The 909,598-nt window shown below is 40.3% G+C and overlaps 6 protein-coding genes across 8 annotated transcripts in view; 4 read left to right on the plus strand and 2 right to left on the minus strand.

Moving 5' to 3' along the window:
• Nucleotides 1-15,159: 15,159 nt before the first annotated feature.
• Nucleotides 15,160-19,778, plus strand: fezf2 (FEZ family zinc finger 2). Its single transcript, XM_033625923.2, has 5 exons — nucleotides 15,160-15,318; nucleotides 15,609-16,488; nucleotides 16,835-16,969; nucleotides 17,084-17,216; nucleotides 19,011-19,778. The coding sequence occupies exons 2-5, from the start codon at nucleotides 15,724-15,726 to the stop codon at nucleotides 19,259-19,261; spliced, it is 1,284 nt and encodes a 427-aa protein (XP_033481814.1). The 5' UTR covers nucleotides 15,160-15,318; nucleotides 15,609-15,723; the 3' UTR covers nucleotides 19,262-19,778.
• A 15,897-nt stretch (nucleotides 19,779-35,675) lies between these two features.
• On the minus strand, nucleotides 35,676-42,487 carry cep15 (centrosomal protein 15). The gene is made up of 4 exons (XM_033626008.2): nucleotides 42,394-42,487; nucleotides 39,739-39,862; nucleotides 39,465-39,533; nucleotides 35,676-37,368 (listed from the first exon to the last, which is right to left on the minus strand). The coding sequence occupies exons 1-4, from the start codon at nucleotides 42,444-42,446 to the stop codon at nucleotides 37,192-37,194; spliced, it is 423 nt and encodes a 140-aa protein (XP_033481899.1). The 5' UTR covers nucleotides 42,447-42,487; the 3' UTR covers nucleotides 35,676-37,191.
• Nucleotides 42,488-48,231: 5,744 nt separating this feature from the next.
• Nucleotides 48,232-669,662, minus strand: LOC117256754 (receptor-type tyrosine-protein phosphatase gamma-like). Its single transcript, XM_033626372.2, has 29 exons — nucleotides 669,090-669,662; nucleotides 540,807-540,923; nucleotides 294,558-294,740; nucleotides 282,622-282,770; nucleotides 239,289-239,384; nucleotides 217,356-217,422; nucleotides 196,499-196,656; nucleotides 171,108-171,300; nucleotides 157,713-157,897; nucleotides 138,766-138,874; nucleotides 138,169-138,218; nucleotides 135,741-136,509; nucleotides 123,645-123,798; nucleotides 106,601-106,692; nucleotides 95,115-95,206; nucleotides 88,524-88,620; nucleotides 85,855-85,937; nucleotides 85,507-85,641; nucleotides 83,035-83,169; nucleotides 80,464-80,639; nucleotides 74,480-74,615; nucleotides 72,075-72,221; nucleotides 65,463-65,556; nucleotides 63,803-63,879; nucleotides 61,568-61,696; nucleotides 58,963-59,109; nucleotides 57,907-58,049; nucleotides 53,126-53,261; nucleotides 48,232-51,744 (listed from the first exon to the last, which is right to left on the minus strand). The coding sequence occupies exons 1-29, from the start codon at nucleotides 669,181-669,183 to the stop codon at nucleotides 51,601-51,603; spliced, it is 4,287 nt and encodes a 1,428-aa protein (XP_033482263.2). The 5' UTR covers nucleotides 669,184-669,662; the 3' UTR covers nucleotides 48,232-51,600.
• Nucleotides 70,068-72,273, plus strand: LOC144464692 (uncharacterized). Of its 2 annotated transcripts, none has more exons than XR_013492359.1 (2): nucleotides 70,068-70,303; nucleotides 72,093-72,273. XR_013492359.1 is itself a non-coding variant. In XM_078172531.1 (2 exons), the coding sequence occupies exons 1-2, from the start codon at nucleotides 70,947-70,949 to the stop codon at nucleotides 72,122-72,124; spliced, it is 387 nt and encodes a 128-aa protein (XP_078028657.1). In that variant the 5' UTR covers nucleotides 70,778-70,946; the 3' UTR covers nucleotides 72,125-72,175. The 2 variants fall into 2 exon arrangements, 1 of the variants encoding a protein (XP_078028657.1); XM_078172531.1 differs by lacking the exon at nucleotides 70,068-70,303 and adding an exon at nucleotides 70,778-71,301 and having other exon boundaries at nucleotides 72,093-72,175.
• LOC144464682 (zinc finger MYM-type protein 1-like) lies at nucleotides 342,371-346,282 on the plus strand. The gene is made up of 3 exons (XM_078172474.1): nucleotides 342,371-342,437; nucleotides 343,168-343,314; nucleotides 343,653-346,282. Exon 3 carries the CDS (start codon nucleotides 343,952-343,954, stop codon nucleotides 345,812-345,814), a length of 1,863 nt encoding a protein of 620 aa, XP_078028600.1. The 5' UTR covers nucleotides 342,371-342,437; nucleotides 343,168-343,314; nucleotides 343,653-343,951; the 3' UTR covers nucleotides 345,815-346,282.
• Nucleotides 669,663-702,474: 32,812 nt separating the features above from the next.
• The window catches only part of fhit (fragile histidine triad diadenosine triphosphatase), a 552,438-nt gene continuing 345,314 nt past the window's right edge, over nucleotides 702,475-909,598 (plus strand). Inside the window, exons 1-5 of one of the 2 annotated variants that reach the window (XM_033627621.2) lie at nucleotides 702,475-702,526; nucleotides 716,244-716,329; nucleotides 751,722-751,807; nucleotides 861,363-861,562; nucleotides 905,854-905,978. In XM_033627621.2, coding sequence (XP_033483512.2) covers nucleotides 905,873-905,978 — 106 coding nt within the window. In that variant the 5' untranslated portion in view covers nucleotides 702,475-702,526; nucleotides 716,244-716,329; nucleotides 751,722-751,807; nucleotides 861,363-861,562; nucleotides 905,854-905,872. The remainder of the gene's footprint in view (nucleotides 702,527-716,243; nucleotides 716,330-751,721; nucleotides 751,808-861,362; nucleotides 861,563-905,853; nucleotides 905,979-909,598) is intronic. The other variant, XM_033627620.2, reaches the window with a different exon arrangement.

The following is a 909,598-nucleotide window of genomic DNA, read 5'->3' on the forward strand; positions in this document are numbered from 1 at the left end:
GTCAAATGTGGTATTTCTGCTTTCTAGATGACTGATCTTTGCTTTAGTTTCCTATAGATTGAATCACTGTTGCATCTCTGAAAATGGTTAAACTAAATATTGAGCCAACTCATTCATTTGACAGGCAGATGTAGAGTTTGTGGAACTGTACTTAAAACCACCACAGAGGCTCCAAAAGACCCACAAAACTGACACACAATTTTAGCGGAGCTAAAAGAGGCAGCTGAAGGCATTGGCACTGATGTCATGTTCTTATCCCACCTAATTTTTTCAAAATACATATTATTGTTAGATGCATACAGTCTTTTTCAAAATAAACCTACAACATTGGAAAACACCTAGTATTTACATTTATTTCCTTGTGCAAAAAAAAAGGACACGGTTGGGTTTAGAAGCATGGTTTTGTTCAACACTCAAAAAAGTGGGCTCCCAATTAAGTCCCAGGTTTGTTGGACCCATCTACTTCCCCTCTCACTGATAAGCTCTTCATAAAAAACGCCTCCACCTGAATTCGCAGCTCCTCCTCTTCATTCAGCATAGAACACGTCCTGTATCCATAATCTTATTATGAGAGTAAAAGTTGATAATAGACCTTTCTGGAACAGGAACCCCCATACTCCCACTCGGTCATGGAGTGCACTCTGTTTGTAGTCACACTCACAGCTGAAAGAAGCACCTTTGATAAAGTTTACAACAGCAAGCATGATAATGACCTGATAATGACCCAAAACACACCTAGTAGATGACAACTGCCTTGCTGAGGAAGCTGAAGGTGAAGGTGATGGACTGGCCAAGTATGTATCCAGCCCTAAACTCACCTGTGCATCTGTGGGTCATCCTCAAGCTGAAGGTGGAGGAGCTCAAGGTGTCTTCACATCCATCTGCTCCATGATGTCATCATGGAGGAGTGGGAGAGGATTCCTGAAGCAACCTGTGAGCTCTGGTGAATTCCATACCCAAAAGGGTTAAGGCAGTGCTAGATAATAATGGTTGGCACACAAAATATTGACACTTCAGGCACAATTTGGACATGTTCACTGTGGGGTTATTTAACTTATGTTGCCAGCTGTTTAGATGTTGATGGCTGTGTTTTGAGTAATTTTCAGAGGAAGGTAAATCTATACTACTATACAAGCTGTACACTGACTACTTTAAGTTATATCAAAGTGTCATTTCTATAGTGTTGTCCCATGACAAGATATAATGAAATATTTACAAAAATGGGAGGGGTGTACTCACTTATGTGAGATACTGTATTTGAGTTGTATGCACTGCTATTGTTAACCTAAATTTGATCCTTCTGTCAAAAATAATAATATTAATAATGAAATAAATAAGTAAAATTGTCCTACAAAAATTCAAGAAGAACTTACTCCCAAGCTTTTTGGGTGGCATTTCTTTTTTGTGAACATCTTCTTGTTTTTCACACTGATGTTTAAAAGCTTGCAACAGTCCCTGTAAATATATAGCACATACAACTGAATTAACATTGTAAAGCTTTTTAGACTACATATGGGTATATTTGATCTTTAATATAATGTGACCTTTATGTTGTCAGTGTCAGAGTAACAATATTAAATGTCTAACTTAGTTTTAGCAGTTTGTGTTTTTACCCACAGTTGCGCAGAAATTGCATTTTTACGAAACATCTTTCACAATGAACACAACATGGTGTTGCACAAGGTCAGTAAGTCAACAGTGATGCAGACTTGCTGTTGAACAGTTTTATTACTATCCTCCACTCACTGCTAATCGGTTTGGGATGGCACTTTAAGTGGCAGCCCTCCATGCGAACATGGATACAGAGTGCAAGTAGATAGGAAAAGGGTGTATTGGGTAGTCTGGGAAAGGCCCAACATGACATCCTGCCTTGTAAGGGTTCATTTACGCTCAATAGACATGTATACAGACACAGGGAGCCTTCTGTTGTCATTTCCTCCATATTTGTCCATGTTTTCTGAAAGTAAACTTTTGACTCTGCCCTCTAGCGCCATCTATTGGCTGTATCTATGCCATCATAAAAGATGCGTGGAAGTATGAGGGCAGTGATAGCTACAACTTTTGCCAAACTGCTGTACCTCTGAGCCACTGCCACCCATTACAGGACCAAGCACAGATGCACAACAACAAAAAACATATTCTCAGAACATTCAAATATATTTTATGAAAGACAACATGTGAAGGAAAGTCCTAGACCTTTGTATCAATTTAAAATTCAGCATTAAAGTCTTGGAGGAAGCACTTGAGAATTGTCTCAGCCCACTCATACAGGTGGAGAAAGATCAATCAGTCAACAGTTAGATAATAATGTGACTCATCGACTCTCCAAAGGGAACCTTGTTAAAGACCTTTGCATCAGTGTAATATGGAGCATGACCCAGCAGCTGCCTGGCTTGTTTCGCACCTCTGACTTATTCAAACATTACACTGGTGGAGATTTTTAGAGAAACAGACAAATTGAGAAAGGCTGCTATGATTTGCGGGTTTGAAAATCTGAAGTAAAACTGATTACAGCTCAGTCTGTGGTGCCTCCAATCAGCCAGGTGTAGAAAGGGTTGTACAGCCTGCTTGAAATTATGAATGTCTTCAGCTGATTTAACCATAGTCATGGTTAATACGACATAACCTTATATGCAACACCAATGCTGACCACACAATTAAAAGGCCCATAACTTAGTGGAACATTTAGTGGAAAAACATCCGGTCTGGTTTTCTTCAGCAATCACAGAATGTATCCTGATGTTATCCAGAACATTCTGGTACAGCAAGCTGGACAGTCACTGCTGCAGTCATCTCCAGTTCACTGTCAATGATCGTCCCAAAGCTAGGGTGGCTAACAAGGGCGAACACACAACAACCGCCAAAAACATTTCCATTAGAGAAATGTGCTGCAGTTTCAGAAACTATGCCAATTCAACAATACATCTGAAAAACAAGAAAAAATACCAGAGAAATGTGCTCCAAATGAAAAACAAAAACAAACAAATGCTTCAGAAAGCCAAAACATAGACCAGCAAACATGCTGCAAAGACAGAAATGATGCAAAGTCAAAAACACACAAACTCTGAAAACAAATGCATTTTTCAGTACAGAAAAATACTGCATCCCAGTCAACACAATGTAAGTTCTCCAGGCCTCTAAGGGGAGCACGAAGTGGAACAGCTGGATTTTCGAGAGAAAGACCAGACAAGGTGTGTGTTTGTTTTTGAAGCGGGAAGAAAAGTGGAGTAAAAAGGCGATATTAAAACGTACGTATCCTTTTTTACATTCTGCCTCAGTCTTTTACAGTATCATAAAAGACAACAGATTTGGATATTCAGTAGGAGAGACTGGGGATGACAAAGAGATGGTGCGATACGTTTTCAATACATTAAAAAAGACAAAATGGCAGACAAAGTTCCTTGATTTTTAATTTTTTTCTTTTCTTTTTTGTTTTACATTTTGTGTTATTTTAATTAATCTAGGCTATTTATTCAAACTAACACCATGAAGTATGATCTTTTTTGACTTGGAACAATGATGAAACTATACTTGAGTAATCCATCTTTTGGGGTGTCTTCTTACCAGCACATAAAACAAAAACAGCTCATTATAAAAAATAAGTTGCATTACACAACCAAATTTAATCATACACATTTATCAAACAACCTTTGATATATTTACTTGTAACTCTGTGGTTTGAATGTTATGTGTTGTTTGTAACTAAGCTGCCGTGACATTTTTTAATTTCCTGTAAAGGATTATTAAAGTTCTATCTATCTATCTATCTATCTATCTATCTATCTAACCTTTCATAAGCCTTTTTACTACATATATTACATATCATAATTCCTTCTCCAATATCTATTTTATGTTGCTGTGAAAACATCAATAAATTTCTCCTTCAAACAGCTGTATTTATGTAAGTTTCACACCCAAGAAATACATTTAATAAGACTGTCTTGAACACCTCATGAGAACGTTATGATTTATCCTCACCCAATACTTAATTTTACTTTATTTTGTTTTCCAAATGAAGGTTAGGCTAGTAGCATGAGTTCAACGACTGTGTACCAAGCCAAAACTGAACGGTTCAATACGAATGCGTGTATTGTGACGCCCCTACAAAACACTGGTTTTCAGCATAGACTGTAAACCAGTGTTTTGTAGGGGCGTCACAAAACACTGTTTTTCAGCATAGACTGTAAAAACAATGGTGGCCGCCATCGTGATGTCACCCATTGGCTTGTGGACTGCCATTCTGAAGCCTTGAGTTCGGCATTTTGGCCGTCGCCATCTTGGATATTTGGAGCCAGACATGCAAATTTTTGGACGAGAGGGTGGAGCTGTGGAGGAGCAAGGTGGAGCCAGAGGCTTGAAGTGCTAAGTTGCCGCTAACAAAGCTAGCTTCCATAATTTGAGGTAAACTTTAGAGGTAAGTATTAAAGTAATGTTAGTGATGTTAGCTAATTGCATACATGCCCACATTTGGCAAATATTACATATAAGAGGAGTAACATTAACCTTGTAACATTATAGTAGCGTTAGCTTAAGTTAGTGTTACCATGTATAAGTTAATATTTAAATGTGTGGTTAGTATAACTGCAGTAATGCGGTGGTTAGCACGTTAGACGTATTGGTGTGCTGATAGCTCAAAAGCTAGCAGATAAAATAAGCTTATTTAGAAAAGGCTAAAGCTTTATTTTAGAAAAAGGTAACAATACTGAGTGCTGCATCACTTCATGTTCACCCACACAAAGCCACAGAAGTGAGTAAAAGTTACTTTTCTGTTGCTTTTTAATGTAAAACAATACAATTTTTACATCTAAACTAAAGGAATAGATTTCAGATAACAGTGTGGAGCTCATCTAATACATGCTGTTTCTTTTGTTGTTTTTCTCTGTAGCCTACAATATGATACGTTCCTCACAATAACAATGTTGTTGTTTTTTCCCATACAGCCACTGTCTGGATCACTGCAGACAGCTACGTCCGGCGTGGTGCTGAGAGAGCTACAGAGAGCCTTGGTGTTGATGATATCTACATCCATTGGAACCTTCTCCCCTTCTTTATCCAATCTCCATGAGCCAAAACAGTTCCAGATGTCCTCCTCATCCTCTGTGGTGGGAATGACCTGGGAGATATCACAAGTGTCAACCACAGCAAAATAGGAGGACCTGCACCACCTTCACCTACATCATCCAGACATGATAACCTCCTCTTGCACCACCCAGAGTCGCAGGTGGAAGGCTGCTGCCAGTCTGGCGAAGATTGACAAGACCCACAGGTTTGTGAACAGTGTTATGGCTACTATGTTCATTATTTAAGTGGCAGCTTTGTGTGAGGGTGATGTACAGTTTATTTAACCACAAGGGGAAACAACTTTATTTTAGCTTGTTGGTGGTCATCACAGTCCTCATATTCTATCTGTTGCATTTACACTTAGTTTTCATATGTAACACTCAAATACATAGTTTTGTCATACCACATTCACTTATGTAACACACAATTAAGTTCAGTAAGTGTGTAAGATTATGTAAAAAAACACTGAATGCAGTAGACAAGCTGCAAACGTTACATGTCGATGTTTCATCCAACAGCCAACCACTGTTTTAGCAATAATAATAATCCCCCCGGGGATTAATAAAGTATTCTGAATCTGAATCTGAATCTGAATATTAATCTAAATAACAGTTTGGGTTTGTGGACTGTCAAATTTGATGTTAACTTGCAGCAAAAGCCCGAATAACCAACTCTAGCTTAACCAAAAAAAAAAAAACAACATCTAGCTAGAATAAGGTTATTTCTTCAACCACGCTAAACTTGACATTAATATTTCTAAGTTACACAAATACACCTTAATGTAACTGTACACAGTCTGCAACATTTTAACCTAACATAACTGTACCTAGGAAAGTCTAGCATTAACGTTACCTCAATTTTACATTGTCCATATGGCAAGACTATCACTTACTTGCATAGCATAACTTTAGCTGACTAATGTCAAAGTGTGGAGCTTTATATGCTAACCGCACACAGATGCCTTTTGTTGAAAAGTATTATCACCCTAAATTCCAACATTTATGTATGACGTTTGGACTGCGGTGCAAGCTGGTTAGCAGCGATATAGCGAGATAACAAGCTAAGCTAACAAGCCAGAAAAACAATGATACGTGCTAATTAGCACTATCATTTAAATAATATAATAATAAAATGTCACTTGCCGAAAAACTGGAGCACTGGTGTCTTTGACAGTCAGCTGGTACAATGATCTGCACAGCAAGCCTTATTATTTGTCTGATATTTATACAAAGAAAATCACTGACCAGCCAGCTCCAGCACTTCAAAACACGGCAAGGAGGTCAAGTTGAGTGGCCAGTCAAAATGGCCGCGCCACGTCTTAATAATAACATTTAAATGGGATCATAATACAAAAATTCACCCTTTGTACAGTTGAATGATGAAATAAGACATAGTGATCAAAACCATTTTTTGTACCAGGCTGTAAACGTGTTTATTTTAGCTGTAAAGTTGGGCATTTTAACATGGGAGTCTGTGGGGATTTGCTCTGTTTTGAAGCCAGCCTCAAGCGGCCAGTCGATGAATTGTAGTTTTCGGCACTTCCACATTGCGTTCACTTCAGCCCTGGAGGTTGCTGCTTGTTTTTAAGACATGAAGGTAATTTTTTTGGACCAAGTCTATATTTACATTAGTAATAATACTGTTGATGTTAGAATTATGTAAGTTATAGACTACAGAGTGGTGTCTCAAGCAAAACATAATGCATTTCTTCTATGATTATTTCAAACCATCACGCTGTTAGAGCTAGCTGAACACTGGCTGACAAGGGTTGTAACCAGGGTTGGTTGTAACACCTTTTTTTAAAAAGTGTTACAACTAACCCCAAATAAACACATTTCATCTATCTATCTATCCTACTCCTTTTTTCAGCATGGCAGAAGAGTGAGGAAAAACTCATAGAGGTGTGTCTGCACAGCACAAGTGTAAAATCTGCATCAGATGAGGTGAGGCAGAGAAAGACAGGAAGGTCTGTCACTGAAGAATACTCTATCTGCCATGTGACAGCGAGTGGATACTGAAAAAACATTACAAAACCTCAGAGAAAAAGGATTAACATAGCTGCCCTGTGTGGGTGATCACAGCAGTCAGAAAGTCTTCAGTACGCAGCAAGAGGATGTCTTTACTGGTTACTTGACTGAGGGAGCAGATTTTGGACTTTCTCCATGTTCAACATGGTGTCACAGAAATACCTGAAATGGTTACAACCACTTAAGAGCACATAACATGGCAGTGGGCACAAAATGTGTCGAAAACAATGCCAGTGCAAAGTCTAGTATGAACGGTTGCAGGATGTAGATTCAAACATGTCATTAACATGGTCAACATTGTAAAACAGTCTCATCCAACCTACATTACCGCCTCAATCTTTATACTTAATTTGTGTGCCCACCATGACAAACAACCTGGTCTCATTCCCAACTCGTCAAATACTGATGATGCCCTTGGCATCAGATACAGACACACCAAGGCACCCTTTAGCTGCAGTGAAAGACGCACAAGTCAGCAACGTCCTTTGATGCTATATGCAGCTGCCTAAGTGTGAAGAGCAAGACAGTTCACGCAGGGCAGTGGGGAATGGAGATGGATGGGTCAAACAAACTCTGAGCTTTCACTCAGGGGACTGAGATGAAATGTACTCATTTTTAGCCGAATTGTTTTTTTGTGTCTAAACCTTACCACGTGCTTTTATTGCCTAAACTTAAGGAAGTAAACAAAGTTGTTGTTGTTGTTTGTTTTTTAAATGAGACTGTGTGTATTTAATGAGTGGAAACTGTACATTTCCTGTGAAAGCAAAAGTTTATTTTAAAAAGTCCCAATGCATGTAACGAACATGAATTGACATACTGTCCTTAGCATCCAAACTGAAGCTGGAGGGCAACCTAGAGCGTCATAGTTTGACATGTAGGGCCACTGACCATGTGTCAGTATCAAGTTGGGAATGAGAATGTGTTGAAAAAAGACCCTTCTTGACTTTGCATTGATGTTGTTTTCACATTGCCAGCACATCATTTTTACACATTTTGTGCCCACTACCACATAGCCTAATGTGTTGTTAAGAGTTTGTGTCCCTTTATTTCTATGAGACTGAGCTGTGACATGAGGTAAGAGGCACCTGACAGGTACAGGGTAGTGACTTTGACCTCAGTAGGAATTGGCTGTTTGGCTATATTTTTTTATGTGATTTTTTTTATTTTTTTATTTCTTCACTCCTATTGTTACAACTTACCCTTGTTTAACAGCTTACCACTAGTAGGGCCGGTTGTAATAATGGAACTCCTCATGTCTGACATCAGTTAATCAATTCGTTGATATAGCTGTTAAAGTTAAAAACATTGCTGTTTGTAGTAGATAAATACAGATGCTTTGTGACATTATTTGAGAGCTCTACCACAAAAATTCAGCAAGCTATGGGTGCTGAGACAAAAAGTGTTACAATCATCCCCGTTCTATAGCATAAAGCAGATGCAGTATAACATCTAACTTTACAATTTATCACTACAATTTTCCTCACAAGCACTCTGTGCGTGGATGTTTAAGTGAAATCATCTGCAACACTGGCAAGAAGAAATGAGCACTTTCCGTGGGAGAATTCCTTCTCTAGTCACACGTCCCGTCTCATTTCCTCAGGTTTAACGTCAGTGAAAGTTGTCACCACGGTTGGAAAGTGTGAGGACAACTGTCTGTGATTTCCTGTGCTGAAATGTGTGAGGTTACAGTTGGGCACATTATCAGCATGTTATGTCATCAGCAGTAGGTTGACATGGAGGCCTGTTGTACTTATTGAGGGATATATAGAGAGGTTCGATGTTTTCGAGGTGATTGTGACACTGGAGATGGGGGTTTGCATTCAGCTACTCCAAACACTGTGACATCAAAACATCAGGGTAGACTACGGCTGGACATCATTTTTCAAGGTACTTCAAACTGATACCAAAACTATCATTCTATTAAATACCCATACTTTCTGATATTTAACATGTTTTCAGTAGTACACAGGCAGCCACACAAGTACTTGGCCTGAATAAAATACAGTAAAATCTAGATTGCAAAAAGGTATTACGTTAACATGCCCACGTCTAGTAGAGTGTAAACTTGGCAGCGCAGTGGACAGAAAAAATTGTTGGCATTGTACATTTCTACAAACCTCGGATACGTTACATTTGTACATTTCATACTTATCAACATTTCTAAAATGGTGTAGTATATGAGCTGACTTTGTAATTGGGAGGTGGAGGGAATTGAGGATACTGTGACACCTTAGTGAGAAACCTGCGAAGCTGGGACCATTTTTCAAGATTAACAAACAGCAAAAACAGTTGTTTTTTTAGCAAGCCATCGTTGTGTTCCCAGTGGCTTTTTTTAGCCACTCTTTGCTACATTTTCTGCTGGGATACTGCCACAAAATAGGTATTTTAAGCTAATACATTATCTTTTTCTAACCATAACAGAGTGTTTTTTGTGCCTAAACCTTACCAAACATTGACCACAGCTTTGTTGAAATGTAAAGAAATATTAAGTTTCAACATATCCACGACATAATAACGTACAAATGTAATGTAGCCATGGTTTGCAGAAATGTACAATACCAGCATTTTGTCTGGTGATTGGGTTGAAACTTGTGATTCCTAACCAGGGGTATGTGTCCAGGGCATACTACAGGGCATGTAGAGTAGCTCTGCCAGTTCAAAAAAAAGAAACTATGATTTGTGTAAAGAACATTATCCACATATTTATATTCAGGAGAAAAGTAAACACAGAAATAGTTATGCATTAAAATTCAGTTGAGTTGATTTTAAGGACATTAAGTCACGGCCATGTCAAGGATAACATTATTAAGTCATGTGGAGAGAAGATGCAGGAGTCAGGCTACAGAATACCTTTTAACAAACCAGCAGGGTTTTTTCACAGCAAACAGTCTGACCCTGAAAGCAAAGCAGCTAAATAGAATGCAGCCGTCAGTGTGTTATGTACACCTTTGCTTTTCCTACTGTGATGGGTTAAAATGACCCGGGATGGAGGGATGTTCATATAGTGCAGTGAAAAGTGAAACCTTGTCTGAAAATCCTTCCTCTTTGCTATCCAGCAGAATGTATCTACTTTGAGTGATTTTAGTATTTGCTGTCCAAAAACGTTTATGCGCTATTGTGCAATAAAAAAGACACAGTAAAACAAAAAAGAATCCCATAATGCAATGCAACATCTAGGATAGATTTAGCTTTGTTTAATTCAGCAGCGTTCATTAATGACCTTGTAAATGACATCTTGAGAAAAACCGGAACAGAGACAGGGAGACTGATCCCATTACCATACAACCTGTTATCACATGCAAAAAAATCCCAAACTCGGGTCAATGATGACAAATAAGCCATTTCCATGACAACTGAGGGACTGCAGGACGAATAAGCCCATACAGAAATGAAATATATAACATGTCCCTATTTCAAGAGTGATACTGCCATATATGTAACCTATAGGATGTTATATTATTATCATATACATACATTCTCTGGATATATGAAGATATACATTTATAACATGTATGAAATGCCTATCGTAAATTTTGCATATGTATATAAAAAACAAGATGAATCCTTATATGGTATTATATGTTGCTGCCATATGTTATATTTATTTTATATATGCAAATTTGTGAAGTAAAACATACATACAAAAATTTGATTTGCTTACATATATTTTTCATATTAATTTTTTACATACATATCAACAGATATTAATGGGCTTTGGGTTTGGGGGTGGATATATGTCTACATTGTAAGCATATATTATAGATGCAAATATATTTATATGATGAATTCTTATATGGTATTATATGTTGTGACCACATATGTTATTGATATATATTTAATTTAAATATGGAAGTTCATGTAGAGTAGAGTTTATTTGTACATTACACATATTCATTACTTATATAAATATATATATGTATAGTTACAAATGTGACATATATAGTAAAAAATGTATTATACATACATAAACAGATATTGGTATGGGCTAGACATAAATGTGAATATATGAAATTATTTCATGTATAGTTTGCACACACACACACACACACACACACACGTATATATACACAGTATGTATGTGTTCAGGTTTTCTTTCTTTTTCAAAATGTGCCCAAACTCCCAATTTAGAGTTCATTATTTATATTAACTCTTGTTAATTATGTAGCTATTGTGAATGAGTGTGCGAGAGTGTGGAATGACTTAAACTGACTTCACTGTTTAGGTAAATTGAAGGATTTTAACAATAAGACCAACTTTTTCTTTCTTTCCCCAAACCCTCTGTGTATTTAGATTAATTTCTTAAAAAGAATTACAAAAAAATTACATTTTATAAACTGGTCAAAATCACAAATGTTAATAGGTATACCTTTCATTTCTGTGCTGACTGAACCGTCCTGAAACCCTGAAAAGGACAAGAATTGATGTATATAAAAGGCCTGACACAAAGTAGAAGAAACCCCCACTCCCCTCAGACACTGTGGGTCCACTGTAGATAGATCAATTAAGACTGTTGATAAAGGGTTTTTTTTGGGGAGTTTTTCCTTATCCGCTGTGAGGGTCATAAGGACAGAGGGATGTCGTATGCTGTAAAGCCCTGTGAGGCAAATTGTGATTTGTGATATTGGGCTTTATAAATAACATTGATTGATTGATTGATTAAAACTATACACTTGTAAAAAAAAATCTGTCATTGGCTCCAAATTTGGTATCTAAAATTGTACAATTGTTTGGAAAAAAGAACAGAGAGCACTGAAAATAACAACAACAAATAAATAAATATATAAAAGACACGAGGAAGAGGTTTGCCACATCCAGCCAGTATGTGTGACCCTTGCATGCCTGCAGGCAAGAAGCAAAAGTCCCTTAAATCAATGCTTGAGCTAATTGCTGTTAGAGCTGAATAGAGGGGCCTGGGTGACAGCAATGGGATCAATGTTTATTGTGTGGATGAGCCGGCAATTGTGCCTGAATAAACTCAAATTAGAGTATTTTTGCCCTATTTCCATATGACTAGCACCAAGACAACAGGCATTAATCCCTCCATGCTGAGCTGCAGGTGTAAAACAAAACAGACTAGGGATGTTTCTTAAGGTTATTAACAGGAAAACTAGTGTTACAGGACAGTGACATGCTGGGTAAGTCTACAGGGCTGAAGGTAAATCATCACCTTCCTCCAGCTACAGTAAAACATGGACCATCAGTGATTACAAATAGAGGACGATTAGTTCAGTTGAGCAGGGCTGGTTTTTTCAGACAAATACAAGACCTGAGTATACCCAGAACAGGTCGCTAGTCATTCTGTGGTTATAAAAGTGTTATTTTGGTCCAGATGCTTTACAACACTGTCAGTGGTCAAACAGTCCATTGGAAAGGTCTCCCTAATGTTTTAAAGGGCTTGCTAAAAAGACAAATCAAGTGACCTGCTGGAGCAGGTCGCAAGCAACCTGGTATCCCCTCAGTAGTTCCTCCTAATGCACGCACATGACTGGTGTGTTAAACACAGGTAAATGCTTTATTACTCGTTAATTAAACCATTAGTTACCACTTATAAATCCTTTAATGCGCCTCATAGAGCCCGTTGGCAAGACTTTATGTTGGGTTGTGTTTCGGCTGGGCCGTATTTCAGTACTGTTGGTGAGTGTTGGGAAAGTTACTTTTGAAATATGATAGCTTACAGATCACTAGTTATCCTGTTAAAATGTAAAAAGGAATGTAACTATTTTCATATCAAAGTAATGTCACTTATTACATTTGATTAGTTTTTGATTAATTTTCTGAGAAATGTTTCAAACTGAAGAAGCGGAGAAGTCCTAACAGATTTAAACCAGGCAGTGTAGCCCGCACAACAGCCCCCAACACTGATTACTGTCAAACTTTTATTAGAAGTTCTTCAATATAATGAAAAATGTTAGTTACTCTAATGGATTACAATGACATTTATTTTGTCATTTCATTTGGTACTTTGGTACTCTATAACTAGTTCCCCAACTCACCTCCCCTCACATCTTTAAAAAATTATTTTACCTATAGCCTTTAACATGGGATGCCTCAAATACTAAAGAACACAATCATCAATCATATTTTTTCTCATATCTTCAGACTCAGTAATATTAATAATATAAATTAAACCTTTTACCATGTGAAATGAAATATGGCAGATCATAACAGATCCAGGGTGGAGTCAGGTAATCTGGGACACTGTTTGGTAGGTTACCACAAAACAACTAAAACTCTGAATACTACTTTAAATGTTGATTTTAAAACTTGTTATGGCTCTCTGCTATATTTCTATGAAGAAAATATGTTGCTTAGTAAAACAATTCAGAAACTGTGGACCTCAACAGTGTTTTTTTCTGGACTTTTTTGGCTGACATGGACTCACTCCATCATCTTTAAAAAAAAATTAAGCGACAAAAAAACTAAAAATGTCTACAATATCATAACTCATGACTCTATGGCACCTGGTAATCTAAAAACATTTACTTCAGAAAAATGTGCCATTTTAACATTGTCCCATTTTACCTGAATGCATTAAGTGCTCACTCAAAACCTTTTCCTGTAAAAACTAAAGTGTATTGTGAAAGTATTTTGATTATAAATCAAACATTTAATAAAACGCAACATCCTACAGCCATTTTTGCTGTTATGCCTGTATTGTTTTACCTGCAGTACTCTTGTTACCAATAAGAGATATCAACATGTTTGCACTCTAAAAAAGAACACACTGGTTAAACTTAAAATTAAATAAGGTACAAATTTGCAACTACCTTTGTAAGTAGTTACAGCCCTGGTGTTACTGAGTAAATGCAGTCTGACAAACTCAATTAGGTTAGTACAACCAGCATGATTTGCTTTGACCTTAAAAAGCTTAGGTTCAACCAACTTAATATTAATCCAAACAATATGCTGATATTTAGTGGTCAAGTTGTTTTATTAACATTCTTCTAACCAATTTATTTTAATGCAATCCTAGTCAAAAATGACCATGCAAATTGTTAACTTTAAGTAATTTCACTTCAGTCAGAATAAATAACACATTTCAGTTCCAGTATTTATGATTTGACTCTTAAACGTATTATCTCCAAACAATAAAAAATGGTTGTTTCATTTAAAGGACATTTGTAACAACAACTCAATAACATGTTTGGTCAAGACATAAAACCTTATTTGTCATCTGATGTCTCAAATTACCTGACTTCACCCTACATGGAGGTAAGGCTGTGCTAATTATAATAATATTCATTTTCTTCATTAGGCCCATTCACTCCCCACCCTCCCTCGTCCTCAGCAGACGTGTTGCATGAACTCTGTCCCCTCCCTCTGTCTTGATGGGAGTCCCTCAGGTAAAATGGCCTGCAAACACATGAATCCAACACGGCCCTTGTGGCGAAAAGAAGAGAGGCTGCTGCTCGTTGTAACTCCCACAACACTGCGGATTCCAGCAAACTTCTTGTGTGCCCCTTTAGAGAGGAAAAAAAAGCCTCTCTTTTCATTTGTCCTTTCTGCCCGAGCTAAGTCTTTTCTTTTTCCTCTCTCCCTCTTTAATCCGTCCCTCTATTTCAGGAAGAAAAAAAAACACAAAACCAGGTTCACGCAGTGCTTTAGTGGCTAAAAGTGAAAGAGCTTGTGTTTTTTCTTTCTTTTTTCCCCTCCCTGCGCTGAGTTGAGCCTTGAATCGCTCTGGAAAATTGCTTCTTTTGAATGGAGGGAAGGAGGAACAACGTTTAATAGGATCCAAAGGGAGTCTCTGCTCTTAAACAGGTGGAAATTGGACGTCCTCGAATTTATACAAATAGTAAGTAAGTATATAAGCCGGCGTGGAAAAGGAGGGATCCCATCTCCGAGGATTAGCAGCTTTCTCCTGGAAAACATTTCCCAAAGTGAAAAAGAAAAAGATTACTGTGTTGTTAACCAAATGAAAGCTGGAGACTGATACAACTTTTCCAACGCGTGTTTAACGACCAGTTATGATGATGATATTTTCACCTGTTCTAGTGAGGGACATGGTTTTATATTTGATATGTCATATAGAGTAACCTGTGCCACCCCCTCTACAGATTTGTTTGTGAGGGCGCGCAGGTTGATGAAGGCGTCTCCCTGTCACCCAGTAGAGTTTGGGTGCCCGCTGATGTCAGGAGACAGTGATCCGCGCTGAGGAGGGGCGGGCGCTGCCAACATGTGACAGAGAGCAGTCGGCTGGTTTCTCCACACCCATCTGACCATTAAAGAGGTAACCTCCAACACCGACTCAACTTCATGCTCTCTCATTCTCCAGGAGCTCCGACTACAACATTTTTTGTCTTTTCTCCCTCCTCTGCCCTCTCCTTCCTCTTCTGCTTCCTAACGAGCTCTGTAATGTCCTGTTAATTTTGTGTGCACTAGTTAATGAGCATTAATCCATCACCCCTGGATGCTATTGTTGCAGGGGGGATGGCCATTTGAATGCAAATGCGTGACACTGTGACAGCAAGGTGCTTATTAAACTGATGTGTCCTCCTGTCTTTTCTGCTGGGAGCTCAGGAGAGTGAAAAGACGCGGGGCAGCTGGAGGAGCGGGTCGGACTATAACCGGGAGTTGCTCACACCAAGTTCTGCTCTGCTGCAAACAAAACAAAAACAACAACATCAACAACAAAATGGCAAGTTCTGCTTCCTTGGAGACGATGATGTCCTGCGGTAGGACCGGACCGTCCGCGGCTCCTAAGACCCTTGCCTTCTCCATAGATCGGATCATGTCCAAGAGCTCGGAGCCGAAGGGGAGCGCGGAGGAGCGCTCAGAGGGGAAGAAGCTGCTGGGGCTGTGCTCCCCGATCCCCTGCATGATCCCGCTGCAGCCTTTCAGCTACGACCTCCAAGCCAAGGCGCTCATGAACTACTCGGAGCTGTGGAGAGCCAGTTTCAGGGGGACTTTTTGCGGCTCGGCAGCCGCTCCGTGCAAAGGGAACTGCGGTATGTGCGGCAAAGCGGAGCCGGGCTTGAAACAGCCGCTGTTGACGTCGGGGAGCAGGGTGGTGAAACCGCAGGTCATCCACCAGGCCGTGGCCGTGCCCAGCGGCGGCTCGCTTTACTATCTCAACTACCTGGACTCTGCGTACCAGCAGTCGGAGCTGTTGGCCGGACACTGGTTCTCCAACCCGCAGGCCCAGGCCTCTCTGTCGGCGCACCACAGACTGTTGCTGCTGGAGAACGCCAAACTTGCCGGGGTGGGGGGCGACAAGCTGCCCACACCTCAGTACCCGCACAAGGAGCATCTGCCGGGGCAGCTGGACCAGATAGTGAAGGAGAACCACGGCCTGAGCGCAGAAAAGAACGGCGTCAAGACGCACAGCAAACTCAGCAGCAGCAGCAGCAGCGCTGCAGACGGAAAACCCAAAAACTTTACGTGTGAAGTGTGTGGAAAGGTACGCACTTTTGCATACTAATGTATATAGGCTATATATTTATATTTATTTATTTATCAATTATAAATAAAAGAGTTAAAATTTGGAGTCAACATTTTATCAAATATTGTCAGTGAAAATAAAAGAATCTGCAAATGTTTTCCATTAAAACGAAAATTTCTCCTCAGAGTTAAAAAAATAATAATTCTTTGGCAGCAATCAGATAAATATTTATATTCATATATATTTAGCTACATGTATTTGATCTAAATTCGATGTATTAACGCAGGCAGATTTCTGAGCCACTCTATAATCGCTGGTGGTGTTGTCTAAAATAACATCCTCGGTGTTTTTGTATCCTCCGCAGGTTTTCAACGCACATTACAATCTGACCAGACACATGCCGGTGCACACCGGAGCTCGGCCCTTCGTGTGTAAAGTGTGCGGGAAAGGATTCCGACAGGCCAGCACGCTGTGCAGACACAAGATCATCCACACACAGGTGAGACGCAGCGCATGAAGATTTATTTTCTTTATCTGTTTCTGGCTTTTAAAAATTCCACATTTTATTTTCGTTGTAACTGAATTTTCTTCTCTTTCATTCCGCCGTGTTCAGGAAAAGCCTCACAAATGTAATCAGTGTGGGAAAGCGTTCAACAGAAGCTCCACACTCAACACTCACGTACGGATCCACGCCGGGTACAAACCTTTTGTTTGTGAGTTCTGCGGGAAAGGTTTCCACCAGAAAGGTAAATGGCATCTTTAAAACACTCATGTGCCGAGTTACAATGAGCATTAATATTCCAAACACTTTTGGCAGCTTTTCCTAGTTGTCTTTTTTATTTTGTATTTGTTTATTTTTGGCTCTTATTGTTGCCCCTAACATGGTTTAAATATTCCTATAATATGTCGATAGTTAGTGTGCAAGAGTGTGTATACAAAGCCAAAAAAAAAATCGTTATTTTGCCTGTTGTTGCGTCCTAAAATATATTCTCAAACCTAGAAAAAAAAACCTCCGCGCATGGTGAAATTATCAAATCTTTTTCCACTGATGAACTTGTTAAGATTTTCAGGACTGAGAAACTAAATGCTCCGTGATTTTAGGAATTCCTACACTGTACCTCTGGTGATGTTTTTCCCGTCTCCTAATGTTACACTCTATTGATACAGTATTTTCTCGTTGTGATAGTATTCAGTGTTTCTCCTGCATGGTTTGATTTATTTTTGAAATAGATTAGATCACTGCGTTTAATTCGGCATGAAGAAATATGAGTTCTCCCCAAGCAATGAGAGTTTAGTATTGGTGTTTGTTCTCAGTGAAGGAATCCTGGGATTTATGGGATTTGTTCGCTGCTGAAACTAATATCAGGAGCAGTAAAAGCAGCTGCCCTGAGTGATCTGTGAGAGGGAATGAAAGGGTAAATAATTGCAGGCCCACTGATGAGCATGACGCGATCAGTGGAAATAAGACATGTCACTTTACACAGACTAATTCTCCCTTCAAGACGGCAGCATTTGCTCTGGGTCAGCTGCTAGACCTCGGCCACGTTGGGAATCGGGGCCTGTGTTTTTTTGTTAACTTGTCGCCGCGCTTGATTTTGACAAAGTTTGACAACTTCTTGACTCCGACGTACAAAACCTTGATTAACGAAGGCTCGGCGGAGCGGAGGGACAGAGGAGGCTCTAACTTCACAGTGAACTGCTGACCTTGGCGGGGAGGAAAGAAAAGAGGAGAAAAAGAGGGCCTCTTCCATCCTCAGTTTCTGAGGAGATTCCCAGTAAACAGCAGTGTCTCACTGTCCCCTCCTGCTCCTCCTCATCCCTTCTTAAATAATGATCCGTCTTTAGTTATTTCAACTGTGAGCTCACAGGGGAAACATCTGCAGTGGGGGTGATTATTCTGTTCACATTTACTGCTGCTTCATTTGTGTTTCCACATGAAGACGGACTTCTTACAATGCATATTGGCTTTATAATTCTACAGATAATATTTTTTAATCATGTTTTGGTGGTGGAGTGAAGCTGCTGTTCTGTTTATATGCAGTGATTATTTTTATTGATTCCATGCATTATTTTGCAGAGAAAAGAAATTGAATCTGTCAAACATCTTAATTTTGGGCTGGAAAATGTTTATGTAATGGAATGTCATTTTCACTTGAAGTTACAGGAAGTCTGATGTGATGTGAAACTGCTGAAAGGATGACTTACCGTTTTGATAAGTGCTTGTAAAAAAAAAAAAAAAAAACAGCAGCTGGTTTGAACTTCTTCAGTCTGAGAATTTGCTGCTTTTTACCATTTAATCCTTTTGGGGATTTTTTAACTGCCGGTCAGAATAAATTTGAAGACATAAATTTTGACTCTGGTGACTGAGATAAAATTGTATCTTCTTTTACATTTTAAAGATGAAACCATCAGTAATCAATCGGTAATGAAAATCATAGATGTAGGTTTCAACTTGTTGAGTTCAGTGACATTTCCTCATGTTTCTGTTCATCTAATCCTCACTCTCTCATGCATCCATTGTTCCTTTTTCAATTTCCCAGGAAACTACAAGAACCACAAGCTGACGCACAGCGGGGAGAAGCAGTACAAGTGCTCCATCTGCAACAAGGCCTTCCACCAGATCTACAACCTGACCTTCCACATGCACACACACAACGACAAGAAGCCCTTCACCTGCGCCACCTGCGGCAAGGGCTTCTGTCGCAACTTTGACCTGAAGAAACACATCAGGAAGCTGCATGACAACGTCTTCACCGCGGCCACGGAAGCCTCCAGAGAGCTGCAGAGCTGAGGCCGCAACACATTCTGATATTCCACCTCAGACTGTTAGGCCTCAAAGAGACTGGCTTAGTTCCTCCACGTTGAACAGTTTTTGAAAGTCCAGAGAGAAGGTGGAGGGGTCCAATGAAATTGGACATAGGATCCTGCCCAAGTGTGCCAACAGTGACACTGTAGGGAACAGACCAGAAGGTACAAAGACACCTCATACTCACACTGGGTCCCATACTGTAGGATTATTATAGGGATGTTTTTCTGCCCAGATAGAATTTCTTCCTGTGTTGCCAGTTACAAGCATCAAACATGGGAGAAATCGTCTGCCTCCATCATGGAACTGTAAATAATAGGTTATGGAAATTTAAAAAATGATATTTAAAATGTGAATCATTGCCATGTTGTGTATTTCACAGGAAAAAAATGTTAATGTGAATAAATAAGTTATAACTTATAATGAAAAATGAATGTTTGAGCCATGTTGTTTGCATTTTTTGAAGGCATTTGAAAATAAAACAATGAATGATGAAAGCGACTAAGTTCAGAAACTTTGTTTTTTAATGTACGAGTTACAGATTTCAGAAAACACACAAACAAATAGAGAAACATATCCAAAACTAAGAGCATGTCAGAGCTTAAAACGAGTAAATACACAATGACGATTAACAAGCAGAACCAAACAGGAAACAGCAACATTTCAAAAACAGCTGCAGAACTTTGAAATTTTATGATTTGTTTAAATTTGTGAGCCGTTGTTTTTTTGTGAATTAACTTTTAATTGTTTGATTTGTGTGTAATTGTATTTTGTTGAGGGTGTGTTATTATTATTTTTATATTGTTGCTGTGTTTTAACCCTCAGGACCAGTCATCTGAAACACACTATGAGATGACACCTTCAAGATGACAGCTTTGTTTAAATACATAGATTTCATAAATCATATTTTTAAGCCAAATAACAGCATCAGTAACTGTATTTACATTAAATACATAGGCTATTAGATGATGCTTATATTTACAGTGACTTACAATAAGTGACTTTAACTGGTTTGCAACAACAAAAATTGCAAGAATCATGCATCAGCGTCATCAAATGTGCTGATCAAGTGCTACATTTAGCATTTTGAACAGATGAATCTTCAGTCTGCCTTGATGTCAGTGTTTGTGGCATCATTGTGGAGCCTGAACAACAAACAGTCGTGACCGGTTTAAATATGATGCCCAGTGTGGTTCAATGACAACATCACAGCATACGTCACTGTATATTACTGCACAGGCATCTGTCCGCTAAACTTTGTGGGTGTTTTATTTTGAAGTGTTGTTAAACCACATATAGACTCAGCCTGGCTCTACTGTATGCTCTGCAGCCACTTTGTTTCCCCATTTATTGACAGACACGATCTTAATAATGGAGCATTTACACTTGACTCCGGCGTAATAGCGCAAATGATCAGAGATAACATGGGCCCTTGAAAGCGAATTACATTAACCAGCTAAACGGCTGGGGGACGCTTGATTGGGGAGGAGGGAGGGATGAGGGGGGGTGCACTGTCGCATCCGGAGCCGCTCATCAGAACGGGAGATAATGGAGCACTCAGGCCGCAGCTCCTCATCTGGGCCTCCGCGTTAATAGACCGCGAGTTATTCTCCTCACGGCTCCTGGAACAATATTATCCCTGCACACATTCTGTCGAGAGGCAGATCCGTGCTCCCAAATGGCGCTCTTTCTATTAACAGCCAATTAGCGCTCAGCCGGGCCGGCCAGGCCTGCAGAAGCCTGGCAGGGCTAATATTGCCAGATGAATGCCCTGCTCACCTATTTCCATCAGTCTGCAGTCAGCCGGCTGAAATGAAGAAAATATGTTGGGGAGGGCGTGAAAACGGACTTTTTCCTGGCGGTATCAGCGCGTTATTGTAGCTCCAAATTACCCGTAAAATCGAATCAGTAATGTAACTATTTTAATTATTTCATCAAAGTAATTGAAGTCATTACTTTGGATTACTTTTTTCTATAACTTTTAAAACAAATGCTTTAAACGGGGCAATAAAGCTGAGAAAAATGTCCAAGAGTAGGCTGAGCCAAAACAAGACATTCCTGCGCATAGAAACTTTTTACAATTTATTTTAAGGGTGGGAGAAAAAAATCTATACATGATCCTATAGTGATATTTTTGTATGGCAATATTGTATTGGCACACGGATGCCAAGTATGGATTTTCTAATTATATCATTTGTTTATATTACAAATACAAATACTTTTGTAGTCAACAAGAATAACGTAATAATGTAGACAAATGTTTTTTCAGCCTGCTAGATACATTTTGCTGCAATAAAAAACAATAAAGTGAGATAAACAGACTTAAAAACTTCCTTATGAGATGAGGCAGGTGCTGACAAAGTTTTCCTTTGGGGACAAAATTTGCAATTCAAAAAAGGTATAAATCACAATATATTTATCCCAATATTGAGCATATTGCAATATGTTTAAAATCGCAATAATATCGTATTGGGACTCAAGTATCGTGATGATATTGTATAGTGGGGCTATACATACATACATATACACACACACACACACACACACACACACACACATATATATATATATATATATGGCACACGACTGACCTTCAATGTTGAAATGTGGTTGAAATTATGTCAGTCGTGTTTCAACATTAAAACAACATTGAAACGTTTAATTCTGATAGTTGTTAATAGGTAAACAAAATTCCCATAAATCAACATTGAAACTTCAGAAAGATCTGTTTCAACGTTGAAAGAATTTTGAAACAATGTTTATATGATACATAATTCAGATGTAACTCCTTTGTAATCACCAACATTTTGAGTAGTAACTATTTTTTTCTCAGTAAGTGTCACTGATTACAGTTACATTTATTTTGTAATTTAATTACATTTAACTAGTTACATGCCAACACTGGCAACAAAGCTGTTAAATTTCAATACTATAGTTTTCACTGGATGGGAGTGGTAAGGAGCTATGGATGGAGGATGAGATGCATTTGTTGGAGTTCTTCTTTGTTTTTCCAGCGTTTCATCAAGTCTAAAATAAGTCTTTGGGGTCATGAGTTGCAACTCCCATCATTAAAAAGTCGATTCAGGGTTGAAAAATTAGCACCAACCACCAGCCAAATGCTGGTAAAATATGCAAGTGGCTCTTAGATTTGCTTTGCTCACCAGTCAATAACAGGCAATAATGTATTGCGTGGATAGTCGATTTTTTCCAAAAAACGAAATGCAAAATGGCAAAACACAATCTAAAAAAATATATAGCCTTAGCAATAATTTTGTCAGTGTTTATCTCCTCGTGCAAATGGTTTCAAACGTAAATAATTATAGTGAAGAAATACATCTGGCATAGGTGAAGAGAGCCTAAAAATATTCACTCGATCTTTCTTTCTTTATTTGAAAGATGCATGTCAATCATTGCAGAATGAAATAAAAAAGAAAAACAAGTCCAAAGACATGTCCTTGGTGTAGCTACGCCCCTGTCCATCTTGACATATTCCTCTGGGGCCGATAATCTATAAAACTGCAGTTTCTGTGCGTATAAATACAAATAAATAACATGTATGCCGTTTTCAGCACTAACCACGATACAATATGATCTATTTGTAAAATCCATGTTTAATCCAAAGCATGATGTGTGTGGTGAGAAACACACAGACACTCACACACACACACAGCAGCCGTGTGTGCACATGAGTCCAAAGCCTGCAGGCTGCGGGACATGGACAACAATGTCGGAGCAGTAAACAACCTAAAGGCAAACAGGTTGCCCTTTTCTCTGCACTTCTTTCCCTCTCGCACCTCTTCAACATCTGAGCAACCGCCTCAGTATCCACAAACACGTTAACTGACGAACGGGAGCTTTAATTAAGGCGCGCCCACGCGGAGCGAGATTAGAGACGGGGGCCGGGAGGGGGAGGTTAGCGCGAGAGCGGCCGGGAGCGCGCGCTAATCGGCTGTCAACAACATGAGGACATCTTTCTTTTGCTCTCTCCGCCACCGGGGGGATCACCGGGGATTCAGGCAATTTACGGGCCACAAAGGAGCTCGTTTGAGACAAGAAGAGAAGAAAGGAGAGAGGCGGACTTTTTGTCTGGACGATTGAATTGATTGTAAATGGGAGATTAGCGGGAAGCTTCAGCAGCGGCCTGTAAGTGCCCGATCGAGGAGGAGGGAGAGAAAGGGACCAATTAAGTCTACCAAATGTTAACTTACATCAGTTTCCCCTCAGTTTAGCCCACATGAAATTCCAATTAAAACGTCCCCGCACTAGCAGCTTTTTTTCCTTTACAAGAGGATGGAGGGGTGACAGTTGTGTCACCACAGCCAGCAGACAAAGTTCCCACAACATCTGATACCCAGTAGGCTCTGCCATGTGCCATTCTGATAGCACTGTAGAATATGTAACAGTAGGCTAATATATTATTATATTGATAAATTTAATTGATATCCTACAGATCAATTTGAATCTAAAACAAACAAATCACATTACACAAGATGATGAATGCAACCTTATTCGAGAACTGTTAGCCTATCAATAAAAATCAGTTGTAACGCCAACATAATAATACATTTTAAAGTTTCATGCTGAAAACATGCAATAAAGTATAGGGAATAAAATAAACTAAAAATGGGAAAAGCTTTCCGCTGAGTTCCTGAATCTGGAATCAGCACACCAACATTGAGCTGTTAAGGCGCAGAGGAGCATGTCATGTCTGTGCACCGTTAACCCCTTTCCACTAAAATTATTGCTTATATGCAGGTTTTTTTAAACATGAGAAACTCTGCTAAAGTAGGCAAAAGATACGTATGCCTTTCTGGTTTTTTTTGTTTGTTTTGTTTTTTTTTTAATTACTTTTTTGCTGCTGTGTTACATTTGACGTCACCGACGCACTGAAAAATAGCAGTTGCGGGCATCGTGGAGGTCAGTAAAAATGTCACGGTGTTACTTCCTTTTTATGTTTTTTATATGTTTTAAATTCCAAGCTGACTTATTGGGAACAATTTTCGAGTGCTGCTCAGATGAAGACGGATGGAAGATGCAACTGGAACATACCCATGACTACTGCAGAGCTGTTCCGGGAGTGAATGCCGATTATAAACTTTCCCACTAGACAAAAGCTGGATGTTAGTTGGTCTTAATCAGTTTTTGTCCTGTGGAAAAGCAGCTATACAGTTGCATAAAATAAAAATGAATAAAAAAGGTGTCAGACTGTTCCCATGCACTGTTTGTATGTTTTCCTACGAAAAGTAACGCATCAAAATCCGCACACATCCCATGTAATGATGAGTCAGTAATTCATCCGTAACCCAAATATTTGGAAGGCAGCAATCACGTGACCACTGCGCTGACAGGAATAAAGAAGGAAGTGGTCCTATTTTGAGGCAGGTTGGGATGGTAGATGGGTCACAAAACACAGGACTTTCCACTGGGACTTTTCCCAGGAGACCAGTATTTGGAACTGTGTAAACTTTGATTGAACTTTGAGTAATCTTAAGGTACATCCCCACCATGTTTCTTTTCCTGTACCGAACCACAGTAACTTTACTTGCCTATACCTAACTTGCCTAAGCTTATGTAATCTTAAGTAACTTTAATTACGTAACTTTACGGACTTAAGGACTTAATGTCATTCATGGGCTGCAAGTCAAAGGATATCGTTCGAACTGTTGTATGAGAAGGGCGGCACGGTGATGCAGTGGTTAGCATTGTCACCTTATACTAGTCTTCCCCCACCCCAGGAACCCTTCTGTGCGGAGTTTGCATGTTCTCCACGTCCAGGTACTCCAGCTTCCTCCCACCATCCAAAGACAAGCAGGTTAAATGGTGACTTTAAATTGCCCATAGGTTGAACTTTAAGTGAACCTTGAGTCACTTTAAGGTATGCTGTCACCATGTTTCTTTTCCTAAACCTAAGCACAGTAACTTTACGTTAATTATGTAACTGTGCATTAAGGACATAACGTTATTCGTGGAGCGCAAATTCGCAGGATATCATACAAACTGTTCCATGAGAATACGTTGAAATGTTTTTGTGGTTATTCAGTCTCTATTTCAAACCTGATGCCAACTTACATGAAATGACTTTTGACTTGCTTGGGTGAAGATGGATGGAAGTTGTGGCAGCGCATCATTCCATCACACTGCAAAAGGGGTGAAAATTAGCGCATCCAACCATGTTTCCATTACTGCCAATAGGAGCTGATGAGAGCTGGAGCCATGTGATACCCTGAACCACTGCAGCATCATTTGTTCTGCGAATGAATTTGTAACCTTTCCCATCAAAGACAAAAGCCAGATGTTTGTGGGTGTTAGTATCCATGGAAGTGAGTAATAGTAAGGCATAATGTCTCTGATTTATTTGCCTGAAAATATTCAGTGTATTCTCATAGAACCGTTTGTATGATATCCAGTGGAAAAGTTACAGAGGTTAGGTTAAGGCAATAAAAGTAATAGTGCTTAGGTTTAGGAAAAGAAACATGGTGAGGACGTACCTTAAAATGACTCAGAGTTCACTTTAGGTTCACACAGATCCAAACACATGACTCAAAGAAGCAGATTGCAAACTTAATATTGAGATACAATTCTGCTTAGGCACCTAAAAGACTTAGAATGGGCCCTGATGCTAAAGAAGCCCCCCCACCCTCCCACCCAGCCCTCGTTAGGGAAGCACTGGCCCTTTGGCACAATGAGCCTCCAGGATTCATTGTAAAGTGCTGAGGGGTTAATGAGCAGTGGCTTCTCTTCACTCTTTGGCTCTATTCCTGCTTTAAATGAGAGGCAGTTGAAAGGATGGAGGATGGAACGGGCCACAATGGAATTTGGACACGTTGAGATGTTGTGTTTAAAAACATATTTATGTTACATTTCTGATAAGCACATTTGACATGATCTTTACTGTAGAAAACGCTGGCATTGACCCTGATTTGGCTTAAAAACATAACCAGAAAGCCCTGAATGTGTTGGGGCTCAGCTCTGAGGAATCCAGGGTGTGATGCATGGAAATGAGCCACTCAAGAAGCAGCCGAACACACAGATTAAAATGGAACAGCCGCGGCATTCACTCGCACCTCATTTAGATTCTTTTACAGAGTCAACCCCGAGCCTTTCTCCACCAAAACCTCATCAGAATGTCTTAAAGACAGCAGCGAGCAGCTTGTCCCTGGGATGTGCCTACCCGCCTGCCTTGGCATGTCAAGGGCACGGCGGGCCAGGAGTGCTTGTGGCTGTGAGGGGAAGAGGTTGGGCTGCTGGGAACTGAGCAGGGAGGGAGCTCTCATCACTGATCTGCTGTCAAACTCCACTCCCTGACCTCCATCCATCCCTTCATCTGGCTGGTCTGTAGCTCCAGGGTGAGGAGCTGAGGGAGAACTTCCAACTGCCTTAGGTGGAGGAGAAGGAGGGAGAGGAGGAGGAGGGTGATGCAGGACTGACCCCACCAGGTTCTGCCATTTTTTCAATAAATTCAAGCAAGAATGCTGACAATAAAAGATTATGTTTTTATTTTGAATTATGTTGAATTATGACCATGACCAAAAAACATCCCAACATTCACTGCTTTACTGTCACATTTACTCTTGTCATGGGGTATGATCCTCTAACACAGTACTTTGACCATGATGCACTGATGCATGGATTTAGGCCTACACTGCATGCTAAAAGAGAGATTGAAATGAAATAATTTACCAACAATTTTAACAATCGATTACCTGTTTCACTTATTGATTAAGCACAAATGCTAAACATTCACTAGTTCTCTCTTGAATATCTTTGGGTTTTGGGTCAGTTGAACAAAACAACTTTGGGAAATTCGTCATCAGTGTTTTTCACTTTTTTAAACATTTTATTGATAATAATTATGAATCATAAATAACTGACAGGTTAAAGAATAATGCAAACCGTGACACGTGACAGAAATTTGATTTGTAATCATTCACCTTTAGGCCCACTAAACATATGCGGCAAAAGAGGAATCTTTCATAAACACTTCGAAAACTGACAGTGAAACTTGACATTTATGATAAAATTCTCCCACGTGGAGAAAAACTTTGGCCAACATGGCCAAACTTAGAAGTTTTGCAGCATTCTGCATATCGAGGGACCCCACAGGTTAAGATATATGAACAAAGTCTCTGCAGATGAACACAGAGAGGGCTTTTATGGCTAAGAGCATGTGTAAAACAAATCTCTTAATTTGCTCCTGAGCAATAAATTTGCACATTTCATAGCTACCAGCCCTGTGTTACTGTCTGATTTTTATTACTGACTCTATTGGCCCATTTTAATTTGTTTTTATTTGTTGCACACAGGCAGCAAGCCATGGATTTAAAGATGAAAAAAGTTATTAAGCTCATAAACAGTTATTGTAAAGGCCTATTTTGATGCAAATCATATAAAAAAGTAAACTAATTATATGGTGGTTACAACTCTATGAACTGAACTAACAAAGCAATTTAAGTCAGCAAATGATTGATAATTTTCCCCAGTCCAGGCTGGCACTGCCTAAAACACAATGTGAGTGTATTAGATATACAATCATACAGGGAGGTGATATTGGGTGTATGGGGTGATGAACAGATTCAGTTGGGTGTGCACAGAGCAAAAGCAAAAACTAATATTGTCCCATTTATTGGTAAAAAAAAACAACTGTTGTTTAAAAACAAACAAACAAAAAAGCCTCTAAAATTATGCCCATGTAGTCACAGACAAGACAAATCAACACACACATAACATAGTCTATTCAAATATGCATCTCTTTGTCCAGCTAATTATAAGCAAATTAATTTGATCATCTGCTGCTGCAAACCAGCAAGCCATTTTCACCATCACGCTCCGGCTGCACTCAGCTCTTTTCTAGTGGCATTAAAGCTGTGTGTCATTGTTAGGGAGGATCAGTTGATTTGGGGATGTCCGGTGCCACGGCTAATCCTTTTGACCTGACCTGGCCCTGCTGGGAAACGGCCTCTTCTCCTTCACTTTAGGCCACCGTGTTAATGATGAACCACTCTGCCAGTTCACACAATTAAAATACCCCCTCAGACTAAATGAAACTCTACATGATGCTAGACAAGCCGAGAACACTACAGGATGAGCATTCACTGTAAATAAATACATACAAAATAAAAGCAAGAACATGTTTTCATGCTTTTGCTTAAAACTGCACATCTAAATAATGCTGAATACTAAGACAACCTGAGGAAAGTGACTGAATTCATTAAACTAATTTGAAAGACTTAAGATAATTAAACCTGTGGGCTTGTGGTTTAATTTAAGAATAGATTTGACTGCTGTACATCCATTCTGCATATCTCATTTTTATGTTTTGCTTGTGCAGGGCTCAACAGTTCCTTTATCTTTTAATAAATTACCTCTATCTGGATTGATACATTTTATATGTAATTGGTGGTTTGTTACAAACACCATCTTTTTAATGAGCACATACTCTTGTTTGTCTTGTCAGGGATTAACCATCTTTGTGGGACAGATTATCCAGGATCACTGATGTTAGGTTTTGTTTAGCCAGGTTAAGTCAACAAAAGCCCGACTAATATGAACTCACTTAGCAAACAACCCACTGTAAATCTATGTCACATAAAGGTTGGCTGCACTCATTGATTTCAACTCTCGATATAAGAAATAAGAGAGAGTCACACTAATCATGTCTGGACAGTGTCAACACAGTCTCACAGGAATGCATGAAATGGACACGACTTCTTATCAACGCATTAAATGATGATGGGAATGAAATGTGTTAGAATTACGTCCTGGCAACATGAAAATAATGCCAATGCAAAGTCTGTTATGAATGGTCACAATTTTGTTGTGAAAATGTCACAGTTTGGTTAGGTTCAGGGAAAGAAAAACACTTGGTTAGGTTTAGAAAACAAAAAATTTGATTAGGAAAAGGTTGTTGTTTTGATTTAAATAACTACATACAGGATGGAAGTGACAAAAAAATTACATACTACGCATAGTTACGTAAATTACCTACATAAAGTACTTTGCGTAGTTAAGTAAAGTACCTACGTGAAGTTCTTTGTGTCACATCACTACGTTGACCTTTGGTTTCATATGGGACACGAACAGACAGCCCGTTCTCATTCCCAACTTGTCAAATACTGCCACTTTGTAACTGATGAGGGTGTTAGATACCAAAAAAACACCCTTTGTGGCATGCTGAAACGCAGATTGCAACATCACTGGCAACTACTGTACTATAAAAGAGCAAGACAGTCCCTACAGGGTGGGCGTCTCCCATGTGAAGCCAAAAGTTAATGGAGTTATTTCACTATCAACGTAATGTGCTAGTATATGTGGCATGCAACGGTAGTGATGTATGTCACGTGACTTGTAGCACGTGAAATACATCACATACAAAATGTAGCATCACGTGACTTTTGTCTTTTGCTCTTTCATCGAAATGAGCTCAGAAGAACTGTTGTTGATTTTAAATGGATGAGGGTCATGTTGTTTCACAGCAGCTAATCAAAGCACAGAAGCTCCAGTTTATTACAGTTCATTTCAAATCCAGCGTCTGACCCATTCATTCACACATAGTGGTTCCCACTTAGTATTAAAATCCACTGCTTATATCAACAACAGCGTGATGATGTAGAACAGATAAATAGCCCCAGTCCATTTTAAATAAATGAATAGCATTGGACACAGTGAGGGTCAGGCAGAGGATCAAAGTCTGATAACCATAACATAGATCAATATTTGTGAGCCTATGATATGAGGTACAATAAACAAATGTTGAGGCTAGCACAACAAATGGAATGGCATGCCATTAAGTCACTACGACAAGGGCAAATGAATACCCCAGAGCTGGAAGACCCACCTGCTAGTTTCCAGTGTGCTGGTCAGCTACAGCAGCACAGGAGGAGGAGTTATGCATGCGAACAGGACTGTGTGCAAGTGTTTCTCTGCAGTTGTAGGGGATGTGAATGAAAACATATCCAACATATACTAACATCACCCAGATGTGAGATGAGGAAAAAAACAAACTGAAGGCCAGCTCCTTATTCCTGCTGCTTTCGAGCAGTTGTAGGACACAAAAGCAAAATGGGATGTTGCAGGTGTATATACACCACTGAACATGGTAGTACCCCCTTCTATAATGCAGCCATGATGGTTTTTTTTTCCAGAACTAACCATGTGCTTTTGTTACCTAAAGTTAAGGTAATAAACGTAAAAACAAGGTGTTGTAATTGTATTTTGAAAAACACTCAATGCATGTAACAAGCTTAAACTGATATGCCATCCCAGAAAGTAAAGAACAGATGCAGAAGGGTACCTGGCGAATCAAATTTTGCTGTTTCGCTTCACCGACAAGGTGGTATTTGACAAGTTGGGATGAGAACGTGATGCAACAACAGCATTCAACCTGGTTGAATGTCCATGTTTGTTTGACCCACCCACCCTGCGCTGAGTTTTTTGCTCTTGTGTGTGTCCACCACTACAAAAGATCCTCAGTGACTGTATTAGCATTGTTTCAGTGCTTTCTGTAATCTGTGTTTTTCGTAACTTTTAATGCATTTCGTATCCATCACAATGTAATGCGATGTTAAGAATCTGTGCCCATTTCAGTTAAGTTCTGTGAGACCCACAATACACACACATTGTATCTTCTATAATTTATTGTGGGACCGAAGTCAGGGTGATGTATTAGGCCAACCAGGCACAAGTGTGATAAGATGTTCCTCTCTGCCTTACATTTCTTTTCTTTTTTTTCTTGTTTTTTTACAGTGAAACCCAATCAGACAGAGTGAGATTACCCATGTGCTTTTTCTTAAGTAAACCAATTTAAGTGTTTGCTTTGACTGGCGTGTGAGATAGTAAACTGATTAGGGTGTGATAAAGGCCTTCATTAAGAATCAAACACAACACGCTGGTGCCATGCGTGGATCCATGCCAAGGCAGAATCAATATCAACAAAAGGCGCAAGTACACAAACACAAAATTCATACGTGTCCTTTCAGCTGCCCACTTAATCCGTCAGTCGATATGAATAGCACCGCACATTCGGACTTCACCAGGCGACATCCGTGGAAGCACAATCGATAAAGTGACTGAAGTGGAATTCACCAAGCACAGTCAACCCCCCCGTACTGCTCTAAGAGCAATAATACAGCTCAAGTATATTCAAGACCAGCCAGGGAAGGATTCTCACATTAACTCCAGAAAGCCTTTTCTGTTGGAAGGGGCTACAGGAGAGCCAAGAGGTATGCGATTACAGTGACACGAGTGAAGTGAGGGGCTGTTAGAGAGGGAATGTTACACTCATGCCTGTGCAGTCCACAGGGAGCCAAGCCAGGCTACCTTAAGGCCACTGTTGCTTCCTCTTAGTGTACAACATGAAGCCTTCTATTTAATGTACAGCAACATGACAACAGTCAAGGCCTCTGTGACGGAAAAGACAAAGAGCTGGCAGCCCGGGCTCTTAAGTAGAGGTGACATACCATGATCAAGGGACAGACTCTGGACTTATGAGCTTGCACAGGGTCAGAGGAAAGCCTCAAACAGCACCACCAGGCATAACATTCAGCAGCCGTTCTGATCAGTGGCATCTGAATTCGGAAACTGAGAGAGAAAATAAAAATGTGTAACTCTTCAACAATAAATTTCAACAATCATTTGCAATTTAAATTGCATCAGTAGTTGATACAAATCTGTGATCTCTCCGAGCTTGAGATCCAAACAAATGCAACAGACTCAAAGTGTGAAATAACAGGCTGCAAAAACGCAGCACGCCAAAATATTTTCCCTCCTCCATTCTTTCCCTCCCCTTCACTTGCCCCTGCTACACCCGCAGCATATCACTGAATGAAATGCAGCGTGCAATTACCCATTATCCAATCAACTGGAGTCGACACTTAACCATTTGCACGGCTTTGGGCTCAGCCAATTATCTGTCAGGGCTCTCAGTGGGCTCTCAATAGCCGAACCACATTGCATAATCATATGGCTCCAGTTTATGCCACGCCACCAGAGACGGAGGAGGGCTGGAGGAGAGCTGGGCTGCTGTCTGAGGGGTCATTGTCAGCGTCGGTGGCTGGCAGGATGAAACAAGGTCTGGTAACTGACAACAGCGTCGACTGGGCTCTAGCACCCCGAGGCCTCGGCCATTAGAATACATAATGCAGGGCTAGTCATTTGGAAGGGCTCCAGATCGTGCTCTTCAAAACCCTTTTAGATAATTTGCTACATTGCATCTTCATCACCCCCCCACCCCCCACACTCCCACTGACCAAACCTGTCACCCGTGATTGGACACACGGCCCTGATACCTCCCCCACCCCCTACGTTCCTTGATCCTGGCCTTGACCTCATAGCACTTGCCCCCTCTTCACTAAACCAGCACCCCACCACCCAGCCCCTACCAGTCCAGACTGGTCCAGTCAGTCAGTAGTGGCCGGTGGCTAGTTGACCCCTGAAGGCCTGCTGCACTGGGGCCCCAGCTGAGGAGCCAGGGCAGCTGCCAACCACCAGCCACTTCAACCCCGGCTGTCCGGATGATTGCATTTGTCAAGCCGCCACTCCGCGTCAGCCCAGCGCAGGTCTGATCACGGACAATTAGGGGTTAAAGAGAGAGAAAGAGAAATGGGGGGGTTGTAGAGAGGGGGGGTAAAAGTGAAGGGGTGGGTGGGTCTTCATCCACCCTGGCAATGAAGAAGCAGGTGCCCTGGCTCTTTTTGCATTGGTGACAAATGGGTGGGACGTTCCTCTCATTACTCCTGTCGTTGCGGCCCGTGTCTCTTTTCTGTACATCCACACACAACTTCAGTTCTATCAGCTGCATATAATGTGGGATGTGTTGTTATTTGACTCCCATGGAAGCAGTCATACTGCATAGGATCATTCTGAAAATAGCTGACAAAGCCAAGACCTCCAGAACACTTTAGAAGGCAGCTCATAAAGCTGGAGGGCCACAGATCCTGAAGAATTTACCAGTGCAATACCTGAGCGTGATCTTGATATCAACATATTTATTTCAAAACCCTATTTATTTTGAATGTTAATAATAGTTCACAGATTAAAAAAAAAATTTCAACCAAATCAGCAGACCTTCATCAGTGCATCACTGTTTAATGTCTCCAGTACTAAATGTATCTTAACAACGTAACACGTTTACAAAAAAACAGTCTTGAGAATAGACTCAAAGTCCAACTCCCACCCCCCTGCAGATATGGACTGCAGCCTGACGAGCAAAGTCAGAATGCCTCACTAAAAATCAGGAGCTTCTAAAAACAGAGAAGCAAGGGTACAGAGAGAACAAGACAATGAAAGGTGCAGAGAGACAATGGACAAATGTCTGGCAAAAAATTGTGAGGAAGCAGCAGGTATGACAGGTGGAGCTGAAGGTGAGAAGTGAGGCAGACTAATATTAGTGAATAAAACCTGCTGCATCGGGCTCAGTTTCAAAGCTACAGTGATTACACTGGTATCATATCAAACTAGAGGACTGAAGGCATTCACTGGTACCAGCCATTTTAAACTATCTTGTTGGAAAGGGGGAAAAATAATGCACCAAAGCTGCATCAAATTTTCCAAGGCACTCTTCTGTCAAAACCTTGAAAAGCCTTTAATCAGATGGCTATGTCATAGCAAAATACTAGAAACACAGAAAACACATCACACCCCCTGCATAACAGCACAAACGGCCTTCTCCCCCACCTTTTTTGGACTTTAGATAAAGATAATCCTTCGTTATACTTGTTAGAACTCACAAGCACTTTAGAATTTTTACTTCTTTTCCGTACAATAAATGCTAGTTGAGTCCTGGCTGTCCAACAACATAAAAGGAATTTTAGCAGTTATCTGTTGACAGATGAAATCAGCAGTGATAATGTGATGAAAAGCCTCCTTTGACAAATGGATTAGGTGACCCAGTTTCAAATGCTATAATTATAAGGTTATTTCAGTGTTGTTAAAGTAGTTTCAGAAGGATGATAAACTGAACTGAACATGATACTGTCAGTCATAATGAGAGACAAAGGGAGCGTGTGTTCTGTAAATATGAGTTTAAATCATGTATTGTTGCAAACAAGCTGTGAGGTAATTTCCTCAGCAAGGATTTATCTTTACTCATAGAAAGCTTTTTTTCTTTGACACTGGCTCCCTCTAGTGGTTCTGAAACAACACTACAAACACTGACAGATATTTTCAGTCAAGCAACAGCACGTTCATCTTCTACTGTCAGAATGGACACAGTTACTGCTCCCACAACATTAGCGTCACAGAATCATCATTTTGGTCTCAATACAAACAAAATATGAACAGGGATAAAATGAGTGACATAAATAAATGCAAAGAATTAGCTATGATGATCATTTTGGAATAAAGAACAATAACTGAAATAAATGAAAACAGGTGCATGTGAGTGCAAAACTACAATCAGTAGGCAATTTGAGGAGGGGCGAGGGGGCACCATCCCTCAGAGTCATCTCATGTGATGCTACTCAGCCAATCAAATCAGTGCATTCTGACAAGTGATTCAACTGGGATGATACCGCCTACTCTACAGGGACTTTCTCCCTCTGTATAGTACGGTAGTTGCCAGTTGCAAGATTTGCAAGAGAGAAAAGTGGACAGTAAAAACAGGGCTTTTAATCAAGAATGGACAGACTCTTACATGTTCATTCTTCTCAAAACTCATACTATGTTCTGATTCCGAACAAAGCACAGGGCATCTTTGAGCAAACGTACCCACTCTCATCCCAGCTGAGGCCAAAGATATTAAAATATTTTATATTATCAATCTGGGGCCGTCCCCATTAGAAATAAACAGATCCCCTACTGTTATGATCATTACAAGCAGCAACATGTTCTGTTTTAAAACTCTATTGGTGAATTAAACTGTTAATAGTTGCAAGCATGTGGGTCATCGCTCCTCTGTGAGCAGTGAAATGTAGATTGGCCATCAGCAGTGTGTGCAGTAGTGTCACTACAAGTAGCGACATTACTAATTTAACTGCATTTCTCAGTAGTGTGGTGGTAACGTCACTACTTTCTGAGTCAAGTAACTTTTTAGCAGCAAAGCTGATTAATTGACCAAGGAGATGCAGTAGTGTCTACAAAAGTTACAAGCTCTTCTTCCCAGGAAAAGCTCTGAAGTGCAGCAGACTTTTTTTCTGCAGAGGTCTGGATAAAAGTAAGGATAATAAAAATGAGGATAAGTAATGTGACTGTTGCCAGAGCCACACTGAGAGATGTTGACGAGGGAAGCACTTCCACATCATATGCTAATCCTTCAGTTATTTCTGCTCGCTAATTGGCTTTTCTTGGCAAGAACTGCCAGACACTGTCTCTGATTGGCTGCACTGCACTTCTTAATGCGTCGCTCACTTGTCTTGCCCATAGACTGTATATATTAAGTGGACAAAGAAAAAGTTTAGGTCTGTTATTTTTATTGTTTATATAACTGTCTTTTATTTATTATGGTTTTATTGAGTGAAAAATATATTGTGGAATTCTGTTTTTGAATTATTGACATAGCCAGATAGCCTACTGAGGCAGGCCAAGACAGAGACATGCATTAAATAGGAAGAGGAGAGAGAAAGAGAGAGAGAGCAACAGGCCAACTGATGATGTCATGTTTTTGGAGGACATGTTCAAATGTCACAAAGTCTTCCAAAGAAAATACAAAAAGAAGACAGCTTTCATTTAAGTCTGTTATTTTATAAAAAAAAAAGTAACTTTGCAAGTAGTGAGCTACTTTTGACATTTTCTTGTAGTTTCTCTGGAGATAGCTTCAATGTAGTGAAACATACTTTCGTTGGTCGTCAATGTAGTCCACTATGTACACTACGTACCCTTCTGTTGCACTAATTTCAAAAGGGCACTGCTGTTTAAAATCGCGTGCTGCCGTTTTGCACTTACTGGATGTGAAGGCGGCTTTTTTTTTTTTTGATCACCTCTTTTTCTTCGTCTTCCTTTTAAATGGTGAATTGCAAACAGACAGTGGAGTATTATTGCCAACATTTGACCACTAATCTCCGCCCAACATAAACCAAACTTACACCACAATGTCAATGCTGATTAAAATGTACCACCATAGCTAGTAGCAAATTGGCTAGCTGGCAAGGCAAAAAACATGTAGAACATGTATAGCCTCTGCTACGTTACAAAGACAGCTACCGTTGAGGGACCGTTTCGAGTGTGCCAGTAGTACAGTGCATTTTCCCGTACTATGCAGCGTGAACACATGTAGCACACTTGTGCACCCAAAATATTAAGTGTTTAGTACTTGAGTACGCAATCTGAGACACACTATGTATTCTGATGTAGAGTAGCTGGTTGCTTAGCTCAGTATATTTCTTAAGTAGCCTGCCCGAAACCATCAGCAGGTATTGGCTGTAAAAATATTAGATGGAAGTGGATTTAGTGGACTGCATAGATATGTGTTTCTGATACCCCTCTCATTCAGGGGACAAATTTGATCCATTTCTATGAGACAGTCTGGACTTCACTGCTAGCAGAGTTGCCAGCCTGGAGTGCAGTTCATACACTTTACTGATAACCCACAGCATTACACTGAATTACATCAAATAATAATACAAATAATATGTTAATTATAAATAGTTAAATTTCACCTCTCAGTCAGTCCATATGCACTTTACATCTCTCTGATTCCCCCCAGCACTTACACTTTTTACTTCTCGCTCCCTTTCTCTGTCTTCCTTTTTTCCCCTCCTCCCTCCCTCCTTCCCTCTTTGATGAGCCAGTTCAAGAACATTAAATGTCTGTGTCCCTGAAACAATTTCATTTCCAGTTGGAAACGCTTGTTCACCGAAAGTCTCCAACCCTGGTCATGAAGGAGGGTCTAAATTAGAGAATCAACAGGCCTTTGATCATCTGTATCATGTGACCATCAAAGCTGTCTTTCAAGCTACAGTGGCACTGTCAGCATCACCGCCCACCTATCGAGCAGTCCGGGCTTTTGGGCGAGGAGGCAGGCCCTGGTCCTTAGCTGTGCTGGGTTTCTGTTTGGCTCTCCTGGGTGGCTGTCCTGGACCATGGGTAGGGGGTGGGCCTTTACCCAGGAGGAAGTGCTCCCAGGCTGGGATAGACTCTTCCACAGACGTCCAATATCTTGTCTAGAACAGAGAAACAACATAAATCTCAGCGTTAGGGCCCACAACTCTGCATCACCACACCTGACTCAATCAGGTCTGACTCAAGTGCAAGTCAAGTGAGGATTTCGAAGATCTACCAAGAGGAATGGTATATTCAAGTGTCATCCTCTAGATTGGAAAACAACTTCCCTGTATGTAAGTTAGCAGGTCTAAATGACTACTTTAATCTGCAAAGCTGGGGCAGTACAGTGGTGCAGTGATTTGCACTGTCGCCTCGGCTTGGGTCCCTCTGTCTCTGTGACAGTCTTTGTAACCTCTGAAGGGAGTATGCCGCCACCTTCCCAATGTCAGGTGGGACCGGCGCCAACCCTGATGGGATAAGTGGTTGTGGACTGCATGGATGTGCAAACCTATAAAAGAAGTTCTTTTTCAGGAATATCTATTCACTTATTGTTACCTCTGCCAGGTATAAACCTGGAGGGGAGCATGCATCTGGTAGTTTGGTTGTTTGCTTGCTTACCGGTGTATCTGTCCACAGCCAATTTCGCATACTTCTGGACCCATCAGCCCAATACTTTTGTGAACATTTATAAATATGTTCAAGGACCTCTTGTGGTTGTATTTGAATTTGTCAGTTTTCAACTGTATCATCACAGAACGATAACATAACTTGACAAAATGAAATTGAGAACCTGCATACACTGTGTCCTAACTGGATTTGACGTGACTAAATCAGTGTGACTGCATTGTTTTCTATTGGACAGTCCAATAGAAAAGTAATGGCAATAAAAGATAAAGATAAAAACAATACGTAAATAATAAGTGCAACAAATTTTACTTTAAACTGACTCCACTAACACACATACAACAGCACATGGCATAAGTTAACCTTCAGGGCTTTCTGCCAGAGAGCCCTTTCTGGAAGAAATATTTTCATTTGAACCCAAACCATCATCTTTTTCCTAAAACTTCAGGGTTATCAGGCTTAAAGCCCTGAAGGAAAACTTCTACCAACAGCCATACAACATATAATAACAACTAGATCATTTGACAGAAGTGTAAAATTAAACTAACTAATAACCGTCAAGTTTAAAAGTCAAAACTGTTGTTTTTTGCCAGTCATTTATTATTAGCTATTAGCTATTGCATGTTCACCTTGCATAAATTAAACGGCTAGTGGACTTTTCCCCCTCTACTCATACCTTAATGAATTACATGTAACCTTATTATTTTTCTTGCTCACCTTTGGTTAAAGTCAGTGCGTCTCCCGACAGAACATCAAAGTTGACTTTCAGTCTGCATGCATGTTTTTTTCAGCCCAACATCGTTAAAACAGAGCAGCTAATGTTGCTGTAGAGGAGTTAGCTGAATGAGATGCCATCCAAGCAGCTAACGTTATGTCATGTTTTATCTTATAACGGCATTGTTTACGTAGGGCATGTGCTCTGTCTGTTGACCCGTACTTTCTCAGAAATTATAACATTTCCTCACTGCTGATTTATTCCAGAATAAATAAACGTTATCCTCATTGTCTTTCTCTTGGCTGCTTGCCGTCCGCCTTTGATGGTGACACAGACTTTCAAAATAAAAGCATATCCTAAAGAAGACGATATGGATCAATGTTTTCACTTTGCATTGATGATATTGGATTGCTGATCATTGAATCGATATATCGATCCAGATCGATGTATCATTACACCCCTACTTCCTACTACTTCAAGATCAGTTACATGTTGGCTTTAAAAACAGGCAAAAGCAGCATTGTTCTGTAAAATTGATCTCTTAAGAGGATAATATATCTATACATGGAACTTTATTTTGAAAAGAAAACATTTTCCAAACCCTGCCATGAGCTTTCACATTCATTATTGCCATGAGTGGAAAATTAATGAGTCAAATGAACAATCTTAATATAAAGGAGGGCAATTTAAGAGGACAGTCCTATAAGGTAAGTTACATTTAGAACCTTCTCCTTCCTTGCCATATCAATATTGCTTATCTAAATCACTGGGGGCTACTGTATCAACAGTTTACAGATTAGCAGCAAGATTGACCTGAAATGTGAACTTGTGATGCAAGACACTGTCAGAAACATCACACTATTGCACACTTGTTACCTCCAGAGCCAGGAGATTAGGGCTCGGCAGCTGTCTTCCTCTGAGACGATCCTCTACCTTCCGTAAATCCTGCAGTAACAGAAAGCAGACACAGTTCTCTACACACTCTTTAATCTTTATGCTTTAATCGCTTGGTCCTACGATTTAGTTAATACGTCATTCAAACACACTCTGTACATGCCCACACAGGACAGTTTTATCAAACTAAGTGACAACAGCTGTGCAGGTGGATATTATGGCTCCTTCGGAGTATGTACTGTACAGCCCTTCCTACCTGCAGCAGTGTGGCGTTCCTGTGGTGAGCGGCCTCAGAATCTTTCACCTGCTGCTTCCTTTGCATCTTCAGCTGCTCTCTGCAACTCTCCATCTGCTCCAGCAGCTCTGCTCTCCTTCCTAAACTGATGTCATAGTGTGAAAGTAACTGTCAGAGGGATAACTCTGAATATGAACACAGGTTCAGTTTACACTGACTGCTCGGTGTTTCTATTACAAGCACCTCTGCCAGTGTTAAGATTAAACACGGTGCTTTAATTTAATTCAAAATGAAATGAGCACATTAAACAATAATATCAAATTAAATGACAAAGTTATATTCATCGTTTATGCCAAAAAAGAAATCTGAACTGAAGAATTGGTAGTGAGAGAAAATCTAAGGATTGCCAAAGGGGACATGAGAAACAGTATTTTTCCAAATTCAGCTATCTGATGCACAGACAGTAAATCCTTTTAGTCTGAAGAAGCACCAAATGGATGAAAAGTTTTTGTTTGTGTCCCCCTCCGGGACCCTCATGCTGTAACAGTCTAAACTTACTTTCATACAATCCTGTATACCTTAGTGCAGTGAAGCTGAAGCAGTTCAGTTGATCAATTTGGTAACAACTGATCAGAAATACTTTTAATAACTGAGTAGTCATTTATATTTTCAAGCAAACCTGCCATTCCCTGATTCCAGCTTCTCAGTTCAGAATGTTTTTTTGATCAAGACAATAAGTGGCAAAATTATTGCTATTGAAAGTCTTTCTTGCAGTCTCATTAATAATTCACTTGCCAAGCAGAGGTGAACTTTTACCGAGGAGCATGTTTTGCTTTACTAAGCAAAAACCCAAACAAAGTGAAAATATAAAATCACGAAGAGGAAACAAAAGCCAAACTAATAAAATGATAAAAGCAACCAGCTACCGTAAATTGTCTCATCTCAGCAAATGATCAAGTAGATAATTGGCGCTGGATAAAATCAACATACAGTTTTTATAGTTAAAGGAGCAATAAGCAAAATTCATCATTTCTAGATTGAAGGGATTAAAAAATTGCTATGTGAAGAACTAGAGGTGTAATTTCATCTGGAGTATAGCATGACCTCACACACCCTCTCTCTGTGTTGATCTCCAGCCCATTGTTTACAAGCCGGTCCGGCTGCGCGTTCATGTACGTTCATGTGAAACAATCTGACTTGGAGCTAGCTCTTCTTCTCTTGGACAGGTACAACATAAAGTCAAATGTCTGTTTTAATTAGTGTTACAGTAACGTTAGGCACATGTCGCTATGTCGATTCAATTAAATTTAATGTTACAATCGTAGCATGGGTTAATGTCTGGAGCTTGAGTTATTAGCGGCTCGGTCCCAGCAATGGGTCAGGCGTTTCGGTTGTGTTAGGTGAGTAGCCTGGCAGCCCAGCTAACATTTGCAATTAGCATTGTAAAATGTAGCCCGGCGGGCAGCCTGGCGGCTGTGTTTAGCTATTCCCCTGCCTACTCCAATGATGATGGTCCCTGTAATAAATGCAATATATTTGCTGAAATGGAGACGGGGCTCAGTGACTAGAAAAGCTGGTAGAAGCGCTCCATAGCTGCAAGCTACTCCAGTAGCTAGTTGGAGAGCAGAGGTGGAGGGACGAGTGGCTCATGACACACTTTGTTTTGCTCTACAGGCAGTGCACAACAGCAAACCTAGTGGTGAAACGATTTTGCTTATTGCCCCTTTAAGGTAGAATAAACATAATTTTCCTATAGATTACTGACTGATGTACAAAAAAAAAAAAAAATCAACAAGAACATGATGGCGACACGGTTGCAACGGTATGAGATTTTCACAGAAAAATAATGGTCTCAGAAAATATCGCAGTTTAACGGTATCATGGTATTACAGAATTGTTATTATCAGTCAGAATTACCCTTAAAGGAATTCAACAAACAAATGTAAATAAATGTTTTATTACTGTATGTGAAACTTGAAACCATTTTAATGAAGTATGTGTAAAAAGTCTCCCCTTTGAAAATAACTAAAACAAAGTCGAGATTTTCTGCCCAGTTGCATTTTTTCCACCCAATATCATAGATAAGCACATGTGTATGGTATGATAACCGTCTATTTTATTATCATGGTATATCTTGAAACCAGTATACCATTGCAACCCTAGATGGAGATTGGTTTGCCTTTTTGAAGGCGTATATAGCAGATGGCACAATTTTAGAGTTCTTCTTTGAACATGGGCATATTTCTGAGATGGCAGTCTGAATCACTCACCAAGGGCCCACTCTTTGCCTGTCACCTTATTGGAGGGCTCTCTCTCCCTAAGGCCCCCCCTGTCCACCCTATGGGCCAGCCGCGCTGCCTGTACTATCTATATTTACACTCCTGCTGGTCATGAATGTCTTTCATGGTCTGATTTCAATAAACCCACGACACGTCTTTTGCGGGAATACAACCGTATATCTGTTTACATCTGTCGGAGCTCACAGCGAAACATGGAATGCATCCCCTGACAGTAACAAAACACGGAGCAAAATTAAAAATGAACTTCTAGTCTCTGAGCTAGCTAACTGGGTGGACAGGAGAGTCGCACTCGTCATGGAGGAACCACAGACCCTACTGACAATGTTATCGATCAAACCGGATCAGTACTAGTTTATATTAGAGATAACAGACTCACATTTCTTCGTGTTTCTCAAGTAATTCCGTTTCTCCAATAAGAGAAGCAGACATTGCTGACAACAGCAGCACTTCCTCTGATCCTCCGGAGTGTAGCATCAAGCTAACAACAATTTGCCATATAACCGGAAGTACATCGTACTTCAGAATAAAAGCGCAATTTGTTTAAGAGAAAAAAAGATCACCTTTTTTATTGTTTTTACTGAACACGTTTGACTGCTGCCGCTGAAACGTTGTGTAAATTATTCTAAAACACTGATTATTATATAAGAATGTAATTAAAGGTTTATTACCGTGTATTAAGCTTTCCGTTGAATTACCTGAAAACATATAGTGTGTTAATATGAAACTTCTGTTCGGAAGTTCTTCTTCTTATTTTGGAAAACTGAACAGCTATCCATAATGTTGCGGCGCTCAGTAACCATAGCAATCAAGACACGAGGGTGGCTACCTGCTGCCCTCTGCTGGCTCTATTTTAGAAAGCATTTGATGAATTCAAAGCAAATACGTTTTCCTTTTTGTCTGTTATATACGTTGAAGTCAACCATTTTCTTATTGAGCAGGCTGAATCACCATAGGTGTTAACCTTAATATTCTGCCCCCCCCCCCCCCCCCCCAAACAGATGCTTTCTTTATGAAAGCAAGCATTCTACAGCATATCAGCCACCATCAGCATATCCAAAAGTTCTGTCAGGCCGAATGCACCCAAGAGGGCTAAAATAGCGCACCCAAAAGAGCACCTGAGCGGACACTATCCCTTACATTGTGCTTGTGTCATACCCCATAGCTCCCATGAGGTCAAAGAGCGTGTCCCAGCCTTTTTAAAATAGCCTTGCAAGTCCCCAGGAACAGCGCCGGGCTATGAAGCCAATTTTACATAGTGGCCAAAGTGACATTACAACGGGGTCCATCGAGTGCTACCATGGGAACTCAAAAGACTTTTTTCCATAGACTTACTTTGGGAAGGAGACATCAATAGATATATTTTCTGAGTGTCACAGCCCCTGAAAAATGATTCCTTTAACTATTTCATCCATTCATTCTGATAACATTTTTTAAAGACTTGAAGAGCTGCTAGATTAAATCAGTTTATACCCATTCAAGTTAGGGAGGAGCCAAACCGGAAGTCAGCATTAAGTTAGCTGCTCTGCCATGCTTGGTGGCAGTAAATCTCTAGTGCACTTGCTCTATGGGCCCCACAATGCAGAAGATCCAACTTTATATCGTAGGGATGCACAATATTGGATTTTTCCAATATGCCAATATATAACAACTTTTTTGGTTGATAACCTATACCAATATTGATATAACCACTTTTTTCCCTACCTAATTTTAGTGATCATCAAGTCTCTTCTGTAGTGGAATTAACATCATATTATGCATGCATACTCTTATCGTGATGGCCCACCAGCAGATGGAGACATGAAATAAGATGATTTTCAATGTATGAAATATTCATTCATTGTGCTAAATAAGAAAAAGCATGTTAACCGATTCTGAAAGTTCATTTTAAAGCTGATATTGGCCGATACCGATATTTTATTTCAAAGCCAATATCGGCTGATATTGATGAAGTTCTGATATTACCGTGCAACCCCATTGTATGGCTTATCTGTTGTTCAAAGTTTATTAAGGAGAATATTTCACGCTTCTCCGTCAAACCTTTAAAGTTTTACTGACGTATTTTTCCTGAATGCTTACACAGTTGTCCTACAAGAGAGCAGCATCAAGGAGTGCAGCCAGCTGAAACAGGAAGACCAGTGCCTGTGTGTGCCCATGATCACACAAACACCCAAAGCTTACTCTTTCTTTTTAATTAATGATATCATATTATTTTTAAGGATGAATGAAATGACACATTATTAGATCTGGGACTTTTTAAAATTATCAAGCCTATCCTCATTTTTGAAAATATATATCTATACAGCCTATTTGAAACCGCAGCTATTGACAAAACAATGAGGGCTGAAGCCTCAGACACCCAGGCCTGACAACGCCACTGGTAGCAGACCCTGTAAAGAAAACCTAAAGCACACAAAGCACAAATATTATCACAAAAATTATTTCAGAAAATTACATCAAAACCCATATTTTATTTTATGTATAGCAATACCATTTACATATTAAATAACACTATAATAGAATGCTTTGATATAGCTTTCAACGAAACAAAAAAAGAAATCCATCTTCTTGTCTTATTTCATGTTACAAAAGAGGAAGGAACAGCCACCTTTTCAAAACGGATCAATGGTGTGGACATTATCCAGTGACTTACAAGAGAGAGAGCTATTCTATTGTTCACGCCTGGCAACAGAATCATAGCCTCCGGAGGACAAAAACCAAAAGCAAAAGAATCAAAAGAGGGGATAACATTGTAATATCATAATCACTGCCTGAACATTAATGGAGGGCGTGAAGCTGGAAACTGGAATGCGATGATGACCACAAACTGGACGCACAGACACCTGGCTTCCACACGATCCACCACAAACAGCAACGCAATGAGTGAATTCCAATGGAGGAAACAGACTGAACATTTTTGTGATTACAGACCAGACAGGTGTCCGATTAGAAACCTTGAGAGAGCTTTGTGGTACATGTTCCATCAAGAAATTGTAAAAGAATTAATTGTGGATAACAAAATCATCGACAAAAAAGAAATATGAAAAATGTGACATTTCCTCTGACACAGTCAATACATACATAGTTTCCAGAGAAGGGCTGGGTTACAGAGGCAACAAAATATTATGTACATTTCTTATTGACAGTACAGCTCTGTGTGCGCTTGTGGCAACACAAAACACTTTTCATTCAGAATGATCACTGATCAGAATAGCTTAATTATGGAGACAGGAAAGATGATAGAGTGAGCATCTTAAGGGCCCGATCACACCAGAAATATAAAAGCAACGTTTCAGACATCAGTACATTTGACCTGATCAGTGAATTTGACATACAAAGCCATGTCATTAAGCATCCGTTGACAGTGCTAAGCTTTGAGGAAATGGAGATTCGGAGTTCAAAATTGAGGCAGCTATCATATTAGCTGTGACACACCATCCAATTTGATATCAACCTGCTTTGTGAGAGTAAACTGTTCCTCAACAGAGATGCAGCAGATTCCTTAAATTAACTGCTTTATTGTATTATCCTGTTAGCGACTGATAGCAAGCTAAGTACTCCGACTGACTACAGATATGGATGTATGAAGAGAACTGCATACAGCGTTAGAGGCAGCACCCCACTCATCCCTATGAAAGTTAAGCAGTGGCACATGAAACCCAAAAAGGTATAAAGTTATCCGGATCTTCCACATCATTGGGGCCATACAGCGAGTGCACCAGAGACTTCCACCAGCCGATCTGGCTACTTTCAGTTGAGCCCTTCACTAACTTGAATGGAGACAAAATGATTTAATTGTGCAGCTCTTGTAGACTTTAGAAATATTATTGAATTCTCGATAGTGAAATAAGTAATTTTGTAGGGGTTCCACTAGTTTACCAATGTCTTTTCCTAACACAATCTCATCCCAGCTCGTCAAACATTGCTGCTTTGACAGTGGACTTTCACATCTACTTATGATGCGCTAGCTATCCTCCTGCGTCTATTGTTGACATTCAAGGATGGCGTGTCAATTTAAGTTTGTAACATGCATTGTGTCTTCTGAAAATGCACTTCCGTTTTCACAGGAAATGTACATTTTCTGCTCCTTCGATCCATAACAGTCTTTTTCAAAATAAACTAACAATGTTGGTAAAACACCTTGTATTTATGTTTATTTTCTTGTGCAACAAAAGCACATGGTTAAGTTTAGAAAAAAACAATATCGTTTGGCTCAACATTCACACGGGAGGCAAACAGTGGACTCCTGGGTGAAAGTCCTGAGTTTGTTGGACCTATACACCTCCCCTACCCTGCCCTCCCCTCCCCCCCAGCCATAGGGACTTCCCAGCTCTTTATATAATGTTGTTACTGTTAATACCGTTGCTGTCAAGCAAGTATCACACCTTTTTGCGTTGGTGTCTGATGCTGAAATCACAAAGTGGTGGTATTTGAGAATGGACTGCTCTTTCCCAATGTAAGTCAATGGGAAAAAGTGTTATTGGGCACAATGGCATCAAGTGATGGACCAAGATGTTGCACTTACAAAGTTTGGCCACCATGTAAAATTGGGTCCAAAGTCTGGTGCACTTCCTTGGTGCACTTCCACAACTAGCATTAGCAGGTTATTGGCTAGCTATTAAAACTTAGCTCAGTAGTGGCAGAAGCTCGCTAATTTTTTTAAGGACGCGAAAATGAATTTCGATGCGCCACGTTCTGGTGTGACCTGGCACTTAGGCAAAGTGTGTATGTTAAAAAGAAATAAAAAAAACAAGACAAGAAAAGTCCCAGAAACAGAAAATGTTTTGTAGAGTTCAGCTCATATGGTTGCATTTTAAAAGAAGATAACATTGCAATATAGCCAGAAATAGAGATCCTTAATGCTCCTCTGTCTGCTCAGTTTATCTCTTGATGCATCTCTTTATCCCAAATGATGGTGTATAACAATAACTGCAAGTAAGGACTTTAATGCTGAAGTCAAAGCAAACAGATACTAAAGTGAGACTTTGAAGCAAACTTTTGTAAGGACACTGATACAAATACAGATATAGTGTGAGGGTGAGAAAGGAGGGTGAGAAAGGAGGGTTGGGCACCCAGTCAGAGAGAGAAATCGGACAAAAGAGAGAGAAAAAGCTTACCCAGCATGTTTTTCTGCACGGGAAGGATTCAAGTCTTTGGTAAAAGTTTTTAAAAAATCAAAATACATTTGCCCCCCCTCGCATTCCACACACTATCTGTTTTGTGCTGTGTGAAAAAAAAGAAACACTTTCACAGTTTCATTCAAAATGCAAAGCCACAAGTGTTCATCTCACGCCATCAACATTACAGAATATCATCAAAATCAGCGGGTAAAGTAGAACATCCTCATGTCAAAGAAAGGTGTAAGTGTGGAAATATGTGTGTGTTTAGGAGGTTACTGCAGCTGAAGCAGGAAACATTTCAGACTCTGCTCTTTGCTTGTAGGCCACAAAACCACTAAAAAATACATCTCTGGAGAAAAGGGAGTGAGGAACAGAAACTATATACACAAGGCCTTGAGAGGTTGGAGCGAGTGATCACACCTCTGTCAGCGAGCACGGATCTGGAACAGACCTCCACCTGTTCTGTTTTCTCCAAAATGCAGTTGTTTTTTTGTTTTTGTTTTTTTTTTTGCTTTAAATCACTTTAATATTTCACACTGGACACAAATTGTTAAAGAAAATGATCGCTCTCCAGGATGTGACATATTAGAAACTAGCCTCTAAGGTCTGTGTACTATGGCAGATAAATCAGATCTGGTCAGCGTCCTGGGTTTTAATGACATGTGGATGCTTTTGTCAAGACACTGATGATAAAAACACCTACATAAGTAAGACTGCTTAAGCGTATGTTTCTGTGAGTTTATGGCTGGTTTAATGAGAAGAGCAACAGTTTGTCAGTCCACATGGTCAATGAGTAGTGTGTAAGTTGGCAATGGCTGCCAGATAGTTAGAATTCCAAGGGTAAGGCTGTCGGTACTATTGTCAACTAAGGAAAGACCAAAACCAAAACCAACAATGAATTGATTAGTGGCCCTGCATGTCATACTAAAACACTCTAGGTACCCCTGTAGCATCACTTTTGGACCAGCCCAGTCGGCAGAAGAAATGGTGGCATTGTAGGCCAACGTTTCTGCAAATTATGTTACATTTGAGCATTTTATGTCAACATTTCTTAAGTGACATAGTGACATAGATGACTTTGTCATCGGGAGGTGGAGGGGATGGTGGATGGTGTGACATCAGTCGAGATGCAGACCACTGCAGATCACTGTTAGAGACCAACAAGCAACACAACTGGCTGTGATTTAATGAGTAACAACCAGACGCTGTTTTTTCAGCAGCTATTTAGGCATGAAAAGAGACATTGCTGCTTTTCCTGCTGGGATTGTGCCCCCAAACCGGCTATTTTTGGCCAAACCATGATTGTTTCCTTACCATAACCAAGTGTTTTGTGCCTAAACCTAACCATGCGTTAAGCATGGCATTTTGGATACATAACATTTTAACTTATCTGCTACATAGTAACATGCAAATGTATTCGTGGTTTGCAGAGATGTACAATGCCAACAGTCTGGTGATTGTAGTATTTGGACACTTAGGAATAGCATGTCAATTTTTGCTTGTTACATGCATAAATCCTTTCAAAATATACTTGTTTTTACAGGAACTGTACAGTTTCCACTTGTTAAATGCATACAGTCTTGTTTCAAAGTAAACTTCCAGCATAGGTTTAGTTTTTAGTTTTATTTCCTTAAGTTTAGGCAATAAAAGTAAGTGGTCATGTGACACAGGACGCTACATTCTCAAAATAACCCGTCATTGATTTCCAATTTCACATGGGACACAAACAGCCGTCTTCTAGATAGAAGTCCTGTGTTTGTTTGACCCTTCCGTCCCTCCCTATGTGGACTTTCTCACCCTTCACACTATGGCTGTTGTTTAGAGCATCAAATAATGAAGTGACCCAGTGCGTCTCTTACAGATGCCATAGGGTGCCTTGGGGCATCACTGTCTCCATTAACCACTGACCAACCATTGGTATTTGATGAATTGGGAGTGAGAACAGGTTGCTAAAAATTACAGCGCCCAGCTGTTTTAGGAAATTACTGAGTATGGTTATTTAACACAACACATTTTTTAAAAGATTAATGTTGTGTAGAAATAAGTGTGCCACAGACAGAGTAGGGAAACTGTTTTGTAGTATTGAGAGATGGAGATGAACATCTTCTTGGTTGTTGTTGTTTTTTTCTCCACAAAATGTGTCAACAAATAGACAATATAGAAAAATGCCAGACTTATCCTTCAAGTTTGACAGAGGAGTTGGATTAGGTACTGCTGGATGCTGAATAATCCACTTACCGATTACATTTCTTATGACATCCCTTTTCAGATTATTGTCATGTTATGGAATTCAAAGCAAAATATGCTGAAAGCAAAAACACCTTTACTTTCAACACATTTAAGCAGCCAGTTACAATAATGTATCATGAATGATGGTATTGTGTGGTTCTCTTTCATTAAACTGAATTGGTAATGTTTTTCTTTATGTTGAATATGAATGTTGAATATTGACTATTTTCTACTTTTACTAGCTTGGGTTGAGACACAGATGCATTTGCTGATTCTTAACATTATGACATTACCAATGCTACTCCATGCTACAGGAAATGCTTTGTCACGTTAGACATATAACTGTAGCACGACTGTGTTTTGTGAAATTTAGCCACACCTGAGTACTATCATCCGCCATTTTGTAAACACTGTACATGGGAGTTGGTGCAAGCAGTGCAGATGGAAGATAGAAGTTCCAAATTTCAGTGAAGTCAGGAATAGAAAGAAGAATCAAAAGGCATGTTTCTGAACAAACTCTAGCTCTTCATAACCAACCTCACAGACATCACAGACCAATGGGAAATGTAGCGACTTGTAATTAATCAGAAAATCAATTATAAATACAGTTTTGGTGGTCAAAGCACTGGCTTTAGGCTTCTAAGATGTACTATACAGTATATCATGAGATCCTTGAGAACCTAAAGAGCTTTTAAAGCAGGAGAATATGATCATTTAGCAGTTTTTAATCTGTCCAGATGACACAAATAAAATCAAAAGATGCAAAATGCAAAAATTATAAAATAAATCTAAACCCACTGCAGTGAGACTGGTCAAATCTGGACTAGACTAACACTGAGAACCCAAAGACTGTTTTAAACCCTGTTTTGGATTTCTAAAACAAAATCAACTTGTTGCATAGAGCTTGTTTTTGAGTCTGCTGTTCCCCTGCACATTATACTGATTCCACCCTGTAATGACACACAGGTGCATGTGAGTTATTGAGGGCTTCACATACAGGCCTCTGTGTTCTTAATCCGTGCTTGTCTGTCAGAATGAATTTATGACCTAAAATAAATCCTTTCAAAACATGATTTTCAGAGAGATGGGCAATGTCACATTGTTGCATCATCTGTTGTAGTTGGTCAAACGTTTCAAATGTAAAATCACTACTGGTGACATTTGTATGTGTGTATGTGTGTGAGTTCAGATGATGTAGCAGCATACAGAAAGGTAGAGGACCGAGAAGATCCGCTTCCAGATGGCTGTGGATCAGCTGTGAGTAGTGGGGTGGTAAACTATCGGACGCAGTGGAAATTAACCGGCCTGAGGCGGGAGGCCACAAAGGACATGTACAAAAATCACAAAGTTATTATGATAAGGATATATTTATATATGTATACATACAGTATTTCCATATATTAAAAAGCATAATATGAATTATACAAAGAAATAATAAAATTTCACAGTAGCAGTTGTTACACCACCTTATGTATTCTAACATGGGTGTGACTCGCTAATAAGAGGGAGAGTGAAGAAAACAAATTAAAAAAAACGGTGAGGAGGAAACTACTTTTAGAAAACAAGTGCTACTTGTCTGTGGCAACAGGTTCCAAGATCTTGATTCTTGTGATAAATGAGTGATAATATGAGTACTATAGATGAGCAGGGCAGAGGAGGTCACGTTGAGCTGAAGTCGAACAGCATTTTTGTTACTGAGGCGGAAAGTTCGTGCCTTCCTCCGTCCACTGTCTTAAATCAACTGGTAGGTGGCAGGCAGAACAATGTCCTTCACAGAAGCAGTTGATTTAATTAGGGCCAAAGCCATGGAATGTCAAAAAAAAAAAAAAGTCAGAGCTTGAGTGGAGAAAAGCCAAGTGAGTCAGCTTTAGTATAGGCAGTAACACTGACATTACATAGTGCAAACAAGAAAAGACAGAAAAGTGTTTCTCGTTGCCTACCGACGCCGTCGTGAAACTTAAAAACGCAGGTGCAAACCCTTCAGTAGGAGAACATTAAGACATAAAATGGCGAAAAAAATAAATATCAAAAACTTTTTATCAGTGTAAAAAAGTAATCAGGTTATTCATTTTAACCAAGAGTCTGGCAAAAAGGCCTCAAAAAGTCTTGTTCACAATAGTTCCTTGATGTTTTACAAAGTTAAGTGCCTCCTTGGTGGGCTCAGGGACCTCACAGGGTGTTTGGACCCACAGGACACCCTCAGCTCATCTCAGCTCCGGGCCCTTGAAGGGCCGCTCTCAGACCAGCGACTCCATGCTCTCTGCTTGGTCAGACTGGTCGGACATGGACGCCATGGTCCCGTTAATGTCCCTGGCCAGAAGACCCGAGCCGTTGGTGCTGACGAGGCTGAGCAGGGCTTTGTATAGGTACTGGTACTGGTCCTGTGGACCAGTCAGTGACAGAGACAAGAAAGACAGAGAAGAGAAAAGATGAGAACAATATACTGTGTGACAACCATTCTTTTACCTCCTTGAGCCCTATCCTGTATCATACTGTAGCTTAGTAGGTAGTAAGATGTTGCCAAATTCCTGTCAAGTTCACTGAACTGATAATATACTTACACTCCTTTTGAACAAGAAGCATTAGCATCTAGGGATTGTTAGGGAATAGAGTGTACATCTAGCATTTCTGGGTAATGTTAGGGTTGCAGTTAAGTCCCACTGACTTGAAATCTTTAATTGTTGCATGGGAGCATGGTCTATAACCAGCCTAGTTGCCAGAAGGAAATGTTGGCATTGCATGTTTCTGCAAACCAGGGATATGTCACAATTGTACATTTTATACCTATCATTTCAACATTTCCAAAGTGACGTAATACATAAACAGACTTTTTTCTTTGGGAGTTGGAGGGGATGGTGGGTGTTTAAAGCCAATTAGCCATTGTCTTTTTCCAATCATTTCCAAGTGTTTTTTGTGTCTAAACCAAACCACAGCTTCACCACAGCATTGCTGAAAAACATTAAGTTTCAGTTTACCTGCTACATATTAATGTACAAAACTATGTAACATGGTTACAAAACTTACAACATGAACATTCCTCTTCTGGCGATGGGTTGCTTTTACAGTAGCTCATAATTCAAGTTCCTGACTCAGAGACATCTGGCAGTATGTACTGAACTTAACACACTAAGTTTCAACTAGTGTGTGTAATTAAAGATGCATGAAGGCGTGGCCTATAATATATTGGTTCATAACTTAAGTTGTACTTCTGAAACTTTTCCAGAGTGCACTAACTTTTCTTTAGACAGACTCTGGTATTAAATCCAGCAGAGAGGAGCTGGATTGGATGCTCCAGAGATGACTGTTCTTTCATCATTGACTGTAGCCAACATAAGCTATTCTTATTAGTTTTTCATTATATTGATATTTTTGATTATTTTTATTTGTTTGAATGATAAACATATTTTGACTATTTTAAAAATAAACAATTACTGCTCTCTTAAGTATCCTTTAACAAATTACATTGAGATTTAACAAATAAGTTACAAAACACTAAAAAGTAATTGCAATTCGTACTTAGAATACACGTAAGAGAAATACTGTGACAAATATGTGATTGGTCTTACTGCCTCTTTAAACCGAATTAAACTAGCTAAGGTGACTTTGTGAAGCTTTGTGACAACTGAAACCTGCTCAGGGCTCATGGTTTCTTTCAGCTTTAATTTTGGATGGTAAGAACTACTTGCTTCTGTTACCTATGAAAGCTTTGAACCCTGAATCTTGGCTTGCGGCTGTATTTTTAGTTGCAGTTGTCAGACTCACAATGTCTGTGAAGACTCCTGGCCTCATGAGGTTGATCATCTTGGCCACTTGATAGACATCAACGGCACCTTCACTCTCCAGCTGCTGAGACAGTGTGGTGAGGGCACACAGCATGCCAGCTGACACGGATCCCAACCTGAGGGACACAAACACACAGCCAGCGTCTGGGGTTAGCATGCATTTCCACAATGACTGCATTGAAATATCCACCCTCTAGACTTGCGGACAGAGCCCTCGTGGACTTTAGTCATACATGCTGTAACAAGTTCACCATCATCACGTAAAGTCTGCGAGGGCAGAGACCGCAAGCTGCTGATAGACAGCCCTCAAGACTGTTTTACTTGTTCCCATGGAAACATTCAAGTGACTATTACAATCATTGTAACTGCTGTCATATTCTGCAGATAACAGGATATAAATCTCATGAATAGGGTTGTTTTGTGAGTGAACACCGAGCTATGACCAAATAAACTGGGCAGGCCTATTAGTTACATAAGAAGATCTTCTTGAGTTGTTTTTTAGCCACTTTTCTAGCCTTCATATTTGGCATTATACTGTGCAACCTATAGGCTGCAATAATACAATGCATTTTAATTACCATCTATAGCTTACTGTATATTTCTACATATTTCTGGATCATGATGTTGTTGAATATTATTTCTGGCATACACTATTCAAGTATTGTTTTAATAGGCTACAGTAACTGTTTTACACACACATAAGTTTTTTTTTCAGTTAGCTATTGCAAAAAACAAAAGAAGAAAAAAGAAAGAAAAAAACCTATGTCCCATCAGTGTTGCAATAAATTGTGGGTTATTAAATCAGTGAAGTCTGCTGATGTCTGCATCCCAAGCTCCCTGGATGTCTGCAGCAAGTCCTTGTGAACTGAAAGAATCGTGGATTTGGACAGCCCTAGGCACTCCCAGACTTCCTGGGAATGGACCCGTAAAATCCATGAGTCTGTAAGTGCAGATGTGGATCCAGCCCATAATATCATAAAAGCTCATAGTATGTTTCTCCTCTACTACTGTAGTTTGACAACATACCATCGATCTTGCTGTTTTTACAGGTATAGTAGTAATGGCACTCACAGTGCACTCTTAGTAACTTGGTAACACATCATCTATTGCCATTATAAACTATGGAGCTCCTCAAAGTTCTGTCCTAGGCCCTCTTCTATTCTGTATTTATTACATGCCTCCTCTTGGTAGATTAATACCTAATTATAAAATCTCTTTCCAATGACACTCAACTCTGTGTGTTTATAAAATCAGAATCCCCACCAGAATTAATTAATAAAAAAAAAATGTTTAAAGGATATCAAGTGCTGGATGTACCTAAAGTTCCTCTTACTCAATGAGGAAAAAATACAAATAATATTATTTGGGTCACTGAACGCCATCATGTCAATAAGGTAGTTCAGTACTGCTTTAATCAACACATGTACAGATGGATTATTTTTTTTATTATTATTATCACTATTAATGGGGCTGAAAACATGTTTGTCAAGAAGATGGCACAAGAGAGAGGTCCTGAGATTATCTGAATTAAATCTATCTTCTGTGTGGAGCTGACATTTTGGCTTGAGGGTGTCATTACAGGAAAACATCATGGAAGAGTGCAAGAAACAGCATGTGGTGCCTGTAAAATATGGTTTTGCCTCCCACTCACCATGGGCTATAAAACACTTAATGTTGTAGTACTAAAACAACAGAAGACTACATTTTGAAAAGCTTGTAATGGCCGAAATGATTCACATTTCTACAAATACCAAACTCATGGAAGATAATTATCATTGTCATCTACTGATTTATAACTCCTCATTATGAAATTGAAGTGCAAAATAAAACAATCATGCACCAGTTTTGCAAAGTAACAAACACTTCATTTTCGCCCATTTCAGTTTTCATTTGTTTGCACTGTTTAACTTCACAGACACTGTGCTCATGGTGTGCCTCAGCTTTGTTGGAACACAAACTCATGAGTTCTATTTAAGAGCAGCAATATGCCAGAAACAACCTCCCACCTGTCATCAGATGTTTGGACTGCAGCTTGATGTACACGCCATTTTTATGTGTATCATCATCCCAACACTGCTTATAAAGCTTCTAGCATAGGTTTAAGGAGAAAGACAGTGTTGTCATCATGGTGGGTCTCTGTCTCTCAGTTACTAGCCAATGAACTCACTTGGATATGTTCACAGAAAAGTGAGCTGAAAGATGCTTTATGTCTATTTGTCTTCACTGCAACATTGACCCTTTGACCCACCAACTACCCTGCACTGCCCAGGTCATGGCCCTATTTATTACTTTGCAGCTAGTTATGCTGTCCTTGCACCACATGACTTTTTGAGCGATTTTAATCTCATAGACAAATTTCCAATGTAGGGATATAAGTGAGTTTTACCTCAGTTGGTACGCGCTCTCTAGATCTCAATTATTTGGTGTAAGCTGGCCATAACACTCGATCTAAGCTATCTTAAGTCAGTCTTTTTTCTAATCTGAACATTCTGACAAAATCAAACGTGTTTAATACTACTGAAAGCTTTGAGCTCATGCAAGTACTGAAGATCGTGAACATTGATATGAACATTGTCAACAACTAATTGCTGCGCTCTCTCCAGCACCAGACAGAAAAAAGTAAACCAATAGACAGTTAACATGGAGGGGACTCTGGAAGGGAGCAAAAGCGTGAACAAGTCTTTGTTGTCTTGTACTCTGGAAAACGAGGAGAAACTGGTGGAGCTGTGGAGTGAATAAGAGCTGATTTTTAAGTCACCGTGTATCTGATCCACCAACCTGCACTTACAGTAGTAAGAAATTTTCATTTTTGAAAGAGTTCAACTCTCATTCTCACAGCCTCCTCCACTAAAGTAGTGCAGCTTACCAAAGGAGGCTGGTAGTGATTTGAGGAGAAAAAATCCAAAATGTAAAGTTTGTATACAAATACAATTTATTTCTATACATTATATTGATGCCAAATCGACAAGATTACTGTTGACATATGACGCCTTTTATTTTGTGTTTCTAGATTTATGTGTTTTTGCGGACATGCAAGGAATTATTAATATGTCATATTTCTTAAAGGGAGTTTGGCATAATGTTTTCCACCAGGAGCAGCATGGGAAATCATCTCAAAAGGAAGCAAGTTGTAGGCTTGCAAATCGTGACTCTGGAAGATCCCCAGTCTTTGCAAAATCTTATAATCTGTGACTGACACTCACATTGTCTTTAGATGTGAGAGGATGTCAGACTTTAGTCTTTTCAAGGTCATCTAGGGTAGATTTATTGTATGGCTGCCATTTGTAGAATTTTACCTCTTATAAATGGTCTCTCACCAAAGAAATGGTCTTTCAGTTTTCTCTGATTGAAATCTGCTTTAGATTAAATCCACTGGCAATGGGAAAATCTCTCGGTGGACTCTTAAAATTCCTGATTTGAGGTGCTATGAAGACCTTTACAACTTAGCATTAGAGATGTCCTTGACAGCTGCTCAGCCAGGGAGTGAAGACCCTCACAGATCAGGAATGTCACCTCTGAGATTAAAGATTTATTAGCAAGTGAATCCACCTGAGGACGACAGCTCGGCCCGGCATAAGGCTCCCTGGAGAACGCCGGGTCGCCTTCACAATGTGAAGAGTCTCCTCTTCCATTAGCAGCCCTGTCAGGAGCGCAGCAGAAACCGCTGCTAACAACCCATGCCTGGCTGAATAATGAGTGTGCAGACAATTAGGACGAGCCTCTAACTGACAATCTCTTAGGTGCTGCAAGCCGCCTGCGCCATAGCAACCGCATGAAGTGCTCAATTAGTCACTTTTCTTCTTGAGGATGCGACAAGCAGTCTTCATTATTCTAATGAATAAACATGAGCAGAGCTGCTGGATTAGAGTGTCGTTCAAGAGCACTAATGTGTGTCAATACTAAAGACACTTTCATTATGTTTAATTGGGCAGTTTCCTGGGGTACCTGCGGGGAAGTCGGGGTTGGAGGGACTGTCACTGGTTGTTTAGAAGTAAAACAATATGTGTCTTTCCTCACTATACTTGCAGGATAGTTGGGCTGCCAGTGTCTCTGTGTGCCTGTTGGAGCAATTAGGTTTTTTGTTCACATCATTCTGCGTTCACAGACACAGACATATATTAACCTGGGAGTGGACACGATGGAGCTAATTAATATTGGGGATAACAACCACAGTGTTCTCTGAGATCAATGTGATTTGAGATTTAATAATATGGGAGAAGTAATTAAATCCTGCAGTGATTTAACTTTCAGCAAAGACTAAAGTCAACATCCTTTGTCAACTTTTTTTAGTACCAGCCAAAGTGTATATAATGTAATGTATCAGAGGTTGACACTTAAATGCTGGGTCAGACTTTTAACTTCATGTTTTGCAGATACATATTCTCTTTTTTATGTTTTTTGTTTGTCCCAAGTTGCTGAGCTGTCTCTGGAGTTTAAGGCTGAATTTACATGAAGGGGTTTGTGGGTAAATGGAAATTAAAATCTGGCAGGTGTGTAGCTCTTGTGTTAAATTTAATAAAGACAATAGCAATGGCACTTTGATTGTAAAGACAAGACTAGTGCTGTAGTTCCCCTCATCCTATCATACCCAATGTAATACGCAAATGGACCCAATGACGTAGAGTGGTATCAACTGCAATTTTCCGTTTTTACTTTAGCTTTTCTAATTTGACACATCATAATTTTCGGCACCTACTTAGAAATGTACCCATCCACTGATGTGCTGACAGAATATAAGAGTAAATGAAATGTATAACTGACTCATCGTGGATGATGGTTGGTCCATCGCGGCTGGCTGCCTCCTCCTTAATGACGTTGATGAGCTCGAAGGTGCTGCTGATGGGTGCGTCGGGCTTCGGCCACTTAGGGCACTGAAAGTGACGAACCTCTAAAACATAGTCATCCTGGTGGACAGACAGAGGATGAGACAGGCAGAAAAACAGCAAGAAAGAGAGAGTGAGAGAGAAAAAGGTTAGATGACGGACATTTGGTTTAGAACAGCTATAGTTAACTTGTCAATGTAACTTGAGCTTTGATTAAAATAATGGTACTGAGATTGCCCATGCTTCTGACAGGGCTGCAATTAGTACTGGTTCATTTCAAAACCAATGCTTTCATAAATAATCTTTGCCTTTTTTTCTATTAACCTTTAAATTCCCAATTTGACATAAACACCATCAATTTACTTCCACTAAAAGATCTTCAAATTTTGTGAATCAACAGATGTTGGGCACTGGAAAATGATAAAAGGCATGTATCATTTCTGTCTGTCTGTCAGCTAGGCTTGCTTCAATTGAAGTCTGATGGAAAACACTGGGATATAGCCCCATGTTTCTTACAAGGTGTTACATTCAGGTCAGATCTGAGGGAGTTTGTTTTGCTCTCAAGTGAAATTTCAACACAAGAGATACAAGATCTGAGCGCTAGCAGCTTTGAAGATAGTGAGAAGGCAAAGTCCTGTTTTTGTTCAAATCTGCAGACCCAATTCCTCTGGAGGCTCAAAACATCGATTGTACTCAGCATTCTGTCATAAACCACTCTAAAAACTCAAGACATTTATAAACCTCTACCTGCATGCTTGCTCTCAAATCTGGAGTTGCAGACTTATCATTATTTCAATTCGCTTTGCTCTTTGTTGTCAATCCACTAACCCAAACGTAATTGTCACTGTGTTTTAGAAAGTGGAGGGAGAGGAGGTTAAGTATGTTATCCTTCCTGTTCTTTAAACTGACCACAGTTTTTAAAGGTTCTATGTGTGGTACTTCTGTCTGTGCACACAGTATTACATTCACATTAATACAACAGTTGTGTAGTTACCTGTGTAGCTTCCAGGATGAAGTCATGGATGCTGATCTGCTCCTCATTGGACAGACAGAGTCGGTCTTGACTGATGAGGGTGACAGTGAATGCCTCGCAGTTCATTGCCTCCTCCCGACTGGGCCAGTACACAAACTCATCCTCTGCCTGCAGAAAAGCACAGGGACAGTTTCATTCCCTTCATGTAACAGTGAGTCACATGATACATTATTACTGTAGTATAATATTATATTATATTATTAAAAATATATACTAGTGGGAGGAGAAAGGTTCACTCAACACAACATTTGAACTGAAATTGCCACTATGATTGAGTAAGTAACAATAAAGTAATGAGTAAAGAGGAAAATAACATATTTGAACATTATAAACAGCTGTATTGCACTCCCTGTTTTATTAAACCTGCTGCTTAACACCTCTGGTGCATAAAACCAAAGAGTCACTGAATCTGGTAGTTTGACCAGTCCTGCAGAATGTTTGTCCCCTGATGCTGCAATCAAGGGAATCCCATTTTCAAGATTCCCTGAATGCTGAAAATGTCGAGCTTAGCTGTGACCCAAGCTTTCAATTAAAGGCATGTTAAAGGTGACCCAATTAGGCAATGTTCCAGTTAGTTAAAGCGCACCAACTGACCTACCATATAACTGCAATTTGCAAAGCCTCATTGCACAGCCTGAAGTGCTGGTCTAAAACTAATGATAGCTTCTTGTAAAAGTCTTTTTACTACAGTTTTAAACAGTTCCACAGGTTATATTATTACCAGATATGTACTTATTTGAGCCTTACATGATTGTATGTTTGTGTATGTGTGTACAAAACAAATTGTTGCAGAGTAAAACAGGTGCCCTGATTTATTTCTTTTCATTCCAGCCTGGTCCTGGGACTTCCATGGTTGCAATTCCTGTCTGGTCCTAATCATGTCAATCTTATTTCTACCCCTCTTGTCTGACTCAGGTTGGACAGTTTAAAAAACAGATTAAAATTAATGCAGCAAAACCAAGAGTATTATCTGCAAAATACAACTTGACCGCTGACAATATGGTCTGAGATCCAGGAGCCGTATTTTTAAGGCTTCCTGAAATAAAGAGTTACTCCTGGAGATGAAACCCTCAGAAAATTCTGAAAATTGTGACGTTTTCGTAGAATTTTTATCACTTAAGACTAGGTCCAAGCAAAGATAAAAGTTATTCACAGAGCATCTTAGACCTTTAAAGAGCTCCTAAGGTGAAAAACTGTTATGAGTAGCAATGAAGACTTCTAAGGTGCTTAAGGGTTTCTTAAGCAGAGGAGAAAATGGTGGAAAGACAAATAGGTAGGAGAAATACTCTCCAAATGCTAAATGACTAAGTGAGTTCATGAAATGCAGCTTTTAAAGTATGGCTTACAGTTTATTTCACAGAGAATTCTGTGGTTAGGCCTTTTCAAAGAATGTGTCATACCTAGCAATGGAGTCAACCACATGTCCTCACTGAGGTTAAGTTTCTGTCCCTTCCCTGCTCAGAGTTGCTCTGAGGAATAGGAACATTGGGGGGACTCCAAGTGATAAGAAGGGATCCTTTGTAAATACAGCCCCAGATTTCATATACAGTAGCTCCATCTGGAACCACCCGTGGCTTTAACTACTTTGTTAACATATGCAGTGATCCTCCCCAACTCCTGTGAACACGTTGTGTTTTGTGGAATCAGTGCAGTTCCCCTTACAGGGCTAGATAGGAGTTGTTTCTGCATCCCCTCAGATCTGATCTTGCAATTTGAGTAAATCGGCTTATGTATGCATTTTCTGAATTCATATTGCGGCAAACCCATCATTGTCCCATGCTTAAATAGCTGTGGCACATAAAACCACTGTGGGAAGGCAGATTTGCAGTACACTTCTGCCAACTCTTCCCCACTTCACAGGCTTTAAAAATCCTTACAGCACAATGTAACAGTCCTGCTGTCCCATGGAGATCCTGCAGAAGCCACAGGACACAGGATCAATGAGCAGATGTCTGCCAATAGTGTGTGCATATGAACATGGATGCATATGTGTAAGGGCTGATATGTGATGTGTCACATAGGTGGGCCAGAGTGGGGTTTTGTACCTGCTACACAGACTCTGTCTTTGCAGTGGGTGGTTGCTACCAGTTATGGTGTTGAGGTCATTATTATGATACAATGAAGATGACCTTTGACCTTTTAGATATAAAATGTCATCACTTCATCATTTTGTTCTATTAGATATTTGTGTGGAATCTTGTCATACTTAGCATATGAAGTCTTGAGTTATGGCCAAAAACATGTTTTATGAGGTTACAGTGACTTATAACAATGCAGGTATGGCTTCATCACCTCGGGAGTGTCATATGACAACGGTACTGCGTTTATTGTCACAGCCCTATGACTGCCGTTGACCATAATTACACAAAATGATGTATAACGCTGGCTCATGAAAATGTGTGTGTGATTCATGATACCTTAAACACAGGTTTAGGAGAAAATAAAGAGGTGTGCATGTGTTTGTCAAAGTGGTAGGTGGCACTTATAACCCTCCAGTGTAAGTGTATGTGTGTGTGTGTGTGTGTGTGTGTGTGTGTGTGTGTGCGCGCGCGTGTGTGTCTCCTACCAGTCCATGGTTGGCAGGCAGCATAACAATAATTTGTGCATTGTGGTCCCAGATCATTCTCCAAAAGTCTTTTGTGGTGTGGGGCAGAGGATGCTGGGTAATGATGAACTCATTACTCCGGTAGTAACCCTGTGAAAAACAAACCAAAAAATAGAATTACTGCCTTGCAGTTGTATGCTTCAGAGAACGCATCAAGCCGCAGTTACAGTTTACATCCATGTGAAAACACGGATGCTTCACACACATCTTCCCCCTGCAGCACAGAAGATTTATACAATCAACACAGCTTCAAGGTGGACACTCAAGATGACCAAATGTCTCCCCTTCTGTTCCTGAGTTATGATGCTGAGCAATGGCCTGAAAAGTGTTTTGTAGAACATTATGATGTCACAGTGAATTTGACCTTTGACCTTTTGAATATAAAATGTCACCACTTCCTTATTTCATCCTGTTTGACATTTCTGTCAAATTTAGTCATGATTAGTGTATGAATTCTTGAGTAATGGCCAAAAACATGTTTTGTGAGGTCACTGTGACCTTTGACCACCACATTCTGACCAGTTCATTCTTCAGTCCAAATGGATTTATGCCAAATTTGAGGTTTCCCTCATGGCGCTCTTGAGATATCACATTAACGGATGGACAACACGAAAACATAATGCCTCCAGCCATGGCTATGGCCAGCACGGAGGCATAACAAACAGGTCATTGTGAGGGTTACACTACATTAATTTAGATTTTGGTTCCGCTCTAAACAGTGTAAACACATACCATTTACATTACTGAGTAAATCACCAGCTAATCGTCAGACATCCACCTGCACAGTTGGGATTTGGTTTCATTTAAGGGACTAAACAGAGCTTTGATGGTTAAATCTAATTTGTGTGAAACCTGAAATCTGCTGGTGAAAGGAAAATACTGAGCTGCTGTTAGCTGAGCTTTGATTTCACGCTCCAGAGGAAGAAGTGTCCTCACTGAACAGAAAGACCAGCCAAGAGCACATGAAAACTTAACCACCTGCTTTTCACAATTCTTTGGGTTAAGGGTTGCTTTCAACTTCTTAGTCATGCCTTTAAGGGCCATTCCACAATTACAAATCAAGGTCAGTTTTCTAGCCTTGGAGAATCCTTCTCAGCCTGCTGCATAATGCCTTTTGAGGTTCTGGAGGAGATCATCTTTAACTTTGACAAAATGTCATAATGAAATCATTAGGGTTATCTCGGCCGAGCGCAACACCTCAAAGTTTTCTTGGAAAGCTTGTATTACAAACTGGGTCATGCAAAAGATGTCTCCATTGTTACAAGAAACAAGTTACAGTGTCAGGTCTGTATATCAATATACCCAAGTGCTTCTCACAGTATTCACGACTAAAAGTCAGCATATCTGGGTCTCTGCTGCTTTGATTTTGACCATTCTCTTCTAAATCTCACTTTTGGAAATGCAAGTGCAACACTAAATTGCTGGAAAACCCTGTAAAAGCTACAGTCCCTGATTTTGTCACAGCATCCCTGATTCACCACATTCCTCACACCTGATGTCCAGAAATGTACTTTGTCATAGACTGAATCACAATGTTTATTAACAATAGCCTGGTAGAGAGCCCCTGTGTTAGTCGATACGTTACATTTAGACATTTTTCACAGCTTTACCTTGAAGCTTTTCAAACGGGGAACTGAAGCTGTTATATCAAAGCCACCAGACTCTGTTGACAATAACAGTAATTTTACGTAGCAGAACAGAGAATTGCTGGTCTACCACAGCCTCGACTGGTTAAGGTTCAGTTGAGCAAATGTACAAATGTAGTGTACACTTACAATGATAGATTTTTTTTAAGGTGGCTAAAATACGTTTTGCTGCAACCTCATCCACAGCAGTATATTTTTTTATCTTTTGTGCCAGTAGATTTGATTTATCAAAGATGATAGCAAAGCAAGAAAGTACAGAAAATAAGCACAGCAGAAATGTCAGATCAGTCAGGCCACAGTGTTGAACTATAGATCTTTAAATGTTACAGCTACAACTGAAAATGACAACAACTCTTACATATCTACACAAGTGAAATCAATTGCTAGTTGTTAGGTTGACGTCACTGTGATTCAGTCTGTAACACAATCAGGGGGTGTATATTAAAACATGCAGCCAGTGATGCTGACTGAGTGTAACCTGCTCTGAGTCAAAACATCAAGGAGAGAGTGGAGAGATCAATGATTTGATAGAAGAAGTGGAAGTGCTGACCATGATGTAAGAGGCGTTGATGTAATCTGTGCCTTTGATGCCGGGCAAAGGTGCTAGGCCGACTCTCGCTCGCTCCGCTGCTCGCACAGAAAAAGAGATAGAGAGAAAGTGGGGAGAGGAGTGGGAGGGGTGGGGACAGAGAAAGAATGGGCATTTACAAGATTATTCGAACAAACCAATCACACCGAAAGGCCGCTCTGTGTGTGCGTTCATTCATCCTTTTGCTGTTATTGGTTGAGTGTAAACAGTTCTTGGTAATGCCTGACTGGTGATTCATGGAACTGTGGAACAGCCAGTGACTGTCTACAGATTGTGTAACAGCTGCAGATAACAGAGAGAAGCTGAATATTAATAATAAGATAAACAACAGAGTAGTCCATATTAAAGCTACAGTTGGTAACTTAAATCAAATAACTTATACATCCACACAGCAGTCCACTGGACACATCTATAAAAAAATTCATATTCCACTGCCTCTGCTTTTAACGGTTCAGTGGTAGATCATATAAAACACCATTAAAGCACTACAAGGAGGATGCACTTGACTTTTCAAAAAAAAAAATAGCTAGAATCCATCACACATGAGCAAAAACAACCAATAAGAGCAGAGGAGTCTCTACCGCAGCTGTCAATCATGCTCATGAGCTGCCATCAAATTGTCAAACTAGGCAGTGCTGATCAAATATAAACTGATAAATACATTCTGTTAATGCATTGCCTATTTTTCATCTCAGATGTTTACAGAATCATATTTTAGTATACTGTTTAGCTGTAAAATGATAATGTTTGTGACAAGGCCGCCATGTTGAAAGCAGTCAAGCTAAAACCAAGCACCACCCACCAGCCAGAGCAAAGTTTCTCATTTTACAGCTAACCAGTACACTAAACTATGTTTGCAGACTCTTGATTCCTATTTTATCATTCATTTGCCTAGTTTGACTGTTTGAGGAGCAGTGATTGACAGCTGTGTTAAACCCAGTTCGACCAACAGACAAGACAGTGTATCATCTTCATAGCAACAACTCTCTGTACTTCTGTTGTGATTTCCAATTTTTCGGGCGTATTTTGTAGCTGAATATAATTTGCAAACACAGGGTTGTTCTTCACATTTGCATTTTTTAAACTGATGGCAAAAAAAAAGCTTTCATTTTGTGTACCAGTGTTACATTTTGTAAGTTTAACATTACAGCAAATCACACAAATGTATAGTGACATGGCCATTTAATCAGGAAATACAAAACTCTTTAAATAAGTATCATGGCTGTCTGGAGGTCATGTTTGCCATATCCGAAGATGACCTGATTCCTAAGAGGAATTTCTAAGAGGATTTAGCAAAAATGTACGTTTTCATAAAAATTCCAAATGGCAGGACAAGCAAATCATAGAAAGCAACACACAGAAAGCTGACAGAACTTGACATGCATGATGATAAAAAGCATGAACCTTTCATTTAGGAGTGAAGCAGCACAGAAATATGACTCAGAATTAAGATTCTCTGTGTAACATTCTTCTATAATGCAGAAGCTGTAAATTCAAAAACCAGAGGTTTCAAATTGCAGCTGCTTTTACTGGGAGTTATTACTTTCTGCTGTGTGGTTATGACTGCTGGAGGCAGTTTCATTTCAAATTTAATATGTTTTTACATGAGTGTAACACTTACATGGCACCACGGAGGAATTTCGATTTTTCTCTTTGTTGCACTCCTTCTGAGCGTTGAAGCATTCCATGAATCTGGCATTACACTGTGTTACCAACTAAAAGACAAAAGGAGCAGAAAAGGAGGGTGTTACACTTTGTCAGACAAGTGGCGGACCAACTTCTAATGACCAGGTAGTTATTCAAATGTACACTCAACACTCATTTTAGGAAACATTTATTGTACTGTACCTTGAATTCAGCATGCATTTTGTACTACAATCTATCAAAATCTACTTTGCAACTTTTCTTGTGATCAAAATGTATGTCCTTTTTCACAAAGGCCTATTATGTGGGGGAAAAAAACAGTACCCGGGTGAGAATGTGAGAATTAAGTGCACTGTGTTTGTGGAATAAAGCTTTTGTTGTGCACATACTCTCTATCTGGTCAAAACCTTGGTCTCCATTGTTTATAACAAGAATTATCTTAATGTTGTCAGCACTTCCAACCAACCCCTATCATACCCACAATCAACCAGAGCTGGATGATGAAATATCTGAGATATTGCCCAGGTGAATGTCCATTTCAGGGCTAAAGGAAGAGGAGTGTAAGAATTACGAAATGCATGTAAAGCTGTGTTAAGGTTCATTTTTATAACTTATTGATTTGAGGAGAAACCTACAGTTGTGTCTTTGCTGGTGGAGTTAAGGTGGCACTAGATGGCACTAATCTACAACTCTGTCTCTTAGACATTAAGTTTGTATATTACTAAATTGCATTCATAATTATGTTGCGGTGATAACATAAATGCTGCCTGGATAATACTTTTTTGGTGCATGGTGAAGAAGAGGGTAGAAGAGAATTTGGAAATATCTGGTATTTGCAGTTTTCTTAGCAGTTTTATGTTTCTCACTCTGCATGTGTGATTCCACTGCCTTGATTACCATCGTAAGTTCGAGAAAATGATTGCAGAAAATACAGAGAGCCTTGTTTGCAGTGCCCTGTACAAGTTTCAGCCATGCCGGGAAGTCTTAGTTAAATACCAAATTTTCACTTCATTTGCACTGGTCCCACTATTTTGATCTGTGACACATTATGTGAGAGGCATTCAGTAAAATGTTGAAGAAAATTAGATGTTACCAATTATTTTTTAATAATGCAACGTCAAGGAAAAAAAAAAAAAAAAAAAAGATTATGAAAATCCTACTGACATGTCTTAGACTTTTTAACACTTTTGAAAGATCAGTATAAGACAGTCTGATACCAATCAAGGCCTTATTTTTAGATTAACAAATTCAGTGCCTTTTAAGACTTTTTAAGGATCTACAGGAACCCCGTACATTTATGTACCCTGCACCCTGGAATTGTTTTGGAGGTAGCTGGAGTGGATGGTGGCCTTTCAGAGCGCAGGACTGTGACACCCTAGAAAGCGGGGTTCACATCCAGACTGCTGTCTGTGGTTGGTGAAGGCAACTTAAGCATTTTGGTTAGAATTAGGGAAAGATTGTGATTTTGGTAAAATGTTAATAAAAAGGTAACAATGACGACAAAAAAAAAAAAAAGCTGTATAGTGTAATGCAACATTACTTATTATGGCGAAAATACGTGAAACACATCAGTGAACAATTTGTTGAAATGTTCAGTATCAATGTTTTTGGGACTTGCCAGATATGTTAGCACTGGCATTGACATTGGCAACCTTTTCTCATTATGTTAATAGAAGACATATTTGACTCAGCATTATGTTTCCATCAAAAATGTATTTGCTGTTTCAAATTAGCTGAATATAAACTTTGTTTCTAGGAGACAGGTGTCATGGCCACGGCCATGTCACTTGTTTTTTTGCTGTTTGTCTTCTTTTTCCCCTTGTCTCCAGGGGGGTAATTCCATCAACGTAGCCAAGAATATCCAGACTAAGGTGTAATCTTGAAGTTTGACTAAACGCCAACTCCCAATCTAGTTCTGACCCGTTCCATCAAGTGAAATCAGCTGGCTCCAATTGACGCTAATCCAAGCCTCACCTGTTAAGCCTCAACTCGTGCACGCTCCCAGGGAAAATAAAAAGCCCAAACTAGTTGAGTGTCGAAAATGTTGCAAAATGTCAAAAAGCAAAGGAAAGGAGCGAGTGGAAGCTTTTTCTGCAGCGGAGCAAACGCTCCTTATGGAAGCGTATGAGGACTATAAGGACATAATTAAGAAAAAGGCAATACTGCAGCAATTAATAAAGCAAGGGAGGTGGCGTGACGGAATATTGCTGACAGGCTAAATGTGTAGGCTAAGTGACAAAGAAAATTCAGCATTTCAGCATAATATCACGTTATATAAATCCTGCATCAAAGGGACAAAATATATGTAGACAAGGACACCTATTAAATCTAACAATTCAAGTCTGCCTAATGAAATTCACCAAATGTATAAATCAATATTAGTGAAAGACTATTTATCACATTTATCTACTGATTCCTATGTAAATTTCAGATGATGCATTTAATCAAACTATTTTATGTGAATCATCACATTTATCATGTAACTGATTGTAGATTATGACATTTCCGAAATGATCAGTTTATAGGAAATAATCACATTACATTTATCTATTGATTGTAGAAAATGACATTTAGCAAATCCATCAATTCAGTGGAGATGAGGAAAACTATTAAGTGAATGCAGGTGATAGTGAATCAATTATCTATTTCTCATCAATTGTAAGCTCTATCCCTTATTATATCAAAATAAGGAAAATTCCCTTAAATGTATGGAATGTGCTATAGGATGAGGAACAGACAGACCACAATGGTGTGTGTCCCATTTTAATGTGGTTGCTTTGTGTCATGGTTAATTCACAAATATAAAAGATAACCATATGTTAATGTGAACAAATCAAGCCCTATGCATGATGTATGGTGATGCTAGAAATAATCAAAATGAATAGAAAATACACCCTTTTTACCTCTCTGCAAACAGTTGTCTTACTTCTCTGCCTCTCAGCATCACCAACACTATACAGGAATGTACCGCTAGCAAAGAACCTCAGTGCAATACAGACTGACTGCACAGTGGTCAGAGACAGGCTGCGGCGTGTGACCTTTATAATGTGTGGTTCCAGCAAACTGCATAGATACACTATGCTTTGCCTGCTGAACCGGTACCTCTCCCACAGATAGGAGTCTGTCTGTATCAGTGGGTTGGTCCTGTCCTGGAAGACCCTTGGGGCTGGTGGTGGTTGGAAGGCCCTCTGAACAATGTGGGCCTCCTCATCAACAGGATCCTTGATGAAGGGGCATGCCATTATTTCCTAATTTACTCTCTCTTGCTCTGTCTCTGTGTCTCTCTCTGGGTGTGTCCCTCCCCTTCTCCGTTGTCAGTTGACCTTAATTGGCTGTGAATTTGCTAGCCAATTGGAAACAGAGTGGGGTGGGGATGGGAGGGCAATCACATATTCATGTACAATCTTTTTTTTAATGCCTCAGTTTCATTTTATTATAGTTTTGTTTTTATGAAATTGATTTTGGCTTTACTGTTGTGTTTTTTTTTTTTTAATTATCTTATTTTTATTACATTTTAATTAGTTTTTTAGTAGTTAATTTTTTTTATTAATTATGTTATATATTTTATGATCTACATATTATTTTATCATTACATGACAGTTGTGAGTGTGTAAAAGCACTGGCAGAACTGTCTTTTAGGTGTCTGTTCTTGTCTATTGAACATTTTTTGATCATAGATGGAGATAATCCTCACCTTAATACTGCTACAGACCAGGATTGCCCGGCAGCATAAGTTACCATGGTTACTAGGCTGGGATTCAGGTTAACCACTTTGATGGAACGGAGTTGTGGCTCAGTTTGATGGAACGGAAACCGGAGTTTAGCGCGATATATCAGGCTTAGCCAGAACCACGGTTTCCATGGTTACCGATGTGAAGCTAATCTTAGCCACTTTGATGGAACAGAACTCTGGCTCACATTAGCCAGACTTGGCCACTTCAGCCTGGATTTGCCTTTAGCCTGCTTGATGGAATACCCCCCTGTTTCCCTCTCCCTGTTTGTCTGTGTCTGTTGTGGGTGTGGCTCTCACTCTGTTGTTTGCTGATTGCACTCATTCAACCCACCTGTTCCCTGCTGCTCACCTGCAATCCATCTAGTAATCAACCTAAACAGTTCAAGACACCGGCTCCTCATCGCCAGATCGTTGTTTCTGTCTACCTGGTGGAACACTAGTCTAGGCTCCTGTTGAAATCTTTGTTGAACTTTTGCTCCAGTGATTTTTTTGCTCTGTGAATTAACTCAGTTTTCCATCTGCCTAGATCCACTGCCTGCCACCCTGCCTGCCTATCTTCCTGCCATCTGCCTGCCCACTAACTCACCCCTGCAAACATTCTCACCTGCCATTGTCTGAAAAATAAACTCCCTTTGTTCACCTCAATCCCCTGTAGTCTGTCCTGCATTTAGGTTCATCTGTTGCACACAACAACAGGGCTGCAATCTGAGACTAATATGAATATGAATCATCCTTTGACCCCATTTCTGTTACAATTTTAATCTAAATTTAAATAACATTATTAAGTATTTTGATACTTTAGTGTAATGTATTTAAAGCAGCTGTGCGGAACTTTTTACCATTAATAAAACTGTCCCTAGTTCGTATCACCCCCCCTTGAAGATCCACATATTTATTTGAACCCAACAGCGACAAAAAAGCCTTTCTCTATATGGCTATTTAGTGTAGCCTCACTCGGGTTGGACACACAGCGGAAGTCAGCAAACCAGAATACGGCACCCAAGGCAGAAGTGATTCTGCTCGCCCGCAGCGGCCCGCAGCGATTAAACCATAGAAGAAGGAGCCGTGTTTACAGTGTTCTTCGAGTAAGCAGTACGCAACGGGCATTGCTGAACACATAACACCTAACAGTTTTACCAGAGATGTATCTATGAGGACTTGGTTGTACTTTTGATGTCATGGCGGATAAGGAAGGAGCATCATCTAAAATTATCTGTGACTGTGACCATGAACACAAATATACAGCAGGCAGTTGTCCTCAGTTTATAAGAAATTCAGAGCTACACCAGAACATTTATGAACAGGTCTTACTTTACTACTAGCTTGTGTGTAACGTTAGCATGTTAGCATGTTTCCACTAATTACTTGGACTGACCTAACGTTAGTAGCGTTAGCTTTGCAAGCGAAGGCTGCAGGTAACAGCTTTGCTTTGTTAGGATTATGTTATGTCTTCACTGTATATCTTCACATAAAAGAATACTCAGATGATATGGGAGTCATGCCCTTTCTCTATCATTTTCATATTGAGACAACATGATTGATATCTTTTTTGTGTCTGTACATCCAGTGGCTGGGTCTCAGCGGTTAGCATTGCGCTTATAGGGGGTCAGTACGTCCTGCGCTGTGATCCGCGGAGGGATACACCGGTGAGCAGGCACAGGTGTAGCTTGTAAACAAAACTCAGCTGTTTATTTAGCCTAGCGATATCTCAGGACTAGAGTAGCTGCAATGGACGACTTTGAACGCGATTTTGAAGAGTTTCTTGTAGCGGACATAGATCCAGAGCCATACCTGTTTGAGCCGGAGTACACAGATGAGGAACTCCATGTGTTGAATGCTGAGCGGGTGAGAAGAGAGGCTGAATCCTCCGCTCCCATTTTGCTGCACAGAATGGGATTCGGTGCTACTATCGTTGGAGAGATATATCATCAGGAGGAAAACCGCCGCAGAGAGTGCATCACAAGGAGTGAAAACTTTGCAGCAATCACCAATCCTGGCGTGATTGAAACTTTTTTTCATGTTCCTAAGATGAACTGGAAAAAACGGCCAGGCCTGCAGGAGCTGATGGACAGCTTTCAGTCGGGTGAATAATATCGTCCGTGTCGTCTCTTTGTTTGCTTTTACCAAGTGACCTAGCGTACCTGTCCCAGAGCCAGCTGCAGCTGTTGCTCACCGGTGTATCCCTCCGCGCAAGATGTACTGACTCCCTACAAGCGCCAAGATATCCATCATGTTGTCTCAATATGAAAATGATAGAGAAAGGACATAACTCCCAAATCGTCGGAGTATTCTTTTCACATAATAATGCGGACTCAGCAGATGAGTTGTTAACTGTTTATTCCTCCTTACACCGAACGTACACGGCTGCTTCTCACTGTTTCCAGTAGCACAACAACGTTTACTACATTACCCAGAATAACTTGAGGCTCACGCTACTACGGTAGCCTTAGTAGCTCAAAATACACAACAGATTAGATTAGATCAGAACAGAAACACGACAGGAGAATTTACTGAGTAATTTTGCTGTTTCCACTAATTACTTGGAATGACCTGACGTTAGTTAATCCTCTCGCTCTCCAGAACAAATGCATGCGGTAATTGCCGGCTGCAGTCGGAATTTTACGACACCAGGCTGCGGGTGTCATACCGCTTCGACCAAAGGGGCGCTATAATCTGCTTTAAAGAAATGCATTAGCTAGTGAACTGGCACAATATGCTAGTAATAAAAAGCTAATAAAACAACTAAACTAATAATTAGCTGGTAATGAAACCTGGTTTATGATGACAACTGTTGTTGTTTTCTGTGACAGTGTAAATTGTTTACATTAAATGTTCTAATGTGGAATGACTAATAACCTTGAACTGTTTCTCCAGATGTGTCCGGCCGCTGTGTCCTGGTGTCATAATGCTGCTGAAGTAGCAGTGAAACTGGCTGGCTGCCACTTCTGTCTCTTTCCCCAAAATGGCTTCCATCAAGGCATCGTGGATGAAGATGTACTGCTCCTGGATCAGCCAAATGGTGACAAAAGACAAAAAGGATGCTGAGCAGCTGGTATGGCAGATGGTGTTTGGCATGCCCAAAGCATTGATTTGCTACTGCTATTCTGTAATAAAATTAAGTATTAGTTGTAACCACATTTTGGGTTTATTTGAAGACGTAAAACATGGAGTGCAACACAGGAGAAACTGCCTCTCCTTCCTGCGCAAAGGGTTTAAAAGTAAAGTGATGTATCAGTCTAACCACACACACAAACACACATACGTTCCAGACCATACGTTCAGTACACATGCTGACCACAGATAAACTCAACAGAAGCTGCCAGAGCAGACAGAGATTTCACAGTTAAAACAGATATTGAAGTTATCCTACAATACTTTGTTTTTTCTTCCACAATGAAACTGTTCTGGCAAACACAGAGAAATACAGCCTTAACCTCTAAGTGACATAATGTTCTACCATATGGCAACAGTGTTCTTATTAAGCAAGTATGTGAAGCTTGCTTGAGGCACATCAGCAAGGACAGTACTATATCAGAGATGGAGCTGCAGACTGTCTGTTAAGAAATGACAAGAATGTATTAATGGATCCTGGGAGAAGAAGTTTCTCTCAGCCTCAAACTCTGTTGAAGGATGTTTGTGCCTGCTTGCAAGTGTGACAATGAACTTAGACACTCTTTGTCTGTGAAATTTCCACAGACTAAAATTAGTCATGTGTCTCAGGTAGATTGTTTGATTTGGTTCTCTGTGCTAGCTTTAGCATTCACTATGTTGAGCCACACAACTTTTATTTGTAGAAAAATTATTCAGACATTTGATGAGTCTTTTCAAGACTTTGTACAGAGCAAGGTACTGTATATCCACAACTAGTGACTGTGGATATTTGTGGTCCCTAGAGGATGATTCCTAATGACTTTTCAGACTTCCTTAAGCAACACTATTAGGCTGCTGTTTCACTTTTACACTGCTGTTAATAACAAGATACCTAGAAACTGGATTTCTGCTGGAAATTCATGCTTCATCCGAGTGGATATTCATGGATGACTTTTTGGTGACCCCCTGACCTTTACTCAATTGAACCTTCCTAAGTCCTGCCCCCTTCTGTTACTGTTGCTAGGTTGGACAAGTTTGACAAAAAGGAGAGATGGCCACACCAGCTCTGTTGAGTGGGGTGCTGCAGTGCTTATTAAATAATTTCTGGGTGTCAGGTTTCAAGAAACCGACAGCAAGGACTACAGTATGTGATGAGAAGGACATATTCATTATGGTAACTAATGTGAACAAGGCAAAACAACTTGAATTGAGGTTTTTGGTCTCAAAGAAAAGGGGGAGGTAAAGACAGAGGATGACAAGACTAGTCAGTCAACACTGCTACTACACTGCTGGGTATGTGTCCCCTTTTCCCCATCTAAGGGATCAGTATTTATTACTGAATACAGATCACAGTGCTGACCAAATTTCAGTGACATTGGGGTGGCACGTAGCACTAAAGAGATAATATAAACAAAGGAACATAAACATTTGATCATTTTTGGATGATGATAATTCATGTAATTTTAAAATGATTTTAGCAACCAGCCTACTGGCCTTTTCAAAATCTCTTTAACCTTACCACAGAAATAAGGAGGGAGCAAACATGGCTGACATTGGTGATCTGACATTAAGCCAACTCCTCTTGATGTAGATATACAGTAGTTAGCCACTTCCATATCTTTTAACCACCTTCAAAATTTTCTTTTCTTTTCAACATAGACAAGCCAAGCACATGGCATATCTAAGTGTAATAAGGAAGGGGAAAATTGACCGAGGTTCAAAGCTAACTGTTGCTGGAGCACAAAACTAAAAGGGGCGGGACTTAGGAAGGGCTAATTGCAATCAAAGCTACTCTTTAACAAAAGACACTGCATTACAAGCTGCGCCAATATTATGAAATGGTATATACTTATGGTCTCCTAAGTGGGCACGATCATCTCTACCTCACATACCCCCAACTTGTTTGGAAGTGTAATAAATGTCATGTGGATGGATGAAATCAGATTCAAACACAATTTACAGTACAAATTTAATGCTTGTTTTTTTGCTTATTTTGCCGCTTGTCCCTGTTTGTCTAAATAGGGCACCAGGTAGCAGAAACATTATTTGTACTAAACCCACAAGAGGAAGTAATGAGGCACATGAATGTGTTCGATGTCCATGCTTTCATAACTTAAGAGCTACATTTCCAAATAAGAGTCTCACAAACATACAGATACAGATATACAAACCTCAGTCTGGACTAGGTAGTTGCGCTGGGTGCGTATGTGTTTGAGGAAGCCGAGTACATTAACTGTGCTCTTGTCTTTGATCTGCTGCAGCATGCTGTCTATGACGATGTACGTCCCCGTCCGTCCCACTCCAGCACTGCAACACATGAGATTACAGATAAGAGGAAAGGTTTATGGATGGAAAATTAGCATTCAAGTGGACATAAAAATACTTTTAAATGCCTTTATTACATAGCATAGGTGACAGTAGACAGCTGTCAGGAAATGAGGTATTAAGACTTAATGTCAGTGGTAGTTTTGTGCCCTGGATGGATTATAAAATAAAATCCCTTAAACTTTTATTTGTTGTTTCTTGTACAGTAGTTGGAGACCTCCATATCTGACAGCACAACATTTGAGGTCTCCATATGTATGAATCTATCTACAACACAATCACCATGAAAAAAGTTGGCATCGTACATTTCTGCAAACCACAGACACTTTATATTTGCACAATTTTATGTTGCAGATACAGTACAGGCCAAAAGTTTGGACACACCTTCTCATTCAATGCGTTTTCTTTATTTTCATGACTATTTACATTATAGATTCTCACTGAAGGCATCAAAACTATGAATGAACACATGTGGAGTCATGTACTTAAAAAAAGGTGAAATAACTGAAAACATGTTTTATATTCTAGTTTCTTCAAAATAGCCACCCTTTGCTCTGATTACTGCTTTGCACACTCTTGGCATTCTCTCCATGAGCTTCAAGAGGTAGTCACCTGAAATGGTTTCCACTTCACAGGTGTGCCTTATCAGGGTTAATTAGTGGAATTTCTTGCTTTATCAATGGGGTTGGGACCATCAGTTGTGTTGTGCAGAAGTCAGGTTAATACACAGCCGACAGCCCTATTGGACAACTGTTAAAATTCATATTATGGCAAGAACCAATCAGCTAACTAAAGAAAAACGAGTGGCCATCATTACTTTAAGAAATGAAGGTCAGTCAGTCCGGAAAATTGCAAAAACTTTAAATGTGTCCCCAAGTGGAGTCGCAAAAACCATCAAGCGCTACAACGAAACTGGCACACATGAGGACCGACCCAGGAAAGGAAGACCAAGAGTCACCTCTGCTTCTCAGGATAAGTTCATCCGAGTCACCAGCCTCAGAAATGGCAAGTTAACAGCAGCTCAGATCAGAGACCAGATGAATGCCACACAGAGTTCTAGCAGCAGACCCATCTCTAGAACAACTGTTAAGAGGAGACTGCGCGAATCAGGCCTTCATGGTCAAATAGCTGCTAGGAAACCACTGCTAAGGAGAGGCAACAAGCAGAAGAGATTTGTTTGGGCCAAGAAACACAAGGAATGGACATTAGACCAGTGGAAATCTGTGCTTTGGTCTGATGAGTCCAAATTTGAGATCTTTGGTTCCAACCGCCGTGTCTTTGTGAGACGCAGAAAAGGTGAACGGATGGATTCCACATGCCTGGTTCCCACTGTGAAGCATGGAGGAGGAGGTGTGATGGTGTGGGGGTGTTTTGCTGGTGACACTGTTGGGGATTTATTCAAAATTGAAGGCACACTGAACCAGCATGGCTACCACAGCATCCTGCAGCGACATGCCATCCCATCCGGTTTGCGTTTAGTTGGACCATCATTTATTTTTCAACAGGACAATGACCCCAAACACACCTCCAGGCTGTGTAAGGGCTATTTGACCAAGAAGGAGAGTGATGGAGTGCTGCGGCAGATGACCTGGCCTCCACAGTCACCGGACCTGAACCCAATCCAGATGGTTTGGGGTGAGCTGGACCGCAGAGTGAAGGCAAAGGGGCCAACAAGTGCTAAACACCTCTGGGAACTCCTTCAAGGCTGTTGGAAAACCATTTCAGGTGACTACCTCTTGAAGCTCATCGAGAGAATGCCAAGACTGTGCAAAGCAGTAATCAGAGCAAAGGGTGGCTATTTTGAAGAAACTAGAATATAAAACATGTTTCAGTTATTTCACCTTTTTTTGTTAAGTACATAACTTCAGATGTGTTCATTCATAGTTTTGATGCCTTCAGTGAGAATCTACAATGTAAATAGTCATGAAAATAAAGAAAACACATTGAATGAGAAGGTGTGTCCAAACTTTTGGCCTGTACTGTACATTGAAACTTTATGTTTCAACAACGCTGCGGTTAATATATGATTAGGCACAAAAACCACTTGGTTATGTTTAGGAAAAGATCATGTTTTGCCTTAAAATACCCAGTTTTGGTGGAACAATCCTTGCTGAAAAACAGCGATGGGTTGCTAAAAGACACCCAATTTTTGTGGGCTGAAAAGCAGCTAGAAACACAGGAATGACTTGATACAACTGGTTTCTAACAGTGGTCTGCAACTGAGTATCTGACCAAATATCTCCCCTTCTGTTCCTAAATTGTGATGTTGAGTAATGGCCACAAAAGTGTTTTTGCAGAACATTATGATGTCACAGTGAAGTTGACCTTGTAAATGGCCTTTGATTTTGTCATAATGAGTGCCTGAATTTTTGAGTTGAGGCCAATAACATGTTTTATGAGGTCACAGTGACCTTGACCTTTGACCACCAAACTGTAATCATTCATTCTTGAGTCCAGGTGGACGTTTGTGCCAAATTTAAAGAAATTACTTTAAGTGTTCTAGAGATATCGCTTTTATGACAATGAGACAGATGTAATGTCACAGTGACCTTTGACAACCAACATCTAATAAGTTCACTGTTAAGTCCAAGTGAATGTTTGTGCAAAATTTGACAAAAAATTCCCTCAAGGTGTTCTTGGGAAATTGCACTCTCAAGAATAGGACATATGGATGGATAAACAAATGGACGGATGGACAGACATAAAACAAGAAAACACAATGCCTCCTGCCATGTCTATCACCGGCTCAGAGTAATAAAAAATAAAGAAATCACTTCCAAATAAAAAATGTCATTCACAAATTGCAAACTCATTATCTGCGCAACTATTTAGCGAAAACAAAACACCAATCAATCACTGTGCGTGTCCAGATTGAAGAATGCACAGTAGCAGATTCATAAGTACTCAACTTTTGACAGCAGGTTAGGACAGAATTGTCAAATTGATGTTTTACTGACATTCTCTTTAAAGTTGCAAGCCTCAGTTTTGGCAGATTCTACCACTTTGCATGTAATTATCCTGTCTCATGAGACTGTGACTGTGTTCCAAAGTGTTGTCATTTCTCCACAGACCTAATTGTGAATTAAATTTGACCATTAAAAAGTAAAAGAATTGACATGCCCTTCACAGGCCATGTAAGCATGTGTTCTCTAACACTGACCAGGAACTGTATTTCATATCTGGAGGCTGTCCCTATTGGTGATGGATTTTTTTTTACTGTTCAGAACTGAGAGTCAAAACTAGAAAAAAAAAGATTATAAAATTAAAACAACAGTGGAGAAGTGTTGTTGACCAGTGTCTGCATTTCTACAAGTTGACAGCATGGCCACAGATACAATTCACATCTGTACTGTACTTACAAATTCAGGAGTTTAAGTTTCATGTTGCTTTAAAGCAGCAAGGCAGCAGAGTGAATGTGAGTGTGTCTCTGTGTGCTGTTTCTTGCATAAACGAGTGGGAGGATGTCTGTGTGTGTATGTGCTGGGACAAAATGGTAGTAATGAGTGGTGTGTCTGCAGCCACAGCTGCGAGGCAGTGTGACAAGTTATTATCGACGATCACAGTGCAGATGATAGCAGAGAGCTTCATACTCATTCCCCCCGGGGCCACAGTCAGCGGACAATTACCAGTAATTTCCCTGCCTGCCTTACTGTAAAATGCCCTTAAATACAAGCTGGCAACTGTGACTGCAGGTTCAGTGATGCTGTTTAGATATGCAGCTTTGGTAAAAGCAGCTGTGAGTGTAGAAAAGCACAAAGGCAGAGGTGTATAGGCAATTTGTAATATGTCTAAAAGGGAACTGAATAAGACTGTAGCATTTGTTGGGGCAGTATAAAGAGTGTATTCTTCACAAACATACGAAGGATGAAATTGATGCCTTAGTTTATATAAAAGGTCTTTTTGGATTATTTCAAAACTAAGTGTACAAAAATGAGCAAAATAAAATAGACACAGAATGACCACACTCACTATAAACAGGAATTTAAAGGACCGTTCATCCCAAAATCAACAATTGGTATTTCTCTTACCTGCAGTGATATTTATCAGTCTAGATTGTTTTGGTGTGAGCTGCTGTGAGCTGAGTGTTGGAGATATCAGCTGTAGAGATGTCTGCTTTCTCACCAAAATAATGGAACTAGATGTCACTCAGCTTGTGGTGCACAAAGCGTCAAAAAATTGATTTGAAAAACTAAGCAGCAATGTCTTTCTACCAAACTACACCACCGCCAACTGTATCACTGTGCAAAGGGAAGAGTGCATCTACTCATCGAGATGCTTGTGCTCTTGACAGTAGACTCACAAGTCAGTCTTTAGACGCTTTGCTTAACTAAAGACTGATGACTTTCTCCCTGATTTTGTGTTTAGATGGGCAGATACAATTTCAGAGTTTAAAAAAACTCCCTACGTTGCAGAACCAATAGTAAATCCACAGGGCGGTCCTTTGGTGGCTCGCTGAACTCTTGTGCTTGTAAACATAGTCCAACTAGAAACACGTGTAGCGGTGCAAAATGGCTCAGTCGCGCTCGCAGAAAACGCCGTCAAAGTTAGTGGATGTTTGCGTTTGCGGTGACACATTCTCGCCAACTAAAAGAAACAAACATAATCTTTTACAAGGTCATGACTCATCCGTCCGGCCAGACTATAGAGGGAATCGCCTTGTTGTTTACAAATATTTCTGGGTAGAAACCCAGCAGAGCTTTTAGCTATATATATATACACACACATTTTTCACATCACTGTATCACCATTTAGACTAATCTGATGTTTGTAAAGTCTATAAACACAATGATTGAACAAACATTACTATTTCTTAGCCGTTAGCGGTGTGTGTAATAACTCATTAAACGGTCTGTGAAAAAAATATTTTTTCCAGCGGATATTTTAGTTACAACATGATTGAGCTAGCAAAGCAGTTTTGTGTTGCTATGTGTGGTATTTATTCAGTTTTGGGAAATCATGATGTCTAGAAAGCATCAGTGGCTGCAGCTGACAGGGACAGCTAACACTAGCAGCAAAGCTAACATCAGGACGACATCTGTTAAAAGCCTCCCGTTGTCGGATACGACATAAAACTACTCCAGTTAGCTCAATCATGTTGTAACTAAGACATCCGCTGGAAAAAATATTTTCTTCACGGATGAGCACACGTTTGATAAAACGGAGTTTAATCTCTCGGCATCCATTTTCAAGCTCTCTTGTGTGTTTGTTTCCTTGCGGACGAGAAAAGGGGGAGCGCACATTTCCGAGAAGGCGTGTCCTTTTCAAAAATGCAAGAGGCGTTGCTTTGTTGCCGGCCGTTTTCGCCGGTGTGTTAAACACACTTTAGAAAGGAGTGTCCCCAGACTATCAGAAGGCGGAGATCTCTGATTGTCTGGTGGCGAGACTATCTTGACAGTGACAGATGTTAACATTAATGCTGTCCTCCTCAGCTGAGCTATGACGTTAGCTAGCTCAGTGGTGCTATGTGAGCTAGCAGTAAATGCACGCTTCCCTCTGAGCAGTGACATGGTTGACGGGCATAGTTGGGTATTTTTATTTTGGTGCTTTGAGCACCACAAGCTGAGTGCAATCTAGTTCCTTTATACGGAAGAGACGGCAGAGAGCTCTACGGCCTATATCTCCAACACTCAGCAACTCACACCAATATGATCTAGACTGATTAATAATACTACGGGTAAGGGGAAAAATGTGTATTCTTGATTTTTGGGTGAACTGTCCCTTTAACATGTGTATAATGACAGTACAAACACAGTAATGTAGCTGAAGGATGGATGGGGAACAGATTAATGACAGAAGTTAAAGTCAAGTGAAAGCAGTGTAGAGACTTTACCTGCAGTGTACAAGCATGGGTCCCATGTCAGGCATCTGGGCAGCTGAGGACCTGCGGACAAAGGTGAGGACGGGCAGGGTGTACTCAGGGACACCCATGTCTGGCCACTGGGTGTAATGATATTGGAGCACTGTCCGTTCACCCTGGGCCCGTGCCTTAGGGTTCCCCTTCCCCCCCTGGATGGAAGAGAAGAGGAAAAAGAGAGGAGAAGATGTTTATCAGATTGGAGAAAAATAAAAAGACAAGCTGATTTTGAAAGAGGGGGGACCTCTACATTAAGGTACAGTCCTTGTATTTACCCACAACCCTTTAAAATTAACTTATATGTGAAACTAAAAAAAAAGTTGAGTTATAAGTCATAGCAGAGGAGATATTTTAATCTGGTCAATGAAATCATGTATTGTTATCAGTGCATTGCGTTAATCTGAAACTAATACAAAACCCAGATTGGTCTGCTTGCACTAAGCTGTGCCAAGCCAAGCTGTAAGGACACGTGTTTCCACAACAGCCTCACAGCAGGGGATAGCTGCACCACCCTGCTGTGGTCCTGCTAAGTAGAGGGGCTGACCATAGTCAAACTGTGGTGGCCTCTGCCCAGTCTGTACAGCTTTGTGGCTGTGCCACTGAGTAGAGCAACCTTTGTTCCTGGCCCGAACACAGAATTCAAGGCCAGCCCCATATACGCCAGTCTGTCTGTGTGTGAGCGTTTTTTGTGTTTCCTCATTGGCCGTTGCTCTCAATAAATAGACGCTGACAGAGCTGTGGTGACGCAGACCTCTTGTTTATGTTTGTAAACTGAAATCCACTTTCCTTAGTGGACACAAAGGTTTTATTATTTCACAATAAAGCAAGATTTATGGATCCTACGCACTTCGCCTACATTGTTGTCAGCATTTATACTTAATGCGGTGGTGTGTCTGTGTCACTCTGCAGTTACACCTCCAAAACACTAGTCGGCAGCAGAGGTTTTTGTGAAGTGCTGTTAAGTTTAGTTGATTCAAAACACACCCAAAACACACATTTAATATGGCTTAATAGAGATAATTTCAAACACAAGTACACAAATTGGCTTCACTATAACTCGCAACATTCACAGACAACACTTGTCTTTATCTGGACACATTTTCCCCACAAATACAACATGCTTACGTTATTAGTACAAGTCTATGGCATTTTACATTGTATAGATAGCCTAGTGGCCAGTGATCTTTCCCTCTTCTCATATAAAGCCAGGGACAACAGCAACATTTAACAAAGGTAACGTTACAAAATTCGACTCTATTACAGCTCACAAGGTTCACCAACAAAACAACTGTCATACTAAACACGTATCCAAAGAAATACAAAATGCTAATGTTATTAGCACAAGCCTGTGGCATTTTACATCGTACAAATTAGCCTAGCGACTAGCGGAGATTTTCTCTTCTCACATGAAACCTGTATAAATCCCTGAAGGATAACACACAAAACTTAAAATGCTATCTGTGAACTAAAAGTAAATAAAAGCTTTGTTTCCGCTGAGGGAAATGGTGTCAGTATACAGAAACAGACAGGAGGTCTGCGTCACCGCAACCCGTAGTTACAATAATGGGGAGGTGCACGTCAGGCTACGGCATAGGTTACAGCGTAGGCGCTACGTTGACGTGGAGCCTACGCCATACAGTGTTGATTCAACGCAGAAGTATTAAATGATCTTTAAGGAACAATAAATTGTGAAGACAATGAAGCCCCAATGAAAGCATGGAAGCATTTGAAGTCTTACGTGTGGTTTATCCTCGCTTCATATGAGTGGGGGAAAAGTCCGGTAGCTGCTAGGCTTAGGCAATGGAAACCGTCACAGGCTTATGCTAATAATATTAGCATGTTGTCAGTGAACTTTGTGAGTTCTAATGGAGCCAAATTTGTAACGTCACCTTTGTTAAATGTTGCTGTTGTTCCTGACTTCATCAACTAGAGGAAAAATAAAAGAACTAGGTGCTAGGCTAATCTATGCAATATAAAATGTCATAGGCATATGGTAATAATGTTGCCATGTTGTTTATGTAAACTACTATATATTATTTATTTGTCTAGCAAAAAACAAGTGTTAGTGAACCATGTGAGTTACAATTGAGCAGAATTCTGTAACCTTAGCTTTGTTAAATGTTGCTGTTGTTTTTAGCTTCATATGAGTAGAAGAAACCTCTGCTAGCTGCTAGGCTAATTTATGTAATGTAAAATGCCACAGGCTTATGCCAATAGTGTTACCATGTTAATTATACAGGGAAAATTTGTCTAACAAAAGACAAGTGTTTTTTTGCTTTTATTGTGAATAAACTTTCTGGAAATGCAACGTGTTTGTCACCAGTTATGGGAGCTTCATTATATGTGTTGTTCTTCAACAAAAATTGATCTAATCAGATACAGTGATACTGCTCTGTCTGGTCAGCAGATCAGTTTTAGACATTGCAAAGAGTAAAAGCACAAACAGAAACAGCCACAGTGAGCTGAAAAGAGTTGCAGGTGACAGGCTCTTGTCATTGAGGTAAACAGCTTTACCCTGTTACACCACTTCTTTCCTCTCATTCTCACCTTTTTGACTTTAGTGTTGCGCAATGTGAAGCGGCGAACAGTGTAGCAGGCATGAACTTTCGTGCTCTTCAGTGTGACTACCATGTTGCCGTACTCTTCGCTGTTCTCTGTTGGCCAGTACTGGTCACATTTTCTCTGTAGCACAAACACACACATATAAATCTGATTAAATTGCTGTCAACAAATTGTGCAGGGTGTCAGGTGTGTGTATCAGCTTTACAAGTAGGTGTTGAACCAGGAAATGTCAGTCACTGTATTACTTTTCGCATGAAACAGATCAAATATCTGTATTGTTTTTGTGGTGAGGTATTTTCTCCAGGGCTTAACTCATTCAAAGGGTAGTTTTAGTAAATTAAATAAATTTGGGAGTTACACAGTAGCATATGCGGTAGCATGTTAGCGCAAATAGCTTTCTATGGAGTGGTGCAGGGATGATGTTGTTTTGTACTAGGCCAAACTAGAAGTAAACATCCAGCTGGTTCCCTCAACAAAAAGCCTCTGGGATTTTTCCATTGGATTTTGGATTACTGCAGAAAATAAGCTCTGTGGCAAACAGAAGTTTATGACAGGGCTATTTCATTACAAAATCAACTGGGACAGATTTTAAAACCAGGATATGTAGAAGGACCATACATTTTCAGCAGCCTATTCAGACATTTAAGCTTTTGGTTATGACAAATTTGAACAAATGCAAATGAATGCAATAAAAAATGGCAAAGTTTACTGTTTGACTTTTGAAATAAAAAAGTGACAGTCATACCTGACCCATGCACATCACAAAGTGCAGAAACAGAATAAAAAAGATCTGTCAATGCACAGAGCCATAACAAGTGGCAATAACACTATCTCTAACAGTATGTCCGTCCCTCTCTCTCTGTTAAGTCTGGCCCGCTGGTGACATAAGCTCTGTTGCTGTTGTTGTTGTTGTTAATACAGGGGCTGTTGAGTGAGAGCAATGTTTCCTGTGAGACAAAGCTACACGTCTTTGAGTTTTCTCTGCACTGTTTTGAGTCGAACTTTACTGAGAGAACTTTACTCTTGTCTCCAAGCCACAGTGGAACATTATAGTAAGCATGTGAATAAACAAGTATGAATAAACGGATTGTCCAATCCAAAGTTGTAAACTGTGTCCAAAACAAGTTCATCCATTCATCCTTCAATGGCTTGTCTAGATATTTTCATTTTGTTGAAAGTTACTTCACTACAGATATGACTTACTTATTTTGACCATGTGTGCAAATGTGAATGTTGTATGAGAATGTGTGTATGTGTTTTTGTGTGTGGCTGGCTGTGTGTGATGTATTTGGCCTTCTGCATGATTCCTCTGTAAATATGAGCTACTGTGGGAGAGCTGCGATGACGATTGTGTAAACTGGTGACTGTTTTTTTAAATGCATGCCATAGGCTGATCAGTTTTATGGTGGTGCTGAATCAGTAAGATTTGTGCACCAAAAACAAACAAAAAGGAATCAGTCTCACTCTCTTGCTCACTCGCTGAGTAGAGTACGTGTGGGCGCACATGGTAAACTACATACAAGCAGACAGGCAGATCTTGTGCGTACTATGAAACAAATTCCTGCTGCTGCCACTGAGTGGTGTCCATGGATATATTAAGAGACCTAGATACAGTGTTCCTGCTCATTCCTATGAAAGTTGTCCAGTTGTGCATGAAGCCAAAAAAGCTCTGTTTCTGCAGTATGAAATTACCCGGATGATCAGCGCTGCCTCATCATTGGGCCCATAGAGCAGGTGCAATAAAGACTTCAGCTGGCTAAACCCGCTTCTTCTGCAACCGTGTTTTTTAAGACACACAAAAGCTTCAAAATTCACGAGTGGGGAATTTACTGACGTATTTTATGCTGTAGAGCACAACGTGAACATCTCTTTAGCTTGTGTTAATCACAGACTTAATTTCAGGCATCTAACGAAAAACCCCATTCGTAACTAATACAAATATTGTTTGACTTTTGAGCCAACATACCAGGGACCTTTTGGCTCATCAAAATAAATTCAGCCATTATTTTATTATTAAATTTTGCATGTTTGACAAGACAAAATGTCTGCTGTGAGAAATGGCTACTGATTAAGTCCCTGCCACCACATGTTGCAAGTTATGAAACATTTTCAAGCCTCTGAAGAAAGACTATCGGAACTCAGCTTCCATACAAGTACACCCCTCCCATCAGTGCTCCTTCAGAAGCTCCAGTAATATCTTGTATCCAGTAATATGTTGTTATGTACGTTTCATAGTTATCACAGCATTGCTCTGTTCCTCGTGGAAGAGGGAGCTTAGCCGGAATAGAGATCTGTAGCTCAGGTTTTGAGCCACTTTGTTGGTTTCCCATTTACAGAGTCAGAGTTGTGTATGAACAACAGATTTTTTTTTTTACTGAAAATGACAAAAAAGTGTATTGGAATAGAATCCCAGACTGCACCTTTAGACATCGATTTTGTGGTAGTGTCATAACATACCCGGCCTTTCTCCACTAGGTTGGTGATCATGACGATGATGCAGGTATTCTGCTCCCACACCATCCGCCAAAAGTCCTCAAAGGTGGACTTGAGAGGTCCCTGGGCTGCGATGTAAGCTTTAGGCTTATTATAACCCTGATGGGTGAATTATGAAGGGAAAGATGATTAGTTTGGCAACATGTGGCAAACAGAAATGACAAAACTAAACTATTACAATACTATTACATATCTAATATATTTTTACAGTTTTGTATTTCATCCTGCAGTCACCACCTTCACAATGATTCCTCCTGTCATAAAAACACACAGACATATCAGTATTTAAGCTATCCCAGTGGAAGCGCTTACATCCACATAGTTGGCATTGATGTAGTCGGTGTGTTTGGAGTCCTTCCCAGCCAGCGGCCTCAGCTTCACCCTGCTGTGGTCATCTGAGGAGGAAACACAGAGCAGCAAAACAGTGAGTGTGTTTGAGTGACTGAAACCACGGCGAGAGCTAACCTTAACTCTAACCCTAACACAGTGCTGTCCATGTAATGTTGTTAGCTTGGTGCCCTGCCAAGGCACCTGCTCCCAACCAGGAAGCACATTAACCTTTGTGGTTGAAACGATGGTCAAACTGGGTTGTGTAGCTTTTAACAGACAGCTAAACAACAGGGTACCTGCCCTTTGCTTCTAGCATGCACTCTAATAAATACAAGACTCGGCTGCTTTCAGACATAGCCAACGGTTGTATGAGACATGGGAAATATTTATTACAGATTGATGTAGTCAAGCACCAAGCCTGTATGTGGTGCTTTAATACTAGAGGGTTTGTGGTATGTCTTTGCTCTACTAGTGATGAAGCCCATGAGTGGTGATGTTAGCTGATTGGTGTGCTTAACCATTTACACATACACTTTGGCTCAGAGAGAGATCTGTGATTTGTGCTTGAAAACATTCAGAAAAAAAACCCTCTCTGAGCCCCAGTTCAGCCGATTTCCTGAAAACACAGAAGAAATCACTGTACAATTTTTGGTCTCTGCACCTGGACTAAAAATACGTGCATGTATTTTTGCTGCAAAGTTGAGTATTTGATCTACACTTAATATTTTATTGACACCATGACCTTTAGTATGGACCAAGCTTGAACAATCTTAACATCTAATGGGTACGTGACATTTAGGGAACTCCCAGGAAATCTTAATGTATTTTTTGCCACTATTTGGAAAAATCATCAACAAGGTAATCAATGAATAGATGACCAATTTGCTTTTTGTATTTGTGATCCCACAGGAGGAACCCCACTGATTTAGGTGATCCAGCTGCCTTTCCTCTAGAGTCACATCTCACACCAATATTTTCACTTGCACTCAGGATTCTGTACAGCTTAGTACCAGATCAGGGTATATTAACACTATCCAGAGGTGGCACTCACTTTTAATATTATCAAATCATTAAATGGCTGTTATCAGTGGTCATGAGGAACATAGATCTGAAGTAGTACGGCCCTACTCTGCCTCCTATATTTACATTTATTTGGCTAGCTCTTGTGGTCGTAGTAGTTAAGACAGCAGCAAAGGAAGATCTCAGGTGATGTCGTACAAAGGGCATCAAAGTCTGCGTATGGAGTGGGTCGAGGTGGATGGATGGGTCAAACAAACAGTCTCTGTGTGAAAGCATTTTACATTTTAATTGATGTAATGTATTTATGTTATATACAGAACATACTTAACTTCCTTCATACAGGTAATGCAAGTTAAGTTACATGCAAAACTCAAGTCGCGTAACAAACACATTTATTTTACCCTAAACTAAGATCTTTTCCTAAACCTAACAAAGTGGTTTGGTCTCCTAACCCTAATGAAACGGAAACCTAATGAAATTGCTATCATTTCTCAGTGTTTGATATGTACCCTCTGGCTTACTGGTCAGTGCAGTTTGCCCAATCTGAAGCATGATAATAGTAGAGATAACAACTGATAATGGTCTTTTGATGTGCTTATAATGTTGGAAAGGGGTGGAAGAAGAACACTTTGGAATTTGGTGATTCATTGACTTGTGTGTTTTTTCCCTCCACTTTTCTCATAACATTCACCTCTTGAAAGCTTTTTCCAGTCCCTCCAGAATGTCGCGATCGCAACAGTTAATGCAAATTCAGCCAATGCCCATGAATTCTGTGTGATCTTGCAATTTTGTCCATTCATTGCAATTTGACCACAAATCTGATCATAGTGATTAGCTGTCGCTGAAGAGGAATGCTGAAGAGAATTCACAGCTTTGAACACAAAAATCAGTTTAAACCAATCTGCTCAAATCAAGTTCAGAGAAAAACAGTGTCCACACAGCAGGTGAATAGAAATCGGGCAATAAAATGCTTTTTTAGTAACTGAACTAAATTTGCTTAGAAAACCTTCACACAGATTATATAGTATGGAATTAGCATTGGTTGCAACATGAGCGACAGCTTGGATGAAATCGCTGTGAATATAATTTCAGTGCTGAATATAGTAATATTCATTTCTGAGGTTGAGGGAAGACAGGCGGACATTTGGGAAGGAACAGTGAGAGAAGAGTCCCTGTCAGAGCTGTGACAAGTTTGAAATGAAGAGATTTGTGGACTAGCTGAACTAAACTGTAATTTTGGAGCAATTTGTCACATGAATATAGGGTCTGCTAAAGAGGTACAGACACTTTCATTCTGAAAATAACTTACTATAAAGTGTTCGACAGCAAAAATACATACAGTATATTCATTATGTTTTAAAAAAAGCTACCAACCATCCACCAAATGACCTGGGGTCGACTAAAATTTAGAGAAGAATTTGTCTATAGAAAATATTAACATGTAAACAGACTTGAATATGAAATATTGTATGTCTCTTTACATGTCTTAATACATACAAAACATGTCTGGCCCCCACATTGATGCAGTAGTTTAAATTACATAAGGGATAAATGATAACATAAGAGTGTGTACTGTAGAAAGGACATAGGACAGAGTATGCATAACACTGTGCTATGAAGTGTGTACTCACAGGCAACTATATTGATGTATCTGTTCTTGTGCTTGTTGTCAGGGTGGTTGGAGTGCTCTGACGTGATCTTCATATCTGCAGTGCACCGTTGAACCTCCTGGGAAAGGACACACACACACACACACAGGCACAGCTCTACATCATTCTGACATGTTTGCACACTTTGGTGTATGGCAAGGTATCTTGAAAATTACTGTTTGTATTCCCAAGAAATTTACTGTGGATGTCCCCAGAGGTTGAATCCTATTGCTTTTTTGGCAAGGTATCTTCAAACAAGCTATATGCTATATCTAACAAATTAGCGCCCAACAAAATAGCACCCCTACCAATTAGGTTAGGTTACGTTGTGGAAAAGAATCATGGTTGTGCATTGCCATGTTACTTACTTTAAATTAAGTTATGTAGGTTAGGTCTACTAAACTAATGATACGTAGGTTAGGACAACAAAAATGGTTGGACATCATTGCATTATGTTCTTTACATACAGTTTCATACTAAGAACACATTCTCACTCTGACCTCATCACATATCAACATTTGCTCATGGACTTTCCTTGTCAAGATATGATGTACAAGGTACCCTGGGTGCGTTGGTTGTCACATGGTTGGGTTTAGGAAAAAAAAAAAACATGGTTTGGCTTCACAATTACAGTTTTGCATGGGACTCAAATACTAGTCTCCTGGGGGAAAGTCCAGTGTTTGTTTGACCCATCCACCACCCCAACTTGCCTCCTTACCTGGACTTTCCCTCTATATACTAGTTCCTTCTATATAGTGTACAGTGAATGACAACAGCCTGTTTTTGATGACCCCTCACCTTTTGTCAGGTAACCATCACAGCAAAATTTGAACTTGAATGCAAAAAATACCAAAATCTATCGGATTATGTGTACTTGATATCTCAATCTAAAGCCAGACTACCATGAAGTTTACTGAACACATTCACGATCCACTGAGGAGTAACCCCACCCTTTTGTTTTTTACAACACCATGACCTTTCCTTTAGGGATACATTTGTATTGTGTGGTGCAGCAAACAATGCAGCCTGTAGGTGCTGCTACCTGTGCTTTAGACTTCAAGCCTTGTCTTTCAGTCAATTGCTCATCATTGTTTTGATGAAGCATGAATGCAGCATTTGAAAAGTCATTTACAGAAACGGAAAAAGCAGATAAGAAGTGTATAATAGGGCTTGTGATGAAAACAAGATTTCATTTGTTTCATCTGTTGTTGGTTTTTATTTGTTTTCCTATATTCATTTTTTGCACTCCAGGAAATATGACAAATTGCTGTTGGGTTGTTCTGACAAGATATATATATATATATATATATATATATATATATATATATATATATATATATATATATATGCAATAATTTTTTTTATAATAATAAAAAATAAGATTGGCTTTAATCTGTTTTTGCAAAATGAACAAAATAACTACTGAGGTTATTCATTTTTGAATATATCTTGCCTTGCTTTCCATCTTGAAGTACATGATTACTTGTCATAATTCACCCTAAAGTGTTTTTTTTTTTGTTGTCCTTGCTGATGCTTACTGGGCTTTTTGTGTCTTACATCCACCATATTCGTCTGTCTACACCTCTTGCACAAAAGCTGCTCTCCTAGTTCTACCTGTCAGAGCTGATTTCAACTTCCTCAACCCCACATTCTCTCTCTTTCCCTCTTTCAGTCTTCCTATTTGGCTCTAGTAAACATTCCACCTTTTATAGCCTGTGCTGAAATAAGCTACATCCTTTGCTTGGCATAATCATTTATTTTCTTGGCCTGAGGGCATGGTACAACATGTTGGAAAGTACCAGCAACAGTAAAATGACTAGTGCTTGAGTTATGGGCAAATTTAGACTGAAAATCAATTACAGGATTCACCCTGGAGATTTTTTCTTGTTTACTTCATATATTTTTTCCTAATTATTCTCTTCTGTGGATACTGCCTCATGGCTGTTGCTTACAGTCCTAAAAATGACAGAGAGCAATTCCAGGCTTAGCAGCCTGTGAATATATGTCAGTGTTTAATGTTGAGTTCCTGCCAAGCAAACAGCTGTTGGCTGCTAGCTCAGCATGGCCAACAGGGAAGGGAGGCGCTGGATTTGGCTCTGACCTCTCGGCCTCATTTCCTCTGGAGCTTTACAGGCTGACCGCCTTGTTTTAGCACTATTAAACATTGATTCATCATACTAATTGGGAAGGGGATTTAATCTGGGCGTAGTGAGCTTCATGGTGAGTATGTGTGAGCAGATCAGGTTGCAGGTATGATGGGAAAAGACAGGATTTGACTGGAGATGATGTCACAGAAACATATGATGGGATCAGCAGATGGTACATGAACTGGCACATATGCACTCATATGTGCAGACACATAAACTGAATGACATGCAACACACTCAGTGCTATTTGCAATGCACCCACATGCATTCAGATACATTATCACATCCCATTTCGAGCCCAGTTGCCAGAAGAAAATGTTGGCATTGTTTCTACAAACCATAAATACCTTACATTTGTACTTTTCATATGATTCATATCAACACTTCTAAAGTGATGTAGTATATGAGCTGACTATGACATTGGGAGGTAGAGGGAATGGTGGAAGATGCGCTGTGATTGCAGTGGCTTTTTAGCCACCAAATGTGGATGTTTTAAGTGACCCGTGGCTGTTTCTTCAGCAAGGATAGTGACATGAAGTGTTTTGGTTTTTTTTACCAAGACATTGCTGCTTTTCCAGTGGGCACTGTGTCCACTTTACCAGATATTTTAAGCCAAAACATGATCTTTTCTAAACCATAACCAAGTGGTTTTTGTGACTAAGCTTAACAACAGCTTAACCACAGTTCTGTTGAAACATTATGATTTATTAAGGAGCCCCTACATAATAACGTGCAAATGCAACATATCTGCTGTTTCCAGCCAGTGCCAACTTCCTATTGTGATACTGGATTAATGTACTGGTAACTTTACTACCTTCCATATTGACGATAGTTTCATTATTGTGTTCTTGGGTTGGACTGCATTGTCGTAAAATATATGTGCTTTTGAAAAATGCTGCTGTGGAGACAGCCTAATTGCTATAGAAAATGTTGGCATTGTACGTTTCTACAAACCACAAATATGTTCTCTTTGCAGGTGTCATACGTATCATTTCTTTGTTTCTAAAGTGATGAATTATATAAGATGAGTTTGTCATCAGGAGGTGGAGGGGATGGTGGATGACGTGATACCTGGGCAAGATACCTGCCAAGCTGCAGACCACTGTTTGAGCCCAACAAACAACAAAATGGGTTGTTTTTTAGTGAGTCATTGCTGTGATTCCAGTTGCTTTCTGACACTAAATGTGGGTGCTTTTAAATGACCCATTGCTGTTTTTTCAGTGGGGATAGTGCCATGAAAGGCGGTTGTTATTTTACTGACATCGCTGCCTTTCCAGCAGGGATTGTGCCCCCGAATCCGGGTAATTTAAGCCAAAACATGATCTTTTTCTCACTATAACCTCACATAAACCACAGTGTTGTATGTAAAGTTTCAATTTATCAGTTCAATAATGTGCAAGTGTAAGGTATCCATGGTTGTCAGAAACATACAATATCAACATTTTTTCTGGCGACTGGGCCAGTGTAGAAGCCAACAGAAAGGTAACGTGCATGTCATGCTGTGTACTGGACGCCTCCTGTGTAGACTTCATTTCATTTCACCCATCTTTATCCATGATAACTGCAGGATGGGGACATTCAAACCGAGCATGTTTGAATTATATCATTAATTTAGTGGAGCATTCACTGATACTTTTATTTATTTGGCTACATGACAACACTGCCATTACAATGTCAATGTCGGCTGATTAGTAATGATTGATGCCGTCAGCCTCCCTGACTCCACTCTGTTAAAGGAGAAGAAACTGGGACAGCAGGGATAGCGAGAATGGTTTCATTTGAGAAGGGGCTCCCTTCTGAAAGCACTTTTCCTGTGTCCATCAAGCCTAAACCATAGGGGAGAGGGGGAGGGGCGACACTGGAAGTGTTACTCTTTCAGGGGGTCCAGTCTAACCACTTTCTGGGAGTGGCATGGACCAGGAATGCAGAGAGATTGGAGAAAAAGCAGGAAACAAAGCGACAAGCGAGGATGGAAAAAAGAGAAAAGAGCAAGATATTTTCACAGACCACAATTGCAGAGGGAGCTTTGGCTGGTGTGATGGAGCATACAAGGGTTATAACTAAACTAAATTGCCCATCACTGAAACTTCCTTCTCGTTTTCTCTGCGAAAACCAGAGTCGTTGAGTATGCAGCTTTTTGGCCTGCATTATCTCTCTGCTTTCAATATTTATTTGGTGTGGGAGTGTATTTAGACAGTAGAGAGAGCATATTTTATTCCCCCTTAAGATTAAATAGGGGAACACTTCTGATTAATGATGCAATATCTCTCAGTGATCTGCTACATCTGAATGTTCTAGGTACATACTGATCTACTGTGAATAATACACTACTTAGAGCTTTACAAACACAGTTGAACAAAGATAATGGCCACTTGTGTTTTGACATAGTGGACTGTGCCAGGATCTGTGGTAGTAACCTGCTCTTGCACATTCTTTCATAAGTTTATCACAGCCTGGCCCTCAGAATCTGATAACGAGCGTGTTCATGTGCAGGTGTGTTTCCAAACTGTACTGAAGGACTGGTGTAGTCTGAAACAGCAAAGATCAGGTGACGAAGAGCTTAGGAAATACAGATCTAAGAACTGCAGCATGATTGCATTGTTGTGTTTGGTTTGCAATAGGGTTGGTGGGAAAAATAGATTCTCAGATGCATCGTAATTTTCTCTTAAAAGATTATGTCTCAGTGCAGAAGAGTCAATATTTTTAATTTTAGAGCCCAGTTCTCGTCATTATGATCACCTGAAACAATGTGTACAGTCCAGGCTGTACGCTCCTTACAGCTGTAATCTCACAGATCCAAAGTCCCACCCCACTTACTGTTGCTAGTTTGCACGAGTTTGATAAAAAAGAAACTTGGTAAAACCTGTTCTGTTTATCTGCATACATTTTAATCCTCACTTGGAGGAAAAAAAAGCTTGACAGAGCATTGTTCCTGTGTGCTCCAGCAACACTAAGCCCCTGTGCTTGCCTGAGAAGGACTAACTGGACTGCACTAAATCACTATTTTTAAATATCCCATCGAGAGAGACTCTCACTTCAATGTTGTGTGTTACTACTATTGTATTAATAAAAGGTAATGCGAATGAATTCATCTGTTTATTTAAATTATGGATCACTACAAGTATGTTATGTTTTAGAAGTAGCAAATAGTCACACCGTGAGAAAAAATGAAGATAGTGTCTATATGCACATTAGTGAGAATAGTCACACCGCAGATATTTGGCTATTTACACCCAATGCGTTATTAAGGATCCCAATCCATGCTGTGATTGGCTAGTACTTGTCACTATGACACATCGAGGTCAGAAGCGATTAGAATTAGGAGCCCTGGTTAGGGCTAGTACTTGCCAATCTCGGATATCCTCTGAGATTAAAATGGTAAATTACTGCAAATATTTCCACTCCCGACTCAATACATATCGCTGCATGGTCAGTGGACTTCTGATGTCTCCATATGTTACACTAGGTATCCTGGATGTGCCTTTTGTTGACATACTGGGATGCCATATCATGTACAATATCCATACAGTCTTTTTCAAAACAAATATACAATGTCAGTAAAACATTGTATTTACATTTTGTGCGACAAATGCAAAAGTGGCAACACAAGACAACAACAACAAAAAAAACCCCATCATGGTGTGGCTCAACATTTTTATGGGAAGCAAACACTGCACTCCTGGGTGAAGGTCCGGAGTTTGTTGGACCCATCCACCTTCCCTTGGTCCCGCCCTATGGGGATTTTCTGGCTCCTTAAGTTATGTTGTTGTCTAGTGGCGTTTCTAACTGACACGCTCCAGTGGTGTTATGGTCTGACGCCACTTGCAGCATATCATACCACCACAAAAGGTTGGCTTTAATTTCTCAATGTCTGACACAGAAATCACTGACCAAGCAGCGGTATTTGATGACTTTGGAATGAGAGTGGGTGGATTATTGAGAAAAAACACAAATGTACTGCAATAAAGTCAGGTGACTTAACAAAAGGGTGACACAGTCTATGGAGAAAGCGATATGTGGTGGGTGACTGTGGCAAGCTCAAGAATTTCAAATAGGAGACTGGGGTTTGTGTCCTGTGTGAGTTAATATCAGTAGTTAACCCATTACGATTATTATTTTTTTCTGATTTTAGAATTTATAAAGCTGCTGAATGCACAAACAAAGACCCATTCGTGTTGTCATATTTTGAAGTTGCTAGGACGTCCTGAATATACACCTGGGTATAAATAGCTACATTGGCTATTCCACACTGGGTGCAAACAGCATCTGCCAAAAATTGTTCATACATAAAAATCAAAATCCATTGCATCAAGAAGCATCAATAATTGAATTAAAATCACACTGTAGCCCTCTGAAATGGAATGGAATCATGAGGTGCCTAGAGATTCCCACCCATAGCTTCCACATAAAAGACTTCACTTCTTACCTCAAAATCTTCAGAAAATCCACGTTGGTTATTTGAGTAGAGTTCAGAGACATGTTTGATGAACTGCTTGACTGGAATGGCTTCCATATCATCTGCAGAGAAAAGACAACGCCGGGGTTAAAGTGGCACCACTGGACACAACTTGGAAATTTGACAGTGCACTGCAGAAACAGAGCAACCTGCCTTTGACAAATAAAGGTAAAGTACACACGTATTATGTGAGGCTTGCCAGACCATAGCCATTGTTTTCTCAAATCCATTCATCCTTTACATAACAGTCTAGGGTTACTGCAATATAAGAATTAGAAGTGACCTTGGCAAGCCAGGCTACTACTACAACTCACAGGCTCAGTTTCACGACAACATTCTAGATGCTGAGAAGTGACTCACCACGACATGGCTGGCAGAGCAATCTGTGATGATGTGACTCAACTCTTCAAACATCTAAACCTTGTAAGCAAGTATTTATACTAAGTGTAACAGATATCAGCAACTCAATGGCCTATTTCTCACCTCAAATTAATTGAGAAACTGATTTTGGCAGCCTTGGAGAAATCTGACATTTCCAGAGCAACACCATGTTTTACCAGTTTGATGATTTAATGTAAAGCCCATTGATTGCTCAGCACGTATGTGAGATGTAAGAAGAGTTGAGATTGTGATATCTGACTGAGGGAGAAAACAGTCAATTATGTTGAGCAAACAGTCTCAACTAAGGTTCATTTATTGGCATTTGTATTGATCATTTTCCTCAGCAAATGGAGTTCCCCAGTTACCATGAAATTATACTGAAAATGCTCAAATGTCCATTTTTCTGAGCTGAAAGTCTATTCGTGACCTTCGAAACAGCAGCTAAGAAAAAATTGTTGTAGTGTAGTGTAGAAGCTGTTTGTGTCCTTCGTTTTTTTTTTTTTTTGAGCCAACATGAGCAACTGCAAAATCAACATGATCTCACAGAAATATGTAAAATAGCCACAGCCTCTTAACATTGCATTATTTGAAGGTGGCATGTTTTGTGTCAAAATCATGTGCATGCAACGGCAATGGAAAATCAATAAGGATCCTTTGTCATGGTGGACGCACTAATTTCCTGGTTAGCAATGAGCAGTGTTTTTGTGCCAGCTTTGGGCCACACATGCCGCGTCTTGCCTTAAAAACACGAGGTCAGGCACTGGGTGCTACTTTTGTGCCTTTTTTGAGAAACCTTAACAAGCACCATAGCACAGCCCATACACCTGAAATCCTGAGTGCAGAGCTGATCTTCTTCCAAGTGCTGTTTATAAGTGTGTGGGTATATTATCCCTGGGACAGATGTAAAGCTCTGGTAGCTCTACACCAAAATGATCAACTTTTCCATATTTATCACAGACTGTTTTTTACAGAAGAAGGGAAAGATATCTGTCTGCCGTGATTGGTTATTCCTTGTAACATGACTGCATTGCCCTGGAATTGGAGTGCACCTGCTGTGTGTCTACATTGAAAACAAAGAATTTGAGGGCGCAAAAAACACATGTATGTGTGTGTATGTACTACCCCTTAATGTACTTACGTCCGTGTACGTACGTACGTTACTACACATTACATGACGTAGTTATGTCAATTAAGTTACTTACATTCCATACAGAACAATACTACCATGTTAGAATTTCACTGGACATCAGTGTGAATGAAGTGAATGTTTTAAAGGATGTCTATACAAGTCATTTCCGGGGCGTCGGTAGCGTAGTGGATAGTGCTGGCGCCCCATGTACAGAGGCACTGCCTTGCTGCAGCAGCCGTGGGTTCGATTCCGGCTCACGGCCCCTTGCTGCATGTCAGCATGTCACCTGGTTGTGAATACTGAATGTTATAATGACATGCTTAAAAAAAAAGTGTTATTTAATGTTCACTGAATTTTTTGTCAACCACTGTTTTAAAGGTCAAGACTCAACTTTTTCTCTTCTCATCATGTTCAAATAAACACAAGAAGTTTGTGCTCTAGAGAAAGGATCAACACTCAAGTGAAAAACCTAAGTCCTATGATAAGCTAATATGGAAAGACTTAACTATACAAACCAATGAGCAGTGATAACTAGCATGTCTTTGGGGTCATTGGGTGGGAACCTCCTTTCACCACTGTTTCGTCTAGTTGGTCCCACAACACCTCCAGGAGGCTAGACAGTGATCTCCAGCGTCCCAGAGACACTTCCCTAATGCCAGGTCTCACTGCTCCCCTCCCTGCACCAACCCAATAACTTCCTTTACCTTACTTACACATGGCTTTCTCAGCCCAAACAGCACTGCCACCTTCAACAAACCAGGCTCCGTTTATGTGAGCTCCAGGTAGTGACAGTGCCGATACTACCTTTCCTAGCTCACCATACATTTCACACGCTACATAGCATAACTCAGATATAAGCTAAAGTTAAAGGAGCTAAATAAACTTACAGGATCAGCAAACACACTCACCTTGCCGCATGGCCTCAAACAAAATGGATTCAAATAGGCCACTCCCACACTTAAATAACCTTCCTCTTCCTGGACTTCCTCCTTACTTACGCATGGCTTTCTCAGCCCAAACAGCACTGCCATCTTCAACCAAACCCAGGCTCCGTACATGCGAGCTCCAGGTAGAAACAGGGCTGATACTACCTTTCCTAGCACATTCACCATACTCTATTTCACACGCTACATAGCATAACTACAATATAAGCTAAAGTTAAAGGAGCTAAATGAACTTACAGGATCAGCAAGCACACTCACCTTGCCGCATGGCCTCAAACAAAATGGATTCAAATAGGCCACTCCCACACTTAAATAACCTTCCTCTTCCTGGACTTCCTCCTTACTTACACATGGCTTTCTCAGCCCAAACAGCACTGCCATCTTCAACCAAACCCAGGCTCCGTACATGCGAGCTCCAGGTAGAAACAGGGCTGATACTACCTTTCCTAGCACATTCACCATACTCTGTTTCACACGCTACATAGCATAACTACAATATAAGCTAAAGTTAAAGGAGCTAAATGAACTTACAGGATCAGCAAGCACACTCACCTTGCTGCATGGCCTCAAACAAAATGGATTCAAATAGGCCACTCCCACACTTAAATACTTCCTCTTCCTAGATTTCCTCCTGAGAGGAAGTGGATCTCTCCACCTGATTTCAAGGAGTTATGTGCCCTGTTTAGTAGTTCCCCCTGCTGGCCCCCAACTGACATTACTTCTTCTCTTATAGATAAACTGGCTACATTTAATTGCTTCATCTGACATTTCCCTCACTGTCTTCCTCAAACTCTGTCTCTGCACTCCAAGTTCCCCCAGGAGCGAGACAGCTGATCTTGCTATGAATCCCCTACACCCCACTTCCACTGGACAAATCCTAGTCTTCCATCCTCGCTGCTCAGCTTCTGCTCCTAAGTCTGCATATCTAAGCTTTTTTCTTTCATAGGCTTCTTCCACTGAGTCTTCCCAAGGAACTGTCAGCTCAATGAAATAAACTATCCATTGACTCACTGACCACAACACTAAGTCAGGCCTCTGCCTGGTACAAACTATTTCCTGGGGAACAACAAGCTTTCCCCCTAAATCTACTTGCATTTCCCAATCACAAGCACCTTCTAGGCAGCCACACCCTTGCCTCTTCACTAACTTATCTCTTCTGTGTTTCTCTCCCTCACGGACAAACTGAATTACTAAACTCCTATCCTTAACACCTTCTGAATTCACCTGTCTTCGTTTCCCTTCGATGCCTGCAGCTAAACATTTCAACACCTGATTATGTCGCCATGTATATCGGCCTTGTGACAAGCTAACTTTACAGCCAGACAAAATATGCTTTAAGGTTGCGGTACGTGAACACAATGGGCATGATGGGTCTTCATTTACCCACAGTTTTAGGTTTTGGGGGGTTGGTAACACATCGTATGTAGCCCCTACCAGGACTCTAATACGATTCTCCTCCATACTCCACAGGTCCCTCCAACTAAGCTTCCTCTTCTCTACACTTTCCCAATTCAACCACTGTCCCTGTTTAGCCTGGGCCACTACCTTTGCACCCCTTAGCATCTCTTCCTGTCTACGTATCTGTTCTACAACCAGCTTTCTTTTATCTTTGAGACCTGCTTTATTCCATACCGGTTTGCCTGAGCCAAGCCCCAGGCCTCCCCGGCCAAACTGAACATTACCTACAATCTCTGCATGCCTAAGAGCTGCCTCTGCCTCCTGAACTGCCGATCTTGGGTTCCATTTCCTCCCCTTGGTTGGATTTGGAACCACACTCCTAACTACCACGTCCTTACTCCCAGAAAACAAGAGCTCTGTCCTGACCTTGGTACATTTAAATTCCTCTGTTAAACTAGATACTGGCAGCTGAAGTATCCCTTTTCCATACAATGCAACACTACTTAGGCACCTAGGAGCACCCAACCACTTCCTAATATAGGAGCTAACCGACCTTTCAATTCTCTCCACTACGGATATTGGAATTTCATAAATTGACAATGGCTACATTAACCTAGGATATAGCCCAAATTGCAAACACCACAACTTCAACTTTCTTGGAAGTTTGGATTTATCTATTCTATCCAGTCCTTCTGCCACATCTTTCCTAAATTTCACCACCTGTTCCTCATCATTCAACTCCACATTGTACCACCTACCTAAGCTCTTTACTGACTTTTCCCTAATTGTTGGGATTTCCTCATCATCTATGACAAACTTCCTATCACTTAACTTCCCTCTACGTATCGAGATGCTTCTAGATTTACTAGGCTTGATCTTCATGCTGGCCCACTTGAGGTTCTTATTTACCTTCTCTAATAGCCTCTTTGTACATGGCATTGTTGTGGTCACCAGTGTCATGTCATCCATGTAAACCCTAACTGGTGGAAAATGCAACCCATTCTGCCGTCTCTCTCCACCTACCACCCACCTAGAAGCCCTGATGATTACTTCCATTGCCATAGTAAATGCTAATGGAGAAATTGTACACCCTGCCATGATGCCTATTTCAAGCCTCTGCCAACCTGTTGTGAGACCTGCTGTACTTAGACACAGCCTAATATCCTGAAAATATGCTTTCACTAAGTTAACAACTACCTGTGGCACTCTGAAGTGGTCAAACGCACTCCAAATGATGATTAATTTATTGTTTTGCAAATGATGCATTCATTCATTAATTCACTTCCTCTAACCGCTTATCCTGTTGGGGGTTGCAGGGGTGCTGGAGCCTATCCCAGCTGACATTGGGTGAGAGGCGGGGTGCACCTTGGACAGGTCGCCAGACTGTCACAGGGCTGACACATAGAGACAGACAACCATTCACACTCACATTCACACCCATGGACAATTTAGAGTCACCAGTTAACCTAGTCCCCAATCTGCATGTCTTTGGACTGTGGGAGGAAGCCTGAGTACCCGGAGAAAACCCACGCTGACACGGGGAGAACATGCAAACTCCACACAGAAGGGCTCCCTCACCCTAGGTTCAAGCCCTGCACCCTGGGTTAGAACCAGGAACTCTCTTGCTGTGAGGCGACAGTGTTAACAGTATAGATACATTTTAGAATTTAGACTGATGGATATTGTTGAATCAAAATGCTAGTGTTAAGGGCATCTGCTAATATATGCACTCATGGTACTACAGTAAATGGTGTTTTGAGTAAATCCATTCCCTACATCCATCTCCACCAAGAATAATGCAAGATCAGCAGTGTTTCAGTTCCACTGCTTCACCACAGAGGAGCAAGCAATTAAAAACATACAAGGAAGCTTGCATGGGTAATTTTCTGTTGTTGTGATGTTGTGTTGCTTGTGGGAGCTTTTAGCAGGATGGCACAAGACTGGAGTGCATGTTTCATCAGCTGGCAAACACTTGCATACAAACGGTTGCAAAGTGGTAGTCATTCTTCAGACACCGACAGCATAAAAAGCTGAACTCGACCCAGATGATTGGAGGCCGTTCAGTGAAAAGGATGTAAAAACATTATACAACAGCTAAAACTCTCTCACAGCACCCCTCAGTTTAGTCTTCATCAAATATTAACAAGAGCATACACGCACTCGCTCTCACTTTGTGTCTTGCGAGACGCTCATTTAGGTATGCAAATATGTCAAAATGATTTGTGTGTCAGTAAACACAGCAGGCTGCTGAGTGTAAGCGGTCTGGAAAAGCCAATTAGCTACATGGAGAAGTGATGCAATCTCATTGTATTGCTTTGACATATTTTACATAGCAGAGTACAATCACTTACACCAAAGAATGTATTGAAATATTTGTTATTTTGCCCCAGAATACATAAAGTATTCATTAGTAAAGCAGCAGAAAACAACCTGGTTTCCTCAAAAACTAGAATTACTGCCTTGCGGTTGTATCCCCCAGCCAATCAGTCAAGTTACAGTCTCCATCCATGTTTGTCAGGATTCATATGAAGCCATGGCAGTAAACAATGCTTCAAATATGGATGTTGTTGCGAAGAAGCTACAACTTTTAAAACATGGATGCTCCACACACATCTTCGAACCAGCAGCACAGACGAGCTATACAATCAGCACAGTTTCAAAGTGGACACCCAAGATTAGTGTCACCAATTCAGTATTCGACTTCAGATATGGTGTTCGATAATGGCCAGAAAGAACTTTATGATGTCACAGTGAAGCTAACCTTTGCGATATAAAATTCTATCACTTCATCATTTTATCTTATTAGACATTTGTGTATTATTTTGGCATAATTAGCGAATTAATTCTTGAGTAATGTCAAAAACATGTGTTTTATGAGGTCACGCTGACCTTTGACCACCAAAATCTAATCAGTTTATCCTTGAGTCCTGGGGGATGTGTGTGCCAAATCTGACAAAATTCTCTGAAGTTCATGAGAATCAGACGGATGCAAGCTCACAGTGATCTTGACTTTTGACCACTAAAATCTAATCAGCTTATCCTTGAGTCCAAGTGAATGTTTGTGTCAAATTTTAAGAAATTCCGTCAAGGTGTTCCTGAGATATCACGTTCATGAAAATGGGACGAACGGAAGCACAACCCAAAAACTTCACTGTGGTCGTGGCTGTCACTGGTGCGGAGGCATAATAATCATCAGCAAACCAAATACCTACAATAAAGTGCACCACATGACTTCTTTATGTATCAGTTTGAGTACAAAACTTGCAAGAATAATTAGGGCTGCCACTAATAGTTATTTCCATTATCACTTAATTCACGTTTCAAGTTTATTTGTCATATACACAATTATACAAGTACAATGTGCAGGGAAATGCATATGTGTTCCAGGCTGATCACAAGTTAAAAACAAAAAAACAATAACTTAATAACAATAAACCTAACCATAAAATTTTATAGTGTAATTGTGACCGTTTGATAACGTAAGAATGTGTTTAATACTATGACTGTTAGGACAGTAAGGACATGTCATTTTGGAGATGATCATATAAGTCATTTTGGAGGTCAGTAAAATTTGACCTATTCTGTTGTTTAGGTGTGAGAGTGTTGATTTTGGAGAATATTAGCCAAGACACTTCCTCTTTATCAGGACATTCTTTTTTTGTTCTTCCATTGTGTTTCTGGCAGATCACCGATCTGCAAACAAGCTCCGACGTAATAGAAAAAAACGTTGTCAGACTCACCAATTGATGACGCAGAACCATGTCTGTTTGTTCTATGCATTGTTTTATCTTGTCAAAAATGGATCCATCCTACATTACCCATGATGCGGCTCTAATGGCTGACCCTTCATACAGTACTGATTAGCAGTGCTCGGGAGTAATGTCTACGTGTAATTAAACTAGGAGTTTAACTAAAATTTGTAGTTGTTGACATTTTGTCGTTATTCTGTAACCATGCCAGGCAGTGGCAAGCGGAAACGCAGCCAGACAACGTCGTAAGTTAAGGGGGCAAAAGTCAGAGTAGGGCGGGTGGGAAGGGTGATGCATGGGTCCAACAACCACCGACTTTCACCCGGGAGGCCGGTGTTCGCTTCCCGAAAGATGGTAAAGCCAAATCCTGTTTTTTATCCTGAACCCAGCCATGTGCTTTCATTGCTTAAACCCAATCAAGTGCGTGTGTTGGCTAAATGGAACCATGCGCATTTGATGCTGAAGGAAAAAAGACATCAAATTACAGTGTTGTACTGACATAGTGTGTTTATTACGACTGAACGCAAACTGTACATTTCCTGTGAAAACAAAAGAGTATTTTGAAAAGACACAATGCATGGCACAGGCAGAAGTTGACATGGCGGCCCAGAACTTCAACCAATGCACCCAGGATTCTATGCACATCAGATGTCTACATGAAAAGTCCATTACCAAATGTTAATATGTGACGAGGTCAGAGTGAGAATGTTTTAGCAGCAGAGATGAGCTGTCAGCCACACAGTTCTGGTATAAGCTCACTTCTTTCAGATTTTTTTTCATTGCCAAACTTGTCTCCAGCCCAAAACAACTATGACTCAAATGACATCACTTGAGGACATTTATCAGACTTCACGCAGCTCCCTCTGTAGTCTACAGGCTTCATCCTATAACGTTTTTATTATATTTATGAGTTAGAATTGCTCAAACACACTTTTAATGCTTTACAATTGGTGGAATTTCCCCTTAATAACATGACTATGTCATCACTACTTCATTATCATCAATCTCATGGTTGTTTTAAACTAACTGTAATAAGTGTGACTTTTTATAGGTATGCATACCAAATAAGCAGTGTTTGATTATCAGATATCGATCTACCCATCCTAATGTAACACATCTGTAATGTTTGTGTGTGTGCGTGTGTGTGTGTGTGTTTTGACAGGAAGGTTCCGCAGTATAAGTGGCTGCTGCCTGCAGGTTTTAAATCCAGCAGAAGGTCTTAAAGAGGATTATGGGATGTGCGAGGCTCTAGGTCTGAGCTTATTGAGACAATTAACACAACTAACATATGGTCACACACCACCCTGTCTGCACCAGTGGACTCTGATGACAGTGTTTTCTGATATTTAGCCTCTGAAAGTCTGTAAAGCTACATGACACCTCCAGTGGTTATAAAAAAACCAAACAAACATATCATCACCACAGTGATGTGAAATCAATGGTACGCAGAGAGCCTGTGTTCCTGCTGCTGGGGGATGGGGCATAAGCTCAATGGTAGACCCTCTTTTTGTCTGTGCTGGACTCTGCCATGTTGGGCACACTGGCCCTGGTGTGAATGGAGGCCTCTGGACTCAGCCAAGGCTCATTGTAAAGAGGCCCCACAAGCTTTTAATCGATTTGACGGGTTTGGATCCAAATCCTGGACCTGAGGACTGGAGCTGGAGCAGCCAGAGAGCAGTTTTCAAGCCCTGTAGAGGTTTTATGTGTGTGTGTGTGTGTGTGTGTGTGTACGAGAGAGAGAGGCTATGACCAATTACAGTGAACACACACAGACACACACAGACACACACACACACACACACACACACACACACACACACACACAGACACAACACAGGTTGTAATGTGGCTACAGATCATATTTTTTGACTGAAGTCACCAGTAGTTTAAAGTCTGAGCTGTGTAATCCAATAATCTCATTGCTAACACTCGGTTTTCCAGGGTGTCTTCCAGAAGTGTGGACTTGAGTCACATGACTTGGACTTGAATCACACTCCAGTCACGAATCTGATGACTTAAGACTCGACTTGACAAAATTAAACAAGACATCTAACTCCAATGGACGTTACCAGCAATGACTCGTGACTTCACTTGGACTTGAGCCTTTGACTTGAGAATACTCGATACCTTCCTGCTAAGATTAAAATATATGTTATTTAAAACTGTGCCATGAATTACCTAATGTCACTTTATTTACTGAATCAACTAATGTTAACACTATGTATTTCCACAAGGCGGCATCAGCTTGTTTAACTTTATTCACACAAACCAGTCACTCATCTCAGGGAAAAGGTTTGAGCAACGGTCCTGTGCTTAATGTGGCGTTAAAAGTTAATGGTTTGTTAGTCAAGGGTCATCAAGTTTTACTGACAAAAGGCCGATAGGACAAGTTTTACTGCTGAGCATATGGTCAGCAAACAGAGATGAACACCACCTGTAACACTGATGGTGACTACAGGGTGACTGAGACCGTTTAAAAGAACCAGGCTGAGGGAAAAGTTTCCTCAGCTGAGCAGATGTCCAACAGGAGTTATCATAGGAAGAAAGAGTGGACATAGCGTGGATCATTTTAGCCAAAAACAGGTGCTCCAGCCAGTTGATAATGCTTACAAAAGACAATGCTCTGCATACTTTATGCATCCGTGTGTTTTCTTTTAGAGTTCCAAAGCAAGGTGTGTAAAGCAATGTGATTAGGGTCAAATACATTGTATTCAATTAATGCCAGCCTCACACAAAAATGACTTTTCAAGCGATTTCACTGTCACAGACATATTCCTCATGTTGGAATAAAATCATGAGAGTTATATTTCAGTTGCAGCGTGCTTCCATGGTCTTGATTGTTTGGTGTTAAGTGGTCATCAACTCAAGTCTGAAACTAAAATCTTATCTTAAGTTTTCAGTCTTGGCTTATTCAAATACTGAAGTTCAGTGACGTGAACATTGTTGACAACCAGTAGCTGCGCCTTCTCCAGCACCAAACAGGAAGCGTCACCAGATAGATAGTAAACATGGAGGGGGCTCTGGGGAGGCGCCAGAGTGTGAACAAGTATTGGTTCTGTTTTGTGAACAAGGGAGTGAAACTGGTGGAGTTGTGGTGTGAACAAGAGTCAGTTCAGTGTGTATGTGATCCACCAACCTGCACTTATTTTAGTGAGATTTTTTTTAAATTTTGGAAACAGATCACCTCTCATTCCCATGGTTTCCTCCCTCTAAAATAGTGCAGCTAATCAACGGGGGCTAGTAGCAAGATCCAAAATGTAAAGTTTGTACACATATACAGTTTATCTTTATGGAACATACTGATGCCCAACTGTCCAATACTGTGGACATATTACACATTTTATCTTGTGTGTCTAGAGTTATGTGTTTTTGCAGACACACAATGACTTGTTAATTTGTCATATTACTTAAAGGGAGTTTTTATCAACATTTTCCACCAGAGGCAGCATGGGAAATAATCTCAAAAGGAATCTAGTTGTAGTCTTGCAAATAGCAACTGTAAGATCCCCAGTCTTTACTAAATCTAGTATGACTAAAGACGCATGTTGTCTTTAGATGTGAGAGAGGGTCAGAATTTAGTCTTTTAAAAGTCTTTCCAAAGTCTTCTAGTGTATGGAAGCATTACTCTGAGCTTGCACACATGCAGGCTGCATTATATTCAACACATCAAAAGTGAAATAGACCAACTCATATAATGCCAAACAACATATCTTATATCTACTTACAACAGCAGACGAACAATACCAACAAACAAATCGTCTGAAATCTTTTGTTATGGCAAGGTATACCAGCACATGAGGCCAGCAGTTTTGCATGTGGGTTTTAAGTGTGAGCAGTGGTGTGGTTGGTTGTTACCTGGAATGGGTATGACTGGGATCGTCTCATTGGGTACCACCCTAGGTGAATTGCTGTCTTCCACGTAGAAGTGGGCTGTCTGGAAACAGCGCCTGATGGGAAGGGAGAGAGAGGTTATAGTTTAACAATGCTTTTTTTCCCCCAGAAGGTGGGAGTTTAACAAAGTCCTGACTCATTCATGCTCTCGCTTTGCTCATGCAGTGCTTTCGCTTATGAGACACAGTCAACTTGGTAAACTAGTTTTTTTTGACCATGTCAGCCATATTTCCCGAACCTTAAAGGAAATGGCCACTTTAGAATGAAAATACAGACAGTACTTACTCACCCTCTTTCCGACAAGAAGTCCAGTGTAGTTTTTTAATCCACAAAACTCGTTTGGGGTATTGGAGGATAACAGCTCACCGGTATAACAGCTACACTTGAAGTGCATGGAACCCACATTTTGAAATGTAATAAAACATTTCAGAAACTTCAGAACGGTTTGTCCGTTGTAATCCAAGTGCCCTGAAGCCGCAGCATGCAAAATTGACTTGAAAAAACGTAATTTACTCCACTTTTATAGCATCATTTCTCACCGTGGTCAGTTAGACTAGCTGATGGCTAGTGGTGGTGCTAGTTTTCGAGTCTCGCGCAAGTTGCCTTGTAAACACAGCACGCCTGCAGGGCAGGCTAACTGACCACGGTGAGAAATGATGCTATAAAAGTGGAGTAAATTATGTCTTTTCAAGTCAATTTTGCATGCTGCGGCTTCAGGGCACTTGGATTACAAGTTTTATTACATTTTCAAAATGTGGGTTCCATGCACTTATGTTATTCCGGCTAGCTGTTATCCTCCGATACCCCTAACAAGTTTTGTGGATTAAAAAACTACACTGGACTTCATGTTGGCATGAGGGTCAGTAAGTACTGTCTGTATTTTCATTCTAAACTGGCCATTTCCTTTAAGCAAGGTTGTATTTGCTAAAATTGACCGAATGTTAACCAGAGAAATGGCAGACCAGAAAATTATCTTATTTAATCATTTTTGTAACTGCTTTTGAAGGACTGATGATAGTGATTGCTAATTAGAAAACACTAATTTTGGTCATTTTGAAAAGCAACGCTATTAGAACTATTTTGTTGTTCAGGCTGGAAGACTTTTTGCACTAAACAAAACTTTTTTTTAAATGTTATTTTAGGGAGCAGGAGCAGGTTCAGTCCTCTCTCGTAGGCCAGCTCTGTGTAGTGAAATCTTGAGAGGGACCTCAGCTACACACTACAATGATATTTTATCCACTCCGTGTACAGTTAATCTCTGAGCGAGAGAGGTGTGTTTGTGTGTGGAAAAAGAGAAAGAGAGAATACAGATTTCATCATCGCAGTCAGTAGTCCTCCTCCCTTCAAAGTACATAAAAATGGCACAAATGGACTTTGAACGTCACACAAATGGTGCGTAAACACACACACATACACACACTTATGCGTCCACACACACACACACACACACAAGAGTCTTTTAAGGTTGTCAGAGCTGCCACTTTGCCACTTTTCTCATGAACAACGCCACAGCGTCCTACTGGTTTTATACCAAAATGACTTGTCTAATTTCAAAGCATTATGTACTGTAGCTGACACAAACACAAACACACTCACACACAGACACAGAACGTGCCTCGCTGAAAGTGTGTTTGAAGTCACATAGATGTAGAAGCTGTCGCACAGAGAAGCTTTTAGGAGTGGATACATCAGAAGGACTCCGAGCGTGTTTCTAGTCTGTGACAGTGACTGTGACAATTCACAAATGTGATGTTTTGACAATCAGACTGCTTTGAAATGAAGATCTGCATCAGGCATTTAGACACAAGTTGGAGTTTAAATACAGAGGTATCACATGTCTTCTCTCTCAGAAAACACTCAAAGATGTAAAAAACCAATCCACAGACAGAGAGCATGAAAAAGAAGTAGACGAACTATGTTTACATCCAGCTGTCAGGCTGCTTTGAGAAAACTTAAAAAGGCTCTATGTGAAATTCAGAAAGTATGAGTTATTTGGTTTTCAATATGGAGGTGGCTAGCAGCTAACGGTACTAACAGTGCTTAACAGTGCTGAAAGAGCTAATGGTGTTACTCAGACAGGAAGTGGAGGATGGGTGCTATGCTTTTGCAACAATGCTATTAAGAAAAGCTGTACAATCTTGTGGTCATGTAAATAATGACTGCTGCCTGCTGAGAACACAGGCGGAAGTAGCATGATGTTGTTATAGTGCTACAGGAGAAGGGGTTTGATGTTTAGGTGCACAAAGTAATCTAATAGCCCATGGGTTCTGAAATTGCTAATCAGACTGCAAACAATGACCTGTGCATGGAGGTTAGGTTAGGTTATTGTAGTTGGGTTTAGGAAAAGAAACATGGTTCGGTGTCTTTAGGTTTAGGCAAGTTAAGTTTTTTGGTTAGGTTTAGGAAAAGAAACACGGTGAGGATGTACTTTAAAATCCCGAAACACCCCAACCTGCTCAGGACTGCTTCCTTGTTAACTGCCATCAGTGCATTACTCACTTTATCGCAGCCTTTCAAAATACCTGGGATGTGTACACATTGCTTTGTGTAGGAAAACATACAAAAAAATGCTGAGAACAGACTGAAATATGTCACTTGAGCAAAGTTAGTACGTGACAGACAAACATTAGCTACATAATGTTATGTCAAAACAGCACTCACTTTTGGTTTCACGTGGGACACAAACAGCTATCTCTTGTTTGAAAGGTTGGGGCATGACAAAGCTTCTGAAGACCTTGGAATGAGAACAGGCTAGCTCGCTACATCCGAATCCCTGACACATTGGTTCCCACAGCTAAATCTCCATCAGACTGATAGCAGATGGGCTCCAAGGTTGTGCACAAAGTGTCTGACTTTGACATGAGACTGCTATTGCCGTCCTGTCTCATTCAACAGTCATTGTTGGTTTCTTTCAACCATGACTACAGTCTTCCCTTAACCTTAACCAAGTAGTTTTAGTGCCTAATATTAAACAAACTTTAACCATACAGGTGGAGGATCAGAACATGTTCACGTGAATTGATTTTGACAACAATCACGTGGCTTGGTTTAGAAAGCACTACTACATGACCTTTATTGCTATTCAGGTATGGGCATGTTGCACTGCCCCTACCCCTAACCCAAAACCAAATGTTTTGTCATTTGGATGCAAAGATTTGTTGGATGAGGATTGATGGTAACCGGATTTTCAAATAAATACAACACTGTAAATCTCTCCACCAAAAAGATACACAGAACCCCCCCAAAAACACAGTATCAAAAAAGCTGCTGAGGCGAAAATGTTACTAATTTCATTTAAGTAGTGAAACAGCACTGATTTCACTCTGAACCAGAAATACACTAACGTTAAGTTATGTCATCCTGTGCCTTCTTGACACCAAACTAATTTGTATTTTTGTATGCACACTTGAAATAAAAACACACCTACTACACCTACCCCTACCAATTCTTATACACTTCATTCCTGATACAATGTGTTAAAATGAAGGACAGCCACATGCCTTGTTTTAGAGTCAACAGTTCAACTAAACTTACTGACCGTGTGTGCTATCATCTATCCTTTATGGTGCTCTTATCTGCTACTACAACTTCCACTGTCAACAACAGTTACCCAACACCCACTGGCTCTATTTGTGTGTGTGTGTGTGTGTGTGTGTGTGTGTGTGTGTGTGTGTGCGCGCGCGTGTGTCCAGACCCTCCCTACCTGTATTTGATACAGAGCAGAGAGCAGAACGTGTTCATCCTGGTGAACAAGCAGAGGTGGGAGGCTGCCGCATGCTGTAGCTGACATGTACTGAGAGCGAGTGTAGAGGGACGGAGAGACAGAAGGAGGGAAGGCAGAGGGAGGGAGGACGGGCTTTCCTAACAAGGCATGAAGGGGGTTGTTCCCTCTCTGTGACACCAACACACACACACACACACATACACACACACACAAACCACAGGTCAATCCCAAGCCACTTCCTGGTGTGAGACAGCTGGTGTCGTGATGCGTTCAAGTCACACGGGACATAGTTGACCGAATTATGTTGTGGTTCAAAGAAATTATCTACAAACTGAGCGGAGGTCACAGTAAAGAAAGTAAGATAAATCACCACTGTGAGCAAGAACTAAAAGCCAACCTTTGATACTTGGTAGTTTTCTGTCCTCAAAAAGAAGTTCCTGTTCCCTGCTCCATGTTAAAGTACTGCAGTCAGTGTGCTGGTTATTAGGTATGAAGGGTTTCATCTGGTTCTGAGCGGAAAACAGATGTTAAGAAATCACTCTGTACCTATAAATGCGTTAAAAGATAAAGTCAGAATATTTTCTTAAGATATGACTTTAGGAGATTTTGGGTTAAATAGAAGTCTTTCACACCATTTTACAAGTGTGTAAAAAAAAAATCACAAGTGACATTTATGTAAAGTAAAAATGTGAATACTACCAAATTTTAAAAAATAAAATATCATCCCACTGTCCTGCATCCCTAGATATGACTTGAGCACTGCATAATGTTCCCAGATGTTCTTTATCAGGTAAGGTCCAATACAGGGTTTACAGTAAATATTGCAATATAAAGTAAGGTAAACTTTTTGTTGTTAGGAAGCTCATGTTTACCTCTTTCCCATACGACCTGAATGCAGCAGAGCAACAGTTTGGATAAAGAGGGCGCAGCAACTGCTATTGGAGGGCCAATGGGACGGCAGCAGGGGTGGAGTCTATGCGGAACACGGGGTTGTGACCTGAGCTTTGCTCCACAATAGGATTAAATACCCCACACTCCCCCCAGCACCTGGCCTCTGGGCGTGTGTGTGTGTGTGTGTGTGTGTGTGTGTGTGTGTGTGTGTGTGTGTGTGAGTGAGAGAGAGAGGGTTACATACAATTTCTCCACACTTGTGGACCAGCCAGTGCATACCAGTCTTTTCAATAAGAACTCGGAAAGCAAGACTGGACTTTGGTCCAGAGATTCAGATCCAGATCAACTTTACTATCCTGCACAGGGGAATTTGTTTGGTCCATTGCTCCAGACATAGAAACACCATAAAATCCACAAAGGCAACAACAGAACAGCATCCACAATATGACAACAACACTGAATAAAACAAATCATGGAGACAAATAAATAGAATAAAAAGAACGTCACTCCAAAACCAGTAAAATCCAGCTTGATATAAAAGTGAAAAAGTGCAAGTGACCAGGTAAGAGACCTTTTGATAACGCTGTATGTTATACAGGCTGGAGAAATAAGAGAGTTCTTGTATGTACTATACTTGTACTTGTCTTTTTCCCTGGGTCAGGTTGCTGGTGCGATTGTATTTGAAGTGAAGGGGATGGGTACTGTCATGTTAATTTTTTCTAATTTTTCAACGGAGTTTGATATACAGGCTGGTGTCTGTTTCTTGGTCAATGCATACGATTTCCCGCGCTATCCCGATTTGTCATTGCAGCCTCGCTTGGTCCTGTTTGTGCATGTTACCAAGCACACAGATGGGACCAAAAGACAAAACACCCTGAAGTACCAATGTAGGAAGCATATAGACTCAAGAGAATAATGGATGTAGTCACCATGATGTCACCCATGGGTTTGTAGATTCCCATTTTGAAGCTTAGTTTAGCATTTTGGCCAACGCCATCTTCCATTTTTGGAGGCAGAAGTGACTATATTTGGATGAGAGGGCTGAGCTTACCCTAACATTAGCTGCTAGCTTGGTTAGCAAGGTGCATTTACAGCTATTGTTAACCATAATATTGATGCTAATGCTAATTTTTGCTACCGAAAAGTTAATCTTTTAGTAAAACCAAGTGTTACTTTTTGAGGTGACCAAAATGTTATAATTAACTTTCATGAAATGAAAACACAATGAAAAATAGTGACAGCTTCAGCTACGCTTATACATTGTGAATTTGGGGTGGTGCCATTATCATATTTTCTAACCAACATTGTCACCATAGTAGCGACTTGTCACTCAAAGTGGCCACATCCTTAAGTATGCATAGGTTTAGCCTAGTAAGTGTGAGTAGGAAATTAGCTTTAGAGATGAAAAAGTTTCTATGAGGATTGACCTGCTTATGGAGCCCACCTCTAGTGGCCATTAGAGGAACTGCAGTTTTTGGCATTTCTGCATTGCCTTCGTTTTTTCAGGCTGTACATATCCCACATATTTTGAAAGGCTGAGATCACGTGACCAATGTGCTTTTGTAAGGAGGTGGGTTGGGGTGGTGGATGGATCACAAAAAAACAGACTTTTGCCTCGAACTTTCCTCTGGAGTCACATGTTCAGATCCGTGTGAACACTGAGATAATTTAAGGTACATCCTCACCATGTTTCTTTTCCTAAACCTAACCACAGTAACTTTTATTGCTTAGACCTAACCCTGTAACTTTATGTTAATTATATAACTGTATTTTAATTATGTAACGTCATTCATGGGACATCAATTTGTAGGATATCATACTAATTATTGTGCATGCCTTTTTTGTAGAATATCATGAACCATTCTATGAGAATATGTTGGGGGTTTTTTAAACCCCAGAGATTGAATAAAACATTTGTAAAAATTATTTGTAAAATCCAACATTTTATATCAAAATGGTTAAGCATTTCATGATTTTGAAGTGGCAGTGGTCCCAAAGGTTAAATTTATTGTCTAGTTCAATTTTGAGATATTTGTATGTTGTGAGCACTTCCATCATTGGTTTTGTCTGTTGATTTCTTTAGCAGGCAGAGTGGTTTTGGTCTTCTTTTTTAAAAATCAAATACCATCTCTTTTGTTTCCTTTGTTTAAAGAGAGGACCACTGTGCAAAAGCTGTCACCTCTTCCTCAAAAGCACCAAGAGAAGAAAAACAAATCACAACACCCCTACTGACAGCCCAAACTATTTTCAAGAAAACTATTCTCAAAAACCTCACCATAACACAGTTGTTAAATCTTTTAACAGAACAGGTAACACTGGAACTATACTCAGCCCAAAACAATTTAAACACTTGAATGAAAGGTATTCAAAACATCCTAAATCTTTGAGTTGCCGCTGAGCTAATTTCACAACAAACTCAAACAAACGGCACCCATGTACAATAATATAAAACACAAACACATATAGACCATACACATGCACACACTATTGCAAATACATACACACTCTGTAGAGGCAGGAATACAGGTGGAGACACACAAATGCATTCATTTAATTTTTAAATGTATTTACTCATTTATCATCTTTATTGTTGTTATAATTCTAATAATAACGACAATCATCATCATCGTCATTATTTTTACCATCCTTTTGTTTGCTTCTGTTATTACTGCTGCCACAAATATAATTGATTTCTCAAATACTTTTATGAACAAACTGACTCCACACTGCTGCTTCCCTACAACAGTCATTCACCACACCACTTCATCTCATCTATTTCAATATTCTATAAACCATTATTCATCCCGACCTTCCTATCTGTATGTCATCCCTGTGTCTTTGTTGTTGCAATTAAAACTAAAATAAAAAAGCACCAACAGAAGCCTGATCAGGTGCAGGAGGCCCAGTATCACAGCATCATCCACATACATGTACTTGTAAAATGCACATGATGGGTTATAATATGCCAGTCAGTGTTGGGTAAGGGTTACTTTAAAAGTAATCAAAGTGCGTTACTGCGTTACTTTTTAAAAAAAGTTACCAGTTAATTTACTGCGTTACTCCCTGAGTAAAGTAACTCAATTACTTTAAAAGTACTTCCAACGTTACTCCCTGAGAAAAGTAACTTAAGCACTTTTAAAGTGCTTTTGATTATTCTACATTTCCTATTGGGCAATGGACCACAGGGCGCTAAGCCTACATTTTTTGTCTCCAAAATTAAAGTTATGGACCACTTGCCCTTCACTGAGATCCAATTCTCCCATCACAGCCATCACTTTGACCAGTAGAAACACAGAACGATCTGCTGCCATAGACAACTGTATGACAACAGCACCCCAGCATTTTTAATATTTCCTCTAGGGATGTTACCACACAGAGTAAAAGGGGGAAATGATGGTGTGAAACAGCAGAGGCACTTTGTCAACCCGCTGAGTTAACGTTACTGACATTAGCATCAAGCTAGCAAACAATGGTACATCCTCACGGTCGGACATAAAGTAATAACATTAACAAATAGCGGCGGGGCTTTTACTCACCACAACTGCAGAGGCTCCCAGCTTCATTTGAAACAAACTACATTATAGACGGTGCGTTATTTATTAATCCCTCTGTGTGTTTATATATTTACTTTTTATCTGCTCCATTGTCTTTGTAAAGTTAACATATCGCACCGTCATTTCAAACTCAACACCTGTTTCTAATTAAAAGCCATTTATAACCTCGGCTGAGAGAATCCCTCCATTTTCTAAATAGGCTTTTATTCTGAAACATTTGTCAAACTTCCTGTGGAAGATACAGTAGTTTGACAGTTTACTTATGGTGCTTCAAATGTAGCTCCTGCCATCTGCTGACGCTTTTAGGTGACTACAACAACATGTCGGCTGGCACATGAACAGACAAAATAATAGTGAAAGTAATAAAAATAGGACAAGAATAACCCGATGACATCACACACGCCGTGAAAGACGACCGGGGATAGTTGGTGAGTACCAGCGTGTAGTGCGTACCAGGCATAATGCAAGTCCTGAGTCTGAAATATGTCTGTCAGCAGTCCTACTCCACCTATTTAGACTCCATCGTAGACAACGGCAGCATTTTTCCGACCACGTAGCGAGCCACAAGCTCCGTGGCTTCTTTCAGACTGATAGGTTTAATGTTATGTCTGTTATTAGAATCAAACGACAGCCATTGCTGTTTCAGAGCTGAAGGACCAGCATTCTAAAAGTAAGGGAAGTAACTGATATCTTGTTTGAAAATGTACTCAAGTATTTGATTACTCAAACAGCAAACTAACGCGTTAGGTTACTCGTTACTGCAAAAAGTAATCAAAGTACTCTAATGCGTTACTTTGTTGGGTATAACGCGTTACTTTGTAACGCGTTATACCCAACTCTGATGCCAGTACATCGGACTGTAACTTGAAAATTATATCTCCAACCTGAAAGTTTGTGTCAAACTAGGAAAGAATAGTAAACAGCCTTGCTTCTTCATAAAGGTTATCCTGTGTTCATTTCTTTGTTCATATGACCACTGGTTAAAAGAAACCAATGGTGACTGTCAGTAGGAGACACAATGCAAACAGCAGTCTGCAGTGTCAAAGCCCCTTTTACACAGAGATTGCGCTAAAGGATGGCAAGGAAGTCCCTTCTTTATGCTGCCTTCACATTTTTACACAGAACCAAACAACGGCGCCATCATGACAAGGCCCCTAGAAAGAGATCTTTTTATCCCATTCAATTTAGCAGAGCACTAAACCAGAAGTAGCCAGCCTGGCCGGCAGAAGTCTCTAGTGTGCCTGCTCTATAGGCCCAGTGACGTGGAAGCAGCACCAATCATCTGGGTAAGTTCATACCGCAGAAATAGAGCTTTTTTGGCTTCATCCACCACTGAGCAACTGTCATTGAAATAAATGGGGTCCCACTGCCCATGCTGTATCCAAGTCTCTTAATACATCCATGGGCGTGACATGTATGACATACAGTATAACAGATGCGTCAGCAGCACTTTCTAAACAATAACAATGACAAAAGGTGACAATCATTTAACGTCTCTGTTAAATGGCAGCTTCTCTTGTCCTTTGCTAAGAGGGTAAGCAGCTCCCTGACCTCATTGTTTTTCCAATTTGCGGATATTTTCGGCCACAGTTCTTCTTCTTTGAGTTAGCTTCTATCAGCTACATTTTTAATCTCATATGGTGGGTCAGACGCATAACACGTCATTAAAACATCACACCCATAACTTATGATACCATCCTGCCAGCTGTCCTGTTTATACATCATTTTTGCGCTGTTACTACCTTTGATGCTGGCTTAAAGGTGAGACAAATCTGTCCCCCCATGCCTTAATTGTACCTTTTTATATAGAATGGTGAAGCAGCAAAAAATTCCCGCCTTGACCAGGCAGTCTAAAAAGGGTAAAAGTCAGACACTTTGTACACTCTACCTTCGGTTGTGCATCATTATAATAATGTCATGCTACTTCTGCCTTTGCTTCTCCAATGATTATTTGCACAGCTACAGTCAAAATCAGAATCAGAAATATTTTATTGATCCCTAATGGGAAATTGTGATGTACTAGAAGCTGTATATTAGAGAAATACACAGCTGTTGTTTTTCTGGTGAGGCAAGTCTAATATAGCATGCTGAGTTTTTAGCATAATCAAGGATGCCTCTAATGGTTTTGGTGCATGTCAGACATCAGATGTCATGTTGCAGCATCTCCATCTGGAGCTGATGGAAGCCTCAGGATTTCATGTCAAAAAAGTTGCATGTGATGTTGTGACGCCAGGAGCTGGATTATAATTGGCTTTTTTGTTTGAAATGATCTCCTAAAAACAGCACCACTGCTCTATTAACAAATGAAAACATTAACTCTATGCTCAGGTATATAATGTCATGATCTTTCATTACAACATGGCAGTCGACTACTGTCTTTGTACTTGCCATGACTGAGTGACTCACAGGCAGAGTGGTGACAAAATTAACTTAATGTATCAGATGTTGCTAAATGTGTAATTCCTCACTGGTTTCATTGCCAGAAGATATCAATCAATCCTGAGAACCATATCTGGACTGGCTTTGTCTCTGCCTGAAATGGAAGTTATTTCTGAAAAGATAAATTTAGTTAATTCTTGGATGTGATTTGAATACTTAAAAAGCTTATTAACTGTGCTAAATATTATCTTGAAAACTTGTTTTCTCCCCATAATAGGCCACCCTGGAGGTTTCAGGTAATACTCTTTGTATTTTTTTATCATTTCACTGAGTTTTAATTAACACAACAAAAGATTTGGCATCCCTCGACACCATCACTCAGAGGACAAATTCACACTAAACGACTCCCAGTGACTCTCTCTGTAATGAAGCTGTGCATTAATTGTATACAGTGCTGAACAAATGAAGAATGGAATTAATCAGTGTATTTAAGGGATGAGGCCCCAGCTGATGCATAGCTCTTAACATCCCCAGGTTACATGTTGCTAACTCAGAGTTTGGCGATATACCCTGATATCCCCACTGAGATAGTTTTAAACTATTAGCACTAAGCTCATGCTTCAAAAACAAAGAAAAAAAAAAAGAAATTGCAAAACATGAGGGTATACTTTGTGCACTATTTCTCGATAAATGTTTTACACCCTACTAACCCATTTTACTGCTAAACAATGTTGAAATCTACAGATCTTTAATATAGATTTTAGTGGACATGCCAGAAAACAAAATGTTCAATTTGGGAAATTAACATAATTTTTTTAGTTTAATGCACCTTTTGTAAGGGGCAATTGATAAAAAACAAACAAACAAAAAAACACCAACCAACAAACAAACAGAAAAAAACACAACTAAAATTCCCACCTCACAATTGACCCTTCGCTAAGCCCCGTCCCCCTTAGTTACTGTTGCCACGTCCGTCAAGCTTTCGCTCCTAGCATAAGAAATATGGAGTTCTTCAATATTCATGTGAGAGCTACATTCACAATATCATCTGCTGGCAGAGTATAAATCACGAGAACATTAAAATAGAAGGAAAAGCTCACCAGTTACAATGCAAGCGTTTAGCACCCCACGTCTTGACACTTCACGTTAAGGACAAAGAATGTTCTTGTACAGCAGTGTAAGTCAATATATGGTTTAAATTTAAGTGAATGTTGAGTTATGTTCCCTCCTTGGGGCAGACAAAGGGAGAGCAGCTAGCACACAAAGCTAGCATTAGCTAACGTTAGTTAGCATCTCAACTTGGAACAAACGTAGGTGTTTTTATTGATCTTTGCTGGATTCAGCTGTTCGTGTGGTCTTCCACAGTGTTTTAGCCATATCTTCCTTGGGTCTTGGGCTTGGGGAAGGGGAAAAATTCAACACCACCTTCGACACTTTTTGGGTATCAGGTGTCGGACTTGAAGGTAACGTTACCGTATGCACGCTGCTTTGACATATTAGCTTCTGCTGAAAGCTTGACGGACCTCTCGGTTGCTATACACGGTTGTTAACGTAGGATTGGACAGTGACTGATTAAGGGAGAGGCTTAGCGAAGGGTCAATTGTATGCCTCTGCCAACCAGTCAGGTTGCAGTTTACATCCATGTCTGTCCAGAGTCATATACTGAAGACTTAGATGGAATTAAAAGATACTGAATCATGTCCAAAAACATTATGATGTTACAGTGAAGTTGACTTTTGATGTTTTGGATATAAAATGTCATCACTTTATAATTTTATCCTATTGCCACTTTTATTATGATTGGAATTCTTTAAAGTTGAGTTCAAGTGGCCACTTGTGCCAAATTTGAAGGACCCCCTTAAAGTGCAACTTGCAGGTTAAATTCTTTTAAAAATATATACATAACCTTGTCTGAAAATTACCATATGAGAAGTTAATTCAGAATTTATTATGGTTTACATGACATAAGGGCACAAATTCAGAGGAAAAAGTGGCTCTTTTTAGCTCCTCTTCTAAAAATGCTTTTTTTTTCAACATCGCCTGATACTACGTCATGAGAGGGACTCTGCGTCCTTGACCCTGCCTCTGTCCAATGTGCAGTAGTAGGTGGTAGTGAGTCTGAGCGGTAGTAAACTTGTGAGTATTTTTTCGGTTGTTAACAGTGCATTTCACCATTTGTGATTATGCCGAATTATTGTGCTTGTGCGGGTTGCACAAACTGGAGTCTGTCAGGACATCGAGTCCACCGTTTTCCGGACAGAAAAAGGAGTGGAGGTAGTTTTCGTGCCTGGGTGCGCTTTGTGCAGGTGAAGAGGCGCGATTTCACGGCTTCATCTGTGACCAAAAACACGGTCGTGTGCAGCGCTCATTTTAGACAGGAGGATTATGTTCCTGGCGGAGCCCGCCCACCCTCGCACATACCCCCGAGGCTCGCAGCCCTGCACATACCCCTGTGCGGGGCCCCGAGCCTCAGGGGTATGTGCGAGGGCATGCGGGCTCAGCGGAGAGGGAGGCCTCCGTGTTTGAGACGGGAGCGGGCGGCGTGAGGGTTGATGGGCAGTGTGAGGCATGTTATGTCTGGTATGGGGGTCAGATTCTCCACCAGAGCCCAGAAGGCATCCACCTCCCTGCAGCACATACTCTCACAGTTGAGGACATGGGCTGGCAGTTCCCACACAAGCACCTATCATACAAAAAATTATCAGGAAATCTTTGTATCTCTCTCTCTCTCTCTCTCTCTCTCTCTCTCTCTCTCTCTCCCCTGCGGACGTCAATACACCGTAATGCGGAGTTATAACACGCATAGCAAGATACGTCTGATACAAGCTGATATTTGCGCATTAGTTTCTGTTATGGGTAAGTAGCATTAGATATCTAATACTGGCAGAACTATTGGTAGCTTTGTTATAACCTAATATGTGATGGCAAACTTAATGTTGTGATGTGAACACAGCGTTAGACATCGTTGGCTGTCGTTAGCTGACGCTGGTTGCTCACCAAGACACCTGCCCAGTTCTCCACTGGTTCTCCTCACACCACAGCTCTATTTCTGTGCCTGGTCTCTTGGACGCCTAGCAGGCTCATAATTATAAGCATGTGGGCCGTCATATGCATATGAATGTACATTTTCAACATCTTCAGTCTCAAAACTAGTACTGGGATCCATGTTTATTAATGTTACACTCAATCGAACTCGGCCGGACTCCCTTATGCTACGTCACTTCCGGTTCGTGGGTTTTTAGATGCCGAAGCAAAATTCTCTCACAAAAATGACCCAAAAGTCACTGTAGTGTGTATATGTTTTTGTTTTTTGTTTTAATCGAGTTTCTACATCATTTTCCTACACATTTATTCACCATGGTCTCCAACCTGCAAGTTGGGCTTTAAGGCATTCCTTGAATACACATTTATGATAATGGCATAGACGGGCGAACGGACAGGTAGACATAATGTCTCCAGCCACAGCTATCGCCTGCGTGGAGGCATATAAACATTTTTCCGAACGCCAAGTAATATGACAGAAAAGTTGGGAGAAGCACAGGATGTCCATCATGTGTGGACAACCTTCAGTTGACAGCATGATGTAAAATGAAAATGGCTTCAACACAGTCAACGAGCCCACCTCCACATTTGATACCCTGATAACATAAGACAGTCCTGCCCTCTCTTCAAGCTGGCCTCTGCTCCACAAGCTTCTGCATCTGCATGGGTTTTCTCATTTAACATTAATTCTTGCATTGCTCCTTTTGAGAAGTTGAAACATACCTATGGTAGTTTAAGTTTAATAGATAGGCTATCTACTTCTGTCAGTAGAGTAACATTTGAACAATTTGCTATTTTAGCAGCACTTTTACTGTAGCATCTATTATTTTGCTATCATTTATCAGATGTTGTAGCTGTTCTGTTGACTGAGAACACAAACAGAAAAATATGTGAACAACACCAAGTCTATTGTGAATTCAGCTGCATTACAAAACAGTGTCACTGATGCCAGCAAGCAGGAGGGGACAGAGCAGAGGTTTAACAAGCAGTCTCTCTCCCTTGTTTTTCTCCTTCTCTTTCTCTCTCACTAGCTCCAAAGGATAGTTTTGCTGTGTGGACACAAGGTCAGAAACAAATTAAACGCTGGATGTTCATATTAAACATGGCCAAAGATTCAAACAATGAGGTAAATGTATGTAGAAGCAATTTCTGTGAGCAAAAACTTCAGGGAGACTGTTCTAAATACTCAATTTACAATGTTTTTTTCCTACTTTCAAGACAAGCTGACCTCAGCTCACGACAGATTTCTTTATATGGCCATCTACTCCAGGCACACTACAGAAAGTCTCTACATTACACATACATGTAGCTACATGCTAACAGTAGGGAAACATGTAATCTTGATTGCCAGTGTTCTTAGTTTCTCCCAGATTTCTGATCACATTCCTGCTAGAACAAGCTTTTCTTGCCATCTTTTTTACAGTAGAAAGTAAGGCTATACTGTATTACAGTCATTCCCCTGGCTGCAATGAAAATGCAGAGCCGCAGAGAGTGCAGATTTTTCGAGAGTGGAGCTTAAATAAAGTGTTTTTTTTAACACATAATCACATAAACATGTTCTACTAGAAATCCAAAATACAAGTATGAACCTGAAAATAAGCATAACTGGTCCCCTTTCAGTGAATTGCCAACAAATACAGAAATTTACAGAATATACATTCACACATGAATTTCATGCTTCGGGGACGTGAACTGCTTTGGCAAAAATATACCAGGCACTTAAAGATAGTGGAATGGGGAACATTGCTAGGCATGACATGTTCTGTGTAAACACACATATCAGCTATAATGGCAATGGAAACTGTGACAGAGCTGGAACACGATGCAACCCAATCCTGTGAACATCAAGCATTTACCTCTCTATCCACCTTATTTTCAAACACGGAAGTAAATAGTGATCAATTTCTGTTTTTTTGTGTGTGACTTCCGGTCAGCCGCTTTCCCTCATGCTTTCCCTTACCGGAGCTAACGATGCAAGCTAATTTTTTTTTTCAATTTTCAGTTGTTTATGTTAGTCAATCAGTTAGTTAGTTAGTCTGTGTGTTTTGTATAACGTTAGATAACTGTGCCCACGTTTCCGTTATAACGGAAATTTATTCCCTCTAAACGCGAATAAATCGCACGTCAATCATAAACTATGAACCAAAAAAGCACAATCTATCCCGAGTGAGACAAACTGCTTGATCCCCGTCTCCAGTGTACCAGCAGAGAACCTGCAGAACCGAATCAGCGAAAAAACACACCGGGCTACACAGCCTCTCTACCTGAGCAGCTGAAGCTGCGGCTCGCACCCTCGACACACAGACACACAGGCGGTGCTTCTGCATGCCAGCCACACGTGTGTGCACTTGTGAGAAATAAATATGTGAGGTGTACGCTGCTTTTCTATCTTTTTTTCCCTTTTCTTTCTTTCTTTCTGTCAGCGACATACACTCCTAACACAGGACGGGTTGTTTTAATTGACTGAGTTGATCAGCCATAGTGATGCGTGGATCGGCTCTGATAGCACCCGAATCAGCATATACGCATCAACCATCCAGCTGTTACAACATGATTGAGCTAGCAAAGCAGTTTTGTGTTGCTATGTGTGGTATTTATTCAGTTTTGGGAAATCACAATGTCTAGAAAGCATCAGTGGCTGCAGCTGACAGGGACAGCTAACGTTAACACTAGCAGCAAAGCTAACATCAGGATCGTCATCCGTTAAAAGCCTCCCGTTGTTGGATACGACATGAAACTACTCCAATTAGCTCAGTCATGTTGTAACTAAGACATCCGCTGGAGAAAATATTTTTTTCACGGGCCACTTTGTGAGTTTAGTGAGTTATTACAGACATGGCTAACGGCTAACGGCTAACAGCTAACAGTTAGCCCAGCTAATCTACGATAACCATGTTATTAATTACACACAGAGAAAATACTAATGTTTGTTCAGTCATTGTGTTTATAGACTTTACAAACATCAGATTGGTCTAAATGGTGATATAGTGACGTGAAAAATGTGATATATACATATATAGCTAAACTCAGCAAGGTAAACAACAAGGCGATTCCCATTTACACAGTGGTCAAGAGTGCTGGACCGGAAGTGTCGCACAAAAAAACGGAAGCTGGCTGCGTTCTGTTTTGCCTCCGTGTTTCCGTGAAAAATAAGGTGGATATGATAAAAGCATTACAATGAAACTGTGGTACTTGTGAGCAGTCAAACCCTCGCTCACTGTACTGCTGGTGTCCATGTTTTTCCTTTCTCAGTATCTTTAATGTACCAAGCTTGGCAATGATGAGTTTTCTCCTTACCATCCTCAACCATAAATGGATGCATCATCAGATTTGCATCCCTCCAGTTATCTATCCACCCTCCAATCTCAAGATCAACAACTCAAAAGTGGTTGAAAAGTGACTGTGTTGTTGTACCCACCTCCAGTAGACGAGCACAGCCAGCAGGAGAACGAGGCAGAGGAAAGTCAGAGCTGAAACCACCACCAAAGGTACCAGCCACTCCACACGGCCCAGCCCCGCCCCAGACCCAGGCCTTGCCTGGTGGGTCAGGTTGGTCACAGCACTGGGACGGTCTGGAAGAAAAAGATGGAGAAACTAGTGAGGATAATGAATGTCCACAGGGGGAGAGGCAGAAGGAAGATATGACTGAGAATTAAGTGGAAGAGATGGACACTTATGGAGGGAGAAATAGTAAAATTGAGTAGGAGGACCAATTCTTAAAATGTTATCTGCTTCTACTTTTAATATGTGTAAATCAGGACTGGATTGAAGTGAAATTAATAAAGTAGTAGCAAGAAAGGAAAAGAGGGAAGAAAGCAGCAGGAATGATAGAGTTACTGTAAATAATAGCAACTGGGTCTTGGCCACTGTAGATGCACGTGCTCCATTGTTGTTTCAATTATTTGTATTGGCATGACAATGGATGTATAAAAAGAGGAAGGGGGCCAACTGAGACTGCATATGTATGAGACTCAGAATTTTGGGCTACACCACCTTAGGAGTAAGTTAATTTTCACATGTTGATTGTAGAACTATGTCAAGCTAAAAGTTAGTTGTGTGAATTGACTGTCCAGCTGTGCCGATCTCTTTATAGCTTGTTGACAATTTAATGGCCATTTTTCTGTCACTGTTTTTCATGGATGTAGCTAGCTAGCTATGTAGGAAGAGTACATCCTGGCAGGGTGTCAGTAGCGTAGTGGATAGTGCTGGTGCCCCATGTACAGAGGCACTGCCTTGCTTCAGCGGTCGCAGGTTCAAGTCCGGCCTGTGACTCTTTGCTGCATGTCTGTCCCCGCTGTCTCTCTGTCTCCCCATTTCACACACTGTCATATCCATTAAAGGCAAAAAGCCCACAAAAATAATCTTAAAAAAGAGTACATCCTGGCTACAAGGCATTGATTGGTCCATTGTTTCACAAACCAGCAGATATAGCTGACCTATGTTAATCCAGCTCTAACAGAAATACATGAAATGGACAAAAAGTGTTAACAACACATTACATGGTGGTAGGCACAAAATGTCACATGTTGGCAACATGGAAACAATGCCCATGAAAAGTCAATCAGGATCCTTTGTCATGACTGACCCATGATTTAACACTTTAAACTCTGCAATAGAAATGATCTGCCAGTGCACACATTGGTATATTTGCTTATTGTGGTGTCATTTCCTGGAGTATCTTCAAATGTTTCATATCCCTAATATCTGTACAACCTAAGCTAAAAGGTTATGTAAGTCAATAGACCATAATAATTGATACAAGTATTGAAATTGTGTCACAAAAAAATACTAAATTTGACCTTTTTTGTTTAGATTTTACAAAATAAAACAGAAAACACTGATCCATAAGATAGTATAATGTAGTAACATAAAGAAAATGTATCTTAGTACTCCGTAAGTTGTTTGAACTATGTACATTATTTAGTTTTTGAGATACTCTCATTTTTATGAGCAGAGTGCAGAGGTGTTGTGATAGATTTATCGTTCATTCCTCTGGCATCACTGCGCATGTACTGTAGAGCAGTGACATCATTGTGATCATATAGTGTGATGACACAGAAGACAGAAGCCTTAGCTTTCTGCTGCAAAAAATGTTCTAGCTATTATGTTTTTTCTTTTAGATCAATATATACAGGAGTGTGCAAACTATGATCTTCCGTGGCCATTGCGGGGAAATTCCTGGGAAAATTCCAGTGTAATTACTGCGTTTATTCTGCATGGAAGGTAGGGTAATGATGTGATGATGGGGGAGACAGAAGCCTTTGTTTTGTGCTGCAAAAAGAATGAATGGTCAAGATATTATGGTTTTTACTTAAGATCTATTTAAACAGAATCATGCAAACAATGATCTCCTGCAGCCGTCAGGCATGAGGTCTGTCTTTAAAGGGTTAACATATTAAGAGCGAGAAAGTCTGCATGGGGTTGTTGGAAGGGGTGGTGGATGGGTCAAACCAACATGGACTTTCAACCAGGAGATTGCTGTTGGTGTCTTGTGTGAAACCAAAAGTAATGTAATTATCACAACACAAGTACTTGATGTAGATATGTAATGTAAACAACAAAAAGTACACAAGTTTATGTCACTTATGTTTCATGCATAGTGATTTTAAACAAAACCAAGAGTTTTTCCTTCACTTAGCCAAGTATGTTTTTGTTCTGGAAACAACAAAACTGCGACCATTCGTAATACACTTTGGAATGACACTTCACATGTAATTTTAACACATTTCGTGTCCACATCCACATAATTCATTGTTAAAAGGTCTCGTGCAATTCATCCATTTCTGTGAGACTGTGCTGGTGATCCACTAAGCAAACCATGGAATCAGGCTGTTCACATAGTCACTCTGTAAAACTGACAAAATGAAATCTACTCAAAAATGTCCGTATGCATACTTAATTCACTTGCTGTTGCTGCATAATACTGTCCAACAATACAATTCACGAAGGAAATAAGGGGCTAACTGACAGCTAACAGCTGAGGAAACAACAAAAAAAAATTGTGGATAGTGACGAGACAGGCCCCAAAAAAGTATGAAATCTGTGGAAAAACATGTTGCTTTCTCCATATAAGAGTTCCAAAGTTTGACTGGCATCTTTTGAAACATATCTTGTTTAATTTCCTGTTTATATTGCAATGCAGTACATAAGATCTGCTATACTTTATTAGAATTTACATATTGTGTGAAATTGGGATACAGCTTATTTGCTAAACTAGGCTAAACACATCCTGGACTTTGTATCTCTGTATGGGACACAGAAATTAAATGGATCAATGTCTCATACTGGGTAAGACAGCAAACAACAGGCATATCTACCAGAACATCTTGTTGTTCCTTTAACTTCATTGAACTGAAAAAACTGGAGGGGCTGCAGCAAATACAAACCATCAAATACAACAAGATGAATACAGGTCACAACAGACTGATACGCCAGTTCCCAGCTGACATCCTCCCTGCCCTCAGCCCTGCACACTCTCTGAGGAGGTGCAGTCAGATAACTGCATCAAAACAACACACAGCTCTGGAACATTTTGAGTCATTTGTAAAATCCAATTTCCTTTTAGGTCCCTTAATCTACACCACAACCATCACCACTACCACCTACCCACTTCAGCGGCTGCAGCCGTGACGTTGCTGGAGCTGACGCCGGCCCCCATGGCCTTCAATCTGCAGCTTTGCCTGGAGCCGAACGCTACATCAGGCTGGGCCCCTGCACTGCACCACAGCTGGCTCGCATCGGCACCCACTCTGCATCTCCTTCCTTACATACACACACACACACGCACGGACATGCACAGTGCACACAGAGAAACCCAGAGATGCTGCCTGCCTCTGTTCCCTTCTCTTTTCCTTCTGCTTTTCTCTTACGATTACGGCGGTCTGCCAAAAATAAATAAATAAATAAATAAACCCTCGCCAGCAGCACGCAAACAAACACACACACACACGGCAGTCACTAATGTGCAGCGAGATACATACTGTACGGCCACTAACACAGCCAACACACACCATACACACACATGTAACTATAAATGAAGCAGAGGCTTTTTTTCCCCCTCCCCTGCAGCTGAGTCTAGCCTACAAGCCTCATCTCCTCTCGCCATGTCTGAAAGTAGGCCAGCACTCAGATCAGAGCGAGAAGAGAGGGAGAGGCAGAGAGAGGATGAGGGGGCGCTGGAGGAGTGAGAGGAAGGGAGGGGGGCAGTGGGCAGAGAAAAAGAGGAGAAGGACTAAAAGAAGAGATGGAGAGAGAGAGTAAAGAAAACAAAATGAAAAGTATGGAGAAAGTATAGCAAAGTTTGCTCAGCAGAGAAAGGGGAGGATGAAGGAGCAGGAGGGAAAGGAGGACAGATAGAGAAATAGTGATAGAACGAGAGTGAGGAAATCTGGGCGTGAAAAGAAAATAAGTTTGGCTTCATTTGCAGATTTTTTTTACTGTATGACTGTAACTTTAACATCCCAGTTCCACAGGCTGCTGAATCAGGGTCTCTACAGCGTGGTACCCAGTACAGGTCTTCTCTCTATACTTTTCAATATCACACCACTTCTACAATGTTATTAAAGCAAACTGAAGATTATGAACAAGCTCACAGTTTAACAGAGGTACAAAAAGTATTTACTGAAGTAAAAGTACAGTGGTATAATTAGCAAGATGCATTTAAGAATCCAAAGTAAAACACTGAATGGCCCCTTTTTAGACTGTTATGTTTTCTATATATGTTAAATTATCAAAATATGATGCATTCATGTAATCAGCATTTTAAAAGTTCTTTATGCGACATTCAGAGCATGTATAAAGCAGCAAATCACTATTTGCTATGTAAGGATATAGAGGAGTAATGGCATCCTGAGCAGAGAATGAAGTCACACTCCCTCTGTGTGTTGTAATGTGAGCTTCTCTGTGGTTTGTTGTGGTAAGCTGGTCCGGCTGCGAGTGCATGTGTGTGTCCCACTGGCAAGCTCATCGCTGCCGCTTTACACTGTGCTCATACGGCAGTTACCGCTGATACAGTACTGGGACAACGTCATTGCAGAAGTGTAGCGCCCACCCTCCAGTTTCCCCCTGGCTAACACCATTAGCTGTGTCAGCACTGTCGCTGACAACTCATACAATCTGAATTTTGCATAGAGCCCCTGTAATACTTTTTTTTTCTGGTCTAAGTGAGCTTATTTTGTCGACTTTGTGGGGCTAGTCTGGTCTTGTGTTCCATTTATAAACTATATTATTTTGTATCTAAACCTCAATCTGCAAAGAAACTGCTAACTCCAATCTGATGAATGCAGTGGAATGAGTTACAAGCACCAGAAAACTAACTACTTAATGTCTTGTAACTGTATGGCCCCATTTCCACCAAGCAGTCCGTATGGTTCAGTTCAGTTTGGTACGCATTTTTTCCATGTCCACTGTGAAAAGTTGTGGATGGTACAAATCGAACCATTCCTAACGGTCCCCATTTTTGGTCACCCTTCTATTGGTGTACCTAGCACACTGATCCGGTACTTAAAGGTGGAGCTGTGAACACTGCAGTCCGTTGATTGGTCAACAGCAAACGGTCACTCTTGCTCAGTGCTGAGTTGTGGCTGATTTTAAAGCTTATGTAACCACTGTTTATACTGTGGCAAGTCTTACATACATTAGTAAGCTACGTATAACTATAAAATGAAAGGATGTTTTGCTGCCTCTAGCAGTAGCTGTGGCCTGTGAAAAAAATTAATTCACCGTTCCGACTGCTGGCGACTTTTAAGATGGAACATTTATTTGTAATGCATATCAACTCATGCAATGTGAATCCATCAGCACACCTTAAATTTCAATATGACAACTTTAACTAATGTGTGGATCTTCAAATATTTAAGAATAAATATTAATTTCAACGGGATTATGTGAACTGCATATATTCTAATCCTCACTTGGAGAAAAAAAACCTTGTGGAGTGACATTCCTGTGGGCTACAGCAACACCAAACACCTGCGCTTGCCTGAAAAGGACTAAATGCACAAACCCGCTATTTGAGACTCTCACTCCATTTCGTCCTGAAAATGTTGTCGTGCAACCTTGTTTTGTGGACAGTAAACAAGGTGCAGACCTCCATGTGTGTCATCAATGACGAGGAAATACGGCGAGTGCTGGAGGGAACAATGAGTGGTAACAACCCCGTCCACATCTAAGAGTACTGTTTGCGGTGTAGGTAGCATAGCTAAAGGGTACTTTTGGTTCCAAAGATACCATATCAAAAGTGTTTAGTGGAAATGGGGCTTATGTACTACATCCTGTACTCCTTGCTTAGCATAGTTTTCAAGGTGTGGAGTTAAATTATACAGTCATTAAATTAACACAACATGGACTGGGCTATATACTGTAAAATTCACACAGTGGGTACAGTGTGTTGAGAAAAAAAAAAAAGATTTTTTTTCATGGGCTATATATAGTTATTATCACACTCAGATAGACTTCCACAGAATACATGTCAAAAATGGAGTCAGACACGTTTGTTAGATTAGTTAATGCTTCTCTACCTTAAAAACTGGGATTTGTAGTTGTTTGTAGCTCACAGGCTGAAGATTAATGCTTTCTGAAGTACTGAAAGCATGCACTCATCATAAAAACACCTCCCACAACAGAGGTTCTGAGCAGAAATGTATATAGTTACCACTTTTATAAAGTTGTGCAACAACTTTTAAGCTTTTACCCTTGAGTCTCTCCAGCTCAAACTGAATAAAATTTGTTAAATGTGCTTTGACAAAGAGATTGAGAAAGCCATTTCCGGGGAATATCAGAAGATTGCTTTTGTTCATAATAATGTCTGGTCTTGCGCTTAGACTGTGTTTCAAAGCACTTGAAATTGAATTGATGTCCCATGGTGTTTGCTTGGCTAATGCAGTGCCCTGCTGAAAGTCTTGGCTGGCGGGGAGGAGGAGGGGGAGCAGGGAGAGGAAAAGCATTAGGTCTGCTCTCAGCTCCTGCTGCAATTCTGTTAACACTTTACTTTGCTTTACATCAGTGCAATTCATCCACTCTAAATTACCGCAATTCATCACCACTTATTACTTTAAGACCTTTGCATGAAGACAGGCCTTCATACAAGAGCCCAGCTCCACCTCTTGCACTATATACAACACACTCAGCTCTCTATAATCCAGTTCTATTTTGCTTATGCCCCTGCTTCAATATCCTACATCAACCTCTCTTTACGATAACTCTAATCAAAAACATAGACCATATGCTGTTTACCTTTGTTTGATAAAGTTGTCTCCCATGGTCATCTCACTTAAAACTGTGCGAGGGGTGGAAACAACAAATTACATAACAAATCTATCCCATCTATCCTTTTTTTTATGTACTTGTATTTGCACTTTGTATTTGTAAAAATAGGTACACAGGTACAGTAAATAAGGTAAGGTAGATAAGGATATAAGGTAAATCAGCAGTTGCTTCAAGAGAAGACGCTGCAGGTGTGTGTTTTGACCACAGGAGGGCAGAGGTCCAGAGAGGACATACTGCACTTGAACACTCTGGAAAACATATATGTTCTAAATGTAGGATGACAGAATTATTGATCAAAGTTAGCATCATTGTACCTCAGCATAGGTAAAAATGATTGCATCTATCTTAATCACTGATTTAATGCACCACCCTGGGGGGCTTCATAATGGGGCAGGCTATGGGACAGTGGTGTCCGGTAGCCCTCCATGCTGCCCCCCGGCCCATCCTTATCTGTTCTCCAATTTTAAAGCACCTCCTGGGCTGAGGGTTGGAGCCAGGGAGCCCATTTACATCATGGTGGTTTGGCTGGGTTCCCGGTGTCTGGGGGGTCCTGTGGCCCTGTGGCGGGTGGGCCGGGTGGCGCCCTGGGGGCTCTGTGGGTTCCTGCCGGGGTTCTGCCTCCTGACCGGCTGTGGTTTATGGGCCCTCTGCTATGGGGTCCCGATGGGGGATTGACTGCTCGTGGCAGTCCGCTCTCTCCTGTGTATTGGTGGGGGCCCGTCCTGGGGGGTTCGGGCGGGTGGCCCTTCGCGGTCCCCTGGTTCCTGATGCGCCGGGGACATATGCCTTGCAGTATCACCGCCTCCTTGCCTCCCTCGTCCGCCCGGGCCTGGGTGGGCTCTCATTACTGTCCGGTCCGGCGTCTGCTGGTGGCTGGCGCCTGGTGCGGGCCCGTCCGGTGCGGTGCTGGTTCTCTCCCCGGGGGCGGTGCCGGGCCCCCGCACCTGGCTCCTTGGGTCGGGGCGGTCCCTGGGTGCGTCCGTGGGTGGGGGATGGGGGTGGGGGCGGGCGGGTGTTCGGGGGCGGGTGGTGGTTGGGGGGGGGGGGTGGGGGCGGTCCGCGTCGGGCGGTGGGTGGGCGGGCCCTCCTGCCCCGCCTGTCTGGGGTGTGTCTCTGGCTCTCTGGGGGTGCCGGCCTCCGCCACCCTGGGTCCTTGGGCCTGCGTGGTGTCCTGCGGCCTCTGCGGCTCCCTGGTCTTGGGGTCTGGGCGCTCCCGCGGTCTTGGGGTGCCATACCGCCCCCCTTCCCCCGCAGGGCTGGCCCTGGACCCTGGTGATGGTTTTCATAAACACATTGGGAGGGTTCAAATACACACATGCATGTTCGATACTTCAGCTCCGTGACGCATTGCAAAGAACCGATGGGATCACTCCAAAGGGGCCCACTTGCTTCTCAAACCTACCACACTGCGCTGGCAACTCTTCTCTGCAATTGGGCTTTCCCCCTCCACCAACACTCTCACATTTTTGGTGTTCAGTATAGACTTCTCTTTTGTTTTTGTTTTTCAGTACAGTATAGTAGACATGTATATGTTTATTTTCGATAATCTGCATGGAGCACAACCACCTCAAGGCCACAATACATCAGCTACACTGCCTGTTTCTCCCCTGTTTTTTTTTTCGTTTGTTTGTTTATTTGTTTGTTTTTCCTCCTTCTTCTCCGCATGCACTGTCACTATATAACTCAGGACTTAAGCACCTGCCCCCTCCCCCTTGCTTGTTTCCTTACTTTCCCCCTGACACACTTTGGTGTATCACGGCCCTCTCTGACTCATATTAGGAAGTTTTTCCAATAAAGGCTGATAGGCTAGTCTCCAGGGAGGGTGGGTGACGGTCACAACCACGCATTATGGGTATTAAATACTTGACTGCAAGATTAACAGTGCATCAATCTTCACAAGAAGCTTACACCCTTTAGTGGCGCTAAGCTATGAAGACCAATGCAGACAAGTATAAAAAAAAAAAAAAAAAAATGCACCACCCTGGCAAACATGCTAATTGACTCATATGCACCAACAATGTTGAGTGATCGGCACGTGCCTGCTGTGTCTGGCTTCTATGCTAAATGCTATCGTGCTCATGGTGGATCCAGCAGTGATTTCTGCTTTCACTAAGAAACTTCTACGTTCAGTTATGTGTGTGAGGTATTTCTGCCATTTGTGACTGTTCATATCTTTCACAGTTGAGACTGCAGAGACTCAGTCAGCTCTAAGTATTAAAAACACACTTTGTGGAGCATGGTGGGATACAACAGCTGAGTAGACTTGTTACAGTGGGAGGTTGAGTTGACTGAAGTCATCAAATACAGCCCCTTTGTCACTGATTTTGGCATCAGACATTGACATCAAAAGCCACCTTTGATACAGTATGCTGTGGGGTGGCATCAGTTTGTAATGCAGCCCGGACAGAACCTTTTGTAGTGCTATGATACTCCACTGGTCGGCTGGATGGCACCAGTCATGGCAGTATGATATGCCCCAGGATTGGCATCACTTTGAAACACTACCGGCATATACACTACCGGCATATATTATGACGTTACCGGCAGTACACTGCCGGTAACGTCATAATATAAGGAGCTGGAAAGTCCCTATTGGGTGGGCAGTAGGGGTGGTGAATGGATCCGACAAACCCCGGACAAGCCTGATGTTCCCTTCCCGCATGAATGTAGAGCCAAACCATAATGTTTTTTTATAAAGCTAACCATGTGCTTTTGTTGCCTTAACCTAACCATGGGTCTTTTTTTGGATATCATGGCGTTGGTACTGGTATCACGTAACATCAACAGCAGATGCAAGAGTACCTAGCGTGTAATATGTAGACGTGAAAGTCCACTGACAAAGTGCCAATATGCGATGAATTGGGATGAGAACATGTTGGGACCTGTTATGGTGGGACAGAGACGCTGAGTGGACTGGTTATATTGTGTTTTGTGCATTAACAAGCAAAAATGTTCAACCTAGAGCAGAATTTGTAGCCTATATATCTAAAGTCTCAGTACTTTTACTTGCACATAATTCTAATACTTTTTCCATCCCCTGGTTATAAGCCAATTTCCTAAATTTATTATGTTTATGTAGACAAACTCGTAAAGCTGAGCTGTAACTGGATAAAGACAATATTTAGTCAAAGTGTTGGTCCTTAGGTGTGGCTTAGATATTAATCTTTATTCTTAGTTTTAATGAAAGAAACTATGAGATTAAATTTGGACTCACACATCATTTGCTGAGTGCCACAGACATTGCCTGAACCAGCTGATGTATTGGATTTTCTTTCCACATCCCTCTTTATCTTAATCTAAAAAGAATTGCATAACCATTGATCTCGCACCTCCAGGAGATAACGGTGGAGAAAATGAAATTGTGATCAAAGCAGCCACCCCTCTACATCATCCTGTTACTTTCCACTGAAACATGATAGCAGCAATAATGACATTTGAACATTATCTTACTGTTGGGAATATTTGAAAACATTGCTTTGTGAAGAAAAAGAGTTTGTCTGTTAAATCAGTGGTATTATACTTTACTTATTTGCACAAAAATACCCCATGTATCACTGCCTTACCACATTGAGATGGATAAAATCTGTATGGACATAAACAATATCAATTCATTCAACACTTCAAAAATATGATGGTTTTGTCAGTGTAACCTCATATTAAGAGGTTCTTCCAGGGGACTTTGGGAGCCACAGATATCACACATTTGGATGAATTATGTTATTTTTGAAGGATTTCTTCAAATTGGACCCTTGACTGGAGAGTGCTTGATAAAGGAACAGCCTTTTACAAAGACAAGTACTTCTGAGGACTTTCCAAATGCTCAACGTTGACCTTATCTAGTTGTTTTATTTAATGTTCACGTAAGAAGATTGGGATTCATCAGATTGCAGATATTTGGAAGCAACTAAAATTACAGCCCTATGATTGTATGCTTCCTCCAACCAGTCAAGTTGTAGTTAACATCCACGTCTGTCCAGACTCATATGTAGCCATGACAGTACACACGCTTCACATGTCATTTCATCATTTTATCTTATGGGATATTTGTGTAAAATTTTGTAATGATTAGCTTATGAATTCTTGAGTTTTGGCCAAAAATGTATTTGTGAGGTCACAGTGACCTCTGACCCTTGGCTACCAAATTCTAATCAATTCATCCTTGAGTCCAAGTGGACGTTTGAAAAAATACCCTTAAGGAGTTCCTGAGATATTTTGTTCACAACAATGAGAGGGACATGAGGTCACAGTGACCTATGACCACCAAAATCAAATCAGTTTGTCCTTGAGCTCAAGTGGCAACTGCGCCAAATTTAAAGAAACTCCATCAAGGCATTCTTGAAATATTGTGGACGCAAGGTCAGAGTGACCATCAGGGTTTCCCACACATTCATATATATTTGTGGTGGCCCGCCATGATTAAAACATCTGAAGCTGCAAAAAGATTTTCTATTTTTAGAGTTGGGCCATTCATAAGGAGAGCTTTTGGAATATTTAAACCGTTCGGTTATTTATAGCACCATATTGTCGGAGTGCAGAGTGTACTCGGGGCAGAGATGGAGGGGCAGAATGTCAGACACATTGAAAGTGAAACTTAACCTTTCATTCTGGTGCATCTAAAAGTTTGCATTCACTTGCAGCAGCTGCTCCTCTCATCAGCTCTGAACAGATTGACAAATCAATGATCCACCCGGCAAGTCACAAACTGCTGGTGACTCATGGAGAGCTCCACCTGCACTGCATTCACAGACTCAACAAAACCTCCCAGTATAGAGACGGAAAACAGAATGATGCAAAGGGACACACAGGCATATAAAAAGAAACAAAAAACAGAAGTTTGCTGTCCCACCCCCGTCATCGGCGCTGCCACACGTACACTCTAATTCTGTGGGAAACACTGACTTTTGACACCAACATCTAATCAGTTCATCCATGAATCCATGTGGACATTTGTAACAAATTTGAGGAAGCTCCCTCAAGGTGTTCTTCAAATATCGCAATCACAAGAAAGGGATGGAAAGATGTACAGACAACCCAAAAACATAATGCCTCTAGCCACAGCTGTCCCGGGGAGGAAGCATAAAACTGCAGACTGGGTCACCAAACGAGATGAAACACAGCTGAAAAATAATTACATTTGTACAAGTAAAGCAAGGGTGATTATTCTGCAGTTCTGCAAATTCACTACATTTCTCTACAAATGATCAAAGCTAATTGTTTACATGAGGCTTTTGCGCATTAGTTGACTTACCGGTATGAATGGAGAAAGGCCAGTGCTTCCTGTCCCTCCCTGAGCTGGGTCTGAGTGTTGCTGCTGGGTCCTTGGGGGCAGGAAATTTGACCATTTCAGTGGCAGCCTCTGTGGTGGTAGTGGGGTTAGAGTGAAGTGGATTGCGAGTGTACACTTCCAATTGGTCTTCTACATCAGGTGGCACATCAGTTGGATCTGGTTCAGTCTGTTCTTTCTCCTTCGCAGTAGCATCTGGTGTCTCTCTGAGCGGCTCATTCACCGCTGTGCTGTTGTCCTTCCTCCTTGCCTTGCCAACACCTCCAGATCCTTTCCTCTCCTTCTTCTCATCTTTATCTTCTTCTTCCTCCTCTTCATCCTTATCCTCTCCTTCCCTCTCACTGTCTTCTCCTTGACCCTTGCTATTCTCTCTGTCCTCACCCCCAGTGTCACTGTTATCTTTGGCTGCAGCTGTCGTGACAGCAGAGGCAGAGGTGGTGGCCTCTTTGGTGGGCTCGGTGGGTTCAGTGGTCTGGCGTGTGGGATTATGGGATGGTGCTCTGCTTGGCCAAACTGAGCTGGGGAAGGAGGAGATAACACCGCCGCTGAAGCCCAAGCCGGCCAGTAAAGTACTGGTCACCACGGACGCCACTGTTGCTTGACTTCCACTGGAGGATGGGCCGATTCCTGTCGCCATGGAGACGAAGGAGAAAGGGATACCTGAGGAGGTCCAAGTAGATGAGCCAGAGGAGATGGGAGCCATATCAGCTGAAGAGGCTGGAGACACTGTCGGCTGAGAAAAAGAACAATTCACTGATTAGAATTTGGAATAATTTGTTTTTTTTTCCTCTTCACTCAACTTTCACATTTCAACTAAAGCTCACGCTATACTTTCTGCGTATCTGCGAGGGTCCGCTTTGGTCCTTGTGATGTAAATGTCAGCATCTGCCATGTCTGTGCAGACCCCTATGTGGAGGTTGTATGCATGGCAAATGTTGAAAAGTTACAACATGTAATCTCTTGTCCCACACTCCATTTGGTGGTGTATGCACCTCTAGCTGGTTTGCCAAGAAGAAAAAGTAAAAGAAGAAGCAGAGGAGGAAGAAGAGGAAAGTAAAAGGAGATTTAAAAGAATATTTTTTTCTAGTTGTACAACCAAAATCAACAAACATTAGCTGTTCTTGCTGTCAACAGGTCGCCATTTCTATCCTAACAAACATGCCATTCTTCTTCTTCTTCTTCTTCTTCTTCTTTTTATGGCATTTAGCAGACAACATTAGGGTGCATTTCACCCACCCTGAAAACTGCTCCTATGGCAACTAGTACAAGTCAGCTGTCAGCCAGCTGTCTATGGATGTTCAATGTAGAAAGTACGCCCGAGCCTTACTGAGTTTAACCCCTTAAGGTATATTTTAGGGTTCAGTCCTCTAAGTTTGGATCTGGGTCAGGAACCCCTCTCAGTTTGAACTTTTCCCTTTAGCGTTCAGTTTTCATTCTTCTCACAACAACTTCTGTCACCTCTCTTGTGTAAGCACGCAACAGCTTGAATTCCTTTGAGGTGAGACTGCCCGAAAGTGTGCTCTATCATCCCTATCTGAAAGTTTATGACAGCAGGCTTTTTGCCCCACCTTTGAGTCTGGCCTTTCAGAACACCTATGAACACTTTTGGTTTTAGGTGTGGTCATACGACATGTTAAACTACTTCCTTTTTGGCATAATAAGGGCTGAAGGGGTCACATGGAATCCTGTAACGTCAAACCTTAAAACCACTTTTTAATTTAAAGCCTTTCGTGAAATGTGTACCAAAGGCAAGTCTTGAGGATAGTCTACGAACTGTTTCTTTGGAGCATACTGAGGCCTTCAGGGTGTCACAGGTTAACATGGTTGGGAACCACTGTTGTTGGGAACAAAATATCTTAATTTCAAACATTCAAACCACTTTATAATCTTTAGATTCACATGAAATGTTTTAGAAATAAGTAAGAAAAATAGATTTTATCCATCATCAGTCATCATCAGTGCTTATGTAGTGCAGTTACTTCATTTTAAGTATATTTATGCAACATTTTGTCAAAGTAAAGGGAGATTAAGACATACAATCATCAAAACAAACAGCTTGAGCATACCGTACTTATGTCTAAATTTGCACACACAACTTGAAGTAAATTCTGGGTCTTGTGTTTTGCTTAATTTTATATTTGTCCCATAGTGTCGGAAAAGTACAAAAGGATTTTTGTTTTAATGTATTATTTCTACAGAACAAAACACTATTCTATTGTATCATAAATCCCTTTATTCTGCTACATGTGAACCACTGCTTTCTAATCCTGACTATAATTCCCCTTGAGACATTCCTGTCCACACAGGGAAGAACAATGCTAATATAGACACTGCTCTCTGCTGGATGAAACGTAAAAAGACAATATTGGTGATTCACCTCTGCTTCCCTTACCATTCCAGTTTTCACGATCCTTGTCCCCTCAAATATCCTTGTGGTGTTTGCTGAAACACAGAAGAAAAAAAGGGATAATTCACAGTTAAACACAGGAGAGACAACCAAGCAACACTTCACTTGAAGGGGTGTCTAATAGACATCCGTGAGTGCATTGCAAGCCCATTAATCACAACATGACAGAATGTGAATGCAAGGCACTGAATACTTAATGGGGGCAGCCAGTACACTAAATGTAGTTAGATGAAATTAATTCATGTGGCTGCATTTCATCTGCTTACTGTTAGTTCATTTCTTTCTTTCCCTCTTTCATTTTTCCCTTTAGCCTGCAGCTGTTGATATGAGCTCATATAAATAACCTGAATATGAGAGATTTTGTGATATTATGATCAAAGGTATCCTGACTGTCAGAAAACACTGTTTGCACAAATGTAAGACAATATGCAGAGCATGTTGAGAGAGGCCTGTGTACATGAAAGAGATATGCACTGAAGCCCATACTGATGGTTATGATGACATTAGAGATAATGCAGCTGCAATTCATGGACACTTAAGGTTTAAGTGGTCTGTGTGTGTGAGTGTGTGTGTGTTTGTTACCTCTGAAGAGCATGCTCTGGCTGAAGTCACTGCGCATGTCATTCATGCAGACGGCCTGGACTCGAAACAGGTACAGCACATCGGGGGAGACGGGAGAAATGACAGCCTCCTGGACAACACACACAAACATACCACAAACAAAATTAGTAAAGTCATCTAAGTTTGTATCATATTAATTCTGATAATAAGACTAATAAGACAAATAAGCATATATATATACATATACTGTATATATTTGATTTTGGGATGAACCGCCCCTTTTAAACTAATATCTACCTTTTAAATTAGGCAACTAAATTTGATTTTTAACTCTTACTGTGGATGCAAAGGTGTGCTAAAAATAAGATATTTCTTTTGCAACAGAAATTTTTTACCTTTTCATGTTCCAGGTTTCCCTCAAAAATGTTTTTGATGCTCTCAAATTCATATTGTATCTGTTCACCATTTTCCTTTTTAAGGGAAACAGTTTTTTGTAATATTTCCCCAACTTTCTATAGGTGGGTCAAACATAACCCACATGTACAATGTTCTTATATCCCTATTAGATATCTACCTGGTGTAGACTCCAAACAGTTACATTAAAATCCAGGAAGACTGGAAAACAGACACACACACACACACACACACACACACACACACACACACACACACGGTACACACATAAACAGAAATAGTAAACTTAACAGGGGCTGACCCAGGCCCGAATTTAAGGAATAGGTGGACTTATTGGTTGTCTGGAGGAACACCAGGAGAAGGGAGAAAATAATGGCTTAGAATTCATTTATCCATCAACTTTTAAATGTCCTTAAACATGGCGTCCAAAATTTCCCACCTCTATTACAGATCAAAATGTATGCACAACTGAATCAGTTTTAAATAAAAAATAAAAGTGGAAAAAGAAAAAAAAAAGTAGAGATCCGCCTTGAGACCAAATCAGACTGCAGTGTTACAGCTTGTTATGCAGGTAGGGCATTGCGTTCTCCTAATGAAGCCACAGCGAAGGTCAACCAGGAAGGCCACTCATCCCCATACACACCATTATTTCTCTACAGCCTTTAATATAGTCAGTTTACTTCACATTCTTACTGGAGGTATCCTAACCCAGGCAATGCACCTCTCTTTCTGTGGTTCATCCATATCATTACATCCAGGCTGTATGTTTCCTTATACTCCCATGGTCACTCCCACATCATTATCTCCCTGTCAAATACAAAAGTTAATATGAGCTGAAAAGTCCACTCTTTAGCACATGCCCGAATGTGGCTCTTCAGTCATGTAAAAACAAGGTGGTTGTGTGTATGTGGTGAGCTGGTAACCCCTATCTCTGTTGAAAGCTCAGAGCGCTTAAAAGTTATTAGACATTTGAGCTAAGATTCTCATATACTGTTCCCAAAGGTTGAGAATGATTGTTCATGCTCAAATCAGCTCACCCCCTCATATTGTTAAAGCCCCCTGTCAAGCTTTCCAAACCAGTTAATAAAAAGAACTCATGCTGCTTTGGATCAGCACAATGATAAAGTTATCATGTACAAGCAGTCCCCTCTGTTATCCATCTCTCTCACATAAGGGGGTGAGAATATAGGACTAATCTTAAAACCGGATGACGTCCAGCAGAGCAATGTTTTAATGGTATAACAGGCTCTCACACATTATTCTTCCACTGCTTTATTCTCTTTAGACGATGTCATTATATCACTAAAGTCTCGTTTTTTAATCAAGTTTGACGAATTTATCAGCCAGCCATTTTCATAAGCTGTTTTATCACTGCAGATAATCAGAGTCACACTGAGTTACAAAGTGCAAAGATACAGCAGGTCCATTGGAAAATAGCTTCTCTGTTTTATGGTAAAATGTTTAATTCAACAAATCAAGGGGACATTTTTAATAATCCTTTACAGTCCGTCCTGTTAACTTACCCACTCATGTAGAAAAATACATGACGGAACAGCCCAGGCTTCAGCGGAAAATGTTGGCATTGAACATTTCTGCAAACAACAAATTCTTATATTTGTACTGTATGTGTCCTATGTATCATATGTGTGTTTCTAAAGTGACATGGTATATGAACTGACTTTGACTGCAGACCACTGTTCGAAACCCCCAAACAACAAAAGCAGTTATTTTTTAGTGGATTGCTTTTAAAGTGGGTGTTTTTAGCGACCCATCCCTGTGTTTCCATGGAAAATAGTGCCATGAAATGCGATTGTTTTTTACTGAGACATCACTGCATTTCCAGCCAGGATTGTGCCACCAAAGCTTGTATTTCAAACAATCTTTTCTGAACCATAACCAAGTGGTTTTTGTGTCCAAACCTAACCACATTTTAACCACAGCATTGTTGAAACACAGAGTACAATGGGTTGGTGAAAAATGTCTTATTTATTAAAGCTGTGGCTCAGGAGGTAGAGCAGGTCACCCACCAACTAGAGGGTTGGTGGTTCAATCCCTGCTCTCTGAGTTTGCATGTTGAAATGTCCTTGGACAAGACACTGAACCACAAATTGCTCACAATAGCTGTGATTGTGCATGAATATGTACAAAACTGAGCAACAGCTGGCACCTTATACAGCAACATCGGCCACCACTGTATGAATGTGTGTGTGAATAGGTAAAGGCCTGAATTAGGATAATGTAAAGTTAGACACAAGCTGAAAGCTGACAATTTTCTCAGTGGCAGTGCCATTTGGTTAAATTATTTACACAGCCATTGACACTGATGTGGCAATGATATACTATACTATACATCTTCAATAAAGACAAGCACACATTTTCTTTCTGAAAGTTGAACTGGGTTAAGTTTTTACATTTGTGTTGTGATTTGCCACATAACACCTTTAATCTCTGTCATGCATTCAGAGAGAACTAGATATCATCACCACAAATGCACCATAGGACTGCGCAGAAAATCTGACGTACAACTGATAGCTTTCATGAGAAGGCAGCGCTCTGTCAGACGTGGGTGTTGCTGTTTACACTAACGCTGTGGAGAATTCAAGCTTCCAGCTGACTCCTGCTCTCACACAGTTGGGTGGCAAAGATTGAGTAAATCAAAAGGTTTCATGTAAACATCTCAAGGCTTCAATGTACAGTGGCATCAACGGCAGCTGATAAACAAACAGGATGTCTGAAGAGTGTGGAATCACATCACTCTGCTCTACAGAACAGATCTGCACCGTTGCTCTATTTATACACTCATACAATGTGTAGTTTTGTATATTAATAAACAAACACCATACGCCTACATTATTACTGCTGCAATAAGACCACAGACAGTAGTAGTCTGTAGAGAGACAGGGTATTCTGTAAGTTCAGAATGAGCAAATGTTAAATGTCAGGACTAATGAATCTTGGTGTTTAATGAGGTAGTGATGATGCATGAACAACCACCAACTTTCATCCGGGAGGCCAGTGTTTGCTTTTCGAGAGACTGGAATGCCTGGTTCACACTACACGATATCAGCCCGGTTATAGCGCGTCGTACACGATAATTCATTGTTTCATCTCGTGTAGTGTGTCATAGTAGACAACAACCGACGCCAAGCCTGGGACGCCTCACAACGTTCCAACAGAAAGTCTAGCATTTTTGATTTTCTTTTTGTCATTCATGACTGCTCCCATCACAGCCGTCACTTTGATCAATAGGAACACAGAGCGATCTGCTGTCATAGACAAGGCAACAACACCCCAGCCTTTTTGATATTTCCTGTAGGGATGTTGCTACAACAGTAAGTAAGAGTAACAAGGGAAAAATATTACTGCCAGTAGTAGTAATAGTACTGCAATTAGCATCAAGCTAGCAAACAATGTAATGCCTGGTTCACACTACATGGGTGCGGTTACATGACGGCTTCTCATTCAGAATGAAATAAATCTGAATGAAATAGTTTACATGAGAAATATTCATTCTGAATAAGGTTTTAGATGGGAGATCAGTTTAATCGCCTTTATTCGGGTCTGCGCAAGGTTTGGGGCAGGGAAGGTTTCTGATTGGGTAGGGGGCGGGGTGGATGTTACGTGTTTACGTTTACCGGAGGAAAACACTGTAGTCCTCGCTCCGGATAACAAGATGCTTGATGACGCCATTCTTAGTGCCTTTCTTGGGCTTGTTTTGCTTATATTCTTGAAGCAGCAGTACGACAACAACCTTGTTCTGCTAATGCTTCGTCTGTTGAGGAGGAGAAGGGAGGTAGAAGGTCGAAGAAGGGAGATAGAAGACCGTGCTTTGGCGAATGGAAACCGGTTAGTGTAGCCATAGACATATGCCTGTTAGTGCAACAAGTCGCACAAGCTATATACGTCATCGCGCCAGAAGGGCAAGGAAACGAGCATGCGCAGAAAGGCCGGAATGGACTTAAAGAGGAATGAACGTTTACATGCACACAAATTTCTTTCATTTGGAATGACAAACGGAATAAACCACCTCCTTTAATTGGATTTAATTTTCATTCGGAATGACCATTTACATGACCACTTTTAATTGGAATGGCCTTTCATTTCGAATGAAAGTGGAATTCAACTGTCCATGTAAACGTACTGCATGACATTTCTGTCCATTCTGACAGTCACTATGTCACATTATGCGACTGTGGAGTCATAAAATCGTGCCGTGACTTGGCCGATAGACATGACCAAATGTCGATATGTGACAAGGTCAAAGTGAGAATGTGTTGCATTATTACATGAATGAGGACAGACTAAATATTAGAAACACCACCAGGGGTGTTTTAGCATGGGGAAAAGTGGCATTGATTACCCAGGGCTCCAATGGGTGGAGGGCTCTTGAAAAGTCTTGAATGAAAAGTTTGGTTTTGTTTACAAGTTTTTTATTGTAAGTATTAAGTGCCATACATAAATTAGAATTTGAAAGACTTAGTATAGAAAAAAAAAATAGTTGAAGCTCTCTGAGGTGCCTCTCACCCCTTAAAGGTGCAAAGTAGTTTAGTCCATCCTTGCACCAGGATTCGTCTCTAGACACAGCAAGAGCCGAGTGACTGCTTATGATGCTGGAGCCCCAATGTGCATTGTCATGGGCCCCCTGTCCTTCCTCTCTTGATCCATGTTCTGTACCTTTTGAATTTTTTATTTATTTTTTACAAAGTCAGTTTGCTTTCTTTCCCTTTCCTTAGTTTTCTCTTTCTTGTGGAAAAGACATGAAAGAGAGCACTTATGTATAGGGCCCAGGTGGTTCTCTGCCCCTGAACACCACTCATTATAACCTAATACAATTGAGCAGTGCCACAAACTACATGCTCTAAAATGATTGTACATTTGAATCAAGACCTCTTTAAAACAGTTTCAACAAAAACTGAACATAAATTTTATGAATGAGAATTTATTGCATGACTGTTATTTTAGATGACCTTCACTTTAACTATGTATTCCTAATAAAACCGCAAGTAAGTGTATGTTGTATGTAAGAACTTTCGATATGAACACCTTGAAGTTCAAAGGGAAAGGAGGTTTGTTGTCAACACAATATAGTCTGAACTTTAAAAGAACATTCCAACAGTTTGGTATATTCCCTTATTCTTCATATTGGCTAGACAGAAGAGGAGATTAATAACACACTCAGAATGATGTAGGGTGACAAGCAAAGTTATAACTGGTATTTTTTTGACCATCAAGTAAACAGACAGTTTTTAACCGTACCATCAGGACAGAACTTTTGAGATGCTGCATTCAGTCACTGCTCCCAGATTATGATCTATTTCTACATGTGTTAGTACACAAGATACACTCACTTGCCTTCTACAGGTTGTGTTAGAGATAAGCCTCTTCCCTTTTCTACAGATCCTCTGATCCTCTGGCTCCCCCCCCTCCCCCTCCTCACAAGTGGTACGGGCCATTAAATAGTCCAGTCCAGAGTGTTTTATTACATGGGGATTCTCCACTGATTGTGACAAGGGGGGCATGTGTGGGATTTTGGGGTCCTAAAGCCATGTAAGTCCCTGTTGTGACCTAGATAGAGGCGTCAAGGGAGGATATGAGGAATAAGAGCAGAATCAAAGGGCTGACAGAAAGAGGGAATGAAAAATAGCATGTGGGAAGGGGGCGTTGGAGGGGGAGAAGGCAAGGAGAGGAAGAGCAGGAGGGGTGAGGGAGAGTGAAGTAGATTTCAGAGGGAGGGATAGTCTCTTGAGTTAATGATGGGTGGATAAAACACTTCCCACCTCTCTCCCTCCATCTCTCATCATGGCAGAATCCCAGTTCTGAAAGCCGATGCTGCTTCTACAGCCAGGGGGCACTCTGATCCCTTTTTTTTGCAGCCGTTCCTGGTTTGTCTTTTTTTTTTTTTTTTTCCCACAGAGCCACTGGCCCAAGGTCATGCTTTTTGCACAGGCTGGCAGCCCTGCATCCCCTCCAGCTTAGCATTAGTATTCTGCTAGCCGATCGGCAGACCACAATGTAAGGGAATGAAACCTCCTGTCTGCTCCACAGCCTTCTCTCATAGCTCATTTTGGCTCCTGATGAGACCATTTGTAATGGAAGTGATGGAGGATGTTACTTGGTTTGTGTGTGTGTGTTGGCATGTGTGTGTATGCGTGTTTGTGATCAAAAGCTTTTGTCCCCAGACAAATTAATAACTACTTTATTAAAACCTCTGCTGAGATATTTTCTCATTATGACTTTTATTTTGCCCGCACTCTGTGTATGTGCCTTTGTTAAACAAAAAAAAGCATATTTTTAATGATGCAATCAGTGCTGATTTTGTACGTGTCAAAACAGTTTGGTTCAAAAACAAGTTATTAGATTTTGCAAGGCCCTCGCAGTCATAGTTTTGATGATGTAAAATCCTCTGTATTTTTGAAATAACACACACACACACACACACACCCGTGTTCCTCCTAGTGCAGCTGCATTTGACTATTATTTAACTCTGTTAGTCCAAAATTTTCTTGTCATTATTTACAATAAATTTGACTGCGGCTCTGTTCAAAGTTCAGTTTCACTGTCTAATGAGAAGTTAATGTGGACAGTGATGTCTCTAAACATGGCAATGTGCTGGATGATTAAAATGTGTTCAAAAGTGCAGTGTATCACAGTGATAAGGTTAAATCATAGTCCATTAATCAAGTTAACCAAATAACATATGGCTGAAGATCGGGGCAGTGGGTGGTGTGATTTCAGCTTGCAATGCATCAGCAGGGAGGGGATGAAGAAGGAAGAACGGAAAGTGGGGGGCATAAAAAACAAAAGAAAGGAAAGGAGAGGGCAGTAAAGGACAAAAGAAAGTAAAGAAGCAAAGAGGACAAGAAGGTCAAAGAGGAAGTAGTAAATAGCAGATACAGTAAGAAATATGGAGCACTTTGTCATGTGAGTGGGTGCGTAGTTGGTGCTCAGGTAAATCATCTGATTATTTTCTGATGATCAGTTTATGGTTGGCTGATCTGGAATCTGGACTTTGATGTGAGCCATTTGGGTTTTTCAAGACCTGTGCTTTTGTATTACATTTTTTATAACAGAGGTGGAGCTGTGGGGGGGCTTCCGGGGCTCCAGCCCCTGTCTTCTCAAAAGCCCTGAACCTTTTAGGTTTTTAAAAACCTTCAACTTTGAGTCATTCAGATAATAATGTATCCCATGTTGGCATACCAGCAGCCTTATAAGTGTACCTTCTCCTCTGTTACAGTAACACAAGGCCCCTTTCAGCTTCTGTATGAGATGTACTGGGCTTTAAGCTTACTCCCATGTTATCCAGTCCCAAGCAATAATGTAGTAGAAAGAGCGAAAAAGTCTGAGTATGCCGGGACAGAGTGGTGGTGGATGGGTCAAACACGTACCAAACTTTCACCCTGGAAACCAGAAGTCAACTTGAGATTTTTAATCTTGTAACATAGTTACCTGTGTATGTTTCATAACATAGTCATCACCTGACATAGTCGTCAAGTGACATACTTGTTTAGTTACTGTAACAAAAGTACTTATTATACCGTAACTGTTTTTTAAACCTAACCAAGCAGTTTTGTTGCCTAAACCTGAAGTAGTTTTGGTGACGAAACCTACATTTCCTGTGAAGCCGATACAGAAACTGACACATCTTAAATATGTACCATCCACACACAATGGACCATTAAATAAACTTACATGCAAATGACATCCTACAGAACCCAACTCTCGTTACAAGAAATCATGACCTTATTAAAAAAATTCTCTAAAATTTCAAAGCACTTAATTAACTAGTCAAAACCATCACTATTAGAGAGGTATCATAGTTTGAAGCATAGGGCCACTGACCAAGCTACCGTACTTGGCGAGCTGGGAGTGAGAATGTGTTTTTTCCTACTCTGCTACTCCCTAAAAAATCTAATATAGTTGAGTAAATGTCCTTCTGTTGGCCTAATATTCACAGTAGTGAAGACCACAGTTACTTGGCATTGTCGGAGATCCTTGTTTGCAATTAGAGTAGCCCAGATTATTATGGCAGGATTTAAATGCAGTAGATCTGTCAAATAAACATTCATTCTATGAACTCTACTCCAGCATAGTATAACAAAAATAGGTTTTAAGATTAATAACGCTGATTATGCCAAATTTCTTCCCGACCTATATTATGTAACTTAGGGATCTAGTGTGTAGGATTTAGTGGCATCTAGTAGTGATGTTGCAGTAGCTCAGTCCATAGGGACTTGGCTTGGGAACTGGAGGGTAGCTGGTTCAAGTCTCTGTCCGGACCAAATATGGAATGTGGACTGGTGGCTGGAGAGGTGCCAGTTCATCTCTTGGGCACTGCCGAGACATGCCCTTGAGCAAGGCACCGAACCCCCAACTGCTCGGTGCGCCTGACCAAGGCAGCCCCCTCACTCTGACATCTCACCACTTTGTGCATGAATAGGTCCTGTTTGTGCATGTGTGTGTCTTTCGGACCTGTGTGTAATTGACAAAAAGAGTGCAAAAATTGGATTTCCCCTCAAGAGGATTACTAAAGTATATATAGAAATAGTAACAACAGGCAATTATTGCCTCTTTTTAAGTGACAGGAGTGAAAATCAGTTGACCTAAACATTTGTTGTGTCATGGTTTCAGAATGATGAAGACAGTTTGAGAATAATTAGTTAAAAAGGGCATGTAGGCTCCACAGGGTGATGTTTGACTTTGCAATTATCATGTTTTTCCTAAATTATTTACAGATTTTTAGGCATTTTATTATCTCAAATGGCAAATGCAGTAAATAGGAAAAAATCTCCCTGGGGGAGCATGTCCCAAGACCCCTCTAAGGTTGGGGCTGAGCCCCAAATGTTTATGTCTAGATTTGCCCCTGATGCATAGATTAGGAGGCCCCATTACAGCACAACAGTTTAAGCCCTAAAATCCCTAAAGCCCAAAATATCATCATAAATTATCATTCATACAACATTATAAGCAAGAGGCTGTTCTTATCTCAACAGATGGCAGAACCACATCTCTCATGGAGCCAGGCTATAATACAGACACATCTTTATTTCTAATTTCTCATTTTTTAAGCATATTTTATCATACTTCTGCATGAAGCCACACTGATCATTTCTGATCTGTCTGGAGCTGCAAAACATTTTAAAGCCTTATAATTAAAGTAACGAATGACATGGCTGTTTAGGTCTAAGGTGGCCTAGCAACATTACTATTCGGTCTAAATTAGCATTCATGCCACAAGGTGGCTACTTTACAGTGGGTATTTAGGGTTATTTAGCACTGTAACTTGGAGGTGAAAGCAAACAAATCTGTCCATGCCCTACTAAATTCTCATTTTCCTGCGGCACTTTTCCTATTTTCGATTTGGACTAGCTACGGAGACTCAAGACTAGCCAATATTGAGGGTCTGCAAAATTTAGAGGAAAAAGCACCAGTCCATAAACATATAATGAACATTTTATGTTGCCAAAATGTTAAAGGTTACAACGGTAGAAAAAAGAATTTCTTTCGGCCTACAACAATAATAAATTAAAATCAAAATGTAAAAAAAACAAAAACAAAAAAGATATGATTGATTTTTTTCTGTCAAAGCCACAGGGAGCCACTGGAGAGAGGATAAAGAGCTGCGTCCCAGCCATCATTTGTATGTGGGTAGCAAATGACCTGAAAAATGGGCCCTACAGGGATTGTTCAAGGGTGCCGTAATGGCCCCATGCCAGTTGCCCACGTAGGGGGTTTTACTCAAGATAAAATACCCCATTTTGGGCTCATACCCACTTGGTACCCGGGTAACTGTAGCATAACCTATGTGGGACCCACTTGGGTGAAACCACCCATGTAGGCCCATTTTAAACTCATTCATTCCTCATCCAAATGGGCTCCACATACAAATGTTGACTGGGAGGTTTCCTCCTTCTGACATAGGCCTCCAGGAAAAGTTGAGTTTTAAAGAATAGGTTTAGAATTACTTCAAGTCTACCTTCATACAACACAAACATGTGGTATGTATACCTAGAGAATTATTGGGTTCTGTCTCCTCATGCTTATATCATAATGTCCGTCAAGCAATTAGTTTATAGAGAGACAACACTGTAAGAAATGAGGGACAAAATCCACACTCCTTGTTCTGTGCAAATATATATTCCAAAATGTATCCCAAGATGAAGTCAGATTTTAGTGGTCTGACTCAGTCATACTGAGTGGGTATTTTTGTCTTGGCAGTCCATGCAGGTTTATTTCTATTGTTTTGTCCCACTAACTAACCTACATGGGACTACAAGGGTGTATCTCTCCATCGGGGCTCAGCAAGAAACGCTGCCTGAAGAATAACAAAGAGGGAATGTTGTGATAGAAAACTGTCAGTTTGGAAGATACACATTTGATGTGTCAAACTCAGACTGCTGAAGCCTCACGAGCCTCTATCAAACTACAGAATGTATTTTTTGCACAGAATAAAGACTGTTAATTTATCACAGTTCTATAAAGATATCTCTGCATAGCCAGTATGTATAGGAGGGTCGGTACATACTGTGAGACTTTAACCATCGGCAACACTATTTAACATTTCTGGGCATGAGTTGCTGTTTTGTGGTCTGGATGAGACCATAAACATTCTCTGTCAAGTTACATTATTATATCTCTTGTTTTAAATAATTCATCCTCATAAATCAGCAATATTGCAATGTAAAATTACATATCTAATGATGTATGATTTTATCCATATTACCCACCTCTGTTTAGAGTGACCAATATTGTTTTCTTTCAACATATATGGCATGCGAGTGTCACATTAACATAGACTTAAAAAAAAAAGAATCCATCTCATCTAAAATCTAATAGCCGGCCCAGTCACCAGAGGAAACTGTTGGCATTTCTGCAAACCATGGCTACGTTTTATTTGTAAATTTCATACATATCATATCAACATTAATAAAGTGTCATCTTACTATATAATGACAAAAACTCTGTCTGTGTGTCTGTTCCACGTTTTTCTCCTCACTGACTTGGTCAATCCATGTGAAATTTGGCACAGTGGTAGAGGGTCATGGGAGGATGCGAATGAAGCAATATTACATCAATTGGCCAAAAGGGGGGCGCTATAGCAACCGATTGAAATTGCAATCTTTGAATGGGCATATCTCATGCCCCGTATGTCGTAGAGATATGAAACTTTGCACAGAGATGCCTCTCCTCATGAGGAACAAGTTTGCCTCAAGAACCCATAACTTCCGGTCATATAGATTTTCCGCCATTTTGAATTTTTTGACACACACTTAAAATCGATCTCTTCCTAAGAGATTTGACCGATCTGCATGAAACTGGGTGAACATAATCTAGGGACCAATATCAAAAGTTCCCTCTTGGCAAAAGTTGGAAAACTTACTAAAACTGAGCTTCTATAAGGCAATGAATATTGCAGAGGGCGTGGCTCGTCACATAAAGGTGTATAACATCTCAAGGGTTTCACCGATCACCACACAACTTTGTAGGCATATAACCACACATAATCTGAGGGGACCCCTCCATTATTGACCCCATCAAACAGAATGGGGGCGCTAGAGAGCTAATTTCTTATCTAGGCCTAACCGCCATATCGATTTTTACTAAACTTGGTAGATAAGTAGAACAGGAAGCCTCAGGGTGACTGGAGAAATTTAACTCTAATTGGCAACTGGGTGGCGCTATAACAACAGAAAAATGCTTAAAAATGGCTAAAATGCGACCGATTGCTGTGGCTCCCCCTGTGGCCCAATGTTGTTGTTTTTTTTCTCAAATTTTTTTTATGATTAAGTCATGGTATGGTATGCTGTACATAATCACGGAAACTGTCAGTGTGTCATTCTGTCAGTCAGTTATTCTGTCTGTCCCACGTTTTTCAAAAACTCTGTCTGAATACATTGCTCTTCTTAATGGGTTCAGTTGACTATTTAATCTGCAGTTTCCTATGACCTGTATCCCAAACACACACCATGTTAAACTGTACGTGGGCAACTGTGCACTCAATGGATATGGACTAGTAGTATATGAACTGACTTTGTCATCGGGGGGTGGAGGGGAAGGTGGGTTGCATGACACTTAAGTGAGATGCCTACCAAGGTGCAGACCACCGTTTGAGACCAACAAACAAAAGAAACTGATTGTTTCTTAGTGACCTATTGCCATTTTTCCAGCAGGAATAGTCTCACAAAAAGCGGTTGTTTATTACTGAGACATTTTTGCATTTCCTGCTGAAATTGAGCCATAAAATCTGGGTTAGCCAAAACATGATCTTTTCCTAACCATAACCAAGTGTCTATTTGTGTTAACCATAGCGTTGTTTAAATGTACAGAGATATAAAGTTTCAACATATCTGCTACATAATAATGTACAAATGTAACATATCCATGGTTTGCAGAAACCTCTAATGTTAATATTTTTTCTTGTGATTTGGTTGCAATAGCAGCGATGACTGTGGGGGCTGTAATATTATTATTATTATTTTTTTTTTTTTAATTTTTATACTTTTATATACTTTCTGTTGTCAATTACACACAGGTCCGAACACACACATGCACAAACAGGACCTATACATGCACGTCAGAGTGGGCTGCCCATGACAGGCGCTCCGAGCGGTTGGGGGGTTCTGTGCCTTGCTCAGGGGCACCTCGGCAGTGGCCCAGGAGGTGAACTGGCACCTCTCCAGCTACCAGTCCACGCTCCATATTTTGGGCCGGACGGGGACTTGAACCGGCGACCCTCCGGTTCCCAACCAAAGTCCGTATGGACTGAGCTACTGCCGCCCCATATTGAAATGCATCTGCTGCTGCCATTAGTAACCACATATATCACCAAATCAACTAGGACTAAAATCTCCAGAATTTGAAACAAGCCACATCCAGTGGTTGTTACAGGAACTGCAGTAAGAAACCCAACAGCACTTCAATATTCATCATACATAGTTCATTCATTATTCAGCTGTAGCGGCTGCTGCTTGATATCAGTGTTATGAAGGTCATGGACTGGCAGAGTTCAAACAAATAGGTCCGCACACCAAGTAGCTCCTGTTAGAGGGATTTTAATGCTGTATAACATTTGGAGCACCAGGCTCTTCCTCAGACTTCTCCATGGACTACCATGGCTGGAAGTTGAAATAAACTCCACTGAAACTAACTTCACAAGTGGAATTCCTCACAAAGCCTAAAACACAGTGGTGTGATGAAGCACACTGAGCTATGGACATGAAATCTGAGCTGTGTGTGAGGAAGTACTGAAAGGATTCATTGTTCTTCTGTATCTCTGCGGAATATATGGCAGTACAAACATGGCTATCGACAGCTAAGAGTCAGAAAAGTCTGAACAGAGCTTCTTCCTTTTATTTTTTCCTCACACAAACCAGGCCAAGAAAGCACATCAGAGAAAGACTGCAAATGTGTGTGTATCTGTGTGTGTGTGTGAAGAGAGGAGTGTGTGTTAAAAGCTCATTCAAAGACAATTTTAAGCACTGCGTTCATTATATATGCACACATATTTGATGTTTAACAAATCTGGTCCATGCTGGTGATTTCTGAACATGTTACACTACAGAACACTGTTATACTGGAAATGTCATGAGTGTGCATGTGCTTTTAAATGCATTGTTTTTTCTTTTTGACATACTTAAGCACTTCTTTTGATTGGCATGTTATTGTCTCTCCATATATATTGATATATTTTACTAATGTTAATGCAGACACTTATTGGATTGCACTGTTTTATAGCAAAGATAAAGTTTTATGAATCTGGGTTATTGGATTGCTGTGGATACAGACATATTTGGCTTATTGGCATCTTTGCTTGGCCGAAAGGGATTCAGGCTCTGCATTTCTATGTGAAAACTATCATTATTCACAAATACTCTTTTTTTTCTCTTTTTTTAAATTGTTGCCTTGGTTTGAAGTCTGGTAATGATTTTGTTTTTATCATTTAAGAATCATGATCTTATCTGCACATAAACTATGGGGAGGAAGTCAAGGAATATGGCTGAACAGCAGGGTCCCATGTATTGGTTTAGGCCTCTAATTACAGATGTTGCACCAGGACAGCATGCTGTATTCACCAGACCAATGTTATAGCTCACCATATATAGTAAATATACAAAATAAAACAAATACATATTTTAAAATACTCTATTCCATCACAAAATACTTCTGGATAAACCTGACTCATTTCTACAACCTAGTCTCACTCAGAAGTCATTGAATATCGGTGCTTGGGCAGTGACTTTCAGCATGAGACACCAACAAAAAACGCGGCCCTTCCATGTCGGTATGATAGTGGCCATTAACTGTTATTGTGTAACAGCGGTATAACAACATAAGTTAAGGGGGCAAAAAGTCCAAGTCGGGTGGGCGGGAGCATCAGTGAACTTTTTGTGTTCACTTCCTGTATGACTTCTTTCCCAAACCTAGTCTCACCCCCAGACAATCAGAGATCTCCGCCTTCTGATAGTCTGGGGACACTCCTTTCTAAAGTGTGATTAACACACCGGCGAAAACGGCCGGCAACAAAGCAACACCTCTTGCGTTTTTGAAAAGGACACGCCCTCCCGGAAATGTGCACTCCTCCTTTTCTCATCTGCAAGGACACAAACACACAGAGAGCTTGAAAATGGATGCCGAGAGATTAAACTCCGTTTTATCAAACGTGTGCTCAGTCCACAAGTTTGTGTAAATGAAGGACTTACAGTGACTTGAGCCATTTTGTACCGCTACACATGTTTCTAGTCAGACTATGTTTATGAGCACAAGAGTTCAGCGAGCCACCGAAGGACCGCCCTGCAGATTTACTATTGGTTCTGCAAAGTAGGGAGTTTTTTTAAACTCTGAAATTGTATCCGCCCATCTAAACACAAAATCAGGGAGAAAGTCATCAGTCTTTAGTTAAGCAAAGCGTCTACAGACTGACTTGTGAGTCTATCCCAAACCCAACCATGTGCGTGTGTTGGCTAAACCTTATCATGTGCATTGGTTGTTTAAGGAAAAAAACATTAATTTGTGGTGTTGTACCAATGTCTGTATGCAAACTATACATATCCTGTGAAAACAGAAGTGTATTTTGAAAACAGACAATGCATATAACAGTTGACACAGCATCCGAGAATGTCATCAACCAACGCACCTAGGGTACCTTGCATGTCATATATCGACGTTGAAAGTCCATGACCAAAAGACGATATGTGGCGAGGTCAGAGTGAGAATGTGTTAATTTCTAGGGCAATATCCAGTTAACCTTAAAACATCCATCATTAACTTAAGTTTCCTTACTATTTAAAACGCTTCCACATAAGCAGTGCGACTAGACACATGAGTTGAAATCTACTCGTGCGTTCCATTGAGCTGAATACAAACATACACGCCTGCTCAGGCACACTATTTGTCTGTGCGTGAGACTGTTTATGAGGAAACGATTTAAATAGCAAGGTTTAGCAAAAAATGCATGTGTTTAGTAGTGATGAGCAGACGGATTCTTTTCGGTTGCTATGAGTTGATACCTGTAAATGTATCAAAATGTATTGTAAAATGTATTTTGATACTTTTTGCAAATACGGTGTAGTTTCTCCGTGTCACTCCATAGTTCATGCATGTTGGACAGCTAGTGTCTAAAGTACCCCACAAAACATTACTTCAATGCTTTACCAGTATATGTATATGTTTACATTGATAAAGTTCAAATATTCATTTTACAAAACACTGATTTAGCATCCCACCTGTATGTAGGTAGGCTATGTAAGCTCAATACGATGTTCGAGAAATATCACCGACCAACAATCTGTCATTCTTTGAGGGGCAAATCAAAGAACTCTCACTTACCTCTGCAGTGTTGTGCTGCTTTCATGTGGTACTGGAATAATCTGAAAAAATGAGTTTCTGATCCAATTTTATGGCTCAGCTGATCCATTTCATTTGTTCTTTGTTATCAATGTGCTACCTGAGCACTCTGAACAAGAAAACACATCTTCTTTGTAGCGCCCATGTCCAGGAACAACCAGCCAAGGACCACATAAACACACCATTGGCCTTGGCTGGTAGAGGTCAGGACTTGAGTGCGAATCAATTGCCTCTTGTTCATTTCCCCTAGCAGGCAGTGTGAACAGTACCCTATATTAACAGCGAGTGGGTAATAGTTGGGGATTCATGAGCACTCAGGCGTTTGTCAGACTGATCCGTTACATACCAGAAACAATGTTGTCTGTACGAATTCAATGTAATACTGGGTGGGTTATAGATATACAAATAGTCATTTTGTGGGTGAAATGCTCCTGTGGGCAAAGATGGTGGTTTTGATTAAAATTAATAACGCAACACACCCTGTCTCCTACTTCAAGTCACCATTTTTTAAAATACAATAAAGACCATTATCTTTCACTGACCTTATATAACTATAAAACATTCATGAGGCTTGAGCTGTGTTGAATGATTTTGTTGGACAATTAATAAAATATGTTGTCAGTGAACATTTTATGGGGGACAGGATGAGGTACTGACGCATTTAGGTCACTGTTCATCAATCAGCTACTATAGTAATGTGGTGTAATAAGTAGTATTTTAATCTGTGTATCACATGCACAGTGTTCCTGTTATTTTCCACAACAGAGTGCACTGACACAAAACTGTTCAGCAGTTAACTTTTACATATACATCATATACAGTACAGGCCAAAAGTTTGGACACACCTTCTCATTCAATGAGTTTTCTTTATTTTCATGACTATTTACATTGTAGATTCTCACTGAAGGCATCAAAACTATGAATGAACACATGTGGAGTTATGTACTTAACAAAAAAAGGTGAAATAACTGAAAACATGTTTTATATTCTAGTTTCTTCAAAATAGCCACCCTTTGCTCTGATTACTGCTTTGCACACTCTTGGCATTCTCTCCATGAGCTTCAAGAGGTAGTCACCTGAAATGGTTTCCACTTCACAGGTGTGCCTTATCAGGGTTAATTAGTGGAATTTCTTGCTTTATCAATGGGGTTGGGACCATCAGTTGTGTTGTGCAGAAGTCAGGTTAATACACAGCCGACAGCCCTATTGGACAACTGTTAAAATTCATATTATGGCAAGAACCAATCAGCTAACTAAAGAAAAACGAGTGGCCATCATTACTTTAAGAAATGAAGGTCAGTCAGTCCGGAAAATTGCAAAAACTTTAAATGTGTCCCCAAGTGGAGTCGCAAAAACCATCAAGCGCTACAACGAAATTGGCACACATGAGGACCGACCCAGGAAAGGAAGACCAAGAGTCACCTCTGCTTCTGAGGATAAGTTCATCCGAGTCACCAGCCTCAGAAATGGCAAGTTAACAGCAGCTCAGATCAGAGACCAGATGAATGCCACACAGAGTTCTAGCAGCAGACCCATCTCTAGAACAACTGTTAAGAGGAGACTGTGCGAATCAGGCCTTCATGGTCAAATAGCTGCTAGGAAACCGCTGCTAAGGAGAGGCAACAAGCAGAAGAGATTTGTTTGGGCCAAGAAACACAAGGAATGGACATTAGACCAGTGGAAATCTGTGCTTTGGTCTGATGAGTCCAAATTTGAGATCTTTGGTTCCAACCGCCGTGTCTTTGCGAGACGCAGAAAAGGTGAACGGATGGATTCCACATGCCTGGTTCCCACTGTGAAGCATGGAGGAGGAGGTGTGATGGTGTGGGGGTGTTTTGCTGGTGACACTGTTGGGGATTTATTCAAAATTGAAGGCACACTGAACCAGCATGGCTACCACAGCATCCTGCAGCGACATGCCATCCCATCCGGTTTGCGTTTAGTTGGACGATCATTTATTTTTCAACAGGACAATGACCCCAAACACACCTCCAGGCTATGTAAGGGCTATTTGACCAAGAAGGAGAGTGATGGAGTGCTGCAGCAGATGACCTGGCCTCCACAGTCACCGGACCTGAACCCAATCGAGATGGTTTGGGGTGAGCTGGACCGCAGAGTGAAGGCAAAGGGGCCAACAAGTGCTAAACACCTCTGGGAACTCCTTCAAGACTGTTGGAAAACCATTTCAGGTGACTACCTCTTGAAGCTCATGGAGAGAATGCCAAGAGTGTGCAAAGCAGTAATCAGAGCAAAGGGTGGCTATTTTGAAGAAACTAGAATATAAAACATGTTTTCAGTTATTTCACCTTTTTTTTGTTAAGTACATAACTCCACATGTGTTCATCCATAGTTTTGATGCCTTCAGTGAGAATCTACAATGTAAATAGTCATGAAAATAAAGAAAACGCATTGAATGAGAAGGTGTGTCCAAACTTTTGGCCTGTACTGTATCTGAGCCTTTCAGTACCTGAATGCAACACAAGTCAGTGTTGGCCTTTTCAAACGAGCCTGCACTTTTCAGCTGCTTTGCCATGTAACAATAAGGTTAACTCACAAATACTTAACAAGACATATTCATACACTTATTACTGTTGTCACTGCAGTCCAGCATGTGGGCAGCATCTCAACTCAAATCCACATCCAACCCACTCTGTCCCACGTGCTGGGACGTACTGTATGTTATAGGTTTGGTTCCAGTCCCCTCCCAATCTCACCAGTTTGTGTTTGGCGTCAGTGAGGTGTGTCTCCTCATAGCTGTCATCATGGGTCGTCCAGCTGTAGGACACCAGGAAGTGGAGGATGGGCGGGTGGTAGGTGACCTCCGGGCGGGCCCAGCGCACCACCAGAGCACTGCTGTTGACATGCTGCACCTTCATGTTGATGGGAGCGCTGCTGCACACTGGGAGGAGGATGGAGGCAGGAAGGAGAGACAGAAAGGAGGGATGGAGGGGGGAAGTGTACAGAGAAAGGAGAGAGGGGAGAGAAAGGTTAGTTGGAGAGAATAAAAAGGGGAGGTAAAAATTTACAATTGGGGGATGGAAGAGGAAAATGAGTGTGAGATGGGTCAGATGCAAAAAGGAGGGATGTGGAAGAGAAAAATGGGGAGTCAAAGGAAGGGCAGAGGAAAGGAAGGAGGAGAGAAAAGATAAGGATAGAGGATTAAGAGGTGAAGGCAGAAGAAGAAAGTATATCGAGAGGGAAAGCAGTGAGGAAGAAATATAAAAGCAAAGAATGGAGGAGGAAAAAAATGTAAGGGAGGAATTAAAGAAACCAATAAAGTGAAGGAAAGTGAGACATGAGGAAAGGAGAGACGAGAAGGGCATGAATAAAATGATGGTCAGGAAAGGAAGGAAAATGGAAGGAAGGATTGGTGTGAATATAGAATGAAGGAAGCAATGACAATTAAAGGGAAAACACAAGAGAATGCATCAGCTCAGCTTATCTTACAAATACACCCAGAGAAAGAGAGAAAGTGTGTGTGTGTGTGTGTGTGTGTGTGTTATGTGAGCGTGAGTTGTATTCATGATGTGTTATTAATATTGCTGTGAGACACTGAGTCATCCAGACACACACACACACACACACACACACACACACACACACACACACACACACACACACACACCGCATAATCCAGTTCACACAAGTCTATGTATGAATGGCTGGATTCTCCACACACAGAGTGTCACACACACGTTTTGTCTAAAGGGTCCAATAACACCAGAGTTCATATATAGTCTCCTTCAGGCAAAATGCAGCCAACCTCCTCTGCCTTCAAATATCTGGCAGTGGGAGATATGAAGGAAAACACATAAACATTGTATGTTTTATTATGAATTTAACAATACAAACATGCATTCTAACGCCCCATTCATTCTAATGGGACCAACCCTGCACTGGCTGCTACTGACCACTAGATGTCTCTGTTTGACCAGTGAGGTTTTCTGCTCAGCTGGGACTTAACATAAGAGTGTATTTGATTTCAGATATTAAATATTTTCTAATGATTACTGCAAATTCTCAAGTACTGAATGAGGACCAGGGCTCTGTCTGAAACAGGTTTACATAGGACATAGAGCTTTTCTAATTTCCCCTGCATGTGTCATACATGCCTTCTCTTTTAGTGATCTGCTCCCGTTTGAATATGCTATAGATGTTCATGCAAACTCAATGCAAACTTCCTCCGTGTTTATCTGATTCATAAAATTCAGTATTATATACATTTCCACAAACTAATTTCATCATTATGACAACAATCACCCCAACAAAACTTCCCTCCTCACGAGCGCCCAGATCTCCCTGCTCATTTGCCTGCAAAAAAATCCAACGGATGATCCAAAACTTTTGCTTGAACTACAGATTGTACGTCTTCATTTTCGCACACCTGCCGCCACTGTAGACACAAAGAGTATAGAGTTGGATTGAGGGAGGGACCTGCTCCCCTTTCTATCTGTCTCAAACTCAGATAAAAGAGAACTAGAATTATTGCCCCGTGGTTGTATGCCTCTGCACACCAGTCAAGTTTTTCTTAAAGTTTACATCCATGTCAGTGAAAACATGAATGCTTCACACACATCCTCACCATACGTGAATTCTTGAGTTTTGGCCAAAAACCTTACAAAAAACTTACTCAAGCAGTTCGTGAAATATTGCATTTACAGGAATGAGACAGACAAGGTCATAATGACCTTGACCTTTGACCTATGACCAGAAAATCTAATCAATTCATTATTGAGTCCAAGGGGACGTTTGTGCCAAAGAAATTCCTCCGAGGCATTGTTGAGATATTGTGTTCATCAGAATGGGATGGACGTACGATCAGACAGACAACCCAAACTCATAAGGCCTGTGGCTACAGCTATCATCAGCGGGGAGCCATAAAAACTGGGCAGTGCTCATCAAATATAATCAACATTTGGTGACTGCGTTGCCTATTTATCACCTAAATGTCTCCAGAAACATAATTTAGTGCACTGTTCAGCTGTAATACGAGAACTTACAGTATGAACACAAAGTGGGCACCATACTGTTTTCTGTATTGTGAAAAATGTTTCCAGAAACATATTCAAGGTTATTGTTAATCTTTAATGCAAGACCAAATTCTTGCCATATCGGGGTTTTTTGGAAAGGTAACTCATTACAGCACCCACCAGCAGTGCACTGTGTTCTGGAAGTTGTAGGTTTTTACACCTCTTAAATAAAAGAGAATGCCACAGCCTTTTTCATCCGTTTTCTCTGGTCATGAAGTTCCAATTTCAAATGTGCATGCATCTTTCGACTGCATGGACAGCCCAGTATTATAAGTATTATACTTTTTCTCAAGCTATCACCACTGACATTGGGCACATTTTGTGCAGATGTTTCACATTAAAAGCCATCTAGCAACTCAAAGGGTATTATCCATGGTGAGCTTTTAATGCGACACATCTGCAAGAGGTATTAAGATTTACTGATAGTGACCTAAAAATAATCCAATCTAATAATAGTAATCCAGGTGGTGAAAATGACATGACTCCATTGAACTAATGGAATAAGGGCTGTAGGAAAATATACTAAATATCGTAATATATACTGAATTTACTTTGTTAGCTAGTATCAGGTAATTCCACTGCTGGCATCTTTTTAATGCTGGCCACACACTTATTTCGTTATTTATTTAAAAATCAGTTTTCATATGAAAATATACAGTATTATTCTTATTCTTATGTGGACGTTCTTTTAAGGTACTTTTGGTCTGGGACTGGTTTTCATGGTTTAGACTGGGCCCCTTTGTTCCACTGAAGAGAACCCTTAATGCTACTTTATGCAGTGATAGGTCAGACAATACTGTTCTTCGAACTTTGTGACAGCAAATTAGAGGAGGCCCTTTTCCTGTGTCAACCTGCACAAAGACAGCTTCATTCATAAAGATAGCAGTTAGCTTTGGAGGAACGTCACTGGCCTGGACAGAGCCCTGACCTCGACCCCATGTGACACTTTTGGGATGAACTGGAACACCGACAGTGAGCCAGACCTTATTACCCTACATCAATGTTTAAACTCATGGATGCCCTCGTGGCTGAATTGGAGCAAATCCCTGCATGTTCCAAAATCTGGTGGAAAGCTTTCAAACAAGAGTGAAGGTGGTCACAGCAGCCGATTAATGATGGAATGAAAAGTTTAAACATCACATATTGTTGAAATAGCTGAGAGTCCACATACTTTGGTCAGTGTATATGTAATGTGACCATATGTTATACAAATTCATTACACTACTCACTGTTGTAAAAGAAGGAGTAGCGTAAACCATCGAACAATTCACATAATGATTATTCCAAACACTGTATCATATTATGCAAATGCATACACTAACTCGATGATGAACATGGGTTGATTGAGAATAGGGCTCACGTGCCTGGTGGAACCAAATTGATTAGGTTGCTCATAAAGAGCTGCAGTGGAGTTTTTCTATTTATAACCTGCAGTCGAGCCCCATGTGGCTTAGCATTACTAAAGCCATTAGTCACACACACACAACAGCACACACGCTCACAAAGTGGAACACACACATGCACATACACAGACATCATTTGGAAGTCAAACAATGAATGACCTCTATGCAGGAAAAACGTATCTAACAGATAATATCAACCTGGGCCAAGTCAACCAAGCCCTGTGTGTGTGTGTGTGTGTGTGTGTGTGTGTATTGTCACAAGTTAGAACAAGGTATTACTGTAGCATGTATGTTCACACTGTGACTTTTAGTTTAAAAATAAGATAAAATAAGACAAACTGACACGCCATCCTGGAACATCACCAACAGACGCACCCAGGATATCTACCGCGTCATATGTAGAAAATCCAAGTGTAGAAAGTTGAAGTCCAAACAGTGAAATGTGATGACACACTCACTAAACTTACACGATGTACTGAACTAGGCCTGATGCTGTATTCACACTGTGAGCGACATAGCAACAGGCTAGAAGTCATTTTGAATTCAATATAAGGCTACAAACAAACCGTGAAGCGTCAGCCAATCATATATTTTTTTATCTAGCTGTGTCACTGTGCTAGTTAGCTTAGTTAGCTGACACGATGCTAGCTTTCTGTGCATTGCAGTGCACACAGGATGCAATGGGGTGGTAAACTGTAATGTTAAAATGGGTCTCAAGCATTGATCATAAGCATAGATATCTTATGATAAAATACAAACTTTAGATGCCGTTCAGTCGAGGTGCTTTGCGGCTGGTAGCAGACACACCCAAGCTTGTGACAATGTAACAACATAAACAAGCATTTGAGCAGCACTTGCAACTCTGCAATAATATAGCTGGTCACACTGATGCTGTGTCGCTCGTAGTGTGAGCACAGCATTAAAGGAGCTACGCTACTCTCATATCATATCCTATAGTATCAAACTGTGTCGACACCCTACATATATATGATTTAAACATCATGTTTGCAACACATACAGGCCTACAGGACAATATAAATTTTATAAAGAGAAAAAAAAACATTTTAGAGCTACATGCTAATTTGGAATTAGGCTTTATTCAGTGGAATTTTTCATTCATCCACACCATTTCACCTCCGCTAGTGCACCACTAGAAAAAACATCCCTCATAGGGTGCCGGTGATCGGCACATCTCGGTGATGCTGTAATGTATGTCATCATATTCAACATGTTTCTTTTAATATACCTGCAACTTCTACAACGTATCCTGTTCTGCTTTTGCATCCTAAGGCTGCTAGAAAGCAGCAGGGATAAGGGGCTGGTCTCCAGTTTGTTTGTTTTTTATCTCGTCCTAGTGATCGGCACATCTGGGTGATGCCATCAAATGTTTGTTTGTATGTTGAGTACGTTTCCATTCACATCCCCTACAACTGCAGAGAAACTCTGGCACACAGTTCCGTTCTTATGCATAACTCTTTCTCTCTGGTGCTGCTGTGGCTGACCGGCACACCAGGAACTAGTGGGTTCTTCCCCTCTGGTGTATTAATTTGAACTCATCATAGTGACTGACTCTCACAGCATTCCGTTTGTTGTGCTAACCTCAGCATTTATTTGCTGTGTTTCATATCATAGGCCCACAAATATTTATCTATATCACATAATTATCAGACTTTGATCCTCTGCCTGACCCTCCCTGTGTCCAAGGCTATTCATTTATTTAAGAGGGTCTAGGCTATTTAATTGTTCTATATCATCACACTATTAGTATTAATATAAGCACAGGATTTTAATACAAAGTGGTAAAAGCTGTATATGAATGCATTTATAGGTCAAACCCGCACAGCACTGGATTTGGAATGAACTGTAATAACCTGGAGCTTCTGTGCTTTGATCACCTGCTATTCAACATCAGCCTCATCCATTTAAAATGCCTAGTTGTTCTTCTGAGATAATTTTGGTGAAAGTAATGAAAAAATAGTGTAATCAGTAACTTATTACTCTACACAGAGTAATGTGGTAAAGTAACTAATTACTTTCAAATGAAGATAACTAGTAATATGTAATGTATTTCATTTTGAGAATAACTTGTCCAACACATGTTGTCGTTGGTAATTTGCCAATATAAGTGGCCCCTTTTCCAAAACATTTTTAGGGGGCCCCATATATTTGCCTGGCTTGCTTCTCCTGACGGTGCACCCCTACAGTATGTGCGTGTGAACCTAGTCCTTGAAGTAGTTTGATAAAAACATCCCTGAAGTTGTTACTTCTGCTTCTCCTATTTTTATGCAAGTAGTGTTCCCTTGTTTTTTGCGCTAAGCTATTAAAGAAACCCTGGACCTCCTTTTAGTGAATTTAGTTATTTATTGGTGTATTACTGAATTTGCCAAAAGGCCATTTTTCATCTGATGTCCCTGGACAGACGTTACAAAGTCATTTTATAAGATAATATAACACGATGCACAGAGATGAAGTTGATATCTTAATCAGGGTAGGATATCAAAGATGGATATTTGCAGATATATCTGAGGGTTCATTTGAGATCATAGTATCAATAATCTGCCAGAAAGCTTAATTGTGCTAATCTGAGATAAATTTCTGGAGTCTTCATCAGCGTAACTGTGGGGTGAGTCATGATATTTTCCTCAATCTGGATCAAATTATTGGATAAAACTGTTACTCACATTGGCCTTTCACCTCTGTCTGAGGGGTGTGCTATAATATGTATGAGTGTGTTTGTTTGTGTGTGTGTCTATCTGCATGTACTCCTGCTTTGCAGAATAGTCACAACTCATATTCCCTGTGTGTAACACAACTGAAGGGGTTTTGCAGCCCTGTGTGTTTGGCAGGGTGATGAAGTGACCCTCTTACGGCTTTCATCAAAGATAAGCGGGCCATCACACACACACACACACACACACACTCATAGGGGAGAGGTCTGGATGGCAGTGAGTGATGGAGACTATATGGCCCAATCACATAGAACAGGACATGGGTAGAGGGGATGTCTAACACAGGTGAAATCCACAGAAGACATCTCTCTCTCTCTCTCTCTCTCTCTCTCTCTCTCTCTCTCTCGTTCATAAGTCTCTGAGAGGCTATTTGGAGGAGGAAAGGAAATCTTTGGCCCTGCAGCATGTTGACCGCAGTTGATCGATGACCGCGTCTTGATTGTAGCTCTGTCTGCGGGGCTTTGCACTTGCAGGGATTGGGTGGGTCTCACTGCTGTTAGACATGCACCAATAGGATCTGTTGTAGAGCGGCTGCTGCCAAAGCCTGCTTTACATTGTAATTCGATGTCTACAGTTAAAGGTTTATGGAGTCCATGAGCAGCCTGTAGTGTTAAAGCACAGTTGGGAGGGACTCGTTTGACACTTTTTTCCCATTCTTCAGTACACACTGAGGTGCCCTTAACCAGGACACAAAAACTTTTACTGCTAATATTAAGCATCATGCAGGGCAGTGATCCAGGGAGGAAGATGAGAAGGACGTGAAAAAGGGAAGGATAGTTCACACTGCTGACCATAAGTGAGGGTTGGGACGTACTGTAGACGGACCAGTAAATTGAAAGCTTGGGCCATGACATTATAGTGTGCTGCATTTCTTCATATGGTCATCTACTCCAGGTACACCACTGCAGTGTTTACATTACACACGTATGGTTGTGTTTAGAAGCTTTAACTGGTGATTCTTCATGGTATGAAATGTTGCTATCTCCATTACAGTCATTTCCCCAGCTGCAAGTACACTACTAACGTATATGTAGCTACATGCTAACATCAGGTTAACATGTAATCTTGGTTGCTAATGTTGTTGACATTAAAATTAACGAACATAAACCTTAACAAAGCCCAGGGCAGAAACTGTGGAGCATGCACAGGGTGCCTTGGTCAGCTTTAGTCAGATGGACTGTATACATGCATGAGTAATTCAACTCCCAATTGCATTATCTGGGTGTGTTAGTCCAACTTTGAGAAATTTGTTTCAGTACGATTTCAGTTGGGCTACCATGTTTACATGTATTTTAAAAGTCCAGTTTTAGTCAGACTAACACAATGAATTGATTTTCTCTAATGTCAGGTAAATGTACTGACTGAGCAGTCAGAGCAGACTGGGCTATTTTTGGGAGGCGGGCTTAAATAGACAGGTGCTAAACGTAGCCCTCTCAGGCAGAGGGTGAATACAGGTGTTCCTGTACAGACAGTATAAAGAAAATAAAGTGTGTTTTGAAGATTAAAGCATGTAAACATGTTGTAGTAGAAACCTTCAATACAAGTATGAACCTGGAAATAAGCATAATAGGTCCTCTTTAACAGTGAGTTTTATCCAGGGAAACTTCAGTCAGCAATAATGGCTGAACAAATGAAACAACACATTTACAGCACATCACTGATGACATGTCAACCAACATGTCAACTTTCCTGAATATAAACGTAATCAAAACTGTCAATTTATGTGGCGGGAAAATGTCTTGATGCAAAACATGTAAATGCTGCTGTATGTGAAGTTTATATCTATCCAACTCTCTGCAGTACAACTCATCTGTGTGTTGTGCATCAATCACACACAGTGTGTGATTGTTTCATAACAGGAAACCACTCGATGGCGTGAAGGGGTCTAAATTGAGTAGCACTCAGACTGGCACTTGCATTGCTCACTTACTACTTAATATGGTACTTGTATCTTTTTGTTAAACTGTTATTGGTGCACCTCTAGATATTATGCAGGGACATAATTCAGCTCTTGGACATCTTAACCTTGACCTCAAACAAAATAGACACAAAAAGTGTGCAGAGAGGTGAAGAATAAGTACATTCAGGTTGCAAGCTAGTGTCATTTTGTGTTTTAGAAAAGGTAAAGGTCATTAATGTGCAGAGTAGATTTTTTCTGAATAGCCTAAAAGATCAAATAATTTTGCAAAGAATGTGCACTGTTGATTTGCCCCTATAGTGCTTTTCAAATGTGGTAGCTAATAATAGATTTTATGTCTTGATTTCTTCTTGCTCATGGCCTGTACTGGAAAACTTTTCTGATCTGGCCAGACAGTCAGTAATTTAGGAACTTGTGAGGAGGCAGAGGTCATTGTTACTTGATGCTCCTCTCTCTGCTGAAAGGTTTCTTCACGTGTGAGAGAATCTTTTTCAAGAGGAAGCAAAGACACTCTGTAAGTGTGTTCAGAACAAACGCAAAGCAACTTTTTTGTATGGCACAATTACATGCGAAGTCAGTACAAAGATGAGAATAGATGCAAATTTGTGCAGGTGACTCAAATAGACACAAATACAAAAACAATTGTCATGACGCTCTGTTGTGAAAGCCTATTAGCGTTAAAATTCTCTTGATGTCATAGATGAATCAAAAATGAACAAACTTATTGTCACTGTCTGTGGGCACCCTCAGCTCTGTGACTCAAAGTAAGTACTGTAGACAAAACAAAAAAGTGAGGACTTGAAGAAAAGTGAGCGAAGCCAAAGGACAGGATTGTGAGTTCTGAAAATAGCCGCTAGCCACCTTCTCCAGTTATTAGCACAACAGTTAGTGCAGCTGGCAATCCAGCAGCCATGCAAATGAGGTCCAAAAATTTGCTTCACATTTGGTCTGAACACATTTCAAGACTTTCAAGACAAAGGTTGACACCCTGGACAAAATGCCTTTACTCTCTTTGGTCAGCAGAGGAGTTTGACTTTGTTTTGATTTGAAGTTGTTGTTGTTTTTTTAAATCACAGCTGAATCCTATCATTGCTCCTTTCATCTTTTGACCTTAACTTTGACTCAACCCTATACCCTATTTTAAAAACAACTAAAGACTAAAGATTCAGACTCAGAGCCAGATTAAAAGATCAATATTGATTCAGTCTTGGCCCAGACCATTTACAGGTCCAGGATGTGTTTTGATGTCTGCTTTGCACAAATAGTGCAAACAGGGGAAAACCACAAGCCTAATTTAAGAGAAAAAAAAATCCTAAACCTGTCTTATTTACAGAGACTGGCACTTCTGGGCTCGGACCAAACCTTGAAATCAGAATGAAAAAATCTGAATCATGCAAATTACTTCAAATTTAGCCATGAAACATAGCATTGCTCAATAGTATGCTGCTCACATCATGTTTCTAGATAAGTATTGATTAATATTGTTGTTTGTTTCATATGATGAGGCTTTAAAAACCATGGTGGGTTTAAAGAGTTTAAAGCTAGTCCAGATCTGGCTGCACAACAGAAGGGCAGGGAGGGGCTATCAGAATTTTGGACAATTTTAAAACAAATAAAAACAGCAGAGATTTGCAGTTAAAAATTTGGGAAAACTAGGGCACCTGGTGTCTAGTGGGTAAAGCAGGTGTCCCATATACGAAGGCAATGTCCTTGCCACAGCAGCCGTGGACCCGATTCCAGCCTGCTGCCCCTTGATGCATGTCATCCCCTCTCTCTTCCCCCTTCACACTTAAACTGTCCTATCTAATATCTAAAAGCACAAAAAATAATCTTGAAAAAAACTGGGAAAACCATGGACAACAGTCATGAGATGTACTTTGCACACTGCATTGAAAAATTGAAAAAGAAAAAATAAATAAATAAATAAATCACGGGAGCTGTAGACATGTGTTTGCTATTATACAAATTGTTAAGTTAAGTTAAAAGAAGCAGTGTAGTAGATAATCACTTATGTAACAATACAAGTAGTTATCCAGAAGCACCTTTCATTTTTTCAGGTTAGTAAACTGTAAAAAGCAGCTTGGAGGCCAATGACAATGTTACGGTGGTTACTTATTTTTGTATATCTCTTACTTCTGTCTCCCTTGAAAACTATGTGACCATCTGTAATAATGTTTGAATGATGGATGGTATTTTGTGGTGGTGTGTCATTGTATCTCGCCAGTAAAGTGGCTAAAATTAGTGCATTCACCCGGGTGTTGTAATTCCATCACTGTCAAGCGGAGCCTGAGCCGATAAATACCCGTGACTCCTGGGGTGTGAATGCCAATTGTAACTTTTCCCAATACATACCAAAGCCAGATGTTAGCGTGCGTTTGTGGGTTTTTGTGCAGTGGGAAGAGTAAGCTAGCAGTTTCCCCTGACTCCAGTCAGTGTGTTGAGCTAGGTTTTTCTTCGAAACACAAGACATGTATATTTCTCAAAATGTTGGGATGTAGTTCGAACACCAAAACACCATTATCTGTCATTCTGCCTCACTAAATGTGAGGCTGCCAGTCATTCAGGGACACAAAAGTAAATGAACCATCATTGCTGATGGGAAACAATCACCAGCAGCAGGATGGTGTTTGGGCTGAGCCTCAGTAAAATGGAATAAATTAGCATAGGGAGGGGGGACAGGAAAGAAAATGACTCATGCAATTCAGCTGCTGCTGTATAGGTTTTGTGCAGGTTTTCATTTTACAGCACCACCTGTGTGTTTGAATGTTGTGAGGTGAGGAGGGCTTACAGACCAGGTGAACATGCACATACATGGACAGATTTCTAGCCCACTCAGCTGTAGCTATGTTTTTACTGCTCCAATTCTTCTCTTTGCTATTTTCCCCAGCTGTCCTTCCTCCTCCTCCTCCTCATCTGCCTCTTCTGCATTTCCTCTGCCAGCCATATAGATCTGCTTACAGCAAACATGTCCCACTGCAGCGCTCAAGGACATACTACACGAGTATGCAGCACACTGTGCCAGGACAACACATACACATATACAGTACTTGCCTGAGAGTGGGTTTGTGTATCTAGGTGATGCACCTCTCCCCTAGTCGACCATATGGAAGTGTGTATGAAGGAAGGGAGGGGACAAATCCTGCTAGGACGGTTGACACAGCACAGATGCTGGGCCACGCGCAAACACTTACAAATACACAGAGAAACACGTGCACACTCACACACATGCATTCATACACACACACATACACAGACTGTGCACACTGTGTGGTGTTGTTTGAGTGGTAATGAGGCAGGAGTGGGAGGACGGCTGGTGTGCCTCCCACTGCCTTATGCTAGGGGAGTTACCCAGCCCGCTGATGAAATGACAGAGAGCTAGCACAGACCACACACACACACACACACACACACAGAAGACAATCAGCTTCCTCTGGGCATATGAGCAATACTGAATATCCCTCATTTATTAACATTAGGAAATGTCACTATCCAGGAATAATATGAGAATATTGGACCAGTTCAGAGAGAAAAGAGGGGAAACTTAAACAATGCTATCAGTGGGTAGAATAAAGAGATAGCACAGTGCACTGAGAGAGTGTCTTAGTGATAAAGTTGGACATTTTTTCACGTGCAGATATAATAGGAATAAAGTGAACAATCTGTAGTCTTAAAACAAGCAATGTAGTCTGAGTAATATGTAGGAGCACATCAGACTCTTGATGCATGTGTTCCTCCTTTTAGAACCTAAAATATCAAATACATTTATATTTCAGATTAAAGATATAATTTGTAACTTTGTAACTATGTATTAACTTGATGAAGGATTTGGTCATTGGACATTTGGATCATAAGTTATCAGAGACACATGCTGAGCAAACGTTAGCATCAACCCCTGCCATGCTGAACAGCAGGAAACACTGATATTTAATGTAAAACTGCTTTATTCAGTGTTTTTACTGCTTCAAATCAGTGGCTCTGGTTTTTTTGGAGAGGAGGAGGAGACCTCTGCGAATAATATAGCTCACATTAAAAACCTCCTGAATGTCTGCATTTTAAGTTAAAAGATATATAAAAGTGAGCGCACATAAGCACGTGCTGGGCCAGCAGCCCCTCTGAACAGCATCGCAGAAACACTGATTTTTAATGCAAAACTGCTTTATTCATTATTTTTACTCATGTAAATCACTGGGTCTGTTTGTTTTAGAGAGGTAGAGACCTCTGTGGATAATTCAGCTCCTGGTAGAAGCCTCCAGAACGTCTGGATTAGAAGTTATCAGTGACAAAAAGGTAAGCAACAGGAGCCGGGCTAGAAGCCCCTTCATGATGAGGTGAATAAGTGTTTGAGAGGCCCTGAATTTTAATGTGAAACTGCTTTATTCAGTGTTTTACCGGTGTGTTGGACAGTAATAAAATGACTTTTTCCAGTAACGAGTAGTGTAACTACTTATTGATAAAATTTGAGAATCAATATTACAGTTACCCCAAAACCAAACAAGTTGTTATAACGTTACTTTTGTTATTACCTGTACTGACATTCATTTTCGTAACTGCCATGCTGCACACGCAGGTCTCAAAGCAAAAAGCTAGTTTGGAAAATGGAAATTTTTTTACAGTGGGTGATGGGGAATACTCTAAATATTTTGATTTCACTGTAAGAAAGAAGACAAGAACATTGCTCCAAGTAGTGATACTAAGACTCTTTGTACTGTGAAACACATGACCTCAGACCTCAATCTGAAACACCTACGACAAGGCTGAGTGTTACCTCATTCTATGTCAGCTAGTGGCATCGGTGTACAGTTTGAAGAGTTAAAACTTTAAAAATATAAGATAAATATAGATTGACAAGCACAACAACTACCAAAATACACTGCTGAATATTTTGATATGTATAATAAAAACTATCTTTATCATAGTGTTGGGTAAAAAGAGGCTCTGTATAGTTTCCAGATTCTTTTAAGGACATTTATGGCAATAGGGAAGAAGTCAAAAAGTACATTTGAAACTTCTCCTGTCTCAGCAGTCCTACCTTTGGAAGCCTCTGTGCCGTATGGCCCGCTACTGCTGTCAGTCAGGTCGGGCAGCCAGGCATCTTTGACTGCTGACTTAAAGACGTGGCGGTTGTCCAAGCTCTGGATGGGCCTGAAGTTGCTGCGCAGATATTCCACAGACTTAACATGGTCCTGCTGCTCTGTGGTGAAGATGGAGTAGAAGGCCTCCAACTGGTGCCAGTGGGAAGAGAGAGCACAGCAGAGACAGGAGTGGAGAGAGAAGAGTAAACACAAGAGGAGTTAGTGTCAAGCAGGAATCAAATCCTGTGGTGATTTTGAGTTGGTGGTGATTTTTGCATCTATCATACAGCAGTAAGGAACACTTTAACTCACTCCACAAAATACACAGTATGAGAATGGAGCTCAGACATCTAATTGAAATCCAAGATGAGAAAAGATTAAATTTTAATGATCCCCATGAGGAAACTGGGTCACTGCTACAGCAAAGCAAAGGCTCTACATAAAAACATAGAATTCAGAGGAGAATATTCAAAACATATGACCGATAATCCTAACATATGAGAAACATCTTTAATAATATATCCATGCGTCAATGAAAAATATGAATAAATACAAAATACAGTGAAGAACATCACCGGGACCCTTTTCAAATAGTATAGCATATAGTATAACATTATTCCAACAAAATAATATTTCTCCAGAAGCACTGATAATTCAAAATGTTGATAAAGTAGTTTATTTTTTTTTCTTTGAGTAATAATTTGATATTTCTGGAAATTCTCTTTCTTTCTGGATTTTAAATGAGATGATGGTTACTTCTTGGATCTTATATCTGTAGATTGAATGTGGAACCAGAGCCAGTAGCTGATTAACTTAGCTAAGCATGAAGACAGGAAGCAGGTAATCCTTAAACAAACAGGAATGTAAAAAGCACAATGTGTGGTTATTGGGGGAAATATGTAGTGTAAATATTTCTTGATGAGCAACTGCAGGGAGTGACTGCTCCCTGCTTTGATTTCAAGGAAATAATTTTTACATTTCTGTTTTTGTATGGATTGAACTGATTAGATAGGCGGACGCTTCCAGTCAGCTCTGCTATTTGTGCTATGTTTGTGCTAAATTTAGGCTGGTAGAATCTATTTAATCTATTTTGCAAGTCTTGGTGGTGCTTTTTGTATTTGCCTTTGGTGTTTGCATGTAGTTGAGAGTCACTCATCAGGATGGGGACATCAACTCACCAGCCTGTAAACTCTCCTCCTGCTGACCTCTACTTTGCTGCCAGATAACCAGGTTTAGGTTTTCAAATGTAAACATCAGTAAACATTGCGGAAAAGATGGAGAAGATGGCATCAGCTGAACTAGCATCCTGCTAATCATTGTACGGGTGGAAAATAAACTGACAGTCTCCGCGCCATTCAACCAGGAGGCTTTTTTTCTAAATGCCGAGAGGAGGCATGTGCTTAATGCTGAATAAGGACTGGTGTGATGGGGGGATTGTGAGGTGCTGTCCTGTTCCTGCTGTGGATCACTGCTGTACACCATTCAGAGCATAATTCCATGTGGCAAACTAGTGATTGATTGATTTAGTGATCTTTAGTAGTACTGGTAGGTGTATTTTTTAATTCTGAACTGGCCTAGTTCCTTTTAAAACTTAATTCTTTACAAACATTTTAAAATGAAAACAATCTGTGTACACACTAAGGTTCTGGCACTGTTTCAGAAATAATCTCTGTCCATACTGATACGCTTGAAAATACATCTCGCATTCACATACACTGGGCATACACGTGCTGATATAAACAGAATGCAGATTGTCTACAATTAGTTGCTGAGTGATAGAAAATAGAAAATACTATGGAGATAGCAAAAAGGAAGACCAGAGATTTTTTTCCCATAAACGACGATGAGGTGGAACTGTTACTTATTAAAGTAACAGATACAAGGCATCAGAAAACAGATTGGGAGTGCAAAGCAAATATGGCTGGGAGCATTATACATTGCCAGAGGAAGCCATGGCAATGGGAGAGGAGTATCCACACAAGAAGGATGAACTCATAAAATGTATGTAGACATATCTATGATGTTTTGACTTGGAACATGACTCACAAGACCCGATCAGGAGGTGGGTGTCTGCATCATTGTTTGCAAAAAGTCTTAAAATGCAGTCCCAGAGTTATCAAACTAAAACTGGGTCATTAACATTTTCAAAGGTCTCTGTTTTAAGGGCTCCAAAATGCCTGAGTAGTGTGGAAGCTACATAAATGTAGCAATATCAATGCGTTTTAAAATGAAAACATATAAGTGTGAATGTAGCCTAATGATTGTAATATTCCTTGAAAAGAAAATGCATCTGTCAAGTTCAGAATGTAACATAATTTAAATCAGCTTGTAAAGGCAGAAGATAAGAAGATAAAAAGAGAGATGTGAAAAGCCATTCATCAGGATGCCCAAAGCCAATGCATCTCCCATGACCAGACTCCCAAAACATAACAGGAATACAGTATGTCATTGCAGGGAGGTCAGTACAAGCATAATTAAATCACATATGGATATAACAAAGAGGCAGTCATATTGAACTGGCCAGGAAACACAATAAAAATACTAAAATCTATCAATCCAAGAGATGGATTTTTGTGTATTCACATGATTCAAAAATTTCTCATTCTAAAACTAATCACATTTCCAGGCTTTAAAACAGACAATTACATCACAGGAAAGAGGAAAAGCCACCTTCCTGATCTAGGCCTGAGGGAGAAGTGGCCCTGAGGGTTTTGATCCAAAAGGTCTCACACCATACGAGATGTTTGAATCTGTCAACTGCCAACCCTCCATCCACCTCCCATCCCCAGACCTGTTACTTCAAAAACATGAACTTTCAGTGAGTGTGGGTCCTTGTGGCCTGCATCTCTGAAGTGCTGTCCCAGGGGATAATTGCGGTTTTGGAGTTCTGATTACATATTCATGTTCTGCCAGTCAGTCTTTCAGGCTGTGTTTTTTGTGGCCGGCATAAAGCAACCACAGACTCACTCCAAACGGCACTACAAATAGTGCTGGAGTTGGCCAAGTCCTTCAGAGAGTCAGTGTTTTGATGAACAAATTTAAATAAAGAGTTGTCACGAGTGATGTTGTCACAGTATTTGCATGAACTGCATCTGATAAAGCTGATCAGCAGTCTAGATCCAAATCTAGCTGCCAAACTCATGCCAGATGCGTGATGAATGGTGAATCAGAAATACCTAAAGTAGACTTGTGCAATTCTGGGAGCAAACTGCAGTTTAAGTGCTGCTAAAAGGGGCTGATTCTCTGCCACAACTGGCACAACCCCCAAAACCTGGCCAAATCTTACAAAGATGTATGGGCCAAAGCTGTCTTACAATTGTGTTACACTTGGCTGGAATTGGCTGAATACTTGGCTAGGGTTGGGAAACTAGTTAGTACCTCTGGAATGACAGATATTTCGGAACGTTTATGAGCAGATAACCCCTTGAGATGACCTATCTCATTTTCAAGGGGGTCCAAAACAAAACATACTATACACTACATTAGAATGGACACACACACAACATACAGCATACATACATACAGCATTTACCAATCCACCCCCACATCATTCCCGTAAGGCCACAATACATGACTCCAACAAGAAAGAATTTGTATACTGTACTTGCTGTAATTGGTGAAACTTAGTATTTGAAACAATAAAACAGTTCCCAAAGCTGTTTTAATCTGAATTTAGCTGCCATGTTATCAAGCTGTGAACATTTTGTACTGCTTGGGGTTGATGTTGAAGTTGGCCTCTTCCTGCATGTTGCCATTTGTCAAGCACGTGCTGGGTGGCAAGACGTGCGACCAGACATGGATTTGCACTGTGTGACTGAAGTGTCATCTTTCTGTCTGTGCTGGCAGATGGATACTCTGTACAATGTGTTTGGAAGCAATGCACACAGACAAACAGCTTGTGTGCAAGGGAGTGTTGGAAGGGGGAGGGGTTGCTTAGAGGCAGATTTAGTTTCATGAAGGTAAATGTGTCAGTGGGGAGAGGCCAGCAAATTCTTTCAGTAATGTCTTTGTGCTCTAGAACAATCAGGTGCTCTGTGAAAAAAAAATACTGAAACTAAACTACAGCAAAATAAGGTGTCTATCTTTGGCTTGGGTGGTATTTTTCATACCTTTATACCTTTCTGAAATTTCACAGGGACATAGGATATGTGAAGGTATTTGTATACAGCACTGATGGCCCCCCCTGAAATGGTCAGTTTGCTTCGTTACGCAACCTCTCTTGGCTTTTTCAGTCTAATAAATAAACAATATAAACTTACAAAATATCAAGGAAGGTAATATTCTTGTACCTTTATTTCTTGATAAACAGAGAAATACAACTGTACACCTTCCGAATCCCAGTTTTTACTAAGACTAACGTTAGCTTAGTTGCCTTGTTAACTCATGAACTTTATTCAAACTTGACACAAATAAAATAAAACTCAAAACTGTCTCAGTAAGTCTTGTCAGTTGTCTACACAGTTAGTCCACTGTTCCAACAATCACCACCTCTGGTTTGGTCTAAATCAACCCTTGAAGGTCTAGTGGAAAGGAATTAGTGGCATCTAGTGGTGAGGTTGCAACATTGCAACCAACTGAAACCTCCCGTTTGCCAAGCGAGTTGAAGAACTATGGTGGCCCACACATGGTGGCCCACACAAAATGCAAATGCTCCCTATCTAAAGTCAGTGTTTGGTTTGTCTGTTCTGAGCTACTGTAGACTCAGTACATTCCTGTTCAACCAATCGTGAGCAGTGCAAGCTCGCTGATTGGCACACACAGCTGTCAGTCATGTCATCAAACCCCATTTTATGGCATCAAATAACTAAAAACAAACTTATCAGAAAAACAAACATTTGAACACACATGAGAATAATAAAAGCTACCTTTACTAGGATTAACATGTACCTTGAGTTTTTAGTTTGGCCCATGTTGCATCCTATAGAATTGAGGGGGTGGGGTTTATGACCTATACTGTGACCAGTCATCAGGGGGCAAACGAGATGTTTTGGCCTCACTTTTTGGGCACTGTTGTGTATACAGTCTATGCTTTCATCATTGGAGTCTGACCTCTGGTGGCCAGTGGTGTGCATTACATACAATACATCCACGATACAGCATCTCCATATGAGACAGGAAATAGAGGGTGGAGTGCCTGTATTTTATAAAATCATACTTGATTTCTAAATACCTTATACTGCCATACCGTGAAACCACCCAAGCCTTGTCTATCTCTAGCCAGAGTGTGCATTTTGAATGAATTGGATTTAAGAGGTGATTCTGTGTCCTCTCCTCCAACCTACTGTAGCCATTCTCATGGAAAAAGCTCCTCCGCCAGTTTGCCAAACAACCTCCCAAGAAAGAATGAACCACAGACCAAACCAGAGAATGAAAAACAAATTAAGAACATTAACTGAAGTAAAAATACTGTTAATAGCCTTTCAAGAAAATGCTCATTAAACCTTATAATTTAAAAGTGTTGAATAAAAAAAGAGCAAATCTAATTTTAGATTGAAATGACAGTTTTAATCCATTAATCCTTTCCCTCAACAGCAGTGGTTTAGTGTCGTGGAAGCCCTTTTTTTCTGATTCAAACACTGCTGGAATTCTCGGGGGACCATGAATATCCATACCAAGTGGACAGTAGGTGCTGGGCTATCTCACTTTTGAACAAAACATGATTCCTGGATAAGCCAACATTCGTCCCCATTCTTAGGCCCCACCTTTTGCAAGGAAAAAATAACAGCAGATGAGGAAGTCAGCCAGTGTTTTTTTTTTCATGAGCAGAATGTGATTGCAGCAAATCCAAATCCCAAACCCCCCAAGCTGCTGCAAAACAAATGTAAAACGCCCATAAAACATCAGCCTGCCAGCTTTGGTGACCAGCTTTAGGGGTGACTTTCTGAGATGATGAAAGTCAAATCTGAGCGTCAAAGCAAAGGATTAATAAGAAAAAGCTCTAGTCTGATTCTACTGTTTACCGAGCCGTAGTAAACCCTGAGGGTTTAGGCTGGACAAAGACTGAGGATGGAGGTAACACTGCAAGACTGCAGGAATAAACACAGATCCATGCACAGCTGTTTAGCCCACTCCTTTGTGTTAGGTTTTCAATGCTTTCTTTGAGTAGCTTTGTTGTTAACTGCTGATTTATCTTTTGGTTTAGCCAATTTTCCCTTCTTCAGGTAGAAGGTTACATTTCCCATGCTTTGTAAAGCTTTGGAAACAGTTGTTTGTTGTTGCTACTAATTGATTTAATGGTTCCTGGGCTCTGTGGTTCCAGTAAGTGACATATGTGTATGGGGATTGGTCAAACACATGCGCTAATGCAGCACTGGCAACTGCCATTTTAAAAAACCCATTAGTGGTGTAAACAACAGACAACACAAAACACAAACAACAGTAACAACAAAAAAGAAAAAAAAGAAAAGAAATGGAAGTTCTCGGGGAAGCTTTCCAGTGGGAAGCTCCTCACAGTAATTCCCTGTTTGGTCTGAAAACGCATGCAGCTATAGCACTGATGTATCAAGAGAACTAGATACTGAGTTGCAAGATGGAGACACAACCTTTCCAATGTTAGCAGCTCATCTAGTGCATGCACCACTGATGTTTTCCAGGTCTATTTAGGGCCTTTTCCACATAGTGTTTTTTTCTCAGTGCTGGCATCTTTCTCACCTGTTTCCAATGAGGGGAGAGCATATGTGACTGCATGTGGCCACCTGGAGAAAAAAACACTTTGCCCAGTGTCTTTTTTCAGAGACACTGTTTTTTTTTGTGCGGCCTCTCCAACTGCTTCTAGTTCAAGTTTCCCAGAGAGGTGCTTGCATCATCACTGCCACTTCTTAAGCTACTGTCTACACCAAACTGTATGAAACTATCACAACAAAGACAGAAAAGCCCATTTGTTGGAGCAGATTTGCCGGCCATGTCATGTTGCTGGTGAGTGTTGTGCTTTCATCGCCATACCACTGTCAGCTTATTAGCAAATGTGTATTCAACCCTCAGCTTTACAGTGGCTAGCTAATGTTAATGTCAAGATGTTGTTGTCACAGAAACAAAACCCATGTAAAGCGCATCATACAAAAAAAATTCACATATTGACACACGCCCTTAGGCTTCTGCTTTCTAAGCCCATGGAGCATGCACATTAAAGTCCTTCCCTGTTGGCGTCACAAGTCCAACTGTGCCTGCTATGCCAAAACTGCTTTATAGCATAGTGCTGTTGACTTGACATCAAGTTCTTGACTTACTAAAATATTTTCTGTTTGTCTGCATCCTGTATTCTTAAGTAACTCTAGTCGAAATGGCGAAAGGTTGTCATGAGCAGAGTTGGGTATAACGCATTACAAAGTAACGCATTAGAGTACTTTGATTAGTTTTTGCAGTAACGAGTAACCTAACGCGTTAGTTTGCTGTTTGAGTAATCAAATACTAAAGTAAATTTTCAAACAAGACATCAGTTACTTCCGTTACTTTTAGAACGCTGGTCCTTCAACTCCGAAACAGCAACGGCTGTCGTTTGGTTCTAATAACGGAGATAACGTTAAACCTATCAGTCTGAAAGAAGCCACGGAGCTTGTGGCTCGCTACGTGGTCGGAGAAATGCTGCCTTTGTCTATGGTGGAGTCTAAATAGGTGGAGCAGGACTGCTGACAGACAGGTCAGACTCAGGACTTGCATTATGCCTGGTACACGCTACACGCTGGTACTCACCAATTATCCCTGGCCATCTTTCACGGCGTGTGTGATGTCATCGGGTTATTCTTGTCCTATTTTTATTACTTTCACTATTATTTGAGTCACTGCCAGAACTGTGTCTGTTCACGTGCCAGCCGACATGTTGTTGTAGTCACCTAAAAGCGTCAGCAGATGGCAGGAGCTACATTTGAAGCGCCATATGTAAACTATCAAGCTACTGTATCCTCCACAGGAAGTTTTGACAAATGTTTCAGAATAAAAACCTATTTAGAAAATCGAGGGATTCTCTAGCCGAGGTTATAAGGGGCTTTTAATTTGAAACAAGTGTTGAGTTTGAAATGACGGTGCGATATGTTAACTTTACAAAGACAACGGAACGGATAAAAAGTAAATATATAAACACACAGAGGGATTAATAAATAACGGACCGTCTATAATGTAGTTTGTTTCAAATGAAGCTGGGAGCCTCTGCAGTTGTGGTGAGTAAAAGCCCCGCCACTATTTGTTAATGTTATTACTTTATGTCCGACCGTGAGGATGTACCATTGTTTGCTAGCTTGATGCTAATGACAGTAACGTTAACTCAGCAGGTTGACAAAGTGCCTCTGCTGTTTCACACCATCATTTCCCCCTTTTACTCTGTGTGGTAACATCCCTAGAGGAAATATTAAAAACGCTGGGGTGTTGTTGTCATACAGTTGTCTACGGCAGCAGATCGTTCTGTGTTTCTACTGGTCAAAGTGACGGCTGTGATGGGAGAATTGGATCTCAGTGAAGGGCAAGTGGTCCATAACTTTAATTTTGGAGACAAAAAATGTAGGCTTAGCGCCCTGTGGTCCATTGCCCAATAGGAAATGTAGAATACTCAAAAGTACTTTAAAGTGTTTGAGTTACTTTTCTCAGGGAGTAACGTTGGAAGTACTTTTAAAGTAATTGAGTTACTTTACTCAGGGAGTAACGCAGTAAAGTAACTGGTTACTTTTTTAAAAAAGTAACGCAGTAATGTACTTTGATTACTTTTAAAGTAACCCTTACCCAACACTGGTCATGAGTTCTCAATCAGTAATAAAAAATAATTACAGTTGTAGTAGATAGTACTACCTAAACAACTCATTGAACATTATTTTATAGGACACAACATAATTAGTTATTAACCAGGCTGTTCTCATCCCACCAAAAATGCTTTGTCACGCCCCTCTGCATGTGACATCAGCAAGACTTGACACTGAGATAAGCTGTTGTAGTGCAAAGACCAAGCAAGTCCATGTAGGGCAGGAGGGAGGGGAGGTGGATGGGTCAAACAAAACAAGAATTTTACCCAGAAGGCCGCAGTCCATGTCCGGTTTAAAACCAAAATCAGTGTAGTTTTAATGTAACGTTAGGTAATTATACAATTGTTGGGCACTGACAGACCACTGTTGTATGAGCCTTAAACACATTTCATTAACCAAATATCCTTAAAACTGCAATACAATATCATATTGATGAAAGCAGAAAGGCTTAACCAGTAACATGTGAGCCAGAAAATCCAAAACAATAGGATGAAAGACACTAAACACTCTGCAGAGCTGAGGTGAACTGCAGAGTTGGACGATAGTTTTCTATGTTCCCCACCACAGCGACACCTTTAACATTACACATAGTCATTGGATCCATTGTTTTCATAAATGCATTAATTAGTGCAGCCTGAAGGTTGGAGAAAGTCAGACTGTGATAACTGTAAGGGACTGTGAGTAACACCTGTGCAATGTCCTAAAAAGTTGACTAAACTAAACTCTCTTCTTAAAGTGTGAAATCATCAGTGCCTCTAACTGTATGTGTGTGTGAGATTAAGAGCATATTTTCTGAGAATGCTCATAACTGTATGGCTTTACTGTGTGCACTGAACTGTGTTTGTCGACTTACGCTGCAGACATCAAAAGTGTGTGTGTGTGTGTGTGTGTGTGTGTATGTGTGTGAATGATTACTATTTATGGCCTGCCTCCAATCTGTGTTTCTCCTCACACAGTGGACTGCAGTAGTGAGAGCCTTCAGCCCTTCCTCCACCTCTGGATCAAATGCAAACAGTTCTGGCATACACACCACAGTGCAGACTCACACCAGGCCATGTTTTTACTCCGACCTCTACATCACCCTCCAATCTGAGTTGAAATCACTACACCATCAGAGCATAAAGCCTTGGTCACAGCAGAAATTAGCAGAGTGAGATTCCTCTGACAGTATAGGCAGATTATAGGCAGCTTGTATTTGTTGCTGTGGGGAACAACATAATCTATCAGAGAAATGGGGACACAGTGTTTTTCTCTGCATTGAGTTACCACCGCCTGGAGCTAAAGCTGTTTTTTACTTTTCAAGGCAATAAATAAGGCTTGTTTTCATGTCTCTAAAGCCAGAAATTAGTAACTATATTTGCATTTCTGTAGATAAAAAATTATCCAACAGCCCTACATACATATGCGTTGATGTCCCTATGGCTTGGGGCAGACAGATTTGAAAGATTTATGAATCTGTGTTGTGGGCAGGGATCAGAATCACTGTGAGAATCACTTCCAGCAGATTTTTAGGCAACAAACATGAGTGTTTTGTATAGACCCTTGCTGTTTTTCCAGTAACTTTTTAGGTTACTAAAAATGGGTGTTTTTTAGCCAAACATTGCTGTGTGTCCAGCCACTTTTTGGCACCAAACGTGGGACTTTTGTGGTAAACTGTTGCTGTCTTTCCAAAAGCTTTATAGGCACCAAAAATTGGTGTTTTGTAGGCCCCTGTCACTGTATTTCTAGCAGATTTTTAGGCACCAAATGTGGGTGTTTTGTAGTAAATTGTAGCTGTGTTTCCAGCAACATTTAAAGTACCAAATGTGGTGTTTTATTTTTGCAGTAAACCATCACTGTGTTTCCAAGAGCTTTCAGGCATCACATGTGGGTGTTTTGTAGTAAATTGTAGTTTCATTTCCAGCAGCTTTGTAGGCACCAAACGTGTCTTTTGTAGCGAACTGTCGCTGTGTTTCCAGCGGCTTTTTAGGCACCAGACATGGGTGTTTTGTAGCGACCTGTCACTGTGTTTCCAGCAGCTTTTTAGCCAGTCTCTGATTTCATTTAGAGCTGCCATTAGGGTGCCATCATGATTTCCGAGTTACTTACTGTGACAATAGACAAATAGCGATGGATTGGAATGGAACTGTATGTACACACTGTACAACCAAAGATGGGTATGTCTCTGAAAATACAAACTTTCAAGCACACTGAACTGTCATCTGTATGTGTCTATTACAGGGTAGCCTCACTAACGACATCTGCATCAGTCAATCTGTTGTGTTTGTCCTCATAAACAGGCCCAAGCTGCAGTTGTGCAAGAATGATTCCTGAAAGTGGACTTCCAGTAGTGCAGAGCTACTCTACTGTGAAAAAGGAGTTCGACTGAATGCTGTATAAACACAAGCTGAGGAACTGAATGTGAAAAAAAGTACTGCACTGCTGGGTCTCATGGTTAATTTAAGTTCATTTGAAATATAGTGAATTACAAGGGTAGGGGGCAATGGACAGTTTTTTCATTTTTTTATTTCCTTTTAAATTCCTGCAGGTTAGATCATCGCTGGCTATATGTCAGCATTTGAGTACTCTAATCATTACAATAAGAATATGGCTTTGTAATGCTCACATGTTTCAAAGAAAATCACAAAAATACAGAGGTATGTACAATACTGAATGATGTTTTTGTGTACAGCTACACCCCTATTAGGTAAATGATATCTAGTGTTTTAACAACATTTTTATGATTAAATCAATGTGTAATTAGGACCTGCCTCACACTGAAATATAATGATTAAGATGCTCTTGAACAACCAACATGTCCTCATACTTACACAACAGAATAGGTTGTTTGCCAGTGACTTCAGAAACAACATGAATGTTGGAGAGTATCAGCCACAGGCACACATACTAACAGTCACAGTTCTTACACATGTGGTTACCATTGTGAAACGGCTGCAGTCAGGCACAGAAAGTACTTAATAGGTCGTTTCTTTTGCCCAAAATCAAGATAGAATAAATATGAAATGACACACAATTTGTTCGAATGAATTTAAATGTATTTTGAGATTGTATCATAACTTGGAATTTGATATATTGTGGCTCTAATTCCATCATGAGATCCTAAACCCCTCTTCAGAAACAATACCAACGGGCAACATTCTTCCATACAAATCTTACTATCTTGGCTGTGATGGTATATTTACGAGAAGCTGACTTTGCTGAATAGTATGCAGTCAGATGAGGTTGTACACTTGCCGGTGCTCTGCTTGTCTGTGGTGCCTCCGCTTCCTCACTTGGTTAGCAAGCTAATGTTACCAGGTGAGTCTGTAGATTTGTTATCATAGCTTTTCTATCTAAAGTGAAGAACCCAAAATACTTTAATACACTGCTTCTGAGATGCTTTGGTGTTGTGATTTTCCACTCAGGATGGCCCTGCTCGCCAGTGTCCTCCATTTTCATAGCAAACATCAACATTACCAGTTGAAGCATAGTTTACTGAGAGGTCAAGTGGGCAAGTGAAATTTTAGAGTGCCCTGAGCTGGATCACAAGGCAAACTACTTCAAATAGCCTGCTGGCTTACAGACTGTACATTTTGAATTCAAACAGGTCATTATTATTGTAAAATGACCTGCATTTGAAAAAAAAACATCAAATGCTGAATAACAGTTACAGCCCTCCTACTTGGTTAAGTTTAGAAAAAAGATCATGGTTTGGGTTAAAATAAGTGCATTTGTTTTTTAACTTCAGTTATATGTGTAAGTTACCTTATATTATGTATGTAATGTAAGTTAAGTACTTTCTGTACAACCGGGTCTCACTCCGAAGTCTTTGAATACCAGCGCTTGGTCAGTGACATCCTGCGTCAGACACTGCAAACGGTTAAATGTATCCTAGATGTCTAAAAACATTTTATATTTACAGTTCTTATCCCAGATTTAATCTAGATGTGTAAATTTATATGAACATGCAAATCATGAAATCAGTGCTCACAGAGGAGGTATTTTACTATCTAAGAGTTATAAATCTTCTGAAAGACATCACGGAGAAAAAGAAACCTATATGGCTGCATCTTAGCTGCTTTCTGGAAATTCTGGCACACTTGCTCACAATGCCAGATGGGAAATTATAAAAAAATTCCCACATGTCCCACTTGGAAATGCTACTAGGAGGCTGATCTCAACGGTACTTCCCATTTGGCAGCTCATATTTAGGGTGAATGTGATGTGAGACCAGCGTGGCATAAGCCATCTTAGGTTGGTAACATCTGAGACACAGTTTACCTCTCTCCCACACTCGCACTCACACACACACACAACCACGTCAGGCACACAAATACAAGTGTGGCAAGTCCACGTCTGTCTGAAAGGAAGGCATTTTGGGTGAGTTGTTGTGTAAGAGCCTGAGCATCGATCCACTCTAAAAGCAGGCCCAAAGCAACGGCTGTCACTCCCGCTGACCTACTTCAACTATCATCCAAGACAAAAGACTAGCAGAAAAAGTGGAGAGAAACAAAATTTGAAGGAGCAGAGAGAGACAATAACTAGAGTCACCATCTGTGTTAATTCTCTTTCCAGCCTCCTCCTTTTATCTTTCTTTATAATGTTTTCTCTGGAGAGTCGCACAACAAAAAAAAAAAAAAGAGAGAGAGAGGGGAAACAAAAAGACTTCAAAAGAGGCTTTTAAACATGTTGAGAAAGACTGGCTAATGGTCAGGAATCATCAGCCAGAGAGCAGGAAGGATGAATGATGCCCCCATCGTTCGCCTCTTTGTTGATTAATTTCTCAGTTTCATATTCCGCTGGTCTTTGCATCATATCCTATGTGTTTTTTATCCTTTGCTTTTTATAAAAGTTAAGTGAAGTACACTGACAGAATTAACCAAAGTTGGATTAAAATTACTATCAAAAGGGATCACACAGAAGCCTCTGTATCACAAAGAATTATTCATCATGGCTCTAATCTGCTGAGCCAAAATTAATCCTCTGAAACAATAAGTGTAGTGCTGTCATAGACTGTATAAAATAATGGGCGTAGCCACCATGACATCAGTCATTGGTTTGAGGAGTCCCATTCTGAAGCTTCAAATTTGGCATTTTGGCCGGCGCCATCTTGGTGTTTTTGAGCCAGAAGTGACCATATTTGGATGAAAGGGTGGAGCTATGGAAGAGCAAGGAGTAGATCTGACTGAGGCGGTGCCAGGCAGAAAGCACTCAAAGCGCTATGACCTCAAGTATACGTAACTTTAAGCCTTGATCAAATTCAGATAGGTGTGTCATATAAAATTAATCTCTTGTGCAGTTGTCATGTACTGGGAAATTGGCAATGGGGATCAAAACTGTTTTTAGTACCAGGCTGTAAACATGTTAATTGCTGTTGTAAAGTTGGGCATTTTAACATGGGGGTCTATGGGGATTGACTTGCTCTTGAAACCAGCCTCAAGTGGCCATTAGAGGAACTGCAGTTTTTGGCAGGTTTGGCCTCATTATTCAGCCCTGGAGGTTGCAGCTTTGAGTACTGTATGGCAGAATTTTCACGTCATGTATGGTGTTTACTGCAGACATTAGACTTTAGTTCTGAGAATTTAGCCTTTAAGGTAGTGCCCCCTTTCCAGGCAACAGGTGTACAACAATAAAAAAACAGAGGCTGTTGTCTCAAGGTTTAACTCTGTGAACAACCCGATCTCTGAAGTCGTCGAAAACTGGCGCTTGGTCAGTGACTTCCAGTCTCAGACACTGACGATTAAAGCTGTCCTTTCACATCAGCATGATATGCAGCCTGTCGCCATTATTGTTTATGTGGCATCAGGGGTAAATGCTTCGCGACAACAACAAAAGTAAAGGTGGCGGGAGCCTGAATAGGGTGGGAGGGAGAGGTGGTGGATGGGTCTAACAACCATCAACTTTCACCTAGGAGGCAGGCGTTCACTTCCTTTAAGATTCTAAGGCCAAACCCTGTTCTGTTTTCCTGAACCCAACCACGTGCATGTGTTGGCTACATGTAACCATGTGCATTTGTCACTGAAGGAAAATAAATTGTTAATTCACTGTTTAGTACTGTTGTAGTGCATTTATTTTGAAAGATCATTTTCTGTGAAAACAGAAGTGTATATGTTCTGTAAAGCTGGATTTTTCCTCAGATGTGTAACAACTTTGTACTACGGCAGCTATGGAGATACTAAACTGTGATTGGCCAGCTTGGGCTGCATGTGTTTTCTCATGTTGTTGTAACTGTTGATAGTGACAACATTATGCAAAGTAACAAATAATCAGCTTCTTATCAGTAATAATCAGAAATACTTTATTGATCCCAGAGGGGAAATTATGAATGATGAAGATATTTCTACTAGAAGCCTTCTGTTGGAAGCAGTGAGCTTGAGTACAAGTAGGTACTGATGAAGTGCAGTTCAGGGGAGTTGCAGCATGCAGTCTTCACCTCTGTCTTTCTTTTTGTTTTTTTTGTAATTCACCACCGGCTAGCCCAGAACACCTGACTTTTACAGCTTTGATGTCATGATGAGTCTCAACAGTACATAACTCAACAAACCTTAGCTCTGTCATAATTCAGGCTCTGCTTCCTCTGTAGGACCTGGTCCATCAGGGGACTGATAGTTCAGCTGAACCTGCACCTCCTTGGAGGCCGTCTATCCACACAGACTGCATCCAGGTTCTTCTCGTTAAGTCAAAAGTTTCAAAGTTTATTGGCAGAAACTTGTCCTCACGTGGTCAAAATGTCTCTGAATGAAAAAGCCTTGATGACTAGTTCCAACATTTTTAATGTAAACAGCTTTATAAAGCCTGCTAGCGTAGGCTACCTGGTCTGACCTTCACTGCTGTCAACAAAATCTGGTCCAATGTTTAGCCATGTTTAATTACTTCAAATGAACACAAAAGGCCTCAGGCTGTCTTGATGAATAACCATTGTAAAATTTGCTAAATTCATTTATGTTAAGTAAAGGCACAACAGGAAAATAAATAATACACAGCAGAGGTGTGGATTCCACTTACATGACTTGGACTTGAGTCACAAATTTGATGACTTGAGTCTCGACATGACAAAATCAAAAAACATGTTCAACTTGAATTACACTTTAACACCAATGACTCGTGACTTCACTTGGACTTTAGCCATTTGACTTGAAAATACTTGATACCTTCCCCAAAACCCACAGATTAAAAAGTGTTGTTTAAAAAATGTGCTATGAATCAAGCTATTCCCTTTATTTCCTGAATCAACTAACATTAACACTATTCATTCCCTGCAAGTTGATACTTAATTCTCAACCTGGTCTCACTCCAAAGTCATCGAAAAAAAGGCCTCCTTAAAGGCCTCCTTAAACCTCCTCCTTGGCATGATACGCAGCAGGTCGCCACGATAATTTATCAGTGTCAAGCAGTGTCAGGGGAAACATGTCCAACTGGGGTGGGTGAGGGGTGTGGTGTGTAGGTCCAACAAACAGCGACTTTCACCCGGGAGAGTGGTGTTTGTGTCCCATAAGATTATGAAACCAAACCGTGGTCTTTTTTACTAAACCCAACCACTTGCTTTTGTTTCTCAAACCCAACCATGTGCATTAGTTGAGTACAAGAAAACGTTGAAAGAGACTGTATGTAAACAGTAAACTTCCTGTGACAATGGAAGTGCATTTTGGAAGAGGTCATTGCATGTAACAGGCAGAACTTGACACAACATCCCATGACATCAACAACCAACGCACCTAGGGTAACTTGCACGTCATATGTTGACGTGGAAACTATATGACCAAACGTCAATTTGTGACGAGGTTGGAATGAGAATGTGTTGTAATCCAGATCCACTTTGTCTGAACCAATCTAACAGTATCCAATCAAGTTGCAAGAGAGAACCATGACAAGCTAATTTTATGCTAGTGAGCACCAATTGGAACAAACACTTGAGTTCAAAGAACTTGTGACTTGCAACACAATGGCTTGGTCCCATCTCTGTTGCACAGTTCCGTGATGTGTCCCTAACAGTACTGTTTGTGAGTAGTTCTTCCTGAGATGCTGACGATTTATGAAACTTCAGTTAAGGAGCAGAACTTTGATTAAAAAGACTGACTCTTATTGAATAAATAACTCACAGGTAATGATGTACCTCTTACCTAATTGACCTATCTCTTAAAAATTAAAACACAGTTGCTGAAAGAATAAATACAAGTTTCAAACCTAAATGAAAACCTCTCTTGGACACATAACTGAAAGAATGGCTACACTGTGTGAGATAGCACCAAACCGAGTTTAGGGGCATTCTGTTTGTCTGATTATCCTTGAGATGACTATTAATCTTGAATACAGTCTGAGAATGAGGAATAGGATGTTTTTGTTAAGGTCAGACAAAAATTCTGGTCCCTCAAAGGAACAGTGTGCAGCAGAGGGTTTGTGTCGATGCTTGTGTGGGCACAGTATTGATGTAAGCAATTCTGTTATTGTTGCAAGAGCTCTGGTGCTTAAGCTGCGAGCAGACCTTAAGATCATTAAAACCTAAAAGTCTAGACACACCAAACATAATGACTTTTTCCCCTTAAATACGTAGACCTTTTTAGTGTTTGCAACCATTAAGTTGCACACACTGAACAACTGTGGACAACACACTGGATGGGAGGAAGACTTTGATAAGAGCTGATTGTAGATAACCTCCAGTATTGTGCAACAAGTTACAACACAAACTTGGAGTTAGGCGAGCGGCTGAGGAAGGGGGCGGGGTGAAGATTGTCCCTCGCTGCGGGGAGAGGAGAGAGGGCTTCCCTGGAGGTCAGGCCTCTTTACCCGGTCCCTCTCCTCCACAATTTGGCTTATTTTCGCCCAGCCCAGCACTGGTACCTTGGAGAACAGTCCCTCGCTGCGGGGAGAGGGGAGAGGGCTTCCCCGGAGGTCAGCCTCTTTACCCGGTCCCTCTCCTCCACACTTAGACTTATTTTCATTGTGCCGATGGTGGCTTGGAAAACCCCCCACTAACTGTGTCACATGAGCAGAAGGGAAGGCGGGCGGAGCTCAGCCGGTCCCCTTCTCCACACTTTGACTTATTTTATCCTACTTGGTTCTATTTCTCCCTCTCTGGGAGCCTGAGCTCTCCCTCCCCACGCAGCAGCCCACCGCATCCATCCACCCGTCCCTCCCTCGCGGCCCTGCACGTATATCCCTGAGGCTCGGCTCTCTCTCACCGCGCAGTGGCCCTCCACATCCCTCCCTCGCCGTCCCGCACATATACTCCTGAGACTCGGCTCTCTCTCACCACGCAGCGGCCCTCCACATCCCTCCCGAGGCTCGGCTCTCTCTCACCACGCAGTGACCCTCCACATCCCTTCCTCGCCGCCCTGCACATATACTCCCGAGCCTTGGCGCCACTCCTTGACCAACTAACCTAAATACTATAAACACACTACTAACTGTAAAGCTACACTAAAATCCACTATGCTAACAATACAATTCAACAAATTACTAGCTATTCTCTCTGCTCTACTACTCTCTCTGCTCTGATCCAACCTACTCGCTATCAGTTTGATAACTGCGGACAGAATGGTTTTATAGTCAGGGGAGGAGGAGTAAAGGGAGGAGGGCAGGTTTAGTGTGGACGGTTAGTGACGTCATTCGCCCGAAAAAGAGTCATTCGCCTCCCATGTAATGTATGCATTTGCACTTTTCCGGAGTTAAAGTTTAGATGCTTTCTCTGATTCCTACAGGTCCTCTATGCATGAAACTATTGTTCCCTGTGATATGACTGGTCACAACATGCAAACCTGAGGACGTCCCCTAGACCGGAGTCTTCCACAATGTTGACTGGTCTGAAGTCAGTTGCCACCTATTTAGCAAGCACAGTAGATGATTCCTTCAATTTAGTTTAATCCACAGGTCTGTGGCGATTCAGTCACTCCAAAATAGTGCTTTGCTGGCTTTGGCAATGTGGTTGCCTGCTGACAGCAGTCTATTTAGCTGCACCTATTTGCTCAGCTCATAGTAGCTCAAACTCAAAGTACTTTTGGTGATATTTTAATTCTGTTTCACACAAGGTACTTTTGACGTGTAAACTGAACCTACTGGGAGTTTTTTTAAGTGAAATGAACCGTTTGGATCATTTATATTGCGGGTTTCTACTCATGGCAACCCAATATTCTCCCAAACTGTAGGCATTGTGTCAAAACTCACATCTACAGCATTATTTCTTCATTTGCTCCACCCACCCGCATCAGCATTGTAAGAAAATAACAGATATGGAAGGTCGTTATGGCCTTGTATGGTTGTGTGACATCACTATGGCTTTAAGGAGACTCGCGACCCTTGAGGATACGTCAAGCATATAATCCAGCATCATTCTCCCCTCATTCACTCAGGACATCCCACCCCTCCACTGTACCATGATTGGTTCGTAGTGGCCTGGAAAAACGACAAAACAGATATCTCGGTTCTGATTGGCCGAATGACCGCCAGAATGCATGACTGTTTTGGCCACTGTTGGAAGAAGTTTGCCTTCACGGCTTTCTGCCAGAAAGGGACTTCTTAGTTAAGGCTGGAAAAAAAGAATCATGGTTTGGGTTATAATGAATAGATTTCTGCCAGGAAACCCTTTCTGGCAGAGAGGCAAACTTCTCCCATGTGCATTCCAGCCATGCTCTGACACAATTTCAACCTTGGCAATTTTGTTGGCAGTAAAAAGCGACTGGCTGGCAGATACGATAACTTCATCATGTTGAAAAACTAAACATTAATTGGTTCTTTCCTCTCTGATGTGAAGATTTTCAACATCTCTCTTTCATATTAGCTGTAATTTAAATCTCTTTGGGCTTTTGGACTGTTGTTAAGACTAAATATGCAATTGAAAGACATCCTGGTGGGAATGTGTGGGCATTTATTAGGGTCTTGTTTGACATTTAAACATAAAATCGAAAGATTAATTAATATTTAAACTAATTGTTGGTTGCTACCCTAACTGTGTGTGGTTTATATGTGCGTGTGTGTGCGTGTGTGTAAAATTGTGTGGGAGTCAGTCAGTTTTTGCTGTGCTTTAATTCAGCAATATTACACTTGAGGGTGCGCTTTATCATCATCTGTGGCATGACAGTGATGCGGTCAGGACCGAGGTGCTGCTACAAATGACTTTAAAGCGCACCCTCATGTGTAATATTGTGATTACACAACTACTACCAACAAAAAAAAAAAATAAATTAATATATATATATATATATATATATATATATATATATATATATATATATATATATATATATATATACAGTACAGGCCAAAAGTTTGGACACACCTTCTCATTCAGTGCGTTTTCTTTATTTTCATGACTATTTACATTGTAGATTCTCACTGAAGGCATCAAAACTATGAATGAACACATGTGGAGTTATGTACTTAACAAAAAAAGGTGAAATAACTGAAAACATGTTTTATATTCTAGTTTCTTCAAAATAGCCACCCTTTGCTCTGATTACTGCTTTGCACACTCTTGGCATTCTCTCCATGAGCTTCAAGAGGTAGTCACCTGAAATGGTTTCCACTTCACAGGTGTGCCTTATCAGGATTAATTAGTGGAATTTCTTGCTTTATCAATGGGGTTGGGACCATCAGTTGTGTTGTGCAGAAGTCAGGTTAATACACAGCCGACAGCCCTATTGGACAACTGTTAAAATTCATATTATGGCAAGAACCAATCAGTTAACTAAAGAAAAACGAGTGGCCATCATTACTTTAAGAAATGAAGGTCAGTCAGTCCGGAAAATTGCAAAAACTTTAAATGTGTCCCCAAGTGGAGTCGCAAAAACCATCAAGCGCTACAACGAAACTGGCACACATGAGGACCGACCCAGGAAAGGAAGACCAAGAGTCACCTCTGCTTCTGAGGATAAGTTCATCCGAGTCACCAGCCTCAGAAATCGCAAGTTAACGGCAGCTCAGATCAGAGACCAGATGAATGCCACACAGAGTTCTAGCAGCAGACCCATCTCTAGAACAACTGTTAAGAGGAGACTGCGCGAATCAGGCCTTCATGGTCAAATAGCTGCTAGGAAACCACTGCTAAGGAGAGGCAACAAGCAGAAGAGATTTGTTTGGGCCAAGAAACACAAGGAATGGACATTAGACCAGTGGAAATCTGTGCTTTGGTCTGATGAGTCCAAATTTGAGATCTTTGGTTCCAACTGCCGTGTCTTTGTGTGACGCAGAAAAGGTGAACGGATGGATTCCACATGCCTGGTTCCCACTGTGAAGCATGGAGGAGGAGGTGTGATGGTGTGGGGGTGTTTTGCTGGTGACACTGTTGGGGATTTATTCAAAATTGAAGGCACACTGAACCAGCATGGCTACCACAGCATCCTGCAGCGACATGCCATCCCATCCGGTTTGCGTTTAGTTGGACCATCATTTATTTTTCAACAGGACAATGACCCCAAACACACCTCCAGGCTGTGTAAGGGCTATTTGACCAAGAAGGAGAGTGATGGAGTGCTGCGGCAGATGACCTGGCCTCCACAGTCACCGGACCTGAACCCAATCGAGATGGTTTGGGGTGAGCTGGACCGCAGAGTGAAGGCAAAGGGGCCAACAAGTGCTAAACACCTCTGGGAACTCCTTCAAGACTGTTGGAAAACCATTTCAGGTGACTACCTCTTGAAGCTCATGGAGAGAATGCCAAGAGTGTGCAAAGCAGTAATCAGAGCAAAGGGTGGCTATTTTGAAGAAACTAGAATATAAAACATGTTTTCAGTTATTTCACCTTTTTTTGTTAAGTACATAACTCCACATGTGTTCATTCATAGTTTTGATGCCTTCAGTGAGAATCTACAATGTAAATAGTCATGAAAACAAAGAAAACGCATTGAATGAGAAGGTGTGTCCAAACTTTTGGCCTGTACTGTATATATATATATACATAATCAAAATGTATTCATGTTGAGGAGCAATGAGCTCTCAAAACAAAAAACTTTTTGCAACTGTTATCTCTGTTTCCACAGAAATACATAGTGTCTGACTAATAACTGGCAAAGCATCAGTCACGTCAGTAAACTCCTATATGTACTGAAATCTAGTTTACTACTCCGGCAGGTAGGTTGAACCTTAGTAACAACCTAGCAATGGACCTGTTTTCTAGTCCCTGGTGAGTCTGCCAGCCAACCTAAGCTTAATAATTAGAGATCGCCAGGTTTCCCAAACTAAATGAATACCCTATATATAAACACAAAACTGCTTCACATGAACTTTTAAACTAGTAGTGCCGTGTCACCGGCACAGCTGATGGTGGATGCCAGACATTTCCAATCACTCATGAGCATTCTAAAGTCTAAAAGTCAAAATGATTTAAAAAAAAAGATGTAATCATTTCCAGTGTTTTTATCTAATGAAATATTCTGCTTCAATCCATATTTGATGGTTTTCAGCCTTTCAGAAACACCTTTTTCACTGCGGTCACATGCATTGCATTGAGGGGGTGGTTGAGCAGCAAAGAGCACCATAAATTGAATGAATTAAAGAAAGTTGAATCAATACAAAATAAGAGTAAATCTTTTAATCCGATGAATCACTTAGCCTTTATAAGTATGTTGGGGAATTTCTGCCAATGCAGTGGTTAAGTTCAAGTTCTGAAATTGTTTTAATTAAGTTAATTATTCTATGAATGTTACTATAACAGCTGCATGAAACATAGGAAGTAAAGGACAAAAAATGTTTCAGATATGTTATTTTAATACATGCTGACTTCCTTCTGGTGTTTGCTCTGGCAGTAACAACGTTGCCATGGAACTGGCGGAGTAATATTTTTAGTGATGAGCCAGGTGTGCTGTTATGCTGATCTGAGCACATTCTTGTTGACCAATCAGATTGCTTGGTTGGAACTACTTGTTGTATAATTTATACTGTTTGCTGGTTGTGAGGGGTTTGGTTAATAATTATCCCCTCACTCTCTGGGTTTCTGTCGCCCTGTCTGTGCGGCGTTCTTCACCATTCTTCCTCCATCTCATCAGTCTTTTTAACATCTCCTCACTGCCTGCTTTGCAGTGACCTGCTCTTCTCACTTCAAGGCGGAGAAGCTTCATCTCTCTCCACTGCTGCTCTTAAGCAAACTCATTTGGTCTTATTAGGGGACGAGTCTGCCAAGTGTTCTTAAGACTGGCTGAGGAAGATGAGGGCTTAGTTTTTTTCTCGATATTTTTGCTGCAATAAGATAATTCACTTGTGGAGCTCAGCAAAATTTTGTAGTGCTTTCATGCAATGTCCAACTCTGGTGGACTTGACACACTAACCTTTTCGCAACTGACCAACAGCAAACTGTCTTGACAGTGCTGACCGTTAACTAAAATGGAGGAAGCTATTATTTAAGCATTTAAAAACTTCATGGAAATTTACAGTGCAGAAGCTGTTGAATTTAACATGATCTTAAATAGGTGCTGTGATGGACAGCTTTGTCAACAGTGATTTAAAAAACATGGGGAGGAAAAAAGCCTGAAGTCAGCAGGCAGTGTGTGTGTACAAACCTGCCAATGCAGCCCGATCATCACTCAAAAAACAAACAGGAACAGCTCTCACATCTATTTAGACTGTAGTAAACTGACAGAGGAGTAAAGGGAATGGATGCTGATGAGTTTACACTTGTCCTATATGTATATGAATTTATGCATGACAGAAGTCTTGTAATGAAAAAAAAAAACAACTATGATATTTTCATGTGATTATGTTTGTGCATAATGTGTAATTAGATGGGTCTGCTGCCCTATTGGACAGGCTAACCCATACCTTAACCGTCCTGAAAAAAAACTTGGTTAAATAAAAAGAAAATTAAATAATAGTAATAGACCTTCAGAGGCCTGTACTATGAAGCCTGTTCAACTTACCCAGTATATTTTCGTTATCTGGTTTGACTAACCCTAACACTGGCAGTCTGGATAACCAGCACTACAAAGCTGGTTATCAACTAGTTCAGTCAACTTCGGGTTGAAGGTGTTAATTACGAGCAACATCATCAGAACCATGACTGAAGAAGGCTGCTTCATATCATGTGAGATGAAACTGTAGCAAAAGTGTCTGGGACTATGAGACAGGAAAATGTCAGTGTCATTAATCTTGTGTAATCTTATGATGGAAAATGTAGAAAATTGAAAATACTATCAAAAAAACCCCCACAATTTATTGCACCATTGGCCGAGACTTAAATTACACGTGTGTATCACTAGGCTATATGTGACATTAGCGTGTAGAGTATTTTTTGCGATTTATTTGGTTGATGATGAATGTCACATAAAACACTTTAAAGTAATGCCCACTACTGAAGCAAAGGGTGGAAAAGTAGCCTAGTTAATGAATGATGAGGTCTATCTGACCCAAATGTTGCATTTATAATAACACAAGCCAATCAACAGTGTGTGGATTATTTTACCAATAACATATCTTTTTTTTTCCATTTTTTCTTTCTCTTTGGGGGCACCTATGGTGATAAACACTAATTGCAGTGTGTATGTTGGCAGATTTGAAACCAGGCTGGTGAATTTATTTTTTATCAGACATCCAGTTTCTAATACTACAAATACAAGGGCTTCCATCAGTGAGCCATAGGCCCAGTTACCATTGTGTTTCCTCATTTGGTGATAGATAGTGACGTAACAGGCATTCATTTAAAATAAAATCATCAAGATGATGACTTGAAATTTTGACTTTAATTTATCACTTTATATTAAAGTAGTTACTAACAGTTGTACCCCTAATGTTGTTTTCTATCTCTTTGAATAGAGCACTTAAAGTGACCCCACAGTGGATTAGCTGATGCTGGACCAGTGGCATAAGGAAGTTACAACGGGCCCTAGTGCATGCTATCGTGCATGTATTGTTTTGACACAAATAGGGACTTGACATTGGACAACATCAACATATATATTACCCAGCAATCATCATTGCATATCTGATGAAAATATCAAAGAAAATTAATCATTAAATTGAATGGTTCTCATAGTTTAATTATAGATTTTATAACTTAGGTAGAAAAAGCATATCATTTTGTTTCAGATAACTACTGACTATATGAAAAGATAAAAACGTAAACCATGACGTAGATGGGTTTGCCTTTTTGAGGACATATTAAGCAAATTATAAACATTCTTTTGTCATTCCTCTTTGAACACAGGAACATAATCGAGGGTGGTGATCTGAATCACCCCAGGCCCCAGTGCAACCGCACTGCCTGCACTGTATATATATTCACGCCCCTGTCCTTGACAGCAAAACATGGGTTTTGATCTGATCCGGATAACATTTTTTTAACACTGGACCCTAGAGATAACAAACTATGTTTCTGGGACACAGAGGAATCTATTGCCCTGGCAGGAGCCACTTCTCCTTATCAATGAGTTACCGAATCCTGTTACTCTGAAATGATAACACATAAGCCCCGATCACAAGATTACAAACTATTATATCAGGATAATAGACTTTAAATCTCGAGATTATGATAATGGCTTTATATTTCAGGTAACTAGATGATTCAGTTATGATCTTGAGATAGCAGGTCTAAGTATGGCTGCACTGAGGCTCCACTCTTTCCTACCTAAACAATACCCTAAATGTAACCTTATCCTTGATCAAATCATTTCAAACAATAAGTGCAATATTCTCCACCAATTTTTGTGTGATGTGTTTCTCACCTGTTTGTAGGAGACATAGATAGGTCTGCTGAAGATGATCCACTCCACCACCTTACTGCAGGGAGGCGTGGTCAGAGAGCCGGTGTAGCGATAGTAACTTCCCAAGGCAGACGGCAGCAGGTCCTTCAGGACGAACGGCTCCAGGACTGTCTCTTTTTCTATATGAGAGGTCAGGACAAAGTGTTTGGATCAATACAACATGATCTACACAACACTCTTTGTCTCACTGCAAAATACAGTGACCAGGCTTTCTGGAGCAGATCCAAGTGCTACTGTTTCACAGCCTTTAGGTTTATGCTATCGATTTCATTTGCATTGTGCCTGCCTTGTTCAATGCCCCCCTACTGACAGACATATTGCACTGAACACCTACAATTATACCTCTCTTGGAGTTGGATGGCATACACAATACAATCAACGCTATAACATCACATCTCTAAGCCCAAATGTTGACACAGTGGAATTATTCACTGACTAACAGTGTGTGCCCCAAACAAAAATCATGACTGGTATGAGGCACACTGTGGTCTGTGGAGAGGAAGGAAATAAGACTGTTCATGAAATGATAAAGGAAGCTTCAAGCAAGAAAATCTGTTTTCCTTTTATATTACACTTTCAGTGAGAGTGTAATAATCCAGATCCCCTAGAAATGGGCTTTTCAAACAAAACAATTAAGTAATCTGTAAACACATTTACAGTATACCTTCTGTCAATTTCTTTTCTCCAAGTGGCCGGCCTCAAGCTACCACTGACCTCAGAGGAGATGTTAATTTTACAGTGAATGTAAAGTAAAAACACAACAACCTAGAATTGCCACCTTGAGGATGTATGCGTCTACCAACCAGTCTGTCTATAATATATGTAATTAACTTTTAAGGAATTTAATGAAAGGTAGTAAATGTATTTTTTGGTGAAACATGATAGCTTCACACACACAGCACAGAAGATCTATACAATCAGCACAGTTTCAAGGTGGGCACCCAAGATTACTGTCGCCAATTCGGCAAAACCAGACCAAATGTCTCCTCTTCTGTTCCTGAGGTATGATGTGAATAATGGCCTGAAAAGTGTTTTTGCAAAATATTATTACCCCTTTTTGACAGTCATGGGCTGCTTTGGTTTGGTTTGGGCTGTCGGCCCACCGTGGTAGGGATTTGCATTTCTGTTACAACAGGGTTACCTTCTTGAAGGTGTGTCTTTAACTGATGACGGCTTGTCTTGAGTGATGATGTTTAAAAGCAGTGGGCTGATCCACGGCTAAAGTCCCTGGTTAGTGTTGCTGCATGTGTTTTTCCACAGTAGGGCAGGTAAAAGAAGTTTACCTGTTGGAGGTGAGCTGTTTGCAGAGGTGCAGTAAGAGCCTGTTGTCTGCAGCTCTTTCTCTAACATCTCACTGTGGCTGTTTTTGCTTTTACTTTCCTCCCTGCCATATTATTAGACTTGCCTTTATTGAAGAAAAGCTGCTGACAAAGTTCTGCTAATTCAGTTATAAACACATTTCATTTTATATGGATTCTTCACAATAAAAGTCCCCCATTATTTTGTTATGTAAAAACTATTACTGTGAGGCAGCAAAATAATGAAATGTTGAGTTTTAGAGCAGCAACTTTACACAACTTCTAATACGGCTGATAGCAAACATGAAACAGTAAAATAAAGCAGATATCTAAAGTCCAAACAGGATGCAGGAGAGAAACTAAACTCCAAATCACAGAGATTCAGTTAGAAGCTACAAAAGTACTGAGATCTGAACACACAATGCCTTTCTCTGTGGTCTCCTGCAGACAGTGGTGAGTAAAGTCTTGCAACACATACGCTTGTTTGAGGGGGAGAAGCGGGGTCATAGGGTGTTGGCTGTGGTCAGTGAGCCCTCACCACTACCTGCTTGAGGGCAGGTGGCTAGCTTTTGGACTTTCTTTGGAGAAGGTCCATCTTTGGCACAGCATGGCATGGTGTGGCGTGTCTAAAGTGATAATGGAAACACAACTTGGTGCGGAATAGCTCGACTCAGCATGGCCAAAAGTAACAGTGGAAAACGGCCAAAATATGTCACACTGAAATTGAAATTTGATCTTTTGGATATAAATTGTCATCCCCTCATCATTATCGCTATTAGACATAGAGTGAAATTTTGACGTTTGATTACGAAATTAGAATCAGTTTATCCTTTCGGCCAAATTTGAAGAAATTCCCTCATAATTTTCTTGAGATAGAAAATAGTCGGAGGATGGGGTGTACATATGTGCGCGAACGTAGAGACGCATGTACAGACGAACCTTGAGGCATTAAAACATGTACGTATACATATATATACACACACACGCACATATATATATATATATATATATATATATATATATATATATATATATATATATATATACATGTATGTGTATATATATATAAGCAAATATATTACCCAATAATTTCCTATGCACACATTCAGAGGACACAAGGCAATTTAAGCATCAATATGGAGTCATGTCTCTGTCCAGCTGATGACTTAAGTCCAATATATACTCTCGTTTTAGTGTTGTTGTTTTTTTTTTTCCTGAGAAAAAAATGTCTGGCTGGCTAAATGTTCCACTGTGTTACCCAGCTGCTAACTTTGTCCTCATGCTGTTTGGTGCTGAGTGACCCCTTTCACATTACACAGTCATTTGATCCACTGATAATATATAAGACATTGAAAAGGGCAGCTTTAACTGATGAATTACCCTCAAAGTAACTTAAAACGTTTTATATGGTGGTCCCTCAAGACAGAATATCCGCTACCGGCATTTTTCAGCATACATAGTGCAGTAATTCTACAAAATCCTTAATAACTAAAAATGAATAAAAGTACTTTAACAATTTTCACCAACACGTCATCATTCATCTCCCTCTGAACAGTTATGAATACAAAAAAAAGCTTTGTTGAAAAGGAGAGGAGGAAAAGGAGAGGAAGGAGAGAGCTTGACAGGAGGAGGGAGGAGTTGTCATCACAGGAGAGAAGGAGGAAGAGGAGGAAGTGAGTTGTGAAGCAAAGGGAAAGGTGGGGAAAGAGAGGATGAAAAAAGAAGAATAAAAAAAACAGCAACAAAAGGAGAGAAATTACGATAGGAGATGAAGGGGGGGAGGAGAATGCATTTGATCCACAGCTCCAATAAAAACATATGAGGATGAAGGGTGACAGGAATGGAAATAAAAGGCGAGGAGGTGTGTTTGAGTGTCTCGAGTGCGGGGTGATGCATGCAGCGGGGCGGGTCACTTGACAGGGCCCGGGACGGGGCGAAGGGGGAGATGCACTGTCTTTATCGGCGACAGATAGAACCGCAGGCCCCCTCCTCCCCTACCCCTGCATCTTCCTCTAACTCCCCCTTCCTCCTCTTCTTTTTCACCCTCCTGCTGACAAGCCTTGTCTCCCGCTGCCTCCCCGAAGCCGAGTTCAGAGATGTATTTTCAGCTCCGTCGAATCCGTGCGACGGAGCGAGCCGGGGAAGGAGAAAGAGTCGGGTAGGGGAGGGGAGGGGTTGTTGATAGCAATGCGGTGGAGGTTGGTGGGGTGTACTTGGGGAACAGAGGATGACGGGACAGGCCTTCTTCAAGAGTTATGCATCTGAATTAGTACTCTCAAGAACCAAACACAGGCTTTGGCATGTCTTGCTTCAAACACAAAATTCAGGAATTGTCTAAACACATGAGACACAAACTTTTTCGCTCTTGTATACGCTCTGTGCCACATGCAAGCATACGGCACTTGAAAGAGGAAAAGGATGAAGATTTAGTGAGGCGAGGCAGCTCGTACAGTGACGGCCTGTGGGCCTTTTTTCTCTCACCAGCACCAGCAGAGACAGCAGAGAGGGGCCCAGGAAAATCTAACATTAGTCAGAGCAGAGTGAGGCTTCAATCAAACAGCAAGTATTTTAAGCTCTGAGCCTCCTGCAAGGCATCAGAAAAGCTGTCCACTCATCTAATCATCCATTAGCTTCCTTAGTTAGTCAGTCAAGTCTTAATATTTTATCGCACAGCAAGGGGAAAGGCCACACATTTAGCACAAAGTCACACATGGGTGGCACTCAAGAACTCTGAATGTGTGTGAATGATATTTTGTATTGATACTGATCTGCATTTGTTACTAGTCTGTAATCATGTGGTTTCTGCAAACGACTCTTCATTATGTTGTGTATGAATGGTTATTGCAGTTTTGGTCATTCAAGATCACTTTTGGATTGACTGCAGTGCAATAAGTCTGCAATAAGTCTTCCAACCTAAAAGACAAATCAGGTATCAAAATGACCTATATGAGAGTTTTCTGATGTAGCTGCCCTATCAGGACGACAGCATTATATGTCACTACCTCCCAAAACACAAGCAGCATTAATTCAAAGTCCATTTGCCAGCCTTTTCTAGAGTTTTCATCCACATCTGACTTTGACACTTGAGATCAGTCTGCTTCCAAGAGTTGATGTTGGGCTCTTCAACCATGACTACCATGTGTTCCTAAACTTAACCGAGAAGGGTGTAATGCCGGGTTCAGACTACACAACATTTTTGTCCATTCTGACAGTCACTTTGTCATTAGGCAATTGTGGAGTCATGAAATGGACAGACATGACAGACCGCATGTTGGTCCACGATCAATGATCTCAGGACGTCTGTCGTGATGTGCATATCAGTGAATTACTCTTGTCCTATTTTTTATTATTACTGCTATTATTATTTCAGTCACTATGGCTGTTCATGCCCCAGCTGAACTGTTATTGTAGTAATGTAAAAAGTACCACCAGATGGCAGGAGGTATATTTGAAGTGCCGTATGAAAACTATGCAAGTCACTGAATCCTCCACCTGCAAGGTTTAACAATAAAAGAAAGTGAAGGGATTCTCTCAAGTTAAATTATAAGAGGTTTTAAATTTTAAACTGATACAGGAAGTGTAGAGTTTGACACAACAATGTGGCGTATTAAATTTAACAGGGCAAATGGGAGCGGATTAAAAATAATAATAAAATACCGAGTGAATGAGAAATAAAGAGCCATTTCTAATGTAGTCTGTGTCAAATGAAGCTGGTACCCTCTGCAGTTGTGGTATGTAAAAGCCCTAACACTACTTTTTAATTTTATCCCTTTACGTCCTCCATTAAGAGGAAACAACATTCTTTGCTAGTTTGATGCTAATGGCAGTACTCAATGGGTTGCTAAAGTGCCTCTGCTGTTTCACGCCCTCATTCTTCCATTTTTACTCTGTCGTGGTAACATCCCCAGCGGAAATGTCAATGAAACTTGGGTGTTGTTGCCATACAGTTGCCCATGGCAGCAGATCACTTTGTGTTTCTACTGGTCAAAGGGACAGCTGTGATGGGAGAAGTTGTGGAGGACAAAAAGAAAATCAAACATACTAGACTTTCTGTCGGGATGTCATGAGGCATCCCTGGATTATTGCGTACAACACTCATTGACATTCACAATCTAAACTGACACTGTACGATGCCACATTGGGCTGTAAATGGGCTGATATGGTGTAGTCTGAACCCAGCAGTAGGGTTCATTCTTGACCTCATCCAAGTTCTGTACATCCCACATAGCCTAATGGTAACTGACTAAATTCCATTTCCTTAAAAAGACCATAAGATACAACTGACTGATTTTAAGCCCCAGCCCCTCTAAGCTACTGTTGCTATGTCAGACAAGTTTGACAAAAAGAAGCATGAATATGCCTGTTCAGCTTAGCTGAATGCTGTACTGTTCTGGGAGTCAGACAATATGTGATGAATGGATATATTCACAATGTTAACTTTTATGAGTGAGGCAAAATGATGCAAATTGAGGCTTCCAGACTCAATGAAAAGGAAGAAGTAATGTTGGAGACCAAGAATGAAACGACTATTGATCCAGTTTGTGCCAGAGTGTGCTCCAGCATTCGGAGCTAGAATTTCTGAATGCATCCCTGAATTGCCAGGAAAGGGAAACTGGGCAATAGGCATGCACAACTGTTAGTGGAAGACAGAGTGAAAAAAGGGGCGGGGCATATGAAAGGCTTAATGAAAACTCTGGAACAAGCTAGCATCAGCACCTTGGGTTGATATTGTTGTCTACTGTTTCCAAAAGTGAACATGGTCAATATTACCAATGCAATGGTTTTCTGGTGAGGACAGTGTCCCAAACGAGTCTGTCAAACTCGCAGCAACTACTTAAAACAATTGTTTTAGGTAGGCTACACTCACATTGGCCACAATAACTCATCCTGGACCAATGACATGATGTCACCTTTTGGATGGGTGTCACAAACTAAAGAGTGTGCAAAAGCAATGCTATGCTATGTAGTCTGGTAGTGAAATGCATGGGAGATAGTATGAACCTTAAGGTGCCAACACATTAGACTTCAGTCATGTGAATAATAACTCCAAGAGACTGACTGGGTGAGTTTGGACTGGTCTTTAATCAGCAATGCCATCTGTGGTGAAAGTGAATGAAAAGGTTCAGATTTGGTGGGTTTTCAAGCAGGAAAGAGACAGATGGAGTTTTGTGATATCCAGAGAGTGTAATTGAAATAAATGAAGAGTGCAACAAAAAAGCCAGATCTGTTGTGTGGGATAAATTTCAGGTTGTTCAGTACGATCTTGTAAAATGTAGCACTTGTAAGCAGCATCTGTCCCACTGCAATAACATCTCATCAGTGATGATCAGTGTTCGCTTGTGTGCTGAGAAATGTTCTTTAAAAATGAAACCCTTTGAATTCCAAAACACAAGCAATTTTCTTTCCTTGACAACGAATCCCAGTAACACTATTTAGTCCAATCTTTTAACCACAGAAGCACTGCTTGTCATTTCGACATTTATAAATGCATGTATTCTGAAACAAGTTGATAACGCGTTACAGCTGGTTTACAGGACAAGGTGGAGACTGGACTGTGCAGTACATCAGAGTATTGTAGTCTATCTGAAGTGGAGTAAGTTCATACGCAGAATGGGAAAATGACAGTGCATATGTTGTTGATAATGTTGTGTTCTTCCTTAAGAAGCTTAAGGACATGGCAGTTTAAAGATTACAACGTGCTTCCAAAGCTCCTGTAATACAAGGGAAGGAAATTGAATTGGCAGTCAGCTGAAGAAGCGCAGATTGTTTTTTGAAGACAAATACAGATGCAGCCAGTAAGTAGCCAACCTGAGGCTTTGCTTTTTCCTGCAGAAAATAAACGTCATTTAACATGTCTGGTAACACCGGGACTTTTTTTTTATCACAGTTTTATTGAATCCATTTTTAATTTTTGTGCCCATGCATGATTTGACAGCTTGAGATGAAGGAAAATAACAGGGCTTATCCTGAAAGACTGAAAAAACTCCAACCAGCATTAGACATTGAATTTTGACCATTTTAAAATGTTTGATAAGACCAATATATTCCTCATCTGAGAACCATTTACGCAAATATCCTGTTCATACTGTTCAATTCTGCAGGTCACAATTTCTGTCTAATGCCAAGATCCAATGCCGGTGCAAGAAGTAGTGATACCTCATGCAGAGACTCAGAAAGTAAAGTGGGTGGCAGTCAGGTGGTGGTTGGTTATGTAGTTTAGTATCTGGTCACCATTTTGGTCTAGATGTTTGTAGTTTATACAGACATGCATGGTCCCCAGAGAATGAATCCTACTGATTTTAGTGTTTCCAACAGACTGAGAATGTACTGTATTGTGTGGCAGTAGCTGACGATGGAGGGAGATGAGTTTCATGAGTCTTCGTAAGTTCCAATTTTTCTCAGTGGCAGTTAGTGGAGGTTTGAGTCGTGGGGTGGATAATTGATCAGTAAATCCAATCAGAGCTGATCAGATCAGATTGATGGATGGAGCAGCTGTTTGTGTGTGAAAGCAAACTTTTAGGCCCAGAGCAATGAACAGTTAAGTTTCCCTTTCACTGCGCCATGTGCTCTGCTGCTCTGTCTGTGCCCAGAGTAGACTCTACACTCTGAGGGCCGAATTCACAAAGAATGAACTGCGGCCGCTGATAGCACCTTGAATTGCACTTCATTTGCACCCGCAGTTTGCTCCGTCTTAACATCCTATTCACAAAGGATATTGCGCTAATGATATACCAGCGCAAACACGCCCACGTTTGGCAGATGAGTGCAGTTTGCCCCTGATTTGCCCCTGATTGCAATTAGCCACATGGCAAAGTATAAATGCTGGCCTTGCGCCAAGAACACCGTGGCAGAACAATGGCAGACTTTGTTTGGCAAAGTACTGAATACTGTATACCCTCATGTAGTGATGTCTGCTGGTGAGTCAGTCTAACAGTGTCGGATGGGTTGAGGCTGTGGATTTGACCAAGTTTGACCACTTTATCACTATTCCCTCTCACTTGTAGCTGTTTTTTCGTTATCTTTTGAATTTAATATGAATTATGGAACCGTTTTTGTTCACGTTTGTTTCCCCCATTTCGTAAAATAAATTATTGAAAGTTGCTTTTGAAGTGCGTGACAGAAGTGCGTTTTGAGAATGACCGCAGACTGTCACCTGTTCAACGCATCAGTATCTTCGGATGCCATTGAAGTAATAATGATTATAATAATAATGTCAAAATATTATTTACAGACTGATTTAACAGACGATCACTGCTGTCACGATCACTGGAAAGTCTGGGCGAGAGGCTTCCACAGAGGAGCGCCCAGTTTGCACCAGCTTTCTAAAGACGTTATTTACTTCACTCAAACTGCGTGTGGCTATTAGCGCTGGTGTTAGTGAATTAGACGTTGTTTATCAATGAGGCTCATTTGCATAGAAATGGGCCAGTTTTCCACCAAATATATGCATATTACCCCATTTAAATACATGCAAATAACACCGGAGCACCGAGACACAATCTGCTTGGCAGCGCAGTTAGCGGCCGCAAAAGCCACGCAATCCTTTTGTGAATTCGGCCCTGAGAGTGTGAAGCAATGAAAAACTGAACGGTATAGGCTATGTGTATATTTGTATATTGTATTCCAATGCAACACCTAATTAAAGGTCCAGCTCAAAAAATAGAAAAACCAAAACATGGCAGCAGATTTTTTAATCATCACAAATAATCAATGTGTGGAAAACCCTGGACTTGGTGATACCCTGTATTTTAATCTAGTGTCAGCAGGCCAAAGTTTGCACTTATTCAGTTAAATAACCCAGCATCTACTTGATGAAGTGGCAATACATTTGATAGACATTCATGGTTTAAATCGACACTGTTGTGTTACAAGTAACGCCTGTCACACCTCTTTTTCTGTTGCGATGTCAGCATGCTGTCTAAAATCACACACAGCTTTGCCACATGCAAAGGTGGGATAAAGATGGGACTTTGTAGCGGCCCCATAGCGTGATCTCTGTGTAAAATGGGCTACTGTGAGTATGTCAGCATATTGACAAAAGCATTTAGCTCAAAGCACGTCTAACCTCAAAGTGCTTCTAGCATGGCTGTAGACTCTAGGTCAGTGTTTCCCAAATGGTGGTATGGGTACCCCTGGGGTTTTTTGTGAATGTTTTTTTAAATAATTGCAGTCATGCATGTTTCAACGATACAAGTTAAATAAAAAAATGTAAATGACAGTTCAATAAACAACAGTGTTTAGTCAATATTCAACTTCCTAATGCAACTGTTAACTGCTGTAAAAATGTCAAGTATTGCCATACAGCAATGACACTTTTTTTTTTTTTTTTTAAAGTTTGACTTTGTAGATGATTGAGAGGAAGGACAGAGTTTCACACAGGACTGGAAGGAGTTTCAATACTGTAAAATGACTTTAAAATATTTCCTGGTAAACCACTGAATGTCATGGTTGTGAAGAGCTGTTGAGACACAAAGATCTGATGACCCAAAAATCCCACATATGGTCTCTCTAAGTGTGTGGCCATTGTAATTTCATATTCTTATTTTCAGTGCAATCATGAGTTTATGTTAATTGTCAACTGTTGAAACAAATCTAATCAAGTTTATGTTTGTTCATTGTGTGTTTCTACCAAAAATGTTTGCACTGGTCAGGGGTTCTTGGTTAAAAATATATATTTCAAAGGGGTTACGTGACTGAAAAAAGCTTGAGAATCACAGCTCCTGATAACTGTGACGGCAATCTTTCCCCAACCTTTACCAAGTGTTTTGGTTTGCACTTAAAATGTTTTGCAGACTCATGTTGAGATTGTTGTTCTTGTGTGGTGATAGATTTGAACTGTCTCAGTTTTGACGGTCATCAACTTCCTGTGCTGGGGAGAATCACATCTCCTCACAGCTTGCTTCTTTTTCCCAATACAAGTTTCTCTTGTCTGAGCTATGATGTTGAAAAAATGATCAGAATAATGATGGGCTGTGGCGATCATCCTTACAAGGAAAGAAGGGAATGTGAGCCCTTTTCAATAAACATGTAATTAATGATTAGAATAATTACAATTACCATTCTACATGAAGGAGCAGTAAACAAATCAGGCCCTGCTTACATAACAAAAAACAGTGTGAAAATGATTAATGAAACAACATGTAGTTTTTTCTGTTTGACCTTTTTTGAGAGGGCATTATGTTTCATGCATGGCTGGAAATAATTAATATTCCATATCACACTGCCCCTGTTAGCGGCCTAAAATAAGTGCTGGTGTCAGAATGAATTAGTTGTTTGTTTGCCTCTGGGTTACCATGAGCACACAAACATTAAGCATCTATGATGAAAGAGTGTAAATACAATAGAGTCTTAACTTACTTCTCCTTGATTTTTGAACTCCTGAACAGAGCTGCTTTGTGGAGAAAGTGGGTCTTGGAAAAGTCATACAGGGACAGTGACGCATGTTTTTAAAAAAGCTGAGATATTTCAGTTTCAAATCCCGAAGTGTTCGAGGGCAGTTTAAAGAATAAAAGAACCAGGGACTCATTTATCTGCTCCGCAGTTAGATTGCTTCATTTGCACATGAAATGAGGTGGCATTTTATGCCTGGATGAGAACTTTGTATTTTGCAGTGATAAGTGGATTTTTACTGCAAAACACTGAGCTAGTGACTTCCTATCCAGTCTTATCAACAGATGGGAAATGTTGGGATTTATTGTGTGGATTTATTAGGATTTTATGGCGTGTTTTTATTTTATTGTGTGATCCTATTGTAAAACCTTGAACAATAATGTTTGAATTAATTTGAGGGCTTTATGGTCATGAATGATACGTCTCTCAGCATTAGCAAATTAACCAAGGCATTTGTTTTACATAAATTAGTTGTTTTCTTTCATGAGATTTCCCTGTTTAACCTTCTTACGTAATGAAACAAGTAAGTGAGAGCATTTTGATGTAAGAACTAGTTATCTCAGTATGAGTGCAGAGGGTTAGTGCAAATATTCAGATATCTCTAATGTCTTTTCTCGAGTGTGTGTGTGTGTGTGCATGTAGTATTATAATGCACTCCAAAAACAATGTCTATCCTGATGCAGTGTACAGACAGTAGAGCTGCTAACCTGGTGTGTGCCTAGGGGCTAATATGTTGTTAGTCATCACAGCTGCCACCTAATAATACTGAGTTGTGGGGACAAAATGCCAAAATGTTTCCATTACTGCATCTATTTCTACACTCTTTGGGGTGTATTTCTTTATTTTGCAGTGTTTTTCAAGCTTAACTTAAAGGACTAACTTGACATTGTGAAATATGCTTATTTACTTCGTTTTTTCCCCAAGGAGATAAGGCCTTTGCATACCAAATCTGCATTTAAATTTGAAATTGTGCATGTTTGATAATAAATATGACCTCACATTGTGTCAATCTGTTTACAAACCAACTCCAAAACCTTCAAATGTCATTAAAGTTTTTGGAGCAGGCTTGATTATCCAAGATTTTACAGATCCGTCAAGACCCCTTAGAGAATTCTTTAACCAGTAAGCAGTGAAAAAAAAAATGTGGCATCATCAAACATCCGCAACAAGAGAGAGGAACAGGGCAGAGGTGGACAAGGGGCCAGCAAGGAAAAGAAGTTCAAATATATGGAAGCAATGTGCCTCTTGAAATTTTCCTCGACGAACAGAAGGTAGCCCATTCAGAGAAATGAGCACGTGAGCAATGATGATGCTTACAGCTGAGTACAATTTAATTGTCCAAAACTTAAGTAGCCGCAATACCAGATGTGACATGCAGACAAAATGTGGTGTCAGACAGAGAGGTAACTCTGCTGGAGAAAGGCAAAGGAGCAATTTGTTTATTAATTTTGTCTTGTTGTCTGTTTTACACAGTGAAACAACAATAAGACAAACAATTAACAACAAAAGCATTAAAATGACTCAGACTTCTTGTGCAAGGTTTCTGTGCATAACTTTTATCTGATGACGGATTAAAAAAAAAAAAAAGCATACGGAAAAAAACTGTGCAAAGGCCTTGAGATAACAAATCACAATCTCATGTCTATATTTTAGGTATGGAGCTGGTGCTGGAAGGCAATAATATTAACTTAGCATTAAGTTAGAAGCAGGGGAACACAGTTAGCTGTTCTGTCCACAGTTAAAAAAAAACCCACACCTATGAAAACTTTTAAATCTCACTAATCAACACATGTCTTATTTGTGTAATCCCCTGCAGCACAGTAGTACTGGGCAGAAACTGTTTGTAGAACAAGAAATTGTCACAAATGTGTGTCCCTTCTTCTAAAAGTCGTAATTGTCATTTTTAAATTTCTGTTTGTGCGCTGATTAAACCAAAGGTGTTGGCAGCTGTATTGTTTGATGGAGTCAGGCTAGCAGTTTCCCCCTGTTTCCTGTCTTAATGCTAAGCTAAGGTAAGCTTAGCTACAATAATAACCTCCTGACTTATAAAAACGTTTACGCTCATTTCTCAAGAATAGCAGTTTTCTCTTTTGGTCTACAGTGTTATGTTTGTTGTACCTCAGAGGAACAAGTACTCTGTTGTAACTACCCCAAACAGTGATGTCCTGTGTAATGACAAACTTCCCCTCTGTGATGGCTCTTTTCTCTGGTTGGACACAGACAAATGGGCACAAAATTGACAACAACAACTCTTAAATGAACATAATCTCTTTAAACTACGTTGTGCCCCTTGCTGGCCAATTTCAAAAAAGTTTTGCACAAGTGGTTCAGCATTGTTTTGAAACATATCCTGTGATAATGTAATGACAGGAGAAACAATATCTGATTTTTCGTCAGATTTGTGTTATGCCACGGCCATTTTTTTCATTTGTAGCGCCCCCTAGTGGTCACATTAAAATAAACTTCCAGGGTATGTTTCAGGTCCCCATGTGGACATATCCTGCAAGTTTTTACCCTGCAGCAGTTGATTGGACAGTATCTTAAAAACGCAATGTGATATCGACAAGCATTATGCAATGTTTGATAAGCTTGGTCCATCCAATAATGAGCCACAGAAAATTTGGTAGCAATCTGGGTTAAGGAGGAGATGTCAAAAATGTGTTGATTTTTTAATTAAAGTGGCAGAAAAACTGCTCAGGCAGATTTAGGTAGTCTTTTAGTTGGATGTCAAGTTTCCTGTAAATGAGACTTACAACACTGGATGTATGACTTTTCAAAGTTGACCTCTAATTTCAGTGCCCCCATCAGGCTGATTGGTGTCACATTTCTTGAGGAGCATATGGTCACAAGTTCCAATCACTGGTGAAGATTTCACGTGACAACGATGTACCATCTCAGATGTATTAGCAGAAACATTTCTGAAGAAAATTAATAAACCAGCACAAGAACAATAGGGTTTCAGCCTTTTGAGCTTGAACCCCTTATAATGCAGTGGAAAAAAAATTGTGTACACACTAAGTTTTAGCCATATTTTCAGGGGTGTCTGTGTTCATGTCAAGCCCTGCTGGGCAATGATTGGCCGATGGCTATGTCAGAGGTTGTGCTTTAAATCTAGTAGTTACTGTGTTCTCCTTTCTAAAGACTAAACCATGGATTCCTTGATATAAATAAAACAAAATATCTGATCTCTGTCACTTGAAGCTCCTTCAATCTTTGATCTGAGACAGGAACTGAATGACATCCCAGACTGTATCTGTCTTCGTAAGAAAGTGCATGTCTGCAGTTCTGCAAAGTGTCTGACACCCAGTCCAGTGAGCTGGAGAAGAGGGACATGAGCAAGCAAAGTACAACACTACATGTCGACAGATTTCAGAGGATTATGTTTGAAGAAGTCTGTGTGTAGAGCATGTCCAGTACATTACAGTGCATGGAGGGACAGAGAGTGAGGCTTTTGGTGTGTTGCCATTGCTAAGGTGCTGCATATAACTGTACATTTACACACCCCTCTGTGTCAGCACAGTGTCATTTTCTCTGTTTATCTACTCAAGCGTCTGTGTTCCCGCTGCTCTCATGTCACAGTGCTGAAATGAAGCCATTCCTCCTCGCCGGCACAAATTACAAGTCCATTAATTCACTATCTCACTCACTGCACGGAGTCTCCACTGACTTGGCACTCTGCGACCCTGATTGGCAATTAATTTTTAAAGGGTGTACAAAGCTTATGGAGGTTTCCCCTGATTTGAGGTACTGTGTCGACCCTGTGGCACTTCTATAGGAATGCGTAAAGAGAACTTCTGTGTTTCTCTCTTTTTCTCTCCGTCTGTACTACTGCACCAGTATGTCTACCATTCCTTTGCTGATGGGGGTTTAATCCCAAAGCGCTCTCTTTCACATCAGATCTGATGTGGCTCCACTGCACAGTGCTCGCATGTTAAGCTTCCTTTTCATCCTCTCCTCAATAGGATTTCCAGAAATTTGGGGCAGACACGTCTATTTATCTGTCCTCCTTTCTTTCTTGTGGTGTATTTTTGAGGATTTTATTCACAGTCTCTATCTTGATTTTATTGGATAGTTGAGCAGTTTTGGCATGATGGTAGTTAATTATGCCAATATTTTTTTAGACCATCATTTTGGAATAGCAGCCAGGCTTTTAAAGTTATTATTTATTTATGGTTTTTGGTTTGGTCAGCACACCTTTCCTTCAGACTTTCTGGTGCACTGCGGTGCATCTTAAAAACTTCTCATCTCCAGCTGCACTGTGCATTATGTCAATGTGAGGATAACTCTTAAAAGGCCTGCTGTTTTGGAAGAGCTTGGATGAGATGTGAAAACTCTCTGTGCTCCTGAGAATAAATCTCATGTGCCCTCACACTGAACAGACTCCTCATCCTCCAATTCAAGAACAAGATGAACTAACTTTATTTCCCTTGTGTACTGTATTCCTTTCTCTATTTCTCAACAACTACTTTCCAGATTGCTGTATATTTTAGTATTGATATTAATATTCATCAGTGAATAAATGCTCTGCATTTGGACACTCTATCACCTCTATCACCTATCACCCTCCAATGGATAAGTTGCCATGCAATATGCTAAGGATTTACTGTGGATGATCGGGATAGCAATAGCAAGTAAATGAAGATGCCAATGATAGTGATGATGTAAATGACACTATACATGATGCAAAAGCCCAGTCTCATTTCTTATTTTTGCCCCTACCCTTCATTTTCGAATGCCCCTTTGCACTCTGGAACAGAGTTACAAATCTTCCCGTAACATGATGCAAACATTCATGATCCTGATACATCAGTATTGTCATTGTCATTCATGGTGTTTACTTAAACAGACTTGACTATGGCAATACTGTTATGTTCACAGTGACAATTGCCATTTATTTATTCACCGAAAGCTGAATCCACAAAGGTCCCTTCCTCTCTAAACAAACAGACCAGATGATAAAACCGCTAGAAACACAATATTAAACAGTTTCACATTACGACTCAGTGGAACTCTGATGCTACACATTGCAGTTAGGCTTCTCACTATGGTGGCCGACATGAAAATGCGAAAAGGTGAATGGCCTTATCTAGAGCTGGTGTTTGGTTTGTCGGTTCTGGGCTACTAGAAACATGGTGATGCAACATGGCGATCTCTGTAAACAAAGACCTGTTCCCCATGGATATAAACGGCTCATTCTAAGGTGAGGAGAACACACAGCAATTTGTATTTTCAGGTTATTATACACTAAAGAAAACATACTCATTACATTATATTATATTATATTATATTCAATTTCTGCTTATATATCCCCCCAAATCCTACACACTGGGCCTTTAAAGTGTATTGATATTGAAAATATATGATGTACTTTGTATATTCTGTCAATGCTGTTGACCAGTTGCCTAAAGACATACTGTTATTCATTTAATAGTGTTTTCCAGTCAACACCTATAGTGTTAATGATTGATTCACTTTGACAGTCTTAGTGCGAGGAATTGTATCTACTCTTTCTTTTCCAACAACTGTGAGTATTCTTGATGTTTGAACTTTCTCATTGTAAACATGATCTCTGCAAATAGTGACGATAAAATCTCTAGATGATATACAAAATTCACTACAACCAACATTAAAATGAAAAGCACGAGAGCATGAGAGACCTATCACCGTGCTCCTCCTCCTCCCCCTCCTCCTCACCGCCGCTTCTCATCTTTCCCATCATCCCACCACATCATTATCAGTCTTTGCATCTGCCTCCAAAGTCCCTGCAAACCCTGTGTAGACAATGGGCTCCTCTCTTCGCTGCCGAAGCCTTTCATGAGTCCGCTATGTAAATCAGACTCAGCCTTTTTACCGGGCTGATTTCACAGGAATGGTGCAGAGCTGCTCACTGGCTAACTAGTCAGAGGGCATTTGTTCCAGCGAGGTTTCATGTAAAATGCAACAAGGCATGAGGTACAAAGACAGAGGAGTCAGACCTGCGGTGCATGTCTGCCAGACAAGCCCGGCAACAAGAAGAGAGAGCGCTGTGAAAAATTTAACCACCCGCTGCTCCATAGAGTAGCACTGGTGAAGACAGAGCAAATTAGCCAACCACCTTCCCTGTGGGAGAGATGGGAGCGTGGCCTTGATTGAACTTGAGTGGTCTTTGTGTTAGATGAATTATGGAGGCGGAGTAGTTTTTCCAAGACAGCTGAGCAGCAGATAAAGTGCAAGTATCATGCGGTGGGGTTTTATCAAAGTTTTATTTGTGTATGCCGAAGCTCTAAAATTCACTCTGCTGTTGCAAGGCGAGCGGGGCCCTTTGGGGGGGACAAGACAGAACATTGCTTTAGGATAAATGTTTTGATCATGACAGGGATGCACTACGGGGCTGCGTGCAGGAGACAACTGTTTTTGACTGAGGGCATACAGTGCTAACAAAACACAATGTAAAATCTTCTCATTTGTTATGTGAGGAAAAATAAAACACCAGATCATCCCAGAAGTCCTAATTTATTGTGTGAATATACTGTTTGTGAGGCACTAAATGATGCAAAAGGCTACGGCTTTTTGATTAGGAGTATAATCAAAGCCAGAGCACCCTGCAGTTACAGTTTGATCAAACATAATGCATCAGATATTTAAGATCCCACCTACACTGAGTTTTCTTTGCATCTTTCTCTAAATTGCAGAGCACAACATGTTATGGCCTCAACTAGTGACCTTGTCAGTTAAAGTAACACCTGAATCTTTGCTCTCCACATATATCCTATACTGTGCAGTTCCACTTCCTCAAATGCCCTGCCTATGTTGTGGGCCAGGCACTCACTTTGTCTCCTGTAATTGATGGTCAGCTGTCCAGATGGGCAGATTGATGTTCTATATAAAGGTGCTCAGACTGTCATTCATGTCAGCTGTGCTTGGAAGTGAAAAGCTATAGTCTCTGGTTTCTTACTAACTGCTGCTTCTGAAGACCAAAAGGCTTTGTTTGTCAAACCAAGACTATTTAAAGGAGCACTTCACCCACTAAATGATAATTTGTGTATCAATTTCTCACTCAGTGTTACCTTGAATTCGTGAAAAAATGTTGTTTTTCTTTCATGCCTGCACAGTGAACAAAGAATCCAAAAAAGGCAAACCTTCTTCATGAATTAAAATCATTGGGGGCCACATTTAACAAGCAAAACTATATCAAAAATCCCCTCACAAACACTTATACAACTCGACCCTCGACTCAACACAGTATCATCCAAGTCTCATTTACCCAGTCATATACCCAGTGCTTCCCAAATACATGTATTTTTCACTAAAACATTACAATTTAAAACTCGTCAGTCACATTTATATATATATATATATATATATATATACACACACACACATGCATGTACATATATATCATAAATATGTATTGGGCATATATATATATATATATAGTTTGCATCTTTTCATTCAGTTTCAATATTTATATTGGATCACATTAAGCTGTTGAAAATGTTAATGTTTAACCCTAACTAATTTTTTTTTTACTACAATTTCCCATACCTTAAAGTTACCTTTCCTTGCCTTTCAAGTTTTGGGTCGCAGCAGTCAATAATAATAATAATAATAGTAGTAATACTAAAAAAAAAAAAAAAAAAAAAAAACATGAACATTTTCCCTATAATGCCACCATTGCTCAGAGTGATAAGGCCTTTGTTAGCAGAGCTAATTTACCATGCTAATTCCACACCCCTCCTGAGTACAGTGAGAAAATTAGCAAAGCAAATTTACAGTTCAGATACTCAGCCCCATCAGTGCATAAAGCTGCTCTGGACTTGTTCAGTTTTCAAATATATTATGACTTGGGACAGGAATATTGTTATGCTGTAGTAGTCTGATAAATGCAGCTGCAAATTGAATTGAATCGGTCAAACTCAATGAATCACACAATACTGGAATCTGATTGGCTGAAAGCAGCATTTCACCAGATGTTCAGTCAATAGGGTAAACCAGTTTAACTGCTGCAAACTGGCCTGACAATATCATTGTGTGTGTCCCTGCGACTACCATGAACTCAGCCACCAGCCTTGAGTAGATTGTCCATGTAAACCTATTACACATTCTGTGCTGAAGGCTGATGATAGGACCTTTAGTTTAGCATATATGTATATATATATATATATATATATATATATACATATATGTATATTCTGGCCACTAGCAGAACTGTTACTGATATTAATGACATCTTTCCATCATCATTTTCCATCTTTATTGCAGATAGATTACTGTACAGGCCTCACTGAGCACAGGTCAAGCTGCCCCCTTGACCTTCACCTTTAAAAATCACACTCAAAGAGACAATGTACCGACACCTGAAAGAGACTCAAACTGACTACAGAGAGTTACAGAACAGCTGCAAAGAGACACAAAATGACTACAAAGAGATGCAAAGCAACCACAAATATTAAGAATTACTACAAAAAAAAAAAGATGTTAATAATACAATGACACTCAAAAAGACTACAAACAGACACAAAGCAACTACAGAGAGACCCAAAACCACAGAGGTGTGAAACAACTACGAAAAGACATTATAAAATCATAAAGTCTGTGGGCTCTAGTTTCCCGGCACAGCGCAGGGTGGCACAGGGTGGCAAACCCCGCACAGAGCTAGTTTCGGGCAGCGCAACCTGAGGCACGCTCAGTTTGGTAGTTTGGCAGACCGAGGTGCGCTGAGATGGGTGTGGCGGTGCAGCAGGGGGAGGTGTCGACAGATGCAGCTTGGCGCAGTGACAGTTTCGTGCCAAAACACTTCGCCGAAGGTGCGCTAAAAGCTCGCCAACTGAAACCACGTGTACTGTCAGCGCAGGCGGAGCGCAGCTGGTGTAAGCCGAAGTTTGGCTGACCGGCGGACAGTGCGCACATGTCACCAAAACCTCACAGGCAGGTTTCCAGAATATCAGGCACATTAACAATGCAAAAAATAGCCACAAAATCACTATTCAATCCAACTATCTCCAATCAGCACATAAATGTATCTCTATATCGACTGTCCCGTCACATCTGATGTCAGATCAAAGGGGACTGGCACTGTTTGGCAAGTTTGGCACGGGTAATGGAAACCCAACCTGATTTGATTAACACAGCTGCAAACTAATGAGTTCACATCCCTCTCAGCCAACCACAAACAGCCACAGCATCAGATAGGGAGTATATATTCAGCATCTGTCATCTTAGAAAAGTCAAAAGAAAAGAAACAGAGTGAGACTGCGAGAGAGAAAGAGAGAGCGCACGAGCACACGAGAGAAACGCAACATTGATTTACAATTGTGGTGACCTCCTCCCAGGCTACCTTTGCATCATCAGCCCGTGGAGGTCTGCTCGCAGTTCCGTATATTCGGACACTGCGAGCAGACCTCCCGGACCAAAACATCAGTTTCCTCCTGGGAGAAGTTTGGCCGTCTGACGCTGCTGCTCTCTTCTGCCATGGCGAATTGAGTAAACTCTCATTACACCTTCGCGCGGCGCATTTAAGGGCGAGGAGAGGGGCTCATTTGATTGGTGTGATGTGTGTAAAACCCACTCCACGCCTTCTCTCCTCCCTCTTTCCAACTTGCGCAGGTAGGAGGGACGGAGGTGGGACAGACGAGTAGCTGCGCCAGCGCGCACGGTGTGCCAAACTTGCAAAATCCGCCTGGCCACACCGTGTTGGCGAAGCGCAGGTGCGCTGCGTCCCCGCCTCGCCCGGTCTGCGAAACTAGAGCCCTGTGTCTTTCTCCTGTGTAGGAGAGGTGGTGGGTCCCTCTGCATGTCTGTGCCAAGGGGCTCATTGTCTCATAATCTGTCCATTATTCTTATTAGTTGATTTAAAAAAGTTGCCTACCATCCAGCGAGTTTCACTTTTCTCAGTGTAGTTCCTGGCACAGATTTTACAAGCAGTGCTGTGACTGAAGTGCCATCGTTATTCCAGTATGATGATCATGGACCAGGGCTGGATTTAACAAACTGATTTATGTTTGGGCTGGAGAAACCAAAACAATGAGCTAGAAGAGCCTAAAATCTTGATAAATAAATTGTGATAATAATAAGATTAATGTTTTGCATTCAGAAAACCATAACTTCTACAGTCCCGGCTTTCTTATGAGTCAACTGGGACTGCCACTCACCATGATGGACCACACCCTTCAGGCCGTGGATTATAGGGTCGACAGCAGGATTGTCCTTCCCTCCCACCTGAGGAACACAAAGAGATACAGCGATCATCACATGGCATTATTTTTCATATAAAACATCACAGCACACATTCAAGGTTAGGGACATAAAATTGTTTTGTGTATTTATGTAATGCTAATGTGTGAATGTATGTGGGTGCACACACTGCTTATATAATCTGTAATATGTAAATCCCACATGATACATTCTTGTTGATTTTTTGTTGTTAAAATGAATCATTTCATTTCATGGTAAGGTTAATAACTGTATCATTTAACTTTATTTATTTTTTATCTTTGTGTTTGTTATATTTCATCCTCTGCTGCTGCAGTGATTCAATTCCCTGCAGGCATGAAGTGTCCATTAATCTAAGCTTACATGATGCACACGTATACAAGTGTCTGCAAATATGACCGTTTAACTGAAATGACACATGAAAGGATAAATACTTGTGGTTAAAAAAGCTTGTTTGGTGACTCATGGTTAGTTATAACAATGCCATACATTTGTGCTAAATCAGGGGATAGAAAAGGGCAATAAAAGTCACAAAGGTGGAAAAAGTCAAAAAGCTCAAAGAAAAGGGCGGTAAAACACGTTCAGTTTAATAATAAGGACCAAGCAGCAGCAATCAGCAAGCTCTTGAAGGCACTCTTAATCTGAACTCAAAGAGTGTGTTATGTCATAGTGACACATGCGTTTTCATTGCCTTCATTGTTGTCATGGAGCCAGGAAATCATTAAAGCATAAAAAAAACACACAAGTGCCTTCAAAAATGCCACATATGACCACTCAAAAATGATTCATATGAGATGCATATGGTTAAAGGCGCAGTCAGAGCATATCTATGATTCAGAGTCTGTGGCAGGATAGACTGCACACAGCTCTCAACTAGCCGCACCGGTAGCTGAAGCTATTGGTGCTAACTCACTAAAGGTTAACAACGGAAACAGTGCAGACAGGGCTAACGTTGTTCCTTGGGGGGAAACTGGAGGGTGGGTGCTACAATTCTGTGACAACGCTGTCCCCATATCAGCAGTAAGTGTCTGGCGTCAGCTAGCCAGTGGGACAGGGACTCACATGCGCTAAAATGCAAGCCTGGATGACACAGCTCAACAGAAAAGCTCACATTACAACACACATAGAGGGAGCATGGCTTCATTCTCTGCTAAGGACACCAGTACTCTACTATATCTTTACACAGAAAAAAGTGGTTTGCTGCTTTATTAATGCTCTGAATGTCTCATACAAATTCCTTTAAGTGTCTGCTAAAATGCACAGAAAAGCAACCTGTTTTGTTGAATAGGTATGAGCATGTGTCACTCTGATTCAAGTCTCACTGACTTGTTCTGTAGAAAAAAATGTTTTAGACTACAAAAAGTGGATTTGTTTCACGGACACACATGTACATATGAGAAAATGTTGTGTTTAAATGCATGTACATTTGGTATGGTTAGGTAATGGGCACAAAAACCACTTGGTTATGGTTAGGAAACACTCATATTTTTGCCTAAAACATTCACATTTTGAGGCTAGGAAAGCGAGGACGGGTCAGTGAAAACAAACACCAAGGTTTAGTGGCTCAAACAGCACTGAGAAATGCCAAGCTGTACCGCATAAAACACTCAGGCCTTGTAAAAACACCCAAGTTTGGTGCCACAAACAGAAATGTTACAAGGGGTTACCAAATAATAACCCGCTATTGTTTGTTGGTCTCGAACACTGCAGCTTGGCAGCTGACTCCCCTGGGTGTCTTGCAAGCTGCTGTTCTCACACACTGTTTGTTTTCCTACGAAAATTGATGCACCAGAATTCCTACATATCCTATTTAATCATGAGCCAGTAATTTGTGTGTAACCCATGTATTTGAGATTTGCAATGATGTGACCAATACGCTGATGGGAGTAAAAAGAAAGGGAAGCAGTCCATAAAGGTGGCAAGTTGGGTTGGTGGATGGGACACCAAAAAATTGGACTTTCCCTAAGAGACCAGTGTTCTCAACCGTGTAAACTTTGACTAAACTTTGACTGAATTTTGAGTCATATTTAAGGTACGTCCTCACCATTTCTCTTTTTCTAAACCGAACTTCATGTTAAGTACGTGACACCATTTGTGTGGCACTAATTTGTAGAACATCACATGAACCACTATGTGAGGATGAGGTAGTGTTACGTGGTCCACCACCTCTTCACCACCTGATGACAAAATCAGCTCATATACTACGGCACTTTAGAAATGTTGATATGATATGTATGAAACATACAAATATAATATTTCTGTGGTTTGCAGAAATGAATGCAATAGAGTCCTAAATATCTGGATGTCCCACAATTTCCTCCAGCTTAACAGTGACAAAATAGAAATCCTTGTAATTGGCGCTCAGCCTCTGCAGCAGAAAATATGTTCTTCTAAGAGGACTGTGGGCACACAGCTAATCCAAAATGCTGCTTCCAGAATCCTTACTAGAAAGAAACAAACTGGATCACATCACACCTGTTCTCAGATCTGTATATTGGCTCCTCATTAGTTCCAGAATTGATTATGCATTTTTACTCCTTGTCTATAAAACCCAAGCAGCCTTGCTTGCCTTTACTTCTCTGACCTACTTTTCATTATGAACCAATGAATCAGGACTCTTAGGTCCACTGGCCCAGGCCTTCTGCTTGTTCTGAAGGGTCAAAGTGTATCAGATTGTTCTAGTTGTTTGTTTATGCACAAGTTTGTTTTGCATGTGTCTAGGTATATGTTGTAGGATACAAACACATGTTTTTATGTGATGCACAATGAATCTCCCCTGGAATGAAATGCACCATATAAAACTAGAATTATAGCCTCACACTTGTATACCTCTGTGAACCAGTCAAGTTGCAGTTACCCAGAGTCATATGTAACCAATACTTTGAACCAATACTTGAATAGGCTCTGCTCCTTAGGTGCTGAATGGCAGCAGAGCAAACAGCCATCGGCTGCCTGTCTTTACAGCCGATGCCCACAGGATTTCACTCAGAGCCGGACTGTCTCAAGAAGGTTTTTGGTTGACTGCTTTTTCTTTGATTAAGTTATTTTTCTGCTTCTTAACAGTGAGATGGATAAGTCACAGTTTACAATAAACCTAGGTACACATCCTAGTCGTCTCAGATTACTTATTTGTGGTGTCATTGTTTTTGGGAGCATAAATAGAGAGATGTTGAGCTTTTCAAATGATGATCAGCAAGTGTGTGCTTGTAAATCAGCCTTTAAATCTGTCAAAAACTGCTGGAGAAATGACAGTTTGTAAGTGTGTATAAATTATTTGTAGTTGTAGAAAAAATGAATAAATGAAGTTTTTTTACAACCTGTCACCTTGATTCTAATTTCTGATACATGAATTAACGTCACAAGATTAGTTTAAAAATAAAAAAACAAACAAAAAACAAAACAAAAACAAACATAAAACTAACTAAAATGTTTGGCTTTTTGTTGACTAAATCATTTTGAATTTTGGTCGACAAAAACTCAACCAAAACTATCAAGGATAAAAATGATTAAAATATGACTAAAACTAATTGGCATTTTTGTCTCAAGACTAAGACTAAATCTACAATAGCTGTCAAAATTAACATCGGGTCACAGTGACCTCGACCCTTGACCTTTGACCACCAATTTTTATCAGTTCCTCCTTGAGTCCACATGGACATTTATGCCAAATTTGAAGACATTCCCTCAGAAGCTGCATACACCTATGACCACAATTACACCAAAAATCCTTATTATCACCATAATAAAATATTGTTGTACACACTTTAAATGACAAACATACTTCATCAAAATGCAGCGTATCTTACACCAGTTACAAAATGTCCAGAGCACTCCATGTTTCTCGTTAGTCATCGATGTAGAGGTGTTATGTCTTAAACAGTGAGAAACAGCTTGGTTGTGTATAATCCAAACTAACCCAAACTACTGCAAAGCCACTGCCAGCATCCATATCCAACATGTTGCATGAACAAATGAGAGACTGCCAAGATTGCTGTCACATCTCCCTTCCTTCCCTAGACTCTTCTCAACCGCTCCTCTCCTGGATTTCAAAGCACAAACTTGTTGGCTACCTGGATTTAATTGATTGTGGAAGCAGCTACATCCTCTCCCAAATTCTAACTGTCCTCGCTGCTCATCTCCAACTTCTGTTTGGCCGTTTGCCCAGGAGAACTGCACTGCTTCTTTTACTGGGTAACGGCTCTTCTTGGACAAGAGCAACATATGTTAACCTAATGTATTATCTCTTTCACAGCAGCTTTAATTTAATCTCCTGTTGGTGGCTTTTTGAAGGTGCTGCCCATTTACTCGTGGTGACTTTGCAGTTCATACATGAGGATATCAGCCTCTTCTTGGGCGGAGGTTTTGTAAGCCTGCTCCAGATTATTCTTGACATCACCAAGAAGTGTGTTGTGGCTGCTTTTAAATGTAGTACTGGCCTGATTATACTAAACAAAAGCACAGGGCTGGACTCAGCACATTCAGCACCCTATGCAAGAGTCAAGCCAATGTTCGATTTTTTGAATGTTAAAACGAGCACTTGCTAAAAGTAAAATGATCACAGTGGTTTTGGCTATGTGCAATCGTCCTGCATGGTAGATTCCTCCAGACCCACACAAGCTGGAGGCTCTGGATGCAAAACAGATGAGTCTCCATTTGTAAGAAATGGCGCTGTACACACAGGTATAAATGGTAAATGCCTTGTTCTAACATTTAATCTGTATCTGGATACCTTACCCGAATGATCTGATTACTGGCCTTTGTCATTTGCACATAAACCAATAAGGGTTTTTGTTATCTTAAATCTGCCAACAATGTGATTGAATGCAAAAGTGTAAATTAGGTCATCAGAACTGGCAGGCTTGTAAACAAACATGATGTACCCCTAGTCAAAGGAAGTGATGGGAGATACTCTCATGAGAGAGCAACAAAGTGTGAGGGGAGAAACAGCAACAGGCATCCAGTAACTTTCTGAATCATTTGAACGTTATGTGATAAGTTGTCAGATACATTGGAGAAGCTCACTAGTGCTAGTTAGCTAACCAATGACAAAGTTACCCTAATAGTTTAGGTTATAGCAGGCCCCTGCAAGTTTTGGATTTTCTTATTTTTCCTTTGCAGTTAAAGGGCTCCTCTCCACCTCCAGGTGCAGTCTGTCCATCTCTTGGCATCCTGATTGCAATGTTAAGTGCAAATATTAATACAAGGTGGAAATGAGGTCTTTGTCAGAGGCTGACTGACTGTGACACTGAAGAGCGTTTTGACGCACTGACTCCAAAAAACTTCTAGCCCTAGGAGACTATACGGCAAATGAGGACTGCATTCTAGGTGGTCCTCCATCGGAAAAGAATTCTCTCTCATGATCTCCCCCTTATGGACATCATGGGTTTGTGCAGCTGATACAGACGGTAAAACACTGAACAAGAAAGTAACCTGAGGGAAGTAGAAAAAGTTTAACTGTGGCAATGTTAGACACAGTTTCTAACTTACGCCCACCCACACAAACACACACACACGCACATTGTGTAATCATTTCAAATAGCATAAGAAGTTAATAACTGGAACTGCAATAAAGAGCTTGTTTTTGGTACAAGGCGAGACAGAAAGTGGGTGAGGAAAAAAGTGTGTGCGTAAAGGAAAGAAGATTAAGAGAAATAAAAGCGGCCATGGAGACACAGAGAGAAAATGACATACAGAGAGACAGTGAGTAGGAGAGAAAGAAAGGAGGACAGAGGGAATTAGCGTTTCATTATTAATGTTTGTCTCTGAAAGCCCACAGGCTCGTCCCCTGAGATCCTCAGCCACCGGGCCTCACATCACAATGTCCTACTCTCTCTCTCTCTCTCTCTCTCTCTCTCTCTATCTACCCCTTTATCCCTCTTCAAATCCTGCGTCTCTCGCTCTTTCTCTTCAGTCCTCCCAGCTCCATCTCTCTCCTCTCCAGGGACAGGCCACTGCAGTGACAAATCAGGAAAAAAAGAAACTGTGGTACAATGTGACATGTCCTCATATTTCTCTCCTCCGCCACTTTTCTCTCTCATCGCCTGTCCCTTCCTCCCACTGTCATCCATCCAAGATCCCTCACTATGTATTCTCTTTCTCTTGACTTCCTTCACCTCCTTCTGTGTCTTACAGAGAGTCATCTCTCCCCCCCCTTGCCTTTGGCAGCACTAACTGCTGATAAATCAATGGCGTAATTGATGTAATGGTTGGACTTCTTTCAAAGAAGACACATTGGAGTGCAGAGTTACTAATTACATCAATGACCAATTCGTCAGTAGGAGGTGGAAGACAGGGAGAAAGGCGGACAAGAAACTCTGGCATTATTTTGCTGTTCTTTACTTGTTAGTTTTAGAACTGGCAAAAGGGAGCCTGGCCTTCATGTCTTTATCAGATCTAGGCAAAAGGATAATATGGACCTCTGATTATTGTCAGAGCAAGATTACAGTAGACCAGTCTAATGGTCATTTTATGTATATGTGTATACTATAGGAATTGTGGCCTGTACGATCATTTTTAGTCCTACTTTAATACATACTGAACTTTGAGATTTTTAGATTTAGACAAAGGCATTGTGGGTCTTTTGCGTATTTCTGTAGTGCATACAGGCTAAACGATATTGGGCCTTTCAGGTCCAGATTAAAGGACACTGGTCTTCTTGTCATTCTAGACTAAAGGGTTCTGTCATTTCTTGCCATTCTTAAGGCTAATTTATACTCCCTTCATGTATTAAAACAGATGCATTTATTTCAAACGTTGTAAACGTCACTGCCCTCATACTTCCACCCGTCCTTTATGATGGTATAGATACAGCCAATAGATGGCGCCAGAGGGTGGAATCAAAACTTTGACACAACAAAAACTGAGGCCACAGTGGAGGAGATCGTAATGTTGTACCTTTAAACGGAGGCAGCATTGTAGATGGTGGAGGTCTGTACAACCATTTAAATACATCCTGACACGAGGACGGGATCAGTCATTTAACTATGTGTTACTATGCATCATTATATATTACCAATGTGTTTCGTTCTGCTATTAATTAAATTTCTTTGTCGTTTCCTATGGTCATATCTCTATTGAACTATGCTACACTTCCTTCCTCAATGTTCTCCGATAGTACTGCTCTGTTTTGTTCCTTTCCGAAAGCTTTCCAGAAACACACAAATACGGATGAGTACAAACATCCATCTAACATCTGACATCTAACATCTATTGTAAATAACGTTGAGCATAAATGAGCCATTAGACCTATCCTACAGGAAACCAGGCCTTCTGGTCATTGTTTGATCTGGAGATTGGGTCACAGATCATTGCTGGGGTTTGCAGTTATTCTTAGAATTACACTATGCTGAAAGTTTCTGAATCTGAAACATAAATGTAAAGTTATGTGTCAAGCAGTAAAGTGAGTTCAGTTCAGTTCAATACAGTGATGTCTAGGTAAAAACACAGCTGTTTTTCATGGCAACATCCTAGCAGGAAAAGCAGCTCTGTAAATAAAATGTCTCAGTAACAAAAGACAGCAGCCTTTTGTGGCACTGTTCTGACAAGAAAGGCAATGATGGCTCTGTAAAAAACAAGAAAGGATGGCAAAGGAGATACCCACACACCAATGTAACTGGGCTAGAAAGTCACAAAGAGGTCCACAGGCTGAGATGAATACAAAACTAGCCTATTTATTTAAGACATATGTGCACAAAAAATGCTTAGAATGCAAAAAATTGATAAAAAAGTGAGTAACAACCACAGCAAAAATTTCTGTCTTTGACTATGATCAGTGCTTTTAAAAAGGAATGAAATATTTGCTGCTGTTTTTACTCACTCTATCATTTTTTTTGCGCTTTGATCACTTTTTTGTGCACAGATGTCTTAAATAAATTTACTGTTTTTGCGTTGATCTCAGCCCGTGGACCTGTTTGTGGCTTTCTATTCCAGTTATATTGGTGCGCAGGTATCTTCTCTGCTGTCCTTTCTTGTTTGTCTATTGTACCGACGCACCCAAGACAAACTCTTTTGTTGCCCCATGTAGACACAGTTTCACAGCAGCCCTAAGACTCTGTAAGAAACAAATGGCACTATCCCGGGTCCACGTCATTGGTCCGACATCCCGTTGTTCCGATATGTGATTAGGCTATACTGTATTTGTGTACCATAGAGGATCAGCAAACACAACAAAAGTAGGCTACTGGTGGAGATACAATTGTATTGGGGGGAGAGAATGAAACACCATAACCTCCTGTTATTAACTCTGGGGCCCGGGTTGTGTGGGGAGCTTTCCGCGGTGCTGAACGGCTCCCAGCGGGCGTATTTCTGCCTTGATGGTGCGCTGTGACCGGCTCTGGGTCAGCTGGGAAAGGCTTGAGGCGAAGCAGGCTCACAGCTTATGTGTTTGCCACTTTCTTTTTCATTTTAACCCACACCATGATCTTTTCCTAACCCTAACCAAGTGGTTTTTGTGCCTAAACCTAACCAGACCTTAACCACAGGGCATCATGATGATTTCGGGAAACGGGACTTCGGAACAATGGGTTTAATATGGTCGGAACAATGGGATGTCGGACCAATGGGCTGTCGGACCAATGGGCAGTTCCCACTATCCCAGCATAAACGCAGTGGCAGATGGCTAGAGAACAGTTAAAAAGCTAAAAGCCAGACGGTGGTCTGCAGAAGTCCAGAGCTTGGCAGGCATCTTGCCTAGGAGTCACGTCATCCACTGTCCCCTACACTAAATCACTTTAGAATTATTGATATGATATGATATGATATGATATGATATGATATGATATGTATGAAATGTACAAAAGTAATGTATTCAAGGTTTGCAGAACCTAACAATGCCAACATTTTATTCTGTTGACTGAGCTGAGTCATTAATACAGTGAGTTTAGACTACTCAGTAGTTGAAGACTAAGTGAAATTGAGCCCTCTGTCATTGCTGGAGTAGATTGAAAGAAGATGAGTTCAGGCCTATTCTTAGATCTAGGATAACGGGGGCTGTGCCATCTGGTGATTGTTAGAATTAGACTTAAGACTAACACCAATATCTTGTGTAACATCACCAAGTCAACCACTAAATCATATCGCACTCCCATTAAACAGCATGTGTGTTCACATGAGCAACTTTCATCTGTGACTCTGATAAGTAAGTTGATGACTCGATTATTATGTGAGAAAGAATTGTTCCTTTGAAAGTTGTTGGTTTTGATAGTTCTACAGATGAAAAGTATATGCAGCTTGACAGAAAATGTAATGTGATGCATTAAATCTGAATGGGATGTAAAACAGTCACGGCTGTTTCTGTCAGTGCATTCACTTTTCATAATGTGCGCCCTGGAGACATCAGGGTTTTGAACCACTTCTCAAGATATGTGTTTCTACAGACACACTATAATGAAACAATGTTGCATTTTGTCTTATTCGACTGGGTTTGTTGGTGTAATCATACCCACACCACACCATTTAACCCAGTTGGTGTTCATAGTTTTAGCTACAGTCCTTTGCCTCTTAACACCACTTTCTCCTCTGATTTTCAAGCACATAGGGTTGGACGTCACTACAGGTCATTAAAAACAACCTTTGTTTCTCGCCTAAAGCATGATAAAGTTGCAGACATGGTCATAATTATGATATAGTGCCCTTTCTGTCAAGCATGGCAAAATGATCAGAATATGATCAAAATATAAAGGGATCTTTTTGTTTGGTGAGATGGAGGAGAGCGATGACAGTGGCTGACGATTCGTCAGTCTGAGCAATGGTGTGTAATAAGTAGGGCAGCGGTCATGCAGGGAAGAGACGGCCAAGACAAAGCACACTGGGACATTAGCTTTCATCACCTCATCACAGTGAAGAACAAAAACTTCATCGATTGAAACATCAGTAATGATGAAAATTCCTGACAAATTGCTTAAAAAAAAGACTGATGGCAAATGACATGTAATGAATTCTGTTTCGCTGCATAACTGCTGAGGCTAATGTTTCCTCAAGTGGTGTGCACTGTGCTGAATTGGAAGCAGCTCAGTGGTGGTTTAGCAGTGTCGGCATATACTGCCTAATTACCGTCATTGGGGGGTATTGGATTTTGAGCAGAATGAAGTGGTACGAGGTCTCCTATCTTCAAACCAAAGTTTTCATCAAGCTGTTCTTACTCCTGCTGAGCACCTCCACTTTGACACTGCTACCTTTAATGTGAGGAAAAGCCCCCCCGGAATGGAAAACCAATTCAAATGAACCTCAAGGTTGTCTGGGAATGAATAGATCCAGGAGTGAATGTACTGAGAATGTCTTCATACTATCCATCTTTTTTTATATACAGTACAGGCCAAAAGTTTGGACACACCTTCTCATTCAATGCGTTTTCTTTATTTTCATGACTATTTACATTGTAGATTCTCACTGAAGGCATCAAAACTATGAATGAACACATGTGGAGTTATGTACTTAACAAAAAAAGGTGAAATAACTGAAAACATGTTTTATATTCTAGTTTCTTCAAAATAGCCACCCTTTGCTCTGATTACTGCTTTGCACACTCTTGGCATTCTCTCCATGAGCTTCAAGAGGTAGTCACCTGAAATGGTTTTCCGACAGTCTTGAAGGAGTTCCCAGAGGTGTTTAGCACTTGTTGGCCCCTTTGCCTTCACTCTGCGGTCCAGCTCACCCCAAACCATCTCGATTGGGTTCAGGTCCGGTGACTGTGGAGGCCAGGTCATCTGCCGCAGCACTCCATCACTCTCCTTCTTGGTCAAATAGCCCTTACACAGCCTGGAGGTGTGTTTGGGGTCATTGTCCTGTTGAAAAATAAATGATCGTCCAACTAAACGCAAACCGGATGGGATGGCATGTCGCTGCAGGATGCTGTGGTAGCCATGCTGGTTCAGTGTGCCTTCAATTTTGAATAAATCCCCAACAGTGTCACCAGCAAAACACCCCCACACCATCACACCTCCTCCTCCATGCTTCACAGTGGGAACCAGGCATGTGGAATCCATCCGTTCACCTTTTCTGCGTCTCACAAAGACACGGCGGTTGGAACCAAAGATCTCAAATTTGGACTCATCAGACCAAAGCACAGATTTCCACTGGTCTAATGTCCATTCCTTGTGTTTCTTGGCCCAAACAAATCTCTTCTGCTTGTTGCCTCTCCTTAGCAGTGGTTTCCTAGCAGCTATTTGACCATGAAGGCCTGATTGGCGCAGTCTCCTCTTAACAGTTGTTCTAGAGATGGGTCTGCTGCTAGAACTCTGTGTGGCATTCATCTGGTCTCTGATCTGAGCTGCTGTTAACTTGCGATTTCTGAGGCTGGTGACTCGGATGAACTTATCCTCAGAAGCAGAGGTGACTCTTGGTCTTCCTTTCCTGGGTCGGTCCTCATGTGTGCCAGTTTCGTTGTAGCGCTTGATGGTTTTTGCGACTCCACTTGGGGACACATTTAAAGTTTTTGCAGTTTTCCGGACTGACTGACCTTCATTTCTTAAAGTAATGATGGCCACTCGTTTTTCTTTAGTTTGCTGATTGGTTCTTGCCATAATATGAATTTTAACAGTTGTCCAATAGGGCTGTTGGCTGTGTATTAACCTGACCTCTGCACAACACAACTGATGGTCCCAACCCCATTGATAAAGCAAGAAATTCCACTAATTAACCCTGATAAGGCACACCTGTGAAGTGGAAACCATTTCAGGTGACTACCTCTTGAAGCTCATGGAGAGAATGCCAAGAGTGTGCAAAGCAGTAATCAGAGCAAAGGGTAGCTATTTTGAAGAAACTAGAATATAAAACATGTTTTCAGTTATTTCACCTTTTTTTGTTAAGTACATAACTCCACATGTGTTCATTCATAGTTTTGATGCCTTCAGTGAGAATCTACAATGTAAATAGTCATGAAAATAAAGAAAACGCATTGAATGAGAAGGTGTGTCCAAACTTTTGGCCTGTACTGTACATATACAGTACAGGCCAAAAGTTTGGACACACCTTCTCATTCAATGCGTAAATTAATTAAACTAAAAATAATTTCAGATTTAAAGAGGCATTTTAAATTTAACCTTTGTTACATATATGGTACTATGGTGGTATCAGTAAATGGCTTTTGTCTCTTCAGTGTCATATTGTCACTTTATCTGTATATGCTTTTACCTATGGCTTTACCAGGCAAGGCGCCAGGATGAAGGGACCGAGGGAGCTGTTAAAAATTGCGAGGGGGCATTTTTCTTCCCCCATTAAAGAAAGCTAATCAACCGTTAACCATGAAACAGCTACGGAAAGGCTAAATAACAGCGTAAAGCTATTGTTTCAAAATCAAATAATACATTTATTATTCAGAGAAGATATTATATGAACTTATAAACAGTTCCATAGAAACGGCTGTTTGCAGCTTGCAGGTCTCTCTCTCCTTCTCTCTTTTTTTCTGACTTCTTCCGAATCTACAATGTAAATAGTCATGAAAATAAAGAAAACGCATTGAATGAGAAGGTGTGTCCAAACTTTTGGCCTGTACTGTACATATACAGTACAGGCCAAAAGTTTGGACACACCTTCTCATTCAATGCGTTTTCTTTATTTTCATGACTATTTACATTGTAGATTCTCACTGAAGGCATCAAAACTATGAATGAACACATGTGGAGTTATGTACTTAACAAAAAAAGGTGAAATAACTGAAAACATGTTTTATATTCTAGTTTCTTCAAAATAGCCACCCTTTGCTCTGATTACTGCTTTGCACACTCTTGGCATTCTCTCCATGAGCTTCAAGAGGTAGTCACCTGAAATGGTTTCCACTTCACAGGTGTGCCTTATCAGGGTTAATTAGTGGAATTTCTTGCTTTATCAATGGGGTTGGGACCATCAGTTGTGTTGTGCAGAAGTCAGGTTAATACACAGCCGACAGCCCTATTGGACAACTGTTAAAATTCATATTATGGCAAGAACCAATCAGCAAACTAAAGAAAAACGAGTGGCCATCATTACTTTAAGAAATGAAGGTCAGTCAGTCCGGAAAATTGCAAAAACTTTAAATGTGTCCCCAAGTGGAGTCGCAAAAACCATCAAGCGCTACAACGAAACTGGCACACATGAGGACCGACCCAGGAAAGGAAGACCAAGAGTCACCTCTGCTTCTGAGGATAAGTTCATCCGAGTCACCAGCCTCAGAAATGGCAAGTTAACAGCAGCTCAGATCAGAGACCAGATGAATGCCACACAGAGTTCCAGCAGCAGACCCATCTCTAGAACAACTGTTAAGAGGAGACTGCGCCAATCAGGCCTTCATGGTCAAATAGCTGCTAGGAAACCACTGCTAAGGAGAGGCAACAAGCAGAAGAGATTTGTTTGGGCCAAGAAACACAAGGAATGGACATTAGACCAGTGGAAATCTGTGCTTTGGTCTGATGAGTCCAAATTTGAGATCTTTGGTTCCAACTGCCGTGTCTTTGTGAGACGCAGAAAAGGTGAACGGATTCCACATGCCTGGTTCCCACTGTGAAGCATGGAGGAGGAGGTGTGATGGTGTGGGGGTGTTTTGCTGGTGACACTGTTGGGGATTTATTCAAAATTGAAGGCACACTGAACCAGCATGGCTACCACAGCATCCTGCAGCGACATGCCATCCCATCCGGTTTGCGTTTAGTTGGACGATCATTTATTTTTCAACAGGACAATGACCCCAAACACACCTCCAGGCTGTGTAAGGGCTATTTGACCAAGAAGGAGAGTGATGGAGTGCTGCGGCAGATGACCTGGCCTCCACAGTCACCGGATCTGAACCCAATCGAGATGGTTTGGGGTGAGCTGGACCGCAGAGTGAAGGCAAAGGGGCCAACAAGTGCTAAACACCTCTGGGAACTCCTTCAAGACTGTTGGAAAACCATTTCAGGTGACTACCTCTTGAAGCTCATGGAGAGAATGCCAAGAGTGTGCAAAGCAGTAATCAGAGCAAAGGGTGGCTATTTTGAAGAAACTAGAATATAAAACATGTTTTCAGTTATTTCACCTTTTTTTGTTAAGTACATAACTCCACATGTGTTCATTCATAGTTTTGATGCCTTCAGTGAGAATCTACAATGTAAATAGTCATGAAAATAAAGAAAACGCATTGAATGAGAAGGTGTGTCCAAACTTTTGGCCTGTACTGTATATATATGGGTTTCTCTTATGTTTATGGGAGTTTTTCAATGGGTCATAAGTATCCACCTGAAAAAGAACCCTTCAGCTCTGTAACTTACAAAAAAGGTGGAGTTAATTTGAAGCGATACACCAATTTTGCAAATATGACACTGTTAACAACCTCTGCTCACATACACAATACAGTATGATACAACTGTGCATTTACAAAGAACCACAGGGAAATCTAAGGTGTGTGTTAACAAAAAAAACCTAACATCAGCTACTAATTTTAGCCACTTTGCTGGTACGATGCAATGATGGGGCGCTAGAAAATACCATCAGTCTCTGACCAAGCAGTACTTGAACATTGTTCCAAATTAGTCTACACAGAGTTTGAAAGAGAGACTGAATAAATAAGAGATATAAAAAATTAGTAACCACCATGACATTTTGACTGGCCACCAATTGTCTGCTACAGAGTCATGTACGCAGCTCTTTTCTAGTCTATTGTCTTCTTTTATATCCACCTCAGGAATGGCCCAGGGGCATTGGTGGCAGATAATTTGAGACCTATTGGCGAAGCAACATCATTTCCCATAGCCAGGTCTTACTAGGCTATGAACACAGTCCTGTGGGTTACAAGGTGGGGTACCAGTACGTCGCCAAATATGCTCGATCAGACTGGGATCTTGGGAATTTGGAGGCCAGGTGGATACCTTGAGCTCTTTGTCAGGTGCAGTGGGGCATGGTACATTGTCCTCCTGGGTGGGGGCACTGCTATCTGGGAGTGGCATCACCATGAAAGGGGGTACTTGGTCTGCAATCGTGTTTGGGTGGTATGTGTCAGCAGGCATCAGCATGAATGCCAGGACACGATGTTTCCCAATAGAGCATTGCAAGATGACCAATGTTCTCCTCACCAGTCAGTGGTTTTAATGTTTGACTGATTGGTGGAGGATTTTTGGGGGGCACTTGCCGAAGTGACTGATGCTGTTGCTCTTTTTGAGAGGACAGTCTCTGTTAAACAAAATGAGAAATCCCCGCCCACTCTCACTTTTTGGGTGCAACATAATAAAAGCCCAAAGTCTGCACTGTTGTCCCCAGTTGTACAATTCATTGTATCCCACATTCTTTATGATCATGTGTGTCTTGTGACTCCTGCATGGATAGTGTTGTGAACAATAGAATTGCTTAAGAAAATCACTGCTTCACATGTACCATCACCTTTTTCATGATATCAATCAATGCCATGTGGAATTAGGCTGTTTTGAAATGTGCTTTCAGATTTATTTTCCTCCTTCCTACTCCTTGTCCTTGTCTAAATAAGCTCTTTTGTCAGTATGCAGCAGAGTGTGTATGACTCACAATGTGGAGTTTAAGTCAAGTCCAAGAAAGCTTTTTCTTTATTCTCTTTGTTCCGTGCCTTACTTCTTCTCCCTCCTCTGCCTCTCTCTCTCTTCTCTGTAATATTAAAGGAGGTACAGATGCCCCAAAATCATGTGAGATGAGACTCAGTGGGATTTTCATGTTAACTTAAGGAACAAAAAGTAAAAAGTAGAGTGGATGCTCCATGTGATTTGCATCCCAGCTGGGCCTCTATAAAAAAGTGGAGGCATGCAGCGCTGTAAATAAGCAAATAAAAGGGCAATGATAGCTGTTTACAACGGCCATCTATTTCAATCAGAGGCTGCGGTGCAATGCAATGCTGGGTCATAAAAGCGCGATTCCCAAGCTCAGCCTACTTGATGGGCCCAATTTGTCCTGTAACACGAGCGTGATGATTTAATTAATACATGACACAGGAGCAACAATGTAGTTGCTGCAGAAACACACTGATGGAAGGGGAGGGAGAAGATTACATATGAATGGAGACACAGTCGGGAGGAAAAGAAAACAAGACAGCCCTGACCATGTTGACACAGAATAAAGATGGAATGATAATTTGATTTAAACAATTATATGAAAAAGGCAAGACCCATGCAAGCAGAATTAAATGACTTCCTCCCAAAATTTAAGGCATACTGCTTTGTTCAAACTATTAACAGTTGTAAAAGAGCTGTTTTTTGACTTTGGTTGGACTTCATCACACTGTACAGTATGAGGGTTTCTATTCTTATGTTCACTGTGGGTTTTTCTATTAGTGAAAGCAGACCAGCTCCAACAAGTGTGATCAAGTGTCCCATTGAACATGGCAACGCTCTTTTTTTGTTTCTCAGCTGATTATAATTGAAACAGGGGGTTCTATCACCACTGTTTTTATAAACGTTAGTGATCTGACCAAACCATCAGCCGCTTGAGTAAATACATGTAGAGAGAGTGGGGCACAACCTTACACATTTTAGCTAAACGTCACCATGAATGTTTGAGATATTTTTTTGTTTAATTCTAACAACATGTTAAAGTTAAAGTCCCACTGATTGTCACACACCTGAGTGTGTGAAATTTGTTCTGCACATTTGACCCATCCCCGGAGGGAGCGGTGAGCAGCAGCAGTGTTGCGCTTGGGAATTATGTGGTGATCTAACCCCCCAATTCCAACCCCTGGTGCTAAGTGCCAAGCAGGGAGGCAATGGGTCCCATTTTTATAGTCTTTGGTATGACCCAGCCAGGGATCGAACCCACGACCTCCCAGTCTCAGGGCGGACACTCTACCGCTAGGCCACTGAGCTAAAAATGAACAGCTTTCTAGAACTGCGGAATATGCAGGTCACTCTTTGGCGGTATTGTGGTCAACTGGCCAGAAGCATGAAAGGACTGAGCCTGTGTAACCACTTAAAAAGTCCATGTTACAATTTACCCTACGTTAGGAGGTTGCCCGTGCTCCCCTAGACGTGTTGCTGTGATCACTAACACAATGGGATGAGATTGTTTGGGTTAGATTTTACAGTGATGCTCCAAGAAATTATTATCTGTTATTGTTATTATTTGTTAGTTTAAAAATCCAAATTCAACTGTATTTTTGAGTTAGTGTAGTAATAAGAAGACGACTATTTGTCCCCATATTGTCAGCAGTTAATTTTGCATATGAAACAGTCAAACTGATTTGTATTAAACTAAAAATAATTTCAGATTTAAAGAGGCATTTTAAATTTAACCTTTGTTACATATATGGTACTATGGTGGTATCAGTAAATGGCTTTTGTCTCTTCAGTGTCATATTGTCACTTTATCTGTATATGCTTTTACCTATGGCTTTACCAGGCAAGGCGCCAGGATGAAGGGACCGAGGGAGCTGTTAAAAATTGCGAGGGGGCATTTTTCTTCCCCCATTAAAGAAAGCTAATCAACCGTTAACCATGAAACAGCTACGGAAAGGCTAAATAACAGCGTAAAGCTATTGTTTCAAAATCAAATAATACATTTATTATTCAGAGAAGATATTATATGAACTTATAAACAGTTCCATAGAAACGGCTGTTTGCAGCTTGCAGGTCTCTCTCTCCTTCTCTCTTTTTTTCTGACTTCTTCCGTCTTTCTATCGATCCATCAGTTTCAGTACCATAGACAGCGTGGCCCCAACATACAACTATGCAAATACAAAAGCCTAAATTTATTCTGGCAAAGTGATTCTCTGACATGCCAAACTACCCCATCATGTATGCATGTGTGCCACAGGTGCGCCAGATGAGCCCACCCACAACATTACCAAAAATGTGCTTGGCACGCCCCCGGCACACTGAGCAGGGCACAGTTGACTGCAATCTGTGCTGCGCTGCCGAGTTAACAAAAATAGAGCCCTACTCAGCAGTGTGAAGGTAAACCAGCTTGAAATTTTTGGATAAGAAAAGTGTATCTGCTGACATCAAAATGCAGTTAAATGTTTGTTTATTGTAAAGGAAAAACAACAACAACAAAAAAAGATTATTTTCATCACTTTTTAAAAAAAAAATTCCAATTCTGCCATTTTATTTGGAAAAAGGATGAAAAAAACAAACCCTTAAGCTTAAATGTCTTAGCTCACACACACTGAAGTTTTAAGTCTTTACTGTCCCTGAGGAGTGCTGTGTGGGAGGCTGCTGTAGTATAGTACAGCCTGGCAGAGGACACATTTAAGCTCATCAGTCCAGAAGAACTTCTCTCTGAACAGGACTCATCAGCGTCAACACAAGCGGGCTCAGGAGACTGTCCCTCTCTCTCTTTCTCTTTCTCTCTCTCTCTCTCTCTCTCTCTCACACACACACACACACACACAGCAATAGTAGCTCACAAAGTTAAAATGTACAGTTGTTTTTTTCTTACACGACAAAAGCTATTCGAGTGATGAAAATCTGCAACAGAGAAACACACTTTATCCACACGCGGTGACAAACTCACATAGATGCTGTGTTTGAACCAACAGAGCATATAATAAAAATGCATCAATGCAAACACCTGATCTACACAGATCCTCTGAGAGGTGTTTGAATATGTTGGTGCTGAGTTTCAGTTTGACATGCATCATACAATATGTGCGTTTTCTGTAAAAACAATAAAACTATTGGCCTCCTGTATACACACTCACAATCACACACAGATAGAGCCTGCCTTCTCAGGTCACCCAAGAAAAACTGAAGCATGTGTGCGGAGTGGGAGAACAAGTAGCATCTGGATGAATAAAGAAAAATGCACTTTTGAGGCTGGCGCCCACACACACTTCTCTTTGCATAGGAACAAACACACGAGCACAACCTGTCGAGATCTATCTGCGAGAGCCAAGTTATTGAGGGCACCGGGTTCAAATCAATCTTTGAGTTGCGAGCTGCAACTGCACAATATCATCACCAGGTTCAGAGGAAATGTGTGCGTACTGCTATATCATAAATCAGAAGGGTGGTGGAGGGAAAGAGAACCAAAAAAACAGATAGAATGTCTCCCATACCAGAGGATAACTGGAGTTATCTGTTAGGGAAAGTAGCACTTTTGGCTTCTTTTCAAAATAAAGCAGACTTTTTCTGCCATTTCTTCCGGCAGCTTCGACACTCTGTCTACTCATCTCCCCCGTCTCGTTATAACTGCAGATCTATCCATACCAATTGCTTACTTATTATTTTGTCAACATATTGTCCTCTAGAGAATTATAGAAGATCCCACTGACCTTTCCTCAGGACAAGAGCTCTCAAAAAAAAAAAAAAAACCCTTAAAAAACTGCGAAAGAAAAAATCTTATTGTTCACATTAATCTCTTGCTTTGGGCTTACTTTATAGTATCTATTTATTCAAATTCTTATCTTTCATCTTCTTGTAATGTAAACATATTTTACTTCCCATCATTTGTTCTGGGATAGATAGAGAAACAGAGAGATGTCTTTATGATTTAGTTGTACAAGCGTGAGCATATGTTTGTCCGCACAAGACATATGAGTCTGAGAGGAGGGGAGTGAAAGAGAGACTACAGACAGACAGAGAGAGAGAGACTGAAGTGAGAGAGGGAAATATTAACTGGGGGTTAATGGTCCGAGTAAAAGCCCACTTAGGTAATCGATGGCCTCAAATGAACTTTTTATTCCTGCCAATTGAGAGTGATAGAGCTGACAATGATCCCAGTCCACCCACAGCTCCACTCAACAGGCCTGAGAGGTCTTTATTGGTGGCTGGACTTTGATCTTGATCTACAGATTTTATGGCTCATACTCACACACCATCACAACATGCAGACACAGAAGTCAGGGTTTTTAGCTCCTGGAAAAACCAACTGATAAAATAAAACTGAGAGAGATAACAAGCAGTACACAGTGTGAGGGGAGTATACAACCACACACACTGACCTCTGACCTTAAACCTACTGCAGTCCTCATCTCACTCCACGCTAAATGTTAACTCTGCTCAAATATTTTTTTTTACCTACCAAACTTAGTGTAATAAGTTCAATATGTTTTAGATCCTGAGGCGCAATTTTACATAACTATTATCAAAAGAACTCATCAAGCATAAATTCAAGAAAACTTGCTGAGTGAGTTACTGCATTATTTTTAATTAATTTAAATAAAATAAATTGGATAATTATTTCTATAAGAAGAAGAAGAAAAAGAAGAATGAATGAATGAATGAATATTGATTGGGTGAAATTAATGTTAACATCTTTTATCCAGTTTTTCACCCACAGTTCATTGCTCCATTTAAGGTACTAACCTTTGGCCACATTTTTTTTTTTTTTTTTCAGTATCTTAAAAAAGTCGACTTGTTTGCCCAAGTCTCTGGTACCTATCTGCCACCTGCCGCAAAGCGAGGTACAGTGGCACAACTGTTGTTGCTAGTTTCCGACTGACACAATCATTTCCAAGTCCAGCAGCAAATGCACTTCCACTATTTTGTGGCAGCAGGAAGCGAATGTGCCATTGACCAACAAAAACCTGGTCTACAGTCAGAATGGCGCAGTATTTTCACACTATTCAAATGGCACATATGGGCCAGGATGCATTCCGTGTCTTTCACTGTCTGGAAATACGTGAGGTAGCGTGGTGGTTGCTTGTCTTGTTCCTACTCTGTGCCAACTTTTAAAGTTGCAGACGCAGACGTCTGAAGTTGCTGAGCAACCATAACTAGCACTGTGTCATAGCCTGCTAACCAGAAATCCCAAATTCAGAGCTGGGCCTAAAATGTTGTCTGTGGGACAGGTGTAAAGCTCTGGGGAGCCCTGCACTAATACAAACAACTTCTTTTCTGTATTTGATATTTATGGCAGAAAAGCAAGCCATTTATCAGCTGTAATTGGTTGTTCCTTGTCACATGACCTGCAGTACGTGTTGCTGTTTTCCAAAAGTTGAACTTTGTTTATCTCAGGGAGCAGCCACTGCTTACTGAAACATAGGTGCTTGGGAGTGCTTGTGTGCCATGACAGCATCGCTTTTGAGCACGCCTTCTCTGCCTCTTTATTGAAAACAATGGATTTGAGGGTGCAAAAATCATGGCATGTGTATGGGCCAATATTCAGACAGGAGGATCACAACATGTGTACACACACAAAACTGTGCAGGTAGGTGCCTCTTACTGCATTACTCTCAACAGAAAACTGCTCACTGCTCCAGTTTGCTGAATCCACCATGTAGATAGCAGTGTGGCAGGTGCAGACACATCTGGCTTTTAAAGGGAATGGGAGATGTCACTTGGTTAAATTCATGTTAAGCCCAAAACACACCTATGATCAATTAAGAAACTAACACAGCGCCTTACTTTGTACCCAGATTATGCACCATTTAACTAGCAAAGTAGAGTTGGACACAACCTAAAAGCACTTTAGACCATGTGCTATAGATCATTTAAACAGAGTCCCCTTATTTTAATAACCATCCCTCAGCCACATTGTTTAATTAATTTTGATCAATGTATTCATGCTCAGTCAAACCCAGAGAATGTATGAACCAATTACAATTCAAACTTTTGCAGAACAGCTCGTCCCTAAATGGAGGATATTTCATCATTTCTTCCCTCTTCATCAGTTGAGTCTCTGCAGTCCACGTCCATCTGATAGACTTTAGCTAAATGAGGTTTTCAAAAAAGAACATCAAAACACTAAGCCCTGCAGCTGCACTGAGGGTCCACATGGCCTAGATTTCCCTTGTTAGATAATGAGACGGAACTATGAAAGCTCACTCTCTGCGTTTTGTTTAGTTGTCACAGACAACAAATAAACTCTGGCACAATGATAAACAGATAATGACAGAAGTTTAATTTTGGGCTGAACCCTCAAACCATGAACCACGAAATCCAAATCCCACAAACTGGTCACTGCCTCATTTTTTTTTTTAAATACGTGTACACACATACACAAACAGGCTCGGGGAAAAAAGCTGTTCCTACCTGGAAAAACACGGCCATGGCTGCGATGATCCTCTTCTCCCTCAGAGCTGCACTGAGACTGTCAAAGTCATCTGAGTTGTACATGTAGATCTGCATCTGTGAGAGACAGAAACATTGAGTTAGGCTGGGGGACACATTAAAGAGAATAAACCCTCAGTTCAAATTCAATAAACATCTCCCTCAAAATTAACAACTAAGATTGTTAAGCTACTGATGACGCTGTCTCTCTTGGAATGTCTATCTGTGGCAAAACACGATGACGTGTAGTAAGAAAAAAAAGACATACATGTATCAATGAATTCTGTACTTTATGTAGAACGATACTGCAAAATTATTAAAGGTGAATCTATGAAAAAGTCTATGATAACCTGCAGTGTTTATTATTTTTTTATTAATTCATAAGAGGGTGTCTCAACACTTCCTGCAGTTGAATACAAGCAAAACAGAGATTCTAATAAGTGCCTCTGATTATATGTATACTGGCGTTTCACATAGACCTGCCCCTATGCAACCCAGCAACTGCTGAATTCAAATATTTTATTGCTGGGAGCAGCACCTTTATGTGCAGAAGTACGACCGAGTTTTAATAAAATTTTAAAACTGATGAAAATAACCAATAGAAATAAAACTCCACGCTGCAGTTTTTCTGCGAGATTTTCTCAAAGTAATGTGGGCTAAACAAGCTGGCAACATATGGAATCAACAGCTCTGGGCTTCAAACTGGAAAAATGACTCAGCTGAAAATATGCACTCCACTGCTTAGTCAGTGTTTGGGTAATTGCAAGAATGAAGAAAAACTGCAGTTCATGATTTTATTGCAACTGGTGACGCAGTGGTAAATAGTGGTAAGTAGGAGATGAACGACCTATGACCTCTGACCAGTAGGCACTATGATCCATACAAACTAGGGATTAACCTGAATCCCAATAAGTTAACAGATATTTATTCTACCCAAAGTTGAAAATTGATATGTGGGGGACAAAAAAAATGTGACTGACATGTCTGTGTGTCTGCCATTATGTTTCTTCTGGTCGATTCATAACCCTGTGGATGAGCGCAAGATAAAAACACATTCTGTTTGTAACATAAGGCTAAGTAACCCTAACACCACACAGCAGGGAGCGGGCTGAGAGCTGACCGCAAGTGAGGTGTGGGTCAGGGACTTTTAAAACTGCACCCACAGACTCTTCAAGAGCTGACTTTATGAGACTGAGACAAGGACAGAGATAGAGCTGTTGTGCTCTCAAAGGCGTGTGTCTGTATGAGAGACGGGGACTGAGAGAGGCTGGGGTGTTTCTGTAAGTTATTACTAACTTACTTGGAATGCTCAACCCAGTGTGCATCATAGCTCCCGGCTATAACTCAGGTAAACTCGGGAGTAGTGAGACAAAAGCCTAGTGTGGCAGCTGGATTTCTTTCAAACCCCTGCAACCTATACATCAAAATATAGCATAAGAGATGTAGTTTTTGGCTATAGTCTGTGTTCTTTCCCCATTTAAAATAACATGGTAGAAATGCAAATAAAACTCAAATGCAGCATTGTCAAAATTTAGGATTGTTCCCTTCAATTGAGGGATATATATTCTATATATGTTTGTTGTAATTAGTTTCTGTGTACAATGCAAAATAAAATCTTTTGATTTATAAACCTGACCGTCCCCCCGTTAAAGTGTTGGTCGTGCTGTTTTAGACACTTCTAAAGAAGAAAAAGATAGAGAAATGGAGATAGGCAGATATTTCTTTAATTTGATTGAATTAAATCAATTAGATGCTTTGAAGGCACAACAGTTTTATTGCCAATGAATTTTAAGTTACAGAAATGCAACAGAAATGAAACCACGCCCCCTTCCTGTCCTCTATCCAAATTCGGATAAAGCAGGCCCCCAGGAAGTATGTTGGGATTTGAAGCCAATTTTCATAGTCGCCAAACAGTGGTACTGCCATTTCCACGGTCCGTCACATGGTGCCATTGGGCCCAAAAAGACTTTTCCCATAGATTTACATTGAGAAGAGACATCTATAAAACAGTGGATAAATTTTTTTGACCGTCACAACCCCCTCAAAGTGACTCGTTCCGCTCTCAAAATTGAATCAGGTAGTGTGCACTCAGTGCAATGTGGCAACTTAGTTAAAGGCTTCCTAAACTTGAAAAGTTTTTGTCACATACAGCAAACATCTCCTCACGATCCGCTAGCTACATGTCCTCTGAATATGCTGTGAAAAAGTCCGGTCTCTGTAGGCAGCCCAGGCTCCGCAAATGGCAACAAAAACACTTGACTTCTGTTTACGTTCAACAGTGTTATCAAAAACAACAGAGCTAGCTTGCCTTTTAGCCTCATTATAGCCTGTAGCTCTAACTGCCTCTCTGGGCACCGCGTTCACGCTTGCATGAGACCGTGAGACATGGGCACCGTGTTCATGTGTGTGTGCTTGCTTTCGCTGGTCTCGCGTTGGTTGGTTGGTGCAGCCTGGACCACAGCGTTTTTGTTGCCATTTGCAGAGCCTGGGCTGCCTACAGAGACCGGACTTTTTCACAGCATATTTGGAGGACATGTAGCTAGTGGATTGTGAGGAGATAATTGCTGTATGTGACAAAAACTTTTCAAGCTTAGGAAGACTCAGAGAGCCTTTAATCTAGAGATAACGTGTAGTAATTCCCCCCCCCCCCCCCCCCCCATCTACCCATCAACTAGCTGAGGTCAACCAAGAATTTATTTGGTTGAATACAACACAACTGATATCCTATAAATAGGAGGATGCTCGGTGGGATTGAGTCAAAATAAACTACAGTGGGTTAGTTAATGAAGGAACGTGTCTCCCAGTGCAACAGTGTGGCTAACTGATGTGTTTTTAATGCTTTCTGGACAACAATAAGGCTCCGAGGCTCAGAGGCAGAAGATATATTAGGTTTTGATACACACACAATAATCATTAGTGGATACATTTTTTTATTTTTTTATTTATTCAATTGGTTGATTTTGGTCATTGGATTGATTTTTTATTATTACACCCAATTCCCTGATAATCCATTAACTGGACAAACTAATTGGACTACCAAACTATGTGAGATTATATAAACACAGCTGTATAAGTAAAAGTGATAGTAAATTGTCAGTACTGTCAATAATACTGTGAAATGGACTTGGATGATGTGTTGTTGCTCAGTGAAAACCAATGAGAACCAACACACACACACACACACACACACACATACACACAGAAAACTGGTCAAACAGTCAGCCACTATTCCGTTGTCATGGTGATATGGAGGCATGACGCATTTAGGCACACAACAAATGTTGAAATGAAAAACACATTATTGTGCCTGTGTGTGTGTGCATTTATATAGAAACAGTGTTCATGTGCACATTTGCAGTGTCTAGGAACACCTTCGTGTATGCCAAAAGCAATTCTGGGGTCTTTTTCCTTGCCAAGATCAACGCTGCCAATATCACTTGTCTCGCATTTTCTCCAGCTTGCTAATCCGCACATAAAGAGCCCCATGCATCGCTTTTTGATCTACTTGCAAAGTAAACAGTTGTCAAGCAGCCTGATATAGAGTCTGTTTGGTGAATTTATAGCGGAGACAGCTCAACTGGAACAACACATTCTCCCAAATGGGTATTAATTAAAGTCAACGTGGGGGATTGTGCTTGTGAATGTAGCAGTGAGAACAATTAGAATCACTTTAAACACAGCAGTATTTGCCTTTATGATGTTGATGTGTGCGTTCTCACATAGTGAAATGAGACGGTGATGACATAAAGAGGATGAAAGACTGCATTTCACTCTGCGGCTGATATGAACGCAACATTTAGCCATCTGTGACAGTTAAAGCTGAGCGACATGATGCACATGAGTTTAAAGTGTTGTAGCTAGCAGGCCACTGAGGCCTTTAAACAGGCTGCTGGGTCCCCCGGCAATATGACAAATGCTTTTACATGTATTTCAGTGTCAGTGAATTCATTAGAAATTAATTACAACACTGGCTACTAATATATGAATTAATTTAATATCATTCCATCACAAAACCTCATGCCACATAGGATTACACACATGGAATTTTATTAGTCTATGCATTCACCTGCACTCACCCTCTGTCTAAGACGCTTTGTTTTGGCATCCATCTATTGGTCAGTGTTTCCAGGTCTTCCCTATGTCAAAGCCTCTGAACCATCATTGCAGCTAAATAGTGGCACTTTTTATCATGGAAAAAATTCACTAATTAAAGCTCCTAAACAAGCAGACACGTTGCAGCAGGAATGTGATCTGAAATCTGAGAGAAATTTACAGCATCAGCTAACAAGATTACGTTTCCTTGATGTTAGCATGTAGCAACATTCCATTAGTGGTGTACCTGCAGCTGTAATAGAGAATAATGACACTCTTTAACTATGGAAAAAAAACTCTTAATGCAACTACACATGTTCCAGCAGGAATATAATCCAAAATCATGGAGAAATTTCCGATATCAGTAACTAAGTTTTTATGTTTTCCCGAGTTGGAAACAGAGCGTTCAGAACGGTAGGAAACCTTTGTTTTTTGGTCACAGGGATTACTCCTCTGATGTTTACCTCTTTACTAGAAACTTTGGCCACATTTAATATTAACATCCAACATTGTCCCAATGTATAAAACACAAGATACAGAAAAGCATAATAAGTCCTCTTTCAGACATGAATGAATATCAAAATGTCTACTAAAGATGCATATTTATTATCCACTCTTTCTTCAACAAGTACCCATTTACTGTAGGTCATCCTCTGGGTGAAACTTGTTGAGACATCTGTCATTTTAAGAGCCACTCCAATGATTTATTAAAGCACTTCTATGAAAATGGGGGAATTACATGAATAATGGTTCTAAGTAGGCCTACTGAGTATGGGTCAAGGTCCAAAAACACCAAATCTTGCATTTCCTATGATATTACTTGATATTGTCTTGCAATCCTCATTCTGCTCGTAGATACCCAAGTCATTTAAACCCAACACCTTCAGTGCCTTCCACAGGGTTATTTTTGCAGACTGTGACTGTGACCATGTGCTGAGCACTATATTCAATTACGATTAAAGAAACCTTTATCTGCAGAAATCTTTGGAGTTCCCCTCTGCTCCAAATATGACCCTGTTTGAGCATTTATGTATTTTCAGTGATTCCATAAGATTTTGACAATTAATATAGCAGCAAACAACTGTTTGTAAATATATAGTGGAGTAGTGCATTGTGTGGTGACAATGAGATACTAAAAAAATACATAATGGAAATGTGGGAATAAAGAGTCTTTCTGAGACTCTAAGACTCTAATTCTGACTTGTGAAAACTGCAAAGCACTGTAAGATGCCACGTGGTAGACTAACAGCTACATACATTTTCTTACATCTCTAATTAAGTGGGAGATAAGCAGCAGACTGAGGGTTTCAGTATTAAGCTGGGACAGTTTACTGTGGAGTGTTTCCAGGACATTGAGCTGAGAACATCCAGCAGGATAAGACCCGTTTTGTATGTTTAATCATTTGAAACTCTTCTGCTTGTCTAGGCCAGGTCTCTCACAGTCTGCAGAAATGTACAATGCCAACATTTTAGTTGGGATACTGGGTTCTCTCTCTTAAACAGGATGGTTTCAGGTGGACTGTCTGTTGAAGTTAACTGTAGTGAACTTGGAATAGTTTCCCCATGAAGATCACAATAGCACCTTGGAGCAATCTAAGGAAACAGAATTTTTCTTGGTTTGGAGAAAGAGCAATGGCAAGGCTGGATCACCGTTTTGGTGAAGTGAGTAGCTGCCCTGAAGCTCCAGACCCTCAAAGGCCAAGGTCAGTCCAGGTCTACTGTGTGGCAATTACACTGATGTATCTTGATAAATTACAGATTTGTTTGGTGAAATGCACCCCAAATCACAACCCTGAAACTGAAAACATATGGACCTTGATGGGGCTGCTGAATTTTACCTCATCTGGTGGCTCCTGTAGAGGGGTCCTGCAGCATTTTATTTTTGCTTTAATAACTACAATGCAGCACTGTGTCAGAACTCACAACCCTTTGACATATTGGGCCCTATCTTACACTACAATTTGTCAATTTTGTCAATTTGCCAGGAGACTGTGACACACACAGTGATGTACAGACAGTACAGGTGGGTGAAATGATCTTTCGTTAATGAGGAAAACATAATTGACATTTTCTAAAATGTGAACATAGCAGAGATCAGAGCAGAGCTGCAGATCTGCCGTCAGACTCTCAGTTATGAGACATGCTGTTTGCATTTACACACAAAGACCAGCGTAAGTTAATTATTTCAGAAACTAAAAGTTTAGTTCTGTTTTCTCTGTTACGTTTAGAATTACAGTTTTTAGTTTTGCTGTTTAAATTTGCTGCAGTGACATCACTGATCTAACTGCATTACTCTCAACTGAAAACCACTTGCTCCTCCAATTTGCAGAATGGGCAATGTAAATAGCAGTTCAGCAGTTGCAGGTGCACTTGGCTTTTAAGACAACAGGAGATGACACACTGAATTGGTTAAATTTGTGGTATGCCAAAAACACATATATGATTTATTAAGGGACTGTATACAACCTCTTTGCCCCTTGTGCCTTACCTACCCAGGTTAGGTGCTGTTTAACTAGCAAAGCAGAGTTGGACATGCCCTGAATGAACTTGCCAAAGGCAATTTTGACCATGCACTATAGATCTTTTAAATAGGGCCCACAAAGTCCATATAATTTGCAAACCTGATAGCCAGTTGCCAGACAGTTGCCTTATTACACAACCAAAAGACACATTGAGATTAGCACATTTAGGATCCTGTTTCATGTGTAAATCCAGTTTTCTCTCAGTTTTTATTCTGCTTTAACAATTAAGAAAATCTTTAGCTGCTAAATGCTCCACTATTTGCACCAGCTACTCATTATCTTTGTCTGTCTGCTGGTGCTGGGCACATAGTGAAGAGCTGGTTTATCAGCTTTTTAGCTGAAAACAGCTGCCTGTTACAGCAGAAAACGAGGTTGATGAGTGTTGTGGGAGTAAACCAAAACTGTGAAGTTGTGAGCCATAAAACCAGCCCTCAAGCACATGAATCCAGCCCGGAATATAGGAATATTTTCAGGTTAAATCCTTTTACTTCATGCAATACTTCATCCTTTTACTTCCTTAACCTAACTCCATCCAACCTAAGTCCTGTTCCATCTTCAAGTATTCACAATGCGTAGTGATGTTTCGATCAGATGGAATGGTGCAGCCATGGAACCTTATCATCTTGGGTTTGAATGCCACTCACTGTACACATCATATTGTACCTTCAAGAACATGTTGGAACAAATAGATACTATGAAGTCTTACAGCACAGGAAACAAGTTGGGTCTTTTTTCTCAAGAATATAAGCCCTTACAAATGTCCAGTGATGAAGGACAAACTGTTCATCCATGTTGGTAGAGAAAAAGACACAAGCACCATCAAGTGCACATACAACTGAAACATCATTTTCTCATTCAATCACTTGTTTGTTTCCCCTCTAAATCAAGCCTTAACCCTGCTGCTCTCTCTGGATTGAGACACTGTGTTAGAGATATTACTTGTGAAGCAGTCGTTGCATTGTGGCCTGCCCTCAGCCTTCACCCAGCCAACACAAACCTATGTGTGTCACTGCTCATTTAGCATTTGGCCCACTGCACCACTTTCTCCATATTTATAAGAGAGGGAGGCTTCCAGCATGCAAACACAACTACAGGAGCGTCTGCCAAGACTTGAGGACAGACAGTGGAGGCGGAGGATTTCGACCGCCAGCAACAACATCATCGCACTGCTGTCGATTGGTCGATAGCTGCTTGACGATGGCTAACTGTGGTACCAACTGTGCACAGATGGGACACATCACTGCTGTTACAGGGTGTCTGCAGATGGCCAGTCAAATTAAATGCATCATGAGGCTTATTTAAGACCAAACATGATAAATTTAAGTTTTGAACAATACACCATAAAAAATGGGGGTGTTCATTTGCTGAGAAGGCTAAATTTCAGGCCTTACAATACAATATGTTCAATCCGTACTTTTCTGTTTCTATTTGTAGCTTTTTTTCATGGTTTGGGCCCTTTAGTTCAGATAAAGTGAAAGCTAAATGCTACAGGATACAAAGGGCCCTCTACTGCCCTTTTCTTGGCCTGCACAAAGCCAGCTCCATAAAGAAACGGTCCAGAAAGAAAAATTTCTGAGTTTTGTGTAGAAAAATATGGCTGGCCTGACCTTAACCCCATACAACACCTTTGGGTTGAACTGGAAAGCCAAATTCAAGCCAGATCTTATCATTCAACATCAGTGTTGGACCTTGCTATTGCTGTTGTGAGAATTCTGGTGAATGGGAGCAAAACTCTACAGCCAGGCTACAAATTCTGTTGGAAAGCCCAAAACTGGAAGAGTGAAGGCTGTTACATGAGCAGGTTAATGACAAGAGTTTTATGTGGCACATAAAGATGAAGTTGGGTCCATATATGACTGCTAGATAAAGTCGTTTTTTTTTTACATCAGAGGTTACAGGTGTAAAAAACTATTACTTTAGATAGGGTGGTGGATGAAAAGACACCTAAGTCTAAAAATATGGAGCTGGAGGCAAGCTGCAGCTCAGCACTGAAACTAGATGAACTGGATTTTAAAATAATTCTCAGTCAACACCATACTATTTTACCTTTTCTCACCTTTTTTTAAAATTCTTTTTTGCTCTCCTGTGATATGATGCCAAAGGTCCCGATTTGCATCATTAAACAACGACTGGCCCAAATTGAAATGGACTGACTCCCATTTGGTCCAATTAGTCATTAGACCCAAATCATAATTATAATCGGCCTAACAATCATACTGTGTGACTGCACCTTTAGCTGAGAGCCAAGCGTGCCAGATATGGAGACTGCTGAGCCAAGACATATGGCTGCTGGGCTGCTACATGGATAGATTTAAGCATAAATGACAAATCCTGTTTGTCACCCTTCACTCAAAAAGTGTTTTTCTTATGTTTAAGTACCCTTTAATATCGGACCATGACTACACTGACTCGTATTTGTGCAGTTTCTTACCGGAGAGGTGTTTTCACATTCCTCTGCTGAAGGGGGAGATGTCTGTGCACTTCCCTAAAATCTAAGATTCAAACATACGCTGGGGGCTGGATGAGGTATATCACTGATACAAAAGTCAATTGTTTTTGAATCAGGAATCATATCTGTGGGGAAATGGACTTCAACGCAACATCAGCAAAGAAACCTGAAACCTTAAGTGCGGAGCAGACTTGTCAGTGAAGAGAGCAGAGTTAGCGTTAGCATAAGAAAAGTTTTGACAGCAAACTTGGTGGAGTGTGCAGTTTTTTAATGTAAACCTGACACTGGACCTTCCTTCCACTATCTATCAAAAACCACATTGTGGCAGATAATACAGTATGTTTCACAACCATCAACACTGTGTCAGCCACTGTAAGTCAGTCTACAAGCTAACAAGCTAACAAACAGCATAAACAAATAAAAGATGCTAACTACACTTAGCATTCTGGTACGTATGCTAGTCACCAATTCTGGTGCAAAACAGACATGTCTTCCGAGTATGGGTCTGACTGAGGCTCTCCAATGTTTCCTCTTACTCTAATACTAGCCATCTTGGTATGCACTGCTCTTTCATTGGTCACCCTGAGACATGTATAGCTGCAGCCACATTCCATTTGGAGCCTACACAACATGCCCCTACAAACCTTGCCCACCAGTATAAGCTGAATCTATGGATGTATAAAGAGAAGTGCCTCATACAGCCATGTATAGGAATGGCAGGTGAGTCATGTAGCTGGTGTGCGGGTCACATAGCTGCTCCAGCTGTAGCTATATCTACTTAGTCTAACCAGTGCACCCAGTGTTGGAGAAAGTGGGAAGCAAAACCTACTGCAAGCAGCTGTGGTGGGCTGGGCAGAGACAGAGGGATTAATGAGGAAGAAAGTGTAGACATTCCAGCTTCTTTACAAAGGTTTTTTTTTTTTTCTCTCTCGACTAATATGTGAGAACATGACTTACAACAAAATATTAGCATCAGCATGAGTATGTAAAACGTTTCTGGAAGGGGAATTTAAGTGCATTCCACATCTAGCATTTCTTTCGTAACTGTGTCTAAGACCCATGCAATTACTGTAACAGGCACAATAAATGCACTAATGTAGACCTCCTGACCTCCTCCTACATATTACACTCTTCTGTCCCATTTCGTAAATATCTTACAAATACAACATGACCAAATAGATGACAGTTCCACAGCACTGAAAGAACCCCTTGACACCTTGCATTAAAATGCATTTTGGGTGATCGAATTTCAATCGGATAGTGCTTGAACACATGAAAGAACAGGTATAAATGTACCTAAACTGCATGGATAATGATCCAATTTGCCAAACCATTCCGGGGCTGGTCAGGAATGCACTGTGACCACAAGTATAAATGCAAGTGCATTTTCAATCCACATACAACAGTTATGTGGGCGGTAATACGTAATCACATGCGACTGTTCCAAACCAGTGAGACAGCAGCGGCTGTCTCATCTGATACCAACAATACTGGGGTGTTTTCCTTATAGATAATGTATTTGTCTTGTCGGTCACTGTCTTTGCAATCAGGCAGGTCTGTTTCATCCTTGTGGACTTCTTCCTGATTGGCACTGTTGCATATAATAAAGAAAACTATGGACCAGCAAAGCATTTTAAAATATTTGCTTTATTTTTTTTCAGCTATTATTAGCTCCAAAAATGAAGAAATTACAATAATGTGCACCCTATGAATGTAATATTTAAATATAATTATAATAATAGTAAATTAGTTTATTCTAATCATAAGAGTTGTTAACTGGCGGGGATGGGGCCCAATTTGGACCGCATGTGGTTGTTTGAGCTGGACAGAGCGATCGTATCTCAATGTGGACAATACCAGATGTAAATGCAATTGGGTTAAATCATATCCAGATACAATCTGAATATGAAATGGGTTTTAATGCAAGGTGTAAAGGGGGCCAAAGTGATCAATCTCTTGTTGTAATGACTTCATAGCTCAGCCCTGTTCAGTGCTGATGACATACAGAGCCACAGCACGAGCTGAAGAGGAAGGACTTGTTTCATAAGTTGTTCTGGATAAATGTGTCATCAAAAATGTAACAGTCTTCAATCACTCTGCTGCACTGCTCATTAATCCAGCCACAGGCAGACATTTATGTGGCTCAGGTCTGTAATTGACTCCCTCTATAGTGAGCTCTATCATGTTGTAATGGTGGGAGTCACTACTTTGTGCTCATGTTTGTCTTTGGAATGTCTTTGAACTGAGTCTCCTTGCATATCAATATTCCCCACTGGCACCATAATAAGTCTGTCAAATATTTGAGTGCTCTGTCTCTCTTCTCTCACCTTCTTGTGATTCCTATGATCCGCCAGGATATTAAAAAAAAAACCCCTTATCAATAACAGGAGGCAGGAAAAACTATAATTTGTAGCAATGGAGTGAGGGGAAAGAAAGACAAAGAGAAAAACAAAGAGTCAGGTAAATGGTGCACTGGGAGGAGGAGAGAGGGAGAGGGGGAGGAAGACTGCCTCCCTCTCGGCGATCAGCCTTAGGGGGCCTGTAACAGCACCTCTCCCTTCCTGGAGTTCAAAAGCCTGAGTGGGAGAGGGAGAGGTAGAGACACTGTTGAGCCTAGAGGCAAGCCATCTCAACACCAAACAACTGATTTATTTTCTGCTCAGAAAAACACTTTGGAGAGGAAAGGGGAACCCCCTGTCGCTCCTGAGGCAAGCAGGGTCCACTTTCCTACTTTTACATCTTCACAGCAGGCCAACAGACATCATCACGTAGCCAGTCTGAAGCCTGCTGTAGACTAACCTGCAACCTGTAATCAGAGCTGGAGGACGGCTGATGGGCGAGTCAAGGCCTTGGTTAAAAATACCAACTCTATGCTCCGTCCGCCCTGAGTGAACAGGAACACTTTGGGTGTCATGTCTAGAACAACATCCCACAGTGACAATCACAGGCACCTCAAAACACTGAAGAAGAAAAAAAAGTGAAAAGGAAGTGACCTGGCCAGCTCATTAGAACCAATCAGAACATCCCTGTGTCACTATGACGCCTTTGGGTTATTGTGTAAAGTACATTCAGAGAGGTGAAAAAAGAGAGAGGCACACACAATATCACTAAGGAGTCTCCTTTAATGTCCATGTTGAGATCACTGCTTTCCTTTTTTTAGAATGACCTTGTCCTGTATTTGAACTTAGGTAAACTTTCTGGTATTCCATAATCATGTGTGGTAATGTTTAAAAATTACTGATGATTCAGAAACTTCAGTCAGCATGTAGCCATGCTACTGGATTTGAGAGGCCATCCGACCATTTGGTTCCCTACAGTGAGCATCACTGTAAAGAAATCAATATTGTCTGATACATATAAATTGAGATCAAATGTTTGTTTTTGTTTTGTTAATTCAATAACTGAAGATACAGTTTGTCTTGATTGATTAGAATGGCCACTTAAAAGAAGCACATCATTTTACTTTATCATTAACTTACAGGTTACGAGGTTTATTGTAGCTATGTGTGTGCTCAGTTTTTCCTGTCGTTCAACATGTTTGGCCAAAATCTCTCTTTGTGTATATTCGACCACAGTTGAGACATGAACATGAGCCCTAACATTTTATATTTGTGGTAATAAATATATTTGTAAAAAAAAAAAAACAACTTTAATTTTTGTACCATGTTACAGTTGTCAAGACTTTGTCTGGATAAAATAGGTAACTGAGCAGCAATGCTTGGCCTGGTTCTCTCTGAGTCACTGCCCACATCACTGATTGGTTCCAATAGATCTGGTGTTGTCCTCAGATGGCTTGTTCAGCTCGCTGGAGAAACAACTGACCAAACAGAGCTGTGTAGGATTAAGAATACAGATTGCTAGTTACCGAGCTACATCCATGAAAAATAGCAACAGAAAATAGCTGCAACAGTAGATGAGATTGATGCAATGTGTGTGTCTGTGCGTTTGTGTGTAAATGTGTGTGATATCATCATCAAACACAGATGTGATGTAGTGTAATGTACTCATTGAAGCATTAATATGTGGGAAGGTAAGCACAGGAGACAGACTCTCACCATGAACAGGCTGCAGTGATGAATAAGGCAGCCCGCACTGCTGACACCTTAATGCATCATTATTATAGATGTTCTAAGTGGTTTCTGAGGGAGGGGAGGACGAGCTGATTTAAAGCTAACAACCCACCTGAAAACTAAATGCGCATGCATTCATTCTGTGATGTTATGAGATTCTATTATCTATCACTGTGAACAACTCTCCTCTTGCAGGAACTCAGAGAACAAAGCCTGCGTCAGTCATCGCTTTGAAAAGTGGCCAAATCCACACACACACCCTGTAAAATGAAAGAGGACGCAAATTTCAAATATATTTTGGAAGTTAAATATAAAATCTCTTATCAAAGACAACATGTGTTCAACTTTCTGTCCTACAAATTACATTCATATGTGACTACTTAGTGTAAGCATAAATACTCTTTGGATGGTACAACGTGCTTGTCTTTAACTTAAGAACATTAATATTTCAAATGTGCTCACATCACTTTCACAACCAGCATTATTTTAAAAAACGTACTATCTCCATAGCCAACAAATAAGGCAACTCGGACAAGGTCAAATACTAATGATCGTCATGGTTAATTCATGAAAATGTTAAGTTTGAGTCAGGATGTGAACCTGGATAATTGTCTTTTTCCACCTAAAGAAATCCGTGTAGGTTAACCGGTCACACTCATACTGTATACATACTGTAGGCTATTGCATACTGTATGCAACCTGCAAAGAGGGATCATCTGCAATAAGCTGTGTAACAGGCCTGTGGCCTTGTGCCTACGACCGAATCACAGCCGTGACGATATCACAGTACAACATCACGAGCTCGAGTGTGATATTGCTTTTATACAACAGTTCAACAGTTAAATAAGCAAGGCTGATTAAGAAATGTTGAAAAATGAGGACAAAATAGATAATTTAAGCATTTTATTTGTCTTCCGCCAACAAAAATAGTTCCCTCAGCACTCCGCTGTCACCGTTGCTATGTAATGCAGACATGGTGCGCCAGGCACTTACTCTTTATACACATTTATCTGCACGTTTCCATTAATTGTGCAGCCGGTGAAATAAGTCTGTTGCTTCACAGGCACAGCCGACTCTGCCTTCTGATCTGACAGTATGTTGCTTTTCTCCAAGTCATTGAGCTCCGCTGATGAAACACTGACAAACCTGGATGTGTGCTCAGATGGATTCAGCTTCTCCTCTCCCTCATCTTCCTCTGATGACCATTCATAGTTCAATTCAAAACTTATTTTAGGAAATAAATCCATATTTTTGGCTGTTTGACAGTGGATGAATTAATTAGCCTACAACGCAACTGCTGACCTAACTGACACTAACCCTCAGTTTTGATTTGATTGTTGATTGCAATCAGCTGTGAGGCGGAGTGATACATACACAGTGAAATAACCGTGATGTTGTACTCCAATATCATCACGGTTTTACTGTCTCTCGACCAATCAGATTGCAGGGCCGGAACTAACTGTTGTATAAATATATATATATGTATATATATTCACGGCTACGTGAAAAAAACAAATGAAAAAGACGTGCAGCATACGTGTAATGCTTTTACATCTAAACACTATTATGAAGCTGCAATTCCCTTTATTTTCAAAGTCAGTGCCACAAGTCAAACCTTTGACCCCGTCCTCACATTGTCTTCGTCTTCGTTACCAACGTGGAGGACTCCAGCAATGAAACTTTGCAGCCTGAAGATGAGGTGGCATCCTACATCGAGCTCAAGACACCCAAGGAGGATCCTTTTGACATTCATCTACACTAACCTCTTTAGGAGCCACCATTGTTGTTTTACACAAACAGTTGCCTCTCCGTGTCATCACACACACCTAAACCACGCCAGTCTGCCAGAAACTTTTCACTGGACACAGATTGGTCAAAACTACTGGGGGTTTAGACTCAAATACACAATGTAGCCTGACAAGATAGATTTTTCATGTGATCTTGCGATCCCACAGTTCTCGAGTGAACTCATGATATCTCAAGATTCCGGCTGCAATGAAAGATTACTTAAAGGAAATGGTCAGTTTAGAATGAAAATACAGACAGTACTTACTGACCCTCATGCCGACAAGAAGTCCAGTGTAGTTTTTTAATCCACAAAACTCGTTAGGGGAATGGGAGGATAACAGCTAGCCAGAATAACAGCTACACTTGAAGTGCATGGAACCCACATTTTGAAAATGTAATAAAACTCTGCTAATGCATTTCAAAAACATCAGAATGGCTCCTCCATCGTAATCCAAGTGCCCTGAAGCCGTAGCATGCAAAATTGACTTGAAAAGACGTAATTCACTCCACTTTTATAGCATAATTTCTCACCGTTGTCAGGTAGCCTGCCCTGCAGGCGTGCTGTGTTTACATGGCAACTCACGCGAGACTCGAAAACTAGCACCACCACTAGCCATCAGCTAGTCTCGCCTGAAGGGAGTTATTTTTCAACTGTCACCGGCTCACTATACATTATCCGCTTAGAGCATGGCTTACTACTAAAACAAACATCAAGCGTTTTGTCCTCTCCAAAAATGTTAAAAGTGATATCCTGAAAATGCTGCATTTTGCCACTCCGACTCTGTGTGGACTAACGTTAACTGATTTTGATGCTCCTCAGTCTAAGGCCGTTGCTATGGCGTCCCTAGCAACGGAGCAGCGGTGATACCTCAGGAAATAAACACTGCAGAATTTTGTTGACTGACCAATCAGAATCAAGTATTTAAGAGTGCCATGTTCTGTTAAGATCTGGGTGGCAAGGTCTACCAATTCAGCCAAGGCTGTCAGGAGATTGTTTTGTGTGTCTGGATCTAGATTCAACCAATGGGTTTAGCTTTTGGCCAAGGCTTCCAGGATCAGGAAGGGTTTGCATTCTTGTTATCTTCAAGATTGTAAGGATAACAGAAACTGTGTCAATATTTTGTCAAAGAGACTTGTAAACAAGAGTGTAAGGAGATAAGAGGGCGGAAAGTGAGCGACTGACAGCCTGATAAATGGTGTAATGGGAGGTTGGTAAAAGGAACACAGAGACAGTTCATTGGAAGTTCAACAGTTTTGATTTCAAGCTTTGAAAGAGACTTCATTTGAGGAATTCTTTCATTTTTAGTCAGAGACCCAAATGGTTTATTTTTGAATAAAGTCTGAGTTTTGTCGTGGGGCAGGGAGAAGGGTCACTTGTTCCTAATAAAAAAAAGTTCTGGCTCCCATTTTGTGTACAGATTATTTTGAAAAAAAGCACACACTGAAAATCTGGTTTTGAAGCTCATAAAGCTAGCATGACAAGTGCACCCAGAGGGGAGAACAGTGCTGCCTTGTTAACTCCAATCACATCACAGACTGTCTCTGTTGCCAAGCTCAAAGTTTTCAATACACTGGTCAATTGCATAAAACCTGTGGGACTCTGGACTGCTTATAGTGTTTGTCAGTGCTGTAGTCCCAGCTTTGTGTTTTACATATAAATGAATTCCTGTGGGGCAGAAATTGCTCAAACATTGAGTGGCATCACGAGAGGAGGAACAGGGACTGATGCACAGTGGCCATTTCACTCTGCCGTCTAACTCGTTCTCACTCCAACAATACAAGCCCCAAGGTTACCGATGGCGAGAATGAAGGTGATGAGGAAGATCAGTCACTAAAGGTACACCCTGTGGCCATGACCCTTCAGTCTTTACAAACTGCCTGTCTGGGTCGAGATAGTAGCCAGGAAATTGAAAAAGCCCACATATAAAGGTGCAGCAGTGAATAGAGTCAAGGAAAAGACAATGCACACAAGGATGTACTTATGCTTGGTGAACACATTCTGCAGAAAAACATGCACATCACCAAAAGGTTTCTGTCATTTCAAAGCTAGGATTTGGGTATACCATTCACTGCCATTTTGGCAGTTACTGGGGGCAAAAAAAGGGAGGGAAAATCCCCCCGTTAATTTGGGGGCAGAGGTCGAAAGCCAAGATGGAGGTTAAACGTTGCGACCACCTCAACTGACTTTTATATTTAAACATACCGTTTGTCCATTAAGCAAACTAGCCCCAAAAACCCACTTTTCATCATGTTTGTGTACAGAGGACTGTGTAGACTCAAACACTAACTCACTAACTTGAAAGACAGACTCTTTAATTTTGTTCCCCTTGCATGGGCAACAAGGTTTATACAACAGTTTAATACAAAACTTAATACTTTAGTGAATGTAAAAACTGAAGAAAACACCCATGCACCTTATCAGTGTTATTTTTTTAACGAAAACTGTGATCAAAAATGTTGGTCAACAACCTTTTTTTTCCATGACAAATGCAATATATTGAAGAGCTTAAGATTGATCTTTGATAATCAGAACTGACTAAACAGGTGTTTTGACAGGATGAGACAGGACTAAAATGTTAGTGGTGGACTATCAGATGTTCAAAACAAGAGAAAAGAACAGAATGATAGTTTTTAAACTAGGAAGCTGAGAATGGCTGTAGATGCAATAATTTTCAAATGCTGAATAAGCAGTATAAGATTGGAGTGCCAACAGGCCAAAGAACAGTCTGGGTCAGGCTGGTTTGCTAACCTGTCAAACACTCCCACTCTACCAGCATTAGCCTTCAGAATGACTTTGGAGCTGTAACGTTAATTTGGCAGGAAATAAGCAGCTGCGTGTGTCTGGCTGTGGATGGTGGATTTGTGGAGTTTGTCAGTTGTGGCAGTGGTTGTTAGCAGCTAGCTCTACTTGTTAGCTGCTGAACAGCAGCAGAGCAAGCAGCTGCTGGACTTCACATCTGTTAATCCCCACGGCCCTCCACTCAGATCCGGACTGTCTTAAGAAGGTTTATGGTTTAATTGCTGTTTGACAGGCAGGTAGGAGGCCCAGTTATCTGTGAGTGTAGCTGTGCTGTAAGTAAACAGTCTGAAATCAGATCTTTAAGATCCATAATGCAGATTTATAAAGAATTCAGGCTGATATAAAAGCTTCATTACAGTGAGATCAATAAGTCAATAAGTTTACAGTGAATCTGGATACAAATAGTCTGAATTGGTTATTTGTAGTTTTAAGGTGAGAGATTTTGAGCTTTTCAAATGATGATCAGTAAGTATGTGCTTGTTAATCATCCTTTAAACCTGTGAAAAACTGGAATTGGAATTGGATAACCTGTCACCTTGATTCCAATTTCTGATAACTGTAGCAGCCCAATTGGATTTCTTTTAAGAGAAAAAACATTTTTGACTTAAAGTAACTCGACTAAAATGTCTGAGTTGACATAACCTAAAGTAAGACTAAAATTAAGCTAACTTTGTTAGGTCAAGATACAGGTAGAACTCATCCCACCCCATCCATGTCTTTACAACAGCAGACTGGGTGGGCCCCACATAGGACAAAATTACTGTACATTTACTTTGTAAAGATAATGGGTCTCATTCATGAAATGTTAGTAAATCTGTAAGTAGACTGATAAAGAAAAACCTTGCTACTAAAAAACTACACCAGATTCCCAGACAATGTGGAAAACTCAGATTTGATTTTATGCACATGTATATGTTCATGAATGAATCAATCGTAAATTAACAGCAATTAGCATACATCCCTGCACATGAATAACCAATGACCACCATATATGGAGGTGATGATTACTATAGATAGGTGCATGCTGTTGACCTGCGAACATGGAGCTAACAAAGACAGAGAGAGAGAGAGAAAAAAAATTCAGATGCTGAGACTTGACGCTGAGAAGTTATTTTGGGTGGAGTTGAGAAAAAAAAAAATCCAGTGGACCAGTCAATAGCAAACTCAGATGGTATGTTATGTACATAGTATATTAAGTGTTAAATCACTGTACATTCTGACAGCCTCAGTGTTTGGTCAGTAACATGGGTCTCACAGTTCTGCCACTCAAACAGAAGATAAACGTGAGGAGTTCTCTCTCCTGATTAAATCAAATGGGAACAGGGTGCCAGAAATGTAGAAATCACACGTGTTAAGTTGATTTAAATAACTCATTTACATTTCTAAGAAACCTAATCTGAAGCTTCAGAAGTCAGAAGCAGCTGTAGATTTTGTTAGTGCCTACGACAAGATCAGAACTACTAACATATTGATGAATGCCAAAATACACATGCATTTCCTTCTGCAAACAGTTTACACACAGTTCTGCTCACGTTTTGTGAATGAGATCCAATGTACATAGATGCCCAATGTTTTTATTCCCATTTTACAGAAAAATCAAAGCAGAGGAAGACAGCAACAGCTGGACAATTCCCTATACCTTATCCAGTCAATGAATTTCAAGTTCTTGAACTATTTCTCATTAGATTCAAGGGAACACTTCATCCCAAAGAGAAACAACTTTTCCACTATTTCTCACTGATCCATCCACCTGGAGAGGAGCAACATTTTCACCATCTCTCCCCAAAACAGACAGTCCACTTCCTCCAAAGAAAATATAACCTTTCCTTATCAAAGTACAGGGAATACTTCCACTCAAGAGGAGTCAGCATTTTCCTCTCTCATCAAGTAATGGGGAAATCTGCAGATAAAAAATGTTTTATTGCCATTTCTCAGCTAATTTAATATCAGACAACGAACAAGAGAGGCTTTTAGAATATTCAGCCTTAATGTGATGGTATGTAGAGGGAGTGATAACAAAAGAGACAGAGATTCATAGCTAATAAGATATTCAAATAGCCATCATCACAACACTCACCACTGGAAAGAGTTATTACCCTTATATGTTACAGCAACAACCTAATGAGGAGTGGACAGAGCAGAAGACTGTAACCCTCATGTCGAGACAAGATAGAGACTCATATCCTGATAAAATCAACAATGTGCAGACTCAGTTGACAGAAGCTAGAGAAAAACCAGTCTAACTCCTGGATACACGCAACTCAATTTTGGAAGAAATACACCAGAGCTTTCAAGACAGTAAGTGATAATAAGATCTGAGCAGTATCGTGTGGGCCGCACATCCTAAATATAAACTGTTGCAGGTTAAAAAGAAGCTGTCCTGACATTGAAAATATTTTAGAAAAAGACTTGTGTCCTAACCAGAGCCTTCCACTGCAGGATTTCAGTCATTTCTGTTTTAGCGAGACTATAGTTGGGAACCAGGCAAACAGTATTAACTTGTCTAATTAAAAGGCTCAGCCAAAATTACTTTGGCTGATACAGAATTGAAATCCTGGCGCCATGCCTGTGATCATGCCAAACATTTGGGCCATCCCACATGGGATAACAAGACACCATTTTAAATCAGACATCAAAAATAAAACAAGACATCTTCTGGTAAAACAAATGCAAAACCAGGAGAAACAAAAACATCAACCTTAACATTCTGAACATCAACATCGTTTAAGGAAACATGTTTATGTGCAATATTTCAAATTCATTGTACACCAAATGAAAGGGACAAAAGAAAAGCTACAAACATGAGTTTATCATCTAAAGTTTTCTTTCTCGTTTCTCAAGCCTACTGCAAGTCACCAGCTCACTTAATGTTTCATATGTGATTAGTCAACTTAGTCTTTGTGCATGATCCCAGGGCTAGCTGGGAAGCTAGCGAAGGCTAACTGGCTGTACTTCCCTCCGGTCATGCTGCAGCCAACGTTCCGCTAGCCGCTCCCAGCTAGCTCCGGTTAGTTATTCAGGTTCAAGTGGGAAGAAGCAGCGGATCTGTCTGGCAGCTAAGTGAAGCGGAGCCTGAGAAGGAAGCACCGGTTAGCCCCGGTTTCACTACAGGCAGATTCACTCGCTGCAGAGGCGAGGAAATAAAACCTAAACAGCCAATCAGAGTGATCTCTCTCACTGACAAGCTCCGCCGCCGATTCAACGTGCTCAATCGGCCGAAAAGCCGCCGACGCCGAGGGGTCGACAGTGTGGGACACACCGCAAAAACTAGGGCGACGGACGCTCACCGACGGCCGACCGTCGGCTTGGTCAGGGCTTTAACTGCTAATTCTTACAACAGCAGATGTGTAAAAAAAAATATCTTTGTGAGGTGCAGTTACTCGCCACATAAGCAGGTGGCGACATTCCCTCATTTGAGATAACTGTACCAAGTAGGCTAATACAAAGTGCCTATCTAGCACCCGCATCCTTAACAATAACAACAACAACGACACAAGGACAGAAGTCAGCTGCTATTAGTTCATTTCCAGAGAGCATTGGAAATGTATGCCTGTAAGTATGAGCACATATTTCGTTTTATGTTAAGCATGTGAAATAAAAATGGGTCATTTGTAAGGATAATATTATCGCAATGCTAATTTTTAGTAGCACATTAATGTTAATTCCTACTAAGTGTTCCCACCAAGCTAACGAACTAATTGGACACATGATTGCAGTGGTGGAAGAGGTACTCAGATTTTTTTTATTTAAGTACAAGAGAAACAAAAAGTAAAAGTGCTAATTATGCAGACTGAACTATTTCACATAAAATAAAATTACTAATGTGTTCATGTGTTTATCACTGTAATGATGAAGCTGGTAAATGTGGGGCTTTTTTTGCAGGTAGCAGTCACGTCTTATGTTTATCCATTATCATTTATTTGTTCATTATATTTTTATTATGTTCATTTTATTTTTTTGTTCATTGTATTTTTTTTATTACACCCTGTGCTTAATATAAAATGTGTGTTCACAATTACAGGCATATATTTCCTATGCTCTGCAGAAACAAACTAATAGCTGACTGCACATTGCTAGCTTGCTAGCTCCTGTCGACTTTTTCCCTGTCTTGTCCCAGTTGCGTGATGAACACTAAAGTTGACTGCCATCTCAGAAGAATCCCACAGAAATCCCATGAGCCACTGGAATCCAAACTAAATGTCAGCCTCCACTGTGCAGTCCTCTCCTGGAGTGTAGTGTTGCTTTTCATTTTACCAGCCTCCACTTTGGACATGCATGGGGTCCATGTGCCAATTACTGTGCTGAAGAAAGTAATGATTCCCTCTAACTTTTATAACTTTTATTTGACCCTGAAGAGCAACTGGGTTTTACAACAAGACGATAACATAGCCTACAAGAAGCCTACATCTGGTACATCAAAGCTGGCATGTTAATGAAGTATGTCACAAGCTCAGCAGTTACAGGCAACAGTAGTGTAAGAAACACTTTGTGAGGCAGACCTCTGCCTACAGGAAATGTCATGTAAGTCTGTCCTCTGTTTCAAACCAAAAGACAATGATTCAAAAACATATGTCCTGACAGAAACCTCTGAGAACTCCGTTCATTCTTTTCATCCACCTTCAAGTGTCTCCTGGGACAGCTCTGTTGCCTCAGGATGAAAATGTAAAGTAGTAGGTACTCAGGGGCTGGCAATGCTGCCACGACCCCGCACTGAGAGCTGCGAGACCGGGCACGATGGCCTGTGATCCCCCCCCTAAGGGACTGACAGATCTGAGGCGACATAAGCAAGGCTTTGTGTGAAAACAGAACAACAGAATGCGCCGCGTGGAGTGCACGTCCTTGCTGAGAGGAGAGAGCGAGGACATCAAGAAGAAGGGTTGATGTGGTCCCTCTCTCTCTCTCTCTCGATCTGAGCCACACTACAGGGTTTTGAATTCCCTGTCCCCTCTCGCAGCTGGAGAAAGGGCGTCCATCAAAGAAGGGCATGCGATGCAGCGTTGCCGGCCACTGATGCAACAAGCACGCTGCCTTTCATCTCCCTTACCGCTGCGGCTTTACAAAACAGATCGGAGATGCGGGGACAGGGCTGTGCAATCTGGGTTATGAGATATGTTTAGAGCACGCTATGACCTCGTGCAATCTATCTTAAAAACCCAATTGAAATGCATTACATGAGAAATGGCCCTGAACGTCAGCTGTGGCTTTTTCAATTTCATGAGTGTTACTTTTTCATAAAAGCAAGGGGGGGGGGGCAAAATATTGCTTTTGCCCAAAAGAGAAAAGGAAAAAAAAAAAAACGCAAAAAAGGTGGTGGGGGCCGCCCCTGTCAGCAAGCCAGATTATTAAAAATGGTATGGAACAGGCTCAGCAACTGGGACAGCATCTATTTGCCCTCTAGGTAGCATTGGGCTTTTAAAGAATGACTGTTTTTTTTTCTTTCAGTGTCATTGAGGACAGGCACCAGGAAATATAACATTATGTTAGGAATGGCATGTGTTCCCTATCCGGAGGGAAGGCCAATCATAAATAAAAGAGAAATAAATATAAAAAAACAAGGGAGTGCAGCCTGGCAGTCATCAGTTATCTTTGAAGGTTTAATGGAATGTAGCTGGCTGAGGGAGAGAACAAAAAGGAGAGGCAGAATAAGAAAGAAAAGGCAATAAATGAGGAGAGCACAAACAGCATAAAGGCAGAAAGGCTGGATATAACAATAACACGAGAAAGAAAAAATGCCAAGGATACCGTTACTAATAAGATCAACAGCACAGAAAAAAACAATCTCCGTCACCATAATATGGTTATGCACAGAGCACCTCCATGTGTGAGCCTGCAACATTCAGTTATACTGATTTACTTACTTGTGTAGTGCTACAGGAGAGGAGAACAAATGCTGTTTTTCATCAGCTCTGTCTGTCTGTCAGTGTAACAGCACAGTCCTTCTGCAACCATCCATTCAATATTCCTTCTCTCCTGTCACTGATGTGCTGCTACATCACTTAAGATAGCTGACTGCTCACCTTTCCTTTCATACACAGATGCACACACACTCATTAATGCCCAAAGGCACTCCATTCATAAATATACGCAATAATTGCATGCACACAAGCTGTGGTTAGCCTCCATCTGTGCTTTTTATGTAATTATCAGTTTGTTATATTTGAGTTTTTTGCATTAATGATTATGCTCCAGTCACACAAAAAAGCCACAGAATTGCCAAAAAGCAAAATGAACACTTTTGAAAAATCCTGCTGCAATGAGGAGAGAAACCAAAGGCAAAAGCAGTAAATAACACTGCACTTGATTCAAAAGACAGTCTTTACTTGCCAAAAAGGGTTTAATACACATGTATCAGTCAGAGGAACAGGCAGACAAATCCAGCAGGGAGAAGACTAACACAAGGGCAGGTCAACAAGCAGAGATATATAAAAAATAAATAAATAAATAAATAAAAACTGCTGGAACACTTGATGATGGGTACAAACACAAACTGGCACTGAGAGTGGGAAACAAATACACGGGGGGGAAGATAATGAGGGACAGGTGAAACTAATCAGGGTGAGGCAGAAAATCACAAAGGTAGGAAATGCACACAAGCACATATTTGCGATAGCTGTGACCATATAAACACATGCATCCACACGTTGCCCCTTCTTTGCCCATTGGCATGAACAATTAGTCAGCTGTCCTTTGGCTCCAGACCAATCTTTCAACAAAATCTGTGGGAAGTCAGGTAATACATTTGGAAGTAATGTGGCTTTTTTGCAATAGACCACTCCCATTGCACACATACACCTTCACACACAAACACACTCGACCTCCAGGCCAAATTTCAATACAGAAGGTACAAAATAACGGCAACCTGCCGCTTATAATGCCGACGTGAAAGAACGGCTCTTTTCGTCAGAGTCTGACACGGGAAGTAACTGATCAAGCGTAAGTATTTGACGACTTTGAAGTGAGACCAGGTTGTTTTTGTGGACTGACCAAGCAGCAACCTCCGGGGTTGAAAAATGAAGCCAGTGCAGAAGTGCAGAAGACTGTAGTTCCTCAACTGGCCACTTAAGGCTGGCTCCAAGAGTGAGTTAACACTATGGGCCCTAGGCGTTTTTGGGGTATTTTTACTGCCTTTACTTTTAAGCTCATATCACAGTCATTATAAAGGCTACATACACATGCTATATCTTGTTTTTTTTTCAGGACAATGTGGGCTATCCAGATGCCATCATTTCATGTCCTTCTATGTGCCTGTATTTTATATTAATTTTTATATCAATGAAAACAACAAATACGTGTTACTAAATTCTTACATTTTTACATGTATCTCACCATAGTAAGTTGGAAAATGACATATTCTGCCATATATGAAGAGGGGAGACTCTCTGGAATCTGGCAATATAAGAACCATGATGGTGGGACATTCTGTCACTTCACAGTTTGTGCCAGGCAGACATGATTGCCAGTATTTTTTCATTATTGCAAGAAATTCCATTTACTCATTCACAAGTCAAAATGTGTTTTATCTGAAAGAAACATGCAACATTTACATCTAAGATAATAGAAAAATAGTCAACCAAGTGCAATGATGTCCTCCAAGATAATATTTGCCACTTTGTTTGCAGTAAACAAAGTTTGTTGTTGTTTTTCAGTTTCAGTTATATACTGGGGGGACATTTTGGGCATTGGGGGGGACACATGTCCCCCTCAATGTATATGGTGACTACGGCCCTGTCATGCATGCATAATTAGGCTACAGTTGTCTGGATGCGCAAAGGTGAAGTACGCTGGTCTTGTCATACAAAGTTTGATGGCGTGACAACTGGACAATATGGAGATATTTGCATCTTGAAAGCCGGACGTGGTAAGATACGATATTCCTCACTATATGAAGTGACTGATAACAAGATCTGTATAATGGGTTATAAAGAAATTCGTCAGGCTTTTATTTTTGTGGACAATTGATCTGGATTTATAGCATGATGGGATGACAGCACAATGATGTGTGTGGCATCACTGGAAAGCTCTAGTCCTTTCATGTGATATGTGTGGCATTTCTGTGGGACCCTGCATTCGTGAGCATCCAAGAGTAATGTGTGTGCAAAGCTGTATGAAAGCTCTGTTATACATCATTTTAGTTGTACTTTATCATTGTTTTCCGCTGTGAAAACATTGGATTACCAACAAGTGCTTGGCCTCGGAAAGCTACAATTCCGCTGTTTCACGTGATATGCATGGCTTCTTGCTATGATGCACGGTCGCGGAGAAAATCAATAGAGAAGAACAGGTGTGAATTTGGACGCACTATGCGGCGTTCGGGCCCATAGGGTTAATCCCCATAGTTACCCATGGTAAAACGCACAACAGGTAGAAATAAACATGGGTACAGCCTGCTACAAAAAAACTGTTTTGGTTTTTCAGGCTAATTTGCTCATTCAGGACAACTAACCCCATATTCAAAAAGTATAGGTGTAGCTGTAACCATTGCTATTTCAGTGTGATTTCAGCTCAAGAAAGTTAACTGTAATGTTTTGGTTATCTCAAAACTCTTATTTAGTGTTTGGTTGTACCGAAAGACCCTCTAAGGAGTCGCATATTCAGTTTTCACGGTAAGTTCATTATGTTTTAATGGTTGTTAGCCTGTTTTTTCCTGAGCTAAAATGAGCATTAGCATTATCACACTTAAATGGACTACGCTAACCAAACTGCTACTTAGCATTAGGGTTAGTTCAACCCTCTCATCCAAATATTGCCACTTCTGGCTCCAAAAATCCAAGATGGCAACGGCCAAATTCTAAACTCGAGGCTTCGAACCAAATGGCTGACATCATAATGGACACGTCCATTAAGTCTATGGTTTAACCCAATTGTGGCATTGAAGGTGGAGCATGAAAAAATTGGTGGTTCGCTCTTGGGCAAGATACCGAACCCCAAATTGCCCCTGATGGCTGTGCCATTGGTGTGTGAGTGAGTGTAAAAGTTTAAATGAGTAACAGGTGACACTTTGTATGGGAGCCTCACTAGTGTATGCATGTGTGTGTGTATGGGACATCTTGGGTGAAAGTGCTTTGAATGGTTCGAAGGCTTCAAACGGGCTTTACAAGCACAAGTCCATTTACCATTTAGCAGATTCAAAAAAAAAAAGACAAATTTTGTAAGTTATGTTCTGAAGGGCACTGATGAATCAGCTGTTTGTTGTATTGTAAAATACTTGATCCTATTGTTACAAAATTATTCCTGAGACAGAATTGTTTCACAAGGTGCATCTCCATTCCATCAACGCAAACAAAGATGCCAACTGGAGAAGTAAGCTGTTATGATTCTCAGCTGCCACTTTATTTGAGTCAGTAAAGACTTCACTTGACACCCCAGTGTATTCTGGTGTCTGATTTCATATAAAACCTTGCTTATGTTGCCTCAGATGTGTCAGTCCCTCAGGGGAGAGGTAGATCACAGGCTGCCGTGTCCAGTCTCACAGCACTCTGAGTGGGGTTGAGGCAGCGCCGCCGGCCCCTCAGATACTCCCTGTTTCAAATTTCTATCCTAAGGTATCTCAGAAAACACTTGGGAGTGGAGAAAAGTACAAATGGGGGTTTTCTGTTAGGAAACAGAAGAAATGTTGTATAACAGTTGGAAACAGAGGACTTAAATAAAACTTAAATGACATTTCCTGCAGGCAGAGGCCTGAAACTGCAGAAATGTCCACCATAAATTTTACTTGATAGCCCTCATCAATGCAAAAGTCTCAAATGTAAATACAATGACTCCATGAGGCTCAGACTGGGGCAAGCGCAGAGCCAGTGATATGTAACAGGCATGGGAAGTGTTTGCAGCGCAAAGTCTGCCATCACTCTTTGCTCCTGATAATAAGCAGCTCTTTATGTCCACAAGCTGTTTGGACAAGACAGTGAGTAAACTCTTCAGCTGTGTGTGCTGCTACTGTACAAGTGCTGAGCTCTGAGAATGAAGACAGTTTTTGTCTGATGTTGTAGCTCCAGCAATCAAGAAGACAAGGACATCATTGCACCACTGTTAATCAAGTGCAGAGTGAGCATTTAACTGAGTATTCCAATCCCATGAGTATCTCAGAGGATACCGAGAGGAGCCCAGTACCCTGAGGGATAGCAATAACAATGTACACAGTGCCAACAATCACTCCTTATGCCCTTCGCAGTCATCCATGAAGTGTCCATGTTTACTGATTTGTCTTCTGGACTTTCCTTTCCTTCACCAGAACTCCCTGATGCTACACTGCTCAACAGCCAGCTCATACATCACATTTCAGAGCCTCTAACCAGCACATGAACTTTGAAAATGAGTCTGCACTTTTCAAATTTGTTAGCATGCAATGCAGGTTTGCTTTGACAAAAATAAAACAAGATATATTCACTGTGGTGGATTTCTCAACTAGACCAAGTTTGAAATCTCAAGTTGATCTTCACAGCGTTCTAAAATGGACTGAAACCAACAGAAGATAGGAAGAATATTATGCAACACTTTACTAAAGTGCTGAATGCTTTGGAGAATGTTGGGTGGGTTAGTCAATGTTCACATTAATGCAATATTATATATAAACAAGATAAGATGTTATGTGTATTAAATTATGTCAACAACACACGTGACTGGCTTAACAAACTGGCAAAGTGGGCAACTGCCTCAGGGAGACAGACCCTTGTGACCCTTGTGAAAAGAAAATAGTTACATTGTGTGTTGGATTGTGGCAATTGTGTAACTGTCCGTTTAAGGTCCTGTAATATTCATCTAAATTCTAAACTATCCAAGGCACACCTAAAGTAAATTGAAGCTGTTTTAGTACATGTACATGCACGGTCTCATTTGAAAGATAACACTGAACTTTTTTCTCCAGCTATCAGAATCACTGTAAGTGCTTCAGTTGCTGAGTTATACAAGTTTCAACACAATGAAATAAAAGTTTTTTTCATTTTTGCCTGAATATTTTCTTGATAAAAGCTGCTGCAGATAACTAGGACTGGGAGGCATTAGCTGAAAAACACAATGGGGCCGTGTCATGAAGCCTCAAATTGATCACATTCAAAGTAGATAACAATATCACAGAAAATAAACATTTTCCACATGTTTTTGTAAGGTTTTGTTCATTCACTTTTCAAGAAAAGAGGGTAAAACAATGTACTGAATGTGTGATTAAGAGTGAAAAACTAATCAACATCGACAGAAATGTCTATTTACGAGCTTACTTTATATAAAACACTCTTAGAAAACCTAAATAGATAAGAAAGACTTTTTCCTTAAGACAACATAGGAGCCATTTGTTTATAATTACTGTACATTTATGCCAGTAACCCATCCAAAAGTACAGTTGATGTCAGGAGTGTCATTAACTACAAGACCTACTAGCCATTGGGCCCATCCCTAGCACTTTGATTGTCTATAACCCAGGAAATGTGATGAATGGATGTTCCCTCAACACAGGCCCTGGGTGGCTATTGATATTCATAGCAACAGCACTGGAAGCTCCTATTGGCTCAAGTGAGGTGTCAATGGAAAAGCCAGGAGTTTGCCTCCATTACGGCAGCTGCCTGGTCGCTTTGTTTACATGCAGAACAAGAAAGACTATGGATAGTGTGTGAAGAAATATGAACGTTTAAAACAGTTTGTGGATATCTGTGGATGTAACTACGTGTTTGGACTCAATACTTAGTGGGATTTAGATCATCTGCACTATCGGCATTGTGTGTGATATTAACCAATATCTGTGTGAGCAGTGATTCTGTCAGGATAATATCGATCTATGGATTCAATTTATATTCAAATTATGCTTCATAGGTGAGATATAACTGTTTATCTCTTTGTTTTTTTGTCTGAGAAGTGTTTATTGAGCTGTTTCAGAGGTGGTATCTTGAAATGGCCAGCATAAATATCATGACAAGGAGCGTAGGGTTCGAATGATATATTGTATGAGTAAATCACTTGAAAACAATAAATACAGCAGTTGTTTTACATAACATAAACATCAAAAACACCTTAGGAGGGCCCATAGGTGGACTGTTCAGAGCAATTCAGGTGCATTACGTTTAAGGCATTCAGACTCAAATTGCTGCTGGGTGGCGCGATGGATGCAATGGACGTGATGGACTCAATGCAAATGACACAAAATATGTGAATTAAATGGCACGAAAGAAGCAAGTAGCGCAATCTCGCATCATAAGTTTATTCGCAGAGTTAAAAAATCGGAACTTCAGCAACCCATTTAGACTGCGATAGCCAATCAGCATTGAGATCCTTTCAGGGACATATGACGCCGAGGACGTACCAGCGGAAATTCATTCTTCGATTTAGAGATTTCACGTGTATCATGCAAGTTATTGGAGTGTATAAAGCGAGTCTACACAAAATATTCTAGTGTTCAAACTCAAGCAAGTAAAGTAATGCAATGTGAAAATTAGCATCCCGTTTTAATGACAATGGACCACAAAGCACAGTCACCTTAAACAATAAGGGCTTTCTTAAAGCTGTAGTTGGTGACTTTTACTAAAAATAACTTTTTGTCATATTTGCTGAAACTGTCACTTTATTCAAAGGATAATCCACAGACCTTGTTTTGAGCAGTTTCATGTAGGAACTGTTTTCTCTCTGGTGAACTATACCCACCAAGAAGGAAATGGTACTAGCTTACCCACCACCACTGAGCTAGCTAAAGTTACAGCTTAGCCGAGCAGGATACCATGAATGTTTACAATTCGTGCTGTCATGAGCTCCTTGTCCATGAGTAGATACACACTTTTATCAGCAAGGTGATATGCTTGGCAGGTGCAGTTTGGTTGAAAGAAAACAGTTCCCACATGAAACTTCTCACAACAAGGCCTTTGGATATTCTTAATTAATGAATGAATTAATCAGGTTATTATTGCTGGAAAGAGACAATGAGTTTTTAATTTTTTGGTGCTTTTAGCACCACAAGTTGAGTGCCATCTAGCTCTATTATATTGGAGACAAGGCGAACATCTCTATGGGCCATATCTCAAACACTCGGCAACTCTCACTAAAACAATCTAGATTGATAAATAGCACTACTGGTAAGAGGAAAAATACGTTCCTTTGATTTTGGGGTGAACTTTCACTTTAACGATGCTGGTTCCCCTGTATTTCTATCCTCGTGGACGACTCTACATCACCGTACATGCCTTTGTTGATGTGATTTGAGCTGATGTAATGAGCAGTCATGTATGGCACAGTCAGGACGGCTGTAAAAACCTCAGAGAGTGCCATCTCAGGGAGGTGTTTTTGATTGTTCGACAAATATATGCCAAATAAAAGTTTATGTTGTCAGTTTACTGGTTCAAGTGAATAATGGTGTTCGTGCTGAGCATATTGATTCCAGTGCTGTTTCTTGGAACTCACAGGCAGGAAATGACTGCCAGAAACTATCAGGGAAACAAGTGGTACCAAAAATAGAGCAGTATGAATTGAGCTGTTTTATTATTATGTGTCAGGAAAGGTGTTGTATTTCTCATATTGGAAGTAAAAGGAGGGGATGTGCCTTTGAATTTTCTCCTCCTTGTAATTCTGCCTCTGTGTCGGTGCTGGGTGAATTAGGAGCTCACTGCCCTCCGGTGTGATTAAACAAGGTACAAACACGAGTTTAAACATCTGCACCGCAGTTTGTGGAAGCTCAGTATTCATTTTTAGCTGCAATGTGAAAAAAAAACACACAAACACACACACACAAACACGTGCACGCACACTACAAGCGCTGATAGAAACAAACAGTTTGCATACGGCGCTTTGCAGACAAATAGTGCGACAAAATGAAAACTGCTACCCAGTGTTATCATTATTCATCTGATGATTTAGGGGCCGGGATGCGCTTTCCATTTCCCACACAGCAAAGGTTGATGGGAAATAAAATCCCATTCATCAATGACACATCTTTATCTGCGATACCTGCGGCAAAGCAAAGAGAGGAAGTGTGTGTGTGTATATGTGTGTGAATGAGTGCACAAAACCACCAATCCACAGACACACACCGCCCATGCTCTCATCCCCCCTATCGCGTGTTAATTTACAGTGGCTCTCTTATCTAGGCAGGTGGGTAAAAGCTGGCAGAGCAAGTTCTGGAGCCACACACACACTCGTCCCTTCCTCCTCCATCTTTTCATCCTTTGCTCCTCGTTTATCACGTCTAGAAGGCTTGGGAGGGGGTGGAGATAAAAACGAGGCTTGGCAAGAGGCAGTCAGACAGAATGGATAGCTTAGCGCCTGGGCCAGCTAGCCCTGATAGCACTCTCACCTGCTCTGGGGGGGTGGACATGGGAGGCACCATAGTGGGAGGTAGCCTTCGACAGATACACTGGTTTGCTGATACACTGGGGCTGACATTTTAATAAATATCAGTGAAGTCAGTCTCTGATTTGATGTAGGTGAATGGTTCTAGATTTCATGACTGATGTCAAAATCGTCAAAGCCAAAACAATTCCAAAGTGGGGTTTTGATGAGATTCCTGCCAATGGATTAGAGTTTTCCCATAGTTGTTGCTGTTGCCAATTATAAGAATTGCAGTACTTATGTAGGTACCTATATACAATTTTAATTGGGTCCAACAGTCATGGACATCTACGTATGATGATTAGGGCCACATAAGAAAAATTTATTTAAGTTCTAATTTAAATTTAGAATACTGAGAATAAAGTCAGACTTCAAGTTTTGACTTTAAAGAATCACAGTGTTTGGTTAAAATAACTTATGGGCAGAAAATCACTGTGTCATGTAATAAAATTAAACTGCACTGAGTAAGTGTTGCCTAAATTAGTTAGTTAGTTTTTGGCCACCTCAAAAAAAGGCTCACCTAAAGAAAACATCAATAAATCACTTAAAGTGCATGACAAATTTGGAATATTTTCACCTTGCCATTAGATAGCCCGTTCCTACAGGGAACTGAAGTCGCTATTTCAAACACACGAAACTTCCATCCATCCATCCATCCATCCATCCATCTTCTAACCGCTTCATCCTCTTGAGGGTCGCGGGGGGGCTGGAGCCTATCCCAGCTGACATTGGGCCAGAGGCAGGGTACACCCTGGACACGTAGCCAGACTATCGCAGGGCTGACACATAGAGACAAACAACCATTCACACTCACAGTCACACCTACGGACAATTTAGAGTTGTCAGTTAACCTAGTCTCCAACCTGCATGTCTTTGGACTGTGGGAGGAAGCCGGAGTGCCTGGAGAGAACCCACGCTGACACGGGGAGAACATGCAAACTCCGCACAGAAGGGCTCCCACACCCGGAATCGAACCGGGAACCCTCTTGCTGTGAGGTGACAGTGCTAACCACCACACCACCGTGCCGCCCACACACGACACTTCTTTCACAAAAACAATCATTTTTACCTTGCAAAACATGGAGGTTGCTGCTCTACCACTGCTTTGATTTGTTAGTGTGGAAGGTAAAGCAGAGAAAATATTTCAAATACATGTTTTATCTCATAATGGCATTTTTACATATAGCATGTGCTCTGTCTGTTGACCTGCACTTTCACTCAAAGAAAAATTTCCACACTGCTGATTTATTCCAGAGTAAATAACGTTATCCTCATCATCTTTCTCTTGGCTGCTTGCCGTCTGCCTGCTGCTGTTTGACAGTGACATGAAATTTCAAAATAACGGCGTAACGTAAAGATGATGATATGGATTGATGTTTTTACTTTGCATCAATTATATGGGATTGCTAATCACTGAATCGATATATTGATCCAGATTGATGGATCGGTACACCTCTAATAAATAAGAGGTTTGGTTTGGTCTTCCAACTCCTGAGAAAAAACATCAGGCTGTTTAGTTGATGTTCTATTGTCTTCACCATTTAATTGTCACCATTTTCTGTCTGCTGTTAAGTTGGTTCAGTGGGTTTATCAGTAGGTGTTTGCAGCAAACTGTGGCTTACCACAGGTTGATTAGATCAATGCTCCATAAAACCAAAACAACAAACTAAAAAGACTAAAAAACTGTCAAGCGCAGCAGAGTTGGCTGATAATTTTTGCATTTGCAGCTGACTTTTCACATTACATAGAGTCATTTGAAGTGCCAATATGTGTTTTGTACACAGCTAGGGTAAATTAAAGCACATATTTGAAGGTGACATACTCCATTAAACTCATTATTTTAGAGGGTTTCTGTGTTAAATCATATTATACTTTCCCGAACTGAATCTGAGTGTTTAACCATGTAAAAATATTAAATTCTTTATGCAAAACTTTCTTTTATTCTTTGTTCAAGGCACATCATCTCAAAAAACAACTGAACACTGACTTCCTCCCATCTATAACACCCTTAACCCCTATCCTCTGCCCATGCTGTGATCCAGCTATTAAGTTAACCACTGAAAAACTGTACAAAACCCATCTGCATACTTCTCAGGTTAAATCAATTACTGACCTCAAAAGCAAAGAAAACACTTTCTCTGCCATTCAGGCTGAAATTGGCATAAATCTAATCATAGGCTATCAGTGTAGTGTTGTTGTTTTTGTTGCCAGATGTCAGGAGGTTTCAGTGTGAAATTGCTGCTGTTGGATAAAAACCTTGCAGCTTTGCTTTCAAATAAGAGCCGTGCTTGAAATCATACAGCAAGTTTAATTTAGAGTTTCATGGACTTTTTTACAGGGTGACCAAACCAATCATGAGATGTTTTAGACCAATTGTAAATAATTGAACAGTAGAAACTGGAGTGGGAGAAGTTCATCTAATTTGCACAAAAAAATATGAGGAGTAAGAAAACAATTTGGTGTCAGGTTTTAGCAAATATTTCCATTTTGATTAAACAAACTTCAGTCTCATTTTGACAGTGTGGGCTGGAAACGGTCCTAATACAGTGCATGCTAGTGTTGACTGGCAGTTAGTTCACTGATTGTAAACTGAAAGGAAGAAATATCAGTTTATTTATATAACATTTGTACATACATGTGCATGCTTTGACATAATTCAAGGCATGCACCAACTATGTACCATCAATCAAACTGCAACTTTGAGACAGTACAGACAAGTTCACACTAATGTAAGTAAAAATGTTTTTCCAGGTATACCTTAGCTTTACTATTTGCTTTCTTGCTGAGAGTTAAATGAGAAGATTGACACCACTCTTGCACACTAAATATGAAGCTACAGGGAGTTGCCGGTAAGCTTACCTTAACACAAACACTCGAAATAGGGGAAACTACAGTGCCCCTCTGGGGTCACATGATGGGAAAAAAAAACTCAGTATGTAAAGGCTCACTTATGCTCAGTGTTAGAGATGGAGACAGAAGGAGCCGTCTGTCCATACTCATACTCATCTGCATTTGTGCACGTTTTCTGAGAGCTTATGGATACGGATGAAAACAGGGCAGCACCAGTGGAAATCATGGAGGCAGTGCCTCATAGTTCAAGGGAGATACTACCATAGGAGATGAAAAAAATAAATAAATAATGGAAGAATGGAACAACAAGGCTACATAACAACATACATTACTGAAGTAAGTGAAAAGAATTCTTCGTTCTCATGTTGGTGTGTAATAAACGACTGCAAAGAGTGCTGCTGTCAACAGTTCTGCCTCCATAAGGTAAAATATTACTACCTCCTCCACCGCTGTCTTGTTTATTGTGTGAAACTTATGACTCTGCCCTCTAGTGCCATCTATTGACTGTATCTATGCCTTCATAAAGTACGCATGGAAGCATAAGGGCGCTGACATTTACAATGTTTGAAATGGACGTATCTATTTTCATTCCCACGAAAAATAGGTAAAGAGGAAAAGAAAAAAATATAAGTAATATACATCTGTTGGTAGAAATGTTATTTTATATGCAAATATTTTAATAAAGTATTTCTTGTTTAAGTACATGGGATCTTGGGATTTTTTTTACCGTGGTTTTGACTTTGGTATCAAGAATCGTGTAATTTTACTGGTATCGGCACAGACTACTGAATTTTTTTTATCGTGACATCCCTAGTCCCCCCAGTGGTTCATGCCCAGGAACAAGGAACCCTTTAGTGTCTGTCTGTGATGCACAGCTGACTTCTGGGTGATAGACACAACGTGGGGTTAATGTTTTCAAATGTAGTGGTTAGGTTTAGGCAACAAAACTACTTGGCTGGGTTTATTTAAAAAAACAAAAAACAAAAAAAAAAACATGTTTTGGGTTCAAATACCATAAAACCTCAATTAATAGCCCGGGCTATTATTTGCTTAAATCACTGAAGTCAACAGGCCTATATTTGGGACAGGTGTCTATATGGAACTGTTGCTCGGCAAAGATCAGGAAATACAATCAAACTGTTTATTTGAACTTGAATGAATATTAATTGTTAAAAAATTAGGCTACAGATAATATATCAATAATAAATCATTCATTTGATCAAGCTCCGACAGACAGCACATCAGAGAGAGAGTGAATTACAGCACTCAGTGATTATGGCACCCTGTGTACCGACACAACACCACTTCATCCTGTTCAAACAATACTCACAATTTTTATGAAGAACCTTTTTGATACTTCTGAGCTGAGGACCGTAACAAATTAACAGAATCTAAATAATTTACAAAGTAATCAAGGAATGGACACATAATTTGAGGTAGCCAACAACTCAGTTTTATATGTCAGAGGAAATTTCATTAAAAAGAAAACAAAAATAGAATTGCTCTGCAACTGGACCAGGTGTCTAATTGAGACAGACATTTTTTTTTGTCAAAATGTGTAGCCACACCCCACAAGGGACTAGGCATTTAATTGGGACTACGCTTTGAATTGAAGTTTTACGGTAAGTACGTAATGTACATTGGTAACTTGCGCATAGCTAGTTTTAAACAACGTTGACTTTTACTTTAACACGGGTCTCCTGGGTCAAAGTCTGTTTGTGATTGACCAATCCAAAACCCCTTGAATCCACCCTATGTGGAATTTTTCATTCCTTATACTACATCATTTGCTCTCAGCGTGAAATATTGCGGCAGATGGGTTTACACTGGAGTCAGCCAAGTGCTTCTCATAACGATGCCAAAGGGTGCCTTCAGCGTCAGTATTACATGCTGATGGAGTGTGACACGTCAGTATCTGACGACCTGGGGAACGAGAATGTGCTGAGTATTTGCTCCTAATGCAGACTAAGTCTAAAATATATGTTTTCAAAGCCTCCAAACAAAGCCAGCCCTGAGTGAGTGTAAGTGTGCTTTTCCAGTGTCAGCTGACCTTGGACTTGGCTTGACAGTTCAAAAACGGCCACACAACCTCCTGGTTGAGAATACCTGTGGGTGAATTCCAACATGTTTGACTTTCAATGCAAAGCACACCACAGTGGAATGAGAATGCAGGTGCGCATACGCACGAAGGATGAGTGACACACTCCAGCTAAAGACGTGTGCTGTGCTGCCTAGCAATGCTGTGCTTGGCATATTAACCAGAGCATTACTGTTTAAAACAGCAGGTAGGGGAGCAGCAGGTCCCTACTTCATCATGCTATTCAAGGGCCCTATTAGGCTACAATTACTAAATGGCAAGGCTTGTAAATCATACATCATTCATGTGGAGCACTCTGAGAAAGCACAAGAACACTCCTCTTCACCAACGGCCACTGCAACACAGTGAGCTGCTGAGAAGTGGAGCGAAAAGGAAAGGGAACAAAAAAAAGGACGATAAAAGAGTAGAAACAAAATGTACGGAAAATTAAAGAAAATAAAAATAGTACAAAGGAAAGAAATGGAGAACAGAGAATGGGAAGATAGGGAATTGAAAAAAGCAAAAGGGTTCAAGTTTTGATAAAAATGTGTCTGGATTTTTACAAAATGGGCCATTTATGATCCTCAGAGGAGGAATCCTGTTGTTGTTGGTGATCCCTTATATGTCACCCAAAGCCATCATTATACCACTACGACACAAATAAGTGTCAGAATCTAACAGGCAGCCTGTCAGAACATTAACTGAGATTTGATTTGACCTTCCAGAGGATGAGTCCTGTCCATTTTAAACTCTTCATGAGGTTTCATAGCTTTCTAGTGCCACCCTTAAGACAAAATGTAAGCTACATAATACATCTCATGACTGAAAAGACATATTGACATTCAACTGAGATTTTTATGATAGCAATTAATTTACATGCTCGCTCTCCTCTTCTGTGTATCTAACGTTACCTTGCCAACACCTACATCTGTAATGAGGACATAATGGAGGAGGGGGGAGAGGGAGGTGGAGTTGCAGGAGGAGGAGGAGGAGGAGGATGGGACTTTGGAGGAAGGCGGGAGTTGTGGATGTTCAAATTTTTTCGAAGTGCTGTGTGAAATGCAAGAACGGTAAGAGTTGATTTAAATGTTGCTGTTTGAGTAGAGGAAAACTCTGCTAGCCACTAGACTTCTTTATGTGTTAAGTGTCACTGGCTTATGCTAATTATGTTAGCATGTTGTGATTGTAGTAAAACCAACCATACATCATAGCTGGTTGTGGTGTCATTGCAACCCCATAGGAATGCCTGTTTTAATTATTTATTATTACTACTAATTAGGCTACTTAATTTACTTTAATGTTCCAAGGTGTTCACTGTCTGTGAGGCAGGGCTCTTGTTGTTCTTGGTTTGTGTGGGTTCACCAAACCAAATTGCTGTATGTTGAAACAGCGGTTAAGTCTTGAATCTTGAATTTCAAAAGGTCATATAAATCACACTCACAATCAGAACATATTATTCCACCTACCACTGGTGGCAGCTCAGCGTGCAGATAGTTTTGCTTTTATTTGCAGATTCTTTTAAATATGTGCTGTTGAGGTTTCCACTCAAATATAGCAGAGGAACCTTGTTGTCTCTGGGCTCACTGCACCCACTGTCTGCAATGTGTACCTAAGTGTGTGTGAATGCGTGCATGTGTGTCCATATATTAGTTTTCCATTCTCTCCCTGCAGAGATAACATTGTGCAATGTAGCAGGCAGGCAATAAAGTTGAACCAGGGGCAAGACAGCAATCAAACTGTGCTCCTATCTCACTGCTGATGCTGTGGTTGTATGAACCAGCATTAGAGGCCATGCTGAGAGAGCTTTACAGTCTGATACTCCAGTCACTCACTGCCAGGCATTAGTAATGCACTGTAGAGAGCTTTTTGTCCGACCACAGATACACAAAACAACTTAAAAATTTTTCTTTTCATTTTAGCCTTTATATAAACATAATCATATAAAGTTCCCCTGCCAATAAATTTGCAGGTGGGCAGCAGTGTTTTGGAGAGAAATAGTGTTGGTGTGAAAATATTTCAGATGAAATTTAAAAACAAAACAAAACAGATTTTTCACAGTTTCAGATGTGTTCCTGCCCTGGAAACAATCAGCAACAAACACATATTCAGAAAAATATTAAATAAAGACATGTTTAGTGACTTACAGTAGAGACTAATTTGGTGAAATTCTCACAAATAATAGATGATAAAACTACATGAATAATTCATTCATTCATTCATTTCCATAACCACTTATCCTGAATTACATGAAAGATGTTGGTTAATAAATGCAAAGCACATGTGCATTCATAAACTTCCACCCTATAAGCCACTAAATCATAAGCCTAGCACGTCAACTTTAACAATCCAACCACACATGCAATGTGAATGTTTAACAAAATATCTTTTTTGCCAAACAGCAAAGGAGTAATTGTTAATCTAAGGTGTTTCAAAGCACACTTAATGTATTATTTATTCAGTCACTGTGTCTGTTCATGTGCCAGCCGAAATGTTGTTGTAGTAATGTAAAAAGCGCCAACAGATGGCAGGAGCTACATTTGAAGTACCGTATGTAAACATAAAACTCACTGGTTTCTCCACAACAAGTTCCTACAAATGTTTCACAATAAAAGCCTATTTAGAAGATGGAGGGATTCTCTCAGCTGAGGTTATAAGAGGCTTTTAATTTGAAACAAGTTCAGGAAGTGTTGAGTTTGAAATGATGGCGCGATGTATTAACTTTATGAAGGCAATGGGAGCGGATATAAAGTAAAAATATAAAAACACAGAGGGATGAATAAATAATATATAATGTAGTCTGTTTCAAATGAAGCTGGGAGCCTCTGCAGTTTTGGTGAGTAAAAGCCCTGCCACTATTTTTTAATTTTCTTGCTTTAAGTCATCTGGTGATTTTTTTTTTTTTTTTAATACAAGCCCTATATTCTACTGTAGCCTTTAAAATGTATGTTTTTTTTTACCAAATTGTGTGGCTTCACTTTAACCTGTGTCTTGATCTGTGTCAACACTGGATAATAATAATAAAAAAAGTTTTATGGCATTCATTTTATTATTACATATTTAGCAGCAGATACCTAAGGCTCAGGGATCGGAATCGATATCAGGAAGGAAAAAGTGGTATTGGTACATCTCTAATAATAGGTCCCCTTTATAATGAAAAACAAAAAACCTGTCCCTGTCACTAGGTAGCAGATATGTGTTCTTGATAAGGAAGACATAGATGAAGAGAACTGTATGTTATTGTCAAGATTATGTCCAGAGATCACGAAAATTTGAAAGAAAAGGAAAAAAAATTCATTTATAGTGATGCATCTAACCCAAGTGAGCATTCATCTAGTGTTGTAAATTTTAATCTCCATATTTGTTTGAATGTATACTATTTACAATCACATAGAAGGACACATTTTAACAGCAGGCCAGCTGTGCACCGAGTAGCAGACTCTCTCAGTTATGCCTTTAATTAGCATTTAAGTTAATCAGTGCTTGAAGTGGGGAAAAAAGTGCCAGTACTTTTCTTATTCACATGTTGGCATGTGTATGGGAGGGCTGTTTTAATGCGCACTACAGTTGTAACGTCAGCTCATTTGACCACTGAGATGTGAGTGATAGCTGGCTTGACCACAGTTATTTTTAGAACATGCTCTGTGAGTGACTCATTGGTTCCTTGTGGGTGACCAGGTGCTCATGGACACCATGTTGACCACCTCTGGCCCAGAGAATGAGATATGGAAAGGGCAGAAAAGTGTACCGGCAGCATGTGAAAGTCACTGTGCACTAGAGAGTAAAATGCAAAAGTGCTAGTACTGCATACCGGTGAGTACCAGTCCACTTCAAGCACTGGAGTTAATTAACTGGAAGTGTACCAATTGAAAACTGTCTCAATTTTCTTTATAATTAGTACCAAATAACAAAGTGTATTCCAGGACCCTTCCTAAGAAGTTACGGCTGCTTTACAGGTCCTATCTAGGAAATGATTATTATTAAACAATGTTACCCAAGGCAAAACTGTAAGTTTCTATTTTTCAGAGATTTCACAAAGAGACTGGACAAAAGATCCTTATAGGCTTGCAACACCTATGACTGCATATAGCAATTTGCTTCTCATTTGTTTGCAAATTAACATTGTCGCAATGACAACTCATTATTTGAAGAGAAAATTCTGTGTACTTCAATCATATCAAGAACTAAATTGGAAGCTGAATTAAATAAAAAAGAAATTATTTTAAAAAATCTAACATAAATACATGAATCAAATTTGCAAGTATGCATTAAGAATCTCAAAGTAACATTAATATAAAAACACTGTTAATCCTGAGTCCATTGTTTTCGTCTTTTTATTGATGCATTAAAATTTTTATGTTATTAAATGAAATTATCAAATGAAATCATAAAGTCAACTTGAAAACGGCTTTTAAAATTCCCCTCATATTATAGTTAATCTCTGTGAAAGTCTTCAATTGATCTGTTCTCACACCTCAGGCATCATAACATAATCATGTTTTGTTATTTGGACATGAAATGATTAAATTTGGACAAAAATCAGCATCAAATCTCATCTTTCAGCAGCTTCACTGCAGGAATATCAGTATCAGTTGCGGCCTTAAAGGACAGATCAGCTGAGCCATACTGCCAATATTGAATCTGGCACAAGGCACAGGTGGGAATGTATGTGTGTGAATGTGGGTGTATGTGTGTGGAAATAGTATAGTTGACTGAGAGGCTCAGTCAATATGTGAAAACAGGCTTGAATTTCAGTGGAACTTCATAAAAGTGCTACATGGAAACTTTTCTTCGCTGATGTCTCACTGCTAAATCAATTGTGATGGCATATTATAAATCTAGCAATTTAAAAACAGCAGTCTCAGAAAACTTCATGCATTCATATAGGAGGTTTTGTGTTTTCAGCAGAATCTTTGACTTCTTCTGCAGCAGACAGGTAAGCAATATTTCTGAACTAAGTAGTGAGGACGGACAAATGCATCATTTCCATATGGGGCTATCTCACCAACCACTAACACAAAGGCACCTTTATGCAACTTTGTGGAAAGGTTTGGGGGGGAAAATACTTTCGAGTGGAAGGAGAAGATTACAATATCAAGCTGAACTGTCAGCACGCTGATCTACCAAATGTCAAACAATACATATTCATCTGTTTGGCCAGCCACAGCAAAGAGGCAGTGCTCTAGGAGAAGTCCAAACAGAGATGGCTGACATTTCAGCATTCAAGAGTGACAGCTGCACATAAACAACTTGCAAATACACACACACACACACACACACACACACACTCATATTTACTGTACACATACAGATGCATTGAGTTTAGTTGGTTGACGTTGAAGGATGATCCTAAAGGAGTCTCTTAATGCCAAACGGGCAGTTTGAGAAATGAGGTCTGGTCTTCACAGCCAAGATTCACTTGCTTTTGAGTAAAACCACCTGTATAATCTTTTTCTTGAATCTGTCTCCAGAACATTAATATCGAAAGTATTTTTAGAGTGTTGTCTACCAACATAATTACATAGTTGTTTGCCCATTTCACGGACGTGAAATCACAGTGACTCTGACTTTTAAATACTAAAATCTAAACAGTTCTCCATTGAGTCCAAGTTGATGTTTGTACTGAATTTGAAGAAATTCCCTCAAGAAGTGAGATACTGTGTTCACAAGAATGAGATTGAAAAGGTCATAGTGACCTTGACCTTTGACCACCAAACTCTAATCAGGTCATCCTTGACTGTAAGTGGATGTCTGTGTCAAATCTGAAGAATTTCTCTCAAGGTCTTCTTGAGATATCACATTCATGAGAAGGAGATGGACGTCAGGTCACAGAAACCTTGACCTGTGACCACCAAAACTAATCAGTTCATCATTGAGCCCAAGTAGACATTTATACCAAATTTTAAGAAATTTCCTCAATGTGTTCTTGAGATATTGTGTTCACAAGGATGGGAAGTACGGACCTACGTATGGTCATACACATGTGCGGATGGACAATCAAAAAACAGCCTGCCTGCTGGTTGTCATTATTTGGTAAATGCCCTCTTGGCACGTTTGAAGTACAGTTTTCCAGTGAAAGGTTCTTGAGCTCCAAAATTGGGCATATTTGTGGGGCTGTTTGCCTTGATAGACAGGTCTCTCGGCCTTTTACACTTAGCTTTGGCTGCTCATCCTGCAGCAGCTCTTATTTTCTGGCTCCAGTAACTGGCAAGGGCTATCCAAACTCCAGACTAACAGAGCTTTCCTCAGAGGCTTATTGATTGGGTCTCAAAATCTACACCCTTATCTTTACTCATGTCAAAGAAATGTATATACTCGCTCTCAGATATGGTTCATTCTTTGGTATGTCAAGGCTTGGTATTTTGTGCTTACCTCCACAGGGTAGCGGCGGCCATTAATGCTGTGTTCAGAGCCTTCAGATCCGTTGTTTGGACCCCAATGGAACTCCACTTTTTCGGCCTTAAACCTCCCTGGTAGACCTGCTCCCCGAACAAAGTAATCATCCTTCAACATAATGGCCACTGGAAGAAAGACAGAAGGCAAGAGAAAAAAGAAAAAGAGCAAGAAAGTCATTCATCACCAAACATTGTTTTCAACATACATTGAGTACAAATGTTATCATTCCTCTAAAATAGACAGAAGGCAGAAAATTGGTGTCTGTTGTTGATGTGATGGCAAACTTCAAAGATGGCACAAAAACCTAATCAAAGGGGTGTGAGGACACATACACAGTGTGAAACCTCTTTAAGGTCTTAAGAGCCACAGACAGAAGAATGCATTCTGAGGACATGCTAAAGTTAGATAAGTGTTTATCTTTTAAATTTGCTCTGAGGAAGACGTGCCCACACAAGACCATTTCTGTCATTTTCCATCAGCCCCTAACGCAAGTTCTCAAATGAGGGGCTAATTTGCCAAGAAAAATCATTCTCTTCATCCACTGCAAACTGCCCTTACCAGGTCCTTTGTTATTATTCCATCAAACCTTTCTGAAATATATCAAGAATTAAGAGGGGGCCTTATTTTCACATCCACAAATGGCTTTGGAAGGATTCCTGTGTTCCATTAACCAGTGCAGCCAGACTTCATCACACAGTTCTGTCTCATTTATAGAGGAAGCACTTGAGTAAAGAGAGTGACCTGGTTCATCATTTTATCGACGCTGGCCACAACTCTGAGTCATCAAGTATCACATACACCTGATAAGACATTAACAGACCCAATTTACATACTCTACGTTTATGAAATGTTGCTATCAAATAACATGAAATGGCACAGGTAAAATAGTGATCTGAGGTTGCCATATCTCCTTGAATTCTTCAAAGAATACTTTACTAAAGCTTGAGTCTAATTTGTAAATTGTAGCTTTGTTTATCATTTTTAACAATTATGATAACACTGTGATCAGCAAAGTGGTTGTTGAAATCTTGGGAAAGAGGGACACAGCTAGAATTAACTTTATTTAGAGCAAGAAACACAAGCAGTCACATGATCAGGAAGGTTTTAAACACAGCAACAGTTTATCCAGATCACTTCATTTGGAGGCAAAACTGGAAGTGAGCACACCTGAAATTTGACTTCTCAGACATTGAAGACCTCCTATCTTATCTTACCTAAAGAAATCCTCACTATAATTGGATATCTGATTCTTCATGTGGCACTCATCCATTCATGCCTGTATCTTTGTTTAGAATCTACCCGTAAACTACTTGAGATGGACATGCCATAATATCGACTCTCAATTGTCACTGGCTAGTTAGCTCACAATCCGGGTCCAATTCGGGTGTTCAATTTCAGCAACAGTGAGTAAGAGGCACTCATCGTGTCTGTGGAAGATGTCAATCAAATTCAGAATTAATTATAAATTACTTTGATTATTAATCATGATCAACTAAATCATGTTGTCAGTCAATATGCAGTGGCATGCAAAAGTTTGGGCACCCAAGGTCACCCCCCTTGGCAAGTATTACAGCTTCTAAACACTTTTTGTAGCCAGGTAAGGGTCTTTCAGTTCTTGTTTGGGGGATTTTCCATCATTCTTCCTGCAAAAGGCTTCTAGTTCTGTGAGATTCTTGGGCCATCTTGCATGCACTGCTCTTTTGAGGTCTATCCACAGATTTTTAGTGATGTTTACGTCAGGGGACTGTGAGGGCCATGGCAAAACCTTCAGCTTGCTCCTCTTGAGGTAGTCCATTGTGGATTTTGAGGTGTGTTTAGGTCCATTGTCCTGTTGTAGAAGCCTTTCTCTCCTCATCTGTGGCTTTTTATGGATGGTTTGATGTTTGCTTCCAGAATTTGTTGGAATTTCACTGAATCCATTCTTCCCTCGATCTGTGAAATGTTCCACATACATACCACTGGCTGCAACACAAGCCCAAAGCATGATCGATCCACCTCCATGATTAACAGTTGGACAGGTGTTCTTTTCATGAAATTCTGCATCCTTTTTTCTCCAAACATACTTTTGCTCTTTGCATCCAGAAAGTTCTATTTTAACTTCATCAGTTCACAGGAATTGTTTCCAAAAAGCATCACGCTATTTTTGATGTTTGGTTTTTCTTCTGATGACTCTTCCATGAAGGTCATAGTTGTACAGGTGTCACTGCACAGTAGAACAGTGCACCACCACTCCAGAGTCTGATAAATCTTTCTGCAGGTCTTTCGCAGTCAAACAGGGGTTTTGATTTGCCTTTTTAACAATCCTACGAGCAGCTCTTTGGGAAAGTTTTCTTGGTCTTCCAGACCTCAACTTGACCTCCGCAGTTTTTGTTAACTACAATATCTTAATGGCATTACGAACTGAAGAAACAATACCTGAAAAAAACCCTTTAATATCCCTTTATAGCCTTCTCCTGCTTTGTGGGCGTCAGTCATTTTAGTTTTAAGAGTGCCAGGCAGCTGTTTAGAAGAGCCCATGGCTGCTGATTGTTGGGACAATATTTCAGGGGTCAGAATATTTTTAAAGCTTTGAAATTTGCATTTTCCCTAATGATGACTGTGAACAAGCCAGAGTTCAAACAAGATAATTATGGCCTGAGACCCTGGTAGAAGTTGTCAGAGAGCTCAAATGTCTTGGGGTGCCCAAACTTTACTTATTTAACTCTTCACAGTACATACAGTTTTGACCAGGGGGGCCCCCTGGTCCCCCTGTTGCATACCACCATATACATATTAATTTATTCAGGAAAATAAAATCATCATCATACAGTTTAGGAAGCATTTCATTATATATTAGTGTTCATGTTGTTCCCAATATTCATTGTCATAGTCATTCAGACCTAACAACAGTGCTGTTGCCATTTTTAGCAGTTCCTTTGAATTTAGGACAGGATCTATGCCACCCTAACCTAGGATTCCTAACTTGGAAATCTCTAAATTAGTTTGAATCTGTAATAGCTAAATTCCCATCCTAAGTTAAGAGTTTCTTCCTAAATGCAGTTAGAAAACATGTTTATGTAAAACCCAAAATCTTAAATGTCATTCTGAACTGAGATAAGGTAGGATTTCAGACTTTTTCTATAATGAGGCCCCTGGACTGTTCAAAACATTGCCATGGGCAACCACAATCTCAATTTTTATCAGCATTTGAAGTCCATTACAAATCAACAGCACACAAACATTAGCTGTCTGGTGGCCTGAGCTTACTTCCTATCTAAACATAACAAGTTAGTGTGGAGGAGCTGAGGGAGCAGAACTCTGCTCGATAAGAGTAAAATAATTAAATGAGATCAATCTTAGCAACTTTGGATGTCAGTAAGGGATCACATTTTGCCCCAGTACACTGTCTAAAGTAACAGTATGCTTATTTTAGATATTATGTTCTATTATTGAAGAAGCCCAGGCCGGCACAGTAGTACAGTGGTTTATACTAGTGTCTCACAGCCGGAGGGTTCCAGGTTAGATCAGGTTTGTCAGTGTGGGTTTTCTCTGGGTTCCCCAGCTTCCTCTTACAGTCCAAAGGTAGGTTAAATGGTCACCTTAAATTACCCACATGTTTGAATGTGAGCATGAATGGTTGGTTGTGATAGTCTGCCAACCTGTCCAGGATGTACCCAGCCTCTCACCCAATGTCAGCTGGGATAGACTCTAGCCCCGAATACCTGAATCAACCCTGAATAGAACAAGTGGTTATGTATAATGACCCAAAGAAGCTCAGCTTGGTGCAAACATCACTCATCTTTTCCTCCTACACCCTTACGTCATACCTTTTGCTGCTGCCTGTTAAAGCTATAACATATTTTCAGGATTGATACACTGAAGGTGGTGCATTCTGTAGATCTGCTGATTTGGCTTCTGATCATGAACTGCAAAACTCTGACTTATTTCTGTAGTTGCAAGTTGTTATTTAGCATCTTCCCATGTTCCTTGTTTTTCTCCCTTTGCCCATCAGGCCAAATCGCTCTCTAAGCTCTATAACCAAATTATGTTTGGATAAATTACTTTGTAAATTGATGGAACTGCAGATATTCTTCTTTACAGGCTGGTTGATACAGACATGTGAGTATTGTAGGTGCTTTAGTTGATCTAAGGTATGTACAGTTTGGATCACATGGTCTATGTAAATTAACCAACAATTAATAAGAAACTATTTTGAAAATGGTGTGAACTTTTTTATTTCCATCCTATCCATAACATTTTGTTGACTCTATATTCAAGGTCAAGAAGTTAAAGTTGAGCTGTGAAGAATTATCTCTCTGATTTAAGTTTGTTCTGCAGGAGGCAGGGGGTTATCCACCCCCTCCCTGCCTACCTCCATAGCTCCTTCACAGCATTCAGCAGCGTCTCCACCAGGTGATCCCTCCACAGATAAAACGCTCATCTGTCATTTAGAAACAGTGCAGAATCCATGCATAATTTGTGCCGCAAATGCAGGGACATTTGTCTTGTTAGCCATGCATTATGTAGCGGGGGGAGAGCAGAAGCTGCGCGCCATTTTGTTTCGCAGCTGTTGTTTGTGTTAGCATTTTTACATGGCTCTCTACATGCTGCGGCATCCCAAATCCATTTAGATTGTGCTCTGCTGTGTTTCTTACTTTGCAGGTGGCCATCATCACCATCTCTTTTTTTTCTCAGCGAGCAGCCTGGGTGGCCATGGGGAGATGGTTCGAGTTGCTGAAGGCCTGGGGACGCTCTGCATCAAACGTGTCAGGGAATTTTTTATCCTGACTGCGATGATGAGGTCTTCTCTTTCTCTGCCTGTGTCTCTCACTCTCATCTTTCTGTTTGCGCTAGCGGGTGTCAGCACTGGTGATCCTCTACCTGAAGGTCAGTTCGTCTGTGCTCTCCCACAGGGGATGACAACACTCAGTGTGTCCGCCTCGCCTGATTGAGCTACCAGCGCTCAGACAAACGGATGTCTCACATCTCAGCGACGTACTGCCACCCGCTCATGATGCAGTGACTGGGAGGTGGGCAGGACATTTACTCACTCTCTGTGACCTTAATCAGTCACTGAAAATTGGGAACAAAAACAGGTACAGCAACAAGCCTGCTGAGGGAATTTGCAAGCATGGAGGGATGCTTTGTTCTCCAGCTCTCCTGTCCTTTAATGGCCACAGTGTGATTAAGATTATTACTAGGACAGCCGTATAGCCATTTTGAGCATATTTGCCATATTATTCTTTTCATGTTTTAGACAGGACCTGCTTGTCTGTATTCTGTCTCATTCATATTAAATGTTGCCAATGTTTCAAACAGTTGAGTAAACTTATTTAGAATAATAATAATATAATATAATAATAATAATAATAATAATAATAATAATAATAATAATATATGGTCATCTGCTCCAGATGGGCTACTGCAAGTGTTTACATTACATTACAGGGAAACTTTATGTGTTAATTTCTCCCCACTTTTGGATGATATTCCTGTTGGAACATGTCCAGTTGCGTTAAGAAGCTTTTGTTGATTATTTTTCACAGTGAAAAGAACTGCTATCATCTGTAAAGCCAATGGTCCCCAACTGATGGGTCGTGGTCCAAAAGTGGGCTGGGGGTACTTTCTAAATGGACTGCAAGTGACTCATGAATGTGTCAAGTTTGTAAAAAACACACTTCATTTTTAAGTATAGTGAATTTCTGGCATTGAGCTTTTACTCTGAAATGCAGTTTCCTGCTGTAAAGTGAGTTACTAACAAACAGCTACTTAACAGAACCAGCAAAGTGGCTTGACAACATGGCCAAACGCAAGTATCACACTGAATGTATTAAACTATGTGGACCTTCAACTAATGACTCAGGAGAAATCTGAACCCTGGGGCTGGACCAGTTGGGAAACACTGTGTTAAGCTGCTTTCACACCACCACATGGTTATGTCTCCAACAACCACCTACTTGCAAGAGAGTTTAAAGTGCGTTTAGAAGCAGCTGCTGCTGCGAGAGTCCATGGCTGTGATGACAGGCAGGTGCTTGATTAAACACTGGCAGAAGTGCAAGCTAGTTTGTAGCTGCATACTGCAGCAACACAACAGAAATCACTGAAATTACTAAAGATTTTTATATATTTGGACAATTTACCAGTCAACCGGAGATTGGTCGAAAAATTATCCCAGGCCCGATTTTTCTTTTGGTTGTCTTTATAAGTTGCTTGCGCTGTAATTCTTGGTTTTTTGGCACCAACGTTATCGGCTCCTCCATCTTGTCTTTCTGCTTCTGCAATGCTAGCTATTTGATTGGCCAAAGTCAGGTGGCAACTGCCAGAAATTCAACATGGTGAAAATCTGTGCGGCCTCGCATGCGCAGCACCCACTTCACACCCCTACTGCTGTGTTCTAAACCACTTCCCCTCTGCTGCCTTCCCCTCATTAAAATGACCAGAGGCGCCGAGTTACATGAGGTGGTGTGAAAGCGCCTTTACAGTTATTCCCCAACTGCAAGTACATAGCTAACTTACTTGTGGCTACATGCTAACGCCAGTTAAACATAAACTTTTGGTTGCCGATGATAATTTCTCCCCAATTTTGGATCATATTCCTGAAGGAACATGTTCAAATGTGTGACAGTAAGAAGCTTCTATTTTTGATTTCTCAAAAAGCGCCTCCATTCTCTGTTACAGCCACACACTAATATACATGTTTCTACATGCTGTTGTCAGGAAAAGATGTAACCTGTTGTTGCTGATGTTGTTAGTGTCTCCCCGGTTTTGGATCATATTCCTACAGATTTGTGCTGTCAGGAAGTCAGTCACTGGAGGTCAGTGAAGAGGCATCACAACAACAGGGTGAAGGAAAGGACAGACTGGCGCTGGTCATGAGCAGGCTTGAAACCACCTGTCCCAAGCACCCATTTTCTGAGTGATGGAAATGGTGTTGGACATCATCATCATCATCTCTCTCTCTCTCTCTCTCTCTCTCTCTCTCTCTCTCTCTCTCTCTCTCAAATCACAATGTTATATGAGTACCACAATGCACTACATTCAGTGATTCAAATAATTTAGTTAAAATAGCAATTTACAATATCACACTATAAAAACACTGGTACAAAGAATACTGGTAGAGGTGCAGGTAGAAGAAGTCCTGCATTCAAAAGTTACTGATAAGACTATTGGCAACAAAATTTATTTTAATTATCAAAGTAAAAGTATTCATTATTGGATCATTATTGATACTGGTACTTTCATGTTGTGACTTCATGTTTGTCAATGCTGAGGCCAATTAACGACTTCATGTACTGTTTGGTAGTTTAATCTGCAATATCACAGTTAACCATAGCTGTGACTGCATCATGCTAACCAAACTAGCAGCTTGTCCTAATATGGTCATTTCTGGCCCTAAAAGTCTAAGATGGCTACGTCCATTATATTACAGGCTGTGGTTCCATTCATCAGTCATACTGTGGGACGCAATTAATATCACAGCCTCAAGGAGCTGCAAGTGGGGCTCTACACTTCATTAGCCTACATTTGTTTTGGTCACGCCAAGCTTGACGTAAAGTAAAAAAAAAGAATTTGGTCAATTGTGATGGAATTAGTGTTACGAAACTGAGTAACAGCTACTTCAACTTAGGTTTTCAGGGAAAATAGATGAGCATGTCAACTCTTTCTTAGTCCGTGTTAAATCAGGGCAGCACTGGCTGCCAAAGTAGCATTTGTTGCAGACATTTATTTTTGACTGTCTCCCAGCAATGATGTATTTAATCATTGCTTTTCTATTAGTGAAGACTTCACCCTCACTTACAACTGAATGCAAATCAGTTCTCTATATCACATGACTTGAACTCAAGGAACTCATAAACAGCTGCAGGAGCCATATTTTTGATTTCTCTCACCATTTCCTCTGTTTAGCTGTTTTGACAGTTAGTTGACATTTGCCTGAGTGGATAACGATATAATTAATGCTCCGACTGTAACGACAAATGGCACGGTTATATGCAAGGCCTAATAAACAGAAAGTGCTATGGGGTGTTTTACCAAAACATTTGGCATATTCAAATAGCCTGTACAGGCTGATGTTGGAATAGAGGACCCCCGAGAAAGTACCAGTCTATCCTGACTGGAAACTCGACACATTCAGACTGACAGCGTATGCCCCACCATAAAGATGCACTGGGAATGAGTCACAAGTGTGGCTCAACTGCTGCCATGTTAAACAAATGAGCATCTATGAGGCAGCTGTGTGAGAAATAAGGTATTAATTACAAGACAGATGAACCCTACAGATATTGGATGATCTGTGCGGAGGGATGATGTAGTTGCTGATTAAATCCTGCCATAGCAAGCAACATCTTTATTAGAATCAAATATCCTGAAATGCTGCATGGTCAATCAGCATTTTACATGGGACTGTAATTGCAAGATTTAAATTTAAAGCTTTTTGACCAGCTCTCTCCAACATCAGGCATATTTTCTATTAGGGTTGGGTTTGACATTTTTTTGATAGTGCCAAAACTATGAAAACTATGCCTCACTGTAGGAAACCCTTTTTCTATTGCACAGAAAAAAGCCAAAATTTACAAATGTTAAATGTTGTTTAAATAAAAGCATCATTAAAATAAATAAATACAGCGGAAAAAAAAGCCAAGATTTTTATTCAAATAAAATACGCTGTGACCTAACCAGGCTTGATGCCAGCTGTCAGTACTTGCGAGTTTTTGACACTCTTCATACTGAAGTTATTATAATTCAATATCTTTTATCCAAGTGAGGAATATCTGTCATATAAAACATTGTTTTTCAACATATACTCATCCGTTATTATCTACATCATAAGACTGATCAGTACACTATGTTTTTCTGGCAGCAGAGGTACAGTATGTATCTCTCTGTCAGGAGAGCAGATTTTAACTTTAACACTGACAGTCAGACACAGAGAAAAAGTGAAAGAGAGGCCATGGCAGCAGTTAGTAAGGAGCTGCTCTGTGTGACTGTTACAAGTGGCGCTGTAACGAAACCCAGCAGCAGGTGGGGATGATTGACAACTCATTTAATCTGAGGATATCACACAGTTTCTTACACTGGCCTAAAAAACTGCTGAAAATGAAGCGATGACTGGCTAAAATACAATGGTTTTTGAGCTTCTGGTATGCTGGTAGGCTGATTTTATTATCTTTGGATAAAGCCAGGCTAACTGTTTTCCTGTTTCCAGTCACTGTGCTAAGCTAAGCTAAGCTAATGGGGTCCTAATATTTAATGTGCAGACAGGAGAGTGGTATTGATCTTTTTATCTAACTCTCTCCGAAAGCAAATAAGTGCATTTCCATTGTGTTGAGCTGTTGCTTTAACCAGATGCTTTACATTATGATCTTTTTAGCCAGGCTATCCCTATGGCTCTAGGGATGGTGATGTTGGGCAGTTTATCTGTCAGCTGGGCGGGTCAGACAAAAATATCTCAATCACTACTGGACATTTAATTGCCTTTAAATGTTATGCAGAAATTCTCGGTCCCCACTGTTGAATGAGTGCCTTTGGTGAAGTCCTGACTTTTTCTCTAACACAAGCAGCAGGTCAAAAATTTGGTGGATATATTCATGGAATGTGTGATCCCTGGTGATTCACTTCACTTTTAATAGTTTAACACATGTCCAAACGTGTCCATGTCCTCATACTTGTTAGATATGATGATGTCTTTGAAAGGATTAGAATGTTCTATTTGTTGAAGTCTCTCTTTTGTCATTAAGGCTAATAGGAATGGCCTTAATTTTACACAACAGACAATTTGGCAATTTATTCAAATGTGTCATCACATAAAACTCGCACATCCTTGATGCAAATGATGGGATGTAAAACATTATTGTGCGAATCACACAGCTGTGCTCTGGGCAGCACTCAAAGTGCTGTCAACAGCGATGCCAACCACCTGTGGCCTCTGCATCTCAAAAGCCTTTCAACTTCATTTCTCCACTGTGGGGAAAGGATCATCCATCTTAGTGACAACCTGGAATTGTGAAAAATACCTGTGGCTGACAAGGAGGGTCCTCGAGATGCCAAGAGAGTCGAATGCAGATGGCCCAGCGCTGAATCCTACAGGCAGTGACACCTGCCACGGCACTTGTACTAATATGGATGCAGCATGTCTGAGAGAAAATGGGATGTGTAATCTTCATCATAAATGACTTCCTGCATATTGCACCTGTCTTGTTTTATAATCATGTGCGGGGAAGTGATGCAACAGATGTTTGACATGCAGACACCTGCCAATATGAGCTGGGATTATTAGAGGTGTCACACTTCAGCTTTCATTCTCTCTGCACTGTGGTCCATTACAGCATTATGCAGTACGGTTACAAACATTATGTCATGAAAATCTAGCTACTTGTCTTTAAAGAACATGACCCTGACTACTGTTTTGAGGTTTGTATCTACATATTGTGATCTTAACTTTGCTCAATGTAATAGGCTATTCAGTGAAAGTGAAGTGGAAGATACAAATAAAATTAAAGACAGAATATTTTTGGGGTCTTGTTTTACATCATGGGTCTTTTTTTCATCATTTCTTTCACTTATGATAAGATTAAACTCAGAATCATTGCAGGGTTCTGGGAACACGATAATACTGTTACAACGATAGAAGCAGTGCAACAAGCCAACAGGAGAGCGAGAATGTGAGCACATACAATGTTGGCCCTCATCCCTCAATACAGAAGGAAACTGTGAGCACACAACTCTGGTAAGGACAGCACTTCTGTAAACTTGAACCAGGGAGTATTTTTAATATTACAGCCATGTTCCCAGACCTCAACTGTGTATCCAATTTAATTGAATGAATCTTTATTGTCCCCAAAGGGCAATTTGGGTGCAGCATAAAAAAACATGGGAGACTCATATGGCACAACAACAAAAACAATATCAACAACAAGTAACAAGAAACATTGCAATTAGTGTGGGTTGAGGAACGCAAAATCAAACTGGCACCACCAGTGACCCAACCTGGTCTTATTGGCTCAAAAACCATAGGCAATTGGTTTTTAAATTTGTAAATCATTCTTTATGTCTCATCAAAACTCTAAAATGCCCTGCTGGCGAAGGGGTGAAATGCTATCTATTTTTCAAGTAGATGGATATCTACTGAATGCAGTGCCATACCTTGCCAAATGTTTCATCTCCACTTTACAAACAAGATGCATCTATAAAAACTGATATTTCAGCCTACTTCCACTACTTAAAAAGTATCAAAGAAAGGGTTCACATCCCAAACTTAGAAGGAGACAACTCCCTGCATCCAGCAACTGCCTGTGGTTGTAGTTGTTGTGTGTGTTTTTGTGTTTTGGTGCATCCATTCTGGGTAAGAAATCCAAACAAGTCAACAGCCTTTGCTTGTTTACAACTGATGTATTAAAGCCTCGCTGAGCCTCTGTATCTCTGTAAACTAATCACACATTATCCAAAGTATTGTTTAAACGTAAAGAAACAAAAGGTTTCACCATATCTGCTACATAATAATGTAGAAATGTAGAACATCCTTGGTTTGCAAAAATGTACAATGCCAATGTTTTTTTTGGGCAATTGAGTTGTAGTGTCATTGGAAGGAATTTGGGATCATCCAATGGAGACCATAAATATTGAACCAAGTCTAATGACTAATAGATTGACTGGGAATTATCACAACTTCAGGATTTCCTAGAAGTGGGGCCAGTTATAAACTAAATGGCAATTTCTGTGAATAGTTGGGACCTACAAGGTGTCTGCTTTTCCTAAACTGTAGATAGACTTCTTTTTCAACCTTTTTCAACCTTTAGCTGGCTCTTTCATTTTACAATGTCAAACATTTTCAGGCATTGTGAGTGTAGGAAAAAAGAGTATCCCACAGAAGTCAGGAAGCTATAAACAGAGATAAATCCAATCTGCAACAGGAGCCTGCGTTGTCTTTACTGTACCTGTTTTGCCGGTGTTCTTCATAGATGTCTTATTGGAGGATTCGGTATCAAAGCCCTCCAGTGTCAACTCCTGATACTCTGTGGATACTTTGGTATCCTGGTCCACAATGTTGATTGGTGACTGGTTTCTCTCTCTGCATTCTGGGTAGGCTGATGCCCATCCTTCATCTGGCCCATATATACCTGAGGAAGACAAGAAAAGTAACAGGGTCCCATCACAAGAAGGATACACTTTGATGTGAAACTGAGTAGGCTTTAGAAGGATACATCAGAGAAAAATGACATTTCAGAACCATCTCATGTCCTCTGAAAACAGCTGACAGCGTACACTGCCAAGTCATCTGAATTCCAATTAAACATTGCTCACAGAATAAACACCATGAGCCCCAAACAGAGGCAGCTGCTGAAAAAGCAAAACATTTTCATTCATGTGGTAAATAGAGAATTTCAAAATGTCATTATTATGAGGCCATGATGTGTCCCGCTGCTGCCATTTGCCACATCTTATACATAAAATAAATTCTATATTTGGTTTTGCACTGCTGACCTCCCTCTCAACTTCCCCTCAGACAACCCCACTGCATTCAGTGTCAGTCACAATGCTACTGAGCTGACAGGGCTCCCTAAAACACCTCAGATGAGTTGCGAGGAAGCTAGTGTGTGCATGTATGTGTCGCCGCAGTATGTGTGGAGAGACATCCTTTGACAGTAAATGTCCATGGAGTGAAAGCCAGAGGCCAGGGGAGCACTGGAGTCACTTTTTGCAGAGGCATGTGAGAGAAAGATAGTCAGAGGGAAGGCCAGGACTGAAATGTCACAGGGCTCTGCTTTAACACCTGAGTGTTTACTCAAAGAGCAGGGCTGTAGCTTCTGGGCACACCGGGGGCTGGATGTTGCCTGAGGCCCCTCAACCCCAACCATGGACACAGTGAATTTAACACTTAGAGGAATAGTAGAGCAGTTGAAAAATAAATGTATAGTGAGCTTAATAGTATACGTGTTAACGATTGGCAGTGTTATTTCACATGTTAGTGGCTATAGGAAGTCAAAGTGATACTGGAACTTCTGGACCATGTGGATAAAACCTAAACCAAAATGATACTGATATTTACTGAATGTTACCCAAGAATATAAAAAAATCCAGTGTTGAAACATAACATATTATACAGTACGTTGTGTAGTTTAACTTGTCTAAACTGAGATAGTTATGTAAAAAAAAAAAATCAGCCTGTTCTTATCCTCAGGTCATCAAATACTGAAACTTTGTTACACCCCTCAGTGTGCAATATCAACGCCAAAGGCACCCTTAAACATCTTTATGAGACACACTGGGCTTTCAGCTAACTCCAATGTTCATCCATCTACGGAAACACTTGATGCTGACAGCACCTGACAAAGTATTAAGAGCTGGAAAGTTAGCATAGGGTAGGGGGTTTCTGGGTCAAATAGGACTTTCAACTAGCTTGTGTCAGAGTCCTGCACCAGGTCTGGTACCTGTAGATACCCACAAAAAGCTGTGTAACTGGTAAAAATATGTATACATATATGAATTCACAGGCATGGGTAAAAGTACACACAAGCAGGGAGTGAGTGAAAACAAAAATCTGTTTTTTAATTTTTTTATTTGTCAGAATAAAAAAAATGAAAAAGATCTATATGTGTAATATTCTGACATCTTAATCACTATAATCAAGCCACAACTCCTTTTATTTTGAAAGTCAATGACCCAAGTAGAACCTTTGAACCTGTCGTCACATTTGTCACCGATGTGGAAGACTCCAGCAATGAAACTGTGCAGCGCGCGGATGAGGTAGCAGCCTACATTGAGTTTAAGACACTCAAGGAGGATCCTTTTGAGGTTTTATGGTGGTGGAAGGAGCATGCTAACATGTTTCCTAATTTGGTACATCAAGCGCAGCTAGTGAAAGAGATGTTTCCTCTGCTGGTTTTGTAATTCAAGAACATAGAACCTATTTTAATGACTGTAGCCTTTGTGTGTTTAGTCATGGCTGCTGGTGGGGTCATGAGACTTTTATGAACAGGTGGGGCTTTGACTTAGACACAATGGCCAGTAAAGAGTCTGTTCTGGTACTGAGCTCTATGGATATGGGCAGGAGCAGGTTTTCAAAAAAGGACCCATGCAGGAATCTGGTTTGTCTCCCATGAAAAGCCAAAAGTCAATATTGTTTCAACATAATGCTACATAAAGTACATACCTAGATCCCTCGTACAACAAAAAGTCAACAATGTTTTATTGTAAACTCACATAATTTACATTTGGTCGTCGCACACTTAGGTAACTCATATGACATATTTACGCCATGTTATGTTATCAATATGTAACGAACATACTTATTTTAACCCAAAACATCTTTTTTTTCTAAACCTAACCAAGTAGTTTTGTTGTCTTAACTTTATCATGACCATTTCATATTAACCATGTGTGTTTCAGCTGTGTGTCATGTAGGGAGGATGTCCTGGGATTCACTTTGAGATGCCCAGTGGCATGCCACGTAGTTATTTGATTTATAGTTATTTGATGACCTGGGAATGAGAGTGGGTTGAAAATATATGTGCTATTGTTGTTTAAATTTCTGCTAAGGCATTTAAAGGACAATTCACCATACACTCTAGACAATCAAGGGTTAAACACCAGCTGGACAGAAAAGACCGAGTCAATGAGTCGAGTCAAGTTGAGCTTACACTGAGTGGGGGTGAGTAGCTGGATGGTCTTGTGGGTTAAATGTGTCTGATCATATAATGGAGCCATGAATGCTGGGTAGGAAAGGTTAAAACGGTCTAATCCTGACTGTAAATGGAAAACATGGCATTTCACAGCTGTTAGAATAGCCCATATTATATATCATATATTATTATTTGCTTCTGAAACACATGGAACATTCAAGGTTGATATCACTTCCATAATGATGAAAGCTGAAATTACTGTTAAAGATTGTATTTCATGGTGTCTGCTGCTCTGTTTTGCTCTCTTCCCCATTCCTATTGCTGTGAGCTGATCTGTGTTAATGCATATGACCTTTGCCTTGATGGTAAAAGTTAATAATGTGCACCTTCTAGAATAGACCTGAAATGTAACAAGTGGATGCATTATCATTTGTTTATCATTAATGGGTCTCCAAAATGCATTTGTTGTGAGCTTAATCACGAACCATTTTTAAATGTATTCAGTAAGTTGCAAAATGTTTAGATGTAGTGTCGAGAGGGGATCAGTTAGGAAAGCTGAAAAACACTGTATGACATTTTCTGGTTTTAAATTGGGTAACTTTCCAACATGTCTGATGAGTGTGGTCATAATAGTGTTTTGTCACACCTGTGAATTTACCCTCCAGTAATGTTACACTGTACTGACACACCTCAGTTCACTTGTACATCACTGCAGCAAGGTTCAACCCCCACAGTTCAGTTTAAACTAGATTTGTAGGTGCTGTTGAGTTGCTCATGCATTGCAGTTGTGAGGTTTTAAAAAAGACAATATCAGAAGGCAACAACCTGGTATAACAGAAATACATGGGGGGGACTAAAGTCTGATTACGTGGTGGCATGTAATGTGATAAAATTGCATGCCAGCACTACAGTTACAGTGCCAAATGGAAAGTCAATGAGAATTATTTGTCATAGTTGACACACAAATTCCCTAGTTCAAAGATGTCATGCAAAGGGATGTGGATAATGTTAAGACCCCATACGCAGTGTAAAGAGCTAGAAAGTTAAATTAGGAGGAGGTCTAGATGGTGGATGGGTTAACCAAATGTAGGACTTTCACCCAGGAGAATGCAGGAGACCACCAAACAAACACAGGACTTTCACCCAGGACCCCGCTTTGCGTACAACTCAAAGTCCACAATGACTTCTTTTAACTTTATGTACTCATGTCCTTTACATAGTTACTTCTCATTACTTGATGTTCTTGTGTCACTTTACGACATACTCACATCTTGTACGTAACAAACATTGTTATTTAATCAAAATCATGTTCTGTTTTTAAACCTAACCAAGTAGTTTTGGTGCCTAAATCCAACCATGCTGTCAACATGTAATTTCAACACAATACATGCCACCACCATGAAATGCTGTGTTAAGAGGACATGTGAGTTCACACTGAAAGGAGAGCACTAATCAAGCCTCTTGGAGGTCAGCATTAACATTATTAAAAACTGCCCATTCTCACTTTAAACTCATCAATTTGTCAATGACCATTTGTCAATGAGTTTGGTGTCAAATACCAATGAAAAGAAGCACCTTTTGCAGTGGTATAATATGCATGGGGCATTTTTTTTCTAAACCTAACCACGTGCTTTTGTTGTGTAAACTTACAAAAATAAACAGAAAACCTTCTTTCTTTTTTTTTTTTACTAGGCAGTAAGTTTATTTTGAACAAAAAAATTATGTGTGTAATGAGCAGGAACTGTACATTTCCTGTGAAAACGGAAACGTATTTTGAAAAGACCCAATCATGAAACAAGCGTCAATTTAAACGTTAATGTCCAAAACTGACACAGGAAGCCACAAGGTGCGTCATATTTTTACATTTTGGTCCTATGACAAAGCAGTGGTATTTAACGGGTTGGGTTAAGAAAGGTGTTTATAAAAATTAGGCTAAATATTAATGTTAAGCATGTTCTTTTTGAGGTTTTGGTCTTTTGTCAATGTCACTCTCTTGACGTTTTATCCTTTACTGTTGCAATGACCTAGTTTCTTCTCATCTCAGCATTGCATTTTAACTCACTATATGATACAAATCACCCGTCCACTGCCATATTTCCCTGCATGTGCCTTGAAAAAAACAATTATCCAAAGACTTGTGTATTTTCTCTGAATTAATGAGATGACACAGACACTGACATGACATTTGAAGAAGTTCATCTGATTTTGCTCTACTACAAACTGGTGTCCTGCATGTATGCTTTTTATGTGATTGCATCCTCATACCTGTCTCAGACTTGTATCATGAGATGGAAAACCTAGATAATAGACCACATGACCCTAATTAATTGCTCCACATTCAGCCCTACATTCAGATAATCTCATTTGTGTAAGGCCCAGAGCTGCTTTGCTTCAGCACCATTTCCCATTCAGGCAGCTCTGTGAGCGGCACAGACCTATAATTCTCCTGTCAGTGGAAATGAGTCAATCTCTACGATGTGGAGGATGCGACGTGAGGCGTTAAAAGCAGTTTTCATTGAGACGTCACTAAATTTCAGGCAAGATGTATTGCTCTGGCATTTACTGGAATACACAGAAAAACAGCTCAAATTGATGCGTTGATACCACTCTTAAAAAGGTAGTCATCTTTCCTCTGAAATACTGCTGCAGTGGTGTTTGAACTGCGTTTGACCATTGAAATGGTAGCAGATAACTACCCTGTCACTGGCATATTTATTGTGTCTTACTTTGAACTGCGGACAACTGCTATTTTATTTCTCTCCAAATTAGTTATGTGGTATAGCGCAGTTGTTGCAACCACACTGTTTAAGTTTGTTTAAAGGGGCAATCCGCTGATTTAACAAGCAAATGTGGACCAAATCAAAATATTTTGCTCATATGTGATACAGATCTATTTTTTACAGAGTAGTGTGGGCATAGATATCTGATTTTTTTCCCAACACATCCGGGCTTTCAGATGTGGTCCTAAATCTGACTGTGAGAACGGTCATATCAGAGTTCATACGTATTTTCCCATACAGCAAAGTGCTTACCACTTCATACTTTGCTACTCAGGAGCTACATATAGTGTCAGAGCGGTTCGCTGAAACTACAGAAGACTGCTGTAGCTGTGCAGCCTACTGCAGCAGCATGCATGACTACAGCGTCTGACCACCAGATGCTTTCTGACAGGGACAGCTTACCTAGATGCCCTAAAGCCTTGTGGTGAGGCACTGACAGAGATCCTGGAATGTAGCCCTGGACATCCTAAAGTTTTGGAGCAACTGTTCCCCCATGAAACACAGCAATAGCTACAAGTATAGAGCTATGGCTTTTGCCATAATTCATAATTATCTTTTATATTTCTCCTATGCAATGGTGACTTAATTAGTGCAATTACTGTATTCAAATATGCAGTATTCTTTAGTTTACTAAGGTATATATTTATTCAACATATAATGCACAGAACTGTACATATTTCTTATGTTTATTCTTATGCTTGCTTTTATCCCATTGATGTATATATATTGCAGTGAACATTATAGCATAATTCATATTTTACATCTCTGAATGTATCATACTAGTTTATGCATTGTAATGTAGTACAATGTACATATTTGTATATTTTTACACACTTACAGACTCAGCACAATGAACATATTTTTATTCTTAATATCTTAATATCTAAGTACTAGTGTTAAAAATTCTAGCAGAATGCACATTTTCTATTTCTATTTTTTATTTTATTTCATTGTTTTACTTAATATTTACTTTTTTCATACCAATATTCTTACTTCTTATAATATTCTTTACATTGGAGCAACTGTAATGAATCACAGTTTCCCCTCGGGGATTGATAAAGTATTTCTGATGCTGATTCTGATTCTGATTCTGATTTGTGTTTCTTTGTCCTCTTATCCTCATGTCATTGTTCCAATGGCTCATAATCCCAAGACTCAATAGTCCAAGAAATGTCCCACTGGACTGAAAGCCCATTTAATAACAGGCCGTTATCTTACAATTTTTTTATTTATTTAGTTTTTTTTTTAAATGCACATTTCCTCAAAAATAGCTTCACAGTCTGCCAAAAAGAAGCACATAGCTTAGCAGTATGCAGTATGACAAGGTCTGATGATGTCTCTCTCATCAGTTCCTAGCCACGTGCTTCTTTTTGGGTGAGTACAGTGGAAAAAAATGCACTCCGGAAATCATGAATTGTCATCTGACCTCTGCAGCAAATCACTCAGAGATAAACGTTTGCACCACCATGTCATTCATTTTTCCCAAATACCTGTGCCTCGCAAATCTGATGTTGTCATTGCTGATCCATCACGCATGTGTGTGACGTTATGAGTTGCATGTGAGGCATTTCAGAGCAGAGGTTCATTCACACTGATGTCAGATATGGTTAACTTCAAACCTAATTGTGACCAGCGCAGGCAGAAAGATCAGATCTAAGGAAATGATCAGAACTAAGCACTAAGCCCTACAGCCTTCCAGCTGTGTTTGTGGTGATTGAACCTGGTATTTTTGTCCAAACCTGATATTTACCTAACTCTATTTTTTTTTTTGTTTGTTTCTTTGCCCAAACCTGACCACATGTTAACTAATGTCGTCACAATATAAAATTAAAAGGTAAATAAAGATAAAGTTTCAGCATATCCACTACATATGAAATGTGTGTGTCTACAATGTGCATGGTTTGCAGAAATGCACAGTGTCAACATTTAATCTGGCCATTGGGTTGCCTACTCTCTGCTGCCTTCATTGAAATAATTCTTTTGAAAAATATGTCCCTTGTGAGTCCAACCAATTTCATGGAAGGCCAATACTAAATCACTGGAACAGCTCATTTACAACTTATTTGTATTTGTATTTATTAATTAGAAGACTGATGTAGTACTTATCATTGCTCCTTTGGGTTTTCACTATATGTCTTAATCACGCCCAGAACACATGCAATAAATGGGGCCAATTATATCTCAAAAGCTGTCAGAAAGAGGTATAGGAGAAGGTGGTAGAGATCCATCTACACACGTCTGCTTCACCTGGCTACACTGCATGCGATCATTGGTAAAGTGTAATCTCATATATGATAGATAACACTTGTATCACATCAGCTTAAAACCTCAAGCTGTTCTTGTACTGTGGTATCGTCACTGAAACAAATTGAAGCTAGTCTATTTTAGGGAGGTGTGAGTGTCCTAACCCTGATGCTACACTCCATTAGCCTTTAAATCTGCCAATGATTTTGAATAAAGGAGGGGCCAGTCCTACATTTATCAGTAACAGAGAGGATGTAAATATAGATTCCCTAGACTTTCTGTAGCTAAGATATAACTGTTCATATGCAGCTTTTTTCTATATAACAATAACAATGATAATAATAATAATAATAATAATAATAATAGTTCCTATGTTCTTGATTTTAAACCATAGCATCTGTGACGTAGTTTATAGGTTTCTAATAGAATGTGTTAAAGCCTGTAATTTGGGTTTATGTGTTGCTGTCTAGAGGCAACATTAACATTAATTAACAGCACATTACATTGATGATAAGCTCATTGTTAGCAATGGCCCATGACTCCTCGTGAAATGAATCCATGATGTATAAATATTTGAATCTCATGATAATTACTATTTTAATAGCTTCATATTGTATTCACTGTATAAAAGCGTGTTTATACATGGCACTTTAGGTCGTCCTACATGTTTTGTAGGTTTATGCAATTTTACATACGTGGTAGGGGGTCACAGTTGAAGTAATTATGACAATTTTTTTTTTTTTTTCAGTGTTAAACTGCTGTTCATTAAACTAAGCTTCTTGTTGCCCCTTCACTGAGAATAATTCGGCTGATGAGATAATACCCCCACGTTGCCCCCTGAACCCCCAAGAGCATTTGAGTATAAAGTAAATGGAGTGAAGTGCTGAGGTTGTATCAACAGCAAACACCACATGGAAGCAGATCAGTTAATAGTAAGGCCTCTTACTGACATATGGTCAATTAAAACATCGAAAATTAGAGATTACAAAGTATGTCTCAAATAAAGATCTGGGGCCAGTTGCACAAAATACCTTCAGCTAAGATTTTCCATTAAAGGGATAGTGCACCCAAAAATGAAAATTCAGCCATTATCTACTCACCCATATGCCGATGGAGGCTCAGGAGAAGTTGTGTTGCTACGCCCTCTCCCCTTGGATCTCCGCAAGTGATGTGAGGACTCTAAAACTTCACCTGAGCCTCCATCGGCATATGGGTGAGTAGATAATGGCTGAATTTTCATTTTTGGGTGCACTATCCCTTTAAGTCCTAGTTCCAGTTTCCTGATAATAAAATTAGTTGCTCTTTCTCAAAACACTCTGAAGTCTTCCCCTCAAGATTTCCTTAAAATGCTCACGTAAATATGGTTTTCTCCTTGTCTTGGTCTTACACTCAAGGAATCCTTACACTGTTGCACAAAATACCTTAACAACCAAAGCAAGGTAAAAAAAAACCCCAACAACCTTTGACTCTGTCTTAACTGTAACATAACAACCTAACACACCCTGCGAAGTGTGTTCTGCGACTAGAAGACCACAATGGATACACTTTTGATTTTACACTTCAGATCTGACTGAATTACTTTTCTCTATTCTGTTATGTGGGGATCAAATTTACTTCGTAGTTTGTGCTTTTTATGATTATATTCCTCCAGAAGTGTAATCTCTTTCTCTCCTGACCAATGTGGTTTTCCTGTCTTCTTTTCCTCTGCCATTTTTTCCACTATCTAACTATAAGCAACTTTGTGAGATGATAACATGCATCACAAGCCTGAGTCCAAACAATCAACCTCCATGGAAACTTGTAGCGCTGTAAAATCCCTTTCAACACTGCGAGTGAGTTCATGTTTTCCTTAACTAAGGAAAACTTTTTAGGGATTCTGTGCAACTGTGTAAGTCCCTCAGCTAAGGAGAAATTAAGTGTTTTTGCAACTGGTCCCTGGATCTTTCTTCATTTGAGGTGAATAAAGGCCACACATTTATACTTAAAACTGCACCTCTAAAACTAGGTTGTTACAAGAGAAAGACATGCTACTAAAGCTTAGCGAGCTTTTAGTTTCCCTATTCATGTTTAAAACCATGTTTTCAGGGGCTTTAAAACAGTGTCTAAAGGATTTATGTGTTCAAACACATAATGAGACATTTCTTGGAGTCTCATACTGAAACATAAACTGTTTTCTAAGAGATGGTAATGACTCCTCATGTAGACGACTGAAGGCGATATCGCATGTATTACCGGTCATAATAATAGTTAAAAACAAAGGTTCCATATCTGGGATTGATCTACCTTAGAAAGACTTATTATTTCTGAGTAATGTAGTGAGAAGAAGGTTAAAGAAGGATAAGTTGATGAGATTCCAGTGATCTCTTGATACATCAACATGTTTTTAACCACAACAGTGGCTCCAAAACTGTGTTCCAGAGCTGGTGGGAGAGTTTGGCATTCGAGCAGAAACGCAGTTAAATTGCTTTTCTGTGAGAGAGTCTAATGCCATTTTGTCTGGAAATCAAATCCAAAAACAACTTGAAAAGATGCAGCCTCCATAACTGTTTTATTTACTGATAAACAAAAGCGCTGCTGGAGAATTGTCCAGCGTTGGTGGAGGTGTGTGCTTCTGAATGCGCTATTGTTTATATTGCATTTTTATAGGAATTCATGCATGAATGCCACCTCTTACATCCCACTCACTTTTATTCTCTCACTGAAACATCATGAACATCAGTCCAAGTGTACAATGATAAAAAAAGTGTGGGCATGTGACCATTAACATCCCCGCCGATGCAGTCATCCAGCTGCCGTCAGACATGCATATTTATGGATAAAGCGTTTTGGATGTACAGGATGTGATGCAATGAAACACACAGCTATGGAAAATCATTAAATCTCAAAAGAATATGATACATTGTAAGAGCCTGAAGAGGAGACCTGGATAGGTATATGAGGCAGATGAGGGCAGATGAGGTCAATGCCATGGAAACAGTGACAGATTTTTTTGCTCATACATACAGCCAGTGTCATGTGTACGTGGGTGCATGTAAATGTGTATCTCCAAGCACCTAAAACACCCGTAACTATCACGTTGACAGCTGCAGGACACACGAACACTGCCATTATGTTGAGCACAGACACCTTTCTTTTTATTCAACCATGCTCCGGCTTATAATGAGAACTTTCAGAACCTTTTGGTTATAAAATAATGTACATACACAGTAATTTTCACTGACTCTCACTGTCGAGCCAATTTCAAAGAGTGAAAGAATAAAACATCAAGGTATACTCGGCCCAACAGCTCACAGCAATCAGAAACATCAGGAAAAGTTCCCCTCCTTCTGTCTGAAGTACAAACTCTTCAAACATGAAACTGAATATACACAAGGTAATATGGGGACTTGTTTCTCTGTAGATGTGGAGCTGATCCATTTTGTCAGTTTGTCTTTGGGGCTATGATGCCACATAAAGATATTTCCTCAAAGTAATGTAGCTTTGGCAAATCAATTTGGCTACAGTTGGTGTACTGAAACACTTACAGTTGAAACCTTTTAAAAATGTAGATTACAAAAACAACATTGTAGAAATACAGTATATTACTGGCAGTGTAGCAGTTTAAACTTCACATTCTACTCTAATAAATTTAACAGTAAGCAAATCACAGTAGTAAGCCCGTAAAATAACGGTAGGATCCTGGCAGCGTACAGCTGCTGCCAGTAGTTTACTGTAAGTTTACCGCAAAATTTGTCACTGTGATTAGTTTCCTAGCCTTTGTCAATTCTGAGCAGCACTGTTACCAGTTTGGATTCAAAACTTCCTTCCGCATTTTATTTCATTTCAGCATTTGTTTTCTAGCCACTCCATCAGCAACATCCCATAATTTACTTAGTGTCCATTAGTTGAAAAACAACAACAACCAGCCTCTTAGGGATGGATCATTGTGTGTGTTTCATAGTGAACTGGTTAGTCAAGCATTACACCAACTGCTGTAGCTGTAATAAATGCCTGAAGAAGACCTCGCCTACAAATTGGCAATGTCAACAGAAACTGATCCGAGCTCTGACTGGATCTCTCCTCCTCCGTCTCCCTCCTTCTCCTGCCCACTAACACCAGCTCCCACTATATGCACCCCTCTTGCTCTAAACTCTGCCCTTAATTGAAAGCAATACTGGGCTCCTGGGTTCTAAAATGAATTTGTCTATGATTACTCATGCCCTGGCGCGTTGCAAGCACCGGGTAATGTCTACTTCATTGAATTAGGCGGCATCCTGTTCTCCTTCCCCTCCCTTCCATCTCCGTCCTTGCCCAGGGGCGGCTATTGATTGAGGTGGTCTGGCTTTCGTATAAGGCTAGCATTACCTATGGATCCAGACAGCTGCAGCCTGGCCGGCAAATGCAGTGGAAGAGAGAACGTGAAGCGATTAGTCATTGCCTTAATACAGCTAATTTCTGCTGAAAGCAGCATTATGGGGGGGGGGGGGGGGGGGGCGCAAAGGTAAAGGAGGGAAGGAAAGAGGAGACTAGCATGACTGCTAGAGCGCCAACCTCAATCACACACCTGGCTAATGGCTAAGAAGCTGTGTGCTGAATAGGCGGACTTACAAAAGGGCGCTGAACCTAGAAATCTACTTCCCTCTTTAAGTTTCCATTACGCTCCCTCCTGCACTGACTGCATGTGTTAAGAGGTTGTCGAGACCAACTAGTGCAATGCAAAAGAGCTTGTACTATATGATTTGTACAAGTTAAACAATGTCCAATCATTTTTCAGTGACATGGTGCAGGGTCTTAAGTCTGTTCTAGGACTCAAATTAATTGGTGGGTGAATCAGCAATTGAGCTGCTCTGTAATCAGCAATCAGCCTCACAATGCTTTGTGCATTATGGTCTTGCAAGGCCAAAAGTGATCAAATTCTGCTTCAGGCCCCAAAAGGCCAGATCTGCTAGGACTCAGACGGCAAGTTTGAAAAATTTCTGAATGTATGTTATTAAGTTCTCCTGGGTTTTAATTTCCTTACACTATTTCTGCACTGTAGTCTGACAAGTTCATCTTATTTGAAAAAATGTAGGAAACTGCCTTGAAAAAGGAAAGTAAATATAACTATTGGTCTTAAGTTTTGTTTACTTTATATCTAGTTATTAAGTTTACTTAAATGTGTAGTTGTTTTTATTTATTTTTGAGTTGTTGCAACTTAAAAATGTCAAGTGAAATGAACTTATTCTTTTAATGTGTTAAACCAAGTCAGTCTGGTTTAACTAAACAGTTGTGTTTACTAAAAAGAATTTAGGAAACTGGTTTCCTAGATTTTTTTAAAGATCAACTAGTCAGATTTTACAGTGTGTGGCCAACTGTTAAAATAACACTGTGACATCAGAAAATAGGCTTGTTTTCTGTCTTACCCAGAATCAGATGGGGAGATTGATGTAGTCTCCTTCTCTGTGTATCTAGTGAAGAAATAGGTCAGTCTTAAAATGTGTTTAACCTCCCTTCGCACAAAGTGCGGAAGCAGGGGAAAGTGCAAGCTTAGCCCAATCAGAGGTGAAAAGACTTCAATATCTGCAAAAAATTTCTTATTTACATGCTGGGTCCTCTTATGAAGCTGAAGTGAAAAGGACTTCATTCCACAATGGATCGCTGAGAGGCATCCACTTGCCTAACAAGATCACAACCTTGGATTTGTAAATGGTAAAATGGACTGCACTTGTATGATACCCTTCTAGTCTTCCAACCACTCAAAGCACTTTTTACACTTCATATCACATTCACCCATTCACACACACATTCACACACTAGTCGCCGAGGCTACTATACATGGTGCCACCTGCTACTGCTGGTGTGCTGCTCTTGCACACCGATGGAACAGCCATTGGGGGTAATTTGGGGTTCAGTATCTTGCCCAAGGACACTTCGACATGTGTACGAGAAGCCAGGGATCGAACCACCAATCTTAATTACCTGCCCACATGTCTGCCACACTCTACCTCTGAACCACAGCTGCCCAGGTAGGAAAGTTTTTGCAGAATTGAAAGAAGAGCTAGCCAAGATGAATTAAAGTTGAGCTCATCTGATTTGACTCCAAAAGTACTCAGTGTCTTGCTTCTTGTAGTTCAGTACTACCAGTACAGTATTTACTGCTAGTGAGTTGTACATGCAACAGTCTGCATACAGTATGCAATTCACTATTTGATGCAAGATTATTTCATTTCTGATAAGTCTGTATCTATAGAAGTCATTTAACGGCCATAATTCAATCTAAATGAAAGCATCTAACTGGATTATTTTAATATTGCCTGTAACTTAATACAGGCTGACTTAGGCTACTTAATGTTTCCAAATGTCCAGCATCCAGTACAGACAGTTGTAGGCTGTTTTTGTTTCATAATAATCATTATGTGGAAAAATAATTTGTTTGAATTTCTGTCATTAAAAAATATTTTGTTTTCTTTTTGTAATGGTAAAAAAAGAGCGAGAGAGAGAGAAATTCCCACAGACTCCCTGCAATGATGCTAACTGGCATGTCATTCAACACAGTGTTGCTTACCTTCTTCATTGGGACGGGGAGGGGTAAAGTTATGGGGAGACAGGGCTGCTGCTTCTGACTCATCTGTTGTTGAGTCTGGTAAAAGGGGCAGGGACAACTGATTGAATATGAATACCTTGCTAAACATTTACCTGCACTAATTAATTGTAGGTTAAAAAGGAGTGAAATGTAGGCTAACACTAGTCTGTAGCTAGCTTATTTCACTATGGACATTAAGCTAACAGGTTCATTTCTACCACTCAGACTATAGGCTACCCACCTTTCTTTGAGAAAAACTGGCTCACATATTGACACCCTTTCTTTTGCCTCTTTCTCCTTTCTCTCTTTACTTTTGTGAAAACCAAATTTTCTTTTAGCATGAGATAGCATGATGACGACTGTAGCATTGTAGCGCAACTGCTGACTGCTACTAAGATCCGACCGTCACCGTCAGTGCGCTGAACCAGGACCAAACCATTCCTGTAGATACAGGGGGGTAGTCAGTCAATATGGATGTTTACTTTTTGGTCAATGGGGATATTTAACGTTTACTCCCTAAAACAAGTAAAAACAAAGAGATCATTAATTTATTTACTATATTTGAAAAAAAAATCTTAATGATGATGGTTTCATAATTTTATATTACTTTTTACCTATTGTTGATTGACCTATGGTTAAGCCCCGCCCTAAAATGCTATGAGCCAATCACAGTGCGTATAGCCATTCTCATACACTCAGACATTCTCTGCCTGGACGTTCATTGAAATGCGTCACAGAAAGTCAGTTTTGTTCGGTTTTATGAGCTTTTTCAGAGATTTGAAGTTTAACAATGGTGAAACAGTGTGCATGGGGCACATGCAACTCCTGAGAGGCTGGGCGACGAGGTGTATTGTTTACTCTTTCCTAAACCACATCTTAACTGAGAAAAGTGTCTCTTTTGGATGACGTTGTGTGGTAACGTTAGACCACAACATCAACTCAACGTGAATTAGATTAACAACGATGTCTACATCTGTTCTAAGGTAAGTCAACATCATGTTTGAGGCAACATATTGTCACTTTGCTGGAAAGAAATATAAAGTTATCTTTAACATCTCTAGGTAATGTTAGCTAGTTAGCCTAACGTTGTTCATCATGTCACCTTGTTTGCTGGGAGTTCATTAGCCTATTTTGTTCTAGTTTTGTACTTTGGTGATCGTACATCATTGTTAGCTGTTGTTCATAGGGCTCTAGTTAAGCTAACGTTAACCTCTGGAGCTTAACTTCATTAATTTATCTGGAATCGCAGAGATAACAAAGGTTGGCAAACGTTATGCTGAATGATTCAGTGTAAATACTGTAGCACCAAACTAACGGAGAGACACTCTTGGTAAAGATGGTAAAAAGGCCGTTATCCTTTTCTCATATTCTGAGCCAAAAACCTTAACTTCAGTGGAACAATGCTGATCCTCTATCTTGTTGTCTTTGCCTCCTGAGAAATGCCGTGTACTGTGACACCTGCCATAGCGCTGGTCACTTAATGTTGATATTTTGTCTGAGTGAGTGGAGGGGGGCGTGGCTTAGCCATAGGTCAATTGTCCTAACTTTTCTCCCCTATACAGCACCACTGTGTGCATAGTCCAAACGGTTCAATCACAGCTTTCATTTCACTTTGGGTAAACCTTGGATAGGCATTTTCGGTGAATTTTACAGGAATAGCAAGAGTTAACAAACTGAGACAATGATTTTCTAATCTGCTGTTGATATACTGTGCTGCTTTCAGTCGAAAATGTAAAAGGAAGCAGTCATGGAATGTATAGAGGAAGGCTGTAATGAGGAGTCTTACAAATTATATTTATATATATATATATATATATATACACACATATACTGTATATATATATATATATTTTTTTTAAGAGAACGCAGACATGTGGGCAGGTAATTCATGACTTACATCAAGTCTCCAAAAAGTACACATCCTGTGTTAATAACTTCTCTTCAGATTAAGGTAGAGTCTACATGTATGTGTCTCGCAGCTAGTGGACAACACTGTTGTGCATTTTCACTGCAGGTGAGGATTTGAAAGCAGAGAAGGGTGATGGAGAGTCTCATGCTGGCTGCGTCCAGAGATTACAGCTAATACCCCTGCCTCACTGGATTGGTTCTCCTCCTGCGAATCCAGGCGTTCTGGACATACAGGCCAATTCCTCAGTGCATTGATTTCTGCCATTTCCTCAGTAATCCTGATGGAATCAGTGCGGGGAGAGAAGATCTCTTAGTGCCTGCTGAGAGGAAGCTTCCTGCCAATTGGAGAAAGGCAGCACACTGCTCTCCGTCCCTTTCTTTCTCCTTGTTTGCACGCTTGAGGAGACCTTCTCTGACGTGAGCGGTTAATTGTAGGAGATGGACATATGGCAAGAATGAGTCTCATTTTCCTGGACAGAACATGAAAGATCGCTCTCTGTTCTCTTCCCCCAGCCTCCCTCCTGTCCTTCGTCTCATTAGGCACACCTTGATTTCATTGTTATTCTTCAGTTTGTCAGATTTCTTCTGACAGCAAATTTCCCCCAAAGGTGTTTTTTTTCCCTTTGTGTATAAAAAGTTGCTTTTGTCGTTAGAGGCTTGCAGTCCATAATTGTGATCTTTAGGCATACAGTTTCCATACAGTCTCGGGTTTGTTTATGCTGCAAATTGGAATCGTGGCAGGCTTTTCAGTGAGAAGTGAGCGAGGTCGCCGGCACCGCATCTGCTTCAAAAATGGCTCTTAATTGACTGAAAAGCCTCAAACTCTCTCAAAGGTCAGAAGCAGCAGCCAGGTGTATTTACAAAGTAAATAATTGACAGAGATGAAGAGTGGGCTCTCTCTCCTGAGAGTTGCTGACAATCTGTGATGGAAGTTGCACAAAAGCAACAGGAATCTCAGATGAGAGAACAATGTCTTCCCCTCCCCTCCCCTGTCTCTTTGTTTACCTGAGTGGACAGTTAATCTTGGCTAATGTTGGCTTTCCTCACTGTGGCAGCACTTCCTTTATCATCTGCTTCTCAATATGTTCAGCTGGACTGCCATCTCTCCATTTGGAGTGGTCAGTAGACAGAAATCAGTCCTGTCAGTGGTTGATTTATCCTCAGAAAGGGTTTTCTGTATCGTTTTCTCTTCTAGTGGCAGTCGCAATAAAGCCCCTTCATGGCTGGGAGCAAAATCTTTAAATTTGCTCAGGGGAAGAAAGGAGATGACAGCCATTTTATTAAAAGGAAAAAAACAACATTATGATTTTTTGACATTATAAAATGAAATAAAAGAAAATAAGATAAAATAAAACAGAATAAAATAAAATAAACAAAAATTTTATTGCAGAATGGGGAACACCGCCTTTAAGCTGTCATATCAGTGCTGAAATGGTGACAGCGTGTTATGAGAGCAACCCATGGTGGGAGATTTAAAAAGTAGCAGCTAGCAGTTAGCAGCTAACTTAAAGAAGAAGAACGGTGGCTGACAGTGTTGCAAATTGGGAAAACAATGAGGTCCGGGAGCTCCTTACCCTCCAAGCAGAGGACAAGATCAGTTGCCATATAACAGGATGGGTAAGTAAGTAAGTAAGTAAGTAAGTAAATTTTATTTATATAGCACTTCTCACAGAGAGGACTCACAAAGTGCTTCACAAGATAAAATACAAAAAATACAATAACAGAAACAATGCAAAATACACAAAAACAAATAAAAAGTAAAGTGCAGCGAAATACAGAGATGATACAATGGACAATTAATGGAACGCAAGCCTAAACAGATGTGTTTTTAACTGCTTTTTAAAAATGTCCACGGAAGAGGCCGCTCTCAGCTCATGAGGTAGTGCATTCCACCATTTCGGTGCAACAGCCTTAAAGGCTTTATCACCTTTCGTCTTTAATCTTGTGTGAGGGACAGTAAGTAGGTGGCCTTCAGTGGACTGCAGTGACCTGACAGGACAGTGAAAGGACACCAGATCCGTCAAGTATGCAGGTGCATGGAGGGCTCTGTAAGTGATGGTTAGAATCTTGTGCTGGATCCTGAAATTAACGGGGAGCCAGTGCAGGGATGCCAGGATTGGAGTGATGTGAGTGAACTTATGAGATCTGGACAGAAGCCTGGTGGCAGCGTTCTGGACTAGTTGGATGCGGTCTAATGAAGTTTTATTGAGACAGGTGAAAAGAGAATTACAGTAATCCAGACGTGAGGAAATAAAAGCATGGATGATCATTTCTAGCTCAGAATAAGTTAACATGGATCTGAGTTTGGAAATGTTTTTGAGGTGGAAAAAGCAGGAGCGAGTGACAGTTTTGATATGGTCATCAAAGAGCATGGCCTGATCAAATGTGACCCCAAGGTTTCTCAACTTGGGGTGCACATTTGCACTGAGGGACCCTAAGCAGCTGGCCACTTTGGATGCTGAGGCATCAGGTGCAATAATTAAAATCTCAGTTTTAGCTGCGTTCAACTGATGTGTACCAGTACTGGTGCAATTAATATTTTGAGTTCTACAACAATCCTGTTCAGGGTAAATTATTATTATTGCCATGTTATGCCATTGTTAAAGTATTTAAAATGTTGCCGAAGTATATGTTGTATGGCGCGCTAGAGGCTAGAGCTGTTGTATTATATGACATGCTATCATGCCTCTTTTGATTCCACAATGCCAGCATGCTGTCTAAACTCACACAATGGAGAAAAATGATGTCACCGTTGTTTTGTTTTGAGTAAAAATGCAAACGGAAGAAGGGACTTGGTAGTGGTCCAATAGCACAACCTCTACGTGACAAGGGTTTTTGTCAACATTATAGTCTTAAAGAGGCTGTGGCATGCTCTTTTTTTTACCATAAAGGTAGTGGTTTCTTGTGAAACGGCATCCAATGGTGGCAACCATGTCGGCATAGCTTGTCGGGAGGGGGGCTAAATAATGCTCCAAATTTGGGCAAAATTTTGTCTCAAGTCTCAACAAGTCTCTCCTAAGGCTTGTTCTCAGTAAATGTTTTGCTCCCCAGTCTACTCCCTCAAATTAAAGCAGTGTATTTGTCTTTTTAAGGAAAAGAACAACCAGCCTATTTGAAGACCAATGAATCACCTAACGTATAGATACAGACAACATTAAAACAGGATTGTTGTAGAACTCAAAATATTAATTGCACCAGTACTGGTACACATCAGACATAGTACACATCAGATGATTGGTAATAGTAACTGCACAATAAGAAACTATATGCAGTTCATTAACTCTCATATTGACATAGTTTTAACTAGCCTTAAAACTATCTGCAAAAACAACTTCATGAAATGCAGTTATGGCTTTTGGTTTTGATGTGCAAACCCATGATTTTTATTGGCCCCATCTGGCCACCCCCATGAAACATTTCTGGTGGCACCAATGGCCCTTTGGCTAGAATGTGTTCATTTTGAGGAAAGTGGTATCTGTGACAGCTCCAGATTATGCACAAGGCATGTAACAGCACATAAAGCACACAATTGACTATTTCTCTCTCTCCCTCATGGATCCCATTGGTGTTACACCATCAGGGCCTCACTGTAATGACATGCCCACTTTTCACTGATCAAATCAAACTTGTTATATCCCACTTCCCCATCATGTTTCACTCAAAAACACGTCACAATACTGAAGCTAGATGCTTTCATAATGCATTTTTTTTATTTTTTATTTTTTTAAAGATGTGTTTTGGGGCATTTTGCCTTAATTGATAGGACAGCCAAGTGTGAAGGGGGAGAAAGAGAGAGAGGGGATGACATGCAGCAAAGGGCCACAGGCTGGACTCGAACCCGGGCCGCTGCGGCAACCGCCTTGTATATGGGGCACCTGGTCTATCCACTACGCCCCATTACATTATGCAGTTTTATCTGGACTTTAAGTAGCTTCTCTTTCCTTGGTCTCTCTAATTATTTGTTTTCTGTCAGTGTTGGTGCCTTTTATGTTTCTAAATGAAAGTAATACATTCTCTTCCACATGCTGCCCATTTTTCAGCACTTGGGTTAAAAAAAAGCAACTATGTGGATAATGCCAAAAATACACCGCCAACCAGCTAAAGTTCTATTTGCGTTTTGGGCATTCAACAGCGGTGATTTGTGATTTATGTATCATATGCAGTTGAACCAGACAGTATAATGATCTGCATGGGCCTGAAATCAGTCACTGAAAAAAATCACCATTAGAGCTCATCCAGTTACACTGAGGACTGAAGACAGGCGTAGTAGAGGAGGGAGGAAGACAGAAACGAGAAGCAAAGCATGTACTCTGCTATGTGGATATGGGGGTTTATTATGCTCCCTGAACAAGGTTACGCAGAGTCATCCCATTACCTTACATTATTGCAGGACATACAGTATGTCTGTATGCTTTGTTCCTGAATCCATTAAGCCGCAGCATTGTGTGAGCGTATGTCATAACAATCTGACACCAAAAAGAAAAAAAAGGAATGTTTTCTTCCATATCTATTTATCTTTCCGATGCCTCGGTGCTCAGCTCTGCAACACAAAAACTAGATCTGGAAATACACCCCAAATCAACCAAAATTCACTCAGTATTCTTAGTTTTCAATCAGTAATCAGTTAGTGATTAATATTCATGAATGTGTAATCTGGAATCAGCCTGCTAATAAATTTACCCAGTGATCTGCCCAGTGCAGCAGTTAATTGTGTTAACTGCTCAAAGTGTCTGTCAGCATTACGCTCAAAATGGCTGCCTCATTATCTCCTCTGAGACGTTGGTTGTCACTCAGCGTGGCCAATTACTGCGCTCCATCATCAACACATGAGAGAGGAGCTGGGGAAATGTGCCCGCCGGCCATAATAAGACATGATCAGTGCCACACTAGTGTCAGAAAAATAACAACGCACCCCCTGCAAGGCCAGAAAATCACAAGGCTTTAGGGATCAGTCCTCGGCAGCATTCGACACATGATTGGAAATTATTCATGAACTTCTCATGAACCAATCAGAATTGCACGATTTCCACACTCAGAGCCTCATTAAATATAATGACGAACATATGGTGTGAAAATCCTAATTGGCTTTTTTTTTTCTCAAATCATTGGGATTTTTTATTTATTTATGTATTTATTTATTTTGTGATGTCCCAAAAGGCGAAACTGCATTGTTGTTGTTGGAAACAAGCACTACCACGTACAGTTCATATCCATGTCTGTGAAACCCCCCCCCCCCCAGCAGCACAGATGACCTATTCAATCAGCACAGTTTCAAGATGGACATCCAAGATTAGTGTCACCAATTCAGTATCTGACCAAATGTCTCTCCTTCTGTTCCTGAGATATGACACTGATGACATAAATGTAAACACACACCTTTAACAAAATGCATAACACATTAAAACCATTTTCATTTTGAAAAGGCTTTAATAAACAACATTTAAAACCATTCATTTACTTACGTTTTGGTCAAATGTATTAAAAAACTGTGACACTGACACCCTTTTCATCCTCATCAATCATTAATTAAAAATCAGCTATAAAGACAGAGTGTCCCTGTTTTTATTTTATAAAAAATGTGCATATTTTCATTTTTAGCATAGGCATGAATGGCGAGGTTATATAATAGATTTTAGTGCACTGCCAAGCAGGTGTAAAGATAACATATCTAACTTTGCTAGAAGATATTGCAGTCCATGCCTTTAGGAGAGAAGGCATCAAAGGCTGACATCTTTGAACATGATTTAAGAGAGTGACGGACAGCTTATCAGCTGTTTGCAACTGCCAAGACATTCACAGACGCTCACTGACGGTCGACGCTGGTGTGTCAGGCACTAATATGTGCATAGAGGCAACTTCACAACTTTCTTCATGATACACTACTTTCTCCATGATACACCTCTGGGCAAAGACTTTTCCTTCTATAGAGAAATGGGGGCGGCGCAGTGTGCTGGTTGGTTTTAATTCACTAACAGACACACAGTGCTAAGAACAAAATCAGCTGGTGCATATGTGTCATGAATCCAACTGTAACTTTGCATGCACTCTTATTTTATGCGCAGAATAAGAACATTTCTACGCACATATTAATAAATTAGGCCCATTGTGTTCACAAAATTGAGATGATACAAGGTCACATTGTGCTTGACCTTTGATGTTTGAAGATCAAAATCTAAATAGTGTATCACTGAGTGCAAGTGGACGTTAGTGCCAAACTAAAAAAAAAAAAAAAATCCCGAGGTGTTCTTGAGCTATCACGCTCATGAGAATGAGACACACAAAGTCATGGTAACCTTGACCTTTGACCACCAAAACCTAATTAAAAATTCCTCAAGGCATTTTTAAGATATATGTTCACAAAAACTGGATGGATGGACAGACGGACGGGAACTGTCCATTGGTCCGACAGCCCATTGGTTCGACATCCCATTGTTCCGACCATATTAAACCCATTGTTCCGAAGTCCCGTTGTTCTGAAATCATCATGATGCCCTGTGGTTAAGGTCTGGTTAGGTTTAGGCACAAAAACCACTTGGTTAGGGTCAGGAAAAGATCATGGTGTGGGTTAAAATGAAAAAGAAAGTGACAAACACATAAGCCGTGAGCCTGCTTCGCCTCAAGCCTTTCCCAGCTGACCCAGAGCTGGTCGCGGCGCACCATCAAGGCAGAAATACGCCCGCCAGGAGCCGTTCAGCACCGCGGACCGTTGGACTAATGGGATGTCAGACCAATGGGCTGTCGGACCAATGACATGGACCCCAGACGGACAGGCGGAAAAGCCAAAAACTAAATGCCTCCAACGATGGCTATCACTGCCGCTGAGGCATGAATTGAATAAATAAAGCATAACTGACAATTGTAATTAGTCCAAACAAACAGCAGAAATAAATGAATAACGTGTGGACATATTACAAAATCAAGCTACATGAAGAAGAATGAAGAAAATTATTTGTGAAAACTACAAAGCACAAAACATGAATGATGATTTGACTTCTGGAAGCAAACACAGCCTTCTGTGAATATAGGTGCTGGATATAGGCTCCCATGGGTGCTGACTCCTGTCACCTTGAACATCCATTCCTCTGTGTGACCGATGGGAAGAAGCTGAAGTGGGTGCACACGTGGGTGGAAAAATGCAGTCTGAAGAAGCTGAAATGGCACTCAACCTTAATTAGATATAGTAAAACTGTGTGTGTGTGTGTGTGTCCTGAGTGAGACAACATGATGGAGACAGCGAGGAAGAGAGAGTGTGTTGACAGAAGGCCACTGGGGCTCTTGGCTTGCCATGGGCAGTCAGTAAGTCTGGTCGAAGCCGCTGTCGCAGTCCATTTCACAGCTGTCCGATGTCACAGACACACACACACACACACACACACACACACACACACACTCTATTAGGAAGCGTTAGATGAATTCAGCGACAGCTGTGAGTGTTTCGCCATTTTGCAGCCCCCCTATATTGCTGTGTACAGTACAGTGTGTGTTGCCTGCTGACAGTGACAGCAGCAAAGGTTATCAATTTTCTACATTATCTCAGCTAACTGATGAAAAACTTTGGCATAAAATGTAGACTGTGTCCCACTGACCCCGTCACTCTGCACGCTGCCAACCATTAATCCCATCTGACTGTCCAACTGAGCGTGAAGAGATTGAAAAACAAAATGCTCCTTCCACACATGACAAGTGTGTTCACCTCCCGCCCACAACCACAGACACACAAGCAAAAACAAGAAGAGAAAATAAACTCACACATGCACCCAGATAATGGGCACCTCCCACCTCTATCATCTCTCCACATGACGTGCTGTGAAGGACGCAGAGGACAAACACTGATCCAAGCATGAATAACAATAGCTCTGTGTGTTTTACTCTTCTCTTCAGCTGAACTTCGTATTAAGTTTAAACCCAAAACCCAGACAAAGCCGTTCTGTTTACTCTCAGTCAAAAAGAAAAACAAAGTAATACGAGTTGTTCTGGGTTCCACGTTGATCTCACTCCTGTATGAAAAATGCAACTGTCTGTAGGCTATGTATGATTTTATGGGTTACACATGACTTGAAAGGTTAATGAAATACTCGTGTTACTTCAATGTGCTTTATTGCATGATTTAATTTATTGGCCCTCAGGATGATGATCATAGCTAGCAGAAATAAATTCTGTACGAATATTCATGATCTCCAGAGGAGGGCCACATGTGCCTGAGAAAAAAGCACCACGCTCTCTTTATCTGTTTATTTTTTCAGAACACTCCAGCTTTTATGTGCAGCCGTTCTGGGCACATCTAGTTGAAAAACTTTTTAGAAAGGTGCTGGTGATGTTACTACTGCCCCTTTGGTTTTCAAACTTTTTTTGCCCAGGGCACACCAAGGGGCAAGCTGAAATCTCAAGGCACACCTGTGTTTATATCTGTGCACATTAGCTTCTATAACGTGTGTTATTACTCTTATCATGACATAAGATGATAAAAATGAGAAAAAAAATATACAACAGGTAGCTTTTTGTGGAACTTTCGTCTTTGTTGGTGCTTTGTTGTTATTTGCTCCTTACAATAATGTGATCCATTGTCCCACTTATGGATTTCTCCTTTAATTATCCTCCCTCACCACTGAGGGCTTTTGCCAATTAGGGCTTTTGATGTGTCACACATTTATAATTCCCACGTGCAAACGGCAATAAATAGGTTCCCTGTGAAGGTTTTATTTTTAAATCAAATTCAATTTTATTTTTTAGCTTGAGTTTGCCTCTGTATTGGGAAATGGGTGCACACAACATGCTGAAAAAAAAAAAATCATTATTCATAACTTTTTGTATAGGCTCAGTTGAATATTGCCATAATAATGTGTGGTTATCACAAAATCCCACAACACACCTGATTGGCATCACGGTACCCCATCTGAGAAACACTGAGCTACGCTACTGTCACAGCAAAGACAAAACAGCCTGTGTGTGGGAGCAGATCAGCCAGCAGACACTGGATGTTGCCGCTGAGTGTTGTGATCACCATACGCGTTCTAAGCTTGTTGTTAACTATGTAATCAACCCTCTGTTAACATAGTGTCATGTTAGCTAACTAGCTGACATTAATGTCAAGATATTGTTGTCATGAAACCAAACCCATACGCAATGCTGGAATGAAGCGCTCCCCAGCGCCCTGCCACCACTTCTCTGTCAAAGAAAAACATCATGTGGACATAGGCCCTACCTCATAAACTGCTGTGTACTTTCCAGATTAATTATGAATTGTGATGTTGAAAATATTTGTAGTTATTATCAATAATTAGCATTGATACTGAATAGAAACAGAATACATAAAACTGCTGTTATTACACATTCATTGACTAGAGTTGGAAACATAGTTTTTTTCAATTTGGTCATGCTAACATTCATTTCATTTCATTTTATTATATTTTATTTCCGTGTCATGCCATATATTTGGCCCATAACACATGGGATTACAAGACACAGTGGTGGAGTGTAATAAAAAAGTACTTACTTCGGTACAATTTGAGTTACTTGTACTTGACTATTTCCATTTTAAGCTACTTTATACTGTTACTCCACTATCTGAGGGAAACATTGTACTTTTTACGTGTCTGCTTTATTACTTTGCTTGATTCAGATTAATAATCAACTAATAAATGGTTATGCATCATTTTAGATGTAGAACTACCCAGCAATTGAATGAATTCCACCTTTACCAACTTCAACACTGAAGAGAAAAACACATTCATGCCCCAATAATTATAATCCAACAATAAAATATATATTATTTTGTAATGGGCCATTCTACATACTGAGTACTTTCACTGTTGGTACTTTTTATTCTTTTTATTCTGGCGACTGGGCAGGTAGGTGAGTATTAAATGGGGCATTGTGCAGAGAAGTACCTTTTACTTTTAAATCATTAAATTACACTTTATAATGTGATACTTTTGTACTTGCACTTAAGTACATTTTCGAATGCAGGACACTTGTAATTGAGCACTTCTACATTGTTAAAGGATGTGGGTAATTGTTTCACTGCTCATGAGTCCCAATGATTGTTGTGACCCCTTGACCATCCCTCTAGCACTGCCAAATTTCTCATTTTTAGCTTTAAAGAGCATCTCCAGAAGCAGACAGTACCAAATAATGCAGACACTTTAACTGTCTATGAGGTAAAGAAAATTCTGTTGGCTCGATGCATAAACTCAGTTGGTTATCTACATGCATGCTCATTGGTCAAGCAATAGTGACAGCTTTTTTTCCCCCTGAGAATCCTGAGGAGCTGGTATTTTGGGTTTTTTTCTTCTGACAGCAGCAACATGTTGCTTCCATCTATAAATCTGACATGTTAATTGCTTGCAGTGCATAGCTGCACATCTGGACATGTTTCTAGATTTGTTCTCCCATCTGCACACCTGGCACCAGTGCTCACTCACTCGCAGAACTGCTACAAACTGTAAATGTGTCAGTAATGATGTTTTGTTGATTTAATCAGTGTCATTTTCAGTACTTTGTCACAGTCATTCATACTTTATAGTGTGCCAAGTCTACACAGGGAATATAAATATTATGTTCTTCATTTATATGAATTTTTTTTCTGGAAAATAATAAATTATGATTAAATTGGTTTTCAAATTTTCCATATAATTTTAGTATAGCACAAAACCCTGCATTATGACGCACCAATAACACAGTCATTGTAATATTACATAAAACATGTTTGACAAAAGATTCTAACTATCATTCAATTTCAATACTCAGTAACTATTGATCATTTATATCTTAACTACATAGAGCCCTGTCCGTTACTGCATGATCTGTGATTGATGGTCAGTTCCAGCATCTTTTCAGGAGAATCATCTGTTTGTTTTTTTTCACCAGATAATGCAGAGGAGCCAGGGGACTTTTATCATCCCTTAGTAATCTGCAGTCTTCATCACCAGCTGCATACAGCCCCAACAGCCTCCACCAACACTGTAATCACTTGCTACTGCTTGTAAAGCTGAAATGCCGTGAGCGCATGACAATAACTGAAGGCAACTCAGATGAGCATTTTGATCAAATCAGAGCTTCTCCCGCCTGGACTTATGAGATTGGACAGTAAGAGGACACGTTTTAGTGGTCTTTTAGTGAATGAATCACATTGAAATTGTAAAAGTGAGGAGGCAAGCATCCCCCTGATCCCAAGTAGAAATTATGCCCTTACTCTCATCAAAAAGCTTCTCTCTGCAGCTGTTCAGACCTGATTTCTCCATGTAGATGAAAAAAAGGTAGATCAGGCTAGACTGAGCCACTTCTTTTACTAAAAAAGAAACAACAAATGAGATGCACAATGGCACTCAAAGTTGTTGATGCTGACTTTGAAATGAAGTCAAAAGAATGCAGCTGAACAAAATGCATGAAAATACAGTTTCTCAAACTGTCGTGGTCCACATTCGGGATGTGATGAATGTGTAAAATTGAGCAAACAAGGAGCAACCATCAGAAGTGATGTCACCAGTGTTGGGACACACTATTACTTCACACTGTAGGAAGCAGAACTACAGCAGAGCTACCCTGAGAAGAAAAACTTGTTTAAACTGTCTGTAAAAAAATGATCAAATGACAAAATATAACACATCAAAGCCACACACGAGCAAAAAAAAATCCACGAGTGAGTTTATTGCAATAAGTGCCCACTTTTTCACAGGTCATACATAATACCCGACGATTCATGGGAAAGTGCAAGAAATATCAGCTTTGATTTTGTTTATAATGTCCATCCTGTATGTAACATTAAGCTGTGGCTAACTCATCTAAATTGGCTAGCAAAGTCAAAAGTAATATATGTTCCTAGATTTATGTTTAACAGCTTTGCAGTAAAGCATGCACCACACAGAGATGAAAGGTCAAGTGTGTGATGTTGGCTGCCTGATGAATGCATTGCCTGATCATGCCTTTACAGTGGTCAGGATGACAGAAAAAGGGTGCTAGGCTTGTCAAAGGGGTTTAATTACAGTAGAGAAGCATTGGTAAAATAGAAATAAACTAGGATTTCCGCCTCTTGGTTGTATGCCTCTGCTAACCATCCAAGTTGCACTTATAGTTTACATTCATGTCTGTGAAAACATGGATGCTTTACACACATCTTCCCCCGTCAGTGCAGAGATTGATTCAATCAGCACAGTTTCAAGGTGGGCAGCCAAGATTAGTCATGAATTCTTGAGTTACAGTCAAAAACATGTTTTGTGAGGTGTGACAACTTTCTTCCCATGCCCTAGATGGCTCTGTTGCTGGTCCTCTTCTGTTGTGTTGCAGGAGCTGAGAGGGGGGTGTCAGCTGATTGAGCCACACCTGGACCCAGTGTGTGCTCTGGGGATAAATACCCCCTCCCTCCTTAGTCTCGCTCTCTCAGCCTGAGGATAACTCTCGGTCTTCTGTTTTATCCACTTACATTGCCAAACACCCACGCATACATTTCATTACTGATCTACTGATGGAACACAATATGTTGTTCTGTTAAATTCATGTTCTTTTATTAATAAATTATTGTTTACATTAGCCAGCTCATTTGGTCTCCCTCTTTTGTTACCACTTTTAAGCCAGGCTGTGACAGAGGTCACTGTGACCTTTTAAGAAATTCCCTCAAACTGTTCTTGAGATATTGCGTTCATGGGAATGACATGGATGCAAGGTCACAGTAATTTTGACCTTCAATCTATGATAACAAAAATCTAATCTGTTCATTATCGAGTCCAAGTTAACATTTGTGCCAAGTTTGAGGATATTCCCTCTTGGCAAATTTGAGATATCACATTCAAGAGAATGAGACAAACGCATGGTCACAGCTGCCTTGACCTTTGACCGCCCAAATCTAATAAGCTTGTTGTTGAGTCTAAGTGGATGTTTGTGCCGAATTGGAAAAAATCCCCTTAAGGTGTTCTTGACATATCCTATTAATGAGAATGAGACAGATTCAAGGTCACAGTAACCTTGACCTTTTACCTTTGATGATCAAAATCTAAGTCACAGTGACCTTGACCTTTGACCACCCAAATCTAGTCGGTTTATCTGACTATCTTATATTGAGTCCACATTTGAAGAAATTCCCTCAAGGTATTACCAACATATTGCATTTACAAGAGAATGGGCCATGTGGATGTGAGATGTGTGTGATGAACAAAACAAACCCAGAAACATTATCTCTCTGGCCATGGCTATCGTCACATCATCAGCACAGAGGCCTAAAAGTCATTCATTTTTCTTTCATGGTCAAAAGCTGTTTGTAGTTTCAGTAGTTAACTACACACAACATGACAGAGCCACAGAGCCACACACACACTTGGATCTTTTTGGATCTTTTTTTTTTTTTTTTAAAAATTGTTTTCAATTCCTTGTGACACCTTTAAAGTCAAATCTTTGTAGCCAGCAGGGGGGCTCAGGTCTGTCTAAAGGGAGCTGCCCCCCCGGCTGTTCAATTATTTGAACATTGTTATTTATCATCACTAAGATACACAGGGTAGTTCATCTCATCTCCCCTAATCTGAATTTAAATCACTACTGAGGGACTGATGTCTCCAGAGAGCAGAGCTGTAATGGTTCATCGTTTAAAAAAAGAAGAGAATGTACTGGTTCTGTGATATTAAGGCTGAATACTAAACCGCTGTAAATAAAAGAAGAACTGCAGTAGAGATATCTCCAGTCCCCAGCAGTCAGGCTATTATGAACGCACACTGGCTTCCACACTGGATGAATTCATGGCTGCTGAGGAGCTGCTGAGGAGCTGCACCCACGCTGCCGTACGCTTCCCTCTCGTTGCCTCTCACCTCGACACAACACACTGCAAATGAGTGTGGGATGAGTTTTGTTGGAAAAGTTTGTGATAAACGGCTGCGTGGGCAGAGTTGGAGGCACTTTAAGTTGAACAATCATCGTCGGAGTAGATGTGTTGCTCTGACTGACAGAGGCCAGCCTGTTTCTGGCTTTAGGCACTCCACTCCAAACTGTTTGTCCACAGTTCCTTTTTAAGGTGAAAAAGCAAACTTGAGATGAAGGCAGCACAGTGTCAGAGCTTTGCTAAGTGATGTAATTCACACTGAGACAGATCTTAAGCTGGTCTTCTGCTCCTCTGCTTCAAATCACAACCACAGAGAGAAGAGCATAAATCTAATGTTGAGCCTGTTCAGGGCCTGTTTTGTCTTTTCACATTTATCTCTTTATACAGTGTCTCTCTTTTAATGATGTTGAAAACCATTGGTAAGGTTTTCTTGCCCTGTTTTTGGTATTTCTTTTTCTAATTTACTAAATTTAATTCCCTGCCACAATTAGGTAATGTAAATGTTTAGTAAAAAAGTTTTGATGAATGTCAAATAAATCTGAGTATAAATATCCAGAATTGACCTTATAAGTAAGCTGTTCATTATCACATCTGTTTATTCCTCAAAATAATCAGATTTAAACATATTTCATTTCACCTTTCAGTTCCTCAGCATCAGAGGTTATCCACTGATTATACATTGTAATTACAATGCAAACAGTGGTCACTGGAAGCTAATTTTACGTGCCCTTTTTTTACGGTACAGCATGTACACCACTTTCTGCTGAAAATCCTGTAATGCAATTCACCACACTTAATAATTGCAAAAATTACAGCCGTGCCACTCTACAGCTGTCATTGATGATGCAAAATGATAATGAAGCTTGAAGGGAACGCTGGCCTTTTTTACACATACATTTATTTTACAGAACTAAGGCTCAGAATGTCATTTACATATCTTGCATGCTTATAACACTGCCACTCTTCTCTTTCTTCTTTCCATAGACAGATATTTACAGATCTTTGCATGTCATATACAGATGAGTGTGTGTTGGAAATATGTGAGCAGAATTGATCTTACCTAAAAATTCTATGAAACCGACTGCCATGAAAAAGGTAAATAAATACAACTATTAGTTTTAAGTTCAGTTTACTTTAAATCTAATTGTTAAGTTTACTTAAAATTTAGTTGTATTTACCTAATTTAGTTGCAGCTTAAAAATGATGTGCAATTTACTTGTCCTTTCAAAGCAATTTGGGTAAGTTTGCCTGACATAATGTGATCATGAGAAAGAGGATTTTGCATGTGGTGAGATATCTGCAAATTCGATTTTATAAGATGTTTAAAAATATACAAATGTGACTCAAGTTTGCAGTACAGTAAGCACAGTCTCACATAATGTCAACACCCACAACGTTGTTTAGTTTATTACAGTTCAAAGCACATGCATTATGCATAGTTTGATGGAATGTTTCATTTAGCTCTAAAGCTGGCTGAAGCTTGATTGAATATTGATATTTTGTGATAAAACTGTGGAGCTCTGTTGAAATCTTAAAGTCTTCAAGGAAGATTCTGAATAGTTGCACGTGTTTTCAGATTACTGTATAAAGTTTAAAAGTGTTTTTTTTTTTTTTTATTTGTTTCCACAAACACCGGCCTTGTCTTGAAATGCTCAGAATGTTTTGTTAAAACAAAAACAAGAACCATGGGATTAATGATTCTTTGTTGTGATCACTCTTATTTATCTAAGGTAGTCAGTTTTCTAAATTCTACTGAGTAATCAGAACTGTTCAGTTAAGTCAGACTAACCTGGTTTACTTGCATTGCTAACACTGACAAAGAGCAAGCTAATATCCTTGTCATTTTTAAGTTACAACAACTTAACAACATTATGTACATACAACTAAATATCAAGTAAACCTTACAATTAGATATGAAGTAAACACAACTTAATACTAGTAGCTATTTTTACTTACCTTTTTCAAGGCATTGGTTTCCTGGATTTTTTTGCATGAGAAACACTAGTCAGATTTCACAATGAATTTCAAATAGTGTATTTCCTTTTTATAAAAAATACTGTTCTTGAAAAAGTATAGTACAACTGACAGGTCGAATAATGATATATGAGTGGCCTTACTTATTCTGAAATTAACAAAACAGTATGACATGCCAAGCTAAAACATAAAGTGACTACCGTGAATACCAAGAAAAAACAACTTTTGATCGAAGTGTTAAGAGCCAAAGAGTAGAGCCACATATCTCAGTCATTAATCAATATAAAACTCTATTAGACACAAGCATCCAATTTAGACTGACCATGATCTGACACCTCACATCTGATTTGGCCCTGCATTATAACACACCCAGCAACCAACACTGGCCTGCAAACAGTGAAGAAAGAATACAGACTGTCAAGGAGACAAATGGCATGAATGTGATAACGATATTCATTTGAGGGAATGATTTAGTAATTCCAAGTCATGAATTATTAATTTGAGGGAATAATTAAGTAGCTTGTGCACAGAATTGATTATACCAAAGGTACAAATTACTAATTTGTGCTCCAGATTTACAAAACATTTTACCCTTGACGCCTGCCAGGCTCTGTAGGTTTGATTACATGATAGTTTATTTAAAAAGTGAGACCAATATAAATATTAAAGTCCAGTAGTCCTGTGACACAAAGGCCGGACAGGACCACCTGAACAATGTGAATGCTGAACCGTGGCTACAGACAGCTGGCCAGTTATAAACAAGAAAAATACAGCAGTTTATTGCATAGCCTTCCAAAGCCTTCTACTTTTTCTTTGTTTGTTTCATTAAGGTTGTTTAAGCAATCAGCTACTAACAATAACTGGTAGTCATGTAATATATATATATAGGGCAGAAAACTAAACAAAGTTGCAAAATCTTTATAGTTTCATCGTACTGCAACCTATTTACATGTAACTTTTCATCAAATTGCAGGAAACACACAGCAATTCTCATGACGCTCAGTTGCATACAAACAAGTTGCACAGAAGAGTTCATGTGTATGGGCTTTTCCAGAGGCTCAGTTTATTCCTCCACCACATTTTCTCTCTTTTATACCTCAGGTACCCACGATGTAGTTCACACATTACATAAACCCACAGACATCTCAACCCTGTCTTAAAAAAACTCATAGTGCTGTTGGACTTACAGGACAGAAGGATATTTCATTACTTTGTGCAAAAACAAAATAAACTGCCACAGTGTCCTTGAGCAAGAAGTGAACTTAGTCTGTGCAATCAGGTCCCTGGTCTGTATAAGTGAATATAAAGTTTCACACATCGTAAAGAAAGAAAGGAACATAATAAGCTTTGTCTGTATGTGGTTGATTAATACCACTGACTCAACCATTACGGGAACAGCTCCTGACGTTTCTCTATTTCAAAACCGACATTCTCTTCTTTTCTCCTTTTGATTTAAGTTGCTCATGGCGGGGCCTCGGGAGGCAACGTCAGTTGGTGATTGATGTCATTTCACTGCTGACAGCAGAGGTAAAAACAGGATGATTTGAGAAAGACACACTTTCCACCGAGGTGATGTTATGTGAAAGCAGGTAATGTTTAACTTCACCAATGACCGGTTTGATGAAACGGCTTTTGCAAAACCGACAACAGAAAAGATAGAAAAATCCTCAGCTGCAGTGTTTATATACGTACAGCACTGCAGCCAGGTGACTTCACCATCTGCTAACAAGCTCTGTCACATCACTAACGACATTGTTACGCCAGGACACTGTGTGCCACTAGCTCAAAGTCCTGTCAGTGTCAACCCAGATTCAGCAAGGATAGAAAGTCATATGATACTGGATATTCCTCTTTTGGGAAGTCAGAATATATCATATATGCAGTGGCTCTTGAATGTGGACTTCCTGTCCTTCTTGGGTTTTGTGTTCAAAACTTCCTCCCTTTGGAAAGTCAGTAAGATACAGCTAAGATTTAGCCACAAAAACTACAGACAAGCAAGTCACCGTCATTTTTTCGTTTTTCCTGTATAAATATTGTACATTTTCTTTGGATTTTAAATGCAGCCATAGAATATTTAAAGAACGAAGCTGTGGAACAAAATGTAAGCTATAATTACTCTGCTCAAACACCAGAACTTGCACAGAAGCCCAACATTACAAACTGTAATTCAATTTTAAAGGGATAGGCCGTATTTTTTTGATGTGATGATATATGAGATACTTATCCATAGTCAGTGTATTATCCACAGGAGATGTCAGTCGGCACGCCTCCAGTTTGGAGCAGTAGGCTGGGGTCTGACACAGAAGCTAAGCAATGTACTGCTGTGGACAAGGTCAGCAGTAAAACTTATTACAGCCACCTAAAAAAGTCAATTACAGTTCTGGAATGATATATTTAGAGTATTTTCATAGCTTTCCCTTACCGTGAGACAGTGATTTCCAACAGGGACACTATTATATAGCTATCTTCAAAGCAAGACTCCATTGAGAAAAACAGTAATGTAACATCTCTGAACGCACGAGCTGCTGGTCTACCAGTGCCTCGATCAGTTAAGCCCCTTTTTCACCAAGCAGTTCAGTTCAGTTTGATATGCAATTTTTCCATTTCCATTGCGAAAAGTTGTGGATGGTACCAATGGAACCATTCCTTACCATCCCCACTTTTGGTCACCCGTCTGTTGGGGTACCTAGCACACAGATCTGGTACTAAAAGGTGAAGCTAAAAATACTGCAGTCCTTCGACTGGTCAATAAAGAATGGTCACTCTTGCTCAGGGCTGAGTTGTGGCTGGTTTGAAACTCCTGTAACCACTGTTAATACAGTGGCAAGTTTTTCTTAATAAACTATAACTATATAATGAAAAGATGTTTTGGTACCTCTTGCAGCAGCTGTAGACTGGGAAAATTACTTTCACTGGGCCGACTGCTGGTAAATTGTATGTTATGCAATGAATGAGTTGACGATATGAGTCCATTAACACACCTCAAATTTCAATATGCTTCCCTCTGTTCCACTAGTGATGAAGAAATACAGTGAGTGCTTGCGGAGCAGTGAGTAACAACAACCCCACCCACATCTAAGAGTACTGTTTGCAGTTGACATGGTGAACAGACTTAGGGTCTAGGTACCATATCTGAAGGGTTACTTTTGGTTCCGAAGGTACTGTATTATACCAAAAGTGTTTGGCGTTATTGTGTGACTTTGGTGTACTAAAGGGTTGGTTTGGATTCACCAAAGTCACACAATAACACAAACTAACTAAGCGATCGATGCAGCGGTAGATCAGCAACTCCCATGTTCAGCGAGCTAAAATTACTGTTTTTGTCATTAGAGTCAGTTGGAGTTGACGAGATCATAGATGGGGCAGCTTGTTCTCACTCTCAGAATGTCAAAATATGTCCCTTGGGAAGTGTCCCTAGCATCACTATAATGATGCTGGGGCGATGTTTAGCATCTGTGTGAGACACACCAGGCTTTCCACCAACACCCATGTAAACCCATCAATATCATTATTAGACACTCAGAGCAACGGATGTAGTTTAAAGAACGTCCACCTGAGGGGGTGGGAGGTGAGGTGGATGGGTTCAACAAATACCACACTTTGAGCCCAGGAGAGCACTGTTTAAGACCAAGACATAACAACACTGGGTGTGGCATTTGTGGCACTCAAAGCTGGGTGTTATGTAAGCCACACACAAGTGCCTTTCTGACTAGTGTTTTTTGGTGACACTGGCGATCTCTTCCTAACGATAAAAAAGTACTTTTGTTGCCTAACTGCCAAATCCTTATTACCACCTTCCCTCTCTGTGTCAGGATACAATGCAAAAGGCTGCCCCCGGCATCATTTTAGTAACACTTGGGGCCCAATATGATGAGTAGGAATTAAATCTTGTTGACTGGGATGTGAGAAAGAGCCTTCTGACAATAAGGTTAAGTGGTGAAGATATTCACAATATAGCCCACACTTAAACCAATCAACTATCAACCAATCAATCATTTTTTTCAAGTGGCTAAAGTATATTTTGTTGCTGTCCTCATCCACAGCAGTACATTGCTTAGCTTCCATGTCAGACTCCAGCCTGCTTCTCCAAACTGGAAGGGTGTACAGACTAACATCTCCTGTAGGTAATACACTGACTATAAGTACTTTACACAACCCCTCTTGAAAATATCTAAACTATCCCTTTAAGCTTATTCTGGGAGAAAATTGTAATGCTGCATAATAAAATTGACATTTTAGTGGATTTACCTATATTTAACAGATATCATTATTTGGCATGGAAACAGTAAAATACTTTATTTGAGTAGTGACTTTTCAATATTGAATATTGGTACAAAAGCTCAACTGCAAAAACATCAGCATCGTCCATCACAAAGCCCTAATCTGTATGCTGGCTGTGCTTTACCATTGTGTGCCTGAATGCATTGCGGGTGCATGTGGGTGAATATACGCACGTTTGTGTGTGTGTCCATGTGTGTGTGTGTGTGTGTGTGTGTGTGTGTGTGTGTGTGTGTGTGTGTGCGTGTGTCCATGGGATGGGGGTTTTACGAGCCGAGACAAACAGCACTGATCCGGATTGTTGAAATAAAAACATTTCATTTTCATGGCCCTAAATCCCTTTGACCTTGCTTTGTTCAAAACCTCCTTGTTGCACTGTTCCTGGATTGTTCCACTATTATTACTGTTGTTGTTCTTTCCTTTTCGTTTGCTGCTTATAAATAAAAGATAATGAAAGTCCCCTGGGCAAAAGAGAGTAGCATTTAATTCTAACAGAGATTTAACTGAGATTCACTTTGTGTGTACTTTGTGTGTGTGTGTGTCAGAGGGAGATAGTCTGGAGTCAAGGAAAAAGGGAGAATAATTAATGGCCCCATAAACAAAGTTAAAATGAATTATCTGACCGTATTGTTTTTCTAAAACTAAAGTGACACTGGGAGTGAATTTGTGAGATGATCAAAGCCATTCTCCATAATGTGATAGAAAGGAGGCAGGCGCACTGAGAAGTTTCGGAAATGGGTCATAACAATCTAGTCAATATGTGAAAGGCCAAATGTAATGAAAGGCTTCCGCATATAGAATTTCAATATTATTCCATCATCCAGCTCCAAAGGACGCTTAGACTGAAATCCAAAATTACGCAGAATGTCCTTTATTAAGTTTCACAGGCAATATGTGGAAGTAGCCTTGAAGGGCTAATTTCACCAGGCAGGTCTCTCTCTCTCTCTCTCTCTACAGAGGGGCAGTTCAGGCTGCTCATATTTAACCCCTTAGTATACAAGGTGAGATGTAATTCATTTAAAGAATTATTCAATAGAAACAACTTATCTTATTTACTCTGCCACTGACAGTTCAACTGTTTTCAGCTCTTCAACATCAACTGACATTTTAACATTGTGAGGAGAAGTTTCAGGGCTTTCTGCCAAAAATCAAGAAAGTGTTCTTGGTAAGGTTCAAGAAAAAGATCATGGTTTGGGTTAAAATGAAGTGATTTCTGCCAGAAAGACAAACTTCTCCCAAGTGCAATTTCAACTGCTAGTATGCAAGCACTTCAGCTACCTCCAGCACGTCCACTTCGACTGATAATTCTCAAAAACACTACATAGTAGGGCAGTCAAAAGATTTATTTATTTAAATTGCGATTAATTGCTGAATTTCAATTGCTAATCACAATAAATTGCATATTCTAATCACATGTTTAAAATTCTATTATTTTGCATTTCAATACAGTATTAAAGTCCATATTGACAAGGTAAGCAATTCTTACCAGAGTGTCTTGATTTGGAATCAAATTCATGAAAGGTTTGATGCTTTTTAAATAAAGCAGGGTGCCAGTCAGAGTCATGTCTGACTTACAGTATAATTATGAAATAGAAAGAAAATAGCTCTGTCACACTGTGGCCAGAAACAGTAAAGCAAAAGTTCATTCCACTGACACTGTTTTTTGTTTTCAGTCTAGTCCCTGTCCAGTTTTTAACCACCAAATGAAAATACAACTCCGCTCTTGGTTTTATGGCAGATACCCACAAAACAAATCAGGAAATTAAAATGCTGCAGCGTGTCTATATTTACAATTCAATGACAGGGAATTATTTACAAGATATACACCTGGTACTCATGGCACCGCTGACCAGTTAGTGAGTCCTTTAGTCAGTTGGGTTTGCAGTGTCGGACTTAACTCTTTCAAGACTACAACTCCTGGAGAAACGACAGGGAAACAATATAGTGATATTTTTGTCTCTGCAGGTGCATAATACTTTTGACTTGATTCCTCTCAATCACCACTTTAGATCCACCTAAAGTGTGTGGTGGTGTATTTACCTGCAAAGACTGCCCCCTACCTGAATTTTCTTTTCCAGGTCCAGGTGCCATCGTAAGCAGCACACATCCAAGAGGAAGTATTAAATGCTTTAAAGGCAAATCATCAAGCAGAGTGAATCTGGGATTGGATTTCACTTTTGCTGGCAATGTTTTGACGAACAGTAATTAACAGTTCCTGCATAGTATACCTTTAGCTGCACTTAGCGCTTACACTTTAACTGAGATTTCAACTTTGTTATTGCTTACATACCAACTGACTTCAACTACACCTCAACCCCTCAATGCATCCTGCATCACCAAAAATTTCATCTGCTTTAATCTTTCTATTCAAACGACAGTTCAACTGCTTTCATCACTTTCATGCCACTAACATTTCAATCAGTTTCATAACTTTGACATGACAGCCTTTTCAGTTGTTACTCGTCAAATGTCAGTTCAAATACTTTGACTGCTAAAATGAAAACTTAGAAGTCAATCGCTGCAGGCCTTAAACTTGATACTGAAGTTTCAGATGCTTTCAGCACTGACTGACTGCAGCAGGTTTAAGTTCTTAAGACTTAAATTCTAAAAGAATAGCTCGCCCCAAAATCAAGAATTCATATTTTTCCTCTTAACTGCAGAGACATTTATCATTTTAGATTCTGTTGGTGCACGTTGCCAAGTGTGGTGCTTAAAGCTATAAAAAAAAATTGAAGACAGTCAACAGCACTGTCTCTTTCTAGAAAATATGATTTGGTTACTAAAGATAATCCACATGTAACTATTTTGTCTCTACCAACCCATCAACCGTAATAACGCGCAGAAGGAAGCATGCATGTTAGCTCACCTAGCACTACTGAGCTAGCTAACAGTACAGCTCAGCCAAGGAGGACACCAATAATTTAACTTGTTGCACTGTCATGAGCATGAGCCTCTCATCCATGAGTAGATGCACACCTCCTGTGGATTATTTTAAGTGTGTCATGGTTTCTGGAAAGAGACATTGCTGTTGAGTGTTTCAAATGTATTTTTTCAGCAACACAAGCCAAGTGCCATCTTGTTCCATTATGTCAGAAACAAGGAAGAGACCTTTACAGATGATATCTTCAACACTCTGCAACTCACACCAAAACAATCTAGATTGATAAATAGCACTACAGGTAAAAGGAAAAATATGTGGTTTTGATTCTGGGATGAACTGTCCCCTTAAAGGTCCTGACACACCAAATCGAAGCTGTTGGGCCATCGGTGAGCATCTGTTGCCTTGGTCTTTGCAGTGTGTCCTGCACCACTGGCCCTCATTGGCCCTTGTCAGCTGTTTTTTTTTAGCCAGTTCAGCTTGTTGAATCAGCGCTGGCAACAGTGGGGCCCATCTGTGAATAAAATCACTCTGATTGGCAGTACGGCTCAGTGCACGCAAAGAGAAATGGAAGTGAGGAAAGTAAACAAACAGCTTATATCCAGAGGGAGTTACACGAGTTGTTACACAAGCTAAGATTATTTTTCTTCAGCCATCGAGCTCTTTAGCAGAAACGTTGGCGCATGGTAAATATGCTCTGTTCTTTCAACACTGGATTGTGTTGTTAATGTGCTAACTGGATAATAGTGTCATGATGGTCTTCCAGTTTCCCTTTTTGAATGACAAATTCAGATCACTGCTGTCATCTCGTCAGCTGGTGTGGAGAGTTATCCCTCTCACACAGGCGCAGAATGTATGTGCTGGTTGTCCATCAGCTGTAGTCTTTGTGGTGCGTTCAAGTGCAACTTTTTAGCCAAGATACAGGCAACATAAGGCAACGCAACGGTTGGCTTTTGGTATGCGTGGGCCTTAAAATCCTTTCAGTGCTTCAACTGTCACTTTAACCATAGCTGCCATACAATATTTCACTGCAGTTGCAATTTTTTCACATTTCTTTTTTTCCGAAGACCATTAGGCGTTTTGCTTATGACAACCAGCAAGTGGCAAGTGTGAAAATGAGGATGCAGAAACCAACTCAGTCATAGATCATCAACAAGGCTGATGCGTCTTAACAAGGCCTAAGATTCTGAATTCAAGAGGGTGACCTGGGATCCAAGGTACCAGAACAGGGCATATACAGTACTACTCCAGTCTGTAGCAACTACAAACACTGTGACATACCACAGTAACTGTAGTGTCTCACAGACTTTTCACACTTTTCCTGTCACCTCCTCTTAATCTGCCATCCTGTTAGGAAAGCAAAGATGAACATTTTGTAATTCATGCATTTTGTGGTTCCCAGTGTTTTACTGTTGAGCCTTTGGTTACTGCATTACTTGTTGAACAAGGGTCAGCATCTGCCACTTAATTCACTCTTTTGTATTATTATAACGTCCTTGCCTTAAAGCAATATATTGCATACTGTCTTAAGCCTCTACATTTAAGATTGTATCAGTATTTTTAAGTAAGGATTTTTAGTAATTTGAATGAAATCAGTTTTCGTCATTAATATGCTAATATGTAGCAACATGCTCCGAAATCTAATCAGATCATCTGGAACCTGTAGAGTAATATAGAGTTACTATCACTTATATTATAGTGTTTGCATTCTAATGACAAGAGTGTGACTATACACACACACACACACACACACACACACACACACACACACACCAAAATAAACCCATAATATATTCCAACACATTTCCTACCTGCAGTATAATGTATTAGTGTGCTGAAGATAATTTGATACATAACACATAATAAATTATGTACAATGTTTTTATATGGATTGTTTTAAGCAGCTGTCAGGATGCATTATGACCACAGTCATAAAACATCACACAGAGCAGACTGTTATTCTGCAGTCTCAGCTCCCACAGACCAGTCCACATGCCCTCATACAGTAGGAACATTATATACTATGTTTTTTCTTGTGGTTCTACATCAGTTTGCAAGTTAATTTGCTGTTTCCATAGCAACACGGTTCAATTTAAACACTAATAATGTTTAGACTAATCTCTTAACATTTATAATTGAAAGATTCATTTTTTTTGTAATTACAACAGCTTTTATCTCATAGTTATCAGATCATTTTTCTTATTTACGATAGTTTTCTAATAAATCTGAGCTACAGATCTCATTATGAGGTGCCAAGTCATAATTGTGTTTCTCATCATTACAAGATGATAAAACAGAATTATGACATGTGGATTAAAGATGTTGAATGTGCTTGTTAGTGAAATGCCTGACATGTCTTACTCATTTAGCTGATAACTGAAAATAGTTTAATGAGAAGGAAAGGTGTCTACATATGTATACATATGAATTATTGAATACACACCAGTGATGTAGTCAAGACGACGTAAATTGAGAACAAGTCATGACCAAGACTTTGAGGGGTCAAGAGCAAGACCACGGTACAGCAAGACCGAGTCCAGACCAAGACCAGACCAGTGGGATTCCCACACTGCATGACAGTACTAAGGATAAAATGTGGAACATGCAAACCATCTATAGCACTCCTCAACTTATCTAAAAGATCCACACTCCCATAAAACCACCCACAGGAAACAAATGACAATTCCTCTTCTTTCACCTATTTTATTCTTATACTACATATATGTGCATATACAGAAGTGTACTATGAGAAATGTCTTCATAAAATAAAAAAGGCACTGCAGTGGTGAGTCTAATGTGTAGGAATTTATTTGTTTTCTATGGGCAAACAAATACAAACATCAAGGAGCCGAAATCATCTTTTTTCAAAACTCTTTTTTTGCACAGGCAATTAAGTGATACCCTCGCAACTGCTGGTCTTGACCGGTCTTGAAATAAAATCCCCAGTCCTCTGTCTGAGACAAGACCAAGTGAAAATGAGGTGTCTGAGACAAGACCTTTAAAAAAGACCAAAACCAATGTCGAGTACTACAACACTGGATAAAAATGCAAATGCCACCATCAGTTCGTCTTCACAAAGACAAAGGAACATGTTTTACCAAATATGTAATAAGATTTTCTGTCCTTTCTAGAGCTGTGTCATCACTTCCCTCTTTCAAAATGTGCTTTTGTGATATTTTTTTCGCTGTACCTAACTCCATTTCCTTTGTGCACTGCCCAGTGGAAAAATACATTGTCAGCACATTAACACATTTTTTAAATACCTAAAATTTGTCACTTTGGCTGTATGAAATAGAGTGTAGAATGGAACTGGAGCACAAAAAGATATAAGTCTATGGCAAATGTTTAGAAAGGTTTTAGCTTACTGAGGAGACAGGAAGGAGAAGACAAGTAGTATAATGAGAAGATGCCACAGTAAAGTTGTAGTCTACTGTGGACTGTAGAGAGGCCACCTTTTTTTTTCCAAAATGGCTGCTGTAAAATAAGACTGAACAAATCCTGTATGTGGGCGTCAACTTGGACAAAGCCATGTTTATTGTCCATTGTTTGTTTTGTGTCTACATAAATATTCAGTGCAAGCAAAAGTGTGTGGGCTTAGTATTGTCATATATTTTCCTGAATCCACAGCAGGTGTGGGCACCTTCTACACAAGCTGTGGTGTGTGTGTATGTGTGTTTGTGTGTGTCTTGCTCCCATTGATTGTGCAAGTGATCTTAAGAGAGTTGGTTTAGTTTCCAGGCGTCCTCCTTTTCCTGTCAATATATCTTGTGCTCGGTTTCCCACCTCCTCTTCCTCTGAACCCCATTCACCCTTCTCAACCCCTCCCCCAGTATATCCGGGCTGCTGCAGAGTCTTTATGGGCTCTACCCAGTCCATGATCACCCAACCTTTTATTCCCCCCGTTCTCCATTTTTATCTGTACCACTGTAATCGTGATACTGCAAAGTAACCAAGCATGCAAAGCCCTCACTTCCCAATGCAGTTACACACTCACACAGACACACACACACAGCCTATCCCAGCTTGAGCTCAACGGCATATCAGCAGCTGAAGTAGATCCGTTGACCCCCTGCTTGTACTCTGTGTGACTGCTAAGGCCCAGGATAAGAGATCCTTAAGCCTTCCTGCCTATTACCACTGTGCTTCCTCCCCGGCCTCCATCCTCAGCTACCATATCCCCTGTGACAAGTTTTCAAGCTTTCCAAAGTATTACCATCATCCCTTGTTGTGTTTTCAATCTCGGAAAGAATACACTGAGTTTTTGGAGGATCGTCTCATCACTCAACTTGAACGCTGAAAAGTGATGAGAGTGCAGACGTTGCCGTCTGCTTGTCCCAAGAGAGTTTATTATCATTAAAGAAAGTGAAACTAGAAGCTAAAGAGTGAACTGAATTCATTAATTAGATACAAAAGACTTTCCCCTTTCTTGGGGGCGGCAGTAGCTCAGTCGATAGGGACTTGGGGTGGGAACTGGAGGGTCGCTGGTTCAAGTCCCCGTCCGGACCAAATATGGAGCGTGGACTGGTGGCTGGAGAGATGCCAGTTCACCTCCTGGGCACTGCTGGGGTGCCCTTGAGCAAGGCACCGAACCCCCCAACTGCTCAGGGTGCCTGACCAAGGGCAGCCTCCTCACTCTGACATCTCTCCACTTTGTGCATGTATAGGTCCTGTTTGTGCATGTGTGTGTGTATTTCAGACCTGTGTGTTAATGACAATGGCGTGAAAAAACTGAATTTCCCCTCAGGAGGATTAATAAAGTATATAAAATTAAATTTAAAAAAAAAATTGAAAATAAAATATCAAATTGAGATGCTCCTCTTATTGTCTTGGAGGCTGTCCTGCCAGCCTCAGCAGACAAATGGTTGCCAGTGGAGGGTTGTCAGCTGATTAAGCTCACCTGTGCCCTCAGGCTATATAAACTTGCCCATGTGCTTCCTCCTGCGCTTCATTTTCTTACAGCTTGTTTTGCACCGTTGACATCTCCACAGCACACATGCCACACATCCATTCACTGCTTTCATTGCTGAACTACACACTCCATTATTTATTTGAGTTAGCTTTAGTATAAACTCTATCCTTAGGGTAATTTTGACTCCATTTTAATGCTTAATGGCTCAAAGCTCTAACACCTTTTCTTTTGATCCATAATTAATGACTTTTCCTAATATAATAGGAAAAACATGAAATTAACATAATGATATGTTTTCGATGTCCAGTACGCATTTTGTACATATCCGTGTTCTTTGAGGGTCATTTTGACCCCAAACGGTTTTAGCTCTATAAAACATAGCAGGCCATCAGTAATTCCCAGGAATTACTGTGCTGTATTATGCAAACCCAACAAAAGACACAACCATCAGGATTGTGGTCTTTGTCTGAGCTAAACATTTACCAATATCAAAATCAAAATGAATAATAACTCTATAAACTAGAAATACCGCCTTGCAGTTGTATGCCTCTGCAAACCTGTTAAGTTGCAGTTACAGTTTACATCCATGTCTGTGAAAACATGGATGTTTCATACACATCTTCCCCCCAACAGCACAGAAGATGTATACAATCAGCACAGTTTCAAGGTGGGCACCCAAGATTAGTGTCACTTAGTCAGTATCTGACCAAATGTCTCCCCTTCTGTTCCTGAGGTATGACGTTGAATAATGGCCAGAAAAGGTTTTTTTTTATGATGTCACAGTGAAGCTGATCTTTAACCTTTCGGGTACAAAACATCATCACTTCATCATTCAATCCTATTTGTGTGAAATTTTGTCAGAATTACCATATGACTTTCTAAGTTATGGCCAAAATCATATTCTGTGAGGTCACAGAAACCTTGACCTTTGAACCTCAACCACCAAATTCTAATCAGTTCATTCTTGAGTCCAAATGGACATTTTTGCCAAAATTGAGAAAATTCCTCCAAGACCCTCTTGAGAAACCCAGTTCATGAGAATGAGATGTACGAACGGTCACAGTGGCCTTGACCTTCAACCACCAAATTCTAATTAGTTCATCCTTGATTTAAGTGGATGTTTGTGCCAAATTTGAAGAAATTCCCTTAAGGTATTCTTGAAATATCACAAGAATAGTACGGGCCGATGGACATCCCAAATTCACAATGTCTCCATCCACGGCTATCGCCAAGGCATACCACTTCGACAGAAAGCTGTCATATTCGCATGTTTTATCCTGGCATCATATGAGCAAACACAGTATATAGTTAACTACAGTATATAATGAATAATGAACAATTTTGGACACAACCAAGTATGCCCCAAGGCGAACATGTTTCAGAACCTTTCCTTTTATAGCACCATTCTCAGGCCACCCAGCAGCTCCTTCTCACATTTCTCTGAGGCACCTTAATTAATCTACAACAAATTTTAAACACATTATATTTAAGCTTCTACAGAACTGTGCCACTTGTTACCATTTGGCTGTGACAGGAGATGGCCATCTTTCCGAGATGCTTGCTGTCAGCCATTCCAAACCCTCCTATGAACTGTTCGCAAGTGGCTCCGGAGTGCATCACACCACAGTTGGACATGCTGAATAGCATCTCCATCTGGACAAATTGGCAATTTCCAGATGGCAATATGTCAGGCAGCATCTCAGCTGCCGGCAGACTGTCACCAAATGCTCACCAAATGATTTCTGAGTTGTACAACTTTTACTAAATCCCAAATCAAGCTTATAATCTGAATGTCAAAATATCTGCTCTATGAATTTGAACCTCACACTTATGACAATATTCATAGATATTTAAACATGTGCCAATACAGCAGCAAAATATTTTCAGTGATGATATTTTATCATCAACTTGAAGTTTAGGTATTCCCAGGTTCTATAGCAAACTCCTCATGGCAATATATATTTCAATTTTCATATGATTTAGGCCACTACCATGGATTTATGCAGCATACTTTTTCCATAATATCAAACATGCAAAGGCATAAAATGTTTTTCAGCTCTTGAGAGCTCAGGCAGCACTCTTCTCTCTAACCAGGGAGCTTTAAAGTGTTTTTGTTCCTGCACAAGAGGTTGACTGTTACATTACCAGCCAATATCAGTCAGCTCACACGTGCAGCCCACTCTGTGCGCAGTAGGGCCAGTGTGTTTTTTTTTTTTTGAGGGCGTGCGTTTTGGATGGAGGTACATCAGGCGCTGTAGGCGATGGCTGTGTTTTCCCCAGAGAGTGTTCGCAAGGAACCAAAAATCAATGCAGGCAGCTTACGGGCCATTTGAAGGGCCTGACTCCCTGCTCTCATTCATCACCTAACAATCTGCCACCTTACTCGAGAACAAATCCTCACAGGGACCTCTCAGCACAGCTACGGTGTCCTGGATGTGTGTGTGTGGTAGGTATGTGGGTTTTATTGGTCGATCTCACTGCTTCATAACTCCCAACTCCTTTTAGTCTGTCAGTGTGTGTGAGTAAACCAAATCAGCCATTAGCTCTCATACACACACACTCTTGATACCGCCCATGGTTGAATGTTAGCATGAAGCTCCATTACTGCTCATTTACAGGAAAACAAGGCAGCTTAGCTATTCATTTTTATATTGTTTATGATGCCCCTACTGACCCAGGATTTCTTTTCATTTTAAAGTCTCAAATGGAAACAACACTTTCTAATGATAAACCTTTGATGATAATGATGTTTTGCAGTTAAGTCAATTATGTCCAACTTTTTTTTTAAAAACATACATTTTTAAAATGTAATCTCTGATGAATTCAGCTATTTAAAGTTAGAGAAATAGTTTCTCTTGCTAATGATTTTAGTTAACTATTCTGTTGTGTTAAAGTAAAGCCAAATACTACACATAAGAAAAACTTTCTTGAAAAACTTAAGTCCTCAACAAAACTTTATTTATTTATTTATTTATTTATTTATTTATTTATTTATTTATTTATTTATTTATTAATTATTTATTCATAGCGTTTTCAGTTTAATTAAATAAAGTATACATTTTTATCCATCCACACTCCACAAGATCCCAAGCCTGGCTGGCAGATTCAAACCCAGAAACTTCTTGCTGTGAGGCAGCAGTGTTACCCAAAAAAAAACAACCAAAAAAACAAAAACGTAGGACCCGTCAAGTTGCAGTTACAGTTTACATCCATGTCTGTGAAAACATGGATGCTTCACACTCATCTTTCCCCTAACACCACAGAAGATGTATACAATCAGCATACTTTCAAGGTGGACACCCAGGACACCAGAGATTAGTTTCACCAATTCAGTTTGTGACCAAACGTCTTCCCGTCTGTTCCTGAATCATTGCCAGAAAGGTGTTTTTGCAGAGCATTGTGATGTCACAGTAAAGCAGACCCTTAATGTTTGAGATCATCATCATCATCAGATGTTTTATCGTATTAGACATTTGTGTAAAATGCATGTTTTGTGAGGTCACAGTGACCTTGACCTTTGACTGTCTACCACCAAATTCTAATCAATTCCTTCTTGGGTGAATGTCCAGAGGCGGGGCTTCCATGGTGGCACGGGGGGGCACCCGCCCCCCCTGCAGTCTGATTGGCCACCCCGTGTGCCCCCCCCAACGGCCATTGACTCATCATAATGTCAATCATTGCGTTGCGTAAAGTTACTGACGCTGCATGATAAGACGGAAGCAAAGCCGAAACCTTGTTTGATTAGACTATGTTAAAAACTCATGAAGGCTTTTATTTTGGAAAAAGAAGGAAGTGGCTCCTCGGCTCCGTGCATGAACTCGTGTAACTTCACCAGTCACGGACTTTTTTTCGACGTGATGCTCAAAGGTGCACCGAGCTAAGGTAAGAACAGAACACTACAGGTTCTTAAAAACAATGTTTTGCCAACTTCTGTTCCACTTGGGCCTAATTTGGTTGAATTTGCATGGGAAATTGTTCACTGTGTTTTACTTTAGTTAGCTCTCCATCTGGATAAATGTAAGCTAAACATCTCTCCACTGTTTCAGTAGCGTTAGCATCCTTCGTGTGTTGAGCGTTTTGCTAATAGTCAACAACAGAGTATCATGTTGCCACTGTAATGTGACGGTACAAATAACATGTTGCTTTTCGTTGTGTTTGTGGACACGTTTTTCAATGTAGACTATAGTATGAAACGGAGGCAGGGAGATATCTCCAGCTTCTTCACTAAGAAGAAAATTAGGGAGAGTGACCAGGAGGAGTGTGAGAATCAGGGTGAATGCAGCCAAGCTAACATTGACCAAAATTCCCAGGGCCAGACCAGCGCTCATGGACTTCCAGGTGAAAATGCAGGAATTAGGGAAATGCTTTAAAATGTGTAATGTGTGGTGCTCTCTGCACAATTACAGTTATTTAGTGAATTAAGGAATTTAAATAGGCTACCTCCTTTTAATCATGGTACTAAACCAGCACGCACTTAAAATTGTGTAGTTGTTAAACAGTTCATATATTCATGCTATATATTATTTAAAAAATAATCATGTACACTTTATAATGTATGTTCAATTAAAAATTGAGTTAATTAAGTGCTGACTTTGTCAATCAATACTTTCAGATGCACAAAGGGAGAGGACTGACAATGGTGATGAGTCTGACCATGCTGAGTCAGATGACAGTTGCAGCTACAGCAGTTGCAGCAGCTCTAGCAGCAACAGGAACCCCCCAGTTCATCCGACCTTTGCTACGCCGAAAGGTCCCCAAGGTAGAATATTTATTAAAAATTATATTAACCTATCACCTCAACATCTGAATTACTCTTTTGTATTAATTTTCTGCTGAAATGCAGTTGTCCCTTTATATATTTTAAAGGGCTTGACAATCAAAATGTTACTTTCGAGTTGTTGTTGCTTAATGATCCAACTCAACTTTTATAAAGTTTAATAAAATCCTCATTTAAAAATTCCAGAATCTTTGCATATATTTTTCAAACATTTGCCATAGGAACAATAACAAAAGCATATTTCTGTCTTTAATTGTCAGTGTTGATCATGAGTATTAATTTCCACAGACTTATTTTGGATTTATTTTTAATATTTCCAGACATTTCTCAAACCAGAGCTGCAGGTCCTGCGCAACCTGTCCTGAAGACCTTCCCTCGCACCCAGCACGGACAGGGTAGGACCAGAGCGTTCAGGGCTTCGTGGTACAAAACCTATACCTGGGTGGAATACTCCCAGTGCCAGGACTGTGCTTTTTGTTTTGCATGTAGGCATTTTTCACTGCCCTGTGTTCCAGAGACAACGTTCACCTCAGCTACTGGCTTTTCAAACTGGAAAAAGGCCACGTATAAAGATGGAGGTTTCCGCTTACATGCAAGAGCAGAGCACCATCTTAATGCAATGGCGGCATGGACGGAATATCAGCGGGGTGTTGAGAACAATACATCTTTACTCCAGGCAATGGACAAACGGTACCAAAAAAAAGTAGAGGACAACAGGAAGTATATCAAAACAGTTGCTGATGTTTTGCTATGCACAGCCACTCAGAACATAGCACAGCGTGGCCATCGGGAATCAGAAGACTCAGGAAACAAAGGCAACTTTTTGGCCATTTTGGAGCTCATAGCCAAACATGACCCCTTAGTAAAACAGAAAATGGGACATAGCAATGCCAAGTACACCAGCAACCATACTCAGAATGAGATTTTAGAGGTTTTAGCAGACATGGTGAGAAAGGACATTATTGAAGAGGTAAAAGAAAGTGGGGTGTTCAGTATTCTAGCTGATGAAACAAAAGACTTAAAAAAACAGGAGCAAATTTCATTAGTACTCAGGTACTACTACAGAGGTACAGTGCATGAAAGCTTCATGCATTTTGAGCATGCAGACAAACTTGATGCTGCTGGGCTAACTGAAAAAATTGTTAATAGCCTGCAAAAGTACAGTTTAGAATACAGAGAACAGCTGGTGGGGCAGGGCTATGATGGCGCCTCTGTGATGAGTGGCAAGCACAGTGGTGTGTCTGCAAGAATACAGTCCCTGGCCAAGCATGCCTTTTATGTGCACTGCAATGCACATTGCTTAAATTTGGTTATTGTGGACACAGTCAGAGCAGTACCAGAAGCGTCATGTTTTTTTTCCTTGTTGCAGCGTCTTTATGTGTTTCTGTCAGGGTCTTATGTCCACCAGAAGTGGCAGGACATACAGCGCTTAATGTATCCAGAGGATCAGCCACGAGAGTTGCCCAGACTCAGTGATGTTAGGTGGGCTTGCAGGTATTATGCCTGTCGAAACCTAATGGACCGGCTTCCAGCTGTGCTATGCGTCCTTCATGATATTGATGAGGAGAATAGTGGAGACAGAAGTGTTGAGGCACGTGGACTGCGAGGGCAGCTAAACCTAGATTTCATTGGCCTTCTAGCAACCTTTAGAAAAATACTTGGAGATACAAAGTTTCTGAGCGACATGCTGCAGTCCTCATCAGTGGACCTCGCCAGAGCAATTGACCTCATTGAGGCGCTGCAGGATTCAATATTAAAATATAGAGATGATTCATCTTTTGACCAGTTGTGGACTGAAGTGCTAAGCACGGCTCAGCGGTGTAACATCAGCACAGAGAGGATGTCTAAAAGGCAACCTAAAACAAGCTCTACTCTTAACGACACTGTTGTCATGTCCACAGTTGGTCAGCGTTACAGTGACACCAGCAAGGATTATTTTTGTAAGACTGTTTACTATCCGATCCTAGACCGTGTAAACGCTGAGCTAGAGAGGCGGTTTTCAAAAACCAACTGTGATATCATGCGAGGGATTCAGGCATTAAATCCTAAAAGCAACATATTTTTGGAGGAGGCTCCTTTGTTTTTGTTTGGAACCATTTATGACACAAACCTGGAGGATCTGAAGCATGAGCTCCACCAAGCTAAGCGGATCTTGAAGAGAAAGGAGGCAGCTGGAATGAAGACTCTAACCAGTTTGCTTGAGTTTACAGGGTTCCTGGAACCTTTTAAAGAGGTCTTCTATGAACTGTTCAAGTTGTGCAAAACTGCTTTGGCCCTACCTGTAAGCACAGCTGCCTGTGAGCGCAGTTTTTCTGCATTGAAACTGATCAAAAATCACTTGCGCACCACCATGAACAATGAAAGACTGAGTGATCTTGGTGTGCTAAGTGTGGAGTCCAAGAGAGCCAAGGCCTTGGATATGGACGAGTTTGTAAGGTTGTTCAGCAGCAAACACGGCAATCGCAAAATACAGTTATTTTGAAGTGTCAGCACCTTCAAATGAGTGATACATTGAGTGGTACTTACTCTGATTGTGATACAGAACACATAATTGTTTAAAATACACAGTGTAAAGAGCTGAGCACTAGTGATTTTGAATATTGTTGCTGTTGTCCATTTCACTGTGAGAATTTGAGTGGCTGTGGGGCATTATTTTTCTAAAGAGTAACATGGAGCAACCTGTTCTTTGCTGAGCACTAGTGATTTTGAATATTGTTATTGTTGTCCATTTCACTGTGAAATTTGAGTGTCAGTGGGGAATTATTTTTCTTAAGAGTAACTACTACATGGAGCAACCTGTTCTTTGCTGAGCCTTTTTTCCTCTGCTTGAAAATTGCATATAATTAATAAAATGAGTATATCTGGAACCACAAGGTCTGTCTGAATAATTTTGGTGTCATAGGGAACACTTTGAGGATTTGTTGAGATGGGTAATTATCAGTATATGTGTTACTGGTGAATAGTAAATGAAGATGACACACAGTAAAAATTAAATAAATGTAATGCCCCCCCCCCCAAAAAAAAGCACCAACTTCTGACTAACTGTAGGCTACAGCAAACATCATAGTGTTCTGTGTGTTAGCCACTTGGTAAAAGTATACCTAGCAGATTTAATGTGGCCAAGAAAAGCAAGATGAAAACATAAGCAATGTAATATTGAAGTGGGCAGCCTTCATTTTTGTTACTTTTGGGCGGCCCCCCCAGATTTATTGTTGTCACGCCCTGTGCCCCCCACCAGAAAATTCTCTGGACCCGCCCCTGTGAATGTCTTAAGTGAAAGTTTGTGCCAAATTTGAAGAAATTCCCTCAAGGTGTTCTTGAGATACACGTTCATGAGAATGAGATGGACTAAAGGTCCCAGTGATTTTGAAATTTGAAAAACATCCCTTCAGGCATTCTTGAGATATCGCATTCATAAGATTGGGACGGGCAAACAACCTGAAAATATAATTCTTCCGGCCACGACTATCGCCGGCTCGGAGGCATAAATATATGCCGGCATGAACCCGTGGTACACTTATGGTTTGGGTGTTTGACAATATGGTCACCCTAGTCTTAGGGGATATTAGCCGTATGATGCTGTTAGCCTGTCATTGTGTATGCAGGCGGACTCTCACCAACTGTATCTGGTGCAGAGCTCACAGTCCTACAGCAGAACCCCCCTGTGCTGGGTGCTTTTAACTATGCATATAGCACTACAAACCTCCCTTTGGTTAAAAACAGCAACACATTTGGACCTTGCAAACAGAAACAAATTATGTGTTTACAAGTCCTCAGTGCACAATTTATGTCTTATTTTATGTGTTATGGCTCGTGATTTGGTTGCATATAGAATATGTATATCTTCACCAAGCAATCCCTATAAACCCCCATGTTATAATACCCGACTTTACAGCAGAAATAAACACGTTTGGGGCTTTACATCTAATTTTCCCATTCATGAGAACCATACTGCGGTTCAAGTTTTATGTAACTCACCCATTTACATTTTATTAAGGCTTGAAGTTACGCATAATTAAGGGTGCAGTTGCTTTGCGTGACAGGCTGTCCGCAAGGCGACACCAAAGTCCATGAGTCCTTTCCAACCTTCTCATCCCAAATATGGTCACTTCTGGCACCCGAAAACCAAGATGGCAATGCCAAAAATGCCAAACTCAAGGCTTCAGAATGGGAGTCCACAAACCAATGGGTGATGTCACAGTGACTAAGTCCATTATTTTATACAGTTTATGACCTTCACCAAGCTGTAGTAGCCATCAGTGGTGGAGTAAGATGCGATTCAGAGCCTTTACTTCCAATACAGCACTGTTGAAATGTTACTCAAATAAAAGTATGAACAAAATATTAAAAAAAAATTAAAATGATTAAAAGTAAAAGAAGTCAATGTAGAAAAATGCTCCCTGTGGCTTTTAAATTATTATGTATTGCAGGGATGCACTCTTGAAATGTAATTTTTTAGCTGCTGTATTGGACTGCAAGTAATGATTATTTTTACTCTGTAATCACCTCCTGATTATTTCTCGATTAATGAACTGATTTTTTGGTGTGTAAAAATTCTGAAAATGGTCTCATAGGCCAAAGCAACACCTTCACAATGCTTGTTTTATACAACCAACAATACGAAATTCAACATTATTTTAAATTGAATTGAAATTATTGAAATAATTAAATTAAAGGAAAAGCAGCTTAATCTTCTCATTTGTGAAGTTGGAAGCAGAAAATACTTTTGCATGAAAAATGAAATTACTATCAAAACAGCTGCCAATTAATTGTATGTTAATTGACTAATTGATTATACCTAACCTCCAATTAAAATAGTCAGAGATCAAATTGTGCTGTGTAGGAAGCTTAAAAGGGAGCGTGGAAAGAGGGAATAAAAAAAAGATTAAATTAAAAAAATAAAAATTAATAGTGTGACAATCTGATAGCAAGTATATAAAAATGTATTTTATGGAGTGATTTAAAATGCTGTAGTGAGTAACACCTTCAGTTCCTCAGGCAGGTTGTTCTGACTTGGGAATCCTGCCGGCGCTCAATCACAAAGCATAAATTGAAAGAAAAAAGTTAAACACTCGTGCTTTGGAGACTAAACTTCCTTGAGTAGGGGCGTCTGCATTTATGTGATGAAAATGACTGCGTATTACCGTCTAGACAATCTGACTAACTCCGTCCCAGGGAGCATCCCCTCCGCAGACTGAATATTTTATCACAGGCAGATGGCGGATCCACAGAGAGGAAATGACTTACAGAATGGCTAACCTGAGCTGGGTTAAGATGCAAAGACAATAGGATCCACCAGCTGGTTAACACACCAGAGACTCCAATAACAAAGTTTGTGTGCTAGCAGAGATTTCTAATTGATTTGTTTTTCCCCCGGCACACCAGCTGCTGGTGCCAGATTAGCTAAACTGAGTGTCAGCCTCCATCTGAGGAAGACTCTCAGGATAACACGGTTAGTTGCTCACCCTGAGCAACACAGGGGGATACTGTAAGGTCAGCCATGAACATTACAGCCTGGTGCTGGGAAGAAATCTTTAAGAAAGGGAGAAAAGTTTCAAACCTTTGAGAAACTTGTTGTTTTAGTTAGTTTTCATACTTTTAAACTGAACAACAATCCTGGTGTCTTTATTGTGGTTTACTGCACAGAGGCGTGTCCACAACAGTTTATTTAAGTGTCACAGGTGTGGTATTGGTGTGAGGTATTCAAAATGATACTGAGTGTTGACAGCACTGTGGTGTGAGCATGTTGATTCAGATTCTAGTGAGATGAGAAACAAAATCCAGGAATGCCAGTTTCACTTATAAATTTGCAAGTTTAGAACTTATCAGATGCTAAAACACGGTTTATAATATCATGGGACATGATACATGACAACTCCAGAAAGTTAAAATCATTAAACCATTGATTTCATACTCCTTTTGAATGATTGGTAAATAGTAGGTGACCCGGATGTGTCAACTGCAGTGCATTAAAAAGTGCAACTTTTTTGTTGGATGACCCTTTTTTTCTGCATTACACAGCACTGTAGTTGTCTCATTGAAATTACTGAGAAGGCAGCGTTTCTTTTCACCTTGTGCAAATGCCTGCCTGAACACGCACCTATGCATCTGTAGCATTAACCATCCCTGTCCAGGTCCCCCTATCTTTGGAACACACTGCTTAGCATCTCAGGCTAACAAAATATGTGTCATCTTTTACATTACTTTTACAAACTCACTTCTATCTGACAGCCCTTTAAATTTAAAACCACTATAACGTTGTACCTAAAATAATTCAGATCTAAAGTTTTTGTTGGACGGCACAATCCCGGTACAAGTTGATGAAATTGACATATACTTTCTGTATTTAAGTATAGTGCACAATACATTGTGTCGTCTACACTGGGGTGCCCACACAGTCTGACATTGTGAAGTCTTCTCTGGCTTTAAATGTTAAGTATGTGAAATTTAGGGGGATTTAGTGGCGTATAACAGTGAGGGTTGCATATTACAAACTTGAAACTTCTACAGGTTAGGTGTTCAGGAGGTTCTTACCGGGAGCAGAATCCTCCACAGAGGTCTCCTCCTCTCCACAACAAACAGACCAGGTGATTAAAACCAGTAAAACCACTGAATAACAAATTACATTACAAATCAGTGTTTCTCTGATGCTGTTTGGCATGTCGAAGATGGCTGGCTCACCCACAACATGGTATTATGTGCTCATCTTTTTTCTGATAACTTAATGTGTGCTCTACTTTATCTGATACAGATTTTCAAGAGGGTTTTACTGGGGACTGTATCCGAAGAGGTCTCTTTCTCTCCAAAACTAACAGACCTGTTGATTTAAACCAGTAAAAACACTGAAAAAAGCACATTCACATTAAAATAAATCTGTGTTTCTCTGATGATGCTCATTACAGATGGGCTTTAACTAGCTGGCTGAGGCAAAAACGCAAATGGCCTTATCTTGATCCAGTGTTTGGTTTTGTCTGTTCTGGATGACTGTAGAAACATGGTGGTGCAACATGGCCATCTCCATAAACGAGAACCTGCTTGCAATGTAGTAATAACGGCTGATTCTATGGCAACAAAAACAACGATCCTCAGTTTAAGATGACAAAAGAATTGTCCAGTATTGAGCTAGAGCACTGCGACACAGGCTGCAATGAAATCCTTTAGGGCAAATGCACACTATCAATGTACGTCCACTATTTACATGTTTCTTACTTTTAGCTTAATCTCTTTGCAGCAGCAAGTCACCTCTCACAAGATTTCAGAACTAGACTTCTTGAGCGAGACTTGGGTACACACAAAACTAACAAACCAGATCAAGTGTTAGGAAAAGAAAAACAGTGCTTGTTACTGGACCGATTTTTAAAAGATGTTGTTCCCATTAGTCACTACAAACCCATGGGAAATAGGGTCGAGTTTGAAAAATATCGACACCTCCTTTTTAGTTAAAGAAGCATTCGAACTTGACATTAATGTTCAGTCATTGGCCAATATACCATGAGTTTCTCAACAGCTGCACATTAGGAATATCAATCTCATAACTTAACACCTAACGGATACAGTGGGGGGAGCACCCAATCAAATTCCTTGTGGAGCCACCACCAAACAGGCCAGCGGTCTTCAGCTGTTGCCTCCACTGTAACTACATTTGACCCAGGTCTGTATCCCTCATGCTCTAACAGCTACTTCCTGTTCCCTTCAAAAGGAGTTGAATAAACAGCTAATATGGTCTTGTACCTCCTCTCTTCCCTCGCCTGTGCCGTAGTTAAAACCCCATCAACACACCACGCAGCTTCCTTCCCCAACGTGCCCACCTTTGGCCCTCTGCACTATACGTACCATAAATCAACACTGGCAACAAATAACATTACAATCATTCAGTAATGGATTGCACCTTTCACTGGGGGTATGCGCGATCCATTAAAATTCAATTTAGCCCCCACACTTATTTCTCCAAACAAGTAAAAGTGCCAGTCATCATTTTGTGATGCAGGCAGAGACTCGGGCACTTCTGGGCTGGGGAGATTGATGAGAAGAGAGATTAACACTTCATTTTCAACGCCACTGGAGATAGCCAGACCATAATGAGATAAATGGACTGAAAAGAGAGTTAGAAGAAAGAGAGAAGGAGCAGAGAGTGTATAGACAGAGTAAGAAAATATAAAGATCCAGTCAGTAGAGGAGTGAAGAGTGTTTGAGCACCAGGCATGTCTGACAGGGTTTCAGACCCAGGGCAAGAGGTGCCGGTAGAGGGCGGGTGGGGATGGATGAGGCAGAACATAGACTATACAGCTATTACAAGACAAGCAGGCTGACATTCAACTGGTCACTTTCAAGGCCCACATTCACCCTGTCTACCTTCTGACCTCACAAAGCCACCTCAAATCTGACAAGTTGTTTTCACAGATTTCAGTCTGAAAGAAATCCATTCAATAGCATTTAAGTTTGGCAGATACACCAATTTGTAAACTCTGAGCAGTAACTTGCTGCCTCTGATATGTCATAAAAATCATAAACATCAAAAGTTGGTGTTGCAGATACACTTATTTAAGAAGCAAAATTGTGTTTCTTTTTTATATTGCTCAGTCATCCCCAAGTTTGTCCAATCAATTACAGGCTAGTATGTGGTGTATTTATTGAATCAAATACAAGGATGACATAATATAAGACAAGGACATGATGTCAGTGACAACCTTTGAATTTTGCATTGGAGCCAGACTTTGATGTCACATCTATTAGAGTTAATGGGGCAGGAATGTCAAATGACACTATAACTCATCATATCTTGGTTGCTTCACCTTTGACTGAAAAATACCTCTACCAAATTAAAAAACACACATTATGTGAAGTTGACTGATGTTTTTTAAGTGTCACTTTTCCTTGTTATTGGTCTCCAAACAGATCATGACTCTGTCCAGCAGCTGCATATAACTCAACCCAAGCCCCTGTTGGGTCAAGACAGTATTGTAGGCTATATGCAATTGATTATCAGTAACTAACCAACCTTCAAATTGTTAATGATATTTAATAATATTCAGGAGGGCTCAGGTAAGCTAGCTCTATAATGCTTCCTAATGTTATCATTATGCTGTATTTTGTTATTTTGTTTGTCCATGATCTAAGTTTGCATTTGCACTTTGTTCAGCTAATGTTACCCAGCAGATAACCTACATTAATTTTAAGGTAACACTGTAAACATCAGAATGACATTTCTGTCTGTTCCGACAGTCACTATGTCACATTAGGCAATTGTGGAATCATAAAATCCTACCATGACTCGGCTGACAGACATGACACACTACACAATGGTCCACACCAATCATCCCTCGTCGTCTTTCACAAGGTGAGTGATGTCATCGGGTTATTCTTGTCCTTTAATTTCAGTAACTGTGTGTGTTCATGTGCCAGCCGAAATGTTGTCGTCATAATGTAAAAAAGTGTCACTAGATGGCAGGAGCTATATCTGAAGTACCATACACAAACATGCAAGTCACTGAATCTTCCATAACAAGTTCCCGCAAATGTTTCACAATAAAAGCCTGGTTAGAAAATTGATTCTCTCAACCAAAGTTATAATGGGCTTTTAATTTTATACAGATACAGGAAGAGTTGAGTTTGAAATGACGGTGCAATGCATTAACTTTATCAAGGCAAACGGGAGCTGATAAAAGTAAAAGTATAAAAATACAGAGGGAATAACAGATGGGACATGGCCCATTTGGCCGGGGCTTGAGTTGAGTTATATGCAGCTAACCGACAGAGCCATGATGTGTTTAGAGGCCAATAAATGGAAAAGGAATGTACACATTTAGGTAAAAAAAGGAAAGTGAACATTGTGTAATGTGTGTTTATTTATTTGGTGGAAGGATTTTCAGTCAAAGGTGAAACAGCACAGATATGATTGGTTATAGTGTATTTGCCATGCCCACCCCAAAGACTTCAATAGAGCTGACACCAAATTCTGGCTCCAATGCAAACTTGGAATGCTGTCACTGATTTTGTGTCCTTTCCTTGATCAAATATAGTAAGTACAGAAGTGTCAAATCAATCATTCTAATTCTAAGATTCCCTCACTCATTGCCAGACCACAATTAGTACAGCTAAAACTGGTTTAGACATCAACATTGTTTACTTCATTTACAATAAACATCACTGTATGAAATTAAACTTTTAAGCTGCAAATATGTAAAATCTTCACAAAAAGCCATTATGGTATGTCAAGGTATAATACAACATACAATAAAGTTCCATAAATACATTTTCTTTAAACACTTGGTGACAGTCATAGAGAGTATAAAATAATTTTCTATAAAAAAATAAATAAAAATTATGGACTCCTGTTTTAAAGCCTTGAGTTTTGCCTTTTGGTCACTGCCATCTTGAACATTTGGAGCCAGAAGTGACAAGAGGGTGGAGCTTCGAAGGGTTACCGGTGATGCTGACTGTGAACCCAAGAACACCGCTGTGGTGGAGACCTGTCAATCACAAGTGGCCACACCCTAAATCATTCCCCTTTTTGTCATCTATTTTGCCCTAGGCAGTATCATCATTTACAAAACAAACATCATGTCATATTGAAGACGATTTGAAACTAACCCTAACTGACCATAAACTCATTAAGAAAATGTTTATTAAGGTGATAAATTCAGTGAGAAATAGGATCATTTTCTTGTATACTTATACAGAATCTGACTTCTTCTTCCTAAGTTCATGGACAAATACATCCAATGTCAGCCCAGCCAAGGGCTCCTATCTGTTAGAGATGACTAATCAATGGTGGTCAGAACAAGATGACGGAAAGAAGTGAAGTCATCCTCAAGCTAGCCAACAGAGAGAGGGCAAGTTTACAGTACTTCTGCATTGGCTTCACTTTTCAGAATTGGAGATAACACAGTCATGTTTGAGTCCACCTGATGTATGTAAGTTAAATATTCGCCCTTTTAAAGCTCTGTTTTTGTCTCCACCAGCTCCTGAGAAAAATATCTGGCTCTTTACTTGTTGGATGTTGTAGCTCAGTCAGCAGCTAGTCTTTAACACTCTGTCTTTATATAGATAATATAGCTTTGCAGTAGATACTTATAGTATATAACATCACATATAGCCTGAAATTCCTCAGACTGTTTAAAGGCATTTGTAGTTTTTCTGTTCGACTGTTAAATGGATGTTTTCCTTTAGTGCTTATATTTAAGTGTTTGCTGAATATTTTACTTTACCTGCTGTGATGATCTAACATTGCTACGAGGACTGATTGTTTCATCTGTTCCCGGCTCATCCACCCACTCAGCCTCTTCAGCAGACAGCGTGTTGGAATTCTTCAGCTGCTGCGTGATATTCTTACTTCTGATTGTGTTTGTTAGATGCATGTTTCCCCCTGATTTACAGCCACTAGAGTATGAGTCACATTCCCTGACCTTGAAGCATTCAAACTGTATATGTTGAACACATATTAACACCCTTCACTGTGTTTACATTGCTGTATGTATTTAGTTGTTGCAGTAAAGCCGTCCTCCAGCAGAGTGCTTTGAAAGGGACTTCGTGTTTTTTTCAGTGATGTACACGGAGCCGCGTTCTCGGCTTGCATCTCAAATTGCAAAGCTATTAGCCACAGAGTGCCCGATGTTTATAGCCTTGGCTCGTTAGGGCTCTGGCTCCCTTATGCTCCTTTATGCATTTTGTACAGCTTTTAGCCTCTTAAATTATTAATGTGTGTGTGTTGTTCTTTACTGTTTAATGTGTAACCTTTCATATGCTGCTGTCTTGGCTTGAAAAAAAGAGATGTTCATGTCAGTGCAGATTAAGTAAAGGTCAAATGAAAGTAAAATAAAAATATAAATACAGTCGGCAGGTCAGGAGTTCAAATTAAGCATTTAAAGTGGTGTGATTTAGTAAGCTGGCAATAGCGGGGGTACCGGCGCTCGGCAGGGGGTTAAGTAGGGGTGTCGCCACTCAGACACCACTCTTTCATCTAACTGCAGAAATGCATTAATGTGAGTATGTCTTTTTGCCCTGTTTCCCCCCAGTTAATGAGGCTGCATGTTGCTTCTTCCAGATCAATATTCACCACTGGATGACAAACAGAATATCCTGTAGTCATTCCATTTAAATCAAAATATGCTGCACATCTTGGTACAGGTACAGGCTAACATCCCCCACCAGAATATATGCCTCATTTTGTGAAAGTGTATCTCTGAAAGAGTGAAAATTCTCAGAGGATTAAATATTTGAAGACTATAGCAATGTCAGATGCAATGTCATAGTCCTGACAGTAACTCAGAACTCTGTCTGGACAGAGGCACATAATTTCAACCTCATGACTTGCAATACCCTTACAAATACAGTATATTTGATTTTATCACATAATATAATTTCATGGATGAAGATTTCTCACTTGTGCATGTACATGTTTTTCAGACAGTACATGTTTTTTGGGGAAATTTAATAAAAACTCACATTGTACAGGCACGTGGGGTTCCTGGATATTTCCCTGTGTCACATATGATAAATATGAAAATAATTTAATAATAATTCAATACAATCTGAGTCTTAGCCATCATTTCTTTCTGCTATAATCAGGCGTGGATTAATGCACAAGCTGGCCTAGGCTGCAGCTTAGGGGCTTCAATGTGCAAGGGCCCCAGACTGGCCACACTGTTTTGATTTATGTAAATATTCTTCAGAAAGGAAAAATTCTTGACCCCCTTTGGCCCATAAGAAACAATTAGAGTTAACAATTAAGCAGCTGATTAGGTAGGTGTGGGCCACATCTACCCAATCAGCTTGTGCAATAAGGCTTAAGGTCATAAGGTCATAAGGTCAGTTATGTTTACAAATAATATGTTGATGCTACTGGACAAAATTTCAAAAAGAAGCAATGAATTCTCATGAAACAATCTGTATGATATCCTATGAACAACGTATGCATCCTATGAATTTGCGCCCCACGAATGACGTTATGGAGGTTAGGTTTAGGCAGGGCTTGACGCTAACTTTTTTCCCAAGGAGCACATTTGCTCCTAAGTTGAAAAAGTAAGGAGCGCACAAAGAACTTTAGGGGCACAATGTAAATTGATCAAATAATGTGTTTTCCGTAATAAACGTGATGCAAATAGACATTTACAAGCAAAATTATTTAATGAATTTGTATACAAAATGTACAGAAAGGTAAAATCCTCAAGTTTTGAAAAAGTATTGCAATTTAATTTTGTCTTTAATGTTATAATCTTATATATATTATCTTTGCAATATGATTATCTTATATAATGTTATTACTATCCTTAAACATTCTCCAGGTCCTCTGAAATGCTGCAGGACTTATTTCCACCCTGCTCAGCAGCGGTACCGTGGCGAACGGTCCCTAACTGCGGGGAGAACGGAGCAGGCTTCCCCGGAGGTCCGCCACTTTTCCCGGTCCCTCTTCTCCGCCACACTTTGACTTATTCCCACCCAGCCGACAGCCTGGCCGTGGAGAAAGGTCCCTAACTGCATCAATAAGTGATTAACATAGGGGGGATCAAAATAAAATAAATAAATGAAATAAAAATCAACCAGCCACCCTCCTCCCCTGACAGGCCCTTCATAAGTAAAGAACAGTCCCTAAAGTGCGGTGAGGTTTGTGGACCGTTACCTGTGTCAAAGAGGGAAATGTGAACAGCTCGTTTCTCCTCTGACACGCCACACACCTGTGTGCTGCCATGGCTCGTTTGTCCAGGTACTACTGGGCAGTCATAACACCAACGAAAGAGGAAAGTACTGGACCTGGAGTCGGACTTCTCTGTCGCCGGTAAGCCGTTATCTTGCGCACTATGATCCTCTGCCATGTTCCTGTCTGTGACCCCCGTTCAACCCACAACCGCCGTGATAATAGGGGCGCCCCAGCGCCCACTCCACTAACTTGACGTGGAAATGAGCGGTAGTCTAGAAAACTTTTTTTTGTTTTGTTTTTTTTTTGGAGGGCGCTCGTGCGCCCTCACATAGATTGCGCCCTGGGCGGTCGCCCACATTGCCCATAGCAAAAACCGTCCCTGCCTCCGCCACACTTTGACTTATTTCCACGCTGCCGACAGTGGTACTTATATTCATTGTGCCGACAGTGGCTTGGAAAACCGCCCATAACCGTGTCACACAGGGAAGAGGGAAGGCGGCTGGAGTTCCTCCAATATTTGCAGTTAGATTATCATATTTTTTTTAATGACAAAAATACAGGCTGCTTCAGCTGATTTTTTATGCGCACATGTGCCCCTAAATATTTTTTACAGTTCGCACACACCTCTTTTTAGTCACAAATGCGAGTGAAACGCTTGCACTGTCGAGCCCTGTAAGGCAATAAAAGTTATTCTGGTTAGTTTTAGGAAAAGAACCATGGTGAGCATGTATCTTAAAATGACTCAAAGTTCACTTAAAGTTCACACGGATCCAAACTCATGACTCCAGGAGAAAGTCCCAGGTGAAAGTCTGTTTTTTTGTGACCCATCCACCACCCCAACCTGCCTCCTTGTTTATTGCTGTCAGCACATTGGTCATGTGATTGCAGCCTTTCAGAGTACATGGGATTTGTACGAATGTGGGTGCATTGCTTTTTGTAGGTACCCACTGGTTTCATGTGGATTACAGGAAGGTGCAGTAACATCACTACAATGAGTCCATGTGTGAGCAATCAGATGTGTTTTCAATGATAGTGAGCATACCTGACATGTCCTCTGTAATCATCGATTGTATTGTAAAATGTGTACCCAATTGCAGAGGGTCAAACACAATATGTATTTACAACAGCTACTATTTTATGCCACTTCATCTTCCTAAGAAAACCCACATCGAAACAATTGTTGGGCATCTCCAACATGGCTGACACCAGCTCCACTGATGTAACACAACAGCTTCTCCTAGTCACGCTGTGTGAGGAACTTACCTACTACAGACTCTGGGGCCCCTGTGGGCTGGGTCTTAAGTGGCAATGGGATGAGAATATATGAAGATCCAGGGTGATTATATGTTTATGAGACATGGGGTGACATTCAGTGAGTCTCTGCTGCAGGTATAGAAAATGTGGTGTTGCATGTTAAATAGTGCTTTGCACTGATGATCTCCTCTATTGTCTTTGTTTGCAAGCTTTTAATTTTCTCCCCCAACCTTCAGGCTGAGAACAGACTCACATATGGAAATCACATTTCACATAAGGATGCAGACAGATTCCATGGAGATGCTAACATTAGCATCCAGCCTGGCAGCAAGACTTGCTGGCAATGCACACTGTTAATACACACATGTCCATGCCTTCAGGGAATGATTTGGGTTTATGCATGTCGTCCTGTCTTGTGAATGTCACTTCATAGTACGTGCTAAACTGATCCTAATATATACCTGACCCCAGCGTGACATCCACTTATAATGTACATACACATATGCTGCAGAACAAAAGATGAAAAAAAAGATGACTAGATTTAATTCTTAATGTCGACAAAGGAAAACTGCATGGCATTACTGCAAACCAGACATGTGTTATGTGACTGTTCATACTCCTATTAATAATATGCAACATTTTCATCTAAACTCTTATATTTGCTCCCATCACACAGTGATCTGGAAGCAAAGAGGAGATTATTTCATGTTTCCAGATAGTTTGGTTTGCAGCATAAGCAGATAAAGAAAAGAGCGCCATCTGTGAGGAGCCCACAGAAACGAACGCTTGGCATCAAAGATGGGGACAAACTCAAAGGGAAAGAGCTGAGTTTGAGGATTACTCTTTAAATCCTTGTCCTTGACCGTTCTTCAGGCTAATCTGCGAGCCTTCACTTCTCAGAGCTGTCTTCTTCTTTCCAACGTATTTTATGTGTCAGGAGTTTGAGAAGAAGCAACACAAAGTTTACTTGTAGCTTCGGAGATCTTTTCAATACTTGAAGTACGTTGCTTGGCAGGAGGCTTTATGCGGTAACCTTGCACAATACCCTGTCTGACAGTCTATATCCAATTTGTCAGCACAGATTTATGTTTTATATCTTCCTTTGTACTCCCAGTATAGTTTCAGATGTGCTGCCTCTAAAATTATACACCATGGATAATTCAAATCTAATTACATTGTATCCAGGCTTGAAACATGTATTTAGCATGCTTTCTTTATTGTACTTCTGTGATACACTGCAGGCTTCATTTAACCCAAATCAAGGGGGGTTAGTTAAACTTTGGTGGTATCATGTGGATAGCAAAGGAATGTCTATAATATTTTGTTTGATACAATGAAGAAGATCATGAGATAACATAAGATTACATATCATAAACCAACCTGTACAGTATATTTTTCTCAAAGTGGTTTTGCAAATGCATTATAGTTTGTGGACATGAACTTGTAGGACAGACAGTTTTTAGATCAGATAACCAGCTTTATTACTGATGGGTTTGAGTTACTTGCTGAAGTTAACCAATATGAAATATTAGTATGGGATAACAGGATATATTGTAGCCATGTGCAATGACTCAGTTCAAGCAGAACATCATTTCAAAGGGCACTTTGACATATTGGGAAACCCTGTTGTTTGCAGTCTTACTCAGAGTCAGATGAAAGAATATGCTTATCTTAGCTTAGCACAAAGACCAGGGAGCAGCACCAGACTGTTTGGCAATCTTGATGTTGTTGCCACAGTCAAAATTGCATGTCAGGTGAAGTGCTTGGGCACAAAACACTTTTTTCCCCACTTTTTGCCAAGACAATTTACTGAGCATCACACACATTCCTTGTGTGGTATTATCACCATTTCAGTCATCGAAGCTAATAAAAAATCTGATATTATCTTCAGTGTATGCACCTATTGGGCCTTTGTCACTGAAAGAAATAAGGAGGCATCTTGAACATGATATCTGGTTCAATTAGTGTATCCTTCTGCTCAATCTCAATCTTACCAAGAGGACTGGACTTTTCAGACACTTTATGCAGTATACATTACAAGTGTACAGAGCCGGCTTTACCTGTTCAACCAGCAATATTTTTTCTCTGTGTCTAAATATGGATAGAAGAGTGGAAGTGTTTGTGGTTTATACTGGAAGGACGGCTGCTGCTCGCCATATAAGTCCCCTAAGGGTAATTGCTTTGTTGTTATTATCAATGTTTCCATTATTGCTAAATAAATATAGATAAATGACAAGAAAAACATAACATTTTCATACCTCACATGTAACAGAATAGAAGTCACAAAACTTGATAAACTCTGCATATAAGTTCCACTACAGAAGAGCTATAGAACAGGCATTTTTCAGCTCTATAGAAGCACATGTCTGCATTACCTGGCTGCAAGGTTGCTAGTTAGGTCATTATATGACAGCTTGTGAATAAGTTCTGCATGATAAAAGCAAGACTACTTAGATGTTCCTGTTGCATTGTTGAATGCAGGTATGTTTTAATGAGCTAAAGTTTTGAAACACTTTGCTCAGCTGAGGCAACTGACTGTATTAATGACTGTAATGATAACACAAAAGCACACCATGCGGCAAGCTTGCGCTGCCATTGTGCTGTGTTCACTGAAACCATCAGCAGCACAACTCAAACTGTATTGTGTCTGAGAGGGCTTGAAGTAGGAAAGTTAATGAAATATGTGGGAATATTATTGATTGTGATCATGTTGGACTGTTTTGGTGTCCCCTCCAGCACTGGTGCCCTACACACAGTGCGTGATGTGCATGCCTGTAGCAGTGGCGCTGACCGAAAGTCACTGCCCTTCCCCCCACCTCCCTCACCACCTGCCTTGAGGACATCAGGGGTTTGATGAGCAGGAACTTTTTGAAGCTCAACAGCAGCAAAATTGAGGCCCTGCTCATTGGCTCCAAAAACACCCTATCCAAAATCCAAAACACCCACGTCCCACATATCATCATTGATAACATCCCTGTACCCTTCTCTAGCCACTTCAAGAGTCTTGGTGTCATTCTGGACAGCACACTTTCATTCCAACCACACATAAAAAACACTATCAGGACTGCTTTCTTCCACCTCTGCAACATTTCCAAACCTGTGGCTGATATATACTGCAAGTTACATCTTAAATGGTTAAATACTGTCTGAATTATAATGTATGAAGTCATGTTTAATTTCCATTTTTTTTAATTTTTCAAATGGAGGAAATGTCCACATCAAGCTAAAACCTTCAAAGCTTCATGTTCATGTACTATTTGCAGGGGTTTACAGAAATCCAGCTGCCACGCCAGGCTTTTGTCTCGCTACTCCAGCACATGACTCTTACTCTTCTTTATGTGCTGTCAGCATGCTGTGTGCTGATGGGGGCAATCAGAACATAGCAGATTTTCTGTAATGTGTAAAATGACTCCTGAATAATAATAAGCGACTTCCGTCGTCTCTTACATCTCTTATATACATCCAGCTATTCCTAGCCATGAAACAATATAACTTGTAGATTAACAGCACATAAAGAGTTGTTTGAAGGTGCTTTTTTACACTCTTGACATAGCTCACAGTTTTCCCCTGCCTCTACTCTTTGTGCTAAGCAAGCCTAAACATGTCTGTGTGCTGAACAAACAAAGATGAAACTACTATTGATCTCCTCTGTCTCAGAGTTAGACAGCAAACAAACGTATTTCCCAAAATGTCGGAGTGTTCCTTTAACATGGCCTCTGTGACCCCGACTGAACGCAAGGTGCATGTTCCACTCTGTGGCCCATAACCTCTCTCTGCTGGAGTTAGAGCAGTGTTAAATGGACTACTCGCTGTGTCTGGGCGACCCTGGCTGGAGATCCCATGGAAAGAGTCCGACTCAGCTAACTGAACAGCAGACACTTTCATTATGCTGCTGTCAGGAGCACACAGGCTGGGGTCAGCCTCAACCGGCCACGCACACACACACACACACACACACACACACACACACACACACAGAAAGACAAGCAAGCCCACATATTGCAGCCTCAGTGTTCTCTCGTGGCAGCAGCTCCTACTTTAATTAATATTGTTCTTCATATTACTCAAGCAGTGGTGACATGATCCCAAATATCATAAATACATGCATACTCAGCGCACACACACACACACACACACACACACACACACACACCTCCTGCAGATCTTGCATGCAGCAAGAAAGTCAGGACATGTAGGTGCACACAAGAAACCAGGTTACTGAGAGAAATCAGGTCACACAGGTAATTGACCAACGCCCAAACATACAGCAAGTCAGTGATCAGATTTTACGTCAACTTATATTATGACTAAAATAGACTTAAAGACTACTTCAGGTCAGTTTCAGTTTCATTCGATCCTTATATTTAAAGATTTTGAATGCAAGGTTGCATTACAACGTGAGCTGATCTTTGCCTTCACCACACAGTGACATCTTTTCACTGTAAAATTACATTTACTCTGATTTGTTACCACTAATCAATTTGAAAAGAAACTGAACACAGGATTTTTATACATTTTAATTTACATTTAGTGTAACAAGGAAACATTTTATATGAATCAGGTATCTTTACAGTCACAAAATATCGATGTTGGATGTGTCCGTGAGATTTTGGGTTAGGACATATTTTACATAATTTCTGCTCCTGGCAAACAAAGTGTGATTAATGATTTTATAGTTATGTTTGGATCTTGCCAACTTTTTTGTCTTAAAATGCTGCAGGGTCCACTTGCAATGTCTCATCTTCAGCAACACATATCTACTGCTTGTATCATATTTTTCTGTGATTATTTTTAATACTGTTTCAGTCCCCCAAAGAAGATAAAAAAAAGCAGATATTTGAGGAAAAAATGACTTTGCGGAGGTGAAATACAATTTTTTTTTCTTTCCTGTCTCTTCATATTGCAACCCCCTCAGATTTATTTGACAACCCCGTGTTGTTTACAGTTACTGGACTGAAACTCAGTGTTTCCAGTCAACACATGTAGGGCTGACACAATATTAGATTTTTACCACCCGATTATTGTGGCCAAAATAATTCATGACAACAATATTAATGGAATATCTATAGAAAATCTGAAAAAAAAAAAAAAAAACATCCCACACTGGGGAGATAACTTTTTTGGATTAGGGTAGTTTCTCGCTCTTGACTGTCACCTCCTCTGACACCAGCCCACTTAGCAGATGAAAATGTTGGCATTGTACATCTCTGCAAACCACAGATACATTACATTTACAATTCATATGTATAATATCAACATTTCTAAAGTGGCATAGTGTATGAGCTGGCTTTGTCATTGGGAGGAAGAGGGGATGGTGGATGGCCTATCACCTTGGCGAGGAGCCTACCAAGCTGCAGACCTCTCAAAACCAACAAACAACCAAACCTGTTGTTTTTTGTAACCCCACCCTGTGTTTTCTGTCGGCATAGTACTGTGAAGAACGAGAATTGTGCCACCAAGAGTGAGTATTTTTACCATAACCATGTGGTTTTTTGCCTAAACCTAACTACACGTAAACACAAACCTAAAGAAACCTGCGTACATTTCAACATATTTGCTACATAATAATGCACATATGAAATGTAACTGTGGTTTGCAGAACGTACAATATCAATATTCTGGCAACTGGGTTGCTGACATGATTCCATGCGGCAGTAGTAGCAGTAGTAGCCATACACTGTGGTACACTGAAGCAAAAAGACACCTTTGGTGGCAGTATGATACACCGCTTGGTGGGTGAGTTTATTATACCACCCAGCAGTATGAGTTTGAAACGTCACCAACAACAATGTATTATAAGGAGCTAGAAATCTCTATAGAACAGGTTGGAAGGGGTGATGGATGTGTCAAACAAACCAAGGACTTTCACCTGGAAGGTCACTGTTTGCTTCACGTATGAATGTTGAGCCGAACCATGATTTGTTTTTTTTCTAAACCTAGCCATGTGTCTTTGTTGCTCAATGAAATAAACATAAATACAAGATACTTTCCTGACATTCTAAGTTTATTTTTATTGACTCTATACATCTAATGAGCAGAAACTGTACCATTTCCTGTGAAAACAGAAGTGTAATATGAAAAGACACAATGCATGTAACAAGAGCAACTTGAAATGGTGTCAAAGTCACCAATGTAGCAAGTCATATTTAGACATGAGCACATGTTGTCTGAAGTCTCTGTCATGCTGATGGGCACATAGAGGAATTAGAATCTTGGTTACATGTAGACATGGCTAAGTTAGTTAGTTTTCACTAATGCTGATTAATGAGACAGAGTTTGCTGCACATACAGTACAGGCCAAAAGTTTGGACACACCTTCTCATTCAATGCGTTTTCTTTATTTTCATGACTATTTACATTGTAGATTCTCACTGAAGGCATCAAAACTATGAATGAACACATGTGGAGTTATGTGCTTAACAAAAAAAGGTGAAATAACTGAAAACATGTTTTATATTCTAGTTTCTTCAAAATAGCCACCCTTTGCTCTGATTACTGCTTTGCACACTCTTGGCATTCTCTCCATGAGCTTCAAGAGGTAGTCACCTGAAATGGTTTCCACTTCACAGGTGTGCCTTATCAGGGTTAATTAGTGGAATTTCTTGCTTTATCAATGGGGTTGGGACCATCAGTTGTGTTGTGCACAAGTCAGGTTAATACACAGCCGACAGCCCTATTGGACAACTGTTAAAATTCATATTATGGCAAGAACCAATCAGATAACTAAAGAAAAACGAGTGGCCATCATTACTTTAAGAAATGAAGGTCAGTCAGTCCGGAAAATTGCAAAAACTTTAAATGTGTCCCCAAGTGGAGTCGCAAAAACCATCAAGCGCTACAACGAAACTGGCACACATGAGGACCGACCCAGGAAAGGAAGACCAAGAGTCACCTCTGCTTCTGAGGATAAGTTCATCCGAGTCACCAGCCTCAGAAATCGCAAGTTAACAGCAGCTCAGATCAGAGACCAAATGAATGCCACACAGAGTTCTAGCAGCAGACCCATCTCTAGAACAACTGTTAAGAGGAGACTGCGCGAATCAGGCCTTCATGGTCAAATAGCTGCTAGGAAACCACTGCTAAGGAGAGGCAACAAGCAGAAGAGATTTGTTTGGGCCAAGAAACACAAGGAACGGACATTAGACCAGTGGAAATCTGTGCTTTGGTCTGATGAGTCCAAATTTGAGATCTTTGGTTCCAACCGCCGTGTCTTTGTGAGACGCAGAAAAGGTGAACGGATGGATTCCACATGCCTGGTTCCCACTGTGAAGCATGGAGGAGGAGGTGTGATGGTGTGGGGGTGTTTTGCTGGTGACACTGTTGGGGATTTATTCAAAATTGAAGGCACACTGAACCAGCATGGCTACCACAGCATCCTGCAGCGACATGCCATCCCATCCGGTTTGCGTTTAGTTGGACGATCATTTATTTTTCAACAGGACAATGACCCCAAACACACCTCCAGGCTGTGTAAGGGCTATTTGACCAAGAAGGAGAGTGATGGAGTGCTGCGGCAGATGACCTGGCCTCCACAGTCACCGGACCTGAACCCAATCGAGATGGTTTGGGGTGAGCTGGACCGCAGAGTGAAGGCAAAGGGGCCAACAAGTGCTAAACACCTCTGGGAACTCCTTCAAGACTGTTGGAAAACCATTTCAGGTGACTACCTCTTGAAGCTCATGCAGAGAATGCCAAGAGTGTGCAAAGCAGTAATCAGAGCAAAGGGTGGCTATTTTGAAGAAACTAGAATATAAAACATGTTTTCAGTTATTTCACCTTTTTTTGTTAAGTACATAACTCCACATGTGTTCATTCATAGTTTTGATGCCTTCAGTGAGAATCTACAATGTAAATAGTCATGAAAATAAAGAAAACGCATTGAATGAGAAGGTGTGTCCAAACTTTTGGCCTGTACTGTACATGCAGTGAATGACACTAAATTTAAGACATTTCTCAAAGATTTTGATTGCTTCTGGAATCATTTTAAAATAATCTCACTCACTGCAAGATTGTTTTAGTTGTTTTTGATAAAATTAGATTCCAGGACTCGGTAAGGTAGTCTTCATCTATCTCCCACATTTTACACAAGATTCTGTGCATATTCTCTATCACAAAGGGTTGCAAATGAATGTGTTGAATTTTCAGGTGAGACGCCTACGCACAGAGAAATGCACAGTGCCACATAAATGCATGCTCACACGCCACATTGTGCGACAGTCTAATTAGCATTTTAGAGCTGCAATGTTAACCATAAAATAACTGGAAGACATAAAACAGTCTTCTAGCTGTCACCATTCTTATATGTACGGTCTTTTAACAAGAAGTTAACACATCTTTAAAGAGGGGCAGGAAAAAGCTAAATTCAAAATAATCCAGCGGTGTGGAAGAAAGAGGTGAGCTAGCTCAGGAGGGGTTAACCTCCGCTCCTGCTGCCTTCACCTGGAAAGGCAGAGGAAGTGACAAGAACATTTGAGTGCTATAATTCCTACGAACGGCGACAGCCCAAGCTTGTCTCGTCAACGTCAAGCTGTGGGAGAGAGCTGTCAGGCTGTGTGTGTGTGTGTGTGTGCTGGTTATTTGAAAATTAAAGGGAGGAGGGAGCTGCAGTGGCAGCAGAGGTGAGTCTGATGAGAATTGGCAGGCAGATTATGGATGTGGCATTTGTGGTCTCTGCACCGATGGCGGGCGGCTCGTCCACCCCCAAGGCTGGTGATGGTTTGACCCAACACTTGGGTGATGTCAGATGGCCTGAGAGGCGCTGAATGACATTGCTCAAGACAGGAAAACCCTCTGGGCATGATTCTTTTCTACCTTTTAAGTCAACCTGAATTTCAAAATCAAACCATTGTGCCAATTCTGTTTTTCCTTTTGTCTCTATACTAACACATTTTTTGACTGGGTTCCCCATGCAGACAAGCATTTTTAAAGAGCTTTGGTATCTGGAGACATGTAATCTATTCAGACAAAAGCTATCAAATAGGTGGAATCTGCACTGTTGTAAAAAAAATAATAACCTGCATTACAGACCTCAGATCATTTAGCCAGTTTTAATCCTTATGTCTAAAAAACAAGCTCTAAAAATTAAACAGTGACATTATTTTTAACTGATTTAATTGCCAAGCAAACTGTGAAATGCTTTCCTTGTTAAAGATTCCGAAAGCTCCTGACTTTAAAGAGTCAGGAATATACTATATTTTTACACTCAATTAGACTATTTTTATTTTCCAGGGTGCTTCTACACACTCTTCAAGGGATCACAAGAGCATAGCTTATGATGCAGAGAGCCCTACTAAAAGGCTCTTTATAGTGCCATAAAGGTCTCTAATACACAATAAAAACCTGTTTTCAATGTTGGAGTGTAGTGATATATTGAAAGTACTGTTGTGATGCTACAAGTTTAACATCATTCCCAGTTACTTCCAGGTAGCGTAGCTTCTTTCAAAACTGTTTTTAGTAGCAAGCTAGATGACAAGAGGTGACACTTACTGGTGCCATTATATGTTATAATTACTCATTCATTTATTATCCAAAAGGTCACCAGACTATCACAGGTCTTAGACATAGAGACACACACCCATTCATGCTCAAATTCAGACTTACTGGCAATCTAGAGTCAACAATTAACCTAACCTGCATGTCTTTTGAGTGTGGGAGGAAGCCGTAAACCCGGGGAAATTCACACTGATACGGGAAGAACATGCAACCTCCATGCAGAAGGGCCCCAGCCAGCCAGCGAGGTCAATGCCAGAACCCTCTTGCTGTGAGGCAAGTGCCACAGTGCCAACCACTGAACCACCGTGCTGCCCATTATATGCTATCATGTAATGTATTTGTGTAGCATTCCTTTGTCAGTGAGGTGTATGAAACTGCAATGCACTGGTTGGAGGACCTGGCTATTTTAACGAAAATAAAGTAAATGTTTTTGTTCAGAATATTACTTAACAGTAGATATGTCTTGATGAGATAGCTTCAACATTTTAATCTCCATTTTTTGGGGTAGACTGTAGAGTAGTCTGCTAATTTCAACAGAAGTACAATGTTGCTGTAACTGAGAGTCCCCCTCAGGCCCCCAGAAAAGCTGCTCAGCCTTGCTTCCAACTTTTCCCAGTGGCCACTTGTGGAATTGCAGAAAAAAAAAAAAAATCCCCCCACTGCCCAAAAAGCATTTTCTCCATAGACCACTACTGCAATACACACATCTAAAAAACTATTGACAGGATACCTCCAACTCCAAAATAATGTCAATTATGACCTTCTTTCATGACTTTTTGATCCATAGTGGCTTTGTGTTTGTAAAACTGTCCTCAAACTGATAAATGAGACTTAAAAATCCATGACATCATCACAATGTAAAGTCTATAAAGGATAAACACCACTGCGCATCATCAGTGGGCCACATTCTAGAGCTAAAGCCAGAAGCTAAAAACTTTTTTCGTGTGTATATGTCAGGCAAGCAACTCCATTGGAATGAATAGGTGCCATCTTTAGGTCTGGTACCTAGTTATTATTATACATCTATGCCCCTCCTCCAGACAAGTTTTAGGGTATGTAAAACTCTCTCAAGGGGATGCAAGCAGATCTACTTTAGAGTTGCTCAGTCTAAGTTGACTGGTGAAAGAGCAGTTCATGTCTGGATGGCTAGCATTAGCATTAGAGGAAACAGAGGTTCATTCATGCATGTTTGAGCCTCAGTCAGACCCAAACTTAGATGACAAGTCTGTTGTGAACCAAAATCTGTGACTAGTGTATGTATTAGGATGGTAAGTGTAGTTAGCGTTAACGGCTGTGAAACATACCATAATATGTGATACAATGGGGTGGTAGATAGTGGAAGGAAGCCCCAGTGTCTGGAGCATTCTTTGCCGGTGTTGTATCAAAGTCTTTTCCCCTGGTAATATGTGTTTCCTGTATTAGACAGCAAATTGGCTTTGGTATTAGTGGCATACCTAATCTAGCTTGTCTGGGGTACGTTTGAATCTCAGATTTGAGGAAAGTGCACAGACCCCTTTAGTAGAGGTAACGTGAAAACACTTCTGAAACTCTTGTGACACTTCACATGGATACAGGTCTGTTTAGTCAAAGTTGGACACTTTAGGGGACATAAACATAAAAAAAAAACAACACATTTTTAGTTGAGGGGGACTTTAGCTGCTTCCAATAAAGAGATTGTAGCTTCACTAGCTACAGGTCACAGTAGCTTCCCAAACACTGCCAGTGTTTGTTGGAATGGGAGCTTTTCTACTGCAGTATTTACATAGGCACTTCAAAGAGCTAGCATACAGGGGAGCATTAATGTCAGTTATAGAAATTATTTTGGTAGAGGTGTGAATGTTTCCTCTGACCTCTCAAAGAACAAATTTTGTCCCCACAAAGAGTATACTTTCCTTTTCACCATATCCTTCTGTAATTCCCTTCCTTCCCTTTTTTCCCTACTCTCATCTCTTCCTGTCTCTTACTCTACATTCACTTCAGGGACTCCTTACCTCCTTTTGGCAGCAGGTAACCCAGTTTAGTGGTACTGAATCTCCTATGAGTGCTACACTTAAAACATGTAAGAAAGGCTGAACTTATGTCTTTCACATGATAGAATCTGCTGGTGAAAAACCAGGCCACGAGAGCGTGTACAGGATGTAAGGTGTTCACACCGTCAGTTTTTTTTTTTTTTTTAAAGAAAGTACATCTTCAGGAGCCAAAATTATTATCATTATTTTTTACATTCTACTATCTTCTTTCTCCCTGCTTCTCACCCTTTCAGCCTTTTCCCCCTCAATTTTCTGGGAAGGTTACCTTACTGGTAGCTAAATAAAAGACACTGCTTGTATCTTCTTTGTAAAGATTACACACAAAAAGTAGTGCAAGGGCATTCCTGTGTTACTGCAAGAACACAAACTGAGACTCGACTGATAATAACAGGCACATTGTGCTGTCATCTTAGTAACACAGTCATCTTCATTTCTCAAGGGCCTTCAGCCAGCGTCTCTGTAAAATGTACAGCGCTTGTGCAGCATACAAGCTCTGGCACGCTAGATCAAAGGGCAAACAGGAATTGATTTGGATGCGTCTTTGCTGCCTGAAAATAAAAGACCTTGTAATGAAGCGTGTTTACTGCCAGAGCCCTGCGCAAATGTCCCCTAGGAACCATGTAATGTATAGAGAAGGGAGGGGGGTGGTGTTTATTGGGACACGCTGCCCACCCATAACATCTGCTAGAATCTGGCAATGTAGCAGTGTTTTCACATCGCCTACTTCAGATTCAACTCACAAAGGGGAGGCATCCGCTGAAGACAGAACTGTCAGGAGCATCCCAGAGCAAGTGTAGTACAACCCTCTGAAAATCTGTAAAGACACCCTCATGTTAGGGATTGGGGGAAAAGGAAAGGGACTCAGTGATATGATGGTGGGCCCAACACATGGACATGGATCTATTTTAACTCTACTACTATCATATCTGATGAGGGGCACTGCCTGACATTCTGTTTGTCTCTCTGTCACAGACCTTGATCATGACCATGACAAGAAACCAATGGCCAGATTTTAATAATATTAACTGTAAATATGCATTGTTTCTACAGCATGATTCCAAATGCATTTGATGCCCCCCCTGACCTTTCTTTCTTTCTTTCTGCATCACCAGGCAAAGTCTTCCCCTTTTGTACCCACGGAATATCAAAATGTAATTGGCACAGTAGATTACAATTGAATTTGCAAAGAACAGTCATTCTTTTTGTTTTACCACAGCCATGATCTTTTCCTAACCTTAACCAAATCAAATTTACAGATACAGTACAGTCCAGATGTTGTAAAAAGAAATAACTTTAAAAACTCTGTTGAATGTTGAAAAACTTTTACTGAACATGAACCAAGATTTCAGCGTTCTGTCAATTCACTGCTTGTAGTCAGTGTTGTAGTACTTAAGATAGGTCCTGGACTCCAGACCACTTTTTGAATGTCTCTGTGTCATCTTGGAATAGACTGGCCTTTTTACTTGGTCTTGTCTCAGTCTCAAAGAGCACTCTGGATTTTATTTCAGAACCGGTCAAGACCGCAACTGCATGGTATCATTAAATTACCTGTGAATTGTCAACCTGCTCTCATTTCTAGGTTGTAAAAAACTGATACTTTTTCACGCCCCCTCAGCTTCTCACACCGACACACAAGGCATCCTTTAGTGTCTGTATGTGATGCACAGCTGTCTCCAGGAGAAAACACGGTTAATGTTGTCAAAGAACCAAAAATGTCAGCAATGATGCTAGGATACTTTTACCTAATTCTAAAATAAATATGCTCACACCGTAGCAACATCATCTACTATTTGGATTGTATCCGCTCACATTGTTTGTGTTGTAAATGCTTACCTTGCACATGTTTAACTGTGTTGTATGCTTTTTTACCTCAATGCTGTATGTCTTTTACCATTGTACATATTTTATTCTTCATATTGTATTCTTTTCATTATCCTAGGATGCCTATAAACATCTGGCAAAGGGACAACTGATGAAAACTAGCTCTCCAGAGAATTCAGGTGCATTTACATTTGATTACCGTAAAATTCGGTGTATAAGTCACACTTTTTTTTCCCTTTTTTTCATCTGAAAAGTTGGGTGCGGGTTATAGACCGGTGCGACCTATAGACCAAGGTAAATGCTGACATAGGTAATTTGACCCACAAGATAGCGCTACGTAGCTAAAGATTTGTGACGGACATCATAGCCAGCCAGTGAACAAGCCGCCATATTGTTATGTATAGTTACAGCCCACACTGTAAGGGCTCATTTATGCTCAACGTTAAATACGGATCTGGATACGGACGGAGCCTTCTGTCCGTGCTCTGCGTTCATTTCGTCCGTATTTCTGCACGTTTCCATAAAGCTTACGGATACGGGCCAAACGGAGCAGTACCACCGGAAACCGTGGGGGCAGTGTTGCTGTCACTACCCGATACGTAGCTCTAGTGAGACACGAAGAAGAAATAGCAATTCAATTTCTCTTATCGGCAGTACTAGAGAAAAGAATTCTCCGTCCTCCAGTCGCGATGTATTTAACGGCCTCACCGACCACCGCCTCCTACAACGCTGCCTCTGTTTTTGTCTTTTATGCAAGAGGTACATTATCAATATCTCCTCCACAGTCACCATGTTTGTTTTTGTCATAAACTTTTGACGCTGGGCTGCCTCCTGGTGGATATATTGGTTAACATCCATGCCAATGTAAAGGGCGCATGAAAGTATGTGGGCAGTGACGGTAACATCGTTTGAAACGGACGTATACATTTTCGTACATAAAGGGAGCATAAATGAGCCTTAATAAGGTAAAACTGTCTTCTTTAAAAAGAAAAAACAAAAGAAAAAAGAAGTTTAACATTAATTAAAACTCATTTTTATGGCTCAGATGTTGTTATAATTTTATTTCCTGAAGAGGTTATTTGGAAAATTGCAATCTGAAAAGTAACCAAAGCTGCTTAAGAGGTTATTGTTATTGTGTAACGTTTTTATTAACAAATAGTAATATAAAACCTTGTTCTCCCTGTTTGAGACCTTAAAAAATAGACTGCGACTTATCTGCCAGTGCGACTTATATTCCGAGTTTTATGGTAAATGTGGATTAATGTAGATTGTCCCTTCTTAAATGAATAGACTGAAATCGAAATGGTACAGTTGCAGTTAGGTTTAGGCAACAAAACTACTTGGTTAGGTTTAGAAAAAAAAATGATGTTGAGGGTTGAGATATGTGGGTCATGTGACGTAAATATGTCACTGACATAAGAACATCATATACCTACATAATTTATGTCACACTGCGTTAAAAAACATTGACTTTTGGGATCACGCGAGACACAAATATGGGTGTTCTGGGTGAAAATCTGTGTTCATATGATGCAACCACCTCCTTTCCATCCAACCCTATGTGGAGTTTCTCGCTTTTTGTACCACATCCATTGCTCTTAGCATTAACTGTTGGCACAGTTGGAGTATACAGTATCATCATTGCTGTGGTTGAATGTCAAATTTCCTGCTGCGCATAAAACCAATAACTTGACTCATTTCTGGGCATACACACACATACATACATGGCAATACAAGAGGTGATGAAGAGGAATCTCCATTTGTTTTCTTTGGGTATTTCTATGGGAATGTGGATCTGTCAAATGAAATCAAGAAGTGCCATAGATGGTTGACATGTTGGACATTTTATCATGAGTGTGTCAGTCTGTATGGGACTCGCACTGCTCTGGTCTTGGTCTTGACTTTGTCTCAACCCTTCAAAGTCTTGGTCTTGTCCTGGTTTTGGTGGTCTTGACGACAACACTACTTGTAATCACTCACAATATTTGGTATATGATATAATATGGTTTGTTAACTACCATGGTGTTTGCTGAATATGTCTCCAAGGGAGAAACCATTATGAATTTGGCAATTTTAAATCAACAAAAGCTACATTACAATTTCAGTCCCAATCTTTTGTTTCACTGTGGTTATTTAAATATTTGCCAGTATATTTACAAAGAACTAAATTATCCAGTTCTTGACTTGTCACACTATCAATGTCCTGTCATCACAAATGACGCATACAATGGAGAAATTGACACAGACACAGTAACTGCCTAGCAATTCTTAAGAAATGATGAGTGTCTTCTTGCACACTTGCCCCTCTGAGGAAAAAAACACAAACTAGGGAATTTTACCAGGGGTTGTCTGCCTCGGCCCTGACAGTATCATGGCCAATTAGGCCGGCTGATAATGTGACTTAATTAACCATGCATTGCTGCTCTAAGGATCTTTGCTAGACTCTGAAGAGCAAAATGCGCAAAGCAGGACAGAGGAAAGAAAATGGGCATTATTTACTATCAATCCTTACAAAACCAACCTGTCATACATGACTTCTGTAATACACAATGCTTTATTTATCTACTGGAGAAGAGCTGTGCAATGTGTTGTAATTTTGATGGACTTGCACTGAGGCTCACATTAGTCTGCACTAGTCTGTGTGTATTTTCTCAAAATGACAAAATGTTACATATTCATATCCATCAAAGAGCTTTTTAACAGTTTGTGTTTGAGCTGACATCTCTGTCGCAGTGTTTCAAACATTGCATGGCTGTGGACACAATTTTAGGTACACTAAGTGCCATGTTCGGCCGTATACACATAATGCTGAATTGAAAGAAATATGCATAGACATAGGGACACAAATACCAGCAGACATACAGGGTAACCTGGTAGATGTAGAAGGCTGTGGCAGCTAAGCCTCCTACATATAGTCAATCGTTTTCATCTGGAAGGTACCCCTCTGCTGGGAATCGACATTAGCTCCCTAAATAGCCAAACTCAAGTCCAACTAATCCCCATAAGCATTTGCAAAGACTGGCATTATCTGAAACCCCACACACTGCATTTATTCAAGCTGTTAGCCCTGGTCCCCTGGAGCCTGCTTGCGATCAGTAGATGCACACCCTCACTGAGGATAGAGTATTGACTGAAATCAATTAAAGACCCATTTACTTAATGAGCTTGGTCAACATCTATGTCGGTGTGGCCACCGTGTGCCACGCTTGATTGGCCAGCTTTTGACGATGGCCAAATCCAGCGCTGATGTTAATGGTGCACAGAAGCCTCTGAGCTGCCATCTATTGTGCTCTGTTTGGAGACGAAAGGCTGTTCACTGTTTTCTCAGTATTAGCACTGGGGACATACTGAGCGACTAAAGTCTGGACATCACACAGTACCTGATGGGTATTCTGAGATTTATCAGGCTGGGTCATAAAGGCAACACAAACTTGGCAACAATGGCAAAAACCCCTTGCTGGGAATATTAATTTGAGGAACCCATGACCATGTAACACACCATTAAAGGATACTTTGCCAATTTTCAACCAGCTCTCTATCATAACAATGCGGGTAGCATGTGTAAATTAGGTGAATTTCCCTCCATCTTACCACCACCCAGATCTCCCTGCTCTTCTCAGCTTAAATGAAATTTTGCAGGCTCTAAAGCAGGTACTGAAACTATAGATTGTGGTGGTGGGCATATGAAAATGCAGAAGTACACAATGAGTATAGAAGCGGATCAAGAGAGAGAGACACCACCGTCTCTTGTCAGACAAAACTCAGATCAAACTGTAAAACTAGGCAGTGCTGATCAAACATGAATCTAGTTACTGTGCTCCCCATTTCTCACCTCAAATGTTTTCAGAAACATATTTTAGGTTTTAGTTTAACTGTAATTCAAGATTGTTTGTCACCAGCCGGCTGCTATGTTGTTTCTTATGTCTAAACAGACAAGCTCTCATTAGGTCACCCACCACCAGTAGCATTTATTGGTCCGGTTCTGCGCAGTGCATTCTGGTAATAGTAGGTTTTCTACCCCTTGAGTAAAACCAGATGCCACAGCCACTTTTTCTCTGTTTTCTCTGGTCATGTAGCACCAATTTCAAAAGCTTTTGCATCTTTCTATTGCACAGACAGTCCAGTTTTATGGAAAGGCCATCTTCCCAGCAGTGAAATACTTCTTTAATGACCCATTGCATTCCAGGAACTAGTTGATGGACTTTTTTATTGGTTGGCCACCCACATACATTTAGCTCCATCTAAAGAGACTTCATTTTAGTTTTTGTCATTTTCTTTCAGAAGTCTGTTAAAATGTATTTGCTGACTGGTATATACAACCAAAACTGTAATAAAGAGTTATTTTACTGTTGTGTTGTTGTGGGTGTGAAAGTTTCCTTGGGCATTTACAGTAAACCAGAAAGGACAGGAATAGCAAGTCCACTGCAGGCCTCTTTCTGCAGGTACAGGTTGGTATTATCAAGGGGGAAAAAAAAACAACTTTTGAGGGACAGCAGAACAAGATGTTCTTTCTGATAATACAACATTTTTATCTATAGCGGTAAGAGAATTAACAGTTTTAATACAACTCCCACTGTCACTGAATTGATGATTGAAAACATGTACGGATGCAGGGTAAAAATAAAGAGCAAGGCGAGAAAAAGGTGTGAACGAGAGACAGAGGGAAATAGATGGAGAGAAAGAGGGAGAGAGACAGAATGGAGGACTAAGTGCTAAATGGTGTGAATAATTGAGTTGGAGGTGGCAACTTAATGAGGTGAGCAAGAGAGTGATCACGAAGAAGGCCAAGTCTCCCAGTGTGGCCCTCCCAGCAGGACTGGCTAACAATGCCTGGCTCATGCTAATAATGAGAGACTTCACACGTGCACAAGCATGGAACAAGTGTTACAAACACTGAAAGAGGAAGATTTCTCAATTTGGCACTTTGTTAAAAAAAACAACTGAGCTTATGCAGAATTGGTCACGTCTGAGGTACAACTTTCACATTCGAGTATTATGCAAAGGTGCGCTCACACTTTATGTAACTGTGTGCATGGTGCTGTGCCCACAGACCTTTATGTCTTTACATGAGGAGGGCTGACTCTATCCAAGAAAACCACTATCTACAGTGTGAAACAAAGACCTTCCAAATGATGTCAGAGAAGAATTGAATAAGATTGAGGGAACAGACATACAATACATTCAGCACTTTACATGGGCTAAGAGTGGAGATCTAAGACATCTGTCCATCCAAGTGTGCATGTGTTTGTTTTTGCTCTGCAGAATATGCTCCAGTGGCCTTGATTTCAAGACATAAGTTAGAATCATGGGTGTGCTGCATTTGCAAACTGTGGAATGATTGATAGCTATGTAGTTGGTAGGATACAACGTGGTGGTGTCACGACTGTTGTGGCACCTTCGCAATGCAAGCCTGATGTGCTGTGCGGCGTTACACTGATTTCACACCAAATGCAGATGCGCTACACTGCACAGAGCAAGGCAATTTGTTCCAACAGAGAGTATGGCTGCACTCTCTGTAGCAGCTGTATGAGTTGCAGTATATACATACTGCCCAGATGTTTTGGCAGGTTTTGTTGCCAAAGTTATTTTTTGTCATTGAAACAATGACCTCCATAACACAGGTCCAATAGCATTCCAGCTTTGACTGAGAGCAAAAGTTACAAAGGTGCCAGTTTCACTGAACAAAGGAATGGAGTAGTAGAAATAGTGGAAGTAGTAGCAGTACTAACAGTATTCTGTGCTTGTTTGAATACCCACAGTTATTTAAAAGTGCTCTTGAATCCTACTTAGACTTGAGTGAAACATCTCAAGCATGGAAGACAATATCAAAGAGAATGGGGATATCAGGTTAAAAGATTGATGTTTTGTTTTACATATTCAACAGTCTGATCTCCATTTAGTTCATATCATCATAGTTAGCTGCTGTATAGAGTGTGTAGCATAAACGATGGGTTCTAGCACATTCAAAGATGACTGATACAAAGATGACAACACAATGCACCTGCAGAGTCTCAGTTTGTGCTCCTGGCATGAAAACTGGGTTAGACAATTCAATGCTGTGCATTGGGTTTGTACTGGAAATAGTTCTGCACCACTGCAAAATAGCACTTTTGAGCATGTTTGAAAGAAAAAAGCACGTAGGAAACTTTATTTATCAAGGTAGTCTCATTGAGATCAATCTATTTTTCAAGAAACACCTGAGAACAAGAAACATCCATGGCCAAACATAACCAGCATAAAAGAAATAACACAAAGTCAGACAACATTCAAGAAACAGATTTAAAAAAAAAACAAAAAAAAAGCTGTAAAATCTTCATGAGGATTGAAGACTTTAGTGCAAGGTCTTTTTGCAGTTCATTTTATTTAAAAGGTTCATAATACCTGAGAGCAGTTCTGACAAATGGAAGAGAAATGGATGTAAGTCCACATGGAATATCTAAGGCTGAGTAACATATTTGATTGTGTATTTTACTTAATTTAAACAAGAGACGTAAGATAATGTAACAGTAATCAGGGCAGAGAAAACACAAAGCAACCCAAGAGTACCAATTATGGCTCTTGTGGTCTCCACATAGCTAGTTTTTGAGGACATATGCGCAAGCTATGGTTGGACTCTAAACACATCTGGGGTGCCATCACACATTTAGTTTAAGTGTAACAGCATGTGATCTAGAGGGCTGTAAGACGATGGCAAAGAACAAAGCAAACCTGGAGTGCCTTGTACTCGTAATGCACAGATAAAGCAAATTACGCGTTCTTGCCGTGAGCCGTACTCAGCCGAGGTTCACTTACGCCCTACAAATGCTGAGTTCATTTGTAGGGCTTTAAAGGACCAACCTTAAATAACTTTATGACAAGACGACAACATCTGCACAGTTGCCATATGGAGCCAAATCTACAAGTGAATAGCTATCACTATCAACACAATTTTACACAAAGACAATGAATCTTTCACAAAAGTGTAAAGGCTCATTATGCTCAATGTTAGATGTGGAGACAGACAGAGACGGATGGAGCCTTCTGTCTGTAGTCTGCGTTCTTTTCGTATTTGTGCATGTTTTATGAAAGCTTATAGATAAGATGAAACAGAGCAGAACCACTGGAGATTGAGGAGGCAGTGTAGCGTAGTTCAATCAAGATCTGACCATAGGAGACAACAAGGAAAGTTAAATAATGGTGGAACGGAACGTATCTAATATAGTGAAAACAATTCTTCTCCATCCACATGTTGGCCTCACAGACCACTGCTGTCTACAACACTGCCTCTGTTTATAGGTCCAATATTACGACCTCCTCTACGTTCGGCTCATTTGTTGTTGTATGAAACTGATGACTCTGCCCTCAAGTGCCATCTATCAGCTGCATCTGTCATCAAAAAGGATGCATGGAAATATGAGGGCAGCAACGTTAACAATGTCTGAAACAGACATATATATTAATGTACAAAAAGGAGTATAAATGAGCCTTATGGCAAGTTTCACGTCTTGCGAAGTTGCTTTTCATAGAATACTAAAAGGACATTAAAATAAGTGTGAGCCTTGAAGGCAGAATCAACATTTGTAAAAAAAAATAAAAAAAATAAAACACAAAAGAACTTTTTAGACCGTAAGAAAACAGTTAAATGGTAACTCCTACCCAGTCAATATGTACACACTTGCATGCAGGGCCCTTTTCCAGCTCTGAGTCATTCAAGGTTTCCCTCATGCAGAGGCTTAACTCCAGTACACGGGTATACTTATCTCTCTTTCTGGCTGTTTACAATATAGCCACCTATCAGCCAAAAAGCCATTGGAATATATAAGAGAGTATATCCACTTCCCCCTCGATAACCTACTCATCTACCCAGTAGTACACCCACCTCATCAACTACCACTACACCACTGGCTGCACCTGAGAACCATTCAAGTCCATTTCATTTCTAGCAAATGAGCTAAAGCATGTTATAATATGAGAATGGTATTTTAAATTTCTTGGGAGAATGCACCAAAGTACAGCTTTAGAAAGGAGATGGAGGGTTGAGCTGTATTCTGTGAAAGTCCAAGTGAAATATCACTCAGGTTGACAAAGACACTTAGTTGACATTAATGGATAATTGGCTGCTTAGGCGCCATAGCTACAAATGTTTAAGTCTGTAAATGGGGAGGTCCAGAGAGGCAAACCAGGACTGAGAGTTTAGATAATGAGGCACAGAAATAGACATATTCTTTTTAATTAAAATATAGAGAGAAAGACAATAACCAGCATATAGCAACTTCTGTGTATTTGTGTGTGTGTGTGCGTGTGTGTGCGTGCCTGCGTGCGTGCGTGTGCGTGTGTGTGTGAGCAGAGAGACAGAACTGGAGTGTAATTTATTCTGCCCTGAAACAGTGCACATCTACACTTCGGAAAGAAAAAAAGAAGATACAAATAGAGATTTAACCTTGGCAAACTGATGAGAGGGAAAAAAAAGTAAGAGTTATTACGTCAGGGCTCTTTGAAAGAGAAGCTAAAAGTCTTGTCAAGATCTGTCAGCCTTGTCATAGTCAATTTGCTTGTGAGCAACTCTAAGCAGAGGTGGCATCTGAGACCATGACAGGCTTTTTTTTTAAACCATCTACTGTACAAGATCCAATGACAGTCTGTGTTTATCAATGTGGACTGCTGCTTTCCAGATCCAAAACACTTGTTCATCGTGCTGTGTGACATGAACACCTCTTGAATCCGAATGTGAACATTTTATTTCCACTGATCACTTCTCATTTTAACAAACTAATATGGCAGTTTTATGTATGAGATGCACAAAACCCTCAAAAGGCTACCATGGTCTCTCACCATGGTAGCCTCAAAAGGCTACCATGGTGAGAGACCAAGCAGAATCACAGCTGTCTCTGAAAGTAAACTTAAATATAGAAATTATTACTCCAGTATGATCCTACTCAAACGGTAGATATAGAATAGGCTTCAAAAACAGTGCACACCAACCTAAATCCCAGAGGAATGAGAATATCAAACTGTAGTATTTTGTGGAATTTAGAGCACCCCGTCAAGCTAGCTTCATGTTCATACCTATCCAGTGGGGCCATGGCGATACATCAGCATAGCAGATATTCCATTGTCTGTAACAGCTTTTCCTTATCAGGGTCCCAGTTGACATAGGCAAGAAGTTGGCTACAACCTGAACAGGCTACCAGACTGTCACAGGGCTGGCACATCGAGACAAACAACCCAATGGCCAAACAAAATGTTGGCAAGGTACATTCAACAATGCTTTGGTTAACATGTAGTTTGGTTGAGGCCGCTCTCTGTGGCACAATCCCAGCAGGTAACACAGTGATGTATCGGTAAAAGACAAGCACTTTTTGTGGCACTATTCCCACTGAAAACACAGTGATGAGTTATTAATAAACATCCACATTTGGTGGCTAAAAAGCAGGGATGACACTTAAAAACTAAAGGCCTGTTATTGTTCTTTGGTTGCCCAGTGGTCTGCAACTTGGCAGGCATCTTGCTTAGGTTCTGATATGTATGAGTCATGCAAATGTCAAGTGTCTGTGGTTTGCAGAAATGTACAATGCAGTAATTTTCTTCTTGCGAATGGGCTGGAGCCAGACAACCATTCACACTAACATTCATGCCTATCAGCAATATAGAGCCAACAATTACCCCAACACCTGCATGGTTTTGGACTGTGGGAAGAAGCCAGAGAACCCAGACAAATACAGGGGGAACATGCAAACTCAACAAAGATGGGCCCGAGCTGACTAGCAGGTTTGAACATGGAACTCTCTTGCTGTAAGGCAACAGTCCTAACCACTGCACCACAGTGTCACACCCTGGCTGATATTATTGGACAATTCTAGATCAAAAAATATAATCTAGTGTCAATAAATATTTTGGCTAACAAGTTACAGGAAATTGCAGTCAATAAATGTATGGTCAGATAGTTCAGAAACAGTGTCTCAATTACTTGTTTGGCCTAGTCAAATTTCTTTTAATAGGTTATTACCTATTCATGTTAAACAAAAATCAAACAAAATGCCGTTATCTTTAACTTTATATTATCAATATTGATGCCAGCCTCAAAACTCTAGTATTAGTTGCACTCTACTTTCTACTATCTACACCCCTTAATTTGTAGAGTTTGGAGAGCTGAGCATCTGGCTTCAGAGCACCTTAATGGTGCAGTAGTTTAGGAATAATGTGACACTCATCAACTCTCCCCATCCAGATGATCCTTGCAGCACTAGTTGTAATCCTAAACTTCTTAAGGCAGACTGCTTTTGGCTAAAGCCAATATTGTCACACGTTCCCATTAAGCACCAACTGTTGTATACAGAACACACTGGGAAACGTTTAACCCCAACTGAAAAAAAGCTGGGATTTTCCTTATTTTTGTTATTGTCAACAAATCCCACATTTAACACTGCCTAATTTAAAAGTTGTCGCTCGTAGTGACAGATTCACAGAGAATTATCACCCAAATCTACAATTCCCCTCTGCTCTGTGGAGCATTTTGCTCAGTGCAGTGTTTTGGATTTACAAACTCTCCAGCCACAGCAGGCGACTGTTCTATGAGACAGAAAAGGCTGATAAACCCACTGTACACTACCTGCCTAGCACTGTACTTATGACAGACAAAGTTAGCTTCCAAATGAATGTGACTGTTACTCCATATCATATCCATGCATAAAGTCTAAATGGGCAAATGTTGGGTAACATATTACAGTATGTCACCTATGTGCCTTTACCTTATTCTGCTGTCCCCAAGTGGCCAAAAAATCAGCAGCTGCACCAGTAAAAATGGCACACTGATAGACAATCAGATGGTTTGTTTTTAAATGGCTTTGCTAAAAGAGCTAGGCACTGTACGTTAAATTATACAGTAAAAGGATTAAGCTGCTATATCCAGCTTTGATACATATACAATACTTAGTGCATCCATTGTTAGTTTGGGTCTTTTCATTGGATTTCTTAAGAAAAACACAGAATATTACTAGCCTGATAAACTAAATAGTTATGTTAAATTACAATAATGCACGTGAGAAGTCTGCACAGTTACCCTTAATATAGTACTGAACTAGAAAAGTGCACTTAGTTGAGAACAGATCTCCACCAGGTGTGTCTAGGGCCATACAGATGGGGAGCAGGGAGTGCAGGGCAGACTGTGTGTCCAGCATGTATGCTTGATAGTAGTGGAATGGAGGGGAGGAAATATGCAGGTTAAATTATCAAGGTGTAACCAGAGTAGACAGACTATATGGACACAAGCATCTATAAAAAAGAAGAGTTGAATCTTACTCAATCGTCCCTCTGGACTCTCTTGTAGTCAAGATGACAGTGAAGATAACATAAACAGAGATGTATTTATTTGTTGTATGGTGCCTAACTTTAGTTGATCATAACATATTGGGTATGAAATTAATCTGTGATTGCTCCCGTATGGATGTCATAAGTTGAGCAACGGCAAAGACCAAAATTTGGCCTGCAAGACTAGGTAAGTCTTGCTGTTTTTTGCCTAGCTTATTGGCAGAAATTACATGTGCTATGTGATTTTGTTAACCACATTTTTGGCCTCTATGGGCCAGTTAAGAGAAGTGAGGAGTCAGCAGTCCATTACAGTACAAAACAGGCCAGTCAGTGAAACAGGTTCTTCAAAAATTGTGAAGCACTGCAACCAAAAGGGGTCCTTGAGCATGCAGTCATTAGTGTGCACTCAAAATATTAGGCTGATGGGTCCAGTAGTTTGTGAGATGAGCTGTGGTGGACACACAAACCAAGCACACATGAACACACACAGCCAACCACATGCTCCCTTCAACGCTGAGCCTGGAGATATGGAGATATTAATAGCCAGTAACTGGCTGCTTACTCTTCAACTCAACACATCAGACATACAATACATAAAAAGCGTATTACCTGTTGTGAGGACAGCATTACAGCACATGTAAGAGAACAGAACAGAGAAAAATAATTAGAAGGTTATTACAATTTACTTTTGCACTTTAACATACATTAATGATGTAAAACCATCTACATAATCTGTAGTAATGCTGACTGAGTTTGCTCTTTGTTCATGTACAAGACCAGAGGACAGAGAAAGATTGATTTGCGCTACAATTTCAGGTAATTGGCAACAACATATTGGGAACAACATTTCTGACACGATAATTGTTTGGCTTATTTTCGAGGCAAGTGACTGAAAATGATTTCCAATACACATGACCCGTAAACACAAAGCTAAAACAGGCAAAAGAATGAAGTGTGTTCCAGTAATTAGTGCAGTGACAGCCACCAGAATCCAGGAAAAGGCCAGTGTCATTTTCCTGATCAAATGTGTGCTTGTAATAGGAGTATCCACGGAGCTGCTGTACTCTTTAAAGAACAATCTGCAGCTTGAATTTCTTACTGAATTTACACTCCTGGATTCAAGGAAATGATAAGCTGAAAATCATTTATGCATTTAGTTTTAAAAGTCACAGGACAAAGATGTAAAGGTATTAGTACTTTGAGCCATACCCCCCAAAATATATGCTGATGAAACAGTGGCTCAATAAAAGAGATATGAAAATAGATAGTAGACATTTATCATCCCATACACAGGAAATTTTTTTAAAATAATGTTGACAAACATTTTATCACAGCACTGATGGCACAAGACAATCAGAAAATAACAAGGACTGCCATTTTGTTTCATGTAAAGTACTGAACTTGTTTCTTGGAATCACAACGTATATAAATAAATACCACTGACATTGGTGACCACCTGACTTTTCCTCTAGTTCTATCATCAAGTTCAAATTCTACTTAAACTAATGGCATTCCCATGAGCTTTAGCTGCACTTTGTGTATTGCTAATTAAATATTAGCAAGTTAACACCATAAAATAAGGTGTGGCCATAGTACACAATATACTCCACCTGCTGTGTGACTATCAACATACTGTTGTTAGCCCTTGGCAAAGAGAGTAAAGCCCTTCCAGCAGTTTGTGTAAAATCTTGCATGATTTGACTTGACTGAGGCGTTGACTTTATCATTAGAAAAAAATTACTATCGTTATGGGAATTTATGTTAAACATGAGATCGATAGTGTATTGCATTACAAATACAGTCAAAAACTGTTGCATCGTCTATCACAAAAATGCTGCTCAAATTCACAGAGACAATTTTAAAGACAGGTATGTTCAAGTAGGTAATACCATGTGGCAACAGGAAGATTGGCAGCCCTGCTGGTCTCCAAACTGTGTTCTATATTTTACATCGCCACTGGCAAGAAATCTGCTGGATGGTACAAAACAGGAAGATAATTATCTTCACCTACACTAACTGCGCCATGAGTTTAACTCACAGCAGCTCAGTTTGTTTTTATCAGAGGCGTAAGTAAATGTTTGCATATGGGCTTTGACAGGAAGTGGTTGACTGAGAGGCATCGAAACTCCTGCTGAGAGAAGGACATGCACTCTATGATAGGCAGCTGTCAACCCATTGCTCGCTCTCTGCTGTCCTGAAATATGCAGGCGAGGTTGAAGGTTGACTTTAGAAGAGCTTGTCTTTTTTTCCCCTCTCCTCCCTCTCATCAGTGATTATTCAAAGGCTAGCACAAGCTACAATATTAAAAGGTCTGGGAGACAAGAGCTACCTTGTAAAACAAAGCTTAAAGAATGAGAGAGGTGTGGCATTGACAGAAGAATAATGTATACTAAAAATGGAAGGCCCTGCTAGTATTCCATAGAAACTACAATGATCATCTAACAAAAATTAAAGGAGTCTCTGTCTGTATGTATTGTATATAAATATATAAGTATCTTTAGATTTTCTTGACACACTTCATTCCATTGCATTCACACTTAGTGGGTGTATTGCCTTTGGAACCAAGGAAGTGCAGTGTAGAGTGCAAGCTTTTGAGATCTACGGGACATGTATATTAGTGAGTTACTACTGCCAGAAGTACACATGGTGTAGTGTATTGAGAGGGGACCCCTATTTGCTGTTACACCACTGAATGACATGCTTGGTACAGCTAACTCTCTGTCCCTCACAACAGGAGAAGAACTTTGACTTCTCTAATCCATAAAATATTCCCCTGAGCTTTTGCACCCAAATGATGTATATGCTCTTGCACTGCGAGGGGATGCAACTATGTTATGTCAGGGGTATTGGTCAGGGCCCAAGGAAGCACAGTGTCGAGTGTCAATGTGTATGAGCGGTTCTTGAGAAAGCTGCAAGCAGCAATATTGGATGCCAAGCAATCTGCCCGTTCTGAACATTTGAACAGGCAAAATACAAATACTGTAACAGAATGATCAGCATTAGACGTTAGAATGCTTACCCCTGACTTGCACTAAAAGAAAGGTAAAAGAGTCATTTCAAGTCACAAAGTTCATTTTTTTGGGAACATGAACATGCTCAGAAAGTGTAATAGCAATCTGTATTTATTCTGTAATAAGATAATTAAATACAGCATTGTAAAGTCAGAATTTTGACCTCAGGGTGGTCATATTACAAAGTTCATGGAATGTCCAAACTAGAGAGGGTTTATCCTCTGTGGAACATAGGCCTTAATATAGTTTTGCAGATTTCATTGTGCACTCTCATTGTGTTTCAATGTGCAAATAATAAAGTATTTCGATGGAGTATTTCTATATTTGATCTGATTTCAACACTATGGGAAAGCTCAAAGTCTCTGTAAATCTTTCTGTATCATCCTGGGGGGACATGCATAATCCAAATATCAAGGCATAGTACGTTTACATTTTCCTGACAATAGACCTTATTGTGAATATGCTGATAATGAAAGCCCTCTATCCAACACATTTTCACTCCAAATCATCAAGTACCGACCGATGACATGCTAAGTATCCCTCCTGCATCAGTTTTAAGGATGCAGGAGATGTTCAAGGATGGCGTGTCAAGTTATGCTTGTTACATGCCTTGCCTTTTAACAAAATAAACTTAGGTCCTGTTTATACAACAACGATTTCAACGATTTCAATGGTAAACTTTAGTAGCGTTTTGGCTGATCGTTTACACAACAGCAGCGTTTTGGGTGCCTGAAAACACACCGTTTTGACAACGGGTTCAAGAGTGCAATTTTTTGGAAACGGCAGCATCTCCATTGTCATGTAAACTTGCAATATGCAGTTCCTCTGAAAACGGAGACTTTTCGCACATGCACATTACGGTTCCAGTCACTAGGCATGCGCAAGAAAGTCGACCGTCACAACAACAATGCCAAGCTCTGTTTGTGCTGCTCACCCTGTTGATTTAAAGTGAAGTGTAGCTCTGTTACTGTAGCAACTCCACCTCAGCGTCCATCCAGACAAAGTTATCTGTGCATGCTTTTGCCATTGTGTCTTCTTTGTTTTGGTTTGTAATCACCGCGTTGTAGAGGAAGGCGCTTCAGCGCAGGCGCATGGCAATTACTGAGGTATACACACTTGCTGTAACTTGGCAAAGAGTAACCATTGCCCCATATCTTTAAAGTATCCAAAAGAATTACGCTCAAGATGGAAAATTCTGCACCTCATGATGCCTTGTGCCAACATTCAGTGCCATCACCTATCACCATTCAATGTTGGTTTCTCTTAACCATGACAATGACATTTACCTATCCTTAACCAAATAGTTTTAGTTGCCTGTTGTGTCATATAGGAATAGGGACTTGTTGACCATCTGACTCACTCTCCAACTGACTACCATTGTTACCTTAGGCCCTGCGGATAACTGGTTAAAAATCATTATTGCAGTGAAACATTGTCTTTTATCAGTAAGAATCCAAAGCCATGTTGAACCAAATGAGCTAAGATAAATGTAGGGTAGAGGAAGGACGGTGTGATAGTGGTGGATGGATGGTGGAAGTGGTGCTTGGGAGGGGGTGGGGTTGGAAAAAAGAAAAAAAAAAACACTTCCATTCAGAGTGGGGAGGAGAGGCCTCTACAGAGAGACACAGAGAGAGCTGAGGCAGGCACAGGGAACAGGTAATTAATGGTATTCAGGCCAGTCTAGGTGGGAGATAAGCCGAGTCCCTCTTATTGCACACTTTCCCCAGGCCTTCCCATTACCTGGACCAACATAATGACTTTCTGAGCACCTCAACACACAGCTTAGCCTCCATACGGCATTCATCCTCTTTCTCTTCCTGCCTCTCTCTCCCTCTCTCTCTCGGGTGTCAGGGAAATGGATGAGAAACATGAAGAGCAAAATGGCCACCGTCATCACTGTAGAGCATTTCAATGCTCTGTGGTGGTGCTAATTATTTCCATGTCATGTTTGTCCCCTCTCATAATGGATGTAATAATTATTTTTAAATTGGGTAATATAACAGCAGGGCGCAGCAGGGAGGGGATACAGAGACCAGAGGATTTAAAAAAAAAAAACATGGAAGAGGATTTGTCTTTCTTTTTTTAGGTCAGATTTCATGTCGGACTGCACAAAATGTAAGAGATTATTTGTTGAATGATTCTCTCCTGGCCAAGCGGAGTGCAGATTTTGGCATATTAGAATATGTATTTGCAACATGAACACCACTGCTGGGTAAGCCTGTTGAAATCCCCAAATAGCATGGAAAACTATGACCTATTAAAGTTGACTCTCTGCAGACACATTTGAAGAAGCAGTGAGTCTTTGGAAGGTTGGGAGTAAATATCTCACAAGATGAGACTGGGGAAACGGTGCACTGCATGCTGAGTGTGTGTTTGTGTGTGCCTGGTGATGCTTTCAGTGTCACTTTATTGAGATTTTTGGTCCAAAATACTAAGGATACAGTTTTCTTTCTGTTTGTCATTTTGTTGTAGGGTCTTTACAGAGAGGCATTTGTTTGATAAAGGCTTGTGGGAAGAACACACATGGCTGCCCAGGGGTTTTGTAATATAGGATTACAGGTTGTGATTCTCCTTGTCTTTGTCTAATTGTATTAAAGCACCATATGAGCATCATATGATTGTCAATATCATATTACATACAAGCAGCCGCTGCTGGATCTTCCTTTCCCTTTTCTGCGTCTTACCTTCAGGGCACAGGTAAACACTGTTTACGCACCGCTAAAATTCTGAAATAGTGTTTACATAGCTCCCTCTGAGCATTTACACATTAACACTTTTAGTGCATTTAGACTGGGTTCCTTATAACCCTTTCTCTCACAAATACCACAATCGCTTATTTGCTTCTCTTTTGAAAACTGTATCCTCAGGTGAGCACTCAAACCATTAGTATTCTGCAAACCTTAAATGACCACTATCTTGTGCTGGGCATACATTAGGACAAAACAAAAACCAAGCCCAGTGGCTTGAAGAAATGTCGGCAATACATTACATTTGTACTTTTCATACGTATCCCATGAACGTTTTTAAAGTGACGTAATAAGCTGACTATTTCAGTGTGAGACGCTTGCCAAACTGCAGGCCACTGCCATCCACTGTTCAAGACCAACTGGTCTGGCTATTTTAAGCCAAAGCACAATCTTTTCCTAATCATAACCAAGTGGTTTTGGTGCCTAAACCTTACTGTGGGTTGATCACAGTGTTGTTGAAACCTAAAGTTTCAACGTATCTGCTACATATTAATGTACAAATATAACATATTTTTGGTTTGCAGAAACATACAATTCCAACATGTATTCTGGCAAGTGGGTTGAAAAACACTCCACTGAGACAGAGACATAGCTGCATTTCCTGCCAGAATGGTGTCATTAACAGTGGTTGTTTTTTACAGAGACATTGATGTGTTTCTGATACAGAAGAAGCTAGTACACAATCCCAGGATGGACTCAGTTCCATGGGGGCAGACTCACAGTTGAGAGAATGGAAAACACTGTCTCAAATGTGCTGCATCAGATGATAATTCTGTCAAGTAAAACTCAGCTATATCAGCTCTTATGCTATGCTAAAGATTTTTGGAATCAGTGGTGTTTAAAGCTTCCAATATATGAAGCTTGTTGCTGCATTAATGTATTGTAGCCCAACTTTGGTTAGTTTAAGACTGTTTTGATGTCAGCTTCATACGTTTTATGTTCCCACAGGAAACAGCACAATTCATGTAGTCAAGACAGTGTCAGTTTAACACCCTGTCTAAATGTAAATGTATTGGGTTGTGAGCACTGTCACTGTATACAGCAGGACTGAGGCTTACTGCATCCAGTATAGATACTGATGGAGGACTGAGGCTACATCCAAAGTGATACATTATAGTGTTTAAACACATTGCTATGTTTAAGCCTAGCGTCCAAACTACTCTGGCATTTTGAAACCCCTTAAATGGCAATGTATCCTCATACAATGTTTGAGTTGAGTTGAGTTACCTAAGTAACGTAAAGCTCGGAAGCAACTTTTCAGCAATTAAGGTTACTGTGGTGAGGTTTAAGGAAAGAAACATTGTGAGGACGCACCATAAAAGTTCACAAAGTGCTCAAAGTTCACTCAAAGTTCACACAGTACTGAACATCTGTCTCCTGGGGAAAGTCCTGTGTTTTGCAACCATCACCACCCCAACATGCCTCCTTACAGGTCGCTGGGACCACTTCCTTGTTTGCTCCCATCAGCTTATTGGTCACATGATCGCAGTCTTCCAAAATACGTGGGTTATGCACGAATAACTGGCTCATGATCCATGATACATAGGAAAATGTGTAAACAGTTTATAAAAGCACACCTTTAAAAATGCTGCTGACCGTTTCAGTTTTGAAAACCCCAGAGGTGCATTTTAGTCTGGATGGTCAGAAACTGAGACTTTTTAAAATGATGATGTAGACACCCACATTTGCTTTCTGACTGGGTCTTATCAGTCGTGACATGTCAAGTCACAGCATCATAGCTAGGTCTAAATATCTTTGTGATTTTGTCCTTGTTCTGTGGGTAATCCTTTCCCGTTGCCATGGCTTCCTCTGGCAATATAATGCTCACGGTACAGCTCTAATATGTTGCTGTATTTGGTTTGCAACGACTCCCATCTGTTTTCCACCGCCTTGACGGCCTTATACTCATGTGTTACTTTTAATATCAGTTCGACCTTGTCATCAGTCCAATTAAAGCTATGTCTGCTCTTACTTTTCACCATCTCTGTAGTATTTCTGTAAGTAAGCAACCAATCACATAGAAGGCAATCTGCTTCCTTTTTATATTTGCACGCCCAGTGTACATGAAATGTCATGTGATATGTGTTTTTAGGAGTGTTAGTGTGGATGGTGATTATTTCCGAGATGTTGCTGAAATGTTTGTGTAAAAACACTCTTTCAAACTGAAAACATATCAGAGGGGATGTAGCCTGAAACTAATGCTGAGGGGCTGCTTTTACTGCAGCCACTGGTGACAAGGTAAAGGTTCTGCTTCTACTGCTGTATAAACCAGCAAACATTTTTAAAGAGATGCTTTTTGAGTTATTGTTCTGGTAATAGTTTTTTTCTAAAGGCACAAATTTGTAAGCCAAATATAATCAAAAGGGTAGACTCACAACACCAACAGAATTCAAAACACAGACAGGAAGCATGCCGCCCGCCACTCCCAAAATGACTGACAGATATTTCAATGCAGAACTAGCACAAACAACAACTGTGTTTAAACTATTCATGTTTTTTGATCCTGTTAAGGGGTTGTTTACATCCAGGGTACAAAGGGTAGTTTTGCATATGATCAGCTGAGAAACAAACAGATTTTTCATTTATATGTCGCTGTGCACTTCTGAACTGTTTTCATTTTAAGAACAGAGGCACATTGAATTTTCCTTCATTTCTTTTGAGTCAGGAGCTATAAAGGCGTCTCCATCAGGCAGCGTGAGAACGCTTGGAATTAGAACAGAAGCAGAAAATAAAAATGTTCACTTTTTGCTTTACTTTTGTGATAAAACCATTTACATTTTGATTTAATAAACTTTAGTGGATCAGTTGCACATGTAGAAAAGAGTCAGGAAACTGTCTTTGTCTATTTGTATTAACCGTTTCAACTCTGCAATAGAAATGGTCTGGTATTTGGTCATTGGTATTTTTGATTGTTGTGGTGTCATTTCTTGTCTCTTCAAATGTTGCTATCCCTAACATCTGTACAACCTGAGCTAAAAGGTTATGTATGTTACTAAAATATAATAAGGATGTGCATGATTTAGTATTAGAGATATGCTCATTTTTATAAGCATAGTGCAAAGGCATCTTACTATATAATGACGAAAACTCTGTCTGTGTGTCTGTGTCTCTGTTCCACGTTTTTCTCCTCACTGACTTGGTCAATCCATGTGAAATTTGGCACAGTGGTAGAGGGTCATGGGAGGATGAGAATGAAGCAATATTACATCAATTGGCCAAAGGGGGGCGCTATAGCAAGCTACTGAAATTGCAAACTTTGAATGGGCATATCTCATGCCCCGTATGTTGTAGAGACATGAAACTTTGCACAGAGATGCCTCTCCTCACGAGGAACTAATTTGCCTCAAGAACCCATAACTTCCGGTCATATAGATTTTCCGCCATTTTGAATTTTTTGAAAAACACTTAAAATCGATCTCTTCCTAGGAAGTTTGACCGATCTGCATGAAACTCAGTGAACATAATCTAGGGACCAATATCTAAAGTTCCCTCTTGGCAAAAGTTGGAAAACTTACTAAAACTGAGCTTCTATAAGGCAATGAATATTGTGGAGGGCGTGGCTCATCACATAAAGGTGTATAACATCTCAAGGGTTTCACCGATCACCTCGCAACTTTGTAAAAAGTTAAAAATGGCTAAAATGTGACCCGTGGCCGAATATTGTTGTTTTTTTCTAATTTTTGGTATGACTAAGTCTTGTTATTGTATGCTGTACATAATCACGGAAACTCTCAGCCAGTCATTCTGTCTGTCACATGTTTTTCTACTCACTGACGTGGTCAATCGATTGTACTTTCAATAAAGCAATCGCACAAAAACTCTGTCTGAATACATTGCTCTTCTTAATGGGTTCAGTTGACTATTTAATCTGCAATTTCCTATGACCTGTATCCCAAACACACACCATGTTAAACTGTACGTGGGCAACTGTGCACTCAGTGGGTATGGACTAGTTGTGATGGATACATCATTCATTCCTCTGGAGCCACCATGCATTTTTGTGTGGTTTTGCACCAAGAATAACATACCGCACTGATGTCAATAAGAGTGTACAAGATGATGATGGGCAAGACAAAAGCCTTAGCTTTCTGCTGCAAAAAAGAATGAATATATATACAAGAACATTCAAACAAAGATCTCCCGCCACCATTACGGGGACATTTCTAGGGATATTCTGACAAAATTCTACGTGTGCACCACACGTAAGATAAGGTAACATAACGACATGACATCGTGATGGAGAGGACAGAAGCCTTGGTTTTCTGCTGCAAAGAACAATTAACACTGTAAGTATTATGGTTCTTATTTTAGATCTTTCTATATAAACAGGATCATACAAACAGCAGTCTCCTGCGGCCGTCTGCAGGATGTCTATTTTCAAAGGGTTCATTATGTCCATGTATTTCTGGGGGATTATATGGTTATTCAGTTCTCCATATTGTGTTTTAGTTTATCTATCATTGTCTTTTAGTTTGTAGTTTTATGGCAACACGTACACGTAATTAAATCATTTTACTCTTTAGTTTTTCTAGTTTTACTTATTTTCAATCTCAAGCACTCCTTTTACATATTATTCCTCTTTGATTTCACTGTTGCTCTGTTGTAGCTTGTTTTCTTCAAGTCCTCCTTAAAAGGAAAGAGGAGCGTTTTTGTTGCTATTTGACACTTGTTTATTGTTCAAAACACTTCAATAAAAAGTGTCTAAAAAAATACAGTGTTTTTGTCCCCTGTTGTGTTTGTATGTCACACATTCCTGCTCGTGTGTGTGTGGGGGTGCCAGCATATGACTGCAGCTCTGGGTTTTGGTCTCACAATGAATGTGCTCCCATCCCCTGTGATGTTCGTATTTCAGAGATTTGCTTTTTGTGAGGTGTGTGTGTGTGTATGCGTGTGTGTAGACGTGTGTAGGTGTGTGTGGGGGTGGCTGGCTGAGAGAAAATGGGTCATGGGTGGAACAATAACAATTTAGAGAAGTAAACAATGAATGTGACTGTGACAGTTGAGGAAAATACATGGCTTTGCTTTTAACAAACTCCACTGAAAAAAAAGGACTGAGGAAAAAAAAAAAAGAACCAATAAAAAGCACACGGTTCTGCAGAGGTGGGATTCACGCTGACCCACTGTAGCGGGCAGAGCTGCTTTATGCCACCTGAACAGAGGTTAATTAACTTCACAAGTATAAAGTAAATATTCAGCCATGCTTTAAATTGAGAATGTGTCAACACAAACTGATAAAGCTGGGATGAAAGCATGTTTTACCTTGTGCTCTTTAGTAAATATGTGAAGATCATTTGCTGAATGTGACCCTGTACTTAATCCCTATCATTGGCTATTGTGCAAAATGTTCTGTTCTGTTTTTTAACAACATTGTTTTAACCCCATTTATTCATTTTATGATAAGTGATGATTATAGACATGATTTTGAGCTAATGACATGCTTTACAACCCTGGGTTGCATCAAAATGGTGTAAACAAAATGGTCGAGTGAAGTAATAATAATTCTCTTGAGATTAACACAAAGGAAATGGAAGTTGTTGTATTCAGTTCACCATCTGACTATCACAAAGTTCCTATTGTTATCCATAATGGTAAAATCAAGCAGGTATTTTCATACAAATACTTGGGTGTAATGACAGACCATCTGTTATGCTGGAGAGACCACATGGAATCCTTCTGCAAAAGGACAAAACAAAGAATTTATTTTCTCTGCCGCCTTAGGTCCTTTGGCGAGTAGACAATTATTCTTTTGTTTCTTACTACTGTGATTATGACTGTTCTACAGTATTGTAATACTACATTATGCAAATGTTTGCTCACCACTTTCAGTCAAAACTGCTCCACCAAATGAAAGTCTGCTCAAAGATCGTAGGTCAACCCCTTGAGACTCAATGAATCACCCTATAATAATAAAAAGACTGGCCAACAACATTGCCTTCTACCCTGCCATGACCTGAGACTGATGTACTCTTTTGTGCACCAGCCAGTCCTAAAATCAAACATTAAGCTTAATTCCAGATCACATGTATGTTAAAGGGTCTTGAATTTATGTTTGGTGTTATGTTAAATGTGTGTATTTTTGTATATCGCCTTAAAGTTTTGTCTTTGTTGACGCTGCAAATAGAATTACTGTGATACAAACAAAAAAAAAAAAAGGACAGCCTTTATCCGACAATAAAGTATCACTGTCATCATCAAAACCTCGTAAAGTACAAATGTTTTTGTGTTTTAGCACTACCTTTATACCCTTAAAAGCCATAAATATATCTGCATTGCTGTCTCACAAGCCCCTTTTACACTGCCAGATTTTCCCCGAATGTTGGGCCATTTTGCCGGCAAGCTGCAGAGTTTAGACACACAGAGCCAGATTGGCGAGTTGATCCGAGGTGCCCCATTTTCCGCCTCGTAGGGTAGTCATATTGGCCGAACCCTTTTAGTTTAAAAACACTGAGGCGGCCTTCCGCAACGTGAGGGGCTGTTGATGACTTGTGGGAGGAGCTGTTGATGACGCCGCACGTGCGAGCCACTGGCGGTGGATAAACAGGAAACAACTGATAGCAGGAATTAGCGAGCAGCAAGAGGGAAACGCAAACCTGACAGACACTGTTAAGATGAGCAACTGAAGAGACAAGGAATTGCGCGCCCTCCTTGCCCTCGCAAACGAAGAGGCCATTAACGACAGTGCTTCAGACTAAGAGACAGGTACAAATATACAAAAAACATATTAGTATCACAAAAAAAAAACAGACTTCAAAAACTGATTGGGCTTTCCTGCAAATTTACACAATTCCTGTTTGCGAAGGGCTATAGTTTCATGGTGGTTGTCTAAAATAAGTCACATATAAGTTAGGCAAGCAACAACTCAAGTACTCAATTTGGACATTAGCATTCATTCAACATATGGTTTTCCATTTTAGTTTAAAATGAGTAAATCATATTTCATTGTAGAGCTGTGTGCAGTGTATTGCTTCGCTCAGGCCTCTTTGCAGTGCTATCGCACTCTCTGTTTATCATGCAACTACTGCTGCGGGAGTGTGAGCGCCACACCAGGGACAGTTGGTTAGAGCCCGCCTGCACACACACACACACACAGTGTGTTAGCATCACAAGGCAAACATTTATTAATGGGTTTAATAAGAGAATTGAGCCATTTCAGTGTCAGTATAAGTTTGTTGGGACCATTAAGCAGCTCAGGCTCTGAAGATGTCCCTCAGCGCTGTGTCTTACCTGTAAAATGGTAATTATAGAAAGTTTAATGATTTGTCTTGTGTTAACTTTGAATGTATGGTTTAATAGGCTGTTTGAAGCCTGGCTGTTAAATAAATGAATTTCAAATGACACTTGCTTTCAGCGTTTAGCCAATTTGCATTTTCCTTTATTTTTGGCGAGTACTCAACTACTGTATGTTTTAGGGATGTCCCGATCCAGCTTTTTCACTTCCGATCCGATGGCGATATTACAGCCTTGAGTTTTGGCCGATACCGATCCGATCCAAGCGCGTATTATACATATTCACTTATTTTGTTGTCAGTCATGTTAGAAAAGGTTTGATCAAGCAAAGAACAACTACTTAATCAGGTTAGTTAGAATGATCCACAACAGTTGGTATGAGAAACTGACCTGTTTATTGTTAACAGGGATAAATAAACAAACTTTAAACTTGAACATTAACATTAAATAAAAAATATAGCTGGTTTGCTTTGGCTGCTTTGGCCCCTTAATAAATAGAAAATAAATCAACACATGAAATCTTTAAAATGTCTAACATTGAAATTAAAATAGCAGCAAGACTTTGGCCCCCTAATAAATAAAAAATAGATTAACACCACAAGACATTGTTGACATTTAACAAACAATGCAGCCTTTGCTTTTCAGTTATTTTAGTAGTGTCAGTGCCAGCCTGGTGCTGCTGTTTCCTGGGACCAACAGAGGGGACAAAAAAACACACACAATATTGTACAACTGTTTAAACAAGCAATAGTCTATCCATGGCTCCAATTTCACTAATTGTGCCCAAAACAATGCCATCAGTGCTCTTTACTTAAACAGTAAGAGTGTAAACCAAAGAAAAATATCACTCTCAAAAAACCAGAGCAGAAAACAAATAGTCAGTTAACTAAATTGACCGCTACTCTTCCTACCCTCTATGTGTGTCTGCCATCTGCATGCTGGCTTGGTGGATTGATAGAAAGTGCTGGAGCGGATCACTGGAATGGACTGCTTGAATCGCGGAAGCAAAAACTGGATCATGAAAAACTGGATCGGAGTTCTGGGATCGGCATTGTTCCATACAGTCCGATCCGATGCCGATGGACGTTTTTTGCTAATATCGTTGGCCGATACGGATCCGAATATCGGATCGGGACATATGTTTACTTAATGTAAGTACTCAAATATAGAAGTTACTTAAAATACCCATCACTACAAGTAATGTCTGTGAGACCGTAAACATTGAGAAGTAAACCCGGTGCCAACAGAACACAAGGACTTAGATCCTAAAGCGTCCAAAACCCCGCTATAAATAAACTTCTGCAGACAACTGGCACAAAGACTGACTGATAAGATTAGCTGTAGGGATTTTGTCTGCCTCCTCTAACTTGTTCTCCCAGACTTTTAGATTCAGCCTGCAAATGCATTTCTGATAAATATCTGACCATTTTACCATCATCCTGATAAACACCATTGTATCAAACCAAATAGATGTGTGAGATTAAAAGATGGCCAGTATCATCTTTTAAATCTCTTCTTCGAATATCATTTGTTTTTATCTGAGTTATCGCTTTTTCATTTGATGTTACCTCACCAGACTTTGGCTTACCTGTTTTATTTTGGTTGATTGAATGTCTTACAACTTTTCCATCTGCTCATTATTGGTGGTTTTTCATCTCTTGACTTGTGGAGCCTTCTGTAGCCTGTTTTTTGAAAAGTCCGCTGCAAATACTAATCATTAATCATTATCATAGGAACTGTGTGGATATTTGCCACAGATAACCTTTCTGAAAAGCTTCTCCTGTAATGCTCACACTTAAATCAAATGTTAACAGAAGGTTTTCTTAAAGTTTAAAATGAAGTGATTATGACATAGCATTTTATGTTTCACAGTGTGCTTCTTATTCACCTATGCAAATGCAAAAACACTGAGCTATGGCATGAGGAAACTAACATATTGCTCAAGGACACCTGAATATGTGCACAGGAGGAATCAACGCTGCAATTAACCCACTCTTCCTCCTGAGCCGGCAAAGTGAAATGCCAAGTCAAAAGAAAAACAGTTCATTTCTTCTTTACCTCCACCAGCTGGTACAGAGGGTGTTCACACGAAAAGTGCAACGTGCTTTGACAGATATAACTGGTTACTGCACTTGGTCTCAGCAGGATGAAGCTGTGTTCTGTCTCCTCTGATTGACTGTGACTGTGTATCACAGGTGTTGTCTTTGACATTTTGTTGTGTCTCTGTTGTCAGACAACTATCCCAGTATAAAATATCAGGTGTATTCACCTTCAGGACAAAGAGACTCGCAGGCAACAGAGGGTTGCTACACGCTGAAGTGCTCAACTGTGTCTGTGGAAGGTTGACAATCACACATCCGGCATTTTCAAAAACCCAGTCCAAGTTCCTCCATTCAAAAGACCATTATCAAATAAATAAATAAATCAAAGGATAATAAATATAAATTAACTGGTTTGTTGACATTACTGTCACACTTAAATAGTAATAAAGAGAATGTGTGGTTGACGACACGCCATCTTAATTATTTTTGGAGGAGGGCACCATCTCATGCTGTGTTACCAGTGCCTGCTGTGGTGGTGACGCAACAGTATTCAGACAATCTAATCATGATAATCACTATAGATCCATATCACTTGCAGCCCATGGCTCGATTACAGACCCCAGTGCACTACCTCCACTTACACACACGGACATTGCAAACTATCTTGCTTTGAACTGAGCACACACACTTTGGTAAGAGAGATAACAGAGTGTGTAAAAAAGATCAAAGATCAAAAGATAGCACCCCCATCCCACATGTAGTGATGAACCTTCGCTCTCGCCTAGGTGTCACACCATACACCACCCCCCCCCCCCCCACCTCCTGATGACAAAGTTAGCTCATATACTACATCACTGACGAACAGTGATATGATGCATACGAAATGTACAAATCTATGATATTCATGGTTTGCTTAAACCTACAATGCGAACATTTTCTTTTGGCATCTGGGATGCTATACTGTGTGTTAACAAAGATTTGTATGTTTAATATTGTATTATTTAATTTTATTTCATTTTGTGATATTCTAATTTAAATATTTGTATTTTCTACATGTACATAAGATGAAGGGGCTACAACACACATTTCACTGTGCAACATATCCTCATTCAATGATTGGTATGACCTCTAACAAATAAACATCCCACAAATGATGTTACATACCTAATGTAAAGTTACTTTGATTAGGTTTAAGCAAGTAAAGTTACGTAGGTCAGGGCTAGGCAAATACAGTTACATAGGTTAGGGTTTAGGCAAGTAACGGTACAGTACATTGGTTAGGTTTAGGCAAGTAAAGTTAAGTAGAGGTTAAGTTTAGGAAAGTAAAGTTACTTTGGTCAGGGTTAGGAAAGTTAAGTTATGTAGGTTAGCTATAGGCAAGTAGATTTACTTTAGTTGGGTTCAGGAAAAGAAACATAATGACAGTGTACCTTAAAATAACTCACTTGGTTTCACACGGTTCTGAATTCTAGTCTTCTGGGGGAAAGTCTTTATACTACAGTCTTCTTTATGCCTGTCAGGGCATTGATCATGTGACCACAGATTTCCCAATTATGTGGATTATATACAAATTACTGGCTCAAGATTATGTGAGTAATATACAAATTGTGTTGCCATACTTTTCATAGGTATGCATATGAACAGTGCATGAGAGCAGCCTGCATTGTGCAACCCCACTGTGTTATAAAATGACAAATAAATGAACCTTGGAATGCTTTCATGAACTGGCTACAGAATATATTCAAAAGCAACTGCAAAGCATCAATCTGGTTACAGTGTATGGAAAATTATAGGTTATTCTTTTAAACAAAAGTTTTAAGTATCATTTAAATTCTTTACAGTACATTGAAGCATTCCTCAGGGTTATTCACTCCAGCTGTGTGTAACTTCATGGTTTCACACTGGCCACACACCAGACAGCTGCTCAGCAATGATTTCTAAATTCTAACAGTGTCATTTTCTCTCCTCCTCTGCCTTCCTTCATGACTCTGAAAACAGTGTGAAGGCACAGCTCTGCGGCGATTGTCTTATTGCCTCCAAGAAGTGCAACGGCAACTGCACCTCATTGATTCCTTTATTATTGCTCTTCTCATGATGACATTTCCCATTTTGTCAGTTCAGCTTTTTTCCTCCCTCTGATTTCAATTGCTGATTATTCCGCATCAGTCGGCTCTGATTTGATGAGGGAGCCAACGGAGTTATTGCTTCCCTCATTCACAGTTATTGCTCTCTGCTCTCCCTCAGCTGGCCCGGCTCAGGCTGCACGCAGAACGGCAAATAATATCGATGGAGGAGGCGACCGACATTTTGACACATCAGCAGAAGGCTGTGACTGACAGAGGATAATACAACCGCCCATGGATCTGTGCACAAACACACACACATACACACACATTACACAGAACATACAGGTGCATTCACTATATTTCTGTACTGAATGCTCCAGTTTTTGTTACATTTGTATCTAACAGTTAACAAAGTGTTTCGGAATGGTTCAATCAACATTTCACTTGTTTATGCACTGGTTTCCTTTCTTTCTAATTTGACTATTGGTGTTTTTTTTTGTTGTTGTTATTTTTGGCTGTAAAGTAGGGTTAAGTAGATTTATTAGAAGCAACAGGACCATAAACTCAAACCTTCAAAAGTGCAGTGTAAAAGCAAACTGTTAATTTAGCTGAATCATGATCTGCTCTTTAAAGTTCTTGTTTCAATTTAAACCATCTGTCATTTTAAGTTATACATAACATTTTCATTCTTACAGCAAAGTTGTTAAATGTCTGTTTTTCAGAAGAAAACAGCTTTTGAGAAATTCTTTTGGTGTTTGACTTTCATGAGTCCATTGTTAAATCATAGATAAATCATTTAAGCCAGATAGATTACTTCACTCAGGTAAATGGAAGCTGGTAATACCAAAAAAAAACCTACATTTTTGAATTGGCCTTTAATTGCCATGATTACAGTTACTTGAAAGGCTATAGATGCAATAAAGCACTAATTTTAAATAGAGGTTGATTCGTGTTTTACCAGAAACTTTGACATGCTTCATTCGATTGTTCTGTGACCGGAGAGATAAAAGTCTGTCATCACAAGTGCCACGAGAAAATGTTGGCATTGTGTGTTTCTACAAATCATTACATTTGTGTGTTTCATAAGTGTCATATCAATGTTCTGAGGTGATGTCGTATATGAAACCTTTCATAGATGCACTGAAAATTAAATCATCTAGACCCAAAGGGGCTGTATGTGAGAATACAAAAGTCCAAATTAGCTGGATTGTACATTTCACAGACTTTTTCCTGCCAGCTCCTTTGTATAGCGTCCATGTCATGTCAGATTGAGCCCATGTGTGATATTTACAGGTAACTGCCCACAAAATTCACAGTGAGCGAGTGGGCATATTGATGATGTTTCTATCATTAGGCTTACATCAAATGGGAAGAAAACAAACCTCCAAGGGTGAAGAAGAAGGATCAATTACTTCTGCCAGTAAGGGTGGAAGCCGAAATCATCACATTAAAGAAACAGCAAGAGACTCCGTTGTTTGTGACCAAAGTACCAATCAGACTATGTGACCACAATGTACTGTAATCCATGACATGTCCTGCCTCCTGTATGCTCAACCCATGTGCTAACCCTCCCCTAAACCAAACGTGTGAAAGATAAACTCTAGACAATATTTGGGCCCTTTTGTCCAGACATTATATGAGAAATAGCTTTTGTCATCAGAGGGTGGAGGGGATGGTGGATGGCGGGTCACCTGGCGAGACCAACAAACAACCAACCATGTGGTGATATAGCCACCAAACGTGGGTGTTTTGTAGAAACCTATCAATTTGTTTCCAGCTGGGATAGTGTGTTAAAAAAAGCAGTTGTAGACATCACTGCATTTCCAGAGGGGATTGTTTCACCAATACTGGTGATTTTAAGCCAAACATGATTTTTTTCTTATTTCTTCTTATAACCGTGTGGCTTTTGCACCCAAACCTAACCACACATTGACCACAGCATTTCTGAAATGTAAAGTTTTAACATGTTCACTACAAAATAATGTCCAAATGTAACATATTCATGGTTTGCAGATCTTTACAATGCCAACATTTTTTCTGGTGATTGAGCTGGGTCTGTGCACCTGTGACAGACTGTGTAACTGTGGTTTTAAAAGGTGCTATGACCCAGAAGGAGTCAAGCAAATATATATTACAAAAAGTATCAACACAAGCTGAGCAGTATACAGTCAGGTAGTGCATTTTTGTGCATTCACACAGAAGATTATGCACAACATCATTATACATTATTATGTTAAAACACTGTTATGGCTGAATTTCAGCACACAAATCTGTTTCTCTCTGAAGCTGGAGGACTTTTTTTAAGGGAACAAAGAAATGTGAATGAGAAATCTATTCTGCCCTCAAACCTGCGAACACCCAACCATACGGTGTGCAATTCCACTCAGAGTGAACCTGAAAAGAAGTGACAGTAAATACAGCATCTTTGAGAACACCAAGGTGAACTGTCTGTGAATATGAGTACATTTCACAGCTCAGGCTGAATATGAGTCACAATTAAATGAAGCTCATTTGGGTGTAAAAATTGCAGCAGATGAGTCCACAAAGACGTCTCCCATTCATTATTCATTGAGATCCAGGTTGTTCATCACAGTGGCACGACAAAGTCGAAGTTTGTGGGAGAGAGTTGTTACTTTTAACAAATGTTGATTTTAACCGTCCTAGCCAGAAAAATAATAAGCTGCAAATAACAAAAAACTGCGCAGAAACTAAAATTAGCAAGAAAAAAACCCCCGTTTTTTTTCCTCCACAAAGTCTGATTTGATCTCCGAAAACACTGCAAACTAACTGAAGCACCTTTAAAACCATCTGGAGTACACTGGAAAGTGTGTTCTACCCAATAAGAGCAGATTGTCCCTAAGAAGTTTTTGTTGGGCACCACGTTTGCTTTACAGGGTGAACAAGTTTTTATGTGTCCTACAAAAAAATCATACCATGCGCATAAAAAAACAGTGTGAGAAAATATTTTATGCTCATACAGCCCGTTCTTATTCCCAGGTCCTTAAATACCAATGTTTTATCATACCCTTCAGCATGTGATATGGATGCCAAAGGCTCCCTTTGACACATTAATGAGATGCACCAGGCTTTCAACTAACTCCGGTATAAACCATCTGTAGCAATACTTGATTATGAGAGCAACTGATGTAGCATTAAAAGTGAGAAAATATGCATAGGGCGGAGGGAGGGGAGGCTGATGGGTCACACAAAACCTGACTTTTGTCCTGTGTTGAACCAAAAGTCACCGTTGTGTAAATGTAAGCTTGCTTACTGATGTCACGCAACTTATTTTAACCCCGACCATGATCTTCTTCTCTAAACTTAACCAAGTAGTTTTGTAACCTAAACCTGACCGCAACCCTTTCACTCCTACATTACCCCACATGTTACAATGTGTTTCAGCAACCCAGTGTCACTACAAAGTCACCAAAATCTGACGCTTGGTCATTGACCTCCAGAGTCAGACACCAACAAAATAAGCTGGTCTTTGATGTCAGTATGATACACAGCCGTTGCACTAGGGGGGCACACAACAATAAAAATTAAGGCGAGTGAAGTAAGGTAGAAGAGTAGGACGGGCGGGAGGGGTGGTGGATCGGTCCAGCAACCACCGACTTTCACCCTGGAGGCCAGTGTTCACTTCCCATAATATTGTAAAGCCAAACCCTGTTCTGTTTTCCAAAACCCAACCACGTGTGTTTGTTGTTGATGGAAAAACAACATCCATGTGTGTTGCAACAATGTAGTGCATTTACTTTGAAAAAAGACTGCATGGAAACTGTACGTTTCCTGTAAAAATGGAAATGCATTTTGAAAACAGACAATGCATGTAACAGGCAGGGCTTGACAGGACATCCCAGAACGTGAACAACCAACGCACCCAGGGAACCTTGCATGTCGTATCTTGACCTGGAAAGTCCATGACCAAATGTTGATATGTGACATGGTTGGAGTGAAAATGGTATGGTAGTTTTAGCTGTGCATCACATAGAGATGCGAACAGGTGCATCACTATGAGACAACCAGGGAATGAAAACAGGTTGGTTGATGAGAAAACTTCTTGTGATCATGATTAAAAGTGCACTGGAAAGAATTTCGCACAAACCAAAGAACCTTCTAATGCCAAGAATCCTCTGGTGCACAAGAAAGCAGTTTGTGGGCACAAAACCTTCAAACGCATATCTCGTTTGGAAAACAATCTTTGTTTTGTGCACTGTGAGAGCACTATACTTTGTAGGAAATTATCAGATGGTCAAGAAGATTTTTTTTTTTTTGCCTTTTACAATTGACCAATTATTTTCTGTTTTATACAATATACAAGTAGGTCCAGCTTCATTCATCATCTCAGCATTCAATTTAAAGACATTATTATGAGATATCATGTTATTTTGTACTACATCCTCATCTCTTGCAATTGCATGGCTAAAAAGCATAAGCCTTGAAATGTTTGACTATGCCAATAAATTAATCTGCGAAATGTTTTCTCTTGTGCAGGATATATAAGAGTTCCAGTGCGCACAAGATCAAAGATCAAATTGGGATCAAATGGTTGTTTGAAAGTTGTTTGATGCGGATGCAGTGTGATTACAATCAATGAACACTTTTCTGCTCTACAAACTCCATTGCAGATGTACAGTACATAGCGTACGCCAACATGATGTGACATATATAGTGAAGAAAAACACAGAATACACCAGCAAACCTCACAATGGAACCGGTAATGCGAGGTACATTGCTGAAAGATGGTTTTAACAGCAGTGAGGTGTTTTAGGGAATTTTCTTTTATGTCTGCACACACGTACCTCCAAAACACAGAGACACAAACATGCTTACACTTAAGTTAGCTCCTTTGCAAATCAGGTTCCAAGTCTGCAGGGTGTAGAACAGACAGGGTAGAGTGTATTGTGTACCAAATCAGTGTAGCCGCATCCTCACTCTAATCCATTTAGCTTGCTTCCACCCCGGCTCTACTGGAATGAGCTGAGTCTCAGCAGAGTGAAACGACAGGCCAGACTGCATGCAGTATAACTCAGAAACTCTGGTCTAAAAATACCATTTGCAACTTTTGTCTCTCCAACACCACAGCTTTGTTGACGCGCCTTCCACATTCTCTGATCCCTCAAAGTCACATCTCACATCACAACTCAGACTCAGCTCTCTCTTTCCCTTTGACTGACATATTTAACACTCTGAATGCAAAAACTTGCAGTTATAACAAAGGGGGACATTTTTGGGACTTTGTCTCGCCCCGCAGTGTTTGATATGGACACCAAAGGTAGCCTTTAGCATCTTCATGAGATGTACCAGGCTTTCAACTAACTCCATTGTGAACTCATCAGCAGCAGTAACTGACACTGAGAGTAACTGATGTAGTTTAAAGAGCAAGAAAGTCAAAGTGGATCACAGAGAGATGCTAAAATGTGCAAGGGGCATGACAAAGTGTCGGTATTTGATGACCAGGGAATGAGAACACACACACACACACACACACACACACACACACATTTATGTATGTATGTATGTATATTATCCATGTTTGTTCAGACTCATATGTAGCCATGAGATTTGACAATGCTTCAAATATGGATGTTACTGCAAAGAAGCTTCATATTCTAAAATGTGGATGCTTCATACACATCTTCAACCCAGCAGCACAGATGAGCTAAAAACCGGCACAGTTCCAATGTGGACACCCAAGATTAGTGTCACCAATTCAGTATCTGACCAAATGTCTTCCCCTCTGTTCCTGAGTTATGATGTTGAGTAATGGCCAGAAAAGTGGACAGACAGAAAATCGTGATGTCACAATGAAGTTGACCTTTCACCCTTTTGATATGAAATGATATCATTGTCCTATCCTATTAGATATTCGTGTGTCAAAATTAGTGTAGGAATTCTTGAGTTATGGCCAAAAACATGTTTTTGGAGGTCACAGTGATCTTTGACCATCAAATTCTAATCAGTTCATTTTCGTGTACAAGGGGACATTTGTGCCAAATTTGAGGAAAGCGCCTCAAGGCCATCTCGAGATATCGCGTTTACGAGAATAAGATGAATGCAGGATCATAGTGACCTTGACCTTTGACCACCAAAATCTTATCAGTTCATCCTTGAGTCCAAGCGAATGCCTGTGTCAAATTTGAAAAAAAATTCCCTCAAGATGCTTTTGAGATTTTACGTTTGTGAGAACAGGACAGCCCAGGCCATGGTGATCTTGACCTTTGGCCTTTGACCACCAAAATCTGAACATTCCATCTTTGAGTCCAAGTAGACCTTTGTGCCAAATTTGAAGAAATTCTGTCAAGGTGTTCCTAAGACATCGAGTGATATCAACAGACGGATAGACGGATGGATGAATGGACAGATGGATGGACGAACCAACAACCCCAAAACATAATGCCTACTGCCATGGCTGTTGCCAACATGGAGGCATAACAAAATGCAAAAACACTGGAATGGTCCTCCAACCTGTCCTGCTTTGTAAGCCTGTATGCAGTTTTACTAAATATACACAGACCATAAGCATGCTGCCATAACTGTGACTTGATTTCAAAAGGACATGCTAATTATTGACATTAAATGGAAAAATGAAGCATCCAGCCACTGTATTTAATGCTCTTTAATGCTTTTTATAGGCTTAAATGTTTTGGAATATTTAGTTCCTGTGGATGACCGGTCATTGGATGTAGGTCCTGAATGGCATCTATTGGCTCCTGCTACTGTCGGCCTGGCCTCTCTCTCATCAGCCCAGATGATAAACGACTCGGCTCCACGCCTCATTTCACATTAAGCTCAGCAAATCGTCAGTGGGACAGATTAACGGGACGTGGGATGCCGGCACCCTGGGTGTAAACACTGTATTAATCACACCGGGCCTTTCTGCTGGACCGCCTCATCCCTCCCCATCTCCTTCCTGTCCCTTCACCTCTATCCATGTACACACACAGCACGTAAACTAACACAGACATTCACACGCGTACATACAGTGCAATGGTGTTGCTGTCTTTTGCCCCCTCCTGTTATTTCACGCTGTGTGCACCTGCCAATTGAAGGCCTGCGCTTTGGGGACAGGGCTGACAATGTTTGTGTGTGTGTGTGTGTGTGTGTGTGTGTGTGTGTGTGTGTGTGTCTCAGCAGGGAAAGTAGGGCAGCATCAGGACCTGAGGGCATGGAGGGCAGCCTCAGGGATACACAGCACAGACAGCAGGGTGTCTGAGGAAGAACAAAGTGTGTGTTAAAATAGTTGTGTGTGTTTTTGTCTGTGTGCGTCTTTGAGCATGCCCCTGTACCTTAATGTGTGTTTATGTGTTCCTTTGTGTGTTCATAGAGGACAGAAAGAAACAAATCATCTCTCTGTGTACTGTCACACTAAAGCCACACCTACAGCTGAACACTGAAGCTTTAGGTCCGTTGAAAGGCATCAGTCCTCAGGACACATTCAGCATTCTCTGCATTTATGTTTCACTAACAGTGGAAGCAATAAGGGGCATCATTACAATAAAGAATGAGTTAATTAATTACTGTTTTTATTAGGCTTTTTAGATAGCATGAATATTTAGGGGGACTTCTGGGTCACAAAATTATCCACGTTTCTTATAGTAATGTCCAAATGTGTTTATTTTTATTGTTAATTATCTGTACAGAAGTTGATTCTCTCAGTTCTGCTGACAAATTATTTCATTTCACAAACAGTAATAACAACTTCACTACAGCCATGATGGAAGTACAGTACACTGACTGGCTAATCACAGAACATTTTTCCTAATCTGATACTGACAGAAACCTTCATGAAAGCCTTCACACTTGCCATTCTAAACTAATCAACAACCACCACAGCTGAAGGATCAAGCCACCGCTGAAATGGTCCTCGAGCTGCTGTTTTTTGACCACTTTGCAATTCCCTTTCAGAAATGTCCCTTCATTTACAGCTGAATTCACAGCTGCATGTGTGTGTGTATATATATATATATATATATATATATATATATATATATGTATATATAAAACCCCCCAACTGCTTGGAGCACCTGTCATGGGCAGCCCACTCTGACATCTCTCCACTTATATATATATATATATATATATATATATATATATATATATATATATATATATATATATATATATATATATATATATATACACGCATACATATATCACCAATAATGAGCTGACAAATGGATTTATAATGTCTTTAGTACCTGCAGGACAAAGGTTCATATTTGGGGTTGGTAAATCATTTGTAAAATGAAATAATTTCCAATGCTAACATGGAAAGACATTTTTCTCCTCATGTATTCTTAACTGATATTCTGAGATTCAGATAGAAAGTTTTAACGGGCAGTATGTGGCAAGTTAACAATTGCTGACATAGAGACAGAGTAGATGTAAAAAAAAAAACCTAAAGGTTTTCTTTTTCTGTGTTTTTTTTTCTATTATTTTATCTTAGTTCAACTTTTTTCCTTCTCATTTAGATAAGGCAGATGGCTCCACTACTTAGATAACCATAAGCTTCAGCCTGCTCTCAAGTCAGAAGATTGCTAGAATCTGACATGGATCATGGGTGTAGCTTGATCATTGCAATAGTGAACAGAACACTGTTCGCAAAATAAAAATTAAGGTGAACTGATAATAAACTGCTGAATGATTCATCATTTTGCTCTCGGATTTATTGAATTCATGCCATATAGGATGGATGAAAGAGATGGGAAAGATTTCCATGTTTATGCTTGTGAGCATTCGCCTCATTGGACACCTCAAAATGGTTGTATATAAGGGTGGTTAAAAATGTTGTGCAATGTCAATGTACATTAACTTCGGGTTTATTTAAAATGATTAAAAGACTTTGGCTGACGTGAAGGATTCATGCACTTTCATATAAGATACCATTAGGTCATAAATACTGGAGCTTTTTTTTTTTTGTCTCCACTTTATTTAAAGAGAAAAAATCCTTGATTTGATAAAGTGAAACAGCCCTCTTCTTACTGATCATCTCCATCTTTTATCCTTATAAAATAAATTTGATTTGTGACGTGCCCTGTAAAGTATAGACAGCACTATAATTAAAATAAGTACAGTTAAAATCTTCCTATATAGACCCCTAGAGAGGAATCTTAGCAGTCAAATGAAATGGCTGTCTGTGGCATGAAAATGTATGGGAAGCTCTAATGCAGACAGCAGCCATTTCTAAGAGGGCAGATGTTGCCTATGTGTGCTGCACACTACACCATCTTGCAGCTGATGCTTTAAGGGCAGGATATGTGATGCTAAATCATGTAAACCGTGCTGTGAATGTTGACTGGGTAAAGGAAAAAAAAAGTAGTAATTTAACAATCGCTTAAGATGCCATTACCGATGAGAATGTTTGGTGTGGTCAGACACCAATCACTGACTTGGTCAATCCATGTGAAATTTGGCACAGTGGTAGAGGGTCATGGGAGGATGTGAATATTACAATCAATTGGCCAAAGGGGGGCGCTATAGCAACCGACTGAAATTACAAACTTTGAATGGGCATATCTCATGCCATGTATGTCGTAGAGATATGAAACTTTGCACAGAGATGCCTCTCCTCATGAGGAACAAATGTGCATCAAGAACCCATAACTTCCGGTTATATAGATTTTCCGCCATTTTGAATTTTTTGAAAAACACTTAAAATCGATCTCTTCCTAGGAAGTTTGACCGATCTGCATGAAACTGGGTGAACATAATCTAGGGACCAATATCTAAAGTTCCCTCTTGGCAAAAGTTGGAAAACTTACTAAAACTGAGCTTCTATAAGGCAATGAATATTGTGGAGGGCGTGGCTCATCACATAAAGGTGTATAACATCTCAAGGGTTTCACCGATCACCACGCAACTTTGTAGGCATATGACCACACATAATCTGAGGGGACCCCTCCATTATTGACCCCATCAAACAAAATGGGGGCACTAGAGAGCTAATTTCTTATCTAGGCCTAACCGCAATATCGATTTTTAATAAACTTGGTAGATAAGTAGAACAGGACACCTCAAGGTGACTGGAGAAATTTAACTCTAATTGGCAACTGGGTGGCGCTATAACAACAGAAAAATGCTTAAAAATGGCTAAAATGTGACAGATCGCTGTGGCTCCCCCTGTGGCCCAATGTTGTTGTTTTTTTTTTTTTTGTTTTTTTTTAATTTTTGGTATGACTAAGTCATGGTATGGTATGCTGTACATAATCACAGAAACTGTCAGCGTGTCAGTCAGTCAATTCTGTCTGTCCCACGTCAATCTATGTGAAACTGTATGTGGGCAACTGTGCACTCAATGGGTATGGACTAGTATTCATTATTTTTACTTCTTTTGCATGAAGAATTTAGTAAAAGTAATCAAAAACAATAACACACTTACATTTCAAGACAGTGCTACAGTTGATGAGATATTTGATACTTTTGACAGAGCTAAGCTAGCAGTCTCCTCTTGCATCTAACTTTTGACAACACTGGGCTTGTAACTTTTTACAGAGGTAAAGTAGCAGACCTGCTTTGCATCTAACTTTTTACAGAGCCAGGCTACCTGTCTACCTCAAACCCCCAGGAAGTGAGCCAGACTTTGAAGCCAATTTTCATAGTGGCCAAAATTAGAGCTCCCTGGTCCATCATATGATGCTGTTTAATCCATTTGATCCAAAAACATTGAGAAAGTCTAGAAGAGCCGCAAGATTAAACTATTTTCCCCATTCAGGTTAGCAGAGTACTAAACCGGATGTAGTTGGCTCAGCTGGCGGGAGTCTCTAGTGCGCCCGCTCTATGGACCCAGTGTTGCGCAGTTCCGATCATCCAAGTGATTTCATACTACGGAAATAGAGCTTTTTTGGCTTCATGCACCACTGAGCAACTTTCAAAGGAATGAAAGGGATCATGCCTTCATTGCTGTAGCCAGGTCTCTTAATACATCCATGGTCTACACTGCTTCCAACTTTGGACATCTAACTAAGCTAGCAGGTCCCCAATGCCACTTGTGCTAAGCCAGACCAAACACATTCTGGACAAGGATCAGAGGTCAAGGACCTTTATGTACAGAATTGAAACTGATATCAATGTGACTCTGTATCTGATTAAAAACAAGCATATTTCCTAAAATTTTGGAAGTACTTACATGTGCATGCATACGCCTAACTGTGAGAGTACGTGAGAGATTTCTGTACTTAATAATAGTCTCATCTTCCTCTTTCTCCTTGACACAAACACACATAACCTACACATTTATACACAACAATTTATTACCCCACCCACACTGGAGTTACAATGTTGCATAAGGTGCTCGGCTGAAGTGTGTGGGTGTTTAAGTTGAGAGAGAGAAAAAAAAACTGTTTGTTTAATGGGTGTTTACATGTTTTGTTTTTTTTTTACCACTCCTGATGCATCAATAATCATGGTGGTGGGCTTTTGGTGTGTGTGTAAGTGTAAAATGTGTGCATGTGTGTCGAGGCGGAACTGATGATTGTTCAGCTGTGAAATTCATGCAGTCCCTTTCAGACCCTCAAGGAGAAGCTGTAATTTATCCTCTGAAGCACTACTGCCACTGAAATCACACACACACACACACACACACATACACACACCCACACACACACATACAGGATACAGAACACACACACGCACACACACACACAGATCTGACAAGCTGTAACTCCATCATGCTTGACGGAGGAGAGCTTTCCTTTAACCAGGGTCTACATTAATTAGCGGGCACAGGGTTCCCCGCCTCTCATCTCCAGGGACCTCGGGGCTCTATCGAAGGGACCCTCAGCCCCTTCTCCCTGCTGCCACCCACCCACCATGCGTCTGTCCCAGGCTTTACCAGTGCCTTGAAAAAAGCCCTTGCACTGAAAGTAAGATGATTGCTGCAACAACTGCACTTTATTAAAAAGAAAATTCTCTACTGTACACACACACACACACACAGACACACACACACAGAGAGCTTTCATCATATTGTGTAATTAAAAGAGGTTATGATCAACAAAAAAAGAAAGAACAGAAAAAAAAACACTGAAGAATCTACAGCGCATACATTAATGTAACCTCCTCCCACCCTTACAAAGCGCCATTACACAACTGACAGTTTGTTCTCTTATGCAACAATAACAAAAGGGGTGCTCTAAGGTGGGAGGTGGTGGGCGGGTGAGGGCTATAAGATCAAATATGGACTCATTTAATGGAGTGTCTCCTTTCTCTCGCTAATTGGAGGAAACTGGTTTGAGAAAAGAAGAGAAAAATGAGCTGGAGGCTCAGGGAGGTTGAGAGGAACATGCTTATAAGAAGACATTCATACCATGAGGAGAAACAGAAAGAGGGCACTGCATCCAAATAATAAGTGAACTTAATTAAATTAGAGGTGATAGTATTAAAATTTTAAGTGAGTGTAATTAAATAGCGGGTTAGCTTAATCAAATCATGGCCGCAGTCCGTTGAGGGTGTCTATCGATAGGAAATGAGGGCAATATTGATGCTTCAGTTTTGCATGAGTGAGCATTCAGCTGATTCAACGCAGGAATCACTGCCTTTTCCACTTCACGAGTTTCATATCTGAGAGCATCAAGGTCTAATTCAGATGGATTACATTTACAGATGACTTTTTAAAATGCTTTGCTGATATGCCTGCTGAAATTCTGTTTGCCTTGTAATAGCACTGACACTTAGCTGTGTCAGTGCTCCTGATGCTGGTCCAACTTCTTAATGCAGCTTTAACCTTTTTTTTCTGGTCACCTGAGGACAGTAGAACAACCTTGAATACAACATTGACATATTATCACCTCACATAGGTGTCGTAGGAAATGCGTTTGCAAACAGTTCCCCATTTACTCCAGCAACCACAGAGCATCACCTGACAAATGTTAATGTATTATTTTACGTCTGCATTTGTTCTCCACCAACTCGTGAGAAAGGATAAATGGCTCATCAGCTGCTAAATGCTTCACTATGTTCACGAGCTATAATCGTAGTTTCTTTGAGCACTTTCACTGAAAACAGCTGCCTCCTGCTCGTTTTGTTTTTACAAGTTATAAACAATCTGCACTAAGCCACTGTGACTTCTCCTCAGTCTTTCTTCCACTGCAGCTCCTCTTTAGTGAGGCCATTTTCACACATGCTGCATGTAATTAGAGTAAAGGTTGGCAATCAAAGAAATGTCATACACACATCACTCCGATACTTTGGCATCAGATGGAGATGCTAGGACCCTCTTTACACCTTGCACTGAAATGCTTTTTGGGTGTAGGATTGCAATAGAATAGTGCTTGACCATATGAAAGTACAGGTGTGAATGTACCCACAATGCATGGAGGATGGATCGTGATCTGAACGGTCAAACCATCTCAGGTGGTCAGGGACACATTATGACTATAATGTGCTTTCATACTACAATTACTTGGGCGGAAAAAAGCGATTGCAAACATCTGCTTCCTACCAGCAAGCCAGTGGCCATTAGCCAGTTAGCGAGCTAAGCTACTAGCAAGAAAGCAGCAAGATATATATATATATATATATATATATATATATATATATATATATATATATATATATATATATATACATATATATATATTTGTCTTTCTCTGTTTTGTATTGCGATTAAATCACTGGTTGGTTATTTTTCTGTTTTTAGGTATTTTCAGTGTTTTAAATACTTGTTTTATTTATTTAATGTGTTCTTTTAAATTTGTTGTGCAGCACTTTGGTAACCCTGTGTTTTTAAAATGTGCTATATAAATAAAAGTGGATTGGATTGGATTGGATATTCAAGACACTCATAGATGGAGTCAAGGAGCCCCTCTAAAATTTAGGACATTACAAAAGTCACATGATCAACAGGAAATCAGGAAGTGGCTTCATTTAGGTCTCCTGAAGGCCAATGGGGGACCAAAAGTAAGTTCTCTCACGTTATAGGTGAACAACTACAAACGGCCCTGGTTGCAGTGGCAACAAATATGAAACATATGAAAGTAGCATACAGAAATGCCATGGACAACAACAAAAAAAATGTCAGAGACAGGATAACTTGTCCCTTTTAATGAACTGGATGCAGTGCGGGGTGATCAACTCACGATTTGCCCTTATGAAGATGTTAACATGAGCATGGAGGGAACTGCCCATTGGTCCGACATCCCATTGTTCCGACCATATTAAACTCATTGTTCCGAAGTCCGTTCCGAAATCATCATGATGTCCTGTGGTTAAGGTCTGGTTAGGTTTAGGCACAAAAACCACTTGTTTAGGGTCAGGAAAAGATCATGGTGTGGGTTAAAATGAAAAAGAAAGTGACAAACACATAAGCCGTGAGCCTGCTCCGCCTCAAGCCGTTCGTGGCGCACCATACACCCGCCGCGAGCCATTCAGCACCGCGGACAGTCGGATTAATGGGATGTCGAACCAATGGGCTGTCGAACCAATGACATGGACCCAGCATGGGCACCACCAACAGTACCAGGAAGGACAACAGGAATGAAATGATAATAAAGATGATGTGCAGTGATCAGATCTCAATGTGGACACCGGATTAATTAGGTTTAAATGCAATCAGGTAAATTTCATATCCAAATACAATCGGATACAAGACACATTTTAATGCAAGGTATAAAGGGGTTAAAAGAGACAAGAGTACAGACAGATTACTGAGTTGGTTGTGTTACAGAGACCACCCCTCATATTTAATTCTTCCCCTGCTTAAGTATTCTTGAGCCAAACACAAACAGCCTTTTTTGAAACATGAACCAGTGGTGCATGCCCAAGCAACAGTATTTGACAACTTCGGAGTGAGACTGGATTGTCAGTGGGTGAAACCACATTGCGCAAGTCCACATTAAATTCTGAGTCAATGCTTTGGGGCATGTAAACGCACATCTTATCAGATCCCTTTATTTAGCATCCATGCAAACAGTTAATGGGAATCTCTCATCAGAATTATCTAAATTGGGATAAAGAAATATTATCCATGCTAAAGCAGCTTATGTCTCCAGGTTCTTGCCCAGAGAACTTATTTGACCTTTTCAGTCCTATTTTATTTTCCACGTTTCATGTTCCCTTTGCTTGACATTCACACTGTTTTCAATTTTTCACCCTCTGTTGTAATTACATTTGTCTCTTTGTTTTCCATGTTCCCATTTACCTTTCTTTTACAACTAGTCTGTTAGTCTTCTGAATTGTATTTCATTTCCTTTTAGATACAATATTTTTTGTTTCACAAAGCTTTTAGTTCACATGCTTATGGTGTTTTACCTTCCTTCACCTTTACTGAAAATAGTACATATTATTATGACACTGGATAAACATAAATCTGATTGTAATAATAAGTAATGTTTGTATTAAGTAACATTTTTTTGGCTAATTAAATAATTTACATAAATTTGATTGCTTTTCACAAGGTAAGATCAGTTTCATTATATTGTGCTTTACCACTGATGAGTCTACTGTCTACACAGACATCCTGAATATCAGTATTTAATAATAATAATAATAATGTAGTATCAGAGCTATAGTCTCAGAAATTCATATCAAATTACATTTAATAAAAATATATGCAACATGTTTCGCCCTTGCCATGTTCAGCATGTAGGCTGCTGCCAAGCCCTCAGAGGACAAATCCTTGTTTTGGGTCTTAAATATACAGTACTGGCCATTTGTTCGTTATTGTATCAATTATAACATTGCACTCACCCACAGTAATTGATGTGATCTGGCAACGCAGCAGCAACGCTTCAAGACAGTCCAACAGGGCAACAAACCCGAGCCGTCAGACAATTAGGTTGTAAACAAGTCAACAGCTGGTCTGTAAACTGTGATGGATGTTTACAACAAACAGTTTGGGTAATAATTCTACCATCAATCTTTGTTTTCTCTTCCAAAGAAGTTTGTCTAACTTTTTATGTCCAACCTGTCTGATCGTCTGACTGCTTTTCTTTCTTATCCCATCTGAGTTTCTGGTGATGTCACTGTTCTCAGGAGTTAACTTGATGAGTCTAATGTCATTATCAGAGACTGAGATGATGGATAAAACTACAAAAAGAAGATGTTGTACGAAACAACATTTGTCCTCTAAAATCATGAATCCCAGCAGGATCATGGGCAGAACTACTGTGATTGTCCAACCAAAGCAAAAGGCACAGGAATAAAAATGGTACAATGTAATCAAGTCTTCTGATGGTTTATAGTTAGGATAAATTCATTAATTTATTCATTTTTCATTACTGTTTACCCTATTTAAGGTTGAGGGGAGCTGGAGCCAATCCCAGCTGACAGTGGGTGAGAGGAGGGGTACACCCTGGACAGGTTGCCAGACTATCACAGGGCTGATAGAGACAGACAACCCTTCATGCTCACATTCACACCTACGGCCAATTTAGGCCCTGTTTAGACGACATTTTCTCTAAAAACGGAAAAGTCTGTCCGTTTTATAAAACTTACGCGTTTATATGACAACGTTATTGAAATGATCTCCGTTCACACAGAGCCGCAAAATTGAGTAAGGTAAAGCTGCAGTACCAGAGGCTGCAGTTTCAGGACCGCAGTTTCAGGACCCTTTAATTTTCCAAGCGGAGGCTGCAACCTGAGGTTTATTTTAATTTTTTTGCTATACCCAAATACTACTTTCTTATTAAATAGTTATAATCAGTGTTGGGCAGTAACGCGTAATTTGATTGATGAAGCCCAGGTAATGACCATTGCCGCTCAAAGCGGGCCGACACTGTGTATCCCAGAATGGGTATTTAGGTGTGAGTGAGAGGAGGGGAGAGGACCGCGATGAGGTGGAGTTGCAACAGTAGATATACACTTTGCTGGAGAAGCGTTGATAAAATCAACAGGGTGAGCAGCATTGTTGGCATTGTTGTTGTGATGGTCAACTTTCCTGTGCGTGCCTAATGACTGGAACCGTAATGCGCATGTGCAAAAAGTCTCCGTTTTAGTTTACATGACAACGAAGATGGTGCCATTTCCAAAAAATTGCAATCTGGAACCCGTTTTCATAACGTTGCATTTTCAGGCACCCAAAACGCAGATGTCATGTAAACGATCAGCCAAAACGCAACTGAAGTTGACCGTTTTCAGTTGAAATCGTTAGAATCACCAATTAACCCAATCTGCATGTTTTTGGATTGTAGGAGAAAGCCAGAGAACCCTACGCCTACGCTGACACATGCAAACTTCACACAGAAGGGCCCCAACCATCCAGTGGGTTTAAACCCAGAACCCTCTTGCTGTGAGGTGACAGTACTAACCACTGTGCAGTTAGGATAAGGGATATATTTGTAAACATTTGTACTGTAAACATAAATCTGAAAATCAGTTCTAAATTCAATAAGCCAGTACAAATAGAATAAAATAATAATAATAATACAGTCTCTTTTTTGGCACTGGTTAAAAATCTAGCTGCTGCATTTTGGACCAGCTGCATCGACTTTTGTGTGTCACATATATATGTGTAGGGCTCAACATTTAAGGCCAGATGTCCAAGGTCTTCTTGAAAGTGGTAAATTTGTGGTCTCTGATAAAGGAAGTACAAAACCTCCAATATTTCTTTTTTAAATGAAGCAAATTTGAATGAGTTGAATCGAAGCCAACAAGTCCTTCAAACTGAACCACAAAAGAAGTAATTTATCATTATCTTTAACAACAGCCCATATAATTGTTTTCTGTACTGAGGCCCCAGTCAACAGGATGACATTGCTTGCCAGCACCTTGAAAAACCATCAGAAATGACAAATGTTTAAAAAATAATTCATGTGGTTCTAAAAATAATTACCAATGAATAGTGTTTTCTGATCTGCCTTCTCTATGGTTAACACAAAATATGCCTGGTTAATGATAATGGTTGCAATGAGGGTCTACACCAAATTATACTGTAGTACAGTCCAATGGTTCTTTGAGCTAAATGCTAACATCAACAAAATAACAATGACTATGGTAACTTGATGATGTTTAGCAGGCATAGCAGGTATGATTTTTGTCATGGTCGCAATCTTACTTTAGCATGTTGGCCGCTAATAATTGAATTAACCAAACAAGTACAGATGAGGCTGATTAGTTTTGCAGGTTCGTCATTATTAACTAAACTACAGGACAAAAGGATGAAAAGTCAGAGGATCACCAGATCTATTTCAATTCCAATTTTCTGCAGACCGTGGATGTCTGCGCCAAATATCTTTCCATATTTGTTGAAATATTACGGCCTGGGCCAACAGAATGACTTGTTGACATTGCCATTGCTATAGCTAACCCATTAGTTGCGCTAAAAAATACTTGGTGTTGCTCAGGCTGGGCAATATGATATTTCCTCTTAGATTTTTGATGTTGTTATATAATCAGTTTGGACTTTTATCTGGTTTTAAAGACTGCAGTACAGTAAAGCTGTTTTATTATTTGCCTTTACCCACTTGCTCATATATCCTAGTACATTCTCACCTGTTTCTAGGTTGGGCATGTGACATAGATAAATACCAAAAGTCTGCATGCAGTTGGAGGGAGGTAAGGTGGATGGGTCAAACACGACTGGACCATGACATGACCTTCACCAGGAAGACCGCATTTTGTGTCCTGTGTGAAACCCAAACACACTGTTGTTTTAACATGTTACGTAATTAACATACAATTGTTGCACATGATATCAAGCACATGCATATTTACGTCATCTTATGTGGAAAAAGTGACTTATATGAACTCAAAATATGATCTTTTATCCAAACCTAACCAAGTAGTTTTGTTGCCTAAACCTAACAATGCAACACATTCTCACTCCAACCTCGTCACGTATTGACATTTGGTCATGGATTTCCACGTCAACATATCATGTGTAAGGTACCCCTGGGCGTGCGTTGGTTGTTGAAGTTCTGGGACGCCGTGTCAACTTCTGCCTGTTACATGCATTGTCTGTTTTCAAAATACATCTCCATTTTCACAGGAAACGTACAGTTTGCATATATTCTCTTTCACAATAAATGCAATACATTGGGACAACACCACAAATTCTGTTTTTTTTTCTAACAACAACAAAGGCACATTTTGCTAACACACGCATGTGGTTGGGTTTAGGCAACAAAAGCACGTGGTTGAGTTTAAAGGGCCAGTGTGTAATATTTGGCATGGTTTATTGTATATTGAATCTGAATATTCTACCCATTAATATGTTTATACAAGTGTATGATCGCTATAAAATAAAATTCATTTGGTTTTCGTAGCCTTATAATTATGCTTTTATATATATATATATATATGTAGCAAGGGCCTTGCTTTAGAGAGGTCGCCATCTTGCGCCGCCATGTATGTATGGCAGACCGAGTGGACAATCCAGCCAGCCAGAGAACGCGTTTCGCGTGTATAAATGAACCAACAAAGACAGCGGAAGGAAGGAAGAAGGAGGAGGAAACAGCAGAGAGTGTTAGTAGTTCGTCGATAGAGAGTAGTGAAAAGTTTTTTTAGTTATAAAGTTTGCGAATGGACCACACTTACCACGCAACAGGAGAGAATGAACCCAAACCGTCATCTGCGAGGAAAAGAAGACGCAGCTTCACTCCTGTGATGCACTCTCTGCGGCGCTTTTCCTCCTGGTGATATATCTCCCCAGCGATGGTAGCACCGAATCCCATTCTGTGCATTCAGCCTCTCTTCTCACCCGCTCAGCATCAAACACATGGAGTTCCTCATCTGTATGCTCCGGCTCAAACAGGTATGGCTCTGGGTCTGTGTCCGCTACAAGAAACTCTTCAAAATCGCGTTCACAGTCGTCCATTGCAGCTACTATAGTCCGGAGATATCACTAGGCTAAATAAACAGCTGAGCTCTGTTACTGGCTACGCTGTCAGTCAGTGTGCGGGCTGGAGATTGGTGGAGCAGAGAGGGGAGGGGGGTCCCCACTCGTTATGATAAACGAGTATGTGTGTAAAGTTATGAAGTGTGTCTGTTACGCTAGAAGAGTCAGAGTTTGGGACGGAGTGGAGTGTTACCGGAGTTTCTGGAGTGCTCAAATAAACGGGCCTTTTTCCCGAACGCTCCTCTGGTCTCCTGCTCGTGAGGGATTCATTACAATATCGTAACATGGCTTAGATTTCTAAATAAACATTCACTTCGTCGCTAGATAGACCTACTCCTGAAAAAGTCGTGCGCAAGGCTTTTTGTCCCTACGAGGCCACCGTCATTTACCCGACGGGAGGGGTGAGCGAGTGAGCCCTGCAATCTAGAATTTGACCGCTGATGTCACTGTTTTCAACCCATTTTACACACAAGGCCTTTAAGAAAAAAGAACAGGGTTTGGCTTTACAGTCTTACAGGAAGTGAACATCGGCCTCCCAGGTGACAGTCGGTGGTTTTCGGACCCCTCCACCAATACTACTGCCCGCCCTACTCTGACTTAACTGTCTTAACTTTTGTTGTTGTCCTGCTGCATTTCCTCCTGACACCAAGTGCATCAAGTCTATTTTCTTCCATTTTATTCATGGAACTACATTGTTTGTGTATTGGGCTCTGAGCACTGCAACAGGTGATCTACCCTTAATACTGTGCCTGAACACATCCTGTGTGGACACAGACGGAGCAGTGAAGCTGCTGCTGCTGCTCTGCTAACATTGACAGTTGGTAGGAGAAACATCATAAGACATCAAGAGTCATGTGCTTTGTTGACCCAGCCTCCAACCCCAACTTCCTCCCCATCAGGTTTTCCTTTTTTTCCCTCTCTTTTACTCCTTTCTTTACTGCTGACAGACACGAGCTGGCGGAGGTCTTTGTCAGGTATGTGTAAACATGGGTCATTTGAGGCATTTGAACAAACAACTAATGCTGCAGATCTTCTTGTGAGGACAGTCTCACTGAAGTTGTTTGGTATTTGACACTTCATCAGTGAGCCCCTGCATGCTATCTGAGTCACATGGAGAGCTGATCACATTCCTCCTTCTCTCCTCCTTCCGCTCTAAGTCTGCTGGAAAGGTCAGTGGGATAATTAGGGCCGTCTGAGGCCGGCTCATCCCTCCCCCTGTCTGTCCGGGACGTCAGCCGCATTTTCCAGTCGGCCCTGCTCTGTCCTTCAGCTACTGCCCATCACTCAGGTTGGCTTAGTTTGGATCAAGCCTGACCGGACTCACGGGAGGGAGAGTAGGGTGGGGGTGGGGGCAGGTTGGAGGGTTGGAGATACCGTAAGCAGCCTCAGCATTAAGACATTTCATTTTAGCAGGGTGCTAACCTAATTAGCCCTGCTACCCCGCCGCACATATCTGCAATCTAATAAGTAATTAGCATCCGGCACTGCTTCTGCTCGGCATGTGGGGGTAGAGAGAGGGAGAGACACAGAGAGAAAGAAAGAGAGAAAGCCCCTGGCTATTTCTCCTGCCTTCTTTGCCATCCTTTCCTTCCTTTCACCACATCTCTCATTTCTCCCCCTGTCTCTCTCTCTCTCTGGCTCCTCATGTCCCTTGTTCTCTCTCCCCCTAATCTTTACACCAAACCCCACCCCCTTTCTCCCCCACCTCCCTGTCTCTCTCTTCGTGTCTCTTTTTCTCTCTTTTGTTCCCAGAAGAAGAACAAGGAAAGCAAAGGCAAGAGGGAGGAGGCTGAGGAGGAGGAGGGGGGAAGGTTGTGTTAATTTTTCTTTCATGTACCAGAGGGTTCTGGGAAGACAAAAGGGGGGGCAAAACTTCCAAGAAATTTGGAGCGACAGAGTGAAAGGGGGGAGCCTTTCTGTAGTGGACACTGAAATTGATCTCGTTTGACTGAGGGTTTGGTGACTAACAACTACATGCATTTTTCTAAGGGTTGGATTGTTCCTTCACAGTACAATGTGTAAAATATTCAGTTCAAAAAATTGAAAAAATAAACTAACATTATTAACAGATGTGAAGATGCAACAGTTTTGAGGTTGTGTCAAAGATCTTTATGTATTGTGTTGCAGACATACGCTACCTACTGAAATTAGCATGCTAACCAGCTAGCCCGGCCTGTTCTGTCTCTTAATACCCATTGTACCCCGAGAGTCGATAGTGACTGCCTCCAAACAACTAAGTTTGTGTTTTAAAGGGTAATTGTAACCAAACCAAAGTTAGTGATTGTTGGAACAGTGGAAGGACCAAGATGGTTTCAGTGAGTTTTATTTTGTTTCTGTCAAGTTTAAAGTGTGTTTTACTCAACAAGGCAGCTGAAATGGTATTAGTTTGGTGAAAGAGACACACTTGAATTTGGAAGGTGTACAGTCGTATTTTTCAGTTTGACAAAGAAAACAGGTGTGTGAATATTTCCTGTCTTGACATTTTGTGGGTTATGACAAAAATTGCGGCTACTGACAAAAAAAAAATAAATAAAATTGATTTTTTAAAAATTACTACCTCCAAAAAAATAAGTCATGCAATCAGTTGCTATAATAATCATACTGAATATTACAATAATATCTGCAAATGTTTTTTTTTTTTTTTTTTTTTTTACATAGTTCTTATGTCAATATAGAACATTTCTCCATGCAATGCCATTTGCGCATTTGATGACGCGTCTGATGATGTTTCAAATGACGTTGCGTGCCCAACAACTTCCCGTTGGCCAGAAAATGTGGAAAAACGCAGAAAAATCATGGGACATTTGAAAAATTGCAAGCCCCCGCAAATATTGCGGGCTTTCGTTGAATTTGCATTAATTATCGCAAATTCCCGATTTTCTGGAGAGACTGTTTAAGGTTAGTAGTGTACAAGGGTGGGTAGAGATGCATTACAAGTAATGCACATGAGTGAAAAAGTATGTTGTTTTTGTTGTTCTTTTAAAGTACGAGTAATGTTCATGTTCTCTTGTTAAACTGTTCTTCTACTCTTTACTCAAGGATGCTTTTGAGCCAGTAATCTACTTTTACTTCGCTACATTTGCCATTTATACAGTCATAACAGCTAGTTTGCTGTAAATGCTAAGATTGAGTGTAGGTGGGAAGAGAATGTGAGGCTACATCTGGCCACCAGTGGAGTAGTGGTAGCTGATGAGGTGGGTTTACTACTAAGTAGATGGGTATGTTACTGAGGAGGAAGTGGGGATCCAGTGGCTTTCTGCCACTGGAATATAAACGAAACAAAACAAAACAAAAAACACAATTGTCATGCTAATAGAAATTATTGCACTGGTGGAATCCAAAGTCTGCCAATGTGGCTATGTTTCTACAGTAGCTCAGAATGGACAAATCAAACACTGGCTCTATAGGAACATTTGCTTTTCCACCATAGTTATTAGCCCCTCCATGACAAGCTGAACAGCATTAAAAAAACATAGATTTTTAACATGAAACTGATATATTCAGTGTTGGTTTTAATCAGATGATCCATTTGCTCTGAAGAGGAAAAGATATCTGTGGCTAAGTCAGCTCTTTGTAAAATCCCCCTGAATGTCTGGATCTTAAGTTTTCAGAAAAAAATGTGAGCACATATTAACAGGTGCTGGGCTAGCAGCCCGTCTGTGATGAGCCCAACAGTGTCAGAGAAGGAAAAAAAAGGTAAAGGAGGTGATAAACCTCCTGAAAAATGAATGTTGAAGGAAACTTTACCAGGAGTTTCTGCTAGCCTTATCCCAGGTATACACTATGTAATTTTGGGCTGTCCCAAATGAGAGATGACCAGTTTGAAAGAAATGTGGCCATATCTTTGGTTGTGGCTCTAAGACGGTGGTCCTATGTCACACAGTGAAAGAGGTTCAAGGATGGCCATTGAAATGTGTGAAATGACATACTAGCGATAAACCCAAACAGATAGCAGTTTGCCATGGAGTAGACTCACAAGTCAGTCTTTAGACGCTTTGCTTAACTAAAGACTGATGACTTTCTCCCTGATTTTGTGTTTAGATGGGCAGATACAATTTCAGAGTTTAAAAAAACTCCCTACGTTGCAGAACCAATAGTAAATCCACAGGGCAGTCCTTCGGTGGCTCGCTGAACTCTTGTGCTCGTAAACATAGTCCGACTAGAAACACATGTAGCGGTACAAAATGGCTCAGCCGCGCTCGCAGAAAACGCCGTCAAAGTAAGTGGATGTTTGTTGCATTTGCGGCGACACATTCTCGCCAACTAAAAGAAACAAACATAAGGCCATGATTCATCCGTCCGGCCAGACGATAGAGGGAATCGCCTTGTTGTTTACAAATACTTCCGGGTAGAAAACCAGCAGAGCTTTTAGCTATATATATACATATATATATATATATATATATGAATATGTAATATTGCATCGTATGTCGTAACCAGCAATTCAGTAGGCGCTGTCATCGTACAGTCTGCATACAGCAAACTTGATGTCGTACCCAAGTTTATCAGATGATCATGTCACACTAGCTGACATCTAGCTGAACTAAACTTAAAGACTGCTTAAATCTCACAGTCTGTAGGTTGCAATTTGCAATCCTCACTACTAGACTAAATTCTTCAGACTGTTCCTTTAACCAGGGGCTTTTTTTTACCTCTACTTAGATTTTAGTAGATTTCTAAAATTGTTATTCTCACTTTTACTTGAGTCATTTTTTATGGGATTACTTTAACTTGAGTATAGATTTTCAGTACTCTACCCACCACTGGTAGTACAGACTACTGTAAGTCACTGTAGTCAGTTGAAAGTCCTCACAAATCTAGCAGAAACATGACTGTGCGTGAGGCGGGTGGTACAAGTGAGTGACTGAGCGAGAGAGTGAGCAAGAGAGAAAGGGACTCAATAGGGGTTGAACAAATAAATTCAATTCACATTGATACAGCAAGATGAAAGAATGCAATTTCTGCCTTGCAAAGGCTGCAGCATGGCTGTTTTGTTATGATTCATTTTTCAATTCCACCACAATTACTGAGTCAAATGGAGAGACTGGAAAGGCATCTGGCAGATGAACCCCGCCGCATCCTAATAATAACACCACTGCGTGTGCACACACACTCATCAAGCTTCGTTTTCAATCCGTGTGGAGGAAAGAGTCAGCCTATCATCTCAATTATCACTACCTGCTCCCTGCCCATTGAACTCACAAACACAGCAACACTTAAACTGTGTCCCCAGATGCACTTATTCACTTAAGCACAAAAAAAGGATATGAAGCACAGCAAGGTCTCAGTGGGTGTATATCACGTAGTGTGGAGCAACACTAAAAGATAGGAGAATGATCATAGAAAATATTTGCCTTGTACAGCGTGACTGCATCTGGTGAACTCAGTTTTTACCACAAGATCTGGAAATGACCAGCCGAGGTTGGATTTCAGCCGGATCAGATAAGTACTAGAACATTTATTGATGGGAAATTCTTATTTATAGCAACTTGGGTCTCATTTTCACAGTTTTTGCAATCATTTCTATCAGTTGCGATAACATCTCAACAATTGCTTTGATCTGGAAACGTGGTTACATTACCACAGCAACATCTGACAGGGCAAGAAACACAAGCAGTCAGAGGATCAGACAGCTTGTAAGTACACCAGTATCTTATCCAGATTATCTTAACCACTTCATTTGGAGATAAAACTCAAAGTGAGTGTACCTGAAATGGTGAAACGGTGTTATTGGCCAAGTTTCCAGATCTCAGCAATTCAAATTATAATCCTTTCAAATTTGGGTCTGGGTTTGTCACTGCATATGAGTAACACAGGCTAAAAGTTATGCTAATTTTGTAACTGTTTGTAACTTTAAGCCTTAATAAAACTCAAACAGGTGAGTTCTATAAAAAAATCACACCCTGTGCAGTTGTCAAGAACAGGGAATTTAGCTATAGAGACCAAAACTGTAAAAAACAACTTTCTACCAGGCTGTAAACATTATTATAACTGCTGTTAAGTTGGGCATTTTAACATGGGGGTCTATGGGGATTGACTGGCTCTTGGAGCCAGCCTCAAGTGGCCATTAGAGGAACTGCAGTTTTGGGCATTTACGCGTTGGCTTCATTTTTCAGCCCTGGAGGTTGCCGCTTGGTGAGAAGACAGCTTAAGGTGCATTCAATGTGTGCTACAGGCTTCAGATGGCAGCCAGTGTATGTTGCCCTAAAGGGACCCAAACTATAAAGAGTTACCAAAAAGTAGCAACTGAACTATTCCTGCTATATTTAGGCCAGCAGTCTTTTAGTTGGATATGACAGGTGGGACATTTTGTCAGCTGAAAAGACACTGCAAAGGCAGGACTCTGCACATGATGAATGCATCTATTCAACAACGGTGTTGAACAACTGCACTTAAAGAGCGTTCATGTAACAAGAAAATGGAAAAGGCCTCAGAGGTTTTTCAAGAAAGTGTCACACAAAGTGGAGAGGGATCAGTGCGAGAAGAGACAGTGGCAGACTGAGTGATGGAGGTGCACAAGGGAACAAGGAAAAAAACAAGGAGGAACTTTCCTCTTTTTCACATGAAGCGAGACTCTGGCTCTCTATATTCAGTCTCAGTGGCTTTCTCTCTGTTTATGAACTCCAGTAAATGGTGCTTTCGAATGACTCGGGCCCCCTTCTGTACTTTAGGGCACCCTGGTTACATAAGCAGTGCCCAGGACTGATAAGTAGAAAGAGGGGCTTCCAATTTAACGTGCTTACACAATATAGTTTTAAGAGCCTCACACACACAAGTTTGACCAAACATCCTCTTCTCAGCACAGTCAGACATCCACAGTAGCACATGAAGCAACGTCCCTTAATTCAACCTCCTGTCCTCACAGCAACATCTCATAAATCAACCATCACTCGCGTGGCCCACCTCGCATTTCACAGCATTTAAATCAATTCTTCAGTGGCTCTGTTTCCCTGCCACTTTCTGTGATGTGAAATCCGTCGACAAAGTGCTTTACTCCTAGTCAAAGTGCCTAAAGAGACAGGGTTGTGTGATCAGAGATTCAGGCCTCCTGTCTATCTGCCGTGGCCCTGAGCCCCCTGTCCCCATGAATTCACTTCCCTGTCAGGCCCTGCGGCTCATCAGCCCCTTTGATTGTCCAACTTCAGGGAGATCTTACATTTTTCACCCATCGCTGCTACAAAAGGCTTCAAAAGCGCACGCCATAGCCGTTGTTTCTGCTGACTATCTCTGCTCTGATCAAATAGATGCCCAAATGTTTGGGGTTTGGGTTGAATCATGTAGGAGAGAGTAAAAAAAATGAGGTATGCAAACTCTGCTGGCAGTGAAACTTGACATGACTGTTGAAGCTGAGGACATGAAAAGCATTCAGCTGAAGTAGCATCCTAGTTTAATATCAAGAGAATGGATAAAAGCAGAATACCGTTCAAGTCTCGAAGAATAAGCCATTTTTCTCTGACAAAAACACAGCACACATGACATCATACTCTAACAAGTCAAATATTTCAAGCAGCCGCTGATTTGAAAGCCCCCATTTGGTGAAAAAACAAGATCATGAAAAGAAGTTGTCGCGCATCAGATGATTACAAATGCAGTCGTACGGTTGCCCCTGAAAAACCACATCACACAGCATCAGAGCGTCACAGGACAGCGATACCAACCCAATTTATGCTCTGGAAGCAATGTTGTCAAGCAGCACTATCTCTCACACTCAGCTGTGACAACCCGTCATCTGTGATACACAAACTGCTACTTTTTGGGACTGGGAAGGATATCAAGGCAATCCTCATCCAGCCAGTCAGCTTATCTAGCCAGGATGACAGGGTGGGGGACTGCAGCAGCACAACCTGCTGTGGAGAGATCGGCTGGAAAAAGGATGGACATCCTGGTTCATTTTTTTTCAAACAGTGATACATTCTCATATGATGAATGGTGAGGTGTTCTGTTCTTAATGTTTGCTCTTGGCGCTGTTGTTGTTTTTGGTAGTATCATAGTTTATTATTAAAGGTATTATCTTTTGATTTATCTGATTGATGCATGGTACGAATTTCTGAAAGGACAAATAAATGTCTGTCTATCTGAATATACTGTTCATAGGATCACATGCATGAAAGACTGTCATTCGTTCACAATTACCTCTCTCTAACGCACTCAAGCGGCAGCCAATGCAGAGGTGACAAAAACTGTAGTCTCTTGAATGGCCATTTGCGGCTGGCTCCAGAGGTAAGTCAATCCCACAGACCCCCACATTAAAATGCCCAACTTTACAGCGGAAATAAACATGTTTACAGCCTGGTGCACAAAACAGTTTTGGTCTCTATAGACGAATTCAGCGAGCGATTTGTGTATGCCGCCATCTTGCGGCGGCGCAATTGCTGCGGTGACATGTGTCAGTCATCAATTCATTATGCTGTCATTGTGAACTGACTCTCTACAATGACAGCATCATGAATAGCTGGATTGATGATGTTAGACAGTGGCCTCCGGTAACTGATGAAGGTATCTTAAATGAGTACAGATATTAATTTAGAAATAATCATTTGTTTGAGCAATAAGCAGGAAAGATTAGAGTAATAGGGAGATAATAGACTGTATCATTAAACATTGTGTAATATAATGTTAGCATACGTTACGCTACGTGACTAAAAACAACAACAACACGTGTTTGTGTTTTGTTTTAGGTAGCCTATTCAAGAATATTTTATTGATCGCCTGGCCTCCGATGACCACAAAAACGGCAATTACAGGTCTCTGATTGAGGGTCAAGATTACTTGAGCTCCGGATGGGTCGGGCAAATTTTAGACCGCCTTGTCACGTAGCCTGTCCATAATGATTAAATGTCACGCTGCTAGCTTGCTAACATCAGCACACGTAACGTATGCTAACGTTATATTACACAGTGTTTAATGATACAGTCTATTATCTCCCTATTACTCTAATCTTTCCTGCTTATCGCTCAAACAAATGATTAATTTCTAAATTAATATCGGTACTCATTTAAGATACCTTCATCAGTTACCGGAGGCCACTGTCTAACATCATCAATCCAGCTATTCATGATGCTGTCATTGTAGAGAGTCAGTTCACAATGACAGCATAATGAATTGACGACTGACACATGTCACCGCAGCAATGGCGCAGCCGCAAGATGGCGGCATACACAAATCGCTCGCTGAATTCGTCTATAGCTAATTTCCCTGTTCTTGACAACTGTACAGGGGGTGATTTTTTTTAGAGAACTCACCCATTCTAATTTTATTAAGGCCTAAAGCTAAGCATATATAAGGGCCAGGCCACTTGAGTGACGGGTACCCTTTTTATGTTGAGTCAAGTTTAGCTTTTTTTGTTTTTTTTTCTGCATCCCAGTTTGTACTTTAGATATCTGCTTTATTTTACTAATAAATGTTCGCTTTCAGCTTTTCAGAAGTCATGTCAAGTTACTGCTGATGAAAACCTAAAATTTCCTTATTATGTTGCTTCAAAATGAAAGCTCTTACATAACAAAATAATGGACTTTTATCGTGAAGAATTTAGAGGAAATTAAAAGTGTTTATCACCAAATTCGCAGAACTTTGTTAGCAGCTTTTCAATAAAACAAGTCTACTGATACTGCAGGGAGGAGTAAAAGCGAAAATAGTGAGATGTTTGATGATGAGCTACAGAAAACAGGCTCTTACTGCATCTTTGCAAACAGCTCACCTCCAACAGGTAACCTTTTTTTTTTTTTTACCTGCCATGCTATGTAATGGGAAAAATAATGCAGGACTTCAGCCATGGATCATCTGTTAACACATTTAACCACAGTGTAGCTGAAATATCTCCAATATGGCTGCTGCCATCTTGTGCTAGCCCAATAGTCATCTCCGTAGGTATCAAGTTCCCACCCGTACACCTATCCAACCAATAATGAGCAGCGCTATTGATCATGAGCACACTAACTGGCACAGAAAGCTGTCAGTTATGACATCTAACCCCCTTTCTATAGCATCAAATAACTAAATATAAACAACCGTTTCACGGGAACAAACACTTGAACTTACATCAGCAGGATGAATCTAACAAAAATGATAGAAACCATCTTTGGGAATACTTATGTGATGTGTACTGCTGTCATTTTAGGCTAAATCACCATGCCCTGCTCCAGCCTATTCTCCTCTAGTCGTCAGTTACAATCACTAGTACTATAAGTACTATTGTTACTGTCTGATATCCAGAGTTGGGTAAGGGTTACTTTAAAAGTAATCAAAGTACTTTACTGCGTTACTTTAAAAAAAAAAAAAAAAAAAAAGTAACCAGTTACTTTACTGCGTTACTCCCTGAGTAAAGTAACTCAAGTACTTTTAAAGTACTTTTGAGTATTCTACATTTCCTATTGGGCAATGGACCACAGGGCACTAAGCCTACATTTTCTGTCCCCAAAATTAACCACTTGCCCTTCACTGAGATCCAATTCTGCCATCACAGCCGTCACCTTGACCAGTAGAAACACACAACGACCTGCTGCCATAGACAACTGTATGACAACAACACCCCAGCATTTTTAATATTTCCTCTAGGGATGTTGCCACACAGAGTAAAAGGGGGAAATGATGGTGTGAAACAGCAGAGGCACTTTGTCAATCTGCTGAGTTAACGTTACTGTCATTAGCATCAAGCTAGCAAACAATGGTACATCCTCACGGTCGGACATAAAGTAATAACATTAACAAATAGCGGCGGGGCTTTTACTCACCACAACTGCAGAGGCTCCCAGCTTCATTTGAAACAAACTACATTATAGAAGGTCCGTTATTTATTAATCCCTCTGTGTGTTTATATATTTACTTTTTATCCATTCCGTTGTCTTTGTAAAGTTAACATATCGCACCGTCATTTCAAACTCAACACTTGTTTCAAATTAAAAGCCCCTTATAACCTCGGCTAGAATCGCTCCATTTTCTAAATAGGCTTTTATTCTGAAACATTTGTCAGAACTTCCTGTGGAAGATACAGTAGCTTGAATGTACGTGTGTATGTATGGCACTTCAAATGGAGCTCCTGCCATCTGCTGACACTTTTAGATGACTACAACAACATGTCGGCTGGCACATGAACACACACAGTGACTCAAATAATAGTACAAGTAATAAAAATAGGACAAGAATAATCAGATGACATCACACACGCCGTGAAAGATGACCGAGGATAATTGGTGAGTACCAGCGTGTAGTGTGTCATGTCTGTCGGGCAAGTCACGACACGATTTTATGACTCCACAATCGTGTAATGTGACATAGTGACATTCAGAATGGGCAGAAAAGTCGTGTAGTGTGTACCAGGCATAATACAAGTGCTGAGTCTGACCTGTCTGTCAGCGAGTCCTCCTCCACCTTTTTTTAGACAATGGCAGCATTTCTCCGACCACGTAGCTAGCCACAAGCTTCATGGCTTCTGTCGACTGATAGGTTTAACGTTACTTTGTAACGTGTTATACCATACTCTGGTGATATCAGCTTTACATCTTCCTGCAGTTATTCCTAAACCAGTTAATACATTCCACACCCTTGCTTACACACACTTTTTTGGCCTAATCCCCTTTATCTCAAAAATCATATCTATTCAAAATTTACTTAACCAATTTGTTCCATCTTTTTCTTTCCCCAAACCTACATAAAACAGTTATGTCCTCCCTGTCAAATATTACATGCTGTTTATGTAGACCATCAATGCTCATCTTCATATCATCATCTTCCAGTATGCCAAAACAGCCCGCCTCCCACTCCACATTACCATCAGCAGCTTTCAAGGCTAGACAGGCACTGAAATTCACACTATGCTGTCCCATATGTCATAACGCAATTATTAATACATTATTCTGGGCTGCCTGCGCTTCGAGGCTATTCGCAGCGCTTCCGCATCCGGTGTGGCCCTGGCGTTACTAATATTGCTCTTACTGCCAGTAACACTGATACTACAATAACTCTCTCACACACACAGCCCATCTTACACTTAGTACAATAAAAACAAGAATCAGATAGCCTGTTGGACTTGTTTATGTATGCACTGCACTTATCACAGTATTTATTTGTGAGGTTTGCCTTATCAATATGGCTCCAACGTGTCCTAACGCATGACTTGATTGGTCTAAGGGCTCTATACCTGCTCTCTTGTGTGCGATGTATTTGTCATTTATTGATAGCTTAAAAGTTTTTTCTTTTTTTTTATCTGGCAAATCCTGCAAGGCAGCAGGACTGCATTAAGCAACAGTGACTTGCGGTGAATAATTCAGTGCAATACACACAGCTCAGCATGAGTGCAAGCTGTCAGAGTAAACACACAAACACCTCACAGGGTCTTGACAGAATATCAAATGTATTGCTTTTTCCAACAGCTACTGTATGATTTTCAAAATTCAGATTTTCAATATTATTATTCTTTTTTTTTTTTTTTTTGTAATTCACAGAGGGTTATCTACACCGTGGTGAATGTGTGATATATTGCGATCCACATTGCATGTCCAAACATGAAGATGGCATCAGAAATGGGTGTAGAGTCTGGGTGTAATCGGATCCCTCACTCCATCAATATGCTGACCTGCTAACGGTAATAGAGTCAATGGAGAGATGCTGGTATGGATCTATAGAACACACACACACACACACATACACACACACTTATGTATTTCTGTCTTTATGAGGAGTCTAACTGACTAAATGTATTTATTCTAAGTTGTTAGTTTCTCAGCTGCAAGGTGCTAACCCTGACTTGAGCAGATATGTCAACAGCAGCCCCTCGTACACAGCCTGTTCAAGGCGGGAATGTTGTGCTGCTGTTGTTTGGTTCAGTGTAAAAAAGCAAAGCCAGCATAATGGTAGACTCTTTGTAAGGCAGTATTGTGGAATCTTTGTTTAAAAAGAACTAATATCTGAGACTGAAACATTGACATCTCTGTAACTGTTTTGTTTTTTCGACAAAGATAAATAAATGTGTTAGAAATCAGTCAACATTTATAAACTCCATTTGGAGCTCCTTGCTTGCTCTTAGAAATAGAACATTACAATACTCATCCATTTACTTATTAGCTGTAACCGCTTATCCTGAAACAAACTAGTAGGGTGGCTGGAGCATATACCCACTGACACTGAATGAGAGGCGGGTTACAGATCACATGTCTGGACAGGCCGTCAGACTTTGAACAAGGCTGATACATACAGACAGACAGCCATTCACACTCACATTCACACCTACAGGCAGTTTCAGGTCAATTTGAAGTCCTAAATCTTTTGACTGTGGAGGGAAGCAGGAGAACGTAGAAGAAACTTATGCTGACATGGGGAGAACATGCAAACTCCACTCAGAAGGGTTCAAACCCGGAACGCTTTTGCTGTGAGGCAACAGTGCTAACCACTGCACCATTAGGCTGCCTTAAAACATTACGATTTGCAACACTCAAATGTTAACAATTGACTCAGAGCTTCTTTATGTAAAAATCTTTTACACTAAAAATTGTATACTTCTTGAATACAAAAAATCCTGACTATATATTTAAAATAAATATGTACTTATTGACCATTTACCAACAGATTAGGCTCAAAATTCATTTGACAAACTCTTTGCTGCTGAGTTTCTGGAAAATCTGACACTAAAAAGGGTGATTTTAAGCCAGAATATGTTAGAGAACATTACATAGTAATTTCAACTCTTGCCCTAACTGTCAACTAACCCATTCTGACCCTAACTTTAAATTCAAGGCCCGAACCCAAATAAGCACTCAAAGAGATATGCGAAGCTGTCTTCACTCAAGCCTGAACACGAGGCATTGGTTCTCACAGAGACAGACACATACAAACAAACAAACACACACATCACGTACAATGATCACTGTACGCTCTGCAGTTTGCGAGTTTATAAACCCATCAACTCCTTGAGCAGAGAAAGAGAAAGAGAGATGGAGAGAGATGTGTTTCTGTTGGTAGCACTAGCTGCAGGAGAAAGGGAAAATTAGTACTATCTGTGGAGTCAAGTCATGTTTATTTGTACAGGTCAACAGCAACAATGTCTAATGCAGTTAAGGGTCTCTTAGAAAACAAGGACAAAATTGCCCAAAACACCGGCTAAATAAAATTAAAGAAACCTAATGACAGATAAATTTACAACAACAAATAGATATATGGTATGTCTGTCATAGATTTAATATTGATAAGAATAAATCCAGTTCATCTTAACCAGAAAAACACCAGCAGTGTTAATAAAACCTAATTTAAAAAGACCATATTAAGACCATATTAAACCTGTTTGGACCAAGCTGAAACCTCCAGGGCTGAAAAATGAAGCCAGCATGGAAGTCCCTAAAGTTGCAGTTTCTCAAATGGTCATTTGAGGCTGGCTCAAAGAGCAAGTCAATCCCTATAGATCGCTATGTTAAACTGCCCGACTTTACAGCAGAAATAAATATTTAACAGCCTGGTACAAAAAAAGCTAATTTTCCCATTCATGACAACTGAAGGGGAGGATACATTTTATAGAACTCACCCATTAAAATGTCATTAAAGGTTAAAGTTATGCGAAATTAAGGCTGTGACCCCTTTTAGGTGGTCGTTGTCCATTGACATGTTGCTACCAGGAGAACAACATTTGTTAGGTAACATAACTATGACATGATCCCAGATTTTTTTTCTTTTGATAGTTGTAGCTGTTCAGTGTGTTTTCAGTTGAAAGTAAATTTTAACATTTTGGTCATCTAAAAATGTCTTGTTCAGCGTGTAGTTGTATTATAAAGGCCCTCTCAGGGGTTGGATATTCAGTGTTACTGGTAAGTAAATTTTATTTTAATGGTTTTAAGCCTGTTTTTCGTGAGCAAAAAGTTAGCATTAGCATTATCACAGTAAGTCCAGCTGTAAATGCACCTTGCTAGTCAAGCTAGCAGTGAGCGTTAGGGCTATCCCCACTGTCTCGTCCAAATATGGTCACTTCTGGCTGCAAAAATCTACAATGCCGATGGCCAAAATGTCAAGTGTGAATTTTCAAAACCAAACAGCAATGTTTTGAATCATTTTAATTAGTAATGCAGAGAGGATTTATTGCTGGAGTATACTTCAGTGAGAACAGTCTGCTAGTAACAAGCGTCGGCCTCCAGGGCTGAAAAATGGAGCCAAGGGCCAAAAACTGCAGTTCCTTTAACAGCCACTTGAGGCTGGCTCCAGAAGTGAGTCAATCCCCATAGACCTCCATGTTAAAATGCCCAGATTTAAAACATTAATAATCATGTTCACAGCCTGGTACAAAAAAATGGGTTTGTCTCTAAAACCAAAATAGTGAGGGCCAAAATGCCCAATGGCTTCAAAGTGGCAGTTCACAAACCAGTAGATAAGGTCATGGTGGCTTCCTTCATTATTGTATAAAGTCAATAGCTTGGACCCATCAATAGTCTTGTTTTCCATGCTGTAGGCTGTCAAATACATGTTTCAGATCATGACCATTTGACCATTAAATGATGTGTTTAGAAGTCAAAAGACCAGTTTAGACCATCAAAGTTCGGCAGCATAACCATGTAGGGCATCAAAACTAAATAATATTTTCTCCAGAGTTAGTCCCAGTGTTGAAAATCCAGCAGGCCAGAGTGAAAATATTATACCTGTTCTCATAGGGCTTCACTAGCATGCTGATCTGGGAAGAAATTGGCTGCCACCTGTGGAAGCTTTTTAAGCAGTTTAAGAAATGCAGTGAGTGCAGCCTGAAGTGTGCCCCCCACCTTAAGCTCGGGCCAACTATTTGAATGCATTACAGTAATCCAAGCATTTCCCTATTCCAAGCAACCTGCATGCCTGCAGGCTTCAGATTAGCGAGGTGCAACTGTATTTTTAATGTTGTAAAACTTCCATATAGCGCAGTTTGGATTACAGCCCAGATGTGGCATGCATAAAATTCCAGCAAGCGCTCTTAGTGTGGTGGGGTTACAGCAGGTCACAGCAATAATTAAAACAAAACAAACAACAACAAAAACTCTCACTGATAATAGTGATAATGAGTTGACTTAGTTTACGACTTGTGTGAATTTTATTGGACATGGCATTTATGGCCGTACCCAACTGGCAGCACATTGGTCAATTAAACTTTCACACACTTGAGCAGCGTCTTTCTCCTTCAGTTTACTCAAGCACATAAGCGCATATACAAACAGACTGAAGGGTTTATGAAAGATACATTAACACACACTTCAGGAGGAAGGTGTGGAGAGCCAATGTGATTTGTCGTCCTGCACATAAAGCCCAGAGGCTGGGGGAGGACAAACAAGCACATGGCTGCATCCCATAAAAGAGGAAATAGTTTTGTTGTTCTCAGTCAGTGTCTGCCGAGGCACACACGACCTTTTCCTGTTTTAAAGGGAGGAGCCGCGAGCGAGTCTTCCTCGTTAGTCTACAATAATAAGCAGAAGGTCACTGCTCCAGAGCGAGAAAGTTTACCACCAGTGACTGGATGCGAGCATTTCTGGAATCCCATTTTCAAGGGTAAAAACTCAGTGTCAGGATTCCTTTCCTCTATGCGTGGAATGAGATGCTGGAGGCAAAGTTCGCCAAGGAAATCCATCATATTCTGTTAAAGGACCCAGTTTCACCTCCTTAGTCCTCAAGGCTACAGAGTTAGTATGTACTTAGGGAAATGACAAATATGAACCCACGTTGTCTTGTGAAATAGATGTTACGTTTTTTTGTTTTGTTTTGTTTTGTTTTTGCATTTTCTTTTTGTTTTCCAATTTCTGTCATCTCGACCTCTGGTTCAAAGCCATGTATCTTTATGTTATAGCACAAAGACAAAACTTTTTTTCAAGTGCGTTGCTTGTATTTCAAGTTGGCAGATTTATTCTATCCAAGAAGCAATTAGTGTTATTGTGCAGCAGACAAAGAGGAACTTCCTCTGTTGAAAGCAGTTTTTCTGTATGCACTGTAAAGCCCTGACACATCAATATCTCTGTAGTTTACACAGTGTAGCCTGTTAGTTCCATTTTTTTCAGGTCAAGCAGACTAATTTGCCTCTCAGGGAGACCAATGAGCAATTTTACACTGCTTTATTTTATCTGTTTCTACATTAACTTACATTCAAGTGCCACCACAATACAGTCGCTTCCCACTGAGACAACGATTTTAGTCTTCAGGCTGTGTTTTCAAGGTGTGATTTCTGTTTCAAAAAGTTCTCTATTTAAGTCAAAGCTGAATTCTCAGATGGAGAGGCTTCTCATAGAGCAGCTTCGTTTCTTAATTGACACTTTTGGATTACCATCACTTTTTTTTATTTTTAAACATAACACAATACTGGAGAAAAATACAATGGTAGTATCTCTGGAGCATTCGAGGTAGAAGAGACAAGAATTGATTGTTCCCAGCCTGAAATGATTTTACAGTAAATAAGACAAATACAATATTCGGATAATTTCAGCTGAAGTAACTGCCTCTCAAAGCCTCCTCAGTGTTGATAAAACACAAAGAATGAGTTTGGTTACACGAGGAGTACCAACTGTGCTACGTCACTGTGACCTTTTAGTGAGTTTATTTTGCATTATAGTCAAACTTGAAGTAACAACACATGCTACAAACTTTCTGAGCTCTCATGTATCAGTAATTGTCAGTAATGACATATTTCCTATCTTTTTGTCCCTAGCATCGGTCATGGATTCTACGGGAACTGTCCATTGGTTCGACATCCCATTGTTCCGACCATATTAAACTCATTGTTCCGAAGTCCGTTCTGAAATCATCATGATGCCCTGTGGTTAAGGTCTGGTTAGGTTTAGGCACAAAAACCACTTGGTTAGGGTCAGGAAAAGATCATGGTGTGGGTTAAAATGAAAAAGAAAGTGACAAACTCATAAGCCGTGAGCCTGCTCCGCCTCAAGCCGTTCAGCACCGCGGACAGTCGGACTAATGGGATGTCGAACCAATGACGTGGACCCGATTCTACACTGATTTTCTAAGACTTTCGGAAGCAGAGCCAAGGAGGACTGCTTCGCAGGCTAACTTGTACTCCTCATGACGAGTAAACTAATCCTAATGTGTAAAACTGATGGACTGCTCCTTGAAAGCTGGTGATGCTGCTTTGAAAGTAGCCCTGGTAGTGTGAGGAGAGATGTCCTTCAGTCCCCATTCACTGTATTTATTCTCTCTCTCTCTCTCTCTCTCTCTCTCTCTCTCTGTCTCTCTCTCTCTCTGTCTCCCTTTTTTGTTTGTTTTGTTTATTAAACAAAACATGTTGTATATTAACAACATATTCTCATACTATGGTTCATATGACATTCAGTCTGTGTGATAAGCTACGAATTAGCGCCCTACGAATGACATTACACCGACTGTTCTCACAAATTTTTTGTATATTTTTCTACGAAAAGCAATGCACCCACATTGATACATATCCCACACATTTTGAAAGGCTGCAATCATGTTACCAATGCGCTGATGGCAGTAATTAAGGAAGCAGTTCTGAGCACTTGTAAGCAAGCAGGTTGGGGTTTGGATGGGTCATGAAAAACTGACTTTCGGCCAGGACTTTCTCCTGGAGCTGAGTGTCGGGATCCATGTGAACTTTAAGCGAACTTATTTTAAGATACGTCCTCACCATGTTTCTTTTCCTAAACCTAAGCTCTGTAACTCTCCATTAATAAGGCCTGGCCGAAAGTTAGTTTTTGTGACCCATCCACCACCCCAACCACTCTTGTTACATACCTTTCAGAAGTACTTGTCCACTCTTGTCAACACATTGGTCATGTGATCGCAGCCCTCCAAAATATGTGCGTTATGCACCAATTACTGGCTTATGATTCCATGGGATATGTAAAAATTTGGGTGCCTTAGTTTTCATGGGAGAACATAAAAACAGCCTGAGACAAACATGTTCAGAGCTGAAGTTAAAGCAGTATTCTTTATCATTTGGCCATTAGAAGGCCAAAGCACTGCAAAACAACATTACAGACCCACATAGCTAATTGATTTTTAGTTGTGACTAACTTGTTAGCAAACAGCAGCATACATGTCAAAGGCCAGCTTTGTTTTTGCTCTCGTGTTTTTGTAACCAAGCTCAGAATACAGCCCACCACCAGGATAAATGCTGTACGTTTCTACAAACCACAAATATATTAAATTATTCTGTTTCTATGTTGATACGTTGAAACTTTAAGATTCTTTAAAGTTTCAACAACGCTGTGGTTAACATGTAGTTTGGCTTAGGCACAAAAAACAGTTATGGTTAGGAAAAGATCATGTGGTTTAAAATACACAGTCTTTGTGGCACTATCCCAGTTAGAAATGCAGTAATGGCTTAGTAAAAAACAAATGCTTTCTATGGCACTATCACTGGTGAAAACACAGCAAGAGTTCACTAAAATACATCCAGGTGGCTAAAAAGTCACTGGAAACACAGCAATGATTTGCATAAAAATACCTCCTGATGACAAAGTCAGTTAGAATCCTACATCACTTTATAATACATGCAAACTGTACAAATATAACATATTTGTGGTTTGCAGAAATGTACAATGCCAACACTTTTGTTCTGGCAACTGGGCTGCAGAATAAATCTAGTTAAATAAATGATGGCCTTTTTCAAAAATATGCAGCCAAAGTATAAACTAAGCTGCTTACTGGACAAAAGAAATCATCACAGATAAAATCAAAATCCAGATGATTTAAGCAGTGGCTGCAAAATGCCAGTGGTGCAAAAGTGAAGGCTATAGATTAAGCAGCTATGGATTTATTATCTTCATCATAATGGCCTCTGTCCAACAACAGAAAAGACAAGCAATCCAAACCAACTGCGTGCTTGTTGCTCCGGTATCTCTCCATCACTGCTTGACACACAAACACACACACACACACACACACACACACACACACACACACACTTCCATACAAAAAAGGCCTCTCCAGGCTTTAACAGAGAGCTCTTGATGAGACCCATGTGGTAAAGAGAGAAACAGTAGAATAGGATACGGTCCAGAGCACCTCACAGCCACAGGCTGAGACTCCCTGCAGGAACAAAGCCTTTGACCTTGCAGCCTCATTTGAAGGATGAGAGTCAATGGCTTGTTAGTCTGAGCCAGCTGGAAGGGTGTCTCAGTCCTCCATTGTTACAAGCTATGGAGGTCTTTCCCATCTTCACACAGTGTCTCTTAGAAATTACTTTTTTGATTTATAAATGATTTTGCTTAATACAGGAAGCAGGATTGTGGCACAGATTATGTTGAGATGTTTTGTTTTGTTCGACAAAATGCAGGATGTTGACATCAGAGACTTTGGTTAATCTAATTTGTCTCAGGGAAAAAAAAATAGTGGTTTTGATTGAATATTGAAAAAGTCAACATATCCTATGTTGTGTCACTGTTGACTTTCTCAATATTCAACCAATAACTCAATTTTTCCTGATGTCAACCACAGTAAAAGTAACCACAGAAATTAATCAAGAGATAAAAGCACTGAGATACTGAATCACTAAACCAAAAGATGTTTGCTGTTGGAAATTAGTTGTCTATACACATCATTTCAAATAAATTATGTTGGTGTAGCCTATGACTACTTGTGTTTTAGAAATTATTTCTATAAGACAGGGTTGCAAAAGAAGTCAAAATTCCCTGTTTCCTATGATATGATCTTGTACCTTAAAATCTTAACCATTACTGCTTTAAACTCATTAAACTATTTTTTTCTATAATTTCTCTCAGTCATAGTTACAAGTGCATGTGTACATGTGATTTTAAGATGACTTTAAAAGAGCAGTGTGTAAGATTTAGAGAGATTTAGTGGTGTCTAACAGTTAAGACTGCAGATTGCTAACAGCTGAAACTTAAAATTCCTTCAGTGTTCATTGTTCAGGATGTTTTTTATCAGCATTTGAATTGTCCACAGAGGTCTCTTCCTCTCCAAAAAAACCCCAAAAAAACAGACCAGGTGATTAAAACCACTAAAAACACTGAATAACGCAGTTTCACATTACAAATCAGCATTTCTCCACCACTGTTTGGCACTTTGCAAACAGGCTGCTCGCCCAGCGCCTGCTGTGTGTGCTCATCTTCTTTCTCTGATGCCTTAATGCATGCTCACCTTGTTTCTGGACTTCCGGCCTCCTCCTCCCCAAACCCAGTGATTAAAACCAGTATAAACACTGAATGAAGGCGTTTCACATAAAAAAAATCAGTGTTTTTCCAATGTTGCTCATTGCGGAGGGGCTGCTAACTATAGTGGCCACCGTGAAAATGCAATGGCCCTATCTGGAAACTAGGGCTGTAGTCAACCAAAGAAAATCTTGGTCAACTAAAGTCGTACTTAATCTTGAACTGATCAATTAGTCATGGGGGAAAAAAATCTGCACGTTAATTTTACTTCTGCGGTGGTGTGTCTGTGTCACTCTGCAGTTACACGTCCAAAACACTAGTCGGCAGTGGAGGACTGTGTTACATGCTGTAAAGTTTTGTCGATTCAAAACACAGATTAAACATGGCTTAATAGGGACAATTTAAAACACAAGTACACAAATGAGCTTCACTATAACTCGCAGCATTCACAGACAAACACTTGTCTTTATCTGGACACATTTCCCCCACCAATACAACATGCTAACGTTATTAGCACAAGCCTAAGGCGTTTTACATTGTGTAAATTAGCCTAGCGTCTAGCGATCTTTTCCTCTTCTCATATGAAACCAGGGACAACAGCAACATGTAACAAAGGTAACGGCACACAGTTTGGCTCCATTACAGCTCACAACATTCACCCAAAGTATAAATCCCTGAAGGATAAATCACACCCAAGACTTAAAATGCTATTCTACTGTCTTCACAATTTATTTTTTCTCATATGTGAAATACAAGTAAATACAAGCTTCGTTTCCACTGAGGGAAATGGTTTCAGCTTACAGAAACTGACAGGAGGTCTGCATCACTGCGATGCTGAGCGTGAGGGTGGGCGAGTTTAACTTTATGTCAACAACGGGGGTGTTTTGAAAACACTCCCATTTTCACAGGTAACTTAGCCTGTCCCCCCGCCGCAGGAAATAATGGATTAATCCTGGAAAGCTGTTGATGTAGCACTTTTCTCCTTATGAAAGTAACACGGCCATTATTCGACTAATAAGAATTTGGTCGGATGAGAGCATAGCGACCAAATAATTGACTAGTCGACCAGGAGACTACAGCCCTACTGGAAACAGTGTTTGGTTTCACCATTCTGGGCTACTGTAGAAGCATGGCATGTGTAACATGGCGATCTCCATGGATAAGGGCCTGCTTCCTTTGTAGTTATAAACTGCTCATTCTAAGCAAACGAAAACACAATTCTTATTTTCAGGTAATTATACACTAAATACAATTTAAACATTATGTTATATTCCATTTCTGCCAGTGTACGATCCTAAATCCTACGCACTGGACCTTTAAGTAGGCCTAGGAGAAAGTATGTTATCATAATATCTTACTAAATCACAACTGTAACACACTACAGTGAAACCTAGCGGTGAGTTATATATAACTCACCACTATATGAAACAATGCTAACAGTTATTAGCATTGTAATTATAATTACATTTTTTGTCATAATTCACCAGGTGAGGGAGAGCACAGTGTACCCCCAACAGCTAACATATATCCACCCAGGAAGTCGTTGTATGTGGATTGAAAACACAATTGCATTTTTACTTGTGTTAAATATTGTCACAATGCATCCCTGTCCACCTCTGGAGGTAATATGGCCGATTAGATCCCAATTCGTCCTCAGCAGGTCTCTATTGTGATCATTTACACCTGTACAAACACTATGCAACTGCAATATGATCGGTTGAAATACATTTTAATGCAATGTGTAATGGGGTTCAGCCTCTGCTTGTGGTGGGAAACAAGTTGTGAGACATTAGAAGTAAGTTACAACATATCAAGACTAATCATAGCTTCTGAAACGCCTCCAAAACAAATAACGTCAAGATAAGCTGCATTGGCAGAAATATCTACAGACACACTTAGACTAATTTAGATTTACAGCACTGCATTATGAATGCTCCCGAGTCCAAATGGCTACATTGTTACAGTAAATGTTTATGTGGGTCTTAAAGTGTTCTGTTAAGACCACTCACGATCAATAAAATCCATATGGTGTGCCTTGTAAAAGACAAACGCTGGCACCTAATGGCTTGGCAAAAACCACCAGAGTTAATACGCATAATTGACCTGCTGCTGAAATCAAAGGCACAAAAAGTGTTGCGGACACACAAAGGAAGCAACCTTTCAAGCTGCAGAGATAACACCTTTTACCTCAAGTAAAATATCAGCCATTCAGACTGTTTGCTAAAGAGGATGTCTTGAAATGGCTATGGAGTTTCTAATTCCTTTAAAGTGTATTTGGTCGATCATTGTCAGGTTCTGACCTTTTCAACACTACTTACTGGAGGGAATAAAATGCTGTGTGGTGGTCAGTTTTGCCAAATTGAATGTCTTGCCAAAGCTGTACTTCAGCGGGATCCTCATCAGAAAGTTTATTTACAGCCTGTAAAGTGTCTGTACCTAATAGATTTTTATGTTGCTGTAGCACTTGGCAGCTTCATGTTCCTGTGTTTGCCCTGGAGACAGAGATCACACTGTTCCAGGCCAGTGTCTCTGCTTAAAAGTAGAGCTGGAGATTTTTCAGCCCTCTTGAAGGCTAAATGCAATCCAAGCCCTGAGGGTGTTTCATCAAAGGAACTGTAATATCAAAGCAATATATGTGAACAGCTGCAGTGATTTTGCAGGTATCCTCAGTGCCCATGATTTGCAGCTTCATCGCTCAGGTATACATCCTCAAGGCAAGGCACAGAAACCTGGGAGCTTGGGGACTCCTTTGCCTGAGGGCAGCACGTATGTGTGCAAGCATGCACGCGTATGTGATGATTGGAGGGTAACATCTTGAAGGTCAAAGTTTGTAGATGTCCCCCGTGAAAAAAGTGTGGTATAATATAAAATGATGTCTTCATGATGGCCATGTCCGAGCCTCTTATGCTGCATTTTCACTGCATGGTACGCCATGGCTCTACTCAACTAGACATTTCCATTTCTGAAAGTTATGGATAGTACATGGTACTTTGTTCTTTGTTTGGTACCACCTTGGTCATGGTTCCAAGCGAGCTGAGCCAATACTAGAAAGTAGTTAAAACACTGCAGACCATTGATTGGTCAGAGAGTAACGTCACTTGGGCAACGTGGAACATCCTGCACAAGCCTGCTGTTTTTTAATAGCCAAGCTACCATCTATAGTGCCATTGCAATTTTACCCAGATTTTAATGAACAGCAGCCCTCAAGCTACACTGTACACTATGCTGACTTTCCTCTGTTTGGTGTCTGATTAAAGGATTCAGTCAGTGTAACACTGAAAATAATGTCAGATGTAGTTTCACGCAGCATCTCTATGGCGATCTGCTGAGAATCCTGCATACGCTGAGTGTGTACCATCTGCAATGGTAAACAAAATGGAGAAATGCATCTGATACTAAAAGTGGGTTGGGTCAAGTTGAGCTGTACCATGCAGTTGAAATGATTGACTGTCTTATGACTGGGGCGGATTCTTTTTCTGGCATAATATACAAAAATGTGTTTTCAAAGGTAACAATTTGCTAATTCGGACGCAAATCACAGATCATACATTCTCTGACAGTTCACAGTGTAAGTGAACTAAGTGACTTATGACAATAAAGACAACATTGGGCTCAGTTGCATTTTTTATTTTCCCCTTCATTCCTTGTTTTTGAGTACTTTTTCCCTACAAGTGGTAGTCATAGGCCTTCCCTATGAAATGAAGCAACCTTTTAAGACCCTGACACGGCATCAGTATTGTCATCAATGGCGTTTACAAAAGTCATATCGTAACATTACTGTGTCATAAAATATCTTGCCACTATACACTATATGTAATCCTCTGCATTTAATCATAATAAAAAAGTTCAGTGCCTGCTTGTACATTTTAACTCGAAACTTTTGTGCTTTCAAATGAACAGCCTCCTTTGTTCTATCATAATAATCTGCAATATTCACTTAATAGCAGTTAATTTAAAATAATCACTCTGAAACTGCTATATTACTCATTCACTTATTCTAATAGAGTATATGAATGAAGGCAAGGGCCCATGTAATTAACACCAGATAAAGATGTTTAATATTGAACTGACCTTGAAGAAAGCATGACTGAACTTCATTTAAACAAATTTAAACTACTTAATAGTTGCTTCGGCTAAAATATAAAACTTAAGCACCAGAGTACAACCAGAACATTAAAGAATGATCACGTTTTATAAACAAAGGTGCATATTCTAGCTCCACCCATGAAGTCTGAAGTTAATAACTCTGTTTGATGCTGTATTATATTATATTATTTTCGTTCTTTATTTGCACACACATAAAACTGCATCCAATTCAGATTATATAAAAAAAAGTGTCAGGATTTGCTATCATCTGATGCTTTGTGCATCTGTGATACATGTATATATGCAGTATTTGGAAACTGACACAAACTCTTAATATTTACGTGCTTAAAAATGAAAACAATGCCAGTAGTATGTATAAATGAATTGTGGAAAAGTTCCCTTCATCTAACTAGTGCCTAGATATCCCTCCACGTCCCAGCAAAACTGTGCCAGATGATGGAAGTAACGCAAAATGCATCATCCGGCACAGTTTTGCTGGCTCTTTGCTGTGCTCCTGCATTTGCTCGTCACCCAAGCTGCCATTGTAGACACAAAGAGTATAGAAGCAGATCAAAAGACAGACCCACTGCTCTCTCTCAGAATATATAGTTTTTAAACTAGAATTCAATGTTGAAATCACGGTTGGTGTCCACGGGGTTAGGCTCCATAATGATGATGGGCTATTAACTGCACACTGTAGAGGATGAACAATCTCAATCTTGCAAATCCCACTTAAATATGGTCTAAGTATAAATGTTCAATCAACATCTTTTGTTGCATTGCCCTGGTGCTGCTAACCAATCACTGTAACACAAAAAAGGTGAAAGGGTTGAACGCTTTTACTTGTGGTTTGCAGTGTGTTTCAGCTACATGTGTCATGTAATTGCATGTAATGTAAGGTGCTGTGCAGAGGCTTGAAGTCATGTCACAAAGAGCCACTTCTCCTTCTCCACCCTGCACAACCAAGCCACTTTTAAGCTTTTACCACATCTCTTTTGTTCTTGGCCATCATAAACTCTATAAACTCTAAAGTATGTGGCCAGTCAGGGAAGAAAAAAGAGTCAGACAGAAAGAGAGAGAAAAAGACTGTTAGATTCACGTTAGATTCTAGCCTGATCAGATCACATTTTAATTGTCTAATCACACAAGCTGCTGTTCATGACAATGTCTTCTCCTAAAACAAGCAGGGTGTGAAACTCGACTTATCTTCAAAGTGTGAAAGTGAGCTAATATCAGCTGATTGCTGCTCCTGGCAGACAGGCAGAGGAAAGAAGGTGGCAGTGACGTGCCAGTAGTGTTCAGAACGAACAAAGGACGAGGGAGGGAAAAAAGAGGGGAGAAAAGGGAAACAGTGGACTTGTGAAATGGAAATCCAGTCAAGCCTGACTCCCCTTGGTCTCCAGTTACTATTTACAGCAATAGCTTTCCTGCTACACTCCAAGCTCAAGTACATGAATATTGCAACAGCCAGCAGTTTACTGTAATGCCGAAGACATCTCTTTCCGCCCGGTATCGACGGGGATCACAATGATGCTTTAATGGGGTGAAAGGAAAAGGGAGTGAATGCAGAGCGGCTTCCTCGATGACCCCCGCGGTGAGCAGTTAGTTACAAAGGTAAAGGAAAGGAAACAAGACAGGAAGACAGAATGCCTGGCAGTAAGAAAGGAGATGAATCATGAATAAAGGCATCCACAATACAGTCGCCACCCTGGGACATCCTCAAGCAAGTCCGCAGCTGCTGGCTAACACCTAAACCTTTCATCATCTCAACAGTCCAGCACAAAGTGTGGGCTGTCAAGCCTCCACATGCAGGGTACCAGCTGAGGTGACAGTTTGGTAAAAGAAGAGAAAAGGCAAAGAAAGAATCAAGGGTCTTGAGTTTTTCTATGAAATATTTTTATTTTACCCTTCCAAAGAGTTATCATTCAGGGCACAGCAATTCCCAGAAAGAGGTTCCTCTTAAACAGGTCTATTCATGATGCTGCTGACAGCAACATTAAGTGTGAGAAATTTGCATAGGCTACTATATGTAAGGAATGTGCACAACAACACAAAGATCAATGCAACAAGTTGCACAGCAAATGGTTTGAGCTTCAGTTGTGAAATGAACTAGAATCATCACCGCACGTTTGTATGCCTCTGCGAGTTGCAGGTATAGTTTCTGTCTCAAATGTAGCCATGAGGGTTCACAGTCCTCAAATATGGATGCTGCTACAGGACACTCGGTATTAGTGTTACCAATTTAGTATCTGTCCAAATGTCTCCCCTTCTGTTCCTGAGTTATGATGTTAAATAATGGCCAGAAAAGATTTTTTACAAAATATTATGATGTCACAGATAAGTTGACCTGTGAAATTTTGGATATAAAATGACATAACTTAATTATTTAATCCTACATTTGTGTGAGATATTGTGCGAAATAGTGTTTTCTTGAGTTACAACCAAAAACATGTTTTGTGAGGTCATAGTGACCTTTGACCTTCTCCCACATAATTCTAATCAGTCCATTCTTGAGTCCAAATGGACGTTTGTGCTAAATTTAAGGAATTACCTGAAGGTCTTCAGATATTGCGTTCATGAGAATGAGACAGATGCAAGGTAACAGTGACCCTGACCTTTGACTTCCAACATCTTATCAAATCATTGTTGCGTCCAAGCGGTGTTTGTGCCAAATTTGGAAAAAAAAAAATCCCCCAGGTATTCTTGAGATATTGCGTTCATGCAATATCTGAGACGGACCAGGTCACAGTGACTTTGACCTTTGACCACCAAAATTGAATTCATTCTCGATTCCAAGTGGACATTTGCACCAAACTTGAAGAAATTCCCTTGTGGCATTCTTGAGATGTCGGGTTCACAAGAATGGGACAGACAGACATATGTAAATACAAAGATACATACATATGTAGGAATGGACAACCTGAAAACATAATGCTGCTGACCCTGGCTATCAAAATAAAATTGTATTACTATAATGAAGAAGTCAGTTTCACTGTAATCACATGAACAGATGCATTGGCAAAATAAGAGAGCACACTTTATATAGTGCTCTTGACCTATTAAAGGTTACCATCTTCTTTCAAAACTCTCTTTTTGGAGTAATGGGAGTTTTTTTTCTTACATTTCTCCACAGTGGCCATTCATATGCTAAGATAAATGCTAAGATAAAAGTAAGAGTAGACCTTTCTGAATGGATGACACTTCACTTCATGAGAGCCAACAGAGTCTAACTGAAAACAATATCATAATCAAAACTAGATTAGAAGTGCCAAATTCCCTATGTTGATATCTTTCAAGGATATTTGCCCAGTTAAAAAGCAAATTGCCTGCAGCAACTGTATTTTATCCTAAAGTGAATTAAAGTGACCATGCATCAAAAGTAAGCCTAAACATCCATCTTAGTGTTTACAGGTTTCTACTTAAAAGACCAGTTAGAAGCAAATTTTAGACTTCAGCATGTTCTGTGAACACAACTTCACACTGTGAGAAGACTGAGAGAGAGGGAGACAACAACTTTTGATGATTCATATGTACTGATGAATAGTTTTAGTGGAATGAGGCAGAGGCCAGGATGTTTCAGGAGCATGATTACACCATGTTTGCCACTAAATCATCCACAACTGAGTAAGAGTCAGTGAAAATGGGGAATGCCTGTGCCTCAACAACTAGTATCAAGATACTGATGCTAAAATGGAGCTGAGTAAATTCCCCAGTTAAAGTTGTAAAGGGCTGGATATTTCTCAGAAATGCATGGTAGAGGTTTGAAGATTTTGGATGAGGCTCTCATCACTGCAGAAGATAGAGGTGCTAAAAGTCCTGAATTCATTCAGCCCAGTCACCAGAATAAAATGTTGGCATTGTATGTTTCTAGATATCATCTGATGCTTCATATGTATCATGTCAGCGTTTCAAAAGTGATGCAGTGTGTCAGCTGACCTCTGTCATCTGGAGGTGGAGGGAATGGTGGGTTGGGTGACACCTATGTGAGATGCCTGCCAAGCTGCAGACCACTGATCAGGACCAAAACACATCAAAAGAGTTTCCATTTTAGCAAGTCAACGCTGAGTTTTCAGTGGCTTTTTAAGCACCAAATCTGGGTGTTCTTCAGGGAACTGTCACAGTTTCTCCACTGGAAACAGTGCCATTCATGAAAAGCAATTGTTTTTTACTCTTTCCATTCAGGATTGTGCCACACAAATTGGGTATATTTTTATTTTAGGCCAAGTGGTTTCTGTGCCTAAACCTAACCACATATTCTCCAAAGCATTGTTGAAATGTAAGGTTTCAACATATCCACTACATAATAACGTACAACATATCAGTCGTTTGCAATTATAAACATCTCAGGGCCAAATAAGTTCACTGTAACTAATATTTGTTGCTCTAGTTGTATTTAATGCCTAATGAACACAAGCGTTTTGTAAATATTTGGTTGGTTCAAGTAATCTGCTCTGGATTTGGTGCATGTAAACATGTCGTTCTCCTGACACCCTAGAAAGCCACCCACACTGTTTGTAAAAAAATAACCATGATAAATTAGCTGGAATCCTCTGATATTACTCAGACTCTGAGTCATGTATACACCTTATTGTGTTTGTTTGTTTTGTGGCCCGTTTCCATGGTAGCACCCTCAATACTGGGGTACAGAGACACATATAAAGTACATTCCAAATAAGATCTTAACCAGTATTATAAATCATCCACAACACTAGATGCAAATATATTCAGTAAATAGCAGCCCAGCAGCAATAGCACCTGATTTTGGACTGAAATTTATTGTCTCGCTATTGTTGATCTATTGTCTAAGCGTTTATTTATGTTCAGTTCTAGTGTCTTTTTTAGAACTACATTACCGTGTCTGGCTGCAGAGCTTCCTGGCATACTGAGTGCAGCTCCCAACAAGCAATCAAATTGCTCTTTTTTGGCCTAAGTAGAAAACACTGAATGTGGTGAGCAAGATGGAGCAACCCGCCACAAATAAATTTTCTATGGGTGACAAATTGTTGTCACAAGACAGGACTGAAAGGCAGCCAGGGACAAGCAAGTATTAGATTTTTTAAATCAGTGAGGCTAAGGTTTTGGTTTTAGTGTGAATAATAATTAAAGAGCATTCTCAGTTACATTATGATAGCTAAAGTATACCACATGCATTTGCATGACTTTACCAAAGGTGCAGGTAAGATGAAAGTGAGATTTAAAGGTATTGAAAGTACCTGTGGAAAGTACCCCCAGGTGTCTGGGATTCATTGGCTATTAACTCAGCTAATGTAATGCTTGGTCAGTCAGGGCAAAGTTAACATGGAGCGAGCATGAGGGTTAATGGTTTCAGGCAGGCCCCTAAAGTGGCTCACATATGGTGATGCAGGTTCCTGGGTCAGGTCAGAGTAAGTGGATGGTGAAAAATAGCGGGCGGCCACATGGCTCCTGGCGGTAAGAGGGAAAAGGCCCGGACATGGTGTGACATCCCAGCCATCCATCATGTGGCAGGAGAGAGGGGAAGCCTTAACTACCCATAAATCACTTTCCTGGAACACAGAGGGCCGATGGTGACATAGCACTTTTGTCTTTCCTTACCGGGTATGCCCAACATCCAACCTCCCCAATAAAAAAAGAAAGGAACAAAAAGTTTGACTTGACTTTGTACTGTTAGAATGATATTTTACAGTTGACTTTTGAGAGCATTTTTACATTTAGCATTTGTTTCCAGCCACCTCTTTGTACAATTAACACTTCAGTTATATTCAAATGGTCATCAGTCCATCCATCTATCATCTATATCATCTATAACCACTTTCCTGTCCAGGGTCAAGGCTGGCTAGAGCATATCCAAGCTCAAACTGGGCAAAAGCCTGGGTACAGGGTAGAGAGACAAACATTCCTCCTCATGTGTACAGGCAATTTGTCTATGGAAATTTGCCTGCATGCCTTTGGACTGGAGGTACCCAGGATACCTGGAGGAAATGCAATAGAGACACAGGGAGAACATGTGAACTCCTCAGAGAGGGGGCCCAGCGGCCGGTAGGTTATAACCTGGGACCTTGTTGCTGTGAGTCGACAGTGCAATCTACTAATGCCTACCATGCACTAGAGGACTTTGAATAGATGTAGATGTAGAAGCAGGATCTGTATTTGCAAGACTACAACTAGATTCCTTTTAAGATTATTTCCCAATCTGCTCCTGGTGGAAAATATTATGCACAAAACCCTTTAAGAGATATGACATGGTCTATATACTCTAGAAACATACTCTAGAAACACAAGATAAAAGGCATCCTGCGTCAACAGTATTCTTGTCAATATGGCATCAATATAATCTTTAAGGATAAACTGTCTTTCAGTGCACATTATTTACATTTTGAATCAATTCAACTCAATTCGCTACCAGCCTACGTTGGTTAGCTGCACAATTTTAGTGGGAGGACACCATGTGAAGGAGCATCGAACCATTTTAGAAATTAAGACTTTTCACTAAAATAGAGCTGGTTGGTGGATCAGATACAAGCAGAATGAAACAAAGACTTCTGTTCACTCCCAGTTTCTTCTCCTTCTTCACAGTGCAAGGGAACCAAGACTTGTTTGAGTTCTTGCACCTCCCCGGAGTCCCCTCCATGTTTACTGTCTACGTGGTTTACTCCAGCTTGTTTGTTACTGGAGACAGTGCAGCTATTTGTTGCTATCCGTGTTCACTTCATTGAACTTCAGTATTTGCGTGAGCCAAGACTAAAAGCTTATGATAAGAATTAACATGTTTGACTTTGTCGGAACATTAAGACAATAATTAAACAGACACAGCTCAGACTGAGTTTTAGGACCACCTTTCACTAAACAATCAAGATCAGGGGAGTGCCAACAACTGAGGTATAACTCTCAGGATTTTATTCTGACATTGATCAACTATCAAAAGTGAAAGTGCTTGAAAAGTGGTTTGGTGTAAAGCAGACATAAGTCACCATGCAAAACTCCATTCACTCCCTTTGCATCTGTGTGGAGGCCAAAAAATAGGGATACCTGGAAATCTGGGAAAATAAAACCAAAACTCTGCAACTGCAACCATAACATAATAAATATTAGTGAAATTACTCTTTCATAAAAAAATAAATAAAAAACTAAGAAACAAACAAATAAAAAGATTATTCTTTTTTATACATCGCATCTTCCTAGATGTAATCTATCTTATTGAGCTAAAAGCCTTTTCACTCTATCAGTGAAGATGGGAGTGTCTGAGAGGTGAAGGTCATTCAACCAGAAAAATTAGTCATTAGGTCAAACAGCTAGAACAACCTGATTGTAAACTTGCATTCATGCAAATAAATACTCTCCAAGTTGAAGGCAGAAGTGTTGGTGCAAAGTTATACCATCGCAAAACCTCATGGCAGGGGGGTCAGGGTGGATTAAGACCCCTGTTCTCATCCCCTCTCCTGCCAACATTAACCAATGGTTTCTTTTAACCACAACATTTCCCTCACCTTACCCAAGACATTGACACAGAAAATGCTCATACACAAATAGATAGAAGTCAGATGACTTGTTCTAACACCAGGGAGGGGGAGAAGAGAGATGAGTCACAATAGTTAGAAAGTATTGATTAGGTTATTCTAACTCCCCTGTTATTCACCACAGATGAATCCATATAAGCCATACTGTTTCTTGAGTCAGTATTAGAATGCAGCAGAAAATGTCTATTTGCAGACACGTACTGTACTCTAAATAAGGGTTGACTGAATACACCAAGTTGGTGTAATTGCTTATATGTGTGAAGCTCTAACAAAGCCGCAACACTGATTCCACTGTCATCCATGTGAATGAAAGCGGGAATGTCTTCTGTTGGTGCGATCAGCCATGAAGCAGTCCCAGTTCCTGATACCCACGCTCTCACAATGGCAGTAATATAGGTGGCAATGAGCACCCACATTAACAAATATGGGTCAGCAGCGCTTGAATATTATGATTTATTTTGCTTTTGTGAGCCTGAGGTCCTAATTTATCTGCCGCTGGCAGTTCCAGAGGGAATGCTACGCTGGCTAACTCAAATCTCCCCCGACACAATGTGCCTTTGAATGTGCTCTTGCAAACACAGACATAACCGCATGCTGAGCCATAATTGGCCTGCGTCATTTGCATTTGAATAGAGGGAAGCCATGCATGGGAGGCCTCTGCGAGAGAAATATCTACATGTCTCAGTGTAGCAAAGAACACAAGAAAAAAAAAGACTGGGGAAAAGACAATAAATGAAAGAGGGGAAGGAGGCAGAGTTAACAGAGACAGAGGGAGGAAGTCGGAGGAAAGTCTGGAAAGGAAAATCAGGGAAAATGGGAAATGAACAAAGAGTGATAGAAAAAAGATAAGACAAAAATAGGAGGAAGGAAGGTTAGGCTGAAATGAGAGAATGTGAAAAAGAAGCTGTGATTTTAGGAAATAAGAAATGGGAGTTTGAAAGAGATGAAAAATCAATTGGACAGTCATTTTACATCTGGCAGAGACTGATGAGAAACAGTTTAGGTTTTATTTATCAGCTGGACAAAGGTGAAGAGGGAAATATTGATGTTTTTGGCATAGAGATGCTTAGTTGTAGCCAAACTAAAAACACCCTTTTCTGCTGTCAAACATCTTGCCAAAAATGATTTTCAATACGTATTTATTTATTTTATTCATTAACAATAATAGGAACAAAAAGGTCTTTGAAGAACCTCCACCTGTAGCCTCCAGGCCTCTGAGTGGGCAGACCAGTGTGCTGCTGGGGCCACCGAGGCAGGCAGCATTTTGTTTGCAGTGGTATCAGACAACAGCACTTAGCATCTACACTGACTGATTCTGACATGTGAAGGTACGTTTCTAAGCTGTTCAATGAGCTACAGTTGAGAAGCTAGTTACCTGCCTGGCATGGAAACAGACATTTGAGTGTACTCTATCTCCTGTGGATGTGTGCCTCATAGCTCAATCAATGAGCTAAGGTGCAACGGAAGACATGTCTATGCTTGTAGGTAAGAAGGAGAAATAAATTAAAAAAGCTAACGTGGGTTGTTAAAATCCGTAGTGCATTCTGTGATGTATTTGCAACCATTCTCTGGCTCACCACCAGCCTATGGAATATACCGTAGACACAAGTTGCTTTACAGAAATACTGATAAAAATCGAATGATTTTATTGGTTATATATGGAAGCCCTGAGAGGTGAAGTGTGTGTTTGTTTGTTTGCAGGCAATATTAGCCATAATGTAAATGTATCTGCTATGTACTCAGGAGATAAACTTGGGTTTTTCTTATTTTACTATAAATGTTTTTAAAATGTATTTATTTTTTCTGATGTTTTGATGAGCAGTTTTGGCCAAAACAACTTGTACATAGGAGCAAAAAAATGAAATAAACTAAAAATTTTGCCTTGAGAATTGTTAATTTATCCCATTGGCTATTTTTCATCAAGTATAACAGGACATTTTATTTACATAACAGATTTGTATGCTGCAGCGGAAAACAAACAAACAAAAAAAAACATGCAATTTGATCTCAAGGTTGAATTCAGCAGAATTACAGACAGATATCATTAGAAAATATCATTACTGACTCAGCCATTAGTTATTAGGTGACACCTCTCCCGACATATATAATTTGGGCATTGCATCACCAGGAAAGGCTCTTGCAATTGAGACAGGAGTATAGAGTGTGTCAGTGGCAGAGGCTGGAAAGGAGGCCAGTGATGGCAGGAAACACCAAATAATGTCACAAGACAGAAAAAAAAAGACATAACAGCACTCCATGCAACTCAGCACAATTACTCACTTACACTGACACACACACGAGTAGCTCCCATGATGCCGTCGGCCAGCTGTTTAAAAGGTGTCCTCAGAGAGCGCGTCCTAACCCCCACCACCCTACCCTACCAGCGTCACCTGGCCCTGTCGCAGCCAATCAGAATGGCCATTAATCACGCCTCACGCGAACGCTGTCACCCCTGCTGCAGCTCCAGCTCCATCCCTCTCTCCTCCCGCCTGGCTCTCTCACTCGCCTTACTTCCCTTGACTCGCCAAGTGTACCCTGGATTCAGGAAATGTCATTTCCTCACCTTTTGCTGCTGACATTGCTCTCCTTGCCACCACTAATGGCCCCCGACCTACCACACTCACATGAAAACGTTAGCCCTGCTTTGGGCTGCTTCAGCAGAGAGCTCCTCATGACTCTGGGTTTACACCAGCTTTCAAACAGGGCAAAGAGGTTTTAAAGGAGGAAACCCATGACTGGCTGTTGATGTGGATTGATGCAACAGCTGGGATTCTAGACATTTCAGCATACTGTAAACTACCTGACAGATAGCATGTGGACACTTATATATTCCAACCATATTTGACTGCTAAACATCCACTTACAAAAAACATTTGCAACTATAACAGCCTCCTCTCTTTTGCACAGGCTCATTCTGTAGGAATTTGCTCAGACTCCGCCACAAGAGCATTACAGCTACTCATGTTGGGCGATCATAGGCCTGCCTCACAGTCAGTTTTCTAGTTCATCCCAAAGGTGTTAGATGGGGTTAAGGTCAGGAGTCTGTACAAGTGCCTCTACACCAAACTGGGAAAACTATTTCTTTGTGGACTTTGCTTTGTTCATGGAGGCATTGTCATGTTGAGACGAAAAAAGGGCTTTTTGAAAACTTTTGGGACAATGCTCCATGCAGACAATTGTCTAAAACATCATTCCATTCTGTCGCATTAAGATATCAAATCATATTCCAGTTCCCTGCACACTTGCATTGGGACAATATAGTACAGTAGTAGTAGTACACGACAACACCAACTCACAAAAGATCCTGTATTTACAAAATGAAAAGATGTAGGCTGAGTATGCAGCTTATTCCACCCACTGTTAGTACAACACATAATCTCTCTGGCAGCAAAGGTCATGGTGAACAAGAGTTAACATAAAAATGCTAAAATGTTTTGTTTTTTTCCCCCTGATAGTACACATTTAGGTTTGAGACTTCCTTGCTTTAACTCTGCCATGATTCACCCCTTCACCCCTTACTGCTTAAACATACAGTCATTTTAGCTGTCTATCATTTTATTTCCAATTTCTTTGATTTAACTTTTTTTTTTTTACTTTTTAGTACACTGTTTTAAACTCTGCCCCAAGCCTTCTATGATTTCATACATAGTGGTTTAGTTATTTAAGCTATTCAGCTTTAATATCACAAAGTCACTGCTTTCCATTTATTTCATGGTAGTATGAAAATCAGCTTTAAAGGCCTTGAAACTGGTTTCACTGAGGTAATCAATCACAGCTGACATCGTGTCTGCTTTTATTTTTGTCAGTGTTAAATTATTGTGGCACGGTAATGCAGCAGAAAGGGTTGATTGATCTGAAAAGTCAGCACTGTATTACCATGCAGCGCCAACCTTAACAAAAATAAAAGTGGACTCAATGTTCATTGTGATGGATTACTGGAATTAAACAAGTTTCAGGTCTTTTCAGGTCTTGATTTTTAGGCTGTAGTGAAAAGAGTGGAAACCATTGTGCTGTCTGGCAGGTTGGAACAACATAATCAGTTTCATCTGAAACACTGAGGTACACCTAGGAAAATGGCAGCCATGTAAAATACACTATAACTGAAATAAATAAATAAAATAAGATAAAAAACACAGTGCCATACACACTCCAGAAGCACCTTCTCATCTATTTAAAATCAGTCAGTCAGGTGGATTTATTCACTAAATAATTATCAATCAAGGGAAACTCAAGTCAGCAGCTCCAAGGTCTTTGATGAACTCAAGAATCCTCTTAACACCTTAGTATCCTAATCAAAACAACTGAATTAGTTAATAAAGCTGCTATGATACTGAAAAACAGATACCCTCAGATATGACAAAAGCTTAATCATAATTGACTGCAATAATAACACAAAGCAAGGCTGAACTGCATTTTCTCCACTAGTTCATTATTCTCCATGAATGCATGATGAAGTACCCCAGAGGCTGTTATCACCTGTATATACCATGGCCACATACAAAAACTAGAATTACTGCCTTGCAGGTGTATGCCTTGATAAATCCAGTCAAATCGTAGGTAGAGTTTACCTCAGTGTCTGTGAAAACATGAATCCTTCACACATATCTTCCCCCTGGCAGCACAGAGGGTCTATACAATCAGCACAGTTTCCAGGTGGGCACCCAACATTAGTGTCAATTCAGTATGTGACCAAATGTCTCCCCTTCTGCTTCTAAGATATGACGTTGGATAATATGGATAATCGCTGATTTTTTTTAGATTACAATAATGCTGTCACAGTGAAGTTGACCTTTGATCTTCTGGATATTAAATATCATCTTTATGATATAAAAAAAACAAGCAGCTGAAAAATTTGGCTAACATGGAAGTGTCCAAAACTAAAGTTCTGGGTTCTGAGTCTGTAGTGATTGGTAAGGGAAAATCAAATCCCCGTCTTCCACAGAAGTCAGTAAGAGTAGAAACATTGTCAGACCGAAGATGGAAACGGAGTGTGAAGAGCTGACAATTCTGTCTGATATCAGGCAATCATGAGTGTGCAATTTAGTGTGTGACGCATACCTGTTACCATGGACACCTGCATTGATTTCGAGTGATCATGAAGAACTATGTTTGAGATGCCTGCATGTTGAACTCCACAGACACAAACATGTATTTCAATGACTGTGCATTGGTATTAAGATGCTGTAAATTCTTGTTTCAGTTTCTTTTTTTTCCTTTTAAGGTGGTAATCAGAAAATTATCAGAAATAAAATTATTTTTTTCAATTATTTAAGTACTGCACCCTTGAGCCTCAGTCACCTTTGATGAGGCTCAAGCAGGCTTAACTGCTAAATGAATCTGGGGATTTATACTCCAGTTTCCCCTTACTGAAAGCTGTGCAGACAACAGAATTTTAAGCAAGGTGATTGGATGTTTCTTACTGAAGTACACCTTGGGACTCAACCTCTCTTTGTAAGTGTTCATGGCCACAGATTTGTACTTTCAACATTTATCAAAGACCCAGATATTTTCTAACACGGTGTCAGTCAATCCAAGCCTTGGAAGGATGCCATCTGTCAGTCATCTTACCATGAATATGAAAAAATGAACATAACTTTTACTTCCACATCTCTAAATGTCTTTCCACTTTGCAACTTTACTCAGGTTGTTCCCCTCCTCTGGTCTGTGCATTACACACTGGTAAGATCATATTGCTCCAGTAAGGATATCCAACCTTTCCAAACCTTCCTGCCACACTAAACAGAAACAGAAACATTACTTTTTAGAAAACTCCAGAGGAAACAGTCTCACGCTTTTTAAAAAATTCTCCAAAACACAAGGAGGCTTTCCGCAGCTTGCCTCCTCTCACCATGGCTATATCTGGAACTGTTTTCATTTCATCACTGTATAAGGCTGAGCCTATGTATTCTGACAACAGAACTCAAACAACAGTTCTTTGATCTATACTAGAATTTAATGCACCACTTTTTTCATATACTCTGAAAGGTAGTCAGCACTAGACGACATTAGTTATTAGGGTGGATATCCTACCCTCGTGCTTGCACACATACAGAGAAAGGCTACATGCACTACAACACAAAACTCAGTGCCCTATGAGTTGCATTAGTTATTCTCCTGTAGGACAGAGGTAGTGAGGAGGACAGTGTAAATGTAATAAATAACACAGAGGTTCTTACCTGGATGTGAGAAGATGTCCAACAGGATCAGGGTGCATGGAAAACAAGAGAACAGAGGGAGACAGAACAAAACAAAGAGAGCATTAGAATATACTAAAGTGTGAGTCAGTAGATTTCTGTGGAAACAAAACATGAATACGAAGAAAGAACGAGGCCCATCAGCATCCCTGCACCCACAAATTGTTGTCATTTACCAAAACCTCATAACCACAGCACACAAACACCTTTAGGCTGATGAAACTCTTTCAAAACCTCACTGAACAAACTACAAAAACTGTAATTATGGAGTGCAAAAAGCAGCTGTTTTTGTTATCCGTTTGTTGAAAACTTTTCACAGATATGACAGTTTCATCCAGCTGAAGCAATGCAAACACACAGGCACGCACAACCAGGGGTGTAGCCATCATTTCAGAAGTGAGGGGGACAAATTGTTCAGAGGTCTATTGAGTGATTTATCATCCTCTCGCATTCAATTGCACCTCTCCTTAGCGACTAAAGAACCACATAACCACAAACAGAACACAGTACAGCACCAGGGGGCCGACTTTAGTTCTTTAAAATTATATCCTATCAAAATCTAACATTTTAGCTGCCAAACTCTTGTTGAGTTGACACAGAATGACCTTCGAGCATCTACAGGGCAAGTAGCCAGACAATTAGGTGCCAAATACCTGCCTGGTTTCTCCTTGTCCCTCTTCTATCTACTGCAATAATATAGATGCAAAGCAAAATTTATAAATAGAATAAGGAATAGTCGTGGTGACGTAGCTGTGGAAATTAACTTCAAAGTCACTTTTATGCTATAGATATTTTCTCTCAGCCAGTTATAATCTCACCTCACCTGTGAAGACCCTGCATGATCATCCTTGCTGGCCTCTTGTCCACTGTCTCCTCCCTGACCCTTTTTTATATTGTGGCAATAGAGATTTAAAAAATATGTGCAAAGCAATAGTGAGCACAAGTTCTGCTCAGAAATTAAGGAGGAGTGGGTTTATTCCTAGCATGAAACTAGCTAGCAAGTGATTTAACAAAGGTAACAGTAACTTTAGTATTCTTGTTAACTAGCTTAACTTGATATATTGGCATCTATTAATTAGTCATCATTTAGCGAACATTATCTACATGCAACAGCATTACTCAACTTACACGGTTTGTTTGGAAGAAACTGTACAAGGTTTTTTGCTTCTTGCTGGCTGGTTTGCTGAACATAGTTAACACAGCGGCACTGCCCAGCAGCACACCTCTCGTTTGTGCAGTTGATTCAGATCACAACATGACAGCATGTGTATGCCGCCTGACACCTACTCATGGTGCGTTTATAGACGGCTCAGAAAAAAACATGTTACCACATGTTAAAAACGAATTGAACGGTTGTAACAGCTGTAAAATGTGTGGGGGACAGAGGGCACAGATACGGGAAGTGCGGGAGACATGTCCCACACTTACCCCATGTCCGCTACGCCCATGCGCACAACAACAAATCAGACTGATAAATGTAAAGGTGCATTCACACTTTTCTGACAAAAAAAAACAAAAAAAAAAAAACAAGCTCAAGTGCTGCCACAGCCACAGTTTGTGTTGTTACTTAGGTTTTCCTGTTTTGACAGTAAGTGTGACCATTTGAGCTCTGTCATGTCTCAACAAAAATTGGAATTTTGAGTGTTAAACACTCAATTTCCTGCATTCTGGTGAAGCTGTATGCACCATTTTTCCCCTTTCTGCATCATTTTATTGTATTTTGGGAGGGTAAGGTGGGTTATACTGCCAGAGCCAAAGTGCAGTAACTACACATTTGGTCAAAACTGAGTTAAGGCTAGAGACGAGCTTTGTGACATCTGCTTTGTCTTGTGATAAAGTCTCCTGGTTAAATTGTGTCCCGTTTCAGAGACACAGGATTGTCAAATTTGAAGTAACAACAAAATCCAAGCTAATACAGTACCAAGGCAAACCGCAGTAAATGATGCTACCTCATTCTGGCTGTTTTTGCCCTTTGACACAGCAAATACTGCAGTCTGCCTTGGTGGCCAAATCCCCAAGGGGATTCTAGTACTATTTGTCCTAATCATAACACTCCCTTACACAGAACCAACAAGCAAACCAGGTAGCCAAGAGCAACACCATGGCACAATCCCGCATGATGGCTGAACTCATGTTAAAACACAAATGTCCAGGGAAGGGTAAAGAAGATAGAAAAATATGAACACCTATCCTGGCAAATGACAGCTTTATAATCAGTTAGCTAACTGAGTTACTGGCTAGCTTGCCACTAGCAAATTATAGACAGACATTTTAGCCTATCTGCTTCCTTGCAGGCAATATCCACTCTGATAATGAAACGTTAATCTGATTCATAATCGTTTTGATGTTTCTTGATTCAGACATCTCTTCATGTTTCAGGCAACTCAGCCAATTGTAGTAAAAGGTTACTCCTTCAAAAGTTCTCTGGTAACGTTATAGGCAATTTAAAGTTGCGTCTCCTCAGGAAAGTGGACGAGCGCAGCCAGCAGAAACAGGAGGAGTGGTTTTGAAATAGTTGTCAAACTTGCCTATTTACTAAATTCAAGGGTTGCCAACGTTGTTTAAAGTCTTTGAATTTTTAACTATTGTTTTCAAAGCATCCTTGGTCTGTTATGAATAACTTTTTAAGAAAAATAGCAACATTTATTCGTTGTATAAAAACAGTAATGATGCTTGGGAAAATGATGACAATGAGGATGACCTTTAATTCAAATTCAATTTTTTAATGAGCAAAACACATTGTGATGAAAGGAGCACTGCGACAAAAGAGCATTCTTAGTCTTGAGGGTTTCTACTGAGCAATAATAAAAAGTAATAAAACCATTAAAAACAATCAAAATGTAGTAAGAAACTCAACAAAAATGTTGGATGAACACATTTAATTTGTAGATACTTCACTCCGCCTTTGCAATAGTGTTTTAGTTGTGTCAGGTCATCCAAAGGCAAAGTACAGTATGTGCATTTTGGTGGTCAAAGGTCACATCAATGATCATGGTTTTTATCTATAAAAAAATCCTTCCTAAGAAGGCATTTCATGAATGTATTACCACAAATCTACCCACAACATTATTGGCTGGCTGTTGTAAAGGCGTTTTTCTCCATTTCAGTGTTCGCATACTGCACTTCACCTTTGTAGGGCGGTGTATTTCTCTCCACTGTAATAGAACTAGATGGGACACCACTTCTGGTGCTCAAAGTGCTCAAGAATACATTTGAAAAACTCAACAGTAATGTCTCTTTCCCAAAATCATGACCCCATCACTCAAGATGATCCTTTTTTTTTTTTTTTTTTGAACTACACCAGCAATCCGCAGGAGGAACTATCAGCAAACAGAACTGATTTCAAGCATTTATAATGCTATCAAAACCTTGTTGAATTTGTGAATATTCAGTTCAAAGCACTGACGGCTATGGATGAAAATGAACAGTTCCTCCATTCATTTTCTGTTTGCCTTGAAGTTGTGGTGCTGTGAGTAAAAGTGTGATCTCCAGTCAAAACATGGCCGACAGGTCACCATACTCTGACAGGCCTAGCAGCCCTCAGCTGGCATCTCTCTTTACCTTCCCGGGCCCTTGGTGTCTGGCCCCTTGCCTGTTAACCCCCGCTGCTCAGGGACACTCTGACACCAGAACCATCATAAAGCCAAATCACCTCCCACACCTTGATGCCAGCTGGGTCTTAGAGAAAGATAGAGAACATACAGCGGCTCGCTTCAGTGACCACAGACTGTCTTTCTGCCTGCTGACTGCAGCTTGACCCTAAAGGAAGGAGACTGAATCCAAATCAGTAAAAATGAATACAGAGAGGTGTGGAGGAAACAACACAAATCACACACCATCAGGCTTAAATTAACTGGATTTGTGTTTTCCATTTTTTGTTCAAATCTAGTGACCTTAGCTCAGTAAGGTGTAAGTGCAGTGTATGTGAATGACATTAGCTAGAAGGAAGTAAAGATGGACCCAAGCTGTTGCCTAGCAATGAAATTCCAGTGAAATGGTTTATTGTTTGAACTCTGCTGTTAATTTTACCATTAAATCTGTTTCAAAAACTTTTCAGATTAGATGTTTAGACAAATTACCATGACTATGGGCCCAGAGCCCACGTTGCCGAGGGCCCTTACCATTACATTCCATATTCACCATCTCCATCACCCTGAAGGCCTTTACACACCAGGAGTGTGACAAATAAACAACACAATTAACCCTATGGGCCCTAGGCGTTTTTGGGGTATTTTTACTGCCTTTACTTCTAAGCTCATATCACAGTCATTATAAAGGCTACATATGCATGCTGTATCTTGTTTTTTTAGGTCAGTCAGGGCTAACCAGATTTGCCATCATTTCATGTCCTTCTATGTGCCTGTATTTTATATTAATTTTTATATCAATGAAAAAAACAAATCCATGTGACTAAATTCTTACATTTTTACATGTATCTCACCATAGGAAGTTGGAAGTTGACATATTCTGCCATATATGAAGAGGGGAGACTTTCTGGAATCTGGCAATATAAGAACCATGATGCTGGGACATTCTGACACTTCACAGTTGTCCAAAACATGTGGTTTGTGCCAGGCGGAAAATGATTGCCAGTATTTTTTCATTATTGCAAGAAATTCCATTGACTCATTCACAAGTCAAAAATGTGTTTTATCTGAAAAAACATGCAATATTTACATCTAAGATCATAGAAAAATAGTCAGTCAAGTGCAATGATGTCCTAAAAGATAATATTTGCCACTTTGTTTGCAGTAAACAAAGTTTGTTGTTGTTTTTCAGTTTCAGTTATATACTGGGGGGGCATTTTGGGCATTGGGGGGCACATGTCCCCCTCAATGTGTATGGTGACTACGGCCCTGAGTGTCAATTGGACAATATGGAGATATTTGCATCTTGAAAGCCGGACTACAAATGTGGATAGACAGGGACAAACACACACAAGCTTGAGACGTGGTAAGATACGATATTCCTCACTATATGAAGTGACTGATAACAAGATCTGTATAATGGATTTTGAAGAAATTCGTCAGGTTTTTATTTTGTAGACAATAAATAGCATGATGGGATGACAGCACAATGATGTGTGTGGCATCACTGGCAAGCTCTAGTCCTGCGCTTTCATGTGATATGCGTGGCATTTCTGTGCGAGCCTGCATTCCCGAGTAATCCATCCAATAGTAATGTGTGTGCAGAGCTGTATGAAAGCTCTGTTATTCGTGATTTTAGTGTAACTTTATCATTTTTTTTCGCTGTGAAAACATTGGACTACCGACAAGTGCTTTTCAGAAAGCTACAATTTCTCTGTTTCACGTGATATGCATGGCTTCTCGCTATGATGCACGGTCTCGGAGAAAATTAATAGAGAAGAACAGGTGTGAATTTGGACGCACAATGCATCGTTCGGGCCCATAGGGTTAAGCAATATCACACTCAAGCTTGTGATGTTATACTCGTATATCGTCACGGCTGTGATTTGGTCATAGGCACGAGGCCGCAGGCACAGCCGACTCTGCCTTCTGATCTGACACTATGTTGCTCCATCATTTTCTGCTCTCCATGGATGGCTTCCAGTAGCTTTTTAACAAGCTCTCAGACCGGCAAGACAAAAGGTATATTTAGGGCCCGACTCCTAATTAGAAGACTAACTTTACGCATAGGCTACGTTAAAACAACATCATACCTGTGCCCACTCACTGTCATGATCTCCCTCGCTTCAAGACCCACATCTGACAGCTTCTGTATGGCAGTCGTCCTGAGGCTGTGATTGGTGTAGATAGCTGTTGTCCCCGCCTCTTTACACATCTTCAGCAGCATCTGTGCGAGTGAGTTTATTCCCAGCGGAGCTTTAGTGTACCAGATATTGTCTGTGTGAGCTGCTGTCATCCTGGGCTTCAGATAAAGGGCATTTGCATCTGGTGGAAGTTTGTTTAAATACTTTTCCAGGGATGCAACGCAACTGCTGAACTAACTGACACTAACCGTCAGTTTTGATTTGATTGTTGATTGCAATCAGCTGTGAGGTGGAGTGATACATACACAGTGAAATAACCGTGATGTTGTACTCCAATATCGTCACGGTTTTACTGTCTCTCGACCAATCAGATTGCAGGGCCGGAACTAACTGTTGTATAATCATGGGTAATACACTCATGCAAATATTAAGCATCAAAACTATTCTATTATACTGGTAGTGATGCAAATACCAGAGATCAGTGACTTATTTCTAGATCCGTCAACACTGACAATCAACATCCACACATGGACAAATCCATAAGAGAGGAGGAAGTACCCATTCCACTCTCTATGCTGCATCCACAAAACATGTGTGTGGAGTAAAGACCATGCCACCGGGCTCTGCTGCTCCTACTCTGCTACTGCTGTTGCTGCTCTGTCCACCTATACCAACATGTTCTCATACCAGTTCGTCAAATACTGCTGCTTTGTCTGTGGACCTACACCTCAAAATATTACTACACTACACTAGGTGGCCTCCTGTATCAGTTATCAGGAAATTTACAGTTTCTGTTCATTGTTTACACTCTTTTAAATATATTTACAATGTAGGTAAAACGCTGTTTCCATTGGGGGGTTTTTTCCTTAGATTTAGACAACAAGAGTCCGTGATCGTTTTCAAAGGGGTCCCTTGAACTCTCACCTCAAAATATCTGAATGAAATGGGATCTATGGGTACCAATGAGTCTCCCCTAAACTAGAGAAGGCTTGTTCCCAGTAAATGTTTTATTCCTTATAATCAATGTACTAATACACATTAAAGCTATATATTTGTCTTGTTAAAGAAAAGAACAATTTGAAAAACAACAAATCACCTACCACACAGAGAGATATATGTATCAATCTATGCACATCAGATAAATAACTGTAACTGTTAACTGTAATTAACAGTAAAATAAGAAACAAAAGTATATCAGCATGTGATCCGTCTCATATCGACATAGTTTTCAACCACACTATATACTTTAAGAGCACAATAGAATCCCTGAAATTCAGTTATGGCTTTTGGTTTTGGTGTACCACCACAAGATTTTCAGTGGCCCCATCCGGTCACCCCAATGAAAAATTGCTAGGGGTGCCACTGCACAGCTGTACTCCACCAGTTAGTTCATGCCCTACTTTTCAAAGGTACTTCTGGAAAATGTAGAGGAAATTACTGATTGAAAGAGACATTCCTACAAGAGAAAACAAGTACAAGCAGATGAAAGAAGAAGAAGAAGAAAAAGTAACATCAAAGAATTACACTTTTTATTCTTTTATTTTTAGAGCAGATGTGCCTTGAAGAATAAACAGACCAGGAGACAGCTGTGAGTTCCTATTTTGGACCCCATTACCAAGGAATGGTTGGACTGGGTGCCATCAGAGCAACTCCAGCAATTACTGCAATTAGTGCCCTACCTAAGGCACCATCCCAGTGGGGTCCATTTGTAAAATAAGGGACCTAAGGTGTGACATTGTTGGGGATTGCATTCTAAGTGCATGAAAGCTCTCAATGAATCCATTTGGCTATCTCAGTACATCCTCAGAGCTTTATGTGGGTAGGGACACAGAACAGTTCTTGCAGATTAATACATCTTTCTGAGATTAGCATGCTCCAAGAAAGTCACACAGGAAATTGTGATTTTCACAGTTTGGGATATAAAACGTGCCAAAACCAGACAAAGCAGACACAGGAAATGGTTGTTGTAGCTGATATCATAGTTTTTCACAGTAGATTCTCATCCAGGAAAACTTGTTCCTGACAGGAGACATTAGTGTTGAGTCAGGCTTCAAGCTGAATATTTAAGGGGCTTCGGCGAGAGTGGTTCTGCTAAGCACCTACGAACTGATCTAGTGGAGTATGTGCAGTGAGTATAGTGGTCTACTGGGATACATCTAGATTTTGACCCGGGCTGATGATCTTGAAGAATTACCCTCACAAAAAGTTTTCTTTCTTTTGAGTTATCAGTTTTGTATACCTTTCTCAGCACCACCGTGCCCTTGAGCAAGACAGACACTGGATCAGTTAGGGGTTTATTTATTTTATTTTGAACTGATCAAACTGGATCGCATGGAATGAGGAATAAACCTTGGTTGTATGGAAGGTCTGAGAAAGGACTGACCAAGCTCTGCTTTGATGGCCCTAGTTTCAAGACGCAAAGGTCACATCCTGATATGTGATGTCATTTCCCTTAGTCTGCCCCTCACCCCCACCCCCATCCCAGTGCAATCACAGTGTTTATTCAGAGCCCCGGACCATTTAACGGCCGAGTAAGTCTCCCTCGGCATCTGCTCAATTATTCAGCAGTGTCTGTGTGTGTGTGTGTGTGTGTGTGCGTGCGTGCGTGCGTGCGTGCGTGTGTGTGTGTGTGTATGTGTGGTCATGTCAACCTCAGCGCAAGAAGCAGAAAAAAAGAGGAAGTGATTGTATGTGTGTTTGTATGTATGTGTAATTATATGAGTGCATGGAAGTCTGCAGAACAAAGAGAGTGCAATCTTTTGTGTCAATGTTTGTTTCCATCTGTGCTGTTGTTGAGGGTTACACAATATACAGTACTGGATACTGCACAGTTCATATTCGTGTTTGTGTGTCTATGTGTGTATGTGTGTGTGTGTGTGTGTGTGTTACATCAGCAGTGCAGAGGGCTGCCCAGGGAGCAGTAGAAAACAGGTTTGTTAGCTGCCAGACACAAACACCAATTAAGTCCACAGGCAGAGGCGGCTTGCCTTCAGTGGATTCACACTGGATCGCTGTGGCCACTATCCTCTAAACACTCACACATGCATTCACACGCAACTGGAGCTCAATCTACTGCACTGTCAAACATCATTCTTTAGCGCCATACTTATAATTTAACAGAAAAAAATTGTATGAAAACATATTTCATTAAGGATATCACAGAGGTCGGGGCCTGCGATCAGTATGTGACGATATCAGTAAATATCTTCATTATCTTTTTCTTGGATTCTTACCATGCCTGGCACTAAGCCGCTAGCATTGCTTAAATGTTCAGAGAGGAGGTGTGCTTGGATGGAAATAGTGACACAAATGTGCCATGGGAATTTCAAAATAAAGGCATATCTTAAAGATGGCAATATGCATTGATGTTTTTAATTTGCATTGATAATATTTGATTGTTGATCACTGAATCGATTATATTGATGCAGATTGATTCATTACACCCCTATATTTCACCACAGTAATGCGTTATTTTGACTGCTATCTTTACACAAAAACTTACACAAGTTTTAAAAAAACAACAGAAACACATGTCAATAAAACAAAACAAATTAATTAAAAGTTAGCTTTTATTCAAGTCCGAAGAAAAATGGTGTTAAAATAACTTTGTCAGAACCAAAATAATGGAATACAGTATAAGCATATTAAACAAAAGTGAGGTTGGCAAATTCTAAAATACTGAGGAGGAAATGAGACTGTGTAGGCTTTTTGATTTGGGTGAAGTGAAAAGTCAGCTCCATTTTCTCTTATATTGTACCTAATCTTTTAAGTGTCAACTTTCCATGAAATGGCTCAACAGAACCCTGAAAGACCCTGTGCAGATAAACAAATTAGAATAGTGGTTTGATTTTAACATGTTTAAAAGTTTTCTGACTTGTAAATTTTGGACATTGTGAACATACATGCCACTATCTGGCTTGTATTCATTTATGGTGTCTTCCAAGCCCATGCAGCTTTACCATTGTTTTGCATGACACAATAATGAAAACTTCACTCATTCACTGACCAAGGATTTAGTGTCTACCTTCAGTACGTGAGAGACTGCCATACTAGTTAGAAGAGCCAATAAAGGCTTCCAATGAAAAGAAACACCTGTGGATTTTAAAAGGTGTTTTTATCTTTAGTATCTCATTGTCAGTTAATTGGGATACGTAATAACTATAATCAAACAAGACCATAGTGAGACAATTGACTCCTTTAACAAAAACAAAAGATGCCTCTATGATGTCTGCAGCCTGTGATACCTGACTGTTTTTAATAGTATAGGCAAGGCATAGAAAAAGCATAATTAGATTTGATGGTTTCAGCAGGTCAGTCAAACAGAGATGAGTCGGACCATTATCAAAATAAAAACTATATAATCATATAGTTGAAATGTTACAGCGACCCCAGGTTTGTTTTGGCTCATTTTGTCTGCAATAAACTGAATGTATCTGAAATGGGATCTTGCTAATCTAGTTTACATGATTGCAGTTTTGTTTTTCCTAAATATTATACCGCCTCTATCCCCATTTACAATGCAAACTGTTGCACAGCAACAATAATCTGGCTCCATCATTACAGTTATCAACCTTCTAATAGTGATGCGAGTGAATTAGGGGTAATTTTGTTCATGCTGGGGGTGATGATAAGTGAACACATTCAAAACCCTCTTTCAAAGGACCACAGTGAACACAAAAACACAATACTGCACATTATGAATCAGACAACACTCAATCATTTTAATAAGAGCTCTTAATGTTGGATGAATTTAGATTTATGATGTAGAACTGCATGTAAGTACTATTCTTAAAACGTGTGTGATGATGATGATGACTTTGGAAAATAAAATTGTCACTGTTATGTTTCCTCGTATTTTAAAATGGACTTTTCAGAATTATTATGCAGCTTCATCTTTCATGCATGCAATGTTTTTTCCCCCCCTGCAATTTTAATATTCAAATGTAGCTCTGCTGCTGCGGAGGTGATTTGGTGTCAATTGAAAGCTCGGTAACTGTCCTGTTTCCTTTTAGAAGAAGTGTGTCACCAGAATATTTGCAGACTTAAATGTTTTGTCAGCAGTGTGCCACTTAAATTCAATGAGGTTCAATCCACAGAGCAACGACAGAAGCTCTGACAATACCCTGTATATATATATATAGTATATACTGTATATATATATATATGTGTGTGTGTATATAATTGTAAATGTTGAAGTAGGATGAATTTCAACTGATAAAAACTATCAATTCTATTTTATATATTTTTTAAAGCAAAAATACATATTCTTTTAATTATTTTTTCTGTATACTGGGGCAGCTTACTTGTGGTGGAAACTTTTTTTGTTTGTTTGTTTTCTTTATTTTGTCTTGTTCTCCCCTTCTATGGCCTACATGTGTGCATTCACACATGTATAGACCCTTTTACTGTTAGTAAACAGCAGGAGTTTTTTTGGTGGGCGGGGCTTAGCTGGAGGCAAACAATTCTCCACAGACATTAGCTACAGCTAGCTAGCAAGTTCTTTTAGCTTGTTTTAGACAAGCATTGCATTTAGAAATACTCATTCCGAGTACTGTGTGCGCACTCTGGCGCAAACTGGACTGTTCATAAATTCAGATTAAAGATTAACTTAACCGTTCATTAATTTATATAGAAATATAACACTCTGTGTCTTCGACCAATAGGCTCTCATTTTAGTGTAGACTGTCAGACTGAATTTATGAACACACCATGTCAGGTCACTCACTTTCCGGGACCGAGAGTGTTACTTGAATAAGTAAACACTGACCAGCAGGACCAGACTGGCCGACCTGTATGCTCCCACTCAGTGGATGGATGATGTCACAGGAAGCATTGTGGCTGATTACTATGCCAATATTACAAAGGAGGACCACACTTGAACAGTTTCAATATTCATTGCTAACTCAGCAAATGTTTCCAACGGAATACGCTGAAGGTTTCTGGGCGGAACACACACTTTTGGTCCACACTGTGATACCTACAAACGCCATGAATTCTGTGCACCACTGTACCAGACTATGACTCCTATATTGTGATGGTTTGGCATGAATACACAAGCCGTTACAGCCCAAGCGCTGGGATAAGTGTGGCGGTTTCTGTGCGATTTCTGGTTAGTACTCATGTTTAATTAAAATATGTTGCACATTTTGCTTTGAACCTTCAGCCCTGCAGGTACTGTTTATAAAATTTAGTGCACAAAAACACCTGCGCAAAAAACTGTTTGCTTGAATTCCATTTTAAAAAGGGCCGATTCTGGAGTGTGAGAGAATGCAGATTTATGTTCTCCCACCTCTGTCTGTGTGTGTGTAACAGAGCTGTTTCAGTAATGAAAAGTGGCCCATTTCACCCACGTGAAGAAAGCAGTGTGCGCTCACAGGGAGAGAAAGCTGACAGTGTGACTTTCCGCAGAGGTCCTTCCTGCCCAGGGGCACAAACCAGAGTAAATGTCACAGTTTTCATCTCCCCCCGCATTGATCTCACACTCGGCTGTTCAAACGGCTACCGGACCCCTTTATGCCCTTTATGAAATCAATGCATTCCTCTGCCCACCTCATAAAAGTCCTGCAAATGGAAAGAAGGCTGGGCTCGCACACAGAGACACACACAGGGGTCACAGCTGACTTTGCCAGACTTTTTTTTTTATATGGATCATTATCTTAATTAATTTGTCAGGCTATTTGCTGACCCAAGAGCTGGAAGCCGAAATGGACTTCTCGCCCTCTTCTCCTCACCTGACCTTTCTCTATGTCTCTTCACTTCTTCCCTCCTCTGTCTCTGTCGACTTTCTATTCTTTTCTTTTATGGCGCTCCACCTCTATCCCTCTGCCCTTCATTTGCCATTTCTTTTCATTTCTCCATCAGTTTGTGTCTCCATTCTACATCACTTGCTTTTTTCCCACAACCTTTATATTTATTCAGACACCTCTAAGACTTTAAGACCTTTTTATTGGCACCTGGAAGTAAATGTAAGATCTACTTAACAGCTAAAATAAAGAAACAAAAAGCTGGCAAAAGCAGCCTCTTTGCAAATGAATACAGTCAATGAAAGTGGAGAAAGTATTAACAGGCAGTTTAAGAGAGGGTACACTCATGCATTGGAACATTAAGTGCAATTACAGTGTGATTAGAAAAGCAGACAGGATGCATTTTGTACAAATAGACCTGCCATGCACACAGACACCTGCCATTACATGCTGGAAGAAACAAAATATGACTATTAAGTCGGTGTTTAAATCTGAATTATTTATTTTATGAGGAGTTTTAAAGAGCAACCAGTGCTGTGACTCTCCATTCCACCTCTCTGGCTGTCCTGTTAAATTACAGTCTTGTTTTGCCTCTTAATACAGCTCTCGCACCTTCCTTCACCCTCTCCTCCTCTTCTTCTCAGAACTCCTTCCCCCGATCACCTCACCTCTCCTCTTTCCTCCCTCCCCTCTGCTCCCCCTCCTCCTGTAACAAGCTCTCTAAGGCTTGCCTAAGGCTTCACTGGCCTCCCTTCCACACTTGAACCATTCCTTACACACATGCACACACACACACACACAAACACACACACACACAGAGTGCAATACCACAAACTAGACCTCCAGACCTACACTCGACAGCCAATGGGAAAAAATAGAGTTGCACTAAAAACAAGAATCGCCATTGTTTTGCTGAATTATTCTTAACTCTGCTTCAAAAAGAAAAGTAAGGCTAACCCTACCCTGGTTTTAGGCTTAATTTTTACAAGCTTGAGTCCTGTTTGCTCACCATTTCAACAACCCAGGCATCAGAATAAATGTTGGCATTGTCTGTCTGCAAACCACTGCTATATTACATTTGTACGTTATAATGTAGCGTAAAGTTTCAGCAGTGTGGTTAACATGTGGTTTGGTTTAGGCATAAAAACACTTGGTTATAATTAGGAAAAGATCATGTTTAGGCCTAAAATATCTGGCTTTGGTGGCACAATCCAAACCGTAAACTCTGCAACGTCTCTGTAAACAAAGATCGCTTTTTGTAGCACGATACAAATTGGAAACACAGCAATGGGACGCTACAAAACATCCACGTTTGGTGGTTAAAAACACAGCAATGACTAAAAACAACTGATGTGTTGTTTGTTGGTTTGTGGTCATCAGATTGGCTACAACAAGTGCCACAGGGCAGGAAATACAGCCAGGTTCACAAACAAATACTGAAATGTCTCTACTAACCCTTGTATGTCTTTCCCAGTGAGACTTCTTTTTGGGGATGCTGCCAAATTCCCACATCTTTGCAATAAATATTGTTAGGGATAAGGACCAAAGCTATGAAAATAAGGCCCAGGTAAGAAAACAAATGCAACAGCTAAGTAACATGTTTTATTTATGTTTTTGCCAATTCACAAGTCATCCCTATACTTACCCATTTACCAAAGCATACCATATATTAGATTTTTTAAAGTATTTCAGTATAGTTTGAACATCAACTTACAGGCAGGCTTATCAAAGTACATCTCATTGGTTTTGTCAAAATTGCACGTCCTTAGTATTATGCTTATCATTATTTTTTTTTCTATAGAAATTGTTCCTATCATACTTATTTGTCAGAGTTATGTTTTGTTTTTGTTTGTTTTTTTGTTTTGTTTTTTTAATCTACTTAACAATTTGACAGCCCACCCATGGGCAATGTAAACAGCTGCTGTGTTGAAGTGGTTACTCATACGACACATAGTTAGACAGCTAATATTCTTGTGATTCAATTGATACAGACCATTTCATTACACAACCACCCCAGCAGGTACAATCAATGCCTTTGTCAGACTACAAACTAACAAACAAACAGTTATATAACACCTATGAAGCCATTGTAAATCACAATCAATAAAATGGCTCTGATACATTGGCAAAGGTCCAGACGATCCAAATCCAGTAAAATATTTAGTCCAATCACATTACTACATCCATAAAGATCCAAGGACTGCTATTCCATCATTTCAAATGTTCTGACGCAATGTCTCTCAACACAATCTGAACAAATAACTCCCATTACATGCAAATGTATTGCCAAAGCCCCATACCAAAATAGCTGCTGCACTCTCATCTTCTGATGATAACCCCGTCGACCTCTGTCCTCTCCACAGCCTACAATAGCCAACGAGAGCCTGTGTTGAAAGGAAGAGCCTGCCCTCTTTTTCAGTTGTTTTCTGTAGTATTATTATATATACTTTAAATTTGGGCTAGGTGAGGCTCCATGCTATGGTCCCATCTGTTTTCAAGAAAATACTTAAGAAAAACTTCCACTCCAGTGTGTTCAGTAGCACTTATAGTGATTCTGACTGTGATTCTGGATAAAAATCCTTCAGTGTGTTACCTTTCAAAAGAGACCATGTAAATGCATGTACTCCAAATGGTTCAAGAACTGTTTTCAATTTACTTTGGGTATGACTTAGATAGGCATTTTAGGCGAATTTTACAGAAATGGTAAGGGGTTCTTGTAAAGAATAATAAAATAATTAATAGTCATACTGTTTCAGTAAAAGAAGTCATAATATTACATGAAAAAATCTGTAATTTATGAGAAAATGTAATATGTGAAAATTTGTAAATTTACAAGTGTATTCACATTTAATGACTTTTTTTCTTAAAATCGAATGACTATTTTTATTGAATTCTGATTTATTCTAGTAATTATTTTTTTTGTAAAGTTTTTCCTCAAAATTACAACATTATTCCCGTAATATTATGACTTTATTCTCAAAATCAAAATTTTCTCAATGTGGCCCCAATACTCTGTCGTAATAAAGTATTCGAATCCTAAACCTAAACTTGAAGTCTGACTTCAGTAAGCCAGACATGAGGAATCCTGATTTCCTAGTTCAACAGTTGATTCTATATTTCAGTCATTTTCACCCAATGACAAAAAGGTTGACATTGTCATATTCTGTGACATTCAAATGCTATTATTTTCTATCTATGCTAATTTATTTTTAGAGCTGTAATTCAGCTGAAACAATAACATATCTTATAGCCTCCATGCATGTGACATTTCATATAGAGAGCTGATCTGCATTTTGTTGCACCATTTTTTGGGTAAATTTATGGTTTTCCAAAATATGTCCATGATCAAAGAGCTGCAATAAGGACTTTTTCAAACATGAGAAAACATAGACCTGCTCTGTGATATCTGAGCCAATACCCCTGAAGAACACCGCGAGAAATACATCCATTGTCTCCAGTGCATCTTACTCTGCTAAATATGAATAAGTGCAAATATACGTGAATTTTTTTGAAAATTTGAATACGTGAATTTCTGTCTTGGATTGTGTGAGTAGCAGGGCAGTATTACGGCTGCTGCTGTATGGCCAAGGCTACGGAAGTGACACCCAGGCTCCCACACAACCTCCTCCTGCTGTGTATGTGTGTGTGCTTTCACCTGAGTATCTCTCAGTGTGTGTGTGCTCAGTGTTTGAAAATGTGTGCGACTCTAGGGTCACTTCTAGGTCACGGCGAGGAGGAGGAGTGCTCTTGTGGTGATTTATGGCTCTCGCAGCACTGTCAGGCAGGCGCTATTTTCCCAGAGGTCTTTGCAACAGGAGCCAAAATAACACTCCTTTTCCTCTACACCTCTGCCTCTTTCCTGCCAGCCAGCCAGCCAACACCCTCTCCACCCTGCTCCCCCTGCCTCCCTCTGCAGCTCCTTATTATTTTCTTCCAGTCACTCATTTCCTGCTTTACATTCAGGGATGTAGTGGAGGGTAAACCTGCCTAAACTCAGTTCACTCACCCTTCTATTTGTAGAAAAGAGTTTGTCTGGACTCAAATAATTCTGTGTGGCCTCAATTCTTAGAGTACATCGTAAGTTGTGTGAAAGTGATGGAAGTCATTTGAGGATTACATCATTGTAGGTCTAATTTTGTGGTGCTGTAACAATCTGTCAAGCTCTGCCTAAGAATGTGTTTCCAAATTTACTGCTTCCACATTTGTCTTGTGTCATGTGATCCTAATCTCTGCTACATTTTAAGACTTACTGTGCATTTCAACCCACCAGTGGTGAGATCTAAGGATAGCAGTGTCCGTCAGTTATCTGTCAGTCACAGTGTTTGTCCAACACTTTGGTCCCGAAAGATATTCCCAGACTACTGGTCAGACTGATATGACATTCAAAAATAGAGGTCTTCACAGGTCCATGTAGTCCCTTGTTACTGACTTGACCAAGGACTCAAGTCTGGCTGAATCCAAATTATATTCAGACAAACTGGTGCCTCATCATGGTACTGCCAATGTTGGTCGCACCACCGTGTCGGAGTCAAAGAGAGCAAAGACAAACAGGCACACACATTCAACAGGTGAGCAGTTCTCATTGAATAATTGGTTGAACAGGTTCAATCGACCAACCATCATCTATTTGTCCCATGTAATTATACAAAGTAAAACGCCAGTAAAATGTGATCCCATCAGCTCCTTTAACATGTGCTCTGTCTTTTTTTGTGTCTTCTTACATTGTTGGCTGCTGCCTCATAATCGTCCATGTTTCCTGGATTGTTCTGATAATCTATGATTTCTAGTTGTGGTCGTATAGTCACTTCCTCCGAACATGTGCAGCAACTCCATTCTGCAGCCCCCTCTGAATGGAGTATAGCAGTTATCAACAGCAGGAACAGGGCAGCACCTCACATTCCCACTGACACATCAGCCCTTATTCATATAAAGCATACACATTCTCTCTTTCTCTTGCTCCTCTGTCAGGTCAGCATATTGAAAAAAGACTCAGTGAAATCTCAATCAAAGATTATTACAGCTCCTGGTAACTGATGCAGTATGGAGGTCGTTACGTTTATTTTCCAACACCTGCATAATGGCTAGCAGGATGCTAGTTCAGCTGGTGCCCATAGTTCTCCATGTTTGCTTGGTCCAAAGCAAACCACTAAAGGTAGCATCAAGCACTGACAGAGAGGCAACAAGAAACATCTGCACCTCTGTCATTTTAATATCACCTCAGGAACAAAAGAATACAGATATCTTTTAAAGTTACAAATATAAACATTACAAAATAAAAATGTATATAATAGTTTTTTCTTTTTTTTAAGTACAATTTCTGCATCCATCACATGTAACAAAATATAAGAAAACGTGACAAATCCAGCTCTTCATTTAAGCCAAAGAGCTCAAGTGTGTTAAGAGTATGAATCCAATATGCCCCTCTGTGGAGCAGTGAATTTAGAATGTCACCACCTCCAGGAGAGGGTGATTTTTTTCTGTTCAACAGAACTTAAATGATGCTGCAGAGCCATGATTAGCCTGTGCATAATGCTGGGCAACAGCATAGTCCATGTTTTGTATGGGTATTGCAGTTTTGGGTAAAGATATGATAGTATTAAAAAAGTCTTTATGTTGTAACGTTAAGTAGTGATGGGCAAAGCAGTTCTTTAGATGTTACCGAATCACTAGAATCAGTTCATTAAAAAGATTCGTTCACCTGACTGATTCAGTTCAGTACGTTCACTCAACAGATTCGTTCTTTTGAACGATTCGTTCGCGAACAACACAACACTAACGTTAAGAGATATCTGTCTTCTTTTGTTCCTGCTGCAACTTTGGTGCGTGGGGTGTGGCATTGAAATTGACAACACCCACTTGTGGATTCACCATTGAAAAGGTTTAAAATCCTGTTTATCTAATTGTCCAATGAGAACTGCTCGCCTGTTGTAGGTCAACTATTTTTGCATGTGACTGTTTGTCTTTGCTTTCTTTGTCTCTGATGAAGACGCAGTGGTGTTGAGACGTTAGTCTGTTTGCACTATAAAAGGCTGTAAATTGATCAGTGTGTTCCAGTCCTTTACTCTCCCTTGGAAGGTTTCTGTCCTTGAGCTGAAAGGCACCTAATTTGGCCACATGCTGTTGGACGATTTGCAGGAAATGCTGAGGGTCTTGGAATAAGATCAGATTGCTAGCGTGAGGTCAAGGATAACATTTTCATGACAAAGTAAAATGAAATTGATCTGCATAATTCAATGTAATTTAAAGTTGACAGAGCCAACTCAAAAGGATTGAAGCCCAAACCATCAAGGTTGAAACTTAAGTGGACTGACCATGACATCTGCATAACTTTTCTTTGGGGTACTGACACGAGGCATCCTCAACCAAATAAGAGACTCAAGACCTCCCAACACGTCACCTTGAGGAGGCTGAGCTGATTGGTCAAGATGAAGCAGATGATTGAGGTACTTTGTCGCTTTGCTGCTTCCCTGTTAATGCTGATACAATTGCCCATGTCCCACCTGCAATGGCATGTATACTAGAGCCATAAGTCAAAAGACAATCACAGATAAGCTTGTCTCTCTCAGCCCAACAGAAACAACCAAGACAATACTTTTGTGCTTTGAGGTGTATAAACATGGAAGCCTTTAGATACCACATGCAATGCTTAATTGTGTTTTCATGTAAGGTGCGATTGATTTGTGCCATGCCTAAGCACGATTGTCCCCCCCTTTCCACTTCCAGCTGCTCATCTTTCACATTAATAATACTGTTACATACCCACGTACATTTGTGTCATCATCTACATGACATTTGTTTATGTTGTTGTTACAGTGTATAAAGGAGCTGCAATCACAAGATCCCAAGCCTGTACAGTGGAGCCAGCCTTCACATTTATGCCTGTTTATATTTTGGAGACAATGTCAAGAATGACCCTGCCTTCCTCCTTTATTAGCCATGGCCGTTCAGTTGAGACATGCCTTTGCAACTCTACTAGACCACTGCGTCTCACATTAAATACAAGTCCATTTCCGTGTTTTGGTTAAGTCAGTTTTCACACCTGATCCAAATCATGAGAATACATGAGCAGTACTGGAGACCAACTCAAGACATTGGCATGGTTTGTTGATACATGTCCTAGTACAGTATACAGTGTTCACACTAATAAAATTAACTGGACTGTGTGGTCAAGTCTACTCAGAGCTGATCCCAGTCCCCTGATGTGAAAGCCTCCTTGGATGCTTGGTCTTTGTGTGTGGTCTTTGTACTTGTGAAAACACAATTTATTTTGGATAATATGATTGGCCTTGTTATAATAATTACCTCAGATTTCCTAGTTTATGTAACAAGCTGTAAATCTACTCCACTATTGAGTTAAATTATTCTATGCTCTCTCTTTTTTCTCCTCTCTTCTGCAGTCTCCTCCCGAGTCATCCTCTTGTTTTTAAGAGCATGTCACTCACCAGGTCGCTAACGCTCTTCAAGGGTCCTTCATATCAAATGACTATTAAAAAGCCCTTGACTCTGCACCCTGGCATTACCTGTTGCAATCTCCTCATTTATTTTCAGCAGCAGATTCCTCTCACAAATCAATATTGGAGGAAGACTGCGGGCCACATGAAGGAAATGAGTGACAGAGGTAATAATTACCATCTATCATCAAGACATGGATGTTGAAAATGTAATGAAAATGTGCGAGAAAACATCATCTCGGCAAACCATTTCACATTACCCCTTCCAAAACCAAAAAAATCACCTAAACAAACAAAATCATTTCCTTTCTATTTTGGCTCCCATGACTGATGTGTTGCATTGACCCCAGCTACTGTGCCCCCATTCCGCAATACTTGGCTAACTCCAGCCTTATTAATTACCTCATTAGCAAATGAGAGGAAGGATAATGGAAGGCTGCATTTGCCGGGCACAGTGAGGTCGATGGAAAGCATGACGGTCAGTATCTGAAAGCCCAGGCAGCATTAACCTTTGCATTTATTCAGAAGAAGGGCCTGTCAGAGGAATGAGAATTTAGACTCTGATGATGGACGCCGACAGATCAGTGAGTATCAGTGGTCACGCTTAATGAGATGACACCAGGAAACGCTTTCCCTCCAGATATGTAGCACTTGATAAAAATTCATTAATTTACTTGTCCTTTCCTCAACTAATTAAGAGCATAATTAACCACTGGATAAAAGCTATTTTGCCCTCGTCACATACTGAGAAGTGACTGAATAATTTATAAATGTAACAATGGTAGAATGCATGAATATGTAATTTGTTTTCATAGCTGCTTTGGAAACGTGATTGTTACATGACTAGACATTAACAACAGAAGAAAAAAAAACAAAAAAAAACAAAACAATCTCAACTTCATGACTGCCAATATTGCCCTTACTTTGATCATTATATTAGCCGTAACAATGGAAGAGTGCACTGGTGTTAAATATAATATGCAAACCACATAACATTTTTAAGAAACAGCAACCGATATTGTCCTTTATTTGAAAGAAATGTTATTTCTGGACAAAAACAGACTGGAAATAAAATTCTACAAATTGATTGCTTGCATTGATTTTTCAAATGTCGATCTCCACAGAGTCCACAGAGCCAAGCTCACCTTTTTGCGTAGTAGTATAGACTCATCCATAATGCAGAGCTCATCCCATATTCCAAATGTGATGGAGCCTGACAATCTGATGGTGAGCCCTCCATGGATGAGGCTTATGGAAGTCTTTTGTAGGTTGCATTGCTTCTATTACCTATATAAACTACACTGGGCCATATAGAGATACTCAAACAGGGTCTTCCTCCACTGGCTTAAAGAAGAGCTCCAATCATTGTCAACCTGGATCCTATTTCCAATAATCATAATCGGTTCCTACTACAAATGTAATGTCCTTCACTTTATTGCTTCTCTAGTCAATCTGCAATACAATCAAAATGCAAGACTTCAAATCAGTCCATGTAACACAGATCCCAGCAGGCAAAAAATGTGTGCAACAGTAGTAAAGTAGTAGCTACGCAGTAATGGCCAATAAGCAACTATTAAGTTAGAGTCAGTTAGACAGAGTGAAGAGCAGTCAGCTAACATACATTAGTACTGTCACTTTTTAAAATGCCAATTTCTGTAAAGCCCAATATTTTTTTTTGACTTGCATGAGTTCATGACTGTGCTCTGGTGCAGCTTTCCTCTGTGAACATTTAAAATGTATTATGTACACAAAAACAACTAACAAATCAAACACATCACCAAGAGAATCAGCAATAACAATCAGCTTTTGAATCTAAACTCTGCTTTATACCCATGGACACATCTGTTTCTGTTGTTTCCATGTTATACGGACAAAAAGTGCCTTTGTTTGAAGGCCAATGCCTAGTGCTGCCTATGTAGATGTCAAAAGTCCACTAAGCAAGTAGTGATGTGTGACGAGTTGGGAGTGAGAATATGTTGTCTGGTAGCATCTTATCCAACTTAATGCTTCCATTTATATGATGGGTATAGAATAAAGAAGGGGGAAAAAGGTATCAAGTGAAGTAGTGTGTTGGGATTAGTTTCACTTTAAGGGTACTGGAATTGGTACTGGTATCATAGTTTTTCAAATGTTACCTGGCCCCAATCAGAACTGTTTCAATTTAAATGTAAACACTGCCCGTCATTAATTTTTCATTAGTTATTCAAGGATGCTGTTTGGTTGTAATAAATCAGTAAGAGGAAAATAGTGGGAAAGCAATTTCAAAATACAATGGTTTTGAGGTTGGAACACTTGTTTCCTAAGTTTGATGTAAACTCAATACTCCTAAAATCAATCCAGAGTTTAAGGAACAAAATGGTCAATTAAGTGAATTCAGCTTTAACTGACAGCAATTACCATGCCCTGTTGCATATTACTGAGATGGCACTGTGCAGGCATATTAAATGACCAGGGGACCGTACATTTCTCTAAAGCCCATTAGGTAATTGGGGCTGGTGGTGGTTAGGGAATTCCAGTGACATTGCTGTTCCAGATGGGATAAAATTCATGGTGGTGCTCAGGTAATAATTACAATCATTCAGCCTCCCCCAGTGATAGTAAAGTCATCCAGAGATGGCTCGTTGTATGAAGGCCAACTGAGTGTTACGACAGAATTAAAATGATTCCATCCAATACTTCTATGACCCTTGAGGATAAGTACCTCAGAGGATGGAGGACACACCACTTGAAAGCCCTCGTGGAGATAGTCCTTTTTTATTGCTTAGGTGATTTCAAGTTGTATATCCACACATTCAGCACTTAGATAGTAAGTAATTGAAAACATATGACAGGTTTTTGGCTTCACGTGTATTCACTGAAAGACTGTGACAATAGCATAATAAACCAATGCAGAGGTTCTTTTTCTAATGGTAATTAAAGTTTCCTTGCCGCATGGAGGTGGTCCAACCTTAGCACTGGTGCTCTCTAAGTTCAGAAGTGAACAAAGGATCAAGTGTTGGTTAAAATTTGATTAAACAGGGGCTGTTATGGGATTATGAAGGGTCACCTGTCTCCACTTAATTGCCATCTTGGGTAGGTTTTAATCTTCCGTACCAGTGGAAGTCAACGGGAAAAGGAGCAACCCTAGAACAACGTGGGGCTAATTTCACTGCCAGAAGAAGAGATGAGTTCCCTCAATGGACAGTCAGGGGCCTTATTACCTTAACGCCCCTCAGTAATGAAGCATGAAACTCATTCAGCACACACACACATACACACACGTACCTGATACAGAGCAGTAATTACTGTCCCCTGCCCCTGCTTTCCCCTGCTATTTGAATGTGTTAGCAGTCACCGCAAATATTCAGCAGATGCAGATGAGACGCATGGCATATTCCTGAGGCCACGGCCCTGGCATTACACTTTAATGGACACACTTAAGCTTCAGTTTGACAATGAGAGCATATTTTCATTCTCTCCATCCCTTCCCGCATCATTTTTTCTTTCATTTCTTTCTCTCTATCTCTGCCTTTCCTTTCTTCCTGCAGACATGAAGCCGCTGAGCCCAGACAGCCAAGGTGATCTTGACTGAGGCCAATTAGCCCCCCCTCTGCTCAGGCTGAGCTTCACAATGGAAACGCTTGGGGAGAAAAGCAATAGGTTTACTCTCTAAACATGCCTGGCATAAGGACAGAAATCAATAGGCACTCGTGTAATTCACTTTGCGGCAGATAACTGGGGGTGGGGGGGGGGGAATTAATGAGGCTCTGACCAATGAGACGAGGAGAATAGACACTTACGGGCCAAGCCTCATCAGGGCTTTGCCAGTGCTCCATGGCAAGCAGATAGAGGGCTAGAAGGGTAGGGGCATACTGGACTGAACAATACTGAATTTCACTGATGCTACCTGACTTAATTATTATTAATTATTCTAATTTGAGTTGTGTTTGTATTTAAGTGGAAAGAGTAGCTCTGAACTAGGCCTGGACACATTACCACAGCACATTTTGACTGATCTGCAATATTGGAAATTGTTACTTTCTAATGAGATGCTCTACTTTAATTTGGCTATTTGAACACAACATTAAGGGGACAGTTCATTCACGACAAAACACGTACCCCTAGTGGTATTAGGAGACATAGAGACAGTTTCAATTTGATGCCTTGAGGTTTTGAGAATTTCGCTGTTGCAAGTTGGATAGAATTTGGTTTGTTTCAAAGCATTGAAAAAATACTCTTTTTTTTTTTTTGCTGTTACTTCCAGTGGAAACTGTTCAGACTCAGGTTTACAGATTCAACTGGTTCCCAGGCTACATTTACTCCAAACCTATGTGTCATTTGCTCTGGCAGATGCATCTGGCCCCACTTCTATTTAATCAGATTTCTAGGTGGCATTGCCCAGGTCGGGCCAATCACAACCATTTATCTAAGGTTTTACACAATTATTGACAAAGGCGCATCCAAATTTGAAAAGTCACACGTCACACATTATGGTGCTTCTACAGCACAATGCACCAGGCTCACAAAAATCACATCAAACTGTCAAACTAGACAGGGCTGAACAAATATGAATCGTGATTCTGTCATTTCAAATGTTTAAAGATACTGAGTTTATTTTACTGTTTAGCTATAATTTCAGAGAGTCTGTGACCTGGCCTTTTTTTTTTTTTTTTTCTTTTTAAATGCTTGAAAACGGACCAAGCAGCACTCCAACTTGCATGTGTCGCTTAGCACTACTATTACTTTGCTGCACCTGTTGATAACACCCCGTGGGTATCAAAAACAAACTGAGAGGTTATTGGTCTGGCAATGCCAAGGTGGATTAAATGTCTTTTAATGCCTTGACCACCACAAATGAAGTTCCAATGACCTCCGACAGGTTGTTTTCACAAGCCTTTCATATGTTTTCCTACAAACTGCACCCAAATTCATACGTTTCCCAGGTATTTAAATCAATGCGCTGATCAATCACATGATCAATGCGCAAAGAACACAGAAGCAGTCCCAACGGTCCTGTAAGAAGGCAGGTTGGGGTGGTGGATGGGTAACAAAAACCCAGACTTTCCCCAGGAGTCACATGTTTGGAACCATGTGAACTTTGAGTCATTTTTAAGTACGCCCTCACCACGTTTCTTTTCAGTTTGAAACCTCAGTAACCTTAGGTTTATTACGTAACTATATGTTTAACACAAAGCATCATTGGTCGGGCACTAAATCGTAGGATATCACATGAACTTTATCATACAAGCTGTACTATGATAATACATGTAGTAGCATGTTAGTAAGGTGTTAGCCCACTCTGAGTCTCCAGAACAGCTTCAGTGCTATTTGTCATGGATTCTTTATGTGTGTTAATGTTCAACATTCTTCTTGAAGGTATTACCACTTGTGGTATTTTGATAATTGTGTTGAGGGAGAGTGAGATCTGGTGACCATGACAGCATACCATTCACATTTCTTTCTCATCAAAGGATTCAGTGAGCTCTTGTGAGCTGTATCAAAGTATCTGCAACGCATTGTGTCTGGACTTATCTGTTCATGTTTTGCCTTAAATTTGTCGTATGTCTGTAACTGAGAAAATGCAGTTTGATGCTTTGTAAAAGTTTTGCTTGTATTTGGGACATGGAAAAGAAAACTATAGGAAAGTATCAACAAAGGACTAAATCAATAAAAGTATTATTTTGGTTGTGGTAGTAAAAGCCAAGTGTTGAACTGGCACTGTATCACAAGCCCTGAACTGAACAATGGGTCAGAAATTTAAGTGGTCATACTGGCCACACATTTAAGGTCAAATGAGGCTTGGATGTTTTTAATGTCCTTTGGCTAGTTCTTCACCACCACAACACCCTGTTACTATTAGACAGGAAGCACACAGTCATGGTGCACTGTGCTCCAGACCTGCTCAGTCCAGGGTTACACAAGAGCTCAGATTTAAGCGTTCTTTCTTTATATCAAAGGAAGAGGGTGCCTCCCACTTAGAGCTGAGCTGAGGAACCAAACTGAATCAATTGCTGTACATCCTTGGCAATTCTGTTGGATCTTCACAGGAAGCCGCTCAACGCGTATCTTCAGAGAACGAGGGAGAGATTGTATCTTTCTCTAATGCTTTCTTCTTACGTTTTTCTGTTTCTTACCACTGTTCTGGAACAATCAATGAATGTTTCCATTGCCTGGATGGATCATTTTTGCCTGCATGGTGATCAATCGCTTCAGTATTCCACTGACCAATAACCCAATAATAAACCAGAACTTTACCCCCCCCCCCCTTTAACCACACGTCCCTCATTTTCAATTACACATTGCTAAACACGTGCAACAGCAAAGGAGCTTCAAGCAGCGGTATCCATCACAGGCCAGCATGGAGATAAGGCTGATAACACAGCTGCAGCTGATAGCCCACCAGCTGACACACACACACACACACACACACACACACACGCACACACAGATAAAAAGTCTAGATATCCATGCATGCGTGTGCTCTGTCTCTCTTTCACACTTACACAGACATACACAGACCAAGACATGCACGCACACATTTTCTCTCTCTCTCTCATCCTTCCTCCCTCTCAACCAATCTATCTGAGGCAATCTGCAATGCAAAACAAAATAACACAAAACAAAAAAAGAAATCTCCGTTTCAGAAATCTGACAGTAGAGATCATTTTAACCTTTCTGGAATTAAAGAGTCCTTTCTCTTCATTTCACTTGTCTGCAAAGATTATAACACCTCCCACAATACATGACAGATGCAGCTTTCTATGGTTTTTTTTGTCCAGCCACCTGACTTAGATGTTGTGCTTGAAGACACTGATTCGAATTACTAGAAATTTTATTTTCCTAGAAAAAGGTTGAAACATTCTACTGCACTGGCAGATCTTTTTCAGTGGTTTTACTGCTTGCCCTTGTTTTCTCTTTCCAGAGCTCATCTATTAACTTAGTACATTATCATTATTGCCATAAGATGACTAAAACTGAAAAAATACACCTACTTCATTCGGTCCAGAGTTTTAGACTTTTAAGTTTGATTGAAACCAAAATTACAAGTGTGGAACCTCCCCGGGACCATAGTCTAGAACAAACAACCAAACTTTGATTTGACAAAAAGAAGTGGTCTCAATCAGACCAGCACCCCCAGCTGAACAGGGTGGAATAACACCATCTGTAAATAGGTGGCTATTTTACTGTAACAGGCTTTCCTAACATTTGTTTTAAAGATTTAAAAGCATATGATGAGCTGCCTGTTGGGAAAAAAATATGAAAAAAGATGTTTAAAATGTTCAAATTTGATCAATTCCTCAAATCTGACGTGACAACATCATCGCATAGGTTCAAAGTGCAAGGGTCAGGGTTAGCTTGTGGGTCTGCTTTTGAGATCCAGACTATATTTTGGACATGAGTGATTGACTGTGCGGGCGCTTAGCCACCAGGATGGCAGCTTGATGGCAGCTAATGATGGAGTGGCAGATGCAACATTATAATTTGCTCAGGGGACTTGAGTGGCTTCAGCAAAGAGACAACTGGATGTCTAACACCATTCAAAAGAAAGTATTAAAAATTTTGGCACATGCAGTCCAGAGACAAATTGAATCTGAGGTGAGGGAGTGCACACTTTTTGGACTAATGGAACCTCTAATGTAAGTAGCTTATGTCTAAGCAGTTTTCCTGTAGCTCGCCAAAATAAATGTTTAAATTGAATGGTTTTGCAAATGACAGATGTGTAACATTTGTAGTGTATTATTTAGAAGATATGTTAAAGCTTAATGTTTCCCTATGTTTCAACAATACAGGGGTTAACACACAGTTATGTTTAGGCAAAAGAAACCGATTGGTTATGGTTGGCAAAATACCTTGCAGCTGGCTGCCATCTCACCGAAGTCATGCATGCACATTTATGGCAACACCCCTCACTGAAAATATGTTCCTGTACGCACAGTGGTAGTAAATGTATAGTGTACATTTCAGTTTGTTCATGACAACAACAATCCAAAATACCAAAATGAGCTATAGTAGCACATGGGGAGAGAAGGGGGCAACTTTATATAGAGTCACTTTGAAATAAAAGATGGGATGAGGGGTGAGACAGAGGGGATACATGAGGACAGGAGAGCCCGTCTACAAACCAATCAGTGTCAAGATAAGAAGATGCTGTTCACATAGATGATGACAACAGGACATAGATATGTCATGTGTATGTCTTTAGTGCGCTCACATAATTGCAATGTGAAACCAGAACTTATCGAATCAAATGTACACAATGTAACAAAATGCAAACCATAGTTCGGACCTTAGGTCCAACTTTCAGGTGTGAAAAGGTCCTAAGACTTAAGCTGTAATAAACTGAGACAGTATTTTTGCAGTGCAGTCCTTTTCCAACCAACATGTCCTCTCTCTCCCTGTCTTTGTTCCTCTCCTTTCACTGTCCTTTTCATCTCTCCATCTCCTGCTCTTTAAAGGCATCACTCCGTTTTCCCCATGCTCTCCATCTGTCACTTTAACTCTCCCTTCCTCTCGTCATGATCCACTAGGTTCATTCACTATGTAAACACACAGTGCCTCTCTCTGTCTCTTACTTCCAGCCCACCTCTAACCTACTCTACCTCTGCTGTGTGTCTTCAGGCGTTGTTTGTCCATGTCAGCGCTAAGCCGCTTGTCTCAGGGTATACACTCCATGCCGTCACGTGGAAGCTGTGTCGGGCATATTAAACAGGCTGCGAACTAATAAAGCCGGCCGGTGTGAATTTTAGCAACCACAATAATCTGCCCTGAGCCTCTGTAAGAGATTTACTGTGTGTTTTGGTTTCTCTGCCACACATGTTTGTGTCTGTGTTGATCTGGTGGAGTCTCTCAAGCTAATCTGCCACTTAATTTGTAATGTATGCAGGCTTGGGGTGATGAGTGATGGTTTCAGGTGTCTGCAGCTTTAATCAAGCTTCATTTACAGCAGCAGCAGGCGGCAGCTACAGAAAAGAGCGTGTTATTGCAACTTTGGATTTACCTGACTTAACCAAATTTAATAGAGCAGTTTTTACAGTCAGTGGTGGTGATTTAAATGAGTGAAATTCAAAAATGTTTTCTTACAGCATCAAGCAAGCACTCCAGGGAAGCTAAAGTCAGCCACAATTACCAACATCCAAATGGAGTTTAAAATGGAAGCAAACACTTTCTTTGAGGAGGAACTCAATGCTTTTTTAAAACACATATTGTGTGTAAAAACTGCAAGCTTTTATGTATGTGCTTGGATTTAAACGCTCAATTTAAATTCTCTCACTCCTCCCTGACCGTGACGAAAAAGAGCAAGACTCTGAGGTCCATTATGTAAGTTGACCTCCTTGACTGTAGCAGCTCTGGTGCAAAGTATAAAAAGCTGAGTACTAGCTAACAATAACCCCAGTTTGGGCCTCTCAGCAAATTCTTGCTGTGATTTGGCTTAGTAGCGTGACAACTTGTTAGTCCGACCAATCAAAGCTCACAACCTGCGAGATGTCGTCGGTAAATAGGTGCTCACGACCGACTTCCAGGAGCAAAAATATACATAGACCATTGTGTCCGAAGAGGTGTGAATGAAACTGACTGTACGGTATTTAGAAAAGCTGTTACAAGGAAATAAAAAGAACTGCGACCTTTCCTCTGTTTCAAAGTTACATTTTGCAGGACCAACTACATCATTTCTTTCTACTCCTACATACACACACACACACACACACACACACACAGGAAAGCCCTTGTAGTAGGGCTGCTAGCTTTGCTACAACACAGGCTGGTTAGCTCTGACTACCGTGCTATACTGAGTGGTGGTCAATCAGTCTCCCCTGTGTCCCCTGACCCTCTGCCTCACGCACTATGTACCTATGAGACCATCCCTCTGAAGTCCTTGATCTCTCACTGTTCTGCTTTTTTTTTTCAAAAATTTTTTTAGTTTAACACAACAGAGTGAGTGGGTTTTGGCAGAATTTGAGGGTCATCATTTACCCTTTAAAATGGCACTCCAGCAATTTAGTATCACACCCCCATAAAAATGTCTGAGACCCACAGAGGTGGATTTACATAATAATATCTAAATCAAAGCAGCAGGGGCTGAGATATCTTAACCTTTAGTCCCTAGACTGGGTCAAACTACATTTCCCATAATGCAACCAAATGCATCTTCATTAGACCCTCCTTGCCACTGTCTTTAAAACTCCACCCCCTTAGTTTGAATTGCAGACTTTGAACTCCTGGCAGGGCAACTCAAACTACTGTGAAACTACTCTAAATTGTGAGCTAATGGCTAACATTTTAGCCAACAGACACTGGTGACTTGCAATAACTCTCTTGCCTAAATGGCTTGCTAACAGTCAAGTTAGCAAGCTAGCCAACTTGTTTGCAAGTGGGACAATAGGTTAACACAGTTAAATCAAGAGACTTCTTTTATCATTGACTCATGTCTCATAACTGTCTACAAACCAGGTCTCTTGTGCTGGGTCGTCTATTTACCAGAACAATAAAATTCCATGGCAGGCTACAACATTGCTAATAAGCTACAATAGCATTCTGTATTTCGTTCCCTCAGTAGAGAGCTGCAGCAAATAGTCCTAAAACCTAAAAATAAGTTAACATTCCTGCACTTCCGGTTCCCTCCTCTTGAAGTTAGCGTTTCTTTTTGTAATGGGTTTTTGGTTAGATGCCTATGGCTAACACAAACTTAAGCTATTTTCACATTTTGTTCTACAGCATAAAATAAGTAGGCTAAGTGATGCCCCAACCGTTGTGTGTTGTCGTTGATGTGGCAGCGTTGAAATCCTGTCCAAAAATCATAGAAGTGGAGTCCATTAGTGAAGATAAACATGCTGAACAAAATGTATTAGTATCATTAACTTTTGTTTGCCACAGAGCTTTCCTCATTAATGCAAAATCCAATGAGAAAATCCCTTTGGCTTTCTGACAAGGGAATCAGGGTGGGTCAGCCTACAAAAAAACATAATCCCTGGGGCACTTGATAGCCCTTTTTAGATAGGAATTGTGCAAATTTGCAGGAAAGCCCAATCAGTCTTCTTTCAGCATCTTTTTAAACTAAAAGGGTTTGGCCAATATGACTACCCTACGAGGCGGAAAATTGGGCACCTCAGATCAACTCACCAATCCGGCTCTGTGTGTCTAAACGCTTGCAGCTTGCCGGCAAAATGGCCCGACATTCGCAGAAAATCTGGCAGTGTAAAAGGGGCTAATGGTTAGCACTACCAAGGCGCCTTTTCTGTTTGTAGAGGCAGTTAATTATAAATTCACCTTAGCTGAGCTTGACACAGATTTGCACAGATTTATCTTGACGCTACAAGCGAATCTACATGTTGTGGTGATTTCATTGAACTGAATTGATTTTGCTGCAAATTACACTGTTTTAAAAGCCTTTTCCCAACCTGACATTGCCACACCACATTGGAAATGCAAATAAGTGAATCTCTCAGTTCGTTTTTTTTTTTCGATTTCCAGAGCATTATCAACAGGCATATACCAAAATGCCTGTGGACACAACTGGATAGACCTACAAACAATTAGAGTGATGAAACATGTGACAAGACAATGAGCAATGGAAATATGTAAAAAGACAATTCTTTTGTCAAAATAAAAAGTGTATCACTCACTCCACTGAAATATTTGAAACAACAGGAACACAACCATTTTTGATTGACTTGCATAAAAAACAACGATCTGCTTTTTTCAGGGGGATCATTCATGAAACGTTTCAAATCAAGGTGTGATACAATTCAAACATCAACATTAGACCACATCACCATCAGCACATGGCCACCTCCACAGCACCAGCTGGCTTGGCAGGCAGCTTCACAACAACATAAAACATGTTTCTACATTTCCCTAACAGGATCACAATCAGAGCAGGAAAACACATTTTGTAGTCTTCACTAGAATATTATTTACTCGTATGTCTTTTATTTGCATCAGATATTAAGGGTAAAAGTTACTCGCTCTGCAATCTTTTCTCTTTCAGTTCACCTTTTGAAGTCATTTACTTTGTCAAACTGCTACCTTTCCATTCTTTACCTTAACATTAACTCTACACTGTTTGGTACAAACTGAAAAAAAAAAAAAAAAATCCTTCTTAGTCCGTGCAGAATAGCACTGGATATTTCTCAGGGTGTGATTGCATGTACTAGTTTCTATATTACTCAGAAAAATCAAAAGCAAAATCCTTTCACTTTGGTCTCACCTCTGCTAGAATCACTTGCTAAGGTGCTCTGTATTGGAAAAGAAACACATCTGACTCATCAACACCAAGCCTAATCCTTACCAAATGAAAATGGCTCAGCAGTGTATCTGCTTGGCGAGCAGTAGTGCCATGTGTGATGTTTTTATGATGTTTCAATTTAACTGATCGCATTGTGGAAAGCAGGATCAGTTGAAGACAGACAGACTGCAAAGAGCTTTAGATCGACTTTGATCATAAGAAACCATGAGCCCTGAGCAAAACCAATCCACTTCATCTGCTGATGCAATGAAATCAAATGCACTGGAGTGGAGTGCAGCAAAGAGTACACCACAGCATGAACTGGGCATATTGGTTTCTCTGCTCTGATTTAAAGTGGGCTGAAGCCACGTGCATGCTAGGAAAAAATGAAAAGTCTAGGTTTGAAGTGAGAGCATGTAACTTTTCAAGGAGAAAATGACACAGTTGTCCGAATTAAAGTTTAAGTAATTAGCAATAAAGCACACCCTTGTTTAACTCAACACACAAATGCATTCTCACTCCAATTAGTCGAATATTGTCGCTTTGTCAGTGGAATTTCACATCTAATTACAGCGCACTATGTATCCTCCTTTGTATGTTGTTGACATGAAAGGATGGCATGCCGTGTTACATGCAATGTGTATTTTCAAAACACATTTCTGTCATCACAGTAAATGCACAGTTTTTGCTTGTTAGATGCATGTCTTTTTCAAAATACACCTAATGTGTACGTTTTTTTCCACAGAAGCAGGTGGTTAGACAGCAAAGCATCATTGGTTCAACATCGACATGCCTGAATAAAGCATCTATCAGTGGCTGCTTTAGTTCCTTTTAAAATAGTCATTTGTAGCCTTGATTATTGAAATTAAATCCATGCGGAGGGTAGATTGGTCTTATTGAAGCAAGGGCATTTTATTGTTCCTGTGATAATTTAGACTACGAATAAAGGATCTGGCACAGATCCAACGCGTTCTCATCCCAAGTCGTCACATACCACTTTGTCAGTAGCCATTTTATTCTCCCTATTACCTAGGTATCCTCCTGCATCTGCTGTTGACATTCTTGGAGGCCACTGCCAGTGCTAAAAACATTACATCAAAAGCACATGGTTAAATTTAGGCAACAAGAGCATGTGGTTATGTTAAGAAAAATGCACCATAGTTTGGCTCAACATTCGCATGGTAGTTGAACAGTGGGCTCCCAGGTGGAATTCCAGGGTTTGTTGGACCCATCCACCTCCCCTCCTGCCTGCCTCATAGGGACTTTCCAGCTCTTTGTATTACATTGTTACAGCAGAGTTTCAAACTGACACCATCCAGTGGTGTTACAAACTGACACCTCCCAGCAGTGTTACAGATTGATGTCACCCAGCAGCACTTCATGCCACCACAAAAGTTGCTTTTTTGCTTCAGTGGCTGACACCAAAGTCATTGACAAGGTGACGTCATTTGACGAGATGGGAGTGAGGACAGGCTGACTACACTTACTTTTGCAAGTATGCCCTTAATTGATCTGGTATGACACAAAACTAATGTTAGCAAATGTTAGCTAATGTTAACAGGCAAAACACCGAGGTTACATTATAGTTATGCATTTACTATTGTCCTGTTATTACCACTGGTGGCCTTTTTCAGCCAAAGTTAAACGGCAACCAAATTACCAGTAAAATGTTAGCATTACACTTTTTTTTGCAAACCACTGGAAAAGCAACACTGTCTTGGTATAAAAAAAAAGAAGAAAGAAGAAAAGCGACTGGCTACTGGTCAAAAGCAGCTTGAAAAACAGTGACCAGAAACAGCAATGACTTCCAAGCAAGGGGTTTTGCTGTTTGTTGGTCTCAAACTGTGGTCTGTAGTGGTCTGCAGCTTGGCAGGCATATCGCCTCTGTAACACACCATCCAGCATGCCCTCAACTTCTGATGGCAAAGTCCACTCACACATTTACTCAGAACTGTCACTTTAGAACGTTGATATGATACATATGAAACGTAAAAATGTAACATTTTGTGTTTTGCAGAATGCCAACATTTTCATCTAGTATCTGAGCTGTAAATACAGCTACTTTAAAGTCCAAAGACTCACTATCAGTCTCTAGAGGATGCAATGAATGTTAATTTTCTTCATCTCACAACACAAAAGTACTGAGCACAATGACACAGTGCCAAAATTGATATTCTAGATACCTATAGTAGTGGAGCCTAAAACATTACATTTGCCCCAAGGGTGGCATTAGAGCAAAGGTCATGGGTAAAATGAAATTTAAAGGGCTCATTTGCTGAATGGCTAAATGTGCAAAGCATATTTCATATAAAGTGATCTGTTCATTAGACAATTTGATGTGTTGCATGCAAAGTTGGCGTTTGTCCTGAGGGGCCACGATGGACAAAAGGTCAAAGAGTCACCAAAATAATCAGGTATCATCCTCTGGAGACTTGAATTACTGCAACAGACTTACAACCGTATGTTGCTTTGCCACAATGCCTACCTCTACTTGTGGGTGACGGTGACCTTGCTGACCTGCTTTCATGCACGCATGTTGTGTTCACACAGATAGGGATGCTGCTGCAGCATTACTGCCTGCTAGACCCATCTTTCTACATTGAGTTTGCCTTTGCTAAAGGCCATCAATACTTTACAATAAAAGACTTGTGTTAACAGATGAAGAGATACCATCGCTGTAGGATCCCAAGGGCCAGCTGGAACACATACAGGAAGTCCTTTAATCCCTATGCAATGCAGGCATTGAACACAGAATGACTGCAACAGAAAATACTCGGTATGTTATCAGATTTGCTCTCCTCTATTATCAGTGTAACCAGTGCTTCTGCCTTTACATTTGCACTGCTGTATCTTGTAGGCTGTATATTTGAATGCTTTTAATGATCTATTGTGTAATGTGTATAGTATGTACCATTGCAGGACTTGGGAGACACCAAAGACAAATTTCTACTGAGGTGGATGATAAAGTCTACCTATCTGTTCTGTCCACAGTAGTTCAAGAGGGCTTTCAATATATAACTGAAACAACAAGTGTTGAGTTAGAAATAAATATTTATATTTTTTCACCATAGTGAGATATTCTACAGATACAGACATTGAATATATGTAATATTTCTCGTATGATGTCAATATGACTATCAACAGATCATTTTCACTGTCTACTTTTGCTATGAACCATGCGCATCATGCAGAATAAATAGACAAGACTCCGAATTTCTAGATGAGGTGCACTCAGCCGAGCTACTCATGTGGGCTGTGTGGCTTCTCTAATTAGTCAACAAGGGCAATAAAATGAAAAGCAAGAGGTTCTGTGACGGACGTGTGCTGCTCATGCAGGCAGTATGGCCTGAGCATGAGTCTGGATCAAGCCCCCAGGAACAGTGCCACACTCGGACGGAGGAAGCAACGTCTCTAGTGCGCTTGCTCTATGGGCCCCACTATGTGAAAGATCTGGGTAATTTCATACCGCTGGAATCACACTTTTTTGGTTGCATGTGCCGCTGAAAAAAATTCATAGGAATGATCAGGGTCCTGCCCCCAGTGCTCTCTTTATACATCCATAGATCTCTAAAGGTATCCAACTTTTTGTTTTGGGGATTTAAAGTATTAGCATTAAGCAGCTTTTAGGCCACAAGAGGGCAGTGCATACCATCAAGATATGCTTGTCTCGAATGGAATGGAATACAATTTGTGCTTCTTTATCTTCCCCAGGTATTTGATTGTAGGCTGCATTTAACTACTGACTAATGAACTGATAAAGGTTTTTACGTGGTAATTGTGGTGATTCTTCTTGTACTGATTAAAATTGCACATAATTTTTCCAGTAAAGAAACAAAATTCGTGTATGTTTTTGTGCATTTGTGTATGTTGTATAGTGAGTATAAATATGAAGCGATTGTAAATGAATTCAGTAGTTCAATCAATATGCGAAACAATTCTTAAAATCAACATGCAGGCTTGTATATGTTGAGATATCTTGATGTTAATTTACCAACAGTCTAAAAGACATCACAGTCTTTAGGCCTCGCCCCCAGCGGGCAGAGACCTGAGAGCAATTTAGATGACTGAACATGCATGCAGTGTTATGTGGTGCTAGCCAATAGGAGCCCTGCAGGAATGCCCCTTTGGCATCTCCACTGAACAGGATTCAGTGGAGATGAGAGGGCTAAAATCCTAATTCCATGGCGGATTAGCTATGTAGGGATGAAGTTAATTTGCTCTGCATGCAGAGGAGCTTGTGTGGCTCAGGGGATGATCCAGGATCCCATTCACTCTCCTATTACGGCATATGGTGACTATGGTTGGGTCATCTGCAGGAGTAAACGGGCTCTGTCGATAGGCCGAGTAGGAAAAGACACACACACACACACACACACACACACGCACATACTAACACACATCCACTCCCTGAGGTGTGTTTGAAGAAGTGCATGTGTATGACAGCGACCCCCCTGTCCTTGTGTTGCTCCCGAGTGTAATTACAGCCCTTAAAGATGAAGGATCACTCACTATTAATTAATCAATAGACAACACGCAGGGGGGAAGAGAGGGAAAGCAAACGCAAGCAGTTGGTACATTTCCAGAATGCAATACATCCATTTTCGAGAGGTAAAAATCATTATCTGATGTTCAGCACCCCGTAAATCCAAAATGTACAAGGAGCAGTCTGTTAAAGCCGTATCATTCTGTCAGTCAAGGACATAAGTTACCTACTGTCCTTTAAAATGGAGGACAGTGGGTTTCAGTCTCTCCTCAATTCTGTCAGTCTTTGTGTGTGTGTGTGTGTGTGTGTGTGTAACTGGATTTAAAGACACACTAAAACCTGTATATTTCAGATAGAAGATGAATACCAACCAGGTAGGTGTTTGATCAGTGTTTGAACAGTTTGGCATAATGTATTTAAATTCACCATCATACTACATGATATAAGATAAAAAGACACAATGGAAAGGCATGAGCTGTACATGTAAATGGCAGAACATGTTATATTTAATGCAGACCTGACAACACTTGATAGTGAAGCCATGACAAGTGTCAAGAGAGTCTCAAGACTGGACTCATTACTGCAGTCGTGTAACAACAGCTGCCAAATATGTGTTGTAGAGTCGTACATATTACAATATCTTCTGCTGACATGACGGGCATGAAAAAAAAAAAAAAGCTCAGTAAATTTCCTTAACAGTTCAGTCACTCAGCTCAGAATTAAATGCTGCCTCTGTACACCTCTGCAAACTACCATATGCACATTTCATATGTACTGCATTAATGTTTCTAAAGTGATATAGTATGTGAACTGCATTTGTCTTTGAGAGGTGGATTGATGGTGTGACCCCTAGACCAGATGCCTGTCAAGCTGTAGACCTCTGTTTGACATCATTTTAGCGGTTGATGTTGTAGCAAGTCACTACTGTTTTTCCAGCTTTTCTTTAGACACCAAGCAAAGGTGTTTTTCAAAGACTGTAAAAGTAATGGAGGTAGCTTTTTTGTGCCTCAACCTAACCACATGTTTACAACACAACACAACACAACACAGTGTTTTTGAAATGTAAATTCTCAACGTATCCGCTACGTAATAATGTGCAATATAACATATTCATGGTTTGCAGAAATGTACAATGCCAACTCTTTTTTTTTCGGATACAGATCCAGCACTGCAAAGTGTTTAAGCATATTAACAGATCCAAAATAGAGAGTACTGGTTAAATATAATCAACCACTCTTAGTATTCAATTACAAACAGATGACATGTAAGTATCTGTTCGCTTGTCATTTGTAATCAACAAGATGCATATACACCCCTGATACGTACACACCCCTTACATCTATGTTTGGCACACCAAACCTACAGTATAATAACTGCATTTACAGCAAGCATTACAGTACCAGTAACACATTGGCCACTTCAGCAAATGTTCCTCGGACACAAGTAAACAGTGCGTTGGTTTGGAACTATTTTCAGCTGCAGATTATTGTACAGTTGGTGCTCAGTAGCAGGATGGTGCAAATGGGACTGAGTCAAAATAAACAAGTGGCCATGTTCATCAGCAGCCTTATCCTATATGTAGAGCACTGAGTAAATTTGCTTGGTTACTTTGTACTGCTGCCTCATGCTAATGTGTTTGAAGAATAATTGTGGATGGAATTCTTGGACCAAAGGCTCTGCTACATGTCAGAGCTAAGGCCTTTCAAAGCTTGAGCTGCTTTCTTTTAATCAAAGAGGATCACCCAGTCCACACACATGAACACACACATACCCACAAACACACTATGAGTCATGACTAAGGGCACATCAATAACCCTTTAGATACGCTCATTAGACCCTCAATTAGCTCCGAATCCTTTGATTCCTGACATGATGTAGCAAAAGAAGGCGCAGCCATGCGCACACTCACATATGCATGCTGTGTTTCTAGGAGCAAAGTCTGCTGAAGTTCATTAACAACAAAGCCACTGAGGGAGCACAAAACAAATTCAAACTAAAAAATAATCTGCAAGTTGATATTTGACAGCGTGCAGGGACAGATTCATGAGAGCAGAACGAGTGTAGAGAGCGTGGAGGACGGAGTGCCGAGTCTGATCGATGCTCTCAGCCTCCAGAGGAACTGGGTCTCTAGATTTGGGGGAGCAGAAGGCTTAATTTGCTTTCTAGCATCAAAGCAGCTCGATCTTAGTTTTTGCAGTCTGTATCATTCGCATGCAAACTCCAACTGAGAGAAACTCTACTGGATTTAACCTGAGAGTGAATCATCACCCTCTTAGACTGCACCTCCAAATAAGATCTGCATATTTTCAACTCAGCTTTGATTTTTATTGAGTAATAAAGGGTTAACAGACATGGTATCTGCCAATTTCTTTAGACATATATATTTTTACAGATACCATCCTGAACAAAAAAAATAAAACCATATAATCCAACCACCTTTAGACTAAAAAAAGAAAATTAAGGTCACTACTGCTATTTCAAAGTCTATGTGAATAACAAAAGTTTTAGGTTTAACCTCAACATAGTGACCCCATTTTGACATTTGAGTGCAGTAAAAACAGCCTAAATGTCATTCTTTTAGCCTAATATCTGATTACTTTTCCCAAAGTGAGTGTGCAAAAATGCAAATAGAAAAAATATTTCATAGTTTTGTACAGGTGCTACAAATGTTTGTACAGTAAGACTCTTTCAGGTCAAATTTGACCCTTACCTCTTAAGATGGATAAAACGGATTTTTCACTTGTGTGGGTCAAATTAAGTAGAATGGTGTGCAGGGAATCTTGAAACTGTTCATGCCATGTCTGTGTGTATACTGTAATGGGACAGTCGTGACAGGGTTCAAGGGGGACCTTGACACTGTCCAGAGAACTGCCTGCATTCCCACAACATTTGCCCAGGTTCCCACTGAGACAGTCACTTGTTGGTCTGTCAGAGAGGAATCTTGAAACAGTGAAAGAGTAAAACAGCATAGACATGGTCATATATGGTGCACATGAAGCCCAGTTCAGACCAATGATTCACAGTGCGACAAAACCATTTCAGGAAAGGTTACAGAAAGTGAAACAGAAAAGTTACAGTGGTGTGGACTGGCCAGTCTGAGCTTGCCTCAAGCTGATGGCGTCATCTGCAACTCCACTGGTCAAATGGCCCATGGCTGGTTTTGGAACATAAAGCACGTCACCTGTTTCAACAGCCAAACGGCTTGTAGTGAAGTCTGCTGGTCAAGTCAAAATGACCACAGACGGTATATTTGCTTCCTGCTAAAGGTGCTCTGTCCCTGCTGAGCCCTCTGTTTCTATCCTCATGGTGTGCGGCTGTCAAACAGTGGGTCGCCACTGCTGCTCACTGACATAAATGGGTCTCTGGCAAATAAAATCATGTCTATTTAATGACATTACAAGATTAAAGTGAGACAACAGTAGTATGTCATATCTTAATCTACTGCATCTACATCTCAATAAAGGTAAATGACAGGAACAGGAAACAGTCTGGTCATATACAATAAAGATTTAGTTTCCCAGCAAACAAATAGATTTGATCCTTCTAAAACACAGCCAGTCACTGAATCTCACCATCCTCTTGTGGCCTTTCAATTGGGTAAACTCTGAACATTCTTTACTTTTTTAAGAAGCATGAAAAGCAAAATATCATCATAACCGTTGGAGCTCAGAGACTTCATGCTGACTAGATGCCGGAAAAGAAAAGGAAATGTACAGTTTGGTTTGGGATTTGGTGAGCATTTTTCCTTTGGGAAATTCATGTACATAAAGATTTTTGTGTTTTGCATCATAGTTTCAGTGCGGCCCTGCTGTGCAATGACTTTGGGTGTGGATGTAATATCTCTGTGAGGTGGAAACTTTTCCATTTTGAGTAAAGACAACATCCCATTGCCATTGGTGGTTTGGATTCTGGTTTAACTCAAAAATCTAGATGTCCGACTGTTTGGCAGAGAATTTCCAGTTCCAGGGTCCTGATTGCAATACTTCAGAAATACTTAAGACATGATCTAAAAAATGACCAGAAATAATCTACATCATTAGAGGAATAAATCATTGGGCTTGATTTGTGAAAAATTAAAAAGCATGACCTTTTACTATTGCTACAGAATGCATGTTGCTAAAATATGGGTGTGCACTTTTGACATTATCCTTCAGTGCTCTATATCTGACAAAAAGTTGGAGATATAAAACATATAAATCTCAACAACAAAAGACTTCAGAATCCAGTAGCCAGTTTTCATCCAACTGTGGTGGTCACTGAAGGAGGACACATCCAAAGAGAAACAAGCACACTGTAATTAGGAACAGAAGCACCCATGAGTAGGTGTGTGAGGGGAAGGGAGGCCGTGTTAGGGTTTAGGGATCACTTGTCAACTGATAGGGTTACTGTATGTGGCATAAGGTGCATTCAAGTGCTTTCATCTTTCCGATTATGAGGGTTGTAAAAATAGAGAGGATGAAAACTAATGTATTTATACATTTTGATAACACAGCAGCATGCTGTAAAATGAGTTATGGTGGAAAACATTAAAAGACTTAATCTGTCTGCTTTCTGGACTTTCAGGCTGGGCCCTAAAAGAATTTGGCAAAACATAACAGGTAAAGAAGTTATTCTCCTGAAATGTTGAACATGAATTCTCCTAGAAATATTGCCCCGCCCCCTGCAAACACACACACACACAAATGCTATGTTGTTTGTGAACATAAATCAGGCAGCACTTATATTTTGCCTCGAAACATAACCACCAAAACACATTAGTGGTACACAGTGATGCTGATAGGTTTTCAATGTAGTGAGTCCCTGGGACCCACAGGTGGTCATTTGAGTGGGTCCCATAGAAACTGATTGGGTCCCCAATAAAATGTGTGGGTTTTTTTGACAATTTGTGGTGTTAAACTGATGTGTGAAGTTTAAAAAGCTTCAAATCTTTGTGGAAAAAAGTCTGAGCCATCAAACACTAAAATTTGTTTAGTTTTTAAAGGGTGTTTTTTTTCAGTTGCTTGGCCCTCTAGTATTTTAACCTTAACTTTATATATATATATATATATATATGTATGTATATGTGTATATATATATATATATATATATATATATATACATATATATATATAGTATTTTTTAACCTTAACTTTACATATATATATATATATATAAAGTTAAGTGTAAAATACTAAAGGGCCAAGCAACTGAAAAAAAAACCCAAAACAGTAATGTATAAAATATATATATACAATTATAACTATTTTTTGGAGCCTAAAATGATGGATTGAATGACATTCAATCCATAAAAATTTAATAAGCTACTGTATGAATTTAATGGTTCAACATTTTAGGACATATGTTAATGAACAAAACAGGATATATAGATGAAAATATTTTTCATCACAGCATGTCCCCTGGACAGAAAAGCATCATCGGGTCCACATTGACATGATGAGTGAATACAGCATCCGTCAGTGGCCACTGGAGTTCCTTTACTCAGACCAAGTTTGTAGCCTTGACCGTGAAATTAAATCCATGCAGAGGGCACATTGGTCTTGTTACAGCAAAGGCATTTAATTGCTAGTGTGATGCTTTAGACTACAAACATCGGATCTTGTGCAGAATCAACATGTTCTCATCACAAGTCATCACATGCTGGCGCTTTGTCAGTGGCCATTTGACTCTACATATTAGCTAGGAATCCTCCTGCGTCTGCTGATGACGCTCTAGGAGGCTGCTACCAACGTTGACAAAACTTCAACAAAAGCACATAATGGGGGTTTAGGCAACAAAGGCATGTGGTCACATTTAAGAAAAAAAAAACATCATGGTTTTGCCCTACATTCATACCGGAAGCAAACACTGGGCTTGCAGGTGACAGTCCGAGGTTTGTTGGACCCATCCACCGCCCCTCCTGCCCGCCCTATGTGATGTTCCAGCTCCTCTATTGTACCTTTTTACCAGCAGTGATTCAAAGTGACACTGTCTTGTGGCATATGATACTGTTGCGACAGGTGCCATCTGGCCACATTATGAACTGACGCCGCAGCATATCATAACTCCGCAAAAGGTTTCATCCAGCTGCGTTCCAACCTGACACTGTCTGTTGGCATGTCAGCCACAAAGGTGGCGTTTGGCCTCAGGTGTCTGACGCTGAAATCCCTGTTATCACGGTAGTATTTGAAAACTTTGGAATATGAACAGGCTGGCAGATCCTGCGTCTACTGGATGTGTCAGATCGTCCACCAATCAGAAGATCAGCGGTTCGATCCCCGGCTCCTCCAGTCTGCATGTTGAAGTATCCTTGAGCAAGTTAATGAACCCCAAATTGCTCCCTATGATGCTTCCATCGGTGTGTGAGTGTGTAAAAAATGAGTAGCAGGTGGCACCTTGTATGGTAGCCTCGGCCACGAGTGTATGAATGTGTGTGTGTGTGTGAATGGGTAAATGTGACTCGTAGTGTAAAAAGCGCCTTGAGTGGTCAGATGACTAGAAAGGCTCTATACAAATGCAGGTCCATTAACAACATCACTGAGCATATATGTGCAATTTATAGGAGACAGTCATGGTTACATGTCCGAAGAGCCCATGAGTTTGCAGGTGCAACACAGTATGGACATTTGGGTTTAGACAGCATGAAATCTATTTTAATAGTATAAACAACAACAACAACAACAAAGAGCTGAAACATTTGTGTAGATTTCAAGGACAACTTGACTTTATTGCAGCTTCAGTTTGTCTTTGGTCTGTGTGACTGACTGCCTGCTCATGTTTGTTGCCCCATTGGACCCATTTTTAGCAGTGTTGTGGCACAGATTTCAGCAATTACTAAGATGATTACAGTGCCATTATGACTGATAGCACTGATGGCAAAAGCCACAAAAATAACATCCAAGTAAAAACATGTAGATTTCAAAGGAAGACTTACATTTTACATTTACACATTTTACTCTGTGGAGACAATACTCTTTAGTCAAAGTATGTTGAGTCTTACCTCAAAGTTTTTCAGTGATTTTCAAAGTAATATTTCATGCTAACATAAATTTGGCCAACAAAATGTAACTTGAATTTCAGCTGCTGCGAGCTGCCATCAGGACGTAAAACAAATACTGCATTTTGAAACAGCTCATATGTGATCAACATTATTGCAATGTTGTTGCACATTTTAAAACCTTTTCTAGGACTACTCAGGGAGGTCTGTAAAGCTGCATTAAATATTCCAGGTTTTCCTGATTTTCAAGGACGTGTGACAACCCTGTTGTACTAAAGTCCTTTGGGAAAATCTAAACCCAGTCACACACACGAAAGGAGAAATAAGCCTCTTAAAAGATGCACATAGGCATGCATGCATTATCACACACACACCGCACACACACCGCACACACACACACACACACACACACACACACACACTTCAAAATCTGCTGGCAGCAAAAAGCTTTATATTTTGGCAGCAACAGAGCTGTCATCCATCAATGCTAAAACAAATCCTTCAATCCCTGTCAATACAATATTTATACTAGCCATTGCAGCGTATACTAATTTATTTACATTGCTGATATATCGATGTGTTTTGGGGTTTTTTTTGTTTGGGGTTTTTTTGTTTGTTTTTTTATTTATTTCAGCTGGAGCAGGTTGATAGATGGCTGAATGGGTGAAAGGAGGTGATTTGGTGATTTAAGGCCCAATTCTGGGTGCTAAAATTGGTTCCTGCCAGAGTAATACATCAAAGGGAATTAAAAGGTGATTGCAGTGTGTGTGTGTGTGTGTGTGTGGGTGTGTGTGTGTGCGTGTGTGTGTGTGTGTGTGTTTGTGTCTGTGGCAATGAAAAGAGAGGGGAAATGAGTTGGTTTGATGGTACCATGGTAACACACTCACACACACACACACACACACACACACACACACACACACACACACACACACACACACACAGCAGAGGGATTAGGATGTGGACAGAAGGAATTGGAAGAAAAGAATGGGCAAGAGATGGAGTGGACGGCTTCAAACACTCATTGACCTTAGCCTGATTCAGGTTGCCCCTACAGATACACACATACACGCGTACACTCATGCACCCTCCATGTCCTAAACGGTGAGTGATGGGGCACTTGTCTTGTCATCATGGCTGTCATGTCAGACACGGAGGATAAATGATATCCAGGAGAGCAGGCCAGTTTGGCTCTGATGGGGGAGAGAGAGGGCTCACTCTGAGCTCCAGTCAGAGTCTGAAGCCTCAAATTCTCCATAGACTATGATAACAAAGGCAAAAAAAGCCCCTGTTCTTGACATCACAGTATCCATTCACATTTCACAAGCTACTTCTGCTCTAAAATCTAAAGAAATAGACACGTAAAATCTAAAGCCTCTAAAGAAATTGCAACGTTCGTTCCACAACACAATGCAGAAACTGCTTTGACAATCTTGCTATTCTTCGTCCATCTACAAGTTATCAGCAGTATGAGCTGTGCTCACCATAGGGTGTAGTGCAGGACTGCATTACCAGTCTGCACCAAGTAGCTGGGAAAAGCACTGGGAAATTTCAACAATACAAACCTTGCAAAGACCATTGGAGAATATGACTTTCAGCTGAACACAAAAGAAGACACTAGCACTTATACTTGAAAGGGAATTAAGATGGGTATGAACCCAACCGTTAAGAGGGGTTAAGGCAGGTCTTTTAGGTTAACTTTACAGACAGCTCTAATTATATGGGTTTCACATTGAAGTAAATGAGGGCAAAGTTGAAACTGATTTAACGAATCACTGACAATGCATTTCAGTTGGTTTTCTACCTGCTCTATCTACATCTATCTGCTTCTTCAATAAAATTAGTGGTGCCCTCTGTAATATCTCACAGGGGTTCACAGATAGAGTTATGCAAACTCTGGGGGTGGCACACCAAAACCAAAAGCCATAACTAAATATTGGTAACTTGATTATGCTCTTGTATGTAGGTTAGTCAAAACTATGTCAGTATGAAGTGTAATGGAATCGCATATTTGGTTTTGTATTTTACAGTTAAAGTGACTATTTATCCAATGTAATACCGGTATCGTTAACATTTTCAACGTTTTTTTATATGATGATGTGGTTGATACGAACAGATGCCTTAGGTTCTGTAGTTTCACAAGTTAACACTACCTACCACTATCAAGTCATCATATTTGTAATTGGTAAAACAAATTTGCAGTATACTATCACAATTTCAAGGAGACTGGATTGTGTGTGTAAAAGTGGGAATTGTGGTCTGATGATGGCATCAGAAGAAAGTCAATATTAGTATTCAGATTAAATATTGGTCACAATCTGTTTGTTATATGATCAGACATTGTGTTTAAATTTACACTTTGGCCTTGGGGTTGCACTAGAGAAAAGCTCAAGAATGCCCGAAGTGGAAAAGGCCCATCATCTGGGGAGCATGGTTCCAATCAAATCTTCAATTCAATGAAGATCTTTTGAAGATTTTTTGAGATACAATGACAATGCAATGCAGAGCAATGTCATGGTGAAGAAGACATGTTGTTGCCGCTATAGGGAAAAGGTAGGAGGTGAACAGAATCATTAGGACGGGTCCTCTGGGGACCTTAAGTATCCACAGCAAATTCCATGACAGTGTGACAAGTACTGGCCCAGATGCATTGCTCTGCTCCAGACTGTTGGACAGGCAGACCAATATCTGACTGACATCTTTCTCCTCCTGCTATCAAGAGGGTGACAACACAACTCTTTTTGACAAAGCTGTCATGACTTACACTGTCCATTCCTTGTCACACTTAACTTAAGTGACTCCTGCTCTCAAACGTAACAAAAGAATAAAAAATGCAGTTATTGATCCCCTTGTGGGGAATACATTTTTATTGTATCCTAGATCATATATCTATGTTTCCCAGGCCTTCCCAGCAGACTCTGACAGATATTTCTAAACCAAAGCAGGCTGATGTACTGTTTTTGACTGGATATATTCCTTTCAGATCTTACCAGGATCCTCCAGTGGTCATGGTGGAATTTTCCTTTCCTAGCCTGTGAGAGTGATGTGTTATTTCAAAGTACTACACACAGCACTTTTTTGCCTTAAGAGGGCATGACAGGGAGTATGATTTTCACGTTGTTGCTTAAACCCTGGACAGTTTGGTTGGATCAGTAAAACCATGCAGGGATCAGAAGCTTCACACAGGCCTCAAACTCCAACTCTTTGTATCTGCCGGGTTTCTGGCTCAGAATGACAAAATAACACCTATTCTGACTGAAACACAGATTTCTGCAATCAAAGTGAAGCACGTTATTGAGTTCAGTATTAATTGCAGGAACACTGCAACCTGAAACAACTCCTTTATGAACTCACGTGTATTTAACAGGGACTAACAAGTTATCAGTATTTTATTTTTCCTGATGCTTTTAAAGCTTTGTTTACACCAGTTATATTTATGAAAAATAGTAGAACAAACTTACAGTTTCAGTAAAGATCATTTGACAAGTACAAAATGTGTATTTTTCATCTAGAAAAAAAACTTGATGTGTGAATATGAATGTCATTTATATGGTCAACAGGCCTTTAAGAAAACTACATTAATTACAAACAACTAAAATAACAGATGCGCAATACCACCCCACAGTTTTTTCTCTCTTGTGTTCTTACGGCCAGAAAAGACCATTGACAGTGTAAGTCATTGTCAGCTGTTACATCTTAAATAGCATGACATTTTGCTATTCAAAAACCACTTGGAGAGAAGACTGGGAGGAATGGTTGGATCAAAAATCCATCTGGTCGCCAATTAATAGTCAGCTTTCATTTATTTTAACTATTAATTGTAATTTTTTTTTCAGTCCTTACCAAGTACATTAGGGATCATAAACAACAGCCTGTATCTCAAAACGTTTTGACTTCCCTACTCTGTCAGTGGCACAGTTGCATTTTTTCAAGGAGAAGTGCACTAAGTAGAGTGCAGATATCCACCAGTTACTTAGGGTAGACTCATAAATATCAAGGAAAAATGACTAAATCAACAAAATCTGCAAGTCTTAACAGGCAGTTAAGACTACGGGTCATTATGTGCCTTAGTTTTGTAGATCATAATATATCAGGTATGGTATCAATGTGCAGATGCTCCTGTTCAAAATGAAACCAAATATCTCTGTGGATTTCAGTTTTAAACTGCAACTTGGCTAAAATGTGACCCACAACAAACGACAAGGCTTATTGTTTTTAGCAGAACTAATTTTTGAAAAACAACTGGCCCCTAGAAGTGAGGAGTCAGTGGTCTTTGACGGTATAAACAGTCAATAAAACAGGTCCTCAACAGTCAATTCAATTCAATTTTATTTCTAAAGCCCAATATCACAAATCACAATTTGCCTCACAATTTGTCCCTGGTCTAGCTAGCTAGCTGTAGCTTGTGAGATTAGCTGCAAACTGACAGATACAGACACTCACACACACACACACACAGACACACATGACGAAACGTATGATCACCTCCATGCACAAGACGGAGATAAAAAAAAAACAAAAAAACCCACTCAGTAATTTCCTATAACAGCTGCTTTTGGTGCACTTGTGGGTTGCAAGCATTTGCTTTAAATGTGTACATAAATATTTTGAGATACAGTTAACTTCCAGACTTTCAGAGCGATACTTTCAGTGGCACTTGCTGCTGGAAACCTCAAATTTCTCCACAAGCTATCCACAAAAATCTGCTTCTGATGAAAAGTAAGCCATGCATTTGTTCTCATCTTACAGAATATATCTACAACAATAACTGTTAAATGGATAAACTGTGTTTTGTGATAAAAAAATAATAACAACAATAAAAAAAACCCCACTGAATTTCTATTCCTGTCTATGTGAGCAGGTTTACCTCTGGTCTGTGGGGACAGGAACATTTTCCATTCCCATCTATATAGTACAACCTGTCCTGTGTCATCAAGGCCTTGTAGAGCATGAACAATAGTGACTAAGTGGCTCTGCAACAAGACCATTCATCCCCCTGTGAGGGAAATGTAGTTTCACTCTGGCAGGACCTCTTGTGATATCTGTCACATCTCCCAACTAATAACCACGGAGCACATTCCGCATGGTTGCCTGCAAACACATTAGGGTGTATGCTTCATTTTTATATATGTACACAAACGCACACATGTTACCCAATCATTACTACACTTGTGATACTTGTAGTATAACTTCACCACCAATTAGACTACCCTTGTTCTGTACAGTCTGTATTTTTTTAAGTTGTGACATTATTGAAGGTGCATTATACAATCATTAATTTACATATTGCCTTCTTCCAGAGGGAGAGGCAGTGTCATCACTGAACAGATGTGTGTTAAAGAGCAATATGCTGTACCGTATATATACATTAATGGATTTTGGGTGTCCATGATCATATAAAATCAAAACTATGATACTTTGACACCACTCTCTCTCATCTGCATGATACACCTAAAAGATCACTAAATCAATCAAAGATTATGAATTTATAATGTTAAACAAAGGAAATAATGAAGTTTCAGACAAAGGTGAAATTCAAGTTTTGCAGGAGCTTAAGTGCATCAGTCATAAAAAAACAAAAAAACAATCCATATCTGAAAAGAAAATCTACAGCATTGAGCATGTCAAATTTAGAGATGATGCGCTCATTTTGTACCTGCAGCCAGTGATGCTGCAATATATAAAAAACAGAGTGAACTATGACCTCCATTAACTGATTATCATAAAGCAAATCAAATTCTGCTTACGGCTGTAAACGCTGGAGCTGTTGGTGTGAGCAAATACAGCTACAGAGCTGTATAATTCTGTGCCAAAATATGCCAATAAAATCATAAAAAATCTGGCAATCCATGATGATGATGGTGATAAGGTCAATAGAATATCAATTTTGCATTAAGCTTGTTTTATCTATCCATTTTCTTTTAGTTAAATTCAGTATCACATTTAAAATCATAATTCATTCTAATGAAGGCATTAATGATTGTCTGCTTTTCTCCCTGTGAAGAAAGGCAGGCTGTCTGTACATAACTGGCATGACAGAACTGGACTACTTGTGAATTTAATTTGCACCTATGAGAAAATTCTAAATACCAGGCACAAATTCTCCTGAATCACAGACTGAGTACAGGCACATATCCTCAGAAGGGCTTTTGTTTTTGAGATACCCCAACACAAGGTAGAACAAAACACATGCTTGTTTTTTGTTGCTGCTGTTGCTGTGTTGCCAAAATATTTTGTCCAGCAAAATACAGCAAAAACTGCTCATTCTACATGCATTGTTTTATTCTACAAGAAGTCCCTGCTGCTTGTGCATAAACTGTTAGGGCAGCTGTTCCTTCTGAGTCACAGATACAATAAAAGATTTCCAAAAAACGAACAACAAAAAACAAGCAAACAAACAGCAATTCAACAATGTCATTTTCTATGGCTAGCTAACTTGAAGTTTTCAAAGTGATACTGAGCTTTCAACATGACGTACCAATGAATATTCAAAACCTAATACTTACATTAATATAGACTGTGTCTGAAAAAAAATACAGTACAGGCCAAAAGTTTGGACACACCTTCTCATTCAATGCGTTTTCTTTATTTTCATGACTATTTACATTGTAGATTCTCACTGAAGGCATCAAAACTATGAATGAACACGTGGAGTTATGTACTTAACAAAAAAAGGTGAAATAACTGAAAACATGTTTTATATTCTAGTTTCTTCAAAATAGCCACCCTTTGCTCTGATTACTGCTTTGCACACTCTTGGCATTCTCTCCATGAGCTTCAAGAGGTAGTCACCTGAAATGGTTTCCACTTCACAGGTGTGCCTTATCAGGGTTAATTAGTGGAATTTCTTGCTTTATCAATGGGGTTGGGACCATCAGTTGTGTTGTGCACAAGTCAGGTTAATACACAGCCGACAGCCCTATTGGACAACTGTTAAAATTCATATTATGGCAAGAACCAATCAGCTAACTAAAGAAAAACCAGTGGCCATCATTACTTTAAGAAATGAAGGTCAGTCAGTCCGGAAAATTGCAAAAACTTTAAATGTGTCCCCAAGTGGAGTCGCAAAAACCATCAAGCGCTACAACGAAACTGGCACACATGAGGACCGACCCAGGAAAGGAAGTCCAAGAGTCACCTCTGCTTCTGAGGATAAGTTCATCCGAGTCACCAGCCTCAGAAATGGCAAGTTAACAGCAGCTCAGATCAGAGACCAGATGAATGCCACACAGAGTTCTAGCAGCAGACCCATCTCTAGAACAACTGTTAAGAGGAGACTGCGCGAATCAGGCCTTCATGGTCAAATAGCTGCTAGGAAACCACTGCTAAGGAGAGGCAACAAGCAGAAGAGATTTATTTGGGCCAAGAAACACAAGGAATGGACATTAGACCAGTGGAAATCTGTGCTTTGGTCTGATGAGTCCAAATCTGAGATCTTTGGTTCCAACCGCCGTGTCTTTGTGAGACGCAGAAAAGGTGAACGGATGGATTCCACATGCCTGGTTCCCACTGTGAAGCATGGAGGAGGAGGTGTGATGGTGTGGGGGTGTTTTGCTGGTGACACTGTTGGGGATTTATTCAAAATTGAAGACACACTGAACCAGCATGGCTACCACAGCATCCTGCAGCGACATGCCATCCCATCCGGTTTGCGTTTAGTTGGACGATCATTTATTTTTCAACAGGACAATGACCCCAAACACACCTCCAGGCTGTGTAAGGGCTATTTGACCAAGAAGGAGAGTGATGGAGTGCTGCGGCAGATGACCTGGCCTCCACAGTCACCCGGACCTGAACCCAATCGAGATGGTTTGGGGTGAGCTGGACCGCAGAGTGAAGGCAAAGGGGCCAACAAGTGCTAAACACCTCTGGGAACTCCTTCAAGACTGTTGGAAAACCATTTCAGGTGACTACCTCTTGAAGCTCATGGAGAGAATGCCAAGAGTGTGCAAAGCAGTAATCAGAGCAAAGGGTGGCTATTTTGAAGAAACTAGAATATAAAACATGTTTTCAGTTATTTCACCTTTTTTTGTTAAGTACATAACTCCACATGTGTTCATTCATAGTTTTGATGCCTTCAGTGAGAATCTACAATGTAAATAGTCATGAAAATAAAGAAAACGCATTGAATGAGAAGGTGTGTCCAAACTTTTGGCCTGTACTGTATGTATGTCCTCCGTCTCCTGTAACTGGGGGACTTGGATATTGCTAATTGGTCTTTTCTGCATGGTTCTATTGCATACAGTTTCTGATACTTTGTAATGCCCCTCTGCGTTTCACAGTGATGCACAGGGTACCCTTTGGTGTCTGTGAGGCACAGTTGAAACACATTGTGACACATGGTTACTGTTGTGAAACAGTTGTGGTTAGATTTAGGCAACTAAACTATTTGGTTAGGTTTAGAAAAAAAGATCATGTTTAAATAAGTATGTTTGTTATGTAATGTGACATGGCATGAACATGTAAGTGCGCAACAACCGTATGTAAATTACATAACACTATGTTCAAACAACAGTGAATGTTGGATTCACACAGGACACAACAGTCTCCTGGGTGAAAGTCCAGTTTTGTTTGATCCATCTATTGCCTCCCTCTCCTGCCCTGTGCAGAATTTCTAGCTCTTTATACTTGTTTTGTTTTCCTCTCAGCAACAAATATTGCCATGGATGGGTTTGCATTGGAGTTCAACAGGATTTATACTTCTACATCGAACTAACCTAACCTGTATATTTTCTGACTGTGAGAGAAAACTGGAGCTCCCGGAGAAAATCCACACAGGCATGGAGGGAACATGCAAACTCCAACCGACTGGTGGATTCAAACCCAATATTCTTGCTGCAAGGCAACAGTGCTAACGACTGCACCATCATACAGCTCAAAAGTGCTTCCTAGGTGACAGTATTTTATACATATTATCAAGGTCAAAAAGAAAAATTAGCAAATCAAAATACAGCTACGAGTGATTCAAAAGACAGCCTAAAACAGTCTGTATTACACACACACAGACGCAATTTCTCACTCCCTGTCAAACGCGCACACACCTTGTGTTTACAGGGATATAACACCCTGCTTCTCACTACTGCAATGTTGTCACGGCCTCGTCAGATGATGTATGACAAGTCTTGGAAATCTTTAGCCGAGATGATCTGGGCCAAATGAATTAATAATTCATGTTTGATGGAGTCTTTTTAATATTTCAGGCATAATTAATAAGCAGGGGCATCGCTTCCCCTCAGCAGAGGAAATCACACTCAACGTCAACAGCAGATAAATGAGACAGAGCGTCCTGCCCCAGCCCGCTATCTCTCACACATACCCACAAACACACACACATATTCCTATACACAGACACACACTTGGATGGATAAGACAGGGGGCCTAGGGCGTAGCCTGGCTTACTATTAGTCAAAGAGCGAGGAATGAGCGTACACAGTCACACATACACAAGTTTGTGAGTGATGTGCGGCAGTGCGGATGTTGGAATAAAAAGAGACGGGGAGGAGGAGTGTACATCTAAGTCCCTATTAAGTTCAAATCCGACTCTCAGCTCATAGAAAATTAATTCACAAACGGTAGAGAGCGACTCTCATTCCCAATACACAGCAGCACTGGATCTTCTCGGGTCGACATGCACACACGCAGCGCTGCGGGGGGAGGCATTAGATAAAGTACAACACACACACACACACAGACAGTCCCTCGAGTGTATCACTGTGTGCGGTGGCGGGATATTATCGGGGAATAGTGATGAAGAATGGTCCCACTTGCTCTAAGTAAACCATAATCAGTGTCAGAAACGCTGGCCTTTTCAGCTAATCCATCCACCTCTGCCTGCAGCAGGGAGGTGCTACTGTTGGGAGGGACGGGGGTGTGGGGGGTGGGGGGGGTTGTTAGTTGAGCATCCGACTGGCTTGATTGCACCCTCCTCCCCAGCCACAGGAATGTATAAGGGGTCAGCGATGGAGGTCAGCAGAGATGGAAAGGAGGAAAAAAAGCCCCAAACAACATAATCCAGTGCCGACGGAGCGGAGCAACAGTCGGGTTAAAGACCACTTCACTCTCTCTGCAGCCCATGTGGTGATTTGCTCATCCACCACCAGTATTAAGGTTCTATAAGAGTTCAGACAATGACACAGGATACCAATTGGTGACTGCATGGAGGGTTAATGGGCAGTTAGGAGGTTCAAGTATCATGACTGAACCAAAATGGGATCTATGCCAAATCAGTCAGGGTGATTGAACTTTTTTTGATCGAACAGTTGGTTTGGTCTAATTTTCACCAGATTTTACATGCCTTTATCTTCTATGTATTTTTCAATAAAAGCTCAAACATCATTTAAATACTACACTGAGTTGTGCTATGCCCTGAACATCTGTTTCTCCAATGTGTAACTTCAGTGTGCATGTAGGATTTCTCAAGATAAAAGTGCAACAATTTACAGCACTAGCTCAACTTGCACTGTCCAGGGTGTACCCCGCCTCTCACCCAATGTCAGCTGGGATAGGCTAACACTGGCAGCACCCCCGCAACACCCAATAGGATAAGCAGTTATGGGAAATTAATGAATGAAGTATTGATTTATGTGATATTCATGTGTTTTTTATGTTCATCAAATATGAAAAATATTTTCTGTGAAAGCTTGTCAAAACAAGCTTTCACAGAATTTTTCTCTTATCATGGTAAGACTGCTCTTGGCTATTGTACTTGTAAAAAATTCTCTTACTAAAGAGAAGAGCAAAAATAAGAAAATACTGGAAAGTAAATGGGTGCTAGTATCAGGACAAATCGCAGATGTGAACCAAAAACAAAGCAAATGTGTTTGTATATTGCCTACTGCATGTGTGGCCCATCGTTTTTCATACACAAACATTTCATTTGAGTATCCCTATATGAGTGACGAGTCATACTGAACATGTCATCTGCACATATTCAGGATAAAAGCAATTGTTTTTGTTGTTGTTGTCATTGTTACTATGAAAGTAAAAAAAACCTTTATTTGGTGATTACGAAAAAATATTTGAGCATCTTCTAAATGCATGTTCAATGGCCTTTGATGTACACTTGGCGAAGTGAATAAAAACAGAGGAGGAGTTGTAAGATACCTTTACTAATACAGAATCACAGTTAATTTCAACTATTTTCATATATTTGTAGCTTATAAGTTGCACAGAGCAACTTGTTTGTATGTAAAGTAATTGTAGTCACCAGCATTCACTCAGATCACTCAAGTGTTTTTACTTAAGGTTTTTCAGACTTGACAAACCTCCTCTCAAGCCACAATGGATGTTATCCATGTGTTCATGATCACATGTAAACTGGCTTTAAACTGTAAAATCAGCAGAGTACACCCTGAAATAACATTTACGAGACTCCACTTCATTCATGTGGCGTCTAGAGCTTCTACTGCATTTAAGACAAAGTTTTAACTTTCGAAAATTGTTACCTGGAGCAACATGTGTATTTGCATGCAAATCACAAAAAAGAAACTCACTCTCAGAAAATAATCCTCCTGCTTTTACGCAGTACCTGTCTCTGCTGAGTGATCACAATGGCACTATACTTTATGTAAAAGCACCAACATTTGCTCTGTAGGTACAATCCATCAGTGATTGTTACCTTGATGATTTTGTATTGGATGGACACTAACACTCCTCCTGATTCTTTTCCACACTGACTCGCAGCCAGTATAAGATGCAGCAGTAAAGAGAGCTGGCAGAAGTTGCCAGTCTCCACATCAATGGCCTCATTTGTTCCCACTAATTATACTAATGTGTGAAAATTAATGTGTTAGTGATTTATTGACGCTAAAATGTGAGCACCTTTAGCAGTGGGGAACAAATTAGCAGCCAACATTACCACCAAATCGCATTTTGTGTTCACATGGACTCCTAACTCCAGCCAGGGCTGACCTTTTGTTTGGCCAGAAAGAGTGAGGAGGTACAACAAACACGCAACACACATGCCTGCAATGGCTTTTTCATTGGTCCAACGGGTGAGACATTTTCCACTGACCTCGACCTCAACTCAGACACCTGGTAAATACAACTTGTGGGGATTCTGTGATGCTGAGGCCAGCAACTGATGTGGCATTACCGCAAAGGGCGTGATTTCTTTTCATCTCAGCTGACAAAGGATGTGACAAAAAATAATAATAATAATAGACAATAGTTAAATAATTCATCCAATATAAACCAAGGACATTACAGTGATATTCATGAAATTCAACACACTGGCAAGAGAATGAATGCAGGACAAAGGGGAGCAATCAAAAAAGGAGAAATCCAATTCCCTCCGCCCTCCATGTCTGTCTCTCAATCTGTCTGTCTGTCTTAGTCACCACCAAAGGTCAGTGGCTTCTTGTAAAGATAAGAAATGAGGTAAGAGCTGGACATGATGACAAGAAGAGGAGAGAAATACATATTAAAAAATGGGGGAAAGAAAACAAAGAGGAGAAAATAATACTTTATTACTTTATAGTATTTTAAATAATAAATTATATAAATGTATCCTGTCAATTTTATACAATAAGTTATGATATATTAGTATTGCGCTTACAGCTTGTTGTGCTTTGCCAAGTGGAGACAAAAAATCAGTCAACGCAAATTTAAAGTTTACATGATTCATAATTTCTATTTTATGTGCAGATTTTCATGTGTATTTCACTTCAGTGTTAATTGAAAAATTCTGAATCCTGTCTTTCCATCTTTAATCTTCCTCTCTTCAGTGAAGGTTCAAGGCATCAGACAGAGTCATATTTGATCACAGTAAAAGGACAATAAATTATAACATCATAAACAGAGTAGAATGGATGTGTGTTGCTTTGTTTGTGTTTTTATTAAAGGGATAGTGCACACAAAAACACATAATTGAAACCAGGACACTTGGATCACTACCGACGAGCAGTATGGAGATATTTTGTGGTTTCAATTATGTGTTTTTGGATGTTTGAATCTGGGGAGACATAAGCCTCCATTAGATGGAGTTGTGTTGCTACCCCCTCTCCCCTTGCATCTCCGCAAGTGTTGTGAGGACTCTAAAACTTCACCTGAGCCTCCCTCGGCATATGGGTGAGTAGATAATGGCTGAATTTTCATTTTTGGGTGCACTATCCCTTTAAATTGTTTTTGGGCCTTTTGTTTGTTCTTCCTTTTTCCTATTTTCTTTTAAAACTATAATCTTTAAGACTGTTAGATGCTCATTCTGATACTATTTAACGCAGCATTTTTCAGTAATGGGCCATTCAACCTATTTACATTCCATGTGAGTACTGCTTTAGCCATCTTTATTAAAACATGACATGATACAGTGAATCTTGTTATCCTTTCCTTAAAAAGACAGATGTAGAGCTTTAATGTGTAGGAGCACATTGCTTGTCAGGAACAAAACATTTACTAGAAGCAAGTCCTCTTAATTTTCATTCAGATATCTTGAGGTGAGAGTTCAAGGAACCCCTTTGAAAACGTTATGGCAGTTTTTCCCATCGCAAAAAATTGCCTTATTTCCAAGCATTATTTAGCCACAACAAGTTTACCAACACGATAGTATCAAGTGATTGGTACTAATGGATGCCTCACATTGTCTAGTTTCACAGGATACCTCTGTCTGCATGCTAGCTTAACAAATGAGTGCACCACAGCTTCTTAAAGACAGTAATTGAGTTGGTCTCAGTTATTTCCACCAGTGGCGGTACAGCAATTGTATCACAGTAGCCATGCCCCCAATGCCCCCCTGGCTCCCCCTGGGCACGCCACTCGTCAGCCTTGACTGAAATCGTATATCTTTTGAGTGATTTTGAGCAGCTTGTGTTCTTTGTATCTGTGTCTCCTTTGATGTAATAAAACTATTTTTTAAATGAAAACCAACTCTCTCTTTCTCCCTCCCTCTGATGGTGTGTAGCTGACTGATGATGTCAACAGCAAAGATCTCATTGCCAGAAGCCCGGCAGCTCAATGTGACCTACATGCTTTATCTACACAAGACGCCGTTTTACTCACCTCTCACCCTCACCTCTCCCTCTATTTCCCTCTGTCTGTCTCTCTCTATCTCTCCGCGTCTCTCTCTCCAATAAGGGGTCGCGGCATGAAACGAAGAGATTACTCAAACAGGACAAAGTCATATTCAATTACAGCACCGGGATATTGGCTGTACAGTAAATTGAACAATTATGTGGCAGCGGCTACAGTGGCAGATGTGCACAGGGCCCCATTTTAGTGGAGTGTGCTGTCAGCAGTGCTGGGTCATTCCATTACAGCTGCAGACTGGGAGGGAGGCCGTCACAGCATACTTATTAAACTACGTACACATACACACACACACACACACACACACACCCACACAGTCAAGTGCTGGAAGATGGTGGAAAAAAAATAAAGTACAGCACAGATATGTATCTAACCATTTCCACCAAACATGTTTCATTTACATCAATCATTCATTCATTCATTCATTCATTCATTCATTCATTCATTCATTTTCCATAACCTCTTATCCTGGTGCACGGTTGCGCATGTGCTGGAGCCTATCCCAGGTGTCATGGGGTGAGAGGTGGGATATACACTGGACAGGTTTCCAGTCTCTCATAGGGCTGACACATAGAGACAGACAACCATTCACACTCACACCTATGGGCAATTTAGAGTCACTAATTAACCTAACAGGCATGTCTTTGGATTGGACAAAGTCATTTACTTTATGTCCCCCTTAATTAATGTAAATTCCTAGTAAAGTGACTCAAAAGAGGTATTAATGGAGAAGAATGTATTGATTACATGGAACAGTTAAGCACTATACTTCTAACAAGAAGTAACAGTGACCTTAAGTACATTTATTGATATACTAACAGGGTACCTTAGCCCTCCCACTTAGCCCTACCACTCTGTTTTGAGTGCTGCTGCATGGGGTAAGGCCCCGATCACACAGAAAGTGTTTTAGCAGCTTGAGGTGGCTTTTTGTAATTGTTTTTAATGAGAATGGAGCTTTTTGCTTGCTGTTTTTGTGTCGCTACCTGCCTTGTGTTACTACACTCTATGTGCCTGGCGATTTTGCTGGAGTGCTCTGAACTCCTTGAATTAAAAAAACAAAAAAACCTTCACCTCAAAGCAGAACAAACCCCACACATTATCTCCACTTCTATCCCCATTGTCCGACCAAATGATTTGAAGGCGGGCCTTCTGTCATGGTCACGACAAAAAGTTTACAGTTGGTAAACAATGGAGGAGAAACTGGTGGTGCTCAGTCGCTCGGCAGGACCAGTGGACTTCCTGTAGTTAGTATTCATTCAGTTATGCTAGGCCCTACGATAGACAGCAGATTGTCAAACTGCTCCTGGGTCATGGAGGTGAAGCTCCTGGACCAATTGGTGATACTCCCCTTGCCCCACCCTCTTATGAAGGTCTCATGTACTCACACAGATCTCTGTTTCCCTGAGCCCAACAAACCATTAGCTGACAGCCTCTCACCCTCAACCAGAGCTGCAGCAAGTATGCTCTGTCTGTCAATTTTAGTAACTAGCTACTAACTACTTTCAAATAAATAAATAAAATAAAATAAACAGTAGACTTATTGGGAAGGTTACGATAAGGAGGTGATGGGGTGGTTGCCTGGCAACAGTAAAAAGGTGGAGCAAGTGTGTTTTTACTTTTACTTTCCTTTTTAAAGGCAGTGTGGTGCACCTCACATTTTGTAACCTGCAAAAAACTTTCTGTGTGATTGGGGCCTGAAGGTGTCCCATTTGTTTTGTGGGATCAAGGGATAGTGATCACCCAGCCCTTCAACCGGCTCACTGAATGGGGTTTTTTTATATGCAGACTCCAAACAAGTGGTACAAGAAATTTTACAGAAGTTATAACAAGCATTAATAACAAGCAACCTGTTAATAACCCTGTAATCCACACACAAAAGGCAGAATGAAATACTTCCATGCCTCCAAGAAATAACCCTTAATCAATGAATAATGAAAAGTACTAACCTCCCTGGTATTATCAGTTTCTAAAACTAAGTGATTTTTATTAATCTTGATTTAATGGAAAAATTTCAGACCTTCTGGTTTATTGTGCACATCACATGCGATGTTTTTCTTTATGTGTCCTTTATTATTCTGTGAAAAGATAACAGACTTTATTTTGTGTGTCTCTGCACTGCTCCCACACAACCACTGCAGTCATATTTCTAACAGACGTGAAAGAACAACATGTCAGATTTGGAAATACCTTGTGGAGACTTTGAGTCAAACGTTTAACAAGACGTCTCACAAATAATTTCAGGTATCAACACATAATCATAGAACAAACAAAACCAAAGTAAGAAAAAATAAAAAGCTGCTGCCGTCCTACTGTGACAGCTGCATATCAGTTGAGTGATGTCAGTTTCTAAGGTGACTTGACCTGTTTCAGCTAAATGAAATGAACAGTGAATGTCTCTGCCACATTCTTTGTTTATCACGTCACATTTTGTGTTATTCCACAGGCATATGACTAGACTATGAAGATGTAAATGTTGACTGGCATTAAAGAAGCATTAAACATGAGATACTTCAATAAATTATTGATGTATGACACAAACACAACTAGTTCTCAAACCCATACAACCACATAAGTCATTTTTTCCTGCCCATAGGAGTGTTTCCCAAATTAACCCTCCTACCAGTGAATGACAAAATCACTTATATGTGACTGTTTACCATTGCAGTTTTAAACATGTGGTTAACATCGCGAAGCAGTCACAATCAGGTTAGGGAAAGATCACAATTTGGTTAAAATATTTACTCTGACCTCCTCCCCATGATGTTTTGCATTGCCATAATGCGATACATCCTGTTAACGCAAAGCAGAGGATTGCTTATTTGTGGGTACCCAATGGCTGCAGGACCCTAAACAGCTACTCAATTTGGTTTAACTTCCAGCCTCTGATGACCAACTCGTTCATTAAAAAAATAAAAAAAAAGCAATATATGGCAGATATGGAAAGTCAGCATCAGTTGCATGGAGGCTGTCCTTTTACACTGCAGCAACAATACACCAGCAAATTCTGATTGCTAGTTTCTTTGTGGGAAATTTTTAAAGAAGTGGTGGTCTTAGAGGAATGTAAAATACACCTTTCACATACTGTAAGGCTCTTAATTTTTTCTGATATCAGAATTGTCAACCGGTATACTTAATTTCCATCTGCAGTCTGACATTGCTTCCACTCTGATTCCTGTGGAGGAGGAGATTTGATTTTCAATAACCAATTACTAGAGACCAATGTATCTGCCTGAATCTAATGCCATTTTAAGGGCACACTGAGGCATAGCCATGCCAACATACTGGTTTTGCTGCAGTTTCAAGAATGTCAAGGAGTGAAGTAAAAATAACTATGACGTCAGGAAACATTGAGAAGATGTGCTGAATAAGAACAGCCTCAATAGCAGTGTCTTTCTTGCCTATACTGGTTGCCATTGTTGTTATTTCTCTTTGGTTCCAGCACACCTAATGGCAATGCTTGACAACAGCTTGATGATGGTGTTAATCCTGCCTGTGTTGCTGGTTGGACAGGTGGACTGTCAATCAAGAAACCAATGCAAGACAAATCCGTCAACTCTGTGAAGTTGGCAGATTCAAAGGTTTGGACCCAGGCAAGCACAAATTTCAATTCAAGAAGAAAATCAATTCCAAAAGATATAGGTTGTCAGTGGGGAGGTGTAAGCATTGGACTACAAGTTTAATAGATTGTCAGAAGTTTCAGATGAGCTGCAGTTTTCTATTGTAATTAGTGAAAGAAGAATTAAAAGAGTCTGAAATACCAGTAAAATGATGCATTTTCAAGTATTACAGCATGTTTCTGAGAAAACTTTTGATTGTAGCTTTGACAACGGAGCCAAGCTATTTCTGTGACAGAATTAAGGTCACAGTCAAAAGTCAGTGACAGCTAAGCACATCACAATCAATTAAAAGATCCTCACTTATTGTCGACATGTTTTCACCCCTTTCATTCTTATTCTCACTTTGTCTCATTGGTGTTCACCCCCTGTCATGCTTCCTTCCCCATGTTCTCACCTAATGTTTCACTGAGTCCCACTGTCACTGAATTTATTAGCACACATGGAGGAAACGTTGGGTAGGACCAAGAGAGAAAACAATTAAGATGGAATAAAGAGGACGTATACTCGCAGCAACAGGGATAACAGGGTTTATGGGTTATGGGTTAATGTATGAATGCATCTGTGTTATAGGTCTAAGTCACAGAACAGGAGGTTTGAAGGTCTACATGGAGGTCGACAATGTAAATTGACTGTAATTTGCTAAATAAACTTGGAACAGGTATTATGACTGCAGCAAGACATTTTTTCCACAGAAGAAGTGAAAATTAAGTGAAATCTCAACATGTCTGGTGAACAGCAGCTACTGAGGGATTCACATAAAATAAGAGAGACCAGACAAAGCTGGAGTCACCAACAGGGATTAAACCTCATCACCTCTGAATATATCTCCAAATTACATTTATATGCAAATATATTCTGCATTTACATATTGCTTTTTTTGGTAAATGTAATTCTGTCTTGATTCTATTTTTCTTAAACATATTAGACAAAATGTTTATACTGATCAAATCCCAGTATTCTTTTTAAACAAAATTCATGTCCTCTTTCTTTTAGTGTTTTGTTCTGTTTTGGTTTTCTATTAGCAAAAGTTGTGGATGATACCTGGTATGTTTTTTTTTTCTCTAATATATCAGTCAAGGTTCCAGGTGAGCTGAACTGATACTAGAAGGTAGACTTAAAACATTGCAGCCGCTGATTGGTCAGAGAGAGAATGGTCACAAGAATTGTCACTTGCGTGAGACAGGACATCCTGCACCACAAATCCATCACAGTTACATACACAAGCTTGTCAATGGCAACCACACTTTTTTTAGTAACTACTCCCCCCAGATTAATAAAACAAAGAAAAAAAACGTGACAGCTTGCAAAACTTTACTGAACATTGTGTACACTATGCTGTACATAGTACAATTGATAAAAGTATAAACATCATTGCTGATGAAAGGATTCAGCGAGTATCACATTTAAGATATTGTCTATGACAATCAGCTGAGAATCCCCCTCCACTGAGGAGCCACTAGCCACAGTGGGAAAGCACCTGGTACCAAAAGTGAGCCATGTCAAGCCAAACTATGTACTGGAAATAAGACATTTGAGTGACAGAAACCAAGGCTAATGGGGAACGCCACCTACATTAAGAATTCCAATTGGTTATTTCCATGGTCTAGGAAAGTTCAATCAATATTTAGGAACATGAGCTACTCTCCCTCAAAGCCAGAAACCAGAGAAGTGGTTCTAAAAACTGTGACATCATCAAGTACAAAGTCTTGATCTGCTCCATAACCCCCATTTTCACCAAGCAGTCCGGTTTGCTTCATTTCAGTTTGGTACGCATTTTTTCCATTTCCACTGTGAAAAGCTGTGGATGGTACCAATGGAACCATTCCTAACTGTCCTCATTTTTGGTCACCCCTCTGTTGGAGTACCTAGCATGCTGATCTGGTACTAAATGATAGAGCTAGAAACACTGCAGTCTGTTCATTGGTCAAGAGAGGATGTTCACTCTTGCTCAGTGCTGAGTTGTGTCTGGTTTTGAAGCTTACGTAACCACTATTTATACTGTGGCAAGTCTTACATATATTTGTAAATTAGAACTATAAAATGGAAGGATGTTTTGCTGCCTCTCACAGCAGCTGTATACCTAGAAAATAATTTAATTCACTGTACTGACTGCCGACAACATTTAAGGTGGGATGTTTACTTGTAATGTTACTCAAGGCATGAGTTGATGACTTGAATTCATCACCTCAACTTAAATGTCAGTATGAGAATATTGACCATTCCATTAGTTTTTATTGTCTCTCTTGGATAACATACACTTTTCGTAATGAGTGGATCATCAAGGATTTAAAAATATATATAAATTTCAGCTGGATAATGTGAACTGCATATATTCTAATCCTGTCTTAGAGGAGAAAAAAGAGCGTCACAGAGCATTGTTCCTGTGGGCTCCAGCAACATTAAACCCCTGTGCTTGTCTGTGAAGGACAAAATGCACAAACCCGCTATTTAAGCAATATCATACTCGAGTGTGATATTGCTTTTATACAACAGTTCAACAACAGCTTAAACAGCAATGCTGAGTAAGGGAATGTTAACAAAAGGTGATGAAATAAATGATTTAAGTATGTTATGTAGCTCCGTGAAAAAAAACAGTTCCCCCAGTCTGTTGCCAGGCAACGCAGCACACACCCCAGGCACTCACAAGCTACTTTGTATTTACATTGATCTGCAACTGTGTAACTTCGCCCAGTTCGGCTGATGAAATGTTGGCAAACCTGGATGTTGCCACGGCCGGATTCAAACACACCTGGAGGTCTGCACAGAAGAGTCCTGGCTTTCCTTTTCCTCGTCCTCTCCTGACGACCACTCATAATTTAATTCAAATGTAATTTTGGGGAAAATATCCATCTTCTTGGTGTAACGCTAGTGTCAGTTTGCATCAATGTAGCGAGTGTGACATTTGGTTAATTAACGGTTGTGTTTATATTTATAACACCTGTGAGCGGAGTGATTTTACTGTTACATGTCCCAGTGATGTTATACTCTATATTAGCACTCACGGAATGCCTCTCGTCCAATCAAATTACTCGGTCGGAACTAACTGTTGTATAATCTTAATTATACAACAGTTAGTTCCGGCCCTGCAATCTGATTGGTCGAGAGACAGTAAAACCGTGATGATATTGGAGTACAACATCATGGTTATTTCACTGTGTATGTATCACTCTGCCTCACAGCTGATTGCAATCAACAATCAAATCAAAACTGACGGTTAGTGTCAGTTAGGTCAGCAGTTGCGTTGTAGGCTAATTAATTCATCCACTGTCAAACAGCCAAAAATATGGATTTATTTCCTAAAATAAGTTTTGAATTGAACTATGAATGGTCATCAGAGGATGATGAGGGAGAGGAAAAGCTGAATCCATCTGAGCACACATCCAGGTTTGTCAGTGTTTCATCAGCGGAGCTCAATGACTTGGAGAAAAGCAACATACTGTCAGATCAGAAGGCAGAGTTGGCTGTGCCTGTGAAGCAACAGACTTATTTCACCGGCTGCACAATTAATGGAAACGTGCAGATAAATGTGTATAAAGAGTAAGTGCCTGGCGCACCATGTCTGCGTTACATAGCAACGGTGACAGTGGAGTGCTGAGGGAACTATTTTTGTTGGCGGAAGACAAATAAAATGCTTAAATTATCGATTTTGTCCTCATTTTTCAACATTTCTTAATCAGCCTTGCTTATTTAACTGTTGAACTGTTGTATAAAAGCAATATCACACTCGAGCTGGCCTGCGGCCTCGTGCCTACGACCGAATCACAGCCGTGACGATATCACAGTACAACATCACTCCCTCTCGTGTGATATTGCTTAAATATCCCATCGAAAAAAAGACTCACTCCAGCCTGTTCTATTTTGTTTTGAAAATGTCAGCATGGCAACCTGTTCTGTGGATGATAAACAAGGTGAGGACTTCCATATGTGTCACGGGTGATGAGGAAATACAGCAAGTGCAGTGAGTGGACCCACAGAATGTTTGTTTATCTTTTTTTTTTTTTTTTTCTGCATCCAAATGAGTTTTACTCTGTATTCTTTGTGTTTTCAAATACACAGATGTCTAGACCTCTTAACCTCCCACCTAGATACAAAATCCTGCAGGATACGCCAGGTGTGAAACACACCCTAGGGGGTCGGATCCAATACTTGCAGCAGACGAAAGAGAGTTAAAACAAAGGGTAGGGGCGCCGCTCCCTGCCGCAGACAGAAGGGTGTGAAACACACCGTAAGAGGCGGTCCTAAGGTATAAATGTTTAAGCTTTCCCCATGCTCGGGGTCTTTCTTCATTCTGACCGCTTGTGTGATGATTGACCTTTTCTTTGCAAAGAAAATAAAAACCTTGTCGGCTGGCAGAAGTCTCTATTTCATTATTCACCAGCAGCAGAGAATTTCCACAACACAATATACTCAGAACATTTCCCTGTGTGGCAGTGTCACTGATAACATCTTTCCCGATTCAATGTCCATTGCACAGTTTCAGACTTTTTACCCTAGGACATCCCAAGTTTGAGTTTTAGCACCACTTTTTGGATTTAAGAGAGAGTTCATGTTTACTAATGTGCTTACTATAGGATTCTCTTAGACCATAGGAAAAATGTAATCATTTTGAAAATGTGTTAATTCCCCTTTGAGACACATTTTGAGGCCAAATGCCTAAAATGTAATATCAGTTAGTATAGAATATATTTTTGTGTTTTCCTATGAAATACATTTTCTCGTACCAGTATTTTTTTTTTGATACATTTGATGAGCAAGTATTTATAATTTGTAACAAATTGCTCATTTCTGATTGTTGAATTTACATAATGTCATTGCTGACACTGAGAACCCAGGACACTGGTGCCAATGTAAGCTTTCTTTTCAAGCCTTTCTTAATTTGAGCCTCGTTATGCAGTCTGCTTCTCTGTCAAAGTCTGCTATAGAACTTCAGTGCAACATTTTTAATACTTCAGGACAACACTGCTGCAGCTTGGGGATACATTTTTCTTGACTGTATGAAAGATCTGTCATCATTGTGTGATGATTTAATGACTTAATGACCATGAAGCATGGTGCTCTACAAAAGGCCTCAGTATGATTATATAATGTGCTTGTCTGATACGCCCTTTCCGAGAACAGATTTGTGGAGATCGGCGTCCAAAAATTTTTGTAACTTTCTGTAGCAGAGAATCTGACTTTAAAATGATTATGATAATTCTGGATGAAATACTATAACCAGTTTACAGAATCTGGGAAACAATCTCCCCTCAAGATCCATTTAGTTGCTGCTTTGGTGCTTTAGATCATACCACGGCAGATGGTGTTTGCCCACTTGTCACTTGAAAACTATGGATGTTCAAATTTTTAGTTTCGTAATATTGTTACCGCAGTCTGTTCTCAAGGAGATGGAGTTATATTTCATCCCCAATATACAATCATGTAAAATTATCCAAGAGCAAACTATTCAATAAAACGAAATTGCTCTGAACTAACTTGTTGCTGGAGAGAGTTTATGATGACTGTTTTTATCACCCTATCACCACACACAATTTCTGGATGATGATGTCTTCAAAAGTCAAACAGTTAAATGTTTTCTTCATTCTCTTAGTCACTTGACTGATCACAGCATCCACTCAAGTCAACTGTTCCCTTCTCTCACACCCACTGGGGGGTCTCTGTGTCATTTATTTTTCTCATTCCACGCATGTTAATATGCCGCCTTGTTTTTATCTCCGCTCATAGAAGCTCCATTTTACGGATCTTTGTCATATTTATAATTTCAAACACCCCCCCAACCCTTCCTCCCTCCCAGCCGAAACACATTTCTGCACTTCATTTCCATCCATCTCGCTGGTGTTCCCATCACCACAGAATTATGTCTCCCATCAAGGAAAACAATGCAAGTCAAAATACTTCACACAGGTTGAAAAGTCAGCCAGCTCAGCTTTTGCAGACGATGTCCTGGAGATGACTGGAGGCGCGAAGTGGGCCAGCACACTGAAGAGTACATTATGGGACATTACTGTCAAAACTGATGTCCCTCCACGCTTAAAAAAATCCCCACGCTATACTGAAAAGCAGGGAGTTTTTAAGCGTGTAAGAAGAAGAAGTGAGATGGCAGAGGAGCTTAACTTTCAATAAATTCTAAGTATTCATCTCACAAGAAAGCCCTAAAAGCTTTTATTGTGTCAGCTAATGACCTTCCATGAGGCACCACTAAAATTACAGCTTTTTACAATATTTTATCCATCTTCTTTTTATGTATTGATTCCCCAATCTCCAATAGCTAAAGCAGCATTTCCCCTCTGTGCCTCTGAGTAAAAGAGATTGCTGTGATTTTATGAGCTGGTACAGTCACTACTGTCCTTGAATGGTTGCAGCTCTGGGCAATGAATTCTCCTCTGTTTATTACTTTATTCATTCTGTTTTACTTTTCTTGTAGTTATGTATTAAGAGTTTCAGTATCCATGATAACTCAAACCTGTGCCATGAAGGCCCCTGGAAACTGGAAACATTTTACAGTTTCTAGTTTGTGGACTTGTGTGTCATAATGATTAGGAGGGAGACACTAAACAATTACAGTTAATAGATACAAGTGTCTGCTTATTCAAGCAACTATATGGTAGTAAAGTGGGATGGGCTATACAAAGCATCCAGCAGTAACTTTCCCATCCATCTCTATCATAGTCGGGTTGGGCAATACCACAAATGTCTGGTTTAGATGCAGGGGCCAGAATCGCCTTTACATTTACATTTGATCATTTGGTGCACAATTTGTACAAAGCAACATACAAATGAGGTATAGTCAAAGTAAGAGCAGATCAAGGAAAAGCCTTTGAGAGTAAAGGACCTTTCACACCTGCATCACTTGGTCTGGACCTTTGGACCTTTCAGTTTGACCTGTACCAAAATACAGGTTTGAAACCTTCCCCGGACCAAACAGTTGAACCATGTTTCAGTTTGTTTCTGATGTGAAAATATTGTTTGGATGTTTTGGACTTATGGACCAATTACAGGAAGTTTTGGCAGGCTATTGTCAAGTGATGAGAGAAGCTGATGATCGGAACAAAGGAGAAGTTCACAGTATAGTTGCCAAGTGGTAGTAGATGTGTACAGTTTAGGTTTCAATTTGTTCATGGAAAATACAACATAACAAAATGAGCCATGGTAGCACATGGAAAGAGGAGGAGATGACTTTATAAAGAGTTGACCTGGTTGAACGAAGTTGGGACATCTGGGTTGTGAAAAGGCCCTACGTGCCTTACATATTTCTATTATCAATACATAGTCTTGTTTGACCATTCAAACTTGATTGACACAAACAAAAATATCAACCCTGTCACTCCTCTGTGCTGCATCCATTTCTATTTCATGAAAGGACAGAGAAAATTGACCAAATGTATCTCAGGTTCCATTTAGTAGCTAAATCTAGTGTATGATTTGTTGTCATGTACTTCTACATGTTGAAATTTCCATGTTTTTAAATGCTTCTAGGACTTATTGTGGAGGACTGAGATGTGCTTAAGGTGTATCTCCACGACATTACAGTGTGGTAGTCACATTTAATCATGAAAAGTATCTGTACACCACCTTTCTTGGTCCGTTTATCCACTCAAATGGTTCACATGCTCACATCTCATGCTTTGCTGATGATACGTAGCTCTATCTGTCCCTCCCACTACATGACCTGACAGTCTCAGTGACAATCTCATCCTGGTTCAGTGATATCTCAGAATTACTGAGGGAACACAGGGCCATAAACAGCTATGTAACAAATTGTAGATCAGGGGTTCTTAAAGCTTTTATGACTGAATGCCATTTTAGGGAGCCAACGAGGGCCGCACAGGAAAATTGCAAAAACTATAACTTCTTTGATGAAATTTTTTATGACATGCTATACTCTTACATTTTTATAACATACTACACTGCAATTTTTTCAATGATATTTCATATTGACATGTTAACACTTTTTACAATCAGTAATATAGCCTATGTTACATTTATATTGGATTTTAGTTTTTCACTTTTTAATACATTTGGAAGTAATGAAATGGAAATATAGTGTTTTACATTGATTGTACCTACACACAGCAGTTGAGCAACGGCTTCTGCAGGGGTACGGCAACACCACCTAGACAAACCGCATGCAGAACTGAACTAAACCATAATACTTTAATTTCTAATGATTATTATGGATGCCTACCTTTCGGATTACTGGTTGCCTGTCATAGTATAGTAATTTATTTTTATCTATATTTTCATCAGTACAATTAGGTGGACATTTTGAGCATATTTGAGGATTGGGGGGATGTTTCCCCCAATGTAACTACAGCCTCGAACACCACCCGCAACTCAATGTCTAACTTCTAAGTTCTCTGAGATTGAACTCCTGCTGATCCCAGCCCATCCTTCTGTTCAGCACATTAATATCCAGCTCAGCTCCTCTTCTCTCTCTCTCCAACAAAGCAGACTTTGTTGGAGAGAGAGTATCGTGAACTTTCACTGCACGTGTTGCATCTGTCACTCTGTCATGTCACATTGTAACATTCAAAAGATCAAGTCTTATCTTACTGAGTACACCGCTCCACTCCTTGTACAGACACTGGTCATCTGTTGTCTGTAACAGCCCTCTGGCATGGCTGCCAGCATGCACAGCAAAACCTCTGCAAATGGTCCAAAATGCAGCAGTGCATCTGGTCGTCAACCAGCGAAAAACAGCTCATGTCACTTCACCTTTCATTACTCCCCACTGGCTCTCTGTTGCTTCTCACATTAAGTTCAACTCACTCATGCTCACCTTTGTGGATCAGAGTGCTGAGGTATTCATGCAGTCACCCCTATTCCATAGACAATGTTGTTGACTCATACGGGATCATTTCCAACTCTTGGATGGAAATTGACAGCACAATGGGACATTGGGTCATATAGTTTATGTCTCAGCTGAAGTAAGAGCAAGAAATACAGCCTTTTAATTTGATTTTTCTTTGTATTAATTTTTCAGCACAGAGATCATTGCAATAAAAATATTCCAATCAAATTATAGTGGGGTACACCTAATGATGTCGTATAGTTAGAGATGGAACTTTGTTAACAATTTTTAATCATTTTGCTTTCTATTGAAAATAAGTTGAGGATGAAGCTTGAACTTGATGTCACTGCTGCGGCTGGACATTTTAAAAGTGAAGTTTATTTGAAAACAACTCGGCAACTGCATTTTAAGTAGCTATGATTGAGCAGATGTCACAACAAAGTTCCCTGTTTACACAACTTCATCATCCAGTTCAACCAGAGATGAACTGTTCTGTGTTCTTCAAACTGAGTTTATCATTACAGAAAATTCAAATTTACAGTGGGGGGAAATGCCTCAGAAACTAGTGGCTCCACTAATGTGGCACATATATAAAAGTAAATTGGTTTTGAAATATGTGTTTCTACAGACTTAATTTAAAGCTTCACTAGCAGCTTTAAACACACAATTTTATAATACTGACATTCACATGACAAATTCTTGACTAAAGCAGAAAGGTAAAAACACCATTATTGCTAACACACCATGTAAAATACCACAGCTGAATCTCTCTACTGATTGCACATTACATACCATATGTGATGACAATATAATGCGGAGTAATGATTCTACATAGATCTGACAAGTGACTCAGATCCAGATGGTTACAAAATTTAGCCAGTTGGGTGTCAAAGTGTGCCAAAAAGTGTTGTGTCTCTTTGCAGGGAACTGCAAACTACTGCTGACAATGACTTGTTGTTCAAATGGAGGGTTGTTGCAGTGCTGTTGAAATGAACTGACCCGAACGACTAGTGCCTCAAGCTGAATGACAGACCTATTTTTAGGTGCTTCATGACTGCAGAGCCATCTTACCTGATACACTTGATGGATACTATCCTCTGAGTCCTCAATTGAAGTCAAGGCTACTCAAGGACTACTTGAGAGGTTTGGAAATATTATGATGTCTGCGAGGGCACCAAATCGATGCATTTTTCCAGAGAGTGAGTCAGTATGATCCTGCATTAGACACGCAGCCACTGACGCAATCACAGAGAGTACTCGTATAATGCATCACCCCTCACACCTTGCACGGACAGCTCAATTGGCTGTTGCCATTCATTTAATCAACACACACACACAAACACAGGACTGTGTGCACACACATAAAAAGCTATGGGCATTTATGTGATGACAGAGGCAGTATGGAAGTGACAAGGTTGATTTGAGAGCAGCTTTCCTTGTCCTCTGTGTCCTCTGAATGTGTTGAAGTTTATCATCAGTTTCGAGCATAAATGTTGTCCCTGCATTTCTGCTTTATTCACTGTATTAGTTTGGTTAATTGACTATAGTAACAAAGGCAATGGATATAACTGTCATAGTCTTTAAACTTCACAACCAAAAGTGTGTGGGCACCCAAACGTTATACCCATATGTCATAGCTCAAAACCATGGGCATCTCTTCTAGTTCTAGCAGTTCCACCAGATGTGAGAACCTGGTTGGAGGGATTTGCTCGCATTCAGCCACCGAAGCATTAGTGAGGTCTTAATCTGATAATGGGTGGCAAGGCCTGGCTCGCAGCTGACATATTGGTCCATGGTGTTTTTGCCTGTCTGGTATAGCCATGATTTTGTCATGTCAGTCTGAACATGAAAAGTTATATTTTTAAATTTCAAAGCATGCAGACAGCTCCAGATACCCTCTTTAGTAACAAGATATATTCAAACAGATGTATTTTATTAAATTAACGGCTGACCCCAGACATGCCCCCAAACCCATGGCACTAGCTATTTGTAATGTATGAGAGAAGTGTAAGAGCTCATTTATGTTAAACGTTAGATGTGGAGATGGATATAGCCTTCTGTCCACACTTTGCATTTATTTGCATTGCATTTATCCATATTCGTGCACGTTTTCTGAAAGCTTACAGATACAGACAAAAGGGAGCAGTACCACCAGAGATTATGGGGGCAGCACAGCCTAGTTCAGGCGAGATATGACTGTAGGAGACAGATTAGAATTTTAAGTAATGGCAGAATGAAATGAAAGTCAGTAATATAGTGAAAAGAATTCTACATCCACATGTCTTGATGTATTTAATAGCCACACAGACCACCACCTTCTACACCGCTGCCTCTGATAAAGGTACAATATTACGACCTCCTCCACTGTCACCTCATTTGTTGTTGTGAGAATCTTTTGACTCTGCCCTCCAGTGCCATCTATTGGCTATACATATTCCATCATAAAGGACACATGAAAGTACATTTACAATGTTTGAAACAGGTGTATCTATTTTTGTACGTAAAGGGAGTATAAATTAGTTTTAAGTCAGAATGCTAAGAAAGTCAGGGCTAGGTACAGGCCAGTAAAGGTCTTCCACACCTAACTGGCAAAAATCATTTCTTAATGGACCTGTAAGAATCTTTATTTCATCATGGGGACGTTGTCATGTTGAGACGAAGCAACAACCTCCAGGAATGAAAAATAAAGCCAACACAGAAGTGCCAAAAAATGCTGGCTCCAAGGGCAAGTCAGTCCTCATAGACCCCTGTGTTAAAATGCCCAACTTTACAGCAGAAATAAACATGTTAAAAGCCTGGTTAAAAAAATGTATATAAGGTATGCATTTAAATCTACTTAGGCTAAAGTATCACATAATTAAGGGAATGGCTGCTTTAAATGACAAGCTATCTGCAAGGTGTCACTACAGTCTTTAAGTCAGATCCACCCCTCTACGTATATGGTCAGTTCTGACTACAAAAGAAACAATATGGTAATATGCCACAGTGGCTACATCCATTATATCCAGTCTATGGCTGATACAGGAAAGAGCCCTCCCAAACCTGTTGTCTAAAATCGCATAAATGCTTTTTTCCTGAATTGGAACTAAGGGGTGTAGCCCTTGGACACTGGCCATATAGTGAATGTTTATCTAACTTAGTGTCTGAGTATGGAACCTGAATAATAATTTCCATGTTACAACCAGATTGTGCTCATTGGACCAAGACTGCTACAGATCTGACACCCAATACTTTGTCAGACTTTGGATCATGTTCAATAATATTTTAAACATGCATTTACCAAATCTAATTACCAGGACAGTTCTTGTATGGATGTTAAATGAGTGTGCATTTGAGAAGTTTTCTTTACCTATACCCCATTTATACTTAAGGTTTATTGAAGACAGAGTTAACCCACATTGAACCCATTGGCAAAATCACTGCCACAAGTAAATGACGGAGACTTCACTCTACAGTGTAGTTCCTTACTCTTCTTCTAAATCATAGAAATACACAACACTTTATAATTATCAAGTTAAGTTACATTTCAGTTTTACTTCGTCTTCTCAGAAAGCTTAATCACTCAGATAGACACATTTTGTGCTGCTCTCTGTCTCACTCACTATCTGTTAAATTACTTTTATTGTCAAAGCCAGGTGGAGTCCAACTCTGTTCACCCCAGATGAGGAGGAGGGACAGATGACAAGTTTTGACCCATCCAAAAAGGCTAGATATAGATCTATAGACCTGTGTTGGTTTTAATGGTGTATTAGTTAAATGTACAAAAATGGCCGCCTCAGTTGTTTTTATACTGCTCAGTTTCCCCCTCTGTCCCTGCCTCCAGCAAGTCATCACTTCCCTCATGCAGGCCCATGCATTTCTGAGAAACCTTTAAGACCTGCCACACGATGCCCTCTGACTTCCCCACCAATCCTGGTGAAGGAGGTTTTGAGGAGATAGTATTTCCTGAGATGCTGTGCAGATCCCTCCATGGTGGAGTCAGAGGTCAGAGGTCATGCTTAGCTACAGAGCAGAGCCCCTGAGCTGATAGGGATTTAGTGGCACGTCAGCAGAATGAGCTGAGTCATCCAGTTGTAACACTGAAATATATTTTCCTCCTTAAACTGGAATCTCGATGAAACACATAAAGCATCACAATAAACCAAATCCAGTGAATTATTTAGCTGCAGGTGTAGCTGCAGAACATCTTTTTTTTGTGCAAGGTTGAATGTGTTGACAGTAAGAACCCCCTCTGACAAACACACTTCACACTTTAACTGAAGTTTCAAACAGGAGCAGATAACAATCAGTGGGAAAATTCAAAACTGAAAAGGTCAAGACAAAACGCCTGACAACTCAGAATATGTTTTTTTTTTTTAATAGCTGCCAAATCTCTTAGATAAAACCACAATTTACATCATCGGTGGATGGCTGAATCGTGACCCAGTTCCTTCACATTTGGCATACTGCAGCAAAGCAAAGCATTTGTTGCATCATCTCATCCCCACTTTATACTACAAGCATCTGCATCTTTCTACTTTTTGTCAGTGAATGTTTAAAGAAACAGTGGCAAGAACAGTACAGTGCTTTGTTGTCTATACAGGAAGGATGGTAAAGGAACTGTCCACCATTTTGGGAAATGATGTTTGAGAGAAATGAGAATTAGAAACGTAAAAATAGTTTTAGCGGTAGTTAGCATCGGAGCTACATTTGCCCAATGATCATTGATTGTAGTTCTGTTCTTATGCTTGAGTTTGATAGAACTTTGTTCCGGCTGGTGACGAGCTTGCCTGCTTAAGCTTCAATCACACTTACTGCATCTGCAGAGTTTCAGGCTCACCATGACCTGGATGACTGAGAATCTTCACCAACAAGTTGCTAAACAATTTGGGAAGAATGCCCTTTGGCTAGTATGGCAATTTGAGAGATCATCCTGGACACAGTTTAAAGCCTGCAACTGCACACCAGTCCGTCAGAAATGAAGAAGCCTCTTGGATGAAAGGTGAACTGTCTTCAAGGAACTCAAGCAAGTCCAGTTGCCTATGATTTAGCACTTAAGATCATAATGGCTGTCTTTCCAAGTACTTTACCTTCCACTAAGCTGAAAGGATAAGGCTGATGTTATTTTGTGTTTTTCTTCCCAGCACCAAAACCAACAATGTATTAGTCCTTATGATTTCCCTCCCCTGTCTGTGGCTCTTAGCCCCAAGCCCATTGCTTCCTAGGATATAACTCTTTAAAAACAGCCCACAAATATATAGTTGTATAGTATTTTCATAAATAGCTGGTCAGCAAATGTCACTCAAACAGGAGTAAATAGAAGTAAATGTGGATTGTTCCGCTGGAGAAAACTGCAGATTAATAAACATATGCATATGCATATGTGTGTGTGTGTGTGTGTGTGTTCATGATTATGAAGGAGCATGCATTCAGTGCAACACAGTGACTCACTGATGTATTTCTTTTTTCTTTTTTTCAGTTTTTAAGCAACAGTGGAGCTCTCTGGCATAGGAACCAGATGATACAAACACAATACTTGCAGATACATTCATTGGTATTTAGACTTTTAAAGGTCTTTTTTGACAAGAAAAAAATACGAGTAAATCCTGTAATTTTTTTTCTGAATTTATTATTTGAATTAAGACACAATCTAAGATCTGAATGTAAATTAAGTCATAGTTTAAACTTTGTTACTTAGTCTCACTGATGTGCTTTTCAACATGGTAGTGCCGAACAGACTATACTTTCATGTTTATTCTCCAATTTTAATGCTCTATTATGAAGGCATTTCAATTTTCACATGAGAGGGAAAAAAAGAGAGGACAACACCACTTACTGTCAGGCTAATAAAATTGCTTTCCCTCATGAGTAAAATGACTTTACAACATATCATCAATTTCCATCTTCATTTACCCACTTCAGTGCCGCAGCATATAGGCCTGAGCTCTTCATGATGCTGGCTGGTCTTGAATGGTAAAAGGGCTTGACAAGGAGCACGCAAATTAGATTCGCCTCTGCCATCAGTAGCGAGCCTTGACATTGTGCAGGTCTGAAAATTAATTTCCAGTCAAGTGTGTGTGTGTGTGTGTGTGTGTGTGTGTGTGTGTGTGTGTGTGTGTGTGGTATAGAACAGCGGGCAGTGGGTAGGTTTAACCAACATATGTATATTGAATGAAACAAATAAATAAAAGTCTTCCAAAACAGGCACTCTGATATTTCAATTGTCCTGCTGACAGGGAGGTAAAGTCAATCAGTGTCAGTCAGTGTCAGCCACCCTATCGCAAAAGACGGCTCATCTTAAAACTATACGGCAAAGCACTTGTAATTATGTGAAATGGGGAACGTATATCATGGTTAGGGTTGTTTCATATTTTATATCGTTTATATTGCATACATTAAGAAAAATCTTGGCCAAAGGAACCCCTATGAGGTTAATGTGTGCAGTTAAACTTTGAGAATCAGCCTCATAATGTCTTTCAGTTAATATAATTAAAGTTATATTCACATAATAATAACTTTGATTCATTTGATTACAATGTCACTGGATAGCACCATGACTTCATACCAATAATTAGTAAAATAGTGTGCCAATAAATATTCATTAGTTTTACAATTTCTGTATGAGAAAGCTGTATATGAATTAGCAGTTTTTACAATTATCTCTAGAATACTAACTCTCCAGATTTGCTCAACAGGCCAAGCCTTGTGTTTCTGGCATTTTATGCTCACAATGAACTATACAAGATAAACATTTTAAATACAATCAATTCACTGTTACATATATAACACCAAATCAGTATTGGTCTGAGAGCAGTCTCTTTTTAAAATTTTCAATAGTTGCAGTGAATTGAAAAAACTCTTAAAATGCTCAGTCCAGTCAGTCACTCCATACTTTTATGTACAGACTTCTTTTAAGCTTTAAATGGTTCACAAAGTAATATACATCACCCTTACATTTTCTCAGTCGACTCCTACTTCAGCATACTTTCAGCTACAGAAACCATGCAGACAGTTATGCCTGTATTCACCTTTTGTCTACTTTTTATGATTTGAAAAGTACAAAGCATTTCCTTTTTCAGCCTTTTCAGTTCTTTAGGTAATGCAGTTCAGCTTCCAACTCCAACAGCTTCACTGTCCAAATTTTTCGGCTGTGCAGTGCAAAGCATTTGCGTATTAAAGTCCTATATTTTCAGTAATGCTTTGCTATTTCAGCTGACAGCATTCACATGCAGTTTCTGCAGTAAATGCATGTTCTAGTTGGTTGTAATTATTTCTACTTACATTTTCAAAATTTTAATACCAGGAGCCTCAGCTATCAATGAAATGGTGAAGAAAAGTGTGTTGATCTGAACTGCTGAAAGTTTTATCAGTTTTGAGCTCAGTTCAATTGAATGTTTCTCCCTGAAATGCTTCAGACACAGCTGACATCTCGAGGCCTCATGAAATGGTACAGTCTGTAAGTTTGCAGTAGCATCCAATACAGTTCACTTTGAATGACATGGTTGTATTTGCCAAAACAAAAAAATGCAAGCACAATTCTCCTTTTTAACATAACTTCATTGATGTCATATGATGCTATTTCACAAGATTTGTATGTTTAGTTCTTATTTTCTTCAAGTCAGAAATTAATTTCCTGAAAAACTAAAACTGTCAAAGTTGCCTTTTGGTAAACGAGGCACACATACATTTCAGATTAACTGTGATCCCACAGTGATAATGAAGCACTGGCAGAGGTTGACTGTGTGAATCTTTGTCTCCTTCTGTCTCTTTGTCTCTGTCTCTCATTCTGGAGGTATAGGGCCGTCCCTAGATAACTCTTGATTTGTCAGCATTGTGCTGGGTTTTAATCTGCCATTCTGATCAGGCAGAGGGCAGAACAGCCACGGCCCGCTGAGGTCCTGATTCAAGTTTGTCAGACCTCTGGAGGACGCGATTAGAACAAGCTAATTAGGACAGACGGAAGTTTAGGAAACTTTGGAGAAGTCATCGGAGGGGAGAGAACAAGAGGGAGACAGTGTGTGTGCGTGTGTGTGTGTCGGAGAAGGTATAACTCAAAATCATCTATAATGGGAAAGAGTGTGAAGTGTGGCAGTGTAAAGGACTTTTTATGTAACAATCATATACTAAGAAGTCTTTAGCACTGATGAAAACTTGTATTCCTCCTAAAAAATGCATTAAGTTTAGGTTGAACTGAGGATTCTGTAAAACCTTTCCTACATCTTTGCTTTTGTCCACAGTCTCCACAATGACATTGATGACTATGGTCCTGTGCTATCCTTAAGAAATACTGGCCAACAAGACCAAGGTGAGAAACTTAACTTCTAATCTCCGTCAGTGACTTAAAAATAAAACATACACCAACCAGTATGTCAGCCTGCTGTTTCTCTATTGTTTTCCTCTCTTGCCTGGGTCCTGCCCACCATTACATCAGCATCTTATGTAAGAGCTGCGATCAAACATGTGTGGGGGGGACAGCAGGAGAGCATCGGTAGATCTTAGCATCAGCAGCAGGAACACTAAGTGAAACTGTCACCGGCTCTGTTTTTACCCACAAGCTCCTGCGCTCTCGCAGGCACGACGGGCGACCAATTAGGGTTAGACAAGCGAGCGGAAATATTGAAATAAATAAACTAAAAGATCATTTGTGGCCTGAGGCTTGTGTCGCTTGCATGGTGAAAGATTAATGCTGCCCCTCTGAAAAACTAAAGCCTCTAAAGGGACAGCGGAAGTGGCTTTTTTCTCTTCTGAAGCACTGGTAAAATAAAAAAAAGGGCCCGGAGACGCCTCTGGGCCAGAGGAGCAACGAGGAGAGAGGCTGAGAGAGGAAGAAAAAGAGAGAGAGGGGAAGGCAAACATATTACAGTGACAGTGGCACATAACTGTCTTAAATCTAAAACACACACCCCCACATACAGCACGCTCTAAATCACACAGCTTTGTCATTTTGTACTTGTGAAGCTTACTGAAAACTCTAACATCTAATTCTGAGTCTAAACCAGGAGGCTTTAAACCTGCTGCAGGCCCCATCATAGCCAATGGTCCAGTGGCCCAGGGCCAGTAAAGGATTATGTCAGGCAAGTTGAGTGAAGTCTGTGTTCAGAGTCTGCAACGTCAGCAAAGTCATCATTTTCAAGACACATGCCCAATGAAATGCATCGTGATTCACTGAAATATAAGGACGACAAAATGCATACATTTTGGGATGTACCCTCAGCCTGCTACCCTTTTACACTGTGCAGCACTTATCCATAACGATGAGGTGAACTAGTTAGCTCACATTTACATAACATATTAGCTGTATTATTATTCCAAGTGCATAGACATTCTTGTGAGCCACAACTTTTCAATCAAGAGACTCTGAAATACAGTCCACCTCAGAAACCACTGGGGAAAGTGCAGATGAGGCTAACACACCTAGCCATGCTACTCAGTTTTACACAATGTATGTAATAGGGGTCCCTGGTAGTTCTCTCTTTGAGCTAATGGGTAGTCGGCCTAAATACTATTGAAGCGGCCTGATCCTGAGAATGGAAACATGGAAAACAGTGACTGGGGTATGTTTTGTATGGTTTTGTTTATCAACATTACATATTATAGGAAAACAAACAAGTCTAAAATGAACTTCACTCTGTATAATAAGTCACTACAATGATGGAAAACAGAGTTACTTTCATTTCTTAACATTTTTTTGGCTTGCCCCTACTGGCCTGAGACCAGTGGGGGGTAGATGTTACATGAGACACTGTACTGTACATTTTACAATAAAAGCCAGAACTCAATAATGTTGGGTCTTTTATAATAGCAGGGGCATGCCAGGCACAAAGAGTAAAAGGCTGGCCCCTTATTTCTGCCAACTACTTTTCTATTCTTTCATTCACTGTTACAGTAAGCTGCTATCAATACACTTCCTACAGATGCTTCACATTAAAAGCCTCCAATGGCAGGTGATTATGCACTTTGAGCTGTAGAAAGGTTTTTAATGTGATGCAGAATGTATTGAGTTTAATTGATGGTAGCTGAACAGAGATCATAGAAACTGCTAAATAGAAGCAAAGGCCCTTAATTAGTAAGAACAGTATTTGTAGGCTATGACATGTCTCAGTTGGTGTACTCATGAAATTACTACTGTGGAAATGTGCATTATCCTGTATTTATAAAGACAACACGTAAATATGGAGGAAGTGCCAAGTTTGCATTGACAGTGAACACCTTAAATATAGGCATGTTTAAAATAGATACCTAATTGACCCTTTGCTAAGCCCTGGCCCTGAGAATGTGTCAAGTTGTTGGAGGTAGCATGGAGCCTACGCTGTACCTAACTGCACTCATTTAAGAAATACTGGCACATTTTTGGAAAATATAATAATATAATAAAAAGAGTAATTTCAGAGAGAAGCAGACAGAAGGTTTTACAATTTGCGTACTCACTCAGCAGCAAAAAACAAATTAAAAGCTAAAGGCTCCAGATCATAGCTTGAGAGTGAACCACCACATCACCTGGCGACCGAGACAGAAGACACTGACAGATTTTCAGATGGCTATGCATCATTGCATTGTGATTGACATAACACTGCATTTAACGGTGTTTGGCTTCCCCCTGTGCCGCCTCCACTGCCTGGACCGCCACCTGTGGATGTGCAGGGAGCTCAGGGGAAAGCCAAACACTGTTCATTTGCACACACTGCATGATACACAGCTGGTTGAATATCGGCAGCGTTTTCCTGCTTCCCTTCACTGGTTCCTGTACAGCAGGGTAAGTCTTTACAGTGATAATAATGAAAAAGCAAAAGCAACATTTGTATACATTCAGTAGGCTATACCTTCCATAGCTAGCTAGCTAGCTACTGAAAAGTGTAGAGTTAGCTAGCTAGCTAACTCTACACTTTTCAGGGTTTGATTTTGGTTCTGGAACAGTGAAAAAAGGTATATCTCCTTTCAACTTCTCCAGGTAATGAGTATCATTATTACACTGTACCCCAGGCACAACATTTAGCTTGAAATCCACTAACCCAGCCTGAAAATGAAGAAAATCTGAAACTATTGCCTATGATTCTATGGAGCACAGCTGTGGAGTTGTCAAACCCTTGTCGGAGCTGGCCAATGCATTCGAGGGGCGGGACTTAGCAAAGGGTCAATTCTACATTTTCAGCAGCTGGGGCTAATAAAGGCTTTATTGTAATATTTACAAGAACCTAAGCCTTTGACAGGGTTATCATATTTTCCAGGACATTTTTCCTCAAATGTCTGGGACATCTTGGTCTGGGGTGACACTTAATATAAAAATACAATAAAAAAATAAAAACATTTGATTTTGATTTCCTGCCCCTGTGAAATGCAATAAGTGGATAAAAACAACCAGGAAATGTCCTGTAGCCAGACAATTTCAAGAAGCCAGTCACCACGTCTCTACTATGTCTCCTGCTGCAGCTAAACAGATTCATCACTCTTGAAGAGTGCGAGATAAGGACAGATGCCTATTTCACAATAAATGTAGGGTTTCTTTGGACTTAAAATTGTCCATGCCTCTAATCTCAATGACAAAACTTAGCATTTGATTATTATTTTCTCTTGTAATAAATACAAACCACATAACTGAGGCAGCTGTGACATTCTACTGCTCCCTTTACCCATTGCATGATGGTTTGTGGGCCCAAAATGACCCACTTCCTTTGATTAACATACGTGACATATTTACTGGCGCTGCTTTTTTGTTAACAAAACTGATGACAGTCTTATGACTAAATGTATTCTGTTTGTGCAGCTTTTACCATGTTAATGATCTCTTCTGGAATTTTCCTTTTTGGTATGTGGGCTGCTAGAGATTTTTAGTGCAGTGAGGATTTCAGCCTACACACCTGAGACACCCCATGTGTTGGACATAACAAGAATGACAAAGTCACCCACTTCATCAAGACTGGCGTCTGTAGCAAACACAATTCTGGAAAGTTCGGAACCTCCCAAAGCTTCCTATTTAAAACACTTGAACCATCTTATCTGAGTGTAAACACAGTGTCAGTATTTCTTACAGTTTTCTTGGCAAAAGACAAATATGAAAATGGCAAAATAATTTCTCCTTAATACCCAACTTTTCTTGTTATTTTCCAGCTTGTTACCAGTACTGAAAAGTGTAAGGCTTTGCAAATTTTCCACAGCATGCTTGAACAACTGGAGGCTTGCCACAAATTCCACACCGGAAAGACTCAGGCTGGTTCTCACAGAGAGACAAGCACACAAGCACACACACACACACACCTGAGTAGGCCCAGTAGGTCTCCCCGGTGGCGGCTCTCCGGAGTCGTGTCCCATCGGCCGTGGCTCTGCGAAGGCCTTGGATAGGGGCTTGGGACTCGGCTTGGCTTCCTGTCAACGCTGCGGGGGAGGAGGAGACAGGGACAGGCAGGTTAGCATAAACTGTAGCAGAGCTGCAGCGGCACTCTGCAGCCCTGCCTGGACACCTGCTGGGCAGGATGACAGCCAACTGTGTCCTTAGCTGCCTTACCACGCAAGCTGCCTCATAATAACATTCACAGTAGGAACAAAGGTCAACAACAAAGAATAACTACGTTGTGGAACTTCACTGTCTAGAAAACAGACTGAGCTACCTCACATACATTTAAGGACAACCTAAGTCCTCAGTGCCTTGTCATCCAAAACAGCATCACAAGTGAGAACTAAAGGAGCAGATTCAGAAAAATACTTTCAAATATTAGAGAATACAGATTAGACAGACAATACAGGCTCTGGCTTTTCTTATGTAGGGACTAAATATAAGTAAGATAAATGACCAACTCAAATTTCTTTGGTTCAGTATTTCTTGTCATGGCCATAATCACCTATTTCACACAGGGGCCATAGAGGGACCATTTTTAACCCATACACTACCTGCGACCCAACTCTCCAGGGTGGTCTGTGGGGAATTCCCCCTTAGGGAAATTTTGAAACAAAAGATAAGATTAGGTGTTCTCAAACCTTTGATGATTGATTGCCTTTTTAGGGAGGCAGCATATGATTGAGGGTGGCACAAGAAAAGTGCACACACTATGACTTTTTAATTACATACTTAAACGTTTGATGATATTTCAGACATATTAAACTATGACTTAATATGAATTTTTGGCATAATATACTTTGACTTTTTATGGTTTGTATTTGTTTATTTATTTTTTGACATACTACACTACTTTTTTTGTGACTTTTTGACATACAATACTGTGACTTTTTATGGTACTTTTTTAAAAATACTATACTGTTTCTTTTTATGACATTTTATGACATACTATTTTTTGACATTTTTAATGACATAGTATACTCAGGCTTTTCTCATATACTGTACATTCTCTAATGAAAATGAATGCATGCAAATTCCCAAACGTATTTGGCCTATAACAGATACCAATAACAATATAGCCACTTTTTTCTCCTGGCTAATTTTAGTGATAATTAGTTTTCTTTTGCAGTGGAAGTAACGTCATATTATGCATGCAAACTCTTATTGTGATGGCCCACCAGCAGATGGAGACATGAAACACAATGCTTTTCAATGTATGTAATATTCATGCATTGTGCAAAATAAGAAAAAGCATGTTAGCTGATTCTAATAGTTCATTTTAAAACAGATATCAGCCCGATAGCGATAATGTACCAATATTATCAGCATGTTGGCCAGTTCCGATATTGACTAATATCGATGGCGTGCTGATATTATTGTGCATCCCTAGTTTGAAGTAAGCCTGGATTATCAACAGGGCCCCGAGACCCCAGACATCTAGAGGCCCCAAAAGTCACAGGTTTACTGTATGTCAAATAGTTTTTGTAACTGCAAATTTGTAAGGGATTCTGCACCACTTCAGAACAACAGTAAATCCACAAAGGGAGAGCCAGCATTTTAGTTATTTTTTACACCTTGACTAGCCTACAAGAAAACCTGCAGCCAGTTTGTTTTATTCCAGTACAGGAGTACCAGTTCTTCTCTGGGTCTCTGAGCATACAATGAGTGTGCTGTGTGAGCTGGGTACCAAAGAGTACATACACAATTCACAGAGGGTGAGGAGAAGAAACGGATGGTCAATCGGCCCCAACAAACTAATCTGGCCATGGTCTAAGAATGTCCTCAAGAAAAAAAAAAAAGCATATACCATCTTTTACAAAAAAAAAACATAGCTCACAGCATCAGTATTGATATAATGCTGGAGTTATGATTAAGTGTAAGATTAAGACATCAATTGACATTCACATTCACACCTATGGCCAATTTAGAATCACCACTTAACCTATCCCCACCCTGCATGTCTTTGGACTGTGGATGGAAGCCGGAAAACCCACGCTGACACGAGGCATGCAAACTCCGCACAGGCCATTTTCTGTCCTGGGGAGATACAAATGGTAGAAAAGCTGCTCATGGCAAACAATCAGCCTTCATTAGGTTTACAGGTTGCCCTCAAACAAAGTAACCTTAGTTGGTGCACAGACCAGTCAGACACTAGTAGATGCCTTAAGGCTCAAAGCATTCAAAACATAAAATCCCCTCTCGCACTCAGACACATTACAGCACAGCAGCCCTTTTCTTAGAATTTAATTTCTCCTGTGTTGCATTTGGGAGTAGTAATGTTCAAATGGAGAGAAATCAAGAATCTCTCCGCTGGTTTCATGTGTGAAACTTTAAATCGCCTCCTCTCGGGCTGAGAGACCTCCTTGATCCCTGCTAAAGAAAAGGCAGAGATGGAACACTCGGCTTCTTTAAAGTGGAGGACAGGATTTCTGACAGTTTCTCTCCTAATGGCTCCACTGTGCTCTGTGATTTGGCCTTTTAAAGATCTTTCACAGGACAAAAATCATGCTAAAAGGAAATGACTGGGGTTTCTTCTAGACCTGCTGAAGGCCACTTTTAAATTTTCAATTTATAGCACATGTTAAGCCTCAGTGAGAATACAGTACAAGTCAAACGATGATTTTTCTTCTTCTTTTTGACATTTTACTTTGAGTGAGGAATACCATGCACAAGTCGTATATGTAAGCTAGATATACACAATGTAAACATTTCAACCACATCTAACCCAATTTTTAGAATCACCTTAACATCTTTTCAGCTGCAAATCACCAAAATCAGGCTCACAGAGCTTTGCTGTTTTAATCTGTTCCAACAGCAGTGGCAGACTTCGGAAAAACAAAACAAAACAAACAATACAATCTCCATGAAATCCTGATATTGTGTCCAAAACCATACTGTTTGAATTCTTCATTTCTAGTCCACAAAAATAACACACTCATTCAGAAGTCTTAAAAAAACAATGCCTGGTGAGGGATTTCTTTTTCAGACACCAACGAGAAAAGCCATCCTTTTGCAGTGGTATGATACACCACCTGACAGGAAAACAACGCAACTTAAGGAGCTGCAAGGCCCTATGGGGCGGGCTAGAGGGGTGGTGGATGGATCCAGCAAACGCCAGACTTTTCACCCAGGAACCCAGAGTTTTCCTACTGTGTGAATGTTGAGCCAAACTATGGTGTTTTTTTCTAAACCTAAAGCAATAACCAGACCGAAGATCCACACACTATTAAAAGCTCCCAGTAGTTTTTATTGTGCAACATTTTGATCCAACTGAGATCTTTGTCAGGCATTTTGAAATTTTAGGATTTCAAAGGTCATCTTGCATGAGCCAATGATTTGTGCATAACCTACATATTATGGAGGGCTGCAATCATGTGACCAATGGGAGCAATGAAGCAATTTGTAAGGAGGCTGGTTGGGGTGGTGGATGGGTCACAAAACACAAGACCTTCCCCTGGGAAAACCAAACATGCTTTTCTAAAAGCACACCACAGTAAACGCCACAACACTGAACAGTGCATCAACCACTGAGTTAATCTATAAACCCGGCTTAATATTCAAGATTAGAATCAAATTCTCTTAAATGAGTGGCGTGTGTTTATGTTTGAGTTCTGCATTTTCATTGTCACATGTGCTGGGATATGTGCTGTTGGGTTAAGTGGGGAAACTCACCTCAGGCCACCATAAATACACAGTGGCAGCATCTGGAGGAGGGAACTGCCATTTCACATTTGACCCCAGTGGCTAGCTGTGATTACAGGATGGTGTGTGTGTGTATATGTGTGTGTGGTATCTGAGTATCAGCAGGGACAGAGCAAGTCTCATCGTGCATGGACACCAGGCAAACGTGAAGGCATCAATCATGTTGTAATGGAAAGTCAAAGTCTCCAGCATTTTGCCCAGCATTGTGGAGGAGATTGAAAACCTCAGGATGAACAAAGAGTGAGTCTTTATTTCAATGACAGACACCTCTGCCCCCCCCCTCCACATCCCCCTCCCTCACCGTCTTGTTTTAATTCTTTGGGATGTAAGCGTGCCTCATGTCTGTGAATGCCAATGAGAGGCAGCTCTATGGCTTTTCTATGAATTACATTATTGATTCCCAATACTGCTCAGAACAGAAAATGTAATTATGCACAGACCCCGCCCTAACCCCCTTCATCCTCGCCAAACACATCTTCTTCTTCCCCTTCCCTCTATCTCTTTCTTGTCTTTCACTCAAAGACACACTGGGTTGAGGGCAGGAGAGGAGATGGGACCAGCATCCGGTTCAGAAGTAGTTTAGCCAACTTCACTGATACTCAGAACAGAGCTCAGAGTGTCAGAGCACCCAACGGACACTAGTTGCGCTCCCTCATGATGTTTGGCCTTGCACTGCCCTCAGTTTCTACAACCCTTCTCTCCTTCCATCACGTTAGTTTTTTGGTTAGGTCATGTTGGGGTTCAAGTGTACAACCTGCTGTGCTGTTGCTCCTGCATTACTCTGTGTGCAATTACATAGCTAAAAAAAAGTGCAAAGTGCTTTGACTGACAAAATGAGAGTCTACTCAGGGTCATAGACTTTTAGGGGACAACCCTAATCTTTTCAGACTACAATAAGAGAGAAAATAAATGCTTTGCATGAATAGACTTTTATCATCTCTAAAAAAAAATCCTTAAAGGTACAGTTAGATTTAGTGGAATTTAGTGTTGTCTAGCACTTGGAACCAGCAGAAACTTCTCTCACTTAGAATTCCTTCAGTGTTCAGTGGTCAGGAGGTTTTTACCAGGAGTCGAATTATCCACAGAGGTCTTTTCCTCTCGACCACAAACAGCCCAGGTGATTTAAACTGGTAGAAACACTGAATTAAACAGTTTCACATTACAAATCAGTGTTTATCCAACACAGTTTGGTAGTTTGTGGCAGAAAGGCAGCTTGCCCACCATGTTATTGTGTGCTTATCTTTGGCTCCAATAACTTAAAGTCCAGACGTTTTAAGGAGGAGGAGATTTTAAGCGGAAGCTGAATTAAAGCAGTTTCACCTAAAAAAAAATCAGTGTTTTTTCAATGCTGCTATCACAGACAGGCCTCTAACTCTCTTGGCTGACGCAAAAACACGAAAACACAAATGGTCCTTGCTGGATCCAGTGTTTGGTTGGTCCATTCTCTGCTACTGGGACCCACTCCCTATTTAGATACAAATGGCTCATGCTATGGTAACAAAGACAGGATTCTTATTTTCAGATGATTATACATTAGAAAATGTACTTACTCAAATTTAAATAATCACATTACACATACATTATGAGATATCAGTACAGTCCACTTGGTAGAAATATTACAGACCAGACTGTTTTCATAAACTGTTCTGTACTGTTTGTTTTCCTACGAAAAGGCATGCACCCAAATTCATACATATCCCATGTATTTGGAAAGGCTGTGATCACATGTTGATGGGAGTAAACAAGGAAGCAGTTTTAAGTGGTCTTGCAAGGAGGACGTTGGGTTGGTGGATGGGTCACAGAAACGCAGACTTTCCACTGGGACTTTCCCCTCGAGATGGATGGAAATGAGTTATTTTAAGTTACTTCCTCACCATGTTTCTTTTTCTAAACCTAAGCTCAATAATTTAACATTAATTACGTGACTGTACATTAAGGATGTAATGTAATTTGTGTGGTGCAAATTTCGTAGGATATCATACAAATCATTCTTTGAAGATACATTATACTGATATCCCATGAGCGAGATAGTCAAAACTACTTCTATGACTAGAGATTGATAAGATTTCTTTGTCGACCTTTTGAAACAAGTTGCTTTGAATTGGATGAATAAATTTAAACCCATGAACAGTCCATTTAAAAGGCTTTACTTATCCAGTGCTGATGCATCATTAAGGGAAGCAGACAGGCCCAAACTGAATCCCATCCCAGGTAGGGAGGTCTCCAATGGGCTTCTACCACAAGAATAACAAATGTATAAGTCAGTGACAGCGCAAAGAGACAGCAGGCGGATTGGAAACAGAGGTGAAGGACATTGAAGGAGATGAGGAAGGAGAGGAATGACAGATGAGAATGGGAGGAGGAGGAGGAGGAGGAAGAGGATAAGATGTGGATCAAAGCAAAGAGATGGGCTTAAAGAAAGCCAGAGGAGGAGGGTGACAGAGAAGCTAAAGGAAGAAGAATATAGAGTAAGGAGAGTGCATAAGTAGGAGAAGAATTAAGCACAAACGATGAAATTACATTCCTCTCCTAGCAACAGTTACCAGGTCACTGATGGACAGCCCGCTGCATGGCAACCACTCAGCGGCAGAGAATGAGAGGAGAAGAACAGTGGCCTACTATTGGGCTGAGGGGGGGAGAATAGGAGAATAGGAAGAGACTGAGGGAGGGAGGGAAGCTGTAATAGTGTCAAGGGGAACATTTTCACCACAGAAAAATAAAATGTTCTGCACTCCACTGTATGTATGTATAAATATTAATATTATAGGCATTTAGCTGATGCTCTGCCTCACAGAGAAAGAAGCAGCTCTGGTAAAACAAAGAGAATAAGCGCTGAGGAGAGTGTTGGAAGTTTGATTTTCAGGCTTTGTCACATTGCTGTGTCAGTCTCACTAACTTTTGAGTTCTCAAAAGCAGAGAACTAGAGGAAGGCAGAGCTGCTGTTATGACAGGAAGGTTTGAACGTGATAACTAGAAGGTCTATATTGTCAAATGAAGAAAGCCTGCTCACGATGAGGACAAGTTTTTATCATTATTCCACAGATAGATAAAATCACTTTAAGAGGAGACATGGATCGAAAGGACTACACAACTAAAGACGATGACAAAACAAGCTTTCCTATAAGGAACAATGAAACATCTTGAATGTCACTTTGTCTAACCGAAGCAGAAATTTATCTAAGACAGCGCCTCAGAGTAGACAAGAATCCTACTTAGCATCCAAATACTGACAATCCCATCCACAATGCTACACAAGAACAAAGACAATATTTCAGTCCACTCTGTAATACAATGGAAAGCTGCAGAACAGCTGAGTGGACCTTGTGATGTGATTGTTTATGCCAACTATTTGTGGTTATAACCCATGGTTAGGTTTTAGTTTGTGGCATTGTGGCAGGAAACTGCAACACCTTTGCTATTGTTACTGGGAGTTCAACGTACATTGGGCACAGATTAGGAATGATGATGGAATTGTTAAAGGAGTTGTATGCAACATTAAGAGCACATGTACGATTCAGAATCTGGGGCAAGACTGTCTACACACAGTTCTCAATATAAAGGAGGCTGAGCCAGTAAATAGCAGCTATCGGTGCAGATTCCAAAAACAGCGCTAACAACAGCAAATGTGCTGAAAGACGCTGTTAAAGGGATAGTTTGGATATTTTTAAGTGGGGTAGTAGGAGGTACTTATCCATAGTCAGTGTATTACATACAGTAAATGTCTGTTGGCATGGTCCCAGTTTGAAGAAAGGGCAGAGGTGCCAACACAGAAGCTGAGCTATGTACTGCTGTCATGAGGTCAGAAGCAAAAAATATTTCAGCCATCTAAAAAAAAAGTCCCACCTTTGTTGTATTGGGAGTATTTTCACTGCTTTAGGGAACCATTAACAACCACCCCCATCTATGCTCTTGTCAAAGTTACCAGACTCCATTGACAAAAGAGGTAACTTTAGCTCGCTGAACACAGGAGCTGCTGGTCTACCACTGCTTCAATCAGTTACTTAGTAGTGTTATTTTGTGACTTTGGTGAATCTGGACTAACACTTTCAAATGCCAAAGTCACACAATAACACAAAAAAACAACTGATTGAATCAGTGGTAGACCAGCAGCTCCTGTGTTCAACAATGTTAAAACACTGTTTTTCTAATGGGAGTCTGGCTTTGAAGTTTGGATTACATTACACAAAGAAGGAGCATAACTTCATTCTCTGCTGAGGATGCCATTACTCCACTATAAACATAGCAAACAGTGGTTGCATACAGAACCTTGAAGTGGAACCAAATTTTATGTTTCAACACCTGCTGCACAGTATGTTTTTCTCATAGAAAATATTTTGTTATGACCTATATTCACGTGTCATCCCTCTCTCACACACACACACACACACACACACACACACACACTACCTTATGCACTATGTTTAGTAGTACTGTTTTTCTGCTAGGTGGTACTGCAGGTTTAGATTCAAACTTTTCCTCATAAAATAGTAACAACCACTGTATTGGTTTTCTGCATAAAGTAGTGCAATGGTACCAAACTTCCTTTTTCTTCCCATCCATCCCTCTTCTCCCTTCACTGCCTCTGCCCCTCCACGCTCTCAGACTAAACCCCCCTCTCTGTCAGAGCTCATCTGCATCACCACACAGCACACACACAGAGAGGAAGATATAAAACGTTCAAGCCATATATATGGAAATATATGTGCCATCCTCACGGTAAAATGCCATACAGAGGACAATCCAGGGGCCCAATGCATAAACAATGTGTACGCACAAAACCCATACATACGCCTTTTTCCACACATAAACTGGTATTTATAAAAGACTAATGTGCAGTATGAATGTGCGCACCTCACGCATTCTGCAGACCAGACATACGCATGGTTTTAGCTAAACTAGCTGTAGGTGATATGATAAGGAAGATATTAAGTATTACGGATCAGATTCCTTAAGGAGCAACTCTGGAATCTGAGCCAAGGCCTCAAAACGAGGGTGCATTGTAGACGGGAGGTTCTAGATGTAAAAAACGGATTGAGACTGAAAACATTGTTCTTTCGGTGGTTTGCCAACTTCACTGATTGTTTTATTGTTTTTGCAGTTTGTAAAATGTCTATCAAAGACACATTAATAAAGTTGATCTTATTTTTATTCACCTTCCTGTCAGTGATTGTTTAATTTTGTCCCGTGGAGCACTTTGTAAAGTCAGTTTCCACATAACTGCTATAAATTAATCACTGATCACCCTTGTGACATTTACTAATAATGATGATTGAGATTTTACAGTGATGATGGTTTGCAGAATTGTAAGCAAATAGTGTTAAGGATGCTACAAATATCTACAGCTGTGCATAATGATATCCCGGTCTCACTTCAAAGTCCTTGAAAACCACTGCTTGGTCAGTGACTTTTGGTGTCAGACACCGATAGAAAAAGCTGTCCTTTCACATCAGCATGATATGCGGCAACAACCACTAACTTTCACACCCGAGGCCGGCATTCGCTTCCTGTAAGATTGCAAAGTCAAACCACGTTCTTTTTTATGAAAACCAACCACGTGCTTATGTTGCCTAACTCAACCAGTTGTTGAAGTAAGTAAAAGTCAATTTATGGTGTTGTCCTGACGTAGTGCAAACTGTATATTTCCTGTGAAAATGGAGGTGTATTTTGAAAACAGACAAAGCATGTAACAGGAGTTGACATGGCAATCCAAAACATCAACAACCAACGCACCCAGGGTACCTTGCACGTCATGTGTGGATGTGGAAAGTCCATGTCCAGACTTGTCCAAATATGATGAGGTCAGGTTGAGAATGTGTTGATAATTACAGCTGCTCTGGCATCGTTGGTGAACCTTGCCGATGCTACTCAGTCATTGAAACAGAACTTTTTTACTGTATTTTTCATTGGCATGTCAGGTGAATGGTGAAATGACACAGGTATGGATATACAAACATATGTTTAAGCGAATTTCTACACCCATATATGGTGAACAGTGAGTGTGGGAATGAGGCTTGTGCCCGTGCGCGCAGTGCCACAATGATTGAGATTTATAAAACAGAATCAGGCGGACACACGGCTTTATCAATCTGGCAAAAGGAATGCATATGCACATATCTGTCTTTGTGCTCACATAGTTTTGGTCACAAATCCACACAGCATTTATTTTTTTTATGCATCTGGCCCCAGGCTTGCAGCATTTTGAGTGTTTTAAAATCAGGCATGATAATGTACACACAGACCTGAGTATCTCTGAAATGTTTACAATGACACAGCCTAATACAATATACAGTGTTCAGCGCCACAGACACAGTGGGCACAATCAGAAAATCAGGGTCTGCATCAGCACAACCTGAAAAAACATTTTAATTTAAATCAGATAAAATCTCTGATTAATAAACAAGTTAACAAGATTTGTTACTAAGCACGAGTGTCAACTTTCAGTACCTGACACTTTTTAATACCTACTGTTATGGACACTATTCAGTCCACAGTAAAAATATATTGAGGTTCCATTCCCAGCTCAAGCATCCACACAGACAGCCATGCACAGTGGCCACATTTTATTTCCCTTCATCAGACATATTAAAATGCTCTTCCTCTAACACCACCACAGAGGCTCGTTGAGCTGTGCAGCATCCCAGTGTAGTGCACAGGTTGTGGGGTTATTGCTCCCACTACAAGTCCCCTGTGAAGTCACAGAGCCAGTGGTCAGACTCAGCTGTCGCCCAGGGGTTTATAGCGCTGTGGAGTGTTCTCATTGTACGCACATTAAAGGAAAATGCCCTTATAAAGGCAAAAGGGAAAAAAAGAGGTGACATTTTTCCCTCAAGCTATCTGCTCATAGAAAAAAAAGAAATCATTGATTTTTTTTATAACAAAAATGCTTCTTGATACAACTCCAGTGCATTTCTGAGGAACATATTGTACTTTTTATTTCATCACACTTTACAGCTACTTGAAGATTACAACTTAACATTTGACCTGTTTATAAAATATGATGCACTGTTATAAATGAAACAAGCCAAGAGAATATAAAGTCATTAAAGAGGTCGTTCAGATATTATGAAATGGGGTTGCATGCTGTACTTATCCATACTCAGTGTATTGCCTACAGTAGATGGTGGCCGGCCCACATGGCATATCCTACTTGGTGAACAATAGGTTGTTTGCAGTCACGCAACTATTATGAAATTCAGATGAAGGGTAGGAGATGATAAATGCATACTGAGTGAACTGGAAATAGAGGAACGTAACTAAATAAAAGGGTTGGATAAACCTGCAGGCAGCAGGTATTGTCAGAAAATTGAAACTCATGTTGGATGTGATCTATACAAAATAAAGATAAGTGATTTTTCCACAACATGACTGATTTGCCTGGTGTGTACATGATTAGTGTTACAAATGACCTCATCACCCAGACCTTCTCACATTAACGTTACCAATGTCACACAGCAAGGCAATGAAAGCATCAAGGAGTCTAGTGGACTATAACTGTTCTGTTCGCAGTTGGGTCAGTGACTGAAATGAGTGCTGTCTTATTTTGACTGGGTGAGTAAATGTGCTTGAGACCCTATTAGGGCCAACGTCACAATGACGCCATTTTATTAGCTGGAGGCAAAACATGACTTGTCACCACCTGTAGGTTACACAGGAGTCTTAAAATGTCATCTAGTTGTGTTATTGGGAGCCAGAATTGATGGAGTCATGGATCAAAACTTAAATTCTATCGCATAACAGCCGCCACTGCCCATCAACAAAAACAAAGACAACTATGGTTAAATGCCATAACACGAAAGGACTGGTCAGTGGCGATCATCAAAAATGCTCACGTGCAGCGCACACTTTATATCAGGTTAAGGAAAAGGTATTTACTGTTGTAAGGATGACTATCATTATGTGTAAGATAGGTTATCATGTCCACCTAATCAGATATTGGGAAGGTATTAAGACGAATATTGGATTTCTCTGTAATGCTAACTTTTTAGCGCGTTAGTTAACGTTAGCTTCTATAGCAAAACAAAACAGAGAAAACCATTCAAGTGTCGTCCTCCTTTGTTAGATTGGCATAGTATCCGACCACAATGCCAGCGCATCCCACCTTCAGCAATCCTGTGACATTATCCATCCACTGAGTGAGAGCGTACAGATATGCCAATCTGGTCCTGATGGTCAGTGTTTACTTATTCAAGTAACACTAGCGGTCCTGGAGAGTAAGCGACCTGACATGGTGCATATATAAATTCAGTCTGACGCTCAACACTAAAAATGATAGCTCTGTTGGTTGAAGAAACAAAGTGTTATATTTCTTCATGAATTAACAAACGGTTAAGTTAATCACACAGTCACTCTGCTCTGCGCTCTACTGCTCCATCTCCCCAGACAGAGTGCCCAGAGTGCGCTCTACTGCTCCAGACTTTGAATTTTAACGACGCTGTGGTAAGCATGTGGTTCGGTTTAGGCACAAGAACCCCTTAGTTATGGTTGGGGAAAAGCCCATGTTCTGGCTTGAAATACCTGACTTTGGGGGCAGAATCCCCACTGGAAAGATAGCGATGGTTAACTCAAAATATACCCACATTTGAAAGGAAAGCTGCAGGAAACACAACAATGACTCATTAAAAAACAACCAGTTTTGTTGTTGCTGCTCTCAAACACTCAACTGCAGCTTGGCAGCCATCTGATAGATATGATAAATATGAAAAATTAAAATGTAACACATTTGTGGTTTGCAGAAACATACAATGCCAACATTGTCTTCTGGACACTGCAAATAAGACCTTCTTTTTAGGAGGGAGGGTTGTACCATTCCATCAATTTGAATTTTTATTCCACTTGCATATTTTTTCAACACATTTCTCCTAAATTCGGACAGACAGATTTAGAATCTTTGGAAAGTTTGGGACCTCCACAAGAATTCTGAAAAAGTTCTATCCGTTTGAAAAGTTTGTAAAGATGGAGCGGCGGCGGGTCCAGCAGAGTTTAAAACTGTACTGTTGAAAAGTGAAATCTTGCCTGTGTGGGTCTACAGTGGTGAGTCTTGGTGGACAGATTCCTGTTGCTGACACAGTACAAACACGCATCCACATGTACATGCACAGACACACACACACACACACACACACACACACACACTGGAAGTGCATAGCAGATGCATTGGAGATGTGTACCAAGGTAACTCATTTTCTCTCTAACACTCTCCCTCTACATGTAGTGCCAGGAGTCAATAAAGCTTAAAGGAGCGAGGGACTTTGGCTGGTCTGGCCTTTTGTGTCCAAACACACTGCCGCTCGCACAAAAGTTCCTCTTGAGAAGAAAAATAGACAACACTGGTTCCTGTCATCCATCACAGGGGGCCATTTAGGGGAATTGCAGAGTGTTTGCTCAAGCCTTAATTAAAATGCACAGCCCATCATTGTGTTCCTGTGCTTAACCTTGGCTCGCCCACTTCTCACTTGCTCTCTCTTCACTTGACTTGAGAGAGCGAACATCAGGGTGTTCAAATGCATGGGAAAGCACTCGCGCGCACACACACACACACACACATGCACACGCAGGCACGCACATACACACACACACACGCACACACGCACACACACAAATACAGTGTATGTATGCCAGGGCTGGCCAAGTCAGTCCTTACTCTGGTGATTCACTTCATTAGCATTCTTTACATCTCCCTCCAATGCTCTTAGTGCTGAAGGACATCCACCAAACACACACACACACACACGCACACACACTGTTGCTAGCCTTAACTCCACCTCCGGTGTGGAGCTGCTCTCTGGACGAGGTGTGCTGCTTTATCGTACCAGCTGTCGTGCTACAGCAGGCTGGCAGGGAGGCGGGTGGGGGGGTAATGGTCGTCCTGCAGCCTGCTGGTGGCTAACTAGATACCCTGGCAGTGGAAACTGAGAGGAGGGGGTGTGTTTCCATGTGTGAGGGTGTGAGGATGATGGGACGAGAGTTGCCATAAGAGATAGGGTCTGGGGTGAAAACAAAATTTTAAGTCTAAAGCTCTACTAGCAGCTCCCTCAAAACTGCAATGTTCTGGATAACAATTTGTTTCTAGTCATTTGTTGGACCACAACATTTGTAAAACATTTACACTGTGTGACCATATTGTGTAATTAAAATACATTTTCATTGAAAGTGAGTGAGTGATCATATTTAATTATTATTAAGCGATCAGCGCACTGAGTCTGAAACAAGCAATAAAAAAGTTGTAGAAAAATTAGTAACTCAGTAAGCTCGGCATTCAAATGTCTTAATTTATAGTGTCAAATTAAGATAACATTAAACACTGTTTAAATTTTAACACATCTTTAACAGATGTCACCATAACGATGTTTGACAGGTAAAAGAAAAAGTATATTTAATATATTATTATAACCTTTCCTGGTTAAATAAATGTATATTCATCCTGGTAATGCTGTCCAAAATCACAACAAAGCTGGATTAAATTCAAATGGTACATTTAGATTAAATACTCTTGCTGTCACTGATTATTTTACAGTGCATTAGGCTTTCTAAATTATGATTTGATATGAATAAATTAATTCAGAATATGTTATATCTCAGTACAAAAAAACAGCTGCTAGCCTGCTGCTAACTTTCTAATGCTCCGCCCCAGTGGGCGAAGTATTCAGATGATTAAAGTAAAAGCAGCAATGAAACAAAGTGAAATCATTTAGTACAAGTAAAAGTCCTTAAAACTAAATGTTACTTAAATTACAGTATGAAAGTATTACAAGAATAGATAGATTAACTACTCAACAGGAAAGCAAATGGCCCTTGCAAACATTATATTATTGAATTATGATTAGCACTGATGCATAAATATATAAGCATCATTTTCATGTTGCAGTTGGGTGAGTTGAAGCTGATTTTAACAGTGCTACTGACTGTAATCTATGTACTGTGTGTAATGGACAAAGTAACTAGAAACTATAACTGTAGAAGCATTGCTGTGGAATGATGAGTATAAATTAGAAGAACATGGAAATGTTAAGTACAAATATAATTGTACTCAAAAACAGTATACAAGTAGAATAATTCCACTGCTCCTTCCTAACTAACAGTGGTGGCCACAACAATCTGAAGCTTAAAGGGGACGTGTGGTGTCAATTTTCAGGTTCATGCTTGTATTTGGGGTTCCTATTTGAACATGTTTACATGCTTTATTAGTCAAAAATCACTTTCTCGTCCTCATACTGTCTGTGCTCAAACACTTGTATTCACCCTCTGTCTGAGAGGTCTCTGTTTAGTGCCTGTCTCTTGTGCCCCCCTAAAAAAGCCCATTCTGCTCTGATTAGTCAGCCTTTCCTGATCTTCCATATCTTGGCATCTCTGCGCCATCAGTGCAGCCAGGAAGGTAATGACTGTAATGGTGTATAGAGGCACTTTCTATCATAAAAAAATCCAATCAAAGTTTTTAAACCAAAATCTTCACAACAGGACATGTTCCAGCAGGAATATGATCTGAAATCAGGAAGAATGAACAACATCAGCAATCAAGACTACAGGTTTTTCTGTCATTAGCATGTAGGTACATGTAGCAGTATATGTAATATAATCACTTGTAGCAGTGTGCCTGGGGCGGATGACCATATAAAGAAATCTGTCACGAGCCAATGCAACTTGTAGCCTAATCCCCAATTTCCACATACTCCGTCTGCGCCGAGCAATCTGGAGCGACCAACTGCGCATAGCCTCGCCTACTGGATGCGTTTCTGGAGCACCACGCCGCGCAACGGAGCCACTAGCTCATGTGCATGTGGGAACTACGAAATCACGCGACAAAAAGCACCATTCACTCCCAAAACTCCTGTAATTTCACACCACGTCTTCTCCTTTCGGTTTGTATCCTTGTAGAAAGGATGTGTGGTGTCATACTTGAAGTGGAAAACCATAGTATTTTGTATGAGTTTCTCCTCGTTCATCTTTCCACGGACCCTCGCGCTGACTGACAACTTGTGCAACATGATTTTTGAAAAATTCAGAGTTTACAATCCGTAGTCCTTGCATTGTGTTGTGTTTTGGTGTGATCTGAGCTATGTGGCTTGACTTGCTATGGACGTGCAGTCACTGACGAAGCGGAGCACCGTGGCGCAGAGTATGTGGAAATTGTGGGGTGAGTAGAAAAAGTATGTTCTACACAGAGTATTCAGAGCAGTCTGAAGCCTGAGGTTTTTGCTCACAGGAATTGCTGAAACAATCAAAATTTAAAATAGAACTGAAAAGATAAATTCTTCCTGATACATGCACGGTTCCATAAAGAGTGTGAGCAGAGGGGGGAAAAAAACCTTTTCTGGAGAAAGAGTTTCTTCTAAGGGTGGCAAAAGAGGAAAGCCAAGTGGGTCATTCAAATCAAAAAGGGTCATCCTTTGGGGGGCCTGAATGTGTTTAATTCATTGCAATCCCCTTGTAATAACGGGATATTTCTTACAGTCAAATTATGTTTGATAATTATGACACTAGAGGAAAGGTCAGAGGGTCACGAAACATACGAGGAATCCTAATCTATGGATGTTGGAAATCCAATTTTAATTTAATTGAAATCAAATGATTTCACTGATGAGTTTTTGATCAAAATCAGTTATTGTTGTAATGTTTTGGATAGACAAATTTGAAGTGAGATCATAATGACTATCATTAGGCCCTGCTGCTTACAAGCCAAAAAATGGCAACAGCGGCTGAAGAAAGGATGGACAGACAAAAGGTCAAGGTGATGCAAAAAGGGTTAAGGCTATGGACCAGGGGAAAGGAAGATAAAAGGAAGAAAGAAAGGAGAGTTTTGAGCGATGGTGGTTGCTGGAGGGAGTGAAAGTGGAGGCTGTGGTGAGGGGAACAAGGAGGAGGAGGGGAGGGAAGAGGGGTTGGGGGGCAGCGGAAAGGGATGGCAGGCTTTTGTGGCTGGCTGGACCTCGATCAGAGCAAAGCAGAGAGAAATCACTCGCTCATGGAGTCCGCCCAGCATGACTTCATGTTTTCTGGAGCCTCGGCCAAGGGCAGAGAAAGACAGTAACACACACACACACACACACACACACACACACACACGCGCGCACACACAGGAGCTATGAAGCCCAACAAGGCACATCATCATCTATGAAGCAGAAACACTGGGAGGCAACGCCATGCAAGGAGGATAGGGGAGACAGAGGAAGCATGGCCACAACATATAGCTCAAAGAGCTCTTTAATGTCACGGAAAATGCCCTTGCAGACACCTCGCCTCCAATGCACCTTCCTCCAGCTCATTGATCGTATATAGACAGCCAGGCAGGCAGGCTCTCTGCGAACGGATGCCACTCACACCCTCCTCCCCTACAGCCACCCACCTATTACCCATCACCCACCATTTCACCCCCAGCAGCACACACACAAACACACACACATATGCTTGGCTAATTAATAGCCACTGTTCAGTGAGACAAGGTCACGCTGCCAGGGGGCTAAACACAACGCCACGAAGCTGACACCTCTGCTGGGACATGAGACAGAAGCTGTTAATGCAGTCCTCTATTGTCCTGTCCCAGTGGAGGCTGTCCCATGTCCCCTGTCCCCACCCACCTCCACCTCCACCCACCCGCTCTGTTTTTTTTTTTGTTTTTTGTTTTCAACATACGCCACTGTGATAGCACTAAGTGATTGTTTTTCTAGTGCAGCGAAGGTCATATCAGTCCCACACCAGGTCCAAGTGGGTGTAACCATCTGCTGCCTGCATGTTATAGTTCTCTTGTTTGTTTTTTCTACCACTATATATATTTCTACATAAAACTATCTGCAGGCCCTGCTCTGTAAAAGCCTTTTCATGTAGAGCCTTAATTATAAACTACTATATTCTTACACTCACGTCTTGTCATCATATCACTGTGTAGACAAATGTAATGAATTAAAGAATCATGTTAATTAAGGTCATATACTATTAATTACCATTAACAGTCACACTTTGGGGGGAATAAAATGCAGAAACAAACATTACTACAAACATTTAAAACATTTTTTTGATTTCATCAGTAAACTGATGTGGCAGCTGCAGTACAGTTAGTGAGCCTGTATAACTTTTGCCATACAGCAGCTACTATGGCTGCAAAGGACACTGACAGCATTGTGCTTTGCGGCCTTTGACGAGATTGTCATTCAACATTGCCCCTCTATGACCAGGCATATTTCCCCTTTTCCCCTTCTAGGGATCAGTAAAGTACTTTATCAGGCCATTGAATACAGACCATGGTGCTGAACTGGGGTCAGCCCTATGTTCCCACAGCCCAATGGTCCCACAGCCCTATGTTCCCACATTTCTATTTCTAAGAATTTTTTTTCACTGAAAATTAGGCCCTATGTTCCCACAGCCCTATGTTCCCACATTTCTAAGATTTTTCTTAAAATTAGGCCCTATGTTCCCACAGCCCTATGTTTCAAATAGGCATCCTCCTTCCTTAACGTTTCCTCCATGAGCCTATGATGCCTCCAGAGGGCTGGAAAGTGACTCCAAGCATCCCAGGAGAACCCCCTCTCTATGCCAACCCGGCCTCCCAGAGGTATTGATGCACTGCAAACTATGGTTTGCGTCCAGTTGCTGCACTTCATTCGACTGATCTGACCGGAAGCTAGTCAGTGCAATGCCTCTGTGCTACTTAGTTTAGTTTGTTTTTTTAAAAGGACAATGTGCACTTACATTAAATGTTTGCAATAAACAAAGAGATGGACGCACCACATTTAGCTAAAAGCTACATTCCATCTGTAGTCCATTGCTACTGGATAATAGGTTGGGTGTAATTGGCTACCAAATTGGGAGAAAGGGGGATAAAATCTGATACAAATTTATGAAAAAGAAAATGTGGGAACATAGAGCTGTGGGAACATGGCTGACGTTGGTTATCTGACATTAGGCTAACTCCTCTTGATGTAGTTATATGTTAGCTGGCTAGCTAGCGTTTTGCTAACATTAGCTTACTTGAGATTGACTATGCGTGCATTTGGAAATACTAACTCCAAGTGCAGCGCGCACTGTGGCACAAACAGGACCATACGTAATTTCAGAGCACCGTCAGAATGCACTGTTTGGTAATTAAGAACACACTTTTTGAGTAGCAGAGCCTTCTCTTGGCACTCTGTCTGGGGAGACGGAGCAGCAGAGTGCCAAGTGGACTGAATGTGTGATTAACTTATTGTTAGTTAATTCATGTAGAAATAGAACAATATGTTTATTTAGAACATGGCACTCTTAAATACTTGATTCTGATCGGTCAATCAACAAAATTCTGCTGTGTTTATTTCTTGAGGTATCACCGCTGCTCTGCTGCTCCATTGCTAGAGACGCCATAGCAACGGCCTTAGACTGAGGAGCATCAAAATTAGTTAATGTTAGTCCACACAGGCCAAATAGGATCGGAGTGGCAAAATGCAGCATTTTCAGGACATCACTTTTAACATTTTTGGAGTGGACAAAACGCTTGATGTTCGGCTAAAAAATGACATGTCCCTAGCAAAAAAAAAAAAAAAAAAAAAAAAGAAAGGAAGAGAAAATCGCAGGGCCGTCAAAAGCAAACCAGCACAAACAATTTTGAATCAATAAAACATGCTTTAATCATTATTTTGTGTCACATCACTGAATGTTTTAGTAGTAAGCCATGTTCTAAGTGGGATAATGTAGTGAGCCAGTGACAGTTGAAAAATAACTCCCTACTATACATTATCCCTTACTTGAACAACAGGGCTCTCACTTTTGTCTAAACCATCAAATTGGATTAACAAAGACAACCTATACGATGTATCCATGAAGACTGTGACAGTTTGCAGCCACATGTTATAACTAACTTCAAAATTTGGTTTTCCTTTCAACATGGACAAGCTAAGCACATATCATATCAGAGACGGCACAGAGCAAAAAGCGGCAGGACTTGGGAAAGGTCAACTGAACAATGGTCAATTTTATTGCTTATGAATTAAACTTTTTATAAGTAAGAAGAGGAATGTGCAATTAAAAATTACAGTTTTACTTTAAAGTACAGCTAAAAATGGGCATGAAAACCAGCTGGTTCAGGATAGCAGAGGGTGGGTATAATATTCTCCATTACAACAAATAGGAACCCAGTTCTCTACCAAAATAAAACTCAAACACCAAGGATTTGACACACGCCAAGACCAAAAGAAAATTCAATATTTACTTAGTGAAAAAACAGACATTGCTATGGAAGCAGCAAAATCTGCCAGAGTGTGCCACAGCCTGAGGAAAAACCAGCAAGACAATGCATGAAGCTGTACTGAGCTCTTCAAAATCTCACTCCTCCACTTGATTTGATCTCTTTACTGTTACAGTTCTCAGCACACTCATTCTGCATTATTACTGTATCCTTATGGTTGCTTTGTGTTTCATATCATTCTTTTGGAGCCGAAACCAGACTGGCATGGAGTGTGTTCAAATTGATCAAAAAGGTCTTAAACCTTTAAAAAAAATGGCATTCTGAAACAGTCTGCATGGGGTTTGAGAACCTAATGTTCTAGCATCTATACTAAACAAACAAGTCAATCAATACAATGATTCAGTCATTAATCATAGAAATGTCTATGTCAGATTTGAGTCTCAGTAAATCTAAAAGCAAAAGAGCAGGACTGGACTTGCCCACACTGCCCTCTTGAAGCGGTGATACAGGCAGTAAATGATGTAGTGTGCACTCACTGAAATGTTTTTCACCCATCTCTGCTCTCTATACACGATGCTCCACTGAGTGCCACTGAAAAGGCTCCTAGCTTCAGCTGTGACTTAAATGACAGCCTGATGGAGTAGAGCGCAGGCCTGCTGAACTTTACCCAGAAGGCACCAGTCCTCCATATGAGTATTCAGAGCAGGGAACTGTGGGTGATCTTTAGTAATGTTCCAGCTGATTGGTGTAGGATGGCAGGGGTGATTTGTTGGCATCACCTTCCCACAAAAAAGGGAAGAGAAAAAAATCTCTGAGCCCATCTTGCGCATTTACCAAAGATGGGAGGCGAGGAAAGAGAAATGAGACGTACTCTTCTTTATCTCTTTCCTTCTCTTTTCTAAGTAGGCTTGAAGGTCACTGCGTATGAAACAATCCATAACAGATGTCGCTTTGCAGAATCGGAGAGGAGACAAAAGGCATCTGCTGCTCCGTCATGCTCTCTCTGAAATGGCCCTTTTCTCTTAATAACTCACCGTCTTCTCATGTGACATTTCAATATTCACAGACACATGCTCATCCTGCAGGCTTTTTATTGTCCGGCTACAGCCCATGCAAAATGTCAATGCATTTGGTGCACTGACATGTTGTGAGGGCTGCACCCTCATGCTCACGTGGCCTGTAGCGCTGCTTTGCCCTCTTTTTTGATGCACCTGGTGGACGCTGTATGCACTCAGGACGCTTTTTAGGAGTAGACAAAGTAGATGATCACACAGAGCACCACCAGCCACAAAATATTATCAAAATGTACTTTTTAAACAAGTGCTATTTTGATTTTGTGTTATAAATTAATGTTAAGGATAGTCATAAGCCCCTTTCACACACGCACTGCAAACCTGAAATTAGAGGAGCTGTATGTGAGAACGCAACTGTCTGAATCAGTTGGATTGGACATTTACTGTAACAGGCTTTATCCTGCCAGCTCCCTCATACAAAATCCATGTAATGTTTAATTGAGCCCATGTGTAAATAGAGCAGGTCATTGTTCTATTACGAGGCTTCACAAAACCACAAAAAAACTAATATCCGAGGGGAAGGAAGCAGGGTCAGTTCCACAAAGACAGCAACAAAAATGTCTAACTGGAGAGATGACGAGATTTGGGAACATTTGTCGATAAGGTCCAAGGCTTACTGTGATCACAGTGTAATTCATCTCACGCTCTACCCAGATGCCACCCCTCTCATAAAGCAAAAAGAGGATTTCCAATAGGTGAGAATGTGTGTTATATGTGTGAAAGAGACACTCCAGATGATATCCGGACCTGATTCCCTGGACATTGTCAGGAGTTCATATAAGAAATAATAATGCCAGCTTGGTTGATGGCCCTACGCGGCGAAGTGTGATGCACTAAGTACTCCTCTTGTGTCAGTTTTGGATGTTCAAGGATGCTGGGATGCTATGGTGTTCTTTCAAAATAAACTTCTGCATTTGGAGGAAATGTTGGTTTCGGCAAGTACTTTGGGTTTAGGCAACAAAACTGCTTGTTTAGGTTAAGAATGAAGATCACAGTTTAGGTTAGTCAAGTACATTTATTAAGTAACTTCATTTATGTAAGAAACTTAACAAGTAAGTAACTCGTATGTGACGTGTGTCACATTACAGTAATGTCACATGACATTAACTATGTAACAAAAAAATAAATAAAAATAAAAGCCTCAACGTCAACCTTTGGTTTCACAAGGGACATAAACAGAACCCAGGGTTGGGGGAACCCTTCTGTGTAGAGTTTGCATGTTCTCCCCGTGTTAGCGTGGGTTTTCTCAGGGTACTCCGGTTTCCTCCCACAATGTAAAGACATGCAAATTAGGTTAATTGGTGACTCTAGGTGTGAATGTGAGTGTGAATTCTTGTCTGGCGACCTGTCCAGGGTGTACCCTGCCTCTGCCTAGGTATTCTAGGGGTGTTAAGTAGATGGGAGCATCACATTACTTGATATTTTCTGAAAAAAGGCACATCACTTCTGTTACAATGAATACCATGACTGCAAACAGGATCTACTAATAGTATAATAAAGAGAATGTACAAAATGTATCATTTCAAAAAAGCTGATATGGCGTTAAGTTAAACTTTTTGTTAATTTATGATTAAAAACATGCATGCAACAAGCATGCAGCTGTAGCAAATATTTTGGGAGTATTGATGTCAAGTCCCCACAATTAATTTAAAAAGGCCTTTGATTTGATTTGGATGTTTCATATTTTGTATATTCACTTTTTTCTGGACTTTTTGTTTCCCAGCATGAAGGACTAAAATAAATGTTGTTTCAAAGGCTTAATTACACTGCTAGAAAAACTGTGTGCTTTGTTTTCATTTATGAATTACTTTTTGTTGGCCAAAAAGTACAACTGAGAGCAAAACCAGTAAGCTTATGTCAAACGTTACTCAGCTAAGGTGGTAAACCCCACAAAATTTCCAAAAGAAACAGACATGACCTCAGTGTCCTCAATGGTAGCTATGGCCCTGAGTGTTCGGCATTTAAACTGAAGCATAATGCCAAATGTGCATTATGTTATGAGGGTTGGGGGCAGAGGGTGTCTGGCTGTGGGCACAACAACGGTTAGAGACAGCCCCAGCACCATGTGTCCATTGTCTGGTGTCTTCTGTACTCTGCAGCTTTCGACAGGTGTCTCTCAATATCTCAATGGAGCTATTTAGAAACATAAAAGCTGCATGAGCTAATGCACACTGGGCTGCATTCAAGAAAGTGACAATATGGCGGATGTTATACAAAGCTCTGGCTTTTCAGACCAATGAATGTGCTCTATTAGGAGTCGTGGTTGTGTTTTGTCAGAGCTCCTGTGGTTAAGTGGCTGCTTTAATTAGGCAAACATTATTGTGCAGTCATTCAGTAGACACTGTTAAGTCAAACAACTCAGTTAAGCCTTGCACTCAGTACAAATGTGGCTTAATTGGGAGTTAAAAGTCTAGCTGTCGGGTTTTCAAATCTAATCAGTATGCCTTTGAAAGGGCAATCTGCTTGGAGCAGCCAATACTTGTATTTGTAATGTCTCCGCTTGATACCCACTTGATCTATGAGGCTGTTTTGGTTTGTTTTGGCTCGGTTGTAGCGCTGCAGCTGATTGTATTGCATAGATGTATTGGGGGTCTTGCGGTCTTGATTTTCCCCAACTAAGAAAAGCTCAAAGTGGAGTGATGATGGCAAAGTGAGTAGAACAGACCTGATAAAAACTATTTATTAAAAAGCACAACAGTCAGGAAACAGCTACAAGAGCAGCTATTCATCGATGTAATAAAGTCTCGAATTGGTTAATAATACAGGTGCTCGGCACTGAGATATAATAGACTAAATAAAAGATGTATAATAAATATATAATAATAAGACATAACAGTAAAACTTGTATATGGAAAATCATTTAACAGACTAATATTCTACATGCCTCAGCTAAGATGCTTTTGTGAAGTAAAAAAGCAGCAGCCTTGGCCCTGGAAACACTTGAAAAAAAAGTGAATGGATCTGAAATTATTCGCTTCATGAAGGAATGGAGTGCAGTTTTGCTGTGATGATATGAGACTCAGAAATGCAGCTAATTCTCGCTTGAAACATTTTTTTTTTTTTAAAAGATGGAACCAATAAGTGAATTCCTTAAATGTTTTTCTTGATTTAAAAAAGATTTTTAAAAAAGCCTGAAGAATTGATCAGTAACAAAAACTGACCAAATGGCTAAATAAACAATTCATAACTACTTCCCTGATCTTCCATCTTTTCAGGCACTTTTTCTGAAATTATGCATCTTAAAGGACTATTTTACAGCTTTTTTTATTTAGCTTTGTGTCAAAACAATGTGGGTAGTGTGTGTAAATGAACTGTGGTCAACTTTGTTTTGGCGTGCAAGCGCCCAGATTTTCTTCCTCATATGCCAGGAAATATCCACCAGACAATGCCTTTCGCACAAGTCGGCAGATTTTCGCTGGCTCTTGGGCTGTTGCTCGAACCACAGATTGTACTTCCTCATTTTTGTATGCCCACTGCAACTATGGACACAAAGAATATCAAAGTGGATTGAGAGAGGGAGAGAGAGAGAGATGGCCCTCTTTCTCTCAAACTTCAAATTCTGAACAAACTGTAAAACTAGGCAGATTCTGTTACTCTATGGCTTATTGTCTTACCTAAAATGTTCTTAGAAACATATTTTAGTGCACTGTTTAGCTGTAGTAGCAAGGGGTTGTGAACAAGAAGCGTGCGCCATACTACATATAAACCAATATTCTGTGTCTGAGTTGCCTATTTCTCACCACAAATGTTTTCAGAAACATATTTTATCTCACTGTTTAACTGCAGGCTATAATAAGAACCTTTGTGATTGGCCAGCCGCAATATTGTTTTCAGAGGGACAACTGGTATTACATCACACACACGCAATAGTATTTATTGGTCCAGTGCGGTGCGGTGTATTCTGGTAGGTGTAGGTTTTCCACCCCTTTAGCAAAAGGAATGCCACAGCCCTTTTCCCCTGCATGTGTCTCTGGTCATTTAATACTAATTTCAAAACAATTTGCATAGACAGCTTAGTTTTATGAAAGACCATCTGTCTTGAAGTGAAATACTTCTTTAAGGCTTGACAGGATGTGTCAGCTTTCAACATCTGTTGATAGGTCCAAGTAAACACATTAAGTTGGTAAACTTACAGTACGATAACACATTTCTTTGGTCATTTAGGGGCACTGGAGATAAGTTGAACACTATAGTCACATACCACTTTTTACTTTGATATGGCTAACTTGTTAACAAACAGTTAATTACACATTCACCAGTTACTGAGAAACATTATATCTTTCATTTAAAACATATCATTGAGTGCGTTTACATGGACAGTTTAATTCCTATTAAAAGTGATCTTGTAAACACCTAATTCAGAATGAAAATGCCCAATGCGATTGAAAGTTCAATCCGATGTAAGGGGCTGGAATATTCCTTTTCTAATTCTGAATGAAAGAATTTCTCGCACTTGTATACACTCATTCCTCTTTAAGTTCATTCCTGTCTTTCTGCGCATGCTCATTTCCTTTCCCTTCTGGCGCGATGACGTATATAGCGTGCGCACGACTAGTTGCACTAACCGGTTTCCATTCGTCAAAGCACGGTTTTCTATCTCCCTTCTTCGACCTTCTACCTTCCTTCTCCTCCTCAACAGACGAAGCATTAGCAGAACAAGGTTGTTGTCGTACTGGGGTCCATGTCATTGGTTCGACAGGCCATTAGTTTGACATCCCATTAGTCCGACTGTCCGCGGTGCTGAACAGCTTGCGGCGGGCGTATGGTGCCCCGCGACCGGCTTGAGGCAGAGCAGGCCCACGGCTTATGTGTTTTCACTTTCTTTTTCATTTTAACCCACACCATGATCTTTTCCTGACCCTAACCAAGTGGTATTTGTGCCTAAACCTAACCAGATCTTAACCACAGGGCATCATGATGATTTCGGAACGAACTTCGGAACAATGAGTTTAATATGGTCGGAACAATGGGATGTCCAACCAATGGGCTGTCGTACCAATGAGCAGTTCCCGTCGTACTGCTGCTTCAAGAATATAAGCAAAACAAGCCCGAAAAAGGCACTAAGCATCCACCCGTCAGGCATCTTGTTATCCAGAACCAGGACTACAGTGTTTTCTTCTGGTAAACGTAAACACGTAACATCCGCCCCGCCCCCTATCCAATCAGAAACCTTCCCTGCCCCAAACCTTGCGCAGACCCGAATAAAGGCGATTAAACTGATCTCCCGTGTAAACCCTTATTCGGAATGAATATTTCCCATGTAAACTACCTGGAAAAACTTTAATTCAGAATGATTTCATTCAGATTGATTTCATTCCGAATGAGAAGCCATCATGTAACTGCACTCATTCATTATATCAGTCACTATCTGGCTAACAAGTAAAATTTTATTCTCTTTTAGTTCTGTTTTTGGTCTCTACCAACTGCTGAGGAAATTATCTGTCTCTTTAGCTGCTCCACTGTATTCACGAGCTAGTCACTAATTGTGTATATCTACTGTTTGCTGTTGAACTCTGTTTCCATCTTCAGTCTGATATTGCCTTCATTGTAACCACTTTCTGTCAAGGAGGGGGGATTTGATTTTCCCTCACCAACCTTAACCCCTAACCTCTTTCCCTTCCCTGGAGATCAATCTATCCCTCTGAATCTGATATCATTTTATGTCCATACTAATCCATAGTCATGGCAGCTTGACGAAAGTATTATTCGTGGTGTGATATCAGTGTTAAGAGTGAATGATTCCAACAGCCCAATCCAGTGGACCAAAAGAGTGAAAGCCTGCAACAGATTTCCCAGTCTGCTGGAGGTAAGTCTGTCAGTTTAGGGAATTTTTGTTTTTGATAACACATAGGCACACTGATGTAACCTGATTGCTGTTCTTCTTTGAACCATCTCTCACCTCAGACTGAATAACTGAATGCAGAGCTAGGTGAATGGATGCTTTCTATCCAATATGGTTGAAGATATGGAGATATGGTGTCACAGATGACACTGTACGCTCAGCCTCCCATCTTTATTTATATTTATTTATTTTATTTTATTTTTTTTTTTTTATGAATCGGAGTGTCTGGTCTAACTGAGGCGAACATTTGAGGCAACAACTGTAGTGATCCAGGTTAGGTCTCTTTCTTCCATCCAGCAGGAAAACGTTCAGCTTTTGCTTGTCACAGGATCCAAATTTAGAGGAACTGAGGAAGACTGAGACTAAGTTGTTTGGTTCAGTCAATTTTCTATCAATCATTGATTTGATCAATCGAATGCTTGTGTAAGGCACTAGGGTTGAGCCAAATACTCAGATGAACCAAGCATCTGATACGGATAATGTCCTTTTTACAAGTAAGGGTATCATCCTTTAAAGATGTGCCAATATCCATAATCATGATGAGTATGAATACTGGTACAGATAATTTAGTTGGCTGAACAGATATAGATAATGCTGTGCCCTCTCATCCCTACTCATTACTCTATGTCCATTCTTGGTAACTAAATGACTTTTAGAGGGGGTCAACATCTTGCTCATTGTAGCTCCAGGGCAAAATGTGAAATATAACGAATGGTATAACGGGCCGATAGTAAACAAGTCACAGAAAAACATTTGAGGAGGTGCATGAGCTTATTATATAACCATAAAAACATGTACTGAAGCCAAACCTGATCTGTGCGCATAAGGGAAACTAGATCAAGTCAAACAATAAGAGAGGTTTACCAAGAGAGAGCTGGCAACTGAGCATTAAAAGAAAGGAAAAGGGCAAAGATGCCAGCACTTTACTTGTGTGTGTGTGTGTGTTGTGGGCATTGAAGTATTGAACAAAGAGCTGTAGATCAAACCCCACACACGTTACTTTGTCCTTGCATCATCTGGGATGGTGAACGGATTAACACCTATTGCATCAAGCCAAGACACCTTCCGCCCGGCAATTATCGCTCATTCAATTGAAGGGTAGGAGTGAATATGAAATTAAGCGGCTTACTTTTTCCCAGTTGAACAAAAGGAATTGTCAGGATGGACAAAGAGAAAGACCGGCACTATGTTAGCATTATAGGAAGGCAATATAATAAAAAATGTGATGAACAGAACTGCCTTTATCTGAACGTCCAAATTGACCCGGTTATTCAATGCCTAAAAGAAAAAAAAAAAAAGGCAATGCTGCGCAAAACTGTGCCTAGAGCTGAAAACAGGAGAGAAAAAAAGAGAAAGTGATGGAAAAGGAGAGAGGGAAAGAAAAATCAAATGCATACTTGAGCTGGTGTCGGAGTGGAAGATAAGGAAGACCAAGCAGATGAGTGATTGTGAATCGATAGCCTCTGGGCACACCGCTCTCCTCTCCCTTGCCAAAGAGTTAACCTTGCGGGTCAGCACTGATTCAATACGCCTCCGCTACCAATATGCCTTTGAGCCCGGAGGCACACAAACCCCTTCATTAAGCCCGGCATTAGTGAATCATTGCTTCTAGTCTCAATATTAGGCTCTGCACAGTGTTTTCCTTTAACCCTGCACATATGCACCTGGATTTCCCCATCTCCTGCCCTTCCCTTGATGCTTTTCCACTGCTCAGATGAGAGAATAAGATTGTTTTCCATCTCAGAAAGTGCAAAACAGTCCAGCACAGTTCAACAGTGGGTATTTAAAGGCTGAAGGCAGTTTTAGTTTCTATTCAAGCTGTTAAAGTTTAGTATTTCTCAACCTTTTTTGTTTTTGGCCTTTGACCTCTTTGTTTTAGACCCCAAAATGCTCATGCCCCCTGCAAGTACAGAATTGCCAGTGTGCCACTGAAATGTATTACATTGAAATGATATTATCTCAAACCTTTTTAAAATACAAAGTATTTAAAATTTATAATCAACCCACTCACTGTAAGTGATCAACATGGGTTCTACAAACCAAGGTTGAAACCAATCCAATCTCCAAAAACATGGTGGCATTATACATAGTTGCAAACCATGCAGACACGTTACAGTTGTACGTTATTATGATGTGGATGCATTATAACTTTATTTTTCCTTATGTTTCAACAATGCTATGGATAACCTGTGGTTAGGTTTAGGTACAAAAAACACTTTGTTATGGTTGGGAAAAATACCCAGTTTAAGTGGCACAATGCCAGCTGGAAACAGAGCAATGTCTTGGTGAAAAAAAACTGCTTTTTGTGTCAGTACTAGTGTTACACGGTATACCGGTACTTGAAATTGATTCAATTCATTAATTTAGTTAATTTATTTTACTCAATTATGCACACAAACGCCTTTTCCTGTTCCTATTGGAACACAGATTGCACAAGTGGTGTGTATGACAACACCTGTATCAACATTCGCAGCTGGCGCACATGAAAAAAGACACGAGAAAGTCTGCCTCGCAAAGGGAGACAACACGAGACAACACAAACTTGGTGGAACATTGAGTTACCAAACTGTGACGTCCGTACCGAGGTACTTACCGAACCATGATTTTTTTGGTACCGTTACACCCCTACTATTTATTGTTCTAAAGGTTTGTATCCAAAAGGACTTTTCCTTAGGAAAAGTACCGAAGAGTATCGAAAAGTATCGAAATTCATATTGGTATTGGTACCGAAACAAAGATTTTGGTATCGTGACAACACTAGTCAGTACCTCTGCTGCAAAAACAGCAATTGGTTGACACAAAACATCTACATCTGATGGCTTGAAAGCTGCTGGAATCATAGTGATGACTCATTAAAACAGAAACAGTTTTTTTGTTTGTTGGTCTCAAACAGTGGTCTGCAGCTTGGCAGGCATCTTGCCTGGGTGTCTTTTTTTAGACCCCAATTTCCCATGACCCCTGCAATTACACAACTCTCAGTGTTCCATGTAAATGAATTACATAAAAATGATACCTCAACAAGTATTCAAAATAAAGAAATAATCGACCCATTCACTAAAAGTGACCAACAGGGGTTCAAAAACCCAATGTTGAAGCCAACTGCATCGTTACAAAAAATGCTGGCATTGTAAATTTTGCCAAAATCCAACCAGTTTTGTTTGTTGGTCTAAAATTGTGGCCTGCAGTTTGGCAGCTCGTACACTATGTGACTTAGAGACATTGATATGATACCTCTGAAATGTACAAATGTAACATATTCATGGTGTGCAGAAATGTGCATGTACCAATACCTTGTGGCAGCTGGGCTGGCTGATGTTGTGAGTCAATTATTCAAATCTTAGTTCAAAGGTAAATTAATAGTGACATTTTGGTATAATTACAGTGCACACATTAAACCATGTTCCTAATGACAAGCGACCTCTATTTTAGGTGCTCTTACATTTACTGAATCAGATTTTTTTTTAATTAGATTGGATATCATTGATTTTCCCATTGTCCTTTAACCCCTTCCAACATCTGTCCCTGTGAGAAACTGGAAAATTATGATGAATCTGTAATATAGGTGTTGATGCATGTTAAAATTTGAAAATATACAAGAAAAAAGTGAAATGCCAAGAAAACTCGAGAGACTCTGGAATGAATTATGTTCTATCTTATCTAATCTTCATAGGTCAAACAAATCTGGAAGAAAAAAACAAAGGCAAACTATAAAATTTAGTTTTTTAGCCACAAGTGGCTGAGATTATGCAGCTAAGGTGTTGCTGACTGTCTGACTGCTTTGATTTCCAAAAAAGAGGACACTCGGCCGGCCACGACATAGCCTACTTAAATGATTCTCGCAGTTTACTCAAAGATGCCTTATAATTTTAATATATTTAAAATGTATATGTATGGATAGAAAATTCAGTTATATTACAAAATAATATCTCTCAAAGACAGAAATTCAGATAGGCCCCAATAGGGGACACATACACACACTAGAGTGTGGCGATCCAAGCCCGACGGTACCCGACAGATCACAAAAATGTAGCTATAAATTGTATTCGGGCTCGGGTCGGATTCGGTCAGCTTTCAGTGAAAATGTAGTGTAAAAATAAATAAAATTCTATTGTCTGTCCTGTTTATTGCTCGGGCACTGTTATTTATGTGACAACACCTGAACATAACACACACAGACACACACTGGCTGTTTGTTTCTACCTCTCCCCTCACTGGAAGTCTCAGACCTCCAGCCGCCCGCCTCCGCCTTGATTAAACGCTGAAAATAAAATAAAAGAGGGAGACAGGTTTTTCCTATTTTATCTTATTTTGTTTTATGTCTCCCTCTCCTCTCGCTAGAAGCGTCGGACCTCCCGCTCCCGTCTCAAACACGGAGGTCTCCCTCTCCGCAGCTGAGCACCCACGGCGCACGCCTGGCCTGTTAAATAGCCTGTAACCACTGTGTGACACAAACTCAGTGCTTTGGTCATTAAATAATGTCGGGCTCGGTTCGGGTTCAGACAGAAATATGCTGCCCGTGCCACACTCTAACACACACAAACACACGGAAAACCGGACATTATCATCAGTTTATAAAAAGTACAAAGTTATTGTAAGCAATGAAATAATGGGCGAAACCACAAAAGTAATGAACCAGAATTAACCATTTAAGCCAGGCTTTACAGTGAGCTCTCTGGTTTGGTGAGGGTACCTGGACAGACAGGACAAAACATCCATCCTGTCAGAGGTGAGTGACACTGAGTAACCAATATGACTAATCAGTATCCATGTCTTGGTAAGATGTGGATAATGGTGAGTCATATTGGTTAGAGACTATCACTATCAACCCAAAAAATTGGCAAACCTATGTATCAATCAAACCACAGCACTGTCTTTGCCTCTCTAATTGCCCTCCTACTGGATTTGGCAGCTCAGCAGGTGTGATGCCTCATTGACACTGAAGCTCTGTGACTTCATCTGGTTTCAAGTATCCTTGCTTCCCCCATCTTTGTTTCTCACATCCCTTCCTCCCTTCCATCTCTCACTCGACATATTTGACTATGGGGGAAGGAGGCAGAAAAAACAGAGATCTAACCGACCTAGGGTGCACACCTCCTGACCAGATTAAGACACCTCAATGGATAAGCAGCAGCACGATATGCTGCCTCCGCTGCTGCCACCACTGCCGGGGCTTTTAAAGGTGCATTTGAAATTGCCTCGGTGAGCTGATAAACAGAGTTTCTGGCAGGCAATGAGAGTTTGTGGGGCATAATCTCTCACAGTGGGGATGCGCTTGAGTGCTGGACAGCGAGAAATTCGATTAACGCCCCCTCCGGGAGCCCCCCCATCCCCCAAAGCCCCATCCCCAACCCCCACTGTAGAAGGTGGATCCAACTCTGGATATGGACCCCGTCACCCACTACTGGCTAATGACAAAGCCACTGTTCCCTGGCTGGAAAACCATCTGTTGGCGACAAGGCTTTTAAAGCAAACATCATGCTGGCAAAGATGGCTGACAGGCTGGCTGGCTGGTTGCTGTGGGTATGTATGTTTGCGTGTGTTCATCTGTTCACAACTGTGCTTTTAACCCTCTTTACACCCGGCAATAACATGCATCCTGGGTAATCAGGTTCAGATCAGTCAGGCAGTGGGAAATAAAAATGCATTAATTCGCATGAAAGAGCAAATCAACCAAACCGCTTTTTGGAGGGGAGCCGAGACACGCTTTACCACTAGAGTGTGAATGCTACATGTCTCCAGTGCATATCTCTGAGATACAAAAACACAAATTAACTTTTACGCATGAATCCAGCCAGGGCCTGTGCAAAGTAGCAGACACCTCGCACACTAACTTCACACCTTACAGGTTTACCTCTTCAAATTTCCTCTCTTTATTGCTTTAGTCCAAGCTGGTCTCACAAAAATTTGTGAAATGACCACAAACTCTTAAAACTGTATTATGTGGTGATGTCATGCTTTGTCTTGAAATTAGGTGTCGGCACCATGAAACAGTGCCAATGGAAAATTTGTATAATTTGTCATGGAGGACGCACAAATTCCCTGGTTGAACAACATCATGCAGTGGGCAGTGTTTAATGTTACAAACCCCTAGGTAGTATAAAGAGTGAGAAAGTTAGCATAGGGAGGTGATCTGGGTGGTGGATGGGTCAACAAACACCAGACTTTCAGCCTACTTTCATCCCTGTTCATGTCTTGTGTGGAACTAAAAGTCAGTACTGGCTCCAACGTAATTATTGTAATTGAAAACATAATCTTTTTATTAATCTAACCAAGTTGTTTTGGTGCCTAAATCCAGCACTGTTTAAATGTAAAGAAACATTATGTTTTAACATATCTGACACATAATTACCTACAAATGTAACATATTTGTGGTTTGCAGAACCATATTTGCCAACATTTATCCTGGCGATTGGGTTGCTTTTGTCACTGTTGGCTTTTTCAGTCTTAACCAAATGGTTTCTGTTGTCTAAAAAAACATTAAAAAAAAATAGAATTGTTTAGTTACCATGAACAGATATTGCAGGAAAACAAAAATAACATGACAGTGAACATTTTACAGATTTTTTCAATATGAAGTTGTTGCAACTTTGCAGATTATCTTCATTAAAACAAAACATTTTTTGAAAATGTTGATTATAAATGCAGTGCAGGTGACATTATGTTTCTGTGAAAACATATTTGTTGGTGCACCTTACAAGTAAGCCTATATAAATGCATTTTTTTCGAGGCAGGGTTGACTGTTGGTTGATGCAACATAGTGTAGCATATATTAGCTCAACTTGCAGTTGGTCAGTAGCAAAGATTCATATGTTGCCACACAGAGTCCAACTTCATTGCAACTAATCTAATTTAAAAAATTCCTCACTTACCAAGCCTATAGTATCAAATACTTCTGTTAAATCTGTAAGAAGCAGAGGGTAAATAATTATAAAGCATCATATGGTGCAGACAACTGATTTTACCTTAAGGGATATGTAAAGGAAAAATGTGTGTTCAAAAGGTTGAAGACAATCAGATTTTAAATATTTGAGCTTCATATTAATTTCAGAGAAAAATGCATTGCGGGCCTTCTTACACCAGGTGAGTATTTGAACTCAAAGCTGCAAACAGAAACCTGAAGGCTCTCATGTCTTTAAATGAAAAAAAAGTCACACTAAAAAAGATGTGCACGCTCAGCAAATTCCATCCCTGCATGAAAACAGATGCAATGGCTTGTCCTAAAAACATTAAGAGGGCCTTGATGTTGGTTGGTCTTAGGCACAGATGCCCTAATACACACAAGTGCAGGCACTTATCCACAGTAATTACGAAGAGATCATTAATCACCAATTACAGGCTGTAAATTGCCACACCACACACAGGAAGCACTTACTCAGTCAAAATCTTGGAGGAAATAAATATTAATACCAGATTTAAACAGGCTCTGTAATGATTTGGGCTGCTCTCCTGGCCCAAGCTTATTATCATTAATATACCAGTAATAACCCCAGTGATTTTCTAGACCGTCCTGCCTTAATTTGAAAAAGTAATTTGAGTTACAGATTCAGAATCTCGGTTAAATCTGAAATATATTTCTGAGACACCCTTGAAAATGTTGTAGAAAAATATTCCAAACATCCTTGCACCTGAAGTTAAGCATTAAAAAAAAAAAAAAAAAAAGGTCTTTTTTTCCCGCAGCTATGCGTCGCGCCGCCACGACACGGCTCTTGGACAAGTCAGCGGCCCCTCACAGCCAGACTGACTGGTGGAAATGCATAAATATTCTGTCAATTAGACATTTAGTGTTAACCTGCTCCCAGCAATTTGTGATAAGGTGTGGGAGTGGTGAGGTGAATCCAGCTAATAAATCACTAGAGCCGCTGGAGCCACTCCTTGGAACGACAGATAAAAAAAAAAGAAGGAAAAAAAAAAAAAAAGCTACCTGGCAAATGTATTTCTCTTGGGAGCAGCCCAATCTAATTATGGAGGGAGATGAGGGGTGGAGGTGGTGGCAAGGAAGGGGCCTGGAAGGTGGAACCATGTGTGTGTGTAAGTCAGCACCAGCAATCCTGTGGCACAGTTTGTGAATCATGGGCTCAATATGTAATTAGTGTCTCTTCCTCAGAAGTATCATTATGGTGTATCATAGCTACTTAATGCCGGGTTTACATAAATTTGGAAAAGACAAAAAATATGACTACAGGCATATGTAGGGCTGGGTGATAAAACAGTAACGATAATCATCACTACATCATTTCCATAGACACCACAAGAGAGGGGTGCTAATGCATCTTAAATACTACTTGCCCACTGCCATTAAACAGAAGACCACCAGAGCAGCCACAAAGGCTTACCATCACCGAAGTAATGCATGCAGTGACATTATAAAGCTACAACAGTAATGCTACATAAAGTTATCTTAGTATGATTGTTTTGATCATGGAAAACAGCGCTGTGCTATCCTGAATCTGCCACACAAGAAATAGCTAGCTAGCAGCCCCACCATCCTGCCACCCTGCTTCCTGCCGCTGTGGTCTGCTTCCCCGGGGGGAGAGCAGGCAGCAGCATGGGAGACGGATCTTGGGTTGATGGCTGTAGTGGCTTGAATTCAGCCAGCGCAAAGCCCCCAGCCCCAGGTTGTTGCTAGCTGAAGCACTGGGTCCAGCCTATGTAATGGCAGCAGCAGGCTCTTGCTAAAGTTAGCTACATAAACATAAGCTCCAAGCAGCAACCACAAAGCCTTTAGTTCTGGTTATCAGAAGGCCAAACTGTTAGCAGCAGTTTCTCTCCATCTCTGAAAAGCTTTGCCACATGTTTTATGGTGTTTATTGTTAGACACTCTTTTATATTCTTTTTTGATAAGTCTGAAGGTAGCATAAGTTTTCTCCAACCGGCAGGCGGTGCAAACTGTTTTCAAATTAGTGCCTGGGCCACAAACTTTCTCATTTTCCAGCTAAACATACTAAAATATGTTTCTGAAAACATTCAAGGCGAGACATACGCAATGCAGTAACAGAATCTTAATTCATACCTGATCAGGGCTGCCTAGTTTGACAGTTCAACTGCAGTTCATGAGCAGTGATTGACAGCTGATTTCTAAAAATGACCTGTGATTGGCCAAAGTCGAGCTATTTCTCTAAAGCCTAAAAAAACAGTCAAGAGGAGGTGCCCAAGGATGCCAAAATTAAATTGCCTATCATGCTTTAAGATCAAGACGGCTCATCCTCTTGGAAACATGAACATGCACAGTAGATTCCATGGCAGTCTGTCTGTTAGACTTTAAGAAACCTTGTGTGCAAACTTAACATTTTGTGGACAAGAGGAATCTTGAAACAGTGTGGGTCTGTGTTTCTATGTTAAAGAAGCTTGGAGACTTAGAAACAACACACAAACAACAGTCAAAAAGTAGCCTACTGGAATTTCCACAATGGTAGTTGTTTACTACTAACATATACACACCAGCCTTATCAAGTGCAGTTGTATAGCTACTAGGCAATGTAGTTATGTTGTAAAGGTACATTTCACAACTTCAAGTGTTAAAATATGCAAAGTGGTGAGTTTCCATCCTCTGAGGAGCATGGACATCTAGCAAAGGTGAACTACCAACTGCATGTCATCTGAATTTCCTTGCTCTGAAGCAACATGTTCAACAGTAACTAGGAGAAATATAAGTATAATTGAATTGTAATGAACTTCACAAATTGTCCGATGAGACTCTCACTTGCCTCAGATGCCTAAGGGCACATTTTCAGATCGACAAATCGGTTATACGGTTTATAAAATATTTAATTTCATACATCAAATTAAACAAAAGACAGGTCAGAATTCAAACTCAGTGAGGCTGGCATGTAAAGCACACTTATCGTGGGTACAAGTGAGCAAATGTAGGACTGTGGTTGGATTTACTGAATAGGGGCTGAAGCGCTGCTGAAACAATTCTGCCTCAAAGGCATCATTGGGTAAAGTCTAGACAGCTAGCTCCGCAGAATGACAAAGAGTGGCTACACTGAATTCAGGTAATGGATAAAAACTGTCGTTTAAAAAAGGAGCCCAGATCAAAGCTGCCTTGCCTGTCACAATGTGAGCAACTGGAGTTTGGTGTTTCCAGTTTGATGTTTTGTCCGTGATGAAATCCCACCTATCAGTCAGCCCACCGAGTGAGCCGCTCCTCTGCTGTGTGTGTGTGTGCATGTAATCCTGTCTGATGGAATTAAACACCTCACATCTCACACTCAATGCCAGAGCAGTGAGGAGACTGATTAGAGGCAAATATCACACACACACACACACACACACACACACACACACACCATATCTCTGTGTGAAGGAAGAACTGATGGGGGCTTAAATTCCACTGTCCCCACAACAACAGCACCGCAAAACACTAAAGCCAAGATTGGGAATAAGTTGACAATTGAGCTTACTTTGGTATTTCTCAAAACAAATCCAGCTATTGCAACCACATTTTAGTTTCTCTGAGGTAAAATGTGTCGACAGTTTTATGCATCCATCTGTGAGAGAAAATAAACCATCAAACATCCAATTTGTTTAATTTACTAACAAAAGTGTTTTTGAAAACTGAGTTAGGATGGCGTTGTTGCAAAACTGTAACTTTTATATCTCCTCAAAGCCATAAAGCCTCAAAGCTCTTTCTCTTTTCTGTTTATATACCAACTAACTGATCAACAACATTTGTACTTTGTAACTTAAGGCTGAACAATCTTTGAGAAATTAAGTTTGTTTAACAGGTCATACTTTCTGCATTGTTGAACAAGAATGACCGCCTCATGTCTGTATAGCCTTTTTAGTAGTTCAGGCTACAATTGGTGTCACATTTCGCAATGATGACACAGATGCACACAGTGCATGTAGTTTTATTATTAAGGTCACAGACAAGGCTAATTACTCCAATTATTAAGAAATGATTCCTGGTTGAATATATATATACAGTACAGGCCAAAAGTTTGGACATACCTTCTCATTCAATGCGTTTTCTTTATTTTCATGACTATTTACATTGTAGATTCTCACTGAAGGCATCAAAACTATGAATGAACACATGTGGAGTTATGTACTTAACAAAAAAAGGTGAAATAACTGAAAACATGTTTTATATTCTAGTTTCTTCAAAATAGCCACCCTTTGCTCTGATTACTGCTTTGCACACTCTTGGCATTCTCTCCATGAGCTTCAAGAGGTAGTCACCTGAAATGGTTTCCACTTCACAGGTGTGCCTTATCAGGGTTAATTAGTGGAATTTCTTGCTTTATCAATGGGGTTGGGACCATCAGTTGTGTTGTGCACAAGTCAGGTTAATACACAGCCGACAGCCCTATTGGACAACTGTTAAAATTCATATTATGGCAAGAACCAATCAGCTAACTAAAGAAAAATGAGTGGCCATCATTACTTTAAGAAATGAAGGTCAGTCAGTCCAGAAAATTGCAAAAACTTTAAATGTGTCCCCAAGTGGAGTCGCAAAAACCATCAAGCACTACAACGAAACTGGCACACATGAGGACCGACCCAGGAAAGGAAGACCAAGAGTCACCTCTGCTTCTGAGGATAAGTTCATCCGAGTCACCAGCCTCAGAAATGGCAAGTTAACAGCAGCTCAGATCAGAGACCAGATGAATGCCACACAGAGTTCTAGCAGCAGACCCATCTCTAGAACAACTGTTAAGAGGAGACTGCGCGAATCAGGCCTTCATGGTCAAATAGCTGCTAGGAAACCGCTGCTAAGGAGAGGCAACAAGCAGAAGAGATTTGTTTGGGCCAAGAAACACAAGGAATGGACATTAGACCAGTGGAAATCTGTGCTTTGGTCTGATGAGTCCAAATTTGAGATCTTTGGTTCCAACCGCCGTGTCTTTGTGAGACGCAGAAAAGGTGAACGGATGGATTCCACATGCCTGGTTCCCACTGTGAAGCATGGAGGAGGAGGTGTGATGGTGTGGGGGTGTTTTGCTGGTGACACTGTTGGGGATTTATTCAAAATTGAAGGCACACTGAACCAGCATGGCTACCACAGCATCCTGCAGCGACATGCCATCCCATCCGGTTTGCGTTTAGTTGGACCATCATTTATTTTTCAACAGGACAATGACCCCAAACACACCTCCAGGCTGTGTAAGGGCTATTTGACCAAGAAGGAGAGTGATGGAGTGCTGCGGCAGATGACCTGGCCTCCACAGTCACCGGACCTGAACCCAATCGAGATGGTTTGGGGTGAGCTGGACCGCAGAGTGAAGGCAAAGGGGCCAACAAGTGCTAAACACCTCTGGGAACTCCTTCAAGACTGTTGGAAAACCATTTCAGGTGACTACCTCTTGAAGCTCATGGAGAGAATGCCAAGAGTGTGCAAAGCAGTAATCAGAGCAAAGGGTGGCTATTTTGAAGAAACTAGAATATAAAACATGTTTTCAGTTATTTCACCTTTTTTTGTTAAGTACATAACTCCACATGTGTTCATTCATAGTTTTGATGCCTTCAGTGAGAATCTACAATGTAAATAGTCATGAAAATAAAGAAAACGCATTGAATGAGAAGGTGTGTCCAAACTTTTGGCCTGTACTGTATATATAACTTTTGCATAGTATTGTGTTAATCTTTATGCAAATTCATGCAGCAATTTGCTCAAAATCAAATCAGATAGTCTCATACGCAGGAGGAACCTGGGGTGTAAATACACCGTTTCTATCAAAGGCTGATCTTGTATTGTGTTCACACGACTGTGACTACACAGACAGCCCCGTGATGACACAATATACCAAATGACATGTTAACATGCCTGAGGGGGAAAGGAGGCAAAATCCCTTAATCACATTGAAAACCCTCAAAAGAAAAACAAGGACTGAAGCTTGTCAGCAACAAAAAGAGCCATAGTCTCAAAAAGCATGTCTAATTCATAAAGAGAACCCCCCTTTTTATTTGTTTGTCAAAAAAGTACTGAAATTCATAATCAAGTGAGTTTTGGCACATTAAAGTCAGCGTATCACATTAAGGAAGACTTGAAGTGACTTTGCCCTGCAGCACTTGGTCCTGCCATGGACAGAGAGGGCTCTCACCTCTCTACATGTTAGAGTCTAAGGAACTCAAAGTTAGCTCTTTAATGTCACCTCTTTGGTCCCAGAGAAAGTTTGCTGGCAACAGTGGCCAAATTAAATATTTTTACATTAATGGCAACATATGGACATATGGTTCTGCTTCAAACTGCTGCACCCAAGATAAACCTATCTTTCCATCCTGTACTTTGACACAGATGAAGAATTCTCACTACTATGGTATGTTTCAGTGAAACCAATTATCCTTACCATAAAATCAACAGCAGGGGTTCACCTTTTAAGGTTTTTTCAACAACTCCTAATCAACATGAACGAGAAAATGCTCAATAGTAGAAGTTTGAACATTCATACAATTCTATGACAACTGGCCATGAAGACTGTGTGACACAGTGGAAAGCTCCAGAACAAGTAAGTGAATCTTGATAATTTTCAACTGCTGTTTTCCAAGATCAGGAATGAACAGTAGCTACTTGACTAACCGTATGTAATGTCTTTCTTACAAGCATTTGAATTCTGTCTTTCCTCTCTCAAAAGCAAAGGTAAAGGCTTTTTTTGAAACCACAAAACCCCATGAAGTTACTTTCGCATTACACTTCTTATTAGCTCCTTCCCTCATTCTCCTCCATTAACCCTATGGACCCGAACGATGCATAGTGCGTCCAAATTCACACCTGTTCTTCTCTATGGATTTTCTCCGTGACCGTGCATCATAACGAGAAGCCACGCATATAACGTGAAACAGCTACCGACAAGTGTGGTCCAATGTTTTCACAGCGAAACGTTCAGGTCAGGTCAAAGAGCAGCACGGAGCGCAGAGAAGTAAGTCAAGATCATGTCGACAAGAAAACGTCAAGGATTTTTTTTTTTTTTACTGCAAACAAAGTGGCAAATATTATCTTGGAGGACATCATTGCACTTGGTTGACTATTTTTCTATTATCTTAGATGTAAATATTGCATGTTTCTTTCAGATAAAACACATTTTTGACTTGTGAATGAGTCAAGGGAATTTCTTGCAATAATGAAAAAATACTGGCAATCATGTGTCAAACCACATGTTTTGGACAGCTGTGAAGTGACAGAATGTCCCAACATCATGGTTCTTAAATTGCCAGATTCCAGAGAGTCTCCCCTCTTCATATATGGCAGAATATGTCATTTTCCAACTTACTATGGTGAGATACATGTAAAAATGTAAGAATTTAGTAACACGGATTTGTTTTTTTCATTGATATAAAAATTAATATAAAATACAGGCACATAGAAGGACATTGAATGAGGGTAAATCTGGTTAGCCCAGATTGTCCCACAAAAAACAAGATATAGCATGTGTATGTAGCCTTTATAATGACTGTGATATGAGCTTAAAAGTAAAGGCAGTAAAAATACCCCAAAAAAAGGCCTAGGGCCCAAAATTCAAACACATTTTCTGTGTCAGTGCAACGTCCAGACAACTGGCAGGTCAGAGTTTACCTTTGTTCAAATTTGACTGTGCACTTCTGCTCTGTGGCTCAATAGATACACTGATGCTCAGTGTTTGGAAAATTAATAAATCATGACTCTAACATATTCCATCGCCCAAACTGGTACAATATAAAGTACGACATCACTAACCTTATCATCTCTCTTAAAAGCTGCTAAGGGTTCAAGATTGCTGTGCTCAATATTTATTATCCACAATGGAACAGTGTTATTGGATCCTTTTTGTAGGGCTGAGTGTGGGGCAATTTTGCTGGACAGAAAGCTAATATGTATGTATCTATAGGGAGTAGATCAAGACAGATATTTGGAAGTACCAAGTGTAGTAGTTTCCAACCACTTTCCTGCTGTCTTTAAAACATGACTCCAATTTTCCTAACCTTGATCAAGTAGTTTTGGAGCCTCTTTGAACCTGGTATTAGCATGTGTTTCAGTGATCTGAACACAAGTGGTCAGCCAAGACACAACACTGTTCATTCCTGTGTCTATCATGTATCTCCAACTGACTGCTCGTGTTAAGATTTGTTACTACCTATGTCGCTTGTACTAGAAGGTCACAGGGTCTGTGCACAGTTTCTTTGTCCACAGTCTTGCTAGCTGCTTGCTAGCATGCTAGCTAGTTGCTAAAGAGCAGTTGTAATGGTACAGCTCAGGATATTGCTTTCAGCAGCATCCAACAAGTCTCCTTCCATAAGACAAAATGATGGACGGTCAAGCAACACTTTGTCCAACACATCTTAAAATGCGTTAGCACTCCAGCTGTCACCATGGTGGTTGCTTTGGTGATGATGTAGTCCTTGTCAGAGACACATCAAGACTCATTAGCATCAATACTACAAAAGATATGCGGTCATATGCATCCCAGACCACCTCAGCAAGTGGTTTGAGTGATCAAATCACAATCAGAGTTCCCACAGTCATGGAAAACCTGGAAAAGTCATGGAATTTCACAATTACATATTCCAGGCCTGGAAAAGTCATGGAATTAGTAAAAAATCATTGAAAGCTTGGCAAAGTCATGGAATTTGGTTGTGTCTAAAGACATTGCTACAGCAATCTTCCATGGATATCCTTTCACATCATTAAACAAAAAGTCAAATTTTCTTTTTTGTAGCTGTCGATTTAACGTAGCTCTAATATGTTTGATGTGTTTCCCATAAGGTATGTTTCTCTTATGCTAAAATAATATCAGCTAATTTCAGCTAACTAAATTATGCTTAAATACAATTTGAATCTGATATGTTTTAAAAACGCCAGGCAAGTTTGGCAAGAAAAATAAAATTGTCACTTGAAAAGTCATGGAAAAGTTATCCATGAAAATGTACAGGAACCCTGACAATGCGTTTTGGTGGTTGTTTACACTTGCATTTAACGCTGTCCAGCTGTGATTTTAAGACACGTGTTCATACCAGGTATAAACAGGGTCTTGGTTGCTTAAAGACAACTAAACCTTAACTGTAGTGGCAGCAGATCAGACAACAGCAGCTCCTGATGAGATCAGAAAAGGTTCATATGGCTTGTCCTGGCGAACATTACAAAATGTAAAAAAGTCCACTTAACTAGCTAATGTAATCAATGGATGGAGTTTGGGGAAAAACAGATAAAATGTCCAAAAAAAAAGCTAGTAAGTGGACCTTGAGTTAAGATTTCTCAAGTGCACCAATCAGACCAAAAATTCTACTTGTACACAGGATGAACCTTTAAATCTAAATGTAAATGTTGGTTTGCAAAATAATTTCTGTAGCACATTCATGCTCTCCAAAGGAGAAAGTCTTTCGGATTAAATGACCCTATGGCCTTTTCCTACCTTGAACAAACTAGGCCCATTTTACCAAATTTCAGAAACTACCCCAAAGTACCTGTGCTTATTCAAGTCTGCATTTAGTCTTTTTTTTATGTGTGGGCAGGAATTACATCGCAGGCTGCTTTTCTCAGGTCTACAATTTACCATGACACAAACAACAATTACTGAACAAAAGACTCCAACTATTTGCATAAAGTTCAATATGGCCACAGACTGTGAAGGGCTCACCTTGGCTTCATTTGAATACCATTGGGCTCACCTCTATTTTCCATCTTCATTTGGCTCCTTGCATTTTCTCCCCCCTCTGCTATATACATATATAAATGGCTCACGCCCAAACACCTATCAGCTGCCATATCTCAATCTTTGTGTCTGCGGTGCGTGGAGTGTGGAGAAAGGAGAATGACGTCTCATTCCTGATTGGGTCAGACTGACAGGAGGGCCATATTTCACTATAGGTACCCTATACACACACACATACTCATGCACACATACGTGCACACAAACCCCGACCCCTCTCCCCATTGAGACTTGCTGTTAAAGGAGAGATAAAAATGAGGAGATGATGAATTTACTGGAGGAGTGCTTTGTCCCCTATTCTGTTCCCATCACCGTTGGCTGAACACGGGACAGGATGATAGATGTCCAACCCCTCCTCAACTCTCCACCCCCGATCCCACAATCCTGCCAGCGCTTAATGGTGCATTCCAATAAACCTACATTCAATCTACACATTACTGGTACAGCTCCCACTTATTGACCTGGCCGGTTATTACTTTCTAATGGAGTCGGTGCCAATCTGAAAGTTAAATTTGAGATGGAATCAATAAGCGCAGGATGAATGACTAGGGGAGTAAATTATACACTTAACCTCATCCACTCATCCCTGGGACACTAAAAGAAAAGATGAGAAACAAAAGGATGGATTTGAGATATAAATATGATTCCAGTGAGAGGCATTAGCAGTGAGCTGGTTTTATTTTCCCCAATGGACTCCAGGATTATTAGGGCTTATCTCTGCGTTATGACAGCGTAAACTGAGGGTAATTTTTCTTCCGCACAGGCGTGTACTCACACTCAGTTTTGTCAGAGTGCTGCCGAAGCAAATGTAAATAGCCATTAGCATCGGTCAGGAGAGACAGAGGTCAATAGTGGCCCCTACAAAGTCAGCAGCACAGGGACAGATATATTCAAAACAGCTCAAGTGTGTTCAATAACACAGAGAGATGCCCTCTAAAATACACACATTTACATTCTTTAAATCATCCCAAGCTCTCAGCTGACAACATATCATTTGGTGTAATTGGTGAAGTAGTTAATTATTGAATTAGCATACATCTACAAAAAGAACCAGTAATTATCAGCACAAATATATTTGGAGCCCAGATTAACAAATAAATAAATAAATACCTACTTAATTAATACAGTCAAAAATCAAAGACAGCTAAAACATAATAACAGCAATGAGAAGAAGAAGAAGAAGAAGAAGAAGAAGAAGAGGACCCGAGATTTAAAAAAACAAAAACAAAAAAAAACCCCTGCTTAATCAATAGCTATAAAGTATATATTCATATATATAAACACTATAACTGAAAGACAACATGGATCTAATGTAAAGCCAAATTGAGTAATGAAAGCTTTCAAAATAGATAAAAACATTAAAAAATAAAATAACGTAAGGAGGTAAGTTTTGGATATGATGTAGAAAATGCTGGCACATGCTATATTAACCTTTTTCTTTGTGGCTGGGATCCCATTTCAGTATCAGTGTGATATGTACTATCTGTATACATTGTCTGTCTCATTGTCCTCTGACATGTGATAATGAGCCTGTACATTTACACCTGGAATTGATAAATGGTTGCATATTTTTAAATAGTGCTTGCATCCAAAGCCCTTTATAATTTATCATTCTTCTCACACACACACACACACACACACACACACGACCAGTGACCATCAGGAGCAGTGTGTTGCCCAAGGACACTTTGACATGTGAACAGGAGGAGCAGGGGAATAATGATAAGCGTTCTTGTTATCACAGATTTGCTTGCATTTGTGATGCAGTCTCATTGTCTCCAAATGATTCTGCTTCATGGGCTTTACTCACTTCTCCTTTGTCGAGGGAGGGCTTGTCTGTAGTGTTTCAACTGGCAGCCTCAGATAGCAGAAAGAGGCGGGGTCAGGTGACCTTTCAACACGTTGGGTAGGTTGTTTTGCCTCAGAAGGTGGCCACATTGTACAGATGCCATTTACACATGTTTGAGATCAGATCACAATGTGTGCCAGACTGCCTCTGGATGTAGTCTGTGTGATCCATTTACATTCTGTTTGAAGTGTGAGCTGCGGCATTTACACCTGCATTAGTGTGTTTTTACTGATCGAAATTAAATATCCAAACACAGATTACAGGTGGAAATTAATAAAAATGTGTGAATGAATTCATAAAAGCAAGTGGACGTGCAGTGATATTATACAACAGATAAGTAAGACTAAACAGCAAAATAAAGACCAAAGAGCAGAATATGCCATCAGTGCAAGCAGCTTATTACAACCAATATTTATATTGACTGTTAGGCGCCGTCTCTGGTGGCTGTAATAATCATGACTGAGGCAAAGGTGGAAGTCAGGTGATGTAGAAAAGTGACAAAGTCCGTGTAGGGAGTCTGATGTCCTTGCATGTGAAACCAAAAGTCAGCATTGACTTTGTTGAGGTACGTAAGTTGAATTTCGTAACTTAACTGACAAAGACACTAGACGCTCATTTTAACCTAAACCATGATCTTTTTTTAAATCTAACCAAGTAGTTTCTGTGCCTTACTGCAACCATTTCATAATGTTGTAATGCTGCGTTTAAAACTGCAACTGTTAGTATGTGCACTTGTTGCTGGGACCCCTACACTGTCATTTACGTCATTTTGGGAGCCACTGGGAAACGACTAATTCTGTCATTTAGGTATAAGGATCTGTTGGCAAGGTCGTCTCATGCTAATTATTTTTAAAACTGCAAATACTACCTTGCGCTTGTATGCCCCCACCAACCAGTCAAGTTGCAGTTTAAATCCATGTCTCTCCAGACTTATATGTAGCCATGACAGTAGGCAATCCTTCAGATATGGATGCTGAGTGTTGGTAAGGTTCCTTCTTTAATGTACTCCACTATAGATTACTGAATACCTGCCCTAAAAGGTCATTTGTAATGTATTCCATTGGATTACTCAAACTCTGTAACGTACTCTAAATACCTAGGATTACTTTTGGAATACTTCAAAATTGTCTTTCTGCTCTCATTTGTCTGGGTCTTACATTTCCATGCCAAAAACACATGACAGTGTCCTGACTGTGCATCTGTTCTGCAATCGTCGCGTAGCAGGTGCACTGCATATGTTTTTTAAAATCTGTTAATAGAAAGTGCGCCTCATATGAATTCTACACAGTGTTGTAGCAGTAAGCGAGCGCCGCTCTCTGTCCACACTGAATCCCTTTAATATGCAATTCTTCTTGTGCAAACGACATACCTGCCAGGTGAATAAAGACGTTACCACTTAAAAGATGGGTGAGTACTTTCTGTCTATTTCTACATTTGTACTTTCAAAACAGAAAACAATATAGCCAGCAGCAGGTAGGTTGTTATTAGCGATGGTCATTTACCAGAAACTTATAGCTACCTGGAGATCTCCCTCCGGCCAGCTGCCACCTTATTTAGGTTTCTGTTGTTAGATGAGGAGGTGTTGTGTAGATAACTCCTCATTTCAGCTTCATGAATCAGCCATTCTTTGTCCACTGCGGAGCTTTCAAAGTGAGTGACAGGAATAGTGACACGGCTTTCAACAAAAGTTGAGCTCAAAACAGCAATGCTCCACAATGACACGTTGGAACATTTCAAAAGAAAACAATGCTATCAGGCTGAATGTGTAGCTGATTCTTCCTTGTGTCGCATTCGGTTATTAGGACACAGTGTTAGAACAAATAAAACAAAACAAACAAAGTAATCCCTTCAAGTAATTGATTTTAATGACAGTAACGGTATTGAAAACGCCACCAATTGAAACTGTGACTGTAACAGACTACAGTTACTCAATAATTATGTATTAAATACATATCTTAGTTACATTAGTATTCCATCGATGCCCAATCCTGTAGATGTTGCTGCAAAGAAGCTACATATTCTAAAATTTGGATGCTTCACACAAATTTTCCCCCCAGCAGCACAGAGGATCCATACAATCAGCAGAGTTTCAAGATTAGTGTCACCAATTTAGCATCCGAGCAAATGTCTCCCTTTCTGCTCTTGAGTTTTGGCGTTGAATTAAGGCCTGAAAAGAGTTTTTGCAGAACATTATAATGTCACAGTGAAGTTGAACTTTAACCTTTTAGATATAAAATGTCATATTTTCATAATTTTGAACTATTAGATATTTGTGGGAAATTTTGCCATAATTAGCGTATGAATTCTTGAGCCTGGGCCAAAAACATGTTTAATGAGGTCACAGTGACCTTTGACCTCCAACATATAATCAGTTCATCACTGAGTCTGAGTGGATGTCCGTGCCAGATTTGAGGAAATTCCTTCTAGGGGTTCTTGAGATATCGTGTTCTCAAGAATGGGGCAGACGGATGAACGGAATAGAGGGTCGATTGTTTTCCAGTGCGAAAGAGACAAAAGTGAAAAGAGATGGACAGAAGAGGAGGGAGATGCAGAGAGAGTGAGAGAGAGAGGTTGCAGTGAAACTGCCAAGTACATAAAACCCGCCTTCCATTTGAGTCTGCTAAATGCAAATAAACAAAGACTGGTTACAGCATGATTGATGAACGCATCAGGCTGCTGTCTCACACTCTTGTGCCCGTGCTTGAATGCGCTCACGCACTCTCACATACACACACGCGGACTAACACACATCTCACACTAATTGAGCAGCCTTTGTTTCTGTGAATCAGCTGATGTGACCAGATTTTGTTCGGTGTGTTGTGGTGTTTATGGAGGAGTGTGCCTGTGTGTGTGTGTGTGTGTGTGTGTGTGCCTGTGTGCGTGCGTGCGCGCGTGTGTGTGCTTGTACTGTATGTTGACAGAGGTGTAAACCACACGACTGGTTAACAAGATGAAAACACACACTCATAGCAAATCCACGATGCCGGAGCTTCTATTACTGCAACCCAGCAATGCAACATATAAATATGAACATAAACAAACATGCACATGCACACACATTCTTTAATCTTGCTATGCAAAACAGTAATGAGTCAGAGAGGGAAAAAGAGTTGAACTTCAAGGGCGCAGAAAGCCTTGAGCTTCAGAGCAAGTGGAGGAGACAAACAACAAGCCAACAAACACGCAGCCAAAGGGGAAGTCAAAGCAAATCCCTCTCCTCCCAACCTCTGACCTCCAACCTTAAGCTCGCACAGAGCTGATCCGGGGTCAGCCACAACGGAAAGCAAATCTCTCAAGGCAGTCTGACGGCCGGCTCGCGCGACACGCAAGAGACCAAACAAACAGAGAGAAGAAGAGGAGGGAGTTTGATTGGCTGGATAAGGAGTCAGAAGGCTCCTCCATATCTCCAACTAGATTTTAGCTGCTTCAAACAGACCAAAGCAGCATTAGTATGGAAAACCATTAGGGTCAAAACAAAGTTTTCTTAGCTGCTGAAAAAGATTAGGTACATAGCAGCAGTACTTATTGCCTTTGCATTACGTCATTGTTATTGTTTTATCATCATCATCATTGGTTTTGCCATGATTATAATTTTTCTATAGTGTTGTGGTACAAGGTCAAATGTCAAGAAGATAAAAGAGGGCCCCTGGAGAGATGTATGATTGAAGTAGGACGGCTAAAAGGGAAACAGGTCAGCGGGGCCACAAAACTGTCCAATTAGAGCTGAGCTCTAAGGGTCAGTGGCATAGGTGAAAGCATTTGTGTGTGTGTGTGTGTGTGGGTGTGTGTGAGAGAGAGAGAGAGTGCGAGAGAGAGGATAACTTGAACAGCTGTAATAAAACACAAGACATCCATCACCCTCTTACATGTAGTGACTGCTTCCCATTAAAGCTGAGGATTTAACAGTCTTACAGTACAGAAAATCACCTCCTAACAACACATTAAGTGGCGATGGGCATGTGATGTGTTGAAATATTTGGCTTTAGGGAAAGAAAAATACTTAGGTTTACAAAATAAAACAAACTAAAAACTTGGTTAAGTTTGGGAAAGGTTGTGTTTTTTTGTTAAAATAAACATGCATGGGACGTAAGTGACATAAAGTTACGTGCTTTGCATAGCTTTATAGCTTTGTAAAGTAACTACATAAAGTATTTTGCGTAATGACGTAACGTACCTGTGTAAAATCATGTAGCTAAGTTGACTTTTGGTTTCACATGGGACACAAACAGCAGTCTCCTGGTTGATAGTTCATGTTTGCCCACTCTACACTAATTTTCTCGTTCTTTATACTTAACTTCATGTGTCCATCACAACAAAATATCCTCATAGACTTTGCATTGGCACTGTTTTTGTGTTGCCTGCATGGAATTTTAACACATTTTGTGCCCACCACCACGTAACATGTTTTTAAGACTGTGTCCATTTCACACATTTTTTTATGAGACCGGGCTGGAGTGTTATATAACACTTTTAAGCAGCGGTGTCAATATGATATTTGAAGGTTCAGTAATGACATTTAACCAAATGAAACCATACCACACAACTGATAAAATAGTATTTACATTTAAACCCCATTAAATAAAATAGTTACATTTTAAAAAATCTTATCCAATCAGGAAAAAATCAGGACACGCATGAAACAAACTGTAGTGGGGGGACAGTAACCTACAGAAGTTTAGATCAAAGTGTGAACTGTCACATACACAGGTACACTGCTAGCTGGCCACAATGTCTGAACAGTGTATGTTGGTTGTTCATTATCTGTAACTGATTATGCTGTGAAGAGTTGCAAGGGAGCTGGGGCCAATCCCAGCTGACATTGGACAAGAGGCAGGGTACATCCTGGACAGGTAGCCAGACTATCACAGGGCTGACACATAGAGACAGACAACCACTCACGCTCACATTCACACCTGCGGGCAATTTAGAGTCATTAGTTATCCTAATCTGCATGTCTTTGGACTGTGGGAGGAAGCTGGAGTACCCAGAGAAACCCTGTATACATATATATATATATATATATATATATATATATATATATATATATATATACAGTACAGGCCAAAAGTTTGGACACACCTTCTCATTCAATGCGTTTTCACTATTTACATTGTAGATTCTCACTGAAGGCATCAAAACTATGAATGAACACATGTGGAGTTATGTACTTAACAAAAAAAGGTGAAATAACTGAAAACATGTTTTATATTCTAGTTTCTTCAAAATAGCCACCCTTTGCTCTGATTACTGCTTTGCACACTCTTGGCATTCTCTCGATGAGCTTCAAGAGGTAGTCACCTGAAATGGTTTCCACTTCACAGGTGTGCCTTATCAGGGTTAATTAGTGGAATTTCTTGCTTTATCAATGGGGTTGGGACCATCAGTTGTGTTGTGCACAAGTCAGGTTAATACACAGCCGACAGCCCTATTGGACAACTGTTAAAATTCATATTATGGCAAGAACCAATCAGCTAACTAAAGTAAAACAAGTGGCCATCATTACTTTAAGAAATGAAGGTCAGTCAGTCCGGAAAATTGCAAAAACTTTAAATGTGTCCCCAAGTGGAGTCGCAAAAACCATCAAGCGCTACAACGAAACTGGCACACATGAGGACCGACCCAGGAAAGGAAGACCAAGAGTCACCTCTGCTTCTGAGGATAAGTTCATCCGAGTCACCAGCCTCAGAAATCGCAAGTTAACAGCAGCTCAGATCAGAGACCAGATGAATGCCACACAGAGTTCTAGCAGCAGACCCATCTCTAGAACAACTGTTAAGAGGAGACTGCGCGAATCAGGCCTTCATGGTCAAATAGCTGCTAGGAAACCACTGCTAAGGAGAGGCAACAAGCAGAAGAGATTTGTTTGGGCCAAGAAACACAAGGAATGGACATTAGACCAGTGGAAATCTGTGCTTTGGTCTGATGAGTCCAAATTTGAGATCTTTGGTTCCAACCGCCGTGTCTTTGTGAGACACAGAAAAGGTGAACGGATGGATTCCACATGCCTGGTTCCCACTGTGAAGCATGGAGGAGGAGGTGTGATGGTGTGGGGGTGTTTTGCTGGTGACACTGTTGGGGATTTATTCAAAATTGAAGGCACACTGAACCAGCATGGCTACCACAGCATCCTGCAGCGACATGCCATCCCATCCGGTTTGCGTTTAGTTGGACCATCATTTATTTTTCAACAGGACAATGACCCCAAACACACCTCCAGGCTGTGTAAGGGCTATTTGACCAAGAAGGAGAGTGATGGAGTGCTGCGGCAGATGACCTGGCCTCCACAGTCACCGGACCTGAACCCAATCGAGATGGTTTGGGGTGAGCTGGACCGCAGAGTGAAGGCAAAGGGGCCAACAAGTGCTAAACACCTCTGGGAACTCCTTCAAGACTGTTGGAAAACCATTTCAGGTGACTACCTCTTGAAGCTCATGGAGAGAATGCCAAGAGTGTGCAAAGCAGTAATCAGAGCAAAGGGTGGCTATTTTGAAGAAACTAGAATATAAAACATGTTTTCAGTTATTTCACCTTTTTTTGTTCAGTACATAACTCCACATGTGTTCATTCATAGTTTTGATGCCTTCAGTGAGAATCTACAATGTAAACAGTCATGAAAATAAAGAAAACGCATTGAATGAGAAGGTGTGTCCAAACTTTTGGCCTGTACTGTATATATATATATATATATATATATATATATATATATATATATATATATATATATATATATATATATATATACACACACACACACACATATATGTTCACATATATTATAGTATAAGCGGCAGAGGCAAGGACCCAGGTGTCACTAGCCAACAATGCTTTTGCTCCCTAGGTGTATATTCCTGCTTTTCCTAACAATGTCAAAATATGATGTTAACTTACACATGTCTTTTCAGCTGTTCAGCAGATGTTTATGTACACAGTTTGCATTCAGAAGCTTTATACATCCTAAAAACTGTCTAGACTAAAAAAAAGTCTAAGAATAACAGCATAAGCCAACATTGACCCAAACTCCAGTCTCCTGTGCAATAGTCCTGAGCTTGACCCCTTTATCCACAACATCTTACTCCTTCCATGGACCACATCACTTTTTATACTATGTCACCTGACTTTCTTTCTTTTCATTTGTGCGTTTTTTCCTCATAAATTTGCCACTTAAATCTCAGAGAATATCTGAGATTGGCTTTTAGTAGCCCTTACCATAATCTTTTCCCTAACCCTAACTGCCTCTGGCCTTGCGGCACGTCCATCAGGGCTGGGTGATAGGGTGACAATCAAATATCACTGTGTTTTTGACTAAATACCTCAATATCGATATTGCAATAATAATGTAGGGTTGACTTTTGGTGCTTTCAGGAAATGAAATAAGATTTTTGATAAATAATCAAAAGTAGATATGATGACTACGTGGGTAATGGCAAATAATAGAGCAGCTACAACAGTCTGGTAAGGTCAGACTGTCGAAAAGTCCAAAATCGAAGACGATAATCTTATATTACAATATCAATATGATATTGGTGTATTGCCTAGCCCTAACAAGTAATACCCAATCACAGCATGCAGTGGGATCCATTATAACCATGGCAGGGATGGGTGTAAATAGCTGTATAGCTGCAGAGCAACTTGTCTTAGCTAGGTGCAAATAGATACTCAAACAAAAAAAAAGAAAGTCACTCTGAAAGCAACTTAACAGAGCAAGAATTCAACTTAGATAAAAGCATCAGCTAAGTAACGTAATGTAATGTAACTTTCAGTATCAGGTAGTTTTCTGTACTCGCTGACATAGACGCAACTCAGTCCTCAGAGTAGTGAGGTTCCATCCACCGCTCTACTTCTCATTTCTCTCCCTCTTTCTTCTTCACACACACACATACAGGCTCCATTCATTAGGCCTGTCTACCTGTGGTTCACAGCAGTGTGTGATGCCAGACGTTCTCTGTGGGTTAGGATCTATTTGTAGCCTGGTGGAGGTGGAGGTGGTCTCCACAGGCTAATTACTCCATTTAGTGTTAAGGTGAGCTGCAGTTCAGGTGGAGCCAAGGAGGAGTAATTATGTCGACAAAAACAAAGGCCGCAAGGGCTACTGTTAGACCAAGTTAAAAAACAATAACAGCTTTTAAAAGTTCCCCCTGTCGATGTTCAAGAGAGACGCCTCCGGGAGATTATCAAGTAGATGCAGAGAAAACAACCCAGAACAAAAAATATTAATTTCTACAAAGCCAATCACCTTAGTCAGTATTAGAGGTGTACAAAGACAACATTATCTGTATCTGTTTAACCAAAAAATATTTTCCGTATCTGTATCTGTAGTCAGATAGAAGACAGGAAGCGGGCTCGGTTTACACCAGAAGTCGCATTAAATTAGGCAAATGTTCTATTTTCTAACTTAATATTCAATGGCAGTGCAATTGCTGTTGTGCCTTTAAAGCAAGAACTTGATATAATGACAAAGAATTAATTATAGAATCTGTATAGCTATTTAAGTCAATAAAAAAGAAAAAAAGAAGAAAAGAACAAATTTATACATAAATAACTAAATGTGTGAAATATCTGTATGTATATTAGATAGATAGACGGACAGACGGACGGACGGACGGAGGATAGATAGATAGATAGATAGATAGATAGATAGATAGATAGAATATTTGAAAAAGTCAAAGTTCAATAAATAAAGTTAAAAGTTTTATTTTAAAGATTTCATTTTTCAAAGGACAGCTTTTATCTATTTCAAGGGACTTTTATTTCCTAATGCACATTTCTTTCCCAGTTTTTTTTCTTTTTCTTTTTTTATTTCCATCTCTTTAAATAACCATGAATTACTTAGTAGGGTGTCAGTGGACAGTGAGTCAACATTCCTCAAACCTATAGTTGATACATAAAGCCATGGATGTATTGCTGAACTGGCCTACCAGGCACAGGCCTAGGGGCCCAAAGTGTAAGGGCCCCCCTGGCCTTCACTTGCTTAATGTTACTCAAATTAACACCTCCAAGGCAGGACCAGGACGAGACTCAAACTGACCACAAAAAAATGCAAATGATGTACACAGAGATACAAAATAACAAATACAAAAGGGGCAAAACAACCAAGAAGAGACACAGAATGACTGCAAACAGACACAAAATAACCACAATTGAAAAACGCACCTTAAAGAGACACAAATCAACTACAAAGAGACCCAAACAATTTTAAAGTACAACACAAACTTACCCCGAAGAGACACAAATGATACCTAATGACTACAAAGAGACGCAAAACCACCATAAAGTTTGTGTGTCTTGCTCTTATGTTGGAGAGGTGGTGGGACCTTTTGCATTATCTGTGCCCAGGGGCCCATTGTGTCATAATCTGCCCATGCATACAGCATGCATACAGTACCTTTAAACTGATGGATGTTCACTGAAATATAAGGCAAAACTCTTAATGTAAGATATTAACACATACAGTTAAAAACTACAGCTTCAGGTCTTCATTTTAATGTATAATTTGTTAGGGTTGGACAGAAATCCAGCTGCCACACTAGGCTTTTGTCTCACTACTCCTGGAGATGACGCTTCCAGCTCTTGGCCTGCTGCCTGCTGTGTGTTAACTCCGAGGGGGCGACAACAGAATATACTGAACACTTTTCGATAATGTGTAGTAAATGAAACAAGTAAGGTAGTGCAACCAAAGTCCTATGTTGCAAACAGAATGGGCATTTTAACTTGTGGCCATCCAGAATGATATGAATCGATTTGAAGGAATATAATGGCTGATGCACAAACATGTCAATCATGGCTTTTTTCCCTCCTGAATAAAAATGAGCAACTTTTCGTAGAATAAATATCTGTTTCCATTGCATCATTTTTGCTTTCCAGAAGTAACAGATTCGGGTACATCCCTTGTCAGTATGAGTGGAGTAGCAGGAGGTAGGTGGCAAAACACTTATCAAATATGCATGGAGAGTTGTAAACCTGTATGTCATACAAAAATCTCATGTCCCTGTGGGATAGATTTCTAAAAATCATACAGAGATCATAACTCCCTATAGGCTCATCCTTATGAAAAATGGCAGGAGCTGATATTTCAACAAACATGAGATGAACCAGAGAACAGTCTCTCCAACACAGCAGCAGTTAGAGTTTTTCCCTCAGTTAAAAACTCACTCTACGTATCCATCATAGACCCTGGTATTAAACAGGTTGGCTGAGGTTAATCAAATGTACTAAATAAGAAGATGCTCACCCATCCTGCCCTCACAACACACACACACACACACACACACACACACACACACACACACATGCATTTCCTCAAAGTCATAAACAAAGCCCAGTAATCCTGGCTGTAGCTTCTCCACATCCTCTCATGTTCAACAGTCATTTGTAGCTGCAGGTAGGAGGGCATGATTTGAAGTGTTATTTATGTGTTCCCTTTATGCTCACTGATAAACTCAGTCTGTCTGAGTCAGGGAAAGAAGGCAGTGGGAGAGACAGAAGGGAGGGACAGCAGAAACAAAATCGTCATCTTCCTGCAACAGTCTGAAAGCGATTTGTCTGCTGCTCACCTTCAGGAATTGTTCCTCAGCTTCAGATTCACTTATTTTCAAAAGCCTGTGTGGGTTTACAAGCTCTGAAACATTCAGAAAGGCCATATGAGTCAAAGCCAAACGCAAGCAGCACAATTTACTTTCTATGTGACCGCCCAGCGCCCGCTCAATCAAAGCTAAACCTTGATAAGGTACGAACCCTCGCAAAGATTCCACAAGCTTTGTAAGGCTTTGTAATCAAACTTTAATTTAGCTTTCATGTCAGCTCAGAAAGTAATAATCGTAGGCCATTTCTGTCTATTCAGTGATAGATACATACATACATAAATGCATGAATATATTTTTTGATCTAAAGCAAAGGCTTCTATTTACTGCCACATATTATGCAAATGGAAAATGCAAATGGTCATTAAAAACAGCAGAGCGAGCCTGTGCTCACTGCTCTGCCACATTGTGCCGATGGCGCTTTCATGTCTAATCAAAGACGAAAAAGCCAAGTTGCTATCAGTGATATCAAAGGCCTCTTCTGAAACACAATATAATCTTATATCTATCCCAATTATGGGACTCTTTTTCCTCCATAATAAAAACAACTGGGAGCTTGCATCAAAGGGGAAGATACATTGTGCAGGCTGTTAGTTGGAGTGTGTGACACAGAGAAACATCAGCCCACCACTACACCCAAATAATGTGTACGCAGAGGTCAGAGTACAAGTGTTGTATTGTTTCTCTACTTCAGAGCCTCCCTTAGTGGCAATTTGGGATGAAAATGACAGTGACTGATGCAACCAGATGCCATGTGGACAGAGTGACATCTACTTTTTATTTGAATAAAAAAAATCTGTCTACCAATTCAGTTTGGTCTTGAATCTAGAGAGAGAGTCTGACAAGGGCTTGGAGTCATCTTATATTTTTCAGTACAAATTCTGATACCCGAGTTTCTGTAGTGACACAGAATGTAAAGTATTTTAATACCTTATTCTGAGGAACTATTCTAAAAAAAAAGAAGCTGTCAAATGTCTTAACGCAAGCACAAGAATGAACCATGGCAGTGGGGGCAATCATGACCAGGAATAAAATGTGGAATAGAACTAAAATGTGGAAACAATTAACCAACAAGAAAGCTATGATGCACAGCTACTAAGCATCTTAAGCCCAGTTCAGACCAGAAGATTCGGGACAAGATGAGCTGAAACAGGCAACTACTTAGAATGTGCCATTCTGCAACGTTCTAACAACCTGCCGCTTCACAGCAATGTAATTAGATGAGATGGTGTATCATCTCTGTATCAACTCTGTACTTCCATTCTCATTTCCAGCTTTTCAGGCTTATTTTGTGGTTGGTTCTTAAAATATAAATGAGGATAGTGATAGTGAAATACTTACTAAAGTTGCATTTCTAGTGGTGATGAAACAGCGAAAAACATAAACAAAACGTGCATCAGATGGACTGTATTCATAATATATCTGCCACAGTAATATAAGTAAGCTATTAGTTATTAGTTAGTCAGTGAGAATGTATCAGGGATGGGACTTGACTAGCAGACTTCAATACAAGCTGTGACGAGCTTTATGTTCTAAAACCAGCAGTTTGACCAGCTGAGTTGCAGGTGACAACATCAGCCGATTTGAGACAGCCAGTACACAGTGCTGCAACGTTTCTCTACAATGTTATACTTTAGTTTCTTTGGTACTGGAACTGGGCCTTAGGTTAGCCCAGAGGTTCTTAATTGTTGATCCCCTATAAGATAGATTTTAGGTAGGGACCCCTTGATATATTTCCCCTTGGAATAATGATGTAGCCTGTATTTCTTTTTCTTTTTAACTTTTCCACAGTTTTATGTGAAAGAAATGTAATAGAAAGATATTAGTCATGTATTAAATGTATTTGTGCTATTTAAAAAAACAAAAAAAGAAAACCCATAAAAGAATGCAATTTAATCACTTCAGTTGGCTGCAAGTAATACTGTATCTAAACAAAATATCAAAGACAAACCAAGACAAAAAGGCTATTTTGAGGTGGATTTTCAGATGACTCGCCAGAATAAATGTTGGCATTGTATAGTGCATTTCTACAAACCACAGATACATTCAATTTATGCATTATTATGTAGCAGATGTTTCAACAACGTGGGGTTAACATTTGGCTAGGTTCAGAAAAAAACACTTGTGATGGATAGGGAAAGCTCATGTTTTGGCTTAAAAAATCTCACTTTTGGTGGCACAATCCCTCCTGGAAACTCAGCAGTGTCTTGGTAAAAACAACCCCCATCTTGTGGCACTATCCCCAGAGGAAACACAGCGACAGATTGCTATAAATACCCACGTTTGGTTCCAAAAAAGCAGCTGGAAACAAAACAATGACTTGCTAAAAAATAACTGGTGTTGTTGTCTGTTGTACTCAAATAGTCATCTGCAGGTTTTGCAGGTGTCTCGCTGAGATGTCACATCATCCACCATTCCCTCCACCTCTTGATGACAAAGTCAGCTCAGATACTGCATCATTACAGAAACACTGATATGACACATATGAAACATACAAATGTTACATATCAATGGTTTGCAGAAATATGTAATGCCAATACACACACACACACACACACACACACACACACACCAGGAGAAGCGTTTTACTCTCGTGCATACAAAGGCTTACTAGAACACTGAATCAGATTACGTATTCAAAATAATGACCTATGAACTATTTTAGATTTAACAGTTTAAATGTATATGTTTTATATCATGATAATTTCAATACATGAATCTGAAACTTTTCACAGGCCTCCTCCCAGATGGCCATAGACCCTACTTTGAGTCACTGGGTTACCCATCTGTGTCCAAGTATTGACTGTCTGCAAAGTTACCCAGGGTTTTAAAGTGAACGTGATCCACATCTGAAACAAAGACCACATCTACTAACGTCAGGCACTATATAGCAAATGGAAGGTCTTCTATTGTAAAGGCTTTCAACTACAAACTACAAGATAAATGTGGCAGGGTGAGGTTCATAAAAAATGTATTGGTTTACAAATAGTGGGAAGTGTAATTTCTCTATCACTTTGTTGTCTTACTAAGGGAGGCACAAGAAAAAAAAGTTGGTGAACCACTGGGTGAGTCAATCTGGACAGAAGTCACAGCAGCATTCAACGGGAAAAGGGGAAAGGGAAAAGAAAATAAACGAGATGAGATTCTCTCATTTCCTCCAAATTTGTTGTATTTGTTCATTTCCAATGACTCCGGCAGTCCTTGTCTCTGCCAACTCCCTCTGCTGGCCTGGGGAGACTAGGTGAGGACCGCCATGTGCGTGCTCAAAAACACATGGAGTCACCAGCTGCTTCTCTTCCACTGACAGCCTGGACAACTTAGTTAGTTAGAGTTTTAGGACAGAAGGGCAACTGATTCATGAAAACTGGCTTAAGTGTCGACGGTGGTGGGCGTTAAGTTTTTGGCCTCCAAATTCTACACAAAACTTCAAATGATGCCATACAGAGAGAAGTATGTTCCTAAAGTATGTTCCTAATCGGCTTCCAGATTTCTTACATTTGACCAAATTTGGATTTTCTGTTTTCAGTAAGATAACAGTGAGCAGTCAGCCAAAGCCCCAGGAATGAAACCACAAAACCTCAAATCACATCACAAACACAGTCATGGTTTTCTATAGTTTTTATTGGCTGCACAGTCTGAGGAAACTTTCTGATTATCGAAATTATCATAAAATAAAACCCACTATGGTTACCGATTTCAAATCACTGCCCACCCTTACTTCCCCCTTTGGTGAAAAATAATTGGAAGCCAACATTGCCGTCCTTAGGAGGCTGTGGCACACTCACTTTTTATGCAAGCATGAGGGTAGTAAAACTAGACAATCTAAGGCATCCATTGGTACCATACATGTTGGCAAAGCTTGTCGGAATGTGGGCTCTAAAGTTAGATTGCAACTGGCATTTTCTAAGGGGTCCCTTGAAGTCTCACCTCAAGATATCTGAATGAAAATGGGTTCTATGGGTACCCATGATTCTCCTTGAAACTTAAGAAGGCTTTCTACCTGTAAATGTATTGGTCCTTACAATCAATTTACTCCTTCAAATTAAAGCTGTATATTTGTCTTTTTAAATAAAAGGACAACCAGGCTATTTGACTAACAATGAATCACCTTACCAACACATTCTCACTCCGACCTCATCACATGTCGACGTATGGTCATGGACTTTCCACATCCAGACACGACGTGCAAGGTACCCCAGGTGTATTGGTTGTTGAAGTCCTGGGACACTGTGTCAACTTCAGCCTGTTACATGCTTTGTCTTTTTTCAAAATACATTTCCGTTTTCACAAGAAATGTAGAGTTTGCATACAGTTTCTTTTAAAACAAAAACACTACGTCTTACATTGTACCAACGTGCACATGGTTGGGTTTAGGCAACAAAAATACATGGTTGGGTTTAGGAAAAAAGGACAGGGTTTGGCTTTACAATCATTTGAGAAGTGAACACTGGCCTCCCGAGTGAAAGTAGCCCACCCATCCACCCTACTCAGTTAAACTACAATAGCAACCAGCCGCGTATCATGCCAACGTCAAAGGACAGCTTTTTACGTCTGTATCTACATCGGAAGTCACTGCCTATGTGACAGATTTCAACGACTTTGGAATGAGACCAGTTTGGCCTAACAGGTATAGATACAGTACACATCAAAACAGGATTGTTGTGGAACTTAGAATGTTACCTATATTAGTCTATGCACATCATATAATAAGTAATATTAACTGGAAAAGCCAAAGTATATCATTGTGCAATTCCTTAACTCCCATATTGACACAGTTTTCAACCAGCCTGGATACTTCAACAGTATAATAGAGCACTATAGTGTCAGCTTGGGGTGAAAATTGTAGTCTTTTGTATGCTCTGTATAGCTGGCAGATATGTGGCTTACAAACAGCTAGAAAAGAAGCACACAGGGGAGCAACACCTCGCCATGGGCACTCTGCATGTTGTAGCTCTAAACTGAGCCTTAAGGTAAAAGCAAACACAGGGAGGGAGGCAGGGATGATTTACTGTATATCTCTTAGACAGTCTTGTTTTTGGCATTGTTGATTGTTAATTTTAGATTGTCATTTTATTCACAAAGCCCTTTTTATAGCAGTAGTTAATATCATTATTTTAGAGAAAACGCCAGAAAGACTAAAATGGTGGTGCACGTGTAAGGCTGTCCACATCCTGTGGAAGCCGATTTCTGATGAACTTTAAGTTTTTAGGTACTGCAGCTTATGATGGCTTTACCCATGTTTATGCAAGATTTCCTCCTTTTTTATTGCCTCCAATATGAAATTCCATTATTTGGATTTTCTTGTTGCTTTCTGTATCGCTGTATGCTCTAGTTTTGTTATATGTTGTATCTGTGGATTTTTCTCTTTTTCTCATGATGTGTGGTTGCATTAGAAAGCAGAGGTACAACTGGTTTAACAATTAGTGTGCAGTGGTTTTGGGGACACTGAGGGCTACAGAGAATACATCTGATCAGAATGACCCCATTATTCAGAAAACTCAAAGTGAATCTGACAAGGAAAAAGGCAGTGCTATGCACACTAACACACACACACACACACACACACACACACACACACACACACACAGAGCTCTGTTTGAAACAGTCAGTCCATCATTTAAAAGCAGGGAAAGGGACAACTGTCCACATTTTACTGCAGTTTAGTTCCAGCAGCTGAGTGTTGCTGATGTATGCTGTACAGCCTGACCAGTGACACAAGGCGAGATGTGAACGACCCGTGATTTGTTTTTCTCAAAAAGAGGAGAGTCTGCTTTCTGTGTGTGTGTTATCATAGTTTTGCTGATGTTTGTGCAGCTATATATATATATATACAGCTCCATGAAACCCCAGGGGTGTGGATGAACTACTTGTCACACTTTTATGGCTGACATAACTCTTGCACAGCATCACAGCACATACTCCATGGCCTCATGATCATCACCTCCTTTAAGTGCTACAAGGCTGCTGCTACAATGTACACATCATCTCTATGGATTGATACTAGTTTCTGATACCAGTATACTAGCATCATAAACTTCAAATATGAGCATGAGATACTCAGTTTGTTCATTCTTGACAGCCGAATGCAGATTTTCCAGCAGCTCCAGGCTATTTTCTATCATCTCCTTTCCTTTTGTTATTTACCTTGTGCTGTGCATTACGGTCAGAGTTTGTACAGTGTGTGTAGGGATTAGAGCTCTCTGTGTGTACATGAATGGAGCAGTGTTTGTTCATTGTCAGCGGTGAAAATCCAAACAAGCACTCCAGTCCTGGAGGGCCTGCATGCTCTGAGCTCAGCTGGTCAGCAGAGCAAAAATGTGGTGAAACTGTACAAAATATACTCAGTTTATAATACTTAAAGTAGATCTATTATGCTCAACCTCAGCTTCACACTCATATTTTTGACTTTCTTCTTGAACAAATTGAAATACTTTAATGTTGAAAAACACATCATTATTATTATTATTATTATTATTATTATTATTATTATTATTATTATTATTATTATCATTTTTATGATTATTAGTTTGTGTGTCCTCATTTGTGCTCTCTGCATCTCTCCACCCTCATTGCAGCCAGGGAATGACTGTAACAGAGTATAGCAGCAGTTTGTACCCAGGGACCCAGAAGGTCAGGGGCCACTCTGGCCTTCACCTGCAAAATGTCATTCAAATTACTGACCAGAAAAAGATTTGAAAGGACCAAAAACAGACATAAAAAGTCAAAAAAGAGATACAAAGGAACTAAAAATGGCAAACCATTATGTGAGACAGAGTAAGCCTATGGTTTGGGGCAGTGGTGTAGTGGTAGTTGATGAGGTGGGTGTACTGCTAGGTAGATAGGTTATCCATGAGGAAGTAGGCACACTCTCCTATATATTACAATGGCTTTTTAGCTGATAGGTGGGTATACTGTCACTGGATAGAAAACGAAGTGGGTATACCCCGTATACCTGAGTATACCCTCCACTACACCACTGGTTTGGGGGCACCTTGGGGTCTGGGACCCTGATGCAGATGCATACTTTCGCCCAGTTATCTCGCTTACGGTCAGATGTCGTCTGATTACTTGTTTTGTCCAAAACCCAAATTACAACAGTATAAAATGGAGAAACACTGGAGGTCTTCAAAGCTCAAATGAGCTGTTTGTAATTTCTCTTTTGTAAATTACTTTAGCAATTACTGGATTTATTAAACGGTTCTTGATTATTTTGTGTTGATCTACTTATTGTTTTCAGTACTTGTTTGTATTGTCAAATAAGAAAGAAAATACAACAATTTCATGAAATCTCATCCTGTTTTTAAACATGCGTAAATCCTTAAATAGGAAATTGGCGATCATTGTTAAAAAAAAAAAAACAGTCACAAGACTTAAGGGCTTTTGCTGAGCAATCAGCCACATTTACCCAGCACTGCACCTTTTAATGCCACTTGATTTCCATAATGGCCCCATGGCTCCCCAGTATTGATTACAGCTTCCAGCAAACCCTTCCACCACCAGCAGCACCAGCAGCACCAAAACTCAATTTCACTAGATTGAGCCAGCTTGCAGTGATTATGCATATGAAACATAAGAAAGAGCTGGGAGTGAGGAAGACAGACAGCGCGGGACAAATGAGACGATGGAAAAGAGAGGAAGAGAAGCAGCTGCCTGGATGAGAGTAATGAAGGAGAACAAGTCGACTCTGATTGGAGTGGAGTGGGGAGTGTGTAGTATGTGTGAGCGAGGCCAGTCTGTCCCTATTGATTTCACTGTGCAGTCGTACAGCCATGACACCCACACTGTAAGTAAGTGAAGCTCTGATTTTTTAAATTTGAGCGATAGCAGCCAATAATGTAAAACAGCAATGGGCTGAGGGCAGTCTCCTGTGAGGCTTGATTAACAACTGCAAAAAGCCGGCAACTGCCCTGCAGCCTCTTAGCATCTGAGGCTCATCTTCATTGTGTGTCTACTTTGTAGTATAATTTATTACTAACTTGGTGGGATATGAGTTTCACTTCATTTTACAGGTCTGTACTTTAATTTCCTAATAACTGTCCAGACGTTTCCTGGAAAGACCTATGTAATTTGGTACTAATAATTGGGAAAATAAAGTGTTCAGTTGGTACATTTCCAATTCAATTACAATGAATTCCAATGTAACCATGAATATTTTAGTCAGTGCACAAGTCAACAGGACATGCAAAAACATAAAAACTGGCTTCAGGCAAGTATCAACATATGGAGTAGTTTCCAAAAAATAAATAATGACTGAATATTTGCTTGAGTTTTGCTTGGGACCTTTTTCTTACAAGAAATGTCATACTGTTTCTTTAATAATTACCAAATTACATCCAGGAAGTAGAAAGGAAATAATTAAGAAATTGGGAGGTCAGTAAAATAAAACAGGGGTCAACTGAGCTAATTTGATAAATGGGGACTCCAGCCTGATAACTCAGCAATGATCTCCTGACAGATATGACTCAATCCCAAACCAATGAACTGCTGAAAAAAGCATTCATGGACCCTCAACTTCAAGCCAGCAATAGAAGAAATTAATTACACTGACCTAATATAAACTAGAAAAGTGCACTCAGTTAAGTACAATTCTCCACCAGGCAGCCACATTCCAGCTGCTATGTGGCTGCCTAAAGAAGTCACTTTCGATAATTCCAGCAGACATGCCACACCACTTTTCAGAAGTGTCCCAGAGGTACACAGTTTTTTGCACTATTTTTGATGGAGCTGCTGCACATTGCACAGAGTAGATCAAAATCTCTTGATAACATGCACTGTATGTAAAATATAGATACAATATAATTATGAGGATGGGTGTATTTTTAATCACTTAAACACAACTACAAATCTTTGTTCCATGTCACTGATAACTAAGCTTTTTACATTATTAACTGGGGCTAGGCGATATGGCAGAAAAATAATATTAACATATTTTTAGGCTTTATTGTGATGTACCATATATCTCGATATTTTGAAATCTCCTCTAAACTACTGTAGACTACTAAAATACAAAATTATTAAATGAACTTCACTTACAATAATGTTAAATAAAAGAGCTGCTGTCATAATTAGTTTTTTTTTTAAAGTACTGTTATAATAAATTTAAATACAATACAGTTATAATTAGGTTAAATAAAGTACTGTTAGAGTAAAGTTAATTTAGTATTGTTAAAATTTCATGAATCAAAGCGGAACCATTGGTGCTTTTATTTTGAAGCACTTGGCTCAGGTTCAGCTGGAAGTATTGATGTTTTTGCTGTAAACTTAAAGCTTACGGTCAGATGATAGCAATCAGCACAAAGTTATACTGTTGCTGCTGCACCTCTAATGTGAGGATTTATTTATTGTGAGCTGAAATTACACTAACAGCTCTCAAGTTCATGTAGTAAGTTAGTAAGACAGTAAATGTATGTTACAATGGTGCTCCATGGTCAGAAAATGTGACTAAACAATGGCAGTCTGGAGCCCTGCAGGTACAAAGAAATATGCTTAATCTGCTCACACTATTATTAATATCATTAAGTTAAACTGTTACCGCAGCGCAGTTAAATGTGATGATTTATTTACTGTAAGCTGGAAACAAACTAACAGCTCTCCAGCTCATATATTAATAATATTTGAAAGTCACAGTGGTGCTCCATGGTCACAAAATGTAACTAAATAGTAGCTCTGCATATGAGAGACACGCTTTGCCTGCTCACACACTGTTGCTCAGGAGAAAGTGATCTGGATGGGAGGACGAGTGTGTGACGTATCATGTTTGGGAGTCTTTCTATGTGTGTGTCTTTGAAAGGGAGAGAGCCACAGGAGAAAGCGAGAGAACTGAAATGCCAAAGCGACTCATATGCTGTTGGCTGACACAGATGGGACCATTTATGCTGCATGTTCACTATATAGTCATTTTATACATCTCACATAGAACAAGCCATGATACCTCAATTATATTCAATATAGTACCCACCCCTATTATTAGCTTTGCCAAAATATGGCCAGGAACAGATGATAAGGCATGTTGTCATACATGTGCACAAAAAATACGCTGATTGGACCAATAGTTTGCAAGGTAAGCTGCAGGCAGAGAGATACAGACACTCACATGCACAGACATAAAACACATGATCCCCTCCAGGCTTATGCCTGTTTGAGATAATAAGGATATAATTTGGATTGCATGAGGTAAACAGTGTCACCAGTATCTCAGTATCTGCAGCAGTAACAGCCTCCACTCTTCTGACTTCAGGCTTTCCACCAGATTTTGGAGCCTGGCTGGGGATTTGCTCCCATTCAGCCACAGAGGCATTAGTGAGGTCCAACACTGATACTGGGTGATAAGACCCAGCTCACAGTTGGCTTACAGTTACAGTTCATGACAAACTTGTTGGATGGGGTTGTCATGAAAAGCAGTGTCAGAAAGAAAGTATCAAAAAGTATATGAACAGGGGTGTCCCCATTTTTATGGCCCGATAGGCAGATAGACAGATGTTCAATTTATCAGTCATAAGTTAAGCAATGAATTGACATGCAATATAAATGTCAAACTTTTATTATAAATTATGAATAAACAGTATTTGACAGGATGTGATGGTTGTTTACTTGTTTTATAATAACTCTGGATAAATTTTAAATTGTTACAACAGCACACACAAACACACACACACACACACACACACACACACACACACACTTTTTGCACATTTCCTTTTGAGTCGAGTAAAACGACACTTTTTTCTGGTGTTGTGAAATGAGCTCAGGGAGTTTAACGATTGTGTCTGACAGAAGAGAACAGAAGAAGATAGAGCAAGAAAGGTTAGGAGGACAGAGGACAGAGGGAGGGATGGAAGGAGGACAGAAATAAACAGAGGAGGACAGGTAGCAAGAAATGGGGAGTAAAGAGCCAAAGAAAGAGGAGGGGAGAGCTGTAGTTTTTACGCTTCCAGGTGCCAACTGGCTTTGCAAGATATCATAAAAAAGGGGGCATCACAACTTTGGATTTAGTGAAGTTCTGTACCAGAATCAAAACCCATATCAGGGGGAAAATGTGCAACTGGCACATTCCTAGTTGGATTGCTATGCATGTTTAAATATCATCTGAATTTAAAGAACACAATAATTGATAACCTTTTCTATCCGTTTTCACACTGAGGAAAAGGATTCAGTGTTGCAAAAGGCTGAAATGCAGATCAGAAATGGGCAACAATGTGTGAGACACAGCCATGTGTCACACCAGCTGATTTCACTGATAACCTTCCAACCAGAGAGGAGGTAAAAGCAATCAGTGAAATAAGCCTCTGTGGCATTTGCTTGAAATGAAATTCTGCGGAGCATGAGCACCCATCACTGATTCAACACGCCTGACGAGGGAAAAAAAAAAAAAAAAAACTGGTGACAATGATGTTTACTGCAATGAAATCTCCTGGAACAAGAGTGGTTCGCAGAGCTAGTTTGAATCTTGCACTTCAATCCATCATCCAGCCCCAGTGGAGGAGGAGAGGGTGTGTCATGTTAATTCTTTCTTGGCTCTGATTTGAACCATGCGATATAAATCCAATGTCAAACTAACACTCAAACATACAAATACTAATTTAATCATATACACACACTTTTATGGACTACAGTGAAAATAGTGACAGTCACTTGAGTTAGTTGGCTTCCTAAAGACAACCAGTGTGATATATTGGTAAAATTACAGATCTACAATAAGGGACTATTTCAAGATAAACTCCCAGATCCTATCATCCACTTAAGAAAAGATCAGTGGATGCGGTTACATGATGGCTTCTCATTCAGAATGAAATCAATCTGAATGAAATCATTCGGAATTAAAGTTTTCCAGGTAGTTTACATGAGAAATATTCATTCTGAATGAGGGTTTACACGGGAGATCAGTTTAATCACCTTTATTTGGGTCTGCGCAAGGTTTGGGGCAGGGAAGGTTTCTGATTGGATAGGGGGCGGGGCGGATGTTATGTGTTTACGTTTACCGGAGGAAAACACTGTAGTCCTCTTCCGGATAACAAGATGCTTGATGACGCCATTCTTAGTGCCTTTCTTGGGCGTGTTTTGCTTATATTCTTGAAGCAGCAGTACGACAACAACCTTGTTCTGCTAATGCTTCGTCTGTTGAGGAGGAGAAGGGAGGTAGAAGGTCGAAGAAGGGAGATAGAAGACCGTGCTTTGGCGAATGGAAACCGGTTAGTGTAGCCATAGACATATGCCTGTTAGTGCAACGAGTCGCACAAGCTATATACGTCATCGCGCCAGAAGGGCAAGGAAACGAGCATGCGCAGAAAGGCCGGAATGGACTTAAAGAGTAATGAGTGTATACAAGTGTGAGAAATTCTTTCATTCGGAATTAGAAATGGGATATTCTAGCCCCTTACATCGGATTGAATTTTCATTCATTTTCATTCCAAGTTAGGTGTTTACAAGATTACTTTTAATAGGAATGAACTTTCATTCCGAATGAAAAGGGAATTAAACTGTCCATGTAAACCCACTCAGTCAGTACGTTTACATAGACAGTTGAATTCCACTTTCATTCGGAATGAAAGGCCATTCTGATTGAAAATTAAATCCGATTAAAGGGGGTGGTTTATTCCGTTTGTCATTCCGAATGAAAAAATTTTGTGTGCATGTAAACGTTCATTCCTCTTTAAGTCCATTCCGGTCTTTCTGCGCATGCTCGTTTCCTTGCCCTTCTGGTGCGATGACGTATATAGCGCGCATAGCAGCGGCCTGAGATAGAGCAGTCGGACTCGTTGCACTCACCATTTTCCATTTGCCAAAGCACGGTCTTCTATCTCCCTTCTTCAACCTTCTACCTCCCTTCTCCTCCTCAACAGACGAAGCATTAGCAGAACAAGGTTGTTGTCGTACTGCTGCTTCAAGAATATAAGCAAAACAAGCCTGAAAAAGGCACTAAGAACGGCGTCATCAAGCATCTTGTTATCCGGAGCGAGGACTACAGTGTTTTCTTCCGGGAAACGTAAACATGTAACATCCGCCCCGCCCCCTACCCAATCAGAAACCTTCCCTGCCCCAACAATGCGCAGACTCGAATAAAGGCGATTAAACTGATCTCCCATCTAAAACCTTATTCGGAATGAATATTTCTCATGTAAACTACCTGGAAAAACGTTAATTCCGAATGATTTCATTCAGATTGATTTCATTCTGAATGAAAAGCCATCATGTAACCGCACCTATTGTCAACTTTATCCCTGGTAACAAAGAAATAAATCTCACCCTTGTTGCTTGTTCTGGAGTGCAGCTATAATTGTCTTATTATTATTATTAGTGGCTGAAAGGGGTAAACACCAACAACAACCTTGGTTCTCACCAAATGTACTTGCAGTGGGTATTTTCCATATAAAATAAGAGACTTTGCCACTGTGTTGTCACCCATCGGTTTATGGATTTCTGTTTTGAAGCCTCAAGTTTGGCAGTTTGACCTACATGGATAGTCCTCCTGCATATATATGGTATTAAAATGATTTGCATATTACACAGGGCCAGTGGAGGTTATTGGGCAGGAGGCCATTTCAGACTCAGGCTGCAGTCTTGACCTGTATTTGCCTTTCAGGTAAGTGAGGGAAACATATGTTGTTGCAAAGGCAAAATATGTTAGATTCATGTTAATGTGTACTTCCAGACATATTTTAACTTTTAAAAAAAAATAAATCTTACAATAATTTGGCATAACTCTGAGGACCCACCATAACCCCCGTTGAAGACCCAGGCTTTATGCTTTAATGAGTTCTGAGACATTATGTTGCGGTTTTACAACAGGAATGACTTCAAGGATGAGGACTAAGTGGTTGGTCGCCACTAACCACTTTCCTACACCTTTTGATGGGATGCATCCGAGGCAATGGATCAGACAGTCCCAAATTACTTCTGACCTTACTCCACATCCTGATGCCCCAGGTTAATGCACTTAATTACATCCTGCAGACATGTGGCATTCATTTCTGAAGATACACACAAGAACTGCTTTGAGGGAATGCAAGAAATACGGAGTTGCCATACAAGAACACAAATTTTAAAGCAATATTAGCACTCTTTGTTTGAAAAAAATAAAATGGTTAGGATCCATGAAAAGCTACCCAAATATAAGCTTCTCATTATCTTCAAACGTCTCATTTTATTTGACCAAAAGTCTCTAAAACTAACCTGGTTCCAGACCTCCTGAACCAAGTCTCTTCTTGTTTAGTAATTTAAACAGGTCTGGTGCTGGGTTCACTGACGGCTTATTTCCGGGTTGGATAAACAGAGCTATATGGGTAGAGCTCTAATTGGGCCCAAAGAATTAGACCAACCGTACATAAACTTGCACAGTTTCTGTCCAAGTCCAAGATGATCACAGCTCTTCGCTGCATGTTACGCATGTCTCTCCCACTGCTGGGGAGGTAGAATCTATATCTCTCTCCCCCAGTTCTCCACTATATTACTCTGTTGTTCCGTCACTTTCCCTCTCTCAGTGGCAGTCCCCCCCCCCTTCTCTCCTTTCCCCTTTTTATTTAGTGCATTCAAACTCCTGCCATTTATGCAGAGGAGCTGTCTATTTCATTTAAAAAAAATAAAAAAAAATAATAAAAAAAAACCCTGCTAAAATGGCGAGGAACCCGACCCAATTCAGGTCTGGGGGCAATATGAAAAATTACAGCCCAGCCCGAACCTGCTGAGTTGGGTCAGGCCCAGTAGGGCTCTGGCAGCGAATCAGAGCTTTGTGTAAGGGCAGATTGAGAATGGTGACTTCATCTACCTACAAAGCTGGCTAATAATACCTCTGACTTATTTCATTAATCCTTGTGAAAAAACATTTCAAGTAACTGCCAGCTACTACCAACTGATGTTATGTGAATGTTACCAGTAGGAAATGCAACCCCTGCATCCACACAACCAACAGTTACAAAAGCATGACGTCAAGCTGAAAGACAAAGCTAAATGAAAATTAACTCTCATGTTTAGGGTATACCACACCTAAATGTAGATTACACTTACAAAAGTTTGCAATATTTTTTACCAGATAAATGAAATAAAACAATAAATGTAGTCGTGCATTTCTTTACAGAATCGACTCCCTACTTCACATTGACTTTTGTCACATTTTAAAAAGGCAGCAGATCTGAGCACTTTGCCATCTGTACAGGCTGGCTGCCACTGAACTGACATAAATATTCTGATATATTTAGGCCCCTTATATATGCAGAGAACTGCAATTAGTCACTTCACACATTCACCCCAAGAGCTTTGGTGGCATCTTTGAGTAGAAACTGCATTGTCGACACATTGGTGCTACTTCTCCATGCTGTCCTCGGCCTCTGTCATTGGAAGCGTGAGACTTGTATGCTGCGGATGCCTCCAAGAATCCTTAGCCCCAAATCCAACACCACCGTCACCAACACCGCCACCCACCCTATCCCCCCAAACACGGAACGCAATAAAAAACACCTACTGCTTGCTTAAGTGTGTATGTGTGCAAATGATCATTTACAAAACCAGCAGTGCATGTGTGTAAATGCATTAGCTCTAAAAGCATCTGCATCATCTAAGAACAGCTTCTGTGTGTGTGTGTGTGTGTGTGTGTGTGTGTGTGTGTGTGTGTGTGTGTGTGTGGCTTTTCCATAAAGATCTCTGATCTTTTTTTTTCTTAAATGCTATTTAGCTTTTTTTTCACCCATGTACTGTATTTGCTGACAGCAAGGCGGAAAGGAAATGAGAGATCCTGTTCCTTAAGTGAGAGTCTGGACTGCAAATATGCTAACCTCACCAAAAGGAATAAATTGGAAATCACTTGAGTCCTTTTAAAATCAGAGGGAACCTGAAGAGCAGATAATTAGCTGGCAAAAAAAAACGAAAAAAGAAACAAGCATCAGGCTTGTACCTTTATACATTCAGATGCGTAACTGTAAAAACAATAATTATAATAATAATAATAATTAATCATTAATTAAAAATAAAAGGTGCAGATAGTTTTTCATCTGAGTTAGTTGGTACAATAAGATGTTTGACTGAAGGAGTAGTCACCATGGAGATGGTCATCAGTCCTGCTGGACCACTGTCCACAGAGGACTCATTGTGAAGAAAAAATGTGATTTGGGGATGACTCAGTTCACCATTCCTCAATGACCTGCTCCCCTTGAGAGGGACACTGTTATGTTTTTCTCAATGCATTACTAATAAATGTAATGACGTTAAGGTGTGGCAGACTAAAGGTCTTCACGGGGTCCAAAATTCTGGACTCAATCTGAAACTAAACCAATGAAAAACATGTTTGTCATGGGAACCCAGGGTCAAACCCAGTCAGAACAGACTTAGAATAAGACTGGATCCAAAATGTGGTCAACCCAAAAAGACCCAAACTGAGTGAGAATACCAACACAGCTGAATGCCCCACCAACTAAGCAACACCTATGATCAAAGAGAAGCAATACGTCATTCTTTTCAGCACCTATTTTGACTTGTTTCCATGATTTTTTCTCATTTCATTAGTACCCACTGATTTGTGGGATTCACCAATGTTTTCTTATTTGTGCTCCTCTCTTAGGTAAGAGAAAATGGTGTGGTCAAGAGCACTTTTACCAGGATAAGGAAACTGTGTAACACGAGGGAACATATGTTTTAAATTTGAGGAACACAATTTTTACACAATCTGAGGCACTTTACTTGAGTATATTAATCTCATGCCACTTCATACTTCTATGCCGTTATACTTCAGAGGAAAATAATGTACTTTTTACTTCACTACAATTTTTTGATGACAAGTAAAAGAGTGTTTTAATAGTGCACTCATATTCAGGGATCTGAATTCTTCCTCCACCTCTTCTGCTTAAGTAGCATTTACAGCAACACGTGTTTTGTCATTGCTGAGTTTTTGATTTCCCTGTAATACCAGAACTAATACTCTGGAAAATCACCATTACTTTGTTTCAGTTTATTCAGCATTCAATGCAGACGTTCTTCTTCTTCTTACAGCCTTTGTTTGGTGGCATCCCTCCAGTTCTTGGGCATAGACCAGAGTCTTTGCACACAGCTAAACACCTGCCTGATATAGTGTTAAGGGGGTGTTACCTTGCTAATAGGTAACTTATGATCAAGTGAGACTCATCATTCGGCACACCTGGGTAAGAACAGATTTGGATGGTTAAGAACATTTGGTGCATCTGAAGCTGACATCTCTTAGTTTTCACTCAACAGAAAATCAAGGAAAAATATTAGAGGTATGTAAGAGAATGTTGCTGGATGAGGCCCATTGACACAGGCAGGGCAGGAATTTCACGAGGGCCACGAGGGCCATGGCTCTTGCTCAGTGTTGAGCAAGCTGATGTTGTAGAACTGGATTTTTAGCATTTTGCATAATCACAAATGTCAATGTGATTTTGATTTTCCACACAATCATGTATGCAATATTATGTCTAAAGACAGGCATGTTAGCTGGGCTTTACACTGAATTGCCCATAAGTGTGAATGTGTTATCTGCTTTTAACATGTCAACCCTGTCAAAGACTTGCTTCCTGTCCAGAGTGCACCCTCTGTGTCTGTGAAAGGATCCAACTCACTGTGACCCCAAAGCCCATTCAAGATGAGATATGAGATCATTTCATCTGCTGCAACCATTTGTGATGGGCATGTAAGCAGCAGTTTAAAACACAGATGTCTTGTCAGGATAAGCAGGAATAGATAACAGATGGATGGATCTTCTCAAAACACTTAACACAAGCAGCAGCAGCCTACATGACTGAGAGAAGAACCAGTCCCATACAGAAACTAAACTTCATCACAAGAATTTCCATTACAAAAAGTCAGCACTGGTCCGACTTTTTGATTGACAAATGATCTCGGGGAGGTGCGGAGCAAAAACACCACAGCAATTAGCACTTAGCATCGCAGACGGGGGACTATATAAACAACACTTTAAATTCTGGCCCAGGACCTGTCAGACCTTTGCATATCCAATGTTTGCAGCTCTTGACAAATGAGGTCCAGCGAGTTTAGCTGAGGATGTGAAGTGAATCTTGCTGAATCATGACGGATGGCCGGTCCACTGCCAGCAGGGAAAGTCCCTGGGATCTGGACCCGGTCCTCATCAGCCTACAAATGAAGCTGCTAATACCAAAAACAGATGTGCTGCTAATCCACACACACACACACACACACACACACACAAAACACATAACAAGCTGATCGCAGAGTTTAAGTCAAGACAAGACATGAACAGAAAGGGAATGGGTGCCAAAGTGTCAGAACAGAACTTGCAAAGTTCACTTCCAGGTCAAACAGGGCAAGCGACATATACACAGAATGAAGATAAAGCGGGAGAGGCAGAGTGTTTAAAGTCGTTTTTTCCAGCCTCTCCAGGAACTTTGTCATATCTCGTCGGCACACGCCACACACCTATTCTCCAAAGAATCCAACGATAATTCCACCGTTATCTATTTCCGTGTGTTTAAGCTGTTGAGGGTTAAGTACCCTTGGCTGAGGGCACACCGGTGCATTCCCATGAGGGACGAGGTTTGAGTTGATGGCTGCCGCAGTTCTGCTCATATGAGACGAGAGCAGCATTTCCTTGGGGATATTTCCCTTTTCTGCTCCGCTGTGGCACCAGGCAGCAGGAGGTAGGAGGGAGTCGGCAGCGGGAGCCCGTGGGACTCTAATTAAAATGGTGCCTGAAATTCCTGCTGCTAGCTGAGCATACATTAGAATACAGTATATTATAAAACACCTATAGTCCTATACAGAATATATGTATACTTCATGCACCTTTAGGTGCAGTAATTGAGTTTTACATGCACACCAAAAAACAGATTCCTGTGAGAAACCAGGTTAAGGTATGAAATCACATAATGCATGTAGTACATGTGCTGCTTTAGACTTCTCTAGAGGCCCACTTTACATGCAGCTGGTCAGTAATCAGATCCCCCATTTACATATAGCAGTAGTTAAAGCAGCAATACTGTGATGGAAAAAAGACTTGTAATATTAATCTGAATATTGCAAACATGAATCCTGTTCCAGTGTTACAGTTTGTACCAAAGTATAATCAGTTCATCCTTAAGTCCAAGTGTATGTTTGTGCCAAAAATTCCCACAAGGCCTTTCCACAATATATTGCATTCTTGAGAATGAGATGGATGCAAGCTCAAAGTGACCTTGATTTTTGACCTGTGACCACCAAAACCCAACCACCTTACTGTTGGATACAAGTGGACGTTTGTGCCAAATTAGAAGAAAGTCCCTCATGGTGTTCTTGACCTATCACATTCACGAATACTGGACTGATGGATGGACTGACGGAGGACTGACAACCCAAAATAAAAATGCCTCTCACTACAGCTGTTTCCAGTGCAGAGGCTTAATCAAACTCAGGCATTTGATTAGTTGTTACAGGTTGTGAGGCAGGAGTAGCGCCAAATGTTGCAAGATTCGAGGCTGATGAAAACTGGGGGGTCCGTGGACATACAGCAGCTACCTGCATTATTTTTCAAGGCATTTGAGATAATTGAATACCTGTAGATCAATACATTATATGTGAAAAAACATAATGGTTGGCAAGTTAAAAATAGTCATCCTGTGGAACCTACATCCTATGTTGTATGTAATTGTTCTCCAACTGTCTTCATCATTCTGAAACTGAAACACGACAAATTGCTCCACTGATTTGTCGATACATTAAGAGAAACTGTGGGGGATTGATCCATAGCTGAAGGTATTTTAAAAACATAAAAGATTCAGGGCTTTTGAGAGAGCATTCAGGGCTGGAGCACCAGAAGCCACCCCTGTGTTCCACCGCCCAGCATTTGTCAAATTGGGCAGGTTGCATTTTGTCTACAAGTCTCTGATGCTGATAAGTGGCAGCAACTTGAAGCAGGCTGAGGATACGCTCAGTATGTAATAACTGCTCTCAAGAGGTGAGCAATATGCCACAATGTCATGGTATTGTAAAGTATTTTTACAATATCAAAAACTAGACATACCACTTTGTAGGTGAATGCCTCTGCCAACCAGTAGAGATGCAGTTTACATCGCATCCGTCCAGAGTCATTACATAAAATGATGCCCAGAAAAGTGTTGACCTTTGACTTTTTAGATATAAAATGTCATAATTTTGTCTTTTTATCCTATTACACATTTTGTGCCAGATTTGATCATAATTAATGTATGAACTCCTGAGTTATGGAAATGTTTTTTGGGAGGTCACAGTAACCTTTGACCATCACATTCTAATTCATTATATAGTCCAAGTAGGCGTTTGTGCCAAATTTGAAGAAATTCCCTCCTGGCATTCCAGAGATATTGTGTTCACAAGAATGGGATGCTATGTGCTGCTCTGGTTAATTACTACAGAACAAATGTGTGATTGTTCAATCATTGTCACCTAAGCTGAATCAAATCCTACTTACTTACTTTGATGGTGCATGCGGCCTTTGGTGTGTGATGCAGCGCCTCTGCTCTTATTCTCTGAAGGTTGTTATCAAACTGCTTTAACACTTCCAAAGCTGTTTCTTTTTTAGAACTGAGTCCTCCGAAGTAGAGCCAAGAGCAATGTTTCTCTTACAGCCATGTGTGTTTCTCTGCTCACGTCGACAATATGGTTATATGGTTAATACCTTTATCGTGACACGCAAAGTAAAAAAAAAATATATATATATGTGGACAAGAATACTTTGGCCAAATAACAATTGCATAGCAGTTAGACACAAATGAAATGTTCTCAATGCCATTTTCTTTGTTAACAGTTATTATGCAGTTCCGTATAAGATTAAAGCACAATATGGCCTGGTGCCTTTTTCTTTCTGTCCCAATGTTTCCTGCCACTTTTCTTAACTACATATACATGCAACAATGGCTTAAAATAATCCTTAAAATAAGCACAATTACTTGGCTTGTAGTGTTACATTACACAAAGGTACTGCATCAAAATCCAACCTCCAACTGGGGTTTAGACCGTGTATACTTACAGGAAACTAAAAGCAGTTACAGTTTGCATGTGAGCAAGTAAAAGTGAATCCAATGCAGTAGAATACAGTTACAGTATATCCGAAAATGGAAATGCAATAGTAGGAGATAAATAGTTTTATTTAACTTCAGCCCTGAGGAAACTGATCTGTCTGGGTAGCCTGAGGCAGAAGGAACCACTGGACATACTGTAGACACGTACTGGAAGCGAGGCAGAGTGACATCCATATACTGAAAATGTTATTACCTCAGTTAGACTCCCATCCATAAAATAGTCAAAGGGAACATTTTAGTTTAGTTTTTACATTGTAAAGTATTAAGTAATATATTAGAGTGCCAAGGGAAGTATTATTTTGTTGGGTGTAATTTGGGGCAGTGGTGTCCTGTCGGTTTAACTGTGACTGAAAGCCCACTGGTGTGATCATGGGACTGACAGAATAAATTTGTAGGGGCAGTGAAAGAGCAGCGTGTACCCCTCCCTCATTACCACAGCTAAAGCGCCACTGACAAAGGCAACTGCTTAGAATGTAGTCGGACTCTAAAAGGGTTGTTATGATTAATCTGCTAAAAGCTTTGTCATAATAAATAAATATCAATACTAGCCTTCTCATCAAAAATGTAATCCACAAAAAAATTTAAAATGTAATTTGTTTTGTAGATATATGGAACTTAGTTTTGAGTGGAGCAAAGATAAATGAACCAAATAGAGGTAAACTATCCCAATCATGCAAGCAAGATATTTTTCTTTTAGTATATCTTGGACACTTCTTCAAAGTGTCTCTACAACCACAGATCTCCACTGCCACAAAAGCATGGCTGTGAAGGCTCAAAGCTCAGTGCTGGGTCATTCCTCTTCCTGAGACAGAAAAAAGGGAGAATCCAAACATTTCTCGGCAGCTTTAGATGTGCAACGGCTAAATGGAAGTCTAAACAACCTATTGATTTTCGCTGTTATGACAAGGTAATGGGGTTAATATCAGATAGAACGGAAACACTGTGCCTTTTACAGTAGTTTAGTGCAGAGAACACAGTGTATTAGGTTTGTGGACTATTAGTAAGACTCAGTTCTTATTTCTATGTTTTGTAAAATGACATAACATACCTAACTAATACTGTGTTATCAAGGTTTCTTAGAGTAAAATACAAATGAATTTTAACAGCAGGATATTCTTACTGATGAACTCATATGTAGATTAAAGGTTCTGTACGCAAGATTTAGAGCAGCACATTATTATTTTGCTGTGCAAAGATATAGTGGAGTAATGGAGTCCTGATCAGGGAATGAAGTCATGCTCCCTCTGTGTGTTGTAATCTGAGCTTAAATGTTCTTTGTTGTGGTAGCTGGTCTGGCTGCATGAAAGTGCATGTGGGTCCGTGTGTGTATATGCTAATCGCTGATGTTCTGCACTGTGCTCATATGGCAGTTACTGCTGATAACGGTGGCCCGATCCATGTTTGCTGGATGGCGTGTTCACAGAAGCGCTGAACCGCCAACACTGTTAGCTCTGTCGGTACTGTTGCCACTGATAGTGCTTTTCATTGAGTTAGCACTGTTAGCTGATAGCCAGCTCAGCCACCTCCATGTTGAGAGCCATGTGAAGACTATCAGACTCTGAATTATAGATATGCTCTAAATGTCTCACACAGCTTTTTTTTACTGCTCTCTTCTCAAACATTTAAAAACCTTTACAGGGTTTCCATTCTTTCCACCAAGTTATTCAAACTGAACCAAATGAGTTCTGGTTCTTGAACAAGTTCTGTTCAGGATTCTTGGAATCTTGGTGCTAGTGAACCAGCCTGCATTTCCACCAGTTTTGCAGGGAACCATTATAATCAAGGATATGTCTTCAACAGAGGGCGCTGCACAATGCACAAGAGAAGTAAATATAGCAGATTGCAAATTACAATGATTACCTGTGAATTTTGTTCTGTTACTACAGATATTGTTTTTTACCCAGAAAACCAGCATGAATTGTCTATTAAGACCACTGCAGGCACTTTTTTAGATTTCTCACTTGACTTCTCTACCATTGCCTTTTCCATCCTCCCTTTCCAACCTGCAGAATATGACACACCCACTGATATTGTCACAGTTCGCACTTGAGGTCAAGGTATACCCACCATGTTTTGGTTCCAGATGAGAACCAACTTTTCAGGTTCTGAACCGATTTATTTTTGGTCAAAATGCTCTGAATGGTTGAAAATTAGGTGCAAGAACCAGAACAGAACCAGTTCTATATTGGTGGAAAAGGGGTATAAATGGCCAACAAACTTAAAACATGCTAAAATAGCCACTATAATCGCAGTCATAGTTAAAGGAGCCAATGCTGACTGTCGGTAGAAAACGAAAAACTATCAAAGCATCAGTCAACTAATGGTCTCCACTATCTGACACATTGTTGACTTATTTGTCCAGCCTGACCTTTTTCGCAATTAATTTCACACTACTTCTGCCTATTTCCCATCAGGCAACAGTTATGATTGTCATGACCACTGCAGGTCCTGATCAGGTAAATCATTTAGACATTTAAACAAATAACAAATGTTCTTGTGAGGACAGTCTCTTCTTATCAAGATATAATGTCACAACACATTCTCCAGACAGATTCAATGACCTACCATACATGCAGACACAGCAGGCAGAAATGCATCACAAATTAAAGTGTGATGTCTTTTGAATTTAAGAAGTTAGAGACAGTTTTCTGTGAGCTCTTAGGCTGCCTTTACTGTTAGGTTAACACTCAGTTTTACAAAACATACCTGCTGATTTTAAATCTACCTTATCCTTGCTCTGCCACTGGCACTCATCTCTTACAATCTGTAAACCAAGATGCTATAAACCTGACTTGAATTTTGTTGCAAAGTAAAAACTAGGACAAGTTGTCCAAGGCATTTCAAGCAATCTTAGCTGGTCTTTCAAGGACTAGTGTTCGCAGCTTGACTAGAAATCTACATTGGTCTTTGAACCTTTTTTTGTTGTCTTATAATCTCTTATTTTCAGACCAGCCTGTATCCTCCAATCAATTTGGTGCTTCTGAAAAAGGTTTCACCAAGAAGAGAAAGCGGCCTTCACAGGGATCACTTCAACAACACACACACTTCCACAACACATTGTACGCTATGATTTCTTTCCTTTGTTTTATTGGGGAACAGAGGATATGAGGGAGCAGTAAAAAGTCCTTGTTGTTTTTACTTGTCTGTCCCTGTCGTCCTCACACTGCTCCTTCCTGACTCACTCTCCACACTGATGCTCTGACGGGTATATTGTATACTGGTCCATAGGAACACTGGAAAACACCCTATGAAGCAATAGAAGCCAACACAACTGCAACGTTTTGATAACATGACAACGAAAAAAAAGTTCATATCAGCAAGTTACATTTGTTGTGGGTATTGTCTATACTTTAATACGTACATGCACATTAACAGATTTTACTATTCTTTATTTAAAATCAGATGAAAATCCACTGTCCAGGACCCTGCCTTGTTACAAGGGAGAGTGGCACTGAGTGGAACTGAAGTGCAACCAACAGTTGTTTGCTGCTGGCTTGTCATCATGCCTTTACAAGCTTCAAAAATTGTATTCATTGTTTGAGTTTCATATTCTGAAAGCCAAAACTCTGTTAATTTAAAATCACACAAAACCCCATCGGGACCAAAAATTGAGAAGTTGACATGAATCCATCATTATCTAGAAATGAGCTGTTGCAATGTCAAACTGATTTTGATAGAGCACGCCTTTTTTTTACAGACTGAAGACGCTGGGTTTTTGTTGCCACAGTGCTGAAACACCAGTATAGCCTTCAAAAGCTCCAATCAGTCAAAATTTAACACACACACACACACACACACACACACAGAGCTCATTTTGTTGCTGAGGTCTCTCATCATCTATCTCATGCAGCCATCACAACAATCTCTATTCACTAATTGGCCTATTAGTTTTGGCATTAGCCATGGGGGAGGGTCCTGCAGCCATTACTGCAGCAGCAGCCTCTGACCAGAGCACTGATTGACTAGTAGGCTGGCTGGCTGACCCGGGCGTGGGGGATATGAGGTGAGAGGACGACTAATGTTGGAGCAGCCGCACCATTAGCCAGCTAAAACAATTGTCCATACACTTTCTCCCTAATGACACACACCTCGCCTCTCGGACCAATTACTCATAAATGTGCAAGGAAAGGCCTGCATCTATGTCTTTGATTAGCACTTGCCATTGCCCTTCTGCTAAAGCAGCCTGTCACATGCAGAACGCCTGCATAGCATTTCAGGCCATTTTTCAAAGAGCGGTAAGGCCTTTATTTACGGCTCTATGTCCAGTGCCAGTGAGTGAGACGGTGGGGGATTCCAAAGTGTACGCATTAAGTGGCTGTGTCAATGATTTATCATTTTTTGGGACCAGGAGGAAGGTGTGGAAGAAAACGGGGTGCCGCTAACGTCGAAAGCCCACCACAAGCTATTAAAAGGAGTTATGGCATGAACACAACTCTCATTCAGTCTCAGTTATTGATTCTGGATCGTTTTTTGGCAGAGTGTATTTCATGGATGGGGTAGAGGTGGTGGCGGTGGCGAGGTGACAGCTGTGATGAATAAAAGCAACCTGACAAGATAAGGACTGGACAGGGGCACAGCAAGGCAGAGGTAAATAAAATAAAATGAAGGTAAGTGCTGTAAAGACAAAATGAGCAGCATCAGTTGCTCCATCCACAAGAGAAAAGAGATGCAGATTTATTTTTCTTTTTAGGCTTTCAAGAGTCACTTTTTAAACCTTGTGACTTTTTCAACGCTGCCTGAACTTATATTTTGACCAATTTAACTATGGGAATAAAAAAAAAAAAAAACTAAATTAGAGCTACACAGTCAAGTTGCAGTAATAATCCATGTCTGTCCAGACTCATATGTAGCCATAACAGTAGACAATTCTTCAAATATGGATGTTGCTGCAAACAGACTATGAATTCTAAAATGTGGATGCTTCACATACACCTTTCCCACGGTTGGAAGGTGGACACACAAGATTAATGTTACCTATTCAATATCTCACAAATGTTCCTGAGATATGACGTTGACTAATGGCCAAGCTGCAGAACATTATGATGTCACAGTGAAGCTGACCTTTGACCATTGGGTTATAAAATGTCATAATTTCATCATTTTATCCTATTAAACATTTGTGTGAAATTTTGTCATAATTGGTGTTTGAGTTCTTGAGTTATAGCCAAAAGCATGCATTTTTGAGGTCATGGTGACCTTTGAGTACCAAAATCTAATAAGTTTATCCTTGATTCCAAGTTGATGTTTGTGCCAAATTTGAGGAAAATTTCCCTCAAGGCATTCTTGGGATATTGTGTTTATAAAAATGAGACAGACCAGGTCACAGTGACCTTGACCTTTGACCACCAAAGTTTAATCAGCTCATTGATGAGTTCAAGTGAACTTTTGTACCAATTTTAAAGAAATTCCCTTAAGGTGTTTGTAAGATAATGCATTCACAAGGATGAAACAGACCTTGACATTTTACCACCAAAATCTAATCAGTTCATTGTTGAGTCCAAGTGGATGTTTGTGCCAAATTTGGAGAAATTCCCTGGAGCCGTTTTTGAGATACTGTCTTCAAGATATGGGAGGGATGGACAACTAAAAAACATAATGCCTTTGGCACTGAGGCCTAAAAATGAGGAAACATGCTTTTTTTCTGAATAACTGTGGCTTTTAAAAGTGGCTAAAATATAAATTGGACAATTCAGAGTTGTGAAATGTGAAATAATTGCAATAATTTTTCATTAACAAATCTCTGTGGTCTACATTTGTAAGATTTAAACTCAAATTATGCACTACATGCCCTGATAAACCACAGATTTTTTTTTTCATCTGCCAATGTCTGCAATTGTCTTGCAAACTGTATGATGGACAAATAAATAAAAAACGTCCACCTATAAGCATACACCTAAGAGTTCTTCCTCCGGGGATAGCTGTTTTGGCAACCACTTGATTTTGACATTCTTCAACAAAAACCTTTAACCTTTCAATGTGACTGTAACACGAGGGTCGGGGAGTCCACATAATCAATGACCCTCTGGGGACAATATCTGTTCTTCATTTCATATGAATCTGAACCTTTGGACAGATGGACTACTCGTACCGATCATCTGCATCATCTCTATTGGGGCAAAAGCATTGTTTTACTCCGATGACATCAGAATTTACTATTTGAATTGCCATTTTCATGACTCCATCACACTGTGCTCAGTAGCAGCACTATTTTAGCAAGACTGAGCTGAAGAGAAAAACAACAGAGTAATAAGACAAATCCGGTAAATATTGCTGTTGAGCCCTCTCACAGAGTAGCTTTTTGTTTTGTCTCCAATGGGTGACCCACTCTTCTTCTCTTGTTTCTCTTCCCTCCCATCCTCTTCAGGCTCTGGCACCCATCCTCTCCCACTTGCTTTTCACTGAAGGATCAATACACCCCCTAAGTGCTGTCTGACTAAAGGCATATTCCACATTTAAGTTCACTTCACACAGCAGTGGCTGTAACTCAATCTCCACATTACACCAGTCCCTGATGATGCTCGGTGCCATTTCTTACAGCTCCTCTAATGTGGACTAATGTGTTTGTGTTAGTGTGCGTGCGTCCATGCGTGTATGTGTGTGTGTGTGTGTGTGTTGCAGTCTAATACTGTGTCCAAAATTCACTGTCTCATGTACATGAACACAAATACTTTGAATATCTGTAATCTTTACATTCCATCTAAACGTTTAACATTACATGACCTTAATTTTTACCAGATCCCCCATGTGGTAAACAGCAGACATTTTTTATACCCATCTAGTATTGATGAGGAAATTTAAACCAATTGCAATTTGGTTACCAGTTGGGATGTCTCTGACAAAAAACAGAACTTGAGACATTGATTGACTCTGAGGTTTGCAGCTTGTGTCATCCAGTTTTTGCCTTCATGCAGTGGAAACCAGCGCATTGCGTCTCACACCTGTATTTACAATAATCATTTTTGGTTTTTATTGTTATGACTTTATAATCCAAACTCATTTTGAATCATCATATTAAGACTTAAGTCCTGCGTAAATGTGTTGGTGGATCCAAAGTTGCAACACACATTGAAGGAATTGTATAATAAATATATGGAATTTGTCACACAAACCCAGCAACGGAATTGAGGGGAAATATTGATGCAGTTACAAATTACAGTTACTTATTAGAGGATGTATATCATCATATTGACTTCAGGATCATAATTCATAGGATTTATTTTCTAAGATTGAAACCATAGGTGTAGTGCAGTGGAACGATGCTCGGCTACTTCTTTTCTTTAAGTGAGAAATGTTCGTTAACACTATCCTCGCCACTGACGAGAGTTTTCATCATTTATGACAGAACGCTTCCCCACCATTGACGAGATATTCCTGCCATCCCTGTTTTCACTGTTATAAGATAGGGGGCACTGTTACACATCTTGTGAGATAGAACAGCACTGCCTTGTCCAAAAACAAACAAAGAAGTAAACCGAAAAACGATGTTGATGGACTCAGACTCCGACAATTCCTGTTTTCGATCAACGTTCTGAATCCAATTTGGACGAAGAAGAAAATGAGTTTGCTGGGACGAAATGGGAACTCCATGACGGACAAAGAACAAATTATTCTGTGGGTCTTGAAAGATTAATATATATGATAAAAAATGCTGGTGGTGGCTGGCAGGGAAAGTGTTAAACACAAATGGAATGGTCAAAATTGTCACATTAACATTAAAGTGTTCTGATTGATTCACAACATCAACTCATGCACTAAGTAGCATGCAAGAAAACAGCCCATCTTAAAAGCTGCCTTAAAAGTATGTTTCAAGCAGCACGGTGAACTACATTATTTTTTTTCCAACTATTACTTAATGTACCTGTACATTTCCCGAGGAAAAATCTAAACGGTACAGTTTTGCTCACCAAGTAGTTCTTTAATCACTATTAACATATATGTATGCAGAATCTGTTGGCACTGGGACAAGATTTTGGTATTGAAAGTATTCTGATTCCCAGTGTTGTCCATTTGTATTCCTTGTATCACTGACCTATAACTTTTGAGCAACAGGTAAACAGCCAATGTGAAGAGGTGGAGCGCATCAGCGGAAATGCAACCTCGGGACCCAGCAGCTATCGTCTAATGAAAATGTAGTGTTTTATAAGCTTTTTAAATGTTGCATTCATTTGCTGATATCTAGAGATTAGACAAAATGGGCAGCACGCAGAAGAGAAGTCTTGGCCTGGACATCTGTTGGCTACACCCCTCAGAGGCTTATCGTCATCAGATCGATGGCCCGTGGGTTCTGAGATTGGTGGATGTTTAACTTAATCTGAATATTCAACATCATTGTGATCTTCAGTTCCTTATTCAGGGAAGAGTTGCTTAGCTTGAACTCTACTGACCTGCTCTGACGTTCTCCATAATTAAACTAGAAGCTGTCTGGTACAACCACAGTCTGATTCATCAGGTCACTGAGTAGCCATGGTGCCTTAGTTTAAGGTACCTAAACAGTAAAAAATAAAGCAGGGGAAAGAGCTATTCTTTTATGTCCATGCCTTAATCATTTCAGCTGGTTCGAGGATCAAACCATTTGACTTTTCTGATGCAATCCCGCATGATTCTAAAAGCTTTAGGCCACCTGTGTGCACAGTATCAAAAAAGTAAGCATGATAAAAAAGAGACACGCAAGGCCACATTTCAAAGTCAGCACTAAAACATCCAAAATCAATAAATACAGTCGAATCCAACACACTGGCCGACAAAAGTGCAACCGTTGGCTCATTGCTGCTGCTGTCCAGGTACAATCCTCCCTCTAGCTGGGATCTGGTTTCCTCCGCCTCTTCCTACTCCTTCAGCCCTCGCCTTCCCCTCCCAGCAAGTCTTAAGTCAGTCAGCCGGCCTCTTTGATGTTATTTTGGGATCAATATGTTCTGGAAGCTAGTGAGCCACTCTTATGCTACTGCAGGGAGGGAGGGGAGCGTGAACCAGATTTTGTCAAGCGCCAACATATGAGGAAGCATTGCATCTCCGTTTTCCTCAGGCCACTTCAAGGTGTCTGATGCCCTTTCTCATCATGTTCCGTAGTGTATGCCAACCATGGAAAATACATTCACGGTTTTAACAAGCAGATGAATGCTAAGGTGGTGTGTGTTTGCACATTGCAGGTTAATAGACTGGAAATTTAGTTTGCCTGTAGGAACTCTACTGGAAAAGGCATATGGTGTCTGCATACGAAAATATGAATATTCATAAACCAAGAACCAACACATACACAAACACATACAGATTATACATGTCAACCATGCACTTGGGCTACACCTGAGGATTAATTTTTATTTTAAAAAAACAACACTGAATAAACAGTTGAATTGTCAGTTGACGGAAAGAAGATGAAAATGGTCAAAGTGATTTGTGATTAAAGTTGTAAACAATGAAAGCAGTTAACTTTATCAAAATGCCCATGAGGTGAATGATTAATAAATTACTATAATTAAATCTGAAAATGTTATTGATAACTTTTTACAATATTTACTGTATTTTGATATAATATGCGACATCATCAGGCCATGTTTTGCTGATGGACGGTTCTTCCTTTATTCATTGCATTTTTCAATTCTGTTCAATTAAATTCATGTCATATAAAAGGCATTAACACTGGTTGCATCAAGAAATATCTAAAAAAAATACTGTTGCTCAGAAACTGCAAAATAAACATCTGTGGCAGTCTCAGCCTTTGCAACCCCACATTAGCTGAAGCTCAACATGTGCCCGTACTTACAAAAACACACATTTACTAACACATGCACGCACGCACACACATACGCACGCACTCCTTCATGCTATTACCTCAAGCCAAAGTCCCTCGGCCACATTTCAATCTGCATTCATATTAGTGTCAAAGCAGCCGAGCTGCTTGCCACCCCCATGAATAGCCATTACCAATCCATTTGGACTGGGTTATCATCAGCTGGCACTAGCCCTAAATCCCATTTCACCCCTTCTACAAGCTCTTACTCTGTCCCTCACTCTGCTCCGACATTATCTGTTATTGGCAAAAATAAAATCATCTCGGCATATACAGTTCCAACAGGTCAGCGCCTGCCACAGATCTCCAGGCTGCCACATTGGCTCAGTTAGTTCCTGTTCTGGCTGACACTATCATCATTTATATTTCACTCATCAATCATTAATGTCTCTAAATCAACATTTCTACTTGTGTCCTTCCAGTAGTTTTTAAAATTATAATCACAGTGTCTCAAAATTCATATATCTAAATTGTGACTTAAGATCCATATGGGTCTGTTAGTGCCATTGCACTAACTCAAGGTCAGTTATTTCATATCTATTGATAAGGGTGAGGGGTTAGGACAAATTTAATATGACATTAATTACTGAGCCTTATTTTGATATCAATTTTAAATGTCTTACAAGAAAAAACTATGGATGTACAACTGCAAAATTCTGGGCTGATACCAATGTGTTTTTGTTGTTTATTTTGTATTTTGTTTTTGCTGTTATCTATTTTCATTATATAATAATAATAATGATAATAATAATAGAACTCTTTTAAAACCATTTAGCCCTTCATCTTTGAATACATACAAATATATAAATACATACAAATTAATGAAACAACCTTTAATATAACCTTTAACATATAAAGCGTCTTTTGTGAAAAAAATAAAATAACAATAACTGTTTCAAAAGCCGTCTGAGTATATATAGTATATGATACTGTATATCATAATTTCCCTTCTAATATCTATTTCATATTGAAAGCATCAGCAAATATCCTCTTCAAAGGTATATTAGATTAGATTTGAACACATCATAATAACATTACAGTTTATCTTCAGCCAATTCTCGATTTTACTGAATAGAACTTGAATGCATCATAATGTAAGTCAATACAACCTCTGTCTGCAGTTAGCTCCGGCCACTGGCTGCTAACAGCTAACAGCTAACGTTAACTAGCACACCTCCTGTTGATTTAAACACAGATTTGTTGTTAACTGTTTAGCATTATTAGGGAAGAAATAAGGAGCATTCCCTGATGCGTCGATAGTAAGTTAATAGCATCCTATTGCCCCGAAGGTATCCGTGGGAAGATCTCTGTGGCATATTGACAGTCTCAAGCCCCGCTTTTTAGACTGCCCAAAATGGATGTGTCACAACAGAAAAACATCAGCAGTCAAGATGACATTCACATCGGTGAATGACTGCTGATAGGCCGATGGCAGTCAACAAGGTGAATATAAGTTGATACCGGTGTCCAGCTGATAAATTGGTGCATCCCTAGAAAAAAGCTGTGATTGACTTGATCATTTATATTAAGATATGTGAACTGTGCATGACAATAAATCAATATGAGCATTCAATATTAGCATTTATGTGCTCCTTTCTGATTGGCTGGTCTGTCAGGACACCTCAAACATAGCTTAATCCCAGTTCTAAATAGGTGTTTCGGGTACTTTAGGTTCCTAAACATTAGACATAGCAACAACACTATATGCCTCAGTTCAGTTCAAGTTAACTGGCTGGTTAAAGTTACCAAACCATTGTTTAAACTATTTAAACATTTTAAGACATGAAGGCCAATTTAAAAAGCATAGGATAAGAGTGATAATGGACTACGAAATGTTCTGATTGACTTGGCCACAACACAGGTGAAACCACTTTGCTTTTTTGGCACTCATCTCCTCCGCCTCAACCATTCTTTACATACACAGATGGATCACACATTTAATGAAAGCCTGCCATTCAAGGTAATTACACCCACATTTAATGGATATAGTGCTATATTGTTAATGCACAGTAAAATGCTCGTAAGCTGTAGACATTGGAATCTTTCCCATCTCTATAATCTATCCCACATTGTCATGAATGCAGCAATAGATTCTGTAACGGTGTGGAACTCTATTGCAGGCATTGTAAATGACCTTTAGTATGGTCCAGCTATGTTTAATCATTTAATAAGAGTTTTATTGTGGCTGCGTTAATATTTATTGTTATATTATTTATTGATTATAAAGGCTGGAGCTGGAGTAATTCCTGAAGGAGAAATAGAAAAACCCCAAAAAACACATAGTGGAATGTCAAGAGTGTCAGCACAGTAAAATAGCCTGTTAACACTTGGTATTAACATGTGTCTCAGTGATCTGAGTCTACCATGCGCCTCCAGTTGACCACTTGTGTTTAGATTTCATTAGTGATTACGTCACTAACTACAGAGGGTCAAATGGCCCCTTGAAGAGTTAATATGTCCACACTCTCACTAGCTACTCGCTAGCTCACTAGTGACATTAGCGGTTGTGTAGGTAGAGCTGGAAATATCGCTGTCGGCACAGTTCAACATGTCTCCTTCAATAAGGCAAAACATTAAGCAGTCAAGCAACTATTCATCTAACTCATCATGACATAGGCTAGTTATAGATCAGGAGCACACGGTTACCAAAGTGACCACCATATTCTGTATTGATAACGTAGTCCTTGTCGGGGACGAGAAATTTACGTCTCAGCAAAGGCATAACCCACCCTATTCTCCCTCTGATTGCCTAGTACTCATTGTTTTCCTCGGTTGGGTTGCTTAAGTTTAGGCAAGGGGTATAAAATTGGTTAGGGTTTGGGTAAGAATGAGTGGGTTTACATGGACAGTTTAATTCCCTTTTCATTCGGAATGAAAGCTCATTCCTATTAAAAGTGATCTTGTAAGCACCTAATTCGGAATGAAAATGGCCAATGCGACTGAAAATTCATTCGGATGTAAGGGGCTGGAATATTCCGTTTCTAATTCCGAATGAAAGAATGTTGTGTGCATGTATACACTCATTCCTCTTTAAGTTCATTCCGGTCTTTCTGCCCATGCTTGTTTCCTTGCCCTTCTGGCGCGATGACGTATATAGCGCGCATAGCAACGGGCTGAGATAGAGCAGTCAGACTCGTTGCACTCACAGGTTTCCATTCGCCAAAGCACGGTCTTCTATCTTCCTTCTTCGACCTTCTACCTCCCTTCTCCTCCTCAACAGACGAAGCATTAGCAGAACAAGGTTGTTGTCGTACTGCTGCTTCAAGAATATAAGCAAAACAAGCCCAAAAAAGCCACTAAGAATGGCGTCATCAAGCATCTTGTTATCCGGAACGAGGACTACAATGTTTTCCTCTGGTAAACGTAAACACGTGACATCCGCCCCACCCCCTACCCAATCAGAAACCTTCCCTTCCCCAAACCTTGCGCAGACCCGAAAAAGGCGATTAAACTGATCTACAGTGTAAACCCTCATTCGGAATGAATATTTCCCATGTAAACTACCTGGAAAAACTTTAATTCCAAAAGATTTCATTCAGACTTATTTCATTCCGAATGAGAAGCCATCATGTAACCGCACCCAATGTCAGAGTAATCTTATCAGAGGCAGAGTAAGGCAGAATAGGGTATCCTCGAAAACACAAATTTGTTTTGTTTATATTCAAATGCATCGCAGACCACCTCGGCAAGTGGTCTCAGTGATTGGATCACAATGCGCTCTAGTGGTCATGCATGTTAATACCAGATGTAAACAAGCCTAAAATGTGCCTTTGGACCAAAGGGACATCTTGTACCTGTGGCCTGTGAATGTAAGCTAGCTATTCATTTTCCTAGGTTTATAATGCAACTGCATTTTATCATTTGAAGATTATAAGGCTACAGTGCTGTTTATGGTCGGAACGTTCTGAATTTGCTTTTCTTCTTAGCTCTTATGGTGTGATCACAGTTTGTTCATGGAGTTCATGGGTAAAGCTCTATGAGTCCTCAGTTGAATTATTACCTGGGGATGCTACAGGCATGAACACCCAAAATGTATCATTTGGTGTTTTGATAGTGGTGGTGGATCTCAGATAGGTGTTCAGTTGGGTTGAGATTCCATAATTCACAACATTCAGTAAAGCCCCATGCCCTGTATTATTGTGTATTGTAATGTATTCATTATGTTTCTGTACAAATATATTCAGGTTATTTCCTTTAATTTGTCACTTGTCTATATATCAGTAAACTGTTTTGTATCTTGTTGCATTGCAGGTTAACATTTGCATTTTATCTGACCGTGATCTTTCCCTTATCTACACCATAAATCACAGTTTAGCTGCCACATGTGCTGTTTATATACTAAAGGAATACCTGATTGAAAAATGTTGGCAATAAACATTTTGAAGATACACATAACATAAAGGTTGTGTTTATTGGAAAAAACAAAATCCAGACAGCATAATATTTCCCTGAAAACATATTTTGCTAATGCAAATAGTTGCAGACTGTGTGATCCTAACTGCACACGCAAAGCAACAAAGTGTCTTCCTCCGTCTTTATCCATCCATCCATCTTTCTGCCTCTCTGTCTGTCTTTCCTGCTCTGTAAGCACAGCTCAGACTTGCTGCTTGCCAGTTGCATAATAAATACTGCCTGCTTGGTTCACATGGGATCACAAGCCCCTGCATTAGCATTCCTCACGCATGCACACAAACACACACACATACACAAGCATGGCTGACAGCAGTGACATCACCAGGCTTGTCAACCTGAACACATTCTCAGCCTTTATACACAGAGCCAACTACAAACACCTTGATGCTTTCACTTGCCTGTCTTCACCTCATCTGTTGATTCCCCCCAGACTGCTCTACCGTATACAAGATGTATACATACATTACAAATGGCTCTGCTCTCTAAGTTTGGAGTCGGAATTTCCAAACTCATCCCATACATATTAATATGTTGACTCAGAATCTAACATAACACATTTAAGCTATTAGAAGTCTCTCACTCAGTATTCAGTTGTGTTAATTTATTGCTCAATTGTAGGTGTAAACGACCTCGTAATTTACTGTATAGAAACGAGGGCTGGCTATACTTGCAACTCTTGTTCTTCCAACACATCCTCAAACCTGAACGACAAAAAAGGGCATTTGCCAAAGACTCCCAAAAAGACAAACTGTATGACCTTTGGAAAGTACCAATAAAAACTGCATGTACTGTCAGAACTTGAATTGCATCCAGTGACTACTACTCACCGTTGTAAAACAGTTGCAGTTTGGTTAGGTTTAGGTAACAACATTACAGTACTTGGTTATGTTTAGGAAAAGGGCATGGCTTGGGTTAAAATAATTAAGTCTGCTGGCATAACTTAGGATGAGTCATATGATGTGTGTAGGTACGTTATGTAAATAAACTTATATTCATGAGTCAGTGTTGACTTTGTAACAATAAACGTCAATATGCATCATAAGCTGCATGCACAGACAACTTATACAACCTTTTCAGGGTGAGGACAATCTGCTTTTTGCTGCAAGGTCATTCTTTATTGTTGATAATTGATTCATTTTTAACACCAGGTCTTTGAAAGCATTTTGTCCATAAAACAAAATGAAAGAGAGCAAAGGTAAACTTGAAAAGATGCACCCAGCAAAGGTTGGTATTATACTTATTGCAGTAGTCTCTGTCATGTATTGGTCGTCAGCTATTTCTTAACAAAATGTAGCAACACAAAAGGAAAAGGAAAAAATAAATTAAGAATGATTCAAAGCAGAACAAGAATCTGTACCAAGTCTGAGTAGTTTTATGGTGCAACAGACACAGCTGAACTGATGTTCTGAATACAGCTGGACGGTAGGATGTAAAATATAAATCATGATCAAGTTGAAAATAGAGTAATGAATAGAATGATAACATGTTTTGTAAAGCATTAGTGTCACTTCCTCCCCCCTAATGACTGTGTTTGTTCCAATTAATTACAGTCTAATCAGTTAAAGATTATGGCCTGCTTGTCTTGACAGTTGGCTGATAGGCTTGTTAAAGTTGTGGTTAGATGTCAGTGGTAGTGTTGTTGTCTTTTTTGCCTGTGTGCCTATAAGTTTTCACCACAACCACATATATTTGTGTATGAATGATTGAAGGACAGGGTCAGGGTCAGAAGAAATGTTCAATTTTAGACAAATTAAAATGTGTTAATCAGGTTCATGGGGTTAATGCCCTTGAGGGATTTATAATAGGGTTGGGTGATTGGATGAATATATCAGCTATTGGCTGAGTACATCGTCGGCTGTTTTGTTAGGGGCTGGGAGGGATTTATTGGCCAATTTTTGTCATTTTATTCTGCTGATTTAATGGTCTGTCAGTGTGTGTAGAGCCAGCATATTTTCACACCTAACTCTTTGAATGAAAGTTTTATTTTGACCAAGAGTTGGTGATTGTTGGAAGATTATAAAGACTAAATGTTTTTTGATGAGTTTTATTTTGTTTTGTCAAGTTTGAATAAAGGGTGTTTTATGAGGAGTTAACAAGGCAATTAAGTGAGTCTTAGTTTGGCAAAAGAAAGAAACTTGAATTCAGAATGTACACTGTTATATTTTTCAGGAAAAACAGGTTGACAGTGGCCGGTTGGAAAATTTTAACATATCGCCCAACCCTAATCCATAATGCTGGTAACTCAATAAATTGGATTTATTGTGCAGCCTTTACTCAGGAAGTATTGAGGTTCCATACTCAGCCCTAATGAATGACCACATAACTTTTGTCCACCTTCGAGCCGTCCATTTTCCCTTCATCCTCCTTGGATCTGGGATGGATGTGATGGGAGGGCGGAGGAGAGGAGGGGAGGCGCTGGCTAACGCCGATGAGGCCTAATTAGAGAGATTAGAAGTGGAGGGAGTGACTCACACTACAATAGCAGCTCTGACCTAACTGCTAATGTTCTCCACCCAGCCCATTTAATCCAATTCACATCCATTATCTTTAGCCTCTTTGTGCTCGCTTCCCCTCCGTCCCGTCACTTACTGCTGAATGTCATCCTTTGTTTTTTTTTTCCCTTTTCCCATCCTTGGACGAGGAAGAGAATCAGTGCCTATGTGACCGAAGGATGGTGAAAGATCTGGCCTTTTACTCTTTCTCATGTAACATCTAATTCATGCTTTTATCAAGGGCAAACTAAACCATTGAGACTTAATGATATAAAAAGCCGGAAATGTGTCCTCAGCTAAGCGATCACAATTAGCTGACAGCTAATTTTGCATAAACCCAGTGACACTTCAATACACACTTGGGTGAGCAGTGCAATTAAGTTGGCAACAAAACTTGGGAGGGAAAACTGTAGGCTGTGCTTAAGTCTGGCAAATGATTAGCTAAAGCTACTTGCTAACTAGGGTGTGGGGATTGTGTGTGAATTTGAGAGGAGAGGTTGAAACAAACTGTCCTACAATTTGAAGTTGAGTGAATTTGAGTAGACAAGTTGAGGTAATTCTGTAATGATTCAACTTGTCTAAATATTAAGGCACCCAGGACTAACTTTTTATGGTTAAAACAAACAGTTTCTTTTTACAGTGTTTAGTATCAGCCTATATACAAACTGAAAATAAGATGAGCAGTAGTAGATATTGTATAAAAATGTCAATAACAAGAATCTGACTCAGTGAAATAATAAGTGTAACCTGTTAAACTTTCTTCTAAGCTGCTTCCAAATACTGGAAGTCCTGACCCATAACTTTTTATAATAGGTACAATTTTAATAGTAGGTTTAAATTATGATGTGAAGTTTAATTTTGTCCTCTCGTTGTTACTCAACAAGACAGACCAGACTATGTATTTAGTACAGCAGGCATAATCTGATATGAAGTGACGGTGACTAACCTGATGAAACTAAGACACCTGCTAATGTCACCTACATGCTTTTGTGTTGCTCTGCTAATTAAGTAAGAACCAAGCAGAGAGAGGGGAAAAGTCCAAGTCCAGTCAGTTTTCCATTCACAGTGTTACCATTGTGACTATGATTTATTATGATGAGACAATGTTGTAATCATGACAAAACAATTTTAAATTTTGAACAAGATATGGAACTGTATGACTGAAAAGCACATCAAAACCATCATTTGCCTGAAAATGTGAGTCATGATTATAATGAAAACTGTTCATTTTCATTCAGTTCATGAGAAAATGGCTTGATATTTTAAAATAACATACTGAGACATTTTATGAAGACAATTTAGGGTTTTAAAAATAAATACTTAAGAAAGTATCAGCAAGTGAACGATGGCCCAATTAATGTTTGATTTCTAACTTACTGCAGGTGATACGCAGCAGGGTTGAAGTGATTTCCATCTTTACAAAGACATGTAGACAAAATGCCTTTTGCATGTGTAATATCTGACAGAGTTTTTGCTTTTTAATTACTAATAGGAGTGCAATACTGTAGGTGAGTCAACTCAAGAGTGGATTCTTGCATTAAGAGTTGGAGGTTTTCATGGCGAATTCTTTATATGACACTAACTCTCACCTCACTTAAGAGAAGGTCTTTTAATGCAAGGCAAAGCGAGTATCAGCAGTCACCAGTCAGCTCCATCATCAACAGCTCAGACTAGCTGCAGTCCCACATCAGAGAGGGTCCTTTCAAAGCGCCTCTAAAGGCTCAGTAGCGCCAGACAGCCCAGTCGGGCAGCTGTGGCAGGCCGAGGTTGGGTCAACCTGATAAGGCGTTCAGGCTCACTCCCCGGCTAAGCAGGGAGTCCGGACTCAGGGGCGTGGAGAACGCCATGCCTTTGATTTGTTGCAATGGCCATACTCCTGTCTGCGATAGGAGCTCAAATCCAGCTAGCCTACGATCAAATAGATGATTTCACGGACACATATGTGTGCACAAAGTACTGCATGCACTCTGAAGCATACACGATACCAAAAACACTATTTCAAATGAACCCTCAGTAATGAAGAGCTGGCCCTATGTGTCGCACTTTGTAAATCATCAGAGCTGATGAACGTTTCAACAGAGACTTATAGAAAATAAAGATTAAGACACAATCAGGACCCACACAAACAGCTTAAAGATGACATTTGTGTGTTTCAGTTGATAAGCATGTCGACGGCTCCAGATGGCTTACACTGGGGTAGCTCAGGATTAGGGAAATATATATATATAATATATAAAAAAGCACATCATCCTAGCAACAGCAAAAAGGCAATGTGCCTTTCAATGCCTAAAATCTGAGCCTTGGAATCTCTCCTGCAGTTTGTGTACACAACATGGGGGCAAAATCCAGGAAGTAATCCTCTAAATAAGATGCATAAAGAGGAAATCCAAATGTCATGAAAAACATGACTGAACCTAAAAAAAGAAAAGGAAAAAAAGGTACAGGACAGAGGAATGTACTTGCCTCCGATGTAGGACAGGGCTGTCAAAAGGTCTACTTACAGAAAAATATTTCTCGAAGCAGCCTGTAACAGCTCATACAGCAATATAGTAGCAATATGATCATAAAGCCACTCATTGTTTTGAGCATTTATGGTAAATTTAAACATTGTTCAGGATGAATGTGAACTGTGATGCAAAAAGAGAGAGTTCCGCAGATTCTAGCAGTATGTGTGTAATTTATTTGTTTTGACTCTGAGAAAAGGGGGTTTAAGTTGTTTCAACTGGGTGACAGGTAAAAAAAAAAAATACTTATTACGGTGAAAAATTTGGATGCTATTAACATCTGTTTAATGTACATAATCTGCTCATCTTCAAATATAAATTAGAGTTTGGTTACAACCAACACACAAGTTGATCTCATTCACTGTTTCTGCCTATACCGACCAAAAGTAATGCACTAGAATAAAAAAAAACACATAATTGTGGAGGAATCATTCATATATAACCCATGTTATCATCAGCCAGTAGGATCATGTGATCAATGCGCTGACAGGGACATTTTGTTTTTTGGACAAAACAAGCAGTTTTAAAGACCCTACATAAGAAATAATCAATTATCAAGAGCAGAGTAGAGTATACTGATAGTCGGTCACCCCTAGTGGCCCCTAGTTATTATGACAGGAGCAAAAGTGGAAGTCAGGTGATGTAGTACAAAGAGCGACAAAGTACATGAGCAAGAGGTCAGGGTGGTGGATGGGTCAAACAAACATAGGATTTTCACCCAGGAGACTGCTGTTTCAGTACCGGGTGAAAACCAAAGTCAACATTAACTTACGATGGCAAGTTAACTTACATATCAAAGGGAAGTTATGTGGCAAACATACTTCTTCTAACCAAAAACATGATCTTCCTAAACTCTTCCTAAACTTAACTAAGTAGTCTTGATGCCTAAACCTAACCAAACTGCGACTGTTTCACAAAGTTAAATAGTAGTTGCTGGTTTATTGTTCGGTGGCCACCTCTAGTGATCTTAGTAATTATAATAGGAGCAAAGGCAGAAGCCAGGTGACATAGTATAAAGAGCAACAAAGTTCTTGGTAGGTAGGAGATCAGGGTGGTGGATGGGTCAAACAAACACAGGACGTTTGCCCAAGCAACAGGGTTTGTATCCCATGTGAAACCAGGATCATTATGAGGCCCAACCTTGATTCTTTTCCTAGATCTAACTGGTAGGAGCACTAATGTGTAAGGCACTGATTCACAAGATATCATACAAACCACTGTGCATTTTTGCAAAGATAACATATGAACTGCTGTATGGGGATACGTTGCCATATAATGCATATTTCAAAATTAATCATCAACCCTACAATAATCACAATGTGAGAATGTATTCATGCCTCTGAGATGATGAGTGGAACAGGATGAAGCACTGACAGGATCAATCTTGACACCGTGTCTCTGCAGTTCAGAAATGGGTCTCAGAGAGAACATAGAAGCCATTTATTTCACTATTATTATTCCAACAATTATCACTGCACCTAGGAACAATGATTGTCTCTGCTGATGGAGGAGTGGATGGAGGGGGGCCTAAACGGAGGATAATAACTTTTGGTAGCCATGGTGACCAAGAAGATGATGGATGATGACCCCCCCACCCACCCACCCATTCCCTCTTTGACTCATCTCCATGTGGTGTACTGTGGTGCTGCCTCTGAATAAAGCTGCTTTCGGTAAAAATTTTCACATTTATGTTTGAATCTAGTACGGTGAAGGCGAGAGCTAAAGAGATACAGCATGTTGTTATTGTACATATTCATGAGTTTTCATGTTTATGTTGCTTATGCTCTTGTATAATTCAGCTCATCCTTTTCAGGAAATATGAAAAACAGTCTTGTTTCAGCTGGATGAAGTGCATTTCTGACAATATCCAAATGATTTTTTAAGGATTTTATAAGCATAAACGGGTTGGAAGCTAATGAAAGAGCATGTAATCCTTTAGCTGATTTGAAAGCATGAAAATCACCCAAACTGGAGATGCAATGTTTTCACTTGACAGTGTCAATACATTTTTGTTATATCCTAAATGTTCATCACCATGTCTGTGATTGTGCTTCCTTTTGTTTTCTCTGTTCCTGTAGCTTTTGTTTTTCATGTTATATACAGTGATGCTGCTAGACACATTTTCTATTGATGTATGCCATTTATCACATCACATCATTTAGTGAGGGTGTGATGACAAAAAAAGGGTGACACATTTACATTTGTCAAGCATGCTGTCAAATTATATCATACTGAGTTTAATTTGCATTTTGTACAGTCAATGGTCTCAATAGTCTGTGCAGTTTCCTGGCAATGTCTGTCAGTCTGTCTGTCCAACATTTAGATATGTCGGAAGCAGGTGTGTTATTGTAATTACATTATCAATTTACCAAGGTCAGCAAAAATTATTGAGGTTATGTTCTTATATTGTACAATATTACTCTTGTGTTTACAGGCACGTATGTTTACACAGGAAAGTCACAAAAAACTTGGTCAACAAAATGCAAGAACAAATAGCAAGGATTTTGCTTAAAAGACTTGGGTGCGGCACTTAGGTCTTTTTTCACTGCACCTAACCTAAATGAGCAGAAATAAAAAGCGATGCTGACACGTTTTTTTATTAATGTTTTTATTATTTAGGATATTTTCATAACGCATTTTCTCATACTGCAATTCCAAGGTCTGAATATTCCTAAGAATTAAAAAGTATGTTGTTCTTTGAAAGGGTCTAGACTACTTGCATCATTATCATATATGAAATGGTTTTAAAATGGCAAAAACATCACTTATTGCTGTTACTTCTGGGATGATATGTCTTCCGCCAACAGCAGTGTCTAGTTGGTGACACTTGTTCAACTGTCTTTTTTTTTCTTTTCTTTTTTGGACCCTTCACATTAAGGTTTAAGAATCCTCAGCTATTGCAAGCAATGGACTGCTTTATATCAAAATCAGATTGACAGGACATCACTGTGATCGGGTAATTAATTGGATTAGCTAAACTAAACAGACAATACACTTCTAGTTTTTCAATAGAAATTCCAGGAAACATACTACAGTACCAGTTATATACATTGATATTAAAAGATACAATTAGATATGAAATAAAACGAGATTTTCAACAACATCACACATCCCCAATATCTAAATTATATTTAGCAACATTTTCTCCCCCAGAAAATGACTCTTGACTGACTGGTGATCACATAAATCTAGTCCAGTCAAACAACAGATCGTAATTTCCTGTTGTCCAACACATTAGTCTAAACATATACCTTAAAAACTAAGCTCTAGTTGTAGCATAATGCTTACATAGCATACCATACATGTACAAAGAGAGCTGGATATGGCGTGAGAAGGGGCCCAGTTCATTCCTGTGTTACTGCTCAGTGGCGCATGAAGCCAAAAGAGTTCCACTTCCACGTGTGAAATTACCCAGATGTTCTGTTCAGCTTCCACATCATTGGGCCCACAGAGTAAGCGCAATTCAGACTTTCGCCCTCCAAGCAGCTAACTTCCATTTAAGCTTTCCACTAACTTGAATGCAAATTAAATGATTTAATCGTGCGGCTCTTCTAAGCCCCTTGAAACATTATCGTACCAAATGGATCAAATCCTGATAGTGAAACTAGTCGTTTCGCGGGGGTTGTGACGCTCAAAAATTTCTATCTACTGATTTACAGATGTCTCTCTCACAATGTAAGTCTATGGGAAAAAGTCTTTTGGCATCAGGTGACAGACCTAAAAGTTGTAATTCCATGGTTTGGCCACTATGTCAACTTGGTTTTAAAGCCCACCGCTGTTCCCGGGGGCTTGTAGCATACTGATTTTCTAAATGTAGCATATTAGCGAGCTAACCCTAGCATCAAGCTCATCATTTTCTCTGATTCCAGCTTCTAAAATGTGAGTATTTGCTGGTTTTCTTTCTTATTGACTGTGAAATGAATATTTTTAGGTTTTGAACTGTTGGTTGGACAAAATAAGCAATATAAATAAGTCAACTCTGGCTCTGAGAAATGGTGATGGATATTTCTTGCATTTTTTCTTACAATAAAACTAAATGGCAAATTAACTGAATAATAAAATAACTGTAAATGATTACTCAAAAGTGATGCAAATACCTCTTTCTTCCCTGACTGCTGATGTTTCTGATGAAATATAACGCTGTTAATTCAGGCTACATACTAAAATCTCCAACCAGCCTATGGGTCATTATTGAATGGATAAGGATAAATTAGATATTACACCAGAATTTTAAAAAGGAAGTAGGTTATAGCAATTTATGATAACCGTGAAACACTCCCAGACATATTTCTGCACTGGTAATTTCCCTGTAGAGTGAAGCTGTGCGTTGTCTTCCCTGGATGATAACACTGTGGTCTGGTCTCCATGCTGCAAAGTTCAAAGTCTTGTTTTATCACCCAGCTGCCAGCACGAGTGGCAAGAGGAAACATGATGATATTGCGTTACCAGCCATCTGCAGTGCAGCTTAAAACACTTAGCCTGCAACCCAAAACGCCTGTGTGCGCATCCCTGCCTTTATTCCGCGGTCTCTTCTGAGTAGAACATGTAATGCATCGTCCTCACCCACCTACCGTACAGCTCAAAACAAGGTGGGATCAAAGCCTGACACACATCATAATGGACAAACTGTGTATCACTTGCAACAGCGATATCGGATTCAATGTGTGACACAGGCAGCGTTACCAAAAGGGATGTAAGAAAACCCCATCTCGATGAGACAACATGCACTCCCTGCACCAAAGATTTCCATTGTCACCTCCTGAAAGTTGAAACAAAGTGAGGAGCGTGAAAACGGGCCTGTGGCAAGGACAGGGAAATGTGTGACTGTGAGGAGCCTGCGAGCATGGCAAAATGTGTGTTTTTAATGTGTGTGAGCACGTGTGCTATTTTGGGCTAATAGGCCTGGGAATGATGTTGCTGGCTAAAGCGTGGCTCCCTGGTTTAATGGTAATTAGATTTTGCTTTTGGTTGGCTCGCCCAGCGCCTGTCAACATCATGTCACAGCAGTGGTCTTTGGAGTGACACCGCCTGAGAGGCTTTTTTCACTGGCCAGGGCCCAGAACAGGGCCGCAGGCATGAGGGCAGAGCAAATTACACAGCGCTACAAGATGCAGAACTACAAAGAGGGTGAGGAGAAGGGCAAAACTAAAAAGCAAGTGATGGTTGTGGGAGATGAAAGGAAAAAAATTTTTCAGAATATACTAAAAATAATGTTGTTTTTTTAGAGTTTGGGTACAGATATGAAAATGAGTGTGTGTTTAATGTACAGGATAAGGGTGTGTTTACAAGTAGTGCAACAATAATCACTTAGTGATACACTGGGTGAGGGATCGGCCAGTCTCCAATGAGAATTATTAGCTTTTGATGTTATTTTTGATTACTCTCACACAATTTGAATCAAACCAATGCAGCTTTATTTCTGACTGATGTATTGGTTTTTCAATACATCTGATAAAACAAGAGGTTTTCCAATCTTTACACCCCTACCCATTCCATCAAACTCAATTCTTACCTAGGAAATTGAATTTCCCTTTCAAATCAGTTCACTCCATACAGTGACAAGCTGTCCGCACCACATCCCCAACAAAGGAGGTTCTATGTCCTTGTGTGAGTGATACAGAATCAGTGAACATGGAGGACCTTTAACAAAATCCGCCCAGGAGTGATTACACATTTAGCTACACTACAGTGTTTTAACATTCTACCAGATCCACAGGCTCATTGAGGAGGCAGTTCAGTCACATGAGAGAGAAAGCAAAACATAAGTATAAACTGTCTACTAGTACTTAAGGGCAACATCCTTGATATCTAAAGAGAATACACTCACTTGCACAACCCTCACTGTCTGGGCCCTAGTGTGGTGCATCTAGACAGGTTGAAGTTGGTGGACTATACTCAACTGAAGCTTGTGTTGGGTCAAAGTGTAATAGAGAAATTTTCTGCAACTTCCTGTGTAAACTACTAGTATATTAATGTATGAAGTTTGCAAATCCAGACACTGTAGTATTTAGGGCTGCCTTCAACTAAGAATTTTCCCAGTTGACCAGTAGTCATCATTTAAGGCCATTAGTCAACTAGTTGCCCACATGTTTACGATATTGACCCAATTAATAAATTCTATATTTTTGATGGGGCAACATAATGGTTTGAGTTCAAGATCTAAGAAAGAATGGTATAAGTAACATTGTTAACACTGTGCTACATAACAAAGAAATACAAAACCATACTAATGAACCTTCATTAATGAAGGCCTATATTTTACCTACAGGTGCACGTCACACACTGAGCAAGCCGTCTGTTAGTTACGCTGTTGCCGAAGCAATAATGATTATGCTAAGTGGCTAATGGGCATGTAGACCGCGGTGGCAGGTTGCGTCTGAGATTGCTATGGTGCTTAACGAGCACCATATAGCCTATTTACCTGCAATCCTAAATGCAGAGCTGATCTTCGTCCAGGCGCTGTTTATAAGTGTGTAGGCCTACCGTCGGTGGGACAGATGTAAAAGTTCTCTGACTCACAGACTGATATTTACGGAAGATGGGGAAGATACCTATCAGCTGTGATTGGTTTGTAACATGACACCTGTCTGACTGCTGAGCGTGGCCTCTTCCTGTGTCTGTCCTTTCAAATTAAATTCTCACACGGTCCAGTCATATAGGTTTTGATTTATTTTGACTTTGAGTAGGTGCAGCTCTAGAACCAGTTTCATGTTTGCTGGGGTTTTTTTTGGTTTGATTTGTTGGTTGTTTGTTTTTCCTGCAACTAAGCAACCAATGATATCTTGCAGACTAATAACCTTCCTGGTTGACTAATGTTAGGTTGATTATTAGGGGACAGCCCTGGTAATATTGTGTTCATCTCATGCCAAAGCACCATCTTTTCTTGCATCAAATTTAATTAATTAGTATTCACCTTATTCTGTGCCTGAACAAGGCAGCCTTTTCTTTGTGTGATTTTGTGCTCTTACTTCCTTTTCAGAGCACAAGTGTGATTACTTTGTTCAACGTTGCCAGCTTCATCATCCTTCACTTGCCAAAAAGCTGTTTTTAATCTTAAATAAAGCTGTTATAAATAAAGTAGCCCTTTACAGTATATTCCCAATATGTGATCAGTTTATCCAAGTAACACTTATTTCAAAACCGACGTTTTCAGAGCTGCTGTGTGAGACCAGCCAGTTGACATAACAATACAAAAGCACATGTCAACAGTGTTTTTGTATGTTGTCCTTCCAGTCACTAATGGCTGTTGAATGTGGTACTGTAATCTCATCACTGCAATGTAACTGCTGAATGTTCTCAAACTCATCTTTTGTTTACAATGCCAACAAGCACCACTAGCGCTAAAACCAGAAAAACAAAAACAATAACAATGGCATCAGATCCAGAAGGTTAAAAAAAGGCGGGGCAGTATTAGGCACTAAAAACCATTGCTGAGGCCCCGTTTATACGACAAAGATTTCAACTGAAAGCGGTAAACTTTAGTTGTGTTTTGGTCGGTCGTTTACATGACAGCAGCGTTTTGGGTGCCCGAAAATGCAACGATTTGAAAAACGGGTTCCAGAGTGCAACTTTTTAGAAACGGCAACATCTCCGTTGTCATGTAAACTTGCAATATGCAGTTCCTCTAAAAACGGAGACTTTTCGCACATGCACATTACGGTTCCAGTCACTAGGCATGCCTACCGTCACAACAACAATGCAGAGCTCTGTTTGTGCTGCTCACCCTGTTGATTTAAAGTGAAGCGTATATATATAATCACCACATTGTTGAGGAAGGCGCTTCAGCGCAAGCGCATGGCGTCATGCCGTGGTGTTGCTTTGCAAATTTACACTGCCACCCATTAGCCTGGCGTGCATACTACAGCGTTTCCAGTAGATTCTGCAGCTCCGTGTGAACGGAGATCGTTTCAATAACGTTGTCATATAAACGCAGAAGCTTTTTAAAACGCAAAGGACAGACTTTTCCGTTTTTAGAGAAACCGTTGTCGTCTAAACAGGGCCTGAGTCTCACAGGTGCTTCTGCTATCCTAAAATGATGGCACGTGCCAGTAATAATTTAGGATGTATGTAACGTTGTACTGATTATGCTGTCATTGCAGATTTTTTGGTCATTCACACAGGGTTATCCATCCATCCATTCATCCATCCATTTGTGTTCCACAGACACCCCTCAGTTAGTAAACCACAGTACAGTGAATTGGATTACAGGCTCTGATTAGGTTACTAATTAAATGAGCATTCTGACACTGATGAGTCAATGAGCTGCAATTTCAAAACAACACATGATTATGATGTCAGTTTGTAGCTGTGCTGATTTACCAACTTCGACCGCACCTAAACCGTCAGAGAATGGAGGCAAGAACATAAAAATTAAGGTTCTGGTTGCAGCTTGTTCAAACATTATTTTCATAACGCATTATCTTTTGCTAATAAGAGACAGTTCAGGAAAGGGCCAGTGAACTACTGAAACACACAGCACGTAAGCAGGGGAGGAGGATTCAAACCAGCACTGAGCTGCACCCTCATTATCAGGGTTTTCTCATAGTTAAATGTGTTACTTGAAGGTATACCGTAAATACTTAGAGGGTGAAACTGTAGCCAGCTTCAAGGTTATGAAAAGGTCATGGTGGTTCAAAGGAACCTATGTTAACTGGTTAGCAAAAGACATGAATCACAGTCTCCTGTGTCTAAGTTATACACTGTGTTCCAGCACACCAAAAGTGATGTCAGGGTATATTAAATATACTTCTATTTCATTTAAACAAGGTGTGAACTTCAGCTAGCACAGACAAACACTCATCTGGTTGTCTAATGTTGTGGAAAGTAAAATGGCACTGGTTTCCTGATCACCAATAACATATAATTACATGTACTTAACCTAACACCTTTGTTTTTTTAACTGTTTACCTGTACAGTCATCAGTGCATATTCATATCCACTTCTCTTTCAAGATCACAGCAAATCCAAATGCTAACAGGTTGTTAGGAACACTTTCTCTTTCTGCCTCTCATCGAATAATGAATAAGTATCCAAAAAACTCAAAAAAAAAAAAAAAAAACACTAATGGTAATGCCCTGTTGTGGAGGCGAACCCAAATGGCTCCAACAGCTAACTCCTCGTCCAATACACTGTTCATTAGTACTTGGCGGTGGAGCGAGGGCCTGGAATGATTCGGCTGACATCATTATGGGCCCTGAACATGCAGCAACATCAACACATTAATCCAGGTTACACGCTGGTTTTGCTGTCCATGTCAGTGGTGTTATCACCATATAATTATACATTGTTGCAAAATTGATTTTCAGGGCATCTGTTTTTTTTTTTGAATTATTGTCAAACCAAAGGGCGGAACAAAGCCTGGTTTACTAAGGCAACTGCAGGTGACCTCCAGGTGCCCCCTTTCTCCTGAATGCCCTTGATTCAGTATCTGTCAGTTGGTTTGTATAAATTAATCCCAAGCAAGTTTTTTTTTTCCAACTTTGTGATTATGCACCGCAAAAATACAATATCAACTGTGGAGAGTCAACACCTAAATTAAAAGAGTTCGATTCAGCCATGCACTCCTATAAAACTGTCACATTCAGAATGGACGGTGAAAAAAAAAGAATGTGCCTACATTATCCATAATTCAACTCGAACAGTGATTTAGGTATTTTATGCTGGTGGCTGTAGCCACAAGCTGCTGGCATCAAGCAGAGATGAGCAGCGAGCTACAGAGGTCTAGTACCTTACTTTTTCTAACTCCACCAATCGGTCCTCATGCCTAACTGGAAAGTAACAATGCTTGGTCAGTGGCCCTCAGCGTCAGTTACTGACACACTCTTTAGTATGTGACCCAGTGGGCCACATCATTATCTGATGGTCTGAGCAACTGCTGTAGCAAAGACAGTAAGAAAGTCTTCGTAGGGCGGATGGGTGAAACAAGCACAGGACCTTTACCCAGGAGATGTGTTTGTGTCTCGTGAAACTAAATGTCAACTGTGAGTTATTTTAACAAAGTAGTGCAGTGTGTCTTGTGAACACAGAAGTCTACTTTTAAAAGATACAATGCATATAATAAGTGGAAACTGACACCCTGTCCCTGAGTGTCCAAAAATGACGCTAGAGGGCTACCTAGAGCATCATAGTTTTGATGCCACTGACCAAGCATCTGTATTTGAAGACTGAGAATGTGTTGACCTTAACTTTTTTTTTTTTTTTTTTTTTTGCTATTTCAAATCAGTAATTTTTAGCTGCAACCAACACTGACTCAAGTGACATGACTTGAGCATATTTATCAGATTTGGTACAGCTCCTTGTGGACACAATGAAGCTTTACAACTTATTTTCACATATGCAGAGTAGTGATCCACCTGTAAATAGGCTATAATGTGTACATTTGGTGGAGTTTTCCATTTAGAACCTCACTTTTATTTTCAGATAACACTGTTCTTATTAGTGAATATTAGGCTTGTCACGATACCATTATTTCAGTAGTCGATACCAATCCCAGTGAATTTCCACGATTCTCGATACTCATTCAATACCACGATAAAAATAAAAAAACAGAACTCATGTATTTCTAAATTCACTATTTTATCAAAACTGTTTCAAACTTTAACTCTAAGGCCTCATTTACACCGCAAGCAATGCAGCAGCACACATGTATTCACACCAAAACTGAACAGACACGTCGCACAGTGGCCGCTGCTGTCCCGTCAAAATACAAACCACACCCGAACAGATGGTGGCGGTAATATTAAGCACTACAAATGGGTAAGTACATGAAAAATGTGCCAGTTAGGTCTCGCTTGGTCAAGGGGGAGATGTCTACAGTGGTCTAGAGGTCACAACACACACTAACTCGTGTTTTCAGCATCTCTTCTATTTTTGAGCGTGCTCGCGAAAGCGGCGCGACTGTTAACATGCTCGGCGAAATGAAAACGCGAGTAAACAACGACCGTTCGCGGGCGCTACGTAAACGCATCGCTTGCAGTGTAAATGAGACCCTCTCCACACACTACTCCTACTACCTGACTTTTCGACAAGCCGAGGTATTGTGGCTCCAGCAGCACTTGTAAAAGCAAACCTTTGGCATGTAGTGCTGTCTGTCTACCGGGTCTCCACAGGAAATAAAATGTTGTCATGTGTCATCAGCGGTTTGCACTTAACCAATGGTTGGAGGGGATGGGACACGATGCCCAGGAAGAGGGAGAAGGTCAATGTGTGGCCACCAGCTTTGTTTCGTGCCTCAGGGCCCCACACTGAGGCAATACGGCCATCAGAATCAGGTTTTTGGGGGTTTTTCTTTTAAGTAATGAATCCCTGTAGTTCTTTGAACTGTCAGTCAAACTCAGTAAGGTGATTGCAGACATCCCTTCGACCTCTGGTGACTTTGGCATTTGTTTTTGTTTTTAGAAATTCATAGATTAAACAATGAATTGCTTATAATGAAACCAAATGTTAATTGGAGCTCTGAATGAAAACAGAACTGAGAGACAACATACTGTGTGTTCAGGAGCCAATTTCAAAGGATTCAATAATGTTGACCAACAGACTCCAGATTAAAGAAATATCTAGAAGAAATAAGAATCATTTATTAGCAGTAAACGCTGTTTTCTGGTCTCTGTTACACACACTGAATTACTTTGCTGTCCTATTCGCTCTCTCTCTTTCTCTCTCTCTCTCTCAGGTACCTAGAAAGTACTTCAGAAGCGTCAGGCTTGGCTGGTTTCCATTCGATTTCCCCTGCGGGTCATCCATCGGCCTGGGGACGTGGCGAGCTGGAGCGCCCAGCCCCGAGGTGATTAACCGAAGAAAGATGGCTGCAGTTCGCAGCGTAAATCCAAAGGCGTTTCAGGTGGAACACGGGTGCTTGTCTAGCAGTGAGGAATGGGGGAAGGCTTCACCCAGTCCCTCACTGAAAGCCTCTCTCCCTCTCTGTCCTTACTCCAGTTTCAGCAAACGTCTCAAAATAAAGGAGAGGCGAAGATGGAGAGGGGAAGTTAAAAAGGATTTTTTTCTTTTTTTAAACAGACCACAAAAGGGTAACGCACGATAGAAAGCTACAATCAGAGAAACGACAGTAAAAAGAGTGACAGAGGCTGAGAGAGTTCGAGTGGAATCCTGTGCACCCAGGGGTGATATTAGTGAACCCCATCTGTTGAACATCTGGCGCGGGGAGCCAAACACCGAGTGGCCTGCTCAGGAAATCTTAAATTTAGCAGCCATGCACTCACAGAGGGCAGGACAAGCCTCAGTCCTGCTGAGACTAATGGTGACGACTCTCCATTCATTATCCACCTAACATGTTCTCCTGACAAATGACACAAGTATGTCTACATCTGCAATTATTGGTTACCTTATTGTCTGTTGTTTATTTCTGTCAATCAATCATTCAACCTTAAAAGTGTTAAAAATACTAACAAATTCCCACCTCAAGCTCAGGATATAAAGCCCAAATTGATCTCTTAAAATGTATTCTGACAAACCGTCAATTAACCTAGAATGTTTAATTCACAAAGTTACAAAGTTCAAAGTTTCTCATACTAAGGAAACTGGAAGTGACAAGTACAAGTGACCAAATGAATTACTCTAATGTCAAACTGCTGCTGCTTAAAGGCCAGTATGTATATAATTTTCATATCTCTGATTTTGCTTCCACCCAGTGGTGGGGCACACACAGTGGCACCAGTGTTGCCCCCATTAATTTTTAATAGGGGTGGCCGAATGGGACCACCTGGCTGGCACACCAAAAGCCTGCACACATGCCACAAAAGTTTAATAAGAGACTACATTTCGATCTTACTTGGATCTTTGACATATCAAAATGTTTTTGTACGAGTTTGGAGGCATTACCCTTACTTCACTGGCACTGTTTTCTGATAGCCTTGCACTTAAGTGATGTGTGTATAATTACTCTCCCTCTATACCAAAACCAAAAGCCATAATTAAATTACAGGGATTTGATTATGCTGTTGAAGTTTATGTTAGTTGGTGTCAATATGGAGACTTAATGAATCGCATACTGATATACTTTAGTTTCTTATTTGGCAGCTAATGTTACTAATTATCTGGTGTCCATGAACTAATACAGGTGCAGTTAACATTTGGAGTTCCACAACAATCCTGTTTTAATGTGATATGTATCCGTATATACTGTGCAAGTGTCAGGTAGGTAATTGCTCTTTAAATAGGCTTGGTGTCTTTTTCATTAAAATAAATAAAGAAATAAATAATATAGCTTTAATTTGAAGGAATACACTGGTTGTAATTAACAAAACATTTACAAGCCTTCTAAAGTTTAACAAAAAAAAACTTGACAATGATGTGGTAGATGGGATGATGAGGTGCTCACTCTACACCAACGTGGGCATTAAATCTCTAATGGAGAAGTGTCACAAGGAGGTTTTGTAACCCATGGACTTGCCGTCCAACCAGCTGTGAAACACATCATGCAGAATTCACTTGTGTGAAAGGTGTCCTGGATACAACTGTATAAGGTCACAAGTTTAACAACTATATCACCATCTCTATATTTGGGACTGTTGATAGAGTCTACGACATAGCCCCTTCACAGTGTTTGTGCTGTGTATTGCCCTGTTGAAACCCCCATTCAGTGATTCATTATTAATATGTTTGTTTTCACAATTCTGGACTGGTCTATCACAGCTCAGACATAACTGGACTGTTGCATAAGATGATTTATCTGCAAGAATCAAATCACAGTCAGATTGAAGGTTTAATTGTCTTGCACAAACCAGTTAATTTGATCTAACGGTATAATAAATCCTCTTAGCTGATTGTTCAGTGGCAGCAGTCACTGACAATTTGTCAAGTTGCTTTGATACAGTAAACCACATAATATGCTTAAATTGCTCCAAGCAATATTTTTGGTCAATCATCATAACCCAAACTCTATGATTGATTTTTAATCCACAAATTGCTGGATTAGCTGTCAGGGTCTACTGTGTTTGTCCATATGTATCCGGTGGAAGGACAGGTGGAAGTGATTACAGGGAGTGAGAAGTCCTTGATAACTGGAGTGTGACTGCATTATAGGAAAAGTCAAAGTTGCTATTAGAACTTCAAACCCGTTCATTAGCCCAACCATGGCATGTCCATATAACTGACAGGATTCATGCCTGACTTCACCTCAGCAGCCGGTTCGCTCTGCAGGTAGAGCTTTTTCCTTTGTCCCAATTTCAACTCTGCTACTTCCCTCTGCAAGAAGCTTGACCATTTCATTAGACGTTTTTCAGACCAGAGGAACTTTTTCATAGTTCTAATAACCTAGTTCTGAGAACCCCCCCTTTCTGTTGTGTCCGCACTGCAAGAACTAGGAATAATTGTAGTTTATAGCACGCCGTTTTGAGTGACTTTTTTAGCACCTAAGTCAGAGTAGGTACTCTCCCAGTGCAAGAACCATGAGTGATGTAAGTGTATGGTGATTGGTCCAGACATAAATGCACATTGATTGGTCAAAACAGCCAATGCAGCCATGGCAACCACAATTACAAAAAAAAAATAAAAATAAAAAAAAGTTAGACAACAAAAAACTCAAATAACAGCTCATAACAGAATTAACGGAAAGAAACATGGACAAAAGTGGGGTCCAGGTGATACTGAGCATTTATGCTACAGGAAAATTCCAATGCATATTTTACTTGGCACAGCAAAAGTAACTGCTATACCATTGCAGATCTGAAATGTATGTAGTTCCCAGGTGGCAGTTCCAGAAGTCCCCAGAACTGTTTGGTCTGAAGGTTTTTTTTTGTGTCAGAGGAATTGTTGCATGTTCAGTTTGTTGTTGAACAGTCAGTTTTTAATGCGGCTAGTAGTGTGTCTCTCGGGACAGACATGAAGATAGGTGTGTTAGTTTATTGGTTGGTCCAGTCTAACTGAAATATCTGAACAACTGCCAGATGGATCGCCATGAAAAGTGATATATAATTGTATTTAGGTTCCATGAAGGAAGATTAGCACACAATTTGTACAGACATTGATCCAAAATAATGTGTCCGTTAAAAACTTTGATCGTCCCTCAACTTTCTATTTAGTGCTACCATGAGGTTGATATTTTTATGTCAGAGTGAAACTATTCATGGACAACTATTCATGGATGGATTACTGAACAGGCCTACCAGGTCCATGGGCCCAAAGTGTTGGGCCCCCCTTGGTCTTAATTCAATGAACACATACTGACCAGGAGGAGACTCAAAATGACCACAAAGAGACACAAAAAGATGACTAAAAGAAGCAAAACAACTACAACCTACAACATGACTACAAAGAGACACAAAACAAGCACAAAGTCACAAAATCACCTCAGAGAGACACCAAATGTCCTCAAGAAGACAAAAAAATGACCATATAAAAATTACCACAAGATTTAGTCTATAAAAACATGCAAAACAACAACAAAGAAAGAGACATAACTACAAAGTTTGTGTGTCTTGCCCCTGTAGGACAGGTGGTGGGACCTTTTGCATATCTGTGCCCATTCTCTCATAATCCGCCCATGCAGCTATTGGATTGATTGCAATGGAACTTGGTACAGATATTGATATTTCCAGCTGGATAAAATGTAATAACTTGATATTCTCACATAACACGTAGTCTTTTCTGCTTCCACCAGTGACTCAACAGTGAAAACTTTTCATGCTAATCTATGGCAAGACAAGGACCTAAAGAGGAATGTAAAATGAGTTGTAGTGTGGCAACAACCTCCACCACCCTTACAACTGGATCAGTGGGAGAATTGGCTTCGAGATTGAAAGAAACACAATTCACAAAGTCAAATAAGACAGCTTGATCAGGACAGAGCACCAAAGAGCAAAGAAGCTTAAAGCACAACAGAGATGTAAGACAGAGATAGGGAGAGGTCACTAGAGATTAAGAAAGAGGAGAGGGCATTGCTGTTTAAACCACCTCCCCCTGGAACTAAGACAAATTGGGCTATGCTCTTGTCTCAGTGGCCCCCAAGTCCCTGTCTCTCTCCAAGGAGGAAACCAGCGTCTCCCAAGCATTAAAGTGGAAAAACCAACGCCACTGCAAGAATTTAATGAGGAGTTCTCTGCACTGTTCTGCGCTCAGTGTGACACAACACTTCTTGGCATGTAGTGATTTTCTCCCTTTCTCTCTCTTTTTTTTATTCACTGCCTTTATTCCCGCTGCCTACACTGGAGGAATGGAGTGGATATCCAGGCTTGAAACCAGCAATGGCCCACTCAGTCCTCACTGTTAGGCTGCAAAAATACCATGCTTCCCCTTGGTACTGAGTATAATACGCACTTTATCAACTCTACACACCAATCATGTAAAACACCATTAAAAGTCATGAATCCACTGTACACAAGGACGAGTATAAATATTCAGTCATTCCTGGGTTGATATCATGATGGCATTTAAATTAGTAACACTAACATGCCTGGGGAATTTTTTGTTTGCCTTAGACAGAGGCTGATAAAAAGATGGATAATGGCTGGACATTTCTAACAAAGACAGAAATCCAGAATGCATTTGGCATAGGCAAGGGAAAAAGTGAAGATTAATTCAACTGTCCAATAAATCTGCCTTTTTCTCTATATACAACATTAGGAAAAAGTTCACCAGCACTCAACTGTGGTACAGCGCAACATCAGTACACAGGTGGAGTGGAAAGAGCATGCGATCACCACTAGTTGATAAAGCAAACAAGATTATTTTCCTGGGTGCAGTTACTTTTCAGTGTTATCCAATAAGAAGCTTAAGACTTGTAAACAGCCCAGGTGAAAGGCATGATCACTTTACTCTGTGTATAGATTGATAAATGCACCTGCATTTTTTGACATACTGCCTCTAAATTTTGTGTCTTTTAACTTTAAAAAAACATATTTTTTGTATTTTATTTTCATGCACATGATTTGAATTTACATTCATTTTTTGTGTGTAAATTTACTGTTCGTCGTATTTTTTTTTTGTTTGTTTGTCTGTTTGTAAACAGGCTTTCCCCAAAAGTGAACTGTATTGATACAATGTATATATGCTTTATATGCATAGCGTGCATATTTGTGGTCATTACCATGTAGAGTTGAGGCAAAAATCGAAGTTATTGTGGCTTTTCAAATACTTAAATACTTAATACATTGGTGATGGTGGGTGGGTCGCACAAGCACTGCACTATTACATGGGAGGTTGCTGTTCGTTTCCTGTGTGAAACTAAAAATCAGTGTTAACTTCTTTTAACTTAATGTTCTCGCGTCCTTTCTTTTGTTCCATCACATTACTTGATGTCATTACGAAAATTATGTAACAAATGTAGGGGTTTTTTTTAACCAAAAACACTATCTTTTTGCTTCAACCCAGCCGTGATCATTTCACTAATTTCTTTGAAAATATGTTGTGACCAATGGTCGTAACATAATGACTTCCTAAGAAGGGATGCAGACATTGGAAGTTTAGTTTTATGTAGGACAGATGAAATCGCACTTGTGCCTCTTTTCCACCCAACTTTCCCACTAGCAAAAACACATTTACTACTGATCAACTTCCATGTCACTAGGCTGATGCTCCCGCATTGACTTTAAACAGATCACAGTTGAGTGGCTCGATGGAGCCATGCACAACACAAGAAAAACTGAGCTGAGAAGAAGGTTTGTGCTCCCTTTGTAAATATTTGATCAAGGTACAAATCATGGGCAGCCATGAGATTGGAGTGCAGGCATCGACTTTTATTTTGGAGCTGCTTATGTGATATTGGTGGTGGAGGAGGAGGAGGAGGAGGAGGAGGAGGAGGAGGAGGAGAGGGGTGCAAAAAATTAATTTAAGGAGTGGGAGGCAGGAGAGCTTGCAGGCAAGGGAAGGGGCGGGGGTCTATGTTGAAAGGAGGGGAAGGGGTTGATGGATGAGCATTCCCAACACTGGTCTGATTGAGTGGTAAAACAAGCCTTATGAATTAATGCTTGGTGATAATCCAGAGTAAGCACACCGAGGGCCACAGCAGAGCTATGTAAGCAAAAACACTGCTTTTTCTACTTTTCTACGCACGGACCTCACTCACTACATACCCTTAGGGGAAAAATCAAACAAAAAAAACCCACTAGGTTTTGGTTATGGGAACATTTAACATAATTCCAAGTTTACCCAGGTTATCTAAACAATTTAACCAGTAGTCAAACCAAGACAAATATTAAATGTAGGCCTATTGCCCCAGCTGTTGGCTGTAAACATCAGTTAGATGCTAGCAATCCACAGTTAGAACTCAACATGCATTTAGTATTTAGCTCAGTGGCCTAGTGGTAGAGTGTCCACCCTGAGACTGGGAGGTTGTGGGTTCGATCCCCAGCCGGGTCATACCAAAGACTATAAAAATGGGACCCGTTGCCTCCCTGCATGGCACTCAGCATCAGGGGTTGGAATTGGGAGGTATCACCACATGATTCCCGAGTGCAACACTGCTGCTGCTGCTCACCGCTCCCTCAGGAGATGGGTCAAATGCAGAGAACAAATTTCACACACTCAGGTGTGTGACAATCAGTGGGACTTTAACTTTACTTTACTTTATGTACTTAAAACAAGCCTACAGTATAGTCATATAATCAGTTTAATGTAGTTGTAATGTCAGTGAACAGCAACATCTGTCTAAAGATTGCTAACTTAAAGCTACCAGATCAAGTCATGCTGTTAGGCCTTGTCTGCATCAAGCTGTGCGGTTGTTGTATTGTTTGCGAGTTCATCATTGTCTTACTTAGATAATGAGATTGCTGCATCTTCTTTCAAACATTCATCCATTTTAAAATTGAGGGACCTCTCTGAGAGGCACATTAAGTAAAACCAATAATAAGAGTCTATATCTTCGCTAGACTCACAAGTCAGTCTTTAGATGCTTTGCTTAACTAAAGACTGATGTCTTTCTCCTTGATTTTGTGTTTAGATGGACGGATGCAATTTCAGAGTTTAAAAAAACTCCCTACGTTGCAGAACCAATAGTAAATCCGCAGGGCGGTCCTTCAGTGGCTCGCTGAACTCTTGTGCTCGTAAACATAGTCCGACTGCGTTAAAAGTTTTACACAAAGTCGCTGTAAGTCCTTCATTTCCACAAACTTGTGGACTGAGCACACGTTTGATAAAACGGAGTAAAAATCTCTCGGCATCCATTTTCAAGCTCTCTGTGTGTTTGTTTCCTTGCGGACGAGAAAAGGAGGAGCGCATATTTCCGGGAGGGCATGTCCTTTTCAAAAATGCAAGAGGCGTTGCTTTGGCCGTTTTCTCCAGTGTGTTCAACACACTTTAGAAAGGAGTGTCCCCAGACTATCAGAAGGCGGAGATCTCTGATTGTCTGGTGGCGAGACTATATCTTCGCTAGCATGGTGCTTTGAGGTAAACGATTCCATCACAGTGCTAGCATACTTACAATCAGAATATTAACATGGTAATGTCTAGCAGGAAATGTTTATCATGGCCGCCATTATTATTTCTTGTGTTGGTGTACTAAAACTTATTCATTAGCATTAAAGTGATTGATTTGGTAGAGTGGACTGAATAAAGGAATCAAACAAAGTAAAAATATCAGTTTAATAAGCTGTATAAAAAATTATATATGTATAAGAGCATAAACAGAGAGGTTTAGCTGTGGAGATGGACACTGGGGCAGAGAGTTGGTTTATGAGATCGATTGTGTATTGATGCGTTAGAATAAAATAGGTGCAGGACCAGAGAAGCAGTTTGCTTCTTTTTTCTCCTTTTGGTAGATGAAATGTCCATTTATGTTGCATTTATGTTTTTTTGTTATTTTGTTGTTGTTGTTGTTGTTGTTTTTAATGTTTAAAAGAAAGTATATTCAAAACAACAAAAAGTAAAGGCCCACAGTGGGCTTAGGTGGCATTTATTTTTTCATACCTTCATAATTTCCTAAAATTTCATATGACAGATATGACAGTATTCGTTTGATGCTGTTTTCCCTGCTGTCTCTTTCTGTCGTCAGTGGTTGGCTGTTTACAACCCTGTAACATTATTTTGATCACTCGCAGTTGCCATGTTTCCCAGCTCAGCTGCCAGTCCCATCAGTAGACAGTGGCCTCTAGTGGCACTTTTTGTGAACTGCATACGATACATCCCTAATACAGCATATCTGTTTGAGTTTACTAGAAAGAGAAGCATCTATTTTCTTTACAACAATGACAATCATACTATTGGGATTTCTAAATACCCTGATATACTGCAGTTTTGCAGGTATTAGGTAATAAACCACACATATTCCAAAGACATAGCTGATGGTAGATGAAAAAATAATTACCAAGGTGATAACAACTCAAATTAATGTCTGAATCAAATTTAATGGCAATCTATCTGATGTCAATAAATTTCGATCTGAACCAAAAGAGTGTCATTCTTGGTAGATGAAAAGATGTGTAGAAGCTTTTAGTCCCCTCTATGGATCAAGCCCCAAAATCACTGGATCCTTTATCCTTCAATAATGCAACTCATTAGCATTAATTTATTAGATCTCACTGCGTGGTAAACACTAACATCTTTCAAACTTAACACCTCCATTTTGTAACACCGGTTTTGTGTTAAAAATGTGTAGCACAATCTGAGACCTGATGTCATTTTCTTGACCTTGTCTTGAGGTTTAATATTTGTTTTCTCTTGTATTTGTTTGAAAGTGGTTCAAACATCTGGTTGCTTGTATTGCTGTTTTACTGCACTCTGCTCCAGCAGCCAGATCTCAGCAATTAACCCGAGTAAAAGACGATTATCACTGATGGGAAGGATGGCCAAAACTACAAAAATAAGATGCTGGCTATAAATAGCCAGAGTTTGGTTTCCTCCCAGTCTTTGAGTCTAAGCCAATGGTGGCTGTTAATCTTCATAAAATGATAATATGATATTTATTTCCTCATTAACAGCCAAGGAGGCGGTTTTAAAATGTGTCCTTATGTGTCTTCAACACTTTGCATCTTGATGCCGACTTTGAGATTCATCCTGAATCCTAATTTTCATTGCTTAATTCATTAATGACTTTTACTGCAAATGCTACTTTGTGAGCACTTAACAACTGTGAAATACTTGTGCATGTGTGTGTGTGTGTGTGTGTGTGCGCGCGCAGGCATGTACATACATTTTTCCATTCTGGTGAAAAATGGGATTTTACTTTATGGCCATTAGTTTTGGCTGTGTTCAGAATAATAATCCATGGTTACAGAAACATGTTAATGTGACCAGAGAGGAGAAAAACCCAGGAGACCTGCTACAAGAAGCAAATACTGCTTTATGAATATGAAAGAAAGAAAGAAAGAAAGAAAGGACAGGGGGAGAAAAGAAAGACATGAGGAGAAAAAAGCAGAGAAAGGGAGATGATGAACAAACAAAGAAGAACAAAAGAAGAAAGGAAAGGAAAGGAAAGGAAAGGAGAAATGGGAAGAAAAGAAATTGTTGGAAGAGTAGAAAGAGTTGAAGTACTACAAAGAAACCATGAACAAATGAAGATGTGGGAAGAAAGGGAAAGAAGAAGGGGAGAAAAAGGATGGAGAGAACACAGAGGATGGATGAAAAAGAGAAAAAAGGATGACAAAATGAAATAGAATATAAGGTGTTTTAAAAAGAGTAAGAGCAGAACAAAAAGACAAGAGCAGTGTGGGAAGAATGCATAATGAACAGTGTAAGGTAAAAATGGAAATAATAAACAGCAAAAAACAAAATGGAAGAAACAAGAGAGAGGCCACAAAGAAAAAGAACAGGAAGTGAGTGAAAAGCTTACAAAACTGTTAAGTAAAACCCGGGGCCTGTTGTCTAACTGACACACCAAATATCATAGTAAGATGGTGACATTTCTTTCACCTTTCTCAGGGAGAAAGCAGCTGCTTCCATTCCACTGTCAGCAGGGATGACTGATGGAAGTCGAGTGAAGTGCATTTCAACATTCAAAATGAGAAAGCGTTCTGGGAAATGGCAGGAACACCCATCTACACCTTTCACCGCTGTATCGGAGAGCTGTCACAGCTGCAGAGTGAATGGCCACCTATCGAGCCTGACAAAAGAACACAAAGTGTCTGAAAGTCCTGACATGTGCCAAGGTGGCGCGGAGGGGGGAGGGAGGAGGGCCCGTGGCCAAAAGAACCACCACCTGGCAACCGTCAGCCGCCTCTCTGTCAGGAATATCCCATCAAATTGCATCTTACAGCTTCCAAAACGACTGGTGGTGTCACAGGTTTCAATCTAGAGGGTAGGTGGAGTGTGAACTCTCTCTTTGGATTTTGCCGTGTCCATTTGTTTTCCCATCTCATCTCCTTCTTCTCTCACCTCCCGGTGTTTGTTTGGTGTCGCCGTCGGTTAGGCTCATCAGCCTCCATGCCGGCCGACAGCCTGTCAGTCTAAGCTCCTTTTAACACACAACAGCCCTGCACAGTGACACAGAAGCTCCGCTGGCATCCCGCTTAGCAAAATGGAAAAAAGGGCTTGGCTGCGTACACCTCTCCACTCTCATCAGCATCTCGTGCTGTCTCTATGTCTTTCTCTTTTCTCTTTGTTTTTCCCCTCTCTGTGTTGTGTTTCTGCCTGCACGCAACCACAGCCTGCCAGGGTGTCTTGCAGCATTTATTGGTTTACCATGAGGGATGCAGACAAAAGAACAGGCTTTTTTGCCAGAAGTACATTCAACTAATCTTTTACTCTGTTGTTGTTGCCTGTAGGGCTAGGTACTACTTGATATTTTTAATACCAGTGTCAATATGGTACTTGAGTTTTGCTACCAGTACCAAACTTGTCCTGTTTGTGTTACCTCACTATGAGAAATAGACACATTTTTGACACACTTTTAACCCCTCTATTTTTGAAAAAAAAAGAAATATGGGTTAAACAAGCAGAACCAGTCCTGCCTCACATTTGTCACATGTCATCTATCTCATCATCTCTCAAGATTTTGCTCTCCTGGATGGATTTGAGCTTGCTCTTTCACCAAATGGGCCTCCATGCTGTGTTGTGAGATGAGCATCCTGCACCCAAAATGCTGTCAAATCTTTCACCTTAAATTGCCAACTCAGCCACTGTAATAGACTTGGAAAAAGGCAGGAAAGAAACAAAAAAAAAACTAAATACAAACCCAAGTCAAAGAAATGCCAGTTTGCACAGGACTAACAGCCTCTGTCACAACTGATAATGCCACAGGGTTTCATATTAGGTCCTGTTTTACTTTCCTCATATATACTTACCTTTAGTATAATATTGCCTTCAGTTGTTATGCTGATGACACGCTGCTGTACCTCATATTGAAACCTTGTGATTCATGCAGGTCAACTCCCTTTTAAAGTGCAATGAGGATGAAAAATTGGGGATAGCTAAAAGCTTCCTACCAGCTTAACCAGAATAAAACTGAGGTCTCAATCTTAAGACCAGCAGTTAAATGTCCCACCACAATCAATAACTTTGGGCCTCTGTCATTGAATGTAAAGTCCCATGCAAAAAAACTTCCTCTTTGATTCTGTTTTAAAATTTGATAACCAAATCAACTCAGTTGTCTACCATCATAGATCAATTGCAAAATTAAAACCATTTCTGCCCGTTAAATATCTGAAGACTTTAGTCCACACTTTTATTTCCTCTTGCCTCGATTACTGTGATTCTCTTTATGTAGTAACCAGTCTCTCTCACCTGCAGCTTGTTCAACCTGCAGCAGCAAGACTCCTCACAGGTAACAGGAAGAGAGACCATATCTCCCCTGTACTGGTCTCTCTTCACTGGTTGCCAGTGAAGTACAGAATTGATTTTAAGATTTGTTTTTTAAGCACTGCATGGACTGGCACCAGGCCACATCTCTAAACTGCTTAGACCCTATTTCACTTCCCAAACCCTCAGATCTCATGACCAATTACTACTCTCCATTCCATCATTCCATGCACCTAGTTAAAAACCAAATGTAATAGAGCTGTTTTGGTTGTTGGCCCTAAATTGTGGAATAGTTTGCTGCTAACAATGAGATCTCCTCCCTCCACTTATACCTTCAAAAGCTATCTTAAGAGCCATCTCTTTTCTTCAGCCTTTTAATTATCAACATGATGACATGCCTGAGCATGACCACACTCTGATTTTTATTTGCTCCTATTTTTGTGTGCAATGCTATTTTTCGTATTATGATTTCCTCAAGATATTTTATGTTTTTATTTATTTATATTCTGAAATGTATGATTGTTTTTATTTGGTCATTCTTATGTTTTAATGTCTCTGTGAAGCATTTTGTCATCATTTGTTCTTTTTAAATGTGCTCTATAAATAAACATGACTTGACTAATACCACATGACCTATGTGTTTAGTGAAATATGGTAGGTAATTTGCAGTGGAATTTTTACTTTACAAATTAGGGACACAGCAAATTAAGATCACAGACAACCTCCACATTTATTACTGATTACTAAAGGTCACCAGGTGGTACTTGTCCACGTGCAAATTGGTCTAAAGCCACAGTTATAACCAGCTCAGTGGCCTAGTGGTAGAGTGTCCGCCCTGAGACTGGGAGGTCGTGGGTTCGATCCCTGGCCGGGTCATACCAAAGACTATAAAAATGGGACCCAGTGCCTCCCTGCTTCGCACACAGCATCAGGGGTTGAAATTGGGGGGTTAGATCACCACATGATTCCCGAGTGCAGCACCGCTGCTGCTCACTGCTCCCTCAGGGGATGGGTCAAATGCGGAGAACAAATTTCACAATCAGTGGGACTTTAACTTTAACAATTATCACCCAACTCTGTGGTGTCCCTTGCATCTACAGTTTAAAGTCTCTTGTAGCCAGTCTTTTCCAGCCCAAAAACCTCACTCTCAGAGAAAGCCCTGGTACAGTAAACATCAAACAGCAGACAAAGTTTGCCACTACTGTAGATAATGAACACAGTGGAGCATTTAGTAGCTAAAGAGACAGATGTTTCTGTCATAAGTTGATGGAGACCAAACCAGAGCTAAACGGAGAACGACTAACATTCTTCTGGTGGCCAGAAACACAACTCTGTTAGTTAGTCATTAACTTTGTAAGTTAGTCACGTGTCGTATGTTGAAATATTTCAAGATATTCTCACTCCCAACTTGTCAAATACCGCAGCGTTGACAGTGGCTCCAATTGTGACGTGTTAGATACCCCCCAGCATCAGTTGTGAACATGTCAGTTTCCATGTCAATTTTCCCCTCGCCACATACCACAGTGTCTTTCAAAATAAACTTCCATCTTCACAGGAATTGTAGGTTTTGCCACCAAAACTTCTACATGTTTAGACAAAACTACTTAGTGGCTTGAGTTTAAATAATTACTGTATGTTTATTACAATCACTTAGCAAGGATGTTACTAAGAATGTTGACACAAACACTGGCCTCCTGGGTAAAAGTCATGCATGTGTTTGACCCACAAACTCTTTCTACTATGTTATTGCCATGGACAGGTTTACATTAGCATTGATGTCTCTCATACATGTTGCGAGGTTGCTTGTGAGGTGGTAACAGAGGCCGAGGGCTGCTGACCAGACTGCTGTATTTGATGCCGTGGGAATGAAAGTTGGTTGATTAATCAGATTGCTGTGGACTTACTTTATCCCCAAGTGACCAAAAACTCTAACAAATAAATCCAGGTTTCTCAACTGTAGTTTAAATACAAACAATTAAAGACTTTTACCCTATTAAAACAAAAATGATTTGAATTAGCACCTTTCTGATCAGTTGAGTAAAACAAACGTACCTAGATGTAATGCCAGTGTTCCATACTACACATTTTTCAGTACTCAGTGGTATGATTACATTTCGGTGGGTGCCAAAAAAGTATTGGGGTTTGATACCCAGCCCCTGCTGCCTAGCTGAGAGAAACATCAAACTCAATGATGGGTACAAATCTGTCACACAAGCAGAGCAGTATGTGTGTTCTGCTGTTGTTTTTTTCTTTAAAGACAATGCAACTGGAGCTATAGTGGAAAGAGACTACTTCAAAGTCTGTTTGATGCTCGATCTAGGCTTTTTCTAAGAGCATTAGTCAGACGTATGAACGAAAAGCATGATGGTGATAATGGCAGAGGGAAGTAGAACATATGGCAACCAACGCGAAACCCTGCCGGAAGCAAACAAGACTTAGCAAAGCAGAATGAAGAAAGTGAGAAAAGTGGAGAGACGTGGGGGGAGGGCGAGAGGGTGATGCTGTTGGAAAGCAGCTCTCACAGGCCTGACTGAGCTAAAATTCGGGAGGCACCTTCCAGAAAATGATAGGGGAACACCCCCTCCTCTTCTCCAAATAATCCGGCAGTGGACTTGATTAAAACAATGAAGTGGAACAATGGAGACGGAGAGATAAGAGAAAAAAAAAGTGAAAGTCTGGTGGTGGTTGAAGAGTGTGCCTTATTTTCAGCAGCCCATTAAGTCTGAGAGAAACCGGGACCGGCTTGAGGAGGAGGCCAGACATCTCCATCTTTCCCACCATTCTCCTTTTTCAAGCTGCACCGTGGGGCCACGAGCATATGAATTTATATATGTATAAAAAAAAATCTGACGAGAAACAGATTAAAAACCTAACAGGCACGCTCAGCTGAGCAGAAACGCTGATCGAAAAACAAAATAAGGCGATGCTCCATGCTCGGCTCCGCTCATCGCATTCTTGAGATATCATTAGCGCCTCTGCACTTAATATCATCATTACTATTGTTATCATTATCAGACCTATTTATCTTTAGTTTCCCCCTTTGTGCAACAAAACAGCATCATTTCCTGCTAAAAATCAATAGCACAATAGAAGGGATGTTTTCTTTTTTCTCCATTTATCTGCTTCCCGATCCCTCTATCTCTCTCGTCTTGCTCTCTCAGGCAGCTTCCTCCTAATGACAAGGCGGCAGCTACCAAAGCAGCATCCCACATGGATAACTGCCACCCCTCCCACCCCCGCTGCATCTTACATATACACACACATGGACAAACATGACATGGTATCTTTTAATCAATCTATTAAGGAAAGCCGGGGTGGCGTTGACAGGCCCCTCACTGACTGATAAAGTGACCCGTGAGCCAACGTGCGAGCGTTTTTCTGGCCACAGCGGAGGCCAGATAATAGCCCGGTGAGCACTGAGATGATGATGATGATGATAATGTTGGCAACCGAGGGCCACGAAGCATATCCAATCCCTTCCCTAAATGTCAACCTTCTCCCTATATCGCTGCGACAAAAAGGCTCAGAGAAAAGGTTTGTGACACGGGGGCCTGCTTAGAATGGTTAACAAACTGGCTTGTCTCGTTTGTTCCTGGATTTAAGAGGAGCAGAAAAGGTGCACGTGTATGCGCATACACTCTCCAACAGAGAGGAAAAGGAGAGTGAACTTGAAAAAAAAAATAGGCGAGGAAAGAGACAAAGATAGATGGAAGGAGGGTTGTGTGTTTGTGGGGGTGAAAAGATGTGCTAGCTCAGGCGCTTGTTGTGAGATTACAATGACTGTTCTGTTTTTCCTCCTAGCCAGGAGCGACAGGGCCCATTCATTTTTCGCAGCACAGAGAGACAGATGGAAGGCCAGACATCTCTTTCTTTCCCTGTCTCTTCTGTCTCCTTCCTTTTCTTTCTTTCTCCCTCTCCCTTGTGTGTTTGGTTAACCCAGGGCTGAAGTGCAGTGCGGTGACAGGGGCGTGATGCCTCGACGCTGACACCGCACGCCGCAGACAGGAAAGGAAAAGTGATGCTCTGTGTCAGCTAGCGGACGCCCCGCAGTGATGTTCAGTGCTTTCCATCTCCAAAAAAAAACAAAAAAAACAGATGTTTGCGTGGCTGCAAACCGGCCATTATGTGGGCGACTGGGGGCGTGTTGGCAGCAGTCGGGTCACTCGTGCGTGACACGACAGTGCTGCACAATCTTCCTGTATTTCTGACGGCACTTGGCTGAATCATTGCGGGTGTTGCTCCGCAGCAAGGTATGACATTATGAAGGTGGACTCCGGAGTAAACAGTGCACTCTACTCTTCGAAGGCTCAGAGGATGAAGCGCTCACCAGCGCTATCCCAACACCACAGGCTGGAGCCGAGGCCATAATTGCAGGCGTCATAGCCTCCCTGCTGGGGAAATCACAGAGAGCTGCTTCGAAGATGCGCTGTACGCTTTACGGATCAGCAGGGAAACACAAAACCGCATATACATGGAATGAGATAAATTACTGGCGTTGTTCTCAGACGACTTCTATTTGCATTTCCGAGAGCTCTTTTTTAACGTGTATGGTATGCAAATCTTAAAGCGAGTGGGAATCTTTAGCACGTTTCACTCCAGTTGGTCGAATTAACAAACCAGACAATGAAGCCATTTAAAAGACTACATGCAGACTTTCCTCACAAGAGCAGGAAACAGCATACATGAGGAAAAAGAGAGACGTACTGTACTTCAACACTACTGAACAAGAGCCTCGTTATGATCAGAAATGGTTCTGAATGTGATCATAACCACCTAGCTCTTTTTATTAAAGAGAAGCAGGACTGAAAAAATCATGCGCCACCATTTCAATTATCTCCATTATCCTGTATTCCTGAATGTAATGTTATGTAATCTTATTATAAAACTTATTTTCCATTTCATTTTTCTTAATTTAAATGTGGTGATGTGTTTTTTTTCCTGTCACAACACTGACACTCATTTCCAAGCTGATTTTGTATTGGAAACAGGTTTTTGTTTTATTTCAGCACTCGGTAAGGCTACAAAATGATTCAACACATATACAGAGAGCCCATCTACACAACTGAGAATCTCTACACAAAGAGGGAATCTTTTCAGAGAGTCTTCACATGACAATAAAGCAGGTCCAGTAAACCAGAAATGCTGAAATTCTTCTAAGCCGCCTTTTTTTTTTTCTTTTTATAGCTGATTATACATCATCAGCCACCAAAGCGATCCGCATTTGCATGTGGCCCATGGGTGACGTGTTTTGGGTTTTTTTCTGGAAAGCCGATCTTGCCTTTCCCTGTGCTTTTTCCAAACCAATCTCCTGGATAAGAGCCTTATTAATAGAAAAGAAGAGCGGGGCTGGAGGTAAGGAGAGCAGCGCTGAGAGCCTGCGGATGATGATACCCAGCAGGAGAGAAGCACACTCATCTCTGTTCCTATATCATCTGCCAGCCCCGTGAACATGAACCAGCCACCTTGGGCTCGCTCGAAGCCGGTATCATGACAACACGTGGTCAAGCCAAGGGGGGAGGGAGAGGAGGCAAAGAGGAGGTCAAGTAGAGAGAGACAGCGAGGGAGAGATTATCAATGTTCCACGTCCTGAGCCGTGGATTTGCCCTTCGGTGACGATGCCCATTTGCCCAGAAATTTGTCACGTCGCAAAAGCATCACAAACTGGCAGCTGAATATCTGTCCATCTGTCCTTTTCCTATGTATTTCCATAGCTTGTATTTTGTTGAAATAGATTTTCTCCTAACAAAAAAGACGTTTTGAGATTTTTCTCTTCATTTCTCATCTATTAAAAGACAGAGTGATATGCAGCTGATTTTAACATGTGCCATTCTGCTATGCAATAAGCCCCAGCTCTCCCATTTCCTCTCATAGCAGGCATTTTTTAATTCTTCATTATTTTTAATCCCTACAACATTGATTTTTTTTTTTGTTGTTATTGATAAAAGCATCTGTTTGTTTCCAATCAGTGAACACACTGGAAAAAGACTGTTTTACCTGCTAATGAGCCTGTTTTTAATTTAAAAAATGACTGCATCTTTATTCAAAGAAAAAAAAAAGTGTTAATCCATTTGGTTTTACTCATCTTGAATATCTGGTCCGTGAAAAACAGCTGGCTTCATTTTCAGCAGCACAAACAATCTTGTTTTCATGGGCCACCACGAATAAATGAATCCTCAAACCATTCTTTCCATCCTTCTGTCTGTGCCCCCACCCATCCATCCATCCATCCATCAGCACCATCCATCTGTCGCAGCAGGTCTCTCTTCGACTCCCCGGCTCACTTGACTTTATTTCTCTCCAGGTTTGTGATCAGATGGAATGCAAGATGATAAATAGAGGGAATGAGGGCACGAAACCCCTAAATGTCTAACAGGAGCCACATTTCAAAAATTGAAGTCAGTATATCAATCCTAACGGTGTTTAAATACTGGGATGGATTTGTTAAAGCAGTGTCTGTGCTCAGTGGTCAACAGGGCATCTTTTGCTCTAACTTTCTCTCATTCTGTGAGTGTGTGTGCGTGTATGTGTGTGTGTTCCAAGACATCTCCTAAGACTCATAAGACATATAAGAGCTAATCTAGGCAAGCTGAAAAGTAGGCTAATACAGCCTGACTAGCCGGCTGTGTGATAACGTGTCATATCTACAGACAGCTCTAGCTGACAGCTCCAACACGAGCTCGGTGAATTTTAACATCAGAGTGGCCCCTCACACTTGGGGGGTGGTAATGGGGGCCAATATGAGTCCAAGATGTGATCAAGGGTCCAATGGATTCATTAATGCACTTCTCAGATTTCTTTAAAAGACAGAACTAGTAAAAGCCTGTTTTGCTCACGCCGCTGTTACACACCGATTTGAGAGCAGAGCTGAGTAATATATCTGTATGCTATCAAACTAGGGTCGTGACTTTGCACTTGGACAGTGTTGGGGATTTTCGGTTATTGCAATGTAAAAGGTTCTATTTGAAATTTGTCATTTAGTCGTTTTAGAAGCTGAATCACATTTCCGAGCTTATCTGTGTGCTGCGGCTGAGTCAGACAAACAGAGAAAACCTCTCCATCACTCCACATTACAGATTCTCTTTTGCTTATTTTTTTTTCTTAAGGGCAAATATCCTCTGAAAGCACCATTTGTCACGATGTCCCGGTATTTGGTTAGAAATATTGAGACGTTAACCATTTTTTCCCATTATCGCCCCAACCTCGATTGAATCTAATTCTAATAGTACTGATTCATATCTAACGACAAAGATGCCCACAGAGGGAATTCCTTTGTAAAATATGACCACATCTATATGCATATGACTCTATTTAAAGGCTGGGTGGGTGGGTAACGGTGAACATGAGAACATCACACCTCCAGAATTTCACTCAGAGCTTTTGTAGGGTTGGCCAGCGTGTGTGAAATTGTCTTAGACATTTCTTAGAACTTCACACAGCTGGAGAAATGAAGCGTATATGGACACTCTGGTCAAGGTCAAATATGATTTGTTGGATTTATTTCCCAATTTGATACAAGAGATTTCTCCTCTTTACTGTCTGAGAGTGAGAGCAACAGAAAAGGTGTTGTTCTTCCTCAGGTATCGGCTCCTGAGGGTTTAAAGCCAGACCTCACAAACTGGGGTCCAGGGCCCAGGAGTGTTTGATTTAACTCTAAGTGAAGCAGAGGGTTCCCTCTGCAAAGTGAATGTGGGAAATCGTTCAATTCTGTTATATAACAGCTGGAGATTAGCCCAATTAGAGAGAGGAAGCATTTAGGACAGTGTTTTCTTCAAAGTAGTCAGTGTTCCACAGCCATATGGTATCTAGAGTCCCATCTTCTTGTTTGTTGAACCCCTCTCAGGGGTCTACATGACAATCCCAAACACAGACACGAGGTCTGCTTTCCCCTCAGCACAGATTTGAGCCTCAACTGCAATTTTTGGGGGCTGTGTGCTTGAGTGTGTGAAGCGGCTTCACAGCCCTGCTGTCTTGCTCGAGGCGGTGAGATAACGGCTTTGGCGTATGCGCCGCCGGCTGACAAGGCATCACATCTTCCTCGTTTTATCTACCCATATCCCTGACCCAACTACCAGCCTTCCATGCCTGCTGCTCCTCTAATAGCATCCCAACCTACTGTGTCTTTTCCCCCCAGTTTGATTGCTATTTAAAGGGTTAAAAAGAAATTTAAAAAACGGTGGATTTGGAGAGCTTAAGAGCGAGTTCTACCAGAGGGAAGGAAGCAGGGGCAAATACGCTCCTGTGATGGAGTTGTGCTTTTAATGGGTATGAGGAGGTTCAAACAGGTCTCTCAGCTGCATACTAATCCTTCCACTAACTGCCTTTTTTGCGTCTCCGACAGTTTGTAGTCGACGTGCCGGTGCCGGGGAAGCGCGTCAAGCCAAAAGGCACGAAATATTCCCAGCCAGTGACCCGTTACAGGATACTCCGTGAGGGGACCTGACTTCTATCAGCCTATTAGAGATGCATTGCGTTCTGACAGTGCCACAGCGATAACCACATTCCTTCATAGACACGAGCACAATACAAAAAAATCCCAGTGTTTGACTTGTAGGGGTATGAAACTTACCAGGATGACACTCGGCCCACAGGAGCACGAAGGCAGGCAAAATGAGAGAGAAAATCCACCAGCAGCAACAACACGATTGCAGTAGCCTCCACATGGTAGTGATATGCACGTCGACATGCAAACAATAAGCAACAACAACTGTTGAGTTTCCCCCTTTTGCGGGCAAATCAGCGACGCCTTCGCTGCGTAAAAAGCAGCACCGGAGACGCAGCGCAGACGGAGACTGGGCACGGTGGAGGGCGGAGAAATTTTTAGAGGTCCAGTAAAGAGTCTTTCCGTCCCAAAATCCCCCCGATATCCCCGGATATCAGCATAACACTCGGGTACTGATGGTTATGGAGGAGCGTGTATGTGCAGCAGGAGAGGGGGGAAAGCGGGTTATGGGAGACTAGCAGCGGCGGTCCACACAGCGCGTCGTCGCTCCTGCGGCTGCGGCGGTGGAGGCAGCGCTCGTCGGGCACACAGAGAGGGGAGAGTCGGTGTTGGTGTTGGTGTTGGTGGTGGAGAGGCGCTGGAAGCTTTCCATTCCTCCGTCCATCCAGGAAATAGCGTGTGAGCCCAAGTCTGGCAGAGACTTTAAAACAGTCTTGAGGGGAGAGAGAGAGATAGAGAGAGGGAGAAAGAGAGAGAGAGAAGGGATGGAGAGAGAGAGAGGTCATTCCTCTGGATCCTAGCGCCGGCTATAGAACGCACAGTCGCTCAGGATAATAGCATGCACATGTCCCATAATAATGGGTAATAATAGATATGTGCTCTCCAGGGGGTCCTCCAGCTTTTTGTTCATATTAAAGACTCTAAAATAGATCCACGTTAGACAAAGCTCCTCCGTCTCACCATTCCTGAGGATTCTGTCCTAGAAGGAGCCCAGTGTGAAAGGACTGTGTTGAGTGATCGGTTATGAAGCATATTGAATCAACCAAATGCATCAATAAATGCAATGCAAGGTGACATAGTATCAACTTAACCTAAATAATGCTGTGAGTCTGCATCACTGTAAAAGAAAGCAAAATTGTAGTTTGTTTGCAGGGTCGGAATAAACCTTTCTGTGGCCCTAATCAGAATCTGGCCCAGGCCACCCCTCTCACCCTCATGCTTTTGCATTGCAGTGATGCACGGGGTCAAGCCACAGCCGGGACCCGTAGATCGGGCAGTTTGGGCAGGCTTGTTTGAAACATCCAAAACATTCTCGCTCAGACCTCGTCACATATTGACGTTTTGGTCATGGACTTTCCATGTCCACATCTGACGTGCAAGGTACCCTGGGTGCGTTGGTTGTTGACATTCTGGGACACCGTGTCAAGTTATCTACTTTCAAGATACACTTCCGTTTTCACAGGAAATTTAACTTTACATCAACGCACTACGTCGGTACAACACTGTTGACGTTTTTTTTCTTCCTTTAACAACAAACACACATGGTTGGGTTAAGGCAACAAAAACATGTGGTTAGAAAAAAAAACATGCTTTGGCTTTAGAATATTACGGGACACAAACACCTCTCTCTCAGGTGAAAGCCGGTGTTTGTTGGACCCATCCACCTCCCCTTCTGCCTGCCCCACTTGGACTTTCGCCGCCTTAACTTTTGTCCTTGTCTCACAGCGTTTCCCGCGTATCATGCTGACGTTAAAGGTCGGTTTCTGATGCCACAAGTAACTGCCAAAGTGCTGGATTTCGATGACTTCAGAGTGAGACCGGGCTCAAGCATCACAGGTTTCGGGCAGGCAGGTAACTTCTTTGCTCTTTATTCGGATCCACATTAGCTTTCACAAAGTGTTCGCCAGTCTTCCTGGGGTCCACTCACAAAACAACATTAAAAATACATCAATTTAAAATCACACAGTATCAGTGAGACGATAACATTCAGTATCAGTCCAAACTTAAGACAAAACATGAGTAAAAAAGAAAATTGTCACAAACTCACTGTACCAAATAAAAAAGAACATAAAATTAACAAAAATGTTCCAGAACTGCCATAATAAAATTTACATGTGATTCATCAGTTTCAATTTTAGTGACTTCTTGAAGGAATATCTATTATTAATCTCTCATGCTGGTAGGGAGCACATTCCAAGCTGAGACCCCTCTATAAAGAAAGGCTCTCATTATAGTTTGTTTGTGGACTTGGTGCCACAGAAGTTCAGTGCTCACTTGACACGTCACATACCCATGACAAAAAACACACTATACTAGTTTATATACTTCTTTTTACTGTTACTGTACAATGTTCAATACTAATGTGTTCATTTTCAGCCAATTGGTATGGGTATTCAACTCAAGTGGTAGATTCTCACTCAGCTCTGCCATCATTGGTGATGCATAGAACAAAGTGGCAATGTCAGCATACATTACAACATCAGCCTTCTTAACACCATAGTTTAACCTTTAAGGCGCCATCAGAGGTAGTAACAGCACCAAAAGGGTGGGTTTCTGTGGGTGGCACAGGTGTGACGTTACAATGACATGTTATTCATGCAACCCACTGCTGGGAAATTTAAAAAGTTGCTGATCATAATTACCAGCTAACTCAAAGAAGAACAACAACAGCCAAAAATGTCTGCAAATTGGGATAACAATGAGGTCCTAGAGCTCCTTACCCTCTGAGCAGAGGACGAGATCAGCCGCTATATAACAGGGATGGTAAATGATTGTTATTGTCCTGTTATGCCATTGTTATTGTTTATAAAGCACTGCCAATGTGTATGATAAATATCACACTAGAGGCCAACACTGTTGTGTTACATGTCATGCCAGTCATGCCTCTTTTGATTCCACGATGCTGGCTTGCTGTCTAGAATCACACACTGAAGCAGCATGACGCCACTATTGTTTGGGTCTCTGTAAAAATGAAAAGGCGGTATGAAGAAGGAACTTAGTAACAGCCCTAAAGCGCGATATCTGTGTAAATAGGGCTACAGCGTCTCTCACACAGCAAGCAGATTTATCATCAGCACTGCTGCGCTCAGGCTTTTTGTTATTAAGCTTCTGACCAGGAATATCTGTTAAAATAACACATTTAAATCTCTATGGTCATAATGTCCTGTTTTATAATATTTTTTAAGCTAGTTATGCTTTCAAAAACTGATGGGGTCAAAATCAGCCATATTAAAGGATGGGTTGGCACATCCTCAGCATCCCCAGTGTCCCCAGTGTCCCCAGTGCAAATGACAGCCATGTTTGTTGGTGAATGAAATGCATCAAAATACCTACATATGTTGTTATATGTTTAATCTATGCAAGCCCACACTGATAGCATTGGTGGCGTGTCATTGTGGATTGACACACATTGGGTTACACCATGTTGTCAACATGCATCTAAAGCTGCAATTTTCACATTTGCTCTGCAGATCAGCACATCCCAGCTACCATACCTTGATCTAATGACTGTGTGACACATCCAGCGTGTGCTCTTGCATGTCAAATTACGCAAAGCAGATGAGTGGACTACAAATGTGTATTTTAATCCAGATTCAACTGAGGATTTTAAAAAAGAAAATTCACAGTACTTTATTCTGTTAGTTTGGGAGTAGAGAATCCATCGAAAAAGAATTTGATTTCAGATCATCCAGTCGCAAGGCTATACATTACCCAAAATACACAAGAATGAAGAAAAGGAAAACTACAGGTAGCCTATCATAGCTGGGATTTGCTCTTTGACAGAGAAAATATATTAATTTGGTGACAATTTCCTAAACTAATTTTTCTTCTTTTTAAAAGGCAGCAATGTGGTATTCAAATCTTTTATTTAAGTAAAAGCAACAACACCAAACCAAATATTTTTTACGAGTAAATGTCCTACAGTCAAAGTTCTACTTGTGTAAAAGTACAAGCAGACATACTTAAAGTACCATAAGTAGAAGTAACCAGCGTGCAAAAATGTTAAATTACGGAGCCTCCAGTGATCCCAATAGATGATTTTTTTTTTCATCTTATTCAAACAAGATAAGTTAAAAGATGAAAAAAACATACATTTTGGGGGGACTTCAGAGACTCTCCTGTTATTTTAGTTGCGTGACAATTTACTCCTTTAACATTCTTATAAATGCATGAGTCTAATCAGCAACATAACTGTGAGGGTCTGTTGGGGTCACTATGTGACATATTTAATAAGCCATAATCATATGTATTGTTTGTAAAATCAAAGTAACCATAGCTGTAAAATAAATGCAGTTGATTAAAATGTACAATAGTTCCCTCTGAGATGGAATAGAAGTGTAACATATCATAGAATAGAAATACTCAAATTGAGATCAAGTACCTCAAAATTCATTCAATTTATTATTTATTATTTGTCACATATTAGGGATGCATGATGATATCAGCACCTTATTGGTACAGCTGATATTGGCTTTGAAAAAAAATATCAGAATCGGCCAACATTTCTCTTATTTTGCACAATGAATGAATATTACATACACTGAAAAGCACTGTATTTCATGTCTCCATCAGCTGGTGAGCCATCATGATAAGAGTATGCATGCATAATATGGTGTTAATTCCACTACAGAAGAGAGCGCTAAAATTAGGAGGGGAAAAAAGAATGGATATATTGGTATCAATATCAGTTATCGGCCAAATGAGTTTTTACATATCGGCATATCAGGTATTGGTATCCTGTATTGGATACATCATGCATCCCTTTCACAATATTCATATAAATACTATTTCAGTGAAATACAATCTGTCAGTATCTAAATTTGTGCATTTAAAACAGTGTAATAATAATCACACTGCATCTGTAGCTTAGATGAAGTTTTGTTTGTGATCTCATCATCAGCGACAACCTTCAGAATCACCTACTCACTTGCTATCCTACGTTCCACATGGCAACTCTGTGCAAAATGCAGCTTTACTCACAAATGTCACTCATTCACACATCTACATTCTGGCAAAATAACCCTCATCATGAAGGGTATCATTACTTGTAATACAAAAAAAAACATTTGTCCACGTGATCAAATGTCCCTGTGGCTTGGCCTACATATAGCAGAAAAAACAACATGGTGTCTTAAGACCTGTATTACAGAGCATGAATACGCACTAATGACCAAAAGAACCCTGTGGCTGTGCATTTAAATTCATTCAGACACAATATTTCCACAATAAGATACACAAGGAATGAAAACCCCAGAAGAGGAGGGAACATCAACATCATCTTTCTGAAAAAAGAAGCATGCTATATCTTTACTTCTAACATTTTATAACTAAGACTTTGAATTCAAAATTTGACCTTAAAGCGTTTTCTTTATTTTGTAAGTGGTTAGAGTTGGAATAAAAAACATCAAAGTATGACTAACAGACCCTACTCTGCTTTTACAGACATCTTGATGAATACATTTTGATCGTGTTAATATCGGTTGATGTAACCTCTTCCTTTTTCATTCTCCTCCTTCTAAAGTAGATATAAATACTGCCAGGCTGTACTAGCCTTTGGTGCTTAAATTCTTCTGGGCAAGTATATTACTGTTTTCTATTTTTCTGGGTTGTATTTTTTCAAATACTAGTTTCTTTGGTAATTGTTTCTTCAGGATGATTTATGTGACTCATGCTATACTTTCACTTGATGTTTTGATGTGTTGGATTTGGCCTGTTTAATAATTTATCTTGATGTTTTAATCTGTTTTGCCTTTTCTATGGAGGTATGCTTTTTCCCCTATGTGGGACTATCAGACAGTGTTGTCAAGCTCTGCCCTGATTCATCCAGTTTAAGAGTGGACTGACTCTCTATCATGCAGATCACAACCACCTGAGTGATGAATGTGTCTGTTTATTGCTTGTTGTGCTTAGTGATGGAGATTTGACAATGCCTGATGGAGATCTCTGTTAGACTGAAATGTTGCTGTATTCAATTGAAATAGATGGGAGCTATCAGTGCAGCGTGCAGATCTTTGATCTGTACTCCAAGATGAAGCACATTACACCAGTGCTTAAGTCACTGCACTGGCTTCCTGTGTCTCAAAGGATAGACTTTAAAATCTTGTTACTTGTCTATAAAGCACTAAATGGTCTTGGGCCTAAATACATATCTGATATACCTGTATGTTATGAAGCATCCAGACCCCTCAGATCATCTGGAACAGGTTTACTCAGTGTTCCCAGGATCAAAACCAAACAAGGTGAAGCAGCCTTTAGTTTCTATGCTCCCCGCCTGTGGAACAAACTTCCAGAATATCTGAGTTTGGCTGAAACTGTCAGCTCATTTGTATCAGGGCTTAAAGGGCCAGTGTGTAAAATGGGTTGAAAACAGTGACATCAGTGGTCAAATTCTAGATTGCAGGGCTCACTCGCTCACCCCTCCCCGTTGGGTAAATGACGGTGGCCTAGTAGGGACAAAAAGCCTTGTGCAGACACGAGTTTTTCAGGAATAGGTCTATCTAGTGACGAGGTGAATGTTTATTTAGAAATCTAAACCATGTTACGACATTGTAATGAATCCCTCACGAGCAGGTGACCAGAGTAGCGTTCGGGGGAAAAGGTCCGTTTATTTGAGCACTCCAGAAACTCCGGTAACACTCCACTCCATCCCAAACTCTGACTCTTCTGGCGTAACACACATTTCATACACACATACTTGTTTACAATACCTAGCGGGGACCCCCTCCTCTCTCTGCTCCACCAATCTCCAGCCCGCACACTGACTGACAGCGTAGCCTGTAAACAGAGCCCAGCTGTTTATTTAGCCTAGCAATATCTCCGGACTATAGTAGCTGCAATGGACGATTTTGAAAATGATTTTGAAGAGTTTCATGTAGCAGACACAGATCCAGAGCCATACCTGTTTGAGCCGGAGTACACAGATGAGAGCCGGAGTACACTGAGCGGGCGAGAAGAGAGGCTGAATCCTCTGCTCCCATTTTGCTGCACAGAATGGGATTCGGTGCTACCATTGTTGGGGAGATATATCATCAGGAGGAAAAGCGCCACAGAGAGTGCATCACAAGGAGTGAAGTTGCGTCTTCTTTTCCTCGCAGACGAAAACCAAACGAATTTTATTTTATAGCGATTATACACATATATAAACATATTAATGGGTAGAATATTCAGATTCAGATTCAGATTTGACAATAAACCATGCCAAATATTATACACTGGCCCTTTAAAACATTACTATTTACTGCAGCTTACCAGTGACCTAGATATGTAATTTATTGTTAGGATAATCTGTAGCTATTGTTTTTATATTTGTCTGCTGTTGCTTTTGCTTTATGTTTGCTTTTTAAATGCATTTTAGCTTTTGTTTTTAATGATCTATTGCTCCTTTAATGTTTTATTTTAATGTATTTCTCTTGTAAAACACATTGAATTGCCTTGTGTATGAATGGTGCTATATAAATAAAATTGCCTTGCCTTGCCTTTCAGTCTACGTCCTGTGGTGTTTTTTTTTCTAATATTCTACACTTTTGTTTATAAATGTGTTTTTCTAATATTGGGCGGGTTTCATACGATGACAAACAACTTATGGGGACCCTGTGCTTTACGCAAAGTACATTAAACAACCGAGATGGCTGCAGCTGATGTGGAACTCTCTGCTGAAGTACTAATTTCGAATTCTGATTGCAAAAATGGCAACCCTCATGGACAGACATTTTGATGACATACCATCACAGACTGTAGTCTCTTTACATTTTTCCATTGCTCAATGCCACGTCAAATTTTGTTGCCCTGATTGCCTGTGGGTCCATCCAATTGCATCCAGAAAAGAGTATGGCTCAGGTCGCATATTTCTGCCCAAGCCCAACTGAGTTAAAGTAATGTCACTGAAGCACTGAGTTTTACCGTGCGTCCCAGACCTGGAACACAATACCAAGTACATTACGTGAACTTCCAACTCTCACCTCTTTTACCAAACATCTCAAAGCATGGCTATTGGAAAATAAGGACTGTGATCATTAACTATGTGTTAAATTGTTTGTATTGTTTATTTGTCTATGAGGCAAATTGTTGGGACACCGGTGTCAATTTTATGCAGTAGTGCTTATAGATCTATGTATTCTAATTTTGCATTTGTGTGCTATGGGCATTATGCAATTCAATCTAGCACTTTACTATTTGGTGCAATTTTGAGCAATGTGCAATATAACAAGTACTTAAACAAGCAGACACTTTTGCACTCAACACTTTAGCCCTTGTCCCTTTAACTAGCACTCAGGCACTTTCTAAATTGATATCTAAAAATTCCTATGGTCTCCCAACTCTTGGTCAACTATGTTTCTGTGTATGTTGTTTTGCTTGTCTTACTCTGTTTTACTTAGATTATTTTCTTATTGTTGGCATTGTTGCCTTCTCTGTGTTTAACATCAACCCGCCATGGGACTGGAGATGGAAATTAGCCACCTGGCTATAATCTCATGTAATTATTTATCAATACATATTGTCCCATTTTTTGAAAATAAATCAAATCAAATCAAATTCCCTCCAAATCTAAAAAGGCAAAGGGTGCTGCTGTGGTGCGTCAGTTGATGCATGTCAAGTGCTGTCATGAGTCTGTGTTCCCAGTGTGTCTCCCCTCCCCCGTGTCTGTGTCTCCCTCTCTCCTAGGGGCAGGTCCAGCGAGCCAGCAGGTGTGCAGGCTACGCACCTGTTCCTCATTCTCATCAGTCTCAGTTAAAGCCCCGGTCTCTCCAGCCACTCGTCGTCAAATTGTCCAGTTTCCCACGCGGTATACTGTGTTTTGACTCTCGACTCCTTCAGTGATCTTGTTGCCAGTGTTTCCTGTTGCTGTTTCGTTGTGACTTACCTTGTTTCTCCTGTGATCAGGAATCCTCCTCGCTCACCTGCATTCTGCCTGCGCCTGCTGGATCCGCCCCCATCCTTCACCGTACCTCACCGTTGTGCCCCACCACCTCGTCTCTCCACCCTGCCTTCGCCCTGCCTCACTGCACTGCCTCGCCATCCAGCCACAACATTCAATTAAAGCACCTTTAACTGATTCCTGTCTCCGAGTCTCGCTTTTGGGTCCCACTCTCAGCTGTTTAATGTGACAGAACGATCTGACCATCATGGACCCAGCGGACTCTGACTTCAACAAGCCCTCTCCTCACAAGGCTCCCTCCTCGGACGTCATGATCACCAGCTGCGACACCTGACTGAGAGCAATGCTTCACTCTCCCACCAAGTTGTGAGTCTTTGTGATCAGGTTGCTGCATTGACTGATCAATTGTCTAAGTTCCTGTCTGCTGCTTCTCCTGGTGTTCCGCAATCCTCCCAGCCACCCCCTCCTGTGGATTCTCCCATTCGTGAGTCCCACATTTCTGATCCCGAACCATACTCAGGTGATCCCTCTAAATGTAGATCTTTTTTTACTACAGTGCTCACTTGTCTTTAGCCAGAGACCCGTCTCATTTGCCTCAGATCAAGCTAAGATTCAATATATTATCGGGTTACTGAGAGGCAGGGCTTTAGATTGGGTGACGGCTTTGTGGGAGGGCTCCCCTGTTTTCTTTAATGATCATGCTCTCTTTGTTAGGGAGTTTCAGAAGGTTTTTGACCATTCAGTAAAGGGGAGGGAGGCTTCTAGCCAGTTATTTACGTTACGGCAGGGACAGCGCAGCGTTGCAGACTACTCCATTGATTTTCGAGTGTTAGCTGCAGGTTCTGGGTGGAATGACACATCGTTAAAGGGGGCCCTTTACCGTTACCGTGGGTTAAGTGAAGCTGTTAAGGATGAGTTAGCTACTAGAGAGGAGGCAGAGTCTCTGGACGCGCTAATCTCTTTAGCCACCAGGATCGATAGTAGACTCAGAAACCGCAGACGTGAGAGGTCCCACACCCCAGTTGTTTCCTCCTGTAATTCATCAGCCTCCTCTAGTCCCAAGCATGCAGTCAGTTTTCCCTCATCCCCTTCTGTTGCACCCCCACAAATTAATGATGGAGCCCCTGAACCCATGCAGCTTGGCAGAACTCATTTAACTCAGGCAGAGCAACAGCGGAGGATGAGCAACAAGGAGTGTTTGTACTGCGGAAGGAGTGGACATTTTATTGCCTCCTGCACAGCCCGGCCAAAAGATTAGGCTCTCCAGCAGGTGAGGAGCTGCTGGTGAGCCAAACCACCTCCTCTGTGTTTCCCCAGGGGGTGCAGGTTCTCGCTTCTCTGGATTCTCCCTCTGGACCTTTTTCCCTGGCGGCCCTAATTGACTCTGGTGCGGAGGACAACCTTTTGGACGCTTCTGTGGCACACCGACTTAACCTCCAGCTAGAGCTCTTGGAAAACCCCATCAATGTGCGAGCTCTGAACGGAACGCTCCTGGACAGAGTCACACACCAAACTGGTCCCCTCCAGCTTCTTCTGTCAGGTAACCATAGAGAATATGTCACTTTGAAAATTTTTCACTCACCCTCAGCACCGATAGTCTTAGGCTACCCATGGCTAAAACTGCACAACCCTCACATTGACTGGTCCCTAGGTAAAATAGTTAACTGGTCCATCAAGTGTCATCAGACTTGCCTACAGTCAGCTCTTCCTCCTGCTCCTGTTACATCGCTTCCTGTGAACAAGACACCTCCCAGTCTCACCAATGTTCCCTCGACATATCATGACCTGATTCCAGTGTTCAGTAAAGATCATGCACTATCTCTGCCCCCACACCGACACTATGATTGTGCCATTGACTTAATCCCAGGTGCTCCTCTGCCCACTAGCCGTCTCTACAACCTTTCCCGTCCAGAGAGGGAAGCCATGGAGACGTACATAAAGGACTCCTTAGCCGCTGGTATCATCAGGCCCTCCTCGTCTCCCCAGAACAGACTCTATGCTAAGGCTGAAAAATGTGAGTTCCACGTTCCTTCTGTCAAGTTTTTGGGCTTTGTCATTGGTTGTGGGCAGGTGAAGGCAGATCCAGAGAAAATCAAGGCAGTGGTGGAATGGCCGGTCCCCTCCTCCATCAAGCAGCTTCAAAGGTTTCTTGGCTTCGCCAACTTCTACCGCCACTTCATCCGCAATTACAGCAGCCTGGCAGCACCACTCACGAGACTCACCTCCTCCAAGACCCCTTTTTGCTGGACCCCTGAAGCTGAGACAGCCTTTAACACCCTCAAAGAGCGCTTCACCTCAGCCCCCATCCTGGTCCAACCCAATCCTTCTCTGCAGTTCATCCTAGAGGTGGACGCCTCTGATGTTGGAGTAGGAGCCGTCCTCTCCCAGCGCTCCCCCAGCGACCAGAAACTTCACCCCTGCGCCTTCTTCTCCAAAAAACTTTCGCCGGCAGAGAGGAATTATGATGTGGGAAACCGTGAACTGTTAGCCATCAAGCTAGCACTCAAGGAATGGAGACACTGGCTCGAGGGGGCAGAACTTCCCTTTCTGGTTTGGACAGATCACAAAAACCTCGCATACATTCAGACAGCCAAGACATTAAACTCTCGCCAAGCCCACTGGGCTCTGTTTTTTGACCGTTTCCAGTTCTCTATCTCCTACAGGCCCAGGTCCAAAAACACCAAACCAGATGCTCTCTCCAGACAGTTTTCTTCTGAAGAAGAAGCCCCCTCGAGTCCAGCCCCCTTTGTCCCGTCATCCCTGGTGGTTGGAGCTGTAAGCTGGGACATCGAGGCGAGGGTCCAAGAAGCCCAAGAGGCCGAGCCAGACCCCGATGGTGGACCCCCTGATAGACTGTTCATCCCAGCCTCTATTAAATCCCAAGTCCTGCAGTGGGGGCATGCATCCCGAGTTGCCTGCCACCCTGGTGTCTCTCGAACTCTCAAGCTCCTCCAGCAACACTTTTGGTGGCCTAACATGGAGAACGACACCAGAGAGTTTGTGGCAGCCTGTCAGGTGTGTGCTCGTGGGAAGACATCCAACCGCCCCCCTGCCGGCCTCCTTCATCCTCTTCCGGTTCCCACTCGTCCTTGGTCCCACATAGCCTTGGACTTCGTCACCGGTCTCCCTCCATCCCGAGGTAACACTGTCATACTGCCATTGTTGACCGTTTTTCCAAATCTGTTCACTTCGTCCCTCTTCAGAAACTCCCCTCCGCCAGAGAGACTGCCGACCTACTGGTGACTCACGTGTTCCGGCTTCATGGTATCCCTGCCGACATCGTTTCAGACCGTGGACCCCAGTTCACTTCCCAGGTGTGGAAAGCCTTTTGTAATGCGTTAGGTGCTACTGTCAGTCTCTCTTCTGGTTTTCATCCCCAGACGAACGGGCAGGTGGAGCGGGCCAACCAAGATCTGGAGATGACTCTGAGATGTGCGGCAGCCAAGGACCCCTCCCTTTGGAGCGACCATCTCACCTGAGTGGAGTACGCTCACAACTCCCTCTCAAGTACTGCCATTGGTATGACGCCTTTTGAGTGCACTTTGGGGTATCTGCCTCCTCTTTTCCCCGTCCAGGAGTCTGACATCGCAGTCCCATTCGTTCAAGCCCACCTTCGGCGTTGTAGACGGATTTGGAAGGAGGCCCGCTCAGCCCTGCTCCGTTCTGCAGAGACCAACCGGCGCATTGCAGACAGCCACCGAGTTCCTGCTCCTGCCTACACTCCCGGACAGCAGGTTTGGCTCTCTAGCAGGAATATTCCACTTAAGACTGAATCTAGGAAACTGGCTCCTCGCTTCATTGGTCCCTTTGAAGTTCTGTCTATAATCAATCCTGTTTCTGTGAAATTGAGACTCCCCAGGACCATGAGGATCCACCCTGTATTCCATGTTTCTCAGCTAAAGCCCGTCCAGGACAGTCCACTTTGTCCTCCGGCCCCCCCCCCCCCCCGGTTAGTGGACGACCATCCGGCATACACGGTCCGACGGCTGCTGGACGTGCGCCGTCATGGCCGCTCCTTCATCCTTGACCTGGATATGGTCAGGGAGTTCCACCGTCAGCACCCTGACAAGCCTGGTGGGTCGCCTGGTGGCGACCATTGAGGGGGGGGTACTGTCATGAGTATGTGTTCCCAGTGTGTCTCCCCTCCCCCGTGTCTGTGTCTCCCTCTCTCCTAGGGGCGGGTCCAGCGAGCCAGCAGGTGTGCAGGCTACGCACCTGTTCCTCATTCTCATCAGTCTCAGTTAAAGCCCGGTCTCTCCAGCCACTCGTCGTCAGATCGGCCAGTTTCCCACGCGGTATACTGTGTTTTGACTCTCGACTCCTTCAGTGATCTTGTTGCCAGTGTTTCCTGTTGCTGTTTCGTTGTGACTTACCTTGTTTCTCCTGTGATCAGGAATCCTCCTCGCTCACCTGCATTCTGCCTGCGCCTGCTGGATCCGCCCCCGTCCTTCACCGTGCCTCACCGTTGTGCCCCACCACCTCGTCTCTCCACCCTGCCTTCGCCCTGCCTCACTGCACTGCCTCACCATCCAACCACAACATTCAATTAAAGCACCTTTAACTGATTCCTGTCTCCGAGTCTCGCTTTTGGGTCCCACTCTCAGCTGTTTAACGTGACAAGTGCCCTCAGCGCACACCGGATGCGTTGCACTGCAGCTCATCAACAGATGACCACATGAAGTATTGTTAACTCTTCCACCTCTGCATTAGCTTAAAATCATGTGTGGACACCCACTAATTAAAGTTGACTTCTTAGCAGAAGAGCTGATCTCCAGAACTATGACTCACCATGAAGTATTTTTTGGGTGATATCTTTCACAATGACGTGATTGTGAGTCATTTAGCTTGGGATATTTCTCAACCTCAACAACTAGTCTCTCATCCATTCTTCATCACACATGAGACAGCAACAGAGTTCTCTTTATGCATCCATGGTAAGAAGAGGAGTCGAGCTGCCATAGGAGGAGAGAAAAAGAGCTGCACTGGCAGCTGGTACAAGCAAAAAGTGAGTCGGGGAAAAAAATGCAATTAATTTCAGAGGCACCGAGGCTGGAAATGGGACAGTGGCATGAAGTGCAGCAGGGTGGTGCATCCAGAGGGGGCCGACACATCTCATGCCACCAGTGTGGGGTTGACGTGTGCCATTCGCCGCCGGTGTATTTTGGCTTTAACGCTATTGTAGTAACCACGGTTACAGCTTATCTGTAAAAACTGATTACACACATGGCAGCTTGTAAATGACCATCAGAAGGCAGACACATCACACAAATACACCCATTATGCAATGTCATCAGCAAAACATTCAAATCTGAGTCTCACTTGCTCTGTTGGCGTATGTCCAATCCTAATCTACAAGAACTGAAGTGTAACCACTGTTACCTGAATTACTTCCATAATCCAGCCATCATGAGTTATCATGGGGGAAGGTGACAGCACCCACTGTGGATGGCTTCAGAGCTCCCCTCCTCAGTTTGACGGTTCTTACAGCGATGCTTTAAGTTCTGTTCACTGCTGCTGCTAGCTGGAAAGGCCAGAATGTCCCAAACAAGAGCACCAAGCTTCAGGTAAGGTTGGGTGATGGTAAATTTTGTACATTTTTGAGATCTTCTATCCTTAGCTTGCTAACATTAACTTACATGAATATTTACTGCCTGAAAAAGCCTGTTGTGGTCATGTGCTTTCACATAAACACCAACCCCCTGTACTAAACAAAAAATAGCCTAATACAGACAGTAGACCTGTGCATCATTTTTAGGATGAACCCGACCCAAAAACATCATTTGTAAATATTCATCTGAGCCTGGTTTGACCCCTTGGGTCCTGTCTGGCTTGGGCTGGGTAGCCACACTGTAGTTCAAAAGTGTTTTGATCTACAGCCATTGAGAACGCACCTTGGAAATTGCAAATGAACTGAAAGGTTCCAGACTAACAAAATGCAAATTGCTCTGGTGATGCCAGGCTAGTTAAAGATATATTTACATAAAAAGTTGCACTTATGTAACAGTCTTTAAAAAATGACTAAGTGTTAGTGAATGATATTTTTAATTCAGTCCTGAAGTTTCCAAACATATCAAATATTTATGTCTGGATTTTGAGGAAAATGACAAAGTGATGCACAAAGCTTCTAGAATTTCAGTATGATGGTGTGGTGCAGCCATAAAACCACTCATCTATAAAAATATCTCTGCACAGCTCCAGCTGCAGATCCACTGATTCATACTGAATCCTAATGTGTGTATTGTGAGTGGTTTGCACAGTGTCTTTCACAAAGCTGTATGTAGAAATGACAAGACAGTGAATACGACACAAAGCCGACTAGAAGACAAAGACAACGTTGCCACTGGACATTCTGATCATCAAGACCACCAGGGTTGGTTTACCAACTGCAGAATTGTTGACATTTCGTATTGAAGCAACCCGAACGCAGCTCACATTGTTCTGTTAGATTGTTTTTATTTACTGCCCAAGGTTGTACATGTACAATAATGGCCAAACAACTCCAAGGATCTTCAACAGTGGAGGAGATGATGCAGTCTTGGAGCCAACTATGAGAAAAGTCTGACAAATTCAACAGTAATTAGAAGGGTACTCTGGAGAGTACAGACCTCTGCCAAGGCCAAATTCACTATCTCACAATGTTAACAAAGGTGAAAAATAATTTTTGTATCAGCCCCGTGACTTGGATCTGCTCCAAAATGTAATGGGTTCTTCTTGGCCCATGCTATACCCTTACACCATGATTCATGAAAATCAGCTAGTGGTTTTTCTGTATCGTGCTGACAAGCCAACAAACAAACAAACAAACCAAACCAAACCAAAAACGCAACCTCCTTGGCGGAGTTATTAGAATCACATTCTCAAGGGTTCATACATGTACAAAAATCCATGTCATCCTGAATTACAAATCATGTTAAAATGCTGCTCTGGTTCTTGGGAAGTAATCGGTAAACTCCCACATCAAATCTAAAACAACTGTTGCAGAGGAGCTAAAGTGGACTATCATGGTGTCAGTTTGGGCACGTAATCTCTGTCAGCAGCCTGGCAGAGGAGCTCTATACAGTCTGAGACCATGGCTCATCAACAGAGACAGCAGAACAGAGCATTACAACAGGGCCAAATCCCAAGGCCCCGGAAGACTACTGGTTGTGGCTGTTATCAGCTGCCAATCACAAAGTCCAGTCTGTCATTGAGTGAGCTGAAAGTAGATGTTGGAGTCAACAGTTGGATTTTCAATTTATTTAGAATTAGTTTTACCTTTTAAAGATCCAGTTACAAAATGTATGTATTACAGTTCTGAGGGTGCAAATGTGACAGATCGTTTAAAACATAAACCAAAACAACAGTGAAATGTGTGCAATCTGGACTATAACTGACAGAAACTATGGGATATCAATAATGTCTAACACCAAACTTTAACAAAGTTACTTTTACTAGTGTCAAAGCATGTGACTAAACTTGCTTACGTCATTGGGGTAAAGAACCTGCAATTTCATTACATTACAGCAGCATCATAGAACCCATTTGCATTGCTATTGTATGTTTCCGCAAATCATGGATACATTACATTAAGTTATTATGTAGTGGATATGTTGAAACTTCACGTTTCAACAACACTGTGGTTAACATGTGATTAGACAAAAAACACTTGTTTATCGTGAAGACCGGGTCATGTTTTCGCTTAAAAAACATTTCTTTAGTTTTTGTGGCTTGACAAGCTGTCAGTGTTTTGGTAACAAACAACCACTTTCATGGCACTAGGTTTGCAGAAAACGGAGCGACGTCTAGCTAAAAAAAAACAACTGTTTTTCATGGTACTGACCGAGTAGGAAATGCAGCGATATCTACGTAAAAAACAGCTGTTTTTACTGGCACTAACCGCCAGGAAACGCAGTGATGTCTCAGTAAAAAAAAAACAATAGTTTTTGTGGCCCCCATTGGAAAAAACAGCAACATTTGGTGGCTAAAGCTGCTGGAAATACAGCGATGGGTTGCTTAAAATACTCCAAAAAGTGGCACTACAGCATGTACATATTGAAAGATATGCTCTGGCGGACTTGTTCTATGGTAGGTCATAAAGGGTTAAAAACAACTAGTTTTGTTTTTCTTAAGAGCTATATTGTGGGCAACTGGACTTGCTTGAGTTTCTTGAAGATGTTTTCGCCTCTTATTCAAGACCTTTTTCAGAACTGACAAACAACAAAACTGGTTGTTGGTGAAGATTCTCACTTATCCAGGTCATGGTTATCTTAAGTGGTCTATCGTAGGCAAGTGGACTTGCCTGCATTTCTTGAAGATGTTTCGCAAGAGAGTTTTTTTATAGTAACAAAAAAAAAATTATTAACGTGCACATAAGAATGAAAAATGTGTTAAGTCTTTGGCAATTAGACCCCATAGAGATGGTATGCTTTAAGGAGGGTGATGAATCCATAGTCGAATAGGGAACCTCAGGATGCTGGTGGTGGTAGAGGTATTGAAGATGCAATGAGAAGAGGATGGAGAAGTGCTGATGATCTGGATGAGTAGAGGAATGAGCCTTTGTTGAGCTTGTCCTGGAATCTGGATACAATGGCTGGAGGTGAACGGGGTGGAGGAGGGCGCGACAGTTCTGCCTAAAATGATGGCTGACAGCAGCAGAAGAGAGAGCAGATTTAAACATTTGCAGAAGCATCCTGATTGGTTGATGGAGATCATGGCAAAGTTTGAGTGGATGACTAGAAGAGTGAACACTCATAAGCTGTTGATTAGAGGAAGCAGTGGGAGTGAGATGGGGAGAATTGTGAATGTATGAGCATAAAGAAAGTCTTCCTGTTTGAACTTAAACTGAGCTTCATTTGTTCAATTTGTTGGTTTGGCTCACTGAACCAGTGGATGTAACATCAGTGCTCCAGTGAGACTGATACAACTAATAAGGAGAGTTTCATGTTCTATTGATGACACAGTAAGGGGGAGAATGCATCCAGAGCTCCTGAGAGGTTTTTGTTGTTGTTGCTTGTTTTGCATGTGGATACAACTGCTTTCTATGCATGTGCTGTGCATGAGAACAGAAATTTAAGCACTAAGGTGATGAATACAAAATTATAGTGTAGTTGTATTGGTCTTTATGGACTAAAACTTTGCTGCATGTTGTATTTCTAACCACATACTATTTAGACTTTTTTCATTTCTTCTGTTTCTTGGCATATCCAGATTGTATCCAGATTGATTTTGGAGAGTACAGTAAAAAGATCCAACACAGTCTCACAGAAACATGTGACACGGCCTCTTAACAACATATTACGTGGAGGTGGACAATATGTTAACATTACATGCTGGCAACACGAAAACAATGCCAATGTAAAGTCTATTATAAACCTTTGCAGATTTATGTGAAACAGTTGCAGTTTAGGAAAAAACTGTTTAGTTTAGGAAAAGATTGTGGTTTTCATTCAAATAAACCACATACCGCAAGTGAGTGATGTCAACTTACGTACTTCGTACACATAGTTACATAAATTCTGCAGTCACATAACTATGTTGACTTTAGGTTTAACAAGGGACACAAACAGTGGTCTCCTGGTTAAAAGCCTATGTTTGTTTGACCATTTGATCACCCCTCCCACTGGCCCTACAAGGACTTTCTCGCTCTTTAATTCATGATTTCACCACCACAAAAGATCCTCATTAGATTTGCATCGGTATTGTTTTCGTGTTGCCTGCACAACATTTTAACACATTTTGAACCCACCACCATGCAACTCGCTAAAAGTTAATGTCCTTTTTATGTATTTCTATGAGAGCGAGCTAAAAAAAAAAAAAAAGACAAATCAATTATGATATTTGCAAATTGGATCCAAATCTTTGGAGTTGGTTTGAACCACAACTCCAATTGGATTTCTACAGATGCATCTCAGTCCAGACATCTAGACACTTAAATAGGGTTTCAAAGTGTCTTCTGCATCATTTGCTACGTGACACAAAATGACAACATAAAATCCAGAGTGATGGAAGTGCTGAGCAGAATCCATGCTGCTACTAGCAGATGACAATATGAAGTTCCAGGACAGATGCTGAAAAAATTGTCTGCTGGTACTTTGCAAGGTGAAATGATGGACCTCCATTTCTTTTGTGTTGAAAAGCTGCATCACTAGCATACTTTTGTAGTTACTGATGACTATGTCGTTACCGCAGATAGGTTGGTGATGTCTGGACACACAAATTTGATCTGATCTGATCATTGGAAATAACAGTGCGGGCAGTCTGTCTTAAAGATCTGATTTGAAAAACATATCTGATCTGCCACATACTTAAGTGACATCATAACAGATTACTTTTGACTGGTAATGTAAAACACCTGTTATGACATGCCGAGGTTAATTTATTGTGGCAGCTGCCTGTTGCTGATCAGCTGTTTTGTTTAGAAGCAGATTAGGGAGCATTCATATTACCTGCAACAAACCAGCATAACATCCTCATGGTAGAAACATGAAGAATGACTCAACCCTTACGTAACAACAGAAACACTGGATAAAGTGAAGCATTTCTTTTTCACTTCACTTCTGTGAAAATCAAAATTTGGCTGCTGTTGCACAGCTTTTTGTGCAAGACTTGGGGGTGGGGGTAAATTTAGAAAAATGGATAATCTGACGTTTCTTTGTGGGTTTACAGTCCAGAATGTTTCTTGTTTGCAACAACAAAGGAGACTCTGCGCTACTGATGCTTTCTCAAGCTGTATTTAGAAAAAAGTCTTTGTGTTTAGATCAAGTAGCTTTAGAAAAAAAGACAGTTTGTGATAGGCAAAGACAATGACACTGTTTTTGATGTTCTTCTGACTTGCCTTGACTTGTATGGTAATTGTTCCTTTTTATATATTCAATATCTCCTCTATACATAGTTCTATCTTTATTTTTACCCATCAGGAAAAAAATGCACATTGGCAAAAATTGGCACATTTTGCATAAAGGCACTTTATGGGAGGTGCACAGCTGCTGCCCCAAAAACTCTGATCGAAGTGGGGCCTCTTTAGCCACCATATGATAACTGGATACAATTAGGAAAACCAGCTAGTTACCTGCAACTGTCATATGTTAGGTGTAACTGCCAGAGCCTCAGTGGGTTTCTTTTCCTGGGCTTCCCCAGAGTTTTGATATAACTTTTTCTCCAGTGCAAAGTATCTCAACAACTATTGGATGTATTACGTAATTTAGCACATACTGTCTATCCACAGTGCCCATATGATCAGTTTTAATGACTGTGGCAACCCCCTGACCTTTTGAGAAATATCTCAAAAATGACATGGATTGCCAGTTTTTATACACACTTAGGTCTCTCTCAGGATAAATTGTGATTGATAAATAATTTCTCCTCCAGCGCCACCTACAGGTCAGAGTTTTCAGATTTCTGGTAAACTGTCACACCATGGTTCCTATACAATGAATACTAACAACTTCCCCACTATAATTATCATCCATTATCATCAATAGTGGTAACTTATTAATGGCATTGTATATACAGCGGCATGCAAAAGTTTGGGCACCCCTGGTCAAAATTTTGTTTACTGTAAGTAGTTAATTAAGTAGAGGATGAACTGATATCCAAAAGGCAAAAAGTTAAAGATGAAATATTTCTTCAACATTTTAAGCAAGATTACTTTTTTTAATTGTAATCTTTTACAGTTCAAAATAGCAAATGAGGAAAAAGGTCTTTCAATTCTTGTTTGGGGGATTTTCACCTATACTTCATTGCAAATGGCTTTTAGCTCTGTGAGATGCTTGGGCCGTTATGCATGTACTGCTCTTTTGAGGTCTATCCACAGATTTTTAATAATGTTTATTTTTAATGATGTTTAGGTTGGGGGACTGTGAGGGCCATGGCAAAACCTTCAGTTTGCACCTCTTAAGGTAGTCCACTGTGGATTTCGAGGCCTGTTTAGGATTATTGTCCTGTTGTAGAACCATCCTCTCTTCATCTACAGCTTTTCGATAGATGGTGTGATGTTTGTCTCCAGAATTTGCTGGACTTTAACTGAATTCATTCTTCCCTCTACCTGTGAAATGTTCCAAAAAATGTATCAAATGTATCAAAAAAAAGTGCCAGGAGAGGATCCCCTGTACCCCCCGATTGAGATCCAGGCTAAGCCCCGAATGTCCTCAAATCCGAGAAATTCCCCTGTGTACACCTGACCTGTGCAGGACACTGCTACTGGATTTACCTCTTGGCTAAGATGAGTGAGGAGAGCAAACACTGAAAAGTTAAAAACAGGTGATTTATACTGATAAATGTCATTAATATTTGTTTATCAACTGGCCCCTGGTCTCCAGTCATCTCACAAATGTGGTGCCCTGGCAAAGCAAGCTGAGTATCCCTGCTGCAGACTCTTTTTCTTGTTATTACAAAACTGGTGGTAGGATTTCAAGGCTGATGTTTCGCCCACAAAAGGTTTTCACTTTGGTCATAATATGATGATGATGATTTGTCATTGTAGCGTTTCACTCAGAAACTACTACTCATTAATTTCTCCTCCATTTTTAATTGCAGCACAGGGAATAGCCTTCAGCCGCTGGCTGTGCTTTGTGCAGCACACCCCATACATCACCAAAGGACTGGCGTGTCATACCACATAGATAAAGGACACATGTGTAAAAGCTTTTTTTTTTTTTAAATTAAAATGTGATACAACTTAACTCTCACTGTTAGTGCCAATACAATTTTTTGATCATATGGGGTGGAAGCTATTGAAGTTAAAGATTTGCATGATTACCATTTGCAACTCATGACAAATGCTGAACAATTCATGATTGCAACTACCAATGTGAGTTGACTGTACAGTTATCTGGGACCAGTTGCACAAAACACCTTAAGTTTTCTCCTCATGTATGAAACTTAAGGCTTAATTTGTTCTTAGCTGAGGGACACAGTTATACAGAATCCCTAAAAGGTTTTTCTTAGTTAAAGGAAAAATGTTAATTCATTTACTGTGTTGAAAGAGATTTCACAGTGGTAAACATTTCCACGGAGCTTGTTTGTTTTGTTTGGATTCACGCTTGTGATGCCTGTCATCACCTCACAAAGTTGACTTATGGTTAGATAATGAAAAAAATGCCAAACCATGATGCTTTTTTCTAAATCTAACCACATGCTGTTGTTGCCTAAACCCAATCATGTGCTTTTATTGATATCTCCGTATTGGTAGTGTGTCCTGGATTGTCAACAGCAGATGCAGAAGGATACCCAGCACATCATATGTGAATGTAAAAAGCCACCGACAAAGCAGTGATATATGTATATACTGTATACGTTTTTGATATGTAAAGTAGTCACTCTAGAATGTGATAGAGCATTCTAGTGGCAATGCTGGGGACTGCCAGTGACAAAGTTTTAAATGTGTTAATTACTGAGCTGGGATATATCAGAATTTTGATGACTGCATAGGAGATTATGTGAATTTGGTCAATAAATGGTAGATACAACACATTATACCACCTGTGACAGCTGTGGCAGACCATAAAACACACTTTTTCACCTACCATGACAATTAAAAAAAAAAAAAAAGATTGATTATTTCAAAGGGTTGTCAGTGACAGATGATTTGGATAGTTTTATGTCTGGGAAAAATTTGGGATTAAATGGATTAAGTATAAGACCAAGACAAGGAGAAAACCATAAGTGAACATTTTAAAGAAACCTTAAGGGTTTGCAACCTTTTTATGTTGAGGAAAATTTAACAAGGTAAGGAAAATCCTAAACTCAAGGTGTTTTGTGCAACCTCTCAACCCCTGGCTCCCATCTACAGGTATACATAGAGAGATTTACTTGTGTGGGGGTAAATTAGTTAGTTACCTTACCTTAGTGTAACAAGTCCAACCTTCTTCTAAACACCTCTAAAACAAAGAAAATATACATTTACTTTCAGATGCTAAATGCCTTAACCCTACTTTAAATAATAGGGAGCCAATGCAGTCTGTTGCAGATTACAAGTACCTTGGCATTGTGCTCGACGATACAGTAAGCTTAAATGGGCCCTGTGGACTGACCCCATAAGCACCAAGACACAAGAAAGAATGTTCTTTCCAAGGAAATGCCTATCTTTTAATGCCCACAACAAAAGCTTCAAATGTTTTACTGTTCTTTTAATTGAAAGTGTTTTATCCCTCTTCATCTGCTGGTTTGGCAATGCTACTGAGGCACAGAAAAGACTGTCAGGAAAACTGTCAACAGCCAGTAAACTGTCAGGGATTACTTATCCAAGTATGGAATGCATCTACAGAGAGAGAACTATGCAAAAGGCACACATGGCCAGAGGCACCCCCTTGCCTCCTCATTTAAATTGTCGCCATCTGGGCTGCGATATTGCCCCCCTCTATTCACTAAAAATAGATCCCACTTTTCATTTGTTCCACAAGCCATTAAGTTTTTAAACAGGTAATGCACTGAGCACTGTGGCCACTCCTTCCTGGTCACAGATGATGTCAAGCTGGTTTGTTCTGTCCCCCTCCCCCCGGTATGTGTATGAGTACATGTGCAAGTATGTATATCATGTCTGTTAGTATGTCTTGATGGATGTGTATGTTAATTGGTGACCTTTATGATATGTATTCAGTATGTCTGTCTTTATGATGTGATGGAATGTTCCGGAGCCCTCCGCAACAGATATGCAGGACTTCTATTTTTGCCAGACGCCGGAGCACAATGCAACAATTCAGCACAGAGCAGATCGTGCAGGGCAGGAAGTCATGCACAGAAACAAAATAAAACATCCGGTTAATTTTCAAAATAAAATACACAGTGTTCATGGCGGATCATATTTCCCTGCACTACACCTTGAAAATGTCATAATGGGCAGAGGCAGGCCTGAAGTCAACAGGTCAGAGGTTTTCAGACGTCATTTCACCCTGTTGACACCATGGATGAGAAGATACTAATCATGGCAGTGCACCTAGATGTCTTCCTACTACTCCTCTGGTTTTGTGGTTCTGTTTATAGAAACTACATCTTGTTATATCGTAATTATGCGTGAATTCGCGAGCTGCACCGCTCCATACAGCAAACGCAGCCGGTGGGTGTTGACAGACAGCGGAGCACACAGTGGATAACCAGCGCAGCCGTTCCGCAACGGACACGCATCCAGTGGAATTCTGGCGTGAAAGTCTTCTGACAAAACAGCAATATTTGACAAGCGTGAGAGCATTAAGAACGTGTTGTACATACTTGTTATATTTTGCCAGGGGTTAACCTCTGACACCGAGATTTCACACAGAGAGAAAAACAGCTCGACTTTGTCATTAAACCTGTAAATAACCATTGGGCAATGTTAGCCTTGTGATGCTAATAGTTAACCCTGTCACTGAGCTGCGGTCCCATAGCAGCAGTCTTATGATAAACAGAGAAGGGGGGATGCTGAGTGACTCTGAAATGAGATGATTTTACCTATTGTAAAAAATAAAATTTGAGTCAAGTTGCAGTGATTGGAAAAGAAATGCAAGGTCGAGCAGAATTCACTGGTACTGACTGAATTTGCGTTAAATTGTTGTGATTGCAACATTGTGAAATCCTAAAGGGCCTGTCAAAGGCAGTGTGCCTGCATATCACAACAGCGTGTTCAATGCACCATCGTTTCTGTTTGAATAAACAATAAACATTGCTTTGTCGGGGCTGAACGCAGCCCAGGATGAGTATGGGTCATTCGTGTGCATGTGTTCATGAGAGCACCATCCACGGCCAGGAGGTAGTCATTACAAATCAAAGCAAAAAAGACATAAAAGAAAAACAATCTAACATGAAGATGACCTACAAGAGCAAATGTATGACTCAACTGCATCCAAAATTTTGTAGATAAAAACATATTATAGAACCGGAGGACAGATGTCTCAACTTATCACAATCATACCTGCAGTCTCTCGCTCTTCCCCCTGCTCAGCTTGAGACTCTCTGTCTTAAGGCTGAATTTTTCATTAAATGCTCTCATTGTATTTCACTGTTTGATTTTCACCACCAGTTTCCTCCATTCATTTATAAGATTGCTTATGTTGCCCAATTGCTGTAGCATTTTCTGTAAAGAGATACATTGCAATTCTATTTATGATTTGGGTGACTGGACCATGTTGGACCGAGGCTACTGCAGTCAGATCATCTAAATTTAGCTTTTTTTCTGTTTATCTTTCCATTCACTTTTTACTGTCTGTTTCCACTTCACTTCACCCTTACAATGACCCTTTGTCTATCAGTTGTCCCCATGTTATGTTCACTTTGTTTTTCTCACATGCCTCAGTGATGAACAAAGAATCCAAGAACGGAGATGAATTAGAGTAAAAGAGGCGATGTTTGACAACAGCAAAACTATATCCAAAGATCTGTTGACAAACTCTCGCACAACTCATGTAGAATAATCCAAGTCTCGTTAATCCAGTTTTATGCTGAGTACTTCCCAAATACATGCAGCACAATACAAGTGCACCTTGGTGAGCATGTGCATTTGGACTTTGCTCGTGCCCAGACACACAACTCACCCGTGTGTAAGACTGTCTAGGCAGAAATGTTTTAAATAGTTCATAAGTTTTAGCAAAAAAAAACAACTTTTTAAACAGTACTGAGTGTACCACTGGACAAATGAGACTTGGATTGTTCTGCACAAGTTGTGTGAAAGTTTGTAAAAAGATGTTTAATATAGTTTTGCTGTTGCTGTAATTGACACACAAATGATGATTCTGTTAAAGTATTCCTTTAACCTGCTTCTTGACTGACTGAATGACTGACTCCTACCTTGTTGTGCTTTTAGCCATGGGGCTGGTATAGGCATGGCAATGTTGGTCGGTCAACTACATTGGTCAGCATTGAAATCAGAGGTTATTGATTGCCATGAAGTTTTGTACAGGCATTCATGATCCCCAGAGGATGAATCCCACTGAATTTGGTGATTCCCTGACTCCCCCCCTAGTGCCACCAGGACATTCACATTTGTGGTTTTGAGTAAAATATCTCAAAGACTATCAGATAGATTGCCATAAAATTTAGTACACACTTAAGCCCCTCTCAGGAAGAATTCTTTTAGCTTTAGTAAGCCTTTGATTTTTATTTACTACTATCAGCAGGTCAAATTTCACTTTATCCAATACTCCAGCCTTTGGTTAATGACTGAAACCAACATGACAAACATAAACATTATATATGCTCATCTTTGGCACGTTGCATGCTGACTTCAGCACTAGCTTGAAGCACTGCTGTGCCACAGTACATCCTCACAGAGCTGCTGGCATGGCTTTAGATTTAAGTCTCATTGAGCTGCCTATTATTGAGCTCTCCTTAAACTGCCTTTAATTCTACCTGTCTTGTCTTGAGACATTCAAGTTCCACAGGGGAATAGTGTATCTCTTTTGAAAAAGCTTTCTGCTTATGAGGAGAGGAAGAAGTCTCAGTCCGAGAGTGAAAGGGTACCTTCAAGAAGGCAGAATGGCCTGGACTGATGATTAACCTACATTGCTAGAGGCACTTGCTGAGCGACAGCTCCCACTCCTTTGTCAGCATTATCGGCGCTGTCTCAGAGTTCACCACTAGGCTCAGAACTGTGTTTCAGGTGAAAGCTCTTGATTTCTGTTGGCCCAGTTGGTTCCATATCACAGAAGCAACAGCAAACAGGACCAGCACTGGTTCTCTACAACTCAGTCGGCAGAAAAATGTTGGCATTGTATTTTTCTGCAAACCATGAATATGTTACATTTTTAAGTTATTATGCAGAGGATAGGTTGGAACTTTAACTTTTGACAATGTTGTGGTTAACATTTAGGCACAAAGAAACACGTGGTTATGGTTAGGAAAAGATCATGTTTTGGCTTAAAATGTCTGTTTTTGGGGCACAGTGAAAAGCAGTGATGTATCGGTAAAACAAAAAAAACAACACTTTTTGTGGCACTATTCCCGCTGGAAAAACAGCGACGGGTTGCTCAAAACGCCAATGTTTGGAGCCTCAAAAGCCACTGGAAACACAGCAATGACTCACTAAAACGCAAGCAGTTTTGTTGTTTGTTGGTCTCGAGCAGTGGTCTGCAGCTTGGCAGGCTTCTCGCCTAACCATCCCCTTCACCTCCCAATGACAGAGTCAGCTCATATACTACATCATATAAGAAATGTTGATATGATATGTTTAGAACATGCAAATGTAATGTATTTGTGGTTTGCAAAAAGCATACAATGTCAACAATTTATTCTGGCAACTGGGCTGTTCTCCAACTGTGCGCTGGAACCTATGACAGAATTACACACTGTCAACCGTTTTCATAAAGACTCATTCTTTAGTAGAAAGTTCCAATGCAAACAGATGAGATCAGATGAGATCTGGGGATTATCTAGAGTAACAGAGATGCTGTTTCTGGGTTTTTAATGCTGTGAGCACCCCCCGTGAAATACCATTTACCTCTGTGGTACTGGAAAAGAGAAATAAATCTCAGAGATGGATATCGTAAAAACTGCAAAAACCTTTTTTTTTGGTTTGGATACAAAAAAGGAGAAATTCTTAGGCAATTAGTTAATGTGGTGCCAGTGGCTCAAGAAAAATAGTGTCACCAGAATCAATAGGAATATTCTAGGGACTGTAAATATCCATACCAAATTTCATGGCAATCTGGCCAGTGGTTGTCAGGAGATCCTGTTCTTGGCCAAGTGACAGACCAGTATCACCACAGATACGCTTCACTGCCAGCAGGGTCTCGAAGTACTACTTTAAACTTGTGGAAAAATTGAAAATATGGCCCCCTTAAAGCTTCAGAGGTGTTAAGATCTTTTGTTAGATCAGAATAATGATCCTCCTTCAGAGAGAGTGCTGTGAGACAGATATTTGACTGGGAGGATCGTGATTCTTTCAGCGGGGAGAGATTTTTAACAATGTGTCTGTCTGTCGTAGCGCAGATGCTGGATCATTCCTGTCCTACTTCTCCTCTCTCACATCTGGATGACAAATCGTCAATACTGCTATCAAGCGCTCATGCTGAGGCTGACAAATTGTTACTTTTATATGACAGAAGTCTCTTATTGGGGGTTGTCTGACAACGGCTCAAAGGCTCTTTTTCACTTTCACAGCAATTAATTTACAACTGATATAAAAAGCTTCATAAACTTTGCAGCTGCTCATGTATAGTGCTATCTTTCACCCATTTAGGCAGATCCACAATCCCCCTTTTCTGCCTAACTCTTTTTAAATTAATAGGGCTGTTAATGTGTCCCGTGATGACTGTCATGTGCAACTCTGCATGGAGTTAGATATTTTTTCCACTGACATGGTATGTCTTCTATTGCAGTATGACACCATGATGGCCTGCTCTGCATTGCAACAAACTGTACACAAAGGCTGAATGTTGGACCATTTGCAATCGGGAGATTTTAGAAGTCCAATTCTGACTGGCTGACTCAAATTATGGAGTAGCACCATAAGAGAAGGGATCCTCATTGTGTCAAGACACAATGAAGGGAGGGTATACTTAATAATAACACATCTGAACTGTTTGTTAAAAGGCTAAATAGGGAACATAATTACTGTGCTGAGTCACAGAAGGGGGAATTTATGCTGATGCAGCTGTAGATGAAACCAGTTAATATGTCTAAAACAAAATGTGGACAAGTATTACGCCCATCTGGCTGCATGTAGGCAACAGAGTTCATTACATGCTATGATGAAGAAAGTTTTGTAACAAAGTACTTCTGATCATTTTAGTGGTGATATAGTCTCTATATACAGACTCTACATTCAGTGAATGTAGAGTCTGTAGGCAAACCCCGGAGATCTTGCCTCCGGAAGAAGAGCGGAAGAGCCCTGGTTTCTGGTTGTAGGCTGTTTGTAGTCCGCGTGATATTGACCAATCACGTTTGAGCTGGCTGCAGTTGTTGCCAGGTTAAACGATCCGTGCAGTGAACAAGCAAGGCGGAACATAATTGGCGTCACTGCAAACTCTGAATCCATCGCAATGGTTCAGCATATTTACTTATATATAAACGGAAGTCGGAAATGGAAATTCGCCTCCTCCGCCCAAATCAAAACAAAATGCCAAAAAGTCAGGGGTCTGCCCCCAGGCGCTGTATCGCTGTCTGCCGGAAGTCAGACGGCGAATACAGCCGATGGGTTCCGAGAATGGTGGTGATAATGCTATAGCATAGACTGTATAAAATAATGGATGTAGCCACCTTGAGGTTGTCTGTGGTTTGTGGACTCCCCTTATGAGGTCTTGAGTCAAGCATTTTGGCCGTTGCCATCTTGGATTTTTGGAGTTGTATGTGACCATATAGTGTTGCAAGGATGATGTTTTTTGAGGGCCAACAGAAAATAGCGTTGTTCTGGTTCCCCCATCAAAACGCCAATGGGATTTCCCATTCCTATAGCTAACATTAGGCTAAAAATGAACTACACTACAGCCAAGTGACTTAAAATAACCTCCACAACAAGGCTAAGCTGTGTTTGCTGTGATGACATTCTGTAGTCTCATTTAGCCACTTGTTAGCAATCACCTTTTATTAGACACCTCAAGGCTTCAAAATTCACAAAGGGGGTATTTTCTGACATATTTTGTGTTGTAGAACAAAATGTGAATGTCTCTCAAGCTTGTGTATACCACAGACATTCAAATATCTTACCAAAAGCCCATTCAAAAAACCCACTGACTTCTAGACGAGGAAAAATGTTAAATCGTTTCTGCGTTTTAGGACTCAGTCGTGCACCACTTGATTTGGACGAGAGGGAGATAACCCTAACGCTGGCTGCTAGCTTGGTTAGCATGGCACATTTACAGCTATGGTGAACTGTGATAATACTATTGGTAGTGCTTTTTGCTTGCGAAAAACAAGCTCAAAAACTTGTCGGAGTGGCTCAAAAAGACCTCGATGGTAAATGCAGAAGGCATTTTTGGAGGTGTTGCAGCCTCAACAAGAGGAAAAGGCCTTACTGTTGAATCGCAAACAGAAAATGAGCAAAAATCAGAAGCAGCAGAAGAACCTCACAGAAACAAAGAAACACAACAAGCCCATTCTATCACTGAAGGAAAAGAAAGAACCAGAACAGGTCATTGATTACATGACCTGCATGTCCCCAATATTCAACCTGCCACCACCGCAGGCGGAGCCAGGGCCCAGCAGAGAAGAGGAAGTGCCACAGGAGAACAGCAGGAAGAGGAGATGGCGGTTAGATTAAAAAAAAAAAAAAAAAAAAGATTAAAATGTTAAAGAAATGAGTGTGGTAAAATAAGAATCAGTATATGAGTAAGATGTGTGATTCATATTGTAAGTCATTCTGTAGTCATTGAATCAGTTTCTATGAGTAGAAATGTGTGTGATTTATAAAATGATTGTGTTATGACAGCAAAATAAACAAGTTAAATCAAGTAAAGTCTGATTAAGAAGTGGAACTCCTGCTGATTTTATTAAAGCAATGTTCAAGAAAAAATATAATGATGATTTTAATTTCACGAAGAGCAAATGTATCATGACCATATGATTTGTATTAGTTTAATGAGTGGAAAGTATTGAGACTGCCAGACAAGCACAGGTGGGCATGTAAATTAGGAAGTACCTGAATTAGAACAGATTGTTTGATAAACAGATGAGCAAAATCTTAGAAAAACATTAGTTCATTGCCAAGGTTGCTTACAGGTATGACCTAAAGTACTGAATTTTGGAGAAAGGACACAATGTTTTTGTCACGTAGCACTTGTTTGTGGTAACAAAGGTGATCACACCATCTGCAGCTACTGTATGCATCGTGTTAGCCTCATGCTTACCTATGATCTAATGTAACATATTCATGTAGGGACAGTAAAGGAGGAGATTTGATAAAGGAAGTCCATGTAGGGATGGAGAAAAAGGTATAAGAACTCAAGATTTTAGAGAGATAGGGCTACTGTAAGTTGTTGCTGCCAATTTTAGAGACTTTTGGGCTTTTTGTATTTTTATTCCCAGCATTGTTCTTCAGAATCCAAGGAGGTTGTGGGTAAAAGAGATCAATTTTGTTTTGATTGCATGTATTACATCTGATTGACAATACTCCTTTACTGCTGTAAGCTTCTGCATAATTACAATAAAGTAACTCACCTGTAGTTAAAGTCAGAGTGTTTTGTGCTCATTATAATTTGTTTAAGGGTTTTAAATAAACACATAGCCTCTCTTCAGTGATGTAAAATTACAGATTGTGTGCAGCCAAGTCAGGTCCACACACAAAGGCTTATATGGGTTGGTCTAGACTTTAAAATGTACATTTCCATAGCAGCAAAAGTATACATGCAGCCTTTATAATTTCCAGCAACTAAAACAGCATTTACTATTTAGTAGGGAGCTGTCATTTATTTAAGTGTTCTCATCTAGTATCTTTTTGTTCAGGCCACTGAGGGTGTGAGTGAGAAGGCAGTGGGGAAGGCATTAGGAAGAAGCCAGTTAATAGCTGGATGAATCACCTTCACACAAGTCTACTCTGATTAGAAACTTGCACCTGTAGGTGAACAGGCAGGCTAATCTTGTCCACTTTAATGTGAAGGCTGGTCTGGACTCTTGTACTCTTTGTGCAGGAGTGCCTGGGTAACAAAGCATACTGGAAACACTGAATATCTGACTCCTTAGAGGGTCTTTTAGTACATCCAAATGCTGAACAAGACAATTTTCGGTGACACAAATGTTACAATTAACTTTCATGAACTTACAACACAGTGAAATAGCAACAGCTATGGCTAAATCTATACTCTGTGAATTTGGGGTTACACCATTATCTTACCTCACCAACACTGTCATTGTGGTAGCGACATGTCAACTGATGGCATCCACCTGTCTCTTAAAGCAGCCATGCCCTTAATTATGCATAACTTTAAGCCTTAATAGCAACTCAAGAGTGAGTCAAAAAAATGTCACCCTCCGTCTAATTGCCATGAATGGGAAATTACCTATAGAGACCAAAACCGTATTTCTTACTAGACTGTAAGCATGTTTACTTCTGCTGTAAAGTTGAGCGTTTTAACATGGGTGTCTATGGGGATTGACTCACTCTTGAAGCCAGCCTCAAGTGGCCATTCAAGGAACTACAGTTTTAGGTACTTCTGCGTTGGCTTAATTATTTAGCGTCAGAGGTTGCTGTTTGTGCTTTAGCTCCCCGTTAACATCAAGGGGTCTTTCTTTAGGGAAGTCACAGGGAAATCTTTAAATTTGCTGTTTCTTGTGGACAACTTTAAAATTTCTCCTAAGGATGGCACTAGGAGAAACATAATATTGAGATTCATCCTCTGGGGACTATTGATTCAAATTCCATGGAAATCTGGTGAGCACATTTTGTGTGATGTCACTATTTCAACATCCACAAATCACTGCCTGTCTGGCTCATTGTAATGAATTGCTGAGTTAGTCAGTACCCATTCATAGCAGCCAGCTGTTGGTTGTTTTGCTCATAGCAGTTGTCCTGACCAACAGTGATGGTCAAGTTTTAATTTTTTACCTACGGTGCTAGATGAATGGTCAAAAGTTCACCAAAATCATTACTGATCATCCTCCTGGGACCATGAATATCCACAAAGTGTGATCAGTGGTGATGTAAATATTCTGGGGGGCGGGAGGCATAAGAAACACATGGAAACACAAAACATTTTTAGCATCAAACACTTAATTTCCTGCATTCTGGTGAGTTCTTATGCATCAATGTGTACCTTTCCGGCATCAATTTATGGTGCAAATGTCTTTAAAGTTGTCAAAACAAAAGTCCTCTGGTATTTCACGTTTTTATTCGAGAGGACAAATGCACATGTACTGAGGGGGGGTGTCCCCTGTACCCTCCCTCCCACAATATCTACACCCCTGCAAGTATGTATTCTATACAATATGCTTTTGAATGATGGCAGGCCTTTACACATATTTCATCTATTCATTCCAACTACCAGGAGTCCAGTGCAAAACATTACTAGGTCAATATGCCCTTAAGTCAGACCATTGTTTAATCTACCATTCTGTCTGAGCTTGATTTTGGTGATACTGTATGCATGCATAGCTCTCTCTCCCCATTAAAGCCTCTTTACTCTGTGTATCACAGTGCACTGCGCTTTGTCACAGGTCACAAGTCCTCACTCTCCATTGTGTCTGAAAACGTGGGGTGGTTCTCTTTAGTCGACAGAATAGAGTTGCACTGTTGAGTATTTATAAGGTTCTGCTGCAAAAAACTGAAAGCTATCTCTGCTCTCTGATCAGACCTATATTCAGCAGATATAATATCAGGCTGCGGGGCATTTAAACCTCATCTGTGGTCTCAAGCCTATCATATGTTCCAACTGAACTTGAAAAATGGTTTTAAATACTATGCTTCTCAGTAATGATTTCTTTGTAAGATTTTAAAATTGTTGTTTTGAAGCTGTAATTGTTGTAGCTCAACCAGTATTTTGTGTATGCACGTTTTTTGTTGTTGTTTTTTGCGAATTTCAACATAATTTGTCCATGTTTTGAGTAAATAGAATATTTTCTTTCTTTATTTCTTTCTTTATCATATTTATTTTCATTCTATTCATGATTTAATTCGTTTGGAAAAATATGTATTACACTTCGTAGCTGTCAAAATAATTCCTATTCACCATAAACGCAACATAAAGTTTGCCTTCCGCCAACGATGGTATTTGTAGTTTCTATAAAAGTGACACAGCGGTGTTTTCCTGTCTACCGCGTGTACACAAAACTACACTTCCCATAATGCAAGCGCACAAGTCTCCCGTCACAGAAGGTGAGTGTGTAAAGCATGTATTTGTTGTTTGAACGTGCTGTTAGAAATACCACCTCCTGTCAGTGTTTAATGTAGTCATATAAGAAAAGCCTCAGTCGCTTTGTTTCTCATTTGACTGTAAGAGTTGAGTAGCAGAGCTAACAAGCATACGCAATGGTTTATCTGTGCTGCACGTGAGAATGTGCAGTAAGCCGACACATCCGCAAACATGTCAGTCCCTTTAAATTAGCCGAGCTGTGTAGCGTAACTGTATGTGGTGCTGCATGGTGAGCAACGTTCACTGGCGACGAATGTGTCAACACCCAGAGACTCCTTGCGTCTAGTAAAGCTTGAGATATATCCACTCTAAAGAAGCAGCTCTGCTCCTGCTGTTCGTTAAAGGCTCACAGCTGCGTCCTCACTGCTTCTCACAGAGGACATTGTAAAACGACAACGGATGACAGTAGTCCTTTTCATTCGGCTGGATTTGAACACTGAGCCACATCTTAACGCCGATGTTTCATCTGTCTAACTGTAGCTTGGGTCACGTTATGTGCCGCATTTCTAGTGATTCACAGAGATTTGACCACGGATGTTCATTCGTGATGATGGTGTATTTACTGTAAGCAAAACAGCGACACGCTTCTGCAGATGTGTTTGGTGGGACACGAGAGGAGTGTCTTTACTCTCTAACCGCTGCTGAGCAACTCCCAAACTCAGCTATGTATTTACAGAGTCCGGTGCTGGCTCCCTCAGTCTGACGGGTCATGTATCAGTGTTGCATGTGGTATTATCATGTGTGTGGGGCAACGGCAATAAGCTGGATTCTGGTTCCACTTTACATTCAGGTGTGAATATAAACAGCTTTGAATGATCAATCGTGTGAGAATGATGTTTAATAACTGGCTACATTTCGAATTACAAACTGAAATAGAGATGGATTTCTTGACACTTCTGCAATGGAGGAAATGATTGAAATTTAGCCCGTTCTGAGCCTGCATTTGCCGTATGTCTCAGGGAAGATACTTTATAGACTAGCCTGTATTTTAGGATTGTCCTACTTGTTCTGTCTTTGAGCTATATGATTAAATAGATTTATGGCGCTTGATATGACACAAAACAGAGTGTTCAGACTATATGTCATGGCTGCCCAGTTCTATTACATGGAAATATTGTAGATGCCTTGTCATTTAGCTTAATACACACCTCCCCAACCTGATGCATTTATTATCTCTGGAAACTCTGTGATCATTTAGGTCTACACTGATGATAAGCATCATGGTTGTACATAACTTTGTAAAAGTGGAACCAGAAGTGGAGTTAATAAGTCTTGCATTCGGGGTTGATTTTATTTTAATACTCTGCACTGGATTGAAGACCCTCAACCTAATTCTTTAACAGAATCAAGGGCGTAACTTAAGGGGGGGGGAGGGGGGGGGGGGCACGGGAGACCTATCCCCTGCACATTTTTTAGAAGGCAGTATTGGATCACTGCACTTTTACAGGCTGAAAACTAAGGTTATATATATATATATATATATATATATATATATATATATATATATATATTAAATAAATAAACAGGAGAAACTGCAGACCCTAGGACTTCTTTTAAATCTTTTAAAGTGGTAAGAGTATCTATTACAGTAGAGGCTAGAGTGTGTAGTTTAAACATTGTTGAGGGAGACACATTTTAAAATGTTGGCCTCAGTTGGGTTGAAAAGAGTTAACATTGTATTGATATATTGTATCAGTATTTTCATAAGTCCCATCACCTTCTTCAGGGTGATTTTATTCTGCACTTTATCGCCTGTGGGATGAATACATTGATCAGTTTCATCACTTTTGTTGTTTGAAAGTATTTTTGTTACAACTGTCGTATCAAAATTACGAAAAAACATGGTCGTGTTTTGTTCTGTCTCGGGCGGGGCTATCTGAAAAACCAAAGCTCCTTTGAGGATTTGTGCCTGTGTCCCCCAACCTTTGAAATCAAAATTCCGCCCCTGACCAAAACCCAGTGTAAAGTGGCCAGCTTTATAAATCCATCCACATAAAATGTATGTATCCCTAATTTTAGATCACTGTTATAATGAAATTATGTATTTACAAAGAGAGCTAATATTCTACATACTCTGCACTGTGAGAATTCCCTTTTATGAAACGTAGGAGCTGGAATAATGCATGTTCCAGCAGGATGAAAATAAGCTGTACCGTCACTTTTTGGACCATAAACATGAATTGTGTGAGCAACTGAACGTGATCATTTCTAAGTTGGAGGCAATATGATTCGACCGTTGTGGTGATTTACACTGCCTGCCTTACTGGCAGTGTGCAAGGACTCTATGCTTCACTTGATGGATAGTATGGCCGTTTCATTTGAAGTTGGATTATGCATTGTTTTTGGTGGTATGGAGAAGTCTGTTTCGGGTTTTCTCCTTTTTGCCAGCTAAATACTTTGTTTTACACAGTTATAAAACATTTATTTAAAAGAGAGATGGAAGCCCATGAATGCCTGCAGAGTGCCTTTACACCTCCATGTTGTGGATTTTACAATGAGCAGCTGTTTTCACGTCAGTGGTGGCCAGCATATCACAGAGGAGCCTTATAGTGAAATCACTTTTGCCTGTTTTCTTGTGTTGAGGCCTATGGTAGGTGAGTTCACAGGAACATGTTGATATTTTGGGGAATTCCCTTATTTGCTGGGTGATGGGCAGACTGATTCATTTCACAGTATCGCTTCCTTTGAGTTCATATGTGTACACGTATCAAACCATTCACGTCTCTATACTTTTTGCAAAATATGGTGTCAGTTTCTTTGTGACACTTCATTTTAGTACATGCACATTGGACAGCTAGTGCTGCCTACCCCCCAAAAAAGTTCTTTTTAACCCATTACCAGCCAAATGTATAACTTTTCATTAAACAATAAAATATTCATTTTAAAGCACTGATTCAGCATCGTACATGTATGTAGGTAGGCCATCTAAGCTCAATATAATGTTACAGAAATGTAACTGACCATAATCTGTTGTTCTTTGAGGGGGTAGCAGACGTCCCAGTTACTTCTGCAGTTTCGTGCTGAATTCATAAGGTGTTGGGATAATTTGGAAAATTAGCACCCAATCAAAGTTCATGGCTCATTTGGTCCGTTTTGGGGTTGTTTAAACTCTGAGTAATAAAATACAACATATCTTCTGTATAGTATTGATGTTGTTTCCACATTACAACTAAAATCTTATGAACACACCAAAATTAGAAAAAAATGACCATCTAAGGAAGTGTAGCACCCTATAATGTAATAATTTCCTGAAAATGTAATAACGCCTGAAAATGTAATAAAATGTGCACGTAACTCGATCGAAAATGTAATAAAACCCAATAATGTAATAACGTCACCAATAATGTAATAAAATATCCTGACTGATATTGTAATAACATTTTTACCGATAATGTAATACCTTATTACATTATTGGGAATTTATTACATTTTCAGGAGGGTCTTTTTTTTTCAAAACTGATAATGTAATACTTGACAGATAATGTAATATATATGTTCATTTTCAGTCCAGAGTTCTACATTTTGTGTTTTAAGAATCTAAGAATGTTATATACACTGGATTTGAAACAACAGAATGACTATTGGGTTAAATTGCAAACCTTGAGTACCAGGGACATGCAACTACATCCTGGTCCTACTGAGTGGGTGATGGACTTACCTCCTTGGGAGACCAGAATTCCAGCTCAGATAAGCTTCTGAGCAGCACTGGAGACCCCCAGGTAACTCTTCCCTAAACATACCCTGTACGTTTAGGGAAGAGTTGGATTCCCTGTACATTATAGGTGCTACAAGGAGCATGTGAATGCACCACTGGCCTAGGCCGAAGGAGGTCTTGACTTGAATCCAATTCACTCACTTCTCGTTCACTCACCGTAGCAGCCAGCATGAGAAGTACCCTACAGCGAGTGGGAAAGGACGGACATTCATGAGGACTCGGACATTCTACAGGCTGACCCAGTACATACTGGACACTGAACAGATTTGTTCAAAAAGATCCGTACACTAGTATTTGCCCATAACTACTTTGCTGTATTCTATAGGTGACAGCACACTGGCGAGGAAGAGTGTGTTAAAATATACGCCCTTATTATTTCTAATGCACAACCCCGCAGTGGCACTCCGGGAGACACGGTCCCGTGGCACTTAACGCCCCTGTCCTATTTCCAGCCTCACTGCACCAGGATTTTTTTTTTTTTTTTTTTTCCTTAAACTGCTCCCTGTTTGTCCATCCTGGCTTCTGTAGCAGTTCTTTTCTGCTCCCGTAGCAGCTCCACTTCTTCTTCTTTCCCCTTCTCACCTCTAGCTGTCGCTTTCCCCGAGGAGCCAAAAGCTCTTTTATAATTTCCTTTGCTATCCCTCGAGTGTGTGTGAAGAATGGATGAGGAAAGACTAGTTCATGAGATTGAGAAATATCTGGAGCTTTACACCCACAATCCCGTCATTATAAGGGCAATAGCAGCAAAGATATTGCCTGGTGAGCCATAGCTCTGGAGATCGGCTCATCAGGTGAGAAAACAGGTTTAATGAATGGGTGTCCACACACGACTTTAAGCTAATGCATATGTGAAAAAAGTTTTTTGATCTTTTACTTCAGTTTAATTAGCAAAAACAAAAAAAATACTCAGTTACAAGTACAGGTCCTGCATTCAAAATCTTACTTGAGTACATTAAAATTACAAAAGTATTAGCATCAAAATGTGCTTTAAGTACCAAAGTAAAAGTAAAGTAAAAGTGGGCTACTCGTTATACAGGATGACACATTTTGGAAAAATATATATTATTAGGCTAGCTATAATTCATTGATTACTTAATGTGTTCATCACTTTGATTACTTTACTGCTGGGTTGTTTAATCTATTGCCATAGATAGTTTACAGTATCAACAGCTTTATTATAAAAAAAAAAGTAGTGCTGCACGATTTGATAAAAATGTGCGATTGCGATTATGGTGGACAATATCGCGATTTGCGATTACAATATAATAAATACATGGTATCAGTAGTCTTCTTGCTTGACTCAGTGTTTCCCCTACATTATATTAGCGGAGCACTGACCTGACCTGACATAGTTATTGTTATGGACAGTGTGTAAATGACCATCAACAGACTGAACACAGTCAAGCATGCTGCTCACACAGCAGCGCAGCGCAGCACAGCACTGTACACACAGCAGAGCGAGCCAGTGTTGCATTCAGGCGTTGTCACGTAAATGACAAATTCCATAACACAACACAGCAGCATGTCAAGTGGGCCGAAACCGAGCAAAATTGCTAAATTTTTCATTTGTTATTATATAGTTTGTTATGGAGTCCATGATTTCCCTGTGACACTTACAAATGTTTGCATAACTGTGCTTGGATGTTGTTTTATAAGGCTCTGGTATCTTTCTGTTGTCTCTTTGTCTTTAACGTCACACGGCTCGGCTTTCTCGGCTTTCTCTCTCTCTCGTGCTGTCTCAAGTGCTGATATAGATTGGTCGTGTTGCCGCGGGACGTGGCGACTTTAACTTTTAAACTTTTACACAGCACGTCTTTCTGTTCAACATCGCCGTACCTGAATCCAAAGTATGGCCATGTAATAGACGTTGCGTTTTTTGCCACCAACTCAGCCTGTTCTTGGTCGTGCTCATGCTCTTCTTCAGCGTATATGTTGGTCACTGCTGCACGCCGGGTTGTCACCTGACCATACGTGCTGCACACACCCAGGATAGCTTGTGGGCGTAATGTCAACAAACTCCACACACTATAGGAAGTTAGTCACGTTCACAGACACACACGTTAACATTTATTTACATCAAATCGCAGCCTTTTGTGCGGTTATGTAATCGCACAGCCTTACATCGCAATTGCGATTGCGATGACATTAATCGTGCAGCACTAAAAAAAAGTAGGCCAAACATGGAAGAACTTTTCATCAGAAACATTATGTCTGTTGACACATTGCAGCGCGACAAGTCCTGCACGGTGGTGCTGGTGTGTTTTAGCTTAAGTCTTCTATGTCTTCAATGTACGAGTAAGATGAGTATAGTGTTAACAGTTAGATGATAAAGGAGATCTACTCCTCCCAAATGGCCCAGGTAGAAAAATCACTGGAGTCCTAACCCTAACCCTAGCCATTATGTTTTCAAGTTGTCAGTCTGTCTATCTGTCTGTCCATCCAATTTTTTCGAATGTAATATCTCAAGAACAACTAAAGGGATTTTTTTCTCAAATTTGGCACAAACGTGGCCTTGGACTCAAGGGCAAACTGATTAGATTTTGGTGGTCTAAGGTCAAGGTCACTGCAACCATGCATCCATCTGATTCTCGTAAATGTAATATCTCAGTAAGGCCTTGAGGAAATTCTTTTCAAATTTGGTGCAAACATCCACTTGGGGTCAGCAATGAACTGATTAGAATTTTTGTGGTCAAAGGTCAAGGTCACTGTGATCTTGTGTCCATTTCATTCTTGTGAACCTGATATCTCAAGAATGGCTTTACAAAGGTCAAGGTCACTGCGGCCTCACAAAACATGTTTTTTGCCATAACTCAAGAACTGAAATGCTAATCATGACAAAATTTCACACGGATGTCTAATAGGATAAAATGCTGACGTGATGACATCATATATCCAAGAGGTCATGGTCAACCCTCACTGTGACATCACAGTGTTCTGCAAAAACATTTCCAGCCATTACTCAGCATCATAATTCAGGAACAGAGTGGCAGACATTTGGTCAGATACTGAACTGGTGACACTAATCATAGGCGTCCACCTTAAAACTGTGCTTATTATAGAGATCGCCTTTGCTGCCGGGGGAAGATGTGTGTGACATATCCATGCGTCCATACTGGAGGTGTTAGCCTCCCCCATAAAGAGGAGAAGTCACTTCTTGTAACTCTCAAATTGTTTTATCTCTATATTTTTTTCTCGTCAGCTGGCTAGCTAGCCACTAGTAAGCTACATTGAGTTGGAGGGTGTGCGAACTCCACACATCCACTGTGAGGATGAGACTGGAGGGTGCTGTGTGCAGCTGTTGGTAGCTGATACAGGCGATGATACAAAAGCCCCTCTCCTCCAATCCATATATAAAGGAGTGAATGAATACATACAGATAACTATAATAAGCAACAAGGACGCCACTAGAAGCAAATGACAAATGTGGACAGAGAATATATTAGTGTAGCAGTAAATGTAATGATATTCAACGCATGCATAACGATGGATTCCCTGTGTGTTATATAAGGAGATACTGTATGGTCTATTTGTGTCTCTATCTGTCCTCATTGTCTTGATACAGTTAAATCATTTATTTTTCACCTAGACTGGATTTGGCAGTATGTTCAGAGGCTGGGGTGAAGCGAACTGTCAGGGGGCTGGAGTGACCAGCTGGATTTTATTAATTTTCAGAATCATCAGCCCGTTCTCAATGGTGCTGTTAAGGAAGCTCACATGACTTCTCCCCCCTCTAATGGCAGCCATCTGTCCATGAGGCAAAAAGCTCCTCCTCTGAGCTGTCAGTGAACTTGACACAAACACCTGCTCAGAGCTGCAAAACACGTGTTATTGACTACGGTAACATGCCCAAAATATTCAGTTTTTAGCCCTTATTCCGAAAAAGACAATATTATCCACTAAGCTGTTTACATGGCTAAAGAAATGACTATTCCACTAATAATTCTGTTAACATACAGCCGTGCATTCTCCCATTAACATAAAGCGACTGTCAACACAGGGAAAAGCTGAACGGCTGGAGCTCTCTGTGCAATTTTGCCTCTTTGCATCAAAATAGGATTTGTACGTGAAACCTACCTGGTAATAAACTATATTTTGAGTCTTAACTGCTGCAGCGGGGTCATCCCTTTGTTCCCCGGGTCCTGTATTCCCCAGGTCCTATGTTCCCCCCTATGTTCTGCAACCGGGGATAGGACCCTTTTTCCGGAAAAAGGGTCCTATGTTCCCCGGTCCCTATATTATGGGGGAACATAGGACCCAGGGAACACAGGACCCGGGGAACATAGGTACGGTCCCGCTGCAGCCATGAAGCAAATAACTAGCGATTAGTCTGTTAGTTTGAAGCTAACGCATAATGGGAATTACCTTTAACATGCTAAAGGAAATTGGCTCCTCAATGGCAATATGTTATCTTAACAAGCGATTCATTTCATGGCCAATATGTTATGCTGCAACTTTTTTTGCTGCTTGATACAAAAGAAAAACTTGCACAATTTTTAATTTTTACATGACTTATGTTCCTGACCAATCCTTCCCGTTTAAGACAGGTTACGTACATGTGTATGTGACGTAGTCAGGTGGAGTTTGTTAGGAGAAGTGAAACTCTCCTGCATCTGTGTGTGTAGAATGGATGGATGTATAAAGAGAACTAGATACAGGGTTGGAAGTGGGGCCACCACTAATTCCTATGAGTGTTGCTCAGTGGCGCATGAAGCCAAAACAGCTCGATTTGTGTGGTACAAAATTACCCAGATCATCTGTATTGTTGGGGCCCATAGAACAAGTGCACTAAAGCTTTACAGCGGATAAATGACTAACTTCCAGTTTAGCCCTCTGCTAATTTGAATGGGGATAAAATATTAGATTATGTGGTTCTTCTTGACTTCAGAATTTTTTTCAGACCAAATGGATCAAATCCCAATAGTGATATGAGTCATTTCGTAGGGGTTGTGATGCTCAAAATTGAGATTTGAGATTTGAAAATCTGATTTACAGACATCTCTTTCACAATTTAAGTCCATAGTGAAGTTGTCTTGGCATCACAGGACAGACCAGGTTGTTGTAATTCCATGTTTAGCCACTATGACAATTTAACTTCAAACTCCTGCGCTGTTCTTGGGGTCTGTAAAATAGTACAGTCACTAGGCTGACAATTTCCACAGACAAAGTGAAGCACATGCTTTTCTGAGACCACAGTAGTCAGCTGAAAGTGTCTAGATAAGCTCGGGTTCCTGTATAATGACTGTAAAAAGGGCCGTGTTTTGTGTTTGCTGCACAGAAGAAATAAAGCATCTGCTTGATGCACTGGTATTCCCGGTATAACCCACTGTAGAAGCCGGTTACCAGCTACAAGTCAGGCTGAACCTAATTGAGTTAGCCGAGAGAAACCAGAGTTCTATCAATTACAGTTTGGAGCCACAAGGCTGGGAAGGTACGTTAACACTACCATTAATCTAAATGAGAAGTCTGTCTGATAAACAACCAAAGCATGCCCTGCTTGCAGTCCACCACAACCTGAAAATGAGTGAGGAACAGGAGGGGAGAAACATAAATCAGCCCCTGTCTTTTGGGGTAAGCAAAATGCATTATTAATATCGTGACACGCTACATTGTTGACTTCAGCTTGGATTGATAGGAGTATATGAATACAGTGTGTCATGGTGGGTCAACCAGTGTAACGACCTAATTTCCCCCTCCTCCCCCTCCAAAAAGTCTTCAGAGTAAAAAGTAATTGTTCAGCTTTTATTACTTTTATTTTCAATCCAGATACACTCCCCTACAAAATCACTCCAATAAATCCACAATGTGTGGAATTATTGTTTTTATTGTTGTGCAGCCTTATTGTATACCTTTTTATACTGTCCATGTTGTTGCTAAAATTTGCTATATAAATACACTTTCCTTGCCTTGTATACATTTCCAAAGAATCCTCCTAAAACTGGAATAATATGAGCATATCCCACATGTCTTAATCTTAAATGCTACATTCAGAGAAAGGCCTAATTTGGAATATCCTGACAGAATACACTGTTTATATAGGGATGGCAGTAGCTCAGTCCATAGGGACTTGGGTTGGGAACCGGAGGGTCGCCTGCCCAAGTCCCCATCCGTACCAAATATGGAGCGTGGACTGGAGCAACTTGAGCAAGGCACCGAACCCCCCCAACCAATCGGGGTGCCCGTCATGGGCAGCCTGCTCAACCTGACATCTCTCAACCTTTGTGCATGTATAGGCCCTGTTTGTGCATGTGTGTGTGTTTTGGATCTGTGTGTAATTGACAACGGAAAAAATTGAATTTCCCCTTGGGGATTAATAAAGTGTATAAAAATTAAATTAAAAAGCCTATATCATGTTTGGAATAATACTGGAAAATTAGTGTGCATGTTACCAGCATTAACAGTGTGTTAACATTCCTATGATTGCATGTTACTGATATGTATTTAAAGGGAAAAATGCCAGCACTCACAAATGTCCTTTTGGTATACCAAAAGGACATTTGTGAGTGCTGGCATTTTTCCCTTTTTAATTTAATTTGTCGCTGTTTTTGGCCGTGCACCTTTTGAGGGGATTTATTTTGAGAGTGCTTGCTTTTTTTCCTACGTTTTTTCCTGCGTGATACTAATATGTATTTCTCAGGGCTGATACAGTATTATTAAATCTTCTCAGGTTGTTGTTGCTGCTGATATTAAGCTGCACTGATATTAATTTGCACTGGTACATGTAAGCCTGGTGGAGCTAGCGGTGGGTATTTACATAAAGCATTAACAGTGTGCATCATTAGATCAGTGACATTGTATCCCTCAGATCCCATGACCTGCTTTGCGTCATAAGTCCGCATGGAGATTTGCGAGCAGGGATGCACGATGTAAGAGAGCCTGTATCAATTATGCACCTTTTATTCATGCCACAACAATGCCTCGCACAGTTGATTTGGTTCCTTCTGCTTCATGTATAATTCAATAGAGCTACGTCCATTCTCTCAAAGCACTGTATTTTCCCAGCTCGTCTGACATGCAGACATGCAGACATATTATGTTAGTGCATTGTTGTGTGTCATGCTGTCGCTGACACACATAAGGTATCCTGTTTGACATTTAGAGAAGCATGCTGTATGTGTGTGTGGGAGCTGTCTCCAGACCACATATTAACACACATTACACTTTAAATATACAGCTAATTCATCACATTTACACTTTGAATCTGTCTGACGTAGTTATGTGACAGCATTGTAAAAGATTACTGAGATACTTGATGAAATGTTCACATATCACTGAGGAGATTTCAAATTTTATTGTAATCGAAACATTGCTTCAAAGTTGAAATTATAGGTCAAATGTAGAGAAAACAATTTGTTCTTTCAGCCATTCTAAAAATCATTTCAGCAGCAGTTATACATTTTATTCCAAATGTTTTATGTTGACAACACTCAAATAATCAAATGTAAATTTCCTTCAAGCTTGTTTTACAAGCATGGCAATTGGTAAGTCAATTTATTTCTAATTCAAATAAAAATTACACTGTCAGAGATCAGCAGTTGGGTTCAACTGTGGGCCAGTGTATTTCAGCATTGTTCACTGGCAGGCTGATTGCATTTTTCAGGTGATGTGGAAACACAGGCCTACATGTTGTCAATGGTGACTTCATTTTTAAGTATATTTTTTATTTTAAGAATAAAACTGATTTCTAAAACTGTTTTAGGGTTTTTTTAGGGCATCTGTAATTTGGCCTTTAGTCAGTTTGGACCATAAAAGACATCTGTAAATCAGTGGATACCTTTTTTTTTTTTTTTCAAGCGTCACAGCCCCCCACAAAATGATTCCATTTACTTTTGGGATTGGATCCATTTGATCTGATAATCTAGAAGAGCCCCTTGGTGAAATCATTTTATCCTCATTCCAGTTTGCAGAGGGCTAATTCAGAAGTTAGCTGCTGGGCTGCTGCAAACCTGAAGCCCAACAATACAGAAGATCCAAGTAATTGTATACCCCAGAAGTTGAACATTTTTGGCTTCATGCACCACTGAGCAACTTTCATAGGAATGAACAGGTCCTGCCTACAATGAGGTATCCAGTTCTCTTTATACATCCATGGTTCCTAACAATACACGCATCGACCCCAACCAAAGGTAGATATTGATTACGACACGAGCACACTGATTGACACATACTACTGTCAATTATGATGTCACACCCCCTTTTGCTAGCATCAAAAAACTAATTAAAACCAAAATTAGCAGAAAAACTAACACTTGGTCATACATCAGCACGATAAGATCTACCTATCATATAGGCAAGGCTTCTGCTGCCACAACTCCACAAGGTTTTCTTCTTTGCCGGAATCCCACACAGTTTTTCTGGCTCATTTTGTCTCTATGACAAGCTGCTGTCTGTCTGTTTGTTTGGGTTTAGCACCAGCGTTGCGCTGATCAGTGCGTCATCTTACGCTCCATTTTTACTGGTTGGTTAGTAGACATACGTTGTAACAGCAGTCACACTGTGAGAGGATCTTCCCAAATATCTAACACTGTCAGAATTTTATCTTTGATAACAAGACCATGACAACGGCCATCCTTGCACCTCTCTCACTGTGTGACATAGGACCACCATGTTAGAGCCACGACAAAAGATATCGCCAAGTTTCTTTCACAGTGGTAAACTTTTGTCCGGGACAGCCCAGAATTGCACAGTGTATACCAGGCTTTAAATGACAGAAACCGTTTCTGATATTTGATTGTACTTTGATTTTTTTAGTTTGGTCCATATCCCATCCACTTAAATGGGGGGGTGGGGGGTGGGGTTATGGCATATTCTGCAGCAAGCCGCCAGGCTTAATACTCATTTGGCAGAAAAGGACTCATATATGCAAATGTATGTTCTTTGTTGGGCTATGAGACTACAGATTAATTGATTGGTTATCCATGCTCACTAGTGACCTGCTTCAAATATGGCTTCATGCCATAAGCTAATATTAACAAAATTTCACAGTGACATCACAGTGTTTTGCAGAAACACTTCTCTGGCTGTTATTCAAGTCTATAAACTCAAATGACGTTGTTTTGGTGGGGGTAGGGACAGGGATGTGTTGTGTTGTGTAGATTATATTGCAGACTGTAGGTGGCAGTAGCTCAGTCCATAGGGACTGGGGTTGGGAACTGGAGGGTCGCATGTTCAAGTCCCCGTCCGGACCAAATATGGAGTGTGGACTGGTGGCTGGAGAGGTGCCAGTTCACCTCCTTTAACACAAAAGTTTGTCTGTGCCCTTGAGCAAGGCATCGAACCCTCCAACCGCTCTGATATCTCTCCGCTTTGTGCATGTATAGGTCCTGTTTGTGCATGTGTGTGTCTTTTGGACCTGTGTGTTAATGACAAAAAGAGTGAAAAAATTGAATTTCCCCTCAGGGGGATTAATAAAGTATATACAATTTAAAATAATATGTCCTTTATAAATAAAGATGATGGTAGTTATGACAACTATGAGGTTAAACTAAAATAGCTGAAGGAATTGGTCTAATTTGGAGAAGATAGTACAGCTGTCTTGTCACTTGTACGTTTTTCTACATTTCTGGTATTGTAGGTGTGTTTGGCTCTTTGATAAATGTCATAACAATAAATGAAACTTCATGCTGTGAGGCTTCCTCTGGCTGTTTCTACAGTCCTTGATACTGTATGGAAATCACAGCAGCAGAAAGTTGGAGAGTGGCTACTTTGGGGATACAGATTCAGTTGTAGTTCAACCATTGGTGTGTGTGTGTGTGTGTGTGTGTGTGTTTCTCTACGTGTGTGCATACTGCTACAGGGCAGAGGAGCTGCCAAATGATTTTCACTGCGAGGTCATAAGGTCAACGTCAAGGTGTGGAGAACGGGGCTCTGCCGGACCTCAGGCTGAATATCAATGCTCCACCTCTCCCCCTTTGTGGGTCTCACATTTACATCAAAAATCACATCCATCCTGCTTTTTCCTCCCATAGGCAAAGAGAGCAGAGCAGCCGGTTCTTTCTTTCTCGACCACGAACACAAGCAGTCCACTGCAGCACTGACAAGTCATCCTGCACAGGTAAAGATTACACAGCGAGCAGACTGGATCTGAACCGCAAAGTATATGTGATACAGTATATGTTTGTGGTGGTTCTGAATATTTTAGCCAAATAATGACAGGTTGACAGCTTAGATAATTTTCTTGCTTCATGGGAGGCATTATTTTATGAGCATTTCTGGACAAGTGAAAACCATCTTCCAATGACTTAAAAGCAAGTCTACACATTTATTTTTGAACTCAGTCTGCTGAAACCAGTTGTTTGACAGATAGAGCATTTTTCAATTAATCAATGGCAACTTTAAAAACAGTTATTTCTGCATCATTACTCAGCAAAAACATGACGTAGTCAAAAAACTTTAGAAATCACTCTTGAAAATGGTTGACATTAATGTGACATCTGCACAGTTTGTCAGTAAAACATACAAACCAACCAGCACGGCCCTTTAAGTTGGAGTATTCATCCTCGGTAATAAATTAATGCAAATCAACTGTGGTGCAAACAAACCCTTGTGAGCAGTGTGCAAGCAAATGGCTCATTCATCAGTATTTGCGAGCTCACAGTGCTTTAGACTGAAGCCCTGCCAATCCACTAAGTGACTAATTCTGCCTCCATTCATTCTGAATGAGAAGTGAGTAATTTGCTGCACTGAGCTTGGCGGCTCAGGGAAAGAAGGAGGACAAAAGTTCATAATCAGGTGACATACAGATGTCCCGGGCTGGTACCACTTACTGATCCTTAATAGTAATAATCAGTAATTATCAATTATGTTGTTAAGTTGATGAAAAGAAAACTCAATCATTAATAAAAGCTGTGTATGACAGTGAAATATCTAAACACTCCAGTATCTGGTTTAAAGAAAACCCAAGGCATCCTTTTAGACCTTAAGCCTATTTTGTTCAGACTTGTGCATATAACTACAGTGAGTGTATATCAGACAGAAGCTACTTCTGTGCTGCTTTCACTATACAGCAGGCGTTAGATCGGTGGCGTGCTTATCTACCCATATATGTACGGCATATGTCTTATTGACTTTAATAAGAAAACTAAATATATTCACTAAATATTCACATTTCAGTCAGTATATACACTTTTTCCACAGAACCTTTTGTGAAGTCTTTGTGATAGGCTAGGTTAAACACATCTTGAACATACAGTGATAAACTGCTAGACTTGGAGTAACAGAAGTGTATGTTTAAAGGGTACCTTTGGTATTTTTCAACCTGGACCCTATATTCTTTGTGTCCAAGTGACTAATGGCAACAACAGTTTTTGAAATTGGTCTGGTATTGAGTGAGATCGCTGCAGCTGGCAGCAGCGAAACAGGCTGCAATATAACCACTTGGGGCAATTGTGCATAGTCATTTACGTCCAATGAAAGTACTTGTTTTTGCCATTGGTATTATAAGTGTCTGACAACCTTATGGAAAGGATTGCGATAGAGACCTTTTTGTTAAAGAGCAAGATCCTTTTTGTTTAACGAGAAACAGCCTCGATATCGCCATCGCCGAACCCACCAGACCCCTTTTAAATAAACAATCATTTTATCGCAATAAAACACACTTCATTCAAAGTCCACAAAAACAAAATAAAACTCACAAAAGCCATCTTGGGTCGTCTTTCCATTTTTCCAATAATCACCAACTCTAGTTTGGTTGAAATCAACTCTGAATTAGTTAGATGTGAACATGTGCTGACTCTATACACAATAAAATTACTGTTTACTAGGGTTGGGTCGGTTCTCGGTAATACCAAGTCGGTTCGGTACTCCGTCTTGGACCGGGTTTTTTTTTTTTTTTGAGACCGACCGGACCGCATACTCGGGCGGAACGTAGGCGGAGCGGACTCCGCGGAGGTCCGCCCGGTAAAAGCGGACGTCCGCAAGCCCTGTGCGCTCAAAGCACGACTGCGTGGACTCCGCTCAGCGCACCAGTGTCACACAAGACTGCTCAGCATGTATTTTTCACATCACGGGGATTTTTCACGGACATTTTTACAGGAAACTACAACGCAGAAGTGCGCTCGACTCCGCTTATAGTACGCCCGAGTCTGTGAGCACCTGTGTCTGCCTCTTCGCCAAGCGCACAGCGAGCAGGAGAGAGAGAGGGGTGGGGGTGGGGCGGGGACTGAGCTAGGGGGTGTGAGTGCGAGTACGCATGCGCTGAGGCTTCTACTGTAGCCTGGGGAGTCGATAATGGTGGACAATTTAGTCTTGAAGAAATCAAGGAATGCGCCACTATGGCAACACTTTGGCTTTGAGCCAGGCGAAGGAGGCAACCCTTGTTTGCACTGATTGAGTAAGCTGCAAAATTTATTTGTAAGGAATAAAAGAAACAACTTGTTACTGTCACTCTGTTGTCCTATGGTAGTTTTTTATTTTAAATGAGTCAATTGCGCCCCCAAGTGGCGAAAATCCGGTATTACCGACTTGATGCAGTTTTTCACAAAAACCGGACCGTTTTTTTTTTTCTCATACCGACCCAACCCGACTGTTTACTAGTCCATATCCATTGAGTGCACAGTTGCCCACGTACAGTTTCATATGGTGTGTGTTTGGGATACAGGTCATAGGAAATTGCAGATTAAATAGTCAACTGAACCCATTAAGAAGAGCAATGTATTCAGACAGAGTTTTTGTGAATTTGATAGTACGATTGCAGCCACAGCGATCTGACGCATTTTAGTCATTTTTCTGTTGTTATAGCGCCACCCAGTTGCCAATTATAGTTAAATTTCTCCAGTCACCTTGAGGCTTCCTGTTCTACATATCTACCAAGTTTAGTAAAAATTGATATGGCGGTTAGGCCTAGATAAGAAATTAGCTCTCTAGCGCCCCCATTTTGTTTGATGGGGTCAATAATGGAGGGGTCCCCTCAGATTATGTGTGGTCATATGCCTACAAAGTTGCGTGGTGATCGGTGAAACCCTTGAGATGTTATACACCTTTATGTGATGAGCCACGCCCTCCGCAATATTCATTGCCTTATAGAAGCTCAGTTTTAGTAAGTTTTCCAACTTTTGCCAAGAGGGAACTTTAGATATTGGTCCCTAGATTATGTTCACCCAGTTTCATGTAGATCGGTCAAACTTCCAAGGAAGAGATCGATTTTAAGTGTTTCGATTCAAAGTTTGCAATTTCAATCCATTGCTATAGCGCCCCCTTTGGCCAATTGATGTAATATTGCTTCATTCACATCCTCCCATGACCCTCTACCACTGTGGCAAATTTCACATGGATTGACCAAGTCAATGAGGAGAAAAACATGGAACAGACCCACAGACTGTTTTCATCATTATATATAGTAAGATAAGATAGTAAGATGATCTGAGCCTGTCTGTGGCAAAATGAGCGCTTTTAGTGGACATACATTGATTGCATTGCAGTGTTTCGCTGCTGCCGACTGCAGCCCTCCCAGACATCTCAGTTTACAAGTCAAAAATAATATGGAACTTGTGTCAAACTGAATTGAAAAATTACCAAATTACTTAGAGTTTGAGCTACCACCTACGGACTGAGCGTACAGATGCAGCTAATCAGTCTGATGTCAGCGGGCAACCACATTGCCAAAGCCAGCAAAGTACTATTCTGAAGTGTGTAAATCACTACAGACCTGTCCATTAAACTAAGTTGAAGATGTTAACTACAGCACTCACTAAATGGGTGGCAACTGACCACAGACCAGTCAACATTGTGGAAGACTTGGGTCTAAGGGACGTCCCCGGGTTGGCATGTTGTGACCAATCATTTGCCTCACTGTCATGGAGACCACGACATTCATTCAAGACTTGTATGAATCAGAGAAAGCAACATAACTGGAGTTCCTGAAAAAGTGCAAATGCTGTCATTTTATTTCCAGTCAAGACACTCTGGTAAGAATTGCTTTACCTTGTTAATATGAAGGCACAAAAGTCATTTGGTTATGTTTAGGAAAGATCATGTTTTGGTTTAAAATAACCCATTTAGGGACACAATCCCAGCTGAAAAAGCAGCTTTGTCTCAATGAAAAAACAACTGCTTTTTAGGCCATTGTCCCGACTGGAAAAGCAGCAATGTGCCTAACAAGTCACTTGAAAAATAGTGATAGGTCGCTAAAAAACATCCATGTTTGGTGCCTAAAAAGTTGCCTGAAACACAGCAATGACTCACTAAATCATAACCAGTTTTATTGTACATATTTGTGGTTTGCAGAAATGTACATTGCCAACATTTTCTTCTGGTGACTAGGCTGTATAAATCCAATGCAGTGGGGGTGACCAGTTCTCAGCATAAATCCATTGCCTGCAGGGGGTCTGTAATCTAACAGGGCTGGAACCTTGTGTCCTGTGGCAACTTTACAATTGGACCCAAGCTGAGCCATGAACAACTGCAACCACTCAAGCCATGCTGGCAAAGTGTGTTTTGTCACTATAAATCACAGCAAGGTGATGCTTTTTACCGAACTGACATGTCAGAGGTGTGCTGGTGTGCAGAAAATACAGCCTCTTCAATGCTCAACATCTGAAATGGCACAGCTAACAAAGCTCCACTCACTCTGTGATAAATACACTACATTTCCTTTGGCTGCTTCACAGTAAAGGCCTACTGCTGGTTTGCCAATGGAAAGCCTTTAAGGTGAAGCAGCGGGAAATGTTCGGTGGGCTGGAATAAAACACAACTCCAACACAGCTGATAGCCAACAGTAACAGTTACAGTTAAATCTCAAACTAAAGAGATTCAGCGGAATACAGAAAGACTTTTAGATGTCTTTCCAGTCACCAGTGCACTCACACATGTTGAGCCAAACAAGATGCATGTGGTCATGGCTTGGAGAGGCTCAGCACGATTAAAACCAGACCAACCTGGGCCCATGGAAACATACCCCTGAATACTGCATACCCCCCCTTTAAAGGAATATTTTGCTGAATTTCAGCCAGATTGATATCAAAACTTTGTGGGTAAATGAACTATGGTAAACTTCTCTCCATCATACCACAACCTAGATCTCCCTGCTTATCTCTCACTGGCTCTCACTGTTGCTCAAACTACACATTGTACTTCCACACTTTCCCATGCCTGCTACCATGGACACAAATAGTATAAAGGAGGATTGAGGGAGAGAGCCCACCTTCTCTCTCCCTCTCTCACACCCAAACTCAGATCAAATTGCGAAACTGAGCAGCACTGATCAAATACAAACCAAGATTCTGTTACTGTGTTGCCTATTTTTCCCCTAAAATATTTTCAGAGCCATATTTTACCCTATTGTTTAACTGTAAGATGACATTGTTTTTACCAGCCAGCTGCTATATTGTTCACTTTGTCAAAACAGCCACTGTGCGTTCCATACTACCATACTATACAGTATAGTATGCCAGAATAAGATTTAGTTTGTCCCAATACATAGTATGTCAAATGCAGTATGCCAACAATATCAGGATCTCCTACAACATCTGGTCTGATTTTACAGTTTGCAAGTCAGCGTGCTTTTCCGGCTATTCTGACCCACAATCCTCCGTCAGCAAACAGATGAAAGATTGACAGATGATTGACAGCTGTCAGAAGTAGCAATGATGGATGACAGTGCATTCAAGTAACTGATGACTAGTCAAATAGCAATAATAGGAATATTGATTAAATATCTTACTATAGTAAGATATAGTAAGATATTGATTAAATATCTTACTATATCTTACTACATAATGACGAAAACTCTGTCTGTGTCTGTGTGTGTGTGTCTGTGTGTGTGTGTCTGTTCCACGTTTTTCTCCTCACTGACTTGGTCAGTCCATGTGAAGTTTGGCACAGTGGTAGAGGATCATGGGAGGATGCGAATGAAGCAATATTATATCAATTGGCCAAAGGGGGGCGCTATAGCAACCGATTGAAATTGCAAACTTTGAATCGGCATATCTCATGCCCTGTATGTCACAGAGACATGAAACTTTGCACAGAGATGCCTCCCCTCATGAGGAACAAATTTGCCTCAAGAACCCATAACTTCCGGTTATATAGATTTTCCGCCATTTTGAATTTTTTGAAAAACACTTCAAATCGATCTCTTCCTAGGAAGTTTGACCGATCTGCATGAAACTCAGTGAACATAATCTAGGGACCGATATCTAAAGTTCCCTCTTGGCAAAAGTTGGAAAACTTACTAAAACTGAGCTTCTATAAGGCAATGAATATTGCGGAGGGCGTGGCTCATCACATAAAGGTGTATAACATCTCAAGGGTTTCACCGATCACCACGCAACTTTGTAGGCATATGACCACGCATAATCTGAGGGGACCCCTCCATTATTGACCCCATCAAACAAAATGGGGGCGCTAGAGAGCTAATTTCTTATCTAGGCCTAACCGCCATATCGATTTTTACTAAACTTGGTAGATATGTAGAACAGGAAGCCTCAAGGTGACTGGAGAAATTTAACTATAATTGGCAACTGGGTGGCACTATAACAACAGAAAAATGCTTAAAAATTGCTAAAATGTGACTGATCGCTGTGGCTCCCCCTGTGGCCGAATGTTGTTGTTGTTTTTTCTAATTTTTGGTATGACTAAGTCATGGTATGGTATGCTGTACCCAGTGGGTATGGACTAGTTTACAAACAAAAATAAGACGACTGTAAAAAATAATAATGGCAGAATGCAGATGTAATTTCACCTTCACAAACATAATATGTTAGGATCTACAATCTGTGCAGTTATAACTTTAAAGGTAAACTACACACATTGCAAAGTAACAACAGTAGAGCTCCCCAGGTTGATCCCCAAATGTGGAGAACTTGGTGAGTGGAATTTTTTTTTTTTATCTCCAAGTTAATGGGTATAAAAGCAAGAGGTTCAAGGTTCAGGGTGAAATGTCAGGAGAGAATAGTATGTTCCAATTGTGTGCATACTGCATGCAAAAATATATACTTTTTAAGGGCAGCTGCAGTACCTACTCAAAGTAAAAAGAAAAAGTATGCGACCTGGAACACACCCACAAGCTTGCTTTGATCACCTACCAGCAGGAGCGCTTATTGGTCTGGTGTGGCTCAGTGTATTCTGGTAGTTGTAGGCAGTGGTGTAGTGGTAATTGATGAGGTGGGTGTACTACTAGGTAGATAGGTAGGTTACCGATGAGGAAGTGGGCATACTCTCCTTTGTATTACAATGGCTTTTTAGCTGATAGGTGGGTATACTGTAACTGGATAGAAAAAGAAAGGGGTATTTGTCTCTGTGCCGGCGATAGCCACGGCTGGAGGCATTGTGTTTTGGGTTGTCCCTCCATGCATCCATGTGTCCATCCCATTCTTGTGAATGCAATTTTCAAGAATGCTTTGAGCAAGTTTTCCTCAAATTTGGCACAAACATCTACTTGGACTCAAGAAAGTACTGAAAGCATTTGGTGGTTGAAGATCAAAGGTCACTGTGACCTCACAAAACATGTTGAAAATGTACATTCATATGCAGGGAACTGCCCACTGGTTCGACAGCCCATTGTTCCGACCATATTAAACTCATTGTTCTGAAATCATCATGATGCCCTGCGGTTAAGGTCTGGTTAGGTTTAGGCACAAAAACCACTTGGTTAGGGTCAGGAAAAGATCATGGTGTGGGTTAAAATGAAAAAGAAAGTGACAAACACATAAGCCGTGAGCCTGCTCCACCTCAAGCCGCTCGCGGCGCACCATACGCCCGCCGCGAGCCGTTCAGCACCGCGGACAGTCATCGTATGACATGGACCCCATATGCATACGATGGCCCACAGGCTTATAATTATGAGCCTGCTAGGCGTCCAAGAGACCAGGAACAGATCAGGTTTAGGAGAAATAACGGCCACAGGAGAGAAATAGAGCTGTGGTGTGAGGAGAACCAGTGGAGAACTGGGCAGGTGTCTTGGTGAGCGACCAGCGTTAGCTAACGACAGCCAACGATGTCTAACGCTGTGTTCACATCACAACATTAAGTTTGCCATCACGTATTAGGTTATAACAAAGCTACCAATAGTTCTGCCAGTATTAGATATCTAATGCTACTTACCCATAACAGAAGAGAGAGAGAGAGAGAGAGATACGAAGATTTCCTGATAATTTTTTGTATGATAGGTGCTTGTGTGGGAACTGCCAGCCCATGTCCTCAACTGTGAGAGTATGTGCTGCAGGGAGGTGGATGCCTTCTGGGCTCTGGTGGAGAATCTGACCCCCATACCAGACATAACATGCCTCACACTGCCCATCAACCCTCACGCCGCCCGCTCCCGTCTCAAACACGGAGGCCTCCCTCTCCGCTGAGCCCGCATGCCCTCGCACATACCCCTGAGGCTCGGGGCCCCGCACAGGGGTATGTGCAGGGCTGCGAGCCTCGGGGGTATGTGCGAGGGTGGGCGGGCTCCGCCAGGAACATAATCCTCCTGTCTAAAATGAGCGCTGCACACGACCGTGTTTTTGGTCACAGATGAAGCCGTGAAATCGCGCCTCTTCACCTGCACAAAGCGCACCCAGGCACGAAAACTACCTCCACTCCTTTTTCTGTCCAGAAAACGGTGGACTCGATGTCCTGACAGACTCCAGTTTGTGCAACCCGCACAAGCACAATAATTCGGCATAATCACAAATGGTGAAATGCACTGTTAACAACCGAAAAAATACTAACTCACAAGTTTACTACTGCTCAGACTCACTACCACCTACTACTGCACATTGGACAGAGGCAGGGTCAAGGACGCAGAGTCCCTCTCATGACGTAGTATCAGGCAATCTAAAAAGAGCCACTTTTTCCTCTGAATTTGTGCCCTTATGTCGCGTAAACCATAATAAATTCTGAATTAACTTCTCATATGGTAATTTTCAGACAAGGTTATGTATATATTTTAAAAAAAACTGAACATGCAAGTTGCACTTTAATGTGCGTTCTATCTGTATTAACATTAAGTAAAACTGAACCTCAAGATAATGCTTCAGGTCAGGTATCATGTGTTATATTTGCTTGGGCTCAAGCAGTAGCATATAAACATCGATGGGGATAAGTCAGAGTCATTGACGACCTTTTGGATCATTCAAATGCAATAAAAAGGGTATAGTGCCATAAGTAAGATCTTTTTGAATATACAGTGAAGTGCTTATTTTTGATGCCCTTCAGCTCAGTCTATCCTGTTAGTGTTGCTGCAGCAGCGGCTCACGTCTCTTGGCGGAAGCTTAGTGTACGTCAATGTCAGTGCTTGCTGAATGGGGAAGAAAAAAGACACCACGGTTGCCTGTCTGCAGATCCCAGCAGAGGATCGTCATTTATCCCCACTCAGTAGCTTGTGCCATTAATCCATCTGGAAACCAAGGCCCTCACTCTCAGACACATTAACTAGTTAGCCTCTGGTCAGACTTGATTGTTTTACTCCATCTGTATTTGTATGGACAAGAAAAATACAGTCGTACAGGAAGATAACCCAAAATATGATGTGAAGGAGAGGGGAAGGGAGGGTAAAATTTACTGTGAAGCATTGCAAGCATACCAAATGTATTTTTTGCAGCTGGCAGGACAGCCCAGTCTCTGTACTCTGTATTGTTCATATTAGACAACATTCTGCAGTACACATTAAAGGCCAATGTCAAGTTTGTGCCAATGCAGAAGGTTAATTTGTCCTTTATGCCTGAAATAAAATGTGGTGCATAATATCCTTAAGAATTAATTCCAGATTGGACTGTGTCTGTACCTCTGAGAGTCATGTCCAATGCCGACTTTCAGTCCCCAAACAGGAAGTTGTGTGTTCCTTATGTAGTGAAGCTGAAAGTAAAGCAGTCAGTATGCTTTATCACAAGTGCTAGTCAGATGGCCGAAGAGCTATGAAGACCCTTTCCCTCCACAGATCTCCAATGTTGAATTAGGGGGGGCTACATCTAGCAAAAACAAAACCAATGATCTGACATTCACACCCACTTCACCCTGTGATAAACCAGCTGTACGGAGGTGAGAAAGGAGCCAGCGTTTGAACTTCTCTCTCTCTCTTTTTTTTAAATTTATTACGCAACTATTTCTCTCACTTTTCACATGTACAGTCGAGTGGTAGACTATTCATGTCTTCCAAGACAGACTGTCTGAAAATGTGTTATCCCCATATTTAAAGATACAGTTGGTAACCTTTATAGAAATAACTTTTTGTCATATTTGCTGAAAATGTCATTACATCCACACAATAGTACATGAGACAAATACTTTGTGACAGAATTGTTTTTTTCCTCGCATCTGCAAGAACAAACCACACGTGAATGGAAACAACCTATCAGAGCTGAAGAGTCTAACGTCAGTCATGTCAATCGCAGTTCAACAAATGCAGTCAAATTATTAAACTATGCAGCTATGATCAAATGTGAATCAAAATGTTGTTACTGCATTGCCTATTTCTTGCCTAAGATGTTTATTAGAAAAATGTTTTAGTGTACTGTTTAGAGGTAGGATGAGAAAATTTGCGACCCTGTCCAGAACATGTGACTGACATGACTTATAACTGCATTAGAGACTCTTTCACTTTGATTTGTTATTTTTCTTCAGCTGCAGGAGATTCTAGCAAATGCCATCAGAAGCACTATGAGGTGGAGAAGGGAAATGTGTTGTTTTTTTTTTTCTTAGACTATCTGTCTCATATGCTACTGTGTGACTGTCGTGACAGTTTCAGCAAATACAACAAAAAGTTACAAGTGTTGGTTGTTTGTCAGTCGCCTTTACGTTTAGCAGTTTGGATAAGACACTTTTGGTCACCACACTCGCTACTTCTTTTCTAGTATAATCTTGCCCCGCGGCTGTGGTGGTCTGGTTGGTGGATGGGCATGTGGCACATGATTTCATGCAGGAGATCAGGGTTTGCATCCTGTCACAGACCTGAAGATTTGATGTGTCTTTAATGAGTGTTTGTGCTAATCATAACCATGATCCTTCCTAAACCATAACCAAGTGTTGCAGTAAGGGTACCTTTAACACGACTGAACTCCTTCCCTTACCTTAATAATAACATAGTTTTGGGCTTTGTTGTCGAGTTTAATACATATGTTTTAAAAGTAATCTAAAAGTCATCAATTGTAATAAGCTACATTACTTTGATGAAATAATGACAGTAGTTACATTACTCATTACATTTCCATAACCTATTACATTTCAAAAGTAACAGTGGCATGTATTTATATATATGTATATATTAGGGGTGTAACGGTACACAAAAATCTCGGTTCAGTACGTACCTTGGGGGGTCATCCCTATATTCCCCGGGTTCTATGTTCCTCGGGGAACATAGGACCCTTTAAAAAAAAAAAAGGGTCCTATGTTCCCCGCTTTCCCCAAAAGGAAATATGTTCCCCGCTTTGTATGGGACCGGGGAACATAGAACCCTTTTTAAGAAAACGCTACGCTCCTGTAGCTCGGTACACAAGTCACGGTTCATTTTTTTTTTTTTTGGTACAGTAATGAAAAAAATAGACAACTATTACATATCTTTTACTTATTGGTAACCTTATTAAAACATACCACCACAGCAGTTAACTCTTTTTACACAATTTTTGAATGAAACAAATATATATAAAGTCCTGCTTTTTCACATTGTTTGAATGAAAATAGAAATATAAAAGTGAAAAATAAAATCCTGCTGTTTTTTTAACACATTTTTTGAATGAAAAATATAAATATACATTTCTGCTTTAACAGTTTTACTCAGTTAAAATAAAAAGTATAGTGCAGCTGGTCAGCTTTAAAGCCTGCTCAGATTCAGTTTTACTAGGAACTTACTTAGCTTTCCCACTTTGTTAAAGTGCAGTAAACAAAACATGCTTATATCTAAAGTGCAGCTTAAACAATTTTACTCAACTCCAATGGCGTTGATTATTTCTTTAGCGTGATGGTCAGGGAAACGCTCTTTCTTTTTAAACAACGATGATATCGTAGTTTTTAGATGCGTTAGCATGTTAGACGTGTTTCCAAGTACATACCCGACCGCTGTTCTGCAGTGTCGGCACACTGCTTTTGTCTTGTCCACTTGTTTATTTCCATCTTCGTATTTTACCCTGAAAGCAAAGTGTTCCCAAACGGAGGACTTAAGGTTTGCGGGTGGGTCTTCAGGTTCGTCAGGCTCACTTGCCATGTTGTCAAAATGCGAGAATGCGCTGCACAAAGTGACTCGGTCCGTCACTCAGTTATGTCTGTCGGGGGAACTAGATATTTTAAATGGTTTGGCTCGCTCATATATATATATATACAGTACAGGCCAAAAGTTTGGACACACCTTCTCATTCAATGCGTTTTCTTTATTTTCATGACTATTTACATTGTAGATTCTCACTGAAGGCATCAAAACTATGAATGAACACATGTGGAGTTATGTACTTAACAAAAAAAGGTGAAATAACTGAAAACATGTTTTATATTCTAGTTTCTTCAAAATAGCCACCCTTTGCTCTGATTACTGCTTTGCACACTCTTGGCATTCTCTCCATGAGCTTCAAGAGGTAGTCACCTGAAATGGTTTTCCAACAGTCTTGAAGGAGTTCCCAGAGGTGTTTAGCACTTGTTGGCCCCTTTGCCTTCACTCTGCGGTCCAGCTCACCCCAAACCATCTCGATTGGGTTCAGGTCCGGTGACTGTGGAGGCCAGGTCATCTGCCGCAGCACTCCATCACTCTCCTTCTTGGTCAAATAGCCCTTACACAGCCTGGAGGTGTGTTTGGGGTCATTGTCCTGTTGAAAAATAAATGATCGTCCAACTAAACGCAAACCGGATGGGATGGCATGTCGCTGCAGGATGCTGTGGTAGCCATGCTGGTTCAGTGTGCCTTCAATTTTGAATAAATCCCCAACAGTGTCACCAGCAAAACACCCCCACACCATCACACCTCCTCCTCCATGCTTCACAGTTCACATGTGGAATCCATCCGTTCACCTTTTCTGCGTCTCACAAAGACACGGCGGTTGGAACCAAAGATCTCAAATTTGGACTCATCAGACAAAAGCACAGATTTCCACTGGTCTAATGTCCATTCCTTGTGTTTCTTGGCCCAAACAAATCTCTTCTGCTTGTTGCCTCTCCTTAGCAGTGGTTTCCTAGCAGCTATTTGACCATGAAGGCCTGATTCGCGCAGTCTCCTCTTAACAGTTGTTCTAGAGATGGGTCTGCTGCTAGAACTCTGTGTGGCATTCATCTGGTCTCTGATCTGAGCTGCTGTTAACTTGCGATTTCTGAGGCTGGTGACTCGGATGAACTTATCCTCAGAAGCAGAGGTGACTCTTGGTCTTCCTTTCCTGGGTCGGTCCTCATGTGTGCCAGTTTGGTTGTAGCGCTTGATGGTTTTTGCGACTCCACTTGGGGACACATTTAAAGTTTTTGCAATTTTCCGGACTGACTGACCTTCATTTCTTAAAGTAATGATGGCCACTCGTTTTTCTTTAGTTAGCTGATTGGTTCTTGCCATAATATGAATTTTAACAGTTGTCCAATAGGGCTGTCGGCTGTGTATTAACCTGACTTCTGCACAACACAACTGATGGTCCCAACCCCATTGATAAAGCAAGAAATTCCACTAATTAACCCTGATAAGGCACACCTGTGAAGTGGAAACCATTTCAGGTGACTACCTCTTGAAGCTCATGGAGAGAATGCCAAGAGTGTGCAAAGCAGTAATCAGAGCAAAGGGTGGCTATTTTGAAGAAACTAGAATATAAAACATGTTTTCAGTTATTTCACCTTTTTTTGTTAAGTACATAACTCCACATGTGTTCATTCATAGTTTTGATGCCTTCAGTGAGAATCTACAATGTAAATAGTCATGAAAATAAAGAAAACGCATTGAATGAGAAGGTGTGTCCAAACTTTTGGCCTGTACTGTGTGTGTATATATATATATATATATAATTTTGATATTATACTTAGTGATGTAGTTAAAGTTCAGTTTAATTGACTGTGTATAGGTATACGCATAATTGTTCGGGTACTGTTTGCTTTGGTGATTTATAATTTTTTTTATACTTAGATCGAGGGAAGGAAAATGGAAGAATACTTTGATCTGTAACATCAACAAAGAGGGTTAGCTTACAAAATTAAGTGGTTTGCTGGGCAGGGATGGAGTCAAATTCCCATCTTGAATTATTGTTTCAGTCTGCCCCTCCTCCACAGAGTTAAATGTGAAGCTGCACATGCAGGAAATGTTCAGGCTGCATTAACAGTAAATATGTTATCTCTATAAACAGATTCTGCATATGTATGCAGAATGTGCAGGTGATGGGACAAGTTTCTGGTATCGTAAGTCTTCTAGTTTCTGGTTCAGTCCGTGTATACAGGTGAAACATACTGGCAGAAATGCAATCTCGGAACCCTTCACCTCTTGTCAGATGACAGTTTAGCCTTATATTAGTTTTTAAAGTTTTCTTCATTCATATGCCGACGCCACCGGATCTGGCTGAAATATTGGCCCTCACCCCAGAGGCTTTGTCGTTGTCAGATGAAAGCCGATGGGCTCTGAGATTGGTAAATTAGTGCAACAAATACAACTCTGATACAAAAAGCGATCAGTAAAAAGTGAAGCTCCTGTGTGCTGAATGAAAGTCAGATTTACTCTTAAATCACAGAGTTGATGGCTAAAGCAAATTAGCGAATTGTTTTTCAGCATCCTAATTTCTGTATCCTTAATTTCTTACCTTATTTCTTATTTTGTTTTGATGAAATGTATCAAGATTTTAAAGGGCTTGTCAGGGCAAAGAGACAAACAAGCCATACATGGACATAAAATGGCAAGCTTCCTCTTGACTCTGACCAGCCTGAAGCTTGTTGGCATGGTACTTAGGCACAGTGGTGCTTTCAACTTTTGTAGGTTGGTGTGCTAACATTGTGCTAATTAGCACTAAACACAGACTTCAACTGAGGCTGATGAGAATGTCATTACATCTAGCGGTAGAGGTTTGAAACCAAACTTTAGAACGAATAAAGATTCTGACCTAATGGTAGTGTCGAGAAAAGCTAGAGGATAACCACAATTCATCCTATGGGGAACATTAATGTCTCTAACAAATCACATATCAATCCATCTAGATGTCAAGACATTTCAGGAATGTCATGGTGATATAAAGGGACAAGTCAGGGGATCACCAAAGTCTGTTGGATTCAGTATCTTGGGACCATAAATCTCTTACAAAATTTGGTGTCAATCCATCGAGTAGATGTTAATAGTAGTTACTTTACTAAGTGAAAATGTTGACCTACTGATGGCATGAGAGATAAAATCAAAGAGATCATCAAAGTCGGGAGGATTCATCCTCTTTGGACTATGAATGTCAAATAAAAATGTCATCTTAAACCATCTAGGTGTTCAGTTTGGACCAAAGTGGTGGGCGGCCTGACTGACACTGCAATCCTTAGAGACATGTTACTGGTATGGCTGAAGATAGGATGGAAATTGAAAGTGCTGAATAGAATCAACTATTTTACACAACAAAACATAAGGGGAAATTTACTACAGTAGTGTATATTCATGATGGCATCACACTTGTGTCCAGGAAAGTGGACAGCTGCTGGTAATGGGCAATAATGATTGAACATCTTTGGGCTGGTGTCATTGTTGACATAAACTAATTAAAGTGTAACATTTGCTTTGTGGACATCTCACTTAATTTAAAAGAGCTTTCTGTAAGTTGATGAAGTGTGGGGACCCTGGGGTCACCCAGGCTCATATCTCTGCAGCTGTTTCCAGCTTGGTAAATGCTCCACTGAATGCAAGTGGCTATGGAGTTGATGAGGGAATTATGTCTTTGTTGATGTGACCTCAGCAGATTGGGAAGGAGGTCACTTGTGGAGAAGGATATAGAGGTTCATGTGCGACTCTGTGTGTCAGAGAAGAAGACACGTGGTTGTCTACAACATCCTCAGGCGAACAGAGGGAGTTAACAGTGACAGGGACTGCTGTGTAAAGAAAGTTGGGAGCCACATAAAGATGGATAAATAAAGTGGATAGAGATGAAAAAAGGGAAAATCTTCATAGTTGCTGTCATGCTGCAGTTACTGTATTAAATGTGCAAATGCATTTGAAAGAAATGTATAAAATGTGGAGAGAGGGAGATTAGAGAGAGGAGCCAGAAAGCAGAGTGTCAGTACAGTAATCAACTGCTGCTTGTTTTTGTCAGCTGCCTCGCCTCAGGCTTAAACAGAGCTGGCCAAGCTCTTAAAGCAGGTATGACTGAAGTCAAGATATCTCTGTCTGAGCCACCTTCTCTGTTTCACAGTAAAACAAAGCAGACACATCCTCCTCATTTTACTATGCAGTATAATCGCTACGTCCTGATTATCTGTACGGGGGGGGGGGGGGGGGGGGGGTGTAAATGCAATGTGCATTGCTTTTTTTGATACTCAAGAGATGTCAAGCCAGACACCTTCTAATTCTACACATAAAAGCTTTATAAGACCACTCAAAAGCTTGGGAAGTAGGCTATGCTTGTATTAGCCATGCAATCAAACTGAATGGCCATTTAATTTCACTTCATCTTCACCTTACTCATGTAGCTAATTTCTCATTGGGAGTTTGTTTGTTACTTTGCCCTCACTGACACAGCAGGTGGGGCCAACTAGTGATGAAAATGTTCATGATGTGAAATAGCTTCACTGTGTTTAGCTGATTTTCCTGAATAGCTTGTAGCTTTACTAGCTGCTGTTTCAAAGTAGCTTGTGTAGTTACAGCAACCCATTCTCACTTTGACCTCGCTACATATCGACATTTAGTCGTGGACTTTCCACCTGCAAGGTACCCTGAATGTGTTGGTTGTTGATGTCCTTGGACACCTAGTCAACTTCAGCCTGTCTTCAAAGTACACTTCCGTTTACACAAGAAATGTACAGTTTGCTCTTTCAAAATAATTGCACTACATCAGTATAACACCACAAATTCACACTTTTTTTCCTTCAACAATAAACGTCCAGTAACGTGTTTATGTTTAGCCAACACACGTTTGTGGTTGGGTTTATGAAAAAGAAGAACAGGGTTTGGCTTTACAATCTTATGGGAAGTAAACAACAACTGAAAGTCGGTGGCTGTTGGACCCATCCACCGACTTTAGGTAGCTGTTCACTATTGTTTGTTTTTTTTTGGTGATTTTCACAGCAGGAATTGCTGCTATACTCCGATACAGTTATTTTCCGTTGCTACAATGAAGGTGCAGGGACAGGGAGAGCACAATTGTGAAAGACCTGGAAATGCTGAAGAATCCGAACAAACTGGGCTTTTTTGGGAGGGGGGATTAAAGAGGTAGGTACTAATACATTGGGTAAAAACAGGTATATTTAAGCAGACATTAAGAGAAATATAAAGTGTTTTTTTAGCATTTAAGTATGTAAATATGTTATAGTAGAAACCCAAAATACAAGTATAAACCTGAAAATTAGAACAATAGGTCCCCTTAATGGCTATTATCAATATTGTCTTGTTAACTAGGATATTATTCAACAACGGTTTTCTAAGAAAAAAAACTTTTGTTTTTACATGTTGAATTTCTACATGTTAAATACAGTAATACTACAGTAGTAGTAGTAGTGGTAGTAAATAAGAACGCTAGTTATAACTGTAACCAGCTGTGTTTGTCTCATCTTACTCAGAGTAAGATGTTGGACTGTTCCTTTAAGCATATCAGAGGGGAATATGTAGGCCAATGTTGAATAAATGGTGAACTACATTTGATTGCACAGACCTAATTCAAGGAGCAAATTAGGGACAAATCTGACCGTATTGGTCTCCCTTAATTTCCTGAGACAGACAAAATCCAGTTTGACATTTGTCTTTGAAAAACAAAAAACAAACACAAATCTTCATTTAGTTTTATGGGTGACTGCATTGCAGAGGATTTGAGCTATGCATTATAATTTATTTGCGTTATCACTCCCAGCTGGTGGATCTGTGCATGATACACTGAACAAAGAAAGCAAATATTAGCCAAAGTAAATGCCAGATTTCTTCATGTAACGTCAAGATTCCATGACCAGAGGCCATAAATGCAACAGAGCCTGTCAAACTGCATTTATTAGAATGTACTCATTAATTTTACTTTGTCGCATATAAAAAAGAAAAGTGCTATTAAATACTTTAATTGGATTAATATGATCATTGGGGATTAGATCTGGGGTTCTGAATGTGTCACTCCTATGATTGCAAGGACACTAGTGCTATCATTATGCTGTCCTTTTGTGCTGTAAAAGGCTGAGGAAAGATGAGAATTTTCTGTTTTATACATATATATAAAAATAATATCACCTGATCTTTATTTCACAATACACATCTTTATCTAATGTGGAAACATGTATTGTCTCCATCATTTCTGTCGACATCTCTTGCACATCTGTCCATCCTGGAAGAGGGATCCCTCCTCAGTTGCGCCCTCTGAGGCAAATTGTGATTTGTGATATTGGGCTTAATAAATAAAATTGAATTGAATTTCTCAGCCTATGTACATGTATCAGGGTTCAGTGTTAATGATTGGTAAGTGGATCAGAAATTTACTTGCCCCTGTACAAACTGTGATAACAAGCAAACTGCACCATAAATAGTTGAAGTTTCAAACACAACTCTCTAACACCACCCAATTAAACTTCTGTTTCAAAGATAACTGAAATGCTCTTCAGTTCTTTGCTAAAGTAGTAAACTTTGTCTTTACCCAACAACATATTGTTGGAGTGCCTGATCAATAAACAGCATGTGCAACCCTAAACAAAGATGAGAAGAAAGAGAAATGACACATTATTTAGTTACTTCCAAAATAGGTTACAGGAAAGAAAGAGAGAAAAAAAGTTTGTTTAATTCCTTTTTAATACTTGTCCAATTGGGAAAGTACCGTAAAACTTCAATTAATTATTTGCTAAAATCGCTGAAGTCAACAGACATATATTCGGCACAGGTGTCTATATCGGACAGACTTTTAATTCCTTTTACACAAAACTGTTGCTTTGAAAAGATCAGGAAAAAAATTAAACCAGTATGACAATTACTTATTTAAAAATTAGGCTTCGGATAATATATCAATTATGAATTATTCATTTGATCTGACCTCCGACAGACAGTGCATTAGAGAGAGAGTTATGACACCTGGCATACCGACGCAACACCACTTTATCCTGTTAAAACAATACCACTTGGATTCATTTTTATGAAAAAGCCTAGTTTTGATCTGAGGATCCTTATGGACTAAAGGAACATGAATAACTTACAAGGTAATTGTGAAATGGAAACATAATTTGAGGTAGCCACCAACATCGTTTTATACATCTGAAGAACTTCTATTAAAAGTGAAAAAAAAGAGGTGCTTGACAACCACACCAAGTGTCTAATCGAGACAAGCATTAATTTGTCAAAATGTTTAGCCACACAGGGCAAGTAAAAGGGACTAGCTGTTGAATTGAAATTTTAAAGTAAATTACTAGATTACAGGCCCAATGTGGCATTTTACTTGCCTTGGGCAATGGGGCAAGTTAAATGTCAGTTGCTATTAAATCCACTGATTTTCAGTCATTTTTAAAGATATACTATACAGAATTAAAGGGGAAAAAACAAAAAAATACAACCAAGAGCAAGAGTATTTGAAATGGTAGAATAAATGGAATACATATGATTCATTTGTGTAGTTATGTACAGATATGCAGGTTTACACTTGTATGTATGCATGTGTGTTTATATATACTGTATGTTTGTGTGTATATGCACCATCATACTAGCCTACTTTATTTTTTCCCTCTTGTTATTTACTATTACTCTCTTATCAATTTATTTTTCTACTTTTATTTTATCAGCATTTTTCCCTCACTGTAAAAATATATAAATACTGTAGAAATGCTATAAGCATGAACAACAGTATACAATATAAATTTATGTTAAGTGTACTCCTGCAATAAAGTATAACAAAACAATCTATAGACTCATACAAGTAATCCCTCTCAATAATCACTTATAACCCACTAGACGTGTGTGGCACAGTGTGCAGGTGAGGACGGACTTAAGAAAAAGGTAGCAACCAGGTGCCAGACTGAAAGTGTCATGCATCCATAAGGTAGCTATAAAAATTGCAGACATAGCCCTGGGAAAAAAAACAACGCATATATAGCACTGCATAATAATAATAACACTAATCTAGGGTATATTTACACTTTTGTTGGTGATACCATTTAGAAACTGTAACTGACAATTCCTGCACAGCATATCTTCAAAGTTTTGGTATGTAATTGTGGAGAAAGATAGTTGATTGTTGACTCTCATTCCTAGGTCATCAAATTCTGACACTTATTTGACAACCTCAGAATAATGCTTGACAGTCAACTGTCTTCCTCCACAATTGCAAACTGAACCTTAAACTCTCAGAAAAAGTATGCATGCTTGTAGTGATAATGTGGTTGCAGTACAAGTTTTTCCTTTTTCCATTCTCAAATGTCCAAATTGAAAGAGAATTCGTAATCAGAGGGACTGTGCAGCACTGTACAGCTAGTGCTTGCAAAGTGACTTTGATGATGTACTAACTCATCTCCAGAAAGTTCCCTATGCTGCTGCTTGCTTATATGTATTTGTGCTAACAGACACTAGAGATGCAAGCATAGCTGTTTGACATTTTTGAAAGCAAGGAGGGCCTATGGAAAAGGCCCATCAGTCGCTGTTACAGGAGGAGCAGTATGCTTGCCCTCAGCCATGGAAATTTTCCGCTCTGACAGTCCATCACTCATAAGATAGGAGCAGTGATCAAGGTCACTCTGTGTCCAGAACCATGCTGCTTTGGGTGGAGTTCTGCTGGAGCAGGTCCAGGAGCTTCACTAATGAATTGTCCTGCATCTGTCACGCATGTCAAAACATTCAGAAACATTCAAGCAGCTGGAAGATTCCTAACTTACTGAAGTGACCTCATAGTGTCTCATTGTCACCCATGCTAAGAGAATTTTGAATTCTTTAAATGCTAGTGTGCCCACTCTCCTTTGGCCAAGGAGACATGGGACCATTACTCAAGAAGAGACAGAAGATCCTGCCATCCCACAGCTCCTTGAACCAGCAGACATTCACTGTGTGGGCATTCCTGATAAGTTTCTGTTTACCTAATGAATTTACGTCTTAGTTTCAAACTGCAGCAATGGTGAACAAACACAGTACGTTCATGTAGAGCAAAGTAAAGCAATTTACCTTGTCATTGTTGGTTTGTACAGTAGTAAGAAAATCACTGAACAAAAAGTAACAAAAACACAAATACATTATTTACTGAGGTAATGAAGGTTGACGGCATCAGCATGTCAACCCATTAAAGCCTTCCAAAATGACATATTGTCACAAAAATAATTTATGAAATTGATTTCTGATCTGACATTAACCTAGTACCAAGTAGTATCAAAAAGTCAACAATACTTGCATTCAGTCCTTTTTGTGTCAGGGGTCTGGTGAAGTCATTCGTGGTTTATTTGAGTTTGCAGTTCAGCGTGCCGGGACACCACCAAAATGTTTGCAATTATAGCTACCATAAAGCTTCAATCAAAAGGTGAACCCCAATTAAAGTCCCTTTTATGAACCAGGTTTAGCTACATGTTTTGATCAAATAATGCAGGTCTCAATTAGATGACAGGTCTGGTTGCCATTGATGCCACAAAGTCTATCATTTTTTATTGAAATTCTTTGGTTATTAAACCTCTGAAAGTCCACCAAGTCGTTGTCTACCCACTTGAGCTAACATTACATAGCTGCTTAGACTGCACATACATTTACAAGTGTTCAAGCTTTTGTCAATTTGGATATGATCCACATTGTTAGCTCAGATTCTCAACAATTCATGTATTCAGTTCATTTAATGGAAACAAAGAGCACCAAAATATTGATACTGGTATCAATTTTTTTTTAAACAATAACCAGCCCTAATGGCATGACACCAAGGCTGCCAAGCTGCAGACAACACTGTTCAAGACCAACAAACAGCAAAACCGGTTGTTTCTTAATGAAGCTTTGCTATGTTTCCCTGCGGCTTTTAGACACTGAAAAGTGGTCATTCTTTCACGAAGACATTGCAGCTTTTCCTGCTGGGATTGTGCCTCCGAAACAGGGTATTTTAACCCTAACCCCCTTACCCCTTTTTCTAAATATGATCTTTTCCTAACCATAACCAGGTGGTTTTGGGGCCTAAATCTAACCACCTTAATTACAGCACTGTTGAAATGCAAGGTTGAGCACATCTGCTCCATAATAACATACAATTATTACGCAAATGTGGTTTGCAGAAACCTACAATGCCAGCGTCTTATCTGGCAATTGGGTTGGTTTTGGCTACTCGGATAAAGTTAGGGAGCGATCATGTTTATGCTTTAAAGAAATCAATGTTCAGTGTTGTTTGGAGATAGAAATCACACTGGTGTCAAAGTCTGACACTTTTACCCAACCTTCTCCCTGAGATATTTAGTAGCAACTCTAGTTACCGCAAGATGTCGCTTGTTAGAATAAAAAGGTCCTTAAACAGCTCCTTACAGCCAGTGTTGTCACTTTTCTGCCAAGTGCAGTTTCATTTGCAAACATCATTTTACTAATAAAATGCTAAATACTTCCAGCATAGCTTGCAGCATAGCTGCAGATATTTTATTCCTGATGTGATTTCACTTTCTTTACTTGCCTTCTTAGAAAGCTTGTTGAACTGTTGCAGGCTAGAAGACTGTATGTGGTAGAGAATTATAATTACACTTGACTTGAATCCAAAGGCATGTGTACTGTTTGTATGTTCCAGCTAGTCATTGTGATGCCTTTGTGCCAAGCGAACTCTTGAAGAGCACTTAATGTTGCTGTGACATAATTCTATTGCACAGAAACTGGCAGCTATGCTAATTTAATTTTTCTTTACGCCAAAGGGGAAAAAAAAATCAGGATGCCTTCATTCTGATTTATCATGATAGTCCCATAAGTAAATACTGAATAAACCATAAATTACTACCACTGTAGTTATTATATTAGATGCCAGCCGCCCACTGTCATGTCTTTACTTTAAATGTGAAGCCTGTATAGAACGTCCTGTTGATTGAGAGTGAAGCAAAGTGATACAAGTTGAAGATGTTATTTGAGTGCTGCTGTGTTGAGGAGGAATTGGGGGTTGTGTGCAATGGACTTCATTTAATTGAGGTTATTTCAGCTTTGACCCTCTCTGGGTATGCTGTCCTCAAACTCGATTCAGGGCTGCTGAAATAGGAGCAGACGTTTGCTGATTTTTTTTGCAGATTTTAATAGAGGATCAAATCAATTTGAAGATGCTTTGATGTCTAAGTGTTCATGGTAAGCTGACGTTTTCATAAAACCAAAACACCCAAAACCTGAAGTTAAAGTAACCGAGACATACAGACTTGAAGAAAACAGTAATCTGTGTGTGTGTTCCTGTATCTCATCCTCGTGGCGATCGTATCTGGGATATAGTGTTTTGGTGTTTCCCCTATGAGTTTTCCAGCTGAAGTGTGTGAGATTTATTTTGTGCCGCCAGAAGATATTTAGTGCATCTGCTGATACGGGAAGGGCTTTCGACACATATTTGTACACAGTTGTAGATGTCATATTACATTCAATAAAATGCTCCCAGACTTCCTGCCTCGCCTCCTTCTCTCCACTTCTTCTCTACTCTGCCTCTTTCCTCTCTCTCCTGTCCTTTCACCTCTCTTTCCATACTTTCCTGTCTTGCCTGTATTACCTGACATCCTGTCTGATCGTGGAAAAGATACAGTAAAGTACTTGATTGGGCCACCCGCAAGAATGAAATCAAATAACTCCTGCATAGCATTTTTACATTTCACATACAGGAGACAAAATACGTGAATCCTCTTCTTATTATTATTTTTTTGTTACTTACCGACTACTTCAGCTACATCGTGACCATCATAAGCCTTTGAAAATTCAAAAATATATAACTTTTCTAAAAAGCTAAGTCTTTAGAGATTTACAGAATTCACATTTGGAAAAAGTATGTGCGATGTCGGTCTGTCAACATTGGCCAAATGTGACATTCAAGTATTCATTCCAAAATAAATACACAAGATGAAATATATTTGAATTTATGTGAGATGTTTGATGAGCATGTAAAACATTTTGACAATATTGAGAATTATTATTATATGACATTGGTGGAAATCAATAATTTGCTCCAAATTAGTTAATTATAGCCACTTTACAAACAAATTTAGTGTAGCTAATGAAATTGTAACAGAAAGCATAGTCTAGTAAAAACCCACACCATCTAGGCATAGTCCTAACATTACATTCATTAATAAACTGTGAACTTGAGCTGATACTTCTTTCCAATGTTTCTACCCGAGGACCACCCCCAATATGCGTCATGTTCTGTCTCGTCTCTCTTGGTCCTTGTTGAACTTTGTTGTAATAGTTAGGTAGCGAGACCAGCAATGGACCCTTCTTTCCACCAATGGCACTTTTAAACAAAAAACAGATTGCTGAATGGTGGCAATGTTTAGGGCAGGTTTCTGCAACCTTTACTATCAAATGAGCCCAAAAAGCAAACAGACAAACAAACAACAAAACATATTTGAGGGTGATGAAGATAACACAGCCTGCTAAGGCATTTGCCTATCAACATTATTAATAGGTCCAAGTGAGCATTATTGTATGTATCACCACAAGATGGCTATTCTGCTTTGGGCTATTTATGATCATTTGGTGCTTTTACTTTACAGCATTGGTGGTGAAAGCAGACAAATCCATCCAGATGCTTTTACATTCAACTGAGACTTTTCCTTTGTTTGGAATTTAAATCCATAGTTAGCCAAGCTACAGAGACTCAGGAACCACCACAGTAAAGGTTCAGGATTTAGAGGAAAAGGTGCCAGGCTGTAGAGGTATGACGCACATTTTAGTTCATGAAATGTTGAGACTTTTTTTATTTTATTCTTTTTTGTGTGTGTGTATTGGCTACAAATTTATATAACTGGAAAATGTATGAATATTTTCAGGCCCCTAGCTGCTATAAGATAGCAAGTTTATTGCATGTGAGGAGATTTTTATTTATCAGCAGTGCTAATCATTTAGCAGTGTTACGCTGCTGTGAAATGCATATAGGGAAATCACTGGTGTTTCCATGAAACATCAAGAAACTTTGTGAAAACAATCTCCACTAAAGGTCTACTTACTCTCTTGTTGTGGGGTGTCTAAATGTATCACACGGTCTTCATCAGCAGGGAGAGTTCAGCAGTCATGGCATTGTAGTTTTTTTTAAACTTTTTTTATGACTCTGCACTTTCAGGGCTTTTTTCTGATGTGACTTTAAAATTAAACTTTGAAATTCATTTTTCAGTGACCATGCAGGATTAGCCCTTCCTAAGCCCGCCTCTTTTTGCTCTGTGCTCCATAACAGTTGAGTAATCTTGGAATGTTGGAATTCCTTTTTAGACAAGTGTGGCTGGGGGGCTGTTACATTATTTATGGACACCTTACATTGCATGTAGTCACATATTAAGTCAGGTAACGTTAGCAAAATGCTAGCTAACCAATGTATACCTAACATCCATCAAGAGGAGTTAGCGTGACGTTAGATCACTCAACTGAGCCAGTGAAGTTGCAATTACAGGGCACGCACCTTGGACCACTCATCAGAATCATCTTTATTGGCCAAGTATGTTTACACTTGCAAGGAATTTATTTGACTTCAGTCTTTAGTCAAGTAAGAGAACCTATTTTTTTTTTTTTTTTTAATAAGCCCTAAAGTTTGTCCTTCTCAACCAATTATAGCGTTGGCAGAGCCCCATGCTGCAGGTTATTAATTGTACAGAGTTCTCTCATTTCATTAAACATAAACATTTTTAGACTGTCAGTTCATCTGTGCAGCTATTCCATAAATTCAGCCTGTTATCTCTTTCTTTAATCCCCTGTTTTGGTCATTTTTCTAACATTCCTTTCAAATAATTTTGGCTGTCTCTCATCGTATGTCATTCTGTCAGGTGCATGCTGTGTAACTCTTTATCCAATTGTATAGTTTGGACAGAAGTCCCAGTAAATCCTCTGAATTAATTGACAGTGAATAAGTTGGCACTTGCCATCATACTGCATCGTATGACTTTGACTATTCAAAGTCTGAATATGAATAATGGAATCATATGAAAATATAGACGCATCAGTTATTTCTATTTGACGGGGAGAAGTAGGCCTAACAGTCTTGTTCTTGGTTTTACCTCGAAAAGCTCTCTGTAGAGTACATTTACTTGCTTCCGTACAGTGTTTCTGGTACTTGTGAGATGGTGCCTCCCCTGAGATTCTGGCCCAATTGAAGTGACTGAGGACAAAAAAATCTTCTCCTGTTAACTTAAAGACTGATCTGACACGATATCTGCGCTGTATTTTCTACCTCTCGCCTTCTACTTCTTCCCCCTCTCTGACTTTAGGGAGATTCTTGTTGTCTCCCTGGGTGTCCTCCTTCCGTCACTCTAATCAGGCCTTTTAATTACTCTCGCTATCAGCCACCCAACGCCTCCCTGTCACCCCTGGGAGTCTCTTCCTGGAAAAGGAGAGAAATGGAAAGGGAATGCAGAGACTGATGGCAGGCAAGGGGCTCGTCAGTGAGACTATGGGGAGACCGGAGGCTGTGGTAATACGAAGCCTTTGCCAGTCCATCAGTGACACTGCCAGCTCGCCTCCCTGCCTGCTGGGCTGCTGATGTCGTGATAAATGGGCTTTTCCTGTCCCAATCCAATCCAGCGCTCTAACAGTACGACAGAGAGCCAGGGAAAGGAGGCTAAATAGGTGCTCAAGGGCTTTGGTCTCATATACAATAAGATGTCAAGTCAACTTTATTTATAGAGTGCTTTAACTTCTTCAACTTTTGATTTCCCTCTTAAATGTTTAATCTGATCTAATGAATTATAAAAGATTTCTTTCCTGGTTGACTTGGTAACACTGTGGTTATTAGTGGTTACAGCAAGTACAATTTTAATAATGTATGTCCCAGACTTCTTTTACATGACATAAATATTGACCAGAGGGTAGCAAGCACACTTTGAGCAGCTTCTCTGTCAGAATTGCAACAGATGAAGAATAACTGGTGAATCTGTTAACAGCCAGCCGAATCCCATTTGCGTCAAATACAGCAGGCAGGCTGGTCAACAGCCATCAGCACCTGACACCAACACACAAGGCATCTTTTAGTGTCTGTACCCAGCTTTCAAATAACTCTAATGTAAACCCATCCATGGCAATGACGTAGTGTAAAGAGCAAGGAAGTCAGAGCGGGGGGAGGAAGAGGTGGATGGAGGGGTCAAACAAACACACTTCACTGCCGCCATTGCGCTGGTGGCAGACATCGCAGGACACTCCCAGAGATCCTGTGTCCATGCCTCGACAGGTCAAAGCCAAGTCTGATCCAGGGAGGCCCCACCTTGGATTAGGGTTATATCTGGGTTACCGGCACATCACAAGAATCCTTGAGCAGATTGGGACCTGGGAAATTTAGAAGCCAGGTCAACACCTTGAGCTTTTTGTCACGCTCCACAGGCTGTTTCTAAACAGCCGCTGCTTTTTTCTGCAGGGGGGCCACTGCCATTGGCGAGTACTGTTGCCATGAGGGGGGTACTTGGTCTGCAATGGTGTTTGAGTGGGTGGAACATGTCAGGTGGTATCCACATGAATGCCATAACCAAAAGTTTCCCAGTAGAACAATGTATTGGAAATAAAATAATCAAAGTTATTCACTTCACCTGTCAGTGGTTTGAATGTTTTGGCTGATGGGTGTATATTCACCACCTGTCAATGTAAAAAAAAAAATTAAGGCAAAATATGCCACTCTGAGCCAGATCCTGTGTAGCAGTCTCTTTCAAAATAAATGCACTACCTCAGTACAACATCCCAAATCAATGTTTTCCTTCAAAAACAAACACTTATCTTTATCTTTAGCAGTGTTGGGTAAGGGTTACTTTAAAAGTAATCAAAGTACGTTACTGCATTACTTTCTAAAAGAGTAACCAGTTACTTTACTGCATTACTCCCTGAGTAAAGTAACTCAATTACTTTAAAAGTACTTCCAACGTTACTCCCTGAGAAAAGTAACTCAAACACTTTTAAAGTACTTTTGAGTATTCTACATTTCCTATTGGGCAATGGACCACAGGGCGCTAAGCCTACATTTTTTGTCTCCAAAATTAAAGTTATGGACCACTTGCCCTTCACTGAGATCCAATTCTCCCATCACAGCCGTCACTTTGACCAGTAGAAACACAGAACGACCTGCTGCCGTAGACAACTGTATGACAACAACACCCCAGCATTTTTAATATTTCCTCTAGGGATGTTACCACACAGAGTAAAAGGGGGAAATGATGGTGTGAAACAGCAGAGGCACTTTGTCAACCCGCTGAGTTAACGTTACTGTCATTAGCATCAAGCTAGCAAACAATGGTACATCCTCATGGTCGGACATAAAGTAATAACATTAACAAATAGCGGCGGGGCTTTTACTCACGACAACTGCAGAGGCTCCCAGCTTCATTTGAAACAAACTACATTATAGACGGTCTGTTATTTATTAATCCCTCTGTGTGTTTATATATTTACTTTTTATCCGTTCCGTTGTCTTTGTAAAGTTAACATATCGCACCGTCATTTCAAACTCAACACTTGTTTCAAATTAAAAGCCCCTTATAACCTCGGCTAGAGAATCCCTCCATTTTCTAAATAGGCTTTTATTCTGAAACATTTGTCAGAACTTCCTGTTGAAGATACAGTAGTTTGACAGTTTACTTATGGCGCTTCAAATGTAGCTCCTGCCATCTGCTGACGCTTTTAGGTGACTACAACAACATGTCGGCTGGCACATGAACAGACACAGTGACTCAAATAATAGTAAAATAAAAATAGGACAAGTATAACCCGATGACATCACACACCCCGTGAAAGATGACCGGGGATAATTGGTGAGTACCAGCGTGTAGCGTGTACCAGGCATAATAAAAGTCCTTCTGAGTCTGAAATATGTCTGTCAGCAGTCCTGCTCCACCTATTTAGACTCCACCGTAGACAACGGCAGCATTTCTCCGACCACGTAGCGAGCCACAAGCTCCGTGGCTTCTTTCAGACTGATAGGTTTAACATTATCTCCGTTATTAGAACCAAACGACAGCCGTTGCTGTTTCGGAGCTGAAGGAACAGCGTTCTAAAAGTAATGGAAGTAACGTTAACTGATGTCTTGTTTGAAAATGTACTTAAGTATTTGATTACTCAAACAGCAAACTAACACGTTAGGTTACTCGTTACTGCAAAAAGTAATCAACTCTACGAGTTATACCCAACTCTGATCTTTAGTAAACACATGCATGTGGTTAGGGTTTAAGAAAAAAGAACACGGTTTGGACTTTACAATCAAAGAAAACACGGGCCTTCTGGGTGAAAGTTGGTGGTTGTTGGGCCCATCCACCACCCCTCCTGCCCACCCTACTCAGACTTCCACCCCCTTAACTTATGTTGCTGTCCCACCACATTTCCCTGTGTATCATGCCCACATGAGAGGATGGCTTTTTTTGTTGGTATCTAACGCCGGAAGTCCCTGACCAAGCGTTGGTATTTGATGACTTCGGGGTGAGACTGGGTTGAGTGTGCATTTGTGGAACGTGTCTTCATATGCAAAGCCCTGATTGCAGTTTGTAGAAGCTCTGCTCCACTGCCCATGTGCAAGTTCACAGCTGTCCTTGTCATCATCCATACTTAAGTATGATCAAAGCTTACATCTTAGAAACAGCAATTCAGAGAAAAATCCCACCACACTGTCTTCTCAGCATCTGGTCTAGAGGTTTTGATTATATGCCATGACCTTATGATCAACAGCTCCTTAACTGCTAGTATGTACCCTGATTTCCAACTAAGCTCTGGAACCTGTGTTATTAAAATGTACCTGCTGTTACCACCAGTAACCATAGGCGCTGTCAGATCACCAAGGAATGAAACCCTGGGAGTATAACCAGAGGACATTTTCACAGTTAGACGGACAGAAGCGTGGGAGGTGCTCAGGTTTCTAAACGAGCAGTGTGAGGACAGGAGTTCACAAATATATGCAGGCAGAGACCACACAGTGCTTTACATACAAACAATAAGAATTTAAAGTAATCTGTTATATACGTGTTTTAGAAGCTTTGCTACAGTGTTTTGGACCAGCTGAAGGTGAGATAAAGACACTTGAGTGGTAGCAAAGTGTGAAGGGTGTACTTAAATCAGCATGAGCAAATCAAACATGTAAACAGAGTCAATGGGAGTTTGCCGTGCCGCAGAAAGATGGCACCATTATGTAAGTTTGCTGTCAGTTTTGCAGATCAGCGAGTTGACTTGCTGAGCTCTTTTCATCTCCCCTTTTGTCTGTTAAGGTAAATGTTTGAACATTATGTTTTGCCTTCCTGGTGAACCAAGGTACACACAGCTATTTTTATGTAGCGGTGTGTACCTTGGTTCACAATATGAGGAACAGTCATTGTCATATTCCAGGGTGAGCTGAGGAAGCTTTTACCTCACACGCAGACCCATGACACAATAAAAATACATCATGATGTAATGTGAATTAAAGAAACATTAAGGTAGGTGAGGGTAAATATTTCATCTGCAGTACCTTGGTGTATTCATAAAGGTATTTGGGCATGTGAATCTCCAGCACTGCAGTTAATTTATTTATGTTTGCTCTTTTTTTTTTTTTTTTTTGCTTTTTTATGGACATAACACCCAAGAGTGACTGTAGAAAAAGGTGTGGCAGGAATATGCTGAAACCCGAAACTAAAACAAAATCTTGATGGCATAAAATATTCTTTTCTTTTTTTTCTAGTATTGCAATTAAAGCCATCCAAAATGTGTATAAAATGTAATGAATAAGATTATCCTCCCAAAATACAATGATAGATGTCGTTTTTTTACAGGCAGCAATTACACTTACTGTTAGGCAGCGACCTCTTGTGGCTGTAGTAATTATGGCAAGAGCAAAGGAGGAAGTCATGCAGTGAAATATAAAGAGTGACATAGTCGGCTTGGGTGGATGGGTCAAACAAACACAGGACTTTCATCTAGTAGATCAGTGTTCCTGTTCTGTGTAAAACCAAGTCAATGGTGAGTTACTTAAACAATGTAAAATAGTATGTCATGTGAGATATGTCATGTCACATTACATTGAAAACAAACACAGTTATTTTTGGAGGATTGTTGTCATAAACAAATAACGTTAAACAAATGTCACCTTGATGACTATCCAGTTGAAACCCCTATTTTAGCTATCTATCTTGAAACAGGGGATCTACAGTGTTAATCCATTAGTTAACTTGCTGTTATCGTAATGTAAGGTTTGGCCATATCTGAACATTTTCCAACTAGCCACTGTGAGCCCACAACCAGTGAATACCAGTGTATTGGCACAGATGTATCTGTGGCGAGTTTGCTGTGTTCAACAAGCTCTAAAAGTTTTTTAAGTCTAATAAATAAACAAATAAACTCACAAAATGTAAAGAAAGGAAATAGTCTTACACATATTTTCCTCATTAAACAGAAAAATACAGCCATACACATTCTTAAAGTTATCTTGACCTGAGACAAGCTTAATTGCCTCGTCAACTCATCATAGAACACACTTTACTCAAACTGGGGAAAAAAACAACAACAAAAAAACTGTCTTTCCATTTTTTTCAACAGTCATCATCTTTCGTTGAAATAAACCCCTGTTTCATAGACTTTAGATGTAAAAACTATTCTGGCTCTGTGCATTGTTTTTCCAAGCTGCAATATACAATATATTTCCACAATCACCCAACCCTACTGTAAAGTGAGCACGACCTGCCATAGCAAATGATGCCAAGAGTCTATATGAGGCTGTGTTTAGACATAGTGGTGGTTTGAGCTAAATGCCAACATTGGCATGCTAACATGGGTTAGGCAACATAACGGATATTCAATAATGGCAACAGAGAAAAGGTCAGAGGATCACTAAAGTAATTAAGTTTTGTCGTCTAGGGACCATGAGAGTCTGAGCAACATTCCATGGCAGTCCATCCAATAGTTGGTGACGCATTTCAGCCTGACCAAAAGACAAGCGGATGAATTTTATTGACAAACTGACATTGCCATCCCTTGAGTCACACTGCTTGTGTGGCTAAAAATGAGCATGGACAAAAAAAGAGTATCCCAAGTGGCCTTGTATTTAGTTAAACCAAATCATACATATGATTTTGTTGCTCTTCAGCATTGCACTCCTGCCACTGCTGGCCAGGTGTGATACGCTTCAACGATAATGACCTGGTATACACACTAAGTGGAATTGCTACTTGTACAATGTATTGTTACTTTGTATACAAGAAGTCTTTGTATGTATTGCTATGGTCAAACAGGAAATGATACAGGTACCTTGCTAACAGATGTGGAAACCTTCAAGGGAAATTTCGGTTTATTTCAACCTGTCTGCTGTCGTCCTAAATTTGTTTCAAGTGACTAGTGACATAAAAAGTAATAGTTAGCATGATAGCCATTAGCCTAGATACAGCCGGGGCGCATAGTAGTGTCAGACCTGTTAAAACATAAGTGAACGGGCATACTTCAAGTGCAAAGTTAGTCCACTAAACAAGCTTTTTTCCAAAAAGACAGCCTCATATAGTTAGGATAAATGTCAGAACATATAGAAAATGACATGTAAACGTGTTGTCTTACCTTACCGGTGTGCTGCCATGTTTGTTTACATTTAGCTCTGCTTTCCAAAGCGCGGCCGAAATATCGCAAGAACAAGCGGCGATCTCATACCGTGCCTGAAATCTCGCGAGAACAAGCAGCAACAGCTGGAAGGCAGAACCGGACAGTAGCCTGAAAAGTTCATTCATTTATTTTATGAAAGATTTATAGAATAATAGCTGACTTTTTGCCAGACTTCGACTTTGTGGAGGAGGAATTTGATTTTGCAGAGTTTGATGGCCGCCCTTATTTATTTGAGCCAGAATACACTGACGAAGAGCTTTGTGAAATTGAAGAACGGAGGAGGAGAGAGGAATGGGACCGGTTGCAGCCTTATTTTCAAGGTCTGGATGTGACCGAGGACGAGACACCTCCACCTGGAGTAGTATCCAGCTGGGCTTTATCTAGAGCTCGCGAGATATATTTCGGCCGCGCTTTGGAAAGCAGAGCTAAATGTAAACAAACATGGCACCACACCAGTAAGGTAAGACAACACGTTTACATGTCGTTTTCTATATGTGCTCTGACATTTATCCTAACTATATGAGGCTGTCTTTGTGAAAAAAAAGCTTGTTTAGTGGACTAACTTTGCACTTGAAGTATGCCCGTTCACTTACGTTTTAACAGGTCTGACGCTACTATGCACCCCGGCTGTATCTAGGCTAACGGCTAACATGCTAACTATTATTTTTATGTCACTAGTCACTTGAAACAAATTTAGGACGATAGGAGACAGGTTCAAATAAACCGAAATTTCCCTTTAACTTTGAAACACTACTGCCTATTTTGTATTCCAAAACTCTACAAAACACATGTATGTTTGTAAGATTACATTTTCACGTTGTGTTTATTTGCTTTCTGGTATGTCTCTGACGCTGTCACACAACTGTCCACAGTAACTTTTGTGTTGTGCGGTTTGAACATACAGTACCTACTTTAAAAATATAAGCCCTTTTTACACCGAGGTTGTGCGAGATGGTTGCTATTAAGTCCCTCTATTACACCGCCTTTGCTTTTTTACAGAATCAAACAATGGCTGCATAATGCCGCCCCATTTGAAGATTTTAGATAGCATACTGGCTTTCCAGAAGCAGAGGAGGCGTGCTGGACATGACATGTAACACAGCAATGTCGACATCTAGTGTGACATGTAACACGCATCAGCAGCGCCTTATAAACCATAAACAGCATAAAATGGCAATAACAATAATTTACTGTCCCTGATACGTGGTGGCTGGTCTCGTTTTCTGCTTGTAGGATAAGGACCTCATTGTCTCCCCAGGTTATGACATTTGCAGCGGCTGTTCTTCTTCTTTGAGTTAGCTGCCAACTGCAATCAGCTACTTTTTAAATCTCCCATGTTGGGTCGCGCACATAACATGGCATCAAAATGTCATAACCGTCCCACCCATGGTCCCGTCCTGCTGACTGTACCTTTTACACAGATGTCGATTCAGCACTATTACTTTCTCCATTGCCAGCTTAAAGGCAAGAAAACTCTCATATGAATACGAATACGAAAACTTTATTGTACAAATTGGAAATTTTCCTTTGGTTTCACCATAACACATGCCACAAAGACATACATATGACAACATATAGGCTATGTGAAAGCAGAAATACAAAACACTATAAGAAGTCTTGGCAGTGCGCATTTATAAAAAATACAGCTCACAAAATACGAGTCAGTAAGTCAGAACAAGTCACCCCTTCTGCAATTGTACCTTTTTATAAAGAGTGGCAAGGTGGAATAACTGTGCAACATTCCCACTGTGAACAGGCATTGCAAAAGCGGCTTCTATTAAGTTATGTGTGATATAGTATTGGATTTTACTTGTGCTCCATTCAGTCAAATCTATTTTCCTGACCCACCATCTTCATAAGTCATTCTTTTTTACAAAGAGTACCAATGCTCTTGTAGGGGAAATACCTTTTTGAGAATGTTTGCACTCGTTATAAAGTTTGGGGCACCACCCTCCTAATGATGGAAGCAACTAATAAAATTAATAACTCCATATTCATGTACAAGTTGATTAATGAACCCCAATTATATTTCTACAACTCCAAACACATAATATGGATAAAATATATAGTTTCACTTCCAACACACATTTCAATTTGGTCACACAGAAACATTTGGTAAGAGAGTGGAGGGCGTGATTTCCCCGGGGCAATGCAAATGGTCAGGATGTGGTTAAGAAAAGAAGCATTGTTTCACGACAACTAGTGGGTCGTTCATCACCGTGTTTTGCCCCAAGGCTGGATACTTGAAGATGGCATCTGAAACTTGAGGGATCAAGTTTTAAGGATGGCTGAAAGAAGTTTTTTTGTCCAGTCGGGGTAATGCAAGGGTGAGTCCTAAACATTTGACCCCCCGGTGGTCTGGTGGGTCTTGTTCATTGATAATACTGGTTCAAGGGAAGTCCAGAGAGGTTGTTCCTCTACACTCTACACCTTGACTCATGAAGTTTTATTGTAATATAAAGAGGGTTAACATTCTGACACGTGTATGTGGGCGATATAACTCATTAGCAGAGCTACAGGTGTGACATACCTGTTGGGATCTGCCTGGGGGTGTCTCTGCTCTCTCTGTCAATAGTGAAGTAGCTTCCTGCCAGAGCACTGCTGCCACGCAGGCCTAATCCTTAATCAGTCAGCGTAACATCCTGGCTCACGACCCCCATATGTTTGATCACAATGTGACAGAGAAGTCTTATTAGTCCTCTGTACCCTACAGTAATTAAACTTGTCTTGTTATTTTCTATTCCCTCTGCCCCCCACCCAGCCTGAGCACCACCTCTTCCCAGCCGTTCCTCCATCCATTCCATAATTATCCATCTGCAAGGCCGTGGGAAGCCAGCAAGGTTGAAGGTAAGTGTATTTACTGCATAAAGGACAAAAAAAAGTCTGAGCCATTGATTTGCCTTCCTTTCTTTTCTTTTATGGGATGTAAGAAAGTTGATTAAAGATAGAATAAACATTACATGTTGTTCTCACATCCTTTCCTTCAGTGCAAACTGCTGCACACACTGCTGGTCTAATAATGTAGCTGACAGTGTTACTGTGTTCATGGTCAGGGCTGTTTCAAGACACTCTGGGGCCCCCAGGCAAGAGGGCACCTTGGAGGCCCCCCCCAGTTATTGACGTATTCATACTTCAAAAACAGTATCAATAAGTGATTAACATAGGGGGGGTCAAAATAAAATAAATAAATGAAATAAAAATCAACCAGCCACCCTCCTCCCCTGACAAGTAAAGAACAGTCCCTTCAGTGCGGTGAGGTTTGTGGACCGTTACCTGCCACAAAGAGAGAAGTGTGAACGGCTCGTTTCTCCTCTGACACATCACATACCTGTGTGCCGCCACAGCTCGGCTGTTCAGGTATTTCTGGGCAGTCATGAAATCAACAAAGAGGAAATTATTGGACTTGGAACCGTGACACCTGTTCAACCCACAACCGGCAGGATTCGCCTTTCGTTTCTGCTGCTGGTTGAAATCTGTACTCGCACAGCGTGCTCCTGAATGATTTGTTTTGCTTGCGCAAAACTATTTTTAGTCGCAAATGCGAGTAAAATGCTCGCACCATAGAGCTCTGTGGAAAACAAATCACTGTAGCATATAAACAAATCTAACCTACAAGTAAAAAGAAATAAATAGTAACTTTCACTGCTTAAAGATACTCAATAGCTCAGCTAATACCTGAAATGTCACTGGATACAAACCACCGCAGCAGCATATTGAGTGCCAGGTGGCCAGCGTGCGCCGTTATTGGATGGTGCATGGACACTCACCCTCTTGCAATTGGACTTTGAACTTATCCCACAGTAGTGGTACCGTGAGGTACTGTAGTACTACGGTACTCCAACAATGCTAGCATGGGTGGCAACCAATCATGTGGGACATGGTCTCAATTTGCGTGATGTGTGAAAAGAGACAGAAATGCTGTGCAGTCCCACACAATGCGGGGCGTCTGGTCACCCTACTTCCACTGCCATTCGCAAGCAGCAGCTAGTAGGGGGCCCCATTAGGGGGGATTCCAACATGTTGTTGTTGTTGCAGTGCCAATGGGATTTCCATCATATTGTCATTGATATGGACCAATGTCAGCTGTCTCTGGGGGCCCCCTTCCAGCTCGGGGCCCTAGGCAGTTGCCTAGTTTGCATGTCCGGTTGCGACAGCCCTGTTCATGGTGAAGTATTGTGCATACATAAAGCATTAGTAGGGCAGTACAGGAGGGGTATTCAGTAAACTCACAAGCTTCTGGCAGCACTGTGAAGCATCCTAACACAAAGGATACTGTGATGATCTGTCACTGGGAATGGTTTAATGTCCCTAATGCCAACATTATCAGTATAAGATGCAGTTTACGTTTTTTTGCATTGCAGTTTTGAAATTATGTTTTCAAAAGTGATTTTTTTTCTCCGTTTTGAAATATTGCTGTCACACTTGGGGTTTATTTTTTATTTATTTTTTTACCCCAATCCCACCGTGAGTCCTTTAATGTTGTGTACACACAGTTTCCAGTTTATTAGGTACAAGCAGCTCCAACTAAACAGTCTCATAGAATAGCCCTGCAGTGCTACCCTCACGAAGTTTAAGCTTCTGTTTAAACTGTTTACAAAGGTGCTGATTTCACTTCATGATCATTTTAGAGATGTAGTAGGTGTTGTATTACAGGCATATAGGTTTTTCATATTTAGTCTATAAATGGGGGAAAATGTATATTTCACTCTGGCCCACATTAAATTTTGTAAAACCAATTTTCTGTCAGTAAAATATGAGTGACTGCTGAAGGGAGGAAAGTAAAATAGCAGTGTTCATCCAGAAAACCCTGCCTGCAGGGGCAGAGCCAGGCGTTGTAAATATTCAGGGCTTAGCCCAAACCTGGTGGGGTCCGGAGACATGCTAACCTGGGGCGTTTTTTTTTTGTTTGTTTGTTTGTTTTGTTTTTTTCATATTTAGGGCAACTAAATGCACTATTTTTACAAGCCATTTCAGATAACAGAATGTCTGAAAATCTGTTTATCATTTGGGAAAAAAATATAAAATCATCCTGTAGAGCCTACTTCCTAATTTGTATCTAAAGTCCCTTTTTCACTGCATAATAAAACCCCCGCTAACATCTAGCTTTTTCATGTGATGTGAAAGGCTCCAGCTCCAATCGACATTGATGGAAGTACAACACCCAGTTGAATGTGCTAATTTTAGCCTCTTGAACGGCCAGATGCAATGACACACCACCATAAAATACCCTCCGTCTCCGCCTAAGCAGCGCTGAAACATCATTCCAAATTTGTCTGCAAGTCTGAAAGAGAGTCTGAATAAATATAAGAAATATAAAAAGAAGTAACCACTGTAAAATTTTCACTGGCTGACTTGTTGCTTTCTACTGTTTACTGGCCTGTCTGTGACTTCGAGTGTGATACACCAAAAAAAACACACATAAAAAGCACAATCGTCTGCTGCAGAGCCGTGGACACAGCTCTGGTCTACTGGCAAGGGGAAAGGACTCTGTTGCCTATTTTAAGTGGGTTTTCGCATGTTAAAAAAAACCTGCATACATGCTCTAATTTTGGTGGAAAAGGGATGTAATTGTTATTCTGAAAATGCGGTATTCAATAATTTGAATTTAATATTAGGCTTGGAATACCCTGGTAGCTCATTGGGTGGAGGGCATGCCATTGAGGCTGGGTTTTTGCCACAGCAGCCTGGGTTCAAGTCCATTCCAGCCTGGGCTCTTTGCTACATGTCATCCCCTCCTCCCCCAGCCTCTCCTATCTCTCTCGCTGTTAAATAATAAAAGAAAATCTAAATGATACTAGATTTCTTTATGGAATAGCATAAATTTTAGGCTTTTGAGAAAGAGATTTGGGTCTGGAGCCCCAGAAGCATCCCAGCTTAGCTTTAATGGTTAGGGGAGTGGGCCAATTGGTACAAGGATTTTGGTGTATCAGCTTCTGGTATGTTGTGGGGAAAGAAGTCAGTGGCTCATGGGACATAATTCTTGTTTCACATTCAAAGAAATAAAAAGTGTGTGTCCTGGTCGTATTTCAGTGATAAAATCATAGCACACTAGTGTGTGACAGCAGTAGAGTCAGTCATCTGATTAATGTGTATTTTAGCTGACTTTCATTCGGCACTGGAGTTGAGAGCAGCAAGCTGAATTGAGGGTGAAGGGGGTGTCCTGGTTGCCTGGTGGTTGGAGTGTGTGCCATGTGGCCACAGCATCCATGGTTCGACTCCCAGCTGAGGGACCTTTGTTGCGTGTTGTGCCTCCCTCTCTCCCTGTTTTTCCCTCTCTCTGTCTCTCTCTACACTGACTCTCATATAAAGGCAAAAAGCCACAAGCTTGCTATTTTTCACTGAAGCAAAGACATAAATCTTTTAAAAAGCTTCACAAATATATAACGAAAATTTGTTCAGACAGGATGAAATAGTGCATTTGTTGGGGACTTTGTTCAGCAGCAGATTAACAACATTGGAGGCTCTATTTCATATTTCTATCAGCGGGATGCTGTATGTGGGACTGAGTTAAAATAAACTGCAGTGGGTGTGTTCATGGTAATAAAGGAACACGTCACCCAGTGCAACAGTGTGGCTCACTGATGCGTTTTTAATAGATTTTGGATAACAATGGAGCTCAATGGCACAGAGGAGAATACATCAGGCTTTAATACATTCAGTCGATCAATTTGTCACATGAAATCATGAGATACAATCCCAGTGAAACATAATCCTGCCAGTTTCTTCAATTTTGGATTTAAAAAGAGTGCCGTATGCGTACCATTCATGGTTGGTTTTAGTCTTTTTCACTAGATTTGTTGGCAATATGAAAAAGGAACATTGCCAGTATAAAAACTATATAATAAAAGTACATCAATATCAAAATGCAGAATGCTCCTTTCAAAATGTATTATATGGTTATATGCTTGCATAGTGTGCTACAGTGTTGTATAGAGTGGAGTGTAATATTGTGTTCACAACAGGTGTAAATACAACAATTTGTGCAAGTGAATTACATGTAAAGTCAATGTAAAGACGTGAGTAGATGCGAATTCCTGCCGGGTGGCACAATGGACACGATGCAAATTACACAAAATTCTCAAATTAAGTTATGCGAATGAAGCAAGTAGCGTGATTTCGTGTCATACGCTTACAGTTGAAAAATTTGAACTTAAGCGTCAATCCGTGCTGCAATTGACAATCAGCACTGAGATCTTCCAGGGACGTATGATGCCGAGGACGTACTGCTGCAAGATCCTTCATTGATTCAGCGATTTCACATGCATATGACGTGAGTTATTTGCACATATGAAGCAAATCAATACAAAATATTCTAGCAGTCAACGAAAATTTGCATTGCGTTTGGTGTGAATGCAACATAAGTGTTAATCTGTTGTATCAGATATTTTAAAACCTGTTGAACCCTAAAGGGGGACCTCTAGAGCTGCAAATAAAGGCCTGGTGTGTATCAATACACTGATCAAAGGAATATAGTGATGATGCCCATCAAAATTAACAGCAGAATCTCAGCTACAAGGCTGTAAAAAAACTTTTTACATGCCCCAAACTCAGTTTTAACATCAACTAAATAAACAACAACAACAACTAACTCCAACAACTCCAAATAGCACCGATATCCCAACCCCCTCGGTAAATTTCGGGCTCTAACTCGACCACACGTTATTCAAAACACGTTATTCAAAACACACAAATCACTCTCCCTTTAACCATTACAGAGCTACAGCCCAAAGAACAACAACAACAGAAATCTATTTGCCAAAATATATGTGTAATATGGCTCTTACCTTATTAACTTCGCCGTAAAATGCGCATTCTGCTGTTGATTCACGCTCCGTTCGCGTACTACTGTTAGTTGTCCGTCATTCAAATGAATCCAGGTGGAAAATAAGGTTCCGGGGGAACAAAAACAATGACCACTCACAGCAGCCGACATCTCCCCACAACGCGTTCTGCTGACTCTGATTGGCTTACAGTGCTGTCAATCTCGTTTTGGTGGGTATAGCATCATTCTATTGGCTCTAACGAATCAAACGAGGTGTCAATCAATCAGCCAAGCCGTCACAGAGATACGGACCTCCAAAGCTCAGAATATAAACTCAGTTTCAAATGTAGTAGGTGTGTATTGGTCAGTTTGGAGTGGGAAATGAAGGAAAAAAATGAAACGGACAGTTGTATGTTTGTATGTGTATATTCTAAACATCATTAGGGATTTACAGAAACAAAAAATGAAAGATATAGGATTGTACATGACAAAAATCACATGCAAACATGGTGCAATTTTGGAGAGCTCGCCTGAATTTTCTGTACTAAAACCGCTCTAATATTGTTCTGCTTCACTTTATCAGAATCAACCTTTGCAGAGTTAATGTTCACATATTGTACTATGATTTGATAGAGGTTTAGAGCTGCAGCTGCATCATTCCAAAGGGATACTGAAAAGCTTTTCTTTTTAGGCATTTCTCAAAATGTTTCATTTGTGCTGTGTGCCATCTTCATTTACTCTTCACATATAACACATATACTGATATTTACACATCTTAACAAATCTCACAAGTGTTCCCTTTACTATGACACCAAAAGTATTCAAATAGACCTTGTGGTTGCAGAGATATATTCATTTCATTATGGGTATGCAATTTTTCGAGCAGAGGCCTATAAAATAGGGTCAGGGTTTTTAAAGGTGCAAGGAGTAATGCCTGGCCACATGCTCACTGGTCTACTTTTGGGCCCATCCAATTTATAGTTGTCAGTTAAAAACAAACAAACAAACAAAAAAAAAAGTCAACAACTAATTAACAGCAGGGTGAATAATGGACCAAACTGTTGAAAGTCTAAAAGCACTACTATCTTCTAACCCTTCCACGTGGTTTCAGCCTGTAGTTTAGGTTATAGCTTGCTAAGCCTAGTTTTAGCAAGACCATGGTAGCAAAAAAAAATCAACAACAGCCACATCAAAACCAAAAAAACGATGCCATTTGGAATGTTTTTTCAGTAAGGTTTGTGTGGTCATCAGTTGCACTAAAAATTACATTTTGCTACAAAGCCAATGATAGATGTTACACAGCAATCTAGAGGAAACATTGTGAGTTTAGCACAAGCGGCAACCCCCAAGGCTGAAAAATGAGGCTCATGTGGAAGTGCCAAAAACTGCAGTTCATTGAACAGCCACTTGAGGCTGGCTTCAAAACAGAGTAATCCTTGGAGACCCTCATGCTACAATGCCTGACTTTAAAGCAAAATACAGCCTGGTACAAAAATGAATTTTGGTCTCAATAGCTAATTTTAACAGTCATCATTACTGTGCAGGGGGTGAATTTAATATAAATTACCTGTTTAGATCCAAAGTTATGCATATTCAAGGGCAGGGCCATTTGAGTGATAGGCTGTCTGCGAGATGTCGCTACAGTCTATGAGTCAGATCCACCTCTCGCTCCTCCTGCTATTTTGTCTCTTTGTGCTATTTTGTCTCTTTGAGGCATCCTTGCTTGTAGCAAAGCCGCTGCAGTGATGGAAAATAAGACACCACTGCACTTTTAAATGCCTCCTTTTACTTTAAAAACTCCCAGATTGGGGTGCTCAGTAGCTAACCTGTTAGCACCTCATATCCAAAGGCTATGTCCTTGCTGCAATGGCTGTGGATTCGATTCCGACCTGCGGCCCTTTGCTGCATGTCTCAATCCCCCTGTTATGCTCAACCCCACTATTTCTAAGTGTGCAAATCACCACAGACTTGTGGATGAAACTAAATTGAAGAAATTAACCACAGTGCTTGCTAAATGGGTGGAAACTGACTGCAAACCTGCATTTTAAGTCCTGTCTGTGATTTGTTCTGACTTTATGTAAGAGATAGAGAAAAACTCAGCTAGCCACTAGGCTAATTTATGCAATATAAAAGGTCATAGGCTTATGCTAATAATGTTAGTATGTTGTATTTCTGTGGAAAATGTGTCTAGTATAACAATTAATATTTCAGTGAACCTTGTGAGCTTAATTTTGTAACATTATCTTTGTTAAATAGGCTATTGCTGTCATTCCTGGTTTTATTTGAGTACAAGAAAACTGTTAGCTACTAGGCTAATTTCTCCAATCTAAAATACCATTGACTTGATCTAGTAACATTAGCATGTTGTTTTAGTGTGAAAATGTGTCCAGAAAAAGACAAGTGTTTTGTCTATGAATCGTTGGTTATAATGAAGTCCATTTGTGTACTTGTGTTTGAAATTGAGCCATGTTTAAGGTGTGTTTTGTGTGTTAACAGCACTTTAAAAAAACACAACTAGTGTTTTAGAGGTATAACTGCTGAGTGAGACAGACACACATTTGCAGAAGTATATTATGTAATAAGGGGATGTCCTCAGGCTGACATGTTGTGACCAGTCATATGTGTTACTGCTGCAGGGTTAGTTTCAGACATATAGGACCTATATGAATCGGGGAAAGCAACTAAACTGGAGTAACTGTACTTTCTCAAGTGAAACAGTATAATCCTAAACAAACAAACAAACACAGAAAACACTGTTTTTCACAGAATGAGCACTTTGACGTTGTCTGCTGTCTGAAGTCATGGTTTCAAGACCACACTGTTGTACCTAGGAAGCACTGATTTGAAATAATTACATCTACAAGTCCAGATCATAAAGTAAATTTCTTTGCTCTAATTTGATTCCCAATGAAGACACTCTTGTAAGAATTGCGTCCCCTTGTTATTTGTACCGCTCTTTGGTTCACACACTCTCAGAGCAAGTCTCACCAGAGTGCATTTGGCACACATTGGATTACAATAAACAAAGGATCAGAATGGATTGGCTTTTATATGGCTGATACCAATTAAAGTAGATAATGAAAAAATATCACTGGCTTTGTTTGTGTAGTTATATAATAGCAAAATGTATCATGCAAAGTATTTTTTTTGCAGCAGCAATCTTGTGAATGTAAGCAGTCAGTATAACGCATTTCCTGTACGTGCTAGCAGGCCAGAGAATAAAATGTTTTCTTCCAGCCAGTATGGCAGCTACTACAGGGTGTGACGTTAGCTGCAGGACCTTAATTATGTGCCACTAAACGATTTAGTGAGTGAAATTGGAGGGAGATGTAAATGATCATCTCTAATAGTCATGTTAGGAAGCCTATTTGTGCTCTGTACTGTTCATGTCAGTTTGCTGTAATGGCGTATAATTTAAAATGATTCCGTCCCATATGCTGGCAAATACATAAACACACCTATGGCAGTGAAAGGTATCCGCGGTTACAGCAGTCTCTGTGCACTTTGCAGTTTGTATGAATGACTCATTTGGCTCGGTGTGCACCTTGTGTCAGTGCTGTTTTACAAAGCTCTGAATCTTCGTAACAACATGTAGCAGAGTTCTCTCCTGCATCTCTGTAAATACTTCATCTTCTGATAGTGTACCTTTATCACAGCTTCTCTGGCCTCTCTCTCCAGTAATCTCACCTCTAGTCTCTGACAGGGCCCATAGTTTTGCTGTGGTTTTATTTGCACAGGTTTTGAGATGTCTGTCTGTGAGTTTTCTGTGGAAAGTTTTCATTGGAACTACTTTTACTGAAGAAATAGATATTTTGTGGATCTGTCCAGAGTTACAGGGACGCTGGTTCTGAAAAGACATTTTTTTGTTGAATTTTCAATATGCCATTTTCTTTTAAAAAATTCCATTCACCTCCATTGTGTTAGGTTGGAGGCTGGAATCTCAGAGACTTGTTCTTTAAGGAAATGGTATGTCAGATTTGTAAATCTTAATTCACAAATGAAGTCCATCAGCCTTCAGACATAGTTTACAATACTTAATTTTCAAAAAGTTTATAGTGGTTGACAATTGATCAGTTGTTGATTAATTGAGCAATTATTGGCAGTTTGATGTAATTGGCACCAGCCGACGCCTGCACTCATGAAGCTGTCGACAAAAAACATATCTGCAAGTGCTTCTGTTGGCAGCCTTGTAAGTGTGGCTCCTGCGGAACGAAGTTAGCGCTCCCATTCCTTGGTCAAGCATCAGTGGGTTCTGTAAAACAATTGGAATCATGCCAATGCTGGATGTAATGTTACCTTAGAGCAAATGATAAGACTTAAATTCCTAGCTTTCAAAGCTCAATATAGTTAATGGGCCCCTTTTGCTAACATATACAGTGTTTACCATCTGTATAATTAAATTGATTCCATTCTTTTAGTGAGAAAATGTGATGAACATTAGTTGGGTATTACAATGGTAGCAGACTTTCAACCGGCTTAAGTAGCTTACAGGGCTCAAAAAACTATTATATGGACGTTCCCAGCCCATACTCCTAATCCCAACAAGTAAAACACTTATCTGATTTGTCATTGGGTAAGCTCGTTTTATACACAACTCTCTTCCATTGTTGTTGTAGCTGACTGAGGTCTCCTAGCTCTAGCATCCCATTTATGCCGGCGCTTGAGCAGTGACTTGCAGTTATTGTTAAAGTTTAACGGTGCTCGGCAGCATCAGGGGGAAATGTGACCGAAGAGGAACGAAAGTTAAAGTAACTAAACCCTAAAACCATTTTTTTTCAGCTAATAATCATTGTTTCTGGTTGTATAGTAGTGTTACTGACTGATCCAGCTCAAAATCTTGACAGTTTAGTGCAAACTGTTGAAAATCTACATTTTATTTTAAAAATGTGGTATGGAGTGCCCTCTACAGCTTGAAACCTGGTTACTACATTTGAATTTACATTACATTACATTGGAGGCGAATGATTCTTTTTCGAGGCGAATGACGTCACTAACCGTCCACACTAAACCTGCCCTCCTCCCTTTACTCCTCCCCTTACTATAAAACCATTCTGTCTGCAGTTATCAAACTGATAGCGAGTAGGTTGGATCAGAGCAGAGAGAGTAGTAGAGCAGAGAGAATAGCTAGTAATTTGTTGAATTGTATTGTTAGCATAGTGTATTTTAGTGTAGCTTTACAGTTAGTAGTGTGTTTGTAGTATTTAGGTTAGTTGGTCAAGGAGAGGCGCCAAGGCTCGGGAGTATATGTGCAGGGCGGCGAGGGAGGGATGTGGAGGGTCACTGCGTGGTGAGAGAGAGCCGAGCCTCGGGAGGGATGTGGAGGGTCACTGCGTGGTGAGAGAGAGCCGAGCCTCGGGAGGGATGTGGAGGGTCACTGCGTGGTGAGAGAGAGCCGAGCCTCGGGAGGGATGTGGAGGGCCGCTGCGTGGTGAGAGAGAGCCGAGTCTCGGGAGTATATGTGCGGGTCGGCGAGGGAGGGATGTGGAGGGCCGCTGCGTGGTGAGAGAGAGCCGAGTCTCGGGAGTATATGTGCGGGGCGGCGAGGGAGGGATGTGGAGGGCCGCTGCGTGGTGAGAGAGAGCCGAGCCTCGGGAGTATATGTGCGGGGCGGCGAGGGAGGGATGTGGAGGGCCGCTGCGTGGTGAGAGAGAGCCGAGCCTCGGGAGTATATGTGCGGGGCGGCGAGGGAGAGATGTGGAGGGCCGCTGCGTGGTGAGAGAGAGCCGAGCCTCGGGGGTATATGTGCGGAGCTGCGAGGGAGGGAGGGAGGGAGGGAGGGGAGGATGGATGCGGTGGGCTGCTGCGTGGGGAGGGAGAGCTCAGGCTCCCAGAGAGGGAGAAATAGAACCAAGTAGGATAAAATAAGTCAAAGTGTGGAGAAGGGGACCGGCTGAGCTCCGCCCGCCTTCCCTTCTGCTCATGTGACACAGTTAGTGGGGGGTTTTCCAAGCCACCATCAGCACAATGAAAATAAGTGTGGAGGAGAGGGACCGGGTAAAGAGGCCGACCTCCGGGGAAGCCCTCTCCCCTCTCCCCGCAGCGAGGGACCATTCTCCAAGGTACCAGTGCTGGGCTGGGTGAAAATAAGCCAAAGTGTGGAGGAGAGGGACCGGGTAAAGAGGCCTGACCTCCGGGGAAGCCCCCTCTCCTCTACCTGCAGCGAGGGACGATCTTCACTCCGCCCCCTTCCTCAGCCGCTCACCTGTCCCCCTGGTGTGCGTTTATTTTGGAGGACACTGCATGTAAATGATAAATTTCCTGTGACAACAGTAGTGTATCTTGAAAGAAGACAATGCATGTAACAGGTATAACTTGACACAGTGTCCCAGACCCAACAACAACCAACGCACCCAGGGCACCTTACATGTCGTATCTTAACAAGGAAAATCCATGATCAAATGTTATGTGACGAGGTCAGAATCAGAGGGTGTTAGACTCTGTTGTTTTAACCTCAGCAAAAGTTGCTTACACCGTACAGCTGAAAGTTTCCAGACAGAAGTCATGCTTGTGACTTTTGGTTCTGTATTACATGCACCAGTCTATGGTAAGCAAGTGTTATTGTGGAGCCTTTTAGTTGCAGTGGCCGTCCACACGGCAAAGCAATGATTTGAAACAATGTTTTTCCTTTGCATTTTTAAAACTATGCTCCAAGTTATAGCCTACAACTAAACAAGATTTTTACCAAAGCAATAACCTTAGAAGTGCAAAACAGTGAACATACGCTTTGAGTGATAGACAGTTGCTGAGTTGCTCAAACCTGTCCCTTTCCCTCCCTCTCATGTCCTAAATTGTCGCAGTCAGAAATAGTCATCTTATCTAGTCTATATGTAAATGCTGAAGTTCAGTAAAAAAAATTTAGTGAACTTAACAGTTTAGTTAGATTACCTTTGTGATATTAATTATCAATACTTTTTTTATACTTAAATTAAGTACAATGTAGACAATGTGCAGAACTACTTAAGCCAACAGACAATGCAGACAATAACAGTGTTAAATAAGTGTTATTTCAGTTTAGCAATTTTGTGTCTCATATGTTACTGTTATTAAATAGTTTTATTTTATCAGGTGCAAAAAAACAGTAATAATAATAATAAAAAAATAAATAAAAAGAATAATAATAAAAAACATGGTATATGCATTAGAAATCAACCATCAGCCACCCTGCCCTCTAAACACTAGCATTAGCATTTGCCATTGAAAAACCCATATCGGGGATTACTGTTTTTGTTAACTCTGCTGTTTCCTTCTGTGTAAGGGATGTTATAATAAATGTAAAGTGTTCTGAAGTTATCTCTGTGGACTTTTCATGTTCTATGCCATGAATAGAGCAGGGAAAGTCCTCTATTATTCCACAGGCCTCTGTGAAAAATGGAGTTGTACACACTATTAGTAGCCTGCAGCCCTTGGAGGAGATGCTCTATTATGTGGACATCCTCCATCCAGGATGTAGAGAAGAGACTTTTATGAAGAAGCAAATAAAGAGGGAACACTTGATGAATAAGCACTGTAGTCGGCCAAGTCTTTTTTATATGATCAAGACAGTTTGATGGAAGTAAATGTAATTAATAATCTGCTATCTGCTGTTAATACTACGTATTGTAACACAAAAAAGCACTGCACAGAGCACTACCTTCACATAGCTTGTCATTCAAGGCTTATACGGTAGTACGGTGTTTCTGTATGTAAGTAGATCTATCAGGCAGGGTTAACTGACACTTCAGTAAATCTTAACAGTTACATTTAACAGCATATTGCAGCTTTATCTAGGGCTGTTTCTTTTATATTTACCATATCAGATATATTTCTGTTGTGGCCATAGTTGGCTAGGGGTGGCTTGATTTGCATAGTAATGTATCCAGTGGGGGGTCATTACAATCTATTTTACCCTCACACTGTATGTCCTGTCCATAGGATCTTCAAATACCAGGGAAAAGGTTTATTGGCTGTCAGAGGTGGTAATGCACTCGTCAAAGCTAACCACATCAGCAGAGTATACGTAACACACTTACATTGTGCAGAATACATACAATCAATGCAGCCATTAGGCATGGCATGGCAAAAAAATTCAGGCCTTAAATGATGCAGCAGCATATGGCACTGGTCCATATTATAATAATCATACAATAACAACCCGTTCTCATTACTAGGCTGTCTAGTATGGCAGCTTGATCAGTGGCTGTCACGGTTTGATTTGATGCTCAAGGCATCCTTTAGCATCGGTATAAGACATTCTGGGCTTCTCACTGACCACATTGTAAACCCATCTGCAGCAATGGTGTCATAGAAAAAGTAAGAACGTTTGAGTCGAACAAACAGGACTTCGATGTAGGAGACCCCTCCTTGCTTCCCGTGTGAATTCTTCATGGGGACATAGGTCTCATAGTCATGTCACATGACATACTTGTTAACTTACCTATGTTACTTTAACCCAAACCATGATGTTTTTGCCTCTGCCTAATGAAGTATTTTTGGTGTTTATTTTGATAAGATACTATGCATGTAACAAGCTGAAATTCACACGCCATACCTGTGCATCCAAAACCAGCGCTAGAGATGTACCTAGAACTTAGTAGTTCAAAGCGTAGGTTGCCGAGAGAGACCAAGCTGCCGAGAGAGAATGTGTTTAACATAATTGTTATTTTTGTTCTTTTGTCAAATCTTGAAGACAAATAAAGTCTAGTAGTAAAAAGAGGTAGTCATATACAACTGTTATTATTTCTCCAAGCTCAAAGTGGATTGTCTTAAGTAGGTTTTACTGTGAGCAGTGCTCTCATTCATTCATCATTCATATTCAACCATTTGCTCACATCTACACCTGAAAGCTGCCACAGTAAAACCCAGTGTGATCTGCCAGCCACTCACCGGCAGTTGGAGATTAGGGATCTTGCTCGTGAGCACCTCACACCTCTCTCCCACCAAATAAGCTCTGGTTCATGAACCAGTTCCGCTCAGAATGTTTGGAACCTTGGTGCTACCTAGCATACCAGCCTGAGTTTCCACCCGTTTTAAGCTGAACCATTGTAATCAAGGATGCATCACCAAGAGAAGGTGTTGCACAGTGCACAACAGAAGTAAACTGTAGCAAGATGGTGAATCGCAAAGATAACCTGAGAGCTTTTGTTTGTACTGTTATAATAGATTTTTGTTTTTATTTAAAAAACAACAACAAAATAAACAAAACAAGAAATGACAAACTATGTAGTGATGACCTGATATGACTGACCAAATCTGTGTATGTGAGGAGAATCAAATGTTCCAAAAAATGGTCATCTAAGTAACAGGAAACAGCAGCTTAAGTGACAGGAAACACCTTGAATGAGTGTATGGGAAAGCTTGTAGGAGTGTCACATATTTGTGAACTGATACTGCTTGTTTGTCAGACAGTATACGTTGTCGTGACGTACCAAATCGGTAGTTTTCTCTTGACATTATAAGACCCTCAAATGTGCATGTCTGAGCCTCTCTTATATTAAGTTTCATTTATGCTACAACAACTATTAATGAGAGCATAGGGCCCTCTTTACCAGCCTTGACAATGTTGTGTCAGTTGGTTTTGTTTTCACCTTGCGTTAATGTGTGTGTCTTCATTAGCAAATGTGATTCTGGCGACACCAATTGTAGCGTGAACTACCAAAGTAGCTGTTTTGAGTATTTTACCAGGTGTTTATATGTCTATTTTTCTGTCTGTGGATAGATTTTGTCAATGCAATAACATCACTATGGAATACAGAGTCACAAAATTTTACAGGTGTGTAGTTGAAATTGCAGTGAGGGCTGAGTTAAAAGATGAGCATGGTATGAGTAAGGGGCAGGAAGTAGGGGGATAGGAGGTGGGAAAGGGGCCTCTGTTGCAGCTGTTGTTGCAGATCCCATTTCAAGATGGGTTCTAGTTGTTTTTTTTTTTTTGTTTTTTTTGATGATTTCTCACTTGACTTCTCCATTTTTGCCTTCTCCATCCTCTCTTGCAACCCAGACACATCATTAGTGATGTAACCTAGTGTCATCGGGTGTTTTGGGTCTATCAGCATCACACACCCTTGCCCAGGCGACCCAGCCAGGGTTGATCAGATCCTGGCCTGTGTCTAGGTAGCTTGTGTGGTCTATAGATCACCCCATTTGATCTACAGCCCTCTCAGCAGCATCAGCGATGCTCCTGATGGCTCTCTTGCTGTGCAGTCCTCTGACCTACCAGCAACTTGAGGGGCTTGTAGAGCGACTGGCCAGCAAATCCTCGGCAGCCAACTTCAGTGGGGTAGCATCGGGTCTTCCATCCCTTGTTTTGGCATTCCACTGCGAACTCCTCATACCTAGCCTTCTTCCTCTCAAACACCTCTCCGATCCAGTCTTCCCAGGGCACAGTCAATTGCAGCAGGACCACCTGCCTTGATGATTCTGACATGAGAACCGTGTCAGGCCTTAGCATGGTCACAGCTATGGTGTCTGGAAATTTGGGCTGGGCTGTCGACCTTCAGGTGCCAGTCCAGGGCTCTTGACAGAAGTCCCCCTATGGGTTTGTGTGCCATTGTGGCTTGTCTCTGGTTTTAACAAAAGCAATAGAAAAGAAAAGAATAAGGCTGCATTTGCACCAAATTTTGCATTGTTGTGAGTAGGTGCAGAGTGGGAGTGTAACTTAAATGCTGCATTTTTTTTTTGGCAACTAAGGGTTTGTCTTTGTTAAGTTTGTTTATGTTGGCTTAAAAGCCCTGTAGAATTCCTTAAGATAATCATTACTGTAGTATCTTCACTACAAAAGACACATGCATACACACAAGCAAATCGAGTGCTCACCTTTGTAGGATATTACACATGAGCTGTTATTACATGTGCCCACTTTGTTATTTCTTTTACTCACTGTAATGTTTAATGTTAGAAAGCGACGTAACTTGTTTCTGTGGACTGCGGCTTCTTAACGGTCTGACCCCTGGTTTAGTGATTGGCCACCGTAGTGTGACACTGGATTGCATCTCTCCAAAAGTTGAATTTGTATCTTTTTTGTTTTTGCCACTGGCCCATGTGTTGTTTTTTTGTTTGTTTGTTTTGTTTTTTTTGGTTCCATTCTGAGGTGCCACCACCACAGCCTAGATCCACTGCCATCATCAAATAAATTGGAGGAGTGTGTTACAGTTCATACTTCAGGTCGAGGAAAACCTGCTACCCTTTAGTTCCAGCTGGAAACAAACCTGTCGGGTTCTGAACGAATTTATTTTGGTTCAAAATGCTCCAAACAGTTTGAAATTAGGTGTGCAAACCAGAACAAAACCTGTTCCACGTTGGTGGAAAAGGGGTATCAGTTTAAATGATGGAGCCCAGTTGTTCTAGTAGCACCCCTCTTGAGCTCCCTCCCACCACAGTCTAATTGAAACCTATCCTCTTTTAAGTGATACTTCTTCAAAATTGTAGTAGTCTCTAGGTCACTGAGATGGCTTATAATGATTTATTTGAAAAAGTACGAGCCCTGTAGGAGTCTTTTGAGTTGAGACATTAAAAAAAAAAAAAAAACCCTCTTCCCTTTCTCTGCACTGTGGTCCTGTGACATGCTGATCCTAATCTTGGGGGTAATACTACAGCCCTTGTTGAATTCCAATCATCTTCTTAGGAGTGCAGTTTTCTTATGCAGTCCTGGTGGGCTTCTCCCCCCCTCCTCCCCTCTCCTCCCAGAGCACAGCAGTATCTAGTCAGCAGCTGTTTGATTAGAGCTGCCCTCCTCTGCGTCTCTGTGCTGCTATCTAACTTCTCTCTACGTTCTGTTTGTGTTGGCTGGTAACGCCACACATCTGGTTGTTAGTTTTTCAGGGTTTTTTTTTTTTTCAGTTACATCGGGGCCACTAACCCTTAGGATCTGAGTGCCGCTTTCTCTTTATTATTCATTTCATTCACGTTGCTGTTTAGCCGAGAGGCAGAACGAGGCCCTTCAAAAGCAGCCCAGTATAACCCACTATTTTGTCAGCACTTAATTGCATTGGTACATTTGGAGTGCCAGCAACATGTTTAATGCAAGAAGCTGAACAGGTGTAATTACTGTTCATTTGATGAGTTGTAAGCTGATAAGCGTTTTAATGTACTTCAGAGGAAACCAACTAGCATTAGCATTTTTACCACAGGCATCACTGCCACCGCCATCCCATGTCATCATTATCATCATCATCATCATCATCATCATTGTTGTTATCATCTGTATCATCACTGTTCCTACTTAAATGTATTTTTTGCTCTTGGACACACTGCAATGGTCCTAACACCACCAATCAACTCTATTTACACAACAGAGCTCATTTAACAATCTCAGCATGTTAAAGCCAATATTTATTGCTCTTTTATCTGAGTGCAAAATGTATCTGAGTTGTTTCTGAAGAATTACCTGAAATCTTGCATTTAGTCATATCTTTGGAAGTTTTGCTATGACTGTATCTGTTTGAGTTAAAGTTATTTATTTAAAGTGAAAATAATCTAGGTAATGCATGGTTCTCAGCCCAATTATGAGAAGAAAATGTTGGCATTGTGTGACACCTAGATGAGACCAACAACATCAAAACTGGTTGTGATTTGCCGTTGTTCTCATGCTATATACAGTACAGGCCAAAAGTTTGGACACACCTTCTCATTCAATGCGTTTTCTTTATTTTCATGACTATTTACATTGTAGATTCTCACTGAAGGCATTAAAACTATGAATGAACACATGTGGAGTTATGTACTTCTAGATTCTAGTTTCTTCAAAATAGCCACCCTTTGCTCTGATTACTGCTTTGCACACTCTTGGCATTTTCTCGATGAGCTTCAAGAGGTAGTCACCTGAAATGGTTTCCACTTCACAGGTGTGCCTTATCAGGGTTAATTAGTGGAATTTCTTGCTTTATCAATGGGGTTGGGACCATCAGTTGTGTTGTGCAGAAGTCAGGTTAATACACAGCCGACAGCCCTATTGGACAACTGTTAAAATTCATATTATGGCAAGAACCAATCAGCTAACTAAAGAAAAACGAGTGGCCATCATTACTTTAAGAAATGAAGGTCAGTCAGTCCGGAAAATTGCAAAAACTTTAAATGTGTCCCCAAGTGGAGTCGCAAAAACCATCAAGCGCTACAACGAAACTGGCACACATGAGGACCGACCCAGGAAAGGAAGACCAAGAGTCACCTCTGCTTCTGAGGATAAGTTCATCCGAGTCACCAGCCTCAGAAATCGCAAGTTAACAGCAGCTCAGATCAGAGACCAGATGAATGCCACACAGAGTTCTAGCAGCAGACCCATCTCTAGAACAACTGTTAAGAGGAGACTGCGCGAATCAGGCCTTCATGGTCAAATAGCTGCTAGGAAACCACTGCTAAGGAGAGGCAACAAGCAGAAGAGATTTGTTTGGGCCAAGAAACACAAGGAATGGACATTAGACCAGTGGAAATCTGTGCTTTGGTCTGATGAGTCCAAATTTGAGATCTTTGGTTCCAACCGCCGTGTCTTTGTGAGACGCAGAAAAGGTGAACGGATGGATTCCACATGCCTGGTTCCCACTGTGAAGCATGGAGGAGGAGGTGTGATGGTGTGGGGGTGTTTTCCTGGTGACACTGTTGGGGATTTATTCAAAATTGAAGGCACACTGAACCAGCATGGCTACCACAGCATCCTGCAGCGACATGCCATCCCATCCGGTTTGCGTTTAGTTGGACGATCATTTATTTTTCAATAGGACAATGACCCCAAACACACCTCCAGGCTGATTTCACTCCACTTGTCTGACCTTGCATCCATCTCATTCTCGTGAAAAATAAATCTTAAGAACACTTTGAGGGAACTTCTTCAGATTTGACACAAACTTAACAATGGACTTAACAATGAACTGATTAGAATTTGGTGGTCAAAGGTCAAGGTCATTGTGGTGTTTATGAGAATGACACTTGTTCATTCTCATGAATGCAGTATCTCAAGAAGGTCTTGAGGGAGCTTACTCACTTTGGTACAAATATCCACTTAGACCAAGAATGAACTGACTGGAATCAGGTGGTTGAGATCAAAGGTCAAGGTCACTGTGACGTCACATGTTTTTGGCAATCACTCAAGAATACATGTTAGTATTACAAAATGTCACACAAAAGTCTAATAGTATATAATGATGAAGTGATGACATTTTACATCTCAAAGGTTAAAGGTCAACTTAGCTGTGACATCATAACAGATTTGAACCTGTGACTCTGTCACTGTTAGAGGATGTGGTGGCCCATATTAAACCATCAGGTTCCCCTCGTGATGTGGTCCCTCCCCACTTCTTTAAAGAAGTTTTCTCTACTATAGGGCAGTCGGTTCTGACCATCTTAAATAGCAGCCTGTCCTCTGGTGTTGTCCCAGTAAGCTTCAAACATGCAATAGTACAACCTTTGCTGAAGAAGCCTGGCTTAGATAGCACTGTTTTAGCAGATTTCAGGCCCATCTCCAAGTTGCCTTTTATTTCTAAAATCCTGGAGAAAATTGTCTATGCACAACTAAAAACTTTCCTTGATGAACACAATATTGTGGAGGTTTTTCAGTCTGGTTTTAAAACTTTGCATAGCACGGAAACTGCCCTTTTAAAAGTTTTTAATGACATTTTAACGGCAAATGATAGTGGCAACTATGTTGTTCTTGTCCTGCTCGACTTGACGGCTGCCTTTGACACTGTAGACCACAACATTTTGTTAAAACGTCTGCAGCAGCTAGTGGGCATTGGTGGTAGTGCCCTGGACTGGTTCAGGTCCTACTTAGCCGACAGGACTATGTGTGTTGGTCTTGGTGCGTGTGAATCCTCCTCCGCTCCGCTTTTATATGGGGTCCCACAGGGTTCAATTTTAGGACCCCTGCTTTTCTCCCTGTATATGCTTCCCCTAGGGTCTATCCTCAGAAAGCATGGTGTTGCTTTTCATTGCTATGCTGATGACAGCCAGATATATGTCCCCCTGAGTAAAAGCCATGCCTTTTCCCTCAAACCCCTGCTGTCATGTCTTGAAGATATCAAAGCCTGGATGGCCCTAAACTTTTTAAATTTTAATGAGAAAAAAACAGAGGTGATGGTGTTTGGCCCCAGCGGTGTTTCCTCCCCTGTTGATCTGGGTCCTTTGGCAGTTTATGCAAAGTCTACTGTTACTAACTTGGGTTTTAAGATGGACAATGATTTTAAATTGGACCGTCAAATTAGTGCAGTTGTAAAGTCAAGTTTCTTTCACCTCAGGCAGCTTGCGAAGGTGACGCCTTTTCTTGCACATCAGCACTTTGAAGCAGTAATCCATGCCTTCATTACATCTCGGCTGGATTACTGTAATGCACTTTATTTTGGAGTTAGCCAGTCCTCCCTTGCACGTCTCCAGTTAGTCCAGAATGCTGCCGCTCGTCTGCTAACTGGAGTACGAATGAGAGAGCACATTACACCCATCCTGGCCTCCCTCCACTGGCTGCCTGTGCACTTTAGAGTTCATTTTAAGATCCTTTTATTTGTTTTTAAATCTTTAAATGGCCTCACCCCGCCCTACCTCTCTGAGCTTCTTCACCCCTACGCCCCTGCCCGGTGCCTCAGGTCAGCTGATCAGCTGCTCCTTGAGGTACCGAGGTCTAAGCGAACGCTTAGAGGAGACCGTGCATTCTCCGTTGCTGCTCCAAAAATGTGGAATAATCTACCTCTGCACATCAGACAGGCCTCCTCACTGTCTGTTTTTAAAACCCACCTTAAAACCCACTTTTACTCACTGGCTTTTAACCCAGCATGAGACCTCGCTCTGTTTTTATTTGTTTGTTGTTTTTATTGTTTTTTGTTTTAACTGCTTTTTATTATCTCACTGTTTTGTTGTTTTATGACCTCCTATGTACAGCACTTTGTTTCAGCTGTGGTTGTTTTAAAGCGCTTTATAAATAAAGTTGAGTTGAGTTGAGTTAATGTTCTGCAGAAACACTTTTCTGGCCATTACTCAACATCATAAGTCAGTAGTAGAAAGGGAGACATTTGGTCAGATACTGAATTGGTGACACTAATCATGGGTGCCCACCTTGAAACTGTGTATTCAGGGAAAAGCTGGGTCCCCTTTTTGGATGTGAAAATTCAGTACTGTTCAGAAGTTCCAGGAAATTGAGATGATTAAGTTAAAAAAACAAACAAACAAACAAACAAAAACTGTTTTCTACAAGCTGATGACATGACCAGTGACCCAGTTAACACCTATTTGATTAAGAATTTACGGTGTGGACTACAGCAGCACAATCACTACAGTATATCATATTTCACAAGATAGTTTTTCCTCTCTGGTTAAATGTGTTAGACACTTTAATATCTGGTTTGACAAAAGCTGACATGGATAATATATTTCCCACAAAGGTATTCACATGGTACTCCAATGAAAGCTTTTCTGTCAGAAAGCACTCTGCTGAAGTTGAAAGAGCATTCTATAGACAGTCATAAAGCCATTGTTTAGTAATGGTTATATTACATGTTTCAATTGTTAATTCAGAGCTTTAATGAAGTGGAAAAGTTTTCCGTCTTCCGTTGGGGAATTGTTATCCTACCACTCAGTCCAGAAACCTTGACAACCGCATGGCAGGTAATTTCTCCATTCAGAGTGCCATTATGTCAAATGGATCTGTAAAGACGAGGCTTTTACCAGCTGCTTGTCATTACAAACAGACTTTTTCACTGCTTAAAGGCTCCAGTTAGGATAAAGAAAAGAAAAAAGAAAAAAAAAAGGTTGAAATGCTCAGAGTCATTATGTAAAATGGTGATACATCTTAAAGGTGTTAAAGTGTACTTATTGAAATCCCCATTTCCAAGCTAAAATAAAAATTGCTCTCCTTCACTTGGAGTTGGGTAAAGCTTTCATGGCAGCTGCACTCAATTCTGGGAGCAAAGCTTTCCTCAGCAACAACTGAAATTCAAGTGTTCCATATCATGACTGGAGAAAACCCATCAAATGCACACCAGCTGCACTCTGACACACAAGTAGCTTTGTTTGTATGCTTCTGCACCAGTGATAGCTGAGGCTGGAGGTATTATGTTCTCAGGTTGTTCATTCCATTCTGGTGAACACAATTTCTCAAAAACCAATTTCTTCAAATTTGACAGAAACGTCCACTTGGACTCAGTGATGAACTAATTAGATTTTGATTGTCAGAGATCAAACGTCAAGGTCACTGTGATCTTGTCTGTCTCATCCTCATGAACGCAGTATCTCAAGAACACCTTGAGGGAATTTCTTCCAATTTGGCACAAATGTCCACTTTGAGTCAAGGATGAATTAATCAGATTTTGGTAGTCAAAGGTCAAGGTCACTGGGACCTTGTTTTTGTCTTGTTCTCAATGAACGCTATACCTCAGGAATTTCTTGAGAGAATCTCATTAACTTTAGTGCAAACATCCACTTGGACTCTGCTACAGACCAATTAGAATTTGGTGGTCAAAGGCCGAGGTCATTGTGACCTTGTTTCTGTCTCATTCTCATGAATGTTATATCTCAAGAAGGCCTTGTGGGAATGTTCTCAAATTTGGCACAAAAGTCCACTTGGACTGAATGAACTGATAACAGTTTTGTGGTTGAAGGTTAAAGGTCAAGGTCATTGTGACCTCACAAAACATGGTTTTACACTAATAAAAACAGACTTTCACATGAATGTCTACTAGGATAAAATGATAAAATGATGATGTTTTCTATCCAAAAGGTCAAAGGTCAACTTCACCATGACATCATAATGTTTTGCAAAAACACTTTTCTGGCCATGACGTTACATCTCAGGAACAGAAGTGGACACATTTGGTCAGATATTGAATTACTGACTCTAATCTTTGTTGCTCACCTTGAAACTGTGCTGACTGTGTAGATCTTCTGTGCTGCTGAGAGGATGATGTGTGTGAAGCATCTGTTTTCCACAGGCATGCATGTAAACTGTAAGTGCAGCTTGACTGTTGCATGGAGGCATAAAACAGCTAGGCCTTAATTCTACTTTATAAAATATATTTATTTATTTATTTATTGTTCTAGGTTGAAGATTCAAGAGAGAACGGTTTTCTCTGCTGTAGTGATAAATGTGTGTACACTGTTGTTTGTAAGTTAAGATATCACAAGGTTCAGCCTCTTTAGTAAAGAGGGATTGGAATATAGAATGTAACCTACTCCTACAAGCTCAGAAGGCCTGTAACACTTATGAGTGATGATTTTTGTAAGGACTCAAAGATTTTGACCTGGCCAATCATTTTATACAAAAATCATAAACTTGCATGAATAGAAAACTAGTCTGAAATGCAGCAAAAAAAAACAAACACTTTTTTGGATGTAATAGACAGAAAGCCCCACTACTGACCCCGCCTAAAGATCCGACTTACAAAAGAATCTGCGTCAATGATATTACAGGGCACACACTAGATTTATCATTTACATTTGAACAGATACCGGTAATGGTTACATGAGCAGCTAATGTGCTAGCAGCATCAACACTGCTTACAAGGGAAAATGTGTTGAATAGCTTATAATGGTAACTTGGGGGTGAACTGGAGGGTGGGAACTACACTTCCCAATTACAACTCTGATCGGGCCCAAAAAAATCAGGCCCCTACATGAACCCTCACAGTTTCTGTCCCAGGACCGACCCAAGCCCGGCCCATGCCACCAGTTTTGGACCCAAGCCTCAATAAAACCTCAAATTTCCATTGTATAAGAAATATATTATTAATTCTATTTTTAATATTAAAACATTTATCACAAACTTAGGGCTGATGTGTTTTCTAGCACCACGTCTCCTTTTTCTCTTCCTTATTTTCTGTTGTCTCGTGCACAACAGGTGCGGTATAGCAGGCTGCACCCCTCCTTGCATCTAGTGCACGCAGCTTCTCATGGGCATGTAAATAAAGGTCACCGCTCGTTACTGCATGTTATGCTCATTTCTACCACTGCTGGGGAGACTAAAGGAAACACTGCCATCAGATCGCCTTGCAGCCTCTCTCTCTCTATCCCCTGGTTCTCCACTATATTAGTTCATTGTTTCGTCACTTTCCCTCTGTCAGTCCCATAAAAATGTTGCCACAAGTGGTGGCACGGTGGTGCAGTGTTTAGCATTCTCCCAAACTTGCTCACTGAATGTGACAAGTAGGGGGTCTACCCATAATATTTACTTAAAACAAGCAGAATTTATTAAACTAAAATTAACTTAAATAACCAATGGAGTGTGTAGATCAGTAAAGACAGTTATGAAAGCCATTCATGGGTGTGTGTCAGGTGTGTTGTGGAGGCGTTGAAGGTGCAAGCCAAAAGCAATGATGCCCAGTGGATGTCAGCTGAAGGAAGGGAGAGACCAAGTGAAGAGAGGAGGCAGCTTTTATAGCCTGGAAGCCCAGGTGAGCCGAATCATGGTAACGACCCTCCCATGTCTGCTACCTGATAAGGCTGGCTCGAACATTCTTAAAGACAGTAGGAGGGGTGTCACACACAGCAAGAGGGTTGCTGGTTTGAACCACAGGTTGGCGGGAGCCCCTCTGTGCGGAGCTTGCATGTTGTCCCCATGTCAGCGTGGGTTTTCGCCGGGTACTCCAGCTTCCTCCCACAATCCAAAGACATGCAGCTTAGGTTAACTGGTGACTCATAGGTGTGAATGTGAGCGTGAATGGTTGTCTGTCTGCAATAGTCTGGCGACCTATCCAGGGTGTACCCCGCCTCTTGGCCAATGTCAGCTGGGATGGGCTCCAGCCCCCCCACGACCCCCAACAGGATAAGCAGTTACAGAAAATGGATGAATGAATCAATGTTGCCACGAGTTGATATTGTACTATTTAGGACACAAGAATGATGGGCTCAGTGGTTGCTAAATCCTGCCATAGGTATTAATTTGGGTTGAGATATGTTGACTGCTATAGCATGTGATTCACATCATTTTCATAACCTCTATTAAAGCAAGCTGGTTTTGGATTTCACCTGAACCCAAACTGAAAACCTTACCTCTCTTGCATTTTAGCTACATTCTACAACCAGTATGAGGGTGTTAGCCTCGCTGCTCTACGGTGTCTGCCTCTATATGTTACTCTCAATTACCTTCTAATGAGAGCTGTCTGGGATGATGATGCATCCATCTCTGTCAGATTTCCATCTGTTTTGATGGTCACCCATTGAACTTTCTGGGCTGGTGGATCCATCACCATCTGTTCATCCAAGTAGAAGCATTTTTAAGTTTGTTTGGAGAGAAAAAAGGTTGCCAGCAGAGCAGCCTCAGAGGAAGGTCCAGCCTACACCATCCTGTTGTTGTATAGAGAACTCATTAAGAAATTACATAAACACATAAAATGAAGAATCCTGACTGTAGGTGTTGCAGGTTTTTGTAGTTTTATATTACATTTATACTAGTCTTATTTTGGCTTCACATTAGCATTGCAGCTAGCATAGACTTATTTCCATAATTGTGTCCTAACTCTGTTTCTATATCACCCTTTGTGTTTATATTCCATACGACCAATCACAGCTTTGGAAGTTTAGGAGAAAGTCACATAAGCATCTCTATTTTATTGGGTCATAAAAAGGGACAACAGTCAATTCTACATATGGCAGAATTATTCTCAAGTTTTGTTTGTGGAAGTGGAGATTGCAGGGTTTCCCTCTATGAAACTGGTTGGCAGTGTTGGTGAGTGCTCCTCCCATCCCCCTCTTGCTGTCTAGGCACAGCCACTCATGATCAAAGTCCAGCTGCTTTAACTAACTTCATCTCAGTGCAGACTCTGTTGAGTTAAATATGTAAAATAGGACTGCCTGGGCTTATCTCAACTTTTAAAAAGTGAAAAGGTTTTGTTTTTCCCCCAACACTGTGACACTCCGCGCTGATGAATTACTATGAAACGAACAAAAAGTGTGATTTGATCAATCAGTCACAAGATGAATCAGATCCTGACACATCTCATCTCACTGTCGGTGTGGTGTCTAGATGACAGTTAAACTATCGCCTCACTCATTAAACATGAGGCCTTAGTCGTGTCATGTGGTGGAAGCTTAATAAGCTGATTATATTTGATAAAAATGAAATAAATTCCTCTGACGTTGGGAGAGGTGATCTGTCAGATGAGGCAAGGCACCTCTACTATAAAACACTATGGGTCAGAGTCCTGCACAGGTCCAGTTTTCAAGATCTGCCCCGACCCGGTGACGTACAAACCCGCACCTGAACCGCAAACCCGCGCATCAGGCCAATTAGTACCGCAACCCGGTCCGACCCGTTGAAACACGACCTGCAGCCCGACCCGTAACCCGGATTTAAAGTAATCATGTTGGGTCATATTGGCTGAATATTGAACAGCATATCGCCACAGTTAAGGTGCCAGTAAGTAAACAATGACCTGAATGAAGCAGCTCTCACAATAAAAACCTGACTTCAGCTCCATCATCAACCCTCTGTGTTCTTCTCCCATATGATGTTTAATGCTTTTAAACTTTTAATCTATGTAAAGGAACTTTACATGTGTAATAATAGACTTACTTTCTGTCCAGAGCGACGTTCAGAAGTTACAAGCCGTCACATGTTTTTAGAATCCATCGAGGAGAGAAGTAATCCATCAGGGAAACACTTCAGAAACATTATAAAGTGATAGTTGTACGTTTTATCCACTTAAGTCTCAAATACCTAAATAATTATTTACTGTTTTGGAAGCAGCGCTTGTTAGATGGTGGCAGCCATGTTGATTCTGTCGTCCAATCACAAATTGTGTTATTAGATGGTGAAATGCATGTAAACAGCTGAACCAATGACCGCTGCGAAATAGCGGAGGCGATCCACAGAGAGTAAATAATGACCAAGATAGTTATCTGTAGTTTACCAAACTAATGACTGATGTGTTTATCTAAAACCCGTGATCCGACCTGCATGTTATTTTTTCCACCCAGATCCGAACCCGGGAAAAAATGTTTTTTTTAAAAACCACCCGCAAATCAGCTGTTTTTGCAGGTACCCGTCAGGTATCCGGGGGAACCCGACCCAGTGCAGGACTCTGCTATGGAATACCCTGGAATGAGAAACCATGACAGGCAAATATACAAGTTAACTAGACAGTGATAATATAGTCACACATGAACACACACTAGATAGATGTCTCGCACAGATTTATTAAGAAAACCACAAAATACAAGAGCACTTTATATGTAAAGGAAACCACTAAATCTAAACCACCATTAACGAAAACCCATGGACTGTATGAAAGAAGTGGATGTAGCCTCCTAGTGCAAAAGTGAAGCAAATGCAGGAGTGCCTTAAAGCTGCATTCTTTCAAATGGCCAGCAGGGGGCAACTCCATCGAATGCAAAAAATGGTATGATTGTACAGAAGTCTATAAGAAGACTGATTTATTATCTCAGTAAAGATTCTCCTAATGAGTTTATGCTTTCAATCGATAGTTTAAAGTCTTTTTCAATCCTGCATGATGTACATTTTGTAAATTATGGGCCTACTTGTGTAAAATATATGATAAAGCAGGGTATGCATTAGCACAAGGCTACTTTGTGATTAACAAGTTGCCACCATGGTGGTGTCCTCGGGTTCTCAGACAGATCCACCCCTCACTCTTTACAGCTCCACTCTTTCTTCCAAATATGGTCACTTCTGGTTTCAAAAACCAAGATGGCGATGGCCAAAATGCCAAACTCGAGGCTTCAAACTCATCCACAAACCAATGGGTGATGTCATGGTTGGTTCTCACTTGTGAAAACCACAACATTTTAAACTTAGGATATCATTGTAAAAGTACTGTTAAGGCCAATTTATACTGTGCAATAACAGCAGTAATTATTAGACAGTAATTTGTGTATAAACCATTTATTTGGGAAGGGTGAAATCATGTGACCAATGGGATCATGTGACCAATGCGATCGGCAACAAGCAAAGGAGGCAGACTGGGGAGATGGATGGTCCACAAATCACAGGACTTACCCTGGGACTCTCTCCAGAAGACCGGTGTTTGAAACCATGTGAACTTTCACTAAACGTTGTTTTATTTTAAGGTATGTCGTCACCATGTTTCTTTTCCTAACCACAGTAACTCAACTTACCGAAACCTCACCACCATAAGTTAACCTGAAGTAGTAGTAACTTTACATTAAGTAGGTCATGTCTTTTGTGCGGTGCTCATTTGTAGCATATATGAACTGTTGTATGAGGATATGTTGTACTCTTTGTGGGATGTGTAATAAAATCTTGATTTTATTACACACTACTACAGTGTAGCAGTGATACAAATTTGCAACAGTTGCAACACTTGATCAATAAAGGTTTTGATTCATATAATTTTGCCAGCAACAATCCACATTGACAAGAATGATTGGGATGTAATTGACCCAGAGCAGCATCTGGCAGTCTGTCTGAGGTAAGTTGTTGTATAGCTTACTGTAAGCTATTTTGTTAAGTTTACTTTGGGCAAAATGCTCAGAGTTAATTTGAGTTCCCTCTGGTAAACAGCTATGTAGTGTTTATGTCTAGGGCTTTTATTGTGAAAGGTAACAATGGAAGTATGCACTGTCTTTGTCAAGACTAAAACAGGTAATAAAGGTTGCTGTCTCAGTTTGGACTACGGATCTTCTGTGCTAATATTGTTTTATAATCCTAAGGCACAACAAGATTAGTTGATGCTTTTAGTCAGATTTCAGAAGCTCAGAAAAATGTACCTCATTGCCTCTGTCCCTTTTTTGCTGTGTAATGTTCACATTCTGTGTGAGAGTACTGACAAAAAACAACAGTCCAAAATATGTATTGGTGTGTTAATTAATTGCACAGGAAAAAAAATGCCTCCAGTGTGTAAAGGCCTTTACTCTGTGTCAACTTGCACAGTGTCAGTTTTTGGACTGGTCAGTTTGTGTGATTAATGCCTGGTGAACCATAGCACTATGGTGTAATTAGGAAAGACAATTTATGAAACAGAGACCTGTTACAGCACCATATCAACCAGTGTATTCTATGCCATTTCATGCTGTAAAATGATTCATTGGTGAATGGATGGTGCTAAATTTTTGACAATGACAGAATTTCGATGCAGGCTGCTGCTGGTCAACTAAAATTGTATGCCCCCTGTTTTCTTCTAAAGATCTCAAATTAAATTGCTTTATTGGTTTCTAATAGATACTTTCCTCTAGCCCTTGAATTATTCTGTCATTCAGTTGATTCCAGAAATTTAGAGTGCATGTGTCCCTGTGGGATAAAGAGCATAATGACTATCAGCGTGCTTGCTGATAGTCATTATGCTCTGATAATTAAACACAACCATTCATTACAGCACAGTGGCTCTGTTTTTGGCAATGCCGCCTCACAGCAAGAGGGTCCTTGGTTCAAATCCACCAGCCGTCTTTCTGTGTTGAGTCTGCATGTTCTCCAAATGAGTTTCCTCTGGGTGCTTTAGTGTTCTCCCAAGACATGGAGGTCGGGTCACTTGGAAATTCTTTGGAAAGTTGCCGGTAGCAGTGAATTTGAGAGTGAATGTAGTCTGTCTTTGGTGGTCCTGTGATAGACTTGCATCCTATCCACGGTGTAATCAGCCTCTCACCATGTCAGCTGGGGTAGGCTCTGACACTCCATCCTGCACAGGATGAGCAGGAATAGATGGATAGAATGGTCTCTTTGCTAAACTGCTTATCACAGAAAATGTGCTGCTTAAGAAAATATTTCTCAATTACTTTTTGTTCTGAATTAATCAGTATATACTGTGAACTATGATTTTTTTTTCCCAAATGCATTGGTTGTAATACAATTATTACTCAATCATCTACGAATTAGGTTTATAAACACTTAGTCTGCATGAGTGGGTGTCTTTTGAAATAGACATAATGGTGGCCAGTATACATTCAGCACCCATGCAGGAAGTAGTTTTTATTGAAGCTGTGAAGGTCTGGGTGAAGGATGGGTGTAAGCTTCTTCCCTCAACACTGTTTCATTTTGAGGTAGTGAATCATACAAATGGGGAAAAGCAATTAATGACAAAAAAATGGTCAGAAGCACCCATCAGAAACAAAGACTGTATACAATAATAGACAAAGGCAGGCTTTATTTTGGGGACTCCCATTTTGAAGTCTTGAGTTTGGCATTTTAACCTTCACCACCTTAAATATTTGGAACCAGAAGTGACTATATTTGATCAAGACAGTTGCGTTAACCCTAAAGATAGCAAGCTAGCTTGGTTAGAACAATGCATTTAGAGCTGTAATATGCTAAGGCTAACTTTTTCCAGCAAAAAACAGGTTTATATTGCCAATTTGTTCTGTTCCACCATTACTTAAATTTCTTCAACGCCTCCTTTGGTCATATCTCACTTGAACTAAGCTAAACTGTCTCCATGATCTGCGGTGGTATTGCTCTATTTCACTGGTATCCAGAAGCTTTCAGAAAATGTGCACAAATACGGAGGAAAAGAACACAGAGTTCAAACAGAAGGCCCCTTCCATATCTGTCTGTCTAACGCTGAGAATCAGTGAGCCCTCACAGGGTGTATTAGTGCAAACAAAAGCTGAACAAGACTTTTTAGTTGACTAAAATGTTACAATTAACATTCATGAACTGAATACTGAAATAGGCATATACTCTGTGAATTTGGGTTTATGCCTTGGTTATGTTGCCTAGCCGACTTGTTAACAGATAGCATCCACCTGTCACTCAAACTGGCTATGCCCTTAATTATTTGTAACTAAATTGCATTAAAATGTGTTAGTTATATAAAACTTTACCTCTCATACAGTTGTCGTGAAGGAGTATTCTTTTTTTCATGTTTATTTCTGCTATAAAGTTGGACATTTTAACATGAGGGTCTATAGGGATTGACTCACTCATAGAGCCAGCCCCAAGTGGTCATTGGAGGAATAGCAGTTTTTGGCTCTTCCACGCTGGCTTCATTTTTCAGCCCTGGAGTTTGCTGCTTGATCAGAAAAGCTATTAGGTATTGGGCAATTTAATAAGAACTTTAATCTGAGATTAAATGCATTGATCCTCATCACACTTTAATTCCATGGGTAAATATGAAAGTAATGACTAGGTGACAAATAAGTACAGCAGAACGTAGTGTTAGTTACATTAAAAATAAAATGCATAAATACTACATATTCTGGGTGACACCACATTTGCCCCAAATGTAACTTCTGAGCACAGAAGAAGCGAAGCGACAGTGAAGCACACTGTGCATCACTGAAGTTAAATCAGTGGAATATGTGGTAGGAAGCTTTAAGAGGAGGAGGTATTGAGAAAATTGTCAAACCAAATCCCCCGTGGAAAATCTCAAACCACATTCCAAAGTGATTGCTGAAAATATCAGTGAAAAACTCAGTGCTCTCCTTTAAGCCCAAGTTTTTTAATTATTTTATTTTGTTTTGTTTCAAATTGAATACATTAAATAAATCATTGATGCGCTCTGGTGCTGATGTTTATTATTTTATCCTAATGAGTTGGATGCAGGAGACTGTTGGCAGGTGGGATTAGGCCATGTAGTTATTTTAACTGATCATATATTGCAAGTGTTTAGAGTTCATTCATGTAATGCATATTGCTAAATAATTGGTGCCAGATGGTTATGCCATGGACATAGCAATTGAATCCATCAGAGTGGAATGCCTTTGTGTTTTATATGAGCAGCTATGGGTGACAGAAGTGGTGAGAATCAACCACAGTGCAGATGGCATTACTGCTCTGAAATCAGATTGTTAATGTGTTGAAAAATATGTCAGTTGTTTGAATCATTTATATTAAGTGAGTGAACAAATGACACAGTAACAGCAACATACATGAAGTGGCTTTCTGTGGCTCGAAGCATTGTGCTGTAAAAAAAACATAGGCTATATAATGAGTAATGGATGTATGGATGGATAAATCCCATTAAGACCACATATGTTCACAAAGGTTGAGCTATTTTTAAATGTTTTGATTTTTTTATTTACTCAAAGACACAGCCTGGTAGCCAGAAGAAAACGCTGGCATTGCACATTGTTGCAAATGTTATATTTCCAAACTTTATTCGCATCATATCAGCATTTCAAAAGTGACGTAGTACATGAGCTCACTTGGTTATCTGGAGGTTGAGGGGACGGTGGATGATGTGTGCCCTGGCGAGATGCCTGCCAAGCTACAGACCACTGTGAAGCCCCGTTTCCACCAAACTCTTTCGATATGGTACCTTTGAAACCAAAAGTAACCCTTTAGACATGGTACCTAGACCCTGGCGTTTCCACTGCAAACAGTAGCCTTAAATGATTGATGAATGAATGATGAATGAATGATGAATTGATTCACGTCATGATCTCATGCATTAAGTAACATTACAAACCTTCCACTTTAAAAGTCGCAGACAGTCGACTCAGTGAATTAAGTTACTTTTTCTCTGACTGCAGCTGCTGCAAGAGGCAGCAAAACATCTCTTCATTTTATAGTTACAGTCTACTAATAAAACTCTCCACAATATGAACAGTGGCTTCTGCCTCAAAACCAGCCACAACTCAACCCTGAGCATAGCGACCGTCTGCTGATGACCAATCAATGGACTGCAGTGTTCACAGCTCCACCTTTTTGTACCAGATCTGTGTGCCAGGTACGCCAACAGAAGGGTGACCAAAAATGATAACGGTACGGAATGATCAACAACATGATCTTTTACGAACCGTAAACAATTGATTTTTGTTCCTAAATCCAACCGCAGCATTGTTGAAATGTTAAGTTTCAAAGTAACTGCTACAAAATTGCAAATGTAGCATATATGTGGTTTGCAGAAACGCAAAATGGCAATATTTTTTTTTACATGAATAGTGTAATGTGTTGTGTGGTGCAACTTTTTTTATTGTAAATGGTAAATGGACCTGCACTTGTATAGCACCTTTGTAGTCTACTGACCTCTCAAAGCACTTTTACACTATAGAGCTGCATTCACCCATTTACACACTGGTGGCCAAGGCTCTTATAAATGGTGCCACCTGCTGCTCAGTTTTAACATTCATACACAATCACACACCGGGAGCTATTTGGGGTTCAGTATCTTGAATACTACAGCCTACATGGGTGTGGCAACAGGGCGAGCTGAAAGGGTTAAGTGCTGGAGCACAGAGCGGCCCACACTTGACAATGGCAATCTTGGCTGAGGTTTTGCCTCCCTGGGAGCCGACAGCCTGCATGCTCCAACACCATGTGCTTCCCATCAAGCCATTGTGTTTCGGCTGTACAAATGAAAAACTGGGTTCTGTTGGTGTTTGGGCCAGTGTTGGCCATGGACAGGAAGCCAGGACTGGTGTACTTCAGGATGAAGTTCTCATCAGTAAACTTGTTTCTGTAGATGAATGTTACCCCAGTTGTATTGTGGTCGATGACATCGCTGCCCTGACACATGAACCTGGGGGCAATGCAAAGTACATTTGCACTTTGATTGCTCCGAGATCTGACTGTAGTTATAGTCTGAGATCGCAAGACTTGGTTTTATTGTCTGTCCCACGTGCACGGACTGAATTGGGAAAGAAATTTTAAGGTCTCTGCTCCCCTCACTTGGAATGGCCTGCGAGATGTATTGAAACTGAGGGTTTTGGTCCCTCTGTCTGGTTTTAAAGGTCTCATAAGTACAATGGTGAATGAATCGGTTGGTACTTGTTGATGCCTGTAGGTATTTAAATCATTTATATCTTAGTGAGTATCTTTTATGTTTGTGTTTTTTATGTCCTTGCTGTTCATTGTTGTGTTGTAATTTTTATGCTGTCGTCTTGGCCAGGTTTCCCTTGAAAAAGAGATCACTGATCTCACTGGGACTAACCTGGTTAAAAATGGGTTAAATAAAATAAATAAAAGATGGAGCTCTTGAAACTGAACCTCTTCTCACTGATGCAGCGGGCACAGAAGTTTTCAGCAGTCTTGGGCATAACGTCATCGTACAGCCCCATCACGACCCGGGCCTGGTGTGCACCATTAGAGATGATATCGAAGTCGACTCTTGTATTGGTCATTTCAGCTATCGGAACTGGAGAGAGTGGACTGAACAGGTTTTACATGTATGTTCACAGAGGCGTCAGCAGGTAGCCAGGTGATATTAAGTAACAGTTGAGTGTGAATGGCAGAAAGCTTGTAGATAATGAACCAGACTATCCCAGTTAAACTTATAAACATGTTAATATTTTAATCTTAATCAGGACCCTCAGGATTCAGAGCTACGAGGCAGCTTGTCTTGTCAGTCTGTGACGCTAATGTTAAGTCAAGCTGCTACAGTGTAGCTCTGAATCATTTAGTGGTCTTTAGTCAGATATCATTAGCTTGAACAGTCATGAGTAACCCTTAATCTGATATTAATAGCAAACATAGACAACATGTATTGCTGTGGTGAATGAAAATAACACAGCTGTTGAACCATGGACTAAAGTGTTGGAAAAGGGGACAGTTTGACCTGATGGTGGCAGCAGACAGATGATTATAGGGTTTGTAAAGTTTATTAAAATATGTTCTCTGGGCACCATTAGTTTTAAACCGAATAAGAAAAGTGTTAAATGGACAAACACAGAGCCATCAAAATTTTCACCTACATTTTTGTACCTTGGTCATATAATAAAACTGACAGATTCTTGTATTCATCCCAACTTATTACTAGATGTATAATTCCACAGAGATGCTGGGCACCCAAACATTTAGTCCTAAATGAAAGTTATTTCATTAACCCTTCAAGTGAAATGGGTAAACACATGTCAACAAAAAGTCAACAGATCAGAGAACATACAGTAAATTACTCCTGGCATCTACCACCATTGACCTGGTCAAGCAGCTGGGTCGTGCCACTTTAAATAGCGACCATTCTTCACACCGAAACTGTTCTGCTTGATTGTTACTGACACACCCTCTAATGTGCTTGGCTTCCTGCTTTGGTGCAGATGGTTGTTCAATGAAATAGCAAATGGCTGCAGGTGAGGGAAAAAACTTGTTATGGCTACTGAAAAACATCTCTGGTGGCACAAAGCCTTCACCATCGGCTGTCATTAAAATAGGGTCCCTAGGGTTACCAGATTTAATTAAGTACATATGGGAGTGCTGGAAGCAGGGTGCAGCCATGTATGTTTCTCATTTTTTAGTTTTGCGCTTTCACACTCCAGCACCTGCTAAGATCGTACTGGGTTGTGTGTAGATTTTTTTGCCCATTAGGGAGACCAGGGACAATTGTAACATCTCAAATTGCACAGAAACAGAAATGAGGCAGGACCATGAAACTCATTATTATCATTCATGGTGTGTGATGATCCCTCTCTGTCTATCAAAGGACAAACTTATATCTTGTACTTAGACTTATTTTTGAGGTACAAAAGTAATTTCTAAAATTGCTCTTGTTTAAAAAAACTATTCTGTTGTTGAACATCTGATATATTTGTTGGATATTAGCTTTGTTGTTTTTAACCAGCACGGTAGCTTGTGTCAGGGGTGATACAGTCAGGGACAGCTGTAACACTGTTAAAATTTATTCCAACATTATCATAGTGTCCAGCTTAGTAAAGACATCAAAATAATTATTTTATTCTAATGTAAAAAGAAAACCAACAATTAATAACATTTTGAAAATGCACGCTAATTTGATTCCTTTAATATGTAGAAAAGATTTGTCAAATAACAATTTGTAATATTCCTTTATTCCTCTTATTTGAATCATTAGTTGATACCTGTAGTCCATTGCTTTGGTATAGAGATGTTTTGATTGCACAGCACTTCCAGGTTTTCCCTTTCGTGGGTTTTTGCCCTGGGGAGGTGGAGCTTGTTCAATTCACTTTGGACTTGAAGCCAGCAATGTAGTGTCCACTTCATTTCTTTTATCTCCCCTTACAGGTAAGAACAGTTGTTGTACTGTAATATGTTTAATACCTGTGTACAATTTCTGAGTTACAAGGAAGGCACTGGTGGTAAATAACTTCATAAAACGTCAAAAAACTTCAGCAAGTGAATTTAGTTAGCTGAAACACTAGAGCATTAGCTTGATGGCAACATGCATGCTAGCTCAGGTGATGCAGGCAGCAGAGCATGGTAGGGAGGTGTCCAGCGCTATTCAGTCAGAAAGCGGGCGCCTATTGTATTCATTTCGTGTTGTATGATTAAAATAGCAATGTCATTGTATTACAGTTTAAGAAATATGGTGTCCGTTAAGCGGAGATTGTGGTGTAATATAATGTGGAAGCTATCTATACCCACAATAGTATTGTTGTGAGTATGAATAATGAGGAAGAAGGTACTCACTCATCTTTTCAGGGGTCACGTCTCTGAACACATAGCTGATAGGTAAGTGATTTGTTTTTTATGATATAAAAACCATATTTAATGGATTCAGTGTGGACAGAGTCAGATGTAATGCAATGCGACACAATAGTCAGACGATTGGCTGCTGTTAGGACACAGTGTACTAGAATGTGGACTTCAAATCTAAAATGACGATATGAAAGCGAAGTTTTATATTGTCTTTTAATTTAAAAATATCCTAGAATCTGAAATGTAGATATGTCTCTTTTCTTTGTTATTCATGAGCCCTCTTCAACAAGCCATAAGCAACGAAGGAACAGCAAGAAGCACACAACTATTGGTGTGTCATAAGGGTACATGGGATGCAGTCATGCAGTGAGTGATGCTGTATGATGGCAGAGTGGGTGGTGTGTGAAAGCTCTTCCGGTAAAGCTAATTAGGGATATGGGATATGGCAGTGGTTGTAGAGAGGTGTAATATTTGCTTTCTGCATTGGATCAGATCAGACAGTAGATCCTAGGTGAATTTCAACATGTGATTTCATATGCTATGCATGTTGCATGCATATTTAATGGTGGCATGACTTTGAGATCTTGGTTGGTTACATCTACCCATTAGCGATACTAGTTTATCCTTTTGATGGTCACAGCGATCCCAGTTGAAATTGGGCAAGAGGTGAGGTGATAATTTCTCCAGCATTATCTGCATCACTGTTTCCTGCAGAGAGCTTGTAATAAATTTATGTGCATTCTGTAGTTAACATTTCTTGTGTCAGTTCGGCTCTACACAAAACATCATCATAATGCACCGTACCTTACTGCATGTTGTTCCCACATGAATGTGTAATATTCTAAATGTCCCTTTTGATGAAGTGTTTTAAACCATCTGTGCACTGGTGCCTAAGTGAACATGTTTGCACACAATAAAATATTTAAAACAGATGGAGCCCCATGGGTTAGCTTCACTTTTACTATGGAAAACCTCAGTTTCACCCATGGACTTATGGAACTTATGGACTTATGGAATTTGCCTGTTGTACATTGAAAAAAAAAACATTGACTTTTGTGGCATATTTTGGAGAAAAAAGAAATAGTTAATAGATTTATAAATTTAATACAGCTCTGTTGTTAATTAGATTGCAGATTAGCTTTGCCTACTCTTCCTTAAGTTATATTAGCAGCCTGACAATGTATGTTGTAGATGCAGACACTTCTAGTCGTCACTCTGTCTGCTCCGCTATGTTTGTGCTAAATTTAGGCTCTTGCCTCTATTTTGTAAGTGCTGGTAGTGCTTTTGGTGCTTGGCTTGGACAGTGGTGGCATGTTGCTGAAACTGACTCATCAGGATGAGGAAATCAACTCACCAGTCTGCCAACTCTCCTTCTGCTGACTTTTAGCTAGCTAGCTGCAAGCGGTTGAGCTTGCAGCTGGCTAGCTACCAGCTGCAAGCTAGCTGGTAGCTAGCCAGGTCGAGGGTCTCAAATGTAAAACATCAGTAAACACTGAGCAAAGATGAAGAAGAATGGGCACCAGCCGAACTTGTATCCTGCTAACCATTGTAGAGGCACTGTAAAATAAACCTCTGTTCTGCATCAGTTTCCAACAGGATATTAGGAGCTATAATATCCTTTGATTCACCGAAAATTGGCTAAATCCTGGTAAGTACCATTCAATCAGGAGGCTCTTTTTCTATATGCCCATCTGACAGAGCAGAGGACTCTGGTGAGAGTAGGAGAGGAAGCAAGGACTTTATGGTGAATAAGGACTTGTGTGACGGTGGGAATTTGAGGTGATGTCCCGCTGTGGTTTGATGTTTCACACTGTGGAGAGCCAGCTGCAGAGTGAGTTGCTACCCATGTTCAGGAGGAGAAACCATATGGCTGTTGAGGTTGGGACGTGTGGACAGTGAAATCATGCCACAACCAGAAACCATGAATTAGCCTACCAGAACCATCTGGAAACACGGACAGTTATAAAGTTGCAGCACACGATGTAAGAAGACACAATAAAACGACTAAATTACAGTGTTCAAGTAAAAGTAGCTGATGGGATCACATTACACTGGAGTTGTGCCTAATAGGCCTAAATGATTGATTGACTGAACTCGAAAGGGTGTATCATTAACATTTATAGCAAGCTGTATTTGCACATTTTGTCACAAAGGAATACAAGCATGCATTATTTAAGAATTATACTTTAAGAAGAAAAGAATAAGATATTTGCATTAAACAAGAGGTGTAGCCAATGATCAGCTATTGCTGCTTTTCAATGCAGAGCTGAACGATTGTCTCAGTGAGCCACTCTCCTCTATCTCTGTCTCTCTTGGTTAGCATGAGCTAACAGAGCAGCAGCTAACATATAACACCAAGCCATTAAACAGTCCCAACAAATTTGCACTGAAACCGCTCAACTCGCTCGGTAACATATGTCATGCTATTCAAACACACTGGTGGTCATTTCAGTAAATTATCTTGCTGAACAAAATATGTAACTATCATAAACTGTTGTTTGCCACAGAACTAATTTTCTGCAATAAAACAAAATCCAATGGAAAAAATCCTGTTGCCTCTTCGATGACGAAATCAGGGCAATGTTAACCTCCATGTTGGTTTTATAAATAACTGTCATCCAGCACTCAATCGTGTCAATCACTGCTCATGAATTGCAGGTGAACTGTCAAACTGGGCAGTGCTGATCAGATATATATCAAAATTCTGCATTGGCCGTTTCTTGCCTTAAATTTTCTCGGAAACAAATTTTAGTGTACTGTTTAGCTGCAAAGCTGAGTTCAGACCAATGATTCACTACGACATCAAACCATTTTGTAAGGGTGCAGAGAAAAGTGTCAGCAGTGTGAACTGGCCGGTTTGTGCTCGACTCAAGCCGGCTGATGGTGTCACCTGCAACTCCACTGGTCAAATCGCCAGTGGCTGGTTTCAGAATGTAAAAGGACATCACCTGTTTCAACAGCCCATCAACTTGTAATGAAGTTCGCCGGTCATGTTAAAATGACCGCAGACGCCATGTTCACCTGCTGCGCCAGGTGCTGCCGAGCCCTCTGTTTACGTCCTCATACTGTGCCGCCACTGCTGCTCGCTCACTGTACGTGCTGTATGAATGTTTCTTCACAGATTGTCACATGTCAAACTGTGTGGATGTAATGACAATTTCTGCAAATGTGACAAAAAGTTACTTTTATCACAGTTATCAATTGTAGCTTTAACCTCACAGTCATGTTTTTATTTCAAATTCAGTGTGCAGCACCTAAACAGTGGATTTACAGAGGTTTTATCTGCTGCCCTTTAATGTCAACACACTCGAACTAAAAATAAATTTTGTAAAATCTTTCCTCTGACGCTGTTTATAATTTTGTGTCCAAATGAAGTGTTAAGAAAATGACAGTTCAACTGATTTTAGACTTTAATTTATTGTGTGAGCACACTACCATGGAATCTAGGTCTGTAAGACCAACTCGTATAAGAAGTTCTAAAACTTGCACATCTGTTTTCTATTTATCATCTACTAGCAAACCATATTGTTATAACTCTACAGCATGTTCACCGTTTTCTTAACAAGGCCATGTATCTTTGTAAAAAGCATCCATACAATAGACCTTTCCATCTAACTGTCCTTCACGGTGTGTTTTGCCTCCCTCTGTCCTCTATCCCAAACACTCTCTGCTGCTTTGGCTGATCAACAGACAAATGCAGCCTCTTTTGACCAGGCCTTAAGTCACACTGCTGTGTTTTTCTTTCATGTTCGGCCATGCTGTTTACCACTTTGATGTCAGATACTTTTTTTTGCGAGTGAACACTTTACACTTCACCTGCAGAATTGTCCAGATGGATGGCAGGGGGCATGCGTGTGTTCCCATGCCATCTGCTCATTATCCGCATGGACCCCCCCCCACCCCTCCTGACTTAAATGGAGCTGGTGCCTGCGATTGGCCCTCTGGGGACACACAAGGCGCACACACACATACAATAATACACATGAAGGGCTAGTAGCCTCACAACAACAGCCTGCCACGGTTAGGTTATGGCACGTTTATTTTTATGTGTTTATTCAAAATCCATGCTAAAACATCTCTAACAGAGAATGTCTATGTAATCAGTTACTCATGTCGGACTAGTGTTACCTGGGGACCTCGAATGATTTAAGAATTTACACCAACATCTGCTTCCTGCTGTGCATTTGCATGGGATAAACAGCGTCTGTCTTTCTCTCACAGATCCAATTCAAATCTAAAAGATTATCTCCAGATATGACTGAAATGTAATAGATCTCCTTGCTGAGCAGCTACACAATCCTCCTAAATTTGCACATAAAACAGCCTATGCAGAAAACTGGCATTACCTGGGCTTCCTGTGTGATTTGTATAAAATGCAGAGGTCATTTATGTCCTTAATCCCATGCATATTTTACATTTCAACAGGCACATGAATTTGCCGTGAATTATACAAGCCTGTCATGCCCAGAGATAATGTTGGGATGTGGGCTGTAAATGTATGGGAAAGACACGCTTCCTCTACCCTTTGAGAATGAGTCACTCTCTACAGTACAGGTGTGTTTAGAACCTAAATCAAAATAAAAAAATCAGCTTTGGTTATTTACTCAAATTCACCTGCACTGAAGTGATTTTTATCAACAAAGTCTCATTCTCAACTCATCAAATACTAACACTTGGTCAGTGGCCCTAAATGTTGAACTATAATGCTCTAGGTACCCCACTGTGTTGGCTTTGGTCCTTCAGAGAAGGCTTGTCAATTAACGCTCGTTACATGCCTTGTGACCTTTCAAAATAAACTCAGGTTTTCACAGGAAATGTACAGTTTATGTTTGTTAAATGCATGCAGTCTGTTTTCAAAATAATCTTAAAATGTAGGTAAAAAACTTTTTTTGTTTACTTACTCCAAAACGATGTGGGTAGTATGTGAATGAACTGTGGTAAACTTCCCTACATCTCATCAGTGCCCAGGTATCCCCCCTCTTCCCCTTAGCGAAATTGCACCGAATAACCAAATGACACAAAACCAGGGGCGTAAATATAGACAGTGCAGGCAGGACAGTTGTGCTGGAGCCCATGGGGTAAGGGGGCCCACCAACTATGTTCTGAAGAAAACAGGCCTTGTGAGTAATTTAGATTGCCACCTTAGAAATATCCCTGTGTTCAGAGAAAGACTCATGTTTAATTCAAAATGGTACCGTGTGTTTTATATGCGTTTGAAAAGGCAAACCCATCTCCATCATGGTTTTCTTTTCTTTCTTTTTCTTTTTTTCTGTGTAAAATCGCCAGTAGCAATCCATAACAAAATGTGTGTATAAAATATATACGCGATGATGAGTTTTAGGTGATATGTGTGTTGGTGTTATCCAGTGTCAAGTCTCTATTTCATTACGTGACAATGAGATTATACGGTAGGTAGTGTAGCAACAAATTAAGTAACCTCCCGGCCTTGGGGCTCATCATGATAGCATGCACAGGGGCCACCTGTAACTACCTTATGCTACGGCAGAGTTTCGCTGGCTTTCCTGAGCTGTTGCTTGAACTATAGTACTTCCGCATTTTTGGATTACCCGCCACCCATGGTGCCATGGTGGACACAGGGTGTAGAGGCAGATCAAGAGACAGAGCCCCCCAGTCTCTCTCTCAAACTCATACTAACATCCCATCAAACGGTAAAACTAGGTTGAGCAATCCAGAAAGAAATCCACTTTAGTGCCCTGATTAGCTGAAATAGCGAGGAAGTGGGAGCCATACTGTTTCCTACACAGTGAAAGTGGAGGCCATGAAAAACTGAGATTAGACTGTAAAACTAGGCAGCGCTGATCAAATATAAACCAAGGTTCTGTCACTGAGTTGCCTTTTTCTCACTTCAGTTGTTTTTAGAAACATGTTGTAGCCGGACGTATAACGAAATCAAGATTGATTGTTGCCAACTGGCTGCCATTGTGTCAATCAGATAAATTTGTATCACGTTATCCACCAGTGGGAGTGTTTCTTGGTTCAGTGTGGTTCAGTGCATTCTGGTCATTGTAGGTTTTCTTACTTCTTGAGCAAAAGCAAATGCCATAGTCCTTTTTCTCCAATTTCCCTGGTTGCATAGCACCAATTTTACAAGTATTTGCATCTTTCTACTGTACAGATGTCCTAGTCGTTTGAGAGAAACCTCTCTATATGAGTGAAATACTGTAAATGGCTCAATTTCTTTAGGGAATAACATAGTAGGATAAATAGCATTGGCATAGATTATTATCTAAATGACACAAAGTTGAAGGTATTTTAAAAAAAACATGTTTTAGTCTCTTAACTACAAATCATGTGCACATTGCATACCTACTATAGTTTGGAATATGTCTGTGCTAGATAATACGTCAGAGTAAGCATCTTGTGTGCGTGTCTTAGTCGTTGTCATAGATACTGTACATTGTCAGTGGATGCTTTTAATGTTATTGTAAGTAGAAATAGAATGCTCTGAGATGCATTATAATGGAAGTTATGTAACTGTGATAGTGCTCTGGTAGTTTTATTTAAAAGGACACAGTAGTGACCTCATCACTGGGGATGTCACTAAGCTCTGAACTTTTGTTGAAACTGTTTTAGAGAGAGGTTGGTTCAACCTTATGGTCATGACACTTATTTAAACCTTAAGCAATGGTTAGTTTATCAAGTTGGTGGTGAACTATAGGTGTGTGTGATGTTCTGGAGACAGCTGTGTGTGTTTCCTCTAAACTCTAATCTCATGGCTTGCCCTAACAGTGAGGTCACAGCTCTGGGTTGAACCAGAACAGATCTTGCAGTGTCACTTATTTTTCTCTTGGTGTGATATGAATATTCAGTGTTATCTGTCGTTCAGCCACACTTCCCACAGCTCACAGCTTCTGAGTTTTCGGGGCAAGCATTAAAGTCTCATGCTCTTGTAAGTGTTGCTGAACAAAGTTAAGTGTAAAGAAACGCCTCTTTACATAGAAACCTCAGTTGCCTGCAGTGAAGTTAAGTCTAACGTTTAAACCTAACGTATGAAATCTGATGATACTGTACAACTCCACTCTGTTTAGTTCTGACAACTAAGGTAATTCCATGTCAGGATAATTTCCTGCATGAAGAACCATTCTGCTTGTGAATGGGTGAAACTTTCTTTGGACACAATATATAGAGAACAGCAGAGCCCATTTTAACTTGCACATGGTCATATTGTAATGTTGACTGTTGACCTACAATATAAGTACCACCACAGACACACAATTTTATTTGTGATTGGAGGAATTTGGCAGTGCACTGGCATCTACATTTACAATATTCTATTTTACTGTAGGTAGGACAACTTATTGTAGATGATTAGAGGATGTATAACACAAAGTAGACACCCCAGTGTTAAAAAATAAGTACACAAATAACTTGTGATTGTCTGAACTGACCTCAGTGAAATATGTAATTAATACAATTTTTGAATACAGACTTTTTTTAACAGAATTAAAACTAATATCAGGTCAGTGGAGTATTCATTTTGTGTGCTCTCAGTCTTGTATCACATCTACTGCATTTATACATTTCAGTCTGGTTTACTGGTCATCGGCCTTGCATCTGTTGAACTTGTGATGTGCTCTTTTTGACACAGCCAGTGTGCTGCATACAAGGAGATACTTGAACAGTTTATGCAGGGTTAGGGAAAATAATCGGTAGCTACATGTCAGATGTAGTACTGACTGCACCAGTGCGATCACAAGCATTCACAACATGTTCTTATCCCACCTCGTCAAATTTTGCTGTTTGGTCTATGGACTTTTACATCTGCATATGATGTGCTTTCCTCCTGCGTCTGTTGTTGATGTTCTGAGATGCTGTGTTTATTTATGCCTGTTACATGCATTGTATTTACATTTACTTCCTTGTGCAACAAAAGCATGTTGTCAGGTTTAGAAAGAAACTTCATGGTTTGGCTCAACATTCACAAAGGAAGTGAACAGACTCCTGGGTGATAGTCCTGGATTTGTTGGACCTATCCACCTCCCTTTCCACCCGCCCTATCAACACATTCTCACTCCAACCTTGTCACATATTGACATTTGGTCATGGACTTTCCACATCAAGATATGATATGCAAGGTACCCAGGAAGCATTGGTTGTTGTTGATCTGGGATACAGTGTCAGCTTAAGCCTGTATGCATTCAGGAAACAACAGATGCACGTGGTTATGTTTTGCCTACACACACACATGGTTGGGTTTAGGAGAAAAGAACAGGGTTTGGCTTTACAATCTAACAGGAAGTGAACACAGAGTGGTTGTTGTAATAATGACTGAGTGAATGTGTTGCCTAAACATAATCATGTTAACTGCAGTATTGTTGAAATGTAAAGTTTCAACATTTCTTCTACATAATAACGTGCAAAATAGATGCAAATGTGCAGAAATGGTGCCAGCATTTTTTCTTGTGATTAGGTTGATAGAGAACATGGAGCTACATGTAGTGATGGCCAAATGAAGCCTCATGAAGCATTGTCTTTATTCTCTGAGCCCACTAGATGGTGCTTTCTGTTCAACAAAAGATTGAAAACACACTGAATCACCATTCTTTGAGCCTCTCTCTTTAAACCAAGAGTGCCATCTAGTGGGCTCAGAAAATAAATAAAATGCTTCATGAGGCTTCATTTGGCCATCACCAGCTACAGTGGTGGAAAAAAGTTTTCGGACACCCTTAAAATGTTACACAATCTCAAATATTATCATGAAATATTTGTGGAAAAATCTTTTTTGTGTTTCAAAAGGTGTGGCTGCATTAGACAGATACAAACAAATACAAATTATATTGTTTTGTTTATTGTTTACAAGAAAAACTAACAAAACTAAATTCTTGACAGTTTCAATATGTCAGTTCTCAACATTGTCCGTATCAAAGTCAACAAATAACAGAGAATGTGTTCAAAACTGAACAAAAAATAAATAAACCATCACATCATCAAATTAATATTTAGTAGTCCTGCCATTGGCACGTAGTAGAGCTCTAATCCTGGCTGGCATGTTCCCCACGAGCCTTTCACACTGTTGAGGGGTAATCTTGTCCCATTCTTCTTGAATTACTGCTTTTAATTCTTCTAAATTCTTTGGTTTATGCTTTGAAACAGACCTTTTGATAATCCACCACAGATTTTCAATGGGGCTCATGTCCGGGGATTGAGCTGGCCACTCTAAGACCTGGATACTGTGCTCCTGCAGCCAAGTTCTATTGGCCTTGGATGTGTGGCAAGGGGTATTATCTTGTTGAAACATCCAGTTTTTACCTCGACGGAACAGTGCACGCGCAGAAGGGAGCATGTGGGTTTCGAGAATGGTACAATACTTGGTAGAGTTAAATGTGCCGTCACAGACAGTGAGACGACCAACACCAGCAGCACTCATGCATCCCCAAACCATGATACTGCCTCCACCATGCTTGACAGTAGGTACTGTACATGCTGGAGATAATGCTTCACCTGGCCTTCTGCGTACCCTCACATTAGTAGGAGGAAGATAAAGCTGGAAACTGGACTCATCTGACCACAAAATCTTCTTCCAGTTCCTGGCTGTCCAGTTCTTGTGTGCCTGGGCCCAACGACGCCGGGCTAACCTCTGTCTCTCATTGATCAGGGGCTTCTTGATAGCCTTGTAGGACCTTAAGCCATGATCTAAAAGTCGGCCACGTACAGTGCAGGTGGAACACTGGACACCAGTTTGGTTTGACCACTGCTGCTAAAGCTCCTGTGGTGTCATTCGGCGGTTTTGCCTGCACATGCGGATCAGGATGCGGTCATTTCTTGCTGAAGAAACCCTTTGATGCCCAGATCTTGGTTTGTCTTCCAAGCTGTTGGTTCGTCTGTATTTCTGCAGAGTGTATCCAACTGCTGAAGGACTGCATCTGCACTTCCTGGCTATCTGGCGGCAGCTGTACCCTTCCTGGCTGAGAATCTTTATCTTCAGGCGTGTTTCCTGCGTTAGGTTCCTTGTTTTAGCCATTTTTGTGTCTGAAGAACTTTCAAATGTGCTGGCTTTATGTAGACACGAAGCTTGGCAACAAAAATTGTGTCTTTTAATAAAAAGAACGACCTTTATCACTGGTACCAAAATGACCCAATACTCAAAATTTCTTATGTATTTTTATGGAACCAATCAATTTTAAGTTTTTAATGGCTTTTTTAGGATTTATTTAGTATTTGGCTGTGACTGTACTAAAAGAAATTGCACTTGAAGACCTAAGAGTGATTCTTAATGCAATATTTCACAAATGCATGGGGTGTCCGAAAACTTTTTTCCACCACTGTACATGGTGCCAATACAGCTGTTGTAATCACTGTTAGCTAGGATAACTAGATGAGTTGAAACTTTACATTTATTGTGTTTCAGTTGTCAGTTTTATGTTATGACAACACTGTGGTTAATGTTACATTAATATTGCCACAAGCACAGCTTCAAATGTCCCAAACTCTTATTAAAAATCACTTGTTTTTGTTGGTTTCTTACACTATCTATCATCCCCTCATCCTCTTGATCAGAAACTCAGCATATATACATATAATCTGAACTACATGATATGAAACGTACAATGCCAACATTTCATTCTGGTGAACGAGCTGAACTGAAATACTGATGCGGACATTCACTTTCTCTGAGCTTTGATGGGGATCTGTCCCACTCAGGGATTATGAGCCTGTGCTTGGTCATACTGTATGGCCACAGCCATTAGTTTTGCCCACATAAAAGGTGAGCACACTGACATTTAAAGTAATATAATAAGTTGGCAGACTGTGGGGCTTAGAAATTCTGTGAAGAATAATGGTTGCTTTCCTCTTGACATCCGACTGCAGGCATTTGGAAATATTTTCGGTCTATCTGTCTGGCACCTGGCCCTCTCTGACAGACCTCTCCATCAGACTTTCTACATATTCACCTATTCTTTATTCCCTTGACATTCAAACTGATCCTGCAATTAAACCAGGTGAGGTGATCATATGGAAAAGATGTGAAGGAGGTGGAATGTTTTGGGGATGAGTAACAGCAGGTCTTCCCCTCAGATCAGTAGTTTTTTTCATGTTACTTCTTTTATTTGTGTGTGTGTGTGTGTGTGTGTGTGTGTGTGTGTGTGTGACCAGTAAGGTGACTCAGGGAACATCCTGCTGTGACTCAGTAAACAGACTTTTCCCACACAGCTGCCCCTGAAGGTAAAAACTGAACTAAACTGCATCATGTTTGCATCATCATTTTTAAGGTTCCATACAGTGTGATTCAGCTGACATGTTTCTTGTTTACAGATATACAGATGCAGGATCATTTGCAGTGTTCTGTAAATAGATAATTTAAAGGGCTTTTCCTGAATAAATTCCAAATCAAGGCTAATAGCTGAGATTACCTAAATGGCCAATTACCTTCCTCAGATATTCTGGGTCACGTACCGTAGAGCAGGGGTTAATACTTGGGACTGCATTGGCGTATTTGCAGCACCATTTATAGGCTTATACAGTTTCACAGGTGTAATGTTACAATGTTGTGGCTCAGGATGTAGAGCAGGTGGTCTGGTACTCACAATATTGGTGGTTTGAACCCTGGTTTCACTTGAAGAATGCCTTCCTGAAACTCAGCATATACCAGGGGCATAAATATAGACAGTGCAGGCAGCGTGGTTGCACAGGGGCCCAAGGGGTGGGGGTGGGGGCTGTAGTGAAAGTGAGCTGTCCAACGATGTATTAGGTGAAGAACGGGCCCTTGCAAGTGATTCAGATTGCCACCTCAAATATATGCATGTGTTAAAAAAAAGAACTCACATTAAGATAGAAATGGTGCCATCTGCTATACAAAGGCAAACCTATTTTTGTCGTGGTTTCTTTCTTTATTTTTTGGGAAATAGTATTAATGGATCGTTTCTTATTTTATTTGGTATTTTTGTCATAAACAAATTTGCAATGATGATTGGGTGATGTGTTTGTTTATGTTGTCCAATGTCAAGTCTCAATTTAATCATGTGACGAGATAATATAATACTCAGTTGCTAGTTAAGATGCAAAATCAGGTACAGGACTTTGATCATTTTGATAAATCCATCTTCCTTTTTTTTGCAGTGCAGGAAGTTGTTGCTGATGCTGGAATAGCAACTTTCTCTGTTGCTCCATCATTGACACAAGCTTATACTGAGCCAGTGGGAACTGAATTACAATATGCTCAGAGTTTATTATGTTTTTTGTTTGTTTGTTTGTTTTTTTCCTTTTTTGCCTGGTTACACCAAAATGAAACTGCCTACCCCAACTTTAAATGCTTAGTTACAAATGTAACAGTATGGCCAGGTTTTGATGATGCGTATTCACCGTTTGGAGTCTGTTGGGCTGTAATACTTTGGCTTGCAGAGTTTTGCCAGTTTCCCAAGTTTTCATTTTGCTGAAGTGTGAAGACATTTATCACCCACTTTACTGTGCAGTCATAAACACAAGCACACATTTATACATTCACACAGTACTGGATAGGCTTACAGTCAGTGTACAGCAGCAGTCCTCTCCTCTATACAGAGATTTATGTGTGGATTATTCTTCTTCTTTTTTTGTAAAACAAAAAAAATAATAATTTGTCCCTACCAACTGAGAAATGCCCTGCTGTACTTGCAGTGCATTGTGGATTTATTGGCAGGTTACAGCATGAGCAGCACAACATTGACTGAGGCAAGATATGTCTATAAGCACTATAGGGCAACACAGGGAAGCAGTCCTGCTTAACACCCGCTTTTATATCAGGTCTGAGACTCTACTGTATGCAGCATTAAGCATGCAAAATGTATCATGTGCTTATACAAAAACTCTACAACACACTATCCATTCCTGATTCTAATAGCTTTTGTCATTTGTGAGGCCTTTAAACCATTCTCCTAATTTCAAAAACTGCATTTCCCACAATTCAGCCATGCAGCCCATGTGTTTAATGTAAGTGTGAAATGAGACAAGGATAAAAAGAGATTTGTCCCTTTCACTGTCGACACCCATGGTTTAAAGGCCAAGTAATCAAATCTCATACTTGTGTCAGAGTGGCAGCAAGAAGTCTGGTGTAGAAATAATCGACATCTAACGTATGCAAATCCAAGTGGCATCTTGAAGAAGGATAACCCCCTCATCGCTCAGAGGCAGAATGAAGATTATTTTTCAGCTTCTCTCTTCCACGCTGCAGACAGGTGTCTCTTGCCTGTCTCACATTTACACCTTACCTACAGTGAGTAGAAAAACAGCAAAATGATGAAGCAGAGTGGTCACACAATTCATCTTATTAATAGAAATAAAATGTGCATATTATATGTGAATGTGTCATCTATAGTAAGCTCATGTTTGCAATGTTTTTATGCCTGTGCTCATGTTTAGGGCCTAAGCTGCAACCGCAGACGGTCAAGAGGACCCTTTTAAAATTGAAATCATTCTTCTTCATCTTCTTTTTCTGAGAAATGAATTGTTTTTTTGAGGGGCCTAAGATACTCAAAAGCTCACTAAACATTATACTGTCAGAAGTGGTGGAAAATTTTATATTTTGTGGGTCATGCAGTAAGATTTGAAAAACATGGCTCAGTAGTGTCCCCCCCACAAACTTTCAATGAAGCAACCCTCTGCAGTACATTTAACCTACATTTACGAAAATTGGTAGGCACATGTAATGTTCAAGACATACAAAAAAGCCTCTTGGAGCCATACCCTAAACCCAACAGGAAGTCAGCCATTTTGAATTCACTGTTCATTTTTTGTGTATTTTAAGTCATTTAAAGGGGTCATACTTTTAGATTCTGTTTGACTTCAACTTTTGTCTTTACCATCTAAAGACCTTTGACATGAAAAGTTACTCAAAGCTTGAGGTTTGTCAAACTGTGTGACCATAGCCAAGCGTCAAATTTCCATGTTTTGCCATGAAACAGGAAGTGGTTTGTAACTCCATTGTACATGGTCCAACCTGCCCAAAACGACATGTTTGATGACAATCCCTCCCTGAACACATCTGTATGCCAATAATTAGTTTTAGTTATAGTGCCCTCTACTGGCATGAGGAGGTGACATGTTTTATGCTTTCATTTCCCTCTCCTAGCAGATTGACAAGATCCACCTCAAATTTGCTCAGAAAAGCCCCAAGACCTAACCTAAGCATTCATTCTCCAATCTGCCCAAAATTTCTCATGCATGGTAAGAGTTCCAGCCCCATGAGTTATAGCCATAGCGGCACCTGCTGGCAACAGGAAATTAGTTTTTTTTTTATTCTTTGACATAGTTCTCCCAGAGGGCTGATCAGATCCTCCTCAAATTTGGTAAACATTGTTGCAAGGCCTTGATGATGCTTACTTGTGAAGATTATGAGTTTATACCAAACAATGTTGCTATGGCGAAGCTGTATTTGCCAAGACACATTAAGTTGTTGTAACTTCCGTGTACCTTTTCCAATATGCCCCAAATTTCCCTTTCTATGAGACTCCAGGTCTGAAGGCATCATTATGCTGATTTGGTGTCGTAGTCATTGCACCACCTACTGGCAGCAGGAAGTAAACATTGTCTAACAGTTATCTTTTTATGTACATGTAATTTACATGGTGTGGTCTACAATTGATATACAGCAACATGACATAAAATTAGTGTGTTCTCCGGGGACACAGGAAGTGGTATAAAATGTCATTGCTGTGCCCACACTCTATGAAGGATGCACCTTCTCACTCCTGTATGCAGTGTCTGACTTTTACAGAAGTAAACAACCACATCATCCTCCCAGTGCCTCTCATGTGCATAAAGGTGCGAGGGCCCATGCTTGCAGCTTTAAAAAAGATTTTGCAACTTTTTGGTGGAGTGGGATTCAGGGGTGGCACTTTCATTGCACTCTGATAGTGCAACTAAAGATTGACAGGGAAGGGGAGGGAGAAAGAGAGTGACAACACCCAGCAAAGGGTCTCGGAGTTAAACCTTGGCCATGGTTCAGGACGCAGCCTGAAGTATATGGGGCACATGGCTCTACTTGTACTTTTTCAATGACTGTATGTAGCATGTTATCCTATCTTAATTTTGTATTCTTTTTTTCCTAAAGAGTGTGTGTTAGCAGAGGAAAAATGTAGCACTCTTTCACCTGCTTCACTGACTTTAGTGGAGAGGTGAAAAGAAAATTGGCTTCATGTACAAAAAGACAAAGTGAAAAACAAATTTAATGCAATGTTGAATATTAATTTCATGTCAATTGTTAGACACTTGGCTCAAGCATCTGATGGACACTGGTACACTGGCTAGAAGCAACAGTTCTTCTCTGGCACCCACAACGGAGTTGGAAAGCGAAGCAACTGAGTTTGGTGGATAGTTAGTCCTGTGATAACTGCCAACTGTGCCTTAGAGAGAAGAGAGTAATTTACTTTGGTATTGGAGGAGTGTAGGGGTAGGTTGGATATTGTATGTTCCAAATCCAAGCAGGGTGTGTTCCTCCAATCCAATCCAAAAATAGTGTCTCTTAGTTTTAATTTGTCAGTCCTATGTCTTTAAAGGAGCTCTCTTTTCAAAATACAAGTTACATAACCAGAGGTGGTCCTGGCTAGTTTTATGCCCTGGGCGAACTATCCCTTGGCACCCCAGCACCCACTCCACTAACTTGACGTGGAAATGAGCGGTTTTGTTTCTTTTTTTTCTTTTTTTTTTTTTTTTGGACAATTTCACATTGATTGCGCCCTGGGCGGTCACCCACATTGCCCATAGCAAAAACCGTCCCTGTACTTAACACATCACATGCTTTGTTTACTAACATTACTGTATTCTGGTATGAGCAAATGAAGACAGCTGAGAGCAGCGGGGGAGCCAGGGAATCTGAGATCACAATCCAATAAGGTGATAATTAATTAGGTTCATATATACATGATCAACATGTCATGTGCTGTGGGACTGTACGTTTTGATAGGGTGTCATGTGGAATCTACCCTGCACTACTCAAACTGCTCGACATTAGGGCTCTGTGCTGGCAAGGTGACAAAAGACACAAATGGAGGCACAGTGCTCACGGCTCTGGACTAGTTAACAACTTGCCTGCAGGTCCTCCATCACTAACATCTGCTTTAAGAGGACACATTACACACATGGAGAAACTTGCTTTTCTTTCTTTACATCCTTCACTTTCCTTCTTGTTTTTTAATCACTCATCAAACACATACGCTAGATCCCCACGTGTCCTGAAAGATCTGGAACACCTATTCATTAATATGGCTTTGCAGTCATCAAACAAGACATCAGAATATTGTAATTAAGTTTAACTGATCATATCTTACCGAGAGGCCTACCTGTTTTCATGCCTGCCTCTGCGCAGGCGACAGCCTTGGCCCAAGGCATTATATTTTGTCCCATTCATGTGAATGTGGCCAAACTTCCTCTTGGACTCAACGATGAATTGATTCGATTTTGGTGGTCAGTGGTCAAAAATCAGTGTGACCTGGCATGTCTCATACTAGTGAACACCATATCTCAAGAACACCTTGAGAGATTTATTTATTTATTTGTATTTTTTTTTTTTTTTTTTTTCAAATTTGGCACCAACATCCACTTAGACTAAATAATAAACTGATTAGCTCTTGGTGGTCAAAGGTCAAGGTCACTGTGATCTTATAGACTCACAAGTCAGTCTTTAGATGCTTTGCTTAACTAAAGACTGATGACTTTCTCCCTGATTTTGTGTTTAGATGGGCGGATACAATTTCAGAGTTTAAAAAAACTCCCTACGTTGCAGAACCAATAGTAAATCTGCAGGGCGGTCCTTCGGTGGCTTGCTGAACTCTTGTGCTCGTAAACATAGTCCGACTGCGTTAAAAGTTTTAAACAAAGTCGCTGTAAGTCCTTCATTTCCACAATCTTGTGGACTGAGCACACGTTCGATAAAACGGAGTTAAATCTCTCGGCATCCATTTTCAAGCTCTCTGTGTGTTTGTTTCCTTGCAGACGAGAAAAGGGGGAACGAACATTTCCGGGATGGCGTGTCCTTTTCAAAAATGCAAGAGGCGTTGCTTTGTTGCCGGCCGTTTTCGCCGGTGTGTTAAACACACTTTAGAAAGGAGTGTCCCCAGACTATCAGAAGGCGGAGATCTCTGATTGTCTGGTGGCGAGACTAGTGATCTTGTGTCCATCTCATTCTTGTGAATTCAGTATCTCAAGAAGGTCTTGAAGGAAATTAATCCAATTTGGCACAAACCGATACTTGGACTCAAAAATGATCCGAGTGGAATTTGGTGGTCAAAGGTCAAGGTCACTGTGACTTCACAAAACATTGTTTTTGGCCATACCTCAAGAATTGATATGCAAATTATGACAGTTTTACACAAATGTCTAAAAGGATATAATGATGAAGTGATGACATTTTACATCCACAAGTTCACCTCCACTGTGACATCATAATGTTCTCCATCAACACTTTTCTGGTCATTACTGAATGTCATAACTCAGGATCATAAAAGGAGACATTTGGTTGGAGACTGAATTGTTGACACTAATCTTGGGTGTCCACCTTGAAACTGTGCTGATTGTATAGATCTTCTATGCTGCTGGGGGGCAGTTGTGTGTGAAGCATCCATTTTTTCACAGATATGGATATTCACAAGTACACATGTACCCAGAGTCAGTAACTGTGGTTTAATGTATTTGAATTTTCAGTTGCCGCTGTATTTTATGTAAGGTTAAAGTAAAATCTCAGGTTTACATCTAAACACATTATACATGATAAAAAACACTTGTTAAAAACATATAAAAAGACAGGGAACTATATAGTACTCAATTGCGGAGTTTGAACATTTAACTGTTTTTCACCATTTCTGTGTTCAGGATTTTTTGGGCTGGGCTAAAAGTCTGCTCAGTTACGCAATGGTGCAACCCTTAGCATAAGCCCCGCCCCTACACTATACAAGAACTTGAGACATTGAGTTTTGTTGTTGTTTGAAAAAACTAAATGAAAATTACCATTCTGTTGCAGACTGCAAAGAACTAGGTTGATTTTTGTCCTCTGGCTTTGAATTTGATTTTGACACTGGTGGCCCATAGATGTATGGCTGTACAAGTCAGATTATGCTGCTAGATGGAGCATCCATTGTAGTGCTACAGTTAAAAAAGGGCCACACCTTTCCGCTAGTGGGCGTGGCTTCAGCGCATTCAGTGGACACACTCCCAGCGTCACAGAGCAGAGAATACTGCCTATTCGTCATGATTTTGAAACATAATTTTATATACTTGGTGACTCATTTAAAGGCCCAGTGCGTAAAATGGGTTGAAAACAGTGACATCAGTGGCCAAATTCTAGATTGCAGGGCTCACTCGCTCACCCCTCCCGTCGTGTAAATGACGGCGGCCTTGTAGGGACAAAAAGCCTCGCATGAGTTTTTCCGGAATAGGTCTATCTAGCGACGAGGTGAATGTTTATTTAGAAATCTAAGCCATGTTACGATATTGTAATGAATCCCTCACGAGCAGGCGACCAGAGGAGCGTTCGGGAAAAAGGCCCGTTTATTTGAGCACTCCAAAAACTCCGGTAACACTCCAGGGGGTAAAAGACTGCGTCCCAAACTCTGACTCTTCTGGCGCAACAGACACACTCCATAACTTTACACACATAGGCTACTCGTTTACCATACCGAGTGGGGACCCCCCTCCCTTCTCTGCTCAATCTCCAGCCCGCACACTGACTGACAGCGTAGCCGGTAAACAGAGCTCAGCTGTTTATTTAGCCTAGCGATATCTCTGGACTATAGTAGCTGCAATGGACGACTTTGAACACGATTTTGAAGAGTTTCTTGTAGCAGACACAGACCCAGAGCCATACCTGTTTGAGCCGGAGCACACAGATGAGGAACTCCATGTGTTTGATGCTGAGCAGGCGAGAAGAGAGGCTGAATGCACAGAATGGGATTCGATGCTGCTGCTACCATCATTGGGAGATATATCATCAGGAGGAAAAGCGCCGCACAGAGTGCATCACAAGGAGTGAAGTTGCGTTTTCTTTTCCTCGCAGATGACGGTTCAGGTTCATTCTCTCCTGTTGCATGGTAAGTGTGGTCCATTCGCAAACTTTATAACTAAAAAAACTTTTCACTACTCTGTATCAACGAACTACTGACACTCTCTGCTGTTTCCTCCTTCTTCTTCCTTTCTTCCGCTGTCTTCGTTGGTTCATTTATACATGCGAAACGTGTTCTCTGGCTGGCTGGATTGTCCGCTCGGGCTGCCTTACATACATGGCGGCGCAAGATGGCGACCTCTCTAAAGCAAGGCCCTTGCTATACATATATATATATATAAGCATAATTATAAGGCTATGAAAACCAAACAAATTTTATTTTATAGCGATTATACACTTGTATAAACATATTAATGGGTAGAATATTCAGATTCAGATTCAGATTGACAATAAACCATGCCAAATATTACACACTGGCCCTTTAAATTTGGCTCGATGCTTAATAATACAGTTTTCAGTGTTTTTTATTTTGTTTGTTTTACCCGGACTTTAATGGAAAGTTGCCTACCTTTTGATAAAAGCAGGATTATACACTATTTCCACAATACCATTATATAAAATTAATATTATTTCACAGCCACCAAAGTGTTGCATGACTTTCTTTATTTAATAGAAATGGCATTTCAAGTCACACATTAATTCTATTCACCACTATGTAGCTGTTTTATTATCACTGTTAAGCTTATGTCAGTGAAACTCAACACTTCCTGTACAGATGTTTTACATTAAATGCCTTCCAGTGACTAAAAGGCCATAGTCCTCCTCTTTTCTGCAAATCTGCTCATGTGAAATATCTGTAAGAGGTGCTGGGTTTCACTGACAGTCACTTAACACCAAATGAAAATAAATGAATAACTAATAATCAGCAAAGAAGATGGATTAAGTGGAACTAGATAACTGTGTTTCCTGCTTAAAACGGGTGAATGCTGAGAACTGAAATTACAAAGCACTGCTGAAGATACAGGAATCCAGTTGTATGTATGTATTTATGTTTATGTTATGTATTTATGTATTTTACCATGAATGTAAAATATGAACCACAATAGTTCATTCAGTACTGTTGTGTCATATTCTCCATCTTCACAACCACGTCTTTTCCTCACAATTCATTCCACTTGCTTAGATGTTGCTCTTCTTTTGTTTAGGGTAAAAATACTGTCGATGAGACTCAGCCCTTCTGCAGAGATGTTTCACTTTAAAAGCCTTCTAGTGGCTCAAAGATCAGCCTCTGGTTTCTGGTCGGCTTCTAATGTCTTCTAGAATTTTAATGACAGTATCTTACCACTGAGCAAGAAAAAAAAACTGCAAGCAATTTGAGTTTATCAGTGAGTGAAAACAGAATAGAGTGGTGACTATGGAACCTATTTTTGTGGTAGTGTAACAATCAGCACAAGAAGTGTGCTGTCTGTATGGTATTTTCCTGACCTTGAAATTGTTTTGTCCGTTTGTATAGTATTTTGGTGCTCGGTGCAGAGCGCACAGTGCAGGGATGAGAGAAGAAGCATAAACAGATGTGAGGTTCATTCAATGAGGCAGCACAAAGCAAGTTGTATTTGGTTTGATTTTGTCAACACAAGCAAACCAAATACTTGAAGAAAATGTGCAGCAACAAGGGAATAATACTATCAATACATCATTTAGATAAGCCTGAATCCTAAAGTTTGGCGAGTTTTGCTTTCAATAGCCTGACACCCATGAACCGGCAACTAACCAGTTCATTTTTAAGAAAAATACATGCAAAATGATGCGAAATACAAGAGGCCTTTCATTTGTTCGGCGCTTTATTGACTCTGAGCTTTAGTGTTGCATTTTAAAGCCTATCCAGAGTTCCTGAACTTGATATGTTTTGTGATGTTAGTGTCCTGCCTTTTATTTTGAATTTTTCTTGGATTTGCTGACAGACAGCTGGCTAGTCCTGTTGAGTTGCTGAAACGTATTGTCCAGTGCCCACGTTAGCTTTTTTGCTCTGCACTGCGCTCCACCTGGTCGAGTGGGAGCTAGTGGTGCCGGTCATTTGGTATTTGACATTTAGGTGGCGGGATGTTGTTACTGCGGAAACATGGTGCTCACTCTCTGGTCTCCCCCCGGTTGCCCCAGTGCCTAAGCGACTTCATTTTTAATCTCAAAACCCCTTTTTAAACTGTGAACAGTGCTAACAGTGATAACATAGTTATCAATGCTAAAGGGGGTTTGCGGCTCAAAACTGAGCCACTTACTCACCAGGGTGATCTACGGGGAGACCAGACAGTAGCCACCCCAACCCACAGCACCGCTTAGAGGTACTCAAAAAATTAGTGGTGCCTCTAGCTAGCTCCCACCAGATCTAGGTGGTATGCAGTACTGTAAACTGAAGAGTGACAAAGTTAACCAAAAGACAGACATGCATAACTGGTCAAACATGTTCTCTGTGGTCAGTGTTAACTGATTAATGGTTAAACACTGACATCCCTAATCTATAGGGGGTCTGCCCATTGGTCCGACAACCCATTGTTCCGACCATATTAAACCCATTGTTCCGAAGTCCTGTTGTTCTGAAATCATCATGATGCTCTGTGGTTAAGGTCTGGTTAGGTTTAGGCACAAAAACCACTTGGTTAGGGTTAGGAAAAGACAGGGCCGTGCCACCCATAGGGCAGGTTAAGCTAATGCTATAGGCGCCAGCATGCCAGAGGGCGCCAGGGAGTGAGGTGTTTTTTTTTGTTTGTTTGTTTTTTTTCTTCCCCATTCTATTCGAAAAATTAGACAAGAATACACTACAAAACAACAACAGTACATATAGCCATACATCTTTAAATAATAATGAAATAATAGTTCTGATTTAAATTTCTGCCTGCCTGGCATCCTTCTGCCTCTCTGGCAGGCAGCATCAATTTCACCACAGTCCCTAACCGCACCCCTCTTCTTAGATGCACTTCTGAAGTATTTGTCCCCCACCTCTGCAAATCCTGGGCCTACTAATGTAACTGCAGCCACCTCATCCACCTCAGCACCAAGTGATGCAGCCTCAAGTGCATCTCCCTCCCACACACAAACTGCCAGTGGAGAAATAAGATCACATTCTCCGATCCCCTATGTAGACTGTTAAGAGATTAACAAGCTTTTTTTATTTATTGTGAACTGTAAGTTAATATAACTTAAGTAATGTTCATGTTTATTGCAATGCAACATTTGTTTAATGATTAAAAAATCCAGACATTTTTTCAGGACATTTTTGAAATGTTTCTTCAGTAGTTTTTGAAAACCGAGGTTTGAACCGAACCGTGAGTCGGGGAGGCGCCAGCAAATATCTTGCCTAGGGTGCCAAATTGGTCAGGCACGGCCCTGGGAAAAGATCATGGTGTGGGTTAAAATGAAAAAGAAAGTGGCAAACACATAAGCCATGAGCCTGCTTCGCCTCAAGCCTTTCGCAGCTGACCCAGAAATACGCCCACCGGGAGCCATTCAGCACCGCGGAGAGCTCCCCACACAACCCCGACCCGAGTTAATAACAGGAGGTTATGGTGTTTCATTCTCTTCTCTCTATGACACTTGTATCTCGACCAGTAGCCTACTTTTGTTGCGTTTGCTGATCCTCTATGGTACACAAATACAGTATAGCCTAGTATAATCACATATCGGAACAACGGGACGTTGGACCAATGGGCTGTTGGACCAATGACGTGGACCCATCTATAGACTACATGACTGCATTAGCCTATAAATGAATAAGAGTGATTCTTAAAGTATCTGTAGTACACAGCTGTTTTATACTGTACAAAAAGCTTCTCCTTCAGTTCCTTAAATTCTGACAGCCATCTGAAGGCAGCAGGACACATATGCTAATAAATCTGTAGCCTCTGAGTTGAGAAGTGCGGCGCCAGAGTGCAGCGCCATTACGCACAGCCATCCACTGTGTTTACCTTCATTAATTCATGTGCAAACGACACCCGGCTGCTACAGAATATACACACACACACACACACACACACACACCTCTACACACATCAGACAGGTCAGTTACAACTCGGTACCCTGCCAGTTTATATGGGAGACATCGGATTAAAGGTGCTCATTAATCCTGGGCCTCACAGCCTCCTTTCCGAATCAAAAAAAAAAAAAAAAAATCAGCATGTAGCATTCCTTGATGATCTACTGCACTATCTACAGCATTACAGAGCAAATGTTGCTGTGTAGCATGTTACACTAAATGCGACCATTTACAACATAAAATACAGTAGAATTATGAAATAATGTCGGATTATTGCAATCATATAAATTGCTTCACCAAACTATGAAATCCTGGAGAGGCCAATTCTTCTGTTGTGAAGCTATTGTAGTCATGCAAGACTGTGATTGGCTCGGCTGTTTTAGAGAAATGAGACCAGTGATGTAACTGGCTTGGAGTCTATTTATTAATCACCACACCCTCTGATCTATATCCAACTTCACATAGCCCTTTTCACTTTGCTCTGCTGCACCAAGAGCAGCAGGTTCGCCTGAACACACACACACACACACACACACACACACACACACACACACAGAGTCTGTGTACCACTATGAGCTTTGCATTGCGCTTGCACTATTAGAATTAAAATGCCACCATTGTACTGTTGGCATTACTGCCACGGAAATGTTAACAATGCTGAACTCACAATGAGCCATCATAGCATTAGGTCTTTTTTATATTACAATACGTGGATTGTATTTGAGGATTTGCAGTAACTGAATTATTGCCCAACCCTAATTCCACTTTATTCTGAAGCAATGACAGACTGTCCATAGCACTGAAGGGGGAATGCAGTACATCAATATGTCACATAACATAATGGAGATATGATAGTGGCCAATGTCCTTCTTTTGATCTATATAAGAACTGATGTCGGCATAATATCATGCACATGGATGTGAAATTGACCAGAGTGTCTTATTAATCTTTTCTTCTCCATCTCTCTCTACAAGGGCTGTTAGATATTGTTGAGCTGACAGCGCTGCAATCTGTCAAACCAGATGCAGCACCACCATCACTGCCTGTCTTGCAGCTTTATGTTGTGTACTGTGTATTTCCTTTTTTTATATCGAGGGAGGCAGATTATATAATTGCTTGTGAGTACTGACCCACCAAGGTTGCTATAAAACTGTCCCAGGGGAGGAGGCAATCTGCAGAGAACAACAAAGATAATGTTGGTGATGTTTTCTACTCCTAAAATGTAAAACCAATTTGTTGTTCGTCATTGTGTAGACTCTTACAGCACTTAGAAAGGATTTATCTTGACTGGTGTTGCTCATTTTAAAACACATGTGTTTTAATGAGCAAGAAGTTTTTCAATATGCATTATGTAATCACTTAAAACTCAGTAGTGCCTTAATATACGGCAAAGAAACAGGACCCATGTTTACAGTCCTATGTCATGCTCATATTCAGGTTCATACTTACATCATGGGTTTCTACTAGAACATATTGACATGTTTTAATGATAGAAACTATGGTAGACTAGCAAATCAGTGTCCTGTTAAGTTATATGACTGGTTTTGTCGCTGGAGTGGCTAAAAACGAAGTGATTGAGGCTGCCTTTCATCAGCGCGGAATAAAAGTAACTAAGTTACATATTTTAAATGCAAAATATGAGTAACTGTATTCTGTTACAGTTTAAATTGTTGTTACTTGAAGGGATTACTTTATTTATTTTTGTTTTATTTGCTCTAATACCATATCCTAACTGAATGAAACACAAGCCAGTGTCAGTTTGATTGAATTATTTGCTATTGGAATGTTCCAACTGGCTGTGAGCAGCGCAGCATTGTTTTGAGCTGAACTTGTAGCGGACACCCTGTTTGTATATTCCTGTTGCTAGCTTTGGAAGCTCTGCAATGATTAATGCAGTTGAAATAGGGAGTTAACTACACAACACCTCCTCATTTAACTACAGGAACCTAAAGAGATTGCAGCTGGCTGGAGGGAGATCTCCAGGGAGCTGTAAGTTTCTAGTAAATGACCATCACTAATAACAACCTATACCTGCTGTTGTCTATATTGTATGCCATTTCCAGTAAATATCACAATATAAAATATGTGTTTTATGTTTAAAAAGTACTGTCCTGTCTGCCCTACTTGGACTTTTTGCCACCTTAACTTGCCATTACACACTGAGCCGAGCTGCATATAATGCAGACGTGAAAGGACAGCTTCTTTCATCCGTGGTTGACGCGGAAGTCAGTGACCAACTGCCAGTATTCTATGACTTCGGAATGAGACCAGGTTGGAGGCAAACATTTCCAATTAACAGATGTTTGTTTGGTTTTTTTTTTTAAGTGCATCTTACACATAACAGTGACAGAAGAGATGCACAGCCAGGAAGCTATCATGTTTTTTTTTTTGGCATGAAAATAAGACCCATACAAATAAGCTCAGCAAGACCATTTTGAAGTATTCCAAAAGTAATCTGAAGTATTTAGAGCATCTTACTTAGTTTGAGTAATCTCATGAAATATGTTACAAAAGACATTTAGGGCATGTATTCAGTAATCTGCAGTGGAATACATTTTAAAGTAACCCACCCAACACTGAGCACACTAAAAATGAGGGACCAGTTGCAAAAAATACCTTAGGTTTTCTCCTTAAGCCTTATGTATGACACTTAAGGCTTAATATCTCCTTAGCTGAGGGAATTACATAGTTGCACAGAATCCCTTCAAAGTTTTTTTTTAGTTAAGGAAAAACATGAACTCACTTCCATGGAGATCATTTGTTTGCTTGGACTCAGGCTTGTGATGCCTGCTTCTCACAAAGTTGGTTTATAGTTAGTGAAAAATGGCGGAAGAAAGAAGACAAGAAAACCATATTGGTCAGAGGAGGAAAAGATAACACTTCTAGAGGAATACTATCATACAAAGCACAAACTACAAAGTACATTTGATCCCCAAATACCAGAAAACAGAAAAGTAATTCAGTCAAATATAAAGTGTAAAATCAAAAGTGTATCAATTGGGTTTTTCTGGTTGCAGAGCACTCTTCTTGGGGTGTGTTAGTTTTTTTTTTTTTTTTTTTCATTTATCACCATAAACTTGGTCATGTTGCAGTTAAGAAGTTTTATTTTTTTGTTTGTTTGTTTGTTTTTTTATCTTGCTTTGGTTGCTAAGGTCTATTTTGGCAATGGTGTAGGGATTCCTTAAAGGGAAATTTCGGTTTATTTCAACCTGTCTCCTATCGTCCTAAGTTTGTTTCAAGTGACTAGTGACATAAAAATAATAGTTAGCATGTTAGCCGTTAGCCTAGATACAGCCGGGGCGCATAGTAGCGTCAGACCTGTTAAAACGTAAGTGAAAGGGCACACTTCCAAAGCACAGCCGAAATATCGTGAGAACAAGCAGCGATCTCATACCGTGCCTGAAATCTCGCGAGCTCTAGATAAAGCCCAGCTGGATACTACTCCAGATGGAGGTGTCTCGTCCTCGGTCACATCCAGACCTTGAAAATAAGGCTGCAACCGGTCCCATTCCTTGCAACAGAGGCATTCCTCTTCTGTGGGCACTGGGGCACAGCATTCACAGGTACACCACCAATCTCCAGAGCTATGCAGCCTTGCAGCAGCCATTCCTCCTCTCTCATCCTCTACCTGTTGCGCCTCTCTCTCTCTCTCCTCCTCCATTCTTCAATTTCACAAAGCTCTTTGTCAGTATTCTGGCTCAAATAAATAAGGGCGGCCATCAAACTCTGCAAAGTCAAAGTCCTCCTCCACAAAGTCGAAGTCTGGCAAAAAGTCAGCTATTATTCTATAAATCTTTAATAAAATAAATGAATGAACTTTTCAGGCTACTGTCCGGTTCTGCCTTCCAGCTGTTGCTGCTTGTTCTCGCGAGATTTCGGGCACAGTATGAGATCGCTGCTTGTTCTCGCGATATTTCGGCCGCGCTTTGGAAAGCAGAGCTAAATGGTAAACAAACATGGCAGCACACCGGTAAGGTAAGACAACACGTTTACATGTCGTTTTCTATATGTTCTCTGACATTTATCCTAACGATATGAGGCGGTCTTTGTGGAAAAAAAGCTTGTTTAGTGGACTAACTTTGCACTTGAAGTATGCCCTTTCACTTACGTTTTAACAGGTCTGACGCTACTATGCGCCCCGGCTGTATCTAGGCTAACGGCTAACATGCTAACTATTATTTTTATGTCACTAGTCACTTGAAACAAATTTAGGATGATAGGAGACAGGTTGAAATAAACCAAAATTTCCCTTTAAGTATAACAGGTAATTTATACTTCTGCATTGAATTGACACTGTCAGACGTCGACATAGAGCCAACGCCGTTACCTATGCCGTAGCCTGACGTGCACCTCCCCAGAACTGTAAGTACGTGTCGCGGTGACACAGACCTCCTGTCAGTTTCTGTATAGTGACAACATTTCCCTCAGTGGAAACAAAGCTTGTATTTACTTGTATTTCACATATAAGAAGCAATAAATTGTGAAGACAGTAAAGCCTCCACTAAAATAACATTTTAAGTCTTGTGTGTGATTTATCCTTCAGGGATTTATACTTCGGGATTTATCCTGGCTTCATATGAGCAGAGGAAATCTCCGCTTGTTGCTAGGCTAATTTATACAATGTAAAATGCCATAGACTGGCGCTAATAAAGCTAGCATGTTGTATTTGTTTGGAAAACGTATTTAGTATGACAGTTGGTTTGTCGGTGAATGTTGTGAGTTGTAATGGAGCCAAATTGTGTGCATGGTACATACTGTGTGTTTTCAGGTGTGTTAGTATGGGTGGAGTTTATTTCTGAAAAAGTGCTAAAACACTTTGTCTGTAAGGAGATTGTTTTCATTTTAAAATGCAGTTTTAAAACAAAACTGTATTGATGTGGATGTGGCCTTAATGAGGGTACGCCTCATACTGCTATATAAATGCACAATACTCTCTTCTTCTGCGTGTTAAATCTTTGAGATAAAAGCATTATGTGTTTCTTTGAAACAAACTTTGAAAAAAAAGAACCATCTATGTCTATGAGTCATGGAGAGGTTGATGGGTAGGAGCTCTCATACTTGAATTATTCTCATCCTGAAAAATAAAAACCAGCAGGGTCTATTAATTCTAATAGATGTGTATGACAAGCCCATGTGCTGAATAATACTCAGGCTGCTGTGTTTGATTTCTTTGTCTCATTAGCATCTGCAATCATCATTTCATTTAGGATTCATTCAAATATTTAGATATTTTGACAGTGTTTTCTGGAAGCTGACTTTGTGTTTCAGAGTTGATGCTGAGTGTGTTGCGTATGCATTGACCCTGATGGTACAATATAGCACATTATGTAAGTCAAGTTCCACTTAATGTAGCAGAGAAGCACATTTTGCTATAAATTACTTCTGGGCAGTGCATTATAAATGGATTCAGTGCTACAGTCCAGAGTGTGGCCTTGGAGTAATTTCCAGACATGCAACATCTGAAACCATCAGCCCTAAACATGCACTCCACATTTCTCCCATTACTTCCTGGCAGGAAGTGGTCCCGTTGGTCCCTCATCTTGGTTAATGGTGGCTGAGTGGCTCTCAGGCTGCTCATATAATGACCTGTAATGCATAAAAACTCACCTACTGGGTCATTTTCTTCCTCTCTCAATTCTAATGTACATTTGAGAGTCCCTTCCAAATGTGTCATTCAGTCCAATGTGTGATGGCAGAAAAAAAAGTCCAGAGGAGGAGGTGAAATGGATGGCATTGTGGCTGATGCAGGGTTGACGATGATAGGTGCTTCCTGTTACAGATACAGACTGCACAGTGGAACAGCAACAAATAGAGGATGTAAAGAGAAAGAATCAAACAGAGAGCAAGAAGGAAACTCAGTATTTCAGTTGAGACTGACAGGTCCCCGTCCCAGTTTCCACCCTTGCAGTTTTGTGGCCCTAACATGCACATTCATATGGGGGTCTGTGAGAGCTCAGGGTGTCCCATTTCTATTTTTGTATTCTGCAAAGGTGCTGCTGTGACCCTGTGATGTGCCCTTTGGTGAAGCTTGCATTATTAGGGTAATTTATACATCCGTGGAAAAAGTAGCGGTTGACCAGGTGCTGAGTGACTTAATTTTGTCATATAAGTGGGCATTGTTTCTATGACAACTACACACCAAGCCCAGCTGAGTTTTTTATAGGGGTGGCACATGAGGAAATTCTGGATATTTTGCAGGTGGCGAAGGTGACTTTTGTGGAGCTTTGCCTTTGGGAAGCTGGCAGCAAAAGTAGTGTACATGCCATGGACACTACTGATTTGTTTTTTTTCCATAGGGTGGATAATGGAGGGCACTATAGTGAATGAATTGACTCATGATTTGGGCATTTCACTGAATTTAGTGCACTCTATCTAAAAAGGGGGTGGTTTTAAAAAAGCAAGTCCCTCCCCAGCATCTAGTAATATGTCTTTTGACATCCTCTCCCCCCTATCTCAAAATATTGGAAATGAATTGATACATGTTGTTTTTTCAATATTAGCTATAAAATGCATCAAAAATTTACAATGGTCTTGTTGCATTTAAACCTTACTATAGACATGGGACTCTATTTTCTGGACAGCCACCACATCGCACAGTAGAAGTGGAATTTGCAATTGTTAAAATTACAAAAACCATGCTGAACATAGCACCAAAGCTGCTAGATGAACAGACATTTTCACTGTTACAGAATGAGTTAAATGGCCAAAGGCAAAATCTCTAAGGCTGCTAAAGGGCATAAGCTGTAAGCAGTTCCTTAAATGGCCACTTGAGGCTGGCTCCAAGAGTGATGCTGTGTCTCAAATCGTGTACTTTTGTACTTACACTTACTATTTTGGGTGCATAAGTGCGTTCACACTGAGAAGTATGGAAAAATGCAGAGCACTGTGAGTCCCTGGATGGTGTACTCAAAATGGTCAAAAAGATGAGTGTGGGACTACGGAAACTTCTCTCCCTCAATGGTCGGCATCTTGGCTATGTAGCAGAAAGGGAGGGACCTCTTGTCAAACTGGAAATAGGGGCCGAGGACTAGGGTTAATTTAGTAGTCTGTAATGATTTGGTACCGCGAATAATAACGTGAATGCTAATGCTAGTTTGCTAACTAGCTAATTTGCGGTCATTGTTTCCGGTGAGTGCACAGTGGCCGTGTTTGGTTTGAGACAACACTACCCTGTCGAAATTTGCGCACTATGCCAATAGTGCACACAGTATACTACATAGAAGTATACTAATGGAAGTATGTGATTTGAGACACACCACGAGTCAATCCCTATAGACCCCCATGTTAAAATGCCCAACTTTACAGCAGAAATAAATAGCCCATTACAAAACAAAAGAAACTAAAGCTATTTTGTTGTCATTGATGACAACTGAATTTTTATACCACTTAAATATATACTAACAACACTGGTAATGTAACATCGCCATGGAAAGTTTTCAGTTCATGAAAGTTAGTTGTAACATTTTGGTCATCTAAAAAAAGTCATGTCCAGTATTTGGTTGTACTAAAGGACCCTTTGGGGACCATGTTGTTCAGTTTTCTTGGTTAATTACATTTTGTTTCATGATTTTAAGCCATGGATGTATAAAGAGAACGGGATACAGTGTGGGAGGCAGGGCCTTGTTCATTTTTTGAAAGTTGCTCAATGGTGCCTGAAGCCAAAAAAAGTTAAACTGTAGCTTATAAATCTGCCCAGATGATCTGCACTGCTTCCACACTGTGTGGCCCTTACAGCAGGCGTGACTTACAGTTTAGTGTTCCGCTAACTTGAATGGGAAAAAAATGATTCAATCGTGCAGCTCTTCTAGACTTCCCGTATGTCACAGGATTGAATATTAAAATTCTGATACTAAAACAAATCATTTTAGAAGGGTAGTGACACTCGAAAGAAAGTATCCAATCATTTATAGACAGTCTCTTTCACATTGTAAATCTATTTGATGAAGTCTTTCTGGTCACAGGGCATAATGTAATGCAGGAGTGTCAAACCTGTTTTGAATGGGGGCCAGATTAAATAATGTGAAGATACCTGGCAGCCAGTTGCTGCTCATATCATATGGGTTATTGGGGGGGGGGGGGGGGGGGGGGAGTGGCAGCCATCGCTGTCAACTTTACACTCCTTTCTTTGTTTGTTTGCTTGTTTACCGTCTGTTTTTAAAAGGCACACTAATTTTACCTGTGTAGTTCTTACTTGGCGCATGTCTTTAAACTGTGATAGTCCTGCTATCATGAGAGATACAGCAAAAAAGCAAAGTAATCTTGCTTGATTAACCAACATTAGGGCGGGGGGCACATCTTACTATATAATGATGAAAACTCTGTCTGTGTGTCTGTTCCACGTTTTTCTCCTCACTGACTTGGTCAATCCATGTGAAATTTGGCACAGTGGTAGAGGGTCATGGGAGGATGAGAATGAAGCAATATTACATTACATCACGAGGAACAAATCTGCCTCAAGAACCCATAACTTGTGGTTATATAGAATTTCCGCCATTTTGAATTTTTTGAAAAACACTTAAAATCGATCTCTTTCTAAGAAGTTTGACCGATCTGCATGAAACTCGGTGAACATGATCTAGGGACCAATATCTAAAGTTCCCTCTTGGCAAAAGTTGAAAACTTACTAAAACTGAGCTTCTATAAGGCAATGAATATTGCGGAGGGTGTGGCTCATCACATAAAGGTGTATAACATCTCAAGGCTTTCACCGATCACCACGCAACTTTGTAGACATATGACCACACATGATCTGAGGGGACCCTCCTCCTTCTTCTCCTCCACCTCCTCCTCCTCCTTCTCCTGTCCATCCTTATCTGTCTCTTCCTCCTCCTCACTATGACTGGCATTATCCTGTCCCTCTGCATCAACTCCACGACTGACACTGGCCTTGTCAGCTAATAATAACAATAACAGCAACAATGATAAACGTTATAGCAAAGAATTCACAGTGTTAGAACACAAATACAATATAAAAATCAACATAACGAAAGCGCCCCACACACACACACACACACACACACACACACACACACGCGTACACACACACACACACACACACACACTGTAAATGAATTACTCACTTTAATGTATTTTCCTTGAGCTGGTAAAAATGGCTATAGACCGTTTCAAACCGGACAACATAAACATTCTAAATGGGTCCCTTTGTATTTCCTGTTTGAATGTATGTTAATGCAGAGGCTGACAGGACATAAACAGTGACCAAAGTTGTTGCCCTAGCAACAGAATAGCAATGAAACGGTCCATATATTCATGTAGAAACAGAACAGGAAAACAGGATGTATAGCCTATATATTCAAATATTATCTTTTTAACATTGAACACAGACTCTCTTCTGAAATAGGCTATGTTTTCTGTTGCAATAAAGAAATTTGTGCGTTTTTCTGGTCAGCCAGTATGGATTTTATTTTTAATTGATAAAGCAGATTAATGATTTATGCACGTATGGTGTAACATTGCTGATAGGCTACCTTTAATGTTCTGTGTGCCCTGAACACATCCAAAAACACAAACTAGAGTTGTCAATGGGCCTGAAAATTACAACCCGACCCGACCCGGCCTGCGGGTCTTTAAGCCCAGACCCGACGCAGCCGACACACCAGCATTAGCCTAATTGTCTGCCCGAAAAAAAGGAAGCCAAGGCCCGACCCGGCCCGAGTCATTTGCATATTTTTTCGTGGGTCCCGTGGGTCCAGTCGGGTTTGTCGGGCCGGCCCGACCCATCTGGGATGACAGGGCCATGTAGGCAGTGCTTGCTAACCGCTCGTATCCCCCCTTAATATGCAAAATATTAGATTGACCCAGTCTGACGTTGCACTCTGTGCCACTGCCACCTGCAGCTGAGAGGGCAGGCTGCTGCGGTCAACTGCGGCTGCGTTTTATGGGGTAAAAAAACGTTCCAACCACCGGCCGGTTCAGCCTGGAACAGACCGGCCGTTCGGGAATACTCCCGAACCTCCCTATGGCCAGCCCGCCCCTGCAACTGGGTGGCGCTATAACAACAGAAAAATGCTTAAAAATGACTAAAATGCGACCGATCGCTGTGGCTCCCCCTGTGGCTGAATGTTGTGTTTTTTCCCTAATTTTTGGTATGACTAAGTCATGGTATGGTATGCTGTACATAATCACGGAAACTGTCAGTGTGTCATTCTGTCAGTCAGTCATTCTGTCTGTCCCACGTTTTTCTACTCACTGACGTGGTTTTTCTACTCACTGCCTATGTGAAACTGCACATAGACAGTGAGGTTTGGCATAGGTAGAAGGTGACAAAGCTACCAATGGGTATGGACTAGTATACATTAAAAGACAAGACGATTGCCTATTAAAATTTGCCAGCAGGCCATGATTTGCCCTCGGGCCAGACTTTGGACATGCCTGAGGTAACGCATGGGCTGTTTAAAGCTCTACGCAAAAGCATCGCTTGCGGTGTAAATGAGGCCTAACACACCCAGATAATGCAGCTGGTAGTGAAATTACTCATGCATGGAAACAGTCAGTCAGACCCAAGCTGGCCTAGGTGCTCTGCGCATGCTCCACTTTCACCCTAGGCTTCGACCCAGAAGTTGAGTAGCATTATATGTGAAACAGGAGAAGAAGCCAGTAACAGAATGGTGAAATCAACATCCAGAGCCGTGCACTTTTAAATATTTTAAAATAGCCTACATGTATGGGCAGGAAACACGGAATAGCGACCTCTTCAAGCTGGATGACACTGGAATGTTTTGTCTGTGACATAATATGTCAACCAGAAAAAGGTTCAATACTAACAAGCTGAAGGGGGGCATATCACCACCCATCATAGCAGCTTCTGTGCTTGTATACTGGGACAAGGACAGTAGTCCAATCAAATGGCACGCTCTGCATATGCTCCAGTTTCCACTCTGGGCTTTGACCCGCATGCAGAATAGCATTAAATGCGTAACAGAAGATGAAGCCAGTAACAACATGGGGAAAAATATATCCAGAGCTGTGTATTTTTGAATGGACAGCAGCTCATGCTATGTCAGCTGAGAGTTAAATATTTTGAAATACATGGATGGGAGGAAAACACGGAATAGTGACCTGTTCAAAAAAGTGGTGGAACAGCTGGATGACACAGGAGCTACAGCCATAGCTCGACTTAATTATGCATGTAAACACATTGATAGTTAACAGTAGCTGCCAATGCACCATGCTAACCAAGCTAGCAGCTAGCATTAGGGTTAGCTCCACACTCACATCCAAAAATAGTCACTTCTTGCTCCAAATATCCAAGATGGTGATGGCCAAAATGCCAAACTTGAGACATCAAAACGGGAGTCAACAGACCAGTGGGTGAGGAAAAGTGGCAACGTCTATTATTTTGTACAGTCTATAGCCGGGACATGCTGATCCAGGGAACAAACGTGAAAAAAAAGGAATCCTGTTTGGTTTTTTTGTTTCTATGTTTTTTGGTTTTTTTCTTGTTTATTTTGTTTAAAGAATGGTCATCTGTTGTTGGTCTGAGATAAATGATCAGGTTCTAATCCACCTGAAGATTCAGTATTCTGCTCGCATCATCGTGTTTAATCAACATAGTAACCACTTTTGTGCCTTATTTCTCTCAGTAAAGTTAAGAGCTGCTTTCAGGTTGTTTAACTCTAAATACAAAAAGTTATGGGATCACAATATATTAGTTTACCTCTTTGGCTGAATAGCAGATTAGTCTATGAGATGCTCTATAGGACAGGGCCACTGCTTTTGTTTCTGAGTCATACAAGAATACACCAGTAGGGGGAGGATATGAGCTCAGAATGGACTTCATATCTTTTGCCTCTTTTGGTCTTCTTACACACACACACACACACACACACACACACACACACTGTGTCTGTTTCTCTCTCAGCATACAGACAGCACACAGCACTCTCTCTTGGCATGACTAATGATTAGTGATTGTTTGCTATACAGCAACATCCCCAGCACTGCCAGCAGTTACTCTGAGAGTTTTGTAAACAAGTCTATTTGGAAAGAAGTCAGAGAAGTTCTTGGACAAAAGCTTTGCCAGCCTCATATATCATTCATTTCATCTGGCTGTATCCTTGAGATGTTTGCTTGTGCTGCAAAGGCCTAAAGAGACATTACTGAAGGAGCAGCACACAATACCTGAGCATTTCAAGGGGAGAATATTTATGCCAAATTTGCGTGCTCTGTTGAAAACCTCAGTGCAGAGATAAACATCATGTTTGTCTGAGTTTGCCCTGAAAATGGATCTAAATGCTAACATGCCATTTTGTGATAATATGTTTTATTTTATTTGGACTCTTGTAGAGGCTTTGCTGCATATTTGTTTTAATTTGTACTTTTTAAAAATGACCTGTCCTGTAGACGCCAGCGAGGACAGCAGCTGCTGTGATAGTGATAGCTATTTGGGCTCCAAAGAAATTAAGATTTTTTTCTCATAATAACAAAAGCCAGCCTCCACGGCTCTTAATCAGAGGAACATGAAGAGCCGTCAAGGCTTGATACGTTACTTTGTTATGTGGTAAATCCTCATTTTTTAATTTTTATTAAAACTCACTTGGGAGCTACATCCAGTGTGCGGCTTTTTCCTTTTTCTTCCAGCCATAAATTAGTACACGTTAGGTCACAGACCCCATGTGATAACATTTCGCTTCATGGACCTCCATCTGATCAGATTTTGGTTCTTAGACAGGATTAAGACCAGAATTCTGTAGTTGTCAACTACAGTTAAGGAGATAACTGCAGTGGAAGTGAAACCAATGATCAGAATAGTCATGCTTATGGCTCTTAGTCACACTGGGCTCACTGCTACAGTGAATTAAATCGTGAAAAAATATACTATTCCCTATTTTTCTGGGAACTCCCTCAAGGACGCAAGGGGTCCCTGATCCCCTGCTTGAGAACTATTAGGTTTATTGACAGTGAAAGCACAGGTTGCTGACATTTGACGCTTTACCTCTCTGGTGGATGAAAGTAGAATATCTGGCAAATGTGTTAGTTCTACAGTCTATTAATGTTGGTCTGTAATTAGTTATGACATCTGCTTGCACAAAAACAAATGTCACAGATAACACTGTTTATTATTTATTTTTTATTTGTTGGCCATATGTTGGCTTTTCCACTGATTATTTAATAAACCAATGGAGAACTGTCAGTTTTATAAAAGATCTTATATTATGTATGTTACAGGTATGATTTGTGTGTGGCTTTTACAGATTTTTCAGAAAAATACCCACATTTGAAAGCTGGGCATCAACATGTGGGTGGTGCATCTATAAATATAAATCCGTAAGAAACAGAAAGGTGTCTGGTAATATCTCTGTGACATTACTTTTTTATAAAAGAACCTATTTTAAGCTGTTTTGAGTACAAAAAGGCCATTTAAATCACCATTTAAATCCATTAATGCCAGGTCTTCCTTTTGTCTCCTCTGTCCTTCAGTCACACACACACACACACACACACACACACACACACATGCAGAGACTTGAGCTGCCCAGAAATTTGGGGAGAAACAAACAGCATATCGTCAGCAAGGATTAGCTCGGGTTTAAAAGTGTAACTAATTACTTTCTGCTCTGCAAGCTAAGGCCACACTCCAGTGTATCAATGAATATCATTAGATTAGAGGCTAAGTTAACTGAGATGTACACTCTTATCACACCACGGCTGATGATGAGGAACATGCGCACTTGTACACACACATGCAAATTACACACACGCAACAGCTGCTCAGGAGAGGAATCTTTCTGTTTCCTGCAAGCTTGAATCTCTTGAACTGTGATTTGCCCTTCGTCCTGTGTCATCCCTCCATTCAACACATAAAAACCACAAACATGTTATGCTGATAGATTTGGAAATACAGTACATCTCAGAAATAGTGTCTAGCTGTGTGCACTGTATTTGTATTTTGTAATGCGAGAAGCAATATTGCAACTTCCCTACCTGCTCCTGATATCAATATTTGAGAGTTAAAACAGAACTAAGAGTCTCCAGCCTCACTACAGCTCTGTGAGGCTGTAGTGAGGCCCAGCTGTGCCAAGTCAGAGCATCACTGAAGGCATTACAATTCTTCCTGAAGGGGAAATTAATGTGTGTACCAAATATAATGGAGATTCCTCTAAAGCCCTATTCGCACAGGAATAGTATTACCAGGGGACTTCATGTGATTTAGAATGTACTCTCCCACGTCTGTTCTTCATGTGTGGTATTTGCGCGGGATAAGAGAAGTCTGTGTTTTACTTGTACTGTCATTATCCCCCAGATATGATACACATAGTCATTTGTAACCCCCTCTACACAACACAAAACACCACACAGCACTACTTGTGTTGATGTACAGTGTTACCCTCCATTTTTGTTAACCGATTTGGCAATTCACACAGGACTATTATTACATGTCCTTAGTGTGCTGGGAAAATACTGTATAGTAGGTAATTTGCAGTAGAATCTTACTTCACAAATGACAGAGATGGTGGATTCACACAAGATTAAGATCACAGACGACCTCCGCAATTATTACAAGTCACCTGAATTCCCCAGGTAATACTAGACCTCTGTAAACAGGTCACTATTCATAACCACAGATGCAAACTTCATGGTGACACAAGAGTCAATAGTTGGGGGATCACCAAAGTCTGTGTGATACATCCGCTGGGGAACATGAATGTTTGCAAAAGATTTAATAGTAATCCATCCAATAGTTAATGAAATATTTTAATGTGAACTTAAGTGGTGAATTGACTGACAAACTGACATTGTCAGTATGAAAGTTTTTTTGTAACTTATTAGTGTATTCATCCAGGCCAGCCATTATGAATTATGGACAAGGGGACAACATTTTCCAAATTGGGCCCCTTCCAAATTCAAAACTTTTTTCGGGACCCCATGCAGAAATTTTCTAATTTTGAAAAATGCCAGTGCCACTTTTTCCCTCACCAAAATTTAGCCTAACTTCAGAAGATTATTTAGCCTTTTCCTGACATGACAGCATGACATGGTTAGGACCAATGGATGCCTGATGGCCAAAATACATGAGGCACGGACTGCATCATTGTAGCACGTGGGTGCTGCCAGCTTCACTGTGAGCATATTGAGTTTTGTTAAGTGATAATACAGTTGTTTATGCAGGGTTTGGAGATGTAGGCTATATAAACTGTTAATACCTATCTAACTGGATTGTTTTGATTTATTTATTTAATGTGCAATGTAAAAACACTCCTTTGCATTGCCTCAGGTACAGTGAGTGGATAATTTTTAATCATTTTTTAACAGATTATACTCATGTTTTGCACAGCTGTGTGTAGTGTTTACCTGTTTGAAGGCCATTGAACTGTGGGTATAGAAAAAAAAAAAGAACAAAACAGCTGCATAAAAATAACATTGAGTAGTGGTGTGCCTGCGTGGGCAAGCTCAGCTTCCAGTGCCAGTGTAGCTTCTGTGATCTGCTGCGAGCATAATGTGGCACATTGGTGGGTACAATGTGAGTACAACTGTCATATGCAATAGAAATGATGAACAAGACAATGAAATGAAGACCCAGATTGTAATAAACCTGAATTATTCTTTAATGTTATATTTGTTTCAGTGTAAATGAAGTTCTGTCCCTGTTTTTGGGCAGACTGACAGTTTATATACTCATTAAATTCAGTTCCTTACTTTTTTGTTTAAGCAGTGCTTAAAAGTTTTTCTGACACTCAAGTGACAAATCTTGCAAAGTTTACTGTTATGGGAAGATGCTGCTTTTGCATATAGTCATTGTGTTTAAGCAGTGACAAACATTTTATTTTGGGTATGTCATCGTAGGTGTTTGGTTGAAAAGTAGGGGTGGAGTGGAAGAGATTAATGTGTACACAGAGATCCAGCACACACCCACAGCACAAGTGGAATAAAGCGGCAGAGTGGGAGTTGGATTGGAAGGACTGAGGGGAAAAAAAAAGATTTCAATTACAAAACCAATAAAGTAGCTGTGTGAAGTGGTGTGGAGGAGAGGAATTACATCTCCGTAGCGTTGAATGGCCCGTAGCTCTTCCTGCCTGTGCTATCATTGTCTCCTCCTCCCACAGCTCTCCTGCTTTTAATTGCCACAAACTCATGCATATTCACAACAGGTGTCAAGCCCTTTGCTGGTGATAGATTGAGGTATATGGCCAATTTGCATAGAAATGATGCGTTTGTTTTGGTAGGTGCAACAACCAGCTCGTGCTGCCCTTCTTCTCTTCAGGACCATCTGTCTGGTAAACATGTTCTGTATGGGAGGGCTGATACAGGCAGTCCACACATGTCTTTGTGAATGTCATGTTGCATGTGTTTAAGGAGCAAAAAAAGGAAACAAAAATGTTCATCTTCTTTGCTAATTCTCCACATTTAATCATAGAATTTTAAGTGGTAAAACCTTTAACAATGAACTTCATTGTTCTAATAGGAAATAAAACTTTTATATATCTACATATATACATACGGTATTGAAGTCCCATCCCACTCACTGCCTTATGTTCCACTTTGTTCTCATCAAGTGCCTCTCCTCTCTCTGAAAAGCTGAAACCCGATGCCGGGATTTTCTGTCCATATTCTAAACTAGGACTGAATTGCCATTGTGATCAATCAGAAACCATCATCCATTTGCTGAATGTTCACAGTCATCCTCTTACCAGAACTAAACACACACTGAAAGACACATTTACAGCATGATGAACAACAGCATTCATTTTGTTTGCACATTCTCTTTGAAAGTCATGTTAAGACCTAATCCATGGTGCATCACAAAAAGGTCAAGAATTTTAAGACACACAGTGTGTCTCAAATCACACTCCTGTACTGAACGCTTAATATTTTTTCAGTGCACAAGCGTGCTATGTTCATTTACACTGCATAGTATAGGAAAATTCAGTGTACTACTGGCACACTCAAGCAGTCCAAACATAATAATGCGAGTGCTAACATTAGCTAGCTAGCTAACTTGCTCCTAGCTACAGCAGCACAATTTAATCAGCAGTGACATGATGGCATAATTTTGGTTTATGTGTGGGTGGGAATAGTGGTCAAATGTTGGTGATAATGCTCCAGCGTCCATTTGCAATTCATTGTTTGAAAAAAAAAAAAAAAAAAGACGACGAAGAAGAAGTGGATAGAAATAAAGCTGTTGTTATGTCCTGTGAGTGCAAAATGGCAGTGTACAGTTTGAGTCAACACTACCTTGGCAAAATTAGTGCACCATGCAAAAAGTACATATTGTACATAGTGTCTTACACTGAAGTGTACTAACGGGAGTATGCGATTCGAGACACTCACAGTCTCCCCAGAAAATACCAGCGTAGCTTGTCTGAGCAAGCAGCATATTGCATCCATATTTATGTTTATTGGTAGGTAGGGACTCCTACTGGCAGTAGTAGTTATGACAGGATCAAAGAAGACATTTAAAAAGTGAGTGAGTGTAAAATCTGTCTAGGGAGGAGGCTGGGTTGGATGGAAGGGTCAAACAATCAGAACTTTCAACCAGGAAATTGCTGTTTGTGTCCTGTGTAAAACCAAAAGTGAGTGCTGAGTTGTTTTAACCTATGTTCTCACGTTACGTATGTGACGTGATTACATATCATGTTACGTTACCTAGTTACTTACTAAACAAACATACTTATTTTAATTTAAATAATGATTCTTTTCTAAACCTAAACAAGTAGTTTTGTTGCCTAAATCTAAACGTTAACCTCGTGTTTGAAACCGTCATGTTTCACAGCGTTAACCTTGTGTTTAAAACTGTGATGTTTCAGTGTTAACTAGCGCATGCTGCAGGTACGGTAATGGTCATATGTCATTTTGGCACTGGCAAACAACCTACTTTGTCATTTAGGTATGTACTGATTTGTACTGTTGTAGTCCTCCTCGGTCGCAGAGGCAACCTGTGATAGTATCCTCCCTCAAAGCTGTCTCTGTTCTCCAGCATCTGTGCTGTAGAGTGTGTATTTTGTGAAGAAACAGGACTTCGGACCAGTGGGTCTTTGTTTTGGGATAACGAGCTGTCGGAGGGATGGGCTTTCTGTCCAATGGGCAATTTTCGGCTAACAGGGCTTTGTAATTTTGGGCCATCGTAACATTGGGCAGAACAATAGGCATACTACTGGAGAGCCATGTATACCTTCTGCTCTACTGGCAATGGGAAAACAGTCTATTGCTAATTTTTAAAAGGTTTTCCCACATTTAAAATATTTGTGTACACATACTTATTTTGGTGCGAAAGATGGTTTAAGACGCTTTATGTCAGGTTTTGCTTTCATTTGCCACCCATCTGTATACATACAGTACAGGCCAAAAGTTTGGACACACCTTCTCATTCAATGCGTTTTCTTTATTTTCATGACTATTTACATTGTAGATTCTCACTGAAGGCATCAAAACTATGAATGAACACATGTGGAGTTATGTACTTAACAAAAAAAGGTGAAATAACTGAAAACATGTTTTATATTCTAGTTTCTTCAAAATAGCCACCCTTTGCTCTGATTACTGCTTTGCACACTCTTGGCATTCTCTCCATGAGCTTCAAGAGGTAGTCACCTGAAATGGTTTCCACTTCACAGGTGTGCCTTATCAGGGTTAATTAGTGGAATTTCTTGCTTTATCAATGGGGTTGGGACCATCAGTTGTGTTGTGCAGAAGTCAGGTTAATACACAGCCGACAGCCCTATTGGACAACTGTTAAAATTCATATTATGGCAAGAACCAATCAGCTAACTAAAGAAAAACGAGTGGCCATCATTACTTTAAGAAATGAAGGTCAGTCAGTCCAGAAAATTGCAAAACTTTAAATGTGTCCCCAAGTGGAGTCGCAAAAACCATCAAGCACTACAACGAAACTGGCACACATGAGGACCGACCCAGGAAAGGAAGACCAAGAGTCACCTCTGCTTCTGAGGATAAGTTCATCCGAGTCACCAGCCTCAGAAATCACAAGTTAACAGCAGCTCAGATCAGAGACCAGATGAATGCCACACAGAGTTCTAGCAGCAGACCCATCTCTAGAACAACTGTTAAGAGGAGACTGCGCGAATCAGGCCTTCATGGTCAAATAGCTGCTAGGAAACCACTGCTAAGGAGAGGCAACAAGCAGAAGAGATTTGTTTGGGCCAAGAAACACAAGGAATGGACATTAGACCAGTGGAAATCTGTGCTTTGGTCTGATGAGTCCAAATTTGAGATCTTTGGTTCCAACCGCTGTGTCTTTGTGAGACGCAGAAAAGGTGAACGGATGGATTCCACATGCCTGGTTCCCACTGTGAAGCATGGAGGAGGAGGTGTGATGGTGTGGGGGTGTTTTGCTGGTGACACTGTTGGGGATTTATTCAAAATTGAAGGCACACTGAACCAGCATGGCTACCACAGCATCCTGCAGCGACATGCCATCCCATCCGGTTTGCGTTTAGTTGGACGATCATTTATTTTTCAACAGGACAATGACCCCAAACACACCTCCAGGCTGTGTAAGGGCTATTTGACCAAGAAGGAGAGTGATGGAGTGCTGCGGCAGATGACCTGGCCTCCACAGTCACCGGACCTGAACCCAATCGAGATGGTTTGGGGTGAGCTGGACCGCAGAGTGAAGGCAAAGGGGCCAACAAGTGCTAAACACCTCTGGGAACTCCTTCAAGACTGTTGGAAAACCATTTCAGGTGACTACCTCTTGAAGCTCATGGAGAGAATGCCAAGAGTGTGCAAAGCAGTAATCAGAGCAAAGGGTGGCTATTTTGAAGAAACTAGAATATAAAACATGTTTTCAGTTATTTCACCTTTTTTTGTTAAGTACATAACTCCACGTGTTCATTCATAGTTTTGATGCCTTCAGTGAGAATCTACAATGTAAATAGTCATGAAAATAAAGAAAACGCATTGAATGAGAAGGTGTGTCCAAACTTTTGGCCTGTACTGTATATGTATATGTCTTTGACAGCTTGTCCGTACATGTTCTGTGTCCTTGAGTGTCCTCATCAATCGCTGCCATGACCTCCCTGTGCGGGCAGGAAAGTGTTCAATATCTAGCCTGAAGAGTGCAAAAATTGAGTTTGCGTGTTCACTTGTGTGTGTAATTCTCCCCGCGTACAGGGAGAGCACATTTATTCAGGTCCCTAACATGTTTGATGACAGATCCATGAATAAGCAATCGGCAGCCTCGGGTTGTTTTGTGTTGTACCTATTTATGCCATGCAGCGACCTGCAATGACTTCCTCACTCCAACAACATTTAGGAATTCTGAGTAATCAATGCATTTGATGTCTTCAGCTGAAATATGTATGACTGATATCAATATCAAAGCCGAGTATGCGTGTTCATTCTCATCCTGTGAACTCTTTTGAAATGTGTTAATTAGTTTCAGTTTGTTAACTGCGTATTGCTTTGAACGTCATTTCACACTAGCAATTTACTGATTTGCTTTAAACAAAAAAATAAATAAATAAAATAAAAGCACAACGCTCAATATCAAATCCCTCATTTGGTTTATGAGGTGGAATATTGGGCCTTGTGATGGATTTTATTTGATTATATTTGCGTCTGCACGGCACCGACATGTACAACAGTTTAATTAAAGGAGGGGAAAGCCTGAATGCGAATGTAATTGAAGAGTAAATTGAATTATTGTATTTGTTCAGTCGTGTTGCCCTGTGGGTGTACTCTGGATTTCATTTTACCCCGTCAAAGCTCCTGAGAACCGAGCTCCCAGACATGACACTCACACACACAGAGTAGAAGTACAATACACACACATAAACAATGTTAATTTCATTGCATCAGTGACATGCATTTATGAAGCCCCCTAGGCATATAAAATTAAAGCCTTTCACTTATTCATTTGATGCACTGCAGTTTAATAAGTTTACTTTGAGTGGCTGTGGTGGTGGGAGAAAATAGAAGAAATAGAAAGAAGCATTTAAGGGAAAGAAATCTAAATTAATTGGCAATTTTTGTATGCAGATATGAGCAGATACTGAGTGTGTGTGCTTTGCCTCCTTTTGTATTTCTCTGTGGTTTGTCCTCTTTGTTAACACACACTACTCATCCACTTTTAGCCACTCTATCAAGCCCAGTGACTCCGGGGCAGAGCTGCTAAGCCTACTACATATTAACATCAGGGCTGCAAAATTTTGCATTGCCACATCTCTTCAGTTTAGAGGGTTAGTTAACAAGACTGAAGATTTAAATGACGCAGCAGCGGTTAAGTTAATTTGAATAATTATTAAGGCAAAACACTGATTAGATGATGGCTGTCGAGACAGTTTTCAGAATTGACATTACAGAGTCTGGTTGTCTCTGTTTAATTGCTGTCCTGTTCTCCAGCCCTGTCTGGAATGGCCAAATCTTTATCACAGAAGCTTGATATTTTCAGTTTGATTTGTGCCTCTTGCCTGAGGGAAAAGAAAGAAATCACGTGGGGTAGACTGAGATTCTGAACAACAAAATGTGTTCTCTGCAAAAATGTTAATAAAGTACAAATCTATAAGCAGATATCTGCACATGTATGCAGAATCTGTTGGCAACTAGACAAGATTTTGATGCTGGTAGCATTGTGGTTTCTGTTTGTAGTCCGAGTAGTATTGAACGAGCTTTGGTTACATGCAGGTTAACAGTCCATGTGGAGAGCCAAAGAGGTGGAACGAATTGACTGAAATGCAATCATAGTATGTATCGGCTATTGTCTGATAATGATATCACCTTATTCTAATTCATCTGCATTTGTATGCAGATATCTGCTTATAGAGGTTAGCCGAGATGTTGTCTGGGCCTGTCTCAAGTTGTTAACTGAACTGTAAACAATGCACAATGTACAGAATTTAAATGGTCTTGGCCCAGGTACCTGCTGCATTGCAATATCAGTCATTTCCGAGGCTGTATTGTCCTCAGAGGATAGCCGGTAGGTTCTGATATTGATATACACCTCCTCTGCTTTTCCACATTTGAAGGAAATGTGACTTAAAAACAGTACACATATACCACATTATATTATATTGAGTCTCTACATACACAGTAAAATTCACGCCATAAACTGTATAAAATAATACACATAGCCACCAAGACATTCCCAATTGGTTTTTGGACTCTTGTTTTGAAGCTATGAGTTTGCTTGCCATTGCCATATTGTTTTTTTGGAGCCAGAAGTGACCATATTTGGAGGGTGGAGCTGTTGAGGAGTGAGGGGTGAATCTGACTGAGAACTGCAGGACACTCTCTGCAGGCAAGCTGTTATTGAAAGCGGCTACATCCTTGATTATGTGTAACTTTAACTCTCAATAAAAAAAAATCAAAAGTTGCCCCCTGTGCAGTTGTCATAAAGAAGAAAATTAGCTATAGAGACCAAAACCATTCTTTGTGCACAATGTTTCAGATTCAGTGTGCAGACGTAATTGACACAGCGTGGACTCAATGTGCAAAGGCCTTGACTCTCCTCTGGAGCCAGTCTCAAGTGGTCATTAGAGGAACTGCAGTTTTTTGGCACTTTCATGTTGGCTTCATTTTTCAGCCATGGAGGATGCTATTTTGTTTACACACATGCAGTCAGTGCTGCCCACAGCTGTCTGTGCAGACCATCAGTGGCATGACATGACAACATTTATAGACCTTTATGGTTATGTGGATAGTGTCATTTGGGCATTATCTCTTCTTTACCTAACCTTGGCTCAATGTGATAGAAAGAGTAATAACAAGCATAAAAATGTAAATCATTCTTTAGTTTCCAAGGGTGGATATTGTCAGAAAGCAAATGAAGCATTGCGAGTTGACAATAATCATTTTGCAGATAAATTCATTTTGAACATTTTGCACTAGCAGTGAAAAGCTGGCAATGCAGTTATTATCACAGTTGGTTGCAAATGGTTCTTATTGTGTTGAAAAAAATCGTAATGCAGGTAGCATTACATTTATCTGCAACTGAGTTAGGGTTAATGAAAAGAATTTTTAGAAGACAGTTGGGTAAGTAACACTAGGTAAATATAAATAAATATGAGTGTTTAGTACATTTAACAAAAATGAATATGTGTCTTAAATTAACATGAATTGCAAACATAATGTAAACCAGATAACACATTTTAGGACTGCAGTCGTACACTGTTTTGTCTGCAAAGAAAAATATCAGTGGGGAAAATAGCAGTTGAATAAGGGTATTGGCCTGACCAAGTACTCCAAAATTGAATTTAAAAGGCTCATAACTGGAATAACTGGAAACCTACAGAGTCCTCATAAGCTGTGCTCTTGTTTAAACGCAGGAAGGAGTACTTTTTCTTTGAAGTACAGTGAATTTCCGGCACATAGCTTTTATTTCCGTTATAAAAAACGTACGTTTATTTCCTTTTATTTCCATTTCCTGTTGTAGAGTGAGTGACCAACCGACAGAGACAGCAAACTAGCTCAACGACATGTCAAAACGCAAGCTGAGGCTGAGTATATCAAACTGTGTGGACCTTGAACTAATGTCTAAAGGTGCTGACACACCAGGCCGGTCGGCCGTTGGCCAATGTCAGGCTGTCGGTGAGCATCTGTCGCCCTAGTTTTTGCGATGTGTCCCGCACCGTTGGCACTAGTTGGACCCCTGTCGGTGGCTTTTCAGCCGATTGAGCATTCCTCGCCCCTGTAGCGAGTAAATCTGCCTGTAGTGAAACCGGGGCTAACCGGTGCTTCCTCCTCCACTTCACTCAGCTGCCCGACAGATCCGCTGCTTTTTCCCACTTTAACCTGAATAACAAACCGGGGCTAGCTAGGAGCGGCTAGCAGAGCGTTAGCCACAGCATGACCAGAGGGAAGCACAGCCAGTTAGCCTCCGCTAGCCTCCCAGCTAGCCCCAGCTCTCCATTTGGATCTAACCAGAGAACCGAGCCCTGGTTTGTTATTCAGGTTAAAGTGGGAAGAAGCAGCGGGTTTGTCAGGCAGCTGAGTGAAGTGGAGCCTGCAGAGGAAACACCGGGACCGTCTGGATGTAATAGTCCATTCCGTAGCGACGTGCTAGGCAACCGTTACTTTGTTTATCTCATTCATTCCTCAGACTTCAGGTTTCCCTTTTTGAGTTATTTCCTCTCACGCAGGTGCAGAATGTACGTGATAGTTGGCCGTCGGATGTAGTCTTTGTAGTGTGTTCAAATGCAACTGACACAGGGCGACGTGAGGTGACGTGAGACGACACAACAGTTGGCTTTCGCCACCGCTAGTTCTTTGATGTCGGTTTGGTGTGTCAGCACCTTTAAAGAGAAATCTACGCGAGTGGTTACGTCAGTCAGAGGCCTCCACGTGGGGAAGACAGACAGGACGCTCGGCCAATCATTGAATTCGGTCCGAATGCAATGATTGGTCGGAGTTTTCTTAGAGTCATATGAGAATGGTACAAATAGGAGTTTTTATCTCTGGAGGAATTCACTTACATTTTTGTATGCCATCAGCTTATTAATAGCATTTTAACCTAAAAAAACAAAGTGTTGCTTTAAGTGTCTATCTGAGCAGCTCCTCCTTGCGATATTAGATGTTAAGAGCAACTGTCATGACATAAAGATTGAGAAGGTTCATGTGGGGAATTGGTTGAGGTGGATGGAGGGTCAAATAAACACTGAACTTTTACCCAGGAGGGTGCTTATTGTGCCCTGTGTGAAACCAAAAAACAATATGTACTTATTTTGATGTAATATTACGGAGGTTACATACATCACAAACTTAGGTCACATATTTATGTCACATTAGGTAACCTGGTAACAAACATAGTACTTATTTTAAGTCAAACCATGATCTTGTTTATTAACCTAATCAAGTCGTTTTGCTGCCTAAATCAAACCGCAGTCATTTCACACTGTTTCACAATGTTAACCATGTTTCATCTAGGAGACAGCTGTGCATCTCATGCAGACACTAAAGGGTGCCTTATGCATCTGTATCAGTCACCAAGGAGGTGTGACAGCCTGAGAATGAGGCTTAATACATTCACATCATGTCTACCTGCTGTGATGAACAACACATCTAGGCTGCTAACAAGAGCAACAGAGTTTATGCCTGATCTCCATGATGTATGTGAGTTATTGTATTAACCAGCAATAAATACAGCATAATACCAGCAGAGCACACACATAGTATATGACATAGTTCCATGATATTTTCTTATTCAACAAGGATGACTTTAACCCTCCTGTGCAGACCAGATAATGGGATACAGAGCATTATAAAGCATATTATTTGGGCCATAGAAGGCTGCATTTCTTAGCTATGTGCTCACTGAGCCCTGTTGGCTGTTGTAAGATATATGGTCCAATAATACAGACTGGATTGCCCGGTCCCTGAATTGGGACAAAGTAACATTGATCTGTGACAAACCAAAAAAAAGCATGTAATTTAGAGACAGCCTCTCCTTTCTTACCATGCTGAATGTCTCATATCAGTAAATATGAATGAATGCCTGCAATTTTTACACCCGCTTCTTGCAGACATTCAGTCACAGAAACTGCTGCCTCTGCTGCAGAGGTTTATCTGCAATAAGTCAGTTTTAATAGTCATTTGGATACATTAAGGAGTATTACATAGCATAGGAATGCCCCAAAATAGGTATTACAATAACCCAGACATGCAATTTGGTAACGCATTAGCATTTAAAACAATGCAGCAAGTTGTACATCAAGCAATGGTCAACTCCCATTCTGCAGTCTTTGAACATGCATGAACTACTTCAGTCAGAGGGCTATTCTACTGCCTCAAGGCACTTTGGTTGACCATCTGTCCTCACACTCCTAGTTTAAAAAAATGTACTTATAGAATTTACTGTATATAAGTTAACAATTTGTTGGATTTTTATGATATCCCTCCAACGCCACTGCGTATGAGAGTATAGTAGCTGTCTGCCACAGTGTCACAAAATGGCACCAGAATAAGGAATTTTCAGATAAAAACATATTCTCCACAGTTATTATGCTGATGACACTTACTTATATGTCACATCTTAATTCACTAATTTTATCACCTTCATACAATTGGACTGACTTGAGAACCTAGATGTCCCTGCATTTGCTAAAATGTTTTAACTTAAACTAACAACAAACAAAAGCATTATCTTTGTTAACTACAGTTTGCAAAAGCTTTATTTTATGTTTTCTGGGTTATACAACTGTAACACTCTCTACCCTGGTAATAGTCAGACCTCCCTCCATGACTTTCAAGGAAGCACCAACCTCTGGGGCTGAAAATTGAAGCGAACAGTTCCTTGAATGGCCACCTTTATACAAATAAATGTAAAATCGGTAGTATAAAGTGCCATGAAGAGAGCATAGATGTAATGAAACCAATAAAAAAGCTAAACCTAAAAAATTCGTCCAGATTTCTGACACACTAAGGTGGTTTATTCCAAAGCTTCAGGGCTAGAGCTGCAAATGCTCCGTCTCCTTCAGATTAGACTTTAGTTGGGGGGGACAGCTCAATGAAATGACAGATATAAAAATCAGGTGCATGTCACCTTGATTTCTGAAGGAAAAAAAAAAACTTTAGTGATGGTTCAAGGGTATTCATAGGGTTTGTTCTTGTGTCCTTTTCTCACACTTAACATGCATTTTTTTTAAGAACAAATAAAAAGAATGATGTACAGTTTTGTTTTGTCCATGAAAGCTACTAATTGAATCAGTTCAACTGAATTGGGTTTCATTGGCAGTTTTGGACTGAGTGCAGGTCAGAACACAGCAGACTGTGTGAGGTCTGCAGCTCCTGTATGTTGTCCATGAGATTTGTTTCTCTCCAAACCCTGAGATCACACAGCTCTCCAAGTGTTTGTTGTGATCTTTTACTGGGGGCGAGAGAGTGTTCCGCCTCAGCTACTTAGAAAATACAAAGTCCTCTCATTTCCCACAGTCCCAGCATACATAAGGGTGGAAAGCAGAGAGACACTCTGGATGGATGGAGGGTCCACTACACAGCAAACATGTACACAGATACAGGCATGGCTGTGGGTTGGAATTGAGTGTGTGCAGTTCACCTGTGCTGCATGTGAAACACATTTCACGTGTGGTTTGAAAAAACAAAACACATAAATCACTCTGAAGCTCGCAGTACAGATGCTCAGTGTTTAGCCTTGTCACCTCCCATAAAAAAGTTCTCAGTTTTGGTTTTGATTCCACACTCACTGTCTGGAAATGCTGACTGTATCTTTAGGCTGTCAGTCCACATTAAGGTCAAATGTGGGAGACCTGACTACACACAGCTAACTGGCTGCTGTTTAAATGTATTTTTCATGTTGGCAGGTTCTGAAATTTCCACCCGCCAGGAAACAAATGCCACTTGAATTTGTATGTGGTTGATAAATCAGGAAGAGTCACTTCCACACTGACCACTACATTTTGTGCAGGTTCCATTAAGCAGCAAAAGTATTCACAATGACTGACAAGTTCCTTGCATGATGCCGATCCCATTTACACAAGACCTGTATTTCCTATTTCGCTGAAACATGTCAGATTTACACATTGAAATTCCAGTTATTGAATAATTCATCATCCAGACTAGTATTTCTGAACTTTTTCTGTACTGTTAGTTTTTTATTAAACATGATATTACATGAGCCAAGCGCATCTTCCATCTTAGAGTGAGCTTTGGCGATATATATATATATATATATATATATATATATATATATATATGTATATATATATATATAAATTAAATACACAAAATCAAACACAATTAGGTATGGCTAATTTGCCAGTATAGATAAATATTCTCAGCGTATCTAACGCCTGATATTTCTCTGTGCCATAGAGCTCCACAGTTGTCCATTAAAAACACATCAGTGAGTCACACTGTTGCACTGGGTGACATGTTCCTTCATTACCATGAACACACATACACACTAGTTTATTCTGGCTTAATCCCACATATACAGCATCCTGCTGCTGTAAATATTTATTAAAGATGCAAATGTGCTTAATTAATGCTGAAATACGTCCCCAACAAATGCACTATATCCCCTGTTTAAGTATCATTTACCAAAAACTACAATACACAACAGGGTAGGGAGGCCAGAAAGTATCGACTAACACTGAAACATTGTTTTTTTCTCTCTTTTTTATGGGGTTTGTCTACAGTTTTAAAAAGAAACATAAAATAGCATGAGCCTTACATTTAATATCCCAAAATGTCATCCAACCCATAAGACCAAGTAAGTTGTGTGTTCCCACCTTCTAACAGACTTTAGCTAAATCAGCACCCCTCCCTGTTAGGTTAGATTTAGGAAAAATAATCATGGTTAGGCCTCATCACATTAGGTACCTAACATAGCGTCACATATTTAACATGATGCTACGACTGGTCATAACATGACTCAACACCAGTGTTAATTTTGTCAACTAAAACTTAAACGAAAACTTTTCGTTGACAACCCTTTATTCCGTGACTAATTTGTGACGAAAACGTAAATTTAATAAGAACTGACACGAAAAAAAACCTTTTTAACCAATTAATTATCTTAACTCAAATTCAAACTCCCAGTCTATCTTTCTGATTGGATGACCTCCCCCCGCCCTCCGTGTGGTGGCGGTGCACGTCCAGTTTTGCCACACAGAAGCCTTGGCTCCACAGCGGGAAGCCGGGAACAACAACACCTGTAAAACTCTGTAAAAGTACACCAAAGCATACATTTTCATTTCCAAATATTTATTTGAAAACAAAACCATTCATACGGTCAATAAATAAACATTTTGTTAATAATAAAAAAAAACGAATCTCAACACTGACCGCGCCAGCCGGCGGGACTGTGGCTGAACCGCACCCACCCAATGTTCATTCATTCATTCAATCGCGTGTTCAGTGTGTGTGTGTGTGTGTGTGTGTTTTAGTATGTCAGATAGGAGGAGTATCAATTAAAAAAAAAGTTTCCACTAATTATTTCGGTGTTTATTTCTTTTATTCTTAAGTTGTTGGTTTTTTTCATTAAAATGCGTAATATAGCCAACAATATTATAGACCAAAAGTTAATCTAATTTATTACTGTAGAATGTATTGAGCAAATCACAACTTTCAACTGGAAACACGGCGCAGCAGCAGCGCTGCAGGAAAAAAAAAAAAAGGCATTATTAAAAGCCGACAAATAGTGTTAACTAATTGACATGAGACATTGGAGAGGTTGTCAGTCCTATTCTATAGTCTGTAATATTTTTTTTTATTTTATCATAACTTCTCAGAAATTACTCAAAAATGCATTTTTTGTGTGCTTCTGAGCACACGGGCAGCATAAACAATGAAGTTACATATGACCGTTGCGGTCATATGGGGGGCTGTAATCCTGGCGGTCCTAGTTTTAACAAACACTGAATTAAAATTGGCATATGATTAAATGTGTTTTGATGCCCTTGTAAGAAAATATAAAATTAAAATGGGCATAACAGTTAAGCTGTTATGATCTTCTTTTGATGTCTTAAGAGGATTGGAGCTTTATTCTTGCAGGTTGTAAGTCATTTGTTGTACAAATATACAGAAAATAAACAAGAACCTGTGAAGGACATGATTAGGTATTGCACTTTTTCTAACAAGCCTTAGACATTCATTTTTATTATACAAGGGTAATATGGTACATTCTTAGTTTAAATGACTAAACACATAGTTAAAGATATGCTTACAATGGAGTTTTTACTACCATGACAAACATCCTTTTCTAAAATCTAGCTAGTATAACAAAACTGTCAAATTACGTCAAAAGACTAAAACTAAAACTGATTTCCACTGACTAAATTTTAACTGAAACAAAACAAAACTAAAAGACTAAAATGTGACTTTAACTAAATCCAGTCTTTGGTGAGTGACTAAGACTAAAATGAAATTAAAAATTCTTGTCAAAATTAACACTGCTCAACACATGTGGGTACCTTAAAATAACTCAATGTTGACTTTTGGTTTCACAAGGGACACAAACAGCAGTCTCCTGGGTGAAAGGTCTGTGTTTGTTTGACCCATTCACCACCCTGACCATCTCCCTACACAGTGATGGTCGCTTTTTATACTGTCACCTCATACCTTCTTGCTCCTGCTATATTTACTATGGCCACTAGAGGTCGCTGCCTATGCTAAAGGTAAATATGGGTCATCATCATAGACTGTATGAAATAATTGAATGGGCCACTGTGACATTAGTCTTGCCACCAGACAATCAGAGATCTTCGCCTTCTGATAGTCTGGGGACACTCCTTTCTGAAGTGTGTTTAACACACCGGCGAAAACGGCCGGCAACAAAGCAACACCTCTTGCATTTTTGAAAAGGACACGCCCTCCCGGAAATGTGCACTCCCCCTTTTCTCATCTGCAAGGAAACAAACACACAGAGAGCTTGAAAATGGATGCCGAGAGATTTAACTCCGTTTTATCAAACGTGTGCTCAGTCCACAAGATTGTGGAAATGAAGGACTTACAGCGACTTGAGCCATTTTGTACCACTACACGTGTTTCTAGTTGGACTATGTTTACAAGCACAAGAGTTCAGTGAGCTACCGAAGGACCGCCCTGTGGATTTACTATTGGTTCTGCAACGTAAGGAGTTTTTTAAATTCTGAAATTGTATCCTCTCATCTAAACACAAAATCAGGGAGAAAGTCATCAGTCTTTAGTTAAGCAAAGCGTCTACAGACTGACTTGTGAGTCTACTGTGACATCATCCATTGGTTTGTGGACTGCCATTTTGAAGCCTAGCGTTTGGCATTTTGGCTGTCTCCATATTGTTTATTTTATTTTATTTTATTTATTTATTTATTTATTGAGCCTCAGATGACCATATTTGGACAAGAGGGTTGGGCTGTGGAGGAGCGAGGGGAGGGTAGACAGCCTGTCACTCAGTGTGGCCACGTCCTTTATAATGTGTAACTTTATAACTTTATAATGAGTCTTTAAAAACATTTTTTTATTATAATGTATCCCCCCCTACGATTGCACCAGGCAAGGAACAGCACTGGGCCAATTTTACATAGTGGCCAAATGTGGTATTACAAATGCAAATGACTTATTACGCTACCAGGATTTGATGCATTCGATGTGATAACATTTTGAAAGTGTAAAAGAACAGCATGATAAAATTATTTTATCCTCATCCAACTGGAAGTAGCAAGATTGGCTGGTGGAAGCACTAGTGTGCTTGCGCTATATGATGCAGAAGATTCGGATATTTTTATACCACAGAAACTGAGCTTTTTGGCTCTATGTGCTGCTAAGCAACTTTAATGAACAGATCTCCACCTCCAACGCGATATCCAGTTCTCTTTATATATTCATGGTAAACCTGTTTATTTCGGCTGTAATAAGTAATATGTTGGGCATTTTAGCATGGGGATCTATGGGGATTGACTTACTTATGGAGCCAGCCTCAAGTGGCCAGTCTTGGAACTGCAGTTTTTTTGCAACACCTGCTTTGGCTTTATTTTTCATCCCTAGAAGTTGTAAGGTGCTTATACATTTTTTTTTTCTTTCAGTTTTTGGGGGTGTCTTTGATATTTGTATTTGTGCAGAGCCATTTTGGGCAGTGTTGCAAATTAATGAGCAGGAATGTTCTATTGCCATATTCTCATCTGGGGATTTCATTTGAATTACATGCACCATGGTTAAAGATTTATTCCCTATCAACCACTCCTGAACAAAATAGTAAAGGGAAAAAAAAAACATTGTTCAAACTTCCTTCAACCAAATGTGGATATAAATTGAGCTGTGGAGTCAAGACCCTGTAAAGTACACTAAATCACTAGATAAACATGTGCAGCTAAAAAGCAGTCAAAGCTTGTATTAGTGTTGTCTGCTATAGTAATATTTTCAGTGTTTTGCTTTGATTTTCTCATGTGCATGGTATCCACATTGTTTGAGTTACATTTTTGCTCCAAACCATCTCCGTCACATATTTATAAGCACTCTGAGCACAGTACTTACACTGTCAGTATTCAGGACTGCACACATATTCAGTCTGGTAACTGTTGTGATATTATGCTCTTGACTTTTGTTTGTTTGTTTTTTTCTTGAAACATAGCAGGTGAGTTTATGTAAATTCTGCAGTTAGATTTGTTTGCACACTCGGTAGGTTAAACCTGTTTGAAAACATTGGCTTTAAAAGTTGCTCTTTTGTCAGTGGGAAAAAGTTTGATGGCGAGATCTCACATCACACTCAGAAATTCAATCAAGATTAGTGTAAGCCTCCTATAAGCTTCAGTAATTAGTGCTCCTCCAAGCAAGGCGAGCTTACCATTCAGCTAAATAAGGGCTGCTGCACCAGGCTTAGAGTAATTGCCTTACTCTATAAATCTTCATTTCTCTTACACTTCATGCACCGCATCCAATTGAATAGGAATTTAACATCCATATATTGGCACTGTTTTTTTTTCTTTCTTTCATTTTTTTCATCTGCGTAGCTTTAATCTCGGGGTATCATGTTACACGACGAGGAAATGATACTGTGTTATGGAAGTCGGTTGTGTGTATATTTCTAGACGTGGGAAGAGGAGGCATGGTGAGTTCTCACCTCCCTATCTGCCCTTGGTGTTGTTTGCTGCAGATGTGCAAACAATGCATAGTAATTTGAATAACATTATTATGTGTTTGTATGCTGTCACACATAATTAACACTAAAACAACACAATCCTTGCCAAAAATCCAACTGGAGTGATTGTTTACTGTTTGCATGGTGCCAACATGTGGCTCTGAAACAGTGTTTCAGAGGTATTGCCACCTACGGATTAGCTTATACATATGCAGTTAATTAACAACACAAAAAAATAATGACAAGAATTTAATCATGATGATTAAATGATTTGATAATATTCCTGTCCTCTGATGCAGACCCAAAGTCTGTGTTTGTATGCAGGCTGCAAATGGATTAACTCTATTTATTATCACAAATGAAATGGTGTTGGATTAAATACTTTCACTGGCATTTTTGGCCTCTAATTAAACAAAACTAAAAGTGTAATGCCCCATTAATGTCCCCTAGAGGCTACAGCCTTCATTACACTGCAAAATACAGACCTGGCATTAACACACAATATACAGCATCAGTTTTGCATTCTTAGAGCCTTACAGGTGAGAGGGATAACACTTGATGGTTTGCCCTGAGAGAACAGAAAAGGTTGTACATTCGTGGGTTTATCCTCTGAGTAACAACTCAATTGCCAAAATAAATGTTGGTACATTTTTGCATACCACAGGTGTGTTACATTTGTATGTTATTATATAGCAGATATATTGGAACTGTACGTTTCTTAAGCTGTGATTAATTTTTGGTAGGGTTAAAGCACAAAAACCACTTGGTTATGGTGAGGAAGAGATCATGTTTGGCCTAAAATACCTGCTTTTGATGACACAATCCTGGCTAGAAACACAGTGATGGCTGGGTGAAAAACAAGTACTTTTCATAGCATTATCCCCAGGGGAAACACAGCAATGAGTGGCTAAAAAACACCCATGTTTGGGGGCTAAAAAGCTGCTGGAAATGTAGATTCTCTATATAACAATCAATTATGTTGTTTGTTGGTCTCAAGCAGTGGTCTGCAGCTTTGCAGTTGTCTCGCCTAGGTGTCACGCCATCCATCATCCCCTCCAGCTTCTGATAACAAAGTCAGCTCATATACTACATCACCTTAGAAATGTTAGAAACATTTTCTTCTGGCCACTCAGCTGAACATCTACACATCACTGCCATGTAAAGACATCTCTTACATCATGAGATGTCTTGTGCGCAAAATTCTTGTTTGTTCTCCAGGGCGGTGTTAGAGGAAAGCTACTGAGTGTCCAAAATGCATAGGATTTGTCATTTGAAGATTGCACGTGTTTTTACTAAATTTCAAGCCAATGTTCCAGTTAAATTTCTATTTACACACAAGTGAAAGTTTCCGGTTGATTAGTGGCCCTAGAAGTAAAACTTGTGTCCTAGAATTTGCATTAGTATATTACTATATAATGACGAAAACTGTCTGTGGATGTGTCTGTGTCTCTGTTCCATGTTTTTCTCCTCACTGACTTGGTCAATCCATGTGAAATTTGGCACAGTGGTAGAGGGTCATGGGAGGATGCGAATGAAGCAATATTACATCAATTGGCCAAAGGGGGGCGCTATAGCAACCGATTGAAATTGCAAACTTTGAATGGGCATATCTCATGCCATGTATGTCGTAGAGACATGAAACTTTGCACAGAGATGCCTCTCCTCATGAGGAACAAATTTGCATCAAGAACCCATAACTTCCGGTCATATAGATTTTCAGCCATTTTGGATTTTTTGAAAAACACTTAAAATCGATCTCTTCCTAGGAAGTTTGACCGATCTGCATGAAACTCGGTGAACATAATCTAGGGACCAATATCTAAAGTTCCCTCTTGGCAAAAATTGGAAAACTTACTAAAACTGAGCTTCTATAAGGCAATGAATATTATGGAGGGCGTGGCTCATCACATAAAGGTGTATAACATCTCAAGGGTTTCACCGATCACCACGCAACTTTGTAGGCATATGACCACACATAATCTGAGGGGACCCCTCCATTATTGACCCCATCAAACAAAATGGGGGCGCTAGAGAGCTAATTTCTTATCTAGGCCTAACTGCCATATCGATTTTTACTAAACTTGGTAGATATGTAGAACAGGACACCTCAAGGTGATTGGAGAAATTTAACGCTAATTGGCAACTGGGTGGCGCTATAACAACAGAAAAATGCTTAAAAATGGCTAAAATGCGACCGATCGCTGTGGCTCCCCCTGTGGCCCAATGTTGTTGTTTTTTTCTAATTTTTGGTATGACTAAGTCATGGTATGGTATGCTGTACTCAATGGGTATAGACTACTATTACTAAATTGCAATATGCTGGATTATGTTCAGAGACAAAGTGCTGTGAGGTAATGAAACACTAAATGTCTGTAGCCCGCTAAATTCGATGGTTAAGGTTAGGGAAAGATTGTAATTTTTGTTAAATGTTAATAAAAAAAAAGGTCATTAAAAAAAAAGATTGCCTATTGTTGTGAAAACTAAACATTGTCAGTGAACATTTTGCTGAGAGTCAGTGTCAACATTTTTGTGACTTGGCAGGCATGTTAACTAGCAACAAGCTAATAGGAAACATAATTTTCTGGGCATTACATTTCCCTCAAAAGTGTAGGCTATTTGTTGTTTCAGATTAGTTGTAGGCCTAAATAAATGTATCTTCTGAGAAACGACTGTAAAAGAAATGTCAGGGGGTCATTAAAAGTATTACACAAAATGTATTTAAATCTGATCCTGTCATTAGCCAAAATGTTGTTGAACTCAAAAGTGAGCTGGTTCATTAGTATAGAAACTACAAACCAAATATATAGCCTATGGACCAATGGGTTATCTGTAGGTCTGGAAAGTGAAGCCAATGTGAACGTGTGTCAAACCTGCATTCTTTCTATTGGCCAGCAGGGGAGCAACTCCACTGTTTGCAAAAAGACGTCAGATTGCATAAAAGTCAACGAGAAAATGACCCTACTTCTCACCATATTTAATACCCCAGTAAACATTTTCCTAATGAGTTTATGTCCTCAATTGTTAGTTTCAAGTCTTCTTCAAAAAAACATGATGTTCATTTTTGGAACAATATTGTATGTATGAAGTCATGCTCCCCAGAGGGTGGATTGATTGAAGTCGGTACTCAGTATGGTCTCTGTTTTTTCCAGCAGTTTCATAATTTGTGGTACATGAATATGCCAATGGCACCATAATACCTGAATTCATATTAAACACTGTCAGAATAAAGTTCTGCTGCTTTCAACAAAATGAAACGAGTGCTCTGATTGTTTTTATGTCCCTTCTGCTTGCTCTTTTCTATGTTGCTCTAATTAACATCCGCTCGCCAACTCCATATTTTGATGTTGTTAGGCTTTCTAGAGTTGAATGAAGATTTAAGTGATTGGCATACTAATTCTACATCAGCGGGACTACTTTTTTCCCTCTGTGACTCTCAGTATTCCGGGGCAAATCTCATTTCTTCTGTGAATTCTACTCTGTGAAATTCTTTTCATTCCCTCCCATTGAGCTCTGGCTGGTAAAGTCCAAAAGAAAAATTGGACAGTTACTCCGATTTATAAATATTGTCAGCAAGAGAAGCAGATGAAGAGGTTATTCTAGTTTGGCAGTGAGTGAGTACAAGTTATACATGATGTTTAGAAAATCTGTTGTGTATTGCACATGAGTTTGTAGGATGCTGTGTCTTCACTGAAAAAGAAAGATAAACACTAAAGCATGTACACCACAAATACTGGATTTCTGGGTTTGTTGTTGTTGGACACCTTGTTTTATGAGGAAACGTGTGACGGAAATCCTGGCACTTTCAGAAGCTGGACAAAATATGGATAATGATATGCCACTGGTCCAATAAGTGTTACATTTAGAAAAAAAAGTTCTCTTTTGTATAATTTAGATTGGAATTTGGTGCACAGTTTATATAATTTACAAACTGCTGTATTGCTGTCATTGATACTCAGTGTATATTTTGTAAAATCTCTAGGGATGTACTAATATTCATGCTCTGATGATGAAACCAAATTACTTTGTTGATCTCCCAATTTTTCATCTAGATATACCAGCAGGTCAACATTTTTACTCATCTTGTTAGATATCTCCATATCTATGGCATGGATTGGTGGAAAAGTTTGTGCTAGCATACATAGTCCCCAGAGGATGCATCATTCATGTAATCTAATAAAGGGATTAATGTGTTTGGTTTAGCATGAATTATCTACACATATATTCGATCTGGTATACACATTCTTGGTCCCCTCAGGATGAACTGTAATATCTTTTGTGATCTCCTGACCTGATGATCTAGGAGCATCATCCTGTCATGTTTTTAAAACTACTAGCATTTCTGTCAACCTTAGCTGTACTTTGTGCTCAGTGCTAATTAGCCCATGTAACTTCATGCTAACACTAAGGTTGTAAACATTAGGGGTGTAACAATGCACATATTTTTATTGAACCATTCAGTACGAGGCTTTTAGTTTGGGATGCATTACACACCGAATGATGCATTGAACCATCCTATTAAAAACAAAATATACAGCTACAATTGTATGAAACATAATGTCTCAGTGCCGCTACGCTGAGCTAGCTCATGGTAAGATGGTTAGCAACGCCATTACCAGACCAGAAATAGAAGATCCACTAATAACCTACAAGTCTGGTGTTAAGGGCCACTTTAGCTTGGTTTTGAATTATGAGGGCGATGGGCAGAGAGTAGTGAATAAGAAAACAATGCCAAATCGCATCTCACCAATTTTATAAAGTGGATGGTTACATCTGCTACACAACAGTTAGTTACATCTGTGGGAATACTTCAAACATGTTAACTCATTTACGCCATCATCATACCAGTATTTCAACTGGTGGAACTAGATGAAAATAAGGAGCAACACCCACACACTTCAAACCAATGTTATCCCTGCTGCATTAAGGCAGCTATTCTCAAATATACCTCATGTATTCAAGCCCTGTTACAGTATTTCTTCAGGAGCCTATTTCAGCCAGACTGTAAAAAAAAAAAGAAAAAAAAAAAAAGGAAAACGAAAATCCAAATTATGATGTTAGTTTTAAGACATTAGCAAAAAACAGCTAAATTTCTTAGGCATTTCACAATCAGAATTGTTTCTCTTCTTTGTATTTGTTTACAACTACAATAGTACATTTTATTTTTTATAAGGAGCTTTTTTTGTTTTATATGCTGCTAAAAAGACACCCCAGAGGATAGATCACTAGTGTATAGTGCCATCATTGTTCAAAAGTCAAAGAATATCATACTTTATGATGTTAGTTTGAATTTATAAATGATAAAAATAACATTTAATAAAAACATAAAAAACTTTTGAGAACTGTTATACCCCTGGTAAACATGGTAATTATTATATTGGCTAAACATCCGCAAGTTAGCATCTTCATTGTAAGCATGTTAGCATGGTGACATGGCCATAAGCTAACAGAGCAAACATTGCTGTAGATTCTTAGTCTAGTTTGTTTTTACATCTTCCACCTTGAAGGACAACCTATCCTCAATGAATGAAGTGTTTTTAAAAGTAAGTATAAAATACACTGCTAAAAGGTGAGCAATGTGAGATAATTTCAAAGCAGATTGAGTGAGTGCAAGCAACTATCCTGAGGTTGAATGAAAAAACAAAAACAGCAGCTAATGTTCCTTTGGTTGAAAGCCTTAAGAGTTCTGTATGTGACATTCAGAGCATTAATGTAGCAGCAAACCATTATGTGCTATGTAAAGATATAGTGAAGTATCAGCGTCCTGAAGACCAGCTAGACTGGTAAACATGATTACATGGATTAGTTCTTTTTTTCTTCCGGTGCCTCTCAGTACCATTTAGAGCTGCCAGTGTGTGAAGTTGCCCAGGGCAGCCTGAATGATAGAAGAGCTATGTGAGGGGGATGTAATCATGACCTTTATGGAGAGGATTCTACTTAGCTGCATAGTTTGGAGTTTGGAGAACCCTCCAGTCTGATGTGAGCTAAAGGCCATTTTGTGACAAGGACTCAGCCCATATGGAAAATGCCCAAGAGGAACACTGCAAAAAAGGCAATCCATTAGCTTCATATCCAGACTGATGTGGATGGATTTTAATACACCATTTACACATCAAATGCCTTCTGTTGATGCTAGTTTTTCAGATTACTTTATCAAAGTTTACCATCCATATTGAAAAACAAAATACTCCAGAGTGTTACATACCTACTTTGTCCACCTATTTTTGTTGGCAAGATATAAAAGGGTGACATAATGCTACCATGTGATCTGCAGGGTTGCTGAATGGACTTAGTTTGGGGGACAGGTAAATCTACTTCTATCTACTTGAACTTCTCTGTCATTACAAGACATTCTCACTTTTCCTTAGCTCTTCAAATATGGCACATTGCTCAGTGCCCCTATGCTCTAAACTATGAAACTCTAGGTACCTTACTAGTGTCAGCTTTGGATGTGTTCGTTTCTATGTCAGTTCTGCTCATTGCATGCATATTGCCTTTTCAAAATGGACTTACATGTCAACAGGAAATGTAGTTATCATGACCAAAACTACTCAAGGTTAAGGCAGCAAAACTGCTTGGTTAGGTTCAGAAATAGATCATGGTTTGGATTAAAGTAATTACATTTGTTACAAAACGTCCTAAGTAAGCAAGTATATTAACAAGTGACAGATGACATACATCACTTGGCATACGTCATACTACATATATCACATGGCATATGTAATCATGGCATCCATTGCAGCATATACATTACATTTATTACCTTAAAAAAGAATCAATATTTACTTTTGGTTTCACGTGGGACAGTTAGGGTTAGGGTTAGGGAAACAGTGGTCCTGGATGAAAGTCCTGTGTTTGCTTGACCCATCCACTACCCCTCTTTGCCACCCACCTAGGGTGACCCAGCTGGTTGTCATTTCCAGGTTTTCAAATAATGACACTATTTCATGCCCCTCAGCTTGTGATATTGACACCAAAGTCAACCAATGGCGTTAGACTTTCAGCTAACTTAAATGAAAACCTCTCCATGGTAAGACTTGAAGCTGAGAACAACTGACATAGTCTTAAGAGCGAGAAATTCCATGTAGGGCAGGAGGGAGAGGTGTTGGACGGGTCAAACAAAACTGGACTTTCGCCCAGGAGACTACAGTTCTTGTCCAGTATGAAATCAAAAGTCAGTTTTGATTTAATATTACGTTACACAATTGACATATGGCTGTCACGCACTGATGTCACTCGTGATGTATTTTCACGTCATGTCACGTCACGTCAGGACACTGCATCTTCTCTTGAATTTTATGTAACGGAAGATGATTCACATCCTGTTATACAGCACATTCATTGTGTTTCTTTTTCCTAATGACAGACAGTTGATGCCATGAACAGTGATTAATTTCAGCAAATCTGAGTTTTGACTTTCACTGTTGTTGACGCTCAGTACTGGGGGCCATGGTTACCATGAACTCATATAAAAATGGGCTAAAGGGTGCTCCTTAGTTTCTGTACCTACGCAAAAGGCTCTGAAGTTTCATCCCAAAAGTGTTCCTATGGCACATTCTTTGTGCAAATCTTGCTTTTAGTCAATGACAAATGCAGGAAATAACCTCTGTGTGAACTACAGACCTCATTTTCTGATTTAATGAAACCCCTTTGGGATAATAGCATTAGGAATATAAAGGACACATGGTTTGGATACTTCCAGGTTTTAGTACTACAAACTATTCCTGGAAAAAGGCATAATCCATTAACCAAATGGATAACACCAGTAATTTATTTGAAGCCATAGTGGCAGAGGGGCAAAAAATCACAGAGAGGAAGATGAATTGACAGTCAAAGAGGGGTTTTTTTGCCAGCAGAGATGCAGATGAAGTGGGTAAAAGTGACTGACTCCTCTCTAAATTGTTGGTGCTGTAGTGATTTGTTTGTACTGTGGCGCGGGTGAATTGCTGAACCGCCCATAAATGCTGCCAAACAAGTCGCAGACAGCTGATGTTGAATTCATTTGCTATTCTCTGTCTGGATGCTGCAAAGAAACAGTGATGTCTGTCAGCCTGCATCATATTTCCATCTTGAGGTAACATTGACTGCCGAGCTCTGCTTGTTTATTACTGCAGAAGCAGAGAGGAAACAGACTCTGTTATGTTTCATGTGTGCTGTTCAGCGGTGGAAACAAATACGCTAATCCCTTACTTAAAGTGATACTGTGCAATTTTTCAAGGAAATAGCACAGTCTTTCTCTGGGAAATGAAAAAGTTCAATTCATAACCAATAAACACACCCTTGTTAAATTCAATACCCTCAATGATTTTGCTGCTACAGCCCAACTTGGTCTGCTGTGACTGGCTCATGGTGGCTAATGTAAGGAATTAGGCCTAAAATCCAGAAATGAGGTAGCATTTTTGCACTTCCAGTCCCTTCGTCCTTAAGTCCTTGTGTTTTTGGATGGGTTTTTGGTTAGATGCCTCAAAATGTAAAAATCTCTCAAGCTTGTTTTTACCACAGACCATATCTGTTTTACAATATAATATACATCCTTAAATACCCCACTCATAATATTTGAAGATCTTATGTGTCTTACGAAACACAGTTACCAACAAGCGGCTAAATGAGACTACAAAGTTTGTCGGGGCCATTAAATGTCACCATGCCAAACAGCAAGTTAAGTGGTGGTAACACTGAAGTCATGCCACCATGGTGTAGTTCATTTATAGCTGGGCTACAACAGGCCGTTCTCATTACGAGCTCTTCAAATACCGTCACTTTGCCAGTGATGTTGGCATCAGGCACCAATGCAAAAAGGCACCTTTCACAGCAATATGATACACCACCCTTATAATGCCACCTGGCAACGTATCATACCGTTGTGAAAGGTGTGTCAGTTTATAACGTCACACGACGCCATCGGTTTTGAAACACAACCGTAGAAGTGTAGGTGGATGTGTCCAACAAACCCGGAACTTTCACCCAGGAAGCAGCAGTTTGCTTCCCATATGAATGCAGGGCCAGCCCATAATGTTTTTTTTTCTAAACCTAAGCCCATGCTGTTGCGCAAGAAAAAAATATAAGCACAAGGTGTTTTACCAGTGTTGTACTGTTCATGTATTTTGAAGAAAAAAACAAAACAACTGTCTTCTGTGTCATCATCTTGCATGCTTGTAATGAAGTCATTGCATTATGTTATATTTGGTGCAAAAATGCATGGTGGCACCAGAGGAATGAATGATGAATCCTTCACTTTGTTAATAAAAATAAGCATATCTCAAAAACTAAATCATGTAAATAGTTTAAATAACTTATGGAGTGTTAGGAAATATTTTGTTTATGTTTCTACATTTGAAAATATTTTGAGTATGTGTCATGTTTTTATTTTGTAAAATCAATGTCAATGTCAATACTTTTATTTATCAACTATTATGGTTTATTGACTCACATAACCTTTTAGCTTTGTTTGCACAGATTTTAGGGATATGATGCATTTGAAATGTCAAGAAATGACATCACAATAAGCACAATAAGCAAAAAGACCAAGTCTCTTTGCTTATTGTGGTATCATTTCTTGACTGACCATTTCTATTGCAGATTTCAAAGGGTAAGTACAAACATTTATGTCTGGCAAAATTTTTATATATGTGGAATAAAGAGATTTTAATTAAATATCACTATATATTTTTTTGTTTTTATAGTTTCTGGCCATGATAATTGGTGTCATTTTGTTGATTTTTATCAGAATACATGCCTTTCAAACTTGCTGCCAGGTTGTACGGTTCAGAGTTAGGCCAAGTGCACAGAAGTCGCCTACTGGTTTTGAAGTATTTGTTGTGGCAAAGTTTTGCAATTTTCCCTCCTCACGTTTTAAATCTTATGCATGTATAAACAGAACTGATTGGCAGGCTGCTTTGGCTTCATCAGTAGGCCAGAATTGGCCAGTGGCCGACCAGCTGAATAGGCCTGGTTTAGAGCATTAGCTTTTTACTTCTGCTGGTTGCATTTATGCTTTAAAAAACATAGAAGTGCTGTTTACTTGTGAAGATTACCTTGCTGAACAAAAACTTTTGTTTGCAGCAGAACTTATTTTTTGCAGTAATTCAAATCTAATGGAAAAACACAATTGGCTTTTTGTCAAGGGAGCCGGGCAATGTTAACTTTCTGGCTGGCCTCCAAAAATCATCATCCCTACAATACTCCATAGCGTCATTTTACCTACTGTATGACTCTTCTCTGCTCGTGCTACTCTTAGAATATCTTTCAGCATGTCACAAAAGTTTGATGGTTTTGTCACAAACATAATTGCAGTACATCTCACCAGGAATGATTCCATTACACTCATTTTCAGTTAGGTTACATAATGATGATATATTTAAAGCAAATGACTCAAGACAGTCTTGGGAAATGAAGAAGAATTCAGTGTGCCATTATTCTGTAATTTCCACCTGTGTCCACAGCAACTGCTGTTCAGCAAAAGTTACACTGGCTCAATATTCCATATCTATAATGTCCATCTGAAGTGAGTTACAAGTCCTATGTGTCAGTATTTAGTGCTGCCAGGTATAAGCAGGGAACTGCTCACTGTCACATAAGGCCACTGTTGTAATAAAACCTTGTATCTTAAGTTTGGGGGATTTTAGTGCTTTCAGATCAGTTGGAATTGCAGACTTCTTTACAAGTTAAAAATCTTCAGCATCTTCCTCTCTTTTCTTTCTCTCTATAACTAGTCAAAGCTGCATTAATCAATATGCTTTATATCAATATTGGATCAAATGTGAAGGGGGTCACACATATGCTCCCTTAAAAAAATTTAAGGAATTTATTGTTTTGGTTTTCTCATTTCTCCTTGTTTCCAGCAGCAGCAGGCAGATGTTTTCCGTCGGTGATAATGATAATAATTTGTTTTATATATTTGTTTTTATATGTAATTCAAAAACAGTGCAGTGCGAGTGTGTGTGACTGTGAGAGAGCCTGTATGCGTGCTGACTGAGCCCTCTTGTGCTTTGTTAAAGAGAATGAATGTGCCAAGGCTGATTATGGTGCGATTGGTGCTCTTCAGCCTGTGAGCGACCGTCTTGCAGCCACTACACATGCTTATGTTTCTATGTGTCTGCTAGATGTGTAAATAACAGTTTAAAAGTAATTAAGCTGCTTTTGGGTTCCTAAAATATCCACAAAGTAAAGGTTAATAAAACCTACTGCCATCAAAATGCAGTGAAGAAGGGGACACTGACACAAGTGCTCATTTCTTAGGTAAATAACAGTCTCATACAATGTTTTTCTGTCATTCAATATGTGTGGTGTTTAGCTGCGCGTGGAGTATATTGAGGAGAGATGGAGAATTGGAGAGTGGATGAGTCACTGTCCCTGAAAGCTTCACCAGTAAAAATAACTGTGTGACAGCTTCCATAAAACAAAGAATCGGATCAGGCTCTACAGTCCCTGACAAAAGTCTTGTCGCTTATCCTAGTTGTAGGAACAACAAATAATAACCTGACTTGTAGTTGATCAATTGGGATCAGAAATAGCTTATATGAAAGGCAAAGGCCTTTAGATTATGCTTATTATACCAAAATAAAGTTGTGTATCATTCATTGAGTTTTATCATTTAATTAGGACAGAAAGGTCAGATCTTGCTTGGACAAAAGTCTTGTCGTGTCTTTAAACGATTCAACCAATCACAGATTAGAGCTCCACCTGTGACAAATACTGTAATTAACACATTCCCAGGTGTGTATAAAAAGAACCCCAGCACACCAGACCTTCATGTGAAGTGCAACCTGACCGCTGACAACATGCCAAAGATTCAACCACAGACCAAAGTGCTGATCATCAAGAGCCTGAAGACCAAGTCTGCTGCTGAGGTAGCAGACATCTTCAGTGTATCCAAACGTCAAGTGGAGAGGATAAAAAAAAGATTTGAAGAAACTGGTGACGTTCATGACAAGCCCAGGTCAGGCAGACCCCGTAACACAACTGTTAGAGAGGACCGTTTGTTGCTTCGGCAGTCCAGGGCCAGCCCTTTTTCAACTGCAGCAGAGCTACATCAGAACTGGTCACCAGAAACCCCTGTATCTACCAGAACAGTTTGTCGAATTCTCTCACGCAATGGTCTCCATGGCCGAATTACTGCTCACAAACCAGCATTAAACAGAAGACAACAAAAGAATCGTGCTGCATTTGCCAAGGTCCACAGCGTGCAGAAAGGATGGACAGTGGAAAAGTGGCAGAAGGTTGATTTTTCTGATGAATCATCCATTGAACTGCATCCCAATCGCCGCAAATACTGCAGAAGACCTGTTGGAACCCGCATGGACCCAAGATTCACCCAGAAAACAGTCAAGTTTGGTGGAGGAAAAATCATGGTTTGGGGTTACATCCAGTATGGGGGTGTGCGAGAGACCTGCAGAGTGGATGGCAACATCAACAGCCTGAAGTATCAAGAGGTTCTCGCTGCCCATTACATTCCAAACCACAAGAGAGGGCAAATTCTTCAGCAGGATGGTGCTCCTTCTCATACTTCAGCCTCCACATCAAAGTTCCTGAAAGTGAAGAAGGTCAAGGTGCTCCAGGATTGGCCAGCCCAATCACCAGACATGAACATTATTGAGCATGTCTGGGGTAAGATGAAGCAGGAGGCTTGGAAGATGAAACCAAAGAATCTTGATGAACTCTGGGAGTCCTGCAAGACTGCTTTCTTTGCCATTCCAGATGACTTCATCAATAAGTTATTTGAGTCATTGCCGAGACGTATGGATGCAGTCCTCCAAGCTCATGGGAGTCATACACGATATTAATTCTTTTTCCCAAGGCACCATGACTTTATGTTCTGATGTTATTGGAGCATGTTTGTGTATTCAAAATAAAGTATCATTTCTACAGTACATTATTTTTGTATGCGACAAGACTTTTGTCCAAGCAAGATCTGACCTTTCTGTCCTAATTAAATGATAAAATTCAGTGAATGATGCACAACTTTATTTTGGTATAATAAGCATAATCTAGAGGCCTTTGCCTTTCATATAAGCCATTTCTGATTCCAATTGATCAACTACAAGTCAAGTTATTATTTGTTGTTCCTACAACTTGGATAAGCGACAAGACTTTTGTCAGGGACTGTATAGCTAAAAATTGCCAATCCAGATCTGTTAAGAAAATGCCTTAATTGGCTCCAATACACCCCTACCTCAAGGTTTTAACGAAACAGACACTGTCCATGCGCTCCAATACCCATAGTATGTCAAATGCAATATGCCAAAGATTTGTGGATGCCCTACCATATCCAGTCGCATTTTTTGACTGCTATTCTGGCTATTCTTACTCACAATCCTCTGCGTAGCGCAAGATACGTCACATTGGCTGAGCTGAAAACAGATGACAGCCTTAAACAGCCTTATAACTTAAAAGTTAAAACAGCACACATTGCAAATTAACAACAGCAGAGCTCTGTGGGCTGACCTCCGACTCTGGCGAGCTCTGTGAGTGGCATTTTGTTCCATCTCCAAAATGATGGATAAATGAGAAAGTAGTATGTCCGGACTGAGTAAACACTGTATGCAGCAGTACGTAATTTTAAGGGCACCTGGAGTACCTACTAAAAGTAAAAAGAAAAAATATGCGTTTCAGAACACATGCTGTGACAGTAATGAAACCAGAAGAACTGGAAAGGTGCTATTATCATCAGTTCAGTCAGGACCACTTACATCAAAGAAAACTTTATTTCCATTTACAGTATTATATTTGGCGGTATGGTTCTGTTCTAGGGCCTCTCTGCTTTTCCTAGGTCTATGCAGTAAGCTTCTTCCACGCGTCTACGTGGAGAGATTAAGGTGAAGAGAGCACTCCTCTCCACCCTTCTACGCGCAAACGAGTAGAGAGCAGATAGAGCAAACCTCCCTGCCCTTCCATGCGCCTACATGGAAAACCTAAGGCAGGGAGAGCAGTAGTAAAGACCCCCCAAGAACAGAACAGAGCAGCATCAATGACAAACAGAAATTACATTAATAAGTCAGACACAACATTAAAAAGAGGAGCTGGGGTGGATGTGGGGTGCAGAGCGGCTTGCAGAGGAAGCAGCAACAGTAGGCAGGCCAGAGCAGTTTAAACAGGGCGCCCTAAATGAGATTTGCCAATTGGTTGCATCGAAAGGAATCATGTGATCTATCAGCTCTTCAATTATCTGCATAATGAGTGGTTGAAAAAAAATCCTCAAACATGCTCACAACAGTGTTGTCTGACAAACAATTTAAATACTTCATTCTCATGAGGTATAACCACTGCTTTAGTGGTAAATACATCTAATAAGATGGACTAACCCCTGGAGAACGTGTGAAAATACAGTGTATATGTATTTTTGTCCAAAGTCCAGCTCTGTTCAGATAAGGTACAATCAACCACTCAGCAGTTATGCTTTATAATGCTCTGAACACCCTAAAATGGTAAGTTTATATCATTCCCCCTGCCAGCCCATGAAAACAGCTGAATCAGTCAAAACAGCAAGCACGCAGGACGTTATTTTTTAAAATACAAACAAAAGTCAATAAAGTCTGACACTTTCACTTCCAAGTTTCTGATGTGTTTCAGCCTTAATTGTCAGCACAACTTTAAAGTCCCCGTGTGTAGTACTGGAAATTTCAGATATTTTAGCACATCTCAGTGGTACTATTAAAAACACTTTGGCAGAGAGCAGTGTAGGCCTACTTGTAAAAGTTGGTTTTCATTTTCTAAAATAAACTGAGCACAGAGGAGTGCGGACAGTATGAAAATCACACTTCACTACCACATATTTAAAAAAAAAAAGCCACCTTTAATGTCAGTTTACAAAAAGATAGGACATACAAAGCTACTCAAGGCCCTACTTTAAAGAAACACATTTAGCAAGTAAGTTAATGGATTTCCACATTCAGTGACGGCTGAAATAATCACACATTATATATATTTGTTGGGCAGGACAGTTAATAACCCAACATGCCTTGCAGACTTTCAGTGGTGTCTGTTGATCTTCAGTCAGCAGACTCACTGTTGGTGATGGGGATGTATTTGTCTAACCCCTGGGTCCCTGTGTCACCGCCCCATTACATGCCAGCCCTGGTTTTGTTCCATTGCTTTCTGAATAGTGTTTCTGGCTCCCCAGGGCTGTTAGATTGCTTGGTTATCACCAGGAGGAGATTATTTCTGTCTGGCATTCGGCGTGCCATGGCAGTTATCCAGTGGGATGCTCGCAGGGCTATTGTCTAAGGGCCCAGGGAGGAGACGGCTCCAACATTCAAGACCGTGCCGAAAGGCGGGGGGAGGGAAGAGATGAACCGCTAAAGATGGATGGCCAACACTGCAGGTTTTTTTAATCATTTTAAACCGCATCACTTTGTACACAGTGCACTGAAAAGGGAGGCGTGTTATCCATTTTGCCTGGTACAGACAGGGTTTGTAGCTCGTTCTGTGCAGAGCGGTGTAATAGTACAAACGCTGCCTGTGGAAAGACTTGAGAGGCAAGAGACTGGCTGGACCATTAAATAAACATTGGACAGCAAGTGTTGGCCCACACCATCTGAAGGCAGTCTGTACTCGGCCTTGACCTGTTTGGTTTCACTGTTCTCTCAAAAATTATTTAGCAGCTTTACCCATACCAAATGTTTGTTTTATTTTTTCTCAAACCACATAAAGACAAGACAGTGGGTTGTCAAACTTTTAGTGGCAGAACAAAAAAAAAAAAAATCACATACAGCTGAAAATGCATATGAATATGCACCCAAGCAGTAGCAGTTCTCAGGGGGAGGATTGAGAGGAGGCTAGTGCCCCCCTGCCCCCCTAGCTGTGGCAAATATTTTGGTATAGTTTCACCTCAGAGAGTAGCAATTATAATTACTCACGGGCAGTAATAAATACAGTATACGTTCACACCCAACATAATTTCGTTGTACATCAATGACAGTTAAGTGTCTTATGTCTTACGGATGAGTATTCTTGGGTTTGTTGTGCAGTGTGTATATCATTAGTCTTTTGGAGAACCAAACCAATGGTTGAGCTTAATATATTTGGTGCACCTTTAATATAAAACCTGACACCCAATTTGTAATGGTCTAGAACTGACACTGCATCTAAGAGGACACGTTTATTTATTTATTTTTATTTTATTTTATATACTTTATTAATCCCCCTGAGGGGAAATTAAATGTTTTCACTCCGTTGTCATTAACACACATGCACAAACAGGACCTATACATGCACAAAGTGGTGAGATGTCAGAGTGAGGGGGCTGCCATGGACAGGCGCCCCGAGCGGTTGGGGGGGTCGGTGCCTTGCTCAAGGGCACCTCGGCAGTGCCCACAAGGTGAACTGGCACCTCTCCAGCCACCAGTCCATGCTCCATATTTGGTCCGGGCGGGGACTCGAACAGGCTACTGCCGCATACTGAAATATATGTCTTTACATTACTGAAGTGTCAATGATAAAAAAACAAAAAACAAACAAACAGGAAACTAAATAAAACTTTGCTCTGAACTACACACTATCTACTAATGTTGACAGTGGAGTGACTACAATATGTTTGTAAAGACAAAATATATTATGTACTATTTCGCACTAACAGGATACAAGGTATGCACTAAAGGCCATTAGCCAAACTGCAACTCTGTAATTCTAATTTCAAATGCACACAAAAAAAGAAGTCAAAATGTTTTCCAAACACTCCAACAAATCTGAATAATTACAAAACACAAGTATATAAAATTAGGTTTTGAATTAAAAAAAAAAAAGAACCGTATCACCGAGTGAGACTAGCTGTGTTCGAAACCGTCCATTCACTCACTCACTCACTATTCCCTATTTCGTGTTTACTATATAGTGCACTACATGAGGAACGACTGAACGAGATTTTGGACACTAACTGAAATTTTTTCTTCTTCTTCTCCTCTGGCAAAAGACAACAGCATTGCATTGTGGTATACAGGAGTAAAATGTAGGGTACATCGTTTGTTCACTCACATTTGCTGTGCATTGTGGGTATTTTATAGTCTACTATATAGTGAATGAAATTAACCGCGGAGAATTCGAACAACACTACAAAATGGCGAACACACTATATAATGCACTATATCCGTGATAGGGAGCGATTTCGAACACAGCTACAGTGTTGACCCAAGAGGTGAAAAATGAGCCACTGTGCTGTACCAACTTCTTATTCAGTATCTACAAGCAGCTAATGCATGTGTTTTGGCCTATGTGACTGTGGCATTTAACAAAGATATAATTTCATGTATGTATTGGTCTAAAAGGGCTAAGAGAGCTTGTTGAATGTAGCAGACTCACTGCTCACACACATGTGACCAGTGGATATTGTGAGTTATTGATAATCAGTTCATAAATAGCTGATAGATAAATAAGTTAAATAAATAAGATTACATTACATTACATTCAATAAATAAACTACAGTTCATTTCATGGTGTTTTACAATGAATAAATATGTGTTAATATGTACAAGTTAAAAGCTCTATCTAACTGAGTTCATATATGGGCATGGTTTACTTGACATTTGCATGGTACACTTGTTGCTAGACTTACAGCCTATCTTGTTTGATGCATAATGTCATTCATTCTTTTCTTGGATTGTTATTGGGTACGTTTGTAATATTTAGCCAACCTAAATCTATTCTGAGGTAGAGGGGCGGGACTAAGACCGAAGAGTTAGGTCGCGTGAGGTAAAAGATCAGAATGCTTGAGGGAAGCTGCTCTTTGTACTGTGAGTTGTATGTACAAGGACATCGGGATCAACGGCCAGTTATTCCGTTGGATGTATGTACTTAGTGGATCTATCAGAGGTAACTTCATGTTCCTTGTGATGTTTTATAAACTTTAACTGTCCGTTGTAGTGTCAAACAAATATTGTAGCTAATCGCGGCTAGCGGTTATCCTAGCTACCATAGTGACGTTAGCTAACTGTGTGTTGCTAACAGTAACATAAGTTGAGTGAGGTTCTTTCTAGTTCAAATTGAAATGGTGTTGGGACTTTATAGCTCAGACTGTCCTGTTGATTCAGGAGTCGGACAGTCGAGGTCAAGTTTGAGAGATCAGGAAAACTCTCCAGTGGACGACTAGAGACTGATTTCCTGTCCCGCTGCTGTGCCTTGGACTGTGGTGGTTCTTCGCGCCCTGTGTCCCTCACATTGTCCTGCGCTCGCGCTGAGCGTTGCCCCCTGTCTCTGCCTCTCTTCGCCACTCTACGTTTCCCTGGGATACGTGAGTACTCACCCCCCAAATTGTGCACGTGCTTTTGTTTGATACTTGTATCTGAAGTGGCAACCACAGTTTTAAGGCCCCAACGTTGTGTGTGAGGGTGTGTGTGTGTGTGTGTGTGTGTGTGTGAGTGTGAGACAGACAGTGTGGGCCCACATTTTCATTTCATATAACTGGTACATAATACAGTTGGTTTTATACATTGGAGTTGACTACGAGGTTTTATTGGAAGCTACACATTTATTCGTTTGTTGAACTGAATGGGAGTTTAGGCTTTGAGCCAATACATTTGTTTATATAAATTTGATACTGTGACATTGTATTTTAATTATTATTGTCATTGTCCTTTTGATAAAATCCCTTATTCTAGCATCCTGTTAATAAATACCTACCTTTTGGTATTATTGGATTTAAAGCAAATGTGTTGCATCATAGATATTTAAATTAGACAATTCATTGTGGTTATATAAATGCATAAATAGATTAAAAGGTTTAAAAAGAAGTCATTCATACTACTTCCACACTGTTCCACACAGTTAATGGAGGCACCGCCAAGAGTCATAATTTAAGTTAAGAAACATTTGGTATTAGTTCAAACAGTTTATTGATTGAGGTAGTAGCGCCACTTATTAAAAGCAGAACCCAGGCCCTGCCCACATGGGAGGGTGTTACACACAGGGGATGTATGAGAAGACACAAATGCTCCAGACTGTGACTTTTTACTTTATCCAGACTTAAATTTTGTTCAGCCATGCCAGCTCATGCAGTGTGACTTCAGTGATTTTGACTTTTAGTCAGTCTTGTGTTCTATCATTTTGGTCCAGAGTGATTTATTTATTGGATGGATTGCCATGATATTTTGGACAGAGGTTCATGGTACCCAGAAGATGACTTGATCAGGGTCCGACATTAACGGTTGCCCGAATGCCCGGGGGAAGTAAAAATAGCCGGCGGGCCAGCAGACCCTGCGCAGACATGCCCGATCGGGCAAGCAGCACCGACTCGGACACACACACACCGGACAGCCTCTCAGTCCTTACCCGCTAACGTTAGCTCATGTACAACACAGGTACCACACAGAAACTTTTACAAAGGGTCATAATGTGCTTCTAGTGACTGTCAAATCACCAGCGAAAGATGTTTTAAATGCGGACACGGAGAGCAGAGCGATAGATAAGAACAGCATGCTGCCTGCTCTCAATGGACAAAGATCCTCTGAGAAGAAAGACGGTTAAATCTGCTCTGTCGCCAGGAACAAACTGGGAGGCAAAGATCCTCTCTGATGAAGAGGGCTCACTTTGCTGCAGGGTTCACCAAAACATTTTTTTGTTTTTTTCTTTTAATAAATTGAACACACATTAAAGAACATACAAGATCCTGTAGAGAATTAATACATATAATACAATACAATAAACATTGTCAAATTAAATGAAGGAAGAGGATTTTTTTTAAAGGCAAATTAAATATTGGGTATTTATGTTAAAATATACATAGAGACATATAAATAATTGTATATAATAATTGTATATAATTGTGTATAATTAAAGATATGTAGGCTATGTTAGGTGAATACTCCTGTCAGTGACCCTGACCACTGGCATTGGCAAAAGAACAGGAGTTGGTCCCTGGACGCTGCACTGCGGCTGCCCACTGCTCCCAGTGTATACAGTAGGATGGGTCAAATGCAGAGGTCAAATTTTGTTTCAGTGTATGTAATGTACTGAGAAAGGACAATAAAGAATCTTCTAATAATAATTTCTTAATAACTAGGAGATAACAACAGAATAAAGAGATTTCAAAGACTTAAAAAATAAGGGACATGAATCAAAACAACAAGAAACGAGATATATCCCCAGTCATGCACACCCAGTTTTAATAAACTCAGTACTGTTTTTCAACACATATATTGTTTTGTCTTCATGCAATGTCATAAGCACATATTGTTATTGCGTAAGATATAAGTCATGAGCGAAAATATGCACCCCACAGCCAGAAAAAGAACCTCTTAGGCAGGGCAAGTAAGAATTTAGATGGGGCAAGTAGATTTGAGAAGTACTTGCCCGATAGGGCAAGTAGGAAAAAACCTTAACGTCGGACCCTGATCAGTGAAGAGTGAAGAGTTGGGACACAGGGTAGATCTTACTACATCAGTACATCAAACATACTTCATTGTCTCAACAAGCACAGCAGGTATAGAAAACTAAATGATTTTCCTTTCATTGTTATTGAGTTTTATTTGGTGTTGTGATATAAAAACACATCATCTTTGTATCCCTTCATCACTTTTTTTAATTCCACAAAAAGCACCACTCAGCAAGGATCGAATTGCCTGTCACCTTTAATAAAACAACTCGACATTCCTCAGTTAGGTCTGACAGACCTTTTTTTTGCGTCTACTTATACAGGCTACTGTGCCCTTGAATCCTGACATGGATATTGATATTCACAAGGCTTGTTGATGCAGATTTAATGAGATAAAACAGCAAACCATATTCAACAGGGTCCCTCTTTTGGTCTCCCAATACTTTGGAGCTTTGATTTGCGCCATAAATATATGACTGTAGTTTGGTAGGAATTGAACAGGCCCTATTATTCATGTCAGGACTAAGGGATAGTAAATATAAGCGAACAACGTGGCACAGGGGGTGATAACAAGCCTAATTTATGCTGATGTTGTGCTATAAACTATTTATGGAGGCTGTTAGTGATTGTCAGCTTTATATTGCTATCCCAGCAGCTATAAAAAAAAAGAAAAAAAGAATCTAAAAACCATTTAAGGTGAATGTCAGAAACAAACAGTGACATGTTACAAGCTGTTGTCCCAAGCCGGCAGAGTATTGTTTGTCTTGAATCCCACGAAGCAGCTAAGGCTCATTTCATTCCCTTTCTTCTCTAATTGTCAGTTCCATAATGGGACCTTGGTGTCCAGATGGCATGTAGTCTGATCACTCTCAGAAGGCTGGTGTGGAGGTTTGGTGGGGCTTTGAGCATTTGCTTTCTCCCAGGATCACTGTGGGAATGCATTAAAGGCCTTTTGTTCATTTTTCACATTTCTCAGATACTATCTAAAGGTTCACTGCTCACTTTCCTAGATGAGATTCAAGTGACCTTGGAGAGCGTTTGCCGTCTTAATGAACATCATCGGTATTCGTCCATGGCACGGCTTAGCCAGATTGATCTGTAGTGGATTCCCTTGGTTTTTTCGCTAAGATCTGTGCATTTCAACAAGGGCTGTCCAAGGCTGCTGGATGGGGAGATGGACTTTGAAGTGAGGCTTTAGCTTACAGAGAGCGCAGCTGGATCCATAGTCTTCCCACATGTCCATCACTAACCCCCTCATCCTCCTGAGCACCAGTCTTCAGTCCACCAGGGAGCCCTGGGAGCCCATGCCTGTTAGAAAACTGTGAGCTGTGCACTTTCCCTGCTTTTCATGCCCTCTTTTTTGGCTTGCATTCAAGTTACATCAGCTTCCATTATAAAGCACCTAAGGAGTATTACATGCCTTTTTTGCAAAATGTGTATTTCTTCACTTAAGCCATACATTCTCCTTCATTTCATTGTTGTGTAACACAGAGGAAAAGTGCTAATATCTATATGTCTGTCTTTCTGTCTGTCTGCCTGTCTACACCTTTCATCCCTTCTTCATGGACATTACCTTAAGGATACACTCCATGATTTTGACTTCAGAATGATTCCCCCCCCCCCCCCATGTGGTTTAAGTTGTATTAAACCACATGACATCAAATGATTATCATTAAGCAAATGATTTTGTGACAAAAAACTGCAGTTCATTGAATGACTAAAAAAAAAAAAAGATTTTGGTCTCTATAACTTATTCCCTCTTTTCTGACAACTGAACAGGGTTCAGTTTTTATTAAGGCTTAAAATAATGCATAATTGTGTGGCTGCTTTGGGTGACAGTTGAGTGCAGTCTGTTCATAAGTTACTATCATCAGGGTTCCTACGCAAGTATGGAAAGTTTGGCAAAGTATGGAAATAAATTTGATCAATTTCCAGGTATTAAAAAGTATGGAAAATGAAAAATAAAGTATGGAAAAATATTTGTTTCCAGACTATTACCACTGTTCTAAAATACTGTTTTCTAAAATAGAAAATTAGGTATTTCCAAAAATAATTTAATCAATCCGGATCGTGTTTTATGCTGGGCCAAGCACAGTTTGTGTGAGAGCAAACGTCTCAGAAAACATACCGCCCCTTTTACAAGAAGACGAGTTTCACGTGGTTCACAATGGATGGCTTGACAGTACCGTATATAAATACTGGTTGGCCAAGGATTCCCAATTCACACACAGAGCTAGATGCAAGCTTTGTGTGAAATTGTTTGACATCGCCAACATGGGGGAGAAGGCGATTCTGAGCCACATGAAAGGAAAAAAAACACAGACGTCTCGTTACTGCATCGCTTGCACCCAGAGTCCCAACCTTTCTGCCTCAGCCCAGACATTGAACTTACCTGAGTTTTATTTGCATGCCATTATGGTACTTGGCTACAATCGCCTATTAAGAATAATTAAATATGATGTGAAATATGATACACTGATATATTTACTCAGATGTCGCATATTCTCTGCAAACAAAACAAAACAAAAAAAAACACAGATTAGTCTGGAAATTAGGGTATGGAAAAGTATGGAATTTTGAAATTCCAAATGTGTAGGAACCCTGTATCATTATAGACAATGTTGATTAGTTAACATAATCATGGCATTGCACCAGATTTATAGAGTAGAGGTGTAGCCATAGCTGTTCCTATTTCAGTGTGATTTTAATTCATGGATGGTAATTGTAATGTTTTGGTTACCAAAAAAAATCCTTCTTTGATATTTGGTTGTACTAAAAGGCCCTCTAAAGAGTCATATATTCATTTTTTTCAGTAATTATATTTTGATTGAATCGTTTTAAACCTGTTTTTGATTTTCAACCATAGCTGTAAATGCACCGCCCTAACTAAGCTAGCAGCTATTTTTAGGGTTAGCTCTACTCTCTTGTCCATATATGGTCACTTCTGGTTCCAAAAATCCAAGATAGCAAGGGCCGAAATGCCAAACTCGAGGCTTCAAAATGAGGCTCCACACACCAATGGGTGATGTCACAGTGACTATGTCCATTATGTATACAGTCTGCAGGTCAAACAGGATTTCATCATGGCTTAGAGGTAGGAAGGAGCAGTTCCAGTTTTGAGCTGGATTAAGCTTTAGAGGAAAGTCAGTGTAGTTAATGGAGAAAAGGAGTTGCAGAGAGAACTGATGGTGGTTGAACACCAGACAGGCAGCAGCATTCTGGACCAGCTGCAGCAGGCCAATGGAGGATGTAGCTCCAGTCAGGGGGCAGCTGCAGTAGTCTAGGAACAAGATGATAAGCACCTGGATCACCCTCCTAGTGAGGAAGGGGTGAGTCCTCCTCATTGCGTACAGGACAAATTTACAGGATGAGTTCCATGTTGTTTTGGGTCACACTCAGATTTCTCACAGTCTGAGCTGGCATCACCACAGTGTTGTATACCGTAGTTGGCATTATGTACAGTTGGCTGAGCTTTAGGTGGTGCACTTACACCAACAGCAAATCACACTTTCAAATGATCAGTGCATCTTTAACCATAGCATAACCTTCGTAAGTTGCTACACACATATTACAGGAATGACCAACTCTAAAGGCTAAAACACACTGGCACCAAACGGCACCATCAAAACAGTGATCCCTGTCATTTTCTATGTACAACCCCACACCAATGGCCAGAAGCATGAGGGCACACAGCCCTGCGACACATTTCAAGCTACTGTTCTATTTCTAGCCTTGCTGCTCCTTAATTAGACACATTTATTCCCCATTCTCTCCCTGCTTGTACATACCTGCTCCCATAGCAGCTCTTATTCTCTGCTACTGTGGCAGCTCAACTCCTCTCTTAACCTTGGATGTATAAAGCAACCTGCCTGTGGCTGTTGCAGTCTCTCATGTGTATTGAGGAATGGGTATAATTGAAAGTTGCCAAGCAGGGTCCAAAACTAACACTTGCCACTTGACAGTTACGGGTAGATTTTGTCTCTGGCTGGTAAATTTTTAAGACCACTTGCCACTCTGGTGAGTTATTTTTTTACCAGCGAAAAATGCATTTTTTGTTACTGGAGAACGATGTTGGCATCGGCTGGTTTCCTGGCAGAGTAATGTGTATTTCAGGCAGAGACGATCTTTGGTCATGTAAGTGCGTCAGTCAAGACGTCATCACAGCATGCCGAGGTGGATAGCTGTTGTTAGACTCGTTCGAGATGAACTGCGCCTTACCTGGAAAGTAGACGAGAGCAGGTGACAAAAAGCTGCGGTGAAGTCGGACAGTTTCCCGACAGTTTCCAGCAGCCTTCAGTCTGTACAGGAAGTCACAGGCACGTTTACATCCTGTCTGGAATGATGTCAATTCATTACAAAAGTGATAAGACCCATATATCAGTTTGTTCTCAATCTCCAGTTGTTTTAATTATGATAGATTAATTTATTAAAATACAGGTGATCTGTAGTTTATGTTCATGGTTGATCCTCCATTTGACATGAATTCTCCTGTAAATCAGCATCATATCAGTTTGACCTGTCCCCTCAACTACACAGGCTAAATACAGTGTCTGAATATAAGGTTCATATTTTCAGGGGAAAAAAATACAAGACAACAGCTTTCATTAAGGCTCAGTCAGATACAGTCAGGGCTTCACATCTGTACACGTTATTTTAAGAATCCTCACATCCCACTGACCACCAGTCTCTGTGTTGCTAAATACTTCAATAATTAAAAAAGTCCAATATTAATACACAGTAGACTCTGTGTAGTTTATGATGAATGTAGGCCTATTCAGTCTCTGACAACTGAACTTCACCATCAGTCACACAACATGTTTTCTGTTACAGAATAAACCTTCAAATCAGACAGATACAATCTTAATCTCTAATATTCAACAAAAATGAAAAGTTTATCTAAAACGTCATCTTGTTGAGTCGAAATCTAAACCAGTCAGCTGTTAGATCAGGTGAGAGTCAGGCGGTGCAGTCAGTGGAGAGCAACTGCAGCACCTGGCTCTACAAACTGCGGCCACCTCGCTCTTGCGGTTTTATCACCGTCCACTTTTGTAATATGTCAGAGCAAGTCAGGATGAAATCGGACACAAAACTAACCGGCATGCATTGTGCGCCGATCGCTGGTGATCGAATCTGCGCAGGCCTGGCTCATCTCAAACGAACCTATTGTTAATGTACCTCCATGCTCTGAACCCCCGTAGAAGAAGAAGAAATAAGAAAAGGTATCATGTGGCGATGCTGGCCAGGTATTGTGGAGCCTTCTGCAAAAAAACAAAAAACTGAAGCAAAAGAACCTGCTGAGGCTGAGATTTTACCAAGAGACGGAGGTTAATGCTGCTGCTGCTGCTCCTGCCACCGCCACCCCCCAGTCTCATCCACCGGCAGCATTAAGTGACTTGACTTTTTTTTCCTTTAAATTATTATTGTTATTTGGTTGGCTGGTAAAGTATCTGTCTGGTTGGTAACTTTTTCACTTACCAGCCAGCCTGGCTGGTAAGTGAAAAAGTTAGTTTTGGACCCTGTTGCCAAGGTCAACAAATATCCATAGCTTCATGACCCACAATCCGGTCATTTTAAAGACATTGACAAAAAAGATATTGCCTGGTGGGCCACAGCTCTTGAAATTGGCTCTTGTGGTGAGTAATTAAGTTTAATTAGTGGGTGTCCAGACATGATTTTAAGCTAATGCACAGGTAAAAGAAGTAAACATCTTTTAGTAAAGTAGTAGCCTAATAACTGTGTGTGGTCTTCTAGGTTTTCTATTGATGCGCTGCAGTGCAATACTTCCTAATAGTGCCAGGGGTGGCACTTGATGTGGGTTATCATGTGCCATGACACTGTGGTGCCAGTGTGTTTCCAGCTTACCATGTTGATGGCAAACATTGTACAGATGTTAAATATGAACATTCTCTTTGAAAGTTTTTATTTGATTTGGTTTGTTTTTTTGATTAATTAAAGGACTACAGTGCGTCCAACAAACCTTGAACTTTTAGTCAAGAGCCTGCTTTTTGCTTCCCATGTAAGTTTTAAAGCAAACCATGTTTTTTTTTTTTCTTTTCCCCGAACTCTAATCATGTGCTTTTGTTGCACAAGGAAACTACCTATACTACCTTATACTACCTATTGGGTTGTCACGTTAACCACTGCCCATTGTGTAACGTTATTAAAACAGGAAATTTGTGTGTCCACTAGGGCTGCTTGATTAATCGAATTTTAATCCAGATTACGATTTGGGCTTTCAATGATTATGAAAACAGAATAATCGACATAAAAGGATTATGCGATTCTTGTCAGTTTTCTCTTGTTGTCTCGTGTTGCAAATCAAACGCATCCGGAAGCCTCCCCCCCCCGCTCCCCTCCTCTCCTCTTTTCACTCCACGAGCCAGTGAAGTAGGTGAACTATGAGTAACGCAGGGGCAGGTGATCACAGAAGATTTCAAAAACAGTGTGCGGAAAATGGCAAAGGCAGAGCGAGAGAGGTTGGTCTGTGTGTGTGTGTGTGTGCGCACGTGTCTGTGTGTGTTTGTATGTGTGTGTGTACATCGGGGCCGAACTCCGCCGTGCGCGATACAGAGAGCAGAGGAGAATTTTAAATGCGCATGTAGAGACAGAAATGACATGCCGTCGTGTAAACAACATAAGTCATCACGTGCGCCGCATAATTGTTTGCATAATCATGATTTCAATTTTGACCAAAATAATTGTGATTATTATTTTTGCTATAATCGAGCAGCCTTAGTGTCCACCACAACAAAGAATACTACATGACTTTCCATTGGCATTGTTTCCGTGATGCTAAATTTTAACATGTGCCACCACCATCTAATGTGGTGTTAAGAGGTCAAGGTAATTTCACGTATTTCTGTGAACCCTGCTGTCTTAATTAAAATGAAAATCTTTAGCGCTCATCTACAATGGCTAGGCATTATCTGCACTGTATTGTGAATTGTTCTTAAGGAGATTTTCCTTAAGATTCATGTGGCCCATGGTATGCATGTCATGTTCTGACAAGAAATCAATAGCAGCAGTTTGTACCTGAACCTCTATGGGGTTTTAAGAATAGTTCAGTTGTTCTTACCAATTGAATCATATAAACTGTGGGAGCAGAATCCCCATTAAATCCCCAGCCTTCACAGCTTCCACCCTTCAATCAGCATGTGTACAGATACAGGTGGATACTTTTATGCCTTCTCCCTTGTGTTCAATAGAACAGAAGGCAGAATCCTATCTTAAACCCTCTTTATTTGATTTACACTGGTAGTACAGACTGGATGTTTTGGCAGTCACACTCCAAAATATAAAAACCATCACGTTGCATTTGTCAGTCTGTGGCTCCCATTTAATCATCAGTATAACATTTGGGACTTTTCCATTGCCGATTACATTCTAGTCACAGAAATGAGCAACTGTTTTACTCTAAAAAAAAATTCATGTCTAAAACTTTAAAGAATGTAGAACAAAGCCTCCATGTTTTTACCACATTTGAAGACGTGTTTATAATCCACAAAGATCCTTCTGTCCGACAAAAAATATTCCCTCTGCTGTGCTGTGAAATAGGATTTTGCACTGTTTCACCTCAACCAAGTAAAGCAAAACAGTCATGTGTCCATGCTCTTACTGAATGAACAATAAGACTTGATCCATGCCAAGAAAACATAAAGATTAATACTGGCACTTGACATCTGTCAGAAATACTGAATAGTACTTGATGTAGAGGATTAACAGATGATTTTTACTTTAAGTGGTTGATTCTATAAACAGTACTATGTATGGGTTCCTTAAAAAGCCCTTCCTTTCGGTTAACAGTGGGAGATTATAATTTTCCAGGTCTGACATGACAGAATGGCTATCTATTGTAACAGTACAAATGAAATAAGTGCATATTTTTCTTGCACGTGAAAAGACAGTTAAGGAAGGTTCATGGTCAGCGCAAGCAGTTGATGATAATCCCACCAGAGATACCTACGGCATTTTAGCTTAGCCTCTGATTCATCCATTGGTATTACCACCAAAACATTAAATGATATTGTCCATGTGCAAGACTGGCCAGAAGCTGAGACTGTGATAAAATACTGTGATAGAGAGCAGTGATCATGTTGAGGAGGTTTGCTGAAAGGAAGATAACTGAGCTGTTTTTTTTAACTTGCGTCATGTTGTCTTGACCAATATCAGAAACTTGTAGAAGACACAATCAGCCCAAGCTGATCAGTCGCAGTCCTTACTATCTCAACATTTAGTCGCATTTTTTAGGAGGTCCACGTCAGCTACAGCATCTATGTGTAAAGGCTCTGTAGTCACACTGTAACCCCTGAATGCACTGCAATTATAATTGACAGTAGGACATTTAGCTGTTTCTTGTCTTTTCACCTTTGCTGTAGTGACATGTCCTCCTTCCCAGATCTTATCAATACAATGTTTATAGATAGCACCACAGGAGCGATGGCCAACACTCTTTTTGTTTTTATAAAGTGGACTGTTGTTACTTACCAAAACTCTTTGTTGAAATTATCTAGCAGATATTGCAGAGCAATGCTCTGGTTTAACTTTGACCTCCAACCGTACTTAAGATGTGTGTAGTGAAAAGAAAAAAAAACATGTCCATTTGAGCTAAAGCTTCCAAGTACACAAATCTATTAAAAGAGTACTCAGCCACTTTAGCATTGCAATTTCAAGGTGGACATTTTTTAAAAGGACCAAATCAATACAAAACCAGAGGTATCTTTTCTTCGCTACTCTGTGCATTTTTCTTTGTTGTCAAAACCCTACTAGCTTCATTACCCTGCTAATCAGTAGCTGAGAGTTCGGTTAAAGATTCTGGTTTGGCAGATATTTTTCAAGATTCCATTTTTATTTAATCAAAACTTAAATTCACAAGAATCACACAGACCCATGAGGGGTGGCTTTATTTTCACAATGATCACTAATAGCGGCCATATAATCAACTCACTTGCTATGGTACCAGAAGACATTTTCTGGTTTCTGAGCCAATGTGTGGTGATATAAACTGATGGTTTTGAAAAACACATTAGTTACGTTAACCATTAATGGTAACACAACAGTGGACAAAAACAGCAAGTGAGATGTTTTATTTTATTGTTTTCTCGCCTTCCAGTATTGAACATACCTACACCGTCACAAGTTCCTTTTAAAAGCAACACAAACACCAAATTTATGGCAGAAGTATTGTCAGGTGGTGGGGGAGGTTTAAATTGAGTCTAGGTGCAAAGCTTAAACTGGCTTTACTCTATAGTCTAGTAGGAAGGGGGGGGGGTCCCCATGGTCACGGTGGATTTCTAAATGAAATCTTTATTTTTGGAATCGTGAAGGTCTGTAGATAATGAATTTTGATCTTCCCATCGTGAAAAAGGGTAGTCCTCGGAATTCCGGCGGAATTTTGAATTCCGTCAGTCGGAATATATGGAAAAAGTTAAAAATCAAATGTATCCACAACTTTTGAACCATATATTGTACAGAGACAAATAAACCATCTTTTTTGCATAAATTAAGCATGAGAAATCAAACAAAATGGTTATTTTAATGATTTAAAATGTATGTCTATGCGTAATTGGCTTTTCTTTGCAAAATTTAGCAGGAAAAATATGAAAAAAGCTATGACCTATAGGAAATCTTCCCAATTTGTCCGTATTTGGTGAGAAACATCAGCTTATTAATAGCTATAGAAAACTGCCCAGCACTCCAAGCTTTCATTTGATTGGTTACATGTTGCTGTAACTAAACAAATAAAGTCTGGGAGACTGTTAGAGCTATGTCTACTCCCAAATTTGTGATAGACAGGTCAAAATGAGGGATAACCATAACTCTTGAATCATACATCATACATCATATAAAAATAAACCAATTTTAATGAATCAATCAATGAATCAATCAAAAATATTAATTAATTAATTAATTAATAATAATTAAAGATAAAAAGATAAAAGATCAAACTTAAAAGAACAAGGCACTAAACACATGAAAACAAACAATCACACATTAAAAGCAGGTTTGAAGAGGTTTTGATCAGAGATTTGAACATGGGCAGATTGGTGCAGTCTCAGATGTGTATGGGTAAAGAGATCCAGGGGGAGGAGGCAGCTATGGAGAAGGCTCTGTAGTTGGTTGGCATCAAAGGATCGAAGACTGCAAGGAGTGTGGTGGTGGAGCAGGTCGGTGAGGTAGGAGGGGGCGTGGTTCTGGAGGGCTTTGTGGGTGAGGAGAGGGACTTTGAAATGGATTCATTGATGAATTAATATACAGTACAGGCCAAAAGTTTGGACACACCTTCTCATTCAATGTGTTTTCTTTATTTTCATGACTATTTACATTGTAGATTCTCACTGAAGGCATCAAAACTATGAATGAACACATGTGGAGTTATGTACTTAACAAAAAAAGGTGAAATAACTGAAAACATGTTTTATATTCTAGTTTCTTCAAAATAGCCACCCTTTGCTCTGATTACTGCTTTGCACACTCTTGGCATTCTCTCAATGAGCTTCAAGAGGTAGTCACCTGAAATGGTTTTCCAACAGTCTTGAAAGAGTTCCCAGAGGTGTTTAGCACTTGTTGGCCCCTTTGCCTTCACTCTGCGGTCCAGCTCACCCCAAACCATCTCGATTGGGTTCAGGTCCGGTGACTGTGGAGGCCAGGTCATCTGCTGCAGCACTCCATCACTCTCCTTCTTGGTCAAATAGCCCTTACACAGCCTGGAGGTGTGTTTGGGGTCATTGTCCTGTTGAAAAATAAATGATCGTCCAACTAAAGGCAAACCGGATGGGATGGCATGTCGCTGCAGGATGCTGTGGTAGCCATGCTGGTTCAGTGTGCCTTCAATTTTGAATAAATCCCCAACAGTGTCACCAGGAAAACACCCCCACACCATCACACCTCCTCCTCCATGCTTCACAGTGGGAACCAGGCATGTGGAATCCATCCGTTCACCTTTTCTGCGTCTCACAAAGACACGGCGGTTGGAACCAAAGATCTCAAATTTGGACTCATCAGACCAAAGCACAGATTTCCACTGGTCTAATGTCCATTCCTTGTGTTTCTTGGCCCAAACAAATCTCTTCTGCTTGTTGCCTCTCCTTAGCAGTGGTTTCCTAGCAGCTATTTGACCATGAAGGCCTGATTCGCGCAGTCTCCTCTTAACAGTTGTTCTAGAGATGGGTCTGCTGCTAGAACTCTGTGTGGCATTCATCTGGTCTCTGATCTGAGCTGCTGTTAACTTGCGATTTCTGAGGCTGGTGACTCGGATGAACTTATCCTCAGAAGCAGAGGTGACTCTTGGTCTTCCTTTCCTGGGTCGGTCCTCACGTGTGCCAGTTTCGTTGTAGCACTTGATGGTTTTTGCGACTCCACTTGGGGACACATTTAAAGTTTTTGCAATTTTCCGGACTGACTGACCTTCATTTCTTAAAGTAATGATGGCCACTCGTTTTTCTTTAGTTAGCTGATTGGTTCTTGCCATAATATGAATTTTAACAGTTGTCCAATAGGGCTGTCGGCTGTGTATTAACCTGACTTCTGCACAACACAACTGATGGTCCCAACCCCATTGATAAAGCAAGAAATTCCAATAATTAACCCTGATAAGGCACACCTGTGAAGTGGAAACCATTTCAGGTGACTACCTCTTGAAGCTCATGGAGAGAATGCCAAGAGTGTGCAAAGCAGTAATCAGAGCAAAGGGTGGCTATTTTGAAGAAACTAGAATATAAAACATGTTTTCAGTTATTTCACCTTTTTTTGTTAAGTACATAACTCCACATGTGTTCATTCATAGTTTTGATGCCTTCAGTGAGAATCTACAATGTAAATAGTCATGAAAATAAAGAAAATGCATTGAATGAGAAGGTGTGTCCAAACTTTTGGCCTGTACTGTATGTAAAAGAATATTTGTTCAATCCTACCACATTGTACTTACTTCACCATGAGATGATTCCAGATGTTGTGCTTTTCCTTCCACAATGGCAATCGCCATGCCACACTTCTCGAGTCGTGTCACTGCAGCTTTGCTCCCCCACACCTGGAGAAGTAGCTGGCAGAGTTGCTGCTTGTTGTCATCATTGGTTAGGAACTGTTTGAAGTCAACAGGCTTCCTAGTGGATGGACCACCCATGATGTTTTTTTGAGATGAGCCACGCCGCAATCTCTCCTGTGCTTTGACAGACCCTGCATGATAGCAGTCGAGAACACAAAGTTTTTTTTGGCAACCATCTGGTCCAGCACCTGGAGGCAAATTTCACCACATGTGTCTGGCAGATTAACAAGTGTGTGGAATAATGCCATGCCATCTTGTATGTAAAACGCATCTTTTGGGTAGGGAACTTCCTCAGGTGAGTCTTCCAGCAAAAAGTGCAACATAATGGCCTTATTTGTTTTGGCAAAAAATCCATCAGCAGTGCCAAGGCTGGGAGGGACAGGAGTGAGTGAGTGTCGCATCAGTTCATCGATGTTGAGAGGTTCCTTAAGGAGCTGTGACTTCACAAGAAGCATGAAGGCCAAGTTGCTCTGTTCACTGTACTGGATGAGCTGAAAATAAAGGACAGTAATGTCTTACTTCTCATTTTGGTTTATTTGAAATGTCGTATTAAAATATGTGTGTATAACATGTAAAAGTATATCTAATCAGTGAAATTGGCAGTCTTATACCTTTCCCTGTGAGGTGGGTAGTTTAATCGCCTTGTTGGAAGCCTCCATCGTTTTCAGCTTCTGTCTCTTGATGGGTTCAAAGAAGGTGTCTTCAGGATTACCATTTTGGAAACGATCCTTGATGAATGCCTCCTTTGCTTCCATGCCACCTGTGTCAGCTCGCATCACATCTATCTTGACCTCAAGAGGAACAGTAGCACCAAATGCTATGTTGTAGAGGTGATCTTTATCACTAACAGTGAAGGGGTCAGTGAAGTTTCGGATAGCACTGAGTGTTCTCTGGACTGCCTCCTCACTTTTCTTGATCTCAGCTGCCTCAAGCTCACTATGCTTTCCTGACTTAGTAGGACAATCTGTGTCATCGATGAGTCCACACATCTCAAGCAGCCTCTCAAAATACTGGGTGTGAGCAGATGTGGTGTGGCACCAGCGTTGATAGGCACCAAACATGGAGAACAGTCCCCCTAGACCACCTGAAAAGGGTAATATATTATTCCTGTTATAAAAAAATAAATAAAAAACACTGAATGGTTTCATGTAATACACCACTGTAGTTAATATAATCACCTTCAGACTTAGCAAGCTTCATGAATGTTTCCTCCATGGTCTTGTCCACTGCACTGAGTGCACCGGGAATGAGTGAGCGTGCTACTGAGATGCCACCCCTCTCAAGAAGGTCCTTTGCACCAGGGTGAGACAGCTCGAGGTTGGTGAGGAACACCTCTAACCAGACCAAATACCTGTGGAGCATGTTATAAAGTAAGTTCTAAAATTAATCCTGGCAGGCTTTATAAAGCAGGCTAAATAAATGTGGTTTTATGCCCAAACATGTCTTACCTGGAGTAGTTCGGCCCATCAAACGCGAAGAACAGATTAGCCATCTCCCCATTGCACTTGTGAAAGAGCTTGAGGTTGTTGGTCTTGACAGTGTAGATTAGCATGAGGATGAGGCGGACGTGTTTGATGAAGCCAAACCAGAAGTTTCCAGTCTTGCCCAGATGATTGGCACCCACTTTGTCCTCAAACTCAATATACTTGTTGATGATGGTGACGGTAGAGGTGTCCTGCATGGCAAGGTTAAGATGCTCTCGGTTGCAGGACTTCACCAGGTTCAGAAGGGACATTATATTTTCTACCTGGATATTTTCCTCCTCCACAAACCTTTCCATAAGCAGCCGTTCCATTGCCTCACAGACGGTCTTCAGGCAGAACAGTGCTTTTGCATAAGCCTTCCCACTGAGAACACTGTTCAAGCAGCCACTGGTGATCAGGCCAGCCTCGAGGATGACCTCAGCATAGCCTGACCCATGGAACTTGTGTCCGGTTACCATGCCCATATAATTCATTCCAGTGTGGAATGCACCTGGAGTGATAACGTGCAACTTGTATCTCTCTGGAAATTTTCATATGAGGGGAAGTGCCTTCATGCACCCACCAAGGTCAAATGTGCTGAGGACGTATTTCTGTCCAACCTCAGCCGTGGCTTCTTCAGATTGCCTCAACAGTTCCTGGATAACAGAGTACTCTGTGAATGGCTGGCTGATTGGAGTGAACTAATCTATAGAAGACTTCCTGGCAGGTTTGGTTCCTGTTGCTGAGATGAATCCACCAAATGCAGGAACTGGCTGATTTCCACTGCTTCCCATCATCTGCAATAAGATCCACACATGATATTCCATCAAACATTCCTTGTACACTTGTCATTCTCCACTGGAGGTATCAACACAGTGCCATCTGGAAACTTTGGACCAACTCAATTGTAAATATGTAGAGAAGGCAGGGTGTTTGGAGTATCAACCTTGAGTGACCGATTCTTTTCTCTGGCTTTAAGAGGCAGCATCCTCTCCTGTGTCGTCTTGAAACCAGGTTTCACCTCTTGAATCATGATGCCGGCTGTACTATTCACAATGTTGGGTCCATGGACATTGGTGGTAATTTTGTTTAGGTTATCCCATTCTACATGAAACACGTCATTACCTTCACCAGTGATGATCTTAGGAGTCAGATAAGTTGACATTTCATCAGTGGCCTTGGCCATGGCTGTCTCTAGCTCCAAGCCAAAGTCATATGACTCAGAATGGCCAAGTCTGTTGAGGATAGTGGTCAACTGCCTACTATGATACAGGTGCCGGACTGTGCAGCAGAGGAGAATGTATTTTGGCAGCTTCCACTCACCATTTGTCACAGCACGGCAAAGATCCTGGAACAATATTGCAAAGAGAGAATACTGAATGAATTTTGAGATTAAAAAAATAGTGTATATTATAAGGTAATATTTTATGACATTGTGTTTGAAGTATAGGTGCATGGATAAAGGACTACTAAGCGTGATCATGAATATATGATGTGGAGTAAGTCTTAAGTATTACCTGGACAATAGACAGTACAAGACGATGCGTCTTTGCACACATTTCCCCAACCGATTCCTCACCGGAAATAACTATGTTGAGAAACTTGGTCAGACCTGGACCTAGTCAGAATTGATTTCAAGATCATCAGCTGTAGGAGGCCATGGTAGGGACTTGGATTTGCTGAATGCTTGTTGAATCGCACCTCGGAGAAGGAGAGCAACGTCCTTAAACTTGTCCCTTGAGCCAAGTGTGTATGCATGGGACAGCGCTTCCTCGACTTGAAGGCTGGAATTGTAGACAAGGTTGAATGTGACAAAGCCCTTATCACTTGAGTTCACTTTGGCGAATGCAATTTTCTCGCTTATCTTGTCAACCCTGAGGCGTCTCTTAAGCACCCTCCTATCAGGCTTTGGGAGGACATGTTTCTCCAGTTCCTTGATGTAGAGTGCCCACAAAGTAGAAAACTGCACCACCTCATTCTGCTCAATAATATGGCTGTTGATGAAATCAATTACAGAGAAGAATGCCTCTTGATGAGCAGCAGCCCTCCTGGCCTGAGCTGTGTCAGAGTTGCGGATATCAAGTCGCTTCTTTGCACGGATATGATTTTTGTATTTGCTATTGAACAAATTGCGACAGTAAGGGTGGTACTGTGCTTCCCTGGCAAATAGATCTTTACCTTTCACCTCACGATGCAGACAGCTATATCCTAGTACTAGGGCTTGATGTTCAATCTTCTTCCAAGAACTTGGTCCATCCTTACATGAAGGAAACTTTTCTGTGCTTTGATTTTTTCCAAACACTTTCAACTGACGTTTTTCACAGAAGATGCATTGTGATGGGAAGAGTGGCCCTGCAGAAGACTTTTCCGCGGAGATCTTGATGTTGTTGATGCTGTAGGTGATCTGTTGTCTGTAGAGATGAAACAGTATGAAAATTTCATTTTACGATTGCTATGACCAAAATAATCACCGTTATCAGTACTACAATTTATAAAATTGGCTAGATTTTCAGGCTGTTATGTAGCCTGAAACTCAAATTGTTAAAATGTGCTGAAAATGTTCAAAAAGCACTGAGGCACTTACTGAAATCATTTATATTGAAATATTGAAATAATTAAAATTAGCAGCACTATGCATTTTTGTTTCAGTAAACATTAAAGGGAAATTTTGGTTTATTTCAACCCGTCTCCTATCGTCCTAAATTTGTTTCAAGTGACTAGTGACATAGAAATAATAATTAGCATGTTAGCCGTTAGCCTAGATACAGCCGTAGCGTCAGACCTGTTAAAATGTAAGTGAACGGGCATACCTTCAAGTGCAAACATGGCACCACACTGGTAAGGTAAGACAACACGTTTACATGTCGTTTTCTATATGTTCTCTGACATTTATCCTAATGATATGAGGCGGTCTTTGTGGGGGAAAAAAGCTTGTTTAGTGGACTAACTTTGCACTTGAAGGTATGCCCGTTCACTTACGTTTTAACAGGTCTGACGCTATGGCTGTATCTAGGCTAATGGCTAACATGCTAACTATTATTTCTATGTCACAAGTCACTTGAAACAAATTTAGGACAATAGGAGATGGGTTGAAATAAATCGAAATTTCCCTTTAAATAAACTTAATCAAGACTCAACTATGGTTGAAGCTGGGCAAAATTTATTGCGTTTATCACAGCATGGTAATCAAATGCAGATTTAGTGATAATAAACAGTAGTACTGTTAGCAATTTCATCAGATTTGATCACTTAAGCTAACAGATTAGTGTTTCATTCCTAATTGACTGTAGGCCTACCTTTCAAACGGTCCAAGTTCTGATAGCAACAACGGTGATAGCCAGTTGTTTCTAGATTGACGTCCTCTAGACTTTCAGGGATTTGCTTACATAAAGATGCCATGCAATTAACCAAATCCTCAGGCTGAGATTGTCTCTGTTTTCTAATATTAAGTAGCTTTGCCAAAATAGCAGTTTGTGGCTCTTTTGTATGGCTAAATGGTGTAAATGACCCATGGTTAATGCCAACTACATGTAAAATGCAGTTTTGTTTTTTCGCAGGCATCGTACTGAATTTATCTGTAGCTCTCAGCTAGCTACTATATCATACCAACTGACACCAACTGACACCAACTGATTCCCAGTGATCTCCAGAGCAACTAATTTCCATAGCAACCATCACTTTTGCTCCAGCTCAAAAATTGAGCATACTGCAGCATGGAAAAGACATCCATAACTGATTGTGTTTTATATTACAATATGGTGTGGGAAGTGTGAAATACTATTTGGACTAAATACATAAAAACTACTTCAGTCATCAAGAGAACACCATAATCAATTTGTAAAATAAAAAATTACATTAAAAATTGGTTTATTTTTATATGATGTATGATGTATGATTCAAGAGTTATGGTTATCCCTCATTTTGACCTGTCTATCACAAATTTGGGAGTAGACATAGCTCTAACAGTCTCCCAGACTTTATTTTTAGTTACAGCAACATGTAACCAATCAAATGAAAGCTTGGAGTGCTGGGCAGTTTTCAGCTATTAAAAAGCTGATGTTTCTCACCAGATACGGACAAATTGGGAAGATTTCCTATAGGTCATAGCTTTTTTCATATTTTTCCTGCTAAATTTTGCAAAGAAAAGCCAATTACGCATAGACATACATTTTAAATCATTAAAATTACCATTTTAATTGATTTTTCATGCTAACTTTATGCAAAAAAGATGGTTTATTTGTCTCTGTACAATATATGGTTCAAAAGTTGTGGATACATTTGATTTTTAATTTTTTCCATATATTCCGATTGATGGAATTCAAAATTCCGCTGGAATTCCGAGGACTACCCTTTTTCGCGATGGGAACATCAAAATTCAGACCTTCACGATTCCAAAAATATAGGTTTCATTTAGAAATCCACCGTGACCATGGGGACCCCCCCTTCCTACTAGACTACTAGAAACCAGTACAACCAGTGAACATACAGCATGCCTTAGATCTGACACCTAGTCAGACTTCAGACAGAACCTAGAGAACCCAGCCCACAGCAGGTCTGCTGGGTTAATTACATGTCAGTCTGACCTTTGCTTTGATGGAGACTTTGCCAAGACATGTTGTAGATTGTGTAATTTTTCTCTACTTTGACACTGAGCATTTGACAGATGCCAATATACATGACATCACCAGGTTTTATAACAATCCACACAACAATTTTCATAAAAGGTTTGTTGGAAACAGAGTAACCAACATTTAAGGGACAGCCCAGATTTTTTGAAGTGGGGCTTTTATACTTATCTGTAGTCAGTGTGTTACCAACTGTAGATGGCAGTCGGCAGGTCCCTAGTTTGTAGAAACAGGCAGGAGTTCAGCTGCAGAAGCTAAGTAATGTCCTGCTGTGGACAGGGGATGTACTCATCAACTGTACAAATGCACAATAATGTTATCAAATTAAATATATGTCATTATGAGTCATGGCTAGCATTACTGTATATCAGAATAGTTGAATAAAAAAGATTGCATCTAGTTTAATAAATCAGCCACTTAACACTCCAATTGGCAGGCATGCTCAGTGACTTAAATCGAGCACACCTGCGATGTTGTGTGACCCAGGTGCAGACTAGCCTGACTCAGGCTAACATGAAAAATTCTCATGGTGGATACCCCAGCAGGGACTTCTACAATCACTGAGAAACTTTAAATTTCAGTGAGATGTTTGAGGACTTTCTACCGTTTTTGACAATAATCACAGATGTATCTGCATTCAGCTCAACATGTTGGAAACTCAGGGGTGAGCAGTGGGACAGAGAGGTTTAGTGGACTGGTTATAGTGGGACATAGAGGCTCAGTGGAGTGGTTGTAGCAGGAGAGGCTGAGTGGAATGTTATACTTTGAGAATGAACAAGGAGAGAAGTTGAATTTAATATTTACTTAAAGTGCATTTTAACTGACCTATTTTTCACTTTTACTTAAGAAAATTGTTGCATGTGTACTTTTACTTCTCCTTGAGTCAAATTTCTTAAAAGCAACAGTACCTTTGCTTGAATACAATATTCTGGTACTCCTTCCACCCTGCTTAAAACCAAATTTACTCAGACAACATGACAAAGTTGCAGAGACGTGGACTCACTGGAGTCACAGGACTTGGACTCTAATGACAAATTTGATTACTTTAGACTTTAAATTTACAAAAATCAAAGACTTGCAACTCCACTTTGACTTAACAAGTTTGTTATTTAAAAAGTGTACTACAAACTAATTCATTTCACTTCATTTCCTGAATCAACTAACATGAACATTATTCATTCACAGCAAGTCGACACTTAATTTGCCAGATCCACTGTGTTTGAACCAATCCAACAGCATCCAGTCAAGTTACAGCAGAGAACCATGAAGAACCACGGTACTGAGCAGCAGTTGGGGGAAAAAATTATGCCAGTTGGTTGTTCAGCTTCTGGGAGGGGTCAACTTCAGTCTGTTACATGCACTGTCTGGTTTTTAAAATACCCTTCCGTTCTCACAGGACATGTAAAGTAGGGATGTCCCGATCCAGCTTTTTCACTTCCGATCTGATACCGATATTACAGCCTTGAGTTTTGGCCGATACCAATCCGATCCAAGCGCGTATTATACATATTCACTTATTTTGTTGTCAGTCATGTTAGAAAAGGTTTGATCAAGCAATATTACTCTAACAAGAACAACTACTTAATCAGGTTAGTTAGAATGATCCACAACAGTTGGTATGAGAAACTGACCTGTTTATTGTTAACAGGGATAAATAAACAAACTTTAAACTTGAACATTAACATTAAATAAAAAATATAGCTGGTTTGCTTTGGCTGCTTTGGCCCCTTAATAAATAGAAAATAAATCAACACAAGAAATCTTTAAAATGTCTAACATTGAAATTAAAATAGCAGCAAGACCCCACACACTTGTGCTTTGGCCCCCTAATAAATAAAAAATAGATTAACACCACAAGACATTGTTGACATTTAACAAACAATGCAGCCTTTGCTTTTCAGTTATTTTTGTAGTGTGAGTGCCAGCCTGGTGCACAGGCATACAATATTGTATAACTGTTTAAACAAGCAATAGTCCATCCATGGCTCCAATTTCACTAATTGTGCCCATCAGTGCTCTTTACTTAAATAGTAAGAGTGTAAACCAAATAAAAATATATCTCTCAAAAAACCAGAGCAGAAAACAAATAGTTAACTAAGTTGACCGCTACTCCTCTTACCCTTCCCTCCATGTGTGTCTGCATGCTGGCCTGGTGGATTGATAGTAAGTGCTGGAGCGGATCACTGGAATGGAGTGCTTGAATCACGGAGCGCTGGGCTGTCCGGAAAACCTGGATCGGAGTTCTTGGATCGACATTTTTCCATACAGTCCGATCCGATGCTGATGCACGTTTTTTGCTAATATCGGCAGCCGATACCGATCCGAATATCGGATCGGGACATCCCTAATGTAAAGTTTGCATGAAGTCTCTTTCAAAATAAATGCACTATGACAACAATGGTACATGGTTACATTTTGCCCACACACACACATGGTTAGGTTCAGGAACCAAAAGCATGTAGTTGTGTTAAGGAAAAAAGAGCAGAGTTTGGCTTTACAATCTTACAGGGAGGCAAACAATGGCCTCCGGTGAAAGTCAGTGGTTGTTGGACCCATTCACCACCCACCACCTCACCCGCCCTACTCGGACTTCCACCGCCTTAACTTTTATTTTCTTGCCACTGCCGTTACACACCATTAAACAATTACAGCGACTGGCCTCATATCATGCCGGCGTCTTACGACTTCGGAGTGAGACCAGGTTGGTTTTAACAAATAAATACAAATTTAAAAAAGCTTTCATGATTTTCGGAAATTTATTACGTTAATGCTCTGATTTTAAAATGGCATTACATTTGGTGAATAGAGTGTTTCGATGTGTTTAAGACATGGAAGTTGAACTCAAGGACTTGGGACTTGCTTGTCATGACTTGAGACTTGAGTGCCAAGACTTGAGCCTTACTTGTGACTTGCAAACAAATGACCTAGTCCCACCTCTGAGATATAGTCCTTGTCAAGCAGTGGACAGTTTGTGCAGTTGATGAACTCTGGCATAGATGTGGAGTTTACTTGTCAGGAAGCAAATCAAGTCCACCTTTGTGTAAGCAGCCTCTGGTCAGGGTTTCTTAATCTCCCCGCTCATCAGTTCGCCCTTTCTGTCTCTGATGCTTTTTGTCCACTCTGATCTCATTTGCACTGCTAATGCCTATTTCCCGGAGATGGTGTGCTGACAAGGCGCATTGTTATAATGATTCATGTACACAACCAAATGGGATCTCTCAAACATCCCTGACTTGGGGAGGGAGGGTTCCCCTGATAAGATTTGCAAGCTTCCCTGGAGATAATGGGTTTAATGCAGGATGTGAGTACTTGTTTACAGCTGGCTGTTACACAGTGGACATTAGTGTGAGGAGACTTCATGGTTCCCTTCAACACTGAACTTACCCTGTGATTCAACACTCAATTTTATTCTGTTTGATGTAGAGTGTAATACATAGGTTATATCAGACGGATCAATGTCAGCATGCCTGTACTCCTGTGATTGTCTATCCACCCAGAACACCAGGCTGTTTGATGTGTGCTGAATAATTCAATTTTGTTATGTGCTTTTATGTGCACTGTGTGTGCATGTGTGATTCTAAAATTAATGTCAGAAGGACGGCAGACAAGGACAGCAGATGTATAAAACATCAAAACCTCTAAGTTTAACGTCTCGCTCATGTCGGGCTGCAGCAGCTGTGGCTTTGTTTTTTTTCCTCAAGAATATGAACCAAAATACAAGATGAGACATAAACTCCTCCTGGAATTGATTAAGAGAGCTTTTGGTCAATAACTAAAAAGGGAAAAAAAGCAACTTAAATCCCATTAACTCACAAAGGCAAGTTAATGGAGGAATAATTGCAGTGCCATTATTAGTTGCACAGGTTGTTGTGCTACATTATGGAAAGCCACAGAAATTCATTTTCTCTATTTTCACAGGACTGCATCTTAATGCCTTCCATTACTGAAACCTATTTTGATCTTAAAATGATTTAGCATTTTGATCACCGGTGTAATGCCATCATTGCAATGGCGTTTTGGACTAATGGAGCAGTAATGAGGGAATTAGATGTGTTTTACAAGAGACCTTAAAGTGTGGATGGTGATGTTTTTTTTTTTGTTTTTGTTTTTTCTGAAATAGCAAAGATTTCATGCTGTTAACTACTTAAAAGCATGTTAGTCACATCCACCAATGTAATTTTTCAAAACAGACAATCCAGTAGTCACTTTACACAGCCATTGGTCAGACATGAAAGTAAGCAGAGTTTGAACTCCTCTCTCAAGGTCTATTTTGTGGTCATTGTGTGTACAACTGAGTTCAACACCACGAGTACCTTTAAGGAGGCACAATGTGAAAGTGTGAACTTTCAAACGTGGTCAGATGACACTAAACTTGTTCATTTCAAGTATACCTCATAGCCTTGGTGGTGTTGTGGTCGGGGTGCATTAGGTTGTTTTTCCAAGGGCTTGCTATAACATACAATAATAACACCGGGTTGTGCTAAGCTTTAATTACATGTTTCACCTGCAGCATAACAACAGTGGATAACCAGTTTGAGTTGCACCCTGCTGGACCCACTTGGTAGTAGGGCTGACCACAATCTCAGAACCCATCTGCTATTGGTTTGAAGAAGGCCCTTTCATGCCTACATTGTTTGGTCTGTAATTTCGGACATTCTAATTTTATCCAAACCACAATTGCAGGTGTAAAACCTCCCTGGAATGAACAGCCAAGCCATGGTCCAACGAAAAGTGGTGGTTTCGGTTCGAATTAAACTAAACCATGGTTCAACTCATTTCTCTTGTGAAAACGTTTTTGGGATGGTTAATAATAATAATAATAGATACAAATATAGTAATAATAAAATAGTAGTAATAGATAATAGTATTAATTTATTTAAGTAGTATTAATAAATATTAGTAAACAGAAAACTTCAGTTCATTTTCCTCTCTAAAAAAAGTGACATCATGTCAACAAACTGGCATTTAAAGGGTTAAAATTCTGAAAATGGATAAATATTTGGTGGTTATGATCAGGGCTGATGTTGGCTAATAAAATTTAACTCAGTGAAAGTGGAAAATAGTATGAATATATATATATACTGTTTTTATGCCAGTTTTTGATGATCATTGTCTTCTGAAAAGTTTGGAGGAACTTTAAAGGGATGTACAGTGATTAGGGGAAAACAGCCTTCTCCCCTGCACTTATGAAAACGTATCAATAATCTCTTAAGTATACAGTAGGTAGTATCTTAAGTTACTGTCCTACTGTCTAACGTTATCATTCACATCACTTTCTTTACTTAATAAGAAACCAATTTAGTGCCACCTCAAATAATTTCACTAAAATTAATTTTCAGTGATGGTCTCAGATGAATCATCCCAAGTTCCTCTGCCAGTGATAGAGGAAGTCAACAAAACTTGACTTGCAAAGTGCAGATGATCCGTTTTCTTATGGTAGCTTTACAACAGTCAAATAATTTAGACCTTTCCAATATATATTCATGTGTCAGCCTCTGTTATCATGATAGTAATTGAAATTCTGTAAAGCACGTCACATCACACATCACCGCATCAAAAGTGTCTTGTTAGCTTGGCTTTGTTACCCCTACAGATTGTATCTGATTGTGTTTAAAGGCTAGTTCAGATCAACGATTCACTTCAAACTTTCCATCCAGATGGGCTGCAAAGTAGTGGAAGTTGTCTCTTTGATTTCGCGGGGCCTTGTTTCTGAGCTTCAAGCACCTTCCTTAATCAGAGAGGACTTGGAAGTGATGTAGTTGCTCTACAGAGCTCAACAGAGAGTCTGAGCTCAGGAGTCTTACTTTCCCCATTGTCCAAAATGTAAAACCAATTTTGAAGCATATGCATTTTCATTGGTCAGTGAAAGTGGGTCATCACATTCTTGTCTGTATCTGTCTTTGGAACATCTTGTCATCTTTTATTTGGTTATAATTTTATTTTTTTAATAGGTTTTTGCTATTATCTTCTGATAACACCAAATTATTTTAATAAACCCTAATGTACAACAGTCAAAAATAAGCAAAACAGCAACTTTAATGCACAAAGTTAAATGAACTGTAACAAAGGAGTAATACATTTTGTCCTTGAGAGTTATGATTTTAAGTCATACTTTTTTGAAAGATGAAATAATACACTCACACAAATGTAAATTTAATTCATAAACAATAAAACACACTGTTCATTTCAATACACTGAGGGCCAAATTTAGAGAGAGAGAGAGAGAGAGAGAGCAGCCAGTTCTTGCAGCTCAAAGTGCAGCAGTTTTAAGTGTCTGTCGTGATCACGTCTGGTTGCCAGACTATGCTGAGACTCAGGATGGCTGACTCCCCAGAATTGGGCCAAATAAACTGGCCCAATTCCAGCTGCCAACACTGCCATCACTTGTGTACGTTGTTCAACAGACATAAATACTGATGTAGAGGTAGCCTTAGGTATATCGACCATCATAGCAGCTTTATTTTTTAAAACATTTTAGATATCTATGTGTCAAGGCAGAGTACCAAGGCCATTGGTGGAATACCCCCAGCAACAGCCTCTGTCTGCAGAAAGTTATGTGTGTGTGATTTTAACAGACTACCATCATATCCCAAAGGTCTACTTTCATGATGACTGGGGACATTCAAGACTCTGACTTGACTATTTAATGTCAAGCAAATCTGGCAACAATGGTGTCCGTGTTGCACAGACCTGGCTTCACTTTTCAGCTTGGCCAGACTGTTGTATTACATATACATTTTTCTGACAAGATAGAAAAGGTATTACAACATGACCTTTTATTGTTTTTTTGTTTTGTGACATCATATGCAGTTATTTATTATTAGGTGCACTGAGTACTAGTTACATGACAGTTTTAATGCAATGATGTATTTACCCTGTCTGTGTTCCTGCATAGACAGTATGTGCATACGTATGTGCTTCTTTTAAGCTGCTGAATTTTGGTATACTATCATTACAGAAACATTAATAATATTTAGAGTGAATAGGTTCTCCATAGTAATCAGCTAATATGGACCTAACAGAGAATGGAGGTCGAGTTGAATGCGTGGATTGTAAAGAAACTCAACTTCTGCTTCTAGCAAACCATGCTGTGCACATATTTGGTCACATTACCCTTTACTCCTTTTATTAGTCTCCAGCTATCTGCCTATCCCTTTCTCTGCATGTAATACTCATTCTGGCCTAAAGACTTGATAAGTGTGCCTGACAGATATACTGTTCAGCAACCTCCCATCAGAAAATTGAATCTAAATAAGATTTCCCTTTCACCATGAGAGTCCCATTTCTGTTGTGTATGATACACATGGCTGAGTAGCACAGTGAAGGTGTTGTCGTAGATGTAGTCCTTTAATTAAAAAGCAGTGTTATGTTCCTCTCTAGCTCTGCAAGTTTCTCTTTTTACCCAGACTACAGTGCTACCAGACTGCTTCATCAGTTATCTCCTTACCAGAGAAAAGAAGAAATTGCTGATAAGAGGCCTGTCCTCCTGCTCAGCTAAACAAATTTGTTATGAAGGAGCGCAGATGGGATTAAATCTCATTTCAATGGCCAAGCTCTTATTGCCTAAGCAGGCACTCGACCACCTGACATGGCCCGACAGGTGAAGTGATTTGGGGTTCATTTACTTTTTGTTAATTGATTTTACATCGACTTCACTTGTGTGGTCTGTTTTTGTAAACAGGCTGAGGCTGCAGTTTAACACGCTCTTATTTGATTGCAATTTATTGTTGTGTCTTGATGTCCTATGAATAGGACAAAAAGACTGTCTGCTTCCTTATTGGCTCCTGCCTTGAAACATTACAAATGTAGGAAGATAGAAAGCACTCACCTATCTTTTAAGGGGAATATAATATGCATATTTAACAGCTTCAGAACAACGCTCACTTGCTGGTAGGACACAGCGTTAGGCCTACATAAAATTTGTTGTACTTAAACAGATTTTCCGAGTCAAAAACTGGTAATTACAGCATAACTGAAACCCTGGACTGACTGCAGCAGCATTGACATTTAAGCTGCTTTTAGTGTGTGATAGAGAGAAACAGAGAGAGGGGAAAAGAGGGTGGAAGGTGGACTATTGAATGCAGTGTTTCTGTAAGTTATTAACAACTTAGTGCTGTGTCTCTTATTGATCCCCCAACCTGAAACCTGCAATATCTAACATATATCTAGAGTGCAGTACTTTGTGTTTAATACTATTTTTTTAGTACTAAATGTTAGCATGCTAACACGCTAAACTGAAATATACTGAACACACTATTTATGGGAAAATTTGTGCATCATCTGAATGTCCACGCTAAATGCATTAAACATGCACTTCTGTTACATCATTTACACAAACTATGCAGGCTGCCTATCAGCTGTGGGCTTGACTGGAGACAAAACCACTTAAAAGATCGGCAATACTTGCTATCGTCCTACGTTTGTATTTATGAAACATAAAGAACACGTTGTAAATTATTATATTTATTGGAGATGACATTAAATATAGCCAACAGCAAGTAGGTTGTTATTAGTGATGGTCATTTAGCAGAAACTTTCAGCTCCCTGTCTCCATCCAGCCAGCTAAAGTGAGGGACAGGAATAAATAGAGGCAAGGGGTCAAAATGGCAACACTGCATCGCTCACAGAAAATGAGGACTGTTTAGATACAAAACAATGCAATCAAACTGATGCTTGCTCTTGTCACATTCAGTTAGCACATGGTATCAGAGCAAATAAGACAAATAAAGTAATCCCTTCAGGTGATCTAGTCATGAAGACTTGTATTCCATTACTCCATTAGATCTCACAAGCAGTGCATGTTTGCCCTACATTTTGTTAGAGATTCTGGCCCTTACTTTCGGCTAGCATTTGTGTTGGATCAGCATCCAAGCTAAGTTGAGGTTTAGTAAGGAGTCAAGGCTTTAATGACAGTTATACCACCGAAGTAGTATATGTAAACAGAGATATACACTTGCCATTTATGTTTCATAGTGTACATAGACTGTATTACAATAATGGACATACTGTAGATGTGACATTGACTCATTTGTTTGTGGAATACCATTTTGAAGCCTGGAGTTTGGCATTTTGACCGTTGCCATATTAGTTTTGGCAACCAAAAGTGACCAAGAGGGTTGATCTGGGAAGGTTATGCATTTCTACGTCTCTATCCTGATTGACACGTGTAAGCAAAAGTCATTTTAATGACGGACTTGTTTTTATCGTCATCTGCAAAAATAGGGACAGCTATGCAAAAAAAAAAAAAAAAGTCCGAAAAAAAAAAACAAGCTTTGCGATTATATGTATATATGCTCATAGAGATAAATGGATTTCATCCTGGCCGTGGAACAGTGGACAGGCGCTTTACCCTTGCAAGGCTGCTGGAGGGGTCATGGGAGTTTGCCGATCCAGTCTACATGTGTTTTGTGGACTTGGATAAGGCTTACGACTGTGTCCCGCGGGGGGTCTTGTGGGGGTTACTAAAGGACTACGGGGTACCAGGCTTGCTGCTACGAGCCATCCAGTCCTTGTCCCTCACCAAAGTGAGAGCTGTGTCCACATACTCTGTGTTAAGTCAAATGTGTTCTTGGTGGGTATTGGCCTCCGCCAGGGTTGTGCTTTTTCACCAATCCTGTGATATTCATGGACAGGATCTCAAGGTGCAGCAGGAGGGAGAAAGGGGTCCGGTTTGGGGACCTCAGAATTGCATCTCTACTTTTAGCAGAGGTGGTTCTGTTGTCTTCATCACACTGTGAACTCCAGCATGCACTGGGGCAGTTTGCCGCTGAGTGTGAAGCTGTTGGGATGAGAGTTAGCACCTCCAAATCTTAGGCCATGGATCTCTGCCGGAAACCGGTGGATTGCCTCCTCCGGGTTGGTGAGTTACTGCCTCAAACAAGTTCAAGTATCTCAGAGTCTTGTTCACAAGTGAGGGTAGAATGGAGCATGAGCTGGATTGGCAGTTTGGTGCGGCTTCTGCAGTAATGTGGGTGCTGCACTGGACCATCGTGCTGAAAAGGGAGCTGAGCAGGAAGGCAAAGCTTTTGATTTACTGGTCCATCTACGTCCCAATCCTTGCCTATGGTCATGAGCTCTGGCTTTTGACCAAAATAACGAGATTGCGGATACAAGCGACCAAAATAAGTTTTTGCTCCGTGGGGTGGCTGGCTAGATAGAGCAAGGAGCTCGGACATCCGGAGGGAGCTCGGAGTAGAGCCACTGCTCCTTCGCGTCGAAAGGGGTTAGTTGAGGTGGTTTGGACATATGATCAGGATGCCTCCTGGGCGCCTCCTCTGGAGGTGTTTCAGGGACGTCCCACTGGTGGGAGGCCCCAGGGCAGACCCAGAACATGCTGGAGGGATGATATATCTCATCTGGCCTGGGAACGCCTTGGGGTCCCCCAGGAGTAGTTGGAAAATGTTGCTGGGGAGAGGGACATCTGGAGTGCTTAGCTTGGCCTGCTGCCCCCACGCCCCAGCCCTGGATAAGCGGATGAATATGGATGGATTGATGAGATAAATGGGCTTGAATTTTTTAAGTGACATGTGATTTAATTGCACAAATTATTCACTTAAGTGTGAAAAGATCCTGCTATTGAGAAAAATCAGATGTACAATATCAGCATCCTGTTTTTGTCTTTATCAGTTTACTGATGTTTTGGGTAAAGAGGGAATATGCAATGGTGTGTGTGTGAGTGAGTGAGTGTAAAAAGGGCATTGCAGTAATATTATGGGAAAAGAAAAAGTACATTTTTTTTGTCTAATTTTTTTTTAAATGACAAGTAATTGAGGTCCACACATGGTTGGTGTAGATTGATGGTCCACTGTTAGTATTATAAAAATATGAGTGGTGTGTGTGTGTGTGTGTGCGCGCGCGTGCATGTGTGTGTGTGCTTGTGCGTGTGAACGCGTGTGTGCTACACAATATATTCTGTTCTCAATTCTATTTATGACCGGAGGAGGTAAAGTTACACTTGTGTGTTGAATGAATCTGTGCTGTGAAAAGCAATTTGAAATTAGGGCTGTGGGTGGCTGCCATTTACACCAGCCACACATGTAACAGAGGTTGCCCTTAGGCTAACAGTGCGCCAAGTCAAAGCAGCAGGGCTGCACACACTCTCACGGGATTTGGTCAAACTGTGGCTGTGGTACCTGAAAGCAGTTCTGCATGCAGCAGCGTTGGTGATACTGTTCATACTATAATTGCTAGTGCTAACCATGCAAATACCTATATAACTTTTTTTTCCTTTTCACTTAAAGCTATGTTAGTTCATTTTTCTGGCCACTTGGGGGCAGTAGAGTGAACTGAGACATAACACTGAAGCAGGTGGATAATAACACTGGGGATTGATCTATGACAATTAATACATGTTATACATTTTGTTAAGTTCTTGGAATGGACAAAGGCTATACAGTAGTACCACTTAAATAATCTTGAAACAAGGTTGTTTTTCCCAGACACAGGTAAAATAAACTTTTTAGGACACAGTGACAGACTGAATGGCCTGTCTTGATGGAGGTCTGTGTGACTGCATTTATTTGATTAGATCACAGCTCTTACTCCCTCTGCCAAACACACAGGTGATGTAAGAATTATAGGAAAAATATACCCCACAGTTTTCCTCTTTGAGATGAAAGTACTGCATCTTTATTTTCACACTTTCTTTCACACCATGACACTGGGAGTCAATGGTTCTGAGCACCTGGCTCCGATCTGACCAAAGCTCCAGTGTGATAATCAATGATCATTTACTGATCCACTGTGTTAAAAAGTGTGGGCTGGTGATTGAGTTGAACTCCAGGCTTGGTAGGGGTCAAGTCAAAGAACCAAAGCCACCATATTGAACAGCTACTTATGGTTAGGAAGGACCACAGTTAGAAATACTGTTAAAAGAAGTGTAGCTGTTTTAGAGCTTGCTGAGTGGAAAGTTTCTAGAGTTTTGATGGCATAGGTGCGTGATTGAACCATCTCTACCTGCTTGAGGGCTGGTGAAACAGCTGACCCCACATGGTGAAGAGGCAAAAAATCTACCCCCAGTGGACCACCATTGATAGCTGTGGAAAAAAAATAGTACATTGCAAATGTCATCTTTGGCGTGGAGAGCTGTTGCCAGGTCTTGTTTGATGTCAGTGAAAATGTCAGAAGTTCAGAGGCAAGCATGTGCACTGAATCGTCCAGGTAAAAGGGCTCAGCTGGGGGGAAGGGGATCTGGTGGGAACTCTGGATGTCCTGTGTGACCATCTAGTTTAATGTTTTAGGATGGCTAACTTTGGTCATCATGAGGGTAAGCTGTAGAGCTTTTATTGGGCTCAAAAAATCAGGCCTGACTCCTGCATTAATCAGTATAGTTGGATCCCAAGGCTAACCCAAGCACAAACAACAGCAGTAGTTTTGGCTTGAGCCAGAATAAAAACCTAAATTTCCATGAAAAAAACAAACAAACAAAAAAACCCAAAACATTTAATATTTATTATAAGCTAAGGGCTGACATATCTGTCGTGGCTCTGCTGTCATTGTGCACACGACAGGTTCGGCAGTGCGGTCTGCGCCCCTCAGTTTGTTTCTGAGTATGCAAGGTGTGTCTACACTTGATGATCACTGCTCTCCACTGCATGTTATGCACATATCTCCCACTGCTTGTGAAACCAAGGCAAATACTGCCAACCAAATCACCTTGCAGCCCCTCTCTCTCCTTCTCTGTTTTCCCTCCAGTCCAATGCAACTCCTACCATTTACAGACTTGAACTTCCAGTTTCTTGCATCTCCTGTGCAGTACACTGGAGTTTGTGTAAGATATGTGAGCAAATGACTCCCTAATTAGAATGTTAGGCCAGGTTTAATACAACATATTATATTGCTTTATATAATCAAGATATTTATTGCTCTTAGATAAGTTTAGCTTTAGTAACCTGTCTCTAATTCCACTAAAATAAAATAAAATGAAATGAAACAAAATGAAATAAAATAAAATAAAATAAAAAGCTTCATAACTTGTTTTTTACCCTGGTGCTCAACTAAGCGTAAATGACAGAAATAATTAATATAGCTATTTCATAATTACTTTGAAAGACAGTTGAAATTTTAATGTATTTATTTATTTATCCTTAGATAGAATTAATTGCTTTTTGAACACACCAAAAATACAAAACATTTCCTTAATCAGTAGCACCAGCACTGGCTAAATGTAAATTACATCCTGAAAATAATGCAGTAGATCGGCCAATGTTGGCTGTAGAAATGCTAATGCTAGTGGTCAGCACCAGTGTCGTTCACATTTACACTTCACAAAAGCTAGTTCAGGAGTTTAGTAATTCAGTTTGTCCGTGAGGGAGAGAAACACAGAAGAGATAAGTTAGTGAAGAGGCAAGGGTGTGGCCGCCTAGAAGGTGCTTGTGATTGGGAAATGCAAGTAGATTTAGGGGGAAAGCTTGTTGTTCCCCAGGAAATAGTTTGTACCAGGCAGAGGCCTGACTTAGTGTTGTGGTCAGTGAGTCAACGGATAGTTTATTTCATTGAGCTGACAGTTCCTTGGGAAGACTCAGTGGAAGAAGCCTATGAAAGAAAAAAGCTTAGATATGCAGACTTAGGAGCAGAAGCTGAGCAGCGAGGATGGAAAACTAGGATTTGTCCAGTGGAAGTGGGGTGTAGGGGATTCATAGCAAGATCAGCTGTCTCGCTCCTGGGGGAACTCGGAGTGCGGGGACAGAGTTTGAGGAAGACAGTGAGGGAAATGTCAGATGAAGCAATTAAATGTAGCTAGTTCATCTATAAGAGAAGAAGTAATGTCAGTTGGGGGCCAGCAGGGGTAACTACTAAGCAGGGTACATAACTCCTTGAGATCAGGTGGAGAGATCCACTTCCTCTCAGGAGGAAATCCAGGAAGAGGAAGTATTTAAGTGTGGGAGTGGCCTAATTGAATCCATTTTGTTTGAGGCCATGCGGCAAGGTGAGTGTGCTTGCTGATCCTGTAAGTTCATTTAGCTCCTTTAACTTTAGCTTATATTGTAGTTATGCTATGTAGCGTGTGAAATAGAGTATGGTGAATGTGCTAGGAAAGGTAGTATCAGCATTGCTTCTACCTAGAGCTCGCATGTACGGAGCCTGGGTTTGGTTGAAGGTGGCAGTGCTGTTTGGGCTGAGAAAGCCATGTGTAAGTAAGGAGGAAGTCCAGGAAGAGGAAGATTATTTAAGTGTGGGAGTGGCCTATTTGAATCCATTTTGTTTGAGGCCATGCGGCAAGGTGAGTGTGTTTGCTGATCCTGTAAGTTTATTTAGCTCCTTTAACTTTAGCTTATATTGTAGTTATGCTATGTAGCGTGTGAAATAGAGTATGGTGAATGTGCTAGGAAAGGTAGTATCAGCCCTGCTTCTACCTAGAGCTCGCATGTACGGAGCCTGGGTTTGGTTGAAGGTGGCAGTGCTGTTTGGGCTGAGAAAGCCATGCGTAAGTAAGATAAAAGAGGTTATTGGGTTGGTGTGGGGAGGGGAGCAGTGAGACCTGGCATCAGGGGAGTGTCTCTGGGACGCTAGAGATCACTGTCTAGCCTCCTGGAGGTGTCGTGGGACCAACTAGATGAAACGCTGGTGAAAGGAGGTTCCCACCCGATGACCCCAAAGACATGCTAGTTATCATTGCTCATTGGTTTGTATAGTTAAGCCTTGCCATATTACCTTATCATAGGGCTTAGGTTTTTCACTGAGTGTTGATCCTTTCTCTAGAGCACAAACTTCTTGTGTTTATTTGAACTCAGGGTTCAGTTTGCACAGATTAAAATGAACTAGTTCAAAATTTCAGTTTGGAAGTAAGTTTACAGTCCCAAAAATGAACTGTTTTACCTTCATGTCTTCCTTCTTTTCTTCTTTTTTGTTTTGTTTTTTGTTTTGAATAAAATAAAATCTTTGTCTTTTCTCATATGATCTCATTGTAGTATAAATTATATGGGGACTGTCACCTCAATGTGTCCTGTCCCGTCTCTCCATATATCAGGAAAGAGATTTGTCTGCAAGGTGCTTCTGTCTGCAACAGCCCAAAGTAAACAGATTCGACTGAATACTTATAAAACCACATTATGAATAAAATTAACAGTATATACATTATGAATAGATCTCTGTCACTCCCACAAACACAGAGAAATGCACACACCAACTTTTTTTTTTTTTTAACTTACCTAGCTGTGTCTCACAAAGATGCCTGGTTCAACTCTAGATAATAAATTATTCAGTTACCTCCAAACAATAAACTAAAAACAAGTTATTGTCCAGTTTTAGATGTCCGTCCTTCACTGTCATGCTGGCAAACCAGTGCTGATGACTCTGAAAAAATGAGAGAAAAGAACACACCACTCGACTTGCAAAAAAGCTTTCTGCCATAATGCCTCTGTGCACCAGTTTTATTATTTCTTAATTTTTTTGCAGTCCTTTAGCTCTTGTAGACTGTGGCACAGTAGAACCAACTATTCCTGAAAAAACAATTCCTGTCAACGCTGATTCAAACCATATTACCACATCCACTTAGAGCCAGAGGACAGTGTTCACAGACGGCCCTTAAATATGTGTTACTCTGAGCCAAAATAATGACATTTAAACAGGTGAGTTATACAAAGATTTATCTGAAGTTCATTTGCCACGTATGAAAAAAATTGCTACAGACACAAAAAAATGTTTGTTTATTTTTTTTTTTTTGTACCAGGCTGGAATGGTATTTATTTCTGCTGAGATTGATGTGTTTTTTTTAGAGCCAGCCTCAAAAGACTATTTGAAGAACAGCAGTTTCTTTGGCACACCTTCTTCAGACCTGGAGGTTGTCACTTGGGTTGAAAGCAGATCTTGTCGACTCCATTATGGGGCCTCTTGGTGAGTGTCATCAGTAATTAATCAACCACACAAACAACTGTGGCCATACACTACAGAATGTCACATACTCTAGGTCTAAATTTCATAATAAAAGTTTATTTACTGACTTATAATTACCCTGGCAGGCTCTTTCCACATTTGATTTTACAACAAACTGAACTGTTAACAGCAGTTCAGATCACTAAAACATTTAAATGCCCAGGAAACAAACACAATGACACGACCTCTGTGTCCTCAGCAGGAGTTATGGCCTGTGCTGTGAGCGTTCTCAATAAAAAGAAAGAACTCCGACATTTACAAATTGAAGGTGATAAAATCTGTGTAAAGTAAACACTAATTGGGTCATCTCTCCATGTAGTGAACTAATTGCAGCATTCTAGTTCTTAATTGTGGAATTGTCAGAGTGCATTTGGAATGCTAATGCAGGAGAGACAGCTGGTGAGAGAGTGTGTGGATGAGTCTTCTGGGACCAAATCCAAATTCACCCGTGGCTCTCTCCCTCTCTCCGTCTCTCTCTGTGGTGGCTGAGCAGTTCAGGTAGGAAAATGGTGAGGGAAAGAGATGGGAAGAAGGAAGGAGAGAGCATGGAGCTGTGATTATCTCCAGGCTCCAGCCTTCCTCCTTCTCCTCCTCCTCTGTCTCTCCAGCTCTGCCTCGGTCAGACCACACAGCCCACCAAAAGGGAGCCGTGTAATCGCTTAGGCGTCATTTAACCCCATTACAGTAAGTCACGCACATGTTTCAGAAAGAGGGATATCCTCTCACAGTCATTAGGTGTAATTAAATTGGTCGTGGTAATGTGCCAAATGATTGTGCCCCACCCTCGAATCCCCCCCGACCCTCCTCGGATCAGCATGCACTTGGGGAATTTTGTGTTTGTTTCAGGACTCCCAAGTAATTTGTTGTGCTCCATGGAATTAAAATCTTTATTGAAACACATTGTGCATTCAGTGCTGAGATTCATAAACTGTAAGGGATAAAAAACCCACATAATTTTTATTTAATTTACTGTTTCAATCAGAAGAAGAGCCACATCTGTCTGATGGTGTTGGACGAATACTAAAAAATACTCAACAATCAGGAAGAATAAATCCTTATTAAAATCCCCTCTGACCCAAAATGTGTTGTTATTAGAGCATTTGTCTCATTCATGTGAAAGCGATACTTCAAAGAACAACTTAAGGGAATTTCTTCAAACATCCACTTGGACTCAACAATGAACTGATTAGGATTTGGTGGTCGAAAGGTCAATGTCACCATGATCCTACATCCGTCTCAGTCTTATGAACACAATATCTCAAGAAGGCCTTCAGGGAGTTTCCTCAAATTTTCTGCAGACATCCACTTGGACTAAAGAATTTAATGATTAGAATTCAGTGGTCAGAGGTCAAAACCTTACAAACATGTTTTTGGCCATAACTCAAAAATACATATGCAAATCATGATAAAATTTCACACAAATCTCTAATTTAAGGATAAAATGAAGACGTGATTACATTTTATATCCAAAAAGTCAAACTTTAGTTTCACTGTGACATCATACTGTTCTGCAAAAACACTTCTGGTTATTATTCAACGTCATAACTCAGGAATAGAGGGGGAGACAGTCGTTCAGATACTGAATTGGTGACTCAAATCTTTGGTATCCAACTTGAAACTGTTGATTGTATAGATCTTATGTACTGCTGGGGAGATGATGTGTATGAAGCATCCATGTTCTCAGAGACATGGATGTAAACTTTAACTGCTACCTGACTGGTTCACAGATGCATACAACTGCAAAATGGTAATTCTAGTTTTTTAGTTACCTAGCTCTGTGTCTCTCAAAGATGCCTGGTTTAACTGTGAATAGTTACCTCTGAGCAATAAACTAAAACAAGTTGTGTCCAATTTTACATGTTCATCCTTACATGTTGAACAAAAGGAATGGACATTTTCAGAGTAGTCCTTTGAACTCTCACCTCAAGATCTCTGAATGAAAATGGTTTGTATGGGTACTCTGAGTCCCCCCCAAACTTGAGAGGGCTTGTTCCCAGTAAATGTCTGTTTCTTACAATCAATATACTGCTTCATTGGGCATTGTAGCGTGACATCTAGTTGCGTTTCTCCAAATGTGGATTCTGTTTAAACTTTTGCCACAGCCTAGACACATTACCCACATTCAGATGAATCGGAAAACTGCTGTGTTTGCAGCAACACCTGATTTGGTGTGGTTCAGCTTACATCTACGGAGACCTTGGCTACACTGAAAGAGTCATGAGCTTCCCAGAAAGCCTTATTTGAGAAATATTGGAGGGGTTCCTAAAATAAGTTAAAGGAAATGTTACCTTACCATGTTCTCCACAAGACCAACAGAGACTGTGGGTATCTTTTATAATTGCAACCTAGATCCAAAATAATGCAAATCATTGCCAGTTCATCCACTGTGCATTGGCATTTTTGTTTTTAGTGGAGAGTGATTAAAAGCAAAAAAACACACTCATTATTCTCTGTATGAATTAAAATGTAGTGATAGTATGCTTTTGCATTTTAAGCATCAAACGAGTGAAAAGTTGTAAAGTAGAAGTAAAGTGGAAAATATGTAACATTGTGAGATACCTCTCTATAAGATAGACAAGATACCTTGACAAGGTACTTCATGCTACACTGCTATAGTGGAGCACATCGGTGGCCTCCACTAGAATCCTTTGTGATTTAGCAAACCTCCAAGATGTCAGTGTTCAGCACTCTTTATGGTACATTATCCAAAGTCCTAAATACACTCCAATATATCCAGGACTCTGCTGCTTGCCTGCTTACCCATTCCTGCTCCTGGGATCATGTCACTCCTGTCCTCCAGAACCTCCACTGGCTCCCTGTCCCACAACACATCCAATTCACAGTCCTTCTCATCACTCATAGAGCCCTCCATAAGCAGGCCCCCTACCTTACTGACCTGCTCCACCGCCACACTCCTTCCCGCAGTCTCCGCTCATCTGATGCCAACCTCTTGACAGCACTCAGGACCAAGCACTGGACCTGGGGTGACAGAGCCCTCTCCATAACTGTCCCCTCCCTCTTGTATTCTCTCCCCAAACACATTCGAGACTGCACCAACCTTTCCCAGTTCAAATCACTCATCAAAACTCATTTTTTTAAAACATCTTTTCATGTATGAATGCTGTTGTGTGTATTTTACTGTATTCTTTTTTTATGATCGTTTTCAACTAAAGTGTCATTGAGTAATGTAATATAGTGTGGATCAGAATTATGACATACATGTAACAATAGACCAGAAATAGTTCTTCACTGCTTCTCAGTCAAACAAGTCTCTAAAGGCTTTTGTTGGATGTGAAAAAATGCAGAAAATCGAAACCTGCTCCGAAACTTTAATGACAGATAAAAGGTTTGAAATCACTGTGCAAAGGTGGTTGACGCGAAATCATAATTTTTTTTAATGTATGGCCACTTTGGACAAAAATACAGACTGGGTGTGCAAAGGAATTAATTCCAACAGTGATCCTGACTACACTAAGTTAGCTCTAGCAGGAGAATGAGAAATGACCTGTGTTAGAATTTTGAAAAAAAAGAAAAGAAAAAGCTAAAAGTTTAGTTTGTATATTAAGGGCATCTCCCCTCTTGCATATTATATTAGTAATGTCAGTACACATGAAAACCCATTAGGATATAGTGTCTGTTCTTTGTACTTTGTAATCCATTCTGTTTCCAAGTGATTTCCTTTGTTATTATTAGCCGGGTTTTAGTATCAGGATTCTCATTTTCATGAAACAGAATGTGTTTGTGGAGAGTTCAGCTCGTCTGTATGTTATGCGGTGGCAATAATCGTTTCTTTCAGCAGGATGTCAACCGTGTAACAGTTGATGGAGGAGTTTGTCAGATGTGACACCATCTTTCTATCTTGGACATGGTCTGATAAGATGGATTCATCTCTCTGCCACCGTGCAGTGTCACCAAGAGAAAAACTGTTGCACACAATAATGTCTTTTTTTTTTTTTTTTTTTTTTTTTTTGCTGTGATTACTACCTGAATGAAAGGAAAACCATGAGCTTTATTTATCCACTTGATTCAATATCTTCCGCCTACTTGTTATTGCATTTCTCTGATCGTTGCTTTAGTAAGCCAGATTGATCATTTTCAATACCAAGGTCATATTTTGGTAAAACAAAGAGCCAGAATTTGTGAGGATGTCAAACCACGAAGGCTGTTTGAGAAATTGATAATAGAATTTTGAAAAGGAGTTGGGAGTGCAGGGCTCAACAATAACGACTGCCTGATTGCCCGGGGCAAGTAAAACTCACGGTCGGGCATGTAAACTAACAACTCACTTGCCCGATCGGGCAAGTTGCTAAAAAAAGTAAAAGTTAATAACTAATTGATAAAATAAATGTATTTTAAAACGTGCTCTTCTGCTCTGATGCAGTGGTCTCTGCCTGAAGTCACAGGCACAGCTGGGTAACAATGTCCTGCCCACAGCCCCCATTGATATTATTTTACGCGATGGACGCTTCATATAATAACATAACAATATACTATTTATGGTGTTATGTCATCATGTCATTTCTGTCTCTACATGGTCACGCGTTAACAATTCTGCTCTGCTCTCTGTATCGGGAACTGCCCATCGGTTCGACATCCCATTGTTCCGACCATATTAAACTCATTGTTCCGAGGTCCGTTCCGAAATCATCATGATGCCCTGTGGTTAAGGTCTGGTTAGGTTTAGGCACAAAAACCACTTGGTTAGGGTCAGGAAAAGATCATGGTGTGGGTTAAAATGAAAAAGAAAGTGACAAATTCATAAGCCGTGAGCCTGCTTCGCCTCAAGCCGGTCGCGGCGCACCATACGCCCGCCGCGAGCCATTCAGCACCGCGGACAGTCGGACTAATGGGATGTCGAACCAATGGGCTGTCGAACCAATGACATGGACCCTCTGTATCGCGCACAGCGGAGTTCCGCCACACACACAGGTGAGCACGCTAGAGCGGCTCGGGCCGCATTTTCCTGACCAAACCTGACCCCGAGCCTGGTGCAGTTTGTCAGCTGACAAAGTTATTGAAATGGACAGTGTGTAAATAACCACCAACAGACTGCTGTTACGCACAGACAAACATGCTGCTTGCACAGCAGCTCAGCATGGCACTCATGCTGAGCTTGTGTTGTGTTCAGGCGTTGTCACGTAAATAACAACTTCCAACACTTAAATAGGTCATAGCACAAAACAGCAGCATGTCAAGTGACTTTTTACTTTATTATATTCAATAAAATTGTATGTTCCTAAATCTTGAGACACCTCATATGTAAGCTAGACAGACATTTCACCTGCTCATTACTGTGCACACATGTACTGTATGTACTTAGTCCTAAAGAGCCCTTCTGGTGCCAGTAGATACATAGAAACATCCCAGCAGGCTGTGCTTTGCAAGCATACAAAAAAGTTTCATGCATGTGAAAATTATTTTTAATGCGTGTGCTTCACCTCCGCTGCTACAACTCCATCCTAGGGGAATCACTGCTGTGTGCATTTTGTGCAACAGGTGGATGTGGTAGTCTACTGGTAGAGTAGAGAGAGAGCTAAGTAGCGTTGAAGTAGAGTAGAGCAGGGCAAAGAGATGGAAGCAAAATATATTAAACCCGGTGTTAATACAGCAGAACTGGAGAGAGGGGTGAAAAATAAATAGAGGTGGGCATGGCTCAAGTAGGGCGCAAAATTACAGACGGAGAATGATTGACAAATTTTTCACTTTAAGCCCTGACACTGTCATTTTTGTGTAGGAATTAAGCTACAGTACATGACATATGTTGTTTTAATTAATAAATACAGTGTGAATAAAGATTACATAACATAAAAATAACTGCAGTCTTTGTCATTTGATAGCCGCTTAAATTAAACAATTTTTATAGGGCAAGTAAAAACTGACTTCGGGCAAGTAGATCTCTGACCAACTTGCCCGACCGGGCAAGTGAAAAAAAAACCTAGCGTTGAACCCTGGCATGCTAACATACTAAGCTTGATGGTGAACATGTCTCGGTTTGAATGCATGTTTTGGATCTGTAAAGGTGGTGTGTTAGATTAAGCAGTGCCATGTCCTCAAAGCTATATGAAGTTATACATAGACATCACACATTACATCAATGTCTTCAAATCTGCTTAGCATCTTTTGGAGTAGTATTTCTGTACATGGCAAATTGTTTTTATATTTAATACTGTAAACTTTCACACATCCTCTAGTATCCATTCACATTCCTGCCTAGTTCTTTGGCTTTCAAGGAATGATTCACTTGAAAAATTACTATTTGTTAATCTATCAATGATACCATGTTACCTTGAATTCATGAAGAAAACAGTTTTCCTTGGACGCCTTCATGGAAAACAGCGACCATATTAATTTAATGATTGACAAGGGACTACAGTAAAACTATATTAAAAAAATCCATTTACAAACTCTCACACATGTTGTGCAGTACAATCCAAGTCTCATTTATCCAGTCATATGCTCAGTACTTCCCAACCACATGCATATTCATTATAAAACTTTAGTAATAGAGTTTGGCTTTGAAGAGAGCATAGATAAATTTCATGTTCAGTTTTAAATAGTAAGATTTTAGCCTTGGTCTAGTCAAGCCTAGTCTACATGAGACTTGGATTACACTTTACAGTTTTTGTGAGAGTTTGTAAATGGCTGTTTTGATATAGTTTTCTGTTGTAAAACCTGGTCCCCAATCAATCAATAAATCAATATGTTGGCAGTGTTCCATGGAGGTATGTGAGGAATACGATTTCTTTTCGAATTCAAGGTGACATGGCATGACTACATGACTATCAAATGGGCAATTTGTGGGTGAAATATTCCTCTAAACAGTTACTCTATAGGCATACATATTTTTTATGTCTCTGCACCGGTGATATCTGTAAACAGAGGCATTATGTTTTCGGGTTGCCCACACATCAGTCTGTATGTCTGTCCCATTATTGTGGATAAAATGTCTCATAATGCCTGTAGAGAATTTCTTTAGATTTGGCACAAACATGAACTTGGACTCGAGGATGAACTCATTTGAACTTGGTGGTCAAGGTCACTGTGACCTTGCATTCGTGTCGTTCTCATGAACCCAATATCTCAAGAGGGCTTTAGGGAATTTCCTCTAGTTTTGGCACAAATGACTCAACGATTAACTGATTTTCAACCTGACTTTAGTGGTAAAAGTTCACTGTGACTGAAAACATGTTTCGGGCCATAACTCAAGAATTCATACACTAACTATGACCAAATTTCATACAAGTTTGCCCAGGAATGCATGTATCTTTTTCAAAATACACTTCCGTTTTCAGAGGAAATGTACAGTTTGCATACAGTCCCATTTAAAATAAATACACTACGTTGGTACAACACTGCAAATTTATGTTTTTTTTTTTTTTTAACAACAAAAGCATGTGGTTGGGTTTAGGAAAAAAGAACAGGGTATGACTTTACAATCTTATGGGAAGCTAACACTGGCCTCCCAGGTGAAAGTTGGTGGTTGTTGGACCAATCCACAAACCCTCCCACTCACCCTACTTGGACTTTAGCCGCCTTGACTTTTAGTCTTCTCCTGCCACGTTTCCCCCTGACACCGTTGGGTGCTGTTAAACTATAATGGTGACTGGCCACATATGCCGACGTGAAAGGATAACTTTTTTCGTCGGTCTCTGATGTCGGAAGTCACTGCCCGAGCGCCGGATTTCAGTGACTTTGGAGTAAGACCGGGTTGACCTTGAAACTGTGCTGATTGTATAGATCTTCTGTTCTATCAGGGGGAAGATGTGTGTGAAGCATCCATGTTTTATAATTGGTAGCTTCTTACAAACGACATCCATATATGAAGCATTGTCAACTAATGGCTTCATATCTGGACAGACATGGCTGTAAACTGGATCATGATTATCAGGGATTATAACAAAGCTTCTTTTGTGTAGAAATGTTTTTTTTCTTTTTCTTGTGCTTGTGTAAGTAACTATAATACTTGCAGTTTATTGTTCTTTTCAAATAGTTAGATTCATGTGATATACATTATTGTGACTATATCTGGTTTCTTTTGATTCTTGTGATAATGTTCTGGAATGACCTAAAGCCAAATCAGATTCTAATCAAGTGAAAAAATGTCAGTAAGGTCACTGAGTGAAGACCTCCAGCTGTACTGTATGCGGATTTGTGTGATGAGCAGAATCCTTGTTCAGTCTGATGTTATTGACCACCTGCTGTCTCTTCCAGGCCTGTGAGTCAGTGGGACATGTTGACCCTTCGCTTTGGACAGCATTTCATCAAGGCCTCGTCCGTGTTCCTGCAGACGGAGCTGTCCTTCGCTCTGGTCAACAGGAAGCCTGTGGTGCCCGGACGTATCCTTTCATTACTTACAGGTGAGAGGTGGGTCTGCTGAGCTCTGTGCTGTTTGTGGGATGAAGTGTGTGTAGGCATTTTAACAGCTGACAGACCCTTTGAGTCTGAGGATGAGTGGTCACTTTGTTGCACTTATGCATTAGTTTGGTTAGAAACTTAGGTGGATGGATAGATAGATAAAGAGATAAATGGAAGAATTTCCAAAAAGTTTCCATATCGATTTTTTTTGAAGCATCATGAGAAACTGGCACAATTCACACCACAACACTAACAACACATATTCATGTGAACATTTTATCCAGATTACTGAAACTCTCCATGATGCCCATGTAACCCTGTCATGGCTGGATCTAATCTTGTAATGACGTAATTTTGAACCAGAGTTACTCATATTCAGGGCCTCTCAGACTTTTAGCTGATATTCAGTCAGGATCACAAAACATCACTCTATCAGAAATTGTACTGTATTGATTTCTGACTCAGCCTGCTTGAGTTTGGAAAAAACAGTGTTCCTCTGGATGGATTTGCAGTGTTTTTAAAAGCCCTATAAATCTGATAGTGTTTCTTTTCTCTGGGGTCACAGCAAGGTTTCATGCTGTGCAAATGACAGATATGTGGCACTAAAATGTGTTTATTTAAGCTGATGTATTTTTCAGAAGCTCTGGGACAACAAATATAGGAGGAGAGACTGACATGTGTATCAGTGGCTGGTGTGTGTATGTGACAGAAGTCTGAGAGAAACTTTTACCTCTTAGCGATACTAGGTTTGTGAATGACTTGTTCTTTTTTAAAGAGTCTAAAAGAGGAACGAGTTCAGTCCATTTGCAAGCAAAAGTTAACACAAAATCCTGCTTCTGTGTGGTGCATGCACAGCTGGGCACAAGAGTCAGGTTAACTCCTGACTCAGAAAGTCTTTCTGACAGAATCTCATTCAGCAGCTAACCCAGTAGTATAAAGCACACACCCACAGCTGTAATCGTCAATTTGGACTGAAAGGTAAGTTTGTGACACCTGTGTTGGTATTTTGATTTGATTTAAACCTCATCCACTTCTGGTATAAACTCCGCCCATTCCAAGTACAGATACAAATAATTCAGTTGGTTGAACAGATACAGACACAGATAATGGTTTACTTGGTCATCCCGACAGGTTACTTAAAAGAGCTGGTCACCTCATCACTAGTCACTATACAGTGCACATGGAGGCTGTGTTTGATAAAGGAGCGGGTGATTCTGAATTGCTCGTCACATTTTGGTCAGTCACAGGAGAATATGACAACTTTAGGGCCTCATATTGTGCCATTCTTGAGCTTGTAGAATTTTGTATTGTGTTTGTTTCTTCTCTTTGAGTGGACGACATTATTTTCCTCCCACACAACTTTCCTTGTTGCGGGAGTGTAAACTTTTAGAAATGCATAAACTGTGTTGGGCTCATAACTCTAAAAATGTAATGTATTACTCATTACTCTTTTCAAAAGTAACAAAATGACTTTGCATATTACTCCCTGCGAACAGTAATTTGTGACACTACTCATTATATTACTTTTCTGTTACACCCAATAGAATGAGTAAATATGCATCTCCCCAACATTCTGATGTGTGCCTTTGTATGAATGTTGGGTAATCACTGGTGGATAATCACTCATGGAGCAACATTTCATCCACCACATATCCAGCCACAAGCTTCGTCACTTCTTTGTAGCCTGCAGCTGGCCACGATTAAAATACAGTTTTGGTTGTTTAGCCAGTGCAGGAATACAGCGGACCTCCATGGTCACGGAGGGCTCATCTTCAGTGGGGTGTATTTCCTGGAGCTTCACGTTGTGCTGTCGGTCATGGTAGGTGTTTCAGACTGGAGGTTTGAGGACGTGTTTTTTGCAGTTCAAAAAGTTGTAGTCCAACTACCTGCAGCAACAATGTTCTTGTCATCTTTCCTCCGGACAAAATCAAAGTGATGGGAATATTTTCAGTCGCTATGGTTAGCTTTTCCAGCTAGATTGCTACTATGTGGCATGCATGCGCAGTGCGATGATTATGAAAATGAGTCAGCTGATGTGATTGTTGTATTTCAAGTTAGTAGTGATGTGATCAGAAAAGTAACGTTGTAACAAGTTGTTTGGTTTAAGGGAACTGTAATATTATTACTGAAACTTCATTAGTAACTAGTTACACTACTCATTACTGGACAAAGTAATAGTATTACTTGTAACGCATTACTGCCCAACACTGTGCATAACTGAGTTTATGTGTTAAAAGGTGTAAGTCTCTTGAACCTCTGTCACCCAGTGCTACAGCTCAGTGTGGCCAGGCTTGGTCTGTTGTACTTGTGGGCTCACCCAGCAGTGATGTAGCATGGTAGCTGATCAAAGCTGATCAGTATGTGAAAGAAGTACACACTGGCAGAGTGAGATTGGTTGCCCTCACACTTTAAAACTTCAACAAGTGATTTTATTCATTTATTTATTTAATACAGAGACTGAAAAACTTACCAAATAGCTATGGTTTATGTGTTAGCAAACAGTTCCATGAAAATAATCTTTTGAGTGTGTGTCTTTGTTGTGTTGCTATATTTTACTTCTTTGAAGAAATATTGCATTTATTGACTTCTCTGTCAGGTTTTGAGTGATGTTATTGTGTTTTACTGACAGTAGCTTAAAAAAACATGTAAAAAAGTGAATGTGCCTGGGAATAATTAGTGAATGACTACAATATTTGTTTTAGAAATCATTGCTAGTATCGGGTTGGACTTCTTTTGCCTTCAGAACTGCCTTATTTCCTTGTGGCACAGATTCGACAAGGTGCTGGAAACATTCCTCAGAGATTCTGGTCCATATTGACATGATAGCATCACACAGTTGCTGCAGAGTTCCACCACATCCCAAAGGTGCTCTATTAGATTGAGCTCTGGTGACTGTGGAGGCTGTTGGGAGTACAGTGAACTCATTGTCATGTTCAAGGAACCAGTTTGAAATGATTTGAGCTTTGTGACATGGTGTGTTATCCTGCTGGAAGTGGCCATCACAACATGGGTACACTGTGGTCATAAAGGGATGGACACAGTCAGCAACAATATTCAGGTAGGCTGTGGTGTTTAAATTATGCTCAGCTGGCACTAAGGGAGCCAAAGTTTACCAAGAACGTTGTTGATTCAGAGATGGTCTTCTGCATACCTTGGTTGTAACGAGCGGTTATTTGAGTTACAGTTGTCTTTCTATCATCTTGAACCAGTCTGGCCATTCTCCTCTGACCTCTGGCATCAACAAGACATTTTCACCCAGAGAACTGCCGCTCACTGGATATTTTCTCTTTTTCAGACCATTCTCTGTAAACCCTTGAGATGGTTGTGCATGAAAATCCCAGTAGATCAGCAGTTTCAGACCAGCCCGTCTGGCACCATCATCCATGCCACGTTCACTTAAATCACCTTTCTTCCCCATTCTGATGCTCGGTTTGAACTTCAGCAGGTCGTCTTGATCATGTCTACATGCCTAATGCATTGAGTTGTTGCCATGTGATTGGCTGCTTAGCTATTTGCATTAATGAGCAGTTGAACAGGTGTACCTAATAAAGTGGTCGGTGAGTGTAAATATAGGAAAATACTGTAGTTAAAAAAAGAGGGA

The sequence above is a fragment of the Epinephelus lanceolatus genome, chromosome 1 (genome assembly GCF_041903045.1).
Source record: "Epinephelus lanceolatus isolate andai-2023 chromosome 1, ASM4190304v1, whole genome shotgun sequence".
NCBI classification, from domain to species: domain Eukaryota; kingdom Metazoa; phylum Chordata; class Actinopteri; order Perciformes; family Serranidae; genus Epinephelus; species Epinephelus lanceolatus.

Bases quoted from the DNA above. Each gene is read 5' to 3' on its own strand.
- fezf2 (XM_033625923.2), top strand. From the start codon at position 15,724: ATGGCAAGTTCTGCTTCCTTGGAGACGATGATGTCCTGCGGTAGGACC. The intron at 16,489-16,834 runs GTACGCACTTTT...TATCCTCCGCAG, and splicing joins CGTGTGAAGTGTGTGGAAAG to GTTTTCAACGCACATTACAA. The intron at 16,970-17,083 runs GTGAGACGCAGC...CGCCGTGTTCAG, and splicing joins ACAAGATCATCCACACACAG to GAAAAGCCTCACAAATGTAA.
- LOC117256754 (XM_033626372.2), bottom strand. From the start codon at position 669,183: ATGTGGAGGCTACTGCAATCGTGTTGTTGCTGCTGGTGGATTTTCTCT. The intron at 138,219-138,765 runs GTAACAAACACA...TCTGTGTTTCAG, and splicing joins CCAGAGCATGCTCTTCAGAG to CAAACACCACAAGGATATTT. The intron at 95,207-106,600 runs GTAACAACCAAC...TTTTCTCTGCAG, and splicing joins CCCAGTCATACCCATTCCAG to ATGATATGGAAGCCATTCCA.
- LOC144464692 (XM_078172531.1), top strand. From the start codon at position 70,947: ATGGACGACTTTGAACGCGATTTTGAAGAGTTTCTTGTAGCGGACATA. The intron at 71,302-72,092 runs GTGAATAATATC...CTGTTTCTCCAG, and splicing joins GATGGACAGCTTTCAGTCGG to ATGTGTCCGGCCGCTGTGTC.
- LOC144464682 (XM_078172474.1), top strand. From the start codon at position 343,952: ATGGCGGCATGGACGGAATATCAGCGGGGTGTTGAGAACAATACATCT.
- cep15 (XM_033626008.2), bottom strand. From the start codon at position 42,446: ATGTCTGCTTCTCTTATTGGAGAAACGGAATTACTTGAGAAACACGAA. The intron at 39,863-42,393 runs GTGAGTCTGTTA...CTATGACATCAG, and splicing joins CTTGAGAAACACGAAGAAAT to TTTAGGAAGGAGAGCAGAGC. The intron at 39,534-39,738 runs GTAGGAAGGGCT...CTGTTACTGCAG, and splicing joins GGAACGCCACACTGCTGCAG to GATTTACGGAAGGTAGAGGA.